The 972887-nt window shown below is 41.3% G+C and overlaps 1 protein-coding gene, 1 long non-coding RNA gene and 1 other non-coding gene across 4 annotated transcripts; 2 read left to right on the top strand and 1 right to left on the bottom strand.

Annotated features, from left to right (window-relative positions):
* Positions 1-75895: 75895 nt before the first annotated feature.
* Positions 75896-937626, bottom strand: DSCAM (DS cell adhesion molecule). Of its 2 annotated transcripts, XM_050784546.1 has the most exons (34): positions 937527-937626; positions 933734-933845; positions 758793-759110; positions 736959-737105; positions 405943-406089; positions 396984-397262; positions 391620-391895; positions 383120-383416; positions 382101-382376; positions 359172-359450; positions 344360-344479; positions 324353-324526; positions 235420-235616; positions 234287-234383; positions 233527-233655; positions 225371-225538; positions 213800-213870; positions 192098-192338; positions 190273-190419; positions 181784-181939; positions 172183-172316; positions 147952-148105; positions 140901-141018; positions 139325-139488; positions 137658-137756; positions 133934-134122; positions 132457-132747; positions 128587-128763; positions 116497-116527; positions 109094-109209; positions 104784-104933; positions 96907-97104; positions 95218-95520; positions 75896-78267 (listed from the first exon to the last, which is right to left on the bottom strand). In XM_050784546.1, exons 2-34 carry the CDS (start codon positions 933834-933836, stop codon positions 77915-77917), a joined length of 6099 nt encoding a protein of 2032 aa, XP_050640503.1. In that variant the 5' UTR covers positions 933837-933845; positions 937527-937626; the 3' UTR covers positions 75896-77914. The 2 variants fall into 2 exon arrangements, with proteins under 2 accessions (XP_050640503.1, XP_050640504.1); XM_050784547.1 differs by lacking the exons at positions 933734-933845; positions 937527-937626 and adding an exon at positions 905051-905218.
* On the top strand, positions 419865-421511 carry LOC126950701 (uncharacterized). The gene is made up of 2 exons (XR_007724261.1): positions 419865-420306; positions 420748-421511. It is a non-coding gene; the product is annotated as an uncharacterized LOC126950701 (long non-coding RNA).
* On the top strand, positions 562465-562600 carry LOC126951846 (small nucleolar RNA SNORA51). Its single transcript, XR_007724693.1, has one exon. It is a non-coding gene; the product is annotated as a small nucleolar RNA SNORA51 (small nucleolar RNA).
* Positions 937627-972887: the final 35261 nt, after the last annotated feature.

Genomic DNA, 972887 nt, shown 5'->3' with positions numbered 1-972887 from the left:
CAAATCCCAAAGTGGTTTTGTAGGCACTGAGGAGAGGTCCATCACACGGAGAGGACCTCGCCGTCACTGATTCGGGAACCAGTTGGTTGGGTGGGTACCCGCCTTGGGAGGCACTTGTGGTTTTTGTTTGAACTTTTCCACATGATAACGTGATGTGTAAGTCACATCTCATCTTCAACTTCCTGAGATGCTTGAGATGCTCCATGACTGCTCTTGTATACTGTGGGACATTGCATGTCTTTCCTTTGCCAGCTCCTTAACCAAGGGTCAAGGTGGAGCATGAAGAATAATGGGAAAAGGGGCAAGGGATGACGCCATGTGTGTGCATGGGTGTGTGGATGTAAGGGATGGTGAGTGAGGCATGGGTAGGGCACTGACTGCAGGTGGACGTGCTGCTGTTCCTGCAGCAGGGCCCCATTTATTGTCGGGAGGGCACAGGTTGAGAAACACTGGCATGCTTGGGTGATTTACTGTCTCAAAAATCCCTCTGAAAATGTGCATATTTTCTTGTGTAAGGAAATCTCTCCTGCCAGATAATTCCCTGTGGTTGTTAGAGACAGGGAAAACTCATAGACTCTGATCAATTTCCAATCATCAGAGAGCTAAATAGGATACTTTGGCCCTAACAACCAGTGAGGGCTCTGAGGGACTCCTGATGTTGGGGTCCCTACTGAAAAGAGGAACACAGGCTGAGGGGACATTCCAGGAAAAGCTTCCTGAGATACAGGGGTATGAATGCCAAAGAAATCAGATGAGTCTCGATGTAGTCTTCTTTGGCATTCCCTTAAGCTACCAATGTAAAGTAAGCCAGGAACAAAACAAACACTTACAAATTTTGGATCAATTTCACCACACCTTATACTTCAAGCACCCCCATCCTCTGAATATTTCACATAAAGGAAGCAGGGACGCTGTCTATACTGGCTGCACTCTGGCTGGTGCTCACCCCACACTGACCCCTCTGGAAGCTAATCTGGCTTATAATGAGGATGCTTTCTTTACAGGGGACTCTCTATGCAGAACAGAAAATTCCAATGGAGTGGTTCGTCCCTATGTCCCCAAAGGACTGGGAATATTCTTTCAGTAACAATGGCCCATTGGGGGAAGAAGGATGAAAGTGGGGTGAGAGACGTGAAATTTGGAGAGGTCCCTTAAAGACTGTGATGTGCCTCTCTTTTTCCCATCACAGGACAGGGTTATAACTGCTTTCCTTTGAGCCACAGGGATGAATTTAACTGTTCACTTCCCAGGTAGATTCATGAGGGTCTAGAGCTTCAGCTAACAGCATGGGGAATATTCCAAATGCGCCCCCGCTCAGCATAGGAACTGGGTATGTTGAGTCTATGGTCTCATAAAACCAGAAGAAGGACAAGGGATTGTGGCTGCAGGCTAGGGAGCACCTTTTCCTTACCATGGGCTGCAGTATTTATTTAGGGTAAAGGAAGGAAACTCCTGAGGTGCTACGGGCTGCCAGCAATTTGGAGCATCACTAATTCAATGTCCCTTCAGCCATGTGTATTCAACTCCTGCTGTGGGTGTGGACTTGGTGCAGTGGCTGCAAAGCAGGACAGTCCTTGTCAAGGTGCTGTTAGGCTGGTGGGGAAGGGACGAGGATAAGCAGATGCTGGAACAGAAGGAGGGGCACAGCAAGGCAGAGCATGGAGAATCAATCTCTCAAGTCTTCTCCAGGTACATCCACACTTGGCAGAGAACTGAAGGCTGAGAGGAGTTCCTGGGTAAATAAGGGCGGTGGCTGGTGGAGAAGTGTCTGGGCAAAGTCCTTGAGAAGGAAGTGCCCAGTTTTGCTGTTCCAGAGGCTGAATTTATCAGTGCACGTCAGCCTGGGGGATGTGACTCTGCTCTCTGAACTTGGGGAGGCCAGGAGGCAAGAACCCAAGTATTTGAGACTTGAAACTGGATCCATCTTTGACTTACAGGTCAGTCAAGTGACACAGAGAAGTTACCTACCTCAAGTAGCCAGTTTCTTTAACAGCAAAGTGATGATAAAATCTTTGTGGTAAAGTGGTTGGCAAAGTATTAGGAATTTAGAATGAGGCAAAATGCATTAGTGTCTGGCTCAGTGTAGGTGTCCAATAAAGGTAAGCTATAATTATTGATAAACCCATGTGGTAAAGAGTCAACCATGGCTTCCCTTATCAACACACAACACACAACACCTCACTCAACTGAAGCCACAAGACTCAGTTTCTCTTGGCTACAGCTAGTTGGATCAGTGGTGGGCACCTGACTCAAGGGGTGGGCTCAGCCTGTCTGAATATTTCTTTAGTGATTCTGAATTAACCATCATGGGAGCTGAGTCAGTTAAGATGAAGGAGATGTTGAGTTGGGACAAGGTTGGTGTTGTGACAGGTAAAAGCTGCAAAAAAGGTTTAAAAATCTTTTTTTTGTTTTGCAAGGAGCTGCAAAAGCCCATGTGGGACAGGTGCAGAAAGAAGGAGAGGATTTGAGACTCAAGGTACACGAGCCCATGAGAGATGAAGAGGTAGCCCAGGTTGAGTTAGTCATTTGGTGGCAATGAATAGAAGCCCACTCATACTAGCTAAAAAAAGAGAGAATTATTCAGGTTTCATAGACATCCAAGAATAGAACATCCAAGACACCCAAGAAAAGAACAGAACACCATGGGCAGGCAGAATTATATTAGATTTATAAATAAACTGGGGCACAGTAGGGAAGAATTGATGTCTTTATATTATTGTTTTTATAGCATTTTGTGACGTTGGTGGTTTTATAGTTTTCTTCATATAGGTCTTGCACATTTCTTTTTGCTCTAAATGTTTCATGGGTTTTGTTGCCCTTGTAAGCAGGATCTTTTTCCAAAGCATTCTCTAGTAGGTTTTGCTGTTATCTCAAAGAACTACTGATTTCTGTAGATTTAGCTCTGTAACTATTCATCTTACTGAACTACATTTCTGATCATTTTCCAGTGAATATTTTTGGATTTCCAGGTCCTATCACTTGCAAATAACAATAATTTTGTCTCTTCTTTCCAACAACTTTTAATTCCTTTCCTTTGTTCTATCTCATCTTCCTTATAATTAATTCTTGTGTGTTGAGGGAGGCTTGGGCACGATTTCAGTCTCAACAGTTATAGTGATAGACCATCTCTTGGGGTTGTCATTTGCACCTATTTTGGGTTGATTAATTTTAACTTCATAGGATCATCTTTTCGCAAGTTTCATGAGTCTCTTATTGTACCTTTGAATGCACACATTTTATAGACTGTGGAGATTAACCTAAATAAATTAGTATAATTATAAGGGGAGATTGAACAGGAAGAGTTTAGGGTTAGAGCTTATTTAGGATTTGTATTTAAGATGAGGATTCACATAAATATCATGTCTAGGAGATTTCACTTGATTACAGCTCCAATCATGGACAATCAAGGTGGAGTCCCTTGGTCACACTTTTAGCTAGGGATGCTATAACAAAATACCACATAAGGGCAGCTTAAACAATAGACACTTATTTTTCACAGTTCTGGAGGCTAGGAAGTCCAAGATGAAGGTGCTGCTGGACTTGGTTCCTGGTGAGGTCTCTCTTCCTGGCTTTTAGACGGCCACCTTGCTCCATCCTCACGTGGTAACATGGTAGAGAGTGAGTGAGCTTGCTCTGATGTTTCTTTCTCCTCTTCTTCTTCTTCTTCTTCTTCTTCTTCTTCTTCTTCTTCTGCTTCTGCTTCTGCTTCTGCTTCTGCTTCTGCTTCTGCTTCTTCTTCTTTTTTTCTTTTGAGATGGTATCTTGCTATGTTACCCAGGCTGGAGTGGAGTGGTGGAATCTCGGCTCACTGCAACCTCTGACTCCTGGGTTCAAGTGATTCTCCTGCCTCAGCCTCCCGAGTAGCTGGGATTATAGGTGCGCACCACCACGCCCCACTAATTTTTGTATTATTAGTAGAGATGGGGTTTCATCATGTTAGTCACGCTGGTCTCAAACTTCTGACCTCAGGTGATCCACCCACCTCAGCCTCCCAAAGTGCTGGGATTACAACCAGGAGCCACCACGCCCACCTCTTTCTCTTCTTGTAAGGGTACTAATCCCATCATGGGGCCCAACCCTCTTGATTTCATCTAAGCCTAATAACCTTCCAAAGGTCTCACTTCAATATCATCATCTTGGGAGTTAGGGATTCGCCACGTGAATTTAAAGGGACTTAAACCTTCAGTCCATAACATTCAGCTCACCCTTGGTCTTCATTTTCTGTAATTTGATCAGACTGAACAGAAGATTGGACTTTATTTACTGCCCATCGATTTACTGCACAATGTGGATTTATGCTCACGTTGCCTGCCACTGTTCCCCACCGGCTGCTGCTTCAAGACTGGCTCCATTTTCCCTACAGCTGTGACAATGTACTCTGTTCAGTGCGCCATTGCCCTTTAGGAAGTCTTTTGCTCTTTTGCTAACGGTTGCTTAATTGAATAAGAATTAAGGGTAAGCAGAATGCTGCTATGCTTTATGTGCCCTCCATGGGAGTTAGGAGTCTGCAGAGAGGGGATGATGATGGGTTTGGACTGAAGCATGTGTTGGAGGGCACCTGCTGGAGGGCAAGGCTTGAATAAAATCACCAGAGGATTGTTAAAGTAGAGCCACTGGTTTTGCTCTCTGCCCTGTAGAGCTGATGTGAATATTAAATTTTTGAACCCCCCCCCCCAAAAAAAGCTAACCACTCATTATTTCTATATGCCCGTGCTTCAGGCTTTCTCTGGCACCTGCAGGTGTAAAGAGCTACCATCACATGGACCACGACAGTTCACAAAGGAGAGTGATGTGCTTGTCTGTTCGTGCTTCTGGGGCTTCTACTGTGGGTCTTTCTTAAAGCCCCCAAGCTAAGGAATAATTTTCTAGACTACCTACTGCATGAACTACATTGTTAGATGATTGTCTTGTTCAAAGCCAGGCTGAGTCTTTGATTTAGTGAGATGGATTCCTGCATAGAAATGCCTAGACTCAGGCGAAATCCCATGGTATTCGATGAAACTAAGAGGAGTCCATGCCTTCCTGCTGTACTCTCATGTGAACCTTGCTGCCAAAAATATTAGGCTGGCTGCTTTCCTCCCTCTGCAGCAGCCAGGCCCCCGGTACCCAGGCCTTCCAACCAAGCACTGTGGTTTAAGAGTCACACATGGGGCATGTCTGGCCCTAGACAAAACAGCTTGTGGTTGACTCGCTAACTCTTGACAGGTACAGAGGCTTAGACAGTGCTAATCCTGAGAGCTAACGCTGTTCTATATCTGGATAATTTCAGTGACCATCCCTCCAATTTCACCACATAATTTCCTCTTTCTAGTATATTCTGTAGCAGCCAGAGTAATTTTTTAAAAATGCAAACCTGGTCCTATCATCTTTTCCATGCTTCCCTCCCCTCAAACTTCAACATTCTTCAATGTCTTAACTGTGCTCACAGGATAAAGCCGATTTCCTCTGTGTGGCACCCACACTGCCACCTCTCCTCTCGTTCTGGAGGCTTCTGATATTCCTGGGATGTGCTCTCCTGTCCCCCCAACATCAAGATGCTTGAGTCTGCTTCTCAGTCTCAGTCTGCCCCTCTTTCTCTGCATCTCATACTTCCCATCATCTTAGTTCTGAGCTGACCTGTTACTTTCTGGAGAACTAACTGATGGAAAGATAAACCCCCAAGTCCCGGTGCCTGCACCCGGTAGAACTTTATTTCTTGCTTACAGCAGAATCCAAGACTGGTGCTCCAGAGTCATCTGCATTCTCCATGCGGGAGGCTGTGTCAAAAGTTTCTGATGGGTCAGATCCAGAAGTGACTGATTGACATTGATTCCCCTGGCTGGGAGAAAACACCTGGTCTCACCTATGTGTGGGGGAGCGGGGAAATGCAGTCCACCTGTGTACCCAGGAAGTGGAGGAAGCAGGTTTGGGGCATCACTGCAGTTTCTGCCACAGCCCCCTCCCCTCACATCCCATCCATTCCCACACACCTACCCGTCCCCCTCACCTAAGGTCCTGCTCCTGATGGCAGTTATTACAACTGCAATTCACAGGCATCACTGGGATTCTCCGATCAATACTTGTCTCCTCCATGCTGCTCCATGAGGTCAGGGACACCCGTTTTACCAGCTGTTCAGGTGCTCCATAAGAACTTGCAGCAAGAATGAATAAATACATCCATGCTCACATTTGGGGCATGCACTCTACAGAAATCATCTTTCCCAGTGTATTTGAGGGCAGAGGTACATAAAGGAATCCTAATGTTTTCATTCAGCAAACAGTCAAGGAAGACCTTGATCTGGTCAGAGTCCAAAGTCAGCTGGTATGCTTCAGCTTTTCCTTTTCCTCTCTAGGAGGGCGTTAGAAAGCCACTGTGCTGTAGATTTTCTTGTCATAGAGTGGAATTCAGGACAGACAGGCACCAAGACACGGTTACATTTCTAGGCCTTTGTTTATTCCCCCAAAAAGCTGAACAAATCCCCAAGCCTATGGTGGTCTTCAGGTCAATCAGGTCTTCAGGTCAAACTGCAGACTCAGGATCCTACTTTATTCCATGTTATTCTTTCTTTCACAGGCTCACTGCAACCTGCAACCTCCACCTCCTGGGTTCAAGCGATTCTCCTGTCTCAGCCTCCCAAGTAATTAGGATTACAGGTCCCCACCACCATGCCCAGCTAATTTTCTATTTTCAGTAGAGATGAGGTTTCACCATATTGGCCAGGCTGGTCTCAAACTCCTAACCTCAGGTGATCCATCCACCTCAGCCTCCCAGAATGCTGGGATTATAGGCGTGAGCCAACGCGCCTGGCCATGTCATTCTTTCTGTATAGAACAAATGCCTGCTGTTAGCCTGCCCTCACTGTGGGCAGTGGGCTGCCCTGGGCTTGTGGTCAGCCAGCCTAGTACTGGGGTTGTCCTGGGAAAGGAGCACAACTTCCTCTGGCCACAACCTACCCTTCTATAAAGTGGACATAACTCTCAGGATGGTAGGGAGAGATTAAAAACAACCTGTGTGGAGTTCTTCCTGTGTGTCGGGTTGTGGCAAGCTACTAAGGGCTTCACACATATTATTTCATTGAGTCTTAACAGTCTTAAAAAGGATGTACTTCATCCCCATTTTACAGATGAGAAAACTAAGGCTCAGAGAGGATGAGGGTCATGCAGCTATTGAGGGATGAGGTTGAATTCTGCATCTGGGTTTGACTTGAGAGCCTGAAGTCTTTGACACCCACTTCATCTAGTAGGAGGCATTGAACACCAATGTATTTTGTAACCTACGGTGCTTCCTATCCATGTGGGGCACCGTTTGGGTTCTGTAATCTCCAGTGCCCCCATGATGCCTCTCTCAATGATTCAGGTCCTTTGGGGATCCTCTGGCCTCTGCATTCCAATAGTGATGACCGTAGACAGAATAAGACCCCTAAAGATGTCCACGTCCAAAACCCAGAACACATGAATATGCCCAAAAGGACTTCATGGATGTGATTAAGTTAAAGATTTTGAGATGGGAAGATTGTACTGGATTGCCTGAGTGGGTTCAATGTAATCACAAGCATATTTCTAAGAAGGAGGCAAGAGAGGATCAGTGTTGGAAAAAGAAGGTGGGAGGAATGTGCTTTGAGGATGGAGGAAGGGGCCATGAGCCAAGGAATGCAGGTGGCCTCTAGAAAGGGAAGGAACAGATTCTCCCTAGGAACCTCCAGAAGGAACACAGCCCTGCCAAAACTTTGATTTTTACCTTATTATAATAGACTCATTTTGGACTTCTAAGCCCCAGAACTATAGCATAGTAAATTTGTGTTGTTTGAAGCTACTAGGTTTGTGGTAATTTGGAAATTATAATGCAATGGTAATTTCTGTGCCATGTCTCTTGTACCTTAACGCTTGTGTGGTCTCACAGCTCACCTGTTATGCATGCACTAATTATTATCACCCCAGCTCACACAGCATCCCTCGAGAGGGTCACCCAGTACATCCCTCTCTGTGAGGACACTGCAGATACAGAAGAGCCAAGGAAATGTTTTCTGGTCTTTAAAACTGTGGTACGGTGGTGAGGCTACTGAGATGGCTGTCAGATCACACTGTCCTCAGCCCTGGTCTCTGGGAATGGGTGGGATCTGCAGCAACATGATTATACCACAGACTCTGTAGGACCCCCTTGGACAGGGAGGTGCTGAGGGCTGAGGCAAGCCAGCAGCACTGTGGTTCATCAGCTGCTGTGGCCTGACAGCCGTGGGTGAGCTTTGGAGGCTGGCCTGTGGCCAGCACCGGCCACAGATTTTCTCCTTGTTCAGGTGTCGCTCAGGCTCTTTTGTGTGATTTGTTTGCAACCAAGCCAGCAGCCTCTGCAACCCCAGGCACGGAGCCAAGCCAATAAATCTGGCTGCCATGCAAATGACTCTGCCACTGCAGAGCTGCAGGCCGAGAGGGAGCCGTGAAGACTCTGCACCATTTGTATTCCTGCCTGAAATATCGTGCCATTCCCCGCATTCCCTGGACCCACTGCTGTCAAGCTCCCAGGGGACGAGCTGCCCATCCACCCAGTGTAAAGGACCAGTGGGGTGGTAAAGCAGGAAGTGGGTGTTTTATGACTTTGATAACCTCCTTGTGGGTGTGTGAAGGTGAGAGAACTCTGTTGGGTGGTGGTTGGAGTTGTTGGTCTCCCCTTTTTGATTGTTTGGGTCTCAATGAACGAAGGCATTCTGCAGCTCCCTTCTGAATGCCTGGCTCCCAATCCAGCTCTCATTTACTCAGTGCCTCTCACCCCCAACTACCGGCTCCCTGATGTGTCTTCATGCTTATAAATCAAAGAGCGTGAGTGCTGCTAACTACCTTAGGGACCTCACCCAGCCCTATATTTTATAAACAAGTGAAGCGAAGCTCTGATAAATGGAGTGCTTGCCTGCAACCACAGGTGAGGCCCAGGCATAGCATCCTTCAGGGTCAGTGCGTATCCTGATGCAGCTGAACCCTCATCAAGGCTGCAACCACCCATCCGCAACTCTCCACCAGAGACAGGAGGCTGTGTTTTGCCCATTCAGGCCCCGAGAGGCCCCTTGCTGGCCAGGTTGCCCAATCACTTGCTTGAATTCCCTGGGAATAGACATGGAAGAAAGAGCAAAAATAAACAAGCAGTGGCGCACTCCATTGCTTTTTCAGTCCGAATTTCAGAAGAATAGAGGGAAGGGATGTTGCCATCAGGATGGAATCTCAGCACTTTATTTGACATCCCCAGTGACAATGGCTTCAACGACCCGGTCTCATGTGTTTCATCTGTAAGAGCCTCGATGAACAGGAGCTTGCTGGTATCAGGACCAGAACTTCTACCTTGTCTGGCCATCTTTAGTGTACTGCCCTTTCTTTCATAGTTTGAGATGGATCACCACTACACTCATGTCCCGCCGCAGGAAGGGGACAATCTGGTGGACAACTGGGAGGATGGACAGAGAAGAGCACAGTCTCTGCCTCATGGGCCATCTTTTGTGGCCTAAACTAGGTAGTTGGGCATGCATGTGGCTTGAGCTCCCCAGATGGTTGACACTTGTCCAATTCTCCTGGTGCTGTGCGGCCTGGAGATATGTGATTGGTATGGCAGAAGATGGTCTCCATCCATGCACACATCTTCCCAGCACTCATCCTTCCAGTTAATGCTGATGCATCTCCTAGCCAGCACACAGGGCAGCTGGAAGTGATCGGCATTCCTGCCACTCAGCACCGTTCCTGGCCAATGCCTTGTACTTGCAGGATAAATATCTCAGCTAACTTGCTGTCTATGTGAAATCACTCTGAGGCTGTACTGTTCTGCCTCCCAGAGTTCCCTTACAGGGGTGAGCCCCAGGTCACACATGCAGTAAACTGCCGGAGGGTGTACTTTGTATAGGCTTTTCTCCCTGTCTCACATACTCACTTCCCTCCTGATACTCCCCAGATAACCTCCCAAACAAACCACTTATATTTAAATGCTTGTCTCAAGGTTTGCATCTAGGAGAACCCAGCCCAAGACAGATGGCAAAGGAGACGTGTGGGCATTTTTAGCTAAAACTCCAGGTTCCAAGAATTCTGGACCATATGCACCATATGTTTTGTTTACATCTTATGTTTCACAACCTCTTTTTTTTTTTTTATTAAGAAGTCAGCCTCTTAAGATATAAACGGGCAGAAATTAACTTAGTTTTTGTCCATCAAGAGTTGTTTCCTTTCCTTGAAGGAAAAGCTTCCCTACAAGGGAAGGAAGGTGGAGTAGGAGGACCCATCTGCTCTGTGTTGGAATTCATCTAAGTCCTGGAAGTATGAAGATGAGAGATACGTGGTCTCTACTCTCCCTGGAAGCTTCATTCAAATGGGAGATTTAAGAGACCTGTATATGAGAAGTCAGCTAAGAGCATGAGAGAGACATGCAAGACGTGTCGCAGCGAAGCTCACATTTATGAAAAAGCATAATGGATATGCTTTTTCCATTGGACTCCACGGATAGCTGGGAAGGCAGAAGCTTCTAGAAGAGGACCAGATAGGTGGGAGGAGGAGAAAGGACCCTCAGCCCAAGAGTGAGGGTCTCAGCGTCCATCACAAGATCACGTGGTGCTGCGTCAGCCTCGCCTATTTGATCACAGGCATTTCAGCCATGAGCCCCTCCCTTCTGCTTCCTTGGGAATTGTATACGAACTCCCTCTGCTTTTCTAGGCTGGTGGAACATGCATTTTGGTGGCTTCAGGGATGCTGCTTCCTTTACTGATTTGCGTGTGTGACTTGGTGCTCCACTCTCTGGGATACGCTGACATCTTGAATCTGCTTCTGCATCTCAGGTTAAAACAGGGATGTGTTCTGTGCACATGTTCATCCCCTCCCTTCCCCACGCTATGTTACCCATGGCCTGGCCCCTCTCTGTCTTCCTGATGCTTGCCTATTTGCTCTCTGTTGAAGAACTTTAGGTTCCAAGCATTCTGGACCATATGTACCATGGTTTGTTTCCGTCTTATTTTTCACAACCTTTTTTTTTTAATTAAGATATCAGCACCTTAAGATAAAAATGGGCAGACATTAACTTAGTTTGTGTCTATCAAGAGTTATTTCCTTTCCTTGAAAGGAAGGAAGGTGGAGTAGGAGGCTGTGATCCAATTGCTTTGTGTGGGGATCCATCTAAGTCCTGAAGGTATGAAGATGAGGGAGATGTGGTCTCCATTTTTTCTGGAAGCTTCATCCCAGTGGGATGCCCCTTACCCTTAGACCATTCTTGGAATGGTCCTTACTCCCCGAGAACAACTCTGTGTTTGGTCGCCTCAGTCACCTTGAAGCTCTCTGTCCTTGGGATAGCTGCTTCCCAGGAGGATCCCTGACGCCTTGTGCCAGTGTTGTTTGGTGGACACAAGCTCTCAGCCACCCTGGCTGCAGAGAGGCGTGACTCTATAGCCTGAAAATAGCAGAGCCCACCTCCCAGCACCTGTCCTAATCTAAGACTGTGAAAAGCTATTCTAGCTAAAATCAATTCAGTTTGGGGTGAAACTGATCCCACTGTAGCCCCTTAGCATATTCCAGGGTCCTGTCTTTCCTCTTTTTCTATAGTTTCTAAGTCCCATGCTATGATTTTCCAGTTTCCTTTATGGGCAGTGTAACAAGCTGAGTTACCGTCTAGATAGATTACATCATCTTCAACTTGCTTTAAACTGGATGCTCATTCTGGATTGAATCAGTCCTGGGGTATTTCTCTTGGCTTCCTCTGGTCTGGAATCACACTCATTCCCAATCTGAGGTCTCCCCAGTGGCTTTCCATAGGGTTCATGGGCTCTAGCATTCTGTTTGTAATAAGAAGTCTGACAACTAACTGTTGTCTCTGAGACAACAGTTAGTTCAGTAGGTTGTGGGGATAATGTGGGACTTAACATAACAGGACTGTGGGTCACTCTATCCTGAACCCATATCCACTAGAAAGGTCCAGAACTGGATATGCTGCTGAAGGTGAGGGGCTGGAACTGCTAAGTACAGTTACACAGTCACTGTAATTAGTTCTTCACCACCTTTCCTAATATCCAGGCTTCTTTTCCTCTCTATCTAGATCCCTACTATAGATCCCTTAAGAATAATAGTCGTATTGCTTGGGATAATCAATGCCAGATGCTGTAACAAACAACCCCATCGTTCAGTGATTTAATACACAGGAAGTATCGTTCTCACTCCTGTGAAGCCAGATGAGCTTTGCGCAGCTATGTAGGCAGCTCTCCATCCAGGCAGTGACTCAGGGATGCAGGCTCTGTCCCTTGGATGACTATGTCTTTGGGTCATTTGCTTCTGAGAGAAAGAGATTGGATGATCACAAAATGTGTCAGTTTCTACGGCTGCCATAACACATTTCCACACTGGATAGCTTACAAAACAAAAATTTATTGTCTTATAGTTCTGGAGGCTGGAAGTCTGAAATCAAGGTGTTGGCAGGGGTGGTTCCTTCTGGAGACAGAGAGAGAATCTGTTCCATGGCTCTGTTAACTTCTGGTGGCTGCCAGCAGTCCTTGGCATTCCTTGGAGTGTAGACACGGTACTCCAGTCTCTGCCTCCATCCTCACATTGCCCTTTGTGTCTGTGTGAATCTTCTTCTTCTTTTTTTCCTTTTTGCCTCTTGTAAGGACAGAAGTTGTTGGATTTAGGGCCTACCCTAAATCCAGGATGATCTCATCTTTTGATCTTTAACTTACATCTACAAAAATACGTTTTTTTTCAGGTAAGGTCTCCTTCATGAGTTCCATGAGTTAGGGCTTGGGTACATCATTTAGGGGGATGCTATTCAACCCACTGCACATGTCTGTTTGCTTTATTATCATGCCTAGAAGTGGCACCCATGCCCACTCACATTCCATCGGTCAGCTCGAATCACACAGCACAGCCCTGGTTGCAAGGGAGGGTGGGAAGATTATCCTCCTGTTTGCCCAGATAAGCAGATGGAGGTGGTGAGCACCTAGCTAGTCTCAGACACATGGCCATGTTCAAAGAGCGCTTCCTCTGTGCCTGATGCCATGCTGAGGACTTTGCAAGGATTGTCTCCTCTTAATCCTCATGAGAAGCCTCTGAAGTGGACACTCTTAGTTATCCAATTTTCAGACAAATAAGCAGAGGCACAGAGTCCCTTGACAAATTTCCCAGGTCATTCATAAATGGTAGAACCACTGATTCCATCTGAGCAGACTTTTCAGAGCCTGGGCCTTTTGCCCCATAGAATGCTGCTTCTAACTGTACTGACTCCTGGTCTTTTATCCTTGTGGGACAGTTGTCACAGCCCCATGCCTAGTCTCAGATTTCCTTTACTTATCCCTGGAGGCTGAGCTCACTGGAGCTAAGTGCTTAGAGCTAAGTGCTTACTGGGGACTGCCTTTCCTTGCAAAATTTCTTTCTTTCACCCTAGACACTGTCTCAGCTTTCTTGTTCCCACAGTGACTTGTTCAAGGACACATCAAAGACTGAAAACACAGCCAAAGTTTTCACTTTCTGGCCCAGAAACTGGATGACACCAATGGACAGAAGTGACAATGCAGATGTCTCAAGTTGATGGAAGCAAATGTTGACAAGTTCATCTGCCAAAGAAGAGATGGCTAGGTGGAACCTGATGTTTTATTCTTCAAGCACAGCTATCAACTTTGAGTGAGAGGATACAGAAAATTTATTTCTACTTTGGCTGCTTTCAGAACGGCATATCAGCAGCTCCAGCACAATCTACATCAAGCTGCAAAACGTAAGTTGGCAGCCTGTTTGAAGCAGATCCAGGCTACCTTGTCTGAATAGAGCCACACAGCATATTTGCAAGCAAGAAGGCTTAGGTTCTTGGCAGGTGGGGACAAGGGACCAGGGTCACTTTCCCATTCTACGCTACCCCTTCTGTTCTGGAAAATTTTCTGCTGGCTTGCAAAAGATCAAAGAGGGAAAAACAAGCTTATGTAATTTAGTACCTCATTACTGATTATTGATCCAGATCTGTCTTGTACACATAGCAGATAAAAAAGTAAATGCTGTTTTGAAAGAAATAAAGACCAAGAGAATAATGATGCTGGAGGAAGGGCAAAAAGAAGGAAGAAAAGAATCAAAGGAAGGAAGAGAGACTGAAAGGGAAGCGAGAAAAGAAACAAAGTCACTAGGTGGGAAAGAAAATAACTTCCCTGTAGTTTGGTTTTGAAGTAAGAGAAAACATGTTCTACCATACCTTTGACAAGTACATAGTTAGCAGATAACCCTGTCTGTCACAAATTCTGGCAAGCCCACTCTCCGTGTCTGCAGATGCAACAGATTTCATTCCAGGAGTTGGATAGCCATCGGCAGTTTGTGATTGGGGCAGGTGACACCAGAGAGCATGAGTTGGGCTCTAGTTCACTCTGCATCTACCATGCCCAAGGTATTGTACCGATTTCATGGGGACAGAGTGAAGGATGCAGTTAGGCACAGATAACGCTTATAGGTTTTCTTCAGTGAGGCACAATGACAAGACATGGCCATTTGTCTTCAAGGAGTTTGCTTTCTCATGGAACTGACAGACATGTTCCCCAATAAGGTAAAAGTGGTGAGTCCTTTGAGAGACAAACAGAGGAAGAATGGGAAGGGAGAGAGATCAATGTTGACTAGGAGAATGCTTGATAGAGAGATAGAGGTCTTGAAGAAAGCATAGAAGTTGAAGAGGTGGAGATAGGGAAAAGGACATTTTAGGAAGCGCACACACAGAGGCAAGAAAACACTTCTTTTGAGGAATAGCAACTCTTCCAGGCTGGGAAGTGCATAGGGAGCATGGAGGGGTTCAGTGGAATCCAAGTCTGGAGAGGTAGGTCAAGGCCAGGCTGGATGACAGATGGCCACTGTGGCCGAACTGGCTAACAGCTCACCAGCCTGTCTTCTCTTCATCTTGGGAACAGCCTGTCAACACTGGCCAGGCTTCCTGGCAGTGAAATGTGGCCATGTGCCTGAGTCCTGGCCAGTGAAACCACAGGGCAGAAGCCACATGAGTCACTTTCAAGCTAGGCACGTAGAAAATAAAAGTTCTATATGTGGTCTCCATTCTCTTTCTCCTTGTTTCCATGATGGGGAAAGAGACTGGAGGATCACACATAGCACTTTTATATTTTCATGCCCATTAGGGTGACTTTGGAACTGGTTTAAGAGGGCTGCTAGTATTTGAATGTTTGTATTCCCCCAGGAATCCTATGTTGAAACCTAATCCTCAGTGTGACAGTGTTAAGAGGTGGGGTCTTGGATGGGGTAGGGGGTCATGAGGAGGAAGCCATTACGAATGGAATTTATGCCCTTATAAATGAGGCCTGAGAGAGCTCCCATGCCTCTTCCACCACATAAGAACACCGCAAGAGGGCGCCCTCTATGAACCAGGAGACAGACCCTCACTGGATGCAGAATCTGCACCTAGACCTTGGACTTCCCAGCCTCTAGAACTGTGAAAAATAAATTCCTGTATGGAAGCCACCCATTTGATGGCAGTTTTGTTTTAGCAGTCTTAACAGATGGAGACAATAGCAGAGCCCCACAGGATGGAAAGCATCCAGGTCCCTGAATGGTCATGTAGAAGGCCACCCGATGTTCAAGAACACTTCTTTTGGATTTAACTTGAGCAATAAATGAACTACTATTGTGTGCATCCCAGAGATTTGGGGATTTACCTGTTATAGCAGCTAGCACCACTCTAACTCATAGAGTTACAAATGAAAGTGAGGCACTTATGTTTTATTAACAGGCAGTGAGGAGCCAGGGGGTCTGTATCTTTCATCTATCAGGGAGCACATCTGAGATGGAACAGTTGCCAACCCACATCCCATGGATAAAATAAAAGGAAAGTCCATAGGTTCCTTATTATGGAACCTCAGACAACAAATTCTCTGTCACCCTTTAGAGTGGATGAACATCGTTGAATGGTGGGTCATGCTCATTATTTCAAAAATTTCTTATTTCACTATAGGTGTTGAGCATCTATTATTTTCAAGTTCCCCTAACTCCAGCACGTTGAAAAATCATTGATACATGGGATAGAGTTCTTGCTTTTTGAAACATTTCAGCCTAACAAGGAAGAAAAGTCAGGATCAAACTAAAGTGCATTACAAGGCAGCTTATAAACTTGCCCCCAAAGAGGAGCAGACTGTATGTGCAGAGGGAAGGTGAGCTCGCATGGTGGTACCACACATGCTACCATGCCAGCTGCCACCAGCAACACCACCACCACCATGGCTGTGACTATGAACAGGCGTCTGGCTCACATGCCATGCCAGATGTCATTCTAAGTGCTCTGATTTTTTTTTTTTTCATTTAAACCTGACACTGACCCTATGGAGTGGGAACTCTTATCTCCATTTTGAAGATGTATATAATGGCATTGGTTGTATTTTGCATTTAGGGGCTTTAGCCTGTCTATGCTTTTAGAGTTCTTTGCAACCAATTCTTAAAAGCATGATATTCACGTCATGGTTTAGGCTTTGTTTTCTTAATCATGTTAATCGTTTAGTTAATCTGGTAGATTAATCAGGGTATGTGAAGAGAAGCATATTCATCTGCCAAAGGCAGAATTTCCAGCAAAGTGTTACAGCATATAAATGTTTAGTGCATGTGTCCCTTGAAAACTTGGGCAGCGGCAGTACTGTCTTGATAACTGTTCTTCATTATTATGACTCTTACTTTATTGATAAAATGATTTAGAATAGAACAAAAGGGACATTTTGTTTGAGAAATGAAATGAAGTGCTTGAAGACCTGACCTGCAGATGAACAGAAAATTGATGAAGATGGTTTTCGAAACACATTGTTCTGATCTGAATGCTGAATTCCACCCCTACCCTCCTGCTGCCGCCATTAATTCCCTCTGCATGTCTGCAACCACAGCCGTTTATTTACCTTGCTCTACAGCCCCACTATGACTGTGTCTCTGCCCTCTCCATTAATTTCTTCCAACCACCCCCATTTAAACTTCACTTTCATTTTAGCCTCTGCCTCTAAGCCTAATTTTTTTAGCATACACATTCCCCTCCCCTCTTGGCCCATTGCCTCGTTTTTTTTCTTACTTTTGAAAATGTTACATGATTCTGCAAAGCTTATAAGAAAAACACAGTATTCTATGCCCCCAATTTTCTTTTTCTTTTTTTTTTTTTTTTTTTTACTATACTTTAAGTTCCAGGGTACATGTGCATAACGTGCAGGTTTGTTACATATGTATACTTGTGCCATGTTGGTGTGCTGCACCCATCAACTCGTCAGCACCCATCAACTCGTCATTTACATCAGGTATAACTCCCAGTGCCATCCCTCCCCCCTCCCCCCTCCCCGTGATAGGCCCCAGTGTGTGATGTTCCCCTTCCCGAGTCCAAGTGATCTCATTGTTCAGTTCCCACCTATGAGTGAGAACATGCGGTGTTTGGTTTTCTGTTCTTGCCATAGTTTGCTGAGAATGATGGTTTCCAGCTGCATCCATGTCCCTACAAAGGACACAAACTCATCCTTTTTTATGGCTGCATAGTATTCCATGGTGTATATGTGCCAGATTTTCTTAATCCAGTCTGTCACTGATGGACATTTGGGTTGATTCCAAGTCTTTGCTATTGTGAATAGTGCCACAATAAACATACGTGTTATACCCCCAATTTTCCATTTCCGTGTCCTGTTTCCCCGCCAAAATGCTTTCAACTTTTTCAGCTGCTCCTTTGGGCACTTACTTCCATATTTCTAAAACATGCTTGTGTAGCTCTTTCCTAATTTTTCAGTTTCAGAGATTGCATGATAACTTCCTACGTGAAACATGAGGATTTGCCTCTCCTCCTGGTCTTTCCTTTCTCTTATTTTCTCAACACAATTGCCGTTTTGGTGTTTTCTTTATTATGTCTTTGTTAATGTAATCCACAGCTGAGTCATTTAATATACTGTCATTGCATTGTCTTTCCTGGAGTTAATCATTTTCTAACTTTTCCTTTGCTTAGTTTTTATGTACTTACCACTATTATAATGCTGGACTTTCCACCAAAAATATATTTTTCCTTAATATATTCAAAGGTCTCAAGAGTAACCTGTAGTTTCCTTTTTTCACATTTTTTTTTTTCATAGACTCTTCCTCCATCTTCACGCTCCAATAGGGCTATGGCACGGATTCCATTCTGGGGTGTCTGTTCATTATCCCTCAGGGAGTTGTTCAGTGTTTCTCTGGTCCTAGGTTGTCATATGTTCCTCTTTCATGGTTGTCTTTCTCATGTGGATGGTATATATCTTTAGGATCCTGTTAAGAAAGGGGACCTAGAATGTTTGAATTTCTGCATTTTTAAGATATATTTTTCTTAACCCTTTAATCCAATGATAGTTTGGCTAGGCATAAAATTTTAGGGGGTGAACAAATTTTTTTTTTAATACTCTTTTTTATTAGCTTTACTAATACATAATTTACTAGCAATAATGATCAAAAATGTATATTAAAAAGGATACAGTTTTATGATTTTGGTAACTGTATACAACTGTGTAACAACTACTACTATCAAGATACAGAACAGTCCTATCACCCTAAAACAATTCCTCACGCCCCTCTATATTTGAACCTCAGGCAGCCAGTGCTCTGCTTTGTGTCATTACAGTTTTGCCTTTTCCAGAACTTCATATGAAAGGAATCACACAGTACGTAGACTTTTGTGTTTAACTTCTTATTTAGTATGTTTTATGATTCATCCATGTTGTCGTGTATGCTAATATTTCATTTCATTTTATGGCTGAGTAGTATTCCCTAGTATGGATATACTGCAACGTCCCTTCAACAACTGGTAGACAATTTATTTGCATCCATTTTGGGATTTTATTAATCATTCTGCAACAAATATTAGCATACAAGTCTTTGTGTGCACATATGTGTTTATTTCATTTCTTTTTCTATGAGTGGTATTGCTAGGTCATATGGTAAGTTTGTACTTAATTATATATACTGGTTTCCAAAGTGGCTGTGCCATTTTGCATTTGTGCCAGCAATGCATGAGATTTTTAGTACTTGCCCATCCTTGTCAATACTTGGCACTGTTTCTTAAGACTCTGAATTGTTCTTCTTTATTGTATAGCTTCCATTATTGCTGAAGAGGAATCCAACACCATTTTCATTTCCAATCCTTTGTGCCCTAGTTTTTGCTCTAAAAGCCTTAAGGTTCTTCTCTTTAGCCCCAGTTTTCTGAAAATTTATATGGATTGCATTGAGGTAAGTGTCTTTCATCCATTTGTACTGGATGTTTAAAGGTAACTTTCCAACTGGGGTCTTGTGTCCTTCAGTTCCTGGAAATATTCCTAAATTATTTACTTGGTAATTTATTCCCCTCCATTGTTCTTTGAAGTTACTTTCTAGAATATCTGTTATGTGGATGTTGGCTTCCTGGAATGATCCTTTCATTTTGTTTATTATTCTTTCCCATTTTTCATCTCTCTGTCACTTTGTCTTACTAGCTGGAAGATTTGTTTTTTCAATTTTGCCTTTCAATGCATCTATTTTTCATTTTGACCTGATATTTTTAGTTTCCTATGTCTGTTTTTAGTTGCTTGAATCTAATTTTTTGTAATCACACTTTATTCTGATTTTATTTAAAAAGTATCTACTTATAGCTATTATGATATTAATTATGGTTTTTCCCCAAAAGATATATTATCGTCCTTACATCATCTCTTTTTTTCTATTTTTTATTTCTTAGAGTTTGTCTTTCCCTTCATGTTAGGTAAGTGATTCTCAACTGGTTTTGGGGTAGACAGATATTTCATCTTCAATAGATATTTGTCAATAGCTGGAAATAGTTTGAATTGTCACAATGGGCGTGGGTGCTGCTAGCATCTCGCGGGTGGAGGCCAGGCATGTTGCTGAGCATTTTACAATGCACAGAATAGCCTCCTGTGATGGTTAATACTGAGTGTCAACCTGTTTGGATTGATGGATGCAAAGTATTGATCCTGGGTGTGTCTGTAGGGGTGTTGCCAAAGGAGATTCACATTTGAGTCAGTGGATGGGGAGAGGCAGACCCAACCTCAATCTGAGTGGGCACAATCTAATCAGCTGCCAGTACAGCTGGAATAAAGCAGGCAGAAGAACGTGGAGGAACTAGACTGGCTGAGTCTTCTGGCCTTCTTCTTTCTCCTGTGCTGGATGCTTCCTGCCCTTGAATATTGGACTCCAAGTTCTTCAGCTTTTGGGCTCTTCGACCTACACCAGTTGTTTGCCGGGGCCTCTCGGGGCTTTGGCCATAGACTGCAGGCTGCACTGTCTGCTTCCCTACTTTTGAGGTTTTGGGACTCGGAGTGGCTTTCTTGCTCCTCAGCTTGCAGAAGGCCCATCATGGGACTTCACCTTGTGATCATGTGAGTCAATGCTCCTTAATAAACTGCCTTTCATATATACATCTATCCTATTAGTTCTGTCCCTCTAGAGAACCCTGACTAATACACCTTGCCATAGCAAAGGATTTTCCAGTCCCAAATCACAATAGTGCAGAGGTTGAGAAACCCTGTGCTTGTAGATGCTTTTGTGAAATGTCTGCTGATAGTTCACATTTAAACGGCAGTGCGCTCCAAAGTATCTGTGGGTGAGGCTTACTGACTGGTGGCTTCAAGGTAGGGAGGTTTGGCTGGGTCTTTCCATTGCTAAGTTTGGATCATTGTTAGGGCTCAGGAGAAATCCTCGAAGTCCTAGCGTGAAGTGTGTAGCAGGAAGAGTATAAGTCTGGCAGCGCATGCGCTCTGAACTGAAGGGGTTCAGGGGTCTTACCATTTAGTGTATCCATTTTTATTGATTCTCTTCACCTCAGTGATGCCTCTGCTTCAGTCTCTCTAGAGAATGAACTTCAGTCTCATGCCGGGTGGAGGTGGACAGCTTGGGGGGTAACTGCCTTTACATAGACTTTCAATCAATGCTCCTGTTTTTGGGAACACCTGCTCCCCAGTGTCCCCCTGAGCTCTAACCTCTGTCCATCCTCTCTGCAGGTCATTCCTTCTTTCAGTGTTGGTTTTCCCCAGTAGCTGCCATATACCCTTTAAATTCTCTTTAGATGCTCATCCCACTGCCAGCTGCTCCCTAAAGTCTTAGCAGATGATCTCACCTCCCCTGTTACTGAGCAGACTGAAGCCATTCCAACATAAATCCTAATTTCACTCCTCTTATGGACAGTGTGGCTTAGCCTCATCTCTCTTCTCGCTCCTGTTTATGAAGAAATGTCTGTTCCCTTATAAAGGTACCCTGTTGCCCTCTGTGCTGGATCACTCTCCTCCCAGCTGTCCGGAAAAGCTACTTCACAGTTCTCCTGCTTTTAATGAGCATTCAGTTTCTTCCCCATTGTGGTCCCTGTTGTCCCTGTAAATATATGGTCAGGTCTACTCTGCCTTTAAAAACAAAGTCATTCCATTACTCTGGTATTTCCGAAGACTCCTGTCCTTCTCCTCACAGCCAATTTTCTTTAAAAAAGTTGTCTGCATTTCTGGAAAAAAATTACCCACCTGGCATTTGTGGGCTGGCCTTCCCTTCCTTCCCTCCAAATGTCACTGGTGATAATCCTGGCTGAGGATTGTCTGGAGGACAATCCTAGAGTTCCCTACCCTCTTGTCACTATGTTTCCTCTCTGCTGATTTCTTCTCTCCTCATTGTTGGGTGTTCCTTTCCTGCTAAGCACTAATAAATGGAAGAGTCGCTCGGGGCACCACATTCCCCTCATTCCTTCTCTGAGGGATAATCATAGGCAGACTCATGGTTTCTACGCAGTTGGCTCCCAGATCTCCATCAGCAGGTTCCTGGTTTGACACGCTCAGGTTCCCTATAAGGCATACCTGAGGGAAAGAGCCTTGTGATTTTAGATTGTGTGGGTATATTAATCATATGTGTATTTTTTTGCATTTTATGATGCTTTGCTGTTCTGGGGCCTGGAGAGGCGACTCCTTCCAGGGCTAGCGAATTCCCAACATAGCAAACATTTTCCCTGCAAACACGCCTTTCATGTGCAAAACAATAAAACCAAAGCCCAAATCACCAACCGCCTCTTTTATCAAACTCTGATATACCAAGCCAATATCTTCTCTGCCCTACATTGTCCCCAAGGTCAGGTACTGGACAACTAGAGACCACCTCTCTAGCCCAGAGCCTGCTGAAATTATTCAAACTATCCAGCCCTAAACTTGCTCAAACTTGTCTGCTCTGCTTCACCGTGGAAACCATCATGAGGGCTCTGGGCCAGGATTTCCCCAGCCTCCCGGCTGGTCCCGCATGGCATGGTGAACTCCCTTCTCTTGGAAACTGCGAGGAAATCCTGGCCATAGCTGAAGCAGTGGGGGGAAGAAAAAGGACAGAAGTCAAAATATTGCTGCAATGGCTACATGCATAAGGGCAGAGCGTGGCATGCCCTGTCAACCTGCTGTGGCTTCCTGGTGGGCTCACATTGCCAGGTGTGCAAAATAGCCTCTCACCTCCGAGAAAATATTCGGCGTTTCTGCCCTTCCTCCCCATCACACCTTCATTTTGTTCTGTCTTAATTTGGGAACTTTTTTTTTTTTTTTTTTTAACTCCTAAGCTATTCACATACTTCTGCTTGCCAAATTACTCTGAAATTACATTTTGTTGTCCATCTGTAGATGTAGACCAAAGCAATATGGTCTTTCATTGTTTTTAAGTTCAAAATAAAAGCCTAGTGTGTATTCCGTGATGTAGCACACAAAGGAGCAAGCGACCTCTTTGAAGCCCCCACACTCGCTCACGTGCTCATTAAGCTGCGATTGGATGGAGTCTCGTGGCTTAGGTGCTGGGTCCTGCCACACATAATAGTCACCTGGGAAGCTCTGCAAAAGCACCATTGTTTGGGCTCCTCCTCTGGACCAATTATAGGGCTTGGGCATCAGCATTTTCAAAAGCTTTTCAAGGGATTCAAATGTGCTGCCAGCGCTGAGAACGAACGTTCCCGTTGGGTTTTGTTCTCTGCTTTTCTGTGCTTTTTTGGCCAAGACTTAAATCTTTCTCCAGAGGTTTTCAGACTTTAGTGCATATTGGAATCACCTGGAGGGATCTGGGAGGCTCACCCTCAGTATTTTTGATTCAGTAGGTCTGGGGTGGGGCCTAAGAATGTGCATTTCTAACAAATACCCAGTTGACGCTGATACTGCTGGTCCAGGGCCACACTTTGAGAACCACTGCCTAACTCTGCCTAAGGGTGTTTTTTCTTCTGGGATCTGTTTCTCTGAGTTAGGGTAATCAGTTAGTCTCCATTTCAGCAGTAAAAGTCCTATGTTCTGGGAAACCCCTCAGCCCCTGGAAAACTGGGATAGTTTATCCCCAAAAAGATATGTCCACATCCTAATCCCCAGAACCTGTCAATACGACCTTGCTTGGGAAAAGGCAGAGACCCCAGACCCTGTCTCTGCATATATAATGAAGTTAGGAATCTCGAGATGAGATTGTCCTGGCTTATCTGGGTAGGCCCTAAATCCAATGGCAGGTGTTCCTGTAAGAACGACACAGAGGAAGATTACGCAGACAGAAGAGAAGGCGACCACGTGACCACAGAGGCAGAGGGTGCGGAGAGACAGTCCCAAGCCAAGGAATATTCCCAGACCCAATCAAGGGTCAGGCTGCTTATTCTCGCAGCCTTGTAACGAGATGTAGATGAACTGGGAAAGAAGAAAGTTTATTTCTGTAACCAGGGACAGGGAGAAGGCCAGGAAAATATCGCCAGGTCAACTCAAAATTACAAAGTTTTCCGGAGCTTATATACCTTCTAAGCTATATGTCTATGTGTAAGTAGACATATAGCTTACACGTAGCATTCATCCAAAGACATGTAGCATTCATCCAAAGACAAAAGTGATTAACTTCTAATCTATAACTAAAGTCTGAGTCCTAAAGACCTTCCTCTGGAGCCTCAGTAAATTTACTTAATGTTGATGGGTCCAGGTGCCAGGAGTGATTACCCTTATCTTGTCACCTGCTAAATCATGGAGGTTTGGGGAGTTCCTTTAGTCCCCCCATAAAACTTGTTTGTGAAGGTTTGGAGAGATTCTTCAGACGCACAATAAAACTTGTGTAATCCTAAACAGGTCTTGTTAAGAATTCCTTCATTATCTTGTCATGCTTCAAGGCCCAGGAAAGCCCTGGGCAAAACTCTTGGTGGGTTTTTGTTACATTCAAGTCTTTGTACAAGGGTGCTGGCTCTTTCAGCCTTCTTTTCTTTTTTTTTTTTTTTTTCTTGAGACAGAGTCTCGCTCTGTTGCCCAGGCTGGAGTGCAGTGACGCGATCTCGGCTCACTGCAATCTCTGCCTCCCAGGTTTAAGCAATTCTCCTGTCCCAACCTCCTGAGTAGCTGGGACTACAGGTGCCCACCACCACGCCCGGCTGATTTTTATATTTTTAGTAGAGATGGGGTTTCACCATATTAGTCAGGCTGGTCTCGAACTCCTGACCTCGTGATCCACCCGCCTTTGTCTCCCAAAGTGCTGGGATTATAGGTGTGAGCCACCATGAGCAACCTCTTTCAGCTTTTAATTTTTTTTTTTTTTGAGATGGAGTCTCGCTGTGTCACCCAGGCTGGAGTGCAGTGGCCGGATCTCAGCTCACTGCAAGCTCTGCCTCCCGGGTTTTTATGCCATTCTCCTGCCTCAGCCTCCCGAGTAGCCGGTACTACAGGCGCCCGCCACCTCGCCCGGCTAGTTTTTTGTATTTTTTAGTAGAGACGGGGTTTCACCGTGTTAGCCAGGATGGTCTCGAACTCCTGACCTCGTGATCCGCCCGTCTCGGCCTCCCAAAGTGCTGGGATTACAGGCTTGAGCCACCGCGCCCGGCAGCTTTTAATATTTAACTTAACCACTCAGTCAGTGCTGGAACCATTGTCACGGAGGCCTGTTCAGCTGGTAGTGAAACCTGGCTTGCCACCGGAATGTGGGTGGCCACCAGAGGCTGGAAGAGATGAGAAATCCATTCTCCCCTAGATCCTTTGGAGAGAGCATGGTCTTGCTGATATCTTAACTTTGGATTTCTTCTGCAGAACTGTGAGAGAATACATCTCTGTTATTTTAAGCCACTGGTTTTGGTGTAATCTGTTATAGCAGCTCTAGGTAACTAATGCCATCCCTCTAACTCACCACTACTATTCTAGAGGGATATTGGGGGCAGTTTCCACCTCTCCTGCCTATCAAAAGTGAGATGTTCTGAAATTGTGTGGCCTTCACAAAGACTAGCTGATTGACTAATGAGTCTATAAAAACACTTCCCAGAAAGAACAGTCTAGAAACCAATGAAGCACAGCTAATCTGATCTATTATGAGTACGGAAGACTATCTACAGTAGGTCATTAAGCAGCCAATGATGTAAATAAAAACTCTATTAATATTAAATGTGCCACTTTGGTTTGCAGGACGCAGCAGACCGACAATTGTGGGCGGCCTGTCGGAAGTGCTCTGGAGTGACTGTTCTCAGGGTGCAGAGAGAGACCTGGTGGCATTGTTGAGGAAGGACGGCAATGTTAGAGCCCAGTGTGGATGGCCTTTCCGTGTTCTGCGAAGGCGCTGGCAACTCCACAGAGCTGGAAAGGCTGGGCCATGGACAGGGCTCACCCTGTCAACTCCAGTTACCTCCAGGAACCGTGGCCAAAATGCTTGGAAGAGGAAGGGCCAGAAACACATGGAAAGCTCAAGAAGTGTCAGATTGGCCTCCTCAGCCCTGGGCTGGCTCCACTCTGGAAAACCAGGTGTGAGTCTATTTGGGGCCCCAGACTAGGGTGCTCTGTTTTCCCCATTTCTTCTGGCTGTTCAGCTGCTGCCTCTGAGGGGTTTCTGGCTCCTACACCTTTGCTGAAGTTTGAGTCATGATTTTCTCTTGATGCTCGTCTTTCGGACTGTTCACTGACGTCCCACTGTGTGAACGGTCTTCTTCAGGTTGCCCGTACTTAGTGCCCAGCATATGCTGTGATGTATTCTACTTATAAAAAGAAAGCTCATCCGTTGTCTGATAAGAATATATTTCTGCCTACAGAGATTACAAATTATTTTATTTTATTTTTTGAGACAGGGTCTAGCTCTGTTGCCCAGACTGGATTGCAATGATGAGATCTCAGCTCACTGCAAACCTGCAACCTCTGCCTCCTGGGCTCAAGCAATCCTCCCACCTCAGCCTCTGGAGTAGCTAGCACCACAGCTGCATGCTACTACACCAGTCTAATTTTTTTTTTTTTTTTTTTTAGAAACAGGGTCTCTCTGTATCGCCCAGGCTGGCCTCAAACTCCTGAGCTCAACCGATCTGCCTGCCTTGGCCTCCCAAAGGGCTGGGATTACAGCCATGAGCCACAATGCCTGGCCTAAAAATTGTTTTAGAAGTTTACTCTGCATATAATAAAGCAGTCTTGAACTAGGAGACTTCAAACCAAAAGTGCTAAGTAGCTCAGGTCATAGCATTTACAGTGCAGCTCATGAAGCACAAATGAAGAAGAACACTGATTTTATTGCGACGGGCTATTATAAACTCCCATTCCTTTTAGGCCAAGTAGAGCTGTATAAGCTGTTTTGTCTGTAGCTGATTAGTTCAGAATCATGATGACCAAATAAAATCTTAAGTTTTGTTTACAGTTAAAGCTAGCATTGCAAGGAAATCAGGATGGTTTAAGTGTTAGTTATGTGGCTGTGGGCAGTAGGCCCAAAGGTATAGCCAAATTGTGACCTCTGTTTTCTCTTTTTAAATATTCTCAATCTATGAATTTAAGGTTTACAACATGTTGCTTTGATGTCTGTGTCCATAGTGCAGTCATTACCACAGTTGTGTAAATCAACATATCCATCACCTTACATAGTTCTTTTTTTTTTTTTGTAGTAAGAGTATCAAAAATGGACACTTTTTAGCAGTCCTCAAGTTGTATTAGATTTCTAGGGTAATTCACCCCAGCTAACTGCATCTTGATATGCTTCCACGTCTCCACATTCCTACCAAGCCCCCACTTCTGGTAATCAACTTTCTACTCTGTTTGTATGTATTTAATTATTATTTCTGTATTGCACGTATAAGTGAAATCAGGTGGTATTTTTTTTTTCCCTGTCTGGCTTATTTTACTTAGCATAATGTCCTCTAGGTTCATCCATGTCGCTGCAAATGGCAGACTGTCTTACAAATTATTTAAAGGCAAGAGTCAGCCTATCTGCTTTTTCTCACTTTCAACACACCCAGGCCTCTCGTGTCCCCACACAGTGGGATCTTCACTGGCACAGGCTTATCCCGTTTCCCACCATTTAAAAATTATTATCAAGTCTAAATATTATTGAAAACTTTCTGGTTCAGCTTTGAATTGAAAGGGGCCCCCAAATGGTAGCCACTGGCTACTAAATGTTCCAAAACACGAGGCGAGAGAATCCACACACCGTACCTGGGAGAGGGTGCTGTGGTCACAGGAAAAGCTCAGTACCTGGCACCTCTGCAGACACTCAGTGACTTTGCCGAATGAACGCAGCCCGAGGGAATCAGCAGCACCTGGTAATAAAATACATAGAAGCATTTTGCATGACAGAGAGAATCCATTTGGAAACTCAACTTTTGCAGTGATGGTTGTTATCGGACTCAGTTTCGGAGACCATAAAAGAGAAATTCTAAGTTGTGTTTAATGTCATGTCCAGCCCAGGACATGACCTGACCAAAGGCTTCAAATGTGTTTGAAATCTGGTGTTTCAGTCTAAAAATTCACATAAACGTTGCATTCAATTCTCTAGGACTTGCACTTTACTCACCAGGGAATGAAATCGATTTTTCAGGAAGATCCGCATGCTTGCTTTGTGACTTTCTCACTCCTTCACTGCTGGGTACTCTAGAATTCAAGGTTCTCATGCATAGCTCTTCAATGTGACTGGCTCATAGAACAATTGTAGGTAATTTTGTTAAAACAGTAATTTTAAAGAGGGAGTGTGTTCAACATAGTTTATAAAATGTAAAAGATGTAAGATCCAGTACATAGTTCTGGCCATCTCTACAGCTAGCTATGAAGGATGATCTTAGAGAAAATTTAACGTGCTTATTGCTAAAAATAGAAGCAACCTGTCAAGATGCAATGGGCTATTGTAACAGGCTCTGCAACCTCTTCTCAAAAAAGTAGAATTGTTAGTAGGCTAAAATGCGGTGGGATTTTAATACACAGGTTTACCACTGAAGCTTTTAATTTGCGACAGCTAACATAAAAATGATTTGCTGTTGACGCTTTAGAGGATGGTTTCTTTGGGATTTATTTATAATTGTATTGAAAAGTTGCAGTATAGGGAAAAACAGTGACTGTTTCTGAATGTTGTTGAAATTACGCTATGCAAAGACCTTAAACTGGAGAAAGAAGAGGAGCTTAAAGAGAAAACAGAAAACCTTTCATCAATGGGATGATGATTTCGAAAACTAAAAAAATTTTGTATCAGTCACTTTGGTGCAAAATTACAAAGATTCTCTGTTGGTTCCTGATAAATTTCAATTGGATTTGTTTTGGCATTTTATTATTCAGTCCCAAATCCAAAGGGAATTTCATAAAATTAATTTTTTCCCTTCCCCACCATCCCACCAACAAAAGCGCCCAAACGCAATGTTGTATCCAAGGATAGTCAGGCTTCCTGCTGATAAAAGCTGATCATGTTCTTCTAGCTATTGTTCCAGGGAACTATTTCTAGAAGCTTGGGAACGTCTTTAAAACTTAGAGGCTCAAGCCAATGTCGTGTAAATGAAATTAAGCTTATGAAGAATTAGTTTCTTTCTACTTTTTGGCACCCTCAGTAAACACTGCAGCCCAGATTTTTTTTTTTTTCCCCACAATGTCTGACCTTGGGAAGTTATGGTACATGACAGAATAAAACAACATAGAAAGAGTATTTTAAAAAATATTATGTGAGCCTGCTAACTCTTGGTTTTAAATGTAGATGTTGGCTTCTAAGCAACTAATTTTAAAAAACTTAAAGATAGGAAACTAAGTTTTATGAAAAGAAGCGGTACTTCTGAGGTTATAAGACTTAAAATTATCTAAGGAGGAAGATATTTCTATGAATGTGTGGCTAAACTTTGAGGGGTATCTGATACACCTTTTGCGAACTGACTCTCAAAGTGACATACAACTGTACATCTGCTGAATACATTAAGCAAATATACAATTTTTTTTTTTTTTTTTTTTGAGACGGAGTTTCTCTCTTGTTGCCCAGGTTGGAATACAATGGTGCGATCTCGGCTCACCACAGACTCTGCCTCCCGGGTTCAAGCGGCTCTCCTTCCTCAGCCTCCCAAGTAGCTGGGATTACAGGCAAGCACCACCATGCCCAGCTAATTTTTGTATTTTTAGTAGAGATGGGGTTTCTCCATGTCGGTCAGGCTGGTCTCAAACTCCCAACCTCAGGTGATCCGCCTGCCTTGGCATCCCAAAGTGCTAGGATGACAGAGGCAAATATACAACATTTTTAACAGGTAAGGCAGGGTAGAAGTTTTCTCTAAGTTGTATCCAAAATATGTTTCTATCAGTGTTGGTGTTTATGAATAAGCCGAGCAGTCACATGAAATGGGAGGTTCTTTCTTGCTTCTTTTTTTGAAACTTGCTGACCTCATGTGTTTTCCACCTCAAATTTCAAAAGTCAGGTGGATTTTTCTTTCTTTCTTTCTTTTTTTTTTTGAAGTTCACATTCTGCCAGTTTGTGTATTTTTGGCTGGGACTCAAAAATAAAATAGGCAGGCATTTATTAAATACAGTGACTTTTCAAAAACTGTTATTTCTGTATTTTTATTTTTAACAATTTGAATAGAAATTTTAAAAGAATGTTTCATGTTAGCAAGAAAGCTTACAGAATGAAACTTTTCCTAAAAATTTGAATTTAACAACCCCAGAAAACACTGCATTTTAGCTTAAGTCAGGGACCCAAGGAGAGGAGAGGAAATAGAGGGATGAGATAATGTGTCTGACTTGGGTCCTACCTCAGATGTAGGGAAACACGGTAACAGTTTTTCAACCCTTTTGGCATCAATAATCATCACTTGTATTTCAGTTCAGTTCAGAAACTGTCATTCATGCCCTTTTTCTGGGTCTTATAAGCACTCAGAGCTACTCTGCTTACAAGGAGGGCAAATTCCTCACCTGGGCTGTGACCTTTGGTCTCTTCCACTCCCTCACTCTCACTGCTTTTATTTTCATTTATTAAATTCACCTCTGTGTGTGTCCACATGCTTGTGCAGTTTTTTTTTTTTTCTAGTCTTGATGTTGAGCTTCTAGACGCTGCTAGAGAAAGATACTCAATAATGGTTATTTTGTGTGTTTGTTTGTTTTTGAGGCAGGGTCTTGCTCCGCCCCCCAAGTTGGAGTGCATTGGTACCATTTCAGCTCACTGTAGTCTCTGCCTCCTGGTTGCAGGTGATTCTCCCACCTCAGCCTCCTGAGTAGCTGGGACAACAGATGTGCACCACCATGCTGGGCTAATTTTTGTATTTTTAGTAGAGACAGGGTTTCACCATGTTGGCCAGGCTGGTCTTGAACTCCTGACCTCAAGTGATCTGCCCACCTTGGCCTCCCAAAGTGCTGGGATTACAGGCATGAGCCACTATGCCTGGCCAACAATACTCAATAATGTTTATTCCTCTCACTATGAAATTATTTCAGATAGCCTCAGTTGAGGACTCCTTCCTATGTGACATTTCTCCTCATTTATCCTAGTTAATTCCCTAGTGAGTTGCTCACAAAGGCTAATCTGTCCCTTTTCTAGTCTCTCCAAGTTTCAAACTTACTTTCTTAAACCTCCTTACTCTCTAAAAATCAACTTGTGTTCTACTTCACTGAGAAGACATGACTATTTAAAATTTCCCTCTCTCTCAGCCTGTTTCACCTCACCAGTATCAGAATTCTCTACATCCCCTGTTCTCTTCTCTTTTAGTAGTATTTCAGAAGATGAAATATCTCTCTTCTTTTTTCATCACTGGAAAATTCTCAGCCATTATCTCTGTGAATATTACTTCTGTCCAATTTTCCCTCTTTCTTCTCCTTTTTGGGACACCAAATATATGTATGTTGGACCTTCTGTGAGTATCCCATATGTTATTTATGCTCTTAACCATTTTTCCCACTATTTTTTTCCCTCTCTGAAATTTGGGTGCTATTAGTTTTTCTTCCAGTTCACTAATACTGTATTCTGCTGTGTCTGATATGCTGTTAAACCTATCCACTATTATCTAATATTTAGGCATTATTACATTTTCAATTCAGAGGTCCACTTGGTTATTTATAAACTAGCTATTTGGGAAAATTATCCTTCTTTTTATCTACCTTATGATTCTTTTTCTTCATTTAAATAAACATATTAATCAAATTAAAGAACTTGTTTGCTCTCTTTAGCTTATCTGTGATTTTACTTTGATTGAATTTTTTTTCTTCTGATTATTGGTCATGTGGTCTTCCCTCTTTGGATGTCCAATTCTCCTTTTCTTCATAGTCAGTAGAGACTGCAGTTGTTGTTCTCTTCCACCAAAGAGGTTGTTGCTTCCTTTGTTAGGCAGAGAGGGTAAGGACTAATCGGCTTAATACAGAGGTTGAGCTGAGCTGGGTGTTGAGCTGCAGTTTTTGTGAGACTCAGTCTACATCTAGTTCATGGCTCTTCCAGCCTTTTGACCGAAGCCCATTGGGTTTCTATCTCAGTCCTGAAAGACTGCAAAAGATTTAGTTCTGCCCTTCAGAGGTTTTTAGCTTAGCTCTCAAACTTCACACCTGTGTTGGTGTCTGTTTCTGCACAACAAATCACCTGAAGTTTAGAAGCTCAAAACAGCAAATACTCATTTTGTCATGGTTTCTGTGTGTCAAGAATTTGGGAATAGCTTAGGTGCATGAATTTGGCTGTAGGTGTCTCATGAGGTTTCACTCAAGCTGTTGGCTGCAGATACCACAGAATGAAGACTGGACTGGGACTGGAAGACCTGTTTCCAAGTTTGGTCCTATCGTTGTGGGCTGGGGCCTTTTGTCTTTTTTTGCTGCTGGCCAAAGGCCTCATTTCCTCACCATGAGCTTCTCGGTGATTTCTTATGTGTCTTGATGACCTGGTGATTAATCATGAGTGATTCAAGCATGAGTGATTCGAGAGAGACAGCAAATCATAATGTGTTTATGACTTAGGTTCAGTGGTCACTGTCCATATTTTCTGCCATCAGAAATTCCTATTGATCAGAAGTGAGTCACTAAGTAGAGTCCACTCTCAAGGTGAGGGGAATTAGCTCTACTGAAGGGAAAAGTCTAAGCAAATTTGTGAACATACTTTAAAACCATCAAACCTCTTTATATGTCTTTCAAAATCTGACAGACATCTTCAGGGAAGACCTGCCTTGTGTTTGAGGTAAACCCCCTGTAGGTTTTATTTTTTAAGTACCGAGAAAATGCAGGAGAACTCACTTTATTGTTTAGAGACTGTGGCCTGGCTCCCCCATCTCCCACATAGTTCCAGAGCTCAGCAGATATCCTGAGACCTCTCTCATTTCCAGTTGGTCACACCAGCCTTATTTGCTGCTAGAAGCTTTGCCGGTTCTCCGCTCTCCCAACAGGAGCCCTCTGCATGTTCTGATCCTTAGCCCTCACCCAGACATAGAACATGTCCCAGGGGAAAAACGGAGGCCACCATCATTTCAACTCAGAATGGTTTCCCTACATCTGAAATTTTGGTTCATCCATTTCCTATTGTCCCATAGTTCTGCTTTAAAAATATGATTTTATAATTTATTCACCTTTTTGTAGTTGTCATAATAGGGGCATTGCCCTACTGTGACTTGTACATCTTACCCCGAAGCAGAAGTTTCTCTGTCTTCCCTTTTAAGGAAAATGTCTCTATTCTTTGTCTTGTTTCTGAGTCCTCAAAGATCCTGCTCCACAAACCATATTTCTTTCCCTTGAATCTTCCTTTCTTCCTGTTCTTTTCCTTTGGCTTAAAAACATCTTTATGTATTTTCTCTCTTAAGTACTTTTTTCTTTTTTTTTTGAGACAGGGTCTCTTGCTCTGTTGCTTAGGCTGGAGTGAGTAGTGTGATCTTGGCTCACTGTAGCCTCAATCTCCCAGGCTCAGGCAATCCTCCTTCCTCAGCCTCCTGAGTAGCTGAGACTACAGGCATGCACCGCTGTGCCCAGCTAATTTTTGTATTTTTTTTGTAGAGATGGGGATTTACCATGTTGCCCAGGCTGGTCTCGAACTCCTGGATGCAAGCAATCCTCCCACCTCTGCCTCCCAAACTGCTGGGATTACAGGTATGAGTCATCTCACTCAACCTCTAAACACAGTTTTAAAACTCTGACGCCCCTAGCACCCCCTTTCGCCCCCTCCCCTTTTACTCCAGTGTTTGGGCTGTCTTTTCCTCACCATCTCCTACTTATTACACCCCTTGGCACTTTGCTTCTGAGAGTTCTGGGTAAGGTCCTCAAATGACCTCTACATGACAAAATCCAGAGGCTTCTTCTCAGTGTTTCTCACACCCAAACATCCAGCTGCTTTTACTGTTAAAATTCTCCCCCTCTGGCCTTTTCTTCAGCATTTCCCTTGATGTAACCTTTCTGGGTCTTTTCCATTTTCTCTTCTCTTTCCTTCTTACTGGACATTCTCTCCTAATTTCACTAAAACTCATGCCTTACACTTCCATTTCTGTTTGAATGGCTTCCAAATTTTCACTTGTAGTCTCTTACCTTCCTCTCTGGCAACAAACCAGATTTCAAGTGCTTATCAGACACCTGCATATAAGTGGCTCATTATTACGCTAAACACAATATGTTGACCTGAAATTTAAGTTGTATAACCTCCATTGAGCCTTCAAGACTCACATCATATTGCTCTTCCCTCTGGCATCCTCTGGGTCCTCAGGTTGCATGGGGTGGTTTGGAGTTGGGGTGGGGGGAAGCTTTTTCTCTGGGATCCCTGTTTTCCTCCATCAGGACAGTCATCACCGTGCATTGCATTTTTGTTGACTTCTCTCTTGTTTCCTAGAGCAGCAATTCTTAACTAGGGGAGATTTTGCTCTCTGAAGGACATTTGACAATGTATGGAGACATTTTCTGTTGTGACTATTTGGCAGCTTCCACTTGCATCTAATGAAAAGAGGCCAGATACATTGCTGAATATTGAATGATATGTTGCACAAGCCCCACAACAAGGAACGCCTCAGACCCAAGTGTCAGCAGTGCCAAGGTTGAGAAACCAATCTAGACTATGAACTTCTCACAAAATGGTGGCATGGTTTTCTGATCCATGGACTTGGCACATCAGATATACTGAGTAAGTGTCTATTAAATGGAAGACAAGAAACTCATTAAATACATTCTTCCCTTCTTTTCTACATGCTGTGCTATTTTTCCCTTTTTGCTCACTAAAATCTTATCCATTCTTTATGATTCAGCTCCAATGCCAGCACCTCCCTGAGGTCTGTCGTGTTTCCTCTGGAATTCCTGTCTCTGTCCTCTGTGGTCCGCAGCAACTTGGGGGGTAGCATTTATCATCTCTTCTGGAGTAATATGTTTACCTGCCTCCCTGGTCACCTGAGTAACTCATAAGTCCCTTGTAAGCACTGTTGGCTGACTGCTCTTTTACAAATGCTTCTCTAGGCTGGCATGTGCCTCAGGATTGGAAATATTTATTTCATTGTTAATGAACGGACTCCTGTTACCAAATGGCCCTCAGTCTTCTCTCAATTCAGAGTCCTTTCCATATACCAGGCTCTTTCCCCTAAAATGGTGCACAGCCCAGTGGATCATTTGGGCCTCCTGTTTGGAGTCATTTGCAGTGTGACACAAAATGCCTGAGACCTTCCTGTGGGCTGGTAATGCCCCATAGAACTTGTTAAAAAAAAATCCCAACAAAATGATTTTCCAAACATCCTGTACAACAACAGCATCACTGGAATTAATGTATATCTTTCCATTTGGTGGAAAATTTTTATTTCAAACTATAAATATCTGCATTTTGTGAAAAAAATCAAGCGTTTTGCTAGTCACACTTGGCCTAAAGCGCACACCCAAACCATTATAAGCAAGTATGGCCATTTATTTAACAAATAATATGAGCTGGGCACTAGGCATATAGTGGTAAACAAAAACGTTCTTTCAAAGACAGGCACATTCTTCTCACTGCTGGCAAATTCCTGCTCTTTGAGGGTGAATTTGAGTTTTTGAAATTGTCCAAATCATTCAGTGGAGAACAAACAGTTCAGAGTTGAGAACAGAGTTGAGAATTGTCTGAAATCATTCAGAGTTGAACAAAGGGGGTTAGTCCTAGGCCTTTTCTGCTAGTTAAAGATAGGGTTTAAATAAATAATTAAGCCTGTATTTCTTATGACATTTTTTATAAAGCCTGGATTATTTATAAACAAGCTCAGAAAGCCATTTCAAAATGCCTTTATGTGTTTCAGCATCACTGAGACATTACTTTCAGAGTCAAACTCATTTTGAGATACAGATTCTGTCATAGTCTCATTATCTCTCATTCATACATTGTTTTGAAACAAGTATGCTTAAATACCTTGTGAAGAAGGCAATGATTCCTACTCTATTAGCAAAGACTAGAATATTCACAAGATGGGGGGGGGAAAGCTCATTCAACATCCTTCTTGCATGACTTCTTAAAGATTTCTATTGCTCTTAATGATGGGCCTCTTTTCTGCCTCTGGCTAGGAATCTTCCAGGCATTTTAGATTAGATTTTCTGTGCTTCCAACATGAACCCATCATTGGGGAGCTAAACTACATTTAGAAGCTGCATTTTTATTTTAATGATATATTGTTGATTGACTTTACACTCAATTTGATAGAGTAATCATCTTTTTCCCCAGTGGTTCTGACATGCTCAGTGCCCTAGGCCAGGAGCCAGAATCAAGATCCTGTAAGAACAGAGAAGAGAGAGAGAATCAGTTCTTCACTCCACACCCTCCATCCCCACCAGCTGCTTGAACTCATTTTCATTTGGATTCCTAAATTAATGAATTATCTTTTACAAAATAACAATCCCAGTTTATATAAACTGATTCATACGCAATGCACAAAATAGGTGGTGCTTGTTTGTTTTGCCAAAGGAAAGGAATGAACTTCCATGGTTATGGTTTTATTAGACACTGAGTTTCCTTTGACTTTTTAAAATCTGCACTCATACACAAGCACACACATGCACACACACACATGACACATTGCAATTAAGAGCTCCAGAACATGTCATTCTGCAGTGCTGGGACTGGATTACAAGGGATGTTTACAATTCTACATAACCTCATAATTTACAGCACACATTGTATTTTATATTTTAATTTATTTAATATCCAAAATGATCACTAGAGGTAAAATAACCCACCAGAGGAGAGAATGATGGATCCAGGACTAGATCACGTTTTTAGACCCAGGTCTTCTACGCTCTTTATTACAAGAGGGTTTCTCAAACTCAAGTATTGTAGAAACGCCTTTGAAAGAGAAAAATCCCTCTTATGGATCCTTGAGGGAAACGATGCTGCCATTTTTGGCGGTCAGCTAGTCTCATAACATCAGAAATCCTGAGGTGAACATGAGCATCCAGCCATTCAGAATAAGCTCGGGCTTTAGAGAGTTGAAAAAACACATGTTATAGAATATGCATGTTATCACAGGATTTGAAGGATCCCGCAAATTTATAGACTCCAGATTTAAAAACACATGACTTATGACAAAGACTATTTTATAACTTTTCTGAGTGAAGATGGATGTATTAGTCTGTTTTCAGGCTGCTGATAAAGACATACCCGAGACTGGGCAATTTACGAAATAAAGAAGTAATTGCACTTACAGTTCCACATGGCAAAAATATTTTGTCCATTTCAGCTTGTGGATCAGGGACCACCACACTAAAAAAAAGAAAGTTGAATGAAACTGAAGGAAATTTTCAAATTTTCCTCAAACCTGATGACTGGGACAAGATAAGGAATATCACAAGCATCAGTTTCTTCAACTAGGAACAGAAATTCTTGGTAATCTCTGGCTGGCACTGTTCTAGTTGAATGTTTTCTCATCTACTAAGGCCAGGGCTTAATGCATTCGTACCTCTCTATTCATAAGCCCTTTTCTGTGGTTTGATTATAAAGCCAAAACCCATCTATTTTGTCACTTAGATAAATTATTATAATTACGCTTTGAAAAATAAAACTTTTGAAGCCCAGACATAGAATGAGGATCTAGCTGCATCATAATTATAGTTAGTCCTGTGTGTCCCTGAATGAATTTTCCATTTGTCTCAGAAAAAGCTGGTTCTGTGAAATATGGCATATCTTTTAATTGCTGATTAAGACCTACACAAATCCTGGACCCTATTTCTTTGTTCAAAGACATACCATCTTAAATAACTAGTGTAGAGGCGGCTTCCTATAATATTTGTTGAATGAATGAATACTAGGTAAGAATACAGATGCTTATATAAAATGTAAAATGGTTGGGGAGCCTTCGGGGTGCACTTGTTCATGTGGCTTAAACCACTCGGCACTGCTGGCCCAGATATTACTATGTCCATCTGATTCCTGACCTCGGGGGCTGTTTTGTCAGCGGGTGTAGGGTGAATGCAAAACAGCCTCTGCCAACTGAAGCAGGGAGGAATGCACTGGAAGTTTCTAGAACCAAAGAGAAGGCTGGAGAATGTGGTGCAGAGGAAGGGCAGTGTCCAAGGCAGGTGCAGCACAGGGATAAAGCCCAGAACCTGCCAGCCTGGGCCTCGTTGTTGGCACTGTGCCTACCACTGGTTGCTTAATGCCCATGCTGATACATCCTGGGGTCAGAGGCCCTTAGATATCTGCCTCCATGTGGCAGCCACCACACTATCCCAGCATCTCTGGGTCACCCTCCTGAATGTGAAGCCTGGGGCGGAAGCTTCTCATTGGCAGAGTGGCAGTCCCAGGCCCACGCAGTAGCAGTCAGGGTGGCACTGCCGCTATGCCTTCCACTGGAAGTCACACAATGGGGTGACTCCCTCAAAGTGGGAACCATGTTCTGAATCTGAGTGAGCAAAACCCCCGCTGATTTTCACTGCTGTGTGCAACAGAGTCATGAAGAAATGTAGTTTTACTGAAAAGAAAGGAGCATTACACCAAGGCAAGCAAAATCACAGAACTGGCCCAGTTTTCCCATAGAATTGAAGCTTGAGCAACTCGCATTTGTTTCACCTGAGTTACTTTCTCAGGAAACTAACCATAAGGACTCTCAGATCATATCAAGGAACTGAAACTTCCCATATCACCACATTCGGACAATCAGACACACCTGCTACCTCTGGACCAACTCTTCTTCCTTACCCCTCCCTAATTCGCTGCTATACAAACCCCTAATTTTACTTGGGTATAGAGATGGATTTGAGACTTGAGACCCATCTTCTGGCTGCCGTCACCTGCAATAAAGCCTTTCTTCCCTAGCAATACTTGTCTCAGTGACTGGCTTTCTGTATGGTGAGCATCCAGACCTAGGCTGATAAAGAAGATAATTCAAGGAGCATTGAGGAGCTCTAATCTTCTAAGCTGCTTTGAGGGCGAGCACAGTGGTTCATACCTGTAATCCCAACACTTTGGGAGAATGAGGCTGGAAGATCACTTGAGACCAGGAGTTTGAGACGAGCCTGGGCAACATAGCGAGACCCCATCTACATAAAAAAATAAAAATGTTCGCTGGGCATGGTGGTATGCACCTGTAGTAGTAGCTACTTGAGAGGCTGAGGCAGGAGGATTGCTTGAGCCCAGGAATTTGAGGCTGCAGTGAGCTATGAATGTGCCACTGCACTCCAGCCTGGGAGACAGAGGAAGATCTTGTCTCTAAAATAAATAAATAAAAATAAAAAATTTTTAAAATGAAGTGCTTTGAACTCCTTGAGACCAAAGACTAATTTTTATTCTTAATTCTTTCTTTTTTTGTTATTTGCTAATGAACAGCTAGTTATGCTGAGTCGAATGACTCTGCACTAAACCGAACTTCAGCACATGGGGACAATTCCAGTGGTTTAATGAGGAATTATGTGCCTAAAATGCCCAGAGTAGAGCTGAAAGAATCTGGTTTCAAGTCTTGCATCTGCAACGAATTAAGTAAATAAATATCTCCAAGTCTTGTTGTTTTCTTTGTAGAATGGAGAAAGCAATGTCTATTTCCTAGGTTTGCTGTGAAGTACATAGGAAAAAAAATGATTGCTGTTATGTGAGGAGGAAACTGAAATAGATTTTCCTGGCCATGATCAAAGGTGGCAGCTTTTTACCAATCGTGTCCCAAAGTGATTTAGGGAGAGGGTCCTCCCCAAATAACCATCATCAATTCAATTAGCCATTGAATTTTTTTGTGTGTGTGTGCAGTTTATCCAGGATGACTTCATTTAAAAGACACCCAGCATGCCTGCTTTTAAAAGATAAATCACGGAAACTCTGACCTTTGTGTTCTAAAGCAGCTTTTATCTGGTACAAACAAAATATTTGAAATGCTGAGAAAGCCTTTCAACTGGAGACCTTTGCTGCAGACTGGCACAATCAGGGCTGATGACCTTGTTAATTGATGTTGGACCAAGCTCCTCTGAAAAAAATTAAGCTTAAAGTTAGTTTGTTAAACAAATTTTCATTTAAAGAGTTGGAAGCTGTGGTTTCTTCCTTTCTAACAATGACAGAGGGATTTTCAATTTTTTTTTTTTTTAGCAAAGCTTTTGCCCCATCTTTTAACATCTCTACCACTCCCAGCATCTCTGAGGCTTTGACATGGAAGTTAATTCTCTGTAGGTCAAGGCCTTTGCCCTGGGAGACAGATTAGCCTTCAGGAAGCACAAAGGCTTACAAAGAGTTCCCAGAGATGCAGAAGGATAACATTGGGTCCTACGTTGTCGGCCAGGGAAAATCCATTTTGCTATTGAGTCTTGATGCTGGAGTCTCCGTGCTGAGTCGTCATGGAAGTCGACAGTAAATGCAAGAGAACACTTGCCCTTTGGTCTTGCCAAGGCGAACAGAAGAATCATTGAGGAGGTGTGAACCTGCAGGTGTTTCATTGGACTCTAAGTAGGCCTCACCTGCACGGAAGCCTTTCATGTTGCAGACGCCCATCCAGTTCCCAACTTTCCTGGACATCACAGCTTCTCAGCAGCCATGTCTATGAGCTTATTTCCAAACATCTCTTTGGATGGGAGGTTTTCTGTTCCTTTCAGTCACCAATATCTATGCAAACATTGGATTTGTTTTTGTTCAGTGTGTCCATTTTTATCCAATAGTGTGTTTGGCTCTGTGGGGCTTCTAGAATGTTCCATTTGGTAATGGGTCTGTTACCCACCTCTGATTTCCTGGACTCCTGATTGGTCTTAAATATACCAGGCATACGCGAGTGCAGGTGGCCTGAGGTTTGCCCTGCAATCCCGTGTCCGGAAAAAGGCATGGACTACGGAATGTCTCCTGTTAATGGCCACCACCAGCCTGGAGCCATCCCAGCACATGTATCACTTCTCCCAGGAGAAGGTCAGCTTCTCCTCAGCCCTGCATCTCTCTTCCCTGACGTGGCCCACGGAGGCAGGTAGAGGAACTGCTCTTGGTGCTTGGCCCCCGCTCCCAAAGTTCTCCTGACCCACGAGTCCTTCCCTGCGGTCCTGCTGCTGCTCAAAAGCGTGCCCAGTCAACTTCAGACGGAAGGCACTCAGACTTCAGACTGCAGCCCAGCATATTTTTAGCTCAAGCTCGCTAAGAACCATGAAATGCTGATTTTTAGATTTTTTTTACTTTTTGCCAGAAGCATGTAACTGCCTCTTTAAATTATTTCAGCTAACTTCTGTTGATGGTCTGTGGATAAACAAAAGTGTCCGCTGAACTGAATTTGTGGGGTGATTTCACAGAAAGCAGGCATGCTGTAAGTAGGAAATCTGCATTCTGGAACATCTAATTAGGAAAACCTAACGGCGGCCTCCATAAATGTCTCCCAGGGAGTCTGCATCTGCGCTCAGTACGTCAGTTGCATATTAAAGATTCATAGTTTGTGTGAGTCATTAAAACTATGTAACAATCATCAAGGATGTTTGGCTCTTGGGGAAAATGGAAAGCATAGTTTTGATTTTAAAATAATTTGTTTTATTAAGAGTGTGTGTGTGTGTGTGTGTGTGTGATACAAAAATGTCCAGTAGGTGACCTTTGTTGATCTTTGTTCCTGCCTCTTCGGAGACCTGACCTCCACCTTGGACTCATCTCCCTTGTAGGCAACTAAGTGAAATCTCATGACTATAGGTTCTTGATATTTTGCTCTCTACCAGGTTTAGAAGATTAATAACCAGATTAATAACCAGAAAATTAATAACCAGATTGGGATAAAAAGAAGAGAAAGAACACCAATATGGAACAGAGGGAATGGGCCCAACCAAGGTGGGGAATGGGCCCAAGCAAGGGGGAAAATAGAAGCTAAGACATAGATGGAGGCTCCGGAACAAAACACAAGGAAGAAGGCAAACTTGCCCTTGCCAGTACTGCCATTCAGAATTTTTCTATTAGTTGAAGTCAGTAAAGATGGTTGTCCAACTGGAAGTCATACTGGACTTCTGTGGTTCTGTAATTCTAACTGGGAATCTTCAGTTAGAACCTAGACTTGGCACAGGGAAGGGCCTACAAAGATCCAGCACAACCTGAAATCAAGGTTCCTATTTATTTGTTTTCCTGTTTACTGACCCCGCTTACCAGAATGGAGGCTCCTTGTGGGCCAGGTACTTGCCTATCACGTTCATTGTTGGATCCCAGGTCCTATTCCCAGTGTTTGACAGATAGCAGGTGCCCAATAAATACGCGACATGTGAAGGAATGAATAGTGAGCATGAGGCTTTATTTATACGTATTTTGTTCAAATTTCAATCTCTGAGTTTTTGACTTTCACTCCCTGGTCCAGTCCTTCCCAGAGCTTATTTATTTATTTGTTTATTTATTTTTATTTTTTTGACAGGGCCTCACTTTGTCACCCAGGCCAGAGTTCAGTGATGCAATCTCAGCTCACTGCAGTTTCGACCTCCTGCGTTCGAGCAATCCTTCTGCCTCCGCCCCCCAAGTAACTTGGGCTATAGGTATGCACCACCACGCCTGGCTAATATTTGCATTTTTTGTAGAGATGGGGTCTTGCCATGTTGCCCAGGTTGGTCTAGAACTCCTGAGCTCAAGTGATCCCCCGACGTCGGCCTCCTTAGAGCTTTAATTGCCTCCTGTTTACCCCGTTGGTGGGGGAGGGATTCCCTTCCTAGGGTTTGGAATGTGGCTGAACACACAACACCTGACATTGGACAGATGCGATCGACACAGCAGCCTATTCCTAACATCTACCCACAGCCCAGGGAAGGAGGACACCATGCCATGCAGGCCACTTAAGGACAGAGTGAACAACCGGGGGCCGTGGGAGGCAGGCTTTGTAGTAACAAGAGACTGCAGTGTCTCCCAGGTCCCGTGGGAGGATGCGACTGGCTCGTTTGAGTAATTCCACAGGCTGGCAGGGAATGAAATTCACTACTCAAGGATAAGCAGGATCTGCCTGGTCCCTTGATAAGGAGGGTTGTTTGGCTGGGAGACCTTCTCTGCAGGAGCAGACTGAGGAGGGGAGCTTGTGGTTATGCCATCTGAGGCCCTCCTGATTTTGCCAGATGGAAGGAAATAAATAATACTTAGCTTTAATTTAAACCTTAGACTATACCAAGTAACAAGAACAGGCCACAGAGTCAGTCCTTATGAGGCCAAATCACCTACTAAGCTGTGTGTCTTGAAGTTATGTAGCCTCTCTCTGCCCTTCTCAACCTATTAATGAGGAATGATAATAACATTCACTTCATAAACTGCTGTCCAAAATAAGTTGATGCATAAAAGACACTTGCACCAGCCAGGCACAGTGGCTCACGCCTGTGATCCCGGCACTCTGGGAGGCCGAGGCTGGCAGATCACGAGGTCAGGAGATCGAGACCATCCTGGCCAACATGGTAAAACCCCAATACAAAAATTAGCCGTGTGTGGTGGCATATACCTGTAATCCCAGCGACTCAGGAGGCTGAGACAGGAGAACGTCTTGAACCCGGGAGGTGGAGATGGCAGTGAGCTGAGATTGCACCGCCGCACTCCAGGCTGGTGACAGAGTGAGAATCCGTCTCAAAAAAAAAAAAAGACACTTGCACCTTGCCTGGAATTAACACAGCTCCCAACCAATGTGGGTTGTCATGCTTAATGGAAGGAGCATAGATGTGGAAGTAGACAGACTCACATTTGAGGCTGTCTCTGCCATGAAGTAGACTTCACTTCTCTAAGCCTCAGTTTCTCCATTTGGCGATTCGCAAGTAATAGATGTAAAACACATAGCATGGTCCCTGGCCCCTGATAGCCATTCACTCACATCCACAGGGGTTATTCTATTCATGATACTATAGAAATAGCTTCCGCTTACAGAATGCTTACTCTGTGCTGAGTGCTGACCCAGGCACTGGCTCGGGGGGTGTAAGGCCCTGGGAGGGTGGAGGATCCAGGGTGAAGGACGGATTGGGTCACAGTAGGAAGGATGTTGTAGACCATGGTGAAGAATCTGGAACATGTGGCTGTCACCCTGGGGTCTGGAGTTATGAGATGGGAAAATAGTGTAGAAATTGTTGAGGGGGGGCATTTCAAAGTTCACACGACCGTGAGAGGTCTGGCCACTCCTTCCACTGGGAAACCTGCACATCCTTCTTCCCTTCTGCATGTACTGGCCTTGGCTTGATGAGCGTGGCTGCTGTGGGTGTGTCCCTCAGGCATGCTGGGACAGAGACAGTGTGGAGGGCTGCTGCAATGGAGGGACATGGAGACTCAGGAGGGTGTGAGCTGGGGAGGGTAGGTCAGGGTGTGGGTGGAGTGAACATTCAGGCTGCCCTGCAGAGGATAGACTGCAGCTGAGAAAGACCCGAGAAAGGGAGGGGGAGAGAGAGAGAGAGAGAGAGAGAGAGAGAGAGAGAGAGAGAGAGAGACAGAGAAAGCAAGGATGGTGTGCCCATGTCTGGAAGAGACAGCATGAGCAGGGCGGCCAAGGAGAGGATGAGAAGGATTTGTGACCACGGGGCTCTCTTTCCAACCAAGGGCGTCACACCAGTGCAGACACCTTTTCTTCTCAGTCTGGGAGAATTTCACTTCTGGTACCTGTAAAATAGGAGTTGCTCCTGCGAGTAATTTTTTGAAAACAAGGCAGAATAAAGAATACATATTTTTGCACTGAAAGCCTTGAGAGCTGGAAAGCATCTCGAATCTCAGGTCCTGAGGAGAGAGGGTACGGAGGTATAGGTGAGAGGGGTGGGGGCAGGGGCTGCAGCCTGAAAACATGGAGGGCTTGTGAAATGCCTGTTCTGCAGTCTTCAAGGAAATATTCCAATGTATCTCAAATACTCATGCCATATAGCCTCGCTGGGGCCACGGAGCCACATAGAGGTTAGCAACTCTATCCTGCAGTCAGAAAGTCCCGACAGAACATCAGATGCAGGGATGAACTGCAGTAAGCGGAGCTGCAGTCAAGCAAAATGAGGGTCAGAGCAGCTCACTGAGCCTGGGCAAGGTGGAGCGCTAGAGAATTCCCTAGCAAGCAAGGAAAATGCATGGAAATAAATCTCCCTGCAAACAACATTGCTAATTAAAAATGTATCCATGCCATTGATTATGTGGAGTTTTGTTGTTTTATGTTAGTGGCTATAAATGTATTTACATTGGCTTTCAAGCTTACTGCCCTTTGTAAGTTCTTAAATCCTTAATGTCAGATTCTACAGTCAAATTCGATGACCCATGGATTTAATCCTCCAGTGGAGGGAAATCTGTAGTATTTAAGTATTTAAGGGTCGGGATTCTCAGGACTCAGTGATGTACTTGGTGGAGTTGGGGCTAGAGGTGGCTGGGGCAGGAGTCAGGACTGGGCACAGGGAGGCAGCTATATGAGTGGTGGGGGTGGGGGCTTACAGGGCTCCTGTGGGACAGGCAGAGTCAGGTGACTTGGAGCTGGAGGCATGTAGACAGCAGGTCGGGCTCTCCCTGCAAATCCTTTCAGTTCACAGAATCCACCCGGTTCGTGTGTTAGATGTATACCCACACGGGTGCCACCTTTCCCAGTGGCAAGCAACCGAATGGCAATACGCTGATATCACTATCATTTTCTTTCTTTTTCAGGACAGTTGAAGATGTTTCCCAAGAAAAGAGATCTCTGTCTTTTAGAATGAGACTGGGCCATTTTGTGGACCTGGGGAAGTCGCTTACCTTTACTTAGCTTCAATTGCTCATTTCTTATGTGTGGAGAGTCACATCTGCGACGCGAAATAAATGTAAGGAAGTAACACGTACAATCTCCTAGCACGGTGTCTGGGACATACCAGACATTCCACAGTAGTAATGATCATCATCAAGATCACGTGGCTGGTTCTTTTGAAATACTTTGCATTAAACCATCTATAAGGTTCCTTCCGAAAAAATACTACTTGATTTGCATGTGCATTAGAAGAAAGGCCACTGGGGCTGGGGAAGGTGGAGACACGGCCACATTCTAAATTTTAATGGTATGCTCCTTTGAAAAAGAAGTTCCAGGCATGACTTCCTCCTTTGTGTTCATGTATACCTGTATGATTGCTTGAGGGTAAGACTAATGTCCCATACAGTAGTTCATATATTGGCCATCAAGTGTGGGGCAAGTCCTTCTTACAGAGTGGCATTCCTTGTGGTGAACCTGTGTTCCTTCTCTGCTTGCCTCAGCTCCTTTTCTTTCTTCTTTCTCCCGACTTTTTCTGGGCAGGCTTCTCTGAGAACAAAGTAGAAAGATCACATAAGTCAGAGGAAAGATGAAAAGAAATTAGTGGTTACAGTCTTATAGCTCACTTGGGAAATCTGTGCCCTTTCTCTAGGGGTTTCCAAGTTTAATTTTCTTTTATTCAATCTTTTACAGTCTGAACCCGGTGGCAGGCAGTGAATTTCTTTTAAGACTGCTGCGGCGTGGAGCTTCTGTTGGCAGAAATAATTTTTTAGGGCTATAAAAATCTTGGCAGAGTTTGAGAAACATCCTGGTGGTCCCAGCCCATCTCCAAGTGACCACTCCATTAAATCCAGGAAACAAATCCTTCATCGACTAGTATCACAAAGTTGAAATTTATTATACAGTTCAGAAGTGTAACGATTCTGGGAAATCAAGGAGAAATAGAGATGAAATTCCCAGCTTCACAGCATAATTCTCTCAGTAAATGGATGCAATCCTGCCTCTTATTTTGAGCTCAAAAGACAGACTTTGAAGATCTGAAAGTGTCCATTATTGAAGCTACTTAAAAGAAGTTGGCTCCAAAATCATCAAGTACTCTGTTTGTGGAATAAATGGAGTTTTAATGGCCTGTGGTGCCATATGAATATTCATGCTAATAGGTATTTTCCATTTAGGATATTAACTACATAGTAACCAAGAATTAATTCTAATGGCTGGCCGTTGTTATAGGCAACTAATTTATGTTGATTCTTGACTAGAAAAAGCAAATTGCCACATCCATTAAGGAAATTAAAGGAAGCTATCTTTTTTCCTTCACCTGCACCAGCCCACAGGCAGCCTCCACCTACATCTGCTGAGCATCCAAATGTCTTCTAAATGTGTTTACCAGTTTTATTTCAACCAGTAAGTGCCCTGTTTTCCATTTGCTGTTACTCAGTTAACAAGAAAGGAACCCAATATGGAAAATTTAGATTAAGCGTCAAGAACTGAATACTTACAATCCGTTTAACTAGGCCCTTTACATCACAATGAGGTCTTGCAGAAGGCAAAAGAAATCTTCTTGGTCACTGTTTTGTGCAGAGTGTCCCTAACCTCAAGTATTGTAGATGTCAAAGCTGATTGGGTGAGGAGGATAGCCTTTCTTTTTGCACTCTTAGATAAGGCAAAAGTAAAGGATTCTCAAGGAAGAAAAGAATGAACTATTTATTTTCCAGTCTTCAACCAAGATCATTAAGAAACTTGTTGTGATCATAAGAAACCAGCCTTCCCTCAAAATCAACATGTTAGATGTCAAGTCTCTGCTTACAGAGCCCAGCTGAAAAGAATAATTTTTCTGAGAGTCATTCATTGAGGGTTCTCTGCTTTTTTCCCCCCTTTCTAACCAAGAGTTACTATCTTCAATAAGACCACTTGGTGGTAGATCACCTACTACTACCAAGCTCGAAAATATACTTTAAGTTCTCTAACAGAAAAATAAAAAGAAAAAAGAGAAAAGCAAAATTCTAGGAGTTCAATGGGAAACCAGAATATCTTTGGCATGAAAATATTGGAAATATATTTTATATGCTGTAGCACAGTAACTTTCCTCCAACTCCTTTTCCTACGTAAAATTCAGCTATTATGTAGATCAACCTCTAGATGCCTTGCCTGCAAATGCACAACTTTGGAATCAGTACATGCACATTTCTTTAAAATGCTCTCATATTTTTTTATGAGAAGTTCTCTTCATATAGAATAGATCAAGATTAGGACATAATTTGTCATATTTCAATTCTATGTCATGAATTTATCTTCTTTGTCATATTCTTGTGGTGTGCATAACCATTGCTCACTGTTTTACTCTCATGGCCCTGCCTATGGTAGGTGATCAATACATATTTATTAAATGTGTAAGTAAATAAATGAATATGATCTTTATGTAGACCACATGCTGTTGAGCATAAAATATTCAACAGTAATGCCTTGATCTGCTGTTACTGGAGAAGGAGAGCTCAGGAGAAGGACCAATCCTTACCGTGAGCCTCATTGTAATACCTTCGCCCAGGGAGGGGCTTAGCTGCCATTTTCTGATCATGCAAAATATGTGTTAACATGATTTTTTACTGCATCTGCACACCCTGCACTCCACCCTGCACATGTAATGATCTTCACCTACCTCATGAGTCATGCATGTCACCCTTCCTAAGACACCACAATGCATTCCCCTGGGGAGCCAGCCAGAGGACCCTTCTTCCTGCGCTTTCTCCCAGTGTACGCCGTGTTTCAGGGAGAAGTCTTAATAAACCTTGTGTAGGAAACTTGCTTGGCCTAGTGACAATTTCTGTTGCATGGGGGCCTAAGAACTTGTGGTCAGTAACACAACCACCATGAAACTTGGTGAGAGGAGCCTTGCAAATCCCATCATCTAAGTGAGTAGAATCCTGGATCACCAGATGCCATCACCACAACTTTCCCTCCCTCCCTCCTTTCCTTTCCTTCCTTCCTTCCTTCCTTCCTTCCTTCCTTCCTTCCTTCCTTCCTTCCTTCCTTCCTTCCTTCCTTCCTTCCTTCCTTCCTCCTTCCCTCCTTCCCTCCCTCCCTCCCTCCCTCCCTCCCTCCCTCCCTCCCTCCCTCCCTCCCTCCCTCCCTTCCTCCCTTCCTTCCTTCCTTCCTTCCTTCCTTCCTTCCTTCCTTCCTCCCTCCCTCCCTCCCTCCCTCCCTCCCTCCCTCCCTCCCTCCCTCCCTCCCTTCCTTCCTTCCTTCCTTCCTTCCTTCCCCATTGTCCTCTGAAACTGAGACTGAAAGGGAGTAGGAGAAACTAACAGGTATTGGGCCACTGCTCTCTGCCCACCAGTGGTACCCACTAGAATATCTCAAATCTGAGAATGGGATTTTCCAGAATCCCTGTGGTTTCATCTAATTTTGTTATTTTCAATAAATTTAATTTGTTGAACTTACATAACTAAATGTTACTTTTTGTATGCTTATAAAACCTCTCATAAATAAATCCATAAACCCTAAAAATACTCTTATTTCTAAATGTGTACTGTGGTTTTGATTTGGGAAATACAGTTTTACGCAAAGGGATAAATTTAAATTGAACAGCTGGAGAAACAAGCTTCAAAAAAAAATTCAGCCTCCAAATAAGACAGAAGGATTTGATGGTGAAATGTAGTTCAGTGAAATTTAAAATAATTGCCTGTGGGCTTTCATTGTGGTGGTTTGTGTTCCTAAGACATTACCCAGCTGGAGTTAAAATGTCGGTGGTCCAGCACTGTTTGCAGCTCTCTGGTGTGGGGGCTTCTTCTTCAGTTTGCTGACACCTTCCCATTAGCATGTGGACTGCATGAGGCCGTCCAAGTTCCCCACTCAGTCTCCCCACATCCCGCGGAAAGTCTTCAGGGTTCATGATCTTGGACAAACATGTGCTGGAGATTTCCAAGTTCACGTCTCTGGCTTTTGATTAGCCTCTGGAAATCCAGCCATATTTCCAAATATCTGCAAGACGCCTCTGTGGAGATTGGAACGATTTAGCCTGGATCCATGGGCATTTAACAAAATCCACCATGGCTACTGGGAGCCCACAGTTCCGAGGAAGTTGTATGCAAAATTGAGTGTGTGTGTGTGTGTGTCCGTGTGGTGTGCATACCTATGGATGTGGGGGTGTGGGCAGGGTGCGTTTGCATAGTGCATTTTTCTGGGAAGAGAGTACATAGATTTTTTTCAGATTTTCAAAGTGGTCTTTGGTGCTTCTCTTCTCCCACAGTAGCTAATGTTCTAGGAATGCTTATCTTGTGCCAGGCATCATACCAAGTGCTTTATTGGTATTGTTTATTTAATCATTTCAGTCATCTTTTGAGGTACGATCTGTTCATATTTGTCATTTTGGAAATGCGAAGCATAGTGACATTGGTAAACTCCAAAGTCATAGCTAATAGACATTGGAGGGAAGGTTCAAATCCTGCCCCTGCCCCAAGGCAAGATCCTGGCTCCTAATTCAAGTTCTCCACCAGCATTGCCTCACTGGGACCTACCTGTCTCCCCTACTTAGTCATGGATTTTGGTGTTTCTTTTTAAAACTCTATCTCCCAGACATTCTCACAGCCTCTCCTCTAGTTCAAACCCCAAATATGATGTTAGTTGGCCTATGGAGGCTCACCCATCTCCAGACTGGATTATTGGTACGCTGGTCTTCCCACCCCTTCCCCTCTCCCTCCATCCCTGCATCACCCAGGGCCCACAGGGTCTCTAAAACATCCGTGGGCTCACAACCTGCAGTCTAGCCTGTCAGCGGGAGGTCATGTTACTCCACGGTCAGAGTCTCTCTGACCTTTCCAGACACAGTTCTGAAGGGCTCTTCAGGAGACACCACACATACACACCAAACACACACACACCGCCCAAATACATCAGACACCCCCACACTACACACACACACGCACTCACATACAACACAAACACACTGAACACACACACACCACCACTCTCCACACTCCACACAAATATTCACACGCTCACCAACCACACAAAACACATCACACACACCACACACACACCCACAAAACACACACATCAGACACCCCCACATTACACACACACATACAACACAAATACACACCAGATACTTTCCACACTACACACATGTACACACTCACCACCCACACAAAACACATCACACACACCACACAAACACATGCCATACACTGTGCACACACACATACCACACAACACCAAACACATAGACACCAGACACCCCCACACTACACACACTCACATATAACATAAACACACACCACACACACATACCAGACACTCTCCATACTATACACACAACTCAATATCCACACAAAACACATCACACACACCACACAAACACACACCATACACTGTGCACACACACTCACATACCACACAACACACCACATAGACACCAGACACCCCTCATACTACACACACACTCACATATAACACAAACACACACCAAACACACACACACCACTCTCCATACTATACACACACACCCACTCAATATCCACACAAAACACATCACATACCACACACTCACACCACACACTGCACACACACACAGACACCAGACACTGCCGTAGTAATCACACACACACCACACGTACACATGTATCACACATACAAAACACACACACCAGACACCCCCCCACACTACACACACACACCCCACACAAAATACACCACACACACCAGACACACACACCAGACACACACACACCAGACACACACCAAACAAAACACATCACATACACACACACTCACATGTCACACAAATACACATCACATACACATGTACTCATGTCACATAAACACACACCACACACCTACACACACACCAGACACACACACCACACAAAACACATCATACACATGCACTCACATGTCACACAAACACACACCACACACATACACACGTACCAGACACACACACACACCACACAAAACACATCACATACACATACACTCACATGTCACACAAACACACACATACACACCAGACACCCTCCGTACTATACACCACACAAAACACACATAAACTCACATACACACACCAGACACTCTCCCACATACTATGTACATCACCACACACACAACTCACACAAACATACACACTACACAAAACACACCACACACACTCCCGACACTCCCCCCAACACCACACACACTGTGCACACACATACATTCATGCCACACACCATACATACCAAACACCACACACACACAAACACCAGACACCCGCACATATCTCTATGCACACCACACACAAACAGCACACCACACACTACACACACACTTCCACACACCACAGCCCCCCACCTTCCCACACACCCTGCTCCCCTACACCACACCCCACATACTACCTCCCACATCCCACACCACATCCCACCACACACACACCCCTTTGATGTCTCTGAGGCCTAGAACCTCTGCCATGTGAGGACACAGCATTCGCCCCCTCCTGAGGACACAGTGTTCAAGGCACTATCTTGGAAGCAGAGACCAGACTCTGATCAAGTGATGAACCTGCTGGCAGCTTGATCACGGACTTCCCACTCTCCAGAACTACAAAAAATACATTTCTTTTCTTTATAAATTACATGACCTGTGGTGTTCTGTGATTGCAGCACAAAACAAAGATAATTGTCTTTCCTGAATGTGTATAACTGTTCCCAGATTTCTCCTTTCTATAAGGACACCACTCATATTGGATTAAAGTTCACGCTAAGCACCTCACTTGAGCTCAATTACCTCTGTCAAGACCCTATCTCACAATAAGGTCACATTTGGCACTGGGAGTTAGGAAGCCAACATACCTTTTCTGGGTAGTGGGGGGACGTAATTTTACCCATCACAGCATTTGATCACTCTCTTGGTTTCTGTACTCATCTTAGGGTCAGCAATTAGCCCCCGAAGAGTGCTTCTTTCCACCACCTCTTCCTTCTTCAACATGGACAATTTACGTTTTCATCTGCGCTCTTATTACCCTTGGTCTCCTGTAGTTAAGAATCCTGAATCGGGCCGGACGCAGTGGCTCACGCCTGTAATCCCAGCACTTTGGGAGGCCGAGGCTGGCAGATCACAAGTTCAAGAGATCGAGACCGTTCTGACTAACATGGTGAAACCCCGTCTCTACTCAAAATACAAAAATTATCCAGGCATGGTGATGGGCGCCTATAGTCACAGCTACTGGGGAGGCTGAGGCAGGAGAATTGCTTGAACCCGGGAGGCGGAAGTTGCAGTGAACTGAGATCGCGCCACTGCACTCTAGGCTGGTGACAGAGCAAGACTTTGTCCCCGCCCCCACCTCCCCCCAAAAAAACATCCTGAATCGAATCAATGTCTTTTCACAGATTTTTTTACAGGACAGCTGTATTTTCAGCTTTGAGGTCACTGCAGGGTGGTTTTGTTTTAATTAATTTATATTTTTCTTTCCAGCCAGGCTGCAGCAAGTGCTTGGTTTTCTGGAAGAGGTTTTGGGATGCTCAGATGTACACAGCAGGCCAGAATTTGGCCATGCGAAGGGTCTTAGGGTTAGAGATGAAGCATGACTATTAATAATAACAATTATCACAGGGTGGCTGCTCAGAGTCAGTGTCATCTGCATAATCATCTTTCACCTCAGCATCTGCTCCCTTCAAATACAGGCGTGTGATTTTTAAAGAACCAAATATCCAGAATAGGCCTTTCTTCTCCCCCACTTCTGAGGCACTCAGATCACTTTGTTGTGAGATCTAAGGTGATTCCTTTGCTCTTCACAAGCACTTCATGATAAGGTGGTAATTTAATGCCTTGGGGAATTAGATGTAGTTATAGCTGTAGATGTACTTGGGTTACTGGAATCCAGACAGGCAAAGATGATTTACTGATAGATGCACCACAGCTCAGCAAGGAGAAAAAAATAGGGCCAATATTTCTGACTCTTGGCTTCCAACTTCTAACCATATTCTATCCAGGTTGACCAACTTTGAAGCACCTGCCATTGCAATTTCAGGGTATGTGCTCTGACGCACGTCTTCTGCAAAGGCTTCGAGTCATTTTGTTTGATGTGCTTTTTATTATCTATTGCATCCTGAAGCACTCACTGAGTGCAAAACTCTGACATTTTTGGAAAACTCTTGCCGTTGGGCAAGCAGATGTCAGGGATGCCCTGTGGACAGGATCCAGGTGTGTGATGGGCTTCATGGGTCTAGCTGCCCTTCATCTTTCCAGATGAGTCCTGTCGCAGCCTCAAGCTGAAGAAGATACAACAAGGGGTGCGGGGAGGGGCTCATGAGGTTACATTTTCACTACGACTTGTGAGCTTCAGCAAAGGAGAAATGGAAATGTCAGTGAGGGTTGCCATCTTTAAAATATGTGCATTCTAAGGAGAAGAATTAAAAACAAACAAACAGAAAAACCTAGCATCTATGCAACTCTGGATTTCTTTGTTCCATATCACACACTGGGTAGCTTAAAATGGTAGAGCTTTATTCTCTCACAGTTCTGGAAGGTAGAAGTCAGAAGTCAAGGTATCAGTTAGAGACATACTTCACATTCACTTATCCACAAACGAGTGGATGCTACATTTTGGTCATTCGGAAGATCTTTATTATAGGAGTGTGTAGACTTTCCATACAGTGCTGTTGTGTGGCTTGAATTTTAGTTGTAGCCCTGCCTCTGGCTTCGTCAGTGATTTATCCTGGTTCCAGGAAATAAGAATAGCCTTTTCCTCATGATTGTCTTTGGTAGTTTTTAAAACATTTGTTTAACTCAACAGATGGACCATGTGCCTGACACTGCTCTACACCAGTGAACAATTTACACGGTAATGGGGGGAGGTAACTATAAAGATGATAAACATAACATCTTAATTGGAGTGAGTATGAAGGTGGTTGTTATCTTTTCCTAAAAGAAACAACAACAACAACAACAACAAAACAAAAAAAGAAGTCAAGGTATCAAGAGGGAGATGCTCCCTCTGAGACTCTGGAGAGAATCCTTCATTGCCTCCTCCTTGCTTCTGGGGGTGGCCATCAATTCGTGGTGTTTCCTGGTTTGCAGCTGTGTCACTCTCATCTTGGTCTCCATCTTCACATAATGTGCTCCCTGTGTATGTCTATGCTCAACTTTCTCTTTTCTTATAAAGACACCAGTCATCGGATTTAGGACCCACCCCAGTCCAATACCACTGCATCTTAATTTGCTTACATCTGCAAAATCCTATTTTCAAATAAGGTCCCCTTCACAGGTACAGGGGTTAAGGATGCCAGCATATCTTTCTGGGGGACACAGTTCAACCCAGGGCATGCTCCATTATCATCACATGGATGCATTTGTCTGCTTGGCTTGCAGGGGCTCTGTTATAAGAATGCAAAGTCTGATGAAATACTGAAAGTTGTCTGAACTTGGGGTTTTGAGGTTGTGTCTGCAGTCCTCAGATTTTTTTTTTTTGATAGGGATAAAGAAGTAAAAATTGGAATGGGTTTTGGTTTCTAGGAATCAGGTGAGTTGCCGAGAGAGAGCTACACGGGGTTGATCCCCAGCCGGTTGCCATCAGAACCCACAAACACCAGGTTCCTCAGTCCAGATCAATCCATACCCACAGCTCTGTTTCACATTAGTGTCACAGAAGATTTTCCTGTGCTTCTTTGTGTGGAATCAACATAGAAATTAAACAGTGCAGCAAATATCACTGACATTTTGTAATAACGTTCCTTGGATTTCACTGGGAATTGGCAAATCTCAGAAAGAAATAATTGAATAACTTGGGTGCTTGACTCGTGTCTATCACTCTTAGGAAGGGAGTGTCTGTGGTCCAGAGTCACAGCCTAAGGAGAGCCCATCTCTCCAAGGACCCTGTCCAAGCGGCTTCTTTATGTTCCTGATATTGGAGGAATAAAGGGGATAGGTTGTCATTTTCCCACCATGTTAAGAAGCCATCTGTGTGGTCGTCGGACTGGCAAAAAGACAGAGAATTTCCATTTCCATTTTTTTTTTTTTTTGAGACGGAGTCTCGCTTTGTCACCCAGGCTGTGGTGCAGTGGCGATCTCAGCTCACTGCAAGCACTGCCTCCCGGGTTCACTCCTGTGTCAGCCTCCCAAGTAGCTGGGACTACAGGCGCCCACCGTAACGCCCGACTAATTTTTTGTATGTTTTAGTAGAGACGGGGTTTCACCGTGTTAGCCAGGATGGTCTCGATCTCCTGACCTCGTGATCCGCCTGCTTCGGTCTCCCAAAGTGCTGGGATTACAGGCGTGAGCCACCGCGGCCGTCCCATTTCCATTTTTGATGCACTTGCTTCATGACCCTGGGCAGAGCCATTTGACTATTTTGGTTTTGCTTCTTTATTTGTGAAGATGATGAGAAGGAAGCTCACACCAGGAAGCCCAACTTTCCTGTATTCCAAATCCAGAAATAAATAAACGGGACCTTTAAGGCAGGTTTTTGAGGATTCTTGTGAATGATGCCATGGGTACCCCAAACCAGCCTTCAAACATGCTCGTTAATGTTTTCAGGGTGCCAGGGCATTATTGAGTAAATTGCAACTTTAGACATATAAAACAAAATATGACTGAAAAATAATTCTAAAAATCATGACAATTTTACATAAACTTAAAAAAACTAGGTCATTGGAAGTTTCTGAATACTTAAGATCTCCCCCATTCAGGGACTTTCCCTACAGTCAAAGTAACCGAAATGCTTAGGTCCCGAAACCTACTTTGTAGCAAATGGTTTACTTTACTGGATGCTTCTTTATGTAAATATGACTTTTTGAATATATATGTAGTATTTCTTTGTAGGGTAAATGCAGTGCTCACCAAAACAACCACTGTCTGGGAATTTTCTGTCAACTAAAACTGAGGTTGTTGTGAATTAGGGGAAATAGCTTTTGTTGTCACTTTGAACTGCAGCAGGGCAAAAAAGAAAAAAAATAGCATTGCGAATTATGTCTTATGCTCCTATTACAAAGCTAATGATTTCCTACTTACTCTTTCTTATTCCTTGATAAGGTATTGACAAAACTTGAGCCATAGGTTTATGTACAAGCCCGAAACGCTAACTTTTAGAAACGTGAACATACTAATTTCTCACAAATACAAATGAGCATTGGCTTCTTGTGAAGTGTCAGTTCACTGGCAGGATGCACAGGAAGTCCTGTAGTTTTATTTTTTCCAGTATTTACCCCTTCCAACTCTGTTAGGATAAACCCTCCCTTCTCCAGGCATCCTCAATGGCTTTCTGCTGCAGCCTGTACTTCTTTCTCAGCCCCACTGATTCTTAGCACAGTTTCATCTTGCTACTCAGGATTCAGTGCTGTTCCCCTAAAAACATCTCTCTCGAGATGGGTTCAGATCTCTTGTCTCCTGCCCACAGAGCAAGTACACCTCAGCTGTTTCCTCCTCATGCCCCTCATCCTTGTCCTCCTCCTCCTCCTCCTTCTTCCCTTCCTCCCTATCTCTCTTCTAGGATCCTTTGAGGATAAGGTCAGGAAGTTGGCAAGAAAGTACAAGTGCCCCCCGAGTGACTGGGTGAGATGACAGTCTGCTTTGCTGTCTATTGTGGCCTCGGTGGCTGATGCTGGCCTTTGGTGCTCTTCCTAAGCTGGAAATCCAAGTGTCCGTCATTGGTGGACACCCATATGGTTCTTTGGAGACCATATGGAGATCTTCACCTCCTTAGCTCCCACTATAGGAAGTCATGCCCTCAGCTTCTGGCTTCATGCCTAAAAGATCCCTCTTGACTGGGTATCCACATGCCAGGACAACCTTCGGTATTCACTCAATCCACAGGGAACTCCTGGATTCTTGCAATGTCTCATGAGGAGGTTCAGGCTGCTTCGGGATGCCCAGTCTTGAAGACCTCTCCCTGGTCTTCGCAGAGGAGGAGTGCTGCTTTATCCCACTTTTCCTCTCCTCTGAGGAGAGCCATGGGGAGCAGCAGACAGAGCAGTAGGGTGGGGCCAGTGGTACCTTAGGAGGGAGAGAGGCTTATGGAGGAATTTTCTGATTGGCTACAGGGAGTCATTCTTCCAAGGACCCCATGGTTTCTAACTTCATCATCAGGCTTGAATTGAAACACACCAGCTACCTAAATTTCCTGCTCGGAGAAATCCAATAAGGCTGAAAAGGTTGATGCTTTTCTCCTTTTACAGGTGAGAAAACATCCCAGCCTATGTCGTCCCTACATTTCACATTTCTCCCTGACACACGTGGTCCTTGAGCATCTAGGTCTTTCCTCCATCATCCAAATCAGTCCTCCTTTTAATATGGAGATAACTATGTCCTTGAAGGCTCCTGTGATTACCCTGGCTTTATCTTTCTTCCTGAATGCATAATTCAGCACTAAATTTAATCTGTTTTGTCTTATTGTGTATGTGAAGTCTATTCATCTCACTTCTCTAACCAGATGATACAATTTTAAACGTGGGAATCATATTTTCCAGGACTTACAGTTGCCTCTTTATTGAGTAGAAAATACTGAACATTTGATAGAATGTTCTTCGTTGAGTAGAAAATGCTCTTTATTGAGTAGAAAATGCTGAACATTTGATTGGAAAGGGCAGCTCAAACTAGTAGTGGAAGTTTGAGTTATTCTGGTCTTTCCCTGAGTCCTTCTTTATTGGGAAACTGTGATGTGCTTGAAAAGATACATAATTGATAGATGCTCCCCTTTTCCCTTATTGAATTTTATGTACAAATGTATGACCTTGGGCAGACCCAACCAAGTGGGGGCCCCATTCACAGGTTCTGATGGAGGAGAATGCCGGTTCCAGTTATTCTGAGATCCAGAACCTTAACAGAGGATGGTAGGTGACTTCTCCTGTTCAGCTTCCTTCCCAGTCTCTCTAGAAGGGATCTCTCCACAGTGCCTTACAGAGGCAACCAAGGAAAAGTTTGGGAAGGATCAAAGTCATGCTAGGGAAGATAAATACACAGCTGGCTAGGCAGGAGACTTTGACTATAACATGTGCATAAGAAACCAATATTCCTATGTAATCTAAGAATAGCCCGGTTCTGGTACTGAGTGCAAATCCATTGCCCCCTAAGAGTTGGGGCCACTGAAGAGACCCTGTCTCTGCCGTCTTCTTTCCAGTAGTGTGGTTCCATGGTGTCCTTTTCTTTCTGGCTGGTCGCTGACTGCATTGGATGGACAACCACTTGTGTTCTGGCTGATTTAAAAATGGCAAGCCAGTCTCCAGCAATTATTTCTCAAAGTACTGACTCTGAAATATAGAAAGCTGTTCATGAACCGTACTCCCAGCTTCATTTGTGCTAAAGCAGAAGTCCCTTAGAGTAACTCAGAGGTGCTGTTTTCTTCCAGTGTGAGCTCCGCATAAGTCTCACTGCCACTCCTGACCTCTCCTCCCCAGGAATGGCTCTTGTTTCCTCCTGGTTATTTCAGTGGCTGGGTTGGTTTTAGAATCCACTCTGGTTTTTGAGTGGATGAAACCAGAAACGAGTCAGTGAAACACGGGTTCTGACCTCCACTTGGCTGCCCAGTGGAGGTGTGTGACTTTGGCGGACTCATCTGCAATCTCAGTATCTTCGTGATGACTTCTGCCTCTGATCTTTTTCATCTGTAGAGAGCAGAATATGGGTGTTACATTATCAAAGGTCCTGTGCCTGCAGCAGCTCAATAATGGGGTTGGGGACACGGACTGCTGTTGCTGCCAAAGGGCTTTGTGTCCACTTATGGTGGCTTACATTTGCATAATACACCAAAAATTGTGTTGCTTCAGATGCAGGTATCCAAATATTGATGCCAATGCTGAGGAAGCCTGACATCTGATCATACAGTATTTTTATATCTACCATGAACTGGGTTGTTTTTTATTATTCCTTTTTTTTTTTTTTTTTTTTTTTTTTGAGAAAATGTCATAAGGTTTCAATGAAGGCATTCTGGTTGACATCTATGAACTTATAATGCCCCCTCACTTGAGTTTGAGGAAGGAACAAGGATGTGGGATCCTGGCGAGCCCTCCTTAAATTCAAGAGGCCAGGAGCCCTGCCTCCGGCGAATCTGGTGTGGGGTACAAAGGTATCTTTGTATCTTGAATGCGAAGGACAAAGAGGAGTGGTTAGAAGAAGAAGCAGAAGGCATGCCAGCTTTGTAAGAGATAGTAATCAACCCAAGACCCAAGATAAACAAGAAAAAAAAAAAAGTAAACACATTTTTAAAAATTCTCATTAAACTGAAGGCATTTGGGTCAAGTAAGTAAGTCTAAGTCTTTCACTAATTGCTTATTTGGGCCTAAACCCAAGAGCACCCTTTGGCTGAAAATATCAACTTGAATAATTACTTGAAAACCATGAAACAGTAGCAGTGAAACTTTAATTAAAAATAGCCATTGCTTACCATGTGAGAGGACTTCCTGCTTAATGGGGACACGGTAGAGGATGTTTAAATTGTTTACAGCATAAAATTTGCTTTCATCCTAATAAGAAAACTCAAAAACCTTCAGAAAAATAACTAAAAAAGAAGACATAATGGTCTCACAGGGCTTGGGCCCACGAACAGCCTCTTCTGCAAGGGGCAGCTGGTCACCCCAAGGAGAAATAAACCCTCCTGAAGTGAACAGAGGGGCAGCATTTCCAATGTTTATCAGCCTGAAATTTTTGTTAGTATGAATGTCTTTTCTGTTCACCCTGGGACTCTCCATTAAGCAGGTGTCTTTTTTTTTTTTTTTTCTTGTTTGTTAAGCTGTTGATTCTCTTTGAAGCTGAGGAGGGTCCCATGAGTTTTTAACTAGACCTGACCCCAGCTTGTTAATTCCTACAATCCAGACCCTGGGAAATGCTCCCTCATTAAACAACACCCTGCTCTCTCCTAAGGGCCCTACACAGCAGCAGAGTGTATTTTAGGTAAGTTAACCCTTGCTTTGCCATGGATCCCAGAGCACAGCTTCTCATCTGCCGAAGGTGCAGGCTGGGTGCTCAAAGCCTTGCATGGTCAGCCCTGGGAAATGCATGGTGATGGAATCGAAGCCATGGAGCCCCACGCCTGGCTCAGCCACTCATGAGTAGCATGGGGGAAGTTACTACTGCTCTCCAGCTCTGTGGCACTGTTTCAGCATCTGTAAAATGAAGATCGCTGTTCCATAAGGATATTGGGAAGATCACATGAGATAATGCCTGGGAAGGGCTTTCTAGTTTCCTGGCACGTGATAAGGACTCAATCAATGTGCAGTTGCTGTTTTATCACTGTTTTCATTCCAGAAAACTATAATGAGCCCCTACTGTTTACCAGGCACTGGGCTGCACAAGTGGGAGTGCCAAGATTCATAGAAGAACCCATTGGACCCAGAAGCTCCATCTGGTAAGAGAGAAGACAAGTAGGTAGTCATGAGAGTTCAGGGTGACCCTGGCTTTGATGGAGGCTTCCCAGGGTACTCAGGAGCATCTGTCCCAGATATGGGCTCAGGGACATTCTGAAGACTGGGTACACCTGTGACACCTGAAGGGACATTCTGAAGACTGCGTAGGATTTAGGCATGGAAAAGTGTTCCCAATAAAGGGATGCCCTTAAGCAAAAACTCAGAGGCATGTAGAGCCATGATGAGTTCTGGAGTTACTGCTGCAAGGCGCTGGGGAGTTGAGTCTACATAGTAGGTAGAGCCAGACCAGGGGACTCTGAGTGTCGTGTCCTGAGGCAATGGAAAGTCACCAAAAATGTCAGTGGAGGAGTTATGTGATCAGATTCCCATTTCAGGAGAATGGATTTTCCAGGAATATGAAGGAGAGGATGGAGGGAGAAGGATTGGAGTCCAAGGGACTGGTTGGGAGAACATTGCATTGAGAGAAGGAGCGCCTGGCCCCAGCAATGGCTGCAGAGATGGGCAAGAAAACACAGAAACAAGCGGGGGTTCAGGCACAGAGTAGACAACATTGGCAAGCACGGATGGTGGGACCTGAGGCGTCTGGAGGGGAGAAGGGCATTGAGACATGTTAGAATCTGGCAGGTGGTACAAGGTGAAGCCTGCTCCCATCTGTGATGGGGATTAGGAGCAAGAGCAGCCCCTGAGACAGCAATAAGGAGTTCTGCATGCTTCAGATTCCAGTTTTTGTACTTCATAAGTCCATGACCTTGGGCAAGTGATTATTTGCAAGACTCATATTCCTCACTTATAAAATGGGGCTAGTAACACCTTCCTTGGGGGCTGTGATGTACATCAAACAAAGGACCGTGTGCACTGAACACAGAGCCTGGAATCTGAGGCGTGGTCAGGGGGCCCAAGTCAAAAGCATGTCACCAGAAGTGTCATCATAATTGTTTGAGGACACAAAGACTGCGAGGGGCCAGTCCATATCAACTGCATGGTGATTTGAGGTTTGATCAATCGCAGTTGTGGTCTCCATAAAAATGGGTCCTTTGCTTTGCACACAGGAAAAGGATTTGAATGAATCCCAAGTGGGTTACTATTTTGTGCAAGCTACAGAAATAGTCAGCATGCAAGTGGTACAGATAAGGCACAGTCCCTTTCCCTTGGGGAGCTGAGAGCTGGTGAGCCGGCTGAGTGTCATCAGAGGGTCTAGGTTTCAGGCTCACATCACTGCCCTCTTTTACTGCCATCGTCTCAGGCGAGTTTCCCACATTCCCTGAGTAGTGTTCTCCACCCGGAAGCGGGGATCATCATGCTTGCTTTCTGGCTATTGGGAGACTTAGAGGAGGCACAGGGCAAGACCCAGCCCCTAGTGGTTTAATTCATTATTAGGGGAAATAAAATGTGATCACAAATGCTTATTATCTAGCACAAAGTGAAAAGTGCCATTAGAGAAGGATCAGGTATTATGGAAGTTCAGAGGAGAAAGGTGTCATATTCAGCTGAGATAATCAAGAGATGGAGCTTCCACTGAACGTGGAAGAAAGGCAGGGATTGTGGTGGCTTCACAGGTTGACTTGGCTATGCTGGAGTTACATTTCCCAGAATTCTGCTCCCCTTGGAGGGTGGGTTGGAGGTGGGTCACAGGGCATGTGCAGGAGGTTTTGAAGGTAAAGGAGAAGCAACAGCTGTGTTCCTTCAGCCCTTGGGGGCCAATTGAGGCCAAGGGCTGGGTTCTGAAACTGCTTGTGCACTTTGTCCTCACCTGTGGCTCACCTGGCTGCTCAGCCTCCAGCTCCTGCTGAATGCCCACTCTGTTCTCCAACTCCTGGGCCGCAGGCAGACTCAGCCTCACAACAAGGAAAGCCAGCTTCTCCTACAGAACCCTCAGTCCTGTCACTGAAGTCGAGGCCTAGAAGTGTGAGAGACTAGGGTATGAGGCCTAAAGCTACAGCCCAATATTATGTGTGTGCCTTCACATCTGGGGAACCCAGGAGGGCCTGGAATGGTCTAATGGCAAGTTCCCCATCCCACGGTGCTTCTGCGGAGAAGGTGTCGTGGCTAAGCCACTCTCCCTAACACCAGGGCCAGGCACAGTGCCTGCTATTGCTGGTAGGGGCTTCTGTTCGCTGCAGGAACCACATCCTCCTGCAGAAGCCAAGGGGCACCCTATTCCCTTGATACCACAGAGCCTGCCTCCCTTAGCCTTTTCTTCTTCACTCAGCTCCTAAGTGCAATCACTGTGTGGCCCTGAATGGTATATGGTGTCCTCCTCCCAACCTGTCAATTTCACCCGTTCAGTGTTGAGGTGTCCTATGTTTGACCAGACTCAAAATCCTGGGCAGGGAATCCCTCCTTCACCTACAAGGTGAAGAGATGATGTTCAGAACACAGCCCCCCGAGGTTCCAGTCTCTTCTCTTGGATTCTGGCTCCTGCCTGTGGGGTTTGCTCATCCTCACTCTCTCCCACTTCAAGTCCCCCCCGCTCTTCCTCACTGCCTCCCCTGTGGACTTTAAATGTCAGAACCAGACACAAAGACGACAGCCTTGCAGAGACCACATAACTAACTTCCATCATTATGTGGCATCAAATTCCTATAATCATATCATAAAGGATCAAATTCCTTATCATGAAGGATTTATTATAGTAATGTGACCCCACACAGGGATGGAAGTTGGTTAAACAGTCAAGGATGGAAGCTGGTTAAATAGTCAAGAATGGAAGCTGGTTAAATAGTCTGTCTCTCTCTCTGTCTCTATCACTCTGATGGTTTTATTGCTTGGATCTAACCTTGATTTTTACAGACTCTAACTGGTCAATCAGACTGAAGGAATAACAGGATCTGAAAAATCTAACAATGGTGAAGAAAAAGGTTGCTTCTGTGACGGCGGGAATTTCTCAATCCACCATCTTGGGTGTGCTAGAAATGTGACTGACTTTCTCTCTGGAGGTCCCTTTCTTGAAAGGAGCAGAAATAGAATTTCCCTAATTCACAGGAAGCACAATGACTATTCAGATTCCTCTCCCACGACCTTCATTTCAGAGGGGACACATTCCTTCCAGGGACTGACATGGCAGCGTCTCAGTCTCAGCAGGGGAGAGATGGGTCTTCCTTGGCCTCAGTAGGCATTGGCCTCCTCTGCAATGAGCATTGTCCCATTGGTGCTTATTGGTTCTACTGGCCAGTCCACCTTACCCGAGAACAGTGTCCTCTCCTCCATTGTCTGCTGCCATATTTGATTCCTCTCTACTCTATTATGGGTCAGCAGGGGTGGGGGCCCACTGTGAGTCTTCCTCATGTCCTTGGCCTCAGCCTCCTGAGCAGACAATGTTGTCTTGGTGCCCAGGGCAGCCAGAGGCAAAGGGCACCTAGGATTCCTCAACTCTAGGACTGTCAAACAACAACAATCCCCTTGTGGCCAGGCATTGGGTGGGTTCATGGTTCCTTTTGAGAAACCCCATAGGCACTTCATTCTTTTCATTTTCTGTGCTCGCTCTTTCAGCCTGAAGAGAGTATGGTTCCTTAGAAGCAGCAAGTAGTTAAACAATATTTTCTTCTTTTCTTTGGCCTAGAGCTCAACAAAAGACAAAACTCAGATGATGAAGAACTTGACATCTCTCTTCTTTCTTTCCTGCTGACTTGATGACTCTGCTTTGGAGCAGTGGGGGCCTCAGGGTCCCAGCGGAGAAGGCCATAGGCCAGTGGGAGGTGAAAGGGAGCCAAAGGTGGGAGAGGGTTCGAGGGAAGAGGCCATGGATAAAGGGAACACCCTTTACACAGAGGTCAGGGAAAGATGGCTTTAGGGAAAGTCATTTGATTTGATATTTGAGAGATGTTTGGTGACCTTCAAGAGCATATTTTTGGGAGAATGCCAGAAAGAAAATAAGGTTGTAAAGAATGAAAAGGTCAGTAAGGACTGTAAGGATAGGCAATATGGAAAAACTCAGTGTTAGCCACTTACTTTTATGGGATCCTAGTAAATAAAGGGGGAGACAGGTGATGGAAACTTTAGGGCATGTAGGGGACATTTAGGTCCAAGCAGGGTGGAGGGAAAGATATTTTTAGGATGAGGGAGACTTGGGTATCATGGTTGACAGGAGAGAAAGAGCAAGAGGGCAGGAGAGACCAAACACGTAGTGAAAATGCTCAACCTCTTTTGGAATCTTGGCTGTACTTCCACTAGCTTGGTGACCCTGGAAAAGACAATAAACCTCTCAGAGCCTGACATTCTTAATACATGTAACTTTTAGAGATGGCAAGCCTAAGTCAAAGGCTGGTTTTGTAATGTTATACCATCAGTATAACAACAAACATGCATAGTGTGCCTCTACTTGCATAAATACGGAACACATATATGGTTCTTACTATGTGTCAGGCCTTGTTCTCCATATTTACCGCATATGAACTCACTGAATTGCATGCAGTTAACATCTACTAACTCAATTCTCAAAGTAACCCTAGGAGTCCAATTTTTAAATTATCCTTGTCTTACAAATGAAGCAACTGAGGCACAGAGGGGTTAAATAACTCTCCCAAGAACACAGAGAAGGCAGTTGACAGGAAAATAGGCTTGATAACCTATGCTCTTAGTCACTGTACAACACTGTCTCATGCTGAATGAGTTTTCAGGATAAAAACTGATTGTTGATTGATAGATTGGCTGAGCAGAGAAAGATGAAAGAAATTGGTGGTAAACAACCACAGAGAAGGAACAAAAGTGTGGATCAATAGACCAAGTGAAAGGGTGGACCTGTGAAGAGCAAAGAACAAGCCCAAAAGAAAATACAGAGGTGCCGGGTAACAACAATGCTGTTTGAGCTCCTGGATCCAGCTGTGCCTGAAGCTGATAAAATCTATTTTCAGACCTTTGGCTAAGCCAACAAATTTCCTCTCTTCCTGAAACCAGGATGGGCTGGATGTCCACTCACTTTCATCTGAAAGATGATTCACTAATATGCCCATCTATTTTGAAGTCTGGTAGCAGAGAAGAGAGGTGGCATAGGCTAGCAATTCATGGTGTTACCAGCCTCTGGCTACCTCCTTCTATTAGTTTCCCAGGGCTGCCGTAGCAAGTGACCCCAACTGTGTGGCTTAAATCAGCAGACATTTATTCTCTTATAGTTGTGGAGGCCAGAAGTCTGAAATCAAGGTGTCAGGTCAGCAGAGCCATGCTCCCTCTGAAGGCTGTAGGTGAGAATAATTCCTTGCCTCTTCCTGACTTCCAATGTTGCCATGAATCCTTGGTGTTCCTTGGCTTGCAGATGCATTATCTTCCCTGCGTGGTCTGTCTGGGTTTTCCTTCTTCTTATGAAGACACAAGTTTTATTGAATTAGGGCCCACCCTAGTTGAAAACGACCTCGTCTTTATTTGATTGCAACTGCGAAGAGCCTATTTCCAGGTCACATTAGCAGGTACTGGAGTTAGGGCTTCAACGTGTCTTTTTGGGAGGCTCTCATGTCTATTGTACACAGCTGTGCGTGGCAAAGAATCATTTTGCTGTTTTCCCCTTATTCCCTCTACCTTCCTCCGGCATTCAGGCAGCTGTCTATCTCTCAGCTCTCAAAGGAAGGAATGATAAAGGCCAGATTTTTGATTTTTGAGTTCGGAAGCAGGCTCTTGAGATTCACTCTACAGATTACAGTCTAAAAACTAAAGGATATAGATGGACAAGTGCTGGAGTTTGTTGAGAGACAAAAGGATTTGTGGGTTTCAGCAAGAAAGCTCAGAGGCCTGAGCACGGAAAGCATAAAATAAGCCAGAAAGCTGGGGGCACACAGAGTAAGATGCAAATGCAGTGATACGGTTTGGCTCTGTCCACACCCAAGTCTCATCTTGAATTGTAGCTCCTATAATTCCCATTGACTTCAGCCATGACTGTCAGCCAAGAATTCTCAAAGACCATGAAGGGTGACTTCACTGAGGCAGAGGTAACTGCAAGAGCTGTAGGCAGCCCTTGTGCCAGGTACCCTGTCCTAAACTGAGTGTAAGTTTCCCTCTCCCCTGCTTTCCCCAGAACGTAGATTGTTGAAAAGACAAGGAGAAGAGAAAGGACAGGAGGGAGTGCTACATTTGGAAAAACCTGGACAAGCAGTACTCTGTAGTGATTGCTAGAAAGGATTGCTTCCATGTGGGTGAACTGCATTTTACACTTTCATATGCCACTAGAGACCAGCGGAATTGTTTCCTTCGCTTACTGAAGTTTTACTCAGTGTAATTTGGCTATGGCCAGGCATGGTGGCTCGCGCGTGTAATCCCAGCACTTTGGGAGGTCAAGGAGGGCGAATCACTTGAGGTCAGGAGTTCGAGACTAGCTTGGCCAACATGGAGAAACCCCATCTCTACTAAAAATACAAAATTAGCTAGGTGTGGTGGTGTACTCCTATAGTCCCAGCTGCCTGGGAGGCTGAGGCAGGAGATTCACTTGAATCTGGGAGGCAGAGGTTGCAGTGAACCGAGATGGTGCCACTGCACTCTAGCCTGGGTGACAGAAATAGACTCTGTCTCAAATAATGATAATGATAATGATAATAATAATAATAATAATAATTTGGCTCTTGCAAAAGAGATAACATTTGAGAAACTCAAACTTGCTTTTATTACTTTTATTAAGTCTAATACATAAGAAATAAATGAGAGCATGTACCAACAGGAACAATGACTATTTAAAACTTTCAACATGTTTCTCTTAGACTGATAACAGAACAGTTTCATTTGAAGCTTAAACTGTACATGCTGTCATTTATACATATTGGTAGAAATACTTTAGAAGGTGGCTTTAATTAGCTGCTCTTCTTCTCTTCCCCCTCATTCTTAAATAGATGTCAATATAATTAACTTTATTAATGAAACTGGCTGAAATGAGCTGAAGACATGGTATCAGATCGGCAAAGAACTGCACAATTAAGCATTTGAACATGAATAAACACACACATATATGCTGTTGGGCTAGGAATTGATTTCAGGATACATGGGCAGTCGCCCAGTTAAAAGTGCCGTGGGAGTGTGCCTTATGCTGATATGTACAAATATAACAGAATGACCCTTTTTGGCCCAAATGTTGAGACAGTGCTTGGGATGACTGAGTGGGATGTTTGTTGAGACATTCTCCATGGGCAGGTGTTACTAAGCATGCATGGTCTTATGTAAGTAGATTAAAAGAATGACTAATGATCATCATTAATGTTTATGAGAGAACTTGTTATGTGCCAGGGACTATTCTAAGCCCTTTAGATGTCGTAACTCATTTGATGACTCAAACTATCCCTAAATCGAGTGAGTTACTGTTATTTCTCATGCCTTAAAGATAAGAACATGGAGCCATGGTTAGTACCTCGTCCACGGTTAGAAGCTTATCTGTGGTACAACACGGTTCTGAACTCAACCTCTGGCTCCAGATTCCACACTTTTTTTTTTTTTTTTAGAGACAGAGTCTCGCTCTGTCGCCCAGGCTGGAGTGCAGTGGCATGACCGCGGCTCACTGCAAGCTCCGCCTCCCGGATTCACACCATTCTCCTGCCTCAGCCTCCCAAGTAGCTACGACTACAGGCTCCCGCCACCAAGCCTGGCTAATTTTTTTGTATTTTTTTTAGTAGAGATGGGGTTTCACCGTGTTAGCCAGGATGGTCTCCATCTCCTGACCTTGTGCTCTGCCCGCCTCGGCCTCCCAAAATGCTGGGATTACAGGCGTGAGCCACCGCGCCTGGCCCTCCCACACTCTTAAGTACTGCATTTTAAGTTTCCTTCAGGGTTGGTGCATATGGGGAAGTCAGTGAGAAAGTCTTCAAGATGGTTAAAGAAAAGCAAATAAGCCCTCTTTGGGCTGTTCCGTGAAGTCTCAGGATTAACTGATGAAAAAATCCTGGTGTGGTGTGTGTTCAGGGTCTCAGAGTGGCTTCTATCTGTATGATAGGAAGGCTCCAATGAAGCTCATTCTCCTATATTTATTATTTTTAGTCCAAAGACAAGCTCCTATTAACTTTGTGTGCAATGCCATTTATTTTTGGCCGTCTTTTGAAATACTGTGCTCAGCTCAAGTGAACAAGTTCTTGCCCCAGGTGTTAGAAACGTTGGCCACATCCTTGCAGGAAGCTGGGAGCGTGAATCAGCCACAAAGAAGGGCATCACAAAGGAACCTTAAAAGGAGGCCAAACTCAAATTTCTGGAAATGTGTTAAAGGTTCCACATGTATTCTGAGATCTATAAATATCTCATCTCCTATCTTTGAAAGGCCTTACTGCTAGTTCAAATGTAAATCCTCATTAGGTTATAAACCCTGAAAGGATTTTGTCATCAAAGATAGTGCTAAAATTAGATGCTTCCCGGCTGAGCCCAGCCTGCTTGCTTGAAGAAGCCAAATTATTTCCCCCTCTGTGAATTCAAAGCCCTGACAAATTCACCTCTCCCTCCAGGCTGTCAATCCAATTGGAAAAGTCCTTTGCTGAGTACCTGGGTATCAGTGTCCTCTCAGGTTATCCTTTGCAGGAGGGCTCACAAGGGAAGATTTGAACCCAGAGCAAGCCTGTTCTGAGTGCTGTGGGATGCAGAGGCAGTGGCTACCATGCTGCTTTCCACTTCCTTCCCCTTAGCTCCTGGGCAGCTGCAGAGCAGACTCGGACTGGCTCATGTCTCCTTGAAAGCATAGCAGAGACGTTTGCATTTCAAGAAGATTTGATCTTATACTTTCTCCTTTACTTTTGGCCAAGATTTACTTGCACTATGCATTGAGAAGCTCAGATGGTATTCAGTAAGCATCGCCCTAGATAAATCTTTTTTTTTTTTTTTTTTTTTGAGACAGAGTTTCACTCTTATTGCCCAGGCTGGAGTGTAATGGTGCAATCTTGGCTCACTGCAACCTCCACCTTCCGGGTTCAAGCAAGTCTTCTGCCTCAGCTTTCCGAGTAGCTGGGACTACAAGTGCCCGTCACCACGCCCGGCCAATTTTTGTATTTTTAGTAGAGATGCGGTTTTGCCATGTTGGCCAGGCTGGTCTCAAACTCCTGACCTCAAGTGGTTAACGTGCCTTGGCCTCCCAAAATGTTAAGATTACAGGCGTGAGCCACTGCACCTGGCCCCTACAGAAATCTTAACTGGGGAGAATAAGGAAGGAGATATCACATTTACAATATCATCTACTCTCATTCATTCATTCATTCATTCATCTACTTATTTATTTATTGTCAAATATTTATTGAACATCGAATGTATACTAGGCACTAGGATAGGTACAGGGGTAGACTAAAGGATAAGAACTTGCATTAGGTAGAGCTCCCCAGAAATAGAACTCCAGATGTGAATTTACATGCAGTGATTTATTAAAGTGTTATCAAGATAAATCAGGAATAGGGTGGAGGAGGAAAGTCTGGAAAAATTCAGACTTTGTTCTACCTTGATGCCAGGGAGCTGGGTTTTCATGCACCTGCAGTTGTCAGTCAGTCTGAGTGGTATGGTAATGCCATCTATTGCAATACAGATTCAGGAAGAGGGGATCCAGGAGTTGTGGGGTCATATGTAGTTATGAGTGTTGATTAGGTTGAGTTTGAGCTTTACATGGATGGGCAAGTGGAGGTGTCTGGAGGCTATTGAATGTGGACTGGAAGCTCAGAGAAGTCAGGTTGAAGATTTAAATTTAGGAATCATCAGAATATAGATGGTAACTAAAGCTGTGATTGAAGACAAGATGCTAACATTGCCCAGGGTGAGTAATGCACAGGACTGAGGTTGCAACTCTGGGAACATACACCTTTGAAGGTACTTTGGAGAAAGAGGAACTTGCTAATGGCTCACGCCTGTAATCCCAGCACTTTGGGAGGCTGAGGTGGGTGGATCACGAGGTCAAGAGATCAGGACCATCCTGACTAGCATGGTGAAACCCCGTCTCTACTAAAAATACAAAAATTAGCTGGGTGTGTGGGTGCGTACCTGTAGTCCCAGCTACTCGGGAGGCTGAGGCAGGAGAATTGCTTGAACCAGGGAGGTGGAGGTTGCAGTGAGCCAAGATTGCGCCATTACAGTCCAGCCTGGGTGACAAGAGCGAGACTCCATCAAAAAAAAAAAAAAAAAAAAAAAAAGAAAAAGAAAAAAAAAAGAAGAGAGATCTGAGGTGATGCTCTGTTCTACCTCAAGACCCTTCAGAGAGTCCCCACCAGCAACATGGCTCTCACTGAATATGGCCGCTTGATCTTGGACTTCTCAGACTCTATAACTTTGAGAAATAAATTCCTTTTCTTCATAAACCAGTTTCAGGTATTCCGTTATGATCAACAGAAAATGGACTAAGACCGAAGGGGAGACATAGGACAGTATCTCCAGTGAGTGCAGGGAAAGTGGGGGGCTTTTGTACTGATGGGGGAGACTTGAATGTCTTCACACATGGGTATAAGATGAGATCCAGGTATAGAAAGGAGGGTGAGAGTTTTATAAAGTTGGGAGCAGCTGTGATCCAGAGTATGGATGGAGGGAGGGGTTATGGATGGAAGGAGGAGTTATGGATGAGAAGAGGCAGGGTCAGGAAGGAGGTGGCTGTGAGGAGTTTGGTGGTGGGGGCAGAACAGGGAAGATACACTATGGCCTTTGATGTCAGGGGTGTCTGTCTGCTGAGAGTGAGGGAAGGAGATGGGCTGGGCACTTGGAAAGGTCCCTAAGGGTTTGCCTGGGTTGGCATCGGATGTGCTGGCTCCCCAGAAGACTCACCTGGCTCAGCAATGGTCACTTGGTTCACCTTTCCAAGGATGAGAAATGTGAGCAGCTACTGCCGGTGTACTATGGCAGGAGCAGGGTCTCGGAAGAGGGAGGGACTGGGGACATGCTCCCTACAGAGAGACCGTCAGACTTTTTACCAACGACGGCAACAACAGAAAACAGTTTTCTGCTGACTCTCATGCAGGGGCCACCAGCACAAATTTAGAAATCTACTCAAGAGGATGTTCAGGTAGAGCTTTGTCTAAAGAGAAGTTTTTATTTAGAAGGACCTGAGGGAAGGTCTATCTTTTCAACAGCAGCACGTGAGATTTTGTGCAACACACATGAAGCCTCCAGCATCTGAAACCTACACATGATCAGGTTGGTCTTTTAAACTTCCTTTTCCCTCTAGGATAAAATGCAAATACAAAAATAATTAGGTGAGTTTAGGAGTTTATTAAAAGCATAAAAGTCTGCCTTATACACTGAGCTCATAGACATGGAGAACATCCCTTTCTACATTCCACAACACATCTCTCCACACTGACTTTCATGTCACATTCTTCGTAAACATTCACCTTTTCACCGGTTTGGGCTGATACCTGTGCAGGGTGCTAGGAGTACAAAAAATAAATGAAAGGCAGGCTCAACTTACCCCCCACCACACACTTTTAAGGAGCTCAAATATTTACCCAGTGATGTTGGTACTGAGAAAGGTCATCTCCTTGTTGGGCAAACAGGGCCTTAGAGGCCTCCTGGTCCACTCAGGTCTGGTTACTGATGCCCAACCAGATGGCCTTTTGTGAGACCTCCTGACTTGTTACTGAGAAGCTGGTGCTTAGAATAAGCCTCTCAGTGCAGTGTTCTTCCTATTAGGCTATGTTCCTTGCTCATCCCAAATTTTCCTGTGATCCTAGGTCATTGAATAAGCCAATTTCACATGCTGCAGAATGGACATGTGAGGCAGGTAACCAAACACAGCTGAGAATGGACCTTGACCAAGATGGACACTAGAAGCTTTTCCAGTTACTTCCATAGCAACAAGAATGTCCCCTTGCCAGGTGCTCTGTAACTCCATTTGGAAGCATCTTCATTATTCTTGGCTCCATGCAAAGAACTCCCAGTCCTCTTCCTGGAAATGTCAGCACCTTGGTGTTGAGGGTTAACTTTTGCTACAGAAGTGGACAGAATGCCATCTGCTAACTCGAAGATGATGAGAGGCCTGTCAAAGAGAATCAACTGGAGAAGAGAAGTAGAAGTTTCAATGAGACAGGAATGTTCTCTCATCACATGACTTAACAGAGGAATAGACACAGGATTCGGCTGATACTTGATTGAGGTAAAATCAGTTCTAGTGGCTGTATCTTTCTCTGGCTGTTGCTTCACTTGGCATGTGCAGAGCGTATCTCTTAGAACTGTCATTAGTCACCTTCCTGGGCTGTGACAGAACCACCTCTCACCCTGGATAGGGAAGCAGATGTTGAGGGGTTGTTGACGTGCTGCAAGAGTGTAGTAGATTTGTGTTTTACCAAGTGTTAGCAGTAGTTGCAGGGACGACTGTGCTTCCACTCAGGGTGAGAGGCCTGGTTTTCTGTGCCTGGGGGTTGGACCACGATACCACACCATCAGTTTGCCATCTAGGAAGCTGCACCTTTATAAGACACTTACACTTTCAGCTCTAGAAACAGGAAGCATCTTTTTAATAGACTGCTAAAACATTGCTTCACAGAGTAGCAAGGGGACAGTCCCCTCTATTTAGTGAGGTGGTCACCCTTAGGGCAATCTCAGAGAATGAAAGATTGAGGCAAACATTGAATTAATTGCTTGAGAATAAAACCCTTGCAGGTACACACAGCATGACTGGGAATGCCACCTCTGCTTTGGCTGTGATGCCCTCTGATGTCCAGTGGACATGGTGACCCACCTAGGTTGCAGTCTGGTCCAGCACTGCTGTCCTCAAGGACCCTTGGAGCACCCCTTGCCCCTGGTGCCACCACACATATGAATGTACGTGGCAGGTATTTTCTTCTCCATGGAAAGATGATCTCCTAGAGGCAGAGTCCAGCACTCTGGGAGATCCAGTGCTGAAGATGATAAACATTATCTTTTCTTCTTAGAGGGGGGTTGAAGTTTCTGGGACACAAAAGGCTTTCTGGCTTTGTCAAGCTGGTCTTGAGAGATGAAACAGGCGCCCCCCGCCATGTGCTGAAAGTCACTTTTACCAAGTTTTCCGTTTTTCTTTCTTTTTGATGGTGAGAGATTGAGAAGAGAGAGAAAGAAAAAAAAATACCACTCCCACCAAATCGCAAAAAGTTTGTGAGTCTAAGCTGTGACTTGTCCCTCTGGGGAGTGGGTGAGGGAGCTGGTGCTGCCCACGTCTGGTTTGTGCTTGTTGAGGATGGTAGAAAGCCTGGGACTTTTACCTTTCTTGTGAGTTACCAAGTTGGCTTGTCTCGGTTTCATAGATGCTGGCAGAAGGCACGAGACTCCTGGGTCAGAGATTGAGGATATCATTGCTCAAAGTATAGCAATAAGTGTGAGAGCCATATTCTCACCAGCTCCCCATCCCTGCAGGGCCCATGGGGTGATTCAGAGACGTTCAGGTGGACGCTGTGCACGCAGTGGGTTTGTGTCATAGCTGAGGAGCTCTAAGCTTAGAGCTCAAACTTTTTTTTTCCCCCAGACAACAAATACTTGTAAGATGCCTATTGTGTGCCAGGGACGTTTCTAGGAACTGTGGAGACTGTAAACAAAACAAAGAATTCTATTCTTGTGAAGCTGACATTCTTGAGAGTAAAGACAGGTAACAAAGAATAACCATTATGAATAAATAAATTTCAGAGCAAGTTAGATGATAAGGGTATGGACAAAAGCTAAAGCAGATATGGGGGCAGGAATCCTGGGGGAACTGCGGCATTGAATAGGGTGCTCACGGAGGCCCTCGTTGAAAAGATGAACTTAGACCAAAGATGAAGGAACTGAGGGAGGCTGCCCCAGACCTGTCTAGAATCTCTAGGCAGGGACCAGTGAGGCTGTGGCTCCTGATTGGCTGTGTCTAATGCCTAAAAAACTCTGGAAGGGGGCTGCTGGTACACCTGCCCAAATTTTGCCTCAGAAGGAGACATTGTTTTTATTATCTAGGTCAGCCAACAAATCTGCCATCTGTCTAGCAAGGACACACTATCTCTATCTTCCAAGGCTATCTGCTACGCAAGCATCCTTGCAAAAACAGTAGAGAACAGAAGCCATCAAAGCCTCTGCTCAAGAGACATGCACAAATGCAGTGACCCATGGGGGATGGTCTCACAACAGGTACACCCACTCCTATGCTTGATGGCACTCAGGTGACCCAAGTTATCATCAGGCCCATCCAGTCTTCAGTCCCTGCTTGCCAAGGGGTGAGGAGTTCAGTGAGGATCCTGTCCACAGCTCCATCTGACCCTGCTGTAGCTCTGGCTCGTCAGTGCCACATATTCTTCAGGCTACTCAGTGACCCTGCCATCACAAGTCTCCTCCTCAAGCTAACAAACATCCCACAGCAAACAGACACGGGTTTTATGCAGGTCTGAAGATTCCTTCCTGGCTTAAACTTTTGTTAGGGATTACAACAGCTTGGTTTCCAAGATCTGCAGAAAATCTTTCCTTCACTGCAGCCACACTCTACTGCCTCTCACGGACCATTTCGGAATAATGGGTGGAGAAGCAACATGGGCCTCGGGTGCCCTGGATATTAAACTGAGGATATTTAGTCTTTCCAGGTGGTCTTCAGAGAGCTGAGATACTCTCTACCACGTTCCTTAGAAATTTAAAAGAGGACGTTTATGGACAAACTGTTAGGTTCCTTTGAACCTTTGGTGAGTAGGTGGCCTCTAACACACTAGTCCTTTGGTCCCGTCTTATTCCAGTTCTAGAAGCCTGTGCGTCATTGCTGGAAATTGATTCATATAGTTCCAGAGCTTCTCTAGAAGGCCTCAGCCATGTCCTTAAAAGTTGCATAAACCTTTTGGCATATGAGTGATTCAGGGATCATGACACCAGACCAGAGGGACTTTACTGAGTGGTGATCTCCTGCTTATTTAAAGAGCAATGTAAGCAACAGTGTATTTTCTGTGTCGTAAGGTAGTATCAAGGGTCTCTGCAGCAAGGGCCCAAAGACGATGGGTGGAATAAAAGCTTATCCAGTGTAGCTGGTGACCAGCTTCATGTCATGGCACTGTTCCATCTTTTGCCATCTCAACTGTTCCCCTTCTTCTCTTCACGGGTAGACACGGTGGACATGGATGCAAGACAGCAGTCATCAGGCAGATGTGAATATGTAGCCAGTGGCTTACTGGCTACATATTAAGAGAAGGCCTTGCTTAGTCCAGGAGAGTGGGCATTTTTCAGGCTGTCAGCCAGATGGATGCTGAGGAGGAAACCCAGTCCACTGACCTAATAGCTATTGCCCATGTACCCTACAGATATTGACCAGAGGATACAGAATTTATTTGAGTTTCACCATTCCAACACAGAATAATCTGTGTGCAGACTTGAGCTAATAGGATGACTTCCACAAAACAAATCAGACAAGTAGAGGTCCAGAGGAAAATCTATTATTATTACTGTCAATAACAGTCATTTTAGTATACACTACCCTTTAATCTGCAGCCCCTGGAAGACAATAATCATAGACCCCTATCTGAACTGGAAGGAGGTGATCTTTTGAGACAATTGTTTGTGTGTTGAACTGGTTTTAATGAGTACTTTTTAAGGCAGGAGTCTTGAAAGCAATCCATTGTAGAGGCAAATATAATGTAGAATTTTTTTTTATTTTTGTACAGGTTGAGAGAAAAATGTTAAAAAGGTGAACTTCTATGTTTGGGGGATATAGAAGTTTTAGGTTGATAAAAGATAGACTTTTATTTTTTTTGCCCAGAAAGTAGCATTTCATTTCTTTTGCATAAAAAAACCAGTCTGAGAATATGCAAACAGTACATGTCAACACGGATTAGATTCTGAAACCATGGATGCACACCTCACATTCATGGAGTCATCTAACACTAGCACCAGCAGGTGGTCCTGGACACATTCTGTGTCACTGAATCTAAGCAGGCAGATGGGCCTGCCTGGAAAATAAATAGAAGGAAGAAAGGATGGGAAAGGAGGGAGGGAGGGAAGGAAAGACATTTCTGAATGCGTTCCCAAGATGGTAATAACTGGCACCAGTCTATGTTGGTGACCTTAATGGAAGCCTGTAGAGAATCTTCGGCCTGGGAGACTGAGCAGCCACGGACGTTTGATCATGTTTTCTGGTTAATGCCAAATCTCTGACATGAAGACCTGGTTATCTTTCACTTCTATGGAAGTGAGCCTGGAATGGAGTGTTGCAGCCAGGGGAGGATTACATCCTCTTTCAAAAGCAAACCGTGTGAGGGATGCGGGATAGAGAATGCAGTTCCAACTATTTATGAGTAAATTCTCTCTTAGGATGAGCCACATGGGAGATAAACTGGGGGAAGGGAAACTAAAAACTTAGATTTTAGAGGAACATCACTTTCCTCTGGTTACAGAGGATTGAGGCAATGTTTATTAAGATGGTCTATCACAAATTTGGATACCAGGCATAGTGGAGATAGGAAAAGTCATGCAGGGTAGGATGCATGATCGTGCCCAGGCTGGGGCTACATTTCAGACTCCAGAGCAAGGGGTTGGCAAATGTTTCCTGTAATAGGCCAGGTAATAAATATTTTAGGTTTCATAGGCTATACCATCTCTGTTACAACTATTCAGCTCTACCATTGTGCCATGAAAGCAGCCATAGACAATAGCAAATAGTGTATGTAGTCTTGTTTCAATAAAACTTTATTTAAAAAAACAGCAGGAGGCTGGATTTGGCCCATAGGTCACAGTCAGTTGAACCCTGGCCATGGGCAGGCAAGGGACAGAGCCTTACGAGGGGCTTTGAATACTTGGGCTGGGCTCTGGTTTCGGTGGAGACCAGCCTGCATTTTGTCCTCTCCAGCTTGAGAGCAGGAGCTGCACCTTCTTTGTGCTTCCTGGAGATTCCTGAGGAGTTCAGGGTGTTACTATGGACTCTGGTTTATTAAATTGAGCTCTGGGTTCAGGCCTGGTGTTTCCAAACAGAAGTACCAATGGGAAGGAGGACCAGGCCATTGGTAGAAGACGAGAGAAGCAGACATGGAAATAAAGGCAGACAACCTTTTCTTTTTTATTTCGCTTAGACAAAATGCAAAGAGTGTCTCATTAAATTAAAAAAGAAACAAAAAAGAAAATCAAATTGATTCCCCCCCACCCCTTCACTGACGGCACTCATCCTAATTAACAAAAGAAGACCAAATTGAGAACCCGGTTTCTAATGGGAAAGAAAGGTGTGCAAACGTGACTGAAGTTTTCCCCTGCCCGCAAATCGGTGTTCCTTTTAAAATCACAAATAGGCTAATTTCCCCCCCACCCTGTTTTCTTTCTTGCCTCTTGTGTGATAGAACTTCCAGTCAGAAGGTTTAATTAATCCCCCCATGCACTTTTGTAGAAAATCAGTAAAAATGCAATAGCCTGTGAAGATCATAAAACTGGACTTCTTTCCCAAAAAATCAGACGCCCAGGCGGATGGAGCTCACACTCAGACAGAAGAAAAGCGGGAGAGTCTTTGCACTGTCTGTGGTTTCAGTATTTTCTCTCTCTTTTTTTTTTTTTTAATATATTTTGGCAATTTTCTTTAATTATAAATATTGGAATTCCGTAAAAAAAAGGTAGCTTTGATTGAATTGTTTGAATTGTATTTACAACCGCTGTCCAGTCATGCTGTCTGTTATACCAGGGTGTAAGATTTTGCGTAGGGATTGTTGCCTTTCAAATGGCCCCGGGAGTCGAGCAGTGATTCTTGGGAGCTGCTCATTTTAGCTGCCTGTCCCAGCTCTGCCCCCTCCCGCTGAGGTAATGTGGCCACGGCCCCCGGCTGCCACGACTGTCCTTCTCTCGTGGAGGAGGCGGAGGAGGCGGCTTCCATCGGGATGGGCTCCAGGACCGTGGGGCGCTTCAGGGTCCGGCTTTTCTGAGGTTCCAAGCATGCTTGTCCTAAGCTCAGGTCCCTGCTGGTGCCTGGACCACCTCGGTTTAACAAAAAGTCCATTCTAAGGTATGGAGGCAAATGTATGAGGTCACCTAGAAGGAAAGACAGGGTAGTTAGTTGGTGTCTTCATTTGGTAAACACCGGCAGAATCCCCTGTGTGCACGTGGGTGGCCATGCGGGTTTTAGAGACGAGAATGGCGCTGCACACAGGTGCTTTTCTCAAGATCCTCCATCAGCGCTCACCACAAAGACAGGTGGAATCGTCCTCCTACCTCTTCGCTGGGCACGGGAGGAGCTCATTTTCCGACAGTACTTACTCGTATTAACTTACTTGTACAGAAATGGAGGAATGGAGGTAACAGAATCCTTCAAAACACCATCGTTGAAAGAAAAACATACATCAAAGGCAACAGCATCCACTGGTTACAAACGGTGATAGACCAAATCCCGCATGTGATTGGAAGTGCGGGGAGAGCACAGGGTTGAAGGAGAGACCAGGGATGTCAAGGGAAGAATGATGGACAGCTGGCTCTCGTCTTGGCAATTCTATGAAACCTTGTGACCTTGGCCAGCCACTTCATTATGGGTCTTTATGGTGGCTTTGGGTGAAAGTGCCACAGCTTATGGCCTCCTTACCAGGCCCTGCCTACCTGCTAACCTCTGCGTGGCTCTTCTGTTTCAGCCATGCTGTGTATAGAGATGACAGCAGCTTAGACCAGAGTTCTAGCATTTCTACTTCCTGCTCAAGGTCACTCTGGCTTCTGTGGTGCCATGTAAACATAACCTCAGGTCTCCTTCAAGAGCATCTGCTGGCTGGGCATGGTGGCTCATGCCTGTAATCCCAGAACTTTGGGAGGCTGTGGCGGGAGGATGACCTGAGGTCAGGAGTTCAAGACCAGCCAGGCCAATGCGGCGAAACCCCGTCTCTACTAAAAAACACAAAAACTAGCCAGGCATGGTGGTGGGCGCCTGTAGTTCCAGCTACCGGGGAGGCTGAGGCAGGAGAATTGCTTGAACCCAGGATGAGGAGGTTGCAGTGAGCCAAGAGTATGCCACTGCACTCCAGCCTGGGTGACAGAGCAAGACTCAAAAACAAAACAAAACAAAAACAAACCAAACAAAAAAACCCCAAACCAAAACAAAAATACCAAGAGCATCTGCTGCAGGCAGGGAGGTACCAGTTCTCTGGGATGCTGCAAGCCAGTGACAAGCATGACAGGGCTTTCCTCATGGCCATCCCCGCCCAGTGCGGGATCTCCCTAACAGGCATCCTTTGCTCAGGGATGCCCCATCAGCCTCACTGCAGCCTTCTCAGAGGTGCACTGCAGCCTGAGGTGCCTCCAACCAATCCCTCCTTCCCCTTCTCCTCTCACAGGTGTCAGACCTCTGTTATGGTCCCTGGACTCTCCTTGCCACCTCCTGCTTCCTCTTGCTTCGTTCTTCACAAGAATTTCCCCAATAAATTCCTTGCCTGTCTAATCTTTCTTCATAGGTGCTTCTCAGAAAACCTGAACTGCCACAGCTTCTTTCACCACCAACTACTGAAAGGTCAACTCTGACCTCTCATTGCCAAATTCTCTGGTTTCCTCTTGGTCTTCTTCCTACCTGCATTACTATAGCAATTGATGCTGTTGATATTTTTACTGTTGGCCGCCTCAGCTGCCAGGGCACTGTGGTCTTCCAGATCTCTGCCTACATCTCTGGCCATCCCTTCTCACTTTCCTTGACTGGATCCTTTTCTCTGTCTTTCCTCTAAATGTTACAGAGTATTCCCAGTGGCCTGCTCTCAGCCCTCTCTCGAAAGGCTTGGCTGCTTTCCTCTTCTCTTTATAAATAGCTTTCCCATCTATCTTTTCCATTTTGCTCTTTCTCCTGAGCCCTAAATGTGACTTTTCAGGTGCTTTGCTAGGCATTTCCACATGAGTGTCCGTCTGGAATTCTGAATAACACAGTCTACCAATTCAGTTAATGAAGGCCAACTCCATCCCCTCCCAATCCCAAATGCTGCTCTTCTCCCGTGTGCTCCATCTTGTGTAACATTATCACCATCCTTCCATCCTTGAAACCTCAGAGGCGACACTGACACCTTTCTCTCCAGGTTAATTCTACTGGCAAAATATCTCTTGACTCCTTATTTTCTTTAAAAAAAAACAAGAGATAAAGTCTTGCTCTGTTGCCCAGACTGGAGTGCAGTGGTGCATTCATGGCTCACTGCAGCCTCAAACTGCTGGGCTCAAGCAACCCTTCCACCTCAGCCTCCAGAATAGCTAGGGCTACAGGTACACATCGCCATGCCTGGATAATTATTATTATTTTAAAAATATTTTGGAGACACAAGGTCTTTCTTAGTTGCCTAGGCTGGTCTCAAACTCTTGGCCTCAAGCAATGCTCCTGCCTCAACTTCTCAAAGCACTGGGATTACAGACATTAGCCACCTGGCCTTGACTCCTTCTCATTCCCATCTTCAGGGCCCTGTTTCAAGGCTTTAAAACATCCCATCACCCCCTTGCAATGCATGAGCACAATGAGGGCCCAGCCACCAAGTCCACTTTGCCACCAACACTGCCTGGCTTGAGCTGGACTGACGCTGCGTCTGAGTTTCTGCTGTTTTGGTATAGGCAGTGTGCATTCTCCAGCCCAGTGCTTTCCACTTTTATCTTTTTGAGGTATAGGCAGACAAGGGGTATTTGTGCAGCAACACTGGGATGAGCCCAAGGAGTTGCTTCTGGCCACCTTGAGGTCTGAAGGACTCACCGTCTTGGCACACCTATAACTCATGTCATACCAGGTGCAAAACTCTGGCTAGAGAATGGGCTGGTGGTATGTGGTCCTGGAGCGAGGGCCCAGGGAAAAGGATGTGCAGGGAGAGAGAGATGATAATGGTCTGAGCTCAGGAGAAGCTGTGGGATGTGAGAGAGGGAATTAAATTGTAATACAAAGGGGGCCCAAGGAAGGCGGCTTCAGAGTCAATGACAAGTGGGAGTGGTGAGAGAGGGGAAGGGGTTAGGGGCGACTCCTTCCCAGGCTCTAAGCTCAGGAAACTCTGTGGACAGTGAAACCACTAACTGTGAAAGGGTGTATAGGGGAAAGATTGTACTTTGATGACAAAAGATGAAGGGTTTAGTTTCAGACCTGCTGAGTTTGATGCAGCTGGGGACATTCAAGACAAGGTATCTAGTAGGTATTTTTATCGTAGAAACGTAGCACTAGAATGACTCATTGCTCATTTTCTGAATCTAAAGTAACTGAATATTCTCGTTTCTTTTGCTTCAAAATATTCCCTGCTTTCCTTAGGTTGCTGTATGCTAACAATAGTTAATTGAGCCTTCCTCATCCAGCCCCTTTGGGCCTGTAGGCCCTGTAGGTGCAGGCTGAGGGGATCTGAGACCACCTGAGCCAAGCGAGGGCTGTCATTAGCCAGCTGCCCTGCTAGCGGGGCAACGGAAGTGATGTGTGTTTAGCTAGTGCTTAAAGCCTGAACCTTAGGAAACACTTCAAGTTTACCCACAGAAAAAGAATAACCAGCATAACAGAAGGAAAGGACTATTCAAGAGTATAAGGGAACTGGCCTGTAATCTCAGCACTTTGGGAGGCCGAGGCAATGGATCACCTGAAGTCAGGTGTTCGAGACCAGCCAGGCCAACATGGTGAAACCCTGTCTCTACTAAAAATAGAAAAATCAGCTGGACGTGGTGGTACATGCCTATAATCCCAGCTACTCAGAAGGCTGAGGCAGGAGAATCGTTTGAACCCAGGCATCAGAGGTTGCTGCACCACTGCACTCTAGCCTGGGCAACAAGGATGAAACTCCATTTCAAAAAAAAAAAAAAAAAAAAAAAAAAAAAAGAGTATAAGAGAACTAAAAATAAATATGGCCAAGTCAAGCCGTAAAAATGCATTTTATACAATGTAAATGAGCATACAAATTTTCAAAATGTTATTACCCTTCCTGAAAACCTTTTACCCCCAACAATAGGAGTAATGACCTTATTTTTGGGAAATCCACCAAATGATTTCTTTGTCCTTGTATTATTACATTGTTGCACCCCTTGGTATGTATGATTCAAAATTCCATTTAGCTTTTTCAGGATGTCTTTATTCTATTAAGTGATGATGAGTAATTATATGATTTCATTGGGAATGGCAGCATGTAATTCACTAAATGACCCGGCGACACTGGATTGGGCTCGCTGAAATTAAAGGCAATTCTAATTCAATGTTGGCTTCCTACTGTCAACTGGATCCAAGGGAAGCTCAGTAATAAATACCTAGACAATAAATGCGCCATAACATTCTTTTTTTTTTTTAGATGGAGTTTTGCTCTTGTTGCCCAGGCTGGGGTGCAATGGCGCGATCTTGGTTCACTGCAACCTCCACCTCCCACCTCCCGGTTCAAGCAATTCGTCCCCCTCAGCCTCCCAAGTAGCTGGGATTACAGGCATGCACCACCACACCTGGCTAATTTTTGTATTTTTAGTAGAGACGGGGTTTCTCCATGTTGGTCAGGCTGGTCTCATATTCCTGACCTCAGGTGATCCGCCCACCTCAGCCTCCTAAAGTGCTGGGATTACAGGCGCGAGCCACCGCACCTGGTCCATAACATTCTTATAGGAAGAAATTACATAATTTGGCATTCTTGTAAAAAGGGTTTTGGTAACTTGATGCATCTGAACTCTGGCTTATAAAAATATAATGGCATGAGGCCTACCCATTATAGACACTAATGAGGAGGGTTCAGGAATATCTTGCCATCTAGAATAGCTTTGTTCCTGAAAGATGAAATAATCTGATTTTTTAAAACTTTATGAAACTTCATGGCATTGAAAATTACTTATGTTCCTTTATGGTAGCTATTCTTCAGTCTTCTCTAACTAGGTGTTAATTATTTGCAAAAAAAAAAGTGATGAAAACATTAACAGAGTTGTCATTAAGAAATAAATTGAATAATTCTTTTGAAATGGGAACATCCTTTTGTATGTGAATCAATACATCTTAATTGACCAATCTTGCAATTTGTAGTTTTATATAATCAATCTCCAGAAGGTGATATCTTTATTCCTAAGAATCTTATAAACAAATTGTTAATTTTCTTATTTATTTATTTTTAATTATTTTTATTAAATATTATTTTTCTCATGTTGTTCGTATATTTGAGGAAATGCAACAGACATTTACCTCCAGGGTTCTTTAAAAATATAGGTCAAGAATGCCTCATGCTGTTTCTGAGACCCGACTCAATCACGAACACTTGACATATTTGTAATGTGTTGCAACAGATTTGGGGATAAATCTCTATTCTAGTGACTCCCCACTGAATGCACAGGGCTTATTAAACCCCTACTAAGTAATAGCATCGTGGTCCCCGCTGGACTGCAGAACATTCGGGTCTTAGATTGGAAGGAAGAAACGTGTTTGAAATCAAAAGATAGGACTCATAATATCTGCATCCTGCCTGCAGGGGCTCCCACTTCAGATGTAGTGATCAAGAGGGCTCCAGTCGCTGAAATGGACAGGTGAGAAGTAAAAATCCTTCATAATGGAAACAGCTCAGTGCTTACATGCAATGCCTACATGTGTTTGTTTACTGCAGGTCTGACAAGTATCTCTGAATATCCAATATCTCTGATTGATCCAGTCTTTCAGGTAAAACTCCATGTAAAGTTGTGCGATTCTCTAATTAGCTCCCTTCAAAAATGTGTATTTTCTGATTAGCACCCACAGCAGCCCTTTCAACTGTGTGCATGCTGCAAATGAGTTCTCTCAATAATTCATGCACTTACAGAGAAGAGAGCACCAGAGTAGTCAGCGGTAAGCTCTGTTATTATAGGCACTTATGTCCATTAAAACCCCAGCCCATGTGCTCATCAACAAAGCCTCTGAGGATGTGGACTCTCTAATAGTCATCCCATGTGCTTCAGATGCCTACACATACCAAGACAACTCACACAGTTATTGATCCAGAAAGAGACACGTGATGTGTGAGACTGTGTTGACCATGGGGACATTGGCACAGCATCCCCCACCCCCAGCACCCTGCCATCCGCCTGTGTCACATGGGAGAAACTAGCCCTTGGCTTTAATTGTGGTGATGAGGAGTAGAGGCCAGGATAACACTGCCTGCATTTATCTGACAGTTCTAGATCTGAGCTCAGTTTCCTCATCCATAAAATGGGAGTAATAGCAGAATCTAGCATAGAAGGCTGTGGTGAAGAGTAAATTAGATAATGCATGTGAACACCTTCCATGGATTAAGAAATCTGTTTCCACAGAAAGCAGGGCCTTCATGGGTGTGTTTGGCACTCCCCAGCTCACTTGCTCCATAGCTTATCAGTCAGGACCCTCTCCAGTTCTCCTATGCAGTGAAAAGTAGCAGGGATCCAGGAGAAGTCTGAGGATCTTTTGTGCTTTGAACTCCAAGGTCACCATATTGGGTCACCATGCCATGGGTACTCACCTCCACTGGGTGCAAATGCCCTCGGCGTCTCTGTGTGTAAATCTATCATTGCCATAAACACTGGCAAAGGCAAATGCCCGGTCTTAGTACTTGTTTCAGTAAACCCAGCTATGACAAAATTCACTTATATTCCTGGTAATGATTTCCAAACTCTATGGCGTCACTTCCTCTGCTTTGCTTCCCTCTACCTTTCTCCACATTTCCCCCTTCTCCTTCTCCCTCCTTCTTTCCCTTCCTTTTTCTTTCTCTCTTTCTCTCATTCTCTCCACTCTTTCCTTTATTTTCCTTCTACTATGGTTTGGCCGTGTCTCCACCCAAATCTCTTCTTGAATTGTAGCTCCCATAATTCCCATGTGTTGCAGGAGGGACCCAGTGGGAAGTAATTGAATCACGGCAGTGGTTTCCCTCATACTGTTCTCATGGTACTGAATGAGTCTCATAAGGTCTGATGGCTTATAAGGGGTTTTCCCTTTCACTTGGCTCTCATTTCTCTCTTGCTGCCTCTATGTAAGATGTGCCTGTCACCTTCCACCATGATTGTGAGGCTTCCCCAGCCACATGGAACTGTGAGTCCATTAAATCTCTTTTTCTTTATAAATTATCCAGTCTCAGGTAACATGAAAACTAACTTCCTTCCTTCCTTCTTTTCCTTTTTTTGTTTCCCTTGTACTAAAACTTTCATCCATGAAATCAAAGGCATAGAAAAGGGGTAAAAGCATGAAGCAGGGGATGAACAAAGAGATGGCTGAGTGCAAAAAGACAGCAAGCAGGGCATAAACATCAAGAAAAGTGTGGTGCGTGTGTGTGTGTGTGTGTGTGTGTGAGAGAGAGAGAGAGAGAGAGAGACAGAGAGACAGAGAGAGATAGAGAGGAGAGAGATATGGGAGGGAAAATCCAACTGGAAGAGCAGCATACTGAAAGGGGAAGTGGAGGCATGGAGAAGGAAAGGACTAGCACTGGCAGGAGGACCCGGCTCATGGTCTGACAGCAGGAGGGACTGAGCTTGAACTCACTTCCATGCCCTCCTTCTCCGCTGCTCACCTACCTGCCCACACTGCCGGTTCCTTCCCCTTCCCAGTGAGCTAAACCCAGTTAGTGTCTCCTGCCTAACCCCAGCATGAATACAAAGGCTAACAGAGTCCTGCCTGGGCCTATGGGACAGGGTCCCCCCTGCTGACTTCTTTGGGCTGTAGTGGTGGATTTGCACACCACAAACCCACTGTGCTCTGCCTTGAGGCCAATACCCTTCCTGTCAGACTCTAACTGAGGGTGAGGGATGAAGCAGGTGGAGAAGGCCCAGCACAGAGAAGGGCTCTGGGAAACTGAGGGACTGAGATGCAGGAATATATCAGGGTCAGGGGAGGCTGAGATGAATGAGGTTGGGTGAGTGTGAGGGAGGATGGATGAGAGAGAGGGGGATGAGAGAGAGGGGGAAGAGACAGAGAGAGAGAGAGAGAGAGAGAGAGAGAGGGATCAGAGAGAGGGAAACACACACACAGAGGGAGGCAGAAAGAAAGAAATGTAGCTACACAGATCCATAGACAGATAAAAATTAAGGGCAGAGTCACAAATAGAGAAGGGAAAAAGGGAACATGGTAACCAACTGGGACAGTGGTAAGGAGTAGTGGGGGAAGAGGGCACCAGAAAGGTGGGCACTATGAGAATAAATGTGTATTACCCACAATTAACAGCCCTTGTGGAGCTTTAAAGATGTGTGTACCATACAATGACCACTGGCCCATCCATCACTGGGGCACCCATTTCTCATTCTCTCCTCATCAGCCTCACCAAAACCCAGTGCAGATCACAGGCTGCACCCATCACTGCCTTTCTGGAGGGAGACCAGGCAGCTGCTTTGACTTCAGCCTTGAGGATGAGACGCTTTACCAATTATTGCAGCATAATGCTTTATTATTTGACATCATGCTTCATTTCTCATCCTTCTGTTGCTGCCCTCTGGGGACCTTCAGTGCCATTAACGTCTCCAAAAGTCCTGATTAAATAAGTCAGCACTGATTTCTCCTTCCTTCCCTAACCACTCTGCATACAGGTATCACAAGCACCACGTTGCCTTTGGTTCTGAAATGTACAGATTTCAGGCCCCACATCTATCATCAGATACACACTCAGAGCTTGTCCCCCTCCACTCTAGTGCACTCATGGTGCACTAGAGCCATGGTTGGCCTGACTGCGTGAAAACTGCTGTACTAAAGCTGCCTCCTTTTAGTTGAAACCCAGGAAAGCAAAACTTCCTGAACTTTCTCAATCTATTCGGACACACGCAAAGTTTGAATGTATTTCAGTTCTTGGAAGAAGGATGGCAAAATCAATACTGAAACAACAAGAATGAAGTGATTCACAAAATCTATAATGGATGTGCATTCCATTAATCCATCATCAAACAATGGCTCTTGCCATCTTGCAGGCACCACACTAGGGGAAAATATCTGAACACTAGATCAGAGGCTCTCCACTGAGGGCGGTTTTGTTCCCAGGGGACATGTGGCAAAGTCTGGAGACATTTTGGTTGTCACAACACAGGGGAGGGTGCCACTATTGGTACCTATTGGTCAGAGGCCAGGGGTGCTGCTCAACATCCCACAATGCTCAGGACGGCCCCTGCCACGAAGAATGATCTGGCTTCAAATACTAATGGTGCTGCTGTTGAGAAACTCTGCTTTAGATGATGAGAATTCATAATGCCAAGTGTTCCTTATTTCACTTTAATTCTACTTATAAAGCATTGAATTCAACCAGGATAAGCAGTTGTACCCCTCAGCCTCAGAATACTAGTCCACAAGGAGTGACGACCTCAGTTCTTCATGGAAGAAAATAAGAGATGGTCCAATGGAACTGTAATAAGAAGGCAAAATCCCCAGGTCTTTCTCCAGTGGCACCTGCTGAGGTGGGAGCTGACTCCAGTGGAAAGAACAGTAGTTACAGACTGCAGGGCTTGGTGTTGAAATACTGTCTCTGCCTCTGTTTCTGCCTCCAGGTAGTTTTGTGACCCTTTTGAGCCTCAGTGCTCTCGCCTTTAGTCAAATGAATGAGGCACACTAGTTTCTAAAGGCATTGTGAAGCCTAAAAGAGCCCTTCTTGTGCTCTGAGCTATCTCACCTCTGAAAACTGGTTATATACATCTGTACCGGGAATGTATGGATAAGGGTGGAACAAATGAAATGCATTTCTGGGGGCCAGATATTCCAAGGCACTTTGCGGTAGCCTTCTTCCTCCTCCTCTGCAACGCTTTGTTAGTTGGAGGCTGTGAACATGCAGATGCTTTCCCAAGTTTGTGGGAATGAAGGTGAATCACAGTTTTTGGGGCTTCAATCTCCTCTGGGGACACATAAAAAGGAACTTTCATCAATTTCTAACAAGGTTTGAGGTCTGCCTGGATAGAGCTGGATATTGATGCAAAAGTAAGAAGCAAAGGATGATTTCCTTGAGTTCGAGCAATTTCAATAAAAAACACAGAGACCAGACTTGCAACAACACTACAGTGTCAAAGAGCTGGTTCCCAAAGGGGAGCATAGAGTCCACCCATACGAGAGGCAGAAGAGATCTAACACTTTTTGAGTTTAATATTAATGTTGCAGCATGGTAATGAAAACTAGTAAAATAATCTCTCTTGGTAAATGAATCTTCACTCCCAAACGGCAACCAGGAAAAACCCTAAATAAATAATGTGAGACTGATATCAGAGGCCCATGTACAGGGATTCGATTACAATTCTTGGCTTGTACTCAGGGGGCCCTCATGCATTTTTTAAGAGCTCATCGATATTGTGATCCTTCTGCTTGCTCGTGAACTTTAAAAGCTACACTGAGGTATAAAAGTAGGGCTTTGACTTTGTTGAGGCTCATGATTGTTCTCAAATAAAGTAGTTCTGAATAAAAGTGGGATTGGAAAATCTTCCCTGTCCTTTAGGCAAGCGCAGAACTTAGCAACGGTTTTGGAGCACCCACTGTGGAACGATTCATGAGATCCAAAGATGGATACAGTTCCCACATGAGAGCCAGGAGGAACCACACATTGGGGACCACCTGACGCAGAACCCCGGCTGGGAGCTTGCCCTTGTTCTGCCATGAAGCTGACAGAGCTGTCTCTACAACAATGTGCATCTTCAATCATCCCACAGAAGGAGCTGAGTTAGCTGGAAATGAGAGAATTCCAGACAGAGTGAATGTGTATTCGTGGAGTTGTAGGAGGCCAGAAAGTTGAAGGCTGGAGACCAGGGGTCAAGGTTGGAGGCTGGAGACCAGGAGTCAAGGTTGAAGGCTGGAGACCAGGGGTCAAGGATGGAGGCTGGAGACCAGGGGTCAAGGTTGGATGCTGGAGACCAGGGGTCAAGGTTGGAGGCTAGAGACCAGGAGTCAAGACAAGGAAAACATGGCTGACCCCTCAGACGCCATGAGAGCAGCAGGAAGCCATGGAAGGAGGTTAAACAGGAGAAGGTTGACTCTTACTGGAGTTGATGGCTTGTTTCCCCTTTCTGGTTTGGGATACAGGATGCCTTAGGCCTTGGTGCCAGCAGAGTGTACAGGCGGCCACACTGGAAAACGATGGTCTTTGCTGTCTTCTTCTTACCTTTCTGTATGCCCCTGGGCCTTCATGGGGCTTTAGCTTCTCACAAGGCCTCACTGGGCTGTGTGTGTTTGTGTGTGTGTATGTGTGTGTATGTGTGTATAGGTGGCGACTGACCATCTTCTATGAGCTGGGCTCTGTATTACTTTTTGACCTTCTCAAGATTTGCCTGTCTCATGTCTTCAGAACCCATTGCCTGCAGTCTTTGATACACACTATTCTGATAAATGAATGAGACTGTGAGGCGTGTTAATTTAAGATATTAACCCTTTTATGCCTTAGGGTAATACCCAGTGTCTTTTTACTCAGGAGATATTCAATCAGTAGGTGTCCAATACACGAGTGTCGCATATTTGTGTTTTAACTGGGTCTGAGATGCCATGAATGTTCAGTTAGCCTGGGCAGCCTTCTCTCTTGTTGTCTGCAGCGCTGGAATCTGGGAGCTTCCTTCTGGTCACTCAGCAGGGACAACGAGGCCTCTACCCCCACATCACTGTTCTCTCAGGTACACTCCTCCCCCATCACTTTCCACCTCTCGAGGAACTGGCGCAGCCCAGGATTAGAACTGAACCCCAATAAGCTACCCAAGAAAAACAGTGAGGCTTTTAAGGGGCTCAGAAGTCAGAGAAAAGGCAATCAGAACACAGGGAATGCATATTCTGGAACAAGAGGACACAGACACCAGCCCAGCACCCGCAGCAAATACAGTGAACCAGCCAGACCACCGGACAAGGTCAGAGGTACAGGGGACGGCCTCTTGAACACAGTGGCAGGAGGCTGGGTGCGGAGTGGTGGCTGCAAAAGACCCAATGGACATATGTGCTACGCTTTTATTTCATGCAATGGGCTTAGAGTTCGAAGGTTGGGAACCCCTCAGAGCAGGTGCTACTGTTACCTTCTGAGTCTGAGGGGGAGCTATTAAGAAGACACTGAAATTCTACAAGAGCCCTTAAGAAGCTAAAATTGCAAATACTCCTCAGAGAGACCTGGTTTTCCAGCAGAAATCAGGATTAGCACATGCCAATATTTAGGTCGACATAGAGTGGGCGTGAACAGCAGTATGTGGAGGCTTTGTTGGATGGCCCCAGGGTTCTTTTAACCTAAAATTCTACGGGAGTGTTTGAAAGGTCATGTGTGTTTGGCAGTTCAGAGGGAACTCTTGATCCCTGTTGTGTACACCAAGCTCATTCCTTTCTCCTGGCCTTTGTCTTTGCTCAGCTCTCTGGACCACCAGAAGGATCTTTGCAGGGCTCTTTCCATCCCATCATTTACATCTCATTGCCTCAGAGACCTTTCTGGACCATTCTTTCCAAAATACTCCTCTCCCACGTTTTATCCCCTTCCTGGATTTGCGTCTCTGCCCAGCACTCACCATGGTCGGGAACGATACTATTTGTTTACTTGATCAGTGTCTGTCTCCCTTCCAGGAACAGAAGTGTCTTCAATGTGGATCTCTGTGGGTCTTGTCTATCACTGCATCCTCAGTTCCCAAAACAGGACCAGTCATTTAGTGTCCACTCAACACATGCATGGCAAAGAAACACAGGGAAGCAGGGAGGCTGAGAGGGAGGGAGCAAGCCTTCCTCTAGAAAACCCAGAGCAGTGCAGTGAGAATGTGTGTGCGTCTGTGTGTATCCATGCATAGGAGCATGTGCTTATGTGCCCACATACATGTGCATGTGTGTGAACATATATGTGTGTCCATGCATATGTGCATATGTGTGCACAAGTACCTACGCATCTGTGCTTGTGTGTGAATGTGTATGTGTGCATGCCTGTGTGTGCCCATGCACACATGTGTAGGCATCAAAGAGATTTTCATTTGAAAGGAGACCTTTACTATAATATTTATGATAAACGTTTCAAAATTGAGTTTTAGTGATGTGCAAAACAGGAGGAAGATGCCGGTGCCGAGGCCTGGCACCCCAGCTGCCTGAGCCAAGTCCTCAGGCAGTGAGGGAGATGTAGGTAAGTGAAGCTGGGAGTGGGGGTTATTTAGCTGTGAAGATTGGATTGCTGGTATCTTGTTTTGATTTAAGAGCCAACAAGAGAGATACACAGACTTCAGAGAGGGAAAACAGCATGGTCAAAATGACAACTGAGAATAAGGTGGCCAGCCTTGGTCAGAATAGTGCTGACCTGTGCAGAGGTAGGCTCTTTCTTCAGGTAAGGGCTCCTCCAGGAGCTCCTGGCCTCAGTGCATGCCTTGGGCCCCGCCTCTTACTCTCCACCCTCACACCCTCAGGAGAGAGTGATGCAAGATGAATGGATCCTAAATTTAAAATCCAGTAATTGTTTCGAATTACTGTCATTCAGTGAATTAACAAGTTGGCACCAGGCAGTGGCCCTTTCCCACTAAACAAAACAAAACTCAAATGCATTCCCCAAGGAAGGGGCTGAAACTCATAATGTTGTGTCTGGGGCCCAGAGGGCATGAGCACAGAGATCCCAAGGGGTTGATGCTTTCCCTACCGCTAGTGGGGCAGGCTGTGGTAGGGTGCACGTCTGAAGCTTGAAATTGAATTAAGTAGCTTCATGCAATGGCTTCTCTTGATGGCACAGGATAAACATCATGAATAAAGAAGCAGCAACAGTAATCCAAGAATGTTTGCAACAGGCTCAAAATGCTACCTGAAACCAAGAATGGGTACTGTAATCAAAGAATTGGAAGCCACCTTGACCCAGAGGAAAAAAGATGTTAAACTTTGCAGCTATTTCTCAGAGGAATAGAATTTTGTTTTCTGTTTGTAGAGATGGGAATAGTCATCCCTTATGGAAGAAGACAATAATTTGCTGCATTTTTAGGACTTGTAATTGTACAGGCAAATTCAAAATTCAGGTATCAGGAAAATTATAGCTAGATAATGCTGCCTCCTTTGTGGATAGCTATCCTTACTTCATGCGAGAGCACCCCTTTATCTGTTGAAGAGATGTCTTTTTTATTTGCTAAGGGCAAGAACAGAAAATAAGTCACTTTGATTAAAGGTGCTGAAAGTTGGAGTAGATTTAAATGTCCTTTTGTATTTGACTATTTCCAGTAATTGAAATATTTTCATTTTCACCAATTGGTTTTGTTGTCACAACCATAATATATTCATTCATACAATAATGTTTATGAAGCACCTACTATGTACCAGACACAGTGCCATATATGTGTATATTATACACACACACACTGGAGATACATATATATATATATATAGTTTTAAAAATGAATTAATACTATTGGATATTCAATAGTATTAATCCATTTATAAATATTTCTTGCATGATAGCTACTTGCCTATCAGGTATCTGCTAGACCTTGAGAAGGAAGTATGAAGATAATTCAGACATGTTTCCTATTTTTCTGAAGCCACAATCTGCTCAAATTCATGTAACTTGATCCCAATTTGCAGAGAATTTAAAAGTTTGGGGATCATAACTATTTGTACTGAAGACAGAAAAAATAAAAAGGGAAAGAGAACAAAAAGGACCATCAAAAAAGAAGCTCTAAGGCTGAGGAGAAATATATCAAGAGATTTGGAAGACTATAAACGGAAACAGATATATGACTGATATCACTTAGCGTGAAGAGGGCACATAGGAAAAGAATGTGATTTAAAAGCACAACTCAAGGAGCTGCTAATTGTATCACAGCCTCCAGTTAGCCGAAAAGTAAATAGGAACCTTGTATTTTGTGCCCAACGTTGAATTTAGTTGAATTATAAAGGAGCAATGGAAAGGCTTCCAAAGGCTGAAATATTTTCTAAAGCATATCAGATGTTCAATAATAATGCAGTCATCTAGGGTATATAAAACAAAGTTTGTGGACATTTGAACTTGCATTGATTTAAGAGATTATTCAAACCTGTATTTATAAAATCATGTTACTCTGAAAAGTATATTAAGACAATAGTAACTTAGCTATGATCTTCCATTGCTCTAATGGATCCAGGCAACAATGTCATGAGCAAAGGTCAAATTTTTAAGAGACAATCCAACAATATGAACAGCATGTCATCAAAAAGAAGCTTCAACCCTCTAATTATGTAAAGGCCTGCACAAATAGGACAGTCTTCTAACCTAGAAGCTCAGTCTGTGCCCTAAATCACACACAAAGGGAAAATGATGGCATGCTATCTCAGGTGGAAGCATAAAGTACTTAACTGGGTGACACACAATTGAGGTGGGTGCCTGCTAGGACTTCAGTGGTCACTGGAGAAAAATAAAAGCAAGAAGGAAGAGGCGGCCAGCAGTACAACTGGAGTCACCATGGGGATTCTAACAACCACAGCCACCAGACAGCGCCAGAAACAACAGCTAATATGGCTGAGCGCCTCCTCTGCTGACCTCTTCACCTGTGTTATGCTACGTGCATCTAACAGAAGCCCAGTACATAGTCACCAATGCCATTCCCATTTTACAGATGCAGGAACTGAAGCTGAGAACACCTATCCAATATGCCTACAGGCTCATTGGTCTTCTCTCTGGTCCTCCTCACATTCAGGCTGAACGGCTGCAGAAAGCCATGACATTTATCCTGCATTTTTCTCCATTTGCCTTGCAAATAAATGCCAACAATACAAAAAAAAAAAATAGTTGAAATAAAAACACCCACAAATAACAGCTCGTCTTTTCCCCTGAGGAGGTAGACAGAATGAAAATAAATGAAGCCATCATTCTTTATTGGATGCTGGCAAGAATCTTGAGCTGGTATGGAAGATTATTTGCTGGATAAACAATTCTTATTTTATATATTTTTATGCATCTCTAAAGCTCATTTCAGCTAGGCCTTATCCCATAAAACCCAAGGGAACTGCAGTCATTCAAAAGTGAAGATACGTTTTTGAAATGGAATCAGAACAGTGGTGTAGAAAATGGGTAAAATGGGAAATAAAACTGGATTCCATAAGAGTGGCTAGATAAGTCTGTGAAGGAAAGTCTACAGGCAGCTATTTCAGGGTGAAAAAGAAAACGTGGTTCTTCAGATGAGAACTACAATTGGCTGCCATACGTTGGATTCCATCTGAAGATGTGTTTTATTTGCCCTGTACAATGGTTTACAAATATCCAAGCCAACACTAAAAAAGCTGTGAATTTCCACAGAAAACCAAGATTTCTGGCTTCTCTTAAAACACAAGCCCACACTAAGGCCCCCATTTCCACTTGTGATCAGTTGGCAGGGTCCTGCTAGAGTCTTTTCCTTTAGACAGCAGTGAACTCTGAAATGGCCCATGTCCCCATCACTCCTCTGACCCGGTTCTTAGCCTCTGCATTCTATTATCCGCCAGGCCCTGCAGACCCCAGAATGTGCAGCTTTCTTTCACAACCCAGATGATTCACAGGTGTTCAAGTTGAAGACCAAACTACTGGCTGACCTAATGTTAGCCAGTTACCATCACCTTGTGTAATTCAGTGAGGCCAAGTCCCAAACACTGGCTACAGTAACACCTCTCCCCTTTCAGAAGCCCTCAGTGTGGCCGTTTTAAAATTCAGCCTTCCCATGTTTAACAGTCTTCCCCTCAAGCAGTCAGGGGCCTCCTTCTCTGCAATCAGGGCTTCCTGGGCTCTGTGACTGCTTGCTTAATAGAATACAAGAGAAATGATAGCTGTGTGTTTCCAGGCCCAACCTAAGGAAACTGGCTATTTCCACAGACTGTGTCTTGGGCCATTTGCTGCTAGAACCCAGCCACCATGCTGTGAGGAAGCTAAAGCACCTTGTGGAGAGGCCGGCACAGGGAGAACACAGCCAGGCCAGTGAGCCACTTTGGAAGTAGATGCCCAGCCCCAGGAGAGCCTCTGCAGCATGGCACCCTCACTAGACCCCACCCACATTTCAGATTCATAAAACAAGTGACTGCTGTAGTTTTAATCCAATGAACTTTGGGATGGTTTGTTATGCAGCCATCAATAAACAGAGCACCCATTTGGTCTGAACACTGAGAAGGGCTTTCATAGCAGATAAGGGAGAACCAGGAAGGTGCACTTCCCAAAGCGACGGCCCCCACGTGGTCTTGCTCACCTGGCCGATGTGCCTTTGGAACTGCCATATTCATTACTCTTCCTCCATCCTGAGGTTTGGGGGGAGATGCAGTGAACCTGCAGATTCCCGATTCGGAAGGGGTGCTGGAGGTCAGACTGTCCGTGTACTCATTTGTCCCTGCCGTCAACTGTTCGGATGACGTGTCTGATATGAAGCACTCTGTGATGGTGAACTTGGCGTGCCTCAGTTGCTCTTCCATCTTGGCGTGTTCATAGGCCCTGGCCAGTTCTTCGTAAGTGGAGGAGGCACTTTCTGTGGAGACCATGCTGCTTCTTGCTCGATCTACACCATGAAAGAGAAAAACAAGACGGACGACTCACCATCAGAAGTCTGAACCAACGGCATGGCCCTTCCTGGCTTGGGACCGTTTTCTTCCAGATCATGGTGGGACCTGGTAGGAGTTCTGGTTCCTTGTCAGAGGCTCCTGAGGCCAGCTTCACAAGCCTCAGCAGATCTGGCTAAGGAAAGCTTTGTTGCAACCAAATTACTGTAGTCAGATGTTCCAGCTTGGGACATTTCCATAAATAAGTAATGCATTCCCTCTAAAAAAGTCCTGCTTTTAGTGAAAACAGCAGGACTGGCAGCACCCCTCTCTCTGCTCCAACCTGCAAATGGATCTGTGCCCTAGAGACTCTTTAACTGGCATGAATGATTTGAGCTGCAGTTCAGCTTCTGGGGCCTCAGCTCAGGAAGGAAGATGTGACGATATTTAGAAATAAAGACGTGACATTGCACGGAAATTGGACACAAGTGCAGAAAGGTCCGCAACCCCTGGGATGCATCTTCTGTTGTGATTACCCTCTATGGGGACTAGAAAACCATCAGGACAAAAACCGGTGCCCACGTGCCTTTGAGCTGGGCCACATCATCTTGGTCAGGGAGATGTGTGCATTTCAAATGCACTAAAAAGTTTTAAGGTCACCTCTGCAGAACTCTGAGACTCTTCTAAGAGAAATCACAGCCATAAAAATAAATTCACATGGCGACGATCCACCTCTGGAACACTGTTTTTGAAGTATATCATCAAGAACAAAAGAAAAATGAGTATTAATATTTCCTACAGCTATTAGATTCAGATGTAATTTCTTTTCAAAATTTAAGGGGGAGTGGTGGGCAACCCACTGCTATTCTTAGGCCCTGTCTTCTCTCTGAAGTGAAAACTTGGTGGTTGATGGCATAGACCGAATGACTTACCTTATAAGCTACCCCTGTTTAATTGTCAAACAGATCAGCCTATGTTCCCTATAGAGGGTGCTGCGACCTCATCATGTAACTTCAAGTGCAGTGTCTTAATCCTGGAGAAGGTAGTGGGTCAGACGCACTCAGAGTGTAATCAGCAATTATCGCAATCACGGGGGTGCAAATTTAAAAATGTCTCTATTTCTCCCAGTGGGGTAGGAACTAAATGGAGAAATAAGCTTGGGTCTAAGATTCAGGACACCTGCAGAAGAGATGCAGTTTGGCTCTGTGTTGCCTTGTGTGGAGTAAAGGCTATGCAGTTGTATCGGTAACTGTTAGATAAACCGCTTAACAATTTGAAAGTGACCTTCAAAAGAACATCAGTAGGAGGGAGGAAGCCCTCTCTCCCCTCCCCAAGGAGACCACGAAGCTCGAGGTGTGGGGGCTGTGCTGGTCTCCAGGGATGGAAGAGGCAGCGTCAGGGCCTACCTGTGTCTTGCGAAGGGCTGACGCTGTAACTGTCGCTCTCTTTGTCTACTGATCCTGTAGCCCTGGGTGTTGGCAGCCTCCAGTCTGTGGTGAGAGTGTGTGCTGAGATGGTGGGGTGGGGTCTGTTGAGGGTCCACTGGCTGGCATAGCGGTTTCTCGCTGTGGGCCCAGCCTTGGCATTCCTCCTGGTGGTGGGATCTGTGAAGAGCCAAGAATTGTGTCTGTCTTTGTCTGCAGAGGAGTGTGGTCAGCTGAGAGCAAGAGCGGAGGTCAGTGCCACCCACTCAGCCCTGCTGACTTGCCCACACCCTCCAGGAAAACTTCCTTGACTTCTCCTGTGCAGAGGATACTTTCCCTTTCCTTTATGGCTTGAAACCTTCATCTGATACTTACGTGTTTAATCAGCCCTGAAAGGAAAAGAATACCCTACTTGGATTCAGAAGTTACATATTTGAGTCTTGTTCTTGGCCTTTAATAATGTTGTGATGCTTCTAAAAGCTAGAAATGGAATGAGGGGAGACTGACAACAATTACAGGACAAAACAAGAAAATTTCAGATAGTGATGAAGATTATAAAGAAAATACAACCAATTACTGTGCTAGAGAATGACTTGAGAGAGGTACTTCAGTTATGATGTTTGCAACCGTAATTAAATGAATGATGGTACAAAAAAAATAATGTTATGACCTGGGCATCATCATTTAACCTTCCTGGGCATCATCATCTTCTGTAACACAAGGAAGTTCAGCCCAATGTGTTCTCACACGACCTCCTTTCTACAACCTTAGGTGTTGTTTTGAGTGAATCATGTCCCCCCAAAAGATATGTTCATGTGCTAACCCCCAGGACCTCAGAATGTGTGATCTGGTTTGGAAACAGGGTCATTACAGATGAAATTAGCTAAGACGAGGTCATACTGGAATGGGGTTGGCCCTTAATCCACTATGACTGGTGTCCTTATAAGAAGAGAACACAGACACAGGACGGGAGAAGGCCATGGGATGATAGAGGTGGAGACTGGAGTGCTACAGCTGCAAGCAAATACATTTCTGTGCTGTGAAGCCACCCATTTGGTGGTACTACGTTAAAACAGCTCTAGGAAATTAATACAGATGTTGCCTGTATTTTTGTTTCTCATATTGCTACTCACTGTTTTAATGATGACTGTTTTATTCATTAAATTGAAAGCTCCTAGAGCAGAGGGACCATATTATTATGTCCCAACTCTCCTTAAGCTCCTTGCGTATGATAACACATCCCTTTAATGGAATTGTCCTAACTTTAACACAGACACCTTGGGTTATTTAATATGGAGAACAAAGGGTTAAGCTGGTGCCAGATGGGTTTCATTTTCTCTAAATCTGGAACCAAAGGCAGCAAGTCGATGGGGCTGGTGAGCTAAGAAGAAGGATGTTCCACCAGCAGAGACTGTCAGGTATCAGAGTGGGCTACGACATTGCCTTTTCCAGAATTCTGTGGAAAACGAGAGAGGTTCAGTTACCTGGAATGATTTTTTGGGGGCTCCAGCCTGGAGGCATTCTAAGGTCCTAGATGGGTCTTTTCTACCTTTGAATTCTCTGCTTCTCAAAGAGCAGTTTGGTGCAGTCATATTTCAGTATGGTCTGGCCACTTCTAAACCCAGCAGACTGTATTCACTGTTGGGCCCTCACAAAGTTTCAAAGGAGCAAAACTGACAGGGCCAGCCTGTAATGTTATTGCACTGATTTATTTATGTGCTTTCATGAGTCTGGCAGTGTCTCCAGGGCAGGGGCAATGGTATCTCTCTTTGGATCCATCCATAGAACCTACAATAATCCCTGACATACAGAGTTTTCTGAAGGAATTCATAGACCTAGGGTTACTTTATGAAGGCAATGGAAGCTCAGAGAGAAGTGACACAGCTGTTAAGTGATAAAACTATAACCCACACCTTCTGCCTTTTCAGTTCAGATAATGCCTGTTACTTGACCACATATGGCCAAATCCTGAGTGTCTAAGTTTCCTAGTACAGTGTCTACATGACCCTGGCTTGCTTATAATTCCATGTTGGAACTTGAAAGGCTAACACTGGGAAGGTGCAATGACTTTGTTTTTAAATGGAAGATTTCCTCATTGCAAGTTTCTAGTTAATTGGACTTTGAACCTAATCTATCATTCTGTGTTGCTGGAGAAGCACGTTAAGATGGCAGCCAAAGAGATAGATTTTAAGATTTCCTAAATCATCAGAATACTCAATCTTGGTGAATATTCTCTGGGGCATTGATTTTAAGACACATTTCATCCCTTACTTGCACAATTCCATGGAAGACTTCATTAGAAGATATTTTTTGGCCTTGATGAAAATGTAAATGAGTTATGCTGGAGCTCTACACAACCAGGTATGAATGATAATTGGGTTTCTTCACCGAAATGCTAGGAAAGAGGTCCTCAAAAAGACAGAAAAACATTATCATGGGTAAGAGGCTAAATGTCTTCCAGGCACTATCGACTTGATAAGTGGAGCTTAAATAACTGGAGCTTGTTATTTAAATGCTAATGAGTTTTTTCCAGAAAATTACCCAGTCCCTTACATAAGTTTTGAAAATTTTCATTTTTATTCTTCTTTAAGTTTCTTGCAACTACAACTGTTGCAGCTCATTCTGAGCAGGTTTACGTCTGGCATGGAAGTTGGAGGGTGGTTGGGGGGTATAGTTTGCTAGTCCCACTTCAAGGATACAATTATTTCCTCCAATCCCCCAAACCTCGACCCTCGCTGCTTCTCCTTGAGCTCACTCCCCAATGGTGGGGCAAAGATCTTCACTGTCATAGCCCCTTTCCTCATTAAGATCACCCTATTTGGAAAATTCCATGGGAAAGTCGCACATGTCAGCCTTGATTCAAAGCCAGGTCTCTTTTCAAGTTAATTTTGTTCGTAATCTCTTTTTTCTAGATAAGAACAGTTTTACTGGTGGCCTGATAATGTTGAAAATATAGGTCAGGATATTAGTTTCCTTAAATCACAGCCCTCTGTTCTGTTCTGCGGGAGGCAGGCATCCTAGGATCAAAATTGTCTCAGTATGTAGAATACTGAAGTATTTGACACATTTATTTTTTAATAATTGGGTTTTTACAGCCATTGTTTTGTACCTGAACTGAACTCTGCTGTATGATAATGCCTAAGATAGCAGCTAAAATACAATTTTTACTTGGATTCCATGGGTAGCCTTTTTTGTATAACTTACTAGCTCATCTACTAAGCAAATAAACGCTGGGATTTACTGCCCCTTCATGGAAAGTATTTTGTTAGGCTCCCAGCATCCTAACATAAATAAAACCCGGTGATTAAGCATCACGCCTGCCCAGCAGCCCATGAGTTGGAGGGCATGGGATATAAATAGCTCATGGCCTTTCAACCTGGGGTCTGAACCCTAATTAAGCTTCTGCCCATTGAATCAGATTATTTTAATTATCCCGAATTTGGGATGACAGAGGATTTTGTAGATAATAGGGTTACAGAACGTGTCATGTGTACTGGGATCATGCTTTTAATCTGCTTTCGTCCGTGCCATTGGTTTCCATATCTTGTAGTTGTGGAGGTCCAGCTTTACATAACAAATTTATTAACTGTCTCATAGAGAGGATGAAACTGGGAGATCTGAACAATCCCTCATGTAACTAACAAATATTTATCTAGCACTTATTACATCCTGGACCACTGGATGCACCTCACCCACCCCAGGTATTTCCCTCAGGGCCATTGCTAGTCCCATCCTGGGTGACAGAAGGCATTTTGTTTTGTTTTTTTTTTTTTCAGAGTCTCAACAGTAAAAATTCGAGTCCATGTTGTAAGCTTTTGTCATTGAATGTGCATATGTGTGAAGTCAATTCTTTAGTCTCTACATATCCTATATGTAGCATCTCTACCTAAAGGCAATGTAGAATGACTGAGAATGAGAGCTTTGGAATTAGGCTGCCTGGACTGGAAGTTCATATTCACTACTCCCTGGCTGTGTCACTGGCCAAGTGACCTTGTCAGACCTGCCTAATCCCCTAGTCTCTGAGACTGGGTGATGTCATCACCCACCTTAAGAGCTGTCGTGAAGTTTGAATGAGATTAATGTGCCCAAGTGCTCTGGGCACAAGGGGCAGGCTCAGCCGGCCCCGCCTATGATTCCTGTGCAGCAAACATGACTCAACATCTTTTTTTTTTTCCATTCCCATTGTTGCGATCTCAGAACATGATGGCTGATTGGTATTTATCCACTACATGCCTGTGTCAGACACTGTGGCTGGTATGCAGATGAGGACATGAATAGAGTCCTAGTTTTCCAGTGTATTATAATCCACAGGAGAGTCAGAGAAGTAATCAGTGCAGCAGAACAGCCAAGGGACGTGTTTTCACACACTGACAGAGATAAATAGCAAATTGTTATGATTTCTCCCACCCTTATAAGAATCTGTTGCAACCCTCTGGCAAACTAATAAAATGCCTAGAAACGTAACTTCTACAATGCAGTCATTCTGGTGTGCAAGCAACATGTTTTAGATGCTCTTCTTAAAAATAAAGAATGCTTGCAATGACAACACAGTCCTAACATATAAAATAGAATCATGATGTCTTTTCTAGCTGAGAAAATAGAGAATACAAATGAATCTCTGCAAATATGCCCAACTGCAGTGAGAAGAACCTGCTCCATGGAATTCACTGAGGTAGAAACACCTGGGCAGAGGTGAGAAGCTCTGGTGCAAGAAGCTAGTGGGGGAACTGTGCTTCAGAAAGTTCATGAGTTTCAGACTCTTGAACCCACTGTGGGGCCAGTCACCCATCATTTCTAATTCTAAATAAAACATAGAGTGTTGTCAGTCCCTCGTACTGTGGTTTTTAAGGAACATTTAACAAAAAAATGATCCAGAAGATCTTTTCCTAACACAGAGGGTTCCGCAAGTGCTAAATGAATAAGCTCATTTTGGAGAGTGAGGGGGGAACCAGAGATTGATGCATGCATTTGAGTAGATTTGCTTGATGTTGGTAAACATCATTTAGTGAAATTCATCACAAAGGAAACAAACATTGTTCTATAAGCTGCAGTGTTTCCCTGTGATCATCAGGCTAAGCCCCAAGGACAGCATCTCAGCACTCTCAGAATGAAATACACCTGCCACACGCTGGCTTAGGGTAGGTACCCTGCAAGATGAGGACAGCTGTTTCTCTGTCTCACCTTTTCCTTGGCTTTCACTGTGCTCCAGTGCCAACTTCCATGCTCATCATGCGGGGAACCTTGGGAGCTTTTCCCTGCCGCCCCCTCTGCTCCCGCTGTGGCTCTGATCTTGTTTCATGTCTTCTCCTCACTGGAGGTCTTCTCGAATGACTTGGACCCAAGACAGCCCCTCCCACTGCTCCACATGCCCGCTGACTCACCATGGCTTCATTCTCTTTCTGTCTAGGACTTACCGAGACATGAGAAACACTTTAGCTCCATGTCTAACGTCTGCCCCCTGACTAGAATGAAATGAATGTCTTTTTGTGTCTTACTCATGGTGTATCTCCATCACACAGCACTGAGCCATATATGTAAAGTGAAACCTGAATAAATATTTTTGAAAGCTGAATGAATGCATTAACATTCCCAGCCCTGCTTCCAACTGTATAGCCATGAGATATACACACGTCTCTCCCATGTGCATCCTGCCTGCCACTCACTGACCACTGGTTTACAGTATCTGCTGTGACTCAGGTTCATGTCTCTGTTGATATTTTACATGCCAACAAATCAACTTCTCCATTATTCTGGGGCTGACCATGCAGCCGGAAGGTTGCCAGTGCTTTTGTTTTGGGCTGCTTCTTCTCCTGTCTTAACTATTTATGACTAGCTTTATGCATTCTCGGCTGCTAGCTGACCATTGAAAGGAAAGTAGAAATGCACGTTGCTTTTTACCTGGCAGGAAGAACTGATGTGCTGGAGGGGTCCTGCCCTGCTGCGTTACACACAGGAAACATTTCTAACCCTTGCGGCAGTGTTTCTCAATGTGGGGTCCAAACAGCCAGCATTAGAATCACCCAGGGTATCTGTCACCATGCAGATTCTTAGGCCAGAATCTCTTGGTGGAGGCCTGGAATTGATATTTTAAATAGGCACCAGGTGATCCTGATGCATGTAAAGGTGGAGAATGAGACCCAGGGCATCTGCTCTGTTGTCTCTTTTGCCTACTCTTCCGCTACCGTTTCTAACAGAATGCTGAAGCCAAGGCTGCATCGCTCTAAAAATCGAATCCTTTCAATATCTATAACTTTTTCTGATGTAGCAGCAAAAAAGTGGCTCTTAAACCCATTGGAGCAGTGTCTTGAAGTAGCAGCAAGCCACACCAGGCAGTTCACAGTGGAGAAGCCAATGGCTGAAGAGACGTCAAAGTCCTTGAATCTTTTTTTTTTTTTTTGAGACAGAGTCTTGCTCTGTCACCCAGGCTGGAGTGCAGTGGTGCAGTCTCGGCTCAATGCAAGCTCTGCCTTCCGGGTTCACGCCATTCTCCTGCCTCAGCCTTCTGAGTAGTTGGGACTACAGGCACCTGCCACCAGGCCGGCTACTATTTTGTATTTTTAGTAGAGACAGGGTTTTCTCCGTGTTAGCCAGGATGGTCTCGATCTCCTGACCTCGTGATCTGCCCGCCTCAGCCTCCCAAAGTGCTGGGATTACAGGCGTGAGCCACTGCGCCCGGCCTGAATCATTTTTTAAGAGCAAGGCTCCGGCACACACCCCTTTGCAAAGCTAATTCCCACTCATATCCCGTTTATGTCTTCAGAATGTACTAATGTGATCAAAGAAGAAAGGGGGGAAGAAGATTAGACAAAAGGAAGAGGTAAAAGACTTCTTTCGAATGTAGAATGTTCTTGAAAACATTTTTTAAATGAATTTCAATGCCTGCTGAAACTGTTTTCTGTATATTACAATGTTATTTTGTAGGCAACGGGTTTACTTCATAAAGCTCACTGCATTTTGCAAATGCTTCTCAAGCTAGGATTTATGAAGAATAGCTTTTAACATTATAATATTTATTTTTCTAATAATAACACACTAAGAATGTAAATTTTTGCAAAGAAATTGATTCGAGATTTGAAAGCTAGACATCAAAGCTTCCAAAATGATAATAATCAGGACATTAATTTCTCAGTCTGTAAAGAGATTTAGGAACAATTCCAATTATGAAGAAATAAGAATATCTAATTAATAAGCTCTACATACATATTAGGGGATTCACCTTCATTGCAGTAATTAATTTCCATATATTATGGATGCAAATATTAATAACAGAATCCAACATAATCTTCACATTAACCAGAACTATAATTTTTCTCAAACAGCATGTTTAGGGGGAAAAGCATAAGCTTTGGGGATAGACAGGTCTGTTGCTGAATCTTGGTTTTACTACTTATGTGTGCAACTTTATGCATTTGCATAATTTATCTGAGGCTACAGTTTTCTCATCTGCAGAATAGAGGCTATGATACCGACTTTATGAGTAGGTATCTTACAGGATTGTTGCAAAGATAACTTGCATGACATCATCTTTCTATCCCAATACTGGCACACGGCAGATACACACTAATGTGGATTACCTTCTTCCTTTTCTGTGTTGCCTAAATTAAAAAAAAAAAATACATGTACCTGAAATTTCTAGCACTTTTTATAGTAAACCAATACTAACAGTAATTCAACTGACATGATAATAGCCAAGATCCATCCATAACAGCTCATTATCCCAACTAGAGATGTTGTTATACCCATTTGTTTCTCAGGCACAGGTATGAAAAGCCACACATTTTCATTTGAGAGAGAAAGAGCATTACTATGTTTTCAGCGTTGTTAACACCCACACATTTTAAGTGTTGTTGACCACTCACTCGTTCCCGGCCGAGCATCTGAAACATCCACTAAGGGCCCAGTGGCCTGAGACACCGATTGGTAATGGACCGTGTGAGTGACCGTCAGGGACTTCTGCTTCGCTGCCTCTCCAAAGTCAGCATCCGTCAACAGAACCGTGGAGCGATCATCTACAGAACGGCAGGAACACAGACAGAAAGCCAAACACGTTTACCTCCCTTCCAACGACTCCCTGGCCTTTTCTCTCCTGAGGCACTTGTGTTACTGTTAATGACAACCACAAGAATAGCCTCATCTAAAGTGACAAAAATGATTGCAAATTCAAGCACTGAATCAGCATTACTCTAGAGTGCTAGGAATAGAAGCTTCTTCCTTGTGCCATGTTGCTGTGCTGCACCCATCAACTCGTCATTTACATCAGGTATAACTCCCAATGCAATCCCTCCCCCCTCCCCCCTCCCCATGATAGGCCCCGGTGTGTGATGTTCCCCTTCCCAAGTCCGAGTGTTCTCATTGTTCAGTTCCCATCTATGAGTGAGAACATGCGGTGTTTGGTTTTCTGTTCTTGTGATAGTTTGCTAAGAATGATGGATTCTAGCTGCATCCAAGTCCCTACAAAGGACTCAAACTCATCCTTTTTGATGGCTGCATAGTATTCCATGGTATATATGTGCCAGATTTTCTTAATCCAGTCTGTCACTGATGGACATTTGGGTTGATTCCAAGTCTTTGCTATTGTGAATAGTGCTGCAATAAACATACGTGTGCATGTGTCTTTATAGCAGCATAATTTATAATCCTTTGGGTATATACCCAGTAATGGGATGGCTGCACGTTATGCACATGTACCCTACAACTTAAAGTATGATAATAATAAATAAATTAAAAAAAAAAAAAAAAAAGAAGCTTCTTCCTAGGGGTTGGTTTTGGGAGCACTGAGCTAAGAAGAACCATGACTACGCAGAGAAGGAGCTCTTCCTTCTCTTTGCGCTTGGTTTTTCATTAAGCTAACATTGATGTGAACTCTGGATTTATGTGTTTGTCAAAAGCTTCTCTGAGACATCATCTGCAGCGCCAGCCCCCTCACCAGTGATGAGGCTGTCAGTGAAGATGGATCCCTTTGGCTGCTGGGAAGCTCTGTTTGCAGGACTAGAAAATCGCCACTGCAGTTCTCTCTACTGAGGCTTGCTCTTATTCTGAACTTGGCAAATGTTTGGAGGCGAAATAAAGAGAAGAAAACATGCCAGTCTTCAGAGCTTATTGATTCCTCTATTTTAAAGGACTCAAGGTATGTTCCTTTCCTTCCCACCTCCTGTAAGCTTTAATCACTCTAGAACATCCATTAACTGACTTCTCCTACGTGATTCACTTGTCAGACTTCCCAAGTCCTACTGCCGTGGGCACTTGAAGGTGAGCAAGGCAGGAGCCTGGGTTTGGATGGGTTCTGGGCATCTCAGTCTTTGGAGCAGGAGCCGCTGTTTGAGCTGGGTCATTATTTGGTGGTCCAGGGTTCTCATTACTACCTCGTGATATGTTCCATACTTTTTAAAGAGCTTTTTTACTCCAAGGGAGACTTTGGCTAGGATATATAGATTTTTCATAAATTTTCAAAGACTGCAGCCCAGGATGCTGTTGCTGGGAGTTTATCAGTCAGCAGGGACCACGCTGCAGCCTGCCCTGACACTGCAACAGGGATGCGAAAGTCGTAAACAACACAGCTCGACGCCCATGCCCAAAAAAGGCTCTGAACAGAATGAACCTTACAAAATCCAATTACTCAGGCTCTGGCAGGAAAGGAAAGCCTCCGAAGTTAGAATAAAATTTCTTGGCAGAGAAATAGAGGAAAGGCTGCCAAGATGTCTGTGAGTATCCCAGCGTGTGGTGCGGTGAGGGTGGCACCACAGCAGGAGCCAGGGCTTGGCCTGGAGGTCCGGCCCCGTGGCGGTCACTTGACTCCTCCAAGAGGGTGGCTCTTCCACAGAGACAGTGTCCTACAAGTGGACCCAGCACCAGAGGCTCCATGTCTACATTTGTTTTTCATTAATGATGGGAAGTATCACAGTTTCTAGCATGCAGGCCTTTTTAGATCACACCAGATGATCTGTGGGGCTGGGTTACACACTTTTCATGGAAAATTTTGGGCACCCATCTGATCATGAGGTTAACCATTCATACTAGTTGGAAATTAATGTCACTGTAATATTGGATTCTTGTAGTCAGAGCCTGGAGCATTTTAAAGCACCACAGTTCTACTTCCCAGTAATTAGAAAATGCCATCGACCAATTGTTAGGCATCACAAGGAGGTCAAGGGCTCTCGCTGATAGATGATCCTGCATGGACTGGGATGGATCTCTGGCTAAGGGTCATATTTACAAATGGAAATGACTGGCAGAATTTCTCTGGTGTTAAGCCCCCAGTGACAAGCTCCTAGCAGGCCATAGACCACTCATGGCATCTGCCTATCTATTTTCATAGCCATATGTAGGATTATTAACTCTAGTGAGGCGCATTTAGCAAATACTGTAACCGTGTTATATAACCATGGTGACCTCCACAAGCTATGTAACCTCTCTACGTCTCAGTTACAAAAGAACCTTTTCCTATGTTGGCTGGAAGGGTTAAATTAAACAATGCATATAAAGGGCTTATAAAATTACATGGTCAAAGGAATTACATTCTGATTTTTGAAATTTTTTCAAAGGAAATTTTTAGTTTTAATGCCCAATCTACTGGGTGAAACAAAAGAGATTCCAGGTCTACCTTTCCCTTTCCCAAAAAAAGATTATCAAAAGCAAAACATAGTAGCTTATCCCTTATCCTGATATAAGCAAGCTAATAAAATCTTGTGTACTTCAGGGCAGGTAGTGCCTCCTCATATACATGGTTTAACTGAAGCGTTTCACTGAAGTTAGCCCATCAAGAGCCACTTTGGACTTGACCAGTCTTGCTTTAAGTGCTGCTATGCCTGGACCAAATGCGACTCCAGCTAGGAGAACCCAGGCCTTAGAATTTAGGAGCCATTAGGTCAAGATGTCGCCAGTGGTGGGCGGGGCAGCAGAAGGGCAAGGGTTGATGGAGGAGGTGTGCTGCTCACGTGGCCTCTTACCACTGCCTTCCTGGCAGGAGGCAGCCGGGCTATGTGCTGAGTCAGGCAGTTTATACAGACCACAAGGAAGGGTTGCCCTGGAACCCATGCCAGCCAACACCTTCCAAAACAAACATAGCCAGGTTTGAAAAGAGGCAGCCTTGGAGCCTGCCTCAGAGGGTTTCCATGGGCACTTAAAAGCTTGGGTAACTTCTGGTTGAGGCTTTCTTGGAAGCAGCCTGTTCGTGTGGAAGCAGGTGGCCTGCTGCTGTGCTAGCTGTCACTGGAGACAGACAGCACGGTGGTGAGTGTGGCCAGGTGGGGAACCTGGTTCTGCGCCTGTCTCTGTGACCTTGGAATGCTACACAGACCTCTCCACATCTTGGTTACAAAAGCAAGACTTCTTTCATAGGTTGGCTGAAAGGTTAAACTAAGTAATGCACACGAAGTGCTTACAAAAACTATGTGACATTTACAGAATTCTCAATACATGTTAGCTATTCTTCTCATTATTATTGGAAAGGAAATATAAGGTATTTCACTCCAGAATAAATAGAATAATCGAGGGAGGCAGTGTGGGGTAATGGACTTCAGGTGGAAAGAGGCTGGGAAGAGTGAAGACACCTGGGTTCTGGGTGAACAAGCCAGGAAACCTCCAGGTGGCTGTTCTGAAACCCTAAGACTAGGGCCCTGGTGTTTTTTTCCAAAGTGCTGCTGGGGAAACAGCTGCAGGATGTTTCTGGGGCATGGGTGTGGGGGAAGATGTCCTGTACAAAGACATGTGTTTGTTTAAGTGTTAAGTATAGTTTAAAAGTTTTCTTTAAGGACGGCTTGCGTTATCAGAGTTGATGAGGGGGGCACAGAGTGGATTTTCAACCTGGGGCTTTAGAGTGCAGGCCTTCTGGATTGATGTGTATTTGATTACAGATGTTTATTCCTTGGAGTGGCATCCATAGCCTCCCCTGGAAAGATCCCAAATGGATCAGAGCTGGGGGATTTCTGTCCCAAATGCCTGGAAATGAATGGCATATTGGCATATATGGTGGTAGATATAAGTCAAATTTTCTGCACATTTGCTGGTACTTACCCTTCTTCACAAGAACAATTCTCTGCTTTCTAGCTTTTGTACTCATGTAGCCTTCAAGACACTCTCCTGTCTAATATTTCCCACACCCTGGGGTTTGGATTGAGACGGCATGGCTGTGGCAGCCACTTTCTGTAAAGTGGCAAATAGGGCACCTTACCGATGGTCTCCATTGTGTCTCTCTCTTCAATCAAAAGCTGAGCCCTGGGAATGTCGATGTGCATTCGCAGGGTTTGCTGCTGCTTGCTTAAGGTATCTGAAGTCCGGGTATTCTTACTGGGAATAAAATGGGGGAATGCATTAACAAATCCAGTTCAGTGTTAACATTCTACCAACATGGACCTGTATACCAACTTAGTTTATTGTCTAAATATACAATACCTTGTGGGGAGGGGAACAGAAAAAGTACATACTATGAAAATGTTTCCTTCATTCAAATGTTATTTATTAATATTAAATTTCAGCTGGCTGGGGAGTTTCAGAAAATACAAATTGTCAGTAGAGACTGGCTCTACATCAATAGAATCTTTAGAAAGTTCTCATTTCTTGTGTAAATGCTAAATGAAACAAATGAAAAGCAATTAAAAACCAACAGCATTTTCATTTGTCACATATGAGATATTCCAGTGAGGGTGAGGAATAGAGCACCAGATATTCCAAAGATGGTGAGGGAAAAAGCACGTGCACCAGCTGTTTGTCGGATGGGAGTTTTACTAATGGATTTGTATTTATATCTGGTGTCATTTTATGTTTGTTCTAGAAGCAAATCACAAACCTTGTTAGCTTCCCTGACATTAGTTTTCCTAACTGATAGTACATTTTAGAATAGAAAAAAGAAAAGCAATTACTATCATAATTCAATCTCAAAATTTGTGTTCCAGAAAATTACTCTTAGAGTGAGCTGTTCTCTAAAAGTAAATGAAAATAAGTAGTAAAACTGCATGGTAGAATTGTATTCAGTTATGGCCTGCAGTTAAAAAAAATCTCCACGTTGCACAAAAATCTAAGAAAGTCAATAAAGACCTTAATTAGCAATCCACATTAGAAGGGCGGTTGTTCAGTCTTTACAGAATAATAAGACTTTACTAGATGTTCAAATAGTATTTGCTAAAGCATCCTGTAAGAAGTAACAGTCCCTTGGATAATCCAATCAATGGCATAATCTATGGCATCCATCAGTCCAGCTCAATTGTTGTTAACACTGGTTTTGACAAAGATTTCCGGAGCCTAGTTAACTCAATAATAGTTTACCTCTGCGTTACTTTCAATGGAGACCGAAATAGGAATACTCACGCTACATTTTAAATGCTTTCCCCTCTAACCAAGCCATTCACCCCAAGTCCCAGGGCTCTGCCTCCACCGATCCTTCCTTGTTAATGAGGACTCATCCATTCTTGAACCAAGTGGTGGACAGAACCTTAATTATCCCAAAGTGAAGTTCACTCAAGTACCCCCTTAGATGTTTGCCTGATGAGATCCATGTATACTCCTCATTTGAGGAAAAGCAAATTATCCCATGAGAAAGACAACTTCTGAAAGGTGCAACATTTCTACTTAGGACTTGATCTTGAACCAGATTTCTTGCTCTGCAGATGAGGAACTGGGTTATGTACCTACATCATGCTAATTATGCAGAGCCCAAATTCAAACGTTTTGTCCTGATTTTTCACATGGTCTCTGTGCTCTTTCAAATTACTTAACTCACTTCTCATTTATTGATTTTTTTAAAAAGAGAGTAACAAAAAAATTCAAATAATCATATAAAATGAAGAGCATTTTGGTTACTTGGGGGTGTGCACTTACGGCATGCTTAGACAAGCTATATTTCCACAAAAACATATGGGGAACTACTCCTCTGTGAATATCCCAAAGATCTGTTTAGAAACCTCACTAGAGACTTGAGCTTGTCCTTGCACCAAAAATAGAAGTGTGAGCTAGTTCCTTCTGCTCTTCATGAATAGTTATGAGGCAGTCAGCGGCTGCTCTATTAAATAGCGATGAACACCAAGTGCAGGCTATACTTAAACAACAATAAGGGGTCTGCTACCAGACTGCCACAGGAAGCAGGCTAAATAACGGCTGTGAACCGCCACGACTGGCTGGCATCAAGATTTAGAACATGATTCGACCCTGCGAGCCAGGACGACCAAGGCTGGAGGTAAATTCTTCCTCCTCAGAAGACTATAAGAAAATGGCCCAACAAACCTTGAGATTCAGAAGCTAATTGTTTTTTGTTGTTGTTGTGATTGTTGTTTTTTTTTAGAGACAGGGTCTTGCTCTGTCACCCAGGCTGGAGTGCAGTGGTGCAATCACAGTTCACTGCGGTCTTTTTTTTTTTTTTGAGACGGAGTCGTGCACTGTTGCCCAGGCTGGAATGTAGTGGTGCGATCTCGGCTCACTGCAAGCTCTGCCTCCCAAGTTCACACCATTCTCCTGCCTCAGCCTCCTGAGTAGCTGGGACTACAGGTGCCTGCTACCACGTCTGGCTATTTTTTTTTTTTTTTTTGTATTTTTAGTAGAGACAGAGTTTCACCCTGTTAGCCAGGATGGTCTCGATCTCCTGACCTCGTGATCAGCCCGCCTTGGCCTCCCGAAGTGCTGGGATTACAGGTGTGAGCCACTGCACTCAGTTGGACTCACAGTTCTTTCTCTTTGCACTTGGCTGCTCCCTTTGTTTAGAACACACTTCTCCTGCTACCCCCAAAACCCCCATAGCTGGCTCCCTCCTTGCAAAGCTCAACTCAGATGCCATCTTTCCAATGGAGCCAGGCTGGCCATGTGATGGGGATGTCTCATGAGTCCTCTCCCCATTCTCTGTTTAATTTTGTCTCCTTGGCACTTATTACTCTCTAGTATATACTTAACTGATTTATCTTATCCATTATCTGCCTCCCTCACTGGAAAATATGCTCCACCAGGGTTTTCTTCACCTGCTCTGTTTCCTGCGTCTCCCTAGGACTTAGAACAGTATATGGCCAAAGTAAGTGCTCAATAAATATCTATTAAGTAAATCCTCACACTGATTTATTTTGAGGGCACAATGTGAGCTGAGTGACTTTGTTATGAGGCAATAATATCCTTCTCATTCTAAAAGGGTCATTGGATTCCAACTAAGTTATTCCATTACTTAATATTTGCTGTCATTTTTGACAATCTATTGTTACATTTATATTTATCACTCTGTGTTCTGTGAACCTCAAAAATGATAACAATTGGTCATTAGAATGGCAGCAAACCTTAAAAAAGTGATTTGAACAAACCTCATTTGCAACCTGGAAAAAAGAGTCCAAATGTTTTCACTGTGGAAGCAAAAATTGCATCTTTTTGGCATGGCATATGATCATGCTAAATATATTAGTTATTATTGAGCTATAATCTTCAACCATCCATTTATTTGCCATCTGGTTGTTTGATTAAAATGAGAAGAAGAGGAGAGCAGAGGGGGTTTCACAGGGCAGAGAATTTCCCGGCTTAGCCAATCAATTATTTGCAGCCACTGCCACTCTTCAAAGTCTTAATAGTCCATCATCCTCCCAAATATGACACAGAACACTCCTTAAATGTACAAATGACTATGGGACTGTTAAGAGCATAGCTCATTATAACACTAGGGTAGAGATTTTTTATGTGCACAAAAATACGAACATCAAAAAAGCTAAACTAATTTGACCATTCCATTTGAACCTTTTTCTACTTACACCCAACTCACTCACTAATACTGATTCCTGGACCTTAAACATTATACATGTTAGCTCTCTACAGTATACAGGTTAGCTCTTTAGAGCAAGCACCTCTTAGAAGGCTGTTTCTTTTTTTAAATCTTGCATAAAAATATAAAAGGACAACCTTTCTATCTGGGTGTGAGGGATGCAGTCTCTCTTCCCTGGGGTGATGTGCATGGGTAAAATAGGTGGGTATCTAGGAGCATGAAGCTCAGCAATGGGTGATGCTGCCATGCCAGGGATCCCTGGGGACCCAGGCTGAGTGGTATGTTCTGCTGTCTCACCTGCCTTCCTGGCCTGGCCCTCAGCTAATCTCCCTGAAATACGCAGATACTTCTTGGTAGAAAATGGTTGAAAAATAAATGTTACATTCACCTAGAACACAGAACATGGAGTGATAAAGCTAGAAACAATGTTGAATATTTTATTTTTATTTTTTAGGTAAGGAAATCAAGACACAAAGTGGTAAAATGACCTGCTGAGATCTGAAAACCAGCTTATGGCCACACGGGGCCTAGAACATAGACTTGTGGTTCATATTCTTACTGTACCAGGCTGCCAGCTCCTTTGACTTCCAGAGACAACAGCAGCACAGACCAGGGGTAGCTGTTCAGTATCCTCTCTGCCAATGGACACGATTTGTCTGGACCCCTTGGGACATGTCCAAAAATGGTTGATCCTAAATTGACCAGTTAGGTAACGAGGTCTTTGTGTGCTTGGCCCATTCACCTGCCAAACTTAGATTGAACGAACCTTTCATGGGTAAAAGCTTTGCTTTTACTTCTAAATTAATCCCATAAAAATCCACCTATTTGAGAAGCTTGAAAATTCTCTTCCTTTTCAATCACTTTGACCATTTGAAGGAAAACCACTGTAACTATCATAAGTGGTTGTGATTACTGGTTTTACTGTTCCTAATTCATCCTGGCAACTGGCAATAGGAAGACCATAATTAATTCCTCCTCTTATCAACAGATGGTCTTGCAACCACAGCACTACCCTGTTTATAGAGGATGCTTGCTAATGTCTTTCTCAGAGGCTAGGGAGAAGGAGTAGGAATACACTCTAGAACATCAGGAGAAGTGAAAAAGCAATCATCCTAACTGAACAAATGTTGAACATGTCAGAAAATATAGCCTGCAGTTTCACAGCCTCTGGACAAAGGCATGATTTACAGTTTGGAAGTAGATAGGGGAGGGGCCAGGGTAGGTTGTGCAGAGCACAGCTGAGGGGAGGAGAAGCTGTCTGGGGGGCTGCAGGAGTCGTGCTCAGTGTACGAACTGGTGAAGCAGGCCAGGGGTGGGGGCTGCTGTGGTGAGCAAAAGTCACGCCATTCTAAAGGGGCACTGTGCCTACCTCCAGGCACCATTATGACCTCAGCGGTGTCCAGTATGGCCAGGGCATTTTCAAGAGAAATCAGAAAGCCAATTTTTTTTTTCTTTTTTTTGAGATGGAGTCTTGCTCTGTTGCCCAGGCTGGAGTGCAGAGGCGTGATCTCGGCTCACTGCAAGCTCCGCCTCCTGGGTTCACACCATTCTCCTGCCTCAGCCTCCCCAGCAGCTGGGACTGCAGGCACCCGCCACCACGCCCAGCTAATTTTTTGTATTTTTAGTAGAGACGGGGTTTCACCCTGTTAGCCAGGATGGTCCCGATCTCCTGACCTCATGATCCGCCCACCTCGGCCTCCCAAAGTGCTGGGATGACAGGCGTGAGCCACCGCGCCCGGCCCAGAAAGCCACATTTTATATGAAATCTCTTCATTTTAAATGTCATCAACTAATTCATATTTTTAAAGTCTATCTTTGACAATTTCTTTTATTAGGTAGATTAGTTATTAAAAGTCAAGTGACTCTGACTTCTTTCTTTTCCATGTTTTGTCAGATCTACTCAACACAAGTGCATGCGTGTTTGGATGTATTCCCTGTGACCCATAAATGTCACACGAACAAAGAGCACGGGTTGAAGGCATCTCATGCAATGTCTGTGATCTTCTCCCGGAAGCGTGATGAAGTACCCCTTGTGAAGGAGATACTGTAGAGAGAATTGGCATCTTTGCTTTTCCTCTGAGCTCCAGATTTCTGCTACCAGTTGTCTATTTGACACTTCCTCTGGATGCCTTAAAAATAATCCCAAATTCAACATGACCCACACAGGTCTTTTCATTCCCATCAACACCTCCTCCCAACCTACCTTCCAAAAAAATCAAAAGTCCATAGCCTGCCTCTATCTTCCTCATCGTGGCAGATGGCACCAACGTTCATCAGATCAGTCACAACAAATGCATTTTAGAGTTATCCTTCCCTGGTGACTCAAGCCTGTAGTCCCAGCGCTTTGGGAGGCCAAGGCGGGTGAATCACCGGAGGTCAGGAGTTCGAGACCAGCCTGGCCAACATGGTGAAACCCTGTCTCTATTAAAAATACAAAAATTAGCCAGGCATGATGGTAGGTGCCTGTAATCCCAGCTCTTTGGGAGGCTGAGGCAGGAGAATCGCTTGACCCGGGAGCTGGAGGTTGCAGTGAGCCGAGACCACGCCATTGCACTCCAGCCTGGGCAACAAGAGCAAAACTCCAACAACAACAACAAAAGAGTTATCCTTCATAGTATTGTTTTACCTACAACTCACGTTGTTTTAAAATACAGTATGGCCAAACAAAATGTCTGTAGGATGGAATCTGTGTGCCAACGGCATTCTACTACTGCCTTCGGTCTTCAAAGATACTAGTGATATGGAACATGTGAAGTTTTTAAATAACAAAAAAGTACTAATTTTATATGTGTAGATGGAGAAGGAAGTCACAGCCAAATGTATTGGTGATGGGAGTGGGAAGAGATCCTAGATCCACCCTCTTTCTCTCCCACATAAATCATCCTAAACTGGCAATGTTGAGTTCACCATCAGAGTCCTTGCCATTTTCCCTACTTATTTTCTAGACTCTGATTTTCCTTTTTCACTTTTCATTTAATCATTGCAATATGAAAGGCCTAAAATGCAAATATCAGGCTGAGGTAACACATCAGGCAATTAATCCATACGTGTAAATGCTTCATATCAGAGTGTTCCGTTATTTACAGAGTAAAAAGGTGGGACAGCACAAGAAAACTGAACGTTTGAAGAGGGGGACTGGGTGGAAAATAGAGTTTGGGGACGTGAAAGCAACGTGCTTGTCACAGCTTTGCCGATCACAAGCCTGTGGACGTGTGAAAGGAAAGCTGTGAAGGATGCATTTCTGTCTTCCACAGTTGTGAACATTCTCGTACTTACTCAATAACCACTCTTCATTCATCCCCTCCACGGTTATGAATGAGGCAACTACTGTGCTGACTACTCCTAACATGAGGATGAACTATGAAGGCTATGACTTCCAGGACCAGAATAGACAGTGAATAGACAGTGGTAAGAGGAGCTGATGGGTGCCCTGGTGGAGGGTGTTGATGGAGACCCAGAACCTTTGAAGAGCATGGGGCACAGCACACTCCTTTTGTGCTTTTCTTTTAACTTGGATGACTCTGTTAGAAAGACGGCTTGACCTCATGAGTAGTAAATTTAGGTGAAGGCAAAACTAAAGCTACTTCCTCTTTATGTGCCTCTGTTCCCCGGCTAATGGAAGCCTTCTATTGGTTGTGTCCAGCCAACAAGACATGTCTACAAATATATCATTTTCATCTACAACTTCAGCGAGGTATTACATAAATATTTTGGAATGTATAGGAAATTGCATTCTTTTCTAAAAAGAAAAGATATTATCCATTTCAGACTGCCATTATTAAAAAAGAAAAGAAATTATCAAGGCAAGTTGGAAATTGTTCTTTCAAACATGGTATCTGGGGTCTTGTTCTTACCTCATGAGCATTTCAGCTAAACTCTTTGCATCTGGGGAAAGAAAGTTAACATTAGTACATGGTAAATAACTCATTAACATTCACTTAGGCATTTATGACAAATACTCTACAGTCAGATCACAACAGTCATTTTTAAACACAATCATATACCCAGATTACTACTAATGACCTCGAGTTTTATGGAGTCCTTATTTCTTCTAAATGAGACTTTTAAAATATATCTTATTTTAATTACAAAAAGATCAACATAACTATCCTATGATTATAACATTCTCAGACATCTACTAAATGTTTTATTCCAGCCTACAGTAACTTCTAGGAAATCCAATTTTATTTTCGGTAGTCAGAAAATTAACATTTTGAAAGTATATCAGATCCGGCCACTGCACTCCAGCCTGGGCGACAGAGCCAGACTCAGTCTCAAAAAAAAAAAAAAAAAAAAAAAAAAAAAAAGAAAGTATATCATTTATGTTGAACAAACCCATGCTTTTTGTTATCAAAATATCAGAAGTAAGTGGCATTATTATAGAGCTCTGAGTTCCTCGGGTTGACCAAAGAATTGTATAAATGAAATATAAATGTTCCTGGAAACTTAGATGTTTATTTCGAATTCAGAAATAAAAAAAACTTCATTTTTTTTTTCTCTGAGGACATTGTTTACCAAGACCTGGTTATCACTCCTGACAGAAGGAATCCTGACTAAAAGTGTAGAAAAAAAAAATCCAATTTTTTTTGGTGGTGCTATTTTGAAATTCCCGTTTCCCTTAAAATATAATTTATTCTTTTTACACATTTGGTCCTGGCAAAAATGAATGTTTCCTTACTTAGAGCACAAAAACCTTCCTTTCTTTTTTATTTCATTGCTCTCTAAAAAGTCTTGATGCTAAGTATACTGTTCAATGAACAGAACTTTCCGGAAATGGACTCAACTGACGGTGTGACCAGCTCTGCAGTGAAAGAATACATATGTGGGAGCATTTCCATCTCATGCCTTTGGGGGCTGGCAAACGTGGTCAGTCTCTGCACAGTGAGCAGCATGCTATTTCTGAAAGACGTGGACAGTCACAGAATGACCACGTAGAGGCTGTCCTCGCCATGAGCCAAGCTTAGTTCGTTAAGTCGGCCAGTCCCAATGGTAACCCCAAGATGGGGCCTGGTTTTGTGCATAGATGGGTTCAGTCTGGGAAATGAAACAGGGCCCATCTACTCCACCCACACAGCAAAGAAAAGAAAGCAAAATAGCATTGGATTTCCCAGTTCATGTCTTTATACTTATCTGCAAAGACACAGCAAATATAATGAATTTCCTCTTTCCCCGAATGACTTAACACTTACAAAGTATATATATATATGTGCTTATATATACTTCATGTGTGTGTGTATACATATATATACACGCATACATATAATGCCGCCAGAAGCTTGGACTTAATTAGCTCCAGGGAACTACCAAGCAGTGGCTGGTACAATACTCTAAAAAGGGGGAAACAAATTCAAGGAGTAAACATCCCACTTCAGTTCACACTTGGAAGAGTTATCAGCCTCAATTGTCTTCAGAATCAACTGCTCTCCTCATTCTGCCCACCACAATAATTCTCCTTTTCCTATTCTCGGTCAGTCATCAAGCTCTCTCCTATGAGCTGGTCATGGCAACATACTAAGGAATTGCAGTGTCCAGCAGGGAGAAAAGAGCTCCCTGCAATGACTGCCATGCCAACAGCAGACCTCTCTTGGCTGCCACGTGCAGGCATCCTCCCCCAGGCTCAGGTCTTTCACAGGTCTAGATGCCCAAAGCCGTTTGGGTCAACCCTTCCCTCAACCTAACACTGACTCTACCTTAAAGGAGCATGGGACGTGGGGAGTTTTGACATGAACAGGCAGTGTGCTCCATGCAGAGAATTCACATGCATTGGAATTATGAGCCCATTTGAGAAGTAATGACTAGGTCAGTTTGACTGGACAGAGAAGTTGCCAGGATGGTGGTCTGGTGCACAGTCTAGACATTAAAGAGCTAAGATGTGACTTTGTATTACTGACCTGAAAGCTTCTACCTGGGCCAAGGGGAGAGAGGAAAAAGAACGGCAGAGGTGGGTGGTGGATGGGTGTGGGTACTGTGAACTAGCGTCCACCGGGCAATCCAGAATGCTCTGAATGGGGAGGTGGTGGCCTGGGACTTATTGAAAGCTTCTTAGTCCTTAGTCCAAGTGAGAAGCTCTGAGCATTGGAAGAGAGAGCAGCGGTTGTGTGGGTACCATTATAATGTGAAGATAGAGGAAATCTGTAAGAATCAGAGTCCTACCAGGTGTACAGTGGGACAAGGAGGAGTTGCAAGGAGTCCAGGAAAAGGGCAAGATTTGGGATATGCAGAGCTAGATGTAGTAACATGAGTGACAGGAATGGTCTAAAACAACATGGAAGCAGCAATTTGGGGAGAGACTCATCTAGTTTCAATATCGGGGGACATTAGGTGAGGCTGTTCAGAGGCAAATTTGGAATCAAGTTTGGAAAGATGCCACGGCTGAGATGAGGGTCTGGGTGTTTTTCATATCCCCATAGTGAGAGTGCAAAAAGAAGATGGCAGAGTCTCATCTGGGTCACACTTTCATTAAGGGTGAGAAGACAGTCTGAGACAAGCCAAGAAAAAATTTAAAGTCCCAGATTCACAGAATCTTAAGAGCAATAAAGACTTTTCAGATTGGCCTCCTAATGAATGTTGGAATCCCTTTCACAATGTCTTACACAAACGGGCACATATTCTCTGTCTACATGAATCTAGAGCTGGGGCCACTGCCACTCCAGCATTGGGGTCAGTGCTCCTGCTGCACACCTAGTGTCCTTCCTCTCCTCCCAGTACTCTCCTGCCTTCCAGGTCTGCAGGTCTCTCCCAGTCAGCATGTCCCCAGGTGAACCTTTGTTTCTTCTCTTCTCAGTCCTAATCTCACTTATTAGTCAGCATCATTACTGCTGGTGTGCCCAACACTGATATCCACACTGCAGGAAGGGTGAAGACTTGGAATCCATCTTACTGCATCACACCTGTGCTTTGAAACCTTCAAAAGGACCTTGTTGCAACAGCCCTCATCAGCACAGAGAACCACCTTCCATGCTGGTCCAAGCTGTCATCCGGCTCTGCTGCCGCTCACTTGTAACCTCCAACCTCTCTCTGAGTTTCCTGCACTTGCCACTTTCTGCAGAGAGCCCAAGGCTTTGCTAGTGCAAAGCCCTCCATTGTCCCCACCACCCCATGCGGATTCAACTTTCTCCATGCACCCTCCCATGCCCAGTAGGCAGGGCTGAAGCTTCAGTTCCCTCTGCTTCCCTGAACCTCTGCCTTATACCTCACACATCTCTTCTCAGCTCATACTGTGCCCACCTGTTTCTGGGTTGTCTTTCTCTTGGCCCCTTTGGGCACAGTCCTGTCCCTGATCCACAGTGAAGCTACACAAAGATTTACTGAAGACACATTTAACTGTGACAGACATCTTCCTTTTCTCGTGCAGAAATTCCTTGATGTAATTTTAACCTGAAGTCATTTGCAAGCCGTTCAGATATTTCTATGGAGGTGCATTTCCCTTGCTTGGCCTTAGCTTTCTCTTTTCTGGGTTACATTCTCTAATTCTCTCAGCCACTCCTCAGACGGAATGATTTCTAGGTAATTCCCCACTTGGGACTCTCCTCTTTGAAAGGCCTGAGATTTTTTTATTTCTTTATTAAATGAGGTTGAGAAAGATGCTGGTAATTCTTGATCTTCTAGCACACTAGGGAGAGCACAATGCTCATTATATGTGTTGCAAATGAATTTTTTTTACAACTTCTACAGAAGACTTCACAATTATTCCTATTAAACTGTATCTTCTTGGTTCCAGCCTTTCAAAATCTCTTAAAATGTGGATTCGTCCCTCTAATTCATTAGCTTCCCCACCAGGATATATGTGGCCTCCAAGATTGGATCAACCTGCCCATGCTTTCAGCAACATCCTGGTGTTCCCTTATTAATCAGCCCTGTCAAAATGCAAATGGAGTTTGTCCTGGCCCCTGGTGGTCCCTTCTATTCCCTGATTGCACACAAAACATCCTTTCTATAACCTCAACTAACTTATTTCAATCTATAATGTCCAGAATGAATCTACTATTGTTGAAAACACATACAGGGTATAGATGCTCTTTGACTTATGATTACCTCCTGATGAACCCATCATCAATTGAAAATATAACTAAGTCAAAAATGCATTTAATATGCCTGACCTACCAAACATCAGGGCTTAGCCTAGCCTATCTTCAACATGCTCAGAACACTTACTCTAGGCTACAGTTGGGCAAAACTAGCTAACACAGAGCTTATTTTATAATAAGGTGTTGAGTATCTCATGTAAAAGTGTTGGATCACATGTCACTAACCCAGACAAAGATCAGAGTTCAAAATATAGTTTCTACTGAATGCGTATCACTTTTGCACTATTGTAAAGTCAAAAACTCCTAAGTTGAACCACAGTAAGTCAGGGACCATCTGCATAATCATTTTCTAACACCTCTAATTTGCATTTGATTGTTCAAAGGTTATCCAGAAAGATCTTGGGGTTATGTCTGGAAAAATTTTGTTCAGAACCCTAAAATGTTGTCCTTCAGAATCATGGGGCTGGAACCCCATGACAGCTTCCCCAAGTTTTTAGTGGTGGTGGAGATCTTTCCCTTCAGCGAAACAGCACAGCATTTATTGTGTCTGCATTAGGCTGCTTAAGCTTTGGAACTTGTGTAATAGTTCTTTGTAAACATTGTCTGCAAAAAGCGACATCTACACCTCCACATAATGGCTAATACACAGTATGTTTTGAAAAAAATAAATCATTCTAAACTATCAGGGCGCTGATTATTTTCATAAGCATCCTGAGTCCCTCCCCTCCCCTCCCTCCTGCCTGCCTGCCTTCCTTCCTTCCTTCCTCCCTTCTTCCCTCCCGCCTTCCTCCCTTCCTTTCCTTCCTCCCTTCCTCCCTTCTTCCCTTCCTTTCCTTCCTCCCTTCCTCCCTTCCTCTCCTTCCTTTCCTTCCTCCCTTCCTCCCTTCTTCCCTTCCTTTCCTTCCTCCCTTCCTCCCTTCCTCTCCTTCCTTTCCTTCCTCCCTTCCTCCCTTCCTTCCTTTCCTTCCTCCCTTCCTCCCCCTTCCTTCCTTTCCTTCCTCCCTTCCTCCCTTCCTTCCTTTCCTTCCTCCCTTCCTCCCTTCCTTCCTTCCTTTCCTTCCTTCCCTTCCTCCCTTCCTTCTTTTTATAATTCCTGGTCCACATTTTCTGATTCAAATAGCATTTCTCCTGGTACACATCAAGCAAAGCAGATGCTGAGCAGCTCTCCTGTCTACCTGCCATCTGTTAATATGAGAACATTGTTCACAGCCGTGTTCTTCTTGCACAAACACAGCTAAACAGCCCTTACATTGCCTGTCACATTTTTTCCCACACATTTCAGATCAATCTGAGATTCAGACTTTGCGACATCTTTTCTAAAGCCCCTTGCTACTCCCACACATCCATCCTTGGCTCTGGGCTCCTCCCTTATCTGTTGGACTGGGAAATGATGGAGAAATGATAGCAGGCTAATCCAGTGATATTAAAATGTGGAATGAAGGCATTTCAAAAGACAACATTTGCTAACACTCTGAATGCTGCAAAGAGGGCTAAAAAATGATGGCTGAAAGGATAATGTGGAGATCAGAGAATAACTGGTCATCTGTCTTCAGGAAAGCAGTTACATTTGGGTGGCAAGTGGAAGGGGACTGTGAGAATTTGGGAGGAATTGAGAGGTAGTGTAGCTCACAGAATACTCTCAAGCATTCAGTGGAGAAAAGAATCAGAGAGGCAGTAGGTTGAAGATATGCAAGCTAGAAGGAATATGTATATGTCTCTCTCTCTCTATAATGTATATATATTTAAAATATAATTAGGGGAAGGGTGAAGGGCAGTGAATATTGAGATACAAAATCAATAGACCAAGTATTTTGATGGGCAAACAAAATTATATAGTAGCTATTGATACTGTGTTAATACATCTTCTAATTCCAGGTATAATTGATAAACCTTTAGAGCTTACTTAATGTTGATGAGAAAACCTGTTTCTTACTTGAATATTCAAAATCCTACAGAAGTTTCAAGGCAAGAGGAGTGGGGTAGGGAGAGTGATCTGAACTCCCTTCTAGCTCTGCCTAGACTCATATGTGATTCTGGATAATTCTATAGCTGGCCTTCAGTTTTCATGTCAGAAAATGGGGCATCATGACTGGATGCGGTAGCCCACGCCTGTAATCCCAGCACTTCAGGAGGCTGAGGCAGGCAGATCACCTCAGGTTGGGAGTTCGAGACCAGCCTGACCAACTTGGAGAAACCCCATCTCTACTAAAAATACCAAATTAACTGGGCACGGTGGTGCATGGCCATAATCCCAGCTACTCAGGAGGCTGAGGCAGGAAAATTGCTTGAACCTGGGAGGTGGAGACTGTGGTGAGCCAAGATCATACCACTGCAAGCCAGCCTGGGCAAAAACAGCAAAACTCTGTCTCAGAGAAAAAAAAAAAAAAGAAAAGAAAGAAAATGGGGCATCATAATGGGCAGTTCATACTCAACCGTTTTGCACAGCTATTGAAAGACTAAGGCAAGATGGTGTATAGTGAAGTACTATGGAAAAGAAAGAGGAGCGAAACAATGGGAAACATTAGTAGCCTGTGGATTAGGACGTGGTTAGATCGAGTTTTGGGAAATGGCACCTCTGGTTGGATGTGGAGGCTCCCAGCTTGGCCTTGCCCAGTTCCTGTGTTCTGGTTGTAGACCACAGCTTGCATCCTGGTGATGTGCCTGGCATGAAGCTGCATATCAACGAGGCAGAGCATGCCACTGCATGGCATGGGAGAGTGCTCACCACGACCCCAGGTACTGCGACTGTGCAAAGCTTGAGAGGCTGAATAGCCTCACATTTTGCACACCCCAATTTTTCTTTAAAAAAGAGAAATTTTGTTTTATAGCCACAAGGCTATGTTTTAATGTCCGAAGTTCTAGTTACGTAAACTGGAAGATGCTTAGGTTAATATCTTTACTGGACAGTCACCTGCAGACACCCACAAAAAAACATTTGAGGGTAGCAGATTTTGACCTTATATTACCATCCATCAAAAGCTTTTATTTGTAGCCTCTCCCTCAACAGTCCCTGTCTTTCTGTGGAATTGAAATAGTCTCATAAAGTAGCTATTTTTGCAAGGGCTATAAACCTGCATTATGTTTTTACAAGATCCCAAATAGGACTTCCAATCATCACAATGCTCAGATGAAAGCTGATTTGAAAACTGTGGCAGACATATATTAAAAAAAGAAGGCCATATATACTGGTGATCTGAAAAAACTGCATGCACAGATACAGACAGAATAGAACACCCAGGCAAGGCGGAGCTCCAGGGCCCGGCTGAGACCCACAATCCCCTCCTGACTGCCCACTCCCTGGTCCCCCTCCACGGGCAGCCCTCGACTCCCCCTCACCCCCATGCTCTTTGCTTCCCGCTCTCAGATGCAGAGAGCCTTTTCTATTCAGTTTGCCATAACAAGTTTGATGTTTTCAAAGAATAATTTCATTAAGAAACCAAGACAGAAAGAAAGAGAGAGAGAGAGAAAGAGAGGAAGAGAAAGAGAAAAAAGGAGAGAGAATGGGAAAGGAAGGAAAGGATGCGAAAGGAAGGGAAGGGAAAGGAAAGGAAGGGAAAGAAAGAAAAAGAAAAAGAAAGACAGAAAGAAAGAGAGAGAGAGAGAAAGAAAGAAAGAGAAAGAAAGAAAGGAAGGAAGGAAGAAAGAAAGAAAGAAAGAGAAAGAAAACACAAAGCACAGAACTAAAGAGTTTCAGGGTACAGGCTTCTAATGCCATCTTAGCCACACTTGGCAATGAAATCTCTAGGGTGCATGTGTGCTACTAATTCATTAACAATGTGGGCTTCCCACATTTAGGGTGGCTTTATGCATTAGTGCTGGGGCATCTACTAAGACTTTGAGTCTGTCTCAAGTCTAAGTGTCACTGGGCTCCTGGATGCACATTCCTGCTTTAGATGAGCAAAGTTCAAGTTACCTTTTGGTTTTCCAAATGAGGGGAGCTTTGGGTTCATTTGCAGAGCAGATAAATGTCCTGTTAGAACTCAGAAAATAACAATGATTCCTCATAACCTACCCCTTAATCTGCCTGCATAGCACCATGAACCCAGATCCTCTTTGGGAACGGTCTTCTAGAATTGATCAGTTTTGTAACAATCCATTTCAAAGCATCTTTAAAATAATAAACACATTTCCATTCAAGAGAAGCAAGACGCTTTGCCACAAAAGCATGGTCAAATGTGACATCCCTCACTGATTTTTATCTTTAGCTTATTTGAAGTCCTGCAGGTTGACCCACGCTAACTGGTGCCGAGTTAGCTTGTGCTTTCTTGCATAAATGCATACCAAAGGAGGAGGCTTTTAGAAAGATTGGAGTTGATTACTTGACATGGGATCACATTTTATAAGGTTGGGGCTGCCTGCATCTCAGGCCCAACCAGTGACTCACTCTATAACCTTGCACTTCAAAGGATCTAGAAGTTGAAGAAAAACCAGGGCACCATTAAAAGCAAAATGCAGCTCCTGAACTCCTGGATAAGGTTATAGATTTTAAAAAAATGTGGGCACTTGCAGGCAATTTAGAGTTTAGGAGGTCGCTATGCTCTAAAATTAGTAAAGTACTCAGGAAGAGAGAATATAGGTTGACTACACTGCTAGAGTCCCATTTTCTTTCTTTCTTTCTAAAATTTTACATAAAATAACATCATATTATATTCATCTAACTAGGTTACTTGTCTATACAGTAAAACATACTCAGCCTATAAACATTTTTGTAGTTTCTAGCAATTGAAAAATGTGATCAATTTCAACCATATAAAATTGATCTCACCTAATCACTCTAATTCACTGGGGATCCCTATAATATTTTTCTATAATTCAAATCTCCTTATTTCCATTTCTGATCCTGTTAGATGGTTGCTCAGGCAATGCTGACATGTCACTAGAAATGTTGTCCTTACTTTTGACAATCAAAATACTCTGTCTGTAGAGTCTGTAAATATATTTAAACTTATTCTTCCACAGGCACAGAGTCTGTACCTCATGTGGGTTCGCTTGAAATTGGGTGATTCGACTAATGCAATCCGGATATTTAATACATAGGCACCTATTCCTTTAAACTCGGCAGCTGCAATTTCCCTCCATGAGTGAGTTGAAAATACTTTGAATTAGTAATGAACATTTCAGGGCCCTGCAGGGCTAAGAAACAAAGGTCTTTCTGGGGCAAGGCCTGACTTTTCATCGATTCCCCTTTATGACCCTCACCTCTGGCGCTGTCCTTTTATGGCAGTGCTTTGCACAGGTATGGAGATGAGTCTGCCCCTTGCAAGTCTTGACCCACTGCCACTACAATGTCACCTTTTATAGTTCTCAGAGTCTTAGAAATCTCTTCTCTCTCTAGGACCTAGCTAAACTCTTGTGATCAAATAGAAATGGTCGACAAGCAAATGTTACCAATAGTTTAAAAAAAGGTTCCATCTTGCACCTGGTAGATAATCTACAGTGGTTTGTCAAATTGCATTTATTGCAGTGTGTCTACATTAAAACTTGCCACTCAGAAGTGGTGTGAAATTGTGTACCCAATCCTTGGCATCCTGACTGCCCTCTTGTCAGATTCTTGATTTGAGAACCTTTGTTAGCCACGTACAAAATGCGGAACTGCAGATACCTCTGTGCCACGGCAAGCTATTTTCTGAACTCCTTTGCTCCTCAACCTCTCTTAGGAATCTTTGCCCCAGCACTTATTTTCTTCCTACTGAAACCTTTGTGTTGGATTTACCTTTTCCCCAGAACAAAGAAAACAAACTGTTTCTGGGGAATGAAAGGCCATGTTCTCTGAGGTGACGGACTGCTGTCTTTGCCAAGCCCAACTGCAAAACACTAGTGTCTAGAAGCAGAGAGACCAAGAATTAAAACGCCAGCCCCAGGATGTTTTCTGGAGAGAGCCCTTATACAGCAATAATTAAATCACAAAGAACTACTAAGAATTCAAATACAGGATGCATGGGTCATCATTTCAACCCAAAGGCCTCACTCAGTTAGAGTCCACAGCACGTTTATCTGGAAGCACTCTCAGCGACAGGAAATGCACTGCTGGGGGTGCTCAAGTTCAAAGGTAAATAGGAAAAATAAAATAATAGCTGGGAAGGATGGAGAGCGATAGGAATCAGGGAAAAGAAGACAAGCTGAATTTGGCAGAGGGTGTAGACTGATGAGAAGCATTACCTAGATGCTTAACTCTTGTGATTAAATCGAAATCATTAATAAGAAATATTTACTATTGGTTTTTAGAAATGTCATACAGACAACGTATAGCCTTCTAAATGCAAGTAGTTAGACATAGTTATCCAATGGTAACAAGGACAGACACCCTTGGTATCTCATAACAATTCTTCTAAAGTCCAGGCCACCGTGAACAAGGTTATGAAAACATCCTTTTTGTATTTTAGTGATGAACACTCATGAACTGAACGGAATTCAACACGGTCCATGTTGTATGGAACTTCTCACCATAATGGGCTGTGTTATATACTTGTAGTTCTATTTTACTTAGCACTGAGGTGGCCTCCCTTTCCCTCTCCACCTGGGATTAATCTGTCCTTCTTTTTCACTGATGTAGGCCTTCTTTGAAGCCCTATTTCTGTATTCATGACAGTTTTGTTCTTTTACTGGTAGCTGCTATGGGTCTACCTCCTACCTTAAACCCAGAGTTCAGAAAGCTCTTTCTTTTCATCTTTGCATATTAAGCACCTAGCATTCACTCAAGTAATGTCTGCAAAATTAAAAGATAATTGGTTCGCACAATTGAGAAAGAACATTTCAAGGAGACTGATGTTTACCTGAATTAATTGGGCTGCAGGAGATTTACATGGACAGATTCTTAATTGTACAGATGAAGTACAATGTACTTCGAAACTGTAACTTGTTGGCAGAGCAAAAGCAAGTTGATCGTAAAATGTACTAGAATTCCATAAAAAGGGGTGCTTTGGATAAGTGAAGACAGGTGAAAATATTACCACGTTCTCTGCTCTAAGTGGATTATGGTCAAATGAAGTATTTACAGAAGACGTCATTGTTTTCTAAATGTATCAGTAAAGTTTGGGATACGTTTTGAGGAGACAGTGCTTCCAGATTTGTATTTTGAACATAACTTTGAAACATACACAGGACGCTGCATAGAAGTATCCCACACTACACTGATATTAAAATGAAAATACCTTGTAATGCACTTTACCGAAAAAGCGGCTTGGTTAAATACCCTCACCGGTAAAGGGCAAAGGACCTGGGAACACTTCTGCACAGTTTCATATTTGAAATAACTCCTTGTCCTCACATTGCAGAGCAAGGGCAAGTAAGGGCTCTTGGCCAGAAGCTGAGAACAGCCTCATCACACAGAACGACATGGGGCTGGACATTATAATCATGGTGTCTGTTCACAATGGAGCTCATCTGGCCTGGCTTCTCCAGCCTTCATTATTTTTTTGCTTCATTAGAGTGAAACTCTTACACCAGGCTTCAGATCCCATTTCTAATTTGGGATGGCATGTGTCGTCTGCTTCACAATGCTTCACCAGTACCCTAAGCCCTCAATTTCTACTTCCAGTCAGTCAAATAATTCTCATTCCTGGAGCAAATCTGATAGATCTTTTCATAGAAAGCCATAATTGGTGGCTTTGCTGGACCCACTGAAAATTAAAGAGACTAGAGTTAAAAAATTAATTTTCCTTGCCGACCAACAGCTAGGATTTAGGGGACGGGCTGGTTTTCGCCTGATTTCTGACTGAGCTAGGAACATTCTTATTGTTCTTCCCTGAGGCTCTGCAGTGTCGCTGAAGGAACATCAGAGAACCAGGCAGTGGGGGGACCTGGGTCAGAGAAGGAAGAGTCACTCCCTTTTGAGGTTTGTTCTCTAGCTGGCATCTCTCCCGGTGGCTGCAGAGCAGCAGGGGACATGCGGAGGTGGACAGCAGGGTCTAGACCTACCTCGCAGCCTCTTCAGCCTCTGCTCCCGCCTCCTCCTCCGCACAACCAGCAGGAGCACGAACAGCAGCAAGACCCCCACCAGGATACAGGAGATGGTCACCAGCATCTTGAGCCCCTCGTTGGTCGTCAGCCCTTCTTCGCTTTGGACAACTGATTTAATGAGTGGAGGAATTGTACCTGAAAGCAGGGCCACGGTGTTAGATGGCTATTAATGAAGACGGCATGGTGGAGCTTTTAGGGATGATAGGTTATAAAAATCGTGGTGTGATCCTAGGGTGTCGGAGGTGATGAAAAATGAAAAGAACTCTTTTTCTAGGCCCTGGCTCACTTATTTTCGTATTTATTTCCCTCCCTCTGCCTGAATTTCCAACTTATTCTATAGCGCACATTTGAAAAGGACTTCCTTTTGCGACACACTACTGAGCGCAGGCACTTGAAAGCATGAGGCCCAGGCTCGGTGCTGACAAAAGCCACATGCATCTACCCAGAATTAAGTGTTCCCTTGACTGTCACCCACACTACAACTGATAGAGACTACTTGAAAAAACTGCACATCAAAGAATGAACAAAAGGTTGGGCAAATGGACAGAAGCACATGTGCAGGGAGAGGGTCCTAGATACACTCGCATAAAGCTCAAATCCCTTGTGATTAGGTTATTTGTGGGCTTTTGTCACAGGTGTAAGACCAAATCTACTTCAACAGCTGCCATCTAAGACTACGAGAGCTACAGACAACTTTTCAAAGGGGACCCATCCAGGTTTCTAAAGGAGCCTACTTTTGATCCGGCATTATTAAATAGTGCTACAAAATCCAGATTATTTCGAGTTACAAGGAAACACTGAAGGAAAATGAACTCTGAGCTATCTTAAGCTGCCTTCTATCTAGATGCTCAGTACAATGGATGCAGAGATCTAAACACAGGCATCCACCTTTTATGGGGTATGTATTTTGCTACCCTCCATTATGTAAGATGCTCCACCCCACTGCACTTTCCATATACAGCAAGGGCCAGAAAGTCAGCACTTCAGGAAAAGAGAATGCAAAAATAATATAATTTCTCTCCCAGCAAAATGGTCTTTATCCCGCATTTAGTGAGCAGAGCAGGGATAATGGAATCCTCATTCCTCTGAGATCTCCGCTAAAGCCAAGAAGGCTGTTTTTCCAACTTCAAAGTGTTTTTGTGAAAACCCAAGTCTCCAAATGCTTAGAAATTCAGGGAAGAGGCACTTACAGGATGCCCATAAGGATGGGTCTGCAAAACCAAGACAACACAAGGACAAGCAGAAACATTTGGCTAAGGAAATGGCAGAAGAAAGAGTGAGATCGATAAATGGAGGACTCTGAAACCTGAGTGATATGAATGTAGGCTGTCCATCTTGGTTTTCTCAAGATAAAAAAGTTCTTCAGGCAGATGTGACAATAGAGATATTAAAGCTATCTATTCATAAGTTTGGTCCAAAGAAATCTGTAATCTCTTTCAAGGAAAATATAAATATGCAGTCTTATTTCTTACTGTCATAAAGTCATTTCATATTTCCAAAATGTAAAGGTAGCTTGCAGGATTTTTCAAAATTTGGGATCTTAAAGTGAGAAAATGATATGTTTTCTTAGAAGACAAACATTTAAAATCCGCAGAGCACTTTGTGAATTAGAATCACAGTTTCAAATTCTACATGAGTAGTTTTCTAATTAAATCATGAGCTGTGAGCATATCATCAGTGTGCACATTTAAGCTGGGTGCCCAGGCATCTGCACATATTATAGAGAAGCTGGGGACCAGAAAGTGAATATTGTAAGACAATGATCTAAAGCAAAAAAGATACTTACTACTCAAATGTGTGCTGGTTAACAGAGGATTTTGATGAACCCTTAAATGCTAAGTAAAGTGTCTGGTAAGTGTCAAAGTTCTTTACTTTGTAAGATCAAATAATTCAGCCACATTATGGGGAGAGGCCAGCTTGGAAGTTCTCCTCTCTCTGTGGGTGATGCTTTGTGATGGGGCCACCTTTGAATGAAGTCACTCGAGTGAGGGCTATGAAATTAGAGAGAGGCAGCCCATGAAAAGCATCAGCCCCTGAAGAGAAAAGTTGTTGTCTGGGAGGGCATAGGCTATTCTGGGGCCATAGGACAGAGCCCCTGCAGAGGCTAGGGACCCCGGCTGGTGTAACCAACACTAGAAGAGCTTTCTACAAGCTCAAGGTCTTCCTACAGCCCTGAGACCCAGGCCAGAAGTGCCAGGAAGACCTTGGGCTCTGGCGGAGGAGGGTGTTGTGGAAAAATGACCTTGGACAGGAGATTTGGGGTAGGTCTGCTCTGTGTGCGAAGCAGGAAGAGCCAGTTCTGCGCCATCCGGACATTATAGGAGAAATTGATCAGATGAAAATCCCAGGCAACTTCACCTCATTAGCTCCTTGTGGTCATTTCTGTGGGTCCTTAGTTTCACAGACACTCTTCCTAGGATGGCATAAACTGTGCTCCAAGGAGCTACTTGCTGGAGCTTTAATAAAGCGGCCTCCCGAATGCACGAAGTAGAGGAAGAATCACTCTTCCAGAGGGCAACCTTTCTCTTCAAGGGCTGATGCTTTTCATGGGTTGCCTCTGTCTAATTTCACAGCCCTTAGTTTTGAGTGACTTCATTGAAAGATGTCTCCTCACAAAGCATCACCCACAGGTAGAGGAGTACTTCCAACTTGGTCTTGGTTTGGCTAACTGTCAATAAAGGGTTTCGGTGTTTCTTGGTTAAGTCGTTCAACACTGTGGTCTAGCCTGACCAACAGAAGATGAACAGAAGGCTCTGAGGAGAGTTGCGCTGGAGTTCCAATTCATCCTGATGCATTGCTGCCATTTTTACCTTGCAATTAGAGCACCTAACTCAATCCTTGCTGTTCCCCTAGTGAGAAATCAGCATCAACGCGCTGCTACCGGGACCTTCTAAAGTTCTCCTACTAAGTTACAGTCAAGGACACACTCCCTTTCAGCTTCGCTGGGCTTAGCATTTGTTCAGTTAGCAATAAATGGCCCTTGATACCAGAAAAAATGAGTGAGATTTTCAACCATTTATTTTTGGTTAACTAATGTCAAGAGACACCTCACCTAGTTTTTGGAAAGTAAATGCAAGTGGCAAGTGTGTGTGAGTTTGTGTGTGTGCACGTGTTCATGGATTTCTATTATCCTATTTCCATCGGTGACCCTGCTCCTGCCCAGAGACTAACATAAGCTCCTTTACCATGGAAAATTGTTTTCGCACATGCAGTTTAAGGGCATAATGAGTGCAAAAAAGAAAGTTGTTATGTGGATTGGGATGAGGTGGGGAAAGGGGTGGGAGACAACAAAAGCAATGTTAGCTCATAGACATCAACACAAGCACAGAACCACATGGTCAAGAGTCCTTCAGCCCTGAGAGAAATCACTCCTGCCCCATGACTCCCCACTGAGACTCCATCAGTGTCCATCAGTGTGGGCACACAGCTTACGACACTTCCTGATGATGGCAACGGCTTTGGCGACTGCTGTGTTTCAGGAATGCTGGGTTATCTTTGTCTTGGAAACTCTCCCTCACTAAAACTGGCTTCTCCCCGAGGACCCTGTGCTCTGACACCCTTCTTGTTCTATCTCTCCTATGCTCTCACACTTGCAGAATCCAAGCCTCATTTCATTTGAGTCTCTTATTTCTGGACACACAGTGATGGTCATCTGGATATAATGAACTAGGGAGCCCCAGACAGAGTTCACTGAATCCCCAAAGCCTAATGGGCTCCATGGGCACTGGTCACACTATGGCAAAGATGATGTTCGATGGGAAAGGGGCAGGGCCCACGTGCACATTCCCCAAGACACAAACAGGAGGGCCACGAAGCCAGCCAGCTTACTGCCGTCGTAGTTCAGCGTGGCGAAGTTGGCCTGCTTCTCCGCGCAGCCAGCGCTGTTGCACACCCGCATCTGCAGCTCATACCAGGTGGCTTCCTGCAGGTCATACAGGATGTAGGACTTGGAGAGAGAGGTCCTCTGAGCTGTGGTCCAAACCGTGGTCCCAAAGGGCCTGTACTCCAGTGTGAAGGAGGTGATGGGGCAGCCGCCGTCATTCCAGCCAATGAGGTTCAGCCTCACGCGCGTGGTGTTGATGCTGGCAAACAGCTCCTGCTCCTTTGAGAACTGGGGCTCTGCGGGAGAAGGCACATGGAGGTCAGCTCACAGGACACATGGGGAGGCCATCAGCGTCTTCACGCACTTCCCTCAGACTGCTTCCTCCAGCGAGGCCAGGAGCTCAGTTCAAGTCTGGCTCACAGGCACTGGCAACTTGTCCCATTAATAGAGACTTTATGGACCAACAGGCTTCCTCCAACTGTAATGACCTGGGTGTGTGAGGGAAAATTGCACGGGCGGAGGTTATTTTGGGGTATCTTAGAGTTCCCTAAAGAACAATGCGACGTTCACGTATGGGTTTCCTTCTGTGGTTTGCACTGCAGTGGGCTGGGCTGACCTTTTTCCATCCTCATGTGATGAACCTGACTCAAGAGAAGACAGAATTGGATTTGGGAAGCACCAACAGATTTTCCTCCACAACTAAACACTTGGTCTTGGAGCCCAGGGACCTAATGGATATATTTCTGCATAAATCAATCCCAGATCATTTGACCTCTTACCACTTGTTACGCAAAACTGTGGCACCGGGCACAAATAATACCCTTGCCATCTCATTACAAGCTCTCCTGCCATCTGACCCCACCCCACCTGATAGGACTCCCATGGGAGGGAAGCCTGCAGAGACATCTCCTCACCTTCTCCCTTTGCTCACACAGAGCTGCATCACCCCTCCTTCCTTCTGGAGTTCCTGGGACAAAACCTCTTTCTCTGAATATCATTTCTTTGGGGTTCATCTCCTTGAAAGTCCACATTTTAGATTAAAAAAAAATGCAACTCATTTTGAAATGTTAACAATTTGCCCATCATTTTCCCTCTGAAAAGCAGGGGCTATGTGGCAATGCGGAAATGATAGGAAGGTGGGGGTATGGGCTGGCTAAGGGAGAATGGGGCCTCAAAACGGCTGACAGGGCAAGTGTCACGCTTCATGGCTGTACAGCCTTGGCACCTCACGTTCACCACGCTCTTGATTTTCAAACGACATTCTTCTCTTTAACTGCAAATGAAACAATAAAAGAGAGGACCAGAACACTCTGGAAGGTCCAGCTGTCCCTCTCATTATGCTGTGGCACTGCTGAAGCCATCTGAGGAATGACAAAGTTCAAACACATAAACATAAAACATGATGGATCTTTTATGACTCCAATCTCCCCTTCTGGCTGGGAAAACGGAGGATATTTAGAAGCGACGAGAAGGCACACCTACCTTTTCCTAAGGTCTTTGCTTCTATGATTTCACTTATACGCCCTGGGCCCACTCCGTTTTGGGCTGTCAGTGTGAACTTATACCAAGTCCCACATTTGAGATTTTCCAAGCGGTAGGAACGTTCGCTGGGGCTGATTGGAAAACTCCCCCACTGCTCACTGTTGTCCTCAGAGTACTGCAGTATGTATCCTGCAGAGAATGAGAAAGACTCACATAGCACTGTTTGCTTTCTACGGGAAGTGGGTTGACGTTTGCATTTTGTGTGTGTAATAGAATGAACGTTCTCAGAACTGAAGAATCTTCAGAAGGAACAATTTCACTCTTTCTGACTCCAGGAAATTTAACCCAGCCTGGGAGAAGCGCCATGATGTATTGATTAGTGAGTCATTTGGGCCACACCAGACATTATCACTGCAAAGTATTGCTGGATAGTGTGGTCAAAATTAAACCACTTTTCTGCTCATTCTTTTCTAAAAGCCATATTGGGCAGCAGGGAATACTAAGTTGCTCAGTATCTGCCCTTCAGATCTTATGTGCCTGAATCCTTGAGTGCAGACGTAGGCTGAAGCTGAGTTATTTTTGCAAGACCTGAATCTCTGGGAAAGGGACACATTATCAATGGGAGTAGAGATTTCCTCAACTGCCTCACTTCTCATGCACTCCTGGTCTCACAATCCATAGACACTAGGAGAAACAACTCCAAGTCTTGCAGCCATCCCAATATTCTGACAGTAACCTGGCTTCTCTTTAGTTTGAAAAATTCCTCCAACAATTCATTCCTCCACAGGACCACTGCCTCTACTTTTACAACTACTAACGATGACTGTCCACTCTTGAGCACTCACTCCATGCCAAGCCCTGTCCTAAGCCCTTTGCTTACAGGATTTCTGCAAGTCTATGGAACAGTGATGACTCTCCCACACTGAGATCCAGAGCAGCTAAGTGGTGAGTCCCACGTGCAGAAAGGAGGACACAGACCCTTCAGTCAGCCTGAAGCCCATGCTCTTCACCCCCGTGAATGCTGAAATATTCTTCCTGTTAGCTCCTTCATCCCTGTTATCTACAGCCGTGTTCCTTCTCCACCCTGGCTAGCTGGCCTGGAATATGGCGTCTTTGCAACAACGGGTTGGTACCTTCTATTCCTGTCCTGTGGAGCTCCATTTTAATTTAAAAAAAACCATTTTTTTTCCCTGCACACTACAGTGTCTCCTAAACCCAAATGGGCAGGTTTGCTGATTTCCACACTCATCTCTGATGCCTCCTTCCGAGGTCACGGTCAGTGTCTTCCCTACTCCTTTCAGCCTTCCCTCCCCACTGGACTTCTGTAGCCGTAGGGTCCCTGCTCCTTCCTGAGCCTTTGTGTTCCTCATCTGACCTCCGCAAAGCTCCTTCAGTACCTGACAGGTGATATCTGTGCACCTGCTCCCAGCCACATCCCAGCCTGTATTCCAGCTGCCCTACACATTATAGGGATTCCGCTTTCCTCCCACTCTCCACCCTTGAAGTCACCTCAAAAACTCCCCTAATCCTTGGTGATAGGCCTGTATAGTTCCCTGTCCCCTGCTATCATCCTCAGTGCCATCAGTGTCCATCAGTGTGGGCACACAACTTACGACACCTCCTGATGATGGCAACGGCTTTGGCCACTATGGTGTTTCAGGAATGTTGGGTTATCTTTGTCTTGGAAACTCTCCCTCACTAAAACTGGCTTCATCCCGAGGACCCTGTGCTCTGACACCCCTCTTATTCTACCTCTCCCATACTCTCACACTTGCAGAATCCAAGCCTCATTTCATTTGAGCCCATCCCCAGATGCCCCCCGTTTTTTTCCTATAAGAAGGTTCTCTAGTCAGCCTGGAACCTTTGGTAGGCCGTTTCAACAAGGAGCCTCGTTTCTCCCACTCTTTAGACTTCTGGTCATGCTTATGTTACTGGTAATCTGTGATCCACTTTTCTTCCCAGCTGTCCAGAATCATTTAAGAAAGTCATTAGGCCAAGTGTGGTGGCTCAGGACTGTAATCCCGGCACTTTGGGAGGCCAAGGCACGTGAATCACGAAGTCAGGAGATTGAGACCATCCTGGCTAACATGGTGAAACCCCGTCTCTACTAAAAATAAGAAAAATCAGCTGGATGTGGTGACGCATGCCTGTAGTCCCAGCTACGTGGGAGGCTGAGGCAGGAGAATCACTTGAACCTAGGAGACAGAGGTTGCAGTGAGCCTAGATCACACCGCTGCACTCCAGCCTGGGCGACAGAGTGAGACTCCATCTCAAACAAAACAAAACAAAACAAAACAGAAGAGAAAGTCATTAAACTGTGATAATTGTGACTCCTACAATTTGTGCTGCGCATCTGCAGCTGGGTCCTTGTAGCTTCTTGGCAATGACTTTTTTCATCTATTAATGACTCCCTGTGCATTCCACAAGGCAGCTGTTACAAACCTATCCCATGATCCTCAAATCCACAGACACATCCTCACCACTATTTAAAAAAAAAATCACCTCACTTTTTCTTTCCTGAAAAAAAAAAATGAAAAGAAAGAAAGATCTTCCCTTCACCCATTGGAATGCTGATAAAAGTCTAACAACTGGTCTTGGAGAGGAGAAAAAAGGCTCTTATTTGTAGCATTTCTGATTTCCATGGTGAGGGAATGTTCTTAGGATGGCTGTGGCTACTGAGTGCAAAGCTGGGAAGGTATAGGGCACTTCACTCTTGGAGCTGGAAGGAGCTGATCCAGCACACCACTGAAGTCACTCTGAATTGCTCCTGACTTCTGGTTTACTTCCCAGCCTTCCTTCTCTCTCAGAAGAAAGGGTGTTCTCTGCCTTAGGAAGTCTAAGCCCCTATTCTCTCTCCCCAGCCCTGGGACCTCTTTTATGGCTCAGGCCCTCTTTCCTGTGTATCTTCTGTCTCTAGCTTAACTCCACCTACACTAGAACGATCATGCTCACTCCTTCCATATAAACCTCATTTAGGCCGCGTGTGGCGGCTCACGCCTGTAAGCCCAGTACTTTGGGAGGCCGAGGTGGGCAGATCACCTGAGGTCAGGAGTTCGAGACCAGCCTGGCCAACGTGGCAAAACCCCATCTCTAGTAAAAATACAAAAAACTAGCTGGGCGCAGTGGTGCGTGTCTGTAATCCCAGCTACTTGGGAGGTTGAGGCAGAAGAATCCCTTGAACCGGAGAAGTGGAGGTTGCAGTGAGCCAAGATAGTGCCATTGCACTCCAGCCTGGGTGACAGAGTGAGACTCCATCTCAAAAAAACAAAACCTTGTTTATATACCTCAACTGTGAACTAATTGCAAAGGCTTTGTGCAAATAGATTGTTTTACATGTACACTTTAGGTCTTCTGTCTTTTATTACTTTCTAAGTCAGGACAGTACGTATGGTTACATAAATGAATGACATTGTGTTGACAAAATAAAAAAGAAACAGTATTTAGAATCTCAAAAAAGAGATGTCTAAATTTCTTTTTTCTTTCTTTCTTGCAACTGTTGATATTTCACTCTGTGAATAAGCATCCTTGGATGAATGATTTGAGTTTCAACACATGTCCTAAAAATAGATGTATGGTTTCTGTCGTAGGTTATGGAGGGACTGTTTATAGTATTTTTTGGGGAGAATAAACTAACATATACCAGTCATTTGCTGAAGATGTGTCACTTATTGGCATGTGGATCACACAACTAATCAACTCTTGTGTACAATCTCTATCTTATTACCTCTGATGGAGCTGCCCCCGTTGTCTCCAGGGAGCCAAGAAAGGGTGATGGAGGAAGACGTGGTCTTGGAGACTGTAAGCCGAGGCTGATCTGGTGGAACTAGAGAGGAAACAGTTTTTAGAAAACAAGAATTAGTTTTTTTCACATCTTTAATTTTCCTGAACAGTCATTTACCAACTCATTTTTAACAGCCACTTATTAAATAAGTGTTTTAGATTGCCAAAATAAGCAATTCACTTCTGTCAAAATGTCTATTTAGTTGATATCCTGGGCTAAAGAGATAGAACAGAGTGAATCTATTATTTTTTTAAAAAATCAGCCACATTTCTTCTTGGATTCATATCGAACGCATTTCCTCACTAGTTCCTTGACTGTCTGAGTTATTCATCACTAATTGAAATCTTTAAACTTACTAAGTATACATGCCTCATTTTACTATGAATTTCTGCCATGAAATTTAAATGGAAAAGATAAATGGCATCCACTTAGCAGTTCTGTTCTTCTCAGGATGGGAAAGGGGAAGGAGGAAAAGTAGCTAGTGGGAAAAAGAACTGGAAAAATCTTCACTTTCTAAGCTATTCCTCCAAGATGCAACACACACACGCACACACACACACACACACACACACACACACCCCTCTGAAAATCAAAAGCAGGCCTTTGAACTGCAGAACATGAACTGGTCTCTCTTACAAGGCTTGTAGAATACATACTGGTAAATAAGTCTGGACCGGTTCTGAGGACAGAAACACTAAATTCAGAATCAGGTTATCCAAATCATATAGAAAGCCTCATATAAAGCTTCATATAAAATTCCCTTCTCTTTTCCTCCGAGAGAAGCCTGATATATTGGCCTATCTCTTTAGAGTCATAATATAGTGCCTGTCTTCCAAAATGCCCTCGAATTATCCTGACTTCAATTAACTTGAAATTCAAGATCAATTTTGCAATATTTTTAGAAATATAGTCCTTTTCCTTTCCTTCCATCCCACTGAGAACAGTATTGATTTTACTTTTACTTGCTGTAATCTATTAATGTGACAACACCTAAATCCAAAGAGGCACACACTTTGATTTTTCTACTAATAAAATATTGCTGTGCATACAAATCTGAACTCAATCAGTTATTGATCGGGATTTACACAAAATTTTAATATGATAATCTTTTGAAGTTGTGCACATTTTGTGTATGATATCAAGAAAAATACTTAGTATTAAATACATAGCTAAATATTATAGAAATCTAGTTAGAGGTCCAGTCACTGTCATTTTATAAAATACACTGCATATAAAAATTGAGCTAATTAGCATACGAAAAAGACCACAATTCAGACTTGTTTTTTGTTTGTGTTTTCTGGGGATACACTTACACATATGTAAACAGTGTAATTAATGGAAATTAAGAAGGACTTTTTTAGACATGCACGCATAAAGAAAAAAGAGACTAGGCATTCTGTATGCAAAGATGTTTTGTATCTTGGTATTTCTGAGGCTGTGAATGCTTTTTATTTTCTTTGATTTGTTTAATTATATTTTGCAAAATGAACATGTGGTTTTTTTCTGTAATATGAAAACAGGGCTGATTTTAAAATGTGTTCAATGTTACCCTTTGCATACAAAGTGTACATGTAAAAGATATCATTAAAAAGAGTCCTCAGATGCTGTACCTTGTACTTGTAGGTTTAAAATAATTTCATCAGATCCCCAGTTGTTATTGGCGATGCAGCTGTAATAGCCAGAGTCTTCTGCTTTCACCGTGCGAATAATGAAGCTTCCGTTGCTAAAGATGCTCCTCCGCCCATCAATCGTTACTAGACTGGGTGTCCCGTTACTGCCTCACAGGAAGAAAAATGCACAGATTAAAGAAATTACAATCCAAATTAGCTGAGGTTGGGGAAAAGCATAAAGACTCTCTGTGAAGCAAACAACACGTTTGAAAGCTTCATATTTCTTGCATTATGAAAGAACTAAATATGATTACATAATGAAAACAATCAATAGCTGTGTAGCTGAAGGTTTCCTTTGTAAAAAATGTTATGTTGAAGACGAGATCTGCATCAAGGGCCCAGATTCTGGCTCAAGTCAATGGGCTCCTCATCCATGCCAGAGACTGATGGGTCCTTCTTTACTCCATTCTGTGGGCACTGGAGATCTCCTCATTTTGGCAATTCTGGGAATTTCTTCTGTAGGCAGAAGCGCCAGTTTGAACAAATCATATAGGTGAAACTAAACCTTGGGATCATTTTTAGATTCACTGCAAGTCACAATTATTCATGATTTTGGCATGAAAAATGACATGTGATATCTCAAGAGGGTGATGAGTTTACCCCAGTATAAAAAGAACTGCGTGGCCATCATAACCACTGCTCCGGTGGCAGATTGTCCAGTCCTCTGGGGTCATTCGCACAATAGGCAGAATGCCAGCTTGACCTTGGGAGCTACATATTTCATTTGGATGAACCAACTTTAAATGCATGAGAAAAGTGGTCACTAAACCAAGCCATTATTATTTCTACAGTTTGGTCACTACACCAAGCCATTATTTCTATAGTTTATGCCTTCTAAGTGCTTTTGCTTGAAACTAGGCTTTCTCAGAAGAAAATAGAAATATCACATTTCTATGCTCATAAATGAATTTTCAACCCTTTACTTATATCCTAATTTCTTCTCCTGAATAGAGATAAAGCACTTTAAAAAGTTATATGGACAGACCACATCTCACTCACTCTCTCCCTCTATCTTGGCTCCTATTATTTTAATAATTACTATTGAGTATGGAGAACCAGATTTTAAATGAGCAAAGTCCTAATGTACTCCATTTCTTAAAGTCCTTTCTCAGGGTATTTGAGTTATGGTTAGTTCGCTAACTTTAAAGAAGAAGAGATAGGTGTTAAGTCACACAATAACCTTGGGTACATTCATCTCAGTTACATGGACAATTTATCTGAGAGGGTACAGCAAACGTCCACAATAATTGAGTTGGTTCGACTATTTTCCTTGCAAGCATTCTTTCATGAATTAAAAGGCTCTGAATTAACAGAGGGTTGATACAATAAATCAGACCCTTTCAGTGCTAAAGCCGAGATTTCTTCCCTGCCCTCATCTCAGAAGAATTGGTAGGTTTCCTTGAGTTTTCACTAATATAAACAAACACAAAATTAGAAGACCACTAGACCCAACCTAAGTATGTCAGATGTAATCTCTTAGAGTTTCACTGAAGGCATACATTGGGTTACTGGTTACCTGTCTTTCATCCATTTGACCGCAGGAGAAGGGTCCCCAACAGCCTTACAAGGCAAGACAATGTCTTTCATCCATGGAGTAGTCACTGTCCCACTGAAGGTCAGGATCCGCGCAGGAGCTGAGGAATCAAATGAAGTGGATGCCTGATTACTCCACAGACGTGTCTACACAGAGGCCAACGTGACCTACTCAATAAGGGCAATACCCAAAAATGGATGTGAAGCCAAGTCACATTACAACTGTCCATGCTACTCCCTGGTAGCTGGGTTATGAGGAATTGTCATTGTAAGAACACACAACTAGCAGAAAATTCCCATTGTAGCATTTTTTTCTTTTATTGACTAAACATGAGGAGTCCAAATTAAATATTTGGGGCTTCATAGGCCAAGCAGCTCCAAGCTGTGTTTTCTATGAGCCCAATTACTTCTCAAAGCACTTTATGAAGCAATTTATCTCAACACAAAAACTGTTCATTAAAATATACTTTAATATCAGAGGAAGTAGACAATACAAAACACAAAGGCCCCAAAGACAGGAAGGAGTAAAACTGGAACAAGTTCTACTTATCAATTTCCCGACTGTGTTATAGCAACTTGATCTCTAGGACACACATTAAGGAGAATGAACATTTCCAGAGCGGCCTCTCTCGAAGAACAACCGTTTGCTTGGGACAGTGATTCAGATGCCTAAACAGGAGCATCTGCCAGGGGCATCTGGTGCTGGCGCGGCCCCAAGGTAGCAGGAAGTCCCAGGAGACAAGGAAAAAAGCTCATGGTGAACTTGCCTTGAAGTCCAGTGTGGCCAGCAATGAGAGGTTCTAGTACTACCTCCATCAGTGAGTCACAAAAGCTGACAGGGACGCCACACGCAAGTCTTCTAGAGGAAAACAATCTGCTCAGTCTGTGTCATACATTGGGACATTACTTTCTGGGGCATAAACAGGAGCCAGGGGCTTCTCCTGTCCTTTGTTTTAGCCAGTATGTTTCAGACACTGTCATGGAGCTGGGGACATAGAGGAAACAGGTGCCCCTATGGGAGCTCACCCTCAATAGATGCACAGACCAAAAACCACAGGTGGCAGGCAGCCTTGATCTGATTCAGAGCCCATAAAAATGGGGCCAATGTGAGACCCCTGCACCATTTCTGGGTTGAGGGTTTGCATTGGCAAAGGAAGGTGAGAGGGCTCTCCCAGGGAAGCTCTAGAATCCCAGGAAGGGCAGAGTACCCGGAGCCAAGTCATTATGCAGCCATCCTAGTATAGAATACCCACATTAGCCACTAGGATCTACCAGATCAAATCAGACATTTATGCTTCCGGGCACTGTGGGCAAGAGTAGAGAGAAAAAGGAAATGCCAGAGGGCTTAGAAGCTAGACCTTGTTTTTTGTTGCAGCAAAACCCATGTTTCAAGCAGTTTCCGCAGACTGAGATGAAGTATTCTAAGGCAGGGCTGATTTCATCAGTCATTGACATTGCTGATTTTGCATCATGATAACAAAATGGTCCTGATTAGGCAGCATCAGCCCGCACTGGTAGCTTTTGGCATTTTCTTTTTCACACTCTTCAGGCAGTTCTTTAGAGAGTGGAGAATGTCCTCAACAGTAAAAGGGGGGTGGCTAGAGAAATTCAGCTAGAGTTATGGGCTTTCTGGCTTTTTAACCATCAGCCACTTTAAGAAATGTTTTACATCAAATTCCAGAAGCTACACAAGCATTGGGATGTTTGTGTGAGTGCAAACAAAGTTGCCTGAATAAAGACTTCACTATATGTGATGCATTATGATGTTTTCTACCCTTTCTTAACCCTAGTTTAGTCTAGTCTAGTTGATTTGACTCTGTTCCATTCTATTCCATTGTTGTTCTTTAACATTCTGGGCATGACCCCTCAAATTAACTCCAGGACTTACGAATGCTTTTCCATTAGCAATTTTAAAAATACAAGCTAGAGCTACTTCATCTTCAAGCCCAACAACCTCCAATGCTATAGCCCAATGCCCATTTTAGACAGTTGAAATTTAAAGGGTCTCTAGCCAGAGATGTCATGACTGGGCAACTCAACACACTAGACCTGGGGCAGCCAAGAGTATCCCCTAGAATCTTTGTTTAAAATGCAGGTTCCCACCATGGCCTTGTGGATTCAGCAGCTCTTTCGTGTGCTTGGGACATCTGCCTTTTGACAAGTATCCCAGGTGATTCTGATGAGAAACTGAATCCCTTTGCAACCTGGTGTCCCCTCTGATTCGGGTCCTGTTTGTTCTCAGCCATGGGGCCAGATTCTCTGTGCCTCGTTCGTGTCCTGGACCCTTCCTAGGAGGGGCTTCCCCCAGGACCAGTGCCATGGTCCCATTCTGCCACTCCCTCCATAAAAGCAGTGGTCCTCCTCTTCTTCAACCTATATCTGAATTTTGGACCCTGTTACCTGTCGCTAGACTGCTGCTGGTCTGCCTTGACTTCCAAACAAGTACAGAATAGCCTGTCTCAGTCTCCTCTGCTGTGGACATCCCCACCCCTCTAGGATGGGCCTTTCAGCCTTAATGGTTTGCCAGTGTCTGGGCTTCTGGGTGGGGGCTGCCCTATTGATTATCTGCTCCATCCTGGGGCACTCCCTAGCTTATCCCCTTTCCAGAAAACTTACCTACAGGAACCCTAACCCTGAGTCAACCTCCCTTAAGCATGAAAAGTTAAACCTTTCTGGAAAAAATCCATGCAATAGAGTACTTGGAGATTGACCACCATTTAGGATCACCAACCTCAACTGAACTGTCAGTACTTCCTGCCGGTCTCACTGTTTCTTTAGTAAATGTCCTCCCCGTTCCCTGCAACGATGGCTTCCTACTGTCCCTCCTCTTCTCACACTTCTGGGCTTCCCTCCACCATCCCCAAGTTGCCTAATGTTTCAGGGACACCATCCAGGAATCCTGCATTTCCAGTCACCAAATCTGTGAACCTACTGGCATTTCCTCCTCTAAACCTCAGAGCTGTGGTTATCGGCTCTTTCTTATGTATTGTTGACTTCTCCTTTCTCCCTCTCTACTGGGATCTTCCCATTACCATACAAATATGCTCTCATGGCAGGCCTCATGAAAAAACAATGAACCCAGAGCCTTTCCTTGAATGAGACCCTCCCACACCTCCAAGCTCCTTCTCTTGGTTGTCACTTCTTCTAAGTGATGTGTGTTGAAGGAATGTTCTGCCCAGTCAGCCTGTCCCTCACCTCCTACCCACTTTCTCACCTGACTCAGGCTCATTTCTGCATGCCCCTCCACACTCACTGACACCGCTTACAGAAAGGTCACCACGGTCCTCCACGTGGCCAAACTGAGGGGCATTTTTGCCTGGTTTCACCTGACTTTCCAGCAGCAGCAGCCTCAGCTGACCGCTCCCTCCTTTTGCAAGCATTTGTTTTGAATCTGCAGCCTAACACCCTGCTGGCTCCCCTGCCTCTCTGGCTTTTCCCCTTTTCCTTTAACTGCTCCCACTCCCTTTGAGAGGCCATCCTGTACCTTCATCTCTCTTCCATCTCTCAGCCAATCTCATTCTTATCCCAGGTGTAAGGGATACCCAGATGCTGACCCCCTGAATTTCTGCCTCCTTCCAGATGTCTCTCGAGAGCCAGGACACACCTCAGTGCATAGATGCCTCTGAGTGAATGGCTCTTCGTCATGTTGGAACCCCTCCAAATGCCTGTGCCTCCTCTCACTGGCTTCAAAATCCACTTCTTCCATGGTCTTCTTCATCAATAAATCATGCCTCCACTTATGCTAACCCACATGAGAATTTGGGTTTTCATTCTTGCTATCTCCCTCTCCACCCTCTTCCATTTCTGCCACCGAGTCTCCTCTGCTCTGTGTCCACAACACAGCCCAGGACCCTCGGCTTCTCCTCTCAATCCTCTTTGCTACTCTGCTACTCCAAGCCTCACTGGGTGACCCCTTGGCCTCCTTGCTGGGCATCTGCTTTTCTCACCCTTCCCCCTCTGCAGTCCATTCAGGACAGAGAGATCAGGGTGGTCTTAAAAAGCACATCCACTATTGACTGGGCGCAGTGGCTCACGTTTGTAATCCCAGTGCTTTGGGAGGCCAAGGCAGGCAGATCACGAGATCAGGAGATCAGAACCATCCTGGCCAATGTGGTGAAACCCCATCTCTACTAAAAAGAAAAAAATGCAACAATTAGCTGGGTGTGATGGTACGTGCCTGTAGTCCCAGTTACTTGGGAGGCTGAGGCAGGAGAATCGCTTGAGCCTGGGAGGCAGAGGTTGCAGTGAGCCGAGATGGCACCACTTCACTCCAGCCTGGTGACAGAGCAAGACTCTGTCTAAAAAAAAAACAAAACAAAACAAAAAAAAGCACACCTGCCATTAACTATACGAAAGGCACCATTTAATTAGGATGTCTATAAAAAGGAAAACTAGGTGTGAGGTAAATGGCAACTCTGTATTCTATCATCACAATTTTTCTGTAAGTCTAAAACTGTTCTAAAAAATAAGGTTTATCACACACACAGAGACAGACACACACACACACACACACACACACACACACACACACAAAGATCATGTGCCTCCTTTGCTTAAAACCCTACACTGTCTTCTTATCTCTCTTATGGGAAAATCTGAAATCCCTAACACAGTGTTGAAAACCTAGCATGATCAGGCCCCTGCCTTCCTTCCCAGCATCTCTGGGACCACTGTTCCTTCCCCGGCCCCAGCAGGGTCCAGTGTCCTGGACTTCCCCCTGCTAAATCTTTCTCTGAAGGAGCTTCTGACTGCTCACTTCTTCCCTCTTCACATAACTGCCTTTGCTTGTCCTCAGGGACCAAGTGTGTCTTCCATCTGACACTACGGGTGAGGTCCTCTCACGCCATTTCTTTATAGCACTGACTGCAGTTTGTCTTTATGCATATACTTTTGTGATGCTTTGTCTACTAACTGTATTAGTCTGTTCTCATGCTGCTAATAAAGGCATGCCTGAGACTGGGTAATTTATAAAGGAAAGAGGTTTAATGGACTCACAGTGCCACATGACTGGGGAGGCCTCACAATTATGGGAGAAGGCAAATGAGGAGCACAGGGCACATCTTAGGTGGTGGCAGGCAAGAGAGCATGTGCGGGGGATCTCCCCTTTACAAAACCATCAGATCTCATGAGACTTACTGTCATGAGAACAGCACAGGAAAGACCCGCTCCCATGACTCAATTACCTCCCATCGGATCCCTCCCATGACACGTGGAAATTATGCGAGCTACAATCCAAGATGAGATTTGGGTGGGGACACAGCCAAACCATATCACTGACTGGTTCCCCACCAGACTGTAAGATCAAGGGAGTCAGGGAGTGAACACATCTCTTAGATCATCTTAAGAGACTCCTCTGGGCTCTCCAAACCCTGCTTTCCTTTCCCTAGTGGGTCCATCCCTTTATTCTAGACAATAGGATATTAGTAAAAATAACATATATACTTCCATATCTGGCTCATGAAAACCTCTCATCAAACCCTCCATATTCCCTTCTTCCCCCATCAATGTAGCTTTAAATGAGGAGAAATCCAGGGTTGTAAATCATAAGGTGGAAGAGGCCTGGATCCCTGAAACACCATGTGGAACAGGCCACCCAAGAGAGCCCTGACCAAAAATATCTCTGTTGGACTATGTTATTATGTGAAGCTACTGAGATTTAGGGAACATTTGTTTCAGCAGTCAGCCTCCCTTGACCAAATCCTCTGTGTCCCCAGCACAGACCCTGACATGCAACAGGCACTCAAAATGACTTATTAAATGACTAGAGGACATTGAACTTCCCCAGGCAAGACGTGCTTCTATGGGAATTTTCAACTCTTTCCCCACTGAGTAAGTCATACCCCACTGCACTAGCCAGGCCTTTCTGACTGTGTCGAGAGATAGAACTTTGAAAGCACAAAGGAAAGGAAGAAATATTATTGCTAATTCTATGTGTTTTGTTGTAGTTTTTTTTTTTTTTTTTTTTTTTTTTTTTTTTTTTTTTTTTTGGTAAATCACACAGCTCAGTCCTTATGTCCAACATTTTCCTTGGTAATCATCATTTTCTCAATCTCAGGGAGTGGCTGAATATCATGACCAAAGAGGGTAACACAAAAAATAAGTCCCCCCAGTTTATTTCCCTTACCAACTTACTTATTTTCTATCTGTATTTGAGCTGAAAATGTGACACCCCTCTTTTTTCCCCTCACTGTTTTATTCTGCCTATTTCTTAACTATCTCATTGAAAAGCACATTATCAAGAGAATTCTTGGAGGTAAAATTGGAATCTTGGAATGTTTATTGTTCTCTTTCTGGCTCTCAGAGGACATATTAGTGGCAACATATAGTAATAAGTTGCCACTATTCTGTAGCCCCAAATCAGGGGCAACTCCTGCTGGCCTGGAATTGTGTTGTAAGGAAACTGACTTATCGTGAGTGCTAATTTAGGGGGTTCCTGGAAACACTGGATGGTAGTGACTACCAGAAGAGCAAGAATGCCCTGTGCCTGCACGTGCATTTTAAGGACCAGTCTAACAGAAAAATGTGAAGATATTATATTCACTTTCAGGAACTTTTTGTTCTTTGGTGACTCCTACTTCCTGCTGTTACTTCAAGTCTTTGCTTATAGCATTCTATCAACAGATAGTGAACGATTTTCAAATATTTTTTAGCTTGCAAATTCCACAGACTTTAAAATAGACATTTCTCATTAAGAAGTGTGATACCTGATTTTGGTGAAAGTAGAACATCCCTGGGAAAATGCCATGTAATGATTTTCAGCTACTCCAAGGGGTGAATGGGGTCTCCTTTCCTGATTTTCAGATACTTCCATCGTAAGGCCACTCATTCTTAGCTCTGTGTTTACCCCCATGGAATTCCTTTCCCACGGGACAGAAGCTCAGAGCTTGCTAGCCACAACCCTGTTTCTTGAGCTAAAATGTGATATTCTGGTTTATTTAATTTTTAGGGACGTGTAAGTTTTATTTCAGGTAAAATAGAGACTTAAAAACAGTCAAGTTACAACAGGAAATGAGGTCCTTACTGCCACTGCCTACCTTTCGCTAATGGCTCGACTGTGATGATTTCGCTGCTGTTGCCTCTTCCAGCTGAAGTCACAGCCACCACCCAGACGCTGTACTGACGATTCCTACTCAGGTTGGGAATTCTGTAGGAAAACGAGTCGGGAGAGGCCTCAAACTCGCTGATCACCTGTGAAAGGAGACATAAGTGTTCCCACATTCAAAGAAACATGTGGCAAAAATGGATTTCCCGAGGGAATGGTCATGAACATATTAAATATCATAACAAACAAAACTCACAACTCACTCCCCTCTAAAAGGCTGGCTTTGCAATATAAAATATAACTGGTGAGTTTAACTGAGCCACCATCTACATTTTTCTCTGTAGCAGCTTTGATGGCCACCAATAAATAATTTATCCCTTTACATTACAGGCCACAGCACTTCTATATTTGGCTGAGATGGAGTAAGAAGAACCAGATTTACCCTCCTACCTGAGACAACTGAGGAACACACACCACATATAAAACAATGGTTCTAAAGGCATTGCACATGAGGTAATAAATGACAGTGATCTCTGAACAATGGGAAACAAATGAAGAAAACCCCACAATCGCAGAGTTTTTGCATTTTTTAGGGCAATGTGAATTTTATTTCTGATAAAATAGAGAGTTCTGCCTCCTCAACTCAGGAGCCTGGCAGCCTTTCCAAGCTGAGGAGGCAGAGCTGAGAGCCTGAAGGAAGCTAGAGTTCACAAGGAAGAGCACTGGAAAGAGAGCTACACACAAAGGGACAAGCTCTGGAGATTGAAGAGGGTCTGACTTGGGTATTCAGCTGAGCAGATCCATGGATATGTGTGAGGAAACTACCTGAGGCCAGGGAAAGAACCACCTGAAAGAACTGGAGGTCACGGTGCCTGACACTCACACAGGGCTGGGAGTAGTGGCTGTTCCCACCAGTTGGGTTGGAAAACATCAAGATTCATCATGCTTTGGGTATAGTGCGCATAAGGGTCTTACCACAAAGGGGAAATAATTAGCCCCAGACTGAATACCACTCTAGTCTTTCCTAATTATTCTTAAAAGCAAGACTTAGAGAGAGCAAATTATTCCCAAGTAACTTAACTACACCCAAGAATAAAGGTCAAGAATATTTATAGAATTTACAGAAATTGAAACATCCAGTCCTCCAAAAGGTAAAGTTCACAAAGTTTAACACCTAATAAAATATTTTCACATACAAATAGCCCAAATATCTGTCAACTGATGACTGGATAAACAGAATATGTCATAGTGATACCATGGAGTCTATACTAGCCTGTTTTCACGCTGCTGATAAAGACATACCCGAGACTAGTTGATTTATAAAGAAAAAGAGGTTTAATGGACTCACAGTTCCACGTGGCTGGGGAGGCCTCACAATCACAGCAGAAGGTGAAAGGCATGTCTTACATGGCGACAGGCAAGAAAGAATAAGGCCAAGCAAAAGGGGTTCCCCCCTGTAAAACCATTGTATCTCCTGAGACTTATTCACTACCACGAGAATGGTATAGAGGAAACTGCCCTCATGATTCAGTTACCTCCCACTGGGTCTCTCCCACAACACATGGGAATTATGGGAGCTATAATTAAAGATGAGATTTGGGTAGGGACATGGAGCCAAGCCATATCAGAGTGTTATGAGATAATAGAAAAGAATGAAGTACTGATAAATGCTATAACTTGGATAAATCTTGAAAACATTACGCTAAGTGAAAGGAGCCAATTATAAGAAACCACACATTTATGATTCCCTTTATTTAAAATGTTCAGAATAGGCAGATTGATGGCAACATAAATTAGATTACTGGTTGTCAGGCGCAGGGTAGGGGAAGGGGAAAATTGGGAATGACTGCTAATGGGTGTGGATTTTCTTTTCAGGGTGATGAAAATGTTCTAAAATTAGATAGTGGTAAGGGTTGCATAACTCTGTGAATATACGAAGAGCCATTGAATTGTTGAATTTAAAAGTGATTGACATCTCAATAAAGCTGTCATAAAAATTTCCAGGAAAACATAATTCATAAAGAAGAAATCAATCAATCAATCAAAATTCACCATAATTGGCACAGACATTAGATTTATGCAAACAAGGGCAATAAAGTAGTTAAAATTGTATTATAGCTGTATTATAACTGCATATGTTCAAAAATTTAAGTAGATATGATACAAAAAGACCTAAGTTAAACTTGAAATGAAACACAATGCATGAGATAAAAAATACATTGAACTTGATTAGCAGCAGAGTAGATATTGCAGAAAAAATGATTAGGGAACTTAAAGATGTGAAAGGAAAATAAATCTTGGGGCCCCCAAATCACTAAGCTAAAGGGAAAAGTCAAGCTGGGAACTGCTTAGGGCCAACTTGCCTCCCATTCTATTCAGTCATCCCTCTGCTCACTGAGATAAATGCATATCTGATTGCCTCCTTTGGAAGGCTAATCAGAAACTCAAAAGAATGTAAGCATTTGTCTCTCATCTACCTAGGACCTAGAAGCCCCCTCCCCACTTTAAGTTGTCCTGCCTTTGCTTCAAGTTGTCCTGCCTTTTCCAATGGAACCAATGTTAAAAAATTGATTGATGTCTCATGTCTTGCTAAAATGTATAAAACCAAGCTGTGCCCGGACCACCTTGGGCACATATTGTCAGGACCTCCTAAGGCTGTGTGTCATGGGCACGCATCCTTACTTTGGCAAAATAGACTTCCTAAATTGACTGAGACCTGTCTCAGATACTTGAGGTTCACAAAGACATATTAATAAATGACACATAGAAAACAGAATAAAAAAGTTAACAGGGCATTAGTGAGCTATGGAAAAATATCAGGATGCTTAACACACATGCAGTGAAGTCACTAAACGAGGCGAGAGAGACGGGACCAAAAAACGGTTGTAAAAAATTGTGGTTGAAAAATTTCCAAATTTGATGAAAACTGTAGCCCATAGAGCCAAGATACTCAGTGAATTCTAGCCACAAGAATATTAAAAAAAAAAAAAAAAACAAAAACTATACCCAGGAGCATCATAATCACACTACTCAAGAGTTTTAGTTTCAGTGCTAGAGAGAAAATCTTAAAAGTAGCCAGAGAAAGTACATGTTATATAAAGGGGAACAAAGATAAGCATGGCAGCCAATTTCATTTGAAAAACAATCGAGGTAAGAAGACAGTGGAATGATTTCTTTCAAGTACTAAAAGAAAAAAAATCAACCTAGAATTCTATATTCAACAAATATATTTCAAAATGAAATTGAATAAAGACTTTTTTCAGATACATAAGAAGCTGAAAGAATTAATCACCAGTAGACCTACATTACAAGAAATGTTAAAGAAAGTCCTTCTAGCAGAAGGAAAATAATACCAGATAGAGACATAAATATACACAAATAAGTAGAAAAAAGAGGTAATTATATAGATAAATATATATGATCTTTCTTATTTAAATATTATTAAAATATGGTTGATAGTTAAAAACAATACCAATGTAATGTGGATATATAATATAAATAAAAGTAAAATGTTTAACAATAGCACAAAGGTTGGGAGGACAAAATGGAAGTATATGATTATAAGTTTCTTATACTAGATGCAAAGTGTGTAATACCACTTGAAAGTACACTACAATGTTAAAAGCATATGCTGTGAATCCTAAGGAAACTACTGAAATTACAAAATATAGCATAAAATAAAGCTAATGAACTAATAAGATAAATAAAATGGAATTACAAAAAGAAATCCAAAGGAGTCAGAAAAAGAGTGACAAGGGCAACAAGTAGCACAACAGCAGCAGAACTCAAATAGTACTACCACGGATTTAAACATAAACATATTAATAATAATTTTAAGTGCAAATGATCTAAATATATTAAAGGCAAAGATTGTCAGACCTGATAGAAAAGCAATATCCAACAAATGCTGCTTACAAGAAACGTGCTTGAAATATAAAACACAAATAGGTTAAAAATAAAGGAACGGAAGTGATATCCTATGATAACACTAACCGAAAGAAATATGGAGTGGCTATAGTAATAAGAGATAAAATAGATTTAAGAGCAAAGGATATTACCAGTAAGAAAGAGAGAAATTTCATAATGAGAACAGGGGTCAGTTCATCAAGAGAACATAACAATTCTAAACATTTATTCACCTAATATTCACCAATTATTCAAAGATATGAAGCTCGGTTATTAGATGAAAAAATGTTTAGGATTTATTATTACATGAAACAAAACTAATGGAACTTCAAGGAGACATAGACCTAGATAGGTCAGAATTGTTCCTTAAAAAGCCATGTGGAGTAGGTAGAGCTGGATCCATTTTATAGATCAGGAAACTGAGGTTCAGAGAAAGCAAGTGACTCACTGATGTCACAAGGCCAGACAAGTGCAAAACAATGGTTCCAGCTCAGAGCCTCTGGTCCCAAGTCTGGTGCTGTTTCCTCACACTTTATGCTGTCAATTATAAGTGACCAAAACAAGAAGGGCTTACTTTTACCCTTGCTAGCTTTTCAATAAACCTTACATGCTTCCGCAGGCTGCACAAGTTACAATACCAGCTATGCAGTTAAACAGGGGATTTAAATCTTCACTATATCTCTTAATTGTCATACAATCTCATGCTTCCTCTACAAAACATAATGTCAGATAATTACTTATTGTCAAAATTTTAATTTGCGGGTACACAGTGTCAGATGATTTGGAGAGACTCTTGCATGGATTCCTTAGACACATGCCTATAATCTAGCATGCATGTGCATGTGTATGCACTCATTTACACCTCACCTCCACCCTCCTCCCACTACAACACTCCAGTCATGTCTTAGAGTATTATGGGAAAATTAGTCCCTCTAGGAGTTCAGAGGGAATTTGGCCTGTTTCCTGATAAACCACAGAGACAATCCTGAGACTGTATGCACTTGCACTGTATGATTCTCCAAGGCTATGTCATTGCCAAATTAATTTTACAAAGCTTAATGATGTGCAAATTATAACCATTGCTCTACTGAACATTAAGCATCAGGAAAGCATTAAGATATATTTATAAAATAAAGATCTTTTTCTATATAGACAACATAGCTTTTAGTTGAAACTCCATACTTTATCCTGTTGACAAAGTAAAATTTGTTCTTGATTACCTCCAAAACACACATTTTAATGTTTGCCTGTAACATAATGCGTGGCTAAAATCAACAATAAAATATGGTTTCTTATGCAACAAGATTTGTTTCATCATTTATATAGAAGACTAATCAAGAATTGAAGTAAAAAAGGTATATTAATAGAAACTTCCTTCATTTCTCTGTAGGTTAGGGTGAAAAAGAATAAAGTCAAGCTGTTAGTGGCTCCTATTGGTTATCTGGGCAAGTTAGTTGCACTGATGTCACCACCCTTTGATGCCACCGTGTATTCCTCTGAGGACTGCCATAATTAGGCACCATTTTCCTGGTCTTAGTAGCAGGGCAAGCAGAAAATTGATAACTGAACAATTTAAGCCATCAGAGTTGATTTATTTTTCTTTGGAATATATGTAACTGGATATTAAAGTTGACTCTTCCTGTTCTCTGGAAGTTTTAGCAATGATCTTAAAGTGTGAGAATGTTCCTAAAGATGCCAGTACCTTCTTTCCTAACAAGAGCTGTGAGGCCACCTGGGCAGGACTTGCTGGTTCTGATGTTTTGCCAATCACCCATTTCCAGGCTCCAAAAGAGGCTGGGGCAGGAACAAGGATTTTCTGTTGAGAGAGGTCTGTGAGCATTCCCTCTTATGAGTGGAAGAGGGCTTCGAGCTCTAGGGAATCTCTCGGAGAACCTGGAGTCTGAAGGACACAGAGCTTGGTAAGTGAGTCACCCCTGAGAAGGCTAATGGCAAGCCACAGTGGCAGAGGTTAGTCCTGCTCACAACAGGAGAGGAGGCTGGGCCAGACTGGCCACGCCTCCTAGAGTGAACTGGGGTAAGGATGCCTACTGGTGGACCCTAGAGGACAGAGCAAGCCTGGATGTCTTGAGAGAGAGATGCCTCTCTCAAGACATGAGATGCCTCCAACAGAGGGATGCAGTGTAAATTATATAGTATTTATTGCAAACAGAATCCTTAGCTACGGATGGTGCGTAACTTAACCATTGTTAACCATTTTAAGAGGAGGTAGGAGAAAAAAGAAAAAAAGAGCAAAATGGGAAGAAAATAACCAGAAGTTCTCTCAGTGTAGTGGAGCCAATCTAGTTGATTAAATCCTTTTTCTTAATACTCAGCCAAAAATGCTTGTTCTGAGAAGAAGGGATGATAAATATCATGTCCTTATTTTATATTTTTTAAAACAAATATATGAAGTTTCTATTTATTTTTTATGCATTTCCCTCCATATTTCCCTCCATATTTTAGTAAGTTAGGATAGCATGGACTATATTTACATTTTTTAATTTTCTTTTTATTGGATACCAGATTTTCCAACACAACAATCCAATAGTGTGTAAACTGACTTGCTACTTTCTACATGCGTGTTTTATTATGTAGCACTCTCTTCCAAATACAGAGAATGTTCAATGAGAAGGGATCACTTTGATTTCCAGATTTCTCCTGATATATCAGCTGGGTTACTATTTCAGAGACTCTGAATCTTTTTTTTTTTTAAAGGAACAAAGCAAAGCTTCGCCATCAAGGACGACAGATAAACACTATGGTATAAAGAAGGGCAAACTCACAATGGAGTTTCTTAGGGATTAATGAACCAAATGTGGCAAAAGGAGAAATCTGTGGGGAAGCAACAAAGACACTTTTCTTAATATTTAATTATTTCCTTTTCTTCAGGTAGACTTTGAACTCTCCAATCTCATCTTCTTTAGAGTTAAGACAGACATGCCAGTCATCCTAGATTTTATTATGCCTAAAGTATGAATTAATTTTGAGTGGACTACAGTAATTGTGCTAATCATTTGTTTGAAGAGAAGATATCAGAGTTCCTTTGTGACCTGTGGAAATACAGAAACAGCCAACATTACGCAGGTGCGGCCAGGCATGGACTTGAGGGATCCCATCCCCCATGGCCCTGAACCAGAATGCCAGGGATTCTGTTCCACGGCTTATTTTTAATCCTGCTCTGTCCATGCCCAGCTTGAGGAAGTGGATGGGACATTTGTGGACTGGGCTTGCCAATTATTCTGCATCTGTCATAAATTCCTGTTGGCCAGCTGAGAAAAAAGCCTGTTATTCCTCATCTAAAATGTGTTTAAACACGTAGGCTCTATCCAAGTTGAGAAGCAACCTAACATTTATTATTAATTAATCATGTCTCAATTGAAATGGCCCTAAGTGGCTGCCAAGTTACTGATTTCTTGGTCCACCAGATAACGTGGTGGCATGAGAACACGGCTGTCTCTAGCTCAGCGGTCCCCGGCATCTTTGGCATCAGGGACAGGTTTCAAGGAAGACAGTTTTTTTCACAGATGGATGGACATGGTAGGATGGGATGGTCTCAGGATGAAATTGTTCCACCTCAGATCATCAGGCATTAGTTGGATTCCCATAAGAAGCATGCAATATAGGTCCTAGTACTAGTCTGTGGCCCGGGGGTTGGGGAATCCTGCTCTACTGATGTCTTGTAACAGGGGCAATCCACAGTGTTCCCAAGGAAAGGTTTGGGTATTTGGTCTGAGGACACACACATAAAATGTAAAATATGCATGTTGCTTATGTAATGAACCATCTCAAATACTGTTCTTACAGTGGGCTGGTCATGGTATTTACCGTGGGAGGTGGTGGGGGGTCCAGGCAGACACCACTGCATTGAAAGTATGGAGGTCTGTGGATGAGGGATGACGGCAAGAGTTAGAGGACCCCATAGGCCAGACATAGAAATTTGCTGGACTATAGTTCTCTCCTTTGGGCTGTGGGAAGAAAATCTAGGCAAAAGTTCTTAGCTTCATACCTCGTAATAGGAAGGGCTTGTAAATAATGACTGGGCTTTAATTCATGGTCATGCACTCAGTTCAGTTGCAGTGTGTAGACTATAAGGTAAGTTCCCGCCCCCAAGGAGTAAGAAATGATCACAGCAAACAGAAGATTAAAATGAGGTACTGTAGAAGTCTGACCAATTCCTAGTAAAATTTAGATATACACTCATTTGAATCTTTTTCTAAAACCAACCCTGTCATAGTTGAAGACATGGATGAATATTTAAAAGATGCATGAAAAATAAATGGAAACTTCATATATTTGTTTTAAAAAATATTTATAGCAAGGTTTTACAAGACTTCTGACATGTTTGCCTCCCCAAAGCCGTATCCAGAGGGGAAAATACAGTTAATGGGATAACTCTTGTGACACCCAAGCCAGATTGTTCACATTTCAAGCGTTTTGTCTTTGTGTGTTTTTGCTTTAGGTCTGCTGGGTAGAGTCGCGGGTTCCTAAAGAACTAAACGTGCACAGTTTACCCTTCCAGTCAAAAGAGTGTATGGGTTGTGAGAAGGTTAGTTTCCTCTGAGAGCTTCAGGGTCAACCCACGGAAAGACTGGGAACAGTGTTTTCTAGACCTATCTTCATTCCACAATTATTTTTGCCTTGTGGTGTTGATGTGATATTTTTCTTTTTATGTGTAAGATGCTTTTCACCAGTATATAAGATACAATGAGCCACAGTGAGGCGCTTTAAACACTCTTTGGTCATGTCTATAAAACTAGATGTTTGCCCAGGAATTGCCAAATTCATTTCCAAACCCCTCACATTATTTAGCTCATAGCTGCACCTGTCAGACCTTGCAGAGCCTTCTCTAGTCCTCTCAATCAGCGGCTAAGTCTGCCCTTTGTCTTTCATAGTGTTTGCCTTTATTCCACTGTGGGTTATGGTCTTGCATGTGCTTATTGCATCTACCTGGGGGTCAGGCTCCCTGACCCACCTTTCTACTCCCTCTACTGACCCATCCCCCTACTCACTCTGCAGGGAACCTGGTTCAGAGCATTGCTTAGAGTTGGGACTCAATGACCAGCAACCGGAATAGACTGAAGAAATTCTTGTTGTATTAGGTGAATTTAGTAATGACCTAGAAATGATTTGAGTACAATAGAAAATAATGAGTATAAAATGACTACAGAGCCATAGGCTGTTCATGTCAAATTATTCAGCCTGTCTGATATAAAAGGAATTCTACTTTTAAAAATTTCAATTAGCTTTTTAATGAAAAACTAATTCTATCAAGGAAATGCGATGTTTTAAAAAGCTCTGATAGCTAATTATTAACATGCAATTAAAAAAACTTGAAGGCTGTGATTTCACAGATAGAATGTTCACAGCAGTGAAATAAAAACTCCCCCAAGGCAATAAACAAAGTTGATAGCTCTTTTACTTATAGGGTAAGGCACTTTCAGAATGCATCTTTCTGTTTAGTGGCAGAGAAATGGCCTGGATTCCATTAAGAATAAGCAGTTCACTGTATTAATTTAAGATTTTTAAAAATCTTATGTATAATATATTTTGATCTAATTTCCATTTTATTTCACAGTTCCCATCTATAAAAGAGGATGTCATGGCAGAAAGATCTTCCTAAAGGCACAGGTTGAGGGGCCAACACGGGTAGAAATGGGATAACAGCCAGGCAATTCTGGTAGTTTCCTCTGCCTTTTATTGAGATTACTATAGATACCATTATATATATGACTATATATATATATATTTTATATATGTGACTATATATAAATATATGACTATATATAAAATATATATTTATATATAATATATATATTTATATATATATAAAATACACATATAATATATAATATATATATATATTATATATAATTTTTTATATATATATTTATATTATATATATATATTTATATTTATAAATATATATTTATATATTATATATTATATGTATATTATATATAAATATATATATATATATATAAATATATATATTATATATAGTCATATATATTTATATATAATATATAGTCATATATATTTATATATATAAATATATAGTCACTATATATATTTATATATGTGACTATATATATATATATAACTACATAGACTATTGGCTACTTTTAAAAAGCCTTTCAAATATAAAATATTTTATTTTTTGACCTTCTAAATATAAAAGTTATTGCTATAATGTTTTGCAACTATATTAAAGTTGTTATCCAGAGAAAGCATGAGAAAAACTAGTTTCTTGATGTAATTGTTTAGAATTAGAAGCATCACCCAATTAGCCCAACTGGCATTACAGATACTTATGTTAACAGGCTCTTTCCAACCAATACACTCTTCCTTTGCTACAATTTTGCCTCATACCTTTTTCGTTGTCATACCACCTGCCACGAAAATTATCTGTCTGTCAAAGGTGCATTATTAATTTAACTTGATTGCTGTTACCTATTCAACAATTCTGTACAAAAATACTAGTTTATCATATAGTTTCTCACATACAAGAAAGAAGTTAATGAGAAACACAATTCTTAGTAATAAAAATAATACATGCAGAATTTACAATATTGAAAAAATAGCTGTTTCCACTAGTGTTAATTGAAAAATGATTTAAGACTAATTTATTTCCTTAAATCATACAATATGTCTGTGTCGGGCCAAGTCAAAAAGGTGAGATGTTTTCAGAGCTGGAATCTTCTAAAAGCTCCAAAAGCTGATTGATAAAAAGGGCATTTTAGCAAAACTTTGGAGACAGTAAAAAGATCAGAGGTTAAGAGGGTGAGGGGATGAATACGTGGGGCACAGAGGGCCTTTAGGGAAGTGAAACTTCTGCATGATGCTATAATGGTGGATCCATGTAATCGAACATTTGTCCAAACCTATAGTACGTACAACCCCAAGAGTAAGTCTTATGTAAACTATGAACACTGGCTAATAATGATGTGTCAATGCAGATTCCACCATCGTTACAAATGTACCACTTTGTTGGGGGATGTTGATAGCGGAGAAGGCTGTGCAGTAGAGGCAGGGGTATTTGGAAAATCTCTGTACCTTCTTCTCAATTTTTCTGTGAACCTAAAACTACTTAAACAAAGTCAAGTTTTTTAAAGAGCATTTTAGCCTATGGATAATCAGAAAGCTCTATGCAGCAATGGGGAAGTGCATTCAGGGTGACACATACTAGGCTACCTAGTCTGAATGAATGCTACCTCAAAGTCAAAATGCTTAGTGACAGGCTATCTGACAAATCGGGCAGGCAGTCTTCTGAGACTGACCTTCAAAAGAGATTTCCAGGGCCTCTTTCTGTGTGAAAATGTTAGTGGAATATATGCTTATGTTTTCCTTTGCTCTATAAATTACACGATTGGGCTCAGAATTTTAAAGGTCAAGATTTCTACCTTGAGTATAGGCCATCTGCATTTTACCAGTTATAGCAATTGAATGGCTTTACATAATGCCTAGCAGACCAATGACCACTGAGAACAATATGAGGAGAAAACTGAAATACAGCTTCAACAGAAAGATTGAGTAGTTATTGGCTGGGTCACTGTGTGATATGGGTTGGCTGTGTCCCCACCCAAATCTCATCTTGAATTGTAGTTCCCATAATCCTCATGTGCTGTGGGAGGGACCCAGTGAGAGGTAACTGAATCATAGGGGTGGTTACCCTCATGCTATTCTTGTGATAGTGAATGAGTTCTCATGAGACCTGGCTTTATAAGGGGCATTTCCCCCTTTCATTCTGCACTTCCTCTTGCTGCTGCCATGTGAAGAAGGACATGTTTGCTTCCCCTTCCACCATGATTGTAAGTTTCTTGAGGCCTCCCCAGCCATGCTGAACTGTGAGTCAATTAAACCTCTTTCCTTTGTAAGTCACTCAATCCTGAGTATGTCTTTATTAGCAGTATGAGAACAGACTAATACGCTGTGAATAGGATAACAGGGAAAAAAGACCACTATTAAAGGATAAACTTATAAAAAACAACATAGACTTCCCTTCCACTTTCTTAAAGAATAGACGTCAAACAAGTAGGCAAAAATTGCTGCACTAAACACTAAGAGAAGATTTAGAAACATATTCCATATCTATTGAGATAATCACGTAGTTTTTGTCTTTCCTTCTGTTTATGTGATGAATCATATTGATTGCATATGTTGAACCAACCTTGCATCTTGGGAATAAAGCCTACTTGATCAAGGTGGATAAAGTGTATTAGCCCATTTTCATACTGCTATGAAGAAATATCAGAGATTGTGTAATTTATTAAGAAAAAGAAGTTTAATAGACTCACAGTTCCCCATGGCTGGGGAGGCTTTACAATCATGGCAGAAGGCAAAGGAGGAGTAAAGGCATGTCTTACATGGTGGCAGACAAGAGAGCATGTGCAGGGGAACTGCTCTTTATAAAACCATCAGAACTCATGAGACTTATTCACTATCATGAGAACAGCACAGGAAAATCCACCCCCATGATTCAATTACCTTCCACTGGTCTTTCCCATGACACATGGAGAATATGTGAGCTACAATTCAAGAAGAGATTTGAGTGGGGACACAGCCAAACCATATCAATAAGCTTTCTGACGTACTGCTGGATTCAGTTTTTCAGTATTTTGTTGAGGATTTTTGCACTGATGTTCATCAAGGATATTCACCTGAAGTTTTTTTTTTTTGTCATATCTCTGCCAGATTTGGGTATCAGGATGATGCTGGCCTCATAAAATGAGTTAGGGAGGAGTCCCCCCATCCTCATTTTTTTGGAATAGTTTCAATAGGAATGGTATGAGCTCTTCTTTGTACATCTGGTAGAATTCAGCCATGAATCCATCTAGTCCTGGACTTTTATTGTTTGGTAGGGTACTTATTGCTGCCTCAATTTCAGAATTCATTATTGGTCTATTCAGGGATTCAATTTCTTCCTATTTCAGTCTTGGGAAAGTGTATGTGTCCAGGAATTTATCCATTTCTTCTAGGTTTTCTAGTTTATGTGCATAGAGGTGTTCATAATATTCTCTGATGGTTGTTTGTATTTCTGTGAGGCCAGTGGTAATATCCCCCCTATTTATTCTGATTGTAGTTGTTTGAATCTTCTCACTTTTCTTCCTTATTAGCCTAGCTATTTTATTAGCCTATCTATTTTATTAATTTTTTTTTCAAAAAACAAGTTCCTGGATTTGTTGATCCTTTAAATGGTTTTTCATGTCTCTATCTCTTTCAGTTCAGCTCTGATTTTAGTTATTTCTTATCTTTTGCTAGCTTTGGGATTTGTTTGTTCTTGGTTCTCTAGTTCTTTTAGTTGTGATGTTAGGTTGTTAACTTGAGACCTTTCTAACTTTTTGACATGGGCATTTAGTGCTATACATTTCTCTCTTAACACCGCTTTAGCAGTGTCTCAGAGATTCTGGTACATTGTATCCTTGTTCTTATTAGTTTCAAAGAACTTCTTGATTTCTGTCTTAATGTCATTATTAATCCCCAAAGTCATTCAGGAGCAGGTCATTCAATCTCCATGTAATTTGTAGAGTTTTAAGTGAATTTCTTAATCTTGATTTTGAATTTGTGTTGTGGTCTGAGAGACTGTTCTGACTTCAGTTCTTTGGCATTTGCTGAGGAGTGTTTTACTTCTGATTAATAGGGTAAATTTTACAGTAAGTGCCATGTAGCAATGAGAAGAATGCATATTCTGTTGTTTAGGGGTGGAGAGTTCTGTAGATATCTTTCGGATCCATTTGAGTTCTGTAGATATTTATCAGATCCATCTAATTCAGGACCTGAGCTCAAGTCCTGAATATCTTCGTTAATTTCTTGTCTCAATGATCTGTCTAATATTGTCAGTGGGGTGTTAAAGTCTCCCACTGTTACTGGGTGGGAGTCTAAGCCTCTTTGATGGTCTCTAAGAACTTGCTTTATGAATCTGAGTGCTCCTGTGTTGGGTGAATATATATTTAGGACAGCTAAATCTTCTTGAATTGAACCCTTTACCATTACATAAAATATAGGATTATGTACATTTAGGACAGTTAGATCTTTGTCTTTTTTGTTCCTTGTTGGTTGAAAGTCTGTTTTGTCAGAAACTAGGATTGCAACCCCTGCTTTCTTCTGTTTTTGATTTACTTACAGGATTTTCCTCCATCCCCTTATTTTGAACCAATGTGTTTATCTCAATTAGATGCAGAAAGGGCTCTTGATAAAATCCAACATCCATTCGTGTTAAAAACTCTCAATAAACTAGTTATTGAAGGAACATACCTCAAAATAATATGACCCATATATGACAAACCCACAGCCAACATCATACCCAATGAGCAAAAGCTGGAAGTATTTCCCTTGAAAACTGGCACAAGGCAAGGATGCCCTCTCTCACCACTCCTACTCAACACAGTATTGGAAGTTCTGGCCAGGGCAATCAGGCAAGAGAAGAAATAAAAGGCATTCAAACAGGAAGAGAGGAAGTCAAACTATCCCTATTTGTAGATGGCATGATTCTATATCTAGAAAACCCCATCATCTCGGTCCAAAAGCTTCTTAAGCTGATAAACAACTTCAGTAAAGTCTCAGGATAGTGCAGAAATCACTAGCATTCCTGTCCTCCAACAACAGTCAAGCTGAGAGCCAAATCAGGAATAAACTCCCATTCACAATTACCACAAAAAGAATGAAATACCTGGGAATGCAGCTAACTAGGACGGTGAGAGATCTCTATAAGCAGAACTACAAACTACTGCTCAAATAAATCAGAGATGACACAAACAAATGGAAAAACATTTCATGCTCATGAATAGGAAAAATCAATATCTTAAAATGGCTATACTACCTAAAGCAATTTATAGATTCAATGCTATTCTCATTAAACTACCATTAACATTCTTCACAAAACTATTTTAAAATTCAGTTGGAACCAAAAAGAGCCCAAATATCCAAGGCAATCCTAAGCAAACAGAACAAAGCTAGAGGCACCATGCTACTGGACTTCAAACTATACTACAGGGCTACAGTAACCAAAATGGCATAGTTCTGGTACAAGAACAGACACATAGACCAATGGAACAGAATAAAGAACCCAGAAATAAGACTGCACATCTACAACTATCTAATCTTTCACAAACCTGACAAAAACAAGCAATGGGGAAAGGATTCCCTATTCAATAAACGGTGCTGGGATAACTAGCTAGCCATATGCAGAAGATTGAAACTGGTCCCCTTCCTTACACCGTATACAAAAATCAACTCAAGATGGATTTAAAAATGTAAATGTAAAACCTAAAGCTATAAACACCCTGAAAGACAGCCTAGGTAATACTACTATTCAGGACATAGGCATGGGCAAAGATTTCAGGATGAAGACACCAAAAGCAATTTGCAACCACAACAAAAATGGACAAATGGGATCAAGTAAATGAAAGAACTTCTGTGCAGCAAAATAAATTATCAACAGAGTAAACAGCTCACAGAATGGGAAAAAAATTTTTGTAAGCTATGTATCGGACAAAGGTCTAGTATTCAACCTTTATAAGAAACTTAAACAAATTTACAAGAAAAAAGCAATCCCATAAAACATGGGCAGAGGGCATGAACAGAGACTTTTCAAAAGAGAACATACAGGCAGCCAACAAGCATAGGAAAAGCTCAACATCACTGATCATCAGAGAACCGCAAATCAAAACCACGATGAGATACCATCTCACACCAGTCAAAACGACTATTATTAAAAAGTCAAAAAATAACAGATGCTGGTGAGGTTGTGGAGAAAAAGGGGTGCTTATCCACTGTGGATGGGAGTATAAATTAGTTCAGCCATTGTGAAAGACAGTGTGGCAACTCTGCTCAAAGACCTAAAGACAGAAATACCATTTGACCTGGCAATGCCATTACTGGGTATATACCCGAAGGAATATAAATCATTATGTTATAAAGACACATGCACACATATATTAATTGCAGCACTATTCACGATAGCAAAGATGTGAAATCAATCTAAATGTCCATCAATGATAGACTAGATAAAGAAAATGTGATAAATATATACCATAGAATACTATGCAATCATGAAAAAGAAAAAGATCATGTCCTTTGCAGAGATGGATGGAGCTGGATGCCATTATTCTTAACAAACTAACACAGAAATAGAAAAACGAATACCACATGTTCTCACTTGTATGTGGTAGCTAAATTATGAGAACATACGGACACATAGAGGGGAATAACACACAACACACACCTTTTGGAGGGTGGAGGGTGAGAGGAGGGAGAGGATCAGGAAAAACAACTAACGGATATTAGGATTAATACCTGGGTGATGAATAATCTGTAAAACAAACTCCTGTGACACAAGTTTACCTCTATAACAAACCTGCACATTATCCCTGAACGTAAAATAAAAGTTAAAAAGTAAAGAACTGCATTCCATTAGAACCAGCCGTGAAATACAAAGATATTTCCAAGAAAGCTTCAAGAATAGACTTCTCAAGAAATTTTATAAAACCAGAATTGATTTTCATATGTCTGGGATGTTTAGATGTAGCCTTGCCTCAAAGAAACCCTTCTAGGTTTTTTTCCAGCCATATGATTCCATGACAGGATGCTGGGGCTTCAATAATGTTTGGATGATCCAAGAACATACAGAGCCTAGCATCTGCCTGCCATGTAGAAGCACTCCACAAAGGTCTCATGTACATGATTCATTACATGTGTGTAAATGGAACACACTTGTCTATTTTTAGGTTAACTTGTGGTATCTCCATAATTTTCAGATTTTCTATTATTAAAAAAAAAAAAAGAGAGAGATATTCAGCTGGGCACGGTAGCTCATGCTTGTAATCCCAGCACTTTGGGAGGCCGAGGCGGGCAGATCACGAGGTCAGGAGATTGAGACCATCCTGGCTAACATGGTGAAACTCCGTCTCTACTAAAAATACAAAAAGTTAGCCGGGCATGGCCGTGTGCGCCTATAGTCCCAGCTACTTGGGAGGCTGAGGCAGGAGAATGGCGTGAACCCGGTAGGCAGAGCTTGCAGTGAGCCGAGATCACGCCACTGCCCTCCAGCCTGGGGAACAGAGTGAGATTCTGTCTCAAAAAAAAAAAAAAAAAAAAAAAAAAAAAAAAAAAAAGATTTACCCTTCAGTCATTTAAATAAAATGATGGAAGAATGATTTCTATGTAAGTGATTTAAAAGCACAGGCACTCGATCCAAATCCTTCTGGGATACAAAGCATCCCAAAGTACATAACACAATTTCTTGCCTTATTAAGCTACAGCTTCATTACACAATTTAACCTCTTTTAGAAGACTCACAGTCATAATCTGTAAAATTTAATTCAACACACATTTGAGGAGCATCCACTGTTTCAGCACAGTAACAGGTTTGCCAGCTTATGCTCATGTCTAACAACAACGCGAGAGATTGTGGCTATGTCAAAGTGAGGTTGAAATCAGTGCTGGGAACGCTGGGGCAGGATGGAGCTGACATCCCAGGGAAGGCAGGTAAGCATCAGGACAAAGAGCTGGGACTCTGAACTCAGCCCCCTGTGGGTTGCAGGTCCCGTCTTCCTTTGCTAACCTGCGTGGCTCTGGCCATATTGTACAGTCTTCCTTTCAGTATCGGTAAATGAAGATAACAATCACAACGCTTCCTGTGTAAGATAGTCACCAGAATTAACTGATGCAAAACAGTATTTTTAAAAATGTGAGTCACAGGAGCAATTTAGTGGAACATGACAACCACTTTAAAAACAAAATGAAATAGAATAGAAAAAAAATCAAATGGAACAGAAAATATCAGAGGACATCACGTGTAGTAAATGCAAGTTTGTGGTGTGCGTGTACTTTCGTAGTGTGATTATAACTTACATTTTCTATTGCAGGTCACCATAGAACAAGTTCAAAAACCATAGGTATAAAGCTTTTGGCACCCAGTGCCTAACATGTAGCCAGTGCTAAGAAATGGTGAAATAAAAATATAGCATTTAAGTTCAACTTTAAACAATAAACATTTTTACCAAAGAGGATGAGATGGAAAAGGCAAGGAGAATCCAACACACACATACACACACACACAGACACACACACACGTACACAAATGCAGACACATATGAGACATGGTATTACTTAGACACCGGATGGAAGAAGGTTAGTAAAATATGAAACTAGACAGGAGCTGCAGCTGGATTCTGGAACTCTATCTAGGTCATATTGCGAATTTTCAATGTCTTTAGGTAAAAAATGAGAAGTCATCCAAGAAATTTGCACAAAGGAATAACATGCTCAGATTCAGGACTGGAAAAATGAATTGTGACAGGGATGTGGACAGCAGACCGGGAGTTGAGCCTGGCAGTGGGAAGGCTTCTGACTTGGTTTTGGTTCCCTGGGGGAGGACCTGAAGCAAGGCAAGGGCAGTGGGTGTGAAAGGAAAGGAGATTAAGAAGACCTTGCATTGGGAGGCAGAGGCGGGCGCATCACCTGAGGTCAGGAGTTCGAGACCAGCCCAGCCAACATGGTGAAACCCTGTCTCCACTAAAACCACAAAAATTAGCCTGGCGTGGTGGTGGGTGCCTGTAATCCCAGCTACTCAGGAGGTTGAGGCAGGAGAATCGTTTGAACCTGGGAAGCAGAGGTTGCAGTGAGCCAAGATTGTGCCACTACTCCAGCCTGGCAACAGAGTGAAACTCCGTCCCAAACAAACAAACAAGACATTGCAGAGGGCTCTTGTGACATGATGTCACTTTGCTCATTTATTTCCTCTGATCATATTACCCCTTCCTGCTTCTGATTCTTCAGGTAAGATTCTTCTCTTCCTGCAAGCCAGGACTAGCTGTGTGTTCCAAGCAACCGTCTCTGGCCCCGTGTTTGAGTGACCCCCCGTCCCCGTCCGCACCCCTGCACCGTGCTGTACACATCACTGCTGTGTCCTCCGTCACATCACACAGAAGGGTGACATTGTCCAGTGTTTCCTGCCTTTCCTAGAACTGCTGGGTATGGGTTTGGAGCATACGTCGTGGTTCCCTTGTGGTTAAGACATGGACCAGAATCTTATGACAGATTCTGGCCCATGATTTGTGCTGGAGCATTTACATGCCTGTGTCAGAGCCTCAGAGATTTCTTTCTCTTTGTCATGAAACCTGCCTGGGTCCTTCCTGGAGTGAAGATAACACGGCATGGACTGCCATACACTCACAATGAGCATGATCGTGAAAGAAAAATAAAACCGTTGGTTGTTGTAAATCACTGAGGATTCAGGCCTGTTTGTGATGCCCCCTAACTCAGCATCTCTTGAGTGATGTGATTCAGAACCTGGCTCAAAGCTTGGTGTAAGAGTAGTGCTCTATGTTTATTTGTGGTATAAATGAATGAATGATTAGGAGAGGAACTATAGGTAGCTCGAAGCTTCTGGTCAGAAAGCAGCAGATTTTGTTAGATCATCAGCTAAACTAGAACACAGGAAGAGAGGGAGAGACAAGTATAAACGTGTTTGTGGGCACACTGAATGTGAAGTACCGGGGAGGTCTTCCTGAGTACGCAGATGGTGGTAAGTTGGAAATATAGGACTGATGGTTCTCTAAGATTGTCAGGATTAGAAATAAAAAATGTGAACTCTTTAATTTCAAATGATAGTTAAATTATAAGAGCAGATTCAATGATCCACGGAGATAGTGAAGAATATTAAAAGAGATAAAGGAAGAATATTGGAAAATGCCTACATTTAAGGGTGAGAAGCAGAGGGACGAGAAGCAACAAAGAATAAAAAACAAGATAATGGAAGCTAAGAAAAGGAGGATTTTAAAAGCAAACTGCTGTCTAGTAGTGTCACTATATGCTACAGTGACATGAAATAGGGAGGGTACTGGGAGGGAGGAATGACATTTTAATACAGCCGGGAGGTCCCTGTTTTGTGTGAAAGGGGAAGAATGAACACTGTGATGAGTATCATTGTAGATACACTTGAGCATGTTAGATGCTGCTTTCCGGATTCCACGTTACACCACTTTCCCACTCCTTGAGATTCCTGCACATTTCTGGTCCTCGGAAGTCCCCTTTCGCCCTCAGCCTGACTATGGCTTTATTCGATGCAGTCTGCAGCTGGTTGGGAGGCAAACACACACCTGTTGCCTGGGGTGGGAAGCTGTCTGGACCTGGTGAGCTACTTTGCCTCCCAGAAGACTTGTTTAATTCTAAGTTGTGGTCTACACTATGGAGAGTTTAATTGCCCAGGTCTTCTGGGTAAGAAGAGTAGTGGTGTATTCTCACTGGTTCACTCAGCAACATTTATTGAGCACGTACTATGTATAGGAACTGAATAATATTATCATCTGAAACTGGAATAACCAATGTGAATCACAGCTCAGAAATATTTTATGCCTTCTGACTTTTAGTTTTCATTAATGAGAAGTCTGTGCTTCCTAATTTTACATTTCTAAGCTCTGCAAATGAGATTAGCATTGTGAAATAGACAATGTCTACATCATAATGCTTATTTAATGTGTATACAGTAAAAGCAGTCTGTATGTAACATTTTTTCAGACTGCTTTTATGTAGACCGGAGCATCAGGGAGGAAATGAAGCTTGGCTGTTTCCTTCCTGAACCTTAAAAGGGCCGTCTCACGTCTTTGGACTTTCATTGCTTATAATAGATTGTTTGATCATTCAAACCATTATATATTAAAATTAATAGCCAGAATCTGCAAATTATGGGGATAAGGCTCTGAATCAAATGACTTGAGATTTTGCTGTTTGAATCTCTGATTGGGGAGTTTAATATCTCATTGCACTGCTGGACCCCCGAGGGAAGGTTCATGTTCAGTCAGCACCATCTTTAGACAACCTGTTTGCAGATTCCTTCTCAGTTACTCTAACTTGTCATCGGGCCACATGCAATGTTTCAAATTCTAATGGCTTTTTGTAAGCTAAACTGAGACAGCACCATGAAATAAATGCCTATTAGCAGACATTATATGTCACATATTAGATAAAAAAGCTTGTCTATTTTAACAAGGTCCTTTCCCAAGAAAGGGAGATGATTTGGGATCTTGAGAGAAATTGACATCAGTGAGGAGGTTATCTGAGGGACTCTTATAAAAAGGATCAAATTACAAGGCATATTGTGTCCTGATTTATCCCCCTATGTTCTACATTCAACTATGAAATCATTTCAAATAAAAAAATTCAGATTTATGAGTAAGGAAAATATCTAGAGCTCATACTGCCCTCTGGTGGTCATTCGTACACATAGCCAGAAAGGCAAATACCTCAGAACACTTGACAGCATCCAGTTTACTGAAAGTCAAATTGCAGAAACTGACGGAAAAAAACAAAAAACAAAAAACAAAGAAACAAAACAAAACAAAAAACACTCTTCTTTCCTGTACTTTAAAGTTTCTTGATCATTTCATATTTAAAACAGAATAATAGATATTCTTTGCAAATATTCACCTCTGAAGAGAAATAATTGTCTCTGACCTTGACTCTCAATGATATTATTTGATGTAAAAAATAGGCCTCCTGGTCTTAAATGATGGTTAAGATAGATAGATAGGAATGTGGATATGGAGATGGAACTGTTTTTAGTTCACTTCACTTCGATGAGGGTGCTCTGGGGTTCTGGGACCTCCTTGTAACACTTTCTAGGTATCACCACCTGTGTTTGGGGTTCTGGGACCTCCTTGTAACACTTTCTAGGTATCACCGCCTGGAAGAACACAGGCACCTGCTCATCATATTTCTATGTCTCTAGTCTTTTTCATATGGTCAAAAGGCAACACAGAGATACCCCGATAAAAATCTCAGCTGTTATTTCCCACCTTTTTCTGGTTGGTTTGTTCTCATTACTGTCTTTTTTTTTTTTAACGGAGTCTTGCTGTGTTGCCCAGGCTGGAGTGCAGTGGTGTCATTTCGGCTCACTGCCACCTCCGCCTCCCAGGATCAAGAGTTTCTCCTGCCTCAGCCTCCTCCCAAGTACCTGGGATTACAGGCATGTGCCACCACGCCTGGCTAATTTTTGTATTTTTTGTAGAGATGGAGTTTCATATGTTGGCCAGGCTGGTCTCAAACTCCTGGCCTCAAGTGATCCTCCTGCCTTGGCTTCCCAAAGTGCTGGGATTACAGGCGTGAGCCATCATGCCTGGCTGGCCCTCATTACTGTCCCTTTTGAGAGTGTATTGTTAAGATCCTGGGCAGGTCAAATCCCATTGTTCTGTGGGCGAAGAGACAGGAGAAATCCCGGGCAAACGCGTTTCTACCCCATCTAACAACACCTGTGTGACTTTATTTGCAGGATAGGATGTTTTTTCTTCCTTTTTTTATTGTATGTAATTCTCAGGCTGGGAGGACAGAGCCAGATACAGCCTGTATCATCCACAAAGAGGGGCTTCCTCGGCAAGCATCAGTCACTAAGGACTCATTTCAAATAAGCCAGGTAGGGATTTTTAGTTTACAGATAAAGATCTGATTGAGAAGACAAAACGAGAGGAAGCTGCTGGTGTTTCTGTACCCTGCTAGGTGCCTTCTAGCCTGTTAGAGTCAAAACAGCAAACATGAATCCCGTAGCAAAGAGATCAATGAATGAATGAGCGAATACTAATACAGATACAATTCAAGTTCTAGTGGAAAATGAGTACGCTTTATTTCAGCAATAATTTTTGTCTTTCTTTGGTGAATACAGGGACATGTCAGTGTTAAGGAGAAAATCGGAGGCCACCCTGGGCAGGGTGGGGGGTCCTCGAAGAATTGCCACTCTAAGTAGAGGGCACAATGGCTCAGTTTTTTTTTCTGTGTCTACGGTGCTCTACATCTCTGGGCTTTGATGGTAGGATTCAGCAAGTGAGGATTAACAGCATATTGCAAACCACATAAGAAGCCCATAAAAACACTGTGGAGCCTAACTCAGACCACTTACATTTATGTATTGACTTCAAGGACAGCGTACTGCCATGAATGCATAAGCAGTAGAGCACACACCTTTTTCAGCAGACAGACAGACCTTCATGGGCCAAGCAAGCCCACACACTCTCTCGCTCACACTCACTGTTGGGGTACACCAGGCCTCAAGGGCCCCTGTGGACTCTGAGCTTGCACAAACACATCACCTTGATTATTAATCCATAAATTTGTTTGGGAATATTTTTCAGCCTTCACAAGGAAGGAGATTCCATCGCATGCTACCACATGGATGAATCTTGAGGATATCATGTCAAGTGAAACGAGCCGGTCACTAAGTGATAAATGCTGTATCATTCCACATGCATGAGGTCTCTAGAGGAGTCAAATCCAGAGACAGAAAGTAGAATGGTGGGTGCCAGGGTCTGGCTGGAGGGAGGATGGGGAATTCGTGTTTAATGGGGATAGAGTTTTGGTTTTGTAGAGTTCTGGAGATGGATGGTGGTGATGGTTTCACAACAATGTGAAGGTATTTAACATTGATAAACTCGATAATCAAAGTGGTTAAGATGGTAAGTTTTACATTATGTGTATTTTACCAGAAAATAAACAAAACCAGTGTGTATATTCACTCCACAGACGCTTAGTGAATGACTACATGTGTCAAGTTCTATACTGGAAGCTGGAGATGCAAAGATGGAAGAAACACGGCACCTGCCGCAGAAAATGTCATAATGTTTCTATGAAGACATCATCAATTTTGGTGGGTGATTTCAACATTTCTTTTTTTAATTTCCCTTTTTGATATGTTTTGGTGTGGTCTCAGAAGCAGTCTAATTTTATAATAATTATTCAGCAGGAATAATATGAATGATAACAAAAACCACACTTTGAAATAGTAAATAACTTTTAGTTCCTTCACAATGAACCAGGCTGACTGCTGTAACCGTAAGGGTAATAGATCTTCATGAAAATCCCTCATTTCTAGCACAATAGGGTTTTGCCTGCTATTCTTTTCCCAGTGTGAGACGGAGGAGGGAAAGAAGGGAGGGATGGGGTGGGAGGGAAGGAAGGAGGGAGGGAAGGCATGAAGTGCCCGTCATGATGAGTCCAACAGTAAAATCAATAGGTGTTGTCCACTGACTATCAATTAAGGCACAATTAAGGCCTCTGGGCTTTGATTTTGATCAGGTTGCTGGCAGTTTAGTAGGAACTCACCAAATAAACAATAATTCCAGACAATTGTCCCCCCTGTCATGATTCAGGAGCGTATTTTCATATGAGGTGTAAATGAGGACTTTGCTTTGTATGTGGAGACAGCAGGGGCAAAACAAAACCACTGGAAAGACCCAAGTAGGTGTGAAACAAAGGAATGAAACTGTCCAGCACGAGCACCTGCAGCTCGTCCCTGGCAGACGCTTGAAAGGCACTTGGTTATTTGCCAACTTACTGTGGGATAGGGGTGGGAGCAGAATACAGTGTACTTTCGGATGATGCCGTTCAGCTTGAGAGGGGGAAGCCAGGACACAAAGACCATGGAGGCTGAGGCCGCCGCTGCCTTCACGCCCGCGGGAGGACCTGGAACTGGAAGAGCCGTGCGTTTAGTCACAAGGTGGGGCCTCGACTTGGGCTTGCGGGCCCACGCCTCCCAACACGACCCCACTCCATGCTCACTGTTCAGCTCTTTGAGGACGAGCGTTATAGGTTCTGCTGTGTCCCCCCAAATGCAAACGTTGAAGTCCTAACCCCCAGGACCTCAGAATGACACTGTCATTGGAGGTAGGGTCTTTACAGAGGCAATCGAGTTAAAATGAGTTTGTTAGTGTGGCCTCTAATCCAGTACTTCTGGTGTCCTTATAAAAAGGCCAGTTTTGGCACAGAGACAGACATGTATAGAGGGAAGATGATGTGAAGACACAGGGAGAAGACGGCATCTATAAGCCAAGGAGAGAAGCCCAGAACAGATGCTTGTCTCAAAGCTCTCAGAGACAACCAGCCCTGCAGACACCTTGATTCTGGACTTCTGGCCTCCAGAACTCAGAGACAGCAAATACATTCCTAATGTTGGAGTCTATGGTTCTTTGTAACTCTAGGACCTAATACAGTCAGTTCTAGTCCCTGTTGTCCTGGGGAGCCTTCCCAGCCCATTTCAGTGCCTGGAGACTTCCTGCCTCTGGATAACTGGACAATTAACTTCTGGATCAGTCTTATTTCTGCTGCAGTTTTTGGCTTTGAATGTACTGGGGATGAACCTTTTGGATCCTGAATTTGAGAAGCATGAGGGTGAACTACCTCAGCCATGGAGACCCCACCCTCCCTCACCCCAGTCATTTTGTAATGGCACCACTTTGGGCTCAGGAGAAATGGAAATATTGTTGATGAATAGGGATTATTGTGTCAAAGATTCACAGTATCCATGTAAGACAAACTCTCCCCTGTAAACCAGCTAAGAAGGCAGAACATGGTGGCAGCAATATTAAGCATGATTTGGGAGTGAGATTGAAGGCATGTCCCACTCCTCTTGTTCTTTTATTTTCCAGGTTGAAGAGGTGGGGGGTGGGGTGAGATGACCAAGACACAGAAGATGCCAAAATGTCATAGGTGCCAGTGAGAAAGGCATCAGAGCTCTTGCTTTGTTCCTCATTAACCTCACTGTCCACATGGAGGGCAAGCACATTGATGGAGGCACTGAAATTCAAGCCAATATAAGTCCCTTGCAAGCCCGTGGAGAAAGCTGTGAGTCTTTTACTGCTTTGACGGCAATGCAACTGCTCAGTAAATAGTTTTGGAGTTGAATGTGCATCTCATAATTGTCATCTTGACTCTTCTAAGTCTGCATAACAAAACCAAGAGCTCTGATGAGAACTAACTTGGGTTGGACATAGTCACCATTTGAAAATATAAAATCCAGTTTTGGCAAGTCTTGCAGACAGTGGAAGGTCTAGAAAAGGTAACACACATAAGTGATAGATCCTGGGTTAAGAAATCCTGTGAGAACAAACCCCTATCAGGTGAGGGCAATGTCTAAGACATCCACAACCTAGTTCAGAGCTGCCAGGGCTCCTCCTGAACAAGGGCAGAGTGAACGTTTCATGAGGATTTTAATCCTAGTAGACACCCAGCTTAGCCAACACTCTCAGTCGTTTCCATAAAGCCCCTGATTGGTGTTCACTACAGTGAACACTCTTGCTGGACATCTTCTCTTTAGGAGGCCAAGTAGTTTAGCACCAACCAGTTGAATGGCTGCTGAAGAGGAGCCAATTCTATTTGTTTCCAACCTGTTCGTGACAATTGTACCTGTCACGGGTAATACTGTAAGTTAATTCATTACATAAACCAATGAAATTCAAGTGCAAGAAAAAGCTGTTTCTATGACAGTTAATGGGACTGCTTTGGAGAGGCTTCCTTAGAGGTAAGTTAGAAAGAAATTAAAGAGAGAAAGAAATCAAGGAGGGAAGAACAAAAGGAATGAAGGAGGGAAGGAAGGAAGAAAGGAAGAGGGAAGAAAAAAGGAAGGAAGGAAGGAAGGAGGGAAGGAAGAAGGGAAGACAAAAGGAAGGAAGGATAAAAAAAGAAAAGAAAAGAAGGAAGGAAGGAAGAAAGGAAGGAAGGAAGAAAGGAAGGAAGGAAGGAAGGAAGGAAGAAAGGAAGGAAGGAAGGAAGAAAGGAAGGAAGGAAGAAGGCTGATCTATGTTTGGTCAGGACCACTGAGAAGAATGGGACATGTGGATTTGTCTCCATTTGCAAATAGATCGTTGATAAATGGTCACATGCTCTTGAGACACCAGTTGAAAAATGCAGATGCTACACATTAAATACACAATTCATGGAGTAAAAGATGGCACAGAACTCCAATGTTTTCACCCAAAACTTGAAGTGATCCTAAGTCATGTGATTACAGAATGATTAGGGAGTGAATACATATTTATATGTATTAAGCTAAAATGCAGCATTTCAGGTACTTCTTGGCCACTGTAAAGTTTGGCGATTCCTTGTTTCAACTGAGGATTTCCATGAGCATGCCTGTGTCACAGCCAATCAAGGGGCTTTGACTGCACCATCTAAACTCACAGTTGACTCCTCCTACATGGATTTATGATCTATCTTGCACAGTCTTTCCTTGTATGGTTACTAGAACTTTGTACAATAAAATAACAACGTAGAAGATGTGAAGAACACGGCATTTTGGAAACGTTTTCTGGATGACTGAGCTAATCTTTTCAGAGCTAGAACTTAACATTTTCGTTCTGGTTTGGACAATATCATAAAGCTTAAAGGTGTGGGCCCTGGAGCCCCACTGCTGGTTTCATGTGGCTCTACCCCTTAGTTCCATGTCCTGAGCAAGTCGATTAACTACTCTAATAATCTTTAGTTCCCTCATTTATAAATCTACAATAATTGTGTTGGCTTATGTTTTTGCTGTTAGAATTACAAGAGATACTTCATGTAAATGATTTATCGTTCTCTGTAGAGTAAGCGCTAAATAAGTTCTAGCTATCATCTCTAATAACCATCCTTATGTCCTTAGATTAAATGTCATTAAATGATAATAGCCTTTACTTTGTGACTCATTGGTGAATGACAAACACCAGACACTGAGAGTTGCAGAAGACAGAGATGGCAGATGATGGAGTAAAAAATGGTATATGTCTGTCTGGGACATATTTTCTTGAAACACTCTTAGTGACCACACCCATTTTGGTAATCTGAGTTTTTCTTACGAAGGTCAAAACAAGCTTGGGAAGTTTTCATGAATTCCTGGGCATCGTAGAGAAAAGTTCTGCATACAAGTTTAATTGATTGCAGTAAAGAATGTGGCCTTCAGAGAATTCTCTCTTCTACATTCCTCCAATGCACCTGGACATCCCTTCTGAGCTGTAAATGCTTCTGTGTCTCATGTGTCCAGTTGGCTGAGACGTTTCCACCAGGGGTCACACAGGCACCTTAGGCCAACATAGTCACAACAGGGCTCACCATCTTCTATCCAAACCTGCGCTTCTCTTGCCCCATCTCAGGACATGGGCTCCCCCCATCTTCTCAGTTGCAAGAACCAGAACCTGGAATTCCCTTCCCATTGTCACTTGACGAGCCCTTTGGAGGTCCACATGGATGTGACAGGTCAGCAGCTGGGCTCTCCCCCTGATTCGCTGGTGCTCCCCAACACTGAGCTCTGTTTCAGTTCCCTGAACGTGGTCTGCTTCTCCCACCCCGGGCCCTTGGGCTGCCATGATCCAGGGCCTTGGGATGCCTCTGTCTGGACTTTTCCCCACCCTCTGCCTTCTCCCTGGCAACTCCTACTCATCTCTCAGGGTCTAGCATGTGTCATTTCCTCCAGGAAGTCTTCCCAGATCACCAGCTTAGGTCAGGTCAGGGCTCCCATGTCTCTGTCAAGACTCTTCTTCATCATTGCACTTGACACAATCCACTCAGGGGTGATCTATCAACATCTGTCTCCCCCACTAGCTTGCAAACCCCACCACACCCATCCTGTTTCTCTGCATCTTTAGTTCCTGGGCCAGTATCTGGAACATACTAGATCCTCAATACATATTTTTCAAGAGTGGAAAACTGATTTCATTCGTGTCTGTGTGGTAGGCAGGATTCTACGATGGGTCCCAAGATCCCCGCCCTCTAGTGTATGTGCCTTGGTGATTCCTTCCCCTTGAATGGGTGTGGCACCTGTTACTACGATGGACAGAACCCTCCCATGGGCAGGTTGTGCCATGTGGTAAAGGTGAAGGGCTTGTGCAGGTATCATTGAGGTCCTAATCACTTGACTTTCAGTTAATGAAAAGGAAAGTTTCCTGAGTGGGCTGGGTTTAATCAGATGCGCCCCTTAGAAGAGGAGATGGAGGTCAGAGAGAGACAGAAGAGGTCAGAGGGATTGGAAGCCACGTGAGGCTTTCCTATTGGCCTTGAAGGAGGAAGCTGCCATGTGGTAGGGGGTGTGACAGGGAGTAACAGGCAGCCTCTGGAAGCTGGTGACTCCAGCCCCATAGCCAAAAACAACAACAACAAAAAATCCCACCAATAACCTGTGAGCCTGGGAAACCCTGACCTCAGATGAGGGCACAGCCCCAGCTCACACCTTGATTCATCTGTGGGACCCTGAGCAGGGGACTCAGCTCAACCAGACCTGGATGCCTGACACTTGGAAAGGATGAGATAAGACATTTGTATTGCTTTAAGGTGTTAAGGTTGTAGCAATCTGTTCCACAGCATAGAAAATAAATACAAATGGGTAAGCCCTCCTGTAACATACCTTAATGTAAAATACCAAAATCATTTTTCTGAAACAGCTTTGGTTTCAAGTATGAATATCAGATAGAAGTCTGACTAAACACCCACACAAACACTGCAGTCAGCTTCATTTTTTTTCACCATCATTTTTCTGCTCTTAGTAAACAGCCACAGGCAGGTGTGTGTGTATGCGCATGTGCACACACAAACATGCATGTACATATGTGGTACACCATGGTAGCCAGATCTTTCTGAGCCCACAACTTTTCAGTGGCTTTTCCTGAGCCATGCCGTGCCATGCAGATGCTACAATCCTGGAGGGACGTGTCACGTTCACAGCTGTCATCTCACCAAGCAATGCACATATGTCCCTTTTCTCTTCCCATGTCCATAAGATTCTGGTATTTTTGGCCTTTCCTCTCACTAGAGCAGGAGTGTTCAAACATTCTTTAAATGTTTGACTGATCCTTTAACCAAACCATCATGTGGAAACCCAGCACATAACACAAGTAGAAGTGGGGTGGCTCTTGAAGCCAGGGTCAGGGAGAGAATGGAGACTCTCACTGGGCCTCTTGCTTACCACTGGGGCCCACCCAATAACCCTTGGGCTGTGTAAGAACCTAGTTTGAGAACCACTGCAGTGGAGGGAATGTGGAAAGCCACGTGGTAGAACCTCTTCTAGGACATCTTATGTGTCGTGTTGCTGGTATACCGGCCACTGCACAGGGCACACTACCAAAGGCTGTAGAGCCCCGGAATCCTAAGCAGTGTTGATTGGTTGTACTTCCCAGTGTCTACTGAGGGGCAGCACCTCTGGTGGCTATGCAAACACAACATGCAATCTACCCCCTTTCAGGTCCACTGAGGTGTGGTCATATAATCACCCCAGCACACGTCACAGGCACATACTATCCACACCTTCATAAGTATGTATGGCTCAAGGTATGGGTGGTCGGAGGATTCAGAGGTATCTGGATGTCAGCTTATTTTTTTGCTTCCTCTTAGCTCTACTTTCAGGTCTCCTCCCAATAAGACTTGCTAATTGACGGTGGGGAGGGAGTAGAGATGACATATTACACCTGCTGCTGGCCCTCTCACACGTGCCTTCAGAGTTATGTGCATTAGTGATGTGTTCAGTCAATATTTGAACTTAACTATCTCTATTGATACCTATGCAAAGTTTACTCTTGTGTAAAGGGATCAAGGCTGAAACTAGCTTTTGCCTTCAGCGTGAAAATAGCAATTGGAAGATTAATAGATTCATTTTGTTTGTGTTCTCTTTCCTTATGGCTTGGCTCATATTATAGTATTGGCAAATAAAATGGCATTGGGATTTCACAACTGTTTTAGAAGTCAGGATTAGTTGTTCTTGCGCTCAAAAACAGAAAGCCCGATCACCAAGTCATCCTTTGTGTTTCTGCAGCAATAATAGGGGTACAAGTTCTCATTGATAGAGTAGTACTGGAAAGAGAATGTGAACTGTGAACAGTTGTCACAGACCCCAAAAATATCTCCATGCACCTAAGTCTACATTTATGGATAAAAGACAATATCCATGGGCCCTGAGACTCTGACCACAGACATGAGAATATGTCCATGCATCTGAGACTATAGTTATGGATACGAGACTATGTCCATGGCCCCGAGATTATGACCGGAGACATGACAATATGTTCGTGGACCTGTGAATATGTCTATGAGCCCAAGAATCTTTACATAGAGGTAGAGAAACTACTTAAAGCACAGACTTGTTCTCTAAACAAATATTTCTATTGCAAATAATCTGCTGCAAAAGTAAAATTTTGCCTTTATTAGGGTTTTCTCTTTTTAGTATGATCAGTGACCTAATAACACAGTTTAAGCCTCCAGGCTCCCTAGATTAGGAAGACTGGTGCAGGACGTGTGTCTGGCATAGACAACTGAATTGGATGGTCCCTGTTAATGTAGCTGTCTTTCTTTGCTTGCAAGAATATTGATAAACACTGAAACTTCAACCTGAGCCTAAAATAGTGTCTTATTGAGAAAGAACTGAGTAAATGTTGGTAATTATCACTTTACTGGAAATCTATCTGTATTTTTACACAATTTAATTGAACTTGCAAGTGTAATCCAAACTTCAAAATTACAAAGCTTTCTCACTGAGGTATTAATAGGATCTGTGATCAGTTAGACTGGGCATTCGTTCTTTGAATTGGCCTTTGTCCCTTCTTCCAATCAGATAAATAAAATTGCATTTAATTCTGTAAACTGCTGGAATGCCTAATTATATTAGGTATTGAGTCTACAAAAGTGACTGACACAATTCTTCACCATTTCTAAATTATTGAATTTTTCATCTGAACCTGGGAGATAAAGTGATATTATTCTAGTTTTTCTCCTCTTCCACCCAATCTTCACTCCACCTCTTTTTTTTTTTTTTTTTTGAGATGGAGTCTCACTCTGTCACTCAGGCTGGAGTGTGGTTGCATGATCTCAGCTCACCGCAGCCTCTGCCTCCTGGGTTCAAATGATTCTCCTGCCTCAGCCTCCGGAGTAGCTGAGATTAGAGGCGCCCACCACCACACCCAGCTAATTTTGCATTTTTAGTAGAGACAGGGTTTCACCATGTTGGCCAGGCTGGTCTTGAACTCCTGGCCTCAAGTGATCCACTACTCCACTTCTTTTTGAAAATACACACTTATCCTAAAGAAATATTGACACTCAGTTCTGCATAGTCCTTGTCCCATACCACCAGCAAAAGTGGGATCCACGGCATCCTCCTTGGGGTAACTGGGGCACCCAAGGCAGGGTTTTCCATAGTCAATCCCAGCTCCACACACTATCAGCACTGGAGACAAAAGCAAGGCATAATTGATTGACAAATTAGACCTTGGGCCTTGGGGTCAAGTTTTGAAAGAGAACTCTATGATTCTTAAAACTAGAATATTAATTTAAAATTGATCTAAAATTGTGAAATTAATAAGGATCTGTGAAGAGCCTTCCCTTCTTACTGGATTTCTGTACATTCTTCTAAAAATGCAGATGCAAAACTTTTTGTGGATGATCAATTTGCTCTTTAAATAATTATTCCAGTGACATTTGCATTATTGCTTAGCAATGTAAAAAAGAGTATTTCACTCCTGCTCTGAAGGAGTGGAGAGCAAATAATCAAATATTGAGTGTCAGGAAGCATCCCACTTTGTGGCAAGCAGGTGTTTTCGGATATCACTTCAGCTCTCATACATTGGTTCTGTGCAGGCTGATTGCTACAGCAGATTATCCATGAGGACAACCCAGTCCAGAGAAGCTTAGGTAAGGTGCCCAAAGTCCCACAGGTAGCAGGTGACAGAGCCAGCATATGCACAGCTCTGTGTCTATTACATTTTTAAAAAATGAAATTATGGCTGTCTTTACTCAGGACTTAGCTTTCTAGATATCTCTATTGATGTGTGACTTCCTAATGGCATTACAGTTGAAACTTAGATTTCCCTAAATAATCCAATTTCTTACAGCAGAACTGGCTGACACCTGCACATTCCCTGGAAGAACTACCTGTGCATTATAGAAAAAAACTAAAGCAAACGAGGATTAGTTTGGGTGTAGACATCATAATGTGAGAAGGGCTACAGAAGCAGCAAAAACACCAGGTGACAGTGGATGCCTGGGGCAGCTCAGGAGAGCCAGGCCTGGCTTGCCAAGGTGAGAGCAGAGAGTGAGGTGGAAGATGGCAGGCTTAGAATAACAGAGAGTCATGGTCAGGGGCAGAAAGGCTGAGGAGAAGAGCGTATCGTGCCCCCTGAGCAGGTGTTCTTTGCTTCCATCAGAACAGATATGGGATGGAATAACAGCATTTTTGATACTCTAGTAGTGGGGGAGACGGCATAGACATCAAACCTGCCCGTACATGGGAGGCGACTGGCAATGGCCAACAACTCTCCCGCCCCTATGCTGCCTGGGGAACAGAGTCCTGGCAAGATGACAAAAGTTGCAGAGACAATCCAACACAGCATTTAGGTCTGCTAATGTCTCATCTCAACGTATACATCCGTGCTGGAATATTTTGGGAAGGTTCTATGTGGGCATCAATTTGACATCAGTTGCTCCTTCCTTTACTAAGGTGGAGGCTACTTTTCTCACTACCACAGTAGTATTTATCAGAACTTATCTGTTCCTCAAACAGGCTTGGCTAACGCCCCTCAGAGTTTCCCTTAAAATAGTACAGAATCTTTGTTGTACGGTTTTTGTAGGTTTGGGTAATAGTCACATAACCCAATCCAAATTGTAAGGAACAGCAAGAATTATTGTTGTAGAACAAAATGAGCAGCAATTTAAATTTTTACTAAATCACCATGAATTCTTGCAAGAATTAAAAAAAAATTAACATGAAGTTCTCAAATTAAGGACTTATTCTAAAGTGTTTCAGCTGGCAAAGAATAATAGAACTTCAGCCTGTACATAATTTTCAAGAAGTGGAAGGATGGATTTAATCAGAGCTTACACTAATAACTGAAGAGCCACTAAAATTATTCTAACAAGATACAAAACATGTATGACAAGTATTACAGCTCCAGGATAAAATGAATTTCTGTTTACAATAATACTTGGCCAAAGGAAAAAAAAAAAGAAAGAAGAAAAAATAGAGAGGAAGAAGCAGCAATGGATTAGACACATCAAGCAAAGGCAAGAGAGGAAGCTAATGCTCTAAATTGCACTGGGATATTTTGGGAAGGCAGCAAAGGTTTGCACTGAGAATAGCCTGATGAACTGCAGGGTAAAGGCAAGTGAGCTCCCTCTGACCCAGCCCTTCCAGCAGTTGCCCACCCATCTCTCACCATCCTCTTTGGTCCGGGTGAAGATCTGCTCACTCCTGACCCCGTCTCCTGCGCGGGTGAAGGCCAGCACCTGGATGCTGTAGTTGGTGTACTTTTCCAGCCCGTCCAGCTCCAGGGAAGGCTGTGTGGTGGTGATGTTTTTAATCTCACCCAGCTCTGGAGGACAAGAACAAGAAAACAAAATCCCACTTCTGAGCCTATTTCTGCTCATTTTCCCGTGCTGTCCCCACTGACTGTCCCTGTGCCATGCCATCACCCGTCCAGCCACCATCTGGACATGGGAATTCCTCAAAGGGACTGTGCACAGTCATCCGTGAGCTCATGGTGTCATGTGGCCCTTTGGAAAAGATCATTCACACCAAACTGCTCCAGAACACAAGGCAGAACGTTGGTCTGGAACATGAAGCAATTCGCTCCAAGTTAAGTGTTATCAACCCAAGGCCAGCACCAGGGCTGCCACTCAGCCTTCAGCAGGTGCTAATGAGCAATGTCTCCTGCACCTCGAGCAGCACACTTAGTACCACACACACACTGCACACTCAGCGGCACACACACACTGCACACACGGCAGCACACGCGCACTGCACACTCAGCGGCTCACACGCACTGCATACTCGGCGGCTCACATGCACTGCACACTCGGAGGCACACACGCACTGCACACACGGTGGCTCACACGCACTGCACACTCGGTGGCTCACAGGCACTGCACACTCGGTGGCTCACACGCACTTCACAGTCCGTGGCTCACACGCACTGCACACACAGCGGCTCACACGCACTGCACACTCGGCGGCACACACACACTGCACACATGGCGGCACACACGCGCACTGCACACACGGCGGCACATGCACTGCACACGCGGTGGCCCACAACGCACTGCACGCGCGGCGGCACACACGCACTGCACACGTGGCAGCACACACGCACTGCACGCTCGGAGGCACACACGCACTGCACACGTGGTGGCCCACATGGACTGCACGAGCAGCAGCACACACGCACTGCACACGTGGCGGCTCACACGCACTGCACACTCGGAGGCACACACGCACTGCACACTTGGCGGCTCACACACACTGCACATGCGGCACACCCACACTTCACATGTGGCGGCACACACGCACTGCACACTCGGAGGCCCACATGCACTGCACACGCGGCAGTTCCACTGCTAACTATTCGTTAGGAAGCGTCTGCAAGCTGAGGGGTTTTACCGTTATTTTAAACAAACTCTACTTTAACATACATGTATTTTTAAGTACCTAACTTCATCTCAAATATCTGATTTACCCTCTTTAGCAAGTTTCCAGTCTACAATACAGTATCTTTTACTATAGTCACCACTTCCTACATCAGATCTCCAGAACTTACTCATCTTGTATAACTGAAACTTGGTATCATTTGGGGGTGGGGGAAGAAAAGGGCAACTATCTGAGGGGGTGGACCTGCTGTTAATTAGCTTGATTGTGGCGAGCATTTCACATGGGATACATACGTCAAAACAAGCTGCATGCTTGAAATATACACAATTTTTGTCAATTATACCTTTAAAAAGCTGAAAAGATGACATATTTAAATTAGAAAAAAATACACCTGCGCTAAACTGAGTGGCTCAGCAAACCCCTCTGTTTACCTGGAGTGAACTCTCAGCTTCAAGCCTGAAGGGACATGCGCATGTGTCAGAAATTTGCTGTCAGCTAAAAATGCTTCACTTTCAGGAGTGGGATCAACTAATAACGTTCACAGATGGAACACTATGCACTCTCGTCCCCAGCACATGCTACACGGCCATTTGAGAAAACTTACCAGGGATGTACTTCCTTGGGGTTTGGCTGATGGGTTTTGAAATGAGTCATCTTCAGAGCATGAGAAGGGTCTGAGAACTGTTTCCCTAGGGGAAGGGGCTGTCAGTGACACACTGGTACCCAGAGCAGGTCGGTTACCCCGAGAGACCAGCAGGTCCGGGGAGTACCTGGTGGAACAGGTCTGCTTTGGCTACCTGTAGAGGGCAATGCTAGCTGCCTGTCAATCTCTCTCACTTTCCCTGGCCTCCGTGTAGGGAGTGGACGTGACTTGCGTGCCTGCCTAGGTGCCAGCGCTATGCTATTCTAAGTACAGATAGTAACTTATGCGACCAGCAGAGTTATTCCATTACTTTTGCAACTCATTCATTTTACAGACAAGGAAGTCAAGGGACAGAGAGGATCAAGGAGCCCAGCACAGTGGCTGAGGGCACAGGCTGCAGATGTCAGCTGCTCTCCTCCGTCGCTCTGGGAAAAAGCAGAAAATAGGCTGAAAATAGAGGCACCCACAAGCCGTCGTGTCTGCCAGATTAAACGGGCTTTTGCTTTTTGCCTGCCCGGTTTTTCCTTCCTGTTCGTTGTTTTTCTTTTCTCTTGTGTGTCCAGGATATTTCACAGAAGTTCACAAATGAATAGCCCTGTATTTTGTGATGAGGATGACTGTGGAATGTCTTTTGTTCATTTTAATTTTTTGTCACCAAAAGGATCAATGTGGAATGGATACAGCATTAAAGGAGAGTGGCAGATACTGCATGGGATGACTGAGGCCTGTCCCTCACATGCCAGAGAACCCCTGTGCCTTCTAGGAGTTGCAAGAAGAGGGGTAAAGGGGCTCCCTGTGGCTCCCACAGTCCACGCCCCAGTGGGAGCCGAAGGCCTGGGACCACCAGAAGCAGTTCTGTAGGCTGGGGCTTTGCTGGGGAGAGAGCAGGGTGAGGATGGTCCAAAGACATGCCTTTGGACTCCTGTCTTCTAGGGAGGCCAGCAGGGTGCCAGCTGTTAGAGGTCACAATTTGGAAATCTCAACAGAGGGCTTATGAAAATGAGGAGAATGTCTGCGCATGTGTGGTCACCAGGCAGTCAAAATATCAATACTTCGTTGCCCCAGATGGATTGGAAATTCTCATCCCTGAAGGAAGGGTCTTTCCATATTCAATTATATTCCTTTTCCTGAATGCATTTAATGCAAGTCTTTTGGATTAGGATAAAAAACCCAAATGTAACCAGACATGGTGGCTCATGTCTCTGGTCTCAGCTACATGGGAGGCCAAGGTGGGAGGATTGCTGGAGCCCAGGAACTGGAGGCTGCAGTGAGCTGTGATTGTGCCACTGTCCTCCAGCCTGAGTGGCAGAGCCAGACCCTGCCTTTAAACAAACTAATTAAAAACTCAAATGCTAATAGACAAAGTTTAAATATAGAACTCATTAAGATCTTTTCAGATTTAGAAACTTCACTGTCAAAGATCACACACACACATTCCTACAGATATATACACACACAGTCAATAAAAATACAGCTGAGGGGAGGGGCTGGTCAGGGCAGGGTGCTGGGAGCTGGTAATGAGACTTTGATGAAGGTTTTTTTTTTTTTTTTTTTTTTTCTCAAGAGTGCAGGTGTCCACCTCACAGGGAAAGTAGGATCATTTCACAATATAGGAGAAAGCTGTGACCCTCCGGCCACGCAACAATTGAATCAGACAGAATGAGGAAGAGGAGCTGGTGAGGAGCCAGAAGGGCAACCTGGCCTCTCTGATCTTCTTAAAGACAGCAAACACTTGGCCGGGCGCGGTGGCTCACGCCTGTAATCCCAGCACTTCAGGCGGCTGAGGCGGGCGGATCACGAGGTCAGGAGAACAAGATCATCCTGGCTAACATGGTGAAACCCCGTCTCTAACAAAAATACAAAAAATTAGTCAGGCATGGTGGTGGGTGCTTGTAGTCCCAGCTACTCGGGAGGCTGAGGCAGGAGAATGGGCTGAACCCAGGAGGCGGAGCTTGCAGTGAGCCGAGATCGCGCCACTGCACTCCAGCCTGGGCAACAGAGCGAGACTCCGTCTCAAAAAAAAAAAAAAAAGGAAACACTTAAAACAAAATGATTAAAAATGCTAATAGTTAATATGCTAATTAGAATTAACATTTAGATGTTTACTCATTAGAGGGTTCAAGTCATTTTGATCAACTAATTTATCATGAACCGTGAAGACAAAAGCAGTCAAAACCCCAATTCTAAGATTTTGAAAACCACCTGAGCCAGAGTTGGCCCTATTTGCTAGAACGCCTCATAGACTCTGAAGGAAGGGTATTTTCCTGATGACAGATATTGGGTGACTAGCAGATATGGAAGAAATAAAAAGCAAAGGATGAAAAAAAGAAAGCCAGATACAAAACTGAGTGTTTAGTTTGCCATTCTTTTTACTTCTTTTTCTTTTTAAACGTGAATTTCTACAGTCGATCTTCCACGCCCCTATAGAGCTGTTTAATACACACACACACACACACACACACACACACACACACACATGTTAACTGAAGTGCACTGTTCAGTTGAGGCCATGAGGGGAATAAAATTAAAAATATATATAAAATAAATATAGATATCAGATTTTTTCTATTACAAATTTTGTTTTAAACAAAATAGTTTTGTGTATTTATTTATATCCTGCCTCATTCTCAGAGGGTTTTAAGGCAGAAAACAAAATAGGTGTGGGAATAGCTTCAGAAGCAACCCCCAGCTGCCTACATACACTAGTTGGCACCTAAATATTGCTTCCTTTCCGAGTTTACCATTTTTGTCATGAAGGAAGATGGATGAGATGGAAGGTAGCAAAAATTCAAAGGAAAACGCTAACTTTTCAAAGGATACAATTGTCCTAGCAATCTCAAATAAACTGTTTCTGTCAGGCCTCAACCATGATTTAACTTTCTGACCATGAAAAATAAAATCAGAAAATCCATCAAAGTATTGTTTATTTAACCTGCCCTATCAAATATACTAACCAGTTTTATCTCATCTGATCACATTAACAACAGAATTCTTTCTTAGACATATTTTGGAAAGTATTCGGGTTATTGCTAATTACAGTGGTAGTAACAATATTTGCCTCTCTCAGCCTGTGTGAATGTGTGGTGTGTGTGTGTGGTGTTTGTGGTATGTGATGTGAATGGTGTGTGTGCGCCTGTGTGTGTGGTATGTGGGTGTATGGTGTATGTGTGTGGTATCTGTTGTGAGTAGCATGAGGTGTGTGATGTGTGGTGTGGTGAGTGGTGTATGTGGGGTGTGTGTGGGGGGTATGTGTGGTGTGGTGTGTATGTGTGGTGTAGTGTGTGGTGTACTGGGGTGTGTGTGGTGTGGTGTGTGTGTGCATGTGTATGTGGAGTGTGTGTGGTGTGTGTGGGGGGTTTGTATATGTGTGGTGTGGTGTGTCTCATATATGGGGTGTGTATGTGGTGTGGTATGTGTTGTATGTGAGGTGTGTGTGGTGAGTGTGTGGTGTGTGGTGTATGTGGGGTATGTGTATGTGGGGTGTGTGTGGTGTATGTGGGGTATGTGTATGTGGTGTGTGTGCATGTGTATGTGTGGTGTGTGTGCATGTGTATGTGGGGTGTGTGTGGTGTAATATGGGGTGTGTGTGTGGTGTGATATGTGGTGTATGTGTGGTGTGTATGTGTGGTATGGTGTGTGGTGTATGTGGAGTGTGTATGTGTGGTGTGTGTGGTGTGTATGTGTGGTGTGGTGTGCAGTATATGTGGGCTTTGTGTATGTGTTGTGTCTGTGGTCTGTATGTGTGTCATAGTGTGCAGTGTATGTGGGGTACGTGTATGTGTGGTGTGTATGTGTGATGTGGTATGTGGTGTATGTGTGGTGCGTGTGCATGTATATGTGGGGTGTGTGGTGTGGTGCATGTGTGATGTGTCTGGGGGTGGTATGTGGTGTATATGGGGTGCATGTATGTGTGTGGGGTGTGTGTGCTTTGGTGTGTGCTGCATGTGTGGTGTGTATATGTGTGGTGTCGGTGTAGTGTGTGTGGTGTGGTGTGTGGTGTGTATGGGGTGTGTGGGGTTGCTGTGTGGTGCATGTGAGTGTGTGGCATATGTGTCACATGGGTGCAGGTTACGTGCTGTGTGTTGTGATGAGCGTGTGTGTGTGTGTGTGTGTGTGGAGTGTGATGGTGACGTTTGCTCAAGGTGTGGCTTTACACAGTCACTCCATGCTCAATGTCTGTGGAAATCCAGCCAGCCCTGGAGGCCACAGAATGAGGAGTTTGTGCAAAAGTGTCCAGTAGCCCCATGAACTGACCTGCTTCATAAACGAAATCTCTCGGGTAGCAGGAAGAGTGACCATTCGCAGGCAGGTTCCTGTTTCTGAAGGTTTCTTGCTTATCTTTCGGAAATTACGTGCAGAACGTCTACACTGTACATTTATCTCATCACTTTGATTTTAATTCCATGAGTGAAAGTGTCTTTAAAAAGCTGCATGCACTCCCAAGCATTTCTTTATTTAAAGAATTCTGTTTTTGAATATTCAAGTTTTCACAGCTTTAAAGGTATGAAGCCACATCTTTCATTTTAGAATGGAGATGCCAGCAGGCAATGTTAGCAAATGTGAGTGATCTTAGAAAATATGGGTCATGTGGATGAAGTCGCCACTGAATTCTAGAAATATTTCCAACAAGAACAACAGAAGAGACACCTCAGCATAACACTGCCTTTAGAAGAAAGTTAGGGTATTTAATTTCACCCACTCAATGTAAGGAGTAGAAATGAGAAGGAACATGTATAATGATGTCATATGGCATTTTGTCCATAAAATAGATGACTTTGCAAATTTCCATCGCTCTCTACTCTGTGGTGTTTTAAAAGCTTGTCTTTAGGTGGGAGGGGGGTGAAGGTGTTACAGAATCATCTACTTAAATCTGCCCTTCTTGGGTCTGTGGTTCCATATTCATTAGCATCTCCTTCGGTCCCTGGTCTGGAACGTCGACAGGGACAGACACAGCAACCTTGGTGTTTCCCATGAACTCAGTGCTGAGTGGGTGTTTAGCAAATGTGTCTGCTGCAGGACCAAGGGGGGTCATTCTAGATCACCTCCCATGGCTGGTACTGCTCCAGGTACTACACGTGGCATCAAAGGCACAAGGTCTGGTCTCAGTCCTGAGAAACACATCCAGTTAGGGACAAGCAGAGCTAAGGCTCAAAGGCCTGCGCTCACTGAGCCAGTAATGCTTGCGCTGCTCATGTGTCTTCTTGCCTTATTGTTGCACCCACCGTGGAGGCTCCTGCCCCTTGTGGGGCCCTATGTTTACCTGCATGGGGACAGGGGCCTGCCTGGTAGAACAGATCCAGGAGGTCCTGAGCATGGAAGGGATAGGTCCTTGACTGCATTTGCCCAAAATTGGAGGTGAGCACTCATCAGGGATCACATCCAGTTGCAGGGGTTAAAAGAAGCCCCAGGCTAGGCACAGTGGGTCACACCTGTAATCCCAGCACTTTAGGAGGCCGAAGGGGGCAGGTCATTTGAGGCCAGGAGTTCAAGACCAGCCTGACCAAGCTGGCGAAACCCCATCTCTACTAAAAATACTGAAAATTAGCCAGGCATGGTGCACGCCTGTAATCCCATCTACTTGGGAGGCTGAGGCAGGAGAACTGCTTGAGCCCGGGAGGTGGAGGTTGCAGTGAGCTGAGATCCTGCATCCCAGCCTGGGTGACAGGGGGAGACCCTCTCTCAAAAAAAAGAAAAGAAGCCCCAAACAGGAGGAGAGGTACTGTCCAGGGACAGGGGGCGCAGGAGGGGGCTGCAAATGGAGGGCAGGGGAGGAGGCAGGTGTGGGCCCCCCAGGCTTGGGACACAGTGAGCAGACTTCCAGAGGCCTCTCCTGTTGGGGGCTGCAGCCTCGCTCTGCCCCCAGGATACTCACACAACCCGGCCCAGCCTGGCAGGCACCACTCGCAGCCTGAGGGCAAAGACAATGAGGTGTGCTCCAAGAAACTTGTGGCCCCAATCTTATGGCCACTTGAGAAAGTCACTTTTTCAAAGTCTTGCCCTAAACAAACAGGAAAATTTTGTCCTACAACTTGAAACACACACACACACACACACACACACACACACACACACACACACACGATAAAGAACAAGGAAAAGAGAGGAGGAGAAGGGGAAGGAAGAGGAGAAAGAGAAACAGGAGACAAAACGAGAGGGCCCTGAACGTCCTGGCCCCTCCTGAGTGCCCCCCTCCGTGTGCCTGGGCACTTTTCCCACACCCAATTACAGCACAACTACAGGAACTTTAATGTTTCCCCGCGGAGTTCTATCTGGGAAACAGGAAGGGGCCAACATTCTAGAATACATATCACATAGAATGATCTAGGTAGAGATGGAGGTTTTGGTGCTGCCTGCAGAGACTTGACGTAGACACTCATAATTAGGAAAATACATCAATGTTGAATTTCCCGAGTGCCACCCCCGCCTAGGCTTCAAATTGGGTTTAGAAGGTGTGTGATGTTTTAAACAGAGAGACCTGTTCAAATGTCGAATGAGAGATGACAGAAAAGGCGAAAGTGTCTATTGATAAAGAGGTACCCGCCGTATCCTGAGCCCCTTGTTAGGAGTTAGGAAGGGTCTGCAAATTCCATCATGCATTCTCTGGAGGCAAACCCAAAGTCCTAGTTTAGTCCTCTTACCTCCGTCCATGAGGTTGGCCCAGTAAATGACTCTGAACCCCTGGAGAATTCCATTCAAGGCTTCCTTGGAAAGTGTGGACCAGGATATTGATATGCTTTCTGGTGATGTTGCTATGGCTTGGACATTTTCAGGGGGGTAACTGGGCACTGAAATCAAATAATGAGAATCTGTAATAACCGTGGGTGGTTTATGAGCAAAGCAATACTGTAAAAGCAACATATTTTAATATTTCAATATGCAAGCAAAAAATGCACTCAACCCCAAAATGAAAGAAAAAATAACAAAGATCACTTCTCTATATAAATCTTATAACTCAGTAAAATATCATGAGTCAATGCATATATTCTAATGGATTCCATAGTCTCTCTTTCCAACTTAGTTTCTTTACTTTTAGGACAGCTTCTTAATTTTTTTTGCCTGAGTAGAAGATCATTGTTTGTCTGATTTATTTTCCCCTTACTCTTGGAAGTTACTTCTTTAAGTTGCATTTACTTTATAGAGTACAGTACCTCTGTATTTAGTAACATCTGGCATATAAATTGGAAGCTTAACCATTGTAAAGTGCTAAAAAGTAGAAATATAATCACAGATTTCCCGTCTCATCCTCATCCCTTTCCCCAGAGGGAAGAGAGACCACAGACGAGGAGACGGGTCAGAAGAATATTGAAAGCATTTTTACTATTGAGCTTTTGTACATCTTAACTGCTGACACTAGGAGGGGCTGCAAAATACTGGCTGAAACAAGCATCTTAATGAAAAATGAGCATTGAAGCAAAAACAAAGGCATATTTAACTACTATTGCAAAGATTTTGAAGATAGACAATTCCAGTGTTCAAGTTGCAAGTCACTGAAGACTCCTCTCCTTGCAAAACTTGTCAGATAGTACAGGTTCAAGTTATATTTGCTTCCTCAAACCTATGATCAAGGGTCGGGCGCCGTGGCTCACGCCTGTAATCCCAGCACTTTGGGAGGCTGAGGCGGGCGGATCATGAGGTCAGGAGATCGAGACCATCCTGGCTAACACGGTGAAACCCTGTCTCTACTAAAAATATTAGCCAGGCGTGGTGGCGGGCGCCAGTAGTCCCAGCTGCTTGGGAGGCTGAGGCAGGAGAATGGCGTGAACCTGGGAGGTGGAGCTATGATCAAATGGCTAACTGCACAAGAGGTAAATGCAGTTCCAGCTTGCTGCCTTGAAAGCTACCACTTATTGCTACAAATAACCCCATATCTTAACTTTCTGCCTAAAACACTATGCCTTTGGATACCAGGGTTCTTTATTTACAAACACTACTGGAAATTTGAGCTTCTGGGTTATTCTGTGTCACCGTGGAAGGGCTAATTAATTCATCTTGGCCGCTAGGGGGCGATCGATCACTGTGCGATCTGAAAATTCCTTTTCTCTGTGCTCAGAATGCTTGAAAATAGAAAGCAATTAAAAAAAAAAAATTTAAAAAACCTTCTTAACATTTGGGAGAAAGTTTTTAAGCAAATAGCATTTCTGCATTCTCGTGAGACTTCTTCAGTAATAGGGAGAGCCTTGCTTTCACTCCAGAAAAGCCCAATTCTTGTACCCGAAATGAATGAGGAAGAGTCTGAAAAGCGAGGGACTTGCTGGCTTTGCAACCCAGCCCTAACCGAGGGGTGCGCATCAGCGAGGTGGGCGAGGTCACGAGGCAAGGCTTTCCCACCTGAGACCCCAGGCCCTGCAGGGCACTGCAAAGTCAGTGGGGGGAGGAGGGGGGGCGGCGAGGTTGGGGGAGCCGGGGAGACCTGAGGGAACCTTTGCGGAGGGGAAGTCATCACCAGGGCCCAGCCCAACCTACCATCCTCGAGAGTGGTTGTGATGATTTCCTGAGAAGAAGGCCCCGTGCCGGCCCGGTTACAGGCCTGCACCACCAGGCCGTACTGAGTGAACTTATTCAGGTTGTCCAGAGTGTAAACTTCACTGTCCCCGCTGGTGTCGACACTGATGATGTTGAATTGGAAGTTACCCCCAGTGCTGTACTCTCGGTAACCTATTTGGTAGCCACGGATAATCCCATTTTGCAAATGTTTCTTGGGAGCCTAAACAGGAGAGAAAAGAACACACTAAAGAAGTCTTGAGGTAGGACAAGAGCGACATCAATGCCCACACCCACGTAGGAAAGCAGAAATAAAGTGGAGTCATTGCCATGATGCTGGGGTGGTGGTCCAGTAGCAGCCGCAAAGCCACGTGCAGTGCTTGGTCTGTGCCAGGCACCCTTCCTTTACCTGTGAGTGCATCTGGCCCTCTCAGCCCCTCTGAGCCACTGGACCGTCAATGGACACTGGAGGTCACCTGAGTATACATGGCAGCAGGGGAATCTGAACCCAGGTGTCAGGCCCCAGAGCCTGCGCTCTCATTCTGTCCTTCATGCTGTCCTGGTTGACTTGTCTAATTGGCAAGAAAGTGTCAAAATACAGATCACGTTTGTGGCATCTCCAGGTACACTTACGATGGGGTGTGACTGACCCTCAGGCCTGCACCCAGCAAGAACTCTTGGGCTCGCTGCTCTGTGCCAGGCCTTGTTCCAGGCACCAGGGAACAGAATTGAGTTTGGAAATGTAAGAAAACAAAAGACCCCTGTCCTCATGGAGCTTATATTCTAAGGAAATATCCCAGAATCACAGTGTTTCCAGGTTGAAAACTGGCATGGGAAGGTGAGTGCACACCCTACAGAAAGGTAATCTCTTTCATGAAGCCCTGAGTCATTCTGGAATCATTTGGGGGTGATTAAATTGGGGGCAAGAGAGAGGCTGGTGCTAACTCCACCCTGCTGATGCGAAGATGGTCCACCAGGTCAAAGTAGGATTTAGGCCGATGTGTAGGACTTTATTTAGAAACCGGAGCCTTTTCAAGAATGGTATAAGGCCGGGTGCGGTGGCTCATGCCTGTAATCCCACCACTTTGGGAGGCTGAGGCAGGCGGATCACCTGAGGTCAGGAGTTCAAGACCAGCCTGGCCAACATGGTGAAACCCTGTCTCTACTAAAAATACAAAAATTAGCCAGGTATGGTGGTGGGCGTCTGTAGTCCCAGTTACCTGGGAGGCTAAAATGGGAGAATCACTTGAATCTGGGAGGTGGAGGTTGCAGTGAGCTGAGATTGCACCACTGCACTCCAGCCTGGGTGACAGAACAAGACTCAGTCTCAAAAAAAAAAAAAAAAAAAGGTATACGAATGGCACCAAGATGAGGCTCTAGGAAATAAAGGTTTTGTAGACTTTCAGGCAGTCAACAGATATGTTTGTTTATGTGTATATATGTATACATACACACATACATGTGTATGTATATATGTATACATGTACACATGTATGCATATACATATACACCCATACATTTAAGTACAAACTACGGATCTATATCTCTCAGGGCTCTGAAAGCTTTCTCCGTCCTGAAAGTGCTTATAATTGACCTGGAGAGAGGAAATAAGCACTTAGGAATCTGTAGAGAACTATGAAGTGTGGACATGCATGGTAGGGAGGTAAAGGCCAGCAGGCATCCAGAAAGTGTTAGTGTGGGTGTTCTGAAGTGGTAGGAAGACTCAGAGCCCAGGTGGGCCTGGTGGGGCATGGCTCAGAGAAGTGGAAGGAGGATGGGGTGAGTGGAGCCTGCAGAGGGTGTGCACCTGCCCAGCGGTGAGTTAGGAGGGAACAGACAGAGTGGAGCAAGACCTTGAAAACCTGCCAAATGTGACCAGGGCAGGGCAGACAGGAAGAAATCAGAAGAAGGTTTTGAGCTGATGAGCAGCATTGATGGATTCAGCAAACACTTATGGATTGCCTAATAATAACTTCCCAGGGGATTCCATGCCTCAGACTGTCATTAGTAGTCATTCTGACTTATTCAAGAGCAGTAAAATCATTTTTATTGTTCACAGCAAGTTTCTCCATTTATGATTTTCTTGGACTCCACTTGCTTTTCCCAATAGCCAATCTAATGTAGTATATTCATGGTGCCAGCAGGTGTCAGTGAAACAGTCACGTAAACCATTTATTATTTGTATCTGTTGGCTCAGAGTTAGATCCTGGTAGAAGAGCTCATACCTTTTTTATTATAAACAAATGTCTATGCACCTCTGAATCCACAGATGTGCTGGCTTTTGCATTGATGGGCTATGGCTTTTCACACTGTTTAGAAATAGATATCAAGATTCTGTGTTTTGAAAATTCAACTACTCTACGTGAAAATTGTTCTGCTGCAACCACTGAATTGTATTTATGTAACCTAATTAATCAACCAAATTAATTTCTCTGCCAACATCACCTATAAGTCAAATTTACCAACAAGGAGATTTCCCCTATTTTACACAGTGTTTTAATGTTAGATATAGTGACCCAAATAAAATAATATTATTTTTAAATGAGGTTTACATCCATTAAATATTCTAATTGTTCAACTGGCTCCCAGTGAGGCTTGAAGGCTCCCTAAGACAGCAAGTTGGATTCACAGTATGGGGAATGTGGAGTCAGGTCAAGAAGTGTAGACAGTAGAGTCAAATGCCTGTGAGAAAATGTTTTCATAGAGTAACCAATTTAGCTAAATCCTCCACAAGAATGAAGGGACCTGCTTGCTGACATGTAGTTCCTCCAGTTTGGCGGGATTAATCCTGCCTGTTATCTGTTTTGCAGGTAGAATGGAGAAATCTTCCCTTTTTTTCCTCCCCATGGGTGAAAACACATTCTAAGAAGCTTAAGTATAATAGACAACACAGGTATTTTTGTTCTGTTCCATTTCAATATTTTGTTAACAAGAAAAAGAAAATTCTTTACATTTTTCTTAGAAGAACTACATTTTAGTCCTGTGAGTTCCAAAATAAAGCTTATTTTTTCTTAGTTGATACTTCTGCAAAATATTGTGCAGAATAATTATCTCATTTTTATAATAAAAGTAAACCACCACCATTTCTATCCAATGCAACTCTATTCACATTTTGAAGCATTTCAGCCTATTCATCTAAAGTAAAGTGTTTTGCCCTACATAGCTGTGTTTGTAGCCTGTGCAACTTGGTGTCTGAATTTTTCTTCTTCATTTAATGTGCTATTATGATTATATTCCCATCTTTAATTCATAGTCTTTAAATATCATATTCCATCATAGTGATGTTTTATTTTATTTAACCATTTTTTTTTATTGTTGGGGATATTGTTCTTTCCGGGTTTATTTACTACCACAAATGCTATGTTAAACATCTTCACAATATAGTTTCTCTGTTTCTATTTATTGAACTCCAGTCCCACAAGTAGATGACTGTCTTATTTTTTAAGTCCATGCTTCAGTTGGCTGTTAATGAGATAGGGCTTTTTTGGTTATTATTCTTCCAGATGTGTAATATACTATGGTAAGTTAAGGGACTATATCACAAGGAACAAACAAGAGAGCTCTCCTCTATTTTTCTTAATATTCCAATTTTGAAATGAAATATATTGAGTAGAGTTATGAGTTATTTGATGGCAGTAGTGTTTTTACATCCTTTTGTAAAAGGGTGCTAATACGATCTACAGTTTTCATGCAGAATAAATTGTTGCACCTGAAGAAGTGAGATGTGTTTCCTATAAAGAACATATACTTTCAGTTTCATACCTTGCAGTTTCCCAAACTATACGATTTAAAAACAGACTTAAAAGGTAGTGGGGGAGGATGGGAGCAGCTGCCAGTGGTTGCAAGCTTTCCCTGTGGGGTGATGAAAATGTTTACAATTATGGTTATGGCTGCATATCTCTGTAAACATATGAAATACCACTGAATCATACACTTAAAATAGGAATGCTACAGCATGCTAACTGTATCTCAATAAAGCTGTTTTTTTTAAAAAAGGTAGTGTGCTGACTCATCTCTAGGTTATCTTTCTATTTCAATTACAACACTAACTGGCACCTCCACCATGATGACCACCACCACCAATCAATGCATACCACCTCTGCAGGTCACTGTCACCACTGCCAACATCAGTGTCACTCCCTCAGGTCCCCCACACAGCCAAGCCACCACCATCACTACTACCATCTCTACCACCATCATCACCACCAGCTTCATCTCTGCCAAAAATACTGTGAACACGACCACCACCACCAATAGCATCTCCACCACTGACATCACCAACATTACAACCACCAGTATCAACGTCACCGCCATAGAAATAACCTAAAAGTAGAAGCACCTCTATCACTTCTTCCACCTTTACCACCATATTTATCACAAACTTCACCAACAAACCACACTTCAACCTCTACTACTTCCATCATCATCCTTGATGTTGCCATCACTATTACTAAAAAGATGCTTCACTTCATCACTATCCCAACACCAACATCATTATCACCACAACTATCCATCACTCCATTACTATCCCAATATTAACATCACTACCACCACAACTATCCATCACTCCATCTCTATTCCAACATCAACATTGCTATCACCACAACCATCCATCACTCTATCACTATCCCAACACCAACATCACTATCACCACAACCATCCATCTCCCCATCACTATCTCAACACCAACATCACTGTCACCACAACCATCCATCACTCTATCACTATCCCAACACCAACATCACTATCACCACAACCATCCGTCACTCTATCACTATCCCAACACCAACATCACTATCACCACAACCATCCGTCACTCTATCACTATCCCAACACCAACATCACTATCACCACAACCATCCGTCACTCTATCACTATCCCAACACCAACATCACTATCACTACAACCATCCATCACTTCATCCCTATCTCAACACCAACACCGCTATCTCCACAACCATCCATCACTCCATCACTATCCCAACACCAACACCACTATCATCACAACCATCCATCACTCTATCACTATCCCAACACCAACATCACTATCACTACAACCATCCATCACTCTATCACTATCCCAACACCAACATCACTATCACCACAACTATCCATCACTCCATTACCATCCCAATATTAACATCATTACCACCACAACTGTCTATCATTCCATCTCTTCCAACACCAACATTGCTATCACCACAACCATCCATCACTCCATCACTATCCCAACACCAACATCACTACCACCACAACTATCCATCACTCCATCTCTATTCGAACACCAACATTGCTATCACCACAACCATTCATCTCTCCATTACTATCCCAACACCAACATCACTATCACCACAACCATCCATCACTCTATCACAATCCCAATGCCAACATCACTGTCACCACAACCATTCATCAGTCCATCACTATCCCAACACCAATATCACTATCACTACAACCATCCATCACTCTATCACTATCCCAATGCCAACATCACTGTCACCACAACCATCCATCATTCCATCACTATCCCAACACCAACATCACTATCACCACAACCATCCATCACTCTACCACTATTCCAACACCAACATCACTATCACCACAACCATCCATCATTCCATCACTATCCCAACACCAACATGAATGCCACCACAATGACCACTACAACTACTACTACCACCTCTACCACCTCCACTTCCACTTACTGAACACTGTTTGCTTCCCATTGTAATTTGTGCTTTATGTATATTATTTCATTTTCTTTCCCACAAAAACCCCAGAGAGTATAAGTATACTTCTTCACAGATGAAGAAACAAAAGGTCAAATATGTTAAAACAACTATCTCAAGGCAAGTATAGAGTAGGAATTCTCCAAAGTTGTATTTGGTATTAACCACTCATAGAGCCTCAGAGAACTTTTCACCCTTTTGCAAAGTTTGCTAGTTTTGTAAAGTTATACTATACATAGCATTTCTAATCAGAGGAAAATTTAATGGATCACATGAAGAGAAAATTATATATTTTTATGCATAAAAGCAAGCAAAAATTCTTACTCTACCAGGGAAAGTTTGAGTTACTTTATTAATTTGTAGATAGACTAGTCAGATTGAAATTTAGAAATGTATTTAAATTAAAGAAATCCTTGCGGATGTATTTTAAAACACCCTCTGAAAAAAATCCATAAATGTAGGGATTTTGTATATTAAGTGTAAGAAATGTTAGGGCCTGTAGTTCAGGTTTTCAAAAATGACACTAGAGGCTCACGCTGAGTTATGGACAAGTCAGCAGGAGTGGAAGGTGTGTTTAGTGGAGACATTTTAATCCATTTGTCTGGCAGTGGGCTTCATATTCCCAAGAAAAATTAGTGCATAAGATCCTTTACTGGAAAATTGTTTTGAATGATGCTTTAGCCATTTTTGCTTGGAGCATGTGTCTACTTGGAACAAAGGGAGATGGTTTTCTGGGGTTTAGAGAATACATCCTCATAGGGAAATGATCTTTAGAACACTGTATTAAGGTTGTTAATTAGCACTGTAGAACAATTGACACATGGGTAGAAATAATGATTCACTTTCATGAAACTCAGTGAATGAGGTTAATGGTGGGGTAAGAAGAAAAGGAAAAGAAGAAATCAGGTAGGGATCTGGAAACGTATTTTGAATCTGAGTTGCATAATATTGGAGAACACAAATTTCCTATGAAACCACTTTGACCATGCCTCTTTGATCTCTGTCTCCCGATCTCAGTTAGTACCTGTTGTGAGATCTGCTCTCTGCCTCATCTTTCAAGACTAATGCCTCCTGGGTGTTCCTTGCTCACCTGGGTTCCTCTCTGACTGCCTGAAAGAGGGTGGGGATCCCAACTCTCTTACATATTCCCACCTTATAAAAGCTGTTGTCAAAAAATTTTCTTCTTTCTTCTTTCAACGAATACCCCCTCTACTCCTTCTCTGCAGGTCAGCTCAGCTTCCAGCTCACCAGGACTCTTCCCCAGACCACTCCCACCAAGAAGCCCTCTCCCTCCCTGGTCTCCATTGGCATTCACTCATCACTTCCACCTCCTCTGGTGGCCACCATTCTCGATGAAACATGTGGTTTCAAAGAATAGCATTGCAAGCTCTAGAATGCAAGGAACCCTACAGAATGTAATCTCACTTACTATTTCCCCCCGTCTAAATCAGGGCTTCAACACTGGGATGTTCTCAGAAGATGCTCTTGCAGATGGAGAAGAGAATGGTTTTGAACACACATGAGGTGCAAGAAAAGAGATGGGTAAGAATGATCGCAGATACAGGTTTATACTCTAACTGGGTAAAGGACTGATGGCAAAGGTATGAAGTCAGAAGGAATTCCTCGACTGCAGACACATGGTTTAGCTGTTGAAGAGAGACCTGGCTTAGCTGTTGAAGAGAAGCGGAGAACTCAGCAGTCCAATGTGAAAGCCGGGAAGTGTGGATTCCAGCTGAGGGTTGGCTTCCGTGCTGGGACTTAGCCTGCTGGCCTACACAGAAGGATGACAGGTTGAGGCAGGATTTGGAGGGGTTGAGCTTCATTGCCCAGGCCCCACCAGGGATGAAAATAGCTTCTGATGAGCCAATTTATTTGAACACTGTCATTCATTTTTGTCCTTCTTAAAAGAATGATTCCAGAAAGAGAATTTGCTCACTTATTCAGCCAGCCAGTGGGTTACACGTGTTTTTATGATGATGGACCTGCAGATTGACAGCAAATCTCACTTGGTAACCAGTCATCTTAAGACAAATTAAAGGAGTCCTTTGAAAAGTAAGTATATGAAAACAAAAACAAAAACAAAAAAACCCAAAAAAACAAAAACAAAAACAAAAAAACAACAAAAAAACCCCCAAAAAAACCCCTAAGGGCTCCCTTCTACTCCTATTTAAGAACTCAATAAAATGAGGTCCTTTCCACAGGGGAAAATGTTGAAATTTAGAAATGTGCTTAAATTAAAGAAATCCTTGAGGACGTATTTACAAACAACAGACTGCTTTCCAAAGTGAGTGCTTTCTGTTTGCCTCTTCTCAAATCCTGTTGAATGCAGTGCAAATCCAAGAGAAGGTCATGCCTGCTCATTGTTAGGTTTCTCACACAAAGATTGTTTTTCCTGTGTTGAACTTTACTCCCCCATTCATTTGCCTTTGGATCCAGTAATGATCCTGATTTCTTCTCATTTCTTTCATTTATCTGCGGTGGCCTGGCAGGTTTTTTCCTCTCTCTCGCCTTTCCTGGCCTGGCAGGTTTTTTTCTCCTGTAGTCCTCCTAAACAGCCTCCTTTCATCCTCCCAGACGCCCTTTCTCCAGTTTCCAAATCCCTCCCAACCCCCTCTTCCTTTAAGAAACCTTCTCTTTTGATCTCCATGACAACAGTTGCACCGTGTCAATGTATTTGCACGGTGTGCAAGTGACTGTATTTTATACGTCCTTCCTAATCAGTCTGCTGCAAGCCGCCGGTGGCAGATGCTTCATCATTTAAAGGGACAGTAAAACAGTAGACGTGCAAATGCTCACCGTACCTTCCTGGATGTGGCTGATTAGAACAGGCATCTCTTGTGCTGAAGACCACCAGCCATATTCTGTTTCCCACATGCCTCCCGCCCCTTCCCATTGAAAGGAAATGACTTTTGCTGGATGTGCAGAATTCACCTGTTGGCCAGAGTCAACTAAAAGCCTCACTGCAGAATTTCATGTTTGAAGAACCCTGTCTTTCTCAGGCATGTTGAATAATTTAGTTGGGAAATGAATTGAACATTTTCTTTTTAGATTCTTCCAAATCCACTTAAAATGTAATCTGTCCTCGTTTCCCTTATGTGATAAGTTGGGCGGATGGTCTTTTTCATCTTTGTGCATTTTCTGCAGCCCCCCGCCCCCCGCCCTTACCTGCTTTCCAACATAAACAGTAGCTACTCCATAAGCTTGCTCAGTGAATGGGCGCATCACATTGAACAAACTTTAACTGGGCATCTATTCTACACAAGGCATGGCACACCAGGGACACCTATGAGTTAATCAGTGTTCAGAAAACTGCATGATACTTGCAGTGCTGCAGGTTTGCCCAGGGTACTATGGAGGGGCAAATTGGGGTCAGAAGGATTGCCAGAGAAGAGCACACCTCACCTGAGCTGAAGGGCGACTGGACGTTGCCTTGGAGGGTGCAATGCTGTCAGCAAAGCAATTGGCTAACACAGCTGCATCCAGGTGCAAGGACAGAAGACACCAAGGAATGCAGAGAGGCTCAAGTGACTCTGAGGTGAGGTATCCATGGTGATCACAGGGGTGGGGGATGGTACAAGCACAGATGAAGCTAGGGACATTCCTATGGGACAGAACCTATGGAGCCTGTATGTAGTAGCATCGTGGCTACCAGCAACATCCACATCACCTGGAAAACTGTTAGAGCTGCAAGAACTGGGGACCACTCAGACTTCCTGAATCTAGAATAAACCCTGGGGGTGGAGCCTGGTGAGGTGTGTTTTAAAAGGCCCTCCGGGATACTGGTGCTCCCTCAAGTCTGAGAATCACTGTTCTTATCACCGGGAGTCACTCAGTGATTTAGATTTGGCTTTGCTTGAAGAGACTATTTAGTTAAAAAGCAGTCACTGTGTATTCCCCCATTTCTCAGGTTAGCCAATAACCCATTTTCCTGGTTCTTTGCAGAACAAAAGGGAATACATGCACATAAAACTGTTAGACCTTCCTGGTCTTAGGAGCAATTTAAAGATCTACCTTACGCAGCCCTAAAGGGATTCTGCTTTACGATAAGTGTGTGGGTGGTGTGAGAACCAGCTGGCTATCTTGGTCCATGGACAATGGATTTTGAGGGAGTTACGTCAGAGAGAGGAGATTTTTTTACATTACTGCCTCAAATAATTCCTTTCCTTTCCTTTCTTTTCCCTTTCCTTTCCTTTTCTCTCCTTTCTTTCTTCTCCTTTCCTTTCTCCCTCCTCCCTCCCTTTTTTTCTTTTCTTTTCTTTTTTCTTTTCTCTTTTTCACAGGGTCTCACTCTGTCACCCATGCTGGAATGCAGTGGTGGGATCATGGCTCACTGCCGCCTCAACCTCCCCAAGCTCAAATAATCCTTTGACCTCAGCCTCCTGAGTACCTGGGATCACAAGCATTCCACCATACCAGGCGAATTTTTGTATTTTTTTGTAGAGATGGGTTTTTGCCATATTGCCCAGGCTGGTATCCAACTCCTGAGCTTAAATAATCTGCCCAACTCAGCCTCCCAAAGTGCTGAGACTATAGGTGTGAGCCACTGCTTCTGGCCTTAAATGATATTTTTGTTCATATATCTCTCCTTAGAGTTGTACTGTATTAAAAACACTATCTGTGTCCTAGGTCTCATAATGGGGAGATATACAGGCACGTGACTGGCTCCCCCAAAGTCATTATCTTTTGAGGAGCTAGGAAAGGATGAGGTGTCCATATTTCACGAAGTAGAAAAGGGCCACAGTGTTTAGAAGTAAGGGGCTATGCAATTTCAGTTTGATAAATAAATGATAAATGACAGATTATTTGAAATAGGCGCTGTCTTGAGAGCCAAGAATGTTATTTGCAGGCTGCAGCTGCCATATTCTAGTCAGACTTGGCAGTTGAGGAGGAAAGGGTGGCCAAGGGTGTATGTGGGCTTTGCCTTGAGACATAAATGCTGAATGCTATAAATAGACTGATAATTTTACCATATGGAATTGAGGTTAACTACCGCAAAGCAAAACTCCATTTATTCCATTTCTAAAGAGTAGGACAGCTTCCACTGTATTCATCCAGCCAACAAACACCTGTGAAACAGCTCCTCTTGCTGGGACACTCCTTTTTCGAATTCTGTTGTTCTTCATACCTCATACCACCTGCTAGCCACAGTTAGTATTTCCTACCAGCCACAGAGGCCTATCAGTGCTCTCTGCCAAGGACCAAACAAGGGAATTCGGGCTTTGCTTTCTATGAATCAGCTCTGAGGGGTGGCCTCTGGAAATGCCCCCACCTATCTCCTGTGCCCGACAGTGGGGACTTAGAGGGTGTGCTCTGATGCCAAAGAGGGAGTATGCTAGTCTGTGAGCCTAAGGCTGGGCCCCAACTATTTAGCAGTGGCTGAGTGAACCCAAAGGGCTTTGGCCCACCACGCATGCCTGGAAGGCTCAACCCAGAGTAGACCCTCTGCAGGTAATGGAGGCCCTGTAATGGTAGTGTGGCCAAGGAGGGCAGGGCAGGGGCCCAAGAAAGGCCACAGGGATAAGGGAGGGAGGGTCTCCCTGATCCTAATCTGATAAACAAGCACAAGAGGCAGGATTTCAAAGGCATGGTCATGGGGCCATGGAAAATGCTCAGAAGTAGTTTTGTGGGGTGGGAGAAGACAGCGTCTGATTCTGGAAGTTTTGTAAGACAGCGCCAGTGGAGGGCCAGTCATGATCCAACATGGCTGGTAAGGAGGCCAGTTGGGCAGGGGTGGAGCTGAGTGAGATGAAGACATATCCACATCCACCTCTCACCCCAACAAACCACCGGGTCTGCATGCTCTGGAGGCAACCTGGATGTCTTGATGAGAAAAGAGAGGAAAGGAGGGTGAAGAAGAATCTTCCCTGGGACCAAACAGGCCCTTTCCACTGAGGAGGGCAGGGTTTGGGAAGCTGGAGGCCAGGGCAGGGAGCCAAGCCAGGAGTCGCCCTGACCAGTGCTCTGACAGGTGCACAGGGCAGACTCTGTCTACTTTGTAGGTTTTTAAACTGAAACTGCCTCCATTTCCCTCCCACTCTTCCATGTTTGTTAATAATATAAATTCAAGAATAACTAAGAGAACCCTTACGTGATATACGAGGAGAGGGTAAGTGTGGAGACAAACTGAGTCCTGGAATTCACAGGGATGAGGCTGAGAGCAGGTAGTGGGTGAGAGTGACCCTGGGCTGGAAGGGACATACAGATGGGAATGGCAGGGAATGGCACTGCCAGGAGGCAGGTGGAAGCTGTGACAGTCAAACTGAGACAGAGAGAGAGAGAGAGAGCGAGAGAGAGAGAGAGAGAGAGAGCGTGCTTGTAAAGGAGTGAGCAGCATCAGTCACATGCATGGTTGTTGCAGCCTTTGTCATTTTTGCTAAGTATCTGTCCAGAAGAACCAGAGAAGATCCAGGTCTCAGAAGGAGCCTGCCTGCTGAAAGGTGAGCTTCAATTTTACAACTGGAAGGAATTCCTGAGTGCTTTACATCCATGCCAAAAGAACCAATGAACTGGAAACTATTTTTGAGTGGGGCACTGCTATAGAGCTACCTGAAAATATGGAAGTGACTTTGGAACTGGGTAATGGGCTGAGGTTAGAAGAGTGTTGAGGGCTCAGAAGAAGACAGGAAGATGAGGGAAAGTGCTAGGATTATAGGTATGAGCCACCACATGTAGCCTCTTATCTATTTTTGGGTAATGAAAGGCTTTAGCCTTGACTAAAGGGAATTTTAGACATCAACATGCAAGAATAGGTATTTGGGGGGAGAGTATTGAAAAAGTTGTCTAGGCTAGGCACAGTGACTCATGCCTGTAATCACAGCACATTAGGAGGCTGAGGCAGGAGGACCACTGCAGGCCAGGAATTTGAGACCAGCCTGGGCAAAATAGTGAGACCTTCTTTCTAAAAAAAAAAAAAAAAAAAAAAATCAAAAAGTTAACTGGGCATGGTGGTATGTACTTGTAGTCCCAGCTACTCAGGAGGCTGAGGTAGGAGGATCACATGAGCCTGGGAGGTCAAGGCTGCAGTGAGCCGAGATGGTGCCACTACACACCATCCAGCCTTGGTGACAGAGTGAGATGCTGTCTTAAAACAAAAACAAAAAACAAAAGAAAAGAAAGAGTTGTCCAATAGGCTACTGTATATTCCCTGTTAGGAACGCGCTAGAAGCATTCAGACCAAGGGCCCCTGTGAACACTCTGACTTATGCTGGGGGGAAACACTCCACAAGTCCAGATGCAACACGTGCCACAGATACCACACAGGCCCACGGGAGCAACACAGGCACTCCCTGAATCACACTCTCCTTCAGTGGGAAGTCTTGTTTCCTAAATTCACTGAGGATCTGCCACCTAAATTCTTCTGTTATTTACAGAAAAACAAACCTTGTTTCCAACTTTAAATTGTTAGTGGTGGGGAAAACAGGAAGGTAAAATGGTTTTATGTCTTATACATCTATAATTACTCAAAGCACAAAGTACTTTCATTTTTGGTCTCAACTTAAATTTTTCAAAAGAACAGGAAGAGTTTATTATAGGAATTGAAAGAATTTAAAGGAGCTTTCAGAGTTTTTAATACAATGAAGAGTTTGGCTTTAAAAATGTTATGGGCTCTCTTGAAATAGAGTTAGTTACATCTTAATGTATTAACTTAAATGTATTTGAACTAGTGAAATACATTTGAAGGCACACATTGTGTTTTTCTGTCTTGCTTCATGCTACCTTGAAAATAGTCTGGAAATTACCTGTGCTGGGGCAGCTAATTCATGCTCTCCTGGCTGGGTTTCTTCCTATGATGGACCCTAACCAACTTTGTCCAACCGTGTTTTAAACAGTAAAACTAATGTCATGTTTCTTCCTTTGCCTTAGGAAAGGGGTCCATGACATAGCAGATGCCATTTGATGATGTCTATGTAATTCTTGATTGGATATACGTTTTCCTTTGATTTTTCATTCTAACATCTGTGCCCTGTTTACTAACTTATCTATCTCATTTGATTTCTCTGAAAAGATGGGAAATGTCATCAGCGAGATGACTTAAGAACTGCTGTCTGAGGACATTCAGCACATTAAACAGTGTATATCCACCTATGCTCTCCCTGTATGGCATCTGTGCATTCATAATGCTCAATGCCATATTCACTTTAGCTTGATTTTCTGATTTGTTCTCTATGAAAAGCAGAGTTAGCATTATATAAGAACCAATAAAACTGTCTAAGATGGTCTTCTGAATACTTTTATTAAATTACTACCTATCTATTTTTAAAAATTAATTAATTAAAATTTTGAGACAAGTCTCACTCTGTCACCCAGGCTGGAGTGCAGTTGCGCAATCTTGCCTCACTGCAGCCTCTGCCTCCTAGGGTTCAAGGAATTCTCCTGCCTCAGCCTCACAAGTAGCTGGGACTATAGGCATGAGCCATCATGCCTGGCTAATTTTTGTATTTTTAATACAGATAGGGTTTCACCATGTTGGCCAGGCTGGTCTCGAACTCCTGATGTTAAGTGATCTGCCTGCCTTGGCTTCCCAAAATGCTGGGATTACAGGCATGTGCCACTGTGCCCAACCCCATCCATCTATTATTAGGTTATTGAAAATAAACTTCTTTTTTTTTTGTTGGGAAAATTTCACAATATTTACATTTATTGGGAGATATCTGCCATCAGAAATGGCAGTGCTGTCCAGAGCCATTGGTGGGATGGGTGGAATCAGAATCTAGCATAGGGATCGAAATTGGGGTTGTTAATCGAGGGATCACCTTACGGATTCCAGAGTGGGCCCACATCCATTATCCTCTATGGCTATCAAGTCAGTGCTGGGAGGGGAAGAGGGAGGAGAATCTATCATTAAAATGCACTGCTACTTTCTTGGTTATGATATAATGAATAAAACACTCAACTTAGAACTAGAGAAAAGGGTTCAAGTTCCAATAATGACAAATTGAGTGACTTGCTTAAGGTCATTTTGGTTAGGTGTAGAGATGGGCGTTGTATCTAATTTTCTGAAATTTAATCCAGTACTTTTTATACTGTATTCTAATTATACATAATTTACTTGTTGGAAATGGATTTAACTTATGCTAAGGCTACTTTATATAAAATGTGATGAAATAATGTCAACTTATATTTTTACATGTACTCTTCAGTTTTCACTGTGAATATTACATGTTTGTACATATATGTTACTGTAAAGCTTCCTAGTGAATATTATGCATAGTGTGCTTATTAGACAATTTAAGTCATTTTCAATATTATTCTGACCATACACAATTTTTGACCTAGTATCACAACTTCAGGACCTGGTCCAATTGTAAAACGTAATGTTGATGCACTAAGAAAAGACCTAAGGATGAGCATCAATAAATGACCAAAATACCCTTTAGTTGCAACCTTATTTGCATTTCTGATCATATGCTCTTTAAATCAAGACAAAATACAATACTTTCCTTCTAAAATTGTATTGCAACTTTACAGTTTATAACCTAACTGTTATAAAAAAACAATCAAAGTGCCTACACTTAGATTTTTTTGTGTTCATCCAGACTTAATGTGAAGCTCTCAGAAGAAACCATCTAACAGGATTTCTGGCTTGATGACGACAGACGGCCTTGGTTGTAAGCCCTAGGCCAAGTTTGATTTGTGTCCTGTCAAGGTCACTCTGCTGGAGAGGCACAGCTTTTTCAGTGGGGTTTTGAATCAAGAATTGCCTCTTAGCCTGACAGTCCCAGACAGCATCTCTTTCCGGCCTACCTGAGCATCAGACCCAGATTCCACCCCTGTGGCCGCCAGTAGCTCTCGCAAATGCAGCCAGCATCTTCCTGGCTGCACTCTGAAGCTAGAAACCAAGGGAACTGCCTGCTTAGGTCAGGAGACCTGCCAGACCCTTTGTGCATGCAGGCTGGCAGCTCTCTCCTGGGACAGAGAACTGGAGTCCTTGAAGAAGGCCCATCACATGGCTAAACTGAGAGGAATAACCCAATACGTAGATGGAAAGATGTAGAATACATTCCAAATGGTATAAATAAACATCATGGTTTCATTAAAGAAACACGCATATTTTATATATACAACAAAAATATGCAAATTTAGTCACCTATGGCTTTCTAGAAAGTCCACAGTTTTTTTTTTTTTTAAAGCACCACCTTTTGATAGGAACCTTTTATGATAAAAGGAAATAATGGTAAATGGTTTATGCATTAATTTAACAGAATTTATTGCACTCCTGCTGAGGCTACAGTGAACACACAAGACATGTCCTCAAACCTCATGGATCCTAGAGTCTAGTCCACCTAAAAAAGTTGAAGAAGAACAATCTTACTTCATATGGATGACCAGAGATTTTGAATTTTTTTTTCTTGTTATCAAGGAAGGAGGTTAGACTCGTTAATATGAGAAGGGCCAAAAATTATTTAAGTATTTGTAAGAAATGTTGATTTTCAGGAATTTCAATAAGGCTATATTATAAAACCAATGCTAGAGCCAATGGATTAGTTCATAAAAGCAGATACAAACTTTTGCCATTTTTCACAGCCTAAAGATTAAAGTGATAGTTGAAGAATTAAGTAAAGTTTATTTCAAGGCAACCTTTTTGAATTTCAATTGATATAGGAAAAAAGGGTGTCTACTCACTACTAAAGTTACTCTAAGGTTAAGTTTATAATTTGGAAAGAAAAGGATAGCAGGTAAGAATGTAAATTTCATATATCTTCTCTAATTTTTATGGGGTTGGGTATAATTTATAACATGAATTTGGAAGGAATAGTAAAGGTAGTTAATATTTATTGGGCATTACTAGGCATGAACTACAATCTTGGCACCTCATAGTCATCAACTTGTTGACTGTTCAGAAACCCAGGAGGCAGACCCAGGCAGCCTGGGTGGAAGTCCTCAATCTGACAGTCACCAGCCTTCAGAACTTGGGCAAGTTCCTTTGACTTCAGGATCTCCCTCTGCAGAAAACTGCCTGTTCCCAGCTCACAGATAAAATGAGATACTGTGTGCAGAAGTTGAGCATTGTGCCTGGCAGGCAGCAAACCCCCGGAAGGACAGCTGTCCCAGGAACCCCTGGCCAGGAAATACTAGTGCGGGAAGGTACCTTGTTCTTTCCCGGAGGTAGAGGGATTTCAGTGCAGAAGGCAATCGGAGCCCGCAGTTTATTTTATTAAACCATTACTGTCGAGGTCACTGGAAATATGGCAGTTTTGTTTTTAGATGACAGACTGAGCCATTTTCCTGTTGTAAGAGTTCAACTCTGAAATGTAATAGGTTGTAATGATGCCTTAATTAGCTGGAATTATTGGGGAGAGTGGAGACGTGATATTCTGGTTAAAAATATTCTTCGGATTACTGAAATTTAATTAAATCTCTAAATATTCAACTTTAATATTTTACAGAAGTCATAACTCTCTTTCTTAATTCTAAATGAGAATTTTGCTCATTTTAAGTAAAATTTTCACCCAGATGGTACAATACTGAGGGCCAAGAAAGTGGTAAAATTATTCTCAGATTTTTATTGCAAGTTATCACTTTGATCATTATTCTCAGCACAGGAATATTTAAGTAATTGACCATTTCATAGTTTTGGGACAGCCTGTGGTTCTGCAAAGGTTTCTCATTTAATGCAAAAATAAAACAACAACACATATTTTATATCAATAGGAAAAAAGCATCTGTCTTAAATTGTATTCTCTGGATAAATGTTTTGAGATGTATATAATCATTAAATATTCCAAATAATGAAAGTTTTATTTTAGGAGTGACCATGGCAAACACACACATACACACATGCAAGCATGCACACAAGTAGCTGGCAATCACATTGTCCTTAATTTGCATAAAAGGAGGGTAAGTTGATTCTGAGACTGATTACGAGAGAAGGTGACAGACACTGCTAAAAGAGACACTTTAGGAGATAAACTAAAAATTAGAATTTTCTGAAAAACCAAAGAATTCCTTAGTTGTACAATTTTCAGGTACTTTATCAAATATGTTATCAATTATTTATAGCTTTAAATATTCTTTCTGATTTTGAATCAGAAACAAAATCTGCCACAAATTAAATTGTATTTGCTTACACAAATCCTTTTGTTTTTCCAAGAATGTCAAATGAAACTTTATTGTCATTTATTTTAGTTTATTCAGAACCGCTTACATCGTCTCTTGAATTTCTGTCAAGGCCTCGGTTAGCACTTTAATTAACTTAATATTTGTAAAAGTATTTAAGAGCCCTTTCCAAGACTTTATCTTGCATAATATAGACATCAAATACGCTTGTGGTTCTTGAACATCTTTCTATGGGCTTACATTTGGGATGTAAAGATGTCCATTTCCCATGAAACTTATCACAAATTGGACCACTATTGCCCTTTACTTTTCAATGAACTATATTGAAAATTACTATAGTAGAAACTCATATGAAAAGTGGTTGGTCGCCTGGTGTATTGAGTGTGGTTCACATCTTTGGGTGCCTGCCATTGTACAGGCTGGGGCATTTCACTGTATCATGAGTTAGGCCTGAGCTCAGCATGTTTGCTGTCTGGAGATCCTAATAGCTGGGATGCCTTCTCCATGGCAGTCTCAGAAACACATAATGCTTCACAGGCAATTGTGATATGGAACACTTGTCTTCTAGGCCTCTTCCTTCCCAACTAACATATACACTCACCTCTCCTTCACTCAACCCATTCATTCATTCATGGAACACATGTCAGCCACGAGGGATTGGAGCTGAATAAGCCTCTCTTCCTGCCGCCAAGGAGCTCCCAGAACAGTGGAGGGGATGCACGTGAAACAGACTGCAGAAGCCATGGGGTGGGAACCTCCCTGAGCCATCACCAAGAGCGATGGGTAACACAGAGGGTGAAACTCTAATTGCACTTTGGAAATTCCCATTTTCACGGGGTCAGTCATGCACAATCTGAGCCTCAAATGAGCAGGAATGGACAGGAGAGGTGAGCGTGTTAGAAACAGTGGAACACTGACAAGAAAGACGATCATACTTGTGGACTGTTGCGTGGGTAGGAATCCCTGGGAAGGTGGGGCAAGGTAAGGGGCCTGAATCCGGGTGCTCTAGCTGATGTAGGATGGTTGCATTCACTAGGTCCTGAGCAACCTTTGCTGGACATGAAAGATTTCAAAATCAGAAGCTCTTCTTTGGTGAAAGAAATAAGTAAGATAAAAGGGGTACCGGGTGCACTGCCTCACACCTGTAATCCCAGCACTTTGGGAGGCTGAGGTGGGTGGATCACTTGAGGTCAGGAGTTCAAGACCAGCCTGGCCAACATGGTGAAAACCCCTGTTTCTACTAAAAATACAAAAAAATTAGCTGGGTGTGGTGGCGCGTGCCTGTAATCCCAGCTACGTGGGAGGCTGAGGCAGGAGAATTGCTTGAACTTGGGAGACACAGGTTGCAGGGAGTGAAGATTGTGCCATCTGCACTCCAGCCTGGGCGACAGAGTGAGACTGTTTCAAAATAAATAATAAATAAATAAAATAAAATAAAAGGGGAAAGTTGCTTATTTTGATCAATAGAGGGTGTTGTTACAGAAGCAGTGCTTGTTCAATGATAATTAAATAAATGTAATCTCTAGCTCCAGTGTTAGAGAAAGGCCACCAAAGCGCCCCTTACCTTTAAAAGGCTTAGAGTCTAAATGGTTATTTTCCCACCAAAACCCCAGAGCTATTTCCTCATTTACCCTGTATCTATCTATTGAATGCATCTTTTACTTCCAATTCTCCCACCAAAACCCCAGAGCTATTTCCTCCTTTATACCCTGTATCTCTCTACTGAATGCATCTTTTACTTCCAATCAGCATCCGTGACCATGAATGAGCTCCCACCTTAGACTTCCCACGATTGCATATGTCCACTCTGACTGACAGATGTGGGGCTCCCTCTTTGGGGCTAACACTATTTCTCCTTCCTTCTTTCTCCTTACACAAAACAGATATTCTGGATTTTATGCCATAAATAAAGGCATGTTGTATGTAACATATTGTCCTTTACACATACATTAGATTTCACGTAATAGCATCCAATTCGATTGAATCAGTGTTGTCCTTTAAAAGCTCATTATATAAACAGGCCAATATGAAATGATAAACTGGTAACAGGGCAGCCCCTACCTCATTAGTCAGTTAGATCACCGGCAAGTCCGCCTGCTGACAGGCCATGCCACAAAGGCCCACTACAGAGATAGATTGCACTCCTCCATGAACAATATATTACAGTCGATTCACAATCTAATGAAAGCCAGGCTTCCTTTTAATAGTCCCACAACATGTTCATCCTTTGGCACTAAAAAGAAATTTAACTGCAATGCACTGACTTTTGTGGCTGCTTTCTACAGAGAGAGAAAGGATACAATGCCTTTTAAAGCCTCAGAAGTTTCCATTTTTAGTTATAAGAGCTAGATCCTCTGTGGACAGACACCTCTCTCATGCAGGACCCAAAAGACCCAAAAAGCTTTTGAGGCCATAGTAATACCTGGTCTTTTTCAGGGAAAAACACAAGAGAATGTGTAAAGCTAGTGGGTAAAACTTCACAGTCTTCCATTCAAGACAGAGTGAGTCAGCATTCCATTTGTAGAGTGGCGGGAATGCATGTGGGGTTACGGCTTGCTGAGTGTCTTTATTCTACAATGTGTGTGATGCTCGCAGGTGGTGAATGTGCTCACAAAGACCAATGACACCGCCCCCCACACTCCTCGGCCTGCACTGTCTGTGCAGCTAAACAGTCACATCACACTGCCCACAGGAAACACAACTCATTGACTGCGGTTGAGAAACGCTGACACAAAGGGGCTGCATTAACGCATGTAATACCAAAAGTGGTATCCGCCCCAACACTGAAAATCCATTTTTGTTACAGAGGCTGGTCATCTTATGAAAGAACCCACACTAGAGGGAACACAAACAAACAATCAAACAGAAAACAGATGCAATGGTTAGAAGAGGTGTGTGATGTGAAGACCTCATTGTGGTTGTTGGCTGCCCTCTTCTCCCATTGACACCACAGGAAAAAAAAAAGGGTGAGGAAAGAGATAAGAAAAAAAAAATCACATGCAATGAGAGAAATTCAGAGCTGGGATAGTTAATGCAATCTTACAGAACTCTTGGTTCAATAATAACATTCTGGATGAAATGGAATTTGGCCTAAGATAGTCATCTCCAAGAGCACATTCAGGAGGATGACTAATACCATGGCCCACCAGGTCAGGGCCATGCTACTGACTTGAAGGTCATGGAACAGTGGTGGTTGGTGATGAGCTTGCTCCAGAATCAACACTGCTTCCTTACTTGAGGAAGTTTGCTATGGAAATCATGGCTGTTGAATGAAACAATGTGCTTAGTGATGCAATTGTTTACATTGTGGCTCAAGCTTTCTTTCTCTCCCAGCTACTTACAACAAACACTAAAGTAACCAGCAGCCAGTTGGCCTCTGTGGGCCACACATGGGGTAGCACTGCCCTGGGAGTCAGTTGATTCAACAGCTCGCTTCACTGGCAAGAAAATATAGGGGCTTTCTTGAGAACACATCAAGTTAGTGGCACAGTGAGGACCTGGCCTGTTTCCTGCCACCTCGGTGGACTGTCTGCCACCGCATGCTTTGTTATTTAAAAAAAAGCAATTTGAAAACATTTTTGCTGGGATGAAATGAGAGCAAGCAGTCAGGGACTTCAGTTTCACTATTTCTGTAGAGACTACTGCTTAGGACCTTGATTAAGATTCAAGCAAAAAAAAAAAAAAGATAAAACCACTTTATTCTCTGTGATACAGAATTTGCTGTGACAGTATTCAAAATGTGCATACAAATACTGCATTTTAGGAAAAGGGCTTTCCAGTTAATTTTGAAAAACTAAGTTTTGTAAAATTTGAGAGTCTTGGTGTCGGAACACTGAACAGGAGTGAAGGGCTCGCCCTGGGGGGAAAGCACCGGGAATACAAGTGTTTGCTGGGTTTACCTTCCACGTGACCCTGATGCTCTGAGATGATATAGGCTCCAGGTGAACTTCCTGAGGTGGACCGTCAGGAGCTGTAAGGACCAAAAACCCACAGGCAGGTTAGAGAAGCGTGCCGGAGCAGATCGAAGCCTACACAGCCAAAGGCGGTCCCCGAAGTCATCCCATCCCCATGTTTGGCACAGAGAAAGAAGTTTTTAGCGGTCGTGGGAAACGTCAGTTTTGTAGAGTTACTGTGTCCAACTCTTGGCCTTTGTTTATTTGCTCTTTGGAAACGTGAATCTTGAGGACCTATCACGGTATTCCTTCTCACCATGTCTTAGACAACTTCGTGTATCAATCCCAAGTTTGAACAAGTTAAGGGGTACAACAGAAAGTTGCAAAACAAAATTTCCCTTATAAAATGCTGTCTATGGTGTGTACCGAAGGTCCTTCTCTCCCCGCTGGAAGCTTTGCTTAGTGATGTGGTATTGGGGTTTCTCAGTTGATTAGAACGACTTCGGGCAAAAATAATCAAGATTCTTCTGCCTTTGGGTGTCTTCCATGGCTTTTATTCTTCAATTAAAAACCCTTGTGGCCGGGGGTGGTGGCTCACGCCTGTAATCCCAGCACTTTGGGAGGCCAACACAGGCGGATCACAAGATCAGGAGATTGAGACCAGCCTGACTAACACGGTGAAACCCTGTCTCTACTAAAAATACAAAAAATTAGCCAGGTGTGGTGGTGGGCGCCTGTAGTCCCAGCTACTCGGGAGGCTGAGGCAGGAGAATCGCTTGAACCTGGGAGGCAGAGGTTGCAGTGAGCTGAGATTGCACCACTGCACTCCAGCCGGGGTGACAGCGAGACTCCATCTTAAAACAAACAAACAAACAAACAAACAACAACAACAAAAACCCTTGTGAACCGGGAGCTCTGGCCACAGAGGGCTGAAGCAATGTTGAAGAGGAAAACAAAGTATGCAGTTTAAAGCAACCTATTTCCGCTGAGTGTGCTGTAAGTCAGCGGGCCAATGAGAGACATCCCAATTACATCCCAGTTAGAGCTGATTGACATGTGTTGCAAATGTGCTATATACTAGGTACATGGTGTAGAACTAAGAGATGTAAACATTTTGCCAACCAAGAGTTCAGAATGTAATCAGAGCTATCAGATACACACACTGAAAGAAGGTTGCAATGCAAGGCAGCAGGTAAACAAGTGTCTTCTGAGAAGCAGAAGCAAATGACGACACAGAGATCAGAGGGAAAGAGTCCTTTAGATTAAAACATGTTTTTGGATTGACATTTTTGAGATCACTGCAGAACTACAGAAAGCCAGTTCTGTGGACATTTGCAAAAGGTTGTATGGCACACGGGAGATAAGAAAGCAGAAGCAGTGAATATGAACTCATTTTGGAGAGTTTGGAAGTAACAGGAAAGTGAAAATACTTGAAAGATAAAGGGTAGATTGGGGAAGGGCATGACCAAGGAAAGCTGGCTTCCTTTTTTATAACAGAAGAGGAAGTTCTGAGTAGTATCATGATGTAGTTGCTAAGCTGATGGCCATTTGAGTTTTTTTTGTCCAAGTTCACATTCTGGTTGTATCACTTGTTAGCTGTGTGCTTTTTTTGAGGGTTACTTAGCTTGTTTGTGATTCCATTTTTCTCTCTATATAATGGACCAATAGAATTTGTATCACAGGGTTGTTATGAAAACAATATGTTCAGTAAATATAAGAAATTATAATCGTAATATAATTATCATTAAGTGTTTTTAAATGGGGGAAGCAAATGGGAGAAATTTAACAACGAAAGGTAAACTTGAAGAAATAATGAATGTCCTGGCAGAAACTGAAGAGGGCAGAAGATACAGGCTATGGAGTGAGTCCGGCATAGGAACAAACACCTCTGGGATGGGAGGAGGGCAGAGCTATGGAAGGCCTTAGGTAGGCTTACTGGTTGAGGGAAGCCAGGTGAGGGCAGACACAGGTAAACTTACTGGTTCAAAGAAACAGGTTGAAATCTGATTGCTGCTTTTCTCAACTATAGGACAATAAGCCAAGCAGGAAATCAGAATGGGAACATGAAGGAGAGAGTTACGGGCTTTAGGAACAAAACAAAGGCTTGGAAAATGGCTATGGTCTATAGAAAAGGGTGCACCCTGTGTCTTAGGGCACTAAGGCGCTCTATCAAAGTGGCCCTCCCCAGGAGTCAGTGCTCTAAGACGCAGGGATTGCTACTCCAAGAGGATAATGGGACTCCACAGCTCCGTCCGTGCACTGAGGACCAAGAAGGAAGCTGATTCCACAGGTTGGGGCTGGTGAGACTGAGAGAGAATGATGCTCTAAGAATGCCAAGAATCCAAGCAGATTCTCCAGAATATATGGTTTGTATGGTTTAGAAATATGAGTTCGAAAGGAAACGGGGATATTGCGGCCTCAATTTTCCAGTTAAGATGTATTCATAATTAAAACAAAGGTGTTAAAAGGCAAGAGCTGCAGAGAGACAGGAGATGGGAGTTCGATCTCTGGGTTGCTTGTTCCCTGCACCCCTCATTCACACGCTTGCTGATGCTGTCCCTGGCATCTGTTCCAAATGGCCCCTGTCCTGCTTTCTCCACCATCGCCCTTATGGGCATCCCTATCTCTCACTCTGCTGCCCCACTTCCACCCCACTTCTATGCCTGGTGACAGTTTCTATTTAGTTCCTAAACATTAATTCTGGTCTCTATTGTACTCTTTTAAAAGGGACATGGCCCCAGAGCACAATTCACACTGTTCACCCATCCTAGTAATTTTCTGCTCCCAGATGGCACCTCACTGTCCTCTCCATGCTTTTATTCTGCACACTCCTTATGAACCATGTCCCAGCCATGTTCAAAACACATGGGACCCCTGGGTAGATCCCAACCTTTTCCCTGAAGCTTTCTTCTCCCTCCATCAGGGTTTGCTGCCCGTGTCTGTGGGCCTCCTGCTACAGTTTATCCCCGCCTGGGCCTGGGGACCTGTCCCTGTAGTGTGCATATACATTTGCGTGTCTGTCTTTGCATATCTCTGGTCACCCAGCAGATTCTACATGGCACCAGGAACTGAGCCCAGAGTGAGTCCTTACTTTGAACGGGTAAAGCAATTTGTAGATGCTGAAATGCTGAGCATGCATCCCTCTCCTCAGCAGGTCCGGGGACAACTAGCAGTCTGGAGTGCTGCAGCCTCTCAGATCTATTAATTCCAAAAGTGCAAAGGCTCTGCTAGAACTGAAGTTAAAGTCCAGCACAGGAACCGAGGGAGAGGCTGGCTTCCAGCTAATGGTGGTAATTATTGTTAAGGCTCTGTACCCAATTTCTTGCACATGGGGTCAAGCTCTTAGGCAGGAAACTTTGGACATCAAATTCAATACAAACTCATGGAATGGATTTCCCTCACACAGGGATAATTCTGTGCCCAATGAAAAGCACACCGTTTTCCATAAAAATCCTTGAAAAATGATTTTTGAGTCTGACAGCTATACTGAGGCTGCGTTACTTTAATTTAGCAACCCTTAACTGAATTTAACAAGAAGCCAGTTTGTTAGGAACTGGGGGCAATGTCAGGGGCACTGTCTCATCCTGAATCCTCCGGCTCCCTGGGGCGTGGCCTTTGGTTTGGTCCTCTCAGAAAGATGGCAGACAAGAGTTGCAGTCTTGATTTTCCAGTTGAGATATATTCATAATTACACCAAAGGTGCCACCATAGTGTTTACAAGAATGTCCTCAATTCTATCAGAAAGCACACATTCCATAATGTAATCATGAATTGGGAATAACTTGCTTTTCCAATCTGGTCTGGTATTTATGTTTCTTGAGATAGGGTCTCACTCTGTCGCCCAGGCTAGAATGCAGTGGTATGATCTCGGCTCACTGCAACCTCTACAGCCCAGGTTCAAGCGATTCTCCTGCTTCAGTCTCCCAAGTAGCTGGGATTACAGGTGTATGCCACCATACCTGGCTGACTTTTGTATTTTTAGTAGAGATGGGGTTTTGCCATGTTTCCCAGGCTGGTCTCGAACTCCTGGCCTCAAGTGATCCATGCGCCTCAGCCTCCCAAAGTGCTGGGATTACAGGTGTGAGCCACCATGCCAGGCCCAGGTCTGGTATTTTATGAAGGTCCCCGCTGAAGAGGAGAGGGGGTACAGTTCTTTTATCCAGGACAGACTTGATTGTTTTTAAGAATGTAACAGCTTAATTACTTAGCCTACCAATGCTGCCATGATTTGTCAGTAATGTATTTATTGTTCTGCCTGTTCCCTGAAGTGAGAGCATTTGGATCCCTCCTCTTAAAAAAAAGTGATGAAAATAGTCCAGACAAACCAAAAGAATTTAAGTTATACAAACACACATTATGGCTATGCCCAATATCGTTAGGAATGTTTTCTGTTTGCTTGTGTTTTAACAAAGGACACTAAGTTTTCTACTATGTCTCTAAAACATTACTTTAAATATGTTTTAAATTATATAAAATTTGCTTCCTTTAAGAATTTTATTGCTTTCTGTATAACTCCCGAGCTGTAATTTTTTCATAGGTTCTCATCTGATTGCCAATGATGCCTATAAAATTACAATCCAAAGCCAATTGGGTTTCCAATGCAAAATGTATTAAGCATCAATCATTAGGTATATCCATTTATTTAACTAAATTTGAAAAATGTGTTGACATTGGACATTTAAGAATTTACTTACATGGTTTCAAATGTAATATATAGAGAAAGCAGAATTGGTTTCCCCATCCCCTAGCCCCATCCCGAATATTTAGCTTATTTCCTGGGGATGGAGAAGGCTAGAGGTGAAGGTGATTTTCCAAGGCTGGACACAGTGGCTCACACCTGTAATCCCAGAACTTTGGAAGGCCGGAGTGGGCAGATTACCTGAGGTCAGGAGCTCAAGACCAGCCTGGCCAACATGGTGAAACATGGTCTCTACTAAAAATACAAAAATAAGCTGGGTGCAGTGGTGCATGCCCACAATCCCAGCTACTGGAGAGGCTGAGGCAGGATAACTGCTTGAACCCAGGAGGCAGAGGTTGCAGTGAGCTGAGATTGTGCCATTGCACTTCAGCCCGGGCAACAGAGCAAGACTCCATTCCAAAATAAACTCTGCATTTCTACAAAAGTCAAAACTCTTCAATCCGTAAAGCAGTAATAAGCAAAGACTATCTTTATAATCTCTATTATGCTTGCAAAGGTAAAAGGCAGGGCAATTCATTCTGTGTGGCTGAAACACAGGGATGACAGGTGCCTCCTGATTGCCAAACGCATGGATCTCTGCTTTGCTTCCCTGTCCTGATCCTTCCTGGCTACGCTGGCTCTGTCCCTGTCCCTCCCCAGCTGGACAGCCTCTGGCTGCCCAGCAGCTCCTGTATCCTTCCCAGATCTGAGACTCAAGCCTCAGTGCTCCATTCTGCTCCAAAATACTCCCCTCCCTGTCTCTATATCTTGGCTTTAACCAGCATCTTGGGGCCTCATCATTGATTGATATGGGCTCAATCACCCCAGTGGGAACCACTCCCACGTTTTTGCCTCTGGTTTTGAATGGGAGATTTGCCTTCTATGTGCCAGGTCCTAAACTGGGCAAAGACCAGGATACAAAAGTAGAAAAAATATATAAATTTTTGAAAAGTAGTGAGGAGCAGCTGTACAATTCTACAAACACACATTTGTCTTCTATAGGAGTTGGGTGGGTGGGTGAGAGGCATGTTCTGTGTTGGACAAAGGGAACCAAGACGGTGTTTAGTAAAAATCAAAGTATGACAAAGAATAGCTGGTGCCCAGATGGGGAAAGGATGAAGTCATGTAATAACTATTTATTAAATAAATGGCTCATTTATTTAATTTACTTATTTAATTAGCATATCCTACGTGCTAAACACCATTCCAGGTGCCTGGGATACAGCAGTGAGTGAGCAGAACAGACAACTCCACCTGTCCTGGTGGGATGGGATCAAAACAGACTATAAGCAAAATAAGTCAACAACTTATACAGTATACTGGCTGGTGATACAAGCAACTGGTAGAAGGAGAGTGGTAAGGGAGGAAGGGGACCCAGCGGAGTGGGCAGCGGGATGAATTTTAATAGGGTGGCCAGGATCGGATTCTTGGAGAATAATGTTAGAAAGTGTTAAGGGAAGAAAGGAAGAACATTTCAGAACATTCCAGAACTGTTCCAGAACATTTCAGGATAGCAGACAGGGGTATACACAATGTGTATGAGGGATAGCAAGAAGGCCAATAACTTTCTTTAGGTTTAATTTCCAAAGTTTCTTCAAACCCAGGATGGACGAGAAAGACAAAAATCTACAGAAGCAGATCCCTGAGGGCCTGGTTGGGCATGGGGTGTGCTCGGCTCTTCTCGCTGAGTGAACGCCGTGCATTTGACTCTTACTGAAAAACACATTGATACCACCCTCTGAGCTAATGAGAACAGCTAGCCCTATGTTTGTTTCACATGCTCCTGACTTTTATTCCTTCTGCCCTCATTCCATCCTCTCCCCTCCGCCCCAGCTCAGCGCATAGGAAACTCTTCTTCCAGATCACAGCTGCTGCCCTGGAATGGGAGGAAAGATGAGGCAAAGACTTAACGTAGTGCCAGATTCCTTGGAAACCCAGCGACTCTGCGTCGTACCCTTCCATAATCCACACCTTCCATTCTCTGATGGTCTGTCAAATTCAGTGGCGTTTCAACGAGCGCCCACTAATTGAAGCTGCACGTTCTATGCATAGATTTATAGTGAAAATAATGAAGGGGGCAGCCACCCCAAACTCGGTCACAAGGCACTAAGTGACTCACGACCTGCAGGGGGCAGCTGCTAATGGAGAAGTTGGTCTGAAGCAAGGGTCAGCTGTGAAGGTCACGTGTCACATGGCTGATCTGCATCAAAGAGACACTTCGGGTCCATTAACAGCTGATCTTGTTAACTCCGACTGTGTTACTTACTCTCTTGACTGATCCTTTGTTGTGGGGGCTGCTGGTGCTGGGGGGGTTGGGGAAACCGTGAAGACTGTGCTGAATGGTGTGGCCTTGGCTTCAGGGCTATTCTCTGAGGTCAAGTGTATTAAAGTGGTGTGATAATGCTTCATGCACTTTCACATGCAAATAAACTCAGTAGTTTGGGGTTGGAGCAATGTGATTTCCCAACATTAGGTAGGGACACTATGCCAATGGCAGAAATCCCTTCCTCACTAAGCTTTGCAGTGGATACAGCAGAAATCTAAAACTCAAATTCCCATGGTGGCCAGACTTCATCAGAGATCCATAAACATTTCTATAAAGACTCAGATAGTACAAATTTTGGGCTTTATGGGCCCATGTTATTCTTTTTTTTTTAAGATGTAAAAACTATGCTTAGTTCAAGGTCTGTAAGTGAAATCTAGCTCACCGACTGTAGTGTGCTGACCCTTCAATGAATGGAGGATGGGAACTATGGCTCACTGAGGGTGTATGGTCAGCCTCTGGGGTGGCCACTCCATGCTTAACTCCAGCTCATTGCTGCCAAGCAGGAACTCAAGAGCAACTCAAAATTTAGATTTTCAGCTGAAATTTCCAGATTTAAAAAATTAACACTGAATTAAAAAGTTTTGCACAACACTAAGCTGACTTATATCCACAGGCCTGGTTTGTCATGGGCTGCAGCTTATGGCCTGGAATATGCCCTATTCCATCAGGATTTGGGGAGAGCACCTCGAGCCCCAGATGCAGCTATTTAATGGTTGGTCACTGGAGCTCTGATGGGGGCTGTATTCTTCCCCCGTCTTCTTTCCCCTCGGCCTTCCTCTTCTATCTTTCACCTTTCTCTACTTTTCTGCATGAAGTTCTTGCCTTAGTCTTTTGGGGCTGCTATAACAAAGTACACTAACCTGCATGACTTACACACAACAGGAGTTTATTTCCTTTTCTTTTTTTTGACAAGGAGTCTCACTCTGTTGTCCAGGCTGAAGTGCAGTGGCACGACCTCAGCTCACTACAACCTCCCCCTCCAGGGTTCAAGCGATTCTCCTGCTTCAGCCTCCCAAGTAGCTGGGATTACAGGCATGTGCCACAATGCATGGCTAATTTTTTTTTTTTTTGTATTTTTAGTAGAGATGTGGTTTGGCCATGTTGGCCAGGCTGGTCTCGAACTCCTGACCTCAAGTGATCCCCCTGCCTCAGCCTCCCAAAGTGCTGGGATTACAGGTGTGAACCACTGCACCTGGCTCAGAAGTTTATTTCTTACAGAAATTTATTTCTAGAGGTTAAGAATTCCAAGATCAAGATGCCAGATTTGGTATCTGGTGAAGGCTTATTCTTCTGGTTCATAGATGGTGCCTTCCTCCTGTGTCCTCCCAGGGCAGAAGGGGTAACTTCTGACCCACTTCTTAATATTATTGCATTAGGAATTAGGTTTCAAGATATTAATTTGAAAGGGAAGGCATGAACATTCAGACCAGGGCACCCTTCAGAATTTCACTGTGGGTTTAATCCAGGATATATTTTCTCAACACACACACACGCACACACACATACTCTGCTCATTGCGACACCCATTCTAAAGGCAATACTGTAAATAACGTTTATAAATGTTCATCTCATACGTTCATCTCCCTTATGCCAGACACACACAAGGGACAGAATTGTGGAGGGGGCCACAGCCCCTCCATATCAGGTGGCATATCATCATGGACAGCAGGGTCCATGAAGACATAATGATATACCTCAAAGGCTACTGTCAGCAAAATCCCTCTTCTGTGCTGAACTGAGGAGTCCCAACTATACCTGGGAGATGGAAAAAGGCATTGCACCAGGGAGGAAGGCATCTTTGAACTAGGCTTTTCAAGGAAGAGCACAGAAAAGGGGACATGGAACCTGTAGTGCCTTCCACACAGGGGAAGAAGCACAACAATAGAGGTGTGGGAGCATGCAAAGGCAGGTCAGTGCTGGGCATGGGGCTCTGGGGAGTCACTGAGTGTCGTTGCAAAGCAGTAGCACTGGGGAGCCATCCTCATGTGCCCAAGACTTGGGTACTACATTGCAGTAAAAGTGAGTGGGCAACAGCTTTTGGAGGCACCCACATGAGGAGTAAGGGAGCAGTGGGACAAGGTCATCTCAAGACAGCTACAGCTGCTAAAATGATGTGCCTTTGGGTTTGCCTGCTGGGAAGGGGCAGCAGTATCTACAGCCCCTGCTGAACACTCTAATGGGATGCCTTTGGCCAGAGCACCCATTCTAGGTAAGTTACACACAGGAAATTGATTTTTTAATTTCAGTCATGCAAACCTATGAACCAAGACAAAGACAAGTTCTCTGCTGTAGCTTTCCATTTCTGGAACCTGCTCTTTCCCTTTCCTTCCCCTTAGCTCCTCTGAATATTAAAGGAGAGGGGCTGTGTGGGGCTGCCACAGCCAGCACCCAGATAGAATACAAAAGGTCAGCTCGGGAGCCAAAGAGGAGGAGTCTGCATCTGTCTGCAGACATGCCAGGCAGCTGCCCTGCAGACCAGCACCCCAGAGGCTGTTCACCTGGCCTTCTGGCAGGGAGAGAGCTGCTGCCATGGCAACTGCCAGCCGCAGCAGAGGTCACAGAGGAAACGAAGAAAAAAGCAACAACAGCAGCATTAATAATGGCAATCAGAAAAGCAGGTGCAAAATACATCACCGGAAAAATGCTGCTATCCTGAGGAGGTGGCTGGGATGGGGCAGGATTAGAAAAGCGCTTGAGAGGGGTGGAGAAGATTGAGCAGGAAGTCAGAGATGACATTTTGGGCTGAAGGATGGGGACAGCTTATTTTCCCTAAGTACCCAGCGTAATGAAATTCCAGGGATCTGAGGAAGTTAGTGGGTTGTTTACATACATAATTAAATACAATTCTATTTTTGCAGGAGCAGATTAACACTTATTTCCCACTTATTTCTGAGACATGAAAAGTATTTTTAGAGCTTGAGATTTTTTTCAATGATAAGATACGTCTGTGTAAGGAGCAGAAAGGCATCATAATGTCCATTTTGCAGACGAGAAATCATACAGAGAATCCAAGTCTCAGAAATGGCTCACTCTCAGGCACTTCAGCATAAAGGTCTTCTGTCACTCACTCTTGAAAACAATGTTCAAGAACTGATGTCTTCCAACATTGAGAAATGGGCATTCCTCTGCAGTTCAGGAAGAGTTGTACATTTTAACCTATTCTCTTGAAGACAACATTGATTACAGATACCAGAAGAGTGAAAATGTTGCATTTTATTGATCCAACCATCTGACTTCTTAGGATTTAATCTAAGAAAATGATCTTGGAGATGGCAAAAGACATACCACCAGGATGTTCACTGTAGTGTTTATACTAATGAAAACTTGAAAATAATTGAGCCATTTGGCAATATGAGATTTGTTAAACGTGTGGTGACAGATATCACTACAAATTGTAGAGAAGTATTTAAGAGATACAGAAGCTTGAGTTCTATTTGGGATGCTGTTAATGGAGGTAGCAGACATGAGGTGGTGGGAAGGAAGCCAAGATCAATCTCTACTGAAAGTTGGAACAAACCTCCCTTCTTCTGTTAGCCATCTGGGTATGGCAATCACCTTAATCTTGGTGATGGAAAAATAGGGACCTGAGACTAAGCTGACATCTTCCATACAGTAGGGAGTGGCTGATTGCTCTGATGGTGGGCAGGAAAAGAAGAGGCAGGTTTGGGGGCTGGACACTCTTTCCCTCCAATAAATGAGCCAGGCATGCACTCCTTATTTTTCATCCTGGGAGAAACCCAAGCACGGTGGCTTCCTCTCCTCCTGCCAGGAGGCAAGTTGACAATCAGCATTCACGGACCATTGCCTCATTGCTCAGTTCTCTGCACACCTGTTAATTTCATCCCCAGGAAACATGAGTGGCCCACAGTGTGTTAAGAGGTGTGTATACACTGGTGTGTGTCTGTGGGCATGTGCATGTGTGGGTGATGAAATTATTTAGCCAGTTATCACTGCCTGTTTCTGGGTTAGCTCTAGGTGGGAAAATAATGGAAGCCGTTTTGCCTTCTCCACAATGCTTATTTCTATCTTCTGAATTTGTAACACTAAATATAATGTTATTTGCAACAGAAAAAAGAGCAAAAACATTATTTTTAAATATTGATGTTTCTAGTCAATAAAATAATCTGTTCCCCTTCCCACATCTCCTGCACGGTAAGCACGCTTGCAGCTTCCTAGTTAAGCGTTACTGCTTCCTCCCACACCGGACTTCACAGGGTCTCAGGAAAGAAACACACTCACGGTTCTCCTATCAACCTGGATTCCATGTGTCCAAATAAAGGAATTGTAAAACTGCATGATTCTTTGAATCTCACCAGATTGTTAGCCTCATACGTCTTTCTTTTAAGTCTTGGATATGGGAAACTTGAACTAAATCCTATTTGAAGAGCAGTGCCTTCAAAGTAAGATGCAGAGCGCTGTCTGCGTTTTTTACAGGGCACAGAACTACGGAGAGCACGCATCAAAGACCTCCGCCTAGCACGGGCAAAGGTCTGCTTCTGCATTTAAGCATCTGAGCCCTCAAGAGTTAGCTCCCGGGCTCCTCTGGAGCAAGATTCCGCCCGGTCCCACGTACCTGCCTCGTCCGCCGTGATGGTGAGCTCGTTGCTGGGCTCGCTCTTGCCAATCCGGTTCTTGGCGTACATGCGGATGCTGTAGGTGGAGGAAGGGTGGATATCAATGATGGTGGCCGAGTTCAGCTGAGGGGAAACATCTTTGGTTCTCTGAGCAGAATCCCAGGAGTCTTTTGGGTTTTGTTTTTCAAAAAAGAAGAGATAGAGATGTGAGTTTTTTTCCTCTGCCTTTGAAAGTTCACAAGCAGGAATTAAAAAAAAAAAAAAAAAAAAAAGACGGAAAGAAAGAAAAATTACACTCAAAGCGATTTCTCAATGCAATGTTCCCAGCTTTCTGGCAGAGTTGGCCATCAGAGGGGATGTGACATCCCACACTCATTATTCACGCTGCGAGGGACATGGGGCAACGAGCCAGCTGAGTTCAGGGAGGGGCGATGGAGGAAGCACAGAGCGGCCGACTGCGGGAGATCTCAGAAGGCAAATTCCAGTGGCGAAGCTCAGGTTAGTGAAATGGACAATGGTCACCGTAAGCACTCATTGTATGGGACAGTACAATGAACTATGGTTTGGATAGTACCCCTGGGTCCCCCCAAAATCCCTGGTTCTAAAAGGCATTTGAAAACCAGCAAAACTTCAAGCCATACCAGATCCTTTCCTCTCCAGTGTGTTAAAAATAAGATAATCCCATACAAACCAGTCTCCATTTCCAGAATAAATCCTGATTACCAAACATATTTTTTGATTCTATTTTTTGAAATCATTTAGTGCCAAATCCTTGGTTGTAGGAATTATTTTTCAACCACAGCTAATTATAACAGCAGCACCTGCTTCATGTGAAATGTTATCACTGAATCTATGACATTTTGTATCTGGTGATTTTCAGGTTTCAAGCAAGGATGGGAATGTCAATACATGGTTCTTATGTCAAAAGAGTGGGCAGTTGTTGATTGTAGGTGGGTGGTTGACAGCTGGTGTTGGCTGGGGGGATGAACAGAGGAGTCCCCAGGACAGGAGACAGAGATGGTACCTACATATTCCCACCCTCCTCAGGGTCTGCCTTGGTGGTGATGACCACACAAGTAAGTCTTCCATGGATAATCTGAATCTGTGTTCCCTGCTGGCCTTTGAACTCCAGGAGGGCAGAGGCCATGCTGGCCATACCCAGTCTTTTATCCCGAGTGCTAGCCCAGTGCCTGGCTCACAGTAGACAAACAGTACATGAATGTTCAATAGATGAACAAATAAACCACAAATACACAGACCTCTGAGTCTTGGGAATGGGGTCATTCACTTTGTCACACTAAGGGTGAGTATGGCAGTTTAGGGGACTTCTCTGTCCAGTTTTAAACATAAATGCGAGATATTTTCTGGAATTGAAGAAAAATATGTGGCTTAAAGACTGCTTTTGAATACTTTTTACTTCTGAGAGAATGCAGCCTAATGGAAGCTGACAATGAATATTGCAGTTGACAAGGAAAAAGCATATTTGGGGTCAAGAAGATTAGAGGTGGAAAAACATGAAATAGAAAGAGTTGGAAAAAAATTGATGAGGAGAAGAATGTGATTCAATAGAAGACAAATGAGGAGAGGAAATTTTACAGCAATGAAATGGCACACACCTATGAGCCTTGTCGCACAGAGTTTGAAAGCCCGGCTTCTGCAGAGATGTTTAGGAGGATGAGGAGGAATGCCAGGTGCCGCAAGATGCAGAGACATTTGCTAAGTAGCCCCGGGAGGAAGTAGGCAGTTGTGGCGGTTGATGCCTTTGCCCAGGCAACATGGAAGTTTCTGGAACTGATGGGGCCAATGAAGATACAGCCATCTTCACTGGAGGTTTTTGTCTGGGAGTTGGCGGGCAGCCTGGAGAGGCATATGAGTATCCATGACTGCAGTCCCTTACACCAATCCAAGGCATATGGTGGACCTGGGTAGGGACAGGACAGTCCCCTCTTGGTGGTCAATGGGCACCTCCACATCCATGCCCTATAGGTTCCTTTAGCTCAGCCCCTACCTCAGTGACACTCCCTTGTTCAACAGTCTCCCAGTGACTTACAAACCCTCTCTGATGCTGCATTTGCTCCCTGTCTGTAGAAACTACCCCTCACTCCCTCCAATGGGCTAGGGGACCCGTTTCAAAGCCCATCCTCACCCTTCCTGTCCACGGCCTTCCCAGACTCTCCCCAGTCACACTTGCCCTTTTCAGATCTTGGATGTCCATTCATACATTTCTGTTTGTGATTTACTCCTAAGAACCTCTTTATTTGGTTAATGGTGCATTCTTTTTAGTTATATTTATATCTCAATTTTCGGTTTCATCCTCCCATCAGGGCAATGTGCTGGGCATTTTAAAACATGACTTCTGTGGCCCCCAAATCTGTGAGCACATTGGAAACACCTTGGGGCTTTTTGATAATTCTGCTTTCAGACCTACTAAACCAGAATCTCTGGGGAATGGTGCCCAGAAACCTGTGCTTTTAAAAAGACTCCCTATCTTGGTCATTCTGATGTATAGTTTGGACAGACTGTTTTATATGATTAAAATTGTACAACATCCTGCCAAGGTAAGGTTTTTATTTCCTTAGTAAAAGTCAAGAAACTCAAGCCCTGTTACACAGCTGGTAAGAAGAAGGGCTGGGATTTGGCCTCATCTGTGTTATCTCCAAGCTCAAGGTCATTTTTCTATAATGTGTGACATCCACATAGTCTCTGAAAACACCTAATAAGACAGGATTTTGGTATTTCCAGGCACCTGCTGAAAATCTCATATGCTTAGAAGACCTTCTGGCAAGTTGACAATGCACAGAAATCATTTGGTCAAATGTAAGAGGAGAAAACTTTGGCCCAGAATTATTGTACCATCTGTGGGTTTGCAGGAAGACTGAGAGGGCTGTATAGGCTCAGAGTTGCAGCCTGGTTTAGGAAGAAGTTGTCAGAATCATTCATTGAAAGAGTGAGCAGGATGCCACGGCTTAGTGTAAGGGACTGCAGTCATGGACACTCATATGCCTCTCCAGGCTGTCCGCCAACTCCCAGACAAAACCTCCGGTGAAGATGGCTGTATCTTCATTGGCCCTGTCAGCTCCAGAAACTTCCATGTTGCCTGGGCAGAGGCATCAACCACCACAACTGCCTACTTCCTCCCAGGGAGACTGGTGGTGTAGGAGGATGGGGCAGTTCAGAGTCCCACTGCAGCCTCTGTGCAGTGAGGAAGGAGTGAGGAGCTGACAGGAGCCAGTGAGGTTGCACTGGGTGCTTGCTGGGGAGCTTGTCTTGGGGGTCAGATACCCCAAATCCAATGAATGCAGGAGCAACAAGGACTAATAAAAGAGTGTGGACTTGATATGAAGAAGTGCTGTTATAGGCTAAAGACCAGAACGAGTGAGGGTGACTGAAAGTTCTAGAGGTGAATTACATGAAAGGCTTAACAATGGAGTGGTAGCTGGGAGAAGGAGTGGGCCCTCCATGTTGGTGACTAGGAGGAGGTGTGGGGACACAGCAGAGCCCCTTGTCCTCTGTCTTATTCTTCTCAAGGATAACAGTTTTCAGGGTGAACTAGGGGTGGGAGCCCAAGAGAGGAGAGGGGCTGGGGGCGTGTACGTTCTGTGTCAGATTCTGTGTTTCCTGTTACCTCCCAGGGTGTGATGGAGCTTGCCATGGTGCTGAAACCTGGCCCGAGACCTGTGAGGCACTATGGACAGGAGGGAGGGACAGGAGAAACTGTGGACAGGAGGGAGGCACCAGAGAAACCGTGGACAGGAGAGGCCAACAGAGAAAGGAGGGAGGTACCAGAGAAACTGTGGACAGCAGGGGCCACCAGAGAAACCGTGGACAGGAGGGGCCACCAGGGAAACTGTGCACAAGAGGGAGGCACCAGAGGAACTGTAGACAGGAGGGGCCACCGAGAAACTGTGGACAGGAGGGAGGCACCAGAGGAGTCGAGGACAGGAGGGGGGTACCAGAGGAACTGTGGACAGGAGGGGCCACCAGAGGAACTGTGGACAGGAGGGAGGCACCAGAGGAGCCGTGGACAGGAGGGGGGCACCAGAGAAACCGTGGACAGGAGGGGCCACCAGAGGAACCGTGGACAGGAGGGGCCACCAGAGAAACCGTGGACAGGAGGGGCAACAAGAGAACCTGTTGAGAGGAGATGGCCACCAGAGGAACAGACTCTGAAGGGCAGGCTGCCTTCCCAGGAAGGGAATAAAGGGAGGCAGCAAACTGCAGATGGATCTGCTGGAGGTCCCCGGACAATATGCTCAAAGGGATGTTAAAGGTGGCCTTGGGTCCATGTAAAGGAGAAGCAGAAGTCCCTGGGAATCAGAAACTATGGCAACCAAAGCAACCTGTGTACTTGTCAGCTATGGGAGAAGAAGAATATTCTGGGTAAGGAAGGGACAGCTTCACTGTGCCTCTGCCTGGTCAGATGACGCCCTCTGGTGCTGCAACTGGGCATGACCAGAGTTGGCGGGGCCAGGAGATGATGACAGGAGATACAAGAACAAGGACTTGGGATGGTCAGTGTTTCCTGGAAAATAGTAAACCAAGGAAAGTCATCTGTTGTCAAATCCTGGGAGGAGTGTTATTTGGCCAAAGGGTTAAGAGATGGGAAGAGAGCCGCTGGATCCAAGACGGTCTTTTTTGGTGCAATAAATGTAAGAACTTGTAGCAGTCACAGCTGACCAAAGACAGAACTGTGTTCCCTGGGTTAATGAGTTTCTGTTTCTAGGATTGTTCAAGCATAGAGTTAATGGTAACTTGCAGAAGTTCTTTCTGTTAAGAATGTGAAGTACTTTAATACATTGGTTATATGCTGCTTTCTTCAAAAATTAATGAAAATAAAGGAAAACTTTTGGGGGGATAATTTCACCATTGCCTGAAACAGGGGTTGAGACTCAACAATTCGACTAATGATTATCATGAATCTAGTATACCTGTCAGGCACTACAAGGGGTTCAGGGACATAGCATAAGGTTTGTCAGACACAATTCCAGCCCTCAGAGCTCACTATGGCCCATAGGGGGACAACTGTCCAGTGGGGTACAGATAGTAAATTAATAGTCACAAGTCCACCAAATGTTCCAAGACATGCTATGCATAGTGAAGGGGAATAGGTAGTCAGGGAAGGCTTCCTGGAAGAAGTGACATTTAGGCTGTTATTAATATTTGAAGGATCAGCTTTCTTTGTAATCAGTCTAAAACTACACTCACTTAAACTATGGTTGTAATTTTTATACACCAAAAATTTCTTGAGGAAGCAACTAATACATGAAAAATCTGACTAACACACCTCATACAGCAGTGAGTACAGGTGCTGTCTACTCTCAGCACAGCTCCTTCCTCCCAGGGCTTCCAAACTGAAAGTAATGGGAGTTCTGTAGGGTCCTGGTGGAGACCTTGGTCATGGACTTGGATCCGCTTGTCCTGTGGGCTTTTCCCCAGTGATTCTCCTGGGACCCATGCTGACTCTTAAAATGACTTGCTCCAGGGCTGCATAACATCTAAGCCACACCACTGGCCCTGGCCCTGTCTCTGGTTGAAGTAGAGCATGAAGGATGGAAAAAGTATCCCTCAATCCCTCCTGCACTCAGCTTTATAGACAAGGAGCTTTGCTGCTTTGGTTATATAAACCATGATCAATGTATACATTTAAAGATGCTATTGATAATAATGATTCTTAGATTTCAATTGCATGTAAATTAAATGCAATAAACATTTACAGTACACTCGTTCACTTGACAGACATTGTGCTGGGTGCTGGGGATCCCAGGACACAGAGAACCAGAGTCCCTGCCTTTGGGAAACCCCTGGGGGAGTAGGGAGATAGTGAGGACTCTTAGATGCTGAGCAAGTAGTTTAACACAGAGGGTTTTAGAGGCATTTTACTCGTATTTTCCTGCATGCTGGAGCAATCTACAAGCTACCACCTATTAGATGTTGAGTATGCTCCAGGCAACGAGGAAGGCATTTTCAACGTCTTCCCTTCTTAGAGTTTGCCAATATCCATTGAGTGTCTCCACATGTCAGGTGTGGTTCTGGGTGTTGGAGAAATGAGCTGGGTGAAAATAGACCTACTAGGTGCAGGGAGTCCCCAAGGAGCCTCTAGCGTGGTGGAGGTGAAATGCATTAATCAGTATATTTGTCAGTAATCACAGAGATACATATATGATGTCCCATAATGCCACGTGCTGAGATTGAAAGGGAGACTGAAAGGGAGATGGAGCTGGGCGAGCACCTGGGAACTGGGATCTAAGGAGGGGGTAGTAACTGGGTGGCCCAAGGAAGGGAGGACTCCAGGCAGAGGGCAGCTGGTGGCCTTTGTGGTCTCCTTGCCAGTCCTTTGAGGTGGATGCAGCAGTGCCCACTTCACAGGTGAGATGAGCAAGCGAAGGTGCAGAGCTGGTGCAACACAGGCCCAGCAGCAAATCCCATACAGGCTGGGTCCCAAACCACTGAGCCTAGGCCTGCCACCAGCATCCAGCAATGCCCGATCCTTTATGAGGACAGGGGAGGTCCTGAGCTGCTCCACTAGGAGTGGCCTCCTGTGTGCTCCGGCACCAGCAGCATGGGCAGCCTGCAGCCCCATAGCCAGTGCGCAGCCAGTAAGGTAAAGGGCTGTCCCTGTCCCCACAGTGCTCATTGCATCTGTCTGAGCTCTCATCACTGTCACCAGGTTCCAGGCCAGTTTCTGCTCAAATGTGCCTGCCTCACCTAAGAAGCATTTGCTTCACTTCAAGACCTGTATCTGTGAACTTGCAATCCCACTTCTTTAGAACAAAGGCAAGGTCAGCCTCTCCTCCCTGGGCCCTTGAGAAACCTGTTCATCCTAGTCCCCAAAAGACGCTTGTTTAGCTCAGCACTGTCTTGGGCGAGTTCCCCCCTCCCCCCAGGTCACTGTGCCTCACCCCTGAGCCCAGGGCCCTGGCTCTGCAGCATTTCTTGGCTATGGTGAGACTTGCAGTCCAATCAACCCCTGGAGGGCCCTTCCTCAGACTTTGTGTAAGTAGTATCACCTCACTTCTAGGTCCCTAGTTGCAACTCAGAGGCTGATGGCCTGAGCCATTCCATTTTTTCTTACATGCATTTCCAACCCAGCAAGTCATAGATACTACTTTTCAAAACACTATTTTTTGCTTTGATTCACCATCTTCTCAATCTTCAAATTCTGTTCTCCTGAATTCCTGAAGAGTCACCCCTTGGCTTTCCTTTGCAGTCACCATTTCCTGGCTCTGTTCCTGGCTTGCTGTTGCTGACACATTTCCTCACTCCTGACCTGTGGTTCCTAGCTGCCTTGAGCTTGATTTTTACTACAGCTTTAGTGCCAAAGATACTGAATGGGTCACAACTGGGTAATCTGAAATAATGTGCCGTGTCCAGGAAGTGAAAAATAAAGCTGCTTTTGTGGCCTATAAGGATTTTATTAACCCTTCCTATGCTGGCGGTGCTCGAATTCCTCATATCTTTTATGAGACACAGTAAAAATTCTGACTGGAGGCCACAGTGGTGGTATTCTACCCTCGCCCCACGCATCATAAAGTTCAAAATGGCCCCGGCATTGTTCCTTGAAGGCAATGAACGGGCACACCTGCAGTGGCCCTGGGCTGAGTGGTCCTGGGCACAGCAGCCAGTGTTGCCGATGGTCCCTGAGCATTTCCAGGAGGTTGCTCCCGAGTGAATTTTCCTTTTTCTGCACCAACCACCACTGCACAGTTTATCCGACCAACACCAAGCACAGCTCGAGTTCAGCACTCTGGGTGCAGGACACGGGCTCAGGCTCTGCAAAAGTCACCCAACTGAGGAAATGGGAAACGAAGGGAGCAGGTGAGATAGAAAAGGTCATGGCAGGGGCCTGGCTCCATCAGCCACTGCCCACATGCCGACAGGCAGCTGCAGTATCAAGGAGTCCAGCAGAAAGCAAGACCGAAGTCTGGGGCTGGCTAAAAACGAAAAAGAAGCAGAGCTGAGCCTCAACACAAAACTCCACTCCCACAGCAGAAAGCTAGGATGCGCCTCCGGCCAGGAGGGAGACTGACTGGGGGAAATGGTGCCTCTGAGTGACGGTGAGCTGAGTTGTGCGCTTACAGGTAAAACACATTAATAAGGAGTAAAATAAAGGAACTTTCTGAGGTGGAAATGAAGCTGGAGGAAGTAAAGAACTTACCTGATTTATTTTTGCATTCAATATCGTAGCCCGTGATGGGGCTGTTTCCATCAAACCCCATGGTCCACCTGAGCGTAATTGTGCGTGCTTTGACATCTTTGATCTCAATTTCGGGAGGGTCTGGGGGCTCTGCGCCATCAACAGAAAGACTCCGAGTTAGTTCAAACGGAGCTCTGACATGAAATGCCAGTGGAAATGCTGAGCGTGACTCACAAATGATTTGTCTGCATTAGACAAGAACAGACGCTTTTTATTTGGAAACATTTTCTTTTTCCTAATCACGTTTTAGGGAAGAGAAATTCCACTTTCCCAAGACTTCCAATTTTCATAGTCCTTAAGAACTGGACCAAGCCTGGAGGATATAAAATGTCACTATTCTAGTTTGGATCTCTAACTCAAAATATATTTTGGCCCCAAATGTTAAACTTCCCTTTTATTCTGGTCATCTAGTACATGGATTCCTAAAATTGAGCTAAGAAATTTCACCGCTGTACTTGTGTGCATGCGGCTTGACTGTGATGGGCTTGTCATCTTGACTGGCTCCTCTAAGGGCTTCGTTCCCTGTTTCAGGGCTTTACTCTGACATAATCACAGGCACTGCAAAATTCTGCTTTAGCACTGACATTATACATATTCAAAATTTCCTGGGAATTAGGAAGTGTTACAGGGCAAATTGAGGCCACACAGATGCCCAAGGCTGAGCATAGAGCTCCCGTCCTGAAACGACTGTGTTTATTCTCTTATGCTATCGTCTTCCTACCTTGCACTGTGAGCTGAATTATTCCACGGTCCTCCCCATAAGAATTAATAGCATGGCAGGAAAAGAAACCAGAATCTTCTCTCACAGTTGGCAAAATCTATGTGTGAAGCAGAAAGAAATTTATCTTTTTCAGCAGGCAAAATGACTTCGGGCCGTAAAGCTCTCTCTCCACTCTTTCAGTTCTCCTGCCATGCCCAGCACACACATATGTACACTGACACTCACACTCACTCACACAACTCCCATTCCTCCAGACACATACGCTAAATCACACACATGTACGTATCCCTCTGAGGACAAATTATTTCAGTGTAATTGTAAGTAGGTGGATGAATAGGATTCATGTACATTATCCATGTCAGTTGTAGCTCATTAAATTGGATGTGTAATTTATATAGAATGTCGTGGTCAGCTTGACATATATCCCACATATACATTTTTTTTTTTATGGTATCCAAAGCAACCATGCCTAAAGAGACAGATTAAATACGGCAGCCAGGGCTGGGGGCCAGCACGACTCACATCAGATTCCTTTTCCAGGAGGATTCCAGGAACGGAATGTCTGAGAGCCAATATAAGCATTTCGAACACAGGGCTTCCCCACCTCCCCACCTTGTGTGTGCTATAGTATCATCCTCTATCCCCACGATAACAGCACAAGCCAGTTCACTACTCACAGTGCTTTTCTCTAGCTTTTGTGATCCTCTCTTGACAACAGCATTTTTTTTTATTGTGGATTTTTCCAAAGAAGCAAGATAGTTTTTATAATATTTTTGTCCCAAAGCCCATCTCATTTTTCTTTTTGCAGGAAGTTAAAACATGCACACAGCATAGGCCGTCATTCCTCAAAGATTAACTGTCATTTAAAAACCTTATTTCTCACTTTTTTTTTTTTTTATTACAGTTAGGTTCCCTGCTGCGTTCATAATGACACCATTCTTAACACTTAGGCTAAAGCACTATTTTTGAAGGCTACTTCAGTAATCTCGCTGTGTGAAAGGCGAGAGAAAGGGTGCTTCATAAATAAATTCCAAAAGATTATCTGCTACTTATCTGCACCCACTTGTGTGAAAGGAAAGACTTATTCTTCCAATAAAGTTCATTTCATTGAGTTGTATTTGCCATGCTTTTACCTGCAGAGTAGAAATCACCTCTTCTCCCACCTCCTTGGTGGACACAAGATAACGGGCCATCTCAGGGTTAATGATTCGGTCCTCCTTCTCCCAGCGGACTATAATGGGCTTCTCACCATGCGCCGTGCAGCTCATCTCCTTTTTCTGCCCCTGCGTAGCCAGGGTAGTATTTGGATATGATGTTATCATCGCAGGAACTGAAAAACCAAAAGGGACACAACTTGTTCAGCAAAGCAGCGTTCTTGATTTTTCCCTGGCAACACACTCAGGTAAATCATGCTTCAAGAGATATTTCTTTGAAATGAAATTTATTCAAGAAACTGCTGAGTGAGAATCACAGGCAAAATAAAGGAAAGGCAGCAGAAAAATGAAACTCGAGTAAGTGAGCCCTCAGCAGAAATTGTCATGCCGTTTCATATCCACGGCATGTTGCTCTCTTCCAATCCTGTTGAGGGCCATGGCCTATATCCCTTAGCACACCCAGAATGATTGGCATCGTTTGGCTATGTCCCCACCCAAGTCTCATCTTGAATTATATGCCCATAATTCCCATGTTTCATGTGAGGAACCTGGTGGGAGGTAATTGAATCACAGAGGTGGATCTTTCCTATGCTGTTCTCATGATAGTGAGTAAGTCTTACAAGATCTGATGGTTTTAAAAATGGGATTTTCACTGCACAAGCTCTCTCTGTTTGCCTGCTGCCATCCATGTAAGATGTGACTTGCTCCTCCTTGCCTTCCATCATGGTCATGAAGCCTCTCTAGCCACATGGAACTGTAAGTCCATTAAACTTCTTTCTTTTGTAAATAGCCCAGTCTTGGGTATGTCTTCATCAGTAGCATGAAAACGGACTAATACAATGATGTTACTGGTTGCTCTGTCTATTAAAAAAAAAAGTTCACAGGAAGGGTTATCCTCCTTTTTCTGGGATCATCTATGTTTCTAACTATCATTTTCAACAATGGAGATAAAACCTCCACTTTTAGTCAACTTTACGTGAATCCCTTATTGCTGCTAACCAGTGCTCGTAACCACTCTTCACAATGTCCATCTCCCACAGTTTTATAAACCTTGCAAACCTTTATCAGTCACTGGAGACCTGAATTCTGTCCTTCTTCCATAACTTGTATCAGAGAATCTCATCTCCAATTTACTGAGAAAAGGGAACTCTTTATTTGTGAAGCTTCTCAAGTTTTCTTTTCCCACATCAAAATTAGTCTAATATGTAGGCTTCTCTTCTTGGCAACAGATGACACAAGATCCCACCCCAATTCCACAAGCCACCTATAAATTGTAGACTGTATATAACAAACACCTTTTAAAATGCACACTAAGCTTATAAGAAGGTGAGAGAAAAACCAGAGACCAAAAACAAAAGCTGATGGTGACAAGTCAGAGGTAATATAATGGTGGTGTTTTGACTACCTGAGAGGCATGACATTAAATGTGAGACCTCCAAAGCCAGGCTCCTCAAAGGGTTCTATCTTGACAGAAAGTATATAACCAAAATAATAATAATAATAAATAAAAATCCACAAAAGTAAAGAGAGAATAAAACTACCTCAGCTTGTGTTATATATGTAGAAAAACAATCTCTCCCCTGAGAATTTGCAAAACTGGCCTGACTCTACATAGGTCTGGAGTCAAATTCATGCTAAAGAATTAACATGAAGGTGACTGTAGTTTGATAATGGCCTGAGGAGACTAGCAAAAGCTAACATACTCTACAAGAATACGTTCTCTGTCCAGGCCCACTGAAATGCACCCAGATAAAGCTCTACTGGCCATGAGCTCACAAACTAAAACTAAAGAACACATGAGAAAACTAACACCATGACTGAGAACCAGCTTCCCAGGACTTCAGATGATAGAGTCATCAGATACAGACTACAAAATAACTATGCACACATGTTTAAAGATATTTTAAAAATATGATAAAGGAATAAGGTGTTAACAAAAAGGACTAGAAAGTTTAAAAATTCATCAAAACATAACTATATTTTTACTTGCTTTTAAATCTCATTTCCCCAATTACAGGAAGAAGCTCCCTTCCCCCATTTCTGAGGTCAAGCTCAGACTATGTACTTGATTGCTTGCCTCATAAGCCTTCCAAGGTACTTTACCATAGAAACATACTGGGTGGCTTCTTCTAAGACTGGCACATACTGGGTCATGCCTTGTCCCATAGCTTACCAGAGAGGTTTGAGACATATAATAAAACGTCAAAATACCAGCAGTTCTGTAGCCTGGACACTCACAGAAGAACCTACATTTGGGAGTTTCTCCAGAGTCAGCAGCCATGTGGCAGAGATGCGCCCCACAGCACTGACCGTGTAATAAGATGGGAAGTAGGCAAATTGGTGACTGAGGAAAGAGGCGCCAAGAGTCCTGCATATCAAAGAGAGCTGTTCACAACTGTTGTGAAATTCCTCTTCCGGCATTTCTGAGATGCAGCAAAACTGGCTATACTGTCCCCAGCCTTTGTTTCTGATCCCCCCTTTCCCCTAGCCTATCAAAGAAAAATGTTTATTTTTATTAACAGCTTTATTGTGGTACAATATTCATACCATAAAATTCACCTGTTTTAAGTGTGTGATTCAGTTGTACACTTAATGTTGCATTAGCTTCCTAGAGTGCCTGTAACAAATTACTAGAATCTGTGTGGCTTGTAATAACAGAAATTTCTTCTCTCACAGTTCTGGAGGCTGGAATTCCAAAATCAAGGTAGCAGCAGAGCCATGCTCCCTTTAAAGCCTCTAGGGGAAGCCCTTCCTTGCCTCTTCCAGCTTCTGGTGGCCACACGCATTCCTTGGCTTGTGGCAGCAGAACTTCAGCCTCTGCTTTATCTTTACGTGATTTACATCCTTCTTTGAATGTTTCTGTGTCTTCTCATGGACTTCTTATGAGGATACCAGTCACTGGATTTAGAACCTACCCTAATGCAATATGATCTCTTCTTAACGAATTATATTTGCAAAGACTCTATTTCCATATGAGGTCATATTCCAAGGTTCTAAGGGGACATTAATTTTGGGGATACTATTCAACCCATTACAAATATATTTATATTATCTAATACATATACATACATACCATTATAACCTGAATACAAATATACACAGTTGTATAATCATCACTGAATCAAACCTTAGAGCTTTTACATTACCCCAAAATATTTCTCCTGCCCATTTACAGTCATTTCTCTTTCCCCGCTCAAGTTCTAAGCAATCGCTAATCTACCTTCTCTCCCTGATATGGTTTGGCTGTGTCCCCACCGAACTCTCATCCTGAATTGTAGTTCCCATAATCCCCATGTGTCATGGGAGGGGCCTGGTGGGAGATAATTGAATCATAGGAGTGGTTACCTCCATGCTGTTCTCATGATAGTGATTGAGGTCTCACAAGAGCCTAATGGTTTTATGAGGGGCTTTCCGCCCTTTGCACTTCTCCTTCCTGCCGCCATGTGAAGAAGCACGTTTGCTTCCCCTTTCACCATGATTGTAAGTTTCCTAAGGCTTCCCTAGTCCTGTAGGACTGTGAGTCAGTTAAGCCTCTTTCCTTTATAAATTACCCAGTCTCATGTACGTCTTTAAAAGAACAGACTAACACAGTCCCTGTATTGCCTTTTTTGATCATTTTCTATACACAGAATCATATAGCATGTATTCTTTAATATCTAGTTTTCTGGATTTTTTTCACTAAGCATAGTGTTGTCAAGGTTCATCCATGTCATAGCAAGTATCAGTACTTTGTTCCTTTTTATTGCTAAATAATATTCCAGCTCATGGATATACTGCATTTCTTAAATCCACTCACCCACTGATGCACACTGGGGTTATTTCTACTTTGGGGCTATTATGAGTAATTATACTACAAATATTCCTGTATAAGCTGTTGTGTGAACAAATGTTTTCATGTTTTCCAGGAGAGATTCCTAGAAGTAGAACTACTGGGTTATATGGCAATTTCATGTTCAACATTTTGATAAACAGGCACATTGTTTGACCAAGTGGCAGCACCTTTTTGCACTCTCGTGGCAGGAGATTGGAGAGAGAAGAGGGAATGAGAGGAGGTGTTAAGATTCAGCATTTATGGTGAGGGAACATTCCCTTTCAACCATTTGAGTTCAGCAATTTGAGTTCAACCATTTGAATTCAATGAGGGAACTGAATTGTGGGTGTACCTACAAAAAGGTAACCTGGCATGTTCCTCAACAGCTGGAGGCTTACTGGCTGTAGAAAGCCCAGGCTCACCATGGATCTGCTGTCACAGAGGAACTAAAGGTGGTGGCGCCTTCTGTTTGGCCTCAAATCCACTAATCAAGATTTTTTTCTCATAAGGGAAAAGGGCTAACTCATGATAATTAGAGATCTCAAAGCCAACAAAAGTAACCTAATGTATTACAGGCCTATGAACAAGAAAATATTTACTCCTCATTCTTTCTCTCACAGCTGGGGAATGTGAATCAGAAACCGTGACACCCACATATAATTTAGCTTTGAAAGGTGACCCCTGTCCACCACCATCATCCCCCATCCCCCAATTCCTGATGAGCGTCCTGATTCCTGCAACACCCTCATCCTTAGAACAAAATATAGAAACTCTGGTTGCAAAACTGAAAATCAATCCATGTTTAATGCCTCCCAGTCTCCTGGGTATCTCAAGGCTATGGTCAGGATGTCCTATTGTGCAGTGTTTGTAAAAAGGAAATCTGTAAAATGGTAAGACGTAAAAAAAGACAGTTTTCCTGTGAGAACATGGTAAGTCACCATCATCACCTCTGAAATCCAGGGTAGTTTAACACTCACTGACTTTATTCCAATCAGAGTGAGCCAATTCTGAAGTAAGGGTTTCTGTCCTATTCCAGGAGCTCTGTGCAGGGGAGCAATGCATTGCAAAGGTTGGTGTTGACCCAGAACTTTAATTCCCTAGTACTTTAAAACAACCAACTGGAAGAACTGTTCTCCAAAAACTGCAGCATTGTTTTGAGGACTTGTTTGTTTTCTTCTATTTTCCTTTAAAAAAAAAATAATTGCAAGCTTTATTGCATTTGATGAGAGAAATACCTTGGCCAAACCACAGACCTCTGGTTTGTTTATGATTTGCCCATCTTAATCTGCAAATACTCCTCAGTTTTATTTAGATTTCTACTTTGAAAGAGTGCCCTACTAAAATGGGTATTTTTGTTCTGGTTATTAAATTCAGCACTTAGAGAGAAATGCTCTGACTAGACCATGTTCTTCTAACCAGCTCAAGTATTTTCAGCCCTTTAAAGAAATGGTGGAAAGGATTTTTAAAAAGGAATCATTATCATGGCTTCTTTGCAATGCTAATGTTTGAAGGCATGACCTTTTCACTTGTCACAGTTATGGATGCCTAGAGATGACAACATGTCTGTACAGCAGCCCTTTCTGCAAGGATTTCTGAAGCATAACAAATGGATGGGGTAATTTAACAGGGACTGGTACCAAGGAGAGGCTGTGGGCAAATCCTGCTATCAGGGCCAAGGGAGATCCAGACCCAGGAAGCCTTTGTCCAAAGATTGTGCGCTGTGTGCTTCTCCTGCAAAATAACCCATTGAGGAAGGTGCTGTTTTACATCGTATCAATTGATAAATTTGCTTCATAAACTATAATATTATCTAACAGTACCCTTAATGCTCAACAAATCTGAGTTCTTATGATATAAGGGAGCATCTGTCTGACCTACTTTTTTGCAGCATAAAGATGCCGTGGTGTAGTGGAGCTGCTGTCATTGGCCAGGGAGATCGGATTGTGCACATCTCTGCCCAGCTTGGCAGTGCAGTCATCTCTCTCTCCCATTTAGCTTGAAATTGGTAATGGTGGTAGTATTTATGCCACTGAAATTGGCAAGTGCTAGAAATCAGGGCTTTCTCTATCCTCTCCCCATCAATAGCTAATTGATAAACATTTAGCAGAACGATACTTAGGAGAGTGTTTCACTGTATTAATAATTTTAAAGGGTGTTCCCATCGTACAAGAGATACTGAGAAGATGGAGAGATTAAGCTAAGAGCAATAATTAACTTTATCAATAAAAGTAAACCCCTATTACTTAATTATTAATTAAATAATTAAAATGTGAACAGTATGTCACTGTATGTTTTGGCAAGTAATTCAGTGATACATTGATGCATATATTAAAATTTTAACCCAAGGATACAGAGAGAATGAAAAATTATATCAGTAAATCACTGATATTAAAGATTGGTTCCAAATTTTACTCTCAAGTCTTTTAATGACTCTATCAATAATGCAAAATTAATCCTTATACATTTTTATAGTTTTCGTTCCTACCTGGTTCTGCTGAAAAGAAAACAGATTGAAAAGAAAGCAATTGAAAAGAAAACAGGAGAAAGTACCAAACAGCCTGGATAATCCCGAACGAGACAAGATTCCTGTCACAAGCATCTGGCTCAATACTTTCATTTTATGGAGAAGAATGGCTGTCAAAAGCCCAAATACAGGAGTCCATCAGGATCAAATTTGATCGGTCCTATTCGAAAACCATCATTGTCATCATCACCCCCAACATAGGAGATGGCCAACTGTCCAGAGCGTCCAGGACTTCCGGTGTTTTAGCACAAGAAGTCTGTATCCTGGGGAGTTTCTCAGTCCCTCCAGGCATTCAGAGCAGATATGGCAGAGGAGGGTGTGGAGCCAAGAATGAGGCAGCATAAACCTGGCCCAATGCCCAAGATGGGAAACTGAGGCAGGAATTACAGGGTTCCCGGTGGGAGGTCAAAAGAGGGAGATGCTCTGGGACATAAATACATTTTAAAGCTATTTTTTTCAAGCCCTTTTTAAAACATTCCTCCCAAATTTTTATTATGAAAAAATTTCAAACATACAGAAAGCCAATCAGCCATGTATCTACCACCTGGATTCCACACTTCACATTTTAATGGACAGTGTTGAATCAAAATGTGTTTTCTTTGTTATCAAAATTTACTGAATGCATTTTTGTATTATTCTATTTTAAAACTACCTTAGGTAAACACATACGTCAGCGTGGGTCTCAAAGGTCAAGCTGTAAGATGGCAGCCACCTGCCTGGATTCTGCGGCTCCGGGTGGAGACACACTGGGCTCCTGGTGTCCCAGGTAAAGGAACCACCACCCCCTGGCCTGCAGAGGTGATGTGGGGTTAGGTGGCCCTTGGGGTAAAGTGGTGCCCCTCACATATGTCTCACCAAAAGGAAAGGTGAAGAAGGGGCCTGGAAGCAGAGAACCTGACACCGACCTCCTGCCGCTTGGACTGGGCGGGACCCTCGGTTGTGCTGGTTTTGGCTTTCTCACCTGAGTCATAGGAGAGCTGAATGGGATTGGGGCTCTCAACCTGGCCTGTGTCTCGGAATCACCTAGAAGCTTTTAAAATAGGTCAGTGCTCAGGCCCCACTGCAGATTGGCTCGGAGTCACTGGGGGCGGGGCTTATGCATGGATTTACTTAAGTTTCCCAGATGATCCTAAAATACATAGCCTGGATTGAAAGGGGCCTATCATGGGGAGGGGGGAGGGGGGAGGGATTGCACTGGGAGTTATACCTGATGTAAACGACGAGTTGATGGGTGCCGACGAGTTGATGGGTGCAGCACACCAACATGGCACAAGTATACATATGTAACAAACCTGCACGTTATGCATATGTACCCTAGAACTTAAAGTATAATAATAAAAAAATAAATAAATAAAGCAATAACTTCTCTCATGTTCACTTGACATTTTACTTATTCTTAAAAACTATATAAGACAAGGTAAATTACCTAAAAATTTAGTAGCTACATTTAGAACCGTAAATTATGTTCAGGAATAAGAAATTAAAAATCTTCAGAGCTGGAATACAGTTTAAATCTATGTATTTTGAGGATGTGTTATGTCTGGGGGATATGTAAAAACCTGTGAACAATTTACAAGACAGATCACTTGCACAGCAAACTCTTAATGAATGAGAACTTATGAGGATCTAGGAGGCATTGTCATGGAGGCAATTAGTCCTGCTTTAAAAGTGGTTAAGACTCCTAAATGTTTCAATCAATACTACATTTTCAGGCTTACTTAAATAATTATTGTGAATTTTCTATTTCAATAATCACAATTTTTAAATAGGATAGAATAATCCTAAATAGTTCCAAAGAATTGATCAGGGTTAGAGTGCCACAAAAGCTAAGAGAGAGGTGGCAGAAGATAAAATTTTCAAGGGAAGAGTTGTTCCAGTCAGCATATAAAGTACTAGGAAATCAAAAGCTAGAGTTTTAGCTCTTTCCATAAAAAAAAAAGAAAGAAAAAGAAACAACTCAGCCAGATGATCCCTAAGGTCTTTTCCCCCTTTAATTGCCATTTCCCCTCCTTTCCTTTTTTCTTTATTTCTTTCTCTCTATCCTTCTGTTCCTCCCTCCCTCCCAATTTTTTCTTCATTCTTCCCTTCCTTCTTCCTTTCCCCTCTCTTTCTTCTTCTGTTTTATTTTACCCTCCCTCATTTTCTGTCTCCTGCTGTTTTTGTTTTCTCTTTCACAGTGCCATAATAACAACAACAGCTAATTTTTACGAATGTTGACTGTGTGCTAAGAACTTTTCCATATACTGCATAAGTATTTAGGCCATATGACAACATGATGGAATAAAAACACTAGCCATGGAAATGACCCAAGACATATAAGTGCTATTTTAAGTCGATTCTAAATTATGCTATAAATAGAATTGAGACATGTAGACAAAACATTTCCAACAGATTCATTGGATTTGCATCTATATTAACAAATGTCTATGCAGTTGGTCAAATAGAAACCAGACACCAAACACCTGCTTTAAATGGGCAAAAATAAAGATTAGAATATAAGATAATTTTGGAATTAATTTCTACTTGACATCTTCTCCCTTTTCTCCTTAATTTCTAAGTAAGGAAACAGAGAACTAGGGGGTTTAAGACTGGAAGTGACTAGACCTATTCCCCTTGCCTCTCTCCTATCCCTACTGCAAAGTTCTATTTAGTACGTTTATTAAAAAAAATTAATATTACCATAAAAGTAATACAGTAAAATGATCTTCATTAATCCCTAAAGTGATGAATCTTCCCATCCCCTCTCTTCCCTTCTCTTTCCTCCTTCCTTCCTCCAGGATCTGGAAAACTAAATTGTAGCAGCAGCACAGTTTGTTAATGCATCTGTCCTTCTGTCCTTTCATGTCTCAGATCACTTTCACATCATGAGCTTACAGCAACATACGTGTTCTCAGTAGAGAAGGGATTCTTAATTCCGTTTACCTATAATTACACAGGGTGGGGAAATTAAGTAATTAGCCTAACGTCATACAACTAGTAAATGGAAGCTCTAGAAGGAGAATCCAGGTCTTCTGATTCCGAGTGCAAAGCCTTTTTGCCTTACAGTAGTGGAGGAGGCCAAGGCTGGCCCACAGGGTGCAGAGTGTCTGACCACAGAAGTGTCTGGCACCCTGACTGTCTTCAAGCCTGGACACCCTTGGAAGCCCCTCAATCTGGGGCCTGAGTCCATTTACAGGAGAATCCCCATAAAGTACTTGAAATTTCCATTTTCTCAGCTGCAAGGCAAGACCCAAACATCTCCTGCAAGCCTACTGCATACTCGTAGAATTATGCAGATGAGACTGGCTACGTCATTTGCAGGACCCAGAGCAAAATGAAAAGATGGAGCCCTTTGTTCAAAAAGCAGGAAAAAGGTACCATTAAAGTTCTAAACTAGAAAGCTTTTTCCTTCCTTCTGTGGTCTCCCTCTCTCTTTCTGTCATGATGGCCTTTATTTTTTATTTAATATCCCACTTCCTCTGGCATGGTGATACTGACTGGTCAAGTGCTGACCCTCACTGACTCCCAGGAACAGCCTTGTGACTTGGCATGCACACTCATGTGCCCCCCCACATGCCTGGATTCCCACCATCATCATACCCAGGCCAGGTGGGGGGGACGTGTACTCAGGCCTCTCTCAGTCGAATAGGTGACCCTCAGTGACCTGGAGACCCACCCTGCCCAGTCATCCTCTGTAAGCTCTATGGTACTGCCACCTAGAAGCAGGGAGGGGTGCCACACCCAGAAATGTTACAGGGGGCTGTCTCTGACCTTCTCCACATACTTACCCACATCCCCATGGACTAGATGACCATAGCCATTGCTGGGCAGTTGCAGGAAAGGGGAGCCTAGGGCTCCAGAGGGCAGGAGAGTGGACAGCTGAAAATCTATTCTGGAAAGGCAATGGGAGGTGGGATGACATGGGAGCTGTGGCTCCGCATACCCTGTTCATGCTCCACTGTCACACTGGACTTCACTTGCAAAACACAATTTCAAAGACAAAATTGTTAAGAATTCAAGATGGTGGCTACAGACAATCTTTGGCTTGTGGGACTGGACTGGTCATGTACCCATGATGCTGTCCCTGAATGTCAGGACAGTACTCCACTTCCTAGGCATCCTCTACTGCTTCCAGTAGAGAGAAACAGCCCAGCTACCCTGAGGAGGAGGGGAACAAGAAGAGCTGAGAGGGCAGTCTCTTGGGTAAGACTTAGACATGACTAACCACAATCTGGAATCTGAAGTAGGGAGCCCACTCTTCCCATCATGAAGGCAATGGGTACAGAGGCAAGCCTTAATGAGGGAAGTGGCTAATCCCCTTGCAATCAACATCTTCCCAAGCCACTAAATGCATCACCATTATCTTTCATTAAATCTGTGGTTCCTATTCCTTACATCACCTTGGAGTCATAAAAACACCCACAGTATGCCAAGAATGATGACTTCCTGGTTCATCCTCTGGAAAGGACATGATCTCATTCTTTTTATGGCTGCATAGTATTCCATGGTGTATATGTGCCACATTTTCTTTATCCAGTCTATCATTGATGGGCATTTGGGTTGTTTCCAAGTCTCTGCTATGGTAAATACTGTGGCAGTAAACATAAGTGTGCATGTGTCTTTATAGTAGAATGAGTTATAATCCTTTGGGTATATACCCAGTAATGGAATTGCTGCGTCAAATGGTATTTCTGGTTTCAGATCCTTGAGGAATCACCACACTGTATTCCATAACGGTTGAACTAATTTACACTCCCATCCACAGTGTAAAAGCATTCCTATTTCTCCACAGCCTCACCAGCATCTGTTGTTTCCTGACTTTTTAATAATAGCCATTCTGACTATTCTCACTCATGAGTGGGAGCTGATCAATGAGAATACGTGGACACAGGGAGGGGAACAACACTCACCGGGGCCTGTCAGGGGATGGGGGGCAAAGGGCGGGAGAGCATTAGGACAAATACCTAATGCATGCAGGGCTTAAAACCTAGAAGACAGGTTGATGGGTGCAGCAAACCACCATGGCACATGTATACCTATGTAACAAACCAGCACATTCTGCACATGTATCCCAGAACTTAAAGTAAAATTTAAAAAACAAAAAACAAAAAAAACACCCACAGTAGTATCTTCTCAGTCACAGCGAATACTTGCTCTCCTCAGGATTCTCCGTTTGTTTTTCTGTTTGTAAAATATACATAACCAAAAAATTGTCATTTTTGTCACTTTCAGTGGATTAAGTACATTCTTAGTCTGTCTTCAAGCCAGAACACCCTTGGAAGCCCCTCAATCTGGAGCCTGAGTCCATTTACTGGAGACTTCCCATAAAGTCCTTGAAATTTCCATTTTCTCAGCTGCAAGGCACATTGCTGTACAGCCTGCACTACAATTCATCCCCCAAACATTTTCACCCTCCCAAGCTGAAACTTGGCACCTCTTAAAGAATTCCTATTATCCCCTTTTCCCGGCACCCCAGGCCCTGGCAGCCACCATTCTACTTTCCGTGTCTATGAATTTGACTTCTCTGGGGACCTCCTATAAGAAGAATCATGCAGTATTTGTCTTTTTGTATCTGGCTTATTTTACTTAGCATAATGACCTCAAGGTTCAGCCAAGCTGTAGCCTGTGTCTGAATTTCCTTCTTTTTCAGGCCTGAATGATATTTCAAGATATGTGTACACAGCATTTTTTTAATCCAGTCATCTGTCAACGGACACTTGTGTTGCTTTCACCTTTTGGCTGTCGTGAACACTGGTGTACAAAACATTATTTTATTTTTTTATTATACTTTAAGTTCTAGGGTACATGTGCACAATGTGTAGGTTTGTTACATATGTATACATGTGCCATGTTGGTGTGCTGCACCCATTAACTCATCATTTACGTTAGGTTTATCTCCTAATGCTATCCTTCCCCGCCCCCCAAAAATAGGACCTGGTGTGTGATGTTCCCCTTCCTGTGTCCAAGTGATCTCACTGTTCAATTCCCACCTATGAGTGAGAACATGCAGTATTTGGTTTTCTGTTCTTGCGACAGTTTGCTGAGAATGATGGTTTCCAGCTGCATCCATGTCCCTACAAAGGACACGAACTCATCCTTTTTTATGGCTGCATAGTATTCCATGGTGTATATGTGCCACATTTTCTTAATCCAGTCTGTTGCTGATGGACATGTGGGTTGATTCCAAGTCTTTGCTATTGTGAATAGTGCTGCATTCAACAGCCCTTCATGCTAAAAACTCTCAATAAATTCGGTATTGATGGAACGTATCTCAAAATAATGAGAGCTATTTATGACAAACCCACAGCCAATATCATACTGAATGGGCAAAAACTGGAAGCATTCCCTTTGAAAACTGGCACAAGACAGGGATGCCCTCTCTCACCACTCCTATTCAACATAGTGCTGGAAGTTCTGGCTAGGGCAATCAGGCAAGAGAAAGAAATCAAGGGTATTCAGTTAGGAAAAGAAGAAGTCAAATTGTCCCTGTTTGCAGATGACATGATTGTATATTTAGAAAACCCCACTGTCTCAGTCCAAAATCTCCTTAAACTGATAAGCAACTTCAGCAAAGTCTCAGGATACAAAATCAATGTGCAAAAATCACAAGCATTCTTATACACCAGTAACAGACAAACAGAGAGCCAAATCATGAATGAACTCCCATTCACAATAGCTTCAAAGAGAATAAAATACCTAGGAATCCAACTTACAAGGGATGTAAAGGACCTCTTCAAGCAAAACATTATTTTTTAAAGAGTCTGTAGAACTTTGCTAGAGAAAATGGCTTGAGACTTTTTGCGTGTTTTTTTCTGAAGCCATTCAAAGGCCAAGCAGTATTTTCCCTGTTTGTGGTCTCTGCCTCTCAGTTTCATCTCCGTTTCCTCATCTGTAAGAACAATGAGACCTGCTGCCTCCTAAGGCTGTAATGAGGATTAATGAGATTATGTTAGTGGAACCCACCGAGGGTGTTGGAAGAATGGCCCCGCAGAAACACCAAGTGTGATTATCCCTGCTGCAGAATCAAAAATTTCTCCCGTCCAAATACTTATTGCTCATAAAGTTTCAGCAAGTGAGGCTGCCTACTGGGCAGCTCTAATCCTTATAAAGAAAATGATTTCTCCAGCCAGGAATTAATAAATTCTTAGCACATACTAAAATATCTCCTCGCCTGGGTTATTATGCTGACATAATGAAGTTACTTAGATTATAACCATTAATCAAATTCATGTTTCCAAGCTGGAGTGGGTCATATTTGATGCTAAGCTTTAACAAGAATGACAACATCTCCACTTGCTGGCAGCTTTTCCAGGCCCTTATGACACGATTAAATGTGTCAGGGGAAAGACCAAGAGCATTTAGGGTTCATATTACATTCACTCTGAAGTTATTTCAAGTCACATTATCGGAAGAAAGTTGATTTATTTTTTAAGACGAGTATGAATATTAACCAAAAGATATCAAAAACAGTATTTTTTTTTCTGTCTGTCTGGTTATGTACATAGGTACTATATTTTGCCCAATAAGAAATCTTCTTTTTTATTATTATTATTTTTTTTGATGGAGTTTCACTCTTGTTGCCCAGGCTGGAGTGCAATGGCACAATCTCAGCTCACTGCAACCTCTGCCTCCCCAGTTCAAGTGATTCTAATGCCTCAGCCTCCCAAGTAACTGGGATTACAGGCACGTGCCACCACGCCCAGCTAATTTTGTATTTTTAGTAGAGATGGGGTTTCTCCATGTTGGACAGGCTGGTCTCAAACTGCCAACCTCAGGTGATCCATCCGCCTCGGCCTCCCAAATTGCTGGGATTACAGGCATGAGCCATCATGCCCGGCAGGAAACTTCTTAATCATTATGTAGAAAAAGGAAAAGAGTAAACAGATTTTGATTTCCTACCATTGATGATAGTAAAAAAAATAAATGGAACAAGGAAGAAAACAGATCATGTCATCCTGAAAATTTGGGTAAGTGCTGTCCAGGATATTAATTGCAGCAAAAATATATTATGAGCCATGGGTTAGCCAGTTTTTAAGGTGACCTGTGGCAATCTCACCTCCTGGAATTCAAACTCTCCACATTTTATCACCCTGAGACCAGATTATAAAAGGACTGTGACTTCTACCTTCTACTTGGGGGCACCAGTTCTCTCTCTTTCTGTCTGATCACTTGCTCCAGCGAAGCCTGCCATGATGTCACCAGGATACCCATGCGGCCCAGGGAGAGGACCATGAGAAGGACAAGTCTTGCGTCAATAGTCTGCCAACTACCCTGTGTGGGAGCTTGGGGGTGGATTCCACCCCCGCCACCCTTCACTCTTATATTCAGATGCATTTCCCAGAAGGCAAGCAGTTTCCATAGGAACAGAACCAGCAGTTTCCACGTGGCTTGGGGACAGACACAGAGTCTTCATGTCTGAAGCCATGTTCTAACTTTTGAGCAGCTGCTTTATGTACAGCTGTTTTTCATGGAGAAACAGAGAAGATAAATCATCATCCCCATTAGCACTCAATGGGGTGGTGAATTCTACCATGTCCTGTCTCCATCACCCACTGCACAGCACACTGCCTGTGGCTCCTAGCAGTTTAGTGTGCTGTGTCTCCTGGAAGCTGGACTGGTTATCTCCTTGAACAAGTCCTTCTGCCTCTCTGTTCCTCAATTTCTGTACCCGTAATTACAGCACCCCCTCCTAGGGTTGCTGTAGAAATTAAAAGCTAAAAGCTCTTTAGGGTGTCCCAGGGATCTCCTCCACCTGAAGATTCTTGTCCAAAGTGGGCCAATGCCCTGGATTTTGATTCTTCCTTCAACTTTATAATCTCCACCATATTTCTAAAGTTTCACCTTTTCCTTGAAGCCACTCTCACCATGTGATCTTCATCTGTGTCAATATTCATTTTCCACTGGGCCCTCTTCATTCGAGCATTAGTGGTATGATTCCATTGGCTTGCATAAAATGCCCATATATATTTTTTTATTTGGTTATCTGGGTTATATCATTTTTTGCATTCCTTTTTCATTTGACTATGCTAGTATCAAGGATTTTTAAATGTCCTTTAAAAAACATCTGGTGTAATAATGAGGATGATAATCACAGCTAATATGCATTAAGCTCTATGCTGAGAAATGTATTAGCTTTTAGTATCTACAGCAATCCTAGGAAGGAGGTGTTGTAATTATGAGTATAAAAATTGAGGCACAGAGAGGCTGAATGACTTGTTCAAGGTCACACAGGTAGAGAGGAGTGGAGTCAGAATTTTAACCCACGCAGCCTATCTGTTTCCCACCTGTGTATGGATGCATGAACAACTTGGTATATCCTTGGCTGCTTTTGAACTGTATGTAAAATAGCATCAACCTTTCTGCATTCATTTGTCTTGCTTCTTTCCTTCCATCTTATGTTTGCATATCTACCATATATGTATAATGCCTATTGTTTCTTTCATTTTATAAAAGAGTTATTATACAGCCCTGAACCAGCATCATCTGGGAACATGCTATAAATGCACATTCTGGGACCACACAATCTGTCTGAATCATCCCCCACCTGGGGACTTCTTTACACCTGTTCTTTGCGACATTCCTCCCCGACCCGTCACCCAGAGCCTTGTTTTCTAGTACCCTGTGTGCATATTGCAGAAGCAGCTCAGGCTTTGGAATCCGCAGAGCTGACTCTGAGGTTTTTTGGCTCTGCCGACTGATAAGCTATAAAATTAGGTGGCTATTTATGTTCTGAATCATCTATCAAATGGGTGCAATGGTGATGCCCGCTTCAATAGAGAGAAGCAACACAATTCAATACACGCAAAGACCTTTGTAGACTATAAAATGCTTATAAGGTTAGTTTTTTTTCTAGCTAATATTTGTATTCATGACTTGGTTTTCTAATTACATTGTACATTCCTCCATGGCTAAAGAGCTTTTCATATATATGTATAGGCAAGGATTGTAAGAAAAAAAAAGTGTTAAGATGATGGGATCATGCTGATTTAAAAAGGTTAAATATTTAGTGTGGTTTTTATAAAGGTTGAACAATAAATAAAATATGTTTAAAAGTAAATTTCACTCATGTAGATTTTAAATGAGATATTAATGAATTTGATAAATAATATAAGAGCTGTGTCTATCATATCACCTAGAATATTAACAACATAGGTAAAAGATAAAAGGAAAACAGGGGTGTTTTAAGTGCTACCTTTTGTTAACTTGTTTTGAAGAGAATGGGGTGATGGTCTGCTTACTTTCCAAGAATAGGGTTTCCAGCAGTGTTTTCAAAGAGATTTTTGCTACAGATTAACTGTAGGGCCCATATATATATATATATTTTTTTGAGACGGAGTCTCGCTCTGTCGCCCAGGCTGAAGTGCAGTGGCTGGATCTCAGCTCACTGCAAGCTCCGCCTCCCGGGTTCACACCATTCTCCTGCCTCAGCCTCCCGAGTAGCTGGGACTACAGGCGCCCGCCACCTCGCCCGGCTAGTTTTTTTTCGTATTTTTAGTAGAGACGGGGTTTCACCGTGTTAGCCAGGATGGTCTCGATCTCCTGACCTCGTGATCCACCCGTCTCGGCCTCCCAAAGTGCTGGGATTACAGGCTTGAGCCACCGCGCCCGGCCAGGGCCCATATTTATGTGCATGTGTGCACACACGTACCCACGAATGTGCCTGTGTGAGCACATGTGCAATTGTATGCATGTACATCCATTATTTCCTGTGTGCCTGTGTACACGTTTGTGTGGATGTGGATGTGTGTTTATGTTCATACCTGCCTGGGTGTCTGCTGGAGGGACAGAGGGCAAAGGCCCCTAAAGCCTTTTAATTATCTTAAAACCTTTCTCCCAAATTTTATGTGAAAGCCAAGATGTGCATTTTTTATTACGTTCATTAGAAAATATACAACTATACATTTCTTTCTTAAGACTTTCTCATAAAGGAAAACCTTAAAGTTCTCAGATGGTCTCTATAACCTTGGCCTATTTTATAGGTTTGTGGAGGGGACAACTGACTTAGAGAGGCTATGGAGATACAAAATAACACCAGTGGTTTTGCAGACAGAAAAGCACCTCTTCTGAAAGAACAAGGAATACACCCGGCCTGTGGAAGCCAGAACCGGCGCCTTTACTTTCCTAACTCAAAGTGGGGGCGAGATTCTTCTCATGTAACTGAATTGCAGTATTTTAATGATATTAAGAGATGGAGGTTGTGTCCTAGCTTTCGAGTAAATGCCAACACAAGCAAGTGTGTCTGCACGTGCACACACACACTCACACATGCAACTAAAACCAGTGCTTTTTCCTGCTTTGTGATGTGGGTCTATGAGCCCTGCATCCAGGAGTGAAGTGGGTAAACAGATGCATGGCACATTTGCAGGAATACATTCCATGTAACTGTTGGCAGGCTGCACCCCTTCTGTAGCTTCTGTTTATGTCGGTTGATACATCTTTAAAAAGGGGGGAATGGAGGGAGCAAGGAATTGTTGGCAAATAGCACTGTTAATCAGGAGGTATTTTATGACCCAGAAGCTCTCAGGGGGGTTTTAGAGTTCAGAGGCTCGTGAAGCGACATGTGTAACGGTCCCTCCCAGGGGAGACGAACAGACACTAATTGAGGTATTGACGGCTCTAAATGAAGCAGAAACCTGCTAGGAAGATTCAGCTCCAAGGAAGATGAGTGCTGCCAAGCAGTGCATGCTGGGGCCTTCGCAGGTTTCATTCACTGCTCCTTCATGCAAGTAAGTGTACTCTTGGGCCGGGTGCGGCGGCTCATGCCTGTAATCCCAGCACTTTGGGAGGCCAAGGTAGGCAGATCATCTGAGGTCAGGAGTTCGAGACCAGCCTGGCCAACATGGCAAAACCCAGTCTCTACTAAAAATACAAAAATTAGCTGGGTGTGGTGATGGTAGCCTGTAATCCCAGCTACTCGGGAGGCTGAGGCAGGGAAATAGCTTGAACTGGGGGGGGGTGGAGGTTGCAGTGAGCCGAGATTGCACCATTGCACTCCAGCTTGGGTGACAGAGCAAGACTCTGTCTCGAAAAAAAAAAAAGTGTTCTCTTGAACACAGAAACTTGTGCCTCTCACAGCACAAGGTCCCAGGCTAAAGAGCCACAAAAAATGATCTGTTGAAGTATTAAAAATATCTCCTTGACAATATCCCCAATTCTTTGCCTGGGTGAATATTATATCATGTATTTCCCCCTATGTACATATAAAACAGGCATATACGATATTTAGGCATGTTTCAAAATATTCAAGGATAGTAAATAATGTTTAAAATCATCATCTATAGTTTCTCCTGAAGAAAAATTGTTGTTTTGTTCTCTCCATCCCATTTAGGGAGGATTTATGCAATAGGTATTGGAGGTTTTACCTCATTTGGCCTTTTATATTTGACACGGAACTATCTCACCCACAGAGGCTTTTTGGCACTGGCGGCAGCACCTGCTTCCTCTCAGAGAGCCTGGGATGCCCAAAGCAGAGGGAATTGTGAAATCTGACACAATGTGTAACCTGTGCTCTAACTGTATCTCTCTGAACTCCACGCAGTTCTAAGGATAGTAATGTCAGTGCATCTAGGTAAAGAGAGCTTTGAACACCGGTGTGAGTCTGTGTGTGCCTGTGTGAATAGCAAATGAGCTGTCACCAGAATACCTTCATCCCAGTAGGTGTGTCCCTAATGACAAGAACAGGATGTGAGGATGAATCCACTGGAAACTGCTGGGGAAAAGCACCTGAGGCCAGGGGTCAGGGAGGCAGCTCGGGGTAGCCGAGCAGAGGCTGTGAGCATCCTCTGGAGGGCATGTTAGCACACAGGGGTAGGCCCAACCTGTGGGGCTGACTCAGTAGGTCTAGGGGGGACTCCAGAGGCTGCACATTCCACATGTTCCTGAGGGACAATGGTACATCTGGGTAGGTGGTGGAGGAGGGCACACACATTGAGACCCAGTGAGAGGAATGGGTGTCTCCAGCATCAGCCATATTTCCTGGGCCACTTCCACACAGCTACTCAGATGTGTTTTGTCAAGTAAGTTAAAACTCTGTTTTTATTTTTAAAAAATCCCAATAATGTGGTAGCAAATATCTCTAACCCTTGCTTTTCCCCTGAGATTTGGGGGGAAAAAAAAAAAAAGTTCAAAAGAAGCCTGGGCAACACAGTAAGACACCATCTCTACAAAAAAAAAAAAAAAAAAAAAAAAAAAAACGCTGGGCATGGTAGCATATGACTGCAGTCCCAGCTGGCAGTGGGACTAAGGTGGGAGGACCCCTCGGGTCCAACAGGTCGAGGCTGCGTGAACTCTGTTCATGCCACCACATTCCAGCCTGGGCAGCAGAACAAGACTTTGTCTCAAAACAAAAACAAAAACAATTAAAGAAAATTTAGGTGATTTCTTTTCCATTTCAAGAAAAGAAAGACGTTGCATGCATGATACCCCACGATAGAAACTATAAAGATAATGCTTAGCAGATGTGATAACGCATCCTGTTAAAGATTCTGTATGGCAATAAACATGCAAACAAATAAATAAATAATAAACCAAACCAAATTTTAAAAACGTCAAACTGAAAAAAAAAATTGTAACTATAGTAAAAAAGTATTATTATGCAATAACATAAATTTATAAATGCTAAAAACAATCCCAGAAAAAGGGAAAAAGGATAGAGAATTCATTAAACAAATGGAAATTTCAATATTAAAATACCAAGATATTCAACTTCTTTCTTTAATTTCTTCTTTAATTTCTGTGGAATTTGCTTGCCATTGCAGAGCAGATGACTGAAAGGGTCCAGGTTGGTAGGAGGTGGGGACTGGGGTGTTGGCACTCCAGTCTTGCAATGGAAATGTCAGGTGGTACAGTCTTTTGGGAAGCCAGTTTGGCCAGGTGTAAAAATACGTTGCATGAGCAGATCTTTTGACTCTGTAATTCCTTTTATTGTATTTTATCCTAGGAAATTAATTAGATAAATGTGCATGGTTTATGTATAAGGATGGTTCATTGCAACCTTATTGATTATAGGGGCCTCTAGGTACAACATAAATGTTCACAGTTACTTAAAAAGTAATTACACATCTATAAGTGGAATATTATTCAGCCCCTAAAACACTGAAAACTATATGTAAAGTCTCAGAAAGACACCTGTGTTCGTTTGCTAGGCCTGCCATAATAAATTACCACAGATTGGCTGGCCTCAATAATAGGACTTTATTATCTCATAGTCCTGGAGGCTGGAAGTCCAAGACCAAGTTGTTGACAGGGTTGGTTCCTCCTGAGGCCTCTCTCCTTGGCTTGCAGATAACCATCTTCACCCTGGGTCCCCACACGGTTACTCTTCTGTTGTGTGTGGCTGCACGCTAACCTCTTCTTAGAAGGACACCAGTCAGATTAGGTGAGCACTTCCCTTAGGACCTAATTTTACCCTAATCACCTCTTTAAGGCTCTATCTTCAAATACAGTCACATCGGGAGTTGGGGCTCCAACATGTGAATTTTAGGGGGAGACACAAGTTAGTTCCTAATAATACCTATGATACATTATAAATGGAATAAAAATGGAATTGATGAAGTAATAGATTCAGTGTATGTTCCCATCAACAAATATTCCTGGTTCAAATTTGAGCAGCACTGGCCAGGCGTGGCGGCTCATACCTGTAATCCCAGCACTTTGGGAGGCTGAGGTGGGTGGATCACCTGAGGTCAGGAGTTCAAGACCAGCCTGGACAACGTGGTGAAACCCCATCTCTACTAAAAATACAAAAAAATTAGGTGGGTGTGGTGGCGGATGCTTGTAATCCTAGCTACTTGGGAGGCTGAGGCATGAGAATAGCTGGAACCCAGGAGGCAAACATTGCAGTGAGCTAAGATTGCACCATTGCACTCTAGCCTGGGCAACAAGAGCAAAATTCTGTCTCAAAAAAAAAAAAAAAAAAAAAAAAAATTGAGTAGCAGTTCCTCCTGAAAAATGTGCATTGAAATGTCTTTCAGCATAGACTGAAGTCTTTCAGAGGCTACATTTCTGGGCTAAACCTGGCTACAGTTCTACTGTCACGGAAAATGGCAGTGAATCTCAAAGGGTCTTCGGTTGAGCATGGAGAATGGCTCACTGAGCTGTTGCTTTCATTGTTTTCCCCAAGGATCTTGGAGTACTGCATGCTCTCACATTCTCCCATGGTCAGGAATTCTTACTCACCAGGAAACAGCTGGGGAAAGAAGTAACATGTCCTCTCCGATTTATGTGTGAAGGAACATTTTGAGCATGACGAGAACATGCAGAAAAATCTCCTGACATAACTGTTCTCTGTAGGGGCCTCCATTTAGCCCTACACAAAATCCCCTTGGGTTGCGAGGCAGAAATATGGAGAGGCAGCTGCGGCTTTCACTGCCCCACTCCTCCCTCCTCTCAACCTCTCATTTAAAAATCTAAAACAGGCCAACCTGATTCTCTAGGGAGATTAAGAAATTTTTGCTGGCAATAGGAAGCATGTAACAAAGGAAAAAGCCCTCAAAACAAACAGCTTCCCAAAGATAAGGTCTGAGCTATTGTGATTTCTTTTCAGAAGCTCTAAGAGCAAGACAGCTGACAGCTAAATGAGGGGGCACTATTTTGAGAACTCACATTCAGGATTAATTGTAGGGGCGAGGTTCTGTGGGCTCCGAGAGGTTGCCTGTAGCCACCAGGACAATGAATGATTTTTCCCTCATTGTCTTCCACCGGGGACTCTCAGAGCTGGTTGCCATGGTTGATGAAGTGAAGTGCACATGCTTCTGCCTTGAGGACAGTGAGTGACAGGAAGTTGTTAAGGAAGCAGTGGGGGAGAATGAGTGAGAAGGTTATGCATGGTGTGTGGCCAACCCTGGACCTGCCCAGTATAATGCCAGGCTTTGAACAGAATGCCAAGAAGAAGACTGGATGAAGTGAGAAACTACTGATTTCATAGACATTGTATGGGGCACCTACATTTCTGTTCTTCCTCTTCTGCTCTCTTTTCCACTCTCACCCTTGCTGATCTGACTTGCTTGGGCTGCCTTGATTATTTCTTACAAAGCCCTGACCACTCTCTCCTGAGCTGCCATCTCCCATCTCTGGAGGTCAGCTGATGTCATTTGGAAGGCACACTGTCCCCTTACAATCAACATGAGACAGATGAAATGTGACACCTTTCCTTCCAAGCTTTCTCCCTGTCCCTATTCCTGTCCCAGGCTCCTCCTTGGATGGATTCCAGGTCCCCAAGGCAATCAGTGGCCTGGTCCTTTCTGGTCAAGGTTCATAGCATCATTTAAATTAGACTTGTCCCCTCTAGGCCTGTGACCATTAGTTTAGTGCAAGCCATAATCAGGATGCCTGTGCTGGGCTGTGAAATGGCATTATAACTCATCACTCATTTGCCTTCCTTTTCGTCCCCACTCCAGTCTATCCTAGGGCTCTGCCAGACTCAGTTTCCTTACATGCGACTTCCAGTACTGTATCCTCTCACTTGCAATTTACAACGTCTTCCTGCTATTTACAGATTAAGCTCAATTTTCACAGCTTAAAAGTTAAGACGTTTTATAATCTTGCTGTAATCTATACTTCCTGTTACCCACTAACTCCTTCTTTACCCAGACAATCTACCCCAGCATTCAAAAATACCTTGTATGTTTCTCTACCTCCCCCATTCCCTATTCTGTGGTCTAAGAACACAGTTTTCCTTTTTCAGGTATGACTGGCTGGCACTGTTTGGCCATTCCGAAAATTACCTCCAGTTCTTCAAGCTGCATTTCATTCCTCCTTCCACGTTACAGTCATGTCCTGTTTCCTCTATGGAGCCCTCCCTGACCTCACCCCTACAAGCGGCTCTCCCTTCTCCAAACTCCCACAACTTTTTAATGTATAGATCACATTTATTGCGTATATATATCTTTTGGCATTTACTTTTACAAAGCTAAAATTTTGCAATACAGACTCCTAGGAAGTTGCAAAAATAGTAAAGTTTTGTGTCCTTTGGCTTCTGGCCATGCTGTGATTTTCCACAGCTGTGGTGCAATATCAGAGCCAGGAAACCTACACAGGAACATTCCCAGTTAACATTATCCACTAGACTAGTTGCCTTCCTCTTTTATTCATTTATTTATTTTTTAAGATGGATTCTCACTCTGTCACCCAGGATGGAGTGCAGTGGTGCGATCTTGGCTCACTGCAACCTCTGTCTCCCGAGTTCAAATGATTCTCCTGCCTCAACCTCCCCAGTATCTGGGATTACAGGCGTGCACCACCACACCTGGCTAATTTTTGTATTTTTAGTAGAGATGGGGTTCCCCCATGTTGGCCAGGCTGATCTCGAACTCCTGACCTCAGGTGGTCCACCCGCCTCGGCCTCCCAAAGTGCTGGGATTACAGGCGTGAGCCACTGCGCCTGGCCACCTTCATTATTTTTAACCCACATTCATCTGTGTGCCTGTGCTTGTGTATATCTGTAGATATATACTTCCGTTTAACTTTATCCCATTATAGGTCCATGTACCCACCACCACCATCAAAGGTGGAACTGTTCCATACCACAGAAGAACTCCTTGTCCCTATCTCTCTGTGTTTGCACCTGGCCCCATCCTACCCATTGTCCCTGTCCACTAGTATCCACTAAGGTATTCTCCACCTCTGCTGTTTTATCATTTTGAGAATGTTTTATAAACATAACCTTTTGAAGTTGGCTTTTTTTTTCAGTAAGCACAATGCCCTTCAGACTCATCTAGGTTACTGCGCGTGTCAATAGTTCATTTCTTTTGATTGCTAAATAGTAGCATTCCAAACTATGGATGGACCATAGATTTTTCAACCATTCACCTGTGAGAAGCATTTACTTATTTATTTATTTTTGTCCTGAATCTAGCTACTATAAATAAAGCTGCTATGGACATTATATACATTTTTATATAAGTGTTTTTGTGAACATAAATTCATATTTCTTTGGGATAAATGCTTAAGAGAACAATTGCTGAACCACATGGTAAGTGCATGTTTAGTTTTATCAGAAACTGCCAAAGAGTTTTCCAGAATGGTTGCACCATATTACATCCCCAATAGCAATGCATGAGAGATCCAGTTTCTCCACATCTTTGCCAGCATGTGGCGTTATAATTTTTTAAAAAATTTGTTTTTCTCATAAGTGTGTAGCCAGGCGTGCATTTTTTGTGAAATAAATTTTTCTATACTGTTCAAAACTTTTACTTATTATTTCATGTTTTTAAACTTCATATTCCATGTTTTGCTTTATTTTGCGTATCAAGGCTTCTAGGGCATATTTTAATAACCCCAGAAGCGTGCACATAAGAAGACCTGGTTAAAGAGTGCACTGTGAGTGAGCCACGGGGTGAAGGACCTGCTGCTGCCTCATGGCCTCCTGCCCAACCCCATCCCCAACCATGCACATATAGGTTTACTGTCAGGACTGTAATGAGGTTTGCATGAATAAACAGCTTTAGAAACAGCTTTCAAGTTTCCACCACAATACCTGTTAGGAAGTCTTGTTTCCACCATAATTGCTAATTGCTTACCTACATGTGTCCATCCGGGTATCTATAATGTAGACGTGAGCAATACATGATTGTAGAAAATTCCAGTTTAAATTACTACATTTTTATTTGGGTTCCATGCAGAAGACATCTTAGGCAGCCACTGCAGATTATTTCTAGAAGTGAAGGGACACCTGGCTTGGAGATGGAGTGGGGAAGCTAGAAGGGAATCTGTTAAGGATGGCAGGGATGGAGGGGCTCCTTCTCCATGAAAATAAGCAGAGTCAAGGAGGAGTCCTTGAGGCAGCCTCTCCCAGACATGCAGGATTATGGGTTTTGACTTGGGGAATATATATACATATATAAAATGAAAGGCAACCCAGCCATATAAAAGAACAATATAATGCCTTTTATAGCAACTTGGATGAAACTGGGGGCCATTATTCTAAGTGAAGTAACACAGGAATTAAAAGCCAGGTACTCATGTTCTCACTTAAAAGACGGAGCTAAGCTATAATTATGCAAAGGCATTCAGAGTGGTATAACGGACACTGGAGACTCAGAAGTGGGGAGGGAGGTGAGGAATGAAAAACTAGCAGTTGGGTATATGTATACTACTTGGGTGATGGGTGCACTAAAATCCTAGACTTCACCACTACACAATTCATCCATGTAACCAAAAACCACTTGTACCATTAAAACTAATGAAAGAAAAACATTAATTAATTTAAAAACCACACTGGGGAGTCCCTGCATGCTAAGTAGGTAGAACAAATCAATCATAAATGACTCTGCCATTTTGTTTACATGCTGTACAAAACGGGTGAAACTGCTCCTTTTCTTCTACTTTTTTTAAAAAAAGAAAAAACTTTGATATTTGTGCTCGAGACTACTATGGGAAGGACCCAGTTATAAACATGCATTTCAAGCCAATATTTCTTCTTCAGAATAAGTGCTAAGCAAGTCAAGATATGCAATGATTTCTTCTGGCCTCCTATAAATGAGCCCTTTTTGTTTTGTTTTTGTTTTAGAGACTGGATCTCTCTGTCACCCACGCTGGTGTGCAATTGCAAGGCCATAGATCACTGCGACCTCAAACTCCTGGACTCAAGCGATCCTCCCGCCTCAGCCTTCTGCCCAAGTAGCTAAGACTACAGTCGTGTGTCAGCATGCCTGCCTAATTTTTTTTTTAAATTTTTTTAGAAACAGAGTTTCAATATGCTGCCCAGGCTGATCTTGAACTTATGGCCTCAAGTGATCCTCCCACCTCGGCCTCCCAAAGCTCCGGGATTTCAGGCATGAACAACTATATCCAGCCAATGATCCATTTTTTCATGAATTTATATTAAACCAGTTGCTTCCTAAAAAAAGCTTTTAAAAACACCTAGAGGCAAAGTCTCTCTATTTCAGAATCTTGGGAGAAGTCATAGGCTTATCTACATAGGTATCTGTAACCAACACCTATTAATGCATCATCAGTTACAAAACCAAAGTGAGAACTGTGAGTATAGAAAAATGTCAAGACTGTTTAGATTTATGTAACCACAGGCATATCACTTGAATACTTCATCACAGAGCAGATTTTGCACCTGGCAGATGGGACTGCTGTCACAGCAGCACAGGTAACACTCAGCAGTAAGGCCAGGAGGCCCCTCCCACAGCCAACCAGTGCCCCCATAAGAAGGCAGCCACTGCCCTACCTCCCATCTGGAGTTGCTGCCCTGTTAGAACGTGATGGAAAAGACAGGACACCTTGGCAGGGCTAAGTGACCAATGTCTTTTCTTGGCCAAGAATTTGATGTCATTTGCATTATTTTTCAAAGTTGGTTACCCTAAGTGGAAAACAGAGATTGCTATGTCTGAAAATCTGAACACAACTAATGATTCCACTCCCCAGCCAAAAAAGGGACCAGTGGACAGGTTTCCCTTCTCCAACTCTGAAACACAACCTGACTTTCTAAAGAGAACATCTGTTATCCCTTTCTCAAAAATGCCATGACAAAGATTTTCGTCATTTCAAGATTATTTTATATTTGACATCTCAGAAGACTATGTATATTTCTTACTATGGTATTATATTTCTTGATTATGTTTTTGTGATTGCAAATGAATAGAAGCTTAAGGCAGAAGGTTTGAAAAATGCAGAAAAGTATAAAAAAGCAAAGAAAGATATCACTCCTAATTGTAATCCTGAGAGATGCAACCATTTTAACAAGCACATTTTCTTCTATCTAAAAATATACTATTTCTGAACCTTGTCAAGTTAATACTATATATATGTATACATACACATTTCAAAAATCCTGCTTTTTTAACTTTTAATTTAGGTTTGGGGTGCACGTGAAAGTTTAGTTACATAGGTAAACTTGTGTTATGGGGGTTTGTTGTATAGATTATTTCACCGCTCAGGTATTAGGCCCAGTGTCCAATAGTTGTCTTTTCTGCTTCTCTCCCTCCTCCCACTCTCCCCCTTCAAGTAGACCCCATTGCCTCCTCTCTCCTTCTTTGTGTTCATAAGTTCTCATCATTTAGCTCCTACTTACATGTGAGAACACCTGGTATTTGGTTTTCTGTTCCTGTGTTAGTCTGCTAAGGATAATAGCCTCAAGCTCCATGCAGGTTCCTGCAAAAGACATGATCTCATTCTTTTTTATGGCTGCATAGTATTCCATGGTGTATATGTACCACATTTTCTTTCTGCAGTCTGTCATTGATGGGCACTTAGGTCACTTCCCTGTCTTTGCTATCGTGAATAGTGCTGCAATGAACATATGCGTGTGTGTATCTTTACAATACAATAATTTATATTCTATTGGGTATATACTCAGTAATGGGATTGCCAGGTCAAATGGTATTTCTGTCTTTAGGTCTTTGAGGAATCCCCACACTGTCTTCCACAATGGCTGAACTAATTTACACTTCCACCAACAGTGTACAAGCACTCCTTTTTCTCTACAACCTCCCCAGCATCTGTTATTTTTTAACTTTTTAATAATAAAGTTATTAAAGTCATTCTGACTGGTGTGAAATGATATCTCATTGTGGTTTTGATTTGCATTTCTCTAATGATCAGAGATATTGAGCTTTTTTTATATGCTTTTTGGCCACATATGTCTTCTTTTGAGAAGTGTCTGTTCACGTCCTTTGCCCACTTTTGAATGGGGTGGTTTTTTTCTTGTAAATTTGCTTAAGTTCCTGATTATTAGACTTTTATCAGATGCATAGTTTTCAAATATTTTCTCCCATTCTGTAGGTTGTTTACTCTGTTGATCATTGCTTTTGCTATGCAGAAGCTCTTAAGTTTAATTAGATTCCACTTGTGAAATTTTGCTTTTGTTGCGATTGCTTTTGGTATGTTTTTCATGAAATCTTTGCCTGTTCCTATGTCCAGGACGATATTGCCTAGGTTGTCTTCCAGGGTTTTTACAGTTTTGGGTTTTACATTTACATCTTTCGTCTTTCTTGATTTTTGTATATGTTGTAAGAAAGGCGTCCAGCTTCAGTATTCTGCATATGGTTAGCCAGTCATCCTAGCACCATTTCTTGAATAGGGAGTCTTTTCCCCACTGCTTGTTTTTGTCAGCTTTATCAAAGGTCAGGTAATTGTAGATGTGTAACCTTATTTCTGGGCTCTCTATTGTGTTCTATTGGTCCATGAGCCTGTTTTTGTACCAGTACCATGGTATTTTGGTTACTGTAACCCTGTAGTAGAGTTTGAAGTTGGATAATGTGATGCTTCCAGCTTTTGTTCTTTTTGCTTAAGATTGCTTTGGCTTTCAGTCCCTTTTTTTGATTCCATATGAATTTCAAAATTTTTTTTCTAGTTCTTTGAAGAATGTCATTTGTAGTTTGATAGTTATAGCACTGAATCTGTGAATTGATTTTGGCAGTACCATTTTAATGATATTGATCCTTCCTATACATGAGCATGGGAGTTTTTTTTTCTTTCATTTGTTTGTGTCTTCCCTGATTTGTTTGAGTAGTGTTCTTTATCTCTTGTTGTAGAGATGGATCTTTCACCTCCCTGGTTAGCTGGTATTTCAAGAAATGTTATTCTTTTTGTGGCTATGAATGGGATTGCCTTTTTGATTTGGCTCTTGGTATGGCTGTTGTTGGTGTATAGGAATTAGTGATTTTTGTACATTGATTTTGTATCCTGAAACTTTGCTGTTGTTGTTTATCAGCTGAAGAATCTTTTGGGCTAAGACTATGAAGTTCTCTACATATAGAATCATGTCATCTGGAAACAGAGATTGTTTGACTTCCTCTCTTCCTATTTGGATGCCCTTTATATTTCCTTCTCTTTCCTGATTGCTCTAGCCAGAACTTCCAAGACTATGTTGAACAGGAGTGGCGAGAGAGGGCATCCTCTTCTTGTGCCGGTTTTTAAGGAGAGTGCTTCCAGCTTTTGCCCATTCAATATGATATTGGCTGTGGGTTTGTCATATATGGCTCTTATTATTTTAAGGTATGTTCCTTCAATACCTAGTTTATTGGGAGTTTTGAAATGGAATGAGTGTTGAATTTTATCAAAAGCCTTTTCTGCATCTATTGAGATAATCCTGTGGTTTTTGTCTTCAGTTATGTTTATGTGATAAATCACATTTATTGATTTGTGTATGTTGAATCAACCTTGCATCCTGGGGATAAAGCCTATTTGATGATGGTGGTCAAATCCTGTTTTTTAAAAATTCAGCTATATCATATGACTGCCTCCTATATTAAGAAAACTTATTTATCTTGGAGTAAGTACGATAAATAAGTTTTCTTAATATAGGAGGCAGTCATATGATATAGCTGAATTTTTAAAAAACAGGATTTGAGAAAAAATGCTCATCATCACTGGCCATCAGAGAAATGAAAATCAAAACCACAATGAGATACCATCTCACACCAGTTAGAATGGCAATCATTAAAAAGTCAGGCAACAACAGGTGCTGGAGAGGATGTGGAGAAATAGGAACACTTTTACACTGTTGGTGGGATTGTAAACTAGTTCAACCATTATGGAAAACAGTATGGCGATTCCTCAAGGATCTAGAACTAGATGTACCATATGACCCAGCCATCCCATTACTGGGTATATACCCAAAGGATTATAAATTATGCTGCTATAAAGACACATGCACACGTATGTTTATTGCGGCACTATTCACAATAGCAAAGACTTGGAATCAACCCAAATGTCCATCAGTGACAGATTGGATTAAGAAAATGTGGCACATATACACCATGGAATACTATGCAGCCATCAAAAAGGATGAGTTTGTGTCCTTTGTAGGGACATGGATGCAGCTGGAAACCATCATTCTTAGCAAACTATCACAAGAACAGAAAACCAAACACCGCATGTTCTCACTCATAGGTGGGAACTGAACAATGAGATCACTCGGACTCAGGAAGGGGAACATCACACACCGGGGCCTATCATGGGGAGGGGGGAGGGGGGAGGGGGGAGGGATTGCATTGGGAGTTATACCTGATGTAAATGACGAGTTGATGGGTGCAGCACACCAACAAGGCACAAGTATACATATGTAACAAACCTGCACGTTATGCACATGTACCCTACAACTTAAAGTATAATAATAATAAATAAATTAAAAAAAAAAAAAATTAGAATACTCAAAGAAAAAAAAAAAAAAAAGAAAACTTATTTAAACCCATAATTTAAAATTACTACATAATATTGAATTAGGCTGATACACCACCATTCCCAGAAGCAGTCACTTAATTAAGCTATTTAGAGAGAAACAATTTTTTATCATTATAAAGTTCTATCTTGACTCTTCTTACATAAATATTTGTCTATAACTTTTATTTCTTTGGTATAGATAATTAAGGGTGAAATTAATGAGTCAAAAGACATTAACTGTTTATGCTTTTGATATATTTTGTCAAATTGCTTTAAAAATTTTTCCTGCCAAATGATGTATTAGAATGTAAATATTTGTGCATCTCTGCCAATTTTCCATATTATCATTTTTGTTTCTCCATGTGTTTATTAATAAAACCAATACGCAACAAGTTAAATGAATTTTTTTTTGAGTAGCATTCTACTTCATAAATAATGTTTGTAAATTAATACTAATGCCAACAGGTCTAAATCTTACATGTTTAATTTTGTTATATATACACCAAATACCATCTTTGAAAATGTCTGGTGCAGTTCAGACATAAATATTCTATACTTCCATAAAAGATACTAAATAGCTGTGGACAAAAAGAAAACGGGAATCACTGCTACCCAAGGAGTTAATGGCTTAACTTTTTCTAATAAACAGCTGTAAACTGTTTTCAACGTTTTGCCAGGTTAGATTTGATCTTTGGTTTTAACTGTGCTATGGGAGCCTTAGCAATATAAATCTGCCTTTCAACCTGACATCCTGTCTCTCACATCCACTGTGGCCTGGGGTCCTGGAAGCAGGCTTTGGGAAGATGTGAACACCTTGTGCACACTTGAGGGAGAGTCACTGTCTGTGTGTGGTCAGCTACCTCTTTCTCCATGAACCAACCTCAAGTGGCTATTTCCAAACATAGCCAAGTCAAGCATCAGAAGAGCTTCATTTAAAGTGAATATACATGTCTGAGTTAATAAATAAAATGTAGAAGGAAAATGCAGAATGGACTGTACAACAAAATATTCACTGAATTCACTATTTTTTCTCCTCTGAAAACAGTCTGTGTTTGTAAGGATAACCTTAGCCTGGGTTTTGAGGGTAAGACATTTGGTATTCAAGAGATAAATTAGCTTATCCTGCTTTTTAATTAAAATGGTTTTCCTCCATGGTACATAAATAGATTATAAAGAAATTTGATGCTATGCAAAATCTGCTACGATAAAGTCTAATATTTCATAATCTTTAATAAAAAGTCTCCACAATTTTGGTGCCGCAGTGATGAGGATATATTAGAATAGCTATATGAGACTCCCCAGGAGAGTTCACAGCTTAACTGTGACCGAAGAAACAGATGCAGGATGCAATTTCTTTCCTTGTATTCCAAAGTGGATAGAGGTATTGTGCACGTGTGAGAAGTGGCAGGAAATGCAGTAGGCTCACCCTAGCACCCAACCAAAAGGTGGTCACTTATCCTTCTGCGTTCATCACTGTGCTCACCGGGCCACAAGGCTGCACAAGCTTACTTTGACAACGTGTTGTCTGAAGTCACTCCATCAATGGAGGTTTTAACCTCATTAATCTCTGAACCATCCTAGGAGGTAGCTTTGTATTATCTCCATTTCACAAATGCGGAAACTGAGGCTGAGATGCTCAGAAACCTGCTACAATTCATATGGCTAGTGAGAAGCAAAGTAAGGATTTAAATTCATTTTTGCCTACTATAGTATGTCTGTTAATTATTATGCAAGAGTTGTGGAGTGTCAAAAAGGATGAAAAAGAGTTGAGACCCTCAAAGAGTTGAGTAGGGTGAAACCATGAATAATAGATGGATCTCTCCCAGAACTACACTACCTGCCCCACGCATGCCATCACCACGCTACCCAACCTGCAGAAGGCATTACCAGACACCTGAGTGGATTACTCAGATCCAAGATCTAGATAACCTGAAAAATTATTATATATATATATTTATATATAATAATGCATACATGTATTACATATGTATAATATATAAATATACAATACACATATAATAGGATTATATGAATAATATAAAATATATAATATATGATATACATAATAGAAAATATGTATTATATAATATACATATAAACAATAATAATAAGATTGTTTTATATCAAGTGATCTCAGGTACAGTCCAACAACACCTGGGATCCCTGACAATTTTTCAAAGGATCTGTGAGATCAGAGCTATTATCAGAATAACACTAAAAAATTATTTGCCTTTTTTAGACAACAGTACAAAAGCAATAGTGGGCAAATCTGCTGGGGTCTTAATAGGACTCAAGGCAACGGCACCAAACTGTCCTGATGGCCACTGTGATCTTCACTATGGTGCATCAACACTCGCAACAAAAACAAACGAGGCAGCTTCACTTCAGCGTGTCCTTGACTAAGCAGTGAAAATCGTTTCATTTCATTCCCTCTCAACCGTAGAGGGTGTGTGTTTTCAACATTCTGTGTGACGGAATGGCAGAAACATACAAAGCACCTGTGTGTTGGGTGCTCAAGAAAAGCCCCGGTGTGGCACTGAATGTGAGCTGATCAGCTGTGATTTTCATGGAAGACATTTCTGCTTGAAAGAAAAACTGATAAACTATTTTTGTCTCGGTATTTGACAAACATTTTCTCAAAAGGAATGAAGTGAACCTGTCGCTTCAAGGGAAACAACTGATAGTGTTTGTTGCCAATGGTAAAATTTGAGCTTTTAAAAAAGTCTTAATTAGATTTTAGAAAACTTGGATTCTTCGCCACATGCTTAACATACCTTCCCAATATTTAAAGATATTTTGGATGACATTAATAGTGATATTATAAATGTGATTTTCAGAATTATTGTATAATGGAGTGCATCAACATTTGGAATGTCTATGTTACTAAGTGAATAAATACTTTCCCAAAACCAATGCATCGTGTTATAAAATCATGCATGTGTAAAAGATCCAGAAACACTGATGTATTTTAATGCAATAGAGTAGAAAAAGGCTGTCGATATGGTTTTTGGTTCTGCATGGAAATTAATCTTTAAAAACTACCACTTGCCAAATTTTGGTGGAGTATCAAAGAGCAACAGCCACGACGATCTGAAAACACTGTTAAGCTTCCCCGTCCAACTACATCTCTGTGCGAATTGTATTTTCTTCATATGCTTCAACGAAAACAACACATCACAGTAGATTGAATGCAGAAGCAGCTACAAGCCAGACATTAGAGATTTGCAAAAAATGCAAAACAACGCATCCTCTTCTCACCAATTTCTAAAAATACATTTTATTAAGAAGTGTAGGCCGGGCGCGGTGGCTCAAGCCTGTAATCCCGGCACTTTGGGAGGCCGAGACAGGCGGATCACGAGGTCAGGAGATAGAGACCATCCTGGCTAACATGGTGAAACCTCGTCTCTACTAAAAAATACAAAAAACTAGTCGGGCGAGGTGGCGGGCGCCTGTAGTACCAGCTACTCCGGAGGCTGAGGCAGGAGAATGGCGGGAACCCGGGAGGCGGAGCTTGCAGTGAGCTGAGATCCGGCCACTGCACTCCAGCCTGGGCGACAGAGCGAGACTCCGTCTCAAAAAAAAAAAAAAAAAAAAAAAAAAAAAAAAAAAAGAAAAAGAAAAAGAAAGAAGTGTATTTATGATAATATGTCATAGTTGTCATTTAAAAAGTATCTCAGAGTAATCTCTAGTACAGTAAATATTGATAGATCCAACGTACAGTAGCAAAAGCCCTTTTGGATCTTTAATAATTTTTAGGATTATAAAGCGGTCCTACAGTCAAAAATCTTGAGAATGCTCATCATCACTGGCCATCAGAGAAATGCAAATCAAAACCACAATGAGATACCATCTCACACCAGTTAGAATGGCGATCATTAAAAAGTCAGGAAACAACAGGTGCTGGAGAGGATGTGGAGAAATAGGAACACTTTCACACTGTTGGTGGGATTGTAAACTAGTTCAACCATTATGGAAAACAGTATGGCAATTCCTCAAGGATCTAGAACTAGATGTACCATATGACCCAGCCATCCCATTACTGGGTATATACCCAAAGGATTATAAATTATGCTGCTATAAAGACACATGCACACGTATGTTTATTGCGGCACTATTCACAATAGCAAAGACTTGGAATCAACCCAAATGTCCATCAGTGACAGATTGGATTAAGAAAATGTGGCACATATACACCATGGAATACTATGCAGCCATCAAAAAGGATGAGTTTGTGTCCTTTGTAGGGACATGGATGCAGCTGGAAACCATCATTCTTAGCAAACTATCACAAGAACAGAAAACCAAACACCGCATGTTCTCACTCATAGGTGGGAACTGAACAATGAGATCACTTGGACTCAGGAAGGGGAACATCACACACCGGGGCCTATCATGGGGAGGGGAGTGGGGGGAGGGATTGCATTGGGAGTTATACCTGATGTAAATGACGAGTTGATGGGTGCAGCACACCAACATGGCACAAGTATACATATGTAACAAACCTGCACGTTATGCACATGTACCCTACAACTTAAAGTATAATAATAATAAATAAATTAAAAAAAAAATCTTGAGAAGTGTCCTTCTATATAATTGAGACAATTTTAAAGTTTGAAATCTATATTGATCTGCATTAAAGATCTAAAGTCTAATGGAAGTTTCTTAGAATAAGGGCCAAATCCGCAAATATAATAAACTTTAATCCCTGGAAATGTTCCTTGCTCAATATTCTTTTACCCATGACCATGCTCCCTTCCAGCATCTCTACCAGCCTTTGTTACCTTCTCAGGTGTGTCTGGTGTGGCCTCTTTCCCCTCCTGACAGGAGGAGACTTGCCCGGCAGCCTGCCCTCAGTCCCTGGTCCCGAAGTGGGAGCCAGGAAGAAGGTGCAGAATTGGAGTTACCCCCTGAGACTCACCCTCAGAGCAGCCTTGAGGAGGTCCCCAGGCTGCAGGGCACTGAACCCCAGGTAACACCTGAGCATGGTCATTAGACCTGTGACTCACAGCCCCGCCCATCACTTGATCCTGATAGCTCCCATTCAAGTCATTTCTGAGACACACTGAACTTGCCATCATCACCGCTTTCATTCCAGCTGCTACTGTCCTAAGGGAAATGCCATTTTCAGCTCTTAGACACATTCTTTTCCTGCAGCATGACATATGGGCTTCCTAAACACAGGTAAAAAATAGCTCCAACAGGACAGCTTTTCTCAGAACCAGAAGAGTATTTTTAAACATCTTTAATGAAAATCCAAGTTACCTTTTTTCCTACAGTCATATCATATACACACATTATAATTAGAAACACACATGCTCAGACACATCCATGTATCTATCTAGATTTTTTTTTGTCTTTTAAGCCATCAATAGTGGTTATTAGCATGATCTAATAAAATGTCAATGCTATATTTCAATGTGAAATTGTTAAAAGTTAAAACATTAATAAAAAGTTGCTCTCATTCACTTATGAAGGTTAGAATGGTTTCTGAGGATGAGAATGACAACACCTATGTGAGCACATTTAAGGGACTCTCTAAAACAGGTGGTGCTCAAAAATGCCCTCTCATATTTCCCACCTGCTCAGATAGGCCCACGTGATGGTTGCCTCCATCAGGAAGGATGGAGAGCTTCTGGAAACCTCTACCCCACCCGACATGCTGGGGGTCCCTGGGGAATGCACTGGCATTTCCTAGATTTCAGAGAAGTGAAGAATGAATGAAATCAGGATGAAGTAAGAATGAATTTCTCAAAATAACTCACAGTGTCATAACAATATGTGTACTAGGGAACTGAGAAAACCTTTGGCTAAGTATAAAAATGGGGATTTTTTTTTAACTGAGAAAGTATTTTTGAACTCTTTAAACATCCTGTGATTCAGTCTATTTTTCTCCTCCAAGAAATCAAAGCAGTATAATCCTTCATTAACTAGTTGATTATCACTGACACACCATTGAACACCAACACTATTTCAAACAAGATCTGGTTAAATTGCAAATGAGAATAACTCTGGTGATAAACGGATACCATATTTAATATCTAAATGTCTCTGGTATTTAAACATCTCCGGTAGTTTTCTTCTTAGTCAACTGTTTAAGTGAATGTTGAGAAGAAATGAAAGAAAGAGACTTGCTCCTCTTTGAAAACAATTACAGTTTCCTTGCAGGAATATGCTTATCATTCACATTTCATCAGAAACATACGAAGTCTGGCTGGAGGCAATGACACTGATGGGAAGAGCACTATGATGCGGAAAGATTGCTTGGAAAATGCAGCCTTCTACCATAAAAACTAACATTATCAATAACATTGCAAAAAAAAAAGAATTTAATTCCATAAACTAATATTGATGCACAAATGAGCAAAAAGCAATAATTGGCAATAGATGACATCTTGAATCTGCATTTGAAGATTTTACAATAGTCAAAAATAAACATAAAAATGTGCTTTCATATTTTCTAAAACGAGTATCCGAGACATTGCATCCTCTCAAGTGACAGCTATTAGGACAACCAACTCTCAGGCTACATCTTATGTTTCATATTTATATGCCAGTGAATTTTCATTGTGCCAAGCTGTAGCAAATGAACCTAAAGTCATTCTCTAATGTTTAGACACATCTTTGAAGCAGAGCAATATAGATCCTTTAACCAATCCAAAAGTCAATTTGCCATTTATGCTGTTCATACTTCAGCAATTATTTAAATTTTTAAAAAATTTTATTTTAAGTTCAGGGGTGCAAGTGTAGGTTTATTACATAGGTAAACTTGTGTTATGGGGGTTTGTTGTACAAATTATTTCATTATCCAGGTATTAAGCCTAGTACCCATTAGTTATTTTTCCCGATTCTCTCCTTCCTCCCACCATCTACCCTCCAAAAGGCTCCAGTGTGTGTTGTTACTCTCTCTGTTTCCATGTGTTCTCCTCATTTAGTTCCAACTTGTAAGTGAGAACATGTAGTATCTGTTTTCTGTCCCTCCGTTAGTTTGCTAAGAATAATGGTCTCCAGCTCCATCCATGTCCCTGCAAAGGACATGATCTCATTCTGTTTTACAGCTGCATAGTATTTCATGATATATGTACCCCATTTTTTTTTAGTAGTTTCTTAGGCTCTAAGAAGAAAAAAAAATCATTTAAGGATCAAAGCCTGATGCTGGGGTAAAATGTGTCATGGTTGACTCCGGCCCATTCTGAAGCCACATCCCTGAGAATTCAGCACTAAAGCATTTGGAAGCCTTCGAGCTTTTCCAGAAGACATTCTGCGAGAATCACAGCACAATGACTCAGCCTCCCAGCTCCCACTTCCCTGAAGATAGAGGAAGGCAGGCAGCTTAGGGCATGGTAACCAACTCTTTGGAAAAGGGTCATTTTTGTGGCCTGTCATAAGACTGAGGCTGATAGGAAATGCTACTTTACCAATACTAGACAACATTTGGGGTAAATTGTTTTCTAAATGCCTAGTAGCTATCTCCAGTTCTTCCCATGATATTTCTCAGAATTTGAAATGTGATGATTCTGTCTTAAGATCATATAGGTATTTTGAGGTCTGTAGCTACACAGTGCCACCCCTTTCCCCCACTGCTACACTTACTGGTACACCTGGGATGATACCTCCTCTTCTATTCAGTTTTTCAAAGTAATAAACAACATTTTAGAATACATTTAGATTTATAGAAAACTTGTGATAATAACACGGAAAGTCCCCATATACTTTACATCTCCACATCCAGTCCCTCTATTATTTACATCTTACATTAGTGTGTCAAGTTTGTTACAATTATTGAATGACTATTAATGCATTGTTAACTAAGTGCATACTTTGTTCAGATGTCCCTACCTGCTACCTAATGTCCCTGGTTTGTTTCGAGATCCCATCCAGGATTCCATACTATATTCTGCAATCATGTCTTCTTAAGCTCCTCTGTGGCAGTTTCTCAGACTTTCTGTGTTCTTGATGACTGACAGTCTTGAGGAATGCTGGTCAGGTATCATATAGAATACCTCTCAGTTGGGCCTTGTCTGTTGTTTTTCTCATTTTTAGGCTGAGGTTACGAGAGTTTTGAAGGGACAAACCATGGAGGTAGAGTGCCATTCTCACCACCTCATATCAAGGGTAAGTGCTATCAACAGGGCTTATCACTGTTGCTGTTGACCTTGGCCACCTGGCTAAGGTGGTGCTTGTCAGGTTTCTCCACTGGAAAGTTTCTCTTTCCGTGTTGTCCTTTCCAGAAGGAAGTCGCTCTACAAAGCCCACACATAAAGAGTGAGAGTTATGCTTCATCTTCTTGAGGTGGTATATCTACATAAATCACTTGGAATTCTTTTGTCAGGAAAATTTGGTTATTGTCACCATGTATTTATTCAATCATTTATTTATATCAGTGTGGGCTTATTTTACACTAATCACTGATTTTACACTGATACACTTATCAGTGTGCATTTACTTTAAACTTTGGGTTATAATCCAATACCGCCTTAGTTTTGTTGCGCAAATGATTCCAGATTTAACCACTGCGAACTCCTTCAGTTGGCTCCCACATCCCACTGATGCATCACCATCATTACGTGTTTCTTTTATCCTTTCTTTCTTTCCCCCTCCACCTCTTTCTCTATTTTTCTTTTCTTTTTTTTCTTGGTACTTCTTTATTTTCTGACTCTACAAGAAGTTCCAAGTGTTTGGAAATTCCAAGTTCTTTTATATTCCCTTACCAGTCTTAGAATTAGCATTCTCAAAGGAGTCCTGGTTAATTTTACTGGAAAATCCTATTAGAAACCAAGATTTGGGGACAGTTGTGTATATTGCTACTGTGGCACTGTTCCTTGCTTCCAGGTCCTCTTAGCTGACAGAAAAAAAAATGTGTGTATACTAACTCATGTATATACACACACCTATGAATATTTCTATATGTATCCATTGTATGTCTATTCAGCTAAGCATGAGTTCATACTGATGTCTCTAAGTCTAATTAGGTACCACACAGCTCATTCTAGCCTCTTCCCTAGCTTGTTTGTAAACTCCCACTTCATGGTGAGAAACCTAACTCCCATGATCTGCCACCCAGGGCCCTAATTGTTTAATTACAGTATAGACATATAGTAGTTTCAGAAATAAGTCCCTGTTAGAAACAACTTTATCAACCAGAGTGCAGTGTTTACGTACAGTTCTTTGTGCCTTTAGTCATACAGCTTCCATTCATCTCCAAAGTTACTTAGGTCAGCACCCAATTAGTAATGTTATTTAACTCATTTGTAATACAGTTAGACTGATTTGCACACTCTGCATTCCATCCTGGGGTCCCGTGACCTCTTAAATGCTTTTTTTTTTTTGAAAATTTTAATTACATTTTAATTCACCTACATTAAGATTCATTCTTTTTGCTGGAAGGCTCTGTGGTTTTAAAAAATACATGGTGTTGCATATTCATGGTTGCATTATACACAATATCCTCATCTCTCTAAAAATGTCCTGTATGCTTCACCTGTTCAGTCCTCTCCTTTCCCTAAATCCCTAGCAACCACTGATCTGTTTCCCAACTCTTGTTTTCCCTTTTTCAGAATGTCATAAAAATGGAGTCATAGAGTATCTAACCATCTTAGACTGGCTTCTTTCCCTTAATATGCACTTAATTTTAGTGGTTTGACTCATCATTCTATTTTATAGCTGAATAATATTCTATTGTCGAGAGATGTACCAAACAGAAGTTTGTGTATTTATTCATCGGTTGAAGGACAGCGTGGTTGGTTCCAAATTTTTGGCAATTATGAACAAAGCTGTTACAAACATTGACATGCAGATTTTTATGTGGACGTACATTTTTAAATCAGTTGGGCAAACACCCAGGTGTACAATTGCTGGATCCTAAGACAACACTGTGTTTAGCTTTGTAAGAAACTGTCAAGCTGGCTCTATACTTTTGCATGCCCACCAGCAATGAATGGGAGTTGCTATTAATTAATATCCTTGTCAGCAATTGATACTATCAGATCTTCGAATTAAAACATTCTAATAGATGCATAGTGCTATTGCAAGGTCATTTTAACTTGCATGTTCCTAATGATAAATAATAGCGAGCATCTTTTCTCTATACTTGTTTGTCATCATATATTCATGAGAAATAATGGTACAAAATTGTCTTTAATTGCAATGTTTTTATTTCTCATATTAGAATAATGCTAGACTAATGGAATGAGTTAGGAAGTGTTCTATCTGCTTTTGTTTTCTGTAAGCTTGTGGAGCACTGGTGTTAGTTCTTCTTTAAATGTTTGGTAGAATTACCAGTGAGGCAATCTGAACATTGCGCTTGTTTTTGTTTTTGAAAGACTTAAAATTATTTATTCAATTATTTTAATAGAAATAGGACTATTCAGTTTATCAGTTTCTCTTTGTTTAACTTCTGGAATTGGCCAATTTTATCTGAATAATCAAATCTGCGAGCACCGACCTTTTAAAGTCTATGGGACCAGTCATAGTGACCCCTCTTTCATTTCTTTCTCTAGTTTTCTAAGGTATAGAGTTAGGTTTTTGATCTGAGATCTTTCTTCTTTATGAATATATGGATTTACTGCTATAAATTCTACTCTAAACACTGCTTTTGCTGCAGCCCACACATTTCAATAAGTATTTTTATTTTTACTTAGTTAAAACTATTGTTTAATTTTGCTTGAGAATTCTGCTTTGACCCATGGGATAATTTAAGAGTGTTATATTGTTTAATTTCTAAATATTAGAATATTTTACAGCTATCTTTCTGCTATTGGTTGACAGTTTGATTTTTTTGTGGTCATAAGTTGTGAGGGTTGGGGAGTGTTTCATACTCATGGTTAAATCTCAGTGTTTTTTGGGCCAGTGTTTCAGGGCTGTGTCCTTCCAAGTGTCAGCCTCCCTCCAGGTACACAGATGTCCCCACAACCCCCACCCCGCATCCCTGCTCCATTCTCTGCATTCCCAATCCATTTCTCTGAAGCCTTGACTCCTAACTATGCTTTTTTTTTTTTTTTTTTCCCACCCCTTAGATCAGATATGTAGGCTGGAGAGGGCTGGAGAAGGAAGGAATTTATTTCCTTGCAGGTGGGACAAAATTTCAGAATGTGGTTCTGGAAAAGCTTTTGTTTTTTTGTTTTAATTTTCCTTGGAGAGTAGACCTTTGTTATGGAGAAGGTTTGATCATCGCTGTGAGAATCTGATAAGGTTCCTAGAGGGAAAGTCTGTGAAAGTGTGAGGATAACCCCAAGACAGTGGCCCTTAAGAGCTCCTCATTCTCACTCCAGCCCACACTCAGCCACCAGCAATGTACTAAAATTGTCATTTACTTGTTCTTGCTACTTCACTGGCCCAGCAGCTTCTGTTCCAGGTGGGCCGATCTCTGTTGTTGTATCTTGCTGTGTCACCTATCTCCCTAGATTTCCGGGTCAGAGTTTATCTGTGTCAATTCAGTTCTCTGTACGAAAAGTTGTTGATTTTCAGTTTTTCCAGGCTTTTCTTTTCTTTTTTTCCCTTTTTCTTTTTTTTTTCTTTCTTTCTTTCTTTTTTTTTTTTTTTTGACACAGGGTCTTGCTTTGTTGCTCAGGCTGGACTATAGTGGCATGTTCATGGCTCACTGCATCCTCTACCTCCTGCACTCAAGCAATCCTTCCACTTCAGCTTCCCAAGTAGCTGGGGCTATAGGCACACACGACCATGCCCAGCTGACTTTCGTATTTTTTGTAAAGACAAGGTCTTGCCATGTTGTCCAGGCTGGTCTGGAACTCCTGGGCTCAAGTGATCCTCCTGCCTTGGCCTCCCAAAGTGCTAGGATTACAGGTGTGAGCCACCGAGCCTGGACTCCAGCTTTTTCTTATTGTAAAGATGAGAATGATGCCCTACAAGCTCTTCATGTGTCCAGAGCTGAAACTAAAAGTTGATGCCTCCTCTTTTGTGATCAAATGTTATATTTGCCAATCTGATATATATTTGAGTAGCACAATGAGAAACTGGTCTGGACACCACCCTTGGCATTTTAGTTGATTAATATTTATCTTACATTCTAGGAATCATCTAAATGTTCCCATATATCTGCTTGAAAAATATCATTTTTTACCCCAAAATGAATATAGTAATTTTTGGGGGACTTTATGAACAGTGGATGTTTACAGAATGGAATTCCACTACTTCGGCATTGGCAGACCTAGAACTGTAACTACAAGGCAGATGATGTCATTCATTACGCACTAGGATTGAATTCTATTTCTAGTTGCAGCCTTGAAGACAGGAGACACATGGGAAAAATTCAAATATGATGAAGCCAAAAATGGACTTGTTGAGTTAAATAAAGAGGCTTAGCCACCTGTTAAGGGGTGGCTGGCTTTTGTGAGTTGCCATAAGAGACAGATAATGAATGCATGAATCTGGGGAGCATGGGGTATGATAGACCCAAGGGAAAAGCTTTGATACAGCCCTTTGATACACCTTAGAACAGACTGGGATTGAATTTTACAAACAAGATGCTAGTCAGTGTCTCTACAAGGGTCTTCTCTGGTTATTAAGAAACCTCAGTTCACTAGGAAAATATCCCTAAAGGTGCCCAGGAAGCTACCGCCCAAGCTGCTTGGTATTTCACGATTTCTCAGTAGATAAGTGTCTTCTAGCTCCAGAAAGAGTTAGAATTCCATACTGAGATGTTTTAGAGAAGAAGCCCAAAGTATTACTATTTTTATGGTAAGACATCTGTGCAGTTTAACTGTAATTTTTATGAGATATAACATACTAGTATTTCTTATCAGATGTGGAATTCTAATTTAAATGTATAATTAAGTAATTGATTTAGACAGGTGATATTAAGCAGGACTTTTACTGAGATTAAACATAGTAATGTGATATTTAAGAAGTCATAATAATACTAAATTATTTATGTTGTTTATTTATTTATAAGTTATTAAGATGCCCAGAAAAGTTTTGTTAGATAATTGGAGTACTTAAAAAGGAAATTAAATATGTGTAATTTATAAATATAGTTTAATGTACAAAGAAGAAAAATGAACTAAGTTTATAAATGGGTCTAAACATTAATCAAAAATCTCTTAACGTGAGATGAGGGAGAGGATCAGAAAAAACACCTGCTGGGTACTATGCTTATTATCTGGGTGATGAAGTAATCTGTACATCAAAACCCCATGACAGTTTACCTATATAACAAACCTGCACATGTACTCCTGAACCTGAAAGTTTTTTAAAAAATCTCTTAGGAGTACTTGTTTAAATTTACTAGATACACACATAGAATAATAAAATTTATAAGTTGAACTGAAAAAAGAGGGTTTTTGCATTTATAACTTTAATAAATGCCCATATTAAGGTCCAAGTAATATTTTAAATATATTTTTTCCTTCACTCAAAAGCATCTGCAGGCTCCAAAAAGCTCACCTAAACAAATATACTTAAATTTGATGAAGAAAATAAAGGTCACCTAAAATTCAACCAACCAGTCTGAGGCAATTATGGTCAAATTTCTACTGACCATGCTTCAACATGTTTTTATGTATGATACACACACACACACAAACACGTAATTTTGCACAAATGGAAGCACATTACATATGCAGTTGATGGAATTACAGACCTTTTGCCTCCATGTCCAACTCTTTGTCCTTCTCCTCCACATTGACACACTCCCTCATGCTCATCCCTGCTCTCCAGACAGCCTTTATTAATAACCTGGTGTATGCCCTTTCATGTTTTTCTCTGCAACCATACACACACGTACATGCATACACACATATGCAATTTTTTGGTTATAGTTCATTTGACAGAAGAGTATCTACTACACACAATTCTTCATTTACTTTCGCAAACAGCAATAACTCATAGCAATTCCACATGATCTGGTATCACTCTAATTCACTTTGTTTTCATGGCTCAGTAATAGTTCTTGCATGTTAAGATGGCTCCAGGCTGTACCAACATCTGACAGCCTCAGATAAGGTCTGCACACTCCTCCCTGCCTCGCCTTGGCTGTTGCATGACTCACTTCATTCAGCCAGTCTGTGCAATCTCAGTTCCCAGGCTAATGACGCCTGCAGTCCTTCTTAACCAGAAGGCCCATGCTGGGAATGTACAACAGCTCTTGTCAGAGAGTCAACCTGCAGAGCTGGCTAGCACGGGACATGGCTGTGTTCTCAGAATATTACATCGGTCTTAAAACAGTGATTTGGTTTTTACTTTACTCTTGAGACATGGAGTTACTTTTTGGATAACATGGTGTCTGGGTCAAGGCAAATTCAAGTAATTCTACTAAGACCATCTAAGTTGTGAAGATCTACACAGTGCAGAAGTCAACTCCAGTCTCAGGTACAGAACAGTTCTGCAACTTTGGACAAGTGGCTTCACATCTCTGAGCCACACAAGTTGCTTTGCCTGTAAAATGGAAATCGTGGTCATGTCCACCTCAGAGGCTGATGTAAGGATAAATGAGATTACATAAGCAAAGCAGTTCCCGCCGGGCCTGGCTCTTGTAAGAAAATGATACATGTAAGCTATTATGTGCTTTTCCATTCTTGGTAATGTTGACCCAAGATGTGACTGGTTCTTGAACTTTTGGGAAATAAGGAATATGAAAAATTCTGTGACCATTCTAACTCCTGTCTACTGTAGCCTCATCATTCTGTTTCCTGCTTCTTCTCTCTGTCCTTGGCTATTCTATGATGTTCTTGATATAGTTCTCTCTTCTCTCACTTTTCTGCAGTCACATGGTCTCTGTCATTCCTTCCTGGTACATTTAAATGCATCCAGTTGCCAGTTCTTTGGGTGGATATATGTTTCTTTTTTTCTTATTCTTTTCTTTTTTTTTCTGATAGAACTTCATATACCCCGAATGATTCCCCTGGGTTGTTTTCCCTACAATATAATGTGAGTAAAATATGTATCCCTGAAGCCCAGGGTAGAAGCAGGTCACAAGAGGCTTGTCTCCATCTAGCTCCAGACCTTCATAAGCATATCAGGACGTTATGACTTAGTTGCTCTATGTCTGCAATGACAGTAGACCTTGTTAATAAAAATCACTATCACTATCAGCTCTTCCTCGTTTGTATGAGACTAGCCTCTTCAGAATGCAATAGTATTAGGAGTATTTTATTTGCCTGTAGAATTAAAGAATTTACTATATTACATCCAAGAAACGAAAATTAGCAGAGCAAATGTTTGTATTATTCTACGGCAACAGTGATACATTACAATGGAGTTATCCACCATCAGCCCTACTGAGGCATTGGGATATGGTCAGGGGGCCAGATGGTGACCATAAAATACAAAGACGAGACTCAAAACAGACAGTGGTTTCATATCAGTTAACCGTATGGTCCAGAGGAACCATCTGTACTAGCCTCTAGAAGAAACACATTTTGCCTTATGAAGTAGGAAAACACAGGAGAGGAAGCTGTCGGGTTTTCAAAATATGGAGGCATTTATTTTCTTTCACTGTATATTTAATTTGAAGAATGTTACATAAAGGCCGATAATTAAGACTAAAAGAGCTGCTACTTTAGTCTGTGTAGGACTCTTTCTGAGCTCTTTCATAACCCTGGCCCTCTTCAGCAAGAAGCTCAGCTGAAATCATGGAAAATAGAGTTTAGTTCTCAAGGATCATTTGGAAGAAAGAAAATGGCACTGCACCTATGAGGGCCAAACACTGCCTTCCCTTCAAAATGCATCTTCTCCAGCCCTTAGGATCACCTGATTTGACACTTCTTCAACTGTATTCATCTGCAAGCAAATTTAGCCTCACACCCAAGGACATTGCAACTAGGAAGTTAATGATGATGCATCGCCAGGTTTGCATTCCTTTTCAGAAAAAAAAAAATTCAGATCCCTTTACACTGCACCAAAAGCCATCATCATTACTGAGAGAGCTCTGTCACATTAGATGCAATAAACTTATGTTTGTATCATCAATGGGACTAAGAAAAAAACCTCACTATTGCATGGGTAATTTTTCTGTTATTCGAAAGTAAAGTTGTTTTGCTAAAATAAAAGTTTCCAAAGCCCCAGGTGATGAAGTACCATGTGGCTGTATTATCAAGTACCATACCGAGGGTGGAAACACTGTGGTTAGCAATAAATGTCCTCTGAACACTTGCTTCCATCTGCACACTTAAATATACAAACAACTTGTTTCTGCCGATGCAGCTGCATATATTAAAGAAGAATTCTAAACCTTGAACTCAGCTGCCCATGTTTCTTGCCTGCACTCTAGAAACTGTTTTCTGTGTGTAGCCAGCAGGTTGCCCTGTTTTGTATGATATGCCATCACTGAACTCAGGGTGTGGCCCAAAGAGGAAACTTAATCAATATTTGATTAATGAATAAGTCAAAATGTGCTTCTCAAAGTGCCCCTTCTGAAGAGCATCAGAGCTCTGGCTCACTCTCACCATGTTGTAGGGTCATCATAGCCCAGGGCTTCTGGCTCTTCTCTATCTGGTGGGTCTCCGTGGATGTGGGCTAGTTTATCCTTCCAAAATTTGTACAGAACTTCCAGTTCTGTAGGGTGTTACTTCCAGGGTACAAATATGTGGGGTATAAGGAGCTAGATCTCAGGTGCTGTAACCAAAAGAAAGAAATATCCAGCCCTCAGACACAGAGCACAGGATAAGTTTTGAGTGACACCAGGGTCCAGGCTGCCCAGACTCACATCCTGGCTCTGCTTCATAGAAGCCTGGGATCAACTGTGCCCTAGGCATTAGTTCCCTCATCTTTAAAATGAGGTTAATAATAGTACCCAAGTCATTGTGGAGGAATAATTATTAAACAAGTTAATATGGATAAACAGCTTGGGACCATGACTGACCTACAGTAAGCAGTCAGTGTCTACCTAATTACATTCAGATAACCAAATCAAAGATGTTCCATCTTACTAATGTCTGACAGGAGGCTGCCACTGTCACCAGGCAAGGAATATGAGGAGAACAGTGTGGGAAGCCATGGGCAGCTTTATTACTTCTGACAATGACTGAACAACTGTTTTCCAACTCTCCCATCAACTCCTAAAAGGTAGGTGTCTAGTGCCCATCACACATCCCAGGGCTAGCTCCTCAACCATTCCGTGGAGACTGTTCAGTCCAAGTTTGCTGAAAAAACACTGCAACAAAGCTAGGAGGTTGTAGACATTTCCTGTGGCTGCTGGAATAAGTTCTCACAAAGGTAGTGACTTAAAATAATGCACATTTATTCTCTTACAGTTTTGGAGATGAGAAATCTGAACTCAGAGTGTCAGCAGGGCTGTGTTCCTTCTGGAGGCACTAAAGAAGTTTTTTTTTTTTTTTTTTAAATTATACTTTAAGTTCTGGGGTACATGTGGAGAACGTGCTGGTTTGTTACATAGGTATACACGTGCCATGGTGATTTGCTGCACCCATCAACCCATCATTTACATTAAATATTTCTCCTAATGCTATCCCTCCCCAGCCCCCCACGCCCGACAGGCCCTGGTGTGTGATGTTCCCCTCCCTGTGTCCATGTGTTCTCGTTGTTCAACTCCCACTTATGAGTGAGAACATGCGGTGTTTGGTTTTCTGTTCTTGTGTTATTTGCTGAGAATGATGGTTTCCAGCTTCATCCATGTCCCTGAAAAGGATATGAACTCATCCTTCTTTATAGATGCATAGTATTCCATGGTGTATATGTGCCACATTTTCTTTATCCAGTGTATCATTGATGGGCAGTTGGGTTGGTTCCAAGTCTTTGCTATTTTGAACAGTGCTGCAATAAACACATGCGTGCATGTGTCTTTATAGTAGAATGATTTATAATCCTTTGGGTATATACCCAGTAATGGGATTGCTGGGTCAAATGGTACTTCTGGTTCTAGATCCTTGAGGAATCACCACATGTCTTCCAAGTCTCTTAAGGGCTGCCTAGATTCCTTGGTTCATGGCCTCTTGCCTCTCTGTTATGAAGATCCTGGTGATGACACTGGGCCCGCCTGGCTAATCCAGGGACATCTCTCCATCTCAAGATCCTTCCCTTAATCACATCTGCAAAGGCATTTTGCCATGTAAAGTAATACATTCACAGGTTCCATGGATTGGGCTATAGACATCCTGGGGAGGAGGTGCATATTTTTCTGTCTACCAAAGAGCTTGCAGAAGTTTGGGAGAAAAATTGCATCAGATATGGGGATGTGTGGGAGGAAATGAAGGAAAGATGACCCTCCCTGGGGTAGAATCTTTCTGAGGATTTTTTAAACCATAATACTCCAAAGAATCAGCTGCGTGCCTCCAAGAACAGAAACATAAAACTCCAGCCCCCAAGTCTGATTCTGTGGTCTGGAACGTGGAATTGGAGTCTGCATTCTTAGTTCGCTCTCTCATCCCCAGTGAACATGACCCTTGGACATATTTGGACAAGCACGCTCAGGATGTGGCAGTCCAAATGAAAATGGGCCAGACCTTGGCTCATGAGAATCTCCTCTTTATGCAATAATCCACAGCCAAAGGCTCTGTGCTTTAAAAGCAGGGAGGTGGTAGAGCTGGATAGCTTTTGGGGACATCTTGGCCTAACAGCAAGCAGGAGAGAGGATGGAGGTGTTCACCCCTCAACTCCACCTAGCAGGTGTCTTGGCCTAGCTGTCCCCTCGGAAGGAGGAAGACAGAGACAACCAAGCTCTCTGAGTGGAAAGTTTTGTGTCTTCTCTCACACGTGCCATAGCAGCTGGGGGAAAAGAAAATGACTAATTTGTGTATTGCCTAAATAAGCAACACCATCCAGAAGCTTCTCTTTCCTTTTCCATGCCTAAACTATGTCTAAGTACCAGCTTTACATGGCCTTAAATAACATGCAACTATTCTTTTCGGTGACAGCTCCCAGAGGTGACAGTGCAGTACTCAGGAGGAATTAAAAGACTTTCCGTAATTTTCTAGAATCCTACCACTTTCAGGGGAGAATGACTGTGCCCTTCTCACCTGAATCTGACAGTGATATAAGTCCCCATATAAGGTGATGTTCCTGCTTCCCTTTGCTTGGGAGGCAGTGGCAAAGATGCTCTGAAAAAAAGTAGATTCTAATTTGAGCATCATGTGTATCATTCACCGTCTAACTTAGGATCTTTTAAACTTTCCCTTGGAATGGCTTCAGAGATGGAGAACAGTTATGTGTCCAGAGTGGAATCAGGCCATTATGATGGATTACCATCATTTCTCCCCATCTCTAGAAAGTCTGCTCCAAAGGTCTTTTCTAAAGAGAAGAATGCACAATGTTTCAAGATATCAAAACCTTAAATACCCAGATACTTAAAGATGAATTGGGCCCTAGTAAAGAAAAGGAAAGGAAAATTAATTTTTCCTTTTTTTCAAAGTGAGAAGAAATAATGATAGTACATGCTGGAAATATAATTTTGATATCACAAGTTTCTTGGGAAAAGAAAATAATAATAACCTATAACAACATTGTTTTAGATCACAAAATAGAGAAGTGGGCCTGTTTCATATGTGCTATTTTTGGATAGCTGCCTTCTTAAATTTGAGTTAATCACTTTACTGTGCAAGAAGAAATCAACAAAAAGCAATGGTGAAAGAAGCAGCTCCTTCTAAGTTTTCAAGAGACAAAGGAAGTAATTCTATAAGAGAACAAATAAAATGTAATGCTTTTTCCAGCATAAGGTGAATTAGATCATCTGGGTTAGGAAGTTTTTCTATGCTGGGAAGATATGATGAAGTAATTGAGCATAAGTGCCTAGAATTTTATAGGAAACTTCCGAAGTTACTTGATTTAGAAAGACAGATGAGGCTCAATATGGCTTCTTCCCTCAGAAGTGGCACAGGTTACAGCAGTAGTAACTTAATCCAGCCTCAGAAAGAGTTCCCAAAGCACTCAAAAGTTGTATGAAAAAGACTTAGAAAACAGGACTGGAAATATTTTATACAGTAACCCTGAATGCTTTAGGATGTTACTTTTTAAGGTATTCCATGCTTGTCTAACACCTGTCCATTCCAGGGTGTACATATGCAGGGGCCTCTCCCGGCGAGCATCTCACTTACACTTCCATCGGGTCCTGGCGGGAACACTGGATAGGGAGGCTAGAGCCACTGCACATCGCCTCTACCATAGCTGCTCAGATCTTCATGTGCACAGAAAACACCCAGAGATCTTGTTGGAACACAAATTGCCAGGCTACAACCCATGGAAATTTGCATTTCTAACAAGATCTGCCCCTTAGCCCCCTGCAATGCAGATGCTATGGGTCTCCAGACCCCGCTTTGGGCAGCACTGACCTACACAACCACAGGAGGGAGCCCTCCTGATTAACACTCAAGCCAGGCAGGTAAACGCTGGCCATGTCTACCTGCCTGTCCTACAGGGACCTCCACCTTTCCTTTCTATTCCCGTTCTACCTTTGTTGAGTAGGCCTTCATCCCCTCTTATCTAGCTACTGCAGTAGCTTCCTCACTGTTTTTTTTGCCTCCTTTCCTATTCTCACTCTACCCATTCTAATACATCTTGCATATAGATAGATAGATGTTCATTACTTTTCTGCAAATACATCTTGGATTATACTTTCTCTGCCTTTAACAGCATCCTGTGTCTTCCACAAGATGACAGTAAATTACATGTGAGCCTTTTCTAACTAAATTACCTTATATTTTCCAGACTCTACGTTTTTGTTCAGGTTGTTCCTAATGTCAGAAATTTCTTCCCCATTCCCCTCCTTTCCTCTGCTTACTGAAACTGCATAGCTTTGACTACATAGCTCCAATGCCCCCTCCTTTGTGCAGTATCCATTGATTGCCCTGTGTGAAAATATTGGATTCCTCCTCTACATTCCAATAACAAATTGCCTGGCAGGCATGCATGCCATTTGTGACAAGTGCCACTGATCCCCTTGTAACAGGTATTTGTAGCTTCCCCACCACATCTAAGCTTCTTGGGTGCAGAGATCCTGATGACTCTATCAAGATCTATCATATTTACTCACAGAAAATGACTAACGGTAACGGTGCTGGGAGAACTGGCTAACCATATGCAGAAGATTGAAACTGGACCCCTTCCTTACACCATACACAAAAGTCAACTCCAGGTGGATTGAAGATTTAAATGTAAAACCCAAAACTGTTAAAACCCTGGAGGACAACCTAGGCAATACCATCCTGGACCTAGGAAGAGGCAAGTATTTCATGACAAAGACACTAAAAGCAATCACAACAAAAGCAAAAATAGACAAGTAGGATCTGATTAAACTGAAAAGCTTCTGCACAGCAAAAGAAACTTATCAACAGAGTAAAGAGACAACCTACAGAATGTGAGGAAATATTCGCAAACTATGCATCTGACAAAGGTCTAATATTCAGTATCTATAAGGAATGTAAACAAATTTACAAGGGAAAAACAAAAACCCCATTAAAAAGTGGGCAAAGGACATCAACAGATGCTTTTCAAAAGAAGACAAACATGTAGCCAACAAGTATATGAAAAAAACTCAATATCACCAATCACTAAAGAAATGCAAATCAAAACAATGATATACCAACTCATACCAGTCAGAACAGCTATTATTAAAAAGTTAAAAAAAAAAAAAAACAGATGCCAGTGAGGTTGCAGAGAAAAGGGAATATTCATACACTCTTGGTGGGAGTGTAAATGAGTTCAATCATTGTGGAAAGCTGTATGGTGATTCCTCAAAAAGCTAAAAGCAGAACTAACATTCAACCCGGCAATCCCATTACTGGGTATCTATCCAGAGGAATATAAATCATTTTACCATAAAGACACATGCAAGCGAATGTTCACTGAAGCACTATTAACAATAGAAAAGATGTGGAATCAACCTAAATGCCCATCAATGACAGACTGAACAAAGGAACTGTGGTATATATACACCATGGAATACTATGCAGCCATAAAAAAGAATGAGATCACTTCTTTTGTAGGAACATCGATGGAGTTGAAGGCCATTATCTTTAGCACACCAATGCAAGAACAGAAAACAACATGCCACATGTTATCATTTATAAGTGGGAGATAAATGATGAGAACTTAAAAACACAAAGAAGGAAACAACAGACACTGGGGTCTACTTGAGTGGGAAGGGTGGGAGGAGGAGAGGAGCAGAAAAGACAACTACTGGGTACTGAGCTTAATCCCTGGGTGATAAAATAATCTGTACAACAAACCCCTGTGGCACGTGTTTACTTATATAACAAACCTTCACATGTATCTCTGAACCTAAAAGTTTTTTTTTTTTTTTTTTTTAAAGAAAGAAAATGACTTTGTTAGATGGACTCCTAAAGGAATGAACGAACAAATGGATGAATGGTCAAAATAATCAAGAAAATAAAGTAACGTTTTAGGCTCTGTGGTGATCACGAGTGCTGTCTGTCACATGTTTCTGGTCATCCACCTTCTGAGCACCTGGGAAACTTGTTCTGCCTGGTCCCTTGTGGTTGGATGGGACCATATGACTGGCTCTAGCCAATGAGCTGTGAGAAGTGCCATGTGTATCTTCCAACCAATGAGCTGTGAGCAGAAGTGCCATATGTGTCTTCCAACCAATGAAATGTGAGCAGAAGTACCATGTGGTACCATGTGTGTCTTCCAGCCAATGAGTTGTGAGCAGAAGTACTATATGTAGCTTCCAGCAAATAAGCTGTGAGCATGAGCACCATGTGTAGCCTTCAGTGAATGAGCTGTGAGCAGAAGTGCCAAGTGTGGCTTCCAGGCTGGAAGCCTTGTTACGATGGCACCATCCAGGACACTCCTATTGACATGGTGACACGCAACTTTGAGATGGTGCCTGTTTTATCAGTCTGGGATCCTGGGATAAGCAGATCTCTCTGCCCCCAATCCCATAGCGGGCATATTGTGTGAGTGATAAACAACTCTTTGTTTAAACAGCTAAGAAGCAGGTTGCTGCGTACTGAGCAGAACCCTCTATCCTCACTGGCATAGGCCTCTTCTGGGTCTCTTTCCCACCACTCATTTCCACCTCATGCACAGCTCTTCCAGTCACAACCAGGTCCTTCTCTCAACAACTTCTGTCCTTGAAGGTGACCCCTTATTACCCATTTTATTCTAGTAACATAAGACTCCCTTGTGTCTGGGGCTTTGCTTCCTGTTTTCTATTTACAGCTAATGATATCTGAGTCTCCCACCTCACAGCCGAGTGATCTGGTCTGTGCTTTGGGACCACCCCTGGGCTTCTGTTACGGTGAATGTTCTCGTGTATTTAGAATGACATTGAAACACGAAAACTCAGGAGAGAGGCCTTCCTGTAAGACTCTTGTTACATTTCGTAATTTAGAATTAAAGCAAATGAACAATCATAAAGAAAAAGGAAAAAAAAAGTGATTTTTTAAAAATAAAATTTCAGTCTTTGTGGGGAGCGGATGGATTGAGCATTTCCTTGATGGGGTTGTTTTGCTTTGGTAAAAAAAGCACAGACTCTCTTCTTGAATGCATTTCTTTTTCAATAGTGAAAGGTAGTGAAAAAAGAAAAGAAATGAGCACTTTTAACAAGAAGATTTTCACGCATATTACCTGTACAGGAGACATAAATCAGTGCAAAATGGAAACGTGAAGCTTCTCGTTCAAAAACTAAGATTTGCAAGATGATGACAGCAGTACATAAATAAAAGCATGGTTTTTTTCTGAGTGTGGGACCCTGTGTGACTGCACAGTTTGCTCCCCAATAAAGCCAGCCCTGTGTGTGACATGGCAGCCTTCTGAAATTCTAGAAGATTTTTTGCTCCTCCACACATTGTTTCAGCACTGTATTCCATGAAGTCAGAGAATGCCCAGGTGTGATCGCTGAATTCAGTGAGCATTTCTGGAGAAGAAAAGGATAATGCAAAGAAACAGAGGAACGGAACCCCCTTGCCAGCAGCCACCACTGCTTATCATCACATGAATTTCCCCCCAGTGTCATGCAGACGGTCTACCAGGACAGTGATCCACACAGGCATCAGAGGGAGGCACCTCGGCGGGGCTCCACCTTGCATTTCCCATCTGTGATGTTCATTTCAGTCCTGTCAACCCCGGAAGGCACAGCTAAAAACAAGTGGGAAATAAATGCACCTTGATGCCCAAATGGGTTGTTCCTTCCTCATTTAGACAACACAGGGAAGAGACTGTTCTGTCACAGTGAACTAATATCTTACATCTTTTATCATACTGACTGCAGTCAAATTGTTACTAAAAATTCAAAATTGTGGCCAGGAACAGTGGCTCACGCCTCTAATCCCAACACTTTGGGAGGCCAAGGCGGTGGATCACTTGAGGTTAGGAGTTCGAGACCAGCCTGGCCAACATGGTGAAACCCCGACTCTACTAAAAATATAAAAATTAATGGCGTGGTGGTGGACGTCTGTAATTCCAACTATTTGGGAAGCTGAGGCAGGAGAATCGCTTGAATCCAGGAGGAGGAGGTTTCAGTGAGCTGAGATTGCGCCACTGCACTCTAGCCTGGGTGACAGAATGAGACTCCGTCTCCGGGGAAAAAAAAATCATAATTGTGCAGCAGTAGACTATTCTCTGTTTAATCATTCATTTTCTTAAGTCCCTGTGCCTGGTTTGCATTTTGTTTTCTGTGATGCAGATCTAAGAGGTCTGAGATGAATCCTGAAGGAATGAGGAGCACAAGGAAAGCTGCTGAGGTGTTCTGTACTGAAGCTAAGTAGCACCTTCTGCTTCATGGCCCCTCACAGCACTGGTAGGTAGGTAGGTAGGAGCCCTGCTCAGGTTGGGGTGGCAGGGGTGGGAAAAGTGAGCCAGAAAAGCCCAGGAAGTAATCTGATGTGCAGTTTGTAACAGACCTCATTTTCCTCCAGAAGCCAGGGGGTGGGATGGATGAAAGAGGAGTTTTAGAAAGGAAGAAAACTCAGTGCTGTTATGATTTGCATGCAGAAGTGCTTGAAAATCTGTACTGGCAATTAGCTAATGAGACAGTGCTCGTTTCCGCCGACTGCCAAGGGCTTGACTTCCTAGAGAGCTGAGTGAGGCACTGGGAACCTACAGGAAGAAAATCGAGGGAGGGAGGGAGGGAGGGATGCTCCTGCTTCCCCCAGTCACCTTGAACCCCTTGCTTACATGTGGCTACCATGTTGTTCCAATGCTGGCCCAAGTGTCACAGAATAGCTGTGAGAGAAAATAAACAAAGAATCGCTCCAGCAACTTTCAGCACAATTTACTGGCACTTGTGTCTTGCGGCTGCTGCCACCTGTCGGGGTAATGACACATGATGGGTGAGTAAAGTGCAAGTCCTTAAATCAAAGCTGTGCGGATGATCTGGAGAGGCAGCCAGCAGCCCTCAGAGTGTGCTCATCCCTCCGAGTGTGCTCATCCCTCCGAGTGGGAGGACCTCATTAGGACAAAAAGGGGCCTGTTAGCCTAACAAGGGCAAGTCCTTGTATCTGCGAACTGTTTCATGTTTTCAGGATTTACCCTAGCTCCTCTCTGACACATGAGAAAAAAGGAAAGCTGAGAGGGTAGCCCAGTCCATCATAGCTTGCTGGGCAATTCGCATGAGGCTCCTGGGGCTGGGATGGCCTCTGAAGATGCCTCCACCTGTACCTCTCCCCGAAGGGAGGCCTATCAAGCAGCAAGTCAGGGGAATTTTGCAAGTGTTTTGATGACCAGAATCTCTGCTTTTCACCCTTTCAGGATTGGTGCTGGTAGGGAGGCTCCTTTGGATGGGTGGAGCTCATAGTCTCCTTTCCCTTCATCCCAGGAATTAACAAATGAGGAAGAGATTGTGTGTGAGCCTCGCTGAGCCGTGGACAGTACACCTCTGGTCTTACGTGGGCTTTTATGCTTTTCATTAGTCTGAAACTGGACAAATCAATGATGCTTCACAGTTATCTAGCAGGAGTAGGAACAGGGATGGTAGATAAAGAACAGTCTTTGATTTCTGGTAAGATCCAGGTTCCTGTTCCTTAAGAATTAGGAGCTCCACAGCAATGGATCAGAAGGGGTCAAGCTTACCTAGGTTGGCAGGATAAGGAAGTTCCTTCTGTTTTAGTCCTTTAAGGACAGACACTTTTAAACCACCCACCGGATTTTTGTTCTCTGTATCTGCTTTCCTCAGCCCTTTTCTCTCTATAAACCTCATCTCCTCTGCTTAGCTCATGGGAACTCATTCTGTGGCATCGAATGGGGTGTTGCCTGAATCTACGCTCTCAAATAAAAGCCAAAGAAGATTTAAAAAAATATCCTCAAGAAGCCTGTTCAGCGAGCCTGAGTGAACACAGGCAAGAATCCCATACTCACTTCCTACATGTCCAGAAAGAAGCAGAAAAGAGGCTCTGGCATGGTGGCTCATGCCTGCAATCCCAGCACTTTGGGAGGCCAAGGTGGGTGAATCACCTGAGGTCAAAAGTTCAAGACCAGCCTGGCCAACATGATGAAACCTTGTCTCTACTAAAATACTACTACTACTACTAATAATAAATACAAAAATTAGCTGGTGTGGTGGTGCATGCCTTTAGTCTCAGCTACTCATGAGGTTGAGGCAGGAGAATTGCTGGAACCTGGGAGGTAGAGGCTGCAGTGAGCTGAGATTGCGCCACTGCACTCCAGCCTGGGTGACAGAGAGAGATTCCATATCAAAGAAAAGAAAAAAGAGGCCCCAGGAGAGCAGTATCTTGGGGTGGGTAGATGTGCACTACTCATAACTAATATGGTGAAAAAGTACCCAACAGCAATGAAAATGAACTCCATACTACCCTAAAGAACAGTGCTAGAAATCAGGCAGAAGCCCACATTGGATAGCCTAGAGACAGCTGAAGTTTAAAGCTCAGCTTTTTAATTTCCTGCTGTGTGAGGAGTCCCCAGGATGCAGGACTTTCAATGTGGAGACTGAGAGAGTCCCAGGGAAACTGGGACAGCTCGTCACCTATATGTGGCCTTGGGTCAATCTTTAACCTTGATGAATGTATTAGTCCATTTTCACACTGCTGATAAAGACACACCTGAGGCTGGGAAGAAAAAGAGGTTGAACTGGATTTATAGCTCCATATGGCTGGTGAGGCCTCAGAATCATGGAGGGGCAGCAAAAGGCACTTCTTACATGGTGGCGGCAAGAGAAAAATGAAGAGAAAGAAAAAGCGGAAACCCCTGATAAACCCATCAGATCTTGTGAGACGAATTCACTATCATGAGAATAGCACGGGAAACACTGACCCCCATGATTTAATTATCTCCAGTTAAGTCCCTCCCACAACACATGGGAATTCTGGGAGATACAATTCAAGTTGAGATTTGGTAGGGGTGCACAGCCAAACCATATCATTCTACCATTGGCCCCTCCAAAACCTCATGTCCTCACATTTCAAAAACAATCATGCCTTCCCAACAATCCCCAAAGTCTTAATTAATTTCAGCATTAACCCAAAAGTCCACAGTCCAAAGTCTCATCTGAGACAAGGCAAGTCCCTTCTGCCTATGAGCCTGTACAATTAAAACCTAGCTGGTTACTTCCTAGATACAATGGGGGTACAGGCATGGGGGAAATACTCCATTCCAAATGGGAGGAATTAGCCAAAACCAAGGGGCTACAGGCCTCATGAAAGTCCACAATCCAGCAGGAGAGTCAAATCTTAAAGTTCCAAAATGATCTCCTTTGACTCCATGTCTTGCATCTAGGTCACACTGACACAACAGATGCATTCCCATGGTCTTGGGCGTTCCACCCCTGTGGCTTTCCCAGGTACAGCCTCCATTCCAGCTGCTTTCATGGACTGGTGTTGAATGTCTGTGGCTTTTCCAGGCCCATGATGCAAACTGTCAGTGGATCTACCATTCTGGGGTCTGGAGGACAGTGGTCCTCTTCTCACAGTTCCACTGGGCGGTGCCCCAGTAAGGACTCTGTGTGGGGCTTCTGACCCCATATTTCCCTTTGACACTGCTCTAGCAGAGGTTCTCCATGAGGACATGCCCCTGCAGCAAACTTTTGCCTGGGCATCCAGGCATTTCCATACATCTTCTGAAATCTAGGTGGACATTCCCAAACCTCAATTCTTGACTTCTGTGCACCCACAGGCTTAACACCACGTGGAAGCTGCCAAGGCTTGGGACTTGCACCCTCTGAAGCCATGGCCTGAGCTGTACCTTGGCCCCTTTTAGTCATGGCTGGAGTGGCTGGGATGCAGGGCACCAAGTCCCTAGGCTGCACACAGCATGGGCACCCTCGTCTTGGCCCACAAAACCATTTTTTCCTCCTATGCCTCCAGGTCTGTGATGAGAAGGGCTGCTATGAAGACCTCTGACATGCCCTGGAGACATTTTCCCCATTATCCTGGGAATTAACATTTGGCTCCTCGTTACTTATGCAATTTTCTCCTCAGAAAATGGCATTTTCTTTTCTACCACATAGGCTGCAAATTTTCCAAACTTTTATGCTCTGCTTCCCTTATAAAATGAAATGCCTTTAACAGCACCCAAGTCATCCTTTGAATGCTTTGCTGCTTAGAAATTTCTTCCACCAGATACTCTAAACCATCTTTCTCAAGTTCAAAGTTCCACAAATCTCTAGGACAGGGGCAAAATGCTGCCAGTCTCTTTGCTAAAATATTACAAGTGTCACCTTTGCTCCAGTTCCCAACAACTTCCTCATTTCCATCTGAGACCACCTCAGCCTAGACATTATTGTCCATATCACTATCAGCATTTTGGGCAAAGCCATTCAAGTCTCTAGGAAGTTCCAAACTTTCCCACATTTTTCTGTACTCTTCTGAGCCCTTCAAACTGTTCCAACCTCTGCCTGTTACCCAGTTCCAAAGTCGCTTCCACATTTTTGGGTATTTTTTCAGCAATGCCCCACTCTACTGATACCAATTTACTGTATTAGTCTGTTTCCATACTGCTGATGAAGGCATACCTGAGACTGGGAAGAAAAAGAGGTTGGATTGGACTTATAGTTCTGCATGGCTGAAGAGGCCTTAGAATCATGGCAGGAGGTGAAAGGGACTTCTTAAATGGTGGTGGCAAGAGAAAAATAAGGAGAAAGTAAAAGCAGAAACCCCTGATAAACTCATCAGATCTCGTGAGACTTATTCCCCATCACAAGAATAGCACAGGAAAGACCAACCCCCATGATTCAATTATCCCCCACTGGGTCCCTCCCACAGCATGTGGGAATTCTAGGAGATACCGTTCAAGTTTAGATTTGGATGGGGGCACAGCCAAACCCTATCAATGAACATTAGTTTCATCACCTGAAGCAGGGCAGATACAGTTATCCAAATTGCAGTATTGTTGGATATTAGCTGATATGGTTTGGCTCTGTGTCCTCACCCATATCTCATCTTAAATTGTACTCCCATAATTCCCACATGTTGTGGAAGGGACCTGGTGAGAGATAATCTGAATCATAGGGGTGGTTTCCCCCATACTGTTCTTGTAGCAGTGGATAAGTCTCATGAGATCTGATAGTTTTATCAGAGGTTTCTGCTTTTGCATCCTTCTCATTTTCTCTTGCCGCTGCCATGTAAGAAGTGCCTTTCGCCTCCCACCATGATTCTCAGGCTTCCACAGCAACGTGGAACTGTAAGTCCAATTAAACCTCTTTTTTCTTCCCAGTCTCATTTGTGTCTTTATCAGCAGCGTGAAAACAGACCAATACATTAGAGTAGAAATATATTCAAATCATGGGAATTGTGAAGGGTGAACAAACATGAGTATGGAAGCAACATTTCAGCAGGTTTGATAAAGTGGTTAGTGAAGGCAGCTGTCCCTCTGGGATGTGTGATGTGGTAGGTCTCAGGGTCAGAAGTGAGCTCTCTTTGCAACCTGGTATGCTGGGAGTTAAGCTTTAGGAAACACAGAGTTGAGGTGATCATGGCTTCATGGGGGAAAATGCAGGGATTCCTTGCAGCCAGAAGAGAAGAGAACCACCTCCAAGCTCCAAAGGTGGATGAAGGAGGTAGGTGTGTGGCCCCAGCTCCTAACCAGGAAGAGGCCTCAAGGTGTTTTGTCTGAGACCAAGGCCTCCTGGCACTGTTCCAAGTGGAAGGAAGCCCTAAGCTGACACACATCTGAGACCTGAGAGGAGCCATTTTAAAGGAAGCTGAGGTCCCTCTGTTGACTTTTAACCTTCAGAACATGGTCACTTTGTACTGTTTTTGCAGGTTCTACTCACATTGACCTTGACTCCATGACCTTGGAATTTAAACCTGAGACAGTGTTGTATCCTTGCCTGGGTTTGGCAATTGCAGGGTTCAGGCCAGTAGAATTACCTATGAAGGTTTGGGGATTCACAGACTCTGTTGTAAGCTTAATTCGTACAGCATCTGGGGACCCCAACACTCTTCCTGTGGTTTGTGACATCTCTGAAAAACTTCTACATGGTAAGGAATTTTGGTGTTTTTTAAAAAAAGTCAGGAGCCTCGATTAGAAACATGAATAAAGGGAGATGAATGCTACTTCCTTTAAGGATGTGTCAAGGCAGGAAGACATAAAGTAAGAGTATATATATGACACTACGTGGTAAGCTGCAGATAAAAATTTCAACTTAGCTTGATGCATCTTCTGTGGTTCTTTTATAATCATTTTAAAATTTCACACTTAGAGTGAACACTTGTAATAGATGGCCTGCTAATATAGTGCAAAATGTGGCCATTTTACATTTTCTCACAAAGAATTAACCCAGAATTTCTGAATCCCCAGATGGCTTTGCTGTCACCTCCTTTCATCCCCATTGCTAATCTGTGAAAAGGCAGCCTTCACATTAAGACACTTTCCTGAAGTGGCGGCGACAGCTCAGTGAGAGCTGCCGTGCTGCACTGGGTCAGGGCTGACATTCCCAACCTCATTGCTAATGAGAACATTTGAAAGATTCCTGACACGTTCATGTCCATGGAGGTGGCCGGAAGTAATTAAGCACTGCTTCAATAAAGGGCTACCTTGGCACGTTCAAGATTTTAATGGGAAAAGGGTGATGGCTGGGCTGTGTGCACATGTTGCCTGCATCTCCAAGACCCTGTCCTTCTTGGCATCTTTCCCTGCTTATCAGACCAGTTCTGGGCACTGATAAGACCACAGAGCATTTGCTCAATCTCTATCATCTGATATCCTGAAAAGGGGGTGGAGGCCTTTTTGCAGACTTCTGGGCTCCCACAGCCCTTGTTCTGCAGCATGCTGCCTGCCCTCTCTTCTGTCATCAATGAAATATGGTGGAGGGAGCTATGCTGCTGTGGCAGCTTGGAGACTGTAAGGGACCAGAGTCAAATGGGCCATTGAGGGCTGGCTACATAGTTACTGGGCTGGCCATGTGATACAGAGTACAGACCACTAAAAAGCACATAGCAGAAGAACACTGAATGACACAGAAAAAATCAACCCATATAGATCAGAATAAAGGCTAAGTTATTAAACAGTGTATTCAGATGTTTCTAGTTATAGAAAAATGCTTCAACACATATTAGCATAGAGAAGAAAATAGCCACAAGGAGATTTATCACTATATTAATTTTTTTTTTTTTTTTTTGCGAGGGAGGGTGTTTCTCACCATTCCTGATGTTTCCTTCCACATGGATCAGTTCTGTTGATGTAACACTTCTCATATTTCCTTAGTCTTCCCTTGTTTTAACTCAGGGTAGAAGGAATGACTACACTTGATAATGAGTTTGGAAGGGGGAACTAGGCATATACAGCTCTACATTTTCCTGTACTTCTTGTTGGAAGCTGACAGTTCATAAGAAACACTGTGTAGTGGACAGATTCCAAGATAGCCCCCAATGATCCTGTCCCCTGATATTCATGCTCTTGTGGAATCTCCTCTTCTTGAGTGTGGGTAGGTCCTGTGACTTTCTTCTAACCACTTAAATATGGCACAGATAATGGGATATCATTTCCATGATTAGCTCACATGATACTGTAACTTCAATCTTTCAACTCTCTCTGTTGCCTTCTCCACTCGCATGATTTTCCTTTCCTTTTTTGAAAAACAAACAAAAAACACTTGCGAGCAAGCAGCCATGTTGCAGACATCCTCATGGCAAGGTACCAAGGGTGAACTTTACTTGGCCAACAGCCAAAGAGTAACTGAGGCCACAAGTTGACTCCTGACAACAATTACATGAACTTGGAAGCAGATCCCCACTTGAGCCGTCAGATGAGACCTAAGCCATGGCTAACACTTTGATTGCAGTCTTGAGGAAGACATTGAGAAGGCTGTTTGTTTGAGAAGGTTGAAGCCAGCACCTCAGTAAGCTGTGTCTGAACTCCTGGACCCACAAAAATTATAAGAATATAATTGTGTGCCATTTTAAGCTGCTGAGTCTGTGATAATTAGTTACAAAGACATAGATAATAAAGGCAGACCTTTATGCCATAAAGTATGCATGGGTGGCCCTAGTCTTTGGTAGGGCACAGAGGTGGTATCAGGCTCTTGTGATGCCTAGGACTGTCTGGGTAAGCCTATTGGATTCTTAGTTTACATTATGAGGATTATTTGCCTATAGATATAAACAGAATTGTCTCACATGAATTTTATCTGTGACAAATGAGATTTGGTTGTTTTCCTCCTTTGTTTCCCTCATAAATTTTAGATCTTGAGCAGGTAAAAGAGATACTTCTATCACCATCTTTTGAATATTGGGACAAGGAGAGATTTTTCTACCTTTCAATCTATTATTTTATTTTTAAAATATATGGGAACCTGTGTAATTGTTAAAATCAGAAAAAAAATACTAAGAAGGGCCAGCCAGGTGGCCAGGCACATGCAAGTGAGTTTTGATAAGGACTTTTTACTATTGCCCTAGATTTTGTTTCTGTGATTCAAGATTGAGGATTAAAGTATCATATCCTTAAGCTTTTTTCAAGACCATGGGGACCAGATTCCCATTAAAGGCTTAAGTTCTGCTACTCTCAATCATTACTCCAGTCCCCACAACTTCCCAATGTATAAAACAAAACTGCAGGAAGTGGGGAGAAAATTGTCCTGGGTTACTAGAGAGTGCTAAGGCTTGAGTTGTCTGTCCCTCCAGATCCAAGTAAGGGGGGCTAAAAAAGAATCACTCACAGGGGTTGGGAGTGCCTGTAAAAGTGGGAAAATGGAATTTATATTCTTCTGTTTGCTATTTCATTGGGAGGCGACATGTTTATCTGCCTTACACATACCTGAGCAGGAAGACATAAACCAGGAGAGAGATGCCAGGTGAAGTGTTAGCACGGGACAATGATGCATGAGTTTCCATGAACACTACAGAAACTATCTGGGCTTAGGATGGTTGGTCCACAGTGAGGGAATTCTGCAGCAAAAGTCTCTGGAAGGCATTGGGGAGCATAGTGGGAGGGAGGATGTTATTTACCTCTTTATCATTCTCCTAACTCAGGGACTGTATAGCAGGGAACCTGGAAATTCCCTGCCAAATAAATTGCATATATTTGGTTACATGATACAATGCAGAATATATCTGGTCTTTGTTCCTGGTTTCTGGATAGAGCTTCCAAACCTCTTGGAGTTTTCAGAGTGATAGGAGTGTCTTCAGTTACTCATAACAGGCCTTTTCTGTTTCTGTAGTACCTGAGTTTATGCTAATGAGGTGACTCATGGTGGGCTCTCAGATGATTACCAAGGAGGGGCTGGCCGTCCAGAAAGATCAAACATATGATGAGAGGAGGGAGACATTCAGCCCCACCCCCTGACCTCTGGGGAAGGAAGAGGGGCTAGAAATAGATCTCAGTCATGTGGCCAATGATTTAATCAATTACGCCTCAGGAATAAAACTTAGATAAAAACTCTGAACAATGCAACTCAGAGAGCTTCCTGGTTGGTGAATATATGAGTATATCCAGAGGGTGACACAACCCAGATCCACAAGGCTGGAAGCTCCTGTGCTCAGGACCCTTCCAGATCTTGCCACATGTACTTGTGCATCTGATTGTTCATTCATGTCCTTTTTGGTACAATGATAATTGTTAAGTGTAGCATTTTCCTGAATGCTGTAAGAGGTTCTAGCAGATTATCAAACCCAAGGAGGGTGTGCCATCTTGAATTTGCAGCTGTCCAGGCAGAAGCGTGGGAAGCCTGGGACCCCGCTCACTGCTGGTGTCTGACGTAAGAGCAGTCTTGCTGGGGATCTTGCCTTTTAACTCATGGGATCTGATACTAACTCCAGGTAATTAGTGCCTGAATCAAATTAAATTGTAGGATACCCAGTTGGTGTCAGACAATATTGAAGGAATGCAGGCTGTTTTTCATACAGAGTGAGTGCTCTGATGATCAGTAAATATTAGAGAAATAGTCACAGCCAAGATAAATGAGAGAGCCTTTGTTTTTCATGATCTCCTCATATCATATCACCCCATTATAATAGAAGCAAGTTACCCGGAATGAAAAGACCAAACACTACAGGCAGGGGAGGGTGGCATGTCACAGTTTAAGTTGAACTAGCTATGATGATATAAGGAAATAAGTAAAAAGCTCAGAACCCTGTGGAAGGTGGTGATGGGAGCAAGTTTAAACTGATGCATTATGCTCCCTTATTCCTCTAAGCAAGAACAGGATTTTCTGATGCATACAAAATGGTAGAGTTGGCAATATTGAATGCATTTGATGCTTATAGTCATGAGCTTTTCCAACCATTCAAAACAGAGGTCTCACCTCCAGAAAACTGAAGTACATCATGACTTAACACACAGAATCAAGGTGATTAGTTCATGGGGGTGGATATAAAGCTCAGGCCCCCAGCCCCAGCCACCTTGGAAGGGCAACCCAGCTTCAGAGCTCTCTGCAGGATCAGCCGGGCCCTGCTTGCGTCTGCATCCCAGCCTCTTTCTCCGCCTCTCTGACTTCCTGTACTCCCACGAGGGAGCTGATCCCAAGTGCTTTCCAGCAGGCTTCCAGCACACAGATCCCTGCCAGAAGCCAGCCTAAGACAATCCTCCTTTATCCAGCTTTCCACTAAAAAATCAGCCTCCTCAGAGTGGCTTTCCCTTATCTCTCACATGCCGTCTAGTAAGTCCCTTCATGATACTTGGTGCATGTTTTAACTATAGGATTATTCATCTGCTGGCATGATTAATGTCAGATTATAAGCTCTGTGTGGGTGAAGGCCCCCTGGTCTAATCACAATTGCATCACTAAGGCCCAGCACCAGACTCCCAATATATAAATATTGGAATAAACAGGTAAATAAAGGATGTTAAATCCCATTGAGGAGACAATTCCATTTTTTTAGTCTCCTACTCAGTTTTCCCCTATATCCATTCATCCCTTTAACCACTGAGTACCTGCTGTGTATACTACTGTGTGCTGGGTGTTCCATGCCAGATAACGGTGACTCAGACAGCTCCTGCTCCGTTTTTGCTGTGTGATTCATGAAGCTGGGTTCCACTCTGCAACCTCGTGTTATGGTTTGAGATAATGTTACCAATGATCTATTACATGCATGTGGTTCTTTTCCCCAATCAGTCTGTAAAAGACTTAAAGGCAAGGACATTTGCAGTCCTTGCTCATAGCCATACAGTAGGCAGAATAACAGTGCTTCAAAGACATCCCCAGCCTAATCTAGGGAACATGAGTATGTTACGTACATAGTGAAAGGTATTCTGCTGATGGAATGAAGGTTGCTGATTAACTGCCCTTAAAATAGGGAGAAGATCCTAAACTCTCCGGGTGGGTTCAGAGACATCGCATGGGACTTTAAATGCAGAATAAGAAAGCAGAAGAGTCAGTCCATGCAATGTGGCAGAAACAGAGGCAAAAGAAACGAAACAGAAGGAGAGTCAGAGATCTGATGTGTCAGAAGGACTCACCCCACACTCAGCTAATTCTGAGATGTAAGTGATTATATGCAAGGAATAAAAAGAGGCTTATAGGAGCTCAGGGCGACCCCCAGCTGACAGCTGGTAGGGAAGCAAGGATGTCTGTCTCAGCCACCGGGAGCAGAATTCTGCCCAGTGAGAAAGAGCCAGGAAGCAAATTCTCTCCCAGGTCCTCTGGTAAGAGGGGCACAGTGCTGTGGACACTCCAAGTTTGGCTTTGTGGTATGGGAAGCAGAGAAACCAGCCAAGCCACTGGATACTCAACCTGCAAAACTCTGAGATAATAAAAGGGTGTTTTCCTTAAGTCGTTAAGTTTGTGGTAATCGGTAATGGCAACTTGAGAAAACTAATACAGTAGGTATCCAACGTATGTTTTGGACTTGAGTCTTTAAAACTCTGTATTCCCAAATTAAAACGCAGCATACACTGAAGCATTGATAGAGTGCATTTGCAGTTTCAACTTTTTGTAAACAGCATGGAAGTTCATGGCATGTTAAAATATGCACACATTAACATGTGTCATTTTGCTGAGGGAGATACTTAGGTTGTGGATGATGCAAGGCATGTGTGTGGGAATATAATCCTGCCTGAACTTTTAGGCAACTAATATCAAAATGTGCATTAGTCAGGGCTTTCCAGAGAAACAGAACCAATAGGAGAGAGAGTGAGAGACAGACAGGCAGACAGAGAGAAAGACAGACAGACACACACAAAGAGACACAGAGATTTATGATAAGGAACTGCTCTATGAAATTGTGTGGGCTGGTAAGTCTAAAATTTGCTGGGCCAGCCTGCAGGCTGTACCCAGAAAAGAACTGATGTTGCAGCTTGGGTCCAAAGGAGGCAGCATCTCCTCTTCTTCCAGGGACTTCAGTCTGTTTTTCTAAGGACTTCAACTGATGAAGCCCACCTGCATTATGAAGGATAATCGACTTAACTCAAAATCTACAGATTTAAATGTTAATCACATCTAAGAAATACCTCCACAGTGACATCTAGGCTGGCTTTTGACCAAGCATCCGAGTACCATGCCTAACAAAATTGACACATAAAATTAACCATCACAAATCCACCCCTTGTCAACTGGGCATCCATGCACGTCTGCTTAAATCATAATCTTCAAATAAAGACAATAACAAGGTCATACTTCCACTTCACGTGATACCACTACCCTGAGCACAACTGAAAGCACACAAACCCTGTCCCTAAAAGAAAAGCAAAGTCTTTAGGCGATGTTCATGCCTCTCCTTAATGTCCCGTAACTTCACTTCTATGATGTAAACTTGACAATACTTAAATACTGTGATATCAAATCAATATATCATATGTTATATGGTAAGGGGATAAGAAAGGAAAGAAAACAAAGATACAATTGTTCCTTGGTATCTCTGGGGAATTGGTTCCAGGAACCCCTCACACAGGCTACAAAACTGTGAGAGAGCTCAAGACATTTTATATGCAATGGCCTAGTGTTTGCATCTAAACTACACACATCCTCCTGTACACTTTAGGTGCCATGTAGACTACGTATGAAACCTAATAAAACGTAAGTGCTATGCAAATAGCTGTTGTATTGTACTGTTTTATATTTGTGTTTATGTTTATTTTTGTATTGTTATTTTTTTTTCCCTGAATATTTTTGATTTGAGGATGGTTGAATCTATGGCTGCGGAAGCTGCAGATTCAAAGGGCTGATTGTGTTTGCTGAACACACACACACACACGCACACACACAATGCAAATGCACTCCCTGGCACTGCCTCTCCACATGGCTGTGCTATTCTCTCATAATACATCATCCTCAGCCTTTTACAGCAATTACCTTGGGGGACAGGATTGAATGAGCAGAATGGATTCAGTTAGCATTACTGCAATCCCAATTTTTACAGTTGTGGAAATAATTTTACAGTGGCACACGAGAAAAAGGGGCTTCTCAGAGATCTCAGAAAGTAAAAGAGACAACTCAGGACTTCCAAACATTAATTTTTTTTTTTAAATGCTCATGCACTTACCCTTGTTTTTTTCTCCTGCCTTCAATACATGCCCAAGGTAGCACAGAGGTGGCTGCATGGTGTGATGACAATGACAACACTCATGGTATTATGTGCCTATTAATGCAGTTTACGGCTACAGAAAGCCCCTTTCTCCTTATTCTTTTCACAGAGGAATGTACCTTCCCCTTGCTGCATTATCAATAGGGTTTTAAGCAAAAGTGCTCTTTTCTCCTCTTGCACATTTACAATCAATGGCTAAAGACTCAGAATTGTGAAGTGCTTTCTGACTGTTCTGTTCCCATTCTCTAGCAATGGGCCATTCTGTATCAATCTAAATGAGCCACAGAAGACATGGCATTTGACCTGCATCTCTGGGGAGAAAGTATTGTTCCCGGCAGCATTCAGCAGTACAGTATACAAAAAGGAGAAGCGAGGAAAACCTAAAAGCATGTCTTCCAAAAATTCTTCCTGGAGATCTTCTTCTTTGTCTGGCATCAGCTCTCCTGCTCTTTCCCTCTTGCATTTCTTCCTGCTGCAAACACTGGTTGAGAACCTACTACTTGCAAGGCCTAGAAATGTTATTCTCAAAGGACAGGAACACATGAAATTGTTTCCAAGCTGAATGTCCAACTAAGATAACAGTTACAAAATGATGCCGAACCATAAAGTGAAATATAAGCTACTCCTGAAACACAATAAAATGGAGCTATGTGTATTTATCTGTGTAAAAAGTAAAGTAGAGATTCCTCCTTAAACACTTTCCTCCCCATCTAATTAGGAATAAACAGTAACTTCTCTTAGAAGCGAAATTTATTCAAGGACCTGTGCTAACATTCTTAAATATCTGCTAGCCGCAATAAAGAAATCAATGTACTTCATGTTCTTAGCTCCCAGAATTTAGCTTAAATATTTGCCCTGGCATGCTTATACTGGTCCAAGCAAGCATTAAGTCATAGCCTGCTCCTCTTCTTTACTTGAAGGTGTTTTTACCTTTCTCAGCATTCCACAAGTTACTTCCTCCTTCTTTTGTTCTCCTCTGCCTTTGCCTCTTTTAAAAAATTCTAAGTTGCTAGCCAATCAAGACAAACACAGAAGGTGAGGTCCTGTTCCAGTGAATGGAAACTGGACACAGCAGTAGGCTGGACACGTCAGGTTATAAATGACCCTGTCTCCTTTCTTCGGTGTTTCGGTGTACTCTCATGGCAAAACTGCTGGCGAGCGTGCCCTTTCTGCAGAAAGTAAAAATGGCCTTGCTGAGGAAATTAAATGTATGTTCAAGTGTTATTTCTTTACAGCACTGAGGAACAAGCATTTCTAACATCTGGAAGGACAACTGTGATACACTGTCAACTTAAAAAGCAAATGCATACTAACATATACTGTGTGATTTCATTTTTTAAAAAGAGAAAAGGCTTACACATATCAATATGCCCACAGGAAAATGGAAAAATGAAGAGCCCGGCCATCCATCCAGAGTGCAATGCAAAGTTCTCACCACCTCAAAGGATTTGATCTCCTCTTTAAGGAACTATTTTTTTACCCCGGCAGCATCATGGAGGGAACACACCAAGCTTCCTGTTGCCACAGGGCCTTTTCTCTGGTTGTGCCATCTCCCTGGAATGCATATGGCTTCCCTCCTTCTCATTAAGAATAAAGACTCCACTCTGAGCAAAGACAGAAGCTAAGTAATAAGGGGCAAGAAACTAGACAGGGACTTCCCAGTAGGGGGCAGATCCCATAGCACCAACCAGAGATGAGAATCAGGCCACACCCATAAAGAGGCAATGCCTCTGGGCCCAGAAGTTAAAAGTTATCTCCATTTCCTTAGAGAGAAGGCTACAACTGGAATCAGTTGAATGCTGGTTATTGAATAGTTCTCCTTAGAGCGAATGAGAGTTTTGAGTCAGCCATTCTTAACTAAAAATGCTTATCTTGTGTAGTCCTTCAGGTTTTATTACATAACGTGCTGATGATTAAAGTCACAGCTCCAGTGTTCAGAATGAGCTGAAAATCAGGTGCTCTTTTCTGCTCAAGCATCTTTGGAATGAGAAGGTCCTTACTTGCCTGTGTGTACATGGACTGTACACCTCTGCAATGTGTCTTACAATCAGTAGCCAAACGGATAGACACAAAAAAATGAACATCAAACTTGAGGTTCTGGAATCAACTGGCTTAAGGGTGTGGAAATTGAAATAAATAGGTGGGAAAATAGTATATTCAAAAATCTACCACCTCCAGCCCTATCTCTGCCTGCCCGCCTCAGCCACGGCTGAACTGCAAAGAGCAGATGGTGGGTCACTGCCCTGTGGCACGGGCACTTTTCACAACCTGCCACTGCATTACAAATGTGCATCAGTGACTGCTCCGTAGCTGTGGTCTTTGGCTATGTCCTAACATGAGGAGTGAGGATCGTCCCTGCAGAGGGTCACACCTGGGAGTCCTCAAGAGCAAAGTGAGCATCACATCCAGGCACTTGCATTCTACAAAGAATAAATCATCAGAGAAACATCTCCAAGTCTTGCCTGTTCATCAGCTTATTTCCATGTATCCATTCGCAAGGCCCATTGCAGGTCAGGTGAGCCAAGAGCTTGTTTCGGCTGAGTTTGCAATAAGACTGGTCTAGTGGCCCTTGAGGAAAGCACTTATGTGTAATTTCTCTTCTTAATTAAGTCTAAACAAAACTATGCATTGTCTTCTGCATCCTTTTCAAGATGAATTATATTAAAAATGATTACATGATAATAATGAAACTAGAGATTGGAAAACAGCCCCCGACATTCAGGAGCTGGCTGGAAACTCCCACTTGGGCTTTGGTGTTCTCTTATTGAAGATAAACAATTTGACAAAACACTAACATCAGACAAAACAGCTCTGTGACCAAGATGGATCAAGACAAAAGAAGACTCCTCCGTTATCATGTCTGAACATAGACAATAGCATGAGCAGTGTCCAAAGAAACCACAGCAATGACCAAACACATCTGTTCTCCTATCCAACCTGACTGACCACTGCTTCTTTACCCATGACGGCGTTAGCCTGGCTTCATTTCTCTCATCTTATGAACAAGATTTATTAAATATCTGCTATGGTTTGAATGTTCGTCCCCTCTGAAACTCACACTGAAACTTAACCACAATTATAACCGTACCAAGGAGGTGAGAAATCTTGCCCACATATTTGGTCAAACATGATTCTATATGTGTCTGTGAGGGTGTTTCTGAACAAGATTAACAGCCAAATTGGTAGGCTGAGTCAAACAGACTGCCTTTTCTAGTGTGCATGGGCCTCATCCAATCCATTTAAGACATGAAAAGAACAAAAAGACTGAGTATGTAGAAACTCTGCCTGCCTGATGGCTGAGCTGGAACCTTGATCTTTTCCTGTCTTTGGACTTGGACTGAAACATCAGCTCTTCTTGGGCCTAGAGCTTCATGGCTTTCAGATTGGAATTACACATTGGCTTTCCTGGGACTTCTTAGCATCCATAATCACGTGAGCCAATTCCTTATAATAACTTATTCTCTCTCTCTCTCTCTCTCTACATGCATACACACACACACACACACACTTATATAAGTATATACATATATACCAATATAAAGATATATAAATATGTATGCTAATAAACAGCACTATTTCTATATATATCTTATTGGCTTTGTTACTCTAGAGAACTCTGATAAATAGAAATTTAATGTTATAGATGGAATAGCAGTGCCTCTCCAAAATTCAGATGTTGAAGTCCTAACCAATGTGATGGTATCTGGAGATGGGGAAGTAATTACTTTTGAGAGGTAATTAGAGTTGGATGAAGTCATGAGAGGGTCTAGTCAGATGAGAACAGTATCCTTTTAAGAAAAGGCACCTGAGAGTTAACTTGAGTGTTTTCTATCTCTCTCTCTCTCTCTCTCTCTCTCTCTCTTTCCCTCTCATTCTCTTTCTCTCTGTCCATGTGTACATAAAGAAGAAGTAAGTGCACAGTGAGATGGCAGCCACCCACAAGCCAAGAAAAGAGACCTCAGAATAAAACTTACCTTGCTAGAATCTTGATCTTGGACTTTTCCGCCTCGATAACTGTGAGAAATAAGTTTCTGTTGTTTAAGCCCACCCCCCAAAAGAGGGTGGGAAGTCTAACCATGGTATTTCAGAGGCAGGATATTTAGGAGATAATTAGATTTAGATGAGGTCAGCTTCCTCACCATGTCATGCTTTATGCAGCAAAAAGACTCCGCAGAGAGTCCCCACCAGCATTAAGGTCTTTAGCAGTTGCAGCCTCTTCACCTTGAACTCGCCCAGCCTCCGAACTGTAAGAAATCAGTCTAGTTTCTTTTTAAAGTACCCAGGCTCAAGTAATCAGTTATAGCAACAGAAAACAAATCAAAACAATACCCAATCGTAGAATTACACCCACTTTCTGGAAGCATCACTCCAGAGTTAGGTGCTACTTACTTGAACCTTCCCCCAAATTACCTGACACAAGCCCGAGTATATAACACATCCTTCCCAACACCCTCTTATGAAGGCATCTCATTGCTCCCCATGTTGTACGCTTTACCTCATGACAACAATAAACCCAACTTGTTACCCTACAAGTATGTAGCTGATGGGCTTTGGCTGGAGGGCGTTGATAGAAACGAGGTACAAGGACAGCAGTTTGGGAATCCCAGCTCAGAGGCTTGGCTGACTGTGCCTAGTACTGTGCTTGGCACACGGTAAGAACTCAGCAAATATTTCTTGACTCAATGAAAAGAATCAGGCAGCTCCTGTTGAAACTAATGTGCATGCACCTTGGAGCTTTCTTGCCATTGGCCATCTCACCATGAGGCTGTTAATTTTGCAAAAACATTCAAACATAATTAAGAGTCCAATAGTATTAAATTAATAAGAACTTGTGCTTAGGTTATACAAATAAAAGAAAAAGGCAAGATATCTTTTTAAAATGCCATACAAAGTTCAAAATTCTTCAGTAAAAATTAATAAAATATGTCTAAGTCCAAAATGGAGAAAACTGTGCCTCTTCATTAAGGAACCTACCAGAAAACTAAAGAAAATGAAGAGAAGTTTCATTTCTGGATATGATGAGTCAATATGGTAAAAAAGTAGGTCCCTCACATCAAATTATTCTATATATTAAACAAAGTTTTAATTACTTAATGGTTATTTTTGAAATAGACAAAATCATGTTTAGTTTTATCTGGGTGAATAAACATGTGACCAGAGCAAAGAAAATTTCAGTCATATCCAGTATTCCTCAGACGATAGTGGAATAAAACCAGAAATCAATTCCAAAAGGAACCCTCAAAACTATACAAATACATGGAAATTAAGCAATCTACTTCTGAATGATTTTGGGGTTAACCATCAAATCAAGATGGAAATTTAAATTTTTTTTTCAAAATGAATGATAACTGTGACACGAGCTATCAAAATCTCTGGGATACAGCAAAAGTATTGCTAAGAGGAAAGTTTATAGCACTAAATGCCTACATTAAAAGTCTGAAAGATCACAAGTTGACAACCTAACGTCACATTTCAAGGAATGAAAGAAGAACAAACCAAACCCAAAGCTAGCAGAAGAAAAGAAATAACAAAGATCAGAGCAGAACTAAATCAAGTTGAAACAAAAAAATTATAAAAGATCAATGAAACAACAAGGAGGTTATTTGAAGAGACAAACAAAATTGATAGACCACTAGCTAGATTAACCAAGAAAAGAAGAAAGAAGATTCAGATAAGTTCAATTGGAAATGAAAATTGAGACATCACAACTGACACCACAGAAATGCAAAAGGATCATTTGAGACTACTATGAACACCACTATGTACACAAACTAGAAAATCTATAGGAAATGAATAAGTTCCTGGAAACATACAACCCCGTAGCTTAAATCAGGAAGACATAGAAATCCTGAAGAGACTAATAACAAGCAGTGAGATTGAATCAGCAATTAAAAAATAAATGCCAACAAAACAAAGCCCAGGGCCAGTTGGATTCACAGCCAAATTCTACCAGACATTCGAAAAAGAATTGGTATCAATCCTACTGAAATTATTCCAAAAGATTGAGGAGGGAATCCTGCCTAACTTATTCTACAAAGCCATTATCATCCTGATACCAAAGCCAGGAAAGGATATAACAAAATAAGAAAACTACAGACCAATATTCCTGATGAATATAGACGCAAAAATTCTCAACACAATACTAGCAAACCAAATCCAATAGCAAATCTAATCCAATAGCCCATTAAAAAAATAATTCACCGTAATAAATGAGTTTCATTCTAGGGATGCAGGGATGGTTCCACATATGCAAGTCAAGAAATGTGATTCATCACATAGACATAATTAAAAACCAAAACCATATGATCATCTCAATAGAGGCAGAAAAAACATTTGCTAAAATCTAATATCCCTTTATGATAAAAACTCTCAACAAATTAGGCATAGAAGGAACATACCTCAAAATAAGAAAAGCCATGTGTAACAAACCCAGAGCCCACCTCATACTGAATTGAATGGGGGAAGAGTTGAAAGCATTCAACTGAAGCAAGACAACGATGCCCACTTTCACCACTTCTATTCATCATAATACTGGAAGTCCTAGCCAGAGAAATCAGGGAAGAGAAAGAAATCAAGGGCATCCAAATAGGAAAAGAGGAAGTAAAACTACCTCTGTTAGAAAACCCTAAAGACTCCTCCAAAAGACTCATACATCTGATAAATGAATTCAGTAAAGTCCTACGGTACAACATCAATGTACACAAATCAGAAGCACTGCTATATACCAACAATGACCAAGCTGAGAATCAAATACAGAACACAATCTCAGGTCGGGTGTGGTGGGTCATGCCTGTAATTCCAGCACTTTGGGAGGCCAAGGCAGGCAGATCAACTGAGGTCAGGAGTTTGAGACGAGCTTGGCCAACATGGTGAACCCCCTCTCTACTGAAAAAATATAAAAATTAGCCAGGTGTAGTGATGGGCATCTATAATCCCAGCTACTCGGGAAGCTGAGGCAGGAGAACCGCCTGAACCAGGAGGCAGAGGTTGCAGGGAGCTGAAATCATGCCACTTCATTCACTCCAGCATGGGTGACAGAGTAAAACTCCATCTCAAAGAAAAAAAAAAAAAAAAGAACTCAACCCCTTTAATAATAGCTACAAAGAAAATAAAACACTTTATTTTTAAAACACTTGGTAAATATACTTTACCAAGGAGGTGAAAGATCTCGACAAGAACTACAAAACACTGCTGAAAGTAATTGTAGATGACACAAACAAATGGAAATACATCCCATGTTCATAGATTGAAAGAATCAGTATTGTGGAAGTGACCATACTGCTCAGCAATCTGCAGATTCAATGCAATTCCTATCAAAATACTAACATCATTTTTCACAAAATTAAAAAAAAATCATAAAATTCATAGGGAACCAAAAAAGAGCTAGAATAGCCAAAGAAATTCTAATCAAAAAGATTTACTCTTAGAATCACATTACCCAACTTCAAATGATACTACAAGGCTATAGTAATTAAAAAAAAAACCACCATTGTAATGATATAAAAGTAGATGCATAGACAAACGGAACAGGATAGAGAACCCAAAAATAAAGCCAAATACTTACAACTGACTGATCTTTGACAACGCATATAAAAACATAACAGATTAGACATATAATATAAGGAAAGTATAACTTACTCAATAAATGGTGCTGGGAAAATCGAATAGCCAGATATAGAAGAATGAAACCGGATTCCTATCTCTCACCAGATACAAAAATTAACTCAAGGTGGATTAAAGACTTAAATCTAAAACCTGAAACTATAAAAATTCTAGAAGAATACCTAGGAAAAACTCTTTTGGACATTGGCCTGGGCAAAGAATTATGTCTAGGACCCCAAAAGCAAATACAACAAAAACAAAAGTAAATACATGGGACCTAATTTAAAAGCTTCTGCACAGCAAAATAAATAATCGTCAAAGTAAACAGACAACCTACAGAATGGAAGTAAATATTTGAAAATTACGCATCTGACAAAGTACTAATACCTGCAATCTACAAACTCAAATCAGCAAGAAAAATAAATAATCCCATTAAAAAGTGGGCAAAGGACCTGAATGGATATTTCTCAAAAGAAGATATACAAATGGCCAAAACCATGTGAAAACCTGCTTAACATCACCAATCATTAGGGAAATGCCAATTAAAACCACAATGAGATACGACCTTACCCTAGCCAGAATAGCCATTACTAAAAAGTTAACAAACAATAGATGTTGGCATGGATGTATTGCAAAAGGAACACTTACACACTGCTGGTGGGAAAGTAAATTAGCACAATCTCTACAGAAAACAGTATGGAGGTTTCTCAAATAACTAAAAGTAGATCTACCATTTAATCCAGCAATCCCACTACTGGGTATCCATCCAAAGGAAAAGAAGTCACTATATCAAAAAGACACCTGCATGTCTATGTTTATCACAGCACAATTCACAATTGCAAAGATATGGAATCAACCTAAGTGTCCATTAACTGAGGAATGGATGAAGATTATATATATATTCTTGAAATTTTATATATAAATATGTTATATATATCTTGTATATATATGTTACATATATGTCATCTTGAAATTTTCACACACACACATATATATACACACACATCATGAAGTACTACTGAACCATAAAAATAATGAAATAATGTCTTGTGCAGCAACTTAGATGGAACTAGAGGCCATTATTCTAAGTGAAGCAATTCAGGAATTGAAAAATCAAATAATTTACGTTCTCATTTATAAGTAGGAGCTAAGCTTTGGGCACACAAAGGCATACAGAGTGCTATAATGGACTCAGGAGACTTAGAAGTGGGGAGGGTGGGAGGGAGGTGAGGGATAGAAAACGATATATTGAGTACAATGTACACTACTCAGATGATGGGTGCATTAAAATCCTAGACTTTACCACTAAACAATTCATCTATGTCACCAAAGCCACTTGTACCCCTAAAGCTACTAAAACAGAAAAAATTTAAAAACAAAGAAAAAACAAGTAACAGTTAAGGGGAAAGGTTATAGGTGGAGGGAAAGGCAGATCTTTCCGTATCATAACCTTAACATATTATGAAGATACAATTTATTTAAATCACATGATGCTGGTGTGGACATTAAAGAAAAATAAATGCAAATGTATACCTGAGCATTTGGGATGTGAGCATGAAAGCTTCCACTAATTAAGAGCTTATATTTTTTCTTTGGCAAGGCACTCTGCTGTCAAAATATCTTATTTAATCCTCATAACTCCATTTTGCAGTTGAGGAACATGAAGCTTGGAAAGGTTCAAAAACTTCGCCCAAGTTTACATAACTAAGAGGCAGTGGAACTGGGATTTGAAAGCAGATTATCTGACTTCAAAGTTCAAACTGTTAACAACAGTTACACAACCCCATTAGAAGTTGCTAAACATTCTGGAATTATTTTTTGTAATAGTTTTATCTAAGTATAACTCACATAGCATAAAATTTGTGTTCGTATGCTTACTACAGCTCAGTGGTTTTTAGTATATTCACAGAGTTGTACAACTATTACCAATGTCTAACTCCAGAACATTTTGATCACCCCAAATGGAACCTTATACTCATTGGCAATGACTACCATTGCCCTTCCTCCCAGTCCCCGGCAAACACTAATCTACTTTCTGCCTCTGTGAATATTCCTATTTGAGGCATTTCATATAAATTGAATTAAATAATACATGGTCATTTGTGCCTAGCTTTTTTCACTTAGCAGAATGTTTTCAAGGTTCATCTGTGTTGTAGCATGTATCTCTACCGCATTCATTTGTATGACTGAATAATATTCCATTATAGGACATACCACATTCTGTTATCCATTCACTAGTTGATGGGCATTTGGGTCATTTCCACTTTTTAGCAATTACAAATAATGTACCTATAAACATTCATATACCTGTTTCGTGTGGACAAATTTATCTTAGGTATATACCTAAGAGTAGAATTCATGGGTCATAAGACAACTCTATGTTTTTAGACTTTTTGAGAAATGGTCAAATTGCTGCTCAAGTGGCTGCCCCATTTTCTATTCCCATCTGCCATGTATGAGTGTCCCAATGTCTCCACAATCTCTTCAATAATGGCTATGTTTTTAAAAATATTTTAGCCATCCTAGTGAGTGTGAAGTGATATCTCATTGTGGTTTTGATTAGTAGTTTCCTCATCACTAATGATGTGGTGCATCTTTGACCGTTGGGATATCTTCTTCAGATAAATGTCCTTCCAAATCCTTTGTCCATTTTTTAAACTGGGTTGTTTTTCCATTGTTGGGTTGTAAGAGTTCTGGATATAATTTCCCTATCAGATATGTGATTTACAAATATTTTCTCCCATTCTCCAGATTGCCCTTTCATTTTACTGATGCATAGAATGCTTTAATATTTACAGAGTCCAAATCATGTAGTTTCCCTTTTGTTGCATATGCCTTTGGTGTGATAGCTAGGAAACCATTGCCTACCTCACAGACACAAAGATTTACTCCAGTATTTTCTTCTAAAGGTTCTATAGTTTTAGCTCAAATTCAGGCATACAATTTGTTTTTGATTAATTTTTGTAAGTGGTGTGAGGAGGGACCCAACTTCATTCCCTTGTTCCAGAAAATTTATATTTCTACATTTACTCATTTAAGCCTTGTAACAGTACTCTGAGGTAATCTGAGAATTAAATATCAAAGGCACAGAGAGATTAAGTAACTTGCCCATGGTACATAGCTACTATTTAGCAGAACTAACCAAGTTTTACTTGACTGCCCATTTTCTAAAATATCTTATCCTAAAACAAAACTGCCCTTTCAAAATATAAGGACTGGATGGGCTGTTCAACAAATTATGTTAGAACAATTAACTAACCATTTAAAGATATTAGCTCCTGCTCATAATTTGGAAAAGATATTAGTTCCTACTCATAATTTCCATCACAATAAATTCCTTAAGCATAGAGAGTTAAATGACAAATATAGAATATTCATACTCTTGGGAGAGATAATTATTTTGTAAGCATGCTATAAGAAAAACCTGTTACATTTATCTACCTAAGAAATTTTAACCTGTAGATCAAACTGTAAAGTAGAATTAAATGTTTCATCCTTGTTGTAATGGCAAAGAGTCAGGATAGACTAACCTTTCCACATACAGTTATGCCTTAACGACAGGAATGTGTACTAAGAAATATGTCCGTTAGGCAATTTCGTCCTTGTGTGAACAACATAAGAGTGCACTTACACAAACATGGGATAGCTTGCTACACACCTAGGCTATATGGTACAGCCTATTGTTCCTAGACTACAAGCCTGTACAGCATGCTACCATACCAAATAGTGCAGGCAACTGTAATACGAGGGTGAGCATTTGTATATTTAAACATATCTAAGCATAGAAAAGGTACAGTAACAACATGGTATAAAAGATAAAAATGGTACACGTGTGTAGGGCACTTACTACGAATGGAGCTTGCAGAACGGGAGGTTTCTCTAAGTGAGTTAGGGAGTAAGTGGTGAGTGAATGGGAAGGTCTAGGAAATTACTACCCATTACTGCACACTTTATAAACACTGGACACTTCAGCTACCCTACATTTATAGAACACTGTCTTTATTCAATATTAAACTTAGCTTACTGCAACATTTTACCTTATAAGCTTTTAAATTGTTTTAATGTTTGACTGTTTTGTAACAACATGTAGCTTAAAACACAAACACCTTGTACAGCTGCACGACAATATTTATTTTCTTTCTTTAAATTCTTTTTCTATAAGGTTTTTTTTTGTATTAAAAATGATTTTTTTTTTAGCTTTTTCGTTAGAAACTAAGACAGATGCACACATTAGGTTGAGCCTACACAGGTTCAGGGTCATCAGTATTACTGTCTTCCACCTCCATGCTGGCTGTCTTCAGGGCAGTATCACACATGGAGCTGTCATCTCCTATGATAACAATGCCTTCTCTGAACACCTCCTGAAGGACCTGCCTGAGCTGTTTTACAGTTAACTTTTTTTTTTATAAGTAGAAGGAGTAGACTAAAATAATTATAAACAAATAGTAAATACATAAACCACAAATAGTCATTTATTATTATCATCAAGTATTTTATAGTGTATATAATGTGTGCTCTGCTTTTGTACACTGGCAGGGCAGTAGGTTTGTTATGTAAGCATCACCACAAACAAGAGAGTCATGCATTAAGTAAGAATGTTAGGATGTTGTCCATTATAACATACATTAGATGGATGTTGTCCATTATAGCTCCATTATAATCTTAAGGGCCCTGTCATAGATGTGGTCCATCATTGACCAAAATATTGTTATGCAAAACATAACTATATAACATAAAATCTGGATTGTGGGCCAGGCATGGTGGGTTATTCCTGTAATCCCAACACTTTGGGAGGCTGAGGCAGGCAGATCATTGAGGTCAGGAGTTTGAGACCAGCCTGGCCAACATGGTGAAACCACATCTCTACTAAAATACAAAAATTAGACGGGCATGGTGGTAGGTGCCTGAAGCCCAGCTACTTGGGAGGCTGAGGCAGGAAAATCACTTGAACCCAGGAGGTGGAGGTTACAGTGAGCTGAGATGGCACCGTTGCACTCCAGCCTGGGCAACAAGAGAGAAACTCCATCTCAAAAAAAAAAAAAAAAAAAATCTGGATTGTGTGGGTCTATGTATACCGTATGTGTGCACACACAAACATATGCATGTGTACATACACACATATGTACAAATACACACATACATACATTCCAAGCAAACAGGGTCCTTGCCACTCCACAGACATAACCAACTTCTCCCTTCAGCCTTTGCCCTTGCTATTTCATTTGCCTGGAATGCTTTCTCCAAGACGTATGCACACCTTGGTTTCTTTTATCACTCTACCCCTGCCAGGCATTCTGTTATGTACCCGTCTGCATGTCTTTCTCCTCAAGGGAGTATGTGCTCCATAACAGTGAACTAATACTTGGTCTTGTTCAGAGTGCACAGGATGTAGACCAATTCTTGACACTAGGGAGCGCTCAATGAACCCTGCTGATGGGCAAATGGGCGGATCTGGCCAGGGGCAGCCAGAAGACAGGAGGAGATGTGAAGGGAGCTAAGCAGGGACCCCACAGCCAAGGACCAAGTGGTGGTGCAGATGTCTCAGCAGATGCCAGTGTGGAAGGTCACGGCTGATTGAGGGCTCAGAACATTGTGGCCACAGGGGAAGGCCATGGAACAGAAGGACCTTAAATCAACTAAAAAACATTGAAATAGCCACAATTACCCCAAAGTTTAAAAATATATATAACATTTCAGTTGCCTGGTAGAGGAGAGCCTCAGAACAGAAGAATGAAGAGGAGGAGCGGCAAGAGGAGGAGGAGGAGGAGGACGGGAACAGTAAAAGGGAAAAATAAGATTTTTACTGGCCCCAGTAATTTTTTTAAAAGGCTGTTTATCCTTCTCCCTCACCAGGTACTGACCTCCCTGCTGTGAGCCAGCAGATGTGCCCAGGTCCAAGAGCTGCCATCCACCTTCAACTGTCCTCCCACGGAGTTGTTCTTCCCCAGCCCAAAGCATGCACTGCAAATCCCTATAGCTTCTCAACCCAGATCAAACTCCTTATTCCCCCAGAGCCATTTATTTCAGCACGATTACTGAGGGGAGCACTGTGGCTGAACTGCACTCCATGAATTGGTGATGCAGCTGTCTCCTTACCTAATTAGTTTGGATGCCTCCAGGTGCAAAGGCAAAAACCCTGACCCACGCTGGCCTACACAGCAAAGGCAATAAAGTCCCAGGTGATCTCATGTACTGCCAGACATCATGGGGTCAAGAATTAAATGAGATAAACCTCTCTTGCAGAGTCCCATATTAAGAATATGGAAACCTTCTCCAGAAACTCCTCAGAAGAATTGTTGTTACATTTCATTATTCAAATCCTGGTTATCTGACCATCCTGAACTCAAAGGGAGCTGCTGCCTTTGAGGAGTCCTGGCCAGGGCTCACACCCAGTGGCTTTGATGGATTCAGACTCTCCTGCTTAGGCAGGCGATGTGGCTTGCATTGGGCTTCTCTCCAACACAAGACTGCAAAAGAGTTCTGTTGTCACTGAGTGTACAGTGTCCGGGGCTGCTGGAACAAAGTTACTGCACAAACTGGGGGGCTTAAACAACAGCAATCTATTCTCACACCTTTCTGGGGGCTAAGTCCAAAATGACAGTTCCGGCAGGGCTGGAGTCCCTCTGAAGCTTCTACAGGAGACCCTTTCGTTGCCTGGCCCAGTGTCTCGTGGCCTGTGGCAGCATAACTCCAATCTCTGTCTTTGCCCAGCTATGTTTTCCATTTGTGTCTGCATCCACATTGTCCCCTTTTTATAAGGACACCGGTCACATGGGATTAGGGATCCAGCCTACTTCAGTAGAACCTCATCTTCACTAATTACATCTGCTAGGTGCAAGGACACTATTTCCAAATGTGGTCACATAAGGTACTGGAGGTTAGGAATTCAACATATAAATCTAGTGGGTGGACGGGAAATAATTCAACTTTCAGCACAGAGAAAGGAGGGAAATTGAAATCGGAGCAGGGAACAAACTGCATCTGCTATAGGAACCCTCCTGTTTTACAAATTCCTTTTTCACTCCAGGCAATCTTTAGCCAGTGCAATTTCAGGCAGACTTGGGAAGTGAAATGCTTCTGTTTGGGTGGAGCTCAGGAGGCCCTACCAAGGGCGTGGCAGCTGCTGAGGGATTTCCTTCACTAAGCGATGTCCCCTCCACCACACTTACTTTCCCTGGATTTCTCCCATTCTCTGCTTCCGCCTCCAGAAATTTATTCTCAAACAGTTCTGGGGGCCAGAAGTGCAAAATCAAAGTGCTGGCACAGCTGCAGTCCCTCTGAAGCTTCTGCGGGAGACCCTTCCTTGGAAAAATTCCCAGCAAAGTTGCAGATGTATCTGGCAACTGGAATTGAGAGGGAAGCAGGAGGGATTGAGTGTTGCATATGCACAGGATAAATTGTTGGGGGGCTCCTGGAGGGGCTGGTGACTGTGAATTTAGGAAAATGCATAAGCTGGGTGTTCGTAAATCTGGGACGCCTCATATTCTATTTCAGGCACTAATTTGTCGTGTTTGGGAAGGACTTAAACTATAATTCAGAAATGATGATTGATACGGTTTGGACCTGTGTTCCTACCCAAATCTCCTGTTCAATTGTAATTCCAGTGTTGGAGGAGGGGTCTGCTGGGAGGTGGTTGGCTCAGCAGCCTGAGTGATGATAAGGAGCCTGGGAAACATGTAGGGTTGATTCAAGGTGGCCGAAGCTTCACCATGGGGTGCAGCTTGGGGCTGGGTTGCTTCCTCCTCCAGAGCAATGCTACAGGGACTGGAGATTTCCATTTAGCTAACTAGGGGTTAGGGTAAAGATCTGTGCATACTGGTGGCAGCAGGTGAGAGCAGAAAGCAAAAGACGTTGACTGGATTATCCAGGCCTAGATACGGATTCTTTTGACAGGAAAGGAGATGGGTTATTATATGTCAGGCTCCATATATCTGCCCTGGCAATGGCAGGGCTTGAGAGTGGCCTGAGGTCAAATCAGAACATGGAGATCTGTCCAGAAATAGCAGAAATAGCCAAGACCCTGTGGACGGTCAGGTCAGAGCTGAGTGAGTTGGTGCTTGCACATGTATGTGTACACACACATGCACTTGCATTCTGACAGTACAGAAATCTGATGGGCATAGCGACCCACAGACCTTCCCGGATTCAGCATGGAGGAGGAAGACCACATTACCTAGGCTGGACTGGAGCCCACGGGCTAACTGTGGGAGCTTGGGGGTTCATTAGATTCCAAGAGTAACTGACTCTCCAGGGAAGCGCCTGCTCCTGTTTGATAAGCGGTGCTCTTTTGTCCTGCATGCGGGGATCAGAAAGGACCGATGCAGAGCAGCCCACAAAAGCAGAGCTGCTTGTTCACTGTGGGCCACAGGTTCATGCTGAAATCAGTGTTCCTGGAAACACGAGGCTTCAGATCGGCCAGTGGCAGAAAGTTGGGAGCAGGGAGGATGTAATTTGGGCATCTGAGACAAACCTTAGTGATGGCTATCAATTTAAGAGATTCAGTGGTTTTCAGAGCTGTGAAAGGAAATTAAATTTTGGGACCCTAAACTCAATTTAGCTGAAGAGAAAAGCCAAGCTGGGAATTGGGTCACAGAAACCTGCCTCCACCTTTTAGTTCCTAAACAAGATGGCTACAAGATGAAAAGCTACACGCTTCCCTCATATTTTGCCCACAAGGAAATTCCTGGTGAGCTGTTAAAACTTCACCATGGCAATGCAACTTGATAGTTTATCTTTACAGATGCAGTAGCCCCGCCCACCAGACACAAACGCGTAACTGAATGTTCCCCTCCCCGTTTTGTCTGTGTCATGTAAAATGCACATTCCCCAGTTTTCCTCTGCCCCTTTTGTTTATGTGAAAACTGTGTGCTTCTCAATAGCTCGTCCTTTCCCCTTTAAATTTGGAGCCCTCAAAATCACCTTTGGAGAAAGGAATAGACCTGTCTCCCGGGCACATCCTTAACTTTGGCAAATAAATATCCTAAAATGATTAAGACTTGTCTCGTTATTTTCCTCGATTGGCAGAGCTATTTTTTTCTTTTTTCTTTTTTTTTTTTTTAACATAAAGGCATTCCCTGGGCCTCAAACAGTTCCTGGTTGGGGGAAGGAGCACATATGTGGTATAGTTTCTGCAGCCCCTGACTGGCCTGGAGCATAGGGCAGGATGTCATCACCAGAGGCCAAATTTGATTGCAAGCAGGGCCTACTCCCTCTGCCTTTTCTGCCAAGGCTCCTAATCGTTATCTCACATGATAATTATTTTGGGTAAAACATAAACCAGCATTGTGATGACAGTGTAGACTCACAGGCAGGAACCCCGACAGAGCTGGACAGATTTGCATGCAGTAACCTTCCATCCCACTGATTGCTTTCCATGACAATTCCATACACCCTTGCCGGCTTTCTTCTTTGCCTGTGGCTTCCTTATGCTTGATTCAATAACAACAACAAAAAGATGTGTGTGTGTGTGTGTGTGTGTGTGGTGGGTGTTTATTGTTAAAATGCTTTATTTTTGGAGTGCTGTTTCTTGAAAGCAGTAAGAAAATTTCCCATACAGAAGACTCATCCGTGCTGGGTTCGCAGGATCCCACAGTATGAGTCCCCAGAAGCAGGTCCCATCAGGAGAGTCTGGGTCTTTAAATTATGTTTACAGCCAGCACCAGGCCATCCTGGGAGTCCAGACTTCCTGCAGGAGCAGCTGTCTTAATTTCCTGACGTCATCCAATTAGACAGCAAGGTCTTCCCTATTGAATTTAGAAATATTTGCAGCTCATTTTTAAAAATGACTTATAGAAAGGGGAAAGTACTTAATGTGTTTATTTAGACCAGTAAACTCTCCTTTATATCTAATTTTTTTTTTTTTTTCAGTTTGAGATCCTCAAACACTTTACTGATTGTTATTAAACAACCAGGGTTAGGAAAAAGACATTGGCCATTAGAGTTTCTAAAGACACCACTCCAGGGCTGAGCTTTGGCTGACTATTACACAAGGATGAAAATACCTCCCCATGGGCCATGGAGGTCCTCTTTCTTTTTCCCCTTTCCTAGCCTGTGGCCTTTTAAACTTTTTTCAGAACAACTTTCTGGAAATGCTCCTATGCATGGCACCATCAATATATTTTCTCTTTCTTTCCAACCAAAGAATCACTTACTCTAGGTATGTATTGGAATACTTATTTAGAACATCTTATATCATACAATGTGTTTTCACATGTGTTACTCTGTTTAATTTTCATCACTCTATGAAGATGGCATAGTTCTTCCTATTTACTAGGCCCAGAGAGGTAAACTAAAACAAACAGCCACGGAGAGGTGCATTTAACTTATTTAAATCCACCTCTCCGTGATTAGCTCGTATTAGGTTAAGAATCTAAAATGTGGCCAACTCCATCATCTCTCTTTGAACTGTGTTCACTTTGAACGTTCTCCTCTCCCATCTCCTCCATGTACCGCAGAACATTCGAACAGAGAGTTACTCTTGCCTGGCATCTTTCAGTTTCTCGTACCTGCTTTCTCTGCCTCCTCTCCCCGGAACACCCTCTCTAGCCTCAACAGTCCTGCCTTTTGAAGCCCCTTGTGTCTTTAAGACTGAATTCAGATGCTGCAGCTTTTCATTCCATAGTTTCTTAGTCAACTGAGGCTGCTGTAACAAAGCGCCACACGTTGGTGGCTTCCCAACAATGGAAATGTATTCCTCACAGTTCTAAGGCCGGAAGTCTGAGATGGGGCTACCAGCAGGGGCAGGTTCTAGCATCCTCCTCTAGGTCGCCACCTTCCTGTGTATCCTTGCATGGTAGAAACAGAGAACAGGAGGGCTCTCTGGGGTCCCTTCGATAAGGACACTAATTCCATCCCTGAGGGCTCCCCCTTTGTGACCCAATCACTTCTCAAAGGCCTCAGCTTCTAATATCATCACATTGGGGGTAAGATTTCAACATACGGACATTGAAGGGTCACAGACATTCAGTTCATTGCACATGGTCACTGATTCTACAAACAGAAGCAAATCACACCCTCTTCCGTGCACGCTGGTGTTCTGGGCTCTGTTCTACCAATTGTGTATTCTGCCAGACAGGAACTGGACATATACCCACCCAATTATCCCCAGAGAGCAAAAGCTCCCAGAGGGCAGGGGCCAGCTCATCTCCTTAGTCCTCCCTGATGCTGTACAACTACCACTGAGTACAGAGATCTGGAGAGAGGACATGTGGGGGCATCTTCTATTCTTGAAGCCTATTTTCCATGAAGCTTTCTTTAATTCCCCCAAGCTGACATTTCCTTAATTCCCCCATCCTCCTCTGAATGTCACAGACATGATCCATGTGACTCTTCACCCTGCATTATAATCAGTGGCTTCTACCTTCTTCCTGGTTATCTCCCCTTCCAAAACACAAGGCCTGTCACTCATGAGGGTAAGGTCCATGGTTGATTGTACTTGTATCCTTCATAGGGTTTTATATATATTAGGTCCTAGATATGTGTTTATGGATTAGAAAATTATCTTATACATTTAAAATCTATTAAAATAACTGCAAAATACACCCCTTTCATTGGGGAAAGATGGACCAACTCTGGTCAACACTGCTCCTCCAATTTTAGGTTTCCATATTATTTCATCAATTTATAACTTTTAAAAATTACCATTTCAGCTCTGGATTTAAATGATATCACAATTTGCTATCAAATTCTTGCACATCATTTCCTCCAGAGCATATGATTTAAAAGTCAAAAACTAGGTATTGAGTATGTGCAAAATATATTCCAAAACAACCCCATTTCATAATTATAATCTATTTCACAATATAAAAGTTTAATAAATAAACACTTGGATGTTTTTATTGTTCTGTCAGAAATAGTGGACTAACTAAAATAAATTCAGTGAGTGAGGATGGATACTTGTCTGTCTAGCTAGCCTTTCACTATCATACACACACAAATACACACACCTCTGAATGTCACTTTTAAATCCCATCCTTCTAATAAATCATATGGTAGAGACTTTTCCAAACTATTCATAGCAGAATTAAAGTTAAAAAAAAGAGGAAATCCGAGGGCCAGGCATGGTGGCTCATGCCTGTAATCCCAGTGCTCTGGGAGGCCAAGAGGGGAGGATCACTTGAGGCAAGGAGTTTGAGACCAGCCTGGGCAACAAAGTGAGACCCTCATCTTTACAAAACATGTAAAAAAAAAAACAAAAACAGTTGGACTCAGTGGCATACACCAGTAGTCTTAGCTACTAAGAAATCTGAGGTAGGAGAATCCCTTGAGTTTAGGAGTTCAAGGCTGCAGTGAGCTTTGATGGCGCCACTGCACTCCAGCCTGGGCAACAGAGTGAACCTCTGCCTCAGAAAAAAAAAAAAAATGAGAGGGGAGTCTGAATAAAGCCTTGTAATCAAGAAGAAATCACAGTTCATTCAATGGAAAATTACACAAATGGGCATAAGCCATTCACTGTAAACTAAGATGCACCATCTTAATAAGCATGAATCAGTAAAACTGGTTCACTTTATATCCTTTCCTTGGTTGCCAGTGACCAATGTATGAAAATAATTTCATTATAAAGCACCTTTTTGTATATATTGGGCCAGCAGCGCCAGCATTAAGCCTAGTCCTAGACATTTCTGTTGTGTAGTTGTTTACTAGTCACTTGATTTTAAAATGGTCCTTAAAAGGAAATCCATGGACAACCCAGCTTGCAAATAACAAAAAGCATGACAAAAGGCTTTGTAAAGAGCACATCTGAGACCACGTATTAGGTTTTTCCACAGGAAAATCAACAGGGTAGCAATGTGGGTGTTAAAGGCAAAGACCTACTCATCTGCTAGGTTGCCCAGAGCCCATACCAATGGCTGTGAGAACCAAAGAGAGAGAAGAATGTGGCTCATGCTCCACACACAAGGGGCCCTGGGCATGCTGTCAACAATTGGCTGGATGTTTACCATCTTCTTCAATCATGTTTCCAGAACAACAAAACTTTAAACCCAGATATATCACACCAATGGGTCTCCTTTTGTGTTGATTTTAAACAGGTATGCATGGAGACAATTGAAAATGGCAGCCCCCAAAGACCTATGCATTTAAACTAGATAAAACGAAGCATTTCTTCTCTCTTACTTTTAACCGTGAGGTACATGGACTTGCTGACGTCTGCGCCCACATCGTTGCTGACCTTGCAGAGGTAGTAGCCACTGTCTTCCTCCACGACATGCTTGATCAGCAACGACCCATTGCTGAGAACTTGGATTCGGCCATTTAGGGCAATTGGCTGGAACTGGGGAACCCCAGCACCTGAGACAGAAAAAGAAAGAGGAGCAATGATGCAAACGTGAGTACGTATGGGAAGACAATGAGTTCAAGTACACCCAGACTCATAAAGAGAAGCACCAGACACTTCACACAGATCCCATAAGGCAGTCACGGGATACACCAGGTTTTTCTTTCTTTCCTCCAATATTAAAATTCTTGTTTAGAGAGAAAAGCATTTATTTGGAATGACAGTATTTCAGACTCTGAGATAAAAAACTAACAGAACTTACAGATAGTTTCTACATAAAAAGCCAAATTTGATGAGTGTTAAGTAGCTGATAAATTATTCAAAGAAATCACAGTAGAACAACCACAGAAGCAGACAACTCTCACGGTGCTAAATAAATTCCTTGTGTTCCCAGGGACTTAATATGAATGTAAACAAGGAGTGCTCCAGGGACATGGCATTTGAAGTCTTTGCTCACTGCACATGTCTGAGGCTACAAAGAGAATAGGAATACTGCAGGTTTTTCTTTAAGGGTGGTTATATTCTGGTCCAGAAACACAACACACTGTTAATATCATTTAATGTTATTTAAATAAATACATCAGGTTAGTGCAGTAAGACAGCACAGAATTAAAATGCCACTCTCCTCAGAGGGTTTCCATGCAAGGAGGAAATGGCACAGATATGATATGCTGTTATAATGACTGTGATACAATTCATATGAAGGATTTATACACAACTATGTAAAAAAAAGGATTTTAGCAATAATGAAACAGACTACGAAGGTCCTAGAAGAGTTCTGGGAAGATGGTGATTTGGATGAACCTGCCATGCTGCCTGCTTCTGGCCTGGAGGAGTTGGGTGGGATGGAAGAATGGGATTCAGGCCCTGAAAGATTCTCCCAGGGCATTTTTCTTCTCTGGCCTGAGTGTCTGGGGACTTGAGGGGAAAGCTCTGGGGTGAGCATCTTCCTGGAGGAAGCTCAACATTTGGGCCAAGGATGTGTTCTAGAGAGAAGCTGCTAACTCCCTGACCCAAGAACCTACATGGGAGCTGAACAGGTCAGCCATCTCCGCAGGCCTTAAGCAGGAAACTTCAGAATTTGCATCTGAGGACAGGAGAAGGGAAGATACTTTCTCCTGCTGTCTCCACACCCTAATGACAGCTTGTATATTGGTCTCACTTGAGCTCACAATGGCAGAGACTGTGGCTGTGCCTTCCTTTCCCATGTTTCTGGTTTAGATTTCTCAGCAACTGGTCTCTAGCCCCACTGAAGAAACGAGAGAAACTGATAATGTTCCTAAGGGGACCTTTCACACTGAATAAGGAGATCAAGTAGAATCCCTGCAACAGGTGGTTCCCATCAAAATGGAACTGCTAGAAGGGACATATGATAACCTGAAATTTTTTTTTTTTTTTTTTGAGATGGAGTCTCGCTCTCTCACCCAGGCTGGAGTGCAGTGGCACAATCTTAGCTCACTGCAACCTCCACCTCCTGGGTTCAAGGGACTCTCCTGCTAATCCCAGCTACTTGAGAGGCTGAGGCAGAGAACTGCTTGAGCTTGAACCTGGGAGGCAGAGGATGCAGTGAGCCGAGATCGTGCCACTGCACTCCAGCCTAGGCAATAGAGCGAGACTCCGTCTCAAAAAAAAAAAAAAAAAAAAAAAGAAAAATGAAATTACATGAATGTAGACTGATAAGAATATCAATTTTACTGACAGATAACATTATTTTCTACATAATCAAAAAGTGTAAACAAAAAAGTTGCTATAACTATGAGTTTAGCAAAGTCATGGGACACAACGTCGATATACAAAAATTAATGTCAATTTCATTTACATATAATAGTAACAACCAATTGGGAATAAAAATTAAAAAGAAAATATATTGGCAAAAAACATGAAATATTTAGAATAAATTTAACAAAATATGTACAAGACCAACCCACTGAAAATTGTAAAAGTCGATATACAAAAATTAATGTCAATTTCATTTACATATAATAGTAACAACCAATTGGGAATAAAAATTAAAAAGAAAATACATTGGCAAAAAACATGAAATATTTAGAATAAATTTAACAAAATATGTGCAAGACCAACCCACTGAAAATTGTAAAAGTCATTGAGAACCAAATAAGACCTAAATAATTAGAGAGTTATACCATGTTCATGAATAAAAATGCTTAACATTTTCAGAAAGAGGTTGGTAATCTTTTTCTGTGAAGGCCAGAGAGTAAATATTTTAAACTCAGCAGGTCATACAGTCTCTATCGCAAGTACTCATCTCTGCCACTGAATCATGAAAGTAGCCATAGAAAATACAGAAACGAAATAGCATGATTGTGCTTCATAACAACTTATTGGCAGGCCATGATAGCTCACACCTGTAATCCCAGCACTCTGGGAGACCAGAGTGGGGGCATGGCTTGAGACTAGGAGTTTGAGACCAGCCAGAGTCATGGGGTGAGACCCCATTTCTATAAAAAATTTTAAAAATTAGCTGGACATGTTAGGTCATGCCTGTAGTCTCAGCTACTCCCAATGCACTGGGAGGCTGAGGTGGGTTTGAGGTTACAGTGAGCTCCACTGTACTCTATCTAGCCTGGGTGACAGTGAGACTTTGTCTCTAAAACAAGTGGAAGAGGAAGAGGAAAGGGAGGAGAAGGAGGAAGGGAAGGAGGAAGAGATGAAGGAGTCTTCAAAAATACTGAATCTGAGAAGAATTGATCTTTGTCCTAGCATATAGTGATAAATGTTGGTGATCATTATGAGGAAATAAGATAGCCTAAAATACTTACTTACAAAAGCAAAAACAGGTTGTGGGCCGAATTTGAATTGTGGCCCACAGTTTTCTGATATCTGATTTAAAGGTAATTGAGAGAAATGTAAATATAGGATAATTGTACATTTAGAAGGTGGAGCATCTACTAACAAAACTCACATGTTTGCATTAGTTCTTTATTACATACATAAAATATGAATTTTCATAAAATGGTTATAAGTAGAAAATGTTCTTAAAATTCTTCTTTTCATAAGGAATTCAAAGTCAGGGACAAAAACATTTTTAAAACATAACAGTATTTTATTATCTCTTCAATATGTTGCTTTCCTCACTTGAGCTAATGAATATTTTATAAAGTGAGACTAAAAGGACAACCGTTTTTATCCCTAAATCTGCTCCCTCCTTGGAAATAAATTACCAAATGTACAAAATTCAGAATTATACCAGCAACTTGTATAATATAATTTAAAACTTAATTCATGTGAGACATTTACACGGCAAAGAAATATGAAAAAAAGCTCATCATCACTGGTCATTAGAGAAATGCAAATCAAAACTAGAATGAGATACCATCTCATGCCGGTTATAATGGTGATCATCAAAAAGTGAGGAAACAATAGATGCTGGAAAGGATGTGGAGAAATAGGAATGCTTTCACACTGTTAGTGGGAGTGTAAATTAGTTCGACCATTGTGGAAGACAATGGGGCGATTCCTCAAGGATCTAGAACCAGGAATACCATTTGACCCAGCAATCCCATTACTGGGTATATACCCAAAGGATTATAAATCATTTTACTATAAAGACACATGCACATGTATGTTTATTGCTGCACTATTTACAATAGCAAAGACTTGGAACCAACCCAAATGCCCATCAATGATAAACTGGATAAAGAAAATGTGGCACATATATACCATGGAATACTATACAGCCATAAAATAGAATGAGTTCATGTCCTTTGCAGGGATATGGATGAAGCTGGAAACCATCATTCTCAGCAAACTAACACAGGAACAGAAAACCAAACACTGCATGTTCTCACTCATAAGTGGGTGTTGAACAATGAGAACACATGGACACAGGGACGGGAACATCACATACTGGGCTCTGTGAGGGAGTGGGGCAAAGGGAGGGAGAGCATTAGGACAAATACCTAATGTATCCAGGGCTTAAAACCTACATGACAGGTTGATGGGTACAGCAAACCACCATGGCACATGTAACAAACCTGCACGTTCTGCACATGTATCCCAGAACTTAAAGTATAATAATTAAAAAAAAAAAAAAAAAAAAAACTTAATTCATATGAAAGTTCACAGAAGATTTTGGTGCCTTTTTTTTTTTTTTTTTTTTTTTTGAGACAGGGTCTTGCTCTATTGCCCAGGTTGGAGGGCAGTGATAGCATCATAGCTCACTGTGGCCTCAAACTCCTGGGTTCAAGCAATCTTCCCACCTCAGCTTCCCAAGTAGCTGGGACTACAATACAGGCAGACATCACCACACCCTGCTAAGCTTTTAAAATTTTTTTGTAAAGATGGGGTCTTGCTATGTTGCTCAGACTGTCTGAAACTCTTGGCCACAATTGATCCTTCCACTTTAGCCTCCCAAAGTGTTGGGATAACAGGCATGAGCCATTGTGCTTGGCCTCAAATGCTTGAGAAAAAATAAATACATCAGTATATGACTGGTTGATTTTGAAAAATAATTAACAAAAGCTATTTAATAGTTTACTTGTTGAGATTTAAAGCATGAGAATTTTAGATTAGGGAATCTGATTTTTTTTTGTCAAAAATTCAAACAGTAAAAAAGTAAATGCCTTCGGAGGGATTATGGACTTTCTAATATTTTCTCAACATAAAATAATGTATCTTTTGTTTTTATGCAAATTGATTTTATTGATTACTGAGCACCTGTACTGTGACAGATACTGGGTGAGGATCTATGGCTAAAAAGATCAATGGAAAGATCTTTTTCTCCTTCCTTTCTCCCTCCCCTTCAGTCCTAACTCTGGGGAATTCCAGCTGCCATGTTGTGAGCTGCTCCGTGGAGAGGCTCCCATGGGAAGGAACTGGGGGTGGTCGAGAAACTAAAGCATATCAACCATCACAGGAGTGAGCTTGGGACAAGATCCTCCCACAGCTAAGCTCTGAAATGACCGCATCCCAGCCAATCCCTTGGCTTCAGTGTTGGGGAGACCAGGAACCAGAGGTCTCAGCTAAGCCACACATGCATTCCAGACCTACAGAAATGGGAAGCTATTAAATGTGTATCATCTTAAGCCACTAAATTGGGATAATTTGTTACACAGTCATAGATTCCTAACATATATGTAAAATTAGGTAAGTTACATTTCAGCTTCTTAACTTGTAAAATGGAAATAATAATAGAATCTTCATCGTAGGATGGTAGAAAGACTAAAGTTCTTGAACTATGTATTGGTAAGGCTCATAGTAAGCAAACAACTTTGTGCTTTTTAACATTCTGTTTTTAATTATTTAATAATTTTAAGATTATATAGCTCTCTGTCTTTCCCATTCCACAAGAATAGGGACCATGTTGCAGTGAATGTCTCCATTCATCAATCAGTCCATCAGTAGAGAGAAATATATAGTGGTAGGCAATCTGTATGCCTAACTCAGGGAGAAGAATTTTGGACCAAAGGTGATGCATCTTCAAATCTTAAAATATATTGCCATATTTACAATAAACTGCCTTAAAACCGTACTGTTACCTCATTCAGTGCTAGCTGAGGGTTAATTTTTTCCTCAAACATGTATGCTATTAATCTTTTAAATCTTCATCAATACTATACATCACTATTTCAATTTGCACATTTTGACATATTTTTTGTATTTTTTTGTTTGTTTTTCTTTATAGATAATTTTGAACATCATGAATGTATTGGTCATCTGTATTTTTCTTTGGTAAACAGCCTATTTATATCCCTTACCCATTTTTCTACTGAGCTTTTGTCTTTTTCTTCATTTTCCAAAGCACGTTAGGTTATAAGGAAGTGTTTCTATGTAATTATTTTACAAAACTCTTTTTTTGTTCTTGTTGCTTTAATCACAATAGGATGTTGAATATTATTAGCTACCTTTTAATCATATATTGAGATAATTATATGCTTTTTTCTCCTGTAAAATTACACTGCATTTTTAAAGAATTTGGTTTTTATAAATTATCAAATTACTTCTTGTAGATATTGCATTCATTAGTGTAAGGATAATAGATTTATTGGAAGTTAAAATTAAGGAAAAAGCCTTCCACTTCTATTTAAGTGCTTAAATTTGTAACACACTTTGAAAATCAGTAAAGGCTACTGATGTCTTTCTCAAAGTTGACTGTAAATTGAGAGTAGATGCAGTCCAATACAAACAACCTGAAAATTCAACCAAATATAGGATTGAAAAAATATAACCATAAGATAGGTAATCTAAAAATTTTAAATTATATAAAACTGTATTTAAGAAACTGAAAATCAAACAAAGTGCTGGTATGGTTTGAAAAATTTACATGAATATCTATGTCAACAACACATTTTTTTCCTTTTCTTAAATAATTTTCACCTGAAAAATGCTTGTAATAGTTGAAACATTTATATTAAAGAATCACAACATAAAATTAACTACAATGCTAAGTTGTCTCAATTAAATAGCAGAAAAGGATGATCTGTTAATTCTTAGCTAGACTGAGGTAAGCCTCTTTATTACTAAAAGGTCCTAAAGAAGGCAGAAATAAAGTCTCAAATGCATTTAAGAAAACATTAAATCTTTTCTTCATCAGAAAAATGAACCTAAGTTGAAGGGTTATTGCATCTAAAGATCTAATTGTGGTTACTAAACGGAATAATAGTGAACACACTGCCAACCAATTCGTCTACTATGAGGACTGCAGTTCCAAGGGTTAGCGTTTGTTTAATTTGAGGGAAGTGGACTGGGGGTTTGACAGAATAACTTATCAGTCATCTACTTCAGATTCATCTTTATTCTAAAGAGCAAAATTTAACCCACTGCATCAATATGTAAAATCCTGCAATCTTCTTAGGACAAGGTAAGCACTTTAGGTAATTAGCTAGAAGATACAATGCCGCAACCAGCAGTCATTAATTAAAACACTGTCAATTTTCTGTGACTAGCAGGGGTCAAGTGGGGACAATTTCAATGCTCCGTTACATGAAAATAAAATGCTAAAGCAATATGTAAGGCACATGCTGAATTGCTAGTTATATTAACAGTGGGTCACCTTTCTTATTTAATTGCAAAGGTATGCCTAGCTGTGTTCCCAGGGACTGATGCTATGGGGACAGTGGAAAAAGATTGGCTGATTGTCACCAAATGAGCTCAATTTGAAGGCAGCAGCAAATAAGAAAATTGTTTCATTTTTTTTTAAAATTTTATTTCACTGTTAGGTCTTTGCTGGTCTGTAGAGAAGGCACTTGGCTAAAAGCCAAAAGGGTTGGGTTCTCATGCTCTCTAAAACTACCCGTGCCTTAAAGCAAGTGGCTTTTCTCTGCATCCTTAATTTCATCATATATGAATGAGGAGAATAATCCCTTTACATATGATGTAGGATTGTTGTGCACATAAAGCAAAACAAGATTGTAAGAATGTGGGTATAAACGCCTGCATAAAAGGACTATGAGAGCTTGGTCAATTAGCTCATCCAGAGAGGTCCTCTTAGGACTCTTCAGTCGCAGGACCTAAAGGAGGTCTCTTTAGACTCTATGATTTGCACACCAATGGTCAGGCTGTAAGCTGTTCTTTCTTCTCACCAAGGAGTCAAACAAAATCCCTTTCATCCTTATGGAGAGAGTGGTGTTTTCCTCAAGAATGAATTTGTTTTTCTCCTTTAGGAAGGGGGGCTTCCTTCTCTGAGAAGAGTTGGGGGATTGTAGGAAGTCATTGGGTAAAAAGATAGAGGTCGCAATGGAAAGAGAATTCAGTGGAGGAGTGCTGAAGAGTTCCGTTACAAAGAAGAATCCAGAAGTGAACAAAGGCACAGTCCTGAGACACTACTGGCTTGTTTTCAGGCTGCAGAGATGTTTCCAATCCCTGAGAAAGCAGCTTCCACAACCGTGCAGGTAATATTTATGTCACTGAAAGTTTGTGTCAGATGGTGTATGCTGATCTTTAGAACTACCACTTTCCCTCTAATCTCTACCCTAAATTGCAGGGTTTGAAAGCCTGAAGACCACATTCCCTGGCTCCTTTGTTACTAGATTCCGGTTTACATTTTACCAGTGAGAGGCACTTAAAAACAATTTGGAAGGTGCAAGGGTGGAAAAGCCATTATTTTGCTTTAGAAGCAGCAAATTGATACATGGGTCAACCCCAAACATTAGGTTTATGGCTGCCTGTGGGATAACTTCTACAAATCACTGCTTGAGCACTAGAGGCAGCTGTTAGCAGTGATGGGAGGAGCATCTCATAGTTCCTACACTGCTCAAGTGCTTAAAGGGCCAGTCAGTTTGTCCAATGATTCAACAGATTTTGCACGCCTCTAATTCCCGTTATTAAATCCCTTCTTGATAACACACCACACCCTAACTGAGACACCATCCAGGTTACTTCTTTTGTAAATGTGCACATAATTGTGTCCACTGTGCGATCCAGTTATCTTTCCTTAATGCCTTCATTTCTATGTTGAGGCTATCTGCTGAAAACAATGGAAATGTCATGGTCTAGATTAGTGCGTAATCAGGATTTGTTACAACTTGCTAGTCCACTAGCACTTCAATGTCTAATTCTGTAACTAATAAGGAATTATGTAACTAATACGCAAGAATCCTTTTTTATCAGCCAGATGAAACATTGACCCTTCATTCACTTATCAGAAAACTGAGCTGTGAACTGAACAGGATTCAGCACTCGTCAAGGGGTCACATGATATTGGAGGTGGTTGAGGTAGCTCAATTACGCAGATGCCACCAGGGCTTTGCCTTGCTCCTGGGAGGAGCCCTGCAGCTGTGTCTACCATTCAAGGTCTCCAGCCACCATTTCCCTGGAGCAAGAGCTCCCCGAGCATTTGTCCTCACTATGGCTGCCTATACCCAGAAGAAGGCTTCTAGAAAGTTTCCTGGGATATAAATAAGGAAGAAAGATGGAGGAGTGCTGAAAAAATAAAGGAAGAGCAAGATGGGCCTTGGGGTTGACAGTCCTGGTGGCTCCACCAAGACTTAGGGGAATTACACTTCCTTAGGTGAGGACCCTGCAGAGGTCCTGCAGCAGCTCCCGGCGCCACTGAGATGCTGATTAGGGTAGCACAGAGGGAGGCAGAAGGTTTCCTGCTCTGCTAAGTGTTTCCCTACCATCAAAGGAAGAAAATAAAACAATACGTGGAACACTCACTTTCTCTGTTCAGCTTACAACCTGTTTTTAAAACTCATTATTTCTTTGTGAGGCCCCTTGTCTCTTCTTGGGGAACACATAAGCAGAGCTCCTTTTGTTGTGCATGAGGGATCCACACTGGAGTTTGAACTTGGCTTTATTTTTACCATGTGTGCCATAGAAAGATATTGCCTCCTTCTCCTTTTTAGATTATTTGAATTATTTCCCCATATTAATTGAATATATGCATCTTACCACATAATTGGAAATAGGGGGCACTAGGTGAGAGCCGGGACCTGATAGTCTGGATCAGAGGAATGCACTGGTGTAGAACAGGCAGTCACTGCTGTTCCAGGAAACCAAGGACATGGAAGAGGTCAAAACCATGGATGTGGAGGCTTGGGGTGCTCTAAACAGTACAGAGCAGGACAAATGGTGAGTCTAGGAGTGGGCATGGTGAGAGCACTGAATGGTCTGCAGATGCACAGGCATGGGTGGGACAGTGGGAGGGCAGCAGCCTCCACCAGGTCAGGCTTGTGGTCAGAAGTTTTATTCTGCTGATCTACACTAAGAGGATTAACATAGGGTCAGGATTATAGGGACTGGTCCCAAGGAGATGAACAAGACAAGGGTCAGAGACAATGCAGAGACCCAATTTCCCAGAACAGGAATGCAAAAGAGACATTTGTCTGAGCAAAGCCTGTGGAACTGGCATTCAAGGTCAGAGTGAGTGGCAGCAAGGGCAAAAAAAGAATGAGACGAAGCACCTTGGACACTGAACCCAGGGGCACTCAAGCACAAGGGTGGGGCAGAGTGAAACATGCAAGGGCATATAGAGCAGGGCAAATGGACCAGAACTTGGGGAGGAGCCTTGGAGGACCTAAGAACCCAGTAGCATCCCAACTGGGGTCTATGAACATACCCCCCCACAATGAGCTATTTTAATATAAATCCCCTGCTCTCCCAGAGGAAAAACAAAAGAGAATTTTATTTAAGAAAATTTCTGTCTCTTGATAATTTTCTCCTTTCCAGACTTATCTTTGGAATGTGTGATCTCCAGTGTGTTCCACAGTGTGATCTGCAGTGTGACCCACAGTGTAATCCACAGTGTGATCTGCAGTGTGATCCACAGTGTGATCTGCAGTGTGATCCACAGTGTGATCTGCAGTGTGATCTGCAGGTGATCCTCAGTGTAATCCACAGTGTGATCTGCAGTGTGATCCTCAGTGTACTCCGCAGTGTGATCTGCAGTGTGATCCTCAGTGTACTCCACAGTGTGATCTGCAGTGTGATCCTCAGTGTAATCCACAGTGTCATCTGCAGTGTGATCCACAGTGTAATCCACAGTGTGATCTGCAGTGTGATCCTCAGTGTAATCCACAGTGTGATCTGCAGTGTCATCTGCAGTGTGATCCTCAGTGTCATCTGCAGTGTGATCCTCAGTGTAATCCACAGTGTGATCTGCAGGTGATCCTCAGTGTAATCCACAGTGTCATCTGCAGTGTGATCCTCAGTGTACTCCACAGTGTGATCCGCAGTGTGTTCTGCAGGATGATCTGCAGTGTGATCAGCAGGTAATGTGCAGTGTGATCCACAGTGTGACCTGCAGTGTGATCTGCAGTGTGGTCCATGGTGTGATCTGCAGGTGATCCGCAGTGTGACCTGCAGTGCGATCTGCTGTGTGATCTGAAGGTATCTGCAGTCAGATCTGCAGCATGATCCACAGTGTGATCCACAGGTAATCTGAAGTATCATCCTCAGTGTGATCTGCAGTGTGACCTGCAGTGTGATCCACAGTGTGATCCGCAGTGTGATCTACAGTGTGACCTGAAGGTATCTGCGGTGAGATCTGCAGTCTGGTCTGCAGTGTCATCCACAGTGCGATCTACGGTGTGATCTGCAGTGTGACCTGAAGGTATCTGCAGTGAGATCTGCAGTCTGGTCTGCAGTATGATCTGCAGTGTCATCCACAGTGTGATCTACGGTGTGATCTGCAGTGTGATCTGAAGGTATCTGCAGTGAGATATGTAGTCTGGTCTGCAGTGTGATCTGCAGTGTGATCTGCAGTGTCATCCACAGTGTGATCCATGGTGTGATCTGCAATGTGATCTACAGTGTGATCTACAGTGTGATCTTCAGGTGATCCACAGGTGATCTGCAGTGTGATCCGCAGTGTGATCCATAGGTGATCTGCAGTGTGATCTGCAGTGTGAGCCCTCTCTTGACTGCTAAGGAAGAGATTGCCTTGTTCATCTCACCGAGGAGGTCTGAAACTGGTGTTGACAGAAAACCTGCTCTAGAATTAACCTGCTTGAGCTTGTCCTTTCCCTCATATTTCTCATGGTCTTCTGAGACATAGGTCTTGAGGGCTACAGAAGGTCCCAGGGATGTCCCCTAGACCTTGGGAGGGAAGTTGTGGGCAGGATCAAGGTGAGCCATTCCAGGGCACCCCTCTGAAGTAGGAGGGGACTCCAGAGAGGGTCACTTGAGCAGTCTGGCCAGTATTGAGCACAGCATGTGTTTCCCCCTCCATCTTGCATGGAAACATTTAGTTAACTGTCTGGAATGCCTAGTTTTATTGCTATGAATCTCTCAACAAAATAATCAAGTTCCTTTGGCCCCCTTTGATTAGAGTCTATAACCACAGGGGAAGATTTCTGCAGGTGGGTTGACATCGAGCAGAAGAGGGTACTTTTAGGGCCTTAGTGGTAAGGGATAGCCAGACCCTCTGGGGGACTGTGTTTAGTGAGTGCAGAAGTGACAGCCTCCAGCAGCTTGTCTGGGGACAGTAGGAGAAGGAGTAGCAAAAGTAAAACTGTGCGTGCACCAACTAGCGGTGGATTCTCTGGAGCCTCCAGGGAAATATGGAGTTGGAGAAACTACGGTGAGTAGAAAGGTCACAGGAAAAGGGGCAGGGGGGGAAGCCAGTCTTGAGAGAGACAGGAAGAAATAGGGTCACACTCCCATTGCAGCCCTGTGTATGAGCTACAGAGTGGGGAAATAGAAACTCCTCTAAATTCAGAACAGCATCACCCTTGCTGGGAGAAGAGCGAGCTGTGGACAGCTACATAAGGACAAGCTCAACAAAGACTGGCTGTAGACAGACCTTGACCCTTTTCCACCCAGAAAACCAAGGAGGACTAAAGAAAACCAGATGCTGTAGCTTATAAAAAATTCACTACTACTGACAAATGGAAAGAATGCAATAAAATTATTAATGTTCATAAAAGAAAAACTTGGATACATGAAAGGACTATCCATGGTATTGGCTGGGAAGACTCAATATTCTAACGACATCAACATTCTTCATGTTAAGCTTTAAATTTATGATCCTCCAAATTTTCCAGATGTTTTTGAAACTTGACAAAGTTATCTTAATATTCATCTAGAAGGAACAAGCAAACAAAAATGCATGCCAAAAAAGCAAGGACATTTTTGAAAAATAAAAGTCACAAGGGGAGTAGTGTCAAAACAGATATTAAAATAGAAAGAGATAAACTTCTAATACGTGTGGTGCTGAACAGGCAGTTCAGTGTAACAGAGAAAAGGCTGAAACACAGACTCCAGTATTCACATTTTCCCCTTAGACAATAAAGCATCACAAATGAAAAAGTTTGAGCTCTTCAACAAATGGTTTTAGGACAAATGGCTAACCATGTAAGTTCATGATAATGACAATAATGATATTAATAATAGCTAATACGTATTGACTAATGGCTATGTGCCAGAAGCCATAATAAATGCTTTCTATGAGTCACCTTACTAAATCATCACATTTATCCCCTTATTGTATCTGTTTCAGATGCAAGGATGCTGTGGTTCATATGGGGTAGGTAATTTACATGCAGTCACGCAACCAGACAGTGTTGTGTTGTGGCTGGGGTTTGAACTTATAGCCCAGTCTCCTGATGATTTATACTCCTCCTCCTAGATTCCTACTTTACTTATTTTACTAAAATCAAGTCCAAATTCAATGAACCTTTGTATATAAACAATAGAATTTCATATTTGAAGATGGAGGCATAAACCAGCATTTCTTCTTCTCTTCCTGGGAACAACATGAAAGCAAATGGGAGAGCAAAGCCTAGACAAATACAACCTCTATTTCCTATGAAATTAGAAAATAGCTCAACTTCCAACTACAGAATGGGTAAATGGGTAACCAACAGGGTAACTGAGCAGAAGAGCATGCAGGAAGACGATGGAACCAGGGCCACCACTGTCAACTTCAGCAAGCCCCAGCAGAGTGGGTCACAGGTGAGGGCAAAGCCTCCATCAGTGAAAACAGTGTGCACAGGCCGGGTGTGGGTGGGCGCTTCCCCAGGCCTGATGTGGCTTAGAATCTTAGAAGTAGGGTGAGCTGAGGAATCAGGCATTTGCCCAAAACAATCTTTTTCTGGGGACACGGATTTTCTTCAAATGTAAGTACAGTGGTTTCCCCTCATCCGCATTTTCACTTTCCATGGTTTAAGCTACCTGAGGTCAACTACAGTCTGAAAATAGATGAGTATAGCCTCATAAGATATTTTAAGAGAGAGAGAGAGGGAGCACATTCACATAGCTTTTATTACAGGACATTGTAATAATAATGTTATTCTAGTACTCATGATTTTTGTTAATCTCTTACTGTGCCTGATTTATAAATTAAACTTTATCAGGGGTATGCATGTGTAGGAAAGTGCACAGTATATGTAGGGTTTGGTGCTCTCCATGGTTCAGTCATCCCCTGGGGGTCTTGGGGCTACTGTATTCAAAAGGAAGCCAAGATCTAGCAAAGAAAACAATAAGCAAAACAGAAGAAAGAAACAGAACAAGAAACCAGGTGTCATGACTTAGATGAAGACTGTGAATAAAACAGTCACTTGTCTATTAAGCCATGGCTGAAGAAGGGTAAACTGTGAGCTGGCAGAGCTGGAGAGAAAGAAGGAGAAAAGATATAAATTCACAGCAGTGAAGGCAGAACCAGAGCGGTCACAAGGAAGAACAGACCTTGCTGGGGAAAAGACACGGAGAATAGAAATGGAAAAATATAGAACAAATTAAAATGGAAATCAATGAGTTAAAAAAGCAGAGAGAAAATGACAGCTACAGAGAATAGGTGGCAATCATATGGAACCACAATCAGAGACTCTGAAGAAGAAAATGAAAGCAGGGAAGAGAACAAATACTTAGATATACAATTCATGGGAAAAATATTTTAAAAAATAACCTGAATTTACATATTAAATAGATGTACCACATCTATGGGAAAATTCACCCCAAATGGAAAACACCAAAATATAGGCTAAAAATTTACCAGACTTTGGGGCAGGTGCGGTGGCTCACGCATGTAATCCCAGCACTTTAGGAGGCCAAGGTGGGTGAATCATGAGGTCAGGAGTTCGAGACCAGCCTGACCAATATGGTGAAACCCTGTCTCTACTAAAAATACAAAAATTAGCTGGGCGTGGTGGTGCATGGCTGTAGTCCCTGCTGCTAGGTAGGCTGAGGCAGAAGAATCACTTGAACCCAGAGGTGGAGGTTGTAACGAGCCAAGATTGTGCCACGGCACTCCAGCCTGGGTGACACAGCGAGACTCCATCACAAAATAATAATAATAATAATAATAATAATTTACCAGACTTCAAAGTCAGCTCTTTGGTGCACAGAATCAAAAAGATTAAGTTCCTTCTACAGGGAAATCAGGCAGTCTGTGGTCCCTCCAAGGAGACAGTGTAAGCTACCAATATCCTACCAGATACTCTGTCCTTTGGGTGTAAAAAGGCAACAAACCATTGTAAGGAACAAACTTGCAAACCAGAAAGAGGAACAAACCATTGCAAACCAGAAAGAGGTTGGAATGTTCTTCACTATGGTCAAATAACTCATACTGAGCACAAAATCAATCTAACATAGAACTGGCAATTGCAAAAGTTGGGCATATGGCTGCAGAATAGAACATAGAGGGTCTAAGCCCTGATGATGTAGAAAATATTCAGTGAAAACTAGGATATTTAGAAAATTTATCATTGCTTATACTGGAAATTGACAGCTGTGTCTGCAAAGAGAGGAGCCCAAAATGCTGATCTTATCCCAGCCCCAGAGCTGCCCTCCTGGAGTTGTCCTGTCTGTCACAGGCATTTCCACTCTCCTGATCGCCTGGCATTCCCCGCTTTCTGTCACACCCATAGTAAATCTGTCACTCAAAGACATTCAGAATCCAACTATTTGTCCCTCCTCCACTGCCATCACCCTGGTCCTGGCCACATCCCAGCCAAGGCCTTGAAACAGCTCTCCAGTTGAAATTCCTGTCCTCTACACAGTCTGCTTTCAAAACGGCATGCTAGTGTGATCCTTTTAAAGCATGAAGCAGATCACACCATCTCTCCCTGATTACCCAGCTAGCCTCCTAGCTTCTGGCTTCAGCACAGCAGCAGCTGAAGAGAGTGTATCACCATCACAACTCTCATGCTCACCATACCCACTCCCGACTTGGGCAGAGCCAGGTCCCTGCAATGACTGATGGGGACCCAGTGCAGGAGTCTCCTCTCCCAGAACTCCCTTTCACTAACTCTGCCACAGCTGCAATGACCTCCTTGGTGTTTCTGGATCGTTCCAGGCATCACCCTCCCGGCCTCACCCCCCACCCCCAACTTGGGAACTAGCTGGCCCCAACTGCTCTCTCTCTGAGGACAGGAGCACAGGACTCATCTGTCTTTCAAGTTTTTCCTCAGACTCCCTACTCCTGGGGTATGCCGACAATGCTATTTTAAATGCAGACTACTCCCCATTGTCCTGCGGCATCACCCCCAGGCATTCTCTGACTCTTGTCTTTGGACATTCCCAGACCAAGATTCCCTGGAGGTCAGAGATTCTATGGGCAGCCAGAGAGAGCAAAGGAGGCCCAGGCCAGGCCCCAGGCTGATGCATCCTCTATTCTCTTGTATCTGCAGTCCCTCTTTGCTTCTCAGCAGGTAACAAGGAGATGGCCCTGGTCCTCAGGACAACCACTGAAACTATTTTCCCTCCAGTATAAATGACATACACGCAAGAGAATGGCATTAAGCCATGGACTTCTGGGAGTACAGGTGAGACCCACCTCAGAATGAAGCCCTGACTTTTTAAAAAAAAATCTCTTTTAAACAAGAGGCCTCATTTGTTCATGTAAATAAATAAATCCAAAAAGAGAACTGAATGTTTTAGACTTTGTGTATCTAGACCCAAGGTCAAAAATGTAATGACATGATGTTTTTTTTTTTTTTTTTTGTTTTTTATTTAGCAAAGATTGTTTCATTTCTACAATAGCTACCTTTAAACTGCAGTGATTTACCTGGAATTCTGCCTCCCCTGAATTAAACTGTTGCATCTCTCAAGGAAACAAGCTGAATCCGTTTTGTTTATACAGTTTCGTCATTTATAAGGGAGCTGCACTTGAGCTCTTAGTGATCATTGCAATGAAAGAAAACATGTTCCATAAGCAAGGCTAAATTGTTCTTAAGAAAGAGATTTATTGTTTGAATAATTAAAATAACAATATACAATGTTTCTCTATCAGATTGGAAAACGTCAAAAAAAAGCCTAATATCCAGTATTAGTTTGGTTATAAGAGACAGAAACTACTGCAAACTGAGGTGAGATGTGTAAATGAATAAAATGCTGGCAAATTGTCAATACATATTAAAAGTTATAAAAATTATTTACTCCTTGAGTCAGCAACTTGACTTATAGAAATTTATTCCCAGGGATAAATGAACACATATACAAAGATAAATGTGATAGAAGTCATTATGATATTTTTCTAAGAGAAAAACTGGCAAAAACCAAAAATATGACATTCAACAATCGTGTTGGAGATATCTAGTTGCTAAGTATCCAACACCCCCTCTAACTTAAGAAAATAACACACATTATGTCCATGATGGCTTACAGATGCTTCATCGCTAGGGGCGACCCGGCCAGTGATCCAGGGAGATGCTGATAAAATTGATCTGTGATGCACTTCTGGAAAGGACCTTAAAGGGAGGTGACTCATGAGGGAGGGGCAGTCATCTCCCTTTGCTCTTCCTTATCCAGGGAAATGTGAAAGGAAGTTGACACTAGAGCTTGGTGGCCATCATTTGGGGATGAAGAATGCTGCTAGGAGAGGCAGAAATCTTCCTAACACATAAGGAGTTTGGGTGCCTGATGACTTAGTCAAGCCAACTAGTCCTGAGCTGTCTACATCCAGAGTCCTCTTACGAGAAAAATAAACTCTTGTGAGTTTAAGTGGCTGAACTCAATCTTAACTAATTAGATAAATGTAATTATTGATGTATTAAAATAAACATTACACAGACATTAAAAAGTCATGGAGTTCAAGACCAGCCTGGCCAACGTGGTGAAACCTCATCTCCACTAAAAATACAAAAAATTAGCTGGGCGTGGTGGTGCGCACCTGTAATCCCAGCTGCTTGGGAGGCTGAGGCGGGATAATTGCTTGAACCCAGGCGGCGGAGGCTGCAGTGAGCTGAGATTGCACCACTGCACTCTAGCCTGGGCGACAGAGCAAGACTCCATCTCCAGAAAAAAAAAGTCATATTAAGCACCATATTTGTTGTTATGGCAAGATATACATAGCATATTGTTAACTGAAGAAAGAAGATTATAAGCCAGCAACAATCATATGATCAAAAATTTTAAAAATGTATAATGTGCATCTACGGGTATACAATTGCTTGGGAACAGGACTGACAGGCTAGAGACAAAACATGTTTGCAGCAGTTGGGGGAATTTAACTTTTTAAAAAATTGCAATTTCTAATTTTTTTCTTTGATGACTTGATATTGCATATGAAATTTAAAGACAAAAAAGCTACTACTACAACTTAATGTTTAAATTAGTGGTAAGAAGGGATAAAACGTCAGTAACATCCAAGACAGACAAAGCATTATTTCATCTATGTAGAAACACCTCCAAATAAATAAGACACAGAGATAAGTGTGCAAGTAACCTGAATAATAAATTTCCCAAAGGAGAAGTAGAAGTGGTCTGTTAACATAAGATAAAACATTTTAAACAACGTTAACAATCTAAGTATGCAAATTAAAATGAGAGGGCATTTTCAACCATCAGGTTGTAAAGACTATTTAAAAAAAACTGTTATCTAGTTGGTGAGGATGCTGGGCCACATACACCCACCCCTACTGTTGGTGGCCTAAGTGCCCTTGGGCAGTACAGAGTAAGAGCCTTCTATATGGCTGGTGCCATTTCACTTCACTCACATGTATGCACATTGAATTAACATACAGGACTGTTCATTTGCTACAGCGTTTATGAGAGTGAAAACTGTCAACACCCTCAGGGAGAGAGAGAACGCCTGCATAATGACAAGCATTAAAAATAATGTCAAAGAGGCAAATGTCATGGAAAATGTCCATAATATCAAATACGCACCTCGATAGAAACTAAATTAAATTTATGATATTTATCTGTTTCCATGTAATAATGCACAATGGAGCTTCAAATATGGCAGGAAATAAAAAGTCATGGGAGCAGAAACTCCGAATAACAGGCTTTTATTTTTGAAGAAGTCCTTTGCACATGGACAGTGGATGTGGTGTGTGACAGGGAAGGTGCCTCAGGGACTTTTAAAAATTTAGTTGTTCTCCCAGACAGTGTCTAGCACCCTCTTCCCCACTTCTTTACCTTCCTTCTCAAAAGAGAGTTGGCAGGAGGGTTGCAACCAATGTACCATTTGTTTTTCCTTTGGTCATAGTTGTTTCCGTAATGAGAAAATGCAACATTCTGTTTTAAAAAAAAACATCTAGAGTATAAACGATGATTAAGTCTACACAAAAACAAATACCTCACAATAATTAAACCTAGATACTAGGTCTTAGGTTATTGGGGAAAAAAGGTCATGACTGACTGACTGATTATTTGATCTCACCAGTACATATGTGGCCCTCAACTATTTTGTATTAACATAGTGCTGAATTCAAGTGTCTAAATGACAAAAGAAAGAGAACTTCCAATATGTTTGCAAGTACAGTTAAGGAAGCATTCTGAAGAAGCTAGCCTAATGAACAGAAATTGTTTTTCCAAAGTCTAACATGATTCCACCCTTTGTTTCCATATCATACATTTCTACTTGTGTAATGTCTACAATGTCACCTAAAACCCACGAGCTACTGCTCTGCATTAGAAGAGGGAACATGATTAGGGGTGCGAGCGGGGAACATGAGACAATCATGATGGGACATTGGGCGTGTTTGTTTTTAAAAAGAGCATGCCAAGGAGATGAGGTGTAATGTGTATATTCTAAGGTAATCAGGTGAATAAAACAATCAATGATATTATCTGTCATTTTCTAAACCCACTCATCTATCTAAATACTGGGGAAATAATTTTCCAGCTATGAGTAGTTCTGACAATTTAAACTCACATGTCTTCATGGACAAGCATGCAGTGATCTCTAAGCAGACCATGGTTATGTAATATAGGTGGGCAAGGTAGGACTTCCTAAGTGCTGAAACAATCTATGGGAAAACCTTCCATCCCTTTGTGGCCTTTCCAAGGGCATGTTATATAGAACAGACACACTGTGGGTCTGAATAAAAACACCTAGGTGGATGACTAGGAATGTCTATGAGAGAATGATAGGCTTGGTGGAAACAGAGATACATATCTATTCGCAAGAAACTTCTCTGGAAATCTAGAAATGTTCATCTATCTAATCCTTTAGAACATAGCAAATGTTTGACAGGTAACAAGCAGATCAAGTAACTCCATACCTTTAGAGAATTTCCACACGATGGTAGGTACAGGGTAACCCTCAGCAGAACAATTGAGGATGACAGCTTTGCCATAAATCCCATCCTGGTCCCGCGGCTGAACTACAAACTTGGGAGGAACTGAAAAGAGAGAAATGTCACCAGTAATTAACACTAGACCAGAAACTGAGTAAAGGTGTGATTTTAAGAAACTGAATCATTTTAACAAACATTAAAAATAAGACTGTTCCATATACATGGGACAATAAAAATACTATTGGCAGTTTGGGACAAATTAAGAGAGTAATCTCAGTGCTGAAAAATTTTCTGATTCATATCAATGAGCTTTTGTCACAGGTAAAAGCCCTTTGCACTAGGGAAAACTGGCCTCGAAGGAGGAAGTTTGACTAAATCAAAGGAATGGAACATTTTGCTTTTGCTTGTGTTATCAAAAATATTCAGAAATTCCCTCAATGGAAAATTGAATCAGAATCACCATTTAAAGAACAGATCAGGCTGGGCACGGTGGCTCACGCCTGTAATCCCAACCCTTTGGGAGGCTGAGGCGGGCAGATCACCTGAGGTTCGGAGTTTGAGACCAGTCTGACCAACACAGAGAAACCCCATCTCTACTAAAAACACAAAATTAGCTGGGTGTGGTGGCGCATGCCTGTAATCCTAGCTACTCAGGAGGCTGAGGCTGGAGAATCGGTTGGACCGGGGAAGCGGAGGTTGCAGTGAGCTGAGATTGCACCACTGCACTCCAGCCTGGGCAACAAGAGTGAAACTCCATCTCAAAAAAAAAAAAAAGCAGATCAAATATATATTTGTGCCTCCAATAGTAATTATCAAATATAAGTATTCATCTTGGATGTGAACTGGTCAAAGCATTTGATGTTGATTTTTCCTCTAACAGGAGATAAAGTGAGAAATAATAGGCACCTCCTAAAGGCAATCAAGAATACAATGTGGGCGTGAACCCAGGAGGCGGAGCTTGCAGTGAGCCGAGAGCACTCCAGTCTGGGGGACAGAGCAAGACTCCGTCTAAAAAAAAAAAAAAAAAAAAAAAAAAAGAATACAATGTGGGGCTGAACTTTTCCCAAAATTCTGGTGAGGACATAGTGCGTTATGCCTGATGTCAGCACCAGGGCGGGCCAAAGGCGGACTCTGAAGAGCAGTTGCAGTGAGGTACCATAAAGCTTTTCTAGTGTGCCTATAAAAAACAAGATAATAAGTGACTGCTTATCTGGTGAATGTTGTGAGGTGCTGTAAACACCCATCCCTACCTAAAACATACATATGACTTCACTTAAAACATATCTCCCAAAAGAAAGCATATTATTTGAGACAAGCCATTAGGATTTTAATATGTATCATACCTCTTAGAGAGAAGAACACACACATTCTCCTAGGAAAGGTAGCATCTGAAGGTATTCTAATCCCCTAATCTTTCCCAGCAGATCAGGGATTCACTACAGGGTAGACTTTCAATGAGGCAGTCATAAACTATGTGAGAGGAGATGAATTATCTACACCATAGAGTAAATACTTGGAAATTCCTGGTAAGGCTAATCTCTTCAGCCTTGCAAAATCCAGAATTCTTAATTTTGAGACATAAATGTGAGCCTACATGTTATAAGTAGATAGGAACTCCAGCTACCACATATGATAGACTGAGAAGATGGTTAGGGCCTAAGTTAGCAAGGGGCTTAGAAGCATGTTACAATGATCTGAGCCAAGCTGAAGATCACTTTGGCCTTAAAATAACCAAGGAGGAAGGGAAAATGTCAAGACACAAGAAGCAGCCAGAGATGGAATTAACCACAGTGTTTCTGGAAAATCATTGCTTTTAATTTTCTAGCCTTACTTTCTGTAGAAAGATTTACACATGAAGAAGCACCAGACTACCAGCATAAAGCCAACTGTTAAACATACTGGCTTGGTGTCCAGCTCTGCTATTTCCTATTGGGCAATTTTGTGCAAAGTATAAAATGGCTCTTGGTCTCAATTTTCTTATCTGAAAATTGGAGATAATTATGGAACTCATTTTTAAGGACTGTTAAAAAGATCGAACAAATTAAGATTAGAAAAGTTCTCAGAACTGTGGAGGTACTGCTGTAAGAGTGCTGGTTAATTTAGTAAATGCAGGTATGTTTGGCTTTGACTTTTTTTTTTTTTTTTTTTTTTGAGACGGAGTCTCACTCTGTTGTCTAGGCTGGAGTGCATTGGTGTGATCTCCACTCACTGCAACTTCTGCCTCCCAGGTTCAAGCAATTCTCTGCCTCAGCCTCCTGAGTAGCTGGGATTACAGGCGCCTGCCACCACACCCAGCTAATTTTTTTGTATTTTTAGTAGAGACGGAGTTTTATCATCTTGGCCAGGCTGGTCTTGAACTCCTGACCTCCTGATCCACCCGCCTCGGCCTCTCAAAGTGCTGGGATTACAGGCGTGAGCCACTGCACATGGCCCGACATATTCTTAACGAGCAAAGTTCCCAACTTGCAAATGAAATAAATAATTTGCACAGCCAATGGGTCTCTGAGATATTGCTTAACTAATAAGCAATGTTACTTCATGTAGAATACTTCATGGTATTCGGAGACAAAATGTAATTAAGAAAATGAAAATATATTTAAAATAAGATAATAAGGAATGACTGTCTCTAGGGGAGTAAATTATCTCTAAGAAATATGGTAGAGATTATATAGAGCTAAGTTTTCTAGTAAAAGTAACCAATCAACCTCAAGAGTAGGTGACAAAGTTGAAGACATTGTGCCAAAATTATTCTCCCCAGGTGGAAGGGAAATCTGCAGCCATCCACATTCTATGCTCCATTTGGCTCAAGTTCTGCCAAGAGCAAGAAATTGCTCATCAATGGACAGGGTAGAAAATCTCTTGCATTCCCTCCGGTAGCATGTCTAATTATAATTGATCCATTACCCCTCCCAGTTTGATTCTAATCCAACAAAATGTTCCTTAAAATCTCATCAAAGAAGTTTATATGAGAAACAACTATTGAAATATTGTAAGCATAAGGCAGTTACAGATGAAAATGTTCCCTAAATTACTAGAATAATTACCCTATATCATTGAAAACTGTTTCTGACCCTGGAGTAGCCAGGGGATTTCCCATGTGCACCTCTTTCCTCATAGACTGGAATTCTCTCTTCAGATACCCCAGTGATTTACAGTCACATGAAGACCTAAGAAAGAAGCTTCTGCAGTCAGTGAACTTCTTAATTTTTACAGCAAAGAGAATAATTAATAGCTCAGATATTTGATGTTTGGCTGATAGACCATGCAACTTGAGACCACCTTGAGGAAAATGCTATATTTTACTAAGTGCATGAATAAGCCAAATCATATACATTTCCTTCAAATTTTGACAGAAGACTGTCATGAATTTAAATATTCAATCCCTAAGTGATTTCTTATCATGTACCAGTGAATATGTAGGTCCCTTTCATGAAAATGAACTTGTGAGTTACAATAAGAATTCTAAGACTGGGAACATCCATGTACTTACACCAAGAAGAACTGAGGCCATACTCCTCAGATCCGACACCTTAAGAGTATGCTTGGCAGTGGTTTGTAGTTCTCCTTGAAGAGGTCCTTTACATCCCTTGTAAGTTGGATTCCTAGGTATTTTATTCTCTTTGAAGCAATTGTGAATGGAAGTTCATTCATGATTTGGCTCTCTGTTTGTCTGTTACTGGTGTATAAGAATGCTTGTGATTTTTGCACATTAATTTTGTATCCTGAGACTTTGCTGAAGTTGCTTATCAGCTTAAGGAGATTTTGGGCTGAGACAATGGGATTTTCTAAATATACAATCATGTCATCTGCAAAAAGGGACAATTTGACTTCTTCTTTTCCTAACTGAATACCCTTGATTTCTTTCTCTTGCCTGATTGCCCTAGCCAGAACTTCCAGCACTATGTTGAATAGGAGTGGTGAGAGAGGGCATCCCTGTCTTGTGCCAGTTTTCAAAGGGAATTTTTCCAGTTTTTGCCCATTCAGTATGATATTGGCTGTGGGTTTGTCATAAATAGCTCTTATTATTTTGAGGTATGTTCCATCAATACCGAATTTATTGAGCGTTTTTAGCATGAAGGGCTGTTGAATTTTGTCAAAAGCCTTTTCTGCATCTATTGAGATAATCATGTGGTTCTTGTCTTTGGTTCTGTTTATATGCTGGATTATGTTTATTGATTTGCGAATGTTGAACCAGCCTTGTATCCCAGGGATGAAGCCCACTTGATCATGGTGGATAAGCTTTTTGATGTGCTGCTGAATCCAGTTTGCCAGTATTTTATTGAGGATTTTTGCATCGATGTTCATCAGGGATATTGGTCTAAAATTCTCTTTTTTTGTTGTGTCTCTGCCAGGCTTTGGTATCAGGATGATGTTGGCCTCATAAAATGAGTTAGGGAGGATTCCCTCTTTTTCTATTGATTGGAAGAGTTTCAGAAGGAATGGTACCAGCCATCCCATTACTGGGTATATACCCAAAGGATTATAAATCATGCTGCTATAAAGACACATGCACACATATGTTTATTGCGGCACTATTCACAATAGCAAAGACTTGGAATCAACCCAAATGTCCATCAGTGACAGACTGGATTAAGAAAATCTGGCACATATACACCATGGAATACTATGCAGCCATAAAAAAGGATGAGTTTGTGTCCTTTGTAGGGACATGGATGCAGCTGGAAACCATCATTCTTAGCAAACTATCACAAGAACAGAAAACCAAACACCGCATGTTCTTACTCATAGGTGGGAACTGAACAATGAGATCACTTGACTCGGGAAGGGGAACATCACACACGGGGGCCTATCATGGGGAGGGGGGAGGGGGGAGGGATTGCATTGGGAGTTATACCTGATGTAAATGACGAGTTGATGGGTGCTGACGAGTTGATGGGTGCAGCACAGCAACAGGGCACAAGTATACATATGTAACAAATCTGCACGTTATGCACATGTACCCTAGAACTTAAAGTATAATAATAAAAAATAATTAAAAAAAAAAAGAGTATGCTTGGGTTGAGTTCTGCCTGGCAAAATTAGAGGTGATGGATTCCTGGGAAAAGTTGTAATAAGTTTCTAAACAAATTTCTTTGGCTGCCCAGAGCCTAACGGGAAGACAACAGGCATACAGTCCCTTGGGGGTTGCCATCACTTTGAGACAGCTGCATCACCAGCTAAGAATAAAATTCCAGGGCAGGGGAGTGTCTGAATGAGGACCCAGTGTTTAACATGTAATTAATGACATCATCCTCGTATGCTCTAAGCACTGGGAATGACCATTATCCCTAGGAACAACAGAGTTACCAATTTTTTAAAGTAAGCAGCAGTTTATTTTTTTAAAAGTAGAGATTTTTTTTAAAGAAATTATTAATATTTGACCCACATATTTTTTTCTACAAAATGACAGCCTAAGAAATTGTCCTAAAGGAATCAGGAGCCCCCCCAGGAGTCACTTAGTAATAAAAGTGAGCATTTCCTGAGGACTCAGTGGGTTTCAAGTACTCCTAGTTCCATCCTTTGACCCCTCCCAGAATTGCCCTCAAGACAATTCTTATTTTGCTTGCTTATTAAAGAGAGGGTCCTCTACTATGGCCCTCTCCTGCTTCTCAGGGTGTTGTCTTCAATCTTCTCCACATCTTACTCAACAAACCTCCTGAGCTATTTCACCCACTCCCATAATGATGATTGCCTTCATCTTCTCTTGGTGTGTAGAGCACCATATCCCCCCATCATTAACTTATATCACACGTACCTCTAACTCAAGTTTCCAAAATGGTACCTGTTCCTGTCCACCATCCATTAAGGTCCTCAAGCAAGAAAAATGGAATTTCCTTTCATATCCTCTTCTTTTATTTATTTATTTATTTTTATCAGATACTGATAATTATTTCTTGAAAATGTAGCTTCAAATTCTCTTCGTCTCCACCGCCACACCCCAGTCATAGTGAGTAGTCTGGTTATGTGGGAAAGGGGCACAGCCCCTCTGTCCACCCGGTTTCAGCACCTCTGGGTGGACAGCTCCACCTCCACACACTTTGCCAGGACACTGCACTAAGGGGATGGGTCCCTCTCTTTGCTGTCTCAGGCCTTCTCAGAAGTCATGAGCCTTTACCCACCTTACTGGTGCAACCCTGACATGTGAAAAACAATTGTCCATCACTGAGGGACAGGAGTCAGGGTATAAATTCTCTGCCTCACTTTCCTCCGATCCAGTGGGGGCAATTATGAGGCCTGCTCTATGCCTACGCTTCTCAAATATTAGAGGGCATCAGAATCACCTGAAGAGCTGATTAAACCACACATTGCTGAACCCTGTCTCCACTGATTCTGACTCAGTAGGTCTGGGGTGGAATCCAGGATTTTGCCTTTCTAATGAGCTCCCAGGTGATGCTGAGGCTGCTGGTACAGAGATCACACTTCAAGAACCACTGTTCTATGTGATTCCTTAGAGGGCTCCCAGTAGGAATGAGCTCCAGTTGCCCATAGCAGCAACCAGCTCATTAAAGTAACTTTTATTGATTTTTTTTCTTCCTTTCTGATCTCATCCTTTCCATTCTGGGATCCAGGAATGACATCCCAAATAAATAACCTGCCAGCCAATTCTGTACCTCACATTCTACTTTCAAGGGAACCCAACCTAGGACAAGGCCCATATGTCTCTTATTTAGATTTCTCAGCCCCCTAACTGGTCTACCTGCCACCAACTGTCCCACTTGAATTCATTCTTCACACAGCAACCTAAAGGATCTAAGACACAAATTGGATGATGTGACTTCCTTGCTTCAAAGCATCCCATATTCCCATGGCCCTTTGGTATAATCCAGACTCTTGGGATATTTTAAAGGATTTTTATGACTTGAGCCCTTGGTCTCCAGTTGCATTCTGTGACATTCTCCTCTTGCAGACTTTGCCCCAACCATTCTAAAACCCTGTCTACTATCCAGTCCCCAAGACCGATGTTGCTACCGAGTCTTCACACAGACTTCTTTATATCTTTGTTTAACAAGTTCCCAATTACTATTTGCATCTTAGCTTAGCGCTCACTTAGGCACATTTTTTTTCTGATGCTGTGGATAAGATTAAGTGCTTCTTTGAGCCCTTCATCACTTACCATAACCTTTACTACACTCATTTGGTATTTCTGTTTAATAGTCTGTCTCCCACACTAGGCTGTGCACGCTATGAGAACAAGAACCATTCATTTCTCATAGACCATGGTATGCCCAGCCCACAGCACAGATCTGGAGTACAGAAAGCACTCTGTAACTACGTGTTGAAAGGACACATGAATAAATGAATGTTATTACTTCAGTTTTATAGACTAGGGAAATGGAGCATGGCTAAGTTAATAACTCAGATCAGGGTGACCCCCAAAGCCCGAGGTCTTTGAGAAGAGTGGACCCAACGGAAGTGCCATCTGAGGGACAGCAGAAGACAGCCTCATAGGAGGACTCTGGCCAACAAGATACAAAGCCTGAGATGGAAGGATTGAAGCCTTTGGGACTGCTGCCATTTGGGCCAAAACTTATGACAGAACAAAAACACCACCAGTACTCTATAGTGTCTGGGTGTATAATTCCCCAAAGTTGTTGGTTTCCTTTTTTAAAGATGATATTTTGATTTCCTTTTATTAGTGTAACACATTATTTGGTATATTGTGGTGAGCCTGCTTGCCAATATAGTTGGTTTTCCAATAGAGCATGACATGGTTTGGTGGTGTCCTCACCCAAATCTCATCTTGAATTGTAGCTCCCACAATTCCTTCATATTGCGGGAGGGATACAGTGGGAGGTAATTTAACCATGGGGGGCGGATCTTTCCCATGCTGTTCTTGTGATAGTGAATAAGTCTTATGAGATCTGATGGTTTTATAAAGGGGATTTCCCCTGCACAAGCTCTCTCTTGCATGCCACCATGTAAGACGTGCCTTTCACCTCCCAGCCACGTGGAACTGTGAGTCCATTAATCCTCTTTTTCTTTACAAATTAGCCAGTCTTGGGTATGTCTTTATCAACAGCATAAAAATGGACTAATACAGAGCGGTTTTTCTGGTGGGGAGGAGGAGTAATTAAAGAGATGAATAGGTTCAGCTACATAATTATATCACATCTCCAAGAGGCAATATGGCTAACTTTGCCAACACTTCTGTCAATCATAATTCCATGCACATAACCAGCACTCCTGTCTCTCCAAAAAGAACAATTTGATATATATTCCAAAATACCAATATCTTGTCATGGGATCCACATAGGCTGAGAGTATCTGAAGTTTCAAATAGGTTTCTTTGAGGAAGTTTATTCCTGGTGTTGCCTAAAATGAGGGTTGTTTAAAATATATAGGTCTTTGGCTTGATCTGTTTATTTTGTGTATGTTGGAGGGGGGATTACTTCTGTTGTTGCTTTATTTTTAAATAAAGAATACTATGGTTATAATAAGACAGGCATTTTTCTAGTTTTAAATGTAGTCCAGCGTCTTACGTGTGGAAGCCATGGCTTCTAAGTTGCTATATATTTCCAAAGAATTAATTTAGGTTTCCCTAGCTGTAAACGTGGGCAGAAATTCAGTTTTAATGAATGCCATTTGGTGGAGGTGGGAGGGAGTGCATGGATAAATACCGCCATTCTCTACTCGGTGACATTTAGTTGAGATGGGACTTGGCCAAAGTCTAGGTAAGATTTAATTTACGACACTGAAAATTAAATCGATGTTTTCCCATCATTCTGAGAATAGATGGCCTGGCCCCTGCTTATCTCTCTGCCTTAAACTTTCTGTCCTCTCTTACTGAACAGGAAGCACCTTGGGCCTCTTGCTGTGCTGTGAACACACAAAACTCACTCCACACTCTGTCTTCAGACTTGTTGGTCTCTCTGCTTAAAACTCGCTTCCTACAATTCCCTGGGTCGTACGCCTTCACTTCAGTCAAGTCTCTGCCCAAAGATCTCTCCAGAAAGCCTTCCCCTGCCCAGCCTACCTAAAACACTATTTTCATCCCCATCTTTCTCAATCCATGTACCACATGTTTATTTTTCATAGTCCTTGTAGATAACTGACGTTGTTTGTTCATTATCTCTTCCCTTCACTAGAATTTGAGCCTTATGGGGCAGAGACTTGGTGTCTTTATTTTAATCACCATGGTATCCTCGACACTCAAAATAATACCGATTATAAAACAGATATTTAAGAAATATTTTGGGTAAGGATGAATGAATGAATGAAGTAAAATCATAGCATGAGAATTCTATCAAAAATTGGATCAATAGATGACAATAAAATAGAAACCTTCTATAATTTTCATTTTTCCTGTCAACTGACAGTCAACTACTATTTTAGCCAATGTGTTTGTTTCTCTATGTGGCAGTTCACCATTAAAAGTCAGAAACCATGGACTCATCAGAAGATATAAAAAAGGGTGAGAAAATGAACCTCCTTTGGAATCACAAATAGGAACTCTTGTGTTGGTACTTTCCTGTGAGTGGTGCAAAGACCACAACAGGAAGCAAAGGGCAGAAGTGCTCTGTCATGAAGCCTAATGCTTTATTTCTAACAGCTTCATCAATGCTAAGGTCACTCCACTGAGCAGGATATCAGGGAAACCATCAGTCCACTGTCATAAGAGCTATGAGATTTGGCTCTTATTGACTCATACATAACAGCTAAGAGATTTTTGCTTTTGGGATTTTGTTTTTGTTTTCTTATATTTTCCTCAAGACAACAGCTAATTTATTTTAGATCAAGTCTTTACAAATCTTCCTAGTAACCCAGACTACCAAACAATGTGCTAAGTTTTACAATCACCCCAGGTCAAACTTTTCTTCTGCAGCTTCCTCACATCACTCAGCCTTTATAGAAAAGAAGAGTGTTAGGGACTTGCCCTGGATCAAGCTTTAACTTAAGGGAATGTGGTGGCTGGTTTGTATTTTATCTTCCACACCATTTAAACGTTCTCCATATTAGCAATGAGGCTGTTTCACTTTACCATTTGTGTGTTCACTGGAGTAGCATTTTTCATTTCCTTCAAGAACTTTTCCTTTGTGTTTACAATGTGACTAACAGTTTGGCATAGGAAGCCTAGCTTTCAGCCTATCTTGGCTTTCAAATGCCTTCCTCACTGAATGTAATCATTTCTAGCTTTTGATTTAAAGTGAGAGATGTGTAATGACTCTCCCTTTCACTCTAACACTGGAGACCATTTCATTTCAATATTGTTATGTCTTAGGAAATAGGGAAGTTAAGAAATGGAGACTGGGAAATGGTTGGCTGGTAGAGTGGTCAGAACACACCCAACATTTATTGATTAAGTTTGCCATCTCATATGGCTACTAAACAATTATAATAGTAACATTGTAACAGTAACACTAGGGATTACTGATTACTAATCACCGTAACAGACATAACAATAATAAAAGTTTGAAATGTGGTAAGAATTACCAAAATGTGACATACAGACACGAAGTGAGCACATACTGTTGGAACAAATGGTCCCCAAAGACTTGCTCGATGCAGGATTGCCACGAACCTTCAATTTGTAAAAAATGCAGTATCTGGGAAGCGCAATAAAGCAAAGTGTGGCTGGGCATGGTGGCTCACTCCTGTAATCTCAGCACTTTCAGAGGTCGAATGGAGTGCATCACCTGAGGCCAGGAGTTCAAGACCAGCCTGGCCAATATGGTGAAACCTTATCTCTACTAAAAATACAAAAATTAGCTGGGCGTGGTGGCACATGCCTGTAATCCCAGCTATTCAGGAAGCTGAGGCAGGAGAATTGCTTGAACTCAGGAGGCCGATGTTGCAGTGAGTGAAGATCGGCCCATTGCACTCCAGCCTGGGTGACAAAGTGAGATCCGTCTCAAAAAAGAAAAAGAAAAGTGCAATAAAATGAGGTGTGCCTGTGTTTACTGAATGCAGTACATTGTGGATATGCTGTGCTGTTGGGGGTCTGGATTTTGTTGTCTTCCTTTTTAGTGTCAAATGTTGTACGTGCACACAATTAACTTACTAGTGGAGAAGTTTTATCTTGTCAAGAATCTTCTTAGGCTTTTCAGGGCTGGCCTAGAGTAACCCTTATTCTGGGGCTAGATTAGTTCTACTCCTAGTGGGTGGCCTTTCTGAGATTTCAACTGAATTCCCCTATTCTGGCTAGTTAGAACTCCAGCATTCCCAAGCAGTGTGCAACTTCTGCTAGCACCCTTTGCATGTGAAGAACAGTATTCAGCTGAAACTGCAAAGGAGCCCTGTACAGATTTCTAGAGATCTTTCTTTGAATAGCTCCCTAATCTCCAGTAGTTTGTCCTTCAATACCCAGTAATCATCTCAGTATCTTTCAATTTCTCTCTCTGTTTTCTCCACCTGCCAAGATCACTGTGATCTATTTGGGCTCTGCACTCCCTTGTCATGTGCACAAAGTACCCCAAGCAGCCATCTGGGGTGAATTTGGAGCTCACTGCATGAATTTGTTTATGCATATCAGTCCAATTTATAGTTAGTTTGCAGTAGGAGGATAAATGTGTTACCTGTTACTCTGTGATGGTCCCATTAGATAATTTTTGTATTTCTACTTCTTTGACCCAAAACATTCCTCCTCCCTATAATTTTCAGTCATTTCTGTTGGTGCTACCTACTGGAGCTTCACACCATGGTTATTATACTACTTTGAACATACTACTGCACTGGTACAAAGAATTCTGGTTGCATTCACTAACTCAAGGACTTTGACCCTGTAATAACCTCCTTTTTATCTTGCCACATATTTTTTTCCCCTCTACTGGCTCATTCTCATAAGCATATAAGCATGCTGTAAAGTATCCAGTCTTAAAAATAACTCCTGCCCTTGCCCCATGTCCATTTCCAACTTTGTCCCCATTTTACTGCCTCCTGTGATGGCAAAATTCCTAAAAATATAAAAATATTTGTGTTTTCTGAGTTCCTGCACATTGGCCTTCTTTCTTTTCTGAAGCTCCTCTAATCAGGCCCTTGCTGCAATGACACCAGGTCATAAACAATAGCCATCAAGGTCATAAACAATAGCCATCAAGGTCATAAACAATATCCATCTTCCTAAACTAGTGACCAACTCTTGGTTTTCCTCTTTGTCTACTTTCAGCAGGATTCAATACTGTTTAATATCCTCTTTCTCAATTTAGTTCCGATTTTGCTTCCAGAGTGTCACAGTCCACTAGATTTTCTCCTCCTTTACAAGCTGCTCCTTTTCCCTCTTCGTCTCTTCTGCTGATTCTTCCTCCTCTTATTCCAGGGCCTTAAATGTTGGAGTGCTCTAGTGACTGCTAGGACAGGTGCTTCTTCCATATCATTGACCATCATTCCCCTTGTCAAAACCATTCTTCATCATTTCTTCTCTGCTTCTGCTAAAGACACTTTCGTTCACCTTGTTATTAGGCAAAGCATGATTCCACTAAAGGTTCTTTTTTATCTCATTTGCAACATTCACTCCACAAGCATGTTTTGTTTGCTTTACCACCAAAATAGATTGTGAATTCCACTGCTTCTCATAACCTTAACATTACCATCTTCATCCAAGGCATTTTTATCTTGCCTGAAAGTCTGAAATAGCCTGTTAACTACTCTCCTTGCTTTCTAGCCCAGTCCATTCTTCAGACAGCTACTAGTGATAACTAAAAAGATAAATCAGGCCAGGGTGCTGCGGTGGTTACAGTCAACAGTGCCAAATCTTTAATCTAGAAAAAAAAATCCACACTTCTAAAATGGCTGCATGTTCTAATGACTCAGGGGGCTGGGACTGATACTTGGCTACATATTAGAATAAACTTGTGGATTTTACAAATTGTTGATGCCTGGGTTCCACCTCCAAAGATGGTTCTTTAATTGGTGGGAGCTTCATCCTGAACATCAGGGCCTTTTTAGAGCTTCTTATGCAATCTGAATGTACAAGAAAGTTTCAGAATCACTAACTAGTGATTTTTGGGGAAAAAAGAACAATTCCCCAGAGATCTGGAAGATGGATTTACCCCTAAAGATTATGATTTAATTGGTGTAGTTTGGGACCAAAAAATGCACATCAGTGTTTTCTTAAATCTCCCAGGAAATTCTACAGAACTGTCTGGATTGAGAACCACAGTCCCACACCACCTTGTCCCTGTCTGTTTCTCCAGTCACACTGACCTGTTTGTGAAGCACATTTTCTTCCTCTAGGCTGCATTATCTCACTGGTGATTTAATATTAATTTAACTAAATCTTATTTAACATATTTGAAGAACAACCACATGGAGACATTAATCATGTCATGATCAGCTACATTATCCCAAATAGCTAGGCTCAGTTTCAGCTCATCTGACCTTTGTCTTGGTTAAAAACTTCTGGTTGCCTTTTCTGCAAGGGCAAGTGGTACAAAAAGCATCCCTGCACATTTTTATCTGACATTTCAGATTCCTGACCTGGATCCTTCAGAGCAGATTACATAGAAAGTAGGCTGATGTACTATTTTGCCCTTCACAAACCCAAGAGTCAACTCTGCTTATAAGAAAACACTTGGGAAACAGATACTACCTTGGCTCCCTTTTTTTATTTATCTTTCAAATTTTGGGAAAAAATCAAGTATCCTAATTCTTCCACTCCAAAGAGCAAGGTGGAAATGAGAAAAATGTCATGAGGATGTTAAGTTTGTGTCTAATTGAATATATATTTTCTAAATTACTCACCTGGGGCATTTTTTTTTTCCGGAAATACAAAGTTAGCTTCTTCCTATGACTTCTAAGTCTGTGTCACTTCCTTTTGCTGGCAAGTAGATAAAAAGTGTATTTCTCCCCAGTCGGAAAGGCAGAAGAGTTATCAAGGGGACAAGGATTAAGGACTGAGGAAGGACATGAGAATCTCCTGTTCAAGAAAGAGCTATCTCCACTCTCTGGAAAATTACAGAAATCCTCCCGCTCCTAACAACTACTCTGAGACCACAATTTGGGGAATTTTAAAATGCAAATAATCATTGTTAATATAAATCTTTAACTTCATACAGTTACTTTTGCAATATTGTAATGGTAGATTAATGTATAGTACTCTTGGAGAATCTTAAAAATCACAGAATGTCTGTGTTTGATACACATTAGAGAACACTAGCAGCTTATTTCATAGATGAAGAGTGTGAGCCTTAATGGGAATTTGGTGACTTGAATAGAAGTTCAAAATAAGACTGATGTTTACAGTTTAGATGTAATGAGATTACTGCCAATGTTTTCTGAATGTTAGCCTATGCTATTTTAATTCTTTTGAATAAATATGACCATACTCTGCTTAATTTTAAAATGTTGCAATGGCTTTCCAAAATAATGATATATTTAATGCTAAATAGAATAGATGGGCAAAGAAAACCACATTTCTAAAACTCAAACAAACATTATGAAAAGCTATTTTATGGCTCTTTGGAAAAACTTTGATATATAGCTTTGACACATATTTTTAAAAAGCCATTTATTGAAATAAGAAATATTATTAAAATATGATATGAATACAATAAAGCAAAAGCTCATCAACGTTAGTCCTCAAAACTCATTGGGTTAGCATACGGAAGCCTTAGTTCATGAGTTAAACCTTATGGCTCCCACCTTCTTAGCTATTAATTATTTAAAACATATTTTAAGTAAATAAAGCCTTATCTTGGAGTTTAGGGGAATTCATGGCTGTGTTCCAGAGTTGTATTTTTTTACTGAAACAAGACTGAATTTCAAAGTTCTAGTTATTTTCACAATATTTCAAGCCACATCATCCTAAACCATTGTTAAATCAACTCTATGGATGCCACGTGGCTCACGTTCCTCTGCTTACCTCTCACAATCAACTGGCTTTGGTGTTCCACGGCGGCGGCCTCATTCCGGGCGATGCAGGTGTAATTCCCATTGTGCATCAGGGAGAGATTGGAAATCCTCAAGGAGCTTGTGAAGTCAATATTGTCAATGGTCACCCCAAGGCTCCCAGGGATTGGCCGGCCATCCTTCTGCCAAGTGATGGTGATGGGTAAGTCCCCTGAGACCACGACACACGGGATGAAGACCCGCTGCCCAATGGAGAATCTTGGAAACTCAAAGGGTTGTATGAAAGGTGGAACTGCAAGAAAAAAGAAAGTAACAGAGGGAAGATAATAACCAACCATGCTTATTCTACACTTCTTTTCCTTTAACCCTGTACATGGCACTGAAGGAGTAGTACAGACAATCATAGATACAGCATAGAAATACAGGAAGTGTAGCCAATTTGAAATTATGCTTCTATTATTTGAATTTTCTCATCATTTTAAATAAAAAGCGTCGTTCAATTTGTACTTCAGCAAGTTACTTAACCTAATTTTGTTCAACAGACTTTTTTAAATTTAATAATTATTTTTGAATGAAAATATTTCAGACTATATTCTGTAGTGTAAATAGTGCGAAAGGGGGATTTAGGTTTGCCTTTCCTTCAAAGCCTTTTAAAATGATGTATACAAGAGGAGGTTTCTTTCCTGCTTTGTGACTATGACGCTGCAATTACTGTTGCCCCTTCTAATTGTTTCCTGCCTTGTAAATAGGAATATTCTAAACCCACTGAAGAAGCAGAGATTCCAATTTTGGCTGGATGTGGTGGCTCACACCTGTAATCCCAGCACTTTGGGAGGCCGAGGCAGGAGGAACACTTGAGGCTAGGAGTTCAAGACCAGCCTGGGTAACATAACGGGACCCCCATCTCTACAAAATTTTTTAAAAAAATTAGCCATCTGTGGTGGTGTGCACCTCTAGTCCTAGCTACTGAGGAGGCCAAGGCATGAGGATCCCTCGAGCCCAGGAGTTCGAGGCTGCAGTAAGCTATGAGGGCACCACTGCACTCCAGCCTGGGTGACTCCAGCCTGTCTCTAAAAAACTGAAAAATAAAAAATAAAAGTAAAATAAATATTCCAATTTTATCGTTAAAGTTCTTTTTTATGTCCAACTAATAACAACCATTAACTATAAATTCTTATTTCATATTAGAAAAACTACATCTTTACCTTGCGTCTCTTAGTTTTTCACACTTTATGTGTGAAACTTTTAATTATGAACTGGTCCATGGCAGGTTATTTGAGTTGATATGTTGCTAAGGAGGTCAGGTTATAGTCTTCAGCCTGGCCTACCACGGACACTGCAGGCAAACTCAGCCTGGAAAGCTCTTTCCTGATTCAGTTTTGCTGAGTGACGCCTATTTGTCCATCTTGCCTCAGGAACTCTCTTCCTCGGTGCCCTCCTAGATGATGTCATAGGGTATTAGCATTCTGAAATACTTAAAATGGAGTCAGATGAACCACATTTGAACCCTATCTGTTACTTGTTAGTTACAGATCATGAGCAAAGTAACATGCTCTTTCATCAGCCTAAAAGATTAGTTATTTATTGCCTTACTTTGCAAATGGGAAGAGTGATACTCAAAGATGTTACGTTGCCCTTTCGATTTCAGAACTAGTTAACTGTTATCGGAGGGCTTAAATCATGTCAATATGGCTAATATCAGAGGCTGTAATGTAAGCCTTTTTTTGTGTTTTTGCATACATTCTTTGAAAGAAAAAGGTTTATTTGTATGCAGGGGCATGGAAATGACTAAGAGTACAAACTAAGATGATTAATCATGTGATAATCTAATATAAACCAATTATTATACTAGGAGTTTTTGCTAATGAAGTTGTTAAAGGTGTCTGCAGTTTATTCAACAATTGTAAGTCCATTTCTACTATCAGCTTGAGGAAGAGGTAAGGGATCTGGCTGATAAATTTTAATAGAAAACCATTCACTTATTTGTTCATTCAATCAAGTCATGTTTATTGAGCACCTGGGATGTGTGTGGCAGCAGTGAATGTGCTGGGCACACAGCAATGAGCATAACCCATCAGCCTCTGCCAGTGGAGCTTCCATACATAGCCATAGGCAGCAGACAGCAAGGAAATGCAGCCATGGCGCTTCTCTTATTTTGTATTATCACTATGACTGCTGTCTGCTTTCAAAAGCAGTTGGGAGTTAGAACTCAAAATTTCAAATACAGCCAGAGGTAGAAGAACTAGGTGGCTCAAGTTAGGTCTTACTAGGGGAATTAATTTTTTTAAATGGCCAAAGGTACCAACAAGCATATTCAACATCAATCCTGCTGTGGATTCTCAATGTAAAGTTAGAGCTTTGGGATTGAAAAGGGCTGATCTGATGCTAAGAGAAAAGGTCTCAGGATGAGGTTCTATCCAGTGCTGGAGGAGAGAATCAGGTCAGATTAAGGTGTGAATGTTCTCAGTTGGAATGTGTTGGAGAAAATGTCATGTTGTACCAAAGGTGCTTGTATTTCTTTAAATCTTGCCCCCAAGTGGCATAAATGTTCACTACACATGTAAATATTATTAATACTAAATTGCCATACTTTATTAAAGAAAATAATGACATTTCCTCCCCTTTGATTTCTTGGACACAAAAACCTTGTTGTCAGCATATTCAGACAAACCTTGGCTTGGTGCTTGCCATCTGAATAATAGACAATTTTTCTAAGATAAAACTTTGGAGCCAGACTAGTTTGGTTTAAGATCGGCTACGCTGCTTACTATAGTTACTGAACCCTCTCAGGGTCTCAGCTTCCTTATTTATGAAATAGAGTGCTGCCTTGAGTTCTGAATGAATTAACACAGTAATTCATAAACTTGGTCATACATCTGAATCAGTTTCTTAGCATTTGTTCTATTTCACAAGGCTTTAAGATGAGGAAAAAACAGGTAAGTTGAAAGGTTATTGGTCTAATTTTCTCTATCAGTCACAACAGGGAGAAGGAATACATAAGGATTTACTTTCTCCAATCAAGAAAGAAAGGTATGACGTAGCATATTTTTAAATCTAGTTATTTAATAAGAAAGCCAGGCATGGTGGCTCATGCCTGCAATCCCAGCACTTTGGGAGGCTCAGGCGGGCAAATTACCTGAGGTCAGGAGTTCATGAGCAGCCTGGCCAACACGGCAAAACTTTGTCTGTACTAAAAATACAAAAAAATTAGCTGGGCATGGTGGTGCGCACCTGTAGTCCCAGCTGCTAGGGAGGCGAGGCAGGAGAATTGCTTGAACCCGGGAGGCAGAGGTTGCAGTGAGCCGAGGTCATGTCACTGCACTCCAGCATGGGAGATAGAGGGAAACCCTGTCTCAAAAAATAAATAAATAAAAAAGGAAAACACGATACAGTGTAGGTTGTAAATAGTTGTAAAGTAGTAGAATGTCCCTTTAGAACGTAAGAGAGTTATAGAATACAGGAAATGTATGTGCATACAATTTTTCAAGAACAGAAGTAACAGGTAGCTATAGAAGAATCAGCATTAAAACCAAAACGAAAACCAAAACCCTATGCTTTCTATATTCAAAATATTTGTAATTCATCAATTTATGGTATTTAAGGAATATTTTTATCATTACTTTAGTACAAAGCAACGGGGCTGAAAATCAGGAAGTACACTTCCACAGCACTGCAAAACCAGTGTCAGAAAGCTAATGCACTAAATCTCATACACATTATTCCAAGGATAATCCTTTGCTTTGAACATCTTATTTTAAATCATTACAACACTCTCAGTTATCTCATATCTTGGCCTAAATCAGATTCTAGGAGTTCAGGCATATTGAAGAGGGCTTAGTAAGAAGCCACAATTGGCAAGCAAAAGGAGGAGAGTGAGAAGCTAAAAGTAAATTATAAAGAACAGACACAAAAATGCAACACACACTGTAGCTGGATGACATTTTGTTTGGAAGCGCATTGCCCTTAGTAGTCAGCTTTTTTGTAACTAATATAAAATTGTAATAATTAATATTCCAAATTATAAGTCATGGTTAACATATTAAATAAAAAAGATACATTTAAAATATTTTAAAATATATCTACAAAAAAAAAAGTCCTTTCCAAAAGGTTTAAAATAAAAATCAAAGAAAAGTTTAGAGGGAAAAGTCCTTTTCCCAGAAGAATGTCAAAATTAGGTTTGCTATGTGTTGTTCTGCTTGCCACATTATGTAAGGACACATTAAGTCAATATGCACATTACATCATTGTTAATGTAAATTAAATCACAAGACCTATTTGTCAATCATGTTAATTCTTTCTTCACTGCTTAAGTTGCCTTGCTTGCATCAGCTGTGAGTTGCAAGTCTGCTGCATACAAATGCAAACAATTTTTAAAGCATCTGAAGTCTTATATTTTACATTCTTAAGACATAAAATCGATGGCACAAAGTAACCCCAGTGATTAGAAAACTTTTGTCATGATTTTGGGAAAGCTGAACCTCCTATTTGAGACACACTGATTACTGGATTAACGATATTGCCTAAATAAGGTAAATTATCTGAATCTTCTTGATGGTGAAAGCTTATATATCATAGGAGCAGAAATCCTGAATATGACATGCACCGCTTTTGACATACCCTTTTTACAAGAAGTATGTAAATATCTGATAAAGGTCATTTATTACCAGGCTTGTGTATTTCACTCTAACATAACGGCGGGGGTCCTTTTTCTAGGCAGCTCAGATCATTGAATACTGTCAACTGTCAATTTTGACTCTTATTCTATCTAAACCCTTAACAAGAATATCAGATCAGACTAATATATTTCTGTGTCTTGTCTCTTAAAATTAATTGTATATTCTTTTTCATGGGGGAAAATATTTTGATTTCTCCTAGAGAAGAGGAATATACTATATTGATAAAATCATGGGTGGGGCGCTCATCAATTTTGGGTGATAAGCAGTGTTATCTTCATCCAGTTTCTTTAACTCTGTGATTCTATCTCTTCATGTGTAACAAGGTGATCATGAAACGCAGTTCATTACCAGCTTGCATTGAACTGGACAGTAAGTAGCTTTTCTGCACGGCCATAGGGCTATTCACTGTACATTTCAGTGCAAGCTGTGACTCCAAAACGACGAGGCTGTGAGCAGGCGGGATTTTCTAGTCCAGGATATGCCTTCATGATCTCCTCACCCATAAGACTGGTTATTTGGTCCATTCCGATACTTTATATCATTCAGCTTTCCTAAATTTTAGATTACCCACCCAGTCTGATATAGTTCTCCACAATGTACACACAACACAAGTAAACGGTTCCTCTACTCACTCTTGTTCAAAACTCTTGTATGGAATTTATCACATTTATGACTCAAGTGAGTATAGTGATTTGTGGACACACCCATTTCCTTAAATAGAGCGACCCAGGAGGGCAGGAGATGTATCAAGTTTATCATTTTTATTTCCCACAACTAGTGGGATAAATAGTGCCTTGTTCTTCCTTTTATTTCTTTTCTTCTCTTTTCTTTTTTTAAACGAAGTTTTCACTCTTCCTGCCTAGGCGGGAGTGCAGTGGCATGATCTCACCTCACTGCAATCTCTGCCTCCCAGGTTCAAGTGATTCTCCTGCCTCAGCCTCCCAAGTAGCTGGGATTACAGGCACATGCCACCATGCTCAGCTAATTTTTTTTTGTATTTTTAGTAGAGACAGGGTTTCACCATGTTGGCCAGGCTAGTCTCGAACTCCTGACCTCAGGTGATCCACCTGCCTTGGCCTCCCAAAGTGCTGGGATTATAGGTGTGAGCCACCGAGCCCGGCCGCCTTGTTCATTTTGATTGAATAATGTTTTTTAGGAAAAAAACTTTCAGAGGTGATGATGAACGTATGTTTACACTCTGAACTTTAGACAATCCTGAAGTCATTAAGAATGACTTAGAAAAGAGGATTGGGCAGACACATCCAGGAATTAACAATGATGACATGGCAGGAACAAGAGAGAAGCTCCTCTTCATAGTCTTATTAGCCTAGGGGGCAAGGACTTCTTCTTCTTCTTTTTTAATACTTTAAGTTCTAGGGTACATGTGCACAACGTGCAGGCTTCTAACTACTGCACCAACTCTCCCTTCTGCCGGCAGGGCCAGCTGGAGTCATTATCTGGCCTCGTTTATTTAGGTATGGTCCTTGTGCCAACTCTGAATTGCTATGGGAGTTGGTTTCCCTGAGATCAGTGACTTCCAACCAGTAGCAGCCAGAGATGCACCTAGCTCACCATGACTTAGACTGCTGGTCCTGTGACCTGCACCTGTTTTAGCAGGAAGGGCAGGAGGCCAAGATGCAGAGACATATGATGAGCGTGTAATAAGATATTGCTGGAGCCGGTGGGTGCTAAAAGAAACCAGAGGCTGCATGGGTCACATCAACTTACATTCCACTAGTTTCCCTTAGCCTCTCACTCCAAGCTCCCCGGGGGGTTCAATATGAGCTGATACTAACTGACATTGACGTAGGCAAAAAAGGCAAGAGTGAGCCAGCAGGGAATTCTTTGGCCCTGACTTCTGGGTGGGAAGGACAGGGAAGGACAAGGCATTGTCCTTGCAGTGTGGTGGAGATGACTTTTAGGATCTATCTTTAAGATTTCCTTAAAGAACTGTGTCTTGGGCATATTTATAACAGCCCAAATCATAAAAAACTTTAAAAAATGTTTCAGGTATATATTTTTCTCTAGACATAGATTTGAAATACCGCATTTGAATTTCTGTGGATCAATGAAGTAGGAGTTTTGGGTGTATTTTGATACATTTACATCTTTTGAATTATTTAAGGAGTACTGAAATGAGAAGTATACTCATTTAGGGGAGGAGTTATAAGTAAAACCAGTAGACCAAAGTTTGCTCTGGCCACATTCTCCATTTTAAGAAAACATGTTCCCCATGGACAGAAAAAAATAGCTGGACCCAATCATCCACGTCTTCCTTATTTTCAGAAAGTGTAGGGTCACTGAACCTGCTGTGACTTGGAGAAAACAAACAAGAAAGGCTAAATAATGTTCATGCGTGTGTATATGTCACATTTTCTTTATCCATTCATCTACCAGTGGAAACTTAGGGTGTTTCCATGTCTTGGCTGTTGTGAATAGTGCTGCAGTGAATGTGGGAGTGCAGGTACCCCCTGAACATACTGATTTTATTTCCTTTGGATATATACCCACTAGTGGAATTACTGGATCATATGATTTTTTTTTAGGAAACTTCCTATTGTTTCTCATCATGGCTATACCAATTTACATTCCCACCAACAGTGTACAGGGTTCCATTTTCTCCATACAGCCTTGCCAACACTTGTTATCTTTTGACTTTTTGACCACATAGCCATACTAAGAACTAAATCATGCAGGCCAAGTTTCACAATTCTCACTCAGGGTGGGCACCAAGAGATTAAAGGTGGTAACAATACCCCATGGAATATTTTGCAGCCATAGAAAGGAATGAGATCATGCCTTGCAGGGACATGGATGGAGCTGGAAGCCATTATCCTCCACAAACTAATGCAGGAAGAGGAAACCAAACACTGCATTTTCTCACTTATAAGCGGGAGCTGAACAATGAGAACACATGGACACAGGGAGAGGAAGAACACACAATGGGGCCTGCCTGTGAAAGCATGGGTAGGGGGAGGGAGAGTATCAGGAAAAATAGCTAATGCATGCTGGGCTTAATACCCAGGTGACGAATGAAATGAAATCACCTTAATACATAGGTGATGGGTTGACAGGTGCAGCATACCACCACGGCACACATTTACCTATGCAACAAACTTGTACACCGTGCACATGTATCTTGGAACTGAGAATTAAATGAAATAAAATAGAAGAACATTATGTCTGCTATAGTTACTGCTGTGATGAAAATCTTTCCTCATATTATATTGTAATTTTTAACAATGGATTGAATTATTTTATTTCCTGGTATTATTTCATAATGCATATGGTTCTTCCCATGTAGAATTATTCTTTATTTTACACAATAAAGATTCTAATATGGAAAATGCAGTATTAGTTTTGTTCAATTATTAGAACTACATATTTTTATAGTAAATGTGATTTGAAATTATTTCTAAGTTAATTAAATGGGCAAGTAATATATTCTCTAAAATAATCAATTTTGTCACTGTGTTAGTCTGTTTTCACGCTGTGGATAAAGACATACCCAAGACTGGGCCATTTACAAAAGAAAGAGTTTAATTGGACTTACAGTTCCACATGGCTTGGGGAGCCTCACAATCATGGTGGGAAGCAAGGAGAAGCAAGTCCCATCTTACATGGATGGCAGCAGGCAAAGAGGGAATGATAGAGACGCAAAAGCAGAATCCCCCGATAAAACAATCAGATCTCATAAGACTTACTCACTACCATGAGAACAGTATAGGGGAAACTGCCCCCATGATTCAATTATCTCCGACCAGGTCCCTCTCACAACACGTGGGAATTATGGAAGTAAAATTCAAGATGAGATTTGGGTGAAGACACAGCCAAACCCTATCAGTCACCATCTCTGTTCGTTTATGTGTATTTACTTTAAATGTCTAAAACATAGACAAGTACCCTATAAGAGTTTATGAGAATTCATAGACCCCATGGCAAAAGTTAATGAGGGTGGATATCACATTCACTTGAAGAATCATACCACACATGACAAAATTGGATTATGAAATTGAAAACCGTAAATAAATAGTTCAACAATTCAGATGGAAAGGAATGTCTCTTACTAAACATACACTAATGGAACAATTGTTCCTCAGTGTCCTGACCTGGCCTTGTTCTTCCTTCTCTCTCCCTGATGGTCTCAGCACCTCCTTGGCCCCAGCTGTCAGCTCAATGCCATTGACTCCTCATCTAAGTTTTCAAACAAAAACTTCTTCTCAAGATTCATGCCTGCTTGTTCAATAGTATGCCCATATCTTCATCTTGATGTCTCAGAAGCATCTCAAATCCCAAACCACACATAGCAAGTTTCCCTTTAAGCTTCTTCAATTCTCTGTTCTTAGCAGTGATAGCAAAATCTTCTGGTTGCAAGAAGCTTCGAATAATAAGTGTTCCTAGTTGTGCGTTTCTTTTCGTGTCCAGCTGCTAAGAGTGGGCTGCTATGTATTGTCTACTCCAATTCTCAACATGTCTTGTGTGTGGTTTCTCTTTTTCCAAACACAGTACTATCACCTTTTTAATTACAACTCTCAATTGTGTCCTAACTGGTCATTCTTTTTTTCTTTTTTTAATCTTTCTACATTGTGATATATCTTACACACCCCAACCAGATTAATGTTTCTAAAACATTGCTGCGAGCATTTCCCTCTGCTCCGCCACCTTTAGGATCCAGTAGGATGTGCTAACTCTCCAAGGCCTGGTCCTCTCTGTGCAGATGCAGACCTTCGCTTACTGGGAGTATCCTTTGTGTCAGCCATATGGGCTCTTTCATGTGAGCAGCTGCACCTGACTCATCTCTGTCCCCATGCCCTGTCTGAGCCCCATTCTCACTCCGATCATCTTATAATGGCAAAACTACACTAAATTGTTCCCTGTGTTTGGAAACCGCTTCAGGCTCTTGACCCTTTTGAGATTCAACTCAGCCTTTCTTGGACATTTTTTTTGGCTCCTTAAGACTTCTCAGCCTACCCTATGCCCAGAATTGGCTAAATGTCCACTTCCTCTGCTCCGAAAACACATACTGCATAATCTCTGATGGTATTGTGTTGATGTCCGCATTTCTCTTCTTTGTCTCCCTGCTGTTCTCCTGCGCCAGGTGTCATGGCTGCTGCTTCGAACTCTCTGCTGCCCCTCACCCAGGACATTTGCTGCTTCCCGCCATGTGTTGCCATCATTTGTCTGTGGGGTCTCCCACAGACCCCAATACCTTGCTGGCAGTGACCATCCTATTATTACTTGATCTTATTAACAGCAGATGCACAAGTATTACCTGAACAAATTTTAAAAACATCTTAGGACTCACAAAACTAAAGAGATTTTTTGAGGTGAAATTTGTTCTGATGACAAAGGTCCAGTTGAGCTATGAACTACACCACAATACACTATGACATACTGTAACATTTCTCATTTCTAATTTGAAATATTAGACTCATGTCATTATAGAAAGTGGGAGCAATTTTTTTTTTTTTTTGGAGACAGAATTGGTTCAAGCAATTCTCTTGCCTTGGACTCCTGAGTAGCTGGGACTACAGGTGCCCGCCACCACACCTGGCTAAGTTTTGTATTTTTGGTAGAGACAAGATTTCACCATGTTGGCCAGGCTGGTCTCAAACTCCTAACCTTAGTTGATCCACCCACCTCGGCCTCCCAAAGTGCTGGGATTACAGGCGTGAGCTACCGTACCCAGCCAGTGGGAGCAATTTAATGAAAAAAAGTATTTGGGAAAAGGTGTTTAAGATGCACATCTATAGCCATTTGACATCTACGTAAGTGGGAGGAGTTGCACTGACCAGATTGCTTTCAAGAAAGGACATGTTACCACCAATTCAGGGGGTGATGTCATTTGGAAGTTATTGGCCACCTCAGAGATTGTCTCAGCTGCAGAGGCCCACTTCACCCAAGGACAGGCTCTTTTTGGAGTGTCCTCAATCCAGTGACTGATTGAGGAGCAATTCTGCCCAAACTCAGGACAATCCTGAAGGACTGTTCTTGCTCCAGAGTTCACTGTCATTCGCCTGCATCCCAGCTCACTCTTTCTTGACCCAGTCCTTCTTCCTGTCCTTCCCTCCTTGGGTATTGGTCATAAGGTACTCCCTGATAAACATCCTGCACACTAGCATCTATCTCAGAGTCGGCTTCTTGAAGAACCCAACCACAACTGTTTGTTTCATCTACAGCAAAAATGCATGCACCATTAATGACAAAATCAGGTCTGTGTGTGACACTGCCTCCATATACTTCAATCATCCATTCATATTACTTTAACTCATCTGAGACTGTGACTAGAACAGAATTAGTGCTGAGTTCTCTTTCAATTATACCCCTCTATACATGATGAACAATATCTTGTTATTTTCCCTCAGAGAAAGCAAAAGATAGAAGAATAAAAAAGAAGCAAGGGAAAAAGTTAAAAAGATTAATTTTAAAATAGTTGCTCGCGAACTTAAAAACATAAGCTGTGTTTGTTTGGTTGTTTTTGCTCATTCAGCTGGCCCAAGTTCAGCTAGTGTTCTGAGCAAAAATTCAGTTGTTATCTCTAATATTTGGAATATATCGGGGATAAGAGTAGCTAACTTTTCTACAATGATTTTAACAAAATAGTTCTTCTACAGGATGCTTATTTTAGACTGCTAGATTGTGAAAAGAGGTAAAGAGTCATAAATATAACAACATAAAGAGTAAGGGGGCTGGGTGCAGTGGCTCACGCCTATAATCCCAGCACTTTGGGAGGCTGAGGTGGGAGGATCGCCTGAGGTCAGGAGTTTGAGACCAGCCTGGCCAACACAGCGAAACCCCATCTCTGCTAAAAATACAAAAATTAGCTGGGCATGGTGGCTCACCCCTGTAATCCCAGTTACTTGGGAGGCTGAGGTGGGAGAATTGCTTGAACCCAGGAAGCAGAGGTTGCAGTGAGCTGAGATTATGCCATTACATTCCAGCCTGGGCAACAACAGCAAAACTCTGTCTTAAAAAAAATAAATAAAAAGGAGAGAGAGAGAGAGAAGGAAATAAAAGGAAGGCAAATAACTTTTTTCCTAAAAATTGTTTAAAATTATTAAGTAAGTCCAAGTGAGAAAAAAGAAAAAAACCAAAATGTGTTAGGAACAAGAAAAAGACATCCCAAGGCATAAAGTAGCATTATAATGAAGACAAACACAAAAGATGCAAGTTGGATACCAAAAAGGCAAAAATAAACTACTTGAAATTTGGGGGTGTAAAAGAGTAAAACAAGCTGTGAGAAGCATGGCAGTGTCTCCTTCCAAAGGACTTTCTAGAAAAATGGATGCCCTGCAATATTGTCAACCAGATACCTGAAGGGGAATGTGGTGGAAAGAACTGGATAATTTCTTGGGGTCATTTTAGTCTTCAGTCATATGAAATGTCTCTTTAAACTTATTTTTATGGAGTGTATTGTAAAGTCATAATCATATTATGTTGAGATGGTTTCTTTAAAAGATTAAAATGACAAAGAACTTAAAAACTCATGACAATTTCTATACGTAAACAACTGGAGTCACCATGGTCCAAGGAGGATGATAGGTTATGTTTCCCCTGGTTGAGAGCAATAATAGCTTCATACAGGAGACTGTAATAAAACTGTGTTACTTTTCTGCATCTTTCATATGAAAAGAAAAGCCATTTGAATCATCATGGCATCAAGGAAATGAAACATATCTCATGTTTTACTTATTCAGTTAGAGGAAAGTATCATCTAGATGAGGTGCAATTATTTCATTTTTGTTTATATGGACTTTTGATGGAAGTAAAGCCATGTGACCCCAACCAGAGGTGATGACAACCAGGCTTAACAACAGAGGTAAACAAGATTCATAAAATCACTGGTATTCATTTTAAAACTTAGTTTATTTTTCCAATAGTTTCTTTATGAGGATTGTTAGTAATAGCAGATTATTTACTTGAGAAGTATTTTTCATGACTTTGGCTTAGAAAAGGTCATTGCTCTTGAGAAGATTGGTTATTAATAATAACTGACTTGAACAGGCTGCATTTTTTTTAGTAAAGTGCGGAAATATGTTACAGTGAGACAAGGGTATAAAAAGGTAGTTAATACATTTCACAGAATGAAGACTGCCTCTGACAACACCATCATGGTATCTTGGTAGATGGAGAGAAGAAGAAAACATGGGTCACTTAATAAATATTGAGATAACTGACTCAATATAGATAGAAAATAAATTGGACCCCACCTTAATTATATCTGTGAACCTCAGTGGGGGTTGAGGGCCTAAATGCAAACAGTAAAAATATAGACATAAAACAAATACAGAAAAAAATAGGAACGCATCTTCATGAGCTCGTAAATTTCTTAAACAAGGTCCAAATGAAGACAAGGGCAAAGTTAGGAGACAAGAACACACAATGGGTCTTTTCAGTAAATGGTGTTGGGAAAACTAGATATCCACAAGCAGAAAAATGGAATTAGGTCATTATCTCTAATTTATGGTGTCTCTAATGCCATATACACAATTAAACTCAAACTGGATTAAAGACTTAATGGAAGGGCCTAAACTATGAAATTAGTAGGAGAAAACATAGGAGAAAATCTCCCTAACATTGCTTTAGGCAATGACTTTTGGTTATTACCCCAAAAGCATGGACAACAAATACAAAAATAGAACAATGGGATTACATCAAACTAAAAAAAACTTCTGCACGGCAAAGGAAATCAATCACCAGAGTGAATGAAGTGACAACCTATATATAGAAGGAGAGAATATATTTGCAAACCATACATCCGATAAAAGGTTACTATCCAAAATATATGAAGGATTCAAACAATGCAATAGCAAGAAAACAATCTGATTTGAAAATAGGCAAATTCAATGAAGCTATTAAAAAATGGGCAATGAACCTGAATAAACATTTCTCAAAAGAAGACGTACAAATGGCTAACAGGTATATAAAAAAATGCTCAACATCACTAGTTATCAGGGAAATGCAAACTAAAAAACCAAAATGAGGTATCATCTCACACATGTTAGAATGGCTATTATCAAAAACATGAAAAAAACAAGCACTGGTGAGCATATGGAGAAAAGAGAAGCTTTGTACTGCATTGATAGAAAAGGAAGTTACTATACTCACTATAGAAAACAATATGGAGCTTCCTCAAAAAAATTAAAAATAGAACCACCATATTTTCTAGCAATGCCATTACTGGGTATATATGAAAAGGATATGAAATCAGTATGTTGAAGAGATAACTACACTTCCATGTTCATTGTGGCATTGTTTACAATAGCCAAGATATGGAATCAAGTGGCTAAGTGGTCACCAGCAGATGAATGGATTAAAAAATATGTGGTATATATATACAATGGTTACCAAAAAAAGGGACGAGTTAAAATAAAATAACTGTAATCCCAGCACTTTGGGAGGCCAAGGTGGGCAGATCACGAGGTCAAGAGATTGAGACCATCCTGGTCAACATGGTGAAACCTCATCTCTACTAAAAATACACAAATTAGCTATGGGTAGTGGTGCATGCCTGTAGTCCCAGCTACTCAGGAGGCTGAGGCAGGAGAATTGCTTGAACCCAGGAGGCAGAGGATGCAGTGAGCCGAGATCGCGCCACTACACTCCAGTCTGATGACAGAGCAAGACTGTCTCAAAATAAATAAACAAATAATAAAAATAAAAAATAAAACAAAATAAGGACCTTCAGCCTTAAGACTATTCAGCCTTAAGAAAGAGTGAACTATAGCCCTTTGTGACAATATGGATGAACTGGAGAACATTATATTAAGTGAAATAAGCCAGGCACATAAAGGCAAATACCACATCAACTAACTCATATGTGCAATCTAACAAGGTTGATCTTACAGAATGGAGAATGGTTGTGGTTCTCAAGGGCTGGAGTTACTGGCGAGATGTGTGTCAAAGGACACAAAATTTCAGGAGGAAAAGTCCAAGAGATCTATTGTACAACATGGTGACTATAGCTAATAATTTACTGTATTCTTGAAAAATGCTGACAGTGAATGTAAAGTGTTCTCAACACAAACATGATAACTGTGTGAGGCAGCCTATATGTCAATTGATCAGATTTAGTCATTCCACAATGGATATATATTTCAAAACATTATACTATACACAGGAAATACATATTATCTTATTTAAAATGTAAATAATACATATCATTTTATTTATAATGTAAAAAATCATATATATGCATTTAAAATCAATATATAATATATGCAATATATAAAATATGTTGCATATATTTATATAATAAACATCAAATATATATTTATTATATGAATATATTTTATATAATAAATTGTATATATTTATTATAGGCATATATATAATAAATATATATTACACATATATATAGCATTCTTTGATATTGAAACCAATCTTACACACTGTACCTGCTTTGATTTCTAGAATACAGGAATTTTAAGTCATTCTACCTCCAGGACAAACCTATCTGAAGGAAACCATAGAAGCTGAGTTCTGTGCTCAGATATCCTACCTTTCTCTTCTGCAGACACTTGAGAGCATAAATCCCCAGGGTAGCTGAGTAAATGCATGCATTTAAGCGCAATGAAGCATGAGTGCTTTCTTGCATCATTTAAAAAGGGAGGACAGTGAAAGTTCCCACGTCACTAGTTTTCTTTTCTCGCATTAGGGTATTAAATTAAAAAGAGAATTTAAATTCTCATTTTAAATAATAAATTAACATAAAAGGATTACACATTTAATACATTACCATTCTATTTTTCCCCAGGTCTATATTTCTCCTGTATTATTCATAACAGAAGCTCTGCAATTCCCAAGTCGTTGTTGAAAAATAAATACGAAAAAGTTGTGGATGGCTGCAGTGTATGGCCACACACAAAAGACTCCAGCAAACTGGAGCCTAAGTTAACCATTGCTCCACTTTAATGAGGAACTAAAATAGAAAAATAACCTCAAAATGTTGTCCTTTCCATAAACAATATTGTAACTAACTCCAGTATCTGAAGAGATAGCAGGAGAAAGTGGAAGAAAGCGACAGATTAACAATGAAAGACCTTTCCTTGCTGACAGAGTCGGGTTTGGAATTCGGTGCAAGTTGATAGTGCCAAGGTTGGAACAGCTAATGAGCAAATGTCTGAAAGCGGGAGTAGGGGAACTGCCAAGGCTATTTCTGTGCACAAAGCTGTCCCTTCCCTAGGCCAGATGACATTTGTTGTCAGCCCTTGAAGAATGATGCCATTAGAAGACGGCATCCCTAGCCGCTCACCCCGAGTGGAAGGCGAGCGGACAAACTCACAGCACTTTTTTTTTTTTTTTTGAGACGGCGTCTCGCTCTGTCGCCCAGGCTGGAGTGCAGTGGCCGGATCTCAGCTCACTGCAAGCTCCGCCTCCCGGGTTTACGCCATTCTCCTGCCTCAGCCTCCCGAGTAGCTGGGACTACAGGTGCCCGCCACCTCGCCTAGCTAGTTTTTGTATTTTTTAGTAGAGACGGGGTTTCACCGTGTTAGCCAGGATGGTCTTGATCTCCTGACCTCGTGATCCGCCCGTCTCAGCCTCCCAAAGTGCTGGGATTACAGGCTTGAGCCACCGCGCCTTAACTCAGCATTCATTTCCCCACTTGCACCAACAGCAATCCAGTAAGACGTTATAGTGACAGACGAGACGCAGCATAGGACAAAAAGCTGCATGGAAGCAGGATTTTAACATCAAAATGTGCAGAACAGTGTTCCTGTTGGGCTACGGTACACAAAGTGCCACCAACACAAGAGCTGGAAACCCTGGCAGTGACATCTAATTCTCCCTTCGATTTGAAGGAGGACAGGGTAAAAAAAAAAAAAATTGTGGTACATTAAAATGGGAAATTGCCACAAATATAGACACTGAATGAAACATGTAAAAGTGGATGTTTCTGGTTGTTCTCTGCATTCCTAGCATGGCCATTTCATCTCACTACCGGCAAATATTAACTTTTAAAAATCCTTATAAAATATAACTCTGAAAGCTTGGTGCTCCTTAGACATTTATTTACCTGTAATTTTAACTATCTTTCTCTATGAATTTTAGTCTGCTTTCCTGTCTATTTTTTTAAATCCCCATGGTCTGAAGCCAGAATGGTGATACACAGGCACTTTAGACCAATCCCGTCACCCAAAGGCTTTCGCCAAGGCACTTAGGTGCCACATCACTCCTCTCAGCCCCTCCATCTCCCAAGCAAAAGCTTCTGGAGTCATTTCTCATTCTGACCTGCCCTCTTTCACCAAATCCATTCTCTGCTTTTCCTCTCTCCAATTCAACAAATTCTATCTCTCTTAAATCAGTCCCTCAATATCTTTTGCCCTACATTTTAACATGTTGTTTGTCTTGACTTTTAAAATAGCTTTATTCCAGGGTCCTTTGTATTCATCTCTCTCCACTCCTACCCCGGTTTCCCACTGCAATACGAATTATTCTTCTGGGAGTCACCATGGGGTTGTGTTGGAATCAAAACATCTGCGTTTGAGTCTTGAATGTATTACTGGAAGACTGCGCAGCCTCATCCCTCTTCTATTCTTTCCCTGATTACACTTTATCTACATTACAGAGTCACTGTATTAATTAAGGTGACACAGATGAAAGTGTTTTGTAAACTACAAAGTTTTATATAAATATAAATAGAAGGTGACATTTTTATCCCGCAGTCAATTAACTTTCCTGGCAGTGTTGATTCCCAGCAATTAGAACACTCAATTAAGCACCGTTCAAGTTCAATGTGGCACCTAAAATGGGAAAGACAAAGCTTGAAAATGTGTTAAATATAAATCTGCTTGTTAAATTGAAATGAAGTGAAAGAAGAGATTTGGACTTTTACTTCTGCCTATATGTTTGAAGGCAGCAAACTTGCACTTCTGGATAGTTACATATATTTCACAACTGCTTAAGCTTCAACCACCATCAATAATAAGCATGTTATTTATATCAATCTTTGAAATTTAAAAAATTTATTGCAGGCATATGCTCTAAAATAAGCAAAGGGTTATGACTACTATCAAAAAAAGACATGATGAAAAAATAGTATTGTTTCCAAATATCATCTAAACACATATGCACATACTCTCCGCTATATCCAGTATTTAAAATAAACCTCCTGGAGGCAAGATAACAGTAATTTGGTTTCACTGTTGGCAGCAATATTGCTGGGATCAACTGGGTCACTTCTACTTCCCAAGGAAGCCAATTTTTAAGGCTTCAGGTTTGCTCTTCCAAAATTAGCTGGGTGAAAGAGTCACTGTGTGGTCTCCCAGGAAAGGCAGTGGAGCTGCATTTACATGAAAAGACTAAGAAAGTCTCTTTCAAGCCTAACCCACAGGGAGAGCCAAAATTCTAAGTCCTTTCCTAAAATTCAGCTGATTTCTTATTTTCCTCCCCTAATACTCGGTTGTTAATTTTTAAAAAGCCTTGATGAACTACAATCCTGACCGTTGGAGTATAATTTCATTTACATATTAATATTTCTTTTAAAAACATTTTATTTGTTGATTTATTATTATTATTATTATTATTATTATTATTATTTTGAGACAGAATCTTGCTCTGTCACCCAGTCTGGAGTGCAGTGGTGCTATCTTGGCTCACTGCAACCTCCACCTCCTAGGTTCAAGATATCCTCCCTCCTCAGCCACCCGAGTAGCTAGGATTACAGGTGTGTGCCACCATGCCTGGCTACTTTTTGTATTCTTAGTAGAGACCGGGTTTTGCTATGGTGGCCAGGCTGATCTTGAACTCCCGGCCTCAAGTGATCCTCCTGACTCAGTCTCCCAAAGTGCTGAGATTAAAACATTTTAAAACGTAAATTTAAATGTTCAGAAGTCAATTTGTTTAAGACCCTTCTAAGTTCTGAGTAAAGGCTAAGATTGTGAATGGGGTATAATTGTTACTGTGTTTTGGAAGTAGTTCACCGCAGCCTTGCACTCCTGGCCTCAAGCCATTCTCCTGTCTCAGTCTCCGGAGTAGCTGGAACTACAGTTGCGTACCACATCACACCTAGGCCTCCCAAGTAGCTGGGATTACAGCAGTGTGCCTCTGCACTTGGCTGTTGAAGCAAAGGTAATTTGGGTTCTTGCACCTTGCAACCAATAGGGTCATAGTCAATACATGGATCTGTGCCAATCTAGGAAATCTAAAAAGTGATAAACTTACATTTCAAACAATCCTTGTTTGAATTTTTGTCAGACTTTATCTTCAGATATTTGGTGAAAGGTTCTAATGTGAGCCTGACTGGGGGCTGGGGCAGCCTGTCCATACGAAGTCAAAACCTGCGGTGTGGTGCATGAAGTCCTGTGAGGGTCCCACCCACGCTGTGGTGTTGAGCATCATCTGTTCACTGATGTCCCCAGGTCTGCAGCCTGGATTCCTGAACTCTACTCTCCCATATCTAATTTCCTACTGAGAGCATCCACTTACTTGTTTAGTGTGTATTTCAATCTCAACACATCGATAACTAGACTCCTCATCGCCTTCCTTAAACCGGTCCACTGCATCTTCTGCTCACTCAGTAGAAAGCAATGCCATTCTTCCTGACACTCAGGTCAGAAGCCTGACCTGATCCTTGATGTCTTTATGTTCCTCACACCTGTATCCAACCACTAGGAAAACCGATTGAATAGACCTTCAAAACAGATCCAGAGTCTGTCTTCTACCCATCACCTCCTCTACTCTCCCCCACCACCATCTCTCACTTGGATTCACTTTCCAACAGGTCATTCTACTTGCTCCCTTTCCCTGCATAGACCATTCTCAGCACAGGAATAAGATGCATCCTTATTCTTTTTTTTTTAGAGATGGGGTCTCACTATGTTGCCCAGGCTGGAGTGCAGTGGCTGTTCACAGGTGCAAATACAGTGCACCACAACCTCAAACTACTGGACTTGAAGTATTCTCCTGTCTCAGCCTCTGGAGTAGCTGGGACTACAGGCTCATCCTACCATACCTGGCTAAAAGCATCCTTTTAAAACCTTAGTCTGGCCATGTGACTTTTCTTTTTAAAGTCATACAACAAAGCCCCCATCTCACTCAGCAGAAAACCCCATGTCCTGAAAACCGAAGTCCTGATCTAGTAAGTCCCCCATGAAAAGGTTCTGCTCCTTCTGACTCAGGACCTCTTAATGTTTTCTTGTTCACTTGGCTCCCGCCACACCAGCCTTTCTGTTATTCCTCAAGCTTGCCGGGCAAACTCTAAACATCGTGGTTCTATCTCTTCCCTTTACCTATGAACTGTCTCAAACCCCTCCACATCTTTGCTCAAAGTCTCACTTTTTCAAGGCAGCTTTTCCTGACTATTCTGATAAATTTTGCAAGCCTCAAATCCCAACAACTTCCGTTTCTTTCCAGGCAATAAAATACCACATAAAATAATATTTTCCTTCCTTTGTTTGCAAGTACTTGCAAAGGAGCTGACAAGTTTTATACTATATGATATGTGTTTAGAAGAAAAGAAGCTGCTGAAGACAAAATTATTCAATAGAATTACTTCCTAAAATCACAAATATATTGTTTCTAAGAGACGACAAATTATTCTTTTGGCCATAAGCTAGTTTGAATTGGTTTCTGTCACTTCAAAAGGATCAAGATGAATACACTGATTTATAATGATCTGGCAAATTTAAAGAGCAAAAGTTAATGATTCAAAGAGCTTTTGTTTAAATTTATGTCTCCTAAAAATTACATTAAAATATTATACCTATTTATTCAATGGACATACTTCTGGAAATTTTTCTTGAAAAAAATGATCTTAAAATCAGACAAAGGCCAATGCATAAAGAAGTTCATTTGATACCTTATTTGTAATGGTCAAACATTAGAAATAAACTCAAATTTTAGCACTGTATTAGATGTTTTCAAAATGTAGCTCACAGACCTGTAGGGATCCCTGAGACCATTTTAGGTGATTTCTAAGAAGAAAATCTTTTTCATGACAATGCTGAGGTGCTGTTTGCCTTTCTCATGGTGTCGATATTTGCACCGTTGGAGCAAAAGCCATGGTGGGTGGGACTGCCGAGCCTTACCATGAATCCCAGCAGTGACACTAACAGGATGACTGTTCATTGTACTGTTTACCAACGCATAGTCTGAGTTGGATTTTTAAAAATGCCAGATTCATTTACAGACACTTAATGAAGCAAGAAAAAGAACAGTTTTGTTACATTTTTACCCTAAAGCTCATGTTATTTTTAATGTTGTATGTCCTGTGTAATAAATGGGAAGAAGGCACAGTGTGTCCTCTGCCTCCTGAGCAGCATGGGGCTGTCTTCTTCATGTCAGAGTATGTCTGACGTGAATGTCATACTTCATGTCAGAGTATGTCTGTGCTTGCTTAAGTTGCAAATTTGAGCAGCTGCTTTTTTTTTTATTTCATGGAATTCCATTTCTTTCTTAAAAGAATGGCTACCTAAAATCAATGGTTATGCAGTCTTTTCTATTTGTCAAACAATTTCTTACAGAGAAATGAGCCTATCACTCCTACGATTACAATTGATGGTGTTTATTATAAATAATAAAATTGAATCTTTCAAGAAAGAATAGAATTTTAGAAAACTTGTGTCCATCAGCATGAACTTGACAGTTTACTTGAAGACTTTCTGATGAGATCATGGTAATGTTCGTAGTTGTGATATTTTGATATTGTATAACAAATTGTATCAACATTGGGAAGATCTGCATAACACGGTGAACCAATCACTTCCAAATGATCAACTTTTTATATTACAAAATCATGTGTGGGTAAAACGTTCCTTCCAAGGGTATGACAGACCAGTGAATTTTAAGATGGCAGAGTACAGCAAATGTGTTGATATGGCATCTGACTATGGCAATGAACCATTAAGATACTGCCATGTTTTAATTCTCTGCATAGTAGGGAGCACCATTAGGTGTTTTCTGGTTTATTCACTTGCTTTATTTGTTTATTGTTTCTCTCTCCTGACTGAGAAGAGAGTCAATGAGGGGAAGGACTTGGCAGACCTTTTTCATTATTGCATTCCTCCGTGTCTGGAGTAGTGCCTGGCATGAAGCAGACGTTCTGTAAATGAGGATTAAAGAATAAACACAACCACAAAGCGAACCTTTATGCAGCTCTTACCAGCCTGGTTTACCAAGAATATCCAGTGATTCGAGGAAACTCTCAAGATACATGGTTATTATATGTGCAGCCATATCTAATATACAGTACACGATACATATTCTACCATATATAATGTATGTAATATATATATGCCCCATAATAATAATATACTATATTATTATTTTCGTGTGTGTGTGTGTTTGTAGGTGTTCTCAATAAAGTAAAACTCACAGGGTCGGTAGGAAAAGAAGGTTGGGGAAGACCACAGGAAACCCATGCAACTTTGTAACAAGGGCAACTAAAAGCCAATTATTGGTACTTGGGGAGATACATTGGACATCTCAGAAAGGCAGCTCAGTGCGGCTAGAAGCAACACCCACAGGTTTTAGAAACAGTTTTATAACATATTAGTTCTATTCTTAGGACCTACCTCAGGTAGATTATTTACATAATTAAAACAATTTTATTTCATATTCAGCTCAGGAAACTGACTTGGAGAATAGAAGAAACGAGCCTATCTAAGGTTCTGCCACTACAAAGCTGTGTATCCTTGGATGAGTCTGATCACCTTATTGTTTTTTCTGGTAAGGAAATTATAGTTGAAATGCAGGATCTCTAAAGATCATCCTGACAGGTAGATTCCACGACAGTCCATGCCATGATGCAAATAATTTAATGAGAAAAACGCTCTGTGGAATCCTTTAAACATATAATTTCTATGTTGTTGCTTTGACCTGCTCATCTACAGAAGATAAGACATTTGTTTGAAATCCTCATCCAATACAGAAAATCCCTTCCAGTTACATTCTAAGAGACCTTGCTTTTAGGAGGTTTGAGGAAAAGAAAGTTATCTATTTAAAAATTATCTGAAAGACGACTAGATAACCAAGCCAATGATGTGCTTCTTTTTTTTTTTTTTTTTCCTGTTGTAATGTTAACAACACATGCCCTCTGGAAAACCCAGCCAAAATTCCACCTGGAGAGAAAATTAGATCAACTAAAGGTCCTGTGAAGATTCAGTCAGTAGTAAAGAGGATATCTCATGTTCTCTGTCATTCTTCACCCTGTACAATTATCCTGCTCTAAATAAGCAGATCTTAGATTACCTGACTTCAAATCATTGGTCTGGGAAGTAGTCGGGCTTTGGAATGAGATGTGTGGGAACGGGAAGAACAGGGCTTACCTTTCACGGTCACATGGACGCTCTGGCTGGTGGACAGTTGTGGTTGAACCAACACGTTGCACGTGTACTCCCCCTCGTCCACTTCCTTTTGCACATCCGAAAGTTTAAGAGTTCCATTGTTCTCAAATGCCACTTGGCGGTGGTTGAAAGGAAGCAGGTTAGAGTTCTTGTACCATTTAATGGAGTAATACGGGTAGCCAATCACACGACAGTGAATATATGTGTCCCGTCCCGCTATTGCTGTGATGTTTTTCATTGGTCGAATGCTTGCAGGCCCTGGAGAGACACAAAGAAACTCTTGAAAATAATTTAAGGGTACATCTCATGTGGGGAGATGGGGACGCTTTTCCTTGAGTTAAAAATGTAGATTCTATTCATGTAAGCACATCTTTTTCGGTTAAACAAATATTTTTGCATGTGGCATTTTCTACAAAGAAGGTTTTTCTTTCCTTTTCTTAAATTCAAATGAATTAAGTGTTAAATACTTTATCTGCTACTTCTATGAAAATGTTTTGAATTAAAAATTACAAGATAAAAGGCAATTTAATTAATAGAAAGCAACTAGTCTACACTGGACAATCATGCACTTTTGGTGAAAACACTGGCAGCCATTGATCAATTGTTTAACTCTCTCTGTAAAATCCAGGATGACGATGGAGGTTACGCCACGTTGCAGCATGAATGTAAGTTTAATACCATGTACATGAAGGTTTACCATGAATGTGGAAGAACCGAAGAGGAGGAGAAGGGAAAGGGCATGCAGAGCATAAACCAGGAAAGGAAACATCAGGTGAACGGATCTAGAGTAAAAAAGAACAAGCTGACTACAGAAACCAAAATGCCATTTCCAACATTAACCCAGTCAGTGCCATTCCTGAGTAGGAAGGAGAGGGCAGGAAATGGAAAGCAACAGTTAATCCGCTCTGGCATTCCAAGACCCAGCTCGGTGCATGCAGAAATCTTCTTCTCCACTACAATGAGTTATGTGTGTTTTTTTGAGGAGCTGATTTGACAAGCACCTCTTACGTTTATTCGAGCCTGGTACAGGACGACTCCCGCCGAGTTGTTGGCAGTGCAGCGGTAGACTCCCCCGTCCCGGACCTGGGAGCTGGAGATGTTCAGGTAGCTGACCACGTTCCCCTCCGACGTGATCATCTGGCTGATGCGGTGACTGCCACCCTTGAGAATGGGGTCGTCGTCCAGCGTCCACGTGATCGTGGGCAAAGGTGTTCCCTTCACGTTGCACATAAGGGAAACCGGTTCTGCCGGACTCACCACCTTTTCACTAAAGGCAGAAATAATTTTGGGAGTTCCATCTGCAGGAAAACAAATTATGGAAGAAAGTGGCACATACAAATAATTAAAGAACTTCCAAGTACATTTCTTTAATGTCTAGGAGGTAGATGTCGTAGTTGTTCAACATTACCAAAAAGGTCTGGTTTTATTGATAAGGCAAAACGTTAATCAGAACAAGAGTTCACTATTTTCAAAACAGGTAAGCACAGCATTAGCAAGCTTTCATAAACTGTTTCTGTATTTCCTGACTGACTTAAGAGGAATGGTAATACAACTTAGATGTTCGGGTTAAACAATCACAGCTCCCAAGAAGTCCCTAGTTTAAAACTGGTGTTTCCTCACACAAAGTTATAAATAGAGGGAAAATTCACATCCGCTCACCCCCACAGTCACTTTATCTGTTAGGCTGATGCAAGAGCGATTGCAAAAAGTAATGGCCAAAACAGCAAATACTTTTGCACCAACCTAATACTTCCTCAAGTTATTTGGGGTTTTCTCACTAGGGAATTGTTTACAGGAATAAAGGAGACTACTGAGAGATTGATGATCTCATCTTCATCATTTTCTCATAAGAATTCCTCTTTTACAGCTTTAATTACAAATGGTAACTGCATGCAAACTTCCATGAAGTCTCTGAGGATGGGCAGAAGCTAAATAAAGTTTGCATTAAATGCCGTGTATTAAAAACCTCTAAAGATCCCTTAAGTAGGGTGGGTACTTAAGCATGTTTTAAATATCTCTAAAAGTAACTTAAGTAGGCCGGTCATATAATTTAACATCCAACGTGGGACACTTTTGAGGCTGAAACAGAAACGACTGCTAATTATGCCAAGAGAACAGGCACGACCCAGAACTGTTGCAGGCAAACTAGGATCTTAATCTTAGAGAAGTTTCCACAGAAATTTTCAGTATGTTTACATAGATCAAATTTTCATATTCCATTATTTTTCTATCATCCATATGGGTTTTTTCTCTTATTATAGTTACAAATGCATGTTTCTTTTATATATGTTTTTCCATTTATAAAAAGCAATACATGCATATTAAAGGAAATGTATGAAAATCAGAAGAAAAGTTACCAATAGGTCAGCCAGCCTCAGGCATACAAATCAACACTGTGACACATTTTTTCTAGGCATAAGTGGGTCATTTTGACATAATTGTAATTACATGCCACAGGATTTCTGAGTCTGGTAAGAGACCTTGCTGGAGGGGACATTTTTTATTTTTTAAAAGAATTTTTGTGTTCAATTAAAGGGTTGTCCCATAATGAAAGATAAGAATGACTAGATTTTTTTTTTTAGTTTTTAATTTTTATTATAAAAAATATATCTCCATTTCTGAATATCTTTCTTCTTGAAAATTGGAAAGTATTATCAACAAAAACAAAGGAGGCAAGCAAAATTTAGGATAGCTTGCAATTCCATCAGGGAAAGGCAACAGTGAATGGTTAATAGGTCCAAACATCCTTGAGGAAAGTGCCACTCATTCCCCCAAAACCTTGCGGCCTAGTTTTTGGCTGGGGAGGCCAGTTATGTAGGGCCTTCATGATGGTGGGGCTGTGCTGCAGCTCTTCCCTCCACCCCTCTACCATCTATTCCTTCCCAAATTCCTGAATCTCACTTATTCATTCCAGCTCATGTTTCAGGTGGCTGGAGAAGGCCCTGGAGTTTGTTTTCTCCAAGATATGCTCATAAGTAGCATATTGCAGTGTCCTTGGGTTGTAAGCATTTTGTCTCTTACTGGCAGAGATGAAAAAGAAAACTTTAAAATATTAACATGCAAAATCGATGCTTTTGTCTTTAACACACTGCAGACGTTGCCTCATCACGTCCTGTGTTTAATTTTATGGAGAAGTTAGATGTCATCATGATTGCTATTCATTGTCCGTGATCAGTCGTTAATGTTTAGGAGTACTGGAGTTATTTCACGTGTCCTTCATAATTCCGTGGTTTTTGTAAAGTGTGTTTAGCTGTAGATTTCTTTTCACTCGTTTTTACATTAAGCTCTGAAAACTCATGGGTTTAGCAAAGTGTTCTTCGGTTATACTTCTCTTTTTGTAGGTAAATTTTACATACAGTGAAATATACAGATCTTAAGTGTACAGCTTAGTTTTGCTAAATATACACACCAGAATAACCACCAAAATGATCAAGACATAAAACATTTCCATCACCAAAATTCCCTAAGGGCTCCTTTCAATAAACCCCCATCCAACATAGATCACTGCTATGATTCCTCTTAGGATGTGCTGGTTTTGCCTGTGCTTGAGCTTAGAAGAAACATAATAATAGAGTATGCATGCTTTGTACGTGCATATATTTCATCACAACCAGAGTACACTTAGAATATAATTAGAAGATGTGACTTTGGAACGGTACTATTATTTAACACACTGTCCACAGCAAAATTCTGTCTGTTGACCACTAATATCTTTCGTCACCGTTTTTTTTCCAGTGGAGTCTGTGTCACCCATTATTTATGTTTCATGTCATTTCAGTCTCTTTTCATCTGGAATATTCTTCAGCCTCTTTTGTGTTTCTTGACTTTTATATTTTTGAAGAGTAATTTTGTAGTCAGTTGCTGAAATTGGGTTTGTCTCATATTTCCTCATGACTAAATGCAGGTTGTATATTTTTCCCAGAAATACCATGGAAGGTACGTGTTTTATGTGCCTATTGGCCATGTTTCCTTTAGTGAGTATCTGCTCAAATCTTTGGCCATTGTTATATTAGACTGTTTGCCTTTTTGTTCTTGATTTGTTGTGGAATACAACAAATTTAAATCTTTATGTATTTGAAATACAAGGAAATATATATAGAGAGAGTATCTATGTCAGATATCTTAAAATGATCTGATACATTTGTCAGATATCCTATAGAGATTATATATATCTGTCAACATATATATAGCACATATATTTGTGTGTGTATAAAATATTTTATCCCAGTCTGTGGTTGCCTTTATCTTTTCTTAATAATGTACTTGTGTTGACATTTAATGCTTTCTGTGTCCTAAGAAATTGTTACCTATTTGCAAATCATGAAGAATTATTCTATGTTTTCTTTTGGAGACTGTATTGCTTTATACTTTATATTCAATTCTATATGGATAGCAACTTAATTCTGTGTGGATATGAAGTGTGATGTAGGGATTAATACTCATTCTTTGCCATACATTTATTGAGTTGTTTCCGTGTTAATTTGTTGAAAAGGTACATATGTATGTGTGTGTATGTTTTTTGTTTTTTTTGTTTTTTTTTTGTTTGTTTTTTTGGAGACAGTGTCTCCCTCTGTTGTCCTTGGTGTGGCACAATCTTCCAAGTAGCTGGGACTGCAGGTGCACACCACTACACCTATTTTCTTTCTTTTTTTTTTTATAGAGACGAAGTTTTGCCATGTTTCCCAGGCCAGACTCAAACTCCTGGGCTAATAGGATCTCCCTGCCTCAGCCTCCCAAAATACTAGGATTACAGGCACAAGCCACCATGCCCTGGTTTTGCTTGAAATCACATTTATCATTTTATAGAGAATTGTTAACTTAAGAATGTTTAGTTTTCTAATCCTTGAATATGGTATATCTTTTCAATTATTTAGGTTATTTCAATTTTATATTGGCAGAGTTTTGTATTTTTGTATGTTGAAATCTTTCATATTTGTTTTAAATATATTCCTATGTTTTATGTTATTGTAAATGAAAGTTTCAAAATACTAGTTTCCAATTGTTTGTTCTCAGTATACAGAAATAAAATTGCATTTTGTATATCATACTTATATCCAATGACTTTTTAAACTCACTTTTAGAAATTGCTTTATTGTTTCCTTGTCATATTCTTTGTAAACAACAATGCCTGTAATTAAGACAGCTGCAAATTTTCCCTTTCCAAACTCCATGTATTTTATTTCTACTCAAGTTTAACTAGGGTTGCTAGTATAATGTTGAATAGAAATGGTGGATGTGGGCATCCTTGCCTTGGTCTCAATCTTAAATGAAAAACATTTAGTGTTTAACCAGTAAGTATGATTTTAGCTGTAGATTGTTCACAGATGCCACTTATCTGGTCAAGGATGCTCTCCAGAGTCTCCAGTTTGCTGGAGATTCTTTATGCTGAATGGATTCAAGTTTCATCAAATGATTTTTTCTGTATATATTGAGATAATCAATTGGATTTGCTCCCTTACTCTATTAATATAGTCACTTACACAGATTAGATTTTTAATGTTCTTCCAATCTTGCATTTACAAGATAAGTTCCATTTACACACACACACCCCTATATGTATATCTATGTGGGTGTATATGTTTTAAATTACGTCTACTAAAAGTTAAGATTGCAGTACTTTATGTGAAATGTAAGACCCTTGCAACAAATAATTCTTCCCTTTTTGTTATTACATCTATTATATTAATTCTATAATAAAGTGTTGGTATTGTATTGTATTGTATTGTACTTTTAGAGATGGAGTCTCACTCTGTCGCCCAGGCTGGAGTGCAGTAGCAGGATCTCAGCTCACTGCAACCTCCACCTCCTGGGTTCAAGCTATTCTCCCGCTTCTGCCTGTAGTTGGGATTATAGGCACGTGCCACCACACCTGGCTAGTTTTTGTATTTTTAATAGAGACGGGATTTTGCCATGTTGGCCAGGCTGGTCTCAAACTCCTGACCTCAAGTGAGCCGCCTATCTCTGCTTCCTAAAATGCTGGGATTACAGGTGTGAACCACAGCACATGGCCAAGTGTGGTAATTTTATTAATGTTATAATCATCAATTGTTTAAAGAAATTAAAAAATAAAACACAATTTTGCTAAATATTTATGAATATGTTTACCATTTCTCATGGTATTTGTTCCTATAGATATGTTTCCATTTTATGTTCCGTTTCTGTTCCATGTTATGTATATCCTATAGATGTAAGTGTCCATTCTCTATATCCGGCATGACTTCATTTATCATTTCCTAATGTGCAGGGCTGCTGACATCATATTCTTTCACCTTTTTATTACTGAAAATATCTTTATTTTGCCTTCATTTTTAAAGCCGGTTGTTGTTGGTTTTTTTGCTATAGAAGTCTACGTTGGCAGGGCTTGTGTCTTTGTTTTTCATTTTCTCTTCAATATTTTAAAGATGTTGCTCCATTGTCTCCTGTCCTCCAAAATATCTGATGAATCATCCACCATTTGTTCTTGATGTCCCCTTTATGTAATATTTTTCCTCCCTCAGATTTTTAAGTTTTTCTCTTTATCTTTGGTTTTTAGCAGCTTAACTCTGATGTACTGACATAGAATTTTCTTTGTGTTTATTTTTGGAGTGTGCTGAGTTTCTTAGATCTGCAACCTTACTTTTATGCCAAAGTTGATAAAACTAAGGTCATTATCTCTTTGAATACTTTTTTCTTCTGCATTCCCTCTCTCCTATTTTTCTGGGCCTCTAATCATATGTGTCTGTCAGGTTATCTGATGATGTCCTACTTGTCACTGAAGCTCTAATCATTTTCTTTGTAGTCTTCTTGCTTCAGATTGGATAATTTTCTAAGATTTATCTTCGAGTTCACTGATACTTTCTTCTTCCTTCTCTAATCTTGTATTAAAGCAAATGTGGTGATTTTTTTCATTTCTATGGATTCTTTTCTACAGTTTCAGTTTCTCTGTTAGTCTTTCCCATACGTTCACTCTTTCAGTCCATATTTTCCTGTAAGTTACTGAACATATTTTAAATAGCAGCTGTAAAGTCCTTGTCTGCCAGTTCTAACGTCTGGGTCCTCTCATGATTTGTTTCTACTGCTTGCTTTGTCTTGTGTCCTTTGGTTGCAGAGTTCTGTGTTTTGTATGTCTATTTTTTTTATTGCACACTTGCATTCTCCCCCCGATTTTTGGAGTTCAGCTGTGTCCTCAGTGGAAGAGGATACTCTCCAATTTGCTTTTGGTGTCTCTCAAGTGTCTATATATACTTTTGCTTTTCCCAAAGTTTCTTGTGTTTTATCATCTTGGGACTTATTCTGATATATGCTATTTTACCATTCCCAGAACTGGAAACCTTTATTATTCTTTTTAAAAAATCATTCCATTTTCAAGGTATTATGGTTTTATCCTGAACCTATAGTTACTAAATTCCACTTTATAGCCTCATAGGAAATATTCCCAGATTCTCCATTGTATCTATGGTCAGTCCTAGTTCACAGTATTACAAATTTTTATAGTTTTACTTTAATCCATCGCTATTTCAGTGAGAATAATTGGAGTATTTTTGTTTTCCACAGGAAATTAGCCAGACATTCTTTTAAAGCAGGTACTAGATATGTATTTGTAATTCCATTTCTGCTTTCTTTTGCTACATTAGCACTGTCATCTCTCAGAAGAGAAAAAAAAATAAAGTGAAGCTTCTTGTCCTGAATGGAAGCTGACATGCGACAAATAAATCCGCGAGTGTGCTGGCGGTGCTCCTCGGCCCCCTTTTTAGTTCAAGTGACAGGCTCTTTTGGAGATGAAAGCAGACATTATTTTCCCAGGGAGACCTGAGTGTCTTTGAAATCTTTCTTGCTGTCACTCTGATAACCTGAACTCTTCTGACATCATTATGGATTATCAATATGGTCTTTAGGTTTTCTTAGTTGCACGAAATGGTTGCCGAGGTAACTGGGCCTAGACAGGTAATCTCTCTTTTTTCTACAAAGAATCTAAAAATAGTGACTATGTAAGGACTAGAGTGCATCATCATTAGCAAACTGGTTCTGCACAAATTGATTACTTTCTTCACTTAATTATTATACGGAACACAGTGTCAGGCATTTAATATGAATACCATGCTTTCAGCTAATTTCACCTCTGCTTTAAAAATCTCACTGTCTGCAATGAAACGACTGAATCAAAATAGGAATCTCATTGCTAAACCTGCTACTTCTTAAAAAAATTAGCTAAGGTTTAAAAAAGAATAACAGAAATATGGTCTTATAATCAAGATATATTTAAACTTATTTTCATATATCAATGTGTTTTATTCATTCTCCCTTTAGGCTATATCAAAATCATTTTATTATTTTAATCAATTGATATCAGATGAATTTTAAATTATATAGAAGGACATAATTTCCAACAAGACACACAAATACATAGATAGAAGCTAGTCCAATCATGTAGTGATAAACATATGTTGCCCGTGATAGCTTCTTTCTCTGGCTGACTGATCAGCTTGAAGATTTAGTATGCAGTAACCAGTTAAAAAAAAAAAAATAGCAAACTGTACCACATACCTAAAACCTGTTATTATACCACAAAATAATTCCTCACAAATTTCATTTACTTAAATCTGTGAACATCTGGATGGATCTAGGGACAACTGCAGCAAACAGATGCCATTTTTTCACTCCACCAACCGCTGTATTGACATCTCACTCTGCATTTTGAATCTGAAGTTGTACGTCTCCACTGGAGGCTATTGCCCACACCCCACCCAGCGAACACCTGGCAATGTCTGGAGACATTTTTGGTTGTAACAACTTGGAGGAAGGTGCTCCTAGCATACATCTAGTGGAAAAGGGCCAAAGACGCTGCTAAAGATCCCACAACACATAAAAAAGTTTCCCAAGATGCCTGTTATCCCAGCACTTTGGGAGGCTGAGGCAGGGGTATCACCTGATCAGAAATTCGGGACCAGCCTGACCAACATGGAGAAGCCCCATCTCTACTAAAAATACAAACTTAGCCAGGTGTGGTGACTCATGCCTGTAATCCCAGCTACTTGGGAGGCTGAGGCAGGAGAATGGGTTGAACTGAGGAGCTGGAGGTTGCGATGAGCTGAGATTGCGCCATTGCACTCCAGCCTGGGCAACAAGAGCGAAACTCCATCTCAAGAAAAAAAAACAAGAAAAAAGTTCCCCAAGCAAGGTATTCTTGAAAGACCCTGGTCTAGAGATGAATGATCAACAAAAACTGTGGTTAATTGTGGTTTTTCTAAGATTTCATTCTTGGCAAATAACTTACAACTAACGAGTGGGTAACATTTATGTTACTTTACATTACTTCTAATATGAAACAATTTCATTCTCATCAGAACTTTCTCTCCCATTTGCCTGATTTAGCTTGAAAAATTAGGGTAGAGTAGTAGCTGGTGAGACAGACAGAGAGCCCAGAACTGAGTGATCAGCACTGCTTTGCCCTGTCTTCTTCTTTTCTGAGGGCTCTGGGTTTGGGTTCTTTTTCAGCCATACCCTGTAACGAGGCCCACTGACCTTCAAGGACCACCTGCACATAGTCTTGAGCGGACAGCTTGTCCTTGCGCACAAAGCACTGGTATGCGCCCCCGTCACTTTTGACCATGTGATCCATAATAAGGTTTTCGTGGTTGATCCCTGTGATCCTCACATTTTTTCCAGGGTTGAGGATTTCACCATTGCGGTACCAGGAGAGTTCCTGGTCCTCAGTTCCTGTCACGGTGCAGGACAAGGAAACTTGGCTACCCACGCTGCTTTTAACCTTCCTGGGACTGATGGTGGCTTTCAGTGGCTCTGGAGGTTTTAGTAAGAGAGAGAGAAAAAAAGGTAAAAACATCACTAGATAGCATTTGGACAACAGGCTGGACTTTCAACAAAGCAAGTGCATCACTGCAGTCATACTCCATACAGTTCCTACGCGCCATATTATTTCACAGAGGAACATTTTGTTTGGGAACATCCTCTTCGCTATTTTTTATTTCTGGCTTTATTTCTCTATGCAACAAATGGAATAATGTTGGTCAAACTGCCTTCTCACTGAGTCTATGTGAGGATGTTGATATAAATCCACTGACAGTAAGAAATGCAGGCCGGGCACAGTGACTCACACCTGTAATCCCAACACTTTGGGAGGTCAAGGCGGGCAGATCATGATATCAGGAAATCGAGACCATCCTGGCTAACATGGTGAAATCCCATCTCTACTAAAAATACAAAAAATTAGCCGGGCATGGTGGGGGGGCACCTGTAGTCCCAGGTACTTGGGAGGCTGAGGCAGGAGAATGGCATGAACCTGGGAGGTGGAGCTTGCAGTGAGCCAAGATCGTGCCACTGCACTCCAGCCTGGGCGACCAGAGTGAGACTCTGTCTTAAAAAAAAAAAAAAAAAGCAATGTGCTGGCTACCAATAGTGACATAAGTATTGAACATTGAACATATAAATCCTAATTTGCCTTGTCCCAAGGTGGCACTGGTGGGTTTACCCTGGGCCATTCTCACACACACGTATACTCACTCATATGCCATATGTGGTTTACCAAGGGCCAATAACACACAATTGTGGGGAAAAAACAAACAAACAAACCGACTAACAAATGGGTTGGTATTAGAATTTGTGACCATGAAACAGAGATTTTCTTTAAAATGAGGCTGAGTGATTTAGACAGGGATGAAACTTTCATCCTCACCTTCCCATGTTTTCAATTCAACAAACCCTAATCCAATGTAGAAAGCATTCACTGAGCATCTGTCATGTGCCAAGGATGAGGTTAAACTCACAGGCAAGAAAAATGGAATAATACTTATGGTGCAACTAGCATGTGCTATAAAATTACTGACTATCTTTCATAGGTCATTGAAGTCAGTCTTCTCCTAATCCTGTAATTTTTGTGTTATCTCCATTTTACAAAACAGAAAATGGTTATTCAGAGAGCTTAAGTAACTCAGCCAAATCTAATCAACAGGTAAATGGCAAAACAAAACAAAATTTTTAGTGAAAGACATATAGTTACAGATTTTTAAACGTCAGAAAGTGCCGAGCAGGAAAAATCTGATGAAAATCCTGTCTAGTCATATTACAAATTATAGAAAACCAAAAGTAAAGAGAAATTCTTTAAGGCAGATAGCAAAAATGGCAAATGACATATAGAGAAACAAAGATCTTAATGACCTCTGATTGCTTAACAGAAGCACATGGAGGACAGAAGACATATAAATACATCTTTTAAATTAACAAACATCTCTTGTAGATGGCAGATGGCTAAGATTTGCTTTTTAATCCATTCTGGTAATCTTCTCCTTTTGCTATTGTTATTATTTCACTTTAAGTTCTGGGATACATGTGCTGAACGTACAGGTTTGTTTACACCTTATACAAAAATTAACTGAAGGTGGATTAAAGATTTAAATGTAAAACCTAAAACCATAAAAATGCTAGAAAAAAACCTAGGCAATACCATTCAGGACATATGCATGGACAAAGACTTCATGACTACAACACCAAAAGCAACTGCAACAAAAGCCAAAATTGACAAATGGGATCTAATTAAACTAATACGCTTCTACTCAGCAAAAGAAACTATCATCAGAGTGAACAGGCAACCTACAGAATGGGAGAGAATTTTTGCAATCTATCCATCTGACTGAGGTCTAATATCCAGAATTCTCAAGGAACTTAAACAAATTTATAAGAAAACAACAACCCCATCAAAAAGTGGGTGAAAAAAGTTTTTTACCCCAGTTGTTCCTAACTTTTCATCTCACCACACTTTGTTTTCAAGGAGCTCAGTCTTCTAGGTTGGTAAGAAAAGGCAATAAATGGCTATAATAACCAACCAGAGTGATGCAAGGGCCATTAGAGAGATAGCACATGTGGAGAAGGGTGGTTGGGAAGAGCAGGAAATCCAGATATCAAGGATGGATAGAACTGAGACCAGTCAGAATGGAAAGAAGGAATCACAGAGATTGGGAACCACATGAATTAAGTCAGGGAGCAGGGGCATGTCTTAGAGTTTCTGATTCATTTTGGATGCAACAGAGAATCCCTAAGATTTTGGAATTAAACAAAGATAACTAAAGAAGGCATTCAAAAATGCTTAGCAAATAAGTCTTTTTTTGTTCCCCCCCGGAAACGGGGCCTTGCTCTGTCACCTAGGTTGGAGTGCAGTGGCACAATCATAGCTCACTGTAGCCTGAAACTCCTCCTCCTTTGTGCCTCAGCCTCCTGGGTAGCTGGGACTACAGGCACAAGCCATTGCACCCAGCTCAAACATACTTTTAATGGAATCACTAAGTCAAAGGTCTTTTGACAAATGAGGGTGAGGAAAACCGGTCAGTGAAGACATTACACATGTCTAGTGTAGGTACAATTAAGATCCAATCTAAGGCAGGACAGAAGTTGAGAACAGAGCTGAGTAACTGTGAGATTCAGTTTGTATCACTTGGCAGGACTCGGCAGGACATGGCAGGACTTGGCAGGATGTAGAAAGGAAAGGCTTAAAGAGCACCCAAGATTTCATGTTTGCATCTGATGGATGACAGGGAGGAAGATGTTGGTAATAATAACAAGAGCCACTTGGAAGGAAGAGGTGGTGGAGAGTTTAGTTTGGTATCCGACACTGTTGTTTTGAAGTGCCAGCGAAATTTCTGAAAGAAAGCTGGTTGACACACTTGTCTGACACTCATGAAGGAAGCCAAGGCTACAAGTACAGATTCAGAGCTTATTTTCAGAGGCAAGGAATTTGAAGCTCTACAAATGAAACAGAGCCTAAGGAAAAGGGAAGAGCTTGACAAGAAGACAGTTCTGAATTTGGAGTCCAAGAGAATGCTTTCCAATAGAGAAGAGAGACGGGAACGAGGAAGCTGTTTTCTTCTGCAGCTAGAAGAAGCAGTCAGAAGGGAGGCAGAGAACATTCCAGAAGCATTGGAGAATCACCTAGATGTGGAAGAAGAGAACAATGATAAAAATAAGCACATTAATAATAAAGGCTTTTAAAATACATGTAGTGATAAACGCCTTTAGAGAGAGAGCAGTAACATACTCTGAGTTGAGGAGACAGGAGGAGAATGGGGAACAACACATCTTTGCAGATGGAGGCTAAGAGAGATGGGAAGTGTTAGATAACGGAGTATTAGGAAATAATCTTTTATGTGGAGGAAGCAACATTAGTAATATGACTTGCAATAAGGAAAGGAATGGTTTGTGCAGGAATTAGGAAGAAGTTAGATTTAGCAGGAATAGGTTTTTATTATTCCATTTATGCCTGAGGTTGCAATTTTTTTTTTTTTTTTTTGGGGGGACGGAATCTTGCTCTGTTGCCCAGGCTGGAGTGCGGTGGTGAGATCTCGGCTCACTGCAAGCTCCGCCTCCCAGGTTCATGCCATTCTCCTGCCTCAGCCTCCCAAGTAGCTGGGATTACAGGCGCCTGCCACCACAGTCAGCCAAATTTTTGGTATTTTTAGTAGAGACGGGGTTTTACCATGTTAGCCAGGATGGTCTCGATCTCCTGACCTTGTGATCCACCTGCCTCAGCCTCCCAAAGTGCTGGGATTACAGGCGCGAGCCACCGCGCCCGGCCATAAGTGGATTTTAATGCAAAACAAGGGGAAATACGACCAGACAGATTTGCTTGAGATGCCTTCAGTGCTATCCTAAGGTATCAACTTTATTCAGCAGAGAACAGGGAGCTAGGAGAGGTCTTTTAACGTAGAAGAGACTTTGAGCCTGTGGCTGGCTGTCCAATGCTGCATGTTTTATCCACATGATTCTTCAGCATAGAAGTGTAACTGTGGATTTTATCATCCATTTCTTTCTAATCCCAGACTAAACATGTTCAAATATTTTGCAGGACTCAGGCTAGACAGCCTGTTCCAGATAGTCATTTGGATATTTAATGTAAATATATTCTCTTAGGCTGGTATTATGCCAAGGGAGTCTACACACAGGTTGACATTGAGAGAAAGTTCCATAAACAGGGTTAGGGCTGGGTGGGGAGGTGGAGGGGGAAGTAAGAAAAACACTTCTATTTTCAGTGTGAGATTCCTGTGGTTAAATCTGTTCAATTTAGTTCATCAAGTAAAAATATATTTTCAAAAAAGGAGTATTATATTGGCAACTAAGACCTCCTCTCTGACCAAGGCTCTGCCTTCCTTTTCTGGCCATGTGATCTTGAGTAATTCACTTTAATTTGGTTTCTGCATGAGCAAAATTGAGGGTGTTTGAGTAGATTAGATTGTGACCCTGCAATCATATCCCTTCTTCCTCCAAATCTGCCTTCAGTATCCTTCTCAACACATTCCTCAAGGCAGCCAAGGCAATCAATAATCAATGGAAGATCAAATATATCCATCATATTTGGAGTAGATGATCTAAAATATCAGGCACGAGTCTAATATTTGGGTATGTTTGAGCCTCATACTTTGGCTAATAGCCTTATTTAGAAATTAAATGCAGAAATGGTCTGGAAACAGACAAAGGACAACTGCTTTGATTGGCTATCATCACTTGTGCTGAAAGAACAATCCTACCCTCTCACTCTGTTCATTTTTAGAGAGACTGGCTGTTGTGAATTCATCAGCTAGGAAGTGTTATCTTGAAATCGTATCTTGGAAATGTAATAGTCTGTGGCCTAATGGAACTCACAGAGGTTTGGGGATCAGACAGTCTTCAAATCAAATCTGACACCCAAGACTCTCCAGTTGTGTAACCTTGGGGAATTCATCTGAGCATTAATTTTCACATCTGTAAAGTGAGGTTTCTGTTGATCTCAGCTGGACTCTTTTGGGAGTTAATGGAAAGCTACAGAGAAAACATGGAGATTCGCTTATAACAGGAGCTCCATCGATGGAAGCCAACACCACCTTTGCAAGTTACCGTCCAACTTACGTTTCACGTACAGGCGGCCTATCACCTTAGCCGTTCCGTATCTGTTGGACACTTCACACACATAGCTGCCTGAGTCCGAGGGGCGAATGTTCTCAATGAGCAGCCCCGTCACGGTCTTCTGGAACCTCCCTGAAAGTTCCAGGGGCATGTTGTCCTTCAGCCAGCGGTAATCTGGCTCAGGGTGCCCAAGTGCTTTGCAAGGCAGCTCCACACGCTGCCCAGCCATGGCTTTGCGATGGTCAAATCCATCCAGTATGGATGGGGCCGAGTTCGCTGGGTCTGTAGAAGAAATAAAAACTCTTAGAGACAGTGAATGAGGAGTTGAAGTGGTCATTTAGAATTGTAGGACTTCATGTATAATTTAAACTGGTGCATCATACCAACTATTGATACAGATCTGTAAGATTTTATAAGTGAACAGAAAAAGAAATGCCCTATTCATACAATTTATTTTCTGCTCAGAATTTGCAAAAGGTTGAACACTGGTCAGAGCTTCTGTTGGTCATTCCCCAGTAAATGAATAACAGATCCAGAATGAGCAGGCTTCAACAAGAGCTGTCAGCTCAGGCTAAGAATCAGATTGTCTTTTCATAACCGGGAATGTCAGAATTCTCTTAAAAGATGCTTAATGGGTATAAATATGCAATTTGAGAGAAGAAATAAGACATAGTGGTAGATAGATCAGTGGAACGACTATGGTTTGCAATTATCTATTGTGTATTTCAAAATAGCTAGAACAGAAGAATTGAAATAATTACAGTTTAAAGAAAAGCCAAACGTATAATGTGATGAATATCCCAAGTACACTGATTTGATTTTAATTATACGAATACATTATCACATGTACCCCAAACTATGTGTATCTATTATGCATCAATAAAATATCATAAAAATTAATAAAATAAATAATTTTTTAAGACAGTGGCTCACTCTGTAGCTCAGGTTGGAGTGCAGTGGTGCAATGATTGCTCACCACAGTCTCAAACTCCTGGGTTCAAGTGATCCTCCTGCCTGGGCCTCCCAACATGCTGGGATTACAGGCATGCACCACCACACCCAGCCTAAATAAATTTAAACAGAAAAAAAGAGCAACACTAGCAGAAATAGCTGTTTACCTTTAGTAAAATTTATTGCACAAGAGAAAGAGTTTTACACATAGCTTTTGAATTTTAAAGCATTTTATTTATTCATTTCCCAAATATGTTTTGATCCTCCAGTGTAGACCAGCACAGAGTTAGGCACTAATGGGAGAGTGGTGGATGACACAGGTGTCTTCTTGGAGCTCATGTTCTGTTGGGTGGGTGGGTGTTAGGGAGCAAGCAACACATTAGCAAGCAAATAAAGATAATTTGTAATAAGTATAATTAAAGAAAGAAAAAGAGGGCAGAACACAGAGTGAATTCCACATGTTATGGGTGTGGAGGCAGCCAGGAGGCCTTAAGATAGGGTCCTCCGGGACAGACTCTCTGAGAAGATGGTATTTGAGGTCAGGTGAATAAGCACTATCAACAACATGTGGCATAGCAAGACAATGGATTAGAAAGAAGCAGCTTGCAAATGATGACTTATGACTTATGACATGGCCTTCTAAAATTTGCCTGTTCTATGACATCATCTTGAACCAGGTGAGGAATTTGATAAAATATTCTCAAGAACTGGGTCTGTGGAAACCACGCAGCTCAATGTCCTTCAAGTTTGTTTGAATGCAGTGATGTTCCCAAGGTCATAATCTGCATGACTACGAAGAATATAAAATATAGCACCTGATCAGATGCTAAACGTAAAACTCAGTGTTCTCTCCCTGCTGTCTCTTCTAATTCATCCTGTTTAGAACTTGCATGAACCAACACCCTGGCATTCCACATGGAGAGAAGAGTTATAGACTCCTGCCTCCTGAAATTTTCTTGTCTTTGCCTCAGTAAGAAAAATGCCATGACTTTTTTGATCTACCTGCAATAAATCTGATGGCCAAGGAATGGATATCCACTGTCCTATCAAATGAGAGCCATCTGGAACTTTGTATTTTTTGACGAACACCTCGCTGTTTGTCCCATCCCCTAGTCCCTGGCAACCCCCATTCTATTCCCTGCTTCTCTGAGTTTGACTTTTTTAGATTTCACATGTATGTGAGTAAAGACAATGTTTGTCTTTCTGTGCATGGCTTACTTCACTTAGCATAATGCCCTTCAGGTTCATCGATGTCATTGCAAATGGAAAGATTTCCTTCTTTTTTTAAGGCTGAATAATATTCCTTTGTGTATATAGGAATAATATTCCTATGCGTGTGTGCATATGTAAATGAACACTTAAGTTTTTTTCATATTCTGACTGTTGTGAATGATTCTGCAATAAACATGGGAGTGCAGATACCTAATTTCATTTCCTTTGGATATATACCCAGAGTGGGATTGCTAGATCATATGGTAGGTAAAAGGGTATAAAGTTTCAGTTATGCCAGATGAATAGGTTCTGGAGGTTTAATATGCAGCATAGTGACTATAGTTAATAACACTATCTTATATACTTGAAATTTTCAAAGACAGTTGATTTTAAATGTTGTCATCACACACATACATACATACACATACAAATGTAACTATGTGAGGCAATAGATATGTTATTTTGCTTGATAGTGGTGTATATATATATACACACATAGTATATATATACACACATATATATACATGCATATATATATATGCATAGTGAACATCACATTGTATACCTTAAATATATTCAATTTTCATTTTTCAATACCTCAATTAACCTGGAGGAAAAATAAACTCTAGCCAAGGAGATGTAAGAGGTGAAAATGTGTGGATTTGTAGGAAATTCTGCTTAAAGGTGACTTAGCTGAGAGGGGTGTTTTTATGCATTTTTCCTTTGCTTCTTTATATCACCTGGAATGTGGATATAAAGGCAGGAGCTGCAGCACTCACTTTGGACTTTGAAATCATATTGAGAATGGAATCTCACATGAGGATAATGGATCACAAAGATAAAAGCCTGGTCCCTGGTGACACTGGAGCTGGCAAACCAGCTTCTGGACTTATATACAAGAGAGTAAACTTCTGTTTTAATAAACAATAACATCAAAAAATCATTTATTAATAGAAAGACTTCTTTAAGAGGCTGTGATTCCGTAGTCAGCCACTGGGGGCAGTCAGCAGGCACTGTTGAAAATAGAACAAAAGCATTTAGCTGAAATGTCTTGGCTTTCCATTTCTTTTATAATCATCAGAGAGAGATAAAACTTCATTATGAACTTGCTGCTCTTTTAACTTCACTGGTGTCTTATGAGAACAATGTGACAGTGATATGATGAGGGAACCTAAATACTCTTTTAAAGAATACCTGATGAGCTTCCAGGACTCCTCTAATTCTTCATTAACTGAAGGATTCTATATTCCAGAATTATACTCATTCACATGCATGACTATGGGGCTCCAGGAGGCGAGAGAGATATAAAAGTTTCACACTACCCAAGTACAGAACCTGTGCCAGCAAAAACTTCACCGCTTCATTTACCTGCTTCTAAAGGAAATTACAAACGGACTTTGAAAAGTATTGGTTTGAAGATCAAGTTATGTTCTTAGAGACTGAATAATTAAGAAGACAGGCCTAACCAATGATGTCTCACCGATCTCTGGCATCTTCTAGCATCAACGAAGCATCTAGAAAAATGGTTAGCTCTCTGCATCCATGTTACTGGAAGTATCATCACCTGCACACCCAATGGGTTCCGTGAACGAGAAGACACAAAGATGTGCCTAAAGCCAACTCCAGAAATGGTCTTGGACATCCTCAACCGCATGTGATTTATTACCTCCTACTACACTAACTTGCAGGCCATATAAACATCGCAATATTGTTTAGTAAGTAGAAATCATATCCAAGATAATATGTATTACCTGGGGTAAGCTTCTCTATTATTCTGAACTGTCTTCATTTATTTAAGAAATATGAGAATATAATGATAGCTCTTGTTCTTCAGTAATACAGATTTTAGTTACACTAGAGTGGAATATTGAAGATATTATAAAGTACTATGAAAAAATAGTTGCGAAATCTGTCATTTTATTTAGAATACGAAGTAGAAGTAGAGTTGGAGAAGGTGGTACAAAGATGTCACCCCTTTGGCAGGGGTGGCTGACAACAAACACCACAGTGCGCACCTCTGACTTTCTTTGCAGAACAATCCCACCATCTCTGAAAACGAAATGCACCAACTTCTAATGCTATTCATAAAAAATCAACTCTCAATGACTGCACTTAAAAAGTTTTATTCTAACTGAAACTATTGGCAGAAATTTCTCAAATATGCTTAAGACAGTGCTATGTAATTCTAATGACATTTTTAAAAATGGCTGAGACAATTGGATATCCACAAGGAAAATAAATTAGAACTTTGCCTCACACTACCTACAAAAACTAACTCAAAATGGATTATTGATCTAAATATTACAACTAAAACTATAAAAGCTTTTAGAAGAAAACATAAGGAAAATATCTTCATGACCTTGAGAAGTTCTTAGACATAACACTAAAAAAACAAGCAACAACAGAAAAAATCAACATAATAAACTTCTTCAAAATTAAAAAAACTGGCCCATCCTGGTGACTCATGCCTATAATTCCAGCACTTTGGGAGGCTGAGGTGGGCAGATGACATGAGATGAAGACTTCAAGATGAGCCTGGTCAACATGGTGAAACCCCGTCTCTACTAAAAACACAAAAATTAGCCAGGTGTGGTGGCATGCACCTGTAGTCCCAGCTACAGACAGAGGCAGGATAATAGCTTGAACCCGGAAGGCGGAGGTTGCAGTGAGCCAAGATCGCATCACTGCATTCCAGCCTTGGCAACAAAGCAAGACTCCATCTCAAACAATAAAAATAAAAAAATAAAAAAATTAAGAACTGTAGCATTCTCAAAGGCATCATTAAGTGAAAAAAATTTGAAAATCATATTTCTAATCAAGAACTCAAATCCAAAAAATATTAAAAATGCTTACATCTCTATAATGAGAAGAAACAACCCAAAAATGGGCAAAATCGTTGATATTTTACATCACCAAAGAAGATATACAAATAACTAATCAGTACACAAAAAGATGCTCAATATCACTAGGCATTACAGTAATATGAATTAAAATCACAGTGAGACATGACTTCACACCCACTAGGATGACTGCAATAAAATCACAAACAATGCTGGTAAAGATGTAGGGACCTGGAATCTTCACCCATTGTTGGTGGAAGGTAAATATAGACTTACATAGGCACACATATAGATTTCACATAAAAATGGCTGCTGGAGTGTCAGCCTTCACATCCACATCACAGGTGGTATAAAGAAGGAAAGCAAAAATGCGTAAGAATGCCCCCTCAGTGAAGTCACTTTTAAGCAGAATTTCCTACAAACCCACACATTTTTCTCCTCTTACATCACATTGGCTAGAGTTTATTTTTTCCCCAGGTGTATTGTGATATACTTGCCAAATAAAAGCAGCCAGAACAGGTTGGCATTTTCTCAAAATGTTTAAACTTCAATTTGCCATGAGGCCCCAACTTCTAGGTACCTACCCTAAATGAATGAAAACATGTTCACTCAAAGACTTAGGTACAAATGTTCGTAGCAGGATTATTCATCATCAAAGAGTGGAAACAACCCAAATGTCCATAATTTAGTGAACTAATAACCAAATGCAGTATTTACAGATGATCACATGCTCTTCAGCAACAAGAAAGAGTGAATGACTAACACATTACAACATGGGTGCTACATGAAAGAAGGCAGACACAAAATCCACATCTTGTATCATTCCATTTATGTGAAATATCCAGAAAATGCAACTTTACAGAGACAGACAATAGATTAGTGGTTGTCTGGGACTGGGGATGGACATTGAAATTGGCTTCAAATGGGTAGGAGGAATCTTTTGGGTGGTGAAAATATTCTAAAATTAGATTGGTGCAGTTGTGGCACAACTCTACGCATTTACTAAAATTAGTGAATAAACTGAATGGAGTTTATATGAAACTAAATTGCATCTCAATAAAACTGTTTTATGAAACTGGAATGACGTATTTCTTTTTTTATTTCAACTTTTATTTTAGATACAGGTGGTATATGTAGATTTGTTACTTGGGAATATTACGTGATGCTGAGGTTTGGAGTAGAGATCCTGCTCCTCAGATAGTGAGCATGGTACTTGATAGGTAGCTTTTTAACCCAAACTCCCTGCCCTCCACAGTCTAGTATCCACAGTGTCTGTTGTTCCCATATTTGTGTCCACGTGTGGTCAATATTTAGCTCTCACTTATAAGTGAGAACATGAGGTACTTGGTTTTCTATTCCTGTGTTAATTTACTAAGAATTATGGCCTCCAGCTCCATCCTCATTGCTTCAAAGAACAAGATTTCATTCTTTTTTATGGCTTTCCAGTATACTACAGTTTATATGTACCACATCTTATTTATCCAATCTACCATTGAAGGACACCTGGGCTGATTTCACATCTTTATTATTGTGAATAGCCCAGTGATGAACATACAAGCGTATACGTCTTTTTGGAAGAGTGATTTATTTTCTTTTGGATATATTACTCTGTAATGGGATTGCTGGGTCAAACGGTAGCTCTATTTTAAGTTCTTTGAGAAATCTCCAGTCTGCTTTCGATAATGGCAGGACTAAGTTACATTGCCACCAGTAGCGTATAAGGGTTCCCTTTTCTCTGCACCCTCACCAGCATCCAATGTTTTATATTTTAAGTGCATGATTGAGGCAATGCTTGAGACAGGCTCTTGTGGGGATATTTGGTCATATGTCAAATCTAAATAACCAAACAGCACTGTCTTTCCTTTTCATCCCCTTCAGTATCTTTTTTGTCTTTGTCTCAGTCTTCAAACTTTTTAATATATATTTACAAAAGTTATTTTTATCCCAAACGTTTGAAAACTTACACAAAAATAGACAAAAATAATATGATGCATCCCATATATTCATCATATTAATGGCTCTGACACCAAAACTTTTCTATTCTTAATCATGTTTATTTCTTGATAGTTTTACTTTGTTTTTGGTGGTAAAGAATATGCAACAAAAGGGAAGCTATAGGCCAGGCGCAGTGGCTCACGCCTGTAATCCCATCACTTCGGGAGGCCAAGACAGGTAGATCACGAGGTCAGGAGATCGGACCATCCTGGCCAACATGGTGAATCCCTGTCTCTACCAAAACACAAAAAATTAGCTGGGCGTGGTGGTGCACGCCTGTAGTTCCAGCTACTGAGGAGGCTGAGGAAGGGGAATCACTTGAACCCAGGAGGCAGAGATCGCATTGAGCCAAGGTCGTGCCACTGCACTCCAGCATGGCAACAGAGCGAGACTCCACCTCAAAACAAAAACAGCAACAAAAAAGGGAAGCTATGTCATTTTATCATCACATCACTAGCATGCTTCTCTAATAAAAATAGAGTTTTGTTACATAACCACAGTCTGTATTACACAATATCAAGTAGTATATACACTGCAAATTCATTTTTCCTCATCAGCTCAAAAGTGGCTAGCTTTTAAACAATTGAATTAATTAAATCAAGATCCTTCTCCTATTCACATGCAGTTGTTACATCTCTTGAGTCTTTCTTAATGCAGAGCCAGCCCTCCTTTCTCCCATGTATTTGACTTGACTTCCTAAAGAAACCAGGTAGTTACCATGCTGAATTTGCTTGTCTATGACATCATTTAATTTGTGCCGTTATTGCCACAGGCATTTTTCTTATGAACTGGAATTTATTTCAGTGGGTTGGTTAGATAAGTGTTCAACCTCTTTCTCTTTGAGAGGGGTGCTGTGCACTTCACATTGCATCCACATAATGTGTGGTTTTCCCGTTCTTAGTGACACTCAATTGATCAGTGAGGTCAGATGTTAAAATTTATCTGAGTTATTTTATTAAGATTGAAAATGAAATTTTCTAATTTTGTCATTTCTGTCGCATTCAGCAGACACAATTATTCTGCAAAATGAACTTTCCCTTCTGAACTAAGGTTAGCTGGTTACCTAAAAATACAGTAGCTATAGGAAAGACAGAATACATTGAGTTGTTGTTGTCTTTAATCACCTGTTATCAGAATGAAGAGTTAGTGTCCTGGTTACTACTATGCAGACCAATGAGATTCTTATTTCTTTCTTTATATGAAATATATATTCATGTGTTCACATTGAAGTATATATGCACATGTATGTGTATATATACATATATGTATAAAATTGTAATGAACTCAAAGGTTTTCACAGTATTTAATGTTTATCAATCATGTGCAAGCATCACTGCTGATACTCAGTTAATTCCCTTTGACTGATGAGAGCCCCTTTATGTTGGCTCCTGTGTCGTTTTATCAAGGACAAAAAGTGGGTGCTCAGGCAGTGATGTTTTAAATTATCCCAATGTTCAACAAGTTCCCTTCACTTCTTCCCATAAAGCATTATTACAAATAAGGTACTTCTTAAATATTGAGAGCAAGCAACCTTTGGTCACTTCCATCTCACTATTACAACCTTACAGGATATTTACCACAGGGAGCAATTTTATATTCTTTAGCCACAAAGGCAAAGGTTGGGTATTTTGTATTTGATTTTCTAATCAAATCAAATGCAATTTGACTGCATTTGAGATGGATATTTGAGATGGAGATGGATCTTTCACTCCTAATGTGCTCCCTGAAATGCTAACACGTCGTCATGTGAATGGGTCAATTACTGGTTTGACAAATGTGAAATCTGTATTTCTATGAAATTGTATTCATATTCATTTAAAAGAGTTTTAAAATTGCTAAACTATTTTGGAAAAGGAATTGAAGGCTCCATTTTAATGGCAACACTCCACAATTTTGATTGAGTCGTCTCAGGATACTAACAAAGAAACAGCAGACATGGCAGACAGAGTCTGATGAGTTTTTACCTGATACAAAAAGTCTGGCGCTGTTGCTCTGCCTCGTCTCTCCGGTGTATCGATGCCGCGTGATGCAGCGGTAGTTATACAATCCATCTTCATTCTGTACATCTTTAATATACAAGGCTCCCGTGGATGTGATGAGAAATCTAGATCCTGAAATACAGGAAAACAATGACTTGGTTAAAACACAATGAAAGCAACCCAACCACATAGACAAAGTCCTTAAACAGTTTTTTTTTCCACCTGAAGAAACTTAATGAAAAGGCTAAGAATGGGTGTGTGTGTCATGTGTGTGTGTGTGTGTGTGTGTGTGTGTGTGTGTCAAATATGGGTCCAAGCTGTGTTAACTTTTTGACTAGCCTACATTAAGGGTTTTTAGTACTTATGCTATACAATATACACTTAGCAAATCTAACCTCAAACTGTTTTTTAGGTCATGCATTTATCTTACAGCAATGAAGTTGTCATATAATTGGTATATAGTGAACATAGAATATTTTCTTGGATCATTGCATTTCTCTTAGCATGTGACAAATTAAGGGAGTATTAACTTTTTGTTGCATATTTCTAGCTTATAAAAGTATAAACTTTTTTCTCAGTTTAAAATATTTCAATAAAAGCACAAAAATATCAGACTACAAAGTAACAAAATATTCTACAAACTTTCCCCAAAAAGGCTGTCTTATTTCCTCCCAATAATAACCAATATTTATCACTATATTCTACTACACACATCAATTCTTCCCAGATTCAGAGTTTTAGAATACTGTTATTTCTTAATCACTAACTTTTAAAGGGACTATTCAAATCATTGACAATAACAATTTTTACCTCAAGAAAAAAATTCATGATCAGTCATTGCCCACATGTCAGCACAAAACAGTGTCCTATCGGTAACCTGTGATTTTTACCGGTAAAGCTTCAGTTGTACAGAAAGGGCCAACACTGAGATCAAATATCAGTGTTAATTTAAGAAGGGCAACCATGTTTTTTTTCCCTTTGAAAACGTAACTTTTAAATATATTTTTCACTGTTCAATTTTAATTGGGTGATAAAACAAGTTGGAGCATAAAAGTAGGGCTGAGAGTGCCTCACTGCACCTTCGTGGTGGGTAACTCAGTACACCTGCCACCGTTAGACTCTTCTATGGGCTGTTTCTGCATGTGATGTGATTCCACTGGAAAGAATGTGATTTTTCTCTTTGAAAAAAGACTAAAATGCCAAAGAATCAGGTTTTATTGCTTGTTTTTCTCAGGTTCAGTTGAAACGTCCTTTAGTTTATTTCAGTCTGAATTTCCAGGAGTCTTAGATTCATTGCTTTTGAGCTTTACATATTTAAATTGTAAACATAATTTCTTGGTCATTTTCTGCAATAACTACACATCATGCATAGGTCAGTTGCTCTGATAAATTAAATTTTTTTTTTTTTTTTTTTTTGAGACTAGGTCTGGCTGTATTATCCAGGTTGTAGTGTATAGTGGTGTCATCTAAGCTCACTGCAACCTTCACCTCCTGAGCTCAAGCAATCCTTCCACCTCAGCCTCCCGAGTAGCTGGAACTATGGAAGTCGGCCATCACATCTGGCTAATTTTGTATTTTTTCATAGAGACGAGATTTCACCATGTTGCCCAGGCTGGTCTTGAACTCATGAACTCAAGTGATCCACCTGTCTCAGCCTCCCAAAGTGCTAGGGAGTGTAATCCCTCCCAAAGTGGGATTACAGGCATGAGCCACCATGCCCAGCCCAAAAATGATTTATGAAATCTCATGAGTTAGGAGTAATTACAAAGAACACAGATGTGAAAAAGATCATAAAATAACAGAGCAAATACTGACCTTGTATAAGCTTTTCAAATGAGTACAAATTAATTATTAAAGCTAGTATAACATATATTTAAACTAATATCTACATTAACTTTCAAAACAATTCCAGTTAGATATTTAGTTTAAAATATGCCACAAATAATGCTAGCTATTAGAGAAATTGAAAAATCTCCTAATGCTGTATATTCCAGATAATTTTTCTTTATTACTCCCCAAAATGAAAGCAACTAAAAATACCTTTTACCACTTGTCATATGTCATCACACTCAGCCTTTCTTATGATACACATTGTGTATAATGGAAATATTATTTCTCTTTCAATATCGTTTGCATACTTACATAATGCTTTAATAATCAGTTCCTTTAAAGTACAGTTTGATAGACAGAAAGGAAACTAAAAAAAAGATGATGTATGTAATTCCTGTCACCTTCTTAGCATGGAGTATTTTCATTAGAATTGACAGGCCATGAGTGGTGGCAAAATATCAGTGGAAAGGATTTTGCGTGCCATTTTCCAGAAAGGTTGAGAAATGCACACAGATAGCAGCAGCCTGCATTATTACCGACTCCAGAGAGGGCTCTATTCTCTAGGAACATTTTGTTCTTGCAATATCTAACATTATTTTTTTGTTTACTCACTTATGTTAAATAAGGCTTTAGGGCATATCATTTCAGAAGAACTTGAACCTTTGATTGTCTTAAGCATTTTCTGAGATGTTTATAAGAATGAAGGAGTTGACATTGACTGAGTTTCTGTACGTAAACCCATTTATGCCTAGCGTTTCATTATTGGAACGCTAAGCATGTGGCAGTTATTTATCTCCTATTGCTCAAGGTCATGGCCAAGGCCTGATTGCAAAAATTCAAAAAATTGCAACCTCAGGCATAAATGGGTTAATCTGACCTCCTCTGCCTAGTCCTTCATTTCTCAATTTATGTCATCTTGAAATTGATCAACATTTTAAAACATAAAATAAGGTTAAAGAGTAGGATCTTTTAATTATGAGAGGAACAGGTAAGTCCAGGGTCCTCGGGTACAGTCTCAACTTGGGAGTCCTGTGGAACTATCAAGGGACAATAAGGGCACAGCTATGTCATTAGAGCACCAAATATGTCAGCTCTGTGGTAATAAGGAATCATTTTAACTATTCTCTATCTTGCCCCTGTACCCCACTAGACACTTTATGCCACCAAAGGTTTCCATGTCATATGGAATAAATGATTTGTTCATGTCCTTCAATGGGATTAATGAATGTGCTTCTGCTAAAATAGGTAAACGTTTAAATACAATTTATTGGTATAAAAAAGTGCAAACACACAATTCTGTCTGGTTCTCTCTCTCTTTGTGTGTCTTTCTCTATCACACATACTCAAGCACACACACATCCTTGACTATTCAGAACTGTCTTATAACATACAACTGTGCAAAGCAAAAATTTTATGAGTAACTTTATTTTCCTTGGAATACTATTAGCATTTAAGTGGACACATTTCTAAAACATAGTTCATACTTTTTGTCATGTTAAACACACTGCAATTCAGAGCCAACTGAACAGTGAATGATTTTTGGATTTTGAGTCATCATTTTGGACATCGATTACTGAGCCATGCTGCTCAGTTACTAATATCTCAGAAGCTATCTGGCATCTCAAGATGCATGGAATGGTCCCAGACTGCCAGATGTTCAAGTCTCTGAGCTTGTCTTTAATAGCTTTTCTGCTTCCTCCTTTACTATGCAGCTGTTACATGCTACTTCCCTTTGTTATCAGTATCTTTGTCAATGCACAATGTGATGCATTCAGTATGCTCAGAGTTAGAAAACAGACATACCAAGGCTGTTAGGACTTTGTATAAACGAAGAGTAAATAAGTTATGAGCAAGTCAAAGACTGGTTTTCCAATGTCAGTTAACATGAGCTTGCATGTTAGTGCCACTAAAATAAATCTACCGCATGGTGCCAGTTCAGTCAGCGTGGTTAAGATTAGCATAGGGTCCAGTGGGATATTTCTATGCAGGGACACAAAACTACCAAAGAAAATGGGGCATTAGCCCAATAGGAAAATGTTGCAGAAACCCTCAGGGTTGGAGTTCTATGGCCACGTTCTTCCCATTGTCATAGTGCTGGGCCGCCCAGAGAGCAGTGGGTTCTGAAGCTCTAGCACGACACCATTTTGGGTTTTCTATACGATTGCTTCAAAGGTAGATATTAAAATAGCAGCAGTTCTAGAAATCTATTTTGCTGAACTATGGGTTGTTAAAGCAGAAAGCCAGATCTTTAAGATCTGAGCTGCAGAAAGCAGGCATGCATGATCTCCAGAAAGATGCGCATCAGAGTTGATTCTAGAAACTAGCATGTGTTATAAGTGGGCAGGAAACAGAGCCAAGCGATGCACCCATTCGTTGGGCCAGCACTGTCCTAGGCTCCGAAAATGCAAAAATGAGAGAGACAGCCCCTATCTCTAGGGAGCTTGTAATCTAAACAGATTTGAGCCTTTGGGTTTAGGAGCATTCCAAGAAGTTGAGGAAAAAGGATAGTAGGGAAGAACCTGGAGAGCAGTCATGGAAGAGGCATTGTCTTTGTCTCACCAGGATGAAGGGGCTACTGATACCCAAGGAGAAAAACTGGTATTTATCCCCACACCTGCTTTTATCCTTGTGTGTTATTCAAATACAAATAATTAACTTTATATGTTAAAGTCCTCTTCATTAATGTGCTTATTCAATCTACTCAGCTAACTTTTTCTTTGTTCTTATAAAGAATCAAATTAAAAGATCTTTCCCTGGTTTCAGGTGCAATAAGCTCATCCACTTTGAGAGATTTCTCCGTGTGGAAGAAAAAACCTGGGCTTTGGAAGCCAGTGGATCTGAACTACAAAATGGTCATTGTCCCTTTCCAGCTGTGTGGCCTCAGTCTAGTCATTCAACTCCAAACTCTGCTTTCTTCATCTAGAAAGAAGAGAAATGATGAGTAATCTGTGTTCTGCTGTTGAAAATCAAATTAAAATGCATTTATGTCATCTAGCAGATAGTCATGCATCCATTGCACAGCAGAGTGACTAAGCTCAATAATAATGTATTCTGTATTTCAAAATAGCTCAGAGAGTAAATTTCAAATATCTCATCACAAAAAAGGGATAAGCAAGGTGGTAGATATGTTCATCATCTTGATGTAATCATTTCATACTGTGTATATACCTAGGTGTGCATATATAGACACATACAAAATCAACACATTGTACCCAATAAAAGTATATAATTATAACTTTCCAACTGAAAAAATATTAACCATAAATAAAAATTAAAATGGTATCTATCCTAGTAAATGCCATGTTTGTTATTCTGCTGTTCTGGCCAATCCACAGGTGTATAAAATGTAGCCTGTGTGAGCCAGACAGGGAAGATCCCACTGACATAAGCATAGCAGGGCCCCCTCTCAATTGTTCATTTGCTTACTTACGAAAGGCAACCTCATATATTAAAGAATCTGAGTGGTAATGACATAGATGAATTTTACATCACAATTCTGCCATTTGGAGCTATGTCAACCACAGGCAAAATATTTACCGAACCTCTGAGCCACTGTCACATGACAGAGCATTGGTAAACAGAAAGATATACTGAGTCTATGGAGTATTTTTGTATATCCCAGTGAAAGGCTTGGGGAAAGGAGGATCACAGACATCTGCCATGAACTGAATGTTTGCATCTGCACAAAATTTATATGACGAATTCTTAATCCCCAATATGACAGTATTTGGAAATAAAGCTTTTGGGAAGTAATTAGGTATAGATGTGATTATAAGGGTAGGACCAGACCTCACGTTCTCTCTCTGCCCTGTGGGATCAGTGAGAAGGCGGCTGTCTGCAATCCAGGAAGGGGGCCCCCATCCGGCACCAAATCTGCCAATACCTTGATCTTGGACTTCCCAGACTCCAGAACAGTGAGAGATAAATTTTTGTGGTTTAAGCCACCCAGTCCATGATATTTGTTATAGCAGCCCAAGCTGACCAAGATATTGTCTCCAGAAGTCTTTTCCACAGTAGAAATAGATATTCACAGAAACTTAGGGACTTTCCCCCAAATCATTATCATGTTACTTGAAAAATTATCCCTGGCATATCTGTTAGTATCTGAACATAAAAAAAAAAAAAAACATATCCTGAAGTTCTCAAAATTAATCATTCTTGTCCATCATATTTTATCTAACACGAAGGCCTTCTGCTTCTACCTCCAAAATATATCCTGAATCCATCCACTTTCCTCCCTCAAAACTGTACCACACACATCTAAGGATTGTAGCTTTCAATCTCTTTTCAAACTCTCTGTGTCCACTTCTTCTTCTCTACAATGTATTCTCTACTCATCATCCACGAGCATTTAGCAATATACCTCATTTAGTGCCTTGATGGAATCCCACTAGACCTAACCACTTATGATGGTCTATGATGGTTTGGGCTTTGACCATATCTCCAAAACCTTCCCTTCTACTCTCTCCTTCTTCCACCATGCCCAGGCTATGCTGTCCTTCTTTTAATTGCTCTGACTGGAGGCTCTGAGCCCAGATCTCTCCCTGGCTGAGTTCTTCTTGTCATCCCGGCCTCAGTTTTTAAGTCAAATTTCCAGCAAAGTCAGTCCACATGATCATGCTCACTCATGATCAGAGACTTGGTTTTATTATACCTGTATCTCATACATGTGCAAGAGGTTGGTTTAACATTTCCCTCCTTCATCTAGAAGAGCAAGAACTCATTTTGTCTTGTTCAACATTTCATCTCCATTACATAGAACAGGACTTGGCTATGATATCCTAAAATATTTGTTGAATGCATGGGCTGATTACATAGTCTATTATTGCTTGTATTCAAAACATCCTTTCCTAGGTCTCAGTAAAAAGAAAGCTAAAGTAGCTTTTTTTAGATTTCAGCACATTTCCTCATGTAGACTACATAAAAAGAGTTTGTTCCCCTCCAGAGATGAATATATTCTTACATGAAAATGAGCATATTTTAAGATTGTGATGAATTATTCTTTCATTATGTTCCCTGGCTTTTTACTATGTGGCTAAGCTGTTAGATCTTCAATAAAGGCAATACTATTTGGGGGAAGATTTTAAAAGCATATGTCATTTTTCACTTAGAGAAACATATCTTAGAGCTCTTGTTTGTTTTGTTTTTCCTATTGAAATCTATGTGAATTGAGTTAATAGCAATTAAAAGAACAGATGGCTCTGCTAATAAGATGCCAAATGGTAGCACGACCACGATGAAACTTTTATTAGCTGTGCCCGCCGTCTCCAACTGACGGCCACACTGTGTCATGAAACTGAGCTTTCTCCAAAGCCATTTCAATAACAGTTTCTGAAATACCAGAGGAACATAAGAATTAAATCTACATTCTAAGTGTATAGCATTAGAAACGACATGAGCCTCTTAGCATTAACTAAAATGGAAGTGTTTGAAATAGAAGATATATATAAATATCTATATATATATCATACATATCTTATAAATAGATATATAAAAATATATATAAAGGAGTAGATGCAGGCATGAATGAGCTACAGATATTTCCTGAGCAATTGAGTTGCCTGACAAAAATAAGCGCATGTTGAAAGCTGCATATAAGAGAAAAGAAGAGCCCCCTAAAGAGAAGACATCTAACCTGATGTTATGAGCTGAATTTCCCCCTTCCTCAAAAATTTATGTTAATGTCCTAACCTTCAGTACCTCGAGATGTGACTTTATTTGGAAATAGGGTCGGTCACTGCAGATGTAATATGTTAGGATAAACTCATACTTGGATAGTGTATGCCCCTAATCCAATGTGACCAGTGTCCTTATAAAAAGGGGACATTTAGATAGAGGCATGGATATTAACATGAATCCTAATCAGAGCCAACAGGTTCTAGGTGGAGGCCACCACTGCTTTCGGCATTATTTATGTTATGACACATTTAGTTCTTAAAATGACCCCAAGAGGAAGATACTGTTATTTCCATTTCTCAGATGAGAAAATTGAGAAACAGAGAAGTTCAAGGACTTGCCCCAGTTTATACAACTAGAAGTACCTGTGCCAGGATAGTGCCCTGGCACGCTGGCTCATGCCCTCATGCAAATCGCTCCCCTGGGTTTGCATCGCGACACAAGTGTGAGACGGCAAGGCATGGGCAAGCAGAGGTACAAGCAGAGTGGGGCAGAAGCCATGAGCATGTAAAGATATTTAACCTAAACATTCAACGGAGCTCAGGTGAGGAGCAGAAGATGCCAGGTATTAAGTCTGAGGGATCTATGGGGTTGGAGTGGCATTGGTAGAGCAAAGGATTTGGGGTAGGGGAGATTCTGTTTCAGAAAAGATAAGAGCTCAGCTGTGAGCATGCTGAGTCAGTTAAAATCAGCGACTAAAGTCAAGCTGGAGACAGGGCGTTGGAGACCACACTTTGCTTGTTGAGGAGGAGCCCTTCATGAGAACTGAAGTTTAGTAACTCCCCAGGAAGAGGAGTGAAGGAAGAAGGCCAAGAAAAGACCCAGGAAAGGAGTGAGAGGAGGCTTGGAGGACCCAAGCCAGCATGGTGCTAAGAAAGCCAGGTGGGAGAGGACTTCTAAAGGATGGTGCAAATGGCCTCAGCTCTGTGCCTTCCTATTGCCATAGCCTTGAGTACATATATAACCTGTACAAAGGGACAATATTGCCTTTTTGGGAAAATCATGATATTACATAAGAACATCTGTGTAACTTCCTGACAGAGAAAAGCACTTTAGAATAGCTCTAATCTGTAATAAAATATGATAAAATATTCTTGCTGAACCAATAAAAATATTAAATGTCTAAGAGTTGGAAATGCACAAAATTGAGTTAAAGAACACTCCACATCACTACCAAATGACAAAATAGAAGACCTGGGCCGGGCGCGGTGGCTCAAGCCTGTAATCCCAGCACTTTGGGAGGCCGAGACCGGCGGATCACAAGGTCAGGAGATTGAGACCATCCTGGCTAACACGGTGAAACCCCGTCTCTACTAAAAAATACAAAAAACTAGCCGGGCGAGGTGGCGGGCGCCTGTAGTCCCAGCTACTCGGGAGGCTGAGGCAGGAGAACGGCATTAACCTGGGAGGCGGAGCTTGCAGTGAGCTGAGATCCGGCCACTGCACTCCAGCCTGGGCGACAGAGTGAGACTCCGTCTCAAAAAATAAAAAAAAAAAATAAAAAAAAAAATAGAAGACCTGGATAAATTAAGAGGCATATCCAATTCTAGGATTAGACAACTTGATATTGCAAAAATGTCAGCTTTTCACAAGTTAAATGAATTACATTTTACTTAATTGCAGAACAAAATTTACTTAGAACTTGACCAAATCAACATAAATTAAAATGAGAGATTCTTTTCATCCAGGAGATTAGAACAAAAAAATAAAATGTTTGAAAATAAGTGGTCTTGACAAAGGGTGTGGGAAATAAAAACCTCTACAGGTGGGCATGTAAATTGGTGAAGCCTTTTGATTTTCGAAAGGCAACTTGCAAGTATGAGACGTGCATACTTTTCAATCCATCTTGCAACGTCAAAGACTATCCTATGGAAAAACTCAGATGTGCACACTTTGATGTTCACCCCAAAATGCACTGACGCATAATTTAACAATGAAAAGTTATACATAAACCTGAATGCCAATCAAGAGATAAGTAAGTAAATAAATTAGGGTACATCTATGCTCTGCAGTTACTTAATAGACAGCAAGGTATATGTACACATATCCTGCAGAAAAATATCCACTAGATAGTCTAAAGTGGTTACATAACCATCTGTAATGTTACGTACCAAAGGCAGTGGTATACGAATAAATTTGTGTATGCAAATGAACAGAGAGGCCTGGATCAGCAGGTATCTGCCCAAATGTTAACTGTAGTTTTCTCTGAAATCATGAGTGGATTAGGGGAAGGGGAGGGGAAATTATGTTTCATTTTACACTGTCATGTATTTGAGTATCTTAAAAGAAGACTAATAAATGTGCTTCTTGGGTAGTTAAAATTTATTTTGGAAAAAGATGTCAGTGGGTGGTGAGCATATGGACACAGTAGACGTAAACCAAACCCATGTAACACACAACATAGAAGGAGATGAATTTAGGATGATATTGCTGTCGGGAGTAGATGCGTCAAAGACGGCTTTTATTATGCTTGCTTTTCAAGCTGGTCGCTACCCGGACATGCCTAAAAGCAGAAGGGAAGTCTTTCAATGTTCACCCTGGTCTTTGTATTCTCTCCCCTCCAAACACCTCACACAAAAGTTGAAACTGCCATGTAGTTGATCAACAAAAGTTGAAACTGCCATGTAGTATCTCCCTGAACTTCTGCGATAATTCTCCATTTCACACATAATTGCATCAATCCAGTTGATACGGGTGTTAGCGCTGCCCCCTCAAAATGGCAGTTTCCTCTCTGAAGACAAAGGGATCCTCTTGTTTGCCCCACTTACCTGCTGCCCCCAAAGGTTTGCACAGTGCTAAATTAAGTGATTCTCTAGAAGATATATGTACTTCGAGTTTTTTCTAAAAATAGAATCAGTAAAATAAGGGATCATATTGAGGGGGCAGAGCCCTCGCCATATCATTTTATTTAACCTTTGTTGGAGCCTATTACGTTTATGAGAGTATCATCAAGATATCCAAGAAATAATGAAGCCCCAGCATGGATCTTGAGCCGCCTGGAAGAAATCATTTGGCTAGAAATAACACCATCATACCGGGCATGAGGAATAAACTTACAACTCAGCTGGATCCAGTATGTAAGGAGAGATTTGGTGTACATATTTTAAATTCTCTCAAAGCAATTTCACTAAGACATTTCTTTTATGTAAATAAAATTCTCTCAGTGAAATTCTCCTGCAGTTAAATGAGGCCCAATTATACACTACTAATTTAAGCCTGCACACTGCATTCCAACTGTATACCTAATTACCCTATTTAGTTTGTTAATGATCAGATCTTTGTGAAGATATTCGCGTCTATCATTAATCTTTGCTCTAGTTAGATTTCCAGTTGTTTAAAAGAATGAATCCTTAGAAAGAATATACTTGTATAATTCCTTTAAAAGTAAAGGGATTTTTTATTAAAGAACCAAAGAAGCTCACAAAACTTATATATTGTATTTATTTATTTATATGATGAACAAGATGGTTTTGGCCACTGACATTTGAAAGCAAATATTTCAGTTGGGAACAGAGACAAAAAGAGTACACTGACAAAGAAAATAAGTCCACTCTCATAAGTGCATTTATGTGAATTGTGAAACGGAAGCTGACTCTAGTAAAGAGCAGAGCTGTTTCGATGGTGGGGGTTTGGAGTGGGGTGTGAATGTAAGGATTTCTGAGGAGGTTGCACTTCAGTGGAAGGTAGGAAGATGAGAAGGGCTTATTCATGGATAAGTGGAGCTAAGAACAAAGTTAAAGGAAAAGTATATATGAGGTGGGAAAAACTGTGGCATATCCAAGAAACTGACACAAGATATAGTTTGAAAGTAGAATTGATAGGACATAGAATTGGTCTGAACGCCAGGATGAGGCAAAGGCGATGAGGACCAAGGTGGTTGCTAGGTCTTGGTGAGGAGCCCTGAACAGGTGAAGAGTCCTCCTGCCGGGAATAAGAACCAGGGGGTGTGGCACTGGCTGTCCATGGCTGACCTATTTTGGATTTTGGGGAATTGAAACTAGCCCCATTATAGAGATAAGGAAAGGGGAAGGAAGAGAATGCTATTGAATGTGCTTGTTGTATTAGGCGGACTCACATTTAGAAGAGGTACATCAGCGTTATTTCCTGTCCCCCAAGATTTCTGCATTTTGGGGCTGGAAGGGAGTGTGTATTTCAGGTTGATCGTCTGTTCCAGTTGTGGCTGCACAATACAGTGCTGATTAAAAGGCAATATGTGCAAGAAGGAAAAATTAAGTGAAGGAAGGTCAGAGCATGGCGCTTCAACCCACAATGACTGCTGACCTGGTCTGTGTTAGCAGCCCAAAAGGAATTTAAGACACTGGGTTTATTGGCAAAACACATTTAAAATTAACTGTAAAGTCTGTTTACCTGATACAGATGACATAGGATTATGGGAAAGAATCTGGAGAAACAGGAACCATAAAGAATGAAAATAGACACTATGTTGTGGCCACTTAATATTATGGGACAATGGTTTTTCACACTTTGGGTTCACATATTAATAGGTTGTGAAATCAGTTTCATGGATTGTAGCTTTATTTTTTAAAAAAATGAAATAGAAGAGCGTAGAATGTATCAGTATGTATCAGTGATGATAAATATTCTGCAGTCTTGTTTCAGTACACCTCTGTGTACATAAGATTATGGGTGTGTTTGTATATTTATGTATGTGCATTACTGAGTTCTAAGATAAAATGTCTTTTTTCTATGCATTTCTTACCGAGAGTCAGAGCAAAAAATGTTTGAAGAGCCTTTCTCGACATCTTAGAGATGGAATTGTTACTTTTCTGACTAGGCGTCCATTTCAAAGCAAGGCTAATCGTCTTTAAGCTTCAGCTGGTATATCTGGGATTCTTAAAGTTCTCTCTTTAAACATTTCTGTATTTTAAATTAAAGATGTCTGCATTAGTAAATCCCTTAGTTCTTATTCCTGGCAGGGGGACTCTTCACCTGTTCAGGGCTCCTCACCAAGACCTAGCAGCCACCTTGGTCTTCAACACCTTTGCCTCATCCTGGCATTCAGACCAATTCTATGTCCTATCAATTCTATTTCCAAAATATATATTGTATCATTTTCTTGGACATGCCACAATTTTTCCCACCTCAAACACATGCTTCAAGACTAGCAAGTCTATAAGGTCACAGGCTTGGTTGCATTTATAATGGGAATAGCAGAGAAAGCAGTTTATTTTTTTTAAATGCAACATCGTTTGAAGGTTTTGGATTATGTTTGTTTCCCGATGACACGCGATAATGTCAAAGGAAACTGCAATGAGTTTACTGAGCTGTCCATACAAATATACATGCAAATATATGTACCTATGAGAACATCCAAGGGTAGAAACCATGTCAGATGGGGTCCCCCATGCCACTCCCACTCCACAGCCTTTTGGTTTTAAATAGTCTGACCCCATGAGAATCTTTGAGGCTGGCTTCCATGTCACAGAGCCTTGCACTGTGAGAGTAACTCAATTCCCTAAATGACTTTTCCAGATCTAGCTTATCACAAACTCCATTGCCTTGCAATATCCTTTGTAACGAAATGGTATTAATAAAATCATAGAGCAACTGCCCACCATATGCAGACCTAGTAATGGAATTAAAGGTATCTAAAAGGCTAATTCCTAATGAGAAGGAAAGGAAACATACCTTAAAGTAAAAGTGCAAACAACTGCAGAACAGAGGCAAACACTGTCAGTTGGATATATGTAAGCGCTGATGTAAAGAGAGATAGAAAATGATATATCTGGCCAGGCAGGTGGTTCACGCCTGTAATCCCAGCACTTTGGGAGGCCTAGGCGGGCAGATGACCTGAGGCCAGGAGTTCGAGACCAGCCTGGCCAATGTGGTGAAACCCTGTCTCTACTAAAAATACAAAAATTAGCCAGGCATGGTGGCGTGCACCTGGAATCCCAGCTACCCAGGAGACTGAGGCAGGAGAATTGCTGGAACCCAGGAGGCAGAGGCTTTGAGCTGAGGTCACGCCACTACTGCACTCCAGCCTGGGTGACAGAGCAAGACTCCCTCTAAAAAGAGAAAAAAAGAAAAGAAAAGAAAAGGATATATCTATGATGAATTCAGATGGAGTGGAACCCACTGATGGTATGCAGCAGATAAGATGCTACAGAGAAATGATATCCGGACACACGGTGAGAATTTTTCCCCTCTGTAAATCATAATTCTTGTGATTCTTTCAAACGGAAAGCCACAGAAGGTACCAGTTATCCACCCACCTACTTAGGCGCCTCCACTAGAATTCTCAGCATGTTTCTGCAGAAGTAAGATATCTTCACAACTGCTCTGACACTTCTTAATCTCCTTTTTCTTTTCTTTTTTTTTTGACAAAGGAAAAGTAAACTACTGGCTTAGAGTCTTTGGAAGAAAATTGTATATGACTAGAATTTAATATTGTTTTTCTTTCATTGTATTGCATTTATCTATATGGCTAGTTAAACTGATCTTCCATTTAAAAGTAGTAATGTAATGCTTTTTTTTTTTTTTTTTTTTTTACAATTACGTTGTTTTAAGTAAACAAGAATTATTCAAAACACAAAAATACTAGCACAGATGGTATTCAGTGATTGCAGATATCATAAAGACAGTTCATGAATCACCAACATTTGAGAAGCACTGTGTTCATGATGTTTCCTGGAAGAGGTGGGTTATACAATGTTTCTTGGAGAAAGGGATAGCAGTCTACTGCTAGGAGGGAGAAACGAAGCTACTAAGGTGGACAAGGAGACGGGCAGTTGGCTTTTCCTCTTCTTGGAGATCACAGCCAAGGAAGCACAGGAGAGGCACCCCCTGGAGGCGCTCCATGGCTGCAGGGCTGACATGGCCCAGGTAAGTGGGAGTTCTGGGAGGCTCAGGGGCTGGTGCCAGGATAGTGGTAGATGATTTTCATTTTCAGACTGTGAGATAAAAGATAGACGTAAGGGATGCAAAGGTGAAATCGGGATGGTTAAAGCAGGGAATGCTGAGAGCAGAGCAAGGCAGGTGCTAAAGCTGTTACTAAAACTGGACAGCAGAAGGCCTGGCATGGTGGCTCACACATGTAATCCCAGCACTGTGGGAGGCCTAGGTGGGTGGATCACCTCAGGTCGGGAATTAGAGACTAACCTGACCAACATGGTGAAAACCCATCTCTACTAAAGATACAAAGTTAGCCGGGCATGGTGGAAAAACGCCTGTAATCCCAGCTACTCGGGAGGCTGAGGCAGGAGAACTGCTTGAATCTGGGAGGCAGAGGTTGCGGTGAGCTGAGATCGCGCCATTGCACTCCAGCCTGGGCAACAAGAGTGAAACCCCATCTCAAAACAAAACGACGACGACAACAACAGGACAGCAGAGATGGACGATGGGTCGGGAAAGCTAACCAGGCAGCGTGAGGCCAGGACGGAAAGAGCCACAGGGAGCTCCGCTCAGTTTTGCTACCGGGGATCTCTCAGGCTCACAACGGGTCAGTCCTCTAGGGAAGTTCTGGCCTCATCATGATCCTTCTTTCATCTCATTCCCCATGTCCTTCCTCTGTCCCTCCTCCCACTGCCATTTATTTATTTAACTGAAAAAGTACCAATCACCCACGTATGCATAAAATACTCATCCATGTACTTATTTCTTAAAATTGATCATTGTTAACATTTGGTGTCATTTGCTTTATTTTTAATGAACGAAATAAAACTTTACAGAAAATGCTTTTTCTTTCTTCCCTCCCTATCCTATCTTTTTCTCCTAAAAAGCCCTATTATCAGAAATATTAGTGTGTATTCCCAGTTTTGATTTTTTATTTTATTACACACACACTCCCACACATAGATGTGGCAATGAACTTCACATAGTATGATTCTGTATTTTCTCTTTGTTTTTCAAACTTACAAAAGTATTTTACTATTTCTCATGGAAAAACTCACTTTTCCCATCCAACATTGTGTTCTCTTAAGATCTATGTTGATATAAAGAAATCTAGTTCATTCTTTTTAATGAAAATTAAGTATTATATTTTATGAATGTAACTCATGCTAACCATGGCAATAAAAGCTCCATCAAGCATCGTTTAGTTCTGTATTTTGTTCAATGCTGTATTCCCAGCCCCTAGAACACATACAGAGTAGTTGCTCATTAAATGTTTGTCAAATGAACGAATCAGTGAATCCACTCATTCCACTGCTGACAGGCAGTAAAACCGATGGCAACTTTTCACAAACCTTTACAAGATTCCTTGGCACCCACATAAGAGTCGTGCTAATATGTCTACCTAGAAATGTATGTATTGCGTTGACAGCTTTTGTGTTTTTGGTTTTGTAGGATTCTCTGAAATGTTGTGTGACTTCTTAAGGGCTTGGCACATGCTGTGGGCTGTTGATGTGGCTGAGGGGTTGGCTCTCACGTGACCACTGCAGAGAGGCTGTGGGCTGCCTGTGCACTTCATAAGCTCCTCGTCCCCCTCTGACAGCTCTTTGCAATGCTTTGTCTTTTCTTCAAAACTTTATATATATATATATAAAGATATATATTTATCTATTTATATCTATATATTTATATATAGATATAAAGATATATTTATATCTTTGTCTTTATATATTATATATAATATATAAAAATATATAATATATATTTATCTTTATATATAAATATATTATATATAAACTTTATATAAACTATATGATATATAAAATTTATATAACATATATAATATATATTTTATATATAAATTAATTCATTTATATAATATATATAAAATTTATATATATACACATACATATATGTTTTCAAAAACCTGATAAGCCTTTATCAGAAAAAGTGGGTGAATTCTTCCAAGTAATGAAATAATGCAAAGTATAAAATAAAGAGGATAAACAGATCCACAGCTAGGAACACAAGGTATCTTTGGCCCAATGGGATTTTGCCTTCGTGCTTTAAAGCACAGTCACTTTCTGTGCAAGGTTGTAAGTGTTCAACACGAGCTTTAGGTGGATCTAGCCCTGTATAAACAAATCACTAGTGTCACTGGATCAACGTTAATGTACATTTCTGTGTTCAAGCAATATCATGGTCCATTAATTACGTGCACTGCAATTTAATGGCCTTGCAGATCTCAACACTGTGCTTTTATTTTATTTTTGTCTAGGCCCACCTCACCGCTAAATATAAATGGAATAAAGCATTTGAAAAAAAAGTCTAAAAATGTGTATGTTTATCATTGCAAAGCAATTCTTAATGGATTTTGTAAACGTTGCAAAATTAAAAGGAAAATACAGTCTGGACATTAAGCCTCCTTCCAGGTTTTCAGATTCCAAAGCTTTAGTTGAAGGCAGTTGAAGAACGTACAAGGCTGTTCTAGAGACTTCTGTGAATGTGAATGAATGTCATTTGCTACAAAGGCACCTGCCTGGTGCTGAGGAATTGACCTTGGAGCCGCAGCCCATGCAGAGCGGCTGCAGGAGAACACTCGGCGCCCCCTGCTGGTCAGACCGAGGTCCCGCAGCGTGGCACAGAGGGCTCCACGGCACACATGGTGTGGGAACCGCAGGCTGAAAAACACTCCCAGATTGATTGCACTGTGGTCTGAGAGACAGTTTGTTATAATTTCTGTTCTTGTACATTTGCTGAGGAGTGCTTTACTTCCAATTACGTGGTCAATTTTGGAGTAAGTATGATGTGGTGCTGAGAAGAATGTATATTCTGTTGATTTGGGGTGGAGAGTTCTATAGATATCTATTAGGTCTGTTTGCTGCAGAGATGAGTTCAATTCCTGGATATCCTTATTAACTTTCTGTCTCGTTGATCTGTCTAATGTTGACAGTGGAGTGTTGAAGTCTCCCATTATTATTGTATGGGAGTCTAAGTCTCTTTGTAAGTCTCTAAGGACTTGCTTGATGAATCTGGGTGCTCCTGTATTGGGTGCATATATATTTAGGATAGTTAGCTCTTCCTGTTGAATTGATCCCTTTACCATTATGTAATGGCCTTCTTTGTCTCTTTTGATCTTTGATGGTTTAAAGTCTGTTTTATCAGAGACTAGTATTGCAACCCCCGCTTTTTTTTGTTCTCCATTTGCTTGGTAAATCTTCCTCCATCCCTTTATTTTGAGCCTATGTATGTCTCTGCGTGTGAGATGGGTCTCCTGAATACAGCAGACTGATGGGTCTTGACTCTTTATCCAGTTTGCCAGTCTGTGTCTTTTAATTGGAGCATTTAGTCCATTTACATTTAAGGTTAAGATTGTTATGTGTGAACTTGATCCTGCCATTATGATATTAACTGGTTATTTTGCTCGTTAGTTGATGCAGTTTCTTCCTAGCCTCGATGGTCTTTACATTTTGGCATGTTTTTGCAATGGCTGGTACCGGTTGTTCCTTTCCATGTTTAGTGCTTCCTTCAGGGTCTCTTGTAAGGCAGGCCTAGTGGTGACAAAATCTCTAAGCATTTGCTTATCTGTAAAGGATTTTATTTCTCCTTCACTTATGAAACTTAGTTTGGCTGGATATGAAATTCTGGGTTTAAAATTCTTTTCTTTAAGAATGTTGAATATTGGCCCCCACTCTCTTCTGGCTTGTAGAGTTTCTGCTGAGAGATCTGCTGTTAGTCTGATGGGCTTCCCTTTGTGGGTAACCCGACCTTTCTCTCTGGCTGTCCTAGAACTCAGGACTAAGAAAGTCAATCAAAACCGCTCAACTACATGGAAACTGAACAACCTGCTCCTGAATGACTACTGGGTACATAACGAAATGAAGGCAGAAATAAAGATGTTCTTTGAAACCAATGAGAACAAAGATACAACATACCAGAATCTCTGGGACACATTTAAAGCAGTGTGTAGAGGGAAATTTATAGCACTAAATGCCCACAAGAGAAAGCAGGAAAGATCTAAAATTGACACTCTAACATCGCAGTTAAAAGAGCTAGAGAAGCAAGAGCAAACACATTCGAAAGCTAGCAGAAGGCAAGAAATAACTAAGATCAGAGCAGAACTGAAGGAGATAGAGACACAAAAAACTCTCCAAAAAATCAATGAATCTAGGAGTTGGTTTTTTGAAAAGATCAACAAAATTGACAGACCACTAGCCAGACTAATAAAGAAGAAAAGAGAGAAGAATCAAATCTATGCAATTAAAAATGATAAAGGGGATATCACCACCGACCCCACAGAAATACAAACTACCATCAGAGAATACTATAAACACCTCTACGCAAATAAACTGGAAAATCTAGAAGAAATGGATAATTTCCTGGACACTTACACTCTTCCAAGACTAAACCAGGAAGAAGTTGAATCCCTGAATAGACCAATAGTAGGTTCTGAAATTGAGGCAATAATTAATAGCCTACCAACCAAAAAAAGTCCAGGACCAGATGGATTCACAGCTGAATTCTACCAGAGCTACAAGGAGGAGTTGGTACCATTCCTTCTGAAACTCTTCCAATCAATAGAAAAAGAGGGAATCCTCCCTAACTCATTTTATGAAGCCAACATCATTCTGATACCAAAGCCTGGCAGAGACACAACAAAAAAAGAGAATTTTAGACCAATATCCCTGATGAACATCGATGCAAAAATCCTCAATAAAATACTGGCAAACCGGGTTCAGCAACACATCAAAAAGCTTATCCACCATGATCAAGTGGGCTTCATCCCTGGGATGCAAGGCTGGTTCAACATTCGCAAATCAATAAACATAATCCAGCATATAAACAGAACCAAAGACAAGAACCACATGATTATCTCAATAGATGCAGAAAAGGCTTTTGACAAAATTCAACAGCCCTTCATGCTAAAAACGCTCAATAAATTCGGTATTGATGGAACGTACCTCAAAATAATAAGAGCTATCTATGACAAACCCACAGCCAATATCATACTGAATGGGCAAAAACTGGAAAAATTCCCTTTGAAAACTGGCACAAGACAGGGATGCCCTCTCTCACCACTCCTATTCAACATAGTGTTGGAAGTTCTGGCTAGGGCAATTAGGCAAGAGAAAGAAATCAAGGGTATTCAGTTAGGAAAAGAAGAAGTCAAATTGTCCCTGTTTGCAGATGACATGATTGTATATTTAGAAAACCCCATTGTCTCAGCCCAGAATCTCCTTAAGCTGATAAGCAATTTCAGCAAAGTCTCAGGATACAAAATTAATGTGCAAAAATCACAAGCATTCTTATACACCAGTAACAGACAAACAGAGAGCCAAATCAGGAATGAACTTCCATTCACAATTGCTTCAAAGAGAATCAAATACCTAGGAATCCAACTTACAAGGGATGTAAAGGACCTCTTCAAGGAGAACTACAAACCACTGCTCAGTGAAATAAAAGAGGACACAAACAAATGGAAGAACATACCATGCTCATGGATAGGAAGAATCAATATCGTGAAAATGGCCATACTGCCCAAGGTAATTTATAGATTCAATGCCATCCCCATCAAGCTACCAACGAGTTTCTTCACAGAATTGGAAAAAACTGCTTTAAAGTTCATATGGAACCAAAAAAGAGCCCGCATCTCCAAGACAATCCTAAGTCAAAAGAACAAAGCTGGAGGCATCACGCTACCTGACTTCAAACTATACTACAAGGCTACAGTAACCAAAACAGCATGGTACTGGTACCAAAACAGAGATATAGACCAATGGAACAGAACAGAGTCCTCAGAAATAATACCACACATCTACAACCATCTGATCTTTGACAAACCTGAGAGAAACAAGAAATGGGGAAAGGATTCCCTATTTAATAAATGGTGCTGGGAAAATTGGCTAGCCGTAAGTAGAAAGCTGAAACTGGATCCTTTCCTTACTCCTTATACGAAAATTAATTCAAGATGGATTAGAGACTTAAATGTTAGCCCTAATACCATAAAAATCCTAGAGGAAAACCTAGGTAGTACCATTCAGGACATAGGCATGGGCAAAGACTTCATGTCTAAAACACCAAAAGCAACGGCAGCAAAAGCCAAAATTGACAAATGGGATCTCATTAAACTAAAGAGCTTCTGCACAGCAAAAGAAACTACCATCAGAGTGAACAGGCAACCTACAGAATGGGAGAAAATTTTTGCAATCTACTCATCTGACAAAGGGCTAATATCCAGAACCTACAAAGAACTCAAACAAATTTACAAGAAAAAAACAAACAACCCCATCAAAAAGTGGGCAAAGGATATGAACAGACATTTCTCAAAAGAAGACATTCATACAGCCAACAGACACATGAAAAAATGCTCATCATCACTGGCCATCAGAGAAATGCAAATCAAAACCACAATGAGATACCATCTCACACCAGTTAGAATGGCGATCATTAAAAAGTCAGGAAACAACAGGTGCTGGAGAGGATGTGGAGAAATAGGAACACTTTTACACTGTTGGTGGGATTGTAAACTAGTTCAACCATTATGGAAAACAGTATGGCGATTCCTCAAGGATCTAGAACTAGATGTACCATATGACCCAGCCATCCCATTACTGGGTATATACCCAAAGGATTATAAATTATGCTGCTATAAAGACACATGCACACGTATGTTTATTGCGGCACTATTCACAATAGCAAAGACTTGGAATCAACCCAAATGTCCATCAGTGACAGATTGGATTAAGAAAATGTGGCACATATACACCATGGAATACTATGCAGCCATCAAAAAGGATGAGTTTGTGTCCTTTGTAGGGACATGGATGCAGCTGGAAACCATCATTCTTAGCAAACTATCACAAGAACAGAAAACCAAACACCGCATGTTCTCACTCATAGGTGGGAACTGAACAATGAGATCACTTGGACTCAGGAAGGGGAACATCACACACCGGGGCCTATCATGGGGAGGGGGGAGGGGGGAGGGGGGAGGGATTGCATTGGGAGTTATACCTGATGGAAATGACGAGTTGATGGGTGCAGCACACCAACATGGCACAAGTATACATATGTAACAAACCTGCACGTTATGCACATGTACCCTACAACTTAAAGTATAATAAGAATAAATAAATTAAAAAAAAAAAAAAAAAAAAAAAACACTCCCAGAAATGAAATAGTGAATGCCTGTGGATCTGGCTGCACCTTTACACTTCCTCGTTAATAACACATGATTTTTTGCTTTATTAACCTATAAGCACGTCCTATGTTTACACTTCTTGGGCTTTGATAGAAACTCGAGATCAGCAAAATTCTTTCAATGAAAACTTGTCAAACGATTTCTCCACTTAAAGTGGAAACAGTGATGTTTTTCTTGAACTCCACTCCACGTTTATTTATATTATTTTTAAATTTTATTTTTGCTTTAAAACCACCTAATTAATTTTCTTTTATACTATTAAGGTAAGTTTTGGTCATTTCTGTCATGAAATGTATGTCAGAGTACATTATTTGGAATCTTATTTTTCCATTTTTTTCAGGTAGTTTAATATAGTCAGTGAATCAGAAGTGAGATGTAGCAACTTCCATTTCTGACTATGCAAAAAAACTAATTATTTTGAAAACTCCAGGTATAAGACACTTAGACATGCTACATAAATATAATATTGACTTAAACGAACAGCAGGTTTCTCAAGTAAGAAAAGTCCTCTGGGCTCTATAAAGGAAGAGGGAGGTGAGTACCCAACAGCAAAGATCTTGTTGATACTATCTATAAGTTCCCTGTGGCATTTGCACATTTAAGGGAAAAAAAACATAGTTTAACAGCAATGAGGAAATGGAAAGCTGTTAGTCCTATACAAGTCCTACACAAGAGAAGTCTGCAGAAAGCTACAACTTCACTAAAAGATTGGACCTGAAAAAAAAAGAGCCTTTGCAAATACCCTTGCCTTCCTAGCCCAAGCTTTATGTAGGGATTATGTCTAACCATAGTACTCGCCTTGCTCTGGTTTGGGATTTGTATTCTCACTGTCTGCAGCGTCCAATAGACCTCACTCTAGAAAGTAACATATAGTGACTCCGCTTCTAAGGACATCTGGCAAAAGCAAAGACAAATAAATCTTCCCTGGAGGAAGGAGCACTGAGAGAAATGTTTACAGATGAAGCTTGATTCCTCCCTTCCAATCTTGAGCTTCCAATACCAAATCTCTAACACATTAGAGAACAATTTATCATAAAAAAATGGTCAGAAGAAGCAACAGAGTCCTCAAATAATGAAATAACTCAATATTGTTTACACAATAAGTATTTTAAATGTTGTAAAACTATAGAATTGGATTAAAAATAAGATACATGAACAAAAGTATATCATAAAATATAAAAATATTAGATAAACAGTAAAATATGTGCAGAACGGACAGAAATAAAACACATAACCCTTGACATAAATATTTATATTAGATACAGTTGGGAAAAGCTAGTGAACAAGAAAATAAACTCACAGAAATTACTCAGAATATTTCCTAGAGAGAATAAGAAGCATATAAAAGAAAGAAAGATACATATGAAAGAAAGGTTAAGAGACTTGAATAAGAGATGGAGGAAATCCACATGGCTGATTACAGTTCAAGAAAGAGAGAGTAGAAAAAAATGGCAGAAAGCAATATTTGGGAAAACAATTTGGAAATTTCCCAGGATTGATAAGAACTAAGAAAGTTTGCCAATAGCAGGCTTGCACCTGGAACTAAAGAATGTTCTTTCAGAAAGGAAATTGTACTCAAGAATGAGATGCAAAAAGAAGGGTGGAGAAAGAACTAGGTATGCATGAGTAACCCTTAACAAATAATGAGTGTATAAAGTGATAATAATGGCAAATATGATTGATATAAAAATCTAGATGCATCTAGAACACTGGAAGACAATCACATTTCAGATGGGAGGGAGGTCACAAGAGAGGGTATCATGAAGTCATGTGTTCCTCGGTATGAGGTAGGTCAGCGTGCTGTATTTGTGGGTGAAGAAAATCAATCTCTTTAGTGCTTTTGACACTTTTCCACAAATTCCATTTCACCGACATCTTAACCCGGCAGGCATCTCTTTACTGTTTGAGGAACCAGACCTTGTTCTTTACAGTTTCCATAAGGCTCTCGTGGTCATTACTCTAATTAATCTTCATAGGAAAATCACAGGAGTTAAGGCCATTTTAAACCCCCCTCCTCCACTGATAGACCAGCTGTGTTCTTTGAAAATATTTGATAAAACTCTAAGCATTGAAAACTTTACATTTTGGAAAGTGTGTTCAATCCTACTAAAACCTATTACAATCCATTCAAATGCACATACCCTATTGGAGTAGGGTGGTATCAATTCACCACTCTAGGTAAGCCAATTTTGCCTTTTAATTTCATTCCCTATATTTTCTCCTCACATTTTACCACTTAGCAATTGTTTACAAATTCCATGTAGAACATGCTTATTGCATGTTGGCTTTTCTTAGCAATTCTTACAGTAGATATAGTGTACAGTATAAATACCCTGTGCCATTTAGAAATGGGAGGGATACAAGATGGTAAGTTTACTCTTACCTTCAATGTAATTCAACACGTATTTAATAAAAGATATTCCTGCATAAAAGATGAATAAAAATCCCCAGTGTTTCAAGATAATTTGCTCTCTTCTTGAGAGTATAAAACGGTTTTCTCCAATGTACATTTTACTCATTTTGATATCTTCTGATAAATTAGTCTCATGTCATGCTGAGAAAACTTCACTTGTCATTTGAGCAAGGATATCATAAAGTCATTATAAATGTCTAGCATTGAAACCATCTTTCTTTCATTTCCTGGTATTAAATTTTAATTAGAGAATATTCTTTTAAGTAGCCAATATTTTATGAAGAGAAATAACAAAAATGAGGACCATTAAAGAAACAGCTAATGTTCTAAAAAAGACATCTGATTAGTGGGCACCACTTCTTTCTGGTACATTCCAAAGATATCCACTGTATTTGGCCAAACCACAATACATTATAGAAAATCTATGCTGAATTACCATAATAGGATTTTTCTCATTAATACTGTCCAGGGATATCAACTAAATTATTTGCTAAATTCTCCAAATCATTTTAACCATATGGACCAAGCTGACAAAGAGATTACCATGTGAACCATAAAGTACATCAGAATCTGGATTTATCTGACCCAGGTTAATGAAAAGAGTGATAAACCACACCTTAAACTCTCATTTTTGAAAGAAGATATAGCCTGTTACCATCACAGAATGGACAAGTACTCTCGAGAAATCTTCCTGTACACTGGCTGACTTGTTTGCCTGCACTGCTCCCTACCCAATGGCCATGGCACATGTTCATGCATCATGTAAGAGAAAAGAACAGAGATTTGGGGAGGATGCAAAAGTGAGAGAACAGGTGTGGACATGAGGACATGGGGAATAAATGAGAATGAATATATCCTAAGAGGACATATTGTGTGGCCAGAGCTAGAAGTCTGGGTGTTTATTCTCTTGGGGATCACCATCAGGCATCATTGAGAATAAATGTCCTTGGTAACCTGTTCATCTGTGACTACCCATCCCCCCCTCACTCCACCCCATCCCTTTCAAGTCTCCTGGAGCGGGAGTTGCACGCATGGACAGGATGGGGCAAGGGAGAGACTAGGGCTGTCTCAGCTTCGTTTTGCTTAATCAGGCCGCCTTTGACTACGCTTGCCCAGTTGCATGTACAGTGGTATTCACACCTGCTCAGCGGGTGGATGAGTCTGACCTTAATATTCAATCAAAAGCTACATTTTTGTTCTTTTTACTCTTCTTCACTGCACAGGGGTAAAAGGTGTGGAGTCTATCACTCAGCTTTTAGACAGCAACCATTTTAGAAGAATCTGTAATAGCCAATCAAGAGATGACAATCTCCCTTTACAAACTGACAGGTATAAAAAGAAGACCTGAATAATTCATGAAGCGAAGGTAGACAGCCTTGGGTCAGCTGATTGCCAGTGCGCCTTGTTCTGTGCTGTGCTCTTGGCTTCACCTTTCGACGTGGCATCCGCATTATTTTCCCAGGGCTGCTGGAACAAATTACTGCAAACTGGGTGGTTTAAATGATAGCAATGTATTCTTTTCCATTTCTGGAGGCCAGAAGTATTATTAGCAGGTCCATACCTGCTCCAACGCCTCAAGGGAAGATCTTCCCTTATCTCTCCCAGCTTCTGGTTGGCCTCAGTGATCCTGGATTGTGGCAGCGTAATTCCAGTCTCCACCCCATCTTCACATGGCCATGTTCCCTCTGCGTTTAAGTTTTCCCTCTTCTTACAAAAACACCAGTCATATTGGATTAAGGGCCCATCCCACTCCAATACAACTTCATCTTAACTAACTGTATCTACAACGACCCTGTTTCCAAATAAGGTCACATTCTAAGCCGCTGGGGCATGAGAGCTTCAACATCATTTTGAGGGACACAATTTAATCTATTCTAACATCTCGAAGCAGCTCATTCCTTGCCTACCTCAGGTAGCAGCAAGCTTAAAATAAAAGCAAGAAAACTGTATCTATGGTTCTTTGCAAATGTGGGGAGCGGAGGGAGACCTTCTCATCATGGAAAAAATATTTCAAGGTATATAACATTTCATATTGGATGATGCAGACTGCATGAAACCATTGTGCTCCTTAAACAATCCCTGAAGCTCCAACCATACCAGCAAATGCTGCCATATAAATAATATTCACAAACACAGGTGAGAGCTATTGCCTTACCAGGGGTTGGGCTCATGGCTGTTAGAATAAGCAGCAATATGTATTCTATTCACTCACATTGGCTTTGAATAAGAAGCCAATTTTACGCTTAAAAATCTCTGCGTAAACACAAACATACAGAAATCTTGAGGGAGGCTAAATTTTGCACAATCTACCCACCTCCTGTTTGAAATAAGAGTGCCATAGTTCTTTTTTTTTTTTTTTTTTTTTTTTTTTTTTTTTTTTTTTTGAGACGGAGTCTCACGCTGTTGCCCAGGCTGGAGTGCAGTGGCGCGATCTCGGCTCACTGCAAGCTCCGCCTCCCGGGTTCCCGCCATTCTCCTGCCTCAGCCTCCCGAGTAGCTGGGACTACAGGCGCCCGCCACCGCGCCCGGCTAATTTTTTGTATTTTTAGTAGAGACGGGGTTTCACTGTGGTCTCGATCTCCTGACCTTGTGATCCACCCTCCTCGGCCTCCCAAAGTGCTGGGATTACAGGCTTGAGCCACCGCGCCCGGCCTGAGTGCCATAGTTCTTAATGTAAATTACAAGCAAAGAAAGCAGATCAATGAGAAGATTACCAAACCATCAACTTGGTTTGATCAAATGATACAATGTGCTTGAAAGTAATTTAAAAATACAACCATAAAGCACTTCAGTGTTTCTTTCTTTGGAAGGGGATGTTTTTTAATTTTGTCAGTTTCATGCTATGATTTATCCTTCTCTCCAGGGTTGTTCATACTGTGGAGTTTTTCTACAGGTTAGTGTAAGCTTGAGCAGTGTCAGTGACAGGATATCTCCCCACCGGCACATGTTGATTTCTCCTGCAGTGTCCCACATAGCATCAGGCATGTTCACTCAATACATACTTGCTCACTGCAAATATTTAGAGAAGTGTATTACCACATTGCTGTTATCGGGAATTTCTTGTTGCAAAAATTGGAAGATTGTGAACTATAAAAATCTCATTTTGAGTATGGTATGTTGCCACAATTTGCATAGACTAGGCACTAGAATGTGACTCTAGGTGATCTCACATGCCAGGAAGTTTGGCTAGTCCCCTCATTCTTCCCAGAGAGAAAGCACCTCTCCAAGGGAGAAGCAGATGTACAAAGGAGCACGGAGTTTGGGCTGTGGGAACCACACCTGTGAAATATCCACCTGAGGCTGAGTCTTCATAAGGTAGTTGCCTTGATCGGTCTTTTCAAAAGTCATTTCTTATTTCCTTCATTATCTCCATGGTTATTCTACATATCCTTGTCTGATATCCAACACACATCTTAAATCTCATAGTCAAATATTGGGTAAATGAGAGGAATTCCTTAATTTTAATCCTTAGTACTTCTTGAGCATGCAATCCTATTAGCACTATAAAAATTAATGCCTATAAGTGATATTTATGTACAGGTATTAAGACTAATAATCACATCTAGAATAATCTAGTAATAATCTAATAATCTAATCTAATAATCTAGTAATAAACTAATAATCACGAATAATTATTCTAGTGTGAGTTAAAGACAAATGATGTTTGATAAATATTTGGAAAAATCTAACAGCAATAAAACCACCCTCAGATGGTTAGATCAGATGTTCATCTGTAGGCCACACCCTTCCTAAAATGAAATATATTTTTAAAATAGTTATAGGATGAGAGTGGATTAGAAAATGGTACTCCTTTAAAACATAAACTTTCAACGATTTTCTAAGAAACTAACCAATACAACTTAGAAAGCAATAATCACACGAATTTATTATAAGTATCCTTCGAGGTCACAAAGAAGGGTAGAACACAAGTTCTTGTAACACTGGAATTGGAATTCCAGGATGGGGAATGTGTTATTCATCTAGGACGTGGAAGGAAAAGAAAGCCACCAGGTACAGAACAGTGAAGCCTCTGAGTTGACTCCCAAACACAAGCTTCTCCCACTGGTCCTGCCAAACTCTGCGAGATGCTATTGAAGAGATGCTTCCCATAAAGGACCAAACAGCAGCAGTATAGTGAATATAACCCCAGAAGCAATGTCCACAACTCAGTGAAATTTTTCAAAGCGTGACACAGCCTGGCCAGAGCTTCTTAGGAAGCCACCAGGTCAATTGTTAATCATGAAAAAAAAGGTAACACATTCAAAAGACATAATAAAATTTACAATTCAACCCCCAAACCAAGTACTAAAAAGATCAATGAGCTGATACACATGTACAGAGGTATTAGTGCATGTTAGATATCTGTCAAATTTTGCTTCCTTGACATCAAGTGTAAGCCCATATTTAATGCACACAGCTCCAAAGGCTGGTTCCCTAATATCGGCTCCAGATTGAGACCACAAAGCCTTCTTGGATGAAAGATTTAGAATGCCCTCAAATCTAAAGAGTGCAAACTTAAAGGTATACTGCCAAAGAAAGGTAATGATTTCTCGGTCTCTCCCACTTCAAAACCATACCCAAAGAATGTGGCACCTTCCCCTTTATCATCCAGGAATCTCCAGACCCAGGTGCATGACCTCTGAATCGGAGCAGCACTCAATCCATATCAGCTCCACAAACAGGAAATACATGGATGAGTCTTCATTAAGATATAAACATGAAAAGACATGTTCCCGGCCCTTTTGGGAGCTTATGCTTTGGAGGAGAAAATACAACGAAAATTCTATGAAGCCACTTTACTAAATTTATATGTTTTTATAGGCATATTTTTTTAAAATCAAGGTAATAGGAAATCCATATTATCATTTTATAAAACTTTAACTTACATTTTTTTCTGACTACAAGTATAGGCACAGTGTGAAAAATCTGAAAAATAAAAAAAAAACCTTTAAAGAATAAAATATAAATCCCACATAATTCCATTACCAAGGATGAACAGCTGAACATCAGAGTTGACCATTATTAACATGTTTGCATAACCCTTCTATGCTTTTTCTACAGATATGTGTGTATTTAGATAATTGAGATTAAATTGTCATTTAAATAGCTTTGCATTCAGCTTATTTTACTTGATTCTTTTATGAGATTCATGTGCTTAGTGATTATTGTTTGAATGTTGCTAAATGAGGAGCGGCTACCTGTCATTTGAATGCTTTAATGCATCATTTTAATACTGTGTAATAATCCATTGGATGGGTATATAATAATTGGACTGGCCTATCTGTTCTTGAGTGTTTCTAATATTTCACCATTATAATTAAAATAAGAGTTTCCAAATAGATCTTTTTCTGCATTTCTAACTATTTCCTTAATATAGTTCCCTAAAGGAAAGTTTCTGTGGTCAAATCTATACTTTTTTTTTTCTAAAAGAAAGGCATCAAACTGATGAATTCATGGAGTAGTCAAGGAATCAATTTTTGGAACAATCACGGCATAAATTCTACCCTGCATTTGTTGGGTGGTTTGATGCAATGATAATCTTGTTGGGGTCTAAATATAGCAGTGAATTCACACTTATCTACTTCACCTAGACTATGAATAGGAGGCGACATAAAGATAAGAACAATGATCTCTATTGCTTACTACAGTCCAGGCATTTTGCATATTACTTCATTTCATTCCCCTAACCCTTTTCATGAGTTGAATGAGAGGTCTGAGTTTCAGCAAGATCGCATAGTTTGAGGACCAAGGTCATACAACCTAGGCTTGCCTGACTCCCAATACCACACTCTTTCCTCCACATCAGATGGCTTTTATACAGCCAGGATGAAAAATAATAGAATATGAACCTGCACTCAGCAGGCTCTCAAGTCTCCATATATATACAACGCATCTGACTGCATTTTAACCACTTCCAGAACCCTGGCAGCTATGTCTGGGAACATAGCTTTTTGCTTCCCCGAGTCTTCAGCCAAGGTAGGTAAACCAGAAAGAAGTGGAAATGCAATACTGAGCCACACAGACCCTGCACAGAAGTATTTACAGAAGAGTAAGAAAACTCTTCCTGGCAGGGCCAAGCTATCTTTTCCCTAGAGGAGGAGAGGATGGAGGAGCCTTGATCTTGGGCTGAGGTTTTGGATAATGGCTGAATTTCACCTGGAGGACTGGGGAGAGGGGGATTTTCAACCCTGAGAACTGTAGAACTGAGTTCAGACTTGGATTCTTTGTGTGTAACTGGGGAGTACTAGGAGGGATTAGGTTAGAAATACAGACAATCTTGGATGGCAGAGGGGTTTAAAACTTAAGTTAATCCCAGGATCTTTAAAGTATGTTAAATATTTCCCAAGGGGACTCTAAGATAAATTTATAAGGAAGTAAAGGTAGAATTAGGTTATTTTTACATGGTTAATTTGAGTGGCCAAACAATGTCGTTTGATACAAATATACTGTGTTCAGTTAGTGTAATTTATAAAAAACATTTGCAAGATTGTTATGAAAATTCTAACTTCAATAAGAAATGATAGCATTGCATTTGAACTTCCTCCTCCCTTTCCTCGCTTGGCTGGTTCCAAAAATAATTTGATGTGGTGCAGTATTTTTAACTTGAGAAGAGACTATTAGGGGGCATTCTTTATTTTATTTTATTTTTATTTTAATGAAAGAAAATGAAAGTCAAATTTAAAGACAAGAAATTTCTGCCTTCAAAGGTCAGGTCTATTTTTACTTTCCTTCTGTATTTTTTTTCTTTTGGATCAAAAAATTGAGTCTCTTTGGTATCCAGCTTAAAATGACGCATTTTTTTTTTCTACCTGGAGACTGTAACATTTTCCTCTATTTTAGACTAAAAGGGTTGAGCGCAATTTGTAAATAGAAACACTAAAATTAGTTACAATTGACTTAAGAATACAATTTGGAGATTTGGGTGTAGATTCCACAGTTCCCTTTGCAAGGAATGTATCTTTGAATTCTTTTTTTTCTTAAATCACAAAACTTAAAAAAAAAAAAATCAGAAATACTGAGACCTTGCTATTGGTTTTGTTTTCTCTTTATATTTATGAACACAAAGAAAATAGGCATTAAAGCAATTTTATAAAAGAATCACTTTCCATGGACAAAGTCTATTAAAAATTTTTTTTCTGTTTACAGTTCATTTTAAATTTATTTTATTTTCTATTTGGTCCTGGAGTCCTCTCAGGGAGTGGATGGGGGAGGAAGACATTGGCATTCACACTGTGAACAGTGTGACCTCATCATTTATTTGCCAAGCCTTATTAAAGCCCCTGAAATCACTCCCTGCCACGCCTCTCACAGCCCATCAGCCATCAGTTCGGAATGTCAAATCTGATAACAGTGTTCTCCTGCAGCCTCTTCCAAGCCTTCAGCAAGAGGAAAGCTGACTTTATGCCTGTACCTACAGAAGCTGGTCCTGCGGAGGCTCCAACTCAGGGCAGCTCATTTTGCTTGTGAACCGCCAACAGGTTCCTAAATCGAGATGACATTTACCATTGTACATTTTAATTCATTAGAGAGATTTTGTTTACTTCCTCTTCCTTGCCACTACGTCTCACCAAAAGATAAATTCAAATTCCAAAATAGTACATTTAGTTCACAAAAATATGCTAAAAGAATGTTTAAATGGCAAGCAACTGCACAAGAAAACTTCACTGATTGTCAACCATAACGGGTGCCAGAGAAAAGGGATTCTTCACCATCATGCCAACTTCCCAGAAAATCCTAACTTTGGGAATTAGCCAAATTCACTTACATGGGATTTAGGGCTCCTTAATATCCACTGTAACGAGAACAGTTTCCCAAAACAATGAAGCTGTTGGTTTGTTGCGGAAGTTGCAGCTCAGTAATGGGGGGTGAGCAGGTGAAGAATATTCCGGATGGGAGCAGCTCACAGTCCACATGCGCAGTGTTCCCGAGCTGGGTGCCCACCGGGAACACAACACTTAACTTGAAATGGTTGTGGCCCCGGGTCTGTGAGGAAAATACTGGAGAATGCAGGCCCCTAAAATACTGCTACCACTACTACTACCATTATTACTCCTACTACTACCATTACACCACCCCCACTGCTACCACCTCACCACAACTACTACTACCCTTACGACTACCACTATTACCCCTACGACTGCCACTATTACCCCTACAACTGCCACTATTACCACTACTACTATTATCACTACCATTACTATTACCATGGTTACCCCTACTACTACCACTACACCACTTCCACTACTACCACCTCACCACCACTACTAGTACCACTACTACTAGTGCTGTTACTACCAGTATTACTCCTATGACTGCCACTATTACCACTACTACTACCACTAATACCACTACCACTACTGCTACCATGATTACCCCTACTACCACTACTACTATCATTACTACCACTACTACTTCCACTATTGCTAATATTACCACTACTACTATCACTACCACTATTACTACTACTACCACTGTTACTACTAATACCACTACTGTAACTACCATTACTACTACCATGATTACTCCACCACTGCTACCACTACTATTACTATTGCTAATATTACCACTACTACTATTATCACTACCACTACTACTACCACTATTGCTAATATTACCACTACTACTACTATTACCACTACTACTATTATCACTACCACCACTACCACTATTGTCATGACTACTACCACTACTACCACTACCACTATGACCACTATTACTTCTACCACCACTATTAACACTAATACTACTACTCCTACCACTATGATCACTACTACTACCACTGTCAACAGTACTACTATCACTGATACTACTACTATTACCCCTACTACTGCCACTGCCACCACTACTCCTACTACTCTCACTACTGCTACTACCACAACTACTACCACTACCACCATCCATCACAACTACTACAACTGATGCTGACTCAATTGTCCTACAGAATTAATGTTTATGGTTTCTTTTGAATAAACATAGAAATTGACCCTCCCAGTCTTAAAACTTGACAAAATTACATTTGTCTTATCTAAGTTATTTTCTTAGGAAAGTAACCATGAGGCCTCCCAGATAACATCAAATAACTGAAAATTTCCAGATCACCACATCTAGAAAATGAGGTGCCAGACCCTTACCTATCATGATTGCCTAACTGACCACCTGCTTCCTATTGACAAAGTCCTTTTCCTTACCCTTCCCTAATTCCTGTTTTCCCACACATGGTTACATTGCTTCCATCCTATTAAAAAAAACCCAATTTTAATCAGTCTGAGAGATGGATTTGAGACTGATCTTTTATCTCCTTGGCTGCAGTGCCAGAATAGTCTTTTTCACTGGCAATAGTCATTGTCTCAGTGATATAGTTTGGATCTGTGTACCTGACAAATCTCACGTTGTGATATGATCTCCAGTGTTGGAGGTGGGGCTTGGTGGGAGGTGATTGGATCATGAGGGCCACTCCCTCATGAAGGGCTTGGGCCATCTCCTTGGTGATGAGTGTGCTCTTGCTCTAGGTTCACACAAGATCTGGTCATTTAAAAGTGTGTGGCACCTCCCTCTCACTCTCTCCCTTGCTCCTGCTTTCACCATGTGACATGCCTCCTCCCCCTTTGCCTTCCACCATGATTAGAAGCTTCCTGAGGCCTCCCAGAAGCTGAGCAGATGCCCAATGCCATGTTTCCTGTACAGCCTGCAGAACCGTGAGCCAATTAAACCTCTTTTCTTTATAAATTACCCAGTCTCAGGTATTTCTTTATAGCAATTCAACCACAGTCTAAAACACTCAGTGATTGGCATTCGTGTGGTGAGCAGTAGGACCTAGACTGAACCACTAGTGTTTTGGCAATGCTACCAATACTATTGTTACCACTAGTACCATCACTATTACCATTAGTACTACTACTACTAGTACTATCACTACTACCACCACTACTATGCTACTATTACCAATACTGCTACCACCAATACTATCATCACTACTAATACCACTAACACTACCATCACCACTACTACTACTGCCACTACTCTTACTATTACTGCTATACCATTATTACCACCACTACTACTGCTACAACTATTACCACCACCACCACTACTGCCATTAGTTCTATCACTACTCTAAGAGCACTGGGAGCATTACTACTTGTCAACTTACAATTTGGAGAATAAGTTGTAGTTTAGGAGGCTGTGTTGCACACAATATCTCATTGAGGATGTTTGGATTCTGCTGGCTGTTGCTGAAAAACTTACCTAAACTCCCCGGTCCTAGAACTATCTACAAACTACAGAATCTTTATGCTCTGGGCACTTATACACTCTTAGGGGACATGTCACTTTGATTCAGACATGTTAAGAAGTGACCCAATGTTAATGGTTCCTCAGTGATTCTGAGTATCCTGAAGTTCAAGTCTCCTTAAACATGACCTTGTCCCAGATTCTAACCTACAGCCTGGATCCATTTTGCAGTTGACTACAAATGGTTTGCAACACACCTTGTACTTTTCTCCCCTGTGCTCACTCACTCACACCATTCATTTCCTCTTCCTAAAATGTCAACATACCCCCAATTCCCCATCCCATGTTTAAAATAATAAATAACTTGCTCGCTGTCACACAGCTACAAAATGATTGGAGCTGGACTTAAAATTAGCCTCTAGGGCTCTAGAGTCCCAACACCCTTGCTCTGTCTGCTCTGCTGACTTTTGAATTATGCATACACATTGAAATCTCCACTGTGAAATTAGAAGTTTCTTTTCTCTCTCTTTTTTTTTTTTTTTTTGAGATGCAGTCTCACTCTGTCACCAGGCTGGAGTGCAGTGGCGTGACCTCGGCTCACTGCAACCTCCACCTCCTGGGTTCAAGCGATTCTCCTGCCTCAACCTCCCGAGTAGCTGGGACTACAGGTGTGCAACACCATGCCCAGCTAATTTTTGTATTTTTAGTAGGGACAGAGTTTCACCATGTTGGCCAAGATGGTCTCAATCTCTTGACCTCGTGATCTGCCCACCTCTGCCTCCCAAAATGCTGGGATTACAGGTGTCAGCAAGTGCACCTAGCCTAGGAGTTTCTTTCTAAGAAGAGGCAATATCATTTTCTTTGTATCTCCCATGTAAGCACTTGTTGCTTGAGGAATGATTGATTCAGCCAAATAGGGGTCCAGACCAGGTGCAGTCACTTACACCTGTAATCCCAGCATTTTAGTAGGCTAAGGCGGGCAAATAGTTTGAGCCTGGGAGTTTGAGACCAGCCTGAGCAACATAGCCACACCTTGTCGCTACAAAAATAGAAAAACTTAGCTGGGCATGGTGGCACATGCCTGTGGTCTCAGCTACTTGGGAGGCTGAGGCAGGAAGACTGCTTGAGACTGGGAGGTCAAGGCTGCAGTGAGCTACGACTGTGCCATTGTACTGCAGCCTGGGTGACAGAGGAAGACCCTCTCTCACAAAACAAAACAAAACAAAACAAAAAATAGGGGTACAAAGATTCCATCTACAAATAGCTATTTCACATGGATTTTGGGTGTATGGATGGAAAAGTGTTTCTATTTTGGAAGCTGAGTCACTTCTAGTTCCTAAATAGCTTTAGAGTTCTTTAGGAAATCCACCTACTTAAACTGGAGAGCCTGGATTGTCAATTCCTGTGTGCATGCTATCTGATTTTATAAAAGTCTTTATATTTCACTGTGTTTCAGAAAGATATTTAGAGATAATGTCCGTTGAAATTCAGAAATCCAAAGTTATCTTCTCTGCATGTGCCTAGATTGAATCAACTTCCTAAATCTCTGAGGTCAAGTGTCATATTAATTTAGTTACTGCCTAGCAATGTGCTCAGCAAAAAAAAAATGCTGCCACTGTTCCTGTTAGAAGCTGCTTATTTATTAATTCATTTTTATTTAACAAGCATTTATATAAACTTAGTAGTGACAAGTATGCTCTAAGTACATTATAAACCTTGACTCACCTAAACCTCACACTGCCCTTAAGAGGTATGTAAAATAATTATATCCATTCCTTTTTGTTTGTTTTTGTCTGATGTAGCAAGTAACACAAAGTAACAAAGCAATGTTGCTGCTTTTTTCTCCTGTCTGGATTTCCCAGTTCCAGGGAACATATTTCTAAATTTTACTCATATGTGGAATGGATTCTTTAGTGGGGTTTTTAACAGAATCCTAGAGGAAAAAGAGCCGCAGGGAATCTGTGTCTGAAGCAGGTGTCATGGTCAGCATTCCCCAGACTCACCCTTTCTCCCTGTTCTGGGAGCACCTTCCTCCCAAGCAGCAGGTCTCAGGGCCCCTTTAACTTTTCCAAATTATTGGAGACCATAAAGAGGTTTCATTATGTGATTTGTAGCTATTTATGTTTAGTGTGGTAGAAATCTTAAACAATTTTAAAATCTGTATTTATTATTTTTAAAATGAAATAGTAACCCCACTACATGTTACTAAAATATTTTAATGAAAAATTATATTTTCTAAAACAAAAAAAACAGCTAGAAGAGTGATATTGTTTATATTTTCATAAATCTTTTTAACGTCTACCCTAATGGAATGCTCTATTCTCATATCTGCATCTGCATTCGGGCTTTACACAGATATGTAGTTGGAAAATAAAGGAGTGTTTTAATAGTCTTTGTAAGTAATTATGGATATTCTACTGAGGTAGGTTTTTATTTTCTTTCTTTTCAGACAGGGTCTGGGTCCGTTGCCTAGGCTGGAAGGCAGTGGCATGAGCACCCAGCTAATTTTAAAAAAACGTTTTTTGTAGAGACAAGGTTTTGCTATGTTGCCCAGGCTGGTCTTGAGAACTCCTAGCCTCGAGCAACCTTCTGCCTTGGCCTCCCAAAGCATTGGGATTACAGGCATGAGCTGCTGTGCCTGGTCTTCTGGGGTAATTTCTTAAAGGTTAGTTGGAATGGTATTTTCATACTCTGTTATATTAAAATTGATTGCCCTATCTTGAGCTTTAAATGGATCTATTACTAATGCATGACTTTTGTAACATCATGCATTAGTCATTTATAAAATATAGTTCACTGAGTTATGCAGCTCTTTCAAATGCTGACAGGTTTCAATATATAATACCAAAAAAACATATTTGTTAATATCATCACTGATCTCATCACAAAAGTTCTTTAAATATTGGGAGTCTGTCAAACACACAATGGTGGATACAGTTTTTCCAAAATTTGAATTTTTGCTTGAAAGTTAAAATTTTACCATTGAATCGAATACTGTTGGTTATTTTCCTTGAAGTAACAGGATCACCTTGGTTCATATTTTGGGAAAATATTTGTTATCTGTAGTCCAAATCACCATGGTTTTCTGTCCCTTGTTCTGCTAAGTAAAAGTAACAGTAACAGGAAAAGTAACGTTTTTTAAGTTCTATTAAGAAAAGGATTATTTCAGCTTGCAGCTCAACCACTCAAATGTGTTTCCTCAAAATAACCACACTTTACGGGAATACATTTCCTGTTTCCTCACAGAGGCTATTAAAAAGTCATATACTCAAGGGTTGAGATTCAGTAAAACTAATAATTATATGACTGGATAAAGGATATTCTCAATAAAATTGGATTTTTTTCTGTTAGTGTGTAGCAGTGAAGAATATAGTACACTATTTACACAAAACAAGTATAATTGGGTCCCGCAGCCTTGACACCTGCTGAGACACCAGCGATTTTATCCACCATTGCGGATGCCAGAACAACAAAGAAAGTGAATGATATCTCAATATTATCTTGAAAGTAGTTTTGACCTTACAAATCCCTCAAGGGTCTTGGAGACCATCAGGCATGCAGGGACCACTCCTTGAAAACTGTTGCAGTTTGGCATTGTGACTTAAAATGTACCATAGATGGGATAATCATATGTTTACAAAGGATACAAGGAGAGTAGACAGGATGGTATTCTAACAGCCATGTTCCCACCAGGGTCAAGAGAACAGCACGAAGCCCAGCCCAAGCCAGGGTCGTGCCTTCCAAATGGGCCCCATGTCCCCCTCTGGAGCCTGCTGACCTGGAGACCTGCAATGGGCCTGTCTTGCCAGTTCTCCTTCCTCTTTCTCCAGAAGTCTGCCCAGCCTTGCTAGCTATATTTTACACCCAACAGAGCAGAGCAACACTGGAAAATAATCAAATGTTTCCCCCTTTTAAATCCCCCGTGTGGTTGACAGGGAACATTTATGATTTCTAAATGGTCAAGTAAAATATATTCTTTTTAAGACAAATGGTATTTGATTCCTAAGAAGAAGTTAAGGGTTTTTTACCTATCTCAGATCACTAGAACAAGTGTCTGCCTAGGGGAAAAGTAAACTTCTAGAGATCTGAAATGTGAAATTATTTCTAAATGGAGAAAAAATGATTTTTTCCAGGGGGAGTAAAATATCTATGTATTTCCAAATGATATTGCTTTTCTTTACCTAAAGTTAGGCAGATTGTGGCCCCTTGTAGATAAACAGGATTTAAAGAAAATGGCACTTAGCTCAAAATTGATATTGTCTTTTTTTGTTTTTTAAAACAATTTATTGAGAGGAAGGTTTAATAACAATTTCTTGAAGGAAAAATTCAATTGATTCTGATATACATTTTAATTTTTTTTTTTTTTTTTTTTGAGATGGAGTCTCGCTCTGTCGCCCAGGCTGGAGTGCAGTGGCACAATCTTGGCTCACTGCAAGCTCTGCCTCCCAGGTTCACACCATTCTCCTCCCTCAGCCTCCCGAGTAGCTGGGACTACAGGCGCCTGCCACCACGCCTGGCTAATTTTTTTGTATTTTTAGTAGAGACGGGGTTTCACCGTGTTAGCCAGGATGGTCTTCATCTCCTGACCTCGTGATCTGCCTGCCTCGGCCTCCCAAGGTGCTGGGATTACAGGTGTGAGTCACTGCGCCCAGCCTACATTTTAATTTTAGGTTTAGAAAGTCAGGTCCTCACTATACTAACCATTTTTTGACCTTTCAAAACACAAAGTTTGTTTTTTGTTTTTTTTTTTTTGAGACCGAGTCTCGCTCTGTCGCCCAGGCTGGAGTGCAGTGGCACAATCTCGGCTCACTGCAAGCTCCGCCTCCCAGGTTCACGCCATTCTCCTGCCTCAGCCTCCCGAGTAGCTGGGACTACAGGCGCCCACCACCTCGCCTGGCTAGTTTTTTGTATTTTTTTATTAGAGACGGGGTTTCACCGTGTTAGCCAGGATGGTCTCGATCTCCTGACCTTGTGATCCGCCCGTCTCTGCCTCCCAAAGTGCTGGGACACAAAGTTTTAAGGCTTAATTTTAATGAACTATCAAAACTCAGAGTAAGGCAATAGCTATCAATAAATTATTTCTTTGTATTACTTAAGAGAGACAAGTACAGGAAAAAATGAATTAACACAATTGAGAAAATTTGGAAGCCAGATTTTACCCCCCTCCCCGAAAATTCATACTAATTCCCTGTCCTGGCTCATTTAACTATTTCCCCATATCCTCCACTAGACACTGAAAGCAGGCACTTCCAACAACATGCCAACCTTGTATCATTTCTATCAAGCACCACACCTGACATCGTGTGTGCTTAATATGCTCAATGATGTGGAATGATCAGAATGGACATAATCCTTAAAAGCATCACTATATATTTCCAATGATCCCTTGAAATATTAAAAAGGAAAAGGTATCAATGAACTAGCATACTTTAATAGAGAATGTATATTTAAAAAGAACAATTTTTTAATGTCCAAGTGATTAGTTAATCTTTTTTTTTTTTTTTTTTTTTAAGACGAGGTCTCACTCTGTCACCCAGGCTGGAGTGCAGTGATGCAATCTAAGCTCACTGCAGCCTCTGCCTCCTGGGCTCAAGTGATCCTCCCACCTCAGCCTCCCGTGTAGCTGGGACTACAGAGTAAATCTATTTTACAAAGAATAAATGCCCAGTGGAATTTTCTTTGGAAACCTTAAAATCAGACTTGTAGTTTAACATACTATGCCTTATACAGCCGACTTCTTACATGGGTGGTTAGGCTGATCACTGTCATCAACACACATGCTTATATACATGTATGCAAGTGCACGTGCGCGCGCGCACACACGCACACACAAATACACATGCCCTTCTCTTTCTAGAGCCATAAACTTCACTGTGAAAGTACCAAAGACAAAATCACAAAAGAAGCCAGTTGAACCTAAAATGTGACAGACGGCCCTAGAGTTGAATGGCTGATGAGGACATTATACCTTTATCACCAATAAAGCTTGAGTATTGAATGTGCCTGTGAACAGTTTTCAAGCATACAGCAGTTAAGTTTTAAGTGTTCAGAACATTTGATGAAGAAAATATCATAGAAAATAATATGAAAATCAGGCATGTCTGTTTCCAAATCATTCATCATCATCATCATCATCGTCATCATTATCATCATCATGGCTACAACTTATTGAACTACTTGTTCAGCATTGTGCCAAGAAACTGACATAGATTATCTACTTTAATTCCCTTTTAACATAAGTGAGAAAGCCCTGAGATGGACTGCTGTGTCCTTTGCTGACTCTCTTATTTCTCTCTTATTTCAGACCTATAGCTTACACTTTTCCTGTCTTCTGTGAACATAAGTTTAGGACACAGCATTTAACAATTGCCCCAATAAAGGTTAACTTCAAAGGGATTTGTCTATGGCACACACAAAATGCTGCTGCGAGGCACTTTATATTTGCAAAATGTTCTGGAAATGTACATGAACAGCAAAGTGAAATGGTTAAGACGCTGTTTCAGATTCTGTGAACCAAGAGGAGGTTGGAGATCTCTTAGATCAAGGATTTTAGAGGAAGTTTGGGACATAGGAGTCCAATTTTGCAAATGATTTCCTAAGATCCAGTCTCTTGACTAGTTATAAACAATTGTTTGCTCACTGGGCCTCTTGAGGACAGAAGATCAAACATTAAGCACAAGGCTAAAGGGTTTCCTTGGAAACCTGGTGCTTCTTTAATATAGCCCAAGTCCCTTAACACGTCACAGATTTCCCAGGCTCCTCCTGTGTGTCTCTGAAAACCTGCTCTTTGAATTGCACTTAAATAAACACAGGGAATAATGCCACTTTTAGATATCCTCTCTGGAAAGTTCTACCATTACCAACACTCCATTTAACACATAGGGCTTGTCATACACCAGGCTCCAGGCCAGGTGTTGGATATAGGATAGTGAGTGGAGGAAGGCGGGGTCCCTCCTTGACTGGCGCTCACTGTGCTGTCATCCTCTAGGAAAGTCTCCTCCGTTTGCACTTCTGGGCATTGTTTGCTTTGAATTCATTTCCATTTTGATTCAACGAATGGATCATCTTTCCTAGAATGACTGATATTCATGAGGTCAGCAGGCACACCCAGCAACAGACCTAGGCAATAGATTCTAGGATCTCAGAGACATATGAAATAATTCAGTGTGGTTACAGCAAGGCTTTTAATTTGGTTCAGTACAAAATATATATTATTCAAGTTGAGCTATTTAGGTTTTTTCGCTGGACAGCTGGCTCCCATATAGCAGAAGCCATGAAGTATGGGAGATCCAAAGGTGAATCGGACATGGCCCATGGCCCCCAGGAACTGAGAATCTAGTGAAGGATATTGTCCAGTAAAAAGATAATTTTCATACTGAGTGATGCTTATATTCTGAGAGCACTGAGCAGAGGTAGACCCTGGGAAAATGGGACAGGGGCCTTTTATGCATTAAACTGGGATCAGAGCAGCCATCTTACCATATTATCCCTCTGAGACCTTCTGTATATAATATCTATGTATGCACTTAGAAGTTGAGCAATTTATCAAGACCTAGCATTATATCCACTGGTGCAATTTTGGGGGTAAGCATTAGTGATATATGCTAAAAGTGGTCCCCAGTAGAAAAGCTACATGGCATTGGTCTGGGCAAATAATTTTTGCATATTTGACCTGAAAAGCACAGGCAATAAAGCGAACATAGTCAAATGGATTACATCAAACTAAAAAGCTTCTGCACAGCAAAGGACATAACCAACAGCATGAAGAGACAACCTACAAAATGAAAGGAAATATTTGCAAATCATATATCTGATAATATCCAAAATACATAAGAGACTCAATGCAATAACAAGAAAGCAAATAACCTAATTAAAAAATGGGGACTGGACTTGAATAAACGTTTTATAAAAGATTATATGTAGCTGGGAACAGTGGCTCATGCCTGTAATCCCAGCACTTTGGGAGGCCAAGACAGGTGGATCACTTGAGGTCAGGAGTTCAAGAACAGCCTGGCCAACACAGTGAAATCCCGTCTCTACTAAAAATACAAAATTTAGCTGGATATGGTGGTGTGCACCTGTAATCGCAGTTACTCAGGAGGCTGAGGCATAAGAATCGCCTGAGGCCGGGAGGCAGCAGTTGCAGTGAGCCAAGATTGCACCACTGTACCCCAGCCTGTGCAACAGAGTGAGACTCTGCTACAACAACAACAACAACAACAACAACAGATGATATATAAATGGCCAAGGGGTATATTATAAAATGCTCAACACTGCTAATCATCAGGGAAATGCATTTTAAAACCACAATAAGATATCACCTCATACCTGTTATAATGGCTATTATCAATAAGATGAAAGACAATAAGAGTTGGTAAGAATGTACAGAAAAGGGAAACCTTGTGTACTGTTGTTGGGAATATACGCTAGGACAATCATATGGAAAATGGTATGGAAGCTCCTCAAAAAACTAAAAATACAACCACCATATGATCCAGCAGTCCCACTAGGTGGTATATATCCAAAGGAAATGAGATCAATATTTGAAGGGACAGCTGCACTCCCATATTCACTGCAGCATTATTCACAATAGCCGAGATATAGAATCAACCTGTGTTCACCAATGCATTAATGGATAAAGAAAATGTATATAAATGATGAAATACAACTCAGCCTTAAAAAAGCAATGAAATCATGCCATTTAAACCAATCTGGATAAACCTGAAGGACATTATGCTAAGTGAAACAAGCCAGGCACGGAAAGCCTACCACATGATCTCACTCATATGTAAAACGTTTTTGTTTGTTTGTTTTTGAGACAGGGTCTCGCTGTGTCACCCAGGCTGAAGTGCAGTGGCACAATCTCAGCTTGCTGCAACCTCCGCCTTCCAGGTTCAAGTGATTCTCCCACCTCAGCCTCCCAGGTAGCTGGGACTACAGGTGTGTGCCACCACACATAGCTGATTTGTCTGTTTTTTGTTGTTGTTGTTGTTGTTAATTTTTAGTAGAGACAGGGTTTCCCCATGTTGGCCAGGCTGGTCTGGTACTCCTGACCTCAAGTGATCCACCTGCCTCGACCTCTCAGAATTCTGGAATTACAGATGTAAGCCACTGCATCCAGCCTCATATGTAGAATCTAAAAAGTTGAACTCATAAAAGCAGAGTAGAATGATGGTTACCTGGGGCTGAGAGGTAGGTGGATTGGAGAGATAAGGGCTAAAGAATATAAAATTTCAGTTAAACAGGTAGAATAAATTCAAGAAATACATTGTACAACATAGCAACTATAGCTAATAGCAATGTATTGTATACCTGAAAATCATTATAAGTGTAGATTTTAAATGTTCACACCACAAAAAATGATGAGTCTGCAGTAATATACATTTTAATTAGCTTTATCTAATTTAGCTCAATTAGAATAAATTGTATACATTTCCACATTGTATACATATTTCAGAACAGCACGTTGTACACCATAAGTATATACAATTTTTATTTGTCCACTAAAACTAAATTTAAAAAAGAGAAGGTTTCCAATAAGTCAGTCCTCTCCATGTCAACAATCCATTTGTGAGACAACTTTGCCTTAACTCCCAGATTCAAGAGTGGGGACTCTTCCCCCGCCCCTTGAATCTGGGATGATCTTGTGACTTGCTTTGACCAGTAGAGAGCAATGCAGGTGATATCCTGGGAGATTCAAGGTGACCCTTTGGAGGTCTTTCAGCTTCTAATTTTGCTCAGACGGAACCCAGCACATAGAAGAAGGAGTCCAAACTTCCTAATATAAAGAGGTAGGTCACATGGAGGGGAGACCCTGGAGGATGAGACACTCTATATAAAGAGAAGGGTCATGTGGAGGAGTAGCGAGGCTCCAGAGGTCTGTGAGCCCGCTCATTTGGGCTATTTCAGCTGAGGTTCTAGACAAGTGGGAGGCCACTTTCGATGCTTCATACCCAGTCCAGGTGACAGCATGTGGAGCAGGGGCAAGCTGCCCTCCAGAACCCTGCTCCGTTTCCTATCCCAAAGACTTATTAATATAAGCTGTACAATGATGTTTATCTTAAGTACTAACTTTCTGGGTGATTTGTTATGCATCTATTAATAACTGGTTATAACCTTTCTGGGTGTGAACCAGATCCAAAGGAATATCTCGATGGCTCCTTATCTTTCAAGGAGCCCATCAAAGGAACTCAGCTCTTTATAAGGCTCGCTGGCTACCTGGTGGGTTTACAGGGCACGACAGGGCTGTGCTCACTGTGTTTTAACAACAGAAGATATCACCCATCTTTCCCTGAAAGTAGGTTTGTGCTGCTACAAGGAGGCACAGAATTATTTAAGCCCTGGGTCATCTCAGTGCCCAACAGCAAAATAAAGAATATATTAAATAAAAGAAAGAATGAAGTACACTAAGCCTAAATTCAGAGCTAGCATGGACAATTTTCATTGATGCTGTGGATGATGAGAAAGAAAGAACGGTTACTAAGTTGGAAGATCTGTGATAGGGTGGGTGGACAGGACACTGAAAAATGAGCTGGAATTGGAGTTAACTTATTAAAATAGATTATCATTAGAATGGGAAACCATACACTCTGGAAATGTTGAGATTTCAGGGATTAAAAGGCTATTTACAAACAATGTGAAGGGACATGCTGGTTATGAGATATTTGCTGGAAATTGCTCTAGGAGATCATTTGGGCATCACATTCGGTCTGGGGAACACATTTAGGGAGGAACATTGACAACCTGAAAATTGAATATCTTTTATTTCTGACACAGCAACAGATATGCATCAGTCGTAAGTTGGCATTGGTTCCTGTAGGATTCTTCTATCCTAAGATGTAGTTACACCATTTACGGATATTTAGTACTCTTTGTTTTTGTCTGTCAGTGTGCCCTGCACTTTCCTTCCCTGAGCCCGCTCATTCCTACAGGAGGGATGATGCAGGATCCCTGTCTGACACACAGCTGGAGCGACATGTTTATTCACGCGTGCGGTGCAGTCACTGCATACCCCGTGATGCCAGTCATAATTTCAAATGACATAACTAGAGTTCTTAGGCTAGTGTGATTCTGATCAATGAGACATTTATTCTCTAATAGGTAGCAATCTCAAAATACTCCATTTTTAGTACATTATGAATGAAACTAAAATATTATCATCTGACTTCTCCAGGTGTTTAGGTAATGTCTGGTTACTTTTTCTCTGAGAAATCACTATTTATTTGGATAACAATTATAGCCCAATGTTAATGCTTACAAAGAAAGAAAGAAAACCATTAAGCCTAAAGAATAATTTAAATACCTAAGGGTGTATTTTCAAAACTGCTCCCCAATATATGGTCTTAAAAATGTCATAGTAAATACTGGCAATACCTTTAGCTTCTGAGTATTGAGAGCTTTGACATTAAAAAATTCCACCAGAATATAATTTGTATTTTTAAATGTGATATTACACGATAATCACTTCCACATTCAGCCTTGATTAACAAAGTCCCTATTTTCCCTTTTATCTTATGCAACTTGAGTAATGGTCAAAATATATGAAATGGTGATTTATAAATTTGGAGAACATGCAGGGAAGCCTGAAACAAGCAAAGCAAACAAAGTGAAATCTGTTTTTCCTAGTCTAGCCCCTGGAGAGAGCCTAGCCTAGCTCTACATACACACACACACACACACACACACACTAAAGAAAGTGAAATCTCTGCTTTTCCTAGCCTAACCCCTGGAGAGAGGTCACACCCCCCCCCACACACACATACACAATAAAGAAAGTGAAATTTCTGCTTTTCCTAGCCTAGCCCCTACACACACACACACACACACACACACACACACACACACACACAAAATAAAGAAAGTGAAATCTCTGCTTTTCCTAGCCTAACCCCTGGAGAGAGGTCACACCCCCCCCCACACACACATACACAATAAAGAAAGTGAAATTTCTGCTTTTCCTAGCCTAGGCCCTACACACACACACACACACACACACACACACACACACACACACACAAAAGAAAGTGAAATCTCTGCTTTTCCTAGCCTAACCCCTGGAGAGAGGTCACACCCCCCCACACACACACACACACACACACACACACACACAAAAGAAAGTGAAATCTCTGCTTTTCCTAGCCTAGCCCCTGGAGGGAGGTCACCCCCCACTACACACACACACACACACACACACACACACACACACAAAATAAAGAAAGTGAAATTTCTGCTTTTCCTAGCCTAGCCCCTACACACACACACACACACACACACACACACACACAATAAAGAAAGTGAAATCTCTGCTTTTCCTAAACTAGCCCCCTACATACATACACACACACACACACACACACACACACACGCACCAAAGAAAGTGAAATCTCTGCTTTTCCTAGCCCAGACCCTGGAGAGAGGTCACCCCCCCAACATACACACACACACACACACACACACACACACACACACACACACGCACCAAAGAAAGTGAAATCTCTGCTTTTCCTAGCCTAGCCCCTGGAGGGAGGTCACCCCCCACTACACACACACACACACACACACACACAATAAATGGAGGAATAACCCAACCAGCCTGATGGTCTCTTCTCTGAGTTGAGAGCACAGTTTCAACGTTGAAGAGGCCACAGAGCTAGAATGTAGGGTAAAGTACTAGAGGAATACCAGTGAGAGGGGAACAGATCCTGAGTTTTATAGAGGGCCCACCCCTGTCTTTTATTGAGTTATTCTGATAATGCATGTGGGAAAATTAGCCAAGGCTAGGGCAAGAAAAGAATCACTGGAGCTCATACAGAGGTGGGAATAGTTTGTATCCCTGCGAGTCAGTGAAACTACGTCTGAATATTTGAGAAATAAAGTAGAGACCACAGAAGTGTATTAATATTACCTTAGTAAGGGAGCCAATCAGTTCTAGACTGGAACCATGCAAACAAGAACTGTGCAAACAAGGCTTAAAGCAAGGCTTGATCGGATCATATTGATCTCAAGTAACTCAATGGCATCCCAGTAAACGGTCCAACAATATTGAAAGAAAACTAAAAATCCAGCATCCAACAACATAAAATTCAAAATGGCTGGTATCCACTAAAAAATTGCAAAACATGCCTAAAGCAGAAATATGCATATATTATATAAAGAAAAATTATATATGAGAAAAATCAATCCATTTTAACAGTCCAAAAAATAAAGAAATGACACATGATAAAATTAACAGGCAAGGAAATTAAAACACTGATCATACATATATGCCATTTTCAAGAAGGCAGAAAAAGGATAGTATAGATGGAAATAGAATATAAAAATTAAACCCAAGACTTTAGAAGATAAGAAATTTAATACCTGAAATGAAAAATTATCATTGGTTGGGATTAACAGGAAGTTGGGCAATGCAGAAGAAATCACCAGTGAACTCATAAACAACAATAGGAACTACACAAAATGAAATACGGATAGAAAAGAACCAGATACAAATGAACAAAGCATCAATGACTCGAAGTGTAATATCAAGCAGCATAGAACATGTGCAATTAGAGATGTAGAGGAGGCAGAGATAGTACTCCTATCAGAGGAAAGCAGAGATAGAACAGAAAAAATATTTGAGAAAATAATATTTGAAGGGAGTATTAAAAGAAGTAGTTTCAAATTTGATGAAACTATAAAGCCACAGATGCAAGAAGTACCATTAATATCAAGCCAAGGACATGTGAAGAAAACAACACCAAGATGCTGCATCATTTCCAAACTGTTGAAAGCCAGCGATGAAGGAAAAAAATGTCTAAAGGGGCCAGGGTTAAATTACAAACAAATGAAGACAAGAAAGACAAGATTTTGCCATGCAAACCAGAGACAATGGGGTGACACTTGTAAGGTTTTCAAAGAAAAACTATTGATATAGAATTCCCCATCCAGTCCAAAAAAAGTTCAAAAAAGTAAGTAAAATCGAGTCTTGCTAAAACTAACCAAAGTAGAAAGAACTCATTGCCCATAGACCTGCACTAAACTGCTCACGGGAGCCTTTCTGGCAGAAAGAAAAGAACATCGGAAAAAATTCAACCTATGTAAATGAGTGAAGAGCATAAGAGACAGAAAATAGGTGGTTAAATGTAACACCTTTTATTATTAGTTTTAAAATATCTTTAAAAGATAATTAAACATTTAAAAGATAATTAACCATATTTTGTGATGTTTACATCATATGTAGAAATAAAATACACACAAAAATAGTAGCAAGTCTAGCAGGGGAGTAACGGAAATACGCTGTTACAAGATTTCAACAATATATGTGACCAGACTCAATATTACTTGAAGATAGTAATTACATATATACAATATAGACATATCTATATATACACACACTATATACATATACTGAATTGTAGGGGAAAAACAAACAAGCAGACAGCAATAAAAGAGAGGTAGAATAAACCAAGAATGGAGACAAAATAATGTATACAATTAATACAATGAAATATGGACTTAATCCAAAAGAAGGCAAGAAAGGGGGAACGATAGAACAAAGGATAGATAGCATAAGCAGAAAAAAAATAGCAAGATTTAAACCCAATATTGTCAATAATCACACTGAATTTAGATAGTGCAAGTATTTCAACTAAAAAGCAAATATTATCAGATTTTATAAAATGCAAGACCCAATTATATGCTGCTTAAAAGAAACATACTTTAAGTCAAGTCACAGAAAGGTTAAAGCAGAAAGATATAAAAAATAAGGCAGACAAAAAATCTCACATAAACACTACTCAACATAAGTTATAATAGTTAAAACCATTGATATGAAATAGATATCAAATAAAAGTGATAACAAACAGAAAGACTGAAGAAGTGAAAATGAGAGAAGACACAAATTACCAATAAAAGTAATGAAATAGGAGATGTCACTGAAGATCTCCCAGATATTAGAATAATAAGAGAATAATATGGACAATTCTATACACATAAATTAAACACCTTAGACTAGTTTCTCATAAAACCACAAACAACCAATACTCACTGATGTGGTTTGGTTCTGTGTCCTCACCCAAATCTCATCTTGTAGCTCCCATAATTCCCACGTGTTGTGGGAGGGACCTGGTAGGAGATGTTTGGATTACGGGGTTGGGTCTTTCCCTTTACTGTTCTCCTGGTAATGAATAAGTCTCACAAGATCAGATGGTTTGATAAGGGGAAACCCATTTCATTTGGCATTCATTCTCTCCTTGCCTGCTGCCATCCATGTAAGATGTGACTTGCTCTTCCTTGCTTTCTGCCGTGATTGTGAGGCTCCCCCAGCCACGTGGAACTGTAAGTCCAGTTAAACCTCTTTCTTTTGTAAATTGCTCAGTCTTGTGTATATCTTTATCAGTGGCATGAAAATGGACAAATACAATAAATTGGTACAGTCCAGTGGGGTACTGATGAAAAGATACCTGAAAATGTGGAAGTGACTTTGAAAATGTGGAACTTTTCAAAGTAACAAGTAGAGGTTGGGACAGTTTGGAGGGCTCAGAAGAAGACAGAAAAATGTGGGAAAGTTTGGAACTCCCTAGAGCCTAGTTGAATGGCTTTAACAAAAATGCTGATAATTATATGGACAATGAAATCCAGACTGAGGTGGTCTCAGATAGAGATGAGGAACTTGTTGGGAACTGGAGCAAAGGTGACTCTTGTTATGTTTTAACAAAGAGACTGGGTGGCATTCTGCCCCTGCCCTAGAGATCTGTGGAACTTTGAACTTCAGAGAGATGATTTAGGGTGTCTGGTGGAAGGAATTTCTAAGTAGCAAAGCATTCAAGATGTGACTTGGGTGCTGTTAAAGGCATTCAGTTTTAAAAGGGAAACAGCATTTAAGGTTGGGAAAATTTGAGGCCTCACCACGCGATGGAAAAGAAAATATCATATTCTGAGGAAAAATCCAAGTTCGCTGCAGAAATTTGAATAAGTAATTAGGAGCCAAATGTTAATCCCCAAGACAATGGGGAAAATGTTTCCAGGGCATGTCAGAGACCTTTGTAGCCCCTTCCATCACAGACCTAGAGGTTAAGGGGAAAAAGCGTTTTCATGGGCCAGGCGCAGGGTCTCTGTGTACAGCCTAGGGACTTGGTGCCCTGAATCTCAGCTGCTCCAGCTGTGGCTGAAAGGGACCAACACAGAGTTCAGGCTGTGGCTTCAGAGGGTATAAGCGTCAAGTCTTGGCAGCTTCCACGTGGTGTTGAGCCTGCGAGTGCACAGAAGTGAAGAACTGAGATTTGGGAACCTCCACTTAGATTTTAAAACATGAATGGAAATGCCTGGATGTCCAGGCAGAAGTTTGCTGCAGGGAGAGGGCCCTCATGGAGAACCTCTGCTACGGCAATGCAGAAGGGAAATGTGGGGTCAGAGCCCCCACACAGAGTACCTACTGGGGCACCACCTAGTAGAGCCGTGAGAAGGGGGCCACTGTCCTCCAGACCCCAGAAAGGTAGATCCACTGACAGTTTGCATCATACGTCTGGAAAAGCTGCAGACCCTCAACACCAGCCCCTGAATCTAGCTGGGAGGGAGGCTGTACCTTGCAAAGCCACAGAAGTAGAGCTGCCCAAGACCATGGGAACCCACCTCTTGCATCTGCATGACCTGGATGCAAGACATGGAGTCAAAGGAGATCATTTTGGAGCTTTAAGATTTGACTGCCCTACTGGATTTGGGACTTATATAGGGCCTGTAGCCCCTTTGTTTTTGCCAATTTCTCCTATTTGGAATGGCTATATTTACCCAATGCCTGTACTCCCACTGTAGCTAGGAACTAACTAACTTTCTTTTGATTTTACAGGCTCATAGGTGGAACGGTCTTGCCTTGTCTTGGATGAGACTTTGGACTGTGGACTTTTGAATTAATGTTGACATGAGTTAAGACTTTGGGGAACTGGTGGGAAGGCATGACTGGTTGTGAAATGTGAAGGTGTGATATTTGGGAGGGGCCAGGGGCAGAATGATGTGATTTGGCTCTGTGTCCCCACTCAAATTTCATCTTGTAGCTCCTATAATTCCCATGTGTTATGGGAGAGACCTGGTGGGAGATGTATGAATTATGGGGGTGTGTCTTTCCCATACTGTTCTTATGGTAGTGAATAAGTCTCATGAGATCTGACGGTTTGATAAGGCAAAACCTGTTTCACTTGGCATTCATTCTCTTTGCCTGTTGCCATCCATGTAAGACATGATTTGCTCTTCCTTGCCTTCTGCCATGATTGTGAGGCTTCCCCAGCCATGCGGAACTGTAATTCCAATTAAACATCTTTCTTTTGTAAATTGCCCAGTTTTAGGTATGTCTTTATCAGCAGTATGAAAATGGACTAATACACTCACCCAACACAAAACAGATTACCTGAATAGTCCTATAACTATTCAAGTAATTTGAACTTATAGTTAAAAACCTTCACCAAAAATGCCCAGGCAAAGGTGATTTTACTAGTGAATTCTACCAAGCATTTAGGAAAAAACAATACAATTCCATATCCTGTCTTCCCGTAAATAGAAGGGGAGGAAACACTTCCTAATTCATTTTATGAGGTTACTATTAATCTTGTTGCAAAACCAAAGTCATTATAGGAAATAAAATCTTGAACAAAATATTAGCAAAGTAGATCCAGTGATTATACACACACACACATATACACACATCATGACTGTAGATATATATTTATATTAACTACATAAGATGGGTTTAACATCTGAGAACCAACCAGTGCCATTTGTTAGGTTGGCAAACTCTGGCTCCCATAAAGGTGTGCCAATCAAATTTCCCTTCAGGAGCACCTCCTGAGGGTATGTAGTTGGCTTACTGCCACCAGCTGACACACTCCAGGCTCACAACAGCATTGATGCTGGCACACCCCCGGCTCACTACAGCATTGATGCTGCCACCACACTGTATCCAGACTACTCTCGGCATGTGACTATCACTCAGTATTAGAATGGTACTAGAATGGGCCATTACTGCCAGATGCAGGACACTTCTCACAAGCCATGCCTGTGCTGGGGTTTCCTCTCGCCTAGCTGACAATTTCTCAGACACACGCTGCAGTCTAAGGTTTTTCTGCTGTGTCTTTCCTTCCCTCCATCTTTTCATAGTTGTCAGACTTGTGCTGTGGTCTGAAGGCTTTCCCCACCTATTCCTGTTTCTATGGCTCCTTATCTTTAATAAACATTTTCCCAAATAAATTTGTTGCACATCTCTTCTGTCTTGGCAGCTTTCTCAGAAGACTCTAAGTGGTACATAATCTTAAAAAGAAAAACCATATTATCATCTAATTATATGCAAAAAAGAAAGCATTTGATAAAATTCAATGATTAATGATATAGAGCTAGGAATAAAAGGTAACTTCCTCAACATGAGATGGGCCATTCATGAAAAACTCACAGCTAGTATCATCCCTAATATTGAAAGACTGAATGCTTTCCTCCTAAGGTCAGGAGCAAGGCAAGGATGGCTGCTCTCAGCACTTTATCCAACATTGAAATACAGGTCCTGGCCAGTGCAAGAAGGGAAGAAAAGTAATTCAAATACATGCAGATTGAAAAGCAAGAATGAAACTGTATTTATAGGTGATGTGCTCATATACATGAAAAAATCTTAAATGCTTTACCAGAGAAAATACCAGAACTAACAAGAGAAGTTAGCAAGCTTACCGAATCAATATACCAAAAAATTAAAATGTATTTATGTATTTCTCTGTATTAGCAACCAACAACTGGAAAGTAACAGTTAAAAACAAGGCCATTTATAATTGGACAAATACGACATACTTAGGCAAAAATATTTTTAGTGCACATGACTATTGACTAATATCTATAAAGTGTTAAAAAGAGAAATGAAGGAAGACTTCAATAAATGGAGGAATAAGTCATGATCATGGATTAGAAAACCCAATATTGTTAAGGGATCAAGTCTTCCTAAGTTTATCTCTTGATTCAATGCAATCCCAATCATCATCCCAGCAGGATATACACAAACTAATTCTAAAGTCTGTAAGGAAATTCAAAAGATACAGGATGACTGAAACAATGTGAATAAGAACAAAGTGAAAGGATTTAGACTACCTGGTTTTAAGACTCATTATAGAGTTACATAATCAAGACTGTATGTTATTCACATAAGGATAAACATATGGACCTAAGGAACTGATTAGATTCTGAAAACAGACCCACACAGATAGAGTTAATTGGTTTTCAGCAAATGTGCATAGGTAATTCAATGGAGAAAGAAAAAATTCAAAAAGTAGTACTGGAACATGTGAATATACACAGGGGAAAAAAAAACTAAGAAATCTGTATGGACAAAAGGGACCTCAATTATCACTTCAAACCACATACAGAACTTAACTTGAAGTAGCTCATAGACCTAAGTGTAAGAGCTAAAACTGTAACATTTCAGGAAGAAAACATTTAAGAAAATGGAAGTGACCTTAGGCTAAGCAAAGATGTTTTATATGGGACAAAATTAATTTGAGCTATAAAAGAAAAAATATTTATAAAACAAGTTTCATCACAGCCGAAAATCATTGCTCTTCCAAAAACACGTTTAAGAAAATAAAAAGTCCAACTGCAGATTAAGAGAAAATATTTATAAAACATATATATGGTAAGGGACTGGTATCTAGCACATATAAGAATTCTTAGAACTCGACTATAGGAAAACAAAAGTCTTCTTTGCCATTTACAATGTGCAAAATATTTGAACAGATATTTAATCAAAGGATATATATGAACAATTAGCATGTTTTAAATGTTTAATATCATTTTCAGGGAAATGTAAAGTAAAACCACAATTAGATACCAATACATACCTCCTAGAATAGCTAAAACTAAAATGTATTGTGAAGAAGTGAGACAACTAAACTTTTCATCTATTACTTGTGGGAATGCAAAATATTCATAAATAATTTACACTTTTTATGTGAGATACATTTTTACATTGCTTAGTTCATATTTTTCTCTATCTTTTTCTTTAATGTTGGCCTTACAATATTAAATTTATTTCAGATCCTAACAATAAGTTACAACCTGCAGTGTGAAATACACTGATCCAGTTAGCTATATAGGCATGTCTTGAAAATCACAGATTATTATTATCAAAGTGCAGAGAATATCTCGAGTGAGTCATTCACCTGCCGACATGAACCTGCCTAAGGCAACAAAGTGTTCTGATAAAGCACAAGGTAAGTCATCAGGTCTAAAAGCTAAAAAGATAATTTATCAAGACATGGGACAAAGGAAGGAAGAGCTATTTATTCGTCTCAGCTTTATTCAGCATATAGATATTCACAAGTTACCAAGAGACAATTTTCTCACCCTCAATAAAATATATCCAAAGTTACATATAGCAGGATTTATAATATATGCCTACAAAATTTTCCAGGATCAAAGCTACAGAAAGAAGGTGTGATTCCATGGAAACAAAGGAAGAAAGAGCCCAAGAAAAAAAAGACTTAGAATTTGATTTGGACGTTTTTCACATGTGAGGTACTCAATAGAATGTATTTCTTGATATTAAAAGTAAAGATTATCGTCAAACGAGACTGAATTTTTCCAACAAAACTCTGTATTTATAACTAAATGGGGGAGACATGATTTTTTTATGGTTATAAAAAAAGAAAAGACAGATGGAATTTAACTGGCTCAATTTCTAGGACAAAATAGCAGTGCAATATGGCTGAATATAAAAGGGCATTGTCATCTAGGATCTCTTTAATAGAACGTGCCAAAAGTTGGTAGCACCATTGTTAGACTGTTCGAACAACAAACAGAGCTAATATACTGAGTTACAGATATATTTCAAAGATAAATGAATATGAGTTAGGCAAACTAAAGAATGACCCAGGTCTGGATGGTCACTGTGCAAGATGCTGAGGAGTAAGACCAAATGTTTGCAAAGAGCACAGTCGCTTACATTGTGATAATACTGGAAGAGAAATCTAGAATCCTGAAAGGACAAGAGAACTGGCCTAGGTCTGGAAGTTGCCCTGGCCCTGGAGAAATCTGATCTGCAGAACTGCACAAATGCCTGTATCCCTCTAAGGGAGATCTCACACCCTGGCAAGGTAATCACGGTGAGGCACCATTTGCACAGGCTCCCCAGGGGGCCGGTGGGACCCACTTGGAGGGTCTTCTCATCCTTATACACTGCTTCCCCTCTCTAAACTCTCCCAGCCCCTGTCGCAATCCCCATACACACCTTCCCCCAGCTCTCAGGACGGCACGATCATGTCACACATCGCTGTCATCACTATCCATTTTAATTAATGACACATATGTTTTATAGCTCAGATTTTCTATTTTTAGGCAGAAAAATAGGTTGGGAACTACTGGCACACAGGAGTACTTCAAACTTCTAAAATAGGCACAAGAGGCTATTTACAATCCAGACTTCATCAGTTTTTCTGTGCAAATATATTTTTTCAACAAAATGACCTGCACACTTGCACAGCATATGAAAAGCCCTGCCTTGGCTGGACGTGAGGGGATCCCCTTTTTCTGGATTGGGCACATTTGATTTAATGCACTGCTTCGTACCTGTCCTTCAAGGCTCTGCTCCTGCCCACTCCTGTATTTCTTTGTGGCGTTTTTCTGACAGCCCATCCTGCACTGGTTTCTCCCCTTTCTTATCTCCTTCATTTCCCTTATTTGTACTGATCACTTGACCCACTGTGCTCACACACAGGTTATGTCTTCATCTGTGTGTTTTATCAACAAAGGAAGGAAAAGCCTCATAATTATTTGTAGAAATACCCTTGGTTGCACTCTGTGCCTGGTAAGTTTTTGGTGTTTAATAGATGCTTGTTGAAGTCATCTAATAAGGAAAATGGACATTCCTCTTGCCATCTCTTGCATAAATGTTACCATTTTGCCAAAATAAGCAGACAAAGAGTTTGGAGACAAGAATAGTCACTGTATTTCAAGACAAAGCAAGAACAAAATGAAAAATGACAGGTTTGTAGTTTCAGCAATTTGGGGAAAAAGTGAGCTATTTGCAAAAAAAAAAAATGCAGGGATTGATATAAACTTCAATTGAATTGATAGAATTATTAAACTAAAAGAAAATAAGGATACTATAATAAAAACTTTAATAAAATTTCATGAATGATGTGTCTAGGAGAGGTATTATACTACTCTCTAGTGGTTGGATTATAGAGCAAGATGATTTCAGAATTAATTTAGGATTTTTTAGAAAGAGAAAAACAGAAATGTAAATAAAATTTAAAATCTCATTCTTTCATGAACATTTCATGCCCCCCGCCAAAATGCTTTATAATTTCAAAATTCAAGAACATCTCATGTTAGTAGTGATCATTGCAGGTGAAAATCAAGGGACTCTGGAATATGCAATGCTCTTTCAAATTTCGTTATCTGGAAAGGTGACATTGGTCTGATCTGGTTGAGGCATCTGACTATATCTACAACTCTGACGTCCGTATTTGCATTTCCAATATGACAACTCCCAATTGAATAGGAAATTTCCTAAAATTTTATTTTAATAGCATTGGAAAGTCAAGGTTGCATGAACATCTATTTTTATCTCATTTATTTTCATTTTTTATTGCCAATATATAATATTTCATACAGATTTAATTCTTTTTGATCAGAAACCATTTTTCGAGATAACAAAAGTGACGAAATAAGGTAATCTTTAAATAATCATTGTAAAGATCTTGCAAATTGATGGTAAGTTTCTGAGTACAATAGAAAATACATTAGAATTCATTTCAGAAACATGAACACAAGTTAATTGTTGTATCTGACGTGTAATACTGGATTTGATATTTGATGAAGACAAGAAAAATAAAGAGATATATGGAGCCATGTATACATCCATATTAGACAGTAAATAACTCATATTTTATCTTATTGCTATAGTATGGAATTTAGCTATAATAACCACCCAGATATTTCTGGTCTGGGTCTAGGTATATAAGGCAATTTAATTCAGTTTAACTTAGCAAATTATAATCATTGTGCTTAGTCGATATTAATCACAAGAAAATAAAGACTTTTTCAAGTAAAATCCCTTCCACATAAGTAAATCACTTGAGATCATAGACGTGAAGAAAGGATCACAATAACAAAATACACAAAAAAAGTTGTTTATACAAATTATCTCATTTATTCCGAAGAAAAACGCCTGTCCAGTATCATGAACCTCATGTATAAATGGGGAAAGTGAGGCTCCGAATTATGAAGCCCCTTGCCTAGAGTTACTCAGTAACTTTAAGGTAGCCTCAAACCTAGACCTAGTGCTTGGATACACCTGCCCTTTCTTCTATGCAAAAAGTTCCTCAATAAAAGGCAGATCGGAGAACTTCCTTGGAAGTAACCATTGAAGTACTATAGGGGATTAGGGGGGTATAAAGCACTTTCATGAACATGAAGCCAGAGTATCAATTGTGTTGGGCAGGAGATTTCAATGCTATCCACCTCAGATTGTGGAAAACTGTTAGGGTGGGAAGACAGGAAAGTAAGGTTGGCCAGAAGAAAGGATTCAGTGAAAGTCCTCTAAACTTTAACATGGTATCTGAACAAAACATCCTGTAAGAGTTTAAGTTTTAACCAACCAATAAGTTTTAATTGAAACTCAAGTTAAAGATGAGGATGCTGGAACAAAGTATGATATCTGTAAATCTAATTCATATAGTCCCGCAGCTGGGAATAGGAGAATTTTGTAATATTCCAGGAAAGGTGTTTAAGTTAGGTGAGGTGAAGATTATGGCCACAAGTACATGATTTTTGCTTTATTTTGTTGTTGTTGTTGTTGTTTTTGGCGGAGTCTCGCTCTGTCACCCAGGCTGGAGTGCAGTGGCACAATCTCAGCTTACTGAAAACTCTGCCTCCCAGGTTCACGCCATTCTCCTGCCTCAGCCTCCTGAGTAGCTGGGACTACAGGTGCCCGCCACCATGCCTGGCTAATTTTTTTATATTTTTAGTAGAGACAGGGTTTCACTGTGTTAGCCAGGATAGTCTCAATCTCCTGACCTCGTGATCCGCCCACCTTGGCCTCCCAGACCATGGATGTTATTGGCAATCAAAGCAAGCCTTATTTTGCTCAGGATTGCCAGTATTGAAAGGCAAAAGTAAGACTGTTTAGCAAACAGTAAAAATTAGGGTTTTAGAAACCATCTAATTAATTATCACAACATAAATCAAAAAGGAATTTTGTATGTGAAACTAGAACAATCTGCTAAAATGAAGGGACAAGTTAGGATGTGAACAAACCGGAGAGATATGAAAAAACATGATAATTGAATTAAGGATTGAAAATAGAAGACAGAATAATGCATAAAACTGAATTCGTGTGGTAAAATACAAATACAAACTCTAAATGTTTCACAATAATTTAGAGTAAAAAAATAAAACACTGATAGAACAATTTAAAAACCTATGAACTGGACATTAATATCCAACCTATTTTTTTCCAAAAATTCCAGGAATCAGGACACAAAAAAGGAAATAAGTAAAGAAAATATTTTAAAAATGTATTAAAGAGTTCATAAAATCCTGTATTTTCAGACAGAAAAATTCACGAAGTATCAGAAATATTATTTAAAAGAGAAATAATTCTGAAACATGTATCAAAGACATTTTGAAATATAGGGGTAAAGAAAGTCTTTTAACTGTGCAGGCTGATAAAACAGGTAATTTATACATGAAAAAACTTGGTTTCATCATCCAAGGACAATGGAACAAAATATGCACCTCTCTGAGCAAACTCCTATACCTAGCCATCTTATCTTTCATATATGAGGGCAAAGAAAGAGATTCACCCAGATTCAAGGTCTTACCAACTATACCACTCACATATAGTTTCTGGGAAAAATTACTCAGATACATCTTCCAGCCTATCAAAAGAACTCAAGAATGTATTGCATAACTTAATCTCAGCTAAATACAAATTATGTCAAAAGATATGTTATTGATATGGTCATGAAACCTAATAAAATCAATTCTATCACTGTCAGCATCATCACCATGTATAAAGTCTCACATTATTGTTATTGGAACAAGGAACTGGCTAGAAAGAATAAAAAATTAAAATCATATAAAATTACCCACTTTATACCCAAGAAACATGTAGATAATTTTTAACCCTGGCTTTTATACCTATAAAAAGTTTGCGTAGGTATACATAAAATTTAAGAGTAATCACTAGAACAAATACTGAAGGAATGCCTTTGAGTCATTAGAGAAAAAGTGGTTATGAAAATGACATATTAAGGGAATGATAATATAATAAAACAAAAAAGTAGGCACAAAACAAAATACAGTAACAGGATACCAACTGTGATAGCTTTGTAGCTCAAGAACACTCATATTTTCAAGAATATTGAATAATTTGATGAGATAATCACAATATAACACTGGTAAAATAAGCCCGGTGAGAAATTATATATAAACAATCCCAATTTTCATTTTTAAAGTAAGTCTACAGATGTATGTGAAAGACTAAAAGGAAACAGGTCCACATGAATCTGCACTTGACTGTATGACTCAAGATCTACGACTTGGGTTCTTGGATTTCGTTTATCTTTTCCTTATCCATATCAAAAGCCTCTACATTGGCTAAAATCAGAATGCCTGGTATTTGTAATTCAGAAAATCAGCTTTTGTTTTCAAAAGGCGGAAGCAACTGAAATCCTGAGGAGAACTGAAGGAATTAAGTCAAACTTTATGGAGCAAGCAGGAAGGTCACGATTCAGGAGAGTTGGGAGGACAGACAGAAGTACACTGTTTGAACCAAGTGTCTACTTCCCCAAAATTTATACGTTCATGTCTTACCACCAGTATCTCAGAACATGAACTTACTGGAGAATACTGTCCTTGCAGACGAAATGAGCTCAGATGAGGTCATTAGAGTGAGCACTAATCCAGTATGCTGGGTATCTTTATACAAAGGGGGAGTTTGGACACAAACAGACACACAGGAAGAATGCCATGTGAACATGAAGGCAGAGATCAGATGATGTTTCTACAAGCCAACAACATGCCAAAGATTACCAGCAAATGACCAGAGCTATGATCGAGGAATGGAACAGATTCTCTCTCAGAGTCCTCAGAAGGAAGAACCCTGCTGATTCTTGATCTCAGACTTCTAGCCTCCAAAACTGGGAGACAATGCATTTCTTTCATTGTAAGCCATTCGCTGTGTGTGCTTTGAGATGGCAGACCCAGCATACTAAACTAATATTAAACTAATACAGAAGCTTAATAAGGAGAGTGGGAGCAGCTACAGCCTCAGGCATAGGCTTAAAAGTTTCGCCTTCTCACCAATTTTTACCATAATATGTTAACCTGACAACTGCTTCAGCCATGAAGAAAGACAGAGGAATTGATGTGTTCAAGACTTGAGAGCCTTGGAGAGGAGCTGGTATCACCATTGCCTGCAGCTCAGGCCCATCACTGCATCCTTTCCTCCACCATTCCTCACCTGGATTCACTTCACCCCTGATGTTAGAACCTGAACACGTCTCCGAAACTGGTGAGACAGAGGAGAGAAACTAAGCATACAGTACCTGTCCTCTCTTGTCAAAGGGAAGCCTGACCTTCGGTAAGCGTAGTCATAGGCAAGGGGAGCCCAGCCTGCTCAGAAAGTGCTGCATGAGTTCATTCTGCAAACTTCAGGGCACTTCTCAGCATGCTCCTTTTTGAGGAATTACATTTGTGCTTATGGGATTGGTATGGGACACTAGGCTGGAAAAATTTGTGTATCAAATACATGTGCTCTCATAGGAGCTGCCAGCGCTGTGTGATTTCAGGTGTATGTTGAAAAACAACCCTGTCCCAGAGCCTTTCTTCTACTGCCTCTCACAGTCTTTGAATTTCCGCCATCAAGGGGCATATCTTTGGCTCTCAGGAGTGATAAACAACAGTATCAATCACCGTTTTAGCAGAATTAACACCTGAGAGGGGGAAACCAAAATGGAAAAAGGAAACAAAAAGTACGCGGATTTTAAGATAAGTATCTCCATGACTTTCCCTCTGACAGTGTTGAGACAAACAGTCTTTGGGAGAGGGCTTTTCTCAGGTCCCCTGCAAGGGAGGGTGCTTAGGTCTGCAGAGCCAACCTTGAGAAATGTCCTATAGGGCTGTGGTTTCTCTGCCTAAGAAAAACGGAGAATGAGGAGGCTCTGAGCATGCGATGCACGTGGAAGAGAGACAAAAGGCTCTTCTAAAAACACTGAATGCCTCGTTGACACAATTGCTATCTTTCTATAATCTTAGACAAGGGATGGCAATTATGAGCATGTCCACTGATGCATGTCCTGCTCATGCCCATGGCAGACATTGCTAAGCAATTACTACACTCTTTTCTAGTGAGCACAGATAAGACTTCAGAATCCTTCTCAGTTCTGCGTTCCAGGCAGTCACTACCAATCAGATGGAACTGACATTCAAAGTGTAATTTATTTCCAGTCTTGGCCTTCAAGAGCATATACCCTAAAAGTCTAAAAGGTTTGTTGAAATATTTGGGTATTTTAATTTCATGTGCCTGGATAGAAAGCTTTATTTTAAAAGGTGGTGACTGGGCTCAGTGGCTCATGCCTATAACCCCAGCACTGTGGGAGGCGGAGGTGAGCAGATCACTTGAGGTCAGAAGTTTGAGACCAAACTGGCCAACATGGTGAAACCCCATCTCTACTAAAAAAAAAAAAAAAAAAAAAAAAAAAATACAAAAATTAGCCAGACGTGGTGGTGCATGCCTATAATTCCAGCTACTCAGGAGGCTGAGGCAGGAGAATCACTTGAATTCGGAAAGCGGAGGCTGCAGTGAGCCAACATTGCGCCACTGCCCTCCAGCCTGGGTGACAGAGTGAGACTCCATCTCAACAACAACAATAAAAGTTGGCACGTAAAGTCTAATTTTTAAAAAATTTATATGTTGTTTTTCTGGATTTTCAATAACAACTTGCAGAAAGCACATTTTTAAACTTCCTCAAAATGAGGCAGCCACAAAACCAAAATATCTTTGCTGCAGGTTTTTCCAATACGTAAAGGTCTGGCAGAAAATCATACATTCAAATATTCCATCAATGTAGTATGTAATCAACCTCAATAAGATGTTCGTCTATCCACATAGAATACTGTTGCCTAATAAGGTCTTTTACTAAGTAATTATAACGACACAATTTTATCAGTAAAGGTTAAGTATCTTTATCTGAGCAGAATCCGATGAAATTAGTCCTGATGTAATAAGTACCATTTGTCACTATTAGAGCTAGAGGAGTTGACAGGCTTGGATGTCTCCCTGGCAACCCGAGTGTTCCATTTCTTTTTTCTGTAACCTTAGACACTAACAAGGCATAGAAGTCCAGAGGGCATAGAAGGTATCGCTTGGGTAATTTATTTACCCTCTCTGACTTTGCCAGGCAGTGGCATATATGAGCATCTAGAAGCATTTTAACAGCAAATAGATATTTACTCCTAAAATTTTGAGTCTCGATGAACATTTTGAACAGAAGTAGTGTATTATTGTATGTAGGTTTTCATTAACAAGGACAGTTACTAATTTTTAACTGACTCATTATCCATGAGAGAGAGACCATATATGTAAATAGTGTTACAACTTCCTAAACACACTGCGCATGCTCAACTCCGAATGGTAAGGAGGGCACTGCGCATGCGGGCAGCCCGCCCTGAGGGAAGAGTCATGCGAAAGGGGTGCAAGACACCGGAAGTGGGCCAGCCTACAAAGTACTAGGATCAAGGTTAAAGATCGTACTTGTCCTTCAAGTTGCCTGCTTGGGTCTCTTCCAAACCCACTCTCCTTTCTTTCCTGTTCTAAAGCTGTCTAAAATAAACTTCCGCTCCTCCTGTGAAACTTGCCTCAGTCTCTTTTTCTGCCTTATACCCCTTGGTCGAAGTCTTTCTTCTGAGGAGGCAAAAATTGGTGTTGCTGCAGAGCCATATGGATTCCCTGCCGGTAACTCAGATACCGTCCACCAGTAACACATGTGGGCCATAATCAGCGACGTAACAAAATTATGAACGGCATTTCATAGATATTCCTGTTATCAGTCTTAATGGGCAGAAATTCAAGAGTGGAGGCTGTGGGGGTGTGGGGAAGAGGGAGATGCTAGATAAACATTTAGAGAAATATTATAAACAAAATTTTATATTTCCTCATGTCCCTGTTATCCTTTCTCTTTTTATATATATATATATATGTTTTCCACTTTAATAAATAAGCTAATATAAAAATATGATTTATTTCTAACAACAGGAAGGTAAAATTTGAATTGTCCTATTTTTAAATTTTGTAAACATGAGTACCCAGATTTGGAACACTGTTAATTTGCAGATAACCTAGCAGCATGACATATCTTTTAAAATACATTTCTTTTGTTTTCTAATTTAGAAGTCATGGGATACATTGTGTCCCCCCAAAATTCATGGCAGAGTACTAACCTGCAGTATCTCAAAACATGGCTTTACTTGGAAATAAGGTCTTTATAGTGATAATCAAATTTAAATGAGGCCATTAGGATGGGTGCCAGTTCAATATAAGTGGTGTCCTTATAGAGTGGAGAAATATGGAGACAGACACTGACACCCATAGAGGGAAAATGAGGCAAAAACACTGGAAGAAGCCGACTGTATGACTGGCATGATGTCTATAATACAAACCAAGCAACAGCAAGGCTTGCCGGCCAGTGCCAGGTGCTGCAGGAGGTGAGCAAGGACCTCTCCAGAACTGTCAGGGAGAACATGGCCCTGCGGACACCTGAATTTTGTAGGTGTAAGCTCCAGAACCATGGGAGAATCAACTTCTGTTGTGGTCATATGTTATGGAATCCCCAGGAAGCTCACACAATTTACTTCAGATTAAAGGTAAAAATTCTATTTCCAGAATATAGTCAAGGGTTCCACAATGATATGCCTGAGGGCATGACATTCTGGGAATAGATTACATATCGGGAATAGTTTTCTTATCTTTAATCTAAATAAGCTGTGTGAGTTTCCTGGGGGTTCCATAAAAAGTTATCACAACAGGCTGGGCACACATGTAATCCCAGCACTTTGGGAGGCCAAGGTGGGCAGATCACTTAAGGTCAGGAGTTTGAGATCAGCCTGGCCAACATGGTGAATCCCCCCATCTCTATTAAAAATACAAAAAAATTAGCTGGGTGTGGGGATGGGTACCTGCAATCCCAGCTACTCTGGAGGCTGAGGCACACGGATCGCTTGAACTGGGAGATGGAGGTTGCAGTGAGCCAAGATTGCACCACTGCACTCCCTGTGACAAGACTGAAACTCCATCTTGAAAAACAAACAAACACAAATTATCACAACAGAAGTTTAATCTTTTATAGTTATGGAGGCTACAACTCCAAAACAGAACCAAGGTTTGGGTTACATAAAGGAATGCTGGGATCAAAAAGTTAATGATGTCGCTGAGATTAAAATTCTCTTCCCAGCTGGGCATGGTGGCTTATTCCTGTAATCCCAGCACTTTGGGAGGCCAAGGCAGGTGGATCACCTGAGGTCAGGAGTTCAAGACCAGCCCGGCCAACATGGTGAAACCCCGTCTCTACTAAAAATACAAAAATTAGCCAGGCATGGTGGTGGGTGCCTGTAATCCCAGTTGTTCGGGAGGCTGATACAGGAGAATCACTTGAACTCCAGCCTGAGCAACAAAGAGTGAAACTCTGTGTCAAAAAAAGAAAAAAAAAAAAACAACTTCCCATGATTTTTTTCTGTTTTAGTATAATTCTAAAGAATATATTTACTTCTAATCTTATAGTTTCTAATCAACTTTCAGCATGTATATACACACACACGCATGTGTATTCATAAACATATATAAACATATACATGTTAACTATATATTAACTATATATGTTATATATGTGAACATGAATAAACTATGTATATATGGATATCCATATATAATATCCTTTTGTGTGGGGGCAAAATAAAGGACAATGAAGATAAACTTTTTGGTAAGTTTCACTTTGTTTGCTAGTCAATCAAGGGCTTCTCCATATCTCATGTTTGATTGTTAAATTTGCACCTGTGAACACACATGGATTGAGGTCAGACGGTGTGGCTGGCCCCACACTACTCCACTGGTAGCACTGGAAGAAAAGACTGACTCTGGACTGTATTCAGGAAAGCCAGGCACAATTGTCAGGGGCTTGTGCCCTGGGGCTAGCTGAGCAGGAGGCAGACTTCCTAAACTAGCCCGACTGCAGTCACAGTTAACAGAAGCTGCATAGATGGGTCTACCTACAACAGTCACAAATGTTGTCACTTTATAAGATCCACGGACAGTTTATTGGAAAACCTGTGCTGCTTCCTTTTCTCTCCATTCGTCCTTTCATTGGCCATTCAGTGATTTGGCAAGGTGGTTTATGTGCATTTTCGTGAGTGGACGTTGCCTGCTGTGGGAACAGATCACGGCATCTATGTGTCTATACTACTTGGGAGGTCTATAGTCTATACTATTATGCATCTGTGACTACTTTCAGAAATAGGAAATTTGTCATCTTGTTGTACATTCTAAATCATCAAAGGTTCATAATATAAATAGCAATATTAAAGTTGTCAAAGGCCACATTTCACTATTTATTTTGTTTTTAAATGTCAAGGTCATCAAAGATAAATGTTCTAGAGAGTACTATGACATGAGAGATGAAGAAAAGTACCAGATACGTTCCCAGAGGCATAACTCAAAGGGCTGGGGCCCAGGGAAGAGGCCCAGCGAGCTTTGTTGTGTGCTTCCTAGGAGCACCAGCTAGTGACCACAGCCAATGTGACAATGGGAATGGTGTCATTTGGGCTGGGGGGTTGAAGCAGCACACACAGGACAATGTCCACAGTCCTTCTCCTCACCCAAACCCAAACTGTCATCTTGGCTCACATTTGCTCTTCACTGGTCCTTGGCTAACGCTTTGAAAAAGAAATCTAGTGTGCAAGGGTACTACCCCTATTTGTGGGAATACTTATTACAGGGGGTATAGTAAGCAGGTACCTAAGGTGTCAGCCCTGGGACCTGACGCTGTCAGCCACCTGAGATATGAGAAGCTTGAGTGTTCTGATTCCAGGCTCACTAAGCAACCTCCTGACCATAGGGCTCTCTGCAATGAGCCTTGAAGACAGCGGGCAGGGCAGACAGGAGAGGGGCCTGTGTGGCCCAGCTGACTCCTGCACTGACCATGGACCTGTCTGTCCCAGCTGACCCAACCTCTGTCATTGGAATGGACCTGTCTGTCCCAGCTGATCACTGTCCTGGGCATGAACCCGTGTGTCTCAGCTGACCATGGCCCTGGGCATGAACCCGTGTGTCCCAGCTGACCCGTGTGGCCCTGGGCATGAACCCGTGTGTCCCAGCTGACCATTGCCCTGGGCATGGGCCATTCATATACTGACAAACTCAATTGTTCAATAGGTTAATGGGAGCTTTGTTACGATGAACCAGAATTACCAAACCCCTTCCAATCTGGGTCAGCATCAGGATCGTTACTCTGAGTCTAGAAGGCTAAGGTCAGACCTCAAGTAGAAGAGATTTGCCAAACACAATGCCCACCTGCAGTCAACAGTCAGAATCCCTGGCCCTCCTTCTGTGAATAAAACCCCAGCTCCCCTATTGCTGCCCACTTTGCAGCACTTTATGCAAAATCTCTACAGCACAGTAAATACAGGGGAAGAGTTAGGGAGAGGATAAACTGACCTATCAGCTTTGTCATTGGAAGAATGCTGCAGATTCTCATCCTGATGCATCAAACCAAACCAGACACAAGCTAGGGAGGCTATGCTCATGGCTGCCTGCTGCGTGTTGCCTGGTGCTGCTATTTCTTCCTGTGAGCTTTGATTGGAGATGTCATCCAATTGAGGTTAGTTAAGCATTGTGTTCTGGGTTAATAACAACACTGAGGCAGAAAGCCCATTTTTTTTTAAAGGGAATTCCCCAAATGATACTGATTAATCAGCTGAATTTTCATCCTAAATTCTTCCAGCCCTTGACCCATTATACGTTGTCCTACATTGCACAATTTTCGCTCCAGGAGAGCTCCATCTTTCTTGTCTGTCCTCACAGTCCAGGTCCAGTTTGATCTACTATGAAAGGGCATCTGCCTTTAGGTTTCTGAAATTTAGGCTTGGCATGTTCAACATCAAAGCTCATCTGTCTTAACCCCAATATTTTACCCAAGACTGACTTACTCTCCATTCTCCCAACAAAGGCGCTGGCCTTCAGCTGTGTGACCATGAGGGCAAATACTGTGTGTGTGTGTGTGGGATGGAGTTTTGCTCTTGGTGTCCAGGCTGGAGTGCAGTGGTGCGATCTCAGCTCACCGCAACCTCTGCCTCCTGTGTTCAAGCAATTATCTGGCCTCAGCCTCCCGAGTAGCTGGGATTATAGGCATGCGCCATCACGCCTGGCTAAGTTTTTGTATTTTTAGTACAGATGGAGTTTCTCCATGTTGGTCAGGCTGGTCTCAAACTCCTGACCTCAGGTGATCCGCCTGCCTCCGTCTCCCAAAGTGCTGGGATTACAGGTGTGAGCCACAGTGCCCAGCCTGCATCAAGTTTTAAAGTGTGAACTGTGGACCCAGATGGCCTGGGCTCCCAGCTCAGGGCTGCCACTTGTAGTTTAGAAAGTTGTTAAACGCCTTTGTTCTTCAGGCTCTTATAATGTCAGTGAGAGAATGAAATGAGTTAACAGAAACAAACAGCACCTAGATTACTGCCTGGCACAGAGTAAGCGCTGGTTATTATTAAGTCCTCCAGAATATGTTACTTATTTTACTTACTTGATAAACACTTTCTGGATTTTTTCTATGCTGGGTGCTATTCAAGATAGTGAGATGCAAAATATAAGAAGACATGACCTCTTAATGCAATTTCAGGCCACAGGAATTAAAGTTACTAATATCTCCTTAAAAACGACCAAGAAAAGAGCCTTCAGAACAACTCTAACAAAAGTCATTAAGACCTTGTGTAAAATACAAATGAACAAAAAACACTTTTTCCTAATATCCAGTAATCTAAAGAATACCCTCACACACATGCAGGGGGCTGGTTGCTGCTTGCCACCTCTTACCAAAATCCAGCTCTCTGCACATGCATTTGATGGAGAATTAATCTTCATACCTTCCCTCACAGCCTAGCTCAGTGGTACAGTTTTAGCAAGACAATGTTTTCTAAAAGTTGATGTAGAGACAGCTGTGATGGTTAATACTGAGTGTCAACTTGATTGAAGGATGCAAAGTACTGATCCTGGGTGTGTCTGTGAGGGTGTTGCCAAGAGATTAACATTTGAGTCAGTGGGCCGGGGAAGGCAGACCCACCCTTAATTTGGTGGGCACCATCTAATCAGCTGCCAGCGAACATTAAGCAGGCAGAAAAACGTGAAAACGAGGACCGGCCTAGCCTCTCAGCCTATGTCTTTCTCCTGGGCTGGATGCTTCCTCCTCTCGAACATCAGACTCCAAGTTCTTCAGTTTTGGGACTCAAACTGGCTCTCCTTGCTCCTTAGCTTGCAGACAGCCTATTGTGAGATCCTACGATTGTGTAAGTTATACGTAATAAACTCCCCTTTATATATATACACATATCTATCCTATTAGTTCTGTCCTCTAGAGAACCCCAACTAATACAGCAGTGAAGAGTGGTGTTCAGGGCCCTGGCTCTGCCGCTGGACTCCTATCTATCTTCCTCCTGTGTAGCTTTACTGCCGGCTTCACCTCTGGGCCTCATTGTCACAATCTGTAAACAGGGGTTTGGGGAAAGTCAAATGAGATACCGTGTGCAACACACTTGAGGCTGAACACACAGCGCATGCTTCACACATCTTTACTGGCATTCTTCTTCTCTAGCTGTACAAGTAGAAGGTGATACGGGTGGAGGCAGCAGTGACAGAGAAGCCGGTACTGGGACAGCTGGAAAGGGGGAAAAACAACTGCAAAATCTTCCAAATGAAAACCAACAACTCAAAAAGCAAAGCAGTCCGAGAATACGGAGCATCTCTCTGTTATACAGCATCTGTGTGAAAATATATGGAACAGAAATAGTTATCCTGCCACATCTTCATTTTCTTTCGTGTAAAAGGAAGGGCTGATGTTAGGCAAAAATATTCGGAAAAACTTCCATCTAAACTAGTTGAAATCTCATGTCATGGCGTGTACAATTGGCTCCTGAACAACCCAAGTTTCTGCACAGTTTCATCGATACGCAGTTTCTTCTGCCGCTGCCTCTGCCCCTCCTGAGACGAACCCCTCCTGCCCTTCCTCCTCCTCAGCCTACTCAGTGTGAAGACGATGAAGACAAAGACCTTTATGACGAAACACTTCTACCTAATGAATAGTAAGCATATTTTTTATTCCTTATGATTTTCTTAATAACATTTTCTTTTCTCAAGATTATTGTAAGAATACAGTATCTAAAATATATAATACAAAAAATATGTGTCAATCAACTGTTTATCTGTAAGGCTTCCAGTCAGCAATAGGCTACTGTATTGAAGTTTTGGAGAGTACAAAGTTATAAACAGATTTCCAACTGCCTGAGCAGTCAGTGCCCAACTCCTGCATTTTTCTAGAGTCAACCATACTAGTTTCCTGTGGCTGTTGTAATGGATTGTCACAAACTTAGCGACTTAAAGCAATACAAACTGATTCTCTTATAAATGGATTATTCTGGCCGGGTACAGTGGCTCATGCCTGTAACCCCAGTACTTTGAGAGGCCAAGGCAGGTGGGTCACTTGAAGTCAGGAGTTTGAGACCAGCCTGGCCAACATAGTGAAACCCTGTCTCTACTAAAAAATACAAAAAATTCGCCGGGCGTGGTGGTGGGCGCCTGTAATTTCAGCTACTCAGGAGGCTGAGGCAGGAGAATTGCTTGAACCTGGAGGTTGCAGTGATCCGAGATCGTGCCATGGCACTCCAGTCCTGGCAACAGCATGCTCAAAAATAATAATAAAAAATTAAAAAATTAAAAAATCAATAAATGTATTCTTTTCCTGATAGTCAAAAGGCTAAAATCAAGGTGTTGGCAAGGCTGTTTTTTCCAGAGGCTCCAATGGAGAATCTGTTCCTTACCTCTTCCACCTTCCAGAGGCTACGGTATTTCTCAGCTCCTGGCCATCATTCGCATCTCCATTTCCTTCCTCACATCACCTCCTCCCACATCGGCCCTCCAGGCTCCGTCTCATGAGGACCCTTGGGATTACCTTTAGATGCCACTCAAACAATCTAGGATAACCTCCCCACTTCTCAAGATCCTCAGCTTAATCACATCTGTAAAGTCCTTTTTTGCCATGTAAAGTAACCTTCACAGGTTCCTAGTGCTTCGGATTCAACATCTTTGGGGAATGGGGCCTTATTCAACCTATCATACAGGATACAGCTAATTACCTTGCCCTAAAATAGATGCCCCTTTTCATCAATGAAGCCAGAAGATGAGCTATGAATAGGTACAGTAAAGGGAAAAAGCAGTCAGTGTCCTTCATTTTGACATGCATCGACTTACTAAATCTCAAAGCAATTATATGGCTTAGATGAGATAATGTCTGTGATACAGGTGAGGAAACTGAAGCCCAGAGGGTGAAGTCGTGTGCCCAGGTTCCACGGCAGCTGAGCTGGGTTTGCACTTGGGGAAGTCGGAGCCTGAAACCTACTCTCTTAAGCAGGGTGACCCATCGCCTCTCATTTGTTCTTTCCTGGCTGTGAAAGCCAACATTTCTGCTGTTAACTGCTACCCATTTTCTATTTGTTTCAAGTCATAAGCAATTTACAGATACAACAAAAATCAGTCACATTTCTTCTTCATTAATACACCTGTCAAAATGAGCTGGGCATGGTAGCTCACACCTGTAATCCCAGCACTTTGGGAGGCCGAGGCGGGCGGATCATGAGGTCAGAAGACCGAGACCATCTTGGCCAACATGATGAAACCCCATCTCTACTAAAAATACAAAAAAATTAGCCGGGCATGGTAGGTAGTCCCAGCTACGTGGGAGGCTGAGGCAGGAGAATTGCTTGAACCTGGGAGGTGGAGGTTGCAGTAAGCCAAGATTGTGCCACTGCACTCCAGCCTGGGTGACAGAGCAAGATTCCATCTTAAAAAAAAAAAAAAAAAAAAAAAGGAGCCACCTACAGCAGGCAGGCACCAGCTGCACGGGACCAACAGAGAAAGCATGACATCTGCCTGTTCATATGGGCTCCTTCTGCTTTGACTGGCCCTATCTCCAACCCCTGTATGGGACTGAATTTTTTTTTTAAATTATTTTCCCACTACCCAATTATTAAGGAATGAAAACAAAAGCTTGGAGAGAGTTGGATTTGTTCACACTGTTGGCGGATGGCAGAGGCAGGATTTATTTTTTCTACCTCTCCTTCAGTTTAGGGAAATCATTAGCAAGAGACTGGATAATGTCACCTGAAGTAGATGACATCACTTGAAGTAGATGACATCATCTGAGGTGGATGGCATTACCTGAAGTGGACGATGTCACCTGAGTTGGATGAGGTCACCTGAGGTGATGACATCATCTGAGGTAGAAGATATCACCTGAGGTGGTTAATGTCACCTGAGGTGGATGATGTTACATGAGGTAGATGATTTCACCTGAAGTGGACGATGTCATCTGAAGTGGACAATATCACCTGAAGTGGGCAATATCACCTGTGTTGGGCGATGTCACCTGAGGCAGCTGGAGTTACACCACATGGTTTCATCTGGAAAGGGTCACACTGGGTCTTTCATTCTGGCCCTTGCATGGCTGCCTATTCTAATGCAGTTCCACAACTTTCCTTACCAGCCTTGTCATCAGCATTCTCCTTTTAATCATGTTTACACACACATGATCACGTGGTGGCAGAGCACACTTATTCTCAAACCTTAATGCCACACAAAGTCCACCAGGAGAGGATACGTTTACAGTCACACTGATGGGAGTGTGCAGGAGGAAATCTCCACCCTTTCAGCTTGTACAGCCAGAGCAGGTGTGAACACACAACATGGAGGCAGAGAGCGGTGTGCTCATGCCCAACACATAGAAGCCAATGACAGCAAAACATCGGCAAATGGGAAATCATACATCACCTTTCCAGTGTCTTAGAGCTAAACAAAACCCTTTCTTGAAAAACAGATTATTTGAATTTAGGCTTAGAATCAAATGGCTAAATTCAAACCCTATCTGGACGTTGGCAAGGCCATGTTCACTATGGGATGGTAGCTCAGCCTGGGGGCTGGGGACACAGGCTGCAGTAATTGCTTCTCATAATGGTGCATTATGCTAGGAAAACAAGGTGAGCAATTTTCCTAATCAGGCCATCGGGTGGAAATAATTAAACAAAATAATGCGGCAGCACCTCAATTATAATTGCAAAAAGCAGTCCTGATATGCCCTGTGTATAATGAAGGAAAATAACTTTTGAATTTGTATAATTATTTGTTATTCTCAATAAACCTATATTGATCATTATCAATACACCATATGTCACAAAAAACACCCGATTAGATACTAAATCCAGATATTGGGGAGAGTATATAATCACTGATATCTGTAAGACCCACTCAGCTATGAATGATTAATTTATTTCCTCACAGCCTTGAGAGGTAGCCACAGTTAACCTTGCTTGTTGAGTGGGACAAGTAGGAAATGGAGAAAGAACTTGGCCCTAGGATGACCTTTTGAGACAGGCCATCCTATCTTGAAAGACCTACATTCCCCCCACAAGTGCTCTAGAAAGTTTTCCAATAATGGAATCGATTGGTGATAGACAAATGGTAGGGCATGGACAAGATCTCCTCTTAGGCAGGAGGTCAGGGAGATTACCTCGGAATCACTCTTTTCTGGTTCTGAAGTCTGGTGGCTGTGATGCGAGGTGGCATGGCACACCAGTGGCCTTGCCGTGCAGCTGCCAAGCTGAATCCTCTTGGCTTATGGGAAAATCCCGTGAGCCCGCAGCTGCTGGAAGGGCAGCCTCGTTGCTAGATGACGTATTAAATCCTTGCATTCTTTCAAATTCTCTAATGTTTGTTTTAGTTGGCATTACGCATCAAACAAAACAACAAATTTTATGGTTTTACATTTCAGATTTAAGTCTGGCATCCATTCTGAGTGAATTTTTGTATTACCTTTATGTCGAACCCTGGTGACACAAGTTTACCTGTGTAACAAACCTGAACATGTACTCCTGAACCGAAAAGTTTAAAAATCAATAAATAATAAATACAAATTTAAAAACTGTACCTACTCAAAAAAAGGTATGAGATTTAGGTGAAGGTACATTTCTTTTTTTTTTTCTTTTTTGAACACACATTTATTGAGCATTGGTTATATGCCAGCTACCATGCTTGACATTGGAAGTGAAAAGGGAACTAAGGCACCTTCCTCATTATCAAGGATACGGGGTCTTCTAGTGGGCAAGATTGACCTATATGCAGATAATCAAAACATTAGTGCACAGATAAGACTTAGTTGCCAATAGTATCTGCTCCATCATATCCCTCTATATGCAGTCTTAGAAGAGTATATGTATTAAATGAAAACACTTAAGGTACAAAAGCAATTCAAAGGAAGAATGATAGTCTTATTTCCATCAAACAGTGCAAGAGCAATTGGACATGCATAGGCAAAGAAATGAACCTTCACTCTGCATTGATGGGAAGGTTCATTTCTTTGCCTATGCATGTCCAATTGCTCTTGTACTGTTTGATGGAAACAAGACTATCATCCCTCCTTTGAATTGCTTTTGTACCTTTGTCAAAAATCAGCTGAGCATATTTGTGTGGGTCTATTTCTGGGTTCTCTATTCGGTTTCATTGATGTCCATGTCTATCCCTTTGCCTATACAGACGGTTCCTGTCCGATGGTTTGACTTATGATTTTTGCACTTTACAATGGTGTAAAAGTGATACCCATTCAATAGAAACCATACTTTGAATTTTGATCTTTTCCCAGGCTAGCAATGTGTGATATGATACTCTCTCATGATGCTGAGCAGCAGCAGGGTGCCACGGCTCCCACTCAGCCACGAAATCAAGAAAAACAACCATGAGACATTCAACACTTTATACAAGACGGACTAGTGTTAGATGATTTTTGCCCAACTGTAGGCTAATGTGGGCATTCTGAGTGTTTGAGATAGGCTAAGTATGATGTTTGATAGGTTAGGTGTGTTAAAAGCATTTTCAGCTTAAGATATTTTCAATTTAGGATGGGTTTATCAGGACATAACCCCATCATAAGTCAGGGAGCATCTGTACTGTGGAATATTTTTAACATACTTTTGTGCCAAATTAAAGTGTCTCTGTATCAATTGTAATGATGTATTTCTTCATCTAAAAATAGTTTTATAATTCATAAATTATATAAAGATTAATGTGGAAAAATTTCCCTTTGAGATGCTTAGTTTACACAAATTACACTTGAACAATATTTTCTGGTTTAAGTTGCCCCATCATAATCCTTTGGGGGAAGAACCTAGAGCTTCCCCAAACAAGGCTTAGCTGAATTCTCTGACCAGGAATTCGGCAGCTCAGGTTCATGCTGGCATCTAGTGGTGTGTGCATACACATTTAGATTAGGAAATCTGGTGCATATTTTTATCAAGATAGATTCTTAACTCTCCACTGAGTTTGTCTCTTACTGACCCAGATGACAGAAAACAGACAAAAGGGGTCTCACCCGAGGCTTGTTTGGCAGAACACCGGTTCTGTGGGATATGATGAGGGGTGCCAGGAACAAGCTACAAAACTTGAAGGACCCATAAAGTGAAACTGGGCAGCCCTCATTAAAAAATGGTGAAGAATTTCAAGACAAAAACAGCAGCGCATTAAGTCAAGCACTGGGTCCTCCTAAGAGCACAGTCCTTTGTGGTGAGAGAGTTCCTGCATGCATGAAGCCAGCTTGGAAGCCTGTTTCTTGCTGAAACAATTGGTAGAATTTAGATTTTATTACCTCAGTACCCTCCAGAGTGTTTAATAAGTTATTTTAATTTGGTGTTTCTGGGAAAGGCCTATATTGTTTTCCAAAAGGATTTGGTTCTGTGTGTGAGTTATGGCTGTATTTTGGGAAACAGTGTGTTACACTTACTGCAGCTATGGCATGTACCTATAATCAGATGTGGTGGCTGAAAACACAGGAAATAAATTACATTTGGCTGAAAAGGTAGGAATTCCCTTTCAGGATTCCTGAAAAGGATCAAAATCAGGAATGTGAAATTAAATGATTATTTTGATGGATGATCCACAGGAGGCTTTCTTCAGAAGGGGTGTAGACAGGCTCTGGGACACATTCACTGTTTTGCTCACATTCAGGGCCATTTATAAGCAAGGGGAGACCTGTGATGGGAACTTCCACTCTAAGAATCACAAGGTGGATTCAAGAACCTAAGCTCGGGGCTGCACCAAGGTGTCCAGAGTCACAGAGGTGATACTACTACTGACAATAGTAATAACAATAGCCAAGCTTCACCAAGCACCTACCATGGGAGAAGCCATGAAGATTCCCATGAGCAATTCCATAATCTTAGTGAAAACCCTGTGAGACCAGCTTTATGATTATCTCTATTTTGCAAGGGAGGCACCGAGGAACAGAGAGGTTAAATAACTTACTCAAGTTCACACACCTAAAAAGAAGAGCCGACTGGGCGTGGTGGCTCACATCTGTAATCCCAGCACTCTGGGAGGCCAAGAGAGGCAGATCACCCGAGGTTGGGAGTTTGAGACTAGCCTGGCCAACATGGTGAAACGCCGTCACTACTAAAAATACAAAAACTAGCCAGGTGTGGTGGTGGGCACCTGTAATCCCAGCTACTCGGGAGGCTGAGGCAGAGAATCACTTGGACCTGGGAGGCAGAGATTGCAGTGAGCCGAGATCGCCCCATTGCACTCCACTCTGGGCAAAAAGAGTGAAACTCTGTCTCAAAAAAAAAAAAAAAAAAAAGAAGAAGAAGAAGAAGAAAGAAAGAAAGAAGAAAGAAAAAAGAAGAAGAAGAGCCAGAACTGGAGTTCTGGCAGTCAGGCCCTTGAGGCCAAGCTCTCAGACTTGGCCTGCAGCAATGTTCATCTCATAGCGTCACGGGTCTCAGTCTGACCCTATGTCCTGCCCTGTATTGACCTTGAAGCTGCCTTCTTGCTCGCTTGTCTCTATGCTAACACCAGCACCTGATTAAAATGAAGTTTCTGGCAGTAGCAGCAGAACCAGGACCAGGAGCCTGGGTAACAGCATCAAGTCTGTGTTCTGCCATAGACTGTGTGACCTTGAGGATGCCACTTGTCATTGAGCTTAAAATGAAGGGGATGAGACAATTTTTGAGATCCTTTTCAACCCTAAGATCCGGTATCCTAATTTAATGATCACACTCAATAAAATAGAGCTTGTGATATTGTCCAAAGTAAAGTCATTCTAGAATATAAACTCCATAGACGCAAAGATCATGTGTTATGTTAATCTTGGTATTTTGGAGGTCTAGAACAGTTCCTGATATACAGTAGGCTTTCAAACAATGAATGGTTTGATGAATGAATGAATAAGTGGCAAGTGAAGGAGTTAAATAAATGAGAAAGTGCAATAATCCAACAGAAAGCAAATGAATATTTTACATTTTTGTAAGCCTCACAAACCATGGCACCAAATTGAATCTTGCAATCATAGCGTGGCCTTGGCCAACCTCAAGGTCCAAGGTCTCATCAACATTTAGTTATTGGACCTATCATTGCTGGTAATAGGCACACAGTGTCTCTGAGTAAAAGCTATCATGTTGGCCTGAGAAAAAGCTTTCTTTTGATTCTAACAACATAAGGAATGAGGACTGATTGAGATGACTTATTTTTGCTCTCCCAAATGTGTGTGTCTTCTGGTACCTTTTGAGAAACAGCAGACCTTTCATCTCTCACGAGGCACTGTAACATACATGCTGAGAGCATGGTTGCTGGAGTTGGATTCACGGATTTCACCCCTGCACACTCTAGGGGGTGCCAAGCACACTGCCAATATCGACATCTTAGATTTACATATTTTACAATTTTTTTTTTTTCTGGAAGGTGGCCATAGAGTGGCATGTTCTTAAAAAAACAGTATATTTCAAGAATTTGCCAGCAGATGAAAGTGAGGTATCAGGAAGCAGAAATATCATTTTCTATTGCACCACTGTCATACATGCAAGCAACATCCCCGCTTACCACCCATTAGTTGTGCATATTTAGGCAAATTGCTGAACCTCTCTGGGTCCTAGTTGACTCATTTCCAAAATGGGAAATATTAATAGTACCTCCTGTATCATGGAGCTGTTGTGAGGATTAAAGGAGAAACTAGACATAAAGCAGCTATGATTGTTCCTGAAAATAGTACTCAATAAATTAGTTAATATTAGTTCTACAACATATACACAGGCAAAACAGTAAAACAGAATCAGAACTTCAATCACTTTCAAAAGATCCCTGCGCGAAAATGTTATTCCAGTGCAGATCAGGCCTGGATCCCACTGTTCAGTTATTAATACAGTGGAACTGGAGTGAAGTCAGAAAGTCAAGTTAAAGGTAGAACAGATTTAAGTGAAACATAGTTCTATAAAGGTAGGACTAGCAACACTTCAGATGTTTGAACAGAAAGAATTCAGCACTGAGTACTTAGGAAGCATGTGTTGGGAAGCTCAGAGAGAAGTGGCTGAGATCTGAGTCCCGTGCACACATTGGAGCCGCCTAGCCATGCTAAAGCCCAATGCTTCCTTCTGTATTAGTCCATTTTTACAATGCTGATAAAGATATACTCAAGACTGGGAAGAAAAAGAGATTTAATTTACTCACAGTTCCACGTGGCTGGGGAAGCCTCACAATTATGATGGCAGGCAAGGAGGAGCAAGTCATGTCTTACATGGATGGCAGCAGGCAAAGAGAGCTTGTGTAGGGAAACACCCCCTTATAAAACCATCAGATCTCATAAGACTTATTCACTATTATGAGATCACGAGAACAGCACAGGAAAGACGTGCCCCCATGATTCAATTACCTCCCACAACACGTGGGAATTCATGAGATTTGGGTGTGAACATAGCCAAACCATATCACCTTCTGGACCCCATCCCAATGCTCTGTGCCTCATTCCAAGTCAGGGAGGATCAATGTCCTCAACCATTAGCTCTCCCTTGTGGCTGAGTCCTTACAGAAGGTCTCTTATCTACAAATCCTTCAGGGTCTTCTCTGATGAGCTAGTAACAGAAGCTAAGAGGAGGGAGGTTCTGAAGCTGGCACTGGGAAGGAGGCCTGCCCTGTGTGGTCTAGGAAGGGTCTTTGATACAGTTGCTTTCTGTGACATTGTGGGTTCCCAGCAAATCCTACCTCATTCCCAAGCTTAAAGCTTAGGAAATACAGGTGGGATGAGCATTAACAAAATAGATTTCTTGTTTAAGGAAAACTGTATTAAATATGGAGAGAGAAGTATTTTGTGACTGTAAAGCAACCTGGGGTCTTCTGAATAATATGAGTTGTAGGAACATGTATCTGCACATTAATGATGTCAGTGGCCATGGTGAGATAGCATTTGGGTGATCGGCATCCACGATGCTAGACCTTTGAACATTTGACTCATTGTTCAACATAGTGGCAGTTATCCAGAGAGACACATGGAAGCAGACAGCATAGAAGAAGGGTAATCACAAATGTTAAAGGCTCCAAAGTCCAAAGGCCCAGGTCTGAGTCTTGGCTGTGTGTGACCCTGAGCAATGTAGCCTCAGGGCTACCCTGTATGGCAGGACCTATACCACATGAGGTGGCTGAGTGGATGGAATGAGTTAACATGTGTAAATTGAACAGCACTTAAACAGTATGTATTGACTAGTCCTATTATTAATACAGTTATCATCAATGTTATTAGAATGGACCACCTGGAGCTTTGAGGACACGCTCCTAATGGACTTCAGGCAAGTTCAGGGTCTGCACTGGAGGCAGGCTATGGGACCTATTCGATCCTTCTTTCCCCCAACCCCAAGCTTACTTAGTTGGATGTCCAGTTTCTACCAGTCTGTGGACAAGAAATGGTAAACCCTGAGGCAAACACATAGGAATAGGAAGGAAAAGGGAGTATCTGTCTCCCTTTTTTTTTTGTCTGTCTCCCAAGTAGACCAGATCTAGACCCTAGAGCCCAGGTTTCAAGAAGGAGGAAGTGCCAAGACCATCTTTCTTGAGAGCCGATCAAGGAAGCCATGACCCAAGAAGACAGAGCCTTGTTGTCTATTCAGCCCGCTGAAATTCACCCCGCAACCCCATCCTGTAGTCTTCTTGTCAGTCTTTCCTTTGGTCTAGTTCCCTGGAGGCCAAATAAGCATAGGGCCTTGACCATGTGTGAACTGTCATGTGCCTCTAACAAGCAGGATTATTCATTGTGACTTAACTATCCAAGATATAGATGTTTACCATTGTTCTTTTCAGTTTTGTTTTGGTTCCAAAGAAAACAGATGCTAAATATTCCACAATATGGGAAGGATTAAGTAAATAATGGCAGATCCCTCACCATAATTTATGAAACCATTCACCTTTCAAATTGGCTGCCCCTCTTCTACTTCTCCTAAGCATCCTTTTGCCAAAATCTTCAATGAACTTCTGGTTCCAAACATAGATTATTTCCTTCTCTGGCCTAAAAGATATTCATGAACTTTAGGACAAAATTTAAACTCCCTGACCTGCCCTGCCAAGCCCTGGGTGAACCCCAGACCTATTTTTCTGGTTCCTCCTTAGCTCACTGAGCTTCTGTGCATGAATCTTTTTCCATCTGCTCGCTGACCAGTGCCCTCTGCTCAGGAACCTTGTGCCATGGGACCCCATGATGGAATCATTTCTGAGTTTGTTGACAATTCATCTCCATTTCCTCCTCATGCTTCTATCCTTCCATTGCTCTCTTTCATTGCACACTGTTTATTTTGCTTTCAGAATATTTCTTACAATTTGTAAGAAATCCACTTGTTTGTTTACTTAACTAATGTTTATCTTCTCTTCTAGATTGTGGATCCAGAGGGTAGAGGTTATGAAGACAACCAAACAATCACAACTCCATCAGAGGGGGTATATTGAAAGAAACCAAGCGTATCTGCTAAAAGAATGAGTTGTCCTAAAAATGTTTCTTGGTACAGAAAGTGATTCATCATATATTGTTGAATCAAAGAGTACATTACAAAATGTTAGGCACTCCATAATCCTGCTTAAGTATACATATGTCAAATGTCTGTGTATATAACTTATATATACATTTATATGCATATGTGTAGAGAAAAGTCTGGATATTGAGGTCAAAATGGTCACAGTATCCATTTTAGTATGTTGACACCAGAATGATTTTTTTAATTTACTAATCTGTATCTGCTACCTATTAACAATAAACATGTACTACTAAAGTATTTAATAATTTGTGAAAATAATATGATACAAATTAAGACCCCTGAGTTAATTTGTGTGTGTGTGTGTGTGTGTGAGATGGGGTCTCGCTCTGTTGCCCTGGCTGGAGTGCAGTGGCATGATCTCAGCTCACTGCAAACCTCTGCCTCCCGGGTTCAAGCAATTCTTCTGCCTTAGCCTCCTGAGTAGCTGGGATTACAGGCGTACACCACCACACCCAGCCAATTTTTGCATTTTTAGTAAAGATGGGGTTTTACCATATTGGCCAGGTTGGTCCCGAACTCCTGACCTCGTGATCTGCCCGCCTCGGTCTCCCAAAGTGCTGGGATTGCAGGCGTGAGCCACCATGCCTGGCTGAGGTAATTTTTTATTAATGTCTAGACTCTCCAACTGGAATATGCCCCCTTAATGAAGGAAATAATACAGGATACATCTGTGAACCTCGTCCCTCTTCCCCTGGCACATGTGTTCATGTGTGTGCATGTGTGGGTGGACATGAAACAAAAGCATACGAAATAATAGAGGAGAAAGTATAACTGTTCTTGTTATAAAGTATTAGATGATAAGTTCCTGAGATGCAGAAATCACCACTACAGATTTCTTAGTTATTTCCTTTGTTACATTTGCTCTCACACCTGTGGTTCATATCGTGTTGATGAAAATCTGTATTAGTGACAGGAAGGCTATGTGGATCTTCTGGGTATTGGCTAATTTATGTAATTCGCTTAATCAACTTCTTTTACCAGCATGAAATGCTAACTCATTCCAAAATAAAAATCTTAAACAAGGTTTTAATTAACATTTGTATTGCTGTGGGCATGTATCTGCATAATGTACCCTACTTGGTAGATGCATTTATGCTGCAGAAGAGTGTCAATAAAGACGTTGAAATCCTTCTTTATTTCAGTAGTATTTTGTATCTCGCAAAACTATAACATCTCCTAATTAAAGAGAATGTTCATATGGCTTCATTGTGAGTTAAAGAGTTGAAGCTGCAGATGGATTACAGGATTCCATTCATGGTGGTCTGTGTTCCCGTCTGTGTTCCTGCTGGGGAAGCCAGGTTTCCACAGTTCTACTCCTGATGACTAGGTTATTTCATGATCAAAATAAAATCTAGATTTATATCATCACTTGTTATGTCCAATATGAGTTCAACATTATTTTTAAATATTAAATTCACATTAGTAATCTATGAGTTTTCATTTCATCAATATAATTTCACTGGTGAAATTTTAAAAAAAGGAAAGGTAATGTCCTCATAACAAATACTAGCAGATGTAAGATGGGTCCTATTTTCTCTGCTTTACATCATATCTATAGTTGTAGTGATTACAGGTGACATGAAATATTTTAAAGTTTTAATTAGTCTACCAGATTTACAGCAGCTCTATATCATATTTGTATTCCCATCCACTCGACAAAGTTGACAAACAGGCATTTATGTCAAGCTTTCTGACTGTGAACTTAGTATTTTCACCGATAATTTAGAAGAAAGTAGGTGAAGGAAAAACACTTAAATACCCTCATCTTATGCAAAATGGGAATTTCCTTAAGACAAGGAATGAGGTACAATAATTGAGAAAAACTGCTGCTTTTACTTTTCCTTCTTGTCTTTCCAGTGTTAACAGGTGCTACTCATTCCTTTCTCGACTTTGAAATATTCTAAAACATGTTCAAGGGAGGCTTCATAACTAAAACTGGAGACTCAGGATACTAGATTGTGGTCAATCTATCATTTTTCCCATCCTTTGCCGCTCCCCGCGGGTATGAGGTGTACACTTATCAAGGCTGTTGACTTTAGACTCTGACATGTAACTGGAAGCCAAGGCCATGATAGTACAATGTCTGGAGCAGAGGTTTTAAATGTTCTTGTGTGGCTTGGCTTGCCTCTGACACTGCTGTGATCTGCCTGAGAAAAGAAAACCCCACATACTTATTGGTATAAGGGAGAGGAGCATCAAGTAGAGTCAAGCTGGCCCAATCTGGTACCTGGAGACAAGTCCAACCTAACCTGGTTGAGTGTAGCCAATATCCAGCCACCTGGCAAACCCATGAACAAGAGAGATAGATGCTTTTAGATTCATGGGGCTATTTGTTACACTGCATTATTGTAGTAATGGCTGACTAATACATATTCTATTTTTAAAAACTGGGGGATAGCATAAAATATTTACAAAATGGGTAAGAACTGACACAATTATCTGGGCCTGATCCTCTTATTTGGTAGATGAGAATACTGAGGCCCATGATGTTGTAACTTGCTCCAAAGTAGAGAAGAGAATAGGATCAAGGTCTTCTGATGCTCGGTGACTGTTCACACTGAAAAATGGCAGATTACATATGATGGTGGGATTTGTAATGTACCCTAGATGATGCCGTCTACCTCCATTCCCTACATGTGCCTCACTCACTGTCCATCCCACGTTCTTCCTTGCTGCTTCAAAGCTTCTCTATCACTGACCTATGCTTGCCCTACATTGTCTATGTTTCCTGTTTAGCCCATTTGGGCTGCTACAACAAAACATGGTTCTGGAGGCTGAGGAGTCTAAGAACAAGACCCCAGGTGATTCTGTGTCTGGTGAGGGCATATTTTCTGCTTCCAAGATGGTACCTTCTCCCTGTATCCTCACATGGTGGGAGAGACAAGGCAGCCCCTTCAACATCTGTTATGAGGGCACTAATCCCATTCATGAGAGTGGAGTTCTTATATCTTAATCGCGTCCTAAAAGGCTCTACCTCTTCATATTACCATATTGGGTATTAGATTTCAATATACGAATTCTGGGGTGACACCAGCATTCAGATCACACCACCTCAGAAGCTTTAATTGCACGCTGGCCTCTGGGCTGTGAGGTGACTCAGTTCACTCTGGGGTAACGCAACATTGGTTCTGTTCTGCTGGAGACTGGTGACTTGAGTGAATGGTCTCTTTAAATCACATTCTGTTTCTATGTGTTTGTTTTATTATCCCAAATCACTTTCCAAATCTCAGATTGGCAGGAAATCCTAAGTAAACCCTTTGTGGTATCTCAGCTATGCAGCCTGCAGTTGATCACGTGTTATCATTAGTTAGCTAGTTTCATATTTGAATGGAGATTACAATTTAGTAAAAAATTCCCTTCTTATGCCTCCCCTTGCCCATCAACTCACTTTCAGGTAAATAAGGGAGAACATAAATGAAACATCTAGCACACAAGGTCACAGACAGAATCTACTACCCTCAGAATGGCCTCTGAAAATCCAGTTAGGATTCAGAATTAAGATTGGTCCTTTCCAGATGCAGTTAACTGAACCCTTGCTCTGAAAAATCCTCATCTCCTTCAGAAAACCTTCACTACACAGTAACTACGGAACTTTGCAACTAAGACTATATAAAACATGCTTGATGTTCTTTGAAAGAGAAGTATATTCTTGTTTTCTCTAATGACCTGGATTTTACAGTTCACATTGAATGCAAATAATAAGACTCTATTACCTACAATGCAAGGATCTTCAATTAGTCCAGGAAATCGGTTTCTGTATTAGAAAAATATGTACATATCTGTTAAGATGAACACATTGCTTAACGAGGGATCCACTTGCCTGTATATTAGAGTTTCAGTAAAATGCTCTTGGCTTTGGAAACAAAGGTTAAAGATGATACGTTAGCTTTACATTCTTACGTGGGAACTTATTACCTGACAGACACTGAGAAGTGATGCCAAGAATACCTAAAAGCTATTTAAGTTTAAATGGTAATTTAGGTTTATTAAAACCTTATTAGTTATTTAGGTCTAATACCACTGTTTACAGTGTTCCTGAAAGATTATTCCATAGTCCAAATAATGGACACTGATGGTCACTGCATGCTGAAATGACATGCCAGCTTTTCTGCTTGACTTTGCCATCAATCAAGGCAACTGTGGACTCTGCTAAGGCCGTGTCATGTAATCCAGTGGAAAGGTTCAGTCCTATGGCCACTGGGCACAAAGAATGTCAGCCAATCTTGGATGTTGTCAGTGGAAATCTTTACTGCATACAGTGCTTTGCTGGTCGGAACCCACTCAGTATCCTGCCAGTTTATCTTCCGTTAAGCACCCAGGGCCCCCTCTGCAAAAAAAGTGAATGATCAACTGCATTAAGGAAGAACGATTCTCAGTCAGTGTTTCTGTCAATATGAAAACCGGCAAAAAAGCAAATGTGTTTAGTGTGTGGTTTACAATGGCCAGAATGGGCTCTGGCCATGTCTCAAAGGGAATTTCATTTAAGAATCACTTTCAGCAGCTCAAGTTTATGGCTCTTCCCTCAAAGGAAATAATTCTTCTGACTACCATTAAATAAACAATGTTTCTAACTTAAAGTAGAGCAACCACATGTTCCCTAAGAAACTTAGAAGTCTTTTATTGGAAATAGTACTTAAGAGTGAAAATACACATTCCTATGACTTCCAAAGTCCTGTTGGGGAACTACCAATGACAGGGCCAGCCCCAAGTGCAGCAAAGATGACACGGAACATTCGCGAATAGAGACAGGACTGAGTGATGCTAAAGACCCCAGTGCCTCCTCCCCTACTAATGAGGTAGCCTGTCTGCCGAGGTGCCCTTCTGCTTGGTCACCTCCTTGTGTTCCTCTGTTGTGCTTATTCTGTCATGCTCTGGCAGAGATGGTGCAAGATGCAGATGAGATCTCTTCCCTAACAGCACAGGGGTCACTGTAGGGAACCCACTGATGAACATTTCTTCCTCAGGGTGGAGGATTTACTCATCAGGCTAAGGTTTGGCATATAGGTGAATGCAACTCGACTCCTTACAGTCTCATACCCAAGCAGGGGCTGCATCATGGAAGATGGAGATTGCTGCATGACCATCACAAAACCTAACACTGACAATTTCCTTCTAAAAGTCCTATGACTCTTTTTGGTTGTAAAAGGTCTAGGATAAGTAAAGACCATGAACAAACTAAAATGTATTTATTGTATTTTTCACAGACCTCTGAAATATTTATTCTGTACTGGGTACCATTACTGTTCGTGTACTTCATGGTTTGACAACAATGAACCACCTCTATCCAAGGCTGTAGTGAGTAAGAGTAACCTATGATCACAAAACATTACTCAAATTGGGAAAAAAAGTATTTGAGACATTCCAGACCCAATGGAAAGACTGATCCTAATTTACACAGCCAAATGCTATGGCAAATTTTCCTTTTCTTTGTTTTTCTAATAAAAAACACATTCATCATACAGCATAACTTCTTACTGTGGTTACGGCAACTCTGAATACAATATGTTTGTATTTTCAGCAGCAATAATCATCTTGAAAGAATAAGCACATTTCTGTTGGTGGGGAATGACGTTAATTTTTTTGTCCTAAATTAGACAGCTTATCTGTGATAGGCGTTCCACAAAATATAGCAGCGTAACAAGGAGGAATGTGATGCTTATATAACCAACTTCAAATTTACTTGGAATTTTTGAGGAAAATAAGTAAAAGTTCTATTTTCATGTGATTGTTCTATTCTTCCAGACCTATTTACTTTGCTAAAGGGCATTTTTGATCAATTAGATCTTTATTCCTACAGTTGTTATAATATTAGCCTAATAAAATTAAGCATTTCTTGTATATGCTGAATAAAATTCAATATGAAGCCTAACTTCCTTCAATAGGTCAACATGGAAATCAACTGTGGTTTATAGTCTGTTTCTTGTGTGTGATGATTTTGTATGTGTCAACCTGACTGGCTAAGGGATGCCCAGATAGGTGGTGAAACATTATTTCTGGGTGTGTGTCTGTGAAGTGAGGGTGTTTCTGGAAGAAACCAGCATTTAAATCAGTAGGCTGAGTAAACAAGATGGCCCTCAGCAATGCAGGCACACACCATCCAATCCATTGAAGGCCCAAATAGAACAAAAATATAGAGGAAGGGCGAGTTCATTCCCTCTTCTTGAGTGGGAAAGTCTTTCTTCTCCTGCCATGGACATCACAGCTCCTGGTTCTCTGACATTTGGACTCTAGGACATACACTAGTGGCCCCCCAGTTCTCAGGCACTGGCACTTGGACTGGGAATTACACCACTGGGTCTCCTAGTTCTCAAATATTGAGACTCAGGCTAAATTGCACCACCAGCTTTCCTGGTTCAGCCTGGAGGAAAAAGATCATGGGACTCCTTGACCTTCCTAATTATGTAAGTCAATACTCATAATAAATCAATCTATCTATCTATCTACCTACCTACCTACCTACCTACCTACCTACCTACCTACCTACCTACCTACTTTATCTGATCTTCTACTGGCTCTCTGATTTCTCTGGAGTACTTTAATATATGCTGTAAACATAAAATCTATTTCTTTTGTTCTTAGGAGTATATTCTCACAAAATCAACTCAAAAATATAATTATGACAGTTTTGTCTCTGAATGGAGGGCGATAATGCTAAATCTTGTTCATATTTATTTTGTTTTCTTGTTGCTGCTATAACAAACTGCCACAAACTTAGTGGTTTAAAACAACACACATGTATATCTTATACTTCTGGTGGTTAGGAGTTGAACTTGAGTCTCACGGAACTAAATGAAGGTGGGCAGGACTGCATTTATTCAGAAGCCTCTGAAGAGAAAATTATTATTATTATTCCTCTTCCAGATTTTAGAGGCTGCTAAAATTTCTTGGCTGTGGCCCTTTTCCCCATCTTCAAGTTCAGCACCATGGAGTCTCTCTGGCCATCGTCTGTAGTCATGCTTCCCTTTGACTATATCCGAAAAAGGTCTTCTGCCTTTGAGGATGCATATGATTAGACTGGACCCACCTGGATAACAGAGGATAAACTCTCCACCTCAAGGTCATTTAATTGCAGCTGCACCCTTACTTCCCTTTTCCCATGGAATGTAACATAACACAAGTTTTGGGAATTAGGATGTAGGCATCTTTGGTGGGGGAGCATCATTCTGTCTATCACGATATTTTTATATACATGACTATCTCTTAAGAATTCTCCTCACCTATAAGAACTGTACATCCCACAATGTGAAATTGTAAATGAATTACACTAATCTATATCCTTGTATTCTCAGAAATGAAAGATACGAAAGAAACCATCCAGTTATTACATTCACTTCTTGGAAATCAAAATAAACTTGCACCTACCACAGATGTTCATGTGTGATCAAAAAAGTGATTTCAGGAGTCATCTATGATGCATTGTTTAATGCTATATTCTAAACAGTAATCAAGCAGACATTTGAAAAGCTGGTTTTGCTGCATCATATGACTTATGCCTATGTTCTTCTGGTGGCAGTTTTTGTTGAAGGTAAAGGCATGAAAACACTGAGCCAAGGTAATCAGAAGAGCTAACATCTATATATCTTTTTTCCTATCTAAATTTCTTCCAAGTTTCTTTGATGAAACAGTCTTAAATTTCTTAATAAAGACTAGGCATACTTTACCTCATAGGAATTTTCACAATTACATTAATATATTTGATTTAAGCCTATTTTTAATTAATTCTGTACATTATAATAGTTGATGGCCAAATCCACAATACATAAGCCAACTAAAATATTTTTTTTTTTTTTTTTTTGAGACGGAGTCTCGCTCTGTCGCCCAGGCTGGAGTGCAGTGGCCGGATCTCAGCTCACTGCAAGCTCCGCCTGCCGGGTTTACGCCATTCTCCTGCCTCAGCCTCCCGAGTAGCTGGGACTACAGGCGCCCGCCACCTCGCCCGGCTAGTTTTTTGTATTTTTTAGTAGAGACGGGGTTTCACCGTGTTAGCCAGGATGGTCTCGATCTCCTGACCTCGTGATCCGCCCGTCTCGGCCTCCCAAAGTGCTGGGATTACAGGCTTGAGCCACCGCGCCCGGCCTAAAATATTTTTTCAAAGGCAGAAATAAAATTTAATATATTAAGTTTGATTTTTTGTGTTTAAGTAAGTTCTGCCTTGGGATACATAGGAGGAAAACTCAATGAAATGTTCAGTGACACTTCTCCATATACATCAACATAGATGTCAATATGCAGTGAAAAGTCTTAGAAAGCTATAAAGGAAATGGTTAACAAGTTACTCTGGTATTCTTTTAAAAAAAACTTTTTCACACCATGGTACGACAGCACCTTTATAAACCAAACCAAACAACATCACATAAAATAATATATCTGAAGATTCCTGCTTGCTTTGATACTGGGAAAACCAGCAGAACAAACCACTTTTAGTTTGCTGAAGAGGCCATCGAGCACAGATTTTTTAAAAGTTATACTCCTGACTGACGCTTGAAAATAGATCCCAAATGTTTTTGATGTACCACTGTTTGCCTTCAAATTCTGGACACAATCTTATTAATTCATTCACAACTACATGAAACTCAGCACTTTGCTTTTGGTAATGAAAAAACATGTTATTTACTCAGAAACACAAGCTTGATGGCCTTGGAAAAAAATATTAACAGGGATAAAGCCTTTGATTTAGGATTCATGGGCAATGACTTCAAAACATTTGATGAATTGCCCATATTCACAGCCTACGACATAGGTTTTAATTCAGAAATAAAATTTGCTTGCAAATGTTTGAGATTTTATCTTTCATAGGTATTAAGTTTATCTAAGCCATCAGGGCTCACAAGGTCTATGTTATACATGATTGTTATTGAATATAGTGAGACTTTACCAAAGGTAAATTTTGTTGTTGTTGCTGCTTTTTAATGACAGACATTACTATATCTCTGAAAAGAAATGTTTAAGATGTTTAATGTTCCTTACTAAGGAATTCATATGTAAAATTTCCAGTAATGATTGAATAGTACTATTTGTTTCTCTTTTGCATCTTAGGATTTCAATCTTACTTTATAAACGTGTGAATCTCTGCTGGTCACCTACCTCTTGCTCAAGATATGTTCTGTTGGTGGGCATTGTGGCCAGTTGGCTGGACCATTCTAGGATGGATGAAAATCTGTATGCCTTGTCCTTCAAGGGCAGGCCTATAAATAAGCATGCATGCGCTCTCCACAGCTCAGTGGAGTTGGGAGCAGGAAGGTCAAAGATTTCCAAGATGCTTAGCAAGTCATCTCTGAGCATTCAGCCCATCATCCAGAGGCTCTGCCCCATTGGAATTTGGATCTCCTGTCAATGGCTGAGGTTAAGTTGTTCAGACTCCAAAGGGCCACAGTGTAAGAGAAGGCCAGTCTCCAGCATTTATAAAAAAGAGCAGGTGGGATTTTAATGAAAGGAGAGCACTTACTATTATAGCCCAGCTCCCCATGGCGGTTTCTACTGGCTTAGACATCCCTTCTTTTTGAACAAAACATAAATCTTTATAAAAAGATTAGTGGGGCTGCTTTAATGGTTGTGAAAGGTAACAGACTTGGGGTAGCAAGGAAATTTCCACATCAAACACATGAGATAATTGAGTGTTTCTTGGTTTTGTATCCATGTGATGTATTCATAAGAATCCTACACGAGTATGCGTGTGGGGCTCGTATCATGTCATATTAAGTCTGCACCAGGTATATATAGCTGTCAGAATAAATTACATTAAAATTGCTTTCTCAGTTGCATCAAACATCCGTGTGCCAAAGCACAACAATGATAGTAACTTAGCCACAACAGTTTCCAGAACACATGGTGGACTGCATAGAAGTGTACAAATCAAATCACTAGGGTTAGGATTTGAGGGTGGCTGCAGGATGTGTGCACGCCAGAAACTATTTGGATTAACATAAATGTAATACTCAAGTGTTCCATTATTGGAACACTAAGTACGTGGGATTTATTTATATCCTACTGCTCAAGGTCATCGCCAAAGTCTGATTTTTCACCGATGCAAAAATTCAAAAAAATTGCAACCTCCAGCATAAGTGGGTTTAAGGAGGAATTCCCACTTCACTGTGGATACTGGTTATGACAGAAGGGTACCTCAGCAGTCAGTGCCGCTGCTGAAAGATTCCAATTGATTACCTCCCTGCGACTATGAAGTACCGATAGGCCCCTCAACCAGGTGAATTTCAAAAATAAGGTTTTTTGCCCATTATACACAAAATCAAGATGATTAAATACGGAGAAAAATACATCCAATGAAAAATACAGAACACTGTGTAGATACACAGACTGAATATACTATATATAGATATAGAGCACTATATAATATCTATAATAGTATATACATACTGTATATGCACTATATTACACACACATACGCACACATATCCTGGAGGTATCCTGGAAAATACTCTGGAAATGCATCGGTCTAAGTTGTGAAATAAAAAGCTGAGTATTCAAATCTGATTTCTGAACAATTACACCTTTTACAAGCTGGTTCAGGAAATGTGTGCATCGGGACACAAAGAAGTTTATGATATTTAGTGAAGTTAAGAAATTAAAGAGTGATATCGTATGCAATTCTTGTTTTGCTTGTAAACATTTTTAAATTGAAAGTTTAGTTTCAACAGTTACTCTAGTAACTTATTAGCATTATACAAAGTATAAAATATATTACCTGCCTACCAGTATCAAGCAAACTTCTATATTCTATTTCATAAAGCATACAATACAGCACTCATGCTCTAGCAAGCAGGATGCTACTAGGTTATGTGAGATCAATGTCTGTGAGAGTTCCCTACCAATAGAAAAACAGAAACTCAAAATGTTAGGATTTAGTTTCTTTTTTTTAGTGCATGATGCAAACCATTCTCTATCAAGACTCATAGAGCCTTGGTAATAGCTGCAAAGAAGATTTGATCTAGGATTTGTGCCAAGTGTTATATTCTATACAGGAAAATGAGGAAATCTGTAAAATTCTGGCTTGGGATGAAATTAGTAGTTGATGCTTCAGTTGTTGAATTAGACATAATTAAGTAATTCCATATTAAGTTCAGAATGGCATTTAAAATGAGTTTGGATATTTCCAGTCTTTCTTTTCCTGCTGCTAGCCAGAAACATGGCTGCCTCTCTAGTTCCTGAACTTTAAAGACTGTGTGTGTGTGTGTGTGAGATATATGTATATCTATACATACATGCAAACACATATTAGTAATATCACACACTTATGTGAATTACTGTATAAAATCAAGCTTAATGTATAACCTTTTTATCTGCTTTCTGACCTTATAGGATTAATATGTGATAAGCATACTCCCTTATCTCTTTCAGAATGTATTCTTTCTTGAGAAGATAAGGATGGAGAGATACACTGAAAAAGCAATGCACAGTCCTGTCATATTGTCCTAGCATGACATAAAATTCCAAGGTATGTCACACTGGGAAAGGTCACACTGACAAGCTGACAACTGCAATCCTGACAGATTCTGCACTATGACTGGCAAATGACTTTACGTCCTCAATGCACAAAATGCCTGCAACAACAAAATGTATGTTTTCCTTTGCATTTTCAAAATACCCCAGAAAGCTTCAATTACCCTCAACCATTTTCCTGCCATCCTTGGGGACCACTGCCCATGTCCTGATCCAGCACCTTAGGAGGACAATTCCACCATCCATCTGAGCATTGCTTAGTCCTAATGCCAATAAACATTTGCTGCTGTTGATGATGACGAGAGATAAACAAAAGTAGGACATCAAATGTGCTACAACTCTTCCTTTAAGAACAGATAATATTCAATTAAGAAACATTTATACAGCAACTTGAAATGCTTGAAGCACTGAGGTTATATAAAGTACCAACAGTCCCTGCCCTCCTATAAAATTATTGTAACTGAAAAGCTCAGGAGATGAACTGATCACTCACTAACAAGACTAAAAGGAAGTAAGAGCCTTGGCCTTTGAATCAGCAAAGGCATGCATTGTGTATAAGTACATCGAAGCAGGGGATATGTCCTTGGCTGGGCCTATGCCTGGCACATGAAACTATTCTACTCTCCAACAGGGCCCCAACATGGGAACAAGGTTCACGAGTACACCCCAAATCCCTGCCTAGGTAGGATAAAGAAAAGCACATCCTAATGAGCAAAATTACGGACTGAAACAGAAAGATATATATAAACCAATTAGACAGTCTGTCACCATGGCAAAGTCTGCTCATGATGAATCAGGGCAATTTTCTCTTTTCTCCAATCTATATCAAACATCTAAACTCTCACCATGTTCAGCGGACTGAACAGGTTTCATTCCCAGTTATGAAAGGTGGCATACTGAAACAATGAAAGTGTTGGAAACTCAGCCCAGTCTCACGTGTCCGTATGTGGCTTGAGCCGTATCGTGTGCTCTGAGTTTCTTTTGTTCTTCTGTGAAATGAAGTTTACAATGCCCGAACGGAAGGATTGTCAAAAGCACGAAATGAAACTATATCTGTGAAAGTTTTCTGTGAAGACCACTCTGAAACACTCGATTTTCAATTACCCAATTTTCCCACTTTATTTAAAAAATGTATGACTAAAGCAGAAAAGGCAATATAACAATGTAAAGGCATTATATAGAACAGAAAGGAATCCTTCTAGAATGAAGAGGAGGGATGGGCAAACAGTTCACACGGGCAAGTGTTCAATAGCTGCAGAGTTTATACAATTCATCTTTGAAAAAAACTAAGCGATTTCTGTACATGTAAATCACCTTCCCAAATCAAGGGACATCAAATGAAAATATAGAAGTCATCACAAGAAGGTGTCTCAGGCAGAAGCACTCTTCTCAAAGTAGGGTGAATACACAGAGAGGAAACACTACCAACGGCTTACTCACAGACTTTGGTGATGACTATGGCAATGGGTACCTCCCCAGAGAGTGTGTGGCTCCATAAAATAGTAGGAGAGGCAGGGCTAGGTAAATTCTATCTTGACGTCCACAAAAATGGGTGAGGTAGAGATCCTCAGAATTACAAACTTCTCATAACCTGCTAACCTAGGTAGGCTGGAAAGAAGTGAAGGGGAACAACTCATACAGAAATGTAACCTGATTTCAGAGGTACTTCCCTGTAAATGGGGCATGACTCCTACTAATCTGGTTATGCTTTCCCCCCTCCAAATAAACCTTTTGCAAGTACCTGATCTAGGAAGACCTTCCACCAAAAAGCGACACATACATCAAGAAGCTCCCAGCATGGGATTGATATCAATGTGATGTAAGACCAGGTTCAGAGAAGCACTGGAAAAACAAGTGGAACGTAACGCTCCACCAGAAAGAGTACTTATTGAGCTGATGAATCGTTTGAACACAATATATGGCCATAAATGAAAGGAACTGAATGAAGCAATCAAATAGCTCAAAGCAGAGGTAAAAGATGAAGTTCAGACAAGAGAAAGATGGAATATAAGTTATCAGAATACTTGAAAAAGGGAATTAAAAAATATAAAACTGATTGCCATATTGTAATCAACCCAAAGAAACTAGACACTGTCCAGAAAAGGGAGAATTGCATTAGAAAAATAAACCAAGCCGGGCACGATGGCTCACACCTATAATCCCTTTGGGAGGCTGAGGCTGGCGAATCACTAGAAGTCAGGAGTTCAAGACCAGCCTGGCCAACATAGCAAAACCCTGTCTCTACTGCAAATATACAAACATTAGCTGGGCGTGGTGGCGTGCGCCTATAATCCCAGCTACTGCGGAGGCTGAGGCAGGAGAATCGGTTGAATCCAGGAGGTGGAGGTTGCGGTGAGCCGAAATTGCCCCACTGCATTCCAGCTTGGGCAACAAAGTAAGACTCTGTCTCAAAAAACAAACAAAACAAAACAAAACAAAAAACTACATGGATGATAGATTAATTGATTGATTGGCAGATGATAGATGATAAATAGATAGACAGGAAAAATATTCAAGGAAGAGAGACAGGGAAGAAGACAAGGAGATTCAAAATCTGCATAACTGATGTGCTTGGGGAAGAGAAGCATATAAATGAGCTGAAACGTATTAAATATATTATTTTTTAAAATAATAGAGAAGCATCATTACAAGAAGGCTTGAATATACAGATGAAAATGATCACAATGTCCTAAGAATAGTTGATATTAAAAATTTAGCAAGACCTTTATCTAAATGAGTATTTCATTAATTGGACTTTTGTAGATAAATAATAATTAGAAAAAAATTGTTTTAAAGTACACTTTAAAAAAGTAAATTAAAATCACACCAATCTCAGATTTTCTCATAGTAACAATCTACTTATGAAAATAGTGGGATAACATCTATGAAATTCTCAAGAAAATAATGTTATACCCAGGCAGAATAACATTTAATTATATGATTACAGGTCACATTTTCAAATGGTAAAACAGGAATTGCAGGTGCCGTAAAATCTTCCTGACAAGTAGAAAAAAAAAAAATAGCTAATGAGAAAATGAATAAAGACCACTAATACTGAACTCTAGCTAATGATACGTGTGCTAACATGTTCAAGGGTAAAGTCGATTGCTATCTGAAAATTATTGTGAAGTGCATCCAGAAAAACAATGGAATGATGAGTATCAATAAATGGATAGCTAATAGGTAAAGCAACTATCACAAATATTGATTGTACAACCCAGGTAATGGTTAATGGGTTGTCACAATACAATTATTTTCATATTTCTATATATTTATGACTTTTCATAATAAAATAATGAAAAATGAATCACAAAACCATAGCAAAGTATGTCTCGCTGCATTTATTCTATTTAACTATGGTATTAGGAGTAAAATATCTTGGAAATTACAGTACAGAAATCAACTGTAAATCACGGCAATTTAGAGTTACTGCAACAAAAGTCCATAGGACAAGGAAGATAAGAGATAAGGGATAGAGGGATATTTATACAGGAATCAAATAGATTCTTTAATGGTGATAAGTCAATTAATCAAGATATAAATATAAATACTGGAAAAACCAATAAAAACATAACCAAGTAAATTTGGGGAGTGGCATACTTAGAATACTTTATAATTTCGTCTCTGGCCATAGTGGGAAGTTGACACTGTCTTTAGAAAAAGAAGAAGGCCGTCTGGGCATGGCAGCTCACACCTGTAACCTCAGCACTTTGGAAAGCCAAGGCGGGAGGATTGCTTGAGCCCAGGAGTTCGAGACCAGCCTGGGCAATATGGCGAAACTCCATCTCTACCAAAATAAACAAAGTTAAGTTAGTCAGGTGTGGTGGCACATGCCTGTGGTCCCAGCTACTCAGAAGGCTGAAGCGGGAGGATTGCTTGAGCCCGGGAGTTTGAGGCTGTAGTGAGCCACAACTGCACCACCGCACCCCAGCCTGGGGGACAGAGCAAGACCCTGTCTCCAAAAAACAAACAAACAACAACAACAACCAAAAAAACACTGTATTATATCAATTTGTAATTACAGAATTAGCCATTAAAAAACTAAAAACAGCCCACAGTTTTCATATTATGAGAAGAAATATTGCATGCACACAGGAAAAAAGAGGGGAAAAATGCAAAATAAAGATATAAAGAGAAAGAATAACATCGAATATGTTATTCACAATGTGAATGTTCTAAATATGCTTCCTTTCGGACCACAAACTTAACTATACATTGTTGTGGTGAAGTTTAAAGTGTTTAAAAATATCAGATATTAATAATGTGGAAAGGCAAATCAGGCGAACTGGAAAGGAAAGCCATGGCCATGTTCTTAAGTAGCAGACACAGTTAAAACAGCGTGGAGAGCATTCCTGTGACAAAGAATGGCGTTTTATGATGACTAAGCATATACTCAGCAATAAACATATAAGACGTATGAACATTTGCACATGATGAAAATATCACATCAAATTTAATAAAGTGAAACCTCCAAGAATTTTTTTAATAGGCAGAAGTACGTCAATAGTGGGGGACTTTAATTCACATCTCTCAGTCCATGATGGACCCAGTATACACCGAAAGCAAAAATAATGAAGATTTAAACAACCTAGTTAGATTCATTTGTACTTTACCTAATTCTATAACCTAAGGACAGATAATTCATCTTCCCTCCCAGCAATCGAGAAAAAAAAAAATGCCAATCTTGAAGACATGTTAGGTCACAAAGAGAAGTTCATTAAATATTTCCCCACAAAGTTATAACTTATCAGGATTTATGACCAAGAATTTACTCTTGAATCACGAAGGAAACAAATCCAGAGATTGGAGAACATCTACAGAAGTTGTATATGAGAGTAGAACCGAGGTAATATTCTAAAAGCAATGCTCAGGAGACATTTTAAGTCTTGTACACATATGTATAAAAATAACAAGAAAGGATGAAAATAAATGACATAAGCATCCAACTGAAAGAACTAGAAAAAAGCCAATAAAATATGCCTGAGGAAAGCAAAAGGAACAAGTTAATAAAAGCATAAATACAAGAATTAATGCATTTGAAAACAGGAGGATATTAGAGTTATTAAGTAAATCTAAAGTTTTAAGATAAAAAAATAGATTGCTGATTAAACATCAAAAGCAAAAATAATGAAGATTTAAACAGCATAGTTAGATCTATTTGTACTTTACCTAATTCTATAACCTAAGGACAATCATCTTCCTTCCCAGCAACCAAGGAAAAAATTGCCAATCTTGAAGACATGTTAGGTCACAAAGAGAAGTTCATTAAATATTTCCCCACAGTTATAACTTATCAGGATTTATGACCAAGAATTCACTCTTGAATCACAAAGGAAACCAAAACGGAGATTGGAGAACATCTACAAAAGTTGTATATGAGAGTAGAACCGAGGTAATATGCTAAAAGCAATGCTCAGGAGACATTTTAAGTCCTGTACACATACGTATGTAAATAACAAGAAAGGATGAAAATAAAGGACATAAGCGTCCAACTGAAAAAACTAGAAAAAAATCCATAAAACATGCACAAAGAAAGCAAAAGGAACAGGTTAATAAAATCATAAAAACAAGAATTAATGCATTTGAAAACAGAATGATTTTAGAGCTGTTAAATAAATCTAAAGTTTTGAAATAAAAAATTAGATTGTTGATTAAACTAAGCAAGAAAAGAAGAACAAAACACAAAATTAGAAATGAGAACAAGGAACGAATAAGATAGTGATGAAATTAAATGCTAGAACATACCATTCGATAAGAGAAGGAAATTAAAACTCTGCATATTAAAAAAGAAAGGAAATTACCATTATTTGCACAAAATATAACTGCGTAAGTAAAAAGTTCATGAGAACCAACTGGAAAATTCTCAGACATGGTAAAGATAATTCAGTGAAGTGACTGAGTAAAAAGTAAAAGGTAAAAATAGGTTGCCTACGTGTATACAAACAAACACGCTTTTGGAGCCAAGACCCATGCACAATAGAAACAAAAGGAATAAATATAAAAAATGTGTACGAATTATACGAACAGCATGTTGAAATGCTTCTTTACTACACAAAATGTCAATTGAATAAGTGGAATGCAGACTCTACTTAAGATGGGAATGCAATATCCTAAAGAAAGCAATGCATGAATTAATCTATACATTTCAAACAACTCTAGCAAAATACGAATGAGACTTTTTTTCTCCAGCAAAGTAATCCAATTTTAAAGTAAACATGCAAAAACAACCAGATTTTAAAGAAAACCTGCCAAAAAAAAAAAAAAAAAAAGAATAAATAAGGTAGCAATCAGTAGGAAAAACAGAATCAATTATGGAATAAATGGTGTTGAGGCAACTGGCAACTGGAACTTGTGGAAAAAACCAAAACTGCATTCCTATCTAATTCATCAGATGAAAGCAAGTTTCACAAGATCATGTCCTTTGCAGGAACACAGATGGAACTAGAAGCCATTATCCTCAGCAAACTAACACAGGAGCAGGAAACCAAACACCACATAATCTCGCTTATAAGTGGGAGCTGAACAATGAAAACACATGGACACAAGGAGGGGAACAACACACACTGGGACCTGTTGGTGGCATTGGGGAAAGGAGAGCATCAGGATAAATAGCTAATGCATGCTGGGCTTAATACCTAGGTGATGGGTTGATAGGTGCAGCAAACTACCATGGCACATATTTACTTATGTAACAAACCTGCACATCCTGCACAGGTACCTGAGAACTTAAAATAGAATATAATTAAATTTTTTAAAAAGTTGGAAGAAAAAAATAAAACTAAAAAATAAAAACAATTTCCAGAGATATAAATGACAAACATAAAATAATGTCATTATTAAACAAAAACACAGGAAATTTTGTTTATATGGTCTAAGATAGCAAAGATCTGAGTATGATACAAAATTATAATTCCATAAACAACTTAGAAATTTAACTACATAAAAAATAATTATTTACAGCAAAAGCAAAAGTAAACAAAGTGGGAAAATGTTTTGTAATTTAGATCACAGAAAATAGATCTTTCCTTAAGCTGTGAGTAAATCCTATTAATTATTCATTAAAGAAAAAAACCACCCAAAAGAATGATGGATAAGGGACATAAATGGGTAGTTAATTGAAAAGGAAATATGATTGCTAAGAAATGTATGAAAAGATGCTGTTTTTCTTCAAAACAGAGATGCAAATCAAAAACATGAAATGCTGTTCTCAAATGTCAGAATGGCAGAAATAAGAACGCTGGGTGACATGAATCAGCCAAAGAGATACGGAAATACACAGTCTCATAGTACTGATGTAAATGAAAATCTATAAAAGATATACAGAGACAAATTTGGCAATATCTATCAAACGTTTAAAATGTATATAACCTTTGATTCAGAAGGCTCATTTCTAGGAATTTATACAACAGATATACAGGTGCATATGCAAATGTATTGATTTATACAACTATCAGTTACAGCCCTGTTCAGTTGCAAAATAATTAAACACAAAATATTCATCAATAAAGGCTAGCTAAGTAAATGAAGTACATTCATAAAATAGGAACAATGCAGCTGTTTAACAGACAGAAAAAACATGAATTAAAGTATTATTCACATAGGCGTAATACTTTATCACTTCTGCAAATAAATTCTATATTTACATATGCTTATACATGCATAGAGTAGCTCTGAAAGGATACCCAAGAAACTGGTGTTTGCCTATGAAATGAGAAACTGTGTGACTATCAGCAGAAACTCTTAATACAATTGCAAATGATGAACATTATAAAAATAACATTTTCTAAAATCCCTTTTCCAGGACCTGGCACACATACACATGATTCATTACCCACAGGATGTAGCCCTACCACAAATACTGTGAGGTAGGTACTTTATTTCCCTGGGCTCCAGCAGTTTAGAGAAGTTAAATGACCTGCTCCAGGTAACCCAAGCTCTGAGAGGTAGAGCTGGTTTCACACTCAAGCATTCCAGCTCTGGGGTCTGGAGGGAGGCAGGTGTGACAGGTAGAATAATGTCCCAATCCCCCAACAAACGTTTGCATCCCAATCCGCAGAACCTGTGAATGTGTTAGGTTTCATGGCAAAGGGGAATTAAGATTGCTCCTCAGCTGACCTTAACGTAGGGAGATTAGGCTGGATTATCCAGTTACGTCCAAGGTAATTGTGAGTTCTTAAAAGTGGAAGCAAGCATCAGAGCGGGCGATGCAATATGAGCCAGACTTGAACAGCCATTGCTGGCTTTGCAGAGAGAGGGGACTAAGGGATTGTAAGCCAAGAGCTGCAGGTTGTCTCAAAAAGCTGGGAAACGCAAGCAGAACTGCTCTAGAGCCCCCAGAAAGGGACCTAGCCCTGCCAACACCTTAATTTTACACCAGTGAGACCATTTAGCACCCTGGACTTCTGACATTCACAATAGTATGACAATAAACTTTGTTTAAGCCACTTAAGCAGCAGGAAATGACTATGGTAGAAAAGAATGGAAGAATGACCACAGGAAGATAAGGAGGCAGTAGGGAGCAGATGGGATTTTAAATCCACGTCTTTCCTCTTGGAACTCCTTCCTGCAAGTTCAGATAAGAAAATTTCATGCAGGGAATATAGGAGATCTGAGACATATCACCTACTAACAGGAACCCAAGAGTACATCTATCAGAGCCTGGCACAGTGGCTCTCATGATGTGGCAACAAGACCAGTAGCAGAAGTGTCACCTGAGAATGGGTTAGCAAATCAAATTCTTGGACCCATCTTCTGGCAGCTGGAATCAAAAACTCAGAGCCATGGCCAACACTCTGGTTTGACAAGCCCTCCAAGAAAAGCCTGATGTGATGCATGCCTGAGAACCGCTGGCTTAATGGAGCTCTTGGTTTAGACTCAGCAGAGCATCCAAAGTGTTACTGCACGTCGGAATCACTTGGGGATCTTTAAAAACTCTTCACATTGTTGCAGCCAAGACCCTTGGAATTAGAATGCTTAGGCAGGGGAGGTGGCAATAAAGATCCCCAAGTGAACCATATGCGTGACAGTTTGAAAGCACTGGTTTAGAACAACAGTTCTCAAACTTGATACACTGAAACCACTCAGGGTCAATTAAAATGTACAGATACCTGGGTTCCACCCCTAGGTGATCTAATTGATTGGTTTACAGCTTGAGTGTCAGGATTCTTAATCTCTAGATGATGCTAATGCACCCCTAAGGTGAAAGCCAGAGCAGAATTCCCACTTGTAGCACCTGATCAGGGTTAGGTGCCACGTGGTAAAGGTGGGGCTCAGGAGAAAAGTCATTCCCCAACCCCCACTCATTTCTGAAAAGTCAACTGATATTCAACTTTGCAAAACAGAAATGTTAAAGTCATTTTTATTCCATATAGTTCAAAGAATGTTCAAGAGTTCATTTATTGTATCACTGCAATTGTTGCTACTATTTCCTCTTTGACTTACTTTCTGCTATAAAGAGTGCTAGGTTGAACCGTCTGAAATTGCTTGATTGGTCCACATTTGACATATAAAACAGCAATTTCATATTATTCAGCCTAATAATGAGCATTGTAATATACTTCCTTAGGATACTAAAATGATAGCATTGAGAATCTCATTATTATTGCAAACCTACTAGATAATGGCTTGCAAGCAAGGAGTTATCTGGGAATTTCTATAATGCACTTAAAAACCCAAATGCCTAGTTAAAATCACATGTGGTGAGCTGGACATAGCTGAACATCCAATAACAACTATGCCCAGTGCCCTGATATTCTTCTGTCCATCTCAATCAGCATCAGAAATGCAAGCCCCACTGCTCATACCAAGATTGCCCCGTATTGCACTGAATATCTGCTCATTTGTCCAATGAGCAGTTCTTCCAGTGTGTTCTCTAAAATTTCCCTCCAAGATCAGCAGCATAGGCTCTGATCATCCCCACTTTCCCCAGGTCTTAACTGAAACTTGGGCATCCTCTATAGGCCCACTCTCATCCCATCCTTTGCAACATAGGCTGCTGCGCTTCCTGACCTTCATCAGGACTAGATAGAGAGAAGGTCCATCCTTGGTCCCCATGCTGGTTTTCAAATCACAGATTGGCACCACCCATACACATGCAGGTCCAGACCCCTGCTCCTTAAAGGCTGGTACCAGAAGGTTGCACCATTGTTAACATCTGCTTCCAGCCTCTTTGGTATCCTTCTTGTTCCCTGAGCTCCATCATTTGTCTTCTCATCCCTAGACACCCATCCTGCAACTGTTGGCCTTACCTCATACTTCACTAGAAAGCACCTCTGAAGGTAAGCACCTCCTTTTCTGAAAGTCCTCTCTTTCTGGCTTCTAGGACAATCCCCCTCTAACCTCTCACCTGATAAAATGGCCACTGCTGGTTCTGCTTTGCCATCTCATCCTTCCCCTCCAAACATCAACTAGAAATTCTCCAGCTTCTTCCTGGACCATCTGCATACTGCTTCCTGAGGTAACCATATCCATTTTCATGATTTTACCATACACATATGAATTCCTCCCACATTTCTATCTCCCAAGTCTCTCTTTTGAACTCTGTAGACTGACTGCTTCCTGCACATCTCTACGAACGTTCTCTGAATGCCTTTGAAGCTCCAGGACTGTTCTGGGCACATCAATAAAAGTAAATAAGTAAATCGCTGCCCACATGGATCTTCCTTTCAATGGAGGAGCAGGGAGCAGGTGGAGCAGGGAGATTGACAAGAAACAATAAACAAGATAAATAAACTAGGTAGCATGTTAGAAAGTGATGAGTACAATAGGGAAAAATAGAGAGCAGGCTCAGAGGAAGGCAGAAACTGTTCAGTCACTGAAATGTAAGACTCCCAAAGCTGAGCCTCAGTTCATGACTCCCTCACTCTAGAACCGCCATACACACAAAGGCATTGCTTCTCATTCTATCTACAAGCACTGTCTAAGCAAAAAGAAAACAGGAGTCAGTGCGACTCTTCAGTTTTCCTCACTTGCAACATCAGGGTACTCCTGTCCACCCCACTTTCAAAATACATCTGACTTCTACCCACTTTTCTCCATCTTCGAAAGAGCCACCCTGTGCAGTCCCAAGTTCACCTGGATTCTCCGCATCTGCTCTTGTTCCTTCACTAATTCATTCTCCCCAGAATCATCTTTTTTTTTTTTTTTTTTTTTTTTTTTTGGAGACAGAGTTTTGCTCTTGTTGTCCACTGCAACCTCCGCCTCCCAGGTTCATGCAATTCTCCATCCCCAGCCTCCCGAATAGCTGGGACTACAGGCACGCACCACCGTGCCCAGTTAATTTTTGTATTTTTGGCAGAGATGTGGTTTCACCATGTTGGCCAGGATGGTCTCGATCTCTTTACCTCATGATCTCCCTGCCTTGGCCTCCCAAAGTGCTGGGATTACAGGCATGAGCCACTGCGTCCAGCCCAGAACCATCTTTGAACCATGTAAATAAAATTGTTTTCCTCTGCTTACAATGCTTTAAAGTGGCTCCTCTTTGCACTAAAATAAGATCCCAATTCCCTTCATGTACATATAAGATCTTGCAAGATCTCTCATCAGTGTGCCTCTTCAACATCTTTTCTCATCAATCTATCCTTCTACTACTTGGCTTGGGATGTGTTGTCCTTTTGCTGCACGAAACACATGAAATGCTTCTCGGCCTCCTTTGCACCTGCTTTTCTCTCTCCCCACAATGCTGTTATTTCAGTTCTTCTCATGAGCGGCTCTTTCTCTTCCTTCAGGTCTGAGCTTAAATGTCTTCCAAAAGCTCTGTTTGAACATTTGATATAGAACTGCATGTGAAAAGGTACCTTCAATGATGAGTAAACTGAGGCACCCAAGTGGGTTAAATCACCTGTTCAAATGGATCCAGATCAACGATAGAAACTCTGTTCCATTAAAAATAATGAGATGAGCCATTCATCTTATTTCCTCTAGAGCACACATGTCCAACCCGTGGTATGCAGGCCACCCGCGGCCCAGGATGGCTTTGAATATGGTTCAACACTAATGTGTAAACTTTCCCAAAACATGAGACATTTTTGCAATTTATTTCAGTTCATCAGCTATCATTAGTATTTCATGTGTGTGGCCCAAGACAATTCTTCTTCTTCCAAAGTTCCCCAGGGAAGCCAAAAGACTGGACACCCCTGTTCTAGAGAATAAAATTACATTCTCTCTCCAAATGCCATTACAGCTAACTCTTGAGATACTTGAGAAAGCAACAATGACCCCTTGTTCTGACAACTTGTTTGATTATAAACATGTTTGGTTAAAAAAAAATATTTTCAGCAAGGTTGTCAAATCTTCAGATCTGTTTGTTTTTGAAGGCATAGAAATAAGAGGAGCACATCCTTGCTGTTTTGGGTGACGGTATCATGCGTGCAAAAATCTCAAAAAGACTGTGAAACATGCAGATGTGGTCACAAGGAGTGCAATAAAAACGGAACTGTTGTTCAGAAAGAAATGCCAGCATCCCACAGACATATGCGTGGTACCATCTGTGATTCTAAATCCATTGCTTCTGAACAACTAAGGAGTTGCTGGAGATCAGAAGCCATCTCTGCTTTTATCCTTTCAGAAGTAAGGCAGCATGCAGCCTGGGTACATCTACCCTTCCTGGAACTTGAGACAAATGACACTCACTCCTGTCTAGACCCAAGACCTCTCATGCCAATAACACTCTTCATTCCTGAAACTCTGATTGAAAGAGACAGGCTCTGAGGCCATCAGCAGTTCCTACCTGACGGTTGATTGTGGATCCACGTAGCCCCAGGGTTACAGCGTTGGAAGAGACCATGTACTTTAGACCCAAGCTTGAGAGCCTGAATCCCCTCCACGGCAGTTCTGATGAGTGGGTTTCCATCTTCCTGTTTGGGTCCCCACAGTGATGGGCAACTCACTACTTATCAAGGCAGTCAATTTTTGAAAATATTGTTTTTAATAATAATTTATTTCTTAAATGGGCTTGAAACTGGTTTTTTAATTATTTTTTTCAGCTTCTGTTTCTCCCTGCACCATCCAGGTAAGGAATGTGATCCTATGACAAAGATTCCCTTCTGACCGCTGAAGACACAGCTAACACAACTCTTTTTTTTTTTTTCCTCCAATTTAAATGCCTTCACTTCATTGAGGGTAACATGTTATACATTTCTATGGGACCATATCAAAGGGCTTTTGCATTGCTGAGAGTGGACAACAAGGTTCCAAGGATACTGAGGCTTCTCCTGGACAAATATATGCATTTGATTTTTGCTGGTTTCCAAAAACACTTACGAGAACTGAGTTGAACTTAGCCATCACTTTCAAAATTTACATTGTCTTCCTAATGCAATTATATGTGTTTTTCTTGTTTATTTCACTTTGTTCATCTGTTGATTCTTTTTAAAAGCCTATATTTTCAAGAAGTTTAAAATAACCAGATCTTGAGAATCTAGAATATAAGCCAAAGATACACATCTGTAATTAAAGATATTTTGGCCACCAGAGGGCTCCCAGATTTTGATCATTATTACTCTACCTGTATTTAAACAATCAAGACAATTAAGTGGACTTATAGAAACAACAAATTTAAATATAAGCTGTTTCCGACACAAAGATGTGTCACAAATTTTTAAGAAACAATTTTATTTGCCTTTGCCTCTTAATTGCAATACACTATCTTCTTAAACACTATGCATATACACAATGATTTAATCCCCACATATTATCTTCTTAAACACATGCTGTGGACGCGCGCGCGTGCACACACACGATTTAATCTACAAAATAATTAGTCTTGATCTTTATAAAAGGATTTAAAAGTTTTATGACTTGTCTATACCTGCAGAAGTTTTCAAATAACTATTGTGTGTGAAAGAATAAATACTCTATTTTCAGGAATATGTAGCTTTCTAAAGGTAGGTATTTAGAAGTATGAATGGTGGCATAAAATTGACTTGTATATGAAATTGATTTAAAAATAATGCTTAATGTCAGGAAGTGTAAGAGAAGAATCAACACTTTTATACATATTTTCCAGAAATGAAACTTAATAATTTGATGTTTTTGAGGGTAATTTGTTAAAATATGGACTATTGTAAAATGTACATGAATTTATAATAAGCAGTAACTTATCTAAGAATTGATTAAAGAAAAATACACTATTGTTGGGATTTTATCAGCAATTTTAAAAATAGTAAAAGTAAAAGAATAAGGACGAAAATGTCATCAATTATGTGAAGGGAAAATAAATCCTGGGACCCCCAAATCACTAAGCCCAAGGAAAAAGTCAAGCTGGGAACTGTATCAGACAAGCTTGCCTCCCATTTTATTCCAAAATAAGACAGCTACAAAGATTTAAAAAAAACCTACATAGCTCCCTCACAATTTGCCCACTAGGAAATTCCTTGCGGGCCCCAAGATCTTTACCCTAAAATAGTTCTGTTGCATTTCACTCCGACAAGATAAATTGATAGCTTATCTTCACAGCTGTGGGACAAAGGACAGAATTCAGTCATTCCTCTGCTCATCTGAGACAAATGCATATCTGATTTGCTTCCTCTGCCCTATGTTTATTTTATCTTATGTAAAAATGCAGATACACTGAAATTTAAAATTCTCCTTCTCTTTCCCCAATATCTGCCCTTTCTCCTTTAAATCCCAAAGCCCTCAAAATCATCTTTGGAGGAAGGCACAGACCTGTCTCCTGGGTGCACATCCTCAGTCAACTGAGACCTGTCTGAGATACTTTTTGGTTTGCAACGAGAAACTAGTTAATTTCATAGCAGAGACAGAGAGAGGAGGAAGAGAAGGAGGGAGAAGAGAAAGGAAGAGAAATACACTATTTCAGAGACTTAGGATATTTCAGGGTTACTACGAAATGTCCATGAACTCAAGCTCAACAATCTGAAGTTAGGGAGTAGATGGAAAAACAGCAAATATTGCACCCAGGATTCTGGAGGCGGAGGCCCCAAAGGCTTTGGGGTTTGGAGTGGGGCAAGGGCTGAACAAGGAGGGGTTTCCTGAAATCCTGGGTCCTTGTGCCCCGCCTGCACATTCAGGTGCACATTATGCCGCCTCCAGAAGCATCTCGATAGCCTAAGGGGTTTATTCTCTGGCTAAACTGAAACAGATTATTGGGTATTTAAGATGGAAGTGTAGGTATTTTCTGAAAGTTAGTATAAAGACAAGAACCAGAAGTCAAAAATTTCTGAAGTGTCAAAAAGGACAAGACTTGTACAACAAAATAATAAAGATTTTTTTTTTTTTTTAATTATCTCCATCCAGGAGGTCTAACCTTCGAACAGTAGGAATTCCAGCAGGAGAAAAGGGTGGAAAGAGTAGGAATGGAATCATCCACAAAGAAATACAGGGAAATCACCCTACCTTGAGGAGCAGGAGTGTTTGCACTCCAAGATCCCACTCAGTGACCAGCACGCTACAGCCAGACACATCTTCATAAAGTCACGGGACTTCAGGAATAAAGAGAACGGCCTCGACGTTGCCCACCCAAAAGGAGAAAGTGAACTTACACCCAAAGATCAGCAATCAGAACTACAGCAACCCTGGTAGCTAAAAGACAATGGAAGGCCGGGCGCGGTGGCTCACACCTGTAATCCCAGCACTTTGGGAGGCCGAGACGGGCGGATCACGAGGTCAGGAGATCGAGACCATCCTGGCCAACAAGGTGAAACCCCGTCCCTACTAAAAAAAAAAAAAAAAAAAAAAAAAAAAAAAAAAATACAAAAAACTAGCCGGGCGAGGTGGCGGCGCCTGTAGTCCCAGCTACTCGGGAGGCTGAGGCAGGAGAATGGCGGGAACCCAGGAGGTGGAGCTTGCAGTGAGCCGAGATTGCACCACTGCACTCCAGCCTCGGCGACAGAGCGAGACTCCGTCTCAAAGAAAAAAAAAAAAAAAGAAAGACAATGGAAAAATCATTCCCTTTGCAGTTTTTAAAATTTCTAAGATAAAAATTACTTCCAAACGTATATTCTTTTTGCAAACACAAGTTCTTAAAAATGTACTTCTCGGCCGGGCGCGGTGGCTCAAGCCTGTAATCCCAGCACTTTGGGAGGCCGAGACGGGCGGATCACGAGGTCAGGAGATCGAGACCATCCTGGCTAACACGGTGAAACCCCGTCTCTACTAAAAAATACAAAAAAAAAAACTAGCCGGGCGAGGTGGTGGGCGCCTGTAGTCCCAGCTACTCGGGAGGCTGAGGCAGGAGAATGGCGTGAACCCAGGAGGCGGAGCTTGCAATGAGCCGAGATCGGGCCACTGCACTCCAGTATGGGCAAGAGTGCCAGATTCCGCCTCAAAAAAAAAAAAAAAAAAAAAAAAAAAAAAAAAAAAAAAAAAAAAAAAAAAAATGTACTTCTCAGGCATCCTTTCTCAGAAATGATGGATGGCATGTCCCACTGAAAGGAGGGAGAAAAAAAGACACAGGAAAGCACACGATTTAGGAAATAGGAAATCCAGCATAAGGGAGACGTGGAAAGAATACTTAAGGTGGCAGCCCCTTTAGATTGGAGGCTGGTTGAGGGGCTCCTGGAGCTGTCTCTGCTGGAAAAACAAAATAGAACTAATAAATCCTCTGACAAAGTTGAACATGTGGAAAATCATTTTGTGCTTTGAAGTGTGGAAATGTTAGATGTTTAAAGCAAAAAGGAAAAATGTAATCATAGCACACAACTTGGCTTGACACTTAATATTCATATGATTGTAATACATTTAACTAAAATGTAAGACATACTGGGAGGATGGGAATATGGGCAAAGTGACCTAAATTTCTGAACCATCATAATATGAAGTCAATAAATACATGAATAAGATTAAAAAAAATTAAATACCAGAAACTTAGTTAAAAAATAATGAGAGCAATTGCTTCTAGGGAGGGAAATGGGGAATGCATTATCAGTTTTTTATTGTTATAACTTCTCTATAACCATGTGACATTAAAATTATTTGCATGTAGTGTTTGACTAAAAAATGTAACAATGAGGCATATATACTCCGTGGAAAAGTGTTGTAATAGGTTCAGTGGAAAAAAGGGTTTTAGAATAATGCAATCCCATATATTGTCACTGGAAAATAATGGGAGAAATCTATTCCAACATGTTTAAAATGTTCATCTCTGGGGCACAGAATTACAGGGGCCTCTTATATCTTAATAATCATTACTGTTTTCTGAATATAGCACATCTATCAATTTTTAATCTCAATAAACCACAATGATGTGATTCATGTTATAATTAATATAAAGTAACCTAATTGGTGTGTTGTATTTATTTCAAGTTTGGATGCAAAAGAAAAAAAATTGTAACTTAATACAATACACAAAGCTTTTCAACCAATGGGGATTCAGTAACTACGACTAAAATCAAGAGTTCTGTGAGGTCATTAATGTTGTGTGTCTGCCTTAAATGAAAAAGCTATGGAAACACAATATTAAAGAGCCTTGGATTCTAAAATGTATACCACGGAAACGTGGTAGGCTTACAATAACGTCATGCCAAAACCACCTGTGCCATTTGGTGCCTCCCTCATTGGAGCAAGGTTTGCTTATGTGAGGCTGTCGGAGAGCCCAAGAGCTTTCTGCCCCCTCTTCTCCAGTGCCTTCAACTGAACAGCATTTCCAGCCCAACACTAAGCTTACTCTTAGTCATGCACCTGAAGTGTCTCGTTTGTTTATTAGGTTTTCAAGACAAAGTCTTCTCTGTTACCCAGGCTGAAGTGCAAAGTGGTGTGATGATTTTGATGGCTCAATGCAGCCTTGACCTCCCCGGCTCAAGAGATCCTCCCACCTCAGCCTCCCAAGAAGCTGGAACTACAGGTTTGCACCATCATGTCTGGCTAATCTTTGTAGAGAGAGGGTTTTGCCATGGTGCCTAGGCTGGTCTTGAACTCCAGGGCTCAAGGGACCTGTTTGGACCTCCCAAAGTGCTGGGATTACAAGTGTGAGCCACCCCACCTCACCATTTATTAAAAATTACTATTATTAAGGCTAACAAAAGACTTGGAATCTTGATTCAGTAGTCTTGGAATGCCATATATACAAGGCAAATTATTAATTATTTTTGTTTTGTCTAGAAACTTTCTTTTTATTACAGACATTTTCACGGTTTTCCTCCCTACACTCTGGCAGTCATATTTGATTTTCTCTAGCCATTTCTTTACTGGTATTTTTCTCCCTTTAATGTGTCAGAAGGGATAAAACATAAATGATAAAGATTCAGAAATGGTAGCTTGCTTCCTCTGAGGTTTAGCATAACCAACATGAACTTCAGGCAATTAGCCGCAAATTATCTCATCAACTGGAACACTTTACTTCTAAAGTTCTGACCAAACCTGCAGAAAAAGTCATCTGTTTGTGTGTCAGAGAAATATGCTTATGTCAACTATAAGAAAGCACATTAGGGAAGCAAACAGGGGAGGTGGACTTCACCAGGTAGAGGCCTTTGGGGCCACTCCTTCGTTTCACAACTATGGGGCTCTATGCCTCCAGTCACCACAGCTAGGTAGTGGCAGGGCAGGATCTAGATCTTAGATGCAGGGATTTTTAACCCCATGCTTTTAAAGCAACATCAGCAACTGACTATGCATGAAACAGTACTAGGGTTAGAGCCTGCTCCAAGCGCTTAGCCAGGATTTAATAAAGTAATCCTCCACAACAACCTGATCAGCTGGCTATGATTTTTTTCTTATTTTATTGCTGGAGAAACTGAGGCAACAGAGTGTAAACCACCTGCCCAAGGACATGCAGCTGGGAAGTTCTGGAGCCAGCATTGGCTCCCAAGTAGCCTGGCTTCACCCTCCCAGGCAGCTGTTACACAAGCTCTGACTTAGGGGTGACCTGCTCCACCATTTTATCAGTGGGGAAAGCAAACAGGAGCAGATTTTCTGAACACCATATTACTTGCCCAGTGACAGAGCTGTCCAGAGGTCAGCTTTCCAACCCTCCTCTCTTTGTGGCAGTTTTAGTTCTATTACGTCACTTGAATGTGTCAGTGGAATAAGCATGTGTCTGTGCATAAATATGGTGAATGTGGACACTTCAATCTTCAGCGCTTAGATTCCGAAGAGATGACATCACATTTTAAAATACGTGTTCTGGAGAAGATGGGTGTATATTATCTTCATATTGAATCAAATTTTAAATTCACTAACAACTATTGAAAGCAATTCTGAAGCAAATCTGTAAAACTAAAGAAAACTTTTAGGAAATAATCATATTTTAATCTATCATATGTAAATTCTAATTTTCTTTTTTTTTTTTTTTTAAATTTATTTATTATTATTATACTTTAAGTTGTAGGGTACATGTGCATAACGTGCAGGTTTGTTACATATGTATACTTGTGCCATGTTGCTGTGCTGCACCCATCAACTCGTCATTTACATCAGGTATAACTCCCAATGCAATCCCTCCCCCCTCCCCCCTCCCCATGATAGGCCCCGGTGTGTGATGTTCCCCTTCCTGAGTCCAAGTGATCTCATTGTTCAGTTCCCACCTATGAGTGAGAACATGCGGTGTTTGGTTTTCTGTTCTTGTGATAGTTTGCTAAGAATGATGGTTTCCAGCTGCATCCAAGTCCCTACAAAGGACTCAAACTCATCCTTTTTTATGGCTGCATAGTATTCCATGGTGTATATGTGCCACATTTTCTTAATCCAATCTGTCACTGATGGACATTTGGGTTGATTCCAAGTCTTTGCTATTGTGAATAGTGCTGCAATAAACATACGTGTGCATGTGTCTTTATAGCAGCATAATTTATAATCCTTTGGGTATATACCCAGTAATGGGATGGCTGGGTCATATGGTACATCTAGTTCTAGATCCTTGAGGAATCGCCATACTGTTTTCCACAATGGTTGAACTAGTTTACAATCCCACCAACAGTGTAAAAGTGTTCCTATTTCTCCACATCCTCTCCAGCACCTGTTTTTTTAACTTAAAATTTTAATGGAGGTTCAAGCATCTTGTTGTATTGGATATACTGTTTCCTAAATGGGGAAAAAAAATAGTAAAACTTCATTTTGAAACCATGTTATTTTGGATTTGTAATGACCAAAATCACTGTAGGAGCTTAGAGCTTTAAGGTGATCTTGCAGATGGTTCAAAATTAAATGCATGGATAGTTGATTTGGTTTGTTTCACTGTGTGTCTGTTTTGGAGGAGTGGTTTCTTTTAAATGGTTTGTGTGTTTAAATGTTGTATAGTTTTTTTTTAAAAGACCTCATACTCATTTCTCAGACCAATTATCTGAGGTGTCTCCCCCTCCGTCCCCTTCTAGAATATTAACTCTCCCAATATGTGTGTGTGACGCAGACACTGGGTGCCGGTTAATGCGCATCACTGTGTGAAGAGAAATGAGAAGAGAAAGTGCGTTTGTCCATGCTGATGAGTGCAAACACAGTTGTGCACTTCACATTTTTGTTGCTGAGGTCATATGTGTCAGCCCTCTCAGTGGGCTACAAACCCATTTCCCTGCCAAAGCAGACGGTCCATATGGGGCATGGATTTATTTGAGCAGAATTATCTATGTTGTTCTGCGGGAATAAAGGGGCTGTTCACCAACCAGGCAGAGACCTTCCTAAAAAGCAGCCACAGCAACTCAGTTTACCTGCCAGCAAGAATTGCCAGCTACAGCTAAGTAATGGCTCTGAACTTTTTAAAAACTAAAGAAGAGCAGAATGAATTAGAAAAGCAGAATGTGCTGCAGGCACAGAGTGGCACCAAGAGTGGTACATTCATTTTGGACCTGGAGGTGGTTAAGGTATGTTGCATGTACAATTTGAATAGACTAACTCAAGTTCTGGAATTAATTATGAAGCTTATTGGGAATCCACCAGTGAAACAGGCAGTAACTAAATCAAGAGGGGGCTGAGAAGCCATCTGACAATAACGGCCAACCTAATGGCTGCCATGCTTTCCAATATGATAGACGGTGGATGCCGACCACCCTTAGGTAACGGCCTGGTGTTAATATGACCAAAATATGCAAATATGACCAAAACTAAGGGCTCTGAAATTGGGCAGCGGTCACCTGTCAGGTAGATCATATAGGTTCTATGTGTTACAAAATGTGCGTAGACAACTATTTCCAGATTTTGTTATGGGCTCCATCATGTCCCTCTAAAATTCATGTTGAAGTCCCAACCCCCAGTATCTCGGGATAAGGTATTTGGAGATAGGGCCTATAAAGGGGTGATTAAGGTAAAATGAGGTCAAGATGAGCCCTAATGTAGTATGACTGGTGTCACTGGAAGAGGCGAAAGTGAGAACACAGACACACACGGAGGACAACTACGTTAGGACACAGAGAGGAGGCGCCACCTACAGCGTTGGAAGGAAGCACCCTGCTGACAGCTTCATCTTGGACTTAGAGCCTCCAAAACTATGAGAAAACAAGTTTTGCTGTTCAAACCCTCGGTCAGCAGCATTTTGTTGTGGCAGCCCTAGCAGATGATTATCAAAACGAAGGCACAGGCCAGGTACAGTGGCTCACGCCTGTAACCCTAGCACTTTGGGAGGCTGAGACGGGCAGATGACCTGAGGTCAGGAGTTCAAGACCAGCCTAGCCAACATGGTGAAACCATGTCTCTACTAAAAATACAAAAATTAGCTGGGTGTGGTGGCAGGCGCCTGTAATCCCAGCTACTTGGGAGGCTGAGGCAGGAGAATCACTTTAACCCGGGAGGTGGAGGTTGCAGTGAGCAGAGATTGCATCACTGCATTCCAGCCTGGGTGACAGGCTGAGACTCCATCTCAAAAAAAAAAAAAAAAAAAAAAAACACCAAAAAACCAAAGGCATATACACTACTGGAAAATTCCAGAAAATGGTCCAAGGACCCCTGGGCATGTTCCTTTGCAGCATATAATATTCCATTTGATTGTTTTCTTTCTTTTATTGTAGGCAATACTTTTCTTTGTCCATCCAGTATCTTAACAAGAATTGTAAACAAATAAACACATAAAATAGCTAAAAATGGAGCAGCAGTCGCGGTAGCTGCCGCCCTCCCCATCCACCCTGAGCTGGAACAACCCCTGGGGCTCTGGCAGAGCAGAGTTTGAAAAATGCCGCTTCCATTCTGGTGCCTCACGAAGATCTAATATGTCAGCAAATTACCTCAGGTTTGCACATTATCATTAATCACGGGCATCACAGGGGATGGCAGCATCCCCCAGACATAATAAATAATGGTGACCTCAAGGTTTGTGAAGGCGAGTGTGTGCGTTCTGCCTGGGAAGGGCAGTCCGTGTCCATTAGAGACAGAGGGGGACGTTGTTCTTGCCGCGTCCTCTGAGGGTTCCCACAACCAGAACCGCCAGGGAGCCCTGCTAGTTCAGAGGCCCAGTGCAGGCAGACCCACAGCTGGGCACCTGGGCCAGTGACCTTCCATGCAACTCTGCAGGTTCTCAGGGCTTCTGAAGATTGGCATCTCTCCAGAAAAAAAAAAAAAAAAAGCCCATTCAGTCAGTCAGTAGGCTTGCTGCTGTCTCACCTACCCTGGATGCTGAAGTTGAAGAGCACTTAAGGTTTCCAGAAGTTTCTCCAGCCAGCAAGATGCTCCACCCTCCTCCTTCAGCCTGTCGTGCACAATTAATGCCAAGCTTTCATACCTTTGATTCTGAAGGTACATTAGCACTTCAGCCGGCTCCTCTGGGTCACCCCTGGGTTTATTCCACATTTAAGCCCTCAAAATCTGCTTTTATTTAGGTCTCAGCATTCAGGCCAGTGCCCTTCAGAAGGACACGAGGATGGTGCATCTTCCAGGACGGGACATGGCCCGCCTAACTGGCTCAGCAAGATCCCTGCTGCTGTGAAACTCGTCACTGGATGAGGCAGGGAGGCTTCTCCTAACACTGGACTGGAGCCCCCTTTGTCATGACTGTAGATTAGAGTCAAGGGTTCTTTGTGTGACCTTCGTCCTGGCCTCCTTATGATTTGAATCACGTTTTCCTCAGTGGCTTGATCAATGTGTTCATTCACGAAAGTGCTGACTTTTCCATACAAAACGGTCAGGCTGGCCTGGCACAGTGGCTGAACTTTGGGAGGCCGAGGCTGGCAGATCATGAGGTCAGGAGTTCGAGACCAGCCTGACCAACATGGTGAAAGTCCATGTCTACTAAAAATACAAAAATTAGCTGGGCTTGGTGGCATGCACCTGTAATCCCAGCTACTCAGGAAGCTGAGGCAGGAGAATCGCTTGAACCCGGTTGCAGTGAACCGAGATCATGCCATTGCACTCCAGCCTGAGCAACAGAGCCAGACTCTGTCTTAAAAAAAGACAACAAAATAAAAAAGTAACCCATCAGCCTATTCCATTTGAGTGGTTTCAAGTTTCTCTTGTAAGTTGGTATTTCATTCCATTTTTCATTTTGTAAGATATTCGAACTATTTGTCAGGTTATCCAATCCTATTAGGCTTCTTTCCTCCACAAGTGTTTCATCTTTGGATGGGTGCTTCACTCTCATGCTATACTAATGACCTCATAGAGAAATGGGCTATGCCAGAAATGTCCTTGTATTTCTATAGGAGGGTCCCATTTGAAGGCCCTTAGTGAAGGTATATTGATAATTTTAGAGAGAGAATATGGCATGAGAAAGGGCAGTCAACTCTGAGTCTGAGCTACAGCTTAGCCATTCATCATGGATATGAACCTAGACCATTTCTTAATTTTCCTGAGCCTCAGTTTAGAGGCTAATATAACCCATTGAGTTTATATAAGGCTTAAATTTTTAGATAACATTAATATGTACATATTGCATGCAAAATGCACAGGTAAGTGCCTGGCACATAGTAATCAATTTATCATAATAATATTGATGATGATAGTGACAATCACAAACATTTAATAAGAGGTATGTTTAAAACAGAGTTTGCTCACAACCTTATCAGCTGAAACTAAACAATGAGCTTTTGGATGTGCTTAAGGTGAGGACAGAAGGGACTCTAGAAATTTCAGAAGACTATAACTGGGGAGTTTTAGAGGAAAGAATTTATTCTTTGCTGACTAACCATTGTGTTAGGTGGTGGGCAGGACAGGCCATAGGGAACGCTTTGATGGGAAGGGCTCAAAAATCAGTCACTGTAGGCTGTTACACAGTGTTCCCTGCTGAGGCCTCGATAAGAAGAATGGGTGGAAAGTTCTCTACATGATCAATCCAATTAACCATGAACTGCCAAAAAAACTTGAGGGGAAATTCAGAGGGAGTAGGAAAAAGGTTTACTTTCTCACCTTAGTCCTGTGGCCATAATTTTGCAAGCCAAGACCTGATAAAAATAATGTTCATTTTAAAATTTAAGGTACAAATAAGTATATTTTATTGCATGAAATTTGGAATATTTGGGAAGAGCTCAAAGAAAACAAAAGTTATATAACTTCCTAAAGTATTTAAGGAAGACTGCAGACAGCCCACATGCATTTAGGATCTCAATGTGGAAAAGTATAAAATGTGTTTTAATTTATAAAGAAATATTCAAAATATATCTGTTCAAACCTCATTCACACAATATTCACAAATAAAGAGGAATATGAATTCTTTTTCACTGAATAGTCTAGAAAAATAAAACCAGCTCTCTACCTGCCACAGAAAATCAGAAATTGATGTAACAAAAGATAAGAACCAGAAGAAAATGAAAAGAAATAGGAAAAAGGAGATACCATGCTTAACATAAAAAAGGAGAAAGTTAAAAAAAAAATGATAACGGCAAAAAAAAAAAACCTGATATTTTTTCTGATAGTCTTTTCTATAGTAGAAATTTGCAGTTTCTCAGATGTTCAGTACTGAAGTTCCAAAGGACGTGTACATTTCCATTGATGGACATGAATAATCTATAATTATTTCCACCATATGTACTTACATCCTTTCCAAAGAACCCGCCCATTAAAATAGCATATGAAACTTAGTAAGTTTCACTTTTTATGTTTTGGAAGAAAGTGATGAAACCCACACTACTTGAGGTACTAAATTACATGCAGTGTTTATCAACACTCAGAGGTCTGCTTTTCATTTGAGCACAAATTTGTAAATATTTTAGAATATTATCAAAATGATATATTTAATTTAAGATCCAATCACGAATTTTCATTTAAATTGTTAACATTTTATTCAGTATTTTAAAAGATAAAAGAACGACATTGTCTCCATTGACATTTTTTTCTGCCTTACTTTTAAAAAACTTGTCAGTAAAGTGTAATATACCTAGAGAAGAGTACATTTAAGTGAATAGCCTAATTGAATCATCACCAACTGATCCCACCCATGTAGCCCACATTTAGGTAGACAAAAAAAAATTACCAGCACCCCTGAGCCCCATCCCCCATGCCTCTTTATAGTCATTACTCTTCTTCCAAAGCCAGCCAGTATCTTGATTTCTAACAGGATAGCTTTGTCTTGCCTGTTTTGGAAGTTTATGTAAATAGAACCACACAGAATATATTCTCTTGTGTTTGTCTCTCTTCCTTCAACATTACCTTTGCAAGATTTATCTACCTGGTTGTGTGTAGTTGTTGACTATTCATTCTCATTTCTTAGCAGTATTATATTGAACGAATATAACTCCATTTATCTATCCATTTAGCTGTTTGGGGGAATTTGCATAGTTTTTTAATTGGAGCTATTATGAAAAGTGCCGCCAAGAACACTGTATATGCCTGTGTGTATCTGGGAACCTGTAGTACCTATGGACATAGGTAAATATTTTTTTCTTTTGGGGACACAGCTGGGAGTGGAATGGCTTTGCCATAGGGTAGGCATAGAACCAGATTTTAAAAAGATTGGTCATTTTCCAAAGTGATTGCATTGCCATTACTTTCTATGCACCAAATAAAATAGCAAATTGTAAAAATGTTATATTGTACTAAAATTATAGCCACTTTTTGTTTATATAATCTTCAAAATATATGGACCATCCTAAAAAATCAGTTCTTGGTCAATAGGGAGGATTTTTAATTTCAGGTGTTGAACCGAGATTTTGAGCAAAGAACTATAAATCTAACAATGATCACTACTGTTATCACTGCTACTACCACAACTACAACTAATGACAACAATTGCAACAAAATAAATACAGTAGCCCTGCCTTATACACAGGAGATACCTTCCAAGACCCCCAACGGATGCCTGAAACCTCAGACAGTACCGAATCCTTTATACACTTTGCTTTTTCATATACATCCATACCTATGACAAAGTTTAATTTATAAAATTAGACATAGTAAGATATTAACAATAACTTTAATAAATAGAACAATTAAAACAATGTACTGTATTCTGAGTTATGTGAATGTGGTCTCTCTCTCTCTAAACACCTTATTGTACTGTATGTACTCAACTATTTTCGGACCATGGTTGATCAAGGAAAACTGAAACTGCAGATAAGGGGGAGAATGCTGTAAGAATGGAAGCCTTGAGAACACTTGGACACAGAGTGGGGAACATCACACACCGGGGCCTATCGTGGAGTGGGGGGAGGGGGAAGGGATAGCATTAGGAGATATACATAATGTAAATGACGAGTTAACGGGCACAGCACACCAACAGGGAACATGTATACATATATAACAAACCTGGACATTGTGCACATATACCCTAGAACTTAAAGTATAATAATAATAATAAAATTTTTTTTTAAAAGTAGTTCACAATAAAAAAAAAAAAAAGAACAGAAGCCCTCTTATGTGCCAGGTACTGTGCTAAGTGCTTCATTGCAATGAGGCATTTCATCCTTTTAAGTAATCCTATAAATTCTATTATTGTGTTCAATTAAATGTGATGAAACCAGAGACATGGCCATGAGTAATTTAACCACAATCAAAAAGCCACTCACCACTCAGGTCCATTGGACATGAAACTTAGCTCCTACTGCCCTATATAGCCCGATGCTCCCATCTGCTCAGGGAAGTACACGATCATTATCATCATTAATGGTGCAAGGGTAACATCTGCTCATCTGTGTTTTCTGATGTGTTTAATTCCTTAGTCCCCTTAGAAACATCTCACATATATATTAGTCCATTTTCATACTCCTATGAAGAAATACCCAAGATTGGGTAATTTATAAAGAGTTTTAATTGACTCAGTTCCACATGGCTGGGGAAGCCTCACAATCATGGCAGAAGGCAAAGGAGAAGCAAAGGCATGTCTTACATGGCAGCAGGCAAGAGAACGTGTACAGAGGAACTTCTCTTTATAAAACTATCAGATCTCATGACACTTATTCACTATCACGAGAACAGCATGGGTAAATCTGCCCCCATGATTCAATTACCTCCCAATGGGTTCCTCCCACAACACGTGGGGATTATGGGAGCTACAATTCAAGATGAGATCTGGGTAGGGACACAGCCACACCATATCACATGGGATTCTCCACATCGACTATCATGATTTTTTAAAATCTCTCAGCAGTAAAAATGAATATCCTAGCAGTGAAGAAAAATAAGTTATAAATATTTTTTAATCTTATTTTCAGACATATGTGGTGCATGCACATGCACGCACACACACACACACACAGCTAATGGTCTTTTGTGCCAGGTAAATGATAGCAACATATATGAGACTTGTTTACCATGTCATTTATTTAACTAAACAAAACTAAATATTGTGCAACAATATTTTACCCCCAAACTCAGTCAGCTGCGAAACTGCCTGCACCCAACATTAAGAAACGAGAACACCAGAAATGACGCAGAGGAAGGTCAAACGCCATTTCTCTGGGAGTCCTTGTTCAAAGGCTGCTCCAGCCTCACAGTCCAGAGGCAGTTCCTTGTGCCCTGACTTAGGCTCCTGTTAGAAAAGCAAATAGTCTCTTTATAGATGTGGCTCTATATACAAAAGTTAAAGAGTCACTAACACATGGGATAAAGCATTTTCAAAGCCTTTTAGGGAGGAGAGAGTATCGCTCATTCCCTCCTGGTATTCCTGCCTTTAAAAATCTAAAGTCAGCGTGAACAAATAACAGGTCAGAGACTGAGACAGTCTTGCTCATAGCCTCACACACATTAAGTTCTATGCATAACACATTGAAGCTACACTTTGGCAAATATCATACTTCATTTTCTAAATACCTGAAACATAGTCAAGAGGAATTTTTAATGTTTGTAGACATGACTTATCTCTCACATATATTCTGTATTGAAACCTGTCTTCATGTGACATGTTTACATGCTACAATTTTGATGACAGAAATTTGACACTGTTGCTACTGAAGGTTGTGAACGTAGGGCCTCATGCTGGACTGTCATATTAAACAGCGACGTGCCGCATGGATTTGAGTGCAGAAAGTTTAAGTGACAGTATATTGAAGTATGTACATTAGGAAGGCCATTATCACTGACGCTTTGAATTTCACATAACTGGATCTTAAAGATGATACTGCCTCAAGGGCAAAAGGCACTCTAAATATTAATATTTATGTATCTTTTCTCTGACACAATCAGAAAACATTTTAGTCAACCTACCAAAATGACTGATTTGGGAAAGAATTAACAATTTATTCTCATCTAGGGAAAAAAAAAAAAAACTATTTTAGGCCATGCCTTTGCCCTCTGGGCCTGGGACGCCCTCCACCCTGCGGTGATGCAGCTAGAAGGCACCAGATGCTGCCCTTTGACCTTGGACTTCCCAGCCTCCAAAACTGTGAGTCAAATAAACTTATGTATAAATTGTTTAAAACCCACTATTTTAAAACTCTTAAATTCATTTTTCCCCCAACAGAAGCTCCCTGCAGCAGAAGTCACTTCCTGTAGAAAGATCACAACAGCAGGCCAGGCGCCGTGGCTCACGCCTGTAATCCCAGCACTTTGGGAGGCCGAGGCAGGTGGATCACAAGATCAGGAGATCGAGACCATCCTGGCTAACATGGTGAAACCCCGTCTCTACTAAGAACACAAAAAACTTTGCCAGGCATGGTGGCGGGCGCCTGTAGTCCCAGCTACTTGGAAGGCTGAGGTAGGAGAATGGCGTGAACCCGGGAGGCGGAGCTTGCGGTGAGCCGAGATCGCGCCACTGCACCCCAGCCTGGGGGACAGAGACAGAGCAAGACTCTGTCTCCAAAAAAACAAACAAACGAACAAACAAAAAACTCACAAGAACAAAGGAAAGCCTTGCTCCAGAACAATGAAATGAACTCAAATATCCAGCATTTTTCAGTATGAGTGGAAATGACCAAAAATAATCCAACAATGCTACAAAAGTGTGATTTTCTTCTTCTGATTTTTAAAGTGTATAATAAAGCCAGAACTATATTCAATTGTGGAAACAACCAATTATGAGAATAAAATTTGCCATCCTAACTCACATGCACTGCCTAGTAACTTCTTGAGCAGTTGGGTTTTGGCTCTCCATCCATAACAACCTGGAGAGGCAGACAGGACCCAGGTCACACATGAGGGAGGGACAGAGCAATTTATGAAGCTACAGCAAATGAATGGCAGAGCAAGACCCGGAACACACGTGCACTGCTTATTGATCCAAAGTGAATCCTGTCACCCACAGAGGCGATTCACTGTTCCCAGTTGAGTGTGAAACCAGAAATCTCACAAGTGGCCGAAGTCGCTATAATTACATGGCAACACCACTCCAGGGCAAGTGCAGCCTCTCACCTCCTTGTGAGCTTGTTTCTCATTTATTTGCACATGAAAATGGCTCCATGTCACATTTTTTGTGGTCATCCTTGCATAGAAATGAAGACCATTTCCAGCCTCTTTATTCACATAATTGGATTTCTTCCCTACATTTCATAATTTTAAAATATGACCACATTGAACAGTATTCTAAGCATAGCTACTGTACACTTATATACTGTCAGAAGCACTTTTCCTAACAGATACGTAGTTTTATGCCCTTACAGCTGTGGGAGAGTATAACTAAACTGGGTATGTTTTCTTTGAACAAATTTAAAACACATGCTTAGCACCCAAAATAATAAAGCTAATGATTGTCTTTGTCACCTGTAGACATTTCATACTGTTGTTTCCTCTTCTGCCCCTGCTAGGCTCAACTGTTTTATTTTTATTTTTTAATATAGAGAATTGTTCAGAATTTTTACTCACTACAACATGGGTATCCTTTGAAAACATTTTATGTTTTAAAAATTGGACTAAAAGAAAAACTTTATTGGTTTTGAAAATCAAAACCAGAGAAATCACTACCTTGTCACACTCTGTGGAGACATTTCAGAAAGAATTAGAGCAAAAGGTAACACACATTCCCAGGAGGTGGACCCTGACAGCAGACGCAGACGGCAATAAATGTTTGATTCTAGAATTTTGGAGTCTCATTGTTTATTTTCTATGGAAGCCCCCTGTTTTTTCCCAAAGAATTTCAGCAAGACAATTTATAACTCTTAGCACACTACCTCCACACTTTCAGATGTGTAAAATAGAGAAGGTGGAATGAGGTGGCAAAGTGTCTTGTTGCCAACAGATGTGTGCTTGAAAATGAGGTGACAATACACAGAACACTATCAGGGAGACTAATGACACACAGCCTGCCTAATTGTGAAATTTTAATTAAGGTAGAGTTGTGGTGCTGTGGATGTAATTATTTTTAAAGTATATTTGACTTGCTTTTTATATACTGATGATCTATGTCAGTGAAAGATCTCACAACATTTGATGACAAATCAGTTATGACTAATTTTTAAAAATATCCCAGACAATTCTTCTGAATCTCTAGAAGATTAGAAACAGAAGAAATGTCATTTAATGGGAAAGGAAGCATGCAGGTACATCTGCAGAAAAGCACAAATTCCTCACGATCTTGCATGACTTACAAATGAGCAAATATCTATTTTAAACTTTCCAAGTGTCTCACCATTGTGAGATTTTACTTTCATTTCATGTTGAATCTATCTGAATAGCAAGGAGGAAAAAATGGCTACCTATTATGGATAAGTATGGTTTTAGGCCTTTACGATATTATTGTGGGTTATTTTTAATTTTAAGTGAAATTAAGTTCAATGGGCAATATATTTATTTACGTTGGCTTGGTTTTACTGTCACTGGCCAAATATTTCAACAAGACATTACCATGGGAATTATATCTTTAGTAGTTATTTTTCCTAACAATATTACTGTGAGGATCAACAAGCCATAACGTTTTTGCCTGATTACATAATGATAATTTTTTCCTCTTTATTTTCCTGTATAACAGAGGCATGTTATAATTAAACATAAGTTAAAATTTCTTAAGCTGTTTATTGGAAATTATTTCTATATAATTCCTTTAACAACTATGAATACCCATTAATAAACCTGGATTACTAACTGTCCATTTCAAGCATCCTATCCCTGGAATAGATTAGTGTGCCTAGTTCTTCTTAACATCCACCCTCCAAAAATAGAACACAATCAGCCACTCTACATATTCCAATATCAAGTCGATTTTCTACCAGACACAGAAGGAACTAATACAGAAGGCTAATCATCAGTAGGTTTTGAATCCACCAGTAACAAATAAATAAATAAAATGTATTTAACATTATTTTATTTTATAAAATAAATTACATACTTAAATAGAACAATTTAGATGTTACTTACATGCATATATTATTTCTATTTGTTATTTAACTTTAAAATATTTTAAACCTGTATACTTAAATTGTGCATCAAATGTATATTTTATATTATAGGTTATATTTATATACACACATATATACATACACATACATACACACTGACTTTTCACACATATACACACAGTCTTAAATGTACCTTTTGAGTACCAACACAATTATTACACCATTACTTTTATTAAATGTTTTTAAATAGGACCCTCATTGAAATCTATTGCATATTCTTTTAACTTGCTTGTGTATAAAAGTTTTTAAGGCAGCTTACAAAACTATGTACTATAAACTGAGGGCAGCAAAAATAAAGTCTGAGATGTGGTTAATATTCAAATTACACATCAAAAGATCCTCCCTGATTCCTAGAGGTCAGCCATAGATGGCTAACGGTTCACCCACCTATAAGGACAGACCACTATCCACTCAGTTGTCAGTGATAGTAACACAGTCAATAAAGCACATGGAATGCATTCACCAGGACTTGGGATAATCATCCGGCATGGTTTATCCTGGGCTTCTCTTTCCACTACTCTCTCTATGACTTTCAACTCACGGCCTTTATGCTGGCTGGTCCTTTCCCTCTTGACTGTCCTAACTTTTTCAGGTGACTCCAGACGGTCCATCCTAGCCACGAACCATTGTAAACTCAGATCCTGGCATGGAGTATTTACTCATCAACAAATGTCAAGTAAAAGAGGCAGGCAGGCAGGCAGGAAGGAATGAATGAAGAAAAAGAGGAAAGAAAGAAAGAAAGAAAGAAAGAAAGAAAGAAAGAAAGAAAGAAAGAAAGAAAGAAAGAAAGAAAGAAAGAAAGAAAGAAAGAAAGAAAGAAAGAAAGAAAGAAAGAAAGAAAGAAAGAAAGAAAGAAAGAAAGAAAGAAGGAAGGAAGGAAGGAAGGAAGGAAGGAAGGAAGGAAGGAAGGAAGGAAGGAAGGAAGGAAGGAAGGAAGGAAGGAAGGAAGGAAGGAAGGAAGGAAGGAAGGAAGGAAGGAAGGAAGGAAGGAGAAAAGAAAAGAAAAGAAAAGAAAAGAAAAGAAAAGAAAAGAAAGAGAAAGAAAGAAAAAGAAAGAAGAAAGAAAGAGAAAGAGAAAGAAAGAAAGAGGGAGGGAGGGAGGAAGAGAGGGAGGAAGAGAGAGAGAGAAAGAAAGAAAGAAGGAAAGAAAGAGAGAAAGGAAGGAAGGAAGGAAGGAAGGAAGGAAGGAAGGAAGGAAGGAAGGAAGGAAGGAAGGAAGGAAGGAAGGAAGGAAGGAAGGGAGGGGAAGAAGAGAGGGGAGGAGAGGAGGGCATGGCAGGGGAGGGAGGGGGAGGGAGTAGGGAGGGATGAGAAGGCCCTCAGGGGGTCTGGGGTTGTAGCATAAAAGGGCCCATAACTATACAAAATGATATTTTACAGTTCAGGTTTTAACCCTGAAGTGCACACAGACCTTAATACAGCAGTGTTTAAGCATTAGGACTAGTGCTTGAATTTTCACGGAGTAAACTGATATTCGAGGAAGCTATGCCATATTTCCTTTCTAGCTTCTAATGTTCCCTGAATGGCTCAAGCTTGAAATACTGGGATCAACATCTGTCATCAAACAGAGCTTGAAATCAGCTACTATCGGAGCTGACATTTGTAGGGCACCTGCCCCCACCCTGGGTTCTGCTGAGCTCCTGCTTGTCTCCCTAGAGTACTTCTGCTCCTTCCTGGGTGCCTGTCCCACTGGCATGGGGTCATCAGTGCCTGCCTTTAGCAACTCTGCTTGGTCTCACTTTCTGCTTCTAATAGTCTGGGAGCACCAGGTAAGCAGGTGGTAACAACAACATGCAGACTCAGAGAATAAGACCATGAGGAACTCCATGTGTTTGAAGCAGGGTCTTTAGTACAAAGGTTTGATCTTTTAAATTTAACCTTTCATGGGCCTTTTATTTAATTCCTGGTTCTGACTTATCTATGGGTTCGTGGAATAATTTCAGGGTAAGAAAGCACTTTCTCCATCTCTCTATAACCTATAACTCTCTCTGTTTCTCTCCCTCTGTCTCTTTCTCTCTCCCCCACCCTCTCTCTCTCTCTCTCTCTGTGTGTGTGTGTGTGTGTGTGTGTGTGACAGAGAGAGAGAGAGAGAGAGAGAGAGAGAGAGAGAGAGAGAGAGAGAGACTGCCTGCTCACAGGTGTAAGGTAAGCATGTCAGATAGCTATAAAACATTTCACCAGTGAAGCACACTGCCATTGTCTCTCAGGCAGGCTTGGGTGTTGCATGAGGTGAGGCTGGAGGGGCTGCTGCAGCCACAGCCACATCCTTAGGGAGGTAGAAGTCATACCAAGCCACGTGGGTTCATGCTGAGAGAATCAGAGCTACTCAACCATTTCCAGCAGAGGGATACATGAGAAGATTTGAATTTTAGCAAAATCAGCATAACTGCAGGGTGGGGAATCCACTGGAAGGGCTGAGGGTGAAGGTAAAGAAGCCCGTGAGAAAGTTAATAATCTCAGAGATGGAACCAGGGGAGAGGCAGTGAAGATGGACAGCTTCTAGAAACGTTCTAGAGAGAACCTATGAAGCTGCTTGAAGGTGAAGTGGGGGCTGTTTCCAGGGAGACATCCAGGTTTCCGGCATGAGTTTTCATAGATGGTTCTGCTATTCACTGAGCGAAGGAGCACAGGAGAGAGAAGAGAGTTGTAGCCAGCATAGTGAAGAGGCCATTGACAGTTAGTTAGAGCCAGATTCATGTACGTTCTAGTTCTTATACACTCTAGACGGCACTTCGCAAACTAAGGCACATTCAAATCCCTGGGGCATCTTATGCAAACACAGGCTCTGGTTCAGGAGATCCAGAGTGGGGTTGATGTTTTTGTCTTTCTAACAGATGATGCTAATATTGCTGCTCAGGGACCACATTTTGAATTAAGGCTCCACATTAATCAAAACCTTTCCTGTTATGCACCCATTCTCAGTGAACTTATCAACTCCATGAGAGGGTCACCCTCTCTGTCCTCCGCACCTGCAACGGTGGCTGGCTGGAGACGGACACCCTTGTTGAGCCCCCGCAGCAAAGCCCTTCCTCTCTGAGTTCCTGCTTCTGCAGTGAGGGCTGCTCTGCTGAAGTCATGCCAGACAGCCTTGAAGTCTCCGTGGAGATCACAGCTTCTCTCCATCCTGGGGATCCAGGAAAACAAACTTTTGGTCTCTGGAAACTTCTATTTGAAGGCTCACTCATGTCTGAGGTTGTCTTTCTGCATGAGATTGCCTGATAGTTTCAATGAGAAACTGCTGAACTCTGAAGTTTGACTCTGCTGCATTTCAGGGGGAGACATAAGCTTTTTATTCTTTTCTGTCTCTGTGGGCACAGAGTGACACATGCATAGTCAAGAAGAGGAGAAAGGCATCCACCCAGAGGAAAAAAGGGTAAAAATCAAATCATCCCACTAAAGACGCCACTGTGACAAGAGTTCCCTTAGGAATTATAGCCAGAATACCTCTCACCTAGGAGGGATATTAGAGCTTGAACAGTGAAAAGGAAAAGCTTTATTTCACTATTGTCTGTTCCAATTCTTGTGCCCCTTGAAATATTAGTTGAATGGTTTATTTTTCCTTAGTTTCATTTCCAGAATCATCTTTACCAGACACAATTTAAATTCTAGTTATTTCCCCACCAAAAGGCAACAAAAATGAGTTCCAGAGAGTTCACAGAGATTTCAAAGAGAATTCACAGAGATTCTGCAGCCATGTGGAAAGAACATTATAGGAGATTCTACTGTACTATGCAATCCTCATGTGTAGTAGGACAGTCAGAGGTCATGGGCACTGTTCTCTAGGTCTATGCTGCTAAAAAACCACAACGCAAAAGTAATGCTATAAAATTTGCATCAAGAAAAAAAATCTTGTGATGGTTAATTTTATATGTCAAATCGGCTAGGCCACAGGGGGCCCAGATATTTAGTCAAGCATTATTCTGGGTGTTTCTCTGAGGGTGTGTTTGGATGAGCCTAATATTTTAGTCAGTGGACTCTGAGCAAAGCAGATTGCCCTCCCTAATGCGGGTGACCTCATCCAATCAGTTAAAGGCCTAAATGGAAGAAGAAACTGAACTCCTTCAAGCAAAATAATTCTTCTGCTGATGGCCTTTGAACTGGAACATCAGTTCCTTCCTGGGTCCCCTGCTGACTTTAAACTTAAACTGCAACATTTGCTCTTCTCAGGGTCTCCAACCTCTTGGCCCACCCTGCAGATTCTGGATTTATCAGACTCCATTATCATGTTGGCCAATTCCTTAAAATAAATATCTTCTATATACAAACAAGTACTATTGGTTCTGTTTCTCCAGAGAACCCTAAGACATCTTCTATCCTCTAAAGTTTGGAAATGGAAATAAAAATGAAAGATATATTGTTCAGTCAGGATACAATGTAAGATTTTGTAGGTGTGTTAATCTGTTCTTATGCTGCTAATAAAGACATACCAGAGACTGGGTAATTTATAAAGGAAAGAGGTTTAATTGATTCACTGTTCCACATGACTAGGGAGGCCTCACAATCATGGCAGAAGGTGGATGAGGAGCAGAGTCAGGTCCTACATGGCAGGAGGCAAGAGAGTGTGTGCAGGGGGACTCCCCTTTATAAAACCATCAGATTCCCTGAGACTTATTCATTATCATGAGAAGAGCCCGGGAAAGACTCACCCCCATGATTCAATTACCACCTGCCGGGCTCCTCCCATGACACGTGGGAATTATGGGAGCTACAATGCAAAATGAGATTTGGGCAGGGACACAGTCAAACCATATCAGTAGGTCTATGTGATTTGCTAAGAACAGGGTTATCCACAATAAATGCAGTTTATTTTTTTGTAATTGAATCTATAATTGGAGTCCAGACATTTTTATTTCTTTTACTTACTATGTAGGTTCACATAGTATATTTTCATTACATGGATGTTGAAATATTACTTTCCCACTGTGTGGCTGATGGATCACACACCATCCTCCTCTCCATGCAGGAATCAGGAAGGGTATGTGAGAGGAAGGAGGTTAGGGGTGGGAAGTCTTTGTTTAACTTCCACCTCATTTTTGAGAAAGGATTTGACAGAGGTCTGGCTGGAGTACCCAACCTTGATGTCACAAAGAAGTTGTCTAGAGTTATTTAGCAGTGCAGGCAGGAGCTTCTGGCACTCGGTAGGACAAGAACCAGTTGTTATGTGCTTTCTTTGCTTAGCTTTTATCCCCACTCTCTCCCACTGTCCCGCAAGGTTTCTGTCTCATGGACATGAAAATGTGTCAGTATAAACACCTGCATTCTCTATTCACACAAGGATTCCTTGTCACTGGGGATTTTTGCTGACTTCTATCCGTGTAAAAATCATTCTTTACCTTTCTCTAAAATTGCCAAACTTTGGGAAAAGAATTAATTAAAACAGATTTAAGGTCATTTTTTAAACTACAGATGACATAGATGAGCTCCATTATTCTTTTACGTGACTTGGGGACACAAGGAAGTCAAACATAAAAGTTTACCAGCTTATAAAATCTGGGAGTCTCTGCCCCTGTTTTTTAAGAGGTTTGTAAAATTTCAAAGTATTTTGTCTTACAATATCAACAAAGAAAGTGCAAGTTTAGAGTCTAAAATTAATTTAATTATGAACACTTCAAATGTGTTCTCTTATTCTCTTTTTTAAAAATAAATGCTTTCTAGTGAAAAATCTATTTTTTCTCTTTGACAGGTAATAAGGCAAAATGCTGGGAGGTTATTAGTAATTGCTCTATTTTTTTTCCTCATATCTCCTGTTCACATTGTCAACAAATCCTATTCATTCTACCTGCAAAATATGACCAGACAGTGATTGTTTCTGCCTAACTTTTCTGCCATGATTCTTTTATTGTCAAGTATTGCTGGCACTCTGGAAATTTCCCTCGCAGGTCTCCCTCTTTCTAGTGTTGCCTCCACCCAGTCACCTCTGTCTTTTCTCAGTTCAGCAACTACTGCAGTTGCTAAAACGGAAATTAGATTCTCCGCTCAAATCCCTGCAAAAGTACCCTGTACCATTCAAGGGTATTCCAAGGGCTGTAATACCCCAGGTAACCTGGCTCCCATTTCCTCTCTGTCCTCCTAACCTCCTTCTATAACCACCCCATCCCCAATTCATTCAACCCAGGCACATTGGCGTTTGTGCTGTTTCTCAACATGCTAGTCACACACCTGCCCTAAGACCTTTGCCTAGCTTCTCTCTCAGCCTGAAAATCTCTTCCTCTAAATACATTTCAACAGCAACTTTTCTTCCTTTAAGCATTTCCTCAAATGCCACTTTCTCAGCAGGCCCTGATTTAAGCACTTTGCCTCCAGTGACTGTTGCCACCCCCTATGCCATCACTCCCAACCCCCTTTCCGGGGTCTCATTTCTTTCACCCATGCTACACATAACCTTTGATCATACTATGTAATTTACATATTTCTTAGGTTTGATGTAGTACCCTTCTCCCCACAACAGAAATCCCATGAAGGAAAACTTTTGTCTGTTTTGTTCACTCAAATATCTAAGACACCTAGAATAATGACCAGAGTATAATAAGTAACCAAAAAATATCTTTCAAATAAATCAAGTGATTTTTCCATTGCTTTAGAAAAAAAAAATCCTATTCTAGTGCTTCAGAGACTTTGATAAATTCTACTTTATAATGCATGTGTTATTAGGTATAGATTATAGATAATGAGGATAAGTTCCACTTCAATTAAGAAATTGGCTTGCTTTGTATATGAATATAGGTCATTGGTGACCAGTTATATAAAAATAAGAAAAAAGAAGTAATTGAGAACAGGCTGACTTCCCACCACACTCCCAGAGCAGATTCCACGACCAAAGAAATAAAGTAAAACTCTAAAGCAACTGGAAATTGATGATCTTTCTCATAAATAATTCAAAAATTTTTAAGAAACCCCAGAACTCTTCAAAAATACAGAGAAACAATTCATTGAAATCAGGAAACAATAAATGATCAATATTAGATATTCAGCAGTGAGACTGAAATTTTTTCTTAAAAAAAAAAGCAAATACTGGAGCTAGAAAATACAATGGATGAGCAGAAAAATGCAACAGAAGTCATCAACAGTAGTGCTGATAAAGCAGAAAGAATCTGTGAACTTAAAGGCAGAAATTATATAAATAGAGCAGAAAAAAAGAAAGAAAGAATGAGAAAAATTGAAGGAAGTATACATGGAATTACATGACCAATTCAAGAAAGCAAATATTTGCATTATAGGAGTTTGAGGAGAAGAAGAGGAAGACTAAGAGGTAGAACACTTAGTTAAAAAACTAATAGAAACTTTCCAAATCTAGGGAAAGATATAAATACACAGGTACAGAAAGGTTCAATCAGATTCAATGCAAGCAAGACCACACCAACACATATTATAATCAAACCATTAAAAATCACAGACAGAGAGGAGCCTGAAAACAGCAAGAGAAAATAAGCAAATCAAAAATAAGTTCCAATAAAGCTAGCAGCAGATTCCTCAGCAGAAACCTTACAAGCCAGGAGGAGGTGGGATAATATATGCAGAATGCTATAAGAAAAAACTGCCAATTCAACAAAGTTGTCATTCAGAAAAGGACATAACTTTAATTGTATACAAAATCTCTACACTTTTACTCTTGCCAACACTTATATTTTTAATGTCAAAATTTTACATTTTTAAATATTGGCTTATTATTAGGAGAAATAAAGGAAGAATAAAGATTGTCCCAGGAAAACATCAAGCTGACACAGCTCATCACCACTAGACCCCTTTTAGAAGAAATAATAAGGGAGTTCTACAAGCTGAAAGAACAAGACAAAAATATATGAAAGTTAAAACTCAGTATAAGTAAATGGTAAAATTAAGTATACTCTAATACTGTAATGGTAGTATGTAAATTGCTTACATCTTTAGTATGAAGGTTAAAAGACAAAACCATTAAAAATAATATTAGCTACAACAATTTATTAAGAAATATGCAATATTAAAAGATACAAATTGTGTGACATCAAAAATAGAATATATATATATATGTATAAACTGTTGGGCAAAGTGAAAAGTGTAGCTTTTGTATGCTATTAAAGTTTTGTCATTAGTTGCTTAAAATAGCCTGTTATAACTATAAGCCACCTATGTAATCCTCACAGTAATCATAAAGCAAAAACCTATAGTAGACACACAAAGATAAAAAGTAAAGGATCAAAGCATACCACTAAAGAAAAATCACCTAATCACAAAGGAAGATAGCAAGAGATGAAGAAAGAAACAAAGGATCTACAAAACAACCAGAAAGCCAGTAACAAAGTGACACTAGGCTGGGTGTGGTGGCTCATGCCTATAATCCTAGCACTTTGGGAGGCCAAGGCAGGTGGATCACAAGGTCAGGAGATCAAGACCATTCTGGCTAACATGGTGAAACCCCATCTCTACTAAAAATACAAAAAATTAGCCAGGCATGGTGGTGGATGCCTATAGTACCAGCTACTCAGGAGGCTGAGGCAGAAGAATGGTGTGAACCCAGGAAGTGGAGCTTGCAGTGAGCTGAGATCGTGCCACTGCACTCCAGCCTGGGCGACAGAGCGAGACTCCATCTCAAAAAAAAAAAAAAAAAGGGGGGGGGGCACTATTTACAATTTACCTATTTACAATTACCTTGAATGTAAATGGACTAAATTTTACAACAAAAAGACACAGAGTGGCTAAGTGGATTTAAAAAGAAACACAACATGACCCAACTATCTGCTGCTTGTAAGACACTCACTTCACATTTAAGGACATGCATAGACTGAAAGGCCATATTTCTTAACAAATATAGGGAGATTGAAATCACATCAGATATCTTTTCCAACCACAATGGTATGAAACTAGAAATCAGTAACAGGAGAAATTCTGGAAGATTCACACATACATGGAAATTAAACAACATGCTCCTGAACGATCAATGGGTCAAAGAAGAAATTAATAGGACATTTTTTAAGTCTAAATTTTAAGTACTAAAATATCATTGAGACTAATGAAAACAGAGACAGTGTATCAAAACTTATAGGATGTAGCAAAAGTAGTTCTCAGAAAGAAGCTTTTAGCAAAAAACTTTTAAATTAAAAAAAGAAAAGATGATTTCAAATAACCTAAAGTTACACTTCAAGGAACAAGAAAAAGGAAAACAAACTAAGCTCAAAATTGGTAGAAGGGAGGAAATAATAAAGGTCAGAACCAACACAAATAAAATAGAACTAGAAAAACAATAGAAAAGATCAACAAAACTAAAGTTGGTTTTTTTTCAAAAATACAATCAACAAACCATTAGCTAGACTAAGAAAAAAAGAAGACAAAATCAGAAATAAAAGGAGAAACATCACACCTGATACAACAGAAATATGAAGGATTATAAAAAGCTAATATGAACAGTTATACACCAACAAATTGGATAATATAAAAGAAACAGACAAATTTCTAGACACATACAACTTACCAAGACTGAATCATGAATAAAACAATCTGAACAGATCACAGATGAGTAACAAGATTGAGTCCACAGTAAAAAGACTCTAATCTCTAATCAAGGAAAACCAAGGACCTGATGGCTTCACTGATAAATTCTATGAAACATTGAAGAACTAATCCTAATCTTCCCCAAATTCTTTCAAAAAGTTTAAGAGGTGAAACTTGCAACTCATTTAACAAGGCCGGCATTACCCTGATACCAAAGTCAGACAGAAAAGAAAATTGCAGGCCCGTATCCTAGCAAACCAAATGCAACAGCACACTAAAAAGGCTATTCACCATGATCAGTACAATTGGTCCCTAGGATGGAAGAATGGTTCAATATATGCAAATCAATACACGTGATGCACCACATTACCAGAATGAAGGGAAAACCCACGTGCATCTCAATAGATGCAGAAAAGGCTTTTGACGAAATTCAAAATTCTTTCATGATAAAAATTCTCAACAAATTAGGTATAGAAAGAATGTCGCTCAATACACTAAAGGGCGTATGTGACAAACCCAAAGCTAACATTGTACACGATGATGAAAAATTGAAAGTTTTCCTCTAACATCAGGAAGAAAATAACTACGCCCACTCTTGTCCCTTCTGTTCAACTTCTCTGGAAGTCCTAACCAGAGAAATTAGGAAAAAGAAAGGAATTAAAAACATCCAAATTGGGAAAAAAAAGAAGTTAAATTGTCACTGTTTGCAGGCTACGTATCTTTTATGTAGAAAATTCTAAATACTCCACCACAAAACTGTTAGAACTAATAAATAAATACAATAAAATTGCAGAATACAAAATCAACACATAAAATTAGTAGCATATTTATACTCTAACAATGAACTATCCAAAAAAGTTACCAAGATAATAGTCCCACTTTTTACAGCTGCCAAAAATTAGTAAAATATCTGGGAATAAGTTTAACCAAGGAGGTGAAAAATCTGTACACTAAAAACTATGATACTGTTAAAAGAAATGTAAGAAAATACAAATAAATTGAAAAAGATTCTATGTTTATGGATTAGAATAATTAATGTTGTTATGATGTCCATATTACCCAAAGTGATCTACAGATTCAATGCACTCCTTATCAAAATGGCATTTTTCAAAGAAATAGAAAAAAAAAAATCATAAAATGTATATGGAACCCCATAAGACCCCCAAATAGCAAAGCAATCTTGAGCAAAAGAACAAGCTGGAAGCATCACACTTCTTGCCTCCAAAATATATACAAAGCTACAGTAACCAAAACAGATGGTACTGGCATAGAAACAGATACACAGACCAGTTGAACAGAATACAGAATAGAGAGCCCAGAAACAAATCCACACATTTACAGTCAATAGATTTTCAACAAAGGTGCCAGGAACACACATTAAGGAAAGAACAGTCTTAAACAAATGGTTCTGGGAAAACAATATCCACATGCAGAAGAATGAAATTAGATCCTTATCTCACACCATATACAAAAATCAACTCAAAATGGATTGTGCACTTAAACATAAGACTTGAAGTAAATACAGAGGAAAGACTCCATAATATTGATCTTGGCAGTGAATCTAGGATATGACCCTAAAAGCACAGGCAACAAACATAGACAACTAGATTTTATCAACCTAAAAAGCTTCTGCACAGCAATGAAGACAATCAGCAAAGAGAACCTAAGGAACAAGAGAATATATTTTCAAGCCATATGTCTGATAAGGGATTAATATCTAAAAGATATAAGGAATGCAAACAGCTCAATAGCAAGGAAACAAATAGCCTAATTTAAAAAATGGACAAAGAACCTGAATAGACATTTCTCAAAATAGGACATTCAAAAGGTCAATCGATTGGGAGGCCGAAACGGACAGATCACGAGGTCAGGAGATCGAGACCATCCTGGCTAACACGGTGAAACCCCGTCTCTACTAAAAAAATACAGAAAACTAGCCGGGCGAGGTGGCAGGCGCCTGTAGTCCCAGCTACTCGGGAGGCTGAGGCAGGAGAATGGCGGGAACCCGGGAGGCGGAGCTTGCAATGAGCTGAGATCCGGCCACTGCACTCCAGCCTAGGCCACAGAGCGAGACTCCGTCTCAAAAAAAAAAAAAAAAAAAAAAATACAAAAAACTAGCTGGGCGTAGTGGCGGATGCCTGTAGTCCCAGCTACTCCGGAGGCTGAGGCAGGAGAATGGCGTGAACCTGGGAGGCAGAGCTTGCAGTGAGCTGAGATCCGGCCACTGCACTCCAGCCTGGGCGACAGAGCGAGACTCCGTCTCAAAAAAAAAAAAAAAAAAAAAAAGGTCAATCGATACATGAAAAAATGCTCAACATCATTCATCACCAGGAAAACGGAAATTAAAACCACAATGAGATGTCACCTCATACTTATTAGGATGGCTGTGATCAAAAAGACAAAAGATAATAAGTATTGGTGAGGATGTGTATCAAAGGGAACCCTAGCACTCTGTTGGTGGGAATTTACATTGGTACAGCCATTTGGGGAAACATTATAGAGGTTCCTCAAAAAATCAGCGATAGAACTACCCTATTATCCAGTAATTCCACTACTGGATATATATCAAAAGGCTATGAATTAAATCAGTATATGGAAGAGATATCTCCTCCCCCATGTTCATTGCAGCATTAGTCACAATAGACAAAAATTAGAATCAACCTAAATGTCAACAGAAGAATAAAGAAAATGTGATATATATATACACAAGTAAATACTATTCAGCTTTACAAAAAAGGAAATTCTGTCATTTGAAACATGGCTAAGCTTGGAGGACATTATGTTAAGTAAAATAAGCCAGACACAGAATGACAAATACTGCTTGATCTCATATGTGAAATCTAAAAGAATTAAATTCATAGAAGTAGTGAGTAGAATGGTGGTTTCCAGGGGTTGGGGGCAGGGTTGGGGGAGTTGGGGAGATGTTGGTCAAAGGAGACAAAATTTCAGTTAGACAGAAGGAATAAGTTCAAGAGATCTATCCTACAAAATGGTGACTACAATTAATAACAATGTATTGTATTCCTGAAAAGCCCTGAGACTAAATTTGAAGTGCTCTGAGCATAAAAGTAAGTATATTCAGTAATGTATAGGTTAATTAGCTCAATTTAGCCATTTCCCAATGTATACATATAAGAAAACATCCTGTTGTACATAATAAATATATATATGTCAATATACAAATAAATTAATTAGTTTAAAAATAAAGTTAATTGGGATTGCTTTTCATAAAGATCAGTTTGCATACATTTGCCTGTGCAGAGTTTTGCATCACTAAATGGAAGCTGATTTCTAACTTGTATTTCCAGCTATGAGAACTGCTATGTTGGGATCGGTCAAGATAACATGGATTTTGAAACCACTAAAATTATGAAATATGAAGCACTGGATTTCCAAAGAGGAGTATAATCCAACATATTCATCAAAGTCTAGCACACGGTATGTTGCAAAATAAAGTGTTAAGAGTATGGATTTTGGCATTAGACAGATCTGGGTTTCAAATTCTGCATAGGTCATAACCTTTCTGTGTCTTGGTTTTCCTCATTTATAAAATGGGAATAATAACTCAGTGTCATTGGGCTGCTTAAATGTTTGACACAGTGCCTCCTTCAAAATGGGAGTTCAGGACACATCTCATTTTGTTACCAGGAGGAATTACTACTGTCATTTGTATATGAAGGCAACAGTGAGCCACCATTACCAGCTGAGCTGAGTAACCTTAAACAGCTCACTGGATTGCAGTGAGCTTTAGTTTCTCTAAAAATGGGAATACTCCCCGCCTGCTCTGCAGGACTGAGGACTAAACAAAGCAATGCATATTAAAAAAACACACAATGGCTGGCCCATAGGCTTCCCTTTCTGCTGTAGATGGGTATTTTAGACACAACTTCCCTAGGACCGGAAGAAAGGTGGTAGAAACTGACTTCTGTATAAACCAGCAAGATTATCAAAACAGCTGCCTGGCATTGTTCAGGATTTATAAGCACATCTATTTCACATATACCTATGTAAATATGGATATATAGAGTATGTATATATAATATGTATATATGCACTATGTATGTATAATGTATGTGTGTATGTATATGTGTGTGTGTGTATATATATACCACTGACAGATATATGAGAGAAAAAATATGGCACATATTAAAAGAGAGTAATAAAACATTCTTACAATTCTCAAATAGAATTTTAGAATCCACAGAATTTCTCAATGCTAAGAGGGGAGATTAAACACAAGAGAATTTCTCATTATAGCAACGTAATATGCAGTTCATTCTTTATCATGTAAGAGAGTTGGAGCTATAAATAATGCCTTGTAGTATGAGTAATAATTCCTGAAAAAAATTAACTGGAATGAAGCAGGTTTTTAATACAGTATTCAATGAAACTATCTAAATTTACCTAAGCTAGAAACAGACTACTTTGAAATAAGTGTATGAATACTCATGGACTATAAAAGATTGAAAAGATTACTATTTTATCTGTTTATGTGGTCATATACCACAATAGAGTAAAACACAATATGTCAAATATCTAGACAGCTGTTGAGGAACCTAGCTCAATAATACAAGTGATCCGAGCCACAAGATTAAACCGTTCTGACACAAATAGTCCATCTCTTCACAGGTTTCTCTCTTGCTCTTTGAATACCTCAATCAGACATTCAGATTAAAGCAAACAAAAAAACCGAAACTCTACTACATATAGGATGACAGCAGCCAGAACCTTCCAATCTGTGCCAGCCTCTAGATGAAAGATCTCAGTTCTTATCTAAGAAGGCACTCACCAGCAACGCATGTGTCCCATTTACTATGCGGGACAAACCATGACCCCACGTGCCCATTAAGTTTCTGGGGAAAGTTTAAGAAATAATTAGGGAATTTAACTTTACTTTTCTCTTGCTCTTTTCCAAACCATATCTAAGACAGCGGGGTTAAAGAAGCAGAAATGCAATTAAATTTAGCAAATATTTTTTGAGAACTTTTTAGATGCATAGAAGGAGGTGAAGATCTGAGCACTCTTCTTTTTTTTTTTTTTTGGAGACAGAGTCTCACTCTGTCACCCAGGATGGAGTGCAGTGATGCAATACCGGCTCACTGCAACCCCCGCCTCCCAGATTAAGTGATTCTCCTGCCTCAGCCTCCTGAGTAGATGGGACTACAGGCACCCACCATCCTGCCCAGCTAATTTTTGTATTTTTAGTCGAGTCGGGGTTTCACCATGTTGGCTAGGATGGTCTCGACCTCCTGACCTTGCGATCCACCCGCCTCGGCCTCCCAAAGTGCTGGGATTACAGGCGTGAGCCACCGCGCCCGGCTGAGCACCCTTCCTTAGGAAGAACACTCCAGCAGCACTGGGAGGGAGGAGGAGAAAGGGGAGATTGCAGGAAGAAAGTCTCAGGACAACACATGATTTGCTTGTTTTTGCCTTTTTCCTAAATATTTATGAAATACTTTCTAAATATTTTGTTAAGTTTTCTGAAGAAAGGCCTTTTAATACATATTTTATAAATACAGGATTTATGTCTTGTTTTATGAGGAACATGGACATTCTAGTAATAAATTGCTCATTTCTGCAGTCTATGTCTTTGTCTTTCAACTAATTAAGACTCCTGTTTCTATTAATTTTTCTAGAAACCTTCCAGGAATAAATATCTGTTTTAAAAGAGAGGTTAAGTGACCGGCAAGACCTCACTATTGAATGACACAGCAAAATGTCAATTTAACCATTTTCTTTCCAAATCTTACTTTTCTTTTTCTAATTCACATCTTCGTGGATGCAGATTGTACTCTTGACCTTAGAGATCTACATCATATTCTCTAGCATATTAGAGCTCTAGAAGGGAAGAGATGGCACCTTCAAGCTCAATCATTGGAGGAGAATCTAATAAAGGGGTAATTTACAAAGCCAGTGCAGTACCCAGGGGCTAATAGCAGCTCGAAACTGTGATCTTCCCTAGGCATGGAGGGTTAGTGGGCGGAAGTGATTTCAGAGCAACCTGAATGGGAAAGAGCAGGTGAAACAAAATCAACTCTCTAACAATACTGCTCTTCTCCCCTGTAGTCTCCTGCTGATGCCTCCCATTGTGGAACCCAGTTGGAAGCCCATGACCAGGGAGCCCATTGAGGCGGCCAGCCTCCTGGGGCTCAGAGCAGGGTGAACACAGGGGATGAGTGGGCTTGGAGAGGCACATGGTAGGTATGCAGCACAAGGCTTCTCTTCTTAAAAAGAGCAAGCTCAAAGATAATTTCATTTGCAGAGATACTCCACACAATATCTATTACTGCAAATATTACTTCATACAGCCTAAAGGTAGAATTAGTAGTCTCTTCTCAGTAGGGTTACCATATTTAGCTAATACAGGACACCACTTAAATCTAAATTTTAGTTACATAATGCCTAATTTTTAGTATAAGTATGCTCCACACAATATTTGAGATATGCTCACACTAAATATTATGTTTTGTTTATCAGGAATTCAAATTGAACTGGGCATCCTGTATTTTATGTGACAACCCCACCTCTTTGTATATTAAAATATATATTCTTCAAATCATATTTGAAGTATTGTTATTACTTCTGTCCCAAAGACCATAGAAGATGAGCTTCTACCCAGGTGTGTTATATTTAGTATTATTTCTGTGAGTTTCATATTTGTGCTCCCCTTTTCAATCTATGTCTTGAGTCCTCCATTTTTAAAAATCATGCTCCCTATTTTTATTCATTGTGAATAATGAACAAAGACTGTCTCCACAGAGAATGTACTGATTTTACTGAGGTCATTCATGAGCTGCCTCTTTTCTCATGAGAATACATTTTTAAAGGCATTAATCTTAGTACTCATTTATTTTTTGTTTTGAGACAGAGTTTTGCTCTTGTTGCCCAGGTTGGAGTGCAGTGGCGCGATCTCAGCTCACAGCAACCTCCACCTCCCGGGTACAAGCGATTCTCCTGTCTCAGCCTCCCGAGTAGCTGAGATTACAGGCATGCACCACCACGCCCAGCTAATTTTTGTATTTTTAGTAGAGACAGGGTTTCACCATGTTGGTCAGGCTGGTCCCAAACTCCCGACCTCAGGTGATCCGCCCGCCTCAGCCTCCCAAAGTGCTGGGATTACAGGTGTGAGCCACCGTGCCCGGCCTAAGCTTAACATTCTGTTGCAAGGCTGTGAAGTTTTCTTATGTACCTTTTGTGTATAAATGGGAAGAACGAATTTTTCAAATGAATCTTGATTTATGAATCTTCAGCATATTTCTAAGGCTAAGAAACATATGAATCTGTAGAAACCAATACAAGTACAAATAAGACGGTGGCTCCATCGCTTCAAAGGATTCTAGGGGGTTACTGAAGGAAAGGTAATTTCTTGGATGGATTAGCGTGGAGCATTTAAAATGCTGGCACCCTTCCTCACCTGGTCCAGAGTGGGGCTGCTGAGAGGGAAGCAGCTGTCCGCATGGCCAGGGCTGGACGGAGCAGAAAGGAGCTGGGAGGATGTAAGGGTGCAGAGATGCTGTCCGCTTCTCCCTGCTGTTTACTTTCTTGCAGCTCCTCAGTTGATTCCTATCTCACTCAAAAGAAAGCCCAGAATCCTTACAGGACTTTTCATGGCCTGGCCTCTCAGATCCCCTCTCCTCCCCTTCTTATCTGCTTTCAGAAATTCCAGCACCCCTGACCTTCTCACTGGTCCTGAATTTCCCAGCCATGACAGAGTTTGTGCACTAACTCTTCCTTCTGTTTCCCCATTTTCACCAGCCTCAGCCACTCACTTCCCTGTAACCTATGGGCTCTCTATGTCTAGCACCACCCTCGTCATCCTTCGATGTTTAACCTACTTTATTTTTCTTCTGGGCATTGATAACTGCTTCCTGAATACAGTTATTTGTCTTTCTTCCTTGCTATAGAATATAAGTTTCATGAGAACAGCAATTTTTGTCTTTTTGGTTTTTGCCTGTTGTTGTATAGCTAGTGCCTATAGTACAGTCCCCAGCACAGGATAGATACCCCCAAAATAGATGTAAAGTATTCATCCTCCTGTGATATCACACTATGGATTTATTCTACAGATATACGTGGTGTATTCACCAGACAGTTTTGCAAATGGCTAGTACTTGAGGTTCACTTCCATCTTATTGAGAAAACTAGACCTTTCATTTCTTTTCTTTTATTTAAAAAAAAATAGCTAAAATCTAATTGTGTTGAAGTTGGGTGCTGTCACCATCAAAGTCTAGTATCTTGCCATGTTGATGGGCAGCCAGTCCATCCCATCTTTTTGCTCATTTGATTTCACCCCTAATATATATTACCACTTTGGAGTTTTACAGATGGTCTTGCCGGTTCTCCAACAATTCAAACTCACTGCATTTTTCGAAGATGATTGATTAGTCTTTGCTCCCTACATTGAAAAGGGTATTTGACATCTGTTGACCCTTTTATCTACATGCCACTATACTCCTTCAGTCTTGTCATATCATTTCTACTCTTATTTTTTATAAAAATGTTTGCATTAATTGAAGCCTTGAGAATCTTGTTCTCAATATGTCACCCTCTTAGTTTATGTGCATCATAAACCAAACTGGGCTGGGTGTGGTGGCTCATGTCTATAATGCTAGAACTTTTGGGAGGCCAAGGCAGGAGGATCACATGAGCCCAGGAGTTCGAAACCAGCCTGGGCAACATAGTGAAACCCTGGCTCTACAAAAAATAGAAAAATTAGCAAGCCATGGTGGTGTGTGCCTGTAGTCCCAGCTACTCAGGAAGCTGAGGTGGGAAGACCACTTGAGCCTTGGAGGCTTAAGCCTGGGAGGTGGAAGTTGCAGTAAGCTATGAATATGCCACTGTACTCCAGTCTGGGCTGCAAAGCAAGACTTTGTAACACACACACACACACACACTCCAAACTGGCCCCAAGCACAAGGCAGATCAGTCCTATCAGTAGCTCAATCAACGCCTTTTAGATCTACTTAGAAATGTACCAAATATTCATCCCTAATGCCCCTACAGCATTTTATAATTTATAAGAAATATTTGCTATATGTTATTTAGTCTTCACAGTAGACCTATGACAGATCGTTTTTCCAATTTTCCAGATAAGGAAACTTGTCAGGTTGATAGGGGTTTAGGCAAAGCTGAGGGCACTACCAAACTCCAGGGGCAGCTATTCCCTCCCTTGCTATTTGGAGGCTGTGCATGATGTCCCTGGTTTTAAGTGACTCGGTCATGAATTACTTCAGTGGGAAGGCAGTGGTGTAGGACCCAGAATCTAAGTCATTTTTCTTGACTGTCACCGGTTCTTTTACACAAGATGAAAGGATCCCTTAAACAAACTTTCCAAGATCAAGGTATCCTGCTCGGGACCTGCCCCACCGACCCAGGTACCCCTTATGACATTCTATTTTCCATACCGTCCAGCAAAACTGGTTCCATGAGTATTTTAATGTTATGCTAACTCATTCCAGAAATTTTCTGGGGGATTTGTGCACACAGACACAGTGTGGGCTTTGTGATATAACCTATCTACGAGACGCCCTAGGATCGTGCAGTGTTAGGGCTGGCAGGAACCACACGGCTGTCAAGGACCAAATGGGTTCCAAGTATATGGGGTATGGGGTGATATCTCAGAGACTAGGAATTCATTGGGTAAGTATAGTTCATGTTACAGACACTTCAAGATTATATAACAATGGGCCATTTAAAATATTATTTCATATTAAACTAAACACATATAATGTGGCAAAGGATAAAATATCCACATGACTTTTCAAGACAACCCAAGTTTAACAGACAGGTTAAGCTGGCAATGGGCTGCTTTGGGCAAATCCCAAACCCTCTGGGGTTTTATGTTACGCTCTCCTTAGGCACAGGTAGATTGAAAGATTTAAGAAAAACTCAAACTCATCAATTAGCAGGTGAATAAAGCTTAGGGCCCAGACAAGATAAATGACTCATAAAGTTGTTAGAATTATTTGGAGAACTAGGCAGCCATGTCTCACATGCTTTCTATAAGATAATATGCCCAGTGTCTGAATTGGATAAGTGCCTGGGGGTGAATTGGCTGGAGCATGTGAAAAGGTGGTATTAGTGACTAGGAATGCCATAACAAGACACTGCAAACTGAGTGGTTTGAACAACATTTCTGGGGGCTAGGATTCTGAGACCAAGGTACCTGCAGGGCCTTGCTTTCTTTGAAGATGCTGGGGAAAGATGTGACCCAGACTTTTCTCCCAGCTTCAGGTAGTTTTTGACTTGCGGCAGCATAACTCCAGTCTTCACAGAGTGTTGCCAGAATGTGTGCATCTGTGTCTATGTCCACATTTCCCCTCTTTATAAGGGAACAAGTCATATTGGATTAAGGGCTCACCCTTCTACAGTATGACCTAATCATAACTAATTATATCAGCAACAACCCTATTTCCAAATAAGGTCACTTTCAGAGACATGGAAGGGGGGTTAGGACTTCACATACATAAATTTTGAGTGGGACAACATTTAACCCATAACAAAGGTCAACTCTATATTGACCTAAATTCAATGACCCAGGGGGTTCTGAGCATTGATAACATATTTCAAAGACCAAGATGAGCCTGTTTGGTGCCTTTTAAAGTTCAAAATTAGCAACTTACTATAACTTCAAAATTTACTGCAACCACATAGTCTAAGACTTTAACTTGATATCTGTGCAAAAATTTTTAAGAGTATACTTTTTGAAAATTTGCCAGTCCTTGGTTAAAATAAACAGGAACAAAAGCAATGGAGGTTTGATCTAACTGCCCCTAACAGAGGAGAGATCCATTTGCTAGTGCTGCATTATCAAAGAAGACCTTTTAGAGATTCCTAAATATTAATTAAGTGATAAGCAAAACATAGAAAAATCTCAGTCTTTGTTGAGTTAACTCATTTCTTATTTTAGGGCTCAGGAGTTAGATTTACTTTCATCATACGTTCCTACGTTAGGGTTGAAGGGGTTTGTTACAACTGAATACTTAGGACCTGGTCTGTAGAAGGCATTTAGAGACTGTGCTCCTTGTCTGGCTTCAGTGATATTTCATTTTCTGCTCATGTCCATGCATGCAGATGACACCTGGCACCCCTCCATGGCCTACAGCAACCATCTTCCAGCAGTAGAGTAATGAGGTATGTCTGTGAATTACTTCTTTTGAATTGTTTGTGGACCTTTTCTTATTTTATTGAAAACAGAAGTTTATAATGAGCAGACTGTTGAAAATGCTGCTTCATCTTCTAAGCACTATTAGCACATCTTCCCTCACAGTAAGCATGCCACCAAGAAATCAGTTGTAATTTCAAAGGAATAACTTATACCAATCAAACGCAAACTCAGTTTTCATATTTCTGCGATTCTGAGAAAAAAAAGGACTTTGAAAAATTATCTCTCAAAATAAATTTTGTCACACTGGAGTATTTAAATGAACAAAGATTTAACAAGGACTCATTATTCGGAGTAAAACTGATTCTCAGCAAAATAGCCATATTCATAGACTCTCAAATTCTACCTAAATTGACAGAATTATGGAATGCTACAGTGCATGGACTAGACAACAACAATCAGACTGCATGTGCTGCAGAGGAATAGATTGAGAGTGGGAGAAGTCCTACATTTTGTCCAAGTCTATATAGAGATTAAGGCCCATGCTGAGGGAAAGCCAGACTTCCTGAGAACTAGGTTGGGAAAGTAAGACCGTGAAAGATCAAAAACATGAGGTCAGGAGATCAAGACCACCCTGGCTAACATGGTGAAATCCCATCTGTACTAAAAATACAAAAATTAGCTGGGCATGGCAGCAGGCGCCTGTAGTTCCAGCTACTCAGGAGGCTGAGGCAGGAGAATTGCTTGAACCTGGGAGGCAGAGCTTGCAGTGAGCTGAGATCGTGCCACTGCACTCCAGCCTGGGCAACAGAGCAAGACTCTGACTCTCTCTCTATATATGTTTTTATGACATACATTTGCTTTTATATTAACTTGTGTTAAAAAAAAATGTATACTAGGGACTATGTATGTGTTTCTCTTCCTTTTAGCTATGTATGGTGGCTTAGTTTAAACTGAAAACACTAGGATATGACAAAACAGAAAAAAAAGACTTATTAATATTAGCAACTGCTATTTGTATTTAGAGAGTTGAGATGTAAAACTGCCTGTCTTGACCTTACTTTAGTCTTCAGTGTGTTTCCTAAAGGAGGATTTTGCTTGGAAAATGAGGTACTGTACACCAAGGTAGTGGGAATCAGTTGTTTGTTTGTTTATTTCTGTTGCCCACGCTAGAGTGCAGTGGCGCGATCTCGGTTCACTGCAAGCTCCGCCTCCTGGGTTCACGCCATTCTCCTGCTTCAGCCTCCCGAGAAGCTGGGATTACAAGTGCCCACCACCACGCCCAGCTAGTTTTTTTTGTATTTTTTTTTTTAGTAGAGATGGGGTTTCACTTGTTAGCCAGGCTGGTCTCGATCTGCTGACCTTGTGATCCACCCACCTCAGCCTCCCAAAGTGCTGGGATTACAGACGTGAGCCACAGTGCCTGGCCGGCTAATGGATTATCAATCTTCTTTCCAGTTGCAGTGATTTTCTGATTTTGCTTTTGAATTGTATATATCTTGAAGAACTTAGAAAGTTTCTCATTCTTTCATATATCTAAGCCAGGGACTCTTAATCTGGGGCCTGTGTACTCTCTATGCATAAAATTCAGGAAGCTCCATGAAGCTGGGTGTAGGAAAAAATCCTTTCACTAACCTCTAACTGAAATTTAAAATTTAAAATTATTAATATAGGCAACAAACCATAGTAGTATTATTACTGTGACTTCATCATCAATAAAAATTACTAATATTTGCAAAATCACATTTCAGATATAGCTCTCTATACATTTTTATTGACACTAATAGCTTCTTAAAATTTGCTATAGACACAAATCTAGCATGTAATTTAATACATTAATCAAGAAGAACATATCATACATCATGGATTTTATCTAATTTAATAACTATATTAGTTTATTATTGCTGCAGTAACAAATCACCGCAAACATGATGACATAAAAGAATACAAATGTATTATCTACAGTTCTGTAGGCCATAAATCCAAAATGGTTCATGCTGGGCTAAAAGCAAGGGGTTTGGCAGCCTGTCTTCTTTCTAAAGACTCAAGGGGAGAATCTATTTCCTTATTTTTTCCAACTTCTAGAGTCTGCCCACATCCCTTAGTTCATGGTCTCCTTCCATCTTCAAAGCCAGCAATGGCCCCTTGAGCTTCCCATTGCATCACTCTGACACGGATCCTCCTGTCTCTTCCTTCTACTTTTAAGGACATGGGGTTCACCCAGATAATCCACAATAATTTTCTTATGTCAAAGACAGCTGGGTAGCAAACTTAATTCTGTCTCCACCTTTAACTTCCCCTTGCCATGGAACACAACATATTCACAAGTCTGGCAACTAAAACAAGGGCATTTTTGGGGAGTCATAATTCTGCCTAACATATATATTAATAATAATTTGCTAAATTATTTCCTTTATAATATTATGTATATATATTTTTTTATTTAACAAAACTATCCTGAGGTGAGTTCCATGGGCTCCATGAGTTTGCCAGAGAGCTCTACGGCACACAGCCGGTTAAGAACCTCTCATTTGCGACAGTGATGCTGACAGCTAGAACCATAGCATTCTTCTAAGGAAACATCTGCCACAAAGTCACTTGCACATATTCTCTTTAATTCCTACTTCCCAATAATGTTACACAATAAAAAGATCTATTATGTTACTTTTACAGAAGAAGAAACCAGGTTTTGGTGAGTGATTTGCCAAAGGCCACACTGCTGATGGGCTGCAGGGCTAAATTCAAAGAGCACTCCACCGACCTTGGAGCTGAGACTCCCATTCTTCAAGTCTGCGGGCATTGCCCAGTATTCACTCACCGCCTGATATGCTTCGACCAAGAGGAAATTAGTACTGGATGAGTATCAGCCTACACTGTTTATTTCCCCTCTTATGGATGATCTGACCAGACTAGAAACGCTATCTTTGAAAAATGAACTCTAGCCACCTCTGTCCCCAGCTTTCCTGCATTATCAGAGAAAATCTTATTAACATGCACTTATAACAAGACTAGCACACGTCTCTCCCACCAACTGTTGCAGCTAGAATGAGCAAGTGAGCAGGTGCCAGTGCTATCAACGGGCTGTCGGATGCCAACTTCACGCTGTAGATCCGCTGATTTTTGGTGGGTTACCTACCACAGGTAGCTACAATAACTCTCAAACAAAAGTACACTGAAGATCTGGAACACAAATCTTTAAGTCATCGACATTAGTCTCTTTAATTGTAGGGCTTACTCAGGGTCCTATTTTCTCTGAATTTCTCAAGCCACAAAGACTAAGATCTAGCTCTGATTTTCACGTATTTGTTTGATTTGGTTTTGGTTTTAGTTGTAGCTGGATAGTATCTTCACTGTGCAACTTGGAACCGTATTTGACCTGGTAAAATTCAGGTCTGAATTGGCATTGATTTACTGCCATTGTGAATGGATGGTCATGGGTTATCATTGTAGTTGATCATTGCTGCTAGTTCACTGACTAGTGGAACATCTCTTCTAGGCTTTCAAAGGAAAGATGATATTGGATATTTCAAAAGAGCACCAGAACTCCCCAAACAGTGGCTCATAAACATTTCTGGTTGAACAAACCCATGGGACAAAATATCTCACCGTGACTTACTCTTCTATCTGGCCAGCTCTAGAAATGAACAGTCTGAGGCTTAGAACAGTGAGGGAAAGGGAAGAGAAGAGAAGAGGAAAGAGAAAGAGAGGATAAAAGAGTGAGGAATGAGCAGGGCGAGGAGAGAGGAGCAAGAGGATTTGTTTTTCACTCAATAACACCAAGTCTGTACCAGGGATGTTGGCCGACTCCTCAGCCAGGAGGGCATCAAGAATAAGGTCCTAGCAATGGTGATGGTCACAGGGCACAGAGCTGTCCCCGCCTTCCCTGTTCTCCACTCCTTCTTTAAGTCTGGGCACTTCCTCCTGCCTCAGCTCTCCCTCAGGAGAACAGTGCACCTCTCACTGAGAATAGAATTCTTGATGTGGAATACTGTGGTTACTGGGCATTACATTAAGACATATAGGATAAAACAAGCTTTAAACTGTCAGCATGGCATGATACTAATTTTAGAAAGCAAAATTAAAAAAGAACAACAACAAAAGAACTACACACGCGATGCGAAAGACTCAAATAACTGATGACATGAGATGTTAACAGCTGTTTAAGCCCCAAGCTGTGCAACTTCTGGGGCTGCCATCCATGCTGTGTTCCAATGGAACCTGGAATCCCCCCTTGAACTGTTCAATACAGAGGCCCTGATTATGTATCTCTGGGGGTGAAACTGTAAGTGGATTTTATTTTTTTCTCTTAGTAACTATTTGTAGTTTTAAAACTATCCAGTGGAAACATGCATTATTTTATTATCAGAAAAAAATCTTATTATTTGTATTTATTCCCTTATTTGTATAGTATATGAATAAGATACAGTAAAAGTTGACTATCATACCAGCTCTCATGTCTGCCTCTGAGGCTGGAAATCAAGGGCTGTTTATAGGGTTCTCTGGTGCTATGTTACTCAGAAGATTCAAAGGAAGACTGAGGCCCCCACCAGGTAGAAGGTAAGAGCCTATCAATGACTTGGTTTTGTGATACTGTGTCCCATGTCCTCATTGCCCATTTCACAGGTAACAGGAAATAATGGGAAAGTCTTGCAGCAACTTTGAGAAGAATGAGTTAGAAAAACCAGTGGAAGTAGATCTAGCCTACCATCCCTCACACAGTACAGAAACCCAAACCATGACAGGCAGCTGGGTTCAAAACCTGCCAGAGATTCAGCACAGTTTGAAATGACTTTTTTTTTTCTTTTTTGCAATTTTACAAAAGAAAACAGAACAGAGCTATTTCCATGTAGCTGAGTATTCTCTTACATGCTAAAAGATTTCTTCCAGTTATTTTTAGCCAGTTTATTTGCTATTTGATAAGAATAGGAAAGTCTAGCGAAAGTCTATGATTTATTCATAGCATTCTGAGAAAAAAAGAGTCTGGTAAATTCTAAGAAGTCTATTAGTCAGAGCTTTCTCATTCCCTTTACAACAGCTGGTGGCTTGCTTAAACTGCCTTATGGAATTTCAGAGAATACCTCTAAAAGGTAAATACTATAATGAATGTTCTACACTTGATAAACATTTGGAGTGCCTTAATTTTCCCACCTGTTTACAGGGACTCTTACTAAGAGAACAGGCTGTTGCTAAGGTCTGGGGTGGCTGTCAGCAACTTCTAGCTTCAAATATGCCAATTAAATTGCTCTTTGGGGAAGCTCGGCTCATCACGTGAAATCACTCAGGGAGTTGCTCTATGATTATGATATGCAGTGCTTCTCATTTAAAATCCCACTATGCTCCCCATATCCAGTCCCTCTACGTGTGGTGATAACAACATTCTTGACTTTTAACACTTCACCAACAACTCTATTAATCAAAGTGTGTGTCTATAGGAGATGAGCAAAGTAGCTGTATCTGACTCATTTTCATTCAAGAAGATGTTCAAAGTGATGCAAAGAACCACACATGCACAAAACAAGATATAAAGACACTGCTGCAAAGTGAACCATGGGTAGAATACTCTTGAACTGACTTGTGCTTTTTTTTTCCCAGATTCTTAAAGATTTACTGAAGGAGATTTGTTACTAATGTACTTCATGCTTGCATTTCAAAAATACGTAATGCATTTTATAAGCTGCTCTGTTAATCTCAAAGACGAATAAGCATCGGCAAGGCTTAGCTACCAACTGATCTCAAGCTCATGCGCGAGGGGACAGTAACGACGCTCATCCCACCTGACTTTGAGATAAGCAAGAAAGAATGAATATTCTAGCAAATAAAATCTTCAATTTGAAAGGTTAGATACCATTTCTCAGAACTTGCTACTGCCTGGGACGTCCATGATAAACATGAAAAATACCAGTGGGAGTCCCAGACTCACTTCATGGAGGAAAAATAAAACAAGCCAACATTGTTTTTACCACTTATTTGCTCCTCCTTGCTTCATTGGAAAAATCAAGTGGCTCAAACAAAATCGGCTTCATTCAGCTATAAAGTGCTTAAATGGTGTTTGATAACCAATGACAGCAGATTCAGGAGAGTTAGCAGCCCTTTCATGTTTCCAACACCATACTGTCGAGTTTGTATATATGGCCAAAGAAAATGTGGATCTGTGATGAGGACTATGTGTCAAGATTATTTAAAGCAAAGAGCCAGTAACAGTGGGTAAGCTATAGTAAGAAAATTCAGGAATCACTAGGTATATCCAGGAAAAAACTGCTACATGGGAAACATCAGATTGGTGGTTATAAAGGGAAAAAGATATATTTTCTTATTCTCTTACTAAAATATCAACTTTAACCATAATACAAAAAATATTGGCCTAGTGGTAATCAAAAAAGGGAAAAAATTATTTGTCCTATATTACTAAAACATTAATCACAAATACAAAGCATATTATTAGAGAAGTTACACTTTGATTGGAAAATAGACTTTCTATGTTAAAATAACAGCCACAACTTGGCCGGGCACGGTGACTCATGCCTGTAATACCAGCACCTTGGGAGGCTGAGGTGGGCGGATCATGAGGTCAGGAGTTCGACACCAGCCTGACCAACATGGTGAAACCTTGTCTCTACTAAAAATACAAAAATTAGCCAGGCATAGTGGTGCACACCTGTAATCCCAGCTGAGGCAGGAGAATTGCTTGAACCCTGGAGGGGGAGGTTGCAGTGAGCCGAGATCACGTCACTGCATTCTGGCCTAGTGGCAGAGCTAGACTATGTCTCAAATGACGATGATGATGATAATAATAATAATAATAAATAAATAAATAACAGCCACAACCATTCAATACCAGTAGCAGATTTCAGAAAATAGTCCTATGCATCATTAAAGCATATAGCTCTTCTATTTGTCTTATGGGTAAAAAATACAGCATTTACATTTTCACATACACGCTGCTGTATTTCTATAGCAGGCAAATCATGTACTCTAACGTCTGTCTTACATTTGTGAATATAACTTACATTTACAGCTGGATGTGGTGACTCACATCTGTAATCTCAGCTCTTTGGGAGGCTGAGGTGGGTGGATCACTCGAGCTCATTAGTTTGGGACCACCCTGGGGAACATAGTGAAACTCCTTCTCTACAAAAAATACAAAAGTTAGATGGGCATGGTGTTGTGCAACTGTAGTCCCAGCTACTCGGGAGGCTGAGGCAGGAGGATCTCTTGAGCCTGGAAGGTGGAGATTGCAGTGATCATGCCACTGCACTACAGCCTGGGTGACAGAGCACAGCAAGACCCTGTCTCAAAAAACAAAAATGTATAAATAAAAATAAATTGCATTCACAGGAGACTGCTGGAGCTGCCCTGTGGACAGACCATCATAGAGCAGCTTTCTCTGTATACCCTTGCCCCTCCGTTCCTGCATACAGGCCCTTTTCCTGAACTGCTCTCCAAGAGCACCAATCCCTGGAGCTTTGCAACCAAAAGCCACCAGTATTTGCTAAATGCACCTGTGGGAAAATGGGTAGAGTTGAGTCACTTTTATTTTGCTAAGTGGAACCACCCTACTTGGAGAGAGTATGTTTAATTTGGTTGTAGAGGAGAGAATGGAGTGTGGACACAGTGTGGGTCCCAGCAGATTCCATTCTAGGAATTTCATCACCGATTTATTTAATTTCTGACTCACACTGTCAGGCAGGGAAGAAAACATGAACTGTAAGTATTTACCATTCTGAGTCACTTCTATTTGCGAAAGCAAATAACCATTGCTTTTGTAACTTTTACAAAAGAAATAAATCAATAGTGAAATTACTAAAATGGAATATGCTGACAGCCACGCTGCATCCACACTTTAAATGGGAATTAATATGCTATTTATAAATCAAAAAAAGAAGGGAAAGATCTAAAAAGTCAATTTTTGGATTATTAGAATAACTCTATTATGTATTTCAAATGCAAATTGGTAACGGTAAAAGATCCCAAGCACAGGTTAATTTAAATCAAATTAAAAATGCTAACTAGTTTGGCATTTAAACATGGAGATAAACAACATTTTAAAATTAGTATTGTTGTTGTTGTTATCATTATTACTATTATTTAAAGACAGAGTCTTGCCCTGTCGACCAGACTGGAATGCAGTGGTGCAGTCATAGCTCACAGTAACCTCAAACTCCTGGGCTCAAGGGAAGCACCTGCCTAAGCCTCTTGAGTCACTCAGACCACAGGTGCAAACCACCACAGCTGGCTAATTTATTTATTTATTTATTTTTAAATTTTTATTTATTTATGGTTTTTTTTTTTCACTTTTTTATAAAGACAAGGTCTTTTTCTATTGCCCAGGCTGGTCTCAAACTTCTGGTCTCAAGTAATCCTCTTGCCTCAGCCTCCCAAAGTGCTAGGATTACAGGCATAAGCCGTTGTGTCCAGCCAGAAAAACAATATTTTGACAAAAGGAATGATGGCTAAATACTACATTTCTAAGGTAAATTTTTGGTTATTAAAAATTTTTTGGCCGGGCGCAGTGGCTCAAGCCTGTAATCCCAGCACTTTGGGAGGCCGAGACGGGCGGATCACGAGGTCAGGAGATCGAGACCATCCTGGCTAACACGGTGAAACCCCGTCTCTACTAAAAAATACAGAAAAACTAGCCGGGCAAGGTGGCGGGCGCCTGTAGTCCCAGCTACTTGGGAGGCTGAGGCAGGAGAACGGTGTAGACCCGGGAGGTGGAGCTTGCAGTGAGCTGAGATCCGGCCACTGCACTCCAGCCTGGGCGACAGAGCAAGACTCCGTCTCAAAAAAAAAAAAAAAAAATTTAAATTTGGTAAAATGACCTGAACGTGGGTAAGCTCCCTAATACCTAAAACACAAAGTTATTGTTGTTTCCTCTGTGTACAAAATTGCAACTTGTCCTCATTGAAGAGTGGTTTTTTTCTCTAAAATTCTTCATATTTTTGGAAGTTGATGTCAGTCCGTGAGTGTCACTTGTTACATACGCAAGGGAAGAACTTTCATCAGGCCCTCAGTTGCCAAAAGCACAGTCATTTGCAGCCATAAATTCCAAGAAAATAAAACAGAAAGTAGAATTCAAAAGGAGTTCAGGCCGTGAACCCTAATGCCCAAGATGTCACACCTCTCTACTCTTTCCTACTTGTATATTGATTAGCAAAGGGTTTTTCCAAGACTCTTTTCTTTCACACTGGAGAAATAACTGCTAGATCCTTGCCAAGTATCCAAAGGAGATTTCATTTTCTATTTTTCACTGGGAGGAGGTGAGGGAATGACATCTCCCCTTTGTTCCTCTGACTCAGAGCCTGGGGCCTGAGCCTGGTTTCCCAAAAGGCCTGTGTACGTTCACCCCAATGGCAAATGCCAATATGCAGTGGGTTCAGAATGATGAGGAAAACCAGACACAGACATGAACCCAGTGAATAAGCAGCATTTCACACACAGTGACCACTACTTAGTAAAATTTCTATGAAAGAGCTCATATGTAATCACACTGAAAAACAGAAACGAGGCCCGAGCACAATGCCTTCATACTCTGTGAAGTTATAAAAATTTTATACATGCATTCTGAAGCCAAACAAAACTAGAACAGAAAGCAAACTTTATTAGAAATGCTTTGATTTTTCTCTAAAAGAATCTAGGCTGGGTGAGGTGGCTCACACCTGTAACCCCAGCACTGTGGGAGGCCGAAGTGGGCGGATCACGAGGTCAAGAGATTGAGATCATCCTAGCTAACACGGTGAAACCCCGTTTCTACTAAATATACAAAAAATTAGCCAGGCATGGCGGCATGCACCTGTAGTCCCAGCTACTCAGGAGGCTGAGGCAGGAGAATCGCTTGAACCCAGGAGGCAGAGGTTGCAGTCAGCTGAGATTGGCCCACTGCACTGCAGCCTGATGACAGAGCGAGACTCCGTCTCAAACAAACAAAAAAAAAGAATCTAAAACTGCCCCCTGCACTCTAAAATAACAAAGAAAGCACTATGAAATCACTAATGAGTATAGCCAGGTTCAATATAGAAATAAACGCTATATAGGCTATGCTTCTAAAAAAAAAAGACTATGAAATTGAAGGGAGAATTTATTAATTCAACAGAGATAGTATTTTTATGAGGAATATTCTAGTGGCATTTTATACATGACTGGTTGTTACACTGTAATAAGTCCTCCTTTTAGGAATTAATATATATCAATTTTTAAATAATAAGTTGCTCAAAATGTTAGTATTGTTGACCAAAACTAAGACTGTCGAGGCCTGATACCGGTTTGATAAACATTTGTTGGAAATCAAACGTGACGATTGACAAAGGTTTATTGGAAACTAAATGTGAGGACTGACTCAGGAAGTCAACAAAAGTTGGGTATGTTCCAGAGGTGGAAGGCCTTTATAAGAAAGTTTAGAAGGAAGGGAACTCCTCACACCAGAGCTGTCGTTTTTCACTGGCGGGTACGTTACAGAAGTTACAATCATTGGCTACAGACTGCAACATACAGGTTAAAGGGTCTGTGTGCAAGACCATCAGCCAGACTTCCTGATTCTGAAACAAATCAGGATACTTTTCAGTGTAAGTTACATAGTAAACAGTATGTCAACAATCTGAGGAACTCCTGATAAGACCCCACCCAGGGACCGGATGTTGCCATGGATCACAAGACCTCTGCCAGATGGGTTAATTTGGAAGCCTGCCAAATCTGACCCATAGGTTATCAGTATGGTGCTTATTCATGTATTCTAATAAAAGCAAGAAATTTATGTTTGAGAAAATCATGTCATGTTTCTTTTATAGTTTAAAAATTCTACAAAATTCCTGACCTTTAAAAAATGTATCAGACTTGTTTTTGCACTGTTCCCATAGGTGTTAATAATAAAGGTTGGATTTGGGAGAATAATAAAATTATATTCATTTGTGTCATTCTCTTCATGGTATATTGCTTTATAGTTCATAAAGTGCTTTCACATTTTCTGACTCACTTTTGAGAAAAGAGGAAAGCAGAACAGATATGATATAATCTTTATTTTATAGATAAATAGGAATTTTCCCACAGCCCTCAAGTTAAAAGGGCTGATAAAAAGTGACATTAAAAATACATTCACATATAGATAAAATTTTAAATGCAAGAAATTCAGCTTAATGTAAGTTATTACATTAATTTCTTGATTAGAGTATCAATGTCACAGCTCTTATTGAAAAATAAATGTCATAAATTTAGCGTATGTTACTTAATAACAAAAATATTCAAAATGAATGTGATTGTGGTTAACTTTACCATTTCTCCAAAGAAAAGGCTTCCTCAACTAAAAACATGGAAAAGATGAAACTAGAATCACTAATGTTATTTTCAGTTCTAATATTCCATGAGTCTACAAACTTTATAATTCTTTATAAAGTTACAATCCTGCACTTCCAGTAAAACAGTCTCTTTGCACCTCTGCCTATACATAAGTCACTCTTTCACCAACCTACAAAACGTATTCTATTTGAGTTCTTCCTTTTGGGGGAAACACCTGCATGCAAAAAGCTTTCTCCAATGAGAAAGGCAAGGGAGACAGGTTGCACTGTTTTGCAAGAAGAGACTGTGTGTGTTTGCAGGAGGAAATTAACATAGCAGTGATCTTTCCCTCCCAATTATACAATTCAGTTATCACACACAAGAAGAAACTCCCTTGTTCGTTATGTCGAGTGAACCTTGTTCTTTCTTACAAAACTGAGTCTATTTTCTTTCATATCTGTTATTCCACAAACACTGACTTCACACCGACTCTGGGAAATCACCCCACTGCACACTGGGGATACAACAGCAAGCAGAGAGGTAGGTTTACTCTCCTACTAAATCTCATCTCTATTACTTCACGTCATGGGAAATTATGGGTATCTTGTGATGTTCCGGACTCTCAAACGTCAGAGACCTGTGAATGAAGGAGTGAAACCTGGTGATCCTCAAAGCCTGTAGGAGAAGTGGGAGAGGAGAGAGTGGGAGGCTGTCTTCACATTGATGGCATTGTTCTGTCTCCATCTATTGCCGAGGGCCAGTAGAGGTCAGAATATTCTTAGCAGATTATCGACTTCTGACTATTTGATTAATCAATGATAGAAATTGTTGTCCATTTGTCGATTTGTACCTTTGCTCAGTGAAGTTATCACAGTGAATTTATACTACCGTACAGTTAGATGCCATAAAAGTAATAGTGCGCTAACCTCCCTTGTTCACACCTGGGCAAGGCCTCTCCTGAGACCCATTAACAGCACAACTGCGTCCCTAGTGGCCACTCCCAGAACTGCAGGGAAGGGAAGGGACCGTAGAAAATTCTCAGCTTCAATGCTTGCCCATTTCCTCCACTATTTTTTTGTTTTTATTTTTTTGAGACGGAGTTTCACTCTTGTTGCCCAGGCGGCAGTGCAATGGTGCAGTCTCGGCTCACCGCAACCTCTGCCTCCCAGGTTCAAGCAATTCTCCTACCTCAGCCTCCTGATTAGCTGGTATTACAGGTATGTGCCACCATGCCCTGCTAATTTTTTGTATTTTTAGTAGAGACGGTGTTTCTCCATGTTGGTCAGGCTGGTCTTGAACTCCCGACGTCGGGTGATCCACCCGCCTTGGCCTCCCAAAGTGCTGGGATTCTTACATTGACTGCATAGAAAGAGGAGAGAAAGTAACCTACCTATCCCATACATACTTCAGCCCAGGTCCTGTGCCTGATCTGTAATGTGAATGAAGAGTCATGGATAAAGGAAAAGAAAAAAAGAAAGGAAGAACTATCTTGGGAACAACAAAATTTGAGAACACAACTATGCATATATGTCTTAGTCTGTTTGGTGCTGCTATAAGGGAATACATGAGGATGGGTAATTTACAAAGAAAAGATTGATTTGGCTTATGGTTCTGCAGGTTGTGCAAGAAGCACGGCACCAACATCTGCTTCTGGTGAGGGCCTCAGGGAGTTTCAAATCATGGTGGAAGGTGAAGAGGGAGCAGGCAGGTCACCCGACCAGAGAAGGAGAAAGAGTGATGGTGGGAAGTGTCAGTCTCTCTAAAACAGCCAGTTCTTGCATAAACTAATAGGAAAAGAACTCACTCATTATCACAGGGATGCCACCAAGCTATACATGAGGCATCTGTCCCTATGACCTAAACACCTTCCACTATGCCCCACCTTCATCATCAGGGGCCAAATTTCAATATGAGATTTGGAGGGACAAATATCCAAACTATGTCAACATGGATGTTGAATGAATGGACAGAATAAAAGAAAAATAACATATTAGACATAGAATTTAAAAATAAAAAACTTTATGTAACAACAACAACAACAAAACATAAGTGAAGTCAAAAATAGTCAAAATATCCTCCAGGCACCAGATCACAGACTGGAACAGAAAATAGAAAGGCACTTCATTAATTTTCAAGGCTTTGCACTCAAAACTGCTAGGTAAGCAATGCAGTGAGAGATTGCACACAGATTTCATAAGAAACCTCCAAGGCCATTTGTGTGATCAGGACAGACAACCTGGGCATGAACTTGGAGGCACACATTTTTCTTCAAAAAATGTGCCAAAATGAAAGCAACCCCCCAAAATAATTTAAGAGTAACAGTGGCAAGTGCAAAGAAAACTGGACAAGTATGGTGAACCCTACTCCTTATTCCCAAAGAGATACAGGACAGCTGTTGCAGAGCCCCGCATGCTCAATTTACAATTCCTGGATCGTTTTTCTACCCTGTTTTCACTGAGCCAGGGAGCCACGCAATGCTTCATCATCCCAGGGAAAATGAACAAGGCCGTCTTATTAACTGGGCTACATCACCCTTTTTCCTCTTAAAACAGAGCTCACTGTTAGAAACTCACACTGGATTAGCGAGAAAATGCTCCAGGCTTCAACTTAACACATCAGAAAATCAGAGTTTATCTCCTAATTTAAAATAAACCATGTATTTTTGGTTCTTTGTTTTCCTTTTTGACAATGCATAAAATGGACAGAGATTTCAATGAACAGCAGACAGACAATTCAGGTTGCACCAATGCATATTCCAATGTTCTGTGGCAACATCTAATAGTGTAAATAAGATGAAAAAACTAATGATCCTTTATGAAAGATTTTGTTTTCTTTATGGGGCATGATAATGGCATGCACAAATGGACCCTGCAGAACAATTTGCTTTCATTCCTTAGTTTTGCTCTTATGCTAGTAAATGTGGGATTAATGTATAATGTCTGTGAAACATTCATAATTATTAAACCATCAACAGAGCTTATCAAATCCCACATATTCCTCTCCAGTGAGCTTTTTAAAGGGAACAACTTTGATTTCGAGTATAAAGATGTGGAGTGGGTCAGTTGATGATTCTGTCCCCAAATTGCGGCAAGGGTGTTGTCTTGGAAGGAAAATGAAAAGCTAAACTAATGCAGCCTATAGCTTTTGATGAAAGGACATTTTTCAAATTTTCGGAAGCAAAGTTAAGAAAAGATTACTTAGAAATTGGCACTGCTTAAAAATATTGGTATATCCATAAAGGCAACTTCTTATTTCAGAATATTAGTAGGGTAACTCCTACTATAATCTGAAAACTAAAGAAGTATATATTTACAAGTGTTGTCGTAGATTTTTAAAAAGTCTTGGAATTCATTTAAGAAAAAATTAAAATAAATTTTGCACACTGTTCCTTTTTCTTGAAAAAGAGTTTTTGCCTAAAGCTATAGACTGCATTAACTTATTGTTTTGAAAAAAATATATACAAATGAAGGAAGAGTTACAAGAATAGTACAATAAACTGTAGCATACCTTCCTCTTCCACTCACCACTTGATGACAAGTTGCCTCATTTTCTCCATTGCTTTCCCTTTTTCTCATTCTAATGAAAACAATTATTGTTGCTGCTGAACAATTGGAGAGTAAGTTGCATACATGATGTATCTTTCTCCCCAAAGGTTTCAACATTATCCTCTGAGAACAAGGAGGGTCTTTTATACAACCACGGAACGGTGATCAATTTCAGAAAAAAATTAAAATTTAACTGTGATGGTCTTTGATTTGAAAGACTTAGAGGAGTACTGTAAAACTCCAATTGAAGGTAAAAATACTTTTAAAAATTACAATCTTTTCTGACTCCTCACTCACAACAAAGTAAAAGCTTCACAAGGGCAAATATTCGACTTCATTCCTGGGTGCGCAAGCCCTCCCAGGAGAGCTTCACACTCAGTACACTCATAGGCAATGTTAACTGATTTCAAAAATTATTCCTCAGACAATATTTAATTATTATTAAGTATCTCATGTGTCTAGTATAGTATATTAAATCATTCTTGACTATGTTTAACATCAAGAAGGTTGCTATGACCCATATTCTTGGGAACATGATATACTTTTTAAAGGATACTACAAAACTTTCTTTTTCTTCATAGATAACCCTCAAAGACTCACCTAACTCTTGACTTCTTTTGAAATATGTTCTGCATGTGTGCTGCTGATTTGGATTTTAACATCTAGTGGTAGCATCTAATAAGGTGGTTCACATTTCAGGTTGATTAAAGGATCATTTAATAATTTTATTTTTTATCTCCCCCACCACACACACACACACACACACACACACACACACACACACACAGATCTTTCAAAAGAAAACCAAGTACTCGCTCCAAACTGACCTCTATTAAAATTAATTTTTTAATAACTGCTTGGTTTTATCACTACTTCCCCAAATGCTAATTAATTCTAACTCTAAACTATGTAATTATAATACTTCTGATGAAATACAAATTATCTGGTGCCCCTGGGGTGAACAAGTTAGAATGTATTTCATGTTCCATTCAACAGAGGAAAGGGATATTTCTCAGACCATGGGAACAACGTAGCAGCCTCACTGGCTCCCCTCCCCCAAACACTGGCAGTTCCTGTTTCTTCCTCTTTAGCAGGAAGACGGGAACAGAGTTGACAGTTGGCATCCAGTCAGTTTAATGCCTCTCTCCATGGGGCTGTGAGGAACGGTGGCATGCCAAGTTATTTTTGGCCAGGCACGGCAACACACAGAGCCTTCAGGAGCCTTCATTTAGGCAGTGGCGGCCAATGTACCTGCAGAATGTGAATTGACGTTGCCATGGAGATAGAACAACTCTTCCCGGTTCTGTCAAAATCCATCTCTATCTGCAACTAGGCAGAGGTCAGCAAGGAAAGAAACACAAGTGCCAGGGAGAACATTCGAGAAGGGAAGGACTCTGCAGTGCCCCAGTGTGGGAGAAATTTGATGGGCTTTTTCTGCTAGCGTTCATATACACCATTGTGTTTCAAATCCAGATCTGTTTATTCATTAGACAGTAGCAAATCCGGATACACACACACGCACATGCACCATATACATATACACACACACACCTTATATATTTATATAATATATATTCACCGTACTCTTTGTGTAAATATACATATATATACACACATACATATATACCATATATTAACATATGTATATATACCTAATATACTCTGTGTATGTATATATATGTATTAAATATATGCACGCACATATATACCCCCACATACCTTACGTATATATACACTGTATATATTTACATATAAATACTAATGTACCTATTCACTTTGTATACTCTCTCTGCATATACATATATATGCACCCCCACACACATACACTTTGTGTATATATATATGTTTATGTATTTAAATACTTATATATAAATGCAAATGTACATATTCACCTTATATAGTCTCTGTATATACATATATCTACACATACACATATACCAACATACACACATCTATACACACACACACAAACAACACACACATACACACATTTTCTTCTGGAACCCAAAGCCAGCCTTTGCAGGCTGCCATATAACATTGTTAGGGTCTCATTTTTAGCAAGTTTTTGCACAAGGTTGACTCAGATAATCTCTAAGCTGTCCTTTTCTGATATGTCTATGACGCCATTTAACATTCTGCTTTCAGTCTTAATGTGCATTAGCCTGTTCTACCTGGAACTTCAACAAAACCATGAAAACAGGACAGTGCATGCCATAAGAACACATAAATAAGAGCTGTGAAAAAAACCAAAGTGCTTCCTCTCTGATCCCCTCTTTGGGATGCAGTTCGGGGCGCTGCTGTGGGCACTGAGACCTGCCTAGGCTTAACTCCCGAGGTGGCAGGAGGAAAGTGACAGTGCTGTGTCTCTGGCAGACTCTCATTACTGGAAATGTGTTGTTGCTGCCTGTTCCTGAGTTCAGCCTGGGTCCAGCCCAGTGCTCTCATTTTTAATCACCTGTTTGGTCCTGCACATGGCTCTGAGTGTGAGCTTCAGCCCGAGTGCCAGCCTCTGGGTCCTATGCTTTCCTGGACTCGGCAGACTCTTGCTTCACAGAGATCTGGGTGCTTCATGCAGAGGGCAGGCACACCTTGGGTCCAGGGACACAGGGGACCAAGGAGGGCACATAGAACCTCCGTGATGGGTATTAGTGAACCTCAATGCTGAGTATTCTTAAACACAGAGTGAATAGCCGATATTCCAATTCAATAGGAATCTGTGTGTGCATTCCAATGGACCCTTCAGTTCTGACCATTTGCAAGACTCTGAAGGCCTGAGATGTGTCCTGTCTTGCTGGGTGAGGCACAAGCCCAGTCCTCTGCTGACATGTGGCAGCCAGTCTGTCAAAGAGCCTCGCAGACCATCTGCACATATTTTCAATGCAGTTTGCCCTTATATACATATATTCACCACCTAATACCTTAAAATTGTACTTCATTGAATTATAGGAAGAATATTCATCCATCATGATAAAACTGTGCATGGTTTAACAGTGGGATATGTTCTGATAAGTACGTCATTAGGCAATTTCATTATCATGCAAATATCATAGAATGTGCTTATGCAAACCTAGATGGCATAACCTACTACATGCCTAGGCTTTATTGTGTAGTCTGTTGCTCCTAAGCTACTAGCCCGTATAGCATGTTACTGCATAAATATTGTAGGCAATGGGAACACAATGTTAAGTACTTCATTTCTAAACATACCCAAGCATAAAAGTGTTACAATAAAATGCAGTATTATAATCTTATGGGACTATTGTCATACATGTAGTCCGATGTTGACTGAAATGTCATTATGTGGTACATACCTGTAGTTATGAATCTGGTAATTCAAGAAAATGTCCAGATAGCCCTTTATTTTACTCTTCCTAGGTGTGTATAAATATATGATGATGAGTGTTATGTGTGAGCTTGGCTAGGCTGCAGCAATACCTACTTATTTCATCAAACACTAATCTGGGTATTGCTGTGAAGGTATATTGTAGATATGCTTAACATCTACAATCCAGTCAGTTGAGAACCTTATGGAAAAAAAAAATCTCAGTGCTATGGTCTGAATGACTGTATCTGCCCAAAATTTGTGTATTGAAATTCTTACTTGCAAGGTGATGGTATTAGGAGGTGGGGATTTGAGAGCCCTCATGAGTGGTTTTGTGCCCTCTTAAAAGACACCTGAGAGAGACCCCTCGCCCCTTTGGCCATCTGAGGATAAAGCAGGAAGGCGCTGTCTATGAACCAGTGAGTGGGTCCTCCTCATCAGATACTGGATGTGCTGGTGCCTTGTTCTTGGATTTCTCAGCCTCCAGTACTGTGAGGAAGAAATTTCTATTGTTTACAAGCCACCCAGTTTATGGTATTTTGCTGTGACAGCCCAAATAGACTACGATACCCAGAGGAGAAATTCTGACTCAAGACTGTAACATAAAAATAGAAATCCTTCTTGAGCTTCCAGCCTCTTGCTCTGCCCTATAGATTACAGACATGCCAACCCTACAATTGTGTGGGCCAATTCCTTAAAGTCTCTCTCTCTCTGTCTCTCTGTGTTTGTGTGTGTGTGTGTGTGTGTGTGTGTGTGTGTGTGTGTGTGTGTGTACATACACATATAAAATACCCTGTTGATTATTGGTTCTAGGTAACTTGAATCACTAGGGTAGTTTAAATCAAATCATAAAATACATGACCTTCCTTCATACATCATTCTAGACTCCAAACTTTGTTGCCCCTGACTCCTAATATAAGCATATATTTTTATTATTTCAGATCTTGCATCAGAAGGCATTTAACGACTCTAAATGAGTATGTTTCCTTAATGACATTATTCATTTGCCCTAAATTATATGTGAAGTAGATTAGCTTGCAATCGTGGAATAAATTTCTCCTGGAATAAATTCTAGGAGCCATAAAACTACAAACTTCCAGTTGAATTTTGGCAGTATACTTACTTGCTCCCATTCTAAAGGCACACAGGTCAGTAGTTATACCTTACTTTAAATACTATCTTTCTGCAAGAGAAAATAATCCTCTGCAATAAGTATGGCAAGTCAATTAAGAGGAGCAGGATTCAATGCAATGCTATTATCTTCCAGAAAATATGCTTTTCACGAAAGTATTTCAAAATCAAAGATTGCTGTCAACAACTTAAATGCATTAAATATTTTTATATTTGATAGGTTCTTGAGGAGGAAATAAAACACAAACACTAATGTGAGAATGGATGAAAATATATGTAGTGTGTGGCTGGGCACAGCAGCTCACACCTGTAATCCTAGGACTTTGGGAAGCCAAGGCAGGCGGATCATGGGGTCAGGAGTTTGAGACCAGCCTAGCCAATATGGTGAAACCCCATCTCTACTAAAAATACAAAAATTAGCCAGGCGTGGTGGTGCACGCCTGTAGTCCCAGCTACCTGGGAGGCTGAGACAGGAGAATTGCTTGAACCTGGGAGGTGGAGGTTGCAGTGAGCCGAGATTGTGCCACTGCACTCCAGCCTGGGCAACAGAGTAAGACTCTCTCTCTCTAAAAATAAATAAATAAATAAATAAATAAATAAATAAAGATACGTAGTGTGACATAGTGTATATATAAGGAATTGCAAATAATTGTGTTTGAGTTAGCACAAGAGAACTGAGCTTAAATGGCCTCTGCTTGTTTGCTTAAAAATATCACATGTACCCCATAAGTATGTACAAATATTATGTATCACTAAAAATTTAAAAAGACTTTCATAGATTCTAATAAAATAAAATTTCAAACAACTTAAAAGCACTCTTTCTGTGTTTTACAATAATTCAATAATCCCTACTGTACGCAGAACAGAGGTTCTCCACCGGGGTCATTTTTGACCTTCTGAGGACATTTGGGAATGCCTGGAGACATTCTTGGTTGTCACAACTGGGAGTGAGAGGGTGGGTGGTACTGACATCTTGTGAGTAGAGGCCAGGGATACTGCTAAACATCTTAAAATACACAAGACATTTCCTTTGGACGTATATTCAGGAGTGAAAGTACTGGATCATATGGTAGGTCCACTTGTAGTTTTTTGAGGAACCTCTATACTTTTTTCCATAATGGCTTTACTAATTTATATTTCCACTCACAGTGTGTAAGGGTTTCCTTTCTCCACATCCTCAGAAATCCTTGTTATCTCACCATGTCTTTTTGATAACAGCCATTCTAACTGAAGTGAGGTGATACCTCACTGTGGTTTAGACTTGTATTTCTCTGATGATTAGTGATGCTGAGAATGTTTTCATATACCTGCTGTCCATTTGTATGTCTTTTTTTTTTTTTTGCTTATTGTTTTTTGCTGTTGATTTGAGTTCCTTATGTATTCTGAATATTAATCCCTCAAATATCACGTTTTCGCTCATATGTGAAATCTAAAATCGATCTTATAAAACTAGGGAATAGAACAGGGTAAGGAATAGGAATAGGGAGATGGGGAGTGGAGGGTCAACGGGTACAAACTTAACGATGAGAAAGGAGAAGTTCTGGTGTCCTGTTGTATGGTCTGGCAACTACAGTCAACAAAAAGGTATTGCACATTTTAAAATAGCTGTCATAGAGGATTTTGTGTGTTCCCCACAAAGAAATGATAATGTTTGAGGTGATGGATATGCTAATTATCCTGCTTTGATCATTAAACAACGTATACACATTTCAAAACATTACATTGTGCCCTATAAAAAGGTACAATAATTGTGTGTCAATTAAAATTTTTTTTTAATATATTTTTAAATGCACAGGGCAGTCCGCCACTCCCTCCCCAGGAAAAAGAATTATTTTGTTCAAAATGTCAATGAGCTGAGGTTGAGAAACTCTGCTACAGAACAAAGCTAGGCATAAGGTATGTGTTTCCCATTGGCGTATGCTGTATTAAGGAGTGAGACAGAACTCTTTATTAAAGTAAGGTCAGTATAAGCAGTCAGTAGATAGAAACCCAGTACAAACTCACAGTAAATGGCACACTGTTCTCCTTAGGAGAAGAGCTAAGCAAACAAAGCCCATTTCAGCTCAGTTACCATGAGCTGACACAAATCAACAAGAAGGGATAATAGCAATGCAATTCGTTCCACTTGATTATAGTTCATTTTGCTCAACAGGGAAGTCAAATTTGATGTTCATGATCATCAGGCATAAATCCTACAGAATGTATTTAATAAGAATGAAATGTATTTTTAACTGCCTTCATTAATTTGATTGTCCCCCCCTTTAAAACAATAAATGATAACTAAATCTAGGTCACGTTTTCTCTTTGGGCCTTGGCTCCTCAGTTTCAAAAGTGGAGAGTTCTACTCTGTGAGTCCTTTAGTTCATGAATCCTTGCTGATGCAGGATACATAATTTTTCTTGAAAAGGAAACAGAATTGATCAGCAGATAGGTATGGTTGCCATGAGCAAAACAAACTTCACTTTAAGAAGTTATCAAATCTCTATATCGAGAGAGGATTTTAGTCAAGAGTTTTCAAGATTCAGATGTCAAATCTTCCTGTTTCCATTCGCAACTCCATCAACTGTATCTTGCCACCTTGGTGCCCAGAGTTGAGAGGAGTCTGGTACTCAGGGCAGGGAAGGCAGAAGCACATATCTGCCTGCCACATGTAATTGTCACATGTGGTAGGAAGTCAATAATCGACAACATAATGACATTCAATGAACAATGTACACGGAAGGTAAATAAATTGTTGGTTTCATGTTTCAATTACACATAGTGCAAAGAGCTCTTCACCACGACTCTGGTGATGAAGGCTTTGCGTTTATTAATTTTGTTGACCTTGGAGAAATAACTTTACTCCTCTATTGGAGTTTCCTATTGAGTAATGCTGCCAGATACCTAGACACTTTATAATTTTTTAAAAATGCATACTTTCTAATTAATGAAGGAATAGTGATACAGAAGGGGGCAGGGAAGTGTTGGGTAGAGAAGGGTGTGGTCCCTGTCTAGGGCTCTACTCCCAGGCCTGTGCCCATGGACCTAGGTGAGGGCAGACATTTCTGTTTTTGTGCCCAAATGTTGCAATTCCAAAGACCACCCTGGCCCGCCACGCCCCCAACCTGTGCCTATAAAAACCCCGAGACTCTAGTAGGCACGCACACAGCAGCTGGATGTTGAGAGGAAGACATCAGTGGAAAAAGACACAAGTGGCTGGACTTCAGGAGGGATGCACCAGTGTTAGAGCACACCGACAGAAGCCAGCAGGCCATTGACCGGTGAATGCTGAGTTTGGCTGGGACAGTGGGAGGAGAGCCCCAGTGGCTGCGCGGCCCAACTCCAGGGGAAAACCACCTTCCCACTCCGACTCCCTTCTGGCTCCCCCATCTGCTGAGAGCTGCTTCCACTCAACAAAACCTTGCACTCATTCTCCAAGCCCAGGTGTGATCCGATTCTTCTGGTACACCAAGGCAAGAAATCCCGGGATACAGAAAAGCCCTCTGTCCTTGTAATAAGGCAGGAGTCTAATTAATCTGTTGCACACAAGCCACCTGCAGATGCTAAACGAATAGGGTACATGGTAACACACACACACTGGGGCCTCAGGAGCTGTGAACATTCACCTCTAGATGCTGCCATGGGGTCGGAGCCCCACAGCCTGCCCGTCTGTATGCCCTCCCCTAGAAGTTTGAGCAGTGAGGCACCAAAAAAGCCAGCCACACCCCCGTCACACGCCCTGAGAGGGAGACAAAGGGACTTTTCCCGTTTCAACAGTATCTTAAGAACTTGAGTGAATGTGTGAGCTTGATTTGATGAAAGAAATTTGGCTTATAACAAAAAATGCCAGTAGCTACCATTTAAAAAATCTTAGTGGCAGTTGGGTCCCTAAGAAAATTTATTTATTTATTTATTTTAAACAACCAGATCTCATGAGAGCTAAGAAAATTTAGATCATGAGCAAACTTGTTAGAATTTTCATGAACAAATTTTTCAAAATTTTAATCTGTCATTTTTGAATATAATAGCACAAAAAATCTAAAATTTGGAAAATTAACAGATTTTCTGAAACCTTGATTTTTAGTTAATGAGAGAACACCACAGGATAATTCTTTTTTTCCTTTTCTATGTTTTTATTTTTAAACTTGTCCGTTTTGTTTCTTTGCTTGATAAAGTAATTTAAAATATTAGATATTCCTTAAAAGGCTGAATAGAAAAAGTTACATGACATAAAATCTTAAGTGTTTATATACATAAACACTTTACACAGAGTTAAGATTTTTCAGTGCTATCTGTGTCATCATGTAGTAACAATACAAACTCTTGGTACACATGTCTGCTAAACATAGAATCTGGACAAGTCATCTAATTCATTTGTTTTTTGTTTGAGTTTTCTGGTCAAGAATGACTTTATAATAGACTCGGAAAACTTTTTTTTTTAAAAAAGAGAGAAAGACAAATTCTTTTTGGGAAATGCAGTATTAAAAAATTCACAGGGCCAGGCGTGGTGGCTCACAGCTGTAATCCCAGCACTTTGGGAGGCTGAGGTGGGTGGATCATGAGGTCAGCGGTTCAAGACCAGCCTGACCAACATGGTGAAACCCCGTCTCTACTAAAAATACAAAAATTAGCCAGGTGTGGTGGCATGCACCTGTAATCCCAGCTACTCTGGAGACTGAGGCAGGACAATTGCTTGAACCCGAGAGGCAGAGGTTGCAGTGAGCCAAGATCACACCACTGCATTCCAGCCTGGGCAACAGAGAGAGACTCAGTCTCAAAAAAAAAAAAAAAAAAAAAAATTCATTCACAGAAGACTGTGAAATTCAAATACATTATTTTCAATTCCCATGACATTTACACCAGTGATATGCTAGAAAGATCTCAGAAAAGCTCATCATAACTTTATAAATAAATCTGTTCATACGGCTTGTGTTTTTATATACTGTTGAGTCCCAAAAGTGGATTTTATTTGTGATGTATTTAATTCATGGCAAGTATATACATGTAATCCAGCATTACATAAATATACTTAGAAACCACAAAAACTAAACTTGAAAATGACGCAGTTCCTCCAGTTTTTGGAGAATGAAGCATGCCTTCCTCTTTTCTGTCTAGCGGTGGACAGTGGTAGAGTTAGAACCAGGTCAAAACAGATGTGGTCAGGGACCAGGAGTGTGTGTGTGAGGGCCCTATAACAGCTTCACCACGGGGGTTCATCACACAAAGTAGGTCTTTGTGTTATAGATCTCCAATGTCATGAAACAAACATTCTTCAAGTGAGAAGAACAATTATACATTGCTGATAAACACTTCCCTGAATGTATCGAATGATTTGCTAAGACATTAAAACAAGTAAGTTTTCAGAGTAATTTGGTTTCCATCAAGAAGCCTTCTGTGCAAGGAGGAAACAGCCACTCTCAATGTCTTGGATCCAAGAAACTACTTATTTGTCACCATTTCCTCTTTCCTCCTGCTAAAGAACAAGGACTTTACAATTAGATAGACTCAGCTCCCGGCTATATGGACTCAGAAAATTCACTTAATGTTTTGAGGTATCCTCATTTCAGTTTCAGCCAAGAGGGCTCCTACTGAAAACCCCTGTGGCCTTCCATCTGAGAACCTTCTCTTGGCCAGCAAACAAGACAGGGCATGAACAGACCTCAGCAACAGATATGGTGGGCTCCTGGTACCTCAGGCATTATCATTTGAAGTGTGCCGTACCAAGCCTCTTGGGGGCCCCAGGCGGGACTGAACCCCAGTTTCCCACATTAGTAAACTGCTGGACAACACCCTCTCTACTGACTTCTTTTCTTTCCCATGTCCTTTCCCCAATTTCCTAGGATACTTTTTGGGCCTGCCCCTGAAAGAAGTTCCGTACACTCCAATTCTTTTCTAGGATCTTGCTTCTGGGGAGCCCAAACTCGGAGGCTCCCATCAACCTCCCAGCTGGAGCTGGCCCCCAGAGGCAGAGCTATAACTCTGCCTCCAGCTGGGTGGCTCACACCTAAATCCTCTGAGCACTTTGCAGAACTTAGTTTTTTTCAGGGCAAGAACTTAGCAGAGAGGAGAAGGTGGGAATATTGTTCACGCCTTGTTCACCACAAGGCCAAGCCTTGCACGGACCTGTCACTGCCTCGAATTATACCCACTTTTATTTGACTTCTTCAGGGAGAAGGGGGTGGAAGCTACTCAGAGGGATCCATCCAAGCCTTAACTGACACTGGACCTGCAACAAGAACGTGAAACTGGATGCCTTCCCCTTTTCAGGTGTGTAGAAGACAAGGACATCTGCCAAGAGAGGATGGCGTGAGAGATGGCACGGTATGTGTGGCCAGTGGGTTGGATTTAGGGAGATAATGAGAGCCCTCGAGGTATCTTCTGGCTGGCCAGGAACTTTACTTATCAGATTTTTGCAGCAGTTTGAAGAGAACCATTAGGGCACTTCAATAGAGGCCTGAAAACATTAGTTAGCTTGATTGTGGCAATCACTTCACAGTATACACATATATCAAAACATTGCATTGTATAATTTAAATACAGACCACTTTTATTTGTCAAAACCAATTAGTTAATTAAGAAAACAAAACAGAGCTCTGGATTTTATCCTGAGTCACTTTCTTAGTGGTACAAAATATGCTGGCAGGGGAACTATTTCTAAGAATGATGCTCAGAGCTTTGGAGCCAGGAGGTCAAGGTGCTTCCCTGGCCTGTGTTCCTGAGCCCCTGTGAAGTCAGCATCATTTGCACTGCCTAGTGTGGCTTAAAGTCCCTGCCCTGCTGTTCCATCCCTCTGATCTTTCCAAGCAGGTGGCTCTGACCTCTGTGTCTCTTTAAGGCATTTGCTCTGTTAAGCTCCCTTTTTCTCTGACCTTCCTATTCCTGGTAGTGTCCTACATGAACATACAGGTGAAGCTCTCACTTCCTAAATGCGTCCAGCCACACTGCCTTCAGACACAAACTACCCCATGTATGGTAGATGCCAAAACTGGCCATAATCCTCCATGTCTCCAAGTACCATAGCCTTTACAATGATCTTCACAGCTCCTCCTGTCAAGGCCCGTAGTCTTATTTTCCACTGTAGCCACATCGGGTGTCTTTGTATTTCACATTGGCCCCTAGAATGTGAAAGAAGTTGCTGTGTACCAGCACTGAGTCTAAGCTTCTGCACTCTCTCTCTGAAACCCGCTGAGCTACCATGTGGGCCAGTCTAGGGTTGCCTGCTGGACAACAGGAAACAATTATCCAGTTCCCCTCATCTCCCTAACACACAGCTGGCAACCAACCCCAGGAGAAGAGTCACCTCCCTGACAGGCAGCTACTGACAAACTCATGACTGAACCTAGCTGAGAGCAGAAGAACCACCCAACTGAGCTCAGCCTAAATTGCCAATTCACACAATCATGAACTAGGCAAACAGCTATTGTTCTAAGCCACTAAGTTTTGGGGTAGTTTGTTATGTAGTAATAAGTAACAGATACACCCTGCAATAAATCCAGTGTAATTATAATGCAGTGCCTGTTTCTGCTGTCTTTGCTACTGGTGCAAAGGAAACATGAAGCTCACCTTTGCCTCTGAAGGAAGAACTGTGAGTGAAATCCTGAGACAGAAACCCTTTGTGTGGGTTTCTATGGCTCTCCTTTTTTCCTGAAGACCACCCTCCTCATAGCTGTGGAAACAGGGCAGATGATCTAATCATGCCTCTAGTCATCTCCAGGAGTTCTGCCATGTAAGGTAACATGGTCTGGCTGCCATCCATCATCTCTGTGTCTCAAAATATCACAGCTCCTTTTTAAATCTCAAAGCCAAAAAGCAAACCTTTCAACACTAGGGTTCTTCAGTGCCCAAAACCATAGTATTTCTACAATGTTCTGATGACAACTTTATAAATTATCACTGATTTAATTTCACAAAGCTCTCCATGACATAAGCACAACCACAGCCACAGTCCTGAGCCATATTTAATGGTGAAATTCAAGAATTTATTATGTGTTGGGATTTTCCTCTTTCCTCCTCTGTGTGGCTCAAATAAGGCATAAGAAAGAGACACAAAGTGAGATTCATCATATTAACTTAAGGAATAAAGTGGCTTCCTCTGAGAACTTGGCCTCCAGTTCTCATATTATATCATATTATACCCCATTATAGTAATTACTGGCCTGTTATTTTGTTAGACATTATTATACATATTTAGAGTATGTAGAAATGTTTTATAAATAGAATATGCATACCCATTGCCCCAAATTTTCTAGAACAGCATTGATTTAAAATATTCCTTCCAGTAAATACTGGATAGTGCTCTTCCTTGAACCAAGAATTTCTTCTACTTCAATCGTCATGTCTGTGACATTGCTGGCACCATAGTCTCATACTGTGGCTAAATTTTGCACATGTGCATCTTGTCTTTCTAACTAACTGGTCTATTCCTTAAGGTCACAAGCCTTGAAGGATGGTTTTATACATCTCTACTCCACTGCCAGGTACTCCATCTGTCCTTTGCTTTTGCTCAGTTGGCCTCAATAACTCACCTGCTAAGTCAATGTCTCCAGTTGCAGAGTCCTAGAGGATAAAGGGCAGAGCAGCAGCCAGCGAGGGTGAGCAGCAGTCAGAGCCTCCTCATGGACAGGATGAAAGACACATTTTGTCTTTGGCAATGTCCAGGTTTTCCTTTTTTTTTTTCTTGAGTTGGAATCTCGCTCTGTCGCCCAGGCTGGAGTACAGTGGTGCAATCTCGGCTCGCTGCAACCTCTGCCTCCTGGGTTCAAACAATTCTCCTGCCTCAGCCTCCCGAGTAGCTGGGACTACAGGTGTTTGCCACCATGCCCAGCTAATTTTTTGTATTTTTAGTAGAGACGGGGTTTCACTGTGTTAGCCAGGATGGTCTCGATCTCCTGACCTCGTGATCCGCTCGACTCGGCCTCCCAAAATTACAGGCACAAGCCACTGCTCCTGGCCCAGGCTTTCCATTTTTGGCCCCTCCTCTTCCTCAAAGCATTCCATGGCTCTCACCTCTGGGAAGGTTCTCCAGTAAGGAAGTGATCACTGTGCTCTCCAGTGCTAAGAGGCGCTAGCATGCATCTGCCATTGGTTTTGCATGTTACTATTACAAAACATGGTGCTGTTTCTTGGTGGCTGTTAAATAGTTTTACCTTTGCATATCTGCACTATCAGCTTGCGTTTATTAGGAGCAACCTTAACTATAAAGTCTTGGATCCTTACAATGCATTTCAAAAGCACATGGGCCTCCTTAATAGTTGTATGGAGCAGACCAAAGGTCTGCATCCCATCCTCAGAGACTCGCAGTACCTTCTGCTTGTCAAAGGATAGTGCACCACATATCCTTCATATCAGTACCTGCCTGGACCATAATATGATTGCAGGAGAAATGTTCAAGGTAAATTTTTAAGTATTTTTAGCTCTTTCCATATAAGAATGTTCCAGACATGACTTTGAGTTTGGAAGAATGTACATAACCACGTTCAGAACCTCCTTTTCTTTTTAGAGGAACTCTCTTTTATTATAAAACATCAGAGGATTAGCATAACTCTTGGCTATCTATCCCTCTGGTACCACTCTATCTTTCCTTTCTGCAAGAAAAGCAAAACTAAGAACCTTTATTTACTTAGAAAGTCAGTTACAGGAGGCAATAAAGTTTATGGGAACAGGCTTGTCGCTGCTTATTTACCATCGACCCCAGCAATACTTTGGAGAAACAATTTCTATATCAGAGATATATTACTTTAACTCTAAGGGTGCTGTTTATTTCAAGAGATGCCTTAACATGATGAAATAATAAGAACTGAACACCCTTATACAATCGCCCTGGGCTCACATCTCAGTTGCTCTCTGCTCTAGCTCCATACTGCCCCCAGAAGTGGCTTGTCCAAACCAAATGCACCATTCCATGGTCATTGTATGACAGACACAAACTCAGTGCAAAGAAAGCAGCATTGACTCCTCCTGATTTCACTTTCTTTTTAGAATAATTTTTCTTACCCTGGAACTGAAACTCCATTCATTGTTTAAGTCACATACAGATTTGATGAGCTCTCTTTTCTCAATTTGACTTTTGTTGATAAACAAAACTAGAGGTTAAAAAAAAGTTTTTAAATGTTCACAAAAAATAATTTTGAGCCCTTTAGTTGACTGTTTTGTCTACAAGTTGTCTTTTGGGAGCTCTGATTCCAGGTGGTGTCTTGAACTGAGTTTACACTGAAATTAAATCCTCTATCTCATTCTGTGTCATGATAAGAAAATCCTGAGCCATCGCATATCCACCATATAGAAATTCAAGTGCTTGGCTAATTTAAAATGACAAATAACTTAAAATAAGTTCCATTTGACATTAAAATTCTCTAAGAAAATATTTTTTTCTCATCTATACAGTTTCCCTCTCAATTGGAAATCCCAGGACGCTTCAGAATCCACCTATGGAATACCAGACCACCCTTTCTCCACCCTAAACCCACATTTCCTCAGGCCCCTCCTAGAGTCAACAGTTTCCACCACCCACCCCATCACCTGATAAGGGAGTCACCACATCCTCCCTGTTTTCTTCACTGTCTCCACATCCGTGGTGCTCACCAAAGCTACATGACTCTTTGCCATAACATCTCTCAGCCCTCCTGTTCATCCATTCAGGCTTCCCCGGACTCCCCTTGGACTGAACTATGGACAAGGCGTGCCCTGCTTCTGGTGTTGGTCAGCCTCATTCCCACAACTGTTTTCCACACCTCGGGCAGAATAACAGTTTACAATGAAAACGTGATTGTCTCTCTCCAGCTACAATCTCCCTCTTGGCGTCTCGTTAACACCAGCAGAGCCAAAACCACCAAGGCTTGCAGGACATGGTGGTTTACAGTTCCTGCTGGCACCTGCAGCTTGCCTTTTGTCTGGAATCTGCCTCCCTCTCCCCAAGGCTGCTGCCGGTTGCAGGCGCATTACACACCCTCTGGGTTCAGGTTCCCTCTGCCGGGTACCCTGTTCCAGCCACCACACCTGTGTCATTCTTCATTCACTCCTGTCTCAGTTTACCTGTCCTTTCTTATAGCCACGTGCCCAAGCTCCTGTACAGTCCTTCTGCAGCACCCAGCACACCTCACGGTCCCACGTTGGCCTTATGTGTGTCCCCGCTGCACTGCAGACTGATGGGTAGGGACCACATCAGTGCTTCTGCCCCTGTGCCTGGCCCAGCTCCCGGCTCAGAGAGGCAGTTGCTCAGTGAGCTTGCTCAGGGCAAGGGTGAAGGAAGAACAGAGCAGATCCCACCAGGAAATTCCAACCCAGAGCCCTCAGCTCAGCCTTAAGGAAGGAGGAGAGATGGGCACAAAGGTTTGGTCCCCATTCCTGAGTGGTTGCATCACAGGCAGGTGGCGTGCAGCACATTCCCTGTCATTAGAACACAAATGTTGTCATGGAAAATGCAGGTCTTGCCCCCATTCCTTTCCTTCTTTTCCAGCAGAAATTCAATTAAACTGATAAATCAGCAACCAGTGATGTTTGGCAGGTTCTGCACCTGGCATCCCACTAGATGCTCTGCACAGCTGGCTAATGTGGGTGTCACTTTGAAGATGACGTGCTGGGCTTAGGAAGGACACACTATGGGTCCGGGAACATGTAGGTGGCCTCAAGGAGGCAGAGCTGGGGTCTGACCACCTCCCAGATTCCAAAGCCTCATCATTTAAGGAACTGCAATCTGTTCAAAGTAAATATTTTCAAAAGACTCAAGAGTTCTTACTTTTTGCTTTGATACACAGTTCTTTTATGCTCTCACAGCTGCTTAAGAGGTCATATAAATTAAATGGCTTTAAATCAATGTTATGATTTAATACTTTATATAAAAGAGGGTGTTTAAAATACTTTATGCAAAGAAATTCCTTTAAAGTTCAAACCACTGAGGAAAACCAAAAATGAACAATGAATCTGAAATACTAATAAATATCAGATAGGATAGTTGCTGACATCAAGTTAGAAAAATAAATAAAAGATTCATCTTTTTCCTTCTTGCAAACTGATTTCCCTGAACTATTTTGTGACAGAATCACTGTATGTCTAGGTGTCTGAGATGCCTCACTAAATGAGCAGACAACATGCATGTTCTAGACACATGGGAGACAGGCAACAAACAACACGTAAATAAGCGAGCATGGCGTATGTGCAGCGGTACTGAAAGCTATAGGGAAACATAAAGGAAAGGTGGTCATGCAGGTCATGATTTATATGTAGTGTTCAGACAGATCTTGTCGAGGGCTTTAGCTCAGTGGTCTGGACCAAGAAAGCAAGCAGGGAAAGAAGATCATAGGTGACGGGGGCATGCTACTGATAAAAGATGGCCAAGGGCATCCTGATGAAGGGACATAAGTACAGAGACTCAAAGAAAAGAGCAAGAGAGCCTTGGGTGGCCTGGGGGAGAGAGAGCCTGGGGTGACCTGGAGAAGAGAGCCTGGAGTTAGAGAAACCTGCAAATGGAATGGCCCTGAGTAGGACTTTGGCAGAGGTGGTATTTCAAAACAGCCAGAAGGCGCTGTGTGTGTGTGTGTGTGTGTGTGTGTGTGTGTGTGTGTGTGTGTGTGCGCGCGCGCGCTTTGGGGCATTTCACAGGGCCCAGGGACCACCGCGAGAGCCTCAGTGAGGGATGGCACAGTCATCTGAAGCCTGGACAGATGTGTGTTAAAAGAAAGTCACTTAATTGAATTAACTTTACAAGTTCAATGGAAAAATGTTTCACTTGCAGTTGGTCAGCAAGAGCAGGGAATCTGAGTGGAAAGGGATTCTTTAGGTCCTAAGATTGTTTCAGGAGATTGTAAAGAGAATAAATGCTACCTCACTGTCTTGGCTTAATAATGATCAAAAATGCCCTCACCTCCTGCCAATGTATGTGTGTGATGGATCCAGACATGTGTGAATGTATGCAAGAATAATTTCCTTTTCTTTGCTCTATATATGTACAGATACAAAATATTTTGCATATTCCAGGATATATTTGAAAATTATTTCTTTCTCTGATTTCCTAATTAAAGATCTGATGCACAAAACCAACATATAAGCATTGTTAAAGGAAATGAATCCACCTATCTCTCTATTTCCCCATCCATCCATCCATCCATCCATCCATCCATCCATCCATCCAACCATCCATCCATCCATCCCTCCCTCCCTCCCTCCCTCTGTTTTTCCATCTCTTCCTCCTTCCACTTAGGTTTGAAAATGAAGCTTCAAAACCTATTTAAGTGATTGGAACATGTCATCACTCTCAATATTCTAGCTTCTTAGAAGTTAACTTCTTCAAGTGGTTTCCCTGAAAGGAAATCCATTTGATTTTTTAAAAAATAAATCTTCTGTTACTAATACCTGATGTGCTGCAAGGATGATCTCATCTTAAAATGGCTACATATTTTAAAATTTACTTGAGTAAATCTGCATCTACTTTATTCCTATGGAATAACAGAATTTTATAAAACAGAAGGTAAAAGCTAAATACCACCGTTCTGCATTAAAAGTCGAAATTTAAACAGGCAGCCGCATGTTTTTTATTCATTGAAATTAGGATATTCCCAGGTTATAGTATGTGAAATTTTTTTATGAAAATTGACTTTCATAACTAGAAGAGAACATTTGACCCCAGGTGGCAAAATCAATTCAGATTCCTTTTGACATTTTCTAACCTTGGAATTTCTCTAGGAGTAAAGTAGTTGTATAAAGATTATATTCTTGGATATTAATTATTTCAAGTAGTTTCCACAGGGAAGAAAGTAAATGTCATTTGTGACAGTTCAGAAGCAAGTCAAGGTTTCACTTCCTCTCGTCTGTAAGAAAGGCAAAAATAGGAAATTCGACTAGAAAATGTGCACGTCTCCAGGGTAGCTGAAGGGAGTCTTCCTGCACAAAGGGTAGACGTGGGGTGATCCATGTGTGCAGCCCATCTTGATGTGGACGTGGAGGCTCCATAGACATGTCCCCAGAACCCTCAACTCTCGTTTCACTCTGCAGGATGATGGCATTTATCACCGAGTGCTCATTTTATGAACGTATTTCTTGAGCTCTGCCTTGAACAACATTCTTTACATTTGAAGAGCAGGTATCTTGCTTGCTATCCAGGGCAATGATATAGAGTGATATATTTTTAAAAAGTAATCTATTATGTTACTCAGTACTTTTATGTAAGGTAAGTACCCCCAAATAATTTTCTGTATTATTTACTTTAATTTAATCTATTATCAAGTATCCTCTGATTTAGAAATACATTACAGTATGACATCAAATTATGGGTGGTTGTAATGATTTCTCCTAATATTACCTCTGTAATCTCTAAACTTATGTGGTATCATCTAGTAGCGAATAAGAAAAATAAGGGGTTCCAGCTTGGGGCAAGAGGACTTTTCTGATAGGCATACCTGGGTTTGACTTGGTTCCCCAAGAGGTGGTCACAGTTAAGATTGTAACTTTTGATACCAAGTCCCTAGGTTTTCATGCTGGCTGGCTACCTGCTCCCTATCTGATCTGCATTTTACTTACATTCTCTGTGTCTAAGTATCCTCATTCTTAAAATGGATGCAATGACACTCTCTGTCTTAACGGTTTAGGGGACAATCAAGTAAGATAATACATATTTAAAATCTTAGAACAGTGCTTCATGTGTGTAAGCACTGAAAACAAAACATTCATTTTCTCCTTATCATAACATATAATAACTTGAACAAATAATTTCCCTCGACTTATATCCTCATCCGTAATGTTAGACAAAAATGCAGACAGAGTTAGGGTGTGGTTTAAATGTGACAGCATATGTTGAGTTCTTGGTAAATGCCTGCCACATTGTATCTAATTTAACTAAGCCTTAGTTTCCTCAACTTTCATTCAGCTTTTACCAGTCAGGATGTGAGAGTAATGATGTTTAGTGAAGTTAAAAAATAAATTATCAGCATCATTCATACTGTAGAGACTCAACTAACTTTAGATACGCAAAATATTTTTCAAAAACATATTCATCTCGTTTCTTAACGTGCATTATTAGTTAAGCATCAGCTATGTAGCAGGCACTGTGCTACGTGCAGAGGAGACAGGATGGGTAAGAGCCAATCCTTGCCCTTGAGAAGCTCAAAGTCTGGTGGGAATGATAGGCAGATAAATAGATAACATGCTAAAGGTTGGTGGGTGTGAGACTATAGAGAGATGCAGCACTCCAGGTAAACCTAAATGAAGCAAGGTGGCCAACCGGTTCTAAGATAGTGAGAGATGTCCAGGTCCAACCACATCCGAAAGTATTTAAAGCAGGACTTTGTCTCCTTGCAAGGTCAACATGGATCATGATTTGGGAGAAAAAAATACCTATTCAGTTCAGAAGTATTTATAGGCAAGAAGCTGGAGGTAAGTGCTGTGGCCAATTCTCCAGGCAAATGAAGAAGCCCCTACAAGGCCACCCCCTGCAGTACAGTGGTGAGCCTGAGACATTACTTTACATCACATCTCTGAATGGTAAACCTCATGCCATTAATAAACGTAAGTGTCCAACATTCAGCCAGCAAAATGCACGAAAAACAATGAAAGTGGGCATCAGCATGTTCGATTTTTATGGATGGAGAAGAAGCAGAAACTGATTTGCTGTGATGCCGACTGAGACACTGTTAAGGGTTGTGACCCCCTAAATTCCTATGTTGAAGTCCTAACCCCAAGAACCTCAGAATGTGACCTTATACTTAGAGGTCAGATAATTATAGAGGTGATGTGAAACCATCTAAGATTCAAAGGTTTCCAATACTCTACCAATGGATTTTGAAAACCAAAGCTGACTGGTAGATTCTAATTCAGAGGGAAGATTTGATCTTATTAATTTTTGTAAGGACATAATATAATGGCTGACATAGAAATACAGTTTTGGGATGCGTAAAGAGGGCATAGAAAAATTTGGCAATAATTTCTGAACTTGATTTAAAGCTCTCAAATTTTAAAAACAAGTCCAGCAGTGACAGCTTTGAAGGCCAGAGGCATGATGCCTCCTTGTGCATCCCCAAAACAGGACGGCCTCACTTAGGATATGCCCCTTAATAAATGCTCCCAGAACTGCAAAACACCTAACTCATTCCAAACATTTTGGATGAAAAGGCAGAGTATTTTCTACTCCCATTTTAGGTCTCAGACTCCAGCTCATGACTGGAGAAACATCTTTTTCTCTCCCTGGCTTTCCAGAACATTCTCATGGGCCACAGAGATACCCATGAAAGTCCCTTAGTATTGAACAATTTGATTAATTTATTATTTAACAACTTATCAAACCTTCTATTCACTGAACAAAGTTCCTAGAGGCCTACTGAAATATCGTATCACTCAGTATAATGTATTCAACATGTGTTGAGGAAGGGAGGTAGGTCGAGAGAGACAGACAGACAGCAGGCTGATTTATGACATAGATCTGTGCTGCCTTTACCTCTTGCAAACACTTCCACATACGGACAGCACTCTTGAGTAACTAATTGAGAAAACTAAAGTTGTTCATTTGTGACATCTAACGCCTCAAGAAGAAATTACTGGGAGAGAATGCTACCTTTTATAGGCATTATATCCCCCACCCCCACCAAAAAACACACATGCTGAGGTCCTAACCCCCGGTACCTCTGTCCTTATTTGGAAATAGGTTTGTCACAGATGTAATTAAACAAAACAAAATTATAGTAGAGTAGGATGCGTCCTTAATCCTATAGTCTCGTGTCTTTATAAACAGGGAAAATTTGGACACAGACAGACACAGAGGGAGAGTACCCTGAGACGGTGAAGGCACAGATGAAATCAGCAAACACCAAAGACTCTCAGAAGCTGGGAGAGACCTGGAACAGACGCCCTCACAGCCTCAGAGGGAACCAACCCTGCTGACTCTTTGATCTCAGAATTGCAGCCTCCAGAGCTGTGCGACGATACATTTCTGTCACTGGCTGTACTTCCTTACAGCAGCCCCAACAAACCCACGCTTCCCAAGCACCTTTCGCATTATATGAAGTAGTCGTCCTTCCATGTGGTTTTGGAGGGCCTTGAAGTGGGACCCAGGTGGAATTCATTTCTGGATGTCAGACAGAGCGCTCAATAAATGCTAAGTGGTAGGTGAGTGAGTGAGCAGTGGAGCACAGAAAGAGTCAAGGGATGGATGTAGTGTTTGACACAGAGGCAGAGCAGGGGCCACCCAGTTGGGTAAAGGTCTGCTTGACAGCCAAAGAATTTGGGGATAGCCTCTCCCCCCACTCCGGTCACTCACTCCTGAGAGCCCTTCTGCCGTCTCCACTCAGAGGCCACGTGTTTGATAAAGAGAGGGGGTGTTAGTGCTTCTTCATTTCCAGTTGAAAGAGAGGACAGCATCTGTATGAATCCAAAGCAAACCACAAGGAATGGTGCACAGCGGGGCGCTGAGCCGAGCAGGGAGCTAAGCAGACCCATCACACTGTCCTGTAGAACCCTGAGCTGTTGGCTTCAACCAAAATGCGCCACTCCCCCAAGTACTTTCCTGTAACAACCACAAAACTATTAAATGTACAAGTTTTAAACTATTCTTGGGAAATATTTCATCTTTTGAAAACAATTCTGGTTTCCCCATTTTGACGCTAAGCAGAATTTGGCCCAAAACTAAAAGCGAGCAACTTTTAAGTATGAAATCAAAATTTGCCTTGATATTGTGCTTTCTGTGTTCGCCATACAATGAATTCTGGAGCAATGGTATTACTTTAATTTTCTGTTGTGTTTTGTTTTTAATTTTCCTCCCAGTGTGGTCCTTGAACCACCTGCTAATAAAGTCATCAAGGCTGTGGTGTTCAAATCAGATCTTAAGGCCTCTCAGGTAGAATTGCTCGATGAGACTGGGGAACATGGAGCACAGGGGAGGGGAAGGAGGAGATGATACATTTCTGTTCTAATTTACTATTCAGGGTCTCAGACACAATGAAGGGCAATATCTAGTTCTCTGGATTTCATCTTTCCTTCACGAGGTCAAGTAGTAGAGGATGAAACAGCACAAAGGAAAATCAACTCATAAAATGAAGAGAAAAATGTGTCCTTTAGAGGATGAAAAGAAACACAGAGACTTTTATAGAACAAAATTTGGGACCAGGATGGAACCTCGCTGACCACACCACAGTCATTGCTTAAGGGAGTTTACAGGGAAGCTTTAGGGGTCTTCATGGGACAAGCTTGTGGTTGGGGAGGCCGAGAGGGCCCAGACCCCAGATGTCCACACCGGGTCCACCACAGCATCACTGAGATGTGTTAGGAAAACTGGGATTTCCAGTGAGATTTTATTTGACAAAAGGAGTTTATTTCTTAAAAACAAGTGTGAAAGCCTGTTTGCAAACAGAATCAGTGAAATGAAATACAGCTAAAATCACTTATAATTAGGGACAGATCAAGAGCAAGGATGTTTTTTGTTGTTGGTCCTGTGTATCTCTGTTTTTTTATAAGATGAGAAGGGATACTATGATATGTTATCAATTGAAAAAAAGACAATTCCTGAGATTTTTGAAAAGGGAAAATATGGACCAGATATCTTAAGATGAAGGCATAGTCTCTATACACAGATAAGACCCAGGGCATTCCTGGTGTGTCTCGTTTCACCTAATGGCTTTATTAAAATAAAATCATTTTCCCATGTACTCACAACTATTTTCATGATTCTATTTTTTCCTAGATGCTATGGAAACACATGGCCAAAAAACCTGTCCTTACTTGTATAGTACTATAATGTTAGTGTTGATAGCCTTCACTAGTTTGATTCTATTGAGTTGCATTATGCATTTAGGGGTGCTCTATTTTCATGTATGATACATCTCCAATATCCTTATTAGAATTAATGAGCTCTTAACATACACTAATTATCAACTATCATGCTTCTGGGCTGTTCCTCCTACATTTGATGCCCGCTCACCTCCCCTTCACACACACAACCCAAAAGCAGAAAGCAAAAAATACTCTATTCATTAATTCACTCACTAAACATTAATTAAGGTCCATCTAGATTCTGAAGGCAAAAGTTCAGATCAAACAAAAATTCCTCTAAGAATCCACCACTGATTTCCCAGAGAGAACCAATTCCTGTCTCCCCTCCACTCCCACAGGACTCAGAGATTCTGTTTTCACACACAGCGTAATCTTCTGTCTATGTTAATTACCCACGTCTACGTCCCTCCATGCCCCTCCTCACGCTGCGCTGCGAGTCTCTGGAGGATGAGAACCAGGTTTTATTTGCTTCACGTGTTCTAATGTCACTAAATAGGGCCTTAATTCTTCCACATTATAGGAAGCTTAGTGAAGGAGGCAACAAATAAAACTTCCTAGGATATAAGAGCTTTAAAAATATAAATCAGAAAAAGATTGGTAATAAACAAACATTAACGAAAGAACGGGTCTGCTGCTCAGGCACCAGGGTCCTGGATCTCCTTTGCTTTCCACCAGAAGGCCCTAAAAGGGCTCCCCATCCCTCCCAGCCTTTCTGTGCAAACCTGATCCCTCTTGGATCAACTTCAATCAGTTTTTAATGCCATTATTCCACCAACAAATATTGAGCCAACGGACTAACAACTGAGAGAAAATATTTTATTAAAAGGAATCCCATATATATTATTTTTAAAGGTTTTTTGTTTTGGGCATTTTTTTTTAAGAGATGGGATTTCGCTGTGTGGTCCAGGCAGGTCTCAAACTTAATGAGCTCAAGTGATTCCCCTGTCTCATCCTCCCGAATAGCTGGGACTACAGGTGCATATTACAAAACTAAATGTTATAAATAAAACAATAAAAGTGCTAGAAGAAAATCCAGTTGCATATCAATATAATCTTGATACAGGGGAGGTCTTTTTATACATTAAAATATTAATGAATGTCATTATTTTGCAGGTCATTGTTATTTTTATTTTTGTCCATTTGTTTTCTGCATATTAGACAACAAGCATAGAAATTTGCAATAAGAAAGCATTCACATTACCATAACTAGTCCAGAAGTTTCTGCAATTGACTCTATTTCAATACTTATTTTATGCCAGCCTTTAGTAACAGACTACATTTAAATGCTTCTCTGAAACACAACCTATGTGGAAAGTAAATTTATAAATAAAATAAAGTACCACGCTAGTAAGCATCAGATAAAACATATTTGAAATACACGAGAATAAACTGCAAAGCTTAAATTTAAGTATTTTAAGAGAAGAATTCTAAACATAATACACTTCATAAATTGTCTGTACCATTTATTCTGGTTTAGTTTACTTCATAAATTGAATGTTATTTTCTTATTAAAAGAATAGAGGCCTTTCTCAGAGCCAAGAATTTTAAAATGTTTAATATATCACATATATATGTATATTTGTGTGTGTGTCTGTATACACACACATAAATGCATATAAGCGCATAAGTATATCTAAGACCTAAGGTCAAAGGTCAACATTTTACAAGTTGTGATGTTATTACATGTATTAAAATGAACTTTAATAAAGTAATAATATTATACTTAAGGAAGAATGATTTTTCAGTATATTGATGTTTAGGAAGACTTGGAATAAATCCATTCAAATTCAGCAAAATTTACTGCACTGAAAGTAGTAGAAGGCAAGTATTCGGAATAAACTTAAATTTATATTTGTTGTGGACCTGGGTAGATGTGGCAATGCCTCTAAAAACAAAAGGCATTCTTTTGGGATAACTTTGCAGTCCTGATGATCAAAAAGATTGTCACCTACATAGATCAGTGGCTGAAAGCAAAGAAAGAACCAAGCAAAATACACAAAAGAGCATGGAAAAAAAGAAATAGGAACTCAAAGTTTTAACAAAAGAAACTTCTTTTCTGAAAACACATGGCATTTTTGCTCCATTCTTCATTGAGACTATCTGCCTACATGTTCTCTAATTGACTGATTTCAGAAGATTATTCAAAATATACAGAATGTTTCAAAAAATAAATATTCAATCTCAAAAAATGAATGTTCAATGCTATCTACACATATTTTTGGAAATGACCTATTCAACATGAATTTTAAACTGTAGTAAGAGAACATTTTTAGGGGTAAGAATGTCACAAGAAACACATTTGGATGCCCAGCATCTACTCTCAAATGTTGTGGAAGTTAGATTAATGGTTTTCAAATTGTTCTAATTGCTCATTGCTATGGACTGAAAGTTTGTGCCCCCCCAAAATTCATATGTTGAAATCTTAACTTCCACTGTGATTAGGAAGTGGGGCCTTTGGAAGGTAGTGAGGTCGTGAGGGTGGGACTCTCAAGAATTGGATTAGTGCCCTTAGAAAAGACTCAAGAGTTAGCTGCTTCTTCAGCTCTGCTTTCTGCCATCTGAGGAGTCAAAGAGAAGGCACTGTCTGGGAAGCAGGAAGCAAGGCTTCCCCAGATGACAGATCTGCTGACACCCTGATCTCAGACTTCCAGCCCCCAAAACAGTGAGGAATAATTATCTTCTGTTTCTAAGTCACCCAGTCTTTTCTACTTTATCACTGCAACCCAAAATGGGCTAAGGTGCTCATTTTGTCAACAAGGAAATGAAGGCTTAGAGCAAATTGCTTAAAATCCTAGTTATTAAATATCTGCACCATTAACCAGACTCCAGGTCTTCCCAGCCTAGCATCATGTCACAACATTCTGTGGCTATACCTTTACCCAGAAATGACCCCAGGAAAGAGCCCCAGGTAGGTGACCTCTTCTGAATCCTGGCCCCTCACCTGGGCCTCTGGAGTGGTGCTGATCACACCGTGTGGCATTTCCCTTAAGACATGATATACTCCTTGAGATATTTACCTGATTCATTTTTAAAGGGAAACAATGCATTAAATAAAATGTATCTGGCTCATTTGAAAAAAGAATGAAGAATACATACTTCTTGCATACAAAATATGTTTAAGTATTTAAAATATTTGATAGACTAGAAAGGTCAGACAGGTAAGATTCCTCTTCCTTCTGAGAGTGTGTGTCTAAATGCCATAAATTTTAAAACCTGATGTATTCACCTCCAACACCCCAAAGCCCTGAACATCTTAGTACCAAGAAGTCCTGCCATTTCCCTAATTCCAGCAATGAATTATAGGGATGGGGCAAGAAAAGTGATCATGGCCACTGGGATCCACCATTTGGCATCCAGGTGGCTTTTAGTTAAGTGATGAAGAGGACACGGGCAGCCAGAACACAGAGCATTGGCCTCATGGCCCAGAACCAGAATCTGGGGTAGGTCATGTCCTATCACAAGGGACCCTCTGGGGGAATGCATTAAGCAGAATGTCAGGTTGAGTGGAAATCACACATCCCTTCTTCACACCTTTATTCAGACCTCATGGGAAGGGGGAGCCACAGTGAGTCTGTGGAGGCCAGGAAGTGGGGGGGGGGCAGGGACTCCAAATCTACAAGGGAAACTAAGTCCCAGCTTGAGGAAGCCTCCCAACCCTGTCTACTTGGCATCATTCTTCTACCTCTACCTCTAAAGGGATATCAAACTAGTACTTCTCATGAGTCTCAGAGGGTCACCTAGCCACCCAGCATTACTTTAGTAGTTTTAGGACTGTCCCAAGGCAATCAAAGTATTAAATGACAACTTCTGTTATTATTCATAATCTCCTGTTTAAAAGTTTTATTTCATATAAATTTACATAATTAAAAATAATCGTAAATAAGATGTTGCTACTCTCGGTTGTGTTCATTACTTTGTCTCATCTACCTGCCCAAGGAGAACATTTCTTTGTTTTTTCCAAAGCTTAACTTTTTATCTTCGAAAATGCCTGTTCTATAGACAATAAGTGCCAAGTTGAACTCTCAGTGAGTGTGGGTTGGGTTTAACAAAGAGGATACCTGGAAGTGAGGGGTGAGCCATCGCACTGGTGAAACTTCCTGCAGCACCTGCAGGAGGTAGGTGTACCTGGAACCATGAGGAGGGGGAGAATCTTCATAATGCAGGCAGGGGGGCTGAAAATAACTCACCTCACAGGATTCTAGAAATTGAGGAATAAGCCTTGGTCACGGAGTGGAACAGGAATTATGGGAGGCACTCTATGCAAAGTAAATGCAAATCACTTGGAAGAGTCTGTCACATTGGAAACTTCACATGAACAGCAGCTATACTAAGTTGAATGGTGTCATCCCAAAATTAAGAAAGTCCACTGGAACCTCAGAACGTGACCTTATTTGAAAACAAGGTATTTGCAGATGTAATGAGTTAAGGACCTTCAGATGAAATCATCCTGGATTTAGGGTGACCCCTAAGTCCAATAATTAGTGTCTTTGTAAGAAGAGGAGAGGCCACACAGAGACACAGAGAAGAACCCCTGGGAAGATGAAGGCACAGATTCGAGCGATACGGCCACAAGCCAAGGAATGCTGAAGAATGCCTGGAGCCACCGGAAACTGGAAAAGGCAAGAGATAATCCTCCTCTAGAACTTTCAGAAAGAGCTCGACCCTGCTGACACCTTGATTTTGAACCACTGTGAGAATACAATTTTTTTAAGCCACACAGTTTATGTCAATGGGTTATGACAACCCTAGGAAATGTACTGTAGCCATTTTTATTGTCCTTATATGTTTATCAATTGAACCTTTCCAAAAGAAAATTATCTGTCGATTTGCATTTGATAGTCAAATTGAACTTGCATCACTTTTTTCCAAATAAGAAAACTGGGTCATGTATTCACTTTTATTTAATTAAAAGTTTCTTAAAAAAAAGGTAGAATAGGGGCCAGAATTCAAAATTTAAGAACCTATTGTTTGTGTTTCTCCAACATTCATTTGTTGAAATTATAACCCCCAGTAGGTGAGGGTATTAGGAGGTGGGACTTTTGAGAGGTAATCAGGTCATGAGGATGAAGCCCTCAAGAATGAGATTAGTGCCTTTATGAAAAGACATGAGAGCTTGTGTTCTGTCTTTCTGCTCTCTGCCATGTGGCGACACAAGGACACAGTGAAAAGGCCACCAGCTGAAAGCCACATGGACATCAACAGACACAGCATCTGCTGGTGCCTTGATTGTGGATGTCCAGCCCCTAAAATTGAGAAATAAATGTCTGTCATTTAAGCCTCCCAGACTATGGCATTCTGTGACAGCAGCCTAAGTTGACCAAGAGACCTACAAAATATTTATTAATCTTCACAAATCAAGAAAATCATTTCTGCCCAGACAACCTCTACTGGGGGTAGGCAGCCCTGTAATATCCAAAATTTCACATATATTCACTCCCCCAGCAAGTTAAACAGCCTCACCTGCAAAGTCCCACTTGTTCTTTCAGTCTTTGCTTTAATATTTTATAAATGCCAGAAATGTCATGGGAAACCAGACAGATCACAGGGAAGTCACACAAAGGATAACCTTTGCACCTGCCACTGACTTTCTGGGAATCTCAGTTTCCTCATCTGTAAAACGGGTGTCCTGGGACACTTGGCAGGCATAAGAATTGTGTGAGATGATGCGTGAAATATGCACACCATCCCAGCACACTGCAGGAGTTGAGCTGGCACCAGTAACAGTCTGGCTATGGCTCCAAGCACCAGTTTTCAACATTTACTGAATGACGGGGAGAATGAAGAGGCACCTCAGAAAGTGGCCTCAGCCCTCAGCCCCTTTGTACGTGGCCCAGCCAGTCTGTCACTGATAAAAACAGTGATTGGAGTGGCCACATGTCAACGGCTTTGGGAACAGAGTCAGGTCCAGTCTGGGCTTTTGCTGACAGTGGGAAACCTTGGTGGGTTTCCAGCCTTGGCGAGCCTTTGTTCCCTCCTCCACAAAAGAAGATCCAAATAATCCCTAGTAACCTGGTCATAATACTTAAATGATGTGATCTGGTACCAGGGCCTGGCCATGGATAGGCACTCATTCTGTCTTCCCTGACAAGACTCCTGCATGAAACTCAGTGGGTACATTCTCCCCTCGTAGGACACAAGCATTTTTAAAGAGGATCAAGGTGTAGAGAAGTCCTTTTCTTGGGAAAATGATTTACAAGGCATCTATGGGGAGATATTTTCAGTAGGAAGCCATGCAGGAGAGCTGGGAGTCCGCATACTCAGGGTAGCTGTGGGTAGCATTTCCTTGGGTCATGGGGATGTGTATCTGGAAAAGAACCACCGCCCAGTCAGTGACATCTCTGCCAGGGCCTCGGGCAGACTCTGGCCCAAAGCAAAAGCCCAAGTGGCCAACAGATCATGGGCTTCGGGTCTGACAGATCTGGATTCAAATAACAGCCACTTCCCTGTCTTTCGACCTTTGGCAAATCACGTAGACTTCTCGGAGCCACCTCAGTCTCCATGTGAGGAGTAGGAGATGATAATACCTATGCCACCAGTTGTAGCTTCCCCCAAGCACAGCTCCTGGCACAGATCTGGCAGTAAATACATGGGGTTTTCCTCCCTAGTCCATGCATAGACCTCAATGGCCTTTGGTTTGTAAGTTTTTTATATTCCTTTGAGATGCAGTTCATCCATTTAAAAAAAATAAAATAAAAATAAGTTTGATTTAGTAGAAGTCTATGGATGAAATTTGCTAAAGTTGGATTTATGTCTCATTTAATATTTATTGGGATCAAGTCACTGCTGGCCTCACCCCAAAACTCACAGAAAAAGAGAAGCTCAGGTCTTTCTAATGGAAGTCACGTCTTACACTTCCCCTTTTCAGGAGAGGCCTAGTGAGAACGTGGTTTTGCTCCAGGGGCTTGGGCTGGAGTGGGAGCTTGGAGGATCCTTTCTGAAGGTTGACACCACCCAGTTAGTGGGGGGAAGGAGACTGAGAAGCATTTCTTCTTGAGGCCCATGTCAACCCCATCCAAATTCCCTCATAACATCAAGCAGAGCAACTAAGACAGAGCCAAGAGCAGCCCAACCTTGGTCATGGGGAATCTTCGCCGTCCTCTCTGTCCCCAACCCTGTCTATCCTGGGGAAGACAGCCCAGAGGCAGACATGACCCCACTGTCCCCTGGTGTAGACACAATAGCAGCAAGGAAGACAGCCTGCTTCCCTTTCTAGAATCCATTTTTCTCCCCAATCCCACACCACGGCCTTCCTTTCTTGCTTCTTATGTGCCTGCTGTTAGAAAGGTCTTAATTCTGGTGACTGAGGGAAACATGAAATGGTGGCTTATAATCAAACTGGCCCAGAAGCCACCCTGCACCCAAACCTATCACCCAGAGGGACCTGAAAGCCAATTCTTCAAAAGCCAAACACCGTCGTCTCCTTTTCCAAGACCTGAGATTCAGCTGTCAGGCCTCATGAAAACCATTCTCCTCAAGGTTAAAACCGTAATGCACTGTCTACACATTGAAGCAAAAGAGGTTTGCATAATTAATGGAGCACAGAAAAATCGAGAGACAGAACACAAAGTAGGTTTTAGGAGAAATAAAAGGTTTGCAGGAGGAAGGCGTGCCCTCCCGAGTTATCCTGCACAAGTACAAAGACACCAGTGGAATCAAAAGGCAGGTGATGAGAGCCAGTCAGAGGGGACCCTCTTCCAGCCTTTGGCACAGGGAGGAGAGGAAACAAGATGTCTGGCCACTTGGTTTCTGGAGCAATGCTTCCACTGTCCTTCAAATGTACCTCAAATTGTTCAAGCAAACTCAGACCGTCTCTGCCACGTTCCCTGGAACAATGGGATGTCCTTGCTGAGAAAGGCAGGGAGGAAGACGAAGGCAGGCAGGCAGCATTTCCTCTACAGGCAGACACTGCGCAGTGTCCTGCAGCCCCCAAGCTGGGGAGGGATTCCTCGCATGTCATCAGTCGGGGCGCTCAGCAGAGGCAGCCTGGCATATGGTGTCTCCAATTTTTTAGTGACAAGTGGCATGTTAGCAGAGCTGCAGAGGAGCGGGGAGAGAGTCGGTTGGTTAATCACTCCCCATTGCCTGTACCCTCAGGCAAAATCATATTGCTTTATGCAGATGAGTTCATAACAGTTTCTTCAATTTGGCTTTTATAGAAAAAAGCGCCAGCTCCTCGCACTGTGTCAACAGCCACCCGAGGGCCTAGCGCTTTACAAGGCAAGTGTATTACTATTTAAAGACCAGCTTTTAGCTGAACATCAGGGCTGCCTTCAGAGTTTAATTACCGCCCGCCCCATGGGGCCCAATGAGCCATCGACTCCTCCCAAGGGGGTTCTGCTTGATGATGATCTTTAAGTAAGTAAACACTAAACCAGCTCATCTTAAAGCGCCCACGTCTGATTTCCTGCTCTGCTGCAAGACAGTAGGTGACTAGTAATGGCCCAGGAGCAATTTAGAATCCTGGGTGTAATTAATCTTCAATTGAAAATAAACCAGTAAAATATATATATGTACTGTATTTTTTTTATGCTGTACATATATATGTGTATCTGAAATATATATATGTGTGTGTATCTGGAATATACATATATACACACATATATACACATATGTATACACACACACATATATACACACACACACACATATATATGTATCTGGAAGAGGGCTGCCACCCAGTGACATCTGTATGTCGTGTGTGTGTGTGTGTGTGTGTGTGTGTGTGTATATGAATTTGAATTTCCTTTTCTAAATTATCAGAGAAAGATCTCAACAGCACGTGCAATTTCCTGAAACCATTTCCAATTTTATTAAAGCAGCATTTTTTTTTCTTTCTCCTCTTACTTTCCTTCTCACTTTGCAAAATTGAATAGAATGTGTTTGAAAGGCTAAGGTCACAGTTCTTCTATGTCCTAAACAGTGATCATCAAACTAGCCCTTCTAAAGTACCATTAGGTAGGCATGACTTTGGGATATATAATTGTTCTTTAGAAGACAAATTAACCTGTCAATAGTAGTACACATTGATATTTTATCTGAGAGTGGCCCAAATAATTAAAAATCTAGCGTATTTTCCAAAAGCCACGGAAGAATCAGAATAGGATAAAACAAGGCCAGGCACGGTGGCTCATGCCTGTAATCCCAGGACTTTGGGAGACCAAGATGGGCAAACCGCTTAAGCTCAGGAGTTTGAGACCAGCCTGAGTACCATGGTGAAACCCCATCTCTACCAAAAATACAAAAAATTAACTGGGTGTGGTGGTGTGCACCCAAGGTCCCAGCTACTCAGGAGGCTGAGGCAGGAGGATCACCTGAGCCTGTGAGCTGAGATCACACCATGGTACTTCAGCTCGGGCAACACAGTGGGACTTTGTCTCAAAAAAAAGGTAAAACATTAAAAATGCCATTTATCTTCTTGTTTTGAGAGAATACCAACAACAAAAAAAGTAAAGATGCATACATTCAATTTGTAACATAAACATGCTTGGCAGAACATTCCTAAGGTGTTGACTGAGCTCCAAACAGACCAAGGTACTACATTTTCATTCTGGAAAACTCCTGCCGATTCTTCAGTCATTTACTTTGAGATTGAAAAAAAAAATGCACCCAGGGCTGTGAGGGTCCCACTACTTGTGCTTAGGAAGAGAACAGCTGAGAAGGGTGAGTGGTGGTCATGACACTGCTTCTCTCGGCACCCATATGACCAAACGAAATAAAACAAAGTTCCCTGCTGTGTACATTCGTGACCTGGAGCTGAATCAGTTATGTCGTTGTTTTAATAGGCTGCCAACCACACAGAGATACTGAGGCAGCATGAAAGGGTATGGAAGACCTAGGTTCTAGGCCTGTCTCATAGGGTGTTACATTTTGGGACAAGTCATACTTCCGCTCACACACCTTCATATTTAACAAAGAAATTTAATCTGTTGTATTGACTTTTGGAAACCCCAGCTAAGCAAATAAGGAGAAGGGCTGTGGTGAAATGGTGGCAATGAACAAACCTCTTGGACGTACATCATGCAAGACGAGGTAAATAATACTGATAACTACCAATCTCTAAGGTGACAAAATGTGCTGGCTAATGCAATATTTTGCTGTATCCTTTACACACTGACATAAATGCTGAAATGAATGAAATAATGAACAGTTAAGCAAAGAGTCTTGCTTTATTGAGGATCTATGAAGCATCAAGCCCTATGCTTGGTCTTCTGAGTTCTTGATCTTATTTACAAATGAAAAAAACCCTACCAAAACACTAGTCCTGTCTAAGGGAAATGTCTGATATCACCCAGGTAGTCACTGGTATCTGGATCCCAGATCCACACCAACACCAAATCCCAGGCTTGACACTCAATTCAACTAATATCCTTTCTCTGGGCTGCCCTGCCTCCCAGGGTTTCTGCTGTTCAGCCATCTACTATTTTACTAGCTGGGCACAGTGGCTCATGCCTGTAATCCTAGCATTTTGGGAGGCCGAGGTGGGCGGATCACCTGAGGTCAGAAGTTGGAGACCAAACTGACAAATATGGCAAAACCCCGTCTCTCCTAAAAATACAAAACTTAAGCAGGCATGGTTGGCACGTGCCTGTAATCCCAGCTACGCAGGTGGCTGAGGCAGGAGAATCGCTGGAACCTGGAAGGCGGGGGCTGCAGTGAGCCGAGATCGTGCCATTGCACTCCAGCCTGGGCGACAGAGTGAGAATCCATCTCAAAAAAACTTGCTTTTTCTTCAAAATTGCCACCAAGTGTCTCAATCCTTGCAACTGTCCCTTAGGATAGACCCTTCTTCCCATTCAACAAGGTATTCGGAACAAACCCATTAGGCTCTCTGTGGATATTTCTCTAGAGTAGTAGTAGCTATTAAAAGAAAAACTTTAGGCAAATTTAAGAGTTTAATTGAGCAAAGAATGATTTGAGAATTGGGCAGCCTCCAGAACCATAGTATGTTCAGAGTCACTGCGGGACTGTCACATGGTTGGGATAACATTTATGGACAGACAAAGGAAAGTGAGGGAGAGAAAAGGGAGGAGAGGCAGAGAAACAGCTGGGCTGCTTAAAGGCTTATTCCAGCTCAGTTCGAATAGTTGGATGCAAGTGATTGGCTGAAACTGGGATGCTGTGATTGGCTGAAACCAGGATGCTGTGATTGGCTGAGACTCAGCTGCTAGTTGCAAGAGTAGATTACAATCCCTTTACACATCCAGTTAGATGACAGTTCACTATGTGCCGAGAAACATTTAGGCCAAACTTAAAAAATGCAGTGTTAATGAAAAAAGCCAAACTCTGTGAAATACTTAAAGAGGTTTATTCTGAGCCAAATACCAGTGGACCACGGCCTGAGGTATAGTCTCAAGAAGTCCTGAGTACATGTGCTGTAGGTGGTTGGGTTACATCTTGGTTTCAAACATCTTAAGGAGACATAAGACATTAATCAATACATGTGAGGTATACATTGATTCAGTCCAGAAAGGACAACTTGAAGTGGGTGAGGATGTTGCTTACAGGTTATAGGCAGATTCAAAGAGTTTCTGATTGGCAATTGGTTGGAAAGTTAAATTATTATCTAAAGACCTAGAATCAACAGAAAGAAAGTGTCTGGGTTAAGATAAGGGGTTGTGGAGACTGAGGTTCTTATTATGTAGATGAAGTCTCATAGTTGGCTACCCTTAGAGACAATAGATAGCAGACTTTTAAAAGGTGCTAGACTCTCTGTTAATCTCTTCAGGATGGGGAGGGCCTGGAAGATGAAAGATCTAGTTATGTTAATAGAGATTAACAGATGCAAATTTTCCCCCACAAAAGACAGCTTTGCAGAACCATTTCCAAAATTTGGCAAAGAAAAATATTTTGGGGTAAAATATTTTGATTTCCTTCTTTATCTGTCGTGTGATATTATTCTAAAGTTAGGTTGGCATTTGGTATCTTACTGCTACAAAAAATATTTCTGTCCATCTCTATTTCAACGTTAATGCTGCTCAGTTGTGTCTAAACTCCAAAAGGGAGAGAGTATAATGAGACATGTCTGATGGCCCCTCCTCCTGTCATGGCCTGAACTACTTTTTCAGGTTTCCTTGGGTCCCTTTGGCCAAGAGGGTGGGTCCATTCAATCAGTTGGGAATTTAGACTTGTATTTTTGGTTTACAGTAAGGAGGCAGCTGATGTAAAGAGATAAACTCAGAAAAATTGTAAGAGTCCTATTTCTGGCCGGGCACGGTGGCTCACACCTGTAATCCCAGCGCTTTGGGAGGCCGAGGCAGGAGGATCATGAGGTCAGGAGTTCAAGACTAGCCTGGCCAACATAGTGAAACCCCGTCTCTACTAAAAATACAAAAGTTAGCTGGGCATAGTGGCGTGTGCCTATAGTCCCAGCTACTCAGGAGGAGGCTGAGGCAGGAGAATCACTTGAACCCGGGAGTTAGAGGTTGCAGTGAGCTGAGATCGCACCACTGCACTCCAGCTTGGGAAACAGAGTGACACTTCATCTCAAAAAAAAAAAAAAAAAAAAAAGAAAGAAAAGAGTTATCTTTCTTTCCTAGACCCTTCCAATGAATGAGACAGATTCCTCGGGTTCATAGAGGGAGTTAAGAAGAGCTGCCTTTTAGCATACTGCATTTCTCAAATCTGGAAACTCACATAATCTAGAAATAGGGGTTTACTGAGGAATATCTGTATATCTCTTATTGTTCCAGTGTGGGAAACATCTAGAATGTGCCACACTCACTGTCCTGAAATCTTCTATGTGTTAGCAAGGTTTCTATCTTCTTCAGCAATCACCTATTCTACCTCAGCTACTCCACCTGTGTGCTACTGCCAAATGTTGGCAGCCTCATCTACTTTCCATCTGAACCAGATCTGAAACTACATTTAAATCTAACACAGCTGATGAAATCTACATGAAAATTCTTATTTAGATGAATTAGCATATACACAATGTTTATGTATTTTCACCTACCTTCACGAACTAATTTCATCATAACTGATGCCATAGAAATAGTTTTGAGACTACAATTACATGTTTTACTCTTAAAACGCTTTGTTTTCACCCAATATAATCATGGGCATTATTTTCTAAGCTTAAGGACCAAAGTATTACAGCAATTGTAGTAAAAAAGTAAAACATTATACAGCTCATCTGGAAACAGCTTTCTAATTTTTTAAGACTAAGATTAGGATGCAAATCCAACCCGGAAATTGAACCATCACTAAGCATCTTTGTTCATCTGATCACTGCTCAAAACCATCTGCACTGAATTGTAGGATATTAATAACAAACTGTTTAACGAACAGCTAGGATTAAAGGACTAAGCCTCTTAGGGACAGTTTCTATTAGTGGATTTAAAAAATAATAGAAGAAACAGCACAAGTCACCTTTCTTTCTAGATTGTAGAACTCCAGAAAATGTTTTTGTTGATATATTTGAGTGGTGCTTTCATGAAAGTACTGCTGGACTTACCTTTTATGTCTTGGAAAGGGCATATGTAGTATCTGAGGATCAAGTTCTTTCTTCTGAAAATTTCCAGCAACTTTTAGAGATCAACTCAATGACAGTAGGTCATTTAAATCAGCATTTTATATTGAAGGGCCTGTGGTGATAATGTGGAAATCCACCAGGATTCCCCTGATGCAAGGTTTCAGGAGGTATCAATTATTTTGTGTACAAGACACATCCTGAGGCCCTGCAAGAAGGCCCCCGGCATTACTATGTATAATGTAAGAAAATTCAGGTATGTCTTAACTCTTCGCAAAGAAATAAGATTTTTACATATATATCATTAACCAAATATACATTTAACTTTTTTAACCAATCCTTCCTCTTCTAGCCAAGAACTGTGATATCGAAATGCTTTTCTCACTCTTCATTCCCAAGATAACACATCAGTTTGCACCCAAAAGTATATTGCAAACACCTGCCAGCAATTCATGTTTCAATTCTCAAATCCATTTCAACCTGTAAATTTTTCTGCTGAATTTTTTTTAACATTCTGAGACAGAGTCATCGTGTCAGTAAAACAAGGCTGTTAAAAATAAAAGGTTCCTGAAAGATCCCCTAGTTCCATTTTCTCATTTATCATATGACAAAACTGAGGCCCAGCAGGTTACCTGACTTATCCTCCTCAGAGCAAAGCCAAGCAAACGAGGAAACAAAAAAATCCCAGATCTTGAATCAGGGTGCTTCTCATTGTTGTCATTTGGAGAGGTATTGTTTGTTTGTCTAAGACAGGGTCTTGCTATGATGTCCAGATTGGAATGCAGTGGCTATTTACAGATGTCATAATGCTCACCACAATCTCAAACTCCTGGGCTTAAACAATCCTCCTGCTTCAGTGTCCCTAGTAGCTAGTAGCTGGGACTACAGGCATGCATCACCATGCCTGGCTGTTTGTTTTGATTGATAGTTTTTTTTTTAATGCTACAAATTGTTGGATTAAATGAAATTAAAAACATTTTAGAACATGATTGCAAACAATTAAATTAGGCTGTTTCTGGTAAGTCTTACTTAGGTGCAAGATCCAGGGGAAAGGGCAGCTATCATTCTTACAAAAATGAAAAGATAGTTTAAATCTTGGAAATAACTGTCTCTGACTAGGAATTTTTTTCCCTGGCCAGTTCCATGGGGCAAGTTCTTCTGTGGACCTAGCCTTTCAGGGACTCCTCAAGTTTTTCACCTTGCGGACAATTTTGGGGAAATAAGCCAATTTCAACAGTCATCTAGTCAAGAGTAACAGGAATTTCATTGTGTACTGAATATAGTATTGAGTAAAGAATATGAGTTACAATTCCCAGAAAATTTTATATTACAGAGATGGTTATCCACTCACATAGTGGGAGAGATACTCTCCTCCTATGCTGTATTGCACTAAATTATTTTTTAAAATTATAGAAGTAATTCCTATTTTTAGGTGTTCTTAGAAGATGGCAGAACAAACTATATGTAAAATATAAAATGGATTTTGGTAACCTTCTGGAGGATACTAAGTGTAATCTCTGTTCCTATAATATTTCGTTTTTGTTTTTGTGTTTTTGTAACCATTAACGTGGTGTACTGGAATTTAACACTTAACACATTGTATTGAAATTGTATATTTTCTTGGTGATTTCCCCCATGACATTGTGAGCCCCTTAAAGACAATGTTTTATTAATTTTCTAGCACCTAGCACCAAGCCCAGTATCTAGTGCATAGAAGGCATTGAGTAAATGGTGGATGAATTAACAAATCAAAGAATGAGTGAGTGAAATGAACACCTTATATTTCAAAAACCTTTATAGTTTATACACTATTAACTTGAATATTTTAAATTCAATATTCAGGCATTCCTATCCTCACTTTCCAGAAAGCCTTGATGATGTTAATTAACTAGCTCAGGGTCTCACATCCATTACATGAGAAAGCCAAATCTAGAATCCAGATGGCATTCCATTTGCTTGGGGGAACACAGGGAAGGAAAAAGCACACGTGATCTTAAGCATTTAAAACACAGCTCTTTAATCAGGCAGATATTTTACAGATGCCTATAAAAATGTTTTGATAGTAACACCCAAAGAAAAATAGTCATTCCTCATTACCAGAACCCACTGATATGTCATTTACACAGTACTGAGTTACTGAGGCACTAGTAATTGGCTTCTGAAACCTTCTAAATATCAAGATACAGTAGTACTTTTTAATGATGCCAAAATAAGAATCAGAATGAAATTTTAAACCCACATTATATTGTATTTAATTACAGAAAATGACACATTCAGTTCCTCCTATAAAACATTTATTCTAAATATGAATGCAGAACATTTTGTCAAATTTCAAATCAATGTTTTTTGTTGTTGTTTGTTTTTTAAGACACAGCATTTGATTCTGTCACCCAGGCTCGAGTTCATTAGTGCAATCACAGCTCACTATAACCTCAAATTTCTGCTCCCAAGTGATCATCTTGCCTCAGCCTTCTGAGTAGCTGGCACTACAGGTGCACACCACCATGCTTGGCTAATATTTTTTAAATTTTTTTTGCAGCGATGGGGTCTTGCTATGTTGTCCTGACTGGTCTTGAAGTCTTATCCTCAAGTAATCCCCCTTCCTCAGCCTCCCAAAGTGCTGGGATTACAGGTGTGTGAGCCACCATACACAGCTCAACTGAGGTAGGGGAATTACTTGAGGACAAGTTGAGTAAGAGAGGTACCTGTTAGAAGATAATGTTAAATGTTCCAGAAAAATTCTGTCAGTAAGGAAAATAGAATGTACAGAAGAAAAAGTGATGTTTAATATTTGCTTAAATTTTCTCTGTATTTTTCCACCTCCAAACCAAATCACTATATAGAATAATCACCTTTGAGGAAAGACATATCTAATAATAGTTATAATATTCAGAAGATGAGATTCTATGTGTTCAGTTTACTTTTGAACAAAGTCACAGTGCCTACTCCCCACACAGTTAAAAATATACGTATAAATTTTGACTCCCTCAAAACTTAACTACTAATAGTTTGCTATTGATTGGAAGCCTAACTGATAACAAAAACAGTCAATTAACACATATTTTGTATGTTATCTGTATTATATACAGTGTTCTTACAATAAAGGAAGCTAGAGAAAAAATGTTCTTAAGAAAATTGTAAGGAAGAGAAAATATACTACGATATGTCTTAGTCCATTTTGTGTTGCTATGACAGCATACAGAGGTCTGGGTAATAATTCATAAAGAAAAAAAGTTTATTTGGCTCACAATTCTGACAGCTGGAAGGTTCAAGACTGGGCATCTGGTGAGAACCCCAGACAGCTTCCACTCATGGTGGAAGGCAAAGGGGAACCAACTGTGTGAAGACCACATGGAGACAGAGGAAGTCAGAGAGACAGGGGAGGTGCCAGATTCTTTTAAAATATCAGCTCTGGAGGGAGCTCACAGAGTGAGAACTCACTCACCCCTGAGGGATGGCATTAACCTATTCATGAGGGATCCACCCCCAAGACTCAAATACCTCCTACTAGGCCCCACCTCCAACATCAGGATCAAATCTCAACGTGGGGTTTGAAGGGAACAAATATCCATATCATAGCACTACTCATTAAATGGAGGTGGATCATCACAAAGGTCTTCATCCTCATAATCTTCCCATTGAGTAGACTGAGGAAGAGGAGGAGAAAGAGGAGGGGTTGTTCTTGCTGTCTCAGGGGTGGAGAAGGTGGAAGGGGAGGCAGGAGAGGCAGGCACACCCAGTGTAAGTTTCACTGAAAAATATCCACATATAAGTGGACCTGCACAGTTCAAACCGATGTCGTTGAAGGGTCAACTGTATATCAATATGTACTGCTATGGTTTGGATATGGTTTGTCCCTGCAAAACTCATATTGAAATTTGATCCCCAATGTGGCAGTGCTGGGAGGTGGGGCCAAGTGGAAGTTGTGCTGGTTATGGGGTAAAATCCTTCATGAATAGATTAATGCCCTCCCTCAGGTGTGCATTCCCCTTCTCTTGGGAATTAATTCCTGAGACAGTATGCTGTTAAAAAGAGTCTGACTTATTTGGCTTCTCTCTCTTGCTTCCTTTTTTCACCATGTGATCTCTCTGTACATGCCCACTTCTCTTCTGCTTTTCGTCATGAGTGGAAGCAACTGGAGGCCCTCACTAGATACAGATGCCCAATCTTAAACTTTCCAGCCATCAGAATTGGGAGCCAAGCAAACATCTCTCCTTCATTTGTCAGCCTCAGGTATTACATTATAGCAACACAAAATGAACTAAGATGCACTGACACATATATACACACCCACTGATATCTCACCATGCCAAGAAAGACCCAACCATATGGATCAACAGGGTTTTGCTACAAATGTTACCAATACCTGTTTACTGATCGACAGTATCTTCATTTAATATATTTGATCTTGGGCATGTAAAAGGTTTTCAAAAGACCTTGTATATTTGCATAGATAATATAAGTATACCTGCATGACTAGTATCCAAGGATCCTCGGTAAATTAGTTCCCATCTCTTTCGTTTGTCTCAAATACTTTCCATCACATATTTCTATCACTGAGAAAAATATGTCATCATTTGATTGTCTCTTTATCAGTTGTTATTAAAATGACCTAAGTTAACTTTACTTATAAAGCACAGACTCCTATCTAGTAAGTCAGTCTATAGAATGAGAGACCAGAATATGTTTTAAACAAACAGAGCAGTCTGCAAACTGATAATCAAATAATCTTGGGTCTCACCAGTCATATCTCATTTATAGCAAGACAGAAACATTGATAGTTCTCTTCATAGCTTATGCATCAATAAAATACTAGAACTTTTCTTTACATTTATCTTCAAAGAGATGGTTCACTTTCTCTCTGTGTATTATAAGTCCTTCAATGTTATTTTTACCAAGTTTCTGTCCCTTTTCACAAACCATCCTCGTTATTTTTATCACCATTGGAACTGATTTTAAAACTGATTATTCTTGACAGGGCATGGAGGAATGTCCTTCACTAGGTGTGCCAGGATGAAGTGAATTTATGAGTCCACATGTACATCTGATAAGCATGCAGAAATCATTTTTATTATGTGCATAAAACAGTGCCCGATTAAAGGACAGTCACATTTTCTTCTGACAAAATGTCTGTGGCACTTCAGAAAACAGGCTTTTATTTTTTAAGGTCAACTTTCTAATGAAACAAAATTTGAAGTGGAAACTCTTAAAATGTACAGGTAGGAGATGCAATGGAGCAATGCGATGTAATGCAATAAAATTAAACCATGAATAAGCATATTTGGAAGAATGAACTCTCCCAGTTAAAGATAGTATAAGTGAAGACAAATGATTTTAAGCAGAATAGAAGGTTAAGAGAAACATCCTCTCATATCTGAGCACCTCTCATGATCCACATAGGTATAGAAATAGAGTTCATTAGAAGTTTATGTTGTAGTTCTGGGATCTCATTTACACAAAAGACACAAATTTGCAAACATAAATATCAATGATTCAGGACCTACAAATCATAAAAAAGCCAGCTTATTGTAGTATCTATTGAAATGAAGCAGTTCTAAGATACTTAATAACATTTTTTTCACTCTGTAACGGTTGTTTTGGTGCTTTTAAATTTTTATGTCTTTTGAACTCAACACTTGTACCCAAATTCCCACCCACTATGGCTCTTCGTACACTAAGATGTGAAGATGCAGGAGACAGGGCAGCATTTGCAGGGAGGTCATGCATGTTGTCTCAACACAAGGAAGGCTCTTCTGTTGCTCCAGGAAATTAGTTGCCCTGGATGCAGGAGCTACCTAAAGAAGCTCAGACAGAGGCTGGAAGATAAGCAGTCAGGTAGGCAGGTGGCTCCAGGGGGACCCCCTGTTTGGGGCGGAAAGCTGGAGGGAATGATCCCAAAATTCCTGGTCAGCTCCAGATTTCACAACATCACATTCCCCACGTTCCCAGGGCATATTCACAAGAACCCTGATGCTGATGTCCACCCCATCCGTACTGAATCAGGTGTGCACGTCGGTGTTTTCAGTCTACCCATTGTTAATACAGAGACTCCTCGACTTACAGTGGGATTATGTCTGGAGAAACTCATTGTAACTTGAAAATATCATAAGCCAAAAAGGCATTTAATACGCCTAACATACCAAACATCGTAGCTTAGCCTAGCCTACTTTAAATGTGCTCAGAACACTCACACTAGCCTACAGTTGGGCAAAATCACATCCAAAAAAAGCTGGCAACACAGTGCATCATAGAGAATGGTTTTTTGCCCCCGTGACAGTGTAGCTGACTGGGGATTGCAGCTCGCTGCCTCTGCCCAGCATCAAAAGAGAGTATGGAACAACATATTGCTAGCCCGGGGAAAGATCTAAGTTCTAAATCTGAAGTATGGTTTCTACTGAATGCATATCACTTTTACACCATAGTAAAGTCAAATATTGCCACAGTAAAGTCAAACCATCATTGCTCAAGGACCATATGTTTATGTAAAAATCCCAGAAAACAGAACTTGAGGATGTCCACTTTGTTTATGAGGATTACACTAAGTGTCGTACATTAACAAACATTGACAAATGATGCTTTGGGGAAAGAAGGAAAACTCTGAAATGGCTAAATTGGACTAATATTACCAACATTAAATTAAACAGTATAGTGTATTTGGTAAGGGCATAGGCTTTGGATTGATAAGGAGCCAGGCTTCATTTCCACACCTATCTAATGACCTAAACTATAGGTGTGTTAACAGTTTAAAATGGCAACCCAGTAGTTCAGAATCAATGTGCCTGCATCTAGCACCCTCTGGTTTTAACTTACCCTACAGACAACAGTTCTTTTCAGGGTACATGAATCCTCTGAAGTGTAACCTACAAAATATAGATTCCTGTGTGTATGCCGACTACATGTTGTTCCATTATTTTCTCACTGGCAGAAAGTTCTTAGGAATAATGTAAACTCACTTAGGTTCATTTGTCTATTTCCCCTAACTTTGTTTTCATGGTGACAAGCCACTGCTTCCTGACCTGCTATTTGAGATAATTTATATGATCACCCTTTAGCTTCTGCTTCATTGAATGATACCTCATTTCCTCTGTTTTCCTCTGGATTTTCTTCAAGTGGTTTATATTTTAATAAAACGTGGGGTTTGTGAAGGTTTTTGAAAACGAGATGGTTTTCTCATCTTTCTCTTTCCTTTTTTGTTTCAATCTTAGTTCTGATCCCAGATCTCCCAATGACACGTTTTCATGAAACAATAATGACAAGACTGAGTGAACTAAGCTGTCTTCGGTTTTGGAGATGCAGAGGGAACACTGGCAGTTACTGATGTCACTTAAAGGAAAACAAAGCTAGGGGCAAAAATACTAAGGCAGCCTAGATTTGGGGGCCCTGTGTGTACATTCCAATTTTTTAAATAACATCTGGGCATACTTCTCTTTTAAACTCTTCAATTCACATATTTTTCATTATTAAAAAGTGACTTCAGTGGCATTTTCAAACACTAAACAAACCTAGCCATATGTCCATGTTACTGACTTTCCCCACATCGTGGCCTCTCCTTATAAGGGATGTGTTCCACTCTTGTGCTATCATTTTTTTTGCTTTTCTGTGTCTGCTCAACTAACACACCCCTCCTGATATGGTTAGGCTTTGTGTCCCCACCCAAATCTCATCTTGATTGTAATCCCCAGGTGTTGAGGGATAGAGCTGGTGGGAGGTGATTGGATCAAGGCGGTGGTTTCCCCCATGCTGTTCTCATGATAGTGAGTGAATTCTCACGAGATCTGATGGTTTTATAAATGGTAGTTTTCCCCGGCCTCTCACATGCTCTCTCACCTGCCCTCTCAGGCCATGTAAGACATGCCTGCTTCTTCTTCCGCGATGATCTAAGTTTCCTGAGGCCCCCCTAGCCATGTGGAACTGTGAGCTAATTAAAACTCTTCTCTTTATTAATTACCCAGTCTCAGGCAGTTCTCTATAGCAATGTGAAAATGGACTAATGCACCTCCCTAGACGCAGCGCTCACTTGGAGAAAGCTCAGCATCATGTTTACTGTGTAATTTCTCCTCACTAGTCATTTGCTATTTATTTCTCTCACATCATCATCTCTTCCTGAACTGATTTTTCTACTACCTCTGAAAATAACAGCTCATTAGAAAGTGATCAGAGATTGAGTGAGCAATTGAATATAATTACAGAAAATTATACAGATCTTAAACCAGACGCTCTGCTACGTCTATGAGACTCGGAAAGCCAGAGCCCTGTATTTCAGTACCCAGTGCTGCTGGAGGTCAGTATTAGAGCCCTAAAAGGGAAAGAGGAAATGATCCCTGGCTGCAATGCTCACAAAAACTACTTGGATCCTGCCCTAGAAAAAGGACCAGAGACAGAAAGGGCAGGGAGATGTTTGTCACCTGCACAACACACACTAAAAGTCAACAGCTAGGAGAGAGAGATGCAAAAACAAAGCATCTTATTTTCTTTTATTTCAATTTTTATTTTAGGTTCAGAGGGTACACGTGCAGAATTTGGCTGATAGAGACAATGGCCCGGGTTTGCTGAAGCAGACTGAGTTATCCCTGAGAAAAGCCTGCACAGAAGTGGAAGAGAGTTTACTATCTAGGAGAGCCACCACATCTCAAAATGTCTAAACTGCCAGTGTGCTCTTGCAAACTGAAACCACTCACAGGTCGACCATTTGTCTTGGTTTGTCCAGGACTCTCTCACTTTGTTCATCAAAAGTTATGCAACTGGTTAACTTCTCTGTCCTTGCTAAACAAAGACAGTTTGTCCCCCAGCTTGAAGTCACCTGAGATCAAGAGATCTACTAACACATTATAGAGAAGCAGCAGAAACACTACCTATATTTTGAAATATATGTAGTATTATCATTGATCTGGTGGAACTCTGAGAATTTCTGGATTGAAGTTCCAGAATATATTGTGAAATATGTATATATTTGTTTATATATGTATAAAATAAAATATATCTATTTGTTTATATATAAAACAAAATATATCTGTTTATAGTTATATATGTTTATATAGTTATATATTTGTTTATATATAGTTATATATGTGTATATATAGTTTTATATACATATATATGTATAAAACAAAATTTCTTGGTGAATGAAGAATTCTAGCTGATTTAGTAACTTGTAACTTTCAATTGCATGTTTAGAAGCAAAGCCATAAAAACCGGAAAACCAGAACAGAGAGAACCTCCTATGAAAAGCACATTTCAGGGGAGAAGGGAGGCAGAGTGAGAGCAGAGCTGTGAGCAAGGCCAGCCATGTAGAAGGCATGTGGCTGAAACCTCCTGGTTCTCAGGCTTCCCATCCATCTGAGAGATGCCTGCTCTGTGCCCTGCTGTTCATAAATGTTAAATATTTAATGATAACCACAATAAATGTGCTTGGTCAGCAGTCCTAAATACGGAAAAAGAAATCACCATAAAACATCTTTGGTAGTTTCTTTCCCTTAAAATCTTGTGTTAGAGGGAAGTACACAGTTACCACTGGAAACAAAGTGCTTAGGGAACTCTTCAAAACGACCATCTGCAGGGGAAAAAACAATGATTTTAGAATATGAATTTTCCTGCGAGGAACAAAAATGAAAACAATGGTACGTTTGTCTCTTCCAAATTCTTCACAGATGCCAGAAAGTATTTGGAGAAACTGTTCCGATTATGCACACAAAGAAGCTAGAGGGAAGAGGCAGTGTTGCTTTATTTACTCAGCGTTGCCCTCCTACCACCCAATTCCTTCCTCCACTTTTCTATCAATACTTCTGGCCTTCCTTTGACCTGTTTTGGGGCATGGACTAAGGGCTGAGGACAGCACCAACTACCTCGCCTGCATCCTGCCAACCCTGCCTCCACTTTGTTCCTCTCTCTAAGTCTGCCTCTACTCATGGGATTGTTTTCAAGACTAAATGGAATGAGCTTGCGAAACGGGAACCTGCCAAGGCTAGACCCTTCTGTGTCCTATCCTGTCAGTCAAGAAATAAAATTTCCTAAAATTTTGTGTCTTGCCTTAAAAACACATTCTATCCATAACAAATGCAACTTTATTTTAATACCTAATTAGGGTGAGAAGCTGCTTGGCAAAAGGAGAATCGGTGTCCCAGCAAGGTGTGCTGCATGAACCTAGTTGCTCCCTGTGCCTCCCAGGTGGGCACCTGGAGACTGGAGGGGAAGAGACCCAGGTGAGATGGGCAGAGCTGGAGGGGAGGGTGCTGCTCCCCTGACACACGTGACCCAACACGGTGCTGTTTCCAAAATGCTTTAAGGTCATGTTGTAAAGACAACAAAGTAAAGACATAAGACAGGAACCAAGAAGTGCAGCCTTTGTACACCTGCTGCCTTCCACTAGCCGAGGTACCGGCTTCTTCTCTCCAGCCAGACCTGCTCTGCTACCCGCCGTGGCTACTGGGTGTCTACGGCTGAATGACCAATGCGGCTAATAGGGCTTACATCTCTTGACAGTTGAGAAACCATTTAGGGAAATTATACAGAGACAGCACCAAGTATCTCGAAGAAGACCATGAAGAGGAAGTCCTACTCTTATAGAACAGGGAAGCCACCTGTGACTACATAATAAACTCTCAGGGATCAGGATACGTGATTGGGGTCTTTGAGATGACTCCAGCCTATCCACAGCTTCTGACTGATGCTAATCTCAACCAAAGAATGCCAAGATATTAATGTGTTCACGGAGAAGCCTCATGCCACTGATGTCACAGAAATAGGTCACACATAAGGAACACCCTTGGATAAGTGACATATCACACTTACATTGGAATTAATTTCTGCAAAACTGCGTTGCTGTCCCTACCTTTTAAATAGCTTCTGAATTATCATCAGCACCCAAATATTCACACTCAGTGCCTCGGGGGCTTCAAGATGTTCCAGAACAGCAGCCAGCAGCCCAGAGTGTCTTATCTGAAGAAGGGCCATGTTGCCTGTCCACACGCATCCTTAACATCACATGGAAAGGGGGATTCGACTTCAAGAGAGGGAAAATACTGCCAGGTGAATCACTTTCATCTACACGGAGGGAATCACAAATGTCTGCTACCAAAACTTCAGGGTCCCAGGTTATTTGTAAAATTAGACTGTTGTTACTCCTGTCATTTCCACACATGCAGGTCTCCCGGCACTGATGCATGAACCAACATGTGCCCATTGATATCAACTTTACACCCCAGCCAAGAGAAGCTTCATGAGAAAGGGCACATAAGGATAACTAAAACATGAATTCTCAAACCACAAGAGTAGGTGTTTAAGTCTAGATTTAAGCCAAGCTCTAGCTACCCTCTCCACTAAATCAATAATTCAGATGTCATCTTTTTCCCTCTTTCATATATGTTATTATTGTCCTACACTTCATGTTCAGGGCTTTCTCCTTAGCCTGCTGTAAGCACATGCTTTGGGAGACAGGGCAGGTTTGGCACTGTTGACACTCAGAAACGGCCATCCTATACGGCCAGTGATGCCGGGGAGTCCCTCCTGGGACGTCATAGTAAGAATGCCATGGCCTGAAACATGCTTATCAGCCATTATCCAGAGAAGACAAGACATTGAAAGTAATATCATAAAATCTTAATAACATAATCAAGGGAATCCCACGTGAGCTACTCTGCCAGACATCGCTGAACTTTTGACCTTCAACTGCACCTAAGTAGTTTAAGACTCTCCAGACGCTCACTGACTCTTGCAAGCTTGGGTTTATCACAATTTAGCTTTTCACACTGCTCCTCACCACCCAACGCATTATTCATTATGCAAAAGTAATTTGAATTTATCATGCATTGGATTTAGCAAACTTATATTTAACTGAGTTTCAGATTATTTATAATTCTCCCTTTAGTTCAGAGCAGTATGGGCTTTGTGACACAGAATGCTTTGAAAATAATTTCATTGGCTGGAACATTCAGTGGGTTGATGCCACATTTCTTTGAAAGAAAGTCTGCTAGGAAGACAAGTAAATATCCCCACCACCACCACTACTGGTATTGCCAGGTTCCTCCACTCATGTATTCATGTATTTGCTCATTCATTCACTCATTGAACAAATACGTGTTGTACCCTACCAAATGCTGAGCATCATACTTGGTGACAACCTTGGCTTCACTGGCCCTCTGTGAGACACAGGAAAGTGGGGATGGACACAGGTTGAAGATGATCCAAGTCCATAAGCACAAGCATCCTTTCAGTGTGAAGAAGAAATGCCAAGAAATAACAAGCAGAAGGGGTGTAGGCAACAGAATTATGAAAGACACATGAGCAGGGCCATATTAAGATGTTCAGGGGTCCTTCCTCCATAAAAATCCGTGAGGACTACATTTTATGACTCTGTAAGTATAAAGACACATACAGTCAGGTTGGATTAGGTATGTTTTTCCGATTTTAAAAGAAATTAAAACATTTTCATGGGCTCCAAAACATATCCTGGTTTCAGATACTGAACTTACTGTGCCTAGCGAATAGTTGGTCCTGGCTTTGGGGCCTCCCGGTCTTCCACCACCCATTAATTGAATGACCTTCGTTCAAGGTAGCTAGCTGCTTAATGCCCCCTTGTCTTCCTTGCTAAGATGAGGGAAATGTAAATGAAAGCGGCTGGTTTAGTGCTCAGGACACAGCCAGAGCTCTGCGTTTCTGCATCTCCTCTCCGCACCAAACAATAACAATTCACTCTGGAAGACGATGGACATCCAGGTGAAATAAGGCTCAAGGGACTGCAGCCTTTCTTATTACTTATCCACTAGTAAATGCACTAAACCAAAGAAGCCCCACTTCAAGGAACACAGACAAACATCTGTCTCGATAATTATCCATACACACCAAACGCCCCTCCTCATCTCATTCCCGCTACTTACCACTCTGAACATATTCTACAACGGACTCACTCATTAGGCCCATCATCTGTCTCCCCTCACGGGAATGCCAGCTCCACAAAGTCCCAAGGGTTGGGATGTTTTGTTTGCTAATGCGTTAGCATTCCCAAACTCAGATGAGCGTCAGGCATAACATAAGCACTCAGTGACTGTTTCTCGTTAAATTTAATGGACTTGAAAATTACCAGAAACACTAGTTTGAAAAACATTAAAATTCACTCTTTAGGATTTTCCTTTCTATAAGAATTTATTCTCTACAAAACTACCACTCTTGATCTAGTATATTTTTGTTTGTTTGGTTGGCTTTTTATTGAGACTGAGTCTCATTCTGTCGCCCAGGCAGGAGTTGCAGGGGTGCAATCTCCGCTCACTGCAACCTCTGCCTCTACTGTTCTTGATAGTGTAGACTGATAAGTATGTTTTCCTGTCTCTTCCTCTTTCCATTTCTGATATGTAAACTATGTTTGATTGAAGCATTCAGCAATGGATAGGGAATACATGTGTACCACCCCCCTTCTTCCCGTATCAAATTCTTTTCTAAGTCAGAACATCTTACTCTAAATTTTATACCATTCTGACAGTTTCCCAAGAAGCAAGAAGAAAGAGAGCATATTAGAAAAGTTACTTGCCTATCCTTATTAAAGCACAGTGTCTTAGTATGGTTCAAATATATATATATATATTTTTCTTTAAGATTGCCGGTCTAGTTGAAAAAAGACAATGAATTTAGATTAATCATTTCCAATATTCTGATTATACAAACTACCCCATTGCCTCCAAAAAGGAATTCCCCCAGGTCTTAGGGTGTTTTTTGTCCTTCCCAAAGACCACTGCAGCCACAGAAACACTCCAGGCTGTACATTTAAGGAGATGCTTAAGGTATTTATATGTGGAGACTTATGGAAACTACAAAATATTAAAAATGATATTTTCTTCCTTAGGGAATATAAACGTCTCCATTTTTATTTAAAATGCTGGAAGTTATATTGATTTTTATTATAGAATTAATATATTCACATTGTAAAAGTTTTAGTAAATACAGATGGGTAGAAAGGCAAAATAAAAATAAATAATAATCTTACACTTTGAGAATAAAATACCAGCATTTTGATGTCTGCCCTATAAGCAGACAATTTTGTGCGGTGGGCAGAATGATATGAGAGTGGCCCCAGGAGCTCACTCAGGGCAGGCTAGACAACGAGCCAACTGGAAGAAGGGGGTCCTCCTTTCTGCTACCACAAGGGCTGCAGCGCGAGGCCTCTTCCCTTGGCAGCAGGGCCTGCATATTCCCATAGGCCTCAGCGTCTCCAGGTGCTGGGCAGCTGGCTGTTCCAGGCAACTCCAGTAACAGCTGATCCCTAATCCCAGATAGGCTGTTTATCCCCCTGCCTAGTAGCATTTCTTTGGGGCTAACAAGAAGGGAGAGTCACAGGGTGCAGGAGGGTCCCTCAACTGGACACAGACATACCCACTGTGCAGGAGAGCTGGCCCTGGGGTGCCTTGCTGTTGGATGATGTCAGGATTCAGAGCCCTTTCATTTACTTGCTTCCATTTATTTTCTTCCTTAGAGTTTATTCTTTAACACATACTGTGCCACATTGTGGAATAGACCCTTACTCATTGTGGTAACAGTTTTATGTATCAACCAGGTCAGGCTATAGTTTCCAATTATTCGATAAAACCCTTATCTAGGTGTTGCTATGAAGGTTATTGTGTAGGTGTGGTTAACAGCTATAATCAATTTACTTTAAGTAAAGGAGATTGTCTTTGATAGTTTGTGTGGCCCTCATTCAATCAGTTGAAAAGATTTAAGAGCAAAACTGAAGCTTCCCTGAGAAAGAAAAAATTGCTCCTGTGGAGTGTGCCATCAGCTCCCGCCTGGGAGTTCTAGCCTGTCCTTTCTGACAGCCCACCCTACGGATTTCAGACACTCTCAGCCCGGCCCCACAGTTGCTACACCAATTGCCAATTGCTAAAAACACTTCCCACACTTCCTCTTCAGATCTCCATCTGTCCTCTATATAATTTACTGGTTCTGTGTCTGTAGTGGACCCTGACTGACATACCTCCCTTGTACCAGAGCTGTATCAGACCTTTCAAAAGCTTCAACTATGTATAAATTAGAAATGACTTCCTTAGTTAAGGTTTAGGGAACTTGGGGTTTTTCCTACTTATTTATTTTTTCTGTGTTTACACTGGATTTCAGATGTCAAGAGAGCAAGATACAAATTTAAAATATAAAAATAATATAGAGAACATAGAATTAGCAAACAGAAAAAAAAAAAAAGTTGATGGTATGAATGTAAAGAGGCAAGGACAAATGTAGTGAACAAAATGAATGCCAAAAGCTGGGATAAGGGCAGAGAACTGAGATGGGTCTCTTCATTCCCCAAGTACTCCTGCAGTGGCCTTCAAAGGCTGAGGGCAGTGCATTGATGCAAAAAGAGATCTCCCCCGGTACAGAAAGTCAAGAACAGGTCTAGAGAACAAAGAGAATGCCCCAGAAACTCAAAGAGCTGGCAGGCAAGCTGTAAAGCAGAAAGAGATGTCCCACAGTTTGGAAAGCTGGTTACTGGTCAGTAAAGCACAAAGATCCAAAGAGTCTGGCTGGTGCTCAGATCCCAAGCCCTTCTGAAGGCAAAGCTGTGACCCCACCTTCACACCATGTGAACCCAAGGTAAAGAGACTCTAGCTCAGGACCCTAACTCTGCAGCAGAGCCCAACCACCTGTCAGACTGACTCAGCCCCACATTATCAGCCCAACCAAAGGAGCATGTCCTTCCTGCAAGGACAAGGTAAATATTTCTTTCTTCAATCTGGACACAATGTTTAGCATAAAGTAGAAAGTCACAAGACACACAAAGAAACAAGAAAACAAGGCCCATGTTTAAAAGATAAATCATTAACAGAAACAAATATGGAAATGGCCCAGATGTTTGTATTATCACTCAGGAACTTTGTAGCTATGATGAAGGCTCTAGAGGAAAATACTGACATGTGTGAACAGATGAAGAACTACAGCATGGGATGCAAACAGTGAAAGCAAAACTCAAATGGAAATATCAGGATGTAACTGTATGATATTGGGCAGGAAGAATTCATCTGATGGGCTTAATAGCAGACTGGACAAAGAAGGAAAAAGAATCAAAGGCAGGCCAATAAACAATATCTAAAATAAAACGCAAAGAAATTAAACATGAAAAAATAAAACAAAGCGTCCACGACCTGTGTAAAAATATCAAGCAATATAAACAATTGGAATCCCAGAAGAAGAAGAGAGATACAGGAGAAAAAATATTTTAAGAGATAAGAGCCAATATTTTTTAAGTTAACGAAATACGACAACATACATACCCAAGAAGATTAGCGAACCACAACCTGATAAGTTTTCAAAAAGTTATTTAAAAATCACACCTAGGTACATCAGACGTAAACCTTAAAATTAAAAAATAATTGAAAAGAAACCTTAAAAATAGCAAGAAAAGGCCGGGCATGGTGGCTCAAGCCTGTAATCCCAGCACTTTGGGAGGCCAAGACGGGCGGATCGCGAGGTCAGGAGATCGAGACCATCCTGGCTAACACGGTGAAACCCCATCTGTACTAAAAAAGGCAAAAAACTAGCCAGGCAGGTGGCGGGCGCTGGTAATCCCAGCTACTCGGGAGGCTGAGGCAGGAGAATGGCGTGAACCTGGGAGGCAGAGCTTGCAGTGAGTGGAGATTCGGCCATTGCACTCCAGCCTGGGGGACAGAGCGAGACTCCGTCTCAAAAAAAAAAAAAAAAAAAAAAGAAAAAAAGCAAGAAAACATAGCCCATGTTATATTTAGGGGAAGTATGAAAAGAATGATGGCTGAGTTTCTCACAATGGAAAAAAAATTCAAAACGCTGAAAAAAAAAACTATCAATATAGAATTCTATATTGAATTCTATATTTAGTCAAAGTATCAATAAAAAAAGCTATAGAAGACAGCAATTCAAATATTCTTCTTATAAATATGAATATTCAAGGTGATAGATATCCCAATTACCTTGATTTGATCTTTACACTTGATATGAATGCTTCAAAAAGTAACATGCATCCTGAAGGTACGGACATCTAATATGTATCAATTTTAAAAAATGAAAGCTAAGTAAAGACATTTTCAGCTAGAGAAGAACTCAGAGATTTTTCTGGCCAAAAAACCTGTGCTCCAAGAAATGCTTCAAGAAATGCAGGCTGAAAGAATATGATACATGATAGAAGCTCAGATCTGCAGGAAAGAATGAAAACCATAGGTAGTATAACATAAAGGTAAAAATAAAGGACCTATTTATTATATTTAATGTGTGTGTGTGTATACAGACATACGTGTTTGCATAATACATTAAACATATATTAAAGCTTGAGCATCCGCAGTCCAAATATCCAAAATCTGAAATATTCTCATTTTAGTAAAGACAAGGTTTTGCCATGTTGGCCAGGCTGGTCTCAAACTCCTGACCTCAGGTGATCCGCCCACCTCAGCCGTCCAAAATGCTGGGATTACAGGTGTAAGCCACCGCCCCTGGCCCAAAATCTGAAGCTTTCTGAGATCCAACATGGCATTCAAAAGAAATCCTCATTGGAGAATTTCACATTTCTGGATTAGGGATGCTCAACTAGGAAGTATATAATGCAAACATTTCAAAATCCTAAAAAATCTGAAATCTAAAACACTTCTGGTACCAAGCATTTGGGATAAGGGATACTCAACCTATATGTGTGGTGTGTGTGTATATATGTGTTTGTGTGTGTGTACATATATATATATACACACACACACATTTCAGCACAACCAGTAGCAATGTGTTATAAGTTTTATAGAATACAGTAAAACAAAAGAATACAAAGAATGAGACAACAGAATTATGTAATTGTGATAGTCTTAGATTTTTTTTAAAGTTTAATTGAAAATTAGACTATGATAGTTAAGTATACATACTGTAATTTCTAGCAAACTCCTGAAAAATAACACAAAGTGTATTTAAAAAGTTAATTACTGGATAATGCAAAATAAGGTGGGAAGTAAGAAAGAGGAACAAATACTGATAAAATACTTAAATACAATTGTATTGATAATTACATTAAATATAAATGAACTAAACACCACCTACTAGATTAAAAATAAGTTTCAAATAAATGACTTTTACAAGAAACACTTAGAGCATAAAGAGACACATATCTGAAAATAAAATGTTGAAAACTGATGTACTATCCAACCACTATGCATCATAAATCTCGACGGCTATGTTTGTATCTGACCGAGTACAAATCAAGACAAATAGTAACCCAAAGAGAAAAAGGAGTATATTATAATGCTAAGAGTCACTCCATCAAGAATTAGTAATGATCTTAAATGTGTATGAGCCTAATAGAGAGATTCAAAATGAAAGATAAAAAACTTGACAGCACTAAAGGAAGAATGTTGCTTTTTAAAAGCTCACATTCACCATGGAAGATTTTAACATGACTCTCATTATAACTGATAAAACAAGTAGATCAAAAATCAAAGAACATAGGAGATTTTAATACTGTCAACAAAATTTACATAATTATCTCTAATAGAATACTCCACTCAACAACTGTACCCTACAATTTCCTGACAAGATCACATGCAACACTTTCTCAGATGAATCACATTCTACAACATGAAAAATTCCTCAGCAAATCATAATGATAAAATTCATACGAAGCATGATATCTGAAAACAACAATACTAAAATTGATCCCAGCACTTTGGGAGGCCGAGGCAGGTGGATCATGAGGTCAGGAGATCCAGACCATCCTGGCTAACATGGTGAAACCCAGACCCTGCTAAAAATATAAAAAATTAGCCAGGCGCAGTAGCGTGCGCCTGTAATCCCAGCACTTTGGGAGGCCGAGGTGGGTGGATCACGAGGTCAGGAGATCGAGACCATCCTGGCTAACATGGGAAACCTTGTCTCTGCTAAATATATAAAAATTAGCCGGGTGTGGTGGCGGGCGCCTGTAGTCCCCGCTACTTGGGAGGCTGAGGCAGGAGAATGACATGAACCCGGAAGGTGGAGCTTGCAGTGAGGTGAGATGGCACCACTGCACTCCAGCCTGGGCAACAGAGCAAGACTCCGTCTCAAATAAATAAATAAATAAATAAATAAATAAATAAACAAACAAACAAATATTGAAATAAATGAAAATAAATAGCTTTAAAACTACTCAAATATTTGAAAATTAAACAACATGTTTCCAAACAGATGATGACCTACAGAAAAACCACATGGAAAAATTAAATAAATTTTGAATTGAATGAAAATGAAAACACAACATATCAAAATGTGAAAGGCAGTGAAGGTAGTGCATGTAAGGAGATTCGTAGCTGTAATTCCCTACTTGAATTGAAAATAATTAGTTGTAAAATACAAAAATTTAGATTTTAATAAACTAAGAAAAACAACTAAAATATAAGAAAGGAAATAATAAAAAGCAGAAATAAAATGAAAACACATAAAAGAAAATTAACAATGTGACAAGTTGTTTTAAGAAAGTTTAATAAAATTGGTATATTTCTAGAAAATTGTTCAAGAAAAAAGGAAAAATGAGAAGAATTCATATTAATAATAAAAGTAGTAGCATCTCTCCAGATTCCACAGATATTAAAGATAAAGGAATATCATAAACAACTTCATGCCAATGAAGATCTAACCACTTATATAAAACAGATTCCTTTAAAAATACATTTTATCACAACTGATGCAAGAAAAAAATAGAACATCTAAAGAGCCTAATACCTGTTACAGAAATTTCTAATCAGAAGCCTTCCCATAAAATAAAACAAAAACATAAAAGAAAAAATTCCAGACCAGATGTCAATATCTAAGGAAGGCATAATAACAATTACCAATCCTTCATAATTTTTTTTAATAGAGGAGGAGGGAACACTTCCCAAATGATTTTCTGAGACTGCACAACCCAGATATTAAACCTACAAAAGGCATTATAAGTTTAAGGAAAAAGAAAAATATCTCTTATGGTCCAATATACAAAGATCTATTAAAATATTAGCAACTGGATGCTATAAACTTAAAAAGAAAAACAGGTCATGACCATATCAAGTTTATTTTCATACAAAATTGGTTTAACATTAACAATCAGTCAAAATAATTCATTTCTTAACAGATTAAAGAAGAAAAATTATATAATTATCTCAATACATACAGAAAAAGCATTTGACAACATTTAGCTCCTTTTATGAGAAATCCTCAGAAAACTAAGAATAAAAGAGAACTTTCACAATCCAATAAAGGGCATTTACAGAAGATATATAAATAACATGATATCTAACACTGAATTGTTGCAAACATTCCCCTTAGGGTTAGGAACAAGGCAAAGGTATTCACTCATCACTTTTAGTCACTTCTAATCAATATTCGACATTGTACAAGAAGTCTTAGGTAGTGCAGCATGGCAAGATAATACATTTCAAAAGTCAAACAATGTTAAAAAGAGAATCACATAAGGTGCCTGATTTTTTATTTATTTATTTATTTATTTATTTATTTTTGAGATGGCATCTTGCTCTGTCGCCCAGGCTGGAGTGCAATGGCATGGTCTTGGCTCACTGCAACCTCCACTTCCCGGGTTCAAGTGATTCTCCTGTCTCAGCCTCCTGAGTAGCTGGGATTACAGGCACCCACCACCGTGCCTGGCTAAGGTACCTCATTTTTAAGACTGCAATAAAACATTAGTAATCACTACCATCTCAAAACAATTATATAATTTGATTTCTAGAACAACCATATATAATTAAGACAGTGTAGTTTTGGCATAAGACAGACAATTAGATTAAGGGAATAGACTAGAGATCTACACATACATGACTATTTTTAAGAACCAAGATGCAAAGCCAATTAGATGAGGGGGATGAAACCCTTTTTCATAAATAATATTGTAAGAATCAGATAAATAGACAGAGGAAAATAAACCTTGAGTCTGACTCCACTCCTTATGTTAAAATTCACCAGAGATGGATCTTAAGACCTAAATATAAAAGCTGCAACCATACATTTTCTTAAAGAAAGTCTAGGAGAGTATCTTTGAGGTCTTGGGATAGACAAAAATTTTGCAAACAGATAAAAAGGCACTGATCATAAAGAAATTAAAAGAATTAGGCTTCATCAGTTTTTTAAATTTGCTAATTGAAAGGCATCACTAATAAAATAAATAGGTAGGCAGGCTGCAAATTAAAAACAAAATATTATACCTGACAAAAGATTCATACTCAAATACACAAAAAAGAAAAAAAAAACTCTTGCAACTCAGTGGTAAGAAGGCAACCCAAGAACAATTAGGCAAATGATCTGAGTTGTCACTTCAGAAGAAGATATATCATGTCCAATGAGCACATGGAACAGCATCATTAGTAATTAAAGACAAATTTAAACAATAATACAATACCGTTTCATATACACTATATTGGTTAAAACTTAAAATGCTGTTAGAATGAAAAGTTGGAGAGAATATGGAGCAACAAGAGCTATTGTTGGCAAGAGTTTAAGTGATACCTTTTAGAAGTTTTATAAAGTTAAACATGCCATCCCACTCTAAGTATTTACCCAAGAGAAATACTAACATATGTTCACAAAAAGGCTTCTACAAAAATACTCATAAGAGCCTTTCTCCTATTAGTCAAACCCTGGAAACAGCCCAAAAGCCTGGCAACAGAATAGGGAAAAAATGTTTAGAAAAAGAAACAAATTTCTGAAACCAACAACAACATGTGTGAATTTCAGAAGTATTATAGTTTAAACGAATAAACCAGATACCTAAGAATATATACTGCTTACTTCTATTTACATAACAGGTAAAACCAATTTGTGTTGAAATCAGAAAGGATTGCATCTGGGTTGGGTGCAGGCCAGGACACTGATAATTACGGGAGCAAGGGAACCTTCTTTGGGGACAGTTAACTGAATGTTCTACATCTTGTTTTAGGTGGTGTCAACATGGGTGTGTTCAAATGACAAAACATATTAAGCTAAAAACTTATCAGTGTCTTTGATTGTATATAAATTATAATTCAAAAAATCATTTAAGAAAAACCATGGGCTTCTGTTTAACACAGGAGAACAGAGACAAGTTAACATAGTGATAGAATAGGAGAGGATATCTACAATATCTAAAATCAACAAAATTTAATACTTAAATATATATAGAACTCCTGAAAATCAAACAGAAGACAGGAAGTCCCACAGGAATGCAATCAAAAGATTGGGCAATTTTTACATAAGGTTCAATAAATTATTTCAAAAATCCTAGAATTAACTAATAATCATAAAAAGGGCTAAGATAATGAGATATCTTTTTATAGCTTTGCATCTATCAACAATTAGAAAACCAGGTATTTGCAAGGGTGGGTGACTATATTAGGAACAGAGGAACCCTCATGCACTGAGAAAAAGAGAGTGCAGGCTAACACAGCCACAGCGTAGCGCTATCTGGCAGTATCTAGTTAAATCCTTCTGTGAATCTCCCAGAGAAACTCTGACACAGGTTCAGAAAGGGACAAGTTCAAGGATGTTCACTGTAGCAATAACAGGTGAAGTCAGCTGGGCTTCTGGGTCAGGTGGGGACTTGGAGAACTTTTGTGTCTAGCTAAAGGATGGTAAACGCACCAATCAGCACTCTGTAAAATGGACCAATCAGTGCTCTGTAAAATGGACCAATCAGCAGGATGTGGGCAGGGCCAAATAAGGGAATAAAAGCTGGCCACCTGAGCCAGCAGCAGCAACCTGCTCCGGTCCCCTTCCATGCTGTGGTAGCTTTGTTCTTTCACTCTTCACAACAAATCTTGCTGCTGCTCACTCTTTGGGTCCGCACTACCTTTATGAGCTGTAACACTCACCACAAGGGTCTGCGGCTTCACACCTGAAGTCAGAGAGACCAAGAACCCACAAAAAGGAATAAATTCCGGACACAGCAAGATGTGTGGCAGGGGTTGTTGGTCAATTTTAGAATCATCTCTGGGAAGGGGATACATAAAATGTGCTGTACAGAGACCATAGAGTACAGTGCAGTGGTTAGGTGTCGGGAATTTAATTTTCAAGAAGTGATGTGTAAGAGTTCCAGAAACATAGTATGGATGAAGATGGATAATACAACTTGATGATGTAAACTGAAACCCACATGCAAACAAAACAACAATATGCATTGTACGAAAACACAGAAAGATGCACGTTAGCACATTTCTAATGATGGAGGAAGGTAGAGGGAGTGGGCTATGGGGATCAAAGGAAATCAATGTAACCAAAGGGGAACGTTCCTCACACAGACCAGAGCCCACCACAGAAAGGAAGCAAAAGAGCTGATGGGTTTGTGTTTTTTTGGATCATCTGAAAGCAACAATACATATGAATTTCAGAGGTATATAATTAAATTATAATAAATTTGTATTCTGAAAGCAGATCCAAAAAAAAAAAAACTCAACAAAACTTCAGAGTAGACACAGAAGAAAAAGGAGCAGTGAAGAAAAAAAGCTGATTTGATGAAATCACCCAAAGCATAACACAGAGGGGTAGAGGTGGGCAATATGAAAGAAAAGTTAGGAGATATAGAGAAAAGAATGATAAATTCCAATGTCTCTTTAATAGGAGACTTGGAAGAAGATAACAGAAGAGACAATATTTGAAGGGATAAAACCTGAAGGAAATTCTAGAACTGACAAACAGCCAAGAATCCTTGGATTCTAGAAAGATTACAGGTCAAGCAGGAAAGAAACCCATGTCTTGCCTATATGAAATTATAGATTATCACAGAGCCAGAGAAATATATTCAAACCTAACAGAGAGAAAATGATTACTGGCAAAGTTAAGATCGTCACAAGAAAATCATTATAAAAATTCTGAAGGAAAATAAATGTCAATATAGGATTCTATCTCCATTTATGTTTTTCGTCAAAAATTAAGCAAAACGAAGATGTTTTCAGACATAAAAAGTATAAAAGAACGTACTACTATCAGACCTTCACTAAAAAAAAGTGAAGATTCCTCTTTGGTACTAAGGAAGAGAGTGTCACGCTCACATGTGGGATGCCACATGGAAGGTGGGCATTCAGCCAATGGGAGCCACTTGGTGGCCCAGGGTATACAGCTGATGGTGAGGTCTCTCTTCCAATTGGCTAGGGTCCATGCCACACAGATCTTCACTTCAGATCATCCACCAGAAGCAATGGCGAATAACAGATTCTAGATCTACCTTGGATAATCTAACTTTACCATCTTTAAATTAACTGGGGTTTTTTTTTTTTTGAGATGGAGTCTCACTCTGTCGCCCAGGCTGGAGTGCGGTGGCACCATCTCAGCTCCTCCCGGGTTCATGCCATTCTCCTGCCTCAGCCTCTGAGTAGCTGGGACTACCTTAAATTAACTTTTAAAGACTACTGAGGCCCGGGCGGTGTGGCTCACGTCTGTAATCCCAGCACTTTGGGAGGCCGAGGTGGGTGGATCACCTGAGGTCATGAGTTTAAGACCAGTCTGGCCAACATGGCAAAACCCCATCTCTACTAAAAATACAAAAATTAGCAGGGCGTGGTGCAGGGACGCCTGTAATCCCAGCCACTTGGGAGGCTGAGGCAGAGGAATCGCTTGAACTCAAGAGGTGGAGGTTGCAGTGAGCCAAGATCATGCCACTTTACTACAGTCTGGGTGACAGAGCAAGACTCTGTCTATAAAAAAATAAAATAAAAAAATAAAAAAAAGGACTACTGAGAGCGTTAAAAAGAAGGTAAATTTTAAAATTGTAATCAAAAGAGCGTGGAAAGTAGAAAAAAGTCAATAGAATTTATATAAACTTCCACACCAGTAGAAGAAATAAAGGAAACAGAGAATCATCTAATGGGAACAGGAAAGGCAGGTGAGCTGGAAGACAATCCAAGACCAAATGCGGTCAGTGGAAAACACCCAATGTACCGGAAGCCAAAGGAAAAATATATGTACCTACATGACTGACTAAAGATAAACAACAACAGATTTTGAAAAGTATCTTGTGGAGCATAGCTACAGTGTTATTATTAGAAAGAAGTGTGTACTTTTAAATGCATTTTTTTTTAAAGAGACTGGAAACAAATTAGCTTAATATTCAATTTAAGAAGCAAGAAGAATGCAGTAAACTCAAACGACTTAGAAGGAAGATGATAAAATACAAAACAACAAGGAATTGAAAGTTGTGTTTTTAAAAAGATGAATAATACAGTGTAGAAAAAAATCTCAGCAAGACACAAATGACCAATAGGAATGAAAAAGAAGACAGGACTCCGGATAAAGCAGGTCCTTTTAAATCATAAGAGAACCCTTTATTTAAAGGAAGAAGCAAGCACGTGTGGTCCTCTGGCAGAAGCTGGAGAATGCGCTGCAACCTCAAGGAGGTGGCAGGAAACCTAGTTTGAGTCCTCTCCCTCAGGACTGAGACCACCTTTTGCTAGTTTGACGGGCTGAGCAGCTGTGTATGGCGCTTTGTGTCAATCTCTGAGCCAGAAGTGTGCACCTAGGACCTTTTATAAATCTTTTCTCTGAAACCAGTGAGGTATACATTCTCATCCCTGTTTTGCAGGTGAAGAAAAAGGGGCTCAGGAATGTCAAACAGCAGAGCCAGGTTTGCTCAGCCAGTTAGTGGGCAAGCCAGGTTTCAAACCCAGGTTTGTCTTACTCCAAAACTCATAATCCTAAACTGTAGCGACTTCCTTGCTTCCTCCCAGGTGTGAGAGGAGGGGAGTGGGGATGGGGACAGAAACTGGGAGAAAGTGTGAGGTCAGCATTGACGTTTTTCTTTACTCTTTCCAAAATATGACTTTCTGCTTTGGCCAGCCCAGCGCAAGCTATTTTCCCACTGTTAGATGGGCACATTTGGTACCCAAGCCTTCCAGGGGACACAGATCTTAGCTGGAAACAGATGAGAAGTCATTGAATTTGGTAATTCGTGGCTACCACAAATTTATTCTCACTGCCTTTAAAGCTACACAGTAACATTTTCATATAGAAGAATTTATTTCTTTTAATTTTTCCTTGTAAAAACAGAACAAAGTAACTCAAATATCTTTTCAATTCCAAAGTCAAACTGTATCCTCTAAGGATGCTATAAAATGTAATTTATTTGATCTGCTTCTTGTTTTTAATTCCCGGATCCCATATTCTAGGGAGATTAGCAAATACTAGTGAAATGTGGTTGAGTCACAAGGTAATTACTTTAGATAAATATCATTCTGCCGTTTAGGATTATGGTCCTAAAGCCCAGTATTTAACGGTACCTGATTAAGCCCTACTGGGATTGGCTGTATAGTCCTGGGGACTGTATATAATAAAACTCTACAAAATAACTCATCCATAAATCAGTTCTTCTGCATATATTCCAGTGGCTGATTTCAGGTCTAAATCTGAATCTTGCTGAACGGTTACAATAGTGTTTAAATAATGGGAATACTTATTATTTTAAAAATGCATTAAAAAAACACCTATATCAGATATTTTCACTGTGAGTTTCGGTTTGCAGGTTTTTAATTTTCTGTGAGTCCAAAGATGGGACAAAATATACAAAAAAACACATACTCACAACACAGAAACCAGATTCAGAAGCCAAGATGATAGCTAACAGTCCCAGCCAAAAGGATCTAGAGGAACACATTCTTAGGTTATAGACCTTTTGTAACAATTCCCAAAAAGTGTTTTTAAAGTTCAACATTAAGCATACAAGGAGAGATAGCAAATTAGAGACATAAACACACATAACACATACTCCAGGAATTTGCAGTTACTGGGATTCTGTACATATACTATGTACATAAAGATAAGACCTGGAGAAAATGAGCTCAGAGCTCATTTTCAGAGAGCATGTGGTTTTTACTAATAAGTACTTCCTAGAAGTTGAGATGATATTTTGAACATTGCCTTACCAGAAGCAAAAAAGTGTCTAGAACAGAGTGCCTTATATTTGGAAACACTAAGTGAACGGAACCCATCCCCTCGGCCAGATGGAGCAATAGATTTAACCTAGTGGGACTGTCCTTTGGTAAATAAAGGGATTGCCTTTATATGTACTGCACACTGATATTTGAGCAAGGGAAAAGCAATCCGATATTTGCAACAGACTATTAAAGTCATTACTAGATGAGAGATGAATTACTCTTACCAAAACATTTTAGGAATCAGTAAAATATATATATAGATCAGGGATGACTGACTATGAATGAACTATTGAAGAAAGATCACTTCAGAATTCAGGCAAGTACAAAGTAGAATCATAAAAGGATATTTAGAAAACCAGTACTGAAGTTTCCAAGAGATCCATTTTATAAATGTAAGACAAAAGCAATAAACGTCCTGGGTACAGCCAGCAACGCAAAGGTTACCAGGGGCCAGTACCCATTGTACATCTGAAGCACTCACTGGTTTTTCTGGGTTGAGGACAGATTGTATTAGCAATTCCAGGCTGGGTTTGATTTCCATTGATATCGTATCTGGCTGTTCAATTCCCAGAGAGTTGTATTTGTGGCATATCGACTTTCAGAACTATAAGCCACAAATGAACCCACAGACAAAAATATGCTTCTTGGCCTGGTGCATGGAACATGAGCTGGTCCTCTGCCCTCCCTTCTTCCACCACACCTGACTCCACTGTCCTCACCTATCTCTTCCCACCCTCACCTCAACTGTAAGGGAACTCAGACCTACCAGGGGAGTGGGAAGGAAAAAAGAGAAGAGGATAAAGGGAAACAAAATGTCCTAGTTTAAAAAAAAATGCCAGTTTCCTCTTGGCTGGCAAACTGGTTCAGAAAGAAATTCCTTGAGTCTTTCAAACTTTTCAAGCAAACTCATAAACACCCAGAGTGAACCTTAATATACACTGTGTCCACTGGGTAATAATGATCTTTCAAGGTGGGTTCATTGATAACAAATGTACCACTCTGCGGGGGGTGGGGAGGAGGTGCTGATAATGAGGGAGGTTGTGCATGTGTGGGATCAGGGGTGTACAGGAAATCTCTGTACCTTCCACTCAGTTTTGCTGTGAACCTAAACCTGCTTTAAAAATAAAGTCTATTAAAAACAAACAAACAAACAAACAAAAAAAGCCCAGACAGTAAAGGATCAAAGTGAGTAAAATTCAGTGGCATTTTTCTGTATTTTGAAAAGCATGACACTGCTGCATTAAGGAATGAGGCAAAATTGCCAGTGTGCTTGGAACTATGCCCCCAAAAACCTGTAGAGGAAAATGGTTCTGTATCAGTCAGAAAATACTTCACTTGATCCCCACTTCCCATATGCGCCATGGAAAAATCCGTAAGAAAAGAAGCACAGAGAATCTGATACTGCTCCCATGAACTTGCCTGCTGGGGTCAGATTCCGCTCCTTGGTGTTACACAGGGGCATAGGCATAGTTTACATGAAGCACAGGTAACTCCAGTTTCCGAACCCTAGTTACCTCATGGTAGAAGTAACCAGGTCAAGCCTGGGTGATAAATGAATTACATATATTTTGCAAATCCATCTGCAAGTCAGATAAAAGAAACCTCGGAATTAGCTCAAAATGTGAAGCTGGAATGCTATCAGAATGACAAGGATTGAGATCAACTCTCATATCAGAAGCGTCGGCAGCAGGACAGTGAGGTGCTGGAAAAAGTACAGAAATCAGGAAGAATTGCAGAATGGAAGAATGAAAGCAGAGGGTGCCCAGGGAGATGTGCGGAGTGCTGCAGTCTGCAAAGTGCTTTTACATTCATCAACATCACTGCTCTCATCACGCCTCCCTCCCTCAGAGAAGAAGCAGGGACTCTGCAAAGTCAGGTCAGCAGGGCCCAAACACAGCAGCTCCCTGGAAGCCCTGAAGAGCTCTGCACAGTTACCAGGTCCTGGGGGTTCTCTCGGCCCCGGAAGCACTGGAGGTGGGAGCTACGAACCTGAAATTGTCAAAAATCCATCTTGGTGATTCTGACGACCCACAGATACAAGAACACTGATACAGTCTGGATGTCTGTCCTCTCCAAATCTCACGTTGAAATGTGACCCTCAGTGTTGAAAGTGGGGCCTAGTGGCAGGTGTTTTCGTCGTGGGATTGGATCCCTCATGAATGGCTTGGTGGTGTTTTTGTAGTAAAGAATGAATTATTTCTCTACTAGTTCCCAAGAGAGTGCCCCTGAGAGTTGGTTGTTAAAAGGAGCCTGGCATCTTCCCCATGTTTTTTTGTTTTTTGTTTTTTGAGACAGAATGTTGCTCTTGTCGCCCAGGCTGGAGTGCAATGGCACTATCTCGGCTCACCGCACCCTCTGCCTCCCAAGTTCAAGTGATTTGCCTGCCTCAGCCTCCTGAGGAGCTGGGATTACAGGTGTCCACCACCACACAAAGCTAATTTTTGTATTTGCAGTAGAAACAGGGTTTCACCATGTTGGCCAGGCTAGTCTCAAACTCCTGACCTCTGGTGATCCATCCACCTCAGCCTCCCAAACTGTTGGGATTAGAAGCATCAGCCAATGCACCCAGCCCATGCTCTTTTGTTCTGTTCTTGCCATGGGATCTCCGTGCAGTGACTTCCCTTTGCCTTCCACTGTGAGTAGAAGCAGCCTGAAGCTTGCACCAAAAGCAGATGCTGGCACCATGCTTCTTATACGACCTGCAGAACCATGAGCCAGATGAATCTATTTCTTTATAAATTACCCAGTCTCACATAATCCTTTACAGCAACGTAAGAGCAGACTAAGACAAAAGATCTTGTTTGACTGTTCTGTGTCCCAGAGACAGAGTTGATTAAGGAGAATGACAACACTGCATCTTGGGAAAGAGTGTTTGGAAGCACCTCACCCAAAGCTGTTATGAAGGAGAAAGGTGTTTCAGCCTAGTGCTCCTCCAACTTCAATTGCATAATAATCACTAGAGGATTTGTTAAAGTTCAATTCTGATTCAGGAGGTCTGGGCAGGGCCTGAGATTTTGCATTCCTGACCAGCTTCCAAGTGATGCTGACAGCGGCAGACAGCCTTAAGGTGCAAGATATTTCTGGTGACACAGCTGTGTATATTTCCAAGAAGGTGGGAGAGGTTTGGACAAAGATCCATGCTTGAAACTCGACTTGCCTAAGAAACCCACGGAACACTACCCTGCCATGTCAATACTCATGCAATCCTCAGTTTGTTTCTAAAGCAAATTTCTGTACCTCATAACACAATATGACAATCTCAATAGCATATAATTAGACTACAGAAGAAGGCTGGACTCTAAGTGGTAGCAAACATGAACATTTGGGGCAGTAACCACATCAAATAGCATCTAAAAAGGAAAACAAGACACTAATTCCATGATTCAAAAATAAAGAAAGCAGATGAGTGATTCAAGGAGTACATTAGAGGACACAACCTTTTCGAAAATCATTTTTAAATCTACCAAAATTATTTTACTTAAAAAATTCTCGCTATCAACAAACATACATAAAAAGCTTTGGGAGGAAATTAATAAAATACGTGTAATAATCTCATCAACGAAACAAGGGTCCATTGGAGAGGATATGAAAAAGGATACGTATCAGAGATTTTTAACTGAAAATTACCTCAAAATCATCTAACTTGTATCTACTCATATTTCTGATGAGAACACCAGGGTCATGTCTTAGCTTTAAGCATCTAATTTTCATGACAAAATCTGGGTTATAACTCACATAATTACATATATTTCCCAATACAATGCTAATCTACACACTGATTTTAGTGAGTATAGGTTAATTACAGCCCCCATTCATGTTGGAAAATGTTTATTAAGTTTTATACAATTTTTTATCACATCAGTTAAAGAAAAAAGATGGTGTGTACCCTGTTAACTAGCTGCATTACCAAATAAGTGAGAATGCATGGTCTTTATCACAAAATATTAAGTTTATCATGTGATAAATCCTTCTCAAATTTTAAGAATGCCTTTCAATAAATATCATCTCTACTTAGCATCTCTGTCATTGAAATCTTATGAAAACTATTATTTAAATAATGAGTAATTTTTTTCAATGACGCTGCAGCTCAAGTTTTAGCCCATTCAAATAAAATATTTTGTAAAAATCATTTTCTGATGTACAAGCCAGATATTATCTTTTCAAGCTCTTGCAAAGCCTTTCGGCGTGAGCTGGAGTTGAAAGTTAAACATCAATTTGCATTTGGTTTAGGAAATCCTTGCCACCTTTCCATGAAATTTCAGCTGTCTCAGTGGATTTGGCTAAGATCAAAGCCCCAGCACTCAGTCAGTCCTGGTTTTAATCCCTGCCAACAGTCATCATTTGATTCTTGAGCACAAAGAGCTACTCCTGGTACATTGCTGCCTACAGGGCTATGACATCATGTGGCCTTGTTTTCACCTGCTTCCATTCAACTGGCTGCATGGCTTCCAATATTGCAGAGATTTGCAAAATTGGTACAAGAAGAATCTAAACTGCAGATGCCTTCAGCTGCCAGGCATGGAATTAAAGGCGTTCCTGATCCGCAGGACTCAGGATTACAGCCACAGACTTTGGCGGGCCCCTCAGTTGCTCTGAGAAGAGGCAGGATCTACCTGGCTCCAAAGAACATTCATTTATAATTGCATCGCCTATCCCTCTGATATTATTAGGTTGGCACAAAATTATGGATTTTGGCATTAAAAGGTAATGGCAAACATCACAATTACTTTTGCACTAACCTAATATATACTGTCATATATTCAAGAAAAAATTACTTTGTGAATGTCACATGGTTAATATCAACATCAGTCAGAACATCTAACGGGGGAATACCCTTGTGATTAATCTTAAATACTGAACAGGATGGTAAAAGCCTTTATAATAAACATCAACAAATGCAGTAAGTTTCAGCAAGTGGTGATGAGGAAAAACTGTGGTGAAATGGACATATTTAGAGCAACAGACTCTCCTTGTTGAAAGCATGGAGGCTGTTTATTTTTGTTTTACTATAGATTCATTAAAAGTGATGGGTAAAAATGGTTGTTTAGCAAAGTAATAAATAATGATAATCTAATACAAATATTTATAGTATGGGATGCTCATGAAGATTTTAGCTTTTCATTCTCCCATGACCTAGATGAAAGAAAAAAAGACAAGGATGTTGTTTTTTTTTTCTGTATTATTCAATTTCTACTATTTTACGTGTGGAAAAACACTTAACAAGAAAACTGAATAAGAACAAAGGGAATTATGCTGACAGACGAAGAAAAAGAAAAACTTTATTCTCATAGAAAAGAAAATGAAACCATTTATGTAAAGCAAAATAAATCACAATCAAAGATCAGCATTCTGTAGTCATATTTTCAGGAGCTGGAATTTTCAACTTATTAATTAGGAACCTAAACTGCATTTGTATGAAAAAAAGTAGACTGGGGCAAGTTATTTCCTGTGACAATCCCAGCCCTGCTACCATATCCCTCTCCACTTCTCTGTCTTGTTTTTCAAAGACCATGAAAATAACTATTATTCACAACGAAACTGCAATCTATCAACAAGTCACTTTTTTCCCATGGGAATAATCAATGAAGAAACAGCAACCTACCCTGCAGCTCTCACCTCCAAAATACAATTTCTATGCTTTGGCAGCCAATACAGTACAATTAATGTTTAACTTCATGCTTTCTATCTAAATAAGATGAAACAATAAAAACATATATTAGTTTGGGCGCAGTGGCTCATGCCTGTAATCCCAGCACTTTGGGAGGCCAAAGTAGGTGGATCACGAGGTTAGGAATTTCAGACCAGCCTGGCCAACATGGTGAAACCCCGTCCCTACTAAAAATACAAACATTAGCTGGGTGTGGTGGCAGGTGCCTGTAACCCCAGCTACTTGGGAGGCTGAGGCAGGAGAATCGCTTGAACCTGGGAAGCGAAAATTGCAGTGAGGCGAGATCACGCCACTGCACTCCATCCTCAGCGACAGAGCGAGACTCCATTTCAAAACGTTTCAAATAAACACCCACACAAAACAAAAAACCAACTAATAAATTACCACTCTTTTAAGATATAAGGTATCACAGCTAAGGAAAGTGAGAATAGAAGCTTGCCATTTTTGAAATCGTCTTTGGCAACGTATATGACATTACTGAATGTACTCAAATAGTGAACGATGGAGTTTGCAGTCTAGCACATGCAGTCATTACAAAACCATCCTCACTGTTAAACTTCTGCACACAAACTATTTGAAAATATTAGATTTATTACACTGTTTTGTCCTCTGGTAGCTTATGTCAGGATAATGTAGCCCAAAATTATGTACAAATGAACTGGCTCACTTTTTTTAATCCACCATTCCAAGTTAACACTCTCCTCTCACTCAGCAGTGCCTTTTAAGATGTAAAAATAAATTTAAACCTAACAACTCCTCTTCCTGGGAACTTAATTGGTAGATGTTGTGTCTTCAATGGATGGGAATTAGTAGGCAGTTTCTGTCATTTTGTAAGAAATTCCAAACACTGAATATGAATCTCCAATGTAACTAAGAAATAGACTCAAAGTGAAACAGGATTTTTACTCACAGGGAAGACCAAGCCTAGGCTCAAAGGATTAGATTCATATCCCAAGTCTGCGACTTACATGAAAGTATGTAAATATAAAATATTAACATGATATGGACAATAGCACCTTGATAAATGCATGATTCAAATATTCCCTATTTAGTGTTCTATCATTAGGTCCACTTTCTTAACCCATGCTTGGGCCAGAGGGACATATTCATCATTCATGGAGCCTCTGCAGGGGTTCTGCTCCATGCATTTAAAGCTGGAATTAAATCCGGGTTCCACCACTTTGTTCACCATGTGAACATGGGGAAAGTTGATTAAAGTCTCTGACTTCAGATTCCTCGTGTAAAATGTGGGGAAACAACCTTGACTTAATGGTGTCACTGTGAGGAGTAAGTGAGGTAATATATTTAAAGGATTTTGTATAGTGCTGGTGACAATAACCAGCCAATAGGTGTACAGCTAGTAATAGCAAATAATAATGTCACTTACTATTACTTTAAAAAATAAATTGGCCAGGCGCGGTGGCTCACGCCTGTAATCCCAGCACTTTGGGAGGCTGAGGCAGGCAGATCATGAAGTCAGGAGATTGAGACCATCCTGGCTAACACAGTGAAACCCCGTCTCTACTAAAAATACAAAAAAATTAGCCGGGCGTGGTGGTGGGCACCTGTAGTCCCAGCTACTCAGCAGGCTGAGGCAGGAGAATGGCATGGAACCAGGAGGCGGAGCTTGCAGTGAGCCGAGATGGAACCACTGCACTCCAGCCTGAGCAACAGAGCAAGACTCCGTCTCAAAAATAAATACATACATACATACATACATGCATACATACATACATCTATCTCAAAGTCAAATATATGAAGAAACAAGAGACCACACTTGGGTCCCCCTTTTGTAACTTTTGAACATTATCTCACTTCTGAAAGTCCTGTACCAATATTATCCTTCTCATTTCTCAGGTGAAGCAGCATCTTAGAGGGGTATTGCTCTGTCTAAACCATCTGGTTATCAGGGCGAGGTTCAGGATTCTTCTCTTTCCTCATCTTTTCCTTAAAATCATGTATTCTAACCAACTGCCTTAGTTCATCCAGGTTGCTATAACAAAATGCCAGGGCTTATTGATATGGTTTGGCCATGTCCCCACACAAAATCTCATCTTGAATTGTAATCCCTATTATCTCCATAATCCCCATGTGTCAAGGGAGAGACCAGATGGAGATAATAGAATCATGGCGGCGGTTCCCCCATGCTGTTCTTGTGATAGTGAGGGAGTTCTCACGAGATCTGATTTTTTTTTTTTTTTTTTTGGTGTTTGGTAGAACTTCCTGCATTCAATCTCTTTCCTGCCACCTTGTGAAGAAGGTGCTTTACGTCCCCTTTGCCTTCCATCATGATTGTAAGTTTCCTGGGGCTTCCCTAGCCATGAAGAACTGTGAGTCAATTAGACTTTTTCATTTATTAATTACCCAGTCTGGAAACAGAATAATGCACTTATAAACAACAGAATTATTTTTCCTCCTAGTTCAGGAGGCTGGGAATTCCAAGATCAAAATTCCCTCATCACCATTGCCAATAAAGAACTGAGTACCCACCTGTTACCTAAACACACAATACTAGTTGTTATATAAAGCCATTTGTTAAAAGCCCCCTTACCATTTGATATAAGTAAGGCTGAAAAATAGTATGCTAACCTGTTTTCTATCCCCGTATGACAGACATTTGAAACAGATAAAAGGAGTGTACTTGTGAGTGTATGTTATATTGTGTGGAATAGAAAGTGTCCACTAGGGTTACATTTCTTGGAATAATTCTATTAAAAATGAGTTTGGAAAGAACAAAGTGAGGTAACAAGGTCTAAATATACATAAACTCTAGGGTTGTTCCCAAGAAGTGGGTCATAGTTATAATAGGGACATACTGAATTCTAATTTAATATTTTTCACTTCAATCCCTTAACCATATGCCAAGTATATGTTGGCAATACAAATGGCCCAGGCTATTTGGAGAAAATGCATTAGATTTCTAATAGCTTACCAATAATACGTATTAGCTTGTTGGACCCATTTTACAAATGAAGGAATTACGTGTCATAGAAACTACATTATCTGCCCAAGAATTAAACAGCAAGAAAGGGACAGGGTCGTACTTTGACCTTAGTCAGGACTTTCCCCCATGGCCCAGCTGCCTTCTGGCATTCAGAATTGCTAAATATGTCACATTTAAGAAGGTGGTCTACAACATCCAGGAAGGCAGTAATACTCCATTAAAGTTTTAGAGCTAAGTACGATTTTGTTTTCTTTTTTGATCTGACTTTTGCATACCTGAAATGTTATATTTTTCAGGTGAGAAATTACTCTGATAATGCAATTATTCTGTAAATAGTTTAGGTAGTTATACTAAGGCAAGGTAACCGTAAGGATATTTCAAAGACTTGAAATATCTAATAAACTACATTAACTAAATATCAAATATTATAGTCATAGGGGCTTGTGAATCTTACTTTTAATAAGTTAAAGAGACTCAAATAGGCAGCAAAAGGTCAAGTTATTATTTGGTTTTGGACAATGGCTTCCTGCTCCAATTAAACTAAAATGTAAAGACCTTGCTACCATTTTTAAGGTGTAGTGGTTTCACCCCTGCCTGCCTCTCCCACTTCACTGTTCAGTTCTTTAACTGTCCACTCTGAAACACCCTTCTTCCTGTTCTTCCAATACACCAAACTCCTTCTTGCCTCTGTGTGCTTGCCCATGCTGTTCCTTCTGCCTGGCTTCTTCCTTTGAATTCAAGTCTTGACTTAAATGTCACTTGCCAAGGGAGACCTGGGAGATCCCTTCCTGACCATCTCATCCATCACCCTCACCCCTGTCATCTCTACAGCATCACTCTGGGTTATTTTCTTCACCACACGTGTGTCACCATGGATCATATGTTTATTGTCTTTCCCTCTCACAGAATATAAGCCCCATGAAGACACAGATCGAATTCTAACGTGTTGCTGTCCCCAGCCCTTAAACGAGTTCAGAAGAACTCACAAGCACGCAAATATTTGTTGAGCAAATGAATTGCAGATATTGTACCAGTGATTAAATGGAAACAAGGTTTTAAAACACGCAAAACAAAATACATTAGACTAAGTTAAATGTTTGAAGAGCCAAAATGGTTTCTGGATTAGAGTTCAAAATTAGTGCTAAACGTATTTTCTGCCCTAAACCGAAGTGTGATACTGCCTTAGAAACCTGTTAACTTAAACTACACTATTTATACTTTACACATAGGAAATGCAGGTTGAATTTCCAAGTGACCAAGTGATCCATTTCTGATGTTCATCAGTAAGTCAGATTTACATCTTAAATAGCTGCTAACATTTGCTACCTATCTACAGACGTCTTCACTGAATCTCATGTTCCAAAATAGAAGCTTTAATCCGCTCCTATGAACACAGGTTAAACAGCATGATTTTTGTTATTGTTGTTTTTGTTTGTGCTTTTGCTTTTTCAGAAAGTTACTTGGGTCCATTCATTTATCCCACTATATTTGACATGAAATTCTGCTTTCTTACAAGTTCCTTTTCAGTTGATTTCAGAGGCTACCATACTTAAATTTGTGGAGAATCATTTTCATCCATAAGGTCTGTAGGAAGATGCCCCTACCTCAAAACTTATTGGGATAAAGTCAAAAAAGGGTCACTCTCTTAAAGGTAAAACAGGAAAATATTAATCAATCCTAGATTTGTAACAATACACTGTGCAATAGAGTCTGGAAATGTGTGGCTGGTAGGTAGAGATTCTGCAAAGCCATGAGTCCCTGGAAGGTAACCAGCAGATTAATTTTACAGTGTGACACAGATTATCACAATAGCGGACAGGAGTCGGGGTTTAAAGAGGACTCACTTGGGCAGTAATCCTGGCCTGTCCTATCAGGAGTATGACCTTGGGCAAGATACTTGTATTCTTTGAATCTCACTCTTATCAACTGAAAAATAAAAACATTAATGACTATCTCAAGATTGCTGTGAGTATTCAATAAAACACCATCTGTCAGGCCATTAATTAGCATAATATTTGGCACAGGGTAGGGGGTGATAAAGAATAGCCGCGGAGATAATTTTGGGATGATGGCCTAAAGAGGATGCTGGAGCAGTTAGGTGTGAACAGAGGGTCACATGCCATAATCATAATCAACAATTTGTATGTAGATAATCAAAAACTTGATTGTCTACAGTAACAGATGTGGGCTCTCAACTGGGTCCAGCAATGGGAACAAATGATTGTGTTGTTGGCGCTGCTCAGGGGAAGAGGAGGCGGATGCCAAGACGGCAGTCTCAGTCTTTGTAAGGGGAACCCCATATGCTAAAAAGGTATCACTTAAGAACGTTTCATGCTCTTGAGCCCAATTCTGTGTGCTCCCTGATGGAAGGACAGGTAGGTATTTGGTGAGGTGAGCAACTAACACTTACTGGGTACAACTTCAAACAGGACACCTTCTGAAGTACCCCCAGCCCAGGCAGCACAGGGCAGGCCTTCTTTGGTTCCAACTAGTGCCATTGTGTTTCCTTCTTATTTTACCACCTGCTATGCATTTCTTTCCATATCCACACCTATAATTCCATGAGTTTGGGAGACTGAGGCAGGTGAATTGCTTGAGCCCAGGAGTTTGAGACCAGCCTAGGTAACATGGTGAAACTCCATCTCTCCAAAAAATACAAAAATTAGCCAGGCATGGTGGTGCGCACCTGCAGTCCCAGCCCCTCAGGAGGCTGAGGTGGGAGGATCACTTGGACCCAGGAGGTCAAGGCTGCAGTGAACCATGATCACACCATTGCACTCCAGCCTGGGTGACAAAGTGAGATCCTGTCCGAAAAGGAAAGGAAAGGAAAAGGAGAAGGGACTGAAAAGAAGAGAAGAGAAAAAAGAAAAGAAAAAAAAATGCTAGGGAAAGGCACATACTGCGTTTCCACAGAGCCATCTCCATTCAAAGGTATGCAAAAGACTCCCACTGCTTAATGGCACAGCCAAGCTCTGCCCAGAAGGCCAGGGTGCTGTTTGCCTCAGGAATAGGAACACAACCTTTGTAGCTGAAAGTCAGCTCTTCTGAGCCTCCTCACATAAAACACTTACCAATAGGAAAGATGAGACACAACCTAACCACATACTCCGGTTCCAATTTATAAGAGGATCAGATACAAATATAGTTTAATATTATATTGAAAGGGATGTTCTGATGACATTCCATTTTTAAAAGAAAGGAAAATAGCAAAGAAGCGAGCAAGCTGTAACATTACTACAGTCTTTGGATCCAAACATCGCGAATGAGAAATGCTTTAGGCAAAGTAAAATTTTTGACCTGAATGAAACGGAGTATCCTGGCACCTAACGTCATCCCTGTTGGTAATGGGATCCACGTGTGGCAAACTGTGCCCTCTGTGCTCTGTGTGAGTACATGTGCGTGTGTGATCTGATTCTTAGTCCCTGCTGGCCTGTGGTTTTCCTTTGCACAAGAACTAGCACAAGACGGAGCACTAGGACCAGCTTGTTTTCTCTGCAGTGGTTTGCTGAGCCCATTCCCTGAGGGTAAGCCTTAAAATGGCACATGAGTGTGTAGGAAGAAGGACCCTAACATCGTTACATCAACACGGCTGACTCACTTGTCCCATGGTAATAGACAGCTACTACCTAGAAAAGTAGATGTTTTAGAAAAACGCTCAAGATATTTTTATATCTGCAGGATTGGTACCATTGTCCAGTTTTCTGATACTTGCTTTCAAATATAAGAGTGCTTCCCCTGAATGACATCTTTTTAAGGAAGGACTAATTTTAAAGCCTATTAGAGCCCATATTCTGATATTCATTGATGGGTGGGAGTTGATGAACATAAGGTGACTCAGAGGCCCTCGATGGCCATTTTTGTCAAAGAGCTTATTGAATTTTGTGGGTATTAGTTTATTCAGTTAGATAAAAGAAGAAACCTCTCATCTATTCAGAGTTCCACAGCACAAAGAACCAAAAGTTCTTTCTTAATTAGAGAGGTTGGAAAGTGTAATTATGCTGTAGGCTTGGCAGGTAAATATCTTAAAAATAACAACAGAACACAGAATTGTGGTAATTTCTTGCAACAAGAAAATATCTTGAAGATAACCTACCCCCTGCACCCCTGACCATACTGGGTGATACTAAATGTGCACATTAAGAAAAACCACTGAACTCTATTTAGATAATTTTAAGGGAAACACAGAATGATTTTTATGTGATCTACAACCTGGTCACATTACAGTTTTATAGCTGAAAATCACTCTTGTGGAAAAATAAAATAGCTCCCACATTCCTCATTTTACATACATATATATATACACACACACACACATATATATATGTGTATGTATATGTGTGTGTATATATATATTCATGTTCCTCAGCATTCCAGAATTCATCACAAGATAATAGGTAAGGCAACGTGATGTTATATTAAAAATAAAATAAACAGCATCATCTTCCACACTTGTCTTTTCCCTTAAAATGAAAAAATGAGAGTTTATAATCTCATTTGCAATTAAGATTATAGCTTTTTACAATTGTTTTTGCTAATTTTATCAACCCAATTAATTTATCACATTTTCAGAAAACCAAATCTAATAAAACACGCTCTCAATAAATAGTAAGCACTCACCACATAATGCATATATTTAGCCGTTATTTCTAAGCCCAGTTGGCTGTTACTGGCTTAAGCTAGCTTTTGCCTGATTGGAGGGCACTGTTGCATCCCGAGAGCAATATTCACAGGGTAAAGAAGAATAATCTGCTTTTCTAACATGACCTTGTATATTTCATAGTTATGTTGTATTTCCTGGAAAAATATCTTCTTCAAACAAATGTCTCCTTTGTTGGTTTAATTACAGAAATGGGGTACCAAGCATTTCATAGAGTCCTTTGTATAGGTTCATGGTTCTAAATCAAAGTTTGCAAGTTGTTGTTGTTGTTTTTTTTCTAACCTATCATTTTTACAGTAACAGGCTTCATTTATTTTTTCTTTTCTTTTTTTTTTTTTTTCCTGAGACAGAGTTTTACTCTGCCTCCCAGCCTGGAATGCAGTGACACGATCTTGGCTCACTGCAGCCTCCACCTCCTGGATTCTAGTGATTCTCCCACCTCAGCCTCCAGAGTAGCTGGGACTACAGGCACCTGCCACTATGCCCGGCTAATTTTTTTGTGTTTTTAATAGAGATGGGGTTTTGCCATGATGACCAGGCTGGTCTTGAACTCCTGACCTCAGGTGATCTGCCTGCCTCGGCCTCCTAAAGTGCTGGGATTACAGGCGTGAGCCACAGTGCCCAGCCTGTTTCTTAGAACAGTTGCAGATATATAGAAAAATTGAGGCGATAGGCGATAGTAGAGAGAGATCTCATGCACTGTCCCCTGCCACTCTCCCATACTCAGTTTCCTATATTATGAACATCTTGCAACAGTGTGGTAAGTTTGCTATTATCTAAAGGCCACGATTTACATTAAGCTGCAGTCTATGTTTTGTACATTCTTTGCCTTCTGACAAACGTATAGTCATGTATTCACCATGCCAGTGCCATGCAGAATAGTTTTACTGCACCACAAATCCCTGGGGTTTGTCCTGTTCATCTTTCCCCACCTCCCACCTTCACATCCCTGGCAGTCACTGACATTTTGTCGTCTCAGTATTTGCCTTTTCCAGAATGTCATACGGTTGGACCCACACACTATGGGGCTTTTTCAGACTGGCTTTCCTCGTGTGGCTGTATGCATTTAAGGTGCTTCCTTGTCTTTTTGTAGCTTGATGGCTCATTCTTTTCATCACTGAGTAAAATTCCACCGTACAGATGTCCACAGTTCACTTACTCAATCGCTGAACAACACTTCGGTTGATTTAAGTTTGGTTGCCTTTAGTAAACATTCCTGTGAGGATTTTTATGGGGAAAAAAGTTTTCAAATTATTTGCATGAATGCCAAGAAGCATGATTGCTGAAGCCTATGGTAAGACTATGTTTAGTTTGTAAGAAACTGCTAAACTTTTTTTTTTTTTTTTTTTTTTTTTGAGATGGAGTCTCACTATGTCACCCAGGCTAGAGTGCAATGGTGCGATCTTGGCTTACTGCAACCTCCGCCTCCCGGGTTCAAGTGATTCTCCTGCCTCAGCCTCCCAGGTAGCTGGGATTACAGGTGCACGCCACCACGCCCAGCTAATTTTTGTATTTTTAGTTGAGACAGGGTTTCACCATATTGGCCAGGCTGGTCTTGATCCGCCCACCTCGGCCTCCTAAAGTGCTGGGATTACAGGCGTGGGACACCACGACTGGCCCCAATTGTCTTTTAAATTGACTCTGCCGTCTCTGTTACTCCACATCTCATCAGCATTTGGTATTGTAAGTTTTTTTAATTTTAGCCATTTTAGTAGCTATAGAGTAGTATCTCATTATTGTTTTAATTTAAAATTATTTAACAATATATAATGTTGATCATCTTTTCATATGCTTATCTTCCACTTCTGGTCTTCGTAGGTGAGGTGCTCTTCCAGATCTTTTGTTCTTTTTAAACATTGGATCATTTGTTTTCATACTGCTGAGCTTTAAGGCTGCTTTATATATTTGGATACGAATCTTTTTCTGGTATGTGTTTCGCAAAGATTTTCTCTCCATCTTTGGCTTCTCTCTTAATGTTCTCAATTGTTCAACTGTGTCTTTTGCTGAGCAGAAGCCTTTTAAAAAAATATTATTTTACTTTAAGTTCTGGGATACAAGTGTAGAACACGAAGGCTTGTTACACAGGTGTACATGTACCATGGTGGTTTACTGTACCTATCAACCTGTCATCTAGGTTTTAAGACCCACATGCATTAGCTATTTGTCCTAATGCTCTCCCTCCCCTTGGCCCCCAACCTCCTGGCTGGCCTCAGCGTGTGTTGTTCCCCTCCCTGCGTCCATGTGTTCTCATTGTTCTGGGACACAGCTAAAGCAGTGTTAAGAGGGAAATTTATAGCACTAAATGCCCACATCGGAAAGCTAGAAAGATCTCAAATTGACACCCTAACATCACAATTAAAAGAGCTAGAGAAGCAAGAGCAAACAAATCCAAAAGCTAGCAGAAGACAAGAAATAACTAAGATCAGAGCAGAACTGAAGGAGATAGAGATATGAAAAATGCTTCAAAAAAATCAATGAATCCAGGAGCTGGTTTTTTGAAAAAGCTAACAAAATAGATAGATTGCTAGCTACACTAATAAAGAAGAAAAGAGAGAAGAATTAAATAGACACAAGAAAACATGATCAAGGGGATATCACCACTGACCCCACAGAAATACAAACTACCATCAGAGAGTACTATAAATACCTCTATGCAAATAAACTAGAAAATCTAGAAGAAATGGATAAATTCCTGGACACATAACAGCCTCCCAAGACTAAACGAGGAAGAAGTCAAATCTCTGGATAGACCAAAACAAATTCTGAAATTGAGGCAGTAATTAATAGTCTACCAACCAAAAAAGCCCAGGACCAGACGGATTCACAGCCGAATTCTACTGAGATATAAAGAGGAGCTGGTACCATCCTTCTGAAACTATTCTAAATAATTGAAAGGGAGGGACTCCTCCCTAACTCATTTTATGAAGCCATCATCTCCTGATACCAAAACCTGGCAGAGATACAACAATAAACAGAACAGAAGTTTTTAAATTGAAGGAAGTCAAACTATCTTAGTGAGCTTGGGCTGCTATACGAAAATACCATCAAATGGGTAATTTATGAACAACTGACATTTATTTCTCACAGTTCTGAAGACTGGAAAGTCCAAGATCAGGGCACCAGCAGATTTGCTGTCTTGTGCAGAGCTACTTTCTGGTTCATAGATGGTGCTTCTTGCTGTGTCCTCACATTGCAGAAGGGACAAGGCAGCTCTCTGGGGTCTTTATTATAAGGGCACTAATATCATTCACAAGGGCAGAGACCTCATGATCTAATTGCCTCTCAAAGTCCCCAGCTCCTAAGACTATCACAACATACGAATTTTGGGGAGACACATACATTCAGACCATAGCACCAACTTATTAATTAGTCCTTTCATTCATCATACTTTTGTGGTTGTATCTAAAAAGTCAAAACCAAACCCAAGGTTACCTAGACTTTCTCCTATATTATCTTTTAGCAGTTGTATTGTTTTGCACTTTTTATGTAGGTCTCTAATCCATTTTGAGTTTTTTGTTGTTGTTAAAGCATGTATTGAAAATATTTGCTAAATTTTGTGTTTAATTTCTTTTACACATGGATTTTCAGGTGTTTCAGCATTATTTGTTGAAAAGACTATCCTTTCCCTATTGAATTGTCTTTGTTTCTTTGTCAATATTCAGTTGAATATATTTGTGTGCATCTGTTTCTGAGCCCTCATTCTGTTCCATTGACCTACTTGCCTGTTCTTTCACTAACACCAGAAGGCAATGATTACCGAAAGTCTTGAAGTCAGGTAAAGTCAGTTCTCTCATGCTGCTTCGACAGTATCTCTTTGCCTATTCTAGGTCTTTTAGCTTTCCACATAAGCTTTAGAATCAGTTTTTCAATATGTAAAAATTGACTTGCTGAGGTTTTGATTGGGATTACACTGAATCTATAAATCAAGTTGAGAAAAACTGACATCGTAACAAAATTGAGTCTTCCTGTCCATGAAAATAGAATATCTCTTCATTTCTATAGATCTTATTTGTTTAATTAAAATTTTGTAGTTTTCTTCATGTAAACACTGCACATATGTAGTTAGATTAATATTTAAGTGGGTTTTTTGGTGCTAATAGAAATTGTATTGGTTTTTCATTTCAAATTCCAATTGTTTATTACTGGTACATTGGAAAGCAATTGACTTTTATATATTAGTCTTGTATCCTGCAACCCTCTATGACTACTTATTAATTCCAGAAACTTTTTTGTTAACTCTTTCAGATTTTCCACATAGACTACCATGTCATCTGTGAACAAGGAAAATTTTATTTATTTCTTCTCAATCTGTACATCTTTTATTTCCTTTTCTTGCCTTCCTGGATTAGCTCAGACTTCCAGCACAATGTTGAAAAGGAGTGATGAAAGGGAAAATCTTTGTCTTGGTCCAATCTTAGAGGGAAGAAACTCAGTTTCTCACTATTAAGTATGATGTTTGTTATAGGTTTTATGTAGATTGTTTTTCCAAGATGAGGAAGTTCCCCTCTATTCCTAGTTTGCTGAGACATTTTTATCACAAATAAGTATTGGTTTTACCAAATTCTTTTTTGCATCTGTTGTTATGATCATATGATTTTCATTCTTCAGTCTATTATAATGTGATAGGTACATTCCCTCATTTTCTAAAGTTTTTTATTTTATTTATTTATTTATTTATTTTTGAGATGGAGTCTCACTCTGTTGCTCAGGCTGGAGTGCAGTGGCGCGATCTTGGCTCACTGCAAGCTCCGCCTCCCGGGTTCATGCCATTCTCCTGCCTCAGCCTCCCAAGTAGCTGGAACTACAGGTGCCCGCCACCACACCTGGCTAATTTTTTGTATTTTTAGTAGACATGGGGTTTCACCATGTTAGCCAGGATGGTCTTGATCTCCTGACCACACGATCTGCCCACCTCGGCCTCCCAAAGTACTGGGATTACGGGCATGAGACACCGCACCCAGCCACTAATGTTAAAGCATCCTTCAAAACCTGGAATAAATCCAACTACATCATGGTGTGTTATTCTTTTTATACATCGTTGGATTTAAACTGCTAGTATTTTATTGAGTAATTTTGTATCTAAGTTCATGAGAGTTATTGATCTGTAGTTTTCTTTTTTTGTGATGTCTTTACCTATTTTGGTTTTAGGATAATACTGGCCTCATCAAACGAGTCAGGAAATATTCTCTCTGCTTCTACCTTTTTTTTAATGGTTTTTTTTTTTTTTTTTTTTTTTTTTGATAAAGGGTCTCACTCTGTCACCCAGTTTGGAGTGCAGTGGCTAGATCTCTGCTCACTACAACCTGTCTCCCAGATGGAAGTGATCCTCCCACCTCAGCCTCCCAAGTAGCAGGGACTATAGCCACGTGCCACCACGCCCAGATATTTGTATTTTTTGTAGAGGCAAGGTTTCGACATGTTGCCCAGGCTGGTCTGGAAATCCTGAGCTCAAGCAATCCACCCGCTGCGGCTTCTCAAAATGCTGAGATTACAGGCATGAGCCATAATGTCAGGTCGGCTTTTATTTTTAGGAAGAGATTGTAAAGAATTGGTATCACTATTTTCTTTAAGAGTTGGTAGATTTCACTAGTGCAAACACTAGTGCCTGATGCTGTCTTTTTCAGAAGGGTATTAATTATTGAGTCAATTTCTTTCATTGATATAGGCCCATTCAGAATATCTATTTCTCCTTATAAAAATCTTGATAGTTGGCATCCTCCAAGAAATTAGTTTATTTCATCCAAGTATTCAAATTTATGGGTATAGGGCTTTTCATAACCCTATTGTCCTTTTAATTATTATCCTTTTAACATCTATGAAAACATTCCTGATGAGCTCTCTTTTATTTCCAATATTAATAAACCATGTCTTCTCCCTTTTTGTTTGATAGCCAGGTTAGAGATTTACCAATTTTACTAATCTTTTTAAAGAACCAGATTTTAGTTTTGCTGATTTTCTCTATTGGTTTCCTGGTCTCAATGTAATTGATTTCTACTCTAAGTTTTGATATTTTCTTTCTTCTGCTTGTTTTAGGCTCATATTGCACTTCTTACTCCAGTTTTCTAAGGTGGAAGCTTAGACAATTGATTTCAAATCTTTCTTCCTTTCTAATGTATGCAATCAATGTTATAAGTTTCTGTGAAGCAGTGATTTCATTGCATCCCACGTTTTGATAGGTTGTATTTTTGTTTAGTTGCAAATAATTTAAATTCCCCTTGAGATTTCTGCTTTGACTTATGTATTATTTGGAAGTGTATTTTTATTCTCCAGATATTTAAGAGATTTGCAGCTGTCTTTATGTTATTAAATTCCATTGAAGTTTAATTTCATTATAATCAAGACCATATTTTATATGATGTCTGTTTTTAATTTTCTTGAGATGTCTTTTATAGTCCAGAATATAGTCTTGGTGAACAGACCATGTGAATTTGTAAAGAATATGCATTCTGCTGTTGTTGATGAAGGGTTCTAAGAATGTCAATTAGATTCAGTTGTTTGATGGCATTGTTACATAGGTCTACTATAACCTTACTGATTATCTGTCTGCTGGCTCTGTCAACTACTGACAGAGGGGTGCTGAAGCCCCTAACTATAACAGCAAGTTTTTCTAATTCTGCTTACGCATTTTATTTTACTGTAATTTATTCCTACGAAGATCCTCCTTTTGTTATGTAAATCTGAATTTCTGACCTATGCCGTTTTCTTCTTTCTGAATAAATTCTTTTAACCTTTCTTAAATGTTAAAGGCAGGTTTACTGGTAACAAATTCCTCCATTTTTTTGTCTGATAAAAATCTTTATTTCTCCTTCGCTTTTGAAGAAACATTATGTAGACAGAGAATTCTATCTTGGTGGGTTTTTTTGGTGCTGTTGTTATTGTTGTTGTTCAATACTGTACATTGCACTCCACTTTGCACATTACTTATGTACCTTGTGGCAAAGAGTCCAGTATAATTCTTAGCTCTGTCGCTCTACAGGTAAAGTGTTTTCCTTCTCTGGCTTGTTTCAAAATTTTCTCTTTTCCTTTAGATTTCTGCAGTTTGGATATGACATGCCTACATGTAGAATTTTTTTGCATTTCTTCTGTTTTGTCTTTTCTGAGCCTCTTGGATCTGTGGTTAGTGTCTATCATTAATTTTGGAAAACTGTCAGCAATTGTTATTTCAAATATATCTTCTGCTCCCTTTTCTCCTTTTTCTGGGATTCTCATTCTGCATATGTTATACCTTTTGTAATTGTCCCAGAGTACTTGAACAGTCTTATTTTTGCATTCATTTTTTTTCTCTTTGCATTTTGGTTTAAAAAGTTTCTCCTGACTTATCTTCAAGCTCATTGATTCTTTCTTGTCTGTATCTAGTCTATTAATGAACTCATCAAAGGCATTTTTAAATTTCCATTACATTGCTTTTGACTTCTAGCACCTCCTTTAAATTCTTCCTTAGCGTTTCCATCTCTGTGCTGACATTATCCATCTGTTCTTGCTTGTCATCTACTTTTCCTATTAGGGCCCTAATTCTGTTAATCATAGTTAAATTCCATATCTAATAATTCCAAAATCCCTGCCATATATGAGTCTGGTTCTAATGCTTATTCTATCTCTTCATATGTATTTTTTCTTGCCTTTCATTTCTTATTATTATTTGTTGAGAGTCAGACACAATATTTGGGTAATGAAAGCTAATATCATTAGACTTTTAGTATGAGGTTTTGTGTGAACCTGAGCTGTATTTAATGCTTGATGTAGCTGCAGGTGACACAGCCTTTAGTTTCTTTATCTCACATTTCTCTCTTGTTGTCTTTGTGTTTCCCTAGGAACTCATTCTTGAATACAGGCTGCATCTTGCAGCTCTCTTAGCTGTAATTCACTGGTATTATTTCAGAGTCTTGTTGATGTGATGCTGAGTTGTTAGCAAGAGGAAGTTCTCTATACTCATAATAAAATTTCAGCTTGCAGTATACCTGAGTCTCTGGACTGTGACTTTCAGATGTGATTTGTGGTTGTGTGGGTTTTTGTTTGTTTGTTTGTTTTGTTTTTCAGCCTTTCTTCCTTCTCCTATGTGAGGCAGGTAGGATAGAGGGGGGCACTAGTGGCTAATTTTCCTTTCCTCAAGTCAGACAAGGCTCTGGTAAGGTAGCTTTCCTTGGAGGACATGATTTTCTTATGGAGAATGCAATGGCTTGCTTCAAATACTTACCTTCTCACTTCTCATGCTCAGAACTTGAGGGGATTTTTCTCTGACCTTCATGTGAGAATCTGGTGAGCTTCCTGGAGGAAAAACTCAAGAAAACCATAGGGGCTCCTAGGAAATATTAACTCTCAATCCTCACACACTTAGTCTCCAGCAATTCATTGAACTTACCATTTACATGTTCCTACCAATCACTGGCTCTGCAAGCTTCTAGAGGCCTCCAGTAAGCTGACCTTTGCTGTCTTTCTCTGTGTTGACCTGTCTCTCCAGATTGCAGACCAGTGGTTTGCCCTGTGACCTCAATCCTCTGATGAATCAAGAAAAATCACTGATTTTCATTCTGTTCAGCTTTTTTTCTTGTTGTGAACCCAGGAGTAATCACTTCCAAGTTCTCTGTGTGTCCTAGCTGAAAATCAAAGTCAGCAAACTATTTCTAACAAAGGGCCAAATGATAAATATTTTTGGCTCTGAGAGATACACAGTCTCTATTGCAGTTACTCGAGTGTCCTATTGCAATATGAAAGTAGCCATAAACAATATGCGAATGAGTGAACATGGCTGTGCCCCAGTACAGCTTTGTTTACAAAAAAAGGAGGTGGGCCACATTTGGCCTGTGAGCCACATTTTGCCAATCCCTGCTCTACACCAAAGGCTATGGAGTGAAAGGCTATCAGGGGCCAAGACATTAGTAAACATGAGCAAAGACAAATGGGTTTTAAATAAAAAATAAGATGTTCTTCACTTATATATGTGCTTAATGCACATTCCTTTTTTTTTTTTTTTTTTTTTTTTTTGAGATGGAGTCTCACTCTGTCACCCAGGCTGGAGTGCAGTGACACAATCATGGCTCGCTTCAACCTCTGCCTCCCGGGTTTAAGCTATTATCTTGCCTCAGGCTCCTGAGTAGCTGGGATTACAGGCGTGTGCCAACACGCCCGGCTAATTTTTGTATTCTTAGTAGAGACAGGGTTTCACCATGTTGGCCAGGCTGGGGTCCCACTGCTGAACTCAGGTGATCCACCCACCCTGGCCTCCCAAAGTGCTGGGATTATAGATGTGAGCCACTGTGCCCAGCCAATGCACATTCTTATTTCTACAAAAATGCTATATTTCATTTTTCTTGAAACAAAAACTCTATTTTAGATAGGAATATGAATATCATTAGTCATTTCATGCTTCTGAATTATAATGAGACAGTCACACAAATAGCAGCTGGTACTTTGTCTCAGTGTTGGGGTTACAAGGGGGTGATGGGGACATTGATGAGCTGGAGTGCAGAGCACCAAAGCCACTGCCAAAGCTGCCAGGTGGGAATTAGAGCCTGTATTGCCAGATTTACAATTCTTCCAGAGGAGCTGGACATCCAGAGTTTATGTTACCTTTAAAATATTTAATGTTGGCAACTCTTCAAAATAAATTTGTAAACACTGCACAGGTCAACAGTCAAACACAAATATTTGTCAAGTACAAATCTTCTAGTTGGCTGACATGGGCTAGCTTGTGGTTAAATTTAGCCTCCAACCCAGGCCGGCCCCAAGTTTTACCAAACAGGTACACAGGAGTTAAAGAAGGTGCTCAAGGTCACACAGCCAGGACACAGCAGACTGTGACCTGGGCTGTAGCAGCTGAGCAGCCCACTTCTCCACGTGAACTCACAGCTCAGAGCAAATGCACATTTTAGCTTCCATGGAATGAACATCTCTCCACTCTGTATTCAGTCGGATATGGTTTGGCTGTGTCCTCATCCAAAACTTGTCTTGAATTCCCTTATATTGTGGGATAGGCCCATTGGGAGGTAACTGAATCATGGGGGCAGGTCTTTCCTGTGCTGTTCTTGTGATAGTGAGTAAGTCTCACAAGATCTGATGGTTTTATAAAGGGGGAGTTTCCCTGCACAAGCTCTCTGTCTTTGCCTGCTGCCGTCCCTGTAAGACATGACTTGCTCCTCCTTGCCTTCCACCATGATTGCAAGGCCTTGCCAGCCATGTGGAACGTGAGTCCATTAAACCTTTTTCCTGTATAAATTACCCAGTCTTGGGTATGTCTTTATTAGCAGTGTCCAAACACAGTCCCACCACTGAGTCATTTTCTTGCACTGATATTAAGAATCCCTGTGTTTACATTCTTACATACTTTTTAAGAAATCAACTAACTTCATACTCTTTTTTCAAAGAGCACAATTATGTTTCACTTAATCAGCAAAGAACTAATAAAACAATCACAATTATGCCTGTGCTGTGAAATCACAGCCAAGATAAATGGTTCCAATCAGTCAAAGGAAGTCTACAAAGATCATCATATATAAGAAATGTGCTTCAAGTTATTTGGATCCAAATTTCCTATGCTTCATTCTCCCTTTAATTCTGATTTTTTTTTTTAAGGAAATAAATTCCATCTTTTCAGGGATTTCATCTTTGTAGAAATCAATATTCTTTCTTTAGGAGAAAAATGAAAAGAAGTATGATATGGTTTGGCTGTGTCCCCACCCAAATCTCATCTTGAATTGTAGCTGCAGTAATCCCCACGTGTCATGGCAGGGGCCCAGTGGGAGGTAATGGAAACATGGGCGGGCGGTAGGAGGGAGATTCCCCCACATTGTTCTCGTGCTATTGAATCAGTCTCATGAGATCTGATATTTTTATAAGGGGTTTCCCCTTTCACTTGGCTCTCATTCTCTCTTGCCTGCTGCCATGTAAGATGTGCCTTTTGCCTTCTGCCATGATTGTGAGGCCTCCTCAGCCACGCGGAACTGTGAGTCCATTAAACCTCTTTTTCTTTATGAATTACCCTGTCTTGGATATGTCTTTATCAGCAGCAAGAAAACGGACAAATACAAAGCGATTGGTTAGCATATTCCCAAGCTGAGGTGCCCCATTCCATAGATGCCATCCTGGATGGAGAAGGAAGTTGGTGCAGGGCCAAGGTCCCTTCTCAGAGGCTGCAGTGAAGAGTGAGTGAGGAAGGGGGGAGTTTCAGGAGGGCCCTGGCTTCCTCTTGGTGTTGCCCTCACTCTTGTTCCTGTGATCCAGAGATCTTCAAAAGACAGAATTATCACCTATAAAGAGCACCATAAATGGTAGGAGGAAATTGATTGTGACATGTACATAATCATCATGAATTCCGCTGAAATATTTTTCTACTGGCAGTGAGAAATTATCCTAAAAACTTGATGACATCACATCCCATTCTATTTCCTGGCTACAATTTTGAAATGCCATAGGAGTGTTTTTTTATGGAGTTAGGGATAAAAATGGATATTTTGAACATATGTTTAAAAGCGGAAAGAACAGCAAAATATCCTCTGATTATATGCAAAATTAAAATTGGGGAGAAATGGTTAGGTGTGCTGAGCAGAGTAACAAAAAGAAACCATGCCATTGTATACCAGGCATCATTGTATATTTTCACATTCCTTAAACTGGTGTTCTAAGGAAAAATAAGAGATGCAGCTCAAAATAAACTGTTTTGTGCCCAAATAAGCTTTGGAAAAGAAGGTTAGCTGAAGTGAAACAGTTGTGTTGACAACAGAATATCTCAGCACTTTTACTGTACTTGTGTGCATTGTATTCTTAGTAGATCTCTACTATGAGGTACTTTTCAAATCTATTGACCATCAAAGCCCATATTCAAATGCAGAAATGTCAAACTCTCCCTGAGAAGTTTTAATGGAACACAATTCGGGAAACATTGATTCAGTCTACTTGTTGGGAAATTTAAATAAATTCACATATTTAGAAAGTTAAGTTTGCAATACTCTTAAAGGATACAACAATTTTGGTTTGAAGTGTACCAGGCACCTCTTCTCTTCTTTAAATTTAAGGTTTTTAATTCTAGGAGCTACCACTGGTTTTCACCCTGGGTAATTTGCACGTTGTTTCTGGATATAGTATCTTGAACAAGTTGAATTGCTTCAGATTGTTATTAATTTATTTATTTATTTATTTTGGGACAGAATCTCACTCTGTCACCCAGGCTGGAGTGCAGTGGTGCAATCACGGCTCACTGCCACCTTGAGCTCCTGGGTTCAAGCAATCCTCCATCCTCAGGCCCCTGAGTAGCTTGGACTACAGGTATGTGACACCATGCCCAGTTATTTTTTGTATTTTTAGTAAAGATGGGATTTCGCCATGTTGCCCAGGCTGGACTTGAACTCCTGGATTCAAGCCATCTGCCTGCCTTGGCCTCCCAAAGTGCTGGTACTACTACAGGCAGTAGCCACAGTTCCCAGCCTGCTTCTGATTTTTAAATCACTATTTTGTTCTTGTTTCCCCAGATGGGTTTAGAAAGAGTTAAAATATGCACATCATATGAAATTTTCAATGCCAGAAGCAGCAATTCAACAAAATCGTTGCCATAAAATTTATACTGGAGCAAGATAGAACACCTGTTTAGTTATCAATTAATACCTTTTCATTATGTTTTGCCTGGCTTTGTCTCCTTATGTGCAATGATACCTAGGCTAGGGTTATTTATGATTTGTAGCAAGAATAGCAATTAAGATTTATGCTTGTGGGGAAATGCTTGGCATCGCTGCTCTGTGAGAATAACACAAGGTAGTGTTCTTTCTAATCCCACAGTATGGAAGGGATGAACTTCAGTGAGAAAAGGAAGGATGACTCAGGAAGGGGAGAGCATTGTTAGGACCGAATTGTTGGGGAAGAGGGTAAAAAAGACGTTGGGAAGTATCAACTGGAGGAGAAGTAAGGGGATAAAATAGACACTCTTGTTAGAATTAGGAGCTTACGGGAGGCCAGCATTTGCTTTGACAGAGGACAGGCAGGCCTTGCCTAGGGAAGTCTAGATCCAGGATGAGCAGATGGTGGTGAGCCTACCAAAGCTGCCTCAAGCTCTGGTTAGATTCTTATTACTCAGTGCTCTTATATCAAGATGATTCTGGTGATAGTCCAACAAAGAGGTCACAGTTCACATGGGATTAATTTAAAAGAGGCCACATTCCTGCCTCATAGGGAGATGGACTATTTCTTAGGTTCACAGAATACCTTTCTTGACAACCAAACACCTTTAAAACAAACACGGGGCTCGGGACTCAGTCCACACGAACATCTCAAGGATTCTGTGCTGAGAAACAGCACTTTTAAATCTCTCATCTTTCCCATCAAAAATGAAATTCAGAAAGCCCAGTGAGACAATATCCACTCTTTACCGTAGAAAGAAAAAAAATGCCCACATTTCTGGGAGGAAATCGCAAGACAACCTGGGGCCTTGACGGCCACTCAGTTTACATTTCTTCCCTCTGTCTCGGACACTGCACCCAGTCACGTTGTGGACCTGAAGTCGTGTCCCACCTTTGGTTTGCCCCTTCAGCAAACCGAGCAAACTAGAGAAATAAGGCAAACCAATGAACAGCCCCAGAGGTCTGTAAAGAGCTCAGAGTGGGCTGCCCATGACCCTGGGTCTGGCGAGGCCCTGCCCCTCCATCAGAGTAGATGCGGCTTCCAGCTTCCGGTGGGAACATATGTGTTTATATGACTTTATGTGTGGGGCTGTGTGATTTTGCCAAAGTCCTTGAATTTGGCACTTCTCCTGTATCTGATTCCATCCCCTTCCCTCCCCCAATAAAAATGTGCTTCAATAGGCTCTGCTTCTAATCTAATCTCCCTAATAAGATTCACTATTACATGAACCATGTCCATGACCTCAGGGCCAGGCATCAGGGTGGCCATTACCTAATCATATTTCCCTAAGTGTGTTTCAAGAGAGGTGAATATCCAAGGTCTTAAAAAGATGAGACCTACGCAAGGTCCAATCAGCTTTGAAACACACTGGCTTAAAGTTAACAGCAGTTTTGCTGCAGGACTTCTCAGGGCCTTTGATATGTTCATTGCAAACATTCTAAAGAGTGAGAGTGCTCGCAGAGTTTCTCCAAGTACATTTCACCCTAGAACCTTCTCTTTAGAGCAGCTTTGTCCTGCAAAATATAACATGCAAACTGCATATGTGGTTTCAGATTTTCAAAAAGTCATATAAAAATGTAAAAAAAAGAAACAGGTGAAATTACTTTTTTTTTTTTTTTTTTTTGAGATGGAGACTCGCTGTGTCACCCAGGCTGGAGTAGTGGCGCAATCTTGACTCACTGCAACCTCTGCCTCCCAGGTTCAAGCGATTCTCCTGCCTCAGCCTCCTAAGTAGCTGGAACCACAGGTGCACACCTCCACGCTCAGCTAATTTTTGTATTTTTAATAGAAACACGGTTTTACCATGCTGGCCAGGATGGCCTCAATCTCTTGACCTCATGATTCGCCGGCCTCAGCCTCACAAAGTGCTGGGGTTACAGGCTTCAGCCACCGTGCCCAGCCTAGTTTTCAATTTTAATTATATTGTTAGGTAACACAGTGTATTAAAACTATTATCATGCCCACATGTAATTCATATGAAATATCAATGCCACAATTGATACCCTTTGTTGTTACACCATGTTTTTGAAAAAGGGTATGTATTTTACGGCACCCTCAATTCAGACCGACCATGCTCTGCCCAATCCTGTGTGTGGCCATGGCTACCCTACTGTATGCTGCAGATCCAGCATGTCTCAGGAATTTCACAGAGTCGGTGTCATTTGAGATGCACAGGTAAGCACTCTTTCCTAAGGTTGGTTAATGTAAGACTCATTAGTAAATATTTATTAAGTGCCAACTGTGTGCAGGACAGTTTTCTAGGTGCTATGCAAATAGCTCTGAACCACATACTATGTCCTTGCCCACATGGGACTTCACTGAAGCATGTACTAAATCACACAACTAATTATTTGATAATTCTGGATGCTAAGACAGGATATGACAGGGAAGCCTGACTGCACCCACGGGTCAGTAGAGGTCGCCCCTACTAAACAGAGACTTGGAAGATAGTTTGGCTTTAGCTTAAACAGTGCACAAAGAGAGGAGCATGAGGTGGGACAACCACCATAGTGAGGGAAATAAAGGATCGGTCGATTTGAAATACACAGAGCAGGACTCAGCACACTCTGAGACGAGGCTGGTCAGCAGCAACATGCAGGCTGTTTGCGATGAGTGCTGGATTCTATCTGAAAAGCAATGGGAAGCCTTTGAATGTTATACGCTTAGAGGGTGACATGATCCAACATGTTTTTATAGAAATTAAATGTCTTCAAGTTCTTTGCTGCTCTGCTCATTGAGATTTGGAATCTAATTCCTCTCTCTCTTTGAATTCTGACTGGTCCTAGTGACCTGCTTGACCAAGAGAATCTGGTGGATGTGAGGTCCTGAGATCTCCAAGTTCAGGTCATTAGAAGCCTTGCAGTCCACCCCAGTCTTTGGGGAAACATTCTTTTGAAGCCCTGAAGTCTGACTCCCCAGAGAGTACCATGCTAGAAACAGCATGTGGATGGGACACTTGGCGATGAGCTGAAGAGAAGCAAGTATCAGCTTATGAATGACAATGGCCTCTACAAATCCCTAAGTCAGATTTGCCCCAAGGAGAAAGAGATTTCTGTCTACTGGCCATTGGTGTCTACCCGGCAGAGTTCCTAGGCATCCTGGAGCAGAGGGGAGTTGCTCCACTGAGTCCTGTCCAAATCTCATGTTTATGAACATAGCCAACGGCAGTTTTTAGGGGATGTTTGTTACACAGCATGAGGATGTCTGTTACACATTATCAAAGGGTTTTGATAATTCCTTTGGCTGAAATGTGGAGATGGACAAGGGAAGATGGACATGTGTGGACAACAGTAACTGAACCAGAATGTGGCAGTAATATGGAAGGCAGTGGCTGAGTGAAGACACACTGAGAGGTCACACAGAAAACCTTCCCTGTCTTGGTAGGGAAGGGAGATTGTTGTTTTCTCCATTTCTGTTTTCGCCGCCTTCATTTTTCCTTTCCATGTTCAAGAATTAAGACAGGAATCCTTGTTCCTTTATTGTCTTTCCCATATGGTTTCAAGTTGGCTCAAGAGTATTGGCGGCCACTTGACTGAGAGAATAACAGATAGATGGCTGTGACAGATTGTGTGTAGTATGTGATGATGAAAATCTCTATTGATTTAGCCTCAGAAAGAATATTTGGGTTTATCTGAAAACTGCACATCATGGTCAAGTGGCTTAAAAATAAAATTAAGTTAGATAAAAATTAAAACATGCACTCTCACCTCACTGTAGCTAATTAAAAGTCACTAAAATGTTTTAAGTAGGAACAAATATTATTAATGGCAAATAGGGAAAAGTGTTCCCAATAACCTAAGTGACATTCCATTGGGTACATTTGTCTAGGGTTTGTGCACCAAAGCAAAGCCACATCCTAGCACCACTTTGGAAAATACATATTATGGAATGTTGTTTCACTGGTTCATTTAACAGTGATATTTTCATTTGTGTTTATCTACAGTGGTTTTATATTCCTAATTCTTAAAAAAAGATTTTTTAAAAATTGTAACATCCAAGGCAAAATTAAACAAGAGATTTCTCAGAAGTCTCTAAGAAAACCTTCTGTACTGTGCCTCATTAATTCATCAATATAATGCAAATTAATTGCCATTGCATTTTTAAAAAATGGTTAGAATAGAGATCCGGATGTAAAACGTGCCCTAGCATGCAGCACTGCTGAGAAGAGCTATTACAGCCCACTTTTCCACTTCACATTCGGGGAATATGTAGCTACTATTTCTTCTTTAGGAAGTAAAATTGGCTGCACCTGGGCATATTATTAGCTGCTCACCACAGGGAATCTCATGCTGATGGGCTATAATTTAGCAGAGAAGGAAAAAAAAGGCAAGCCAATTAAAATGAAGCACATCACTTGGTGCCCATTTGCTGACTGCTTGTCAGAATCTATTATCTTGTATTTAACAAATACGGGATAATTAGGAAAGGAGTGAGTATGAGATAATCAAAATCTGGGGACCAAATTGTTATCCTTGCACAAGAAGAAAAACTCTGAGTCCTCCTAATCCGTCCTGCCAAAGGAAAAAAGCACACCCACATATATTCCCCTGTGAGATTCTCAGATAATTCGAGAAGACTCCTGTCAACCAGCCCCATCCCAGTCCCAATCCTGGCATGGCCCCCAGGGGCCCAGCCTAAGGTGGCCTGTCCTGCTGAGTGCAGACCCAGGCCTCAGTCATGGAAGTCGGAGAGATGCAGGCTGTAGACCACCCTAAGGGTCTTTTAGAGTCAAGAAATGTTTGTTTTGTTTTCCTTTTCATGTACTTGGTCAATTTAAACAGGCTGACATCCTGATTTAAAACAAACAAAAAATGCCAGTGAGGTTCGGTTTAAAGGGCTTCTGGCTACTCCTTAATAATCAAGGTTGTTTTAATTATAATGAAAAGCTACTTACAAACTAAAGAATTTTTTAAAAATTACAAACCATCAAGATCGGCAAGTTCGTGGGAAAAAAGGCCCATTGTGTGAAATTTGGAACAACTTTTATGGAGGATAACTGGCCATGAGTTTCAATTGTTTGAAAAATGTGCTCACTCTTTGGTTCAGAAATTCCACCACCAAGATATAGTCTGGAGGGAAAATTATACGTGCACATAGATTTGATTAAAGATGTTTATCACAGCCTGACATGTGACTGCAAATAAATGGAAACAGTTGTACGTCCAATAACAGAAGTGCTAACTATAGTGTGAGATGAGATGGAATACCATGAGGACATTCTACATTCTTCCATGATGCAGAAGAATATTGCAGGTCAATGTGGTGTCAATGAAACAAGCACATGTTTCAGAAGAACATCAACAGGATTAAATGATATACATTATGCATAAATTGCTGCATAAATTATGACTACCTGTGCATGCATTTCTATATACACACATACTTCTGCCACATATATACATATGTATGTTATTATATATTTTATATACATTAGGCATATATGTATGTATGTGCACACACACACACGTCTTAAAAGTAGATGGGGGCCGGGCGTGGTGGCTCACGCCTGTAACCCCAGCACTTTGGGAGGCTGAGGTGGGCAGATCACCTGAGGTCAAGAGTTCGAGACCAGCCTGATCAACATGGCGAAACCCCGTCTCTACTAAAAATACAAAAATTAGCTGGGCATGGTGGCACGCACCTGTAAACCCAGGAGAATCACTTGAACCCAGGAGGTGGAGGTTTCAGTGAGCCGAGATCATGCTATTGCACTCCAGTCTGGGTGACAGAGCGAGACTCCGTCTCAGAAAAGAAAAGAAAAGAAAAAGAAAAGAAAAGAAAAGAAAAAGAAAAGAAAAGAAAAGAAAAAGAAAAGAAAAGAAAATTGATGGGAACATTATATACCAAAATATTAACAATTTTCTCTAAATGACGACTCTATGAATAATTTTTGTCAGCTTTATATATTTTTTAAAAAGATTCTGCTTTCTAATAAATCTGAAAAGTAAAAAACGAGCACTTTAAGAGTGATCTCTTCATCATTATCTTTAATTGCTTTGAAAAACAAAACATGTGGTGGGTAAGAAAGCCAGACAACATGGCTAAATACTCCCCAACAAATTCGTACCGTTTCTTTCTGAGATCTTTCTTTATTTTGAGTGGCGATATTGCTTCCTAAGAGACTACAACACATCTTACTTGCATGAGCTACATTCATTTCAAACCTAAGAAAAGCAGGGTACTTCAGACTACAGCTAAGCTGGATGTATTAAGTGGCCTGGAATGTGTAATAACAGGCAGACAGATGGAGCTAAAGTCTTTCCTGGGCAGACAGCTCTATACCAACCAACAAAGGTGAAACATGTGATATGGGTAGTCTTTGCATGTGTCCTGGGTCTTTGGCGCTATTAAAAAAAGAAAAAATATTTAAAATGCATATCATTAAACGCCACAGGCAGACAATGTGCTTCCCTACCACACCAGCCCATGGACTCATGCGTGGCTGTCATGAAGTCTTCAAGAAAGCCCACTTTCTGATAGAAATGATAATGTTCTGAAATCAAATCAAACACACACACACGCATGCATACAAGATCAATGCAAACACCATAAGTGGCCTCGGTTATTATTTTTGAATTACATTGTGTATGAGTCAGCTCCTCTTCTTGGTTGGAAGCAGAAATAACTGAATTTGTCTGACTTTAGCAGAAAGGGCTTCACTGAAAGGTTACTAAAGAAAGCACAGAATGACTGGGAAGGTCTTGACAACTGCAGTGTGCAGGAAAGAGCTAGCTGCCTGACAGTGCCAGTCTCACATCTCTTCAGGAAGGCCTAACTGACCCTTGGTCAGTTCCTGAAAACTTTGGCCCTGCAATACTCCCTGTGCTGCTAATGAATACGTTTGTTTTATACACCCGGGGTCCTGACACCTGCTGCCCAAGCTTATCTAGGTGGTTCGTACCAAGTCAACAGCATGATTTATGGTGGTCACCAGCTTTCCTCCTGGAAATAGGTGCCTATGTGACCAGCCCCTGATAAAAGCTCTAGCCTCTGAGACCCAAGCTGCCCTCCCTGGGCTTAGACACTCAGCTTACATCACTGAAGTTCATTGCTGGAGGAATGAATGTCTTGTGCAAATGCACAGGAAGATTTTGGAGGCACTGCCTGGTGCATTTGTTTTCCTTGTTGATGCCACTGCATGTTTTTTCACTGTGATGAACCATAGTCCTGAGTCTCACTGAGCCCTGTGAGCCCTTCTAGTGAGTCACAGAACTTAAGAATGGTCTCAGGCACCAGAAATACATTCTAAGACAGCCAGGCAGAAGCCAACACCCAGAACAAAGGCCAGGCACAGAACCAGTCTTGAGTGGATGTTGCTGCTGCCATCACAGAACACCAGAGGCCACAGCCTGCCCCCTCCCAGCTCTTTCAAGACCAACGCAGGACACTGGAGATCCACTGCCTCCAGGTACTGTAACTGAAACTAGGGTTTCTCAGGCTTGGTGCTGTAGACATTTGGAGCCAGAGAATTGTTTTTCATGGGAACATTCTATGCATCAGAGTATGTTTAGCAGCACCTCTGGTCCTTACACACTAGATGCCAGCAGCTCCCTCCCAGTCGTTATGGTTGAAACTGTCTGCTGACATTGCCATATGACTTCTGGGGTCAAATCTGTGCTCAGTTAAGGAGCATTGACTTAGAAGAAGCTAGGTCAGGTGTCCACAGAGTAGCTACAAGCTACAATCTGACTCAGATTCTGCAACTTCTCCTTTCCCACCAAAATTCCTATTGCAGAGCAATGCCAGACAGAGGACGGGTGTTCCAATGTGAGGCAGGCAAAACACTGGCACCCGTCTGCTTTGCAACACACTTGGGACTTTTGTCAATATGGCTGCCTTGGTGAAGGTGAAGCCTCACGAACAATAGGAATTGTCAGGTCTGCTTTCTAAGGAGAACTTTGTTTACTGACAGTCTCGCTCCTGAATTAAGAGCTGTGCGGGACTGATTAAAAAGGTGGCATTGCATTAAGAAATGAAAGGCTCGGCCGGGCGCGGTGGCTCAAGCCTGTAATCCCAGCACTTTGGGAGGCCGAGATGGGTGGATCACGAGGTCAGGAGATCGAGACCATCCTGGCTAACCCGGTGAAACCCCGTCTCTACTAAAAATACAAGAAAATTAGCCGGGTGAGGTGGCGGGCGCCTGTAGTCCCAGCTACTTGGCAGGCTGAGGCAGGAGAATGGCGTGAAACCGGAGGGGCGGAGCTTGCAGTGAGCCGAGATCGCGCCACTGCACTCCAGCCTGGGGCACAGCAAGACTCCGTCTCAAAAAAAAAAAAAAAAAGAAAGAAATGAAAGGCTCATGTTTCAATAAGCATCTCTGATAAGAAGAAAATTGCTAGTTAGTGCACATGAAATCAACAGGCTGCTTGATGACTATCGAAATGTGTACTCCCGTTTGCAGAAAATCCAAACGAAGAGTGAATAAATACATTTTAAAACGTTACCGGCTAAAATCATTGATGAACTCTCCATGGTCTTTGCCTTTATGGAACTTCCACATGATATCCTCTAAAGGGGGAGGGCAGGAGGGCAGGAGGGCAGGAGGGGTGCTTGTTGCCGTGGCAGTGGGTGCGATGTGTGGAATGGCCTCTAGTGCTGCATGACAGTGCTGTCCTCACAGCAGCTGCCTCCCTGCTTTCACCCTGATGGCCTGGGAAGGGGAGTTTCATGAGAGAGAAGTGTGAATCTGCACCTGGAACATCTGGGCTTATTAGGCCTAGGATTTTTCTGCACATTTGTGCTTTGTCAAATAATATAAATAAGTTCCTAAAAGACAGAGGGTAGATATAAATTAATTGAAAGAAGAGAGCACAATCCAAAACATGCTTTTACAGAGAGCTCAGAGGAAAAAAAAAAAAAAAAAAGTGGAGAAACAAAAGAGGCTCTCCAAGCTTCCAGACTGTGAGCTAGTGCAGAGACAATGATCAGAGAGATGACTGGGAGAATGGAGAGGTGGCAGCTGGTCAGTTTGCTGCATCCCCACCCCCAGTCCTCATTCATCCCTCTTATAGCAATCACAGGGCACTTGGCTGCAGAACACAGGCAGGAAAAGCACCTGGAGGTGGAAGGGACAACACGGCAGAAACTCAAGTGTCTACCAAGACCCAGGAAAAAGGGGAGAGACTTTGCAGCCACTGGCATGTCAGCCCTCGCAATCTGTCCTGCTCCTACCTCAGAATTACTCAAAACAGGCTGAAGCAAGCAGTATGCCACTTAAACCCACAGGGTAAAAGGAAATCTCAAATGTAAAGATAAGCAATTTTTTTAAAAAAACAAAAGCAACACCATTAAAGTGAGACATACACATTTTTAAAAAGTAGAATAAATAGCATCTCATGAAGTGGGGTTAATATAACAAAAGGAGGTAAACTTTAAGTGAAGTATAGCATTCTGAGATGAATGTCAGAGGATCCTTCTCCCATGAAACTATAACAGATTTATCATAATATGTAATATTTCTAAAATAAGAATAAAATATACACATTTAATAATATTTATAAAACTATTATTGACTTAATTGGAATATTTTTGATGATTACATTATTTTGAATTTAATTACTAAGGAATATTCCTCCAGCTTGACAGATTCAAAAAGATTAATATGTTGGGGTAATAGTTTTTCAACAAAATATAATTTACTTATTGTTACATAGTTCATATTTCTCCATTTTGTTCACAAGCATGAAATAAAATATATCCATTAAACTATTCTAATATAAAATTAAGTTAATTCATGAAAAAGAAAGGAAATGGGTCCCTTTACATTATTTATTCTTAGTGAATCCACTATGGCTTGAGTTGATTACTGCTTTCTTTAATATCTACATATTAAGGAACTACAAAATAATCTATTCTAGGAGTTTGTTTTGCCATTGCATCCACAGGCACTGTAAATATGCCCATCGATACTTTCTAGACTTAATGAATTCATATTTTTGGAAAGATGGAATTTGAATTGGAAAGCTTTTGAAAGACAGCCCAGTCAAAAGATTTGAACAGATACTTGGAGAGAAGATTTTAAGCATGTAAAAAAAAGCTCAACATATTAATAATTAAGGTAATCTCATTTGAACCATATGAGATAACACTATGAAATTTAGTAGAATGGGAGGAAAGAAAGATAAATAAAAAGAAGGAAAGGAGGAAAAAAGAAAGAGGAAGGAAGGAAGAGGAAAAGAAGAAAGGAGGGAGGGGGAGGGGGGAGGAGGGAGGGAAAGGAAAGGAAAATAAAAGGAAGGAAGGAAAAAGGGAAGGGAGAGAGAGGAAGGGAGGGGAGGAAGGCAGGCAAGCAGGCAGGCAGGCAATACCAAATAATGATGAGAATATAATGGAAAAAGAGAAGAGCAAGCGAAGAAGGGAGGGAGGCAATACCGAATGATGGTGAGAATATGATGGAACAACTGGAACTCTGATATACTGCTAGTGAGAATTCCAAATGGATTAGCTATTTTGGAAAACAATTTGACAGCTTTTTATAAAGTTAAACATTTGTTTGCCATTCAACTCAGAAACACTACACTGTGTTCACATACAAAATCTGTAAATTAATGTTTCTACTGGTTGTATTCATGATGTCCCGTAACTAAAAACAACCCAACAACCTCACTTTCAGTAGATGAGAAAATAAACCGTGGTGCATTTATACTAGAGAATATGACTCAGTGTGCACTGATGCGAGTGACGACATTGATGGATCTCAGATGCATTATAAGTGAAAGAAGCCAGACTCAAAAGGTTGCATTTCTAGGATTCCATTTATATGACATTCTAGAAAAAGCAAAATATAGAGATAGAAATCACAACAGTGGTTACTAAAGTTGGGAGACCGGGGATAAAAATGACAAAAAAGGGTCACCAGGGAAGTTTGGGGGTCCCACAGAAATGTTATCTGATTGTGGTATAACTCTAAGCATATGTTCAAAAGAAGAAATACATGTTAAAAATAATACATTTTATTACATGTAAATTACATCTTTATAAATAGAAAAACAAAAACAAGAAAACTGCCATGGGATAAGTGGAGCCCAAGATTTTGAGGTGAGCTCATTAAGAGTGATTTGGGGTGCTCTCCTCATACCAGGCATTCTCGTGAACTCCTCTCCACATTGTGCCTTTGGGTTTCATGACTACTGTTACATGAGGTGAGATTTCATTCTGAGACAGTGAGAAAATGGGCATTCTAGGAAAGTATAAATTCCCAGTGATCTGACCGGAGAGGCTTGAGGATCACTGGTTCAAACCTCCAGCCAGGCCAGGCCATGGCTGCTAAGTACCCTCTGACTTCCGCTTGGGGACAAGATGGGATGGCACCCAGAAAAGAGCGGTGTTTGCCGAAGTCATGTAGTGCCTTCGGGACATTGTTCCACCAGACCCAGGTGTCCCCATTCCTCTCTTAGGTAGCACCCATTCATCCATATCTCAATTTTGCACCAAGAGGACTTGGTAAATTTATTTAGAGGCCATGCACAGAGATGGCCCCAAATGGCAAATCCAATTGAGCAGTTAGGAATTGCTGTTTTTGAGAGTCCAATGTGCAAAGGGATGGATCAAAACAAAAATGTGGACTGGCACTGAAGGAGGTCATGGAAGGGGAGGGGGAGGGGAGGGGGAGGGGAGGGAGGGAGAAAGAAAGTAAAGAAAGGAAAGAAAGGAAAGAAGACGGGAAGGGAAGGGAAGGAAGAAAGAAAAAGAGAAAGAAAAAGGAAGGGAAAAAGGAAGAAAGGAAGGAAGGAAGGAAGGAAGGAAGGAAGGAAGGAAGGAAGGAAGGAAGGAAGGAAGGAAGGAAGGAAGGAAGGCGGGCGGGCGGGCGGGCGGGCGGGCAGGCAGGCAGGCAGGCAGGCAGGCAAAAATAGAAAGAGAAAATAAAAGATAAAATTCAGGAAAGGGGAAAACTACTTTTTATATCAGCTACCACCACAATGACAAAATTTCTAAAAAAGACAAAAGACTTTTAAATACTCAATTGATGCATTGCTATTTTAGGTCGTGTTTCCTTTACACTTACCAAAATATTACTAGAAGCCCACAATTATCACCTGCCTCCTATTTTCTTACCCCTTGACTTTCACCTGACCCCTGAAGTCAGTTACTTTCCTGACTTTAAAGACAAAAAGAAAAGGATTTGAGTGTCTGCCCCACTGTTGGAGGTGTACAAAAAAAGGTGTGCTTCAATGGGAAATAACACAATTTCTAGACTTTAGAGGTTATCACATTCTAAGTTTTCACTGTCTTTGAGCTATTTTACAAACCTGTAGGTTGTAAGTAACTGATGAACACCACAAATTCCGCCCCTCTCATAGGGGTTTAATTGGTTTCCCTCCCCACTGACACCATTCCCATGGAAAAACCAGTTTTGACTCCATTTGCATATTCATTTCACTATTGCTGACAAATAAATGTTGGTTTTGATCCCCATTTCAACTGGTTATAACATTTTCCTAGCTCCCTCACGGAATGAGTTAAATAAAATCTTTAATGCATGTTCATTTGTCCATCTGCAGGAGGTACAGCCCACCCGAATACTACCAGTCTAGTTGGAGGCTAGAATGGACAGCTCCTTTGGGCAGCCCACACTTGACCACAGTCAGCGCTTTTGGCTTCAGACCAAAAGTGGAGCAAACTCAGCTCTGTCTTCCCAGTCATGCTTTCCTCTGAGCTGGCTCCAAGTCTGCCCCCAGGAAATATCTGTTCAGAATTAAAAGCACTTAACACTGATTTGTATGTACACGATACAAAAAAAAAAAAAAAAAAAAATCAGCATTAAAGGTTATAATGTGCTCATTCTTTGTCATATAATTGGACCTAATAAAGAAACATCACATTAGTTACCTAGTAAATTTCTACTTATTACTAAATTAATAGCTATCCTCACATACATCAAATATTGTCAACACTTTCCTGGAAGCTACTGCCACCGCAAATTGAGTCAATCAAATAATTAATTGAAGTAAAATGACTCCTGTCCAGCAGAATGGATGTGAAATGCATTTACTCGTTCTATCAAATCCTTCCTTTTCCAGAATGTATCATTTTCAAAGGAGATCTGAAGCGGGGCCCTGGCTTACTCATTGAAGACTGCATAAAATATTTTGAAGCTATTCAGAAAAAAAAAAAAAAAAGCATTAAAAACAACTTTCATATTGGAGGTTAAGTGGCAGAAATCTTTTTAGAGCAAAGTTCCTTTGTTTTGTATGCTATTTCCTGAGTGCAATGAACTTACTAAGCACTTTGATGTAGCAAAAATTGTGATGTGCATATGTACAAATGATCCAAACACAGCAAAAAGCAGCTAAAAAAATCAATAAAGCAGCTTTTTAACAAATGCATTCCGAACTGGATCAAAGAGATAGCCTGGCAGCTACATGCTACTGATCTAACACTCATTACATTTTCATTTCAAGGAAACATCTTTTGCAACAGAAAGGTGAAGTCTGTCTGAGGCAGGAGGAAAGCTTCTTTTTAAATAGGAACTAAATAAATATAGGGCCTGTGTGGGTCTCTGCAAACAAATCAGTGCGGAGGGGCTCGCCTTTGAAAGAAAGGTCTCTACAAATTCCAAGAGGGAGCTTTTCATTGATTTTTCCATCTTCCTCACTGTCCTTCCCCAGAATAGACTTTCATATGTAAATATGTGGTCAAGAGCAAACACTTGCCTACGGATAGTGGTATTTTTGTTTTGTTTTGTTCTTTAAGGTATAGTCACCGGGAACTGGGAGCTGTAAAGGCTTACCCATATCTGATTTGATAATGATATTCACCATTGATCTTATAGCCCAAGGGAGGGGCCCCTTTCAGAATGTTTCCAGGCACACAAGATTTTTTTCAATGAGTTCACTCAGGTTTGTTTGTCCTTCAATCTTCAGGTGGCGATAAGCCTTGAGAACAGTTTTTTGCCCTGTGTTCTGATCATATACACGCATTCCAGGTTATCTTACCCAGGGCTTCCTGCCTAACAGGGACATTCTTGCCTCTCGCAAAATGCTGTGTCAATCAGATTTTTGTGCCGATTCTCATTTTGCCCCTCAGCCTCTCCACATCTCATTTTCCCACTTTACTAACATGAAAACTCATCATTGCTTGTATCACTGGGTTAAAATAAAACATAACTGACTCTCAATTAGCTTCTGGCAATATGACAGAAGGAGGAAATAGATGAAAAAAGCTCAGAGACAGAAAAATCTGTTTTTAAATTTTTTTTGTTTAAGAACTCCCTCATGCAAACATCCATCTAGAATAAAATGTCACCAGCACTGTTGTAAGATCGGATTTAAAAAAAAAGGTAAGACTTTCTGTGTTTTGGCCAGGCCCTTAGAACAGAGGCGGGGATTACCAAAGTAGGAAAACAGAACAGCCTCATCTACAGGTGGGGTGAGAGGCACCTGGACAGCATGACCATGTGAATGATGCTTGGGAGGAGAGTCTTCTGGAATGCATAACATTCCCCCCAAAGAAAAGAATGAAGCCTGACAGGAGATGAAAGCCATTGCCCAACACTTTTGAGTTCCTAAATAACCTACCAGAAGAGCTAAGAAAATTGTGTATAGAAGTCAGGCCAAAAAAGAAAAAAAGACAGATTAGATTAGGGAAGAGGAAACCTTTGTGTGCATACACATCCAAGCACACGTCCACACAAACACACACTCATCACTCCAACCTTCCAGGCACCTGCAAATTGGGAAATATCTCCAATACATTTTGAAAGAAATGAGGTGTAAGTAATTGAGTGATATTCCAAATAGCTTATTCATACCAGTTATTTTATAAGAAACATGGAGAAAATACTCTGATTATATAAAGTGAGCTTTTATAATCTAAGAGTGTATTTATTATGTTAGTTGCTGTGTTGACATAAATAGGTATTATACAAATATATTCTCACCATAAAAAGGCAAATAGTATATACATTTTGAAGTTAAACGTTTAGTTTAAATCATTGTTATTTAGGTGTCTGAATGTGAAAATAATGAACATTTATGAACGATTTCTGAAACAGGAATGAGGAACCTGAAAAAATGAGAGATGATTATGAAGTTCAACTGATACTCAGCTCAAAACAAAATTAATATAAGAGTCAGAAACCAGGGGCCAGGCGCAGTGGCTCACGCCTGTAATCCCAGCACTCTGGGAGGCCGAGGCGAACAGATCATGAGGTCAGGAGTTCAAGACCAGCCTTGCCAATACGGTGAAACCCCGTCTCTACTGAAAATACAAAAAAAAAAAAAAAAATTGCCAGGCGTGGTGGCACATGCCTGTAATCTCAGCTACTTGGAAGGCTGAGGCAGGAGAATCACTTGAACCCAGGAGGCAGAGGTTGCGGTGAGCGGAGATCACACCATGACAATCCAACCTGGGCGACAGAGCAAGACTCTGTCTCAAAAACAAAAGCAAAAAGCTCTTAGAAAGAGCTAGAAACCACAGAGATATACATGGAGACTGACTGTCCACATTTTCCAAAAGAAAATGAAATATCTTGGGGAATAAGAGAAAAACATTATATAAAGATGCATTATAATGTATAATACAGTAATACTTAAATTCTCCAGAAACCAGCTATCCAGGCACTTTCCTCATATGGAAGAGTCACTCAACAAAGGCCCACCATCCTGTGTCTAGCAGGCTCCTTTTTCACTGCCTCAGATGAGATTCTACATTTCTCATCTCTGGCTTCCCTCCTAACAGCTCTCTCAGGGCCTTCTCCAGTCTTTTCTGGAGTGAAAGTCCTCATCCTAAACTTGCTCAGTGAGAACCTCTCTCTGCCCTGCACCCACCCCAGTCACCCACTCAAGGCAGATCCTGCTGCAGGAGCTGGGAGTCCCCACCCTGTGGCCTTCTCAAGGATGTCATTCCTTCTGTTCTTTTATCTTTCTTGTATCTGCACCACGATATCTTATTCTCCATTGAATCACTGTACTCAGTGTGCAGACATGCTTGACTGTATCTCATCTTTATAAAAAACACATAAATAACAGCAACAAAACCAAATTCCCTTTAGCTGGCATTCTCCTTTACTGCTGCCCCATTTTCCTCTCAATTTTCCCCACGCAATCTTTCTCACCTCTTCCTCCTCTCAGGAAATGGGAAACCCTATTCACCTACGTCTAGTAGTCTCTTTTTGAAATTAAGTACATGTTTATTAGTAGTTTAAATCTTTAGTATTTACAGGTCCAAATTTGAAAAAATATGGACTTTACACAATTTCTGATAGATGAATGAGTAACCAGAAAAAAATGAGAGATGTTTATGGAATTCCACAGATACAGAACCCAAAATAAAATTAATATAAGACTGATTCCTGAGGGCCGGGCACGGTGGCTCACGCCTGTAATCCCAGCACTTTGGGAGGCCGAGGCGGGCAGATCATGAGGTCAGGAGATCGAGACCATCCTGGCTAACATGGTGAAATCCCATCTCTACTAAAACCACAAAAAATTAGCCAGGCATGGTGGCGGGAGCCTGTAGTCCCAGCTACTTAGGAGGCTGAGGCAGGGGAATGGTATGAACCCAGGAGGTGGAGCTTGCAGTGAGCTGAGATCGTGCCACTGCACTCCAGCCTGGGCGACAGAAGACTCTGTCTCAAAAAAAAAAAAAAAAAATTACTGATTCATGATTTTTAGGAGGGAAGGCAGAGTTGAGAAATGCCAAATTGCATCACAGGGAGTGGACAGTGGAGTGTTGCTCAACCCAGAAATATTCTTGATTTTACCATCTTCCTGCCTCATCCCTGCCCTCAGCCCATGTCAACACACCCATCAGCAGGTCCTGTTCCTACTATCTGAAAATGTATCTCACATCTCTCCACTCAGCTCTACTTCCAGTTGAGGTCACCATCATCCCTTATGTAGACACCTGAAATAACCCCCTATCTGATCCCATACTTTCCCCTCTACAGTGTACTCCTCATCTCTAGTAGCAAGTGTGATCTTCTTCACCCACTGTGTCAAACCCTATGTTATACTCCTTCATACAATTCTTTGGTGACTTTCCATTGAACTTAGAATAAAATCAAAATGCTCTCCATTGTCTCCCAGCCTCTGGTGATCTGAATCACATCTCTTGTCAACCTTGTCTTCTTTTTAGTTTCACTCAGCTCCAGCCATGCTGTCTTTTTGCATTCCTCTTTGACACCACTTATGTGGCTCGTTCTTTCTCATTCTGTTGGACATAGAGAGAGACCTTCCTGCTTCCCTAATCTAAAATAGAATATAAGCTCCTTAAAGGCAGGGGGTTCATTGCTACCAAGTTTTCCATAGTATTTCCAAAGCATCAGTCGCATAGTGGATGCTAAGTGCATATTTGCTGCTAAAATGGTAAAGAATCAGGAGAACAGAAGAAATAAAACTTCTCAATGGGGTCAAAACAAGTAGTACAAAGCAAATGCTATAAAACTTGAAAACTTGATTCATAAGAAAGCTTCTTGAGTTTATGGATGTTTTCTTTAAACATCAAGAAAACAACTTAAATTAACTGGGGACCTGGTTTCCATATTCTCAGCCTAGTAGGAAGGGAGAAAGAGCTCCAGTTGCCCCCCAAGTAACAGATTCTAACTGAGAGATACACCAACTGAGGACAGAAGCCATATCTACTTCATGAGCTTTGTGTCCCTAACATCTAGTACACTGCCTCTCCACAACAGACAGCCACATGTTAGTTGAATGTATGGACAAGTAACTCTAATAACCTGTGCCAAACAGAAATGAATGCAAAGAACTAGGAAAGGACACAAAAAATCGATAACAGATGTAGGTTGAGAGATCATGATAGCTGAGTGAGCCAAATCTTAAAAATTATGTAGCATTAGAACATGTGGAATAGCCAAGAAAAACTGTCCAGTCTATGAAAACCACAAGTGCAAATCCAACTTTTTCCACCCCAACTATATGAGTAAATATGTTGCAGAAAGCCTGAACAATTCTGTGAGTCTTCTCTAAAATCACTTGGGATTTTAAAAGCTAGTCATTTTCTTTAAATATGCAATTTAAAGACTCAATTACAGTCAGTATAGGTTTGGATTCTTCCTTTTCTATATGCAGTCAACCATCCTTAAGTCACCTTGAAATACAACAAAAGCAAAACCCTTACTCTGAGGACAACAGTAATAGCGACAACTTTACATATGTCTATAAGATGTTGTAATTTAGCCAACACTTGTGCTTAAACTACTTTATCATCCACAGTGCATCTGTAAGTAGATACACTGTCTCCATGATTCAGACCTGAAAGCTCGGATTTGGAGAAGCACAGGTATTTATGCATGGTTGCATAGAGAAATTGAACCATTATTTGGATTCAGATTTACTAACTTTAAATCAGCTGCTGCCCACCACCTCAGCATGCCATGACTACTCTTCCCCATTCTTGGACAGATTTTCTCTGCTATGTTTTTGTCTTCTTTTCTACCCTGCTGGGGAGGCACCAGAAGGAAACTTGAAGACCCCCAAAGTTGTGTGTCAGTGTATGCCAAGAATGATTCAGATGGTGCATTTTACCACTTTGTATACCATCTTGTGTATTTAGTGTGGCCCAGTAAATCACACAACCCCAGCACAATGAAACCACAAATAATTTGTGTCTTTTGTCTTTGTTTAGACAGAAAAGATCATCCATAAAATGACCGAATATCTTGGAAGCCCAACCCTCTTTTTCTGATCCATACTTCGATAGCTTAACTGAATTCAGCAGAGTAGCATTATTAGAGAAGTAATGAATCGTAACAGTTGGGATCATGAACCCTGGAGCCAGCTTGCCTTTGTCAAAGCCTGGCTCCCCGACTTACCAGATGAGAGAACTTTGACAAATGATTGCACCTCTACAAGCCTCAACTGCACTTCTACAAATTACTGTACGTCTACAGGCCTCTTTATCTATGAAATGGAGATAACAGTAGGGTTGTCATCAGAATAAACTAAGTTAAAACAAAGGTCAAACCATCTCACTGTTTGTTTTTATAAATAAATTTGTATTGGAACACAGCCAAAATCATTTATGTATTGTCTGTGGCCACTTTTGCACTGCAGTGGCAGAGTTACGTAGTAATAACCTAGATCTCATGGCCCACAAAACCTAAAATATATAGTATCTGTTCCTTTACAGAAAAAGTTTGTTGACTCTTGAGTTAATACATGAAAAACATTTAGAATGGTCCATGGAATAAGCGCTTAGCATCTTTTCTTTTCTTTCTTCCTCTTTTTTTTCTTTCCTTTCTTCCTCTATGTATCTATCTATCTATCTTTCTATTTATCTGTCTTTTGTTTTATGAGACAGGGTCTTGATCTGTCACCCAGGCTAGAGAGCAGTGGTGCGATCTCGGCTCACTGCAACCTCCGCCTCCTGGGCTCAAGTGATCCTCTCAACTCAGCCTACTGAGTAGCTGCAACTACAGGCATACACCACCATGTGGCTAATTGTTGTATTTCTTATTTATTTTTTTATTTTATTTATTTATTTTTTTTGTAGAGACGGGATTTTGACATGTTGCCCAGGTTGGTCTCAAACTCCTGGCCTCAAGCGATCCGCCAGCCTTGGCCTCCCTGGCCACTGCACCCAGTCCTATATATCTATCTTTGTGTGTGTATGTGTGTGTAGTTGTGTGTGTGTGTGTGTGTGATGTGTGTGATATTACTTAGTCTATGGCAAGTACTTAGGATGTTTTTTCTACTTCCTGTAATGTAAAATAATTTAATCTCTACTCTTATGCAAAGGCCCAGAGATTGAGAGTCACGGGTCAAACAATTTGGGATTGGACAAGATTATCCTTATACATTTCTTTGAATCCTTCAATTTCAGAAAATTCAAAACCAAATTCAAATAGAAGTAACAGAATTTACTTTGAAAGGGTTTTGAGTCTCATAAAAACGTGTAATTGTGCATTTGAGTGTATAGCCTGTATATCCAGTTAAATGATACCCAAACTCCTTAGGGGAAGATCACACATCCATCAACTATTGAAGTCAGAACTGGCCGTGTCACTTGTTTTTGCCAACAAAACAAGAGAAGAAGTGAGGAAAGAGTTTTAAGAGCTAGTTTGGGACTTACTGTGTTCTCTTTTTCTCAGTGCTCCTGAGATCCAAAATTCCCCAGATGCAGCCTGCTCCCTCAGTGTGGAGGGTCCACGAGTAAGGACCATGAAAGTCCCAGCTGAGCCACCAGGGCAAATGGAGTAAGCGAGTAATTAATTAGCCTTTGTTGTTTGAAGGTGCTGAAGGTTGTTAGCCTACTACAACATAGCCTATTCTGATTGACACAGTGTTCAATGTCTGCCCTTTGTCCAGAGTATAAAATTTCCCAGGAGAAAAGGAGACAAATCATATTTAATATTAATAATCATATTCGTATTTACTATCGGAGACCTGGCATCTACTATAGAACTTGACATATACATAGAGATTAATAAAAGAAGTCATCTGGTAGCATGTGAATAGTTAATAGAAGAGGTAAATGACAATATAGACAATATAGATGTTATAATTACTATTAAGTGCTATAAACAAAAAGGGTGCCCTTTATGACCTAGATTCCCTGGGAGGCAAGGAGTAAATGCTAATGGGTGTCTACCATGGAGCCCAACAGGAAGGTGTGTTGGCCGGGAAAGCAGAAGTGAAAAGGAAAGAGAAGGGCTGTACAAACAATTAATTAAGCAGGAAAGCACAAAGTATGTCCAAAATTAGGGAACAGACACATCTGACAGAAGCAGAGGCAGAAAGTTCATAGAGAGGTGGGGTAAGAATAAAATCTACATGATATGCATGCATTGTTGGATAAAACCCAAATTTGCAAACATTTTTGTTGGTTTAAATGGTGTATAGTCAACACTTAAAAATGGTTCAAATTGTGGATTTTATGTTATGTATATTTTACCACAACAAAGCAATATATTCTTTTTTTTTTTTTTTTTTTTTTTTTTTTTTTTTTTTTTTTTTTTTTTAAGATACAGAGTCTCACTCCATTGCCCAGGCTGGAGTACAGTGGTGTGATCTCAGCTCACTGTAGTCTCCACCTCCCAGCTTCAAGCGATTCTCATGCCTCAGCCTCCTGAGTAGCTGGGATGACAGGTGCACGAGACCATGCCCAGTTACTTTTTGTATTTTTAGTAAAGACAGGGTTTCACCATGTTGGCCAGGCTGGTCTTGAACTCCTGACCTCAACTGATTCTTCCCTCCTAGGCCTTCCAATGTGCTGGGATTATAGGCGTGAGCCACTGCACCCAGCCAAAGTAATATATTCTAAAAAAAAAAAAAAAAGAAAAGTTCAGTGTTGATCCATCACCCACCTAGACATAAGGCAGAGAGTTACTGTTCACTGAGCATTTGGCCTTCACTATACTTGTCATTGGGGGGATATAAAAAGTGCATCTAGACCCCATCAGCTTTCCTGGAAGACCGGACACAAACAAAAACGCTGGAGTCTCAGATGAACATGGTAGAATGTCACCCAAAGGTGGACAGATCATTACAATGTAATTTGATTTTTGAGGGAGTTGGGGGAAGAAAGAATGGGCTCAGAGGTTGGCTATGAAACAAAGTCCCCACTTGAAGAACGTTGGTCAAGGCGCCAAGGAGAGGAAGACCCTGGGGGTTGGAACATCTATGTTGTCAATCTGGAGAATAAAAGTATTATCATTTTCCAAATTAGATAACATCCACTTTCTCTCTGTGCTTTTCAGCAGTTATGGCCATTAAGGACACCATGTTATGTAGCAGAAATTGTGTATGCCAGCGTCGAACCTTCTGTGCTTACACATTTTGGCCAAGTCACTTCATATTATCTTATACGTGGCCCCTCCACACAGCTCAACAGCTCCCCTCCTCTGCTCCACCAATCTGCAGGTCAGCTCAGCCACAGTGGAGCTCTCTCTGTCCCATGTCATTTGTCTTCTTGTTCCTTATTTGACTCTTGCCAGCAAATCTCACCGCTTGATAATTGAGCCAGCTGCTGAACTGCTCTACCAGCTCACATTCCCTTCCCTAGCTTTCACCATCAGGTCCAGTCTTTCACTCCCACATCTTGCCTCATGCAACCACTTTTGTTATTTCTTTAAAATAAAATGTGTCTGATTTACGGGCATGGTTTTGGGTGGGATTCTGGGCTTGCATGGGTGATTCACCGTTTTCCTCCCGCTGACTCAGAGCACTCCTGCAACCCAGTATAACTTCCTAGTATTGGGTCTACTCTTTTGTACTGTCCCTCACGCCCCACAGTCATGAAACTGGTGAGAAGGAGTTAAGACACTGAAATCAGTCATGGAAACAGACAACTACTCCGTTTACTCCAGCACATTTAGGTGGTGTTCCATGTTTACTGAAATGAATCTGGATGATAGAATTTCAGGACTGGGAGGGCCAAAGAAGTCATCAGCTTTATCTCCGTCCCAAACTAGGAAGTTATACAGCAACACACATGATCTCTGTGGGGCACCCCACTCCCCGAGAGGCTTCCCAGTCGTATCAGGAGACTTGGGCTTGTAGTGCAGAAGGAAAAATAAAGGGTGATGGCGACAGAGGCCATGGCTTTGACACTATCCTTGCCACCATGGGCAGGTTCTTCACACTCTCTGCATCTTGGTACTTTCCTAGTAAAATGTGGGTACAATTCTGACAAAGTCTGCCTCCCGGCGCTACTACACAGGTTCTGTGAGAAGGTGTGTTTGAACAGCACGAGTTCACGCAGCTGAAGAGGGCATCGCTTTACAGGTCTGAGTTTGCAAGGGTAGTGCCCTGGGCATGGGGCCTCCAAAGAGCTGTGCTGGCTTCCAAGGCTGCTGACACCTGTGCTGACCCCAGAGCTCAGGGGTTCACAAGCCTGTCAGAAATAGGAGGGCAAAGTAATAAATAAAACTTCCCCCAAGATGAATCCAGTTATTGTAGCCAACTGATAGAATTTGCCTATACCTGGCTTTATGAATACTTGTCATTCTGTAAATAAATGAAGAGGCAGAGAAAGTCGTTTACAAGAATAAAAGGAAATTGGGTTGGATGGGGGGGTGAGAGGACAGTTGTTATACACACACACACACACACACACACATATATATACACACACATACATACACACACACACGTATTAAAAGACACCCAACTATGACATATATTGGGGACTTGTTCTGTTCATATAATAAAGAGCTGTTTTACACGTATACACTCAGTAAGGAGGTAAAACATATAAAGTGCGCAACAGTTCCTGGGACACAGTATGTGCTCCATAGTAACTGCTGGTTATCATCGTTGTTTTCAGTATATCCAACACTGAGCCCAGGATAAAATAACACATTTTGCTTACTGGGAAAACAAGATCATATGACAGCACTGAAACTGCTGAGCTGGAAAATGCAAGAGGTCTTCATTCACTCTTCATTCCTAAGCCGGTGGCTTTCATTCCACCTTGATTGAAAAGCACCTGTGCGGTGCTTTTAGAAAGAACACTACACTTAACGGTGCTGCATCCACAGGAAGCCCAGCGCCACCAGAATGGAAAGACGGACGTGGCCACGCGTGAATCCCTTCAAGAGGCTGTGGGTTCCATTTGCACACTATGATACCACAAATACTCCATTACTTTAAGCACCAACACACAATCATTTCCTTAAGGTTTTCATTGGCATCACTTTTCCTCTGTATCTGTCCTAAGGGACTTTATTCTCAGAGATTTTGCAAAAGAGCATGGAAGGAACTTAATTATCCATTTCCTGGTAATTTTCTACATCCATTGTTCCACATTGATTTGCTATCTAAAACCCCCTTTAGGTTGTTTACTGATGTCTTCTCAGCCTGTGGTTTTTCCCTATTTAATACATCATCACCAAAGGACACAAAGGCTGGGTGACACTTACTTTCATCGATTCCAACCAATGCGATACTTGGGTTTTGGAAGCAGACAGTGGCAGTCTGAAATGCCTTCTTCTATTGCATCTGGCACGTGGTCACGTGAAGGAATGCACATACCGTATAATCGAATGGCGGTGGTCCTGAGAGGAAGGTGGTGACTTCACAAGGTCTCACAGCAAGACCCACTTTCACATCTCTCGGCGAGTGTGGGGACCCACAGCTCAGATAAAACAAGATGCCTATACTCTTCATTCCCAATATGTCCTAGAAATGGCTGCTCTCAGTAAACAGCATCTTAATAAATAAGCTATCAGTAAAACAAAGCATGTACACATTTAAAAAGAAGTATTTGGGACTCCCACATTAAAGAAATGTGTGAACTTCAATGTATCCATTTGAAGCCTGTGTATCTACAGCCACGTACGGTACATGCACATGGCGATTTTTCTACTTTGGCAATAACTGAGTGAGAAGAAAGGAGGGGTTAGCTAGACATTGAGAATAAGATGGCAGGTCAGATGGGCCTCCGTCAGGACTATAGGCTAAGAACCATTTGATGGGGATGCATGGAGCCAAAACACAAATGCCTGCAGTGAATTGTGGGAGCGTGTTCAATGGTGTAAGATGCTTGGATGTGTGTAACTTGGAATGAACCATACACAGAAAACACAAGGCTGTCTTTTCCCAAAGGGAGGGAGTCTCCTGTTAGATTGGGAAGCCTCCCAGGGAATGATGGGCCCCACAGAGACCACGTGTTGTTGCTGTATAAGGTGGTCTTTCTTCTCCCAGAGGGAGGACACAAAGGATTTACTATTTCTTATTCTCGACCCAGGAACATAGCCTAATAAATAGAAAGAAAAAGAAAGCCTAGCAGCTATTTATTCCTAAGTACAGTAGGATATGCTTCTTTATATCCCAATATAAAGGAATCTCAAAGACACAAAACTTAAGTATCTCTATTGAAAGATGATTTGATGAATGGTTAATGAAGGAGTGAAAGCACAAGAGTTACATTTCAGAACTTTCAAAACACAGAAAGTTTGAAAACAATAAGAGGAAAGATGTTTGAGGAATGAGATTCAGACCAGCTCTGTGGCTTTTGTTCCTCTTGTTCTGTCCACGACTGTTGGTGGCAGTGGTTGGCAGTAGGCATAGAGCTGGCATCAGCCTCTACCTGCACACAGAGGGACTTTGTGATGGAACCGTGTTTCCCCGCTCAGGTCTTCACTACCATGGCTTCTATCAGCATGCAGTGGTACTATGCTTCCACTTGTGCACTTACGGTTCTGTTTGCCTACAACACCCTCCCTCCAAACATTTATCCTTCTCCCTCATCTCTTCACATCTCACTGAGAGCATGGGGACCCACAGCTCAGATGCAATAGGATGGCCATACTCTTCCTTCCCAATACGCCCTAGAAATTCCTGTTCTCTGTAATAGTATCTTAATGTATCAAATAAGCTATCAGTAAAACAAAATATGTACAAATCTAAAAAGAAATATTTGGGACATCCCAGGTTAAAGAAATGTGTGAACTTCAATGTATGCATTTGAAGCCCGTGTATCCACAGCATTGTCTTCAGCACGGGCATGTGGTGATTTCTCTGTTTCGGTAATAACTGAGTGAGAAGAAAGGGTGTCTTTGCACCCAGGTCCACCTCTCAGAGACCTTCACCAACCATCCTGTTTAAAGCATTAAACGGCCTCAACTTTCTATCACCCTTCCTTGAGTTATTTTTCTCTACAACACTTTTCATCAAACATAGCATGTTACATGTTTATTTTAGTAGTTGTCTGCCTGCTCCCACTGGAATGTAAGTTTCACCAAGATAGGAATTTTGTCTTTTTAAAATTTTCTGTTGTCTTCCAGCCCCTGGAATAAGCACCAGGCACAGATGAACTCTTAGTACTTCAGTGTTGAATCAAAGAACGACAGCATCTGGGAACAGTCTGTAGAGAGGTCACCATTCAAGGAAGAAGGGACACAGAGAGGGGGCAGACAAGCAAAAAGAAAGAAGGGAGATCCCATCAAGGGGAGAGAAGGGGAAAATAAAGAAGAGAGCCTGGAGGGAGGGATGTCAGGAGGAAGGAAAAGGACAGGACAGCAGGATCAAATACTGGTGTGCGGGCCAGACACTGGAAACTACTGGATTTCAAAACTCAGTGCCTGCTGGGGAACTTCAGGAAACATGTGTCAGTACATGATGCAGCTGCAAATTGCTACAGAGGTAAAGAAAGATTTAGAAAGTAGAGTTAATGAAAATAATCTAGTGAAGAAAGAAAGAGACAGGGAGGCAGGCAGTGTGGCCAGCCAGCCTCGGCAGCACAGGCCTGGAGAGAAGGCTTGTTACTTTAGCAGTATACGCTGGTGTGTGCGTGGGCAGGTGTGTGTGCGTGTGTGTGTGTCTGATTCGTGACTGTGGATTGAGAAAGTGTGGACAGTTATTTCAAGTACACAAGATCTGCACCATGTTTTCTTTTATAAGCAAATGGGAGAAATTAACACTGAATTAAAATGTAATGTGTATTTTAGTTTCTCTCTGTATTTCAATTCCAGGAAATAAATTATCACAATTTTCACAACTTCAATTCATTTAGGGTCTTTTCAGATAAAAATTTTATAATCGCTCAGAACTGCACTTCCAAGTCAAAAGAATTGATCTAAATATGTGCTGCTGACTCAAATAGAGAAGAGTAGGAACAAAGTAAACTCCTAAAAAAAAGTCTTAAGGAATTTAAAAAAACTAAAACAAATGAAAAGCCCTATAGGACCCAAAGACGCAGGCAAAATGAATTATCTGAAGAGAAAAATGCATTTTGTTCTAATATTCGCTTAATAGATTTTTTAAAAACGTGATAAGAAGATTGAAAGAAACCTGGGTAACTTGAGATAGATTATGCAAATGCTCATTTCATTTTCCTACTTCTGAGTGAGGCCTGGGCACAGTTTTAAAGCTGCAAGCCCCCAGCACTGCCTATCTCTGCTGCCCAGCTGGCGTGCACAACCAAAGGATTATGCATAATATGCACGTAGTTCGTGAAGCAAAGACATTTATGCGGAGCTCAAAGGAATCTGGGATACTGTGGTTCTCGGGGGCTTAGAATAAAGATTTTTAAAATACATTTCCACGATTTTCACCAGCTTATCTCAACCAAGAGGTTAAATATTAGAGAGAGAGAGAGAAAAAAAAAGAGAGAGAGAGGGAGGAAGGAAGGGGGTGGTTCACTGCTTCTGCAGCAAGGAATGGAAATAACTTTGATTCTTAGGTTATATTTAATAATCACTAAGGCCCTTCCTCATCTCCTCTTTTTCTGAAAGTGTGAGATTCATATCAGTGAATATTCCATACCAAATTTTACCGTAACCATTCCTTTTTCCAGGGTAGTCCCTCTAACATAGAAAAATATGCCTTGGCATCACTGGGGCTCAGAGGAAGGAAATGAATATACTATGCTATATTTTCATTGTCTCCACTTCTATATCTGTAACTTAAATGACATAACTTGCTAGGAAAAAAAAAATACCATGCTAGTCTGAGTATTTTGGACAGGGTCTCATGACTTTTGTTTCACAACATCTCATTCAACAACCACTCCATAGCTTGAGGATACACCCCTCAAAATAAATGTACCTGTCATCAGGGTTCCCGGATCAGAGACAGGCAGCAAATCAAAGGTTCATTAGGAATGGCTGAGAACCCAGGGAGCCACACAGAATGAAGCCCAGCTTTGTCATCTCAGCCCTTTCTCTGTCTGTGGTGAGTTACAGTTCCGTGTATAGACCAAAGACAGGACTCCAAAGAGAAGTAACCCAGAAAATCTACTCTTGCTAGAATGTGAAAATATGAAAAACATAAAGGTTGGGTACTTTTCAAAAATACAAGGAGGCCCTTTTCATTCATACATACATACAGATATAGATTTTTTTTTTTCTTTTTCTTTTTTGGAGACAGAGTCTCACTCTGTCACCCAGGCTGGAGTGCAATGGCATGATCTTGGCTCACTGCAACCTTTGCGTCCCAGGTTCCAGCAATTCTCCTGTCTCAGCCTCTCAAGTAGGTGCGCACCACCACGCCTGGCTAATTTTTGTATTTTTACAAAAAACCCCTTACAGACAGGGTTTCACCATGTTGGTCAGGCAGGTCTCGAATCCCTGACCTCAGGTGATCCACCCACCTCGACCTCCCAAAGTGCTGGATTACAGGCATGAGTAACCACGCCTGGCTCCTGTTTTATATTGATAGAATTCTCATTTTAGATCCTATTAAAGTGATATCAGCAAAAGTAGCTACAGTCTTTATTTTCCTGGTGAGAACATTATAGAACTTAGTCTTTCTTCGGTGAATCCCAGAGATAAAACAGCATACTGGAAGGAGAAATAAATCACAGCTCTAGTTGCCTTAATCTTTGATATGTAATAAACAAGCAATCAAGGGAGATTCTTTTTTTCTATATTTGCCCTGCTGTATATGTCAGGTGTTGACTACCCAGGTGTAATCCTGAACTTTCAAATGCAATTTCCCTGATAAGTGAGATGTTAACATTAACAGACCCCTGCATATCAATGGACCACGCATAACTTGAACAAATACAATGCAAAGGGTGGTGGTCTGCATGGATTATTTCTATCAAAAATGAACCTATGCGTTCACCATTAGAAGCAGATGCAAGACTATAGCTTAAAAACAAATTATAATTCAAGCTGGAGTTACAAACATTCTGGTTTAACATTTGGATAGCAAAGGAACTCAGAGTTTATAAAATTCAAATTAAATAGACAGTCACAATTCTTTGCAAGCAGTCAGGGTTAATTCAGATCGTTTCCTCGGCTCTTGCATTCCCTGATTTCAAGCACGGCGAGGCTGGGGCTGTAATTACGGAATGGGTAGTACTCACTGTTCACCAGTTGTGTGTAAGCTTTAAACTAATAACTCAGCAATTACGAGAAAAATGAGCAGTAATTACACCCATTTTACTCGCGGCTAGACAGATGGGACATTTTCTCCTCGTTATTGGCAAACTGTCACCACATTTATTTCATTTTTACTGTTTACTATTTGTTGTGCTTTGATTAAGAGTAATTATAGGCTAGAAAAATATGAAAAACATGAATGTTGGGTATTTTTTAAAAATAGAAGGAGGCCCTTCTCCCCATTTTATATTGATAGAATTCTCATTTTAGATCCTATTAAAATGATATCAGCATTCTCAAGATATTTCCAGACAGGCTTCAGTTCTGTGACAGCTTTTCAGCAGGGGATTCCCATGTTTGCTCATTATTTGGGTCATCACAGACCCATAAATATCCTGCATTTTTTTTTTTTTACAGCAGCCTCTGTGTCCCTCACACTTGTCCATTTTAGTCCATTTTGTGTCTGGTGATAAAGTGCAGCAGAAATCCACCCGCCCCTGGGATCCACAGGAGAATCATGCCAAACCACAGCACTGCTACTGTCTTCACGGCTTTTAGGACTAGGAGCCTATTTCTCTCCCATCACTGTAAAATAATTTTATGTACGTTGTCCAGTAGAACAATGGTGTCGAGAGTTCTTTCTAAATTTCCCTCGGAAGCTTTTTAGTATGTGACATTAGTTTTAAGATCATGTGACACTTAATTTTAGTTCCTGACAAAGTGTGAGCAGTCTTGTTAACACCAGTGGGAAAAATAGACTTGGATTTTGTGCAATCATGTTTGTAGATAGTACTATTAATATTTAATTGCTGTGGGCTAGAAATTTGAATGATTTTGAAAGAAATGTGAATGACAAATCAGTACATATAGAATGATGAGACAATGAGCACAGGTTTTAGTTAATATTAAAAGTGGTATCTCTTTTAGAGTGAGCCCTCATGTGTAAAATGATGTGTGATTTATATGATTCTTCCTGACACTTTGTGTGTGTGTGTGTGTTTGTGTGTATGTGCATGTGTGAGTATGTGTATGTGTATGTCATGATTAGCTAGGCTGTGGTTCCAAATTCTAAACCCTTAAAGTTACAGCTCCAAGAGAAATAAAAGCCATCACAGTTCACAACTGTCCTGCATTGAAGCATGATTTCGCAAACAAAAATGCTTTTTCCTTTCATAAAAGTCATACTTGCAAATATATGAGTTGTTTTTGGCATCAGTTTTTCTTAATGGGAGGAGGAAAAAAAACATGTCTTGTTCTACACGGGCTCCATATTGATTCATGGAAGTGCCATGTGTTAAGCACCGACTTGCTAATAGCACTGCCTGTGTGGTGATCTGCTGAGCTAGCGCGATGCACAGAATTGATTCATTCCCTTAATGAGCTTTAGATTGTGCTTCTACCAGAATGAGGATGCAAAGCAGGGGCAAGTGTGCAGCTGGAAAAAAGCCATCTCAAAGCAGCTGCAGAGAGGAAAGTCGAGAAGTGGCAGAAAACTATGGGAAGGTGGGACTTGAGGGGAGAGCTGGAGACAAGGCCACCTTTTCTTTTTCAGAAGATGCTGCAGCTTGCTCCATCCCTGACTTTCTCCTCAGTGGAGGCAGAACAGGGCAGAGTGATGTGCAAACCTCAGTCCCCAGCAATGACCATGTGCAGTATGGAAAACTGGGGTCCCCTCTTGTCTCTGCCCTTACCACGTGGGTAACCCTGACACCACCCCCCTATCCACAGCTTCCTGTAAACGAGGGGAAGAGATGGAGGATGCAGCCATCTGTGTCTTCATTTGTGTGCAACTGCATTATAAAATTTTAACTAAAAATGTTCCAGAGAAAGCAAACAGTGTAAAGCTATTAAGAAAGGCAGCTTAGCTAATGGATAACTGATGACTGATGTGTGTATAAGTGAGAGTTGGGGATGGAGATTCTGGAATGCTAGTGAAGGCTCTGGGAGCACAGGAAAACAGGCCCAAGAGATATGGATAGTGGAAGCTGTCACAGACACATTTCATCTGCATAGGGCTCAATCTGTCGTTAGTAATTTGGATAAATATCCAACATTTACAGAGAAAGGAAGAAGGCAGAAAAGGAATTACAGAATCAAATAGCTCCCCTTTCCTCTCTGCCACACTCACACTCCACACACACAAAAACACCACACACATACACAACACACGCACGCACACACGCACCAGGGGAGAATGAGATGTCAGATAAGCCTCAGAACTTCTACAATGTTTTACACAGTACGTGAAAGCAATTTAGGAAAGCATTCCTACTTTCAGAAAGAAATATAAACAGACAATATTATCTAGTCTATTGTGTTCATTTTGAAAGAGAACAACTGCGTAGGAGCCCTACTGTTTGTGTAAAAAGAGACTCTATCATCATGTAAAATACCCAAACCTAGTAATACATAGGAGAATGATGCTGCATGAAATTTTACATATGTAACTCAGAGTTTATTTTGCGTCTTGCCTTTAGTAAATATGCAAGGGTTTTTTCTAATGACATAAACAGAGTGCATGGCAGTGTGGATGAGATGCACAGAGCAAGCCGCTCTAGAATGTTGGTGGCCCCATGGGTGTGGTCTGCCTGACGGACGTTTAAATTTACATCACGGCAGCAGCTACACATATCTTAGACAAGGAAAAGGGAGACAGAAAACAGACATGACCCGGCCTCCACTAATCGTAGAAAAAGGTATCTTGATTAAGTATTCAGGGTGCTTTATCTTTCTCTAGAAGCTCAAAAGAAGCCTTTTGTTTCTTGTAGTCATGCCCATTTGCCAGATCACATTTAAGTCAAGCAGTTACTTGAGTGAAAACTAACCAATTTGCCTTTGCTGGTTCCAGTTCTTTCTTTTGGTAACTGGCTTTCAAAAGAAGCTTTCTTTTCTCCTTCTCTTAAATATGTAACACAAGAGATTCAACGTGATTGAAAATATCTAAAAGAGAAGTTCTAGAATATGCTAATCTTAGGGCTTGGATTTTCAGATAAGAATTTATTTGACTCCTATTTGGTGGATTTATTTACTCTGACATGGAGAGCCTTACTACACACTGATAAAAGCCAAGTTAATATGTATTTTAAGGATTACACTCATCACGCCTGTAATCCCAGCACTATTAGGAGGCTGAGGCTGGTGAATCACGAGGTCAGGAGTTCGAGACAACCCTGGCCAATATGGTTAAACCCCGTCTCTATTAAAAATACAAAAATTAGCTGGGCATGGTTGCCAGTATCTGTAATCCCAGCTACTCGGGAGACCAAGGCAGGAGAATCATTTGAACCCGGGAGGCAGAGGTTGCAGTGAGCCAAGATCGCACCATTGCACTCCTGCCTGGGTGACAGAGCGAGACTCCGTCTCAAAAAAAAGAAAGATTACACTCATGTATTCCTGTTGTGGGTTTGGGATGGGAAAATCAAGGCTCAGAGAGGGGAAATATTTGTACAGGGTGATACATCTTGTATTGGCACAGCTGGACCCTGACTGTTGGACTCCACAGCCCTGAAGGAATACAGAGATGAAGACTTCAGTATTGGTGTTCCTCATGATGTAGGCTTCCTTGATGAAGAAGGGCAGGTGGTAGTCTAAAGAATGAAGAAACATTGGAAGAGGAGAGCATAGCAGGGTGACATGGCTGGAACAGAGGCAGGAGGGTCATATCCAGCACAACCAAGAGGGAGCAGCTGACCCAGGTCATAGTTAAAAGCACCCATTAGAAGCAGCGAGAAATTACACTGGAAAGAGCCACGGTTTAGAACTCCAGCTGCCAGTCTACCTGCCTCAGAATCACCTGGAGTGCTTCCAAAAAGAGAAATCTTTCTGCCCCCACTCACAGGAGTTTTCGGTTCCAGAGGTGAGGAATGAAGCCCAGGGATCTGCCTCTTCACAAGCTCTCCTGTAATTCTATTTTCATTTTTTAAAATTATTTTATTTTTGAGACAAGGTCTTGCTCTGTCACCCAGACTTGAGTGCAGTGGTGTGATTTCAACTCACTGCAACCTTTACCTCCCAGGCTCAAGCCATCCTCCCACCTTAGCCTCCCAGGTAGCTGGGACCACAGGTGCTTGCCACCATGCCCAGCTAATTTTTATTTTTTTTAAAGTAGAGTTGGGGTTCCGCCATATTGCCCAGGCTGTCTCGAACTCCTAGGTTCAAGCAATTGGCTTGCCTTGGCCTCTCAAATATTACAGTCTCCTGTGATTCTGATGTGTGATGAGAATGAGAATCACCAGGGCAGAGGGCCTCCCAGGAGACCCAGTGATGGGATCTGTATTTGCTTTGATAAGAGCATGGAGCCTGGACTCGGGGCTCTGGGATGCAGAGGCTGGGGCTGCTGTGTGTTTCAGGTTCTTGGCACCTGGTGCAGTCTCTAGAGTAAAATAAAAACGTCTTCTAGTAGAGGGATGAGTGGCAGGGTGGGTAGATGAAGAAACTGTAGAGAGTAATATGATAAAATTTCAAAGTGCAGCTCAGATCTATAGGAATAAGATCTGCCTGATGGCTACTGCCTGTAAATACACAATGTTTTTCCTACTGTCTTGAACTGAGTAAGAGAGATTAATATCTCAGCTCTAAGTCACACTTGGGTGGCCTTCAGTAAGGGGCCTGACTTCTCCTTGTTTTATTTTCTCTAGCTTGGAGAAGCAATATATTTTACAAGTGAGCAACCTGTTTGAGAATAGGAATTTTGCAAACATCAGAGGATCATGGTCAAATTATTGTAGAAAACCCTGGTTTAAATTCAGTTTCACGAGCTGCTCAGGAGGACTTCAGAGCATTAACTGTGCACTGAGAAGCTCTGAGGGGAGAAACTACCTCCACAGGACACCCTCCAGCATTTCAGAGTGGACTACAAAGTCCTGGCTTGGGATGGCAGAGGTTCAACTAATTTGGTGTGACAGCCAAGAGTAGACGTTTCTGCTTTGCTGTTGGATGAACGGTGTCTCACCAACAAAATTCATATATGGAAGCCCTTAGTCTCAGTAGAGTTAGATTTGAAGACAGAGTCTTCAAGTTAGAATGAGGCTGTTCAAGTGAGCCCGAATCCAATGACTGGTGTCCTTATAAGAAGGTTGGTCACACAGAGAGATACCAGGGATGTGTGCACAGAGGAAACACCAAGTGAGCACACAATGCGTACACAGCTATCTGCAAGCCTTGGAGAAGCCAAACATGCCAACACTTAGTCTTGGACTTCCAGCCTCCAGAATGTGTGAAAATACATTTATGTTGTTTTTGTCACCCAATCTGTGGTATTTTGTTATGGCAGCGTGAGCAGACTAATCCATACTCCATTCCATCCACATTTGCTCAACTGAGACCAGTAGGCTCACCACGCATAAAAATCATGGTACACCTTGTTAAACTTCCAACTTCCCAAGCCTCAGCCCAGACATTCTAATTCAGTTGGTCCAAGACTTGGATTCAGAATGTAGGTGACTTCAGAACTCCGCCTAGAGAAACACTGATTTCACAGCTTGGCAGAGTGAGCAGAGCCAGAACACAACAGGTGCTTAATAAATGCTTTCTGAATGGATGGGTTGATGGGTGAACAAGCTTTTCCAAATAAAAGAGTACAAAGCCAAACTCAGATAACTTTATGATGTTTCTCACTTCAGCAAGCAGTGTTTGGTGAGTCAAGTGGTTTATCTGTAGTTGGGACCCTCATCAGAGTAAGTGAAAATAGAAAATGGATAGCTAACCAATGGTGAGGCAGGAGAACAGGGTTTAGGGTAACCAAGGGTTAAGGCATAAGCAAGAAAACAGCAGGTTCAGCCAGTTCTAGGAACAATTAGACAACACTCAGGCCACATCTACACTCCTGTGATGACAAGACAGAAGTTTCCACCTCAGCCTCTGGTCCACTATGGGCCAAGTCTTCACTTCAGCCTCTGATTGGTTGTGGGCCAATCTTTCATAGAGGGTGACTAACTGGAGGCCTCGAAAGGGCACCTAGGGGTGTTACCAAATTCTTTTAGCTTCACAGAAACCCTAAAGAACATTGCATTCAGGGATCTTGAGCTGCTTGCTTGAGCCTGCTCCCACTCTGTGGAGTGTACTTTCACTTCAATAAATCTGGACTTATGCTACTACTTTCGTTGCTTCATTCTCTTGTTGCATTGTTTGTGGATTTTGTTCAGTTCTTTGCTCAATGCACCAAGAACCTAGACAACTCACAGTCAAAACCTTCCATCCTTAAAATCTGAGGAGACATATAGTCGTTCTTTTTAAAACACAGTTTTAAAATAGAGTTGCCAAATTTTAAAAATTGTTTTCAAGTAATGAATGCCAAGCACTCATACTCTTCTATCAAATTTTGCAAGTAAAGATTCAAGAAAAAAAAAGCTTTATTTTATTCCAGCTTCAGGTTTTGGCCACAGAATACACATACTGGGGACTGTCAATCAAGGACACTTTCCTAGCACAGCCTAGAAAGCGCACAATGGGCTCTTTCAAGAATAATTAATGTACCCTCTCCTTGCATCCTTTCTCCCTGATATTTCGTTTCCCTTCTTTCTGTGGTGGTAGTCTGATGTCCTGAAAACCACAGCAATTACAGAAAATGTTCTCGAGCATAGAAATAACAATCAGCCCTGTTTCTTATGGTTTTGATGACTGAATATGCTACACAGGCATTCAAAACCACAGAAATGCAGTCACTGAATGTAAAGTCTCCGATAAAGAGCAGTGTAAATCATGAACCAAGAGTAAAAATATTTTATTAGACATGATGATACATAAAGATGAAATTCTGGATTGTAGAAGGCTGTTAATTGAGTTAGCATAAAGGAGTGAAATTTGGAACTGATCCATATTTATAGAATCATGTGATGCTTTAATTCAGTTTTTTTTAAAAGGCATTCACTATTTGCTAAAGACTTATATCTATCAGTAGTATGAGAAGAATACGTAGGAAGATTCCTAAATCTCATAGCAATCAGGCAGGCATACATGGTGCCCTTCTTCATGTTTTATATTAGAAATGCACTATCCAATTATCTATCTGAGGTAAATACTCCAGTAACTCACAAAACACTGTGATGTGTTTTAATGGTATTGGGTCATGGGTCTAAAAAATCAGGTGGTTTTTTAGACCCACATTATACAATTATTTTACCATATTCACTTCTAAATTCATTTCAATTTAGAAAAATGGAAAAATTGAGCAAAAAGTATTTTGTTGTGTCCAGGGAATATTCCAAAACAATAAATTATTTAAATTGTCTTGGGACATTAAAAATATTTCCTCCATAAAATATAACAGGTACAGAGTGAAAAACAACACAAGTATTAGAACCCTAGAGCCTTCAGCCTATAAAATTAACTGCATTAAATGAAAAGATATCGTTCTTGGAGGCGGTGGGAGCAGATAAAGTGCCACCGTGCAGTTTGAGCCAATGAAGGGAACAGGCCGTGAAACTAGGTTTGAAAAGAAAGACACAAGGTGGAACATAAGGCCTAGAACTTAATCCTGAAAATCACTGAATGAAGTGGCTTTTGGCTGTAATCCCAGCACCTTGGGAGGCCAAGGTGGGTGATCACAAGGTCAAGAGATTGAGACCATCCTGGCCAACATGGTGAAACCCTGTCTCTACTAAAAATACAAAAATTAGCTGGGTGTGGTGGTGGGCACCTGTGGTCCCAGCTACTCGGGAGGCTGAGGCAGGAGGCTTGAACCTGGGAGATGGAGGTTGCAGTCAGCCAAGAGCTCGCCACTGCACTCCAGCCTGGCAAGAGAGTGAGACTCCGTCTAAAACAAAAAGAAGTGGCCGTTCACCTGATACCACGAATGCTGATTTCTCTTTAGCAAAGAGAACATGCCATTGATCAATCTGGAGTCCATCATGTTGCCCACCGAACTTCCTGCAAACTTAGTTTCTGTTCTCTAGGAATATTCTAGCTTTTCTCTCTTGGATGAAATATAATATTTAGAGATGACAGAAATAATGACTTCCAACATGAAGTATGTAAAAGCAGAGTGGCTGGCAGAAAGGATTGCAGCAGAAAATGTAACACGAAATTAACATATTAAGTAGAAAGCTGGTGTGTAGTTGAATTTCAGTGAGGCTGACTGGCCTTGCTCAGCTGCCAGGGAATACTCTCAACTCTTCTTTCCTGTCTCTTCCAGGTCCTCTAGGGGCCCTGGACCATCTCCCGGGTCCCATCAGAGCTGAGAGCCTCCATGCCCCACATGCACGACTGCATCCACTTGCACACATAGCTCCGGTCCAGTCTCCAAGGGTTTCTATCAATATTCTCTTCCAAAGTTTTGGTTTGCTCTCTGCTATCATTCTATACATTCTTGCCAAGAATTTATAACTTCATAAGGATACAAAGTTGTTTAAATTTTGCTCTGGGATTTTGGAGGAGGAAAAGTTCAAGCCACAAATATGCATGGGGCTATGCAAATTATTGTGAGAACAAGTTTTTCAGTCCTATTATCATCACTTTATTGGTGGCTGAATTGGAGGAGTTGTTAAAGTTCAGAAGACTGGCATTCACCGCGTGCTGTTATAAGGATGTCTATGCTAATCATAGCTTACAAAGACCAATCAATTTGCTCCTAAATTATAACAGCAACAATCTTTGCCTTAGTTCCTGTGTGGGTGAGCACTGTTTCGATATTTATATCTTTACTTCTGGAACGTTTAAAACTCTTCTGTAATATATTTTTCCATCAGATATGGTTGAGAAAATAATTATAAATAGCCTATTAAATGTTACAAAACAGTAAAAAATCTGATTAAACATCAATCCCAGATTAAGAATATAATGTAAGATTTGATGGATTATGGCTAATTTTATGCAAGTTTTTATGATTCTTAAATAATGGACCACTCAGAAATTCCATTACAGAAACCATAGTCCAAAGTCAGGTTCTCTTGTCTAAAATAGCAAAATATCTAGGGATAGACAAAAATTTAATAGTGCTACCACAGTTATAAGACAAAATCTTTGGTATAGGTTAGGATAAAAACTATGTATTATTTGAGAAATTATGTCCATTCAAAATATTTCTTCTAGAACTTCATACCTTCAAAACTCATCAGATAATAGTAGCTGATGGCAATTTTTCATTTCATAATGCAGAAACCCTAGGACCTTTCAACATTAATACAAATGTGGCTGCTTTATATAATGCCTCACATCTGCAGGAAAAATAAGACACCCAACAGCATCCAGCTGTCTCTAAATGTCCAGATGCTGAGAATGACTCACCCATGTGTCTTCCACATTGAATGTGCCAAACAGTGACGCTGAGTGGGCAATGATGTGCTGCGCAGGAGGAGGGAGAGATATTCACATTCATTAGGGAGATAAAATGAATTAACTTGGTGCATGCAACAGCACATGCACCGAGTGACAAGAAAACAAATAAATAGAGAAAGAAAGCAGTTGTAGTTCACATACTTGCAGCATTTTGAAAAAGAATAAACGATTCAGTAACTGAAAAGATTCAATAACTGCTGTGCTGCACGTATTCCCAGGGTGATACTAAAATAATTCAACAACCTGCACAAATACATAAATTAGTAATAAAAAATGTTCTGTTAATTTCATACATATCCCTGTACACACACACACACACACACACACACACACGCACACACACTGCTCAGCAAGTTTCTGAAGCTATAGCATCAACTGTTTATCCAACTGTCCCCACACTTCTGATGTTAGGAATTGCCAGGGTGATCCCTCGTTTGGGCAGATGTCCCAAGCTGAAGTCCCCGGCTGAGCTGTTGATAGTGGCAGGAGACAGACAAATCCCTAGGCAAACAGTGGTGAGTCCCCGGTGAAACCCAACCTTCAAGCTGAAGACAGTTTAAAGCCTAGCTACAAGTCCTGGGTACATCCACAGACTGGATTGAGAACCTGTCTTTCCATTTTGATGCACTTTTCTCTGACTGATCTCCACCCTTCACCTGTTTTACATATACCTTCCCTTTCCTAATTAGTTTTCTACACTGTTGTGCCTACCTTTGAGTGGTGTCTTCATTTTAACCTTTTTTGCACACTCATAAACCAATCAGCACACACTCTCCATTCCAAGTCCATAAAAAGCCCCAGACCCAGCCACATCGGGAGAGAAATCACCCGACTGAGGGGCTAGGGGACCACCCCATGTCCCCTCTCCACTGATAGCTGTTCCATCACTCAATACAATTCTTCTCTGCCTATCCTCACCCTTCGAATTGTCAGTGTATCCTCATTCTTCTTGGACATGGGAGAAGAGTTCGGGAACCACCAAACGTGGGTACAAGCTATAGGACAGCAAGCTGAGTGGGTGGGGGTGCCTCCAGGGGCAGGCCCAGGAATGAGCGAGACCCAGGCAAGGGGATATCACCAGCCATGGAGGTCTCTGGTTGGCAAAGTGGCTGAGAAAAATCCTTTGTCACTGTGATTTAGTCTCACACACTTTATTAACCTCCTATTAAACTAACGGTCATTGGGACAGCCCACTGCATCTGGTTACAAAAGAGGGTGTCTGGGCTGGGCATCACCCAGAAGCCAGCACTTTGCAGCAAGGTTGAACTTAAAAGAACATTGTCTTGGCCCCAGCCCCCATTCCCGATGGCTACCCTCAGCCCCCCACTCTGTTGGGTTGTCCCTGCCACCTCCGGCCCACTCCATAGCAGGAGGAGGCATTGTACATATCCCACCTGGGACCTCCACCTCTGTCCACCTCCAAGACAGCCCCACTTCCAAGACTACACCACCACCACAGCCTCCATGGGCCAGCACGGTTAGATAATGTATGGTCTCAAGGAGTAGACTATTTCTGCTTACCAACTACCAAAGAAGAATTTAAAATATATATATTTTAGCAACAGATGATGCCACATTGTTTTATGTTGGCTGCATACCTATTCTGGATATGTCACTTTATGTGCTCTGACAAAGAAATCCCAATGTAATGCCCTGGCAATGAGAACAGTGACACACAATCAATAATATGCAGGGGTGGAAAAAGGAAAAACACGTGCCAAGATAGTTCACATTAGGGGAGGTCTTAGAAGCACTTTGAGAGGTGAGTGTGCCACAGTGAGGTCACAAAATAGAGACGTTGTGCAGGAAAGGTTCAGTTGAGCCCAGCTGTGCCAGTAAACCCAGGGCACTGCAGGACAGGTAGTTGTCTCTCTGGATTGGATGGCACCAGCTCCTCTTTGCACTACACTTTGTCTCACCTATTCTGTCAGCAGTGCCTTCTGCAAGGAAACTTGAAGAGAAAGAGAGAGTAGAGTTTGCTTCAGGTACAGACCTGGAGATTGCAGAAGGTTAGTGGCCTTGAGTCCCACTTCCAGGGTGCTCCACGCTCTCGGTGAGATGAGCAGCACAGAGGTGGTCATGAGACTATATAACCAGACAACAAAACTTATTGCAGGGGTGGAGGAGCAGGGGAGAAGTGAGCAATGACATGCAATTTTACCAGGTGCTACAAAATCACTGACGGGGACTTTTTGTTTGTTTTTCTTTTTTTTTTTTTTCTTTTTTTAATTGAACTGCTTCCCAAGGTCAAATGCCCAAAACAAAAACCTCTTCATTTGGAGAACGCTTTATTTCATCTAAGCATCTCTAAGCATTTACTACCGGTCACATTTTGCATGACACTAGAGGCAACATTTCCACTTATCATTAACTAAGTGGTTAGACAAGATAGTTATCAATTTGACAAGGATGGAGGTACTTAGGCAATTTTCATCAATGACATTGTGATGGGTTAATTTTATGTGTCATCTTGAGTGGATTAAGAGATGCCCAGATAACCGGTTAAACATTATTTCTGGGTGTGTCTGTGAAAGTGTTTTCAGAAGAGATTAACATTTGAATCAGTAAACCGAGTAAAGAAGATTGTCTTCAGCAACGTGGGCTGGTGTCATCCAGTTCTTTCAGAGCCCAGATAGAACAGAAAAGCAGAAGGAGGAGGAGTTTTCCCTTTCTCTCTTGAGCCAGAACGTCTGTCTTCATTAATAAAGAAGTGGGGAGGCCGGGCTCACGCCTGTGATCTCAGCACTTTGGGAGGCCAAGACGGGCGGATCATGAGGTCAGGAGTTCGAGACCAGCCTGGCCAATATGGTGAAACCCCGTCTCTACTAAAATACAAAAAAAATTAGCCAGGCGTGGTGGTGGGCGCCTTTAGTCCCAGCTACTCAGGAGGCTGAGGCAGAAGACTTGCTTGAACCCGGGAGGCGGAGGTTGCAGTGATACGAGATCCTGCCACTGCACTCAAGTCTGGGCAACAGAGCAAGACTCCATCGCGAACACACACAAAAAGAAGCGGGGAAAGGTGGCGCCTGGAGAGTAGGTCAGGCAGGAGCTTGGTTTAAGAGTTTTCCAAGTTTCAGGGGAGGGTTCCTAAAGGTTGTCCAGCTGTCCAGTTCAAAATCTGAAGCATAACCCATGATCTGAGGAAAAGTTGAGATCTGGCCTGAAACATCACGGCTAGGATTCTGGGGCAGCTTTGCAGGGGCACAGCTGAAGATCTGCAGGTCAGGTAATGCCTCCTGAGCTCCAGGCACACAGACCAACTCCAGGCCCTGTCTCCCGGGGCAGAGAAGCATCTAACACATGGACGGCCTTGGCTAGATTTGGGTTTTGAATCACAACGTTTAAGACCTCAAGGCTTGAGGGTCTTCAGGCAAATTGCTGAGCACAACTACGAAGGCAGCAGCTAATAGCAGCAGAAGTTTATTCAATATTTATATTTCTTATGAGCCATCTATATGGTTCAAAAGTTAGCACATTCTTCCTTAGTTTCCTGCAGGCTTTGATATACCTTTATGAACTGCTCTAAGGATTGGGAAGTCTTCATTCTCATTTGTAAACTGAATATATTCAGAACACCTGCTCATATCCCATCTCGATTATCCCATCAATAACTTCCATCTCTCTGATTTACACTTGTGAAAGCAACTCATTTGCTTCTCCCAACCTAAAGAGTGCCGTGGAGTCCCTGGAGTATAGCTATTGCCACTTTATCACTCTCTGACCTCTTGGAAACTCACTTGCACCGCAGCTTAACAAGGCTGCAGAGTCTTATCTCTTACATGCATAGTATAGCCAACATCATTGATCGATTGCTCAAGAAATATCTTAGTTTTGTTCTGATGGATATATACTCAGTTTTAGGGAATATATTATGTTTGCTTTAAGTCAAATACACCAAAACCAGTTTCTTTTGCCAGGAATTAGTCTAAGTGGGACCCAACTTCAATGAGATAAAGGCATTTTTAAAAATCTGTTGGTGACTTCTGGGAAAGGATTTCCTCCTTAACAAGGGGCAAGCACAAAAGAGGACAGCCCCGCACCTTTTTTTTCTGCTGGCCCCACCTGCTGACCTCAGCACTGTTCTTTAGGGCCATACTTCCCCATTTAGTTGGTAGTATTCTTTTCTCAGGGGAAAAGGTAAAATATTATAAAGGAATGAGAAAGTCAAGTTACTTTTAGCTGGTGAGTACACATGGACACATGGAGGGGAACACCACACACTGGGGGCCTGTTGAAGGGTGGGGGTGGAGGGAAGGAGAGGATCAGGAAGAAGAGCTGGTGGATGCGGGGCTTAATACCTGGGTGATGGAATGATCGGTGCAGCAAACCACCATGGTACATGTTTACCTATGTAACAAACCTGCACATCCTGCACATGTGCCCCTGAAGTTAAAATTAAAGTTGGAAATTAAAAAAAAAAAACAAAAACTTTTAGCTATAAGAATCCTGCTTTGAGCTTCAAAAGCCTAATCTCTGTGTTCATTAGGATATTTAGTCGATGATATGAACAACAGATGCCAAAAGCTATGTGATCAGCCAGAACCAATTTTTTCCACCCAGACTGAATAATGAGCCCATGGCTAACAGCAGAGAAGCCCTGAGTCAAGGACCTGTCCAGAGGAGGCACATCCGATGGGAGGAGACACAGTGGAAACCACACATGACTTTAGGCTTAGCTGAGAGCCCAGGGAATCTAGGCCTGTGTGCAGAAAAGGGTTAATCCAGCAGGCTTAGGGGGTCCAAATCCCACACATTCTAAAGAAAGAACTTGTCTTTGACTCCTAGGAAGTAACCTCTAAGCCCTTGAAATTTCCAGCCTGATAAAAGTGTCGTTGCAGACCTGAGGCTTGGGGCCAGGCAAGATTGTTTATGCCAACAATTGGATTATGACGAGTGTCTATTTTTATTCTTCTGGGACTCTGGGCCACGCTGTGTCAGTTCAACCCCTGGAGGAGCGGGTTGGAGACTCAAGAGTTAAGGTAAGTCATCTGAGCACTCTATGTGACTAACCCTAATGAAAACCCTGGACATCAAGGCTTGCATGAGCTCCCTGGTTGACGATACTCTGTATGTGTTGTCACAGCTTCTCACTGGGAGAGTTAAGCCCTGTCCCTATAAGTCTCCAGGAAGACAACTGGAAGCCTGTGCCTGGTCTCTCCTGGGCTCCTTCCTATGCACTTTTTTCCTTTGCTGATTTTAACCTGTCTCCTTTCACTGTCATAAACTATAACCTTAACAACGATAGCTTTTCAGAGTTCTGTGAGTCCCTCCAGCAAATCATCAACCCAAGAGGTGGTCTCAGGAAATCCCAACATAGTCCAACATTTCCACGTGGGTTCCTGTTAACAACATGGTCTTGGAGCAGTAGAAAAAGACCGCTGCTTCGATGTGTCCAGGTAGACGGTCCTACAACAGCCTCAGACAGTTCCTCCAACTCTGGAGAGGTGTGGTCCACAGCCAGGCATTTTCAGGGTGTCTCATAAGGCCACAGACGTTGTTGAAAGAGCCTTTTGTGGAGAGGCTTCATATTAATAATTAAGACCACAAGAGGTCAGAGGCAATCTGACTCAATGACAGAAACTTGGTGGATGCACATGCTGGCTGTGAATTGGCATCTGTGATGGAAAGAAGGCCATACCCTCTCTACTTGGTCTGCTGAGATCGTTCCCCAGGTTAGACTCCTGAACACAGAGGAAGGTGCCCAGACACAGAGTGGAGAAGACCCTGCATTGACTGTGATCACCATGAATTAAATGAAATTAAGATTCTGCCACCTGGCATCACACAGTATATGCTACAAATTAAGTTGAGCTATACAAAAATAAAATTTTAATTCTAACCATGCCATCTTTGTGGATTAAAACTCATACCTGACTGGGTGCAGTGGCTCATGCCTGTAATCCCAGCACTCTGGGAGGCCGAGGCGGGCAGATCATGAGGTCAGGAGTTCAAGACCAGCCTGGGCAACATGGTGAAACCCCATCTCTACCAAAACTACAAAAATTAGCCAGGCCTGGTGGCAGGTGCCTATAATTCCAGCTACTTGGGAGGGTGAGGCAGGAGAATCGCTTGAACCTGGGAGGTGGAGGTTGTAGTGAGCCGAGACCATGCCACTGCTCTCCAACCTGGGCGACAGAGTGAGACCCCATCTCAAAAAAAAAAAAAAAAAAAAAAAAAAAAAAAAAAAAAAACCAAACAAACCTCATACCCATTACACACATAAAAAACTGTTAGCTTTAGCTTTTTAACCCAATCACCAATACAATATTCCTGTTCGGTAAAAATATTTTTGTTTTTCTTTACAAATCATATTGATTATCAGGGAAATGGACCCAAATATGCAGATGGAAGTCATTTATCAAGAGCATAGAAATGGATTTTTAGCTTGAGTCCTAGAAGCATGCTCTGCACTTTCTGGTGCTGCTGCAAAATCAATAGCGGCAGTTTCTCAGCACCTCTTTGATCTCAGCACATGGCACGTGTGAAGCAAGAAGCTGTTCCATTTTGATTGTTTGCTGCATTAAATTTTTACAGCTGCAGTAACAAATCACTGCAAACCTGGTGGCATAAAATAACACAAATTTGTTACCTTATGGTTTGGAGATCAAAATCCTAAATGAGTCTCACTAGACCCAAATCAAGGTGTTGGCAGGACTGTGCTCCTTCTGAAGCCTCGAGGGGAAAGTGTCTTTTGCACCTTCCAGCTCTTACAGGCCATCCCTGTTCCTTGGTTCATGGCTGCTTCCTCCATCCTGAAAGTCAGCAGTGCCCGGCGGAGTTTTCCTCACATCTCATCATGCTGAACTTGACTCTCCTGACTCTGACTTTCACTTATAATGACCCTTGAACTACACTGGGCCCATCCAGGTGATTCGTGGTAATCACATCTCCAGATCCTTAATCACATCTGCAAAATCCTTTTTGCCATGTAAGGTGAAATATTCACATTCCAGAAATTAGGACATGCACATCTTTAGGGGTCATTACTCTGCCTGCCACACTTACTACCAGGTTCTCCACCAGGGGTTAAGGATACACCCTCAGCTGGGGAGATGCTCTGTCTAGACAGGGAGATATGCCTGGAAATGGGTGTTTGTACTAGGTACTCACTAGCTTAGGGAGGTTCCAAAGCAGCCATAGGAGAGAGAAAATGGAGCCTGCTTTCTTGCAGTGCACAGTCCGCGGTGCGCCACACTCATGCACCCATCTTGACAGCAACTAGACATATTAGGATTCTGACTTTCTTCTCTACCCTGCTTAAGGAACCTAAAATATCATGCTTGTCTTAGTCCACATGTGCTGCTATAAAATACCAGAGACCAGGTGATTTACAAATAACAGAAAATTATTTCTCTCAGTTCTAAAGGCTGGGATGTCCAAGATAAAGGCACAGGAAGATTTGGTGTCCAGGGGAGTCTTCCTCTCTGCTTCCACAATGTCACCCCATAGCTGCACCCTCACATGGGAGAAGGGCAAAAGGCACTATTGTGCTCCTTTCAATCTCTCTCTCTTTTTTTTTTTTTTTTTTTGAGACAGGGTCTCACTCTGTCACCCAGGCTGGAGCACAGTGGCACAATCATGGCTCATTACAGCCTCAACCTCCTGGGATCAAGCCATCCTACCACCTCAGCCTCCCAAGTGGCTAGGACTACAGGTGCACGCCACCACATATGGCTAATTTTTTTTTTTTTTTTTTTTTTTTTAGTTTTTGTAGAGACAGGATTTTGCCATGTTGCCAATACTGGTCATGAACTCCTGGGTGCAAGTGATTCTCCTGCTTTGACTTTCCAAAGTGCTATGATTACAGGTATGAGCCACCATTCAACCTCTTTTATAAGACCACTAATCCACCTGGCATGGTAGGTCATGCCTGTAATCCTAGCACTTTGGAAGGCCAAGGTGGGGGGATCCCTTGAATCCGGGAGCTCCAGGCCAGCGTGGGCAGCATAAAAAGACCCTATCTCTATGAAAAATACAAAAATTAGCCAGGTGTTGTGGTGCATACCTGCAGTCACAGCTACCTGGGAGGCTGAGGCTGGAGGATTGCTTGAGCCCTGGAGATGGAGGTTGCAGTGAGCCATGACTGCACCACTGCACTCCAGCTTGGGTGACAGAGCGAGACCCTGTCTCAAAACAAAAAAAGCACTAATCCCACCCATGGAAGCAGAGTGCTCATGATGTAACCATTTCCTCAGTGGCCCCACCACTCAATCCTATAACACTGGGTTTTAGGTTCCACCATATGAATTTGGGGGGCATACATACATTCAAACCATAGCAACTCTCATTTCATTTTGTTCTTTCTACCCCCTTTTGAAGGCTACATTCAATCTTTCTTAGAGTTTCCATTTTATTTTCACATGCAAATGCTGATGATCTTTAGTTTCCTCACCAGCCCCTTCAAAATCCTAATGTGAAAATGTTCATCCCTTTTTGCAAACTGCACAGCCAAGCCCTGTTGTGCATGAGTGAAAGCTATTGTCTCTTGCTTCGTTAATAGCTGCGCTTTCAAACAAGCTGTGTGTGTTATTTCTTCACTCCAGCCTCAAGCTGACAAGAAAAAAGCTTAAATGCACTAGAAGATGCTTCAATACAAAAAAAAAAGTTATGTCTGCACAATTCTGGTATGTTCTTCTCTCTTAAAAGAGGAAGATGGATCATTTTTGTGCCTTCTCCATCATGCTTCTGTGTCACCATTGCAGAAGCTTCTACCTTAGGACAATGAATTGCAATAATAAAATGTTTCTTCCTCGTTGTCTTTGATGGTGGCAGTGTAAAGGCTGGAGTTTAATTACATATGACATAGGGATAAAAATGGTCATGCCTACTCATTTCAGGCCAATGGTGAGGAAAGCAAGAAATAGAAATCAAGACAATCAGCTCAGTTTAAGTAAGGGCGTGATGCTGGAATGTATCTTATTTTATCTCATTTTAAGCTAAAGGAGATCAAAGTTGAGAAGGTTTTCTTTTCTTCACTGGACAAAAAATATGAAATGCCAACTGTGCATGAATCCATGTTCTACCTTAACTCTTTAATGCAAGTATGGGACTCAAACCATAGTATGTCTATCAAAAATATGTTAAAAAATCAAAATCTGTGCTCAATAAAGATTTTTTTTTTTTTTTTTTTTTTTTTTTTGAGATGGAGTCTCACTCTGTCGCCCAGGCTGGAGTGCAGTGGCCGGATCTCGGCTCACTGCAAGCTCCGCCTCCCGGGTTCCCGCCATTCTCCTGCCTCAGCCTCCTGAGTAGCTGGGACTATAGGCGCCGCCACCTCGCCCGGCTAGTTTTTTGTATTTTTTAGTAGAGACGGGGTTTCACCGTGTTAGCCAGGATGGTCTCGATCTCCTAAACTTGTTAAAGTATTTCAGATTTTCCATTACAGAAAGGTTTGCATGTTTGAAAGGATGAGCCGCTGGGCATAAGAGTGAGTTGATAGATGTGATATTTACACTCTACTCCTGGGTGGATATCTTTCTGGACCCTAAGAGGGTAGGTAAGGTTGCCTTACATGACCTTGTGTGTGTTGAAGCCTAGAGAGGCATCGGCAGTGTATATTCACAGGCAGGCATACTCTGTCTAATCTTCTATCCCCAGAGGTTACTTTTGAGCTGACACAAGGAATATATCAATAATTAGCCCTTAAGATGCGATTCTCCGTTGGTCTAATTACCCAAGCCATTTTCACAGGCAATAAAAGCAAATAAACCAGGGTACAACTCCTTTTAAAATGTAAAAGGAGTAAAAAGCAACATTAGGGGGCTAGTTCAAGTGCCTTTCAAACTGCAAGAAAAAGAAAAAGTGAAGTGGACCAATTCCAGGGCTGTATTTTCAGCTGAGAACAGGATACCAGAGGGCTGCACAGACACAGGAGCAGCTACACCCCTTGGCGACTTACCCTAAAGCAACATCACCACTATTTTCTGGAAATAAAATTGACTGGCAGAAAGGTATCTTCCACAATGTGGCAATTTGATCAGGGAGTACCCAGCAGGAGTACCCACGCTGAACTGATTTCTAAAGTACTGGTGGTACAAAGTGATACATTTTTATTTGTTTGTGTATACACAGAGAATTTCTGGAAGGATGGATACTGATGAGTAACTATCAGTACCTGAGGGTGGGGGAGGCACACCAGGGAATGGAGAGTAAGGGACTGGAGTGAGACTACAATTTTTTCTATATGCTTTTTGAGTTTTGAATTATAAATGATAACCCATTTGTAAAAGTAAATAAAATAAGAATGAGCCAACCAGCAATCAGTAATCTCCAGAAAATGCTCCTTTGTGGAAAGAAATTGGCCAGGTAAAGTTTCCCTTGGGTATCTTTTAAGTGATATGGAGGATTAATACAGCTGAGAATTAACATTTGTATTGCAGACATAGAAGTCTAGGAAAGGTCCCACTGAGAACAAGGGTTCCAAGGGATCTCCTGCCATAAGCTGTCACAAACAGATTTTAAGATGAAGCAGCACCATTTCAGTTAGAGGCTGGCTCATTCTGAGATTCTGCAGAGACGAAGAAACCAAAGACAGCAGAAGAAAACATATCAAAGGCAACTGCACAAATGTCACTTCCTGTCTGGTTTACAAAATTATCATTAAATTTCTGAACCTCGATGGATCTGTGAAGACACTGACCTTCTAGCTTTTTGTCAAGCCCTCTGGACACATATGCCTCTCAGGCTGCTTCAGCCATGGCTTAAAAATTAGCTAATATGTGGTTTGCACTTCCTAAGAGTAAACATCATGTTGAAACTGAGCCAGACTGACACTCTAATAGGTCACAGTGAGCTGAGAAGAAATTTCATTGCAAATCCTCACCATGGAGCATCCTGGGAATTCTACAAGAATCTTCATATTCATGAAGCTTAATTATAGCAAAATTTCCAATCTGTAAAATATGGCTGCATTTGAATACGACTTTCAAGTCTGAAACATGAACAAGAAGACTACGGTCCCCTTGAGATGCCCACGGTATGTGCAGAGAAACACAAGGGAAAGAAAATTGATGGGGGGAGTGGGGGTGGGAAGAAAAATAAAAACAGATCAAGAGGCACTTTATTTACCCAGAAAAATGAAAATGCCAATCACAGAAAGGCTTATTATATACTTGTAATCAACCACAATATTCAAATTGCTGAATAAAGAATCAAATAAAATCATAAATTTAAGACATTAGTCTTAATACACATTTTAGTTCCTGAGATGAATGGAAAGTTGCAAAGGCTGTGTGCACACTTCATCTGTTCTGATAATCGGGCAAATGAGGCTTCGTCTTCAAGCCCCTGCAGTAATCAACTTGAGTTCCTAAGTGCTTCTTTGGAAGAGGGGAAGCATCTTGGGATAACCAGGATTGCAAGGCTCAGCAACATACAGATGGACAATCATCAGTAACTCTGCCCCCGCAGATGTCACCAATGTGCCTCCGAGGGTCAAAAAACCAGTCATGTTTCTAACTATTTGATAAAAATGGAGGCAACTAAACTCTGGCAAGGCTATGATTTCTTAGCAAAGAAACAACCTTGGCCCCATGCATTCTTCCCTTCCTCCTCTAGGATTGTCTGATGTACTCCTGTTCACAGCAAATACAGAATCCCACACTTCAGAGCATCCTCTGTTCACAGCTGCTTGGTGATCAGATGAGTATCTATCATCTCTCTCATTTATCTCTCTCTCACTCTAGTTATCTATCATCTCTCTCTATTCTCTGTTTTCTGTTTATCTATTATCTACTATCTATCATCTGTGTTCTATCAATTATCTGTCCATCTATGTATATGCCTGTTTATCTATGTATCTTTCATCTATCTGCCTATCTTTCTATTATCTATCATCCATTTTTCTTCTGTGTATCTATCAATTATCTATCTATGTATATGCCTATCTATCATCTATCTGCCTGTCTAACTATCTTCCTGTCTATTATCTATCTATATATCTATCGATTGATCCATCCATCTACCCCTATTAGGCTGTACCTGATGGGAACAGCATCATGTTCCGCACATGGTGAAGCATGGCTGTGTTCCAGGGGCCTTCAAGCAACATTTAAAGCTAAAGCCGATGATAGCAACCATAATGAATAATATTTTCAGACAGGTTGCCAAATAACATACTTGTAAGCAAAGACCAGATGCATTTCAAAAATGTTAAAGAAATTGAGTATGAATAAATTCATTGCTTAAAAGAGAATAGCCAATGCTATTAGCCAATAGCCACGTGCTGTATATGATAACAGCAGCAGCAATAATAGCAGTGGGCATCTATCGAGTGCTAGTTATATGCTAAGGACTGTGTTAAATGTTTTGACATCCATCACCTTACTGTATCTTCCCAAAACCACAGGAGGTAGATATGATTATCTCAGGAAACTGAAACTCCTGAAGTTACACAGAACAATGGCCACACAGTTAATGAGCAGCAGAAAGATAATTTGGCCACAGATATGCTTAACTTGAAACTCTGAGTCCTTAAAGATCATATACTGTGCCCTATCTTCAAATCCTAAAGAAATGATCAAACAGAGAAAGAAAGAAAGGAAAGAAGAAATCAAAGAAGGAGGGAAAGAGGTAGGGAGGGATAGGAGTCAACATTGAAAAACAAGGGATAATTCTATCAACTGGCCAGAAGTTATAGAAATTTATGTTGTAACAACAACGACACCCATCTACAATCCCTTTTCTGCAATCCCACAATCCAAAAATACCTCAAAAATGAAAAAGTATTTTCATGATTCACCTGCTGCCAAAACATGGCCCAAATGGACATGAGGTTCTCTCCGAGCCTTGTTCATTCCACCCACAATAAAAATTCCACAGTTCTGCTGCAGAAATCTTGAAGCGTCACTGCCCCACATTCCACCGGAAGGGTGCAGAAAACATGCAGAGTATGCTAACGCTTACTTTTAGATAGCTATCTAAAATGTGAGCAATTCTGAAACACATACAGCGCCTGAGGCTTGCCTAAGCTGAGAGCATGTACTGTCTGTGGACCTAAGAATCCCTCTGCCATTACATGTCCTTGACAGTCAAGGCAACAAGAAAACAACTTGTGGTCAAAATCCACCAACAGTAACAGAAACTTAGTGAAAAAAGAAACATACATCTCAATAACTGCTGAAGAAAAGCAGCCTCCTCTGCTGCAAGGAGAACTCATGGCAATGTTATCCTATTAAGATCTGACATCACCTTCTCTCCCTTCCAGGCTAATTTCTTAACTCAGTTTAGTTTGAGCCCAAGCAAGCGCCTGTTTCGGACTCTGACGACATTTGAACACCCCAGGCTCCCTAACCCTTGGTCTTGAGGCTTCTGGAAATCAAGCATTTTGTTACATAGTTTCCACAGAAAGTAGGGAGATTTTGATTGAAATGATTTACAGGCAATCTCAGAAAAATCTCAGCATGCACGATATCATTTATATGCATTTAAAAAATACACTGTGATAGTTTCTATGGTTTACAGATTCACAAATACATTGCAAAGGTTTCAAGATGTTCATAACACTCATATTTATGAAGAAATGAATGAATGAAATGTGGCAAAACATAAACATCTGACTCTACCTTGGGCCTAAGTACCTGGTTTTTGTTTTCTTTTGTGTTTTTTGTTTTTGTAATTCTCTGTCCTTTTCTGGGTATTTGAAATGCAATTATTCAACAACAAAAATACCCCTCACAAAATATCTGCTCTGTACCAGGCACAAGAATGAGAGTAAGGATAAGAGAGACAACATTCCTATTTGCAAGGTTTTATAATTAAAATAAAAAATGTAGGTTAATTTATTACGTCTTCTTAGGATTAGAAAACAAGCAGACTTTATTAGCATTGTGTTGATTTGCTTCTTTATTTTTAGCGGAGTTTAGATTGATAAAATCATTAACGAGAACAGATCACCCTAACAAAATGAACACATTTCCAAATTCTAGAAAGACTTCAGGCAGGGAGAGAAGGAGGGAGGCCATTAAGCTCTGTTTTATAAGCAGAATGTCTGCTTTGGGGCCTGCCCAAAAGGCAATATGAAAATAGAGAGGTGTTTAACTTCAGCTTCTAAAACTGCTCCTGTTTCTTGGAACAAAAGTTCCCTGCTTGGCAAATAAGTGAAAATAATATAGTAAATTAATATTTGAAGGAAGAAAACCCTGAAAGTGAGATTTTTATTACTTAAAATATGCCTAGCAAGATATTCTTATTTTTTTTAAAGTACTTATTGAACACATAGGGTTAGAGCATAAAGTAACATGCCCAGCCTCGTGGCAGCCCCTGGGCATCAGCACTGGGTGTTACAGAGGTACCCTGAAGACCTGAAGTCTGAGGAATAAGCACATTACATTGAAAACAAAACAAAACAAAACAGACAACAACAACAACAACAACAAAAAAAAACACTGTGAAAAGACAAAAACACTAGAATTTATAAGCATTGATGATTATGTAAGAAATATGTAAAGAAAGTTCACTGTTAATATTGAAAGGTCTAATCCTGGCTATCTTTCACCTTCAGTTCTGTAAATTTTTTTCCTTTTTTAATCCCCTATCAAAATTATTATCATGACAGACATGTCAGTCTTAATATGTGCTCTTTCTTAAACAGCAGGAGTTCCACACTTCACATTGAGAGTGGCATATTTAAATGTAAGAGCAGACATACAGGAGTGTCCTATTTTGGCCATAAGTGATGCAAACTCCAAATCTTAACACTCTTCTCCCAACAAGCGTGCATTGAAGAGCAGATATCAGATGTAGTCTTCTCAAAGTTTTGCTTTATCCCGAAGTTACCATTAGGATTAGCTTAGCTCTCTTTGAAGGCAATTAATGAGAATGGAAGTGTTAGGGGCTGAATGTTTGTGCCCCCTAAAATCATATGCTGGAACCCTGCTCCCCAAACATGGTGCTATGGGAGATGGGGCAGAATGGAATCAGTGCCCTCGGGGAGCCACGAGACCACTCACTTCCTTCCCTGCTCCCTGCCAGGCGAGGAAAGAAGGAGCTTCTGCCACCAGGAAGAGGGCCCTCACCAGCACCCTGTGGCCATCTTGATCTCAGACTTCCAGCCTCCACAGCCATGAGAAATGAGCTGTTGTAGTTTAAGCAACGCAGTCTATCGAACTTTATTACAGCAGCCTGAACAGAGTAAGGTAGGAAGTAAATGGGAAACAAAATAAAAAGGGGAGAGTATCTGAGGTATCATCATAAGCCCAGCTTGAGGGGCTCTGGGGTATGCAGGGGCTTTTCATAGTTGTCAATATGTGTGTGTGTGTGCATATGAGTGTGTGTATGCTAGTACGTGTAATGCATATGTGTGTGGTGTGTGAGTGTATGTCATGTGGTGTGTGTGGTATGTATGCATATAAGTGTATGTCAGTGTGTGGCGTGTGTGTGCCATATGTGCATGTGAGTGTATGTCTGCATGGTGTGGGGGGACATATGAGCATGTGAGTGTATGTCAATGTGTGTGCGTGTGTGTGGTGTATATGTATGTATGTGTGGTGTGTGTGTACACATACGTGTGTAAGAGAGTATGTGTGTGTCCTGTTAGCAGGAGTGTCTAGGGCCAGGTCACTGAATACCTCCATATGCACAGGCCAGTCGCACACAATGTGAAATTGCCCATGTTGCCGGCACTCTCCTCCCACCACTTCAACACTGGATCATGCAAATCTATAGCCTTTGTCTCTGGGTATCCAATTCTCCCTCTTAGAGCACTTGTGTTTTCCTTCGAGGAGCCATCCATTATGGGCATGGGACCAACAAATGGTACACAGGTGATAAGGCTTGTTTGTCCCCTCCAAATCTCATCTCTATGTCCCTAGACATGGTGACTTGTTCACAGGTGGGCGTATGACATGACCCTTCTCAGGGATTTTGGAGAAAGAAGACTCTTCCCTTCTGCTGTACTGAGCTACTGTCACTGGGGTGGTGTGCAATGTGCTGTGCTAGGTATGCCAAGGAGCCAATCTAAACCAGAGTACTCCAAGAGCAGTAAGACTGACAGCAAGGGGGAGAGGTGCTCCTGTCAGTTTTTGGACATGCTTCTGGGCCTGAAGGCAGTTACTCCTGGAGTTTTCAGTTCCATGAGCCAATAAGATTTTTTTTTTTTTCGTTCCTCCTTGTCACTTGCAGTCAAGAGTTCTGAATAATACAAATTATTGCACAAATTCAAAACTCAGTTTATAGATGCAAAATAAAATACAATATTTTAGGGTTATGAGTTTATAACATGCTTGTAAATATGTTTTCAGATATCAGTCTGCTCAAAGTCTGGTCAAGCTACAACATATGCATAAATAACATATTTCTATTCACAAAGCCAGTCTTTTCTTCCTAAGTGTCTCCCCTCTCCTACAAATGTCCCCTTATCCATAGCCTGGGATAAATGAAATGGATTATTCTAACAGCTGAGAAATACCTTCCCACTGGCATCACATATATATAGAACCAGTGGTAAAGTCTGTGGGGAGATCTGTATTGGCATGGAAGGAGTAAGTGATGACTCTCCACCGGGACTCCCGTCGTATTTTCTCATCATATTTGTAAAGATCTGGTCACTCTTCATTTGTCGTTATCAAGGCCCATGTGAGTTTGCTACCTTGCAAAATCAGAAATTGAGGAAGAAGGTCTCTGCCCTGTTTCCCCCCAGGATGGAGTTGCAGATCACTTGGAGAGAACAGAGAGGAGAGGAAAGAGGAGGCCCCTGCTCCTGATGGCACAGCACCCCAGGGAAAGTGACCAAAACCAGCAGAAGCAACAAGGAAAGTCAGCTGTGCCGAGAATTGCATTGCAAAATCATTCCACGCATTTGACCTGTGAGAGGAAGTGTTTCATGCTTTTATGTTAGGGAAATCTGGCCAGACTGGGAACCACTGTCCATTGCTCCACAGATGTGGAATGCCCACTACTTACTTGTCAGACACTGAAAATAAGGGACAACAGTGGATGTGACGAAGAACCTATTTTGAGGACTTCTGTTCAGAGGAGGAGCAACAAATTGGTACACAGGTGAAAAGGCTTGGATGTTTGTCCCCTCCAAATCTCATGTGGAAATGTGATTCCCATTGTTGGAGGTGGGGTCTGGTGGGAGGTGACTAGGTCCTGGAGGTGGACCTCCCATCCCTTGGTGATAAATGAGTTCTCACTCAGTTCACAGGAGAACTGGTTAAGAGTCTGGAAACTCCTCTTCTCTCTCTCTGTTGTTCCTGCTTTCCCCATGTGGTGTGTGTGCTCCGCCATGATTGCAAGCTTCCTGAGACCCTCACCAGAAGCTGAGCAGATGTTGGTGCTGAGTTTGTACAGCATGCAGAAGTGTGAGCCAATTAAACCTCTTTTCTTTATAAATAGCATGCAAAGGAATAAAGGAACAGGAGAATTTCAAAGAAAACACAGAGAGAGGCTGGGTGTGGGGAGGTGGCAAATTCAGAGTGAGTGGTCAAAAGCAGCCTTCTGGGTACGTCCTTCCTGAACTACAACTTGAATGACAAGAAGAGACCAGCCAGGCACTGTCAATACCTGTGGACAGAATGCTCTGCTGGGAGACAGTATGTGAAAAATCTCCAATCAGGAGCAAGGAGCAAACTGGACTCTGAGCAGGCTGTTGTGGAACAGGGCTGTCCCCTTGGCCTTCTGTGAGTGCCCACTGCACCTGTTCCCCTTGCCTGGAATGTCCTCTCCACACTTCTTTTCTTTAACCAATCTAAAGGACAACTTGTCATTGTCCAGGGGATAAATTCCCTGAATTCTGACATGCCGGGTCCCCTGAAATTCCCTGTACAGCCCCCACTCCTGTTGTTCATTTCCAGTGGGTCTCACAATTGTAAGCAGATCATTATTTACATGATTACCTGAGGTCTTCCCCAAGACCATAGGCCCAGGAGCACAGACACAGCTGGCACTACTGCTCACTGTTCCACCCTGAGCACCCCATCTGTGCCGGGTCTGGTCCATGGCAATGCCCAATCCATCCACTTTGAATGAATCAGTGAATGAATGCCCACGGACAGATACACCCCCATCTTATCCAGAAGACAGAAATTGTCGGCTGCCATGACCTTGGGTGTGAAGATTACAGAACCATGGTTAGGCACACTGCCACAACATTCCCTGAGTATCTCATGCCACCTGCTCTTCGGGCCCTAAGGTGACTTAGAGTGTGGAATCAGCTCAGGCTTTTCCCCACCTTCAGTTTGGCAGAGGTCTCTCCTGGCTCACATCTGCTAGAGGGACAACTCCTCAGGTGCCTGTGGAGTTGGCTGCCTCCCTCCTCTCAGTGGGGACTGCCAACAATTTAATGGCAACCTGAGAAGACCAAACCACATCTCCAAAATGATGGGAAGGGAGCAAGGAGCTTCTGTCCTCTTCACTGCTGATGAAGATATACACATACTGATGATGGGTGTCCACAGAAAAGCATTCTAAGTATTGAGAGGTGACAAAGTGCTGGCGGCCCTCGCTCCCTCTCAGCACCTCCTCGGCCTCGGTGTCAGCTCTGGCCACGCTTGAGGAGCCCTTTAGTCTGCTGCTGCACTGTGGGAGCCCCTCCCTGGGCTGGCCAAGGCCAGAGCCGGCTCCCTCTGCTTGTGGGAGGTGTGGCGGGACAGGCACCTGCGGGGAACCAGGGCTGCAAGCTGCGCTCGCGGGGCAGCGCAAGTTCCGGGTGGGCGGCCAGCCGGCGCTGCCGGTCCGGGCGGTGAGGGGCTTAGCACCCTGGCCAGCAGCTGCAGAGGGGGTGCCGGATCCCCCAGCATTGCCTGCCCTCACAGCGCTGGAATTCTCACCAAGCCTCAGTGCCTCCCGGCGGGGCAGGGCTCAGGACCTGCAGCTCACCATGCTGGATCTCCCCCACAGTGGGCTTCCAAGCAGCCTGAGCCTCCCCCAGGCGCACGCTACTCCCTGCTCCGCACCTGGTCCCATCCACAGCCCAAACTCTGAGGAGTGCAGGTGTGGGGCTGGGGACTGGCAGGCAGCTCCCTCAGAGGCCCTGACACAGCATCCACTAGGCGAAGCCAGCTGGGCTCCTGAGTCAGGTAGGGACTTGAAGAACTTTTATGTCTAGCTAGAGGATTGTAAATGCACCAATCAGCACTCTGTGTCTAGCTCAGGGATTGTAAATGCACCAATTGCCACCCTATCAAAACGGACCAATCAGCTCTCTGTAAAATGGACCAATCAGCAGGATATGGGTGGGGTCAGATAAGGGAATAAAAGCAGGCTGCCTGAGCCAGCAGCAGCAACCCACTCTGGTTCCCTTCCAGAAGGTGGAAGCTTTGTGTTTTTGCTCTTTGCAGTAAATCTTGCTGCTGCTCACTCTTTAGGTCTGCACTGCCTTTGTGAGCTGTAACACTCACCGTGAAGGTCTGCAGCTTCACTCCTGAAGCCAGCGAGACCAAGAACCCCCCAGAAGGAAGAAACTGTCAACACGCCTGAACATCAGAAGGAACAAACTGCAGACACACAATCTTTAAGAACTGTAATACTGCGAGGGTCCACGGCTTCATTCTTGAAGTCAGTAAGACCAAAAACCCACCAATTTTGGACACAGTATGATGAGGACAATGATAGCTACACCCATGCACTGTGCATGCCCTGCCCTGAGATGAGTATTTTCTATGGAGTACCTCATTTAACCTTTAAAACCACCCTATGAGCAGAGTGGTATCATCCTCATTTTCCAGAGGAGAAAACCAAGGAACAGAAGGGCTAAGTAACTTACCCAAGATCACACAGCAAGAAAGTGGCAGAGCTTGGGTTCCAGGTGGTCCCATTGCTGACAGTTTCATCCCTGATAGAATTTTGCCTCACCAATGATGACCTGAGTCCACTCTGTTCATCAACACCTGTTCTTCCTCACCTTGCATGGGCAATGGCTGCTTCTGCCTACAGTCAGGCTGGAGGCTTCCAGAGGGAAGGATTCGTTTTTATAAGTATGGTAAAGCCCCAGTGGTTGTTGTCATGGGTGCTGTTTTCCTGGGTGGTTGTTTCCCCCTTTGCACTTCTCTCTCCTGCCGCCATGTGAAGAAGGACATGTTTGGTTTGCCTTCTGCCATGATTCTCTGTTTCCTGAGGCCTCCGCAGCCTTTGAAATTGTGAGTCAATTAAACCTCTTTTCTGTATAAATTACCCAGTCTCAGGCATTTCTTCATAGCAGTATGAGAAGAGACTAATACACCTCTCCACTCTGAATTGAATTTCTTTGGTTTGGTTTTTGACTATCTTATCTCTCTATCATAGATCAAAACTTATTTCCCCAGTACCTTCTTTTTAATACCTTTCTAAATTTTTATCTGGAAGTAGAAGGCCCCAGTCTCCTTCTATTAACTCTGCTATCCCATAGTCAGCATGTTTAGAAATACAAAATACCATTGCTAGAGCTCCAGGGAACAGGACTGGGATCCAGTCAGTAGCCATCATCTACAGTGTCTGAAAACGACTGGTTGCCTCACTCACTTATTCAGCAAACACACTGCTGCACACTAGTCTCCACAATGGGTGTTGTCATATGACAATTTCCCCAGCCTTCCTTGCATTTATAAAAGATACTGATATGTACCAAATCACATCAGTAGATTCAGTTACACACAATGACAGGCAGCACCAGTTGCTTGTGTGCAGGGAAGTGGTCTTCAGTGCTGGTAGAACATAAAACTCACTTGGAAAGCTTTTCAAAATATGAATGCTGGAGTCCAAGCCCAGACCAATCAAAGTGAATCTCGAAGGGCATTGGTATTTGTAAAAATCCACCCAGGGGACTGTAATGAACAACCAGGGCTAAGAACCTCCGCCCTTGTCGCTGACAACACCACCCCTGGACCAGCAGATTCAGCAACAACTGGGAGCTCATTAGAAATGCAGAATCCTAGGCCCCACACCAAGCTACCGAATCAGAATTTGCTTTCTTTAACAAGATTCCCAGGTGATTCATGTGCACTAAACTGTTTAAGTACTATTCTGGGAGATTAGAAGATAAAACTTTATCTGTTGAATTAATAAATTGTATTTCAGTGAGCTGCATGTCGTATCATTTTCAGAAACTAACGACTGTGTAACAGTTTTCCTGGAAGATGAGATCACTCCAGACCACCCAGAGATGCCAAAGGACTCCACTTCCTTTCCATAGTATAGTCCAGTCAAAAGATAGTGATTGGGAAAAAATAAAGAAAAGATACAGAAATTGGGGCTAAAACCAGGCTCTGTAATGAAAAGATTGTATTGAGTTCAGGAAGCAGTTATATCACTTCCCTGCCAAGCACACATACACACACACCAGATTATAAATTCCTTGAGTGCAGGGATTGTATATTTCTCTTATTCATAGCTATATTCACAAAGCCAAGCTCAAGGCCTTCACAGAGTAGGTGGTCACTAAATATTTCTTGCATCACTTAGCGTCCTGAACAGAGAACAATTCTGTTAGTGATTTATTCTGAGACCCTGGACGAATCTCTCCACCTCTCAGTGGAGAGATTTTCAGTGTCTTATCTATATGATCTATTTAAATTATTTACCCTGAGATACAAAAGCAACAAAGAGCTCACTGATGAATAATTATGTGATCAAGAGACACAGGGAAAGCTCCTTATATCTAGGAGAACTGTGGACTGGTCTCTACACTTCCACAATCCATGTGCCCAAAGAGTAATTAGTACTTCAATACCCTCAACATGAACGCATTAAATGAACAGTCATGGAGTTCCTGCTATGTGCCAGCTACCAGGCTAGAAATTAACAGAACAGACCAAAATCTCTGCTTTCCTGTAGCTTATGTACTAGTTGTCTATTGTTCAGTCACCTAAGTGTTAAAGAATATAAAGACTAATAAAATTACTATCATTCTATTTTCCCAAATGTTGTTACAATTTTTGTTTTGTTTTGCTTTGTTTTTTAAGACAGTCTCACTCTGTCAGAGTGCAGCAGTTCGATCTCGGCTCACTGCAACCTCCATCTCCTGGATTCAAGCAATTCTCCTGCCTCAGCCTCCCAAGTAGCTGGGATTACAGGCATGCGCCACCACGCCTGGCTAATTTTTGTATTTTTAGTAGAGACAGGGTTTCACCATGTTGGCCAGACTTGTCTCGAACTCCTGATCTCAGGTAATCTGCCCGCCGCAGCTCCCAAAGTGCTGGGATTACAGGCGTGAGCCACTACGCCCGGCCATGTTGTTATAATTTTTAAGCCTACAATATACTTGTTTTTCATTTTCTAAGGTTTGCCTTTTTTCAACATATGACTATCATAAAAAATTAGAAATTCAATACCATCAAACACATCATTTAAAAAAAAACAGGATAAAATAATTATGATTATGATTTTGGAAGTTATTTATAAAATATAACGCCATAATATAGTACTATTTCAAGTTAATTCATCTAGGTCTTTACTTACAAATAAAATCAATTTTCCCATGCAGCTATTTTAAGAGCAGAGGTGCAATATGTTTTTTAAGTTATTTGTGGTAAAGTACACGTGACATAAAACTTACTATCTTACCCATTTTTAGAGAACAGTTCAGTAGTGTTAACTCAGTACTTATTAAACAATTTCTCAATTTCTCTTTCCCTCCAGCCCCTGGTAACCACCATTCTAACTTTCTGCCTCTATAAATTTGACTACTTATCAAGACCATCCTGGCCAACATGGTGAAGTCCCATCACTACTAAAATACAAAAAATTAGCTGGGTGTGGTGGCGGGCACCTGTAGTCCCAGCTACTCAGGAGGCTGAGGCAGGGGAATCGCTTGAACCCAGGAGGCAGAGCTTGCAGTGAGCCGAGATTGCTCCATTGCACTCCAGCCTGGCGACAGAGTGAGACTCCGTCTCAAAAAAAAAAAAAAAAAAAAAATTGACTACTTTACATACCTCATATAAGTGGAATCACACAGTATTTGTCTTTTTGTGACACGCTTATTTCACTTAGCATAATATCCTCAAGATTGTTGTGGCATATGTCAGAATTCCCTTTCTTTTCAAGACTGACAAATCCTCCAGGGAATGTATGTACTACATTTACATTACTCATTCATTGGGTGATGGATATTTGGGCTGTTCCTATCTTTTGATGACTGCAAATGCTGCTGCTATGAACATGGGTGTACAAATATTTCCCCAATAATTAATGTTTTTAAGTTAGTTCTCAGTTGCTTTTGCATAGGTGACTTAGCATTCCTAATCAGAACACAATCAACTCAAACAGAAAAGCCAAATTGACATTGGCCATGTAACTTGTACAACAGAAAATAGTCTCCATTAAAAAATATCTTTATCAGATTATGAGAAAATGAATCCTAAGGTAAAGGTAGGACCTAAAAAGAACTTAAAAATACTACTTTGCCATATGAAAGCCTGAGACAAGCTTAAAAAGACACCATTCACATCCACATTCTAGTCACATACATGAGTGTCTAAAGTTTCTCCCAACTGTAGTCTTTGACCAGGTTTACTTTCCTGAAGAAATGTAAAAAGTTCATTTTCCTCACCATATGATTTTAGGGAAAATTTATGCACAGTTTTAAATAAAGGGATATTTAGAAAGAGATCAAAGAGAGAAAAAGACATGATCCAAAGTTTGAACATTGTAAAACTTACAACGAGAACAGAGAATTTCTTCTAAGGAAGAAAAGGTGAACAGACTAGCCTGAAAAAATAAAAAAGTCTTCATAGACTAACATGAATAAAGAGGCTTGGCACAGTGGCTCATGCCTGTAATCCCAACACTTTGGGAGGCTGAGGCAGGTGGATCACGAGGTCAGGAGTTCGCGACCAGCCTGGCCAACAGAGTGAAACTCACCCTGGTCTCTACTAAAAATACAAAAATTAGCCAGGTGTGGTGGCGTGCACCTGTAGTCCCACCTACTCAGGAGGCTGAGGCAGAAGAATTGTGTGAACCCGGGAGGCAGAGGTTGCAGTGAGCCAAGATTGCACTACTTCACTCCAGCCTAGGCAACAGAGCAAGATTCCTTTAAAAAAAAAAAAAAAAAAAAAAGGATGACTATGGGCAAAATGGAAAAATAGTTTAAATTTATAAAGATGAATTGACATTAGACTACATGGAAACTGTATGGAAACTGAATGACCACTGGAAGTAAGAAGAACATAAGACAGCAGTTCTCCAAGAAACCACAGTCAGACAAAAGAGCAAAAGGGTGCTATATTAAGTCATCTTAGGCTGCTGCAACAAAATACCACAGAGAGGATGGCTTAGACAACAGAAAGTTATATTTTCACAGTTCCAGAGGCCAGAGTCCGAAATCAAGTTTCCAGCCACTGTGTTTCTGGTGAAGGCTCTCTTCCAAATGTGCAGACAGCCACCTTCTCACTGTGTCCTCACATGGCAGCGAGAGAAAGAGCAAGCTCTCTGGTGTCTCTCCCACTTCTTATAAGGCCACCAGTCCTATTGGGTTAGGGACTGCCCCGATACCCTCATTTAATCTTAATTACTTCTTGAAGTGCCTCACTTCCAAATACAGTCACACTGCGGATTAGGACTTCAACATATGATTTTAGAGAGGGACACAATATCAGCCCGTAGAAGGTGCTCTTGATGGTCTTTAGTTTAGCTTAAGTAAATTTAGCAAAATTATAGTGCCTAATAATTACTGTGAGAAATCGACCATCAACTGCTCTATCCAGAGTTTATAAAGCCATGAAGCTGGAAAGAGAGGTCCCTGTGTCCCTTTTTGCTTCAAAGGCCAAAACTATTCGCTTCCTTTTATTTTGACTAACTGGAAATCAGCCAACAAAAAAATGTGTGAAGTCAGTGATGAGTCTGACTTAGCATGAGTAAGATGAAGCTGAAGGCGAAACAAACAAGAAAACAGCTTGAGCAAAGGTAGGAGGCCAGAATAGTACATTCAATGAAGGCTTCAGAAAGATATTTATAGTGAGCTTAAGTGGCTCATAGGACATCTCCCACACACACCCATACACCAAGAACAGAGTGCCTATAGGGCTTTGCCTATTATTAACGCTATTCAATTTCTGATTGATAACCTTAAATAATAGTCTCTCTACACCTATTGATGGTACCAACATGCACTAAATTCCTTAAAAAACCTGAATCATCCTTGATGACTGTCTTTCTCCACCCCCACATCTAATCTCTCAGCCAACATATCAAAGCTTCCCCAAACATCTCTCGCATCTGTCCTCTTTTTCTCTGACCTCAGGTCTACCACTCAAGTCAGTCTCCACCAGCCTCCTACTACTCATCTAATGGTATGTTTGCTCTCCACCCCGTACTGTTCTCCACACAGCAACAGTGGTCACATCAATCCTCAGCCCAGAATTCAACAGTTTGCCATTATTCCTGCATAAAAATCCAAAGCCGTTGCCTTAGTCAAGAAGGCCTTTCATATGCAGGCTGGCCCTGTCCCATCCCTTCCCTTGTCCGGCTACCTATCCAAGCTCACTCCACTTAGGGGTCTTCCACCAACCACAGTTCCCTCTACCTGAGCACCTACACACGGTTGGTTCCCTCTTGTTCCATCTTTCCTTCCACTTCACACCTGGCCATTTGGAGTTGGCTGTGATGGTGTCTTGTTTTATGGTAGTAAAGATAAAAATGATGCCCCCCACCAAAATACAAAAAATAGAATTAGAATCCAATGAAACCCAGTGTATCTACATATGACTTTATAAAAGTAGAAATTTCAGATTTATTCAAGACCTATAAATGGTGTTTGGTCCCGTGAAAACATCTAACTCATATTTAACCCTGAATTGTTGAACCCAAGGCTTAAAACAACCCCAACTTTATGCAAATCGCCTCTAGTGGCCTTACCTTGGAAAGTAGTTTTTTCTAAATTATATTCTATAGAATATCATGGGTGGTCTGGTGATATGGTTTGGATCTGTGTCACTGCCCAAATGTCATGTAGAGTTGTAACTCCTAATGTTGGAGGTGGGGTCTGGGGATGTGATTAGATCATGGGGGAGGATTTCTCATGAATGATTTAGCACTATCCACAATTATTTTTGCGGATGGTAAGTTCTCATGAGACCTGGTTGTTTAAAAGTGTGCAGCTCCTCCCTCACTCTCTCTTGCTCCTGTTTTTACCATGTGAACTTTCTGCTCCAACTTTGACTTCCACCATGAGTAAAGGCTCCCTGAGGCCTCCCCAGAAGCAGATGCTGGCACCATGCTTCCTCCATAGACTGCAGAACCGTGAGCCAGTTAAATTTCTTTTCCTTATAAATTACCCAGCCTCAGGTATTTCTTTGCAGCAATGCGAGAATGGACTAATACATCTAAAAAGAGAAAATAAAAATAAAAATTAACTGATTCAATTGGTTTTAAAAAATGTCCACAATCACTTTGACATTCGTGCTGCATGGAACTGGGCTGCTATTGTTTAATGTATTATTTCCTAAAATTTTTTGAACCAGAATCCACATAATCTTTTCCCTATCCTCCTAATCTCTCCATGGACACAATTTGAGAAATGCTGGTCAAAAATATCTCATTTTATTAGCTGAGAAGGAATACACTCAACTTGGAGACGATTCACTGGTCTTAAAGGACCATTTTATTTGTGATTCTAGTCTTTGGGCAGAATTTAGAGCTCATAACTAACAGGAAAATGCTTCAGTTATTGTAGCATTAATTTTTAAAATATGACATTTATAATCTGCCTATTCCTGGCTCAGTGATGTGCCAATTGCTCATGTTTAAACATGTAATCTGAAGTTTCAGATAAAAAAAAATGATTTGTCTTATAGGTGTTTTTCCTCAACTTTTCATTATAGAATATTTTAAACACACATGAAGGATACAACGAGTATAATAAACCTCCATGTACCATCACCCAGCTTCAGAAATTATCAATTCAGGCTACACCTTCACTCCTAGCAATGGATTGTTTTGAAGCAAATCTCAGGTATCATAAAGGTTTTTGTTTTGTTTTGTTTTCTGAGATGGAGTCTCGTTCTGTCGCCCAGGCAGGAGTGCAATGGTGTGATCTCGGCTCACTGCAAGTCCCGCCGCCCGGGTTCACGCCATTCTCCTGCCTTAGTCTCCCGAGTAGCTGGGACTACAGGCGCCCGCTACCACCACGCCTGGCTAATTTTTCGTATTTTTAGTAGAGATGGGGTTTCACCGTGTTAGTCAGGATGGTCTCGATCTCCTGACCTCGTGATTCACCCACCTCGGCCTCCCAAAGTGCTGGGATTACAGGCGTGAGCCACAGCGCCAGGTCCATAAAGAAGCTAACTGTCAGTTAATATTTGTTACTAAGAATAAAAATGCCATAACTTCCACACTGCCACCTCACCATACACACACACGCGCACACACACACACACACACAATGCACGTTCATTAAAACGAATAATCCCAGCTGCTTCTGCTGTTGGGCTGGCATCCCTGAGTCTATTTCATGGCATGGCATGGGAAGGAGTGTTGACGGATGCCTCACATGTGTTCGGTTACTGTTGATAAAGACACGGTATAAAATATTTGTTCCAGACCACGGGGACTAATATGGTAGCACACTTTCATCTGTCAGATTGGCTTGATCCACACAAACCTGTCAACAAAACCAGGTCAGCAGGCTAGAGTAGAGAAGGGAAAAATCAATAAATCTTTGAATTAATCATGCAGCCATCAGAGAGAATTATGGGTTCACACAGTGAAATGTATACTTGGGCCTATTTGTTTCTCCTTTCTTCTTCCAGTTATTCCTTCATTTCCATCCAATGTAGAGTCCCTCCTACAGAATCCCCATGCCAATAACTTCGTTTCTGTAACTAGGTTCAAATAACTGTCCCTCATTTATAGTTTCTGCTCCACCATAATTCTTCTAAGAAAGAGTTGGAGACTAAAGAAAAATAAGTCCAATTTAAATCACAAGAAAAGCTGCGTTCTAAATTGTTATGAGTGTGTCGTACAGTTTTTAAATCCGGATCACATATGAGAGTTATGAATTAACAAATAAATCTTGCCATAAAACTGGATTTTTACATCCTATATAATAACCTGATGTGCACAAATAATTTTACTGAACCTTCACAGAGGTTCTGATCCCTGTCACCTTGAATATCCTCTCTTTACACACAGAGTTTACAATGTTTGACCCTTGTGCTGCCTCCTAAATTTAACCCTTCAAAACAGAAATATCTTAAGTCACATATCTATAGTCCTTCCTATTCTCCTTCTGCACAACCATTTTACAAGGGTACCTACACTGTATAGCCACTATTAGTAAAAAGCAGCTTCATCTTAGATCCAGAATTTAAAATAGAAGTCACTATGAATATATTTTCCCACAAACTGATCAATGATAACTATGCAACAAATGTGTATTTTAAATACGTGAAATTAGTTTTCCAGTTTCACCATTTTTCTTGACAAGAAAGTAATTATCCATATCCTTACCAGCAAGAAAAGCTTTGTTTTTAAAATCTCAACATAAAACTAAAGACACTTAAACATTTTGATAAAACAAGAGAGAAACATATGTGGATTCATCTTACATCAACAAGTCAAAGCCAGTAAACAGAGAACAAGACATTCAGGAAAATACACATGTTCAGGACCATAAACTAAGCATATGCAGAGTCCTATCAAAGTCATGCATCAGGCCTCATGGATCCCAGAGGTTCTGCATGTTTTGAATCAAAAATGGACGTCAGGCTTTCATGGAAAACGTTTACTGGAGAACCCTGGGAGGCATGGCCAGCAATAGGATGTTCAGGTTTTCTTCACTTAGCAATGGAATGGTGTCGAATTCAGTAAAAGAGGAAATGCTTAAGACTTCGATTGCCATATTGTTCTTTCCTTTGCTTGTTTTTTGTTTTTTGTTTTTGTTTTTTTGTTTTTTGTTTTTTACTTAGAGGCAAGGAATAGAGTAGATTTAGCATCAGAGGAATTGACTTGATGGGGACACAGTGTGGGGCACAGACTGACATAGAAAGTGCCAACACAGAATTTACTGACCTTGAATAAATCCTTGTGGATCATTTCAAAATTACCTGCAAGGCTGAGATATACCTTTCTTCAATATTTTGGCATGCATGGTAAGCATTTGGCAATACAGATTTTTTTTTTTTTTTAATCTTGAATCCCAGAATAATTTTTTAAAAGAACAAATTACTTCGCTTGGAAATCAGAACTGTGGAAACGAGTCACGTGCATCCGGGCCTCCTGCACCCTGGCTCTCCACCGAGGGATTCAGCCTGGCTGCGTTCCCTTTTGGGAAATGGCCCTCCTCAATTTCAAGTTCATTTGGCTTTTTCAATGATAGGGTTTCAATTCAAACAGATAACAATGCTGAGAACTAAAAATTTCACTATCTAATTAGCGGGGGGGAATCTCAGTATGGCCTTTCTTTCCTAGTATCATCTGCAGTTTGAAAATGACTTGATGAAGGCTTTTTATAAAAACCCTTTACTTTTCCTGGTACAAGAACAATTGTAGTGAAAGATACTGGTACAATGCAATGGGCATAGGAGGAAAAAAAAATGTGTGCATAAAAAGCAGCAGAGGAAACCAGGACAAATAAGGGATCAGAGAAAAGAGTGTGGCTGAAGGTTTCAAAATGCAATTTAGGTTGAAAAAAAGAAAGACATGATCCAACATCTATATCAGGCATTTTAATGGAGTACGAATCCCTGGTTAATCTGGGTAAGGACAAGTGGGAACGGGGGGTGAGGGAATGCGGATAGTCACTAGGTTGAAGGGAAGCAAAAAAGGCCTGGACTCTTGCAGCTTTCAGCACTGGCGTGTTCTTCTGAAGATCCACTGCCCCATAGTTTTTATTACTTACTCAACATGTACATGATCCCCCCAAAATGTCAAGAAACATTGGTCTAAGGATATTTCCATCTATAAAAAATATATATATATATAGACTGAAGATCTATTTCCCCACCTCCCAAAATTCCTATGTTGAAACCTAAACCTGAATGTGATACTATGGGGAGGCAGACCCTTTGGAAGGTGACTAGGTCAGCAGGGTGGAGCCCTCATGAATGAGGTTAGGGCCCTTATAAAAAGAGACCCCAGAGACACCATTCACCTCTTCTACCACGTGAGAAAATGAGAAGACAGCTGTCTATGAACCAGGAAGAGAACCCTCACAAGACACCAAATCTACCTACCTCCTTGATCTTAGAATTCCCAGCCTCCAGAGCTATGAGAAATACATTTCTGTGGTTTATAATCCACCCAGTCCATGGTAACTTATTAATGCAGCCCAAACAGACTAAGACAATATTTATATAGAAATATGGTTTGTTTTTTTTTTTGGAAACTACAGGTAAACATTTCCAGATATACAACATATTATTTGCATTATATTTTAAATATTTGATATTGAAGTAAAGCTCAGTTATAAGTTTATTTCAAAATGAATCATTTTGAGAAGTACAGTTTTCAATGAACTTCTTTCAGATAAATAATTAAAAGAACCCCATTAGTCTTTGTAATTCCTTCAGTATAATAAGCCTACTGATTATAATTTAAGTTATATCTGGTGTGTCTCTATCTCTTTTGTGCCTTTTTAAAACAGGTCACATACTTTTTAAAATGCAACTTTAAAAGCATTGCTTTACCCGGTATAAGTGCTTCAATGACAGTAATGGAGAAATTTTCAACTGAACACAGGACTAGCGCAGACACAGTCACCACAAAATCCCAGGTTGGAGTGTCTGCACCACCATTCCCTGCTCAGGTGACTTTTCACACCTGGGTGCTTTCTTCATCTATAAAATAATTCTCCAATGAGAAATCGGAGCCAGTGATAGAGATGGGAGGCTGATCTAGGTGATATTTGCATCCTCATGTGGACACGTGTGGGTGATCTGATTGGCTCAGCAACGGTCATTCCTGCTGTCCCTTCCCCCCATGTAACCTTTCCAGGGTGTCTTTTTGAGCATCCAGCTTCTCCACACAGAAATTCTACTGTTTTTAGATCCATCATCATAAATTGGTGAAGCATACTGATTACTGTTTGAAACAACATGCCCTCACACACAAAAGCTATCCATGACAGGCTGACACTCTGTGCTCACCAAATGCGTATGTCCCTTTAGATAAAAAACTGAAAGTAAAGTCTGAGGATCATGGCGTGGCTATGGATTCAGGGCATCAGGAAAGGCTGTAACGCGCCTCTCAAGGGCTCGGCGTGTCAGCATCGCCATGACTTGCATTGTCCTGCTTTTTAACAAATGCTGCAGTGTAAAGCTGTAGGTGGTTGCCACAATAAAATCATTTCATGAAAATAAAAGAAGGCAGCTTTTGTTTTGGGAATAATAAATACTGGGAATTTGAAATTTCGATTTCCCTCAGAACAGCATCACGTAGGAGATGTCAGCTGTGAAATCCCAGGCTGCCCCTGATTGGCCAACACAGGCACTCTTTGCATTGGGAGGAGAGGCTGATGTGAAATTGTATTTTAAAGTGGTAGAAAAAAATATAGAAAAGCAAAAGGTCTTATTAAAGCATTAAGAAGAATGTAAAAGGAAGTACCACCACCACTCTGATGGAAAAGTTGCTCATTCAAGATTCACTCCATAAACATGTGTTAAGCTTCTATTATGTGTCTGGAATGGAAATGTTATCCTTGAGGTTGGTGGGAAGGGATTATGTTAAGTAAAATTAAAATTAAGAAATTATTTTTGTCCCTGACAATTTCATCTATTTGGGTTTTTTTCTAGTTATACAATATTGTTTCAAAAAACAAAGCATATTGCCCTCAAATCACAATAAAATGTCCTAAATATGTCAAATATTCAGAAGGTTAAGTCGTGGATCATATTATTTGAAAAAAAATTTTTTTTTTTTTTGCTTAAATAAATCCCTAGTTTCAAGGGTTCTGACTGTTATAAGTGGTGTATCATTCAGTTGACAGTATTTGTTGGCTCTTATGCATGTACGTACTATAGGAAACTGAAAGAAAGTTTAAGAAAAGGCAAAATCTCTACCTTCTAGAGAGGGAGAATTTTAAGAAAGGACCTTGGGTCACTTACTGAAGCTCTCTCTGCCTCAGGGTTCTGATCTGTAAAGTGGGGCCAACAAAAGTCAATACTTAATAGGGTTGTCGAGAAGTTTTTAGGTATAACCTGACATGTGCATACCATAGAATTGTTAGCTATTCAATAATTGAAATGTGCTACAAGTATTTTAATGTAAATACTAACTTTTTTTTTTTGCCATTTTTTTGGCAAAAAAAAAAAAAGCTTTTTTTTTTTTTTTTCTGGGGATATTTGGTTTTTTCCCATAGGTCTCAACTGGCTCCCAAATGTCCCTTTGCAGATCCTCTAAAACTGCAAATACATGCTCTGATTTAGCTGTGATGGTTAAGGCAAAAAATAAGATCCTTTCATTCTGCTTTATTGTCATTTTATATCATACTTTTGCTATTTAATAAAAATAAACATTTTAATAAAATAAGTAAAGAGTTGTTTCTTTTAAAATCCTACAGATTATTGGTTCAATAGCATTCTAATGCTTTTATGTTGAAATTGAAGGATTTTGGATTATTTCCCCATGACTTCTTCAGCACACCTTGCATTTCAGCAATTCTTAAATAGAATTACTTTTCTTTTACTTCCTAACAAGCATCACACAAACAACGGCCTATTTGTTTTGAAGTCACGGTATCCTGACCTTCTGGTTTCTGGGATACAAACACTTTAGACAGAAGATAATAATAATAAGCAGCAGCAGCAGCAGAAGGACAATGGCAAACATTAATGTCAAGCACTGTGCTAAGAACTTTATATTCATTCATTTAATTCTCATAACAATCTTACTATGTTATTTTTATTCCTATTTCCATTTTACAGTTGAGGAAACTGAGGCGCAGCACGGTTATATGACTGACTTAAGGTTACATAACTTGGTCCAGGTTGAATATGGGGTATGGACCTGGACACTGGCTTCAGACTCCACGCTATCTACAGGCTTTATAGAGAAATGCACACCTAGAGAGGTCCGGAATTGCTTAGCTATGTTCAAATTCATGGAGCACCTCACTTGGCCTGGAACTGCAGTTATGGCATTCTTCATCTTTATAAAAACACAGTATCCAGGTCCACAGAGAGGTCTTTAACTATGGAAGTTCTCACAGCTGTGCAGTAGGGACCCAAAGCCAGGCTCCTCTGAGTGCAAACCTGAGCCCTGCTGTGCACTGCTGGCAAAATGAAAGACGTGCAGAACCCTGAAACCATCCCTAAGAGCACACAGGATCCGTGCATTTTTGCTTATTTACTGTATCTGCTTATAGCTTCTTTTCAAAGCACATTTTGACTCTGCTCAACTGCAGAGCAGTGTGTGCTGTGGATTTTCTGTAGCTCATAGAGCCCAATTCTGGACAGCCAATATTTTCAGCATCAGCATTGTATTTTCAGGAACTACACACACTGAAATATTCTGTAAATACTCTCATTACCTCCCCCATACATGAGCCTTGGATAGTCAATACAACTTTGCAAATAGAATCTAGTTGTTGAAGTTTCAACCATAGGTGACAGTTTATCCAATAAAAATTCAGTTAGTTTGGAATTAATGTTGTAATCAGGGGTAACTTTTGAGACAATTTTTTCATGCACATGTTTTCAGACTACTAATCATTTGGGAAATTGATGAGTCGTTTGTCCATTAACAAATTTCCCCCTTTCCGTTTTGAGGAAGGAAACACAGGACTTGAAGATGCCCAATACGCCATGGCACCCGAATGTGAGGATCTGAAATGCAGGTGAAGGAGCTTGCCTGCTGCTCTGTGCTTGGTCCAGGACTGCCTGGATCCTCTCCTCTACTGGCCCCCAGCCCGGTCTGACACAGACCAGGCTACTTGCAGCTGGGACCACAGCAGCTGGTGGTGTAGCTGCCAGCTGGACGCTGGCGTCACCCTGGACAGGGCTGCAGGGATGCACAGGGCCTGGAGAACCGGCACTCCTGGCTACCCTGATGGGACTGTCTGCTTTTTGTTTCCTTCCTTTACAAACGCTTTTTTTTTTTTTAAGAATCTCATTGTGTATATATTTATCAGTTGTCTACTGTGCGTCAAGCAGGAGATGGAAAGATATAAAAATTTGTAATCATAGTGGGTTAAATAGCTTCCCCCCAAAATGTCCTTTCTGGAGCTTCAGAATGTGACCTTGTTTGCAAACAGGGTTGTGGTAGATGTAAGCATTTAAGTTACCACGCAGCCATACTGAAATAAAGTGGGCCCTTCATCCAATAGGACTGTTGTCTTTATTAGAAAAGGAGAAGAAATGCAAAGACACACACAGGGTGAAAGTCACATGTCGGTAGAGGGAGGGACTGGATGGAGTGAGACTTCTGCAAGTGAAGGATGCCAAGGAGCCAAGGACCTCAGGCAACACCAGGTGCTAGGAGGCCTGACAGGAACCCTCCCCACAGCCCTCTGAGTCAGCACAGCCCTGCTGACGCTGTGACTTTGGACTTCTGGACTTCAGAACTGTGAGGAAATAAATTTCTATTGTTTGAAACTACCCAGTTCCTGGTATTTTTTTTTTTTTTTGTAGTCCTAGGAAACTAATACAGTCACTGTATTAAATAATAAATGAGTAAAGCAAAGGGAAATTCCTTTGTGGTCATGGGGAAGGTTTCCTCTGTTGGAGGTGGCCGGAGGAATGCAGGGGGAGTGAATAAGCAGGACCAGGAGAGAAGGCAGGTCTGAAGTTAGGGTCACATAGGTACAAGTCATGGATGAAGCCCTGGGAGATGATGAAATGACCAATACAGAAAGTGGCTGGGACTGGACTTTTAGATTGACATACATTTCTGAGTGGAGAAGGTGTAAACTCAAGGAAAGAGATAGCACAGAAAGCATTGGAGAGAAGATCAACCAGTCAGTGTAGTTTGATACAAACCAAAGGAGGGCAACTGCTATGAACTGCCTTGTGTCCCCTGAAATTGTAGATGATGAAGCCCTGACCCCAAAGAAAGAATGAAAGAGAGAGAGAGAGAAAAAAAAAAGAAAAAGTAAGAAAGAAAAAAGAAGTAAAGGCAGAGAAAAAAAGAGAGAGAAAGAGAGAGGAGAAGAGAGACAGAGAAAGAGAGAGAGAGAGAGAGAAAGTCTGAAAGAGTGAAAGAAAGAAAGAGAGGAAGGAAGGGAAAGGAAGGGGAGTTAGTTGACAAAGGAAAAGGGGAAAGTTTCTTTAAATTTGGGGGACCTGAGCACCTGTTTCACAAGAAATACAGTAATTACTAAGTAATTTGGAGTATGGAAGTAATTAAGGTTAAATGGGGTCATAAGGGTGGGCCCCTAATCAGACAGAATTAGTGTCCTTGCAAGAAGAAACATGAGAGAGTCAGTCAAGCAAGGACAACAGGAAGGTGTCCATCTGCACGCCAGGACAAGGCTCCCATCAGAACCTAACCATGTTGGCAGCCTGATCTCAAACTTCTAGCCTCCAGGACCATAAGGAAATAATTTGCTGTTGTTTAAGCCACCCGGTGTGTGATATTTTGTTTTGGGAGCCAGCGTTGCCAAATACAGGAACCAACAGAGGAAGTAGGTCAACTGTGTACATCTAACAGGGAGGTCAGAGAGAAACTGGACCAGGAGACAGCCTTGGGATTTAACATTTGGAAGTCACGGGTGATCCTGAAGTAGTGAATTTCAGTAGAGTGTAACAGGCAGAGCCCAAGATACTCACTAGGATAAACTATTCTCTCAAAACAGTTTGCCAGAAGAAAGAGAAAGAATGAAAGGAGTGAGAGAGAGAAAGAAAGAGAAAGAAAGGAAGGAAGGAAGAAAGTAAAGATAGAGAAAGAAAGAAGTATGAAAGTCGGCAAAGGGAAAGGTTTCTTTAAAACTGGGGGACCTGAGCACCTGTGTCACAAGAAATACGGTAATGACTAAAGAGAAGCTGTCCGAAGCAACAGAGGGCACAGCTGAGGAAAAGAGGTCCTAGAATGTTGGAGCATGGAAAGGGACCAGGAGGGCAGCACGGTGGGAGGCTAAGCTGGAAGGAAAGAGGAAAGCTCTTCCTGTGGGAGAGAACTTGGGGTTGAGCCATGCTGGAGGTAGAAAGGGTCGTCTGAGAGAGCTGTTCTCAGTCCCTGCAGAGTGAAAAGTTACGATCTTTTGAACGCTGGAGAGTAGGTGCAGCAGAGTTGAGAATGGGGTGCTCCAGGACGCTGAGAAAAAGCTCGGGAAAGACCTCTTCAGCTATACAGACGCAGGCAGCAAAAAACACCTGAGCATCTGGACAAGAAGTGAAGAGCCGGTTAAAACCAGGCCGGGCACGGTGGCTCATGCCTATAATCCCAGCACTTCGGGAGGCTGAGGCAGGCAGATTACGAGGTCAGGAGATCGAGACCATCCTGGCTAACACGGTGTAACCCCGTCTCTACTAAAAAAAAAAAATAGCCAGGTGTGGCAGAATGTGCCTATAGTCCCAGCTACTCGGGAGGCTGAGGCAGGAGAATCGCTTGAACCTGCGAGGCAGAGCTTGCAGTGAGCCGAGATCGCGGACTGGCATAAATGCTCAGAGTGCCCAGACTGCAGGAACGGTCTGCAGGCTGACGGTGGAGCAGGGAAAGGGGGTGGCTCCTAGATTGGGGATTCCACAGGTGATGCAGTTGCTGAGGAAAGAGGAAGTCTGGGCTGCTGGACAGTTTACTGTCCTGTCCCATCTGCTCAGAAGGAGAGCCACAAAGGGCTTACAGCCATGGTGGCTCCGCCTGATGGATTTCTGGAGGCCAACCAACCCACCTGCTGAGGAGACCTTCCTCCACCCGGTCCAGCCCAGCGCAAAGGACACAGCACCATAAGCCTCGTCCAACCCACCTTTATCTCTGCTCTTGACAATACCTTGAGTTCACGCTGACTTCTTGAGTAGCTAGTAAGTTATTCTGAGTCAAAATTACATTTCTCAATCTCAAATCCTGTTTTCTTATACTGTGGCACATTGTCTAAGCAAATCTTGATTTGTGACATCTATTTTAGTTTGTTGATAATAATAATAATCTAACAGCATTTGGTTATCACTGCATGACATTGTTTTCTAAATGATCCTGTTATTCTCTTGAACTTTCCTGAAATGAAAACTCCTAGATGAACAACAGACCAGAGAATATGCTTGTGTCCAAATTACATCTGATTGACTTAGCTGGCCATCTGTTTCCTATGTCTAGAAAGAACCAAACATCACAGGGAGAGAGAGAGAAGGCAGAAGATCCTTAATGTCAGAATATAAAATGAACTCCATTTACACTTAGGTGGAGCAAGGGAAGAGTATGAGTCAATGTGTTTTCGGACCTTAAAATAATTTGAGATGAGACCTTTCTTAAGGCTTGAAATACTTGGGTACAAGGCAATAAAGTACACAAAATAGAGATTTTCTTCATTTGCTTTCTCCAGCATTTCATGATGAGCATATGCAAAGTGATTGTTGAATGTATGAAAATGAAGATGAGCCAACATCATTTAAAAAGTTGCATGGCACAGAGAAGAGTTAACACAGTAGGTCTGAGACTATCACTTTTATGAAGGGCTGCTTGCAAGACTGACCCTTGGCTGGTATCTGGGAACCGGGATATTGGAAGGGTTCCCACCACCCTAAGAGTGGCTCGCTGCCTAAACTGCATAAGCAAGACAGTTCATGATGAGCACCTGCCTTCCTTCTACAGTCTGGAACTTTGGTACATGCCAAACATACCAGGGTGCCCACGTGACCTGTCCCCAAAGAAAACCTTGGCCACTGAGTCTCCAGGAGCTCCCCTGGTAGACGACATTGCACCTCTTATCACGACTCATTGCTGGGGAAATTAAGTGCATGCTGAGTGATTCCACAGGGAGAAGACTCTTGAGAGCTGGGGCCCGCTTTCCCCTGAACGTCACCTCATGTGCCTTTTCCCTTTGCTGCTTTTGCTCCATAGCCTTCTCCTGTATTAAGTCACAGTCATGGATGCAGCTACATGCTGAGTGTTCCCAGCAAATCACCAAACCTGAGGGTGGGCTTGGGGACCTTTGACATGCGCATATAACATCCTGCAAGATTAAATCTAAGAAAGTGAAAAAATAACTTAGACAGTAGTTAATAGGTGGAATATTCAATTCGGAATTTTAATATCCTGACATTGTGTTATGAGAGAGGACCACAGAAATCACTGTATACCCACGGGAGGAAGCTGATGCAAAAAAAAAAAAAAAAAAAAAAAAAAAAACCTGAGAGAGATAGAAATGCCTTTCCCTAGGTCACCCAGCTAACCTGAGTCAGCACTGCACTCAAGTCATATTCCAGAAACTTAAAATAGAAAATCAAGGGGCATTTTAGTGTGACTTAGTGGTCCAACAAATGAGGTTTTACACACACATACACAACACACAGATGCAGAGTACACACATCACACACACACCCTCCACACACATACAGAGCTCACACACCACACACAGCACACACTCCACACACACACCCCACACACATACGGAGCTCACACACCATACATGGCACAAACACCACATACACACAGAGTACATACCCCACATGCCATGCACACACCACACATGCTACACACACACATCATGCACCACACACACATATGCACACACCACACCGAACACCACACACATAAGTGGACACTCACATCACACACATGTACACACACCCCTCCTGAGATCCTCTGAGCTAAATTTGCCCCAATGCTTTCTTTTCTTGCTTTCTTTTTTAAAGAAAAAGTATTAACATACCTATCTCCATGTGTCTATCTACTTGTTTCGGTAGTTCAAAAGTCAAACGCGTACTTCTCTGTGTTGGGTTGTACTCCACAAAACACAGTTTGCAGCTTTCAGAATGGGCACAGGTCTCCCGCTGGCAGGCTGAGGCCCTGCAGACTAGCTGCTATTGCGGCTGCTTTGGAGCCTTGCTAGCAGCTGTTTGGAGACTCAGGCTGTGCCCCTCACCTCGCATGACCCCCATTCTTAGTGTCACGCAGGGGCTCTCCAGAGCTGTAAACAACCAGCTTTTAATTACTTTCAGGTGACAGCGGGGTAACATGCAAAAACTAATTTAGTGAGCGACAGACTTAAATAGCAAAAGTATAACATAATTAATGATTTTAAAAAAGAAAGAAACCAGGGCCCTCTCTTCCTATTTCTTGGTTACTTCACTCCCAAAAATATAGCATGGTGAAAGCATGACATCTCTGTGCCTTTCTAATTCCAGTCTGCTGTGCACGTTCTGAGCTAGGAATACTTCCCAGCGTTTAAAATGTGGTTCTTATTTACTAAAAGCTATATAAATAAAAGATTAGATGATACATACAAAGACAGATAGCTAGGTAGATGATAACAGATAGAAAAATGTTCCTTTTATACTTTCCATTTGGTCCTACGAATTTCTTTTCAGTGAATGTTAAAGAAATGCTTCTTTAATTCTGCAACTCTCCGGCACTTTTAAAATCAAAGATGAGGCTTTCAGATGACTCTAGGTTTTTGGTTTTTTTTTTTAACTTTACATCATTTTAATGTTGATCTCATTTCTTTTACTTATAAGCTCTCTGAGGGCAGACTCAGGTCTCCACAAGGTAGCAGCCACAGCATAGCAGATGTCTGGAAAATGCTCAGTGAGGAGCAGTAAAATCACAATAGAAGTGCCGTAGAAAGGGAAGGTTAACTTCTATAGTCAAGAGTGCACAAAGTGGAGGCCCCCCACAGCGTGACCCTCAGGTCCCCCGACAGCTGTGCTGCTCTCCCTCCCTTTCCACATGAGAATATACGGCATCCAATCTGGTTTGCCGAAACGTGCTTAAGGGCAGCCTTGTCTAATTTGGTTGGCTTCACCTATAATTTGTTTTCCCCTGTCTAAAATGCAAAGGTTTTCTTAAATCACAACCTCCTTTCTGAAACCTTCTCTACTTCTCCAGGCAAAACCATGTGTGTAGCTGCAGCCTTAGCCCCTAAGCGCCCACTGCAGCACTAACACCCCAAGAGGGACAGTGCAGGAACCTCCCCCAGCATCTCAACTGCAGAAACCATCTCTGCAGAGACCTGGGGAGGGAGTGCTTCTTAAAGCCCAAGTCTTGGGTTATCTATGATGCCCAGACCCAACTGTGGCAGTGAAGAATTACAGCAAATGTTTCATGTAAAGTGGTTGGTTTATGTCCTTTGATATTTCATGTGGGCAGAAAATTGTTCATGTTTACCCAAAACACAGAAAGAAGATAATCATCCTTGGACCTGAACTCAGTGATCCTAAGAGATAAAATTCTCCTTGAATCATCACTAATAGAAGTATTCAGATAGGAAATATGACAGCAGAAAATTGGGCCACTGCTAAAGAGGGAGGCAGCTTCTCTGGGAATAGTAAAATGTTTGCTTTTTCCGTTTTCCAAATCCAGTTACCCTTGGGCTGTGTCTTTGATGTTAATGTAGCTAAACCCCTGGTGAGATTCTCACAATTTTATCAGAAGAAACAGAAACGGAAGGCTGGGCTCTCTTATTGCTGGCCTCCCTAATCAGGAGGAAATTCACAACAGGCTTGTCAAGGGAAACCCAAATATAAAGCCAGTGATATTGTTTTTTTCCAGGATGGTGTCTTATGTATCTTCACATCAGCAACACCTCCAAAAGCACGTCGCTATTCAAGCTACTATATTTTTACTGGGCTACATTAATATTATGGCATTTAAAAGGATTTCATTGCAGCTTAGGATAAGTGATAAGGATGTCTAAAAAAATCCACATGGACATCATGACTCTTGTTTTTCCTGGCTCATTTTAGAGAGGTAAGAAGACAATAGGTCAGGATCTGTCATATTAACTGAGGTTACCTGATGGCACCTTGTGTGCCTGTCCCTGAAATGTTTTTCCTCTGCACATTTACGACCCCACCCCCATCCATCATACCAGAGGGAAGGGTCACCCTGTGAGGCCTCAGGGCCCAGGGAAGAGCCCAGGCAGGCAGAAAAGCAACATCAGATATTATGAATCTTTCCTCCATTTAGTGGAATTATGGGATTTCTACTTTTCGGCTGTTGGGGTATTCTTTCCAAAGGTCACTCAAAATCAATGAACTCATTAATGTCCTTGATATTGGTAGCCTCATGGCCTCATATGATGAAGAGGCATAACTGGATTCCTGCGTCTACCTTCAGGCCAACCGAAGCCTGCCCTGGAAAGAAATCAATGCAGGCCCTCATGTGCAGTAAAGCTCCCGAAAGCAACCGTGACAATGGACGACACTCATTAAACCCCGACAAACACTGCATTTGTGCTTCTCAAGAAAATAACTTACTCATTTGTTTTCTTAACCAAAATAAAGGGCAAAACCTAGTGAGACACACTAATAGAAACCAATTTGTTTCTTTTTAGGGAAATACACCAACATAATTAATTTTGCTTTTCCTTAAAAAAGAATTTGTAGAAGACAAACACCCATTTACCTTCATCAGGATTTCCAAAGGTCCCCTGGCCTAGAGATTCACATAAACCCCAAGCTCATCTGTTCAAAGCAGGTCTTTGCTGCTCTGACCTTCCCAGGGGATCTCCCAATAGTCAAGGCTGAGCACCTAAGTATCCCCCAGGCTGACAAGTCACACTCTTCCCGGGAGCCCAGCAGGGCACCTTGGGCCTTGGCCTGTGAATCATGTTTCTGGACCCTCTCTTGACTGCCATCAGCTCCCAGCTTTCCTAGGTCAGCTCTCTGGCACTCCTATACCTGCTCCTAACTCAGTCACTAAGATACTTGCACAGGCTTATTTCCATGGCTGATTTAATCGCTTTTCTCCACAGAGAGAATCAACCACCAAAGGAAGTGATCTGTGCAGAGTAGGAATCCTTCCTGGGACAAATTTCCCAGCCAGATCCCAGCAGGCTGGGATGACTTGATAATCCGGGAAGAGGGATAATCCTGGGAGACGGCCATACCAAGGAATAAATCCAAACTAGTTCAGCAGGAGTTACAGTTTATATACAAAACAGAGACAAATTAACCTTTTACAGATCATCTGCTGTGCATATGGCATTCAGGACAGCTTCCCTGAAGGTCAGGACTAATTTAGAAAAAGTCCCTCTGTTCCTGGGGTTTTCTGTGCCATGCAAGGTCATTCCGTGAAGCCAAGAATCCCGGTGCTTCTCCAGAGTGACTCAGCCCCGGCCAGCGTGGAGGAGGGAGGGTCCTCCTTTTAGCGCCCTCCACCCCTGGCACAGCCTGGGTGATGGGGGAGGGAGGTTGTCCTCTGTCCTTATCTGTGCCTTGTCTTGGTAACCAGAGAGAAATATAACCCTTCTCCACCTAAACCTCCTGAGCATGGTTTATTTATTAAGATCTCCAATGTTTTAAACCATGTGTCACCTCCAGTGACTTCATGACCTCCTTTTCTGGGCCTTGTTGAGGGGTGGAGCTCAGACATTGGGAACAGGGTCTGACTGCAGCAGTGAGCAAGAGAAGTCAGGTAAAATGCTCAATTTCCAGACTTTCTATAAGCAGATCATGCCACTGCTTTGGGGCCTTGTTGTCATTTACAAGGTCATTTTTAGTGACAAGTCTATTCGACTCAGGTTGAACGACCTGATATGAAGTCTCTCTCTCTCTTTCTTTCAATGACTTACTTACAAACAAACCAAAGCTTCTTACTGATGATGTATTCCTCAATAAGATAAACACCTGTGTTGTATTTATTTTCTAGATGCTGTTGTGAAGTAAAAGCCAAGTGCTTCTCCAAAACTTTTGCGTTTAAAATTGTATGAAAGGATGAAGCTCCAATATCTGACTGAGGAGAGGACATGGGCTTTAACAGTTCCTATCAGAGACATAAACTCTATATTCTGTATGCCAGCATCATCCCCTCACTAGATATACCTTTCCTTTTTTTATTTAATTAGGTTCACATTTGAAGGAAAATAAAGTCTGTTCACAGAGATTGCAAAAAGGTGAAACATGAACATGAGGATGCTGCTAATTAAAGACGTCTAGGAAACAAAAGAACAAACATATTATGCATAACCACATATATTTAAAAATCCTCCTGGTAGAACATGTTCTCACTTATGAGTGGGAGCTAAATGATGAGAACACATGGACACATAGAGAGGAACAACACACACTAGGGCCTACTTCAGGGTGGAGGGTGGGAGGATGAAGAGGATCAGGAAAATTAACTAATGGGTTCTAGGCTTAATACCCAGGTGACAAAATAATCTGTACAACAAACTCCCATGACACAAGTTTACCTGTGTAAAAAATCTGCACATGTACCCCTGAACTTAAAATAAAGGTTTAAAAATCGTCCTGGTAGATATTTCAATTTCTCACCCAGATTTCAGTTCTTCTCTTCCTTTAGGCACATGCCCCATTGAGGTCAGGCATGGCCATGAGACTTGCTTTGTCCAATTAAACATGAGCAGAGATAACATGTGTCACCTCCAAGTGGAAGCACTAAGAAGGTGTTTGTAATTCTCCCATGGTCTCTTCCTCTGCCAGAGCAGACCCTGAAGCCACAAATTTGGATGATAGGGTTAAACAATGATGAGGTCTCCATTCTAGGTCCCTGAGTCTGGATGACTGAAAAGATAGACCCCAATTCTTCCCCTCCCTGAATCTATACTCCCTTGCCATATAAATTTGAGGGCCTCTCCCGTCTGACTCCGAACTTAGTCAGATGACTGTCATCAAATCCTTCCATTTGCCATTAAGAAAAATAACATGACCCCTAAGGAGAGAAGATGAAGATGTTTCAACATAGAAAATTAGCAAATAAAAGTGTATAAGTGAGTCTCTATTCTGATTATCACAATCACATTTCAGCTATTAAGCTTAGTATTTTTCAACACCCTAAGTTAAATTATGATGATTAATCAACATAACAGCAAGGAATGTATTGTTCATTGAAGCATGAGGGGTTTTGAATTCACTGTAAAGACAATTTTTTTTGATAAAAACTAAGAATTCCATTATATCCTAGATTCCTGTAATGTGCTATGATGGCAATGTATTTCAATTTTGATTTGGATCTTTTAAATGCCTTCTGGTCATTGGTGTAGAGTAATCGACCTCTCTAGCTAATCAATAGGCTGAAAAACAAAAATGGTGTGTCAGCATGAGGGTTTAGTTCCAAATTCTTCTCTCTATAAATTGATAAAATGTTGCTTAGTCAAGAGGTGTGTTAACATGTGTTGTGTGTGTGTGTGCATCTGCATGTGAGGTCATAAAGACATGTTTAAAAAAGGCAACTATTTATAATCCACGTCGGAACACAGACTACACTCCTCACAATTCTTTTCCGAAAGCAGCCAACACACATTTCGAGATATGCCAACAGTCATTACCCAGGGATGTACCGAACAGGAACACCACGCATCACGCGGACAGTAGCCTTTTCAGGTAAATAACACAGAGCAAGAAATCAATAGCGCAGAGCAAGAATTCAACACCGTTAGAAATAAAGAACTGAAGCTTCTTGGAGGCTAAATTTAAAATCTTTTCTAGATACCAAACATAAGCCAACAAATTATTCATATGCAAATATACATTTCAGGGCTACATATATATTCTTAGTAGAATCTTCAATAAATAGGTCAGAGATACAACATAACTCTCAAGACACTGGAAAACACCCAAAGGGCATGAAAACAGGGTCTCCAGTTTCCAGGTTTTAGTTTCAGAATATCAGCTATATGTGCAATGCTGAGGTTTCTCACAGATGCAAAATACTACTACCTTGTTTTTAGAAGCAAACATAAAACCACAATTTTCTCAAAAAAGTTAACATAATGGCTACAGTTACAGTGCCGGTAACTAATTTCTCTTCATCAGTCAACTCACCAAAGGATGTCTGAATCAAGCATTATAAGCCAAACACTTATTTCAGGTTTACTTACAAAATAGCATCAACCTTAAGAATACTAATTCTGAATTATAATGAACACATAAATGGAGACCCGATTCCATCTCCGAAATAACCTTTTCAGAAGGTGAGCATGGAGTCCTGCACCCTGGAGATGGAAAGCCTACCTGAGACAAGTGAAACAGTGTCTTTCTCCCATGAGACGACAGTGATGTACGCCTCCACCGAGGAGGGGATAATGCACTTGAAGACCGCAACATTGCCTCTCATGGTTTTCTGGTCCTCCACACGGACTGTATAGGGCTCCCGTAAAACTGGAAGGCAGAAAGAGGACCTCAGTAAGGCACACAGTCCACAGGTTCATTCTGAGAGTATCTCATTGTAATATATACATTGCAGCACACACACACATCAATTGCATAACATATCTTTCTGGAACACAGTTAAGATACCTACATTTCATGTCTTTCATCACCTGACTTAAGAAAACATTCATTCCTTTAACAATACATAGCTGGGTAAGGTGTCTCATGCCTGTAATCCCACCACTTTGGGAGGACCAGATGGGTGGATCACTTGTGCCCAGGAGTTCAAGACCAGCCTGGGCAACATGGCAACACCCTGTCTCTACTAAAAATACAAAAAAAAAAATAGCTGGGCATGGTGGTGTGTGATTGTAGTCCCATCTACTTGGGAGGCTGAGATGAGATTACCTGAGCCTGGGAGGTTGAGGCTGCAGTGAGCTATAATCATACCACTGCACTCCAGCCTGGGTGAAGAAAAAAAAAATACACTACACTCTATACCAAGAGGCCGGAGTACAATCTAAAACAGTTAATAGACCCCTTGAAGGTATCAAGAGATAGGAAATAGCTTCATGAAAGAAAAGTTGCTGGCTCTGCAGAGTTATGATAGCAAACTGCTCCTGGTCCTCTAAGGGCTGAGGAAGAATGGTTTTTTTTTTTTTTTTTCTGACTGCAAAAAAGGAATAAAAAATTCGAGCAAGGCTTTTTTTTTTTTTTTTTTTCTGGAAAGCCTTGAAAACTCAGAGACAATTAAAATAACTTTTCATCAGTAAATTTTTAAATGACAGTTTCAAAGCAGTTTGGGAAACATTGATCCTGTTTTCCATTGTTTAGGGAAGGATGTTGATTAGACAGCCTGCTCAAACACTTCCAATGATAGCAGCATCCCAGAAAGAGTGCAGAGTGCACGTCCACGTCCTTGATGTCTGGGCTCACAGGCAGGGTGGTACTGGTGTTGAAAGCCTACCTAGCAGGCCCAACTCCCTGGGTTCAAATCCAAGCTCAGCCGCTCCCTGATGGTGAGGCAGTGAGCACATCCTCTCACCATCTATACCAAGGGGATGGTGTTGGTAACACCTGCCCCCCAGGGTGACTGTGGTGAATCAGTTAATGTTGGTGAAAATTCAACAGTGTCTGCTAGAAGCAGGTTGGGTAAGGCCACATTTACCAATAGCAGAGATGGATTCCCAGGGTTGGGGAAGATCTGTCTCCAGGGAAATAAGACATTGATGAATCTAGTCCCAATTAGATGTGCCAGCCTCACTTCTTTAGAGCTTTGTTTTCCTCAAATTTAAAATGAGGGCATTGTGGTGGGAACCTCTTCAAAGTCTAAATCCTATAAGTCTACGATTTTCTAAGATATCTACAGAGAAAATCTATTGTCTATCATACACCAGCTCACTTAAAGAACTAATCACTTACTGGACAAGTATGTGCCATGAAAACTGGCCATGAACATGGTTTCAAAAGGTACTAACACACCAACAAAGTTAAAGGTGAATTTCTCAAGGGAAATCCCCCAGTAGGCAGAGGTGAGTGCTTTAGAAGAGGATTGTTAAGGCTTGGCTAACCCTGTGATACGCTGAGCATTTTCACAGTAAAGCATGTCTTTCATGAGAGCCTTCCTCTCCAGTTTCCATTTTTAACGTTAACCTTTTTTCCCCAACTTGGAGAATTCCTTCATTCTGGTCTCTAACCAGAGAGATTTTTCCAAGTATTGAAATCTCTGCGACCCCCACCACTGTAATCCCCATGCAGCATGAGGTGAGGGTCCAGGCAGCAATTCCACACCTCCTACAGGAAGTCCACTAGGCAAAAATTCAGGGCGCCCAAGAGGCCGACCTCAGCAACAACCTTACACCCAGAGGAGGGAACTGACTTTGTACAGGAAGGCTCCTGCATAAGTAAACCTTTGCTGAGAACTGAGGTCTACAATCATAGAATAGAAAGAGATTACAAAGATACAGGCAAACTAATCAAACTCATCGGTAAGTGAGAATCTGGGCATGGTGAGAAGCAGAAGACAGAGAAGAGAAGAGGAGGATGGAGGACAGAGGAGAAAGAGGGACTGGCCAACAGAGAGAGAGTCTACTGTCACAGGGATGGGGCCCCTAAGCAGGGGTATGATTTCAATGTAAGCTCCTTTGTGTGATGCTTGTTTCTTGGCAATAAAATCACTCTGTCTCCCCAAACCTTCCGCAGACTCTGCTTCAAACATTAATGACATAAGTAGGATAATTTTTAATAGAAATCAAGGAAAGGGGTCAAGTTTCATGTATCATACAGGCAAGTGAAAAGATAAGATGTTCACCTGTTTACTGGGAGATACAGGAAATGCCTTCCCACCAGGTGTACAGCCCCACAGTAGACGGGATCACAGGAGCCATAAAAATATGGGGTGACTGACGGGGGACATTTCCAGTGTTACTACCCAATGTCCAATATTCTAGGAAACCCCTCAGTCCCAGCACTTACCCACATATCATGGAGTTTTCTCCTCTCTAGCTACCCACTGCCCTCACCAGTACCAGGGCACCTCATCAGTCACAATTTTAAACCTGTGTGACTTTTGCTTCTCCAACCTCCAGGTCAGCCCTAAGAAGCCCAGATCTTCTCAAAGCAGAGACAGCACTGTGGTGCTCTGAACCCCAGCTCACTCAGAGAGAATGGGAATCAGAAGAAAACTGCACACTCCCTGTCCCTTCTCCTTATTCAATTACTCATTCCACAAAGACAGCCCACGTAGCGAGTCTTTAAAAAATTATCTTAGAAAATACTTGGCGCACAGGAGGTATTCAATACATATTTTGAGACTGAATATACAGAAAGATCTTCCATTCTGGGAGAACTTCTAATCCTTTTACAGAATATACATGTATGCACATTTGAATTTATAGCCACTATCTATAGTTTTTTAAAAAAATGCAAATCAGGGTTTTATTAAAGCTCCCGATCTTTGTAACAGAGCATTGTTTGTTCCTGAGGCCCCCATAACTTAAGACACCAACATTGCTGTCTATGGGGATATACCTCTCAGAGGGCCCTATGAGTTTCCTGAGCCCACAGTCAGCCCGAAGACATGGGTGCAGCTTTGATCTTCATTCTACATCTGACTGCTGCTAACTTTGTCACAGAGACTGGGCTAGAAACCTGAGATGCTGGCAAAAAAATACACTTTGTTTTAAATGTGACTGACATCTGCATTAGAAGACTTATTATCTAAGTACTGTGCTTGGTGTCCTAAGTAAGGCTCTCCCCTGAAAGCCCAGATCTTCTCAAAGCAGGGACAGCACTGTGGTGCTCTGAACCCCAGCTCGCTCAAAGAGAACGGAGGTCAGAAGAAAATGGCACACTCCCCGTCCCTTCTCCTTATGCGACCCCAAGAGGAGGAGCTGGGTTCAAGTGACTGAGCAGGGACACAATCCTGAGAGGCAGGGAGAGTGTGAGTAGGGCAGGGAGGGAAGCAGCAAAGCACAAGTGTGGTTTCAGGTGAAGTCCCAGCCACGCCTGACACGCATGGCCATGCAGAGGAGCCGGGATTCCCTGTTGTTGAGCTGTCTGTCATCGGCTTAGGGCTGGCCTCAGGAGGTTGGAACTCCCAGGCGTTTCCCACTCTTGTTTCTGTCAACGGCTCCAGTGCCCAAGCAATCTTCTGAAGGCTTCAGGTTCACGTTCTTGGCAACCAGCGCACAGACCTCGGGGGATCTGATTCAGGGATGCCAGCAGGGTCCACTGTAATCATTTGAGCCTTCATTCAGCAAAATTTGTCATCTTTTTAGATCAGAAAAAAAATCCCTGGTAATATGACTTTGAAATAAAATCAGGCCTATTTATTTTTTAATCAAATATTTTCATTGATATAAGAGTCGTACATATTTTGGGGGTACATGTGATGTTTTGATACCTGTATAAAATATATAATCATAAAATCAGGGTAACTGGAATATCAATCACTTCAATCTTTTCCCTGTGTTGGGAACACTGTAAATTTTTTTTCTTCTAGCAATTTAAAAATATACAATTATTAACTATAATTTCCCCATTGTGGAAGCAAATGTTAGAACATATTCCTTCTATTTAACTGCATTTTTATACCCCTCAATCAACTACTCTTTATCCCCTCTCCTCATCCCCTTGCTTCCCAGCCTCTGGTGTCCACCATTCCACTCTCTACCTCCATAAGATCCATGTTTCCAGATATGAGTGAGAACATGTAACATGTGTCTGTCTGAGCCTGGCTTATTTCACTTAGCACAGTAACCTCCAGTTTCATCCATCATTATATTCTTATTGGATGGATAGTTTGCAAATATTAATAGTCTCCCCATTCTGCATGCTATGTCTTCAACTTTGCTGACTATTTTCTTTGCTGTGCAGAGCTTTTCTGCTTGGTGTAATCCTATTTGTCTATTTTTGCTTTTGTTGCCTGTGCTTTTGAGGCCTTACCCCAAGAATCTTTGCCCAGACTAATTTCCTATAGTGTTTCCCTAGTGTTTTCTTTTAGTAGTTTCATAGTTTCAAGACTTAATTTAAGTCTTTAATCCATTTTGAGTTGATTTTCATACATGGTTAAAGATAGGGATCTAGCTTCATTCTTTTGCTTATAGATACCCAGTTTTCCCAGCACTAATTTTTAAAGAGCTTGTCCTTTCCTGAATGTGCGTTCATGGTACCTTTGTCAAAAATGATATGGGAGTAAGTGCATGGACTTACATTTGGATTCTCTATTCTAGCCCAGTGGTCTGTGTGTCTGTTTTACGTCAGTACTATGCTATAGTATACCAGTACTACACCTGTGTAGTATTCTTTGAAATTAGACTGTGTGATACCTCCAGTTTTGTTCTTTTTGCTCAGGATTGCTTTAGCATTTCAGAGTCTTGTGGTTTCATACAAAGTTAAGGATTTTTTTTTTTTTTCTATTTCTGTGAAACATGTCATTGGTAGGGATGGCCCTGAATCTGTAGATCACTTTGGGTAGTATAGATATTTTAACAATATTAATTCTTCCAATCAATGAGCATGAAATATCTTTCCATTTTGCGTGTGTGTATCCTCTTCAGTTTCTTTCATACTTCTTCATATTTTTAGCATATCTAATATAGGTTTTTACTTTGTGGTTACCATGAAGCTTACAAAAAGCATCTTATAGTTATAAGAAGTTATGTAAAACTGAAATCAACTTTACTTTGATTACACACACACAGCTTATTTATTAAGAGATCACACAGTTGGTGTACATTGAGAGCACTGAATGTGAGAAAACATTTTAAATGGCCCATTTTCAAGGCATAATAAATCTAAGTACTGGCATCCAGCCTGCAGATGTAACAAACTGCATGGCTCATGCACCTAGAAGGTCACAATAAGCAAACAGAATGTAGAGGAGGGGTCAGCCCACAAAAGGGAAGAAAGTCTTGTTATGGGGAAATCAAAACTTAAGTGAGGAAGGGGATTGGGTTATAACCTTATAAGGTGGATAATAAAACTTAGGCGATGTCCAGGAATATCATAACTCCATAGTACTCAACCAATGAGGAACTGGGGAAAGGACTTGCTTGCTAGGCAATAAATTACCTGCTCTAACTGCCCTGGGTGTGCCTGCCTACCAGGCTCCGAATCTTGCAAGACCGTCATTGAAAGTTTTGCTCTGGCTGGCTGAGTGCGGTGGCTCACGCCTGTAATCCCAGCACTTTCGGAGGCCGAGGTGGGTGGATCACCTGAGGTCAGGAGTTCAACACCAACTGGCCAACATGGTGAAACCCCATCTCTAATAAAAATACAAAAATTAGCCAGGCGTGGTGACGCATGCCTGTAATCCCAGCTACTCATGAGGCTGAGGCAGGAGAATCACTTGAACCTGGGAGGCGGAGGTTGCAGTGAGCTGAGATCACACCACTGCACTCCAGCCTGGGCCACAGAGCGAGACTCCATCTAAAAAAACAAAAACAAAAGAGTCGCTTCTGCTGCTGTGTGTCTCTGAGTCCATTCTTTGCATCTGGATGGGTGTATGTGTGTTTCTCACATGAAATACTCACTTTATTGTACTTCAGAAAGATTATATTTTTTATAATTTGAAGATGTGTGGAAACCCTGCATCATGCAAGTCTATCAGCGCCATTTTCCCAACAGCATGAACTCACTTTGTGTCTCTGCGTCACATTTTGGTAATGCTTACAATATTTCAAACTTTTAAAAATATTTTTATATCTGTTATGGTGATCATTGATCAGTGATCTTTGATATTACTATTGTAATTGTTTTGCGGAGCCACAAACCACATTTACAGAAGATAGCAAACTTAATCAATACATGTTATATGTGCTCTGCCCACCTCACTGACAGGCCATTTTCCATCTTTCTCGCTGTCCTCAAGCATCCCTTTTTTTTGAGACACAACAATACTGAAATTAAACCAATGAATAACCCTACAGTAGTGGCCTTTAAGTATTCATGTGAAAGAAATAGTCTCATATATCTTACTTTAAATCAAAATCTAGAAATGATTAAACTTAGTGATGAAGGCATACCAAAAGCTAAGACAGGTTGAAAGGTAGGCCTTTTGTGCAGTTAGTCAATTTGTAAATGCATAGGAAAAGTTCTTGAAGGAAATGAAAAGTCCTACTTCAGCGAACAAATAAGAAAGTGAAACTACTTTATTGGTGATATGGAGAAAATTTGAGTAGATAGAAAATCTGGATACATGATCAAACCAGCCACAACACTGCCTTAAGCCAAAGCCTAAATCAAACTAAGTCCTTAGCTCTCTTCAATTCCAGGGAGGCTTAGAGGGGTCAGAAAGCTGCAGAAGAAACACTGGAAGCTAGCAGAGGTTGGCTACTGAGATTTAAGGAAAGCAGCAATCTTTATAACATACAAATGCAAGGTAAAGGAGCAAGTGCTGATGGAGAAACTGCAGCAGGTTATCTAGAAGCTCTAGCTAAGGTCATTGATGAGGGTGGCTGCCCTAAACAATACATTTTCAATGCACAGAAGATAGCCTTCTATTAAAAGAAAATGCCATCCAGGATTTTCATAGCTAGAGAGGAGAAGTCAATGCCTAGCCTCAATGCTTCAAAAAACAAGCTGACTCTTCTTAAGGGTTAATGCAACTGATGAATAAGATGAAGTCAATGCTCATTTACCATTTCAATAATTCTAAAATTATTTCTTAGAATTATGACAAATCTACTTAAAAATTATGACAAATCTACTTTAAAATTATGACAAAACTACTTTGCCTATGCTCTAGAAATAAAACAAGAAGGTCTGGGTCACAGCACATCTGTTTACATCATGTCATAGTGCACTGGATAGAACCTCCAGTACGATGTAGAATAGAAGTGGTGAGAGTGTACACTTTGGTATTGTTCATTTGGGGGTGAAAACATTTACTCTTTGACAAGTATGATGTTCGCTATAGCAGGATTTTTTGTAGTTGCTTTTTATCAGATTGAGGAAGTTCCTTTCTACTGCTGGTTTTCTGAGAGTTTTTTTAATCAGTGGATGTTGGATTTCATCAATGCTTTTCTGTGTCTGCTGAAATGATCACATGGTTTTTACATTTAATATGTTAATATGATAATTTACACTAATTTTCAAATGTGTAACTCACCTTGCATTATGGATATAAGCCCTTTGTGGTCATAATGTATTATTCTTTTTATATGTTGTTGGATTCAATTTGTTAAATTTTTAGAACTTTTATATTTATAGTCAGAAGAGATACTTGTCTTTAGTTTTCTTATGTCTTGTTTATGTATTAGGGTAATGCTAACCTCATAAAATGATTTGGGAAATACTCTCTCCTCAATTTTCTGGAAGAATTTGTTTATAATTTTTATTTTTATTTTTATTTTTTATTTTTTTTTGAGATGGAGTCTCACTCACTTTGTCACACAGGCTGGACTGCAGTGGCACAATCCTGGCTCACTGTAACCTCTGCCTCCTGGGTTCAAGCAATTCTCCTGTCTCAGTCTCCCAAGTAGCTGGGACTAAAGGCATGTGTCACCACACCTGACTAATTTTTGTGTTTTTAGTAGAGATGGATTTTCACCATGTTGGTCAGGCTGGTCTTGAACTCCTGACTCCAAGTGATCCTCCTGCCTTAGCCTCCCAAAGTGCTGGGATTACAGGCATGAGCCACTGTGCCAGGCCAAAATTATTATTTCTTTCTTAAAGGATTAGTAGAACTCAGTAGTGAAGCCATTTGAGCCAGGAATTTTACTGTAGAAAAGTTTTTACCAATAAATTTAAATTCTCTAACAGATATAGGGCTATTCAGTTTATCTGTTTTTCCTTGAGTGAGTCTTGATAGCTTGTGTTTCTCAAAAACTTTATTTCATCAACTTGTTCTTAATATTCTCTTAGTACCATTTTAATACCTGTAGAAGATATAGGGATGTTACCTCCCTCATTCTTGGTATTAGTCATTTACCTATTCTCTCACTTTTCTGGCCAAAAACACACCAATTTTACCAATTTTTTAAAAAATAAATTTTAGTTTCATAATTTCCCCTATTGTTTCTGTTTTACAATTTGTTGATCTCCACTCTGATCTTCATTGTTTGCCTTCTGCTTGTATTTTTAGTTTTATCCTCTTTTTTAGTTTAAAATGGATGCTGAGACCACTATTTAAGACATTTTAAAAAATTACTAAGTTTTTTAGAGCAATAAAATCTCCCTAATTATTATTTTAGTGGCATCCCCAAAATTCATATATATGGTGTGTTCATTTTTATTCAGTTGAAAAAACTTTCTAATTTCTTTCTTCAAATGTTTTCCTGATTTTTTTTTTGACAGATCATTTAAAAGTGTGCTATTTAGCATTCAAATGCTTGGTTATTTCTCAGAGATGTTATTGTTAGTAATTATTTAATTTCATTATGATCAAACAACATTTTATACAACTTGAATTTAAAACAAATTTATCTGAGATTTGTTTTATTGCTCTGAGTATGGTCTATATTAGTAAATGTCTGTGTGTCTCAGAAGAGAATTTATATTGTACTGTTGGATAGAATGTTCTTTATTTAAAGGTCAATTACATGAAATTGATTGATAGTGTCATTCAAGTGTTCTTTTATTCTTACTGATTTTCTGTCTACTTCTACCAATTCTTGAACTAGGAGTATTGAAATCTCTGGCTATAATTTTTGATATGTCTGATTCTCATTGCAGTTCTATCTGTTTTTACTTTATGTATTTTGAAGTTTTATTGTTGGGTACATAAACATTTACAATAGTCATATCCTCTTAACCACCCCCCTTTACATTATGAAATGAACTGCTTTAACTCTAGTAATAGTCTTGGTTTGGAAATACACTTTGCTTGATATTAATGTGGCTATTCTAGCTTTCTTTCAATGTTTTATTTTAATTAGTTTGATTTGATTTGATGAGGATGGTATATCATTTTTATCCTTTTACTTTAAAGCTATTTATGCCTTGTATTTACAGAATGTTTCTTTTTTTAATGCTATTGTAAATAGTGGGCTTTAATTTTTAATTTTCCAACTTTTGTTACAAGACATAAAAATTCAGTGAGTGGCTTTGTTAAATTTACTTCTCAATTTAAAACGTTTATCATTAGTTTGACTTTTTTTTTTTTTAATTATACTTTATGTTCTAGGGTACATGTGCACAATGTGCAGGTTTGTTACATATGTATACATGTGCCATGTTGGTGTGCTGCACCCATTAACTCGTCATTTACATTAGGTATATCTCCTAATGCTATCCCTCCCCTCTCCGCCACGCCACCCCACAATAGGCCCTGGTGTGTGATATTTCCCTTCCTGTGTCCAAGTGATCTCATTGTTCAAGTCTCACCTATGAGTGAGAACATGCGGTGTTTGGTTTTCTGTTCTCACGATAGTTTGCTGAGAATGACAGTTTTCAGCCGCATCCATGTCCCTACAAAGGACACGAATTTACCCTTTTTTTAATGGCTGCAGAGTATTCCATGGTGCATATGTGCCACATTTTTTTAATCCAGTCTATCACTGATGGACATTTGGGTTGATTCCAAGTCTTTGCTATTGTGAATAGTGCTGCAGTAGACATACGTGTGTATGTGTCTTTATAGCAGCATGATTTATAATCCTTTGGATATATACCCAGTAATGGGATGGCTGGATCAAATGGTATTTCTAGTTCTAGGTCCTTGAGGAATCGCCACACTGTTTTCCACAATGGTTGAACTAGTTTACAGTCCCACCAACAGTGTAAAAGTGTTCCTATTTCTCCACATCCTCTCCAGCACCTGTTGTTTCCTGACTTTTTAATTATCGCGAGTCTAACTGCTGTGAGATGGTATCTCATTGTGGTTTTGATTTGCATTTCTCTGATGGTGAGTGATGAGGAGCATTTTTTCATGTTTTTGTTGGCTGCATAAATGTCTTCTTTTGTGAAGTGTCTGTTCATATCCTTTGCCCACTTTTTGATGGGGTCGTTTTTTTCTTGTAAATTTGTTTGAGTTCTCTGTAGGTTCTGGAAATTAGCCCTTTGTCAGATGAGTAGATTGCAAAACTTTTCTCCCATTCTGTAGGTTACTTGTTCACTCTGATGGTAGTTTCTTCTGTTGTGCAGAAGCTCTTTAGTTTAATTAGATCCATTTGTCAATTTTAGCTTTTGTTGCCATTGCTTTTGGTGTTTTAGACATGAAGTCCTTGCCCATGCCTAAGTCCTGAATGGTATTGCCTAGGTTTTCTTCTAGGGTTTTTATGGTTTTAGGTCTAACATTTAAGTCTCTAATCCATCTTGAATTAATTTTTGTATAAGGTGTAAGGAAGGGATCCAGTTTTAGCTTTCTACATATGACTAGCCAGTTTTCCCAGCACCATTTATTAAATAGGGAATCCTTTCCCCTATTTCTTGTTTTTGTCAGGTTTGTCAAAGATCAGATGGTTCTAGATGTGTGGTATTATTTCTGAGGGCTCTTTTCTGTTCCATTTTGTCTATATGTCTGTTTTGGTACCAGTACCATGCCGTTTTGGTTACTGTAGCCTTGTAGTATAGTTTGAAATCAGGTAGCATGATGCCTCCAGCTTTGTTCTTTTGACTTAGGATTGTCTTGGCAATGCAGGCTCTTTTTTGGTTCCATATGAACTTTAAAATAGTTTTTTCCAATTCTGTGAACAAAGTCACTGGTAGCTTGATGGGGATGGCATTGAATCTATAAATTACCTTGAGCAGTATGGCCATTTTCACAATATTGATCCTTCTTATCCATGAGCGTGGAATGTTCTTCCATTTGTTTGTGTCCTCTTTTATTTCATTGAGCAGTGGTTTGTAGTTCTCCTTGAAGAGGTTCTTCATAACCCTTGTAAGTTGGATTCCTATGTATTTTATTCTCTTTGAAGCAATTGTGAATGGGATACAATCATGTCATCTGCAAACAGGGACAATCTGGCTTCCTCTTTTCCTAATTGAATACAGTTTATTTCTTTCTCATGCCTGATTGCCCTGGCCAGAACTTCCAACACTATGTTGAATAGGAGTGGTTAGAGGGGGCATCCCTGTCTTGTCCGAGTTTTCAAAGGGAATGCTTCCAGTTTTTGCCCATTCAGTATGATATTGGCTGTGGGTTTGTCATAAATAGCTCTTATTATTTTGAAATACTTTCCATCAATACCTAATTTATTGAGAATGTTTAGCATGAAGAGCTGTTGAATTTTGTCAAAGGCCTTTTCTGCATCTATTGAGATAATCATGTGGTTTTTGTCTTTGGTTCTGTTTATATGCTGGATTATGTTTATTGATTTGCATATGTTGAACCAGCTTTGCATCTCAGGGATGAAGCCCACTTGATCATGGCAGATAAGCTTTTTGATGTGCTGCTGGATTCAGTTTGCCAGTATTTTATTGAGGATTTTTGCATCAATGTTCATCAGGGATATTGGTCTAAAATTCTCTTTTTTTGTTGTGTCTCTGCCAGGCTTTGGTATCAGGATGATGTTGGCCTCATAAAATGAGTTAGGGAGGATTCCCTCTTTTTCCATTGATTGGAATAGTTTCAGAAGGAATGGTACCAGCTCCTCCTTGTACCTCTGGTAGAATTTGGCTGTGAATCCATCTGGTCCTGAACTTTTTTTTTTGTTGGTAGGTTATTAATTATTGCATCAATTTCAGAGCCTGCTATTGGTCTATTCAGGGATTCAACTTCTTCCTGGTTTAGTCTTGGGAGAGTGTAAGTGTCCAGGAAATTATCCATTTCTTCTAGGTTTTCTAGTTTATTTGCATAGAGGTGTTTATAGTATTCTCTGATGGTAGTTTGTATTTCTGTGGGGTCGGTGGTGATATCCCCTTTAGCATTTTTTATTGCATCTATTTGATTCTTCTCTCTTTTCTTCTTTATTAGTCTTGCTAGCAGTCTATTAATTTTGTTGATCTTTTCAAAAAACCAGCTCCTGGATTCATTGATTTTTTTAAGGGTTTTTTGTGTCTCTATCTCCTTCAGTTCTGCTCTAATCTTAGTTATTATTGCCTTCTGCTAGCTTTTGAATGTGTTTGCTCTTGCTTCTCTAGTTCTTTTAATTGTGATGTTAGAGTGTCAATTTTAGATATTTCCAGCTTTCTCTTGTGGGCATTTAGTGCTATAAATTTCCCTCTACACACTGCTTTAAATGTGTCCCAGAGATTCTGGTATGTTGTATCTTTGTTCTCACTGGTTTCAAAGAACACCTTTATTTCTGCCTTCATTTTGTTATATACCAAGTAGTCATTCAGGAGCAGGTTGTTCAGTTTCCATGTAGTTGAGCGGTTTTGATTGAGTTCCTTAATCCTGAGTTCTAGTTTGATTGCACTGTGGTCTGAGAGACAGTTTGTTATAATTTCTGTTCTTTTACATTTGCTGAGGAGTGCTTTACTTCCAACTATGTGGTCAATTTTGGCATAAGTGCAATGTAGTGCTGAGAAGAATGTATATTCTGTTGATTTGGGGTGGAGAGTTCTGTAGATGTCCATTAGGTCCACTTGGTGCAGAGTTGAGTTCAATTCCTGGATATCCTTGTTAACTTTCTGTCTCGTTGATCTGTCTAATGTTGACAGTGGGGTGTTAAAGTCTCCCATTATTATTGTGTGGGAGTCTGAGTCTCTTTGTAAGTCTCTAAGGACTTGCTTTATGAATCTAGGTGCTCCTGTATTGGATGCATATATATTTAGGATAGTTAGCTCTTCTTGTTGAATTGATCTCTTTACCATTATGTAATGGCCTTCTTTGTCTCTTTTGATCTTTGTTGGTTTAAAGTCTGTTTTATCAGAGACTAGGATTGCAACCCCTGCCTTTTTTCTCCATTTTCTTGGTAGATCTTCCTCCATCCCTTTATTTTGAGCCTATGTGTGTCTCTACATGTGAGATGGGTCTCCTGAATACAGCAAACTGATGGGTCTTGACTCTTTATCCAATTTGCCAGTCTGTGTCTTTTAATTGGACCATTTAGCCCACTTACATTTAAGGTTAATATTGTTACGTGTGAACTTGATCCTGTCATTATGATGTTAGCTGGTTATTTTGCTCGTTAGTTGATGCAGTTTCTTCCTAGCATCGGTGGTCTTTATAGTTTGGCATGTTTTTGCAATGGCTGGTACTGGTTGTTCCTTTCCATGTTTAGTGCTTCCTTCAGGATCTCTAGTAGGGCAGGCCTGGTGGTGACAAAATCTCTAAGCATTTGCTTATCTGTAAAGGATTTTATTTCTCCTTCACTTATGAAACTTAGCTTGGCTGGATATGAAATTCTGGATTTAAAATTCTTTTCTTTAAGAATGTTGAATATTGACCCCCACTCTCTTCTGGCTTGGAGAGTTTCTGCTGAGAAATCTGCTGTTAGTCTTATGGGCTTCCCTTTGTGGGTAACCTGACCTTTCTCTCTGCTGCCCTTAACATTTTTTCCTTCATTTCAACTTTGGTGAATCTGACAATTATGTGTCTTGGAGTTGCTCTTCTTGAGGAGTATCTTTGTGGCGTTCTCTGTATTTCCTGAATTTGAATGTTGGCCTGCCTTGCTAGGTTGGGGAAGTTCTCCTGGATAATATCCTGCAGAGCGTTTTCCAACTTGGTTGCATTCTTCCCGTCACTTTCAGGTACACCAATCAGACGTAGGTTTGGTCTTTTCACAAAATCCCGTATGTCTTGGAGGCTTTGTTCATTTCTTTTTCCTCTTTTTTCTCTAAACTTCTCTTCTCACTTCATTTAATTCATTTGATCTTCAATTGCTGATACTCTTTCTTCCAGTTGATCGAGTCGGTTACTGAAGCTTGTGCATTTGTCAAGTAGTTCTCGTGTCATGGTTTTCATCTCTATCAGGTCATTTATGGACTTCTCTGCATTGGTTATTCTAGTTATCCATTCGTCAAATCTTTTTTCAAGGTTTTAAGTTTTTTTGCACTGGGTTTGTAGTTCTTCCTTTAGCTCTGAGAAGTTTGATCAACTGAAGCCTTCTTCTCTCAACTCATCAAAGTCATTCTCTGTCTAGCTTTGCTCCATTGCTGGTGAGGAGCTGCATTCCTTTGGAGGGGGAGAGGTGCTCTGATTTTTTGAATTTCCAGCTTTTCTGCACTGCTTTTTCCCCATCTTTGTGGTTTTATCTACCTTTGGTCTTTGATGATGGTGACGTACAGATGGGGTTTTGGTGTGGATGTCCTTTCTGTTTGTTAGCTTTCCTTCTAACAGTCAGGACCCTCAGCTGCAGGTCTGTTCGTGTTTTCTTGAGGTCCACTCCAGATCCTGTTTGCCTGGGTATCAGCAGCGGAGGCTGCAGAAGAGGGAATATTACTGAACAGCAAGTGTTGCTGTCTGATTGTTGCTCTGCAAGTTTCATCTCAGAGGTGTACCCAGCTGTGTGAGGTGTGAGGTGTCAGTCTGCACCTAGTGGGGGATGTCTCCCAGTTAGGCTACTCCGGGGTCAGGGACCCACTTGAGCAGGCAGTCTGTCCATTCTCAGATCTCAACCTCCATGCTGGGAGAATCACTACTCTCTTCAAAGCTGTCAGATAGGGATATTTACATCTGCAGAGGTTTCTGCTGCTTTTTATTTAGCTATGGCCTGTCCCCAGAGGTGGAGTCTACAAAGGCAGGCAGGCCTCCTTGAGCTGTGGTGGGCTCCACCCAGTTCGAGCTTCCCTGCCACTTTGTTTACATACTTGAGCCTCAGCAATGGTGGGCGCCCCTCCCCCAGCCTCACTGCCACCTTGCAGTTAGATCTCAGACTGCTGTGCTAACAATGAGGGAGGCTCCGTGGGCATGGGACCCTCCAAGCCAGGCACGGGATACAATCTCCTGCTGTACCATTTGCTAAGACCCTTGGTAAAGCGCAGTATTGGGGGGAGTGACCTGATTTTCCAAGTGTTGTGTGTCATGGCTTCCCTTGGCTAGGAAAAGGAATTCCCTTCTCCCTTGTGCTTCCTGGGTCAGGCAATGCCTCATCCTGCTTCGGCTCTCACTGAAGTTGGGCTGCACCCACTGTCCTGCACCAACTGTCTGACATGCCCCAGTGAGATGAACCCAGTACCTCAGTTGGAAATGCAGAAATCACCTGTCTTCTGTGTCGCTCACGCTGGGAGCTGGAGGCTGGAGCTGTTCCTATTTGGCCATGTTGGGCGCCCCTCTAAGAATGTTTCTTTTAAGCAGTGTTAAATCCAATCTGGCAATCTCTGCCTTATAATTCAGATTACTGGAACATTTAAATTTAATGTGGATAATGGTATGATTAAGTTTATCATTTTGCTATTTGAGATATATATATATACACACACACATATATATGTGTATATATATACATATACATATATATGTGTATATATACATAAATATGTGTGTATATATATACATACACACACACTTTTTTTTTTTTTTTTTACCATCTTTCCTTTTTCTTATCATTTTCTTCTTTGTTTTGGATTGAGGATTTTTAAATGATTCTATTTTTTTCTCCCTTGTGGGCTTATTAGCTATAACTCTGTTTTGTTATTTTAAAGGTTGCTTTAGGTTTTTTAGTATACATCTGTAACTTATCACCGCCTATATTCAGGTGCCATTACACAACTTCACATACAGCAAAACAACCTCTAATATTATACTCCTATGTCTTTATTGTAGGCCTTAATGCTATTGTTGTCATACATTTTACTTCTATGTTACAAACTTCATAAGACATTGTTATTATTTGTGTTTAGCCAATTATTTTTTAAAAGATTACAATTTTTTTAAAAATCTGATTTAGATACTCATGTAGTTACCATTTTCATTGCAGTTCTTTCCTTTAAGTAGATCTAAGATTTGATCAGGTGTTATTTTTTCTTCCGATTCTAGAACTTCTTTTAAGATATCTTGTACTGGGATTCAGCTGATGATAAATTTTCTGCTATTGTGTGTCTAAGAACGCCTTCATTTCACCCTTACTTTAGAAATTTACTTCCATTCTTGCCTATAAATCCCAGCACTTTGGGAGGCCAAGACGGGGCAACTTCTTGAGCCCAGGAGTTAAGAGACCAGCCTGGGCAACATAGCAAGACTCTGTCTCTACAAAAAAAAAAAAAAAAAAATCAGCCTGATGTGGTGGCATGCACCTGTGGTCCCAGCTACTTGGGAGGCTGAGATGGGAGGATCACTTGAGCCAGGGAAGTTGAGGCTGCAGTGAGCAATGATCACCTCACTGCACCCTGGCCTGGTTGACAGAGCAGAGCAAGGCCCTGTCTCATAAACACACACACACACACAAAACATTAACAACAACAACAAAAAAAAAACCCGTCTGCTGTCATTCTTTATCTTTGTTCCTTTGTGTGTAATATGCCTTTCTTCTGTAGGTGTTTTTGATATTTTATCTTTATCATTGCTCTGAACAATTTTATTGTATTTTAATGTGCCTTTGTGCATTTTTTCTTCACATGTCTTGAACTTGGGGTTTGTTGAGCTCCTTGGATCTGCAGGTTTATAGTTTTCATCAAATTTGGAAAATTTTGGCCTGCATTTTTCCACTTCTTTTTAAATCTCACCATCCCTTCCCTTGGGGCTTACTTTGTCATTAAGCTACTTGAAGTATGTTTTAATTTTTTGGAATAAACTTGATTTTTTTAGAGCAATTGTAGGTTTAGAGAAAAAAATTCACAGCAAGTTGCCATATTCTCCCTCTAACCACCTTCTTCAATTTGTCTCATTATTAGCATCTTACATTAGTGTGATACATTTGTGACAATTAATAAACTGATATTTATACATTATTATTATTAACTAAAGTCCGTAGTTCACATTACGTTTCACTGTATGTTGTAAGTTCTTTGCATAATGGCAGGTATCCGCCATTATAGTATCGTATCATACAGAGCAGTTTCACTGCCTTAAAAATCCCTTGTGCTCCATCTGTTCAATCCTCCCTCCCTCCTGACTATCCCCTGGAAACTCCTGATCTTTCTACTGTCTCTCTAGTTTATCTCTTCCAGAATGTCAAGTAGGTAAGAGGGTGTACTATGTCGCTTTTTCAGATTGCCTTCTTTCACTTAGTAACAGGTATTTACCCCCATATCTTTTCATAGCTTGATAGTTCATTTTTTCTATTGCTGGCCAATACTTCATTTTATACTATAATTTGTATAATGTTAAAGAAAAACTGTAGGTGGACCCTGTGGCTCATTCCTGTAATCCCAACACTTTGGGAGGCCAAGGCAGGCAGATGGCTTGAGCCCAGAAATTTGAGACCAGTCTGAGCAACATAGTGAGACTCCTCTCTACACAAATTTTTTTTTAAAAATTAGCCAGGTGTGGTGGCTCATGCCTGTAGCCCCAGCTACTTGGGAGGCTGAGGTGAGAGAATCACCTGAGCCCAGGAAGTTGAGGCTGCAGTGAGCCATGATCCCATCACTGCACTCCGACATGGACAAGAGAGGGAGAAGTCCTCTCAAAAAAAAAAAAAAAAAAATTAAAAAACAGAAAAAATGTTCTAACACTTATTAGAAAGATAAGGAAGATTATCTTCAAGTCTATTCTGGTGGGAGTCATCTATGATCACTGCAATAGGGAAGGGTAATTTGACTTCATATTCAACCAGGATAAGTGAGGGTTTATATAGCCAGTGAACACAGTGAGGGGACCAGTGGGTGGAAAATTAGAAAGAGGAGATATCAAAGGTATGAGGATTCTTGCTAAACTGGCCTAACAGATTCTTGCTAAAGTCAGGTCAAACATGTATACATCAAAGATGGGACAGGAAGAACTTGCTCAGATATCAAGAGTGATCAAGTATCAAGAGTAAGGGGATGATTTAGCAGGATTCTTGCTAAAGTTGGGAACCATAGACCAGACATGAAAAGCTAAGGTCAAGGACTCGTTGAGAGGAGGGCTCAGAGGAGCTTTTCCAAAGTTAGTCAAGGAGAGATTCTTTACCCCATCCACTCACATACTGAAGAACATCTTTCTTGCTTCCATTTTTTGACAATGATGAATAAAGTTGCTATGCAAATTTCTGTGCAGATTTGGATATTCTTTACCCTGAAGCATAAGGCAATCATAGGACACAACTTATTTCCAGCTCCTTAAGGCTTGCTTTCCTCTCCTGCCTGAGGTCCAGTCTTGAAAATGGTTGCTTCAGATATTTTGTCTGCTTTGTTTGTTGTTTGTTTTTTTTAGCTGGTTGTATTAGTCCGTTCTCACACTGCTATGAAGAAATACCCAAGACTGGGTAATTTATAAAGAAAAGAGGTTTAATTAACTCATAGTTCTGAATGTCTGGGGAGGCCTCAGGAAACGTACAATCATGGCATAAGGCACTCTTCACAGGTGGCAGGAGAATGAGTGTCAGCAAGGGAAATGTCAGGTGCTTATAAAACCATCAGATCTCATGAGACTCACTCACTCTCACGAGAACAGAAAGGGGGAACCTACCCCATGATTCAATGACCTTCCACTGGGTCCCTCCCAGGACCCATAGGGATTATGCAGATTATCTTCCAAGATGAGATTTGGGTGCAGACACAGAGCCAAACCATATCAGCCTCAGGACACTGGTTTTTGGTTGTTTCAGATAAAAGGGTAAGTGTGGCTCCTGCACCTCCATCTCGGCCACAAGCAAAAGTTCTAGTCAAATGTTAGAAAGCACCGTTTGCAGCCGGGCATGGTGGCTCACACCTGTAATCCCAGCACTTTGGGAGGCTGAGGCGGGCAGATCATGAGGTCAGGAGATCGAGACCATCCTGGCTAACGTGGTGAAACCCGTCTCTACTAAAAATACAAATCATTAGCCGGGTGTGGTGGCGGGCGCCTGTAGTCCCAGCTACTCAGGAGGCGGAGTCAGGAGAATGGTGTGAACCTGGGAGGCGGAGCTTGCAGTGAGCCGAGATCATGCCACTGCACTCCAACCCGGGCAACAGAGTGAGACTCCATCTCAAAAAAAAAAAAAAAAAAGAAAAGAAAAAGAAAGAAAGAAAGAAAGAAAAGAAAAGAAAAAAAGAAAAAAGAAACCACAGTTTGCTAAGGAGAAAACAATCATAAGAAATCCACTGACTTGCCCAGGATCATGCGGCTGATTGCTACTTGCTATGTAGCAAAGGCAGCCTGGGTAAGGAGCAATACTGTCTCAAGTGGCCCACCTGCATTCCAGCCCTTAGAATAAGCAAGAAAATATCTTACGTTAGAACTAGGATTGATGATCAATGACACATGATGAGTAAACCTTCCTTCAATTGCTAGCACCCAGACCTAGGTCAAAGTTTCTGAAAATTAAGAATGAGAATCCCTTGTGCTGCCAAAGGAAAGATTATGACATCATTCAACCTAAAAACTTATTCCGGGAAAATCCAAACACCAATCTACAGGGATATTTAGACATTTAGGATGACCTGATACAGAACAGGATGCCCCATGAGTGAGCAGTCATTGCCTTCAAACTTACCCTTCAGCTGTCAAAAAAAAGGTAGCATTTATGCTCTTCATCTGCCTTTTTGTACAAGCTTCCAGTTCTGTACCCACATTTATATAAACAGGGTGAAAAAAGATTTTCAAGTATCCAGTGTGACAACCTAAAGATTATTATAACCATTATGTGTTCATAATAAAAAGCAAAATGAAATCAGGAGAGAAATTTGATTTGGGTAATATGACTGCCCATCTTATACGTTCAAACTCATACAGGAGTCATCTATATTCTGGATTCATCGTCCATAGGGTTTCAGATGTCAAGAACACCAGCACATAAAGACTGAAAGCACAACTGGGTAGGAAGAGGCAGGTAGCACAGATGCCAGACAAGATGATGCAATTTCCATGCTCTAAAACTTTCAGTGTCATGCAAAAAACAATGAATTCTATGACTAATTTAGAAGACGATAGTTAAAACAGGAGTAAGCATTTCATTTCTTTATCTGACAGAAAATCCAAGGCAGACATAATGGATTAATACATACAGATATAGTTTTTTGAAATTCCAGGTTTCCCTATAAGTGGTGTTTTGTAGATTATAAATACGCTTTTATAACACATCATTAAAATGTGCAGTCTTCCCAGTAAAAGTCATTCACTATATCTCCCTGTTTGTCAGGTTTAGAGGTCCCTTTACAAATTGCATTTGCTTTATTGTAATTATTTGACACATCAAATTTTCATATATCTTGATTAAAGACAATCTTTTTTTGTTCTTCCTTATGTGAATCCTCATGCAGGTTTTGGAATTCATGAGCGTGTCACAGAGATCAAAATATAGTTGGGAAAATGACTAGCTAGCAGCATGAGTCATAGTCTAATGTTTGATGGCTTACATCAAAGAGATCATATGCAGGAATTCAGAAACACCTCATATTTTTCTCATGTTGTGATGTCTTCTACCAGCACCTACTCACTTACTGAAGAAATTATTGCAAAGCTCCCCCAGCTACCTGGTGTATAAGAAAAAAATCAAAGTCACATTCTCTTTGCCCTGCTATTATATTATGTCAGTCTACACAAGTATTTCAGAGCTAGACTTAAAAAAATTAAAATGCTGTTTGCTAACAGGAGTCTAGCTGTGAGTTTGTTTTGCAGGGCTTTGTTAAATCTATAGAACCACACAATCTGTCCTGTATATATAGCCTTTGATGTCTGTGTATCTCAGGCAGTATTCTTTCCTGGGTTGACTTGTAGCATTGGTGATTAAAAAAAGACACAATATGTTGTTAAAAGGAACATAGCCCATTCAGGATTTATGCACCAACAACATTTCAGCAACATGTGATACAGTCAAAAATGTTAAAATAGCCTTTCTATTTCACAAGGAAAGCAAGGATATTAGATTGATTCTGTTTCCATAACAGTACATCTTGATGCTATGGTTTTATTCCAGCTCAACCATTTGTCATATTTTTTCTCTCTTTCTCCTCCCCCACGATGGGGTAGGGGAAGGGCAAGGGGGAAAAAGGAGGGGTGGAAGCAAATGCATTGGATTTGAGACGCTGAAAACTTGAATTAGAGTATCAAATTAGACAAAATATAAGGAGGGTGGGATGTTAGAACTTGCCAACTTGCTAATTGCTGCTTTCAAGGTTTAGTTCCAACAATGTAAGGCACTCTGAAATCTAAACAAGGAGATCTTAAAGAAGTCATCAGCAAGGTCAGAATGAACTGACGATGGGGTTTTCATTAGTCCTCTGCTGCAATGGCATTTTGCTATTTGTCATTGTCATTGTCCTCCCACCCCAAGCAGGCACAGAAAAAACAAAGCCCAGAGCTGTACTCACCAGCCTTGATGTGGACATCCTGACTTCTAATTTTCCCTGAAGGATTTTCAGCTGTGCAATAATAAGTATTATCATGGATTAAGGTACTGAAGCTTGAAGGAGGGAAGGGGAAAATTTGGAGAGTGCCGTTGGGGTGGACGTGGCGGATCCCGGGGACATCGTAGATCTCCTCGCCCGTGGCTAGGTACCATCTGAGAGTCACAGGAGGGATGCCTGCTGCGGGGCAGGGCACCAGAGTCCCCGTGGTGCTGGCAAACACTACCTCTTGCAGAGATGCATTGACAAAGTAGAGGCTGGAGTGTAGGTCTTCACTGAAAACTGCAAGAAGACAACACGGGGATCCATGGGTAAGTAAAACATGCCTTTGACATTTGCAGTTCAATGTCTGGCCTCAGAAAGTTATCTTGAAAATTAATCATGAGGCTCAGGCTCAAATAAAACCAAATAACTCAAATTTTCTCAAAATGCTATGAGCAGACAGGCTGATACTAAAAAATAAGGCGCCATCCTAATTTCACATTTTGTGCACAAACTGTTAAGTTACCCTGGATGCTAATTTTTAAACAGATTGTTTTTTTGCCTCATGCTCCAAGCCCTGTTTAATAGATTGGTTTTTTGCCTCATGCTCCAAGCCCTGTTTTGTCCCCACACTGGCCATGATCGGACTGTGTATTATATAGCTTGTATTCACTTATTGTCTATCTTCTGCCACTAGAGATAAGCCTCATGAGGACAAGGTCTTGATTTACTCCCACTATTACCTGGAGCATAGCGCCCAGCTCTCACTGGGCTCTCAGTAAAGGGAAGCTGAATGTGTGAATGCCTAGATCTTGTTGCTGGGATCAAATTGCTCTCATTACTAGGTACACTGAGGGTTATTATGAAATAAAATTAGTCACATTTTTAATTAAAATTGAAAATCACATGTAAAGCATTTTATTATTTTTTATTATACTTTAAGTTGTGGGATACATGTGTAGTTTTGTTACATAGGTATACATGTGCCATGGTGGTTTGCTGCACCCATCGACCCATCATCTAGGTATTTCTCCTAATGCTATCCCTCCCCCAGCCCCCCACCCCCAACAAGCCCTGGTGTGTGATGTTCCCTTCTCTGTGTCCATGTGTTCTCATTCTTCAACTCTTACTTATGAGTGAGAACATGCAGTGTTCAGTTTTCTGTTCTTGTGTTAGTTTGCTGAGAATGATGGTTTCTAGCTCGATCCATGTCCCTGCAAAGGACATGAACTCATCCTTTTTATGGGTGCACAGTATTCCATGGTGCATATGTGCCACATTTTATTTATCCAGTCTATCATTGATGGGCATTTGGGTTGGTTCCACGTGCTATTGTGAATAGTGCCACAATAAATATACACGTGCATGTGTCTTTATAGAATGATTTATAATCCTTTGGGTATATACCCAGTAATGGGATTGCTGGGTCAAATGGTATTTCTGGTTCTAGATCCTTGAGGAATCGCCACACTGTCTTCCACAGTGGTTGAACTAATTTACACTCCCACCAACAGTGTTAAAGCATTCCTATTTCTCCACATCCTCTCCAGCATCTGTTGTTTCCAGACTTTTTAACGATAGCCATTCTAACTGGCAGGAGATGGTATCTCATTGTGGCTTTGATTTGCATTTCTCTAATGACCAGTGATGACGAGCTTTTTTTCATGTTTGTTGGCTGTGTAAATGTCTTCTTTTGAGAAGTTTCTCTTTGCCCACTTTTTGATGGCGTTGTCTTTTTCTTGTAAATTTGGGTTCTTTGTAGAGTAAACCATGTTAAAAAAAAAAACACCATTATCAGAAAATAGAATGTCAAATCAACAATGCACTTTTATTTAAAATAGGACATAACAATAAAGAGAATTCTGACAAAAGCATGACTCAACTCCACCAGCCTACAGTGTCTGTTTTGAGTTTTACATTTCCCTTCTGGTCCACCTGCCTCCATGCCTTATCTATATAATTATATCATGTTAAAGTGTACATACATAAAAGGTACCATTTTTATAACTGTTTCATTCTCTTATACATCATCTACATAATTCCATGGTTCTATACAGACTTCACAAGTAAGTATCAGTGAATGTACAATTTATGCATATTCTTGTTTTTTTTTTTTTTTTTTTTTTGAGACAGAGTCTTGCTCTGTCGCCCAGGCTGGAGTGCAGTGGCTGGATCTCAGCTCACCGCAAGCTCCACCTCCCGGGTTTACGCCATTCTCCTGCCTCAGCCTCCTGAGTAGCTGGGACTATAGGTGCCCGCCACCTCGACTGGCTAGCTTTTTGTATTTTTTAGTAGAGACGGGGTTTCATCGTGTTTGCCAGGATGGTCTCGATCTCCTGACCTCGTGATCCACCCGCCTCGGCCTTCCAAAGTGCTGGGATTACAGGCGTGAGCCACCACTCCCGGCCCAATTTATGCATATTCTTATGAACTGTTTTCCTGCTCTTTTCATTTACATTGTTTCTCCTTTCACTTCTACAAGTAAATATCAGCAAAAGTGTTCATACACATTTAGCTTTTTAATTCATTTAAGGGCCTAAACAAGGGTTTTCTGGAGTGTTGGTTATGTGAACAAATAAAACGTTACTTCCAGAATTTACAAGTTAAACAAAAGATTTATAAACATAATGAAGGCCTACTTGTCGCCCATCTGAGCTTCTCTGTGACTTTCTAAAGCAAGTATATAACTAGTTACATATTTGTAAGAGAGAGGAGAAGCCCCAGATATTTCAAATGAACTTCACTGGTCAGAGGTGAGAATAACATTTACTGGATGCTTCACAGTACTCCATACCAGACAATCTTATAACACTCGAGATGAACAACAGCTCTGCTAGGTAAACAAAGGCTCCACTTTGCAGACAATGACATGCAGATTCACAGGGCTGTCACTTGACCAAGGACACAGGATACAGTCACTTGAGCGAGACGCAGGGCTAGAAGGTGGCAGAACTAGATTCAGTCTTTCTGATGAAGGCTTCTGTGATTTATGTTTCCTCATCTTAGAACCAAATGTGGCATAACAGTCCCCCTCATTTGGGTGGGGATTAGAGGCAGCTCTCTATAGAGTGGGTCTGTGGCCTGTGCTTCCAGACCTAGTCTTTCTCCACGGTATGGGGCTGAGGGGTTACAGGCTCCTGCTATGTGCTGGGGTTGCTACTAAGTCTGTGAGATAAGATACATGTGGCCCTCACTTTGCCTGTAGTTAATTGATATGATTTGGTAAGAAAGAGATGAAGAAATTAACACTATTTACAAAGGTGATTGGACTCATCCTCTAATAATAAGATTTAGCCTGCTCACTAAATGTGAGGGTAGCAGGTAGTCCCCACCCTGCTGTTAGGAAGCACAGCATCCAAGCATTGGCACAAGGCTGGATAGATGTGGTTGACTCTCTCACAGCACGTACTTTCCTGCTGCCACTTGAAGTGGACACTGTGGGGCTCTCTCCATATTTCCCGTTTAGGGCCAATGCACCCTGCCCCACAGCAGGTCCTCTCTTGAGTCCCACACTGGGAACCAGCCCCACTTACAGGGAACTGCCTTGTCTGAGGCCTGCAGGGAATGACTGGTCAAAGGTGGCTCCACAGGCCTGGCCCCCTCATGTTAAGGTGCAACAATGCTGAAGGTGCATCCCAGCTGAGACCACTATTGACAGAGCTTTGCAGAGGAGCTTCTCCCTCCACTCATTCTGCCTTCCTCACATCCTTGCTGATGTGTCTCTTGAGAATACACTCCCAAGAGGCCTTCTGCGTGCCAACTCTTCCTCTGAGCATCTCCCTTCAGATAACTCAACATGTGACAACAACTGAGGCTCTGCTAGTTACCCTCTACAACCGTGTCTTTCTGAGATGTTTTTCTATTTTAAATAAAATAATCAGAAAGTGCCAACTAACATCCCATATGAGCTCCCCAATACAGCATGAGCAATAAATAAAATACACCAAGATGGAAGAAAGTACTACATCTAGATTATCACTGGATTAAAACATTTTTACAAGCAATAATTATTACATTGAATAAGGCAATGACACAACTAAGACTTTCAGGCTGTTATGTTTTTGGGAACCCATTGAATCTGCACAGTGACAATGTGTAGTTTGTTTTATGAAAACATACTCATGTAAGAATCTAACATTTATCTATTATGTAAACATTTTGACTTTTAAAGTTCACATATTCAATGAGCTCACAGGCCTAAACCTAATGCCTAGCAAGCTGTGTGTGATTCGTAATTGTTAGTTGGTGCATTCACTGTCCCCATTTTTTCATTTTCCATCTCATAATTCACGAAGTATATCAAACTTCTGTTGATAATATAATGTAACCTTTTGAAGTATTTTTGGAATTTCTATTTCACAAAATTACATCTCTTTTAAGTAGACTGGAGTTAGTTTAGGAACTGACTGTTAGAAGTTGAGACAGAGAGAAAGAGAGAAGGTGGGAGGTACAGACGAAAGCCTTTAGCAGAGGTCCTGATATAGAGAGATGCTTACAAATTGTGGCCCCCTTCCATTATGAACAGGAAAGCCTACATACTGATGTGAATTCTGCTCCCCTGTGAGAGCCACAGAGTATAGATGTCCCCAAAGTAGAGGGGCCCCTGAAAAGACCCTCTTTCTCCTTGATCAGGGCAAGTATCAAAAGCTATTGTCAATCTGTGCATCTCAAGAAGTGTCTTGTTCAACAATGCTAGAAATAACAACGTGGATGATATCACACTCGAAGACCAACACCTCCCTGGGGATGTTGGCCGATGATATCTACCTAAGAGGTCCACCACTGGGATGAGATCTGAGGATCACTCTGGCTGTTAGGCCATATATGGCACCAATGAAAACTCTTTCTTTTCTTTTTTTTTTCATTTATTTATTTATTTATTTTATTATTATTATACTTTAAGTTCTAGGGTACATGTGCATAACGTGCAGGTTTGTTACATATGTATACTTGTGCCATGTTGGCGTGCTGCACCCATCAACTCGTCAGCACCCATCAATTCGTCATTTACATCAGGTATAACTCCCAATGCAATCCCTCCCCCCTCCCCCCTCCCCCTCCCCATGATAGGCCCCAGTGTGTGATGTTCCCCTTCCCGAGTCCAAGTGATCTCATTGTTCAGTTCCCACCTGTGAGTGAGAACATGCGGTGTTTGGTTTTCTGTTCTTGTGATAGTTTGCTAAGAATGATGGTTTCCAGCATCCATGTCCCTACAAAGGACACAAACTCATCCTTTTTGATGGCTGCATAGTATTCCATGGTGTATATGTGCCACATTTTCTTAATCCAGTCTGTCACTGATGGACATTTGGGTTGATTCCAAGTCTTTGCTATTGTGAATAGTGCCGCAATAAACATACGTGTGCATGTGTCTTTATAGCAGCATGATTTATAATACTTTGGGTATATACCCAGTAATGGGATGGCTGGGTCATATGGTACATCTAGTTCTAGATCCTTGAGGAATCGCCATACTGTTTTCTTTTCATTGGTGTCATATAGGATGGAAATATCACCAGGGCCAAAGGTTTCAATTATAGAAAAGTTTATCAGTATAAACACAGTGGTCAATGACACAGAATCCTGCAGGGCCTTGAGATGTGTGTTGAGTCATAGTTACATTAGGAAAACTTGCTCTCGTGTGCCTGTATGGAATGCAGACTTCTATTTAGTAAAACCAAGAAGGTTAACCCCTAACCTCACTAAAGAGAGATGGGAGGGATTGCTCTCTCTCCTTGCACAAATACACCTTACAGTGCACGTGGCACAACTTCATTCTTTAAGTTTAGTAAATATATCAATAAGTATGTTGGTGTGGGGATGAGGTGGGGCAAGTGTAATGAGATTCCTGGGCTACTATAGCCTAGAAAGAACTTCATTAGGAAGAACTGTTGGAAAGTTATGAGAATGGCATGCGGTGGTCAAGAATTGGTATGGTGAAATGAGCTCATGCATTTTAGCACTATGTCTTGTTAAGCAACTAAATGGTCATGTAACCAGTCATTTAAACACTAAGCACCAACTTTAGATTGTCCCAATAAAGGAAGAAGTAGGGGGAGGCAGAGGAGACATTAATCTAATAACTAGATGATCTAATAACTACGCCTGGGCACTCTCCATGGCTTGCTACCCGAGCTGTGTCGGGACCTGTCCCCTGCATTGTAACAAAGTATTCCTCAGCTGCCCCAGCCATGACTCAGGTGGTCCCAGGCCTGGTTTAACCTGCTGCTCTGGAAGATACTAGTCGTAAACTTTGGTGGCATCCACGTTGTGTTAATTCTGCAGGTGCACAGAATGCAAAAGCTGTGGGGCATGGGTTCCTCCACCTAAACTTCAAAGACCTCCCAGAAAGCCTGGGGCCCTGGGCAGAGACTTGTTTTAGAGGAGGAGCTGGCACAAACAGTCCCCATTAGGGCGGTGCTGAGAAGAACTAATGGGCCAGAGCTGCTGCAGAGACTGTCCACTAGAGTAATGCCTAGTGGAGTCATGGAAGTGGGGCTGGCCCTGAGACCCCAGAATTGTAGAGCTACCAGCACATAACATCAGCCTGGGAGAGCTGAAGGCACAAGACTCCAACCCATGAGAGCTTCTGGGTGAACTGAGCCCAAGAGCCCAACAAAGCCATCAAGGCAGCTTTTCCTGAGGCCCTGGGGACCCAACACCCATCCCAGTGTGCCCCGGGTGAGGGAAATGCAATTAAAGGGGATTATTATCCAGCTTTAAACTTAAGGTTGTTTTCTCTGTTGGGTTTTAGATTTCCTTGGAGCCTGTCACCTCTTCCTGCCTCTTTCTCCTTTTTGGAATGGGAACGTCCATCCTGTGCCTGTCTCACCATTAAGTTTTGGAATTAGATAGCTTGCTTTGATTCATAGCTCATGGCTGGAGGGAATCTGCCTCTAGATGAATCATGCCTAAGTCTCATTCATATCTGATTTAGATGAGACTTTGGACTTTCAAATTGATGCTGGAATTAGTTAAGACTTTTGGGGTACCAGGATGAAATGAATGCATTTTGTATGTTAGAAGTTTCAGGAGGCCAGGGCAGAATACCACGATTTGAATGTTCCTGCCAAAACTCATGTTGAAATTTAACTGCCGGGGTAATGGTATTGGGAGGTGGGACCTCAAAAAGGTGACTCATAAGAGGCAGAGCCCTCATAAATGGATTAATGTCATGATCACAGGAGTCAGCTCCTTATACAATAATACATTCTGCCCCCATTTTCTTTCTATCCTGAGCACTTGCTTCTGTCTTCCATCCTTCCACCCAGGATGACCCTCACCTGATGGCCTTGGACTTCTCAGCCTCCAGAGCCATGAGCCAAATAAACTTCTGTTGTTTATAATTTACTCAGTTTGTGTATTCTGTTATAGTAGCAGAAAATGAACCAAGACAACAATTCGCGAAAGTTTCACTCTTCACACTCATACAAGAATAGGTGAGGCCTCTTCACATCACTATGCTAGTTTCATTATATGCCTGCCTGTATTCTGGAAAGTCAGATCCAGGGGAAGCTGTGTCCATGAGATTTAGCATCCTCCAGGTATCTTACTTGAATCATCCATCTTTTTTCTCTTGGTCTCCATCGCTGGCAGAAACCAAGAGTTTGCCCTCCAGGGCCAGTGGGGGCTATGGCTAAGCTGGGAAACACAGTGAACACCATTCGTCAAAAGGTGGCAGAGAAAAATACATTTTGTACAAGTGATAGATCTTACCCACAGAGAAGAGAGGCAGGGGTGTTCATCAAGTCATAAGTGTTTTATAGTTTTCTCTCCCAACCATAACTAAAGTCTTTAGCAATGCTTCATAAGTCAGAATATGAAAATTATTGCTAACTAAGAAATTGGTTCAGATCAGAAGCATAGTTAATAGTTCAACATGGCAGTTTTCAACTCAAATAAAAATGCTGATAGTAGCACTGTAATTTTACATTTGAGCTTTCTAAGAAACTGACATTACCCCAAACATATTGTTAGGAATGAGGTAACTGTCACTCTTCAAGGCTAATTAATTCCACCAGGATTCTTTTATTTTTTTTCCCCCTACATTATTCTTCTATCAACCCGACTGTGGGTAATTTGAACTAAGCAAAATTTGGTCATATTTGAATTTATCCTCTTGTATCCTAAAAGCAGTCTTGTTAAGAATAGCAAGACTTTAAAAATGCAAATGTATACAAGAAACATTGCTTAATTAAATGTATAGTTTCTTATTGAAAATCACATTCCACAAGCCAGCCTGTGAAGTTATTTAAATGACTGCAGGAAAAAAATGATAAATAAATGTTTAATCCTTGTAGTTAAAGAGATAAGCGACCTACGGGGGATTACTGTCACTTCTCCTTATATTTTTAAAGAATCTTACATTAGTCTTTCTCCTTCATGCCACTGGGTTTAATAATGTAACATAAACTCATTCTCTAAGAGACACATCATATGGCCACAGGCAAAAGAAAACCCAAACTATATTCCAACAGCTTTTGTTTCTTCCATCTAAGGGACCATCCATCTGCCTAAATAATAGCACTTCTTTTTATAGAGTGCCTCCTGTTCTTTAATACAGTAACATTTGCTTCCTCCAGTAAGGGCAGAGGCAACCTTAATGTGAATCGTGTGTGTGTGTGTGTGTGTGTGTGTGTGTGTGTGTGTGTGTGTGTAAGTTCCTAAAAAATAATCGTGGGTTCAGAACAGAAAGCTAAATGAAACATTCGGCACAATCTTGTGAAATTCAGGGTTGAAAATCCTGGGGTACCAACACTAACGGAGCTAAGGGGAGGGACCTTGGAGAACTGTTTCTTCAGTTGCAGACTTCTCAATATTTTACATCGCTGTAACAGATGGCATAACCAAGGCTCCAGTGACAAACATAGAGAAGAATGTTACACCAAAAAGAAAATAAGTCAATATTTTAGCTTTTCTTAAGATTCACACAGGGCAGGGTGAAAAGAGGAGATGTGGGAGGAATTTGCAGTAGGCAATGACACAAGCATTCACTGATGTAATATTTATTGAGCACCTACTAGGTACCAGGTCTTGTGGAACCACCCAGTAATGCAAGACAGAACAAGTCCTGGTACTACTGTCCAGGAAATTTTAGTCTGAAAGGTACTATAGTTCATGTAGGGAGGTAAATTATAACTCTATTTGCTGAACGTTGTGACAGAAACATTCACAAAATGCAACAGGAGCATAAGTGATAGAGAAACTAACCTGACCTAGGAAAAATGGAAACAACTTTCCAGAGGAGGAAAGAAAAGTACATTCTAGGCAGAAGTCTTAAAAAATATTAGGACATTAAGTTGTCCCAGTCAGGAGAGAAATAAAAAGGTGCTGGGAAGCAGGAAATTCAATGCACAGTTAAAAGTGTTGCATGATTTGAAGAGGGAGCTACAGGTTCCTCAGATTCATTTATCTTGAAAACACTCTTCAGCACCTATCATGTACCTGGCACTATGCCAAGACCAGCAGACACACTAATAACCAAGGTGTGGAAGGGCACTGACCTGCAAGAGGTTACCTTCCAGGTGCTGATTATAAAGTCAAGATTGTAAAGAGTGTCGGTTGCCAAGCTAAAAAGCATGAGCTTAGCCCTGCAGACAATAAGGACAATTAGGCACATACCCAAGAGAAATGAAAACATATGTCCACACAAAACTGTGTGCAAATGTTTAAAGCAGCATTATGTATAATAGCCAATGGTGGAAACAGCCTATGTGTCTATCCCCTGAAGAATAGGTAAGCAAAATGTGGCTTAGCCGTACAATGGGATATCACTCAGCAATAAAAAGGAGTGAAGCACTGGCACAAGCTACAATGGGGATGACCCTAGATTACAGCAACAAAAGGCCACATACTATATGATTCCATTCATATGAAATGTCCAGAAGAGGGAGCTCTGTAGAGACATAAAGTCAATCAGTGGTTTACCTATGGTTAGGACTGGGGTAATGGGACAGGATAGGAGGGTGATAGCTAAAGGGTGCAGGGTTTCTTTTGAAGTGATGAAAATCTGCTAAAATTGACTGTGGTGAAGGCACCATATCTGTGAATATACTAAAAACCATTAAACGGAATGCTTTAAGTGGATTCTTTTTATGGTATATAAATTATATTTTAATAAGCTATTTTAAAAAGTAGGGAGTCATTGAAAGTCCTGACAAAGAACAATCAATTTCCCAGACTGAAGTTGGAGAAAGTAAACTCTGAGTAGACAGGGAGAGAAGACTGCAGGCAGAAAGTCTGGCTAGACTGCTCTGCTGGAGGTCTAGGCCAGCTGGGCATTGGTGGTGTGAAGGGAGAAAAAAGGCCTAATTATAGATATGTCTGATATGATCCTACCAGCATTGGTGGGCAGGGATGTGGGAGCAATAAGAGTGAAGAAAATAAAAAAGTCAATACGAGGCACATGTAATTGCTTGCATGCCCAGTTGCACAGTTACACCATTACAAAGAGAGCCTACAAGACAGAGCTGGTTGGTAAAGGAAACGACATGTCAGTTTCACTAAGGTAAAGAGGGCACTGCCCTTGGGCCACCCAATAGCAAATTGGAAATAGGAGTCCAAGACCCTAGAGGCAGATTTGGCAGCCAGGGAAATGGAAGTCTATCACTGGGTGAGATATTCCAAGAAAAGTGTTGTCTTAGTTTGTTTTCACACCTCTAATAAAGGCATACCCAAGACTGGGCAATTTACAAGAGAAAGGGATTTAATTGAACTTAATAGTTCCACACGGCTGGGAAAGCCTCACAATCCTGGTGGAAGGCAAGGAGGAGCAAGTCACGTCTTACGTGGTTGGCAGCAGGCAAAGAGAGAGAACTTGTGCAGGAAAACTTCCCCTTATAATAACCATCAGATCTCATGACACTTACTCACTATCAAGAGAACAGCACAGGAATGACCTACCCCCATGATTCAATTACCTCTCACTGGGTCCCTCCCAAAACATGTGGGAATTCAAGATGAGATTTGGGTGGGGACACAGCCAAACCATATCAGGTGTAAAGAACAAGAAGAGACAAAAACCAGAAGTAAATCCTCAGGGATAGGTAGTACTTTATAAGGTAGAAAAATAATATTTGACCAAAGATTTGTACCCAAAATACATAATGAACTCCTACACACTAATATAAAAAAATAGTCCAACAAAAATGGACGAAAGTGCTGGGTGCAGTAGCTCATGCCTGTAATCCCAGCACTTTTGCAGGCCGAGGTAGGTGGATCTCTTGAGCCCAGGAATTCAAGACCAGCCTGGGCAACACAGCAAGACCTCTCTCAACCAAAAATTAGCTGGGCGTGGTGGCATGCTCCTGTAGTCCCAGCTATTCAGGAGGCAGGGGTGGGAGGATTTCTTGAGCCTGGGAATCAGAAGTTGCAGTGAGCCGAGATCGCACCACTGCACTCCAGCCTGAGCAACACAGTGAGACCTTGTCTCCAAAAAGGAAAAGAAAAGAAAACAACACACACACACACACACAAAAAAGGTGTGAACAGTCACTTCACAAAGGCCAATATATAAATGGCCAATAAGCACATTAAAAAGTGCTTCAGTGCCATTGGTCATCAAGAAAAAGCAAATTAAAAGTACAATGGGGTACTACTATACATCCACCAGAATAACTACAATGGAAAAGACAGAATATATTCAGAGTCTTAAGACTGTGGAGCAACAAGACCCTCAAACAATGCAGGTAGGAATGTAAATCAGTAAAGTTATTGTGGGAAATTATCAGTCTCTACTAAAGCGAGCACATGTGTGCACTGTGACTCAATAATTTCATTCCTAAGCATTTATATGACAAAAGCACATGCATATGTTCACCAAAAAAATCCATGCTGGAATATCTACAGCAGCAACTAGTTGTAAGAGTCACAAACTGAAAAGTTCCCAAATACCAATCAATAACAAAACTGATATATTGTGATATATTGGCACGTTGAATCCCTACATACCAATAACAATGAATAATCTGCACATAAATTATAAATCACACAGCTATAATGGTGAAGAAAAGCAAAAAGACACCAAAGAGATTTACACTGTATTGTTCCATTTATATCAAACATCAAAATAGGAAAAACTAATCTATGATGTTGAGAGTGAGAATAAAGGTTGCCCATGGGGGTGGGGTCAGGTGTAGAGAATGGAAAGGGGCATGAGGTGGTGTACAAGGTGCAGGCTATGTTCTTTTTCTTGATCTGGGTGCTGGGCACACTGCATGTGTACACAGTGATTTGCGTGTATTTAACATTTCAATTAAAAATTTAAAGAGTTTAAAGAAATTGGAAAAGAATCATGAAGGAGATAAATAGGAAATTAGGAGATCAGTAGCTCAAACCCTAGAGAGTAATGTCTTAGAAACAAAAAGACATTTTGGGACGTTAACCAACAGTTTTCAACACTGTCAATTGCTTCAGAGAGGTCAGAAAACATGAGAACTAAAACAGGCTATCGAATTTGCAAATTGGATACATTCATTTTGAATGGAAATGCCATTTGGGTTCAAATTACCTTTATTGATTGCATAGGAATATGTGAGTGGGTATGCTTACTAAAATGAACTGGTTATGTAAAGGTCTTCCAAAATGAAAGGGAATATAACTTAGCCTCAGGTAAACATATCTAGAAAGCATAACATTTAGCTGATTCTGAGGCTCCAAAATGGTTTTTTATTTGGATAAATGCTTAGAAATTCAGTGTCATCTGGATCAGACAATCACAAATCAGTTAAATGATGGGCTCATAATGACTTGGAAAGCATTCCAGGCTTCTACGAAGTGGTTCCAAGTCAGGTTATAAAAATGTGCTCATATGTTATAGCAATTTTGCCTTTAACTTTAATATATTTCAATTATTCTATCTACTCCCAAGCCCTGAAATGATGTTGCAACTGTCATCACTTAGAAATATGAAATTCTGTCTCTATCCATCATAAAACAACGAACAAACGAAAACACAGAAACAAGAACTGGATTTACCCAATGTCTTAACTAAACTCTCAGGCAGTACAGAACAACAACAACAACAACAACAAAAACATGAAACAAGGAAACAAATAAAGTGGACCTTATGAGTGCCCCAGCTTACTTCCTGAGTTTCTAAGATAATTCCAAAAGGAGGAATTTTTAAATAAAACTTGGTTATATTGTGGGGTTAGGGGGACGAAGTGTGACACTTGAGGGGACTAAGGTTGCTAGAATTTACAAAGCGGAAAGAAGGAAGTTATATAGAGAGGGAGCTCCAGAGAGCCGAAGAAGCTTCCCATTGATGAGCCCTTAACTGTGTGCTAATATTTGCATGTGTGTAAGAAAACTACCAAGGTTGGATAAGGAACACCAGAAAGAAGCGGGTGAAAATCTGTGAAGCTCACATAGGGGAGAAAATAGTTCATGTTTCAACCAGGAAAAGAAGAAAGAACTTCTAATAAATGGAATATCAGATCGAGTACTCAGAAGTGCATCACACAGCCGCAAGGGCTAAATTAATCATAACAAAATTTAAAAGTGATCCTAGAAGGGAACAAACTGAGTCTAAGTAATTTAACTGCACAACAAAACTTTGATAATAATTAATAGAAAACAATCAATCAATAATATAAAATTTACAATGTCATTCAATAAAAATTGGGCACAATAAGGGAAATATGGTGTATTATTAGGAGTAAACTATTGCATAGAAAGACACAGAAATGAAAGATGATAGAATTTGCAGGCATGGATATTAACATCACTTTTATAAATATTCCGTCAATACATACAAGACAGTAGGAAAAAGGAAGAGCTCACTGATGAGAGAAATGGAGAAAATACAAACAGCCAAGCTGCAAATAAAAGTCAAATGGAACTTCTAGAAATTCAAAATGTAAAATATGAAACGAAAATTAGACAAACAGGATTAATGGCAGATTACACCCTTCAGAAGAAACTGTCAATGAACCAGAAAACAGAGCAATTAAAACTACCCAAGTAGAAAAACAAATTGTAAAAAGGCTTAAAAACAATAAACACAAAACTGGTGAGATGTGGGCCAATATCATTTGGCCTAACATACATATAGTTGGAGTTCTAGGAGGAAAATGAGACACAGAAAAAAAATCAAACAATTAATATACAGAAGTTTCAAACTTTAATGAACACTAGAATCTCAACTATCCATCAAATTCAACAAACACCAAACAGAAGCACGTAGAAAATCACAACATGACACGATTAAATTGTTCAAATTCAGCATAAAGAAAAAAACTTAAAGACAACCAGATTAAAAAATAAATACATGTAACATTTAGAGAAATAAAGAGAAGAATGACAGCAGACTTCTCATCAGAAACAATGCAAACCAGCAGACAAGGAGAGAGAAATATGAAGCATATTTTTTTTAAAAAAAGAAAGTAAAGAAAAACTGTCAACCTAAAGTTCTATATGCAGAAAAAAATTTCATAAAGACAAAATAACTTTCTAGACATTCCAAAGCTGAGAATTCATTGTCAGAAGACTAGCAATACAAAAAATGTTAAAATATTTCAGGAAGAAAAGAAATAGTATCAGATAGAAATTTGTGACTTCATAAAGAAACGAAGAGTGATAAAAATGTTAAGCATGTGGGTGAATATAAAATCATATTTTCTCACTTTAAAAAATCATCAAAAGATACACTACTGTTAAAGCAATAATAATGCATTATGCGGTTTGTAACATATAGACAAAAATGAATAACAATATTAGCACAAAGGCAGGAGGAAGGAGGAAATAAAAATGTATTGTTGTAAGGTCCTTCTACTATAAAGTAAGTGATATAATATTATTTTAAAGTAAGCCATGTTACTTTGAAGATGGACATTGTAAACTCTAAAAGCAACCACTTACAAAGCAAAATAAAAACAAAACTTATATGTTAATCCTTTAATGCAGATAAAATTGATCATTTAAAAAATACTCCACTAATCCAAAAGAAGGCAAGAAAGAGAAAAATAAAGGAACAGAGGATAGAAAAAAGGAGCAATTAGCAAGATGATAGATTTATATTAAACCAAATTGACAATCACATTAAATATAAATTTCCTAAACACTCTAATTAAAAGTAAAACATTGTCAGATTAAATAAAAAATCAAGACCTAACTATACGCTATCCAGGAGAAGTTCTATTATAGATATAAAGAAACTGCTAGACTAAAAGTGAAAAAACAATAGAAAAAATATAAGTTAACACTACTCCAAAGAAAGTTGGAGTGATTATATTAATATCAAAGTAGATTTCAGGATAAGAAATATTACTAGGGACAGATGGTTATTCCTTAATGATAAAGTGGTCAATTCATCAAGATGACATAACAATCCTAAATGTCTATGTACCTAATAAAAGAGCTTCAAAGGACATGAAGCAAATCTGCTGGAATTAAAGTGAAAAACATAAAATCCAAAAGGAGAACTGAACGCTGGGTCTTTTTTTTTTTTTTAGTGCTAATTACCATTAGGGTAACATATCAGTGCTTTTTGTTGAGATTTAAGTTGCATTCAAGCATATTGGAGGTTAATAAACTGTGAGTAGAAAAAATTCAATGTCATCTCACACCTGTCATACACCAGCATCTGGCCATGCTGGTCTCAAGTGTCCTAGGTCCCCAGTCCCCTTTCCAACTCAGGGCCTGCGCCGGTACTAGGCTCATTGCTGGAACACTTCACCTTCTTTATCCAACTAGCTCCTATTCATTCTTTGAATGTCAGTTAAACACCAATTCCTTAGAATTTATTCCTGGTCTTCTACCTTTCATACTAGACACGACGTCCTACCTTTCAGCTTTTTGCATCACATTGTCATCGCTGTTATCGTAGCTATTTTGCATGTGCACTCCACTACAACGCAATCTAGAAGACGGGCAGCACACTTCATACGAGATGATGCAATCTTACTCTTAGAGACAGCTGGTGTGCTGGCTAATACATAAGAGAAGCCCTCAGATTTTTTATTGAATGCATAAATAAATGTTTAAAAGAAAAATATTAGGCTTTTCATACTATATATAACTAAAGAGATTCCTTTTAAGAAGTAACATTTGATCTGCATTTTATATACATCATCTATTATAATCTAAATTCCATTATATAGATATCAAGGGACCACAAGGATGAGTGGCTGACAAAAAGAATTTCTGAGGTGCTATAAGAACATACTTCTGAGATTTTAGCTACTTTGTATAAGAATGTTCTTTTTATCCAATATTTGTACTTATTTTGCAACAAGAAGGAAAAAGCCTGATTTTTGCTATGGGTTTTACAAAGCTCTGGAGAACAAAAGTAAAAATAAGTTAGCATTTTACCCAGAAAATGTCTGAGTATTGTTTGCAATCCCCTTCTAGAGAATTATTTCCATACGTGTATAGGGAATTCGTTTTAGAGATAAAAGTCTCTCCATCCCTTCGGATGGATGAAAGTCACTCTCATTAACATTGCTAGGGGTTAAGCGTACATTTTCAGAGAGGAATACAGACTCTGTAATGAATAATATGTATGTGGTTTGCTACGTTCCAGCATTTACATTTTAAGCTCAAGGGTTTCAAAAGGCATGAAAGTGGCTAGTGATTTGGAAGAAGCAGAAGACACAGTGAGCATTATGATCACAGGCAGTAAAGCACATGAAGAAACCAAAATGATGTAAATCGCTCCTTAGGATTCGGAAGCATAAAAATTAGGGAACAAGAATAGAACCAATTAATGAAGAAAGAGTGCAGAGTTATGTAAAGAATTACAAATGAAGAAAATCAGCAGAAATAACAGAGAAATAAAGATAACATCACAATAATGTTAACAGAATTGCTTTCTGCAGATTAAGAGGCAAAGATTTGGAGAGAGAGGAAAAACATTACAAAATTGAATGTGCAAAAACATGGCAATGTGAAATAGCAACAAACAAAGCAGTGAAGCAGCAATAAAATAAGATTATAAAGGGAAGGGGAGGAGGACGATAACCAAAGTCAACTGAATCATTTCTCCTATGATTAAAGAAGAAAATGAATTATAACCAGAGACTGCAGTGATACCTCAGCATAAACATGTAAAATCCAAGTTCAGTAATTAAACCTTTCACTCCAGCATTAAGTGAAAGCACGGAAGTGAAATGATAAAAAGACACAAATTCTTCTTAGTCTCATTGACTAACATATGGTTGAGCATTATTTTCTTTTGCTAGAACTTCACTATGTTCAGAAGTGCTTCATTTTTCATTTTGCTCTGGCCTAAGGACTTGCAAAAATCTAATGTTTTAAGTAATTTCTTTCTTCATGTAATGCACAGATTTAAGTTTCAGAAATGAAATAAATGACCATTCTCATAAATGCAAATACACCTTAAGTCATGAGTGATGATCATTTAAAAAAAAAAAAAATGGAAAGACTCTTTGAGGATTGACTCCAGTCTAATCTGGTCCCTCGAATTTGCCAGCCTTTCCAGGGCTTGTTCTGAATGAGAGACTGGCTCACTGGCTTCCTCTAGTACGAATTCTTTTGGCTTTCTCCACAATGTTAAATCCAATGTCATTGGCATCTCATGACTGCCAGCATCTCACCTCTCTTCCCCTTTGTTCTTAAGAGTGTGTGTAAATTCCTTTATTTCCATTTTAATGAAGCTTCTATGGCAGGATGAGGGAGCAGTGACAAAGTGTAGATGTCCAATTGCCCTTTCTTATCAGCAATCCCTACTGTCTCCAAAGCAGTGATGGAAAAAAAACCTGTCTGGGCTCCAAGTAAGAGGTTCTCCTCTATCTTTCCAGAGGACATTGGGGAATACTGCATGAATGAAACTCACCCGACTTTACCATCCCCTGTATTCATACCACCTGATCCACTTTTGTATTTGTGTCCTTGCATATCAAAAGACTGTTTGTGTATGTGACTTTATTCATTGCTAAAACATTTGTACCTTGAATGCAGCAAAGGGGGCATTGCCATCCTTGTACACCGTGTGCTCACACAGCACTGAGTGCATGGACAATGCAATCAACACTTAAATGTTAACTGGAGGCAGACCTCTGTGGAGGTGGAGAAAGCATTTCTTTGTGAGAAAAGGTGCCATCATTGCTGGGGTTCTCTGTAGTTGGAACCTGCTGTCAGGTTCTGACCTAGGAGTGTGGAGACCAAGGGCCTGCCTTTTCTGGACCTCAGTGCAGCCATTTATAAAGCAAGGCATGACTGACCTAGAATTTCATACTCAAAGTATCAAACAAGTAAACAAGGACAACTTTAGATAATGCAAAGTCAAAATTTTGACCTCTCATGTACCCTTCTTCAAAAAGCAATTAAAAATGAATTAAAAGGTTGTAAACTAAGAAAGAACATATGATATTCAGAAAACAGAGGGCACAACATAAGTGAGAAACAGAAAGAATTTCCAGAATGACTGTGAAAGATAACAAAACAACAAACATACAGCAGACATCAGTCCAGATTAAAGCAGAAAGAAGGCTCCTGGAGAGATGTTTCCAGGAAAAAATAAACCATCAAACACGCTAATGCATCGAATGTATTAAGAGGAGTATTTAGTCCTGTTGGAGAATTTGGGGAATGAATTAGTAACACATGCAGTGAAAACTAAGTAAACAAAGAAGCAAGTGATTATTAATCGTAGGGAAAACACAAAGCTATAATAGAAAGAAAAAGTGTTCATAATATACTATGCAGCTCAGCTGTAGCTAATATTTACATAGTCATAAGGTAAATCATAAATATTGATCTAACTCCAAATGGTAGTATCATTATATAGATAAAATAGAAGAAAAGAGAAGAGGGCATTCATAGTCCATAAAATCAAGGTAAATCCATATCTAAACTTGGAAGATTAAGAATTTCGGTATAAAAAGATAACTTAAAAATATGGGTCCGAACACTAGAAGAGACAGTTTTAACAGGAAAATAAAATACTCACAGAAAGCAAAGTCTGTAAGTGAATGTGTTTCTAGAGAGTTCGTCTGATTCCAATCATGATCGGAAGGAGCCCAAACCAACCCCAGGCAGAACAGTGCCTTCCAAGTGGACGCAGCACAAATTGTCGGTTCTCTGCTGTGGTTTGAATATTTGCCCCCAACTCAAACTCATGTTGAAATTGAATCCCCAATGTGCCAGTACTGAGAGGTTACTGGGTCACGCAGGCTCTGCCCTCATGAATAGATCAATCCATGAATGGATTGATAGAGTAATGGGTTAATTGATTAGTGGTGGGTTGTCATGGAAGTAGGAGTGGTGACTGTATAAGAGGAGGAGGAGACATCTGAGCTGGCATACCCAGTTCCCTCTTCTCTGAGTCCCCAAATGTGGCCCTTCCATCTTGGACTTCTTAGCCTCCATAACTATAGGAAACAAATATATCATTTCTCTATAATACCAGTGTCGGGTATTCTGTTATCAACAATGAAAAACAAAGTAAGACATTCTCATCTACATCAGTCAGCTGGAGACTAATGACACTCCACAGGCTCTCAATGATGGAAAACATACAACGCGGAAATCCTGCCTACAGAAGCTTACTTAAGAGTCTCAAACACGCAAGACTTTAAAAAAATCTGTTGATTGGAACCCCGGTTAAATAATTGTCCTAATTTCTTTGTCCACTCAGCTACACCCCTGTTCTGGGAACCAGTATTCTTAAAACTTCAAGAAGTTTTCTTGCCTTCCTCCTCATGTATGTGGTTCTTCTGAACATCTGTTAGTACTTCAGAAAAAATTAACAAGAGTCCATAAGGTACACTAAAAAATATCCTTAAAATATGAGAGTTTTAATCAAAGAAGTAAAGAGCATCATTCTTAACAGTTGCTCAACCCAAGCATGTGGGTGCCTGTAGAGGTCCCTGCTTTCCTCATATCTTACATTCACAGCATCAAGAAGTCCCTTATCTGTACCCTCCGAATATACCCCGCATCTGCCTCGTGCCATCTCCTCTGCCACCTCCCTGGTCCAATCCACCATCACCTCTCCCCAGTGCCCAGTGGGTCTCTCTGCTTCTACCCTGGCCCCCTACACACACACTCACCCATCAGCTCCATCAGCGAGAGTGATCCAGTTAAGACAGCTCAGGACATCTCTGGCCTCTGTTCTGAGCTTTCAAGGGCCCCATTCTCCAGGTAAAAGCCTATCTTCCTACAGGATACATCCTCACTGTTCCTTGTTCCTTCTCTGATGTCACCTCCTACCACCCTCCCCTGGGGATCCCACCCCAGCCACACTGGCCTCCTCTCTAGACCACCCCTGCAGGCTCCCACCTCTGGGTCTCACCTGCTCTCCCTCCACCGGGGATGCTCTACTCACAGAAACTCCCGGGCTCACTCCCTCACCTTTTCCAGCCTTGGCTGTGCCATCTCCCCCTCAGGGATGCTTGCTCTGCCTGCCTGGTAAAGGTGTGGCACCTCCACTACTGCAGCACCCTCTCCGCCCCACGCCTGCACTTTCTCCCCGTGGCCTTCAGCATCTTTAGTGCACCGGATCATTTACCTATTTGTTATACTTGCTTGGACTGTCTGCCTCTAAACCTATCCTAAAATTTTGGTCCCTAAAAAGTAGATATTTTGGTTGATTTTATTCCCTGATGTATCCCCAATACCTACAACAGTTTCTAGCATGTAGCAAAGAGTCTCAACAAATATTTAATACTTCTTGAATACAAGACTGTTAGGCTAAATTCAAATAAATATCAATAAATAAATCTCAATGACAGATAGTGTTTTAAAATTAAACATTCATTACAAATGATTTTTTTTTTTTTTTTTTTGAGATGAAGTTTTGCTCTTGTAGCCCAGGCTGGAGCGCAGTGGTGCAATCTTGACTCACTGCAACCTCCACCTCCCAGGTTTAAGCAATTCTCCTGCCTCAGCTCCCTAGTAGCTGGGATTACAGGCACCCACCACCACACCCAGCTAATTTTTTGTATTTTTAGTAGAGACAGAGTTTTACTACGTTGGCCAGGCTGGTCTCGAACTCCTGACCTCAGATGATCCACCTGCCTCGGCCTGCCCAGCCCACTATAAATGATTCTTAATGCCGCCTTCCATTTGCACAGCACCTTAGGCCCTTCCCAAGCATTTTCACCCATTATTGTCACATTTAATCCTATAGATGTTTATTTTCACAGACTGCGCTAGGTGAGAAGTCAGAGCTCTAGAGAAGAGAAGGAAATTAGTTATCCAGTATTCCATATTGTGGGTCAGCAAAGCACCAAGATGCCCAAGGGTGCTCCCTCACTTAGCTGTGGTTCGTCCACACGTGGCAATATTTCAGTCTCCACTGACATGGGTTGCTAGCCCCATGTCTACCAAGAAAATACCACCAAGTGCATTATCAAACTTTATATTTAGTTTAAAGCTGTAGTTATTGCTTCTGTTCTTGGTATGATTGAATAATCGGCTTTTATGGAATATACATTATGCGCTAGGATTATGCTAAGTACTCTAAATACAAAACCTTATTTTAATTCTCAAAATACACCTCACAGGCTGCTGTTACTGCTATTTTTATATCAGAGATGAGAAACCATACAAACGTGAACTCTGTCGTGAGGAACAGAGCTGGGATTTGGTGCTAGGCTGTCGGTTAAGCAGTGACTGTGTCTGGGCTCAGACCCCTTGGAGAATGAGAAGAAAGTCTTGCCCTCTCTCATGAACAAAAAGGACAGTCACACACAGTTCTGTTTCCAGCTCCTTAAAGGTCCACATCCCCCCTTAAAATACCATTTAGCTAAACGCTGCTGCAGAATAATTATTTAAAATTCTCATAATAAGATGTGCTTGGGTGAGGTATGCTGTGTAGTCCTTGGAGCTCACTCTACAGCCTTATAAATGGAATCATGTTCCTTTATAATCACTTAACATTTAGATAGAGGTTCGGTAATGAGATCCTTAAGTCAGAGCCACACGAAAACAAAACAAACTGCTAATATGTCTTTCGTTATAACATTTATTTCCTGTTTCTTTTTTGTTGTGTTCTAGAAAATCTTAATGACCTACTTTCATATACTTCTTCCAGAGTTAAAACTATGATCAAAAATGGAAAAAAACCAAACCAGAAAACATGATTTTTAGAACGACTTCCTCCAAAGACGTCCTCTAGGCCAGATCCATGGTGAAAATGTAGCACATTCAACATACACTGTGGTATCAATGCTAATTTACAACCGCACTACAATCAAATCTCAGTTGGAATTCATTAATTTTGACAGTTTGCCTATCACACTAGAATGAATTCGCCGAGTCACAGAAACCTCTCTGAAAAGAGAAGAATCACATTCTCCTTGCTATTAAGTATTCATAACAGACTGGAGTTGAACATTCTCAAGACAACTAGACACACCATTAATAAGCCCAGAACCTATGAAATGTGGCTTGGGCTTCACTGAGCAGAACCCCCTAGCCGCTCAGGTCTCTTTCCTTATATACCTATTATGTACCAGCTGTGGAATGGGCCCTAAACAGCCCCCAGGGCACAGGAAGTTATAAAATAGAGTCCATTATTCCACATTAGAAATTTGACTTGATTTGGACACTTCATTTGCAGAAATGTCCTGGAGGCATATTTTTTCTGGAAGGTTGGGTTTGGGGTGGGTGGCTGGCTTTTAATCTTAGAGGAATGAGACTTCTTAAATATTTCCTTCATGATGACTTCTGAAAATAAAATTGAGTTGTAACGTCTGAAAGTTATAACTGGAATGTTTTAAATTAAACCGACCCAGGATCACATATTTCCAAGAGAGAGTGTGAAGACAGTGCCAGTCACAGCATTTTCCCCTGTTTGATAAAAATCAAATCTTATCTGTAAAAACATAACTGTTCTCATCTAAGATTTGATAAGCAGGAAATAATGCCCATACCATCTATCAAGGATGCCCCAGGACAAGCCTGGCACGCTGTCCAGCCGAGGATGCTGTCTCTATAAGAGGCCACCTGATGTGATGTGCTGGTAAGACTGTTGCCAAGGCAACACAAACTGCAAGAGAGGAGGGGGTGGGAGCAAGACCCCAGACTCACAATACTCCAGATTTCAAATCAGTAGATTTAGAGTATTTGCATATTTTGGGGCAACTACAGTACAATATTAACAATATAGCACATGCAACTTGCTCAATGATTACTAAAACCCAAAACAGAAACTGTGACAAAATTTACAGAATGATCCTGTTACCATCAGAAAAAAATGTTTAGCCCATAGAAAGTAAACCTATGACCCCAAGTCACTACTATTTTTATGCTTGCATATTTGGACCAATTCTACGCATTTGAAAACAAAATAATTTACATATTTGTTCATTGTTTCTCTCATGCTTTTAAAGGATGAGGCCAGTAAACCAGAATGTCAGAGGCAACAAATCTGAGCTTCATAAGGAAGGTCTGGTAATCAGGATGTGAGCCATAAGCATGACTGTTCTGAAGACGTATTTAGGAATGGGTCAAAGTCAACCTTACAGATTCTGAAGTAACACAAAATTAGGCTAGTATTAACGCTGCTGCATTTAATGTTTTTATTAGTTACTTAAACACAGACAGTCTGATAGGAGTGATAAGGAGAATGATGTTAACAAGAAGCACTTTCACTAAATACCAGGCCACACACTGCATGATCTCATGAATTCCCCATCAACCCACAAGGCAGGTGCAATGATGGTCCTCATGATAAGGAGGGGAAAGTTGAGGCTATAGCTCATGGGACAGTGAGAGTATTAGTATGGTATTTTACTGTAACAAAATACCATAAGCCAGGTGGCTTAAACAACAGAAATATATTTTTTCATGGTTCTGGAGGTTAGAAGTTCAAGTTCACAGTATCCACAGGGTTGGTTTGTTCTGAAGCTTCTCTCCTTGGCTTGTAGAAAGTGTCTTCTCGATGTATGTTTATATTCCCCTTTTTGTGTGTGTCCTAATTTCCTCTTCTTATAAGGATATCCATCATATTTAATTAAGGTCCATCCTAGAGACCACATTTTAACTTAATTACCTCTTTTTTTCCCCCCAAGATGGAGTCTCGCTCTTTCACCCAGGCTGGAGTGCAACGGTGTGATCTTGGCTCACTGCAACCTCTGCCTCTTGGGTTCAAGTGATTCTCCTGCCTCAGCCTCCTGAGCAGCTGGGATTACAGGTGCGCACCACCACATCTGGGCAATTTTTTGTATTTGTAGTAGAGACGGGGTTTCATCATGTTGGCCAGGCTGGTCTCAAACTCCTGACCTTGTGATACCCCTGCTTTGGCCTCCCAAAGTGCTGGGATTACAGGCGTGAACCACTGCACCTGGCCTACTTAATTACCTCCTTAAAAGCCCCATCTCCACATATAGTCACCTTCTGAGGTCAGGGGTTAAGGCTTCAACATAAGAGTTTTGGGGGGACATCATTCAGCCCCTAACAGAGGGAAACAAGGATGGTGGAGGAACCAGGGACCATAATATGGGACAAATATGATAGAATTCTGAAGATTCTGCAATGACTGCTGTGGGCAGGAGAATGAAATCTATTATATGGCCCTAGGACCCTCCCTTCCTTTAAGAATGAAGTTAAAGAGAGGCAGATGCTGCCACCATGTAAAGTAGAACATTCTAACAATTAGAACTGCCCAACATTGAACGTATTGAAATGTTTTCGAGGAATGTTAGAGATGTCTGTTGGAGATGCCAAGAACCTTGAAGGTTGACTCAGCAACATCTAGTCTCTAACTCATTCCAATTAAGAATCATGAAATCACGACTAGAATGCGTATTTCTCTGACTTAGAGTAGATACATTGATTCAATAACTTCATCTCCTTGGAGGCTCCTTGCCTGACTGATGTGGACAAGGGTCCTCTAATTAATCATACATTAGCTCTGATTCCTAAAATAGCTCATGCAATTATTGAGGCAATTTCAAGGAGCATGCTTTGCAAAATAAGTTACTTTTGCCCCTATACTAGTCCTAATTAGCTACTTGTATCATAAAACTAGAAAAGTGTAGCCTGAATCCAAGACAAATGCATACAAATGATGAATATGAAACACTTTTTGAGAGGACTCAAAATGTGAAGAAAGCAATATATGTGACTATTATCACCATTTAATGGTACTTTGTGCGAGTCCCGGGCGTGGAGCCAGCACCACAGATATGATGATCACTTGCTATTTTTTCTACTATTTCAGAGTGTCTGCTTTTCTGTGCTGGGTAAGATCCATGTGATTGGCAGGTCAGATGATGCACAAAGTGATCTGAGGCAATTACAGTGACAGTTAAAGATTAATATGGGAAAATACTCTCATCCATTTTTTCTTCCAATATCTGAGAAACTTTCTCTAAAATCATTACCTTTCTGACCTATACAAAAGAGGCCACAGGTATGGCAAACTGTGCCAGGCACTGGGAGGGTGCAGACATGCATGCAGGCACTGGAGGGGCAAAAGGCCAGGTAGTTGCTGCACTTGTAATAACCCACTGGAGAGGCACTTACAGGAAGGAAGGCTGGAGACAAGGGCCAGAGGACATATGAACCGGGAGCTTGGAAAGAACAGAGGAGCCTGCTGGATACTGACTGATGGGACTGAGGAGGTTGCTGCCTGCAGTTTCTTTTGCAGTTTCAATTCCCTACTCCCAGTCTTTACTTTTTGGAGAGACTTTATGTTGAAGAAGTGGAATTACTCCACTGGGGTAATTTTGCTCCCCCACCCCACCCTAGGGAACATTGGCAATGTTTGGAGATACTGTTGATTGTCATGAGGGAGGTTTGGGGAGTGCTATGCCATCTAATGAATAGAGGTCAGGGATGTGGCCAAACATCCTACAGTGTGCGGGACAGTCCCTCCCAATGAAGAGCCATCCAACCCAAAACGTCAATAGCGCTGCTGCTTGGAAACCTTGCATCCGAACATAGCACCAACAGACTGTGGGTCCTTCTCTCCCTCTGGCCCACGAGTGACTTATCAGAGAGGTGAGTTTGGGAAGAGAAAGTGACCCACCTCCTTTTCTTCTCCCCTCTAGCCTCCTTGACCACAGAGGCCATGCCCACTGCTCTGCTCTGCTCTGCTCCACTCTCCCTGTGTTAAGTTGCAGCAAGACCCTGCCTGTGGTTGAGGGAAGGGCTCCAGGGGCCTGGCTTGGTTCTGGGGTTTAGGATTAGCAAGGCCATTGCTGTCACCCATCAGCACCACATTGTCAAGCTCAGACTTTGTCATAGAGATGGTATTTGATCTCCACCTGACCCCTTTCTGTATCTTTCTCTCTCTGTTAATTGATTCCAGATATAGGCAGGGGGCTGGGGTGTCTTGGCATCTCTAAAACCCCAACATCACTTACTCTTGAATCTTAAATAGATGATGGGCCCTAACTTAATTATACAAATGTCAGTCCTTAATAATAAGCAGAGTAAGCCCTGTGAGGATTAAATTAGATGTGCATTACATGCGACATGGGGTCATCTGGAAATCCAAGTCACCCCAAGAAATGCTAAATGTTGTCAAAAGATGACATTGAGGATCTCCAATCCAAGGGAATTTTCACCTGAAGCTTTCCACTTTAACAGCATCTACAGAGATCAAGCTGTGGGGCTACTCTACAAGAGGCGAGCAGGAGGAGAAGACAAGGGGCACGCTGCTACCTCTTCCCAAACTCATCTCTCAGATAAGTTACTCGTGGGCCAGAGGGAGAGAAGGACCCACAGCATATGGGTGCCATGCTTGGATGCAGGGAGCCTTGAAAAATACTTTTAAAAATATTCAAGAGCCACCTTGAGAAAGGCCTCTTTAAGAGACAACACGGCCAGAGCTTAGAGTCAAGCCATGCATACAAAAAGGACGCAAAGGCCTTCCATCCAACCTGTGTAAATCACCACACTTTCTTCTCACAGTGTGAGCCTCAATCTGCTTCTTTGAATGTAAATCCAATTGTTGGACAGATCTACAGATGATGTTTACCAAGCAGCCTTTTAGGAAAAATTCAACTGGGACCTCCATCCCACCGTTCCAGCCAGAGTTTCAATACGGCTGGCTCACACTTGATTTCCACACCCTTCTTTTCAGTTAATACCCTTTTTCCCTACCAGTGGTGTATGAAAATGTAGACTCTGAATGTTGTTTTCCTGCTTGTTTAATACGTGCAGTCTCTACCGAGTCTCAGCTTTGTCAATCCACCTTCTTGGGTTCTGAATGTTCTCATATATTTAGGTAGACAAATGTGAATGTGCTTTTGCAAGAAAAGAAGAGTAGACAAAGTAAGAAGAGAATCTTGGATTTTGACTTGTTATTGTCACAAAACAGAAAGGCTGGTTGGTTTGACATTTAAATTGGTCAACTACTCGCAAATGAATTTTAAAAAATTGCTAAAGCGTTGAGAGATAGATTAGCAAAGGAATTCATTACTCTCTGCTCTCTTCGCCTGTACATATGTGTTATTTGCATGTATCACACTGAGGGTACTGATCCACGTGTTTTTCTCCCCCAGTTGATTTAAAGTTCCAAACAGGTAAGTACTGCATCCTATTATCCTTGCATTTCTAACACCTAGTATGGCACTGATACAAGCTAGATGACTATTTGTGTTTACTGAATTAAATTCCATTCAAAGGATACATGAGTAGGCAAGCAGCAAGGAGGAAATACAACTAGTTAAGGAACATATACAATTTACAGCAATTAAGGAACCGTTACAAACTGCCACAGTGTTTAAAACGCACTTGCTTTCATCTGAAATGAGTGTGTGCATGTTTTAGAAAGCAAGTCGGCCATAGGTATCAAGATCCCAAGAAAAGGCTGTAAACTCTTGCCCAGTATTTCCACTTTCGGGGCCCTATTTTATATTACAAATATTTACCATTTGTGCAGTACTTACCGACATTCCAGACACATTGTGCTAAGAGACTTGAAATGTCATTGCATCCTTTAACCCTCAAAGAGCAACCACCAGCACCTTATAGGGTAGAAATTAGTCCTATTTTCAGGAGGAGGACAGATATTAACCAATGTATCAAAGACCACAAAGGTCACATGGCTAGAAAGTGACAGAGTCATGATTCAAACCCAAATCTGTTGCATTGTGCACTATTTTTTATTTACAGTGTTTCTGATCCCAAATTAGCAGACTTTTTTCTCACACCAACCAATTATCTCTGGAAGGGCAAATGCATATCCTACATTTCAGATCAATTCTGACACTCACTACCCAGAGGTAGTGCAGACCCCGCCATCCCCGGCTTAAGGGCTCCATTCCCCGAGATTGCCCTCCCTTCTGATGCCAGGTGCAAGTAGCTGGTCCCCAGGCTACCCACACTTCAGTCCAACTTGGATACAAAGTCAAGGGGATCCTATGAATCTCCCCTTTCAGTTTTCATAATTTGCTAGAACTGCTCACAAAACTCAGGAAAGCACTTTACTTAGTAGTATCGGTTTCAAATAAAGGATGTCACTCAGAAATAGCCAAATGAGAGGAGAGATGCATAGGGCAAGGTATAGAGGGAGGACAAAGAGCCCCCACTCCCTGCCTGGATCCATCACCCTCTCTTCACTCAAGGGTGTTTACCCACCCAGAAGCTCTCCTCTGCAGCCCATCATTTAGGGGGCTTTATGGTGGTTTCATTACGTAAGCATGATTGATTACATCATTGGTCACTGGTCACTGAACTCAACCTCCAGCCCCTCTTCTCTCTCCAAAAGTCAGGGGGTGAGCTCATGGGGGCGGTGGGTATATTAGTTTGCTAGGGCTGTAACAAAATATCACAGGATGGGCAGCTTAAACAACAGAAATATATGTTGTCATGGTTCCGGGGGTTAAAAGTTCAAGATCACAGTATCCACAGGGTTGATTTCTTCTGAGTCTTCTCCAATTGTGACCAATTCTCTAATTTTGGCTTGGTCTTTTTGGTGAGCAGCCCCCATCCTGAAGGGATCTAGGGCCTCCAACCACCTCATTAGAACACAAGAGGCTTCCTTCACATTTACCATTCAGGACATCTCAAGGGTTTTAGGAGCTCGTGTGTCAAGAACCAGGGACAAAGACCAAATATCTTTCTGTGATGTCACATAATGTCAAGCCCAAGCTTCTTTCTTCTATAACATATACGGAAGTTACAATCTTAAATAGCATATTTTTTTTTTTGCACCAAGTTATTCTTTTTAATTTTACTTAAAAACCCCTTACAAAATTGAAAATTATATAACTAACTCCACAAGAAGAAGATAATTTATTGTGGAACATTAGTTTTATGGAATATTATGGATCAAAAATTACATTTAAAAGGACTATGAAATACTATAGAAAGTACTTAAGATAAAATGTTAAGCAGGAAGCAAAATTACAGTTACGTCGTGATTTCAATCAGAAAGCAAGTTTATGCTACGGAACAAATACTGTAAGGAAGACTCTAGAATTATGGGAGTTAGGACAATAGACAGTATTTTCCTTTATTCTAATTTCTTATTTTTACTAATGGATTGCTTTACTAGTGAATTTCTTGAATTCTGACTCTTAGTTACAAAATAAAAGACAGGTTTTAATTTCACTGTAAGGCAGAAATGATGTATATTATAGGATCACAAGCATGTAAAAAAAAATAGACACACAGCTTTATAAGGAAATACATCAACATTTTACCCAGCTACTGGAGAGGTTTGCTTTTAAAAACTCAGCAACTGGCCAGGCAGTGGCTCATGCCTGTAATCCCAGCACTTTGGGAGGCTGAAGCAGGTGGATCACCTGAGGACAGGAATTCGATACCAGCCTGGCCAACATGGTGAAACCCCATCTCTACTACAAAAATACAAAAATTAGCTGGGCATAGTGGCAAGCACCTATAATTCCAGCTACTAGGGAGGCTGAGGCAGGAGAATCACTTGAACCCAGGGGGCAGAGGTTGCAGTGAGCCGAGATTGCACCACTTAACTCCAGCCTAGGTGAAAGAGCAAAACTCCATCTCGAAAAAACTCAGCAACCTCTCTGGGTTCATGTGTCCTGACTATCAAGTGATGATAGGGCTGATGGCACTAAGCCACAAGGGAGAGGGACACAATATCTGCAGGCAGCAGGAGCATCTCACTCTCTGCTGACTTTCCAGAGCCTGGCCACATCCAGCATCTGGCTGACCTCAGAAGGGGCTCTTGAGTGGGTTCAGGCTCCCAGTCTTCCAGTCCATAAAAGGTGAGGTGCAGCCTTACCTCCTGTCATGCAGAAACCACCTTCCTTTTCTGAAGGCAGAGTCAATAAAACGATCCTCCCATTCAAGTCTCCCTTTCTGACTGCACTTTAGTCTGAGAGGTAGCTCTCATTCCAGGGGAGTGATAGCCTTCAAGGGATGCTGTGGCTCCTACTAATGGGAGGCGTATGTTTCATTCATGTTAAATGCACTTCACAACACAGTCATGGCACAGAGAAAGGTCTGCTCTGATATGTACACCCTCACCATAAGTAGCAATGGTTGACTGTATTTGCTTGATATTTTACATCAGAAAAACAATTAGCTTCTCGCTTCTGAGGAGTTACCGAACAAGGTTTTAAAAATTTTACCAAGTAACTAAATTAAAATGCACAACAGGTTGCAGGTAGACCACGTCAATGCATGAAGTTCTAACTCTTGCTCTTTTCCTGAAGCAAAGGGTGGGAAAGAGCTGCATCAGGGACCCAGAACTGGTTCTGTCATCTTAATTTTAATCGCATCTTCTTCTGCCCTTCATTAAGGTCAATCCTAACTGTTGTAATAAATAAACCCCAGAATTGCAGTGGTCCAAGCTAACAGGCATTTACATCCTGCTTAGGAGTCACATGTAGATGACCCTGGCAGTGTTCTTGATTGGTGGCTGCCCTTCCTCTACACAGCGATTTGGGAACCTTGGTTCTTGCCTTTTGGAGACCTCTCATGTCTTCTATCCCAGTGTTTCTCAAAGTGGAGGTCAATTAGATTCACCTAGAGTGATGGTTCAAAGACAGATTGCGGGGGCCCCACCCCAGATAATCTGATTCAGTTTAGGTCAGGAATGGGCCCCAGGTTTTGTGCATCTCACAAATCAAATGATGCTGATGCTGCCAGTCAGGGGACCACACTTGGAGAAGCAAAGTCCTAGAATCAGACAGCAGCAAATGCAGAGAAACACACTTCCTGCCTCACTACCAAGGCCTGGAAGGGGCATCACTTCAACTGCCCACCCCTCAGCAGGGATCGGTCACATGGACAATCCCCCATAGGGGGTGAGAGGATGGAAACCACAGCCTATGTCTGGGCAGCTGCTTCTCAGCTCCAATCCTGTAGGAAGAAGGGGGAGCATGAGTTCTGGTAGGAAGTGCGCCGTTTCTGTTAGCATCCAGTGATGCTTTCACAGAGCACTGTTCCTGCTAGCATCCAGTGATGCTTTCAGAGGGCACTGTTTCCGCTAGCATCCAGTGATGCTTTCACAGAGCACTGTTTCCGCTAGCGTCCAGTGATGCGTTCACAGAGCACTATTCCTGCTAGCGTCCAGTGATGCTTTCACAGAGCACTATTCCTGCTAGCGTCCAGTGATGCTTTCAGAGAGCACTGTTTCCGCTAGCGTCCAGTGATGCGTTCACAGAGCACTATTCCCGCTAGCGTCCAGTGATGCTTTCACAGAGCACTATTCCTGCTAGCGTCCAGTGATGCTTTCACAGAGCACTATTCCTGCTAGCGTCCAGTGATGCTTTCAGAGAGCACTGTTTCCGCTAGCGTCCAGTGATGCGTTCACAGAGCACTATTCCCGCTAGCGTCCAGTGATGCGTTCACAGAGCACTATTCCTGCTAGCGTCCAGTGATGCTTTCACAGAGCACTATTCCTGCTAGCGTCCAGTGATGCTTTCAGAGAGCACTGTTTCCGCTAGCGTCCAGTGATGCGTTCACAGAGCACTATTCCCGCTAGCGTCCAGTGATGCTTTCACAGAGCACTATTCCTGCTAGCGTCCAGTGATGCTTTCACAGAGCACTATTCCTGCTAGCGTCCAGTGATGCTTTCAGAGAGCACTGTTTCCGCTAGCGTCCAGTGATGCGTTCACAGAGCACTATTCCCGCTAGCGTCCAGTGATGCGTTCACAGAGCACTATTCCCGCTAGTGTCCAGTGATGCTTTCACAGAGCACTATTCCTGCTAGCGTCCAGTGATGCTTTCAGAGAGCACTGTTTCCACTAGCATCCAGTGATGCTTTCACAGAGCTGGCTGTCCTTCCCATATATCATGATGTTTCTTTTCTCCAGATTTTAATGTTGTGTCATTTGCACTCTGAGGCTAAAGGAGAGGATTATAGTCTTGTCTCTGTCACCATTCTTAATTTCAGCCATACGCAAAGAGGAAAGAGCAAGGACAACCAAACCTAGACAGGTGACAAGAGGACGATGGCCGGAGCACTTTCTGCAGCAATGCTGGGAGGGTGGAGGTGGCAGTCGTGCCCTTGAGGACTTGGACAGAGAAATCCACCTGTTCAGGGAAGGGGCAGCCCTAGAGAGGCTGGTCCAGGAAAAGGATGTATTCTTTGACAACAACTTTCTTGTTATGAATTTAATCTGAATGTGTTCATTTGCTGGGGCTGCCATAACAAAGCACCACAGATGAGTGGCTTAAACAACTAAAATTTAGTTCTCACAGTCCTAGACGCTGGAAGTCCAGGACCAAGGTGTCTGTAGGATTGGTTCTTCCTGGGGCCTCTCTCTTTCCTGTGTCTTCACAGGGCTGTCCCTCTGTATGCGTCTTCGTCTTAATCTCCTCTTAAGGATGCCAGTCAGACTGCATTAGAGCCAACCTTAATGACGGTATTTTAACTTCATCACCTCATGAAAGGCTCTATCTCCAAATCTAGTCACATTCGGAGGTCCTGGGAGTTAGGACTTCAACATATAATTTTTTTAAAAGGTACAGTTCAGCCCATAACCCTGGGGATAAACTGTAGTTTTAAATTCCCCAAATCAGTTAAAACGTACAGAATTAGTTTTTGTTCCCCCCCCAACCCCCACCCCAAGCAAAGAAAATCTCCTGATTCTGGCAGGCACTTTAGTGCCAGTGCCTTCTTTCACTTCACAGTTTCCAGAAATGATTTTCAATATTCAGTCCATCATCACAAGTGGAAATGTCCCTTGGGAAAGCCCACCTCTAGATGATGTAGGTGTTTTTTTGTTTTGTTTTGTTTTGTTTTTGCCAATATTCAAACCAAGAGCTACAGCAAACCCTTGCTAACTCCTCACCTGGGAACGCGCAACAACACCTGTATGTGGGCAGAGAGAATGCCTGGAGCCGACAACCCTTTAAAGCAACTGCTAGAAAGCGCCTAAGACAGTGCTCTGCAAATTTTGACACAAATGAAATGTACTCTAAATTTAGTACAGAATTCTTCTTTGAGATTTGAAATGTGAAGTTTCAAATACAGTTAGCTTTGAGCTGTGCCAATCCAAGTATGGCAGATTTCACTGCAGCCACTTTGCAAAGCTAAGGGGAGATGAGGAGACAGTTTGGCCAGGATCTTCAAGCCATATATTCAGTCTGTGCCAGACAAACTAAGGGCAGCCCAGGTAAAGAGGGCAGAGAATCGTCCACAGCATTTGCTGACCCCAGGTGCCCCCTCCCCCAATATGTTTCCCACACATTAGGGCCATTGGGAATAAAAAGCTCCTCTTTAAAATTCAAAACTTCCACAGAGCATCAAGCCTCATTTACATTTCAGTGCAAATTACTTTAATCATATAATTTTCAGCATTCGTTGAGTGCCGCTGTGTATTTCAAGAATGTACAATTTCAGTTTAGATAAAGTGGATGGAAGGGAAGTTTAGGATCCATCTGGAAGGAGTCAAGGTCTTTGACCCAAGCAAGGCAGGCTAACAACCATAGGCTTTGAGGTGGTAGCGACACTGGGGCTGAGAGGAGGACTCAGAAGGACAGGGAGGATGGCAAGTGTGAAATGACTACTTTGAAATGCCTGGAGGCATTGAGATAAGTGGCACAGTTCTGAAATATATCTGCCGTGATTTACAAAGGTTTTAGTGGAAGTAAAAGAAGTTGATAATGATGCTAAGCTCAGAAGATCTCAGACTGGTGTTATCCTCCAACTCTAGGTTAGGCAGCTTACAATCTCTCAAGCTGACTGACGATATCTCAGCTAGGTAACTACTGTGTGGCATGCAGAAGGACAAAGGCTGCTACACAGAATTTAGTGGGGGCATAGGAAAAAGATGAGAACTCCAAGGCCCTCTTATGAAAGATTCATCTAAAGTCAGTGCAGAAACTGAATAGAAATGTAGAAAAAGGAGGAACACAAAATAGTGAAGGTGGTCTCCAATTTTCTAAAGCATGAGACTCTGACATGCTGAAAAGACCAAGTCTGGCTTGGACAATGATTTACCTCCTTGGTATTCTAGTTTTTCAGCTAGAACACTGACACTTAAAAATGTCTACAGTGAAATGCTGTTGGACAGAAGGGATACAATGATATATTTAAAATGCACAAATGGGTGCTTAATATCTTTCATAGCCACATATTAATAAAACATGTAAATAAACACGCGTGTGCTCCTCCAGAATCACTCTACCAACTGTTTTCCACGTATGCACACTGAGGGAACTTATCTTCTCTGCTGTCTTCCCGAACAGCAGTTCTCAAAACATGGTTCCCCATACCAACAGCATCAACCTTACCTGAGTGATTACTAGAAAAGGAATATCTCAGCCCCCAACCTCAGAGTGACAGAGTAAGAAAAGTCACCTGAGTGTTTAACAAGTCCACTGGGTAAATTTAATGCATGAATTCTGAGAACCACTCTTCTAGACGAGCAGGTTCTAGCTACCTGGCTGCACAGTAGATTCACCTGGATAGTTCTTTAAAAAGGAGTAATACTGCAGCCCCATCCAGACGAAATAAATCAGAATGTCTGTCAATAGAATCTGGGCTGAGATTTTTATTTTTTAAAATCTCCTCCAGGTGATTCTAATGTGCAGCTGGGTATACCAATGTGAGTAACACCAGATGAGGCGTTACTTAGTGGTTCTTGTATTAACGATCCCCATATGTTCATTCCTTCATTTCCTTAAATGAGAATGTCTACTGTATGCCAAGAACTGCAGTAGGTGCTGAGAATATAAGATAGATATGGATCACACATTTCTAGAGTTTTTAGTCTGGTGGGTATCAGAAAAAGCCCACCATGTACAGTCACACAAGTTGTGCACTGGCCAACTTCAATGGGCACTCTTATCTTTATGTACAACCTGGACAGTCACATGTGACATCTCAGGTTGAAGTCCAAGGTAATCTTGGCATTTTAAGGTGGAGAATATAAAATTCCAAGCAGCTTTAGCTTCTGTCACTGGTACTGCCAAATCCTTAACAGGAGGTCCCATCAGGACTAAGGACAGTGAATTGATTTCTGATTACTTCACTATGCATAACCACTACATGTATTAATTAATGAGGGATAGTATTTGGAATATGACCTTGCTGAGCCTGTTATCTTTTTTATAATGAACTGTTACCGATATAATGTGTTTGCATTTTAATGTAGTCCCATTTGTCTATTTTTGATTTTGTTGTCTGTGCTTTTGGTCTCATATCTGTGAAGTTATTGCTAAGATCAATATCATGAAGTTTTTCCTCTGTATTTTCTTCTAGGAAATTTACAGTTTCAGGTCTTACATTTAGATCTAATCTATTTTGTGTTTATTTTTGAGAATGAGGTAAGACAAGGTGCTATTGTTTGGATATGGTTTGTCCCCACCAAAGTTCATGGTCAAATGTGATCCTCAGTGTGGTGGTGCTGGGAGGTGAACCCTACTGGTGGTCTCAGGGATTTGGGTTATGGGGGCAGATTTCTCATGAATGGCTTGGTGCTATTCTTGCAGTATTGAGTTCTCACTCTTGTGAGATTAAATTAGTGCTCATGAGACTGAATTAACTCTCACAAGACTGGATTAGTTCCCATAAGAGTGGGTTGTTATAAAGCCAGGATGCTCCTCAGTTTCCCCTTCTTCATATGTGTTCACTTGCCATTTGACCTTCTCTGCCATGTTGTGATGAGGCACAAATACCCTCACCAGAAGCCACAGCCATGCACTTGAACTTCTCAGCCTGCAGAACCATAAGCTAAATAAACCCCTTTTCTTTATAAGTTATTCAGTCTCACGTATTCCTTTATAGCAGCACAAAATGGACTTAGATACAAGGGTCTAATTTCATTTTTTGCATGTGGATATCCAATTTTCCCAGAACAATTTGTTGAAGAGATTGTGTTTTCTCTAGTGTGCATTCTTGGCATGCTTGCCAAAGAGCAACTGACCATACAGGCGTGGGTTTATTTCTGAGCTCTCTATTCTGTTCCATTGGTCTGTACATCTGTCTTTATGCCAGTAGCATACTGTTTTCATTACTATAGCTTTGTAATATATTTTTAAATCAGTAAGTAGGATGCCCCCTACTTTTTCCTTCATTCTCAAGATTGATTTGGCTACCCAGGGTCCTTTGTGGTTCTATGTGAGTCTTAAAAGTATTTTTTCTATTTCTGTGGGAAACATCAATGGAATTTTGATAGATATATTAGCAAATTTTTGCTGCTGTAACAAAATACTATAGATTGAATAATTTATAACGATAGAAATTTATTTTCTCACAGGTCTAGATCTGGAGAGTTCAACATCAAGTTGCCAGCAGGTTTGGTTGTCTGGTGAGGGCTGCTGTTTCCATAATGGCGTCTTGTTGCTGCATCTGCTGGAAGGGAGAAATGTATCCTCACCTGGCAGAAGGTGGAAGTGACAGTGAGCTGAATGCTGCTTAAAGTCTCTTTCATTTTATTATTTTTGAAACAGGATCTTACTGTCACCCAGGCTTGAGTATGGTGGCATGATCTTAGCTCACTGCAGCCTTGACCACTTGGGCTCAAGCCATCCTCCTACCTCAGCCTCCCTAGTAGCTGGAACTATAGTTGTGCACGAATACACCTGGCTAAATTTTGTTGATTTTTTATGGAGATGATGTCTCATTATGTTGCCTTGGCTGGTCTTGAACTCCTAGAGTCAAGCAATCCTCCTACCTTGGTCTCCCAAAATGCTGGGATTAAAGACACGAGCCACTGCACCCAGCCTGAAATCTCTTTTATAAAAGAGTCTTAATCCCATTCACAAGGGGAGGAGCCCTTATGACCTAATCAGCTCTTAAATGCCCCACATCTTAATACTATCACATTGACCATTAGGTTTCAACACCTGAATTTTGGAAGGGACACCATAGCAATAGGGATTGCATGAATTTGTATATCATCCTAGATTGTATGGACCTTTTAACAATATTAAGTCTTTCAATTCATGAACACAGGATGTCTTTATAATTGGTTGTATCTTCTTTAATTTCTGTCATCAATATTTTGTATTTTTCAGTATACTATTCTTTGGTCTCTAGTTAAGGTTATTCCTAAGCATTTTATTCTTTTTGATGCTATTGTAAATGGGATTGTTTTCCTAACTTCTTTTTCAGGAAGCTCATTATTGGTGGAGTTCATTGAAATGTAGCTCATTTCCTAATTTCTTTTTCTGGTAGCTCATTATTGGTGTAGCTCATAGAAATGCAACTAATTTTTGTATGTTGATTTTTGTATCCTGCAACTTTACTGAATTTCTTTAAAGATGGAGAAAGGGGCCAGGAGCCAAGGAATATGAGGAGCACCACTGTAGAGCTTAAGAAGCCAAGGGAATGGGTTCTCTCCTACAGACTCTGAAAGGACATGGTCCTACTGACACACTGATTTTCATCCAGTGAAACGGATTTTGGACTTCTGACCTTCAGAGGTATAAGAGAATAAATGTATGTTTTTTCAAGCCACCACATTTGTGATGATTTGTTATAGCAGCAATATAAAACTAATACACTTACATACACACAAAGAAAATCCAGAAAACAGAGTAAAGGTTTGGGAAAGCAGTGAAGGGCAGCTGAAATTTAACAATCTTCCTTTAGTGGGCCAGGGTCTGTGCTGGCTACTTCACATGCATTAGGTCCTATCCTTACAACAGTTATGTGAGACTGTCATCATCATCACCAGATTCATTGTTACTATTATTGCCATCTTCATTGTCGTGATCATCATTGCCATTATTGTCAATATCATCATCATCCTTTTAATTGACATTTTCATCATTATTTTTAAAGATGAGGAAATAAAATTATCAAAAAAGTTAAGCAGTATCCCCTAAATCACCCACCTAGTAAGCAATAGTCAGAGTTTGAACGCCTCTGTCTCAAAAGTACAATTTCTAAAAGGTACTTTTCACTAAACAAATTTACACTTACACTTACTTTACTGAAGAAGGCTTCTGCGTTGAGATATAACATTCTACTCTAATTGGAGCTCAGAAGGCTTTCATTTCATGATCTTTATGGCCTGAATAGAGAGTGGCTGAAGCAACCAGTTTGAAGAGCTACAGAACAGATTTTATTGATGGCAACTAGCAAAAAGCAGTCCATCCCACAAATAAATGCAGCAGTGCTCCCACAGACACGGTTCATATAGAAATTCACATGGTAAAATACCACTAATAGATTCCCCATTCAATACCATCTTGCCCAAAATAAATTGTTTCTGCATCATCAACTCCTGGCAACAACTTTGCTATATCTGAGTTGTCGTTTCTCACAATAATGGCCTTTTATCCCACTTGGGGCCTGTCACCTGGAACAAATAGGGTCTTTACAAGGTCCCAGAAAATGAGAAAATGTTCTCCATAAATTACATTTTTCTGTGCTTATTTCCCACTCTGACATAATACAAGAGGTTAACATGCTAGAGATGTCAAATTTCACACCCTCAAAACATGCAGCGAGGATCTCCTTATACTAGAAGGAAAAACAAATGTATATTTTAAAAAATTAAAATTTGAGATAAAGAAAATATATTTTTAAAAAACTTTTTGTGATACAAGAGAGTTATTCAGATACCATGTTTCTATCTGGTCAACAGTTCTCAGGATCCTTCACAAGTCCTTGATCTAAGGAATTCTCCCTATCGTGTCTCAAAATTTTTCTTTGTTCTCATGAGGTAAATAGGTCAAAATTTCTTATAATCAAATCTACTGACCAATAGATCTAAATACAATTCTGTAAAAAGTAACAGTAATTATGAAGGAGTAACATGAGCAAGACTGCAGAATAGAAGACACCCTGGCATTATTTCCTCCACAAACATACAACTGGAAACTATTAAAAGACAAGAATACCACCGGGAATTCACCAGAACTTGGGGAAAAGTGGAGAAACCCACTAGACCATAATAACTAAGAAAAATGGTCATTTCAGATTGTGCCACTCTCTTCTCTAGGCTTGTAGAATGCCACTCACAGAGAATTGCCACAGACTCATGGTTTCTAAGGTGGAAAAATGGAATTGGAGGTGGATGTTTGATCCCCCTAACAGTCTGGGAATCTTCATGGGAAGCCCACTCAGGTCTCATCCCACAGGAACCACTGGGAGAGCTAGGAAGACTGAACTACCTGGGGTGAATTGGGGACAAAAAGTGGGGGTGCTGATCACTTGATGCTGGAATCTTGGAGCTCCAATCAGCAGGGATGCAGGTGCCATACTGAGGAGACTGGCCAGCACTATAGTGCTGCAGGAAGCATGATCTGCAGGAAGGTCTGAATCCCTGGCCAGACTTCCCACGAAGCTCAGGTGCTCATGTGGAGTTTTCCCCTGACCTGGAAAAAACTGAGTTTGGAAATTAAGTTCCAGTACTTATTCAAGTCTTTCCCAGACCAGGAAACAAGAGTAGGGCAGCAATTTAGTTCTAGTCCAGTGTTTCAGTTCCAGAGCTCACTATAAGTGTTTCCTAGGCTGGCAAACAATGGCAGGGCACTGATTAAGTCCCAATATCAAGTAGTAGAGGTCTAATACTAACACCACCAGCAAAAGCTGGAAGAGTGGCTGTTTCTTCAGATGTGCACGCATCATCATAAAACATGCAAAAATTGTTAAATAAAAACAACACCACCAAAAACAATCTCAAGGAAATATTATGACACCAAAAGAAACCAACAAAACTCCAATAACGGACCCAGAAGAATTAAATATCTATCAAATGTCTGACAAAGAATTCAGAATAATCCTCTAATTTCAGGGACTCACAAGGAAATATGGATAGAAAATGCAGTGAAATTTTGAAAAAATTTGAGAAACTTAACAAGTAAATAGAAACAATTTTTTAAAAATTCAAATAGAAATTCTAGGAATAAAGAATAACTGAACTTATTGAAATTTATGAAAAGCTTATTAGAAATCTTCAATAGCAGACTTAAAGAACCTGCAACCTCAAAGACAGAACATATAAAATTACCCAATCAGAGGAGAAAAATAAAAAAGTAAAAAAGATTGCAGAAGGCCTATGAGAATTATGAAATACTATCAAGCAAACTAACCTCTACATAATAGTAGTTCCCCGGGAGATAAGAGAGAAAAAGTTCTAGAAAGCATGTTTAAGGAAATAATGGCTAAGATATTCCTAAATCTGGAGAAAAAGGACAGTATCCAGGTATAAAAAGCTCAGAGATCACCAATCAAATTCAACCCAAAGAGAAATTAACCAAGGCACATCATCATCAAATTATCAAAAATCAAAGATATAGAATACTCAAAGCAGCAAGAGAAAGAAAACATATCACATTCACTTGAGCCCCAATGCAACTTTCAGCAGATTTCTCAACAGATACACTGCAGGCCAGAAGAGATCGGGATGATATATTCAAATTGCTGAAGGGAAAGAAACTTGCAGCCAAGAATAGTCACATGGAAAATGTATCCTTCAAACACAATGGAGAGATAAAGACTTTCCCAGACAAGGAAAAGCTAAGGAAATTCATCAGTATCAGATCTGTCTTAAAAAAATGCTAACGAGAGCTCTTCATCTGAAAGAAAAGGATGTTAATTTGTAACAAGAAAAGATCTAAAGGCATAAAATTCATTGGTAAAAGAATACAGACAAATTTAGAATACTACAATACTGTAATTGTGGAACATATACCACTTGGATCTTAAGTATGAAGACTAAAGAAACAATTATTAAAGACAGTAATTACAACAATTAGTTAAGAGTTAATATAAAAAGATGTAAATTGAAACATCAAAAATCAAAATGCATGTGTGTGGGATGGTGTTAAATGTGGTTTGTTTTTCTTGCTTTTATTTGCAGTCAAAGTTAAGTTGTTACCAGTTTAAGATAACTTGTTTTAACTATAGCATGATTTTAAGCATCATGGTATTTACAAAGCAAAAACTTATAATAGATACACTAAAAATAAAGAGCATTAAATCAAAATATGCTACTAGAAAAAAAATCACTTAAGGAAGACAATAAGAGATGAAACAAGGTAGAAAGGGTCTATAAAACAACCAGAAAGCAAGTAACAAAATGGTAGCAGTAAAGCCCCACCTAACAATAATAACCTTGAATGCAAATGAATTAAATCTCCAATTAAAAGACACAGAGTGACTGAACAGGTTTTTTTAAATGCCCAATTATATGCTGTCTACAAGAGATCCTTCATCTATAAAAACCTGCACAGACTAAAAGCGAAGACATGGAAAAAGACATTCCAAACAAATTGAAGCAAAAAAAAAAAAAAAAAGGAATAGCTATGTTTATATCAGATAAAATAGACTTTAGGTCAAGAATGGTAAAAATAAACAAAAAGACCATTATATAATGACAAAGGGATCAATACAGAAACAGAACATTACAATTGTAAATATATGTGCACCCAACACTGGGACTCTCAAATACATAAGGAAAACATTAATAGATCTAAAAGGTTTTAGATTGACTATTATACGGTAAGAGTAGGGAATTTTAATAACCCCACTTTTTGCAATGGAAAGGTTATCCAGACAGAAAACCAACAAAGAAACACTGGAGTTAAACAGCCCTCCAGATCAAATGAATCTAACATTTACAGAACTTTCCACCCAATAGATTCAGAATACACATTTTTCTCAACAAGACATGGTATTCTCTCCAGGATAGATAATGAAAGTCACAAAACAAATCTTAAAAATGTTTTAAAAATCAAAATCATATGTATCTTTTCTGACCACCATGGAATAAAACTAAAAATCAGTAACAGAAGAAATATTGGAAACTCAAAGTTCATGGAAATTAAGTAACATGCTCCTCAGCAACAAAAGGGTCAATGAAGAAATTAAAGATAAAATTTAAAAATGTCTTGATGCAAATGAAAATATGCACACAATATACCAAAACCTATGGGATATAGCAAAAGCAGTTCTAAGAGGGAATTTTATTGTGATAAATGCCTACATCAAAAATGTAGAAAGATCTCAAATAAATAATCCAATGTCGCAACTCCAGAATTTAGAAAAACAAGGACAAACTGAACCCCAAATTAGAAGGGAGAAAATAACAAAAATCAGAGCAGAAACAAAAATAGACATTTTTAAAACAATACAAAAGATCAAGAAAACAAGGAGGGATTTTTGTTTAAATAAGAAAACAACAAATCTTAAGCTAGACTAAGGAAAAAGAGAGCACTCAAATAAAATCAGAGATGAAAATGAAACATTACAACTGATACTACAAAAATGTAAAGGACCATAAGAGACTATTATAAATGTCTTTATGCCAAGAGATTGGAAAATCTAGAAGAAATTAATAAATTTTGGACACACACAACCTACCAGGATTAAATCATGAAGAAATAGTAAACCTTAATAGACCAATAATGAATGACCAGATTGAAGCAATACTAAAGAATCTCCTATTCAAAAAAACTCCCAGGACTTAATGGTTTCACTAATAAATTCTACCAAACATTTAAAGAAGGTCTACGACTAATCTTTCTCACAAGAATTCTACCAATACTTCCAAAAAATTGACAAGGAGGGAACACTTCCAAACTCATTCTATGAGGCCAGCACTACCCTGATCCAAAAATCGGAAAACAACAAAAAAGGAAACTATAGGCCAATATTCCTGATGAACACAGATGCAAAAAAAGTCTTCAAGAAAATACTAGCAAACCGAATTCAATAATACAGTTAAAAAGATAATTCACCATGATCAAGTGGGATTCATCACAGAGATGAAAGAATGATTCAATGATACGCAAATCAATAAACATAATATTACCACATTAACGGAATCAAGGCCAAATCCATATGATAATTCAATCGATGCTGGAAAAAAATTTTTGATAAAATTCAATCCCTTCATGATAAAAATCCTCCAGAAATTGGGCATAAAAAACAACATACCTCAATTTAATAAAGGCCCTAATAGGACAAATCCACAGAGAACATCATACTGAGCAGGAAAAAGTTGAAAACTTTATTTCTAAGATGTAGAACAAGACAAAAATGCCCACTTTCACCACTTTTGTCCAACATAGCACTGAAGATTCATTCCAGAGTAATTAGGCAAGGGAAAGAAAGAAAAGGCATCCAAATTAAGAAAACAGGGAGTCAAATTTTCCCTGTTTGCAGACATCATCATCATAGTTAGATAGATAGGTATAGAAAAGCCTAAAGACTCTACCAAAAAAAAATTAGAATAAATGAATTTGGTAAAGTTGCAGGATACCAAATTAACATATAAACATCTGTAGTGTTTGCTATATGCCAATAGCAAACTATTTGAAATTGAAATCGAAAAAGTAATTCCATGTACAACAGTTACAAGATATAAATAAAATACCTATAAATAAACTTAACTAAGGAGGTGAAAATCCCTACAATGAAAACTATAAAACACTGATGAAATAAATCAAAGAGGACAAAAAAAAAATAAGAAAGATATTCCATGTTCATGGATTGAAATAATTAATGGTGTAAAAATATACATATTATCCAAAGTGATCTACAGATTTAATGCAATCTCTATCAAAATCTCAATGACATTCTTCACTGCAATAGAAAAAACAATCCTAAAATTCATATGGAAATGCAAAAGATCCTGGATAGCTAAAGCAATCCTCAGGAAAGAGAACAAAGCTGCAGGCATCACTCTATCTGATGAAAATATACTGCAGAGCTATAGTAACCAAAACAGGATGACACTGGCATAAAAACAGATACATGGATGAATGTGACAAAATAGAGAACCTAGAAATAAATATATGTATTTATATCCAAATGATTTTCAACAAAGGTGCCAAAAGTACTCACTGGGGAAGGACAGTATCCTCAATAAACGGTTCTCGGAAACTGGATAGCCACATGCAGAACAATGTAACTAGATCACTATCTCCATATTCGAAAATCAACTCAAAAAAGATTAGAAGCTTAAGTGTTAGGACCCTAACTATGAAACTACTAGAAGGAAACATAGAGGAAATGCTTCATGGAATGGGGCAAGGATTTTTTAAATAAAACCTCAAAAGCACAGACAACAAGAGCAAAAATAGACAAATGGAATTATATAGAATTAAAAATCTTTTGCACAGCAAAGGAAACAATCAACAGATTGAAGAGACAACTTACAGAATGGGAAAAAAAAAACTATTTGTGCACTATGCATCTGACAAGGGATTAATATCTAGAATATATAAGGAACTCAATATCAAAAAAGCAAATAATTAAATTTAAAAATGGACAAAAGACCTGAATAGATATTTTTCAAAAGAAGACATACAAATGGCCAACAAGTATATGAAAAAATGCTCAACATCACTAATCATTGGGGAAATGCAAAACAAAACCACAATGAGATATCACTTCACCTCAGTTAGAATGGTTATCAAAAATACAAAAAAAAAAAAAATTAACAAATGTTGGTGAGGATGTGGAGAAAAGAGAGCTCTTACACACTGCTGGTGAGAATGTAAGTATGCCCATTATGGAAAGCGGCATGAAAGATCCTCAAAAATGTAAAAATAGAAATACCATATGATCCAGCAGTCCCATTACTGGATATATTAAAGGAAATGAAATCAGTGTGTTGAAGGGATGTTTGCACTCGATGTTTACTCCAGCGCTATTCACAGCAGCTGAGAGATGGAACTGACTTAAATGTGCATCTACAGAGGAATGAATAAAGGGCAGCATGTAACTGTCTGAAACCTTGTTATTTCTCCCACCTAGCCTCTCCCCTCTAATCCTTCATTGGATACACATTTTTTTTTTTTTTTTTTTTCAGACATGTCGCCCAGGCTAGAGTGCAGTGGTGTGATCTCAGCTCACTGGAACCTCCACCTCCTGGGTTCAAGTGATTCTCCTGCCTCAGCTTCCCGAATAGCTGGGATTACCGGTACCTGCCACCACACCCAGCTAATTTTTATATTTTCAGTAGAGATGGGATTTCACCATGTTGGCCAGGCTGGTCTCAAACTCCCAACCTCAGGTGATCCACCCGTCTCAGCCTCCCAAAGTGCTGGGATTACAGGCATGAGCCACCATGCCTGACCTCGTTGGCTCCACTTTCTGTCTCAGCCTCCTAGTCTCTCATTTTAAGCTGGCTTTTGTCCCCTCCACTCCACTGAACATGCTCTTGTAGTCACCAGTGGCCTGTGTTTTGCTGTAGCAGTGATAACTGACACTATTGATCATGCCTGGTTTCCCTCTGATAGGAAGTTTCTTGCTGCTTTTTCTAAGTCTCTGTTGCTGGTTCCTACTTCCCGATTTCTACGTTTTGAAGTATCCCAGCACTCAGTCCCTGGACCTTCTTTCTCTCCCAGTCTCTTTGTACTCACTCCCTTTCTCCCTTTGATCTCACCCATTCTGAAGGTTTTTGGTATTATCTCCAGGCTGGCAGCTCCAAAACTTCCATTGCTCACCCAGACCTCTTATCTAAACTCCAAACTTCTACACCCAACTGCCTGCTCACATCTGCACCAGGATGTGGAATTTGCATCAGAAACCGAACACTCTTCTTACTGAGCCCCTGATCTTCCTTCCCTGCCTTCTCTGTTTCCCTATCTCAATGAGCAGTCCCTCTGCCATTCTAACTACTCAGGCTACAGTCCTTGATTCTCACTTTTTCTGTCACCACAAATCCAACCCATCAGAAAATCCTACACCCAGCCTTTATGATGTACCCAGCATGCTGCCCCTTTCCCCATGTCCACACCATCTCTCGTTAGAATGACTAAAATGACTCCCACCTGGAGCCCTCGCTCCAGTCCCCATTCCCCTTCAGCTCTACGCTCAACACAATAGCCAGATAAATCTTGTTAAAGCGTAAGTCATACTGCACCATCCTGTTCAAAAACCTCCGACATCCTCTCTGTCCCCATCTCCCCTTCCTATGCCTCCCTTGCTAACCCTGCTCTTGTCACACAGGCTGCTGCAGGCCTTGGTGTTTGCCATTTGCTCTGCCTGAAAAACCTTCTTCCACCCCCGCTGACATCCCTAAGACTCTATCACTTCATTTAGGTTTTCACTCAAGTGCCCCTTCTCAGCGAGACCCACTCTAACCTATCTGAAACTCCACGTCTCCCTTAAAATTACTCTTCTTCACTGCTTCAGTTTTGTTCTTTGCACTAATTACGATCCACTAGTCTACATATTCATTTATCTGATGCATTGCTCTCCCGCACCCACTAGAATAAAGCTACCTTAAGATGAAGGCTTCTGTTTTGTTCACGCTGTATCCCTAGCAGCCAGAAACCATGTGTGGCACTCAGTATTTGCCTCGAAAATTTATTTGTTGAATAAATGAACAAACTACACACATCATCATGGATAAATCTCAAAGCAATAATGTTGAGAACAAAGCTAGTCCCAGAAGAACTCTTCCTCTGTGATTCTAATTACATAAAGTTCAAGAGCATGCACATCTTAGCAAAATATTACTTAAGGCTACAAACATGTGGTACAACTACAAAGAACACTGAGGATCAGTTAACAAGGAGTTCAGGAAAGGGGTTCCTCCTGTGGGATGGGGTGGAGACGTGACTGGAGAAGAGCACACAGGGGCCTTTTCAAGGACACTCTTCTGTTTCTTAAGTGGGGTTCTATTCATGTTTATATTTTGTTTGTGTAAAAAAAATTTAAGTTGCATTTTTAAAAGACAAAAAAGACAAAGTGACATTTAAAAAAATCATTGAGGCATAGCAGAGTGCATCACCTCCTTGTAATCCAATATTCATGATATAAATGACCCCATCCCCATCTCCTCTGCCACTGATCTGATGCCTCTGTTCTGTTTATCTGCTGCATTACCAGCTCACTGTGCAGGAAATTCACACTATTCGTTGTTAGCTCTATAGCCCAACTGGATGGCAAAACTCATCCCAATGGACAAAATTCCAAGAAGAGTCAAAACAAGAATAAAGTGCAGGTCATCTCTTCTTTTGCATTCCTGACAGCACTTTGTACATGGTAATAATAATCTACCAATTAACTGCATAAGCCACATGGTTTTATTCTAGTGTGAAGGTTTGTATCCAGAAAGCCGAGAAGGCTCCCTAAGACTCTGCCAAGAGTGGATGTTTCCTTTCTGCTGTACCCTCTCCTTTTCTCCAAAGCCACCTCAGCCGTTCTTCCTGACCAAGCACAGCTGGGGCCCTCTCCTAGGTTGGCTTAATGAGGTGGAGCCCTCCCTGTGGCATGGAATCCACACACATTCCTGCAGCCAAATGCTGCATCAAGAGGCTGGGACCACGTTTAATGTTTTTCCTTAAGAAATTGACCTGTGTCTCCACCAATATTTGACAATTTAGCAATAGGACCAACAAGATTTGAGGCAGTATGTGACAAAATATGCAGTTATTTTAAAAATACTTTTACAGATTGGGTGCAGGGACTCGTGTTTGTAATTCTAGATACTGAGAAGGCTGAGGCAGGAGGAGCACCTGAGCTCAGGAGTTTGAGGTCACTGTGAGCCATGATTGCATCACTGTACTCCAGCCTGGGCATCAGAGCAAGACCCCGTCCAACAAGAATAACAACACCACAAATAGTGTTCTAAAACTGGATAAGAATGCAGATGTTCAAAGGAAGCCCTGAAAATAAAGCTCAATTTTAAAAAGCTGGAAGTAAGGAATTACAAAAGGAAGGAAAGAAGGAGAGAAGGAGAGAAGGAAAGAAGGAAAGAGGGAAGCAAGGAGGAAAGGCAAGTGTTTTGTTCACTAGTATATCCCTAGAAACGTTTACATAATAGACACTAAATAAGCATTTGTTGAATGCATGAATAGATGAAATAGATGTGAATTAATGGGAGAAAATATGGACTTACATCTCTAACACCCTGTCATGTGGCCTGCCCCTGACTCCACACAACAGGCCCCTCAGCCTCCACCACGTGACAGAGCTCACGGAGCCCAGCCTTTTTCTTCTATCACCTCAATGCCAGACTTGCTCCATTTTGGACACCAGCTTATCTGTGCTTCTGGTACCCCAGAGGTGCTTCATGAACATACTGTTTTATTTACTTAATATGTGTTTGAGGAGAGTATCTGCAAGGATTCCTCCAATTTAGTATATCAGGAGGTATTCCTTGGTCTGTTAATTCCCAGAAAAGGACTTCATTCCACGGAAAATCTGGTTGTCCATGGTTAGTCCAATGTGGTGACACAAAATGGAAATCCTTAAAACTAAAGAAAGAATTACAATCATTTAACAAAGACAATGAAACTGAAACATCATCAATCATAGTTTAGGAAATCAATTTGTAATGAAAAAACATTTAGTATGGGAGAAGGCAGTGAGTATATTATCCATGGAAAGATGAAGCAACACATCTATACAAAGGGTCAACAGATAAAATGGACACATCTTTAGACCTGTATTATACTGAATTTAAACCACACACATTGGTAAGAAACAGACGAATCCATTTCCAAACTAATTGGATTGCTGGGTGCACATTACTCTCAGAGTAGCCAGAGGTAGCACTTCAAACTAATGGTAGTAATTGCTTTTAAACAACCTTTAGATAAGTACAGTCATCTTAAATGTCCTATTTAGCTCCCTTTCCTATTATAGAAATTATGCTATAGATCAGCCTAACGGGGAACCCACACCTAATAGACATACAAAGGACAATTAGAAGAGTCGAGAAGTAAAAAGGAAAAACTGAAGTTTCATAGAACGAATGAAGAGAAACAAAAATCTGAACTGCACCTGGAGTGGAGCTAGTGGCTTTGTCACCGTTACAGTGCAAGGTTCTGCAGCTGGCTGGCTTTATGACCTTGAGCTTCCACTTAACCTGTCCACACTTCCAGTTTTCATCTACAAATTGAAAGGGGTTGTGCAAGCGTTTGGCATTTCTTTCAGTTGCTACGGGCAGTGAACCTATGAACACGACAGTGGCAAAAATGGCAAGAAACAGCGGTGAGGTCTTCTTGTCATCAGGCCAGCTCCTCCTCTCGTGCTCAGACTCCACACGAGAGAAGGGGGAGCAACAGCCCACCAGACCCTCGGACCCATCCTCCGTGTTTCTGCCAGCTCTGCCACTATTCGAGTCCTCCTGATTTTACCAGCACCTGCTCTTCTTCCCCCATGCCCAGTACCACTATGACAGCCTCCTTTCTGCTTTCTGCTCATCATTATTCCCCTAAAACACACAACAGGTGCAATACTTTTGACATATTGAATGTCTCTACCTTCAGAATCCCCCAGAAGAAGACTGAGACAGAGATTCGAGCGAAAGTAGTTTATTTGAAGTAGCTGGTTTCAAGAAACACAGGCAGGAAAGGAGGCAAGTGAACAATAAGAGGAAGATGGTCAATGAAGCGCACATTATAGCAAGTCGCCACTATGAGAAACGGCAGCTTCATCTCTTGGAGACACTGAGAACCAGAGCAGGACCCTGCCTCAGTTACTCTTCCTGAAAGCCTAGTTAGCTGAGGTTTACATCACCGACTCCGGCTGTCACTGGCCATGGCTGCTCTCAGGAGTCCATCTCAGGCACTTTCACCTGCCAAAGAGAGTCCTCAAGTGAAGTGTTGCTACTGGGCAGCTGGAAGTGCTGCCAGGAAATGGCAAGGAGGTGAGAGGATCCAGGCAGGCACCAACAGCACCTGCGACACCACCAGTCATTTTTGTTTCTTAATTGTCCTGTGTCTCCTTCACACACCGAGTTGATGGCAACCATTGCTTCAAAGACAGACGCAGCCTAAAATAGACTTGGTTTTGCTCTGAGTTTCTGATTTGTTTCTCGAGTCTGTGGTAAGCATTCAATTTGTAAGTCTGGATTTATAGGACAATTGAGAGGGAAAAGGGTTTTCTAAATTCCCGAAGCCTCCTTCTGTATTAAGGGAGAGCAAGGCTTGGAGGTCTGATGGAGTTTTGCCACAAGACATGGTGTGGAGAAGACTCAGAATATGACTCAGGACAGAGTTTCTACAACATGCAAGAGGAAGGGAGATGACACAGTGGGCAGGACATGTAGAGATTTAGGGGATAAGGATGAGGTTAAGATGTTGCCTGGGGGCCAGTCATGGTGGCTCATGCCTATAATCCCAGCACTTTGGGAGGTGGGTGGATCACAAGGTCAGGAGTTCAAGACCAACCTGGCCAACATGGTGAAACACTGTCTCTACTAAAAATACAAAAATTAGCTGGGCATGGTGTTGCATGCTTATAAACCCAGTTACTTGGGAGACTGAGGCAGTAGAATCACTTGAACCCAGGAGGCAGAAGGTGCAGCGAGCTGAGATCACGCCATTGCACTCCAGCCTGGGTGACATAGCAAGACTCTGTCCCCACCTGCCAAAAATAAAATAAACATTTAAAAAAATTTTAAAAAAGATGTTGCCTAGGTTCTTGAGAGGCATCTTAGCTTTGAGGGTGGTTGTGGTTTGAGGTGATAGAAACTCTGGATTGACAGGCGTGGAGAAAAGGAGAGGGAAGGTCTCCCCTACCCTGAGAGGCCACAGCAGAGTGAAAATGGTGGAATAAAAAGATAAGGCAGAGAGCAGGACTGAGATAGCACCCCGGCCTCCCACACTGTAGGTGAGTTGTGTAGGGGATTCCAAAGTTTCTTGATGTGAATTTAAGAGCAAAATGAGATATTCGTTTTGAAACGAGTTTATTTGAAAGTTTGTGGCACCTCCCCCCTCTCCTCCTCCTGCTCTGGCCATAGGAGCTGCCTGCTCCCTCTTTGCCTTCTGCCATGATTCTAAGCTTCCTGCGGCCTCCCCAGAAGCTGAGCAGATGCCAGTATCATGCTTCTCGTACAGCCTACAGAACCATGAGCCAATTAAACCCTTTTTCTTTATAAATTACCCAGTCTCTTTTGTTTGAGTTGGAGTCTTGCTCTGCCGCCTTGGCTGAAGTGCAATGTCATGATCTCAGTTCACTGCAATCTCTGCCTCTCAGGGGCAAGTGATTCTCCTGCCTCAGCCTCCTGAGTAGCTGAGATTACAGGCTCCTGCCACAATGCCCAGCTAATTTTTGTATTTTTAGTACAGACGGGATTTCATCATGTTGGTCAGGCTTGTCTTGAGTTTCTGACCTCAAGTGATCCACCCATCTCGGCCTCCCAAAGCGCTGGGATTACAGGCATGAGCCACCACGCCCGGCCCACGTATTTCTTTACAGCAATGCAAGAATAGACTAATACACTGTACTAAACACTTCATATTTTACTTCTTATATCCTACAACTCCCAGCCATAGGAGGGAGGTATTATTAATCTTATTTTACAAATGAGGAAGCTGAAGCACAGAAAGGTTGGTCAAAGGTCATACGGTTTGCATGTCTTGGAGGTAGTACTGCAAGCCAGGCAATACAACTCCCAAGTCTGCAATTTATCTCTAGAATATTTCCAATTCAGTCTGTAAGGAAGACTGCCCATCAAATGCTCATGTGTATATATTGTTACTCTTCTGCATGTATGAAAGGTCATGTCACTCAGCTTCCATGGTAGACTATTTGCAAAAATGGCTTCAATAAATTCTCTCATTCCTCACGCATGTCCTGTGCAATGTGACTTGCCTGCTCCCCCGACTTCTCTACTCCTTGAATCTGGAATTGGCCATGCAACTTGCTTTAGTCACAGGAATATTGCCAGATGTGATGCAAGCAGTTGGGAAGGGCATGAGCATTGTGGCTTGCTGGGACATGGGTCCACCACCCGAGTACTAGGCTGGGCTAGTCCACCAGAGGGTAAAGAGCATGTGCTGAGGCCCAGTCATGCCTGCCATCCCATCTGAAGCCCAGACACGTAAGAGAGTCAAGAGAGAACCTCTCCTTACTAGAAGAGCTGCACAGCTGCCCCCACAGAATCATGAGAAATCATAAATGTTTGCCACTTTGGGCCACTAAGTTTCGGCATCAAATCTTGATTGAATCCTATGTATGGAATACTGTTTCATGTGGGAGAAAACACATATATCCATCACAGTGGACAGAATTTTGTCCCCCTAAAAGATAAGTTCAAGTCCTAACACCCAGTACCCATGGATGTGACCTTATTTGGAAATAAGAAATTTGTGGATGCCATCAAATTAAGATGAGGTCCATCAATGACAGACCGGATTAAGAAAATGTGGCACATATACACCATGGAATACTATGCAGCCATAAAAAAGGATGAGTTAATGTCCTTTGTAGGGACATTGATGCAGCTGGAAACCATCATTCTCAGCAAACTATCGCAAGAACAGAAAACCAAACACCGCATGTTGTCACTCATAGGTGGGATTTGAACAATGAGAACACTTGGACACAGGAAGGGGGACATCACACACCGGGGCCTGTCGTGGGGTGGGGGGAGAGGGGAGGGATGGCATTAGGAGATATATCTAAGGTAAATGACGAGTTAATGGGTGCAGCACACCAACATGGCACATGTATACGTATGTAACAAACCTGCCCATTGTGCACATGTACCCTAGAACTTAAAGTATAATAAAAAATTAAAAATAAATAAATAAATAAAGAGGAGGAAAATCTGGACAAAGACCCAGAGAGGCAGACACAGACCCACAGGGAGAACTTGGTATGATGGATACGATGACAGGGACTGAGAAGGCAGCCACAGACAGATGTGAAGCAGAGCCTCAGAGGGAGATCACCGTGCCCACACCTTGACTTCAGACTTCTGGCCTCTAGAACTATGACACAATAAATTCCTTCTGTTTCAGGCCACCCAATGTCTGGCACTTTGTTATGGCTGTCCTAGGACATTAATATATATCCTGAGAAATGCAGAAAAGGGGACTGGGAAAAAGAAAGAGGAACACAAAATAAAGACCTAAAACTGAGATACAGAGGACAGGAGATGTGGTGATTTCTGGCACAAAGTGGAAAGAATTTTAGTTACATTTTCTTATTTTGAGGGTCTATTTATGGTTTTCCTTTGAATCCCTCAGGCCAACTCTGGTTTTGTCATCAGCTGCTTGCTTAGGCGAGGATGAGGGGAGGCAGCTTGGTTCCTTGGGGAAGCTGGAAGCTAACCTGGCTCCTAAAAGGGCCTCTACCCCAAAACTTCACACCCCAAATGGTCTTGTCTTCCTCCCAATCAAGACACTCTTGGTTCAAGAGAAATGGGATTCTTTAGTGGGCCTCATGAAGACCCTCGTGCCCTGACAGATGATACACTGTAGCATCTTAAAGATGTTAAGGATAACTTTTGATTTTTAGCCCTTTATCTGACCCACAACCAAACATTTATTCTCGTTAATAGATCATCATAAACAAAGAACGTAAGTGCGCTTGTGACAACCCTTAGAGTAGAGGGATCTAGATTGCACAAGGCTGCCTGGAAGGGGTGTGAAATGGGGTAGCGAGGAGGGGCAAAGAGAAGAGGGAGAGAAGGGTAGAGAGAAGGGACACACAGCTCCTCCCAGCCTGGGGCCTTTGCTCTTAGCCCCATCCTGTCCCATCTCTTGGCATTGAGTCTCTCAGACCATCCAAGAGGATTCCAGGTTGGATTCCACAGTCCCCAGGCTCCCAGCCTCCCAGCTCCAAGACTATCCTGAGTGCCCATCCCACTCCCGCCACTCTCCATGACCCCATGCATCGCGACTCTTCTCTGCCCCCAAATGCTCCAAGCATCGCGGTCACCTGGTAGCCGGCTCTACTTTGAATTCCTCATTGCCCCTGGAATCTTTTCAGGTTGGATTACATCTTTTTAAGCCTGAATAAAAAAAACAACTGAATGATCTTTAAAGTGCACATGACTCCCTTGTGTCCTTCTGATCATGGATAAATACCCATATCCCTGCGGGCAGCCTGCCGGCTGACCTGCCTATCTCTCTGCCCCCCAGTCAAGGTGCACCTGTAGGCTGATAATGCATATACATATGGCAGGGAGTGGGCTGTCCAGACTCTTCTGTGCTGCCCTCAATTTGTTGGGTTGGTGGCTGGGGCTAGCCTCAGAGCACTTGCTAAAGGAGCATGAGAACCACTCTGGCATCAGTCCAGGACTTCAAAGCCAGCTCCCCATCCCTCCTGCCATCATCCCATGAGCCTGCCCCTGGCAGCAGTCATTACACAGCCTGGGGTGCCAGTCTTTGCTTCCCTCCTTTTCCTTCCTCACTGCCACCTTCTATCTCCATCACTGTCCCAGATGAAAATCCAGCCATTGCCCTCCACACATCAAAAGGGGGAAGCAACGAGAAGGGCATTCATTTTCCTGCCTCCATGAGGAATCAGGAGCTGAATTGGATACGTTCACGTTTATTTATTTATGAGACGGAGTCTCGCTCTGTCACCAGGCTGGAATGCAGTGGCACGATCTTGGCTCACTGCAATCTTCACCCCCCAGGTTCAAGCAATTCTTCAGCCTCAGCCTCCCGAGTAGCTGGGACTACAGGTGCATGCCACCACACCCAGCTAATTTTTGAAATTTTATTTTTATTTTTTTTTTAGTAGAGACAGACAGGGTTTCGCCATGTTGGCCAGGATTGTCTCAATCTCTTGACCTCATGATCTGCCCACTTCGGCCTCCCAAAGTGCTGGGATTAAAGATGTGAGCCACCATGCCCGGCCACATTCACATTTATTGATTCAGTTGGCCCTTGCTTCACACCTGCTTCAAATATTTCAGAATTCCTCCTGTATTTTACATTATGAAACTGAGGCTGAGACAGGTGACGTTAGTGTGCACGGGAGCCACAGGTCATACAGAGTGGAATTTGTGTTTGATTCTCACCTGCCTTACTCTAGAGACACTGTTTTCTTTCTTTCTGTCCAACTGCAGAGGTCCTGGGCACAGGCCAGTCAAGGAGTAAGAATGGGCCATTTAACAAGCACTCGTAGCCACCAGCAGTCACTGCTTTGCCACTTTCAAGCAGGCAAGAGTCAAGGAAGCCTCAGCAGCTGTGGCATTTTGCCACCCAGGTAGAGGAATTTTGCTTTTCTGCAAATCTCTCCTCCTGTGATCACTGACTGATGCCTGGCTTGGCTGTCCTGTTTTTCTGGGAAGTTAGATATGATTCTCATGCCAGGTCTCTGGCTACAGCTCATGGACTGTGCCTGGCCTCCAGAATCTTCCCGCTTCTGCACCTGGCCCCAAGCCTTCTTTCTAATACATCCCTTCACCTTCCCAGCTGGGACAGGATCCCCAAGACACCTCACTGAGATTCAACACGATCAGTCCCCATAGTGTGTGCATGTGACACTGTGGAGCCTGGAGCTGATGCACTTACCTATAATCACAACATTCCCAAAGCACAACTTGAGTTTGGCTCTTTGCCTGCCTTCTCCTGGAATGCAAGAGTCACTGTTGAATTTCTACCCCCACCTAACCAGGCAAGTCCTTATGGAAAGAGCCAGTCTGGCATCTGAACTCAGTGAATGACTTCAAGTTAAACCCGAGGCTGCATCCATGGTCCTTCCAAGTAGTGGACTTTATCATCCTTGAGTCTGGCTCATCACGAAGACGCAGTTTTGCTAAACCTAAGTACAGCTCTTGTCTGCTCCAAGTCTCCCAGCTTGGTACCTGTTATCAAATGTTTTTAGGAGACAGTCTGTTTCCTTATCTTTTCTGGCTTCTAGAATCTACATGTATTCCCTGGTTCATGGCCCCCCCCAACCCCTCTATTTTCAAAGCCAACAACATAGCATCTCTGTCTCTCTCTCTCTCTCTCTCTCTCTCTCTCTCCCCCCCCCCAACTCCCCGCTCTTTTTCTCTCTCCTCCACCCCTCCCTCTCTCATCTTATATTTGAACACAGATGTGCACTACAGGGAGAACATCATGTGATCATGAATACAGACATCCACCAGCCAAGGAGAGAGGCCTGGAACAGATCCTTCCCTCATAGCTCTCAGAAAAAAAAAGAAAAAAGAAAAAAAAAAAAACCTGTTGACACCTTAGATCTTGAACTTGGAGCCTTCAGAACTGCAAGTCACAGCAAACTTCTCTTGTTCAAGCCTCTCAGTTTGTGATGCTTTATTAATAGCCCTAACAAACTAACACAGAGAGGAAACCTCCCAATTAGAGAGTGTTCTGCTACATTTACTTTTTTAAAAAAAGGACTTATCAGAAGAATTCTTTCAGGGATCATTTCTATAGTTCATTACTAGAGAAGTTTCTCTAAACATGTAGAGCATCAAAACCACACAACTACACACAAACCGAACAAGCTGCTCCTGAATGACTACTGGGTAAATAAAAAAATTAAGGCAGAAATAACCAAGTTATTTGAAACCCATGAGAACAAAGATACAATGTACCAGAATCTCAGGAACACAGCTAAGGCAGTATTTAGAGGGAAATTTATAGCATTAAATGCCCACATCAGTAAGTGGGAAAGATGTAAAATCGACACCCCAACGTCATAATTTTAAAAACTAGAGAAGCAAGAGCAAATAAATTCAAAACTTAGCAGAAGACAAGAAATAACTAAGATCAGAGCAGAACGGAAGGAGATAGACACATGAAAACACCTTCAAAATATTAATGAATCCAGGAGCTGGTTTTTTGAAAAGATTAACAAAATAGACCATTAGAAAGACTAATAAAGAAGAGAGGAGGATCAAACAGACACAATAAAAATGATAAAGGGGATATCACCACTGATCCCACAGAAATACAAACTACCATCAGAGAATATTATAAAAACCTCTACACATATAAACTAGAAAGTCTAGAAGAAATGGATAAATTCCTGGACACATACACCCTCCCAAGACTAAACCAGGAAGAAGGTGAATCCCTGAATAGACCAATAACAAGTTCTGAAATTGAGGCAGTAATCAATAGTCTACCAACCAAAAAAAGCCCAGGACCAGACGGATTCACAGCCAAATTCTACCAGAGGTACAAAGAGGAGCTGATACCATTCCTTCTGAAACTATTCCAAACAATAGAAAAAGAGGGACTCCTCCCTAACTCACTTTGTGAGGCCAGCATCATCCTGATACCAAACCCTGATAGAGACACAACAAGAAAAGAAAATTTCAGGCCAATATCCCTGATGAACATCGATGCAAAAATCCCCAGTAAAATACTGGCAAGTCGAATCCAGTAGCACATCAGAATCCTTATCCACCATGATCAAGTCGGCCTCATCCCTGGGATGCAAGGCTGATTCAACATATGCAAATTAATAAATGTAATCCATTCCATAAACAGAATCAATGACAAAAACCACATGATTATCTCAATAGATGCAGAAAAGGACTTTGATAAAATTCAAAACACCTTCATGCTAAAATCTCTCAATAAACTAGGCCTTGATGGAACATATCTCCAAATAATAAGAGCTATTTATGACAAACCCTTAGCCAATATCATACTGAATGGGCAAAAGCTGTAAGCATTCCCTTTGAAAACTGGCACAAGACAAGGATGCCCTCTCTCACCACTGCTATTCAATATAGTATTGGAAGTTCTGGCCCGAGCAGTCAAGCAAGAGAAATAAATAAAGGGCATTCAAATAGGAAGAGAGGAAGTCAGATTGTTTCTGTTTGCAGACTACATGATTGTATATTTAGAAAACCCCATCGTCTCAGCCCAAAAACTCCTTAAGTTGATAAACAACTTCAACAAAGTCTCAGGATACAAAACCAATGTGCAAAAATCACAAGCACTCCTATACACCAATAATAGACAAGCAGAGAGATAAATCATGAGTAAACTCCCATTCACAATTGCTACAAAGAGAATAAAATACCTGGAAATACAACTTACAAGAGAGGCAATAAGACCTCTTCAAGGAGAACTACAAACCACTGCTCAAAGAAGTAAGAGAGGACACAAACAAATGGAAGAACATTCCATGCTCATGGATAGGAAGAATCAATATCGTGAAAATGGCAATACTGCCCAAAGTAATTTATAGATTCAATGCTATTCCCATCAAGCTAACATTGACTTTCTTCACCGAACTAGAGAAAACTACTTTAAATTTCATATGGAACCAAAAAAGAGCCTATATAGCCAATAGAACTCTAAGCAAAAAGAACAAAGCTGGAGGCATCATGCTACCTGACTTCAAAATATACTACAAGGCTACTGTAACAAAAACAGCATGGTTCTGGTACCAAAACAGATATACAGACCAATGGAACAGAACAGAGGCCTCAGAAATAACACCACACATCTACAACCATCTGATCTTTGGAAAACCTGGCAAGAAAAAGCAATGGGGAAAGGATTCCCTATTTAATAAATGGTGCTGGGAAAACTGGCTAGCCATATGCAGAAAACTGAAACTGGACCCCTTCCTTACACCTTATATAAAAATTAACTCAAGATGGATTAAAGACTTAAACATAAAACCTAAAACCATAAAAACCCTAGAAGAAAACCTAGGCAATACCATTCAGGACATAGGCATGGGCAAGTACTTCATGACTAAAACACCAAAACCAATGGTATCAAAAGCCAAAATTGACAAATGGAATCTAATTAAACTAAAGAGCTTCAGCTCTATAAAAGAAACTATTATCAGAGTGAACAGGCAACCTACAGAATGGGAGAAATTTTTTGCAATCTATCCATCTAACAAAGGGCTAATATCCAGGATCTACAAAGAACTTAAACAAATTTACAAGAAAAAAAAACCCCATCAAAAGGTGGGTGAAGGATATGAATAGACACTTCTCAAAAGAAGATATTTATGCAGCCAAAAAACATGAAGAAAAGCTCATCATCACTGGTCATTAGAGAAATGCAAATCAAAACCTCAATGAGATGCCATCTCAAGCCAGTTAGAATGATGATCATTAAAAAGTCTGGAAACAACAGATGCTGGTGAGGATGCAGAGAAATAGGAATGCTTTCACACTGTTGGTGGGAGTGTAAATTAATTCAACCATTACGGAAGACAGTGTGGCGATTCCTCAAGGACCTAGAACCAGAAATACTATTTGACCCAGCAATCTCATTAATGGGTATATACCCAAAGGATTAGAAATTCTGCTATAAAGACACATGCACATGTATGTTTACTGCTGTACTATTTACATTAGCAAAGACTTGGAACCAACCCAAATGCCCATCAATGATAGACTGGATAAAGAAAATGTGGCACATATACACCATGGAATACTATGCAGCCATAAAAATGAATGAGTTTGTATCCTTTGCAAGGACATGGATGAAGTTGGAAACCATCATCCTCAGCAAACTAACACAGGAACAGAAAACCAAACACCACATGTTCTCACTCTAAGTGGGAGTTGAACAATGAGAACACAGGGGCACAGAGAGGGGAACATCACACACCGGGGCCTGTCAGGGGATTCGGGGGCAAAGGGAGGGAGAGCATTAGGAAAAATGCCCAACGCATGCAGGGCTTAAAACCGAGATGATGGGTTGATAGGTGCAACAAACCACCATGGCACATGTATATCTATGTAACAAACCTGCATTCTGCACATGTATCACAGAAAAAAAAAAGAACTTGTCAGAAAGATCTGTGGAACCAGCAGTATTTACTATAATTCTTTGGAGGGGCAGAGGAGGTAGGAGAGGGTGCTGAGGGCATACTTTCCTAACAAATGTCATTGCCATAAAGATTTATGGGGTCCCTTCTCTCTTCTCTCATGCCTAATTACTGCCCACTTGGAGGCAGATCATGAAGGCACTGCCTGGCCCAGACCCTGGCCCTGGTCTTGCCCACTTCCTCCTCCTCCTTCTACTCCTCTGCTTCCGTGGGACCTCCTGGTCTCCATCATGCCAGATTTAGCTTTTCTTCCAGTCCAGCATCTAATGTGGGTGATTTGTACCTTTATTATGAATTGTTTATTCTCCAGAGTATCTATGACCATGGTGTGCAAGTGATATTCCCATTCAAGGACTAAAAAAAAAAAAATTTTTAACTTTGTTTCCTGAGATACACATTCCAGGCATCATAGAAACGGGGGAAGGATGGGGGCACAGTGAGTCACTGCAGGTAGGCTACGACCCCAGGAAGAACATCCTTCACACCTGGTAACATTTGTGAGAAGGTGTTTCCTCCAGAAGAAATTAGTTCAGGGACATTTTGCTAGGAAGAGGCCAATTATCTGTTTGAGGCCACCAACAGAATGGGTGTTTATTCATTTTAATTTCCATACCCAAAGCTGACCTCTCATTGCATGATCAGTGATCAGTGCCTGTTATTAACAGCCACAAAGGGCCTTATTCTAGGGCTCTGATGCCCGCTCCAGATCCCCTGGATTCTCGTCTCACCCGTGGCTGGTCAGCTGCAGGGGAATGAGGAGCTCACCTCCGCCCTGTACTGCTGACGGGAGCAGCATTTCCCCAGCCTGTGCAGCTCTGGCAGCCTCCCTCCTACCCCTGCTATCACAGCCGTGGAGGCAGGCAGGGAGCTCGTGACAGCTGGCAAGCCAGCCTCTGGGAATAAAACATTTTAGCACTTCATAAATTTCTAACAAGGTTTCAAATTGCGGCCGTTTCCCTCCTCTCAGCTCCGTCAACTAGCAAAAGGGGTGGGGGTGGAAGAAAGACTAATTAAATCTATGGTGGGAAAGCACTGCTGGTAAGATTGCTACTTATTAAAAATAATGAACTGTTAGGACCCGATTACAAAATAAATTTAAATTCTCCCTATTTTCCCCATATATAAAAATACAAAACAGAGCCTTTCAATTTTGTATGTATTCAGTATACATATTTTTTTTCAAAGAATTAAATATACATCCTTAACAGAATAGCTGATATATGACACTCTTAAACCTAAGGGACGATCACACATAACTAACTAAAATGCTGAGAGACATTCAGTATCAATACTGAACATTAACACTTAGGTTTGGTATCATTTACAAAGTAATTATTTCACATTATTTTCCCCTGAGATTTTTACTGAAAGAAAGTGATTGCTGGAAGAACATCAAATGGAGAAAACACAGCCTGGAAAGCCTCACCCAACTGACAATTTCACCATCACTAATGTTTTTAAAAAGACAAAACAATACCAAAAAATAATAACTTTTTTTTTTAGGCAGCGTCTCTCTGTTGTTCAGTTTGGACCACAGCGGCACAGTCTTGACTCACTGCAACCTCTACCTCCTGGGTTCAAGTGATTCTCCTGCCTCAGCTTCCCAAGTAGCTGGAATTACAGGTGCACGTCACCATGCCTGGCTAATTTTTGTATTTTTAGTAGAGACGGGGTTTCACCATGTTGGCCAGGCTGGTCTTCAACAACTGACCTCAAGTGATCCACCCACCTTGGCCTCCCAAAGTGCTGGGATTACAGGCATGAGTTACCACGTCCACCCAAAAAAAACCTTTCTTAATTTCATGGTCTTTGTTTTAAAAGAAAAGTACTTTGCTTTACGGGAAATACATAAGCCTTATGGGTAGGGGAAATGTGAAACAGGGAACAAAAAAACTAATTCACAGAGACATTTAATTGTCAACTAAAACATGTTAGGAGCACTGTGGGAGGGATGTGTTTGCAAAAATAAGAGGTAAGATTTTAAATAGTTTCACTCTAAGAAAACCAGCCTTTCTTTTCCTACTAGAGTAAGTAAGCACGGCTGCCTTCCTCCAGTAGTGGGTCTCACATGAAAAACTATTCAGCCTGAAATAAGGGTCGTAGAATTGGTGATGTGAGAATTGGGCAAAACTAGGGCACAGACAGATCCTGGCAGTAACTTTGGGCCCACATCCCTTTGGGCAAAACACACAGACAAGCAAGAAGCAGTTACAGGACAACCACCAGCTGCTGTACTGAGCATCCTCAATGCTCCCTGCACCTTTGCCTGATGCCCATTTTCTTTTTTAGCGTGAGAAGGTTGACCTTTAGGATAACATACAAAATAAGCTTCTCCAGCTAGAATGGGAGGCAAAATGCAAAGACCATGTGCTATTTATATTTAAGAATGAACCTTCCTGCAAAGTATTTAGAACAGAGACCCCAGGATGGGAGCATCTCACAGCAGTTCCCAGTTGAATGCCAGACGCAAATGATCACTTGCTATTAATCCCAGCCTTGCTAACATTTGGTCCTGGGCATCACAGCTAGTTGACAGGATGAATTACCATTTCCACGGATGGTGTCACCTCTGACATTCAGGATCTTTGAGAGGTAGAACCCACAGTAGTTTGACATTGCCAGTTTAGTCAGACTAATTATCATCATTGGTACGCAGCTCACCATCCTCTCTGTCTCTCTTTCTGTATGTGTGCATGTGTGCGTGTTACACGGTTTCACTATGAGATATACAGCATTTTATTTTGTCTACATATGTGAAAGTTCAGTGACAGGGACAAAAAGAAAAAATCAAGAATAATGAATGTGATTAACTGGAAAACTACTTATAAAACACTCTAAAGCTGATTAATACAGGCAAACAATGTTAAAGTCAATTTTAGGGAACCATCCAGGCTTTTCACATAGCATAGGCTATAACTTCACTAAAGGAAACATGGTCACCCGCTGCCTGAAGTGCACCCAGATTGCACCCCAGTGGCTCTGAGCCAGGACAGGTGGTCAGTCACCCCCCTGCCTGAATTGCACCCAGATGGCACCCCAGTGACTCTGAGCCAAGACAGGTGGCCTTCCCACCTGCCTCATTACCTTATGGTGACACCCCCCCCCCCACCCTGAAGGGCTGCAGTGTGATAATTCTGGGAAAAGCACCAGAACCTATCTGTCCTGCCTGCTAATGCAAGTTTCCAAGTGATTTTAAGTGCATTTTCTCATCCAATGCTCCCCACAATTTACAGCTTGTGTTTCACTAACGGAAAGCATTCTTCTCTAACCCTCCCAGTAATTCCTGCAGGCCATAACCTGTGAGGAAAAGACTAGAGATGGCTAATATTTTGGGCATAATGAATAAAACCGGCTTGTTTATTTTCATTAAACACAACTTCCCTTTCCAGGTGTTTGTTAGTTTTGGTGAACATCACAGGATGGCCTTTCCCTGGTAGTGCAGCAATCCATCTGCTGTAAGGAGCACCTCTGGGCTCGGACCTCCTGATATGGAAGTGCTTCAGGGTAAAAGCAGGCTTCCCAAAGCTTGCGTTGATTGTAATTGTAGTGAAAGTCAGAAACAAAAGCCAGTTGTTACTGGGAACAGAAGTTGAGTACCAAACCCTGGATATAGCATAGGGGCATGGAAGATCTTATAGAAGAAGAGGAAAAAACAAACTACTTTCTTTGAAAAGGAAGGTGGAGGCCCACTTGAGAGGCTGAAATTCACCCAAGAGGGGAGATTATCAAAGAGATGCATATTGAAGACATCCTTTGATGTCAGGGTGAAGTAGTTTGGTGACTAAACTATTAGAACTGTCTCTAGAGGGTGGCTGGGGATATCTGCTCCTATTAATCCACTACAGTCTAGACCTGAAAGGCTCACCAGGGCCCTTCCCCAGGCCTCTGCTCTCACTCCCAAGGCTATAAGTGGCCATGATCTGTGCTGAATCCCCACTGCAGGGAACATTCCAGAACAAGGATTGACACATCTCTGTGATACACTATTTGTTCTCTCATAACGTATTCTTAATAGTTGGTCCTGAGTCAAGTATTCTAGCAAAGATGGTGCAGCACAGAAAATTCTCAGACTTCATTTTCCACTTAGGGAATGTGGGATCTCTGGCCAGAGACTCATAGATGACCTCAACCTCAAAGCTGGCCAGCCATGCTGCACCCATGGGGAGAAGGAGATGAGGCCTGCATGCTGTGGCAGACCCAGGTGGGTGTTGTCAGTATCCTGCTGTCTTCCCGGTGAGAGCCCTTTCAGAGAGTCCCAAATCCAAACCAGCCCTCTATTAACCATCCCTGGAGAGGTGGATCTCATAGCATCCCCCAAGAGTCTTGTGCTCAACTGTGTATCATGATGGACTCTTTCCCTGACCAGACTGTAGGCAGGCCCCTCTCTAAGCTCTTCTCAACTAAGCCCTGACTTTGGAGCATTTTTTGTCTCTGCATTCTCCAGTTTTAGCAGGAATCCTGCTTAGTTTGGCCATCCTGGGTATCTGATCAGGTTTCTCCTCCTCCACCATCCCCCAGGTGGTTATGTCTGATCACCCTGGCTTGTGTTCAGCAAGAATCTTGTTCAGGTGATGTAGCCAGAATGCCCCTTACCCTTGATGTCTCCTGTAAGTAATATTCCATCCACTGATCTCCACCTCACTATTTGGCTATAAACTCCCATTTGTTCTTGTTATATCTGGAATTGAGCCCAATCTCTCTCACCTACTTCAAAATGCCACTGCAGGATCTCCATGGCTCTGAAAAAAAGTCTACCTTACTGCCTTATCAAAGGTCATCTTTTTTCTTTAACAATAACACGGAACTCTTCCCCAAGATAAAACCAACGAACATTCTCAAAATTATATCCAGTTATCTTCCTAAAAACAAAAGGGAGTTGCTGTATAACCGGTCTTCATTTCTTCCCTAGACAAAAAAGTTGACTTGAACATTTCTTAAAAGACTGGTCTCCTTAAATTCTTTTCGTTTCTCTTCATTTTTATCAAAATATAAAAACCAAATTCAGAATCAGTTTCTCAACTTTTCAATATTTTCTCTATTGACATCTTAGGATCAAAGTCTTGAAGTAGTGCCACGAGACTCACACCTCCAATGGCTACGAAATAGGCCAACTTAGGCACCAATACTCCACCCAAGTCTGGAACCGTAGAGTACTGTAGTGATCTTGTGTTGACTTTGAAACTCATCTGTAAGAGTTATTTGAGTTTTTTCCATGGAATCAGAATGCAGTGTTGTCAAATTACTGCTACGGCCAAGTCAGGGCTCACAGCCCTTGCCGTCTTTTCAGAACAGTTGGGGGTGTAGAAAAAGAAATTACAGCTAACACTCAGCACCTGCAAATGGCCAATGCGGCTCTAAACCTTTTGTGTGCGAAAACTCACTTAATTCTCACAACAACCCTACAGGAGGTGAATGTTATTATGGGATCCTTATCTTCCAGATGAAAAAGACTGAGGCACAGAAAAATTAGGTAGGCAACCCTAACCATGTGGCCGGTAAGAAGAACAGAGCATCAAACCCTAAGACAGTCATAACCTAATTAGCAAAACTTTTTAGTTGTTACTAAATGGATGCAGAGGCACATTGAAAGTAAAAGTAAAATGCAAAAACAGAAGAAGTAGAAAGGGTGCCAAGGTGAGGAGAAGTTGGGCAGTCTTGTCTTCTGGAAACTTCCAGGAAATTTAGAATAAAATGAAGAAAGCAGCCAAGGGGATCACGGTAAACACGAGGCAGCATGGACACGGCATAGCAACCCCAGGCTGGCAGACTCCAGGACATGCCCAAGAGCAGCTGCAGAGTCAAACTCAACCAAGAAACAGGGCTGGGCAGGGTGGAGAGGTGTAGGCTTCGTATAGTGGGAGAGAGGCCACCCAGCCCACACGAGGAACAGAAAGCCGCTCAGGGGCACGAGATTTCATTAGCATAGAACCACGTTGCTCATTTTACCAAGCATTTTCAGAGCAGGCTACGGGCTGGTTGTCCTACAAGGAAGGCCTGGGTTCCTCTTCAGGCTGCTGTCATAACGCAGTTCTGAGCTGTGATGAGTGAAACGGACAGAGGAGGGAGTATTGGGAATAAACACGAGCGAAGGTTATCTCAAAGCACCTTTTACATTTTTCCCAAAATGTGCAGTTTTGAAAGCAGAACCCCTTGAAAATGTGTTCTCATGTATGCTGTTCCTCGGACTGTGAGCAATTTCTCCTCTCCGCACCTACATGGGGGAAGGCTTCCGGCCCAGGTTTCTGCAAGGAGCACTTGTGTGGTTCATAAAAGCAACACCAGAACTCACTCACTCTGCCTTCTCCATCCCTCTGGGCATGGCTCATTTCCATCTTAACTGCATCTCTAAGTAAATCAAGAGCCAGCGAAAGGAAGTATGAAGATATAATGGGGAACCTTGAACAATTCCTTTTTTACTCCCAATTACTTCAGGTAAAACTCTGAATCCAATTTATCTGTGATGCTATTGTTACAGCCTCAAAACCTGTTTTTGACTTGGAAAGGCATTCCAAATAGGTACACTGGGAACTCAACCTAAAATAGCCAGTTAATTTAACACGCACGTTTTATTTTCAGGGAACATGCATATGTCGCATACGGTGGAGGGGGGAAATGGAGACTGGAGTTTATGATGTAATCTTTACGTGAATTTTATTATTTCATAAAATGTGACTATGTTCATGGGAAAGATGCCATGAAACATTCACTTTTGCTACACATGCTGATAACTTCAAGGAGAGATGGGAATTGACACAGAACTTTCATAATAAAGACTGGTAAAATGTGCTATTGTGTCAACATAAATTATATTTCTAGCTTCTGTTTTTAAATGTTTTGCTAGTAATAGTTTTTAAAAAGTGATTTTTTTTTCTTTTTGAGATGGAGTTTTGCTCTTTCCCCCCAGGCTGGAGTGTAATGGTGTGATCTTGGCTCATTGCAACCTCCACCTCCCAGGTTCAAGCGATTCTCCTGCCTCAACTTCCTGAGTATCTGGGATTATAGGCGCCCACCATCATGACTGGCTAATTTTTGCACTTTTAGTAGAGACGGGGTTTCACCATGTTGGCCAGGCTGGTCTCAAACTCCTGACCTCAGGTGATCCACTTGTCTTGGCCTCCCAAAGTGCTGGGATTATAGGCATAAGCCCCACTGTGCCCAGCCTGATTTAAAGGCTATTGCGTATCTCTTTCAGTTACAGGCATGTCAGACCTGTGTCCTGTACCCCCTGCTGTGGGTGGTGCTGCATAGAGCTCAGGCAGTTTTAGGAACTGTCTTAGTCCCCTCAGCAGGAGCCCTGCCCACGTCCAACTGCCTCTCTTGGTTCGGTGGCCTACCCAGCCAAATTCCCTGTTCCTCTTTGTATCATACAACCTCCCCCTTCCCAAATGCAGATAACTGTCAGAATGGTGGGCATCTGCTGTACTGTGCAACGCAGTTCCCTCTGTGGGTGTTACTTACGCAAAGCACATCCTCTCGTGGCTGCCACCATCATGGACCAGGGCTCGTAATGAATTCCATAACTTCACAGGATGTGCCTTAAGAAGTAACACTTGCCATGATCGCGGCGGTGGTGGACCCTGGCCCGGAGAGCTGTCTTCTGTCAAATAAAAAGCAGCTCCTGCTGGAGGCATTGCTCACTCCTGGCAGCACACAGTCAGTAACTGGCTGACCAGGTCAAAGCATTGGCCCTATTGCCACAGGTGGATCACATCCTGCAGGGCGCTCTGTGCACGAGAGCCAGCCTGTGAGGTCAGAGGCCAGTTCCCAGCTGAAACCACATCCCTGACTTACGCAACTCCCCACCCAACCCTTGTTCACCAATCCTTCATCAGTCCCTTGCACGAGAACCCCCTTCTCAGGTTCTGCTTCTGTGAAACCCAGCTGTTTACATTTCTGAGGGCTGCCATAACAAACTTCCACACGTCTTGTTGCTTTAAACAATAGAAATTTGGTCCAAAATTGAGACGTAGGCAGTGTTAATTCCCATGCCTCTCTTAGCTTCTGGTATCTGCCAGCAATCTTTGGCATACTTTGGCTTGTACACACACAACTCCAATTTCTACCTCCGTCTTCACATGGCCTTCTTCTCCCTGTGTCTTCATGTCTAAATTTCCATCTTTTCTCTCAGAAGGACATCAGTCCTTGGATTTGGGGCTTATCCTAAGTCCAGGCTGATCTCATCTTCAGATTCTAACTTAATTACATCCGCAAACACTCTACTTCAAAATAAGGGTCAGACTCTGAGGTACCAGGAGAACAGGAATGTTTGGGAAACACTGTTCAACCCACTACACCAACATTTCAGCAAAGTGTCCACAAGTCAAGGTAAGCAAAAGAAAGCCTAATTTTCCCTCTGACGCCATAGAAACACATTTGGGTAGAGATACTGTGATGGGCTATGAATTCTAGGGGAAGTTCCCCTCTGCTAGGCTGCCTGCCCTTTAAACAAGGCAAGTGTGAGAGCAATCTTGTAAGCAAGGGAATAATCCAGCTACTGGGGCACCGGGCAGGATGAGTTTAGATGACAGCTATTTGAAGCAGCTGTTTGGAAAGTCCAGATCCCCAGAATATGGGAGCCTTGAAGACACAATAGAAGCTGGGTTCAGAAGCATCCCCCCAACCGTGAAGAAGGAAGATATTGGTCTCACGGGAAGCTGAAATTGGGTTGAAGCTTCCCTACTGAGAACAAGGGGAAGTGCCAGCTGAGATGCTGTCCTGCAGTCAGAAGGGAGCTTCCAGAGCACTTTAAGACAACAGTGCTTTGCACACCGCATCATACAGGACGGGTGGCCTGTGACTTGGTTACTGTGAGAGCTTTGCCCTAAGACCAATCTTTTTCTTTTTTCCTGAGATTTTAATAAAAGATGTAGAGTGAAAGAGCATAGAAGTGACAGAGGGGAAGAATAAGTATAATTCGTAGTGGAAAGTGAAGTGACAGAGACATAGACAGAGGCTGGTGTGCTGGGAATCGAACTGAGTGAAGTTAATAGTCGAGTGAAGCTCCATGGATTGTACGTGAAGGAGCAATGGGACAGCATGGGCTCCAGACTGCCTGGGAGCCCCAACAGCCTTCTAGGCTCCACTTGCCAAAAGGTACACATGAGTGACAGTTCCTTTTCTTCTCTGATGCCTGGCCATGTGGCTGATGATCCTAGCATCCTCATTTCTAGACGCATCTCATAACCTGCAGAGACGTGAGTCAGTCTTATTCCAATTCATCAAAATGAACCAACAAAATGTCCCATAAAAATATGAAGACAAAATTTATCTGAATATGTGAAACTATATTAAAAAGCCTAAAGTTCTGTACAAATGTAAAACATTATTAGACAGAAATAAGTCATGTTCATACTGGAAGCCACATTCATCATCACTTAGTCTTACTTCTATCTCGGTGAGTCTGAGATTCAGCTTAAACATCTTACCATGATCATGGAACAGATTCAACAAAGATCTCCTGAATATCCTCAAAAAATAGCCTGAGATAGACCATCCAAGGTCCTTTATTGCTATTATTCATCTCTCATTCAATTATGCATTCATTCCCTACCTAGAGACTAGAGAATGAAAATGAGCAAAATTATTATGTAATAATTATATATCATATAATTATAATAATTTTTACATAATAATTTTGCTCATTTTCAAATCCAATCTGACCCCTTGTTGGGTTTGGATCATAATCCCAAAAGATACAATCACAAATGCCATGATCCCAAAAATTGAAATCCTGAAAGATTGAAATCCCTAAAGACCAAAAACCTCAAAGTTCAAACCCCTAAAGCCTAAAATCCCTAATATCTAAAATCTTGAAAATCACTATCACAAGAGAGTTGCATCATGTTAGGCAGAATTAGCCATCTTGTTATTAAGCATGGTTTAAGGAGAGGAATATGGGTGCCAAGTTACCCACGCTGACCAGTGGTGACTTAATGTGGTGACCAGTGGACTTAATGTTAGGTGTTAAGAAATTAAGGAATACCTAGAAACCTGGTAAAGTATTATTTTGGGTGTGTCTGTGAGGGGTATTTCCAGAGGAGGTTACCGTATGAATCTGGGTGACTAAGTGAGGAAGATTTGCCTTCCATGTTGTCAGGTGCACCATCCAATTGGCTGGGCACCAGGAAAGAACAAAAGCAGAAGGCAAACTGGAAAAAGCTGTCAGCAAAAAAAAAGATTACAACAGATTCTGAAGCACAGATCCCTCTCTCTGAGAGTTGGGACAGATGTTTCTTCTGCTGCCTTGGACATCAGAACTCTAGGTTCTCCAACCTTTGGACTCCGGGAACTTATACCAGCAGCTCCCAGAGTCCTGAGGTTTTCAACCTTGGAATAAGAGACACATCGTCAGCATCCCTGGTTCTCAAAGTATAAACATTGGAACTTCCTCAGTAAATGAAGAGACGTCCTTTTTGTACATTTGTATTTGTGAAAGATGCAATTTCTGGAGATCTTGGCTCTTTGGACAACTGCATATGCAGTGGCGAACCTTTGCAGTTTTTGATTGACTCGTCAAAAGACTAAGGTTGTTCATCATGGTATTTCAGATGACTGTAGTTAGAAAGCTGGGTGCACACAATTACCAACCATAGTGATGTGAATTTATACATTTCCCTTTTTAGCCTGTTTCTTCATGAATATGTGTTGTCTGTTCCTAACTGTTATGCTCATGTGACTATCATTAGTATACCTGAATGTTTATGCTTGCAAAAATATCTATGTTACTACTGCCTATTTTACTGTGTAAAGTGGCCTAGGATGTTTCTCTATGATGTTTTTATGTTTCCCAAATAAGTCCCCCTTTAAAAATATAAATAAATGTCTCTAACATAATTTTTATATCATTTTTTTCCATAATTTTGGGATTTGATCTTTTGGTGTTGTAATTTTCAGGATTTTAGACTTTGTAAATTTTGACTTTCTAGGATTTCAACATTTGAGATTATGGTATTCTAGACTGTGTCTTTCGAGACTATAATCAGCTGCCCACTTCTATTTGTGGATGAGACAGATTTAATCGAACAGTCATAGAAATGAAAGAAAAATCACAACTTTGATAAGTACTACAAAGAAGATCTGTGATGCTGTGAGATAATACAAGAGGGTAAATTGATCTATTATGAGGTTGGAGTTGTGGAGCAGAGGTTGAGAGGGCCAGAGGAAGGAGAAAGGCCCTGCAGACAGAGAGTGTATGATGTGTGCACGTCCTTAGACAGGAGGAATCACTGTGCACTAGCAGAAGAGAAAAGAGCACAGAAAGCCAGATGGAGCATGATTTAAGGTGAAGGTGGAAATTCTCTGGGGAGAAGGCTGTTCAGGGCCTTGGGGACCAACGTAAGGATCCTGGTCTTTGTTCTATGAGCAATGGGCAGCAATGAGCATACTTCAAGCTAGAGATTACTATAATGAGAGTGTTCTTAAAAAATTACATGTGGCTTTTAATTCAAGATGGTAGAATGAGCTATTGATATTCCCTTTAAGCTTCCTTAAAGTAAGAGTAATGAGCTAAGAAAAGAGTAAAAATCATTATGGCAAAGAAAACAGAAAAAGCTGTCAGCAACCAAAACATGTCAGCAGATTCTGAAGCACAGCTCTCTCTCACCATATCTTAGTCTGCTGGGCTGCTTTCATAAAAATACCATAGACTGGATGACTTACAAACAACATGTACTCTTCACAGTTCCGGAGGCCGAGAAGTCTAAGATCAAGGCACTGGCAGGTTCAGTGTCTGGTGAGGGTTCATTGCTCATAGTTAGTGCCTACATGCTGTGTCCCTAGATGATGGAAGGGACCAATGAGCTCCCTTGAGCTTCTTTTATAAGGGCTTGAATTCCACTGATGAGAGCTCCACACTTACGACCTAATCACCTCTCAAAGATTGCACCTTTTACTACCATCACATTGGGGATTAGGTTACAACATATAAATTTGGTGGGAGCTGCAAACCTTCAGACAACAGCACATCATAAAGCAACAAAGACTATTCCATAAGCCCTGCCTACTTTCATAAGTTTCCTTCCTATCTGCTCAATCTTTAATATAAATGGAAATCAACATCCATCTGATATTCAAGGAATGTTTGCATCATGAAGGAGGAAGACCAAGGCAACAAATACAAAAATACAAACTTTGGATGAAACACAATTCAGAAAATGGGAGAAAACCAAAATCATCATCATCATCATTAAGAATTCCAGGAGATAATCTATTTGTAAGACAAAAATAGAATAGTGATGAAGAATGTGAAAGAGACACTAAGATAAATAAAAAATAGAATGAGAAGACTAAATATATAACTAACTGGAATCTCAGGAACATAAAAGAGAATCATTTAAAAAACATACAATTTTAGAACTATCAGAAAATATGTATTAAAAATCCCAAAAGTACAATATACTAACATAAATAAAATCAGAATACATAAAAAGAAATTTGTGTCTAAACACACTTTGATAAAATTACAGAACATCAAAAACAAAGAGGAGATCTTAAAGGGGCCTACAAAAAGGAAATAATTTAAATGACTTCAGACTTTCCAACAGCACTAATGAAAGCTAGAAGATAACAATATTTAACCTTCAAAGTACAAAGGGAAAATATACAGTCAGTACAGAATTGTGTGCCCAGCCAAATACTCTTTTACGAATAAGATAAAACAAGGACGGCTAAAGATAACAAAAACTGAGAGGGTATACCACAAAGAACCCTGAAATAAAGGAAATTCTAAAGGATATACTTCAAGAAAAAGGAACATGACCTTAAAAACATGGTTGGGGATCCAAGTAAGAATGAACAAATGAAATTATAAAACTGTAAGGAAATCCAAAGAAATAACATCTGAATAAGCTAATAATAAAATAATACCTAGTATCTGGGTTAAAAAATAAAATATAGAAGTAAAGAAAATAACAGGAGCATGCAAGTTTTGTTTGTTTGTTTGTTTTTGAGACAGAGTCTTGCTCTGTCACCCAGGCTGGAGTGCAAGTGGCACAATCTCAGCTCACTGCAACCTCCGCCTCCCAGGTTCAAGCGATTCTCCAGTCTCAGCCTCCCAAGTAGCTGGGATCGAGAGAGGCAAAGCTGCTGTCCTCATGGATCTGCCGTTCCAGTGGGGAAAGGGGAGGAAGACAAATGGTATAAAAAGCAAATCAACAAATAATTTTATATGATAAAAAGTTAAGAGGAAAATAAAATACATGAGTTGATGGGAAGTGACTTCAGAATACATAGTCAGTGAAGGGCCCTTAGCCAGGACTTGAGTGACCTGGAGGGACAGCCTCCCTGGCAAACGGATGGCAATGTAAAGAGCCTGAAGTGGAATTACCTGGGTATCACCAAGGAATAGAAAAATGCCATGTGGTTGCTGTATAGTGAGAGAGGGCTGGGTGGGGTAAGGAAGGTGTGCAGAAACCAGATGGTAAGGAGCTTAGGTTTTCTTTAAAAAAGATAACTAAGATTTATATATACACCTATATCATGGGAAGGAAGAAACAGACACCTGATGTACAGATCAAACTTAGAAGCGTGTCCTCATTCACACCATGTAGGATCTCACCTTTATAAGCAGAGTTAGGAGCCTAGGGCTTTCTACATGCATCTTCTCAATTATAACAATCGCAGATGTAGATGTCATCGTCTCCATTTGAATGTCAAGGAAGCAGAGCCAGACAAGTCACACAGCTTGTGAGTAGCAGAATCTGGCTTTAAACGCAAGTTGTGCTGAAGCTCGTGTTCTTTCCAAAGTTCCAGAGCCCATGTTCTTTCTACCAGAAGTTAAGGGACCACCACCTGCCTACTGGCATGATGAAGCTCTAGAAACTGACATGCAACCTCTTGGCCACCTAGACTTAGTAAAGGTGACTTGGGTTTCAGTATTTTACTTACCATTTATAATTTTGTGCCTCACCTATTTCCAAATGTGTGTGTGTATATGTATGTGTGTGTATATCCCGTTATCCTATTTATGAACTAAAAATATTATAAGAAACTAGGGAGTAGAGAAAAATAAGCATGCAGTGGCATGCTAGGATGAATCAATCATAACAAGCAGGAATTAATTTTGTTCTAATTAATCCTTGCCACAACTGCTCAAACTAAAAATTGTCATCTGATAGACTTTCTACCTCGTGTAATACTAAATTTCGACTCTACTGATTACTAACTCATTCTTATTTTGGGAATAACAATACTGGTAGTGACTAGCTCATAATTTTTTTTTTTTTTTTTCCTGAGACAGAGTCTGGCTCTGTCGCCCAGGCTGGAGTACAGTGGCGTGATCTTGGCTCTCTGCAACCTCCACCTCCCAGGTTCAAGTGATTCTCCTGTCTCAGCCTCCCAGGCAGCTGAGATTACAGGCATGTGCCACTACGCCCAGCTAATTTTTGTATTTTTAGTAGAGATGACGTTTTGCCACATTGGCCAGGTTGGTTTCGAACTCCTGACCTCAAGTGATTTGCCCGCCTCAGCCTCCCAAAGTGCTGGGATTACATACAGGTGTGACACACCAGACCCCGACAGCTCATAGTAATTTTTAACAAGGAAAATTGTACTTACACAAACTGGGCACTTGAATCTCTTAAGTCTCCCTCTTGACCCTCTTCCAAGGGTACTTCCTTTCATTACTGCACTAAAACTTTATAATAACCTTTCACTCCAGCTGTAAAACTTGCCTCAGTCTCTCATTCAGCACTTCAGCGTCTGGGATATGTGAGCCAATACTGAATGGCTGCAATGGCTTTTAGACATTGTCAAGTGGGATAGAAGAGGCCACTGGTGCACACAAATCTGAAGGTTCTTCATCCAAGCTAGAGCTGCAATATGAGGTGAAAATTTGAGAAAATCTTTGACAGAAAACTCCATCAAACTTATGGCTCTATGGTATGAGGACACTCAAGAGCTCCCATTCAGACACAGGGTTGACTACATGTTGAGATAATATTGAAGGGATAATGTCTGCACAATCAAGTGGGGGAAGTTCAACAAAGATGTGGGCCCATCATTCAAAAGAAAACTTAGAGCATCCTAATGAAATGAAATCTCCTGAGTCCTTGTCTTCAGCTACAGGAGAGGGATGTAACTTTTAGACTCCACAGCATCACTGAAGCACTATTGGGGAGAATTCTAAAGAGAATTAACAAAGAAACAGAGCCTTTAAGAGACACATGCTTTCTTACCCAGGCATCCCAGACACCTAGGAATGTCTTCCTCCCAGAAGCTATTTATTCTAGGCTAGTGTTGTCCTAAACACGCCTAAACTTATTAGCAGCTATTACAATTTATTTACTCAATTTCTAGAAACTAATGATTTAGTTTTTCAGTGCTCATAGTAAAACATTTTCAGTTTTTTTTAGAATTTGTGTTTATTGTTATTTAGAGACAGGGTCTTGTTATGTTGCCCAGGCTGGCCTTGAACTCCTGAACTCCAGCAATTCCACCTCAGCCTCCTGGGTACCTAGGACTATAGGCATGCACCACTATGATGGTTCCTAGTAAAATGCTCTTAGAAGTACAGAAAAGGGGCCGGGCACGGTGGCTCCCAGCACTTTGGGAGGCCGAGGCAGGCGGATCACGAGGTCAGGAGATCGAGACCATCCTGGCTAACACGGTGAAACCCCGTCTCTACTAAAAATACAAAAAATTAGCTGGGCATGGTAGCAGGCACCTGTAGTCCCAGCTACTTGGGACACTGAGGCAGGAGAATGGCATGAACCCAGGAGGCGGAGCTTGCAGTGAGCCAAGATTGCACCACTGCACTCTAGCCTGGGCGACAAAGTGAGACTCTGTCTCAAAAAAAAAAAAAAGGAGAAATACAGAAAGTACAGAAAGGGATAAAGTAAAAATGTTATTTTTACGCTCTCAACTTCAAGTACAAGCGGAAGAAATCAAAGGTAACAGTTTAATATGAATTCTTCCAGATGAAAAATATGTATGTACATAAACATATATAATGTATATTATATACATTAGAGGTGCACAAATAAGATTAAAATATGTAGGATGCTATGCACCTCATTTTTGCCATTTGATAATCTATTGTTTCATGTCAATGCACATAGATCTAACCATTCATTCTAATGGCAGTGTGATATTATCTTTTATGGGAGTTATCATACACTTAATTCCTCTTTTTTAGCATTATTAATACTGCTACAATATATCTTGTGTGAGAATATCACAGAGGAAATTCCAAGCAGAGGACGTGGGGGGTCTTTCCATTTTGAATTTTGACAGATGTCACCTCTTTCAAGGTTGTTCCAATCATCAGGGGGAAGGGACAGGCCTGTTCCTATATCCACACAAACACAGTTCCTAATTCCCATTTTCGCCGGTTTGGTAGATGAAACATGGCATGGCATTGTTCTTATGATTTGCAATTATTTGACCATGAGACAAATCAAGCACATTTGTAAATAGCAACTGGACATTTCATTTTAAGTATCCACCTGTTTATACGTTTTGCTCATTTTACTACTGGGTTATTCATTGTTATCTTATTCACTTTAAGTGTTCTTTAAAAGAGAAGAAAATTAGTTATTTAGTATATGTAATGATATATTATTAAAACCATCCAAAATTCTGCATTTTTGACTTTATATTATATACAATTATAAATGTTACTACCAGAAAACTCTATCTAAATAAAAATTACCAGAAAACTATATCTAAATAAAAATTACCAGAAAACTATATCTAAATAAAAACTTCAACATTTATTTATTAAATGATGGGTAGTCTTCGAGACTTTTGTCATGTCTAAGGAGACCTTCCCTACTGCAATATTTTTTTTTAAATTTAAACATTTTTTCTACTTTTTTGGTCCACATTTTAAATATAAATATTTATTTCTTCATAGTTCATTTCGCAGTAGGAAGTAAGGTGGAGATTTAGCTTCATTTTTTTTTCTAAACAATAATTAGTTGCCCCAGCTGTATTCCTGGAAGATTTACCTCTCCCTCACCTAACTGAGCTACCTTCATCAGGTAATAAATCCCCACATATATTTGAATGTACTTCTAGACTTTCTCCTATACTATTCAACTGGCTCTGCATCTAAGATAATTTGAATAATAGGCATGAATCAGCCTAATCCCCACTTGATTTTTTTTAAATAAAATTCTCCTGCCTTCTCCCAACTGGACTGGATAATGGCTCACATCTCAACTCTTCCACCTACTGGATGTTTCCAATTAAACCTAAGTTTACCTTTCTTCATCTCATAAAATACTGATATGGATAGAATAATGTTGTTCTATTTTCATTTTAGGAATTTTGAAGTTTTTGGTTAGATTTAGTTTTTCTGGTAGTATATATACAATTGTATATAATAATTAAAATTTCATTGCTTTGTTTAGTGATTTCCAGCCATATTTCTTTACTCTAGTATCTACCTTTCTTCATTCCTCCTCATCCCCAGTTTAATATATATTATTCCACATTTCTGTGTTTAATAGCATCTATATTTTATAATCATAAGTCTGCATCTGTGTAGCTTTGAAAGCTTACCAGCAGTTTGTTTTTGTTGTTTTATTCTTGCTGCTCCATTCCTGAGTTCCTTTAGATTATATCTTGGTTGGTTGGATTTTACCACCTCTTATGAGCTGAACTTGACCCCATTCTCAGTATTCATATGTTGAAGCTCTGAACTTGACCCCATTCTCAGTATTCATACGTTGAAGTCCTAATTCCCCAGTACTTCAGAATGTTACTGTATTTAGAGATAGAACTTTTAATTAAAGTGAGGTCACATGAGTGGGACCTAATTCAACCTGACTGATGTCCTTATAAGAAGAGGACAGGAGGACACAGACCCATGCAGAGGGATGAGCTTGTGAGGACACAAGGAGGAGAAGCCATTTACAAGACAAGGAGAGAGGTCTCAGGAGAAACAAAATCCCTGACACTTTGACCTTGGACTTTGAGCCCGTGTAACTGTAAGACAATAAATGCTGATTAAGCCACACGTCTGTGGCACTTTGTCATAGCGGCACAGGAAACTAATACAACATCCCATGTAATATTTGGAAAATACTTTTAAAGAGAAAAGAAGGATTCATTGCTTATCTGAAATTCAAATGTATTGTGGCATTCTGTGTTTTTATTTGTTGTGTCTGGTACTTCTACCCTCCATCAGTCTGCCTCTCTCTAAATTTAGCAGGGTGGGGGCAGTTCCTAAAGTTTTTAAAAACTTTGTTCATTCAAATTACCTGGCCCTACTGCTTGGGGCAGGAGAGAAGACTGGGGTCAGGAGTTATATCCTGAGATTGCCTGCTTCTCCTTGGGGTTCTACTGAAGACCCACTTTTTTAGGACCATTATCTCCTGCCTGGTTGTTAGTTTCTGCCCATGTACATTTTGATGTGTTTTTTTTCTTCAAACATTAATATGTAGGGACAGGGTGTTCTGTGACCCAGCCTTACTCTGCCATCATACCCCAGATCTCATCTTCAAGTTAATTACTCTGAAATGTTAGCTAAACTTAATAAGCACATGAATATTCACACAAAGTGAGAACTGAGCTCTGACTGCATTATTTTAATTTTTAAAACATCTCCCCTGCCATGTTTATTCCAACAAAGGCTAAAGATGCCAATCTCCAAAGTGCAGACTCAGTTGAGTAGACTGGTGACAAAGATGCATTAGCTGTAGGGCATAAAATCTCAAAAGGTGGTCCTCACAGGTCAAGAAACATTGATAGGAATCAACCTAGTCCATGCTACACATGTGAGCACTGGAATATTCTAGAAGGTCTGAAGCATCAAGGTGAGGCATTATGCCAACAGACATCCATAATAACAGCCAACATTTATGTAGCTCTTAGTGTGCCAAGTCCTGTTTTAAGCATTTTATGTATTTACTCATTTAATCATCATGATAGCCCCATAACAGTATTTTTTATTAAAAACTTCATTTTACAGATGGAGGACCTGATGCAGAGAGATCCTGAAACTTCCCCAAAGTCACCCAGCTCCTCAGTGATAGCACCAGGATTTGCACACAGACATGTTGGCTGCACGGTCTCTGCTGTCTGTCACCATGCTGCAATGTCTACTGAGTAATTTTGGATGGTCATTATTGCAGTGACTCTTATATTTGAACACAGAATGATCTAAGCATGTTCTGGTCACAGCTGCTACCTGTCATCCACCTCCAGTCCAGCTTGGGCCCGTTCATTGCATAATTATGGAATACTGTTTAATTCTCCACAGAGTGAGGCCTGGGAGGACATCCAAATGTCTTCCATCATCCCTCTGCATTTATTATGTAAGAAGTCAGAGGCCTTGGTTCACATTTGCATTATGCATCATTTATATCAAATACACTCATTCACCCAACAGAGTTGTAGAAATAGCAAAGTAGTAGATGAAATGACCAGATTTTCTACCAATTTCCTGTGTGAGTGTGGGCAAGTGATTTATCTTCCCTCTGTCACCATTTGGGTTGCTTAGAGGAAACAAAGCAATATGATTTAGCTGTGTCCCTACCCAAATCTCATCTTGAATTGTAGCTCCCATAAGCCCTACGTGTCATGGAAGGAACTCAATGGGAGGTAACTGAATCACAGGGGCAGGTTTTTCCCATGCTGTTCTTGTGATAGTGAATAAGTCTCAGGAGATCTGATGGTTTTATAAAGGGCAGTTCCCCTGCATACTCTCTTGTGCCTGCTGCCATGTAAGACATACCTTTGCTCCTCCTTCACCTTCCACCATGATTGTGAGGCCTCCCCAGCCATGTGGAATCTATTAAACCTCTTTTCTTTATAAATTACCCAGTTTCAGGTATTTCTTCATGGCAGTATGAAATAGACTACCACGGTAAATTGGTACCAGTAGAGTGGGCTACTGCTATAAAGATACCTGGAAATGTAAAAGTGCCTTCAGAATTGGGTAACAGGCCTTTATAAAATACCCAGTCTTGGGTATACCCTGATAGCAGCATGAGACTGGACTAACACAAACTGTAACAAAGAGTAGAGTGTTCTATTTTACAATCCTTTGGGTGGATGGCTTTCCTTCATGGAAAATACTGAGCTCAGAAAATGCTCCTTTACCCTTGCAAAAAGCAAAACATTGGCTTCCACCTTCAAACATTAATGTGCAGGGGTAAACAAGAGATACACAGTGGATCTCTCTCTCTCTCTCTCTCTCTCTCTCTCTCTGAAGGAAGATTAAAGAGCAGAGAGGACTTGAAGAAAAGGAGAAGGAAGAAACATCCAAACACATGACTTGAGTTTATAACAACTTGGTTTGACTATGTACAGTATTCACAAAAGACTCTTCAGTAAGGAACCGGCTTCCCCAGAGTAACCACAAGGAAATAGTTGGTAGCAATTAATCACTACCAAATGGTCGATCCAAAGCAGGTTGGAGATGGATAACCAGGCCAGGACCTCTGATGGGGACCAAAAGGAGACTGATTTGTTCCTTATAGCCTGTGGCCCTGTAAGAGTTCCATCAGAGGAGAAAATACTAATTGACAAGTAAAGGGATCCCTTCCATGATTCCAAAAAAGGGAGCAAACGTGTTGCCTTAAAGTAGAGAATAAATTCCAGATACTCATATTCAGACTATGGCTTCCACAGAAAATATTTTACCCCAAAATGATTGTTTCGAACTCAACAAACACAGTTCAAAGTAATAATATTTAAGATCCATTAGTCTAATTGCTTCCTCATAACAATGATTAATTTTTCTCTCTTAACATTTCAGGCAATGAAAAGTCAAATGTGTGGAGTGTTACTGGCTGAAATGTGTCCCCACAAAATTCATGTGTTGAATTTCTAATCCCCAGTTGCTCAGAATGTGACTGTGTTTGGAGATAGGGTCTTTACAGAGGTATTTAAGGTTAAACGAAGTCATATGGGTGGGTCCTGGTCCAATCTGACTGGTGTCCTCACAAAAAGAGGAAATGAGGATGCAGGAACATGCAGAGGGGTGGGCCTATAAAGACACACAGAGAGAGGCTTCAGGAGAAACCAGCTCTGCTGACACCTTGATGTCAGAAATCCAGCTTCCAGATTTGTGAGAAAATAAATTTCTGTTGTTGAAGCCACCTAGGCTGAGGTACTTTGTTATGGGACCCTAGCAGACTAGTACTTGAATTGTTCATGTACACTAAATACAGTATAATGCTAGAATATTTCTGTGGCCATACTTCAGGCAATTGATTTAGTTAAATTCTACAAAATCAAAACAAGATGTTTAACATGTATCTCTTGAATTATTATTAGTGTGTTAAAAATAACTCAATAGTAACATTTTGTACTTTTTTTTTTTTTTTTTGAGATGGAGTCTCACTCTGTCTCCCAGGTTGGAGTGCAGTGGCACAATCTCGGCTGACTGAAACCTCTGCCTTCCGGGATCAAACAATTCTCCCACCTCAGCCTCCAGAGCAGCTGGGATTACAGGCAGGTGCCACCATGGCTGGCTAATTTTTGTATTTTTAGTAGAGATGGGGTTTCACCATGTTGTCCAGGCTGATCTCGAACTCCTGGCCTCAAGTGATCTGCCCACCTTGGCCTCCCAAAGTGCTGGGATTACAGGCATGAGCCACTGCGCCTGGCCCATTTTGTACATTTTTAATTTTACCCTGTGTTTACTTTCCAACATACAGAATAGCAGAACATCAGATTAGTAGATAGCATTAATTACTGCAATCACTCTTCCAATGTACATACAATTGACTCCCTGAACAATGTGGATTTGAAGTGCATGAGTCACTTAGACACAGATTTGTTTTCAAACAAATGCAGCTTGAAAATGCAGTATTTGAGGGATGGAAAACTGAAGTACACAACGTTTTTTATATGCAGGTTCTATAGGGCTGACTTCTGAACTTGAGTATGCCTGGATTTTGGTATAGTTGGGGGTCCTGAAACCAAGCCCCAACATATACAGAGAGATGCATGTACTAAGCTCACATTGTGAGCTAATTAACTTTTCTTTGCATTTCCATAGAAACCACCCTAACCCAGGCCATTATTGCTTCTCAACAGATCTCAGCTATGTCCTACTTACATTCTATAGCCAAACTGCACCAGGTTTCATTATTAAATGGTCAAGCTACTGCATCCTCTTCCCATTTTCCTCTACTTGAAATACCTTCTCTTCCAGTCCCGCCAGAAATTAAGCCCCTCTCCAAGCCCAACTCCAATGGTACCACATCCAGCAACTATTTTCTAACCAACTGACCAGAAGTGGCCTCTGCCTTTTTTTTTTTTTTTTTTTTTTTTTTTGAGATGGAGTCTCGCTCTGTCGCCCAGGCTGGAGGGCAGTGGCCAGGTCTCAGCTCACTGCAAGCTCCGCCTCCCCGGTTCACGCCATTCTCCTGCCTCAGCCTCCCGAGTAGCTGGGACTACAGACGCCCGCCACCTCGCCCAGCTAGTTTTTTGTATTTTTTAGTAGAGACGGGGTTTCACCGTGTTAGCCAGGATGGTCTCGATCTCCTGACCTCGTGATCCACCTGTCTCGGCCTCCCAAAGCGCTGGGATTACAGGCTTGAGCCACCGCGCCCGGCCACCTCTGTCTTTCTTAACTTCTGTTTTACTTTGAATCAGTAATGGGCTTTCATTTTAATTATTAGCCTAAGTATCTTAGTTTTCATCCTAAATCATAAACTTCTCACAGAAAGGAAGTGTGACTTGTGAGTTTTAAAATTACCTCCTGGTTGGGCACAGTGGCTCACGCCTGAAATCTCAGCACGTTGGGAGGCTGAGGCGGGAGGATCACTTGAGCACAGAAGTTTGAGACTAGCCTGGGCGGTGAAGTCCCATCTATACAAAGAATGCAAAAAACTAGCCAGGGCATGGTGGCATGCGCCTGTAGACTCAGCTACTCGGGAGGCTGACGTGGAAGGATCATTTGAGTACAGGAGGTCGAGGTTGCAGGAAGGCATGATCACAGCACTGCACTCCAGCCTGGTCCACAGAGTGAGACCCTGTCTCAAAAATAAATAAATAAAATATAAAACAAATAATAAAAACACTTTCTGCTTCATACATAGCTGGGATTCAGTCTGTACTTATTAAATAAATAATGTCTTATTAAGAATTGCTTCTCCATCATGCAAGTGACCTTCCACTTATTTTTGTATGGTAAATTTTAGTTGAGAATTCAGGTAGGTCACACTTTAACATGACTGCCCTGAGGCTGATCACATAGGGATTACATCCTCTACCTTCAGGAAACATAGGAGGGAAGTTCAGATTATGGAGCCATGTCCTGAACCGCCAAGGAGGTTGCTGGTGGTATTTATTGGTATTTTTCTTCACCCCTGAGACAAACAATGCAACCAAATTCTTTATAATGCTTTCTAGCATTATATTCTAGCAAATTCTTTGTAATGCTTCTAATTCTTTCCCTTCTCTCTTTATAATGCTAGAATATTTCTGTGGCCATATTTCAGGCAATTGATTTAGTTAAATTCTGCAAAATCAAAACAAGATGTTTAACATGTATCTCTTGAATTATTATTAGTGTTTTAAAAATAACTCAATAGTAACATTTTGTACCTTTTTTTTTTTTTTTTTTTTTTTTTGAGATGGAGTCTCACCCTGTCACCCAGGCTGGAGTGTAGTGGCACAATCTCGGCTAGCAAATATTCTAGCATTATAAAGAGAGAAGGGAAAAAAAAGAGAGAAGGGAGGCTGTAAAAGTGGACATTGGATAATGCCAATTCAATAGCAACATTCCAAAGAGTCAGACATTGCCGAGACTGTTACATAGCAACATTAGCAGGTTCCGGTTCTCATTCCGGAAAGGCAGTTTACCCTAAAGCCGGCACTGATTTTTACAATAGATGAGGTGTGGGCACTGCTGTTCAGTGTTGACCAGCACCAGCACATGGCACTGCAGCAATAACCTGCAGTAACACAGGCAGCAATGCCAAACCATGCACTTGGAAGTCAGAGGTGGGGAGAAATTGATGTGGAATGTATAGCTTTAAACCTACTACTATCTGCATGTGTGTGTGCACGCATGTGTGTGTGTGCATGTACATGTACGTGTGTGTCAGAAATAACAACAAATCACTAAAAGGCCTCAGTTCCACTTTTGGAGAAAAGTCATTCTTTAAAAGGACTTTAATTGGGAAAGTAATATCTGCCATGGGTGACACAGGAAAGGCATCTGTGGAGTCATGTGACACATAAAGACGAAAAGGCCCACACCTCTCAAAAATCGCTGCACCGAATCCCGAGCAACAGAGTGGACAGCACCAGTGTGGTGAAACTCTTGGAAGACACTTGTAACTTGTCACATGTGAAACTGCATTAAAATGTCTTTCATATGTCCATGAGCACTGCGTTGTTGAAGGCAAATGACTGTGATGCTTTAAGGATGCTCAATTTGAAGAATCCATTGCTTCCTAAAGAACTCTAGGAGCATATCTCACAGTAGCCTAAAAAATCTCATTCTTCTCTTTCTTCACATACAGACCTTTAAAAAATTGGAAAGGTCAAATTTGCTTCTGTATATAATCTAATAAGTATGCAATGTTTTTGGAGAAAAGAAAATATTTTAAAAGAAAAAAATTTTTTAAAGCAAATTTTTAAAGTAACTCATCTTTTATTATTTTATTTATATATACAAAACTATATATAATTTTTATGTATTGATAAGTATTTATTATTCATTTATTAGAGAATATACAAAAACATGTGATATGGTTCTGCTCTGTGTCCCCACCCAAATCTCACCTTGAATTGTAATAATCCCCATGTGTTATGGGAGAAACCCAGTGGGAGGTAACTGAAACATGGGGGCGGTTTCCCCTATACTGTTCTCATGGTGGTGAATAAGTCTCACAAGATCTGATGGCTTTATAAGGGGTTTCCCCTTTCGCTAGGCTCTGATTCTTTCTTGCCTGCTGCCATGTAAGACGTGCCTTTCAACTTCCACCAAGATTGTGAGGCCTCCCCAGCCACATGGAACTATTAGTCTATTAAACCTCTTTTTCCTTATAAATTACCCAGTCTCAGGTATGTCTTTATCAGCAGCGTGAAAACAGACTAATACAACATGCTTTGGATTAATATGTAGAAACAAATCAACATTTATTAGAATCACCTTTGCACAAATACATTTGTTATGGGCTGAATATCTGTGCCTCCCCAAAGTTCACTGTTGATATCCTAACCCCCAATGCGATATTATTCAGAGGTGGAGCCTTTGGGAGGTGATTAATTCATGGAAGCCCTCAGGAATGGGATTAGTACCCTGATAGAACAGACTCCAGAGAGTGCTCTTGTTTCCTTTCCACCATGAGAAAATACAGGGAGAGGATGACCATCTACGAACCAGGAAGCAGGCCCTAACCAGATGCGGAACCTTCTGGTGCTTTGGACTTTCAGCCTCCAGTACTGTGGTGGGGAAATGTTGGTTTTGAAAACCACACAGGACTTATATTCTGTTACAGTAGCCCAAATGAACTGAGACAACATTCATTCTAAACAAAGCCAAATCATGGCCTATTTTATTAATTTGATTTTCATATCCATTTAAAATATACCATTTAGCCTTCTAATTCATAAAGTCTACATGCACAGAAAGATAACTTTCAAGTCAACTAGACGATTCTGCACTAAAAGCTTTTTAGAACTAGAGACCAATACAAATAAAATGGAAATAAATTTAGATGTGAACAAAGCAATTTGCATTGAGCCACAAACATAAATTATTTTTGGTGAGATTCAAAGCTACGAACCTGTACCACACTGATGAACAAATCTGTGAGAAATCTCATTTGAGGACCTACTCAGTTGACTGTCTATCGTCCTTCAGGAGCTGTGATAACACTAATGAGAAAATATTCCCTTGTAGAGAGCTTCAGGGGCTGTAACAAAAGTTACTGAACCCATCCTTGCACCCTTCCTTGAGCTCACTGTGGAATTATTGTGATGGAAAACTGCCTTTGTGGTCCCACCATGGAACAGGTGCTCCTGAAGTTTCCTAAAATAAGGGCAAGAAGGCCTCGCTGACCAGTACACTTATCAGAAGAATAGTAGTACAGACTTTTAACAAAAAATAGAGAATACTGTCAATAAAGCATAAAAGTAAGGCTTTCATATGCTGCCTAAATCCTAATCTTGTACATATCTTTCAGTTACTACAGTATGGCTTCCCATCAACCTCTGGGATGTGGCAGGTAATGAGACTCCTAGGACGAAAAGACTCAGTGTCCTGTCCTTCATTCATTTATTCATTCAGTCAGTCATTAAATATGTATTGATCTGTCTATGCAATGCCAAGAAAAACCATGGGCATTGGGATATAGTGAGGAAACCAACACATGTGCCTCCTCAGAAAATTTACAGTCCAGAGGGGTAGAGATAGACCCACATAAAATGGTAGACTGCTAGTTTCTTTCCTTTCCACATATTCCTATCATCATCTTCCATTGAGATGGTATTTTGTCCCTAATGCTGATACGCAATTATCTCATCAAAAATAAATCATCTGGCCGGGCACGGTGGCTCATGCCTGTAATCCCAGCACTTTGGGAGGCCAAGGCAGGCGGATCACCTGAGGTTGGGAGTTCAAGACCAGCCTGACCAACATGCAGAAACCCCGTCTCTACTAAAAATACAAAATTAGCCAGGCGTGGTGGCTCATGCCTATAATCTCAGCTACTCGGGAGGCTGAGGCAGGAGAATTGCTTGAGCCCAGGAGGCAGAGGTTGTGATGAGCTGAGATCGTGCCATTGCACTCCAGCCTGGACAACAAGAGTGAAACTCCATCTCAAAAACAAAAAGAAATCATCCACATATAAACTTCAGGCATGCAGATACCATAGTCATGGGCTCCCAGTCCTTGCTACCTATAATGAGGTCCATGAACCAGGAGTATCAGCAGCACATGAGAGCTTTTTAGAAACAGTCTTGAGCCCACCTGGACCTAATCAATCAGAATCTTCAGTTTAACAAGACACCCAGGAGACGTGTAAGGACACTGAATTTTAAAAAGTAGTGCACTTACATGTTTTCTCAAAGGGTGCTGCAGGGGACATGGCATCTTCATGCTAAGTGAAAAAGCAAGACCTTCGGTCAAATAGAGTGAGAAACTGCTGGTTAAAGCAAGTCAGCGACTTCTTCACCATGGGATTCTTCAGAGTTTCTTATGTCTATTTTAAATACCCAAGAGAAAGAAACCAATACTAATTATAATAATGGTAGTAATCACTAATATTTGTAGTATAGTTACTACAGGCTACACACTAAAATTGCTTAAATATCAATATGGACATGGAATCCTATTTAATCATCAGACACCAAAATTAGGTGTTATTGTTCCTGTTTTTCATGTTACGAATCTGAAACTCAGAGAGACTGAATTACTCTCCCAAGATGACACAGTTTGCAAATTTGCCAACTGGAAACCCGGCCCTGCCTGATTCCAAAGCCCAAGGGCTCAATTTGAAACTTATGGCAATTTTCTAAATACATTGAATCACTGAACATGGACACAGCTTTTTTCTGTTTTGCAAAGATCACCTAGGACTAGTCCATGAAATACAGGCTGGGAGAGTATTTCACAAAAACACAAAATTTGCCACAATGGGTTAGGCCCCTACTCAGGGGCAGAAACACCCTCAAAAGTGATGTCAATCTTAAATGTGTGGCTTGCATACTGGCCACTCAGAAGAGCACAAAACAGTTTAAGGTTTTTTTCCAGACCTGAGATATCAGTTACATCTTGCCAAATGATGGGTCCCAATTGGCATGCCAGTATCAGATTTACCATAAAAATCACATGTGGCCTAGTCTAGACACACTGGACTTCTGTAATCTCTTATTGTCACTCAACAGCTGGTACAAATGAATCTACCACTTCCTCATATCAGGCCCCTGACTTAATGTCTCACACCATTTCTCAAGAAAAGATGCACCTCCCTCATAATGTCAAAACGCTTGGGTTATCTTGCATTGTTTACAGTAGAACAGTGGTTCATCTTAGCAGTCGTGATTTATTTATACTCACTTTTATTCATCCATTCCACTCATATATGTTGAGTTACTACTTTGTGCTAAGAAGCAGTTCGGTGTAATACCAGGCCCTTCACATTTACAATCATGAAGTCAATTAATTATAAGCTCAACCCATAATTAATATGCACTCAATAATGGCCACCATTGTAAGTACATTCTAATACAACATTCTATCCATGTATAAACTTAAGAGAGTATAAGGATCAGAATTCGAGGTCAGACCCGCAAAATATAGGGATAAAATGAGACTGTGACATAAATCTTCTCTACTCCTCCCCCAATTGTATACCGAGGAAATGAGTTTCAAATCATCATTAATAGCAAACTTGAAGTACTAAAAGAGACCACAGAGAAACAGACACTATGATAGATAAAGAGGATTGAAGGTATCTGCTGGGTGTCAAAGTTGGCCCCGGGTTAAGAATGTTTCTCTGACCTACAAAAAGCCTGGACAGTCTGTGGAACATCCAAGCAAATCAACATCGGAATAAAACATGCTGTCCACTTCCTTGCCCTCTTCCAAGAATTACTTCAATATTCCCAATAAACTAAATGCATTTAGTTCTGAAATGAATGCATGTTATTCAATAAGAAAACATTATGACTCAAGTAGATCTACACTTCTTTTCTGAAACTAGATATCTGTGTTCTGAATAAAAATGAACAATTCATCAGCACACATTTCTTTTTAATCTAAAAGTACATTATACAAATTCAGGCCATGGGGATGTGACCCTGTCTAATCTTATTTGTTTTGTTTGTAAGTAAATTTGGTTCCCCTTTGGGTTAAAGTGTAACTTTTTTTTTTTTAAGTGAGAAAAATAACTTTTGTTTTATAGCTTCACTAGAGGAAGCACTGTATCTCAGCAGTCCCCGTCACAATGGGAACATAAGCATGGCCTCCTCAGTAGAAACTCATGCATCTCTTATCCATGTAGGTCCCTTTCTTCCATCTGCTTTTGATTTGGAATCACTCATTCTTATCTCCAACTTCCCCGGCCTCAAGGTAGTAATGTTAGGTAACTTGCAGGGATAGCTATTTTTGACCACTTTCTCCAAGTTCCAGCATCCTGTAAATTCATCCATTTAGACCCACACAATATATCTACCTCCCTAGAGAATGTTCCATGTGAATTTCTTTTAAAATATCATAATCTCTTTTCTGTAAAAGCACATGGAAGGGATTCTGTGATTATTTAAAACTAAAGGCACAGTGCAACTTCTAACTTAAACCAGATTGTTGCAAGGACAGCAATAATCAATCACAAAGATTAATTTAACAATTGACCCTTTTTACACTGTTTTATGGATTTCAGCAACCACAATTTAAGAGGAAGCCTTTAAAAGAATTGTTTTCTACTTAGCAATCGGAATCTAATTTTAGAATTTCTACTAGAAATAAATATGCATTTTTTATCTCATTGCCTGGTACATAGTTGGTACTCATTATGCTTGGAAAAAAAGTATTACTAGGGGTCTGTGGAAAGCATTTTACTATAAATGCTTCATCTTATCCTCTGGGAGAATCAGAGAATATTGCACACTCACCTGTTGGAAGGGTGCTGATAGAGCAGAGTCTGATAACACCAAAAAGACAGAGAATGAAAACCAGAAGTTATCATCCTTTCATGGGCTTGAAATTTAAAGAACCCTTCAAGACGACAAGGAAAGATAGCTGATAGCCAGAAGAAGACAACCAAGATTAAAAATAAAATCACACTTTTAGAGAATAACTTAAATTTTAATCTTTTGGCTCCAAAGCAAAAGTGACAGCCACGGAATAATTTTCTGAGTTGGCCAGTAAATCAGGCTTAACACCTGCTCTAGAACCTAAGCATGCTAGATATGACAATGAGACATTTCAGTAGTTGAGTAACTTTGTAAATAATTGGGACAAAATTATATAATCATAGCAGCTGCTTCATTATGTCCTGATACACTGCCTAGGTAATTAAAATGTCACACATTACACAAGGAGTAGATTGATTTTTCTGCTGTATTTCTTAAAGTTAGATGTTCATTCTCAGCCTCTCAGGACAGAATTCTACCATTAGGAGTCATGAAGTCAGTGGTGGGAAGCCTGACCACACACAAACACACAGTCTATATGGCTCTGATTGGTGGCTTCACCAATTTAGCAGAAATAGGTCTTGTTTACATTTCCTAACTAGGGTTGAGTCTTCTTTTTTAAGGCTCAGTACAGAAATGGATGATTTCTTATCCTTTCTAATATCAGAGGTTTACAAGCCACTATCCGGAGCTCACAGGAGCTGAACACCTTTTGGCCCCTAGGATGCAAACATTTATCTTTCTTTCTTTTCGTTTTTGGGTTTTTTTTTTTTTTTTTTTTTTTTTTTTTTTTTTTTTTCCTGAGATGGAGTCTTGCCCTGTCTCCCAGGCTGGAGTGCAGTGGCACAATCTCAGCTCACTGCAACCTCTACCTCACAGGTTCAAACAATTCTACCTCAGCCTCCCGAGTAGCTGGGATTACAGGCGCACTCCATCACACCCAGTTAATTTTTGTATTTTTAGTGGAGATGGGGTTTCGCCATGTTGGCCAGGCAAACGTTTATCTTTCTCAAGCTTCTCACAGTTAGCTTTTCCTTATAGGCCCTGAGTAGAGTTTACTTTATCTTAACCTTAATAGAACCTATACTCATTCTAACAGCTTGTTTTGCCCTCTGCAAGGAAATTGCTTTGAGAAGTTATCATCCTTTCATGGGCTTGAAATTTAAAGAACCCTCTATGGGATGAAGTTGTATAAATGATTGGCTGATTGACTTTTGGAGGAAGTAATTGTGTGTATGAGGGTGTGTGTGTGCATGTGTATGTGTGAGTGTGCATGCAAGCGTGAGAATGTTGTCTCTAGTGTAACACAGCATCACAGATGTTTGGGATGCTATAGCATACAGCACAACAAATAAATAAGAATTTGTAACATGTTCTAGGAACCATATAACAAATAAATAATAAGTATTCCACTCAGTTTTGTTATCCCACCCAGAATGCACAGTTGATACTTCATGGAACAGGGAAAATGTCTTCATAGAAATACGCTCAATAGGCCGGGTGTGGTAGCTCACACTTATAATCCTAGCACTTTGGGAAACCGAGGCGGGTGGTTCACCTGAGGTCAGGAGTTCAAGACGAGCCTGGCCAACATGGTGAAACCCCATCTCTACTAAAAAAAAAAAAAAAAGAAAAAAAAAATTAGCCAGGCAAGGTGGCACCTGCCTGTAATCCCAGTTACTCAGAAGGCTGAAGCAGGAGAATCGCTTGAACCCGGGAGATGGAGGTACTCCAGCCTGGGAGACAGAGCAAGACTTCGTCTCAAAAAAAAAAAGAAAGAAAAGAAAAGGAAAATAAATACACTCGGTACTGACTGGCTGCTGAAGCGAAAACCTCTCCAAGCCCTCATGTGGACACAGCTGGATGGCAGGATGTGTTTACGTCTATCTTCCAAGAAGCTCTAATAAAGCATGCAACACTGATAATATTCACTTACATTGTCTTAGTATTGCTAGTTATATTGTAAATAGAATAATGGAATTTTAAAAGATGTCATTATAGTTCTTAGAGTCAAGATACCGTCAAATACTCTCTTGTCCTGTTCCTAAGAGGCTTCGTAATTGTTGGAACAATAAATCAAAGCGACTCTCCTCATTGTCTTCATCCCAATGTTGGGACCCAGGCCATGAATCACAGCATTGCAGTCTATTTCCCCGCAGCTCACTGACTGTAGATTGACTTAGGGAGTCCTGCTTCCTCACGATTTCAGGACTAGAGATGGGGTCTTAGTTGGTCTGGGCTGCCACAGCGAAAGACCACAGACTCCGGATCTTAGCAACAGAAATCTGCTTTCACAGTTCTGGAGGCTAGAAGTTAGAGATCATGTTGTTTGGAGGGTAGGTTTTTTCCTGAGATTTACATACGGTCATCTTCCTCCCCACATCTCCACATGGCTATCCCTCTTTGTATCCCAGGGTCCTAATCTCCTCTTCTTTTTTTTTTTTTTTTTTTTTTTTTTTTTTTTTGAGACAGAGTCTCGCTCCGTTGCCTGGGCTGGAGTGCAGTGGCACCATCTCGGCTCACTGCAACCTCAACTTCCCAGGTTCAAGCAATTCTCCTGCCTCAGCCTCCTGAGTAGGTGGGACTACAGGCATGCACCACCACACCTGGCTAACTTTTTGTATTTTTAGTAGAGATGGGGTTTCACCGTGTTGGCCAGGCTGATCTTGAACTCCTGAACCTCAGGTGATCCACCCGCCTCAGCCTCCCAAAGTGCTGGGATTACAGGCATGAGCCACCATGCCCAGCCATCTCCTCTTCTTAAATACCAGTCTTACATGGAATTAGGGGCCACCCCAATATCCCCGTTTTAACTTAGACACTTCTCTAAAGACCCTATCTCCAAATACAATCACGTTAGGAGTTTACAGCTTCAGCATATGAATTCTGGAGGAGCATGATTCAGTCTATAAAAGAGTGATGAACAGATATGTGACTGCAAATGAGGAAAGACAGAATTCAGTCATCAGGAATCACAAAGTCAGGGGTCTTCAGATGTCACTGGGATAAAGAGATTGGGGCAGTACAGAAGCCTATGATACCTGGAGAGGAGGGGACCCACATAGGGCCAGAATAAAGAAATAAAACTCCTTCTGGCCAAGCAAGACATCTGTGGGCTGAGACCATCCGTTTTCTACCCCTGCTGTAGAGTTTCTGACAGCTCTGAATGTTAATTGAAAGCTGCCTGGACTGGCATTTGTGGCCCAGCTGGTGTTTTCTTATTTTGTGTTTGCTTTTTGATGGATGATGAGTGTTCAATTTGTTATGGATTTGAGGTGGGGGAGGGGAGCTGATTCTCAGGCCACATTTAGTTCTTAGGTGTATATTTAGGTCCAAAAGGTAAAATGCACAGGCCACATAATTTCCTGAGACATTTGCTTTTTTTCTATACATAATAGAAAGAACTCATTTCTGCAGACTAAACTAAAACATAAGGTTATAGATGTTTGCATGTAGTTAAGAAATCAGGCAAATTGTTAATGTGCCAGATAAAATGTTATTGAACTCTTAGTCCTTCAGCTGCTGGGACAGATGGGCAGTAGGTTTCATACCACGTGCCAAGAAGTGGCTGGCTGGAGGCCTGTGATGGGAGGGATTCTGAGGTTTAGACTGGACATACAAAAGATCATGGTCTCATTAATTAGCCATATCTGCCAAGAATGGGGAGGGAGGGTTTTGCAGCATTAGAACATGATGGCATAGGAATCAAAGCAACTTTCCAGGATACTCTTGTCTTGGTTAAGGTCCATTGTGACTTCAGATACATAAATCCCTTGCTTTTTAGGTACAAAAAATATGAAATTGTTCTGGTATTTTTTTTTTTTTTTAATTTTTTGAGACAGACTCTCACTCTGTCCCCCAGGCTAGACTACAGTGGTGCGATCTCGGCTCACTGCAGCCTCTGCCTCCTGAGTTCCAGCGATTCTCCTGCCTCAGCCTCCCAGGTAGCTGGGATTACAGGCCTGTACCACCAGGCCTGGCTAATTTTTGTATTTTTAGTAGAGATGGGGTTCTACTATGTTGGCCAGGCTGGTCTCAATCTCTCGATCTCCTGACCTCAGGTGATTCACCCGCCTCAATCTCCCAAAGTGCTGGGATTACAGGCATAAGCCACCATGCCCAGCCTGTTCTGCTATTTTTTATGATGCCAACAAACTCAAAGAGAGAATGAAGCATTTCATTGGGCTTAGACAAAAATTAAAATCATGTGAAATAGAAGCACACAAACCTACTCCATGATTTTAATATGAAATCCAGAGAAACAAATGCTTATTAGTTTTGTTGTTTGTGGGGTTGGTGGTTAGTATTTTGCATTTTTGATTTTTTAAAAAATTATCTCTATAATAAGCCTATTGATTTTTCCTCTTAAAAAGCAATATTCTGTGGGAAAAGGCCAACCTTTCCTGGCACTGCCTTCTTTTTCTAGAGATTATTAATTTCTTTTTAATAGAGCTCATACTGCAAAATCAAATTTTTATATCACAAAGGGATTTACATTTATCTTGAGCTGCACACTCTTCGTCATCTATCAAATTGAGTTTAAGTTTCTAATTGAAACAATTTTTCAACTGTTAAGCAATAAAGAAGCAATAAGTGATATATTTAAATTATTTATTCATCTTATTTATAATTAATTCATTTTTTTTCCTTGCTGTACAGTGAGGCTAACCCGATGCATTTGATTTTTCAAATCTTTTCTATCATTTGGCAACAACAGAAGTGGCTGCTTTTTCCATCCCACTTGTGTTTCATTGGTCTTTGGAGACTCAGGTAACATCAGTTTAAATCACAGTTAAATTTAACACAGTAACTTTGTTTTGCAATATACTGCACCAAAAACAAGTGTGTCACACTGCTCCAAAAACAAGTGTGTTATGAGTAGAGCATGCCTGTTCTTAGTCAAATTGAAAAAAAAAAAATGTACCTCTTAATAAAGTGAACCATTGCATTAACAAAGATCTCAACCTTCAGCATTTAGTGACTACATATCCCTTGGTCTACATTCCTTTTACACAATAAGATTGATAGGCCTTTAACATGCACTGTGTCATGGATCATCAACCAGTTGACCTGGATAACTGGTCTGAAAATTATTTGAACCCCTTTTTCCAATATCTCTCTCTTGTTATACCATTCAAAACACAAACTCTTGGCCCCAGTGGAATGCATTACCTCCTCCCTCGCATAAACTCATTGCCTGTCCACAATTGCTTGGACTGATAATCTTCAGAGCTATGCAGCCACTGGTTATTTTCCTCTCACACATACATGCATATCCCATTCACTACACCATGCTCTGGCTCTATCATCTCACTCCACCAAGTGCCCAATGGCAGAGGCTCCAACAACTTACACATACTACCCACAATTTTTTTTTCCAAATCCAAGGTCATATTCCTGCACTATTCATAAGCTATAATGATTCCCTTCGGCTGACTAAATATGCTCAAGCTTCCCAGACTCCTATTAATTTAGGCTGGATTTCACCTTTGTACCCTCATCCAGCTCTGCCTGGCAATTAGATAACAGTGAATGAGGGCTTCTATGTAGAATGTACTCACGAATTTTCACTCAATAGTAACCACACTTTATGGGAATCTTTGCTCCTCACACGACAGCTGACTTTCACTGGATGCTCAGTACACATCTGTAGAATAAAGAACCCAAGAACAGGCCATAAAACAAATTCAGAGAATAATCAGGGGAAATCAAGTGATCTGAAACTCAAGTCAAAAACTCAGAAAATATGATGGCCAGGAAGAAGTCACTCAATGCCTAAAATTATTTGGAAATAACTCATCGTGTAGTAATCCAGTTTTCTTTAACTGCAGGTGCCTCAGGTGATCTGATTGTTTGGTATTTAGTGGGCCTCAGTATGTTTCATGTATCATGAAAGGCAGGGAGAAGGACTTTTCTCAACCTCAAAGGCACAGCAACTGTGCAGTGAGGACTAGGCTGAAGTATGAGAACAAAAACAAAAGCAATTATAATTACAGGCATTTATTGAGCTTCTCCTAAGTGTCATGTAGGTACAATGTACTATCCATTTTGGTTTATTCAAGCCTCAAAACAATCCTGTGAAAATAACAAGAATACATAGCTACTAAGCCACAATGGAAGTGTGTTCTTGTCCCAACTGTTCACTCCCTTTCCTGCAGGGGGCCGTGTGTCTATACACGCTGTGCGTGGAAGGAGTCTACTTCCCTGCCTCACTGACACAGGCTTGGCCATGTTCCTCACTCAGGCCAATAGCACGTGAGTGGACATGACATAGGCAGATCCGAGCAGAAGTTTTAGTCATTGTAGGTTCCTGACAGATGAGGGTAAAATGTCATGTTCCAGAGAAGGCTGTCTGTAAAGTGGTTCCCAGAATTTGCAGACTTGTGGACAACTGTCAGTCTAACATGTAATGTGAGCACAAAATAAATCTTTGTTGTCATTGATTGCAGAGACTATTGGGTTGACTGGCACTACACAAAGCTTAGCAAAAGTGAGGTAGAATTCACACCCAGAACCTGCACGTTTATCCATGTTACTCTCCTGCCTCACTAAGCACACATGCACTATTATGAGACAAGGTTCTAACCCTATGTAGGCAGGTTCTGCTGTCTCTATCCTACAAGTTGGAATCAGTCAGCTACTCAAAGTATGGTCCATGGACCAGAAACAGTATGAGCAACACTTGGCAGCTGGTTAGAAATGCAGACTCTCAGCTCCCACCCAAGAATCTGCATTTTAATAAAATTCCCAGGAATGAATGTCACAATAAAGTATGATAAGTGCTGATTTAACACATGGTCATGGACCCATATGCTTCATGAATAATCAAGATCAAAGAGCTATGAATTAGAAATGAAAAAAAAAGCATCCACTTCCAATTCTAATTTCCAGATTGGAAAGACAAGAGTATCCACTTATTTTCCTTGTCTCTTGGAGATCAGAGGGGTAGAAACGGTGTGTTGTAACTATGATGGTTTGCTGTAAAACATTCCAGGACTTGCTCTAGTCACTAAATATCGCCCTTTGATAGAGCAGCTTACACTTCATTGCTAGCCATGCTGACCTCTTGTTCACAATCCAATGGCTTGTTCATTGAACAAATAAACATTAGGGCCTATTAGTCCTCATTAAGGACTGTACGCATGTAGGGAAAAAATGACACATTGTGCTTATCTTGACTTCCCTGTTCCAAGATCCCATTATTGGCTTATCACCCTTTTGATGAGTGACATTGACCATTAACCATAACAGTAAACATCACAACTTCCTAAACACAAGTTATCATCATAATTAAGGGAAGAATATAGCACTTATGGATGCTGCTTAGCTGGTAACTCAATGTCATGGTCTCTTCTCCACACTGTCCTGAAACCCAGTAGCAGTGAACCAGAACATCCAAGAAGTAATGGAAATGAATAATGATATTTCAAGATGGTGGATGATGTAGGTAGAACAACCACTCATGCATTTGAGACACATTCTCCCCAGTGAACACTAAGGTTTTTGACAGGCTTGTTTATGAATAAATTCATGACATGAGACGTTTCCAAAATGTCTGTTAAGAGCTGCTTCAAAATGAAGTCATCAAAATTACTGCAAAATGTACATTTTAAATGCAAACAGCCAGGGGAAAGAGTGTAACTTGTTATGTAGAATTCATTATCAGTATTTCAGACTGCAGCCACTATAAACATTTGTTTGGGATTGCTTTTATGCAATTGTTTGGAACATAAGCAGAGAAAGAGCTGAATGGAGACATTCCAGAAGTCCAGAGCTTATTCAGCTTCTTTTTTCTCTACCTTGATAGAAAGAAATCTTTTTTTTTTTTTTTTTTTTTAGGTATTTAACTCACAATGTAAGTATGTGCATATTTACAGAATCACATAGTAATACTATCCTGATGTTTATAATTGAATTCAGCCTGGAGCTGCTTTAAGATGAATCAGACTATCAAGTTAGCCAGCAGATTGAGGGTCAAAAATACACTAAGTGGGAAAAAAATGTTCTTAATACAGAATAAACTAGGTGGTTAGTTAAGGACTAAAACCACCACTGCTCCACCACAAAGAAGGAAATATGCATTTGATCTAAAAGAAGAAAAGAGTTAAAATCCAGTATACCATCAAGATGAAAGAAAATCTATCTGTAAAAAAAAGAAGAATACAAATCATCACAGACATACCCAAAATGAAAATGCCAAGTAGTTCAGATTACATGAAATTGATTAATGCTTTTATATCAACAAAGCTCACCATAAACAAAATTAAAAGGCAAATAATGACCTTTGAAGATTATACATATCTTTAAAAAATTAATAAGCCAAGCATTTATAAAAGCTTGCAAACCTATTTTTTTTTTTTTTTTTTTTTTTTTTTTTTGAGACTGAGTCTGGCTCTGTCGCCCAGGCTGGAGTGCAGTGGCCGGATCTCAGCTCACTGCAAGCTCCGCCTCCCGGGTTTACGCCATTCTCCTGCCTCAGCCTCCGGAGTAGCTGGGACCACAGGCGCCCGCCACCTCGCCCGGCTAGTTTTTTGTATTTTTTAGTAGAGACGGGGTTTCACCGTGTTAGCCAGGATGGTCTCGATCTCCTGACCTTGTGATCCGCCCGTCTCAGCCTCCCAAAGTGCTGGGATTACAGGCTTGAGCCACCGTGCCCGGCTGCAAACCTATTTTTCAAATAACACACCAAGAAAGAAATGGGCAAAGCACATGAATAGGCAATAATAATATTTAAGGAATAACCTGAATCTACAGTAGAGGATCAGCTAATAGTAGCAGATACATATAAACTAGGATGTTGTCATTATAAGTGTAATAGGGAAGAAGATCTACTGATGTGAAGAAAATGTTTATGAAGCAGTAAAAAAAGAATAAAACAATTGCCTAATTGTAAATGTTTAATAAAAGACATACCAGACTTTTAATGGTATCTCTCTACCTTGTAGAACTACAAGAGTTGCTTTGTTGTGTGTTTCAAGTGTTTTACAAACTTTACTCATTCAGTATATATTGCTCTTCAATTAAAAATAAAATAAAGATCATACAAAATTAAAAATATATTAAAATTAGAGCAATTCAGATAAATAAATTTACCATAAAAACAGGAAAATTCCATCCCCAATACTATAACACTATAGCCTAAGCCATTAAAATGTTTTACTTCTAAAATAAAGCTATTGACTTTTGTAAAAATGTTATTATCCTACAAAGACATTTTTAGATATCAACAGTTACGTTTGTGGGCAAAGGACGGTGTTGAGGCATGTAAAGAGAGAGCTTGGACCAAAAAGAAAATTTTATTTTTTTAATTGAGAGCCTGTGTTTGTAAGTAACATCAGTGATTCTCTTACCAAAATACCTGGGAGTGAAATGAGTTAAAAGAACCAGATTGCTGGGGCTTTGGGGTAGATGATGCTTCCTCTCTAATTTGAATCTATATTGCCAATAGGTAAATTGAGAGCTAACACATTAAGTCAAATTTATTGCTCCCATTACCTTCCCTATGCAGGAAAAGCAATAATGAAAATACATTGGAAGAGCTGATTGGTGGAACTCAGAGAAAAAAAATCACAGCAAATTATTCTACAGTATTAGATTCTTATTGTCACTATAACAAATTACCCCAAGTCTGGTGGCTTTAAACAATGTAGATTTATTTTCTTACAATTCTGGAAGACAGAAGTTCAAGTTCAATTTCACAGAACTAAAGTCAAGATACAAACAGGGCTGCACTCCCTTTGAAGGAACATGGGGAATATCTGATTTTCCAGCTTGTAAAGTCTTTTTCGGCTTGTAAAGACCTCTTGAATTCCTTGGCTTATGAGAGACACATCATTCCAACCTCTTATTCCATCATCATATCTTTTACTATCCTTCTGATCTCCTGCCTTTCTCTTTTAAAGATACCTGTGATTACATTAGGCTTAATAGTTAATCCAAAATAATCTTCCAATCTCAAGAGCCTAAATTTAAATACACTTGCAAAATTCATTTTGCCATATCAGGTAGCATTTACAGATTTTGGAGATAGTACACTGCTTTGATTTGAATGTTTGTCCCCTCTGAAACTCATGTTGAAACTTAATCCCCAACGTGGCAATATTGAAATGTGGACTTTTAACAGGTAATCCATTTATTGATTAATAGATTAACAAGTCAATGGATTAATAAATTATCACAGGAGTGACATTAGTGGATTTATAAGAGGAAAAAGGGAGACTTGAACAATAACTCAGCTTCCTCACCATGTAATTCCCTGCACCACCTCAGGACTTCACAGAGTCCCCCATTAGCAAAAGGACCTCCCCAAAATGTGGCCTCTTGACCTTGGACTATGCAACCTCCATAACTGTAAGAAATAAATTATTTATCTTTATATATTATCCAGTTTCAGGCATTCTGTTATAAGTAATATGAACTAAGACAGAAAACTGGTACCAGTAGTGGGGTGTTGATGATAATGGACACCTAAAAATGTGGAAGTGGCTTTGGAACTGGGTAATGGGCAGAGTATAGGAGCCGAGGGAGGAGGCTAGAAAAAGCCTGGATTCTGGTGAGGGCTTAGAAGGCAGGAAAACTAAGGGAAGTTTGTAACTTCCTTAGGAATTGGTTAAATGGTGGTGACCAGAATGCTAATAGAGATATGGACAGTAAAGGCTGTTCTGATGAGATCTCAGATAGAACTGAAAAACAAGGTATTGAAACTTTGAGAAAAGGTCATTCTTCCTATAAATTGGCAAATAATTTCGTTGAAGCATGTCCCTGTCCAAGGGCTTTATGGAAGGCCAAACTTAAGAATGATGAACTAGGATATCTCACACAAGGCATGTCTTTTCTTTTTTCTTTTCTTTTCTTTCTTATTCCTTCCTTCCTTTCTTTCTTTTTTCTCTTCTTTTTTATTTTTCCCCAAGTCTTACTATGTTGCCTAGGCTGTAGAACAGTGGGGCACAATCTCGGCTCACTTCCACCTCCCAGGTTCAAGTGATTCTCCTGCCTTGCCTCCTGAGTAGCTGGGATTACAGGCACACACCACCACACCCAGCTAATTTTTGTATTTTTAGTAGAGACGGGGTTTCACCATGTTGGTCAGGCTGATCTTGAACTCCTCTTTCTTTCTTTCTTCTTCTTGTTTTTTGTTTGTTTGTTTTGTTTTTTAAGATGGAGTTTCTTTCGCCCAGGCTGGAGTGCAGTGGCATGATCTCGGCTCACTGCAACCTCTGCCTTCTGGTTTCAAGTGATGCTCCTGCCTCAGCCTCCTGAGTAGCTGGAATTATAGGTGCCCGCCACTATGCCTGGCTAATTTTCTGTATCTTTAGTAGAGACAGGGTTTCACCACGTTGGCCAGGCTGGTCTCAAACTCCTGACCTTGTGATCCCCATGCCTTGGTCTGACACAAGGCATTTCTAAGGAAAATACAAAAGGAGCCACGTGGTTACTTTTGGCTGCTTATGCTGATATTTGGGACCAAAGGAATAATTTAAAAACATAATTTATAATTAAAAGAGAAACAGACCAGAAAAATTTGAAAAGCTCTCATCCTGGCCAAGTGAAAAGTGATTAAGTGCGTTCAGGAGAGAAAAATCAAGGGTGTAGCTCAGAGACCATTTGCTAAACATATTAGTATGAATAGAAGGGAGCCAGGTACTTTTCCTCAAGATAGCAGAAAAAAGAGATCCTGAAGGCATTTTAAAGATCTTGAGGCTGCCTCTCTCATCATAGGCCCAGAAGCCTAAGAGGGCAGAATGCTTTCAGGAGATAGACCAAGGGCACCCTCCATAGGCTCGGTGCCCACGGCCACCACAGGACTCTGTTTCCTGCACCCCAGAACAGTGCTCCACAGCTGCCCTAGTTAGGTTTAAGAGGCCCTAGGTATGGCTTGTGGCACAGCTCTGGAAGGTATACACGTGTCAGTATACACGTAGCGCTAATTCTGCAGGCTCTTGGCAGCACACATGTGGTGCTAATTCTGCAACTTTGAAGAAAGCAAGAGTTGTAGAGGATTGGCAGCTTCCACCCAGATTTCCAAGGATGTCATCAAAAGCCTGGGGGCCCAGGGAGGGACCTGTCACAGCAGGGTTGCCACCACAAAGAGCTTCCACTAGAGCAATGCTGTGTGTAACTGTAGGGTCACAGCTGTTGCAGAGTCCTTACCAGGGTAATGTCTAATGGAACCATGGAGGCAGGACTTTCGCCAGGATCCCAAAACTGTGGAGTCACCAGTAGCACGCAACGCCCACCTTGGACAGCTTCAGGCACCAGACTCCAGCACATAGAAGTAGCTGCATGGGCTACACCAAGCAAAGCCACAGGGACAGGACTGCTTGAGGCCTTGGGGGCCCAACTTCCACCCCATTGTCTCGGAGGCTAAGGTGGAGTCAAAGGAGATCACTCTCAAGCTTTACAATTAATGTATGCCCTGCTAGGTTTCAGACTTGGTTGGGACTAGTGCCTTTCTTTTTGCCTATTTATCACTTTGAAAATAGAAACCTGCAAGTCTTTCTACGTACCTTGAAAGTAGATAACCCATTTTGATTTCACAGTCTCACAGATGAGACTCTGGACTTTAGACTTTTGAGTTGGTGTGGGAATAAGTTAAGACTTTGGGATTATGGGGATGGCTTGCATATATTTGTATGTGAGAAGGACATGCATTTTGGGGGCCACGGGCAAAAGTCTATGATATCAATGTTTACTCCCTCTGAAACTAATGTTGAAACTTAATCCCCAATGTGGCAGTATTGAGAGGTGGGGCCTTTAAAAGGTGATTTGGTCATGAGGGCATAGCCCTCACAATTGGACTAATCCATTCATGGATTCATGGGTTATCACAGCAGTGGCATTCGTGGCTTCATAAGAGGAGAAAGAGACAAACCTCAGCAGCACACTTAGCCTTTCACCATGCGATGGCCCGGGCCTGGGTCTCAGAGGACCCTCTGCAAAGGGTCCTCACCAGCAAGGAGACCTTCATCAGATGTGGCCCCTTGACTCTGGACTTGTTAGCCTCCATAACAGTAAGAACTATATTCCTTTTCTTTACCTTTCCTTTACCAATTACACATTTCTAGAATTCTGTTACAAGCAACAGAAAGCAGACTAAGACAGACATGGACATCCTGGGGAAGTGACAGCATTATGCAGCCGACCACACCTCACAACTAGACAGGCAAGGTACCACTGACAGAATTCCTTTCCTTACGGCAGCACTTTGGTCTGTTTTTGCTGATATTTTACAATGATGAAAATCTATTATTCTCTTTAGAAGTACTAAATTTAGGGTAAGTCAGAGAAGTCAGTTTCCAAGAGGAAAATAATACTCGTCCCTAAATTTCCTGCCCCTTAATTTCTTTCCTCAAGTCTCCAATAAGTGCTGCACAGCTGAAATCTCGTATGTTTTTCAAAATAATTATGGAACATCTGCCATATGGTAGATACAGATGTGATCACTGGCTTTTGCTTTACAAATGCAAATGATGCCTTTGATGTTCTCATTGCCTCCCTCTGCCAAGAAGGCAGTGAAATGATGAGAACTCCACTCTGCCGTGTGAGCACATATATGCCACCCCGTCACCCACCTCAAGTCTGAGAAAACACCTAGGGAAGGACCACTAAAACCACCTATGGGGTGACTCAAATTCTGTTAAAACAAAACAAAATGTTCATGAAAGTGAAAGAGCCATAATAGGTCTGATCAATCGTGTGATGTTTTAGCACTGCAAAACCCTCTAGTCATTGATCTCAGGCCCCCAGACTCCCTCTTCTCTTTCTCTTCTCAAGTTAATAATTTAGAAAGGTGACATATTTGTGATTCTATTACTGTTAAACCTCATAGTAGGTTGGTGAGTTAGGAATTACTAGACTCTACAGACTTTAGTATATATAGAATATACTGACACTTATGTATAGAATCTGTGGGTAATGAACTCCAATTTGGATAGATTAGAAAGGAAGGAAAAGAGGAAGGGAAGAACGGGAAAAAATACACCTTTATACCTGTATCTGGACTGTTGAGTTTTGTTGGGGAAAATCCCACAGCTGGGAAGATTTTCATCACAATAAATTTGCAGTCACCAGCCTAAATGGTCCTTCAATGTCTCTAAGGAGCATCCCCTCTCCTGCTCTACAAAATACCATTTCACCTTCTCTAACCTACTCAAGCCTCAGACTCTTTACTCTCAGGAGCCAATCTTCCCTTTTGCTTAATAAAGAAAGGGGGGAAATAGCTAAAACTCCTTTAAACCACCCCTCCATCACCACCAACTCTGTAAACACTCCAGGGTCCAATCCACTCTTCCCTCACTTAGGTTAGCATGCAGACAGTGACCTGTTCAGTATAAGGCCACTCCTCCAGTCCTGTCCACAGGGATAGGGGAGGCTTCCTGGAGCTCTGAATGTGGACATGGCCTTGCCGATGGACTGTGGTTTAGAATCAGGGGAGCCCAGAGTCCATGCACCTTCCTTTAAATTGAAGCACAGAAGGATGTTTTTCCAGAGGTTCATAGAAACCCAAAATGCATGCTCTGCAGGATGCTAGGCTTGGCTTCCGCATTCCAACCTGTTGATTACGCTGTTCCACCTGAACCCTTGTCCTCTCAATCACCATTGCCTCTCCACTGACTCTGGTCACCATTTAGATAGGCTCAAGTCCTCCCTTCCCAGCAGGGCTCTCTCGGCTCCTACCACCCTCTGCCTGCTGGCCTCTCTCCTGACTCCCCATTCCCAGCACACCTTCCTGGAGAAGATGAGAGCCCCTAGGTTTCCATTTTCTCATTTCTGAGCCACTTTGCAACTCACTCTAACCTGCCTCCCACCCTGCCCACTTGGTTTTCAACTATTTATCTGTTCCTTCTCAGTCTTCTTTACTCAGTCATCTGTCTCTGCACAATCCTGAAATGTTGGCATTTTTAGGGATTCCGTCCTAGGCCTTTGGTATCTTTTCATGCTATCTGTGCTCTTTAGAGACCTCTACCACATCCATTGCTCAAATTCCCATCTATAAGTCAACACTCCCCTCCATCCAGGACTATCTACTGAGCTCCAGACTTAACTTCCTGCTGCTACACAGTACCCACCCAACAGTATTCAGAGGCATTTAAACAGAGGCATTTATACTGACCATGATCACACCTGCATTTAAGCTTTCTCCTTCCCCACCCCCATAACTGGTCTAATGCTAATGTTTCCTAAATCAGTGGAAGGCACATCCACTCAGCCATCTGCACGAGACTCTTCTAATATTCTCGAATTGGCTCACTTTCCCCCAACTCCTAGGGAGCTGTCATGACCTCCCAAATGGCCTTCTAGAATCCACCCTTGCTCCTCTCAAATCCACCCTCCATTCTGCTACTTCTCTTCTTAATAATAATCTGATCATACTGATGACTGCCCAATGACTTCCAAGTAAACCTTAATCCTTAGTATGAGCCAAGTAGCTCTTAAAATCTGGCCACTGCCAACTTTCTTACCTCTCTCTTGTATGTCTGTCTCTCTTTCCCCCTCCCTCTCTCTCTTTGTAAGGGTCCTTCTGTTTGTTCATTCCCCCTCCACCCTGCCTTCTGGCCCATGCAGCTGAACAGTAATCACGACATCAGTGAGATTCCATGCCCTCTGACTTTTGGTGTGTTCAGGGCCACAGGGGTCCCGACAGGAGACTGGAGGGCAGTAGGAAAGTAAACTCGGTGATTCATTCCCTTGGCTCGCTCCCCAGTGAATCTACTTAGCTTGTTCCATCTGTCAACCAAAGTTTCCTTCCCCTTCCAGGTTCTGGGAATTATGCCATGATCCCTTGACCCCTCCAGGCCTAAGGATGGTGGCAAGTCCGTCATCACAGAGCTCAGCCCTATACCATCTAGCCTGTTGTCCTGACACTCAGCCCATACCATAGTAAATGGTCCCTTTATTAAACACAATGTTTTCTTTCTCTTTTTTTTTTCTTTTTTTTTTTTGAGACAGAGTCTTGCTCTGTTGCCCAGGCTGGAGTGCAGTGGTGCAATTTTGGCTCACTGCAAGCTCTGCCTCCCGGATTCACGCCATTCTCCTGCCTCAGCCTCCCAAGTAGCTGGGACTACAGGAGCCTGCCACCATTCCTGGCTAACTTTTTGTATTTTTAGTAGAGACGGGGTTTCACCATGTTAGCCAGGATGGTCTCGATCTCCTCACCTTGTGATCTGCCCGCCTCGGCCTCCCAAAGTGCTGGGATTACAGATGTGAGCCACCGAGCCCAGCCTAAACACAATGTTTTCTAAGATTAGCCTGCCATCTGTTTCCTGTTGGGGATTTACTGCGATACCCTTGCCCGCTACACCTCAGCCCTGCTGGACTCTTCTCAGATCCTTCAGCACATCATGATTTACTATCCCTGGAAGCCTTCTCACTATGATGCTAGCCCTTCTTTCCTGCCTGGCCCACAAGCTAGATTAAGTCCCCACTATGGCCTTCCAAAGTGCTTTCTACTTTGCTGTTGTGCATTCTACTTTGCTGTTGCATTCTACTATGCTGTAAAATGCTGCCATTATTGACGTGATTGCTTTACTATCAGCTCCACCAGAGGGGGAGCCAGGTCTGTGGTGCCCTGATTCTCCCAGCGCCTGTACCCCTGTAGATGCAAAACAAGGCATGTGTTGACCAATAAGCTCATTTATGTGAAGTTACCTGACAGAGATCTGATGATATTTTAAAGTTCCATTCTAGCTCTTACATTACAAATGTAGAGTTGCTACACAAGCATCTTTGAATGACCGTAGGTAAAAAGTGACATAATTTATTTCCAAATCCTAGAGGTACTCAAAATTCACCCTTCATTTTGACAGTTACGAGGTCTGAAAAAATTGTGAATGCTACAATATGTACAAATATATTCAATGGCTGTATTTCTATTAGTTTCATCACCCTAAGAAATCAGTGTCTCCGTATGTTTAATGAGGCACTGTTCACAATAGCAAAGACTTGGAACCCACCCATATGCCCATCAATGATAGACTGGATAAAGAAAATGTGGCACATATATACCATGGACTACTATGCAGCCATATAAAAGGATGAGTTCATGTCCTTTGCAGGGACATGGATGAAGCTGGAAACCATCATTCTCAGCAAACTAACACAAGAACAGGAAACCAAACACCACATGTTCTCACTCATAGGTGGCAGTTGAACAATGAGAACACACGGACATGGGAAGGGGAATATCACACACCGGGGTCTATCAGGGGGTGAGGGGCTAGGGGAGGTGTAACATTAGGAGAAATACCTAATGTAGACGATGGGTTGATGGGTGCAGCAAACCACCATGGCATGTGTATACCTATGTAGCAACCCTGCACGTTCTGCACATGTACCCTAGAACTTAAAGTAGAATGAATAAATAAATGAGTGTTTCATAGGAGAAAGGTAATATGAGGAAAAACATTATAAATATTTTATTAGGGGTTTATTGTTATTGAACTCTGTTGCTGGCTGACCACCTAACTATATGGTGTTCAAATTCTGTTTCTGTAAGGAAAACATCTATGTCCTTAAACTTGTGATCCACACATGGCTTCTCGCACACTGCATCCTTCCAGGTCAGCCTCTTGGGGCTTTGGATGGACACTAAGGAACCAGTTCCCATGCCTGGCCTTTTGATTGCCCCTTAACTGCCATCAGCCAAACTGCAGGTTCATGGTCCTCCTGCCTTCGCAGGAAGTGGGGCGGGATGGGGGTGGGGGGTGACGGGGAGGACAGGCTTCCTGTCCACTCCTCTTGGAAAGCTTCTATGCACTCCCTAGACCTGTTCCCTCCTGATCAGTGAGTGCAATACTCCTAGTTCTTCGCCAACACACTAAGAAGGAAAAAGCCTTTATTCATTTATAGCAACTGACAATATAAAGACCCAAAGGTCACAACAACATAAAAAGAAGCCATCTTTCAAGTGGGACAGAGAAGTAATAAAAGTGCAGTTAGAACCAGAGAGTGGTCAAGCTCTGACAGGAGACAAGAGAAGAGAGAAAAAGGGAAGAGGGTTGGGAAGTGGTGAAAAGGGACGAAAGCCTGAATTTCTATCCACCTTCTTCTCTTATCTATCCAAGGGGTATTTTTACATATTATAGCATATTATTGGGAGGTATATTATAGTTCATGAACCATAGTGCCTTTTGGCTCATTCACTGTGTGGCTTTTGTTGTCTATAGTAGAAACTGTGGTCTGCTGCCCAGATTCCTACTTTTGGGCCTAGGTACACATCTTCTCATTTGCTGAGTGTGTTGCTTGCAAAGAATTCAGAGCTGAGTCTTTCTATGACGTCAACCAAAGAAGCCTCCTCCCCAGAGACATCACTCATCCAATGACTGGTCAATGGGTGTTGCTGGAACCCAACTCAATTTGGGACAAGTCTGAATGACCATCCAGCTTCAATGTTCCTCAAAGAGCCAGCTAAGGCCCTGACAACAGCTTCCTCTCAGTGAAACTTCTCCTCTCTTCTAATTCTTATTGCTTCATTTCCTCACAAGCATTGTTTATGGGAGCATTCTCTCCCAAATGTTCTGCATGCAAATAATCTCAGCATTTGTCTCCCTGGAATTAACCTAAGACATTAATCCTCCCTATTAAAATTATTGAAGTAATGAGGGGACTCCACTGTCCTTGTATCAGTCAACATCTCTACTCACTGGAACTCAAGAAAACCAATAGGCCCAAAAATGCCCACTGAAGATTGCTGACAACATACAGACGCAAAGGTCACAAAAAAAAAATGAAAAGAAGCCATCTTGCAAGTAGAACAGAGAAGTAATAAAAGTGCAGAGTGGTCAAGCTCTGGCAGGAGATGAGGAGAGAGAGAAAGGTCCTTGAGATTCTAAGTAGGCCTCAGGTTAATACAACCATCCTTTTGTTTTGTTTTGTTTTGTTTTGTTTTTTGAGATATAGTCTCTCTCTGTGACCCGGGCTGCAGTGCAGTGGCATGATCACAGCACACTGCAGCCTCGATCTCCTGGGCTCAAGTGTTCCTCTTGCCTTAGCCTCCCCAGTTGCTGAGACTACAGGTGCACCACCACCATACCTACCTAATTTTTTTTACTTTTTGTAGAGACAGGATTTTACCATGTCACTCAGGCGGGTCTCGAACTCTGGGCTCAAGCAATCCTCCCACCTTGCCCTCCTAAAGTGCTGTGCTTACAGGCATGTGCCACCATGCCCAGGCCCATTCTCATAATGTTAAAGTTGAAGACGACTTTGGAGATCACACATGGACCTGCTATTCAGTGTGGGCTGGAATCATCCCAAAGGCAAATGCCATTTGGAGATGAGCTGACACTCTCTGCCTTGTAAGGTGACATAACCCTCCTGGACCATCAGTTACAGGCTCCTCAACCTGCGTCTAGCCTCTAACTTCTACCCCAGAGACTATCCTACATGCTCAGCACTGACCCATTCCCATGGTCAATCTGATTGTTCTTGAACAATCTTTGATGCCCCTCCTCATTGGATTAGACCCTCGTCCTGACTGTTAGGGCAGGACAAGGGTCTAATCCAATGAGATGAGACCAGAACATCCATCTGGCTCTGACCTGCTGGGATTGATAGCAGAATTTCCAGGGTTCCCCAGGGCAGCACAGCCACCACCACGATAAAGGCAAGACAGCAGCTGCTACCATGTCCCAGGACAGACTGGTAGCTCATAAGACTGGACAAGGGGCAATGTCTTGGTGTGAGTTCTCCAGAAGCAGATCCTAATTTGAGGAAAAGCCAGTCTATAAAGTAGAGAGAAACTGTTGACTGCGGCTGGGGCTTAAGAATAGGGATGCGAAGTGACTTCCAATAGGCATGAGAGATATTTTGGGGGTAGTTCTAACTCTGTGAACTTGTTAAGAATCAGAGAATCATACAGTTAAAGTAAGTGAATCCTATGCTATGTAAATTGTCACTCAATAAAGACGTTAAAAATATAAGAATGCATTTCAAAAGTAGGTAAGTGGCTAAGAAACTGAGCCTTGTAAACTGTCAGCGTAGACCTTGCCCTTCCTTGGACTGAAGTTGCTTCACTTGGATCTGGGTCCTCTAGGAGACGTCATGCTTCTGTCAACTGGCATTTTCATCTTTGTTATATTCACAGCAAGCCCCCTGCCTACGATGATCATTTAATAATTATTTGGTGAACTGAACTCCAGTGGGTAGGTGCATTTCCCAGGACATCAAAACAATGCTTTAAATAAAGGTTTAACAGAACCCTTCCTCCCAGATGGCCTTTGCACGTGACTCACTCACGAGCACTAAGAAAAGGGCGATGACATGGCTGTGAAAATGAGACAAGACATTTAGCTACAGACCCAGCAAGTGAGTCTTCAGGAGAAAAATATCAGCAGTGCATTGCCCCATTCCCTCCTGATTTCTGGCGAGATGACAGAGCCGCTGCAGAAGGAACAGCCATCCCCACCACCTGCTGCCCAGTAAGGCCAGAGGCAGCAGGCCCCTCTGCTGAAACTGTGAGATGACAGCCCACATGGCTGAACTTGCAGACAAAGAAGAGGGCTGGAGCTTCTTTTCTTTGTAGCCTAAATGTTACTGTGCATCTCCTTGTAGAACAACATTGTTCAAACATAGCCTTCGCCCTGATCCAAATCTGCTAGTCACCCTCTCAGAAGTTCCCGAGGAGCGAGAACGTTGCACCCTGAGGTCTGCACAGGAAGGAGCATGCAGTAATCTTCAGGGGAAAGAAAATTATCTTAGAAGAATGCAAATTGCTTCTACTCCAGAAATTTGCTGAAAAGGGGGAGACAAGTCATATAAAAAGAGATGAATTTATTAGAAGTTCTCCTTAACCCAGTAGGTTCCCAGTCTGTTCCTGATGGGTGGTTTGGTAAACCAGGAACATGAGAAGGTTGGGTAGAGCATTTAGGCTTTGGAGTCAGAGAGATCTGGGTTGGGATCCTGGCCCCATCAGTAATTAGCTGCCCCACCTCTAACCTCCCTGGATTTCAGTTTTCCCACTTGCACAGCTGAGATAATAATGAACATTTTCTTAGCTGGATGCAGTGGCACACACCTGTAGTGCCAGCTACCCAAGAGGCTAAGGCAGGAGGATTGCTTGAGCCTGAGAGTTAAAGAGCAGTCTGGGAAGCATAGCAAGATCCTATCTCTACAAAATAAAAATTTAAAAACTATCCAGGCATGGTGGTGTGTGCCTGTACTCCCAGCTACTTAGGAGGCTGAGGATGGAGGATTGTTTGAGCCTGGGAGTTCAAGGCTGCAATGAACCATGATAGTGCCACTGTACTCCAGCCTGGAGAACAGAGCAAGACCCTGTCTCTTTAAAAAAATATATTATAGTTATAAAAATAATTTTTTTCACTTGGGGTCATTGTAAGCTTGCAATGAGAGGCTATACCATGATGGGGACATTGTATAGGAGACACTCAGTGAAGTGCTATTGAAACCCCAGATAGGGATGTTTCATTCGGTTAAATTAATGGAGGCCCTGGCACAGACTGTCATCAAATAATATGGGAAGGCTCAGTGTGTCCCTAGTCAGGGATTCCCATGTCCTTTCCAGTGGGCTTCTACCAGAGAAGACAGAGAGTTCAATGTCATCACTTTCATGCTACAGCATGCAGAGTCAAGGAGGAAGAAACAGAGCCTCCATGTGATATTTAAATACAAACAGACTTTTGGAGGGTATTACATATTAGCCAGAACCCCCAAATTAGTATCTGTGGCTCTACATTTCAAACATTAATTCAAATGATTGCTTCCTTTTTAAGCTTTTACCTGTCGAGATTAAATCCTGACTTGACTCAGTCAAGTACTTGATAACCTACCAAATACTCGATGCTTGTTGAATTTTAATTGATTTAATAATTCTCACAAGTTCACCAACATGAATTCTTGAAAAGAAAGTGTCTTATAAAGAGTTTTAACGTTCACCCATCAATGGGCAGACGTGGAGTCAGATTCTTTCCACCGGAAATTGGGAAGGGGGCCCTGGCGCAGCAGAACCAGGTGGTCCATGCTGGAGAAGCAGATAAAGGCAGTCTGCAGAGAGAAAACAAAGGCTGATGCAGACAGAAAGGAGAAATCCTCATGGGTGACCTGGAGGCTGAGAGAACAGTTAGCTCAGCTTTGGGTCACTTTCCAGGCCTGGCCTTTCTTTCTCATTTTGGTTTTCTGAGAAATCTTTATCTCCCACAGAACCTCTCTGTAGGCTGAGCCAGGATGAGCAGATTGTGTTGAAGACCCGTGGGGTTCCATATGGGATAGGCACCTGGGACCACTGGAAGTCAACTTTAGTGTCTGTTCTGGCCTTTCTCACTTCTTGGTGTCTTTAGATTGTGATTCACTCTATATTCTCCAACTGAGGCATCCTTTCTTCAGCAAAAAGAGGATGTTTCTTCTTCATCTCCCATCTTCCTGGTATTGGAGAGTAGAAGAGTTTGCTTACAAGGAGATAAATAATAGATCAGGAAAAGGCTTTGAGATTTACAGGGAAAATACCACTGAGTAAGTGAAGAGTGAAGTATTCCTTAGATGTAAGGAAACAACCAAGCTGAAGAAGAGCAGGAATATAAAAGATATAACTAGAGAAACAGAATCGAATCAGAGACATACAGCAAATCAACTGAGAGACAGAAATCGTTACCATCTGACCTCACAAACTGCCACATCTCAAATACCCAGTCTTAGCAAAAATACATTCTCCCCTTCCATGCAGGTACTCAGGTCAATGACAGCACCATCACACCAGTGTCTGAAGGAAGTCTTCCCAGATAACCCAGCACTCGTATCTTCAGCTTGGGAGTCCATGAATTCTTCTGTCACACTGTGCCCGGCACGCAGACAATGACCTCTGAGCCACAGCTCTCACCAAGCAATCACATCGTGGCTCCCAAGACACCTAAATTCCCTTCCATTACCTGTGCTCTCTTTTTGGATACACGTGAACCATGACTACCCACACTCTCATGGTATGGCCATTTGTGGGCCACAGAGGGAGAAGATGGAACTTGGTTAGGATTATTAGCTTCAGAAGCAACTTTGAGAGTTCAAAGTGGGTATGTCCAGACAATTCAACATATAGGTCTGAAGTTCAAAGTAGAGTAGGAAACAGAAAGTTACAGGCATGCATTTATCATTCTAGAAGATGGTATAGAGTAAAGATGGAGGAGAGCCTTGGTTTGAACTTTAAGGAATTCACTTAAAAGTCATGCATGACCCAGTTGATACAGAGACTAGAAAAATAAAAGAAGGGAGGAAAAAGTGAGAAGTTGGAAGCCAAAGCACGAGATTGTTTCAACAAAGAGATTTTGGTCACCAGTGTTGGAAACTGCTGTGAGGATTGAAAATTGCCTGCTGAATTCAACAATACGGATGTCACTGGTGATCTTGGAGTAAACTGTTTTAGTGAAAGGAATGGCAGATTGAAATTCACCAGGTGTTGAGTGAGTATAGGCAGGGACATGAGTAAGTGGGTTTCGACATGTCCTCAGAGAACTCTGGCTTTGAAATATGAGGAGAAATACAAAATGCTTATGTGCATAAAAATGCAGCCTAATATATCCTAAAGACTATAATAGAGATGATGATTGAGAACAGCACAAATCAAACACCATTTCATTCCATAAAAGGCTAGGGAAGAGTTGACTGGATTTGAACCCACATCTCTTTGACCCAAAAACCATGGTTGGGCAAGAGAACCTATGAGACCACACATATGTTCATTAATCTAAATAACTGTGGTATACAAAGACAGGGGTATTATTTGGGTCTGATTTGTTCTTGTTTCTCTAGTTCCTTGAGGTCTGACCTTAGATTGCCTATTTGGCTCTTTCAGGCTTTGGGATGTCAGCATTTAATGCTGTGAACTTCCCTCTTCGCACCGCTTTTGCTCTATCTCAGTGGTTTTGGTAAGTTGTGTCACTATCATCATTCAGTTCAAAGAATTTTTAAATTTCCGTCTTGATTTCATTGTTAACCTAATGATTATTCAAGAGCAGATTATTTAATTTCCATATATTTGTATAGTTTTGAGGGTTTATTTATTTAGTTAGTTAGTTTTGGTTGAGATGGAGTCTCGCTCTGTCACCCAGGTTGGAGTGCAGTGGCACAATCTCGGCTCACTGCAACCTCCACCTCCCAAGTTCAAGCAATTCTCTGCCTCAGCCTCCTGAGTAGCAGGGATTACAGGTGCCCACCACCACACCCGGCTAATTTTTGTATTTTTAGTAGAGACGGAGTTTCACCATCTTGGCCAGGCTGGTCTTGAACTTCTGACCTAGTGATCCACCCGTCTCAACCTCTCAAAGTGCTGGGATTATAGGTGTGAGCCACTGTGCCCGGTCAGTTTTGAGGGTTTCTTTTGGAGTTAATTTCCAGCTTTAAGAGGGGTATGAGGCAAGCTTGATTCCCAGAATCTTTTGATCTCTTGCAGTTTTCCAGTGGTCATCAATGCAGCTGGAATTCACTGCTGCAGCCAAGCAACCACATAATAACCAAGAGGAAGCAGAAAGCAAAGGCATTAATATAAGCACACGTGACCAAAATGCAACTGGAGCATACTAAACAACAGCTTTATTTGTGGCCTCCAGCATGAGCTGGGATGTGCCAACTGTGTAATTCCCCTGTGCATGAAGAACTGCAGAACCATGCAGACTCTCTGGCTCTGCACAGGTCCAGTTGCACCTTTTGTAAACCTTTTAGTGATGTTTTTCAATATTTAATATCAAACTAACATTCTTAATTGCTTACTATTGTTGTCATTAAAAATGTAAGAACAATCTGTGTGGATGTCCCACACCTTAGCGTACTAGAGAAAGGACCAAAGTGAGAAGTGCAAAATCTCTCTTGAAAAGATGTCCTGTGACAAAAGAAATACTGCTTTGTCTAAGTTACATCTAATAGCTATTTTAAATGCTCACATAAACACATGGATTGATGAGGAAGGGAGCTGTCTGTCTCTATTGTGGCGATGCTAAAGCCTTAGCAGCAACACTGACAAATACATAGATCATTGATGTCAAGGGATTTTAGTTAATCATGAAGAAGAGCGGGAAAAGGATATAATGGAAAACGAAGATGAGAGGCTGACCTGCAGATGTGATTGACTTGGAACCATGCCCTGACAATTGTAGATGCAGAAATAAAAACACTAGGACCAACCACAAGAGGCAAGTAGGTAATCCAGTTAACAGGAGGTAGACCAGATAACCGAAATGTCAGGAGCTTTATGTACTGACCTTCGATTACCTCACGGTAAAGGAAAATATTGAGAAGGCTATTGATCTCGTATTCTTATTCACGAAAAACAGCAATTTGTGAGGTGACTGCAGTGTTTGAAAATGTGACGGCAATTTATAAGTTCAAAATAAAAACAAGTGGAGAAAAGAGCCTGAGAAGAGCCACACATCAAATCTTCTAGGCAGAATCCGATCTGCTTCAGAAAGAGATGCGGAAATGCTGCAGCCCAGTGAAGCAGGCAGTGACAGCTGACATTATAGGGGCTGAATGAGAGGTCATTCTCAACCTTCAGGTCACTGCCATTTTGTTATTTCCAGTTGCCAAAAAAAAAAAAGAAAAAAAAGTAACCCCAACCTAAACAGTGTTTGTACATGATGAAGGGCCTATCACTTGGTCATTTTCTCAAAACAAATAGGAAGGGACAGAGTGCCACAAGATAAGGCTATTTTCCCCCTAAACAAAGCTCATTTGTTTCTACCTGCAGCCTCCATCCCTAATTCCACAGCCTGGGCTGACACAGATAATGCCTCAAAGGCAGGCTGCCCCTCACATAGACACAAGAACCTAGCCAGCAAATATAAGCAAATGTAGGTCCCTTTATCTCCCAGGATAAAGCTGGCACCAACCCTCTGCTGGAAAAATTAAAAGACAAAATTTTCCACCACTAATCAAATCTCTTCCACCTAACGAGCACCACTTTCTTCTAAGGCAACTGTGATTATGCCCGTTTTCCAAATGACATCCTGAGAAAGTGATAATAATAGAAGTGTCACACACACCCAGGGTGTGTTTCCTTGTTTTCAAAGTATTTTCCCTAAGTTATGGCCATTTGCTTTGTTGTTTACGATAACTTCGTGAGGTAGACAGGATAGGAAATACGAGTTTAGGGACTTGGGTTATCATACTGTTCTTGAAGTCAGGTGATCTGTATCCAAACTGAACACACACCTCTAGTGACCTTCAGCAATGTTCTCAACCTTTCTGTGACTCAGTTCCCTCATCTGTAAAGGGTGAAAGGACTACAGTGAGAATGAAATGTGATGATGAAAGATCCTACACAGTGCCTGGCATTTAGAAAGTGCTCAATAAGTTTACAGCCATCATCATTCCACCTGTCACCATTGTGGCTGTCACCATAGATAAGGCAATGTGGCTGACATCCCTGAGATCCCAAAGTCAGAGATGCAACCACAGGCAGAATCCACAGTTCCTGATTCCAATCTATTGCCCTTTCCTGTCTGCTACAGAAACAATGTCAAAACAGCAAAAGGAGTTTCTAAAAAGTGCGGATAACATGTTAAATGTGTTTTTTAAATAAATGAAAGTCAGAGTGTTGCACAAAAGAGAAGAAGTGTGATTTGAAGCTTGAGCGAAGGCTCAGAAAGGGTCCTGATTTGTCCTTAGTTCTGTCCTGCACCATGTGATAATGAATTTGAGAGGTCGGGATGCTAGATGCCCTTCCTATCCCCAAATAAAAAGAGAGGGTGACCTTGGGAGGTCGAGGCAGGCTGATCACGAGGTCAGGAGTTCGAGACCACCCTGGCCAATACAGTGACACCCCGTCTCTACTAAAAATACAAAAATTAACCAGGTGTGGTGGCGTGCGCCTGTAGTCCCAGCTACTCAGGAGGCTGAAGCAGGAGAACTGCTTGAATCCTGGAGGTGGAGGTTGCAGTGAGCCGAGATCGCGCCACTGCACTCCAGCCTGGGTGACAAGAGCAAGACTCTGTCTCAATTAAAAAAATAAAATAAATAAAAAGGGGGTGGTTGATCCTCTGCATCAAAAGGTACAATAACAGGAGGAAGCAACAGTGCTGTGATCTGCAATAGAGATCGTTCACATCCTCCCAGGAACTAAAGTCCTCGCCTTAGGGGATACATTTTTTTCTTATTAAGCAAAACTGTTGGCTTGTCTTCAAAATGAATCTATTTTCTGTTGAGTCTTGAGACTATATGCCCATATTTATTTTTTAGAGACCCAAGTAATATTTCTAAGGGTCTCAATAGACTAAAATTTTCCCAAAATAAAACTGGAATACACCTAGGAGAAAAAAAAATAAAAAACATTCTACACATAGCTTCAAGCTCACTCTTTCTTGAAATTCTCTAGAGCTGATGCTGAACTTTGGAGGTGAATTTCATAGCCTTTAAAATCACGCCATTCACCTCTTCAATAGGTAAGGATTGAATTCTCATTCAACCAAATAATGGGTTATTCTTATTTAAAGATATGCAGTAAATTAGATTTTTTTTTTTTAGTGCCAACAATTAGGAATACATACTTCCTGTTTCTAAGCAATTTCAGGTTTAATTAGGATTCTCTAAGCCCCATTTGTCTTAACAATTTGACAGCTCCGGCTTCCCCTTCCACACCCACACTTTTCCTTTTTTTACACTCTCCCCGTTTGTAGTATTTTATTCCACAGAAATGCCAGGAGGGAAAGGGAAGCAAGCTTAAGTGCAAATCAGATCGCTTGTTTCTTCTCTGGAACACGCCACTTTCAAGGCACCTATGATAAAAGGTTATTTTCCCTTGACTGACAATTATCTCTAAGCTAATTATTAAAGTGTCTTATTAAAATGTGCATGTCTGGGGGACTTCCAAGGGAAGCAGCGATGAAATCCCCTGGAAGAAGAATATGACATCACAGGAGTAATGTGCAGGAGAGCGCCCTGTTTGTCCATTTAAATTAGTTTCATCATCCATAACAAGTGTTTAAAAAGCAGAAAAGCAAGCGTGATGCATAATGCATTGTGTCATGATGCATAGTAATTAGGCCTGCTCCCCACCGTCCCGTCTCCCAAGACTTAAAAATCTCTCCGAGTAAGCATTTTGTTCTAAAGGCTTTGACAAAAATGCCATTTAGGGACTTTCAAATTTACAGCTAGGCAATTTGTCATCATTTATATGAGAGAGTAGAAGGTAAAAGGAATATAACACTGCATGGTTCATCACTTCAAGAAGCTCCCGGTGATGAAAGCTCCTTGGGCCTCGATGTGGTAAAGGGACATTCACCTGTCCCTGCAACACTGGCTGGATGGAGGCACCCCCGCCATGGCCCCACGATGTGTTGTTTTCCTTTTTAAAAAAAAAAAAAGACAAAGCTGGCCAGGAATCCCAGCACTTTGGGAGGCCGAGGCAGACAGATCACGAGGTCAGGAGATTGAGACCACCCTGGCTAACACGGTGAAACCCCATCTCTACTAAAAATACAAAAAATTAGCCGGGCGTGGTGGCGGGCGCCTGTAGTCCCAGCTACTTGGGAGGCTGAGGCAGGAGAATGACGTGAACCCGGGAGGCGGAGCTTGCAGTGAGCGGAGATTGCGCCACTGCACTCCAGCCTGGGTGACACAGTGAGACTCCGTCTCAAAAAAAAAAAAAAAGGAACAAAACAAAAAAAAGACAAAGTCACATAAGATAGTTATCCCATGCTTAAACATTTGCTTTTGGGAAGCCAAAGTTAATTGAAGGTTTAGAAATCAATTTTCAGCTTCATGTATGTTGCTGCTTCTCCAAACCTCCGTGGACACTGAGGTTAAGAACAAGAGAACAATTAAAAATACTCTTTACTCTAAAATAGCATTTTTTGAAGATGTGATAAAATCTAAGAGAACGACTAAATTTAGATAATATCTAAAACACAGCTGAACCAAAAAAGGAAAGAGATGGTCTTTGGAATGAGACATTTTTACCTTAAAATAACCACATAATTATTTTATATAAAAAGAGCTTTTTCTGGATTTAAAATAAAATTTAGATCTGAAGTACAAATGTAGCATTTCCTGTTAAAGTATGACAAGAAACCAGGATTTGAGGTCTAATAAGCCCTACACGGAGCCCATTTACGCAACAGCCATCCACCCCTTTGCTCAACACTGAGCACCTAAGGCATGCTGGATTCTTCACTGGGGCCCAGGGCTATTTGCCCAAGAAAACCCAACTGAGGAATAACACGGAACAGAAAGCTGATTATTTTAGGACTGGTTAGAAGGGGTTAATTTAAATGATTTAATGATTGAATGATTAATGGAGTCCAAAAGGCAGACTCAAGTGACCAGAAAAATTCTCTTTCAGCTAATTTAACATTTTACCATAATTGAACACAGACTGCCTCAAACCACGGCACTGTGCTGGGCTGCACCCGGGCAGGGGAGCTTTTCGGCCCCATGTGAACCTTCCCCAGACAGTGGGGGCAGTCGGTGTCATCAAAACACATTATTGGATTTTCACCCTATAAGATGTTGAGTCTCAGACAAAACAACAAGGGCCAAACACATAATGGTTGTGTATACGCTCCCAATTGCATACTAGCATTCGTCGAGCCATAAATTTAGGAACATAGTGCTAATGCCATGTAATTACTAATCCTCACAAATTTCTAGTGTAAAAAAAGCCCATCTCAGTCAACCAACGAGATCATCATGGTCCAAGCTGTTGTGACAGATCATACAATCTAGCATGGATATATTGATCTGCATTGGCTTATATGTGAATTTCTCATTTCTTCCAACATTCTTCTCATTAATATGTTGGCCATGATGGAAACTATCTAGAGCTGAGAGATAGGCCGGCTTGGTTTGCATTCCAGCTCCATCCAACTCATATTGTGCCTCATTAAAGAAGTCAGTTTACATCTTTGATCCTCACTCCCCTCTTATCTTTCAAATAGAAGATTTTGACAGGTGATTAACAAAGGTCCTTCCATGTCTAACTGATGATGGTTCTAGGGCTCTGGGGCCTTAAGTCTCAAGAGCAGGATATCATCATCAGGAATGGGATAAGGCAGGAAGTTGACAATTTATGGAGAAAAATACTGTATGTAGGGATATATAAATAAAGGCCCCCTGCATGTGACAAGAACTATAAAAAGCTCTTGGGTAAAAAAATTAGGGTCAGGCCCAGCAATCCCATTACTGGGTATAGATCCAGAGGATTGTAAATAATTCTGCTATAAAGACACATGTACACATATGTTTATTACAGCACTATTCAAAATAGCAAAGACTCGGAAACAACCCAAATGCCCATCAATGATAGACTGGGTAAAGAAAATGTGGCACATATATACCACGGAATACTATGCAGCCGTAAAAAAAGAATGAGTTCATGTCCTTTGCAGGGACGTGGATGAAGCTGGAAACCATCATTCTCAGGAAACTAACCCAGGAACAGAAAACCAAACACTGCAAGTTCTCACTCATAAGTGGAAGTTGAACAACGAGAACACATGGACACAGGGAGGGGAACATCACACACCAGCACCTGTCAGGGGGTGGGGGCAAGGTGGGGAAGAGCATTAGGACAAAGACCTAATGCATATGAGACTTACAACCTAGATGATGGGTTGATAAGTGCAGCAAACCACCATGGCACATGTATACCTATGTAACAAACCTGCACATTCTGCACATGTATCCCAGAACTTAAAGTAAAATAAAATATTTTTTAATTAGGGTCATAAATATATATCACAGAAAAAAATTTCTTATGGTTGAATTCTATAGCCATGTAAAAATTCAAAGAAAAAAAAAACGAAAACAAAATCAAGAGTGAGTGAATTTGGATGAATCACCCAGCATGGCCCTGAGCCTAACTCCATTCAAGATTTATGCCCACTTAAACATCAGAACCTCACAGACTTGAATGTTAACCTTAATTTCCTCATTAAGCAATAACTTCTGTAGAGCACAACAATAGATTATAGTTTATTATGCTTTTAACTTAGTAAAGTGCCTTAAAATATATTATGAATAATCTACTACAGTAGGTTTTTTGTACCCAAACCAGACACCAGATATCCAGACATATATATATACATATATATATACACACACACACACATGAACTGTAGTTGGGGAGGGTTTCACAGATATACATATATATATATATCTCTTCACATATATATACACATCTCTCTTCATAGATATATATACACACACACTCTAATTTCTTGAATCATCTTCACTGCTTTGAGTTTGTCAAATTGTCTTTTTTGACTTTTCACAACTTAAGAGTCAGGACATTTTTCATTTTATCTTTTGGCTCTGTTGCACACAGCTTTGCTCTGAGAGTCCTTGAAAGCTTCTCACTGCAGCCTGGAGTTTGCTCTTCAGCCTCCTTCAGATCCATCCAATCTCTAGATTTATGTGCACGCACGCATAGGCACACACACACACCCCCCACAGCAGTGGTGTCAACACCTAGCCCATTTCTCAAACTGCTAGACAGCACTGATCCATGTTCCCTAGGATTCTGTGGCAACAGCTTCCCTTCCGTGAAGCCCTCCCCAACTACAGTTCACAAAGCTTCCTCCCTCCTCTGTGTTTATATTTAACATTTTTAGCTCCATCCATGTCCCTGAAAAGAATATGATCTTGTTCCTTTTTATGGTTGCATAGTATTCCACGGTATGTATGTACCACATTTTTCTTTATCTAGTCTATCACTGGTGGGCATTTAGGTTGTTTCCATGTCTTTGGAGCTGGAGACCATGATCCTTAGCAAACCAGTGCAGGAACAGAAAACCAAATACCTACTACATGTCATCACTTTCAAATGGGAGCTAAATGATGAGAACACATACACATAGAGAGGAACAACACACACTGGGGCCTATCGAAGGGTGGAAAGTGGGAGGAGGGAGAGGATCAGGAAAAATAACTAATGTATACTAGCTTAACACCTGGATGATGAAATAATCTGTACAACAAACCTCCATGACACAAATTTATCCGTGCAACAAATCTGCACATGTATCCCTGAACTTAAAATAAAAGTTAAAAAAAAAAAAAGACCAGGCACAGTGGCTCATGCCTGTAATCCCAGCACTTTGGGAGGCCGAGGAGGGCAGATCACTTGAGGTCAGGAGTTTGACACCAGCCTAGCCAACATGGTGAAACCCTGTCTCTATTAAAAATACAAAAATAAGCTGGTGGCACATACCTGTAGTCCCAGCTACTTGGGAGGCTGAGGTGGGAGAATCACTTGAACCCGCGAGGCAGGGGTTGCAGTGAGCCAAGATGTGCCACTGCACTCTAGCCTTGCTGACAGAGTGAGACCTTGTCTCAAGAAAAAACAAAAAAAGTATTTTTTGAATGACCAGCAGCTCATTTTATAATCTAACTAAATTGGATTACTCAGTTTTTCTCCTTGTTTTACTAGCTTATATTACCTCTGTTTTTTTTTTAAAGATTTTGTTACTTTGTACTTATCTATGTCATAATTTCCTAATGAAATGGCCAACTAAGAAACATATTTATACTGTTCTTATTTTATTCCATATTCCCAATGGACATAAAATAAGCACAATAAATATTTTCAGGTTTATTAATGCTCTCCTTCTAAGAAAGGCCATTGGTGAGTTTACACTGATTTCATGTTCGGTCATTAATAACATTAGTAGCATTCTATACCACGATTGGCCTGCTTAGATAGTGCCAATTCCTCACAATCTGTATCATGCTGAGATGGGTCTATACAATATGTAAACCCTACTTCTCTTTATTTTCAGTTTTTAACTACAACTTTTTCCATAAGTAGAAAAGCAAAGAATTTAAACATAAACTTCTTATAAGAAATAATACTTCGGCCTGGCTCAGTGGCTCACGCCTGCAATCTCAGCACTTTGGGAGGCCGATGCGGGCGGATCACTTGAGGTCGAGAGTTTGAGACCAGCTTGACCAACATGGCAAAACCCCATCTCTACTACAAATACAAAAATTAGCCGGGCTTGGTGGTTCATGCTTGTAATTCCAGCAACTTGGGAGGCTGAGACAGGAGAATCGCTTGAACCTGGGAGGCAGAGGTTGCAGTGAGCTGAAATTGCGCCATTGCACTCCAGCCAGGGTAACAGAGCGAGACACCAACATCCCCAGCACTACCCCCCAAAAAAGAAAGAATGCTTAATCTTAGCATACATACATTCAGTGTGTGTGTGTGTGTGTATAAGTGTGCAAGATGAAGAGAGAAGGGAAGAGAGACAAGGAGGTCGGAAAAAGATAAACCATAAAAGAAACCCAGTAAGTTGCTCAACCAAAAAGCAAGGCCACAGATGTGAAATATGAAATGAATTGTAAATTATTCTGAAGCTAAAGTTATACTAAGTTGAATCCTATAAATCTCAAGTCAACTTGTTCAAGACTTTCAAAACTCACAACATGGAACACATTTTTAAACTTAAAATTTTTCAGTGTATGAATGAGGGAAAATGGATATACGGGTGATACTAAGTTATACCACGTAACAAAAAATGTAAGTATTTATACCTGTCCTGAACCCTTCATTTTCTGGTTATTATAGAACCCAAATAGCTTTATACTAACAGGAACCAAAATTGAGCCCAATGATCTGTAAAATAATAGACGGTGACTGCCACAGTGAAACCTCACCCAAATTCACTCTGTCAAGATTACATTTTTGTGTACTTTAATTTCAAGAGAAATACAAAAGCAAGAAGCAATGAAACTTGTCAGTTATTAGTTCATTTAAGCTGATTTACCCCTTCAGGATGTGCCCTCTGATCCGCACGTATTGCAATGCAGTCATATTTCAGCATCTCTTGGGTTACTATGTGATAAAATTATAGAATAATTCTCATCAGGTGTTTTAAAATCCCTGTCAGTGACTCCATTCTGGCACATAGTTTGCAGACAGGCAAATTTCATAGAATCTCAAAAGAAAAAAAAAATCAACTAGGCAGTATTGGCAGTAAACACACAAGGCTATAAAACCTATCCACACCTTTAGTTTAACAGTAAACTCACATTGTGAGGCACTGCCATGGGGATAATCTAGACCTGACTTTATCAGCAGTCATGCTTGGATCATCCCCATTGGGCTCCCTCTCCCCCTGCAGCCTCCCACCTCGGTCAGTACCCAGCCAGTCCTAGGGGCAGATCATCTCACTCCAGCACTGTGGAAGTAGGCTTTGCTTGGCCACCCTTCCACCAATCATCTCTGCTCTCCAATGTCTCCTCTGTGCTGCAACCAAAATAATGCACTGATTGCTCAAATGGAGATGATCATTTTAACACACGAATCTTCAATTCAATTCCATCTAAATTTGAATTCAAATCCTTCCACAATCTGCTCCCTATCCCATTTTTATTATTGATTTTTATTATTATTATTTTTTTTTTTTTTTTTTTGAGACAGGACCTCGCTTCTGTCACCCAGGCTGGAGTGCAGTGGCACAAACATGGTCCTCTGCAACCTCAACCTCCCAGGTTCAAGCAGTTCTCCCACCTCAGCCTCCTCAGTAGCTGGGACCACAAAGGCATGCCACCATCCCCAGCTAACTTTTTTAAAAGTATTTTTGCAGAGATTGGGTCTGACCACATTGTCAAGGCTGGTCTCAATCTCCTGGGCTCAAGCAATCTTCCCGCCTTGGCCGCGTCAAAGTGCTGGGATTACAGGCGTGAAACACCTTGCCCAGCCCCTATCCCATTGTTAGATGTGTCTTCCACCATGACTTTGCAAAGAAACTTAATGGAATTCAGTGTCTCTCTCTCCACACCCAGGGACATCCATCCTTTTCCTCTTTTCTCCTGCCAATCTTTTCACTGCCCCCTTTCCCAGTCAAAAGCATAAACAACCTTAAAAGTGAAGTTCTGAAATCCCCTTCTTTTTGAAGCCCTTTTTAAATAGGCCAATCAGAAATTGTTTTCTGTTTCCATAAACACGGCAGTGCTTTCTCTGTATGTCCGACATGGTGGTCACGATTGTGTACAAGCTTTTTGAAGTTCTGAGCATGTCCTATTGTCCTGGAGACTTTGCCATGACCCAGAAAAGAGGAAGTTGTTTTGTTTCTTGCACAGTCCTTAACACAGTGTTTTTTTCTCATTTATTTATTCAACAAATATGGAGGGAGCAACGTATGTGTCAGTCCTTGTTCTAAGAACTGAAGATACTACAATGGGCAAAACAAAATCCCTGCTTTCTTGGATATTACAGTTAAGTATACATAGCTGTTCAGTAAACATTCCCTCCTCTCCCCTCCCCTTTCCCCTCCGCTCCCTCCCCTCTCCTCCCCCCTCCCCCCCTTCTTTCTTTCTTTCTCTCTCTCTCTCTCTCTTTCTTTCTTTCGATGGAGTCTCGCTCTGTTGCCCAGGCTGGACTGCAATCACATAATCTCAGCTCACTGCAACCTCCGCTTCCCGGGTTCAAGTGATTCTCCTACCTCAGTTTCCTGAGCAGCTGGAATTACAGGCACCCGCCACCACGCCTGACTAATTTTTGTATTTTTAGTAGAGATGGGGTTTTACCATGCTGGCCAGGCCGGTCTCGAACTCTCCACCTCAGGCAATGCACCCACCTTGGCCTCCCAAAGTGCTGGGATTACAGGCATGAGAGACCGTGCCCGGCCTCCGTAAACATTTTCAGTAAATTTTGAACCAAACAACTTTGTTTTCCTCGAAGTATATACAACATACCAGAAACTACATTGGTAGTCAACAAAGTTTTTTTTTAAGGGGTTTTATTGTTATATCCTTATATGGGTGTGTGAGAGTTGAGAATTCTAGGGCATAATGTTTGAGGATCTTTTAATTAAAATACAAATGCAGATCTTTCAAATGCAGAAACTATTGTCACACAGAGATATGCTGTCATTCCATCAGAAAGACAAATAAAGTAGAATTGAAGAGACAGCAATGACATCAAGTCCTTAAGAGCTATACATTGGTTTAGACAACATTCATTGGTTTAATTATTCAATCAGTAACTACTTACTGGGCACCTGCAGCCTGTCAGTCACTCTTCTAGGTGAGCACAGTAGACAAATGTGGGCTTCCCCAGTTGGGAGAGATAGATAATAAACTTTTAAGTATATGATTTTAAGTACTCTGACTTCTACAAAGAAACCTGAAGCATGGCAAGGAGAAACTGAGCAATCAAGGAGGCCGCTTTGTTTTAGATCAGGTGATCAGGGAGGCCTCTCTTAGGTGGTGATATTTGGACAGAGAACTGATGGAAGTGAAGAAGTGGGGCAGGAAAAGGCCCAGGGTAGAGCATTCCAGGCAGAACACGCAGCCAGTGCAAGGCTGCTGAGGAGAGGACCAGCTCAGAAAGCTGGAGAAACGTCCAGGTGGCCAGCGTGGCTCTGTGGAGGGGGTGTGGTGGGCCAGCCCAAGCCAGGCCGTGGAAAGGCTTTTAGGTGTAGGCAATGCTGTATTTCTTTTAGGGATGAAGGGAGAGGCTTTGGAAGGAGGAGTGATGTGATCTGCTTTGTATTTTGAGGAGATCCCTTGGCTACTGGGTGGAAGTTCAGCTGTGAGTTGGCAGATTGTCGTAATAGTCCAGGCAAAAAGGAGAACACAGCATGAAGGGAAGTAAAGGTAGAAGAAATGGTCAGATTCTTAAAGTAGCATCACTAGGACATGCCGGTGGTTTGAATATAAGATGTGAAGGACAGAGAGGAATCAAGGATGACTCTGAGATTTCTGTTCTGTGCAGTGAGTGATGCTCAATTTGAATGACCAAAATGTGAGATAGAAGCGGGTACAGGGAGAAAAATCCAGAAGTTCTGCTTCAGAGAGTTTAAATGTTGAGATGCCTGTGATTTTGTAAAGGGATGTTGAGTAGGCAGCTGGATTTCAGGATCTGGATTTGAGCTCAGAGAAGAAATCGCGGATAGAGATATGAATATGAAAGTCATCAGCACATGGAGGGCATTTAATGCTTCGACCTAAATTAAATTATATAGAGAGGAAGTATAGAGAGGAAGGGAAGGGAAAGGAAGCAGAGAGGAAAGGAGAAGAGAGGGGTAAGAATTAATCCCTGGAATGGGCTGAAACATTTAGTCTGATTAGAGGGAAGAAGCTCGCCAAAGACACTGAGAAGGAGAAGCCAGTGAGGCAGAAGGAAACCCAGAGAGTGTGGTGTGCATGGTCCAGGTGACGGTGTTTCAGGAAGGGAAGTGTGATCTGTTGTGTCACAGCTGCTGAGAGAGTGAACATGAGGAAATCTAGAAACGTGGGCCATGTGTGGTGACTCATGCCTGCAATCTTAGCACTTTTGGAGGCCAAGGCAGGAAGATTGCTTTATTCAAGGAGTTTGAGACCAGCCTGGACAACATAAACAGACCCCCATCTCTGCAAAAATTAAAAAATTAGCTGGGCATGGTGGTGCAGCAACTGTAGTCCAGCTACTTGGGAGACTGAGGTAGGAGGATCACTTGAGCCCAGGAGTTTGAGGTCATGGTGAACTGTGATTGCACCACTGCATGCCAGCCTGGGTCACAGAGTCAGACCATGTCGAAAGAAAAGAAAAGAGAAGAGAAGAGAAGAGAAGAGAAGAGAAGAGAAGAGAAGAGAAGAGAAGAGAAGAGAAGAGAAGAGAAGAGAAGAGAGGGAGGGAGGGGAAGGGGAAGGAAGGGGAAGGAAGGGGAAGGAAGGGGAAGGAAGGAGAAGGAAGAAAGGAGAAGGGAAGGAGAAGGGAAGGGGAAGGGAAGGAGAAGGGAAGGGAAGGGAAGAAGGGAGGAGGGAGGAAGGAGGAAAGAAAGAAAGAAAGAAAGAAAGAAAGAAAGAAAGAAAGAAAGAAAGAAAGAAAGAAAGAAAGAAAGAAAGAAAGAAAGAGAAAAAGAAAAAGAAAAAGAAAGAAAGAAAGAAAGAAAGAAAGAAAGAAAAAGAAAGAAAGAAAGAAAGAAAGAAAGAAAGAAAGAAAGAAAGAAAGAAAGAAAGAAAGAAAGAGAAAGAGAGAGAGAGGGAAGGCGGGAGGGAGGGAGGGAGGAAGGGGAGGGAGGGAGGGAGGGAAGGAGGGAGGGAGGGAAAGAAAGACTAGAAATGTGGAAGTCATTGGCTTCATTGACAAAAGCAGATTCAACGGAGTGGTGAAGAAGACACTGACCAGTGTGTGACAACAGAGACTGAAAGATGAGGGTGTCAGGTGAGTTGAAACAGCTCTACTCGAAGTGTGCATGCACAGACCAGCTGCTTTTATCTCATCTGCAGTGAGACAAGCACAGAAACTGAGATATTGCTGCAACATTCAAGGGTGTGATCAGTGGGCTCCATTCTGAGGAAGGGAGGTACAGACAACTTTGCGTATTGTTGAACTCATGTGGTAAGAAGCATGCGCAATAAGCTGTGTTTGAGGCAAGTCCTGTAAGGACCTCACATCAATCTGCAACAGATTGGAAAATGAAAAACTGATCCTTCAGCACAGTTAGTTTGAGCAGCACTATTATACTCAACTCTTTCCAGTAGTTTTACTATTAAAAAGTATCAGGGGAATTGGATGGGAGAAGGGAGTGGTGACGAGATGGGAGGTGGTGGTTGTAAGAATGTTTTATAGCAGTAGAGGCAACAGAGAGATAACAGAGTGTTGTTTGCTGAGCTGGAAGAAGTGGAAGTTGAGGGTGAGATAAATGTAAGGGCAGGACTGATGCGGTGGCTCACACCTATAACTGCAGCACTTTGGGAGGCTGAGGCAGGAGGATTGCTTGAGCCCAGGAGTTCAAGACCAGCCTGGGCAACATAGTGAGACCCTGTTTCTATAAAAATAAATAAATAAAAATAAATGCACGGACAAAGTCTTTAAGCAGTTGGGAGATGTGGAATTCTGGACATGAATGGAGGTTTCAGCTTTCAACAGAAGCAAGGCCAGGGCTTCCATGGCTACAGGAGGGAAGGTCATGTATACGGCTCTGGTATGGGACCCGAAATTAAGGTTCCGTGAACTGGGTAAATTCAGAAGAGACTCAAAGGGCTTACCTGCTAGTTCTCCCCGACCCATGTGCTCTCAGGGATAAAGTCCCCTAGCCAAATGGCACTCCGCTCATAGGGACCAGGCACAGTGCCTGCTTATCCATGAGTAGTGGGCTTCAGTTTCCCATCAGCCTGTGGAATCAGCCAAATAAGCCAATCACATTCTCCCTCAGGAACCGGGGGACACCCCACCCTCTTTTTTTTTGAGACAGTCTCACTCTGTCACCCTGGCTGGGATGCAGTGGCACAATCTTGGCTCACTGCAACCTCTGCCTCCTGAGTTCAAGCGATTCTCCTGCCTCAGCCTCCCAAGTAGCTGGGACTACAGGCACGTGCTACCACGCCTAGCTAATTTTTGTATATTTTTAGTAGACACGGGGTTTCACCATGTTGGCCAGACTGGTCTCAAACTCCTGACCTCAGGTGATCCACCTGCCTCGGCCTCCCGAAGTGCTGGGATTACAGGTGTGAGCACCTAGCCACCACCCCTTCTTGTTACTACAAGGCCTGCTTCCCGCAGCCCCTGCTAGCTCACTCTGTATGGCCTGCCCTGTCCTCCTCCCCTGGGCTGTGGGAATACTTGAATGAAACACTGCTGTCAATTTTATCTGCCCAGGGTCATGTGTTCAACCACCGCTGTAACTGACTCCCCCCTCATCAGTGAGGTGAGAGGGAGGCAATAAAAACAGGAGTGGACACTGAGCGCATGAAAAACTGAGTGTGTGGGTGTGTGTTGGAGAGCAGGGACTGGTCCAAGTATTCACTTGATTCTTCTGATTTCTCAGTATGATTTTTTTCTGGTTTTGTCATATGATTTAATATGAAGTTATTGACTCAGAGTCTGGGAAAGGAAGGAGAGTTTGAGGTTTGGGGAGGTGAGAAAGGTGTGAAGTAGTCTTCCCACAGACACAGAAAGCACCTACGGCAGTGAAGTGAGATTGAGGGCAGAGCTAAGAGCCCACTCGAGGTTTGTGGTCATGCATAATGAGACCTATCAGAGCACAGTGTGTGCGGCGAGAGCCCCTTGGTCAGGTGCAGCTGCTCTGATGCAGTGGCAGACAGGCGGGGGCGGTGTAATCAGGTATATCACAATAGTCTCTGAGACACGGGAATTCAGAGTAGGTGTGAGCACCTGATGAAATAGGTCAGAGGAAAAGCCAGGTGGAGTTGCAGTCAGCTGTCAAGAGACAGAGCCACGATGGTATCGAGATCACTACAGACAGGTGGTGGTCACCTAGTGTTGTCCGCTGAAATTTGGAGGGTTTAATTTTTTATCCAAATACCATAGAAATGGGTATGAAAAGATGGGTAACACATGCTGCATGTTGGGAAGTGGAGGTGACCAGGTGCTCAGTTGCATGGGAGAGGCCACGAGTGCTTGGCAATGTTGGATGATGGAGATGATGAATGAGCAGAGATTCCGGAAATGCTGGGATGCAAACAAACCAACCCTGAGACTTCAAAATTATTCCCATATTGCCACATTTTTTCCTGCATCTTCCTTCAGAAAAACTTAAGAAAGCCAGGTTTGCTATCCGGCTCATCTTAACTCTCCACATAACTTACATTTCCAGTTTTCCAGATAAGCATGGCCATTTGTGTTAGGCTATAAAGAAATACCAGAGACAGGGTAATTTGTAAAGAAAGAGGCTTCATTGGCTCACAGTTCTATAGGCATTACAGGAAGCCTGGTGCTGGCATCTTCCCAGCTTCTACGGAAGCCTTAGGAAGCTTACACTCATGGGGGAAGGTGAGAGGGGAGCAGGCAGGTCACAGGGTGAAAGCAGGAACAAGACAGACAGGGAGTAGGTGGGGAAGGTGCCACACACTTTTAGATGATCAGATCTTCAGAGAACTCCCTACCATGAAGACAGCGCCAAGTCATGAAGGATCTGTCCTTAGGGATGGTGCAAAGCCATGATCCAAACACCTCCCACCAGGCCCCACCTCCAGCACTGGGAATACAATTGGACATGAGATTTGGGCAGGGAAAAATATCCAAACTATATCACCACTCTAAATACTACGTGCACTCAGAAACCAGCTGACCTATCTGGGGCTCATTCATCCAGGAAGACAGCCTGGAAGTCAAGTGCAGGAGTTGTGGAATTAGACTGCCCAGGTTCAAATCCTGCTTCCACCCCTGGCTGGATGTATGCCTTCTTTAGGAAAGGCATTCACCTTTGTAAGCCTTGAATTTCCGCAAGTGTAAAGTGGAAATAATACCAATAAGCACCTCAAAGACTTGTTTGTCAATTAAATGGGATGGTAAAATAAAGCACTTAGCACAGTTCCTGGCACACAATAAGAGCTCAATAAATATTAGCAATTATTATAAATAAGTTCATTCACCACTCAAAAAAAGGTGATTCTATGAGTATTGTCATAGTATGAAATTCAGGTCGCTTAGGCCACAGACAAGAAACCAAATATCTTTAAATTTCTCTGTAGTCAGACTCTCCATGGGATCCCTGGCCAAGGTTTGTGAGGTGGCTGATTGGACAGGATGAAGGCAATCGTCACGATAGGGGACCAACTGGTGGACCCTGGTGGTGGCTTCATTAGAGCAGTGTTCCAACCAGCACCATGCAGTGTATCCTGCAGAGGGGCCACCCAGGCAATAAACCGAGTTCCACCACCTTGCAGCCAGCAGCCGAGGGAAGCTCTGAGCTCTGAGAGAACTGGGCTATTTTCATCACATTTAGACAATGGACACACTCCACAGAAGGCAAATTTCCTTTCTCAGGGGACATATATCACATATGAGTAGCTGGTTTGAACCTTAACTCAGTGTGCAAGAGCAATATCACCATAGCATGGCACAGGTATGTACACACACACAGGCATACACAGGCATATCTTATTCTTATTTATCGCTCAGCTTTCAGTCAAGCTGAATATGTGAGAATGTCTAGGCAGTATTTTCTAAACTCTTTAAGACGCATGTCCCGTGGACACTTCCGGTAAAATGATTCAGCTTCAATAAGATTCAGACTCTTACTAACAAAACGAATTTGGATGTTTTTGCGGAAAAGCCCAAACTGATACAAAACTCACAATTTCAGCCTCTAATTGGCAATTTCAAAAATATTTTGATTCTGATATTTTGGCACTGAGAAAACTGGTAGTCAGTTCAGGACAAATGAAATACGATGTACTTAAAAACAGATGCATGATTTAAACTTGAGAGTTGGGGAAAGATCCTATCCTGTGATACGAATGTAATATAACTGTCATCTGGTCTCCAATTTTACTCTTCCCAACAGAATGCAATCTCATGAAATAGTTGCACCTCTGAAGTGGGTAAAAGTTAATTAACCTGTCTCTTACGTACCTAACTTAAGGAAGCGAATTGGCTGACATGGAAAAGTAAATGAATTTTCCATTTATACACCGATTTTTTAAAAACCGATCTTTCACTTTCCCAAAACAACTCTTTAAAGAAAATTTAACATAATCATTTTCAGCTTGAAAACTTCAAATGAAGGAATGGGGCTTTATTTGGGAGAAGATTTAAAGACTGTGACACCAGACAACCTGGGCTGAAAGTGCTGTTCTCAAATCACAGTTCCCACCTGACCAGGGCCTGACAGTCAACATTTCCAAACCCTGGTTTCACAGTCTGTAAAACTGAAATTAAAAATACCCATTTGACTGAGAATGAACAGAGGCGTAGGCCTCATTCTGTCATTCAACAAGTGTGTGACCATGAGCACACTAATCCTGCCTTCTTTACGATGGTGATAACAACAATACTCACATCTAGTAACAAATCATAAATTCAAGCTATTGTTTTTATGATCATTACTATTGTAGCTAATAAACATAATGAGTGCAAATCATATGGTTAACTCAAGCATCCACACACTTTAGATGCCCAGTACATACGTGTTTCCTTTGACCCTCATTCTTTTTTAGGGAAATAATTACAAGGAGAATTTCTTTCTTCAAAGAAAACCAAGAGATTTTAATTTCTATGAAGGAGATTACACAATATTTGAAGGGGTATGTGACAATCTATGCAGATATTTACTCTCTCTCTGAGTAATTCTTGTGGCCCAGGGGTTGGAATGGTGATATATGGTATCATCGTGTGGCCTGCTCTTGAACGCAAGAGGATATGAGTTCCAGCCAGATCAAAACACATGCAAATTTTGATTTAAAAAAACTATACATATTCTACATGCTCCTATTTCTTGTATCCAGACTACCCCGTTATGCTAATATAAAGGGAGAAAAAGTGATAGGGCGCAAGGAAAAATTCAATCACTGCTAAGCTCATCAAACTACACAATGAGCCATGGTAATCTGCAGCCTTAGAGGAGAAACCCATCGATGGCAACACTACCATCGATATTTTCTACTCACATTCTTTCCTACACAGTCCCAGTTTTATTACATTAGGAAGCATTTCGTCAACATTGTAAATTAACAAGCCTCAAAAAATCACCCAAAGTACACAGCATGCGAAAGCAAACCTAAGCTGTGTTATCAGAAAACAAAACCAAATGATGGCATGCCTTTTTAAGGAAATATAAACCTGAAATAAACAGAGAACAGCCCTCCCAGAGCCACCACATACACAAGAGGCAGAGACTCAGGCGACACTCAGGAGGGAAAGGAAGGCAAACAGCAAAAACTCTCTCAGAGAAAAAGACTTCATGGACTTTGGAGCCACTACAGCTGTCTGTGCACACAGACGCTCTCTACTCTTCAAGCGTTTCTCCACATCTAATATCTTCAGATCATTAGTGCTTTCTAACTAGGGTTTCAATATTTCCCAGAGGCCTCTCCAGTCCAGCCTTTGCCTGAGAGAACAGGTTACAAAAATATCCCCTCTCCCTTTTACCAGGCAACAAAGAGAATTTGCAGTGCTTTGAAAACAGAAATCCACATCCACGGGAAAAACAGGCCTCCGCCAGCCGCAGCAAAGGGTGCTTCGGGCACAGGGCAACCAAGCGAGAGAAAATGCATTCAGAGTGGTTAGCACACAGGATTAATCACATTATAATTTAATCATCTGATCAAACACTAATTAGCATAATTGCTTGAGGGAGAAATGGCTGGAGGAACCCAGGAACACTCTGAGCATCCATGTTCTTAATGACAAAAGAGGCAACACAGATTTGGCTTCCCTTTCTTCATTAAAAAAGGAAGAAAATAGCAAATAAAGTTAATCAATGACAAGCATCACCAGCTATGGTTTTAGCAGCCAAAGGAATTGCAACTGAGATTCACATTTTCCTTCCTCCTCTCTCTCCAGGACTGCTCTAAAATCCATGGAGAAAATGCAGTACTGATGTTACAGTAACTAGACTCTGAGCTATTTAAGTCAGGGTTCTCAACCTTGGCACAATTAATATGTTGAACTGGATCATTCTCTGTCGTGGGGAGCTGTCCTGTGCATTGCAGGGTGTTGAGCATCTTACAGTGAGTGTCCCCTCCAGATGCCAGTAGCAACCTGCAACCAGAGGTGTGACAACCAAAAATGTCTCCAGACATTGCTCACTGTCCTCTGTGGGTGCAAAATTGCCCTCCGTTAAGAACCACTGAAGAACACAATTTGTCCGGCACATACTTCTTGTAAAAGTAACCAAGTCATAAAAATAGGGGGAGGAGTCTTTTTATTTCCATCTGCCAAAAAACAATGAGCCTAAAATAATAGTTGCCCAGTTTGGGAGGCCGAGGTGGGCGGATCACGAGGTCAGGAGATCGAGACCATGCTGGCTAACACAGTGAAACCCGTCTCTACTAAAAATACAAAAAATTAGCCAGGCGTGGTGGCGGCGCCTGTAGTCCCAGCTACTGGGGAGGCTGAGGCAGGAGAATGGCGGGAACCCGGGAGGCGGAGCTTGCAGTGAGCCAAGATTGCGCCACTGCACTCCAGCCTGGGCGACAGAACGAGACTCCATCTCAAAGTAGTAGTAGTAGTAATAATAATAATAATAATAATAATAATAATAGTTGCCCAGTTCCATGGATTTACCTTATTTCTCATGGATCTATTTAAAGCTCTACAATAACCCTTAATGCCTATGCCTCTGCACTTCAGAAAACAATAATTAAATACCAGCCTCCTCCATCAAAGATCTTGAGAGAGACACTTCCAGGAGCACCTCTGAATGGGGAAACTCACAGGCTCAAAGAACTCTAACCCTTGGTTCCAGACTTCAATGTGCCCTGAGCAGGCGTGAGATCACAGCAGTGTCTTCCACCTACCCATGAGGGAGCAAACCACCAGTGACTTTGGAAACAAATAAATCCAGAGAAGGCCTCCAGACGCCCCAGGGAAATACAGCTTTCTCCCTCCACTCTCACTGAGCACATGGACGCTCCGATATTTGCTCCCAGTTTCTAAAGAGGGAGAGAGAAAGGTGAACAAGACAGAGAGAGGCGAAATGCAGACTGCTCCTCCATTTCTTGCAAATGGATCTCCACGATAATCAATTCATTGCACAACCTTAACCTGCCTTGGCCACCAGTCAGGCTGGACCTAATCATATTTATTCTTATCAAGAGATGCTAGAAACCCCAGGGAAAAATACTCAACACTTATTACTGTACGAAAGAAATATTTTCTATGGATTAAGGTGATTTGTTCTAATAATAACACTGAGTCACACTATCTCTCATTTTTACTTTTTTTAATAAAGAAAGTGTTTCACCACTTACAATTACTCATGAGTCTAATGCAGGTTATTAAATCTGATGATGGAAATATTTATGCCCTTTCTGTGGCAGAGAGATGGGAAAAGATTGACCTACTCTACTACAAAATTTAAAAGAGAACAGTCTGTGCTATACCATGTAGGTTGTGAAAACTCCAAATCAGAGAGGAATTGTGAGCTATTTTAAACTGAAATCTTCCTCTGCAATTCCCCTCTCAGAGCTTGTGACTTCTTAATATAATGCGCCCACCCCCTTTTAAAGGAACATGAGTATAGGAAACTATTATTGCAAAGAAACAGTCTACCCCAATTCCTGTAGTGATGAGTAAGCAGAATTCACATTTATTCAGCCTACAATGGCTTTTATACCATTTCCTTCTAAAGCTAAATTTCAAAACAGCCACTCTAAAAGGTAATTTCTATAGTGAAACACAATAAAATCGCCAAAGGATTATAACATCAAACTTGTTTAAGATGCCTAGAAGGGGAAGTTATTTTTAATATTATCTAAAATAAGATCTCAGGACACAAAAAGATATTTTTAAGGTTCTGAATTTAGGCCTCTCTCCAGCACACATTTGAGTCTATTTTAGTGCAAAAATCAAGGACACAATGTTTTGAAAAAATTAATCTGCCACCAATAACTGCCCTCAATTTTGTCATATATGTAACAAGGTCTAAAATGCACATATGCCCTTATATGCCAGTTTCTCTCTTTTTTCTGACAACTTAGCATAATGACATATGCTTTGTATGATAAATACAGTCAACTTGTGATTATTTACCTAAAAGAAAGCCAAGAAAATCCAACAGAGCAAATGACCCAGAGCCCTTTAGATCTGGCTCTGGAATGAGCTTGTGCCCTGGACAAAGGCATGTGCAGCATCCCAGGGCGGCATCAAAGCGAAACCTCTAGCTGCAAACAGATCCACTCTCCTGCCCTGTCTCACCTCATCCTAGCTCATCCCTTAAACTTGTTCAATAGAGTCACCCAAATGGTTTCCCACTATGGATCTCTTGCTTGGAGCCTCATGGTTACACGTAGGTTTCAAAGGGCTTCTCTGCTAGGACTCCAGCTGCTATTGAAGAAGGTACCAATGTGAGAAATACAATGGAATCAACACCATAAGCAAAGCACAAGCATTTATAAACCTGAATATCAAATACGCTAAAACTGGAAGAAAAAAATGATGGCACTAAGAGATAGATATTAATACACAGATGATTCGCAAGCTGCTAGCATCCACCTTGGGAGTGCCTCTGGCAGGATCACATACACCTCTACTCAAGAGTCTTTCTTGTTACTAACCCCCAGCACCGATTATCCTGAAACATGCCCAGATTCTTATGGTGGTCAGTGAAGCCCTAACCCTGTATACAGACATTTCCAATAAATTACCACGCAATACAGAGTTCTCCAACAGTTCCTCGAGATGTACTTGGAACTTTACTGGGTCAACGTCCTAGCTACTGTTTGGGTAGCTTCTTTGCAAGTGTGTGTTTTGCAAAGGTGAATTATGGTTCATGTGGATCAGAACAGGCAAAGGTATGTGTTCATAATGCAAATTCATAGGCCGTGCATACACCAAGGCTACAGAATCAAATTCTCTGGTATCAGAGCTGGAAGATGACATAACAAACATGTAAACTATAACTTGGGAGACCCTAGTGGTGGTGGGAAAAAGATGACAAAGTCACATGGGATTAGAAACACCTGAGGAGTTTCCAAACTACGGCCCATTCCCCAGAATGCTGGCATCAGAATTTCCAATAGGAGGCTAATGAGAGGAAATGCATTTCAGGAAACTTCCATATCATCTTTCTCCATTCTCCCAGACCCAGAACTCCAGGGTGTTGAGAACTGGTGTCCTCGATCCCTACCTGGGAAGGCCCAGATAGAGGGATACTAACTAATATTCAGCTTCAAGTGTCAGCAGACTGTGGTCTTCCTCTTATCCTGATGTAGGGATGGAGGGGATGTGTGGCTATGAGGCTGGCACAGCCTGTTCCTCCATATTCAATCTTCCTATAAACATTTGCCTCCACTGCCTCCAAGCATCTAATCCCACAGAAGCCTACAGCATATTCTTACCCTCCCATCCTCAGCAACAGGACGGTAGAGGTATAGGGGAGAATGTGGGGCCTCTCGTGCCTGTGAATAATAAAGGCTGATAATGTGAGATCCCCCAAGACACAGATAAACCACCCATGGATGAGAGTTCCTTACCCAAAACAAATACCTAGATCACCTCCAGGTCAAAATGGTTCTACCCAGATTTCTACACAAATATTCAATCAAGCCTATTCTAAAACAGTAGCCACCAAGGATTTAATAGCTATTGATTTGCGTGAGTCGTAATAGGTACACACACACATCTGGTAATTAATCATCCTACCCACATTCTGCTGTCATGTCAAGGCCCCAGATAGAGGTTGCTAACTTGGGCTGCCAACTCAAACAACTTGTGAAGGGAGGATTCTGTCCCTTAGACAGCATTCCACATTTCTTGTGCATTTCCTTTCCACTAGCCAACGAAATAGACAAATGACTAGCCTTTGCAGGAACTGACAAGAACTACAGCTGGCAGGAGTGATAAGTAGCCATGGTGCCTTCTCTATGGTGCCTGTGTTGCTGGTAGAGGTCATTGTTGTTATTGTTGGGTGTCTTCAGCTCATTCCTAAAATCTCACAAGTAATATTCCAAAGCATTGTTATTTCTACCCTGCTAGCCACGTATCAGTTATTAAAAATGCTCTACAGCCAAGATTAAAAAATAAACATGGCAATTAAGCAGATCAGGACTTGGATTTTCCGTATCTCTATGGAACCCAAGATCAAATCACACCATAGTGGGGCTACTGTGAAAATAATTGAATCTTGAGTTTCTCTCATGAGAAAGTGTATTTCCTAAAAGTAAGAAGTTTCCTTATTATATAGGAAATATAGCTCAGTCTTTTGTATTTAAAATAAGAAATAAAATCAAAATACAGGTAGAATTGCAGCAGTTCTAATTATCTTTCTACTTTGTCTTTCTCTTATGATACAATCATAGAAATGTTCCCATCGTCCAGCAGTTCATGCTCATGAGAAGAATCAATGCTTTACTCAATATGAGGATGAGTAATCAACGGTATGAGAGTCCACTGCAATCACCCACCTGAAGTGGCATGGATGGATCTTCAGTGCACAGCATGGGCTACCTCCCAACAGCTCCCCTCTGCCCCTGTGACCTACTCACACTGGTCCTAACACCAGCTTCAACCTGATCATTGTGGTGACTCCATGATAATGCTGAAGCCACTTTGGGACCCTAAGGTCATCAAGGTCATCACTGGGGGGGGTATCACCATACTGTTGTTTTGCAGAAGCATCCAATAATGAGAAAGGGTATTTAGAAAGAACTATACACTGGCTTTTACTGTATTATTTTCAGTGGGAAAAAAATGCAGATTTTGTGTAAAACCAGACTTAAAACTGTTTCCTGTTTCTTCCTTTTAATATTAAAGAGTCAAGACTTGTATGAATCAAAATCAGTAATTAAATAGTTCAAATTTCTTTCCATCACCTTATCAAAATGCCAATCTCATAGTCTGGAGAGACTAGCGACAAAATGATCCATTTTACAGATGGTTCTTTATAAGACAAAAGGCAAACACTTTCCACAGCATCATCTTCTAGGGCAGGTCAGGACCTGACTTTTGTCCAGATTTCCAACCTGCAAATCAGCAGTATTTGCATACAAATTCAACGATTCTACTATTAATAAAACCTAAAGCCCACTTGGAACCAGTAAACCCAGAATGCTATAAGGAACAAATACAGTCCTAGAAAGGAAGACTATTTCATTTCTTTTTTTTAATGTTAAATTGTATATACTTAAGGAAGCTGGGAGACATTAGCTAAGTGATATATGCCAGACACACACACAAAATTCATGATCTCACTTATATATGGAATCTTAAAAAGACTATTTCATTTCTCAGAGCATGTGGCATTCTTTTTCCCTTGTCCAATAACATTTGTGTCAATCACAATGCCTGGGGTGATATTGTCTGCCCCATACAGACTGACAAATAAGGACTTCATATCTTGCAATTTAAAACCCAAGAGTTTGAGAACAGGTTAACAAGAAGGGACTTGTGATAATCACAGGATCCTACATTTGAACTCTTCCCTCAGTAATTGCTTTACTCTAAACATGTATGCAGATTTCACCCTCCTACTATCCTGCTGTGAAACATCTTTAAGAAAGGCAAGACTTATTACAGAAGAAATATTTGTAGCAGTGCTGCAAGTTTGATGTCCTCCCTTCACCTCCAGTCTTTTGTTCAGATCTAAAGCTGTTTCCAGATAATATATATATTGCTTCCTCACCCCCAGCTTCCCAAGCCTAACATAGATTTAAAGACTGAGAGCATTTCTAGAATATTCTGCAGAGAGTCCAAACAGATTTCATAATATTTCTGCAAGGGTTGGTATGCTTTTTTTTTTTTTCTCTCCTACAAAATGCTGTACGGAGCTGGGACGTTAGGGGAAGCTAGCATTTAGTATGGAGGTGATCTCTTGCATTTTCAATTCTTTCTTTCACTGTCTTTGCGGCTGCACTTAAAAACAGCTTTCTATAAATAGGACTGCTTGCTCACTCTTAAATCTTACTCACTGTCTTCTCAGTAAAAAAAAAATAACTAGGGATACAGGCAAGATTCATTAATCCCTGTCATTCCATCTCTCTGTGTAGTAGCCTCTTTCCTTCTTCTTATCTTGACGTATATCTTCTCAATCCCATTCATCCCTCTCTGTTAAACCATAATATACATTTACATAATCCAGGGGGCTTAAAGACCAAAAATTAATCCAGTTGCATGATTTTTTAAAAATTCAGCGTTGATCACATAGAACAAATAGAGATCTCCAAAAATCAAAAGCTGATAAATACTGTAAGCTATAAGACACTTAATTTGATTTTTATATTTGGACAAAAATCAACCTTAACAATGATTAAAACCTATCCTTTCATGTTACTTTCATGAAGATACCAACTGTCATATTTGAATCTGCAAAATAAGAATAAAGATAATGACAAAAAACCATAAATCCATGAGATGCTTAAGAAAACAGCAGTATGACTTTTTAAAGATGATTAAGGCCTGAGAAACTAAGCTCGTTTTGATGTCCTGCGTGGCTCTTTGATGAAGAAATGAATTCCCAGGAGCTGAGGCGGGGGGAACCTAAATGTCGGTTCGATGTTTCTGGCTGGCTTTCAAAATGCGACAGGGCAATAAACATTGTATAGGAATTTTAAATCATGCCATTTAGCAGCATACACTTGAGAACAAGGGGTCCAGCACATGGATGAAATTATTGTCCGTGACACTTGACCCACTGCACGGCAGGAAGAGCACCTAAAGCAATTATATAGCTGTTGTGCAACAGTGATAAAGTCCCATCAAATACTCGAAACGTGAATCTGTTTTTGAAAAGAGAAGAAAATGCCCCAAGCCACAGGCATTTCTGGAAAGTAAACATTTTTCACCGTGATTGAGTCACTACGACAGTAAAAGGTGGGTAGCAAAAGAGTCCAATGGTTTAGCCATCAGATTTCAAGATGGGGACCAGAAGGGCAAGGCCAGCAAAGAAAACTAGGATGGGAAGCCAGTCAGCTAGAGGCAGAAGAGAGAGGTGGATGGGAGGGAGGCAGGTGAGTTAAGGAGGGGAGAAAGGCTCTGCCTGTCACTTCATCCTTTCATTCCATAAGGAACATCATCTATTTCCACCACTCCATACCATGTGCTGTGCTCTTTGCTAAGGACATGCTCAAGCTTCACACCCATCTCAGACTGTGGAGGCTCCTGTCTATCTAGTGAGAGAGGTAGTCACTAGTGAAATCAGCATTACCTAAATGCAGGGTTAACGATTACCATAGACACCATCAAGGCAACAGCCAAGATTTTAAGAAAAAGGATAATATCGAGGGAATGGATTTTTCAGGGGTAGATCTCTGAAACTCAACCCTTTTGAATGTCCTGGTCAGAAGCTATCTGACCTCCAAACCAAAATCCTGTCCCTGCTTCCCTCCTGCCACCTTGACAGACCTTGCGTCACCTGCAGAAAACATCCGTGTGCTCCACCCTTTGAATTCAGAACGACATAGTGGATACTCCGTGGGGCTGCTGGAATCTTCCACTCCCACTGCCTTATCTTAACCCATAGATTCGGTAAGGGAAATGCAACTTTGAATTTTCTTGCATTTTCACAACATTGAAGAAAAGAACATAAATATAGTTGGGGGGGAGGGGCGGGGAGAGAGAAGATGAGCATTTTTGTGCCCAGGTCTTTGGAACATGAAGCATTAACCCCCCGGTCCAGGGGAACAGGTGTTTTCCAGTGGGCCTGGGGGAGAGGGAAGGGGGCTCCCGGTCCCGGAGCCTTGCCTGCGGAGATTGATGGACTGCGGAGGAGCGGGCACGTCAGCATCACCCCTGTCACCATCAGCAGGAGAAGCGGCGGCTCCTGGAATGACATTGGAAGGTCAGCCAATCAGGCGCAGAGCTGCTCCCGGAGCTGCCACCTCCGAGGCGCGCGCCACGCCGGGGCTCCCTTGCGGCTTTGGAAAGCGGGTGCAAATGCACCCTTCTGCGGGCCCGCTACCCACTGCAACACCTCTGTTTCCTTTCTGGGCACCTTCCGGGTTTCTAGATATTGCTGTGAACATGTTCCTCCGCTGAAAACAAAGGCTGCCGGACTCCGCCTGGCCTGCGGTTGCCTTTCACAGTTCCTGTTAGACGAACTCTACGACACGCGAGTTTGGGCGCCCTGAACTTGAGACAGCGTGGGATGGCGTCTTCAGAAGAAAGCCCCTGACCATCTGCATGGAGCAGTCCTCCCTCGGCGGCTGCTGGGTTTGCTGGCTCTGCTGAAGGCTGGCTGCAAGAGTCTTGTGAGGTTTGCCGCCCACTAGTGTCCTATGGCGGGGACACAATCGGCATGCAGGTAGCACCACCTCCCTATCTCCCAGGCCGAGGGTGCGGGCACCAAGGCCCAGCGTGCACTTCAGTGCAGCAGCCAAGAAATGCCCAGACGTGCTCGTTTGTGTGGGCACACCCCTGGGTGCCTGCCCTGTTCTGGTGAGGTGGGCCACGCATGGAAACCAGGGAAATCGAAGTGCTCGTTTCTGAAATACTATGGAATGCAATGCCTAATGCAAAATACATTCTTTTTCACTACCTAGTAATTATTTATGAGTCACATTCATAATCTTGCCCGTAGAATTCAGCTAATTTTATGAAACCTGGATGCCACAGATTTTGTAAATGCACCCACTTGAGAAACCCATCATTTTCTTTTGCAAACATAAATTTCCAATCTAGTGTTCACAGGTCTTTCTTTATAAAGTGACCTCCTTCCTCTCTTTCTCTCTCTCTCTCAATCAAGTTTTAATACGCATTGAATTGAGTCTCTTGTCAAAATACTCCATGCCCCTTACCCCAGACACATCTAAGATAAAATACCTTGCCAGCTACCTGGAGGTCCAGGAATTGGGGATTAAAATTGGCAAATATTTTAGTCAAAATTAGTTCTCCTACCAAAATGCCTTATTGCATGGGTTCAGCCCCCATGACTCACTGATCCCCTGAGGCAGCAAACCATGGTCACACCAAAGTGACAAAGGAGAGAGTCAAAAAGTGGAAAAGGATCCATTGGCATTTATTAAAGGTCTGCGTGGCGTTTTGTTTTCCTACAGAGGGCATCTTGGAGGGGCATGCAGCTTAAGTTAAAAGGCCTAGGAATTTTAGGTAAACCCTGAGATTATGGATAGATTTTTAATCTGCTTAATAAAGATGGGGTAGAAAGGGAAGGGGAGGCAGCCCTGAAATTGTTCACCTGATAACATTTTTTCCTTACACACATTTATGTGAATTAAATAAAAATCACCTTCAAAGTCCTTAAGGTGCATTTGTATTTACAAAGGTCTGCTTCTAATTAAATAAAATAGCAAGTGTGTGCTCTGTAATTTCCTATCAAGTGAATGGATGAAGCTCAAAGGTGCTGCATACTCACCTTCTCTTTAATGAGCACCTTCTTACTCCCATCACCCCACCCTCTCTAATCTCCACGATGCTCAGGTCCCATGAAAGCGGATGCAGTAGAGCTCAAAATCCCACGGCTCAGGAAAAGATGATGTCAGGAATGCATGTGTGTGAGTCTGTGTGTGTGTGTGTGTGTGTGTGTGTAAAAACAGAGATGCCAGGATACTAGCAAAAATATATTATATATAATAAATCTGATTCTTTATCATTCTGCTTGTCTGAAGGCCCGGCTCTGCTTTTAGCAATAATTTTAAACTAGAATGTGCTCTGGGGTTAAAACCAGCAGAAATGGTGATGAAACACAATGCAGTAGGAAGCTTTGCTGAGAAGACACTGAGGGACGTGTGTGGGTGAGTGTCTGCACATACGTGTACCTTGGCGTCTTGCACTGTAACAGAAGCTCGCGTGTATTTCCAGAACATGGCAGAACAAATTGCTTTAAAACACGATTACTGCACCTTATCAGGTGAGGTCATTCATTTAAGGGTTTAACCCATTAAAGGCCTGGTCAATGACTTCTTCTTTTTTTTTTTTTTCCCCCAAAAATACTGTCTGCAGCCTGTCTAGCAATCATACTTTTACTAAGAAATAACTGTACTTCCGACACATCAATAAGAAAAATGTTGTCATCTACTGTTAAAATGCAAATGTATTGTGGGCTTTTTCTAACAGTCCCAAATATTAAACTGCATAATCTTTTACAAATGAAAAAAAAAAGTTATCATGTCAGGTATTTTGATGCCTGAGGCCTAGCAATAATCAGTTTAGGTATTAGAATTCATCAATCTTTAACCACACACATTCAGAAATTTTTCAAAATTGAGGTATAACAAAATATGACAGTTGTTGACAAAAATACTTCTCCATTTTTTAAAATTTAATTCAGATAGGTAGAAAGCATTCACTCTTATATTTTTGAAATATGGTCTTACGAACAGGCATAGTTCCAAACTGGACTCTTATTTCAACATGTCTATATATTTTATGATCCTTTCCCCAGTATGTAATGAACACCATGCCTTAGAAAACTGTTTAAAGCTGATTTCCCCTCCCCCTTCAAAGATCCTAAAGCTTTAGAGTCAGGCTTTTTATTTTTTCATGCTTGATCATATAAAGAGAGGGGCATTTTTATACAAGATAGTTCCATAGTGTTCTGCTAGATTGGATCAGAATACATAATACAGTAATGTAAAATATTCATTTGTGTTTGCTGTTTATGTCTAATAGTGTGGCATCTACCTATATTTATTACAGTAATAATAATGGTGATTATCAGTTGATTTTAAAAGTCTTGAAATAATACAGAACTCACTATATGAGCACATACATAATTTTTGCATGTATTTTTCATATTGAAGAATATTTGAGGTTTTCTATAATTGTATTACCATATACAATTATTTCTATGATTGTTTATTTTAGTTATGAAATGCTAATTCAGAAAAAAGTCACACACATATACAGCATCTGTGTATCAGAGGCTAACACTCTGTATCAGTATCATAAATTCTTCCATACCATTTTGTCATACAAAATGCTTACACTGTAAATAAATACTGGCTGATGACAACCAGCACAGCCTCTTTCGTCATCCTGAAACACACACTTCCCAGTGGGGTGCAAATTTTGTTTCACCTTATAACCCAGGCCTTTCCAAGGAGTTCAGAAAGGTCCTCCCTGACAGGTGAAACAGGCTGTCAAGGCTCTGTGTCTTTGGAACACCTCTGTAGGCATCTGTACATTTCTTAGCAGGTTGCATTAACGGAAGAGCAGAAAGGGCTGACTTCCCCAACACATCTCCACATGTTCCCTAAGCAGATCTGTCCCCGAAGGGAAATTCCCAGGAGGACACAGGACAGGTACAGTGCCCTCTGGGAAAGATGGGTGTCTTGTCAGAACTTGTTGCAATTCTTTCCTGCTAGGAAATCTCAAAATGAAAGTTTCAAACACTTTGCTTTAGGTTATATTGGAGAGAAAGTATCATCTTCATGTTCATTTTGATACCACCTTCTTTCAACTCCACCTTTTCGTAGTCACCATTTTTTAAAAAAAATTGACAATGTTCATGCATTTCTTCTGGCCTGTTGGTATGTTGATTCTTTAGGTACTGTCTAGGTAGGTAAAGAAAATGCACTGCCTTGCAGCCAACATGCAGAGCTTCCCTGTGTATCTTCCAGGAAAATCTCAGAGCCTCCCCTTTGCTTCTCGTATTTTCTCACAAGGGCCAGATTTCCTCTCTTCTCTTCCTTTACCTTCTCTTCTTCTTTTCCCTCCCTCTCTCTCTCCCTTCCTCCCTCCCTCCTCTCTCTCTCTCTCTCTCTCTCTCTCCTCTCTTCTGGCTAGGGGATTCTGCTTAATGGTTTAATTTCAACTGTCAGCAGGTTATACATTTTATGCAGATGTGTGTTTCAAAATTTGAAATGGGAATTTAAGCTGTAGCTACTCCCAGGCGATGTCAAATGATGACAATTTCCTCTGGTTCCCACAAGAGAGGAAGCCATTCATACATGTAAGTTCATATTTACGCGGTGACAGACAGCCTAAGGTGCAGTCACACTTACTAATTGGGTCTGACTCAGTCAAGAGCAATAGCTTTCTAAATACCCAGGAAGAAATCATTTCAAAATATAATATTGGCTGGGCACGAGGAAAGAAATGCTATTTACAATATTCACTGATTTCATTTTTACTACTATACAGGTGTTTTTTTTTTTTTTTTTTTTAATTTGTCAACATTTCAGATGATGTAATGCTTATCAGTGCATATTTTTACATAAACGACTGTGAGGAGCATGAAGCAGCACGGGGTGCACAGAAGGACAGATCTTTCTTAAAGCCCTCCTTGGTGCTGGAGATACATTGTACTAGCATGAAATTACGTGTTTGAAAAATCTCAAAAAGCACTGAATCTGAAGGGAGATGTTCCTCATTGACCCCTCCACCTGCGTGCACTTGGAATGTCATATCCCTTTCCCAGGTTGTAATATTCAAAGTGGCGATCTTCCTGTCTCTCCTTCTGTCACCAGACCTGGTTTATTCTGAATGAGGCAGCTCTCTAGTATTGGAGTTAGGCTCTGAGCTGTCACTTGGCTAGGTAAGCGCCTTCCAATGATTACAGAGCAATTTCTCCCCGGCCTCTCCATTGCCACCTCTCCTCCCCGAAAAAACAAATATAATATTTAAAAAATAAATAAAAGCACGAAAATTTAAACACAGATGAAGAGGAAAAAGAAAGAAGACTTTACCCATGCATCCAATGCCATCCCCCGCCCCCCGGGTCAATGATAAGGAATGAAATTCATCACAAACCGAAAGGCTCACCATTCGCGAAGCTCTGGAACAAGGAGAGAGCCAGTATCCACATGCCCCTGCCGCTCCCCGGCCTCCCGCGAGCGACGCGCCGGCCTTGCCCCCTGCGCTCCGCCCGGCCCGGCTCCGCTCGCCGCTCGGCACCTGCCCGGGGGCCGCCGCCCGCCCGCCGCCCGCCGCCTGCCGAGGACGCGCCGCCGGCGCCGCCGCCGCTGCCGCTGCCTAGCCGCCCGGGCACGCGGCGCGGCCGGGCTCCGGAGCGAGGGCTGCGCTCGCCGCGCGCTGCGCTCCTGCACACCTGCTCCCGGGCGCCGCGCCCCACGCTGCGGCCGGAGCCCAGGTGCGCCGTCAGCTCAGTGGGCCCCCGGCAGGTCGGCAGGTGGAGAGAGCCGCAGACGCGGGCGTGAGCTCATCCCGGGCACCCGGTGCCCAGAATGCGCAGCCAGCGGCCTCCCGTGCGCCAGCCCTCACCCTCCGCATCCAGGCAGCAGGCGGGCGGGCAGGCTCATCTTTGCCGTGCTCCGGCCTCAGTCACATGGATCCCTCTGCCAACCTTCCCTGCCTGCGAGCCGGGCGAGTGAAGCCGAGCGCGGAGGCGAGCAGGGACCCCTCCCCTGCCTCTGGCCGCTGGGGCGCTCTGCAGTCTTAAAGCAGCAGCAGAGACGTGCAGCCGAACTGAGACAGGACCGGGGAGAGCGCAGCCACCGCACAGTCACGCACAGTCATCAGGAGGAATTTCTTAGAGGCTTAAATAATCATTTCTACAGCTGCTTATTTTTAGTTATTTTCCTGCAGGTTGCTAATAAGAGATGGCCAGGGTGACTATTGCGGAAGGTGGCCAGCCACAGAGAGGTGAACATGAAATGCTCGTAGTTTTAATAAGATGTGCTGCTGGATTCCGATTCCGTATTTACTCTCAGAAAAGTCCAGTTCATTTGCCTAGTGGGAAATGTTCCTTCCAAATCCTTGCTGCTACTGTAAAGATCTCTATGATTTCACAGGCTAATTTTTAATTATCTTGAATACATTGTAGAATGCAAACACAAGCACTTCTAATTTTGCTCTCTGAATGGCGCATAAAAAAGCTGATTGAAATTGCTGATAATTTGAGTAATCCCAAACATATAACCCCTTTCACGTTTCTGTGAAAAGTCAATATGTTAACATTTCCTGAATGTCCTGTATGATTCCTGAAGTCATGATAATAAATTAAAGCTCTCAAAAGGGCGTACATCCATCCATCACTTTGCAATATAATGACCGACAGGGCTGGAATGCACCCCAGTGTAGAACCCAGGATGAAATGCTCAGAGGCAGGACAATCAGGACTGAGAAAAAGCATTCGGTGGGGGTCAAGGGAGATATTTTCAAGGGAAATTGAGTAGGCTTTTTCCTAGGCACCAGGTATCTTCTAACTGGGCTCCATGTCCCCCTCCAAATACAGAAGAACGATGCACATCTCACACAGCTCACAAAACAACACAGGAGAAGCAAATGGTGAGGCAGAAACAAAATGGTGCTTTACCAGGGTTGGGCACAAGATGGCCAGGCCCTGTGTACCGGGAAGGGTCAGCTGAGCCGGTGATGCTGCCTGGCTCACCACTGCTCTGCAGCTGCAGGTGATCACGTGCTGCCGCCCACTCAGGCTGCGCAGGCCCAGCCCCCAGTACCACGCACCAGAACCAGTGTCCTCCGGCTTTGCAAATGCTGGGTGCTCAGTCCCTGGTCCTTCCCAAATGCAGCCCAGGAAGGCAGAGGATGGGCCCGATTCTGTCCCTGCATCCAGCTGGTTGACCTATTCATTAATTCTTACTTGCACACTAGCCACCTGCAAGGGTGCCCAGGCACTGGGGTCAGGCAAACCCGGGGTCAAATTGCAGCTCCTCCACTACCCCGATGTGGGGCTTCTGCGTGTGACTTGAGCCTCACTTTCCTCATACACAGACTGGAAATTACCACAGTTCTTAACTCACAGGGCTGTGAAGATCTTTCCATCCGTTGACAGCACATGGTCACTATAGTTAGCGATGGCTGTGGTTAACTGTTACTGAGTTTTGGAGCAGGGCTGGAAACATGATTTGCAGGGTCCACTGCAAAATGAAAATTTTCTCAAAATGAAAAAAACGAAAAGGAAGCACCATGACAAGTATAAAACAGAACACTTTCTCCTTTCTTTCTTCCTGCCTCTCTCAACCAGTCATGGTGTCTTCTTCATGCTGCTCTTCCTCAGGCATGGGAATGCAGCCCTGCACAGACCCCACAGCGCTTCCAGGTGACTCGGTGCAGTACAAGAGGCTTGTACTTGCCAGTTGCTTCCCGGCGCTTGGCTGCACCCACATGCTGTGACCAGCCACAGTTAGAGGGTGGGGAAGCCACTGTCTCTCTCCCACAGCCCAGTGTCCCAATGTACAGTGGACATGAGATCCCTCAGGGATTGCAACCTCCCTGCTGGGAAGCTCTGGGTACCTGGACTGGAGGTGGGTGCGAGGCTCTGGAATGTGCCCTGGCACTGCCAGCCTGCTGAGGGGACGGTCACTGCCGGGCCTCACAGTGAACCCCTACACAGTGCTTGTCCTACACATATGCCCAGACACCCACCACAGATGGCAGGTGGTGGCAGAACACAGGCTTGCTGTTCCAAAATGATGCAGTTGCCACCCTATTGGGGGGCAGCAACAATTGCAGGGGCAGAGGCTGCTCAAGAGTTGGGGGAACATGAGGTTGGGAAGTGGACAGCTGAGAACCTCTCCCAAAGGAGAGGTGGCAGGTGGCAGGATGGTACAGGAGCCAAGGCTACAAGCCCCCGTCATACTCCACTGTCCCACTGGATTTAGAAAAGGTAAAACAGAGATGATATCATTAAACATTTCAAGATGGTGACTACAGAGAATTCAACCTCAAGTGCAGGCCCTTCTTTGCTTGGGACCAGATGGGACCCCATGTGAGTGCGACCCTATGTGGTTGTCTATTAACGCATCTGCCACAGGCTGAATGGGTGAAGGATCTTGAATGCGCCTAACACATGCACCAGAGTCTTTTCAAATGTATTTACATAATAGACTTCAGTAAGAAACACACTTATTTCTCACTAAACTGTGAGTTCCATGAGACCAGACACTCTTTCCTATTCAGGGCGGTATCCTCATGGCCTGGCCCAAGTACATGCTGGGTAAGTATTTGTGGGCTGGAATGGAGATCTCTAATGCAGGTAGAAGGTGGAACCTGTCCTCAGATACGCACACGTGTACACATAAAGTACCGTGGAAATTTAAGAGGGAAAGTGAGTACTGTACTTCATACAGAAGTCTCAGAGGAAATGGCAAGAAAGTTGAGCTTTCAAATTCAGTTAAGATGTCAATATGCAAAACTGAGTCAAGGACGGGGGCATTCTGCCCTGAGAGTAGAGACATCTGGAAAAGACAGCTTTATAAAATAGCTTAGGTTTACAGCGATTCCTCCTTTTGTATTGCTAATCAGTGTAGCCTCTGGAAGACCACTTTTGACCTGAAACAATTCCATCCAGACTTGTCCCTTCCCCGGTTCTGTCTTCCTACAGCTCTTGGTCAGCCATCCAAGTGGAAGAAAGGTGAAGTCAAAGAGGCCACCTTGGTGCCCACTTGACTGATGCTAAATAAGAAACAATGCACATTTGAGGAGTTACATCATCCAAGTTACATCATCCACGTATAGCATCTGTTACTCCTCTGTTTTCTGTTGGAGAACCGGGAGAGCATATACGAAGCTATGGCCTTTGAGCCTTGTGCTAAAGGAAGGGTTGGGGTTGAATGTTGCCAGGGATGAGCGAGGAGGGCATTTTAGGCAGGAAGGTCTCCACCGTGAAGCCTCACTCCTATTGGACCTGTGGGGTTCATTCTGATCAAGGCAATAAGGAGTTTCCCATGGGGGACCTGTATTAGTTGCCTAGGGCTGCTGAAACAAAGGTCTCCAAACTGGGTCACTTAAAACAACAGGAATGTATTGTCTTAGAATTTGGAATGCTAAAAGTCCAAAATCAAGGTGTTGGTAGGACCCTCCGCGTTCTGCAACCTGCAGGGAAGAGCTTCCCCTTTTCTCATCCAGCCTCTAGTGGTTGCTGCCATCCTTGGCACTCTTTGACTTGCAGCTGCACCCTTCTGATCTCAGCCTCTGTCTTCACATGGCCTTCTTTCTCTCTGTAAGTGTCTGGGCCTCTCTTCTCCTCTTCTTACAAGAATGGTGGTTATGTTAGAGACTCACCCTACTCCATGATCTCATTTCAACTTATTACCTTTGCAACCTTTGATGTCCCTACTCTCAAATAGGGTCCCACTCTGAGGTACTGTGGGTTAGGATTGCACCGTATGTTTTGGAGAGAAGGGAATGCAGTTAAACCCCAACAGGATCAAGATGCCTGAAGTCAAAAGGTAAGAGGCAGGGAAGGGTTTCCGTAGATTTGGGTGAGGACACCAGCATCTTGCTTTGTAACTCACTTGAGCCACGTGCATCAGGGGCCATCACAGTGCTCCCCTGTGCAGAGAAGGAGCTCGGACTTTACCTGGAGTCTCAGTTTCTTCTCGTGGAAAATTGAGTAATCATACCCACCCTTCCTATTTTAGAAGATTGTTGAGAGGATTCAATGAGATATGGGAGTTGGCTCTGAGAAGGTTACACAGATAACCACTACATGATGTCATCACAGCCTACAACTGGACCTACAGAAACATTTTGAGGAAACACATTACTTGGCAAAGCCTCAATCTGGCTGTAGGGTGTTTTGATTCATTGACGCCAGACACAGCCACACCTCTGGTCTCAGAACTGCAAAGGGCAGAGATGACCAAAAATGTCAGCAGCGACCCACCCATTTCTTCCTCCAGTGAACTGACTGAGTCCTTCAACAAATACATGGTGTAAGTCTGTTATCTAGAGGCTGTTATAACAGTCCCTGTGGGGTTAAAGATGGATGAGGATGAACTGGGATGGGCACCGGGGAGCCTGTGGACTGCTTGAAATGTTCTCCATATGCGTGTGGGTGAACACCACACAGGAGCATACACATGGAAAATTTGTCACGCTATATGCTTAAGCCTTATGTACTTTACATGCCTTACTGTGTGTAAAAAAATAAAGACCAAAACACAGTATCTACTAACCTCAATTAAGCAAGAAATTCAAATAATAGTGACAACAATTTGATAAGATAAATTATATAATCAGGAGTTGACACATCTAATTCAACTAGCTGGTGTGGTGTGTATGTGCCTGTGTGTGTGCTGTCCATGTGTGTCTTTCTGTGTGTGCTGTTTGTGTGGTATCTGTGTTTGTGTGTTTGTGAAAGTGTGTTGTGTGTCTATGTGTTTCTGTGGTGTGTGTTTTTATTTTAGTGTGTGTGTGTATTCTGTGTGCTTGCATATGTGGTGTGTGTTTATGTGCATTGTTTTATGTGTGTGTGCGTGTGTGTGTGTGTGTGTGTATGTGTGTGGTGGAAACAGGTGTGGCAGAGACAGTGAGCAGGAAAGGCTTCCCTGCAGATACCGGAGCTGAGTCCTGAACACTCTATTGGCTTCAGCCTTGTACACGAAGGAACAGTTGCTCCCCACCCCCACCCAGCAGAGAGAGCTGAATGTACAGAGACACAGACTGGAAGGACACAGCACAGTCATGGAAGGCCCCTTGCAAGGAGGAGCTGGGCTCCATCCTGAAGGCAAGAGGAAACCACTGATGTATGGTCAGTAAGGAAGTGACACAATGAGGGGTATGCCTTGGAAACATTCCCTTCTGGGGACACACTGGATAATGGCCTGAGGAATGTGAGAAAGATGCAGGGAGGACTTTCTAGGAAATGAGTAAGACCTGACCAACGCAGTAGGACTGGAATAAAGGCACTTGCTGCAGATAATAGTGAAAGACATTTAAAAGGTGAGATGATCAGGAGTTGAAAATACTTTAATAGTACTTTAAATAACAGTTGCATCATTCTCAATACATGAGGTCGTTAGCCTGTCACTGATACTCATTCAGCGCCTGTATGTTCAGTTTTAGGCCACATGCTGCCTGTGCTCACGAAATCAACTCTTTCCTGAGAGGCGAGCACTACTGCTCTCCTCCCTGTCCACCAGATGCAGAATCCTCGGCTCAGAGTGGTCCAGAACCTTGCACTCTATCACCAGTCAGTGAGGGGCAGAGCTTGGCCTGAACCCAAGCACAACACCCAGAGGTCCAGTAATGATCAGTCGAAGAGGGAAGAGATGGGGCATGTGGGGAGGGATGGGGAGGATGGCAAGGTGACTCCAAAAGATCCATGGTGGATACTTGTGTAGACAGAGCCGCCTCTGACCAAGAACAGGAACCCCATCTTCTCCCATGGGCTTTTATGTTTCTCCCCACTTCTATTCTCTCACACACAGCCTGGTCTCTGTAAAGCAGCCAGCTTGATCCTGCAATGCCCACACACACACACACACACACACACACACACACACACACACCTGGTCTCTGTAAAGCAGCCAGCTTGATCCTGCAATGCACACACACACACACACACACACACACACACACACACACACACACGATGATTGGAAGCCCTGGTCAAACTCTCCATTGCCTCCCTGTATCAGTGATTTCATACAAGGTGAAATCCGACGTCCTCACCAAGGCCATGAGCCCTGTGTTATCCAGCACCAGCTCCAGATCCCCTGCTCCTGCCACCTTCCTGCTCATACATTCAGCGCTGGCTTCCTGCATTTTGCTTAGGCACACTCAGCACAGGCGCACACTCTTCCCTCAGCCACCCCAGGGGCCGCCCTCCCACTGCCATCACTGCTAACGTAAACACCTCTTCGAGAGCCTTTCCCTGACAAACCCCCACACCAACAGCATTCTCTACCCTACCAGCGTGTATCCACTGAGCTTCATTTTCTCTGTATTGATGTATAAATGTATGCAATTATCTACAGGCTTATCCTTAGATGAAAGCTGAGATTGTGTCTTTCTGTTCACTTCTACACTCACCACATCTAGAATAATGCTCAGCATATAGTAAATGCTCAATGAATATCTGCTGAATTAAGAGACACTCGATTAAAAAAAAAAAAAAAAAAAGTGTTGCATGAGGCAACGCACAGAGACCCTTAGTGACATCTCCTGCATTTCACACCTTGGGAGACACAGAGTTGTGACAGAAAAAAAAAACCCAGATGGAAGGGAATTTAAAAAAAAATTCTTAGATGTCAAGTCAGCTTATCAACTTGCATAAACATTTCATCAAAATAAATATTTCTTTACTCTGCACTGGGCAGGTGGCTTGCTCACAGGCACTCTAACAAGGTGTTTTTTTAAATGAAGACAGGTAGTGAGTCTAGGGATTTGAATTATAAGAAAAGGTCAAGGCGGGGTTTGTATCAAATAGGTTTTAGAAGCAGAGAACACTTCAAAGCCAAACATAAGCCTGTGTGCAGAGCACTGATCATGGCGGCCCACTGGGATTCGGTTGAGGGGAAGGACGACGCTGAGGGAAGAGGCTGGGGGGAGAGCTGCAGATGGGGGTGCGAGCCTGGATCTGCCTGAGGGACCTGAGTTCCCACCAGCCCCGGGACTCCTGTGGAGGGGTGCAGCGGCCCCCTCTTGAAAGAACAGCGTTCACACAGAGTTCCTGGAGGCGCCAGGCGTGCCAGGCAGCTGTCCCGGGGGCCTCGTTATGCTAGGGGCCTCCAGATGAGATAACGCGGAGAAATCCTGGTTTCAGCACGGGGCTTTCAATGTCTGGGGAATGATCCAGCGTGGCCCCGAGGACAGCAGAATGAGGAAGCAGCTCAGGGATCCTCGTATGACCCCTGTAGCCCCAGTCACAGCTCAGCTCTGTGGCTTCGTGGGCAGCTTTTCAGACACCAGGGAAGACAGCCTTGATGAAATGCCCCAGGGTCTCTAAAGGAGTTCCGTCCTCACTGGGAAGGCGCTCAACACAGAGGGGCAGAGGTCCCAAAACACCACGTGGAGAAAGGCGAGGGGCCAGCCTTGTGTTCCCCGCAGGACTGATGTGGTTCTGGAGTCCAGTGGTTAAGACCCGGCTTGGGGTCAGACCCCGTCAGGGCTGCTGAGCCTGAGCCAGAGCGAGGTGACCCCTGCAGGTGGCTTTACCTCTGCCCTCCAAAGACTGGTCTGTTAACCCTACCTATGCCACAGAGCTGCTGTGACAATCAAATGACTTAAAACCTGCCAAGCGCCTAGAATAGTGCCCAGCATGCAGAGAGCAAAAGATCCTATAAATGTAAGTATTTACTATCGTTACTGCTGCTACAGCTTTGCTGTGTTTTTAGTGAGGTTCTATGCCTTGACGCAAGAGCAGAAGAAAGGGAACAGTGTCAAAGACAGGTCAAGAATGAGGAAAAGACAGGAAGGCAGGCAATGTAGAAAGCAGAAGTTGGAAAGAAAGAAGAAAACTATACAGGCATTTCCTTTTCATTGACATAAACCAAATTTTAGTGGCTCGAGAGAAGTGTAAGAAATTGGGGATAAGATGAAATTGGACTCTTCATTTCAGACACATTAAAAATGCTAATTAAAAATATACAGAAGAAAAATACTTGAATCATAAGCAAAATTTAAGACCAAGCAATTCAGATAGAAGAATATTCTGGAGACAGTATGTTCATGTATAACCCAGGGGCCAGGGATACATCTTTTTTTTTTTCAGATGGAGTCACACTCTGTCACCCAGGCTGGAGTGCGGTGGCACGATCTTGGCTCACTGCAACCTCTGCCTCCCACATTCAAGCGATTCTCCTGTCTCAGCCTCCTGAGTAGCTGGGACTACAGGCGCGTACCACCATGCCTGGCTAATTTTTTTGTATTTTAGTAGAGACAGGGTTTCACCATGTTGGCCCAGATGGTCTCGATCTCCTGACCTCATGATCTGCCCACCTCAGCCTCCCAGCGTGCTGGGATTACAGGTGTGAGCCACTGTGCCCGGCCAGGATACATCTTTAAACATTGACAGAAGCCCAGAAGCTTATAAAATAAAAGACAAATAACTGCAATATTCTTTTAATGACAAACTTCTGACCAAAACAAAGTCAGAAGACAAGTAATGGGTGGACTAAGGGGCACACTCACCACCTGCAAGATAGATAGAGGCCTAATGTCAATATGAGGTTGAACATTTAACAATTGACAACAAAAAGCAATTAATAGGCATGTGATCGTTTAGAGGAAAAGAAAACAAAACAGCCAATAAAGCTGAGCAGAAGCTGAACCACATTAATAGGCAGGGGACTGTACATTTAAATAACAATTGGACATTGCTTCTCATCCACCAAACGGAAAGGACCTAAATGACAAGGAAACTAATGTTGGTGGGACACAGGGGAAAAGGATACTTGTGGACATTGTTGGTGGCAATTTGATACTTTTGTAGCTGTCTTTAATTTTAATGGATTCTGGCAATATCTATTTACAAACAAAACAAAAATCACCTACCCTTCAACTTTGCAATTTTAGTCTTAGGCATCTGTTCCACTGAGATAAAACATCAGCAGAACTTAAAGCTGTATTGGCAATGAATGCTATCTGCTGCCGAACAGTTTGCTGAAACAAGGGAAAAAAGCGAGAGAGAGAAGAAAAAGAAAGGAAAGAGAGAAAGGGAGGAAGCCATCCAAATACCTATCCTTGAGGAATGTTGAATTAAATATAGTCTTAAAAAATCAGGGATGTGTAGACATTTCCACCACATTTAATTAAGTGAAAAAAGCAAGATACAGAAGAAGATATAAAAAAAAGCAAGATACAGAAGAAGATATAAAATATGTCACTTTTGTAAAACAGACAACACACATCTGTGTGTGTGTGAGAGACAGAGAGAAGAGAGATCTTGTAAGGGTGAAAACATGTTGCACAGCAAATATTAACATTGGTTACCTGATTTTATTGAGGTGAAGAGAAGAGGAGAAAGAAAAGAGAAAAACAAACAAAAAGGGGTTAATTTAGAAAATCAACACATATAACATGACCACACTTATGTAAAATATAACCGCTAAAATAAAATGGCAATGGTAGTTATCTAAGTAGTGGGATGCCAGTTCTTTCTCTGTCTATTATAATTTTCTGGGTTATCTGATTATTTTTATTTTCTTTAAAAAATCTAAAATTATGTTGAAAGGCAATAAAGAAACAAAATTAAGTATATTATGAAACCTAACAAGATTTGTGTAGCATAATACAGCAAACAGGTTCTTAGGCACACACTGGAACTAACTTTCTTGTCTCCTTTTCTTCTGATCTTTCTGGTCCTGCCTAGTTGAAACCCAGCAGCACCTTTAGGGAGGGGTGTGAACCCACTTTCCATCACAGTCATGCATCCACAGGCCCATTCTTCCCATATCACTTGTCACTTCCCCCTCTTGTCATCCATATCCTCCTGAGAGTTCATAAGGACCCTTGAAGGTATGTTTCATTCTGCAGCGTCCACTACACTGGACGTGTGTTGGATGAGAGGCCATTTTGACCTTTTCTCATTGTTAAAATCTCTAAACAAAGTAACTTGTTTATATTAGCCAGGGTTCTTAAGAGAAAACAGAGCAAATTGGATAAATATATTATAGACTACATTTGTGAAACTTGATGTGTGTGTGCATGTATATGTGTATATATGTATGTGTGTGTGTATATATATACACACACACACACATGCCTATACATATATGTGTGTGTAGACAGCATTTTACTGTAAGGTACTGGTTCACACGGCGATGGAGGCTGAGAAGTCCCATGCCTTGCCATTTGCAAGCATGATGCAGATGAGACCCGGGAAAGTCAGTGGTGTAGTTCAAAGGCCTGAGAGCTGCAGAGCCAGTGGTACACATTCCAGTCTGCGTCTGAAGGCCTGATAACCAGGAACTCTGGGGGAAGAAAACATGCCCCAGCTCAAGGGATCAGGCAGAGGATAAATTCAACCTTCCTTCTTCTTTTTGTTCTACTCAGGCTCTCAACAGATTGGATGAGGCCCACCCACAATGGAGAGGGCCATCTACTTCACTCAGTCCACCAATGCAAATGTGAGTCTCTTGCAGAAACACTCTCACAGACACATCCAGAAATAATGTTTCACCAGCTATCTGGGCACCCCATGGCCCAGTCAAGTTGACAAATACAATTAACCATCACAGTACCCCATCAGGTTCACTTCCTCATTCTCCTCCAGAAGGCCGGGCCACAGGGCAGGGAGAAGTCAGAAACAAAACTCCATGGAAACAGCAGTTGAGAGTAAAGGAAGTGACAGGGGAGACGGAACCCGTTTTCTGCACTTACACAGAGCAAGTCCTTGCAGAAGTGAACGTTTTTCGGGAATGGGAGGGACGGTGAGCGGTTTACAGAAAAAAAGACATGGAGTATTTATGGAGATCTGTGATTGGAGAGTAAGGAGGGGGCCAGATTCAAGTCCACTTGACCGCCTGGCTCACAGTGTCTAGCCTTTGCCTTGCAGAGGTATGGCATGTGCCAGGGTGGCTGAGGGCAGTGCCCTCTCCGCTGAGGAAGGCCCACTGAGAGCAACTAGAAGCAGCACCTGCAGTCCAGAGCATAGCCAATGACATCTGTCTGCCAATGCCTATATGATTTCATCACATTTTAAGAAAAGTCTTGAAAAGCAACTCTCAGTATCTGTAAGGTATTTTAACTTTTTCATAACTATTTCTCTAGGAATAGTAATGGATATTACTCCAAGGATGGGTGAGGAGCAACTGAAAACTAAATAATATGTGACTGTGAGAGATATTAATAGCTTTTGTTATTTAAGACAAATGTAACCTCTTCGGTCTCTGGCAGATCCTTTCCAAAGCAAGTGAAAGACTCAGAATGTGATCCACAACCAGGACATCGACCTATTCATTGAGCAAAGATTTATTGAGCCCCTGCTACTGGCTAGCATTGTGAACACATAGGATATACCAGTGGACAAAATAGACAGCAACTGTTTCTCACACGATGCTTACAGTCAACATTATGCTCACTGTATGAAAATTATACTCATGCTTGTTTGTTTCTGAGAGCATTTCAAGGACAAAAACTTATTAAATCCTGAATGACTTGCATCCTGGTGTTGTCTTTGAGATTTCTCTTCTCATGCAATTTACTGTCATTGAAAATACCAACCACACATGCATATGCAAAAATATAACTGGATGAATGGTCAGTTCTGTGATTATACCATAGCAACTGGATGGGGAAAAAAACAAACATCCACCATTAGAGACCAATTAAATAATCATCTAGATTATGGAATATTATGCAGCTATTAAAATGACAAGGCAGCTTTAGGGCTCATATAACAGATCTCCAGATATTTTGAAGCTAAAGAAGTAGTGAAATAAAATTAGTGGATACTGTATGTTTCCACTCCTGTAAAGAAATGTGTACTCATTTCTATGTTTATGCATGCATACAAAGCTCTTGGAGAGATCTATAAGAAGCTGTTATCCATAGCTGCATCTCAAAAGACAGACTGGAGTAGGACAGAGAAGGAATATATAATTTCATGAAATCACCTTCTTGATTAAATAGATGTTTTCTTACTAATTTTGTTTTATTTTAGCATGCACAAGTCTACTTCTTAATTATAAAAAGATACCAATGAACTTTAAGAGGTTATTATATACAGTTCTACAACTGTCAAATATGCCAGCTGCTAGCTACATGACTATTTCAATTTAAAGGTAAATTAATTGAAGTTAAAAAAAAAATGAGATCCTCAGCTGCACTCACCATATTTCAAGTGCTCAGTAGCCACATGGCGAGTGGCTGGCACATTAAACAGTGCTGACATATGGAACATTTCCATTATTGCAGACAGTTATATTGGACAGTGCTGCATACTCCATGAACCTAGAGCCAGTGAATTTTTTCATGAGATATCTAAGCCTTCGTTCTTCACACTAGAGTTGACTCAAAAGAAAATTACCCAGGAGAGCTGTATAGTATAGAAAAAGACAGAAGTTTCCTCAAAATTAACACACATCTCCCCTTCTATCTCCACTCATTAACAAGCAGCAAAGTTAGAAAGTCATTCCTTCAACCTTTTTACAGTGTCATGATCAAGACTTTAAGTTATTTTGCATGTATTTTAAGTGTTACAAGGTCTGGGAACTTTTCCCCTGCAGCAACACAGATTGATCACTATTTATTGGTGTTATTTATTAGCATAAAGTAATAAAAAATAAGTACAAACCAACCCTAATCTGATTTTTTAATTACTGTGTAAGTGCTGGTAATTCCTCACTTTTTTAGATTCCTCACATTCAAACGTGTTTAACCTTCTGAGGTCCCTTCCAACACTGAGAAGCCACAAGCATAATCCCAAGTGAGACTTGAGTTTGGATAACCGTGGATGACTAAAAGTTATCAGTGTATTTGGCTCAATAAGCTAAAAAGTACCAATGAATTATTTAGGGATTGCCCATTCATTTCTACTCTGAAAGTTTTACTTGTGTTTCTTAATGAGTCTAATATGAATTTAAATCTCCAGCCACCAAAACTACAGTCTTAGTCAAATGCCAACAAAGTAAACTTTTAGACTTAGAAGTCGTCTTCTTCCAATTAGGAAGAGATAAATGCAGAAGTACCTCTTACCCTTGCCCTTCAGAGTGAAAGTAACTGGTTTTAAAATTCTCTCCTTTTCACACCAAGCTAATAGAGTATTGGACCATTATCTGGCTGGAGAGCTGCCCTCCTGAGACGTCTCTGTGGCGGACACATGCATTTCATCTGTTAATAATAGTATCTTCAACAAAGAGCCCCGCACCAAGCCATCTGTTAGGTTGGGGGTTTTCATAATCAACCAACAGAGGAGGAAGTGTGTGCGAATACAAAACGCCCTTTCACTCTAGTTCTCTTTTTCCCTGTTTGGACTCCCTTGAAGAAACTGCAACAATCCATTTTAGAGGAGAGACCTTAGAACCTGCGGAGAAAGCACAAACTGCATATTTCCCTGCAAACAAATATTCAGAATGACCTTCTTGCTACCAGGAGAGGAATGTAAATCTCCCAGTGCTACAAGCTCTCCTTTTTCTTATTCACATACTTTTATGAGAATCAGCTTATAATAGCAACCTGATCTGAACCCACCATGCAGGAAAGTGAGGCAAAGATGGGGTCTGGACCAGCCCACAAAGAACATCCTGTCTTAGGCCAGACATTTTACCAAGAGAGCCTCAAAGCAGGCCAGAAAAGGGAAGATGAGGTAAAAGAGCACATTTCTGCTATTAACTGTTAATCAGATGGGAAAACCCAGCAAATATAACTCAGCAAACCACCTGCTTCTCTTCAGAAGGTGCAAAGGAGTAAAACACAATAGAATCACTTCTAGTTTTCTTTTTATCTACCAAAGTGGTCTGAATAAAAATTAAATAATTTTTGAAAATTTCACATTTGTCAACCATTACCCACATCATTCTTGTGTGCAATTTTTAAGTAAACACACCATTAACATGGTGTTGGTGGGTCACTGACACTGGTAGTGTCATTAACATGGCACTGGTAGGCAATGCCATCATAAATGAATTTTCACAAAAATAATTGTCTTTTATGGGAACAAAAGGAACTTGCTCAAAAAACACTTATATTACCAACTTTCAAGTTGGACAGATGAAGATCTGAGTTTGTCCCTCCCATTACTAGTAATGCGACCTTGAACAACTCACTGACTCTCTCTAGTCCTCAGTTTCCTCATCTGAAAAATGGGAATGTCAACAGAATATAACCTATAAGGTTCTTGTAAGGTTTAAATCAAACATCATCTCTGCTCAGAGCTGTGCCTGGGACATAGATAAGCTCAGTGTGGTAGTGTTAGCGATTTATCATTTTCCACCTTGTTAAGGAACGCACATGGAGCGTAACTAAAGTTTTCTTATTTACTGAAGCCCATCATTGTGAACATTACAGTGTAGGTCAGAGGCCCAGCTGTCACTCTACTTAGTGTTCCCATTGATTTGGCGGAACTCAATTGTTTGGTGTTTGGGACAGTTTCTGATACCTAGCCCCCATATTCATTTCTGGTTTTTAATCAGCTATGAACTAGGAATACAAGTGACCAAATAAATTACTACTGTACTCAAGATAGATGTAAATGGGCTCAAATTCAGCGATTCTCATATTAGAATCACCTAGAGAGCTTGAGCTGCTGTGAAGACAAGGCATCTGCATTTTATAAGCCCCAGGTGAGTCCCATGTCCCGGGGGAGGCCACAGCTGGAAATGTAGGTGAGTTCCCTCATTCCCTGACAGCAGCCAGGAAGGGCAGTAAGTGGGAAGCCTGCAGTAAGTACAGCTGGGGGCAGGCCTGGAGCTTCCTTTCCAGTAGGAGGGCCAAGGTCACAGATTACTTTATATGTCTAAAACTAATGCGACCCTCAAGGAGAGGGAGAGGGAAGAAATCAAAGAAAATTAAATCCTTCGACCAGTGCTAACCAAAGTCGCTATGTTCCAAGTCTTGTGCTACACGGTTGGAGTATGTTGGTAAATAAGACAGACATGACCCTAACCCCTACGTGCACAGAGGACTGACAAGAAGACTAATGGGGGCAAATAAACCAATAATTGCACAAGTAGCTACACATCTGAATAATTAAAGAAATTGCAATTACATAATTGTACTACGGAAAGTACTTGGATGAAAAAGTGTAAGGTGTGGGGAGATACGGCAAAGAGGTGCTAACCAAGGATGAGTGATCAGACAGCATCATGAGGAGGACCAGAGAGGGTGGTGACTTACTTTTCTGGGACTGCCATAACAAAGCGCCACATGCTAGGGTCGTTTCAAAACAGAAATACATTTTCTGATGATTCTGGAGGCCAGAAGTGCAAGATCCAGTTGTCAGCAGGGTTGGTTCCTTCTGAGGCTCTGAGAAAGGGATCTTTTCCAGGCCTACCCTCAGTGTCTAGTGATTTGCTGGCAATCTTGGGTGTGCCTCGGCTTCTGCTGCATGTCTGCATGGCGTTCTCTGCCTTGGGGTTCACACAGTGTTCTCCTAGTGCACCTGTCTGTGTCCAAGCTTCTCCTTTTTATAAGGACATCAGGCTTATTGGATTAGAAACCACTGTAATGAGTGCATCTTAACTTGATCATCTCTAATAAGGTCATATTCACAGGTACTGGGGGTTAGAACTTCAACATCTTTTAGAGAAACACATTTCAGCCATTAACAGGTAGCAAAGATTTAGACTGGGTGAAGGAGGATGGAAGAAGAAAGCATTGCTAGAGAAAAAAGCACATGCTGAGGCCCTCAGCAAAGAGGGCTGCTGCAGTGACCAGGAATGGCTGGGAGCTTGGTCTGCCGGAGTGTGGGAAGCAAGAGGAGAGTCAGGAGGCACGAGCAGCGGCTGATCCTGCAGAGCTCTGGGGGCTCTGTGTGGAATGTGGGAGCCAACATGGGAGATGATGAAACCAAGACAACTGAAGGTGAGATGTAGCAGAACCAGCAAGAGGGACAAAAGGGAACTGCCCCTCAGTCATCTGACTGAAGACCCAAGGTCTAATTCCAGAGAGGGATAAACAGTCTCTGGACTGAATGACAGCAGACAAAGCTGAAAATGAAATTCAATTTGAAAACAGGAGGTTAAAGAAATGTTCATATACTGAAGGTTGAGATTCCCCACCTTCTTTCTCTAGTAGGCTCTTAGGAGTCTGGCAGCCAGAGATGACGCTGTGATACCTGGTTAGTCCAAAAGAAGAGGCACAAAGATACTGCCATGCAGATCCCCTCATTGAAGCCACCGAAGCAGACCACCCTTAACTTTTCAGTACTTCTCCAACTGTAGCATGAATAACAATTATGGTGGGAGGGAGGCATTAAAATGCAGATTGCTGGGCCCCACTCTAGATTCTGATTCAGAAGGTCTGGGAGGAGCTCAAGAACATGCACGTCTAACAAGCACCTCGGGAAGGCTGAAACTGCTGCTCCATGGACCACACTTTGAGAACCACTGCTCTAGAGAGTCAATGAATACATGGGTGTCAATGAGCTTCCAACCAGCATTTTACAATTCTTAAGTGCAAGCACAGATTAAATATTCAAAGGAGCCAAGACATTTGAAAAAAAAAAAAAATCTATTCTAAAAGACAGTGACGAAGACAAACAAAAAGGAAAAAATAGTGACATAGAGGAAAAAGACTCTTTGGCAAGAAGACAATGTCATTAAATCAACCATTATTCTCAGAGAGAGAAGATAAAAAATATTCCATCTGTAATAATAGAATACATGTTATTTTTCCAAAAGGAACATTCAAAGATCAAAAGTAAAGTTCTTAGAAATTGAAAACATGGGCCGGGCGCGGTGGCTCAAGCCTGTAATCCCAGCACTTTGGAAGGCCGAGACGGGCGGATCACGAGGTCAGGAGATCGAGACCATCCTGGCTAACACGGTGAAACCCCGTCTCTACTAAAAAAAAATACAAAAAACTAGCCAGGCAAGGTGGCGGGCACCTAAAGAGAGAGCAGGAGGGGCTTGTCCAGGCTCACCAAGGAGTCTGGAATGGGTAATGTGTACTGAATACTTAGCGTACGCCGGGCTCCAGACTCCATGCCAGGATGCAGGAATGCACAAGGTCCTGCCATGGGAGAGTACTCAAGGAGCTCTTGAAAGATCTGTTGCCAGGATCAGTGACCTGGTGATGGAATGCTTAGAAGAGCGGGACAAGTACCTGAACCCCTTTGCTCCTCTTGTAGGCATTTGGATTCCTCATCATGCCTTTATGCAAGACTTGGCCTAGGTGTTTGGGGAACCTGTTGTTCTCACCAGTGCCAGCCTCAGCTCCCAGGCCAATTCTCTGAATGTCAAGGAGTCTCAAGACCTCTTGCTTCCATTGTCCTTGGTCATTGATGGGGGACACATCAGGGATGGCCAGAACCCTGAATGTTGCCTGGGCTCCACTGCAGTTGACTTATCTGTGCCTGGAAAGTTTGTTATCATCTGTCCAGGCTATACCATGAAGAGTACTACAGCCATCCTTCAATAGAAGTATGGCTACTCCCCTCACACACATCCTGCTTGTGTGTGCTGGATCCTATTTGTCTGTCCTCTGCTGACTGGCAAGCCCTCATTGGCAGAGGCCACCGGATCTACACACTAGCTTGACTCTAGGCAGTGTGTCTTTCTGAACACTGGAGGTCAAGTACCAGAAGCTGTTGCTTAGCTGTGCACCTGGAGGAAAAGTTGTATTTATTATGTGTAGTTTCATATATCCACCAAAAGCTGAATGGAGAGGTTAAGAACATTCCTAGGTGGCCTTATTCCAATAAGTTTCTTCTCTGTCTCTCCTTTTTTAAATTGAAAAGTAATTAAAATAACAGATTTAGAATCTAGTGAGAACCTTGTCTCTGATGGGTGGTGGTATTTAAGGTTCCAACCAGACAGAAGTATTGGTGCTGTTTAAGAAGTCTCAGGTGATCAGAGGCGTCTGTTAGGCTCTTGAAGCTGGAACAAGATTGCAGAGTCGCAGGCCAAATGCAGTATTTCCCTGATCCAGTGGGGCAGTGATGTTGTGTACTATAACTGCTGGGGGGTGAGAGTGAGTAGTCATTTTGAGTTAATAGTGGGAAGTCTGCTCAGTTGGCAGGGGGTAGAGGTGGGGAGAGGCAGTCCAGATAAATGAATTTTGGAAAATACATCTCTAATAATCCTTTGCAGCCAGTGACTTTTTTCTTACTTATTCAAAAAATAAGTTACAGTTAATTATACCTACAACACCTCTATTTAAATTCAGATTGGCTCAGCAGCCTTTTGTCTTTATTTGCATGCACACCAAGTGTTTAACATAATTATGGTTAGGCATTTGAACTTTGTTTTTCTTTAACATAAAGAAATGCTACTATTAAACAATTTTGTCAATAGAAAATAATTAAAGAAAGAAAATTAGAGATACAAGAAATTTTTTAAATTAGAGGACTAGCCCATGGAGTCTAATATCTGGCTTAAAGTAGCTCCAGAAGGAGGCGAGATCACATGGAGGGAAGAGTATCCTCAAAGAATCCAAGGAGCCTTCTCAGATTCAAAGGACATGATTTTCCAAACCGAAAGGGCCCATCAAATACCTAGCACAACAGAAGAATGTAGACCTACACCTCAGCACACGTATGTGACACTTTAGGATACAGCAGCAACCCATCCTGTAAACTCTTAGTGGAAAAAATAGTTACATTTAATACAAAGGATTGAGAATCAGTATAGCATTGGATTTCTTAAAAATGGTACTAGAAGTTAGAGAACAGATGACCAAGTCATTCAAAACCATAGGTAAAATTATTTCCAACCTAGAATTTAATGCCTAAGCAACCTATTAGTAAGTAGAATAAATACACTTTCATAAAACAAGGTCTGAAAAACTTTACCTCCCCGATGTGCTTTACCAGGGAGTTACTGAAGGATGGGCTCCACTAAAACAAAAGGAGAAACCAAAAAAGAAGACCTGAGGTACAGAAAACAGAAAGTCTAAAACAACACAGGGATGAAGGGACTGTCCAAGAGGATGGTGAGGGTCCTAAGATGCAGCTGTATCCAAAGCCCAGAGAGCAACAAACTCAGGCAGAATCTGGTCAGAAGCTCTCCGGAGATGTCTTTAAATGTCTGGGTCCTTGAACACAGTAAGAGGAAAATTACATAAATGACAGAGAGTTTGGAATTGGTAATAATGACATGGGAAACCAAGCAAATAAGAGAGCCCAACAAATATTAACTTTAGGAAAAAATAAATTTTTAAAAATGAGAAGAGGAAGAAAGCACTACTCTGTGTAGCTCAGCTATGAATATTGGACTACTCAGAAACACTGGATACTGAAAATATGAACATGTAGTATGGATCTAGATTAATTTGACAACTATCTTGAGAGATTCATGATGGAAGCAAATGTCAAAGATATGGTAGAGTGAAATAGAACTCAGTATTCATCTGCTATCATGGGAAGTTAATAAAACTGAAATTATTATTATTATTATTTTGAGATGGAGTCTTGCTCTGTCACCCAGGCTAGAGTACAGTGGCTCAATCTTAGCTCACTGAAACCTCCAATTCTTGGGTTCAAGAGATTCTTCTGCCTGCTGTATAGAAATGCTACTGATTTGCACATTGATTTTGTATCCTGGAACCTTGTAAAAAAAATTTTATCAGTTCTCATTGTCTTTTGGTGGAGTCTTTAGGGTTTTCTAGGTATGGGATCATATTGTTAGTGAAGAGAGATAGTTTGACTTCTTCCTTTCCTATTTGGATGCCTTTTATTTTTGTCTCTTGCCTGATAGTTCTGGTTAAGACTTCCACTGCTATGTTGATTAGAAGTGGTGACAGTGGGCATCTTTGTCCTGTTCTAGCTCTCAAGAGGAATGATTCCAGCTTGTGCTCATTCAGTATGAGGTTGGTGGTGGGTTTGCCATAGACGGCTCTTATTATTTTGAAAGCTACACACCTACAACTATCTGATCTTTGACAAGGCTGACTAAAACATGCAATGGGGAAAGAACTCCTTGTTCAATAAATGGTGCTGGGATAACTAGCTAGCCATAAGCCAAAGAATGAAATTATACTCTTGCCTTTCACCATATATAAAAATTAACTCAAGACAGATTAAAGATTTACATGTATGACCTCAAATTACAAAAATCTTAGAAGAAAACCTAGGAAATACCCTTCTTAACATGGGCCTTAGCAAATAATTTTTGGCTAAGTCTTCAAAAGCAATTACAAAAAAAATTAACAAGTGGGACCTAATTAAACTAAAGAATTTCTGCACAGCAAAAGAAACTATCATCAGAGTAAGCAGACAACCTATAGAATGGGAGAAAATTTTTGCAAACTGTACATCTGACAAAGGTCTAATATCCAGCATCTATAAGGAAATTAAACAAATTGACAAGAGAAAACAAACAACCCCATTAAAAAGTGGGCAAAAGACGTGAGGAGACACTTCTTAAGAGAAGACACACAAGCGACCAACAAACATGAAAAAATGCACAGCACAGTCATCAGAGAAATGCAAATCAAAAGCATAATAAGATACCATCTCACACCAGTCAGAATGGCTATCATCAAAACATAAAAAACAACAGACGCTGACAAAGATGCAGAGAAAAGAGAATGCCTATATAGTGTTGGTGGGAGTGTAAATTAGTTCAGCCACTGTGGAAAGCAGTTTGGAGATTTCTCAAAGAACTTAAAACAGAGCTACCATTCGGCCCAGCAATCCCATTACTGGGTATATACCCAAAGGGAAACAGTTATAACAAAAAGACACATGCATTCATAAGTTTATCACCACTCTACTCACAATAACAAAGACATGGAATCAACCTAGGTGCCCATCAATGGTGAACTGGATAAAGCAAATGTGGTATATATATATACCATGAATACTATGCAGCCATAAAAAAGAATGAAATCATGTCCTTTGTAGCAGCATGGATGGAGACGAAGGACATAATCCTAACTGAAATAACACAGAAACAGAAACCAAATACCACATGTTCTCACTTATGTGTGGGAGCTAAACATTGAGCACACGTGGACATTAACATAGGAACAACAGCCACTGCAGGCTACTTGAAGAGGGAGGGAGGGAGTGCACATGGGTTGAAAAACTTCCTATTAGATGCTATGTTCACTATGCATGGACAACGTACCCATGTAAGAAACCTACACATGTACCCCCTGTATCTAAAAGAGAAGTTGAAAGAGAATTGAAATCTCTTCCCAAGGGAGAGACAGGCTATGAAAAGAGAGAACTCTGTAGCTGTCCCTAACAGGACTGACTTTATTTGGAACAGAGCATAGGAAAGTCCAAGCCAAAGGGCATTGTCAAAAACAACGGAGACTGTGGTGGTAAACAATTAAGAGAAGGCTTATAGCTTCATGATATCAATAAGTGAAATAGGAGACAAGCTAGAACTTTAACAGAAAGAACCATGGGGAGAATCAGTTAAGATGAGTCATCTGGAGTCAGAGAAAGCCTCAAAAACTACCTCTGAAAAGGGGCCTGATTTTAATTGGATTAGAACGTGGAGCAATGTATGCCCCAGGGCAGTGCAAAAAACAATAGTGCAATCAGCTAGCAATAGGTAGAGGCTAATAGTTGAGTGTGATCTCAACACAGTGAAAACAGCCCAAAGCTTAATGGGGAAATCACACAAAGAGTTTGGTCACAGAAAGCCTGGCTAAAACTGTTGTCATGCATGTCCAAGTCTGTATCCTGTGAGAAGCAATATCAAAGTTGACACACTGCAGACGAAACAGACTTCACTAAACTGGTCCAGTCAAGTCACTAGTCATTAAACAGATAAAAAAACAAATAACACCAGCAAGCCTCGGGGGAGGGAGGTTAGTATCCAAAGTTGCTACAATATATTATCTAAAATGTCCATGTTTTAGTGAGAGAGACAGAGAGAGAAACAGAGATGGAGAGGGGGGGAAAGAGAGAGAGAGAGAAAGAGATCATTCAAAAACAAAAATAGGAAAGAATGACACATACAGAGGAAAAAAAAAAAAAAAAAAACAAACCAGGCAACAGAAAGCACCTTTAAGAGACTCAAATTTTGGACTTAGATGAAAACATCAAAGATTCTCTTACAAATATTTCCAAAGAGCTAAAGAAACTATGTTTAAAAAAGTAAAGGTCTATATGTTTACAATGTCTCATCACATAGAGAATACCAACAAAGAGATATAAATTATTAAAACAAACCAAATGAAATTTCTAGAGTTGAAAATTACACTAACCAAAATGAAAAATTTACTAGAGGGGCTCAAAAGTCAATACGAGCTAGTAGAAGAAAGAATTAGCAAACTTGAAGATAAGTAGATAGAGATTATGCAATTGGAGGAACAGAAAAAAAGAATAAAGAAAAATTCCCAGAGTCTCAGCAAATGTCGGGAACCATCACTTCAAGCAGTGAAGTGCGACGAGCGTATCAAAGAAGCAAAGAGAGAAAAGAGTATGAAAAATTTTTAAAGAAATAATGGCTAAAAACTGAGCAAATATAATAAAAATCTTTAATCTACAAATCCAAATCTCTCAATAAATTCTAAGTCAGGTAAATGTAAGAGATCCAAACCCAGACACATTATAGACAAAACATTGAGTGCCAAAGACAAAGAAAAATCTTACAAACAGCAAGACTAAAACAACTTGACTCATACAAGAAAACTGCAATAATTTCAACAGCTGACTTTTCATCAGAATTAATGGAGGCTAAAGCAGTGGATGACATTAAAAATGCTAAAAGAGAAAGAACCAAGAGTTTTATATTCAGCAAGACAATCTTTCTAATGTGAAAGCAAAAAAGGCAGAGAATTTATGGCACACAGACCTGCCTTATTAGCAATACTAAAGAAATATCTTCAAACTGAATGCAAGTGACAGCAGAGTAATTCAAATTTATGAAACAAAAAAGGTCCCAATAAAGTATATAGTTAATTGTAAAAGATAGAATAATTGAATATTTCTTCTTCTTTCTTCTCTCAATTGATTTAAAAGACAAGTGCATAAGATAATATGTATGGAATTATATTATTGGGCCCATAACTTACAAAATTGCAATATATTTGACAATAATAGCACAAAGGAGGCAGGTAGAAGCAAAATTATGTCAGAGAAAGAAAACGACACAAGTTGATAACTAAAATCTACAAGAAGAAATAAAGAGAAACAGAAATGTAAAATAGGAAATATTATTATAACATATAACAAACATTATAATTACATTAAAAAAAGAATGAAGGAATGGAGTTATATAAGAATAATGTTTCTATAATTCACTTGAATTAAGTTAGCCTAAATCTAAAGTAGAATCTGATACATTATATGTATATTGTAAATCCCAGAGAAACCAGTAAAAAGAAAACTGGAAAATATATAGTAAAAAATTGACTAAATAAATCAAAATGCTGCATTAGAAAATATTCACTTAATGCAAAATAAAGTAGTAAATGAGAAATAGAGAAACAGAAAATACATGTGACATATTTTTTAAAAAACCAAAAAGTAAAATAATAGACAAATCCAAACATATCAATAACAATATTAAATGTGGATGAATTAAGCTACCTGACCAAAGGCAAAGATTGTCAGATTGGACAAAGTAAAAACAAGATCCAACTATATGATATCTACAAAAGACACCCTTTAAATTCAAAGATATACATAGGTTTAAAGTAAGAGAATACAAAATTGTATATAGGAATAAAAGACTTGGAGTAGCTATATAAATATCAGATGACATGAACTTTAAAACAAAAATAATTATAAAGAGGGAAATTTTATAAAGACAAAAACAAATTTGTCAAGAATATATAGCAATTATAAACGTATATACAACAAACAACAGAGTCCCCAAAATAGGTAAAGCAAACCTGACAATGCAAAAATAATAGTTTCATATCTCACTTTCAATAATAAATACAAAAATTAGGCAAAGAGTCAACAAAGATAAAGACTTGAATAATGCCATAAATAACCAGACCTAACAGACATCTGTAGCAGCAATCCTCAACCTTTCTGGCACCAGGGACCACTTTAAGGGAAGATAATTTTTCCACAGTCGGGAGTGGAGGGTGGGCAGGGGCTGGTTTCAGGATGATTCGAGTACATTACAGTTATTGTACACTCTATTTCTATTATTATTACATTGTACTATATAATAGGATAATTATACAACTCATCATAATGTAGAATCAGTGGGAGTTCTGCGCTTGTTTTCCTGCAACTAGATGGTCTCATTTGAGGGTGACTGGAGACAGTGACAGAACATCAGGCATTAGGTTCTCATAAGGAGCACACAACCTCGATCCCTCACATACATAGTTCACAATAGGGTTCGTGCTCCTGTGAGAACATAACACTGCTGCTGATGTGACAGGAAACGGAGCTCAGGCAGTAATGTAAGTGATGGGGACTGGCTGTAAACACAGATAAAGCTTCGCTAGCTTGCCCGCTGCTAACCTCCTGCTGGTTCCTAATAGGCCATGGACTGGTATCAATCCATGGCCCAGGGTTTGGGATCTCTGATCTATAGAGCACTTCAACCAGTAAGAGCAAAATGCACAATCTTCTCAAGCACACATGGAACATTCTCTGCATAGACCATCAAAAAAAGCCCAAACAAATTTAAAAGAATTGAACTCATACTAACTGTGTTCACTCACCGTAGTGAAATAAATTAGAAATCAGTAACAATACAAAATTTGTGAAAGTTGTAAAATTTGGAAATTAAACAACATGCTCCTAAATAAGTAATATGTCAAAGAAGAAACCAAAGGAATATTAGAAAATATTTTGAGATGAATGTAAATGAAGACATAACACCAAAATGTATGTGATGCAGATTAAGCAGTGAGAGGGAATTTTTTAACTACAATTGACTTTATTAAAAAATAAGAAAGATCTAAAATTAGTAACCTACTATGTGAAGACACTAGGGAAGAAAAACAAAAAGCAAATTAAACCTAAAGCAAGTAGATAAAATAAAATAATAAATATTAGAGATGAAATTAAGGATAGAAAAACAATGGAAAATCAATAAAATTAAAAGTTGTTTCTTTGAAAAGATCAACAAAATTAAGAAATCTTTATTTAGCTTGACTAAGAAAAAGAAAGATTCAAATTACTGAAGTTAGGAAAGAATCAGGAAATATTATTGTTGATCTACTAAATTAGATTATAAGGAAGTACTATGAGCAATTATATGGAAATAAATTATATAATTTAGACGAAATGGACAAATTGCTAGAAAATCACAAATTTCTGGAACCAACTAAAAAAGAAGTAGAAAAATCTGACTAGGCATATAGTAAGTAAGAAGATTGGATTATTTATCAAGAAACTACCCACATACAGTGTGGCAATTCCTCAAGGATCTAAAACTAGAAATACCATTTGATTCAGCAATCCCACTACTGGGTATATACCCAAAGGATTATAAATCATGCTGCTATAAAGAAATGTGCACATGTATGCTTACTGCAGCACTACCTACAATAGCAAAGACTTAGAACCAGCCCAAATGCCCATCAATCATAGACTAGATAAAGAAAATGTGGCATATATATAGCATAGAATACTATGCAGCCATAAAAAAGAATAAGTTCGTTTCCTTTGCAGGGACATGGATGAAGCTGGAAACCATCATTCTCAGCAAACTAACACGGGAACAGAAAACCAAACACTGCATGTTCTCACTCATAAGTGGGAGCTGAACATTGAGAACACATGGACACAGGAGGGGAACATCACACACTGGGCACTATCTGCAGGGAAAGGGAAAAGGATAAAGGGAAGCGAGAGCATTAGGACAAATACCTAATGCATGTGGAGCTTAAAACCTAAATGATGGGTTGATAGGTGCAACAAACCACCATGGCACATGTGTATCTATGTGACAAACCTGCACCTTCAGCGCATGTATCCCAGAACTTAAAACAAAATAAAAAATAAAATAAATAAAAAATAATTACTTCCACTTCCATAGTAATCACACTAATTAGAATTTTCCAAGCAGAAAAAAAAGAAACTACCTATAAAAATTGCCCAGGCACTGACACTGATGGCCTTATTGGTTAATTCTACCAAACAGTTGAAAAACCAGTAAGGCCAATTCTTCATAAACTCTTCCAAAAATTAGAAGAGGAAGGATTGTTTCCCAAGTCATTCCACAGGCCAGTATTAACCCAATACCAAAACTAGACAAAGATATCACAAGAAAACTACAGACAGAATCTGTAGTGGATGAATTTCATAATATGCCTTATAAAAGTAGATTTAAAAATTCTCATCTAAATACTAGAAACCCAATTCAGCAATACACAAAAGAACTGTACATCATGACCAAATAGCATTTATCCTAGGAATGCAAGGTTGTTTAACATCTGAAAAATCAATGCTTATAACACATATTAATACAATAAAGAATACAATCTTTGAGATCATTTCAATAGATGCAGACAAAACATCTGACAAAGCCAATGCCCTTTTACGATAAGACTATTTAGCAAATGAAGAATAGAAAGGAATTTTCTCAATGTGATAAAGGAAATCTACAAAACCCCACAGCTAACATAATATTTAATAGTGAAAGACTGAATATTTTCCCCTCAAGATCAAGAACACAGTAAGGATGTCTGCTCTTATCACTTCTAGTCAATATTGTTTAAAAAAAAAAAAAAAAGTTATCCAGGTAATTGGGCAAGAAAAGAAATAAAAGACATTCAGATTGAAAAGGAAGAAGTAGAACTATTTATTGGCAAATGAAATGATCTTGTATATGGAAAACACTGAGGAACCCACTAAAAACTATTAAAACTAATAATTTGAGCAAGATTGCAGGATACAAGATCAATTTACAAATTTCAGCTATATTTCTATACCATTTCAATTAACAACCTAAAAATCAAATCTAGAAATCAATTCCATTTACAATAGCATTAAAAAATAAAATGTTTAGAAATATATTTAGAAATATATTTAACAAAAGAAACATAAAACATGTATTCAGAAAATGGAAACACAACCCACCAAACTGAAGAAAATATTTCCAAGTCATAAATCTGATAAGGGATTTGTATTCAAACTATAAAAAGAACTCTTACAACTCAGTGATTAAAAATAAATAAGCTAATTAAAAATGGGCAAAGGATGTGATTAGGCTTTTTCCCCCAAGGAACATGGGCAAATGACCACAACACATGGAAAGACACTCAATATCATTAGTTATCAAGGAAATACAAATCAAAACCACAATGAGATACCACTTCACCAAGGGTCAAAAGGAGAGACAGTAACAAATCTTTGCAAGGTTGTAAAGAAATGGAAACCCTCATTCATTGCTGCTGGAAATGAGATACGCACAGCTACTTTGGAAACCAGCTTGGCAGTTCCTTAAAAAGTTAAACATAGAGATACCACGTGACCCAGCAATTCAACTCCCAGGTATCAACTCAAGGGAAATGAGAACATATATCCACAAAATACCTCTACATGAATATTTTAGCAGCATTATTAATAATAGCTAAAAATTGAAACAACTCAAATGTCCATTAACTGATGAATAGGTAAATAAAATGTGGTATATCCATATAATGAAATATTATTGAGAAATAGAAAAGAATGAAGTAATTACTATAGTGTGGATGAACTTAAAAGCACTAAGTTAAGTGAAAGAAACCAGTCACTTTGGGAGGCCGAGACGGGCGGATCACGAGGTCAGGAGATTGAGACCATCCTGGCTAACACTGTGAAACCCCATCTCTACTAAAAATACAAAAAATTAGCCGGGCGCGGTGGCGGGCACCTGTAGTCCCAGCTACACGGGAGGCTGAGGCAGGAGAATGGCGTGAACCCAGGGGACGGAGCTTGCAGTGAGTGGAGATCGTGCCACTGCACTCCAGCCTGGGCAACAGAGCGAGACTCCGTGTCAAAAAAAAAAAAAAAAAAAAAAGAAAGAAAGAAAGAAGCCAGTCACAAAGGACCCCATGTGGCATAATTCCAAGTCTATGAAATGTCCAGACTAGGCAAATTTATAGAAATAGAAAATAGATTACTGGTTGTCTAGGGCTAGAGCAGGTGGAGTAGAAAGAGAACAGAAGAATGGGAAAAGGCGAATTGGAGTAGGTAAAGAGTTCTATGTTAGGCCATATTTGTGTTTCTATAAATAGCTGAGACTAGGCAATTAATAAAGAAAAGAAGTTTAATTGGCTTACGGTTCTGCAGGCTGTACAAACAGGGTACCAACATCTGCTCAGCTTCTGCCAAGAGTCTCAGGAAGCTGACAACCATGGTGGAAGGTGAAAAGGGAGCTGGCATGTCACATGGCTAGAGCAGGAACAAGAGACAGAGCAAGAGAGTGAGGGGGGAGGGCCACACATTTTCAGACAATCAGATTTCCCCTCCTGACCCAAACACCTCCCACCAGGCCTCACTTCCAACACTGGGGATTACATTTCAGTATGAGATTTGGACAGAACAACCAACCAAACTCTATCAGGTTCCATTTTGTGGTGACAATAAGGATCTACAGTCAGATTTGACCATGGTTGTATAACTCTGTAAATGCACTGAAAACCATTGAATTGCACTCGTTAAATGGGTAAATTATATGGTGTATGAAATACGTCTCCATATAGCTGTTTTAGAAACACATGAGCAAGAGACAGAAAGTTACAGACTACATTTGACAACATTTCTGAGTAAGCATGGAGACTGTTTACTAAATGTCTTTGTCACCTTAAAGCCATGCTATTCTTCATGTGAGATCCTGCTTCACAGCAATAGCTCATGAACTCTTTACAGGTATAGAAATACAATAAAAATGTAGATTCAACTAATTGTTGTTTATAACATTAACACTATAATAAGGATGTAGTTTTGCCTACTGTATCCCAGGTATTATGAGTACTGGCTGGTCTCTATACCCCTCCACCTTTCTCTGCTCTCTCTGTGCCCTAAGCAGCTGATTTCTGTGGACTGCATCAACTTGGCTCTCTCATTGCAAAGGTTTAAATGCTTGGGTCCTCTCATTAGGCTGTATTCCTAATGACCACAAGCCCTGTCTGCAACCCCCTCCCACAATTCTTCTGACCATAATGAGGGTCCTATAATACCCTTTGCTCCCCTTGCCCTTTCACTCTTAGGAGTGGAGAAGCTTTGTGCTGGGGCCTAATGTGATGCTATTAGGTGGTTTTGGAAGGTAATTAGGTCTTGAGGGTGGAACCCTGATGAATGGCATGACTGTCCTTGTCTAAGGACTCCGAGGAATTTTTTCACCCTCTTTCCACCTTGTGAAGATGCAGTGAGAAATCAGCAGTCTGCAATCTGAAAGAGGGCCCTCACCAGAACCCGAACGTCCTGGCACCCTGATCTTGGACTTTCAGCCTCCAGAACTATGAGAAATACATTTCTGTTATGTATAAGCCACGAATCTATGGTACTTTTATTATCACAAGTCAAATGAACTAAGACACTGATTCCACTGGGTTTGACCAACAGAAACATGGATAGGAACCCAGAGAGCAGAAAGAGAGCAGTCTAATTACATAGCCTTCCTCCCTCCCTCTCCTACTGGGGTTTTGTGGGTGGCTGTATTCCTAATGACCACAGGCCCTGTCTACAACCCGCTTCTACAGTTCTTCTGACCATGATGAGGGTCCTATAACTCCCTTCGCTCCCATCACCCTTTCACTCTTAGGAGTGGAGCAGCTTTGTGCTGGGGCCTAATGTGATGCTATCAGGAGGTCTTTGGAAGGTAATAGGTCATGAGGGTGGAACCTTCAGAGCAGTATTACTGTCCCTGTCCAAGAGACTCCAAGGAATTATTTCACCCTCTTTCCACCTTGTGAAGATGCAATGAGAAATCAGCAGTCTGCAATCTGCCCTCACCAGATTGCCCTGAAAGAGGGCCCTCACCAGAACCCGAACGTCCTGGCACCCTGATCTTGGACTTCCAGCCTCCAGAACTATGAGAAAAACATTTCTGTTATGTATAAGCCACTGATCTATGGTACTTTTATTACCACAGATCAAATGAATTAAGACACTGATTCCATTGGGTTTGGCCAACAGAGACCTGGACAGGAACCCAAAGCACAGAAAGAGAGAGGCTTGCTCCACAAGCCCTGTCTGCAACCTGCTTCTATGGTTCTTCTGACCATGATGAGGGTCCTATAACACCCTTCGCTCCCCTTGCTTGCCCCTTCACTCTAAGGAGTGCAGAAGCTTTGTGCTGGGGCCATTCCTGAGTCATGTCATCCTCTCTTACTTGGTGCCCACACCTCGGTTCACAGTCGCTCACTGCTCCTGCCATCTGTTTCCAGCTGGGAAGTTGGTAGAGACAGGGCAAGCACACCAATTCCTTACCTAACAGGAACCCTCTAGGGTCAAAGAGAAGAATTAGTTCCACTGTTCAGACTCATCACGTCATGTTCTGCCTACCTTGGCCTTGAAGACCCACATCTGCACCAAATGACATGTTATAACGATGCTCTATTGGGTGGCCTTTTGCTTTTAGTTTTCTGTGACACTAGAGATACTCTTGCAAGCAACAGAGTTTAACTTTAGAAGCTGAATCTTTAGCCTACAAAAATGAGCTTACCATAAATACGGTCAGTGTGCCTATTTTATAATGTATCAAATAGAATAGTAAGAATCAAAACAATCTTAAAAGTAAATTGTGTTACACAAATTTGATATCCAAATAATATTTTAAGCTTACTGGATATGCATTTTGAAGTGGAAACCTGAATTCCTGGCTTCCAGGCCCGGTTACTGCCTCCACCTGTGTCTCATCTGCCTTTGTCTGGGAAGCAGTTTTCAGACCCAGCTGAGCCTGACCCAGCGGAATCTTCGGTGCTTAGCACAGCCAGGCTGATAAGAGTTTGTCTTCCTTCAGAATGCAAAACAATTCATCCAGAACTAGCAAGTCCACACATAAGGGATATTTATGCTTATTGTGCCAGATCTCTGAATGGCTGATTTAAAAAATTACATAAAATAAAATCTTGTGTGTCTCTTGTGGGTTAAGAAGTGCATTGCACTATTTTTTTCATGGCTACTTTAACCATGGGTGGCCTACATTTCTTTCCTTCCTTCAGGTCATGTAACATCAGATCTTTTTATCAGTATGATAGCTGGAGATGTATTTATAAGCTTTTTTCTATAGCAACATACAAAACATTTACAGTATTTCATTTATCAAGAACCTCTCTCTTTGTGGCAGACACAAAACCTGACTTGAAGTCAGTTAAGGAGTGATGTGACTTGGGGAATCTTCAGAAAAAGCCTTTGACTGAGAATGTCACCTCTGCTGCCAGTCACCTTACTGTGATAGGGTTTTCCCTTTAAGCCAGGATTTCCCAAAGTGTGTGGAGAAAGACACAACCAAGGTATTACCTTTGGTTAGGTCAGGGGATGGGACTGGAAGGCAATTCGGTAGGAGAGAGACTATTAACATTTTATACATTTTATCATTTCACTCATTGCAACAAGTGTATATTCCTAAGGCAATTTGTTTACAGAAATCAGATACTAAGCATTTTAAGGTAAAAAGTAATAGAGTTAGGGGAATGGGAATACATTCTGGGAACTCTGCTTTAAAGTAGGTTCTCACTGATAAACAACCTCTATCCCATGCCACAGAGGGCCCTTCAAAGCCACATCCAAGACCTGGTACAGTGGCTTGCACCTGTAATTCCAACACTTCGCCATTACAAGGTGCCAGGATTGCTTGAGCCCAGGAGTTCAAGACCTGCTTCGGCAATATAGTGAGACTCTGTCTCTACAAAGAAATATTTTTTAAAACTTAGCGGCGTGTGGTGGCATGAACTTGTAATCCCAGCTACTCAGGAGGCTTAGGCAGGAGGATTGCTTGAGCCCAAGAGTGAGAGGCTGCAGTGAACCATGATCATACCACTGCACTCTAGCCTGGGTGATAGAGCAAGACTCTATCTCTAAAAAAAAAAAAAAAAAGGAAATAAAACACATCCCACCCTGAAAACTCACCTTCCCCCACGCCACCCAATGCACAGGCACCCTAAGTCCCAGAACCACTGAGAGGTGACAACGTGGTGCTAGCAGCCCTCACTCGCTCTCGGCGCCTCCTCGCCCTCGGCGTCCACTCTGGTCGAACTTGAGGAGCCCTTCAGCCCGCCGCTGCACTGCGGCGGCCTCTCCCTGGGCTGGCCTAGGCCGGAGTAGGCTCCCCATGCTTGTGGGGAGGTGTGGAGAGACAGGCGCGGGCGGCAACGCGGGCTGCACGCGGCGTTCGCGGGCCAGGGCGAGTTCCAGGTGGGCGCGGGCTCGACCGGCCCCGCGCTCGGAGTGGCCGGCCTGCGCCGCCACCTCTGGGCAGTGAGGGGGCTTAGCACCCAGGCCAGCAGCTACTGAGGGTGCGCCGGGTCCCCCAGCACTGCCGGCCCGCCCGCGCCGCGCTCGAATTCTCAGCTGGCCTCAGCTGCCTCCCCGCGGGACAGGGCTCGGGACCTGCAGCCCGCCTTGCCCGAGCCCCTCCCCCGTGGGCTCCCGCGCGGCCCGAGCCTCCCCGACAGGCGCCGCCCCCTGCTCCGCGGCGCCTGGTCCCATCACCGCCCAAGGGCTGAGGAGGGCGGGCGGCCGGGCGCACAGTGCGGGACTGGCGGGCAGCTCCCCCCGCTGCCCCGGCCAAGAAACGACTGGAAGCCAGCTGGCCTCCTGAGTTGGGTGGGGACTGGGAGAACTTTTATGTCTAACTAAAGGATTGTAAATGCACCAATCAGCACTCTGTGTCTAGCTCACGGTTTGTAAACGCACCAATCAGTGCTCTGTGTCTAGCTAATCTAGTGGGGACTTGGAGAACTTTTGTGTGTAGCACCAATCAGCACTCTGTCAAAACGGACCAATCAGCTATCTGCAAAATGGACCAATCAGCAGGATGTGGGTGGGGTCAGATAAGGGAATAAAAGCAGGCTGCCGGAGCCAGCAATGGCAACCCTCTGGAGTCTATCTGGAGGCCTGTTATTTTGTTTTGTAATTAAATCTTGCTGCTGTTCGTGGTTTGAGTCTGCATTGTGCTTATGAGCTGTAACAGTCACCGGGAAGGTCTGCAGCTTCACTCCTGAGGCGAGCGTAGGCCACGAACCCACCCAGAGGGATGAGCAACTCCAGACATGCTGCTTTAAGAGCTGTAATGCTCACTGCGAAGGTGTGCAGCTTCACTCTTGAAGCTAGCGAGACTGCGAACCAGCCAGAAGGAAGAAAGTCCAAACACGTCTGAACATCAGAAGGAACAAACTCTGGATGTACCATGTTTAAGAACTGTAACACTCACCGCGAGGGTCCGTGGCTTCGTTCTTGAAGTCAGTGAGACCTAGAACCCACCGATTCCGAACACACCACCAGATACCCACAGCTTCAAAACACACCAAATATGTCATGCCAGAAATTTGCTCCTTTCTCTTTGCCAGGGGAGAGCCCACCCCTTACCCATCTGGAGCCAGTTTTATATATCATCTCCTGTAACCCAGCCTGTGACCTAGCACCCTCTTTCGGGTTTCCCGCAATATTCCCCACAGGCTGTTTACGCACCTCACATTACGGGGGGCTATTGAGGGCTCGAGCATACGCTTGAATGGAGCTCAGTATCGGGGCTTCACTGAGAACTACTTGCTCCTCCCATGTGGACCTCTTTATAATCATTCACAGATCATCCTATGAGCCAGAGAGGATTATTTTCTATGTTTTGCTAACAAGGAACCTAAAATTTGGAAAAGTTGCAAAACTAGCCCAAAGTTGCATGTTTAGTGACTAATGTAGCCGTAATGCTGCTGCTGCCAGGCCTGCTCTGCCTGCCCACCCTCTCCCTGGGGGCTTTGACAATAAGTTAGCTCCTTGTGAGGCTGGCAGTGAGTCCACCTTCTTAACCCACAGGAGCTGGCAGGATGACCAATTGGTAGACATTTAATAAATGATTGTTGAGCAAATGAAGAAATGCTGGGGTGAATAAAAAAATTTGATTACTTTTAACTTCTCACTATTAAAACATAACTTCTGGGCAGGGTTCCATCTTAATCCCTTATCAGACTACCTGATGTAGCCTTTGTAATGAACACCTTAGCAGAGTTACCACATATAAACATTCCTGATAGAGTGCCTGAAACTCAATTGACTCAGCAAATGCTTGGCTCCTTGCCTTCTTTCCTCCAAGAGCCAGAAGGAGGAAGATCGGATGTGTGAGGTTTGGGAAAGGCACTACATGCTGAGAGGACATTAATTCAGGGACTGAGAGGACATCAAAGACAAATTTCTCACACTTGTATACAAAAGAACCCCAAGGTTCATACACTTGGCGAAGAGAGCTTAATCTCTTATGAAAGGGTTGCAGCCTCTGGCCACCCTGAAAGACTGGGAAGCATAGCCTTCGGCAGAGACTGAAAGCAGCTACTGCGAAGGAGGGTGGGTGAGACAGGAATTTATGCTGAATGGGTTGGCTAAATATATATATTTAAGAAGCTATAGGAGGGGCTGTGAATATTTATGAGGGGTGTATGTGCATGCATGGTAAGCAAACCTGCGTGTAATATGCATCCCAGGTTCAGTTTGGGGTGGAGACGTAATATTTAAATGCATTAAAGTTAGTCTCTGTACATAAAAAGATGAAGCAGAGGACAGGAAGATCCTCAATGTGCAGCCTCTGTGGACCTGCCAGACCACCAGTCTGTGGTTGCTGGTCTCTTATCAGGAGAAAGTTACTAACATTAGTCTGTTTTCCAATCAAAGCTGTAGTATGCTTTGTGGGATTGGGTGAGGTGAGGAGGTCAGTTAGTATCTGTCTATCGGTGAGCTCCAATTGTTTCAATATTGCTTATCGCCAGGCCAGTGCTCATTTACCTGGAGAAAAAGAAAAACCTTGTAGCAGAACATAGTGGACTCTTTAAGTGCAGAGGTGTATAACCTAACTCCTCCTCACATGGCCTTAAGTCTTGTTTATAATTTGGTGTCTTATTGCCACAAGGAGTCTGTTCTGTCAGTCTTAACGTTCTCTATTTTAACTCACTTCATCATCTTGATTAGCACCAGGCTGGTGCACTTTATTAAAAAATCAAGGAAACTGCCCAGTCTGACTCAATTCACTAAAACGTCCATTAGGCATGGCCATAAATACTCAACTCTAGAGGTAACAAACCGCCTTCATGGATGCTGTTTCACATAAAATTCTCAGCAACCCAGTTCTTGGATTATAGGTGAAATAATCAAAACTTCAGAGCGTCCAGTCAAGATGACTTTGCTATGTCACAATGGAGCTAAAGGTCGAATGCAGGGCTCGTGAATCGACTCCAATCCAAGCCTCCATCTCTCCGTGTGGCACCCCTCTCTGGATGTGGTTGTCATCTCCTCTCTTCTCTTCTTGTGGCCTCATCTCCAGAGTTGAATAAGTAATGGGTGGAATAGTCTGGCTTTGTTCTTTCCCTTTTCCAGCCCTCCAGCCGCCTACTTAGTCAGTTAAAGCACCAGGTAAAGAAATAAAAGAGGCCACACGATGGGCCTCCGAAAGAAAAGCATCATCCTTAGTCTTTCAAGAGGGTTTGCCACTGGGCGTGGCGGCTCACACCTGTAATCCCAGCACTTCGGGAGGCTGAGGCAGGTGGATCATGAGGTCGAGAGATCGAGACCATCCCGGCCAACATGGTGAAAACCTGTATCTAGTAATAATATAAAAATTAAGTGGGCATGGGGGCGGGTGCCTGTAGTCCCAGCTACTAGGGAGGCTGAGGCAGGAGAATCACTTGAACCTGAGAGATGGAGGTTGTAGTGAGCCAAGATCGTGCCACTGCACTCCAGCCTGGTGACAGAACGAGACTCCATCTCAAAAAAAAGAAAAAGAGGGAAAGAAGGAAAGAGAGAGAGAGAGAGAAAGAGAAAGAGAGGAAGAAAGGAAGGAAAGGAAAGGGAGGGGACGGGAGGGGAGGGGACAGGAGGGGAGGGGAGGGAAGGGAAGGGTAGGACAGGGCAGGGCAGGGTAGGGTAGGGTAGGATAGGGTTTGCCTCCTCAAAAAGGTGACATGTGCTTCCAGGCCTGTTTGCTCTCCAGGTTCTTAACTGGAGCAGGACAAGGGAGTTCCACGGGAAGTAATTGTATCCAGGAGGAAATGTTTACGTTTCCGTAAAATCTTTCTGTTCTGGAGGCATGACTACGTATAGAAGTTGAAAACTATAATTAGAGAAAGAATTTTAATTTTATAATCTCTGTATGTATGTGTCTCTCACTGGGCATGACGGTAGGGGAAGGAAGTTACTATTTTTGGGTTAAAATGGAGCAGTCAGTATGAGAAAGTGTCTTGAGACTTGGATTTTAGTGAATTGTATGATTAAGCACAAAATCCTTAACCACTCTAATGCTTGATACTAACTACCTATAAAATGTGAATAGGTAGGGAGCGCTGTCTCATGCCTGTAATCCCAGCACTTTGGGAGGCTGAGGTGGGCAAATCACCTGAGATCGGGAGTTTGAGACCAGCCAGACCAACGTGGAGAAACCTCATCTCTACTAAAAATACAAAATTAGCCAGATGTGGTGGCGCATGCCTGTAATCCTAGCTACCTCGGAGGCTGAGGCAGGAGAATTGCTTCAACCCGGGAGGCGAAAGTCGCGGTGAGCCAAGATCACGCCATTGCACTCCAGCCTGGGCAACAAGAGTGAAACTCCATCTCAAAAAATATATATATAAATAAATGTGAATAACATTGCTATTCTTCTCACACAGATATTGCTAAAGTTAAAAAAGAGTGCTTATGTTATTAAGAATATGTAAAAGCCTATAAAGTGTCAGATTATTGTTATTAATTCTTTGTTTTCATTACCATAAAATAAGAAATTGGAAGAAGAAACTATGCTTTTTATGTATTCCTATTTAAACTCTGAGGGGGGGTTAAAGTTTTTCCAGTAATGAAACAGTTGTTCATTCCACGTTGCTCTGGGAGCAATTATTTGTTTCCTCAGTGAATCAAATGAAAAAAGAACTGATGTGGGTTGATCCTCTATCATCTGTATTTGCTTGTGCAGATACCAATTACTATTTTCCATCAGAAGAGAATGGTTAAAATTTTTCAAAGCTCTATTCCTATGTGTCAATAATTCCACAAAAATAATAATAGCTCTGAGCATTCAAGTGGGTAAACTCTTCCTGCTCCCTCCGTAACCACCAAACTTTGACTGTGAGGACCAAGTTTTTTCTCTCTGCCTCTAACTTATATCCAATATACCCAAGTAATTATGACCTACAAAGCTAATGTTTTTAAAAAAATAATAGCATTGCTGAGAGAGAACTCATATCCCCTACAGCTGACCTATTTAAACTGTACAAGCCAGCCGGGTATGGTGGCTCAAGCCTGCAACCACAGCACTTTAGGAGGCCGAGGTGGGCAGGTAACCTGAGGTCAGGAGTTCGAGACCAGCCTAGCCAACATAGTGAAACCCCATCTCCACTAAAAATACAAAAAAATTAGCTGGGCGTGGTAGCAGGCGCCTGTAACCGCAGCTACTCAGGAGTCTGAGGCAGGAGAATCGCATGAACCCAGGAAGCAGAGTTTGCAGTGAGCCGAGACTGTGCCACTGCATTGCATCATGGGTGGCAGAGTGAGAGTCCATCTCAAAAACAAACAAACAGATAAATGAATAAATAAATAAATAAACTGTAAAAGCCGAAGACCATCACTAAGTCTAATTTTAGAATACTTCACCTCGCAAAGAAATCTTCTATCCATTAACAGTTTGTTCCCATTACCCCATCCAACCCTGACGCCCCAGGCAAGCACCGTTCTACTCTGTCTTCACAGATTTGCCTGTTCTGGACATTTTATACAAATGGAATCACACAATGTGTAGTCTTTTGTGATTGGCCTCTTTGACTTAACATGTTTTCAAGGCTCGCCATGTTGTGGCATGTGTTTGTACTTCATACTTTTATGGCTGAATAATATTCCATTGTATTGATATCCTACATTTTCTTTATCCATTTTTCAGTTTATGGGCATTTGAATTGTTTCCACTTTTTTGCTATTGTGAAGAGTGTCACAATGAATATTCAAGTGCAGGTTTTTGTGGACATTTCTTTTCATTTCTCTTGGGTATGTACCTAGGAGTGGAATTGCTGAGTCATGTGTTAGCTCTATTTTTAGCTTTTTGAGAAACTGGCAAACTGTTTTCCAAGGTGGTTACACACTTTTGCCTCCCTACCGCCAATGTGTGAAGTTCGGGACTTATTTTTGAAGATTGATTTCTAAGCCACCCTCTTAGATGACGGTGTTCAGATCCCACTGGTGGGTGACCCTGGGCACATTACCTACAAATAAGAGCAGCTGTACCTTGGGGAGAATGGCCTCGGCCTCTGTATTAGCTCATTCTTGCACTGCTATAAAGACATACTTGAAACTTTAGAATACTTCACCTCGCAAAGAAATCTTCTATCCATTTATAATTTATAAGGGTAATTTGTAAGGAAAAGATGTTTAATTGGCCACAGTTCCACAGGCTGTAAAGGAAGTATGGTGGCATCAGCTTCTGGGGAGGCCTCAGGAAACTTACAATCATGGCAGAAGGCAAAGCGGGAGCTGACACTTCACATGACCCCAAGCAGAAACAAGAGAGAGTAAGAAGGGAGGTGCTAAACACTTTTAAACAATTAGATCTCATGAGAACTCACTTACTATTATGAGAACAGCACCCAAAAGGGTGCTATTAAACCATTAGAAACTGCCCCCATGATCTAATCCCCTCCCACCAGGCCCGACCTCCAACATTGAGAATTATAGTTGAATATGAGATTTGCATAGGGACACAGATCCAAACCAAATCAACCTCTTAAGGTCCATGTGTGGATGGAGCGAATTGATATCCACAGGGTATACAGCAGGTACTCAAGCAGTGCTGGAGACCCACCTTGGCTGATGGTCAGCAGGAAAACAACAAGGGTGATAGAGACATACGGGTTACAAAACAATTTTTATTATCCAATTCCAAAAGTCTCAGTGAAGACAGGAACAAGTTTCCAGGTGAGGACAAACAGCTGCTTCTCTTATTTGCCCTAGGCTCACACAGGAAACAGGTTGAGTCACTCAGCAGGTTTGTACCTGCAAATTAGGAGAGAGAGCATTGGGAAGACTGTCCACATAGGTGACCAGGCCAGCCCAGCAGTGCAAATGACAGCCCAGGTTCACCGGCAGTGCGAAGGGTAGTGTTCTGCCAGAACTTGAAATAACTGGTTCATTTGGGTGTGCTTCCTTACATTGCCTTAAGACACAGAGGAGCTCAAACCTGTGCACATCCTGTGTTCCATAAAAGACTAACGTTAGGGGAAAATGATGAGAAAGAGTTCATTTTACTTTCTGTGCCTCCTGACCAGGAAAGACTGACTGCTGAAGCCAACTTCAAAAGCAAAACCAGGCCAGGCACAGTGGCTCACTCCTGCAATCCCAGCACTTTGGGAGACCAAGGAGGGAGGATCACTTGAGCTCAGGAGTTCAAGACCAGCCTGGGCAACATAGGGAGACCCTGTCTCTACAAAAATAATAAATAAATAAATAAATAAATAATATATGTGGTGGCACATGACTGTAATCTCAGCTACTTGGGAGGCTGAGATGAGAGAATCTCTTGAGCCTGGGAAGTGGAGGTTGCAGTGAGCTGTGATTGCACCACTGCACTCCAGCCTGGACAACAGAACAAGACTCTGTCTCTAATAATAATTATAATAGTAATAAATTAATAAGCAAAACCAAGCAAACAAAGCCAAAATGTAGGTTAAGGTGGCAACCAGGTAGGTGTCAGCTCTGATTTAAGACCAGTGCGGAGTGAAGACGTCACCCCATGGCTCCTTACCTGACTCTACCCCAAGCTTTGCCAACTGCACACATTTGAGTCTTCTGTTTAGCACAGTCCCAGGAATCTGTCACTCTTGAACCACCGCGAAGAGGAACCTGGTGGGTAACTGAGTCTTCTGAAATTTTTGGAGTAGAGCGTGGACAGGTGTAATAGAGGAATAGAGGGAGAGGACTATTGAGAATATATAAAGGCCATGTATGGAAAGTTACAGCAGGGCTGTGGCCTTGCCAGAGAATTGATTTTGAAAGGTGGCATAGTTATCCACTTGCAGCATAAAAATAGGGCAAATCACTGAAATCTTTCTTAGAGGGTTAATGTTCATTTTATGACACCCTTCAATGAGCAGAAACGTAAAAGCCACCATCACACCACCAGCAGCAGTGCCACTGCCATGCACGAAGCTCTGGGACAACCAGGGGTTATTCCTGAAAGGCTAAGGAATGAACAAGGCGAGCTTGCCTGTCCAGGGGGCGGGCACCCCCTGCTGGCCAGTGTCGCACAGGCTTTCCTTTGGGTAGGGATGGCTTGGGACATGTGGCTGCCTGGGATGCCCAGAAAAGTGTCAGCAATTCCTGGATTCCCCTGGTGACTGGGCACAATATGTTTGGTGGGATTGGATCTGAGGAAAGTGAACTGGGAGAAAACTGGCAACAGGAGGACTCACTCTTTGTCTTCCCACTTTTTGAAATGGGGTCTCCTGACATTTTCCTCCTCGTCTCAACTTTCTCTCCAAGTCTTTCCTCTCCCCTGGGCAGAGAATCAGAGCTGACCACCAATTATGTTATACCCAAATTTTATAGAATCACTTTTTATTGCTAGCATATCATGGGGGGATCCCTGTTTTATTTTATTTTAAACTATTCATAATACCTGTATTACTTCTAAAAATAATAAACCAGGAGATGAGACTCTCCTAAGCCAGGAGCAATGTCCAAATATCTGAGGAAAAGGAATTGCCAACCTAATTCAGCCTAACCACCAATCTTGCAGGGAAAGGGTAGAAAAAGAAATAAGATCTTCAAAGGGTCACTTTCCATCAACTCTTTCTTAATTTTCTTTGCTACTTTCTAGTAGTTTTTAGCTAAACTTCATGGGTTAAAAAAAAATGTTCATAATGTATTTCTTTAGGAGCCTGATGTCAATTGTGTGATTTTTTTTTTTTTTTTTTTTTTTTGCGATCAATTCACTGCCTAAAAAACTTTTCCTTATAGAAAAAAATTGTCCTTTAAATCTTCCTGGCTTATTGTTATTACAGTTTGCATTCATTCAATGAAATTCTAGAACAGGCATCATTTTCCTCTCGATAACCTGAAGGATGTTGTTAAAGTCACATCTTATCCCTCTGTTCTCCTCCAGTGTCTCGTTCCACAAGTTCTTTCCTCTGGGATCCTCTTGGGATTTTAGGCATTTGGGCCAGACTCTGAGGCTTTCCTTGCCCTCTTGGACTGCATATCCCAATGTGTTCTTGGAAGGATCTGCCTACTTTGGAAAAGGATGGCTTGTCATGCTCATGCCCTGGGCTCATGCGTGCTGGGGGCCTCCCTGGATGCAGTAACCAGCACCTATGCAGGTTCAGGTTTGTCCAGTGACTGCCTGGGCCCCTGTCTGCCACTCCAGGCCTTTACCCATGTTGCATCTTCAATACTAGTACTGTCAAGTTACAAAATAAAAAATTTAACCAAACAGAGTTTATGACAATGTTACTGAATTTAACTTTTTATTTTCTTTTCTTTTTAACATTTATTTTAAGTTTAGAGGTACAGTTCAGGTTTGTTAAACAGGTAAACTTGTGTCATGGGAGTTTGTTGTACAGAGCCTTTTATCACTCAGGTATTAAGCCTAATATCAACTAGTTTTTTTTCCTGATCTTCTCTCTTCTCCCACTGTCTACCCCTCCGAAAAGCCCCATGGAATTAACTTTTTCTTATTAGTCCAGTCAAATTATTTTGTATGGGTGAACACAGTAACCATATAGTTTTTTGTTTTATTATTGATGAAAATCAGTATTTTTGAAGTCAGGCTCTTTCCTGTGTTTGGGTTTTTTTCGGGTTTTTTTTGTTTGTTTGTTTTTCATTTCTTTTAAATACATCTATGTCACTTCTTCCACTTCTTTTGAAGACCTTATTTAGTTCTATTCAATTTGTAAAGTACTTCACACATTACAGTTTTTTGAAAGTCATATAATTTATACCTGAGAGAGATTTTGGGGAGTCTCTGGCTCAGCATGGTCACTGGAGGCCCAGGGAGGTCCTTGGTTTGCTGGAAATTGGAGCACAGTTAGTTCAAAGCCTGGCCGGAGCCCACTGCTCCTAATTTTCCATCCATTTCTCTCTCCAGCCCTGTGCAGCACTGCCTTTCCCAGGAAACGTGTGTGCGCCATCTTGTTCTCTGATGTCACCAGCACTGCACACCAGGATGCCAGGAGCCCAGGTGTGGGGTAAGGAGAGCTGGGCTTGAATCTCACTCTACCACTCATTAGCTATGTGGTAGACTTTGACCACCACATTCCTTAGCTTCTTAGTGTGTTAGTTTCCTCATCTACAGAATAGAGACAATAGTATAGTACTGACTGTTTGATTCAAACCACATGTCCCGGATTCAAGACCATATTCCTATGTCCCTCCAACAACTCTTCCAGCAGTTCCGTGGTGCCTGGAATTTCTTAATGAACATTTCAGTTCTGCAGCTTGAAGTTCACTGCTGGTAGATTGCCATCATCCCTGGAAAGGGTTGCACATTACACCTCCTTAAGCACGTGCACTGATTGATATAAAAGCAGGTCTCTACTTGGAAAGGAAAAAAGACTTTAAATTCTGAGGGAAACGAAAAGTAAAAATAAAATAGCAGCAACAGCAGCAGCAACAGCAGCAGCGGAGGAAAACACCATTCAGGGATAAACGTCCAGAGTGTTAGGCTAAGGATCTCAAAGTCAGACATGACCAGCCTCACCCTCCTTGTTCAGCTCCATGATTATTATTTTAAACATCAATTCTCGTAGTAGAAAGATCTAAAAAAAAAAATGCTAACAGTGGGCCAGGTGAGGTGCCTGTAATCCCAGCAGTTTGGGAGGCCGAGGTGGGCAGATCACCTGAGGTCAGGAGTTCGAGACCAGCCTGGCCAACATGCTAAAACCCCATGTCAACTAAAAATACAAAAATTAGCCAGGCATGGTGATGTGTGCCTGTAATCCCAGCTACTCCAGAAGCTGAGGCAGGAGAATCGCTTAAACCCAGGAGGCGGAGGTTGCAGTAAGTCAAGGATCACGCCACTGCACTCCAACCTGGGAGAAAGAGCAAGACTCCGTCTCAAAAAAATAAATAAATAAGCTAACAGTGAGTTATAGCCAGAAGAATCTTGAATGGTAGCCTTGTTGTGTTCAAAACACACGCACACTTTATAAAATCAGGGCTGAAGAGGTTGGTGTACTATAACACAGATTAACATCCTATCTAAATTATTTGAGGTGATGGATTCATTATTCATGATTTTCATACCCAAAAATATTTACTTCATAGTATTTATATTTGGACATGTCATTGAGATTATTCCATTGTATTTTAAATAATGCAACAAAATATTTTAGACATCTGATTTATATAATAGCAATACCAAGGAGTTGCACCCTGTTTCTACCTAAGTTGATTCTGAAAACCATCTTATAACTCATCCATTGCCAAGTAATTACGATCTTAACTGTATCTTGAAAACAGTAGGTTTCAGCTTTTTATTATCCCAGTTATTGCTCTGGAATCATTGTGGTGCACCTTCTTCATGACCCCATTCATTCAGGTCACCAGCTCACTCTATGTTTAAGAGGCCTGTCTCTGGAAGGAAGGAGAAGAGGGAATACGTGAAGAATTGAAAACAGTTTCTATTTGATTCAGTAGCACAGTGCACTAAAACCCATAAGCCACAACAATCAACAAAGTGTGGAATTCACACTGTTCTACTCAATTCCATCGCTTGTATTTTTTACAGCAATGTCTTTATTGTGCTGAAAGTTATCACGTGTATGCTGGAGTTTCTAACAAATCTTTATGTTTTACCTTTGAAAATGACTTCTAAGCTGCTATTTCTGCTTGGAATTTTATGTCAAATGTAAAGACAATTGAATCAGGCAGTCATCCGTGGGCACCACCTTCCACAGTCTTAACTCCCCAGAGCTCTGAAGAATCCAGGTCCAGGCAAACAAACACAGGAACAGAAAACCAAATACCACATGTTCTCCCTTATAAGTGGAAGCTAAATGATGAGAACACGTGGATACATAGAGGGGAGCAACATATACCAGGGCCTTTCAGAGGTTGGAGGGTGGGAGGAGGGGGAGGGACAGGGAAAGCAGCTATTGGATACTAGACTTAACAGTTGGGTGATGGAGTGGTCTGTACGAATGAGCCCCATGACACAAGTTTACTTGTGTAGCAAATCCGCCCTTGTACCCTTCAACACAAAATAAAAGTTAAAAAAGAGACATTCTCAGAAAATACACAGTGAAGTTAATAAACAGTTTTCTTTCAACAGTAACAACAAAATCAATGAAGTTGGTTGCCCGATGTAAGAATTAAATGTCCAATAAAAATTTTTAGGTAAATTTTGATTTCTGAGCTTATAACTGAGTTGCTGTAAAATTGCTGGGATTCTTACACAAAGAAGAAAACCTTTTTGATGAAAACTTTAAAAGAATTTTATTTCAATTATGGAAGTGTTAGTTGAAAATTATTAAGAAAAAATAAAAGAAATATTTTACAAAAAAAAAAAAAAAGAAACTTGACTCATACCTGGCTGCTGTGACACTAGTGTGTTATAAGCACACCTTGCTGTTGTAGGTTAGAGTCCTGGAAGATGCTCTTTTGATAATATCTTAAAACTTTTTTTAAGGCCTGAGGTATGAAATAATTAATCATTAGTACATTTTTATTTGATGCAGTGGGAATTTTTAATAATTTCACTCTACGTAGTTCCCTTCAAATACATGAGCTTTTATTTTATATCTTTTTAGTAGGCATAATTCAAGTATATAAGGTAGAGTTTTAAAAAGACATTGTATGGTATCTTAAAGTTAGCATTCAGTTTTCTACCGTACTATTTCACTAAATTTTTCAACACTTCATTTTTAGAGATTTTCAATCCCTGCTACCTTATATTATACTCTATTATGCTTTCTTATACATTTAATTTGAAGGCTTTTCAGAACTTTGGCATGGCTACTGGGCTTAGGGATTGTAGGCATTTTCCATGAGACAAAAATATGTGACTTCCAGCATTGTTTTAATTTGATTACAAAAAAGTACACAAATATTTGTGGAGGAAAAAGGACCTACAATATAGTGATGATGGTGGCGACAGTGGCGATGATGACAAGAATAATAACACAAGGTATGATTGTAAGGGCAAGTAAATACACAAATAGGCTTAATCCTGAACACAGTGAAAGAAAAATAAGGCATTTCAGGCATAAATATTTCAAAGCTAGGGGCAAACACTACAACTGGACCAGAACCAAATTGTCCTGACTGCTGGGGGTGGCTTTACCAGATCCAAGATGGTGCTAGAGTTAGTAAACCTTCAGCTGTGAGAAAGCTCATGCAGTGTTCTGGCTCCTAGTAATTGCAAGAACAGTGTTTGTTACAATCTCCTTTCTTCAACTCCGAGCACCAGAATGCCAGCTGCAGAGGATTCTGAGTTGGGCCACTATCCTGGGTCGAATTCAGTCTGGAACAATAGTTCTTTGACTTCTATCTTTTTCACAATTTCTCATTTCCCCAACTGATCATTAATCCACAAGGGATTATTGATCTCCTAGTCAGTCTATCCTCTCTCCTGCCAAGTAATAAAATACTACCTTTAATGCTAATCTATACAAATCAATGTCAGGTTCAAACATTAACAGTGCTGTAGACTTGGATTCTTTACCAAATATCACAATCAGTGGATGCTTCACTTGAATATTAATGATTCATTAACTACACACCAGTTTCTCATTAAGTGTTGATATAATCTCTCCATCAGAACTTATTACAGTACCATAGCCAAGTGTTCAACATCTAGACAGGAACAAACTCTCTAAGGAGAAATCATAAAACACATACAAAGTCTGGCAGTCTTCATCCAACGTAACCGTGTTAATTCAGTGAAGTGAGTGTGTCTGATTATTTTTGAGATTTATCACCTCAAATCAGGCAAATCAGTTAACTCTCTAAGCTTTAGTGTGCTCATTTATAAAATAGATACAGTGGCCTCACCTCAGACTACTTTGAGAAAATCAAGGATGATGATGTCTTTGTAACCAGCTTATGGAAGGGGCTGAACTTGGGAGGTAGTAATCAGGAAATAGTTTTCCTTTTAACCCACCACCATCTTCAAACCTACTTTTCAATTTTCTATTCTGCAGTGTTGGGTGATGTCTCAGGGAAGCTAGCTTTTCTAGTCAGTTTCAGGTATTTGTAAAGTCTCAATTTTGAATATAAAAATGCCGGTCTAGTCTAATTCCAAAATGTTAATATCTTTTGGATTTTCCTGCAGTTCAGCTGTGATTTAGGCTGGAAAATCTGCAAGGATAATGTCTGGGCGTCATTTCATCCTTCCTTGATCCGCTTCCTTGCTGCTTCCTTGCTGTAGTCTTCAGTATTGAATAGGAAGGAAGCATGAACCTGAAGATGCAAAAGTTTATCTTGACTTGGCAGGTGCTGTCTGCTCCTTCACCAAGGAAGATGCTCAAATGCCAGCTCCTTTTCTCCCAGGGCTCTTTTACGGATTTCTCAGGAGCCTACCTCACACCCTCCACCACTGCCACCAGCCAAGAGATTTCCATGATGAGCATATGCTGTGGCTCACTTTCAGGTGTCCCTTTGCTAATGGACACCCTTGCTTGACATCCCTGGCCTGGCCACCTTCTGTGGAGTAGCTCAGAGGGAAGAACAATGTGGTCAGCTCCCCCTTTTGCTGTTACAGAAGCTGCCACAGGTTCCACACCTCTGAGCATCCTTTCTTATCTGCACACAATGGGATAATGACAGTCTCAAGGATTAAAGGAGGTGGCCCAGCCTAAGCACACTTACCACAGCACCTGCCCATGCCACACCTAGCAGGAAGGTAGCATGATCAAAGTGGTTAGAACCATGAACTACAAAGCGGTTTGCCTGGGTTTGTATTTAAAATCCACCACTCAGTAATTGTAAGATCTTGGACACGTCAATGGTTAGTTGATGTCTCTACGCCATAATTTTCTTTCTGTATAATTGAAATAAGAGCAGTTTCTCTATGTCTCAGATGCTGTGTGTGGACATTCAGTGGGGTATCTGCCTTCAAAATGCTCCCCTAATCCACAAGGTAAGGCCTGGGGACTCATACCCCATCTTTCTGTACCAGTAAGTTCCAGGGAAATTCTGCCAAAGAGAGATTGTCATGGGCTCTCTGGAGCTGGCCTGGAGATCAGTGAAAGGTAGCTGTTTGAGCATCAGCACCAGACAGATGTGGAAATTTGCAGCAGTTTCCAAGCAACCTTCTGAGAATTGTGCACTTTGGAGCTCCAAGCATATGTGACCTCCCATCATCCTAAGCAACCCCCACTGAGCCCTAACTGATACCTGGCTTCATAGAGTGGCTGAGAAAATAAAGTAAGTTTGTACATAAAAAGTGCTCAGAACAGTTCCAACAACATTGTATGCATTCAATAAATGTCAGCTACTATGATCATTCAGTATTATTCCCAATACTATGAATTCATCTATGCATATCAGTTGACTAAAGCTTCAAAATTACAGAAAGATGGAAATGGCAAGAGAGCTCAGCACTTCCCCTACAGACCTTGTATTAGTCCATTTCCATGCTGCTGATTAAGACATATCCAAGAGTGGGCAATTTACAAAAGAAAGAGGTTTAATGGACTTGCAGTTCCACATGGCTGAGGAGGCATCACAATCATGGTGGAAGGCAAGGAAGAGCAAGTCACATCTTACATGGATGGCAGCAGGCAAAGAGAGAGCTTGTACGGGGAAACCCCCATTTTTGAAACCATCAGATCTCATGAGACTTATTCACTATCACGAGAACATCATGGGAAAGACCTATACCCATGTTTTAATTATCTCCTACAGGGTTCCTCCCACAACACATGGGAATTGTGGGAGTTACAATTTAAGATGAGGTTTGGGGAGGGACACAACCAAACCATTACAGACCTGAAAGAGGCTGTTGTACACACTGATTCATATAGTTTGGATGTGTGCCCTCTCTAAATCACATGTTGAATTGTAATCCCCAGCACTGGACATGGGGCCTGGTTCGAGGTGATTGGATCATGGGGGTGAATTTCTCATGCATGATTTAGTATCATCCTCTTGATGCTATTCTTGTGACAGTGAGTTCTCATGAGATCTGGCTGTTTAATAGTGTGTGGCACCTCCTCCCACTCTCTCTTGCTCTTGCTTTCACCATGTGATATGCTGGCTTCTTTTGTATCTTCCTCCATGATTACAAGCTCCCTGAAGACTCACAAGAAGCTGAGTAGATGGCCAGTATCATGCTTCCTGTACAACCTGCAAAACCATGAGTCAGCTAAACCTCTTTTCTTTATAAATTACTTAGTCTTAGGTATTCCTTTATAGCAATGCAAGAACTACATAACACAGAAAATTGTTATCAGGAGTGAGATATTACTGTAAAGATACATGAAAATGTAGAAGTGACTTTGGAACTGGATACAGGCAGAGGTTAGAAGATTTTGGAGGGCTCAGCGGAAGATAGGAAGATGAGGGAAAGTTTAGAACTTCTTAGAGACTTGTTAGATGATTGTGACCAAAATGCTGATAGTGATATGAACAGTGAAGTTCAGCCTGCTGAGGTCTCAGATGGAAATGAAGAATGTATTAGGAACTAGAGCAAAAGTCACCCATGTTATGCTTTAGCAAAGACATTGGTTGCATTGTATTCATGCCCTAGAGATCTGTGGAAATTTGAACTTAAGAGGAATGACTTAGGGTAACTGGTAGAAAAAAAGAAAAATTCTAAGCTACAAAGCATTTGAGATGTGGCTTGGCTGCTTCTAACAACCTACTCTCAGATATAGGAGGAAAGAAATGACTTAAACTTGAAAGTTATATTTAAAGGGGAAGCATATCAGAAACATTTGGAAAATTTGCACCCTGGCCATGTGGTAGAAAAGAAAAGCCCAATTTCAGAGGAAGAATATAAGTGAGCTACAGAACAACCATTTATTAGAGAGATTTGCATAACTAAAAGGGATCCAAGTGCTGATAGCCAAAACAAGGGGGAAAAAGGTCTCAAAGGCAGTTCAGAGATCTCTGAGGCAGCCCCTCCCATCACAGGCCATGGGGTCTAGGAGCAAATAATGTTTTGGGAGGCCAGGCCCAGGGCCACACACCCCTGCACAGTCATAGGACTTTGCTTCCCGCATTCCAGTCACTCCAGCTTCAGCTGGAGGGGCCAACTTACAGCTTAGGCCTCCACTCCAGAGGGTGAAAGCCATCATCCTCAGTGGCTTCCATATAGTGTTAAGTCTGTAGGTTCACAACGTATGAGAGCAGCTGTGCGGACTGAACCATGCAAAGCCTCAGAAGCAGAGCTGCCATGGCCTTGGGAGCCCAACCCTTGCACCTGTGAGCCCTGGATGCAGGACATGGAGTTGAAGGAGATTGCTTTGCAACTTGAAGATTTAATGACTGCCCTGCTTGGTTTTGCACTTGTGTGGGGGCTGCATGTAGCCCTTGTCTTTTTGGCTGATTTATCCCTTTTGGAATGGGAATGTTTACCCAATACCTGTACACCCATTGTATCTTAAAAGTAAATAATTTGTTCTGATTTTCCAGGCTCATAAGTGGTAGGCACTCATCTCCAGATGAGACTTTGGACTTGGGGCTTTGGACCTGTGAGTGATGCTAAATGAATTCAGACTTTTGGGAAACCATTGGCTGGGGATGATTATGTATACGATTATATTTCTCAGTGGAAGAAGAATATGAGATTTGAGAGGCCAGGAGTGGAATGATGTAGTTTAGATGTTGTTCCCTCTGAATCTCATGTTGAATTGAGTCCCCATTGTTGGAGGTGGGGCCTGGTGAAAGATGATGGGATCATGAAGGCAGATTTCAGATGAATGGTTTAATGCCAACCCCTTGGTGCTGTCCTTGATAGTGAACATGTTCTCACAAGATCTGGTTGTTTAAAAATCTGTGGCACCTACTCCTTCTCTCTTGCTCCCACTCTCACCATGTGATATGCTGGCTTCCCCTTGGCCTTCTACCATGACTGCAAGCTCCCTGAGGCCTCACCAGAAGCAGAGCAGATGCTGACGCCATACTTCCTATACAGCCTTCAGAAACATAAGCTAATTAAACTTCTTTTATTTATAAATTAACCAGTCTCAGATACTCCTTTATAGCAAAGCAAGAACAGCCTAACACACTGCCGCTCAAGAACAAGAAGATACTGTGAGAGTCCACCCAAGGGGAGCATGTTTAGAAGTATGGCAGGAATATAAATGATATCAACAGACAACATCCGCAGAAGAATTAACAGAAATGTACCTTGTTGATCACTCACTTCAGCTGCTCCAGAGGAGTTCATTTACCAAATGCAAAGGGCCAGCCTAAAAGATATCTCACTATTCAGTACAGAAATGGGGCACACACATGGAGGGCAAGGAGAAAAATCTGCATGTTGTCAAACCACTTTTTAGATTTAATTTGAAGTGACCTTATATGAACAAAAACAGATCAGGGAATTCTAAGCTATATCATAGGCAAAGTAGCATCATGCTATGAGAGCTGCTGTAAACATCAACTCCTCCGCGCTAAGTGGTTCAGCTGTATCAGCTTTGTAGTCAAGAGATGACTCCAGGGTGTTTGCAATCTGCATCCCTTGCAAAAAAAGGCTGTGTTAACTTCAGCTCTGCAGGGGGTTGTGATGGATGCATTTTGAGTATTGTGGTGAATATATTTTTGTTTGCACCTCTCACAGGACAAACACACAAAGGCCTAGAATATACGGGAGAGCAAACAATAAAACATAAAGCCACTTATGGCACTTGGATTCTTTTGCTTGCAGATGAAGAAATGGCTCTTTTCAGTCAAGCTTGGCTAGTATACGTCTTTGTCTAAGTCTGTTTGTGCTGCCATCACAAAATGCCTGAGAGTGGGTAATTTATAAACAATAGAGATTTATTTCTCACAGTTATGGAGCTGGAAAACCCAGGATGATGGTGCTGCCAGGTTTGGTGTCTGGTGGAGAGTCTAGTCTTTGCTCCCAAGATGGTGCCTGGAACGCTGCATCCTCCAGAGAATGGAATGCTGCCTCCCCACATAGTGGAAGGGATGGAAGGGCAAAAAGAAGCCAAAGTTCTCCATCAAGCCCTTTGACAATGACATATAAATCTATTTATGAGAATGGAGTCACCATGACGTAATTCCTCCCCAAAGGTGCACCTTCTGACACTGTTGCATTACAGATTACATTTCCAACACATGAATTTTGGGGGACACATGCCAACCGTAGCAACCCCCAAAACTCTTAGTCCCAAAGACCTATCACAGCTGTATTTTTAAACCCTATAAGCATATGTCATTTATGCCTAATCTTTCTAATGATTTCTATTGATTGTTATGGCTGCTTACCCCACTTCATCTCCAAAACCAGAATAAAAATAAAACTTTTTATTTTCCTGCAGTCTTATTATCCTTCAAATGATCTTTCTGTGTTAAAAAGGGTCAAATCATGACAGTCTTGGTTCTACTGAACCCTGAGGATGAAATGGGCTCATAGCGACTGAAGCTTTCATTCCTTTTCTAGAATTATCACTGTCAAAAACAATTGCTTCCTTGGTCATTTAAAACATGTGTACGAAGTGTCTCATATTTATCCCAAATTAAAACATTCAGGTAAAGAGGCATGGCAGGTTTTTGAGAGCAGTTCTACTTTGCCCCTCTCTTCATCTCTCTGGTTTTATATGACATTATAAAAAATGAACTTACTCTTTGGGATCCTATTTGAATGCTTAAGATAGTTAACATAAAATGCAAAATGTTGAAAAAATAGTGTTTCATATGAGGAAAAATAGTGTTTCACTTGTATTCATATGAATGCACACACATATGAACGCCAGGGGAAGAAAGATAATTAACGCTTGTAAGTTCGGAGTTGGAATGGACTTTTGTAACAAAAGACAGATTAATGAGAGAAAAACAAATGGAAGTTTATTAACGTGTATATTTCATAGATACGTGAAAGACGCTAAGGGAATGAGTAGTTCTCAAAGGGGTGGCTTTGAATTCTGGCTTGTATAGCATTTTTAACAAAGAACAGTACGTTGTTAAGGAAGTAACAAGACAAGGAAAAGGACTTGGATTCTCCAGGGCAGTAGCTTGCAGGAAGACACATAATGGCAAATAAAGGCGAGTTAGGGAAGCTTGCTCATGGAGATGCTTCTGGTATCATCTCCAGGGTCATCAGTGTCCAAGGTGGTCTTCCGTGGTTAATCTTTGTTCTCCCATAGGCGAAAAAGGCAGAGCAGGATTCCTTTTGTCCTTATAAACCTGTGTCCTACTTTTAGACAAATAAAGGGAGAGGAGAGCGCTTTCCTGTACCTACTTCTTCTTAATTGCCTTCAGCTCAACAGTCATTTATATTTTGGGGTGGTATATTCTGGTCCCCACAATATACATGTAGATGCACGCATACACACAGAGGAAGATATTATTTTCTTTTAAGAGGTGTATCTTGGCACAGGGATTTCCATTCCACTGTGCAGCCAAACTGCATTCAAAATGCAGGCGATGAAGGAGGCTACTTGGTACATCTCATTCTGGGAGAGAAAACCAAGCCTTGAGCAGACATAAAAGATTTAAATTTCAGACTTTCAAATTTGAGGGCTGGACCAGAAACAGGCTCCCACCATCCACCCCCCCCCGCAACACACACACACACAGGAGTGAAGACACTAAAATGATTTGTTTTCTAATTTACATGTTAATCTTGGTGAAGTAACAGATCCCTCCTGCATTCTTTCAGGGACATTGCAGTGCCTACCAGCTAACTAACAATTATTTCAACAAGTATGCATGCAGTCTCTGCTAGATCCTGGGAAGGCAACAGACAACTAGAGAAATGTGGTTACTGCCTTTATGGTTATTTCTTGATATTGGAGAAGAGACAGTTACATAAACAGATAAGTATTCAAAATGAATGTGTAATACAGCAACTGAGGAAGACTTCCGGCTTTCATGAGAATCTACAATTGTGAGGCCTAGCCAGTTCAAACCAGGTGAGAAACAGAAGGGTTGGGAGGGTTTGATATAAGACAGAATGATAGGGATAGTGGTAAACCACTGAAGCTATGAGCTGACAAAAAGTACAACAATTCAAAAACATCCACATTGTGTTGGCCAAAACTCCAAGAGTTCCAGCAACTTCACCTGCCAAGTATTTGCCTCTGATATTACTGATCAGTCCACTAGCATTTGGGAATCATTGTAACTCCATGGTTGCCCCACAAAATGTGCAGTCCATTGCACTGGACTGTCTATGAATGATGATAGGAAGCTTTTGGTTTTACTCAAATAGGTGTTTTTCCACAGTGCAGTTCATCATGAGATTGGAGGTAGTGTTTCCAGGGAGTGCTTGTGAAGATAGCAGAGGAAAGGTGCCAAGCTGGAACTGAGCCTGCACGTCGCCCTACTGGGACATGGCTTGTTTATCTCCTACTGCCAGTGGGTCCAGGGGAGAACCTTCCAAACCACGTGAGCATTGCCAAGATCGGTAGCAACAGACCATTCACTATTAACCAAATCTGAAAAACAAGAAGGCAAAGTCAACAACTCTCTTACTCACACATTGTACAAAAAATCATGACTTCTGGGTGGTTACTAGGAATACCTCAAATATGAGTTTTGAAAATTTGCCTGTTTTACCTGAATCACACAGTATTGTGTGATGTATATAGTGATTAAAATAGAAAATGTTTGATATAAACAAAAGACAACACAGTGTGGGATGGGGTGAGAAAAAATACTTCTGACCCATCCATACTTATGGCTACAGGCTTGGTGTTAGAATGTGCATGTCATCTTGATAGTTCTCCATCCACATGGCTTCTGCCTCATTTCTCACCATTTTCCTTCCGTTTCCTGGTGTTGTCTCCACTCCAGCCAACTGCTCGTGCTTTGGCGTCTGTGCTTGCTTTTGTGGCATGTTGGCAAAATGCCACCTTGACAGTGTTTGGTCTCCCAGCTTGGTCTTTGTGTTTTCCCTTTCTCTCTTCTACCTGAAAGGAAAACAGCCTTTGCTTTTCACTGATGAGTGACTGGCAGCACCCAGGGCTAGCTCAGTGCCACTGCTGGCAGGCATCTCACGCCTGTCAGCAGTCCAGTTACTAAAGGCAGCATTCAGAGACAGGGGATCTGGGAAGAGAGTCATCACCTCGGGGGGTCAGAGCTGATATCTCCAACCTTCCCACAACTCAACTTTTGTTAGAAACTCTCCCCACACTGGGTACAGTGGCTCACAACTGTAATCCTAGCACTTTGGGAGGCCAAGGCTGGAGCATTGTTTGAGCTCAGGAGTTTGAGACCAGCCTGGGAAACACAGTGAGATCCTGTCTCTACAAAAAGTTTAAAAATTAGCTGGGCATGATGTACTGGTTTGTTCTCACACTGCTATGAAGAAATACCCGAGACTAGGTAATTCATTTAAAAAAGAGATTTGATTGACTCAGATTTCTGCATAGCTGGGGAAGCCTCAGGAAACTTACAATCATGGCTGAAGGCACCACTTCACAGGGTAACAGGAGACAGAATGAGTGCCAAGTGAAGGGGGAAATGGCAGACGCTTATACAACTATCAGATCTCATGAGACGTACTCACTATCATGAAAACAGCATGGGGGAACCACCCCCATGATTCAATTACCTCCCACAGAGCCCCCCCACACACACACAACACGTGGGGATTACAGAGATTACAACTCAAGATCAGATTTGGGTGGAGACACAGTCAAACCATATCACATGTTGATGTGTGCCTATTGTCCCAGCTACTCTGGAGGCTGAGGTGGGAACACTTGAGCCCCAGATGTCAAGGCTTCAGTGAGCCATGTTTGTGCCACTCCACTCCAGCCTGGGTGACAGACTGAGACCCTGTTCTCTACTCCCAAAAAAAACCCCTCCCCATGAGGAATCAGTCCTAGTGGTCATGGCCCAGACACACCTGGACCATAGGCTCCATCTTCCATAGTGACAGCCTCGTCACTCCCATCTAATCCCTGGCCATCTTCCAGGCTCAGCCCTGTGCCAGCTCCTCCCAGTGCCTTTCCAATTCTCTCCAGCCTGACCATTGCTCCTCTCTCAGACCCAGAGCCCTTGTGGTCCAACCTGGCACAGTGACAGCCCTGATGCTGAGGAAGCCACACCGTGTTTCCTTGGCCAAGCTTGGCGGCCCTTAGAGCCAGCTCTGCACAAAACATGGTGTGTATCCCCCATAGACCTTAACCTAATGATGTCCATATGGTAGGGACTCCATTGGAAGCATGTTTAATAATCGCCGGCCATGTGGCAAGGACCAAGGAAGAAAGAAATGACGGGCATGCTCTTGCTTCTCAAGGAACTCTCTGTCCAGTAAAGAAACTCACAGCATCCCAGGCATTTGTAACCAGGCCTTAAGGAAACATGTTGGCTGTTTTGGGAGTCAAACCACACAATTACGCGACTTCGCTTCTGAAAGCCTCAAGTCTAAATTTCTGAGACAAACCAAATTAAACATGTCAACCCAGAGGCAGCAAAGAGGTTTTGCCACATGGTACATATGGATATTTTCCATTCTAAGAGCTTAGAATCATACATCATCTACAGATCATTGATTGAAACTGCCAGTAACATAAGGGGAAAAAAAAAGTCTGATAAGACAATATGATTTATCCGAAGTGTAACCAGAGCCCTTCCTTTTCTAGTACGACCTCAACCTCCTAAAAAGCTTTACTATATAAACCCCTACATCTCACTCCCAAAAGACGACTGTGACTCTACGGTCTTAGTTTCTGAATTTGCGAAGTGGGCATGGTTATAGTACGTCCCAGGACTGCTGGGAGGATTCAGTAAGACAGTGGAATTAGTAAACTTTATAATTCATAAAGCTCTGTTGGAGAATAATTTATTCTATTCCAGGAATTCTATGATGGGGGGATGGCCAAAGTCAGGTAAATGTCACTGAAGAAAGATCCATTATTACAAAACTTACAAAAAGGAAACCAGAAGGGCTACAAAATTTTAACAGTAACTTCTGGGAGCACAAACATGAGTAATAAAAAACTTTAAATTGTTCATGGTACAAATACAGGAAATACCTTATTATTAAGAAGTGTCTTTGTGGTTACCTGAAGCTTTGAGTTTTAATGCATGCTTTCTCAGAGCCAAAGCTGTAGGACTTAAGAGATGTTTTTAAACTTCACTAACTTCTTTGAGCTCACTAAAAATGTCTCTGGATTGTTTTATTTATACAGTAAATATGGACTTCATTCCTTTTTTTAATCTGAAATTACTTCTAAAGGGGAAATGGATTTAAGTGCCTGTTTGAATTAAGCAGCTATATTATTTTATTTGAGGAGAAAAATAAATTATTTAGAGAATGTACCTGCTGTATTTAGCTAAAATTGTCTTTTGAATAATTTCGAGGGGGAAGGTAGAAAGCAATTACTATGCCTCAGCTGTTGATATAGTTTTGTGAATTAGTTGCTGTTTATTGATTACTTGTACAACAATTTTATGAGCTAGCTATGGATAATACCCCATTTCAGAGATGAGAAGAGCAAGGCAGAAAGAAAGAAGATGGGCTAGGCCTTCTATAAAGAACACTAACAATTTTAGACCAAAGATAAGAACACTTTTTCCTTGGGACTTGCAACACTTACCTTGCTTTATTCCTCTCATAATTAAATGTTTAATTGAAGAGACGAAGTTGTGACACTCTGTGTTCAGAGGACACTGGACTACATGAAAGTCCACAGAGTGTGATTATACAGTGAAGAGCTTGTGTGTAAGGGGAAAAGAAGGGGCTCCCCTATAACGGGCCTTAGGAAAACACCATCTGCATCTTTCTGGGGCCAGAATGGTGGGGGTTTCCAGCCTAGGAGGTCTAAGGGAAGTCTCATTCATCTTAGTGAGAACATCTAATGCATTATTGGCTTACCAGTAATGCTAAAAATTGTATCCCAAGAAAAAACAAGGGGACATTTAATATAACTGCCAAGAAAGAGCTGGTTTGTTCTGGAGACACAGCACACAGAGAATACAGGGCTAGCAGCCTGGACTCTGGGGCCAGATAGCCTCACATGGCTGCAGGGCTTGGGAAGCTGCTTAACCTTTTCATACCCATCTTGCCTCTGAAACTGGAGGCAATAAACAGTACTTAGCTGAAAGGATTGTCACGAGGGTTAAAAGAACAACGTCTGGCAAGTGCTAGGTGGTGTTGAATAAACATTTCCTAAAGTAAATTTCCAGAAATCTTGGGACAAAGTGAATGTGGTCTCTTGATGACCATAATAGCAAGGAGAAGGAATTCAGGACAAATCAGACACACAAAGCTGGTTTAGAAAAGATGGATTTGAGCTTACTAGAAAATTCAGAAGGGATGCTATTGTAAAAGAACTGCGGGAGATGTGACACCTGGGAGGGCTCAGGGTCACTTAATTGTCTGGTAGGCAGCCCAAGGAGTACCAGGCAGTGCCAAGATGTGAAGGAGGTGATAGGTTGCCAAAGTGGAGGGCATGTGTGCCACCTGGGACCAGGGTATGGCATGGCCAGGCCAGGCAGTGAGCAGCCACCTAAGAGGTACCTCCTGCTTGCACTGCTGTCGCTCTCACTTTGCAGTATGAACAAGGAGGCACCCTGGCTAATCCTCCTGATGAAAACAACTGAACATGCTGGACACCTGTTGGCCTTGCAGATGCGTTCATGAGCAAAACACAGCAATTAAGAGCGAGCATGGGGTCACTAAGAGGATGTCCTGATAAAGTACCATTTTTCTCTTTCTGGCAAGAGTACTGATCTGTTAGATCGGGATGATCTGTTAGATCTCATCTCAAAGATTAAGACCCCAGGAGAAAGCTGGCTTGAGTTCAGGGAGTCCTTTGACAAAGACTTTCCTACATTCTGTGAATGCAATGGAGACTGATGAGGAAAACTTGGAATAATTAGAAGAACTGTAAGCCAGTTGGACAATTGCTTCCAGAGTGCTGACTAATGAGTTGTTATAGAGATCAATGGATTCTGTATTGGCATGTAGAAGGATTATAATCTTGACTTCTGGCATTCATATTTTATCAGCAATTGGATGGTGGCCATAGGGTTATCAGTTGTTCACGTGACACTAGCTAGCTGTAACAGGTAGACAATATACTGAGTGCTGAGTCAAGCTTCAAAAACCTTGATATAATGAGTACGGAGCTTCCATCTGGGAAAATGAAATAGTTTTGGAGACATTTGAACAAAAACGTGAATGTGCTTAATGCCACTGAACTGTTCACAAAAAAGACTGAAAATAGTAAATTTTTGGTTATGTATATTTTACCACAATGAAAAAAAAACATGAAAGAGAAAAGATTGTTACAGCTGAGAGAGACAGGCTTATAATATCTGAATTATTTTTTAGAGGAGGGGCTAAAAGTCAAAGTGTCTTGTGTGTCTTATCTCTTGTAACAAATTTTTGTTTTGGTTCACTCATGATGGGTTTGGAGCCAGGAATGCATTTAGAAACTATGTCAGAGATTCCATTTCATGCTTATGTGGGTTTTAGTATACACACCATTTGAAATTCAGCAATGGTAACTCATGAAAAGGGAACTTCAAACCATCACTTCAACGTAAATAACAATTTCAAATAAGAGCCCTGTATTAAAAACAGTTATGTTTAACTAATTTATCTATAAATAAAAATTTTAACAAATTACACTAAGAAAGCATACAGGTAAAGTCTGCTTGTGAGTTTAATCACATATATGGCATATTATGAATATATTTTATTTAATATTATATTTTCATTCTATTTAATTTGCTCCTCATAACTACTTTTAACCGAGTGTCTCTATGAGAAATGTAACCTCACTATTCATCGGCAATGTAATTGAACTAAGTCCAGCATATACTAGTTCCACTACAGTGAAAAATGAAGTCAAGACATTTGGACTATTAAACAAATATTAAGAATAGAATTGAAAAAGTCCAAATTAGATCAGTGACACAACGTTTTGTATGTTTTAATAACCTAAAACGGGAAAAAATATTTTATCATACCTCAATATTTGAAAATAATATCAATTTTAGCTATTGATCTATAGAAAATTCTGAAAAATTTTACTGAGGAAATCAAAGAAAAATCAGGAAATGAAATACTTATCAAGAAGAAAACATACATACGGTTGGATGTGAACTATAAAGTCAAAGACCTTGAGTTTAATCTCAGGTTCTAGCATGCATTAGCTGCATGGTTGTCTAATCTTTGTGCCTCAGTCTCCTCCTCTGTAAAATGGCCTCAGTACCCAATGGGATGGGAAGGAAATAAGGCAATACGTGTAATAGCTAAGTGTTTACTGCTTAGTACCTGGTCCATGGTACATAGATAGGATTAGCTCTTCTCCTTGGAAGTGTCCCTTCCATCACCAAGATTAAAAGGAGAAATGCCTTCATCCTCTTCTCATATACTTCTTGGAAGATGCTGCCTACATCACACACAGAATGAGGTACTGTGGTGCCATCAAAGACCTGGCAAGAATGAGAGAGCACCCACAAAGAGTTCAATGGAAGACCCATGTCTTCAAACACAGGCACAAGAAAGGAAGCACAGTACCCAGGGACCAAAGTGGGAAGCCATCTCTACCCCTGGACATAATTCCTCGCTCCCTTTCCCCCTCAAATCTCCCTCCCCTGCCTCTCATTGGGGAAGCTATGAGAGGCCAGAAAGTAAGGGGCCTCAGGATGTGTTCATCAGGGTCAGCCTCCAGGCTCAGCAGAGGCAGAGACACCCCCACCAGGGCTCATCTGCACATAACCAGCTCTGTGAGTACGTGGGGCTCTCTCTTTCTCCCCAGTGGGGCTCAAAGTGGCAAGTGCCACATCTGAGTATCCATTGTTCTTATTTCTTCATTAAATTGTCATGAAGCAAGGTATCACAGGGAACGCAACCTGCTTATCTTTCTTACAAATGAAATAGTTTCACTAGCTTGGAGGAAAACAGCATGAGTTTTTCAGCAATAACAGTAAACTCCACCCTTTGAGGATTCTTATAAAGTGGGAGCTCACTTCCCACCATGCTAAGTGTGGGGAATCCTCAGTGTCCTGGGCTCAGGGTTTCCACACCTAACGCATGCACTATTTCTCCTTATGCACAACCCCCCTGTTTGGGCTGACGCCTCCATCGTTGTAACCCCGAATCAATGAATCAGTGGGCACACTGGATTACATCTTTTGAAATAAAGTGATGGCTGAGATGCTGAGGAACTGCGGGCTGCAGGTGGGCTGGCCATCTGTGCTCGAATCCGCATGCTGCGTGGGAGAAGATACTTAGGGTTCATCTTGGAATTCACAATTTCGAGGTGTCTCACTTAATTTCCAGTTTCATTTCTCACCACCCCCACTTTAATGAACCATTCATTCTAATCAAGTAGGTCTGAGCCTAGTGCTCAAGTCTCCTGGAACCAATCCATGGTTCCATGCTGGTCCCTGCCCAGAGCACCTGCCTGGCTCCCCATCACTTTCCCATTTCCCCCTTCAGTGGGGCACACTCAACCCCAGTGCTCCTGGCAGACACCATCATAGTAATTAAATATTATTAGTGCATTTCTATTGCATGCAGACAGCCACAAGCTAAATGTGACATTGCCATAGACCTCTCTCTCTTTTCTCCATGGAATTTAATGTCACTGTCCCTCACTTAGCACCTATTTAGTGTCTATACTTGGTAAGAAATTTTTGTGTCTTTTCTCTTGAATCAGGCTGTCAGCAACTTGAGGATGAAAATCTTCTTAAATGTGTACACGTCACATCTGTTATCCATGACAGAGCCTTAGTGTAGAGGCGTTTCACCTGTGGCCCTTCTCATGATGAAACCCCTGTAATGTGACTTTGAGAAATGTGTATGCTATCAGAAGTCACTGTGATAAACAGCTTTACTTCTACCACATGGGAAAGATCGTATGCCATAATTAGGTGATGAAATTTGCCAAGGCACATTTCAGTTGTAGGACCATTCCAAAGTCAAACCACATAGCCATCATAGAAAGTGTTCAGTGGCCCATCAGGAAAACTGATATGTTCAAAACATTTCCAGACAATGGTAAATATGTTTTAAAGTGGAAATGTGTTTTGAATGTAAAAAGTAAACATTTTGAGCTAAAGAAACACACATTTTAGGTCATACACATATATATGTTTTAATCCTGATATATAGATATATATAAAATTTATGTTAAAATACAAATATATATATTTATCCCAGGGTATATATAAATACATATTAATTATCTACAGCAAATGACGGATAAACCTCTTGACTGAGCAAAGTGCTAAGCAGAGACGTCCACAGGTGAGGGTGGGCCAGGGTGTTTCATGAACCAGGGCAGAGTCAGATGCAAAGGTGGGAGGAAAAGGGTCAGATGGCACATAGGAAGGTCAATGCCAGGTTGAGCCTCACAGTAACAACCACAGACCCGGAGCAGATGAGGAAGCAGAGAGTCTCACTTACTCAGGAGATAAGAATGAGCCAAGAGAAGAGGAAAAGCCCTCAGAACACAAGTGTGGCAGGTTCACCTGCCTGGAGCTCCCACACCTTTTCTGGAAAGAAAGAGCGGCCACAATGGCTCTCAGCACGTATCTGCATCTTCTGAGCTAAAAGCTGCCACCATCGTGACAACCATCCTGCTCAGCTCAGGCCTGAGCTGGCCAACGGCTGAAGAGCAGCCACTGCATTAAACTAGTGGCCATGCCTAGCAGGCCAGCCATGGCCAACTTCAGAACAATTGCTCTTCTGTACGAGAAAATAAAAATTTACAAATGACTGAGGAGCAGGCACTGCCTAAACTCGTGGCCATTCCTAGCAGCCCAGCCACTGCCAGCTTCAGAACAATTGCTCCTCTGTACAAGAAAATATAAATTTACTCAGTGTCCACTGAAAAAGAAAACAAAAGGAATCTATGAGCTGTGTGTAGTGGCACATGTGGTGGTGGATTTCCACTTACGTGGTGCTACCCACCTGGGGCTTCGTGGTCCTTCTCCCCAGGTTTCTTTGGCCAACTCAGCTCTAGCTTCCATGTCAAAGGTCTCACCTTCCCTGGATCCCTCAGTGTTGCAGCTATAGTTTGTGTCTTCTTTCTTGGTAACTGTGGTATTGGAAAATGAAGTCAGGGCCATGTGTTTTCCTGCCTGGTACCCTCTTGATGACTCTACTTCTCCATCAGCTGTTTCCTCCTTCACACCATGGTGGCCCTCTTCTGATCTCGACCAGCATTCCTGGGAGAGGAATTCCTGTGCACAGCCAGGTCCAGGGGAATGAGGACAGTTCGGGATGAGCTGAGAAGGGAGAAGGGGACCACCCATGACAGTCCACCTTCCCCAGGGCCCCTCCACCTATGTGGGTGGACCTGCACCACGGGGCAGCTGTGGGTATGGGCATCTCAGCCCACCCTTTGAGAAAAGGCTGCAGCCAGGAGTGTACTTTGTGGACAGCACCCATCTGCCACACCTTCCAGATCTGCTGCAGTGTTTACGCTGAGGCCACTGTCTCCCCAGGCAGCTCTGATACAGTACAAGAGCCAGGCCGTTTCTGCCAACGCAGGCCACCTCTAAGGCAGTCTTGGGGTCCCTGTGAGCCTGCTCAAGACTCTCTGGGGACTGTACTTCAGAGTGAGGCTCTTTCTACCCAACCCTACCACCTCCTCCTTTCCTTGCATGTGTCAGACCCCATGATGCCCTGAAGCCCTCCCTGCCCACCTGCACTATGGACAGCCCCCCAGAAAGGCTCCTGCACATCGAATTCTGCTAGGTACAGCTTCCTGGAGGACCCCAAGACACATGCACAGTGTCAGAAATTTTGTGTACAGAGTGCCCAGCAGGTGGGATCCCCTCCTCACCTAAAATAAAGGGACCCCTTTTCTCTATTTATAACTGAGCTTCCAGAAGCCAGCCCTGTCCCCAAGCAATGTTTGGACTCAGGCCAAATGCTCTTCCTTTTTGGCTGCTGCCCTTCTCCAGGGCTAATAAATGCTCTTTCTTTAGAAATGTTAATAAAATCATTCAAGTCCCTGTTACCTTAAAAATTGCAGCAAATGTCTCTGTGTATCTGAAAAACAGTGATGAAAATGGCATCAAACCAAGTCCTGAGCCCATCCACAGGCACCGGTAGTTTTCTGGCCCCCACACAGTAGCTCTACAGGCCACAGGCTTGTCATTAGTGGGCTGAAACATCCCTCAGACGTAGAAAATACACCCATGTGCTAACAAACTTCGTTGTTCGTTGTTTTACACAGCATGGGTAAACATCTCTTTGCTAACTGTACTATTCACAAATGCTCATTGGTCATTATGGGCCAACATCAGATTAGAGGCTGCACCACAGCAGCGGTGGGTGCGGGGAGAGAGAAACCACTAAGAGCAGGTGCAATCTTAAGACCCCAGCAAAGGTCCCTGCTGCAGGAGTGGCCATCTGCCTGCTTGCCACTGGGGAACATGCAGGGAAGGATGAGAGCTGGGGAGGATCATCCTGGGTCCTGGAGAAAAGGAAGAGGCAGATTCACTTTGCAGAATCAGACGCCGGTTGCTTGTCTCACCACCTTCATTTATTCTGGACATTAACAAGCATTTGTTCAGGGTCTGATCATAGGTCAGAGCCCTGGGGATGCTGTGAACACCCCTGCTCCAGGGGAGCTGAATGTTAGCATCATTTCTATCAAAAATGTGTAACGTTTTCCAAGGTAATGGCTTCTGTTACTTGGAAAATGTGCTTCAGCAGCGTGTGTCTCTCAAAGATGCTCGCAGATCAGTGATACTGGCATGCTGAGATGGAAAGTCTGGGAACGGGGCAGTGGTAGAATAGAAGCTCTCTGTTTCCTGCAAAGGTTATTCCACAGCCTCATAAATCCGCTGCTTGGTGGGGACCATCAGGCGATTCACTCCCGGCATGGGGTGGGTGAGTCACACCTGTGTGTTCACTGCATATTAAGCAAATGAGGTTGTTCTTGACTGCAGTGTCATTGGATGATGATGGAAACCCATGCTTGGATTCAGATGTAAAAACATCACGAATATATAAATACAAGAAAGCCATTAGTGATGTCAGCCAAAGCCTCACTCTCCTAACCCAATCCCGGGGAACCACAGCAGCGAGGTTAGTGCGGCCACAGCTGAGCTGTCACCATAAGGCTTCACGGAAGCGGCCAGCAGATGGAAAGGATTCCTCATGGTGAAAACACAGAACAACCTCAGTGTTCAACAATCAGAGCAGGTCACATTCACGGTGAGACATCCATAGGATGAGATGCCGTGAAGCCACTAAAATCAAATTTTTTTTTGTCTTTTATTGAGATGGAATCTTGCTCTGTCGCCCAAGCTGGAGTGCAGTGGCATGATCTCGGCTCACTGTAAGCTTCATCTCCTGGGTTCACACTATTCTCCCACCTCAGCCTCCTGAGTAGCTGGGGCTACAGGTGCGCGCCACCATGACCTGCTAAGTTTGTTTTTGTATTTTTAGTAGAGACAGGGTTTCACCATGTTAGCCAGGATGTTCCCGATCTCCTGACGCCTGCCTCGGCCTCCCAAAGTGTTGGGATTACAGACGTGAGCCACTATGCCCGGCCTAATATCATGTCTTAAAAGCACTTAATGACATGAGAAAATGTAAGGTATGTAATATTTTATGAAGTACGTTACTTAAAAACAAAGCAGCAATCTATAATATGGCCCAGAATTTGCCTATAGACACACACACACACACATAGAGAGAGAGAGAGAGAGAGAGACAGAGACAGAGACAGAGAAAGAAAAAGGAAAACAAAATCTCACAAAGAAGAGAAAAATAGCCACTGGTTATCTCTAAATCACACATCTTATTTTTATTTTATTTTCACATAGTGTTTAAGAGCACAGACTCTGGAGGCAGATTCAGGTTTAAACCCCACCTCTTCTTCCCCTGAAAGCTGTGTGACCTCAGGCAAAATACTTAACCTTTGTGTCTCAGCTTCCTCATCTATAAAAGAAGATAATAATAGTACCTACCTGACAGAGTTGTTGTGAAGAGTGTCTAGCACTGGATAAGCATTCTACATGGGCATATCAAAATTAATCAATCAATAAAACTAAGTTTCTATAGTTTTCAAATTCTCTACCATATATATGCTGCCATAGTAAAAAAATAAAGTATTTTTTAAATAAATGCTTAGAGTTGAAGCCCAGATGAATTACAAAATTCTTCCTTTCTCATCTCATTCCCACTCCCACTTTGGGCAATGACTTGGAGTTCCTGATGTGGGGACGGAAATCTTATCTGACTGGGGCAAATGAGCCTGTGTCCATGCCATTCCCAAATCAAGAAGATAAATGCTGACCCCATGTGTGTTATGCCACCAAGGGACACTGTCTCTAAGAGGTACTGAGTTGTGGGGTGTGGCTGGGTGGAAGGAATTGAAGAAGGAAGGGGAGGAAAGAAAGCATTTTGTTTTCCGGAATGAAATGATTTTTCTTTCTTTTGTTAAAAAATGCAAGTTTTAAGAACTCTTATTTGTACATCAGAAGGGAAAAGGAGACTTTGGGAGTGAATTCATTTCTTCAATAAATATGCACTGAGTGCCTGCTATGTGCCGGGTCCTGTTTTAAATAAAGGGCCATGATAGTGAATGAAACAGGCACATGTCCATGGTAGTGAAAGAAACAGGAGGAGAAAAGCAATAAACAAGTAAAAAGGAAATGTGAAATATCATGGCAAATGATTATATTAGTCCATTCTCATGCTGCTAATAAGGACATACCCAAGACTGGGTAATTGATAAAGGAAAGAGGTTTAATTGGCTCACAGTTCAGCATGGCTAGGGAAGCCTCAGGAAACAATTATGGCAGGAGGAAAAGCAAACACGTCCTTCTTCACATGGTGGCAGGAATATGTGAGCACCAAGTGAAAAGGGAAGCCCCTTACAAAACCATCGGATCTTGTGAGAACTCACTCACTATCATAAGAAGAGCATAGTGGAAATGGTCCCCTGATTCAATAATCTCCATCTCTCTTCCACGACGTGTTGGGATTATGGGAACTGCAATTCAAGATGAGATTTGGGTGGGGACACAGCCAAACCATATCAACTAAGAAGGAAAATAAAGCAAGGTAAGAGGATAGAAAACGGCCAGCGTGTCCCTTTCCAGAGGGTGGTTTTCAGAGAGGTGTCCCAAGGATGATGAAATGTGGGCAGAGAATGAAAGAAGGCAGATGCTGGGCCATGCAAGTGTCAGAAGAATGTCCCTGATAGAAGAAACAGAGGAAGAATCTGAGACGGGTTTGTGTGTGTCCAAACTGAATAAGAAGAGTTGGAGGCCAGATGGGTCTGAAGAGCACGTTGCTCAGGAACTGCAGATTGAGTGGTCTGCAAAAAGATAAAAGATGAGGAAAGAACATGAGGCCAGGAAAGGGACATTGGACAGGAAGCATGGTGAGGAGGTGCCCAGCATGGCACACATTGATTCCAGTTGGCCTGGCCAAAAGGGTAGAGTCAGCTGCAGTGGAGCTGTGAGATGATTAATTTTAGGTGACCACTTGGCTGAGTTGAGGGATGCTTAGATGGCTGGTGAAGCATCGTTTCTGGGTGTGTCTGTGGGATGTTTCCAGAGGAGACTGGTGTGTGAGTCAGTGGATTGAGGAGGGAGATCCACCCTCCATGTGAGTTTGCAGCATCCAATTGGGTGAGGGCCTGACTGAAACAAAACGGGCAGAAGAAGCGGGATTGAGCACTGTCTCTGCTTTCTCTCTCCCTTGTGGAGCAGGATGCTTTTTCTCCTCCTGCCTTTGAACATCGGACACCAGGTTCTTCGGCTTTTGGCCTCTGAGACTTGCACCACAGCCTCCTGGGGCGTTTAGGCCTGATCGAGGGCTACCCTAGGGGATTCCCAGTTCTGAGGCTTTGGATTGGGACTGAGCCACATGAATGGCTTCTCTGCTTCTCCAGCCTGCAGTGGGTCTATCATGGGACTTTGCATCTGTGATCATGTGAGCCAATTCCCCCTAATAAATCCCCTTCCATACATCTCACTGATTCAATCAGTGAGATTCAATCAGTAATTCAATCTCTAATACAGATTTTGCCACCAAAAGTGATTCTAAAGAGACGGAATTTTAAGAATGAATTTTCTTAATTGGTTCTGGAGTTTCTCAACTTTGCTCTCTAATCTGATTAGACCTAAAAATACGAAAGATTGTACTAATAGTACAGACAGCACTGATAGTTCATGGCATGAACTGTTAATAGAGATACACAAAAT

Source organism: Macaca thibetana, chromosome 3 (assembly GCF_024542745.1).
Source record: "Macaca thibetana thibetana isolate TM-01 chromosome 3, ASM2454274v1, whole genome shotgun sequence".
In the NCBI taxonomy this organism is placed as follows: Eukaryota; Metazoa; Chordata; class Mammalia; order Primates; family Cercopithecidae; genus Macaca; species Macaca thibetana.
The sequence above is the reverse complement of the archived record's forward strand: the minus strand, read 5'-3'. Positions and strand labels throughout refer to the sequence as shown.

Excerpts from the sequence above, each read along its gene's own strand:
- DSCAM (XM_050784546.1), bottom strand. The coding sequence starts at position 933,836 with ATGCCAGCTCCCTTTTCACCTTCCACCATGGTTGTCAGCTTCCTGAGA. Across the intron at positions 213,871-225,370 it reads CATCACGGCGGACGAGGCAG|CTCCTGACGGTCCACCTCAG; the intron begins GTACGTGGGACC and ends TGGTCCTTACAG. Across the intron at positions 78,268-95,217 it reads TCCAAAGGCACATCGGCCAG|GTGACCTCATACATTTGCCT; the intron begins GTGAGCAAGACC and ends CTTTCCTTCTAG.